Source organism: Eschrichtius robustus, chromosome 10 (genome assembly GCF_028021215.1).
Source record: "Eschrichtius robustus isolate mEscRob2 chromosome 10, mEscRob2.pri, whole genome shotgun sequence".
Classification (NCBI taxonomy): domain Eukaryota; kingdom Metazoa; phylum Chordata; class Mammalia; order Artiodactyla; family Eschrichtiidae; genus Eschrichtius; species Eschrichtius robustus.
The window spans coordinates 67,876,049-68,919,697 of NC_090833.1; the positions used below are offsets into that span (position 1 = coordinate 67,876,049).

Consider the following 1,043,649-nt stretch of genomic DNA (forward strand, 5'->3'; position numbering starts at 1 on the left):
AATGAAAAAACAAACAAATAAACAAAACCACCATGTAGAAAAAGCCAGAAAATGCATTTCTCAGTATTAGCACTGGCTGGAGGAAGGAAAAAACAAAAGCCTCCCCTGATTATTTGAGCCAAAATCCAGTAGAAACACAGCTTTGCAGTCTGAATTCACAAAAGTGATTGTAAATCGCTATTGGATTATAAGACATATCTCAATTTCAGAGATGTTGAAATGTGTAAGAAAAAGAAGTTTGTTTTAGAGTCAATGAAAGGAATTAATTTAAATTGAGGTTGGTGTTTATAGGTTTGCCTGTCTTTTCTTAACTTCTAAAAGGTTTAGATAAGCATATATACCTCATTGTTCTATTCCAAACTGGATTTCCAGATGTCTTAAGGTCATTTATCACTGGATAAACCTCTCTGCTTCAAATTCATGTTTGCTCCCAGCCTCCACCAAGATGGAACATTTTAGAGGCTAATGTCCCAATGAGGTGTGTACATTTTAAAGGCCTCTGGAGCAATGCAGTATTGTCTTATGTTAAGGCAATGTACATCAAAATGCAATTGTCAGATGTAAAATGACAGTAAAAATATATTCAGTCTAACAAGCTGGCTTTGTGGTATTGGTTTTCAACACTCTCTTTCCATCAGATACACAAAAGACCATCATCTCACTAAATTTCTCAAATTAAGTGGGATCAAACTTCTCATTTACATTGAATGGTTGACCCTCAAGAAATACCCTGATGTTTCATGCGACTTATGTGTGGTTGAATTACTTTGTTACTGACCCATATATCCTCCCATGGTGTCAGACAAAACAATGTCATTATTATGAAATAGAAGTATGAGATCATATTCAGTTAAAAAAACTTAAGATATTCCTCTTTACACTAAGAATGACTTGGAAACTTTCGTATTTATCAAATACTAGATATATGCAGATTTTTCTCTACTTTGATCTGGATCTGGAACGTTAGTCCAGTGATTAACATGAATTAAATCTGGAAAATTCTGCACACTCTGTTCCCCTTTTAAAAAGTCACGATACACAATTGAATATTAAATGTTCTGAGAAGCCCTGTTGTAAGGAAACCTAGTCAAAATTTCACAGCCATTTTACCACGAAGCCATGTCTTTCACATAAAATCTATTCTTCTTCATGTTACACAGTTTAAGGTGCTGATCTAGATTGTTATTATTCATTTTGACTCTATTAGCAGTGATTACAGACATAAGGAGGAGGCAGATCAGATGAACGAGTTTGTTTTTTTTTTTGTTAAACATCTTTATTGAAGTATAATTGCTTCACAATGGTGTGTTAGTTTCTGCTTTATAACAAAGTGAATCAGCTACAGATATACACACACGTTCCCATATCTCCTCCCTCCCGCATCTCCCTCCCTCCCACCCTCCCCATCCCACCCCCCCAGGCGGTCATAAAGCACCGTGCTGATCTCCCTGTGCTATGCAGCTGCTTCCCACTAGCTATCCATTTTACATTTGGTAGTGTATATATGTCCATGACACTCTCTCATCCTGTCACATCTCACCCCTCCCCCTCCCCATATCCTCAAGTCCATTCTTTAGTAGGTCTGTGTCTTTATTCCCATCTTGCCACTAGGTTCTTCATGGCCTTTTTTTTTTTTTTTCCTTAGATTCCATATATATGTGTTAGCATACTGTATTTGTTTTTCTCTTTCTGACTTACTTCACTCTGTATGACAGACTCTAACTCCATCCACCTCATTACAAATACCTCCATTTCATTTCTTTTTATGGCTGAGTAATATTCCATTGTATATATGTGCCACATCTTCTTTATCCATTCATCCGATGATGGACACTTAGGTTGCTTCCATGTCCTGGCTATTGTAAATAGAGCTGCAATGAACATTTTGGTACATGACTCTTTTTGAATTATGGTTTTCTCAGGGTATATGCCCAGTAGTGGGATTGCTGGGTCGTATGGTAGTTCTATTTTTAGTTTTTTAAGGAACCTCCATACTGTTCTCCATAGTGGCTGTATCAATTTACATTCCCACCAACAGTGCAAGAGTGTTCCCTTTTCTCCACACCCTCTCCAGCATTTATTGTTTGTAGATTTTTTGATGATGGCCATTCTGACTGGTGTGAGATGATACCTCATTGTAGTTTTGATTTGCATTTCTCTAATGATTAATGATGTTGAGCATTCTTTCATGTGTCTGTAGGCCATCTGTATATCTTCTTTGGAGAAATGTCTATTTAGGTCTTCTGCCCATTTTTGTATTGGGTTGTTTGTTTTTTTGTTATTGAGCTGCATGAGCTGCTTGTAAATCTTGGAGATTAATCCTTTGTCAGTTGCTTCATTTGCAAATATTTTCTCCCATTCTGAGGGTTGTCTTTTGGTCTTGTTTATGGTTTCCTTTGCTGTGCAAAAGCTTTTAAGTTTCATTAGGTCCCATTTGTTTATTTGTGTTCTTATTTCCATTTCTCTAGGAGCTGGGTCAAAAAGGATCTTGCTGTGATTTATGTCATAGAGTGTTCTGCCTATGTTTTCCTCTAAGAGTTTGATAGTGTCTGGCCTTACACTTAGGTCTTTAATCCATTTTGAGTTTATTTTTGTGTATGGTGTCAGGGAGTGTTCTAATTTCACACTTTTACATGTACCTGTCCAATTTTCCCAGCACCACTTATTAAAGAGGCTGTCTTTTCTCCACCGTATATGCTTGCCTCCTTTATCAAACATAAGGTGACCATATGTGTGTGGGTTTATCTCTGGGCTTTCTATCCTGTTCCATTGATCTATATTTCTGTTTTTGTGCCAGTACCAAACTGTCTTGATTACTGTAGCTTTGTAATATAGTCTGAAGTCAGGGAGCCTGATTCCTCCAGCTCCATTTTTCGTTCTCAAGATTGCTTTGGCTATTCGGGGTCTTTTGTGTCTCCATACAAATTGTGAAATTTTTTGTTCTAGTTCTGTGGAAAATGCCATTGGTAGTTTGATAGGGATTGCATTGAATCTGTAGATTGCTTTGGGTAGTAGAGTCATTTTCACAATGTTGATTCTTCCAATCCAAGAACATGGTATATCTCTCCAACTATTTGTATCATCTTTAATTTCTTTCATCAGTGTCCTATAATTTTCTGCATACAGGTCTTTTGTCTCCTTAGGTAGGTTTATTCCTAGATATTTTATTCTTTTTGTTGCAATGGTAAACGGGAGTGTTCTCTTAATTTCACTTTCAGATTTTTCATCATTAGTATATAGGAATGCAAGAGATTTCTGTGCATTAATTTTGTATCCTGCTACTTTACCAAATTCATTGATTAGCTCTAGTAGTTTTCTGGTGGCAGTTTTAGGATTCTCTATGTATAGTATCATGTCATCTGCAAACAGTGACAGCTTTACTTCTTCTTTTCCCATTTGGATTCCTTTTATTTCTTTTTCTTCTCTGATTGCTGTGGCTGACACTTCCAAAACTATGTTGAATAATAGTGGTGAGAGTGGGCAACCTTGTCTTCTTCCTGATCTTAGTGGAAATGGTTTCAGTTTTTCACCATTGAGGACAATGTTGGCTGTGGGTTTGTCATATATGGCCTTTATTATGTTGAGGAAAGTTCCCTCTATGCCTACTTTCTGTAGGGCTTTTATCATAAATGGGTGTTGAATTTTGTCAAAAGCTTTCTCTGCATCTATTGAGATGATCATATGGTTTTTCTCCTTCAGTTTGTTAATATGATGTATCACGTTGATTGATTTGCGTATATTGAAGAATCCTTGCATTCCTGGAATAAACCCCACTTGATCATGGTGTATAATCCTTTTAATGTGCTGTTGGATTCTGTTTGCTAGTATTTTGTTGAGGATTTTTGCCTCTATGTTCATCAGTGATATTGGCCTGTAGTTTTCTTTCTTTGTGACATCTTTGCCTGGTTTTGGTATCAGGGTGATGGTGGCCTCGTAGAATGAGTTGGGGAGTGTTCCTCCCTCTGCAATATTTTGGAAGAGTTTGAGAAGGATAGGTGTTAGCTCTTCTCTAAATGTTTGATAGAATTCGCCTGTGAAGCCATCTGGTCCTGGGCTTTTGTTTGTTGGAAGATTTTTAATCACAGTTTCAATTTCAGTGCTTGTGATTGGTCTGTTCATATTTTCTATTTCTTCCTGGTTCAGTCTCGGTAGGTTGTGCATTTCTAAGAATCTGAGATGGACGAGTTTTAATGGGAATCTGCTGAAGGGTTTTAGGTAAGGGAGTGATCTAATTTGATATGCCATGTGGATAAAGAAATCAAACCCCCTTAATCAATAAAGTGTTCATTCCTTCATTTGCTCATTCTTTCAACAAATACTCAATGAGTATCTATTATATGTCAGGCATCGTGTTAGATGCTAAAGAATGAGACTCAAGTGGTAGAGCAGATGGGAAATGTCAAATGATGAAATGATGGTCATCACCAGGGCCAGAACCTTAAGATAATATGTCAGAGAGGTGTCATGGTAGGAAAATTCAACTCAACAAACATTCACTACACTACCACTTATGTACTAGACCGCTGTTCCCTCCAGGAGTTGCAGAGATGGATCTAGTACATTCCAGGCTGCTGGGGAGCCTATAAGCTTGTGGTTGGAATCACATCTGTTTGGTGCCAAGTGTCCCACACATTTGTAGAGCGAGAACTAAAGAAAGCACAGCAGTCTTTTCTTTGCCCTGAGACAATTCATGAACTTAAAGATTGAAGGAGACTGTACATTTCTGGAGTTCCATTATCCACTTTAGCGATTGACCTAATATGTGTAAGTTCTCATTTTAGAATACACTGTGCCATAGCTTTACTAAATAATGTATTTTATCATGAAAGATTATAGAAAAGCATAAAAAAGAAAATTTAAGTAAGCCATAATCATGGAGCTGGCTTGCTCTGTGACCGAGAGACCAAGGTGTTCTGGGGTTGTTCTTGGTTCCTGACAGATTTCTAGTTTCAGTTCCAGTTCACATAGGTTCTTAAAATAAACTCCCTGATTATAGACAGTAACTTGGGGAAGGGTCTCTGTTCACAATAACAACAACCAGAAAACCAAATTAGATGCACTGTAGCACTGTAAGTTAGTGGTGATCAATAATAGTGCTTTACTCGGAATGTGTGTTTTAGCTCAAGATGATGAGCTAAAAGCTTGAGAGATGTTGCTCAAGATGGTGTTTTTCACTATGTTCTTGTCCTCAAATCTAACCCTAGCAACTCCCTCTTTTTCAAAGACTTTAAATTATGGCATTTTTTTCTGTGACAAAGAAATAATATTTTAAATTATTGACATACCTCTAGAAAACTTTTTCCTGAATGTGTGAGCTGTATATTCTTTGATCATCCTATTGTAAATATTTCAACGAATTGGTAATAATAATTTTTTATAGCAAGCATAGCAACATAATTCAGTCTTTCCTCCAGTATGGTTGGTTAATGAGAACAATTTTATTGATATTTTTAAAAGCTTCTTTTAACTTCAGTTCTCAACATTGGTAATACCATTCAAGCTTTTAGGATTGTTGTCCAATTTGGAAAACCTTTATCAAGTTCCTTTCATAATATGCTCTTATAGAATACTTGCTGTTTGTAGAACTACGGTAAGTTTGTGCCTTCCAGACACAGGAATTCAAATAAGTTCTGTTTTGTACTCCCCGTAAAAATGTATGATTGTTTATAATTATATATAGAATATGTTTCTTACAGGAGTGAATTTCCATTTTGACTTGGTGTCAAATCCAAATCCTCAGCTTAAAATTTTATATGTCTAATGAATGGAAGAATTTTCCACAGACCAGATTCTAGTTCCATACATTTCAAAACTTGTTTCTACTCATTTTCCACATACTTCTGGTGTTAAGTGCCCCTTACATCAGGGTAAATTTCAATAGGACCTCTGGCCCTATACTTTTGTGTCATGACACTGGGCGAGTCAACACAGTGAGTAGTTGGAGTATTCCTGGAAGCCATTCATATACCAGAACAACTAGCAATAAGCAAACTGTAAACAACATAAATACACCTCCCTAAGTATAAACTAATCTACCCCAATTTCAACTTCCCCTTAGCTGGATCTCAAAAATGCTCTTGATCACTCCAGGGAAACTTGACCAGAGAGAAAGTATAATGAAGGCAAAATTGAAGTGAAGAGAGACAGCAGGCTTAACCAGTTGTGGTTGAAATATTTTATTTCTGCAATCTTATTGTACCAATTGTGCTCATACAACACATTGGTAGGGCCCCTCCCAGGGTCTTGGAAGGGATTCATGCAGTCGAGGAGTCTGAAGCTTAAACTGAAGCTTAAATTTCATTAGCTTTTTACCTCTGAGTTCCATTTTTCTCTTCTTTCCAACAGACTTGGGCTTTTTCTATCCACACTATACCTTTTTCTGTTCTGTGCCTTCCTCCTCTTACTCATAGTTTCTCTTGACTCCCATGGAGCCCAGTTCTACCTTCTAACTTCTTTTACTGTGGCCTTTCAGCTTAATCTCTCACTGCTTACTTTTTGTTTTCCCTCTCAGAGTGGTTGCTTTTGGTTTAAGTACCAGTGTCTAGAATAGGTGCCTATAACCACAGGGGTAGGGGAGAGTAGGGGACAGTATTACATGCTCTGAAGAGGACTGCCCTGAGGCAACACCAGGTTCTAACATTAAGAAAGTAGGAAAGTGAGTCAAGGAGCTAGGCCAGCTGGGTGATGAGATCACCACTCTTGCTTAATGGTGGGGAGATTACATTTAAAGGAATACCACCTCTTGATTACTAGGTTTCTCACAGTCTTTCCATCACAGTGAATCCTTTTCATCAGAATAGTGATAAGAGTACCTTTAAAATGCTTATGAATACACCACTTTGGGAGAATGTGTTCAGGCAGAGGAACTTGTTCCCCTGATCTCAGATGTGCTTCTGGGGGGTTTCCCTTTAATGCAAAGTATGAGAAGATCATTCTCACATAAAGGGGTTTGGGGAGAAGTAGGACCCATGACTGGCATTTCTAGGACAAATAAATATTTAAATATGAAATGAATATTTATAATGTAGGATTTGTCATTTTGCAGAGTTGGTTATCTCTGAATGAAAACGGTATTATTGTGAGCTATCTGGCGATATGTGAAAGTTTATTTTCTTCTCAGTCTTCTCATTCCTGTGAATCATCTCCCAAATTTCTGCATCCCCCCCAGATCCTCCTCCTCTGAGCTTCCCATGAAACTATCCAGAAGATCCATTTGTCTAAAACCAGACTTATTCCAGATCTGCCTTTGTTCCATTATTTATTTTCACAGTGAATACCACCACTTTTCGTCCATACCAGCTGCCCATGACAATAAAGAACCCCTTTAAACTTAACTTATATATTGCCTGTCACACTTAATTGGTTAATAAAGTTTATCAATTCTGAGTTTAAAGATTTCGCAAATCCACCCACTTCTCTCCATTTCACTGCCACTATCATTGACGTGGCCCTCAACATTTCATGATGAATTAAGGCATCAGCACTCTGCCAACCCATTTTCCCTCCCTCATTTCTGGTCTGAATTTTTAAAAATGACTACTTAAATCATCTCTCTAAATCACTGATCTCTTCTTGTCCTTCCTCTGTTTAGGATCTCAGGATAAGTTCAGATTTCTTGGTATCCCTGTGATACCTTTCAGCCCTCGCTTTCAAACTTTCTCCAGCCATTCTTAATATCTTTCAGTCCATTAAACATGCCATGCACTTCCTTGTCCCTAGGTCTTTGCGTCTTTTGGTTACTCCCTCCTGAAACACCTTACGGTCCTTCATTATTCAGCTCAGGTAACACCCCTTCCAGAAAGCCTACCCTGACCTCAGACTCTACCCAGCAGTCTAAATTAGAGATTCCAAATCTGCTATTGGGCTATAATCACCAGCAGGATTGTTATAGCTAATGCCAGTAAGAATTAGACAGTTACTGGATGCTAGTTTCTGTACTTGATATGCGTTCTTTCATCTAATCCTCACAAAATGTTATGAGATTGGCTTCATTAATTTACCCATTTTACAGGTTAGGAAGCTGGGGCTTTGTGAGGTCAATGAACTGGCCCAAGATGACACTGGTAGTAAGTTGTAAGGAGCAGAGCTGTGATTTTAGCCTGAGTTGATCTAATGGATTCCAAAGCTAATGCTATTAAGTTCAGCCTAATAGCTGCTCATTCATCAGACTCGCTTGCAATAATCTTTAAGAAGATTTTTATAGTAGACTTTATTTTTTAGAGCAGTTTTAGATTCACAGCAAAATTGAGGAGAAAGTATAAAAATCTCCCATGTGCCCTCTGCCCCAACACATGCTTAGGCACCCCCATTACCAACATCCACCACCAGAGTGGTACATTTGTCACAACTGATAAACCTACATTTATACATCATTATCATCCAGAGTACATAGTTTATATTTAGGTTCACTCTTGGTGTTGTACAGTCTCCGGGTTTGGACAAACGTCTAATGACATTTATTCACTATTATACTGTCATACAGAATAGTTTCATTGCCCTAAAACACCTCTGTGCTCTGCCTACTCATTTCTCTCACTCCCTAGCCCCTGGCAACACTGATTGTTTTACTGTCTTCATAGCTTTGCCTTTTCCAGAGTGTTATATAGTTGTAATCATAGAGTAGGTAGCCTTTTAAGATCAAGTTATTTCACTTAGTAATATGCATTTACATTTCACCACATCTTTTCAAGCTCATTTGTTTTTGGTACTGAATAATATTCCATTGTTTGGATATATCACAGTTTATATGCTCACCTACTGAAGGACATCTTAGTTGCTTCCAAGTTTTGACAGTATGAATAAATCTGGTATAAAAATCCATGTGCAGGTTTTTGTGTGGAAATAAGTTTAGCTCCTTTGAGTAAATACCAAGGAGCATGATTGCTAGATTGTATGGTAAGAATATGTTTAGTTTTGTAAGACGCTGCCAAACTGACTTCTAAAGTGGCTGTACCATTTTGCATTCCCACCAGCAGTAAATGATACTTTATGTTACTCCACATTCTCATCAGCATTTAGTGTTTTCAGTGTTTTGGATTGGGACCATTCTAGTAGGTATGTAGTGGTATTATATTGTTGTTTTAATTTGCATTTCCCTAATGACATATTTTATGAAGCATCTTTTCATATACTTATTTTCCATCTGTATAACTTCTTTGGTGAGGTGTCTGATAAGGTCTTTGGGTGGTTTTTTAATTGATTATTCATATTCTTAATGTTGAGTTTTATGAGTTCTTTGTATATTTTGGATAACAGTCCTTTATGAGATATGTCTTTTGCAAATATTTCCTTCAATTCCGTGGCTTGTCTTTTCATTCTCTTCACAATGTCTTTCACAGAGAAGAAGTTTTAAATTTTATTGAAGTCCAGTCTATCAGTTCTTTCTTTCATAGATCATGAATTTGGTGTCATATCTAAAAATCCATCCCTACACCCAAGGTTATCTAGATTTTCCCCTATGTTATCTTCTACTAGTTTAGTAGTTTTGCATTTTACATTCAGGTCTGCAATTCATTTTGAGTTAATTTTTGTGAAGGGTATAAGATCTATACTTAGATTCAGTTTTTTGCATGTGGATGTCCAGTTGTTCCAGCACCATTTGTTGAAGAGACTGTCTTTGCTCCATTTTACTGCCTTTGCTCCTTTGTCAAAGACGAGTTGACTGTATTCATGTGAGTCTAGTTCTGAGTTCTCTCTTCTTTTCCATTGAACTATTTGTTTATTTATTTTTTTTTACCAGTACCACACTGAGCTTCTGACCTATATCTTTTCCTTCTTTCTGAAGAACTTCAAAAATTGCCTCAATTTTCATTTGTCTGAGAAAGTCTTTATTTCTCCTTCACTTTTGAAGGGTAACTTTTCAGGGTACGATATTCTACTGAGTGCTTTTTTCTCTCAACACCTTAAATATTTCACTCCATTGACTGATGAATGGATAAAGAAGATGTGGTATATATATGTATACAATGGAATACTACTCAGTCATAAAAAAGAATGAAATAATGCCATTTACAGCAACATGGATGGACCTACAGATTATCTTACTAAGTGAAGTCAGAGAAAGACAAATATCATATGATATCACTTATATGTGGAATCTAGAAAAAAAAATGATACAAATGAACCTATTTACAAAACAGAAACAGACTCATAGACATAGAAAACAAACTTGTGGTTACCAAAGGGGAAAGGTGGCGGGGAGGGATAGATTAGGTATTTGAGAGTAACATGTACACACTACTATATGTAAAATAGGCAAACAACAAAGACCTACTGTATAACAGAGGAAACTATATTCAGTATTTTGTAATAACCTATATGGAAAAATAATCTGAAAAAGAATATATTTTATATATATATATATATATATATATATATGTAACTGAATCACTTTGCTGTACACCTGAAATTAACACCTTTTAAATCAACTATACTTCAATAAAAAATAAATACTAAATAGTTAACTCTCTCCTTGCTTGCACTGACTGAGGAGAAGTCTGATATAATTCTTATCCCTGCTCCTTTATAGATAAGGTGCTTTTATTCCCTCTGGCTTTTTTCAGGATTTTTCCTTTATCTTTGTTTTTCTGCAATGTAAATATGATATGCCTAGGTATAGAGGTATAGTTCTTATGTTTGTCTTGTGTTGTTTTTGTTTTTTCACATTTATCTTGCCTGATGCTCTCTGAGCTTCTTCCTGGCTCTGTGGTTTGGTGTCTGATACTAATTTGGGGAAATTCTCAGTCATTATTGCTTCACATATTGCTTCTCTTCCTTTTCCTCCTTCTCCTTCTGGTATTTCCATTACGCACGTGTTACATCTTTTATAGTTGTTCCACAGTTAACAGATATTTTATTCTGGTTTTTCATTCTTATTTCCCTTTGCTTTTCAGTTTTGGCAGTTTCTACTGTGATGTCCTCAAGCTCAAAGATTCTTTTCTGAGCTATGTCCAGTCTAGTAATAAGCCCATTCAAGGTATCCTTTATTTCTGTTTTAGTATCTTTGATCTCCAGCATTTATCTTTTATTCTTTCTTAGAATTTCCTTCTCTCTGTTTACATTTCCCATCTTTTCTTGCATGCTATATACTTTTTTCAATTATAGATCTTAGCACATCAGTCATAGTTGTTTTAAATTCATGGTCTGACAATTCCAGTATCCCTGCCATATCTGGTCTCGTTCTGAAACTTGCTCTGTCTCTTCAAACTGTGTTTTTTGCCTTTTAGTACATCTTGTAATTTGTTGCACTGGATAAAAGGAACTACTCTACATAGGCCTTTAGTAATGTGGTAGTAAGATGTAGGGGAGAGGAAGCATTCATAGTCCTCAGATGAGGTCTCAGTCTTTTAGTGAGCTTGTGCCTCTGGATTGTGAACTTCACGTGTGCTTCTCAGACCTCCCCCACCTCATGTGACAGGATGGCTAGAGTGGGCTGGAGCCGGGTATTTCCCTTCCTCCAGGTAAGTTAAGTTTTGCTAAAACCCTGGCAGATTAGGCTCTGGTTAAATAATTTCTCCTAAGGGCAGTCATTGTTAAGAAGAACAGAATGTTCAGGTGTATTTCAAAATGGTTCCTTTTCCTCTCCCCCTGCCAAAGCATGAGGAGATTTTTCTCTGCTATTTACTGTGAGAACCTGATTAAGCTCCGAGAGGTCAAACTCACTAAAGTATGGAGAATGCCCTAGGTCCTCTTGGAGTTTTTTTACTCTCAGAGTTGTTCACACAGAGCCTCTAGCAATTCATCAATTACAATTTATTTACAGGGTAGGTTCTCCTACCCTGACATTGGTTCCCATGGATGTTTCTGCTTGTGGATGTCTGTCCCACTAAGCTGTGATACTCTGTATCCACCTGTCTGTCTCTCCAATTTGGGGGATAGCGGTTTGCCGTGTGACTGTTCTCTTATGGATCTGAGAAGAGTTGTTGATTTGTTCAGCTTTTCACTCCTTAGGATGGAGTGAAACTCAAACTGCTTATTTTGAGCTAAATCCTCGAGGGAAGAGACCTTGCCCAATGTCTGTATCTCAGCAGCACCTAGCACAGAGCCTAATACACTGAAAGCTATCACTAAAAATGGGTTTAATGCCTGACTGGTGAATAAATAAATTGATGAGCTCATGACTTTAGCATTCTAATGACATTGATTTAATGGACATAGAGATCTGTAGTAGGTACAGTTCATTTCTCCTTACTATACCGTCCCCTCTACCTCAGATTTCTGTTTTCTAGTCAGTTGACACAGCCTTGCCCTTGAGCTGCTTCGGGCATTTTACTTTCCTTATCTGAAGTTTAAGAACATTTATTATGTCACTCAAAAAGATTTTAAATTAATATTTTATTATGTCTTTTTACATGTATTAACTTTAAGTGCGTCTTTGTTCTTTAGGGAGGGAGGGAGGGAGGGAAGAACTGTTGTAATATATGAATGAGTCTTTCATGTAAAAATAAACTTCCAAGGAATTTCTCAAATGTAGCTCCACATGGAAAGATCAATAGAAAGAAATAATGATGAGGTTATGGCCTCCAGTTCCATCATTTTATGGCTTATAATAAAATAATGCTATATAATTTTCATAAGGGGAAGATTATTTATTCTGTCTTTTCTCAGATAACTTTCTTCAAGAATATGTTCTACTCTACCATGATCTAGCTTCTCTAAATCTAAATCAACTAACTTTTATATTGAGTATCTGAGATGAGTTTATGCATTTTTAAAGTCATTATCATTTTATAGAAACATTTTATCTTTTTGCCTCACCCTTCACTTTTTAATTAGTATGATGAACTCTTGAATACTTCAAAGCCTTTTTCCTTTTGTACCACCAAACAATGCAGTATAATCATGGCAGTTAATAGTTGTAAAGGATTTTATGAATATTTGAATCTAAAAAGCCTCATTCTCCCGTAGCTCAAAGAATGCAGATTTAATGGGTTTCTAGCTGCTTTGAACCCACAGGAACGCAAATCTAAATCATATCGGGGTTTTGTTCACCAGGCTCATGTCAGCCTCTGAGGAGGTGCCCTGTTAATCTTGATCTCTCTCAGAATGGCCAGATGATGAATTCACCCAGGCTTTCCTTTTCAGCTACATTTCTCTCAATCCACCTAAGCGTCTTTCAACAAATAGTCAGAGTATCTTAATCACTTTTTCTCCTCTCTCGTCACCTCTCCTGTCAGGACCCTAGCATTGGGCCTAGTGGAGGACAAAACAGTAAATTTCCATTTAAGCTCATCAGTGGGATTTCTGTTAGATTCCTAGGTGCCCCCATTGAGAGTCGCAAAGTCTCCCATTACAGAGGCTCAACAGACTAGGTGTTTTCAGCATTCCTGACTCCCTGGAAGGGAAAACCATTACTCATGTCTTTTTTTTTTTTTTTTTTTTTTTTATTTATTTATTTATTTTTGGCTGCAGTGGGTCTTCCTTGCTGCGTGCGTGCTTTCTCCAGTTGCGGTGAGCGGGGGCTACTCTTCGTTGCGGTGCGTGGGCTTCTCATTGCGGTGGCTTCTCTTGTTGCGGAGCACGGGCTCTAGGCGCGCGGGCTTCAGTAGTTGGGGCACGAGGACTCAGTAGTTGTGGCTTACGGGCTCTAGAGGGCGGGCTCAGTAGTTGTGGCGCACGGGCTTCATTGCTCCGCGGCGTATGGGAACTTCCCAGACCAGGGCTTGAACCCTTGTCCCCTGCATTGGCAGGCGGATTCTTAACCACTGCGCCACCAGGGAAGCCCCATTACTCATGTCTTGATTCCATTTTCCCTTTTTCTTGATTATCTCTCATTGCTCCATGTACCCTACTCCCCATCTTTGATTCGTCTCTCAGCCTCCCTCCCTTTGGTCCCTGGATTTAGTCTGCCTTAACTCTGGCCAGCAACTTTCTTTTCTCCCTCTTCCTCTCTTTCCAGAGCTCAGCCTCCACTCCAGCCCCTAAGTACCTCTAGTGTTTGCCTCTGTCCAGCCTCATGAGATAGGGTTTAAGGTTCAACTTGAGTAGCTGCATCTTTTCCTTATGGTACCAGTTCCAACTAGAGGCAGGCCTCCGAGATATTGCAGGTTCTGTTCCAGACCGCTGCCTTAAAGCAAATATTGCAATAAAGGCGAGTTGCACAAATTTTTTGATTTCCCCGGTGCACATAAAATTTATGTTTGCACTGTGCCATAGTCTAGTAAGTGTACAAAAGCATTATGTCTGAAAAAAATCTTCTCCCTTAATTAAAAAATACTTATGGCTGAAAAATGCTATCATCTGAGCCTTCAGTGAGTCGTAGAAGTGACATCAAAGATTACTGATCACAGATCACCATAGCAAATGTAATAATGAAAAAATTTGAACTATTTGTAGAATTACTAAAATGTGACAGAGACATGAAGTGAGCCAGTGCTGTTGGAAAAATGGTGCTGATAGACTTGCTCGATGCAGGGTTGTACAGACCCTCAATTTGTAAAAAAATGCAGTATCTGCAAAGCACAGTACAGCAAAGCAGATCTTTTTTTTTTTTTTTTCTGAAGGGAAAGAATCCCTTGACTTTCCAGTCATGTCAGCTACAGCAAACACCTTCTATTCACTGCCCTTAAGCATCTGTTCCTCACCCTCAACACATCTGTTTTTTCTCCACTTGCTTGATAGGCAGCCCCTAAGATGTTTCCAAACTCTGAATCTCTTGAGAGGCTGGAAATGGAAAATGATAATGATGACACAGGATGCTCAGGCAGCAGGTGACAGGGACACTTTTCCAAACCTCTATGAACATGTACAGTTTAAATTCCAGAATTAACTTTACAGATTTGGCCTTGGGCCACCCTGTGTGCTGGGATTGCCAATTCCAGTCAGGCCAAACAAGAGATGAGATGAGAGGGGAGGATCCTTCTCAGGTGAGGGGAAAACGTCATGCCACCCTCATGGTCCTCCAAGTGTTCTCTTTGGAGAGAAGAAAGGGGAAAACTTGGAAAAATAGAAGGGTGGAAGAAAGAGTTACATATGGCTCAATTTTATTTAAAACTAACATAGTGACTCTTAGAGGAAAACATAGGCAGAACACTCTATGACATAAATCACAGCAAGAGCCTTTTTGACCCAACTCCTAGAGAAATGGAAATAAAAACAAAAATAAACAAATGGGACCTAGTGAAACTTAAAAGCTTTTGCACAGCAAAGGAAACCATTAACAAGATGAAAAGACAACCCTCAGAATGGGAGAAAATATTTGCAAATGAAGCAACTGACAAAGGATTAATCTCCAAAATATACAAGCAGCTCATGCAGCTCAATATCAAAAAAACAACCCAATCCAAAAATGGGCAGAAGACCTAAATAGACATTTCTCCAAAGAAGATATACAGATTGCCAACAAACACATGAAAGGATGCTCAACATCACTAATCATTAGAGAAATGCAAATCAAAACTACAAAAAAAAAAAAAAACTACAATGAGGTATCACCTCACACCAGTCAGAATGGCCATCATCAAAAAAATCTAGAAACAATAAATGCTGGAGAGGGTGTGGAGAAAAGGGAACCCTCTTGCCCTGTTGGTGGGAATGTAAATTGATACAGCCACTATGGAGAACAGTATGGAGGTTCCTTAAAAATCTAAATATAGAACTACCATACGACCCAGCAATCCCACTACTGGGCATATACCCTGAGAAGACCATAATTCAAAAAGAGTCATGTACCACAATGTTCATTGCAGCTCTATTTACCATAGCCAGGACGTGGAAGCAACCTAAGTGTCCATCGACAGATGAATGGATAAAGAAGATGTGGCACATATATACAATGGAATATTACTCAACCATAAAAGGGAACGAAATTGAGTTATTTGTAGTGAGGTGGATGGACCTAGAGTCTGTCATACAGAGTGAAATAAGTCAGAAAGAGAAAAACAAATACCATATGCTAAGTCATATATAATGGAATCCGAAAAAAAAAAAAAAAAGGTTCTGATGAACCTAGGGGCAGGACAGGAATAAAGACGCAGACATAGAGAATGGACTTGAGGACCCGGGGAGAGGGAAGGGTAAGCTGGGACGAAGTGAGAGAGTGGCATGGACATATGTACACTACCAAATGTAAAATAGATAGCTAGTGGGAAGCAGCTGCATAGCACAGGGAGATCAGCTCGGTGCTTTGTGTCCACCTAGAGGGGTGGGATAGGGAGGGTGGGAGGGAGATACAAGAGGTAGGGGATATGGGGATATATGTATACGTATAGCTGATTCACTTTGTTATAGAGCAGAAACTAACACACCATTGTAAAGCAATTATACTCCAATAAAGATGTTAAAGAAAAAAAAAGTAACATAGTCATACCAGTTAATTTGCAAATCATTTCTAGTAGTGGGTAAAATTTTACAAAACCGTGTATTATGCTTAGATAAAAGAGACTAAAAAGAGAGAGAGAACGAGGCAAAATAACACTTGTGTCAATTAATGTAATCTCATGGGTATTCCTCCTTGCCTGACAATTTCATGGCCCTGAATAGCTTGGTTTGGCTCTATTTCTTTTTGAAAAACAGCTGCTTTTGGAAAATGTTTCTGCTTCCTCTAAAGGATTATGAGCAGAGAATGTTACAGAAAAGTTACCCAACTAATTTATCATAAATATCTTTAAACCTGGTTGTTTAGCTCTTGTTGGGAATGTTAAGTCTTGAACAAATTATATATCCATTATCAAATTGGCAAGACATGCAGATTGAAAACAATCTGCTCATGTTTTAGATATTCTCCCCAACACATCTTTTCTTTGCCAACTCAAGAAGTTTTAGGTCTAAAGAGCAATCCCATTTTCCATTTCTGAAAGCATGATCAGGGAGAGAAATCATGTAGCCTTCGGTGAAGAATACCCTGCTCAAAGAACTTGCTATGAAAGTAGAAATAAAATGACAGGGCTCATTGCTATAAGGAACTGTTCCTTCTTCGATGAAAAACTACTCATCTGCTTCTATTAATCAGTAGCCTTTAACTGATTCAGAGAAGCAAAAGCTGTTAACATCAGTATCTGTTGTATTCTACTCAAGCTGCCCGATTGTGTTTTGCCCCAGTCCAGTGACTAGAACCCTGGAGACAGAGTGAAGATTTGGGTTCATGTCCTTTGTCTGCCATTTAATAAATATGTACTCATGGGAAAGTGCTGTTTTTCCTCATTTGTAAAATAAGGGTCTTAATAATCGTATCTGCTTCTTGGGGAGGCTGTGAGAATTGACTTTGAGAATGAATGTGAGAAGCAGTTTTAAAACAACTACAAGAGATTTATTTATTCTCCCAACAAACATATTTATTGAGGTCCTAATAGGTATCAAGCATTGTCCTAAGTACTGGGACTATAAAAGTAGAAATTGAAACCCGTCTCTAGGGCACTTTGCCATCCAGTAGAGGTCAGATACAAACATTTAAACAATGAGATAATTGCTTTAATTAAAGTGGATTCAAAGCGCAGGAAATGCAAAGAACTCGGACCTGATGGGGAAGTTGTAAAGTGATACAGTTGAAATAAACATTGGGGCTAAGTGAAGGATATGTGACATTTTGCCCAATGAACAAGCAGTGGGAATTGATCCAGGGAGAAGGAAGAGAATGTGTGCAGACACAAAGGCATGAGGACACATGGCACATTTATAATCTGAAGCTGAGGAAAAAAGATCTGAACTGGCAAGATATATTTAGGAGGTATCATCATATAGGAAGTGATGGAATCCAGGATGGAATGAGAGATGAGAGCTAAGGATGGTTTCAGAAGGATAAAAGATGATAATGAGACACAGAATGAGAAGAAGCAGCCAGAGAAGTAGATGGAAAACCAGACGAGAGTCATGTTCATGTTTTAGAAATTAATGGGGGAGAGAATTTTAAGAAGGGAATGGCAACAGTGAGATCAAGCAACACTGAGAGATCAAGCAAGAAAAAGTCTTAAATGTATCCAACAGATTAAAAAAAAAACAGAGATCCTTAATAACCTGAGTGAGGATCAAGGAAGAGATCAACAAGCATTATCTTGATGTTTTGAGGTGTGAATAGCAAGTCTCAAAGTGACAATAATAAGTACTTGCTCCCTGTTAGCTGAGAATAGAAAGAGCAAGATGGGGTCAGAGAAGATGGATCAAGGTTCCAAGCATACTAGGGAATGTTGATGCTTATTTCCAGCAGCTAGACCACGAAAAGAGAACTGTATAGGGCTGTAACCAGAGAAGACAAAATTATTGCTGGGGACATTTCAGACCAAATAGAAAAACTGGAACATGTTTTTATGTTTATATATAGCATATGTATCTACATAATTTAGAATTTTCTTACTGAATTCCTACAAAATATCTTTTCATGGTTTAATCAATAAAACTTGAGTGTGTTTATCACAGGATATGGCTTTAAAATAAATTCAGGAAACATGGATAATTTTCTTGAAGTTGAAACTGCGACAGATAGCTGTACATCCTGTCATTGAAGAAGTATATTCAGCATCCACTATGTGTCAGTAACTGCACTAGGTCCTGGTGCTACATTGTGGGCAAGGCAAATTCAATCCCTGATGCACTAGAACTTAACAGTCTAACGGGGGAGGCAGACACCAAAGAAAAAATTATAAAAACAATTATTGAAACATAATTGTGTTCTATCCTTTCCTAGATGTGCGCCTCATGTTTCCACCTTTCAACTTTCTAACATCACAACTATCCCCATTATCATCCACAAAGCTTTCTACATTTCATTTCAACAGGTATTCATTGGGCATCATATGTTGTCAGACAATCTGCTAGGCACAAGGGGAAACAAGGATTTGCGAAACATTTATCCTACCGTGATGCAGCTTATAACTAATTGTGCAAGCTGGACCTAAGCCTTTCAAGAGTATCATATAATAAAGGGTCACATATAATAAGTTTAAATGAGAAATAAAACACTTTTACAGGAGTTCTACCAGTTTGCTAGGATACACATAAAATATACATTTTTAATTGCTCTTTTAATTAATGAAGGTCACATGACATTAGAACTATTAAGAGATCCTAATGATCAGGTAATCCATAATTTATTTTACAGATGAGAAAACTAAGAGCCAGAGAAATGAGGGACTTGCCTAAGACCTACAAACGTAATTAAAAAACTGCAAGTCTAATCCAGTGCTCCCATTTGCATGTTATGCAGTCATTGAAACAGGAAAATGTTTATGATATAGGGGTAAAGTTTTTTTATTACCAATTCCCTGCAGTATTTCTAGTCTGAACATGTTCCATTCCAGTACTCTCAGTACCTGTGGTAGCCAATTTTGGGGTTTTCTAAATAGACATAGATAACATACACTCATAAATAATGAGAATTTCTTTCTTTCTTTCCAATTTCTGTATCGTGCTTCTTTTACTCTTTTCAAATTGTACTGGCTAGGACATGCATTGTAATAGAATACTGAAAACAGATATCCTTGTCTTCTTCCTGAGTTTAAATGCAATTTTTAAAATATTTCAGTAATGAGTTTAATAGTTATATGCATTGTTTAGCTGCCCTTCATTACATTAAACACCTTTTCTTCTATCCCTAAAGTGTGTTAGTACGGATGGTTGTTGAATTTATAAAATGGTATTTCCTGGATCTAATGGGATCCCTAAATCTTTTCATCTACTCATGCATTAAATTACATTGGTAGATTTTCTAATGTGAAACAGACCTTAAAAATTTTAAATCAATTCACCTTGATTATAATATACTATCTTTTTGTACTTTCTGGATTTGTTATCGGAATTTTCAAATATACACCAAAAGAGACAGAATAATAATATACATCTTAATGCTATCATCACCTAGCTTCAAAAATTATCAACATTTTCCTCTTCTTGCTTTATCCATCCCTCTCTCAACCTCAGTTTTTTTTAGGGTGGATTCTTTAAAAACAAATCTTAGACATCATGTCATTTCACCCATAAGTAGTTCAGTATGCGTCGTTAACTGATAAAGGTATTGTTAAAATACGTAGCAACCATTCCGGTATTGCATCCAGCAGAATTAAGGGGAATTCCTTAGTATAATCTAATACCTATTTTATATCCGTATTGCCAGGAGACTCTCAAAGGTATCCTTATACAATATTTTGTTCCCCTCCAAATCATTATCTAAATGAGATCCATACATTGCAAATTGCACATCATGATTATGTCTAAGTCTCCTTTATTCTATAACAGTTCCCCCACAAACACACACACACACACACGTGGTCCCTCTTTTTCAAGACGTTGATTTGTTGAGAAATTTAGGTTATTTGTTCCAGAACATTGTACACTTTGGGTTTGGCTGATTAACACATTCTTCATGGTGTCATTTCACTTACTCTTCTAGGCTCCACTTTTCCTGTTAACTGAAATTCAGATTTAGAAGCATTATTGAATTTAGGTAGAGTTTTTTAGGCAGGAATACTTCATAGTGGTGCTGTGTCCTTCCTATTGCATCACATTGTGAGGAACAAAATAGCCAATTGTCCCACACTTAGTGATGGTCAGATTGATCGATGGACTCAGGTGGGGTCAGCCTAATTCCTCCATTGCAGATTTTCTCATCATCATTTACCTAATGATTGTAGCATCTGCGATTATTGCCTGCATGTATTATTTCATTTGGTGTTGTAAAATAATGATGATCTAATTATATCATTAATTTTGCATTTATTAACTGAAGTCTTTTTCATAGAACTGTCTCATCAACTTTTTAGGTACAAAATAGAGTCCATACAGAAAAATAGGGATAAATGCTTTATTCTTTCCTTTTATTTTTCAATTTTCAGACTACAAGTTTTTGTCCTAGCAACCACCATTGATGACCAATAAGGTGGTTCTGTTTTTGTTTTGGTGTTTTTAGTGTCATTATGGTTTTCTGATTTTATTTTATTTTTTTGAATTTTATTTTATTTATTTATGTTTTATACAGCAGGTCCTTATTAGTCATCAATTTTATACACATCAGTGTATACATGTCAATCCCAATCTCCCAATTCATCACACCACCACCCCCACCACCAGCTGCTTACCCCTCTTGGTGTCCATACGTTTGTTCTCTACATCTGTGTCTCAATTTCTACCCTGCAAGCCGATTCATCTGTACCATTTTTCTAGGATCCACATATATGCGTTAATATATGATATTTGTTTTTCTCTTTCTGACTTACTTCACTCTGTATGACAGTCTCTAGATCCATCCACATCTCTACAGATGACCCAATTTCATTCCTTTTTATAGCTGAGTAATATTCCATTGTATATATGTACCATATCTTCTTTATCCATTCATCTGTCGATGGGCATTTAGGTTGCTTCCATGACCTGGCTATTGTAAATAGTGCTGCAGTCATCATTGGGGTGCATGTGTCTTTTTTTTGGCATTTGAGCTAAGACTTTATTTCACCCAATCTTTATCTGATTGCATGTGTCTTTTTGAATTATGGTTTTCTCTGGGTATATGCCCAGTAGTGGGATTGCTGGGTCATATGGTAATTTTATTTTTAGTTTTTTTAAGGAACCTCCATACTGTTCTCCATAGTGGCTGTATCAATTTACATTCCCACCAACAGTGCAAGAGGGTTCCCTTTTCTCCACACCCTCTCCAGCATTTGTTGTTTGTAGATTTTCTGATGATGCCCATGTAACTGCTGTGAAGTGATACCTCACTGTAGTTTTGATTTGCATTTCACTAATAATTAGTGACATTGAACAGCTTTTCATGTGCCTCTTGGCCAACTCTATGTCTTCTTTGGAGAAATGTCTATTTAGATCTTCCTCCCATTTTTTGATTGGGTTGTTTCTTTTTTTAATATTGAGCTGCATGAGCTGTTTATATACTTTGGAGATTAATCCTTTGTCCGTTGATTCGTTTGCAAATATTTTCTCCCATTCTGAGGGTTCTCTTTTCGTCTTGTTTATAGTTTCCTTTGCCGCACAAAAGCTTTTAAGTTTCATTAGGTCCCATTTGTTTATTTTTGGTTTTATTTCCATTAATCTAGGAGGTGGCTCAATAAAGATCTTGCTGTGATTTATGTCAAAGAGTGTTCTTCCTATGTTTTCCTCTAAGAGTTTTATAGTATCCGATCTTACATTTAAGTCTCGAATCCATTTTGAGTTTATTTTTGTGTATGGTATTAGGGAGTGTTCTAATTTCATTCTTTTACATGTAGCTGTCCAGTTTTCCCAGCACCACTTATTGAAGAGGCTGTCTTTTCTCCATTGTATATCCTTGCCTCCTTTGTCATAGATTAGTTGACCATATGTGCGTGGGTTTATATCTGGGCTTTCTATCTCTTTCCATTGATCTGTATTTCTGTTTTTGTGCCAGTACCATATTGTCTTGATTACTGTAGCTTTGTAGTAGAGTCTGAAGTCAGGGAGTCTGATTCCGCCAGCTCCGTTTTTTCCCCTCAAGATTGCTTTAGCTATTCGGGGTCTTTTGTGTCTCCATGCAAATTTTAAGATTTTTTTGTTCTAGTTCTCTGAAAAATGCCATTGGTAGTTTGATAGGGATTGCATTGAATCTGTAGATAGCTTTGGGTAGTATAGTCATTTTCACAATATTGATTCTTCCAATCCAAGAACATGGTATATCTCTCCATCTGTTTGTATCATCTTCAATTTCTTTCATCAGTGTCTTACAGTTTTCTGCATACAGGTCTTTTGTCTCCTTAGGTAGGTTTATTCCTAGGTATTTTATTCTTTTTGTTGCAGTGGTAAATGGGAGTGTTTCCTTAATTTCTCTTCCAGATTTTTCATCATTAGTATGTAGGAATGCAAGAGATTTCTGTGCATTAATTTTGTATCCTGCTACTTTACCAAATTCACTGATTAACTCTAGTAGTTTTCTCATAGCATCTTTAGTATTCTGTAAGTATGGTATCATGTCATCTGCAAACAGTGACAGTTTTACTTCTTCTTTTCCAATTTGTTTTCCTTTTATTTCTTTTCTTCTCTGATGGCTGTGGCTAGGAGTTCCAAAACTCTATGTTGAATAATAGTGGCGAGAGTGGGCATCCTTGTCTTGTTCCTGATCTTAGAGGAAATGCTTTCAGTTTTTCATCATTGAGAATGATGTTTGCTGTGGGTTTGTCATATATGGCCTTTATTATGTTGAGGTAGGTTCCCTCTGTCCCCACTTTCTGAAGGGTTTGTATCATAAATCGGTGTTGAATTTTGTCAAAAGATTTTTCTGCATCTATTGAGATGATCATATGGTTTTTATTCTTCAATTTTTCAGTATGGTATATCACATTGATTGATTTGCATATATTGAAGAATCCTTGCATCCCTGGGAAAAATCCCACTGGATCATAGTGTATGAACCTTTTAATGTGTTGTTGGATTCTGTTTGCTAGTATTTTGTTGAGTATTTTTGCATCTATATTCATCAGTGATATTGGTCTATAATTTTCTTTTTTTGTGACATCTTTGGTTTTGGTATCAGGGTGATGGTGGCCTCGTAGAGTGAGCTTGGGAGTGTTCCTTCCTCTGCAATTTTTTGGAAGAGTTTAAGAAGGATGGGTGTTAGCTCTTCTCTAAATGTTTGATAGAATTCACCTGTGAAGCCATCTGGCACTGGACTTTTGTTTGTTGGAAGATTTTAAATCACTGTTTCAATTTTATTACTTGTGTTTGGTCTGTTCATATTTTCTATTTCTTCCTGGTTCAGTCTTGGAAGGTTATACCTTTCTAAGAATTTGTCCATTTCTTCCAGGTTCTCCATTTTATTGACATAGAGTTGCTTGTAGTAATCGCTTATGATGCTTTGTATTTCTGTGGTGTACATTGTTACTTCTCCTTTTTCATTTCTAATTTTATTGATTTGAGTCCTCTCCCTCATCTTCTTGATGAGTCTGGCTAAAGATTTATCAATTTTGTTTATCTTCTCAAAGAACAACTTTTAGTTTTATTGATCTTTGCTATTGTTTTCTTTGTTTCTATTTCATTTATTTCTGCTCTGATCTTTATGATTTCTTTCCTTCTGCTAACTTTGGGTTTTGTTTGTTCTTCTTTCTCTAGTTCCTTTAGGTGTAAGGTTAGATTGTTTACTTGAGATTTTTCTTGTTTCTTGAGGTAGAATTGTATTGCTATAAACTTCCCTCGTAGAACTGCTTTTACTGTATCCCATAGGTTTTGGATCGTCGTGTTTTCATTGTCATTTGTCTCTAGGTATTTTTTTATTTCCTCTTTGATTTCTTCAGTGATCTCTTGGCTTTTTAGTAACATATTGTTTAGTCTCCATATGTTTATGTTTTTTACCTTTTTTCCCCTGTAATTTATTTCTAATCTCATAGCGTTGTGGTCAGAAAAGATGCTTGATATGAATTCAATTATCTTGAATTTACTGAGGCTTGATTTGTGACCCAAGATGTGATCTGTCCTGGAGAATGTTCCGTGTGCACTTGAGAAGAACTGCCACTTTCGGGTGGAATGTCCTACAAATATCAATTAAATCTATCTGGTCTGTTGTGTCATTTAAAGCTTGTGTTTCCTTATTACTTTTCTGTGTGGATGATCTTTCCATTGGTGTAAGTGAGATGTTAAAGTCCCCCACTATTATTGTGTTACTGTCAATTTCCTCATTTATAGCTGTTAGCATTTGCCTTATGTATTGATGTGCTCCTATGTTGGTTGCATATATATTTATAATTGTTATATCTTCTTCTTGGATTGATCCCTTGATCATTATGTGGTGTCCTTACTTGTCTCTTGTAACATTCTTTATTTTATAGTCTATTTTATCTGATATGAGTATTGCTGCTCCAGCTTTCTTTCAATTTCCATTTGCATGGAATATCTTTTTCCATCCCTTCACTTTCAATCTGTATGTGTCCCTAGGTCTGAATTGGCTCTCTTGTAGACAGCATATATATGGGTCTTGTTTTTGTATCCATTCAGCAAGGCTGTGTCTTTTGGTTGGAGCATTTAATCCATTCACATTTAAGGTAGTTATCAATATGTATGTTCCTATGACCATTTTCTTAATTGTTTTTGGTTTGGTTTTGTAGGTCCTTTTCTTCTCTTGCGTTTCCCACTTAGAGAAGTTCCTTTAGCATTTGTTGTAGAGCTGGTTTGGTGGTGCTGAATTCTCTTAGCTTTTGCTTGTCTGTGAAGCTTTTGATTTCTCTGTCGAATCTGAATGAGATCCTTGCTGGGTAGAGTAATCTTGGATGTAGTTTCTCCCCTTTCATCACTTTAACTATATTGTGCCACTTCCTTCTGGTTTGTAGAGTTTCTGCTGAGAAATCAGCTGTTAACCTTATGGGAGTTCCCTTGTATGTTATTTGTTGTTTTTCCCTTGTCGCTTTTAATAATTTTTCTTTGTCTTTAATTTTTGTCAGTTTGATTAATATGTCTCTGTGTGTTTCTCCTTGGGTTTATCCTGCCTGGGACTCTCTGCACTTCCTGGACTTGGGTGGCTATTTCCTTTCCCATGTGAGGAAAATTTTCGACTATAATCTCTTCAAATATTTTCTCGGGTCCTTTCTCTCTTCTCCTTTTCGGACCCCTATAATGCGAATGTTTGTGTGTTTAATGTTGTCCCAGAGGTCTCTTGGGCTGTCTTCATTTCTTTTCATGTTTTTTTCTTTATTCTGTTCTGCCGCAGTGAATTCCACCATTCTGTCTTCCAGGTCACTTATCCGTTCTTCTGCCTCAGTTATTCTGCTATGGATTCCTTCTAGTGTATTTTTCATTTCAGTTATTGTATTGTTCATCTGTGTTTGCTTTAATTCTTCTAGTTCTTTGTTCTTTAGTTCTTCTATGTCTTTGTTAGATATTTCTTGCATCTTCTCGATCTTTGCCTCCATTCTTTTTCCGAGGTCCTGGATCATCCTCACTATCATTATTCTGAATTCTTTTTCTGGAAGGTTGCCTATGTCCACTTCATTTGGTTGTTTTTCTGGGGTTTTATCTTGTTCCTTCATCTGGTACATAGTCCTCTGCCTTTTCATTTTGTCTGTCTTTCTGTGAATGTGGTTTTCGTTCCACAGGCTGCAGGATTGTAGTTCTTCTTGCTTCTGCTTTCTGCCCTCTGGTGGATGAGGCTATCTAAGAGGCTTGTGCAAGCTTCCTGATGGGAGGTACTGGTGGTGGGTAGAGCTGGGTGATGTTCTGGTGGCAGAGCTGAGTAAAACTTTAGCCTGCTTGTCTGCTGATGGGTGTGATTGGGTTCCCTCCCTCTTGGTTGTTTGGCCTGAGGCGACCAAACACTGGAGCCTACCCAGCTCTTTGGTGGGACTAATGGCAGACTCTGGGAGGGCTCACCCCAGAACTTCTGCTGCCAGTGTCCTTGTCCTCATGGTGAGCCACAGCCACGCCCTGCCTCTGCAGGAGACCCTCCAACACTAGCAGGTAGGTCTGCTTCAGTCTCCCTTGGGGTCACCGCTCCTTCCCCCTGGGTCCCGATGGACACACTACACTGTGCGTGCCCTCCAAGAGTGGAGTCTCTGTTTCCCCCAGTCCCATTGAAGTCCTGCAATCAAATCCTGCCAGCCTTCAAAGTCTGACTCTCTGGGACTTCCTCCTCCTGTTGCCAGACCCCCAGGTTGGGAAGCCCGACATGGGGCCCAGAACCCTCACTCCAGTGGGTGGACTTCTGTGGTATAATTGCTCTCCAGTTTGTGAGTCACACACCCTTTGGTTATGGGACTCAATTTTATTGTGATTGCACCCCGCCTACCATCCCACTGTGGCCTCTCCTCTGGCTTTGGATGTGGGGCCTCCTCTTTGGTGAGCTCCAGTGTCTTCCTGTCAATGATTGTTCAGCAGTTAGTTGTGATTCCAGTGCTACTGCAAGAGGGAGTAAGCACACATCCTTCTACTCCACCATCTTGAACCAATCTCCTGAATTTTATATTTTTGATGTATTTTAGTACAATAGAGTTAGTGTTTCTCTTCTCAAATTGTCTCATATTATACCAGTGGGAGCCCCTTCATATTTTATCCTATGCCCTTTTGACATGATTCTCTTCATCTTTAAAAGCCTCCTTCCTTTCTGACACAAGATTTCCCAGGCTAACCTTTTTTATTTCCTTCATGAGATGTGTACTTAGCCATTTCTTCAAGAAGCTTTGGTTCTTTTTATTGGGTAAGGTTTGTTAATATTTTGTATAGGATTTTTGCATCTGTGTTCAAGAATGAGATTCATCTTTTACACATACAGACACTGTCTTGTTTTGTCATGATTTAGTAGCCACACAGAAAATTTAAGGAGTGATTTCTCTGCTTTTTCTATACTTGGAAAGAAGTTGTATAAGGGTGGAGTTGTTTGTTCCTTAAATGTTGAGCGTATTTATCTTCTAATCCTTTTCAGGATGGTGGTTTCTCTGTGAAAACGTATCTATCTACTGATTCTATCTCTTTAATAATTAGTTTACCACCAGCTCAACTGTGATTTAAAGTAGATAAGTAATTTTTAACATTTTCCGTAGCATTTTTAGATGTTTTCTATAGGGAGAGTTATCTCAGCACATCTGGTACGATATAGTGACTTATGATTTTATTTTAAGTGAGGGAAAGATGGAAGAAAAAGTTTCAATTACCCCAGAGCCTAACTCTTCATTCCCTTTTATTGTTGAATTGTTGTAGCTTCAAAGTATTGGTTGTAAAGTCTCTTTCCTCACACAACTTCCTGTCCCATTTTTCTTGCTTTCCATCATGGTAGAATTATTCAAGACATGTTTATGGGATTTCCAACAGAGCTTTAAAATGGAAGATTGGCCACAGTATGATATCCTGGCTAAATTTTCAGTTTCTCAAGTACTAGTTTAAAAAATGGCATAATTCTGTCTAAAGTACTAAATATTTTGTAAAATTATAGAATCTGAATTGCTGGAGTATTATAGTGAGTGGCAGTAAAGCAAAAGGAGTTGCCAGTTGATCAAGGGCAGTGAGGTGCTGGATACAGCTGGCATTTTTAATTGGTTCTACAAAAGATATTTTCTCAGCAGTCGACTATTTAAGTGTGAGTGCAATAAAGTCTCTAAAGCTTGTATCATAAAATTCTATCACTTCATCAGTTTTAAATTCTAATTCTTCAAAAGAGGTTTATGCTTCAAAGAAACTAAATCTGAGATGTCACGTAAAATATGCTGATTAATGCATTTATCAACATCTGGAACATATAGAATATTCTCCCTATTGATTGGTTCTAAAGAGTTAACTGTAGTGGAAACATAATCTTTCAATAAATGAGAATTTCTTCATTATATGCAGATAATATATTAATTTATTTGTGTATTTTTTTCAACATCAACAGCTTCTATTAAGCATTCGAATGAAATTCAAAAAATAGAAAAAGAATAATACAATACAATCAAGTACAGCTTAACCTGGAAATGCAAGGCTGATACATTATTCTTTTCTAAAACTTGGTCAGAATAATCCACCACCTTAATAGTTTAAAGAACTATTTATAGACTATCGATTGATACAGAAAAAAATTTCACAAAATTCAACATCATTCATGATAGAATCTCTTAGCAAACTAGAAATAAAAGGGAACTTCTACATAATAAGGGGCATCTTCAAAAACCCTACAGGTAATATTATACTTAATGTGAAAGGCTGACTCTTTTCTCCCTAACATTGGGAATAAGACAAGGCTGTATATTATCACCCCTTTTATTCCTCATTGTACTGGCAGTCCTAGCCAGTGAAATAAAGTGAGAAGAAATTTTGAAACATACAATACATACTGTAAAGGAAGCAGTAAAGCTATTTCTATTTGCAGAAGGCATGGTTATAATCATCTATGAAGACAATCCCAAATAATCTATTTTAAAAACTCCTAAAAGTTTAAGTGAGCTTAGCAAGGTCACGGGATACAAGATGATCACACAAAAATTAATAATATTTCTGTATACCAGTCATGTAAAATTTGAAATTAAAAACCAGTAATATTTTTAATAATAAAGATAAAGAGTGAAAACGGAATGCGGTTGAATCTGATAGAACATGTACAGCATCTGTTTGCAAAAATACTAAAAAATGCTGATGAATAAAATCAAATAAGACTTAAGTAGACGCAGAAGCATACCTTGTTCATGGACTGGAATACTTAATATAGTAAAGATGTTATTTCTCCCCAAATTGATTTATAGTTTTTATGCATTTCCAGTAGTAATCCAAGGAGAATTTTTGGATATATGGTCAAGCTGATTCTAAAATGTATGTATAAAGGCAAGGGAATCAGAACAACTGAAAAAATTTGGAAAAAAAATAATTGGAAAAATTACATTGGTTGGTTTGAATGCTTACTATAAATCTGCAGCAATCAAGACACTGTGGGTTGACAAAGAGAGAGACATGTAGATCAGTGGAACAGAATACAAAATACAGAAATAGACCCATACTAATATGGCCAATTGATTTTTGACAGATACAAAGCAATTCAATGGAGAAAGAATACTCTTTTCAGCATATTCTGTTGAAAAAGTTTGACATTTATATGCAAAAAAAGCCACCTCAACCTCAATCTTATACCTTATATAAAAATGGACTCAAAATAGATGAAATATCTAACTGTAAATTGTAAAACTATAAAATATTAAAAGAAAACAAAGGAGAAAAATCCCTGTGACCTAGGACTAGGCAGAGTTTTTACACATGATACTGAAAGCACGATCTGTTTTTAAAAGGGTTAATAAATGGACTTAATCAAAATGAAAATACTGTGTTGCTCTTATAAATATCCTTATCCTATAACCTAGCAATTCCACTCCTGGGTATTTACGTTAATGAAATAAAAAACTTACATTTGCACAAAAACCTGGACTGGAATATTTATAGCAGCTCTATTCATAATTGCCCCAAATTACCCAAGATACATTTAACAGAGGGGTGGATTAACAAACTGTGGTACATGTGTACCATGGAACACTCCTCAGCAATAAAAAGAGACAAACTACTGATTCATGCAACAACTTTGATTGACATCAAAGGCATTATGCTGTTTTAAAGAGCCAGTCTCAAAAAGTTACAATCTGTGATCCCATTCATTTGATATTCTTTAAAAAAAACACAAAATTATTGTGTTGGAGAACAGATCAGTGGTTACCAGAGGTTAGGAGTAAGGGGTGGAATTTGACCATAAATGGATAGAATGAAGGACTTTTGGGGGATGAAGAAATTGTTTTGTATCCTTAATGTGATGCTGGCTATACAAATCTATACATGTATTAAAATTCATAGAACTATATATCAAAAAGTCATTTTTGCTGTATGATAATTCAAAACATCAGGTTTTTTAAAAAATAAAAATTAAAGAGTAACTAAAATCCACCACTTAGAGGTAACCACTATTAGTAGATTTCCCCCTATATACAGTATACACATTCTTTACAAAATAAATGGGATCATAAAATATAGGTTATTTTATAATCTTATAATGCAACAGTTTATTGCAAACATCTTTGGGTAGCAGCAAAAAAATTATAAAATTGATTAAAAATGTATAATATGTCAATATACCTCAATAAAGCTGTTATAACAAATAAATGACTAATATCACAGCTATGCTTACTGTAAGAAATATGCATGATTCAAAGAATGAGGCCATAGCATTTTTATTTCTCTCCCAAAATGGGTGGGTCAGATGCAGCACACAGGTGGCACAGGCAGACCTTCCCAAGGGGTGGGAGATGGTCTTTATAGTTCAAGGAAAGATGCATCATGTGTGGGTAGAGGTGCAGAGAGCAGGAAGGGGAGGTAGGGAGGAGACTAAAGAAACTGTGCTCATTGGAACTGAGAACTAAGGAGGAACAGAAAAAGGAATATCATGAGTAAGTTGAATCAAGATTGTTAAGACTTAAATTCCAAGTGATAAAATCTGAACTACTTGCTGGAAAACCATTAATTTGGGGGCAAGGAACAGAAGTAGTGTTTCAAGACTAATCATTTGACTACACGTCCATGTGTTTCATTCATTATTAATAAATATCGAATGCTTAACCTATGACAATTACAGGATGACCTGGAAAATTACAGTTATCCATATGTGAGATGATAAGGACTTGAACTAAAGTGGCATATTGGCTATGACCAGACCACTGTAACTCAAGATTAGCATTAGAAGTATGTGGGTCAGGCACAGAATCACTTGTACATGAGTGGTAGGATAGACTCCTGGGCACTAACTTGTCTTCCCCTCCTGTCCAGGTAAGAAAGGCAACAAGACCACAGTTTTGAGTTTCTCTGACTTGGTGGGTTTCTTCTTCTTCTTTGGCTGTCAGGACCTCCCAACTTCGGGCATGCCTCTGTGAGGAAGTAAGGGAGCTGCATCCACTCATCTAGGTTATTTGGTATATATTCTTTCCATACTCTGCTGGTATCATCGAAAGCAGTGGACATGTTGAGTGGGTGAGGATTTGAGAGAAAGGATGATGCATTCACAACCAACACACAGAAAGTTCTTTACAGTTTGCTGAACGGAGGGAGCAATGAAACTCTTTTGAGTTACTTGTAATGGAGCATTCCTTAAGGTGCTTCAGAAGAAAGAACTAACTGCAGAAAGACAACTCTCATCTCGAATGCCAACTCCAGTTGAGTGGTAATGGCTGCTTGGAGCTCTGGGTTGAGTAGTAATTTGAGGTTGTGTCTGGGTTCTATAAGAAAATGTACTGGGCATAATCATCAGTGTCTACCTAGATCAAGGGAGAAAGAATGGCAGCAGTAGGTGAGAACAGGAGGGTGAGCAGAAGCTGAGGAAGAGGTCAGGCTGGCGACTGGGACCTTATCAGCAAAGGTGAAAGTGGAAGCGTTACCAAAAGATGAACACCTAGAAGAGGAAATGCAGAGAGAGAGGTCACATATCACCAGAATTCCTTCCCTGGCCTTCTCTCCAATTTCTATCCACCTTTGGGCTGGGCTGGGTGGGAAATGTGGCTATAGCTATTTTATGTAGACACATTTATTTTATTCTTTTTAAAATTTTTTTATTTTTAATTTTTTTAAATTGAAGTAGAGTTGATTTACAGTGTTGTGCCAATCTCTGCTCTACAGCAAAGTGACTCAGTTATACACAAAGAGACATTCTTTTTTTAATATTCTTTTCCATCACTGTTTATCACAGGATGTTGAATATAGTTCCCTGTGCTATACAGGAGGACTGATAAACTTGTTGTTTATCCATCCTCTATATAATAGTTTACATCTGCTAATCCCAAACTCCCAGTCCTTCCCTCCCCCAGCCTCCTCCCCCTCGGCAACCACAAGTCTGTTCTCTATGTCTGTTTCTGTTTTGTAGATAGGTTCACTTGTGCCATGTTTTAATTCCACATATAAGTGATATCATATGGTATTTGTCTTTCTCTTTCTGACTTACCTCACTTGGTATGATAATCTCTAGTTTCATCCATGTTACTACAAATGGCATTATTTCATTCTTTTTTATGGCTGAGTAGTATTCCATTGTCTATATGTACCACATCTTCTTGATCCATTCATCTGTCAATGGACATTTAGGTCGTTTCTATGTTTTGGCTATTGTGAATAGTGCTGCAGTGAACATAGGGGTGCATGGATCTTTTGAATTATAATTTTGTCCGGGAATATGCCCAGGAGTGAGATTGCTGGATCATATGGTAATTCTATTTTCAGTTTTCTGAGGAATCTCCACACTGTTTTCCACACCAACTTACATAGACACATTTAATATTGTAAGTATAGATTGCCGTTGATAGCAGAAAGAGCATGAACTTTGCAGTCCTAGTTTTGCATCCTGGCTCTACCACTTACTAGCTGTGTGATACTGGACAACTTTCTTAACCTCTCAGAGCTGATTTTCTCACTTTTAAGAATAGAATCATAATAACTTGTAAGAAGTTTGCAATAATACAGATGAAGTGTGTGATAAAATAGGTGTTCAATAAATGGCAGTTACTACAAGCGTTGAACAGTTACTCAAATGCAATACTCTATTTACCAATGGGATATTACTTTATTATGGAAGTAGACTATTATAAATGGTCAAGGATTTAAGATTGTAATATTTGCAAGATGTTTCTTTCATCAGGATTTGCTATATAATGCTAAGAGTAGTTTTAGTATTAATTATCTGAAGGCTGGAACTGGTGATAGCTTTGTGATACAGAACTAAGTAAAATAATGGCAGCCATTTAAATGTTATACTGCTTATATCTGTTAAACAATGTCATAAAATTGACAACTTACAACTGCATCCGGCTCATCTCCATTTCATTTCTCCCTCGTCTCCTATAAACTCTCCCTGGTGGTTTTCTTTAGTTAAAAGTGCAGTATATTCTGGCTATTGAATGAAATCTTATACGCACACAAGCAGCCTTAACCACTGGAAAGTGCATTTAGGATATCTGCCATTTTCTGAGTTTTGGTGAGGTCCCTAAAATTTTCAGTCACGTCACAACCGTCTCTCTCTGTCTCTCTGATCTTATTATCTGGCATCCCTTGTGAGTTCTTCACATACATCACTGAATTCCCTTCTTCTAGATCAGGAAATGTACGTTGACTTCTCTCTGAATAATGTTAAGCCATGTTCCTATGGCATTCAGACACATCCTCCTTGTTGTATTTATGTGGTTTCTTTATCATCCTTCTTTTTAATAATATAAGCCATGATCTTGCCACTGCTTCCCTGAACCTCATTTCTCATCCACATGTATACTGTGCTCCAGCTACTCTGACTCCTTGTTCCTCACATGCAGTGTGCCCCTCGTTCCTCTGTGTCATTTCCCATCTCGCCCTACTGCAAAGAATATCTTTCCTTGTCTGATCTTCGCGAAAGACACAACCAAGGCATGTCCTGGGAAGCCTGCCCACGTGTTCATCAAAGGATGCGGAGCTTTCTTCCTCTCTGTTCCTATAGTGTCTGGTATGGCCTCTATCACAAGCCCTTATCATATTGTTCAGTAACTCGTTGCTTTCCTGTTTATCTTTCCTAAAGATAACCTCCATGTGGATAAAGACTTTATTTTGCTTATTTTTGCATCCCTAACACTATGACAGTGTCTTAAACAGAGCAAAGAATACTTAAATGTCATTGAGTGACCAAATAGAATACCTTGCCCCCTAATGTTCTTTCTCAGGGTTGACAGTAGCACTAAATTATTAAATAGTGTTCATTGTAGAATCTTCTGGAAGATCCCCCTTTATGTTTTCCAGATTTTGGTGTGTCCTGTGTTGTAAGACCTTTTGTGTAGGATATAAAAACTCCTTCATGTTGTGGTGGCCAATTGCTTTAATTTCTTTCCCCTTCCTGGAAATCTCTTTAATTAAATTTTCCAAGTCCTTTTGCTAGTGACCTAAAGGCCCCCAGGGATTACATGTGTAGGAACTAACCTGGCTTTGAGCCTAAAAATGTTTTATTGCTTCAGAGAGAGAAATTACTTTCTGGACGATTTAAACTGGATTTTATTTCTATATATGTTTTAGATAATAATGGAAAAAATCATAAATTAACCAGAAACTAAGAAAGAGGGCTTTAAACTTGCTGTATGGCATAGGTCACGTGTGTAGGAAATGTGCATTTTAAGAGATGCCAACAAAGAATTGATTACCCTATAGTCTCTGGTCCGATTGATCCCCTTAGATCCTTACCCCCAGCCCCATTAATTATTAAACATGTAAACACACACACTCAATCTTGCTCTTTCTTTGACATTTCTTGAGAGAGAAGTAGCTTACATGAATACATTATTTATTCATTCAACAAACCTTAATGGAGAATCTGTTAGAGGTACTTAATGGAGAATCTGTACTAGGCACTGTACTAGGCACTTAGAGGGATGCAGTTCCTTGAGAACAATATAGTCCCAATTGACAAGATGATAAACACTTATGAAACAAAATAAAAATGGCATTATGCTTGATGAGAGGTACAAGGATGTGTTTTGGAGAACAGAGGAAAGGGAAGACACATTTTCCTGAGCTTCATTATAGAAGATTGGCTGTTGAAACCAAGTCTTCTTGCAAAATGAGTAAGGAATCCACATCTTATTTACAATATGGGATGGTTTCCATGTTAAAAGAATTTAAAGATTTAAAATGTATTCATATCTTCAGTCCTAAATTTCATGTCTTCAGTTTTCCAGGATAAGGTTGAGATAAACATATCCCTTAATAGCATTTATCCTTCACGTCTTTACCCCGCTGGCTAATGGGTACGGTTTTGGTATGTAGATAATGTTTCTGAGTAAAGGGCACAAAGGTAGCTCAACATGACAACATTTGAGCTAGTTCTGCAAAGATATGCTAAATTTAAACCTCAAAGAAATTCTTACTTCATTGGTATCTCTGAATGTCTTCTAAAATAAGATCAATTCCCCACCCCCTTACCCCCGCCCACCCCCGTCTGGGATGTTTTAGATCCGGCCTTGCTTAATGGTGAGGAAGGGAACAAGAAGCTGAGCTATTCATGACTTTCAGTTTCCAAGACTCTCTAATGACCCTTCCAGCCAATCAAAGCACAAGCAAGTGAGGCCTAAGGCAACTGCCCTGTTGAACTCACGCTATGAGAAGATTCATGCCACGCCCAGCAACTCATTCAGTGAGTACTGGACACTAAGTGCTGTGCTAAGCTGAGGGACTGGAAAGATGGGTCTTGGACAGTCCCCATGACAGCGCTCATGGCCTAGCGAGGCAACAAGGAGTGGACACTACCTTAAGTCAAGACTTAATTTAATAAGCTCACAAGAGAAGTGAAACAATTACTGTGAGAGAGGTAATTCTCCAGAAAAGTTTGCACAGAAATGATGACATTTGATAACATCGACTAATGAATATTAAAGTTAGAAAAATAGAAGAACCAAAATACTAAGCATAGATGAAGGGAGGAAAGCCCTACCCACATTTTCCTGTTTATTTCAAAGAACTAAGATGATTAACTCACTTCTGATCCAGAAAGAGGTGCTTTAGATTGTCTTTCTGGTGGTGGTTTTGGTTGAGCCACTCAGATGCACCTACCTTGTCTCATGTATTGCCAAGTGGGCTTTACTTTCAAGCAGAATCTTAAGTTTTCGTGGGGTGTTCTGGAGCCAGCCTTTTCTGACCCACCATACTCTTCCATACTGTCGTGATATTTGAAGCTCCACCATCCTCCATCATTCAAAATACATTAGTCTTCAGATAACCTGTTATGCAAATATCCCCTCAGAAAGCAGTTGACCACCTATAATTTGGATATTAGTTGGCAACTGCCTGAAAACAAGGCTGAACTACTAAAGGTTTTTTTTTTAATTGAACTGTAGTTAGTTTACAATATTAGTTTTGGGTGTACAGCATAGCGATTCTGTATTTTTACAGATTATACTCCATTAAAAGTTACTATAAGGCTATAATTCCCTGTGCTATACAGTCAATCCTTGTTGCTTATCTATTTTATACATAGTTGTTTGTATCTCTTCATCCCATACACCTGTCTCCCCGCTCCCCAGTCCCCCCCACTGGAGACCACTAGTTTGTTCTCTACATCTGTGAGTCTGTTTCTGTTTTGCTATATATTATACATTTGTTTGTTTTATTTTTTAGATTCCACAAGTGATATAGTACAGTATTTGTCTTGCTCTGATTTAACTAAACATAACATTCTCTAGGTCCATCCACGTTGCTCGAATGGCAGAATTTCATTCTTTCTTATGGCTGAGTAATAGTCCATTGTGTTAAAGGCCTTAGTTACACTTTTCAAACACTACTGAAAGCACCAAGAGGAGGGATGGGGGCTGAAATTGGGAACTGATAGTATCTGCGTTACAGTGTTGCTCTAGGGGTTCACGTGGGCATTTACTAACTCTCTCGCTTTCTCTCACCTAAAAAAGGGAATTGTAAAATGATTGGCGTTACGGGAGTTCCCATAGTAGAGTGGAACAACCTGGGCAAGATGTGTACTAAACGCACACATTCAGTCTTATCACAGCCATCCCTTAACCAGATTTGCTACCCTCTCTAAGAATTCTCTTTTCCAACATGCCGCCCAACAATATACCCTTAGCCAAGCACCAAAAATTTATTAATCCCCAAACGTTGCTAAAGTATCCAAGAGAGCTTCCAATGCCTGTGAGAATTTGGAAGAAAAAAAAAAGCCAACTTCTTACTTCACTATGGCCCTGACACTGGTTGAGTATAGTTCTTAGTTTCACAGCAATACTTATGTGTCGATTAAAAAAGAAAACTTTAAAGATTCTAAATAATAAAGGAGTTGGGGGGAAAGTGTGATTGCTGGAAGAGGAGACCGTCAATGAAAAATTTCCCAGAAAAATTCTTACCCATCTGAGAGAGCTCAACATTGAGCGTGGGGTATGTCTATTTTTTCCCCTAATATACGCAGTTTATTCCATCAAAGATGTAGCTACAGAAATTCTAATTAGAATTCTTTGGTGGAGGCGCACTGACCACTAAATTTCTCAGAATCATAAATAGATCAGATGAGATAGCCTGATTCATGGCACTACTTGGTCAAGAACAAAAACCTAGTGATGGGAGGAAGAATCCTTGCCAAGGGGTCAGTCCACTGGCCAGCTATGCTACACCCAGGAAATCTCCATGACCCAGACAGCAGAGGACTGGGGTAGAAGAAAACATGTTAATAGGAACTTTTTCTGTTGCATTCAAGTTACTTCCCCTGCCTAAAGGAATACCTGCATTTTCAACTTCTCTTAAATTAGATTGGCAAAGAATTCACTAGATATAAGAAAAGACCATGGTTAAAGGGGTAAGGAATTCAGTATTTCTTTTGCATTTTGAGACTCAGCTGCTTGGCTTCCTGGTGGCAATCATAATTATGAAATTAGTTACTAATAATAGCTATTATTTATTGATTGCTTACCATGGTTAGGAGTTTCTAAGTATTTTAAACACATTTTCTGCTTTTGAGCTAATAACATCTCAAATGATGAGAATTTAGGTAATCTGCCAATGGTCATAGAGTTAGTGCAGGTACCAAGCTCTGATCCCAGGGAGGTCCCACACTCAAACACAGGTCATGCTGTCTCCTGTGAGGAGACGGAGACCCAGAGGTATTTCTACTTGCCCAAGGTAACACAAGCTGGACTCACACTTGGGCCAGAATCCAGAACCTGCACACTTTCTAAATTGCTATGCTGTCAGTCTGAAATGAGCATCTGTAGCCCTTAACCAAATGAAGCATAGGGAACAATTTACCTCTTTATTTTTTCCAAAGAGGCTATTCCTTAATGAATCAGGTCAATATTATAAAAGGTTTTATTACTAGGCTTGGAGAATTGTTGTATCTTGGAAACATTTTTATCAGTTGATATATATCTCTCATATAAAGCCTTACTTTGAAATTACAGCTCTCTTGAAACATTTTAAGCAGAATAGCTATATTGAAGCTTCGGTGATTATTGTTCCCAAATGGCTTTTTCCACCTGCTTGTCTAGTCATCTAAGATATATTTTAAAGCACACTGGGAAAACTTGGAATTAAATAAATCTAACTAAAACCCAGTACACACAACTGTTCATTAATTAAGAACAGAGTTAGTAATTATCAGCTTTGGTTAGTAAGCTTTCAGTTTATATTTGTATTAATTGACTCGCTAAACTGCTGAATAGGGATATACTCAGTTAAATACATTTTCAATGGATTTTTTCCATGAATCATTCTTTATTTGGGAGATGAAAGCAATTTGATAGGTAGCAAAAACAGGTAATCTGGCTATTTCATAGGTGTATGTTGCTAAAATATTAGTGAGGTTACTTTTATTCAAAGCAAATAATAAAAGTTACCATGAGTGAATATTCAATGATAGAGGTAATAAGACAGTATATGGTAAAGAGAAATAGAATGTTTAAAAAATCTTAACCGTTTTATGCCTATTGCCTTACAGCCCTTCTTTTAGTGCACTTTAACTTGAACTAGAGAAGCTGACTAGCTTTGTCCTCATTTTTCTCTTGCTCTCTTAACATCTTTAGAGATGTTCATGCTCAGGCAGGAGCCCAGGACCTGCCTTGAGGCTTGAAGCTTCAAAAGACAAGCACAAAGCCCTGCAGGTTACATTTTCAAAACCTTTCAATTAGCTCAAAAGTTTTGCTTAAGCTTGTGGCTAAGTGTTGGGTCTTTATTCTAAAGCAGGGGCAGGGCCTGCCGTGCCATTCAAAGTGAATCCAGAGATGATGAAACCCACTCGATCCCCACTTATTTCCCCGTGACTGCGTTAAAGTAGATATGGTTTGCACTTAGTACGTGGCAGAGAAAAGAATCCCCATCCTTCTTTTGTGCCTGGTCCAGGTCTTTGATGTCTAATGTTGCAAAGTATTGCAATGCTGGAGCTGTCAGGCACTTTGCCACCCTCCTTCTCCACCTCCCCTGCCCCCTCCCCAAACGGTGTTATTTCTTGAGGGTTTACCTTTTGTATTAAGATCTTAGTCATCGAAGCATGGTAAAGCAATTTTAGATCATTATATAATTTTTCCACAAAATTCAATCGGCTTTTATAAAATCTGCTATGTACCTGGCATTGTACTTGGCACTAAAGCGCACAGAAAAGATTGCAAGGATCTCTCTTGTTTGCAGAAAAAAAAATCATACATATACAACAATTGCAAGACATCATAAGTCAGAACACAATCAAACAGTAGCATGTAAACAGGAGAAGGCGAATTATGTTGTATATAAAAATGAGGCAATATACATGATTTTTGACCGTTTCAACTGTATTTTTCTTTAATGTGTATAAATAAGAAGCCTCAGTTCTTTTGAATGTCTTCTCTCTTACTCATTCTGATCTTTAGCATGTAATCCATAAAAAGCCATTGCTCCCTCCATAAATCTTCTTTAATTCAAAGCATGACTCTTAGAGTTCAAAAACTGAGCAGATTAGCTATTGCTGCTGCCCCTCACTGAAATTGTCGGCCTATAAACATCTCCCTGGAGTCACAACTACAGTCGGCACAAGAATAAATCAAAAGTCAGCTATGAGTTCCAATGATTTATCAATGAGTTTTTTAATGGTGTGTGTCTGAATTATAGCATTTTTGCAAACCCCACCAGCAATTGCTATTTTCATTAGTTCATAACATTTTTAGAGTTTGTGTTCTCACATAAATACACATACACACATACGCGTATTTGCATCTGTAGATTTTGCATTTCATAATGGCATATTCTTTGCCACTAGGTCAGCCACACTATTTTTGGAAACATTACTCTCCTTGCTTGGAATTCATAACCCTTTAATCAATCTAAAAATGACTTCATAACTTTTATAGCTTTCACTCCATGTTTTTGCAAAACCTTATTGTGATTGCAAAAGAGCTCTGTGCGGTTAAGGGGAAAAAAAAAAAAAAGTGACTTCTCAGGATATACCCCCCAAAATGCTTTAGGTTTCTGTTTGGTGTTGAGATCTTGATGTGACTCATGAGTTGGTGTGCTAGGGTGAGCAGAAAATCGGAGAGGTGAAATAAAGGAGCGTTTTTAAGTTAAACTGAAATTTTTACTCTATTGCTTCTCCAGTCACTAATTAAATTATAGTTGAATCACCCAGAACAATGCTTTCAGAAGTCCCTTTACCCTGGAAAAAAAGATTAACATTAATTTCAAATGCAGAACGTCATTAATTTTATTCATTAGGCTTAAATAGTTCTCTTACTAATTCATCATTCCCCTTTAGGGGGAGGGGGTCTAAAAGTTTTGTTTCCGCTTTTAAAACACAAAGGTTTTTGTTTTTGTTTTCCATTAAGTGAAATTTCATTTCACTTTAACTCTCTATTGATCTGATCGTAGTAAGTTTTAAAGCAGGACTTCTTAACAGTTTATACACATAGGACTCATGGGAGGGTCTTGTTGAACAGACTGATTCAGAAGGTCTGGAGTGGGGCCTGATATGCTGCCTTCTTAACAATCACCAGGTGATGTGTCCTTGCTGCTGGGCTGCAGATGCTGCTTTGAAAGCACAATGCTAAAGTATCGGTAAGCAGGTGTGATTGCAAGCCTTCATCAATACTGTTATTTTTCTGTGAACCCACAGTGGCTTCCTAGGGTATATTTGCCTGAGGTCTCCTTCTCATGCCAAGTTCAGCCTTTCTTCCTCTCTGCAATGCTTATGTTAGAAGTCGCCAATCCAGAGGAATGTTCCAATAAACCTTAGGGACTTGGAATTGAGCTGGTTCTAACCTTTCTCCAGGTGTGTGTTTGTACAGAATTTGAAAATGTTCTAGCTGTGGGTAGAAAACTAAAATATGCTTTAGATGGACACATGTAAATGAGTTTAATGTGACACCTGCAGTCCCATCCCACTGACCTCTACTCTTTCCCCAACTGCCAAGCATCACAGATCTAGAAGCAGCTCTGTGAGCTCCTCTCTACCAGGGATACTGAGGCAAGGCCAATCCATCCTCTGTCATCTGCCCTAGTCCCCAGAAAACCCCTTGTACCAGGCTTACGCCCCTTCAGCTGGAATGAAAATTGTGTTTCTCAAAAAAAATAAAAAAAAAAAAAATTGTGCTTCTCAAAAGAGGAAATATAAGTCTGCTGAATGAACTTGAGTAAGAGGAACAAGAAGTTGAGGCCACTTGTACTACTAACAAATACTACTTATAAGTGCTTTTAGTTGGGGCAAGGGGTGGGTTAAAATGATGAGCCCTGTAGTGATTTAGCCATAAATTATCTATAGAGACATATAATAGGAGAGCAAATGAGTCATGTGACATTAACGTATTTTAGGTCCCCACAGAGACGGTGGGGAAATGGTGCCATGCTCTCCAGGTGGATGCACTAATCGCTGAATGCCACACAGACTGTGTGTCCAGGTATGCAGAACAGTTGTAACCTGCACCCTACTGGGTGTACACATGTGCCACACCTGTGCCACCAGCCCCTACTGGCCAATAGCAAAAAAGGAGATTTCAGTCAAGATAGACTTAGTTTCAGAAATGCCCCAGAGGTGTTTTGATTTGTTGAGACGTTGAATTTATAAGTCCAGAATACGAACGCATGTGAGTGCTGCTTAGATGACTTCCAAGAGCCTGGCGCTGTCAGAAACAAATCACATAAAATACCCCATTTGTGGAAGAAGCTAAAAGAGTATTGACGTGGCTCATTATGCCGTTAAAAGATAAAATAACAAAAATAAAATAAAAGGTCATTAAAAAGGACATGATGGATCATGAAAAATTAATAACAAAAGTTTAAGGAGCTTTTACTGTGAGAAATGAAAGTACAGAAAAGAAATTTAAATACATTTAAAATGTATGTAGATTCACAGTTATAGTTGTATTTGAGTATATCTTAGAGACAGCAATGATACTCCCTTTCTCAAAGTCAGTCACTAAGGATTCAGAGTCTAATGTAAGTTCTTTATGATATAAAAAAAAACCTTTCTGTAAATTTCTTCATGTTTCCCTGGAAATAGAACAGATGAGGGACGCTGGTATTTCTTATCAATATCTGTAACCTATATAACTGTTAGTACATATCTGAACTAATACATTTACATGTTCCACCACATGTCCAGTCCTTGTATTTCACCAAATCATCTAAGTCTGATTCTGTGCCAAATAACAAAATTCTATCCACATCATGTTCTCCACCATCAAATAGCAAGACAAGACAAAACAAAAATCACCATTTTCAAGAAACTTATACTCATCATGAATCACAGAACTATTTCTTTTTGGGGGCTGGAATGATCTTGCTTCTTCCTTTGCCTCCAACTTCTAGTATTGAGTGATAAATCTGGTAAAAATGGCATTACAGAACAAGCGGTTGTATCTAAATTAGCTAAAGAATTGATAGTTAAACCTCTCGAAGACTGTCGTGAATGATTAACCGCCTCTTTTATATTTGCCGTAGCTTAATAAACTTTTAGTTTTTTTTTTTTAAAGATCAAATTTATAGAGAGAATGTTTTGCTTGTCTCTTTTTTAAATTTTATTTATTTATGGCTGTGTTGCGTCTTCGTTTCTGTGCGAGGGCTTTCTCTAGTTGTGGCAAGCGGGGGCCACTCTTCATCGCGGTGCACGGGCCTTTCACTATCGCAGCCTCTCTTGCTGCAGAGCACAGGCTCCAGACGCGCAGGCTCAGTAATTGTGGCTCACGGGCCCAGCTGCTCCGCGGCATGTGGGATCTTCCGGGACCAGGGCTCGAACCCGTGTGCCCTGCATTGGCAGGCGGATTCCCAACCACTGCGCCACCAGGGAAGCCCAAACTTTTAGTTTTGACAGGTGGGCAGGGTCACTGTGCTCAACAAAGGATTTGCAAACTGATATGTTATCATTTTCTAGTACAGTATGCCATCTGGCCTTACATTCTCTTATTTCTTACTTCTAGTAAGTTTTCTTATCACTGTACTTTCTATCAAGTCACTATATGTAGTTTTCATCATCCACTATTTTAAGACCGCCACATCTGCTGGTCACTCTATGGACCATTATGAGGCCTAAGATTTATATAATATCAAACCTGTTTGAAACTGTCAGCCCAACCTGTCAACCAGTTATTTTATCTTTTATGACAAGATTGCCTTACAGCCAATTAGTTGTGTGGGAAACTGCTTCCTGCAAAGATGTTTACAGAAAATACCGGGCCCCGTGCATGTTTATTCAAAGACAATTATGAACATCCTTTGAGATGTTTAAAGACCCAGTTCCGGAGATTTAGAACAAATTTCACAGGGCATAAGGATTTGTGCATAAGACACTATACTAGAAACTCCAAATCTTAGAGTTGGAAGCAACATTAGAGGTCATTAGTCCAAACTCCACTCAAAGCTGGAATCCTCTCTGCCGCATTCCTTGGCAGATGGTCATTCAGGCTCTGTCTGAACCTTTCCAGGGATGGGAAACACACCACTTTTTGAGATAACCCATCCCCTAATGACAGCTCCAAATGTCGAAACATTCTCCCTGACATGGAGTCCAAATATGGCTTTCTTAAATTTCCACCCATGGGTCCTATTTCTGCCATATGGAGCCATAAAGGATGTCTTCACCTTCTTCCACCTTGAAGAAATTTACTAGTTTCACTAGACATAGCAGGGAGCCCAGTACATAGTAATTGCTCAATAAATGTGTGTTGAATTGAATGTACAGGTTTTCCGCCATCTGTTCAGTTAGAATCTCATGTGGTTCATATTGTTCTCTCTTGCCCATTGTATATCACCGAGGATTATCAAATGCTTTGCTAAAATCAAGCACTGTCGTATAATAGAAATGAGCACACTAGACTAAGTAGACCCAGATTCTAGTACTTGCTTGCTGTGAGTCTCAAATAATCATTTTTAGTCTTTGTTTCCACTTATAAATTATTATTTGTAATAATAATGAGAATTATTATTATTTGGCCTGTTACACATAAAATGATTGTAAGGAGCAACTATAATAATATACATGAAGATAGTCTATAAATTACCATGTCCTAACTACACAAACATTAGTGCTCATGACTCTGTTATGCCATTCCTTTGATCTCCTAATCAGTGTAGTATTACTTAGATTAAAAAAAACTACCATACGACCCAGCAATCCCACTACTGGGCATATACCCTGAGAAAACCATAATTCAAAAAGAGTCATGTACCATAATGTTCATTGCAGCACTGTTTACAATAGCCAGGACATGGAAGCAACCTAAGTGTCCATCGACAAATGAATGGATAAAAAAGATGTGGCACATATATACAATGGAATATTACTCAGCCATAAAAAGAAATGAAATGGAGGTATTTGTAATGAGGTGGATGGAGTTAGAGTCTGTCATACAGAGTGAAGTAAGTCAGAAAGAGAAAAACAAATACAGTATGCTAACACATATATATGGAATCTAAGGGAAAAAAAAAAGGTCATGAAGAACCTAGTGGCAAGATGGGAATAAAGACACAGACCTACTAAAGAATGGACTTGAGGATATGGGGAGGCGGAGAGTTGAGATGTGACAGGGTGAGAGAGTGTCATGGACATATATACACTACCAAATCTAGAATAGATAGCTAGTGGGAAGCGGCCACATAGCACAGGGAGATCAGCTCGGTGCCCTGTGACTGCCTGGGGGGGTGGGATGGGGAGGGTGGGAGGGAGGGAGATGCGGGAGGGAGGAGATATGGGGATATATGTATATGTATAGCTGATTCACTTTGTTATAAAGCAGAAACTAACACACCATTGTGAAGCAATTATACTTCAATAAAGATGTTTAAAAAAAAACCAATAGGATTCATTTAATACCACTTGTCCTTAATGAGGCCATGCTGGATGCTAGTGATCACTGCTTGATTTTTCTACATGCTCACAAAGGACTAGGAGTCCTTACCTTCTTTGCTTCCTATTTTGACTTAGCTTTTAAAACCTTAACTGTACTGGAAAATTCAGTTTCTCTTTGCGTTTATGTAAACTATGCAACACTATTTAGTAGACAGAAGGATTAGAAGAAAACACTTTCATCTTTCTCATCTACTGTGGACACATACACTATTTTAAATCTTTAAAATAATTTTGGTTAGATTTTTTTTAAGCAACAAAACCTCCTGTCAATTTTGTTTTAAAAAGGAGTGGAAAGCAAAGCACAAATCATGCAGAATGGGAATAGTTGAGGAGGCCCTTATAAACCCTTACCGTGCAGACTACAACTAAAAAGCAAAAACAAAAACTTCATTTGTATGACTTCGTCACATGAAGGTTGTGAACAGTTTTAACAACCATGAATTAATTCTTTATATAGACTCTGTTGAAAACCCATAATAAGCAAAATGATATCAATGTTTGTATTTAGTTCCCCTAAAATGATAAATACCTTTATGCAATAAAATATAACAGAATTATTCCTTATTTCCTCTGGCCTGAACTGGAGAATTTTATCCATGGAATATAATAGAAATTACTGAAATTTCTCAGCAACTGTAATGAATTGATTTCATTTAATGCTGCTGTTTTACAAAACATTCGGACTTCCCCGATGATGCTGAAATTGGGGAAACCAAATCACTTTTAATAGACTTGATCTGGCTGTGTGTAAAGATGGTGATACACCTCAGAAAAAACTAGGCAGCTACCCATACGTGTCAAATTAAAGGCACAATTTGAAAAGGAAGCCATGATTTTATAACCAGTTTTATATTAATCCCAGAGATCTGAGCAGAAAGCTCAGTTTATTCACACAAAACTAATTAAGCCTAAATACTGGCTAGAATCTAAACTACACATTTAACAGTAGACTAGGAGAACTTTCAAATACTTCCACAAGTCTCAACAGAATAACTCATAAAACGCTAACCAACCTGGTCCATAATTCGTGGATGTCCTGACATAGAGAATGTGGAATTTCCACTGGATTCAATACAAAATGTGTCCACATAATGCTTTGCTGTTTGGGGGGGGGGGGTGTTAATTGCAATTCTCATATCGTTCCACCACCCAAGGAAGTGTTAGAAACTATAAATTTTAGTATTTCACACATGTTGGTTATGATAACAAGTTGTCTGGCAAGGAAACGCTGAACCTTTATGTAACATTTCCAACTCAGGAAAAGTAGTTGGTAGATCATACCTTTAGTAGCTTAGAAAAGAATAATCACGGAGAGGGGTGCACGTTTACATTTAGCCCCACTCTTGGTCCCATAAAGACAGAGCTATTAAGAAGTTTTCAAAATCCCCTTATTTAAAAGAGTTTAATATCATAAAACCTTTGGGCAAGGTCCTGTAAGCCCATTTTCATGGAAGAACTAGGAGACTCTGCTAAATTGGTAAAGAAGAAATATTATTCCCAGAAGCCCAGCAACATGTCCCTTCCGTGCAACCTTCCAACGACAGAAATTAAAATTCAATGTTGGCAAAATGTTATGGACACCTGTTACATGCCAGGAGCAATTCCACACATTCTACAGTAAAGAACAAGGGAGAACAAAATCCCTGGCCTTCATGAAGCCTACATTCTACTGCAGGAGGAGGCTGGGACAGAGGAGAACAGAAAATTAGAAAAAGGAAAGAAAATGTTCATTACTGATAAAGGTTTTAATGAAAAGAAGACAGGGTGATCTGATGGTGTTCCTGGCCAGTTCCTGTAGATGGAGGGAGTAGCCAAATATTCTGTGAGGGATGTCTACTTTGGAAATGCAGTTGGTTAGTACTTCTCCCACCCTGCCTCAAATGGCTTCCCTTTGCTCGGAGGACCAAGTCTACATCCTCAACATGACCCACTGGCCCTGCAAGGTCTGGCTCTACCTGCCTCTCTGTACCCTGCCATGGTGTGCTACCATCACTTCATTAGGTATTCAGCTTTTATGTCTTCATAATCAGTTGGAATTTATCATCTATTTGCATGACTTTTGACTGGTGTCTGAGTCCACTAGTAGACTGGAAACCCCATGAGGACAGGGGCCACACCTGGTTTTGCTCACCACTGTATCCCCAGCACCTGGCACAACTTCTGGTACATGATAGATGCTAAATACATATTTGGGTATGTATGAATGCCTGAGAGGGCCATGCAGGGATCTCAGATACCAGTGCACAGCAAGCCCCCTTACCAGTCAGCTCCATGATCACAGGGTCTAGTGATTTTCTTTCAAGTGTAGTTTAAAAACTGTTGATTCTCACTCAGCTAAGGTATTTTGAGTAACTACCAGGTTCAGGGATCTGTACTAGACATTTAGGAAATAAAAAGATGACAATGCCTGGCTCCTGTCCTTAAGGAACTTGTATCTTGTTTAGTCTTTTCATAAGTGAAATAACTCTAAGGGAGATTGTAGCAAGTATTCATTTATTTATCCAACCAAAACATGTGCCAGGAGCTACTCCATGATGAGTCCGTGACTTTACAAAGTTATGGTCTAATGGGGAAACCGGGCTTAGTCAAATATTCACCCAAATACATAAGTGCCACTGTGATACGTGTTACGGAGGAAAGCACTGCTCTTTGACTGTATAATGGGGCTTGGGAGTGGGCATCTCATCCATCCACAGTCCAGGGAAGGGTTCTGAGGGAGAGTGTGCTAGGCAGAAGTGGAAGTGAGCTTCACTTCTCAGGACCACTTCAGAGACCTGAGCAGTGGTCACTGAGGCCAGGACAGAGACAAAAGAGGAATGTGTTAGATAGTATTTCACCTTCTACTTTAAAGAACAGGCAGAAGCTTAAAAACACATAACCCTGGGCAAATCCGGAAGGGCAGGCTAAGGAAATGGGAAGAAGAGGTCCAGTGGCAATAGAATTGGGAGGACCTTGGAGGGTTTGCAGTGGTCTGGGTTGGTTTGAGGGTTGCAAGCCTGAAGGAGGTTAGTGGGACACAAGGACAGAAACAGAAGTTGAAGAAGACTGTGCAAGACTATAAGCGCTCAGAGAAGGATTGATGTAGAAATAGTGGACAGCCGTGCTCACCTCCTCCATCTCCTCCACACCTCCTTGCTGCCTGTATGGCAGAAAGACATAGCCCGGATGGCATCCTACCCTCCTCCTCAAGTACATCACTACCTTCGTGCTCTGCTCTTTCCCCAGCAGTATCATCAGCTTTCTTTCCATTGGCTATTTTGCCTCAGTCAGTTCTTTTCACAGGGGCCTTGATCTTGTATCCTTCCCTAACATCCAGCACCTGGTCTCTCTTTATCTCTACAGACAAGCTTCTTCAGACATCAGTCTACACTGACCCTCTCCACTTGCCCATGTTGCTCATTGAGGCTTCAACCCGCTGCCACGTGTCTTCTACACCATTGCTCCTTTATACCGCCCTTGCCAAGGGTGTCCATGGCCCACCTCCTTGGCTGTTCAGCACGTACTTTTCAGCCCTAATTTTACTCTACACCACTCTGTGGTGTTCAGTACTACTGACTCCTGTCTGCTCCCAGAAACTTCCTCTTCTGTTAGTTTTCAGAACCATATCTCTTCTATTTTCTGGGCCATCCTCATGGAATGCCTTTTCTCTAACCACACTCTTGTACAGTGTCCCTGGAAACAGACTGGGGGGTAGAGAGTTACCTGCAGAAGGTTTGCTGGGGAGGACCCTTGGGAAATACACCTGTAAGGAAGAGAGAAGACAGGCGTGGGTAGAGGGAAAAGCTGACCCACAAGGAGGCTGTAGCCAAGCCTAAGGGGAGCTCTAGAGCAGGAATAACCCTTCAGAGTTGTACCAAATTGAAGCCAGGGGGCTGGGCCTTTGTATCCAGGCATCAGCCAGTCATTGGCGACAGGCCGCCATCTGGGAGGGTTGTGGTGTTTGGCAAGGCGAGTCCCTGTAGCTGAGAGGGATTCCCATTGAGGGCCATTCGCAGCTATGCAGACCTCACACTCTGCACATCGAAACTGAACTCACTACCTCTGCTCCAACACTCTTGCAAACCTACTTCTTAATTCCCCATCTTTTTTAATGGCACCAGCACCCATGCAGCTGGATTTCTAGAGCCAGACATGTTCTTCTCTTTCCCCTCATGTCCCACTTCCAGATAGTCACCATGTCCTGTAAATGTTACCTCCTTAATATCTCTTGCATCCTTCCCTTCCCTCCATTTCTGCTGCGAACACTTAGGTTCAGACCCTCATTCCTCACTCCCATTTCTCTCAGTGGGACCTCTTTTTCCAGTCATGACATCCTGCAGTCTACAACTCTGTTTTGTACGAAGTTTAAAATCCTTTAACTGCCTTCTCACTGCTGCGAGGTCAAGTCTAACCTCCTTAGGATGTCACAAAAGTCCTTTCCTGATCTGCCTTTCCTGTTGTCTCCCTCCCTTTCTGAATTCCCCTTGAATACTTATTCCTAGCTAACTGACCCTCAAGAGTCTGATGTACAGAGGCAACTCTTGAGAGTTTAGGAAGGCAACCCACACACTAGATCATGTTATATTTGGAAATGATTTCTTCTCAGTCAGAAACAAAGCCTTTGGCCCAGAACAGTGATAAGCAAGGCATTTCATTAAATGCCAGTATTAATCCCAGGGGGTCACGTGACCTTTGGAGCTGCCCAGCCTTGGCAAGAAGACAGCCCCTGCCTGCTATCTGCACTAATCTGAGACCACATGTCGCCTCTAAACCCTTATTGAGCATGATGTATGCACCCAGCTGTTAACAATGATACACTCTCAATGCCAAGATCAGGCATGATTCCCTGGGCACTTATACAGCCCTGCTTGCTAATCCAGGCTGCCCGCTGGGATAGGCAAGAGAGAAGCAAAGTCACCCCCAAGTTGATGAGGGGCAGTGGGGACGCTTGCCACCATGTGCCTGGTGGCGATATGCTGTGTCTTGTTTATTTCTCCACATCAGGCCAGATAACATCAAGTGGGATATAAGTTCTCTTCATTGGCCTTATGTGACAGGAAGGCATTCATTGCACGTTTCTGGTCTTAATCATGGCCAGAGAAGGGAAGAAGGGGGCAAGAGGGATAACTTCTGGTGAAAACAGAGCCCCTCTCTGAAAAGTGCATGCCAAGTTCTGCTTCAAGTGTAGCAAGCTCGCCTTTTGATCTCTGGCAGGGAACCCAGCACCACCAGGGGAGCCAGCCCCAGCAGCTGAACTCAGCCTCCAGCCCCTTGGGTGGTGAGGGATGTTTGTGCTTTGGTGTCAGCAGGACCTGACTGCAGTATTTTGGAACCACGGCTGCCTTCCTCCTCGTCTCCCCCGGCCCCGTCCCCTCGCTCAGGTTTCAAGCCTGTCCCTTCCGAGCTGCCCTCTTGCGTCGGCTCTCTTCTTGCGCTCCTGAATGTTACCCTAGAGGGGGCTGCAGCACCGCAGGCTTCCTCCCCGCCGCCACCATTTGCTGTTGTTGGCTGCAAGTCCCTTGCCCGGCGCCAGCTCCTCGGCAGCCAGCAAGGACCCTGCGCTCGGCTTACGCAAACAGACAAGCGGGAGCAGAGAGAGTCTGGACACACAAGGCAGCCCCTCTCTCCGACCCCCGCCCCCGCCTCTGCATTCTGAATCCGACCTGTGCATTTCATCAAATGTACATTTCACCAAATGTGCGTGGTCCCCAGCTTCCCTGGCGGACACAGCGGCCAGGGCTCCCTTCCAGAGCCATTGTAGTCCTTCCCCCATCTATACACACTGCCCTGCTGTACGTGATGAGGGGGTGGCAGGTCTTTTTCTTCCTTATTCTTTTTACATAATTCAATATTGGTATTCTGCAAAGTTCCTTCTGGAAGCTCCCTGTGCATTGCATTCTAGAAGCATATTAAGAAACATTAGAGGGCTTCCCTGGTGGCGCAGTGGTTGAGAATCTGCCTGCCAATGCAGGGGACACGGGTTCGAGCCCTGGTCTGGGAAGATCCCACATGCCACGGAGCAGCTAGGCCCGTGAGCCACAACTACTGAGCCTGAGCGTCTGGAGCCTGTGCCCCGCAACAAGAGAGGCCGCGACAGTGAAGGGCCCGCGCACCGCGATGAAGAGTGGCCCCCGCTTGCCGCAACTAGAGAAAGCCCTCGCACAGAAACGAAGACCCAACACAGCCAAAAATTAATTAATTAATTAAAAAAAAAAAAAAAAAAAAGAAACATTAGAGTCTTCTTGCCTAGGTCATGACCGACCGCCCTGCCAGGGACTTGTATATCCAGCATTGGCAAGTCCCATGTCCTTTGGACAACAGGGTCACCCCTGGTGCCTTTGGCTTCATTTTCCTTTACTGATGTGTTCCAGCAATGCAGTAAAGAATACATAACTTCCTAACAACTTGATTTGCTCATTGTTATTTCTTACTGAAGAGATTCAGTTTTTAGAAATATATGGCAGATATAAGGAAATGAGAAACACCATCATCGCAACCATTTTTTAAAAAAATTGAATACTTACATTGTACTTTGTTTGCAACTGTATCCTCAGAGTCCCATGGCTCCCAGACGCTTCATCAGGTCTCATTGAATGAATGCCAGGCAGTGTGCTAAGCACATTACATTACCATCGCATTTCATCTTCATGCAGTCCTGTCATTTGATAGATAATTAAATGGAGATGTAGAGGATGATCTGTGTCCCCTAGGTCGTATAATAAGAAAGTCCCTTTGACCCCCCGGTGTGGTTTGAACCTAGGCTCTTATTTCACTACACTGCTTCATACAATTCAGTAACTTGCTATTTATATTCAATTTTTAATTTTCCCCCAAATCCTCAGATATCTTCTCTATAGCACTGGCTAGCTAACCACTGCAGATCCTGCTTAGAATTTTCTTATTATATTCTCATGTAGCCCATTATACTTGGCGTTATGCTTTTACATATCCAAGCAGTTCTACTATTGTGCGGTAGGCACTTCTGAAAAGCCTTGCATCCTGGGAAATATGCACTAAAACTAGCAGGCTTTATAAGAAAATTAGATCAGGGCAGGCCATTAAACACCCGTGGAACGTTGGGAGCAGAACACCCACAAAAACAAAAACCTGTAAAAACACTAGCACCGTTTAAAGGGTGTATTAGATTCCTAACAAATACCGCTAGAGATATAGGACTTTACCACTCAAACAAAAAGTAAAAGTCGCTTAACAGAAGGGGAGAACTGCTGAGTAAATGGAGGAAAGAACAAAACGCACCAAGCTGGGAGAATCAGCCACAAACGCTTGCCGGCAGAGCATGTGGCTGATAGCTGAGACAAAGAAGAGGGAGTGCGAGGTGCAGGGCACGGCACCGCAGTCCTCCCCAGCTGGCCCAGGGCGGTGTGTACCCGTGTCCTGCAAGGGGTGGGGGAATCGTGTATCCACCAGCAAACCTCCTTATGATTCTGACATCGTTCCTTCACCAGTTGCATATAAACCATTTCTGCAGTGGTGGCACAGCAGACTATTCCTCCCCGTAGGGGAGTAAATTATAAGAACATATCTTATATGATATGAACATATCTTATATATAAGAACATATCTTATTCTTTCCATCTTCCCACTGCTGCTCTACACTTTCCATATTCCCAACGCCTGGCACTTACTACCTTTGCAAAACATGAGTTTGCATTTCCCTCTCTCATCAAAGAACGTACACATGTACATGTTACTCTTTTTTTTTTTTATTATAAAGCAGTATATACATAGTTGACTATATATCATTTATATAACTGTCTCTGATAAATAATCAAGTCCTTGTTTCAGAAGGTCTACAAGTGTTAGCAGTAGTATGTTTTTCCTCAATTCACTTTAGCTTTGTATTTTGTGTATAGTATTACTTAACAAAAATGTGCAGACCATGACAGAATGTATCCTATATCATCTCTAAAGATGACTTAGTGTTAGAAAAAGAGATAGTTTGATTTCTGAATCAATATCCATCCATCCACTCATCCATCTATCCATTCACTCAACAAACACCTCTTCTGGGCCAAACACCATGCTGAGAATTAGGATACAGTGATCAGTCTCACAGAGTTAATTCATGAAAAATATTTTAGGTTAAAATTTTGGATGAATAAAAATGACACTTTAGTCAATAATAGACTGTTTCAAATGTATATCTCTTCAATTCAAAGTCAAATATTTCTTATTTTATAAGTAGGCTTTCTTTAAAATTGTCACAAATTAAATATTTTGCATATCATCTGGAAGAGATGATCATATTTTGAAGATTTTTCCAGTGAAAAGTTTTTTTTTCCAACAATCATTATTGAGAAGTGAAAGCAGGAGAGGGGAAAATCAAAAGAAATTTTGTTTCACTTTAATTTACCAGATACCAGGAACTTCTTGACTTCAAAATCTATTTGATTGAGCTCTTAATATTTTTGCATGTAGCATAAGTTCTCCTCAAAAGCTATTCAAAGACCCAAGTTAGCAACTTACCCAAGATGAGCAATAATTTATCATGGGCAATCGGAAGAGGAAATGTCGGAATGTTATTCAGCCATAAAAAGGGATGTAACATACTGATTATGCTACAACATGGATGAACCCTGAGAACATTATGCTAAGTGAAAGAAGCCAGACATAAAAGGCAACATATTGTATGATTTAATTTATATTTAATGTCTAGAATAAGCAAGTCCAAGGAGACGAAAAGTAGATTAATCAGTGTCAGGGGCTGGGGGGAGGGAGGAATGGGGACTGACTGCTCATGGATATGGGGTTTCTTTTGGGGTGATGGAAATGTTCTGGAATTAGGTGGTGGTGATGGTTGTACAGCTTTGTGAACGTAGTCAAAACTACTGAATTGCATACTTTAAAAGAGTGGATTTTGTAGTATGTGAATTATGTCTCGATTTTTAAAAAGAAAAGAAAATGCTGACTCCATTCATTCTTCTAATAGCTGATATGTTCTGTGGGGAAACCCAGACTAGAGAGAGATTCGTGTGGGCTGGCAAATATTAGTTCTTAGTCACAAGGCTGCTCGACAGGATTTCAGAGCCAGCGTTTTCCTTCTGCTGGGGATAGAAGATCTGGGAAATTCACCATGGACTTGCAGGGAAAGAAAAGAATTGACTACAGAAAATACAAACAAGCTAAAGCCTCATGTGTAATGTCAGAAGATGAAGAATGGCATGATGCCTCTTCAAAGACCTGCTAAGTTTGTAAAAGGAATCCATTTTTTTCTATAATAGGAGATGTTAGGAAGACCAAAAAAACCTTTAGATATGTGTGTCCCAAGAGGCTTAGAGAGTAATGATCTCAGCCTGGGAGGGATAACATTTGAAGTGCAGTTTCTCCAAACGGTTGAACATAAAGTTTTGAGCTGTGTTGCCTGGAACAAAAGGTCCTCAGTTCAATTTTTAACTAAGTTTTTGGTGCTGCACTAGTATACAAATATTTAAAAGGCAAAAAATATAATAAATTTTGATGCCAAATAAACCAAATCCAGTAAATGGCTGCTTTGGAATGGCTGGACAAAAATGGCTATTATGCTGATATACACACACCGATTGTAAATACAGTTTTGGCTATAGGAAAATAGCTGTTGGATTTTCATTGTGGCCTTGCGTATTAAAAGTGGCCACTTCTTTAACACCCTTCATACCCAAGACTCAAAATATCCTCTGAAGACGTAAGCTAGAGCCTTACTCTAAAAGCACCATTATATCCAAGAGCTTGGTTTAAATTTTAAATGTAATGTTATACCTCAAAGTAGCCTAGGATGTATAATAAATGTGTATTTTTATCTACATAGCAGACCTTCAGCTTCAATCTTCCTGTAGTAATATGTCCTAAGTTTGAGGAAAATATGAGAGAGAGAAAACAAATAAAATATGCTATTCTCTGAAATTTTGCCAAGTGTTTACTAAAGGTTTAATTCATGTCTTCTATGCAGATTTTCAGAGGAAGTTATTGAAGTTCAAAGTTGGGAGACACTGCCTTTTCAAATGGCTCCAGACATTAGCAGCTCAGTTGGATGTATGTTTTGTGCTCTCCCAAAAAGGAAAAAATCAAACAAATAAGCCTGGGTCCTCGGTTTAGTTTTTTTCTTTAAAATTTATTAAATCCCCCAAATGTGCTAGATATTTGTTTTTACAGTGCCGGAGGAGAAGCTTAACCACAGGAGTCCAAAACAGATTTAATAATTTACCTCCAGCTGCTGTGATAAGGAGGAGAACCTGACACTTTATTCTTTTCCCTTTAAACTTTTTAATAAGATAGAGCTCCTGACAGGTGGCTTTGCCATCACATATTAACTTGGGAGTACAAGAGGGCGCCATCTAGTGGCCTGCCAGTCATTTGGTCTGTGCTGTACTCCAGGAGAGAGCCCGGCCAGGGAAAAGCAAATAGGAAATGAGTTTCTACTCAGCCTTCTGCTATACCTGCCGCAAGTCAGCACAGTACCTGGTTTTATAGAACTGAACGGCGGTTCCGGCTCTCTCCGTGCCAGCCTCTCCCTAGTCAATGCTGGTGTTAAGCAGTGTCTTTACAAGCCTGAGCTTGCACTTTCAAACCTTGCAGTTGCCACTTCCATCTGCTTAAAATGAAGGCTTTGGGGGCCTGGATATACCTCTTTCCAAATGGCCAGCCATGCGGGGCTTTGAAAATCTGGCCTTTGATGTATTTTATAGGGATAAGGAAACATATATTAAATTCCGCTCTGATGTACACACTCAGCCATGTAACCGAGTCAATCCTAAAGTTGTAATTTCATCTTCATTTTTTTGGGAGCTTAACTGTTCTAGCTTTCTTGTTGCTGATGACATCATAGGAAGTCACTGATGAGCTGACAACCTTTTATGATCTAGCTGAGGATCATTACTTTTGTCTTTCTCCTTCAGTGTATAATGAATACCAGTGCTGTGTAAATGTTAAAGAATTATCTGCAAAAGAAAACTGAACCTTCTTAGAAGTAGATTGAAAGGCAAAGCCAGTGAGATATTCTTTCCAGGGTTTTATCTTTTGCTCCTTCATCAGCCATGGAGGTTATAGGTATAGAACTCGTTCAGAGTTAGAAGGTGGAGGGGAGGGAGTGTTTGTAAGCAGATGAAGGCTGGAGATTATGGGAGAGAAAATGACTTCACAAACCAGCTTGGGGGTGAATCAAAGATCTGGTGAATCTGCAGTTCTTTTTCAGCGTAGATGTGTACTGATGTTTAGTTTCTCAATAAGGGTATGGAGAGCTGTGCTGTATACTTGCGGCCCAAATCATGAATTCAGTGTGGATACCTCACAGCTCCATATCATCAGAGGGGGGGTAAGCTGGTATCCTAGATGAAAAAAGCTAGGACTTTCTCTCTCTTATATAGATTTTTTAATATTGCCAGCAGCCATTTGAATAGATCGTTTATCTATGCCACAAGCAGAAGTGGATCTAAAGTGTAAAGACCCCTTTTTCATTAATGGATTGTTGAGTAGAAACAAGTGGTTGTGAAAAGGAGGGAGGTCATTTTGTGTTTTAATGGCAGAGGTGTAGATTATTTTCAGATTTAGGTAAGATGAACGATTGTGTGGCCTCTACTATCGGAACGATCTTGGTATTGATAAGGGGGTGTGTCCAGAAGCCACTTTACTTGGAGGATAAAATGGACAACAGAAAGCTTGCAAGGATTTACCATGGTATCAAGAATACAGGAGAAGGGCTTCATGGTTTTAGAGAATTCCTAGAATCTTCATGTTGTTAGTTTATGCAGTTAATGGGGAAGGAAAATTATTGAGAACCTACTAAGGATCAGGAACTGATGGCATGTGCTGAGTGCTTTGCACGTGCCATTTCATTTAATCCTCACCTTGATCTTTTGAGCTAACAGGTAATATTTCCCTTTTACGGACGAAAAAATGGGAGCTCAGAGAGACCAATGAACTTTCCCAAGTTCATGTAGCTGCTCAGTGGTGGAGATGGGATTTGAACTCAGGTCTTTCTGATTCCAAAATCTATGCTCCTCCAACATTGGCTTACCTGTGAACAAAAGAAAAAAAATGCATATTATGTATATGTAAAATTCTACCAGTCTTCACTATTTATTTATTTATTTATTTAAAAATAAGTTTATTTATTTACTTTTGGCTGTGTTGGGTCTTCGTTTCTGTGCGAGGGCTTTCTCTAGTTGCGGCGAACGGGGGCCACTCTTCATCGCGGTGCGCGGGCCTCTCACTGTCGCGGCCTCTCTTGTTGCAGAGCACAGGCTCCGGACGCGCAGGCTCAGTAGTTGTGGCTCACGGGCCTAGTTGCTCCGCGGCATGTGGGATCTTCCCAGACCAGGGCTTGAACCCATGTCCCCTGCATTAGCAGGCAGATTCTCAACCACTGCGCCACCAAGGAAGCCCCCACTATTTTGATTTTTAGCTTTGAAGGATAAAAAAGTAAGCTTTGAGGACTAGCCTTCAGATTCCCGGTTTTTCACCTGTGCGTACTTTTTCTCTGTTGAAAGAATATTCACTCCTCGAAGGCAGGGTTCTGACTTTTGCTTTACTTTAAATAACTGGAAAAAAGGAGAACAGATGCAGGTGGTAATGGTAGTGCGAGTGAAGTGAGAGCCAAAGGATGGTACTCAGTGATGAGGGTAGGCAAACATCCTTAAAATTTTCATCCAAGTGCAAAAATGCCATATTTAATGTCTTGCCTTCTACCAAGTAAAATAAAAAGTCTGTGAATTTTACCAAGGGACTAATAACGTCAGCAGCCACTAACACTGAGCTCTTTCTTTGTGCCAGATACTTCTCTACATCCTTTACATGTCTTATTTAATTTTCTCACAGTAATCCAGTAAGGTAGGTACTATGATTAGCTCCATTTTATTGGTGAGAAAACTGAAATTCAGAGAGTTCAGGTAACTTGCCTAAGATTAAATAGAGTATTCTGGTTCCAGGATCCAAACCCAGTCATTTATATTCCAAAGTCCGATTCATAAACACTGTGCTATTCTTCAATCAAATTAATGTATGTACTCATTGTCCTTGGTGGGAAAGGGTCCTTCTCAAGTTTGAAGTTCCTATGGGATTGTTCTGGCAGTGATAACCAGTTTCTCTTCACTGGCTCAGTTCAGTGGTCCCTAAAAGTAAAAACTTTGGTCCCAAAGCTCACCAATCTGTCACTACTATTAAGCGTCAAATATATGTTTAATCCTTAGGAGAAAAAAATTAAGATCATGGATAATAAATGCTTTGACCATGATTCAATATACAAAAATGAATTGAATGTTGAACCCTCAAAGTTCACCTAAATTCCTAAATATAAAAATGATGTGCTTGTGTCGCCCCTTTAATCACAGTACATATATGTAAAATAGTTCTTCAACATCCCATTATTTACGAAATAGGCAGTCAATAGTAATCTTTGGTATTTGTTTTATTCTAAGGTTTCAAAGTTCTGTCATTCCGTTTTATTGAAGGGGAAACTGAAGACTTAAGAGAGTCTCTCTAAACAAAGAGTTTACCAAATGGATACCAAAGCAGAAAATACTAACCAAGACTCATATACAAAACACTGACAGTATTTGACAAACTACTTGTTTGGAGACATCTTGAAAATTGTTTGCATTTTTTATATAACGTCTTTGATTGTCCTTTTCTGCATCTATATAGGAAGTCCAATATTTTTTAAAACTACATTAAAAAAATTACTCTTATCAGAATAATCAGAACAATGTACTAAGAATAATGAGGAGCCAATGTTAACTATACACACTATACTGTGTTGGGTGCTTTTTAGATATTATTACATTTAATTCTTTTAGTAACCTTATGATATTTTCCTTATGGTATTATTTTCCTTATTATAAAAGAAAGTGTGGATTGGGAGGATGAGTAAGTTGCTCAAGATCATACATCCAGGAAATAGTAGAGCCAGGGTTTGATTCCAGATCTGATCCCAGAAACCAAGAATTTTCCCTATTGTACAGCACTGACATTAGCGCAACTGTGTGAGCACCTTTAGCAGGAAGGCAGAAGTTTTATAAACGTCCTATAAAGTAGAGAAAGGAAAAAGCCAACTCTAAAGTGTTCTGTTAGGATCAAAGTTCCAGAAACTCTAGATGTGGGCTTAAGTCTAAGACAGAAACTAAATCTTACTCCCAAATTCTCAGTGGGAAGGTATGTCCAGGGGGAGAAATGTTGATATAAATATTAGTCTGGATTCGTGCTGGCATACGTGATTTTCTGAAAGCCTTTAACAATAGGAACTAAAAATGTTCTTCTACTCTGGGTTTATTTTTCTGGTAAAATAAACTGGTACAGGGTTTATAGGTGGGATTTAAGATCAGTCAAAAGTCTACCAAATTTCAAAAAGTATTAATCACAAAATGTCAAAGAGCAAGGATTCAGATGCAGGCAGTCTGGATGGACATGTTTATTGTAATGTGCATATGCAGAAACTAAACCATAAAGTTAGCCAAATGGGTCCATTTCAAGTCTGGACAATCTTTTAAAGCCAATTAAAGTACACAAGGCAGGTTGGTTCTAGAACTAAATGGAATCAGCAAAGCCAGTACAGTATATCTAAATATAGATAAAATGCATCTGAGTACACTCATATATTTCTAACAACTTATGTTCTTACCTAGGTATTACCTAAAATATTAGCACTTGATGTTTGGGGCAATAGTGTTTGTCTTAGAGCAGAATTAGGCCTCCCTTGGACTTTATCCAAAGAGGCTTAGTTCCAAAAGTACCTTGAAAAGACTTCATTGTGAGGTGACTTCCCATAAAAGGCAACCACCAGAATAGACTAAAAGACAGTCCTGAAGGGCAAAAGTGGCTTGAAAATTTTAAATTGACCTGAACTTCTTTTTTTTAAACAAAATTTTCCTTTTCCTGGAAAGGGAGGTGAGGCGGTCACAAGATCTGGGCCACACAATCACTCTGCTGTTTGTTTACATAGTTTGTGACTAGTTTGGAACAATGGTAATAGAGAGTATTTTGAACTTTGTTTACCACAAGGAACAAAAATCAAAAGTTGGCTTCATAATGAAGCAAATATTTTCTGTATTATGTAGTAATAAAAGTCAGTGTGCGCTGTAAATAAAGTTTGTTCAAGGGCTCTGTGAAAAAAAGCCAAATGTCAAATGACAGCCAGATTCTACTACAGAGCACAGAGAGCTTAGAAATTAGTCACGATCCCTGAAGCTGAAAGTTGCAGCGTGTTGTGTTTGCTTTGGGTCTCTTTTATTTTGTAGAAAGAAGAAAGTGTAAAAAGCGGGTAGGATTGGCTCCCTGCCTTTGGTGTCATTACTCATTGGAATAACGGGGAAAACGAGTGCCAAACCTAGGGGGAGGAGGGGAGAGGGGGGACGCCACACAGACCTCAGTTTGGTATTTAAAAGAAAGGGGAAAAAATAGAGCCCATGAAAGAAAGAAAAGCAATGGCATTGTCCTAAGGGTCATTAATAGGGGAATCAGGCTGTTGTTTCACCTGATGCAAAACAAAATGTCCTACAGTTTTAACTGTGTGTTTGGAGAGTTAAGCAGGACACGGGGGGTAGATGTGTTCTCATGGGACACTTTGCTAGACCCTCCCTGGACATCCTTCTGTTCATTCTTTCTTGAAGTAGAGTACCTTCCTCCTAAGAGTCTGCCAAATGAGTTTGCTTCCCTTCTCTACAGGCATGGGCCTCAGAGGCCTGATGGTTGGAGCTCTTTGAATGCAGAAGAGCCCAAATTTTAATGTATAAAAAAATCGCAGGTGTCAAGTACTCAGGGCTGTGCATCTGTGGGATGTGAGCAATTCAGCTTGGCTTATAAGTTTCTGTCCCAAACTTTGAAAATTTTGGAAAACACTTTTCAGGACTCCAACAAAACAGGAAGTTTTCCAGGCTCACACTCACTCGCTCGCGCTCTCTCTCTCTCCCTCTCTGCCCCCTCCCCCTTTCCCTCTCTCTCTCTTTCTCCTGCACAAAGTATTTGTTTGACCAGAAAACAAGAGAGAACAAAAACCAATTAATAAACAAAACCTCAAGCCTCAATAATAAATCCTTTTATAAAGTTCTGAATACCCAGTTAAGAATCACTCTGGGTGTTTTGTTCTTTTATGATGCTTTTGTTGAGCTGCACAGGAAGAATGTCAAGGCTGAGCCCTGGAGAAAGGAGCTTGGCACTGATGGCTAGGGGTCTGCTGCCAGCCAACGTGGGAAGGACGCGGGTACTGGATGAGCTTGTCATCCACTCGGTGTGCAGGGAACATTATTGCTATTGTAATGGCAAACTAAGAAGCTTAAAAACTAGAACAATGAGATCAGGGCCAATGTCACAACTGCCAGGGAGAAAAGGGAAAGAATTATAAAGGCCGTGACCTACCTTTCAAAATTTTTACTTTCAAACTCCCTAAAAGAATTTAGAAAAATTGTCTACCAGAGGCATATTTTTAAGTTAATATTTAAACTTTGTCATTATAAGTTAAAATAGTTGCAAAGGATATAATATCTAGAGAATTATAAAATTGACAATTCTAGCTGTTTCTACTGGAAGCTTAACACTATACCAATTAGATGCTCATAATTAGCCATTACAAATATGTACTGGACATTTATTTTGTTCTCTTTTCTCTTTGAACTCATATTATCTTAATGTATTTTATGATTGAAAGTTTTCCCCCTTTAATATTTCAACATAAAAAAGAACCAAAATTATGATCACCAACAAAAGAAAAAATATGAAAAAAGAAATATGTGTATAAAATGAAATTTAATTTTTGTTAAATTTTCTATGTTCACAAGTCTCTAGGTTTGCAAAAAGTTTTTCTGGGTGATGATATTGTTTCAGTTATTATCAGCACTCAAGTAATAGCATACATAATACAGATTTTGATAAGTAATATGCTTCATTAAAACTACTTCTCTAAATAAAATATACGAGGCTTTCTTTTTTCATAAGTAGCCCATCTGTCAGTGGATAAACATTATTTATTGCCAAAATGAGACAGGGTTACTCATAAATCCTATTTCTAATGTTCATGTTTATTCACATAAATGCTAAAGAACATCGATTACATAAAAAGAATGAATTTGGAGGTTGAAGGAGGGAATATAATTCAACTCTTTCAACTCTTTCTGAGTTATATGCCAAAAATCACTTAGTGATTACCCATCAAAATTTATGTTTAATAGTTTATCAACTAACAGCTTAATTATATCACTTGAAAGCAAAGAAATATAAATGGCTTGACCAGCAAGATGATTTGTGCAGAATCATTAGAGCCACTTACCTTCTCTGTTTCTTCTTTACTGAGACTTATCACATGATCATTAATCATACTTATTGCTCTTTCTCTTAGAGACACCTTGTTTAATTTAATATATTCAGGAAGAATTAGGAAAATTGAAATATAGTCAACTTACTATATACCTTTGCCCATACAATATGTTTTGATAAAATGGTATTATCACATCCCATGTTTTAAATGGACTTTTTATCAAAACCTCAGAATTGCAAAACACATATCTGATATAGAACATATGTCCAGAGTATATAAGAACCTCTCACAACGTGGTAATAAGGACACAAACAACCCCCCCAAAATTGGACAAACGATCTAAACAGACATTTCACCAGAGAATAGAGAAAAGTGGCAAATTGTCACATGAAAAAATGTTCAGTATCATTCGTCATTGGGGAAATGCATATTAAAGCTATAGTACTCATAAAGAAAAAAAGGGAGAAGACTCAAATCAATAGAATTAGAAATGAAAAAGCAGAAGTAACAACTGACACTGCAGAAATACAAAGGATCATGAGAGATTACTACAAGCAACTACATGCCAATAAAATGGACAACCTGGAAGAAACTGACAGATTCTTAGAAAAGCCCAACCTCCAGAGACTGAACCTGGAAGAAATAGAAAATATAAATACACCAATCACAAACACTGAAATTGAAACTGTGATTAAAAATCTTCCAACAAACAAAAGCCCAGAACCAGATGGATTCACAGGCAAATTCTATCAAACATTTAGAGAAGAGCTAACACCCATCCTTCTCAAACTCTTCCAAAATATAGCAGAGAGAGGAACACTCCCAAACTCATTCTACGAGGCCACCATCACCCTGATACCAAAACCAGACAAAGATGTCACAAAGAAAGAAAACTACAGGCCAGTATCACTGATGAACATAGATGCAAAAATCCTCAACAAAATACTAGCAAACAGAATCCAACAGCACATTAAAAGGATCATACACCATGATCAAGTGGGGTTTATCCCAGGAATGCAAGGATTCTTCAACATACGCAAATCAATCAATGTGATAAACCATATTAACAAATTGAAGGAGAAAAACCATACGATCATCTCAATAGATGCAGAAAAAGCTTTCGACAAAATTCAACACCCATTTATGATAAAAACTCTCCAGAAAGTAGACATAGAGGGAACTTACCTCAACATAATAAAGGCCATATATGACAAACCCACAGCCAACATCATTATCAGTGGTGAACAACTGAAACCATTTCCACTAAAATCAGGAACAAGACAAGGCTGTCCACTGTCACCACTGTTATTCAACATAGTTTTGGAAGTTTTAGCCACAGCAATCAGAGATGAGAAAGAAATAAAAGGAATCCATATCAGAAAAGAAGAAGTAAAGCTGTCACTGTTTGCAGATGGCATGATACTATACATAGAGAATCCCAAAGATGCTACCAGAAAACTACTAGAGCTAATCAATGAATTTGGTAAAGTAACAGGATATAAAATTAATGTACAGAAATCTCTTGCATTCCTATACATTAATGATGAAAAATCTGAAAGAGAAATTAAGGAAACACTCCCATTTACCACTGCAACAAAAAGAATAAAATACCTAGGAATAAACCTACCTAAGGAGACAAAAGACCTGTATGCAGAAAACTGTAAGACACTGATGAAAGAAATTAAAGATGATACCAACAGATGGAGAGATATACCATGTTCTTGGATTGGAAGAATCAATATTGTGAAAATGACTATACTACCCAAAGCAATCTACAGATTCAATGCAATCCCTATCAAATTACCAGTGGCATTTTTTACGGAACTAGAACAAAAAATCTTAAAATTTGTATGGAGACACAAAAGATCCCGAATAGCCAAAGCAGTCTTGAGGGAAAAAAACAGAGCTGGAGGAAGCAGATTCCCTGATTTCAGACTATATTACAAAGCTACAGTAATCAAGACAATATGGTACTGACACATAAACAGAAACATAGATCAATGGAAGAAGATAGAAAGCCCAGAGGTAAACCCACACACCTATGATCAACTAATCTATGACAAAGGAGGCAAGGATATACAATGAGGAAAAGACAGCCTCTTCAATAAGTGGTGCTGGGAAAACTGGACAGCTACATGTAAAAGAATGAAATTAGAACACTCCCTAACACCATACACAAAAATAAACTCAAAATGGATTCGAGACCTAAATGTAAGACCAGACACTATAAAACTCTTAGAGGACAACATAGGAAGAACACTCTTTGACATAAATCACAGCAAGATCTTTTTGACCCACCTCCTAGAGTAATGGAAATAAAAACAAAAATAAACAAATGGGACCTAATGAAACTTAAGAGCTTTTGCACAGTAAAGGAAACCATAAACAAGACGAAAAGAGAACCCTCAGAAAGGGAGAAAATATTTACAAACAAATCAATGGACAAAGGATTCATCTCCAAAATATATAAACAGCTCATGCAGCTCAATATTAAAAAAACAAACAACCCAATCCAAAAATGGGCAGAAGACCTAAATAGACATTTCTCCAAAGAAGACATACAGATGGCCAAGAAGCACATGAAAAGCTGCTCAACATCACTAATTATTAGAGAAATGCAAATCAAAACTACAATGAGGTATCACCTCACACCAGTTAGAATGGGCAACATCAGAAAATCTACAAACAACAAATCCTGGAGAGGGTGTGGAGAAAAGGGAACCCTCTTGCACTGTTGGTGGGAATGTAAATTGATACAGCCACTATGGAGAACAGTACAGAGGTTCCTTCAAAAACTAAAAATAGAATTACCATATGATCCAGCAATCCCAGTACTGGGCATATACCCAGAGAAAACCATAATTCAAAAAGACACATGCATCCCAATGTTCATTGCAGCACTATTTACAATAACCAGGTCATGGAAGCAACCTTAATGCCCATGGACAGATGAATGGATAAAGAAGATGTGGTATATATATATACAATGGAGTATTACTCAGCCATAAAAAGAAACGAAATTGGGTCATTTATAGAGATGTGAGTGGACCTAGAGACTGTCATACAGAGTGAAGTAAGTCAGAAAGAGAAAAACAAGTATCGTATATTAATGCATATATGTGGAACCTAGAAAAATGGTACAGATGAACCAGTTTGCAGGGCAGAAGTTGAGACGCAGAAGTAGAGAACAAACGTATGGACACCAAGGGGGAAAAGCCGGGGGGTGGGGGGTGGGGGTGGTGGTGTGATGAATTGGGCGATTGGGATTGACGTGTATACCCTGATGTGTATAAAATTGATGACTAATAAGAACGTGCTGTATAAAAAATATATTAAATAAAATTTAAAAATAAAAATAGATAAAAATAAAGCAGAAACTAACACACTATTGTAAAGCAATTATACTCTAATAAAGATGTTAAAAATAAATATATTGAATAAAAAATAAAGAAAAAAAAACTATAGTGATCTATTACTTAATACCCAGCAGAATAACTAACATTTTAAAATTTGACAATATCAAATGCTACAAGGATGCAGAGAAACTGAAACTCTTTTATATTGTGGGAATGCAAAATGGGGCCGCCATTTCAGAAAGCATTTTGGCAGTTGCTTATATTAAGTCAAACACACACTTACCATAAAACCCAGCAATCCCACTCTTAGGCATTTACAAGAGAAATGAAAATATATATACAGGCAATTATATGTACAGGAATATTTGTAGCAGCTTTATTCATAATCACTAAAAACTGGAAACAACCCAAATGGTCATCAAACAGTGAATGGATAAAGAAATTATCGTACATTCATACAACGAATGTATTTTCAGTGATAAAAAGTAGGGTGAGGATTAACTACAAAGGGAGCTACATGGGGTGATTGAAATCTATATCTTGATTGTCGTGGTGATTAGACAACTGTATATATTTGTCAAAATTCATAGAATTGTATACCTAAAACGGGTGGATTTTACTGTATACAAATTATACCTCAATAAACCTGATGTTTAATAAAACACAAAACAAAACATTTTGTAGCTGCAGATTTAACTCACTCAATGGGAAAAAATATTTGCCATGTAACTTAATCAGCGAAGTCAGAAAATATCTAACTTCATTTTCAGTGAAAATGGATATGTTAATACTTAGCTGCATGAAAATGATATGACTCTTTAATTCTAAGAAGACAGACAGATTCATACATATATTCATTCATTCATACATAGATACTGTGTATATCATAATGTATATATGCATACGGTAAAGAGCTTCCTGTGACCTGGATAAAATAAGTTGATGCCCCATTAATATTGCTTACCAGACTTTCTTTCTTTTGCTCTCATGGATGCCCTCTGAAGTGATTCATTCTTTGATAATAGTTGGAGGAGAATGGAAGAGGCAATAATGGTTGAATGAAAGTTGTTGTCACTCCCATTGCCCACCCTTCAGTACATCTGTATTCAGAATAGCTTTAAATAGACCCAGATATTCTGTTCCTAAACCATGCTTTGTCTTTACGGAAAACTGCATAAAGCAGGGAAAGACAGGAACTCTACTGTGTGTTGATGATGCCTTAATTAAATGAGGCTTCACTGACACCAGTATTTTGAATCATTCTTTTGTTCAGTGCCCCTAGTTTTACGCCCTGGGGTAATACAGCAACGTAAGTTTCAGGTACTTTTGAAAAGCTGGAGTGCTTTAAAAATGGAAACAGGGATAGGAAACCATCAGAACACCACAACTGCATGTGCATTGTCCTGCAGTTCACTTTTAGGAAAAAAGTCTATATAGAAGTTAAGAATATGGAAATTCTTCCCCTTAAAACAATCATGTTTGTGTATTCCTTGCAAAGGCTTTAGGTGCCTCAGTATGAAGATCACAGTCGTGCATCGATTTTTATAGTATGAGAACCACATATGATAATTTACTGTCATTTTATATATATATATATATGTATATATGTATCTCTTTTTTGCATATTTTATTTAATTTATTTATTTTAATTTTTAGTTTATTTTTTAAATTAATTTTTATTGGAGTATAGCTGATTTACAATGTTGTGTTAGTTTCAGGTGTACAGCAAAATGAATCAGTTATACCTATACATATATCCACTCTTTTTTAGATTCTTTTCCCATATAGGTCATCACAGAGTACTGAGTTTTCAGTGTGCTGTACAGCAGGTTCTTATTAGTTATCTATTTTATATATAGTAGCGTGTATATGTCAATCCCAATCTTCCAATTTACCCCCCCAATATGTATATATTTTTTAACCTAGCTCATCAGTTTAGAGATGGTTTTAGACCTGTAATTTCCATTTGATTTTATGCCTGTAAAATGAAGTACTGTCTAAATGAGTTTCTTTATGTGTACCTGCGTTATGGTGATGTGAATGGATAGGAAAGAGGAGTTATGTTACTAAAACCATTATTCGAGCAACTTTCAGAAAAGCTTATTGCCACTTCCATAAGTACTAGCTTAAAATTTGTATGACTCAAACAGCTCTTGTGTAAATATATCTGTTTATCTAGCTACCCCAGAAATGAAACCTTACAATTTTCAGCTCCATGTGTTATTAATTTACTGTATCTGAACTTGTTGTTTTATTGCATGCAATTCTCCTTTAAGTCTGAAAAGGATGGAGGCCAAAGGTTTGCTGCAAATGTGTCAAATATGCCCTAGGAGTATATGTACCTGTCATTCTCTGCTGTTACTCTGTCAACTCAGGCTCACACTTTGTGCTCCCAGACCAAGAATCCAGAGAAGAGAGTTCTAATCCCATCTTCTCTCTCATTATTTCTGATTCTCGGTTTTTCTACTAGTTTGTATACTATTCCCATTTTTTAAATAATGGAGCCAGAACGAATGAGAATTTAAGATTTTGTTGTGTTTCATAAAATAATTATTTTATACAGACAAAGAAATGATTGCTGATGATCAAATAAAAAATGATGGCAAATTTATGCAAAATCAACCACATGTACTTCAAAGACACACATGAGTTTTTTTAGGCCTCATAAACTTTCTACCTTTTATTATTGCTTCAAACATGGAGGTAAGAACAAAATAGAATTTTGCGTTTCACCTGTTTCAGTGATGCTGCCATTTTTCCTATTTGCATAATTCATAGGGATGGGTGTGTGTGGATATTATCTCTATCCCTGGTTGATTAGGATTTTTGTTAATCACTTCTTGTGGATCTCTGAAATTTATGCTATATCGAAAACTGTTTAATCCATCAAGTTAAAATGACTGTTCTTTGCAAAGTAAGCTTTAGGTATGAGAAATTTAATACGGAACCTGATAGCCTCCTACTTATTAACATTATGATTTCTTTCAGTGTTTTACTGCTTGCTTATAAATACATTTTTTGTTAAAACAAAATAGTGCATTCATAGTCACGATTGTATACAGGTACAAGTTGTTCACTTTTCTCAAACATTTGGAAGAAATACAAACAAAAACCATATGTTTTAAATATTCCACAGAATACCTTTCTCCCATTTGTTCCTATGTTGCAAACTTTTTTTAAGTTGGTACTATTCCTGAGAAGTACCACTTACTCTCCAGTTTTATGACAAGTATCCCTATATATATTCCTAAATGCATTTTTCACTTAAAGGTAATTTTTAAAACCAAACATTAAACTACTAATTAAAAAAAAATTTTAGAGCAACCATGCATGCAGGTCTCCAAGTCTTCTAAGCAGCTTATAAGATGCTAGGCAAACCTGAAAGGGCATCTAGCCTACTCTCCTGCTTCAGACAAAGTGTTCAACTGATCCAAGCAGATGAGAATATAATCAATTTTTTTAAAGCATTTTTAGGCATGGACCCGATCTAATAAAAGTTACCAATCTTCTTCCCAGAAAAAAAAAAATGTACATGTGTATACATATACCCACAACATTTTACATTGAACTTGGCAAGGATCACCAAACCCATCCATGTGGAAGGGGTTGAAATAGCCCCTATTGTAAAGAAAGAGACACAAAATCCTTGCTGGGTAACTCACTCTGTTTTGGATAGTTTATAATCTAAAAATTCTTGTCTCTAACTAAAAGCCCTCCCATTTCAACTTGTTCTCTTCATAAAGGTCATAAAGAACAGTTAGTCACAATTACCTTTCATATTCTTGAAGGCCATATTAAGCCACACCTTGGATGTGTCTTCACCAAGATAAATAATCTCAGCTAAGTAATTCCAGTTTGGCTATACCTTTTCTCAGAGGCCCCATTATTCAATTCGTAATCATCTTTGTTGACTTCCTCTGAATAGTCTTCAAGTTTTCCATACTCCTCTGAGATTATTGAGCCTATAACTATTCCTCAGACAGTAGCAAAGTTCTACCTAAGAGGCCTTCCTGCTTAACAAACCCACTATCCTGAGCTTGGTGGGTGCACACTTTTCCTGCCATGTTGGAAATCTTGCACTAACAAGTTGCTGCAAATTTCATCCGTGGTACTCTTGATTGCTTGGTCAACTAGATTTCCCTTTTGGGATACATGATATCTCTTCACCAGGCCACCAAGGTTGCAAGCTGCGCTCTTAAGGCGTGCCATTTCCAGAACTCCAGGGGCATCGTTTACAGCTTGTACGATGGTAAGTGGAGGCCCTTCCCTTAGTGCCTAATGGATCCATTTAAAATAAACATCTCTGAACAACTTTTACTACCTAGATTTCTTTTCTTCAGTTAATACATGTCTATTTCATTTTCTTTTCAAGTCGAAAGACTTTTAAAATAATGGCTAACTAAATATCAGTGCTCACACCTACTTGCTTTAATGTCCCTGGAAACTCTGGCTACCTTCTTGTTCATTGAGATATTGGTTCAAAGGTCCCCTCAGTGACCAGTGAAATTTCAGTTCTGTGCCCCAACTCCACCATCAGGTCACTCCTGCTTTCTCTTTATCATAACAGCTACCACTATCTGAAATTACCCCATTCATTTTTTTTTTTTGTTTAATTTTTTTTTCATACCTTTCCCCCTGACTAGAGTAAACACTGCAAAATCAGGGATCTTATCTGCTGGTCTCATTCGTCCTGTAGCATCTAATACAGTCCCTGACATACACTAGCCCTTCAGTAAACATGTATTTTGTGTGTATGGTTTTTAAAAGAAACTGTCCCATCTCCTATTTACCACACTTCACAATCTTTAAACTCCATGTCCTTATGAAAAACTTTTATTTTTCCATATACTTTATGTACATAATTACTTATTATGTTAGGGTGCGGTGGACTGTCCAGTTATTGAGCTAACTTCAAGGTTTTACTTTAAAGGAAAAAAAAGTTCTGATAAATAAAAGGAAATGTAAATACTGACTCATCACTTAAAGTAAAATTGAATTACAAGAAAAAAAGTTTTATAGACATATAAACATACACCTAGAAGAAAAGAGGAATTTGCAGAGGAGGTGTTTCCACTGCTAGAATACCCATCCCTGTCCTCCAGAAGCCACTGTGGCTTCTGAGAAACCCTTTAGACAGAAATACAGGATGCCAAAGGAGAAAGAGGAGTGGTAGAAAGCTACAGGGCCTCTCCTTTCCCCTCAGGATGGAAAACAGTTTCCTATTTGCACTTTTCTGTATGAATATTATGCTTCCACCAAATGGTTTTTAAAAAATCCTTTGGCTGGCCTGTACTCTGTTTTAACTAAGGCTTAATTACACTCCGGCGTAGCCAACATCCATCGTCCACCAGGGACAAAACAGGGGATGCGCTTGTGTCTCCAGTCAGATCCATTAGATGGAAGAGGTTGATCAGAGACCTAGGCTTCTGGTGTTCAAAATCAGTGGGTTAGTTTGATACTTCTTTCTTCCGAGGAAAGAAACCTTTCTGTTCAAACTCTACCTCTTTTCTGTGATTGCGGAGGATGACCATGAGATCTTCAGGATTTCATAGAAGTAATTATATCATTTGAAGAGACTTTAAAAGGCTGTTTCCATTTAAACCAATAGTTTTCAAACTTTTTTGAATGTGTCCTACAGGAAGAAATACATTGTACCTGGTGACCTAGTATGCATACACCTACACTGAAACACACACACACACACACTCACACACACACACCCCTGAAATAAAAGTTTCACCAAACAATATTTACCCTTACTATAGGAGATACACTCAATATTTTCTATTCTACTCTGAACTACTTCTTTTTTTTCCCTTTATATTTAATGCTGGTTGTTACACACTAAATTGATTTCATGACTTATTAGTGACTCACTACCCCCAGTTGAAAAATAATGCTTTAACCATTCCGCAGAGGGCTGAACATGAGATCTGATCACTTTACATAGTTTGGCCTTAACCTTTCATGACATTTGGTGTCTTCTTTTATTGGGGCATCAATTCTCAAATTCAGTTATGGTTCATGATGGGCTCTCCTCAGCTTATTTCACAAGATTTCCAGAGCATCCTTAAAAGATAAAGACTTTATCGAGGCTTAACATACTATGAGCAAGACTTGAGCCAGAATATGCTGAATCAGTGAAGAGTATCTGTCCAATGACAATGAAAATTCTGAGTGAGTTACAAAGACACTACTTCCCCATGGGTGATTTTTTTTTTTTTTTTTAAATCCAGAGTCATAAAATTTTAGAGCTGGAAGAGACTTTAGCAAATCCTTTGATTTTATGACAAAAATATTCCCATGCCCGTTCTGAGGAGTTCAGAGCATGAGTCTTGTTCCCTTATTAAAAATATTTTAAAAAACAGTTATTTGCTGCCATGAGCAGATATATTTTAAACAAACAGAATTTTTATGTTTTAAGAAGTAACACAGGACTAAGTTTTTTAGTATTATAGAAATACTAGAAATAATAACTGAATTGTAGAAGCCTTACACTCTTCTGCTTGAGACAGTAGTCTTGTGGGCATGGATTTTCCGTTATTTAGACGTTCTTCAAATATTATTTGAGAATGTAGTATCTGCTTTCAAGCAGCTTATATTATCATGAAATATAAGATGCTTGTTTTTTATATTACAAATTATCTTATCCAGGAAATCAGACATCATAAACAATGTGTCCTTTGTATTTCGTTAGACAGACTTTATTAGTGTTTTATTGGACATATTTGCTCTAGTTTCTTGGCATAGACCTAGACCTTTTGACTTCAAGTCCTCTGTTGTACTTTGAACACTACCTGACTAGTTATTTTATTCATTAATTCAATAAATATTTACTGACTACCTTAGCTCTGTCAAGCACTACTATTCTAGACCCTGAAGTTACAGAAGTGAATGGGAAAAACCAAGTCTCTGCACTCAGGGAACTTACATACCAGGAGGGCCTATGATGAGTAGAGAATCCCGCCCCCCAATCTGGCTTAGTTCATCAGACTCCTTGGGAAAGTATTGAACTATGTCAAATTAAAAAAGAAAAAAAATGATTCCCAAATCTCCAACAGAACTAAGGAGATGAATGTTTAAGAAGTTGGATTCATTGGGTTATCTAAAAAGTTGTGAGCTCATTAGCCCACATTGCTGGGTGTTTTGAAGAGCAATCCCTAAGTATGATTCTCCCCATTTGATTTTAACCCCTGCAAGAATGATACTATTAACCAGCAATAATTGACAAAGAAACAAGGATGGAAGAGAGGAATAGAAGGAATGTGGGAGGATATCAGGCTGCAGGGGGAGAAGATATCCTCATAATGCACAAGCAAGTACCAAATTCCAGCTTTGCCGAGAATATTTTTGGAGTCATGACTAGACATAGTAACAAGAAAACCTTCTAATGCTCCCAACTCGAATAGAGTTGAATCTAGCAGAAGTGGGAAGACTGTTGGCACTCTCCTTCCAGAGTTGCATTGTTTTGATGTTCTGACTCAAGTCTTAAGCATGACATTTCATGATCGGCTAAGCCACGGAGCAACCACACCCTATTCTTGGCAAAAATATACATCATATTACATTACCAAGGAGAGCACAATGGAAAGTTTTTAAAGTAATAAATAAACACTGTGTCTTATTTGTAAATCTTGTCAAGATTTTCAAGGACTTGCCTAGCTCCACAGTGAAACCCCTGTTTGTTTGTTGTATAAGATGTGGCACGCAGACTAACTGCTTCAACAACCGGCTCCTTTTTAGTTTCAGCTTCTTCAGCCCTAACTGAGGGGGAGCTTTCCTCTTTAGTGGTAAAAGTAGATCCATGTTTTATGGCTGGAGAGAGTCCAGGGCACTCAAAGTGAAGCAGACAGTTGTGAAGAATTATTTATGGCAGATTTTGTGATGCCTGTGTCGTACTTTGATTTAATAGGGGGTAAAATGAAATCTGAAGCAGAATGAATCCAATTCCCAAATTTTACTAGGTATACATGCAGGTTTTACACCGGGGTACCATCGCTACCCCCAGCTTCTTTTCATGGCTTTCAGTCTTTGCAAAAGTAAGCTCTTCCTTGAACAGACCTGTGAAAGTACTACTTTGGATCATCCACAGAAGTCTCCAGGATAACACTTTGAAGTCTAAACAGCAGACCTATTCGGCTATAACACACATGGTGGATGACATCCTTGTCTACGATGAGCAAACTCACGTTTCAATGGAAATCACCCTCCAAAAGAAGGAGAAATAATTATAGAATCCTAAAGCAAATGGCACCACAAATTGCCTTTGCCAACTTTTCCTAAAAACATAATATTGGCCTATGAGTGGTAATATTGGCCATTCAAAGATATCATACATTGTCATTCTGCAAGGAAAATTAAATACTTGTTTCCAATCTAATTTTTAGTAAGTATAACTTTTAAAACAAGTCTTCCTATACCTCATCCTCAAAGGGAATATTGTGTTTCCAAAAAAAGTGGCATAATGAATAAGCAAAATAAATCTTATTGCTAAGAAACATAATACACAGATGTGCAGATTTTAGTAACTATCAGAATCAAATTTTGTTAAATATAAGATTTTAACCTATATCAAAAAATATTATTATGATAAAAATAATTAATGTGCATCATCTTTTTCTCTTTGATTTGGAGAGCAAACTGTATCGTTTTGGTTCTTATATCATTACTAATAGACATGTTCAGTGCATCATTTTTGTCCATATATAAGGTAGAAGTAGATGAATTTCCCTTGCCTTTTTATTAATCTACCCAACCAGTGTCATTATTAAACTGGTATCCCAGACTGAAAGAAGAAATGAAATTGCATTCATTTGTAAAGCAATGAGCTACTTGTCTTAACCTGTCAAACACAGACCTCAGGACTGAGAGAAGGGAGAACTAGAACAAGATGCTGAACCACAATAATGGTCTTTGAGATAGCAGGCAGGGAAGGGAGTAGACACAAGGAAATAACATTCAACTTCCTTGGCCCATTGATTAACAGTTGGGAAATAAATGTAAAGATAAATAAATAAAATAAAAATAAATTTATAAATGCACACATATATAAAAAGTCTGTGTGTGTTTAAGGTATACATAATATAGGTATAAATTAATACATGTATATGTGTATAAAGTATTTAAAAAGTGCCTATTAGCCATTACTCAGCTTAAGAGATTGAGTGGTACCAATGTCTTTGAAGACTTTTGTTTAGAAATAAATTTATTCATTCAACAAGTACTTATTGAACACTTACTTATGTGCTCAACCCTGTACTAGATACTAGGATATGGTGTTTAACAAGACCGGCATGGTTCCTGCCCTTATGGAGCTTACAATCTAATAAGGGAGAGAGAGACGTTAAAATTGTAATCACACAAATAAATATAAATACAAATGAATAATAACTGTGAACTGTGATAGGTCCTGTGCCAGAAGCATTGAAAACAAACAACAGGAAAAGCCAATTTAGATTGACAGATCTAAGAAGGCCTCTCTGAGGAACTTTTAAGATGAAAGTGAGGAACCCTTGGAGTTGAATCAGTAGAAGAATGAGAGGGAGAACGTTCGAGAGACAATAGGAAGAGTGCAAAGGCCCTGGGAGTGCACAGGCCCTGGGAGTCCAGCCTCGTTTACACTTAAACTGAGAGAACCAAATCTAATCTACATATGTGAAAACTTAGTCCAGAGAAATACTTCCCTAATATTTGCTTTCCTTTTGAGTGAGGGTGGCATTTTTGATGTAGCTTTGGTAAAGCTTGTGCTCGCTTTATTTTCTTAACTTATAGGAAATTTAGTCATCAGGCAGGGTTCAACATACCCACTATCACACTGAGTTCCAGTTATTTGGCATAAGGATTAGGAGTTCATATCAGGGCTTTCATTGGGATTGCTTTTGCACAGGAAAATTAATACTTCTTTCATATTCTTTTTTCTCTTCCTTAAAAATTTTTATTGTAGTAAGTATGCATCACCTCAAATTCACCATTTTAGCCATTTTTTAAGAGCACAGCCCTGTGGCATTAAGTACATTCAAATTATTGTGTGACCATCACCACCATCCATCTCCAGAATTTTTTTAACCTTCCCCAACTGAAACTCTATACCCATTAAACATTAATTTTCCACTTCCTCCCTACCCCCAGCTCCCAGCAACCACCATTCTACTTGTCTCTGTAAATTTGACCACTCTAGGTGCCTCATATAAGTGGAATCAGTCATGTCTTCAAGGTTCATCCATTATGTAGCATGTGTCAAACTTCATTTGTAAGGTGGAGTAATATCCCATTGTATGTAAATTCTATGTATATATGTAAATGTGGTGAAAAGCACATTTCAGTTATCCATTCATCTATCAACAGACACTTGGGTTGCTTCTACATTTTACCTGTTGTGAATAACACTGCTGTGAACATGGGTATACATATATCTGTTTGAGTCTCTGTTTTCATTTGTTTTGGGTATACATCCAGAAGTAGAGTTGCTGGATCATACTGTAATTCTATGTTTAATTTTTTGAGGAATCAAACTTGTGCTTTTTTAATTCATATATTCAGCAAATGTTTATTGGACTCCTACTGTGTGCCAGATAGCTGTGCCAAAGGTTGGGAATGAACAAACACGACACAGACATTGCTTTCAAGGCTTACAGTCTAGTTTGAGTAGTTTGTTGTTGTTGTTCTTTCTTTTAATTGTAGTGATGATTTGGAATTGATTCATTAACTTTCTCTTAGGCTTCTTGAGACCAGTAATATATTTGTGCAGTGTATGGCAAGAGTGCCCTCATGACCCCAAGCTTCACTAACTTGAGGCTCTGAGCAACTGAGTCAACTAGAACCCGATGGAAATAGTACATTGTCCAGTAAATCAGGTGACTTGGGACATGGCCAACCTCTCCCCCATATGCATCATCTGTAATAGTAGAAAATCATTTCAGCTAAGTCTAAAATTTGATTAATAGAATCTCTACAGATGAAATTGTAGTACTGTTCTATGAATTCTACTAAGATATTAAATTTGATTTGGGGGAAACTAATTTTTCCATTTGAATGGCATTATACCAATGGAAGTAACATATAAGAAAGAATAATACAGTTCAAATAAGTTTTCTTAAATAACTGTAAAGTTCCTCCAAATAACTAAAGATAGCAAAATGTAAACCTTAGCAAGGGTAGAATAGGCTTGGAAAGCTTAATAAATTATGATGGTGACAAAAATGAGTTTAGCCCCCATAAGGGTAAGGAAAAACAGTGTTTTAATCATCATCACAAAATCACTCTCTTATTCCACCATCTCCTTCAGAGTGCTGCATAGCCAGCTCCCAAACACATTGAAAAGTAGTTTAGAATAAAATTGCAGTGCAAAACAAAACAAAACAAAACGCAAGCCACTTACATGAGATTTTTAAAAATGTGAAAATCAAGAAAAAAAGATAAAACCGTAGGCTGAGGAAAGATTTAGCCCCTAAGCCCAAATTTTTATCCTGAGCTTCCTAGTAGCTAAAGCAAAGATGGAAACTCAGGGAGTTACATTACTCTCATTAACTGAAAAATAAAACATACCAGCCTGTCAAAGACATGCTTTTTGTACTTGACCATGATGTGCTGAGAATTTGCCATGGGAATTTTTATATAATTGAGCTATATAGGCAAAGCTGTCTTAGATAACTTTACAAGATCTCAAGAGTATTTCACATATACACACTTCTATGTTAGTCGTTAGTCAAATCCAGGGGCATAATATTTATTCAGACACTGTTAAGGCAGTTCTGAAAGAGACCAGTATGAAATGGGCCAGGCTTGTGGCTTTCTGATGGTCTAAGCTGACAGAGGACTATACTGTATAGCTTGGCCTCTATTTGTTTGATAGTTTTGCAAAGTCCTGCCCTCCATAAGTTATGTTAAAACGTACATGTTGTATTAAACACATTGTCTCATAGAAGTCTGGAGGTAGGCAATCCAGGAGTGATATTCCGGAGTGTCAGGCTGTCAGGACCCTTTCTCTGGGGCATCACATCCACTTAAGGTTATCTCAGTCCAAGATGGCTGCTCCAGCCTTCACATCATCATTCCAACCACAAAAAGGAGGGAAGAGTGAAGCAGGAAATGCTCTTTTCTTTAAGGACATTACTTGGAATTGTACCCAAGACCTCCATTTACATCTCCTTAATGAGAATGTTGTCACATAGTCACACATGGCTGCAAGAGAGGCTCGGAAATGTCTCTTTTCTGAGTGGCACTATGTATTCATTACCAAAGCAGAAAAAGAATGACAGATATTATTTAATATTTCTGCCACAAATAGGTTATTTAAAATATTCTTTCCTTTAAAATGCAGGCTAGAGTTTAAAAACCAAGATGATGAGAGCGGAAGTAAATGCATATGATTACAGTAAACATTCTGCTTACAAAGCCATTCTATTTACAATGCTACTGACAAGAGTATTTCTTTTTTTTTTTAATTTATATTTTATTTATTTATTTATTTATTTTTGCCTGTGTTGGGTCTTCGTTGCTGTGCGCGGGCTTTCTCTAGTTGCGGTGAGCAGGGGCTACTCTTCGTTGTGGTGCGCGGGCTTCCCATTGCGGTGGCTTCTCTTGTTGTGGAGCACGGGCTCTAGGCGCACAGGCTTCAGTAGTTGTGGCTCACGGGCTCTAGAGCGCAGGCTCAGTAGTTGTGGCACACGGGCTTAGTTGCTCCGCGGCATGTGGGATCTTCCCGGACCAGGGCTCAAACCCGTGTCCCCTGCATTGGCAGGCAGATTCTTAACCGCTGCACCACCAGGGAAGTCCCCGACAAGAGTGTTTCTATCCCAGTCCAACTGATAGAAAGTGAGGAGGGCACAGAAGGAGAGCTGGGGGCGGGGGGGTGGCAAAGGAAAGACATGTAACCAAACACCAAAACCCGTAACTAGGACTGTGTGACCATTTTGATTAGAATGTACCTCTCTAGAGCAGACCATAACAAAACCTGCATAGTCGTGTGCCTTGGACCTTGCTGCTTCTTTATTTTGTACATCCTAGATGTGCCCCCACTGGCATTACTCCTCATAGTATTGTCAAGTGGCATGTAGCGAATTTCCCTCCTTCACTCTCTGGCCTTAAATGCAAACATACCTCCAGGCTAGGACTTGTGTCCCTTCCAGCTGCTCCCAAAGGCTTCTGTGATTGGCTTCCACTCTACAATCATGTCTAAGGAGGGGGGGTTTTCCCCTTTAGCCTTGGAACCCTATACTTTCCATAACTACTAGTTTCTGTGCTGGGAAACCAATATTGGATTTTAACTTCTAGGAAATGCACATGTGAAAAAGATAAATCTCTGAATTCTTTTACCTGCTTCTGCCAATCACACCTCTTATTTTCCCCTCAGGACACCTGCATTTTAGTCATGTTTTCATTGTTGTTGGCTTGTATTCAGTTCTCTATGTTATCCTTTTTTTTTTTCTCCTTTGGCCATGCTTACCAAGTTCCATATTCCTCATGAAAGTCTTCCAAAGAAAGGCCTACCACATTTTCAAGTAGGAAAGATAAAACATCCAGTTTTACCCACAAACCTCATGTCCTTTTCAGAAACTTAAAAAATAAAGTGTATTATAAATTATTTTCAGTTAGAGGCTCTTTTTTTGTATTTCACTATATGACAGTTTTGGATATTTCTCTGACAGTATTTATCATTGTGATAGGAGATAATCTTTGTAACTTAACAGAGAAACCATGCATCTAGCTGGTGTCAGCAAATAGCACAATGATCTATTTTATTTTAGAGGAAGAGTTCTATGATTTTCCATAGTTTAACTGCTGTTCTGAAATTCAAATTTTATTTCAAATGTCATCTACATTTTCCCTTAGATTTTAGAGACTATATTTTCTTTTCTTTTATAATTCTGCTCGCTTTTCTTCCTCTTGTTTTTCTTTTTTCCTGCTACCGTATCTATAGACATAGCATATGTTAATTTATGCCTGCATGAATTTAACGAATATTTATCTAATGCCCATTATGTACAAGGCTTTGTGGAGGAGCTGGCATTGTCTACACCTTAAAGAATGAAAAGGATTTTTAGAGAAGCAGAGGTGGGAGGAAGGATCTTCCAGGCAGAAGGGACAAGATGAACAAATACACAGAAGTGGGGGGATTTGGAGTATTGGAGTCAATCAGGTATTTCAGTTGGGCTGGAGCAGGACTTTCTATTATCCTGGGACAGGAAGCGGATCAGGGAGGTCCTTGAATGCCAGGCTGAGGAATTTGGCTTTTGCATTTTAATCCTGCTCTCTCTATATTGTCTGTAAATCTGTTCACACCCCTTCACCTATTGTCTGGCTCTGGGATAATTATCTTATCTGTAGAGGATGATGTCATGGAAATAGTGCTGAACTAAGAATCAAGGGCCTTGGATTTATATATTACACTTGGGTTTAATATGTGACTGTTACAACCATAATTCAAACCTTGAAGATTAAACTGGTGTCTCTCTGTGTCAAAAAGGCTATGAAAGACAGTTTGTTGCCAGAATTCTCTATTTATCATGACTTGCACACAGTAGGTGCTTAATAAGTGTTCTGTTGACTCTACTTCAATAACAAGTCTCTGAGATCCATGATGTAACCCCAGCAAGGTAGAAAAAGGAAGAACGAGAACCACCAGTTTGAAGGTGATGAATAATTCTATCCTCCCAGTGCAGTTCAGTGCTCTATTAATCAGTTTGCTTGCTTGTTTGTTTATTTGTTTTTTCCAGGGAAGAGGGTGTCCTAGAATTAGAATCTAAATTATGATAATGATTTTATGCCAGAATTTTATTAGAATTTTCAAGCACATAGAATAGTTGAAACACATGTACAATGGACACTCACATAGCCACCGCCTAACTTGGTAAAGATTTATCGATTTCTTATTTAGTACCAAGCTCTGAGCCAGACTCTGCAAACCCCTCGCTCCACCGCCCACAACAGCCCTGCAGTCCTGAACAGTAGTCTCCTCATTTAACAGCTTAAAACAAAAACCAAACAAGCAAAAGGGTGGGTTCATGGACTTTCAGCAATTTATTTCCTTAGAGCCCTGCTGGTGGTAACTAGGACAGCTGGGACCGTCTGGCTCCAAAATCTGGGTTCTTTCCCCTCCACCAAGCAGCCACCAGAGTTCTTCTCTGCTGCTGGCCAGGCTCACAGATTCTAACCAAGTCCCTTCTTTATTTTGTACATCCTAGATGTGCCCCCACTGGCATTACTCCTCATAGTATTGTCAGGTGACATGTAGCGAATTCAGCCTTGTAGACAATTGGAAGAAATGTAAGCAGAGGCTCCTAGTGCTTCAGGAAGCGAGAGATGAGTCAAATCAAATTTTAAATTTTGTTGCGCGCCTTCCACATGTAACATGCAGTGCTAGACACTTTGTAGGGGGAGATCACTGAGTATGGGATCTGAGACTATGGGACAAAGAATTTAAAAAACGTATCTTTACCCTATAAGCAGCCTAAAATAGTGGGTCAGCGTGAGTCAAGCATGGGTCTCATATGTCCCTGCTTTCTCTCTGTTTACTCTGTTCTCTTCACTTGCACAACCGTTCCCTTTTTCTTTGCAACCCTAAAAGTCTCCATAGATCTCAAGGTCTTTTTCAATTTCCATTTTTTCCATCTGGATTCTTACTCCTCACTGAGTCCTCAGACCAGCAATGACCTCTCCCTTCTCTGAACTCCTGTGGCCCTTTGCTCTGCAAAGAGGCAGTGCTGTCTAGTCGTTATGAACACAGATGACCTGGGTTCAGATCTTGGGCCTTCCCCTCTCTGGGTATATGATCTTGACAAGTAATTTAATTCTCCATGCTTCAGTTTTCTCCTCTGTTAAAGAATCGGTCAAGGTTTCCGTAAAGAGAACAGAATTTACTCTTGCTAATTTAAGCAGAAAGTGTTATAAGGTATTAGTTAACTCACAGAAAATTGGAATTGTCAGTGAAAAAGACTAGTTTGAGCTTTCTGAAGATTCTCGTGCTACTGTGCAGTTGAAGATTACCAAAGGAGCTGCTGCCTCTTCCATAGCCAGGAAGTCACCTGCTTAGTGGAAATGCAAGAGCTGCATAGCCACACACCCACTTCTCTGATGCAGCTAAAAAACTGCATGTCCCAGGCCTGCCTCTTGACACCCACAAAAGTAATGACTATTAGCATGGTTGCAGGCAAGCCACATTGCTCTATAGCCATTTTTACAAGTGCAGAGAGCAAAGTGCGGTCTCTGCCTCACTTCCGCCTTCCAAATCTTAATGGGAGTGCTTCCGAGTGGCCAAATCTAAGTTGCATCCATATACTCTGGTTTCTCCTCAAATCGTATAGATGCTTTGCCTTTTTAAAAAAAATTGCACCCAGTATGCTAGCTGCAAAGGAGTCTGGAGAATGTAGTTTTTAGGTTTCAGGCCTCTGTGTTTCAAGAAGGCACTGGGTGATGAATGTTGACAGCTAATCTACCGGAAATAACATCCATATGAGGATAATGTGTACCTATGCATAGGGTTGTTGTGAGGATTACATGAAATAATAAATAGAAAGTACTTAGAACAGTGCCTGGCATGTGGGAGACTCTCAATAAATGTAGCTGTTTTCGTCAACTTCTCAGAGAGTTGTCCAGAGGAAAGTCAAACTACCTTAGATAGAGCTCCAATTTCCCACCTTCTAATAAGTAACTAGGATGAACCCACTTATCAAGAAGGGCACCAGTTTCCTCATCTATAAATTGAGGATAGTAATCCCTCTCTACCTGATAGAGTTTCTGTTCATATCACGTTAGGTCACCTGTGAAAGATGATTTGAAAATGGTAACGAATGCTCCAGTTGCTTGGGTGTTAAAGGGCTATTAGGTGAATCGTACAGACTCCTGCTCAAATTCCAGCTCTGCCCCTGAGACTAGCAGTCGGCTTCCAGTAGCTTGATCTCATTCAGCCTCACTCTGTTTCTTCTCTGTTTAATTTTCAGAATTAGCCAGGGGAAATCAAACCACTTCCACACATGCCCGTGAGGATAGTTAAGACTTGGGCGCTGCCATAGCCACCTCCTTCAAGAGGGGAGATGAGGCCCTACCCAGCTCGCCATCACTTCCCACCCCTGAGTTCTTTCCAGAAGACCCTCTGCCCTGTCTTGACAACAGTCACTGCAACTAGAGGGCCAAGCGAGAAGGCCCAGCCTCAGGAAGAGACAGGTGGCTCCGGAGTGAACCCTGTAAGGCAGTCTCCCCGGGGAGAGAAATTCCGAGAGTTGAGCTCACTCTTTCCTGCCATAAAGCACACTGAATGTTAACAGCTTGCTCCTGTCCGAGCTGGTGTTTTTTAAATTAAGTATTGTTAAATCCATACCATTTGGAATGATGCTTCAGACAGCTCTGATACTCTCTCTCTTGCTTCTGCTTTCATTTCACCTAATATATTGTGCAGGGGGGGCCGTAACCAGTATTACAGCAGCTGGGGCCGTCACCACTGCTGCTGCGGCGGCAGCTGCTGGTACTCAGACACTGGCAGACGGCTTTCATTTAGATAACCTGGAGAGGAAAAAAGGAACGTGGCCAACGCCCTGCTCAGATGCCCTAAGAGGCCCTTCCCAGGCTGCTGCTAGTATGGATCTCGATTACCTAGGCTTTTATGTTATTTTTCCTTGGCACTGAAAACGGTTTTAGAAACGACAAAGATGGGAGACAAAGGAGTTGTAGACTAAAATAAGATACTTTCCATTGTCGGGTAACATATACCCACCCTAAAACCTGGGTAGCCTGCCTTCTGTTCTTTTGCCTTTACTGTAAACGTCCCCCTCCAACCAGTAGGACACCACTGTCAACATCTGCATACACACACACACGTATACACATACATACCTACACGTACATACATATATACATATATATTTACATATATGTGTATGAGATGAAAGTGATTTAGAGTCAGAAGACCCTGTTCAAAGGCCATTTCTAACCAGTGAGGCGCAAGGTAAGTCACTTAACTTTTCTGACCCTCAGTTTCCAAATATAGAAAATTGGGTGAGTACTTAGCCAACTTCGCAAGTAGTCAAAAAAGTCAAATGAGATTGTGGGTATAAAATCATTTTGTAAACTTTAAGGAGAGTGCATAAACTTTGGAAATTTGTCAGAATTAGCTCATCCCCCAAACTTATCCCAGTCACCATAACGCAACTTGATTTTGTTCTTCTTTTTCTGAAATTACAGTCAGCAGGGAGTTTGCACTGCAGGGTGTAATGCTTGACTGTACAGTTGCTTTTCCTCATTTCTCTGGAAGGGAAACGCTACTCACAAAGGGACCAGAAGCTTGACACATTGTGGCGGGCATCCTCTGAGCATTCAACATATGGCTGAGGGCTTGAATTAAAAATATACTATTCAGTGACTTCATTAAGGTGACTATCTTGCTGGATATTGACATGTTCATCAAACCTCCAAGGCAGAAACCTCTGACTCAAAATATCTAGCCAGTGTTTATTTCCAAAGCAGGAAGGAATCTAGACTAGCACAGAAGTGGCTACCGATTATTCTCTGACCATGGCAATTTGCTATCTATTCTGCTACAAATGGTACTGTATTATAGTCATTCTTGCTACCCTTCCTTTTCCCACCACCTGTTCTTCCCTTTGGATCCTCCTGATGAATGATGTTTATGTGTGAAGAGGGAGGAAGTGGTATTAGATAAAATATTCCATTTTTTAGAACGAGTTGAAACTCTTTAGCCAATGACACTGATAGAAGAAGAAAACCCGTAGCAGAAAGTTCCATTGTGTAAAAGAGAGATATATAACACAGCTTATGAGTGAAAGTTTATTTGAATCAAGCCATTTTTAATATGATGAGGATTTCAGATAATGCCAGTCAAGCAGTTTTACATCTCCTCATGAGTACTCTTTAGCTTGTGAGCATTAGCTAGTTTTTGAGAGATTTGTAAAACTAATCTTTCTGAATGGGAAAAGCATACTTCAAGAATAGGACCTCTTTGTTGTGGATTTGTACTATCCATCTTTCTAGGTGGGGGAAAAGGTGGATCCTTATATGCCCTGACTTTCCTAATAGGTTGAAAATGGGATTTTTAAAGCTCTTCTGTCTTTCATTGATATTCCATATGAAGTACATAACCTGAAGTTGAACAACCTGCTTTTCTCCACCTTTTTGAAAAGCAGCACTGCAGGTATGTATAGAAGCAGACCTGCCTGTATTCACATGCTTGTTATGGCTTGATCAGGTTTTCCATATTTGAGCGTTTCATGCCTCTTGTCAGTATTTTTTTTTTACCAATGAAAGGAAAGAACCTTAATTCTAAATGTCTTCTACCTTCACCCTGTATATTTCTGGGCTATCAGGAGATCTACAAAGGAAGAATTTCCTGGTGACACCCCTATGGAAATGTAAGGCCAAGTTTGCTATTTCATTCTTTCAAAAATTCAATGATTTCCTTAACAGATAAGGTGAAAGGCATCCTTGTTTGACACTTGATGCTTTTCTAAAACTATAATAAAATCCCCCTCTATTAGAATTCAATCTTGCTTGCTGGTGGTTTAACCAGACTCAGAAGCTTCCTGACCTTCTCTTTGCTGTTGCTGGCCTGGCCCCGTCATCATTTCGCTGGTCATCAGTACTTCCTCCAGGGCTGGACTGGATGGGGACGGTCATCTCCTCGTCCAACCTCTTGCAACAGTAGAAGGAAAAGGAGGTAAAACTCCCTCCAGCCTTTTCTGCTATATTATAGCAGCTCTGATAAAGGACGTGGATAAGGAGGAGGCTGAAACTGCTGGTTAAAAGGTTTAGGGATTAACTGAGGATTTAATTCACCCTTTCTTTCCCTCCTTCTGCTAAAGCCGATAGTTGAGAGTTGGCACTGTGTCAAGACCAGGCTGTTCCTCAACCCCGAATTTCAGCCCCATACATCTCAAGAGTCTTTGCTAAGGGCTTCTTTTTAAACAGGGGATCTAAGTTTCTAATTGTGCCTTGAGCTTTAGTAAACCTGGGCTATTTTAAATTGTCACTTTACAAAGAAGCAACCTGCTTTTTTTCTTCTCCTTCAAATCAAGTCATTACTACACAAAGTAACTTATGCCTCTATTTAGGCTTAGTGAGGAACTTTCAGAATTTTATACAGTCTCCCTTTTCTAAGTGAAGGGGGAAAATAAAGAGGAACTTTATGGAAGAGGCATAAAGCAGTTGTACAGAACACGTTTAAAGGGCACATTAAGTCAGTTTTTGTCTGTGATTCTTTCCCTTTATGGCATATGTTATATATTGACAGGGATTAAGTTTCTCTCCTGAATGGAACAATACAGAGTCACAGGGAGCTACTGTACTTTACAAAGCAACAGGCACCAGCACAAGCAAACGGCAAATAGAAATGTATCTCACAAAGAACTAACCAGGTTAGTTAACCGCACAGGGCTCTGCTTCATCTTTTGCAATTCTGCATCGTTTGCATTTCTCTTCTGGTTCTGCTGCGCGCTCCTCCGCTCTCGTTTCTTTTTCGTCCTTTCCTCCCTTTCTCGCTCACACTGTTACACTTTCTCTGTCCCCCTGGCTTTGTTATTCAGCATGTCTGATTAGCAGGAGCCTGATTGGCTGGCTGCCGGCTCCGAGAGAGATTCCATTCAGCTTACCCCCCACCCATCCACCCACCCACCCACCCCTCAGTCAGGAAATGTGAGCGGGGCTGATGGAAGCTGATAGGCAGGACCGGAGTGTTAGCACCAGTACTGGATGTGACAGCAGGCAGAGGAGCACTTAGCAGCTTATTCAGTGTCCGATTCGGATTCCGGCAAGGATCCAAGCATGGAATGCTGCCGTCGGGCAACTCCTGGCACACCGCTCCTCTTTCTGGCTTTCCTGCTCCTGGTAAATGCCTTTTCATTTCAATACATCGCTATGGCCATTTAGTCTGGGTGCTGTTGTGGTGGTGTGTACGTGTGTGTATGTGAGTGTGGGTGCCTGTGTATATCTTTCTCTTCAAACGCCAGGTAAAATAATTTACATGATTTAAAAAAAAAAAAAAAAAAGCTTCTTGCAGAATTTTAACCCTAACTTCCTAAGCAAAATAAAGTCTGCAAGACTTTGTGGGATTAGTTAGAGGTAACTAGGAATACTGAGACATACGGAGACATGAACTTCGGGACATACTGCATGGAGTTTGTGAGCTGAGGGCTGTATAAACGGTGGTGTGCATGCTTGGAATTTAGGTAACAGATGTCCTGAAATCAAACTCACTCACTGAAGTGTTCCTGGAATATTTTTGAAGGATGGGCTGTGAGGGGCTTTCCCCCACTACCTTTTATGAGTCCTCCTTCCTCTGTGCACATGTGCTAGGGAAACAGGTAAAAGAGGGAATGAAAGCCTCTCTGTGGCCAACCCAGATTATAGTTCATAATTACGGCAAGTCATCTGCGGATACAAGTTAATGCTAGTATTTATGAATTGAGGATTATGGTCTTTGATCTCAGATCTGCTTTTGAAGAAGAAGAAAATGCTGACTTTTTGTGCAGCTTCTTTCCACAGTCACAGTGATAAGATGCTCTGCTCTGGAACGTCAGCACACACTGCATTTTTGACTCGAAGTAAATGTTCCGTTGTGACTCATACTTGGTTTTATGGGCAGAAAATGAACCTTTACTGTCCAAAAAAAATCTACACTCAAAATATTAATAGCAATGCACATTTTTTTAAAACCAGAGTGTTCTGGGCAGGCAGCTTCGTAAACCTCATCTGCAGGTTTGATTCCAGAATTTGCACACACTGAGTCCAAACAAACGTGCTTGTAGCTCTCCCTGTCGCATTTATGGAGAGCCAGCCCTTCCTCAGAAGGTAACCAGGCAAGAAGGGAAAAAGGGAAAAATGCAATGCATGTATAGGTTGCATTGATTTGTCGAAGATGAAGGGATGTTTGTTCTGATTAGACCCTGACAAATTTGATCTGCACTATCATTTTGAAGAAGGGGAGCAAGTTATTTAAGCACAAATTTTAAAACTCCAGGAAGGCTCATCATCAGAGAGTGATTAAATATGTTAACAATTCCACTTCTGATTTGCATCATTGTAGCCAAGTAAGTCATAATGCTGCATTGCAAAAGCTGTATATATAGAAGTATATTTTCAAGTTCTCATAGAAATTTAAATGCAAACTGAACTTTAGGCATGAATGGACTGTACATTTTTAGCTGTTCTGAAGAATATAAAAAGCAGAACGTTTAGGTGTGCTTTATGACTAGCGGGGCAAGCAATTTATGAAAGGTGTCTCATTTTTTCCATATGGGACGTGTTACTTATATACACGCCATTGGTTTGCCTCGTCTTTCCCTCTTTGTATTTTTTTAAAAGCAGGGGTTATTTTCGCATTTAATTACCTCATGAAGCAAATTACCAGCACACAGTACTTTTTTGGTATCTTCATAAAGAAGTATGATCTCATTATACTTTGGAAAAACTTGCCCATTCAGGAATAGATTGTTTTGCTACCCACTTGGTAAATTGCATTATATTTCTCTTTGATATCTTGAATATTCATATATGTGTTTGAACATGTAATGACGCTTATATGGATAAAAAGGAGTGTTTGCTTATTTCCGATTTGAAACATAAAACATTTTGTTTAAATTACAATAATTGTATTCTGAGGATAAAAGGAAATAAGACCCAGGTTTGCTTTATACCTGTATTTAAATGAATTTGGATTCTGAGAGTTAGGCTAGGAAAGAAAGAACTGCCCGGTGAGTGCCAAGATACATCCCTGTGCAGAGTAATAACAGCGTTAGTAGTACCTGCCATGTATTGTGTGTCTGAATGTGCCAAACACGAGACCAGTTGTTTGAAAAGCATTACAGTGAATCCTCACGATAACCTTGCAAATAAGGCATCTTTAAACCCATTCTACAGATAAGGAAATAAGCTTATATTTGAACTCAAAGGTGAAATAATGGAGAGAAAATAACTTGTTTGCTTTGTACTGTGGTTGTAAAATGTTTAGCCGTGATGGAAGCATTGACACAGGTTGGTCTGTAGTCTTTGTTGGAGGTATTTAGGCTTTTTGCCTCATCTTGGCCAATAAAGATGTGTGCAACATTAAGGGCACTTGTCACACTTGCTCATTCACTGTCCCATTTAGCTTTTGAGCCAAAAGTAAATTATTGGCCCAAGAGAAAGTGACCTCTAGCCTGATCAGTAGTTGACTTAGAACCAGAAGTGTGACATTTTCAGCTCAACCTTTTGTCTGGATCAGGAAATTGAACTGGGTGGCTTGTTTTTCCTATAATTGTTTTATGCATTATAAGAGTCTGTCTACTCTTAGAATTAATTTAAGCAATTTTTAAAGATTCCTTTTTTTACTTACTTGGAAAACAACCTGTTTGTTTAGTGGCAAAGCCCAGTTTCTACTTCAAAACAGCCTTCATATCACTGATAGCAGAATCGTCTGTATCATGACTTGGTTCTTGAGTGTATACAAATATTGTATGCTGTTCACCCTCAGTTTTACCAAGACCCTTTCCCACTGGAGCATTATTCCTGAGACAATGAAGTCCCTGTGTCTTTTATATCTATTTTTGGTCACCACCCACATTTTCATGCAAAGCTCAAACATCATAGACTTCTTTTTTTACTCTGGACACAGTAGGACAGTAGTGCTGAGCAAGAGATTTTATTCTGATATTCAGGTCAAAGTAAGCCACATAACCCAACCTTCCCCATCTCCCCACCCTGCTCCCCTTTTCCCTTCTCCCTCCTTTGTCCCAATTGTTTAGCTCAAAAGGAATGTGGCAAAAACCATGACCGGCCATTGACATATGTGTCCATCCAAATTGAAGTCAAATCACTTCTTGTCAGAAAAGCATTTAATCAAATCTGCATTTGCTTTTTGTTTCTTTTAAGTGGTTTTAAGCTGTTTCGCCTGCTATTGTGGCAGTTGCAAGGGTAACACTCAGAATTATAATAAAGTACATGTGTTTTTCTGTTGAATTTCTTTTTCTTCTCTGCACTAATTTATACATGGAAACTAGTCAAACACAATAGCCCATTCCCTTTGGTCGCTCTGGCACTCTCCTCCACTATTATCTAAGTGGATCTATCTTGGATGGCGAGAAGCACCATTAGCTTGTGGAATGAATGTTAAATTCCTTACTTACAGCAGACTGTGGCCTGCTCCAATAAGTGTGTGTGTGTGTCTGTCCCTGTGCATGCACAAACACCTCTCTATAACTGTTTACATCTATTTCTTACTCTTATGCCTACGTTGTCTTTAAGTCAAGCTTAAGGATATTTCATGTAAACCTGGAGAACGTAGTGAGGCATTTCTTTAAACATTATTTAACTTCATGTGTTTGTGACGTTTTTTGTCTAGACATGGTCAGCTACATTTTTGTTTTCTCCTGTTTTTAGCATTTCAGTCTGTTTCAGGATGACTTTCTGGCCCCCGTTATTATTTTCATGTGAACCAGTTCTATGGCTTCATATAAGTTGAGGGAAGTATGTCCAATAGTGGTCACTAGTGAACTACAAAAGAATCCTGTTACACCAAGCAAGTTTTTCCTTGAAAGACTCTGTGGATATATTAAAGACTTTTGAAAGAAAGAATGAATAAATAAATGTATTTGTGCATTTATAGGAGTGTTAATACATGTTGGTTCCCCTTTACCAATATGTATGAATAAAATGGAAAGCAAATCTCTAGCAGACCACATGGTAGGCTATTATTCAAACTTAGGAGTGCACAGAGTTCATTCTTATATCTTTATAACAATGTGCAATTTTAATCAGCGAAGTGTGGTTAACCCCCGTCCTTGCTACTCCTTTTTTAACCCAGTTTGTTGGTACATTTTGCACAGGGTTTATGTTTGCATGAAACATGGTTTGGTATTTTGGTTCTCCCCTTTATTATGGCTTAATCAAAATATAATTTTAAACTCATTCAGGAAAAAATACAGAGTCCTGTGAATTTCTGCATTTCCCCCAGTACCCGGTAGAATGTGTTATATATACAGGCATCATAACTATTTGTGAACTAAATTCAGAAAGCAAAGGATGTAAAGAGACTCACATGATTCTCTAATTCTCCACATGTTCGGGGTTTTCTGACTTCATATATATATCTCGTTTTTTTGGTCAAGAGACAGCTCTGCTTTTAATTTGTCTATTTTAGGTTCCAGGTCTAATTATGTAAGTTTCATTCTACCCTTCCCTCCTTGTGCATATTCTACTGTTTCTTGTGGTCTCCTGAGTAGAGTGACCCAGAAGTGACCTCTTTGTAGCGGGAGGACCATAGTCTCTTCTTGAGTGAGAGCATTCCTTGACTCATCATGAATAACCTACTGGTGAAGCATGTTGAGATAATCACAGGAAAATGTGTCTAAATCAAGTTTGAGAGTCTTGCTGTTTTTACTAATTTTCTTCATCTAGAGAGCTGGCTTCAAACTTTGTGTTTTCACCAGAATGAGACAAGTTCATGTCATCTTCTGTCTGCATCATAAAAGCCATACCATGTGGTTGAATTTTGGCTTGATTGGCAGGACTGGCTCACGAGCGGCTTAGGACTGGCATAGCAGAGGTGATGTAAGTCCGAAAGGATCCTAAATGAAATAGGCCAGCACAGCTGGGTGGGGAACCTGCCTGCTAACTGGGTATGCTGTTGCTATCAACCCCTTCTTTCCATGAGCTCAAAAATAAATGACTAAATCTCCCCAATTCCTGAACTTCAAGATTAAAAACTACATTGAATAAAGCTTAACTCTTCTGGTTTCTTCTCCCAGGGACTTTGCTAACTGAGAGCACCCAGCATGTAGGGCAGTTAGACGTTTTCTGGCTGTGTCTAGATGTCCCAATGGTAGTAGTCTGCAGACAACAGTGACCTCTGGCTTTTTGTTTGTTGTATTTCCAGAAGCTCAGTATTTATAAATCAGTTTGAATAGTTTCCTATACTTGTTAATAGTCTCTCTTCCGGTCATAGAAGTATATCTTATCTCAGCCACTATTGTAAACTTTATTTGAAGAAAAACCGTAATTTTTGTTTGACTGCCCCACCCTAAATTCCACCAGTGTACAGTCAGTATTCAGTAATTGTTTGTCAGAGGCGTACATAATTCACTGTATTCTTGACAATATTTTTAAATGTAATTTCTTCTAGTTCTTGTGCTTCCTTGTATTTATTTCTCATACTGTACTTAGGTTTCTGTCTAGTCAACAAGGTTGTGGGTGACAGAAGAGGGAGTGACTTGTTTCTCCTACCTTTATCAGAATGCCTGGTCTCAGTAAATGTTGTCGAATGAATGAATAAATGGATGAATATGAATGACTTGGTAAGAAAATATAAGAAAAGGGTAAAGCACAAGTAGCAAGGCGAACGTGTGAACATCCATTTCACATGCGAAGCATTTCACCAATTCTGGTTTTAGTAAGACCAAATCAATAAGCCTAATACATTCAAAAGAGAAGGTACATATTCTGTTTTTCTTCCTCTCCACACAATGAAAAACAATTGAATGACGATCCTTTTTGCCATTGTTAATTAGAATGAATTTTGCATGTTTCATATCTTTTTTTAAATCCATTTAATTCTCAAGTATTTTTTCCTTTTACAAAATTTGTCCTCAGGAAGAAAATGATACTTATATTAGCCACAGTTTTATAAAATTGGAAAGTTTCTCATTATAGCAGAGATAATGTTGTGGATTCACCAAAAATTCATTTCTTTTTACTACTGGGCACAAAGATAAACTTTATTTCGCAGTTTTCTCTGTAATTAGTTGGTGCAGTATGATTGAGTTCTGGTCAATGGAATGTCGTTAGAAGTGATATATGGCACTTCTAGGCCTGACATCTCCCACATAATCCTCCAAGTAAACAAGAACTCTCTCTTTATACACCTGCTGGATGCAGAGAATCCAGTAAAGAACTTCAAGACTCTAGAAAATAGTCAAGCCAACAAATGGAAGGCCTCATCCCTGAATGAGCAGAGCCCCACACCGCCATGCCAGCCAGTCTCACAGAATTACATTTGTGAACATTCGTTTAACCACGAGCAAGCAATAAACCCTCGTGTTAAAACACTGAGAGTTGCGGGAAGGTGTTCTTTGTCGTACTGAAAACCTTTTTAAATAACATTGCTTCACATTTAGATGAAATGAATGCTTTTAAGTAAGTACCAATACCACTTTCCATTTATTATACGAGAAAATTAAAATAAGGACATGCCGTGTCACCCTAATGGTGGTTTAGTCTTTGTGGTTTCCACTTACTGTATACCTAGGGTTCTCTAAGTACTTGCAGGTATGTGGAAAAATGGGAAAATGGGTCCAAGTCCTTTTTTCAAACAAAATCCAGGAGTGGGTAGAGCAGTAAAAAATAAGGGGGGTGGAAAAGGCAAGGCTGTGGTAAACAGTTGGAATCCCATGGAGCAGAACAGGACCACACAACCTGGCCAAGGGCACAGAACCACACAGACCCAAAGGTCTGAAAAGGATACCAAGAAGCAGAAACTGAGGCACAACACCAATGCAGCGCCAGAGATGTCAGAAAATAAAGGAGTGAACAAGTGACAGATAGGGGAACAGACTCATACACGTGTGCGCGCACACACACACACACACACACGCACAAAACTTATAAAGTAAGACACACTTCTTGAGTATATCTAGTCTCAACCATCTTTGATACATTTTTCTAGGAGGTGTCCAGGTGTCAGGAAAGAGCCCTGGTTTTAGAGTGTGGCCATCTGGGCTCTAACACTGATTCCAGCCCTATGATCGTGGCCCAGTCACATAACTCGCTGAAGCTATTGTTTCCTCATCCATGCACGATTGTCCATCTCTCCTAACTCTCCAGGATACCTTGAGAGGAAAACGCAGCATTAGATGTTGAAGTGTTTTGTCAACTTCAAAGTACTATAAAATTTCAAGTGATTTCTTTCATTCATGTGAAAATCACTTATCTATCACCAACTGTATACCCAACACAGAGCCAAGCTCCATGGAAGATAATTTAAGGCACAGTCCTTGCAGTGAGGAGCTTGGAAGGTTGTTGGACATTCTGTTGTCAATGTTTTTTTTTTTTTTTAATTTTCAAAAAACTCTTCTGTAGGGAATAGTTTTTTGATGTATGTAATTACTTTCAATTACCCCACAGGATGGCTCATTTTGCTTTTCCCCTCCTGCTTAGACACTGGCAGTTTAATCCTCTCATCCATGTGTAAATGTAAATTATGGCTTCCCACAGATTATCAGTGTATTATCTTCATGGATATTATCAGTCAGTATTTGACTTCAAACATTAAATTTTTTTCCAATTTCTATAGTTAAGAATATCAATTCGTGCAGCAGAACACACTATAACAGCGTCTTAGTTAAGATAAATTCTTTGGGAAAAAACTTTTCTCAAAGCAAATATTTATCATTGCGAGAATTATCATTAACTGTGTGCAACCAATATCTAGGGAGTTTTCATCTGCCCACTATCATTGGGGCATCATGATGGCAGACTTCAGTCTTACGTAGTTTCTACTCCATTGTGCTTATTTTATAATAACCAAAATCCAGGCAAAAAATAAGCATATTCCATTTGGAATTATAATTCTGTAAGTGCAATTAGTATAGTAGGTTGCATCTCCCTACCTCACTAGATTTTTATCTAAAGTTCTTATTAAAATAAGTTAATTACAACAAAACCCAAAAGGCCTTGTGCATGGAAGGGGGGGATAGTTCAGAGAAAGGGAATAGCAGAGAAGTCACGCATGTGAGCATACGCCATTTATAATACTGGAGACTTAGTCCACTTCTGAAGCAAGAAATTGCAGGACTCTAATAGTTTCACCACCTGTGAATTATTTGGGTGCACCTCATAAGCGGGTTCTTTCTTCTATTTGTTTAAAGAAATAAGTGGTATGTTCGCCAATTCTACACTACATTAACTTTCACAGAGTTTCCATTTTCATCTTCATTGCTTTTTCAGATTTTTTTCCAAAGGTTCTGCCCTTCTCCAACTAAACTTTTGGGTATTTTCCCCTTCAATTTTCGTCTGGGGACTTTCTCTAAGTCAGTTCAGTCTGTTGGTATAAATGTTAGGACAATGGAGGGAAGGAGAGTGATAACCTAAGACATCCTGACATAAATTCCAAGAGCACTAAAGAAATGAGACAGGAAATTAGAGCAACCTATAATAAATTCAAACTGTCCAATAAAATAAATATACCTCACTTTGTTCCCTTAGTAAAGTATGGTAGGGTGTCTGATTTCTCAGCCCACTTTACCATTTGAAGTCTGCCAGAGTATTGTTCAAATATTGTACTTCATCAGTAGAACCAGAAATGAAAAAAGGTGTTGGAAACAATAAGAACTCCTACTGTTTAGGTGCTGCAGTGAGATTTAGAAGAAAGCTTTTTAGAAATAGTCTGTTTTTTTATTACAGTTATTATAACCATTTGTCATCCAGACCAGGTGCCATACACTTTTACTTTGGGGCTTGTACCTGGTCTAAGATAGCAAACATGCTTTGAAATTACTGTTACAGAGTGAGTTTAATTGACATTTGGATTCCCAGGACATAGATTTATTGTGTTTTCGAATTAAAAAGAATCTTTGAGGTAGCATAAAATGTGACCTCATTTGACTGGGATCTCTTTGAAGGCAGAACTTTGGTTTTATTTTGTCTTAGATATCTTTATATCCCCAGCACCAGACAAAGAGTTTGATTTACAGAAAATGTTCAATATAAGTTTGTTGTTTGAATAAATGAATTTATCACCTATTCTAGCCCTTTGATTTCACAGGTAATTGAATTTAACATATAAATGTTTGCAAAGAGATTGGAGACATATTTGCCAGGAACACCTAGTAGGTAGGATCCAGAGCCTGGAATCTGGATCTCTTTCCTTTGAGTCCATACTCCTTTGAGAAGGAGTTCATTCTCTTTCTGTTATACTGTATGGCCCCTGAGGACCTTTGTATAAGAATCAGCCGAGCCGGCCTTGGTAGAGAAAGGTTGAAATGTTGAAATGTCACATGAAGTGGAAACCGAGGAAGCAATGAAGCTGATGGAAAATCATCTTGAGTTAAAACTCGAGGATCATTGTTGGTTTATAAACATTGGGGTGACCTGGCAAGAAGAGGGGACCGAAGTCTATAAAGTTTATGTCTTGCCCTAGACCTACAACATATCAATAAGCTTCATTTCTCTTGCTTTCCATATCAATGAACAGTGTGAATGTGAAATACAAAATGGTGATGTATTTGTGAAAAAGACTTCATGGGGGACCTTGCACATAGTAGGTCTCCAAGAAGTGTTAGCTTCCTTCCCATCCCCCAGTGCAAAGTAGTATATTCATTGAGAGCCTGCTGTATATCAGGCCCTGTGCAGGGTACAGGGTATACTGTGTTGAACAAAACAGACATGGTTCTAAAGATGGGTCTTTCTACATGTAACATCAGAAAGGATTTGAGATCGGGAGTGGGGAGGACAGGAATTAATTGGCCAGTACGTTCCATTGGTTTTATGTTGCTGTCATGATATTGTTTTCTTTAAACTGTATATTTAACTATTGCTGATGTAAGGGCATCTCTGCCTAAAGAAATAGACACATTAATTCATTATTTATAGTGATTCCAGAAAGAATGTGTTAGAAAAACTCTAAAACTCTGAAGATTTATATTTAAGGTCACTTCTTTGAGCTATGCCTTTTTTTTTTTTTTTTTTTTTCTTTTTTTGCTGGAATCCTCTTTTTTAGTCATACTGAAACCAAAGCTTAATGAGTGTATTACTTGGTCTCTGTTTATTTGATACATAAACACTTGTCTTTTCCATCTTAGAAATATGCTCAAGCAGGGAAACCTTTACACCAGCCCCTCATTCAAGTGAATAAAAGACCAGTCAACAGCATATAGAGCACGAATTACAGTAGGTTTTTCCTCAAAAGGTTTAGCTTGCTCTGGGGAAACCATTCGTATGAAGGACCTTTAGAAATCTTTGAGCATCACCTGGCAAACAGTCAGCATGTTCTCAGTTCTCTGCTAGGAGGGGTTCTGATTTTCCAACACCTCTGCCATGTCCCTATGACCAGTCCTAACCTGCCTTAATCCAAGGCAGGCATTCTTACCCCTGGTAGTTTGCTAAATTTGCTAACTTCGCTAACTTCAGTTTGGTGGTGCTGGGACCCAAACCCTGTCCTTTATGTCCGTTTTAGAGTTCTAGATAATTGAAAGAAGTGGTTCCCAGACCTTGGATGTCGTAGACCATTAAAATTTCAAAAAGAAATAAGATTGTGTTTGCAGGTAGGCAGGGAGTATGGAAGACAAAGTTTCTAATGTTTTAATTTTATTAGGTAAGGACATATAAAATAAAGTTCTATCACCTAAGTTTCATAAGTGAAGTAATAATAGTTAATACTATAGAGAGTGCTTGCTTCAATGTGAGATATACTTTACATATATTAAGTTATCTAATTGTCCTAACAACCCTAGGAAGTAGTTATAATTATTTTCCCCATTTTACAGATGAGGAAACTGAGACACAGAGAGACTATATAACTTGCTTTAGGTTACTCAGCTAGTAGTGGCGGAGTGCAGCTTTGAACACAGGCAGGGTTCACTCTTGTTCCAACAATGCCATTTTGTTTCACCAGCGGTTCAAGAAATGACAGGTTATTTGAATAAGCCCAAAGTTTCAAGTATATAATTTCAGAAGAGAAACTAAACACATTTAGCTCTATGGAAAACTAACCAGGGACCTTATTGCTCTCCTTATTCTTCATATCAGTGAAAAACTTTGTTAGACTGACCTGCTCTAAGCCAGACAATTTCCCTGGGACACAGAGATGAACGAGACACAGCCCCGCCCCCGAGGATGCTCACAGATTCTAAACAAAGTTTTAAAAAGATAACACAGGGCTTCCCTGGTGGCGCAGTGGTTAAGGATCCGCCTGCCAATGCAGGGAACACGGGTTCGAGCCCTGGTCAGGGAAGATCCCACATGACGCAGAGCAACTAAGCCCGTGCACCACAACTACTGAGCCTGCGCTCTAGAGCCCGCGAGCCACAACTACTGAAGCCCGCGAGCCACAACTACTGAAGCCCGTGTGCCACAACTACTGAAACCCGTGTGCCTAGAGCCCGTGCTCCGCAACAAGAGAAGCCACCGCAACAAGAAGCCCGCGCACTGCAATGAAGAGTAGCCCCCGCTCGCCTCAACGAGAGAAAGCCTGCGTGCAACAAGGAAGACCCAATGCAGCCAAAAGTAAATAAATAAAATAAGTAAATTTATTTTAAAAAAAAAAGGTAACAGACTGAGGCTGAGTGGAGGACATGAGATGCCACAGCAGCACAAGGAAGAAAACGAGAGAAGGAATTTGGCATTTATTTGCTGCAGTGCCCCAGGCTCTGTGCTAGGCAGAGAATCACTCGGCCTCTAGGTGGGTCAGTGAGGGTGACTTAAAAGATGGGACATTTAAAGTGAGCCTTAGGAGATCAATGGAGGTTCACCAGGTAGACAAGAGAGGGAAAGGGGGCATTAGTCAGAGGGACCTGCACCGGCAGAGGCACAGAAGAAGGAAAAAAAGTTGAGTCCGAGGAGCCGTGAGTGAATCCCAGTGGCCAGGGCATAACAGCTCCTGCAGGGCCTGGCATGCCATGCCTGGGAGCTTTGGCCCAAGTTTGTGTTTTAGAAAGACATCTGTGCTGGCCACACAGAGTGGAGAGACCCCGAGAATGGAGGCTGGAAGGCCATTTGATTATGACACCACTGATAGCGAGAAGCCATGAAGACGGCAGCAGCCCCAGTGATGGAAAAGAGGGGGAAAGATCCACCTATACGGCTACATAGTCACTTGCAGGAAAAAGCCCTGTGGTCCTCTGGGCTCAGAGGCTCTTATAGCACCAGCTGTGTGCCCTTTAGGTCCCCCTGCTCAGCAGACAGCCTGTACCCTGGCACTGAGTAGGTGCTCAATTGTATGCAGAAGGAATGCGCGAAGGAGTGAATCATTTTATTCAAGGCTCCCCTGTTCAATCCCTTCCCTACAGTCAGAGATTTTTTTCTTTTTTACTAAATTATAAAAGGCCTTCTGGAGTAACAAATGTCTCAGTCTTTAAAACCTGAAGAACTTTCTGTCATTCTCTCAGGAAAGAGAGAATTCAGGCTCAACGTTTCTGAAGAGATTGCCACACTGCTGTGACTTAACCCTTTATTCACTCTCAGTGAACCTTTCCAAATACATAGAGGCTATTTCAAAGGGGCACTCCTGCACTTTTTGGAAAGTTTTATGACCTCACGTAACACAAAGGCCATCGTGGGGAGTCATTTTTGTACTTTGGGGTGATTGTTGTCCTCAGAGACGGCAGTGTTTTCCCACTTGTGGTTATTTATCTGTTTTCTCACCAGACAGTGCTTTATTCAACTCTTATTCATGTCACAGTCATGAATCTTTCCACGGGAAGCCAGCAAATATCTTTGCCCTAATTCTTGCAGCGCTCCACATTATCTAAAATGGGCTCCACATGCGGAGTTCCCTTTGAAAGCAACTGAAACTCCAGTAAAAGATGCTGCATTCAGTGTCTAAATTTAAGTTAGCTGCCCTGATGGAATAGTAATTGTGGTGTTCAGAAAAAAATCAAGCCATATCTGAAATTCATCAATTCATCATTTTGTACTAAAAGCATAATGTGACTGAAAAAAATAACCCGCAAGTTTTATTAAAGAAAGTGTGAGTTAAATGTCACATAATTATATTCTTTATATTTTTTCTTTATGAATCCAGTTGCTAAGGCATCAGATTTTTAATCAGCCATTGGAATCCTGTGGGTATATAATTTCTTCTTCTCCTAATTAGGAATAGTCTCCAATTTACTCAGCATTAGTACAGAATTGATTATAGCTTGGCCTCACCTCGTAAAGTAGACTTACTTTGGAACAGCATCAAACAGGTATTTATGTTTTAAAACGTATGGTCCTTCTGACTTTCCTTCTAATTTTGGACATTTACTACTTTTCCTTTCCTTCCTTCTTCCCCCAACTTGACTGCAAACAACACAGAAATCTCGTCAGACTTAGCAAAGGGGGAAAATGTGACTTTTAGTGTCTTCCTATGTGCTAGGTACTGTGCTACTTGTTTCTATAGGTCATCTCAGATAAGCCTTACCACATCCTTGTATAGATAGGAAAACGGAGTACTAAAACGTAAAAGGTGGCATGAATTCCTCTACTTTTAGTGTAAACGTACTCAATTCTTATAGCAAACAAATTATATTAAAATATGCAGTACAGACTGTTTTCCCTGTTGTTGGGACTATGTTATTTGGATTGTCAGCAGGAGCCTCCCCAACTTGCTGAGTGATTTCCACGGTTTCAGAACCAAATTCATTAGAGTTCACTGCTTGTACCGTATTTCATGGATCCTAAGATACATAATTTTTCTGATTTTAGAAACTTTGATGCGTCTTATAATTGACAGCAGGTCACTGTTTAATGGGTGGCTCTTTTTTTATTCTTAATGGTACATAAAATAGTGTGACTTCAATCTGTGTCATCTTGGATTTGGTGGAATGGTGTACCAGGGTCTTTCCAGTGTCTAAATGATGGGAGCAAAGCTTGAGATTCAGTTACAGAAATAGGATTATGGACCCCCGACCCTCTCCTCCCGTTCACAATCCTCTGATGCAGATGGCTCCTGTCTTTGCTTGCCAGTCTGAGACATTGAGAGTTTGTACCTTGAGCTCAACTTACTTCTGTCCCATAAAAAGGTCAAAGCCCCCTTACCGAAGATCTCTTTTCTTCTTAATCTAAATGTACCTTCAGTTTTTTTTTTTAACCTGTAAGCAATATAGTATAATGTGGTAGCTGCTGATCTTTGGTCAATATCAGAATCAGCTGCGCACCTATTAAAATTATGAAAGCCCAGGATGCTCTTGCTTACTTCAACGGGCCTGGGCCTCTGTGTACTTGTTTTTAGCTCTCCAGGTGATCCTGATAAACACGAGTTTGAGACTCACTGGTGTAGTTGTTGAGAGCAGGAATCCTTGAGCCCGACTGCCTGGACTCAAATCCTGGCTCCACCAGTGTAACCTTCCTATTAATTTCTGTGTCTCAGTTTCCTTATCTGCAAAACAGGGACCAACAACAGCATCTACCTCAAAGGATTATTGTGAAATTTAATCAAATGAGCCATGCAACCTACTTAGCCCAACACCTAACACATGTAACAAGTGCCCAATAAACATCAGAAGGTTTCATTACTCCCTTCCTACAAGGCTGAAATTTTCTATCTCATTCCCAGAAACCAATCTCATCTTTTCCTGGATTCAGGGCAGCTGACAGCCTTGTTTGGTAACTCGAGTCTCCCATGTAATCTCAAAGAAAAGGACTGAGAAGAAAAACTAAGATTCCTTTTTAATGAGCAGGGGGAGGTCTGGAGTCTGTTGAAACCAGGGAATATAAAACAGAATAAGGATAAAGGTAGGTTCAAAAAAGTCACACTGTGAGTTCACTTGTAAACGCTTGCCTAATTCAGGGTTCTAACCCTCCCCTGCATGCAAATCACTGCAGGAACTGAGAACTAAAAATGTCTGGGCAGCCTCCAGGCTCCCTCCCACAAGAGATTCAGATTCAGATGGTCTGGGGTAGGGCTCAGACATGGGCGATTTTTCTTGAGTTCCCAGGTAATTTGAGTATGCAGTCAGAGTTGATAGCCATTGATCCAACTGCATATTTAAAAGATTCTAAACACCTCTCACCTGTTAGGGGATTTGTCTCTTATTTGAAGATATTTTATAGAACCCTCTCCACCTCAAAAAAAAACAAAACAAAACTTAGGAGACCCTCTTCCCTAAAATAGAGATGCTATACCAGTTCCAGTAACTCATACAGTTGATGTGAATGCACTTTGTAAATTGTAAATACGTGTGTGTATGTGAGGGAGAGACAAAGAAAAAGAGAAAGGGAGGATTATGCTGTATAATGGGAAGATGATTTTCCTATTATATTAGGTAGCATGCACAAAGAGACCTGGAACTCTTCCAGTTAGTAGGGTGTAGTGTAATCTGAAGTCTAATCTATCAGCCATTTGAATGCATAAATTTTTTATTCAAAAATAGGGACCATGCACATTTTGTACAAGATAGAAATTAGAACCTTTCTGAGCCTGATTTGAGGAAATAAAAAATAACAAAACAGATACTCTGAGGGTATCCAGTCTTCTGCATATACTAGTCATATAATCTTTTATTTTCTTTATTTTCTTTTTCTGGATGGCCACTGTAGCAGATTAAGTATCTGGCCTTATGTTCCCCAGCTTTCCTCAAACAGCTAAGTTTAATTCCTGTCCAGATGACTGACTGACTCTTATCTCTCCTTATCCCACTTACTGAGTTAGACATAAAGAGATTCTAAAGTCCTCTTATCTGTTGGGGAAGCGGTTGTAAGGTGGATTTCTCTCTTATCCTTTTTATAGCACTCTCTATCTGCCAACCTTAGTAGTCTCTTTTTTTCTAAAATGCCCATAAACCTGCTATGCCTGCTATAGGGATATTATAAGGATCAAACAAATATGTGTAAGCACTTTGAAAACTGTAGAACTCCATCATATCATGCCCTGCTCAAAAGCCTTCATTGGCTTCAGCTGTCAGTCTACTTAAGGAGCAGTCCCTCAGCTGGAACTCAAGGCCCTCTCCCAGACCACCATTCCAACCTTGTCTTTGGCTGTTCTGACACACGGAGAGCCATGCTGCAGGGGAACCGATCTGCCAGACTGGAAGCAGACTGAGGTACCAATTGTGTATTATACAGATGACAGTAAGAGGAATCTGATTTAGGGCGCTGGCGGCCTGAATGGAAAAGAGGGAACAGAAAGGAGGTACATCACCAAAGTAAAATATCTAGTACAGGTAATTGTTTGGGTATATGTGTGTGGATGGGCTGGGTTGAGGTGGAGGATGGAGAGGCTGAAGGTAGGGGAAATGTTTTATAGAAATGTTTATATATCTGTAACTGGGTTAAGAGGAAGGACTGCTAAAGGAAGGATTGGGGACCCAAATACTGAGTTTGGTTTTGGACATGTTGAGTTTCAGGTACTTCGGAGGCATCCAGGTGAGTCGAAACAGAAGCCTGGAGATTGGGGTAGAGATGTTTTTGTCTCTCATCTACAAAGAGAAGAGCGCAGGCAAGGGAGAGTGGGTGAGATCAACAGGAGGGTAGAAAGAAGAGCAGGGGCCCAAGGAGAGAATCTTGAGGATTCCGGCATTTACTAGTCAGGATAAGTAAGAAAAGGCAGGGGAGGAACCGGCCAGGAGTCACTGCCAGTGAAGCCAGGGGATCACGTCCCACAGGGAGGTCTGAGGGAAGGTCCTCGGATGTGGTGAGTTACAGGCTCCTGATGAATTTCAGAGGAGCCACATCACTCAAGTGGCAGGGCAGAAGGCAGATGATGAAGCGTTAAAGAAATTGGGAGTATTGAGGAAGTGGGCGCCGTGGGCATGGATTAGCCTTTCAAGAAATTTAGAAGTGAAAGGAAAGGAGGCAGAAGACAATTTAACGCTTACCACTAACAAAGTGGAAAGTAAAGGCAGGAAGGCACAAAGCTGGAGCTGTGAGATAAAAGTGAGCTTGTTTTAATAAAAAGAGGAGAAAGTGCTCTCGTCTTAATAGCTCAAAGAATGCTGATAGCAGCCGTGTGTGAAATTGATTTCTGAGGCCCAGCACCAGAGACAGACAGGCTGTGAGGCCAATGGGGTAGTAAAGCATGATTTAGCACCTTCACTTTCTCTGCTTATTACAAAACAGGCTTTAAAAAAGATGCCTGTGGTGCATCTCGGCAATCTTGATATTGTCTGTGGCCCAGATCCATTTTAATATATTCCTGAGGCATTTTAGTGATTATAACATTACTCGAAGCATCAGCCTATTAACTTTTCACATTGCTAACCATGATTAATGCAATGCATACAAATATTATCCCTACCATTAAATAACATTGAATGATGCTGAAGGAAAAAGAATTCCTCTTGCTGCAAACAAAACGATGACAGACTCAAAATGCTTGCAACATTGAAAGCAAAAATTAAGTTTTATGAATTCTCAGGGAAACTGTATTTGCTTCTACTTTATCAAGCATTGAGGGTCAGAGAAGTGCTCACGAGAATCACAAAAACCATATTATGTTTCATATGCTAATAAACATTTATAAAAGGTTTCACTAATGGCCCCTTGACATTGTCATTTAATTTACAAATGAAAGACTGCATTACTTCCCATGTATACAATACTGACTGATATTTTGCAACTATGATTTCAAAATGCTAACAGTACAGGGAATTTAGCCAGCTCAGAAACGTAAATACTTTTCATGAACTTGACTGGGAGATAGAAAGAGACAACAGGTATATATGTCTTTAATCACCAATATTATATTCCACCTCAATTTAAGTAGATCAGTATTGTTTACAAACAGTGACAAACTATAATTGAGAAAGACAAGTCCTTTTAGAACACCAGAGTCTTTCTTGCAGTGATTTAAAATAAGGGACTTATTCTACAGTCTACTTCCTACAATATTAAAGAAAAATTGTAGGCTATTTATGAAAGACAGCATCGTTTCACTAGGGAACGTCTGCCCTCATTGCTGTAGTTAAGACAGCAAAAGCTGTGTGAAGGCTGCTGACTCTCAACTGTTACTGATAAAGGACTTAATAATATGTTGAAAATATACCTAGAAATCAGAATATCTTTTTAAATAACCACGAGAAGTTATACTCGTAGAGAACCACAATAGCAGTTTTTGTTTTGATACAAAATAAATTATGTCATGAAAATTACTGATATAGCCATTAGTAGAAACAGCATAAAATGAAAAACCATTATTATTTACCACCTGGATAGGAAATAAGTCAATATAGAAACTGAAAACCATCATATAAAGCTAACTTTTATCTCATCATTTGGGAAATTTTTGCTTACCCGTACTTAGTGATTTTTTTTTTAAATTTTTTAAACATCTTTATTGAAGTATAATTGCCTTACAATGGTGTGTTAGCTTCTGCTTTATAACAAAGTGAATCAGTTATACATATACATATGTTCCCATATCTCTTCCCTCTTGCGTCTCCCTCCCTCCCACCCTCCCCATCCCACCCCTCTAGGTGGTCACAAAGCACCGAGCTGATCTCCCTGTGCTATGCGGCTGCTTCCCACTAGCTATCTATTTTACATTTGGTAGTGTATATATGTCCATGACACTCTCTCACCCTGTCACATCTCACCCCACCCCCTCCCCATATCCTCAAGTCCATTCTCTAGTAGGTCTGTGTCTTTATTCCCGTCTTGCCACTAGGTTCTTCATGGCCTTTTTTTTTTTTTTCCTTAGATTACATATATATGTGTTAGCATACTATATTTGTTTTTCTCTTTCTGACTTACTTCACTCTGTATGACAGACTCTAACTCCATCCACCTCATTACAAATACCTCCATTTCATTTCTTTTTATGGCTGAGTAATATTCCATTGTATATGTGCCACATCTTCTTTATCCATTCATCTGTCGATGGACATTTAGGCTGCTTCCATGTCCTGGCTATTGTAAATAGAGCTGCAATGAACATTTTGGTACATGACTCTTTTTGAACTATGGTTTTCTCAGGGTATATGCCCAGTAGTGGGATTGCTGGGGTCGTATGGTAGTTCTATTTGTAGTTTTTTAAGGAACCTCCATACTGTTCTCCATAGTGGCTGTATCAATTTACATTCCCACCAACAGTGCAAGAGTGTTCCCTTTCCTCCACACCCTCTCCAGCATTTATTGTTTCTAGATTTTTTGATGATGGCCATTCTGACCGGTGTGAGATGATATCTCATTGTAGTTTTGATTTGCATTTCTCTAATGATTAATGATGTTGAGCATTCTTTCATGTGTCTGTTGGCAATCTGTATATATTCTTTGGAGAAATGTCTATTTAGGTCTTCTGCCCATTTTTGGATTGGGTTGTTTGTTTTTTTGTTATTGAGCTGCATGAGCTGCTTGTAAATCTTGGAGATTAATCCTTTGTCAGTTGCTTCATTTGCAAATATTTTCTCCCATTCTGAGGGTTGTCAGTGATTTTTAAATAATTAAATAATACACATTTATCAAGAAAAATACAGTGTATAGTTTAGCTTTTTTTTTTTTTTTTATTATTCAGGGGTCACAATGATTTGACAGAGGTTCTGGATGCTGAGAATTGTATTGTAAAGGAAAGGAGTCCCCATTAGAGATTCTTTTTTTCAAGAATTACTTTTAATGAAATGATTCTTACAGCTGAAGCCGTAGGATCATCTCTACTTGAATTTCATTTAGCAATTTAGTACTGTCAACATTTTCATATTTTAGAACTTTTATTTTTTAAACAATTTTTATAGCAATCCTGAGTTAAATTGAGCAAATATTCATGTCTCGTCGCCAAGTTAGAAAATTTATTTGTAAATATGCTTAAATGAGATAAGCTCATTTAGAATTGTAGACTTATTGATGGCTTAGGGATGTTTCAGAAAGTATCTGGCCCCAAATCCCACAATGGCCAAGTCCTGACCCCCAGCCTGTGTCCCTCTTTAGAAGTTTTGCCATCAGTATTACCCATATCTGTTCTGTGATACATTGTAAAATTAAAATTTCTCACAAAAATGTCAGTTAAACACTACACATCCATTGCACATTGATCTCTGTATCAAGCCCTGATTTAGAAATTAGGGGTGTCAAAGGGAATTCCCTTTGACACAATTTAATGAAAATACAATTTAATTAATGAAAATACAATTTAATACAATTTATTGACAATACAGTTTAATTAATGACAATACAATTTAATTCATCTTTTTTTACTTTTCTATTGGTAGAGGCCTATGCCTTTGATCAAGTCAGGACTCCCTCCTCAACCCAGCACACTCATCTCCACAAAGTGCTGCTTCCCAGGTGTTGCGGAAGGACTGACTATTGTTTACTCAGTGATGAGGAGTCTTTGGCAGATAAGCAACTAGGATTTGAATTAGGCTAAATTAAGGCAAGATGTGACAGGTTAATCAGCTTTTAACATTTTGGGTAAATTTCAAGTTGGCATAAAAAGACACGTGAAGAAGCAGAAATGTGATCCTCTTTTTCTTCCGTGAGTCAGATTAATTTTTTTCCTCTTCCATTCCCTTACTTATCTGCAGTTTCTGCATATAGATTTCCCCCCTCTGTCTTCAGAGAATCTGAATGTATATAAATGAGAGTGAAAGCTGACATCGGTTATGAATTAGACACTCAACTACAACTTGTCCTGGCCTGCCTTGTGTTAATTATTCATTCAATGAATATGCACTGAGACCAATTACGTATCCGGTGTTCTACGAGGCACTGTGGGTACAAAGGCATGTTCATCTTTGTCATGGCCCTTAAGAAACACACTGTCCATTTTTTGGGGTAGATGTATAAATAACTAACTACAGTACAGTGGCTGACAAATGCTAAAATAGCCATGCGTATCAAGTCCTAGCAATATGTTCAGAGTACACAGGAGAGGCAGTGATTGATTCTACCTGGAGATTAGAGAACATTGCACGAGAAGATGGCATGGGAGCTGCAGGAGCAGAAGTACACAAGTCGAAGAAGGAAAAAGATGCAAGGAACACGGAGAGGAAGGCAGTCTAGGCAACAGTAGACTCATGAACAGAATATCAGAGGTGCCCAAGCAGCTTGTCTGACTGAGCAGCAGTGCCCTGTCACTGGAGTGTCGAGGATGTGTGATCAGGTGTGACAGAAATGAGTCTAGAACGTTGATTTAGGGTCAAGTTAGGAAGAGTGTTGTATGCCACTCTAATAATTTGGACTTTATCTTATACTCAGTGGTTCTTAACCTTTTGTGGAGAACGTGATGAAAGCTATGAATCCTCTTTCCAGAAGCATGATAATAACACACAAACACCCAAAATGTTGCATACCGTTTCTGAGTCCTCACAGCCCATCTGAAATCTATTACTTGATGCCACCAGCTCTAGGCAGGCAGTGGAACCACAGGACCCCCTTAGGGAGTGAACTTTAGCTCTCCATTCTAGAAAGGTAACGGGCAGCAGTGTGGAGGACAGACTGGTGGGTGGAGAGGCTGAGGTCCGAAAATCAGATGGGAAGGCTATTGCAAAACGCCAGGCATGAAATGCTGGAACCAGAATTAAGGCAGTGAAAGTAGGGATTGGAGAGGGTGGGAGTGGAAGAGAGACATTTCAGAAGTGGAAGTGATGAGACTTGGTATCTGATTAAATGCAGAGAATGTTGAGCAGTCAGATATTTTGTTGTTGTTGTTTATCTCACTTCCTCAGTAGATTATAAAAGAAACATAAGAATGCAGGATTAGAACTTAAGATCCATGAGAAAGCAACAGGTTCTTCCATAAGCCAAGAGGCAGAGGGCTATGCGGTAGTGAGCTCCGCTGATACCTACTGGGAGACGCTGAGAATCGAATAGGGAGCTGTTGAAATTGGTACACGTGGATGGGAGACGGTCATTTCAAAGCAGCAAGTTAACTTGCTGGTTGCCACCTATGCCTTGCTTACAAGGCTTCCTGGCCCATGTTGAGTGTTGTCCTTGAGTGTTGAGTCAGGTATAGATGCGAAGGAAATCTGCTGATGATTGGCATGAATCTACATTAAGCAATTATGGTGCTTCTGGATTGCTGGGACGCCAGGTTGCTTTGCTTTACTTTAATGACGGAAAAGGATCATCAGGCCCATAAGTAGACCCTCAAAATGATTTACTGCCAAACTGCAAAACTCGTGAAACTGTTCCAATTATTCAAGCTGCTACCTATAGCTACAGTTACAGGTTAAAACTAGAGGGAATGTTATCTGTTGAAGATACAGAGATATGGTAATTGAGAGAGCTGTTGCTTTAAAAAATGGATCTGAGTCAGAGGTGCAGTGTTTTGACAAAATTTATCTCCTAGTGTGGAGGAGGGTGGGTGGTGGTATGCATTTGAACTGAAGAAAAGAATAAAGTCCCAGAACTTGAAACCACTTGGAAATTTTAAGTAACTAGATATTTCTCTCTGTCTCTCTCTCTCTCCCCCTCCCTCCCCCCTCCCCCTCCCCCCCCCCACTCCTGTGCTTATTGCATATCCTATGTATGTTTTTAAGAAACAGATGACAAGTAAATGAGTAATCTAAGATTTAAAACAAAACATACTTCCAAAGCCTTTCACCCTCTCTTAAATATTTGTCCACATCTATTACATTTTCTTCTAAATGGCATGCATAGGGATTATTGCAATGCCAACAGTAGGTAGTTCAAAAATAGAAAGCATAATTCCTGCCTTCAGCAAGTTTACAGTCTAACTGGGAAGATCATTGTTATGTAAAAGGATCACCCTAAAGAGCTACAGTCTTGTTTTCAGTTTCATGTATCCTTGCAAATTGATAATGCATAGATACAACATCAAATAATTGCAAATTAAAATATTGAGATAGTAAGAGCTTATCATTCTAATACTTTTTCTGGGTAAAGGGAATTTAATGTGAGCAAAAGTAGAAAAAAGAATGTAGGAAAGAAGAAAATATAATATTGCGTCAGAGAGAACGTTTTAGATTTCGATTCCAAACATTCATCCCACAGTATCTGAATGGCACTTGAGAGAGAAATGACCCGATCATGAGCGTCGGACAGGAACGTAAATTACACACCCAAAGTCCTCTGGAAGTTCATTCAGAACCATTTCAGCAAATTTTCTTTCTTGGCTCAGATGGCACCATGGTCAACCAAAGAAGAGTTAGGAAAGTTCTCCTAAAACCAAAGGCTTGATTGTGGCGTGAAGTGAACTAGTCATTTCTTCCAGCTTCTCTATTATCAATTGTAGTTTGGGGTTTTTGTTCAGCAAACTCTAAGCCATATTAATCTAGTAACTTTCCAGTTTTCTCAAGGAATCACAAAGTGAGCGTTTTCTCTGTCAGGAATTCTTTCTCCATTGATTCCAAACCCCAACATGTGCTTTCCAGAGCCTCTGATGTTTCATTAGTTCTACAGATGTTTTGTAAATGCATTGCAGCAAAATTTGCCTGTGCTGCAGAAAAGTATGGCTGATGGGAGTTGCAGTTTGGACAGAGCTTGGGTTAGATGAGATGGAAACGGAAACTGAAACTTCTAACTGGCTCACCAGGAAGTCAGGAATTCACAAAAAGAGCAGAAGAAGGAATTTCATTTGAGGGGGTTTTTCAAATATGCCTGTTTTGGGGAGTGGAGGGGTGTGGATGCCCCAGGATATAACTCGTCACTGTTTTCCTTGGTGCTTGGCCTATAGATTATTTTCCACAGGAGATTTTTTCTTTCTTAGAAAAAAAAAAAAGCAACCAGGAAGAGGAGCTTCAGTTTTAGAACTCCAGGTAAATGGCTTAAGTTTCACACTTGAGGAGAAATAGAAGAATGGCTTCAAAATATCGGTACAGTGCAAAGGCCATGGAAGTAATTACGGTCGGTGCAAACATGGGAATAGATGATTTTTTTTTAAATGACTGCAGTTTCTACAGCATACAAGTCTCCTATTGTCCAATTTTCTTTTGTAAAAGAAATGGAATTACCAGTTTCAGCCTTCTATTCCTAATTGAGCGGCCCCAAGGTTTAGGAGTTTGGCTGCTACAGTTGTTATTAAGAAGAAAATTATTACAGTGGAAAAAAGAAAACCAGACTGACAGGCTCTTTCTAGTAGAAAATCTCTTTAAATCTTCCAGACTCTCTCAGAGAGTGTGTCTGGAAGATTTATATGTATATATAAATATATATACACACACACACATATATATATACACACACATATGTATATGTGTATATACATAATCTACATACATATATGTATATGTATACGCATAAATATATATATATATATATATATATATATATATATAGGTTTTCATCCAAACTTGTTTGAAATGTCTCTCAGAAAAAGAAATGTATAGTAGTATTTATGTTAATATTCTATCAGCATCACAACAAAGCAGAGTCTTTCTATTTGTGAAGTTTATGCTTCTAAAGTAGTAGAAACTGACAGTGATAGAATATTTTACTAGGCCTTTCCTTGAGATAAACTGGCTCAAAATACTCCATGACCAGTCACAAATTTCCTGAATACTAATCTTTGCTCATATCAGCAATTATCGATTTGAATTCAGCTGGCTGTGAAATTGTGTTCTGGTTGAGCCTTCCAAAATGCCCAGAGGTTTCTCAGCAGTTTCCGAGATGAGATGTAATCCAGCCTGGGCCTTGGATGGAATACAAACAAATCAAGTTACCCTCGTTCTGAAATGAAAATCTTCCTGAAGCATTTGACATTGAGCAGAGGCAGGCTTTCATTTCTTAAAAAGTAATGAAGCTGTCTTAATTCCATCTCCAAGTTGTTATTCCTAGATTGAGAAAGGATGCTAAGGACAAAATCATTTTTCAGAAGAAAAGCAACAACATTAGTGCTTGTCATTCTATTAAAAAAAACTGTGTACTGATAAAATGCTGTCTAAAATGGAAAGGAAGGTCAAAATTGGAAGCCAGTCAGCACAAAAGATGGTCAGATTATGAGTATAAAACCTGGTCCCTTAGTGAAAGTGGGGTGTTAAAGTCCCCTACTATGATTGTGTTACTGTCGATTTCCCCTTTTATGGCTGTTAGCATTTGCCTTATGTATTGAGGTGCTCCTATGTTGGGTGCATATATATTTACAATTGTCATATCTTCTTCTTGGATTGATCCCTTGATCATTATGTAGTGTCCTTCTTTGTCTCTTGTAATAGTCTTTATTTTAAAGTCTATTTTGTCTGATATGAGAATTGCTACTCCAGCTTTCTTTTGATTTCCATTTGCATGGAATATCTTTTTCCATCCCCTCACTTTCAGTCTGTATGTGTCCCTAAGTCTGAAGTGGGTCTCTTGTAGACAGCGTATGTACAGGTGTTGTTTTTGTATCCATTCAGCCAGTCTGTGTCTTTTGATTGGAGCATTTAATCCATTTACATGTAAGGTAATTATCGATATGTATGTTCCTATTACCATTTTCTTAATTGTTTTGGGTTTGTTTTTGTAGGTTGTTTCCTTCTCTTGTGTTTCCTGCCTAGAGAAGTTCCTTTAGCATTTCTTGTAAAGCTGGTTTGGTGGTGCTGAATTCTCTTAACTTTTGCTTATCTGTAAAGGCTTCAATTTCTCCATCAAATCTGAATGAGATCCTTGCTGGGTAGAGTAATCTTGGTTGTAGGTTTTTCCCTTTCATCACTTTAAATATGTCCTGCCAGTCCTTTCTGGCTTGCAGAATTTCTGCTGAAAGTTCAGCTGTTAACCTTATGGGGATTCCCTTGTATGTTATTTGTTGCTTTTCCCTTGATGCTTTTAATATTTTTTCTTTGTATTTAATTTTTTTTTTTTTTAAAGAAATTCACGTTCTTTTATTTATTTATTTATTTATTTATGACTGTGTTGAGTCTTCGTTTCTGTGCGAGGGCTTTCTCTAGTTGCGGCAAGTGGGGACCACTCTTCCTCGCGGTGCGCGGGCCTCTCACCATCGCGGCCTCTCTTGTTGCGGAGCACAGGCTCCAGACGCGCAGGCTCAGTAATTGTGGCTCACGGGCCCAGTTGCTCCGTGGCATGTGGGATCTTCCCAGACCAGGGCTCGAACCCGTGTCCCCTGCATTAGCAGGCAGATTCTCAACCACTGCGCCACCAGGGAAGCCCTGTATTTAATTTTTGACAGTTTGATTAATATGTGTCTCGGCGTATTTCTCTTTGGGTTTATCCCGTATGGTACTCTCTGTGCTTCCGGGACTTGATTGACTATTTCCTTTCCCATGTTAGGGAAGTTTTTGACTATAATCTCTTCAAATATTTTCTCAGACCCTTTCTTTTCCTCTTCTTCTTCTGGGACCTCCGTAATTCAAATGTTGGTGTGTTTAATGTTGTCCCAGAGGTCTCTGAGACTGTCCTCAATTCTCTTCATTCTTTTTTCTTTATTCTGCTCCCTGGCAGTTATTTCCACCATTTTATCTTCCAGCTCACTTATCCGTTCTTCTGCCTCAATTATTCTGTTATTGATTCCTTCTAGAGAATTTTTAATTTCAGTAATTGTGTTGTTCATCACTGTTTGTTTGCTCTTTAATTCTTCTAGATCCTTGTAAATGTTTCTTGTATTTTCTCCATTTTGTTTCTGAGATTTTTGGATCATCTTTACTATCATTACTCTGAATTCTTTTTCAGGTAGTTTGTCTATTTCATCTTCATTTATTTGGTCTTGTAGGTTTATACCTTGCTCCTTCATCTGTAACATATTTTTTTGATGTTTCATTTTTTTTTTTTTTGATGGGTGGTGCTGTATTCTTGTCTTACTGGTTGTTTGGCCTGAGACATCCAGCACTGGAGCTTGCAGGCAGCTGGATAGAGATGGGTCTTGGTGCTGAGATGAGGCCCTCCTGGAGGCCTCACTCCAGTTGATATTCCCTGGGGTCTGAGGTTCTCTGTTAGTCCAGCGGTTTGGACTCGGAGCTCCTACCACAGGAGCTGGGGCCTGACCTCTGGCCTGGGAACCAAGATCCTACAAGCTTCGTGGTGTGGTTATAAAAAAAAAAAAAAAAAAAAGGAAGAAAGAAAGAAAAAAAAGGAGCAGTACAATATCAAAGAATAAAAAATAAAATAAAATTAGAAAGATAAAAAATATATTAAGAAAAGTAAAGCTATTATTGAAACAACTACAACAAGGTAAAATAAAACCACAACAGAAAAAAAAAGGGTGGGGGGGAAAAGCCAAAAGGAGAGATCACTGGTCTCTGGGGGTTCCTCCCATCCCCTTAGGTGTGCATGGTCCCCCACTGGTGCCTGGTAGGTGCCTTAGTTGTGAGGAGACACGAATTCCACATCCTCCTCGTACACCATCTTGACTCTGTCACCTTATCTTTGATAAAGGAAGCAAGAATATACAATGGAGAAAAGACAGCCTCTTCAGTAAGTGCTGCTGGGAAAACTGGACAGCTACCTGTAAAAGAATGAAATTAGAACACTCTCTAACACCATACACAAAAATAAACTCAAAATGGATTACAGACCTAAATGTAAGGCCAGACACTATAAAACTCTTAGAGGAAAACATAGGCAGAACACTCTATGACATAAATCACAGCAAGATCCTTTTTGACCCACCTCCTAGAGAAATGGAAATAAAAACAAAAATAAATGGGACCTAGTGAAACTTATAAGCTTTTGCACAGCAAAGGAAACCATAAACAAGACAAAAAGACAACCCTCAGAATGGAAGAAAATATTTGCAAATGAAGCAACTGACAAAGGATTAATCTCCTTAATTCACAAGCAGCTCACGCAGCTCAATATCAAAAAAAACAAACAACCCAATCCAAAAATGGGCAGAAGACCCAAATAGACATTTCTCCAAAGAAGATATACAGATTGCCAACAAACACATGAAAGGATGCTCAACATCCCTAATCATTAGAGAAATGCAAATCAAAACTGCAATGAGGTATCACCTCACACCAGTCAGAATGGCCATCATCAAAAAATCTACAAACAAATGCTGGAGAGGGTGTGGAGAAAAGGGAACCCTCTTGCACTGTTGGTGGGAATGTAAATTGATACAGCCACTATGGAGAACAGTATGGCGGTTCCTTAAGAAACTGAAAATAGAACTACCATACGACCAGCAATCCCACTACTGGGCATATACCCTGAGAAAACCATAATTCAAAAAGAGTCATGTACCACAATGTTCATTGCAGCCCTATTTACAATAGCCAGGACATGGAAGCAACCTAAGTGTTCATTGACAGATGAATGGTTAAAGAAGATGTGGCACATTTATACAATGGAATATTACTCAGCCATAAAAGGAAACGAAGTTGAGTTATTTGTAGTGAGGTGGATGGACCTAGAGCCTGTCATACAGAGTGAAATTTGTCAGAAAGAGAAAAACAAATACCATATGCCAACACATATGTATGGAATCTCAAAAAAAAATTGGTTCTGATGAACCCAGGGGCAGGACAGGAATAAAGACGCAGACATAGAGAATGGACTTGAGGACATGGGGAGGGGGAAGTGTAAGCTGGGACGAAGTGAGAGAGTATCATTGACATATATACACTACCAAATGTAAAATAGATAGCTATTGGGAAGCAGCTGCATGGCACAGGGAGATCAGTTTGGTGCTTTGTGACCACCTAGAGGGGTGGGATAAGGAGGGTGGGAGGGAGATGCAAGAGGGAGGGTATATGGGGATATATGTATACATATAGCTGATTCATTTTTTTATACAGCAGAAACTAACACAACACTGTAAAGCAATTATACTCCATTAAAGATGTTAAAAAAGAAACAAAAAAAAAAACGTGGTCCCACCAGGTACTAGCTATGTGACTTGGCAAGGGGAGAGGGGAGTGGGGCAGGGGGGCAGATGTTCGTTACCTGAGTGGAGAGATGGAATAATTAACACCAACATGCTAGAAACTACACTAGGCACCTTACATATGATTTCCCAGTTAATCTTCACCATCACCCTAGGAAGAGAAGCATTAATATCCCCATTTCACAGATGGTGAAACCCAGGCTCAGAGAGATCCAACAAAGGGCTCTCGTCAAGTTTACTAACAGATGACTAGGAAGGTCTGTCCCACCCCCAAGCCTGTGCTCTTTCTCCTGTACCTTGATGCAAGGTGTTCAACCTCTCTGAGCCTCAATTTTCTTATTGGTAAAATAGGAAAAATCTTCTCCTACCTGACATGGCTCATCGTGAGGGTTAAATACGCTCATCCATGTAAATTCTAGCATACTTCCTGGCACATAAGTACTTAATAAATCCCAGCGTTTTCCCCTCACCACCCACCCCCTAGGTTTTGGCGCAGCTAGGTGCCCTAACAGCAATGTGAAAGGGGCACCTGTGTGTGCATGCATGGACACAGCAAAAGGAAAAGGAGAAGAGGTACCCAAAAGTCCTGCTGTGGCCTAGATAGCTTTTCCACCCTGTTACAGAACTGACTTTTCTCCTCAGTAGCAAGGGACAGGCTTCACATAGTGGCCTCTGGAAGACTGTGGACTGTGTCACTGGCAGCTCGTCATATTCCCCAGCAGTGCAGCTGTGATAAGAACCAGATGATCCAAATTTCCTCAGCAAAGCCAGCAGCGAATATCTGGGAAGGCGCATGCCTCAGTATCCATCCACACACCCTGCTCTTTAAGAAAGTACATCAAAAAGCTAATGGACTTTTACAAGAGCCCGGTTACTGCTTAACGTCTGTAAGCTCTCAGGAGCAGAGCATCACGACTCCTACCACGTACAGTTGGCGGCAGAACCTGTATTCCAAGTTCTTAAAGAAGCCAAGGATTAGGTAAGATTTATAGGGACCTGATGTAGGGAAGCTAAAAATGAAGTCTGCAGATTCGTTTCCAAAGCTTGGTACACAGATGGGATGTACCTCTGTATAGATTTAGCCACATTGCATGGGCACACCACAGGAAAAATGCTTCTCTCATCACTGGAGGAGTTGCCCCCCCCGCCTTTTTAATTTCGAGGTGTGTGACATCCATTTAGTACATCACATACACAGGTCCAGATGGCTTAAGCTAAATGCTGTCTGTCTGGGAGAAGAGGAAAACCTCCTTGCTGATTTTGAAAGAGTAAGAATCGCTCTTTCCATTCATCCCATTACCCATTTTGCTACTTTTGAGGATCTGTTGATGTCTGAAAAACACTTTGCTTATAATATAACTTCATTTGCTATAAGACTTCAATTCTACAAAAACCTATCATCCATTTCCTCAGAACCTACTTTCGTTTTCATTTTGTTCTGTATCACTTGACCTCTTGTTACAACATTTGGAAAAAATATTTTCCAAATACTCTGTGTATGTATCTCCGAGTAGACATAACTCTGTCTTCTTATTGCTAATTTGTGCTTCGTCCTACAACATCTTTCCTAAGTCTTTGATAACCTGTTCAGGTTCCAGTGGAAGAGGGTTCTGGATAAGGAGGTACATAGGAGGTCATTCTGAGGTTAAGTGTCTATTGGGCTGTGAGGTGCAGGGAAACTATTGCTTCATGTGATTACTCTAAGTGTGTTAACTACTTGTAGCTGTCAGGCTTAAAGCTGTTCACCTGAGACTTGGTTGCTGCAATTGCCTCTGAAATTAACCACAAAATGATCAGGTGAAAACCATGTTTAGATAAGCAGTAATGGCGAGAAAATGACACCATTCTGAGGTTGATGGATTTAGAGAAGCTCTTCTAATCTTCTTCGAATATTCCTAAGAGGTATACAGTGATGTCAGCCACAGTCTATATTCCATGCAGTTGGCATGGACTGAGGCTTAGAATCACTTAACTGACCCAGGAGCAAGGATGGATGGAAACTGAGAAGTTGATGGCTGAATTTTCTAACAAGAAACTACAGTTGACCCATAAACAACTCAGGTTTGAAGTGCGCGGCTCCACTTATATCAGATTTTTTCAATAGTAAAGACTGTAGCTCTACATGGCCTGTGGATATGGAGGAACTGCGTGTAGAGAGGGCCGGCCATAAGTTACACTAGATTTTCAATTGAGTGCAGGTCAGCACCCTTCACCCCCAAGTGTTAAAGGGTCAACTGTAGTTGATTTAGGAGTCGTCATCAGTGCTACATTCAAAGGTCATCATGTGGCACCAAAGATCTAGAAATAGCTAGACTTTTTCTAAATTGAATAACTCAAGGGACGTATTCGATTTTCATAGGATTATAGAACCAAGACTCAGGCCTTTCGCCTCTCAGTGTTCACTAGATTTCTGAAATGTCAACTCAAAGGAGGTGCCAGTTATCCATTCTCACCCATCCAGTGACTATAGAAAAAAATAAGTGCTATACTAAGAAGGAAATTTATAATGGGCTTTCCCCTCAAGTTCAATATCAGATGCAGTTTTGACCTTTTCTGATAAATCCCCTATTGGTGAAACCTTGGCTTACATACAGAGTTTAATGGTTGCACTTTAGTTCTCCGTCAATTAGTAGCTAAAGACCATCGTCTCACCTGACACTGTTGCTGAAATTTCTAGCAGTGGTCAGGAATAATCTCTTGATCACTGTGTTTTTATAACATTCATGACCTTGTTTCTGAGACATTGACATTAAAATATTAGGTTTATGTGATGGAAATCAAATCGAGAAACACTGGTTGGGAAGTAATGGGAAAGCTTAGAATTTTGGTTTCAGAAGCAATCAGCATTGCCTCTAGGCAACTCATTATCTATTCCTGTTTTCTTCTGCTTCAGTTTTTCTTCCTAGATGCAATTCAAAGTTTACACTTTTTAAAAAATTCTACTGTGAAGTGGAATGCACATTCCACAATAAGAGAGTAATAAACATGAGTCCCACCTGGACTAAGCACGAAAGTTATTTATAATGAAGGCCCTCTTAACAACTGTAATAAGCAAATGCTTCTATGTCTTAAATGACCTGCAAGGCATTGCTGAAATGTCATTTCTGGTTATAGATGTAAAAATCTGGCACAGTTAAAGAGGAGGAAAATTACTTTCTCTAACATTAAACATGAATTCAGTTGAAATGAATTATGTTTATTCTGCTGGTTAAAAGAAAAGTTGGAGTTTGTTCCAGTTTAAGGAATAGGTCCATGGCTTTCTTCTGGGCTAGCGTGCAATGTCCTTCAGAGAAATGTGGGCATCTAATATGTCTAGTTGTGTGGAAACTTGTAACTGGTGATGAGGTAAGATGTTTAGTCAGTGAACCCTCACCTTAGAGCCATTTTAGTGCCTCTCCAGACAAGGCACATGAAAAATATCAAGCAACTTTAGCACAGAGTTTGAAACAATCTGCTTCTCTAGAAAAACCAAATCTCAGCCATACATTATTTCCTAAATATCTTATCCAGAGAGCCGCCAGAGAGAAACTGCTGCAGGATTTGGCATTCTGGTGTTCTTACCTCACATGGAAGTAGAGTTCACATGTGAATGCCGCATGTGGAATTTTTTTTTTCAGTTGTAGTAATTGGATAGTATCATAATTTGTAATCACTCATCTTGCTTAGTTTAATTACTTCATGCAGGCTAGCATTTGTGATGCTGGTTTTCATCTCAGTCAGATTGAATTTTAATAAAATAAGGGAAATTGCATTGTACAGTGCATGTGTGTCACGGAAATAATTACTGCATCAGGCAAATACTCTCTCAACAGAACCATCTTCCAGTCACACAGAGCAAACAAAATGGGAGCCAGGAGGTGCACAATAAACTTTTTAAAAATCTGAGGAATGAATTTACTGGGTGAGCAAGAGACTTGGTATGTATATTTAAATGGCAAAGGGTCTTTCCTCCCTCACTAGTGTATTAAGCTTGGAAACAGAGTACCCCGTATTGCTGTGATTAGAGATTGGTTTTATTAACCCTAAAAACCAGGCTTTGGAGCTCAGTAAATACTTCCTTTAGAAAGGACAGGTTTGGGGGTAACCAATGTGTTTCTGTTTCCTATTCAATGCTGCATTTATAGGAACCTCAAGCTCCTGGCAGGTCATATCACCAGGTCAGTGTCATGTGGCAGGAGACTGGAAGGTTCTGCTGTGGGAAAGTCAGGGTTTTAAGAAAGATGAACCTTACATAGTGCAGTGTTTCAACTAAGCTCAGCAGAAAAAAAAAAAGCACTGCTACCCATCATGTTAATAAGTAATATTAAATAATAATGTTAATAATAGCATCAAATGCTTACATAGTATTTATTATTTAGGCCCTGTGAGCTTTTTAAAATGTGCATATGTATTTGTTTTTATTGTGGCATAGTATATACAACATAAAATATACTGTCTTACTCATTTTTAAGTGTACAGTTCAGTGGCAGTAAACACATTCACATTGTTATGTGGCCATCACCACCATCGATCTCCAGAATTATTTTCTTCTTACCAAATTGAAATTCTGTATCCATTAAACAATAACTCCCCATTCCCCCCTCCCCCCAACCCCTAGCAACCACCATTCGACTTTCTGTCTTTATGAATTTGACTACTCTAGGTACCTCCTGTAAGTGAAATCATATAATATTCATCCTTTTGTATCTAGCTTACTTCACTTAGCATAATGTCCTCAAGGTTTATCCATGTTGTAACATGTGTCAGAATTTCCTTCCTTTTTAAGGCTGAATAATATTCCATTGTATGACTATAGCGTATTTTGTTTATCCATTCATCCCCCCATGGACACTTGGATTATTTCTGCCTTATGTGCTTTTTATATATTAACTATTTTAATCCTCACAATGTCTCAGTGATGTAGATAGTTTTATTATCTCCATTCTATGATAAGAAAAGTGAAGCACAAGAACATCACAGCTGGGAGGCCCTGGAGCCAATATTCCACTCCAGGCTGAGTACGTCTGTAGTCTCTACTTCTAACCACTATCTATCCTACTGCTTATTTCAAATGATTTAGGACTCTAAATATAGCATGCACCAGCTAGACAATCCTTGATATAATACTCTCAGGCCAGGTTTGTGGCTCCATTTATACAGGCTGTAAAAGTTCCAAGGAGTAGTCAGTTTGACAAATGAGCCCCATAGCAACATATTTATAAAGAATCCCATTACTGCAAAATAAATAGTTTTCTAGGGGTGAAACAATGTGCTTTTCATTTTCAGGAGCTCCTCCTAATTGGATGATATAGCCTTGAGTATAATTAGATAGGGCGTGAGAAAGTCTTTAAGAGCTACCATTTATAGAGCCTACTATATGCTGGTCATTTTACTTGCATCATCTCAAGTTCTCACAATGCTTTATAAGAGGTTACCCTCCTGTCGCCTCTGTATTCCATGCTCTTCCAATGTTATACACTGCCTATGCTCTCTCCTTAGAGAAAAAACTGAAGATGAACCGTCATATTGCCTATCATGCACATTTTCTTTACAGTTTGCTTTTTCCAAATATAAATAGTTTTGAAATTTTAACATTTGTCATGTGTATGTTATTGACATGAAGCAATACCACCTTTACTATATGGGTATCACTTGGTTTATTCAGTAAAGTAACTTGGCCACAGTTTACACTAGCTATTTGTAGAACTCTTGCCATGGGCTGAGTTGTATCCCCCCCAAATTCATATGTTGAAGCCCTCCTGCCCAATGTGATGTTATTTGAAGATGGAGCCTTTAGGAGATAATTAGGGTTAGATGAGGTGGTGAGGATGGGGCCCTCATGATGAGATTAGTGCCCTTCTAACAAGAGACACCAGTGAGCTTGCCCTCCCTCTCTTACTCACATAAAGTGGAGGTCATGTGACCACATAGTGACAAAGAAGCCATGTGTAACCCAAAAGGAAAGTGTTCACTGGGAGCCAACCATGCTGGCGTCCTAGTCTCGGACTTTGACTCCAGAACTGTGGAAAAATAAATTTTTATTGTTTAAAACACCCAGGCTGGTATTTTGTTACGGCAACATGAGCAGACTAATACAACTGTGAACGTACATATGTGACACATTCTCAATTTATAATAACATAATAATTATAGGTAATATTTATTTGTGATTTACTCTGAAACTAGTCCTAAGTTTAGTTTGTATAACTAGTCTTTCTACAGTGTGTGTGTGTGTGTGTGTGTGTGTGTTTTGTGTGTGTGTGCATGCACACACATGGATGTAGTGTCATGGTTATAATATTATCCCCATTTTATAGAAAGGGAAATTGAAGTGTAGGGAGGTGGTAAGTTACTTGTACAAGGACATATAATTACTTAAAAAACAGAATCCATATCCAAACCCAGGCAGTTTCTAACTTCAGAACCTGTTCTATTAACTATTATTATTATTCTATTATGTAACTGGCACAAATTTTCTCTTTAACTCTTCTAAGAAATGTGAAGCACTACATGGAGACCTACACATAACAATCTTCCTTACAGTAAATGCAGATTTCACTAGGAAGTCTGTCAATAACAAGCAAATCTGTCTGTCTGGAGCCAATCCTTGCATTACTGAAGTTACTTCATGCAATTATTCTCATTAACACATCTGAAAACTAGGAATGACGCTGCTTCATTTAAAAAAAGAGTCAGTTGTATAAAATGTTAAATTTTGGAAAGCAGTGCTGGTATGCACATGCCAATCTTCTCAGAGCAGAAACATCTCTGAGTGCAGCTTCTCTCTTCACAAAGCAACAAAAGAGTAGACTCATGAACCCTGGGCAAAACTGTGACTTCAGTGCAATCTATCTTCCTCTGACCCAGATTCTTATTTCTGGCCACCTTTTTCTGTTCACTCCCATAAATGCAGTCCCTTGCCCTTTTCAGTCACAGCCCAGGGTCCTTGAACTCAAATATCCCTCTCCCTAAACATATGCACAGTATTAAATTGGAAAGAATCTGAGAATCTGAACCCGTCTTCATATTCAGCAAGGCCAGCATGTACAGACACACAGACCACCCACGCTTTAGGACGCACATTTCCGCGTTCACTGAGGACTCATACTGACCATCCTCTCGTTCCTCACAGAGCTCCAGGACCGCACGCTCTGAGGAGGACCGGGACGGCCTGTGGGACGCCTGGGGCCCGTGGAGTGAGTGCTCACGCACCTGCGGTGGAGGGGCCTCCTACTCGCTGAGGCGCTGCCTCAGCAGCAAGTAAGTCCTGAACCCACAGCCTGGGGCTTTTGCAAGACCCCGAGGGAGCAGGTTGGAGGCATACTTTTGGAGAAATGCAGAGCATTTTGTTGGACACAAATCCAGATGAAGGAATGAAAGGAAGGTCCAAAGAATTAAATATGACCATCTCCAGCTAAGTATTTAGATACCCTTATATGATAAGCAATATAGAATTTATCTCATTCACCAAGCAAATTTTCTTATCTGTTTTCATGTTAGAACTGGAAGGAAAATTTATTATTAGAAATGGATCTAGCATTTATAGCTCCATAATATATTATACTTTTGGTACCATCTTAATTATGGTGACAATAATAACAAAAATATTAACGTTAATAGCATATTATGTTGGATTCCAATGTTACCAAGTAGTTTGCAAATGAAGGATATATTGATTTGGTTTCTTTAGATATTATAATGGCCAGAAGTTCCCCAAGGTCATTCTGTTTCCTGAATGATGAGTTTTACATATTATGAGATTTGGAAGAATAGAAAGTGCAGTGGAAATTGGGGCATGAACACTGGGAGAGATGATGAAAGGGGAAGTAAGAGTGGCTAACAGTTCCTAAGCTGAAAGGAAAAGGCTGGAGGTGTTAGAATGGAAAGTCTTTACTTAGAATAATAATAATAATTCAAAACTGCTTCTTGAACTGTGTGGTCTATGACTAGATTTTTCTCCAAACTATAAAATACAAAGTACTATGGTAATATTTTTTTTAATGAAAGATTTTATTCGACAGTGAAAAGTGTTATATGTGGCAAGGAAGAGGTTTGATCAAAATTACTATATATTATAAATAAAACATGAAACAGAAGAAGGAAAGATTATGTATCTGCTGATTCTTCTAGACCTTTCATGAACAGCAGAAAGTGGTGAGATATAGTTTCAGGAAAATGTCAACTTATTCTAGTAAGAGTGAGAATTTCTTGAAATCAGGGTCCAGGTCTTACTTTTTTCCATATCCCCCAGGTCTGCACAGGGTCTGAGAGATATTAAGAGCTCAATAGATGTTTCCTCACTGAATCCATTGATAACTAGATATCGTTTTGGTTCCAGAGAGGCCCAAGTGGAAATAACATACCCAGGGGGAAAATGACCAAAGGGCATATCTTGAAAGATACCAGATCAATTCTGGTATTTAGCCATTCTGGTGTTTGGGTCTACACTGAAGATCAGTCTGTTGGTTGAATCCACTAGCGAGTTTGTCTTCATTGGAGGCCAGCTTCATATCAAACCAGATCTGTGAGCCGATAAGAAAGAATAGACTTTTCATCCTAATGATTCACCTGTTCTCTTAATCATGAATATCAAAAACTTCCTAAATCTGTACTACGTGATGCTACATGGTGATAGCACTGTGGGGCATAACTCATGATAAACACACATCGGTAAAGCCAAAAGGTACAAATTTGGAATGTTCCTATTATGTAGTTTGCCCAAGTAAGCATGCTTGAATATTCTGTAGGGATGAGCCAAAACATGTGTCTCACAAAGCTGGTAAGAAATGTATGGGAACTTTCACATTGGCTCAGTGATGTGAATGTTACATTGTGAAAACCTTGTACTGAGTGAGAGACTGAGAAACAACTTCAGGAATGAATTAAAACCACAAGTGAAAGTCTGTCATCTGGCAAATCATCAAATATTGATGTCCTGTTATATTCAAAACTACCATTTTTGTCACCTAGTAAATTAAGGCTCCAGTCGTTAGGATTTTATTAAGATACTATGGGAGAAAAAAAAAAAAAAAGATACTATGGGAGGTCTCAGTGTCATCTTTGGGTCAGGGCTGTCATCTACTTATGATGAACTGAAAAAGTAGAATGTAAATTCTAAAATTATGAATGTATATATGTCCCTATTTGGCTCTCAAATATTGAAAAAACACATTCAGTAAACTCATACTGGTGTGGATAGGAAGTAAAAAAAGAATGGGGAGAGAAGTGGACCACCTATTCTTTAGGGATTTGAAGAAAAAGAAAAAAATCTTCAAACAGATGGCATTTCCAGATCTGGTAAGAACATAAAGAAATAGTAAAAGAAGCGACTGCACAGCTGAATCAACCTATGTGTTGTTTTTCTCAAGAGAACCAGAATCAGTACAGTTCAGCATAAAGTCACTTCACAACACAAGCCCAGTTGAAGAATGGTGTCAAAATATATGTCGGGCACAGATAAATAGTCCTGTCATAATTTTTTTAAAAGATGTACATTGGCCAAAGTAAGTTACCTAGCCAAGTCCAAAGTCAATGTGCGAGAGCAAAAATGTTACAAGGAAAGCCATGCGATGTAGGGCAGGTAAAGAATTGGGACCATTTTGGCAATCTACCATGGATAGTCTTCTGTGGCAATTCATTTCTGATGGTTAATGGACATAATGAGTTTTCTCTCATCTCTCCACTCCATATTTAGGCATCCAAATTCAATTTAGTCACCTTATAACTCTTGGGAAAGGTCAGAGGTTATGAATGTATATGTCTTTAGAGGCCCAGCAGGTAACTAGAATGTGTGTTGTAATGTAATAGTTAGCATTCCAATTCAGCCCAAGTAACTCCCATCCACCTGCTGAGTTAACCTGCCAGGCCCATTTTCTAGCCCTGGTGATATGATCTCATAGGTCACATTTAGGTCTGATATCAGATAGTAATTATTCCCAATATGATAGAACTGTAATGGAAGCTAAAATAGTCAGATTTTATGGAATAGATGACAGTGGCTCAACTTCTGGAGCTAAGTATGTTCCCTGATGGATTGGGAGCTTGGAGGAGGCTTGGTTAATCCCCTGAGTATAGAACATCTTCTCTGATCTTTTGGAAAAAAAAAAATCAGTGGAGGCAAAGCACAGTGAAAATATAAACAAGCATTAAATATAAAATCCTTCATTCTCAACTGGCAGTACTTAATGCTGGGAAAACAGCCCTGACCCAGGAAGATACTGAGCAGAATCCTTTCCTTGGCTTCTCCCCTGTCTTTTTTCTAGGCTCACAGAAAGTAAGCAGTGCTTGATTTTCCCAATTTCTGATATTGCAGCATTGATTATTGCCTTTTGCTGCAAATTTGATTTGAGCAATAAAGGAAGGCACTGTATAAAATTTTTTCTACAACTTTTGCTAATTTCTGTAAGATTCCATTAGGTTTCATTGAGTAACTCTAATAATGCAGTTGTTGCTAATCACCAAGTGGTATATAATGTCTGCTTTTTTTTTTTTTTTTAATTAAAAAACAGACTCTACCTACTTATACTTTATGATGGTCCTTTGTTTTATTACACATGAATTAAACAATGTACCGACTACCTTGAGAAGCTGCTTCTTCTCTCTCCAGTTTTCCACCTCTCCCACTAAATACTCTGAAATCATATTTTTAGCAAATTCATTTGTCTGGTTGACCTTGTATGGTGTGTTGTTTAGTGGAAATGATCCTTCTGCAACCTAAATGACTTAAGCATATTTTTTAAAAATTTGATACTAAAGATGTGTCTCTGAGAGCTCTAGGTTTGTCTTCAGCCAGGTCATTTAGCTTTTTGCCTGAAAGGAGTTCCAGATGCATAAGGCACTTAAGAATAATGTGTCTAACATTACATGTACCCCTATGTTAGGTCTGTGCCAAGATCAAGGTCAAAGGTGCAAACTGCAGCTCATTTACTCAGACATAAAAAGAAACGAAATTGAGTTATTTGTAGTGAGGTGGATGGACCTAGAGTCTGTCATACAGAGTGAAGTAAGTCAGAAAGAGAAAAACAAATACCGTATGCTAACACATATATATGGAATCTAAAAAATAAATAAATAAATGGTTCTGAAGAACCTAGGGGCAGGATAGGAATAAAGATGCAGACGTAGAGAATGGACTTGAGGACACAGGGAGGGGGATGAGTAAGCTGGGACGAAGTGAGAGAGTGGCATGGACTTATATATACTATCAAATGTAAATTAGATAGCTAGTGGGAAGCAGCCGCATAGCACAGGGAGATCAGCTCGGTGCTTTGTGACCACCTAGAGGTGTGGGATAGGGAGGGTGGGAGGGAGACGCGAGAGGGAAGAGATATGGGGATATATGTATATGTATAGCTGATTCACTTTGTTATACAGCAGAAACTAACACACCATTGTAAAGCAATTATACTCCAATAAAGATGTTAAAAAAAAATAATAATGCTGCACTGAACATGGCGGTGCAGATATCTTTTAGAAAAAAAAAAAGGTAGCGGTGAGTGAGTCAGCTGATACTCTTAAGTGTAGTGTCAGCCTTTGCATTGGTGGCTGAAGAAGATTTAAAGGTCTTTTATGACCTTTTTTCACTTTCTGAAATGCCAAATTAATCTCCAGACTAATTAATACTATGGATTCATAAATTAATACAATAGGTATTTAATACATTAAGAGTACGAATATTTTGTTAAATCCCAACTGATAAAATGAAATACTTGTTGACTTCATAGATATCCAAATAACAAAAGAAAGAGGCATACCTATAAAGGATGAAAACATTTTAAAAAGTTAATAAATTTTGAATTGAATTCTTGAGTTGAATAAAAATTTTTTGAGTTGAACAAAATTATTAGATGAACAAGAGATAAAAATCATCACACTATAGAGGTGCCTAAAAAAATTAAGATTGTGATATTATTCCAAAGGGATGTGGCTGCCAGGATGTTGTCAATATAAGTGCAAAAAAATTAAAATAAATATCCCAAGGAAGATTATCTCACAGGAATGGGGAAGATCATTCAGACTTGTCATTTCATAATAATTGTGCTAAGGGAAAATAAGCTAACTCCTCTGATTTTTTTTTTAATTGCAAATACAATTTTTCTCCCATAATAATATTGATACTTACATGAATATAAGCTTTAGTTAGCAAATAATTTATACACTGCATAACAATAAACACTGAAAGAAATATTTTAATTTTAAGATTTGGTGTATAATAATAAATACCAAAAGGAAAATTTTAATGTTAAGATTTGGCTTCTTAAACAGATGTTTTTTCTTTTAAAGTCACCTCATCTCTGTCATAACATCCAATTAAGGCTCACAAGACTTAAGAGGTTTTAGGACTTCCAGCACAAGTGAGCCCCAAAGCAAGATTTATCTGTTATTCTTCATCAAATGTTGTGTGTTATCAGCCTTGTTTTCCTTGGAAATGTTTGAGGTTTGTTTAACAGAAAGATGTACAAGTTCCGAATGAGTCCGACTAGTCATGTCATTTATATGAGGTGATCTTTTCATTGTGTTAGAGGAGATTTCACACTTTGGGATATATGTTTAAGAGTTTGCAGTTGCCTTCCTTTAACTTTTTGGGTCAAAGCCTATTCTAAATGTATTACCAGGATTTCTAATATTCCAGGTCATATATCTTAAAGGGATGTTTTGTTCCAAGATCTGATGTTCTTTCAGGAGGAAAATACACTAAGGCCAATGACTGAATGTTTGGGGCCAATTTATGGCCTGGTTTGTCCCATAAACCTGTTTGTTGAAATAAAAGATGGTGGAAATGTGTTTAGTGTCCATAACCTTTACTAGCCATATTGGGAATTTGTAACTCTTGGCTGTCTTTTTCTGTTTATTTAAAAATTCCTTATTTGGTTTGTTCAACAGCTTTTCTGAAGTTTTTTATTTCTACTCAGTTTTCTTTTTTTTTAAAACTACTTTATTGAGGTATCTTTGACATGTAAAAATAATATATATTTAAGGTGTACAACTTGATGTTTTGATAAATGTGTACATTGTGAAAAGATCACCACAATCAAGCTAAGTAACATATCCATCCCATCTCCGTAGTGTGTGTGTGTGTGTGTGTGTGTGTGTGTGTTAAGAAGATTTAAGATCTATGTTCTTAACAAATTTCAAGGATGCAATACAGCATTGTTAACTGTCATTACCATGCTGTACTTTAGGTCTTCAGAACTCATTCATCTTGCACAACTGAAACATTGTCCCCTTTGACCAACATCTCCTCATTTCCCCCCCCCCCCCCCCCCCCGCACCTGGCAACCACTATTCTGCTCTCTGCTTCTATGAGTTTTACTATTTTAGGTCCCACATGTAAGCAAGATCATTCAGTATTTGTCTCTCTGTGTCTGGCTTATTTCACTCAGCATGATGTCCTTCAGGTTCATCTGTGTTGTCACAAATGGCAGGATTCCCATCTTTGTTAAGACTAAATAATACCCCATTGTATGTACATACCACATTTTCTTTATCCATTCATTCATCAAGGGACCTTTAAGTTGTTTTCATAGCTTGGCTATATTATGAGTGATGCTACAATGAACACAGGTATATACCTATTCGAGATCCAGATTTCATTTCCTTTGGGTATATACCCAGTAGTGAAATTGCTGGGTCATATACTAGTTATTTTTAATTTTTTGAGGAATCCCCATACAGCTTTTCATAATGCCTTTACCAATTTACATTTCCATCACCAGTGCATAAGGCTCCCTTTTCTCTACCTCCTCTCCCTCTTATCTTTTTGATGATAACCATTCTAACAGATGTGAGTGATATCTCCTTGTGGTTTTGATTTGCATTTCCCTGATGGTAGTGATGGTGAACATCTTTTCATGTATCTTTTGGCCACTTCTATGTCTTTTTTTGAGAAATGTCTATCCAGGTCCTCTGGCCATTTTTTAAATTGGGTTATTTGGGATTTTTTTTTACTCTTCAGTCATATGAGTTTTTCAAAAATATATTTTGGATATTAACCCCTTGTCAGACATATGGTTTGTAAATATTTTCTTCCACTAGGTAGGTTGGCTTTTCACTCTGTTGATTGTTTCCTTTGCTGTACAGAAGCTTTTTAGTTTGATGCAACTTCACTTGTCAATTTTTGTCTTAGTTGCCTGTGCTTTTGCTGTCATGACCAAAGAATTGTTGCTAAGACCAGTGTCAAGGTGCTTTTTTCCTATGTTTTCTTCTAGTAGTTTTACAGTTTAAAGACTTATATTTAAGTCTTTCATCTATTTTGAGTTAATTTTTGGTACTTGGTGTGAGATAAGGGTACAGTTTAATTCTTCTGCATGTGGCTATCCAGTTTTCCTAATACCATTTACTGAAGAGACTATCTTTTCCCCATTGTGTGTTCTTGGCACCTTGTCAAAGATTAGTTGACTGTATAAGCACAGGTATATTTCCAGGCTCTTTATTCTGTTCCATTGGTCTATATGCCTGTTTCTGTCCCAGTAACATAGTGTATTGATTACTATAACTTTGTAATATAGTTTGAAACCAGGAAATGTGATGCCTCCAGCTTTGTTTTTCTTGTTCAGTTTCTGAGTTTGAAAGTATTCCCTCTTCTGTTTTTTGGAAGAGTTTAAGAAAGATTGGCATTAATTATTTTTAAAATATTTGGTAGAATTCACCTGTGAAGCCATCTGGTCCTGGGCTTTTCTTTGTCAGGAGGTTTTAGATTACTGCTTCAATATTTTTGTTTGTTATTGGCCTGAACTAGAAAAAGGAGAACAAACTAAGACCACAGTTAGCAGAGGAAAGAAATAATAAGAACTAGGGCAAAAACAAATCAAATAGAGAATAGAAAAACAATCGAAAAGATGAACTAAACTGAGAGTTTGTTTTTTGAAAAAGATGAAATTGACAAACCCTTAGCCAGACTGAGGGGAAAAAAAGGGAGAAGATGCAAATAAATAAAATCAGAAATGAAAGAGGAGACATTACAATGGATGCTTCAGAAATTAAAAGGGTGATAGAGACTATTATGAACCATTATATGCCAAAAAATAGGATAACCTAGAAAAAAATGAATAAACTCTCAGAAACATATGACCTTTAAGACTGAATCTCAATTTTCATGCGTTCATTTAATAAATATTTATTGAACATCTACTATGTATTAGGCAAATTTCTAGGTGTAACTAAGGATATAAAGCCCAAGGGACAAGAATTTGCTGTTAGGAATTTATCATATTATTAAGTTTCTACTGATTATATTGAGTTTCTACTGATTATAGTTGCAAGATATTTTAAGAACTAAGAGAATTTCCCCCAGTTCTGTAAATAGGTAATACATCCGTAGCGCTGGTTCTTAACCCCAGCTGTACTTTAGAGTCACCTGGAAAGCTTTATAAAAAATACAAATATCTGGGCTCCACTGAAGACCAATTAAATTAGGATCTCTGGGGTTGGAGCCCTGCCATCAATAATTTTGTAAAAGCTCTCCAAATACTTTAATGTGTATCCAGTGTTAGAATTGCTGCTCTATTGGAGGGCATGATAGTGAAATGATGAGGTTTGTCTCCAGCTTTCTGAGAATTTAGAGGTTGGGCTTATGAAGAAAAGAAGATATTTTCTGATAAAGAGATTTCTTTATGTTTAACTTCCTCACTCAGGTTTTTATAGAATGACTTAATCTGCAGTGTGGGAGGAAAAGTCATGGACACCAGCATGTCAGGACATAAAAGTAGTGATTTCCTCTGTACTCCTGTGAGCCACAGCAATAACCTTTCTGTGTAGTTCTCCAGTTGTCTAGTATTACTCAAGATCAACCTTGCCCAAAGTGGCGAATAGACTTGGTGATTTCTGAAATTTTCTTCCATTCCATTATTAAGCTTATAGATATGACCCTTTAAACCTCCAGGTTGTTAGTGACTAACTAAGTTAATTCCCAGTGACTGGGGTGGTTTATGCAAATTCTCTGAGATCAACTTCCCATCAATTTCATTAAATTCCTTAACCATAGAGTTTAACTTTCCACCTTCAATTCCGCATCTATAATTAGCCCTGTCCCCCTAAAAAAAGAAAGACTTCCTTGAATTCTATTTCGTCTGTTTGATCCCAGTTTGTATCAATACAATAGAAGAGAGGAGTTTATCTAACTCTGTTTTGCTTAGTTTCAACCACTGGGGATGGGGGGTGCGGGATAAAGGGTCGAAAGGGTGTGTGCCTGCGTGTGTGCGTGCGTGTGTGTTTGTGAGAGTGAGAGAGAGAGAGAGATTGAAATAAAAGAACACAAGATATTAAGAGAAAAAAAAAGAGATACCAGAATTACATACATTGGGGAATGGATACTTTACCTAGAGACAGAAAAAAATAAGTACAGAACGCTAAGTAACATCATATTTATGTGTGATCATCAGCTGAAGCCCATAACTACACATGCCAAGCTCAAATAGCTTCAGGGCCAAGCTCTACCTTGGCTTTGCGGTAGGACTCATTAGTCAAGATAGAGACCCTTTCCTATGGGAAACAGTCACCTCTTTGGGAACCTGACTCTTAAGAAAAACCGTGTGTTTCATTGCCTCTGATAGAAACTTTATCCTATTTTGTGGATTATCCCCTTTATTTTTTTTTTTATCAAACTACTAATTTTGAATATGGACCCCACTCTTTTCTAGCTGTGTGATGTAGGATTAGGTTCTCAGTTTCTCTGGGATTTAGGTGGCTCATCTACGATGTCAAGAGGACAGTGCCTGGAACAGAATAAGTGTTCAATAAATGTTTATATTGAAAGAATGTCTAAGGCGCCCTTCAACTCCAAATCGAATGTGTGGCCCATTTTGCTGTTAGATAGGAAGAGGAGTCTAAAACTGCTCTGAATATGAATGGTTTTAAAGAAAAATGTTGTGATTCTCCAGGCCCTCATTTTGCAGTGGACATCTGGGTGATACAGGCATATCGAAGAGCTTTTGTCTCTAGCCAAAATAATTCATAAATTCCCAGTTCCAGGACTGTATGGGGTGAGGTTGTGAGAGTCCTAGAGTTTCATAATACACATTTTCCTCATGGGGAAGATGGAAAAGTTAGACTTGATGTTGCTAAAACACTTTTGTTTTTATTCTCATTCTTTGCCTCTTTTGGCTACCGAGCAAATGTAAGATCATTTGCAAATCTTATGGCATGTGTGTATGTGTTATAAAGTACATGTCCTTCCTGCTGGTGGATCTCTAGCCAAAGGCAGCAATCCCCCTGACCCCCACCCCTCGCCCTCTTTCAGAGGGAACAAATGCATTGCAGTGACAAATACAACTTTGAGTAAATATGTGAAAATAAACATGTCTGTAGAAAAGAGCCAAAATTTCTTTCCTTTGGTAGCTATTTAGTTTCGTTGTAAACTTTTCATCTTTGGTTTATCGTAGAAAGATTCTAATTGGGTTTCAGGTTCAAAAATTAGAGCAAATATGAGGCCAAAAATTCTTTGTGACCTGAAATTATCCTTATAGCATTTCCTTCTGTTCTACTCCTTCCTTCCTTCCTTCCTTCCTTCCTTCCTTCCTTCCTTCCTTCCTTCCCTCCCTCCCTCCCTCCCTCCTTCCTTCCCTCCCTCCTTCCTTCCCTCCCTCCCTCCTTCCCTCCTTCCTTGCATTTCTCAATAAATGCTTGTGGAATGCTAACAGTAAACCATGCTTCGCTGGGCACTGGAACTCATAGATCACACAGAGGGACTGCAAAGGAGAAAAGCAAGTAACCAAAAATACATTTTCTAAAAGTGAAAAGTATCCTGGGTGGCTGCAGGCCTGTGTCCTGACCCTTTCAACTGACGGCCATGCTGCTGACTCTGTGCCTTTTCTCCTGACGAGCCCTCTTCCTACAACGCCTCCCACTGCCCATGCCCACAAACCCTCAGTGTTATCTAAAGTAACCTCCAGCGGTGGCCCCTAGTCTCACTTTGCTATATTTCTAAGGCACTATGTTTGCACCACTTTTAATCACTTTTACCTAGCCTGGCTTGTGTTATAGTTATTAATAAGACCCTGTCCCCCACTAGACTGTCAGCACGATGGGCACAGGTTGTATCTTGCTTTTCTTTATGTCTCCCTGTTTTGCAAAGCAGGTACTCAGTCAGTGCTGGGTGAATTGACCGAATGGACTATGGGGGCCAGTAACCTACTGCCGTACTTTAGGAAGCAGGAGCAGGGAGGGAAGGCTGTGTTTTGAATTCTCCTTTCTCCCATCACCCTCTTGGGACTTGTATGGCCCATATAGGACACCCCTCCTAAGATATCACCTTTGTAAGTTACTTCTGTCTCTCATCAGTCGGTCCCTTTGTCTAATACCTCCATATTTAGTATCCAGACCATGCCCATTAGCTGTTGATGCTACATTATACTGATATGTGTTCTATTTGGACTTGTGGATTATTTTACAACTAAATTATAGCTTTGAGAAGGGTCAGGGGAGTCCTCATTTTTGTACCTTTCACAATGCCTTGGCTTAGTACTGGTTCCGATTGGATGCTCAATAAATGTGTGAAGTGACTGTAAATCAGAAAGCATTCTACCAGAATTTGTGAACCAGAACGTCCTGCCCAGGGGCTCCTCTTCACTTTGAGATTGCATGTTGTATGTTGTCTCATTAGATTATCTGAGCAGTCTGCTCGGGGCAGTTTCTGGTTTCATTAGAAGCTGGGCATGATCACTGTGGTTTCCAGTGTCTTGTTCTTGCCTTCTTCTCTTTTGATTACATGAGTGCCCTCCTCATTTTCATAACCCTAGCCGCTATTTGTGAGAACTCAATGCTTTGTTGTAGCATGTCTGTCTTTGAAGAATAGGCAGAGATATGTAAAATCATACTTGTTTGGGAAAAGAAATTGGCACTGGTTTTTCTAGTTGTAATTTAGAACATACCAGACACTCATAATAGCAAATAAACCAATTTGAAACTCACAGGCCAAACTCCAAAATTCAGTCTGTAGTATCCTCATGTGTATCTATATTTTAATTGAACAGCTCTGCAGCCTCTAAGCTGCCGCTCAGGAATCTGTAAAAGTACAGTTCCCTATGGTCAAGAGAAGATCAAAGAACAGAGAAGATGTCGTCTTAGAATGTTTTTCCTAAACCTATGTGGTTTCCATTTATACTGAATTTGGTCTACACATTAAGTTTTAGTAACTCTCTCTGTATACATAAATCAGAGTCTCCAAGCTGGCACAGCATTCAGAATGTTTTTATAATGAGAGATTAGTATAGAGCAGAAGTGTTGAATTGTAAAACTAATGTTACAAAAATATGTTACCTATGCCAAAGAAACACTTTCACGTCGAGGACTCAATTTATGGCACCGTTTTTCAGTGTGGAATTCCGTTACCCCTTCTTCTTTTTAAAATTGCTTTTAAAATTCAGCTTTCAGGCCAACTCTTATTTTGGGTCCTTAGGCCACATCAGAGCCCCTAGCAGATCAGGAAGAACTGGTGTGACACCAGGGTCTGGTCTGTTCCCCGCCAGCTCACCTACTGATGGATGACGCCTGGCCGCATGCCTCCTTGTTGTTTGCTGTATTATTACAACAGAAAGCATTTTCAAAAGCTACATTTATCAAGTTGTCATAATAGTTTGGCTTGCATATCTATCTAGCCAGAAAAAAAAAAAAAATCTCTCCCTTAGCACTAATCTGTTTGAGCCACGTGATACGTCACATGCAGAAGAGGCAATGCGAAACAAATAGGCATCCTATATGACATTCAGGGACCTTTCAACTAAATGCTTAAGAGGGGAGATATCTTTTATGCTTGCATTTGTAAGTCCCATAGCACGAAAGACCTCTGTCTCCTTGTTTCAAAGGTACTTTTCCACTGGAGGTCGTATGTGTGTTGGGGATACATTACTCCTAGAATTTTGGCGGCTTTGTCTAATGAAGGAGCTTTAACCTTAAATGGAAAATAACTGAAGTTTACCAGGAAGAAGGTCCAAGACACCTTTAACATTTAAGATCAGTTTTTCATAGGCAAGTGATACCAGATTAAACATTATTTGTTATGTAGACTCTTGTAAGTAAATTTCTTATTTGACATAGGTGGTTGTCTGGGAGTACGTGACTGTTCAGGGGGGATCGGTGTGGGTAGAATGGGATTCATGTTCAGAGTCAATATACATTCATTAAATGTTTGTTAAAAATACTTCAAATCTATTAATGTTAATAAATAACTAGGGATGCATACTAGAACATCTCCAATCATTCAGAGATATATAATGAATATACAATATAAGCATAGTCATCTGTAGATACTTTTTTATTGAGATATAATTGACCATATAGCATTGTGTAAGTGTAAGGCATGTGAGTTGATTTGATCCATGTATATATTGCAATATGATTATCACTTTAGCATTAGCTAATGCTTCTATCATGTCACATAATTATTCTTTCTTTTCTTGTAGTGGGAACAATTGAGATCTAGTCTCTCAGCAACTTTCAAGTTTACAATATGGTCTTGTTGTCTATAATCACTAGGCTGTGCATTAGATCTCCAAGACTTATTTATCTACTAGTTGCAAGTTCATACCCTTAAAGGACATCTCCCCAATTCCCATGCCTCCGAGGCCCTGGTAATCACCATTCTACTCTCTGTTTTTACGTAGTTACTTTTTTTTTTTTTAAGATTGATTGGTTGATTGATTGATTGATTGATTGATTGATTGCTGTGTTGGGTCTTTGTTTCTGTGCTAGGGCTTTCTCTAGTTGCGGCAAGCAGGGGCCCCTCTTCATCGCGGTGTGCGGGCCTCTGACTATCGTGGCCTCTCTTGTTGCGGAGCACGGGCTCCAGACGCGCAGGCTCAGTAGTTGTGGCTCACGGGCCCAGTTGCTCCGCGGCATGTGGGATCTTCCCAGACCAGGGCTCGAACCATTGTCCCCTGCATTAGCAGGCAGATTCTCAACCACTGCGCCACCAGGGAAGACCCCATGGTTACTTTTTGAAGAAGGGACAGTGCTGAATCGACTCATCCTGTTGGGACCAAGTACCACACAAAGTTTCCACATGAAAAAGGCTCATTTTGATTCTCATGAAAGACATTCTAAATTAGAATTAAATAATTATTTTAAAGATGGAATAAAATGTAGAGCATTAAAGAATGACTTTTTTAAGCATAAGAGTGAGACAGAGAGAGATAAGGGGAAAATGAGAACTCGGGACTTAGGAGATGCACAGGGATGGCATGTCTTCTAACTCCTTTTCTCCCCGTGCAAAGCAAGACCACCACTAAACATCTGTGGTGCACGGACTCCAGTTCTAGCCCCTAGGTTTTCAGCATCCAGTTTGACCCACAGATTAGGGTAGTGAGCCTCTGAGGATAGCTTCACACACCGTGTCCGCAGGTTCGTATAGCTTCCTTTTTAATGGCCAAGTTCATTGGTATCAAGTTTTGTTTCCCGAAAGAAACTCTTACGATAATATGTCGTGGAACGTGAAAAGCAGCCCAGCAGTGCATTTGCACTTCGTTCTCTTGGGTGTTCTCAGAATTTGTTATCCCTCTTGAGGTCTTTGGAAAAAGCCCTAGAAATGGCGAAGTATTTTAACCGGCTCCGTAGGGACCCCCTCCTGCACTATGCCTCCCGTGAGTAGTGAAAGGCTCACTTGAAGTGAAGGAGGAAATCAGTGTTCCAGTACTCCGTGAAGCCCCGGCTGAGGCTGTCAATCTGCTGGGCTTGTCCAATTCATGGTCATTTTCAGACCCATGGTCTAAAGGACCCGGAGTCCTTCTGGCGTGAATTGCTGCCATGGTTTTATGTCTGTTCTCTTGTAAAGAGCTCAGAGTGTCCTTTTGGATGACCAAAACAAGAGAGACAGATAAGCAGATGGACGGTCTTACTTCAGAATTCTTTGCCCATGAGTCCGTATTTGAAAGGCAGGAGGTACTCAGAGAAATACAGTAACCTGTTCTGACTTAGCAGCACTCTTTGGTTTTTTGAAAATCAAAGGCAAAGCTTCATGAGCCTAATACAAGCGCAATTGTCCTTAAGAACTCTGGCATTTAATATACACATTTATCAGATTTTCTTATAACGGTTCACTAACACGAAGGATGAATCTGGTTGTGTCACCAGAAGGATCTGTTTGCTTAGAGAGGAGATGTGAGAATTTTTAATTTAAATTGATGTATTTACCAGATCCTTTTTATTCTTAATGAGAGATGAATGAATATACCTTCCTCTTTTAAAGATTTATGTAAGCAGGGGGTATAAAAGCCAACAAATGGCTAAAGCCTGGAAAGAGAGCTTTTAATTGTCCATGGCAATTCCTCTCTTCTAAGGTTGTTAAATTATGGTAATAGAAACTAAGGTAACATTAGGATGTTAAGTATTGGAAGAGTTTGGATGGTTTGTTATGTGTTAATTGGAGACCGATAAAGTATGCTTCAAGCCTATACTAATCTCATTATAAGTGAATTAAAATAAATCACAAATGATAGCTTGACGTTGAGGTGATTTCCTTTTTTGAGAAAAGGAACTAAGTCAAAATTAATAAATGACTGGTTAGGAGTAAAGAGCTGATATAAATAAGGAAATTTCTGTACAAATTTGGTTTAAACTATATTTTTATTTATATTTTGTTCTTTTATACTTGAACCAGTTTCTGATTCATTAATTGGTACAATATTTAACTCACTAAATATAGTCCTGTAACTGTTTCATAGTTTTCATTGAGCAGATGCATTTACTTAAATCCTTTGTTATTGGTGGCCTATAACTTTCCTCAGAAACCATTTTGGACTGAAATTTCTAATGTTTGTTTTCATTTCCAGAGGTGAATTTTATTTTGTTAAAATATGAAGAAAATCTTTCAGCTGTTTTATATTAACTGTTTTTTTAAGAATTTTTTTAAAAAACAGAAGAAAATATTTTTTACTGCATAATTCTCAGATGAGGCTTTTATGCCCAGATATATGCCTTCAGTGAAGAAATTCATGCTTGGCAAGAATTAGAATCCTTGCAGTGGAATAGTCACTTTGTTACTTAAGTAAAATTGATATTCCGATTTAACAAACTTGAACTTTCAAGAAATACAAGCTTTTCTGCACTGAAGTTCTTTCACATTACATTCTACTGCTGAGTGTGGTTCTCTTGGAGATGTTCCCAATGTACAGTGTGTATCTAGATGTCATTTACTTACGGGCTTTACCGGAATTGAGAAGCAGGTTATGTACTGATGTGGAAAATAAGGTGCAGTTAACCCCCAGGCTCAGCCTCCAAGGTTTAATATAGTGTTAGGATTTTCCACGTCTTGAGTACATCTTGTTCCTTTTGTATTATTATTGTTGTTGTATATGCTTTAGAGTTAGACACACCTGGGTTCCAATCCCTGGTTCTCTCTTTCCTGAGTAGGTATATGGCTTTCAGCCTCCTAGTCTTTGTCAACCTCAGTTTTCTTATCTATGAAGTGGGAATAATAAAGCCTTTCAGTTGTTGGAAAATTAGAGATAATGTGCACAGAATACCTAATACTGGACCAGATACCTATAGCAGACACTCAGTATATAGTAGACGTTAATATTAATATTATTGTTCACAATTTGATAGTGTCTTTTAATAACAAGGACTTTTCCAAACTCAAACATTACCACTTTACTATCATATTTCACTCAAATTAAATAAGCTCTCACTCAAAAAGTAATACAATACAGTGAAGGGAAGACTTAACTCAGGAGCAGAATTAAATTATTTGCAAATCAATATTAGGTGTTAGGTAATTACAGGATGTACTTTGGAAATGGTGGCAAGTGTTTTTTTCTTTGCTATGTTTTGTGTTTGTTTTCTTAATAGTTTTATTTCTGCAGGAACCACTGATCAAAAAGTGGCTAAAGTCCAAATGAGACTGAAAGTAACAACATTTCTTGATATAGAATATGATACATTTATCTAAAATGAGGGTGATTTTGTAGTTTTGAAAAGTGCCAGCATTTGAAAGACAGCAAATCAGTGTGGCAACAGCAAATTGAAAGGGTGTGCCTGTCTGCCTTATGATTGCCCATATAAACTTGGATTCTCTGGGATTGGGAGACGGGTGAGTGGGATAGAATTTTTTTTGAAGACATCAAATTGTAGACGGCAGGAACAAAGAGTCACATTTCCTGGGAATCAGAGAGTCTTCTTAAGGCTTATCTGGAGTGAGCGGTAACAGACAGACTCGGGATGACGATACTCCCCCGGAAGTCCAGCTCAGCTTTTTTTTTTAGGGGGGTGGTGGTGAGTATAGCTGCTTTACAATGTTGTGTTAGTTTCTGTTGTACAATGAAGCGAATCAGCTATATGTATACATATATCCCCTCCCTCTTGGACCTCCCTCTCACCCCCTCCCCCATCCCACCCATCTAGGTCATCACAGAGCACCAAGCTGAGCTCCCTGTGCTATACAGCAGGTTCCCTCTAGCTATCTGTTTTACACATGGTAGTGTATACATGCCAATCCTAATCTCCCAATTCATCCCACCCTTCCCATCTCCCACTGTGTCCACACGTCTGTTCTCTATGTCTGTGTCTCTATTCCTGCCCTGCAAATAGGTTCATCTGTACCACTTTTTTAGATTCCACATATATGCGTTATTATATGATATTTGTTCTTCTCTTTCTGACATACTTCACTCTGTATGACAGACTCTAGGTCCATCCACATCTCTACAAATGACCCAATTTCGTTCTTTTTTATGGCTGAGTAATGTTCCGTTGTATATATGTACCACATCTTCTTTATCCATTCCTCTGTCGATGGACATTTAGGTTGTTTCCATGGCCTGGCTATTGTAAATAGTGCTGCAATGAACAATGGGGTGCATGTGTCTTTGGGAATTATGGTTTTCTCAGGGTATATGCCCAGTAATGGGATTGCTGAGTCATACTATAGTTCTATTTTTAGTTTTTTAAGGAACCTCCATATTGTCCTCCATAGTGGCTGTATCAATTTACATTCCCACCAAAAGTGCAAGAGGGTTCCCTTTTCTCCACACTCTCTCCAGCATTTATTGTTTGTAGATGTTTTGATGATGGCCATTCTGACCAGTGTGATACCTCATTGTAGTTTTGATTTTCATTTCTCTAATAATTAGTGATGTTGAGCATCTTTTCATGTGCTTCTTGGCCATCTGTATGTCTTCTTTGGAGAAATGTCTATTTAGGTTTTCCACCCATTTTTTGATTGGGTTGTTTGTTTTTTCTTATATTGAGCTGCATTAGCTGTTTATATATTTTGGAAATTAGTCCAAATATTTTCTCCAATTCTGAGGGTTGTCTTTTCGTCTTCTTTATGCTTTCCTTTGCTGTGCAAAAGCTTTTAACTTTCTTTAGGTCCCATTTGTGTATTTTTGTTTTTATTTTCATACTCTAAGAGGTGGGTCAAAAAAGATCTTGCTGTGATTTATGTCAAAGAGTGTTTTTTCATATGTTTTCCTCTAAGAGTTTTATAGTGTCAGGCCTTACATTTAGGTCTTTAATCTGTTTTGAGTTTATTTTTGTGTATGGTGTTAGGGAGTGTTCTAATTTCATTCTTTTACATGTAGCTGTCCAGTTTTCCCAGCAGCACTTATTGAAGAGACTGTCTTTTCTCCATTGTATATCCTTGCCTCCTTTGTCATAGATTAGTTGACCATAGGTGTGTGGGTTTACCTCTGGGCTTTCTATCCTCTTCCATTGATCTATATTTCTGTTTTTGTGCCAGTACCATACTGTCTTGATTACTGTAGCTTTGTAATATAGTCTGAAGTCAGAGAGCCTGATTCCTCCAGCTCCGTTTTTCTTTCTCAAGATTGCTTTGGCTACTCAGGGTCTTTTGTGTTTCCATACAAATTGTAAAATGTTTTCTTCTAGTTCTGTGAAAAATGACATTGGTAGTTTGATAGGGATTGCACTGAATCTGTAGATTGCTTTGGGTAGTATTGTCATTTTCACAATATTGATTCTTCCAATCCAAGAACATGGTATATCTCTCCATCTGTTTGTATCATCTTTGACTTCTTTCATCAGTGTTTTATAGTTTTCTGCATACAGGTCTTTTGCCTCCTTAGGTAGGTTTATTCCTAGGTATTTTATTCTTTTTGTTGTGGTGGTAAATGGGATTGTTTCCTTAATTTCTCTTTCTGATCTTTCATTGTTAGTATATAGGAACGCAAGAGATTTCTGTGCATTTATTTTTCACCCTGCAACTTTACCAAATTCGTTGATTTACTCTACTAGTTTTCTGGTGGCATCTTTAGGATTTTCTATGTATAGTATCATGTCATCTGCAAACAGTGACAGTTTTACTTCTTCTTTTCCAATTTGGATTCCTTTTATTTCTTTTTCTTCTATGATTGCCATGGCTAGGTCTTCCAAAACTATGTTGGATAATAGTGGTGAGAGTGGGCATCCTTGTCTTGTTCCTGATCTTAGAGGAAATGCTTTCAGTTTTTCACCATTGTGAACGATGTTTGCTGTGGGTTTCTCATATATGGCCTTCATTATGTTGAGGTAGGTTCCCTCTATGCCCACTTTCTGGAGGGTTTTTATCATAAATGGGTGTTGAATTTTGTCAAAAGCTTTTTCTGCATCTATTGAGATGATCATATGGTTTTTATTCTTTAATTTGTTAATATGGTGTATCACATTGATTGATTTGCATATATTGAAGAATCCTTGCATCCCTGGGATAAACCCCACTTGATCATGGTGTATGATCCTTTTAATGTGCTGTTGGATTCTGCTTGCTAGTATTTTGTTGAGGATTTTTGCATCTATTTTCATCAGTGATATTGGTCTGTAAGTTTCTTTTTTGTGATATCTTTGTCTGGTTTTGGTATCAGGGTGATGGTGGCCTCGTAGAGCGATTTTGGCAGTTTTCCTCCCTCTGCAATTTTTTTGGAAGACTTTGAGAAGGATAGGTGTTAGCTCTTCTCTAAATGTTTGTTAGAATTCACTTGTGAAGCCATCTGGTCCTAGACTTTTATTTCATGGAAGATTTTTGATAACACTTTCAATTTCATTACTTGCAATTGGTCTGTTTATATTTTCTAATTCTTCCTGGCTCAGTCTTGGAAAGTTGTACCTTTGCAAGAATTGTCCATTTCCTCCAGGTTGTCCCTTTTATTTGCATATAGTTGCTTGTAGTAGTCTCTCACGATCCTTTGTGTTTCTGCTGTGTCAGTTGTAATTTCTCCTTTTTCATTTCTAATTTTATTGATTTGAGTCCTCACCGTTTTTTTCTTGATGAGTCTGGCTAAAAGTTTATCAGTTTTGTTTATCTTCTCAAAGAACCAGCTTTTAGTTTTATTTTCTTTGCTATTGTTTTCCTTGTTTCTATTTCATTTATTTCTGCTCTGATCTTTATGATTTCTTTCCCTTCAGTTATTTTGTTGTTTGTCGTCTTCTTTCTCTAGTTCCTTTAAGTGTAAGGTTAGATTTTGGCGGGGGGGGGGCGGGATTTTTCTTGTTTCTTGAGGTGAGATTGAATTGCTACAAACTTCCCTCTTAGAACTGCTTTTTCTGCGTCTCATAGGTTTTGGGTTGTTGTGTTTTCATTGTCATTTGTTTCTATGTATTTTTTAATTTCCTCTTTGATTTCTTCAGTGATTTCTTGGTTATTTAGTAGCGTATTGTTTAGCCTCCATGTGTTTGTGTATTTTACAGTTTTTTTTCCCTGTAATTGATTTCTAATCTCATAGCATTGTGGTCTGAAAAGATGCTTGATACAATTTCAATTTTCTTAAATTTTCCGAGGCTTGATTTGTGCCCCAAGATGTGATCTATCCTGGAGAGTGTTCCATGTGCCTGTGAGAAGAACTGCCACTTTCAGGTGGAAAGTCCTATAAACATCAATTAAATCTATCTGGTCTTATGTGTCATTTAAAGCTTGTGTTTCCTTATTTATTTTCTGTCTGGATGCTCTGTCCATTGGTGTAAGTGGGGTGTTAAAGTCCCCCATTTTTATTGTGTTACTGTAGATTTCCCCTTTTATGGCTGTTAGCTTTTGCCTTATGTATTGAGATGCTCCTATATTGGGTGTATAAATATTTATGACTGTTATATCTTCTTCTTGGATTGATGCTTTGATCATTATGTAGTGTCTTTTTTGTCTCTTATAGCAATCTTTATTTTAAAATCTATCTTGTCTGATGTCAGTATTGCTACTCCAGCTTTCTTTTGATTTCCATTTTCATGGAATATCTTTTTCCATCCCTTCACTTTTAGTCTGTATGTGTCCCTAGGTCTGAAGTGGGTCTCCTATAGACAGCGTATAGACGGGTCTTGTTTTTGTATCCATTCAGCCAGTCTGTGTGTTTTGGTTGGAGCATTTAATGCATGTACATTAAAGGTAATTATCAATATGTATGTTCCTATTACCATCTTGTTAATTGTTTTGGGTTTGTTTTTGTTGGTCTTTTTCTTCTCTTGTGTTTCCTGCCTAGAGAAGTTCCTTTAGCATTTCTTGTAAAGTTGGTTTGGTGGTACTGAGTTCTCTTAGCTTTTGCTTTTCTGTAAAGCTTTTGATTTCTCCATCGAATCTGAATGAGATCCTTGCTGGGAGAGTAATCTTGGTTGTGGGTTTTTTCCTTTCATCACTTTATATATGTCCTGCCACTCCCTTCTGGCCTGCAGAGTTTCTGCTGAAAAATCAGCTGATAACCTTATGGGGATCCCCTTGTATGTTATTTGTTGCTTTTCCCTTGCTGCTTTTAATATTTTTCTTTGTATTTAATTTTTGTTAGTTTGATTAATATGTGTCTCGGCATGTTTCTCCTTGAGTTTATCCTGCCTGGGACTCCGCAGTTCATGGACTTGGATGGGTATTTCCCTTTTCATGTTAGGGAAGTGTTCGACTATAATCTCTACAAATATTTTCTCAGACCCTTTCTCTTTCTATTCTTCTTCTGGGGCCCCTATAGTTCGAATGTTGGTGCGTTTAATGTTGTCCCAGAGATCTCTGAGACTGTCATCATTTCTTTTCACTCTTTTTTCTTTATTCTGCTCTTCAGCAGTTATTTCCACCGTTCTGTCTTCCAGCTCACTTATTTGTTCTTCTGCTTCAGTTATTCTGCTATTGATTCCTTCTAGTGTATTTTTCATTTCAGTTATTGTGCTGTTCCTCACTGTTTGTTTGTTCTTTAGTTCTTCTAGGTCCTTGTTAATCATTTCTTGTATTTTCTCAATCTGTGCCTCCATTCTACTTCCAAGATTTTGGATCATCTTTACTATCATTACTCTGAATTCTTTTTCAGGTAGGTTGCCTATTTCCTCTTCATTTATTTGGTCTTGTATTTGATCTTTACTCCTTCATCTGTAACATATTTTTTTTGTCTCATTTTTTTAATGGGTGGGGCTGTGTTCCTGTCTTACTGCTTGTTTGGCCTGAGGCATCCAGGACTGGAGTTTGCAGGCAGTTGGGTAGAACGGGCTCTTGGTGCTGAGATGAGGACCTCTGGGAGACCTCACACTGATCAGTATTCCCTGGGGTCTGAGGTTCTCTGTTAATCCAGTGGTTTGGACTCCATGCTCCCACCACAGGAGCTCAGGCCCAACCCCTGGCCTGGAAACCAAGATTCCGCAAGCTGCGCAGCATGGCAAAAAAAAAGAAAGGCAACAAATAAAAAGGAGCAGAACAATAACAAAGAATAAAAATAAAATAAAATTAGGAAAATTAAAAATGTTTTACAAAAAATAAAAATATAAGTGATACAACAGAAAAAGGCAAAACAGAACCACAACAGCCCAAAAAAAACCCCGAAAAGGCCTTGGTGGGGGTCAGAGGGGTAGGCAAGGGAGGGCAGGGCTGAGGATCAGGAACTGTGCAGCCAGAAAAGGCCCTGGGGGGTGGGGTGGGGGGCGGGGCTTAGGCTCAGCATGGCCAGAGGGGGCTCTGGAGGATGGCGGTTCAGGCCCGGGACCTCAGCAGGCTCGCCAGGCCCGAGCTGGTGGGGGGGGGGGAACAGTATCCACATTCCCCTCTTATCCCCTGATCCCCCGATCCCCCGAAGGTCTCTTCCTGTCCCTGCTAATCCCCAGTCTGTGGGTGGGCCCCTCCTAGCATGGGAACCCCTCTCCTCCCCCACTGCCGTTTGTTTTTGTTTTGTTTTGTTTTTGCTAAATGAGAAGCATTTAATCCAATCTTTTACATTATATACTTACTTTTCCTATTACCCAAGGATGCTTTTTTTAAATTATTGAACTATAGTTGATTTACAATACTGTGTTAGTTTCAGGCATACATCAAAGTGATTCAGATATCTGTATTTCTATATCTATATATCTGTATCTATCTATCTATATATATGTATTCTTTTTCAGATTCTTTTCCATTGTACGTTATTACAAGCTACTGAATATAGTTCCCTGTGCTATACAGTAAAACCTTGTTGTTTATCTATTTTATATATAGTAGTGTGTATATGTTAATCCCAAACTCGTAATTTGTCCTCCCCCTCCTTTCCCCTTCGGTAACCGTAAGTTTGTTTTCTATATTTGTGAGTCTGTTTCTGTTTTGTAAATCAGTTTAATTATATTATTTTTTTAGATTCCATATATAAGTGCTATCATATACTATTTGTCTTTATTTGACTTACTTCACTTAGTATGATAATCTCTAGGTCCATCTCAAGGATGCTTTTAGAACATACATAGTAGGTATTCATAGTTTAAAATATCTGGGAAGAGGCTCATTTAAATTATCGAACTAGATGTTTTTCTGCTTTTTAATTTTTTTAGTAAGCATTATCTCTAATAACCCCATTGACATTTGGATAGAACTTTCGTGAGTTATCTCAGTTGGTGATAACAACTTTAGGCACTGCCATTTCCATATACAGTGATATCCAGTTGACAGATGAAGAAACAAAAACCCTGAGAGGACAAGAGGCTTATGCAAGCGGAAGAGCAAAGTCTATGACTCAGATTGTCAAACTCCTAATTCAGATGTGTTTCCATTATTCCTTTCAGGGAGATAAGGTTAGGAAAAGAAAATAAAAGGAGGGTGAAAAACATAGCATTTTAAGGTCTTCATGATTAATGCCAGAGTTCACTTTTTTAAGGCAATAAGTCATCATTGGATCTCCTTTGTTTTAAAACCTTCAGTGGTTCCCCTCTGCCTATTGCAAAGTTCACAGTTAGAAGGCTTTTTTTTAATCTCTTTCAGTTCCCCACATACACCCAAAACTACACAACCAAACTGCTTGAAAATGTACAAACACACCTTATCTTTTCATTCCTCTATTCCTTTGCCTATGGTTTCTTCTCCACATACCCTTCACCCTCTTTTAATATCTATTATATTTTTACATCTATTACATAATTAATTTATTTGTTAAATGTCTATATAATGCTTACTATGTGTGAGGCACTGTTTGAAGTGCTTCACAAATATTATCTCAGTTACTACTCCTCATAATAATCTCAGGAGATAAGTAATATTATCCCATTTTACAGATGACAAAACTGAGGTATAGAAACTAAGGAATCAGGATTCCAGAAAGAAGATTCTGCATTCAAACTGGGTACTCTCAACCACTACAGTATGTCACATATGCACTAGGAATTTCAAAATTGAAAAACATATCACATTCAGCCAACACTGATGTCTACGTGGCATGCTACCAAAGGCCTCCAGGCCATAGCATTAATTACCTTGTAAATTTACCATCAACTGGAGCCTAGCTCTCATCTTTTTAAACTCAGAAACCTGATATTTTTCAGCAATCACACCAAGAACAAATCCTTCTCTTGGAGGTGGACTCGCAATGACTTGGCCTGTGAGGTTAATATTTCAAGTTAAAATGCCAATTTATTAACTTACAGTGAAAAGTAGAACTGTCCATAACATGGACCATTCCCATGTCAGCATGACCAGCGCCTCTGCCTCTTAGCAGTCATGTAAAAACAGACCACTCTTGGCAAATTGCTTTGATCAACATGGCATTGAAATGAGGGATATTTCTGGGATGAGCAAAAAATTCACTGGCATCAACTAGGTTAGTGTGAGGCATCTGGACTGTGATAGCAACAGCCTAGCCAAGGGGATCGGGAGGACGTGAAGTTCATTGGCCCTTAGCCTGGGACATTGCTGGGCTGGGCACTGGCAACCTAGTATCTCTTCCATTCTCCTTTTTTTCTCTGATTCTGGCCAGCCCTTTTTTTCCTTTGTTACATTCTACTGTTGAGTGCATATTAATATAGTCAATCTGGTTACAGTCAAGTCTTCAAGCCTGGGACCTTTCTATCTCTCTAAGATAGCCTTTGTGTAATTGTATTTTCAGATGACATTTTTCTTTTTGATGACGTTCTTGAGACCTAACGCAAATACTATCTAGCATTTTTTACACTGAATTATATGAATAATTTTCTTAATAACGAAGACCAAGTCATGCTCATTCTTCTTTGTATTCCCAGAAGTAAATGTATTGCCCAGTATATAATAGGAGCTCAATGGGAGTGTGCTGAACAAACAAGTGAATTAGGGGGCAGTAAAGCATCATGGTTATGAGTGTAAGCTCTGAATGGCTCAGTTTCAAATCTCAGCACTACTACTTAATAGTTGTGTGATTTTGGCAAGTTACTTAACCTCCCTAAGCTTCCATTTTCTCTTCTGTAAAATGGGTATAATGATAGTACTCTGTCTCCCAGTGTTCTTGAGAAGAGTAAATAAATTAATACATATAACAAACTTAGAAATATACCTGGAATTCCATCACTATTAGTTATTAGTATGATCATTCTCTCAGAATTTCACATTTTACTTGTTTTTTTATAAGTGTGACTTATTTTGAAAGAGCAGAGTACTGCTGTTCTTAAGTGTCATCATTGAACAGTTAATAAAAAATTGATTGTTTTTGTTCACAAAAGTTCAGTAAAATGGAAACTCCCATATATTGCTGGTGGGAGTATGCAATGGTACAACCTTTATGGAATGCAATTTGCCAATATTTATCAAGAGCCTTATAAAAGTTCATTCCCTTTAGCGCTGTAATTCCCCTTCTAGAAACTTATCTCTCCTAAAGACATAGTGAGAAACTTGGATAAAACATATGCATGGACATGGTTTATCACACGATCACTTATCAAACCCCAAGTTAGAAACTTGGGGTTTAATGACAAGAAATGGAAGAATGATTACACAAGTTATATCATTTGATGGAATAGTATGTAGCTCTCAAAAGGATGTCTTTAAAGTTATTTAGTAGTGTGGAAAAATACCTCCAAAAATTTTTACGTGGAAAAAAAACAAGCTATAAAATTGTATAAGTGATGTTATTTCCTCTGCACTGGAAAGAAATTAATACATCAAAATAATAGTGATTATCTTTAGATGAGACAGCTATGGGGGATTTTTGTTCTTTTGCGTCATCTTTCTTTTCTAAAACCTCCACAATGAGGATATACTTTAGAAATGAAGATAATTCTTTAAGAATTATAACTTTCATATTCTTAGATGTGTAATTTTAAAAGCCATGTTGAATGTTAAGTCCAATTTTTATCATATTCTAAATGTAAGATCTATCGTATTAGTGAAACCTATCTTTAGTTTTATACCAGAAATAATTAAGAGAGGATTCATTTAATATTAATATTTTTCAGAAAGCCTTGCATTAAATCTATTTGATTAAATAAGAACTCACTGTAAGTACTTACTTTGACAACTTTTGAAGCAAAACTAATGCTTAGTTTCAACCCTCATAGAGAAATCAATTTATGTATACAACTCCTTTAGATCTGCTCAATTTAACATTTGATAGTAATTCCTCTAAGAGCATACTCAGAAGAAAGGAGAGGCTTTTATATTGGTATTGAGAGGAAATGGTTTTTATAACAAAACAGTTAAAATTTTGGGCCCTTCATAGGTAATAATGAGTTGTTGTTGTTTTTTCTAGGAGCTGTGAGGGAAGAAATATCCGATATAGAACATGCAGTAATGTGGTAAGTATTAAGGTTCTATGATTATGATAAGGTATTTTTTTTTTATTTAATTTTATTTATTTTTTTATACAGCAGGTTTTTAGTAGTCATCCATTTTATACACATCAGTGTATACATGTCAATCCCAATCTCCCAATTCCTCCCACCACCACCCCCACCCCTGCGCCGCTTTCCCCCCTTGGTGTCCATACGTTTGTTCTCTGCATCTGTGTCTCAATTTCTGCCCTGCAAACCGGTTCATCTGTACCATTTTCTAGGTTCCACATATATGTGTTAATATACGATATTTGTTTTTCTCTTTCTGACTTACTTCACTCTGTATGACAGTCTCTAGATGCATCCACGACTCAACAAATGACCCAATTTCGTTCCTTTCCATGACTGAGTAATATTCCATTATATATATGTACCACATCTTCTTTATCCATTCGTCTGTTGATGGGCATTTAGGTTGCTTCCATGAGCTGGCTATTGTAAATAGTGCTGCAATGAACATTGGGGTGCATGTGGCTTTTACAACTATGGTTTTCTCTGGGTATATGCCCAGTAGTGGGATTGCAGGGTCATATGGTAATTCTATTTATAGTTTTTTAAGGAACCTCCATACTGTTCTCCATAGTGGCTGTATCAATTTACATTCCCACCAACAGTGCAAGAGGGTTCCCTTTTCTCCACACCCTCTCCAGCATTTGTTGTTTGTAGATTTTCTGATGATGCCCATTCTAACTGGTGTGAGGTGATACCTCATTGTAGTTTTGATTTGCATTTCTCTAATAATTAGTGATGTTGAGCAGCTTTTCATGTGCTTTTTGGCCATCTGTATGTCTTCTTTGGAGAAATGTCTGTTTAGGTCTTCTGCCCATTTTTGGATTGGGTTGTTTGTTTTTTTGATATTGAGCTTCATGAGTTGTTTATATATTTTGGAGATGAATCCTTTATCTGTTGATTCATTTGCAAATATTTTCTCCCATTCTGAGGGTTGTCTTTTCTTCTTGTTTATGGTTTCCTTTGCTGTGCAAAAGCTTTGAAGTTTCATTAGGTCTCATTTGTTTATTTTTGGTTTTATTTCCATTACTCTAGGAGGTGGATCAAAAAAGATCTTGCTGTGATTTATGTCAAAGAGTGTTCACCTGTGTTTTCCTCTAAGAGTTTTATAGTGTCTGGTCTTACATTTAGGTCTCTAATCCATTTTGAGTTTATTTTTGTTTTTGGTGTTTGGGAGTGTTATAATTTCATTCCTTTACATGTAGCTGTCCAATTTTCCCAGCACCACTTATTGAAGAGACTGTCTTTTCTCCATTGTATATCGTTGCCTCCTTTGTCATAGATTAGCTGACCATGGGTGTGTGGGTTTACATCTGGGCTTTCTATCTCTTTCCATTGATCTATATTTCTGTTTTTGGGCCAGTACCATATTGTCTTGATTACTGTAGCTTTGTAGTATAGTCTGAAGTCAGGGAGTCTGATTCCTCCAGCTCTGCTTTTTTCCCTCAAGACTGCTTGGGCTATTCGGGGTCTTTTGTGTCTCCATACAAATTTTAAGATTTTTTGTTCTAGTTCCATAAAAAATGCCATTAGTAATTTGACAGGGATTGCATTGAATCTGTAGATTGCTTTGGATAGTACAGTCATTTTCACAACATTGATTCTTCCAATCCAAGAACATGGTATATCTCTCCATCTGTTGGTATCATCTTTAATTTCTTTCATCAGGGTCTTATAGTTTTCTGCATACAGGTCTTTTGTCTCCTTAGGTAAGTTTACTCCTAGGTATTTTATTCTTTTTGTTGCAATGGTCAATGGAAGTGTTTCCTTAATTTCTCTTTCAGATTTTTGTCGTTAGTGTATAGGAATGCAAGAGATTTCTGTGCATTAATTTTGTATCCTGCTACTTTACTGGATTCATTAATTAGCTCTAGTAGTTTTCTGGTAGCATCTTTAGGATTCTCTATGTATAGTATCATGTCATCTGGAAAGAGTGACAGTTTTAATTCTTCTTTTCCAATTTGTATTCCTTTTATTTCTTTTTCTTCTCTGATTGCCATGGCTAGGACTTCCAAAACTATGTTGAATAATAGTGGTGCGAGTGGACATCCTTGTCTTGTTCCTGATCTTAGAGGAAATGCTTTCATTTTTTAACCATTGAGAATGATGTTTGCTGTGGGTTTGTCGTATATGGCCTTTATTATGTTGAGGTAGGTTCCCTCTAGGCCCACTTTCTGGAGAGTTTTTATCAGAAATGGGTATTGAATTTTGTCAAAAGTTTTCTCTGCATCTACTGGGATGATCATATGGTTTTTCTTCTTCAGTTTGTTAATATGGTGTATTACATTGATTGATTTGCATATATTGAAGAATCCTTGCATCCCTGGGATAAATCCCACTTGATCGTGGTGTATGATCCTTTTAATGTGTTGTTGGATTCTGTTTGCTGGTATTTTGTTGAGGAGTTTTGCATCTATATTCATGAGTGATATTGGTCTGTAATTTTCTTTTTTTGTAGTATCTTTGTCTGGTTTTGGTATCAGGGTGATGGTGGCCTCATAATATGAGTTTGGGAGTGTTCCTTCCTCTGCAGTTTTTTGGAAGAGTTTGAGAAGGATGGGTTTTAGCTCTTCTCTAAATGTTTGAATTCACCTGTGAAGCCATCTGGTCCTGGACTTCTGTTTGTTGGAAGATTTTTAGTCACAGTTTCAATTTCATTACTTGTGATTGGTCTGTTCATATTTTCTATTTCTCCCTGGTTCAGTCTTGGAAGGTTATACCTTTCTATGAATTTGTCCATTTCTTCCAGGTTGTCCATTTTATTGGCATAGCGTTGCTTGTAGTAGTCTCTTAGGATGCTTTGTATTTCTGCGGTGTCTGTTGTAACTTCTCCTTTTTCATTTCTAATTTTATTGATTTGAGTCCTCCCTCTTTTTCTTGATGAGTCTGGCTAATGGTGTATCAATTTTGTTTATCTTCTCAAAGAACCAGCTTTTAGTTTTATTGATCTTTGCTATTGTTTTCTTTGTTTCTATTTCATTTCTTTCTGCTCTGATCTTTATGATTTCTTTCCGTCTGCTAACTTTGGGTTTTGTTTGTTCTTCTTTCTCTAGTTCCTTTAGGTATGAGGTTAGATTATTTATTTGAGATTTTTCTTGTTTTTTGAGGTAGGCTTGTAAAGCTACAAACTTCCCTCTTAGAACTGCTTTTGCTGCACCCTATAGGTTTTGGATCGTCGTGTTTTCACTGTCATTTGTCTCTAAGTAGTTTTTGATTTCCTCTTTGATTTGTTCAGTGATCACTTGGTTATTTAGTAACGTATTGTTTAGCCTCTATGTGTTTGTGTTTTTTACGTTTTTTCCCCTGTAATTGATTTCTAATCTCATACCGTTGTGGTCAGAAAAGATGCTTGATATGATTTCAATTTTCTTAAATTTACTGAGGCTTAATTTGTGACCCAAGATATGATCTAGCCTGGAGAATGTTCTGTGTGCACTTGAGAAGAAAGTGTAATCTGCTGTTTTTGGATGGAATGTCCTATAAATATCAATTAAATCTATCTGGTCTATTGTGTCATTTAAAGCTTGTGTTTCCTTATTTATTTTCATTTTGGATGATCTGTCCATTGGTGTAAGTGAGGTGTTAAAGTCCCCCACTATTAATTTGTTTCTGTCGATTTCCTCTTTTATAGCTGTGAGCAGTTGCCTTATGTATTGAGGTGCTTGTATGTTGGGTACATATATATTTATAATTGTTATATCTTCTTGGATTGATCCCCTGATCATTATGTAGTGTCCTTCCTTGTGTCTTGTAACATTCTTTATTTTAAAGTCTATTTTATCTGTTATGAGTATTGCTACTCCAGCTTTCTTTTGATTTCCATTTGCATGGAATATCTTTTTCCATCCCCTCACTTTCACGCTGGATGTGTCCCTAGGTCTGAAGTGGGTCTCTTGTAGACAGCATATATATGCGTCTTGTTTTTGTATCCAGTCAGCAAGCCTGTGTCTTTTGGTTGGAGCATTTAATCCATTCACGTTTAGAGTAATTATCTATACGTATGTTCCTATGACCATTTTCTTAATTGTTTTGGGTTTGTTTTTGTAGGTCCTTTTCTTCTCTTGTGTTTCCCAGTTAGAGAAGTTCCTTTAGCATTTGTTGTAGAGCTAGTTTGGTGGTGCTGAATTCTCTTAGCTTTTGCTTGTCTGTGAAGCTTTTGATTTCTCCATCAAATCTGAATGAGATCCTTGCTGGGTAGAGTAATCTTGGTTGTAGGTTCTTCCCTTTCATCACTTTAAGTATATCATGCCACTCCCTTCTGGCTTGTAGAGTTTCTGCTGAGAAATCAACTGTTAACCTTATGGGAGTTCCCTTGTATGTTATTTGTCATTTTTCCCTTGCTGCTTTCAATAATTTTTCTTTGTCTTTATTTTTTTACAGTTTGATTATTATGTGTCTCGGCGTGTTTCTCCTTGGGTTTATCGTGTATTGGACTCTCTGCGCTTCCTGGACTTGGGTGGCTATTTCCTTTTCCATGTTAGGGAAATTTTCGACTATAATCTCTTTAAATATTTTCTCTGGTCCTTTCTCTCTCTCTTCTCCTTCTGGGACCCCTATAATGCGGATGTTGTTGCGTTTAATATTGTCCCAGAGGTCTCTTAGGCTGTCTTCATTTCTTTTCATTTTTTCCTTTTCATTTTTTCTTTATTCTGTTCCCCAGCAGTGAATTCCACCATTCTGTCTTCCAGGTCACTTATCTGTTCATCTGCCTCAGTTATTCTGCTATTGATTCCTTCTAGTGTAGTTTTCATTTCAGTTATTATATTGTTTATCTCTGTTTGTTTGTTCTTTAATTCTTCTAGGTCTTTGTTAAACATTTCTTGCATCTTCTCGATCTTTGCGTCTATTCTTTTTCTGAGGTCCTGGATCATCTTCACTATCATTATTCTGAATTCTTTTTCTGGAAGGTTGCCTATCTCCACTTCATTTAGTTGTTTTTTCTTGGTTTTATCTTGTTCCTTCATCTGGTACATAGCCCTCTGCCTTTTCATCTTGTCTATCTTTCTGTGAATGTGGTTTTTGTTCCACAGGCTGCAGGATTGTAATTCTTCTTGCTTCTGCTGTCTGCCCTCTGGTGGATGAGGGTATCCTGCTAGTATTGGAGGGTCTCCTGCAGAGGTGGGGGGTGGTTGTCTCTCATTGTGAGGACAAGGACACTGGCAGTAGAAGTTCTGGGAAGTACTTCTTGGCATGAGCCCTCCCAGAGTCCGCCATTAGCCCCACCAAGGAGCCCGGGTGATAAGGTATTTTTTTAAGCACTGACTAATGCTAAGGAGTTCCACATATCCTGAGCAGAAATCAACCAATTAGTATTTCACCAAGAGTTATTTATTTCACAGTGTATGGATTATGCACATCAAAAAAATAGGTATTTTCAATGTTCCTCAATGCAAACTTCAATCATTTGGCCAGATTGAAACTTCAGAATAAGGACTCTCTCTGTTTCCTCTCTGCTTTCTGGCTTTTCACATCCAGGTCTCTTGAGAACAAATAAGAGGAATGATAAAAGGGAAACCACTTGGGCATCATGAAATAAATATCAGTTAATCAAACTCAGATTTGACAAATTCATTTGTTTAGCAAATACTATTCAATGCCAACTGTGTGAGGCACGGCACTACTACAAGGATAAATAGCATGTGGTCACTGTCTTAAAACATCTGTTTTACGGTAACGGATGTAGATAGAGAAGACAGATGTGCACATAACCACATCCTAGGGCAAAATATGACAAACGTAGTAAGAAAGGGATAAAGTTCTTGTGGGTTAAAAGCAGAGAGAAATCTGAAGGGCCTTCAAGGAGGAGGTGATTTGAGGTAGGGCTAAGAAGGCTAGGAGCGCTGTGACTGGCTCAGATTGGGTGGGAGCGGATGACAACCAGTCCAAATGGAGGAGACATAATGGGCAACTTCGAAGACAAGAATGTTGAAGGTGTTTTCTGAACATGAATTTGGGTAGGATTGTGCTTAGTGGTACGGAAGAGAAGACTTGGAAGATATATTGAGGTTACATCATGAGCAGATTTGAATGTTAAGCTTCTTGAGTTTATATTAGTTCAGTGAATAATGGAGGGTCACCAGAGATTGTGGAGCGAGAGAAGGATATTGTAGAGTTCCACTTTAGGAAGTTTAATTCTGTGGTGATATGAGGGATGCACTGGAACAGGAAACAGGTGGGGAGCAAGAAGTAATGAGGGCTGAAACCAGGAGGAAGTAGATATAGGAGAGATCAAAATTAAGGTCACTCTGCACAACTTAACAAGTGATTTAAATGAGAGTGATGAGTTGAAATGGGAATAAAGGAAACAGAGGCATATGCATGTTTAGAGCTCTAGCACTTCCTGATCCCTCTGTTGGAAAAGCTCTTTCTTTGATATTTGCATGATGGGCATCTTCCTTATTCCGATCTCAGCTCAGATACCATTTCCTCAAAGAGGTTTCCTTGACCACCTTATCTAATATGGTGGTCCCACTGCCTGGTCCCATTCCTCACAATAGTCAATCAACCACATTTTACTTTTTTTTTTTTAAAGGACTTATCTCTACCAGAATTTATCTTATTTGATTACTTGTTGCTGTTCTGCTTTCCCACTCTCGAATGTAAACTCCATGAGCATAGAGCCTCATTCACCTTGTCCACTCCTTCGTCCCCAGTGCCTAGAACTGCTGACTTACATATATTAAGCATGAGGTAGATATTTGTTGAATACAAAATGAGTACCCATCTTCTGGAAGAACAGTGAATGTCATTATCAGAAGTACGAATATTGAGAGGAGGTTTCGGAGAGGAAAACAGTAAATTTGATTTAGGGACACTGTTGAGTTTGATATGCGAGCTGGACTTGTAGGTATTATATTCAACTAGGTTAAGGGGGGATCTGATCTGAGGAAAGAGATCGGGGCTCAAGAGACAGAAGCACAAAGCAAGAAATACAGAATTTAAAGATTTGGCAGTAGTTTTTGTAGGTAGAGCAAATAGAATAATGAGAGAAGGGAACCTCGGAACTTTGGTGCATGTCTGTACTCAGGAAGAAAGAGGACATAGTAAGAGATAAGCCATAAAAAGCATCATGAAAGAGGTAGCAGAAGAAATAAGAGAGAATTCTTGAAGACGTTCTGTAGGATAAATGTTGCCGGAAGGTCGAAGTCTGAAAAAAAAAAGGCCAGTGGGGGAGCAGTTTCTCTAGTGTATTAGGAATAGAATCAAGATGGCAGTGGGTATAGCGTATTAATGAGGAAATGGAATCAATAGGTCTAAGTTATTCTTATAAAGTGTTAACAGAAACACTTCATCATTTGTAGAGTCACAGAAGGGTGGGAGGGCGTGTTGTTTTGTTTGTTTGTTTAAATAAGAGACCCCTTAAGAGATGAGTTGATCTGGAGGGAGAGATTGATGATATGTGCAGGTGAGGTTATACCTGATGCCACAGGTCCCAAAGCAGACATTGGGTGACAAGAAGAGAAGGACTCTTGATAAAGGAAAAAGACATACACTCTATTCTTAAAAAAACAGACACAGATCGAGAAAGAAGAGATGAGGATATAGAAAGCTTTTGAAGATGAGACAAGTTGAAGGCTACTCGTGATGAACAAGCTTAAGGTTCTCTATAGAGAAGTCTTCTAAGTCCTCTTCAGAAAGGGAAGGAGGGAAGTTGGACTTGGGACAGTAAGCATGAAGGCCTAGCATAGCCACTGGGGAAATTGCGTGGAAGCCAGCAAAGCAAAATAAAAGAACTGTTAGTAGTAGCAGAGAGGGTTCGACTGAGATTATAGAACTTGCCCTTACAGAGTATGTGGTCAGGAGGGTGTTAGGACTTAGTCTGGCAATACTGAGATGCACACAAAAAAAATAGAGAGTGGATTCCACATATAAGCAATATCATATAATATTTGTCTTTCTCTGTCTGACTTACTTCACTTAATCTCTAGGTCCATCCATGTTGCTGCAAATGACATTATTTCATTCTTTTTTAGGGCTGAGTAATATTCCATTGTGTACATGTACCACATCTTCTTTATCCAAATGGTACAAATTAACTTATTTACAAAACAGAAATAGAGTCACAGATGTAGAAAACAAACTTATGGTTACCAAAGGCGAAAAGGGGGTGGAGGGATAAATTAGGAGATCAGGATTAATATATACACACTACTATAAATAAAATAGATAACTAATAAGGACCTACTGTATAGCACAGGGAAATCTACTCAACGTTCTGTAATAACCTATATGGGAAAAGAATCTAAACAAGAGTGGATATATGTATATCTATAACTGATTCACTTTGCTGTACACCTGAAATTAACACAACATTGTAAATCAACTACAATAAAAAATTTAAAAAGAAAATGGACAGTGGAGGTGACCCCTGGCCAGAATACAGATGAGATGAGAAAGACTAAAATGAATGAACAGTATATATTTTTAAATGCCTGACAAGGGAGAGCATAAGGAACTAGAAGCCTTGATAATTGGGAGTGGAAGTAATTGTTCAATGGAAAATTTTGCCTAGTTTGTTTCTCTGTTTCCATATAGGACACTGGGTGCCACATAACACAACCCATAGCATTGTCTTCTTCACCACACACACACACCTCACTCAACTGTTGATTGATTAAAAAGATCAAATAGCTGTAGTGCTTCTTTTTATATTTTTAAAAAACGGTATCGACAGTTTGTTGTAGTAATAGTAAGAAAAAAATTTGATGTAAATATACTATAGCTCATTGGTTTTCTTTATGATCCCTTTTATTGTAGTGATATATAAATATCATGGTTTTAAAAACACATGACATAAAAAACAAACTTATGGTTACCAAAGGGGAAAGGAGGCAGGGGAGGGATAAATTAGGAATTTGGGATTCACATATACACACTACTATATACAAAATAGATAACCAACAAGGACCTACTGTATAGCACAGGGAACTCTACTCAAGACTTCGTAATAACCTATAAGGGAAAAGAATATGAAAAAAAAAAAAAAAAAAAAAAAAAAATATATATATATATATATATATATATATATATATATATATATATATCTTTGCTGTACACCTGAAACTAACACAGCATTGTAAATCAACTATACTCCAATTTTTTAAAAAAACCAAAACCACAAAAAAAAAACTGCAAAAAAAATTTTTAATTAAATGAACCATGAAATATGAAAAAAACACATGATGTTATTAAAGAATCTCTTTAACTTCCATTCCTTTTCTTTCTAGCCTTTAGGATAGTAGAATGGGTCCAAACTATCCTAAGTAGATGAATGCCTAAAGCATCATGAGCAGATGTCTGCCTGCTCTTTCCTTAAAGCTCTTCAGAGACAGCCCCCAACTTCCATGCTATCATTATGAGTGTTTCCATGGACAGATGCAGGCTAAGACTGACCTAACATTACTTAAAACCCATAGCACCAGCCAACTCTTTACAGCTTGTAGAATCAAACTGACACTGAATTTTTTATGAGAACCTAGAGTCTTCAAGTAATTCGATGCTCTTTTTCTGGCTTTTGGCTACGACAGAAGCAACATTGCCAAAAAACGAAAAATTTCATAAGAAAGAATCTTTTCATAATCACACTCCAATTTTTCAAACTAAGAAATTCTGAACAATTCATTTAAATACTCCCCTTTTAGATGCTTGTTTTGGAAAAACTTGAGGGCCTCTTGTTAGATAAGCCTCCAGCGTCACTCCTTAATCCCTGGACAGCTTCCTACGGCTCTTCTGGACCACTTCTCCTCCAGAGATTCACCGTCTATTTCTATTCTTTGTACTTGCTACACACAACATTTCTTTAGGTTCTTGTTCCCCAAAACAAGAGGGGGAGAAAACATCTTCTTAGATTCCCAATTTTTCTGGCTTGACTGAAATATCAGCTCATGTCCTTTTAAGGTTTTATTGTTAATCACTCTATATACAGAGTGTATCAGTATAAGAAAGTTAAAGTTCCCATGATGTTCGCATGGTTCTCGGAGTCATGGTACTTTCTTACATCATTTCTAGCTGGTCCAAGTAGGCTATTTTCATTCATAAGGACATAGTTCATCCAACCTTTCCCATTGGACTGTCCCTTCTCTTTTTTAGGAATGTGGCAAGGCTCTCTCTTTCTGAAAGAAAAAGCTAAGGATACCATTGGGAGAAACAGTAGGTGTGAACCTGGCAAACCAGTCGAGTGGCTCACTACGTCTCAGACCTTCCCTGGGGCCCCTCACAAAGGTCTCCTTAGGTCGCATCTTCCTGTTTATTCAAATAGGCTCAAATCTGAACCCCTTGATCTTAATTAGGCATTTAAAATTGACTTCCAATGTGTTTAGAGAAATGCTGTGTTTCTTACAAACTGTTTCTTCGTCACTGTCCTTAATCTTCGCTAGAGTTGAGATTTAGGAGACAGCGACCACAATTAGCATCCTATTAGGCTAAGATGCCTGTGGTAGCTGATGGCGCTCTCATGTTCTTCATTAAGATTTTATCACAGTATTTTGCAACACTTTACTGTTCTTCAAAAAAAAATACATTTGCAAGATTACAGTTGGGAAACCACATTTCCATATCTCTTCTAAAACTCTCAGGGAGCAATCAGAAGTGGGGGTGAGGTGAGTGGGCAGGGATTTCTGTCTTCTGAGGAATGGTTGAAACAACTAAAAGCGTTTTTAGCACATGGAGACAAAACATCATTCATTCCAAGAATAATTAAGCACAAGAATTGTTCTCAGGACTGGGGTATACTGATGAATAAGACCAAAACCTAGTTCTCCTGAAGCTTTCATTCTAATGGAGGAAACCAGATTACAAACCAGTAGACAGACAAGTTACTTAAAGGAAACAATATCAGGTAGCGATCAGTGCTCTGCAGAGAATTAAGTGATCAGTGGCAACTTCAAATTGGAAGGTTGGGGAAGTCCCCTTGGGGAGTGACACTTGAATGACAGGCAGAAATGAGCTTTGGGAACATCAAAGGAAGAGTGAATCAGAGAGAAGGAACAGCTAGTGCAGAGGCTCTGAAGAGTGAAGGAACGTGGTGTGTTCAAAGAAAGAAGAAAGCCCAGTATAAAGACTAGTGTGCAAGGGGAAGAGTATTAGAAGATAAGAAAAAATAAAAGTGCAGGTAGACAGAAGCTAGATCGTGCTAGATGTCATAAAGTGTTACAGTTTAAGCCCAAAGGGGAACTACTGAGAATTTTAAGGAGGGGAAAATAGAGTTGGACTTACGATTTTAAAAAATAGGTTTGGCTGCAGGATCACTCTAGAGATAGATGGCAAAGAAGAGAGTGGAAGCAGAAATGCCAGTTAGGAGGCGATTCCAGTAGTTTTCATGAGCACTAATGGATGCTTAGACTAGGTAGGCACTGGTGGGAAGATGTGAGCTATGTTTTAGAGGGAGAATGCCTTTTCCTAAGCCACTTGATACAATCCACTTTTATGGTCTCCAGCATCGTTGCTATGGAATGCCTTACGTGCAGCATTCTGACAAGAGACAAAGGCAGCAGCTATAATGACCAGAGAGGACAGAATGATCCTAGGCAAGTTTATAACTTTTGGGGGCCTCAGTTTCTACACCTAAACAATGAGGGGGTTGAACTAAATGATTTCAAAGATCCCTTCCAGCTCTAAAATTCTGTAAGTCTTCAAAAATTTTATGTCTGGGCTCTAGCAGATTTGGATCTAAATGCAGACCCATGAAGATATCTATGTTGGTTTAGTGACTGGCAGTACTGCAGTGAACAGATTTACAGCCACCAATAAAGTAGAGTCAGATCGAAGTGACACCACGTGGACAGTAGAAGCAAAGTTTCCTGTCTTTGCTGTAGACCTTGATCATCCATCTTAACCAGTGATTCTCATCACTGAGGTTGTAAAGTTTCATGGCTTTCCTAAAGTCCCTCACATGTTTATTAATGGTCAATCTAAGGTCAATTTCCATTTGACCCCATGTTCATTTTTCTCATCAGGTCTTTGTACGGCATAAAATCAGGGCACATTTGATGCTTTATGTCAAGAGTCAAATAGTAACTCATGGAAGGAAAGAACATTCTGCTACAGGACTTTCTTGGCCAGAATTTTCTTTTAAATTTCTGGAATAACATTCAGACCCGTGAAATACCCCTAGAGTGTAGACAGATGCTGTAGTAAATAACAACAACTTCAGGAGTCAGTGAGCCTGCATGTTGGGCCATTTTCCAGCCAAGAGGCATGTCTAAGATAGGAAGAAGGATCACTTTCTCATAATCAAGTCCTTATTCTGAAAATAAGACATTGTGCTGTGTGTCAGGGCCATTCATTTGTTCACTTGTTCACTTATTCATTCTCTTGTTTACTTGTCCATTTATTTAACCAACACTTATAGAGCGCCCAACTCCTATTCTGCATTAGGGATGTTAGGAGTTGCTGCTATCTATAAAAAGACGGGCTATTTGTCCTCAGGGAAGTCCAGAGTCTAGCAGGAAAAACAAATACACAAACACATAATGAATTAATGTATGATAAATACTATCAGCGTGGAGGTAAACACAACATGCTAAGAGGTCACAGAAGGACCACGCCTGATTCTCTCACTGCTGTACACCCATTGCCTAGCATGAAGTGTAAACACCATGCTTCTGAAACTGTGTGCAGGAAGCGCAGCAAGGCCCCAGGGCTGCAGGGGGATGTTTTAAATACTCAAGGGAAACACAGCAGTACTTGACATCTGATGGGCACTGTACAAACTACCACATCAGGTTGTATTTTTTTATATGATGTCTTATCTTTGGAAAGTTGGCATTTGCTTTGATAAAAAACAAGTCCTTTCAGAAAATCAACATGGGACAGGAAATGAGGGTGGCATTTTCCAATCTGATTTGAGACTTTGAGAAGTTGTGCAGTACACAACGGGTAAATACATCCCATCAGTAAGAAAACGTGGTTACTTATGATTGAAATAAAATATTATTTTTCTTTCAAGTCACGTGTATTGTTTTTCCAATGGTCACTAAGTTGTTAGGACACAAATACCTATTAAGTTGTTTGGACCTAACTACTTAATGAATGGAACCAAAGGTATTCCGCTTGGCCTAAAGGTACCATAAAATAGATTACTGAGACATTAAAAGGACGGTGAACAGGTGAGGTTTGGCAACCTCTATCACACGGTAGGCATTCAACACATATAGTGAATGAGTGAATGACATCCTAAATTGAGTGACACTTGAGCTGAGCCTTTCAAGATAATGGGTTCCAATGAGAAAGTGTTATGGAAAATGGGAATGGAATTCATTCAGCAATTTCTACCGTGACCTACTATGTACCAGACACTTTTTCTAGGCCCTGGGGTATAATAGTGACAGAGAAAGAGAAGGCCTCTGTTCTCATGAAGCTTATACTCTAGTGGGAGAAAGCATATGATTAACAAGTAAATAAAGAAAAGTGTGACAGTTTCAGATACTGAAAGACAATGAAGGAAATAAAGCAGAGTAATGAGAGTGACGGAGGGAGGCTGCACTATATGAGGTGGTCAGGAAATTCCTTCTGAGGTGACATTGGGGCCCAGTTGTATGTGCGAAGGGTGAGACCTGAAGTAGCCCTGCTTGGTTTAAGCCCTGCCGGGTCATTTTATGAGGTGCGGTACAAGGTATGTTGTGGGGAAGGAGGTATTTATCTGTGCTGAAGAATCTGAACTTAGCCCCAAATGTTATTTTGTGAGGGGCATTCTTAGCCCTTAGGCTGATAGGTAGTGCTTGGAAGAGGACCAGAAGGCTGATAGAAAGCCGGCTGCTCTGACTACCCCTTTGTGTGTGTGCCTCTTCTCCCAGGCCCAGAGCCAGTCAACCCCAGACTAAGGATCTATGAAAGGCAGTAGAGGGAGTTCTTAACCTCAAGTAGAAGTGTCTTAAGTAGTAAAGCAATTCTGAGGGAAAGATATTCATTTCTTCTTAACAAATGTTCAAAACCCACCACCTGCTAGAGGGGGGCTTCCCAAGGACACTGTGGATCTCCTGGGCAGTTCTCCCCTAGGCTAACTACTCAGCTCTCTCCAGCAGTGGACCCAGGAAATGGGCTTCTTGTCACATCTACCCGCACTTCCCTCCTTACTGATCCATCCAGCTGAAAAGCAGGAACTTTCCTTATACTGTAATCTTCACTGAGAAGGAAAGTGCTCTCATTTTGAGGTCTAGTAGGACGTGTGTTTTCCAAGTAACTTTATTAGGACTTCATTTGTTCCTTCGTATACATCCATTCACATAACAGAATGGGGGCCAGGCTCTCCTGGTTTTTAGATCCCACGTGCATTTGTATCTGAGCAGACTCTAAGAGGCCATCAGGATGTATGGGGAGGGGGAGGGGAGAGTGGTTCAAAGGACGCACTCTCCATTTTTAATCCCATATATGCAGAGAACTAAAAGCATCAAAGAAGAGCAGAAAGAACACGGGCTTTTCTGAGTCCTGCTACTTAGTAATTATGTGCTTTCAAATAAAATCCATTAACCTCTTTCAATCTCAGCTTTCCTACCTTTAAAAATATCCTTCTTATATATGTACCAAGAATGTCTGTCAATTGGATGTTTATGGTAGTTTAAAAATTGGAAACAAATGGAGTGGGAGCTGATTAAATACATTGTGGTATGTCCATACCATGGGACCACTATACCATCATTAAAAAGAATAGGGTAAAAAAAAAAAAAAAAAAAAGAATAGGGTACCACATCTTCTTTATCCATTCATCTGTCGTTGGACATTTAGGTTGTTTCCATGTACTGGAAAATAGATAGCTGGTGGGAACCTGCTATAAAGCACAGGAAGCTCAGCTCGGTGCTCTGTGGTGACCTGGATGGTTGGGATGGGAGAGGGGGTGGGAAGGAGGTCCAAGAGGGAGGGGATATAGGTATACATATAGCTGATTCACTTCATTGTACAGCAGAAACTAACACAACATTGTAAAGCAATTATACTCCAATAAAAAAAAAAAGAATGGGGTAGATCTCTAGGTAATAACCTATAATAAAGTTCTTCCAAGACATAGTAAGTGTGAAATAAAGCAAGTTGTGGAGTAATGTCTTTAACATGATCTCAGTCAGTTAAAAAAAATCCCTAAACTGAAATGTACCTGGCACATCATAAGTCTTGAAGGACACACATCAAACTGATCACAGTGATTATGTGTGTATGTGATGCAGAGAGAGAGAATTTGAACTGTTTAAGAGGGATTTTCCTTTTTTATTCTATATACTTTTGTAGAGTTTTGGGTTTTTTACAGTGAACGTGTATTCTGTGATTGGTATAAATTTTAAACTACCTCAAAAATGAGGTCGGGTTAAAGTATTTTAAAAGTCATTGGATATATATTTATTTTTGAAACTGAAAAAAATGCCATCTCACAGGGGGTTTACATGAGAAAATAGCTTAAAAATCACTCAGCCTGGTGCCTGGCTCAGTAATGTTGGTTCTGCCCTCCTTCAATCCTTTTTTTTTTTTTTTTTTTTTTTTTAAATCAACTTCCCCCTTTCTATGGCAAAGTACCCTTTCCAGGAGAATGCACTATTTAAAAAAGTGAAAATCCGATCACTTAAATTTCTGAAAGTCAGCCTTACTGTATGGTATCATGGGGAACTTCTCCTGGTTATTTTGCTAAGTAACAGGTTCCAGGTCTTTTACAACAAAAACATCAGACCTCATCTCTGGCAGAACTGCAGAATTATAATGCCCCTTCCTTTGGAGGAACTATAGAAAAACAGACTTTCTATACCCTGCCCCGTCCTTAGGCTGGACAGTTAGGTCTCTGGCAGCGATAAAGCTTGGCTGTTCTTTGGCCAAATACTTGGTTAGAATTGCTGTGTATTCTCAGAAACATATCCCAGGGGACCAATCAATAGCCCCCATAACGAGTCCAGCTTACCACAAAGCTAGAACAAATGTAGAATGCGACTTAACTACTTGTAGGGCTTTGTGGTTTGTGTGTGTGTTTTCCCTTTTAACATTGAGAAGGATTGCCTTTGCTGAAACAAAAGGATGTTCTTTACGGAACACATTTTCAAAAAATCCATGTTTCCCTGACTTGGGCCCCAGTTCTGTTTATGCTGAAGTTAGATAACCAAGGAAAATAACTTTTAGGAAGTAAGAAGTGATCAATGACTTTTATTGTTTCTCTGAGGACAGAGACCCTCTCCAACCTATGCTAACTAAGCTTTATTTGGCCGTCGTGCTAATGAATTCATCTCTAAATGCAAGTATACAGCATGCCATGGGGATAACTGGAGATTGATTTTGGTTCAAAGCACACCATTTCTTTCTCAAGAGTGAAACACTGAGCATTCAGAATAATGGTTAAAAATATTTGCAGTAATTTTACTCTGGGAAAAAATACCCTCATATTTTATGACTGACTGTTTTATCATTTGTGGCATAAAGAAATAAACATTTTTTTTTAATGATTCACAGATTCCTTCCTTTGGTGGATCTGGTGGATATAGATCTCTCTGCCGTGCTCTTTGCCAGGCAGCCAGCCAAGTTTTTTGGGTTTTTCCTCCCCAGTGGGTTGGGCCCTTCTGCTTTCCTTCTCCCCTAGGCCTTCTCCTGACTGCTGTACACATTTCTTTTCTTTTTAAATGCTTTTTCTGACATGTCTTTATTGGACCCCTCCTAAGTCTCTCTACATTTCCTTTCTCCTTAATGTGTTCTCAGCTTCTTATCCTCTGCCTCAACTTTTTTTTTTTAATTTAATTTAATTTTATATTGGAGTATAGTTGATTTACAATGTTGTGTTAGTTTCAGGTGTACAGCAAAGTATGGAGGTTCCTTAAAAAATAAAAATAGAACTACCATATGATCCAGCAATCCCATTCCTGGCCATATACCTGGAGAAAATCATAATTCCAAAAGAGACATGCACCCCAATGTTCATTGCAGCGCTGTTTACAGTTGCCTCAACCTTTATGCTCCAGGAGTGCTGTGAGATAAGCACGACTCCATGGAGAGAACACAGGCTTGGGGCTCTGCTACTCACTCACTTTGTGGTTGAGCCAGCTCTTCGATTTCCCATCGCCTCAGTTTCCTCAAGCATGAAGTGGAAGCAAGAGTAATAGTCACTTTCGAGTCTTCCTTTCCAGGAATCAGTGCAATCATGTAAATACACGGGAGACGCTCAAGAAATTTTAGTTCCTTCTTCCACCTTCCTTTGGCAAAGATAAGTAAGTGATGGTCTTACAGAACACAGGGCCCTAGTGAAACAGCCGCTCACAGCATCCCAACAGCATTAAACGCTTTATTCCAGAACAGCTGAATTCTCCAGCTAAGGACACTTTCCCTCTTTTCCATAACTCAAGGTAATACAAAGAGCTTCAGATTTGGTGGGGAAGATATCAAGAGAAATATATTGAGACGACTGACTTCTGCTCCTTGGCATCCTTCTGGTGTACTTAAAAGATCATAGGAGGTCTTTTCCCCTAAGTTGATCATAATTAGTTTTTTCTAAGCCAGCATCGTCTCATGGAGATGTCAGAAGGAGTGTTGGAAATACTTGTAAATGGCCTCTGAGTGATAGGAGCTGGCTTTTCTGAACTGAAGAGTCACACACGGAGTTCCAGGTCACACATGTGATGCTGACTGACTAGAAATCAAAGGGCCTCATATAGCAGCCATGTTCTTTTCATGAGGATCAATAGACAGTGTGAAGCAGCTGTTTTCCTAAGGCCATTAGTATGAACAGAAGGCCTACTTGGTCAACCCAGAATTTGTTTCCTTCAATATTATCATGATCCATTGCCATATTGAAACTTTCTGAGGAAAAAGTTCAGCTGGACCTTTTGTCAGGTGTGTGTCTCATTATTAATGGTACAGTAATGGCTTAATAGATTTTGGGAGGAAAGAAAAATCCTTCGTCAGTCAACTGATGAAGAGGATTGAAGGCTGAATTCATCATTTTATAGAGTGTCAGGACTTACTAGATTGAGAATAGCTGCTCTGAGCCCCATTTTCCAGCAAACTCCACAACCTCGGGCAAACAGCTTTAACCTCTGTGTGCCAAATCCTCCTTATTGAAAATGACTAGAACATTGATCATACACTTCAAAGGGATCCTGGCAAAGTCATAGACTTAGAGTATGGTAGAATTAGAAAGAAACTAGTATATTTTGGGTATCTGTCATGTGCCAGGCATGGTGCTAATGACTTTCCACTCCCTAATTCTTTTAATTCTCACCACCACCTTGAAAAGTGAATATTACCCTGATCTTACAGATAAGGAAACTTGACCATTTAAAGAGATGAAATACTTTATCTAGGTCACACTAGATACTTTATATAGGTCACGCTAGGAGTGGGGCTGTGTGTTTTGAATAATGCCAAAGCCCGTAACACAATCAGGTATACAGATGATCTAGGCTAACTCTCATTTAGCAAATAACAAAACTGAAATACAAAGAGTTTAAAAGCTCAAACATTTTTCCAACATGTTTTTCCTTTTAAGAAAACAGATAGTCAAATAAGTTTACTGTAGCAATTATCATCCTTCAAGGCTAGAAGTATATGAACTGCTAAGGATTTTCAATGTGCAAATTAAGTACAACAGAAAAGGCAAACCCAAAAATGCTTGTTGAAAACATACCAAATTCCCTCCCCTTTGAGCTTCTCTACCTGTCAAGAGGATATAAATTTATTGAGTCAAACTCCTTAAAATCTACTTTCCCAAGTCCCAGTTTCTGAATTGCTTAAGATGTATGCTGGCCTCTGGTGACCCAGATAGAAGCTTGAAGTGGGAATGTGACAGTGACTTAGGAAGAAATTACTACTGCGGCTCATCCCCTGGCAGAGTGCCTCGTGGAATGAAACTAAACAAGCTGCCATGCATAGGTTGCTAAGCGTGCAAATACTTGTCTATGCTCAGCCTGGTCTCCATGAGACTGGAAACGGTAAGCAGCAGCAGATCTTCCGATTCACACCAAGATGGGCTGAAACTCAAGCAAGATAAACTCCTATGTGTTTTTCCCTCCCAGAGATCACTCAGAGACCTTTGTGCCGAGTCCAATGAGCGAGGGTCATTATTTCATTAGATAACTCGCTTTTGTACGCTATTGTCCTTCTAGGAATCTTCTCCTTCATATGTTTTTCTTTGCATTTTAACCATTCTCCTCCTTTTCAGAGGAAATTGTGAAATTTACAAGGGTTATCTTTCAGGTTTGGCTGTATCTTCCTTTATCACCTTACTGTGAACAGAAGGCTACAGATGGTTCTTAGAGTGTGTTTGGTTTGCGTTTCAAATCCAGTTGAGAGTTTTGAGTGAAATATGGTCATCACCATATTTCAGAGTAAAGAGGCATTCTTTTGGATTCTTTTCCTTTGAATCTCAGAGAGCAAGTATGTTTCAGAACTCATTCAACACCAATAACCTATAATGTACCAGCCTCCTTTTCCCAAGCTATCTTTCATTACAAAATCTCCTTCCCTCCCAAGAGAGCAGTTTTAAAATGATGTATAACTACATTTGTAACTTTTTAATTTTTCTTTTTCCTCCTTTAAAATATTGCTGGGAGTTATTTGCTTTGAATTGTTATAGATAATTGGAAGTAATTCAGACAAACCTCTCAATCCTTTATAGGACTGTAATTTGTAAAACAATTTTTTAACAACTTTCAGTGGAGCCACCTTGACATCATTGCTGGGAGATGAAGGCTAAAGAGCCGGGTTTCTAAGTCCATCACCCCTATTTCATCTGGAAGAGCTCTGTTTTATCTGCTTTATTAATTAGCATCCTGAATAAGATTCTTTGAGGGGAAGAACAGTTCTGCAACAAACAAATGAACAAAAAAGAGTATGAAAATTCCTACTTTATAACATCCCTCCTAAGACGTCTTCTGGATTCTGCCTGATTATTTCTAGGGAAGAAAATTCTCCATCTTCCGTATTCTTTGTACAATGCTGATGGCCAGAGGTTGTTTCTTATAATAAGCCAATGTGTTCTTTCCTACTACTGCTTAATTTAGTTCAACAAATATTTCTTGACTGTGTGCAAGGCATTGTGCTGGGAGCAAATGAAGATGAAAAGATTTATATGAGACAGTTTCTATTTTCAAATGTGTTGAAATTGGAGACAGGAAGACCAAAAAGACACAAATGCAGATATTTCTAATCCAATGTAGAATAAGGTAAGTTGTAAAACGCAAAGTATAAGGAAAGAGCTAAGTGGGCTTCTAATCAATCTGTTATTCCTTCCATTTCCAAACAAGCAGCAATGTCAGATAAAATATAAAGTGATAAAACAATGACATAGCCAGGTTCAAAAACAAGATCAAAATGTCCATGGACCAAAAATGAAGCAAAAATGCAAGATGGTGAACAGGGCTGATATCAAAGGCTTTTTGGCTCCGTGACTGGAAGTCAGCAAAGATTAGCAGTAGTTCAACTCCTGTGGGATAACAGGGACTAAACTTATTTTATAGAGTAAGGGGCACCAAAGCCAGGTAGAGAACTCTGTGTCAGGAGTTTGGAGGGCATGTCTGTGGAGAGAATTAAAGAATATTTTTTAGGGCTTCCCTGGTGGTGCAGTGGTTGGGAGTCTGCCTGCTAATGCGGGGGACACGGGTTCGGGCCCTGGTCTGGGAGGGTCCCGCGTGCCGTGGAGCGCCTGAGCCCGTGGGCCACGGCTGCTGGGCCTGCGCGTCTGGAGCCTGTGCTCCGCGGCGGGGGAGGCCGCGGCGGTGAGAGGCCCGCGCACCGCGGTGGGGAGTGGCCCCCGCTCGCCGCGGCTGGGGAGGGCCCTCGCACGGAGGCGAGGACCCAACACAGCTAAAAAAAATAAATAAATAAATTTATAAAAACAAACAAACAAAACAATGCAAATCTATTTTAAAAAAAAAAAAAAAGAATATTTTTTAAAAGTATCATGACCTATTGCTTGGGATGAGTGCCTTATCTGAAACTGTGAGTCTAGAAAGGCTGGTGGACGTTGATAAGAGACCCTTGGACATCACGGACTGCACCTACCTAACTATACTTTAGCTCTGTGATGGACTTGCAATTTCCTCATTACGGATTAAAACCCAAAATCCAAGTATTGAGATTCTGAACTGGGGGCTGTGTGAACCACGTGGAGATAATCACAAAACTATTACAAGAGATAAGGCTGGAGAGGAAAAAAAGAAAAGCCAAATCGTTCCATTAAAAATGAGCCTACAAAGAAAAATTCCAAAGCACGTGCAAGAAATACAGTACCAAGAATGCCAGCAAAATTAAAATTCACTCCAGATAAAAGTATCTGAAACAGTTTGACAAAAACTTTAAAATGGGTACACTCGATCCTCATTATTTGTGGGTTCCAGTCATTGTGAATTCACCAGTTTTCTGAAGTCCATCTATCCTCAGTCATTCGCAGACATGCACAGAGGGACCCAAATTTTGAGTTGCCCAAGGAGCACATTCCCAGCTGAGGTGGAACAAGGTGATATGCTGCCTTATTGTTTCGGCTCTCGGACTGTAAACAGGTGTTCCTTTATATTTAGTCTATTTAGCGCCAAGCGTTTCCCATCTTTGTGCTTTTTTGTTGGTGATTTCACTGTTTAAAATAACCCCAGCTGAAGTGCTGCCTAGTGTGTCTAAGCTCCAGAAGGCTGGGAAGTGCTTATGGAGGAAAAGAGTCTGTTAGATAAGCTTTATTCCGTTTTCAGAGTGCTGTTGGCTGTGAGTTCAATGTTAATGAATCATCAATGTATTTTAAATAAGATGTCTTTAAATAGAAACACACATAATGCAAGGCTACATATTGCTCTGTTGACTAAAGTGTTGTGACCAGTAACACACAGGAACTGTATTTCTCCTAGGAGCAGCGGTTCACAATTCACCAGTTCAGTGTTTGTGTCAACTTTATAGAACGTAACTACCACGAATAATGAGAATTGGCTGTGTGTTTAAAAGAAACTCATTGAGAAGTAACCATTAAAAGTAAACAGTAAATGAGAGAGGAAAACTAGGTAGAAATGAAGAAATATATGGATGGATAAAGAAAAAAACTGCTAGAAATTTTGCAATAAAGGAATGTAGTAATTGAAATAAAAATCTCAAGAGATAAGATAAATTCTAGACTGGTTGCAAAGAGAAAAGCAGTGAATTTGAAGATAGCAGTTAAAAATTTATCCAAAATACAACTCAAAATTCCAGAGAAACATGATATGAAAGAGCCCTTAAGAGAGACAGACGGTGAATAAAAGCTTCCAACATGCATGTAAAAGGAGTTTCCAAAGAAGAGAATGGAGGGAATGACATTTAGACTATTCCAGAAAGGAAAAAAGACAAGAGTCCTCAGACTAGAATTTCAATGAACGTGCTGAGCAGGAAAAATAAGAATACACACCCAAACATAGCATAGTCAACAGCAGAGAAAAATATTAAAAGCTATCAGAGAAACAGCAGGTGACCCACAAAGGAATGAAAATTTGATTAATGGAAATTAGATTAATGGCAGAAGCTTCTCCGTCAGACGAGTCTGGAAGGTAATGAGCTAAGTATCTTCAGAGTGGTTCTGGAAAATAATTGTCAGTGTAGAATTTGGTACTTTCACCTTCATCAATCAAGAGTGTAGGCAAAATCAAAACATGTTCTTGTGTACAACGACAAGAGAGTTTACCACCCACAGACTTTCACTAAAATAATTAATACAGGATGTGGTTCAGAAAGAAAAAGTTGGACCCTAAAACGGGTAGGCATAGAAGAAAACAATGATGAGGCCAAAGTGGTGTGACAGTGTGTCTTGTCTGTGCACACATGTTACATTGCTGCCCTGTCCTAATATTCCTGGTTTTCTTTTTCTAATGAGCATATGGGAGGAGTGAACTTTTCTAACCCCTTGAAGCTAGGCATGACCATATGAGTAGCTTTGGCCACTGAAATGTGAGTTGAAGTGAGTATATTGCTTTCAGGATGAAACGATTTAAGGTCACTTTGATGGTTTCCGTGCTCTGTCTTCCCTTGTAGTACTGACCAAGGAAACTGTGTTGTGAAACCCTCCTTCTCAAAGGGTTGTCTGGGGACAGCAGCATCAGCATTTGCTGGGCTCGTGTGAGAAGTGGAAAATCAGGTTCCATCTCAGGCCTGAAGAATCAGAATCTTCACTTTAACAAGATCGCCAGATGACTCCTCCGTACATTAGAGTTTGAGAAGCACTATTGTGCATCCTCTCTCAGCCTGGGTCACTCAGTTACCCTGTAGATAACAGCTGCTCTGGAGAGTCTAAGATTGCACCAGTGAAAAATAGACCTTTGTGCTGGTAAACCAAAGATTTGTATTTTCAGAATCAGCTAACCTATCCTGACAGCTGTAGTCCGTGTGGAAGGCAGAATGGTCTCCCAAAGATATCCATGCCCTAATCCCTGGAATTTGTGAATATGTTCTATGTTACGTAGTGAAAAGGAATTTACCAATGTGATGAAGGTTATAGACCTTAAGACAGTAAAAGTAGACAGGATTATCCATGTGGGCTGATTCTAATCATGTGAAACCTTAAAAGCAGAGAACTTTCTGTAGCTGGAGGCAGAAAAGATGTGGCAAAAGAAAGTAGACAGACGCCAAGCACAAGAAGGACTTCATGTGCTACTTATTACTGGCTCTGAGGTAGAGGGGGTGACAGCCAAGGACCAGGGAGAGGCCTCCGGAAGTATGTATGGCCCCTGGCTGACAGCCAGCAAGGAAAGAGGTGTGTCTGTCCTACGATCCCATAAAACAGAATTTGGCCAGCAACCCAAATGAACTTGGAAATGGATTCATTTCCAGACTCTAGAAAGGAACTTAGCCCTTCCAACACCTTGATTTTGACCTTGTGAAAGAAGGTCTAAGCCAAGGACCCAGTTGAGCCGCCATGTACCTGGACTTCTGTTTTACTGAAATGTGAGATAATCAATTTGTGTTTTAAACACCTAAGTTTATGGTAATTTGTTAAGGCAGCAAATAGAAAATGAATACAGTCAGTAAACCAACTGTTGACCGTTAGCTTTGTTTTTATTTCATGTTTGTGTGTTAATAGCATCTCAGTGTTTAGCATGTATTAAAATCCTTCCTTCGGGAAAATGATAGAAACACAAAATAAAGTTAGAGTTTCAGAAAATTTAAGTGGAAATGTATACTAAAAAGAAATAAAATACCCGTTAAAAGAATAGAAGTATAATCTCTAGTTTCAAAACTAGAAGAAGAAATACTAGAAAATAAAGAGAATCTTACCAATTAAATAGAAGTTAGAGAAAAACTAATCAGAAAGGACAGTAAACAAATACAAAGCAAGCTAGTGCTTGTTCAAACTTCACAAGGCATGCCAAAGTTTTCCACAGTGATTGCTTCAATTCACACTCCCACCAGAATCGTACACGTTTTTGTTCCATATCCCGGCCAGTGCTTGATATTATATGACTTTTAAATTTGTGTCTAATCTTGTGGGTGTACTTCTGGAATATACCCAACTTGGTCATGTATACTTTTTTGCATAGCATCTGGTTTCGGTTTGCTAATATTTTGTTTAAGACTTTTGCCTCTATGTTTATGAGTAATTTTCTTTCTTACACAATCCTTATCTGGTTTTGATAGAATGAATTGGGAATGTTCTCTCTTTTTCTAGTCTTTGAAAGAGTTTATTTTAGATACAGTTGTCTGTTCCTTGCATGTTTAGTAAACTTTGCTTATAAGATCAGGAGTGAGGTTTTTTTTTTTTTTTTGTAGGAAGATTTTTTAATTAACTGATTGAATTTCTTTAAAGGCATACAAGACATAGCATGGTGGGCAAAAGAATGAAATTTGGAGCCAAACTATCTAGGTTTAATCTCAACTTTGATCTATTAGCTGTGTAAAAGTCATTTAACCTCACTGTGCCTCTGTTTACTGATCTGTAAAATGGGACACATAGGGTTATTGTGAGGATTAAAGGAGTGGATATACATAAACAATGTAGGACAGTGCCTGATACATAGTCAATTCTATGTACATGTTTACTTTTATTGTTGTTATTATTTTTGCTTCTTCTTGAATCATTCCCTTTCTCTCTTGAATAATTTTTTTTCTAAGACTAAGTTTTCAAAGTTTTTGGCTTAAAGTTGGCCAGATTTTTTCTGTAACTATATATATATTTTAAATTTATTTGTTTTTATTTTATTTATTTTTTGGCTGCGTTCGGTCCCCGCTGCCATGCGTGGGCTTCCCCCAGTTGCAGCAAGTGGGGGCCACCCCTCACTGCGGTGCATGGGCCTCTCATTGCGGTGGCCCCTCTTGTTGCAGATCATGGGCTCTAGGCACACAGGCTTCAGTAGTTGTGGCTCGTGGGCTCTAGAGCGCAGGCTCAGCAGTTGTGGCGCTCGGTCCTAGTCGCTCCGCGGCACGTGGGATACTCCCAGACCAGGGCCCGAACCCGTGTCCCCCAAATTGGCAGGCGGACCCCCAACCACTGCACCACCAGGGAAGCCCTGTAACTATCTTTTAACTTTGGCTGAATCCGTAGCTGTCTCCACTTTTGCATCACTTATAGTGTATGTTTGGGATTTCTTTTTTCTTAATTTTATCATTGAATAAAGTTTGTCAGAAGTTTATTTTTTTAGTCTTTTCAAGTAACCACCCTTGGGCTTTGTTGAGTCTATGGTTTTGTTTTTTCTGTTTCATTGGTCTTTGTATTATTTTCTTTCATCTACTTTCTTTGGACTTATTTTATTGTACTATTTCTAATTCCTTAGGTTTGATGCTTAGTGTATTAAGTTTCAGCCTGTCTTGTTTTCACATGTAAATGTTCAGCTAAATACTGCTTTGGTTGCTTCCCATGGTGTGATAAGGAGATTTTTCATTATCATTCAGTTCTAGGTATTTTTCAATTTCCATTATGGTCCCTTCAAGTCATAAATTATTTACAAGCCTGTTTATTAACTTGTAAATATATGGCAGTTGAAAACTTATCTTTCTTTATTAATCTCTAACAATTACATTGTGAGTTTTTAAAAATGATCTTTGCATTCTGTTTCTTTGAAGTTTGTTGAGACTTGTTTTATGACCTAATATCCATGTGTTTTTGGAGAGAACATGTATTCCTTGATCTGAGGGTGTAAGCTTCTATTTATGTCAAGCATTTTGAATGTGTTTTCCAAATCTCCTACATCTTCAATGAATTTTTTTTTTTAACCTGCTTGAGAGAAGGATTTTAAAACTATTATACTTGATTGGTTAATTGGCCAATTTCACCTTGTAGTCTGTTTGGAATAATTCAAACCTGTCTTATTAGATAGATAAATATTTTAAAATAGTTTTATCTTCCTGGGGAATGTAACCTTTATTCATAATGTAGTGATCATCTCTATCAGTAGTAATGCTTTTGGTTTTAAATCTGTTTTATCTGATATTAATATAGCCAATCCACCTTTCATTTGGTTAGATTTGTCTCATACATCTTTTTCTGTTCTTTTACTTTCAACCTTTCTCTATCTTTAAGTTTATGAGGATCTAATGTAAACAAATTTTTAATTGCAATCTGATGGTTTTTGCTTTATTTTATCTATTTGCATTCACTGTGTTTACTGGTAATATGGATTTATTTCTACCATCTTATATTGTGATCTCTATTTGTCCTGTTTTTCCAGTGGTTTTTTAATCTTTCTTGCCTTGTTTGAACTATTGAGACTCTTTTTTTCTTATTACTCTTTCCCTTTGCTGGTTTTAAAGTTATACATCAATTTCTATTCTTTTAGTGGATACTCCAAATTTTAACGTGCATACTTGAAGACCAAAGTTAAGTAGCATCTATACCTGCCTATCAAACAATTTAAATCTTTCAGAACATTTTAACTCTGATTTCCCTCCTTCAGACTTATGAGCTTTTGTTGTCATGTGTTTTAGCTCTATTTTTATTAACCTCACAGATTTAATATTTTATATAATCAATGCTTTATATAGTCAGCTCATCTTTATTATCTTATCAGATTACTTTATATAGTCATTGTTTATTTAGGTATACTTGAAAATATTCCATGTTCTTTGATCCATATTTTTTCTTAAATCACAGATCTTCTTCAAGGCTCTATTTTTTTCTATCTGGAGTATATCCTTTAGGAGGTATTTTGGTGAGGGCTCTGTGAAAATAAGTTCTCTTAGTTGTTTTCTGTGTTTGTTTATGTAAAATATCTGTATTTATTTCTCTTAAAATTTATTTTTGCTGTGAAAATAATTCTAGGTTGACAGTTATCTTCTCTCAACACGAAGATAATTGTCCACTGACTTCTAATTTCCACTGTAGCTGTTGAGAAGTCAGCTGTCATTCTAATTCTTCTTCCTTTGTCTTTTCTCTCTTACTTCTTTTATGAGTTTATCCTTATTATTGGCGTTCTTCAGTTAGCTATAGTTTGTATAGGAGCAGATCACTTATTTATCCTGTTTGATTTTCATTTGGCCTCTAACCCTGGAGATTTTTATTTTTAATTATTTCTGGAAAATTCTCAGGAAATGATTTGCTCTATATAATCCATATTTCTTATTCTGTTGTTCATATTTTCTGTATCTTTGTCTCTCTGTCCTGGATTTTGTATAATTTGTTCAACTCTTTCTTCCATTTAACAGTTTGTCTCCCCTGCTGTGACTAATATGCTTTTTATTCCACATATCGAATTTCTAATGTCATTTATATTTGTCATTTACTTAAGTTCTATTTGTTTCTTTTTAAAGTATATCTGATTACACTTTTCTTTGGTTATACATTCACCATTCTTTTTAAAATTTTTTCTTAAGTACATTGTATTTTCTTATTTTGTATCCTGTGTCTAATAATTTAACTATAGAAACTTTCTGTCAGTTTGATTTTCTTGTTTCTATTGTCTCATGTTACCTTGTTTCCTCATATATGTTGTGATATTTCTATGTGCTTTCATGATTGTTGGCATTTAAGAGAGAGTTTCTTGTAGCCTGGATTTACAAGTGTACTTTCTGGGAGAATTTACATTTGCTTTTGAGGATGATGATATTGGAATGGGGTGGTGATCAGTACTAACCAAGACCATTTTATTTTATTTTATTTATTGGGGTGTAGTTGCTTTACAATGTTGTGTTAGTTTCTGATGTACAGAGAACTGAATCAGCTATATGTATACATGTATCCCCTCTTTTCTGGATTTCCTTCCCATTTAGGTTACCACAGGGCACTGAGTAGAGTTCCCTGTGTTATACAGTACGTTCTCATTAGTTATCTATTTTATACATAGTAGTATACATATGTACATATGTTTACATATTTTATACATAGTAGTGTATATATGTCAATCCTAATTCATCCCACCACCCCACTTTCCCCCCTTGGTGCCCATACATTTGTTCTCTACATCTGTGTCTCTATTTCTGCCTTGCAAACCGGTTCATCTGTACCATTTTTCTAGATTCCACATATATGCATTAATATACGATATTTGTTTTTCTCTTTCTGACTTGCTTCATTCTGTATGACAGTCTCTAGGTCCATCCACATCTCTACAAATGACCCCATTTCGTTCCCTTTTATGGCCGAGTAATATTCCATTGTATATATGTACCACATCTTCTTTATCCATTCGTCTGTTGATGAGCATTTGGGTTGCTTCCATGACCTGGCTGTTGTAAATAGTGCTGCAGTGAACATTGGGGTGCATGTGTCTTTTTGAATTATGGTTTTCTCTGGGTATATGCCCAGTAGTTAGGATTGTTGGGTCATATGGTAATTCAATTTTTAGTTTTTTAAGGAACCTCCATACTGTTCTCCATAGTGGCTTATCAATTTACATTCCCACCAACAGTGCAAGAGGGTTCCCTTGTCTCCACACCCTCTGCAGCATTTGTTGTTTGTAGATTTTCTGATGATGCCATTCTAACCGGTGTGAGGTGATACCTCATTGTAGTTTTGATTTGCATTTCTCTAATAACTAGTGATGTTGAGCAGCTTTTCATGTGCCTCTTGGCCATCTGTATGTCTTCTTTGGAGAAATGTCTATTTAGGTCTTCCACCCATTTTTTGATTAGGTTGTTTGTGTTTTTGATAGGGAGTATTCTAATTTTATTCTCTTACATGTAGCTGTCCAGTTTTCCCAGCACCACTTATTGAAGAGGCTGTCTTTTCTCCATTGTATATTCTTGCCTCCTTTGTCATAGACTAGGTGACCATAGGTGTGTGGGTTTATCTGTGGGCTTTCTATCCTGTTCCATTGAGGTACCTTTCTGTTTTTGTGCCAGTACCATACTGTCTTGATTACTGTAGCTTTGTAGTATAGTCTGAAGTCTGGGAGCCTGATTCCTTCAGCTCCGTTTTTCTTTCTCAAGATCATCAAGACCATTTTAAACTAAATTTTCCACTGTCCGTGTTGTGCGAATTGTGTTCTAAACTCTCATGAGTCCCATTGTTAGGAATTCTGAAAGAGAATTCTAGCCCCATCCTTAACCCATAGCCAAGCTGAGATAGGCAAGTTTCCTTATTATTTCCCTTCATGAAGCTGAGTTGGTTTGGTTTGTTGATATCATCCCATTTTATTTTTTTAAGTAAACTTTACAGCAGCTTTAGATTCACAGCAAAACTGATCAGAAGATACGGATCTCTCATGTGCCCCCTGCCCACCACGTGCACAGCCTTCCCCACTCAACATTCCCCACCAGAATGGTGTATTTATTTCAGTCAGTGAACCTACATTGACACATCATTATCACCTAAAGTCCATAGTTCACATTAGAGTTCACTCTTGATGTTGTACGTTCTATGGGTTTGGACAAGTGTATGACATGTATCCACCATTGTAGTTTTATACAGAATATGATAATTCCACTGCCCTAAAAATCCTCTGTGCTTTGCCTATTCATTGCTCCCTCCTCCATATCCAGAAACCACTAATATTTTTACTATCTACATTTTTTGGCCTTTTCCAGAAGCTAAGTGTTTTGTTTCTTTTCCTAGTTTACTCTTTCTCTAAGGGTTTTGCTTAGGGTCTTGGAATTATGAGGGGATCTTGATCCTGTTCCACAACTTGCAGTCTATACACTTTATCCATTGTCTCCTGCTCTTATAGCCTACTAAAATGGAAAGTTGTAAACCACCAGAAACCAACAGATCCCTTTTGGACATCCGTCAATTTCCTCTGTGAATTTATGCTTTCTCAAATTTTTTTTCTCTATGGAAACTTCCTTGCCAGTTCAGTTGTGCATATAACATTTTTTTAAATGTTATTTTTACTTGAATGTAGAATTTTTAGGTGTTCTGTAGTGGGAGGCTTTGTCAAAATATCTGGTTCTATATATTGTTGCATATGGAAGTCTCTTAATTCAATCCTTGACAGATATTTATTTAGCATTGATTTTGTGCCAGGCTGATACTAGGCCCTTGGTAAACCAAGAATATAATACAGTGTGTTAAGTCCAAGGATGAAGGTATGTATAGGATTCTATGGCATCTCAGAGGCAGCTGCCTCTCTCAGCCTGAGGATAAGAAGTTGTCGTAGAAGGAAACCAGGAAGTGATACTTAAGCTTTAAGGACTCAGCCAGGTGAATACAGGGAGGCCATGTTGGGTAATGTAAGCCAGAGCAGCAAAGCATTGAGGGAATGGCAGCTATCCTGATATAAGGTGTGGGGTGGATGGAGAGAAGAGGGGAGCTCTGAGGCTATGGAACAGGCAAAGCTAGGTCAGCTCCCTGCAGAAACCTGCTGAGGTATTTGTTGTATTGTCACACCATATAGAAGAGAGAAAACAGACTGAGCCCATTGCAAAACTGAGGACACTCAGGGGGAGAGACAGTTTCAGCGGCCCTTTTCCTTCACTCCTTTTTCAGATTCAGCCTTAAAGAGCGACCAAATAAGAAGGGAGGTGACTTCTGTCCAAAACTTATCCTCCAGTTTTGAATTGTCTGTCATTCTGCCTGCAATTCTATCGTTAGAATAAAAGCTTGATTTATGGTCACAATACCTATCTTCCCCCTTTAAATTGTGAGCATCATGAAGGCAGGGAGCATATCTGACCTTTCACTGTAGCCTAGTGCTCAGCTAGTGTCTCCGTGTTCTGTGAACACATGGAAATTAATAGCTATTGGGAGTGATTAATTAGAAAGCATTGTGATTCATCCAAACCTGACTGTAGATAACTTGAATCAGTTTGTTTTCGTCTTCCCTCTTCCCTAGTACAGCCACGGAAGGAAATGGAAGTTTTAGGGGAAGAGGAGAGGAAAATCACCTTGGAAGCCAAGGGCTCTTCAGGATGAGACTGGGGCTCAGGGGAAGTGCTTCAGGCTTCAGAGGACAACCTGAAAATACTGGGTTTTCGGGGTCAGGAAATATATTTCTCTAATTCTTTTCTGGTTTCTTAAAATATGTCCATAGTCCAAGATCAACAAACTAAGAAGCATGAGCACACATAAACAAAGTTGAGTGTTGTCATCCATCAAACTTATAACCCAATAAATTTGGCACAAGATATCATTTGATTAGACTCATATGTTAAGACATTCATTTAAGTCCCTTTAATTAAAATTATGTTAAAACAACTAAATAAAGTAGTGCTAGAGGCAGCAAGGCAATGAGGAAGGCAAAGCTAGATGAAACAAGCACTGTCTCAGGCTCCTCTGAAGCCCCCAGGAGCTGTATAATGCTCACCTCCATGCTTTTGGTAATATTAATAATACCTGACATTTATTGAGTGCTTACTATGTGCCAATACTGATTTAAATGTTTTACTGGTACTAACTCATTTCTGTCCCGTTTGCCTACAGAACCACCATATGACAGTGCCATTCCCCTTTATGCCAGGGTGAATATTGAGATCCTTCAGAGGGATAGGCTTTTTTGGGTTTTTTTTTTAAGGAACTGACACGTTTCACTGTGTTCTGAAAAGAGTGCCCAGCTGTCCAATTTATAGCTGCCAATTTGGAAGCTGGTAAGAAAAGCATTAAAGGAGCAGTGATGGACCCATCCTCTCCTGCAGGGTGAAGAGGAGGTTTGGGATGTGGAAAGAGAAGGCAGAGGTATGATTTGTGACAGCATGTAGGTCCTGGGCTCCTAGGAACGGAGAAAATAAGGAAATTTAGAAAGGGAACTGGGGAAAGAGAGCAAACAATTTCTAGGTCCCACTTGACCACAGTAAACGGAAGGGTGGACTCCTTCTCTGGTTATGTAAGGGAAGCTTTTACTCTACCCTACAGCAAACCTATGGGGGAGGGGGGTCTCCCTTCTACCCAGGACCACTGACTGACACCAATTGAGTTGAAACTCCCCACTCTGCTTCTTTTACTTTCTGCTTTGTTCTGATTCCATGGCTACCCAATTTTTCTAAGATAATCCCACTTGCAGTGATTTCCCTGGTGTTGCCATAAGTATCCTCAAATTTATCAAGCATGAATTCTAACATTTGCTGTGGAAAGTATTGTCACCATACCCATGATGAAGCTTCCAGCCACTTGAGAATACTTCGTTTAAAAGGTCAGTTTATATAGTAAATCATGAACGTGGGTGTCTGGAATAGGAATTCTGATCTAGAAGTTGGAGAGAGACAAGGGAAGGAAGAGAAAGTCATTAAGCTCTTGATCGTTTTATCCATGGTAATCCTACTGTTTCCCCTCACTCCACAGTCTATAAGGAAAGACTCAGCTAATCTTCACTGGTACCATGGACAGTCTGAGGACATCTGATTTCCTCTCTTTGGAAACCTGTCTCTTGCCAGGATGACTGACTTGTATTTGTGGTCAGGGTTAGAATCTACCATCCAAAGAGGAATCTGGCTGAGAGGAGGCGCTATTCCATTCCACTGATTGGAGAATAGATGTCTTTCTCCTCCACCCATTGACCTGGAACCTTCTCCAAGTTGGGAAGCAGCTTCACTCCTAATATAAACTTCAGGGAACTGACTGGATAATAATTCAAATAGCAGCCTGATGTCAGCTTTGTAGGAACTAACTCGGGAACCTTCAATTGCTTGCTTCAAAAAACTTACCTATCGAGTGCCCAGAAGTATTTCAAGTACTCAAGGACAGAGGTATTTCAAGAGGTGTTCATGGTACTGTATTACATGCCTCCAAAAAAGAGCATTGATGAGATACAGTGCCAGGAAAACAGACAGCTGTCAGGATTCAGTGACAGCCGAAAAGAAGTTAAGCTTGCAGGCAGCACTAGGCAGTTTGTTATAGACTGGGAGGGAGAAGAGGAGAAGAGAATACTATGGTCTTCTCTGAATTGTCTAACATGGTACAGGTTTCTCCCCTTTCTGAAAGTAGAGCATGCCTATGAAACCTTTTCTAAGTTGAAATGGCATAAAACAAAGAAGCAGTTACCTTAGGATGCATCTTGCTAACAGATGCACAGAATAAATGGAGTTAAAGCACGGATGCTCACAGACACAGTTCAAATGTAGGCTTGAGGCTGAGATGCAGAGTGTAGTTCCTGGGGAAGGAGCTTGGTGGTGCCACTTTCCCTGCTTGGGGTGGGTGTCTAGGCTCGCTGCAAAATAAACACTGAACACTATTTTGCTTTTCACCTCTTTTTGTAAAAGCAAAAATCCTCTTCGGATTTCTTTTGGTTGGCAGAAGCAGGTATTAATGTAAGGTCTTTCGTAAAAGCAAAATGGCGTAAAGCGAACTTTGGAAAAGCAGGGGATTACTGTATTTATCTTTGAATTGCTCTGGATGGTATCTTTTTCCAGTTTTCTTTAAGCAGCTGGCATAAGCACCGGAAGACAACTTCCGCCTCCGTATTTGCTCCTTTGTCGTATATCAAGCTTTATTACCTTTCCCACTTATAAATAGAAGCATAATGAACTTGTTATGCAGCAGGCCCCAGCAGTAGTAACAGCTTAAGTATTTACATGCTAAAATATTTCCCTTATATGAGTCCTTCCTCTAACCTGACTCTCCACCACAAATATTTTGGTAAATACAGTCTGAAAACAAACAAACAAACAAAAACCCTGTGGACTTGAATGCTTTTAAAATGAAATTGTATGCCATGTTCCAAAAAGGATTACAAATTACCACTTCAAATATGTTAATTTGGGGAGGGAGAGAACATTTATTTTAGACAATAATAAAAAATAGTAGAAAGTCAGAAATGCTGATTTAAGAAAAGATACTGCTAAATTGGAGCTAATTCAGAGAAAGGGACTAAAAACAATAAAAGCCCTCAGGGAATGAATATTTTCAAAATGGAGAGAATTTAAGAGTCTAATATGACAAACAACAACCAGTCCTACAAATACCTCTAGGGAATTGGATTCCAAAAGTCTGCATTGTTCAAAGGAGAAAAAAGAAAGGCACTGAAATAAAAGCTACCCAAAGGGGGGAGAAAAAAAAACGAACTTTTAAAATGAAATGTTTTTACTTAGATCAGCTCTCAAATGCCTGGAGACATTAAAAACTAGCCAAGCAGAGCATTTGTTTTCAGATAACAAGCTCTAATCAAGTAAGTAGGGTGGGGTTAATGATTTATTGTGTGATACATTTTGAGTCTCTTATGTCTGGACCTGGATAAACACATTTGGACTGGTTTAGAGCTCTTTAATATACCTGTAATCAGCATTCACTTAGTGGGCCCAGAGTAGGCCACACCCAAAGCCTGAATAAACTCAAGAGCTCCATATTATTTTACAGGGTCACAAATCTGTAAAGATGTTATTTTATACGGCCCGACCCTGATCCATAGTAAGGCGTTCAAATGGTTAATGATTAATTTTCATAGGCACTTACTTTCCAGAAGTATTGATGGTTTGGAAGGAAAATAAAGAAAATCTGTAAATCTTTTATACCAGGAAAAAAAAAAGAACAAAACAAAGGACTCTTAAATATGTCTTATATACTATACATGAAAATATAGTGTCCCAAGAAAGTCTGTTGGTATTTTCAAATAGGAGGAAGAATGAGCCAAGAGTGACCTTTACCTGCTGTGGCACCACCTTCCAAAATCGACCCCATTTTCTGTTCTTTGCACTGAGAGTGATGTGTTTGAGATTTAATTATTATGCTCTTGAAATATAATAGAACTGTCTCCATATAGACTGTCTAGACAGGGCAGGGACTATGTTTAATTTCATTTTTCATAGCAGCTAGCAGTCTTGCACAAATAAATGCTTTTGATGATAATGTTGATGTTAGTATAAGCAGGTGGCCAAAATTTGGGGATAAAGCTTGATACCTTCACATTAGTGCTTTATAGTGCACGCATATAACAGTGAATGTTATATAAAATTTACAACTGTCTATTTATGGAATAATAAATTATTTCAGCACATTTTATGTTTCTTAGTATTGCCCTGTTAAATTTGTTTACATGCTGGAGGAAACATCAATCTGCCTTTTTATTCAGAAAGTAGGCAAGAATCCCTATTCAATTTTCCTAGTGTCTGAAATGAAAAGTATTCTTGTAAATCTGTATTTCAAAAAAAGAAGAAAGACTAGATATTTCATCAAGGTTTTCTAAGAGTCCTTGATTAGGAAACTATCAAGATTTAGATTCCCTGAAAGATTTTAAGAAAACAGAATAGGAGTTTCTACAATGAAAGACATGACTTCTGTTTCATGTATTTGATGTGTTAGTCATTAATTCTCAAAAAAAATTTTTTTGCGTACTGGTGTATAATAGCTTGCGAACCAAACAGTCAAAGATCCCCATCCTCCTGGAGCTTATACTTTAGTGGAAGGACACAGACAAAAAATAAGCATAATAAATAAGTAAAATTATGTGGTGTACTTGAAGGTCATTAAGTGTGAAGGAAAAAAGGAAAAGTTGAGAGGATAAAAAGGAATCAGTAGTGGCAATTGCAATTTTGCATAGAAGAGTCAAGGTAGGTCTCATTGGGAAGGCGATATTTGAGCAAGACTTGATAGAGGTTGAGGTTAATTAGCCACCTGGAATCTGGGCAAAGAAAATTCCAGGCAGAAGGGGTAGATAACGCATGTGTCCTAAAGTAAGTGTACTCCTGGAGTGTTCAAGACGTAGTGGGAATCCAGTGTGGCTGGAGCCAAGGACATAAGGAAGACAGAAGGAGATGATGGGGCCACATCTTGACCTCCGTCTGTGATGAGGGTTTTGGCTTTTGATCTGAGTGAAGTGAGGAGCCATGGCAGAGGTGTAGCTGAAATGTGACACAATCTCTTTTCTGCTTTAATAAGGCCATTCTGGCTGCTCTGACAGAAGTCTCTTGGAAAGCAAAGGAAGAAGAAGAAAGATCAGTTAGGAGACTATTGTAATAGTGCAGGCAAGACATGATGGTGGCTTGGCCGAGTTTGTGATCAGATTCTGCATACTTTTGTGTATAGAACCAGCATTTCCTGATGGATTGGATGTGGAAGTCAAGGATCATTCCAAGGCAGTGGTTCTCAAAGTGTGGTCACCAAACCAGCAATATCAGCATCACTGGGGAACCTGTTAAAAATGCAAATTCCTTTACCCCCCCCCCCAAATCTACTGAATCAGAAACTCTGGAGCAGAGGTCCCCAACATTTTTGGCACCAGGGACCAGTTTCGTGGAAGACAATTTTTCCATGGGGGTTGGGGGGCAGAGGGATATGGTTCAGGCTGTAATGCGAGTGATGGGGAGCTGCAGATGAAGCTTCGCTCACTCGCCCACTACTCACCTCCTGCTGTGTGGCACGTTTCCCCTGCTCTGGAGGATGGGACCCTAATAATCTGGTACTTTGATCAAGCCCTCCAGGTGATTCTGATGCACACTCAAGTGTAAGAACCGCTGTTTTAAGATTTGGGGCCTGAAAAGGATGGAATTGGCATTGACTGGGATGGTAAAGGCTGCAGAGGAAACAAATTTTGGGGGGAAGGAGGGGATTGGGAATTCAAGTTTGGATATGATGAGTTTGTGATATCTTAGACATCCAGATGGTGAGGAAGCAGTTGTATATATGAGACTGGAGTTCAGGAGAAGGGAGTCTGAGTTGGAAATAGAAATTGAAACATTAATTATGTTTCTGAGAACAAAATATCGTATTAGATTGGATTGCATCAGTGGATAATTACTGTTTAGTAGTCTCAGCTTAACTTCAAATAAAAGAGGCAGAAAGCCAAGTAGTAAAGCCAAAATATATAAAAGAGGTGTCTACTTCTGTGCTGAGATTTGAGAACTTTAAGGTGTATATTTTTCAGAGCTTCCATCTATTTATTGTGCAGGAATCTTTTATGGTAATCTTTTCCCATTTTACCATCAGACCATTGAGGGTTCCTAATATTCTGAGGGTAAAACTTAGCACTAATAAAATTTTCTAAAGTCACCAAGTAGCTGATAAATTTCCATATATGTTTTCATCATGGAGTAGCAATCTCAAATTTCTGGAGGATAGAATAGACACCTTATTAAGCAATTATAATTTTGTTTTCTTGCACAGTAATGTTTATGGTGGGTGAGTGATTAGGACCGGATGGAGGGGAGACACGGAATTTGGAGGAACAGTTACGAGATAGGGAAATGCAGTGAGAAGGATAGATTTCTTCAGTTACTACAGTCCAAGTGGTCGCCTAAATATAATTTCCAGTATTTTCTTGATACTATCAGGTATCAATATTGACTTTACAAATAAAACCAAAGAATCAGAATATGGCATCTCTACCATGGCACTCGTATAATAATTTCAATGAAACAGCAAAATTAGGAGAAAAGGCCAACCACCGGATAGAGGTAGAGCAGAAGGGTAGAGGTAGAGGTAGAAGGGTATCCCTCAGGGAGGAAAATGTCATCTTTAAAAAGAGAAAAAGTTATGTTTCTCCTGACCCTGAATCTATATTTTTTCAGAACCATTTTAAAAGCCTTTCTGATGCTACCACCTTAGCTGCTGAGATTATAATCTTCTACATTTCACCCAGTGAGTAAACTCTGGGAAGCTTGACCCTCTTTTGTCCCACAGTGTAATCTGATCCACCTGTCATCACCAGGGGACATCTGGGATCCATCTTATCTTTCCCACTGGCTAGTTAATTAACCAGAAAATGTTTTGAATTGGATTCATTTATGGCAGAACTCCACGGACTTCATGAATTATAATGGGAGTACATTAAAGGTCAGCTTTTATTTTTGTGCTTTTAAAGAAGAAAACTCTGACACGGTTAGGATTGAGTGCTTTAAAATTGGAGAGAAAAAGTATTATATTGTATTAAATGGCTAAATGCAGTAATTCATGGGATCATCTGACTATGTTAAATAAAATATTTTTTTTTTCAGAGTGAGGAAGCCCTAGCTCAGTAGCCTGACACAGAGTTGTCAATCGTCAGGCATTACAGTTAGTTGGAAATAGACAGAAGGCCAAGAAATGCATTCCTTTGCTCTCTCTTGCTCTGTTTCTACTGGACAGTGTTTCTGGCTGAAAGTTGGGGGTCTTTAGTCCAGAGCGTCTTTCCCACACCATTTTTTTTTTGCCAGGTTCTTGGTGGGGGTTGTGTTTAGTTCAAATAGCTATGAGAATTTTCAGCAATTTTATTTGTCTTCACCATTACTACCTATGAGATATTTCAAAGATGATGCCCAGGATAGGATGTTAAATATTTTTCAAAGCAGTTAGGTCATCAGTTTCTAAGTCTAACTTTAAGGAGGATCAAGAACTATAGTGGTTTCATGCATCAAATTATAATTCAAAACTAAAAACTTTGTACATGATGAATCTCTATACAAGTAAGAGTTATTGTAATTATTATTATGATACCTGTGGGACAAGAAACTATGATGACTTTGCTTGAGTTTCCACTCCTGCAGCTGGGTGATTCCAGATGCATCAGGAGTTCAGTGAGTGTCTTGAACTATGCTTGAGATGTTTTGGGTTCAACAAAAGAAGCGTTTGCCAAATCCTTCTTCCCTTAATTTTTAAACATGTGTATTTCAAGGGAAATTTGATTCATATGTTTCTGATTCATTTACACTTAAATCATGAAAACGTTATTTTGTAAGAGCGATTTGATGTCCAAGAAGCTTTCTGAACCTGTTTTATAAGCCCTCTTAAGTCCTTTCTCTTAAAACAGGAAGTTGCATTTTGCCAAGTACAAATAAACTCAAACATTAAGAAGGTTCAAGTTCAGTTACCAACGTTGAACTCCAGGTTTTAAGTGCATTCTCAATTTAGCAAAATATATATTCCCACCCCTACAGAAGTAGGGGCAGGAGGAAAGACCATAGTGATAAAAGTGAGTAAAGGTGTTCGCAAGCATTATTATTCTCAGAGACATTTCTCCAGTTGTGAAAGTTTATAAAACCTGTAGCAGGTGTTCTCAGAGCTAATAGATATAGGTGAATGGCAAACAGGAACATCTGTCTGCCTGTTAATTCTCTGTGATGTGTTTATATATGTCTACTTTTTTGTCACTGAAAAGAAAACCAAAAAGTCTTAATAGTTTAGCTTCACTTTTTAGTAATTTTACTTTTGTCTGACTTTCAGTCTTATTTATTTTAGTAAAGGTGGGAAGACTCAACACGTTTTGTTGAACAGAAGGGACTCATAAGAGATTCTGTGGGAGTTTTATGTCTGTACTAAGATGATGTAACATCAATTTTAAGATGTAATTGACACTCCTTTCTTGCAATTGGATAAATGCAGAAAAGTATCTCAGGTTCATACGCAAAGGTCTCTTAATTATATATTATCCTTCTTACTTAATGCAGAGGTTGATTCAACCTGACCCTGAAATTCCCTGATAGCTGATTCACTTTTATTTATAGAAAAAGAAGGTAAAAGTAATTATGAGGAAAGTTTGGGACCATTCTAAACAGTTTGCTCAGTATTCTGCTTTATTGAGTTCACTTCAGTATTTCTTCTGTACTACTGAGTAATCAGCTGACTCTTGGAATGACAGGTATCATGAAACTGAAAATACTTTATTTAAAAATTATTAATTAAACTATCAGTTCAACTGTGGAAGCCCCCATGCAGCGGCCACCAGGGAAACGTGTTAATCATATAAAGCTGGTTTCATTAAACTTGCTAAACAAGGGGAAGACGCACCCTGACAGTCTGTAGTTTCTCAGATGGGGGAATTTAGGGAAGAAGACTTGTAGAGTTTGGGGCTGTAGTTAATTACAGGGTTATTTCAGGACAGCAGCTAGTAAATGAGGTCTAGTTGGAGAATGGTAGGATTTGTAAACTGGGCAAGTTGAGGTCTTGCCTTTGGAACGTTAAGTTCTTGAATAAGTAATGTTAAATTTGTTTGTGTTCTTATCTTGGAACACATCGTCTGAAAGGAGATGGGGTGAAAACATTTGAGTTCAGATAGTTTGTGTTGCATCGTACAGTTTACCTGTTTTGTGATTTATAGCATAGGTTTGCAGATTGTGAGTTTTGTTTTATTTCTTACAACAAACAACTAACTATCACAACAAAGTGTAACACACACTTATTGACTGGTTTAATGATCTTTAAATTTTTTTCAGACAGTATTCAAAATCACTTAAGCCTTGTTGGGTACCCATGTATACTTTATTTGTTTAAAGAATAAATAAAATGTATTCTTTTCCTTTAGTACTACATTTTATTCACTCTGAGAACATATATGATACTAACAATAAAATGCCTTTCAGAATTTATATTGTATTTTGAGCTACTTTAATTTCAACTGAAATAAGTAATTGTTTACATCCATTTTGCCTAGGAAGAATTTATGCTTTCTGAAATATTAAAGCCTTATATGCTACTTAATAGTAACACTGAAATTTGAGGAAAGAGTCAGGATTTCATTTTATAAAATAGCATAATGTTATTCTCACAATGTTTATTTAAATGTAAACAGATTTTCAGAGGAAGAAACCTTGTAAAAGAGAACTCTTAAAAGTGATAATGGGGCTTCCATGGTGGCGCAGTGGTTGAGGGCCTGCCTGCCAATGCAGGGGACACGGATTCGGGCCCTGGTCTGGGAAGATCCCACGTGCCGCGGAGCAACTGGGCCCGTGAGCCACAATTACTGAGCCTGTGCGTCTGGAGCCTGTGCTCTGCAACAGGAGAGGCCGCGATAGTGAGAGGCCTGCGCATCGCGATGAAGGGTGGCCCCCGCTCGCCGCAACTAGAGAGAAAGCCCTCGCACAGAAACGAAGACCCAACACAGCCATAAATAAATAAATAATTAAAAAAAAAAAAAAAAGTTAAAGTAAAATATATTTACTTGAAAACTTTAAAAAAAAAAAAAAAGTGATAATGTAGTAATCAGGAACTGCTAAAAGGCCACATGAAAATTCATTATTTAAGATAAAAAAATTTTAATGAAAGACTTCCCTGTCATTAATATCCATCCTTGTAGATGGATATTCTACAGTCTTCCATAATAAATCCTAATCTGAATGCAGGTACAATAAAATAGACCTACTTATCAAAAAGCTTCTCCGAGGGATAGGTGATATTTATCTTTTTTAAATTAAATCATAATTGTTTTCACTAAAGTTTATCATTTATTAGATAATAGCCATGGTTAGTTATGGTTTTACATTTTAAAATTCCATTTATAAAATATACATGTAAAACATTCTTGTTTTCTGCTGGTCTCAGCCAGTGTGATTTCAAATTCAAATTCAGAGGCTTTCCTAATTCTCCAACAACACTTTCTCTTCAGTGGCTTCATTAAATAATCACAGTAATAGCTACCATGTACTGTCTGTCTTCCTTGTGCCAGTATTTGGCCAACAAAAGCTCATAAAATTCTCACTATGACCTTGAGAGCTGAGTATTATCATTGCCTCTGTTCTAAACACAAGGAAACGTAGGCCCATAGAGACCCACCATATTGCATCCAACTCCCATCTGAGGAGGAAGTCCAAAACATTCAGCCATGCTGCCTGAAGCTAAAGAAATTCAGGTGTAAATGCTGTTTTCTCTATTTTGGTCTCCATGTTTAATTCTGGATACTGTGTAGCCTAAGTATACTGTTTTAGGAAAAAACTCACAAACAACCCCACAAAAAAATTTTGAACAAAATCATCACAACTTTTTCTCCTAGTTTCTAAAATAACATTTTATCATAGCTTTTGTTATCAGAACGGAAAATGACAGTGATACTTTTAACTAACCCTGTGACTAAACTCAGTTCTACTTAAATTACAAGGAAACAAAACTGATGTTGCAATGTGGAGGGAATCCATGGACAAATAAACATCTTTGAAAAAATATATTTCAAGGTGGTTACTTTCCCAGCTAGTATCCATCAGATCTATTTCAAGCTGGTTTCTTTCCCATTTCACTTCTATCAGAAAATATATTTCAAGGTGATGACTTTTCTCAAATCTCTACCTTCTGAGGGCCAAATAATCATGTAACCTTTCAGATGCTATGGGAGGGTCCATCTGGAATGACAGAACATTTGCTTTGTTTCCTAAGACCTGGAGCACATAGCTGCTCTAGTTTTCTGTCTGAGGCTGTTCTCCTAACCTGTGCTTCTCCCTTCCCTCTTTTTCTTCTCCAGGACTGCCCACCAGAAGCAGGTGATTTCCGAGCGCAGCAGTGCTCAGCTCATAATGATGTCAAGCACCATGGCCAGTTTTATGAATGGCTTCCTGTGTCTAACGACCCCGACAACCCATGTTCCCTCAAGTGCCAGGCCAAAGGAACAGCCCTCGTTGTTGAACTTGCACCTAAAGTCTTAGATGGGACTCGCTGCTACACAGAATCTTTGGATATGTGCATCAGTGGTTTGTGCCAAGTAAGTGCTGGCTTCTTCTCATTCTATTTTTCCAGAGGGTTTTGTGTCAGTAGCTTCTGTGTAGTCCTGCTATCTGAATCAGTGTTACTTTTTCTAGAGTTTACAAATGGTGACCCATTTGAAACTTGAGGTTCAGCTTCAGTTAAAACTACAAGAGCTGTATTATGTGTTAAGGAAAAGTGGACTAGAGTTTCTTCTTTCCTTTGAGTCTCACTTCAATATAGAAGAACCAAAATTCTTCAATATTGCGTATCACTTTTGTACTAGACTCTGAAGTTACCTCTACCTTGGTTGTCCCTGAAATAATATGGGGGTGTGTGTGTGTGTGTATCTGTATTCAGAGGCATCAACTTTCATTTACTTAGAGCTTCAGAATCGCTCAGGTGAGATTGGCTCTAAAATCTCCACGTACACTGTACGAGAACTTGTTGCTTCTCTATCATGACTACAGTTATGCTGAAAATGCAGACAAATTGTAGGAAAAGGCATGGCAGTGTCAACTAGGTCTAATTCAGCCAGGTAAATCTTTAACAGGGAGAGCAAAGAGACTTGATTTCTGGTATCAGTTTTTCAATGTCTACTTTAGGTAGGGAGTTAGTAAGGTGAGGGAGAGTTAATACGTTTGCCATCTTGATTTCAGTCTATGCTTTGGATTAGGATGACCAGCCTAGTTTTTGGAGCAAGCAGTTGCTACAGTTTCCTGTGTGCTATACTTGACCATTATACTTTTAAATTTCACGTAGTAGACAATTTGAGAATCTTTGCCTCTCCCAAGAAGACATTGGTTGAAATTTTTCTCTCTTCAGAATTTCTGATATCACAACTAGCCATATAAGAATAAACTTAAAATGTGTTTCAGTAATTTGTTCTTTCAAATTCACATGTTTATTTAAAAGCTAAATCTGTTTTCAGATGTAAAAGGAATAGCTGTAGTGTGAATGACTACAAGAGGTATGAGACATCCTACAAGGTTCTGTGTAGATGAGAGAGAGACAGACATACTAAACCTTCATGAGGTCTAGAATCATGAGACAAACTGTGACAAGTCCAAGCACTTCTTAGATAGGAGGATGGAATGATGTTTACATATCTGTAACTATTTTACTATTTTAAAGCTAGGAAAGGGCTAAGAGGTGATCTAATCAACATCCTAAAAAGCAGTGTATTTGAATCGTTTGTGATACTTGGTATTTGCTTCCTTCTCTAGAACTCTCAGTGGTGTTGAGATGTAATTATGGAATCTACAAAAGCTTTGGGAATGACAGAGAATTGTAAAGCAAATATATACAGAAAGGGACTATGTTGTAGGGAATGGCAAAAAAACATAATAATAATTTCTTATGTATGTGTAGTGTTTGAACAAAGAAAGACAGATTTCCATTTTGTAAATGAGAAAAACCCAGGGACCAGAAAAGTTGTGTGATTTTCTGAAAGTTATATGGTTGGTCATGGAAGAAATGGGATTAAATTTCACGTTCCCTGATATCTAGTCCAAAGTCGTGGGTACTATATTATACTGATGAATGAACCAAAATAAACAAGATTGGCCAGCAAATTAGGTTTCGTTTGTTTCTGCTGCATGGGAATTCAATGTGGCCTCTTTTTTTCCTAGACTAACCCCGCCAGCTGGCTTCATGTACCTTGGCAACTGAAGCAAGAATAATCATGCCTCCTCAACTTAGATTCTTATAAGTGTGACCTGTTAGATTTGGGGACAAATGTAAATTAGAGAATATCTGAATAGAATGGTGACGTACCTAGAAATTGTAATTAGTTGTTATTCTTTTCTTCATTTATTTGTCTTGTTAGAGGCAATAGTAAGGTAAAGGGATGGAAGAGTTCAGATTGCATTTAGATTCTAACAAGTAGTTTGGCCAGAGAGCAGGATACCCCCCAGGTACTCAGTAAGGAGAGAGAGGTATTTTGGGAGAAAATCATGGTGTCTTGAAATGGCAGACAAGACCATGATCTCTCAGTAAAGAGAGAGAGGTATTTTGGGAGAAAATCATGGTGTCTTGAAATGGCAGACAAGACCATGATCAGCAGTGGGTGGCCAAGAAAGAGTTTTAGTGGAGAATAGACATAACCCTAGCTCTGCTTTAGAAAGATGAATATAGCTGCAGTTACAGGATGCTTGAAGTGGAGCTTGGACCACTTACAGGACCCTGGAGGCAAAGAGACCAGCTGAAAAGGAGGCTCTAAGAGCAGCCAAGGTGAGGAGAAGCATGAACCTTGGGCCAGGCCAGTGACAGCAGGAACAGAAAGGAAACGATGTCTAAAACCAAGAAGGAGTTTTCATTTTGACTATAATCAGAGCAGCGGAATAGTTGTTAAAAAAAAATAAAATCAAATTAATCATGCTCAGGAATCAAAAACTACCACTTAATATGAATTTAAGTGATATCATTTTTAGATCCTTGCTACCATTACCATAATGGCCTTTTTTTTATGATTAAAAACTACTTGACTTTTATAAAAAGGAGGGAAGGAGCAGAAAGACAGCAATGTGAGAGAAAGACAGCAAGGTGAGAGAGGAATATGATAGAAGTTTTCCCAAATGGATAACAATCCTAAAGATTTACTTGGCTTTGCCAATAACAAGTTCGACATTATCAAAACAATTAAAAATTTTTTCTTATCCACAAAAAAATGATAGAGGAATAACGATGGAATACTTAAATGCAGTATATACTTTTTCAGAAGGACAAGAGTGAGGTTAGTCAACAAAAGAAAAGCAGTCACTGCTACCTTGAAAGAGTGGACATACGTAAATCCCATCCTACTTAGAAAAAAGTTCCTTTATTTAGGTTGCATCTGTATATCGGTGATTAGCATTTGTGGTCTTTGGTAAGAAACATTAAGAAGTCATATGTTCATAATCTTAAAAACACTGTCAAAAATCTTAACGCTAACTTAAATGTACAGTTTTTATAAAGAGCTTCTCCTGGCTTCCTGAAAAAAGTCATCTCCTCTGCCCCATTTTCTCTTCTCTTCCTTTTCTACCCCATTTTGGGGGAATTTTCAGCTCTTTCACTGGCTTCATTGTTGTCTTATTATCACTTTTTGTTGGTAAGCTGCTTCAAATATTTTTGATGCTAGACAGATATAAATTATAAACTGTAGAGAAGCAAATGTCTAGCTTTGGACATAGTCTTACCTTGATAGAAAATGGCAGCGTAACTAAGAGATTTGTCATTTTAAAGTACCAATTACTTCAGTTATGCCTGTTTAATACTCAACTAAAATCCACTTCCTCAAAACCATCTGAGGCTTTAATTCTCAAATAAAATTATGGAGACTTTGACTTTTAGAGTCAAAAGATACCTTAGCAATTTACAAATATAACTATTTCACAGAGGAGGGAACTGGGACCTGCAGACAGTTCCAAAAGTCGTAAATGAGGGGGTTATCTGTATTTGTAGTGAATTTGCTTCAGGAAAATTCTAGAATCATTGCTACTTATAAGAGATACCTTATTCAGTAATATTAGGCATCGTATTAGGCAGTATATTCACTGTAATAGTAGTACTAATAATAATAATAAAATATCCTCCATTTTTTAGTAACTACCATATCTAGGCACTTTACGTGTATTTTTAAAAATATTTACAACTCTGCATATTAGGTGGCATTATCTTCATTTCACAGATGAAGGACTGAGACTCAGGTATGTTATAGGACTCGCTCAGAAATACCCAGCTCTGACTCCAAAGCCCCTATTCTTCCTGGTGAGGCTAGCCGGACAGAGGCAGTGTGATGTTCAGTACTGGTCCCCAAACTTGACTGCCCTCCAGAATCCCTTGGAGGGCTCTTAAAAGATCCTCCAGAAATTCAGGTTTATCCATTTGATGTTTTTAAAACACTCTTCCTGTGACCCTAGTGTTTGGCCAGATTTATGAACCACTCGCCGATTAGAAAGCAGATAGCATTTAAAGTCACAAGATACAGATTACAATCTGGATTTTCTTTACTGATCTGTGTAATCTTGATCAAGTTGCTTACCCTTCCTAAATTCTATGTTTACTCTGCAAAATAAGATTATCTCGCAGACTGCAGAGCACCAAGTGAGATAATTCACGTGTAATGCTTAATAAACTGTCAAGTGCTGTGGAAAAGTAGAGTACCCTGAACATTTTGAATTGCAAAATATATTAATGTAGTGGTTCCCTGTGTGGAACTTCATAACCCTGTAACAATTCAAAAAAGTTTATAGAATGAGATAAAGTAAACTACTTCTTATTCTGCTAAGAACATTCAAAAGGAAAAGGAGACCTTCTCTCATGGACTTTCACCATCATTTCATAAATGAAGTTTTAATAACAAGAAAGCAATAAGAACCTGATTTCAGAATGAAGGAATGTAGGACAAACCTTTAAATTGAATAGCGTTTGCCTTATGAGAAAGTTACGACCCTGTACTTATTTTTCGTTCTTTCTCCAGAGCACAGAAATTGTTACTAAGAGTGAAAGCACTACCTTTGCGATCATCTAGTCCAGCCCTGAGAAATATTGCTGTGCTAGGTTATGCGATTTTCCCAGGATCTTCCAGCTGGTTAATGGCAGACTAGAGGTCAGAGAATGTCACTGTTTACCAGCATTTTTTAACTATGCCCCCTGTGTTGTTTCTTCAGCCTCTCCCACAGGCCAAAACCTTGTCCAGCTTGAATTCTGTCATTTACGCGTGGAGACAATAGGTTTAGTGAATGTCTTTTCAAACCACATCCTCCCCTTGACATCCCCGCTAGAATCTGAGCATTGTCCCCGAGGGGTAGCTGTGTTGATGTGTCTCCCCACCTTACATCTCAGACTGAGAAACACTGGGCTTTTTATTTGCTCATGATCATTCTAGACTCGATGAAGTTGGGGATAAAGCAGAGCCAGGAAGGCAATTTGTCATCCCTGAAGAGTTAAGAGCGAATGCTCTGGAATCATCATGCCTGGGTTTGAATCTAAGCTCCACCACTCATTAATGTATGACTTTGAGCAAGTTCTTGAGGCTCAGTTTCTTGAGGGTAATATCTGGAACTACCTGATAGGATTGCCGTGAGGGTTAAGTGATCAACTGCATTGAAGTGCTTACTATGAGCTTGATCGGTACTAGCTTGTGGTAGGAGTAGTACTCAAATCATTTCGTTGACTTTTCCCTCTTTATGGCCTTTTTGAGTGCATGGTTTAAAGTGGTTATACATGCTAAAGGGGATCCTGACTTCCCAGCGAATGAACAGACCTTCTGTTAATTTCCTGTTGCACCGTTCTTTGCTAATAGCGCCATGCTGCACCATTATCAACTCCTGATCCAGGGCAGTGAATTGCATCCTGTACAGAGTTAATGAGCCATTGCAAATAGGATCAGCTCTATTAGTGCTGCTGTTATTCATTTATTTTCATTATCCAAATTACCCCATTTATATTTGTTATAAAGCACAAAGCCTGTTTCTGTTTTAAATATAAAAAAAGAGTAGCATAAATTTACAGATAGAACATGTGCTGCTGTTAAAAATAATTTTGAGGTTATTTTGAAGTCAAATACAGAAAAGTGTGTTTTATTTCATAATTAATGAAATTCATCAGTTGTTACCTAATATACATACATCAAAAGACAAAGTGCAATTATAAGCCAGCTCTTTTTTAATGAATCTGCATATTTATAGTACTGCACAGTGCTGTGTCAGAAAACAAGGCGTTTCGAAAAGGAAAAGGTGAATTCCTTTCCAGTAATGCCTTATATAATGTTGCTGTAAAATGAATAATACAATAAAGAAATAAGCAATAAATTGGATCATGGAGTTTTGAGGTTTATACTGTGGTGACACTAAAATGAACCACAGCTCTAACAAAGAAGTTCTTTACGTTTTTAATAATTCCTATGGTGAGTAGTTTGAAACAAATTGAATGGAATGTTTATTTCTCCATCTCTGTCTGTGACCTCAGTCACTACTATCAAATGTCTACCAGGTATTCTAAAGGTAGTGATGTCAGAAACACGGACTTGGCTGTTTTGCCTTCTGTGTTTTGTAATCTGATTCCACATGGAAGCATGACGTTGCTTCAGAGATTTAATGCACCATCTTTCTTTTTCACCCCTTTGCGTGACACAGTAAAGATGAAATGAACTGCTTTACTGCCTACTAGTTGAATTTTAACACATTACTTAGTTTCTGAACATTGTTTATCTGTTCTCCCGATAATCTGGTGGGTACTGAGCTTACAGAGTTAAATATCATCCCTCAGGAATGGTACCTTTGTAGGGCTATTGTGAAAAATTCAGTTTGTTTGTTTGTTTAATAAATATTTACTTAAGAATTAGCAATGTGCTAGATCCTGGAAATACATGAATGGACAGGAAAAAAAACACAGTCCCTGCCCTCCCTGAACTGACGCTCTAAGGGGAGATGAGTCAAGTGTAAAGGAAAGTATACTATTACCCCTATACTCTATTCGCCTAACTGTGAACAGGAGTTTACAGTGCAAACAGGAGTTTCCTTCCTAAAATACAGATCTGACTTCATTTCTTATCTGCTTGAATCATTTCAATTTGCATTCTATCACCATCAGGATAAAGAAAGCCCAGATTTCTTTACATGGTACCTTTCGTTACTGGGTGGCTTGAAACAAGAGAAATTTATTCTCCCACAATTCTAGAGGCTAAAAGTCCAAAATCAATGTGTCATCAGAGCGATGCTTCCTCTGAGGCTCTGAGTATAATCTCTCTTTGCCTCTTCATAACTTCTAGTGGTGGCTGTCAGCCTAGGCCTACATCTTCACGTGGCCTCCTCCCCTCTGGGTCTGTGTATGTCTCTGTCTTTACAAGGCATTTTTCTCCCAACGTCTCTGTTTTCTCTTCTTATAAGGACACCAGTGATATTGGCTTCTGGCCAGTTCTAATTGAGTATGACCTCATCTTTTTTTTTTTTTTTTTAATTATTTTTGGCTGCATTGGGTCTTCATTGCTACACACAGGCTTTCTTTAGTTGCGTCGAGCAGGAGCTACTCTTCGTCATGGTGTGTGGGCGTCTCATTGCGGTGGCTTCTCTTGTTGCAGAGCGCAGGCTCTAGGAGCACGGGCGTCAGTAGTTGTGGCATGCGGGCTCGGTAGTTGTGGCTTACGGGCTCTAGAGCACAGGCTCAGTAGTTGTGGTGCATGGGCTTAGTTGCTCCGTGGCATGTGGGATCTTCCCGGACCAGGGCTCGAATCTGCCTGCCAATGCTCGTGTCCCCTGCATTGGCAGGCAGATTCTTAACCACTGCGCCACCAGGGAAGCCTGAGTATGACCTCATCTTAACTTGATTATATCTGCAAAGATCTATTTCCAAATAAGATCACACTCACAGGCACTGGGGGTTATAACTTCAACTTACCTCTTTTGGGGGACACACTGCAACCCACAATAGCACACATCCCAGTTTATTTGTACATAGTACAAACATATTCATGTATGCATATACATACATACATACATACATGTATATATATACATATAATTTTGAATAGTTTGTAGGAACCAGAGTGGGAGAAATTTAGACTGTCATAAGTAGAAGGAATATTTGACCAAACATGGAATCAAGAAATGCTCAGAGGAAGAGATAGCTGGAAAGACCTAACTAGCGCCTAGAATTGAAGAAGGAGAGTGAAGAAATAAAGGGCTAGAGAGGTTGTCAGGACCTCTGTCATGAGGAGCTAGATAAGCTATATTAAGAAGCTTGGGGTTTGTAATATTGAGAGACAAAGAGTGCCAGTAAAGTAATTCAAACAGATGCAAGATAGAGTGAAACATGTATGTTAGGAAGAGTGCTCTATCTGCATTGAGGGCAATGGATTAGAAGGGACCCAAAATTGGTAGTGGGAATAAAAGGGGGGATTTCAAAACAAATCAGGAGATATAGAGTCCCTGGACTTGGTGACTGGTGAAATAAAATAGGAGAGAAAAATTGAGAGTTGAAGACAATGCTCTGGCTTCTAGTTTGAGCAAAGCATGTTGCTGCTGTTCACTGGGGTGTAGAACGTAAGAGAAGGGCCAGGCATTGGTTTGGGGTGGTACGAGGGATGAGGAGATGCTGTATGTATAGCACACCGTCTGCCATGTGATTCTCACTCAGTGAATTCACATCCTTTCTTCCTCCCTCTTACGTCTTCTTAAGTGAATGGTGTGATTCCATCAAGTTGATATGGTCACTGTCCTGTTTATGTATGATTAAAAATTTGTCAGGTTAACCTTTTCTGTGATCACATGCTAGTTAGTTAACAAGTCAACTTAAGCGTTTGTCACTTTTGGGAAAAACTGAAGTCAAATGACTGTAGTTCCTTAACGTATCCTCTCTATTTGAATAGCTAAGAGATAGAGAAAGTGACACTCCGTAGGGATTCATTCGTCTCAAACTATCTCCTTCCTGCCACCCCAGTTGGGTCCTTTATTTATTCCTGTATCATCTCTACTCATGGAAAGGATTTCTTGGCCATATGAGAATATTTTTCATCTTGATATTCAATTTGTGGGGCAGAAACCCTTCTTTCTTAAAATTTTATAATAACTTTATTTTTTGTGCTCTTTTGTTGTTTTTTAAATAAGCACTTTTACAGTTTTATTGTTTAACATACGTCACACACACAAGCACACAGATACATAAACGCTTCTTTCTATAGCTTTCACAGAAAAACTTTTTGAAAGTTATATCTATTTAATTTTTCCTTTGAAATTCAGTGTGCACTGGGAAAGACAAAATCAAGGATTTTGTTTTCCCAAAGAGATTCAGTGAGGTAGATGAAGGCAGTGTGAATCTAATTTAGAAAAAAACTTTCAAATGTTATTATTTTTTGTGCTGTTTAGTTTGCAGAGTGCATCACGCATATCACCATGTGCTTCTTGTACCAATTTTGGGGAATATCTTTATTATTTCCATCTTATAAATGAGGAGATTTAGGCTCATAGAAGGTCATATGACTAGAAAAAGGCAAAGCTACAAGTCAAATCCTATTAGTTCTATTATATGTCACCTTTCCTCTGAGAAGATATTTCAGTAATGAAGCAGAGTATCAGTAAGCACACATTTTTGTTAATAGGGGTATGAGTATGTGTAGCTGAGTCAGGGAACTCTGGCCTCGGAATTCTATGTTCTATTAAATGAAAGTTCCACCAAGATCTGGCAGCTTTCTTGATTCATCCTAGGATGCTTTGTCTCATGAATGAGTCTTTGGGACCCTTGTTTGTAGAAATAATGAATATGCTAAATTTTACCAAATCATCTTTAATATTGTTTCAGCACTGTTAGTAACTACAAAGTTTGGATTTCCCCAAATTACCCTCACTTCTTTTACTAACTTCAAGTTCAGGGCTCCTCAAGACTACTCTCAGGTTTGATAATTCACTAGGGACACACAGAACTCACTGAAAGCTGAGTTGTACTGTTGTACTCAGTTACAGTTTATTACAGCCAAAGGATACTGATTAAAATCAGCCAAGGAAAGAGGTACATACAGCAGGGTCCAGAAGAGTTCAAGTGCAGACCTTCCAATTGTCCTCTCCTGGAAGAGTGGTGTGGATGGCACCTACTTCTCCCAGCAATAGTGTGTGACAATATGTGTGGACTACTGCCAACCAGGAAAACTCACCCAAGCCTTGGTATCCACAGTTTTTATTGCGGCTCCATCACATAGACTTGGTTGAGCACCCACGTGGCTGACCTTCGTCTCTAGCCCCTCCAGAGGCTGAGCTGATACCATGAGGCCCAAAGCCCTCATCATAAATCACATTGTTAGCCTGGACTCTCTGGCATGGCCCAAGGCCCCAGACAAGCAAAGATACTCTTACTGGTCAGTGACAAGAGTTTAGAAATTGCCTCCCAGGAGCCAAGGGCAAAGGCCAGACCTCTCCTTGAGCAAAGTATATCCCTTACCACACAGTACCTTTTTGAAGCTATTTATTCATTCATTTAATATTTAATGCTTACTATTGGGCATTAGGCTATCCCCTGGGGTATGTAGCAGTGAATAGGACTCAAGCCCTCCCCTCAAGGAGTCCATAGCCTCAGTTTTAGTAGTTAAAGAAAAAATAGTGCCCAATTTTTCCCTCATTTACTGTCTCTAACTTTGGAGAATCACCTTATTACCTATGAGAAGATTCCATGAGAATTACCACAACATTCACACCAACTAGCCGTTCTTTTTGTGTGGGTATGACTCTTGACTCTTGTTGCAGAATGGTGCAGCTGCTTTGGAAGACAGCCTGGCACTTCCTCAAAATGTTAAACATAGAGTTACCGTGTGACCCAGCAATTCCACTCCTAGGTATACACCTAAGAGAAATGAAAGCATACGTCCCCCCAAAAAACCGTACTCAGATGTTTATAGCAGCAGTATTCGTAATAGCCAAAAAGCAGAAACAACCCAAATGTGGATCAACTAATGAATGGATAAATGAAATGTGGTCTAATCATACTATGGAATATTATTCCACAATAAAAATGAATGAAATACTGATACATGCTGTAAAATAAATGAACCTGCAAAACATTATGCTAAGTGAGATAAGCCAGTCACGAAAGGTTACATATCTATAATTCCGTTTATATGAAATGTCCGGGATAGGCAAATCTGTAGAAACAAAAAGTGAATTAGTGGTCGCCTAGAGCTGGGGCTTGGAGTAGAATGGGGTGGGAGGGTGACTGCTGACGGACACGGGGTTTCTTTTGGGAGTGTTGAAAACATGCTAAACAGATTTTGGTGATGTTTTCACAACCATTAAATTCCATTAAAACCATTAAAACTTTCTACTATTAAAACCATTGAATTCTACACTTTCAACGGGTGAATTTTAGGGTATGTGAATTATATCTCAAAAAAAAAAGGTGTTTTTAAAATGTAGTATAAAGATTCAAAAGTCTGTACACTAAATCTAAAGGTTGTGTTAGCTGTGAGTGACCTGATCTCACACTTTGGCACAGTTAATATGACTAACCCATTAGTCTAAGTGGGTGTCCCCTTCATTTATTATGGTTGCAAGAAGTCATTTAGAACCATAAGTATTTCTACACATTGAAACTGATTTGGAAACCAACACATCGTTAATATGTTAAAATGAATGCATAGTGATATCAGGCCAGAAGTTGAACATCTTTCAGCTTTGGGGGGTGCACGGAATAAGTTTGGATTTGAGAAGATCTTTAGTAAATTCTCAATAAAGCATTATGCATTTAGCTACACTGTAGATTAACTCTGGTACTTCATTCATTGAGTGACTTCAGAGAAGACAGTTTTGAAACTGAAAAGGGAATTTGACATCTTGCAGTTGAATCTTTCCATTTTACGTTTGAGATCCAGATAAGTTCAGTTTTTGAAATAGTACCACCGTGTGGTCTGGAGTTAGGCTCTCTGGGGATATGAAAGTACATGTCATCATCCCTGTCTTCAAGAAGCTCCCAGTCTGTGGGTGACGTGGCTTAAACCCAAATAACGATAATCAGCAGCGGCATGAGATGGGAGGAAGAGCTTCAGTTTGGGGCTGGGGCAGATCCAAGTGTGAAGTCTGACTTCCAAATTTCCTTTCTGTGTGATCATGGGCTAATTCAGTAGGTTTTTAAGCCTCATTTCTCATCAAAAATAGAGGTAACGATACCTAATATTAGTAATAATAATGAGCTAATTTTTATTGAGCACTGACACTCTGCCAGACACTGGGCTGTGTTAGCATTTAACACGTTATCCCCTTTAATGCTCACGTGAACCGACACGTGGTTATGTTTTAACCATTTTTATAGTGGAGGGAAATGATGCTTAGAGAGATTAAGTACTGTTGATTCATTCATTCAGTAAATATTTATCGAGCATTTACTAATGCTAGGCATTTTGCTGAACACTAGGGATGCAGCTGGACGTCCAGGATGCAATGGGATCAGGTAGGAGGAGCGTTTAGAAGGAGCACGGTAATTCAGTTCTGGGCAGGTAGGAAGGTTTTGTGTCTCAGGTCACCCTCCTCCCTAACATTCACAGTCCTTCAGTGAAACTCCACAGAGGAACTGATATTCCTTCCTATCTCTTGCACCCGTTTTTCATCTTGTTTCCTTTGTCTTATATTTATTTTCCTAATTAACTAGCCCATTAGATTGAGACCTCCTTACTGGCAGAGACTGTATTCTACTTACTCATCTTTAGTTTCTTTATATTGAGTTACTCAACTTAAGACTCTTGCATGGAATGATCAACGAATCAATAAATCTCTCTGTTGACCATTTTTGTCTTTTGATAACCGCGTCATCTCTAAATAATGTAAATTATTCATCCAAAATGCCTTTTTTATCTTTTAATTTATTCGGGCCTTGTTCTCATTTCCTTCAGGCTGTGAAACAAAGTCTATTTAGGTGTTGCACCTTTTTTTGTTTTATGATACTAGGCTAGAAGTAATTTAGAATCTGAGGCCTCCTGCAATCTCCTCTTTATTTACCATGGCTTAGGAGATGGCTCAGATCTACCCAGAACTTTCTCCATCAAGATAACTGTTGGTTTGCTTAGTATATCAACCAGATTCTCTGGATGAACTCTCACTGCTGAAGCCATTAGATCCTTCCTGGGATTAAACTCACAAAATGCTAAGTTTCCAAAGACCGTAAATATCAATCAGGATTCCAGTGTGTTGTAGTTTCTTTCCCAACTGTATATTAGAAAATGGCTCTGGAGATTGTTTGCTTCTGCAGGGTATTCCATGGGTAAATTAGATGATCTTTAGACATAATTTTAATTACTCCAGCTCTCTCCGTAATTAATATGGTTATCAATTTTGGGGCCATAAAATGCTGATCTCCCCAAAAACTTGAAATGCAAGGTTTAAGTATATCAGAAATTGGAAAGATTTGAAACTTTGCCTTAAGTTTAAAAGAAATATTTTAAATTTCTTTAAAAGTAGAATTGAGGAAGCCTTTTTGAAATTGGGTATCTTAAGACACTTCATATAATTATTTTTAATGTTAAAAATTAAATCCAAATATGAAAGGCAATTAGTAAGTAATTATCCTTTGGCTGATTGGCATATCTGAAGTCAATATCAAGTTAGGTAAAGGGGTAGTTTTTTTTTTATGTTGTAGCTACTTTAATTGTCAAAAGCCTTAATAAAAACAATTTAAAGCATCAGGTACCTTCCAGATTTTGAGTCATGAACATAACTTTACCCAAATTTTATCACACTCATGGTTGCCAGAGACTCTCTTGGAACATTCCTAGGAAGGGCCGCTTGCCAGCGTCAGGAAAATCCACCCAAGCACCTAAAGTTAGTGTAATAAACCCCACCTGTCCTTTCTATTGCCTCTTCGGTTGGACTGCCCCTGAGGAATTCAAAGCAAGAAGGAACAAAGTGTTATTGCTGTGGGCTAACTACCTGTGATCCAAGAGAACACTTAAGAATCTGTGAAATCTAGAGAGAAAGGCAAGAAATTATCTGTGTGGTTAATAGCACACAGAGGCCAAGACAAATTCAGAGGCCTCAGGAGATATGTTGAATCTCTTTGCAAAGCTAATCATGAAACAATGGCTTTGAAAAGGACCTTGGAGATCACCAACTGAGTCTCCTCATGGTAATTCTGAAGACACAGAACATCGGAGCACGGTGGCATGTGACTTACCCAAGGTCTCCCAACCAGCAAGTAACACAGCCAAGAAGACTCAAACTTAAGTCTTCTGGCTCCAAATCCAGTGCTCTTTAATTTGTATTACATGAAAACACTATTCATATGTGTGTTTTTCAAGAACCTTTAGAGTTTAAAGTATTTTCGTTTGATTTGGATTATTTATTCATTTTGTTAGTCTTTTTCACCATTACTAAGTGCATTTCACTCCCTCGGCTAAATTTCCCTCCTGTATGGCCAAATTGTCACAGGACATTCCATTCACTTAAAAATAGTTGTGCTATAAAAGAAAATACAAGTGGAAAACTTTGCCAACAATGAACATTCTAAAAAACTTAATGCACACCGCGTTCATTCCTGCGGAAATGCCAGCTGCAGCCCCACGGCACCTGCAAGCTGTAGCAACCACTCAGTGGCCAGGAGCTAGTGGCTGCCTAGTCCCATGAGCACTTCAGTTTACAGTTGCACTTGCGTACCAGTTTAGATTCTTTGCCAGCCAAATTATGGGTGCCATAACTTTAAAAAAAACAAACAGATTCTATTTCAGAGGAAGGGGAGGGGGGTAGGGAAGCTTGGGAAAAAGTGGCCAGAGTCACATTAAAATGAAAGAACGTAGCCAATGTTTTGTTTCCCCAAGTTCTCAACTCTTCTTGACCGCTGTCCTCCCTCTGTCCTCTGGGATTCTCCTGGTGGGGGAGGAATTCCTCCCATTGGATGACTCTCAGCTTCTACCGCAGAAACCTTAGTATCACTGTTGATTGGCAGGAAGATGGTTAATTTCTTGATTCATCCATCCAGGCAACAGTCTTTTATTGAGCAACACAATATAATGTCTGTGCAGCCATTTCCACTCTTGATTTTACGTGACCTGAGCTAGAGATAAAAGGTTTTTTTTCTTTTTCTTTTTCTTCTTTTGAATAGGAATAGCAAGGATACCCTTTGCTTGGGTAAAGGATATCATTTGGTTAGTTCGGGCAAAGACACAGTCAGTGGTGAAGCGGGTGCAGCTCTCCTGGCACCTGACTTTCGCATCCCCAAGGTGGGCCCTGGGACAGGCATACATGGCAAGTGCTGAGGGGATGAAGGTTTAGAAGGGGCAAGGTCCCACCAGGCCAGCGGAGCTGAGTCTCTTCATCCACGTGGGTTTTTTTTCAGTCCAGAGAAATATTTTTATGCTGGTTTGAAACGCGCTGTCTTAGGCAGTGTATATGTAGAATGGTTTCATCAAGGCTATGTCGGTCCAGCCTATTTCCAAGTATTCTCCAAGTTTCTCCTTATAATTTGGCGTATAGTTTTTTTCATTTTCTCCCCAGATGGTTTTCATGGCTCTAAAGCAGATGTTGGAAACGAGTAACCAAATATATCCCACTGACAACTTTTGTTTGGTACACATAGTGTGGTTTTGTGGAAACTGGAATTGGTTGCCAGGATTTAAATACACTACTTCCAATAAAAATCCCAATTCACAACATAGCCTTTAAAAAAATCGGATGTGCTACATTTGGTCTGCGCTCCAGCATGGCAACCGTTTGACAGAGCTGAATAGTTGCTGAGACCTCCAGATGGTGCCAACACTTTCAAGCCTCCTTTGTTACCCACCTAGCCTGGACTCTGTAGCTCTTTGCATTCCTGACCCTTCCCCAAAGTATACGTAGGCTAGATATTTCTCAAAGGAAGGAGAAAGAGTCAAAATCATCATCACAATTATGATAAGAATAATAAAATAATCCACCTCATATATTGAGCACTAATCATGCCAGACGCTATGCCAAGCACTTGGCATACCATTTCAACTTCACAGGAACACTTTCTATAGCCCAAAAGTTTAATTTGCTGGTCCAAGGTCATACAGCTTGTGAGTTGCTTAGCTGGGATTTGAACTTAGTCTGTTGGACTCTCAAGCCTGTGCTTTTCATTTTATCATACTCCCTCTCAGAATCACTCCTCCCTCCCACATAACCCTTGCTGAATCTCAGGCTTATAAGAATCTACAACTGGATGCCAAGAATTGGGTATTCTATCGGCCACTGGTTTTCTAGTTTCTCTCAGGAAGAAGAAGAAGAAGGAAAACTTGGTGAGGTTTCTTCTGCTCACATCTTCTCCTGCAGCTAAGGGGCAGCTCTAGGTGTTAATGCACCCAGCCCTTCTCCTGGGTAAAAGGAACTCTTGTGATAATGTGTTCTAAGTCAATCTGAAGCCACGTGAAACGCTTTCTAAAAATCATTTGAATATCAGGTAAGGAGCAACTACTCAAATTTTTAAAAATCTTAAGGTGTGTAAATACAAAATCGTAACCTGTGCAGGTAGTTCTTTTTAAAGGAAAAAAAATTAAACGTCGTGGAATGAAATAGCTTACTTATGTTACCTTCCTTTCCCTTCATTCCAGGCTTGTACTATCTTTAAAACCTACTGCTCTTCAAATCCAGAATATTATAGATTTTCTATTGCTTTCCTTTGTCATTATTCTCCTTCACTTCGGTTTTTTTCTTCTAGATTTCTCAAAACCTTAAAATAATTCTTCTGGTTTCACCTTCTCCCTTTAAAAACACTGAAAATATATACATCTTAACAATTAGCCCCAGGGTGGGAAAAGAAATGCCCCTCCTGGCAAAATACATATGCTCGATGTTAAGATTCTTTTGGTTACCAAGCAATAGAAATGTACTGTGTTCAACCTACGTTCAAAAGGGAGGATTATTGAAAGGGTAGGAATCAGTGACAGGAACATCAACTGTTTGTTAGGAAAAACACTTATTGGTGACTAGAAGCGTAGAGCAAGCTGGAGGGCCAGGCTTTGGGAAGCACAGGAGCCCTGGCAGGTTTGAGTCCTTATCCACACATGTGTGTATATCTGGCAAAAGATAACTTAGCTCCATCCATATCCTGTCTCTCTCTGTCTCCAGTCAGTTTTCAAATTCCCAGGGAGGACCATCTGGCCTAGTCTAGGTGTCTCTACTATGGCACTGATTAGCCATGACCAGGGGATGGAGCAACTAACACAGCCATGGCCACTGGGAACGTCTTAGGGATGCTCTACGTGACTGTGATTATTGTCATTTTTAATTTTCTTATACGTTTATATCTAAATCAGGGCTTCCATCTACAAGAAAAGAAGATTTGAGTGTGCGTAGCTTTTGTGAAATACGGTAAAAGACAGAAGGCTCTTAGAATTTTTAACAGTCCAGCATTTTGGTTGTTTAGAGATTCAGTTTGAGAAGTAGCCCAGATCTTTTTCTGTAATGGGAAATAACTTATTAATAAGGCAATGGTTTTGCAAGTCGCGTTAACATTCTATCGCCTTTAGGATTATTAGTCATTGTAACAGGGCACTGCAGTGTGGCCTCATGCATAAGGAATGTCTTCCTGGTTAAGAAATGGATATGATTTTGCTACTGCCTGTGGGATAATAGTTACACCTTGAATCATCCTTCTCTTCCCCAGACAGTGAGGTGCATCTTCCATCCATTGGTGGTTGAGTCTAATGGGCTGGAAATGCTCACAAGTTAACACTGATAGACCAGCCGTGGAGACTCCTGTCTTGGTTCACACTAAACTCTTTTTCTGCTAGGACAAGATGAACTTTCTGCTGCAAACATGAGCCTTCTCTCTTCTTCAGCCAGAAGTTCACCAGGGTTCAAACAGTGTCTTAATGGATTCCAGCAAGATTTTCATGGGGCTGTAAGAAAGAAGTTTCTGGTTTGCAGCCAAAAGGAATGTGTCTAGCACAGTACCAGCCCTGGAATCAGGACCCACCTAGATTCAAACCCCAGACCAGCCTTCGAAGTCTGCTTCCGATTTGGGAAGGGGGGTGGGGGACTTGGCAGCCTGCCTTTATTGTTCCAAAGTATGGCTGCCATTCTTTAATTCACAGCTCACATCTCACCTCTTCCATCAACCCTTCCTGGACTAATGAGAAATCAGCCCCATCTGTACCCCAAATCTAGTACAGAAGACCCTTTTATTTCTCCCATTCAAACACATAGAGACAGACAATTCTCAGTTGTCCATATTGATAAAGGAGTATGCTCCCGTAGATGATCTGTTACTAGATGCGGTCTGTCAAGACTTTTCTTCCTCATGGAGAGGTGTATGGCACATGGAGATAAGTAGGTTGGATGCTGAGAAGCAGGAGAACTAGAAAGCTGACTAAGGGCACAACCAACGTGTTTGTGATGGTGGATTCTCTCTGAATTTTTGATACTTATTCTGAATAATCCTATTTCTCTTCCTTAGATCAGCAGGCAACTTTTGAGAGGGCAAATTACATCATTTGAATAATGAATAATCATTTTTAATGTAAAACGAGAGTTCCACATTTGAGTTTTAAAGAACAGTAGAGAATAATTTTAAAAACACATATTAGCATCCACTTCCTTTTTCATTTCTTCAACTTCCGTAATTGTATTTGTTGTTGTAATTAATAGGAATAAGAACTGCTCCTATTAGTGAACTCTGAGAGCTATACCTTCTTACAGTGAATCTTCACAACAGCTTTCGGAGGTGTGATTTGATTGGTACCAATTTACAGAAGAAGAAACCAAGGCATAAGAGATGCAGTAACATGGACAAGGTCAATAAGTAACAGAGCTTGTGTTCAAATTCAGATCCATTGGGCTCCAAAGTAGTTATACTACCCCATCCCATCCCAAACTATACCACACTATACTATACTGCACTTCACAATGTAGTGTGGTTAGGTCCATATAAAACTTGCTCAGTGGTAGAACAGGGGATGCAAACACATGGGACTTTGTCCGTGTACAGATAGAAGGAGGCCATAGGAAGAGCTGAAGTTAAAGTCATTAACAACAAAAAAAAAACATCATAGCATATGTTTATTTGTATGTATGTGTGTCTTTACCCCATTGCATCTACGTGCTCCTTGTGTTAATTAGTTATGTCTGTTGCTTTCCTACCTCCTATTCTTTTTTTGTTGTGGCAAAATAAACATAACATAAAATTTAGCGTTTTAACTATTTTTAGTTATACAGTTCACTGACATTAAGTACATATACATTATTGTGTAACCATCACCATCATCCAGCTCTAGAAACTTTTCATCTTCCCAAGCTGAAACTCCATACCCATTAAACAATAACTCCTCCTCTCAGCCCCTGATAACTACCTTTCTACTTTCTGTCTCTCTGAATTTGACTGTTTTGGGTACCCCATATAATTGGAATCATACAACAATTGTCGTTTTGTGTCTTCTTGATTTCACTTAGCATAATGTTTTCAAGGTTGATCCCTGTTGTATGATGTGTCAGGATTTCATTCCCTTTTTTTTTTTTTTAACATATTTATTGGAGTATGATTGCTTTACGATGGTATGTTAGTTTCTGCTTTATAACAAAGTGAATCAGGTATACATATACATATATCCCCATATCTCCTCCCTCTTGCATCTCCCTCCCACCCTCCCTATCCCACCCCTCTAGGAGGTCACAAAGCACCGAGCTGATCTCCCTGTGCTATGTGGCTGCTTCCCACTAGCTATCTATTTTACATTTGGTAGTGTATATATTTCCATGCCACTCTCTCACTTCATCCCAGCTACCCCTTCCCCTTCCCCGTGTCCTCAAGTCCATTCCCTATGTCTGCATCTTTATTCCTGTCCTGCCCCTAGGTTCTTCAGAACCTTTTTTTTTTTTTTTTAGATTCCATATATATGTGTTAGCATACCATATTTGTTTTACTCTTTCTGACTTACTTCACTCTGTATGACAGACTCTAGGTCCATCCACCTCACTACAAATAACTCAATTTCATTTCTTTTTATGGCTGAGTAATATTCCATTGTATATATGTGCCACATCTTCTTTATCCATTCATCTGTTGATGGACACTTAGGTTGCTTCCATGTCCTGGCTGTTGTAAATAGAGCTGCAGTGAACATTGTGGTGCATGACTCTTTTTAAATTATGGTTTTCTCAGGGTATATGCCCAGTAGAGGGATTGCTGGGTCATATGGTAGTTCTATTTTTAGTTTTTTGAGGAACCTCCATACTGTTCTCCATAGTGGCTGTATCAATTCACATTCCCACCAACAGTGCAAGAGGGTTCCCTTTTCTCCACACCCTCTCCAGCATTTATCGTTTGTAGATTTTTTGATGACAGCCATTCTGACTGGTGTGAGATGATACCTCATTGTAGTTTTGATTTGCATTTTTCTAATGATTAGTGATGTTGAGCATCCTTTCATGTGTTTGTTGGCAATCTCTATATCTTCTTTGGAGAAATGTCTATTTAGGTCTTCTGCCCATTTTTGGATTGGGTTGTTTGTTTTTTTGATATTGAGCTGCTTGAGCTGCTTGTAAATCTTGGAGATTCATCCTTTGTCAGTTGCTTCATTTGCAAATATTTTCTCCCATTCTGAGGGTTCTCTTCTTGTCCTGTTTTTGGTTTCCTTTGCTGTGCAAAAGCTTTAAAGTTTCATTAGGTCCCATTTGTTTATTTTTGTTTTTATTTCCATTTCTCTAGGGGTGGGTCAAAAGGATCTTTCTGTGATTTATGTCACAGAGTGCTCTGCCTATATTTTCCTCTAAGAGTTTTATAGTGTCTGGCCTTACATTTAGGTCTTTAATCCATTTTGAATATATTTTTGTTTATGGTGTCAGGGAGTGTTCTAATTTCATTCTTTTACATGTAGCTGTCCAGTTTTCCTAGCATCACTTATTGAGGAGGCTGTCTTTTCTCCATTGTATATTCTTGCCTCCTTTATCAAAAATAAGGTGACCACAGGTGCGTGGGTTTATCTCTGGGCTTTCTATTCTGTTCCATTGATCTATATTTCTGTTTTTGTACCAGTACCATACTGTCTTGATTACTGTAGCTTTGTAGTATAGTCTGTAGTCCAGGAGCCTGATTCCTCCAGCTCCATTTTTCTTTCTCAAGATTGCTTTGGCTATTCGGGGTCTTTTGTGTTTCCATACAAATTGTGAAATTTTTGCTCTAGTTCTGTGAAAAATGCCATTAGTAGTTTGATAGGGATGGCATTGAATCTGTAGATTGCTTTGGGTAGTAGAGTCATTTTCACAATGTTGATTCTTCCAGTCCAAGAACATGGTATTTCTCTCCATCTGTTTGTATCACCTTTAATTTCTTTCATCAGTGTCTTATAGTTTTCTGCATACAGGTCTTTTATTTCCTTAGGTAGGTTTATTCCTAGGTATTTTATTCTTTTTATTGCGATGGTAAATGGGAGTGTTTCCTTAATTTCTCTTTCAAATTTTTCATCATTATTGCATAGGAATGCAAGAGATTTTTGTGCATTAATTTTGTATCCTGCTACTCTACCAAATTCATTGATTAGCCCTAGCAGTTTTCTGGTAGCATCTTAAGGATTCTCTATGTTTAGTATCATGACATCTGCAAACAGTGACAACTTTACTTCTTATTTTCTGATTTGGATTCCTTTTATTTCTTTTTCTTCTCTGATTGCTGTGGCTAAAACTTCCAAAACCATGTTGAATAATAGTGGTGAGAGTGGGCACCCTTGTCTTGTTCCTGATCTTAGTGGAAATGGTTTCAGTTTTTCCATTGAGAACAATGTTCGCTGTGGGTTTGTCATATATGGCCTTTATTATGTTCAGGTAAGTTCCCTCTGTGCCTACTTTCTGGAGGGTTTTTATTATAAATGGGTGTTGAATTTTGTTGAAAGCTTTTTCTGCGTCTACTGAGATGATCATATAGTTTTTATTCTTCAGTTTGTTAATATGGTGTATCACATTGATTGATTTGCGTATATTGAAGAATCCTTTCATTCCTGGGATAAACCCCACTTGATCATGGTGTATGATCCTTTTAATGTGCTGTTGGATTCTGTTTGCTAGTATTTTCTTGAGGATTTTTGCATCTATGTTCATCAGTGATATTGGACTGTAGTTTTCTTTTCTTGTGACATCTTTGTCTGGTTTTGGTATCAGGGTGATGGTTGCCTTGTAGAATGAGTTTGTGAGTGTTCCTCCCTCTGCTATGTTTTGGAAGAGTTTGAGAAGGATAGGTGTTAGCTCGTCTCTAAATGTTTGTTAGAATTCACCTGTGAAGCCATCTGGTTCTGGGCTTTTGTTTGTTGGAAGATTTTTAATCACAGTCTTAATTTTAGTGCTTGTGATTGGTCTGTTTATATTTTCTGTTTCTTCCTCGTTCAGTCTTGGAAGGTTGTGCTTTTCTAAGAATTTGTCCATTTCTTCCAGGTTGCCCATTTTATTGGCATAGAGTTGCTTGTAGTAATCTCTCATGATCGTTTGTATTTCTGCAGTGTCAGTTGTTACTTCTCCTTTTTCATTTCTAATTCTATTGATTTGAGTCTTCTCCCTTTTTTCTTGATGAGTCTGACTAATAGTTTATCGATTTTGTTTATCTTCTCAAAGAACCAGGTTTTAGTTTTATTGATCTTTGCTATTGTTTCCTTCATTTCTTTATCATTTATTTCTGATCTGCTCTTTATGATTTGTTTCCTTCTGATAACTTTGTGGTTTTTTGTTCTTCTTTCTCTAATTGCTTTAGGTGCAAGGTTAGGTTGTTTATTTGAGATGTTTCTTGTTTCTTGAGGTAGGATTGTATTGCTATAAACTTCCCTCTTAGAACTGCTTTTGTTGCATCCCATAGGTTTTGGGTCATTGTGTTTTCATTGTCATTTGTTTCTAGGTATGTTTTGATTTCCCCTTTGATTTCTTCAGTGATCTCTTGGTTATTTAGTAGCATATTGTTTAGCCTCCACGTGTTTGTATTTTTTACAGACTTTTTCCTTTAATTGACATCTGGTCTCATAGCGTTGTTGTTGGAAAAGATACTTGATACGATTTCAATTTTCTTAAATTTACCAAGGCTTGATTTGTGACCCAAGATATGATCTGTCCTGGAGAATGGTCGGTGAGCACTTGAGAAGTGTATTCTCTTGTTTTTGGATGGAATGTCCTATAAATATCAATTAAATCCATCTTGTTTAATGTATCATTTAAAGCTTGTGCTTCCTTATTTATTTTCATTTTGGATGATCTGTCCATTGGTGAACGTGGGGTGTTAAAGTCCCCTACTATGATTGTGTTACTGTCGATTTCCCCTTTTATGGCTGTTAGCGTTTGCCTTATGTATTGAGGTGCTCCTATGTTGGGTGCATAAATATTTACAATTGTTATATCTTCTTGGATTGATCCCTTGATCATTATGTAGTGTCCTTCTTTGTCGCTTGTAATTGTCTTTATTTTAAAGTCATTTTGTCTGCTATAAGAATTGCTGCTCCAGCTTTCTTTTGCTTTCCATTTTCATGGAATATCTTTTTCCATCCCCTCACTTTCAGTCTGGATGTGTCCCTAGGTCTGAAGTGGGTCTCTTGTCAATAGCATATATATAGGTCTTGTTTTTGTATCCATTCAGCCAGTCTATGTCTTTTGGTTGGAGCATTTACCATTTACATTTAAGGTAGTTATCGATATGTATGTTCCTATTACCATTTTCTTAATTGTTTTAAGTTTGTTTTTGTAGGTCTTTCCTTGTCTTGTGTTTCCTGCATAGAGAAGTTCCTTTAGCATTTGTTGTAAAGCTGGTTTGGTGGTGCTGAATTGTCTCAGCTTTTGCTTGTCTGTAAAGGTTTTAATTTCTCCATCGAATCTGAATGAGATCCTTGCTGGGTAGAGTAATCTTGGTTGTAGGTTTTTCCCTTTCATCACTTTAAATATGTCCTGCCGCTCCCTTCTGGCTTGCTGAGTTTCTGCTGAAAGATCAGCTGTTAACCTTATGGAGATTCCCTTGTATGTTGTTTGTTGTTTTTCCCTTGGTGCTTTTAATATTTCTTCTTTGTATTTAATTTTTGATAGTTTGATTAGTATGTGTGTTGGCGTGTTTCTCCTTGGATTTATCCTGTATGGGACTCTCTGTGCTTCCTGGACTTGACTGACTATTTCCTTTCCCATATTAAGGAAGTTTTCATCTATAATCTCTGCGTATATTTTCTCAGTCCCTTTCTTTTTCTCTTCCTCTTCTGAGACTCGTATAATTCGAATGTTGGTGCATTTAATGTTGTCCCAGAGGTCTCTGACACTGTCCTCAATTCTTTTCATTCTTTTTTCTTTATTCTGCTCTGCAGTAGTTATTTCCACTATTTTCTCTTCCAGCTCACTTATCCGTTCATCTGCCTCAGTTATTCTGCTATTGATTCCTTGTAGCGAATTTTAAATTTCATTAATTGTGTTGTTCATCATTGTTTGCTCCTTAGTTCTTCTAGGTCTTGTTAAACGTTTCTTGTATTTTCTCCATTCTGTTTCCAAGATTTTGGATCATCTTTACTATCATTACTCTGAATTCTTTCTCAGGTAGGCTGCCTCTTTCCTCTTCATTTGTTTGGTCTGGTGGGTTTTTACCTTGCTTCTTCACCTGCTGCATGTTTCTCTGTCTTCTCATTTTGCTTAACTTACTGTGTTTGGGGTCTCCTTTTTTCAGGCTGCATGTTTGTAGTTCCCATTGTTTTTGGTGTCTGCCCCCAGTGGCTAAGGTTGGTTTAGTGGGTTGTGTAGGCTTCCTGGTGGAGGGGACTGGTGCCTATGTTCTGGTGGATGAGACTGGATCTTGTCTTTCTGGTGGGCAGGACTGTGTCCGGTGGTGTGTTTTGGGATGTCTGTGACCTTATTAAGATTTTAGGTAGCCTCTCTGCTAATGGGTGGAGCTGTGTTCCTGTCTTGGTAGTTGTTTGGTATAGGGTGTCCAGCACTGTAGCTTGCTGGTCATTGAGCGGAGCTGTGTCTTAGTGTTGAGATGAGATCTCTGAGAGAGCTTTTTCCATTTGATATTATGTGGATCCAAGAGATCTCTGGTAGACCAATGTCCTGAACTCGGCTATGCCACCTCAGAGTCACAGGCCTGACCCTGTCAGCCACACGGCCAGGTACATAGGGAGTTTCTTGCCTTTTGGGAAGTCTGAGGTCTTCTGCCCACGTTCAGTAGGTGTTTTCTAGGAGTTTTTCCACATGTAGATGTATTTGTGGGGAGGGAGGTGTTCTCCACGTCTTACTTTTCTGCCATCTTGAAGGTCTTCTCCTGTAGATGGATTTTTTTATGACGGTCATTTTGACCTATGTGAGGTTATACCTTGTTGTTTTGATTTGCATTTCTCTAGTAATTAGTGATGTTGAGCATCTTTTCATGTGCCTGTTGGCCATCTACATTTCTTCTTTGGAGAAATGTCCATTTAGATCTTCTGCCCATTTTTTGATTGGGTTGTTGTTTTCTTGTTATTGAGTTATATGAGCTGTTTGTGTATTTGGAAATTAAGCCCTTGTCGGTCACATCGTTTGCAGATATTTCCTCCCAGTCTGTAGGTTGCCTTTCCGTTTTGTTTATAGTTTCCTTTGCTATGCAAAAGCTTGTAAGTTTGGTTAGGTCCCATTTGTTTATTTTTGCTTTTATTTCTATTGCTTTGGGAGACTGACCTAAGAAAACACTGGTACAATTTATGTCAGAGAATGTTCTCTTCTAGGAGTTTTATGGTGTCCTGTCTTATGTTTAAGTCTTTAATCCATTTTGAGTTTATTTTTGTGTATGGTATGAGGGAGTGTTCTAACTTTATTGATTTACATGTAGCTGTCCAGCTTTCCCAATACCACTTGACAGAGAGATTGTCTTTTCTCCATTGTATATTCTTGCCTCCTTTGTTGAGGATTAATTAACTATAGGTGTGTGGGTTTATTTCTGGACTCTCTATTCTGTTCCATCGATCCATATGTCTGTTTCTGTGCCACTACCACCCTGCTGTTTTGATTACTGTAGCTTTGTAGTATTGTCTGAAGTCTAGGAGAGTTATGCCTCCAGCTTTATTCTTTTTCCTCAGGATTGCTTTGGCAATTCTGAGTGTTTTATGGTTTCGCATAAATTTTAGGATTATTTGTTCTAGTTCTGTGAAAAATGCCATGGGTAATTTGATAGGCATCACACTGTATCTGTAGACTGCTTTGGACAGTATGGATATTTTAACAATATTAACCCTTCCAATCCAAGAATTGGCATATCTTTTCATTTCTTTAAATCATCTGTAATTTCCTATACCAGTGTTGTATGGTTCTCAGCATATAAGTCTTTCACTTCCTTGGTCAGGTTTATTCCTAAGTATTTTATTCTTTTTGATGCAATTTTAAAAGGGATTGTTTTTTTACTTTCCCTTTCTGATATTTCATTATTAGTGTAAAGAAATGCAACAGATTTCTGTATGTTAATCTTGTATCCTGCTACGTTGTTGAATTCATTTATCAGTTCTAGTATTGTTTGTGTGGAGTATTTAGGGTTTTCTATATATAGTATCATGTCATCTGCATACAATGACAATTTTACCTCTTCCCTTCTAATTTGGATACCTTTTATTTCTGTTTCTTGTCTGATTGCTGTGGCTAGGACTTCCACTACTATATTGAATAGAAGTGGTGAGAGTGAGTATACTTGTCTTGTTCCAGATTTTAGCAGGAAGGCTTTCAGATATTCACTGTTGAGTATTATGTTGGCTATGGGTTTGTCATAAATAGTTTCTATTATGTTGAGATATGTTCCCTCTGTACCCACCTTGGTGAGAGTTTTTATCATGAATGGATGTTGGATTTTATCAAATGCTTTTTCTGCATCTATTGAGACGATCCTGTGTTTTTTATCTTTTTTGTTGTTGTTGATGTGGTGTATCACATTGATTGATTTGTGTATGTTGAACCATCCTTGTGACCCTGGGATGAATCCAACTTGATCATGATGTATGATCCTTTTTATGTGTTGTTGGATTCAGTATGTTAGTATTTTGTTGAGGATTTTTGCATCTATATTCATCAAAGATCTTAGCCTGTAGTTTTCTTTTTTGGTAATGTCTTTGTCTGGTTTTGGTATCAGGGTGATGGTGGCTTCGTAGAATGACTTGGGAGTGTTCCTTCCTCTTCAATCTTATGGAAGAGTTTGAGAAGGATTGGATAAGTTCTTCTTTGTATGTTTGGTGGAATTCCCAAGTGAAGCCATCCAGTCCTGGACTTTTGTTGGCAGGGAGTTTTTTTTTTTATTACAGATTCTGTTTCACTTCTAGTGATCGGTCTGTTCAAATTATCTATTTCTTCTTGAAAAAAATGTTAAGAGTTTATTTGAGCATTTATTGATTAAGAATCAAGTAGCTTCAAACCATACGTGGTTTGGAGTGCTCCACCAATAGGAGCCAAGGGAAAGACTATGGAAAAAGTGCAGGAGCAAAGAAAGGAAATTATTTGATTGGCTACAGTTTAAAGCCTAGTTGGCTATGATTGATTGTCCTTAGCATTTTGATTTTGTAAGGTTGAGGCATTTACTTTCTTAGAGTTTGGTTTGCCTACGTAGTCTGCCACAGAAGTAGAGCCACCTCAGCCTAATGACCTCTTTGTTTAATTAATTTAGCAGCATATACCACATTTTGTTTATCTGTTCATCTGTTGATGGATACTTGGGTTGTTTCCACCTTTTGCCTGTTGTGAATAATGCTGCTGTGAACATGGGCCTGAAAATATTGGTTCAAGTCCTTGCTTTCACTTCTTTTATGTATATACCCAGAACTGGAATTGCTGGATCATATGGTAATTATATGTTTAGTTTTTTGAATAATCTCCATACTGCTTTCCACCACACTGCACCATTTTTCATTCTCACCAGCTCTGCCTCCTACTCTTACATCTATACTTCTAGCTTATAAAGCCCTCTAAAGCAGAGCTGTGACTTTTTCAACCTTTTATCCTTTAACAGCTCCTACAATACTGTTCCTATAAAAAGTGTTGAGTACAGGACTTGCTCATCGTGATGGAGATCAGGATGCTGACCCGTGTTCAGCTTCTCTAGGCAATTTACAAATGTTTGGGCATGGAATTCTTCTAGCCCTTATTCTTCCCTACGTTTTTCCCTTCTGCTGCTCCCAAGCTCAAAGAAGAGCCATGAAAATAGTGAGATGCTGTCTTGAAAGAAGGAAATAAAAGTATAGCTGTGCCTCTTTGCATACCAATGAGGTGTTGCAGTGTAGCAGCCTGCTATGGATGGGGGTGTTGATTTATGATAGTGAGTACCTGTTTGGCAGACTGAATCCACATCTGCAATTTAAATGACTGCTTACAAAATGGAGCCTTTTCTTCTTAACATCTAATTAGACCCAAAGGTTAGCCTTGTCGTTGAGAAATTAATTATGTCTAAAACAAAGTTCTAATCCCATTGCAGAAGAAATTATCACTTGTGGAACAATCAGATAAGCACGCGGTCCAGGAATATAAGCTTCACAGTATATATATATATATATATATATATTTTTTTTTTTTTTTTTTTTTTTTTTTCTTTTTTGGCCCTGCCGCACTGCATGCAGGATCCTACTTACCCGGCCAGGGCTCGAACCTGTGCCCCCTGCAGTGGAAGCACGGAGTCCTAACCACTGGACCACCAGGGAAGTCCCATGACAGTGTATACATTTTAAAGCAATGCGTGATTGTATTCAGCAGTGAATTCTGCCCTTACTTGAGAAAATTTGAACAGAAGTGGGGGAGACCACTTTGAGTTCAGGTCGGGAGACAGAATTGCACCTTCAGGGGTATATGTGGGATGTGAGTTCCTCATGTAACTCTTCCCATCGTCCATATTTTGTACTTGCATCACCTCTGCTATTGTAATCTTGAACATTGTTGGAGCTAAAGCTGCCAATTTCCCTGCTTTGGGGAACTATGTGAGGTTCCCAAATAAAAAATAATGTGAAAATACTCTGTTCCCATGTTTTCCAAAAGTTTTTATTTGACCTTTGACAGAGAAGGTCAGAGGTGAGTGTAAGATGCTTCCATATTGGAACGTATTCTTGCCTCATGCCTTGGCCCTTGACCCAGGCTGGCTGGGGAAGCAGAGGCAGGTACTATTTGTGTGAGCCGAGGGTTCAAATCAGTTGCTGTAGAATCAACAGTGTGTCATTCTGGGTGTCCTCCTCCTTCCTGACACTGTGTGGTGCAAATCAAAAGTTCACGTGGAGGTCATCCTCACTGGCCATTGGCAGGGATCGTGAGGTCTCTGCCGAGTTAAGCCGCCCAGATGTAAGCCGCTTTTGGGCTGAGTTCAGTGCGTTTCCACTCTGTCGCTTCTCACCCCTCCCTTCTTCCTTCTCCTTAGTCTTGCCAGCTGCTACTGGAGATGTTTTTCCCACTGTTTAAGGTAATAACTTACTTAGTGATGAAGCCAAGCTACAGGCAAGCCTTAAAAATAAATTTGCAGAAGGCTGATTTTCATACTATTGGAGAAAACCTCAGAATCTTTTTGGAAGTTTTTGTCTCCCAAGAAACTGCTTTTCAAGAGCTTCTTTCTCCCTCGAGTGCCCTTTGCTGGGTGCTAAGAAACAAACTTAGTGAGCATTATTGATATACGAGATATATGGTGGGTATATTATTGATGTACACAGTGGTACAAACATTCCCTTAGAACAGAATATTCTCATGAGTAGCTGCTGCATACAATGTAGTGCTACTCTACTGTTTTGAATATACACACTGTTGACTTAAAAGTCCTCTGGTATATTAAGCGACCTAGAGTAGTAGGAACGATGTGTTAGAAAGAGGTTGAAACTAACACAATATTGTAAATCAACTATACTTCAATAAAAAAATTTTTTTTTAATTTTTTAATAAAATAAAAAGAAAGAGATTGAAATCCAAATTCTGCCATTTTCCAGGTAGGTGGCATAGGAAGTTGCTTTGGTTTTGTCATCTGTGCTGTCACAGAGTTTGTTTACAGGCTTCATAAACCCTGCAAAACACCTGACAGTGCCTGGCCCATAGTTGGTGCTTCATAAGAATCAAGATCCCTTTCCCCATCATGATTTATTTATTGTTGTGTCTTCTTGACATCAAATTTGATAAGTAGGAATTATCCATTCCCACAGTCTGCAATTACCTCATCTCTCACTCTTCAGAATAATGGTGGCTGATGGTATTTATTTTCTACCTTCCTGCCAACTCAGATACAACTGACACTCACTAGCCACAGAAAAGGAGGCCCTGTGGGCTTCAGCCAGGAAGACCACACACCTCACTGACACAATCGCTGTCATCTCAGAAAAACCCATGTGTCCTTGCTCTTGACACATTCATTAGAGAGAATTCAAAACTCAAGGTTGGAAATCATCTGAGAACTCAGTGCCCAGGTGTTCTGGGGAGCACTGTATTCATAAAAATCCTCATGTTGATACTAACAAATATTTTCATCTACTCTTTGTTATATATCCCAGTAAGTGATTCCTTGTAACACGCCTGCACCTACAGAAAATAGTTCGACTTTAAATAGTGGAATTTTAATGTAGAAAAATGACATGAAGACTAGGTCAAAACCATGCAAAAAATCCATTTGAAATAACACTTGAAAACCTTAAAATCAGTGGTTAAATCATGTTCTTCTAACAAATGTGGTGTTTGATAGACCCAGACTTGCAGAATTTGGGGATATTTCTGTTTGGATTCACATAGATGTATTGATAAAGACATATTGCATATTTTTTAAATATAAACCAATTATCTCAAATAACATGCCTTATACACAGTACATGGAGAGGAATTATTACTTGGTTTAGTATAGCCAAATTATGATTGTTGCATGAACCACAAATTTTCTTCTCTTCTTTGCCCATGGTCCACCAGGAAGCAGTAAGGTGAGGGCACTGAGGCAGGTCCTTTGGGTACCTTTAGGACAGTTAGAAGATAGCATATATGTAAGCTTTCTGTGTTAACTTTTTTAGGTAGTTTTTTAAAACTACCGAAAAAAAACTGATTATAACTATTATACAAACCTGAATTTTAAAATATTTCTAGATTTCAATGTGAATTTAATTTTATTCTTGAATTAGACATCTGCTGAGTGTTGAATACTGTCAGATTTGAAATTTGTAGGTTTCAGCTAGTTTTTTAAACTAGGCCTGCAATTTTAGGAAAGAAGCAGAATTCATTTTTATGTATGTGAGTGGGTGGCTAGTGGAATTTTCTTAATCTTTCTGAATGGGAAAAATGTATGCAGTCATTTTTTTTTTTTTTAATCTTGGGGCCTTTAAGTGAATTTGTTTTTGTGTAAAATGAAAGAAGCAGCAGTTCATTTTGCCATTGTCAATATTGCAGTGATTCAGCAAAATGTTACTGCTTATCCTAAACCCACAAGTCTAGAGCTTGAAAGCATGGCCAGAATTGATCATTGTCAGCCTTCTTCCAGCCCGATCCAGCAGCTAACCTTCCTTCTGGCTCAGGAAATTTTTTGGCCTATTAAAAATCAGTCAGTCCACTTTTCTTGTAGGACGTTGTGACTGCTGTTTGATTGGTTTATTGCTAATTCTGATTAATAAGCAATTCAAATTCCCAGTTTCAGGAAGACGACTTTTCCTTTTTTAAAAAAAATTTAACTGGTTTGTTTTTGGCTTGCACTTTCAGATTCCAGGTTTCCTCCTCTTTAAAACAAATAGATTTTGAATATTCGCTATGCCAAGATGGGTTTGCTGAGTACTCACTTTCTTTCATTAAATTCAGCTGTAATAGCAACACATCCATGTGCGTGCAGGCTCCCATGGAGAAAACGGGACTGAGCTATTGCCCCAGCCCCTGAAAATATATCTTTCCCTAAGACTTCAGATTTTAGAAGAATGACTTTGGGAAATCTCTGTTTTGTATTGACATTTACATTTAATGATTGTTACTCGCTTATACACAGTTGAAAGTGGCCCTGAATTAACTCCAGATTAGTGGTCTAGAATAGAGATCTAAGGGAGGATACTTTAAGAATTCTAAGCATTCCCCTCTCATTTGAGTGCGCTGCGGAGGAGATGATTTGCTACCCCACGGCAGTTCCCGAGAGGTTTTTTTCATTACTAATAGAATCCTTAAAACTCCCAGAGATCATTTCCCTGGCTTGCTGCTACTTCATTGGCTACTTCACCAGGGTAGAGGAAAGTTAAAAAGGGGAAAAAAAAACATTCTCCAGCGAAGCTCCATCTGTTCTGCCTGATAAAGGAGAGTCTATTTCCGTACAGGATAAGGGTTGTGACCTTACTTCAAATGTGCTGTTGTCAAATCCAGAGGCACTGCAGTGGATCTGAGCTTTTGCAAATTTGACCCTGTGCCTAGAGCTGTGAGACAAGACTATGGGTGCTCAAGTCACTAAATCGCCCTTTACAGCTTTAGACACATTTTCACCTATAGCAGCAAATACCTCCTATTTGCATAATGACCACGTATCCCCCCAAAGTGACTAGGACACATGGTCTGATAATCGCGAGGACTATAAAACAGATTTGGAAATAGAATTTTTTCAGAAACTCCAGGATATATGGTCAGAGTGGTTATGTGCTTGGCCTCTTTTTATATAAGGTATCACTTCAACTTGTTACAACAGTATAAAGTAGATCTGATTATCCTCGGGAGAGAACTGAATCACACACCGAAAACATGTGATGTTTACAAGCAGTTGGTTATAAATCGTCACATCCAGGTTGAGTCATCTGTCCCCCGCCCCCCAAGGTCATGCTGCCTTTTTCATGGTTTAGGGCTGTACAACATGTAGATTCTTGGTTTAAGTAATGATGTTCCAGGGTAAGAAATGGCCAGGGAAGTGAAAGCGTGGATGAAAGGCTAAGATGCGACAGTATGGTCTGGTTGGCCTTAAGTGTAATGTTCCAGAGGGGAAAAATTACTTTGTCCAACTGGAAGGCTCCTGGTAGAACTGACTATTGCGACGGCTCTATTTGTTCTGACAGAATTAAAAAATTATGCACATTTTTTTCAATAAAAGAAGTTTACTATCCCACCCAAATGTTTTGGGCTATGACTTACTCCTCTGAGAATAATCTTAGATTAATAACCTTTAGTTTCTCGAGCTGATCTGAAACCTTTCTGCCTTATGTAGGCATTAGAGCCACATGGGACAGAAGTGTGGAGTTATTTTACAGGTGATATTTTTGCATAAACTCTGTTTTGCTCAATTTTCTGAGGCTTTACCTGAGACAGAAATGGCAGTAGAGAGCCCAAGAAAAGGGAATAAATATATCATTTGAGAATATCTTTGACTGACTTTGAAGAAGACTAATAGCACTGTCCAAAAGCTTCGAATTAGTATAAAGTAATATGTTTGGGGAAGTAACCAGGAATTGACTTGAGAGCCAAGGAATGGCACAAGCCCTCCTGACTGGGGATCTGAGACACTTGAGAAATTATAATGGAGGAGAATTATTTGGGGAGACAGATACACCCCTCCTTACTGTTCCTTTTTCTATACCTCCAGCCTTGACACACACATATAGCCAGCATACTACTGCTTTTGGAATATTGACTGCAGGTAACATATCCAGACATATCAACGAGAGCTTTATTGTATGCAGAATTTTGCTGAGTTATGGCCCTAGGTGGAATTTTGAACTCTGTAGAGGTAAATTTTCATTAAAGTTTCCAGAGCTATGTGTGTGAGTTCTAGTCATCAGAGCAGAATGGCTACTTTGTGGTGACTTCCTGAACAGGAACATTCCAATAAGATCCACATTGGTACCAGGGCAGAAGACCAGCTGCTATCCTTTCCTCTCAACAAAGCGTTCTTGTGTTGAGACAAAAACTCTGCACTGTGTGCCCAGCAGCAGAAGGAAGGCTGAGCAGTGATGTCAAAGTATACCATGATGTCACCACAGTTCACAAAGAATTACAGTTAATGCCATGTGAAGTGAGGCCAAATTCAACACTTTCCCTCTTGGGTACTTCACAGTCTTCTAGACAGAAGCAAGGTCAGGGGTCAGGCCTTTGTATAATTTTGTTTCGCATTCTCCAGACACCCTAATTTTGGAAGCTGGGGAGAGAGAAGACAGCCTGCTAAAGAAAAGTCCTCTGACCATATGCTGAGAATGAATTCCAGTGTCTGTATGCACAAAGGTCTATACTAGGTTAATTCTTGGGATTTCTGCTGAAGACTACTGGACAGACACATTTAACTAAAAACAATATGCCACTGTAGAGCACAAGGAAATATACTTAATATTTTGTAATAACCTATAAGGGAAAAGAATCTGAAAAAGAATATATATATATATATATAAACTGAATCACTTTGCTGTACACCTGAAACTAACACAACATTGTAAATCAATTATACTTCAATTAAAAAATAAAACCAACATGCCAAAAAAAATCCAAATACTTTTAGCCATAAATTTACAGAAGAATTCGGCCCAGACCTCAAAATAAATAAGAAAGGAGAAATGTAAAATCAGTCCGGTAGCACCTGGAAGATTGAATAAATGTTAGAAATAGGAGTTAGTCATTCTCTTTCCCTTTTAGGGTGTTTATCCAGTCATTAGATGGATTAGATTCTTCATCACAAGAAAGGCAATCCAGCAAAAACTCTTAAAAATGTTTGCCATCTAATCAATTCACTGCCCTTCCTATCAGCTGCCTCATACCCTCCAACATCGACATCCCCCTTTCTCCCATTTACTTTATAATATGAAGAGATAAGTACCACAGAACCGCTCTAGAGGGTAAGCAAGCTCTTAAGGAGGACAGGAAAATATCTCTACCTCAGACAATGAAGAAGGTAGAGCTGGCTCCCTTTAAAAGAACACCTGGCCAAATCTCATTCCAATGAAAACAGGTCCTCCTTTAGCCTTTAACCGCAGAGGAGGTTGACGCCCTGACACTTTGATGGGGGTGGGGGCGGGCGGGTTGTAGGTCAAGTAGGACAGTGGTTCTGGTCCAGCCAGACAACCAGCCAAAGGGCTAGAGCTCACACAGAGTAATGGCAAGAGTCAGGCCAGGGGCTGTGCAAGCTCCCATCCCTCAGGAAGAGCCAAGAGTCAGACACTCAGGAGATCGAGTACAAAGTGAGCTTCCGGGCCCAGAGTTGGTGTTAGAGAGAGGGCGTGAAGCCCTGAGCACCGTGCCTAGTGGAAAAGAGGTCAGAGGAAGACACTCAAAAATAATAAGCATTCTCAGCTCAAAGCCATTCTGGAGTAGTGGATGAAGACTAGAGACACAGCAGGCAGAGTGACAAGTGGAAGTAAACTCTCGGATTACAGTGCTACAAAATGATACATCTGTAGCGATCTTTTTCTTTTTGACAGAGAGCACTTTTTGGTCTTTGGAACTAGCGGCAGAGAATATAAGTGATGGAAGCCGTTATTATGTTCTAGGATAAGACAAGGAGGAAAGTTCTTTGAAACCCACAATCGATGCCTGTCCCCTGTGGCCTTACCTATATACTGAATTCATTCATTCATTCATTCAATAAACTTTTATTAGTTGCTTATTATATCATTAGACACTGTGACCTTGTGGTGTCATGTTCTAGTAGGAGATAGAAAATAAGCAATAAACTTATTATAAATAAATAAATTATATTGTATTACAAAATAAGTGCCACAGAATAAGTAGAAAAAATGGGACAGGGTAAGAGAACCTGGGTCTGGAAAGGGATACAGGTTTAAATAGTCTGGTCAGGGTAGACTTTATTGAGAAGGTGAGGGTTTCCAGTAAAGACTTAAAGATGGCAAGACAACTGCTCTAGAGGTGTCTAAGGAAGAATGTTCCAGTCAGAGGCAACAACCAGTGCTGTCCTAAGAGAGAAAGTGCTTGGAATGTTTGAAGAACAGCGAGGGGAGAGAGAAAGAGAGAGATGAGGTCAGAGAGGTAACTCAGTTAGGTGATACAGGACCTTTTTTTTTTTAATTGATGATGTACAATGTTGTGTTAATTTATGCTGTACAGCAAAGTGATTCAGCTATGCATATATATATATATTCTTTTTCATATTCTTTTCCATTGTGGTTTATCACAGGATATTGAATACAGTTCCCTGTGCTATACAGTAGGACCTTGTTGTTTATCCATCCTATATATACCAGTTTGCATCAGCTAATCCCAAACTCCCAATCCTTCCCTCCCCTACCCACCCTCCCCCTTGGCAACCACAAGTCTGTTTTCTATGTCTGTGAGTCTGTTTCTGTTTCGTAGATAGGTTCATTTGTGTCCTATTTTATATTCCACATATAAGTGATATCATATGGTATTTGTCTTTTTCTGACTTACTTTGCTTAGTATGATAATCTCTAGGTCCATCCATGCAAATGGCATTATTGCATTCTTTTTTATGGCTGAGTAATATTCCGTTGTATATATGTACCACATCTTCTTTATCCATTCATCTGTCGATGGGCATTTAGGTTGCTTCCATGTCCTGGCTATTGTAAATAGTGCTGCTGTGAACAGTGGGGTACATGTATCTTTTTGAATTAGGGTTTTGTCTAGGTATATGCTCAGGAGTGGGACTGCTGGATTTTATGGTAACTCTATTTTCAGTTTTTTGAGGAACCTCCATACTGTTTTCCATAGTGGCTGCACCAATTTACATTCTCACCAACCATGTAAGAGAATTCCCTTTTCTCCACACCCTCTCCAGCATAAATTGTTTGTAGACTTTTTAATGATGGCCTTTCTGACTGGTGTGAGGTGGTACCTCACTGCAGTTTTGATTTGCATTTCTCTAATAATTAGTGATGATGAGCATCTTTTCATGTACCTGTTGGCCATCTGTATGTTGATACAGGACCTTGTGGGCCATTGTAAAGACTCTCATGAGTCTAGGAGGAAACTGAGAAGTCCTACCAGTGATTGATAAACCCCAGAGGAGAGTGCCACGTACGAGGAGTTTCCCTTTGGAAAATCTTTGCCTGGAGGAGTTAATGCCTTCACATAAACTTTTTCCAGATTGTGGTGTATTAGAGTGTAGGAGAGCTACACCTCATCCGTTTAGCCTAATAACCTGTGTGTATTTACCAGTATTTCCCTGTGGCATGTGGGTGTGGCTATTGAACAAAAGCAACTAATTTTTTTAATCAAATCAGTTGCTCCCTCAAAAAGGAAATCCTGGCCATTAAAGATATACTTTCAAAGCTACTGAATGCAAAAGATTGTACTTTTTGCCTGGTGCTTAGTCTTAGTACTTAGTAGGTTAAGGTAGGCCCATAAGAAAAAAACTTATAGCGGTAGGCCCATATGAAAAAAAATAAATAAATAAAGGACCCCTTTGTGTTAAAAAGTTGGGAACCGTTGGTGTAGTCCATTGTTTGTTGTTCAAATGCCCTTGTTACCTTTTGGCAACAAGGTATGGCTGAAAGAAACATGTTCATTCTCCTTCTTCCTGTCTCTCCACTGCCCTTCTAACCCCTAAGAGGAACACACATCATAGAACAGAGGGATCACTCATTGATTCAACTCCGGCCACACCAATTCCTAGTAATGTGATCTTGGGCAAATTGTTGAATCTTTGAGTCCACTTTTATTTTTATAAAATAAACATAAAGTTAGTTAATTTTCAGGGCTACTAGAAGAATTAAATGATGTTAACTAGACTTGGGGAGATCATTTTGCAATATACACAAATAACAAATCATTATGTTACCCGAAATGAATATAATGTTACTGTCAATTATATCTCAATTATTAAAAAAAGAATTAAGTGAGACTATATATATTATACCTAAATCTAGCAAGCATAGAGTTTCCTTTCCCTTCTCTAGGCTTTCCCTTCTGTCTCTCTCCTCCTCTGTACCCCTATGACCTTTAGTCTTAGTGATCTTACTCCCTTTCTGTTCTCTCCTGTTCTAAGGAAATGATCTGATTAAAGCCATTCACCCTAGATTGGGACCATGCCTATTATCTATGTGTACTCCCCGCAGCACTGTAACAGCCAGCATAATGCCTTATGCTCAGTGGATTTGGTTTGATTTAAGCGTAATCCACAGCTGCATGTGTTACTCCTCCCAAGGGCATTTGGACAACAAACAAAGGACCACACCAACGGTTCCCAACTTTTTAACACAAAGGAGCCCTTTATTTATTTATTTTTTTTCATATGGGCCTCGTGTTTTGTAAGTTTCCATCGACTCAAAACACTGCATGTATTAAGCAATAATTTGTTTTCTCATTTTATGCCTTAAGACCTGAGTGCAGTTTTAAAATAAGTACAATAAAGATCAGGATTTAGTTTATTTGTATAATGAGTTGGTTGAGGTTTGGAGGACCTTATGTGGTTTTATGGCAGGTAAACATATTTTCATTAGGCTTTTGGAAGTATTAAACATAGCACATGGGCCACTATTAGCATCTTTATGAATGACCGAGGATCCTGTTTTCTCGTATCAGAGAGATGTGGAGCACAAAGATAGATGAGAAGTGGTACCTTCCCATTTACTTCCTAAATATTAGGAAGGCTTCCAAGTCACATTACATTTGAAGCCATCTATTCACCCCTGCACGTAAGTCTGGCTCTGGAGGTGGTGATCTTGATAAGATTATTCAACCTTCTTATCACCATTGCCATATTAAATATTGACTCATGTGTCTTTCCATGGTTCATAGGCATCCTACTATAACTTATAGTCAAGAATCCCAAGTTGGAATTTTGGTTTTGTTAGTTACCAGCCATGTGACCTTGGGGAAGTTGTTTATCTTCCCTGAACCTCGTGTTATAATCTGTACTTGAAATCATTCATATCTTCAGAAAACATTCATCTTAAGAGAAATATTTGTGGAGAATTGTCTAAAAGATAGCCAGTTCATTTCTCTGACTCTGGAGTAGTAAATTAGTTTAGTCTCCCTGCAAGACATCCATAGTCTAATGAATTTGGCTTCTAGATCACAATATTATAGAGGTTCTGTGGCCACATAAAATCTCACTGGCAAATAGTGCTACAGTTGGGTGGCAGTGTCCACTGTGGGTCCTGGCGGAAAGATAGCTGCGCATGTGCCATATTTGTGCCAGCCCAGCTCTAAATGCTGGAAAGTCTATCCTTAGATTAAGTCAGACCATCACAGTGCTCTGTACCTGGATGATTTGTTTTGGTTTCTTAAGGTTTGGTTTTACTAAATGTTCCCTGACCATTAGGATTCATCAGTGGTTATTGAAAAGCCAGTTCTTTGAAACTTCTTGTATTTATTTGCTCAGATGTTCTTAGGACATTGTTACATGGCACTGTCTTTCAGAAAACTCACAGAAGATACATATCTAGGATTTCAGTGCTTTGAGTAATTATGATTCTCCTGAACCAGTTTGTCATTAATTCATTACATAAATATTTATTGAGTGTCCACTGTAAGGAACACATTATCCTATACATTTTTAAAAGATCGAGTAGATGCTGTGACCCTTGTCACTGCTCATGTTTTCCTCTTTTCTAGGAAGCTCACGTCCAGATCTGTGACCCCTATCTAGAAAATGTATAGGACTTAACAATGTGCATTTATGTAGTTCTCGTTTCTAGCTGTAACTCACCTTTTTGACCCTTATTTTTCTCTTTGCCCCATTTTCTCTTTTGTTTTTTAAAAGTTTTGTTGTGTTTTATCATGTGTATATGCTATAAATCATTTTATAAAAAGGTAAAGCATAAACAAATCAATGTCTAAATCTTTTAAAGATAAGGTTGGAGATCTACTATTTTCCCTATTAACATAGATAGTAAATGAGTTATAATGTGTGTAAGAGCACTCTCTTCCCCCATAAAGTTCTATCTGAATTAAATAATTATAAATAAGAGCAGCTGTGATCAGATTTGCAGAGTTTCATTTTCCATATTTGTCTTGCCCAGTGCTGAAAATAAAGGGATTTAAAAATTTCTTACCTCATGGTGTTGGATCAAGAAAAGCTTGACATCACTGGCTCAGTATTTGATGCTAGAAGTTGAGGTCCTTACGGGAAACCATTTGAAACGTGGCCAGTGTGGACCCATCTAAGCATGTCATTCTGAGGCATGGTATCTGCCTGTGGACTGTGTTTATTTACATTCTCCAAATTATCCATGCAGTGATCTTTCTTTCTCCTGTGGCTCCTGGTGAAGACATTTTATTATACATATTTCAGTGTCTAGAGAATTTCAGTCTTGTGTTCTGCCTGTTCACTTGCTATCAGCTATGTGAGGTGAAGAAAGAAACCCCTATCAGCACATACTGTAGGCCTGATGCCTAAAATCTGCATGACATGCTCAAAGTCTGTGAGCCAACTTGGACTGGATGTTATAGTTCTAGTTTTTTGTTTAGGAAGGGTTTCCCCTGCCCCCTTTTAAGTAAATCCTGAAAAACAATGAAGAAAAATCAACAGTGTTAAGTGTGTGTGCTCCCCTCAAGAGACAAAGAACTGCCTGTCTGTATGCATGTATACGTTATGTGTATACAAAAAGCATACATTCAAGACACAAAAGCAAAAGTTGACGATGATGTCTAAACAACAAAAACATCTTGGAGCGTCTCACTTTTTATATCACCTGCGACAAAAATTTTGTCTTTTTTTTTTTTTAAAAAAAAACCAAAACTGTGCAATCATTTTGGATGGGGAAGAAGTTAGACCACCGAGCTGACACCTAGTAGCAGAATACTAATAAGCTGCATTAGGCCAAAATACTGTTAGTTTTCCACCCTTTACAAAAAATTCCATGCAGTTGACAAGGTTATGAGTGGTCATTATCTTGCTTTAATGTTTTGTCCAGAATGGGGTGGTTCTGGGAACTCAGTGACCTGAACATTGCCTTCCATAACATTTCATTAATAATGAGCATAGGTGCACATGGGTGTCTTAAAAATACTAGCCCAAGGGGCTTCCCTTGTGGCGCAGTGGTTGAGAATCTGCCTGCCAATGCAGGGGACACGGGTTCAAGCCCTGGCCTGGGAAGATCCCACATGCTGCGGAGCAACTAGGCCCGTGAGCCACAATTGCTGAGCCTGCGCGTCTGGAGCCTGTGCTCCGCAACAAGAGAGACCGCGATAGTGAGAGGCCCGCACACCGCGATGAAGAGTGGCCCCCGCTTGCCGCAACTAGAGAAACCCCTCGCACAGAAACGAAGACCCAACACAGCCATAAATAAATAAATAAATAAAATTAAAAAAAAAAAAAAATACTAGCCCTTTATAGTAATTCTTGTTCATGTACCAGGACAGAAGTTTAGGTTTGGCTTCTAGTTGTCATTTATAGTACATCTGTTTCTCTGTGTACACAGATACATGCAGACACACATGCACACATATATGTGCATTTTTGTACACATGTATGTCATCAGTGATGGCAGTCTAAGGTTGCCTATCTGTAACCTACACTGGAATTATTAGTAAACCATTATGTTTGGTGCTATGTGTTTCAGTGATTCACCAACATTCATTGTACATCACAAATGCCAAACGTTGTGCTAACCAGCAAAATAGAAAGAGTAATAAAACAGGGACTTTCAAATAGCCCATGATCTGCTGTGGAGACAGACATGTTAATAGATTAAACTCAGTATAAATTATACAGCTGTTTGAATTGAGTATATATAAAAGAAACCCCAGAATAATATTGGCGTAAGCACATAAAGGAGTTACTCTCTCACCAAAAAAAAAAACCCAAAAAAGAGTCAAGATGTAACCAGTCCAAGTGGGGTTCAAGAACCAGGCTCTTTCTCTCTCTCTGCTCTGCCATCCTTCCATTCTCAAGACTGTCTCATTTTTTAAGAAAGCCACTGGAGCCAACAGAAGGCAGGCAGGCAAAAGGGACCCTCCCCAACTAAGTCAGCTTCTTGTAAGCAGCCTTCCCAGGAGTCCCACATAACTCTCCCACTTTTATTTCACTAATTACAACTTGGTGACATAGCCAATGAGAAATGTATTCTTTTAACTGGATATATTGCCACCCTAAATAAAATTGGAGTTCTGTTACTGAGAAAAATAGGATAGATGGGTATTAGGTGGCAGTTAGTACTCTCTGCTACATGGAATTATGAACAAAAGGCTGAGAAAGTGTTGACCATTAAAGTACATAATTCTGGAATCTGAAAAAGGCTTTTTTGAGGAGGAGACACGTAATTGGGGATTTGAAGGATGAATAGGAGTTTGCCAAATAAAGAATTGGGAAAGAGCACTCCAGGCAGAAATAATATCACGTGCAAAGGCACAGAGGAGTCTGGCATTGCACCTGCCAACTAAGCCATTTCTGTATTTCTATTTATTTTTTTCTCTATTGTTAATGATAGCTCTTTAACTGATAGTTTAACTGATTTTTAATTAATAGTTTTTCAAGTTCAACAGGTTGAGACATGTCAACAATGATTTTCCTGATATAACTGCAAATAATTTTCCACTTGGACCAAAATAAGAACATTTTATCTATAATTGAGTTAAAATATTTTGGCATTTTAAAAGGGAATTGATACAGAAAGAAAAGAAAACTATTGTGTCAGGGAGATATTTGTCTTTTCAATTCTGAAGTTAAACAAAGCTCAGTTAGAACTGACTTGGTTCATATCCTAGGGTCCATAAACCCACACTGGGAACACTAAGTTGGTGGTCTGGCCAAGTTAGCCTTAAAGTATGTCACCTTCTATTTAGCTATTCCTAATATGACTGTTACTTTGGATCTATGAAGCTGGATTATTCTTTTCTTAAAATGGCTTTGGAACCAAAAGAAATCTTTAGGATTAGAGAGAGATTTTCATGATTATCTCCTTTCTGGCTCCTTTAGAGATATCAGAGTCCATTAAAGTTTTCCCAGAGAAAGTTAAATCCTTTGAAAAACCTGAAATTTCTTTAATTTAAGGAGTAAACCTACTCAGGTTTGAGATACCTGAGAGTATGAGTTCCCATGCCCACTGCCCTTCCACACAGCTGAGTATCTCATAAGATTAAGGTCATCTCTCTTCAACCCCAAACAAGAACAGTAGAGTCAATGATTCTTTGAATACTGCCTAAGTTAAGATTGCCATATTTTCTCAAAGGATTCAACACTACTAAGGCAATCAGTTGCTTTAGTCTTCTGATATCTTTTTATTGAGGTAGAATTGACATAATATTGTATTAGTTTTAGGTGTACAAAATAATGATTTTATATTTGTATATATTGTAAAATGATCACCACAATAAGTCAAGTTAATATCCATCACCACACATAGTTACAGATCTTTTTTTCTTGTGATGAGAAATTTTAAGATTGACTTCCCTAACAACTTTCAAATGTACAATTCAGTATTATTAATTATAGTCACCATGCTGTACATTACATCACCATGATTTACTTATTTTGTACCTGGAAGTTTGTACCTTTTGACCACTTTCACCCATTTCACCCACCCTCAACCTCCACCTCTGGCAACCACCAATCTGTTCTCTGTATCTATGAGTTGTTTGTTTGTTTTTGGATACCACATATACATGAGGTTGTATGATATTTGTCTTTGTCTGACTTATTTCACTTAGCATAATGCCCTCAAGGTCCATCCATATTGTTGCAAATAGCAGGATTTTCTTCTTTTTCAGAAAGGTAGATAGATAGGTAGATAGATAGATAGATAGATAGATAGATAGATAGATAGATAGATAGATAGATAGATAGATAGATAGGTAGGTAGGTAGATAGATAGGTAGGTAGGTAGGTAGGTAGGTAGGTAGGTAGGTAGGTAGGTAGGTAGGTAGGTAAGTAGGTAGATAGAGATTATCCATTCATCTGTCAACTGACACTTAGAATGTTTCTATGTCTTGGCTACTGTAAATAATGCTGTGATGAAACTAGGGGTGCAGATATCCTTTCAAGATAGTGATTTTGTTTCTTTTGGACAAATACTCAGAAATGAAATTGCTGGTTCATGTGATAGTTCTATTTTTAATTTTTTGAGGAACCTCCATACTGTTTTCCTTGGTGGCTGCACCAATTTACATTCCCACTAACAGTGTAGGGGGGTTCCCTTTTCACCACAACCTCACAAACACTTGTTATTTGTTGTGTTTTTGATAATAGTCATTCTGACAGGTGTGAGGTGATATCTCATTGTGCTTTTGATATGCATTTCCCTGATAATTAATGTTGTTTAGCATCTTTTTTTGTGTCTGCTGGCCTCTGGATGTCTTCTTTGGAAAAATGTCTATTCAGGTCCTCTGCCTACTTTTTAATTGGGTTGTTTGGTTTATTTTCTCTTGAGCTGTATGAGTTCTTTATATCAATATATTTTGAATATTAACCCCTTATCAAATATATGATTTACAAGTGTTTTCTCCCATTCGGTTGGTTGTCTTTTCATTTTGTTTCTTTGTCTCCTTTGCTGTACATAAAGATTTTAGTTAGATGTAGCCCACCCCCCTTGTTTATTTTTGCTTTTGTTGGCAAATCCAGTCTGATTTTTTTTTTTTTTTTTTTTTTGCCAGCTTTGGTTTTTGCATACTTTCTAATTAGCTAGTATCTAGGCATGACTAAAAGATGCAGTAAGCCTCACAGCAACACCTCGCTTTCATCTAGTTAAGTCTGACTCCTCATTCAGAATTCAGCTCGAAAGACTCTTCTTCCGGAAAATCTTCTCTGGCCCTTCTAAACAGATCTACCCATACTTTAAGCTCTCAGAGTACCCCATATCTGTGTTTTATAGCTTTCATCTAATTATCATTCTGCATGTGTGTGATGATTTGAGTAATATCTGCCTCCACCACTAGACTCTAAGTCCCATGAGGGTGGACCCATATGTACTAGAACTCACCGTTGGATTGCTCCTAGCAGAGTGCCTGGCTCATAACAGAACTTCAATCACTGTTGGATTCAATCACTGCATTTCACACTGTGCTTGGAATATAAGAATGAATGCAGAGTTGCTCAGCCCATGTGTGGGTTCATCTACAGATAAGAATTTTGAAAATAATTTCACTGCAGTTATAGAGAAGGACATCAAAGAAGCCAGCACATGCTGGGCTCTGCATGGACAAAGCTGACGTGAATTCTGAAGTGGCCTCACTGTAACTTCTGAACATATTGAGACCGATTGCAGCTTGACCACAGTGAACGCCCAGAGGTGGAACCAACCCCCCTTCACTCTCCACTTAAGATTTGGGCACTATGTTTTCCTGACATCTTTACATTTTAAAACAAGTACAGCTGCTGAAAGAGTTGTTGTTTTGTTATGTATTTTTAAAGATGCCTGTGTGCTTTTAGGGGAAGGGTACATGTTACCACATTTTAAAAATATAGCACATATATAACACAATAGTAAACAGTTGTATTTTTCATACTTTTGCCTAAACATGTGTTTGCAATTATTAGTTGAAGGTGCACAAAATGAAAATCAAGCCTCAAAGAGAGTTCATGTTAACAACCTTTTGAAAGACAGGATGGATTGTGGGGACATTGTGAAGATAAGCCCCTTCAAATGTCACTACACTTCTCATTTTATTTTGTCAAAGACAGTAGTTGAAGTAGATTGAGAGTAGAATAAGTCTTTTGATATTAGGTTTCACTAGAACTATAGAGGTACAACCTGATTTAGTTTGGATTTGCATTTTTTTTTAACTTGAACATTGGAAAGAAAAGATTAGGGATACAGATGAGTTTGCCCACATAATTGATGAAGGCTTGTGATTTTGTTAAGCCCGATTTGGATGAAGCACAAATGTTTTGTTAGATGTATTTAGAACTCGGCTACTTATTAGCTAAGTGACCTTGGCAAGCTTCATGACCTCCATGATTGTCTTGAGAATGAATGAGATGTGTGTCTTGTGCCTGGTACAGGACAGGGCCAGTCAATAGCAGGCACTCACTGTTGGCTATCTCTGCTGGCCTCTGTGTCAATCCTCTCTTCCACCACACACACGCACGCTAACCTTGTTTTTGTCTGTTGGCTGATTCTGTGATTCTGTTTCTCTTTTCTTAGTTGAAGTGCTAGCTAGAAAAGGGAGTATTTTTAATTATCATTTAGCAAATATATTTTTTTTGGCTGTGCTTCATGGCATGTGGGATCTTATTTCCCGGACCAGGGATGCAACCCATGCCCCCTGCAGGGGAAGCATGGAGTCTTGACCATTGGACCACCAGGGCAGCCCCAGCAAATATTTGATGAAGTCCTACAATTTTCCAAGCACTGTTCTAGTTGCTTGGAATACATCAATGAATCCAAAATACAAAACCCCACCCTTATGCATCTTACATTCTAAGGAACATATAGAACATAGAGATTATTCATAAAATTTTTCCTGCTGCAGTTATCTCACAGTTGTATTTTTTGTGGTTTGGGTGAAGCATAATTATTGACATTGGGAATTATTTTTTTTTAGTTTTTATTTATTTATTTATTTTTATTTTTGGTTGCGTTGAGTCTTCGTTTCTGTGTGAGGGCTTTCTCTAGTTGCGGCAAGTGGGGGCCACTCTTCATCGCGGTGCGCGAGCCTCTCGCTATCGCGGCCTCTCTTGTTGCGGAGCACAGGCTCCAGACGCGCAGGCTCAGTAATTGTGGCTCACGGGCCTAGTTTCTCCGCGGCATGTGGGATCTACCCAAACCGGGGCTTGAACCCGTGTCCCCTGCATTGGCAGGCAGACTCTCAACCACTGGGCCACCAGGGAAGCCCGGGAATTATTTTTGAATTAAGGTTCCATTATGTTAATAGTTCAGGATCTTCCTCTCTCCCTCACCTTCTCCTCCTCCCTCCCTCCCTCCTTCCCCCCTCCCTCCCATCTTTCTTTCTCTTTGTATATTTCAGTATATTTGAACTATGTAAATGTCTTTATCCACGCTACATTTTTTCCTTCTTAGCCTGATTCAAATTCCAGCTGAATTCAGTCCCCTTCATGGGAAACATGTCTTAGCCTTCTCAAGGATGATAGGAGGATGATTTGGCGGTGATGGGGCTCACCATGGATCCCTCCATATCAGTAGGCGCCTGGTTGAATTGCACATCTCTCTTTCTTGTTAGATTGTTGGCTGCGATCACCAGCTGGGAAGCACCATCAAGGAAGATAACTGTGGCGTCTGCAACGGAGATGGGTCCACCTGCAGGCTGGTCCGAGGGCAATATAAATCCCAGCTCTCTGCAACCAAACGTAAGACACTCCAGAGATGGGGCAATTTCTGGGCCTTCTGATACTCCCTGGCTTAGCTCCCTGCAACTAGGGAATAACACTTCCATCAAAATGAAGACAAATCTGAAAATACTGTGGGAGGAGATTCAGGTTCCTGTTTTGTGGATTAGTTTGGGTGAGACAAGTCAGGTCACCCACTGCAACCCCAAGCAAGAAACCTTTGCTTTTGAGGCACATTAGGAGGGAACTAGACTTGGATCTAGATACACTCTATGTGCAAGCGTGAGCTTTGCTGCCCAGTGTGAGGACAAACTGCATCCCGACCCCTAACTGATACATAGTCTGGTGGAATAGCAGAGAGAGAGGGCAGATCAGAACTAATGCTCTCCTGCCACGGTGAAATCACATGGTCTTCACTTACAAAGTGACCTTTGATCAGTGCTGATCACAGGTTTCTCCAGAATTAATATTGGGCAGTGATTATGTGAAGCCATTTATTGACTGTTGTGCCCTAATCTCTCTATAGCAGCTGAATAAATGTGTGCCTGCTATACATGTACATGCCGGGAACTTTACATGATCATCTCATTTAATCCTTATAACAACCTTATAGCAAGGTACTGTTTATCCCCATGTTATGAATGAGATAACTGAGGCTTAGACAGATTATGTGACTTGCTCAGAGTTATGCAACTATGAAGTATGAGAGCCAAGATGTCAGCCCAGAGTCTGATTCCAGAGCTTAAGCACTTATTTGTTCCTCTGGACTGTCCCAAACCCCGCTGACTGTTTCCATGGCGGGACATTTGTAAAGCAGTCACATGGATCAAGGCGAGGTACTTCAAATATCTACCCAGCTGGGTCCTGCTAGGGTAGATGGTACATGTTCTCAGGATACCTGACCCAACAACAGAGTCACCCAGGAATCCAGATCATTTTACCATACACGCTTCTCTGTGACAATCACTATTCTAGGCGCTGCAGCAGATGCAGATAGAAATAAAACAACCCTTGTAGTCAAGGCCGTGCATTTTTTAGAATAATTTGACCTTGTTTGGCATAATGTCTCAATTTTGCCTTTATCCAGAATGCTCCAGTAGGTCCTTAATGAGGGCCTCTTTGAACATGTCTCCCCTGGCTTGGGAAATGAGAATGAATGTCTTTACTGACTGTGGTTTTGTCCTCTTTACTTGTTGACTAGCTGGAGGAAAACACTTGACATATGGGGGGTTTATGGCTTTAAATGGACTTGTAGGTCAAGAAGAAAAGGCACTGTTTGCTGGAGAACTATTCCGAGAAGTCAGGAAAAGACAGCTTGCCAAAAGGATGAGGGCCTGGGGAAGAAGAGGAGGCAGGAAGAAAGACTAGGAACTTTTAAACACGTGAAACATCGGAGCTGCCAGCGTAGGGAACTCTCCCCATTCTACCACGCCTGCAGGCAGTAAAAAATGTGATTCTGAAGAAAAGGAAAAAAAAAAAAGACCCGAGCAGAGAGAATGATGAAGGGTGAGGTAAGTTAGACAATGATGTAGTACATTCAGGTGAGATTTTTTTTCCTGTGGTTATGCATTGGTAGCTTCCCCTATTAGATGACAAATTAAACAATTTCGAAGATGAAAACTAGAGAAGGATAGAGCCATAATTCTTCTGTAAATCTCTGAAGTCATGGCGGGATATTTGGGGAAAAAGAGTTACATTTAAAAGGTCACTATGTGATTTTTTTAAAGCGTAGAATCTATTAAAGCCCTATAATATTTATTTAAAAAAGATAAAAATGAAAGGTCACTTTTATAGAGCTCTTTAAGGAATACTGAAGAGTCGAGGTCATTCTAATCATTTGTGTCACATAATTGAGTCAGTGTTCATTATCTAGGAATCTAGGGACTTCTGTTAGGCACAAAAAGAGACGACTGGCATTCGTGCAGTGACTGCTGTATGGCAGCTCGTTGGGGTGTGTTTTCATGGTGAGATTCCTTCCTTCATTCATCTCGCGTCCCCTGCCTTGCTGTCCTCAGAAAAGCCCAATCACTCTGCTCGGATAGATATTCCTCTTACCCTCCTGTTTAAAGGGTGATCTGGGTCCTTTGGGGCCTGAATCACTGGAACAAAGGCGGAGAAGCTCTGAAAGAAAGAACTAAAGCAGACTGAGAGCTATAAGTCATCTCTAGGTCTGCAAATAGATACCTCAATGAAAAGTGCTCTATTCAAACCAACAGTGGGTAGATTACATAACACACAACCCAATGCTGATCCATAATGACACAAGGCGATTGATTCCTTTACCTTAGCACCAACGATGCCTCATGACAAAATGATTTATATCAGTAAAGCCCAGCGTATGCATGCGTCTCACCACAATCTATAGCAGATGCTGAACAGGATGTCTCACTTAATGTTTTCTCCACCCCCAGAAGAACCTTCCACCCTGTATTTACAGACTGTGAGGTGACCCACAGGCAGGAAAGTTTAGGCTGCTCTGCGGGGCCCAGTGTCTGAGCCAGGTGAGCGGCTTTCCACCCGTGCAGACCTGGAGGAGTTCTGCCAGGTCTCTCCCCTGCTCTCCGCCAAAAAGCACTAGAAGCCAGCCACACGCTCTTTTCAAACTCCTTCTATTGATACTCCCCACATTGAACTCATTTTCTTCTGAACTTACATTCAAGTTTTTCCCTTATGTTATCAAGCCTTGAAGGAACAAAGAAAAAATAGGAGAGTGGAGAAAGACCATGGTGGAAAGTGCCAGAAGGAAAAGGAGAAGTAGGAGAAACTTAGCAAATGGCTGCCATTTGCTGGTGGATAAAAAAGAAGCCATCTTTGTATTAAAAGACATTATTATTGCCTAATACAAATGCAGAAAACAGAACTGGAGCTGGACCTAGGCACTCTTGCCCCCCTTTTGAAGGAAAAGACTGTCCACTGATAGCGTTCAGCCTTTCCATTTCTCCTGGTCACTTTTTTCTACTTCCCCAACCCGATGGAAAATAAAGAATCAAATTGAGCTTACATTGACTTACTTTTGATTTTTAAAATTAAAGGCTCATTTTCTCACAGATGTTATTGGCTTGTACCATATTATGTATCCTCCAAGTATACTCAGAATATACTTAGACCCAGAGTCAGCCTATATGGTATCAGTCTGATGTCTCCAGCTTTGCAAACTTCTCAAATGTAGCTGCATGTTTTGAAAATGCCTGGGTATCCAAAAGCTCTCTCTCTCTCCCTTGAGTGTCAAGGGCTAGATAAACTAATTTATATCAAGATAAAGTGAAGCTCCTAATACCTAGCTTTCCTTCTCAGACTGTGCTTATGCTGATTTATAATGGCTACGGGTAAACGTATTCCAGGTTTATCATTCTGGCTCAAAGATTCTGAGGTAAAGGCTGTTTATAATAAAACACATAACATATGAATGTTTTTAAAGAAAGCACAAAACTCTAAAGAAATTTCCACCTTGCACCTGACCTCAGGCTATATTCACAAGCCACTCATTAATTTGTTCAACAACAAATATTTCTTGGGTACCTGCTATGTGCTGAGGAACTGTTTTAGGTGCTGGAAACACAGGAAAGAGCAAAACAGACAAAAATCCATTTTTCTTATGGGACTTTCATACTGGTATTAGGGACAGACAAAAGGACGAAACAAATAAATAAAATATATATGTGTCATGGGGTGGTAGGAATCATGGGAAAAAGGAAAGGGAAGGAAAAGAACCAGAGATAGAGATGGGCTGCCAGCCAAAGGTGTTGGAGGGGATTGCAATTTTAAATAGGTTAGGAAGAAAAGACTCACTGATAAGATGGCATTTGAGCAAGGATCGGAGGGAGATACAGGTAGGGTACCATGCACAAGATAGCAGAAAGAAAATTCCAGGCAGAGAGATAAGCAAGTGCAAAGGTCCTGAGGTAGATGCATTCTTGACATTTTTCCTAAAGTGACTAAAGTAAAGTGAGTTTAAAGAAGACAAGAAGAAGTGATGAAGGTCAGAAGACTGTGAGGTGGGGTGAAGAATGGCACAGATACTGTACAATTTTGTAAGGATTTTGGCTTTTAGTCTGAATGAGGTGAGAAGTCACAGCAGAGGAATGACTTCATTTGATTCATTTTTTAAGAGTATCACTCTATATGCTCTGTTGAGAATAGACTATCGTGAGTCTAACTGTGGAAATAAGAAAAGCAGTCAAGAAGCCAGGCCAAGAATGAGGAAGATTTGGACCATGGTAGTGTATCCCATTCTGGGTATACTGCATTTCTTTGAGTCCAAGACATCATTGATTGAAAGGTGTGACGTTATTTTATGCGCCAATAAGAAAAAAAGCCTCCACTGAAATTAAGAAATTATGACACAATGCCTTCTAACCACTCAGGGATTTTACTTGGTAGTTATTAAAAGATCTATTCGATTTTTTATTTTTTTAACATTGTTATTGGAGTATAATTGCTTTACAATGGTGTGTTAGTTTCTGCTTTATAACAAAGTGAAACAGCTATATGTATACATATATCCCCATATCTCCTCCCTCTTGCATCTCCCTCCCATCCTCCCTATCCCACCCCTCTAGGTAGACACAAAGCACCGAGCTGATCTCCCAATGCTATGGGACTGCTTCCCACTAGCTATCTATTTTACATTTGGTAGTGTATATATGTCCATGCCACTCTCTCACTTCATCCCAGCTTACCCTTCCCCCTCCCCCTGTCCTCAAGTCCATTCTCTGCACCTGCGTCTTTATTCCTGTCCTGCCCCTAGGTTCTTCAGAACCATTTTTTTTTAGGTTCCATATATATGTGTTAGCATATGATATTTGTTTTTCTCTTTCTGACTTACTTCACTCTGTATGACAGACTCTAGGTCCATCCACCTCACTACAAATAACTCAATTTGGTGTCTTTTTATGGCTGAGTAATATTCCATTGTATATATGTGCCACATCTTCTTTATCCATTCATCTGTTGATGGACACTTAGGTTGCTTCCATGTCCTGGCTATTGTAAATAGAGCTGCAATGAACATTGTGGTGCATGACTCTTTTTTAATTATGGCTTTCTCAGGGTATATGCCCAGTAAGTGGTGCTGGGAAAACTGGACAGCTACATGTAAAAGAATGAAATTAGAACACTCCCTAACACCATACACAAAAATAAACTCAAAATGGATTAGAGACCTAAATGTAAGGCCAGACACTATAAAACTCTTAGAGGAAAACACAGGCAGAACACTCTATGACATAAATCACAGCAAGATCCTTTCTGACCCACCTCCTAGAGAAATGGAAATAAAAATAAACGTAAACAAATGGGACCTAGTGAAACTTAAAAGCTTTTGCACAGCAAAGGAAACCTTCAACAAGATGAAAAGACAACCCTCAGAATGGGAGAAAATATTTGCAAACGAAGCAACTGACAAAGGATTAGCCTCCAAAATATACAAGAAGCTCATGCAGCTCAATATCAAAAAAAACAAACAACCCAATCCAAAAATGGGCAGAAGACCTAAATAGACATTTCTCCAAAGAGGATATATGGATTGCCAATAAACACATGAAAGGATGCTCAACATCACTAATCATTAGAGAAATGCAAATCAAAACTGCAATGAGGTATCACCTCACACCAGTTAGAATGGCCATCATCAAAAAATCTACACACAATAAATGCTGGAGAGGGTGTGGAGAAAAGGGAACCCTCTTGCACTGTTGGTGGGAATGTAAATCGATACAGCCACTACAGAGAACAGTATGGAGGTTCCTTAAAAAACTAAAAATAGAACTACCATATGACCCAGCAATCCCACTACTGGGCATATACCCTGAGAAAACCATAATTCAAAAAGAGTCATGTACCACAATATTCACTGCAGCTCTATTTACAATAGCCAGGACATGGAAGCAACCTAAGTGTCCATCAACAGATGAACAGATAAAGAAGATGTGTCACATATATACAATGGAATATTACTCAGCTATAAAAAGAAACGAAATTGAGTTATTTGTAGTGAGGTGGATGGACCTAGAATCTGTCATACAGAGTGAAGTAAGTCAGAAAGAGAAAAACAAATACTGTATGCTAACACATATATATGGAATCTAAAAAAAAAAAAAGGTTCTGAAGAACCTAGGGGCAGGACTGGATTAAAGACGCAGATGCAGAGAATGGACTTGAGGATACGGGGAGGAGGAAGGGTAAGCTGGGACGAAGTGAGAGAGTGGCATGGACATATATACACTACCAAATGTAAAATAGATAGCTAGTGGGAAGCAGCCGCATAGCACGGGGAGATCAGCCTGGTGCTTTGTGACCACCTAGAGGGGTGGGATAGGGAGGATGGGAGGGAGACGCAAGAGGGAGGGGATATGAGGATATATGTATATGTACAGCTGATTCACTTTGTTGTAAAGCAGAAACTAACACACCATTGTAAAGCAATTATACTCCAATAAAGATATTAAAAAATATTAAATTAAGATATACAGTGAAAAAAAAAACTACCAAAAGATCTATTTTAGATTTAGATTTTTTTTTCATATGTTACTCTTATGCATAGAGATAAGGAAAATAAAAGAAATGAATTAGTAAATTGATAAATGAAATTGAAATAAAAACTTTTCTCGAACTTCAACTTCTCTTTAATCATTTTTGGACTCAGTCTCCACACGTTATTGGGCTACTTGTGATACAGCATATTTAAAAGAGTCCACAAAAGAAATAAAATCCATTGGAACTGAGCTCTTTTTAAACAGCTTTATTGAGGTATAAACGGGCTATTTAAAGTATAAAGTTTGGTGAGTTTTCACATATACATACACCTGTGAAACCATAACCATGATCAAGATCATGAATACTCATCATCCCAAAAGTTTTCTCGTGCCCTTGTAATCCTTCCCTCCTGCTCCCTCCTGCCCCTATTCTCTGTCAACCACTGATCTTCTTTCTGTCACTATAGATTAGGTTTCGTTTTCTGGAATTTTATATAAATGGTATCCATGGGGTCTGCATCCATGGATTCAACTAACTGTAAACATAATACTTTGGTTGGTTGAATCCATAGACCCTGCAGATACAAAGGACCAACTATGGGACTTGAGCATCCATGGATTTTGGTATCCACAGCAGGTCCTAGAACCAATCCACCTGTGCATACTGAGGGAAAACTCTATAGTCTTCCATCTGGCTTTTTTCATTCAGCGTAGCTATTATGCGATTTGACATTTATTAACATTGTAGCACACATCAGTAGTTCATATTATTTTGGAATATATATACTGCTATGTAGTAATTCCATTGTATGGACGTACCACAGTTTGTTTATTCATTCACCTATTGATGGATATTTGGGTTGTTTCCACTTTGGGGCTCTTATAGATAAAGCTACTGTGAACATTTATGCAGATGTCTTTGTAGGGATATACACTTCCCTTTCTCTTGGGTAAATTCCTGGATGTAGAGTGGCTAGATCATGTGGTAGGTGTATGTTTAAGAAACTGCCAGGCTTGGGACTTTCCTGGCGGCCCCGTGGTTGAGACTTCGCCTTCCAATGCAGGGGGTGTGAGTTCAATCCCTGGTTAGGGAGCTAAGATCCTACATGCCTCGTAGCCAAAAAACCAAAACATAAAACAGAAGCAGTACTGTAACAAATTCAGTAAAGACTTCAAAAATAAAATGGTCCACATAAAAAAAAAAAAAAAAATCTTAAAAAAAAAAAAAAAGAAACTGCCAGGCTGTTTTCCTGAGTATTTTACTATTTTGCATTTCCACCAGCAATATATGAAAGTTTCACTTGCTCTGCATTCTTCCCAGCACTTGATATTGTTAGTGTTTTTTATTTTAGCCATTTTTAATTGGTGAATAATGGCATCTCATCATTGTTTTCGTTTTCATTTTCCTAATGGCTAATGATTTTGAACATCTTCTCAGGTTGAATTAGTTTCCAGTTGCTGCTGTAACAGATTAACACAAATTTAGTAGCTTAAGGCAGCACAATTATTTTACAGTTCTGGAGAGTCAGAAGTCTAAAATGGGTTCTGCTGAACTAAAATCAAGGTGTTAGCAAGACTGTGTTTCTTCTGGAGGCTCTAGGGGAGAGTCCATTTTCTTTGATTTTGATTTTCCAGCTTCTGGAGGCTATCTGCATACCTTGGCATCCTCAAAGCCAGCAACATAGCATCTTCAGATCTTCCTATGACTCTAATTGCCTCTTCTGCCTCTCTCTTCCAGTTTAAAGAAGGCTTGTGATTACATTGGGCCTACCCAGATAATCTAGGATACTCTTATTTATTTTAAGGTGAGCTGATTAGCAAGCTTAATTTCATCAGCAACCTTAATTCCCCCTTTCCATGTAACATAACATGTTCATAGGTTCTGGCGATTAGGATATGGACATCTTTGTCAGGAGGAGGGGCTGAGAATTATTCTGCTGGTCACACATGTGCTTATTTCCTCTTCGATGTAGTGTTAAGTCATTTGCCAATTTTTAAAACAGGTTGTTTTGAATTTTGAGGGTTTACATGTTCTGAGCACTAGTTGTTTCTTAGATATGTGACTTGAAAATATTTTCTCTCAGTAGGTACCTTCTTTTTTCAAAATTGCTAACATTATCTTTCACAAAGCAAAAGCTTTTAATTTTGATGGAGACCAGTTTACCATTTTTTCTTTCCATGGATTGCACCTTTAATGTCATGTCTAAGAACTCCTTGCCTAATCCCAGGTCACAAAGTTTTCTCCTGTGTCTTCTCCTAAAAGTGTTATAGTTTTATATTTTACCTTTAGATCTATGACCCATTTACAGTTAATTTTTTTTTTCTTTTTTTTGGCTGCATTGGGTCTTCACTGCCGTGTGCAGGCTTCCTCTAGTTGCAAAGAACAGGGGCTACTCTTCATTGCAGTGCACGAGCTTCTCATTGCGGTGGCTTCTCTTGTTGCGGAGCACAGGCTCTAGGCGCGTGGGCTTCAGTAGTTGCAGCACGCGGGCTCAGTAGTTGCAGTGCACGGGCTCTAGAGCACAGGCTCAGTAGTTGTGATGCACAGGCTTAGCTGCTCCACGGCATGTGGGATCTTCCCAGACCAGGGCTTGAACCCGTGTCCCCTTCACTGGCAGGCAGATTCTTAACCACTGCGCCACCAGAGACATGCCCAGTTAATTTTTATATAAGGTATAAGTTTTATATCTAGGTTGAAATTTTTTTGTATAATGATGTCCCATTCTTTCAGCCATTTGTCAAAAAGATGATCTTTTCTCCCTTGAATTGCCTTTTAAACTATCAAAAGTTCATTGTCCATTTCTGTGTGGGTCTATTTCTGGACTCTCTATTCTGATCTATGTGTTGATCCCTTCACCAGTACCACATTGTCTTAATTACTATAGCTTTAAAGTATGTCTTAAAATCAGGTAATTTGATTTTTCTAACTTTATTCTCCTTTTCAAAGTCATTTTAGCTATTCTATACTAGTTCCTTTGACTTTCCATATAATCAGGTTGTCTATCTATCTATCTATACAAAAAAAATCTTGGTTAGATAGTTATTATAATTTTGTTAATTCTACAGGTTAACTTGGAGGGAATTTACATCTTTAATATGTTAAGATATTAACCTATGAGCACTTCATGTCTATCCATTTATTTAGGTCTTCTTTGTTTTCTTCATCAGCCTTTATTAGTTTCCAGCATATATTTTAGTTAAATTTATACCTCTTTCATTATTTTGCAGCTGTTACAAATGGCGTCGTATTTTGCATTTCAGTTTCCAGTTATGTATTGCTAGTTTATTCTTGGCCATCTATTTTGCAAACTTGCTAAACTCACTTATTCTGAGAGTTTTTTAATTTTCTACGTAAACAGTCATTGTTTACAAATAAGGATGGTTTTACTTTCTCCTTTTCAATTTGTAAACTACTTATTTATTTATAACCTTACTGTACTGGCAAGGATATCTAATATGATGTTGAGCAGAAGTGGCAAGAGTAGATATTCTTACCTTATTGCCAATCTTAAAAGGGAAAGCATTTAGTTTCTTAGCATTAAGTATGATGTTAGCTGTAGATTCTTTGTAGATGCTCTTTATCACCTTGAGGAAGTTCTCTTCTATTCCTAATTTGCTGAGCATTATTATCATGAATTAATGTTGAATTTTGTCAGATGCTTTTTCTGCCTCAATTGATATGATCATGTGAAAGTTCCTTAGAATTTTATTGTAATGGAGAACATTAAATGATTTTCAAATGAAGAACCAACCTTGCATTCCTGGGATATAAACTCTACTGGGTCATAGTGTATTATTCTTTATATAGATTAAAGGATTTGATTTGCCAGTAATTTTTTTTGGCTTTTTTACATCTGTGTTCATAAGAGAGAGTTGTCTATAGTGTCCTTGTTTTATACAATCTTTGTCTGGTTTTGGTATCAGCATGATGCTGACCTCATATCATGAGTTGGGAAGTGTGATCCCTTCTCTTCTGTTTAGTGGAAGAGGATATAGGATTGATGGTATTTCTTCTTTAAATGCTTAGCAGTATTCACCAGTGAAATTCTCTGGACTTGGAGATTGTTTTTTCTACTTAACCTTTTCAACATATGAAATAGAATTACAGTAACTATTTTAATGTCTCTTCTATGTTTTAATTGATTGATTTTTCTTTTCAGGTATGAGGTGTATTTTGGGGAATTTCTTTGCATGCTGGGTAATTTTTCACCTGATTTCAGACATTGCAAATTCTACCTTCTTGGAGACTAGATATTTTTTTATTCCTATAAATATTCCTGACTTTTGCTCTAGAAGCAGTTAAGTTACTTGGAATCAGTTTGATCCTTTGGGGTCTTAAAATTTGGTAGACAGGACTAAGCCATGTTTGGATTAGTGGTAAATGTGCCCTGCTGCTGAGACAAGACCCTTCTAAGTACTCAGTGTCCCATGAATTATTAAGTTTTCCAGCCTAGATGCTGGATAAAATACTATTCCCAGTCCTATATGTGTGGGTTCTATTTTGTGCGGCCCTGTTTGTGTGGTTCTTTTCCTGGCCTCAGATTGGTTTTTCACATACATGTACTGATTAGTATGTTGATGCTGCTAGACACCTAAAGGGAATACTCTTAAACCTCCACAGTTGTCTCTGTGTCCTTCTGTCCTCTCTGGACACAGAGAGATAACCTGTCCTTCAAACTCTAGCCACTTTGATCTCTGGACCTTTACCTTTTTCTCCTCAACTCAGGCAATCCACTGGGCTCTATCCAAGTTCCCACTTCCATGGATGGCCTAGGAGGTCTTTCAAGGCAGGAGACTGAGGCAATGTTAGGGTTCATCTCATGTTTCCTGAATCTCAGGAATCACTGTCCTTCTTTGCTTTATATCCAGCATCTTAAAAGCCCACCTTTCATATAATTTTTTCTGACTTTTTGATTGTTTCGGGTAGGAGATTAAGCCTAGACCCTGTCCCTTCATCTTGACAGGAAGCAGAAGTCTTGATATTGGGTTCTTGATTCAGGTTTGCAATTATGTAGATGTAGCCTGCTTTGGGCTCCCACTTTGGGAACGTTGTTAAGCGCTTCTTTTATTTTTTTATTGAAGTATAGTTGATTTACAACGTTGTGCCAATCTCTGCTATAGAGCAAAGTGACTCAGTTATACACATATATATAAAAAAACAATATTACACACCTCTGATTCCTCCTCTCCCTACAACCGCCACAACCATTGGATTTCAAGAGATTAAATACTGTGTTGAACTATTGTCTTGGCATCTTCTTCCAAGCTGCTGACACCCATTTTGCACGTTTGATGTATTGCCTGTTTGGAGGTTGGCACCTCTGCAGGCAAAGAAAACGATGACAGGATCACTACCTCTGCGAGAGAGAATATAACTATTTATTGTGAGGCACATTCTGATTTTTTGTATGTAAAAACATGAAAGGTTGTTGCTCTCAAAATCGATTAAATATAGTATGTTGACTCTAGGGACAGTAGGACTTTCTAAGTGATTAGAGGTAAAGGTGAAGTCAAGGGTGATTCCACGGTTTTTGCCTAGGGAACTGTAAGGATGAAGTTCCTCAACTGTAGAGGAGGCTGCACCTTGTTTGGCCTGTCCAGTATGCATCCTCCAGTGTGCAAGACTGATAAACAATGCGGTGGGGGATTTGAAGGACTCAAATTCTTAATTTCACATTAGTTTATTGGATATATTTTAAGAGTAATAAAGTTGTCATGAAGAGAAAAAATATACCATTCAAACCTCCTCAGGATTGGCAGACTACATTTTTATTGAACTGTAGTTGATTTACAATGTTATGTTACTTTCTGGTGTACAGCAAAGTGGTTCAGAGATAGATAGATAGATATGCATACACGTACACACACACATATATTCTTAGTTATATATATACACATATTTTTTTCAGATTATATATATAATATATATATATATACATATTCTTTTTCATATTCTTTTCCATTATGGCTTATTACAGGATATTTAATGTAGTTCCCTGTGCTACACAGTAGGACCTTGTTATTTATCGGTTTTATACATAGTAGTTTGTATCAGCTAATCCCAGACTCCTGATATATCCCTTCCCCACACCACCTTTCCCCTTTGTAACCATAAGTTTGTTTTCTACATCTGTGAGTCTGTTTCTGTTTTGTAAATAAGTTCATTTGTATCACATTTTAGATTCCAAATATAAGGGATATCATATGGTATTTGTCTTTCTGTCTGACTTACTTCACTTAGTGTGATAACCTCTCGGTCCATCCATGTTGCTGCAAATGGTATTATTTCCTTTTTTTATGGCTGAGTAGCATTCCACTGTGTGTGTGTGTGTGTATTCCACATCTTCTTTATCCATTCATCTGTCAATGGACATTTAAGTTGCTTCCATGGGCAAACTAATTTTATATGTACCCAACTGTATTAACAATGGCTCTTTCAGGACTTCCCTGGTGTCACAGTGGTTAATAATCCGATTGCCAATGCAGGGCACATGGGTTCAAGCCCTGATCTGGGAAGATCCCACATGCCGCGGAGCAACTAAGCCCATGCGCCACAACTACTGAGCCTGCACTCTAGAGCCTGCAAGCCACAACTACTGCAGCCCACGCACCTAGAACCCATGCTCTGCAACAAGACAAGCCACCACAATGAGAAGGCCATGCACCACAAAGAAGACCCAATGCAGCCAAAAATAAATAAATAAATTTATTTTTTTTTAAAGGCACTTTCATTTAAAAAATACTAATAAGATTAAGTATCAGCCTCATAGGCTTAGAGAGAAGAGTCTTTAAAAACATGAACTTATCAACAGATCTAAAAATAAGACAAACTCAGATACCAGAATACAAAATCCTGTCTTTTCAAAAATTATTATTGTCATTTTTCTCTGATACAGCAATAAATCACACTAATAAATCCACATACGACAAAACTAAAAACAAATCTAAGCAGAAGCAAGAAGAACTACAATCCGGCAGCCTGTGGAACAAAAACCACATTCACAGAAACATGGACAAGATGAAAAGGCAGAGGGCTATGTACCAGATGAAGGAACAAGATAAAACCCCAGAAAAACAACTAAGTGAAGTCGAGATAGGCAACCTTCCAGAAAAAGAATTCAGAATAGTGATAGTGAAGATGATCCAGGACCTCGGAAATAGAATGGAGGCAAAGATCAAGAAGATGAAAGAAATGTTTAACAAAGACCTAGAAGAATTAAACAACAAACAAACAGAGATGAACAAAAGAATAACTGAAATGAAAACTACACTAGAAGGAATCAATAGCAGAATAACTGAGGCAGAAGAACGGATAAGTGACCTGGAAGACAGAATGGTGGAATTCACTGCTGCGGAACAGAATAAAGAAAAAGAATGAATAGAAATGAAGACAGCCTAAGAGACCTCTGGGACAACATTAAACGCAACAACATTCGCATTATAGGGGTCCCAGAAGGAGAAAAGAGAGAGAAAGGACCAGAGAAAATATTTGAAGAGATTATAGTCGAAAACTTCCCTAACATGGGAAAGGAAATAGAGCCACCTAAGTCCAGGAAGCGCAACGAGTCCCATACAGGATAAACCCAAGGAGAAACACGCCGAGACACATAGTAATCAAATTGGCAAAAATTAAAGACAAAGAAAAACTATTAAAAGCAGCAAGGGAAAAATGACAAATAACATACAAGGGAATTCCCATTAGGTTAACAGCTGATTTCTCAGCAGAAACTCTACAAGCCAGAGGGAGTGGCATGATATACTTAAAGTGATGAAAAGGAACAACCTACAACCAAGATTACTCTACCCAGCAAGGATCTCATTCAGATTCGATGGAGAAATCAAAAACTTTACAGACAAGCAAAAGCTTAAGAGAATTCAGCACCACCAAACCAGCTCTACAACAAATGCTAAAGGAATTTCTCTAAGTGGGAAACACAAGAGAAGAAAAGGCCCTACAGAAACAAACCCAAAACAATGAAGAAAATGGTCAGAGGAACATACATATTGATAATTACCCTAAACATGAATGGATTAAATGCTCCAACCAAAAGAAACAGGCTTGCTGAATGGATACAAAAACAAGACGCATATATATGCTGTCTACAAGAGACCCACTTCAGACCTAGGGACACATTCAGACTGAAAGTGAGGGGATGGAAAAAGATATTCCATGCAAATGGAAATCAAAAGAAACCTGGAGTAGCAATACTCATATCAGTTAAAATAAACTTTAAAATAAAGAATGTTACAAGAGACAAGGAAGGACACTACCTAATGATCAAGGGATCAATCCAAGAAGAAGATATAACAATTATAAATATATATGCACCCAACATACGAACACCTCAATACATAAGGCAACTACTAACAGCTATAAAAGAGGAAATCAACAGTAACACAATAATAGTGGGGGACTTTAACACCTCACTAACACCAATGGACAGATCATCGAAAATGAAAATAAATAAGGAAACAGAAGTGTTAAATGACACAATAGACCAGATAGATTTAATTGTTTTTATAGGACATTCCATCCAAAAACAGCAGATTACACTTTCTTCTCAAGTACGCACAGAACATTCTCCAGGATAGATCACATCTGGGGTCACAAATCAAGCCTCAGTAAATTTAAGAAAATTGAAATCATATCAAGCATCTTTTCTGACCACAACGCTATGAGATTAGAAGTGAATTACAGGGAAAAACACGTAAAAAACACAAACACATGGAGGCTAAACAATACATTACTAAATAACCAAGAGATCACTGAAGAAATCAAAGAGGAAACCAAAAACTACCTAGAGACAAATGACAATGAAAACACGATGATCCAAAACCTATGGGATGCAGCACAAGCAGTTCTAAGAGGGAAGTTTATAGCTATACAAGCCTACCTCAGGAAACCAGAAAAATCTCAAATAAACAATCTAACCTTACACCTAAAGGAACTAGAGAAAGAAGAACAAACAAAACCCAAAGTTAGCAGAAGGAAAGAAATCATCAAGATCAGAGCAGAAATAAAAGAAACAAAGAAAAGAATAGCAAAGATCAATAAAACTAAAAGCTGGTTCTTTGAGAAGATAAACAAAATTGATAAACCATTAGCCAGACTCATCAAGAAAAAGACAGAGAGGACTCAAATCAATAAAATTAGAAATGAAGAAGGAGAAGTTAAAACAGACACCGCAGAAATACAGGACATCCTAAGAGACTGCTACAAGCAATTCTATGCCAATAAAATGGACAACCTGGAAGAAATGGACAAATTCTTAGAAAGGTATAACCTTCTAAGACTGAACCAGGAAGAAATAGAAAATACGAACAGACCGATCGCAAGCAATGAAATTGAAACTGTGATTAAAAATCTTCCAACAAACAAAAGTCCAGGACCAGATGGCTTCCCAGGTGAATTCTATCAAACATTTAGAGAAGAGCTAACACCCATCCTTCTCAAACTCTTCCAAAAAATGGCAGAGGAAGGAACACTCCCAAACTCATTCTATGAGACCACCATCACCCTGATACCAAAACCAGACAAAGATACTACAAAAAAAGAAAATTACAGAACAATATCACTCATGAATATAGATGCAAAACTCCTCAACAAAATACTAGCAAACACAATCCAACAACACATTAAAAGGATCATACACCATGATCAAGTGGGATTTATCCCAGGAATGCAAGGATTCTTCAATATATGCAAATCAATCAATGTGATACACCATATTAACAAACTGAAGTATAAAAACCGTATGATCATCTCAATAGATGCAGAAAAAGCTTTTGACAAAATTCAACATCCATTTATGATTAAAACTCTCCAGAAAGTGGGCCTAGAGGGAACCTACCTCAACATAATAAAGGCCATATATGACAAACCCACAGCAAACATCATTCTCAATGGTGAAAAACTGAAAGCATTTCCTCTAAGATCAGGAACGAGACAAGGATGCCCACTCTCACCACTATTATTCAACATAGTTTTGGAAATCCTAGCCACGGCAATCAGAGAAGAAACAGAAATAAAAGGAATCCAAATTGGAAAAGAAGAAGTAAAACTGTCACTGTTTGCAGATGACATGACACTATACATAGAGAATCCTAAACATGCCAACAGAAAACTACTAGAGGTAATCAATGAATTTGGTAAAGTTGCAGGATACAAAATTAATGCACAGAAATCTCTTGCATTGCTATACACTAATGATGAAAAATCTGATAGAGAAATTAAGGAAACACTCCCATTTACCACTGCAACAAAAAGAATAAAATACCTAGGAATAAACCTACCTAGGGAGACAAATGACCTGTATGCAGAAAACTATAAGACACTGATGAAAGAAATTAAAGATGATACAAACAGATGGAGAGATATACCATGTTCTTGGATTGGAAGAATCAATATTGTGAAAATGACTGTACTACCCAAAGCAATCTACAGATTCAATGCAATCCCTATCAAATTACCAATGGCATTTTTTATGGAACTAGAACAAAAAATCTTAAAATTTATATGGAGACACAAAAGATCCCGAATAGCCCAAGCAGTCTTGAGGGAAAAAAACGGAGCTGGAGGAATCAGACTCCCTGACTTCAGACTATAATATAAAGCTACAGTAATCAAGAAAATATGGTACTGGCACAGAAACAGAAACATAGATCAATGGAACAAGATAGAAAGCCCAGAGATAAACCCATGCACCTATGGTCAACTAATCTATGACAAAGGAGGCAAGGATATACAATGGAGAAAAGACAGTCTCTTCAATAAGTGGTGCTGGGAAAACTGGACAGCTACGTGTAAAAGAATGAAATTAGAACACTCCCTAACACCATACACAAAAATAAACTCAAAATGGATTAGAGACCTAAATGTAAGACTGGACACTATAAAACTCTTAGAGGACAACATAGGAAGAACACTCTTTGACATAAATCAGAGCAAGATCTTTTCTGATCCACCTCCTAGAGTAATGGAAATAAAAACAAAAATAAACAAATGGGACCTAATGAAACTTCAAAGCTTTTGCACAGCAAAGGAAACCATAAAGAAGATGAAAAGAAAACCCTCAGAATGGGAGAAAATATTTGCAAACGAATCAATGGACAAAGGGTTAATCTCCAAAATATATAAACAGCTCATGCAGCTCAATATTAAAAAAATACAAACAACCCAATCCAAAAATGGGCAGAAGACCTGAGTAGACATTTCTGCAAAGAAGACATACAGATGGCCAAGAAGCACATGAAATGCTGCTCAACATCACTAATTATTAGAGAAATGCAAATCAAAACTACAGTGAGGTATCACCTCACACCAGTTAGAATGGGCATCATCAGAAAATCTACAAACAACAAATGCTGGAGAGGGTGTGGAGAAAAGGGAACCCTCTTGCACTGTTGGTGGGAGTGTAAATTGATACAGCCACTATGGAGAACAGTATGGAGGTTCCTTAAAAATCTAAAAATAGAACTACCATATGATCCAGCAATCCCGCTACTGTGCATATACCCAGAGAAAACCATAATTCAAAAAGGCACATGCTCCCCAATGTTCATTGCAGCACTATTTACAATAACCAGGTCATGGAAGCAACCTAAATGCCCATCTACATACGAATGGATAAAGAAGATGTGGTACATATGTACAATGGAATATTACTGAGCCATAAAAAGGAAGGAAATTGAGTCATTTGTTGAGACGTGGATGGACCTAGAGACTGTCATACAGAGTGAAGTAAGTCAGAAAGAGAAAAACAAATATCGTATATTAACGCATCTATGTGGAACCTACAAAAATGGTACAGATGAACCAGTTTGCAGGGCAGAAATTGAGACAGAGATGTAGAGAACAAACGTATAGACACCATGGGGGGAAAGCCACGGGGGGTGGTGGTGGTGGTGTGATGAATTGGGCGACTGGGATTGACATGTATACACTGATGTATATAAAATTGATGACTAATAAGAACCTGCTGTATTAAAAAATATACATATAATTCAAGTCAAAAAAAAATCCATAAAAGAAAAAAATAAACTGGACTATATAAAAAATTGAAAAAAAATAATATCAAAGAGCGTCCCATCCTCTTGTCAAAAAAAAAAAAAAAACAAATCTAAAATGTTTATAGAAAGTTGTGGAATATATATACACCTGTAGATTTTTTGAGGAAGTATTTTAGGTACAATCCTTGAGGACAGTGTTCTTGAGAAAGAGCTTTTGTATCCCATATATGTGAAATGGCAGAATTTATGATTCCCATGGAAAGCTTGTCCATTTAACTGAGAAAGAGGTTATCTAATTTCTGAAGCAGGTCTTTCAGAATTGTTGATTAATAACCTTTAAATATATTCTGATGATTGGCATCATGGTTCTGTCAACAAAGCCAGACTAGATTAGAGCAGATTCATTTGAACATAGTGCAGTGTGCCTTTACGGGAAGGTTACCCAAGGAATGCACAACGCGGTGAGAGAGAATGTAGCCACCTGCCTTGCCAGCCATACCAACTAAATTAATCATTGAGAAGGCAGGTGATGAAACCAGCCTTCTCACACATTCTCCAATGTCTTTTTTTTAACCATTTTTTAAATTGAAGTATAGTTAATTTACAATGTTGTGTTAGTTTCAGGCATACAGCAAAGTGATTCAGTTACACATATACACATATTCTTCTTCAGATTCTTTTCCATTATAGGTTATTACAAGATATTGACTATAGCCCCCTGTGCTATACAGTAGGTCCTTGTTGTTTATTTTATATATAGTAATGTATATATGTTAATCCCAAACTCCTAATTTATCTATTCCCCACCTCCGACCCCCGCTACCCACTTTGGTAACCATAAGTTTGTTTTCTATGTCTGTGAGTCTATTTCTGTTTTGTAAATAAGTTCATTTGTATCATTTTTTTTAGATTCCACATATAAGTGATACCACATGATATTTGTCTGACTTACTTCACTTAATATGATAATCTCTAGTTTCATCCATATTGCTGCAAATGGCATTATTTCATTCGTGTTTATGGCTGTGTAATATTCCATTGTATATTGGAATCGTCTTTATCCATTACTCTGTCGATGGGCATTTGTTTCCATGTCTTGGCTATTGTAAATAGTGCTGCAATGAACATTAGGGTGCATGTACCTTTTTGAATTATGGTTTTCTCCATATATGTGCCCAGGAGTGGGATTGCTGGATCATATGGTAGCTCTATTTTTAGTTTTTTAAGGAACCTCCATACTGTTCTCCATAGTGGCTGCACTAACTTACATTCCCACCAGCAGTGTAGGAGGGTTCCCTTTTATCCATACCCTCTTCACCAATGTCTTAAACACCTCTCTGTGCACAATACTGTATTAAATGGCAAGTAGAAGAATCTTCCAGCCCATCTCTAATCACTGAGAATTTATCATCAAATGAGACAATTATTAATAAATCTACGGCTCAAAGACTGGCTTTTTATCAGCATGCAGCAAATAAAAATAATTTTTTCTCCTATCTTGCTGTTTGGCAAATGAAGAACACCATATCTTAAAGTATATTCTGGGACGTATCAGCTGGTGTGACAAGATGATACGTAAGAAAATGTTTCCCTGGGTAAACACATTGGGAACACAGTTAAATAGAGTGAAATGGATTTCTTTGGTTCAGGGATCTTAAGATATTAATTAATGTGCTTTGGAATTTCCATGATTGGGGTATAGTATGTGGTATTTCCCTGTATATTTTATCTTAGGTCCCTTTTTCAGGAACCATCTTGCAGGGCTGATGCTTTGTCTTCTTTGTCACTGATTATGTGGTACCTAGCATGAAGCCTGACACTAGGAGACACTCAAAAAGTATCTGTGGAATAAAATAATGAATTTGCTGATTGCCTGATGACCTGCCAGTTGTCTATTAGCCCTTTATAGAAGCACAGAAGAATAGGCTGTGACTCTTCCTACGTCTGGTGCTGTGTACTGCTGACTGTTCATGTTGGCACCAGACTAAGTTCTCTGTATTTCTCTTTGACTTGGCAAGTGCAGAGAGGCATCTGGAGACATTCCATTCTTGCCTGGCCCGCTCTTTCCATCCTACCCTCTTCCCTCAAGAACCTTGTAGGTTCCTCCCCATCTTCCTCAGGGAGTATACAAAGGCAGCGACTGTGTCAGCCGAAAGCTTGCGTTAATGCCCCCGGCTTGTGGAATGTGAGTCACTTCTCAGCAGAACAAGAGCGAGGCTGCCTGCGCCATGTGGGGGTCAGAAGCCCGCTGCTGAGCACTGCAGAGCCACACAGAAAGCTTTCCTTCTACTTGCACTTTACTTGACCTGTGGCTCAACAAAGACTTTCTATTTCTAGAAATCCCATTGTCTTAACTGCTTTGAATTTCTTTTGTAAACTTAAAAACCCATGTCTTTATACAAGGCATTTAAAGCTCTGTGAGCCCAGTCTGAACATTTGTTGTTCCTTTTCTATATTCCCCTTACGTAGTATTTTGTTCTTCTATGCCACAAACTCTTAGCTATCCGAAATTCAACCTTTTCTTTAACAATGCCTGAATTAAAAACAGCTAAAATGTTGTAGTGTGTGTAGTGTATTCAACATTGTAGACAACTTGATAAATGTAACCTTTTAGGGAAGGAATTGAGAGCATATGATTCTTCTTTCTCATTCAGCTGGCTATGTGCTAGGGGTCTTGGAGCGTTTAAAAACATCAAAATAAACAGTATTTCAGTGCCTATCCTTAAAGAGACTTGGAATAGAGAGATAAAATGATATGTACAAAATACTGTGTTCCACGCTGTACACCTATATATGGTATACATATCTATAGCCATACCTATATCTGTTCACAACAATATTATAAAGTAGGTGTTGCTTTCCCTGTTTTACAAACAGAGAAACTAAGGATCAGAGAAGTTAAGGAACTTCTGAAATTCATTTATTGAAATTAAGTTCTCCTAAAGACAGGATGATAATGTTAAGATTCAGAGAAATTGGCTAGCTTTGGGGATTCCTTTATTTAAATGAAATTCTTCCAGTGATAGGATGGTAATGTATAATATTAGAAAGACATATGTGAAACAGAGAATTTCACAGAGCTTCTGAATATGCTGGTGAGTTTTAAAATAACTGCCTTTCCCTTGTCTTCTGGAATACCCCCCTGTTCTTTGACCTTGGGTTACTCATTATACTTCTCAGAGACTTGATTTCTTCATCATAAAATCGGGATGGTAGCATCCTCTTTGCCCATGTTACAAGTTTGGGGTGAAGGAATAAATAGTATATTTTAGGAGAAGTGAAACTCTTCAGTGCCGTGTAAATATAAGGTATTATTGTCACAAATAGACTTCTAAATAAAAATGCCTGTGATGTGTTTGGAATGTGTATAATACACCTCTAATTTTTTAACAGATGTAGAATTGGGGAGTGCTGCCACTGAACTGTGGCTAAGTTTTCAAGTAGGATGAAAATTAAATAATTTTTAAAACAATCTCTAAATCGGTCAATTTTTTTAAATTTTCGATATAAAGAGGGAGTGTCAGGGGAATGTTAATAACCATTTATGGGACATTCACTATATATGGTATTAGATGTAGATAGTGTAAAGCAGGGGCCACCAACCCCTGGGCCGCAGACTGGTACCGGTCCAAGGCCTGTTAGGAACTGGCCGCACAGCAAGAGGTAAGCTGCAGGTGAATGAGCGAAGCTTCATCTGCCGCTCCCCATCGCTCGCATTACCGCTTGAACATTCCTCCCTTCCCAGTGCCTGGCCATGGAAAAATTGTCTTCCATGAAACCAGTCCTTGGTGCCCAAAAGGTTCAGGACCACTGGTGTAAAGTATATTAAAGAACTGGAATGCATGATTTCTGCCCTAGAAAGTTTAAAAAATACAAATATTTTCTCTTCTATTCTTTTTTTTTTTTAACATCTTTAATGGAGAATAATTGCTTTAAAATGTTGCGTTACTTTCTGCTGTATAACAAAGTGAATCAGCTATACGTATACATATATCCCCATATCCCCTCCCTCTTGTGTCTCCCTCCCACCCTCCCTATCCCACCCCTCTAGGTGGTCACAAAGCACCAGGCTGATCTCCCTGTGCTATGCGGCTGCTTCCCACTAGCTATCTATTTTACATTTGGTAGTGTATATATGTCCATGCCACTCTCTCACTTCGTCCCAGCTTACCCTTCCTCCTCCCCGTATCCTCAAGTCCATTCTCTACGTCTGTGTCTTTATTCCTGTCCTGCCCCTAGGTTCTTCAGAACCTTTTTTTTTTTTTAGATTCCATATATATGTGTTAGCATACAGTATTTGTTTTTCTCTTTCTGACTTACTTCACTCTGTATGACAGACTCTAGGTCCATCCGCCTCACTATAAATAACTCAATTTCGTTTCTTTTTATGGCTGAGTAACATTCCATTTTATATATGTGCCACATCTTCTTTATCCATTCATCTGTTGATGGACACTTAGGTTGCTTCCATGTCCTGGCTATTGTAAATAGAGCTGCAGTGAACATTGTGGTACATGACTCTTTTTAAATTATGGTTTTCTCAGGGTATATGCCCAGTAGTGGGATTGCTGGGTCGTATGGTAGTTCTATTTTTAGTTTTTTAAGGAACCACCATACTGTTCTCCATAGTGGCTGTATCAATTTACATTCCCACCAACAGTGCAAGAGGGTTCCCTTTTCTCCACACCCTCTCCAGCGCTTATTGTGTGTAGATTTTTTGATGATGGCCATTCTGACTGGTGTGAGGTGATACCTCATTGTAGTTTTGATTTGCATTTCTCTAATGATTAGTGATGTTGAGCATCCTTTCATGTGTTTGTTGGCAATCTCTATATCTTCTTTGGAGAAATGTCTATTTAGGTCTTCTGCGCATTTTTGGATTGGGTTGTTTGGTTTTTTGATATTGAGCTGCATGAGCTGCTTGTATATTTTGGAGATTCATCCTTTGTCAGTTGCTTCATTTGCAAATATTTTCTTCCATTCTGAGGGTTGTCTTTTCGTCTTGTTGATGGTTCCCTTTGCTGTGCAAAAGATTTTAACGTTCATTAGGCCCATTTGTTTATTTTTATTTCCATTTCTCTAGGAGGTGAGTCAAAAAGGATCTTGCTGTGATTCATGTCATAGAGTGTTCTGCCTGTGTTTTCCTCTAAGAGTTTTATACTGTCTGGCCTTACATTTAGGTCTTTAATCCATTTGGAGTTTATTTTTGTGTATGGTGTTAGGGAGTGTTCTAATCTCATTCTTTTACATCTAGCTGTCCAGTTTTCGCAGCACCACAATTGAAGAGCTGTCTTTTCTCCATTGCGTATTCTTCCTCCTTTATTAAAGATAAGGTGACCGTATGTGCGTGGGTTTATCTCTGAGCTTTCTATCCTGTTCCACTGATCTATATTTGTGTTCTTGTTCCAGTACCATACTGTCTTGATTACTGTAGCTCTGTAGTATAGTCTGAAGTCTGGGAGCCTGATTCTTCCAGTTCTGTTTTTCTTTCTCAAGATTGCTTTGGCTCTTCGGGGTCTTTTGTGTTTCCATACAGATTGTGAACTTTTTTGTTCTAGTTCTGTGAAAAATGCCATTGGTAATTTGATAGGGATTGCACTGAATCTGTAGATTGCTTTGGGTAGTATAGTCATTTCCACAATGTTGATTCTTCCAATCCAAGGACATGGTATATCTCTCCATCTGTTTGTATCATCTTTAATTTCTTTCATCAGTGTCTTATAGTTTTCTGCATACAGGTCTTTTGTCTCCTTAGGTAGGTTTATTCCTGGGTATTTTATTCTTTTTGTTGCAATGGTAAATGGGAGTGTTTAATTTCTCTTTCATATTTTTCATCATCAGTGTATAGGAATGCAAGAGATTCCTGTGCATTAATTTTGTATCCTGCTACTCTACCAAATTCATTGATTAGCTCTAGTAGTTTTATGGTAGCATCTTTAGGAATCTCTCTGCATAGTGTCATGTCAACTGCAAACAGTGACAGGTTTACTTCTTTTTTTCTGATTTGGATTCCTTTTATTTCTTTTTCTTCTCTGATTGCCGTGTCTAAAACTTCCAAAACTGTGTTGAATAATAGTGGTGAGAGGAGTCAACCTTGTCGTGTTCCTGATCTTAGAGGAAATGGTTTCAGTTTTTCACCATTGAGAACAATGTTGGCTGTGGGTTTGTCATATATGGCCTTTATTATGTTGAGGTAAGTTCCCTCTATGCCTGATTTCTGGAGGGTTTTTATCATAAGTGGGTGTTGAATTTTGTCAAGAGCTTTTTCTGCATCTATTGAGATGATCATATGGTTTTTATCCTTCAATTTGTTAATATGGTGTATCACATTGATTGATTTGCGTATGTTGAAGAATCCTTGCATTCCTGGGATAAACCCCACTTGATCATGGTGTATGATCCTTATAATGTGCTGTTGGATTCTCTTTGCTAGTATTTTGTTGAGAATTTTTGCATCTATGTTTATCAGTGATATTGGCCTGTAGTTTTCTTTTTTTGTGACATCTTTGTCTGGTTTTGGTATCAGGGTAATGGTGGCCTCGTAAAATGACTTTGAGAGTGTTCCTCCCTCTGCTATATTGTGGAAGAGTTTGAGAAGGATAGGTGTTAGCTCTTCTCTAAATGTTTGATAGAATTTGCCTGTGAAGCCATCTGGTCCTGGGCTTTTGTTTGTTGGAAGATTTTTAATCACAGTTTCAATTTTAGTGCTTGTGATTGGTCTGTTTATATTTCCTATTTCTTCCTGGTTCAGTCTCAGAAGGTTGTGCTTTTCTAAGAATTTGTCCATTTTTTCCAGGTTTTCCATTTTATTGTCATAGAGTGGCTTGTAGTAATCTCTCATGATCCTTTGTATTTCTCCAGTGTCAGTTGTTACTTCTCCTTTTCCATTTCTAATTCTATGGATTTGAGTCTTCTCTCTTTTTTACTTGATGTGTCTGGCTAATGGTTTAACAATTGTGTTTATCTTCTCAAAGAACCAGCTTTTAGTTTTATTGATCTTTGCTATCATTTCCTTCATTTCTTTTTCATTTACTTTTGATCTGGTTTTTATGATTTCTTTCCTTCTGCTGACTTTGGGGGTTTTTTGTTCTTCTTCCTCTAATTGCTTTAGGTGTAAGGTTAGGTTGTTTATTTCAGATGATTCTTGTTTCTTGAGGTAGCACTGTATTGCCGTAAACTTCCCTCTTAGAACTGCTTTTGCTGCCTCCCATAGGTTTTTCGTCATCGTGTTTTCATTGTCATTTGTTTCTAGGTATTTTTTGATTTCCACTTTGATTTCTTCAGTGATCTCTTGGTTATTTAGTAGCATATTGTTTAGCCTCCATGTGTTGTATTTTTTACAGATTTTTTTCCTGTAATTGATATCTAGTCTCATAGCATTATGGTCAGAAAAGATACTTGATATGATTTCAATTTTCTTAAATTTACCAAGGCTTGATTTGTGACCCAAGATATGATCTATCCTGGAGAATGTTCCATGAGCACTTGAGAAGATAGTGTATTGTGCTGTTTTTGGATGGAATGTCCTATAAACATCAGTTAAGTCCATCTTGTTTAATGTGTCATTTAAAGCTTGTGTTTCCTTATTTATTTTCATTGATGATCTGTCCATTGGTGAAAGTGGGGTGTTAAAGTACCCTACTATGATTGTGTTACCGTCGATTTCCCCTTTTATGGCTCTTAGCATTTGCCTTATGCATTGAGGTGCTCCTATGTTGGGTGCATAAATATTTACAATTGTTATATCTTCTTCTTGGATTGATCCCTTGATCATTATGTCCTGCCTTTCTTTGTCTCTCGTAATACTCTTTATTTTAAAGTCTATTTTGTTTGATATAGGAATTGCTGCTCCAGCTTTCTTCCGCTTTCCATTTGCATGGAATATCTTTTTCCATCTCCTCACTTTCAGTCTGCATGTGTCCCTGGGTCTGCAGTGGGTCTCTTGTAGACAGCATATATACAGGTCTTGTTTTTATATCTATTCAGCCAGTCTGTGTCTTTTGGTTGGAGCATTTAATCCATTTACATTTAAGGTAATTATCGATATGTTCCTATTACCATTTTCCTAATTGTTTGGGTTTGTTATTGTAGGTCTTTTCCCACTCTTGTGTTTCCTGCCTAAAGAAGTTCGTTTAGCATTTGTTGTAAAGCTGGTTTGGTGGTGCTGAATTCTCTTAGCTTTTGCTTGTCTGTAAAGGTTTTAATTTCTCCGTCAAATCTGAATGAGATCCTTGCTGGGTAGAGTAATCTTGGTTGTTTTTCCCTTTCATCACTTTAAATACGTCCTGCCACTCCCCTCTGGCTTGCAGAGTTTCTGCTGAAAGATCAGCTGTTAAGCTGAATCCCCTTAAGATTCCCTTGTATGTTATTTGTTGCTTTTCCCATGCTGCTTTTAATATTTTTTCTTTGTATTTAATTTTTGATAGTTTGATTAATATGTGTGTTGGCGTGTTTCTCCTTGGCTTTATCCTGTATGGGACTCTCTGTGCTTCCTGGACTTGATTGGCTACTTCCTTTCCCATGTTAGGGAAGTTTTCAACTATAATCTCTTCAAATATTTTCTCAGATGCTTTCTTTTTGACTTCTTCTTCTAGGACCCCTATAATTCGAATGTTGGTACATTTAATGTTGTCCCAGAGGTCTCTGAGACTACCCTCACGTCTTTTCATTGTTTTTTCTTTATTCTGCTCTGTGGTTGTTATTTCCACTCTTTATCTTCCAGGTCACTTATTCGTTCCTCTGCCTTGGTTATTCTGCTCTTGATTCCTTCTAGAGAATTTTTAATTTCATTTATTGTGTTGTTCATCATTGTTTGTTTGCTCTTTAGCTCTTCTATGTCCTTGTTAAACATTTCTTGTAGTTTCTCCATTCTGTTCCCAAGATTTTGAATCATCTTTACTGTCATTACTCTGAATTCTCTTTCAGGTAGACTGCCTATTCCCTTTTCAGTTGTTTGGTCTGGTGGGTTTTTACTTTGCTCCTTCATCTGCTGCGTATTTCTCTGTCTTCTTATTTTGCTCAACTTACTGTGTTTGGGGTCTCCTTTTTGCAGGCTGCAGGTTCGTAATTCCTATTGTTTTGGGTGTCTGCCCCCAGTGGGTAAGGTTGGTTCAGTGGGTTGTGTAGGCTTCCTGGTGGAGGGGACTGGTGCCTGTGTTCTGGTGAATGAGGCTGGATCTTGTCTTTCTGGTATGCAGGACCGTGTCCAGTGGTGTGCTTTGGGGTGTCTGTGAAGTTTTTATGATTTTAGGCAGCCTCTCTGCTAATGGGTGTGGTTGTGTTCCTGTCTTGCTAGTTGTTTGGCATGGGGTGTCCAGCACTGGAGCTTGCTGGTCATTGAGTGGAGCTGGGTCTTAGCATTGAGACAGAGATCTCTGGGAGAGCTCTCGCTGATTGATATTACATGGGGCCGGGAGGTCACTGGTGGTCCAGTGTCCTGAACTCGGCTCTCCCACCTCAGAGGCTCAGAGCTGACACCTGGTCGGAGCACCAAGACCCTTTTGGGAAGTCTGAGGTCTTCTGCTCACATTCAGTAGGTGTTCTGTAGGAGTTGTTCCACATGTAGATGTATTTTTGATGTATTTGTGGGGAGGAAGGTGATCTCTGCATCTTACTCCTCCACCATATTGAAAGTCCTCCTCAAGATATTTTAGACGTGCCCATCTTTTGGGTCCACCAACATAGGTGAAAGTAAAGGTGGAGTCTGAGTATCTGAAATCGGGCAGGGCACGGTTTGGCAGGGCCAGAGGTTGTCTTCTATTCTTAACTGTCCTACTCTTCCAAGACAGTTACTTTGCTAGAGAGAAATCCAGAATTTGTTATAATAAAGTCCTTCTTTGAGCATTAAAAGTTATTTTCTTTTTGTATTTCTACACAATTGCCCCAGTCTAGAGAAATCTGAGGATTTAAGACCAGGTTTTAAAATCAGAAATGAACACTTCCAAATTCATTTTTAATGTGTCAAAATTCATGTAGTTTTTCAAAGGCCGGATCCCCCATGAGTTAGCCAGGGACCAGCTTTTTCAGCATATTTTATTTTGAAGAAAGTGGAAATTTTGATTCCCACATATTGGTGTTCACATTGTAAACACTTTTTTAAAAGATTATCGTTTGGGGGTGTATGTAAATCAGTGCATTTATATAGGAGACAATCAGTAATTTTGTATAAAATTATGTGCTTTAAGACTCTGCTTTGTTTCTCTCTAGTGGACGACACAGTGGTTGCTATTCCCTATGGAAGCAGACATATTCGCCTTGTCTTAAAAGGACCTGACCACTTGTGTAAGTAAACTCAGTTGTTGTCCTTTGGGTATTGGGAATTTTAGTAATTATTATTTATTTTTTGTTCCCAGAAAAGATTAAGATTTAGAAATACAAATCTTAATCCTCTATCATAATATGGTATTTTGAATGCTTCTGTTTATCTTTTGGTTGCCTAGGAGACAGCAGAAACCTCCAGCCAGTCATCCTGAAAGATACAAAATTGATGTTTCCAATAGGGTGTTCATGAGTTAAGCACATGTTTATGATTTTGTGAATATTATTTTTCATTCTCTCTCTTCTTCCTCTCCAGTCATTCTCAATCTTTTCCTTGCCTCACCTCTTTCTTTTTTCTTCTTCTTTTTAACCTTCCCTCCCTCTCCTTCATTCTTTCTCTTTTAATTCCTACTCTCAGGCTCCATTACTTTATCAATTCAGGGGAACACAGAAACTCCAAACAGCCTTAACCCTGTGGCATTTGAAGAGAACCATGTGGTTCTCTAGTTAAGCATCCCATGTAGTAAAGATAATGCAAGACCCTAACGTCTTGAAGATAGCTTTTGGAATTCAAGATTGAAGGGTAATCGTAACCCCGAAGATCAAATGGTAACATGGTCCCACCAGAGTTTGTGCAAGAATTGATCTTCAGTCATGGCAAGCCAGCAGTCCACAGCCACATCTTTTTTTTTATTACCATGTAGTGCTGTTTAGATGTAGACCTGTAAATTACAAGCAGAAAATTATAGACTATAAACCAGGGAAGGGGTAGGAGAGGATATGTTAGCTTTTTCTGCAAAATTCACTTTCACTGAAAGACTTCACTTCAGTTGGTCCCTTGAGCATTTCTGATCTACTCCGCTATGATTTTTCCTAGGTTCCTCCAAAGCCATCTATCATCTTCTGCTCTCTATTCCCTCCCACACACATGCCTAAGAAGCCGATTTAGGTAGCAAGCATTATCTTTTGGCAATTGGATTATAAATGAAATCATTCCAAAAAGACAAACTGGAGGGAGACAAATTGGAGCCTGTGAAAGTTCAGGTAGCCTACAGAAGCCTTTCTAAAACTAAAAATAAGTACATTTCATGGGAAAGGTGGGCTTTGAGAGTTCATGTGACATAAAGGAATAAGTAAAGTACAGTTCAGGCAAGGTCAAAAGATGCTGAGAAGTCACCTTATATGGATCCAAGTGCTTTTCTAACCCTGAACATCCCCCAAAAATATATTGTTCATGTGTCAAAGGATGATATATGTGTGTACACTGTTACCATTCAAATGATTTGTTTTTCCCCTTAAGAATTGGACAGAATTAACTGCTGGTGTAACAACCTCAGTCAGAAACAGTATTTTTCTGTGCCGTGAGAGGCTAAAATAAAACATCCAGACTAATGCATCACCAAGTGGGCGACTTACTCCTCATTGCAAAAGAAAGAACCCAAGGGAAGAGGTGTAAGAGGAAAATTGATTTTTATAAATGAATTAGTCTAGCCTCCCAGACTTAGTTTATGATTATTATGAATTAGTAAAGAGGATTCATTTTTATAAATGAATTAGTCTAGCCTCCCGGACTTCCTAATTATGTGATCACTGAGAAGCTGAAGAACTGGCCTTGTTTGGTTTAATTGCTCTAAGGATTTGATAGGTAAAGTGTCAGATGATAGTCATAAATGATTAAAAGCAAAATGGAAGCTGCTTTTTCCTTCAGAAGGCATACTGTTGGTAACATACGTATAGCCAAGGAAGTTTCTATTTTTTTTTTTTTTTTTTTAATTTTGTTTTTGTATTTGGAATATAACTCAGCAAAATGAATGTGTAAGTAAATGATGCCTTGTTTCTCTGGCAACCCTTTTACACTTCACTCCCAGAAGCTGGCCCAGTATGGGACCAACCTCAGCAAGAGTTAAGGGGGGGCCAAACCAGAAGAGTAGACCATCTGTCCAGGTCCAGCTCATCTTTAATCAGAAGTGCCTGGGAGGTACTTCCGGGAGGCCTGGTGATAAAATTGAATCAGATGCTCAGGCTTAGACCTCCAAGAGTTTTCCAAAACTAAGTTAATTTATGTCCTGGAGATACTTCCACAGATGAGTGCAAATACACGGAAGGCAGCTCGAGGAGTGAAGGCTAGAGGAGGGAGATACAGAGATGCTGCTGCTTTCCTCTGATTACAACCACTGTGGTTCTCCCACTCCAGCGTTCTCTCGATGCCTTTTATTCTGTGAGGTCCTCTCAGCCCTGGGACAGGGGAGGAAAGCCAGACCTACTCCCAGAGAAGGGCTACCCGACTTCATCTGAGGGGCATGGGCATTTAATTGGACACCAGCATTTTCTACCTGTTGGTATGCCTTCTAGTAGAGAACTTGAAGTAGACAACATCTAGAATAATTTAGTGGAAATACATTAGGTACCTTAGTGCCTCCAGAGACCTTAAAATTGTCCTTAACCCCAAAACCTCAATCTGTAAAACACATAAGAGGGGAGTCATTCTGATCGAATGTGGGTAGGAGACCCAGATCCCTACCCAGGCACCCCATCTTTCTGCTAAAGAACCCCTGCCAAAACCAAGGGTCCTTGTGCAAGTTTTACAAACCGTTGTTAGACTTAGTCTATCCATCTTTCATCACGCAGGAGGCAATTATTCTAAAATACTCAATCACATGAGAACTTAACCTACTTTGAAATATATATATCATAATTACCCTCATCCTCAGCATGCTCTGATTTCCTAAAACAAAAGATGCTTCCTAGGCTTTGTCATCGGGCAAATTCAGATCGGAATGCTCCAGGAATCAAGTTCCTCTCTCTGTCCTGAGTTCTTGTGAAATATCATATATGTATATAAGACTGAGTGAAGTAATAAAAAGGATTTTAAAAAGAAAAAGAAGTAAAGAGGATAGTTAGTTCCCTGTCCTTAAGTCACTATAGTTTCTTTATTTTGAGCAATAGCACAATTCAATAAGTAACCAGAAAGTATAAATAAATACAAGGTAATACATGAATATCAAGTCTCACAATGAGTGCTGAAGGAACTCAGAGAGGCACCCTGGGCCTCATAGAGCAAAAGGGAAACTTCAGGGTATTCTAGACGGAGGGCCATAAAGCCTGAAATCAATAAGATATGTATGGGAGATGGTTTACTCAAAAGAATAGGATTGTGGTAAAGTAAGGTCCCCAAAGGAAGTCATCCAGGGAATCAAAGATTTCTTGACAGGGAGCCCTGAATGCTTGGCTAATGAGTTTTAAAATAACTTCATTTGCTGCATAAATTCCTCTGTGATCCAGAGGTGCCCATATGTTTTGTTTCTATCACATTTCAATTATGTCAGCCATATAAAGAATACTACTTCTCCCTGACATAGTTCTTTTGCATGAGATGTGCTTGCCTGTGGTCTGTGGTAGCCCTGGGAACATCTTTCTCTCCTCTTCATGTGTTTGATTATGTAGATCTGGAAACCAAAACCCTCCAGGGGGCTAAAGGTGAAAACAGTCTCAGCTCTACAGGCATCTTTCTTGTGGACAATTCTAGTGTGGACTTCCAAAAGTTTCCAGACAAAGAGATACTGAGAATGGCTGGACCACTTACAGCAGATTTCATTGTCAAGGTAAGCCCATTTAGGTACCTTGTTTTCGAGCTACCTCCGAACTGGTGTTACTTGTAGTCCCCTGAAGAGAGAGAGACTTTAGGTTTTGACATAGATTTGGAAAGCTTGTTATCCAGGAAATGTTTAATTCAAGGGTGTTGAGCTACATCCTAGACTTTATAAGAACATGCAAAAATTTTAAGGTTCTAGGGGGAAAAAAAAAATATATATATATATATATGTATATATATTTGTGTGTGTATAAGTTAATAAAAAGACCCCACTCAAAAAGCCAACATATGATTAGTTGAGGGATATAAACTGTTTTTAAAACAACTTAGGATACAGTCGTTGACTCACATAAGGTATCTGCTGTCAAAGAGAAAGACTAATTAATGGTCCATAGGCTTGATCATGCTTCCAGTTGCAAGGTTTTTTCCCTCTTGTACTGGCAGCAATACCAGTTCCTTCTGTCAGAGCTTCCCTAGTCTTCAAGGTAATATAAAACACATCGCTGGAAGCAACATACATGTTCTGTAGGAAAAATGTACATACTAGAAGACTGTTTGGGAATCCCAGTAAAAATAAAGCATATTTTTGCCTTCAGTAGATCAGAAGGACCTGAAGGATTTCAGCTGTAAAGCTGTAGAACTTGTAATGTGTCCAGGACTCCATAAATTTCTCATCATGGGATCTGGAGCCAGAGGACATTTGATTTAAGCTAAGGCTTGATGACCCCATGGCAGCTGGAAGTCAGGATGCATGTTGGAAATGTGATAGGCAGTGAGGCTGCATGGAAGAAGGGTTCCAGAGTCCGTCCTCTGTCTCCATCTGCATGGTAGCCCCTTTAATCCAGTCCAGATGCCAGTTACATGACAGCGAACAAGAAGCCACAAACCATCAGAGATAGCTCCCAATAGAAGTGATGTGGTAGGTAGTTAAATAATTTCAGTTGAACAAACACATACAGTAAAAGAATGAGAGATGCCTTAATTTCTTGAAGCCCTTAGAATAAACCACTTATACTAATTTCCCTAGTAACTTTGCAAGAGTTAATACACATACTGAAAATATAGAATTGAATTCAAGTAATATCGTCCATGTTTGAACAGTTCACAGAATTGTCAAATGCATTTCATGTGTCCAGCTGCCTTCTGCACATCACCCACAGGTACAGTGAGCTCAGTGTGTCCAAAATTGGACTTGTCTAGGCCCAGAAACCTACTTTATCTTCTTTATTTCTTATCCTGTGGAACAATACGCTATTTACCCAGCCAAGTCAGAAACCTCTGATTCACACCAATTCCCTTCTCCTATACACCCCTAGTTAGACATTAAACTTTGTCAGCACTACCTCCATATCATCTCTCAAGACTGTTCTTTCTTCTCCATCCTTGCCACCACTGTCTTAGTTTAGGTCTTTGTATTTCTCACTTGAACTAATGCGATGGGCTCTGAATTAGTTTCCCAGCCTCTGACCCATTGTCCGTGTTACCTTCAGAGTGAGTTTTCCAAAAACCAGAGTGAGTTTCCCCTATTCATGCTCTTGCGTTGCCCCTCACCTCCACTCATTGCTTTGGGATTAAAATGCAAATCCATAGCCCAGCATCTGTTACTCTCAATAATCTGGATTCTATCTACCTTTCCAACCTCAGCTTTGACTTTTCCTCTCCTGGTTCAGTCAACTGAATGACTGGCAAGTCCCCCAACATCTTGCACTCTCATAATTCATTACCTTTGCGTAATGCTGTGTCCTCTGTCTGCGATGCTCTTATCTTTTCTTCCCCCATTTTCTTCACTAACTCATACTTGTACTTCAGGACTTTCTCCTTCCAGAAGCATTCTGTGACTTGACCGCAAATTCCAGTTTCCATCACGTCTCCCCTCTTCGTGTTCCTCAAGGGCAGGGGCAGAATCATATCTGTCTTCATATCTCCGTAAAAAACCCGACAAGTGCTGGATGAATAAGGGACTTTTACCACATGGCAGTTGCTGAAGTGGGACAAATATGACATCTTTATCCTTCCTGAAAGGACACTGAATCTGAGGGAAGTTGAGTGATGTGCCCTAGCTCACACCAATGACAAGCCAGGACCAAAGATCATGTCTCTACTTCTGGCTCAAAACTCTTTTTAGTATTCTATGTTGCTTCTAAGCGGGTATTTTTTCTTCAATGTATAAATATACATATTAAAGGAAAAATGAACTTTGAGGAACTTTTTGATGCTTTCCTAGATCCCTAGCACCTGTAAGTATCTTCTTTCAGAAGCAGGCTGAGCTATCATTTTACTGTCTTTTGCATTATATCATCTTTGGTGACCTAGCTTCAGGTTGCAAATGAGATGAGATTAAGGTTTCATTAGAAAATATCAGGATCAAATAAATGTAAAGTTATTCTAAACTAGATTATATAATTTTTAAATATTTTTACTCAAACTTGAAAATGAGCCAGATAGTGTAAGGAGATATAGGGAAAAAGAAGAAAATTACCTTTTTTGCCAGTGATTTATAATAAAGCAACATTTTCTCCCTTAATTTTCCCCAGGAAATAGTTGAAAATGAAAGATTACCATTTGCTTATTTGCCATCTTTCATGATTTAGGTGCTTAGAAATTACACACATAGTTTGTAATTCAGTTTTCAGTGTCATTCAAAGTATAATCTCTTTTGCATTATACATTAATTTAAGTAACAACTTCCTTTCTAAATGAAATACATAGGGATCAGAATGGTCATTTGTCAACATCTCCCTGGAAGTTTATTGCCAAAGTACCCTTTTTGTTTATTTAAAAGGAAAAGACTTTTTTGCACGTAAGGAAGATTTTCTCACAGTGAGAATTCTTATATATTACGATTGGTGCCAAAATTATTTTTGGAATCTCTTTTTCTGGCCACCTTTAAAAATGGACTAAACGCTCATCTTACCTCCTAGGGGAGCATGTCTTCCAAAAATTTGTACTTCATACACTGGCTATACATTTTTGGCAATGCTAGTGTAGAGGGGTAAAAAGGATAAACACTCTAGAATTTTGTATATTCTCCTGCTTACTGGGGGTGTGACCTTGAGTATGTTGTTTTACCTCCTTGAGCCTATTTACTCGTTTGAAAAATGGTAATAAAATCTCCCCCCAATAGAGCCTTTGTAAGGAATTGAATGAGATAGTGTGTATAAAAGCAAACAGAACCAAGTGACTTCCTTTCCATCTTTTTCAAATGCTTTAACTTCCAGTCAGACTTATCACGATACCCTGTCTACACAATGGCAGAAAACTGCTTCTCTGAAGACGGTCAGAGGCTGATTGATTTACAAGTGGTACACCCAGGAACAGTGTGGCAGGTATAGCTATAAGACAGATAGAGGTGGGCATAGGCTGGCTGTGACACTTATAATCACATTAATTGTTAGGGGTGATTGGCTATTGGCTAGATGATTGTCTGGCTTAGCATACCCTGCTTCCCTTACCAAGCCATGTGCATCTTTTCTGAAGCTACAGACTCAGTGAAAGATAAGGACCTTCCCAGATTAGAAGAGGGTTTTTTTTGGTCATAGTCTGGTCTTTATTAGAACATTGAACTTAGCTCTACTTGTGAAAGCAGCTAAGGTGTATTTATACATACTCAGTTTGTGCCCATTTTTAAAATTTAAGAAAGCCTTATTAGCTGGAGAGAAAAGTGATTGATGAGTACCTAAGCCACCAAAGTAGCAGAAATACACAGCCTAATAGTAAACCATCAGCGTATTCAGAGCTAAGAACACTGATTCACAATTCATGCACTGACAATCAGAGAACAGTTATTTCCTACAGAGGATAATTTTCTAAATGCATTACACTTCCATAGTTGGGGAATATGGTTAGGAAGATTGGCATTATCCCAATTTTTGCCTAAGTACTCTAGGGAATAGAAAGCTGGTGGTTTCTATTTGCAAAGTTAGGGCATTAGGCAGAGATGATGCCTTCATATTTCTTTCTGGACAGCCTTGAGCATTACCCTGTACATAATTCAGCACCCCCCAAAATTGTTTTTATTAAAGGGGACACAATAGGAGGGGGCCCTGGACAGAAATCGCACATGCAAAGTTATGAGAGTTCACTTTCCAAGAGTTTAGAACTGAGCTGAGTACAATACCCTGCATTTCTTGTTGGGCTTCGCACATTGTTCTACCGGTGCAACAGCTAGGTTTAAGATACAGCGTCAGAACCAACTCCTTACATTTCTGTGACGCTGACAGAGGCAGACCCCTGCCCAGTCCTAGCCCCACTGGCTCCACTCTGCTCATTTCTTTTCTGCCCTCCTTCTGCATTGCAGCACTGAGACAGTCCTTCTGTTACCGAGTCTAAGCTCACTCTGTTCGCCACACAACAGGCCAATGAATCAGGAGACGAGGTGCTGAGGCAAGGAATACAACTTTATTCGGAAAGCCGGCAGAGGGAGAAGATGGCAGACTAGTGTCTCAAAAGAACCATCTAATCGGGGGTCTGGATGCTAGTTTCTTTTATAGAACAGAGAGGGGGAGGAGGTGGGGAAGTAAAGTAAAAAGACCATTAAGTCTTGCAAATATCTCCTGGAATGGCCAGCCTCGGGGAGGGGATGTGTTAATTCCTTCTTTCTTGCAGCCATCCACAGGTGGGCAGGGTCAGGATGTTTCCCTGAACAAAGGCACTTTGGTTTAACATTCAGGCAGAGGGGCAGGGTTCCCCGAGGCAGACCATTATGTACAGGCAGTATTCTTTCAGTGAGCAAAAGCAACGGGGAGCAAAGGTTAAAGTAAAAGAAACAGATCCAACATGTAGTCAGATTTTGTTCTTCCCTGTAACACATCCAGTAGACTCTAGTTTGCCCTGCCTAGCATCTTCGTCCTGACACATTGCTTCCACCTCTTTGTTCCTTAGCCAACATTACACTCATTATTTCCAAAGAAGCATCCCTGATCTACTGCCGTACGCAAGGGCTTTGGGCAGTAAATCCATAACCAACATCTCTCATGCAACCCTGAGCCAAGGGCCTATGGGCTGAACTGCTGTATCTCCCAATATTGAGGTCTGGCATTTTAGGAGGACTAGAAAACTCTATAGGAAGTGTAAAAGTAAAGTTGGGTGCTAACAATTTTTTTTTCATTATTTTTACTGAATAACCTCTAACCTTAGCATTTCCAACTGTTAAAACAGTGGAAAATTTAAGTCTATGTTTTATTCCAATAATAACTAGCATTTTTACAAGCCCTTTGCGCTACACTATCCTGCCTAAAGAGATAACCTTCAAAGGAGAGTGAAAAGTACTTTTGGGTGAGGGCTGCGTTGTAACAATACTGTGTCTTTTCATGAAATTTATCAACATAATCAATTTTGTCAACAAGAAATGATTAGTAACATCTTCAAGAAAACTGCAAGATGTGTATAAAAAGATAACACTTCCAAGAATTTGTCACAAATAATAGTTTGCGATTCCAAAAGTGCTTGAAAGGACCGTGGTCAGTAAATATTTCATTTGTTTTCTTCATTCATGCATTCATTGATTCAGTTGTCTGGACACCTACTATGTGCTTAACATTGTAGATAATGCTGAAGAAAGAGCAATAAGCAAGATAAGTGATACTTGCCTTCCTGGAGTTTACAGAATAAGGAAGAGAAAGGCAAGAGAATAACAAATGTATCAACATTAAGTATTTGTAACCACCTAAATGCTAATAAGAAAGATCTGATTATTGTTGCATATTCTTCAAAGCCCACAAAAGCATTTTAAAATATTTTTACAGTTTTTTGAGGATTTGCTATCACCATCTGCCACCAGAACAGCCCCAAATTAAAATATAGTAGACTGAGGCATTTAATAAACAGATTCCCCTCTTTTCCATTTTATTCCCTCCCTAGCAGGCATACTGATGTATTTCCACCATTTCCAAGCCTTCCCAAGTCATGACATCCCTGGCTGCCCTAAAAGCAGGTGACCAAGTTGAATACCATTGTGGGTCCGAGGGTCCCAGCTCAGCGGCTCACAGTGGCAGGTCTGCCCACAGCTCCCTTTTGTCCGCCTCTCCTCATGCCAGAGCAGCAACTTAACTGCCGGCAAGGCGGGTGAGAGAACCCTGCCTGCCAGCTCCCCCCTGACAGTCCTTCTGGGGCGAAAGTTTCTACAGCGTTCGAAAGAGAAAGGAACCTAGTTGGGGAACATCCCAAGGCTCACAAGTTACCCTTTTCCCCCACTGAGAAGGAAAAGTATGGTATTTCATAGTGCTTCATCTGCAAGAGCCTATGTGTGCTTGATGTCTTTTGTGAGTTGGAAATCTCTCCTTGATTTCCTTCGATTTTACGTGGACTTAACACTTACCAGTTATCCAAGCACACATTTGTACGCCCTGCAGCTCTACCGTGACAGCGTGATCAACTGTTATGGAAAGTGACCAGTTTTGTCTCCTCCTTTACGTTCAATGTGAGAAGTCATTATATTGAGTTAGAAACACTGAACCATTATAATTATAGGAAGAAAAACTTGGTTCGGAACATTCTTTTTCCTTATTAACTTGAAGAGGTCAAAATTACATATGCCAGATGGTTTAGTTCCCTAAAACAAAATTCTAATGTGTCAAACTGAAGCTTTCAATGTACATTTGAAAACCAAAACCTGATGTCTGAGGATTTAGGGTTTATGAAGCTCCAGGCCTAATGATAAAAAGAGTCCCAGCAGCCCAGAATTAATAAAACCAGGAAAAAGGAACACGGTGGTTCATCTCTGTAAGCAACAATTTAGGCCATCAAAGTTAGGCATCCAGCTAGCCTCTTCTTTTTTTTTTTTTTTAAATATTTTTTCTGCTCTAAAATGTAAATGTAAAATTAAGAAGATACTGAGAAGAGTTACAAGGATACCACTAAAGATAAATGTCTGTATCTTCACAACACTGATAGGATTGCTTGGTACCATAGAATGGCAGCTTTAGAGACAGGCAGACCTGCATTCAAATCCCTGCTCTGCTGTTTCCTTGCTGTGTTGCCTTGAGCTAGTCACTTAACCTCTGTGAGCCTCATTTTTTTCATTGTAATGTAAATGTGGAAGATAATGCAGAGTAGTTTTAAGATTCAATTTCATATAAATAAAATGTTCCCTGCACACGGTAGGAATGTAGTAAGTACTGTTTGTTGTGGTAGTTGTAGCTGTTCTTATTAAAAGAAGGCAACTATTGAGAAGGGAGAAGCAGGAGTGCTTTCAGGGCGGAAGGAACCAAGCAAGATTAAGAGATGAGAGATTTGGATACACCATAACTGGTTTCATCTGTTTGAAATAAGATGTCCGTGTTCTTTCCAATCTCTTTTCAAATCTAGGCATAGGGTCTCTGCATTTGTGGTCATTGTGCATCATTTCATTGAACTCATTGAGAACAATATTCTTTCTAAGCTGCTTGTATTCTTTCCTTCAACATGGTATTTACTAACGCTCCCTCTTGACGCTAAAACTCCGTGACATTCATGCCTTTCTCTTTGGGCGTGTGGTGCTTTTGTTGGTAATTCCGAGGGAGCTGAAAAAAGGACCTGCTCCATTTTTTGCCTCTTTAAACAGACCAAAAGATAAGCCCGGACACTGTAGATATTCTAGAACAAGGTTTCTCCAAGTATTTGGAAGTTATATCCTCCTCATTTTGATTCCCGCCTCCCCCCACAACGCACACACTTTCTCAGGACTAGTTTAATTTCTAGCATCCCGAAAGGGACCTCTGCAAAATAATCTGTCTCTCCAGATCTAAACAAACTTTCTGGTCTTTTTATTTTTTATGGAGCTTGTGTTCAAATGAGAGTCCTCTTCTAATAGCTTTCCAGCATGATAATCACACATCCCAAAAGAGCTATCGGCTTTTGTGAGCTTAAAAAAAAAAAAAAAAAAAAAAGCTTTCCAAAGAATGTGATTAATACTACCTCCCTAAGCAAGCAATTAGATATCCTGTATCTGACACATAGGACTGAAAAATATTAATCTGTAGGCCATGCTCCCCTTCTGTGAAAGACACTGTATTGCTTCAGCTGCTGTTGCTTTAAAGTAGGGAATTGTATCACTGTTTATTCTAATTAGGAAAGATCTGGATGCTACGTGGGTCAGAATCCTAGCATAATATGAGATATTCTGTAGCTTTTCTCTCTTCTTTCTCCTTTGCAGCGCTTCCAGATTTTCTGAGAAACATTTCATATTCTTATCCAAATGCCAAAAACTGAGCTAGGGTTTAGCACCTGTTCCTTGTTTCTTCGCTGTTCCTATTTCCCTCTGCACCCTAGGTATTTAATCCAGTTTTTAAACTCAGTAGCAAAAAAAAAAAAAAAAAGGCTATCTTTTTAAAAAAATCTGAAGCCCAAATCCGTCCATTTCTTCTAGATAAAGAGCAGTTGGAACAGTGCTAAGGCTTGAAAACATTAACAAAGACTTAGGCCACGTGACTCTGCTGACTGTTGCTTCTCTAATTGCTGTGATGGAGTTGGAGTTGTCCGTGGAACTTCCTTTAGTATAATAAATAGCCCGAGCCTTGCCCTTGCCCAACTGTCTAAATGTTGTATGAGGTCATTCTGTCTTTGTAAAAGCAAGGCATTGTTCCTCTTGGATACTTTTCCTTCTCTTTCAGTTTGAGTTTGTTTCCTCAATCTTGTACTTCTAAACTATTAAAGAATTATTGCCTCACATTCCTGCCTTTTAAAAAACAAAGGAGCTATAATTTCCATAAATACATGTTTTATTCGAAGTAAATGCTTTTATAATGTAAGTTGGTGTTTTTCAAAGTTTGATTTTTGGACTGTCTACATTTGAATTGCCTGGGTCTCTGGGCCGGAACCCACGGATTTGCATTTTAGTGAGCTTCCCATTGGTAACTTTGCACATTAAGATATATGAATCACTAAATTGCCAGGAAACTCCAAGTATGTCCCTGAGTGGGAAGAGCTACTTAATTCTTTAACTCTTTATTTCTCTTAACCAATGACAGTACCTTTAATTTTTTTGCAGCATATTGCATTTATAATTTTCTTAGAACAAGTTGTCTATTTCTGAACCTACATTGAAAAATCCATTTAATTTTACCCATCATACCAGAGAGGTTGGAAATAAAAGAGAGTAAAGGAATGGAATAAGTGGGTTGGGATACAGTCCTGCTAGAATCACAAGTTGAGACATCGCCATTCCTTGTTCTGTGGCAACAGAACTGAGAAGGTGATGATAGTGATGGTTTATGCCAGGACCATTTGCTGGTTAGATGGTAAGATGGGTGATACTGCCATTGCCCCTTCTCTCCCAGTGCTGTCCTGGACACAGCCTGAGGCCATCATTACTACCACACGTCCTTGTCCGAGCTGCAAGGAGCCCAGAGGGCACCCCTCTGTCACATTAGTTCCTCTGCTTTGCCGTTGTCTCCTGCAGATCCGCAACTCGGGGCCGGCAGACAGTACAGTCCAGTTCATCTTCTATCAGCCTATCATCCACCGATGGAGGGAGACGGATTTCTTTCCTTGCTCAGCAACCTGTGGAGGAGGTAATGGTGCTCACTTAGTCTAGGAGCTCTTGGCGTCTCTGAGGGAAGACTCAGCTGTGATAAAAATAGAGTCACTTCAACAGATGGAAGTGCTGGGTGCATCAGATTCTTTCTTCTCAGTGAGGCCAAATCCTGAAGCCTTCCTGTAAGGCAGATACCTCAGTGTAGATGCCCCATGAACGTTTCTTGTCTGTAGAGCCCCATCAGAGGAAATGGTCTTTCCTCCTTTCCTTGATTCATGGAAGTCGAGGACAAGCTGTGTCATACCCAGGCAACAGCTTGGTCTAGAGGTGATTCTATTCATTTGAGAACAAACTTCTCTGGTTGAATGAACTTATCTATTAAGGAATGAAGTGAAGAGTGTTTACCAGGCCTTCTATGTAGCATGATGTATCCAAGAAGAATCAGAGATTAATTAAAGAGAATAGTTTATTACCAGAAAAAAAAAATCACTGCACCATAGGCTTAGGCTCAGTTATTTGTCAGCTCTACCCTGTCATCCGTACAGTAAAAAGAATGCCACTTGACTTATTTATACATTAAAACACCTCTCTCCTGAAAAGTCACCAGATGAATTCCCATCTCTGCTCCATCATGTCTGTAACATGAACAGCATTTTGTGTTACTGGAAAAGGTCCCCCGCACCTTTAATAATTACTACAATGGCTACAGAATAATTTCCATGAATTATTTTATAAGAATTTATTTAACCATATCCCTGTAGAAGACCATTCAGTTCATTTAAACTTCTCTATTATAATGTAATGAATAACTTAATACCTAAGTATTTTTCTCCTTTCAAATTATTTTCTTGGACTAAATTCACAAGAGTGAGTTTCAGAATTTTTGTGGCTATTGGCATATATTACCAAAATTCTTTCCAGAAGGGTAATAAACAGTCTATGAATATTTTAGTTTCGTTGCTAACTGAGCCAGTATTTGTGGACTATCACTTTTTTTCAAGTTTTGGTAATTTAATGGGTATAAATTCTATGTATATTCCTTTAAAATTGAGCACATGAAATAAATTGTAGCTCCAGCTTCATGGAAACCTGTTAATTGGCTCACTTTAAGTAGCTAATCCACATAGGTATCACTGTATTATTTTGATAAGAGAAACCACATAGGTATCACTATATTATTTTGATAAGAGAAACCACATAGGTATCACTATATTATTTTGATAAGAGAAACCACATAGGTATCACTATATTATTTTGATAAGAGAAAAGAAGGATATTACCTCAAAATGGAGACAAATGATTATCCATTAATTTTCATAAAACAATAAGAATATATGATATAATTCATCTTCAGCTGTGTTACCTGTGTCTGCATAATGTGAACAAACCGTTGAAAAGGAGGTTCTATAGAGCATTGTTCAATTTTACCTTAAAAGCACTTAGTCAAAAGTAAGTGCTTTCACTTGGTTGTTACATAACGATTAATTCAACATTTTAAGCATTTCAATAAAATAGTGTTTCCAGTTGCTCTGTCTGTGCTGAATGGAAAATTACTTTGCTTAAAAATAAAGTGCCAATTACTTTGATATTTATGGGAATATGTTGTTTTGATACACCTATTAATGACTAACACAGGAAGCAGTTTCGAAAAAAGAAATCTAAGGAAATATTTTTTTTGTCTTTTATTTTTAAATAAAAAACATGTTGTGTGAGAAGTAGCAATTCAATAATAGGCCTGCTGCGTCAGTTTCACATAGAGCTGCTGCTGGCATATAATTTCAGTAACGTTGATAATGGCTTGCTATATAATAAGGCAATTAATGTTAGATTCATATACAAACCAACCTCTTTGGGCTTTATTTTCCTCACATCTAAGTGAAGAATTAGAACCATCAGTAGTTCTCAAATGTGCTGAGCTATCAAACGCTTTCTTCAAAGGAAATCTTACTAGGGAGCCAGATAAAGGAACACTGTTCAGAGTGAAGACCTGAAAGATGTAGAAACCAGCCTTCCGCACGTTTCATGGACCACAGTTTGAAAATTGCTGAAGAAATGATCTTTAAATTCCTTTATATGTTTCTGGTTCCACATTCAACTAGCTGAGCATTTCGCTAAGTGTAAAGAATTGCTACTCCAAATACCCTGTGAAACTTTAGAAAACACAATTATCTGACCATTTTGGTCCTTTATTTCATTTGTGTTCTAAGTTTTCATTTCATACACACTGGAAGAGCTTCCCAGCCACATTTTTAGCTGACAAATTACAATTTTTAAAAATCATAATCTCACATTTAGTGTTTACTTACTGCTTGTGCCCACATTTTACTACCCGATAAATTCTGTCCTTGAGTAGAAATTATTTTCTGGAGATTTATAAAATAATTAGCTTGTCATCAAGTTATCTGCTTTAAGTATCATGTAATTGAAAAACAAAAGCATATTTACTTATGTAGAATATCATTTTGCTTTTTGATTTTCTTAGAAGACATAAAATTAAATGGAACGTGTTTTTAGCCATTACTTTCCATGCTTTTCATCTTTACAGTAAAATTGTTAAAAGGCCTTTTTTTTAGGTCTTAGTGAACAATTAATTTTTGTGGGTGGTCTGAGAACACAGCTTCAAGTCAGGAAATCTGATTTAGAAGCCTCCTTCTGATTTCCTAAAATCTTTTGCAGGACTTTTAACGACTCTAAATCTGACTTTCTAACACTTACTTAGCAATAACAATATTCAACCACTGCCCATGGGGAATATATTTTGGAGTTGATTAGGGTTAGAATGATACAAAAGGCCTAATTTTTAAAAAATACTCTGTATACATTTATTTTTCACCCCAAGAATCTAAGTCCTCGTCACCATCCCACCAGAAATACATAGGACAAGAAAAAGGTAAGTAGGAAAGGTAAAACATACTATGAGTAGAATTAAGTATTACTCAGCAACACTATTTTTAAATAAATAAATAAAGAGGATTCTCTAAAGAGTGGAAATTTGTGCATGGAAATCAAGAAATATTGGCTAGAGAATTAAAGAGAAATGGTAAAGGACGCTGAAACAAAAATTGAACAGTAGGAGGTATTTTTTTAGTTGTGCAGGGAAACTTGAGATTTATGATGGCTACTGTTGAGGTCTTAGTCATCCATTTACTCAGCTTAACCCATTCAGGTTGAATTTAGGCAAAGAAGAAAAAAAAAGGTTTCCAGGCAGCTAGCAGTATCCAATCCTATGTCATGTCCCATGGTCACCCTCTGACCAAGAGGAGTGGTGTTGGGGGTTATTTTTTTTAATTTGGGAGTTTATTCTCCCTGAGGCCCCAGGTACAAGGGAGGCAATTTTGCATCCTTGCATGAGATGGTTAGTAAGTAAACACTGATGACTTTTTTAGATACAGAATTCTGTGTTAGACTTTTAGATTATACAAAAGAAATGAATAAGAATAGTACTTACGACAGTCTTATAATCTAGCTATGTTCTTATGTAGTTCAAGCCCAATGGTATAATTTAATTATTAAAATTAGAGTGGAAAAACACAGTTTTTGAGGCCTGCAAAAATTAGTAAGCCTTCCATTTATCCGTCTTTGGCCCTGGAAATGACTGGAGCATTGGGGAAGAATTTTCATTAACATGAGATGGCCAAAAAAGCCTAAGGGAATATATTGCATTGATGTGTGCATTGAAATTTGCCTGAATCGTTTGATACCTCAGGTTACCAGCTGACATCGGCTGAGTGTTACGATCTTCGGAGTAACCGAGTGGTTGCTGACCAATACTGTCACTATTACCCTGAGAACATCAAACCCAAGCCCAAGCTTCAGGAGTGCAACTTGGATCCTTGTCCAGCCAGGTCAGTCACATTTACCAGTTTGTTTACCATAAACATAAATCAAGTTCAAATAAGCTTCTTAAAAACTATTTCACTAAAAATAAATAAGTGCTGCTGTCCAGTGTCCATTCCTAGTCATGTGTTATTAGAACCCATGCCCCTTACTCTTGCTACTGTAAGATGCCATCTCAGGGTCTATAGGTTTTCCATTGGTAAAGCTGCAGGTAAAGCACTCTGCAGAGTCATTTTCTCTTCTGATTTTGTTTCACTCTGGTTACTTGTTTCTGACCTTAACAAACGTGATGGTACAATGTTCTCAGGATTCTTTGCATTTTCACCCTGTCACCTGATCAGTGAGATGATCAGAGCTGACCATATTTCAGGGTCACAGCTGACCCATTTTAGCCTATGGTGGGCCACACCGATTAACCAGAATCAAAACCAGCCTTAGAACAGTTCTTCCACATTTAAATAAACTCAGCCTTTGTTGAAGAGAAAGCAGGACTTATTTCTAATAGTCAGATTCTTTTTTAAAGGTCTTTTTAATTAGGAGCCTTAAAGAGACACTTGACACTTTCACATATGTTTGCTTTGGGGAAACCATAATTGACCCTCAATTATTTGCAGGATCAAGAATCAGGCTGATGAATGAACTATCTCAGATGATGAGTAGTCATAGAAGTGCAGGTCAAGAATCTTTTCATGGGTGTAATGTTTGCCTTTTTAGTTGCAACACTACCCGGTAATTTTATTAACTTGGCTTATTCATCCTCAACACGTGAGAGAGGATATATGAAAACTCTTATCCTACAAAACTCGTCATGAAGACCAAAAGATAGAGAGGCCTTTCCAAGACCCTTGGATTTCTGAGAAACATCTCAATGGTATTTTTTAAATCATAGTTTATTAACTATATATTCATAAAACAAAACTTTGAATAGGCAAAATACTACATGAGCCATGTGGCTGAAAATCACTCTATCTTTGAATTGTAGGCAATGCAATTTTAGTTTTTGTTTTCTGCTGTTACCTTGTTAAAGTGTATTTTCTTGTACTCTTTCTGCCTCACATTCAGGAATTCTAAATTCTACAGGTGATGTGAAATCGCTATTATTAATTTACTCATAGACACCACATTACCTGGCTGATAAAAGTGAACTCAGAATAACAGGTTTTCATTAAAGAAACAGAAGAGTAGATATTTTATAAATATATAATTCAGGTGACGTTTAATTTTGCTTCATATTACACTGGAAAACTATGTATTAAAGATTGGATACGGTATAAAACTAAATGAGGTGTTAAAATTTTGCTTGGACCTCTTTATTTTGGAAATATTAAGGGTATGAGGTATTTTTAGCCAAGATAATTCTAACTCATGCAATTCAACCCTAGTTTAAAATTATTGTACTTATTATACATCTTTATCCATATCTATACCAGGAAGACCAGTGCATAAAAAGCATAATTATCCCAATTCAAACGGGTTGACTCAGCCATAGAGCAACTTTGAAGGTCTTATACACAGTTCCATGAAAATTTATGTGTGTATTTCTAGGAGAAATGACAAATTCACTTCCCACAACTGCCTAAAGCTTTTCCCCCACTCAGAAAGAACTTCAGTGAAGAGATGGCCATGAAAAACAGTTGTGGAGTGAAAGCATTTTGTTAACAATTTTAAGAAATACGTTTCTAATCAGTAAATAATTTACTCATTTTTTTTGTTCTGGCTTCTGATTTTCACCTATCTTTTCTGTTGGAGTAATAGTTTTGGCCTATTTCTTATTATTCAAAAGCAAAAGGCCATCCTACATGAAAGAAGTTTGTGAAATTTATCCTTTTTCTATGTCTATGTTATTTTAAATCATCTAATACAGCACGTGTATAAACGTTGGGACAGGTGGCTATTAAAAAAGAGAGAGAGAGGGGCTTCCCTGGTGGCGCAGTGGTTGAGAATCTGCCTGCCGATGCGGGGGACACGGGTTCGAGCCCTGGTCTGGGAAGATCCCACATGCCACGGAGCAACTGGGCCCGTGAGCCACAATTACTGAGCCTGCGCGTCTGGAGCCTGTGCTCCGCAACAAGAGAGGCCGCGATGGTGAGAGGCCCGCGCACCGCGATGAAGAGTGGTCCCCACTTGCCACAACTAGAGAAAGCCCTCGCACAGAAACGAAGACCCAACACAGTCATAAATAAATAAATAAATAAATAAATAAATAAATAAAAGAACGTGAATTTCTTAAAAAAAAAAAAAAAAAGAAAGAGAGAGAGAAAAGGAGACAAAAAATAAGTTAGAAGCAAATGTCAGGAAGCTGCTTTTTTATTACAGAGGTAATTAAAGAAAGCTGTAAAAATTAAGACTTAGCAGTAGAAGAGGTTTAAGAGGAAACTGCTTTAGGAAATGTAGATATGCTAGTCTGAGGGTAAGATACTTCAGGATTGCTGTGAAATTCACTGAACTCATTTGCATATCCAGGATCAAAGCAACCTTCCTGAATTCCAAGAGAAAATAAGAAGTGATAGTCTGAGAAAAGGAGATGAAGAGACTCGATAAAATAGGTCTGCCCTCTCATCAGACACAGCAGAATCAAACCCCCAAGGAACTGTTTTCTAACTACAGATTTAACTGTCTAATAGTAAAATCAAGAGTGACATGGTTTGTAAGGCAATTATACTTCAATAAAGATGTTTAAAAAAACAAAAAAACAAAAAAAGAGTGACATGGTGACATTAAACAACACCTTTGCGTCCAAACCTAGAAACCCCTAAAAGGGAAAACACAAGAGGTATTGTGTAGAACAAAGTCACATATTTTGGAATTTCAAAAGAAATTTATTTTGTGTAGCCATTGAGATAGTTCTTCACTCTTCCTGTATTAGACTATGATGTTTGGCCGATTATTTGAAAGCAAAATCCCATTTAGATAGCCACGTTCATTCCCTGTCGAGATTGGGAAGTACCATGGACAGCAAAAAAAGGCACTAAATAAGTCTGTATCCCTGGGTTTATTATTTTACCCTTCTGGGCCTTAGTTTTCTTACCCACTAGTGGAAGTGAGAGGGTTACTTGTTGTATGAAATTAGTGGTTTTCCAACTGTGCCTATAGAAGTTGTTGTTCCATGGAGTTGCTTCATTAAATTTCATTTTATATATTTGGAAGTATCTTTAAACAATAACTCACAAAAAGTACACTCAAACATAAACGAATGTTAACTTGTTCAAGCTAAGCTAAAATTTAAAATTGTTGTCAACAACAGTAAAAATATTTCACTACCAAAGGAAATACTTTTTGCCCTCATTGTTAAGTTCTGTGATTATGTCTGTTTAATGAAAAAATAAATATCTGAAGATTGTAAGGTGAGCTATAAAAATTGTCACCATTAGCAACTACTTCTCTGAGATAAGAATCTTCTCATTACTACACACCTAAAACCAAAACAAATCAGAAATAAACTGGATGTGATAACCGTTAGCCATAATCCTTGATACCCAATTTTTCTGTTTACCAAAATAGCCTCACTGTTCTCATTAATGTGCTTTATAATAAGTGGAGATGGTATACATTTGAACTAATGAATGACATCACTTACTCATTTCACTCACCGACAGCATCCATAGGTTTCCAGGGTTGTGGCTGGATTCATCTAGTGGTTCTTGGGACTAAAGGGATTGTTGCCATCTAGCCTATTCTTTCCAAAATAATTTTCATGTTTTCATGGCTTTTTTCTGATTCTTCATGCTAACTCAGAAATGTTGGTAAGTTAAAAGACTATAATGAAAATGATAAAATTCTCTAAAAATCTCCAGTGCCCACAGATAATCACTATTAATGCTTTTGCTATATCTCTTTCCAGTTTTGTCTATAGCTCATACATAGGTAAAATCATTCTGTAGATAATAGACACGTGGAATTCAATGACCTAGCATTCTTGGTTTCCAGTCTTCTAAAGCAAGCCTGAATATCCATGACATGTAGTAACTTGACATTTCCTGAGATAGGAATTTGAGTTCCTTTCACTACAAGACCGACAAGTGAGCTCACCCGGTGGCCAGCTGTTCCATCCCAAGGAAGCTGTATTGCTCTCTACGGATGTCATTTATGCAGTTACTTCTATGACATGACAAAATACTTTGTTCCCAGGCCAAAAGCGGTCTCAAAAAAGAAGCTAAAACAATGCTTATAATGGGACAGAAGAGAAAGTGAAGTTTAAAATTTAATAACTTTTAGCTAAAATTGGGCATATTTCTCACGGGTGCCTCAGAGCTATGTTATCACTAGTCCCATCACACACCCTCTACAGAGTATAGTATATGTTCTGGTGGTGGTCCCAACTTGGGCACACCCAGAAGTGCGGAGGCATGGCCCTTCTGGATATCAGAGATCTGGACATGTTTAACGTGTTTTCTGCTTCATTGATTTAACACTATAGTAGCTAAGACACTTGGAATCTCATCAAATGTAAAATCCCCCTTGTGCCTGCCATGCTATAATCATAGCTTCTGTTTTACACGAGGGGAAATTATTTTTTTTAACGCAGTACCTGGTGATTTGTGCAATGGTTTGTGTCATCACTGCTTCTTGGTTGAAGGGTAAAGTCTATCATGTGGCCAGAAAGCCTCCAAATGTATACCTGTGGTTCAGCAGCAACTAAAAAGGCATAGTTTTAGTTCAGCTAATAAGCACTTTATGTTTTCCGAGTGTCTTTCAATGTAAAAAAGGCTACATTTGGCCTTACGTAACTCAGTCTAGGAGACTGGTAAGACTGTTAAGGCTGTCTGGGGGGAATTGTGCAAGACATTGTTTGTGAGAAGATCAGAGAACCACCTTTTCAGGTTATTTTTGGTTTGTTTTTTGGGTTTTTTTTTTTTTGGCACAGACCTCTGCTTTTCTCTCCAAGGCGGTAATGAAGGGGGCTTAAATTGGCAAGGGTTGGAGAAGCGAAAAAAGCTCTCACTCATCACACTATCATGGTCACAATCATTAGCAAACAAATCTGTTTTTTTGCTGAAACTACATCCAGATTCCCCCTTCCCTCGAGGAATTCAGAGCAACAGTCCCAAGCAAATGCCCAAACTTGTATGCCCCAAGTGGCGGTTCTTTTGAGTTCAAGTGGACTTATTTTGTCCAGCTCCATTTAATTTGACAGCAAATTGCAAAAGTCATCCCTGGCCATGGGACCGAAGTGTGAACAAAATCTCAGAACTGAATCCTAATGCAACTTAAATCCTAATGCAAGAGAAATAATCTGCATCGTGAGCGCCAGTATGTACAGTGGGCCTATAAAACCCAGTCACACTAACTTGCTGAGCAACTAGTCCAGTGGTGATACAGTGATTATCACTATACCATGGTGATTAGGAGGGGAGCTTTGGAACAACATAGCCTGGCTTGGGATCCTGGCTCTGTCACTTACTGGTTTGGGTAGCCTTTGGCAAATTACTTGTTCTCACTAAGCCTCAGTTTTTTCATCCTCTGAAGTAAGGATAATAGCTACTTACTTCATAGAGCTGTCATGAGGAATAAAGGGTGTAATACATTTAAAGAGCTTAGCAGAGTGCCTGACACACTCAATAAGTGTGAGTGGCTGCAGCTATTATGACTAAGATCACCATTATGATAATGTTGATGTTACTTCAGAGAAACTCCTAAAGTCTCCAGAAATCAGCTTTCTCCTCCATGAAAGGACTTGGAACTCTAAAAGTGCATGTGGGTCTTCTAGAGAGGTAGCTCTCTATCTGCTGTTTTAACAATAGGAAACATAAATTCCTAGGAAATTGCTTCATGAAAGCAAATCACATTTATCAGATTTTTTAAAAATCATGATCATGAAAAATTAAGATAATTAGCAACTCCTAAAATCCCCACTTAACCAGCTATGAGACACTGCCATTCAATCTGCCCGGGGTTTATGCCATGTGCATCTCCAAAAAAGGAGAACTCAATGTAAGGGCTAGAAAATGGTTTTCTCAGTTGGCAGTTAAAGTATAATGAAATGTTTTCCTAGTCACGAAGCTCTTTTTGTTTTATAAAAGTAGGTAAATTACTTAGAGAAGTAACAACTTCCTTCTTTTTGCTCAACCTCATTTACATATACTACTTTAAGTAGCTAATGAATAAGCGACAAAAAGTACCATCGTAAAATCCCATTTGCACTTTCATGCATTTATGTTGAGATAAATAAAGCAGAGTTCTGATGCTTTTCAGAATACATGGTCGTACCCTTCCCAAGTTTATAGACCTGCCACACAGCATCAGACAATCAGCTCTAACTCAGTTACGGGACAATTCTGTTCTTCCGCCAAGCCAGTTCATCACTAATAATAATGATCACTTCATATGTTACATTTTAAACTTTTTCAAAGTGTAATTATACGCAATCTTTTAATTAACTTGTAAATTAATAGGACAGGTATTATCATCATCCTCATTTTTTACTTCAATTTTTCAGTTTGACTTTACTAGCTAAGTAGCTTCTTTACTTAATTTCTCTAGGCGTTAGTTTTGCCGCCTGTCCAATGAGTATAGTATTCCTGTCAGACACTAACTATAAGGAGGAAATGAGATGGTGCACGTAAAGCTCTTAGCAAGATGCCAAGCACTCGATGAAAGTCAGCTATCGTTATTGAGAACCAACCCTATAAAACGACTGGCCCAATGTTACTGCTGTCTGAAGTTTCTGCAGTGCTTTCACATCCGTTATCTCAATCCAGTTTTACCTTCCCTAGGAGGTTAGCAAGACAGGGATTATCATCTATATTTACAGATGAAAATACTGAAGCCCAAAGAAGTTATGGGATCTGCACCAAGTCCGGGCAGGCAGGAGAAAGCTGGGTCACGGACCTAGGTGCCTCCGCTTCCAGAGCAGCTCCTATGCTACGTAAACTCAGGTCACCTGCCCTGGTGTCATCATATCCTACAGGTACCCTTGTTCTGCATGATGCCTGCAGCAACCTGTGAGATCTGGTTTAAACCCACCATACACCTCCACAGCCAGCACAGAACTGCCAACCATATGAATGCAAAGTTTGGTGCCCTGGATCTCTGAATTGATCACAAACCTGGGTTAAGCACGCCTTTTTCTTGTAAACGTAAATACTGATGTTTACTCAAATCAAACAGTGACCGAATCACTTGGGACAGGACAGGAAAAGCTAAACAAAGCCCAAGGAAATATTAGTCCCATTTATTTAAAAGCAGTTCAGAAATTGCATTCATTAATATCAGAAGTGTTTAACCACCGAAATACAGATATAAGGAAATTATGATATTTTGGATCAAATGACCAAAAACTCTCCAGTAGTTGGTTTTATAGCAGAAAATGAATATGTATCTTGAAAATGTTTTCAAATCCTAGACAACGAAGCAGGGTTTTTTTGGTCTGATTTCTAAAAGATAAATGAATGTTGCCTAGCAGCTACTATGTTTTCAAAAAATTGTAACCTATTTACAGAATATTTCCTCATTTGCTGGATCTCCAACTTGCCTCTTTATTTTTTTTTTTTTTTTTTTTTTTTTTTATTTATTTATGGCTGTGTTGGGTCTTCGTTTCTGTGCGAGGGCTTTCTCTAGTTGCGGCAAGCGGGGTCCACTCTTCATCGCGGTGCGCGGGCCTCTCACTATCGCGGCCTCTCTTGTTGCGGAGCGCAGGCTCCAGACGCGCAGGCTCAGTAGTTGTGGCTCACGGGCCCAGTCGCTCCGCGGCATGTGGGATCTTCCCAGACCAGGGCTCGAACCCGTGTCCCCTGCATTGGCAGGCAGATTCTCAACCACTGCGCCACCAGGGAAGCCCTCCAACTTGCCTCTTTAAATGATAGGGAAACCTACGGAGTTTTGTGAAATCATCAAGTTTCAAAACAGGAGAGATTTTGAGATGATTGCCTAGTTCAGTGGTTTTCAATCTGTGGTCCAGAGAACTCTGAGTTCTGCCCTTAGCAGCCACTAGAGGGGGACAGATAAGATAGAGCTCCATGAGATGGGTTTCCAGGCACCCATTCTTACGTCATCTTCAATGTCCTGATTTCATCCAATACTTAGATTTTGCAGAAGACCAACACAGAGGTCCAAATGCAATGCACTCAAGGTCACACAGAAAGAGAGTTGGCAGAGAGGAGAACAGACCTTCCAACTCTCAACTCCGCAGGGGGTCCTTGTCCTCGCTATGCTATAATCCTTTGTGCTCTGCCCCTCATGAAAAAGCAAATGCTTGAGTCTCTGCCAACTTTTTCTTACTTCTCTCCTCCCCCATTCCGAACAGTTGCTTGGGAACAGATTGGTTTCTATTGGCCTGGAGTTGTTGAGAGAAGATGAATTACTCTCTTCTGTGCCAGAACGGCCCCCACCACCCACAGTTTCATTCATTTTTTTATTGAGTCCCAATCTTTTGCCAAGGTCTGTGCTTGGCACCATGGCAAAGGCAAAGTAAAGCCGACGAGAGTCTGGACCACAACACTGCCCGAGGGAAGTTGAATTGTACAGTTACAAAGCAGCATGATACCTGAAAAGACACATCAGACAGACAGGGAAGAGAAGACTTTTTAAAAAAATTGTCATGACTATTTCTGGGAGATGCCCAGTGGAAGAGAGGTAGACTTAGCCAAGCAGCTTAGAAGCACAGTTGCCATTAAGCTGTCCTTTCTCTGCCCCAGGTCACCCAATCACCTCTGCTTGTCAGAGCAGCCAAACTACCCTCTAACACAGCCTGCCCCTCATACAGATGGCAGAGCTAGCAAAAGGCAAGGAATGGGACTAAAGACGTGCACCGTGAGTGACAGTTTGTTTGGAAGTTTCTTTAACCTTGTTCTTATTTGTTTGCGTGCTTTCATTCTGGATGGTAGCTTTGCTTTTGTGTCTGCACATCAATGGCATGATTTCATTGACTGATTATTTATGAATTGCCTCTGTGCAGGGCACTGTGTTAAAAGATATAGTGAAGAACCAATACGGATTTTGTCCCATATTGTGAAACTAAAGAAAATGTATACATAGTTAAAAGATAGTATACAGTTAAAAGTGATGAGGGGAGTTAGTGCTATGGGTATTTGGAAGAGGAAGAGAGAAGTGTCTGGCTACATGTTGAGAGGGAAAATAAGGACAGGCTTTAGAAGAGGTAGCACTTGATTAAGAAATTTCATTGGGTGTCATGGGCTGCATTGGGCAGTAAAGTATCTGTTGCTCTGACAGCAGTGAGCAGGCTGGACTGGAGGAGACAATGCCTGCAGGCAGAGAAATCTGTTAGGAGACTGATGCGAAAGGGCCTACATTCACGTCACAGAGATGTATTTGGCAGACATCACTACTGGAAGACCTCCGTGTCTGTAGGGAATACAGGAAAGAGAAGAGCAACGATGCCCAGCGGTATCCAGCCTGGGTGGATGGGAGGACGGCAGTGCTCTGAACAGTAACAGTGATCACAGGAGAAGCAGCAGTTTGTAGGGGAAGATAACGAATTGTCTGGACCCACTGAGCTTGACATACCGAGAGTACATCCAGCCATCAGGACGTTAGAAATGAGGTTCTGCAGCCCTGGAGAAGAGGCAAGAGGTCGTGAGAGATGCACTGGAAGGGACAGTTGAAGCCATGAAAGCGACTCCTTATGATTCGTTTCTATTGTAAGAAGAACCCAGAACCTCGCAAATTAGGTGCTCATGAAGTTAGTTATATTAGGACTTTTCTTGGAAAGAGAGATATGTCACAATATGTAAATTTCACACCTGAGTAGTGTGAGCCTGAAGAGGGCTTGATTTTTAAAGTCAGGGATATTGTTCTGTAATAGCTTCTGACATGATTTCAGGACAAAGACTCAGTCATCTTTAAGTGACACATGGGAGTTGAAGGGACAGCCTCATTTCATCCATTTATATCATGTTTCCAAATGTTTCCGTCTTTTGCTTTCTCAGACTTGAATTTTGTTTTACTTAAGAGTTCTAATTCCTGAAAACAGAGAAATATAAAAAGAAGAAAGCAAAAAAAAAAAAAAAAAAAAACACCCATAAAACAAACACCAGGAACTAACAACTGTTTTGGGTCCTTTTCTAATATATTTATGTGTACACACACACACACACACACACACGTATACACATACACACACACACATATATAGGCTTTACAAAAATGATTGTATAGGTGGTATATGAACACATAAGTTTTCTTAGTATTGTGGATTACATTGTCCATTCTATTTTGCATTGGATTTTTGCAGTTGACATTACATTTGAACGTTTTCCATGTCATTAAAAATAGTTCAAAAGACTTCATGTTCATATGCTGCATAATATCTTATTCCATGAGTTTGTCGTAACATGGAAGCATTCTCCTGTCATTGGACAGTTCAGCAAGGTGTGGACTTTGAGAGGATTATGTGCAATGTCTTTCTTCTACTTATATCACATGAGTCCAGAGCGACCCCTTCTTCACCCTCATCTTCTCCTCTTCCCACCACGACCCTCGATTTGAGAGACTTTAGATGGAATCAAGTCATTGCCCAGTGTAGGAAGTGCATGAGCAATCAGAATAGTGAAGGCAATGGAGAATGAGTAGTTTTACCCCCAAACCAACTGTTTATTACATTTCCCTTGGCGATCATTTTTTAAAATTATTTTTGCCTCCTTCCCCACTGCATGTATGTTCAGACACGTCTGAATGCATACATAAACATGCATGCACGCACGTACACATAAAAATGAAGACCTAAACATGGAAAGAATTTCTTAAAGTCCCTAAATGGCATCCTTTTCCATCGTTCTTCAACAGATACACTTTGCCTAAGAAAAAGATTAAGTGTCTTAAAAGGAAGCAATGGAGAGTTAAGTTTAGGCAGTGTTGCCTGCCCCTCTGTGACAGTGTGGTGAAAGGCCAGGGCCGTGGCATGAACCCCAAGAGAGAGCAGAGCCCATGCACATGAATATGCATTAACAGGACTGGACAGAGCACCATTGTTTTGATATCTTTCTGTTTTCACAGGTGCCATAGAGTCATTTTATGAGTCTTCACCATGACCTATGCCATAGAAAGACAAATATAGCTATAGTTTTGCTGAATCCAGGTTTAAAGCTCCTCGTTCAAACAAAAACAGGATTTCTAAATCAGTCCAATGCAAAGCCCAACATCTTGAATTCTATAACTCCCTCTTTCTTTCCCCTTCTTTTCTTCTAGCCTGTCTCCTTCAATATTACTGCCTCCATTTTAAAAATCATCAGCTGATAAATCAGTTGGCAGAGATCTGTAACAGTTCCTTCGACTATTGAGAATGACAAATCATGGCTATAAATTTTTTCAGGAGAGAAGACAGAGATATGCATTTCTGCATTTAGGTCTGGATGTAGGCATGAGTGAAGATACTAGGGTTAGCTAAAATATAACTGCAAAGTCAGTTGTCTGTGTTCCTTAATTAACTACCAAAGTTATTAGAAGAACTTGGGAAGGTTGGAATTCTATCAAATACAGTTCTTTTAGAAAGAAAATTTCCTTAATTACTAGGCAGAAGAATTATTGGAAGGAGATCACATGATTCTACCCAAAGACAGGATTAACCTTTCACATCCAATTTCTTGTCAGGAGAAGGCAGAAAAGAATAGGGAGTTTCTCTATCTTGGAAAACAGGGAGAAAAGTTTAATGTTAATATTCATCCCATCTATTCTTGTGTTTGTTAGAGCTATGGGATTTTGAGCTTCCCCAAAAGGCAGCATCCATTTTCATGAACATTGTTACTGAAGAGTAATGCACGTACACACACCATGAAAGTTTAGTGATATAAATGAATACCTTTAGTCCTACAAATCAATGAAGAAAATTTAGTCGTGTAAGATAAATGAGCAAATTACTACTCCAGTGTTTGTACCTCTTCGGAAGAGAAATCTATATTCAAAGATTTGTTTCTCGTTTTCTTTCAAATTTAATTTCTCTCATTTCTCCCTTACCTTTCAGTAATTTCTTCAAGAACTACCCTTTTTACTACTCCCTCTTTCCTCCTTATCGGGCACAATGTCCAGCCAGTGCTATTTTTTATCTTTCTGTTCCACGGTATACCTTGCTCACTCTACCCAAAAGCTTAGGTTTACTAGCCATATAAAAAGAACGTACTGTATCATCCTATGTCAGAGGATGGGATCAAAGTGATTCTTAATGTATTTATTTAAATATAAATACAAACATTTATATTGAATACGGATATTCATCCCAGAGTATCCCGGAATACATGGGTTCCATTCGTCCCAGAATAGAATACATGAGTTCCTTCAATATTCAAAAGAAGGACTTGCTATCGTTTGTCAGTGGTAAGATAAGTGTCTTCTGCTCATGACCTACCATGCCTTGCTGCAGCAAATACATGACATCCGTGAGCTGAGCTCTCTCTGTCTCCCACTCTTGCTGGAGAGTCTGTTGTATTAGCCCTTTTGTCTGAGATTCACGAGTCATAAATCTCCCACAAACAAGGGGGCTCAGCAAGAAGAAAGTCTTGCCAATTGGAGGCTTTCCTTGAAATCAGTGAGGTAGTTAGTGTACTTTATTGGAGTCCTAAAGGCCTCTGGGGACTCCCACACAGCCTACAATATCATTTCTTGTGAATCCATTAGCCATACAGCCTAAAATGTCATTTCTTATGGCTCCTTTAGTCTTTATCTCTAAATCTCACAGGTTTCCCAGAGCACCAGGTATACTAACAACAGTCAAAACAATCACAACCACCACCATAATAGCAGTTACCGCCGTATCACATTTTATAGACCACAAAAAAAGGATCTTTCATCTTTATTATCACTTTTTAACTGCCCTACCTTTATTTTGGTAGGGAATGCGCTTTTGTTGATCGTTGCCTACTATATTCACTAGTTCCCCTTCCCTTTATAAAATAACCAAGTGGCTGCTTTCCAGACTTTACTAAAATCCTCAGATCTGCCAAGGGTGCATTACCTATTTGCTAATGCATGCTACATAGTGTTGTCAGTTCCCAGGTACATACTCTTATACATAGCTCTCTCGTTCATCGGAAGTGAGACCGTAACTGTAAAATTGCTTGGTGAGCATCTGGAAGTAACATTAATAATGATGATAATAATGACTTCATAGGATGTATAATTGGGGGGATTAAAGGACATTTACGAACTTATTGTGTCATAGTTAATGATGAGGTGCCCAGTCTTCTTACTACCACCCTTTCCACTGGTATTTCCTGCCTGGATCAGAGAACTAATTAGAGTAAACGGTGCCCTTTCAAAGAACTTGCCCCATCCTCAAACAGATGCTAGCATAAAGATTTTGAACTGTTTTAGTGTTGTTTTTTAGAGATAATTTATTAATGTTACTTTGCATTTGTCTAAAAAAATTGTATAATGTAATCATTTAGTGTTTATTTTATTGTGTGTACCTTCTACTCAGAGGGTTGGCATTATTGTTCCTAACAGTGACGGATACAAGCAGATCATGCCTTATGACCTCTACCATCCCCTTCCTCGGTACGTAAATCAATCATCCTGATGCTAGAATTAGTAAATTAGTCTTCTGCTTCTTTTATACATATATATATATATTATAGATTTTGTGTTTCTCTGTAAAAATAAGATGGTAGATAGTATGTTTTGCAATCCATCCTGAGCTCTGCTTTTGAATAACACTGGTCTGCTCAGACCGTGAGCTTGTCATTCAAAAACCATTTTAAGATACGATCGGATTACATTGCAGTGGACACAGTAATTCACTATGATTAGATACAGTGTATGGGTTTATGTTATGTCTTTCTTTCACTCCCTTTGTCCTTTTTTATGTTTCCTCTGCAAGAGGACCCTAGTCATTAAAGCACTGTTGCTAACTGTTAAACAAACACTGCCTGAATTATTATCCCAATACCACAAATGTGGAATTCCAGATGTGGTATTACTCTGCATAGGGGCTTTGAATATCCTTTTTTTGTTCCAAAGAAATTATAATTAAATACAAAAAGGCAGTTTTTTCATATCCTTATTGTTCAGAACACTTGGTGGGGAGGGGAGGGTTTTTTTGTGTGTTTTTTTTTTTTCCCAAAACATAAAATTCCATGCACTATGCTGCTTTTTTAAAGTACGGTATTTTTTAAAACTAGAAAAAGTCATTAAAGTGATTGAGGAACTTTTAAAAGAACTTGTTCTCTTTATTAATATATTCATAAGAAAACTGGAGAAGCTGAAAAATACTCTAGCTACTGAGCGTATCGCCTGCCACATTGGAAACAGCTCCCCAGAGAGCAGAAGTTAGATTTGGGTGTGAAGCCACCACTGTGCTAAGCAAGACCTTTGCTCTATTCTCTTTGCTCATTTGGACTTCAGGGAGTCAGCTGCTGTTTAGAACCCAAGGTTTAAATCAGATCACAAATAATTGGAAATAATCCACGGTGGTTTGCGCAATTTCAAACTAAACAAAGCCCAGAAAATAATTTTATTCTGAGCTGTAAAATAAAGCAAAGTTTGATTGAAAATCTTCAAATACTTAACGAATTGAAATACAAAAAGAGGACCTCGAGGTCTTTTAGTCCAGCTCCCCAGTGATGCTTCATTTTCCCACTCTTCCCCAATAATCACACCCATTCACCACGCATATGTGAACACACGTATTTACACAAATATGCATATATGTGTATTTACTACAGATGTATTCCGACATATTATATATATATATACACACACGCACACGCACATGTATAAACCAATACGAGTCGTCATCCAGCCTCTACTTAAATACTTCCAGTGACTGGCCCGGAACTCACTTATCACCATTCTAATGGTAGCATATAGAAAGGGTTACTTGATTAATACTATATATAATTGTTTCGGGTTTTTTTTAAGTTCTTCCACTAAGGAGTTACTTCATTCATCAGCTCCCTCCCACTTTCCTATGACTATATTGATAAAGACAATAAATGACTTTATAATGCTACTGATGTATCCTTTTGCTGGTTTGATCCAGAACCAAACTTGAAAAAAAAATGGAATGAAAATATAAAAAGATTAATTTAACTGAACCAAGATTTTATTTGATTTTAATTCCTGTATCTATAAAATAAGTATTCATAGGACGCATGTATCTGGTTGGGTGAAGGCCGTGTATTTCGAGACAAAGGCACAGTTGGGTGTCAGGGGTGAGAACATCAAGTTGATGTTTTTCCTGTCATGGCACTCCTCAGTTTCTGTCATATCTATGATCTCTCTTGTTTATATTTCTCTGGTATGACTAGTGCCTGTCTTAGGTTAAACTTGATTTCTTATATATTCGGATTTCCCGCAAGTGCCTGAAGCTCAATATTCTCAATGAGAGATTGAGATGAACCTGCTTGATGTTTATTTGCACCCTGTCTTCTGCACACTTTGGCCTGTCCATGCATCACAATGGGAAAAGACAACTAGCAAATAAGCAGACTATATTTCTTACCCCGTGCACTTCTGTTACTAAACTAATTCTAAAGTTAGATATTCTGCCTTATTGATAAAGCCTTACTAAATGGAAGTTATTTCTATGAATATGTTTTCATTTCTTAAGAAGAATTAAGGCTCAAAAATGGTTCTCAGAGGGCAGCTACTTACTGATCAAGGCAGAAGGCTTTACTTATTGAAATTATTTGAATGGGTTTAAGACCACAAGTGTAGATACAAAACACAACATTAACACAAACAAAGAATTTTTGGATTCTTTTTTCTTGCTTTCAGTCTTTGACTATAACATATATCTGAATATAATATAAGAACATAGTCTGGTGAATAATCTTTAATTTATACTTAATATATGCAACTTTTCCACATAATCCTTAATTTTGAGAATTTCTTAAACTGAACACACTGTGTACTTAAAAATTAAAAGCCAAAGGAGTTAAAATATATGAAGTCATCTCTTATTCTTCCAGGGCAAGATTCTTGGATATATATTTTTTTTCCAAATACTTACCCGGTCCCTGTTTTAAGATATCCTAACTGATGCCCTCTCTGAGCTTCTGTTATACTTTCTTTAAAGCACTGAGATGTTTTGCTTTGAAATCCCACATAATCCTATTATTAGGCAAGGATTCACATTATAACTTTTCACATATAGAACTACAGTTGAGTGCCGGAACCATACTATAAATACCTGGAATAATATTCAAATCGTTTGTCTTTCTGTGATCACTGACCTTGAAAAGGATACTTATTACTGTTTACAAAATTACACCATGGATCAGGTCCAAGTGTTGAGACAGAAATTAATCACTGTCTCTTTAGAAGGGTCCAGTTTAGGGATGTTAGAGTACCAGTTAGAAAATGTGCTCTTTTTATGGCATCTTAATGTTCTAAGGGATTAAATGTCCGTTCAAAACATATTCCCAGTTCACTGTCAAACTGAGTCTAATGCAAATTTGTACGTATACATTCAGCCCAATTTCAGTCTGAATCAGACCTGTTATCCACCTCCAGCTCTCCAGAGATTTACATGGAGACAAATGAGAATTGGTCTTACCCTTTTGGAAGAGAAACTCTCTACAGAGCTGCTTCCTTCTCTTGAAAGGGAACAGAGAGTCTCGAAAGGGCTAAACAGAGGACCTCAGTTTCCCCATAATAACATTTTCTTATGTGTCTCCTGGGGAAATATGCATAGGAAAATATTGTATTTGGCAGCATGTTTAGGCTGTTGGCAGTGGAGATAACAGTTGTTGCCTAGACTTGAACAGTGCAGAAAAATTCTCTGTAACTGGGAAACACACATTATCCAGGCTCTTGCAAAAGAGAAAGCAGGCTCACGATACACATGAAATCCCATGTAGAGAATAATTCACGTCTCCACGGTATGCCTGTGTGGTATTTTTACATTTAACTATTCAAGTGGATCAACTTGGTGACATTTTGTTTTTCTCTCATTACAATGATATCTCTCATAATTCTAAGAGAAATCTTAAATCTTTAGCAGTCCTTATCAACAAGCAGACTATATATGCAAGAAGAAGAAGCCCAGTCCCCATGTTTTCATTGTTAAAAACTACGACATTCTTTAAACCTACGGGAAGAGAGAAGAGAATCGGGCAAAGATATCTCTCAGCCTCTGGTCCCAGATGCATCAGAGCTGTGTAGAGATCTGAAAAATCAATGAAATTCTCTTAAATGCTATTGACAAAATTGTTATTTTTTCCCTTACTTTACTTTATCTATAGATTCCAATGCCATCAGCCTTTGAACCAGAGCCAAACTTCTTCACAATTCCAGGAGTTCTTTAGGGAGTGCTAACTGCCAGTACCCCCGCCCCTAACAGCTAGGGAACAAGTAGATAACGCCTATATTAACATTTTGGCTCCTTAATGATGATACAGTTTGAACATCAGAATTATGCTAAATCCATGTACTCCCAAAGTTGATGACTGTAGAAGCAAGGGAGAAAGAGTATTTGGTTTACCTGAATCTTTCTTGAGCTTCTCATGTAAAAGTATCCCGAAGCTAAGTAATAAAGTATTGCATCGAAAATGAAAAGTATTATCCCAGGTACAAACTATTAGTGTTAACTGATTAACCAATTTTAGTCTTGAGATAGATACTTAGACAGATAGATATTACATAGATGCAAATATATTTATAAAATACAAAATAATGTAAATATTATATATACACGTACACCCACACACAAAACACACACACATGCAGACACACTCAGAATCTATACTGAAGCTGTAAGAAGAAGGACTGAACAGCCCTCTTTGGAGTAGGCTACAGACCCCACAGTTATCCTTGTAGACCGCTCTCAAAGAGTAATTTCTTACATTTGTGTAGAGCTTCGAGGCTTACTTGCAGAGCACTTTTGCCAGCATCGAATCCTCTCTGACTCATCAGATTTCAGGCCAGAGCTGGCTGTTGGTTCTCTGGAGTGTAGCCTCTCAGAACCTGATCGCCCCAATGGGCACTGGGAAGGGGTTGGTGGGAAAGCTCACTGAGGAGGTGGGCAGTGTGCGTGTCTGCCCTGATGACTCCCCTTGCTTCTGTAGGTGGGAGGCCACCCCGTGGACCGCGTGCTCCTCCTCGTGTGGGGGGGGCATCCAGAGCCGGGCAGTTTCCTGTGTGGAGGAGGACATCCAGGGGCATGTCACCTCAGTGGAAGAGTGGAAATGCATGTACACCCCTAAGATGCCCATCGTGCAGCCCTGCAACATTTTTGACTGCCCTAAATGGCTGGCACAGGAGTGGTCTCCGGTAACTGTGCCTTCTTTCTTTGTTCGTTAGGAGAGTAAGTCCACTCTTCCCTCTCCTCATCATGACCCCACCGCCCAACCTGTGCAGCTCCCCGCTTCTCCTCTGGAGGGGTCTAGAAGCCCACCCGTTTAGCCCCCAGAGTAGGCTTGCCCCGAATCGAGCCCCGCCAAAAGTAAACGAGTAGGAAAAATATATATATTTTTTCAAACATCTTTCTTCAAGCTACTTTAAGAAACCTCTATCACTCCCCATAACATTCCCTCAAATGACAAGAGGAGGCAAATGTCTGTCAAGAATAATTGAGACCGATGACTGAGCCTGAAGCTGTGTACGCTGTTCTGATGGTCAAGCTCAGTAGACCAAAAGTTTGGTTTCATTTTTTATTTCTTCTACATTGTCTATGTCCAAAAAGTGTCTTCAGTGGATTAAGATGAAAACTATGTATATTATTCACTGAAAAAAAGAGGAAATGAAGATAGCAACATAATTAGAATGGAGGTGAAGTGGGATTAATTAAAACCAAAACAGTCTAGACATTAGGGAAGCCACTGCAGCAGCTTAAGCATAAAATGTTATTTGGGGGCTCCTGGCTGCTAGTGGAAAAAGGTGTGAAATGGCACAGGAGATGGAAAGATGTGCCCTCAGCCACAGAGATGGCAAAGGGCTATTCACTTAGCCTTGTGGCTTTGTGGCAGCAGATCAGAGCTGTGACGTCTCTTTCTATCTAGACTTGCTCCCAGGCATGTAGAACCACTGGAGGTGCTGTCTACATCTGGCCATTGAATCACTTCCTTTCAACGTCTTTTTTCCACGTCACTATAACCAAGTGCATCAGCCATGCAGCAATATAAATTAGCTATGATGGAAGTTAAAAACATTTTAATGTCCACATGGGAGCTGGCATTTCCCATACTTTGGACCTAACAGTCATTAGCAAAGTGACTAATAAAATTGACATACAGTCTTGGTAATCAAAATCGGGCACACTCTATAATTTCTTTTCTCCTTCTTTTTGCAACTTGGTTTGGGACTTTGCACACAGTGGGTGCTTAAGAAAGGCTGACTGACTAATCCAAAGCTAAGAAATTGCAAGTGATTTAATGTTCAGCCAGCTTCACCCTCAAATTGCCAAATAGAACAAAGATCCCATGACTAGTAAGAGGTGGTATAAAGCCACCAGGAGTCCTTCTGTAAAAGGAGCCCTTTAAAAAGTCTCAGGTGGGAAATGAAGAAAAGTAAACAAGGCTTTGCCTATGAGTCTCCTCTCTTGCATTCTCCTTCCAGTGCACAGTGACGTGTGGCCAGGGCCTCAGGTACCGTGTGGTCCTCTGCATCGACCATCGGGGAATGCACACCGGAGGCTGTAGTCCCAAAACCAAGCCCCACATAAAAGAGGAATGCATCATACCCACTCCCTGCTATAAACCCAAAGGTAACTTGACAGGGGCTCTGTAACCGGTCTTGTCATTGTTGTACGTATTCAGTGCTGTTTTCAACTCCTTGGAATATAATTAAGTATCCCAAGTGTTCTTAGTAGCTATTCTTTGTAACTTAGACTCTACTAAATGGGCTTAACTCTTTCTAAAAATCTTTCAAATGGTTTTGCTTGCACATTGTTTTTAAGCACTATGTATTGCTATAATTCTCTCCTGGTTCAGAAAGTTGATAGAAGACTGTTGCTGAAAAATATCAGATATATTTGCTCGAAAGGAGATATTATAGAAATATATGTCTGATTTACTATCCATATTGCCTGCTGTTAAAAACAAGGCGGTGACAGCTTCCCTGGTGGTGCAGTGGTTAAGAATCCGCCTGCCAATGCAGGGAACACGGGTTCAAGCCCTGGTCCAGGAAGATCCCACATGCCATGGAGCAGCTAAGCCCGTGCGCCACAACTACTGAGCCTGAGCTCTAGAGCCCGTGAGCCACAACTACTGAAGCCCACGTGCCTAGAGTCTGTGCTCTGCAACAAGAGAAGCCAGCACAATGAGAAGCCCATGCATGCAACAAAGAGAAGTCCCTGCTCTCTGCAACTAGAGAAAGCCCACGTGCAGCAACGTGACCCAATGCAGCCAAAAATAAATACATAAAATAAATTAATTAAAAAAAAAAAACAAACAAGGTGGTGAGACTCATCAAGAAAAAAAGGGAGAGGGCCCAAATCAATAAAATCAGAAATGAAAAAGGATAAGTTACAGCTGGCACCACAGAAATACAAAGGATCATAAGAGACCACTATGAGCAACTATACACCAATAAAGTGGACAATCTAGAAGAAATGGACAAATTCTTAGAAAGATACAATCTCCCAAGACCGAGCCAGGGAGAAGTAGAAAATACGAACAGACCGATCACAAGTACTGACATTGAAACTGTGATTTAAAAACTCCCAACAAGCAAAAGTTCAGGACCAGATGGCTTCACAGGTGAATTCTACCAAACATTTAGAGAAGATTTAACACCTATCCTTCCAAAACTATTCCAAAATATTGCAGAGGAAGGAACACTTCTGAACTCATTCTATGAGGCCACCATCAGCCTGATACCAAAACCAGACAAAGATATCACAAAGAAAGAAAATTACAGACCAGTATCACTGATGAACATAGATGCAGAAATCCTCAACAAAATGCTAGCAAACCAAATCCAACAATACATTAAAAGAACCATATACCGTGATCAAGTGGGATTATCCCAGGGAAGCAAGGATTTTTTAGTATCTGCAGATCAATCAAATCAATCAATGTGATACACCACATTAACAAATTGAAGAATAGAAAGCATATGGTTATCTCAATAGATGGAGAAAAAGCTTTTGATAAAATTCAACATCCATTTATGATAAAAACTCGTCAGAAAGGGGGCATAGTGGGGGAATACCTCAACATAATAAAGCCTATATGTGACAGGCCCACAGCTAACATCATACTCAACGGTGAAAAGCTGAGAGCATTTCCTCAAAGATCAGGAACAAGACCAGGATGCCCACTGTCGCCAGCTTTATTCAACATAGTTTTGGAAGTCCTAGTCACGGCAGTCAGAGAAGAAAAGGAAATAAAAGGAATCCAAATGGAAAAAGAAGAAGTAAAACTGTCACTGTTTGCAGATGACATGATGCATTACATAGAAAATCCTAAAGACACTACCAGAAGACTACTAGAGCTCATCAATGAATTTGGTAAATTCACTAGATACAAAATTGACATACAGAAATCTGTTGCGTTTATATACACTAATAACAAAATATCAGAAAGAGAAATTAAGGAAACAATTCCATTTACCATCGCTTCAAAAAGAATAAAATACCTAGGAATAAACCTACCTAAGGAGGCAAAAGACCTGTACTTCAAAAACTATGAGATGCTGATAAAAGAAATCGAAAACAACACAAACAGATAGAAAGATATACCATGTTCCTTAACTAGAAGAATAAATATTCTTAAAATGGCCATACTGCCAAAGGCAATCCACAGATTCAGTGCAATCCCTATCAAATTACCAATTGCATTTTTCACAGAACTAGAACAGAAGATTCTAAAATTTATATGGGGACACAAAAGACCCTGAACAGCCAAAACAATCTTGAGAAAGAAGAACAGAGCTGGAGGAATCAGGCTCCCTGACTTCAGACTATACTACAAAGCTACAGTCATCAAAAGAGTATGGTACTAGCACAAAAATAGACATACAGATCAGTGGAACAGGATAGAAAGCCCAGAAATAAACCCACACAGTTATGGCCACTTAATCTATGACAAGGGAGGCAAGAGTATACAATGGAGAAAAAAACAGTCTCTTCAATAAAGTGGTGCTGGGAAAAGTGGACAGCTACATATGAAAGAATGAAATTAGAACATTCTCTAACACCAAATACAAAAATAAACTCAAAATGAAGTAACGACCTAAATGTAAAACCAGGTACTATAAAACTCCTAAAGGAAAACATAAGCAGAACACTCTTTGACATAAATAGTAGCAATATTTTTTTAGATCTGTCTCCTAGAGTAATAGAAATAAAAACGAAAATAAACAAATGGGACCTAATCAAACTTAAAAGCTTTCGCACAGCAAAGAACACCATTAACAAAATAAAAAGACAACCTATGGACTGGGAGAAAATATCTGCAAACAATACTACCTACAAGGGATTAATTTCCAAAATGTACAAACAGCTCATACACCTTAATATCAAAAAGAGCAAACAACCCAATCAAAAAATGGGCAGAAGACTTAAATAGACATTTCCCCAAAGAAGACATACACAGGTGGCCAACAGGCACATGAAAATATGCTCATCATCGCTAATTATTAGAGAAATGCAAATCAAAACTACAATGATATATCACCTTACACCAGTCAGAATGGCCATCATTAAAAAGTCTACAAATAATAAATGCTGGAGAGGGTGTGGAGGAAAGGGAACCCTCTTGCACTGTTGGTGGAAATGTAAATTGATACAGCCACTATGGAGAACAGTATGGAGGTTCCTTAAAAAACGAAAAATAGAACTACCATATGACCCAGCAATCCCACTACTGGGCATATACCCTGAGAAAACCATAATTCAAAAAGAGTCATGTACCACAATGTTCAGTGCAGCTCTATTTACAATAGCCAGGACATGGAAGCAACCTAAGTGTCCATCGACAAATGAGTTGATAGAGAAGATGTGACACACACATACAATGGAATATTACTCAGCCATAAAAAAAAATGAAATTGAGTTATTTGTAGTGAGGTGGATGGACCTAGAGACTGTCATACAGAGTGAAGTAAGTCAGAAAGAGAAAAATAAATGCCATATGCTAACACATATATATGGAATCTAAAAAAAAAAAAAAAGGTTCTGAAGAACCTAGGGGCAGGACAGGAATAAAGACGCAGACGTAGAGAATGGACTTGAGGACACAGGGAAGGGGAAGGGAAAGCTGGGACGAAGTGAGAGAGTGACATGGACTTATATATACTACCAAATGTAAAATAGATAGCTAGTGGGTAGCAGCCGCATAGCACAGGGAGATCAGCTCGGTGCTTTGTGACCACCAGAGGGGCGGGATAGGGAGGGTGGGAAGGAGATGCAAGAGGGAGGAGATAGGGGGATATATGTATATGTGTAGATGATTCACTTTGTTATACAGCAGAAACTAACACACCATTGTAAAGCAATTATACTCCAATAAAGGTGTTAAAAATATATATATATATAGGAAGAAGTAGCCACTGATACAGCTGACAGAGTTCGGTTCAAAAAGACAGTAAAGTATTAAAAGCCTACTATTAGTACCAAGCTGAATTCTTCATTATTGAAAGACAGGGATGGGTCGAGCTATCATAGACGGCTTCATTGACCGAGTCATTTATCTAGGGGAGGTGGGCTAGTTGTAAAATGATGTATGTATTTTCGGAACCATCTTCCTGGATTCAAAATGTTAGCGAATCCTTTTGGCTTTGGCAGTTTTACATCAATATTTCTCACTGGCTTTGTTTTCTGACCATAAACAATTGTTGTGCATAGAGGATAAGTGATGCCTCTATTTTAAAATAGCCCATTCTTTATTCATTCGTCCTTTACCCAGCCACTTCAGAGAAAGAAAAGCAGTTTGTGGTTAACTATCAAGAATAAAATCTGGGGACTTCGCTGGTGGTCCAGTGGTTGAGACTTTGCCTTCCAGTGCGGGGGGTGTGGGTCCGATCCCTGGTCAGGGAGCTAAGATCCCACATGCCTCGGGGCCAAAACCCAAAACATAAAACAGAAGCAATATTGTAACAAATTCAATAAAGAGTTTAAAAATGGTCCATAAAAAAAAAAAAGAATAAAATCTGGATTTTCACAACTAAGTAGTAAGTCTGGCTCTCTAAACATCATTAAAATACCATGTAATCCTATGGTGTATGCATATATAGACATATTTCTTTCATCTTTACAATTATTTGTTATAAAATGGTGATAGAGCTTCACTGGCTCATACTGTAAAGGCAAAATATGCCTATAAATGACCCTAATAAATATGTCAGAATGGGAATCTTGGCAGTTACTTCTGTAGGAGCAGTTATTACCTCCCTCTTTCTTTTTCTCCTCCACATTTTTTTGCTAGGAAGTAGTTAGGAGGCTTGTTCTGAATTGTTTGGCCAAAGCTAAATAAATAGTTGAAGCAAGTCAAATTACGAGTTGTGGACCCCAAGTTGATCATATTCCAGTTGTCATAGAGCCTTGGGTTGGTATTGAATGAGTCAGATGCCTAAAGCAACATTTTGTGAATTTCAGAGTGTCAATTTTGTTTGTTTTTTACAGTATGGAACAGATCACACTTAGCCAAAAGGCAAAAGAAAAACAAGTTAGAATTTATGAAAGTATCACAATATAATCCATTGTACTTTGTGTTTGTTTTAAAAGGTAAATAGTGCTCTATCTTTTCAACAAGAAATGGAATCAAAGATACTTCGATGACTCTTTATACACATACTGAGCTCTAGAGTTATGATTTTCATAATAAAAAGACTTTCCTTTGCTAATCAACATAATAAAGGGGACTTATACGCAGAGACTAGTGTTATTAAACATTTTAAAATCTGATTTTCATTTTCTTCATATAACTATCATCAAAGGCAGAAATTTACCTAAAAACATAGTTGCAGTTATTGACATCATAACTTTTAGGTAGTACAACATCAAGAACTGGGGAGGAGAAAATGAAATTTCCCTGAAATCCTAAATTGGTTCTAACCTCTTCTCTTTTGTGTGCATGCACTTAATTCTCAGAAAAACTTCCGGTAGAGGCCAAGCTACCATGGTACAAACAAGCTCAAGAGCTTGAAGAAGGAGCTGCTGTGTCAGAAGAGCCCTCGTAAGTTTTCAACCATGAGTTGTTCTGCTTTTGAAGCTGACTGGTTTAAAGAAAGCAGTGTCTTGCTGATTGTGGCTTTCATGGGTTCTGAGCTAAGTGTACTCCTCTTACCAAGGGTGGAATGAGGCTTTGGGGCTGTCAAGTTGGAGATTTATCAGTTTCAAAGTGTTTCTCAAAATATGATTGCTCTCTAAATCTTTTCAGTTATGAACTAAGAAAATGAAAGTGTAGTGCCTACCCTCTTCTCCAAAATCTGGCCTCCTGTTTTCTTTTGCCAAGAGGCCAAAGGTGAGAAGGTCCAGGCTGCATCTGATGATGTAGCGTAGATTTGATGTGAAAGCCTAGGCAGCTTTTTATACTCGTTATCTCCCAGCTTTGCAGTATAGCCACTCACAAAAATGAAAGGGTAAGTGAAATATATCCGAGGTCAAAGGAAGCTTATTAGCTTTTCTTTTCCTTTTCTTGCTGGGATTGGTATCAGATGGATACCAGGTCTTTGCCCCACTTGATCAAGGTCCCACACTGGCTCAGTTTGATCAAGGCCATGAAATCTGTAAGACCACTAGGCACAGATTTTCCAGATACTTCAGAAGAGGAAACAAGGAAGAGAGACAAACCTAGGTTGATTGATTAATTCACCAATAACTGTATATCGATTCTACTACAATACACTGATAGGCCTCTCTGCTGCATCATTTTTAAAAATACAGGAAAGCACTTTATTGATGAATTTCATCTATGACCAAAGCAGTTTCTCTGACTGATGATTTTCTAGATTAATTTATTTAATCCAAGTACTAGGCTCAGTGCTATGCGTTGGTACCTAAGACATGTTATGTTACCCACCCTCCAAGAGCTCACAGTGCAGCATTCAGGATACAAAATGGTTTCCAAATTCAACCTGTAGTTTAAATTTTACTAAATATAATATATAAATTAAGATTATAATTTATATATTCAAAAGCAATTTAGAACCTCTTCTGAGTCATCCTGTTTGAATCTAAATCTGATATGGTTTGCCAGAACACAGATTGCGTTCTGAATCACACCCTAAACATCAAGAGATTGAAAAAGAAATCCAAAATACAGATTGGTAAAATGAACAAAGTTCATTTGTAAAAAAATGGCACTTGGTTTCACAGGAAAATGGTTTATATGTAAGGTAACACATTTCTTACTTAAAAGGATAAGAAACAAAACATAGATTATTTCTGAATCATAAAGTTGCTACAGCATTTTGTTTGCAACTTCTTTGAGAAAAGGCTTTAAGAAGAAGCAACTAGCCCCTGCAGAACTTTGGAGGAAAGGCAGTGGTTAAAGATACAGTGCAACTTTTATGTGACTGTATAAAGGCTTAAAACTTTGTTTCTCTCCTGCCAGTACCTGGCTTGACAGACCTTCTTGCTGCTGGAGAGGAAGGAAGCAGTTCATTTTAGAGGGGTATTAACTCTTGAATCCGCTAAGGGGTCCTATTTAAGACACGGAAAGATGCCATGTAATTGGAGCTTGTTACTCCTTATACGTATTCCTAGATTAAATACATTTAAAGCCAGACAGGTATTATTTTACCTAAATAAACTCTGCTCTCCTGTACATTATATTTTGTCATTTGGTCTAAAGTGTAATTCTGGGAGTAATATTGCATTATGACCAATGTTAAATAATATAACAAAGTTTAAATTAGATCAAGACACCTTATACTAATAATTAAAAGTCTTTCTCTGTATTAGATACCCCTCAAATGAAAGCTGTAAGTAGAGTTTAATGCTTCTGCAGAAGCATTACATAGACCACATTCAACTGTATTTTGTAATGAGTGTTTTCCACTAAAATTCTGATTAAGATGCATTATGCGTAACTTTAATCTTAACAAAAATCCCTAAAGTAGTTAAACACATAGTTTTAACCATTGAAACTATAGCCATATATTAGATTATTAAATTTTACTCTTGGTGTAATGGAATTGCCATCTTGGCATGATTAATCTGAATTGAAGTAGACTGTAATTGGAGTGCTAGTGCCGGGTAAAGGAAATGTATACTGTTATGCTCAGAACAATAATTACTTTTATACAAAAATGAAATAAATGACAGCTGTAGAATAATGTAATGAAAGGTATGTGGTTTCCACATTTTAATACACTTTACATGTTTACCGCACTGGACCCTAGGAAAGGTCCTACGTGTCACATTATTTTTTTTAATTGATTTTGAATTTTAAAAACATAATTTTGCAGGGTCTTAATCCTTTCTTTTTTATAAGCCACACAGACTAGTTTCTGAATGTATGGAACAACCTATAATTACTCTCCATAGTATAATGAAAAAATGATACACTGTCAGCAAGTCTTTCCTTCCCCCCACCAAAGAGACTCACATTGCTTAAATTAAATAGTAATGTTTAGAAGCTGTGGTTGTCACTTCTGAACTAATACAGAGAAGCAAGAACAGTGGTCCAGGACTATTATCTCTTGCTTTGGCTCCAGTTAACATGGAGAGTTCTGTAATAAAACAGCAAATATCATTTACTTCCCCTTATGTAGAATAAAAATATTATCACCAGCCTGTCTCATTAAATACTATGGGAAAATCAGTAGCTTAAAGTCTTTAGTATATGGAGATACCATTACTGAATGTCAGATGCTTTTGGTAACCCCAAAATGAAAAAAAAATTTTTGGTTATCACTGTAGCCAAAAATATGTTTGAAAGCAACCACTCTAAGACATGTTTAGAAGAAAACTATAGTAAAAGACTGAAAACTGAACTGCTAAGAAATAACTAAAACTTTATAGAACAGAAGTATGTTACATATTCCGCTAAACTAAATGCCATGCAGAAGATACAAATAACAGTTATTAGTCTCATAGAATAGCTGAAATAAATATCAATACTGGGTCACATGATAGTAATGAACTTACTATCGATGAGATTCATCTTATGAAGCTGCAGCTTCATTTATAAATGCTTTTAGACATTGTTTTTTCCTCAGACCTAGTTTACTTACAGTGTATTTGATTCATATGGTGCAGAGGTAGGAATATTGTGATGAGTATATTTTCTTGATCTGCAGAAAATGATTTCTTAACCCACTTGTGGGAGTCCTGCGCTCTAAACTGACTTTTCACTGGTGGCCATAATTTGCCTTTAATCCACACACATGTTTTTATCAGATTTTCCTGACGACCTACATCAAGAATCTTTAAGCAGCTTTGTCTCTCTTAATTGGGCAGAACAACGTGAACAAGATCCAGCCCCAAACTGAGACTAAGGGATGGGGGGCTTTAGCTAGTGAAGCTGATAAAGCACAGACAACCTTATAAATTCACGCAATAAAGTGAACTTGCTTCCAAGGATGTCAGCTGAGAAATCCATAGAAATCCCTGCTACACAATTAACATGGAAAGAATTATGGTTTGAGATAGACTTGTACAAAAAAATAAGATTCTGGGAGAGTTGCATTTTTCTGAGGGTAATAGCAGTGCCATGCTACCACTAGAAAGGGGGAAACGGGAGAGGGACTGACAGAATGCCCTTCTGCTGTTATTCAACCTATGTGTTTTTGAATTTGCCTCCAGCTGATGAGAGTAATGTTAGATTTAGGACACATCATTGAAATGCCAGCTGGTTGCTTCCACTAACAAATATATGGAAGTAGCTTTCTAGGTGTTTTTTAAACGCTCAAAATTTTACTTTGGTTTGGTGAGAGATCAGAACTACATTGTGGTCATACAATTATACTCATTGATCAGATAGAAGCTAAAGAAATCACTGACTTGATTTTGCATCTCCTGCTTTTATACCTTCCTTTCAGTCTTTGTTGGGATGTGTGTATAAACAGCATGACCACTTCAAGCCAAGTACACAGCATGGCCACTTTGACAGCTTAATTTCTTGAGCAAAAATGAAACTATGGTGACCTCTAGGACCTGTCAAGACAACTGTCTACTGCTACTGTGGTTAATCAGCTGGCCTTCTTAGAAAACCTAATCTGACTTGGAATAGGAAGAAAATTTTTCATTTTCTTAACTCCTTCAAGCCACTAGCAAGCCACCCAGTGCCCTAGAAGGTGATGGCATGGGGGCTCTCGATGCCCTGCCTTTCTCTTTCTAGACTTTCTGCTCTCTGAATCAAGTCATCCCAGGGAGAGGAAGGTCGGACTAATTGGGCATCTAGGGAAGTCACGTCCACCCCAGAGTGATTTCAGTTGCCAGGAGTTCTGCTTGGTTGGCTCAGAACAAGTGACGGGAGACAGGTGATTCCCTTGGGTACCACTTGACCAGCACCGCTATTTTAACTAGCCATCCCTCCATCAAACCCCAGCATACAGCAGGTGGAGACCCCTAACGGTGCTGTCCTTTCAAAGGTGGGATTGGGTGGTCCTCTGTGCCTTGATCTTACACTTAAAAAATGTTGACTTATCTTATTAGATTTTTCGTGAACAGCCTTACTGCATGGTTAGGAAAACATTTTGGGGCTGCAACACAATACCCAAGCCTTAAATGTATTGCCATAAATAACCTTGGTGTGAGCCATATTAAAAAGGAAGAAGAGGGAAAGCAAGTGGGCAGAAGGCAGAGGTAATATCTGGATGCCAGATGGCATCAGCTTAGTGATGGGGCTGATTCAATAAGAGGCAAAGGGAAATTCCTGTCATGCATCTGTGTGAACAGAACCCACAAGGAATTAAGATACAGACAGAAAAGCCAATAAGAGTCTCCATGGTGATCCTATAGTCATTAAATGGTTTGTTCACCTTGGTGAAAATAGTATTTAAATATATAATATTTATATAATATTTAAGCTATATGTTTATATTAGTCCATATTTATATCCAGTAAGTTGTCTGAGAATGTGGATGGCTTAACTCAGTGGTTAAGAATGTGAATTCATACTTTTTTAAAGTGGTTAGGACTGTTAATTGTGTGACACGTGATTTTATATTTTCCCCCAAAGGATATTTAGGGACTCAAACCTTGGTAATGGATCCAGATAGTTTTGCTGTTCATATCCTCAATACAAGGTACCTCAAGTACATTCTCTTTGTGAATCTCAGGCCACAGAACATAAAAAGAAACATCTTCTATATAAAGAGAAACAGATATATCTCTTAAGAATTAAAAGTCACGTAAGATCAAGAAATGTAAACACTATTTGCAGATCATTAAACCCTCAGAAAGGATGTTCAAGCAGAACATGGCATTAGAGTTACGGGATAAAAAAAGCACAAAAGCATTTAATTTTGATTTGGCACATGGCGGAGTGAAAGCCTCATACTGGCCAGACTGAATGAGCCCTTATCCCCATAACGATCATGACCTCTCTCTTTTCCAACTCCTTCCTTTCTGGTCTCCCTGTCTACCCAAATCGTTCTTATCCCTTATATCCTCTGCAGAATGCTTAATATAAATTCTTTGGCTGATTATGTATTTTAAATAACACTGGACCTGCTAATTGTTCACACCTCCTGATGAAAGAAGCTGAATTCACTCTTTAAGTCACCTGCTCTGGGCCAGACTTTGTGTCAAGTGCAGGTACTGTACAAAAGAAACCCAATACTCCCTGCCCTCAAGGAACCTTGAGTGCATGCTTACCACAGGCATGATAAGATTGTGAGCAAAGTATTGGCCAGTCATCCACAGACTGAACAAACGAGCCAGCCATTTTGAAGAAATGCCATTTGGTGTTTGGGTACGCACAGCACGATTCTGTTATTTATTTCACAAGGAGTGTAGGAGAATTATTTATTGAATTCCCAAACTCTCTCTACTACCCAGTGTTCCTCTGAGCTACAATATCAGGATAGTTAAGCTAGTACATGGTAAAAATGCACAAATATGAGAAATGAGTGAAAGAAGAATGCAGTAGACACTGAAGGGGCTTGGGGGGGATATAAATGTAAACTGGGGGTTCGCAGATTATGATAGAATTTCTGTGTATCTGACTTTGACTCCAAAACTAGCACTTGAGGAAAGATCATTGTATCTTTTTATATAGCAAATGATCAGATATTTTGTATCAGTAGATGTACCTCACTAATCCTTGGTAGGTGTTGAAAATACACTACTGAAACCACAGATAATTTCCTAAAATATGAAATTTTTTTTCAGGTACATCAGGCTGCCAACTATGTGAGTTGGTGAGGGGGATGAGTCTGTATATTTGTGTGCTCAAACAAGAATACAGCCCCGCTGGAATCAAAGTAAAAAGCACTTTAACTATTGATCAAAGCTACATGCATGGTAGCAGCATGCACAGTGGTGAAAAGTGTGGGCTCCAGGGACGGGCCTCCTGGGTGTGAATCATGGATCCCCCAACAGTAACAGGGAACCCTGACAAATCATTTAACCCCAGAGACCTTAATTTCCTCATTTGAGAAATGAATAATGAATAATGGTATCTATATCACAAGGCTATTTAGAGGATTAAGTTATGTGTAAAGTACCTGGTATGCAGAAAACTCTGTTTAGGTGTTAACTGTGGTTATGATTGGACCTTTTCCAGCATCATTCATCTTCTTAGAGAATATTTAAGAAAGTAAAATTGTATAATAATTACTCATTTACAAATGGAGAAATTGAGGCAGGTCTTATCTCTGTCTCATACACGTTGTATCACGTGACATGTGAGAGAACCACAAGTAACCACAAATAACCCCAAATTCAACTAGTGGTTCCCCAGCTAGCACCACCTTCCTGCGTCTCCTCTATACTTCTGAGGCTCTTTGAAGACTCACTTGTAAGCGGCACACTTTGAATTTAGCCGAGAACTTATCCTAAGGGACGAGGGTTAGTTACCTTTATTTGAACCAAAAGAAATCTATAGCAAATGGCAAAAATGAATAAGGAAAGTTTAGAAAATGCTCGGATGGAAAAGCATCCTCTCTCAACTCTGAGTTACGTCCAGTTGATACCCCAAGTTTGCTCCCAGCATGCACTGAGACAGAAAAATCAATAACAAATTCAAGAGAGCAGACAGAGCCATTTTTATGTAGTCATTAGAAAAGCCTTTCTTGCAAACCAAGAAGTTCTAAATTTGTCAGCCCCTCCTACTGTCTCCACTTAATGCTCAATCTGGAGCTACTTTCAGAACTAAATCTGAACTACTGCTCAGCTGAGCCCTAGAGAGTGGCAAAGACAAATTAATGGGATCCTTGTGTGCCAAAATACAGTATGGACCCTGTCACCACCAATATATGTTAAGTCCATTAAGGTCATTTTTAATGAACTGAACTTTTCTGTGGAAAGCTTTGCCAAACTTGTTGAATTAAGGGAAAGAAACCTTTACAAAATTGCAAGATAAACTAATTCCACTCCATGTGAAGAAGAAATGGTTCATGACAAGTATTCTGAGTTTACAACATTTTAGATTTTTATCCAAGTCAGGGAAAATAATATGCATTAAAATCTACCTTCTTTTATTAAGCTAAGAACTCCAAATGCACTACTAGCATTGTAAGCTATAATGGCATTTTAGTTCCTGGGGTATGGCTTTTTAAATCATCAGACTAGCCTTAAGGAAAACCAAAATTTTAAATCATGTTCTGTTCACATAGGTCAGAAAAGCAACGGAGAGAAAGATGGTCTGAAACGAGTGTCGTAGCCTCATTTTTCATTGGTGGAGAGTGCTTTGGCTCCATTTGTATCTGCTCATACAGTTAAGGGTCTATCTTCTCTTTTTCCCAAATCTCTGTGTGTAATGAGTTTTAAAGAGTGGGCTCCTCTAAACTAGGAACAATTCCATAATGCTCCAGAGTCTTCACTGTTGGGTGGCTGGTTGTATAATAAGGCAGTGTTAGACCAGAGTCATGTATAAATTACTGAAGGCATCCTCTGTCTCAAAGCTGCCCCAAATCCTTTTATTCTATAAAGCAGCGTTTTTATTGAGATTTAACATAAGTATGATAGACACAGAACTTAAACTTGTCTCAAGCTACATGATAACCCAAACCCCATCAAGATGAATCAAGGCCAGCACATACTGCCCAAAGGCAGCTATTAGAAATATAAATAAATAAGCCCATGATAGCTACTAAATCTGGGCACAATCACTTTTTGAAAGACCATAAGAAACTTTTAAAACAGGAAAATGGTTTCAGATTTTCCATGCCAATGCCTGGAACTTAAAAGTATGATTTAATTTCTTTGAAGTTTTAGGCTATTGCCTCTTTATCTAGCTTGGTTTCAACCTCTGGAGCCAAGAATAAGCCCAATATCAAATCACTCATAATAACATCAACCCTTACCCTCCTATTTACCCATTCACTTATTCATTTGGAAAGAAAATGTATTTTTGAGCACCTATTATGTGAAGTTCTACCTTCATGGAGGTTTGGTCTAATAAATGAGATAGTTATTCCATAAAGATTCACACTTGATTATCAAAAACTGATCACTGTTATAAGAAAATGAAGAGGTTCTGTCAGAGAGTCTGACAGGGGCCCCCAAAAGGTCTGGGAGTCCAGGAAGTCTTCTTTGAGAAGGGACATGTCAGCTGAGACCTGTAGGATGAGCGGAAGTTATTCTAAGCTGAGAGAAGGGAGGAGGGTTATCCAGGGAGTGATCCACACATGCCAGAACCTTGAGTCAGGAAAGAATTACACACATTTAAGCAAGTGAAGGAAGACTAGTGTGTCTGGAAGCTAGTGACTGGGCTCGGGGTGGGGAGAATTGTAGGAGATGAAGGTGGATAATGGCATAATATAAACCTGGGTAAGGAGTTTGGCTTTGTTTCTGGGTATAGCAGGAACAATGAAAAGGTTTACATTTTAAGAGCCCCCCCTGGCTACAGCATGAAGAAAGAATTATTAAGAGCTAACAGAGGAAGAAACCAGACCACTGGCTATTGTGGTAGTCCAGGAGAGAGCAGATGTTAGCATCAATGATGTGGCTTACATGGCAGCCTTAGAGCCAGGACAATGAGGTGGTAAAGAGCATGGATTCTATAGTAAATGGCCATGATTTGAATCTTGAGTCTGCCGTTTATTTAGCAGTATGACCTTGGGAATATCTGTGTCTCAATTTTATCATCTAGAAATTGGGATGAAAATATAACTGTTAAAATATAATTTATTTTTGTTAGATATATAATTTGTCAAAATATAATTTTCAGAAAGGTAAAATCGTGATTTATAAATATAAAATGAGCACATGTCAAACTTTTTATTTAACTCATGAATTATGACAGAACCAATAAGATGTTAAAACTAGTTCTAATGTGAATTGGATTTAGAAAAGTTTATATTTTCTATCAGACAAAATTATTTGCATTGACATGAACAGAAAAATAAGTTCCATCGCTATGAACGAGAAACATCTACATCATCACTAGCTCTCTACAAGGAAACTTTCATCTCTATGGAGTTGCAAAATAGACTAGCCAAAGACAAAGACTCACAGTTCCATAGAATTTGACAGCCCCTGAAAGTCTGCTAGTAATCTTGTTTGTCCATTTCGCAATGTTTCTGACAGTACCCATCTCCTAACAGTGTTATAGTGAGCTAATATATAGAAATGCTTAAAACATATCAGTGAACATTAGCTACTATCGTTGTGGTTGTTGCTGTTATTATATCAAGGTGGTAGTAGTCGAGATGGAGAGAGGTAAATGAATTTCAGATATATTTTTGAGGGAGAATTAATAGAATTTGGGAATCGTTTCAAAGTGAGGAATTAGGGAAAATGAGGGGTCAAGAATAACTCCTAATTTTTCGTGTGAGCAATCAGCTACCCAGTTGAATCATTTGCTGTGATGGAGAAGGTTGGAAGAGGAATCGGATGCTAAGAAAGGGAATCAAGAGTTCCATTTTGGACACTTTAAGTTGGAGATACCTTTGAAATATCCAAGTGAACATGTCAATCAGGAGAGATGTCAATGTGTACTGGTTAAGAGCATGAAACCTTACTAGGTGTGTGGCTTATATCTCAGTTTCCTCATCCGTATATTAAATGGAGATAATAATAATAAAATATATATATATATAATATATATATAATATATATAATAATATATAATAATATATAATATATATATAAAATGGAGATAATAATAATTCTTTTCTCATCAGGTTATTGTTAGGATTTAACAACATTTATTTATAAAGCACTTAGAAGTGAGTTTTAAGCATTTCTATATAAGAAGCACTGCATAATTTTTTGATAAATAGATTGTGTTAAATTAATGTTTATTCCTTTCAAAGAGTAAAATGGCTTGCTATCCCAAATCTTACTTTAAAAAAAAGTTTCGATATGAAGCTCAGACAAAAGGTCTGGACTGGAGAGTAAATACTTAGAAGTTGCCTGTACTTTGGTGGTACTTGAAAACAAGAATCATTGGTGAACACATCAGAAGACTGCACCAAACTGAGCCTTCAGGCACTGCAGTATTTAGAGTTTGAGGAGAGGACAAGGATCTAGAAAAAGAGCCCGAGAAGGAAGTGACCAGAAAAGAAAAAAAAAAACCTGGAAAGTTTGGTGTCATGTAAGTCAAGGAGAAAGTAATTCAAGAAAAAAGGCACAATCAGGTGTGCTGGATGCTACCGGAAACAAGATAACTGAGCACTGGATTTGTCAGGAAGAGAAGACAATGTGGGACCAATACTCTTAAACATTTATTATCAACTGTCTTTTTCCTGGCTTTTCTCTTATTGTTAAAGAACAACATCCTGATGGTCAAGAGGGTCCCTCCTTTAGTAAGATTCCTTCTAATATCTTTTTTTAAATTTATTTATTTTTTGGCTGCATTGGGTCTTAGTTGTGGCACGTGGGATCTTTCGTTGCGGCACGCGGGCTCTTCGTTATGGTGCATGGGCTCCAGAGCACATGGGCTCTGTAGTTGCAGCACATGGGCTCTCTAGTTGTGGTGCACAAGCTCAGTGGTTGCAGCACGCGGGCTTAGTTGGATTCTTAACCACTGGACCACCCGGGAAGTCCCATCCTTCTAATATCTTGTCTGGAACCATATTAGAGGAAGCTGGGTCAGACCTACAAGATGAGTTTAACGGAGTACTCATACATACGAGGTCCTAGGCTTTGAAAGAGCCCAGTCATCTCTGGCTCGTTGGAACTTGGAGAGAACTCTGATCTCCTGCAGCATTTCCTTCTAGTACAGAGTCTCCTTGAAAGGAAAATGTGCTCTTTAATGCAGTCAGCCTTTCTTCCCCCACTTCCAGCACTGAGCATTTCTGCAAGAAAGCCATTGAGGCATTCTTGCCGGGGCCAGCTGCCTCTCAAAGAACCCAAAAGGGCATCACTATCATCAGAAAAAGAAGTCAACTACTTGGAAAATGCCACTAAATATTGCTGTCCCAGGACTGCCTTAGAATGTTATGGAATTGGGTCCTTCCTTCACATCACTGGTTAGCAGCACTATACGGGGCAGTCACTGAATTTTTTTTTTTTTTTCAAATAATTGTATTGGTGACTGCATCAAAATTGTCATTTGTTTTGTCATCTTAATTTCTAGAACCATTCTATTCTTGGTTATACTACTAGGCACCTTATGGTGCTGAAGACCCTCACAACTCAGGCATGATACTTAAGGATGTGAGGAACCTATGAAAAAAAGTGGTGCTATTAGATGTTTTGTAGAGTGATGTCCCGGACACCTTTGCAAAATTTTGCTTGGAGACTTCAATATGCATTTCATAACCAGCATGAATTATTTGCAATTCCAGAGAGTTGTAAGCTAACAGCTGCAGTTGAGAAATATTTTCATAATTCCACATTCAGATCAAGTATCCTTGACTAAAGAGCTTTCACAATAAGTTAGATTCCCATTTATTTGGAATGATTTAGGTGTGGTTCTAAGTGAATGTAGAGGCATATTTTGTAGAGGCATTTTAATGCTTTAGCTATATATATATATATATATATATATATATATTTTAAAAGCTATAGAATTTATTTGTATTTCACAAGTTTTTCATGCACTTTCTTCATTTTTTTTAATAGTTCTATGAAATTTTATCACGGACATAGATTCATATAACAACCACCACAATCAGGATACAAAACTGTTCCATCTTCCCCCCTAAACTGTCACCTACTCTCCCTTTATAACCACTTTCCCCACAAACCAAGCCCCTAGTTGCTACAATGACAAAAGAATTCATAAATAAGTTTGATTTAAAAACACAATGTCAATGAATTAGGTGTATATATTCATTAATGAAATTGTCTAGCTTTGTGTTGAAAAGCCAGTGATTACTTCTTGTACAAACATGAAATGCAAAGCTAGCTATATTTTTAAATAATCATTTTAAGTTTGTCTTAGTATGATGGATTTTTTTTTTTTTTTTTTTTTAGTATGATGGATTTTATAGGTAAATCACTTTAAAACCCCTAGAGTGATTCAGTTAGAGTTGCCTGCCCTTTGTAACATTCCAAAGGTTTTTTGTTTGTTTACTAGTTTGGAGGATTTTTTTTTTTAAACATCTTTCCTTTTAATTTCATTGAGAGACATTGAATAAATAACTGAGTAGATGAAAGAATGTGTTTCCCTTTCCCTCTCCTAGTTCCTTTCCCACCCAGCAGCAATTATTTTTTTCTCATAGATCCAAATGCCTCTTCGATATAAATGCCCAAATGCCCAAATTCCCAGCTAGGTTTAAGTAACTGCACCTTTTCCTAAAGATTTTACTGTCTCAAAGATTGTCCAGAATCAGGAGAAGAACCAACTCTTCAAAACTAAAGAAAAAGAATAGAGAAAGATTGAACTAAAAATAAGATGAGGTAATATGAAATACCATTTTTACCAATGACATATGATGATTTTTTGTCCCCAAATGACATATTTTTGTAAAAGACTTAATTCTTAATTTGGTATAGAATTACTTATACAGTATTTTATTTTTCCAATATACTCTTCTCCAGATCCCTCTGTGGCCACTGGTTAGGTGAGAAAATTTTAGACAGGGAATAATCATGATTCTCATGTGAATATAAAATAAACATCTGTCAAAGATTGTATTTACCTCATTGATTAATGAAGAAACCAGGAATATGTTACAGCCAACTCAACAGAAATTTAAAAGAACCAAACATATTCAGGCAAATAAGAATAGTGAAATGAATTTACAAGTAGATGCAAAATGGGTCTATCCACAGGACAACCAATTGCATTCCACGAGACACAATTAATCTTCATTTCTATGGGAAAGAATCTCATGATCAATTTCCTGCAATTTAAAAGTTGTAAAATAACTCGCAATGAAAGATTTTAAAATTTTATAATAACTAGGAACAGTGCACTGAACAGAATATTCAGTAATCTTTGGGGTCTCTTTTAAGTTTTTATAATTTTTTTCTACACTATTCAGTTCATTCCCTCCTCTCCCCTCAACCTAAAATCACCAAAAGAAAGAGGAAAAAGAAATCCACACCCCCTATCAACTTATAACTCAAATGTTATAAGATTGAAAACTAAACGAAAATTAAGTATTTCTAATGTGATTTTCTGCACGTTTCAATTTGCATTTTGAAACTAGAGAATGGGGTGAGGCTCGTAACAGCATCAAAATAACACAACTATAGAGCTACTATATTGTGCTACACTTATTTTGAGTAATCCCAATGATATTTTTTTTAACAAGCACTCATATGAAAGGAGGAGAGAGGAAAGGAAGAGGAGAAAAGAAAAAAAAATATCAGGCCATGTGTGTATAAAACTAGAGCTAAGTCTGGCTAATATCTGCAGGAATGTGAGACTAACCAAGAGTGAATTGTTTCTCTTTAGCATCATATTAATAAAATAATCGTTTTTATTATTTCAGTCCATGCTTCTGACTCCGTAATAGCCACTAATAAACTAAACCACTTTGGGATTTTACAAGTGAATTTGATTATCACTCTTTTCTATTTCGTAATAGGGACTGTGGTAACACCTCTAATTAAAGGATAAGTATTTTGGTAGTGAAATGAACAATGAATCTTGCAAACAGAAGGCCAGACAGAAACATAAATTACTTATTTGCCAGGGATCTGTTCGCTTGTTTGTTTTATCCTGGAGATGGGAAAACTAAATGCAGAAATCATATCAATCATTTCTGAAGCTCAAGCCCACCTTTGAAAGAACTCACTTATCCAAGCCATTCTTCATTCATCTGGCAATGGTGCTGCTAACCAAAATAATTTTTAAATTACCCAAATTAAACTTCAATAATACATTGTACATCAAAACGATTAATATACTGATTTTTAAAAGACACGTTGACTCCATTTTAAAGGTCCCACTTTAAAGGTTCTAACTCAGCAAGAACTACTCAAGATGCGTCTTCTAAACATTGCAGTTAAACCTCCTAGCTCATATGACTGCCCTCTCACTGACCTTGCTCCCTCCCACTTGTGGCCAGAAAGCTCAAGATAGTAAATACAGAGTTGGCAGATCTAGGGATGTGGGGGAAGGTTTCACATGAAAAACAGTTATTATTCATTTGGCCGTTTGCACTATTAGATATTTTTCTTTTGAAATACAATCTCCTGCCTTCAGTGAGAAAGAATAGTATATCATCCAGTGTATGCACTAGAGATATTAGGATGACTGCCAAAAGACAGCACCACTTAAAGACCAAATTGTTCTTAATTGGTGTGAACTTGATGAAGACCTAAGGGTAGTGGGTTGGGAGATAAGCCAGTAAGGCTATTTGACACTTGATAAGGTTCTCGCTTGGGAGACATAAAGTAGATTAACCCTAAGTATCCCGACAGTCAAAAATACACACATGCACCCTCACACACATATTGCTTTACTTTTTTCATTTGGATGCTACTTTAAAGTAAACAAGTCTCAATCATTGCAACGAGTTCATGGGGCTTCGGTAGCACCCCTTTTCTACTTTGTGTGCTTTTGGTGTATCTTCCCGGTCCTGGAGAGAGAACAAATGCAGAGTGATTCATGTTATAGGCAAGGAGAGCTGAGGGTTTCATTTGTGCAGCCTCTATATTCTAGATTTCATCTGGGACTCACTTTTTATCTAGGAGATAAGCCATAAAGAAATCAATTTAGCTACTTGTCATAAATTTATATATATAGGGGAAAGATGGAAACAGAGGTTATTGCAACAACAAAGACTCACAAACATGGCCCACAAAGACTAAAATCTTCCCTATCTGGCCCTGTACCGAAAAAGCTATTTGATCCTTGGTCTCTTGGGATAGTCACTGAAGAGGGCTATTATAGCTGACAGAACAATAATCCTTACTGCATTGGAAAAGCTAATAGGGTGCCATCCTTTTTGAGATCTTGTCATCTTCTTCATTTGAAAACAAAATTCAGGACCACATTATTAAACAAGCATTATTCATCACTATTGTCAAAGCTGGCAGACTTATCATTTGCTTCTGGGTTTTCTCTTACATATAAAATAGTTTGGTATGTATTTTCTTTTCTGTCCACACCTGGGTTGTAAATTTCAGTGCTTGTGTATTTGTTATGATCCTTGTTCCAGGACTCAGGCAGATAGATGTGAATGTGTCATAAGAGGGTTAAACTTATTTCGATTGCAGATTTTGGTTTCATATTCCTAAAAGACTGCTACAGGTAGCGTTATTTAAAGAGGGAAAGACATTTTAATCTTTTAGGATACTGTTCTCCCCACCACGTTCTCTAGGTGCCAGGAGATGGTCAGGAATTCAAAAATGAAAGAGGGAGGTGACTCTGTGATGAGAATTTCTTGGGAATAATTCTGGGTGATGCTTCCTCCCTCATCCACCTACCTGACAAGGTTGTATGTGACCTTCGTTCACCCCTAGGGGATGGCTCTTCAAAGGAAACAAGCATCAGGCCTTTCTTAAAGGGACTCCCTCCATGCCTCAGACACCATGGGTCTGGGTCTCCGGGCCAGTCCCCCTGCTCTGCACACAGCCCAGGCTCAGGCCCAGGCCACATCTTTGTTGGGCTTCTTCCAGTTTGAAAACTTGGATAGGTTTCCTGTTAGAATTTCAGTTTCCCTACACTAGATAGGAACTATTTTCACTTGCTGGGATTTAATGCTATAACCTTCTTATCACTTCGTTCCTTTTCTGCCAAAGTCAAGGTTAAAGAGCCAGGTTTGCATGCCTCCTCAGCATGACTCCCTGTTCAAAAGCAGTAGGATCATGGAAAAGTAAAATTTTTTTTTAATTCCGAAGTCCTTTCTCCAGATTATTATACTAACTTCGTGAAAATGTTAGTGGTTCCCTCTGGGCTTTTTTTTCTAGGCACTTCTCAAGGTCATTGCAGATATGGCCATTGTTGATTAGTGGGAGGAAAAAAGCCTGTTTTGGAATTTGGATATTGTCCTACATTCTAGAGAAACTCAGAGAAAAACCAAGTTCTCCCTAATGTGGCTTTTCTCGGCGGGGAGGCGCTGAAGGCTGTTGAACAAACTCGTATGAATGCAGAGCCCCTCGTTTACTGTGACATGCCTGTGGATTTAAATTTGTAGCAGGGCTTTTCTCTAGGATATAAAAAGAATTGCAGTCCAGACTAATTCAAAGAATGTGTGAGCTCTGCTCCATTCTTGGAAACTTACAAAAAAAAAAAAAAACCTCTTTCTCTTTCTGTATATAAATAAATCTTGGGAAGCACATTGAGCAGAAAAGCAAAGAAAGTTACAGAATCTGAAATCCAGACTAAAAACAAAACAAAAAAATACTTCCTTAAATATCTCTAAGGGCTGATTTTGTTAGAGTTTTTAGTATTAGTATTAGTCTGCTGGAAGAATAGCCAGCATCTGCAGGAGACACAAGTGCTGGGATTTAGATCGATAGAGAAGAAACCAATTCCCTGCTCCAAAGAGCTACCACTGTGGGTGCAAAGCAGGGAGAAAGCAGGTGGTCTGTGGCTGGAATGTCTTCCAGCTGGGGGTTCATATGACACTCACGAAGAAACCAATCCAGAAACAGTGGCAAATGAGCTCATGAACTACACCGAAGCGCCCAGCACAGGACAGAGTGGCTGAGCCCTGAGCACATCCTGGGACGGCACTGGGCCACGGTGGCAGGTGGGATGCGGACCCTCCCAGTACCCGCGGTCTCCTGCTTGGGGCTTCTCATCCTGTCCTCTTGTCTGCTTGCGGACTGCAGGTTCATCCCAGAGGCCTGGTCGGCCTGCACGGTCACCTGTGGTGTGGGGACCCAGGTGCGAATAGTCCGGTGCCAGGTGCTCCTGTCTTTCTCTCAGTCCGTGGCCGACCTGCCTGTTGACGAATGTGAAGGGCCCAAGCCGGCATCGCAGCGCCCCTGCTACGCAGGACCGTGCAACGGGGAGGTTCCTGAGTTTAACCCGGAAGAGACAGATGGCCCCTTCGGTGGCCTGCAGGATTTTGACCAGCTCTACGACTGGGAGTATGAGGGCTTCACCAAGTGCTCCGAGTCATGTGGAGGAGGTAAGAAGGGGGAATCTGGCTCAGATCTTTGCCACCGTCTTGTCCTTTTTCTGTTAACTTCTCTCTCTGCGTGCAACTGTGTCACGTGATTGCCTCTAGTCCAAGCATGATAAGTAGGGGGAGGAAGCCATTCTAAATGTAAAGCGGACTGAATGAAACACAGATGTATTCCTCTTTGGGCTTGAGCAGCTTTTAGACTGTCAGCTATGAGTAGCCATCACAAGTAATGCTTTTACTTCTAGTTGTCATTCTGACGTTTTGCACTATATCTTAGCGTATCTGACTGAGAAACAGAGTTGACACTGACCTGGCAATGCTCTCAACATTTACTTTTATTTATCTATGCCCTTGCCTCTGTGCATGTGGTATGAACCAAGACCCAAGATGACAAGCAGTCTGCTGTTCCCAAGGACAGGGTACAGCCCATCTGATTTACTCAGCTGATTCCCAAAGTAATATCTGTTGACAAAGGGAAAGGGTGTATAAGGACAACTAACACTGTGGTTACCCAGAACTGGAAAGGAGTTTAAAGATTAAACCCTGACCCCACTGCCATTTTATAGATGAGAAAACTGAGATAACAGAGAAGCTGAGTGACTTTTTCAAGATCACACAGCTAGTGAGTGACATTTGGGACTAGGCCTGCTGTTTATTTCTCTGTCAAGGGCCTTTCCATCATACCTCACTTCTTTTAGCATTTAGAGAGTTCCCAAGGCTTTCTCACTGAATGAATATTATTTAAATAATGTTCAATGTTTCCATGTATATTGACCTGGTTCTCTTAGGTCTAGTTCATGGTGATAACGGATTCAGTGATTTTTCTATTTCGGGTGTTAGTAATGGAACTGTAGTGGGAGAAGAAGGCATTTTAAATCAACAATTAATTTTTTAACATTACGATCTTTCGTACCACTGTAGAAAATACATTAGATGCCTGTCACCACTGTCTCCCATGTCTACTCCCAAGAGAGATTTTGATAGGTGAGGAAACGCTAGCTGATTTCCCATCAAATCCCTGTCACTGGCTCTCAGTAACCCCTGTTGTCACATTAAGGGTCTGCATTCCCAGCAAAGTTTCTTACTTAATTGGTATAAAAATATCTATATTAAAATTATTTCCCCAAACTGCTTTCTAAACCATGACATTTTGGAAACTCTTCTATAAAAGCATCTTTTCTCATTACTGGGAATGTCAGAATACATGTTGTTCTGACATGTTGTTCTGCCCAAATTGTTCATGCGTAGTTGAAAAGGAATGGATAGTGGAACAAGTACGAGCAGAGAAATCAATTTTCTCCATTAGGTCGCTTCGTAAGCATTTAATAGTCTTGACCTTGAGGTTCTCGTTTTTTTCTAAGTCTTCCAATTTCAAACCATGGAGTTCTTAAGTGTTTTCATGGAGAGCCTATTATTTTAAAACCTAAGATTTTCCATCTGATTCTGGAAGACAGTTTCTTGGAACTCCGCTATAATCCATGTTCCTGTGGTGCCCTCCACTCACAATGAGGACATCTTTTCTTCCATGCTTAATGAGGGAGAGGTGTTAAATAAGCTTTGGTGATCTCTGAGCCCCAGCAGGAGCTCAGAGGCCAGGTGGAAAGGACACAGCAGTGGCTTACAATTGCTTCTTTCCAACATAGTGAACGACTCAAGAGTCCAGATGGTGTGTGTTTATCCCCGATTTCCACAATCACCTGAATTGAGCAATCATGATCTTTAGTCTAAAATGAATGTGCTTTGAAACAAATTATTCATGATCTCTCAGTTATGATTCTCAGTTATAAGTCAAGCCTGGAACTTTATGAGCAGATGGGAAAAATGATGCTGTAATGGAGTATATAAATGACCAGATACTTTTATCTTTAAGATTCTAACCATTCTGCTGGTCAACCAGGGGTATAAAATTCAAAGCGTAGAGAGTATGTGGAATGTTTTTCATTTAAAAGGTTTTCAGAAGCTATTGATCTGGAAATAAGATTTGTATATTTCATACACAGATGATGTCGGCTTGTAGGAACTGAGCATCTTTGTATAACATAAAGTGTACATCATTTGTATCCAGTTAGGTCTTTAACTGTCAACAACTGTGCACACTTACCTACAGTTGTGTCACTGTGCCAAGGTAATATATCTATGCCTAAAATGTTAAAAGTTGAAAATTCCAAAGTGGTGAAACTATGCTCGGGTCACATGGTCCATATGATGCCCAGACACACTAACAAATTATTTTGGTATACGGGATATGTATATTTTGAAGTCATCGTTTGGCAGTAACATTTTATGGTACTACCAACTTTGATCTTTCACTAAAATATAACCCACAAGGTTGAAGATATTTTTAATCATTCCTGCTGAAGCCAATCAAAAATCTGCAGGATTAACACATAGATTTTAAATCAATTTTGGGTTATAAGACCAGTCGAGCTAATTTTATTGTTTTTGCAACCTCAAGAGCTGAAATCGGATAGACACAAAAGTAACCTTTCACCTAGCAGAGGTAGCAACCAGAAGGAACTAGTTAGTAATTTAGGCTGTAGTTGGTGGCTGCGTTTCCCCAAGCTGTCATCAAATATCATGTAACAATTATGCTATTCTGGGAGATATAAACACTGAAAATCCCATTTTCTGGAAGACTGAAAGTGAGTCTAACCTGTTCAGATCTGTGTCCTGTTGTCTCACTAACATCTCCTGATTATATTTTAATTTTCCACATGTGAACGGATAGGTGTGGTCAAGGAGAGCGGATTTGAACCTGAACAGCTTTATTGACCTCCTAGATGGTAAAATCGACATTAAAATCTAGCTGAAGGAAAACTTGAAATTGATTTCAGCAAGTATAAAAGGTGAAATCCTGTGCATCTTGCTCCCTTTTCCTTATGAGTCCTCTCCTTTTGCTTCTGTCAAGAAAGGAAAACTCAGAATCAGAAAGGACCATACACACACGTGTGTTCTGTGTTGGTTTAAAACGTCCTTCTCAGTGCAAAAATTAGCCCATTTGGAAAGTAGCAAAGACTTGATGAGCTAACTTCTCACATCCGGGCCCGACTGCCCTGAGCCAAGTATACTGTGAACTGACAGGTGAAGTCTTCACACGTCTTCCCTCTCCAACTTCCCACACCCCCATGCCAGGGCTGCTCCCTCACGCCACGTTGCTTCCTCCAGGCCCCCATTCCTTCCCACCGCCCCTTGGCCCAAATTGCACGCTCTGCTTTGGAATGCCCTGCGCTTTAGGCATCTCGTTCGTTAATGCCACAAAAGTTTCTTGTGTGTTGACCACAGGTCTGGTCCCAGATCCTCCTTCATTACAACAGAGCTCTGCCCTTAGCCTCCCGCACCCCAGGCCCCATCTAGGAATGCGATGACAACAGACCCTGAATGCAATGTTGCGGAGGCCAAGGGCATCCTTCTAGAAGACGTTAGAATAGAAGGTAGTAACTCTAGAATGCTTCTTAATCTCAGCGTTTAACCAACCCGAAGGTGACTTTTATCCTGAGCTAGGATTATTGGCTGGGGTCATGTAAATGTGTTCTATGTGTCTCAGAAGATTACTGATGTCATTTTAGAAACTTTAACCCTTGCAATCCCATTCCATGCAGTCCTGAAAGGACCTCAGTTCTCTAAACAAGGATTTCACAAAGTGGAAACAGGTCACATTACTCATACACCCCCAATACATGCCCTGCCCCAAGCAAGCCTTTTCAAGTAAGGCAGGTGACAAAAGCCCTGTGGTCACTTCCTGCCTCAGGGATTGCCAACTCAAGTTCATAAGCTTTTCAATAGCTGACTAAAGCCAAAATATATTTTATTTTAGAGTAACATTTAGAATCTCTGGAATACTACCAGGTAGGCAAATGAACTGAAACCTTAATTTCAAACAGAATCACAGCTCTAGATTCTGTATGGAACAGTTCACCTCATCTAGTGCCTTGTCATCATTACCTTAATAATGCCAGACTGTTCCGGTGGGAAGTATCAATGAAGATATCAACAATTTCTTGTGAAGTGTTTTGCCATATCATCATACCATGAATTCCAAGTGGCTCACTCCAGCTGCAACCAGGAGGACACCCTGGAGTCAGCATTCCAGAATGTGATGGAATATCTTGAATGTCTAGCATGAATCTCAAATGCTCCACCCTGAACTGGCCGTGATATATTCAAATTAAATTTTTGAAGCTCGTAAAAGGCTTAGAAAAAAGAAAACTGACAGGGAAGATATTGTGACTGATTTTTTTAATGTTTGATTTGTCAGACTTACTAGGAAAAAAGAAAGGCGATTCTGATTCAGGCTTTAAAATGTCACTTTTTAAATGGTGGCTTGCTGAGTGACCTTTCTAAGTCAGTGTAACATCACCTCGGAAGGCATTAGCCTGTTGATTGGGGTGATAACTTCTTGGGGAAACACAGGGTAGATAGGAGGAGGGAAGTGACAAGGCTGAGAAGTGATAGGTCTGTCGTACTATGTTAGGTACTATCTGATGAAGCAATGCAGAAAATTTTAGAAAGAAAATGTATGTGTATTTATATATAAAACTATTATATGGATGGCCACATACTCTGCTATAACTGCATACAAATATTTAATACCACATAGGTATCTTTAGATGTACATATCTTTATATATATAGCTATGAATGACTGAAAGCAAATTATCAGGAATGTCCTGTCTCTCTTCTTCTTTAAACTGAATTCTGCTGAAATGATTCCAGACAAATGTCTAGTTTATTCCTGAAGATCTCCAGCAGATATAACATCCTCTTAGTATTTTTGAATGTTAAAGTTGTCAGTCATTAAAGCTCCAGTGCTAAGGCACAGGCACTACAGTTTCACCATTTATCTATCAACTGTATGACCGTAGCAAGTCTTTTCACCCTTCTAAGCCTCAGTTTCCTTATCTGTAAAATGGGGATTAAAGCGGTGCTTGCCTCATGGAGTTGTTGAGAGGATTGAATGGGGCATGTCAAGATCCTAGCCTCAATACTTGGCTAATAATGTTCTCTCAGAGGATTTTTGCTACTGCTATTATGACTGGGAAGCAGGATGAAATGTCTGCATATTACATTAAATTAAATTAAATTTAATGATATTAAATTCATTTGACCAAATTAAAGATCCATTCATGATAAAAACTCTCAACAAAGTGAGTATAGAGGGAATGTATGTACCTCAACGTAATAAAGGCCATATATGACAAGCCCACAGCTAACATCATACAAAATGGTGAAAAACTGAAAGCTTTTCCTCTAAGATCAAAAACAAGACAAGGATGTCCATTATATCTGGACACATGGTTACATGTGTCCCTGTCCCATGATAGTCTCCATGAGAGATCCTACACCCCACCTTGGAAGAGCCGCCAAGTAACCGTGTGCCAATCACTCCTCAAACTCCTGTTTTCCTAGGTCTGTAGTTAGGGATGTGTGGGTGGCAGTGGGAACATTGTCTTCCATGGATGTCACTCGCCATTAGGCATCTTGTTCTCTTTCTTTGTTCCAACCTCCCAAGCTGCTCTAGGTCACTAAAGAAATGAACCCGAATCAAAAGGAAACCAGCAAAGCCCTAGATGCAAGGCCCCAGAAGCACAGCAATTTACAGAATGCTGGATATTCAAACACGGCTCTGGGCCTGCCTTCCAAATACAGTCATCTCCTGTTGATTAGAATACAATGTGTGAAGGTCTTGGGGTCATTATTTTGGTCATCCTGCTCCCCTTCTGCTTTACATGATCCTGTTTCAGCATTGGCGGCGGCGTAGCCGGGTGGCATCTTTCTAAGCGTTTCAGCGGTACTGGGAGCAGCCTCCGCACTTTGGCGGAGTTGCCCTGCTCAAGGGGCACAAACTTGTGAGTGCTTTCTCCAGACGGAGCGATGCCTGACGAGATGGGCAGCCCCGGACTTTCAACTGCCTGCCACGCAGCGAGTCGCCCCAGTCGCAGAGACCTCCCGCCAGCTGTCCTGTCTACACTTGCTCACCGCCCACACGCCCACTCTGGCCTTGACAGTGTGATCTGTACACAGGTGTCCAGGAGGCGGTGGTGAGCTGCCTGAACAAACAGACACGGGAGCCCGCGGATGAGAACCTGTGCGTGACCAGCCGGCGGCCGCCCCGGCTCCTGAAATCCTGCAGTTTGGATCCCTGCCCGGCAAGGTAAGGGGCGCACTGGCCGCCCTGCTGCCCAGGAGCATGTTCAGAACGGGGTACGTCTGTCCGTGGGCAAGACCAGAGCGCTTATTGTTACCCAGTGTTTTGGAAACCAGTTAGCATCAGTTCAAACTTTTAGTCAAATTCACTTGAATTTAATTGAAACCAGGGCTTTGGAATTCCAGCCCAGTGGTCACGCTCAGGGTCCAGAAGCTCATGTTCCGTGCACTGAAGCAGAGCCCCGTGGTGTGGCTGGTATGTGCACGGGCCCCACTGCTGCCTTCTCCTGGAGGGAATGTGAACTGACCACAGGCTTTATGGTCTCTGCCACCTTTCAGCCTGTGCCCTGAGCCCTCCCACCCTGGTAACAGATTGGCTTGTGGATTGCAGGAACTGAAGGATCTGGGTGGTATAATTGACCCACCATGAAATCTGTACGCACACAGCATGCAGATTCATTATAGCATGATCGGGGGTGTGCGTGTGTCATTCCACACGCATAAAATCAATTAGAGCATTTCATTGTTCAGCCCTGCCTGGGTCTCATTATTATCCAACCTTGAGTCTTAGCTCATCAACCCAATCACTGCTTCAGCCTACGCAACGTTATGGGGTCTTGAGAGACTTGCCTTCAGATACGTGTTTGGAGCAAGTCTCTGTAGAAGCTAAACCATCTCATCTATGATTCTGGTTTCAAAGGGGAGACATTTAAAGAACCAAAGCCAGACTTTCAAGTCTGCTGATGGGCTGAAGAATGTTCCCGGATCATGTCCTACATATGGAGGGGTTTGCTGTTTCTGAAGGGTATTTCTTCTGTTTCTGCAAGGTATCATGTAAGAAGCAATGTGTTGCCTACAGGAATTAACGATAGTTTTCTGGTCAAGCTAATGCCGCTTGTCTTACTTCTCAGCCAACTAGATGCCTTTCTTGGGGACTTAGAGGACACAGACTGCAGGCCTCCTCGCATCATCTCAGGGCACCATCCCCCAGTGACACTCTCCTGCTCACCACCAGAGTTATTATTCTGTATATTGATGTGAAGGGTGGGCCTGCCTTCCCTCTTCAAATGCAGAAGTGAAGAGGGCCACTACTGCCATATTCTCCAAGGCAACCAGAAAATCAGTCAGCCACTGCTTTGAGCAGCACCCCACCCATGGGAGTAGCAGCCAGTAAAATAGAGTCAAGGGCTGGGCCAAGAAAAACCTAGATCCAGCGCATAGAATCCTGAGAAACCTCTTTTTCTATCCCTGTGCACATCTCTATCCTGACCTCACTGTTTATCAGTGAGTCTAAGACCTAGCTGCCTGGGCAGGGGATCCAAACCCCTCCATTTGACTGCAGTCTCCTTAATAGGAAGAAACAGAAGGCATACAGCAGGGACAGCCTGCAGGGGCCTTGGCTAGCAGGTCAGGAAGCCTGGCCTCTCATCCTAGCTCGGCCACCCACTAGCTGTGTGGCATTGGGCAAGACGTCTGCCCCTTCTGTTTCCATATCTGCAAAATAAATTAGCTACACGAGATAATCTGAGGGCACCACGTCCTGCTCCAATAATCCCATAACTCTTCTTGGCTCTGTAGGCAGGAGCATTAGACTGCTGTTACTGCTGCTTTGTGCTGATGGTTGATATCACTTCTGTTCTGCTTATTTACCATCACTTTAAAAACAAGCATGACGGTCTTTCTAACCACATTCCAGTGGTGTAATGACATCCAAATGCTGTGATGAGCCGAGGCATGGCCGAGGAGTCAGAACCTGGGACAAACTGCACATCTTCTGGGACTTACAACCCCTAAACCCCTCCCTTCCTGGGGCAGCAGAAGGAATAGGACACTAGACGTTACTTCCCACCCTCCGAGTACTGATTACCGTTAAATTAGATAAGCTTAATTTACAACCTTTTGATTGTCTCCCGGACAAGGACTCTTGTTGGACTTAACGTTATTGCATTTGCTCCAGGTCAGCTCACTGCTTTAATGTCCACCAGCGAACCGTCAGACTGACAGGCTGGATGTCTTACTGGGCGCAGGCATGGTTTTCTTGGGCCAACTATACATAGCTGAGTGTTTGTAGCATGATGCTAATTGAAACAACAAAGGGGGCCAAAGCGGCCTGATATGACTCACTCTCTTTGCCTCCCATCCAAGAGCCAAAACAGAGTTTCATCTTAAAAATGAGAAGTGTATAGAGGTGCATCTCCTGTGGAATATTTCAGTCTGACATCACGGGAAAATCCCTCCTTCGGAATGTTGATGTCAGATGTGTATGAAAGAGAAAATGTATTTAGTAGGGGCATGGCAGTGCGTCATTTTCCCAAGCACCTTGTATTCATTTGGGACTAATTTAAATCTTTAATTCACAATTCTTATTGTGCGTGGATCAGTGTGTTACCTGCACATTTACAGCGCTCCCTGTATTCCCTGATGGGCTGCCAGTTTCTGTATACTGTCTTTTAGTTTCTTGGCTTATGCTGATGTCCATGTGTTCAAAACAAACAAACAAACAAAAACCATAGCATTTTCTGTGGGATATACAGAAGTGATGATCTGAGTCTTGGTCACTGGGCTTATGTCTCTAAGAGGTGGCACTGGTTAAGAGAAGTAGCTTTTCCAGGAAGTTATTTGTCTTACTGAACACCAAAGGAAGCTGCTTTTCTTCTTGTGTGTGATCAGAGTTATCAGATCACACAGAGAATACCAAAGACGCTAGAGGGAACGTCCTATCTGGGCAATCTTTCTGAGATGAAACTCACCTTCTGATTTCCTCTGTGTGATTGACAGAACTGGTATCAGAAGCACATGTCCAACTTTCAGCAGGTTCAGGCAGATATATTCTCATGCCTGGCTATTCACAGCAGGAAGGCCGTGTTCTCAAACAGGAGGTATTTTGATTGTACCAAATTGTGCGTGCACATGGACTGCTTGCATTTTTTAGGACACGTAAAAAAATAATAGTTGTCTATTGGAGAGGACTAGATTTTTTTAATGCAGATTTAATTTTTTATTGAAGTATAGTCAATTTACAATGTTATGTTAGTTTCAAGTGTATAGCAAAATGATTCAGTTTTATATATATATATAATATACACACACACACACACACACACATACATATACGTATTCTTTTCCAGAGTCTTTTCCATTATAGGTTATTACAAGATTTGAGTATAGTTTCCTGTGCTATACAGTAGGTCCTTGTTGTTTATCTATTTTATATATAGTAGTGTGTATCTCTATTTTCTACATAGTCGTGTGTATATATTAATCCCAGACTCCCAATTTATCCCTGCCCCCCCATTCCTCCTTTGGTATCCATAAGTTTGTCTTCTATGTCTGTGAGTCTATTTCTGTTTTGTAAATAAGTTTGTGTGTATCGTTTTTTTAGATTCCACACATAGGTGATATCATATGATATTTGTTTTTGGCTGACTTACTTCATTTCGTATGATAGTCTCTAGGTCCATCCATGTTGCTGCAAATAGCATCATTTCATTCTTTTATATGGCAAGTAACATTCCATTGTATATATGTACCACATCTTCTTTATCCATTCATCTGTCAGTGGACATTTAGGTTGCTTCTATGTCTTGGCTATCATAAAGAGTCCTGCTGTGAACATTGGGGTGCATCTATCTTTTCGAATTAGAGTTTTCTCCAGATGCATGCCCAGGAGTGGGATTGTTGGATCATATGGTAACTCTATTTTTAGTTTTTTTAAGGAACCTCCAGACTGTTCTCCATAGTGGCTGCACCAATTTACATTCCCACCAACAGTGTAGGAGGGTTCCCTTTTCTCCACACCCTCTCCAATATTTATTATTTGTAGACTTTATAATGGTGGCCATTCTGACTGGTGTGAGGTGGTACCTCACTGTAGTTTTGGTTTGCATTTTATAATGTGTGATATTGACCATCTTTTCATGTGCCTGTTGGCCATCTGTATGGAAGAGGACTAGATTTTAAAGCCCTTGCTCTCAGCTTTATGTCTTAATCCTCCGCTCTATCCACCTAGCACCTAGCATAATGTCTGACACGAAGTAGGTGCTTATTAAGTGCTTATTGAATAAATGAGTATAAGGACTAGGGTTAAATTTTGTCCATAGCAATGCTTAGACCCTAATAAGTGCGCTCTCTCCCCTCCATCCTTCTTATCCTGTCTCTCCCACCCAACAGATGGTGCTGAAAATGTTATTATTAGAGTCTCTTCTTTAAGGCCTTACGTATCAATTTAAAACATAAATAGCCTTAAGGTAAATAACCCTTTATGTTAGCAGCCGTGTATGGCAAAGTATCCTCAGAGTAAGAATATGAAGACAAGCTTTTATCAGAGGGGAGAGTGGACACCCGGGGAGAGTGGACACCCAGGGAGGGGTTTGATTGTCGGGAGCATTGGAAGGTAGTACAGCGAGGCCAGGTATTAACCCCTTAACAACCTGGCCTACAATTGGCCAGAAGAAATTAGGACCATTTTTGCTTATGAGCTGACAATTGTGAGAATTTTGCATCCAAGTTGATAGCAAAGAAGGTATCAGTACAAGGAAGAAAAATTATTTTAGGTGCCTTTACCACCCTCTGAGTAATCTGCGTCTAGAAGCCCCCCAACCCTGCCCACCTTCACTGGTGGGTTAGATCCATGTGACGGAAGAAATAGCCAAAAAGGACCTAAGATCAGTCATTAGGAAAGTGGTCAGCCTCCTGTTCCTAATTTAAAAACTAAGTATTAGAGTTCTACAAGTGATACATGAATATTCTCATTCTTTGACACTCAAGCACAGCAGAAGTCGTGAAGAAAGAAAGGCACATTCTCCCCTTTCACCACCACGCTCTACAGCTCCACGCCCTTGTTCTCCCCACAGAAAATCACGGTTAATGGTTCGGTACTTTTCCAGACCTTTTTCCATGCATTTGTATACATACATGAACATATACAGATGTATAAGATTTTCTTCCCTTTGTAAATGAGATCGTATTATGTATATTGTTTGGCAACTTGATTTTTCCCTTAATAACATGCACTAAACATCTTCCCCATCCCTGAAACCACCAAAATAAAAACCCGCAGGTAGATTAAGACCTGTGTTCAAATCCTGCTCCGTCACATTTAGCTATGTGACCTTCAAGAGTTCATACACCTTTTCGGATCCTCAGATTCTTCATCTCTAAAATAGGATCATAGCAGACACTTAGAAAAATTAATTCTCTTCTCCTTCCCCTTTCATTTTTGGTGAGAAATATTTTTAGTTTGTATTCAGGACTTAAGTTGGATTCAATTTTCTCTTTTATTCAACTACGTCTTAATAATTAAGCTTTACTGACCATCTCCCTGGTTTATAATAGCTATGACATGAGCAGCCAAGGAAAGCCAGAAAGCACTCCCTTAAAAGAAAAAAAAAAAAAAAGGAGTCTGACTGTTATTAATTATAAACATTTGATAGCTCGGCCAGCGTGTGTTGAAAAGATTTGGTAAACGTACGTGGAGGAGGGGAAAGAAGTACGCAATGAAAGCCAGATGGCTGAAAATGAAGGAAATTCCAGGCAATTTCTGCAGCTTTGTTCTAACATACTTTTTAAACTAAACTTTTATTTCTCTGCAACAGAGAACAGCTGAGTGGTGCAGAATAGATAAACAGTGAAGGGGGGTGGGGGGGAAAGAAGCCCATAATTCCAGGAATAGTACTTGGTTTCTGCCCCCCACCCCAATCGCATTCCCTTTTCTCTGACCTAGGGTGGTTCCTAGGACCAGCAAGAACTATAAAAGAAGTTTGAGGATCCCTATCTGAAACGAGAAAGTTAAAGGAAAAACATCTTAAAGATCACAGAGTCTCCTCTTTAAAAGCAAACTGCAGAATGCCTATTTTATTGTACACTAACAAAATCCATGCAGACTAGCAGCAAATGATTTCCAATTCCTAATTTTCTTTTATATTAGCCTAAAATGGCCACAGCACAAGGTGCTGCCCTTTTACACAACCATGTTTTAATTTACTTGATGGAGCTTTCAAAGCTTTACAGGAACCGACCCCTTTGACAACTTGTTTTAAGGGTTACTGTTTCAACATGCTCTCTAAATATTGGTTTATCTTTTGCTGGGTTCCCAAAGTTTCCATATGCTGCCTTTTGGCTCTGTCCATGCTAACTTTTAAGTGCTCAAAGCAAAAGCACACCAAAGCTCACTGACGTCCACAGAAATTGAGCCCAGATTTGGAGGCCCTGTTCAGACGTCCTTAGAAATCTAATACTACTACTATTGTCATCCTCTTTGGTAAATCCAGATGCATAATTATACTGTCTCTCTCTTTTCTTCCACTGATGGACAAGTTACAACAGAAGAACCTGCCAAGACCTGTTCCTTAACAACTGGGCCTGATTGGCTCAGTGGCAGCCTCTGCTATTTCTCTACCCAGGAATGTGCTGGCCTAGTGATCAGAATTGTCCCCAGCAGCATTTTGACAACAACAAGGGTAAACATCACGTGTATGCTTGCCTTGGGGCTTAAATCTTCATTTCTCCTAATGAGAGCCCTCTCCATGTTTACACATCACCTGTTATATCAACCACAGACCTCTGTGAAATGAGCTTTGCTGGTATTAGAAGCTACAAGCATAGGTTTAGCTGTTGCATGAATCTGGGGTAAAAATCAAGGGATTGGATCTACCTTCTCATCATGTCACCTGATGAGGGAAGCTTTCCTTGTTTCTTAACATCGATGTGGTTGGACAGCCTTTTAGACCGCATAATTCTGCCTGGACTGTGGCAAAGTCGTTATACAAACCATTGACTGAAATTAACCTTCTGCACAACAAAAAATACGGCAGAAAGTGTTTTACATCTCAATTCAGTAAAACATAAAAATGCACTGGGCATCTTCATGCACAGCAGTCTGCTTGTATTTGGTCCTCAGAAATGACTAGAAGACAAAACCTGTTCTAACGGAGTTACCAGTTATTGGAAGAAGATTTCAAGACAGTAACTTCTTTGAGTGAGGCAAGCACAAAGTTCTGTGGGAGCGTGAGGCTGAGGGGAAGGCTTCCTGGCGGAGGTGATGCCTGTGCTGAGTCATAACGCATAAGCAGGAGTTACCCAGGTGAAGAAGGGAGAGAAGAGATGTTACAGGCAGAAAGAAAAACATGGGCACAAAGGAAAGGACAAGAAATGGAAGCTAGTGTTAGTGGGTGGGTAGGGGCCAGCTCCAGGATAGCCCAGTACGCTAAGTTAAGTTGTTTGGACTTTACGTCCTATAGGCAATGGAGAGCCATTAAGGGGAGTTAAACAGGGGAGTGGAACAGTCAGATTTGCTTGGAGAAAGATGACTCTGGCTGCTCATCCAACAGAGCTAAAGTAGTAACAGTGGCTAGCTTTTATTGTCTTACAGGCATCTGCTCTTTTTCTCATGCAATGTCGCAAATAAGTAGTGTGCTCTGTGTATTCTACACCATTCTATTTTCATTGAAATTAATAAAGACCTCTTGTCCTAGGTATGTTAGCATTTTGTATGCCTCCACATTCAACCCAGTATGATGCGGACTGAGCCCACCCACCCGGCAGGAGGATAGAGCTCCAAGGAAGGGTATCACAAAGGAAGGAATGAGAGGTGCAGCTCGGTGATCCCTGAGGCCCTTCAAGTTCTGACATTTTGTGGTTCCTTGAAGGTTATGATCATTATCCACAGAACTGAAGCTTTTCAAGAAAGAAAGAAAAGGTGAATTATATTAGGAAAATACCTTGAGTCAAATTGAAGTCCCCAAGACAAAGCACCTCTATAAGTCACAAAACAGGAACTGGCTTTAACTATAAATTAAGAAGCCGTGAGAAGTCTACAGGGGACAAGACTTATATTTCCATAAGAAAAACGTAGGTGAGAGCATTCAGGCAGCAAGGATGGTGAAACACTGAAATGATGAACATTTTTAGAATACCTTAATGTTGTTTGTCCATATGTAAAAGGATACAAAATGTTCTTCATCCCTGGATTTAGAATTTTACAGTGCTCCTTACTATAATGCCTTCTAACTAGAACTTCTCTTCATTCAACCTCCATTGAACAAATATTTATTGAACGACTACTTTGTGCCGGGCATTGTGCTAGGGATACAGGGGTCAACAAACCCACCTTGTTCCCTGAAACAGGTAAAGCCAGAGTTTGGGGAATGGTCCTGGAGAAGCCATTACATTTTTTAAATCTTGGGTACTACCCTCCTAAGTATAGTTATTAAACTAAACAACCTCCTGCATTCTTCACTGCTCTAAGAGCTGACATATCTGTACCAGTCATCAATCCCATTGCTCATAAGCACCATGGGGATGGAAATATCACCACCAGATAGCTTTCTGCTATGGGCATGGTGATGAAACATTGGAGTTTTACAGTTCACAAACCTTCTAGCTTACAAATCTATCAGCAGAAGTAGAGTGGAGACTCCCAAAGTAAATCTTGTCTACTATATATATATATATATTATATATATATATATATTTTTTTTTGCCTTTCCCTATAATCCAGTGTTTCTAATGTACTGAAGTAATGATTTAAAGGCAAGCAATGATTCAGCCAAAGCTTTGAATTGAGAATTATTGCTGCCTAAGTGTACCCGATACCTTCTTTGGAAATTTTGAAAGAAGGCCTCGCGCAATTTGAGATGAAGAGCTTTTCTATGACCTCAGAGTTAGAAATCTCCTCTGTTGCTGTGTTTCTTAAACTTGGAAAACAAAGAAGTAGGGGAAAGACTGGAGAAAGAGATAGAGACAAAGAGATGTTTAGGCAACATAAAAATGAGGGAGTGAAAAAGAGAATGCTCTGATTTGTGCCCAGTAACCTGGGGGAATACCGTTCAGAAACAGTTCGTCGTTCTGGAAATATTATTCCCATCATGGCACCAGTCCAAGGTCAGGAAGTTCTTGGGTTATCTGCCATACTTACAGAAAGATCTGTTACAAAGCAGAGTCCAGCTAACTACTACGTTTCCTGTGGTGAATCGGTGTTCTTCCTTTATTCTTGTCTTTACCATTTCTTTTTTTTCTTCATCATTGTGCCTAATTATCTCTACCAGGACTGCAAGGAATTTTGTTTGGTGTTTGTGTTAGTGACGTAAAAAGGCCTAGAGTGATTGTCACTGGATTAACACAGCTTCCAGACCCACCAGATGCCCACTGCTTTTTCACGGGGCTCCTAGGGTTTTTTGTGTGTGTGTGAAGTTTGAAAGTATTCTGTTTTTAAAATTTTTATTGGAGCATAGTTGATTTACAACGTTGTGTTAGTTTCAGGTGTACAGCAGAGTGAATCAGTTATACATACACACATATCCACACTTTTTTTAGATTCTTTTCCCATATAGGCCATTATAGCGTATTGAGTGGGGCTTCTAGTTTTACTGGTGGAGTGACTATCCAAGGGACCTAGACAGACACGAACACAGGCGATTGGCTCTACGTTAGAACCGTGGAAGGTGGTACATTCTCTGTCACGTACGGCTGTCGACTCTGGTTCCCAAGTGGATAGACACAACCACCTTTTCTGGCTGGCCACTATTCGTGTCATTCAAAGAGCCACAAAGGACCCTCCACCCAGGTTGCATAGAACTTGACACTTATTCCACTATTAGCAATGGTGGTAAACACCAAACCCACGGTTTGCTTTGATGGTGTGCGTGCCTCTGGTAGTTCATTATCATCTTAGCATGATTTTTTTTTTATCAGACACCATATTTTTCCTAATAGGAACGTTGGCAATACTTGGGGTGACTTCAGGATAAGAACCAAAGGAGACTTGGCATTGCCAGAGCTAAATATTCCCCACTGGGAATCGGGAGAAGGCCTGGAATTAGGGAGAAATCGTGGGTTTTCAGGTCAGATAGATCTTGGCTCCTTTATTTGCTTTGTGGCGTTGGGTTGGCTCCTTTAACCTCTCTAAGATTCAGTTGTCCTCAACTGTAGAACAGATATAATTGTCTGAACCAGGGGGAGGAGGGGTTGTAAGGATGGTCACATTCATAAAACACTCAGCCAGTTCCTACCTCATATAGTAGATGCTCAAAAAAATAAGGGTTTGCCATCCCTCTTAGTTCCCTATTCAGGAACACATATGATATAAAAAGACCTTCCTGTTTATTTCATAGTCATTGCAGTTTATTCCTTCATTTTCTTAACCAGCTAGTGTGGGAGCAGAGTAATGGGGAGGGCGTGGATAGAACCGAGCTTCGAGGCAGCTTTCTGTACAGCCTTTGCCCCATCTCTTGGGCAGTTCTAGAACAGAAAGCAGAGCAGCTGGTGCTCGTGGGTTCCATCACTCCTGCAAAAGGTACCAGTTGTTGGGATATTCCGTTTTATTTTAACACCTAATCCAATAAGGTGTGTTTTGTAAGAACAGCAATGAGCTGATGAAGTGGGAGCAGAGAGGTCAGAGTCCAAATATTCCTAAAAAGTTAATATCCTGTGTGACATGATTGAAGGAAATAAGGCCCATGGGCAAGTGAGACATGAGTCCTGGAAATGAGCAGCTGTGTCCTGATGGTTGGAAAAGCCTGTGAGAAGTCAGGGAGAAATCAGAAAGCTTACATAAATAGTGTTATTCCTACCCACTTGTCTCCTCAAATACTTGTGGGAGAGAGAAGGAAAGAAAAGATGAAGTAAAATCCAGCCCAGGGTACAGACAAGTTAAGGGCATCTTGCCCCTACCTCCTCGCACATCTTCATGGGCCATCTTTGAGCAAGGTAGGGTTTCCCTAATAGCTTCCATTTATTAGCAGTTTACAGTATGCCGGGCACTGTGTTCATCTCTTTCCATACATTATTTTGTTTAATCTTCCCCACAGCTTTATGAGGATTTACTATTCCTGTCGTAACTTTACAGCTGACGAAACTGGGTCTTTAGGGGGATCGTATAACCAGCCAGCGGCAGGTTCATATTTGGAACAAAGTATGTTTAATTCCAAAGTTGTTACTAAAGAGCTTATGCTTCACTCTTTGCCTCTATTAATGATGTTTACACATCCTCCATTTCTCCATCCCTCCCTCCATCTAATCCCTCCATCCCTTCCTCCCTCCTTCCACCCATCCCTTTATCCACCCATCCCCTATCCTATTCTAGGCACTAAGCTCTAGGTATGGGAATTACCACAGTGAAAAGAACCAGTCCTCCTAGCCCCATAGTAGTTTACAGCCTAGTGAAGATCACAGAGGGAAATTTACAGGCTCTTCTTTCTTTATCTCCAGCAGTTAGCTTTCATCTCATACCTCAATTGCCAAGGGTAGAACTAGACTCTTGGTAAAAGCTAATTCTTAAGGGATAGTGAAAAATTCTTTTGAACATACACATCTCAGGGCAAAACCAAATATAGAGGAAATGAACCATGCTAAAAGAAAAATCAAATAGACCTAAAGTGGATTTCTTAAAATCCAGCACTGAGTCATTAGGTAGAGCACTCAGTTCCTAAGAAAACATTTTTATAAAGAAATACTAAGTCATCCAGAGAGATGCAGCCTGGGCTTATGAATCTGGAAGACATTGGTGGCTACCTTGGAGCTTTGCATCTTTGCTCTGCCACTGCTAACAACCACTGGCTTAGTTTATGCTTCGCTGATGGCTTGTTTGTGTTGTAAATTACCAACACCATTACTCTCTTACACACACACACACACACACACACACACACACACACACACACTTCTCTTTCCCCGGGGTCCCCCATGCGACCCTGGGTCCCTACCTCCTTTTCCGTGCCACTCTCTTCTCTGAGAACCTCTTTCCTAGTACCTCTTTCTTCTCTCCCCCAGAGACTTAATCCTAATCACCTTGCCCTCTTACTATCCAAATTCCCAGATGACCTTTCTCTACCACTTGTGCCAGGACCCCAATTCTTTCAGCTCTTTTTCTCCCTGCCCACACCCCGGCCACCAATTCATTTAGTTCAACTCACCTAACAGTTAGGAAAACAGAACTACCTAAGCTAATTCACACTAAGGTATGAGTGACTGATCCCCATGCCTTCATTCTAGCCTTAAGAGCACGGGCTTGGGAATCGTACAGATCTGGGATTCTACTCGCTCACTGGCCTTGAGCAGACGGTTTAACTTTTCAGAGCTTCAGGTCCTCTGTCTTTAACCCTTGGATAATTGTTGTGCGGATATGTACGTTGAGTGCTTGACATAGCACCTAGCACACATGAAGCACTCAGTGAATAGTGATAGGTATTGGCTGCGTCGTTTGTGTGTGTTTTTTTAAATATATATCTCTGTAAGAAGTTGTGCCTGGGTTGGAGGATGTGGGTGGATCTGTATGTGCTTTAAGGAACTGGGGCTCCCAACTTTTTTCCTTAAGGAAGGAGAGAGAAACTCTGTTACAAAGGGAAGGGGCTGTCCAGTCTAAGCCAAGAATACCTGGCCGTTGACTATATCTCATTCAATAAGCTCTAGCCCCCAGGGAGAGGGAGCATTTTCTGCTGGTTAAGGGAAAATCCAGCTCAGTTCAGCACACACTTATTAAATTCTTGCTGTGTTGCAGGCCCTGAAGAAACACACAAGTCTGGGACATAGACCCTGGGGCCAGGTACTAACAGCTAACTGGGAGGTCAGTACACAAATAGATCATGACAATGCATAATCACAATGGCCATAGCAGAGGTGTGCATGACTGTCTTCTGGGAACACTGAGATGAGTCACCTAATCCAAATCAGCGAGGGTGACCCAGAGGAGGTGATCACTGAGCTCAGTGAGTCTCTTGTTCTTATAGATGTCAAAGTATTTTTTCCTAAAATTCTAATCAAACATATTATTGATATACTACTTAGGTAGTGCCCCTGAAGTCCCAATCCAGGTTTTTCAGAAGCCCTTGGGACAGCTTTGTGTCCAGCTTTCTGTCCCCTTTCAGTCTTCCAGATGAGCCTGAAACTGCTTGACTCCCCTGTATTATAAGAGCATTTCCGGTTGCTCTCAATTAACTAACAGGAAACTGACGTATTTATGTCCCATAATGATGTAATGGAATAACAACTCTACCGACTGTTTAAAATAGGTCAGGTTATTTTCTACCAGCTTTGTTGGATCTTTGTCCCTGTGAGTGACACAGGAACTTGAGACCCGATCATTTATCTGTAACTTCCCTGTCCTCTCCAAGGTACCATGCTGCCCTCAGACCAGTTCTGATGGCTCAAGAGATGCAAAAGAGGGACCGAGAACGTAGAGCAATGTATTTGTGTTGCATCTTCAGGCAGTGGTAGAAAACTCTGAAAAACAGAAGGATCACTAATATCCTGCCATCCCCTTCAGCTGCAAACTCAGGGTCAAGAGCTCTTAGATTACACAGTTTTGCAAAGTTTTCCGAGTTCTGTGTAACTTGGCGTTATGTAAATACAAGATACTGAATTATTACTCTCTCTTTATTTCATCTTTTAAGCCACCTCTTCATCTCTTGCCCTGTGAGATACTCCAGGGGGTTGGTTTTCAGGGCGCCACTATCTAATCAGTCCTCCAGGTACTTGCTTATTGTGCAGATGCCATTGCAAGATTGGCTTAGTGCACAGAAACAGCAACATCACAGAGAAATCTCAGTTTGGGAACTGACACACAACCTGTTTTGAGGTTTAAGGAGTAAACACAAAGGAGATGTATGCCCTGGTCTTGGCAAAACCCCACATGCCAGACACGGGTTCCTCCTTTATTCAAATCAAGCGTATGTGGGCGGACTCTGTAGATTGCTGAATACATCCGGGATGCTCTTTGAGAAATTGAATTAAAGTTCTCAATAATAGAAAATGAAGCTTATGCATCACTGACGCATTTACTGGGAAATTTCCCGGAATTAACCAAACCTCTGTGGGTGGTCTATCGCCCATCCCACCCCCACCTCCACTCCCACCCGAGGACCACACTTTAACTGCCTCAACTCCTTCTGCAGATGAGCAAGCTGGCAAAAATCAAAGACTGCAATGCCCAGAACTTGTACAATTTTAGCTTCATCAAGCTATGGAAAATCACAGAAGGAAACTGTTATAAGCAAGGTATTTATTGATGTAAAATCCACCACAACTAGACAGATACCATTTATCAATGCTCTTTTTGTGAGGAAAGTGATGCCAGAATTATGGTGTGGGAGGGAAGCTGATAACAGAGCCAGATCTTCCTCACAAGACGCTCCCCACTGTCAAGCTCGATTTTGTGGCTTTTCCTTTTTGGCACTCATGGTAGGCTGTTTGTTTGCAACCGGGGGCAGACAGTAAGATAAGAGTTTGGGGGCCGGGAAAGCTGCCATTTTTCTCCTACGTTACCTGCTGGGCGCTTCCACGGCCCTTCTGAAGGCCCATCCCAGGCACACCTAGAAACGCCTTCTGTGGAAATGGCCACTGTCACGCACTTCATCTTTCATTTAATGGAGGTGGACGACATAACTGACCCATGGTGGAGTGCAGTGAAACCACCTGTGGGCTGGATTGACCTCCCCTTGATCTAGAAAAGAAAAGTGCCGTTTTCCAGCTCACCCCTGCAGGCTTAACTTCTCCAGGAGGGTCGTTGGGCAGAACAAGGTTGGCACAGTGTAGACTACTTTTCACCACACGTGGTCTTGCTGCAGCTGCATATTTAGGTCTAGAAAGTGGGCCCATGGATTGTATTCCTTTCTCTTGACACACAGAAAGGTAGTGCGTTGAAATCTTATATGCTTGGTCATGACATCTTGGTGCATCTTTTCATCCTCAGATGTGTAAAATTCCCTGTCCATTGTGTCTCTGAGCATAGGCAAACTCTAAATGTCAGCCTATCCAAACACTTATGCCAGTCCCATAATTGTTTCATCGTTTGCTATTTATTGCATTTGGGAGCCCCAAATCCTCCTCTCTGGACAGACCAGTGTCTGAAATGGATGGGTTTTTTGAATATCAGATGCACCCGTTTGTTCATAAAGAACTCTCTCTTCCTGAAAAGCCAGTTTAAACAATGAAGCACAAGGTGGGTTTCCAGTCCAAATTGCTGTGCCCAGGTCCACGGCAGATAATGCTGATGGACCAAGAGGCTTTACTGTGAGTGCACCGTCCTCAAGAATCACTGGGAATCCTTGTTTGTTGTGGACAGTTTTGCCAACCGGTTACTGGAAGCTGGATTCTTTCGCTTCCAGGGACTGAGGCATCATGGTCACATGAAGAGCTTGGTGGCCATCAAATTCTCATCACTCCCCAGTCGGCTCTATCAGTAGTATCAGTACCAAAAGATGGCAGGGCTTCATTCTTTACACTCTAAATAGCCAGAAAGTGGTGAGGAGTTTGGCTGACAGACTTGTCTAGAAGCTACACATTTGACAAATGAGTCTCCCTCAGTGACTGGGGTTGTAGAATCCCAGAATGTAATATGCCTTCATCTTATCTGCGAAGGAAGACAGGTCAGAGGTGACTTGCCCAAGTAGCCATGGCTAGCAGAGCTCAAACTAAAAGCCTGAAAAGTAACGCTTCCCAACTTCGAGCTCAGTGTTTATCATAAACAGGTGGGCTCCAGAAACTCGTATAGTGAGTTAGAATGTAGGATCTAGAGCCAGACTTCCTAAGTTCAAATCCTGATTCTGCAACTTACCAGTTATGTATACTTGAGCGAGTCACTTAACCCCTGTCTGTCCTTGGTTCCTTGTCCATAAGGTAAGGATGAAATAATACCTACCTCAGTGGGCTTCTGTGCACATTAGTGAGTTAATGTATGTAAGGCACTTATTAGAGGACCTGGTTATAGGCCCTGTGTAAGAGTTTTCCAGTGCTAAAACTGCACTAAGAGGTGGAATCAGGTGACAGCGTAGGGGACCCAGATGGTCGAAGGTGGCCCTAACGTACTCTTTACTAGGATAAGAAAGGATTTTCTCACCAAACTATGAAAGAAGTTTTTACTCTTTCTCTCTACCTTATGAACACTATAGAAATGAATTGAGTAGTTTATGTACAGCTAAGGAGATACCAGTTACCTCAGATAGAAATCTTTTATCCTTTCCAAAGATAGCATATCAATCCATGAGAAAAGTATTCCTCCCCCTTTGAGAATGAAGAGTAGAGGGTATGGAGTCAAGTGGGACATGAAAGGAAAAGAGAGAAAATTCATAGAACATGAGGGTTTTTCTAGTAACTTATGAATGAATGATAGTCCAGAATTAGGAACTCAGTTGACCTCCATGTGGCATGGGATGGAAATCCTCTCCACAGTTTTTTGGAAGTCATATGGCTTCCACTGTTCTTACTCAGAATTTAGTTACCAGGTTGCCCCACTGTTTCCATTTTTTTAACTAGAAAAATATACAATGTGTTCTGAGGATCAGAGGGCAGCTAGAAAGTTCTCTGTGGCCTGGGGAATGTTGAGCTGCATGAAACCAAACTGTTACTTATTGTAAGTGTGGGATAAAGCAAGCACAAGTGAATACCAAAATAGTTGCTCTGATTCGGGTATAGTAATAGCAGTCATTTCAAGGAACCACAAATAGGCAAAAAAAAAAAGAATCCTGAAGACCCATTCTTCCTATTGGCCTCTCTTGTGCAAGAGAAATAATACTATAACAACAGTGACAACAATAATAATGATGACAGCTACCATGTGGTATTTTGCTCCCAGCACCTTTGCAATCAATGAGTAAGTACATGTGAAGTTCTTAAACAGTACTGTGTACATAACAAGCATCCAGTAACTACTGGAAGCTATTATCGCAGTTGCTGTCCCATTTTACAGATAAAGAAATTGACATTCAAAGTGGGTAACTTGCCCAAAGTTAGAAAGCGCAGGTGGAAGTAGATTCCATCCCTGATTTGTTGGAATCCAAAGTTCTGGGTCAGTCTGACTGTCTGACATCATGCACACATGTCTCCTGCTTGATGAACACCACTCAGGGATTCAGGGCAATTCATCAGCACTATTCAGATGCAAGCGTGCTTAAACATAGTGCTCCAGGGATAAAAGTGCTAGCAATAAATGAGCATCATGGATAATCAAGAACAAATGAGGGATTTAATAAGCCAGAATAAACCCTAATATGAGGGTTTCAATTTAGTCAGACTTCAGTCTGATAATAATCCTGAGATAACAAAACATCAAAGAGTAAAACGTACATTCTACTTGAAGAGATCTTTGAACCTCACTTGAAAAATAGGTCATTTGCATGTGGTCAAGTATGAAAACATTTGTGCACGGCCTTCCTCTTTCTCCTCAAGAAGACACCCCTCAGGGCTAGAGAGTACACGGGCTGCTGCTTTCTGCATCCTGTGGGTACAACATCTGTGTGAATAGAAACATCCTTGGTTGGCAAAGAGCAGGTGTTGCCTATAGCCGTGTGTGTGCGTGTGCGCGTGCGCGCACGTGTGTGTGTGTGTGTGTGTGTGTGTGTGTGTCCCGGCACTGATGGAATTCATCACACCCAGCTTCCATAGTTAGCTGCTTCCTCTCCTGACTCCTCACGTATCAAACCCTGGAGACTGAGAGAGACACCTCTCCAGGGGAAACGGCTCTATCTTTTGTTTTCCTCTGCTAAACTAGGGTTGAAATGAATTTCTGGTCTGATTAAACATGGCGGAGGGCCTGCTTAAAGCCCCGTGTCACCGTGTGCCATGGGCCTGTTGGGATTCTCACCAAAGCCCGGCACCCCTTGGGATGGAAAGAAAGGGGCCGTGCTGGGCATCCAGCTGTCAGCTGATGGGACGTGTGCTACCCAGCACTGTCCTGGGGGCTGTGGGTTTGAACTGTAGTGAGCTTAAGTCATCTTGGTCACTGGGGGTTTGGCTGCCCACGGCACCTCTGTCTTCCAGGCTCCCTTACCCACCATAACTACATCGAGGAAAACAGAGGGGAGTGAGAACCAGAATTTTCCAAGTATTTACTAGGCTTTCTACTGAATATTCTTTCCAGCCCTGAGCATGGAAATAGATAAACTGGAATTCCCCAAATGCAACTTACAACTCACTCTGCCTGGAATACTTTCTCTTTACTTCTGCCTTTGCCTGGCCACCTCTTACTCACCCTTCAAGACTCAGCCCAGGCATCACTGACTCCAGGAAGCCTTCCATGACTATCACTTCCCTTTTGACTCCCAGTCTGTGTTTTCGTGCTTCCCTACACCTCGTGCTTACCTGTCTCACAGACTAAATTGTGAGCCCCATGGGAATAGGGTCTGTGTTTCTCTCCTTTACCATTCTGTCCCTTCATGTAGAGCCTGGCCACATAAAGGGCTCAATAAACACTAGTTGAATGAATAAATAAATGAATAGCACTTATTACAGTATCTTGGAGTTGTCTCTGAAAGCCCTTAAGATCAACAATTTTTTTTTAAATCTCTGCATCCCCATCATTCAGCATAATACTTGGTACATGGTAGGTTTTTATCCAATGAATACATGGCTGTAGGCACACATATGTATATGAATGGCCAAATACGTGGGTGGAAGAAAAAATTGAGTCTACAAGACTGTGAAAGCCATTATGATGAAAGGAAGGAGGAGGCAGAATCTTGCAGGAGATTATATCAATAGAAGCAGATCTGTGGATCCTGACATAAAGGACTGAACTTCCCAGGCATTTCACTTGGAGAGAAAGCCCATGAATATAAATGTCCAGAAAGGTTTCCATTTACAACATAAATAAATGGATTAAAAACTGCTCAAGAGAACTAACTTGAGGGAGTGTGTTGGCTTGCTAGGGCTGCCATAATGAAGTACCATAAACTGGGTGTCTTAGAACAGCAGATATTTATTCTCTCACAGTTCTGAAGGCTAAAAGTCTTAAATCAACTGAGCAGGGCCATGCTGTCTCTGAAATCTGTAGGGGAAGGATCCTTCCTTGCCTCTTCCTAGTTTCAGCTTGTTTTTCAGCAATCTTTGGTGATCGTTGGCTTGTAGATGCCTCTCTCTAATCCCCCATCTTACTGTGGTCACTTTCCCTGTCTGTCTCCTTTTTCTAAAGACACCAGTCATAATGGATTAGGACCTCATTTTAACTTGATTATCTCTAAAAAGACCCTATTTCCAAATATGGTCACATTCGGAGGTGCTGGGAGTTCAGACTTCAGCATATCTTTTGGGGAGGACATTATCAACCCATAACAGGAAGAAACTCTTAGGCTTGTAGGGTTTAAGTGAGAAATGCCCCCTGCAAATCAACAAAGAGATAGCAATCTTTATGGCCTGATTTGATGGATGCCAAACAATGCTCTGAACTCCAAAATACTTGATCCTACATCTTAAAAGCCTTATATTCTGCTTGGGATGATAACCGGAGAAAAACATTTAGGCAAATAGAATTATGTCAAATAAGATACTCTAGCCTTGGCTTGGAACGGCTACAGGGTCAGTGTTATAGAATCTAAACAAGGGCCAAATGACAGTAAATCTAATAGGATTGTAAAGAGGGTGCAGCCGATACGAGCTAGGATGGTGAGGGAGACCCTCCCCGAGGAAGGACTTGAATCAGACCTGGAGCTGGGAATACGGAGAGCATTCCAGGAAGGAAAAGTTGGAAGCAAATTCACAGATGTGAAAAAGAAAAATGGTGTGTTGGGAAGCCAGCAAACGGTGAAGCCTGGAGAAGCGCATCTCTGTTTGGGGGATTTAATTCTGGAAGCGGAAGGGAGTTCGTTTAGTGCTAGACCTTCAGTGTGAGGATGCTCATCAATTAAGATCAAAGAGAAAACTGGAATAATAACCACAAGAGGGTGTTAGAGGGAGAAAAAGAAAAATGCCACGTGACACTTGTGTTTGTGATCGAAGCAGTTCCTTCTGTGATCTTGACCACAAGGAAGACGACCCTGTGACGGTTTTTGTTTTTGTTTTTGTTTTTTTGGGAGTCAAGTTTTATTTGGGGCAAAATGAGGACTATAGCCTGGGAGACAGCATTTCAGATAGTTCTGAGAAAATGCTCCAATAAGGTAGGGGGGAAGGTCAGTATATATGTGATTTTTGTGAAGGGGGAGTCCATACAATCAAGCACATATTTTTTTGCAGAAGTTTTCTGCTAGTCATGAGGAGCAGTCATCACCATGAAGGATTTTAATGCTTTTCTAGATATGAAGAGATAACAAGAATTGGGTTCATAGAATCAGCTCCTGGAAGTATCTGACTATCTGAAGACCTGTTCTGCCAGTTTTTCCCAGCCTGTGACTATTTTTAATAGGAAATTTCCACCTAGAATTCTAAGCAAGCCAACTAAAATCTCAGACTTCTAAGGGCACAAGTGATTTGGCAGATCATCTACCCTCCTAACCTGTGTCTCAGGAATCCTGTCTGAATAATAACAGCCAGCAGAAATTCTATCTCATTTTAATGTACTAACACCCAGAAGACAGGGCGATCAGAGAACGGGAGGGAGACCTTAGAAGTTTTAATTGAATCAAACTGCCTGTAGGTAAGCAGACACGTGGTGTTTCTTGGACAATGGGATGCCATAGAGAAGTGTTGGAGGGTGTGGGAGAGAAGGCTGGAGATGCTTTGTACCACTGGGCCTAGTTTCCAGGCCCTTCTGCTGTTTGACATGCTATATGAAGGAAGTAGGTTTAAAGCAAATGGCATGCTTGTAACGAAAGTGTAAATGTATATCTTGCTGCAAGTGCTCTTTTTTTCAAGAGCTATTCATTAATCTCTTTTTTAAAATTGCAAAAAAACACCAAGGAGTTATTTGCAATGTTGGTAACCTTGATTTTTTTTTTTTTTTAAAGAAGCGATTTAGAAGGTGAGGCCAGCTGGCATGGCTAAAGTCGTCACTTCCACCACAATGTTCTTCAGTAGACATAAGTGCTTTGCCACCTCAGGTGTTTGGTAATCTTGATTATAAGCATTTTTATGGCGGCAAAACCTTGTGCCAAGCAGGCTGACTTCCAAGAGAAACGTGGCTCTATCTCCTGTTTCCTGAGCCACGCCAGCTCTTCTTTTATAGAGAGCGCTGATTCTCACGATGCTGTTTATCATATATGCTTTTGGTTGATTTTTGGCCTTCAGATATATTTGTACTGTCTCTCGTCTAACATCTCCTTTGATCTTTTATTTTTCCTAGGCCCCTTTAAGCAGCTTTCTAAAGCACAGAGGCTGAGGTAGATCCATCTGCTGCGGAGTGTAACTGTTTTTCTAAACTTGTCTATTCTCCCTCTCTGACCCTTCATGAATCCATCCTCCATCCTTAGTGACTTAGCAGGGTAGAAGGAGTAACCTGACTTCCCTTCCCAACTTTGGGGAAATCACTGGTTTCTCTGAGCCCCAGCTTGCTGATCTGTAAGATGGAGGTAGTGATGCTGGCTTTGCTTTACTTCTGAGTTAGGTGGATCAAGTGAGATAACGTTGATGGACAGACTTCGTGATTTGCGATCAGCCGTATAGATGCAAGTGGTATGAGTACCACACTGCCTGTCTTCTGAAATTCTGCGGTGTCCATGCTTCAGCCGAACAGTTTAGCACTTAGCTCATTCCTCTTACCTAACGTTGTTTGCTGTGTGTCCTGGGTGTTTGTCAGTTCTCCCCATCTTTGCTGAAAGCATGTTGAAGGTGGCGAGCACATTCCCCACTTCTGTATCTGCCGCAGGGCTTATTAGCAGGGTATGCGTAAATGCTCAGTTAATGGGGGCAGGTCACAAATGTCCTTTCCCTCAGTCTCTGTAACCTATGGTACTTTGACTGACTCACTCTGGGAAGAATTCTCACTCTATTCGTTAAACTCTATCTTCACAATCATTATCCACGCATTTAACAAATATTTACTGAGCAACCAGTAGGAACAGTTCATATTAGCTAATGTTTACAGAGCCCTTCATCTGTGCCAGGCACTGTGCTTATGCCCTTTACATAGATGTTTTTACTTAAACCTCCTAACAACCCTTTGAAGGGAGTATTGCTATTATTCCTATTTTAAATATGAGTAAACCGTTTAGTAACTTGCCCAAGGTTACGCAATTAGAGAGTGGCAGAGCACGGTTCATTCACAGAGAATCCAATTCCAGAGCCAAAGGTCTCCTTCGTTAGGCCACGATGCCACCCTGGGCATCCTTGTTGTGCCGGCACTGGAGTAGGTCCTGGAGATATTATGTTGAATAAGTCAGGGCCATTAGGGTCTAGTGAGAGAGAGAAATAAGTAGACAAATAACTACAGTGTGGTGAAGATGAGCCTGAGGGAAGAAAAGAATGCCACTAGAAGGAAAGACACAGTAGCGTGCTGGAGAGGGAAAGGTCTAGCTCTGCCTTGTGGGAGGGGCATCGGAAAAGTGTTCAGAGAGGAAGGTGATGTTCGGGCTGCCAGCCTGAGAGGGAGAGGCATCTGCCAGCCAGAGAAGAGCAGTCCTCTTCTGCTGGGTACTCAGCAAAGCTGAGTATGGGGTGACCAGAGATTACACCAGAAAGATACACTCAAACTTCTTTGGGAAGCACATTGCAGGCGAGCCAAGGATTTGACCATTGGCCTGTGGGTAACAGGGAGCCAGTGGATGTTTTTTTATAAGCTTTATTTTGAAATAATTTCAGTTTTTAAAGAAGTTGCCAAAATAGTACACAGATCTCCCTTATACTCGTCCCCTCAGTTCTATAGTTGTTAACATTTTGGGACCATTTGGGAATAATTTTAGGTATATACCCCACATGCATCTTAACACTTCAGTGTTTATTACCTAGAAACAAGAATGTTGTCATAAATAACCACGGTGCAACTAACCATCAATCAAGAAACGACACGAATTCAGGGTCACCATCTCATGCACAGACTCCATTCACATGTTGCCTGTTGCCCCAGCAATGCCCTTTATAGGCCCCAAATCCAATCTAGGGTCTTGTGTTTGGCTGCCATTTCTTCTTAGATGTCTCCCATCTGGGACAGTCTCTTCTTGTCTTTCATATCCTGGAGGTTTTTGAAGAGTACAGGCCAGTTACTTTGTAAAATGTCCCTCAGTTTGGGTTTGTTTGATGTTCCCTCTTGATTTTTGAAATTTGACAAAAGCGCTGCAGAAGTATGCTGTGTCCTTCTTCGTGCATTGTGTCAGGAGATGATGAAAGGTGTTCCATTCCATTCGTTACTGATGATGGCAACTCTTATGACTTGGTTAAGATGATGTCGGCCAGGTTTTCCACCATAAAATTAATAAGTATGTTGACCATATTTATAGCAAGTAACAAGTATTTTATGTAGATAATCTAAGGCTAAGTGAATACCCTATTCCTCACCAACCTTTCACCCACCAGTGTCAATATTCATTGATGATTCTTGCCTGAATCAAGTGTTATTATCATTGTTGTTGTTATTGTTGACAAATGGTGACTTTCTAAACTCTATCATTCCTTCTAGTTTATTAGTAGGCATTCTACTGTTGGGTAGAGATTTCTCTTATTTATTTCCTTATGAATTTCTGTTCTACTTGAGAGTTAAAATTCATTACTGTCAAATTGTCTCAGACGTGGGCAGTGAGAGCCCCTTCAAACTAGCCCCTGTGTCCTTTTGATTTATACCCCATCATTCTTTGAGTACTTCCCAGTTTCCTGGTACAAGATATTCCAGGCTCACTTTTCATTTTCCCAGCCCCTGCCCCAGAGCCCTTTTTACGGGAACTGGTTCCTTAGTGAAGAATGATATTTAGAAACCAAAATCTGGGCACTTGATATGCTTGATACTACTAGGAGACCTAGAGGTCATTGCTTCGAGACCTGTTAGCAGAGAGAGCTAGGAAATATTGTAAACATATACATCTGTATATCTGTATACACTTACGTATATCTATTGATATGTCTTTGTCTATCTAGGTATCTGTCTATTAAATATATGAGTTCACACTGTTTTCAATACCAATCTAATTTTATCAGGTTTAGTCTAGTCTTCCCACTTTCTGTATCTGTAACTCCTCTGTGACAGTAAGAAATCTGGCTCCCATTCTCCTTCATGTATTTATGTATTTGTTCAGTCCTTCCTGAATGTTTGGTTCCCAGTTATCCTTGCCCACGGTGAGCTCTGTCACATGCCCATGGACCACTCCCCACCAAGCCTCAGGCTACAGTTCGGTCCTGCAAAGCAGAAGAGGGAAGGAAGGAGGAAAAGCCAGTGAGAAAGTTCAGCTCCAGACAGGCAGCACCACCTCCCCCCCACTGGGTGCACTGGACCAAAACTGAGCCCTGGACACCCTGGCCCCCCTCCCCTGCAAGCCCAGCTCGGACTCCAGTGGAGGTTTATAATCAGAGGAAGTCAAGTGAGCAGATTCACATTTCAGACTGACATTTTGGAAGCTTCAGGCTATGGATAGATTGGAAACTGGAAGATGTGGGGATAAATGAGGAGCCACTAATAATCGTCCAAGAACCTTAAAGTGGGACAGGGTCATAGTGTCCCTGGTGAAGGGAGGATTCTCTTGGCCTTACCTTAGGATTTCTAGAGCTGGCCACGCTCCATGGTATCTGATTTATTATTGCCGGATTGCTATCTACCTCCTGACCTCAGAGGCATTGTAAAGGAAACAAATATTTTGGGGGGAACCTTAAAAAAAAAATCACAAGGTAGAAATGTTGGGCAGAAATGTCAAGTTGGAGGATTACACACAAGTATAAAGAATGCATCTAACAAATAACTGAAATTTATAATGGTATTTTGCCTCCCAATAAAAACTGCATTTTAAAATTTTGAGTGGAGAAACAAACCCTACTTTGCTGCAGAAGCCAAGGTAAGAGGAGGTTCTTAAGATAATCGCTTGCGGTGGGGAGAGTCGGCGTTAGAAATTATGTGCATTTATACCAGCAGCAAACAGTGAGTTGCTGGAGGCCTCTCTGAAAGAGTAAGGGAGCAAACCCTTGGCAACTCACATAATGAGCCCTTGTCTAAAGGAAGGCAAAAATTCCTCCTTTTGTGTAGCTAATACAAACACCAGCAGCTAAGAAGCTGCAACCACCATGGGTCCTTGATTGCCCAAATTACCTCTGACAGCCACCTTCACAAAAAAACAAACATGCATGTGGGGGAAAGCACACTCTGCCTTTGCCCTTCAGCTGCCAAGTCCCACTGCTGCTTCACTGAAAAACAACTGTTCATGACCCTGGGCTGCTTCAGTGGTGGTTGCTTCCATTACTGAGGAATAGATCTGTCATTTTGTCATTTGTCATTTTCTGAAGTCGTGAGCACCAGGGATCCTAGAATTTGCATCTCAGATCTAGTTTGTACTGCTGCCTTCATCATCCTGGCCCTCAGAAGCTGTAGCCTGGCTGCCTGGGTTTGAATCCTGATTCCCTTGTTTACTAGCTGTGTGAGTTTGGACAAGTTGCCCAGCTGGTCAGAACCTCTGTTGTATTGCCCTATAAAATGGGAGAACTGATAGTACCATCTTCATAGAGTTGATGTAGGTAATACATAAGTTCAGATATGTATCCCACATCTTGGGGGAGCTTAGCCCTGAGTCCTGCTGGGATAATGCAGAGCTGGGGCTTCTAAAATCCACAGTGCTGGCCTCTGTCACAGGGAGCAGCCCCATTCTCAGCACCCCCATGTCCAAGTCATGGGAGACTTTGATGTGCTGCAGGTGGCATTGACATCAGTGTGAGGCCTGGCAGGAGGCATTCTAGGCCATGACTAATTAATCATTTAACTTCTTCAGACCTCAACTCCTTGTTGTTAAAATGCAACTAATCACAGTACCTCTCTCACAGGGCTGTGGAGAGGATTAAAGGAGGCAACTCATTTAAAGCAACTAGCACAGTACCTGGCTCATTGTAAACACTGGTAATGTTAGTATTATTATTGTTATTGGCCATAATACGTGACATCAGCTGGATATGTTGTGGTCACCTCATGGCTTATGGCTCACGGCGAAGGGTCTCTCTGCTCTGCCCAAGGCCAAGAACTGGCCAGATACAGGCAGGGTGACAAGACCACGTTCCAATAAGTCAGACTTTGGGCAGAACCCCAGCACCATCAGAAAAACAAAGGGGAAATCAGGAAACCAAGCCTAAAATCTAAAATCCAATTATAATGACAGGCCAACCCAAGGACACATGATGCTGGGCAGAGGGCAGGAAGCCTAATTCCAGCCTTGCGGGGTGGGAGGTAACCTGTCTCCTGCCTGCCCTTGGTCAGGAGTCAGTTGCAGGAGCTTGGCAAGGTCCAGCCTGAAGCTACAGGGCATCACTGTGATCTCTCGACTCCTAGTGCCTTCCCTGCAAGCAGGTTTTGGCAGAAAGAAACAGGAATGTGGAGAAGAAAGGTTCAGCAGAAAGAAAACAGTATAGAAAGAGAATCTGGGGGGAACCAGTCTCCCTAACATTTTGGCCATGAGCCCAACCATGAAGCCAACACCTGAGGCCTAGAAGCTAAAAGAAATCATAGTGATCATGTTTACTCTTCTCTGTATACAGGACCACAGATCCTTTAGCCAAAACCATTGGAGCAGATGTGTTTTGGAATCCAGAATTTGGGGCATTTTAGAAACATGTTAGGATTACTAAGACATTAAGTGTATAATATCTGTAGTGAGTTCTGGGGAGAAAAGCACCATAATCCAACAGGCTACTATTACTGCAGTAAAATGTGTAAATATTTACATCAAGTGAGATGTGGCCTGTCAAGGCATCATGTCAATCCAGGTCCGGCTTTGTTACCAGATAGTTTGCACCACACTGAAGAAAACCTAGTGGTGTTCAGAGCTTTGGGGACCTTGAAATTGGGGTGGGCGGTTGTTCAGAGGACACAGCTGAGATGTTGACCAGGCAAGTGACGAATCCAAAGGGGCACACACAGGTCACTGGGGTTCCGCTCAGCTTGAGTCCCCTCGTCCTTCCTGAGCATCTGCTATGTTCCAGGCACTGTGCTAGGCACTGAGGTCACAGTTTGGTTTCCTAGGGCTGCCATAACAAAGTATTTACTACAAATGGGGTGACTTAAAACAACAGAAATTTATTCTCTCAAAGTTCTGGAGGCAAAAATCACGTCCAAAATTATGATGTCAGCAGAGCCATGGTCCCCGAAACGTGTGAGGGAGAATCCTTCCTTGCCTCTTCTAGCTTCTGGAGTTTACCGGCAATCCTCGACATTCCTTGGCTTGTAAATACATCACTGTCATCTTTGTCTCTGTCATGACGTGGCATTCTCCCTGGGTGTCTCTCTCTCTTCTTATGAGGTACCTGTCATGTTGGATTAAGGACCCACCCTACTCTAGGATGACCTCATCTTAAGTGATTACATCCACCATGACCCTACTTCCAAATGAGGTCACATTCTGAGGTACTGGGGGTTAGGACTCCAACATATCTTTTGTGAGGATGCAATTAAACCCGTAACGAGCGGTAAACCAAAACAGGCATAGCCTCATGCTCTCATCAAGGTAATAGTCGAGCAGGATACTCAGATTACAGGTGTGTTCTAAAGAAGACATACAAATGGCCAACGGGTATACGAAAAATGCTCAGTGTCACCGATCATCAGGGAAATGCAAACGAAAACTACAATGAGATATCATCTCAGACCCATCAGGATGGCTATCATCAAAAAACCAAAGACTAAAAGTGTTGGCAAGAATGCAGAGAAATTGGAACCCTTGCACACTGTTGGGGGAAGTACAAAATGGTGCAGCCACTGTGGAAAACAGTATAGTGGTTCCTCCAAAAATTAAAAATAAAACTATCACACGATCCTGCAATGCCACTTCTCGATATTTATCCAAAAGAATTGAAATCAGGACCTAGAAGGGATACTAGCATTCTCAGATTCATTGTAGCACTCACTGTTCTCAGTAGCTGTTTCCAAGATGTGGAAGCAGCATAAATGCCCATGGGCAGATGAATAGATAAAGATGTGATGTATACTTTCAATGGAATATTATTCAGCCTTCGAAAGGAAGGAAATTTTGCAATGTGTAACAATATGGATGAACCTTAAAGACTTTATGCTAAGTTAAATAAACCAGTCACAGAAGAACAAATACTACATGATACCACTTATATGAGGTATCTAAAATAGTCAAATTCATAGAATCAAAGAGTGGAATGGTGGTTGCCAGGAGCTCGGGAGAGGGGGAAATGGAGAGTTACGATCAACAGGCATAAAATTTCAGTTAAGCAAGACGAGTGTTAGAGATTTGCTGTACAACACTGTACCTAGAGACAGCAATACTGTACCGCACACTTAAAATTTTGTTAAGAGAGTAGATCCCATGGTACGTGTTCTTACCACAATATAACAAAAGAAAAAACCAAGTGTGTTGAGAATTTCCAAATGGAGAGTATTCGTGGAACCGTATCATAGAGGAAAATTTTACCCAGTTGAGGGCTTCCTCCCTGAGGAAGTAACATTTTCAGTGAAGATGAAGAGATGAGTTAAAGTCAACCAGACAAAGTAGGGGAAGAAGCACAAATGCCCTCACCCTCTGATGTCCAGAGCCCCTGTCTTCCTCAGCACTGGGCTTATGAAAAGCGAGAACCCAGAATCCCAGGGAAGGTCTGTCAGTGTCTCCCAGGCCGCCAGCTACAGCTAATCCTGCCCACAGGCTGGGTCCCACCAGCCTACAGTCCCTCCGTCAGCAACAGCCAAAGGCACAGAATACAGGGAGGCAGCTGTCGGCAGCCAGCAGGACCCAGCACTCACAATCGAAGCCCTTATGCAGGCGAGGAGCAGCGGGGGCATCTCTCTGTTTTCCCTCGTTTGGCCTAGATTGATTAAAATACTTTGAGCCAGAATCAGCAAAGTGCTTAATACACAGATAGCTTCTGCTGCCCTCCTTCCCTTGAGAAAGCAGTGTACCTTTATCATGAGTAAGCAGATATGTCTGTTTTGTGAGTTTTTCCAGCAGCATTGAAGTGGCCTCATGGCTGCCAGATGCCTCTGCTTCAAGATCCCAGTGACTGAGTTTCTGCCAGAGGTGAGGGCAGGAGTAGGTGGCAGCCACGGTGTAGGCACTAAATCAGGGCAAGTTTCAGCCTTGGGCCAGCACTCGCTGTGTAAGCGGCTCCTTTATGAGACATCCATAGCGTGGTCATCAGCATTGGGTGTAGTTGTTGGATTCTGTCTTACACCCACAATATTTTAGTGTTTCTCTTGAAAGGAGGGGTGAGGGAGGAAAACATCCTTTTTTGAAGCATGACGAATATAGAGAAAAGTGCACAAATTCTGCACGTATGGCCTGGTGATTTTTCACACCGAGAATGCAGATCCAGCACCCAGATCAAGATAACATCCCAGAAACCCTCCCCCTCCCCCCACCGTACTCTACTTCTAGTTACTACCCACCAAGGGTAACCACCACCCTCACTTCTAACGTTGTAGATTAGTTTTGGTTTTTGAGTTTTATGTAAACGAAATCACACTATGGATTTTGCAGTTGTGGTTTTGTTCACTCAGTTTTATGTTTGTGAGATTCAGCCATGTTGCTTGTTGTTGTAGTAGTTTATTTTCATTGTTCTCTCAAGGTTTGTGTGAATATATCATAATTATCTATCCGGTCAACTGTTGATGGACCTTTAGGTTGTTCCCCAGCTGAGCTATTAGGAATAGTGCTTCTTTGAACCTTCTCGTATATGTCTTTTGATGAACGTATGCAAGTTTTGGGGATAGAATATATACTTGTATTAGTTGTCTATTATTGCATAATGAATTTCTCCAAAACCCAGGCGTTCACAACAAAAATAAACATTTATTACCTCTCACAGTTTAATGAATGAGAAATCTGGGAGCAACTTGGAAAGGCAGTTCTGGCTCAGGGTGTCTCATGAGGTTGAAATCATCTGAAGGCCAGACGTGGTCCAGCAGAGCTGCTTTCAAGGTAGCTCACCCATGTCATTGGCAAGTTGGTGCTGACTGTTGGTGAGCAGCCCCAGTTCCTTTGCATGTGGACTTTCCTCCAGCTTGTCTCAGGGTCCTCATGCCCTCCCCTAGAGTGAGCAATCAAAGAGAGAGAGCCAAGTGGAAGCTACATCCTTTTTCTGATTTAGCCTTGGAAGTCACATAGCATCCGTTCTGCCTCATTGGTGTGGACATATTTTTAAAACCAATAGCCCACAACATTTTGAAGCTTGGAATTTACCCAAGCTAGGAATCTAAAAATAAGTTTATAGACATTCATACAAGGATCTAAAAGAAATATATTCAACCCAGCCTCTCCTCTTTTATTCATTTAAAATTTTATGAATGTTTGTAGGACAGTTCTCCAGGTATTTTCCGGAGATAAGATGATATTGTATAATAGGAGGTACAAAGGCTTTGGAGCCAGACACACCCAAGTTTGAATCCTGGATTCACTACTTACTAATTATGGGTATTTGGGCAAGCAGCCTCTTGGATTCTCAGATTCCTTCAACTTTAAAATAGGGAAAAACAGTAGAGCCCAACTCCGTGTTCTGGAAGTAATTAAATGAGACAATGTGTGTAAGGTGCTCATGATGATGGTAGGTCCCTTCCATTTGCTCATTTATTAAAAAAAAAATATTAACCATATACATTAACTATCTAGTAGTAAACGTATACATTAACTATCTAAAAATAAAAAGTATTAACCATAGACATTAACCATATACATTAGCTATGAAGAACCCTGCGAGAGATACAAAACCGACTCAGACACGGACCTTGCCTTCAAGAGGTGTATATTCTAGTAGGGTCCTTGATAGACTGAACAACTGTAATACAACTGAGAAAATGTTCAGTGTCTGGAGCAGATGTGGATACAATCCTTTAAATATGGGTTAAATTTGGATATATAGAAATGGAAGAAATTTAGAGGGGCAAGGGAAAGACCAAAAGTATTCCAAATTAGGAGTAACAGCTTCAGTAAAGACAGAGCTAGAAAACCAGGGGGCATGAATCGAGAATAACAAAGTACTTCATTACAGATATGGCTTAAATATAGGGTAGGAAAGGAGGTTGTGGAAATAGGGGTTGGAAAGGTAATTACCTATCAGAGTAGTTGAAAAGATTGAGAAAGCTACACTCATTTGTACAGCCTGATTAAAAAAAAAAAAAAAAAAAAAACCAGAGACTTTTAAACCAATTTTCAGGGCTGGCTACAAAAGCTAGGCAGGCCTAGCTACTGAAGGATCTACTTGCCATGCTTTTCTTGGCTAACTCCTGTTTGTAGAATCTTTGTGTCTCACGCTGTAAACAGAACTTTCTAAAACTGATCATAAAGAACACTTCTCACTCCAAGCCCAAGCAACTGAGGTGTTTCTTTATTATTCCCACTTTGGAGGCTGCATCAACAGGGAAATGCAGTGAGACTGTTTTTACAGGCCCTTAGGTCACTGTAAATGTACTTGTCAAGACTTGGCCATTTGGAATGACCAATTCATGCACTTAACTCATCTATGTGTTTGACTTCCTCTTCTAGGTAATAAGCTGTTCTCTCCACTTATTCCTCCTCAAGAAGAGTAATCTATTTAGCAACTCTCACTTTTGTTACATTCTCCAGTCCCAGGCAATAATGATATTCATACATAAGACCGAGACGTTTCTATGCTATGATGGAAGCTTGAAGGAAGTTGGAACCGGCAACCTTTCATTTTGAAGCCAAAGAAAAACAAGCGCAGATTTGTCAGTCTTGCTAAGAATGGGGGCTAGAGAGATGAGCAGAAAGCTTTCTTCTAGACCCGCTATTCAGTATGTGGTAACCAAAGCCTTTATGCGCTCAACTTATATCTTATCTAACATACCCTCTTATTTTGATGAAGCTTATATGTTTCTTGGTGATTTTGTGCGTAAAAATTGGAGGTTCCATTTTATCACCCTCTTTGTTTACTCTGAATGAATTCTAGAGCATGAAGGGAAAGGATGGGTTCTAGGTAGGTTTGGGATAGAATTCCTAGCCAATCTTGTGCTAGAACTTCCCAAATACCCAGGTAGGTGTTTTTACTCCATTAGGTAACGTTTGACGTCATGGGAACTGTTCTCTACACAAGTGCTCAGGGTGTCCTCTTCCTCTCTGGCTCTGATTTCTTCCCAGGTGGGAAATTGGCAAGTGGAGTCCATGTAGTCTCACCTGTGGGGTTGGCCTGCAGACCAGAGATGTCTCCTGCTCCCACCTACTTTCCAGAGAGATGAATGAAACAGTAATCCTGGCTGACGAGCTGTGTCACCAGCCCAAGCCCAACACGGTGCAAGCTTGCAACCGCTTCAACTGCCCCCCAGCCTGGTACCCTGCGCAGTGGCAGCCGGTGAGTTCTGGGGTTACCCAGTATTGGAGTTTGTGTTTGCAGCAGTGATTCGGGACAGGGAAAGTACTCTGTGAGAGTGTTGTCCCATTAAAGGACTGTTCGAGATCCGCTCATCCCTCCTTGCTTAGTACTCCCCCAACCTTATCCAAATCCAGATCTTTTCATTACAGTTACCAAGCTCTTTCTACTGTACCGCCCCCAGTGTTCTCCAAAGGCAACTCAGATGACCATCTCTTAACCTGAACATATTCGTGACAAAGTTTTCACTGAGCTAAGGAAAAATTTTTTTCACAAGGACTGTGTGGTGGGTAAATTTCCATAAAGCTACATTTTCTGAACGTGTGCTTTTTCTAGCTTTTGCTATTTAAAATTCGAAGAGATAAAGATACCAGGCAATGGCTTTTCTTTTTTTTTTAAACATAATTCCTTAGCAAAATAGAACGTTAGAAGTCGAGCTAATTACAGACTTTTAAAATTTTCCTGATCCATGGGGAACTATTGTTTAAAGCAGGGGTTGGCAAACTGTTGCCCAAAGCCAAATCCAGTTCACAACCAATTATTGTAAATGAACTTTTACTGGAAGACAGCCACACCCACTCTGTTATGTGTTTTTTGTGACATTCCTGCATTATAAGGGCAGAACCTCTTGGTTGTGACAGAGACCATATGGCCCACAAAACCTAAAACATTTACTCTGCCCCTTTACAGAACAGTTTGCTGACCCCATTCTCAAGCATATATTATAATAATAAAAATACAATTATTTTATCCTCAAATCCTCTCTAAAATTAATATATATTTATCAAACTTTAGTTAAGTAACCTTTTAGCACGCCTTTAAAAAATACAGGATTTTAGATTGATTACTTGGATAAAATCTTATTGTACAATTGCTTCCCTATTAGAATATCAGACGTAGTTTTAAAGTTGACAACAAAGGTCACAAAAAGTAAGCCTGAAAGGTGAGGGGGGACTTACATCTTCCTTTTACTGAAACAGTTTTTCACTCTCAGAAGTGTCCCAGTTAGAATGATAAATCATGTGGTCATCCCACTGAGAAGGAGAGAGGAAGACAGCCTTGGTGCCGAGACAAAGAGCTACCATTTCCATGCGTCCTCTCTGCTTCTTCACAGCCAGTGGGCAGAGCCCCTTCCTTCTTCCTTCCCCTTCTTGGGGCTGTGATTTAGCAAAGTGCTCAAGGAATCAAACCGTAATGAGTGAGCAACACACTAACGTATAAAGCATCTAGAAACAGACATTGACTATGTATATATATCCTTTTTGAGCTTAAATGTACTATATGGCTAGGTTTGTAAAGTCCATGCTACTCTGTGATGGTTTGTGCAAGTCAAGAGAATGTTATATATTTTGAACATCTACGTACCATGTTCTGTTAAGAAATATATATTGTGACACACCTAATTGAAGTTAAACCTCACAATAGTCCAGTGAAAAGTAGATTTTATTGTCTTCATTTTAGTTACAGATGATATAACTGTGTCCTAGATATGGTTTTTCCCAAGGTCATAGAGCCTGGTCCAGAACCCAGGTCTCCTGATTTCTGGTGCATTTATACTTTTACCTTTAACTATACTTCGGCTTCATACTGCACCACTAACCCATGATAACACTAAGAAAGGATGAGGTCAGCCCAAATCAACCTCTACTGTTGAAACTAAGTCCCTGTATTATTAGTTTGTGTTGCCATTAAGTACCTAATACGTTCTGGGTAAAATGTTTATTGAATAACAAAATGAATGAATAGGTCAGTAGTACTGCCCACAAGCCCTGACATTTTTTACTTTATATCCTACTGATAGGTTCGTTTCGTAGTTGTAGGTCATAATATTGACCGTGAAAGTCAGTGAAACACCAACCTCTTTCAATAGCCACACGTGCTGCTGAATAATGGCAGTGACCTATGCTGTTTCTTTCAGTTTTTACAGCACATCCATATACATGACCTTTTCCAGTCTGTTGCCAACACTGTCACCCCATGCCCGGTGGCCCTGTTGGAAACAGTTGATTTCTTTTTTTTTTTTTTTTTTTAATTTTATTTATTTATTTATGGCTGTGTTAGGTCTTCATTTCTGTGCGAGGGCCTTCTCCAGTTGTGGCAAGCGGGGGCCACTCTTCATCGCGGTGCGCGGGCCTCTCACCATCGCGGCCTCTCTTGTTGCGGAGCACAGGCTCCAGTCGCGCAGGCTCAGTAATTGCAGCTCACGGGCCCAGCCGCTCCGCGGCACGTGGGATCTTCCCAGACCAGGGCTCGAACCCGTGTCCCCTGCATTGGCAGGCAGACTCTCAACCACTGCGCCACCAGGGAAGCCCCGAAACAGTTGACTTCTAAAGAGTCAATTACTCTTCCACTTTCCATTGCCCTTGGGCCTGTTAAGACATGAATTTATTTTGAAAACTTTTTATATTTCCTTCCATTTGGGAGAAGACTTTGAGATGAGTTGGATTTAAGTCCATTTTTCAGATAGGGAAAGTAATAGTAAAAACTCTTTGGAGTTTAGCCAGTGAACCACTGACTATACTTTATTAGGACCTTTAAAAAGATCTTTTTCATACCCAATACATAAAGATCTTTTTCATACCCAATGCATAATAATTGGGAAAAATACTCAAACATAATAAGAAATAAAGAACATAGAAAGTGAAAGCCACCAGGGATTCTATCTTCCAGAGAAAAATCCCTGTTAAACATTTGGTGCATAGGAATCCTTGGTCACTTTTAGGAATCTCTCTGAACCTAGAGGAAACAATAGACTATTCTTCTTATATTATTTCCTAGAATCCTACTTCTTTAGTTAAGTTTTGTAGGCAAAATCAGCTATTACTGACCACTTATTAGGAGAGACGAAGTCATTGTTTATGCTTATGGAATAAGTCAGGAGTAATTTAAGCGTCTCCAGGCTAATTGGCTGTTGTCCTAGGACGCCACTTAGTTAAGACATCAGCTGTTGACCATCCATTTGCCTGGTCAGCCCTCTGGTCCCTTGGCAGTCCTTGCTGGGAGAGGGGACCTGCAGTGCACTTACATGGTCTTTTCCATTTAGCTGCCTGGATGTACCAGGAGATAGTGCTGAGGTCTCTAATCCTTCAATAGCCAGTTTACGGTCTTTTTTCATATGAAAGAAAAGAAGAGGGTGGATCAAATGCTTCATTGAAAGGAAGACAGATAACAACATGATGGACATTGGCCTGCCTGAGGAGAGAAGCTCTCCCTCCTTGCTTTTTGAATATTGGGCTACCACTGACCTCACGCGTATTACCTATGCTTTTCTCTCTGGGGAAAAAAACATAAATTATGTAAATTGTCATTTACCAGCTAAGAATGCAACCTCCTTTGTCCTTGGTAGAGCATTTGCCTGACAAGTAACAAGTAGCCAAGATTTTCACATTTTATAGGTCTGAGGAGAGAAGTCTGGAGTCCAAAGATTTATGTTAACGTTTTAGTTTAGAAACAGTTATGCAGAAATGAAACACAGATCTAATTTCTAATTCTAGCTTTGGGTTTTAGGGGGCCATCTTTATTTCAGTTCTACCTCTTACTCACTACTGCATCCCTTGGTTTTCATCTTTGGTCTTGTGTGAAGGACTCAATATTTATCTTTATCATTTTAGCTACAGTAGCTTGTTGAGTTTTTTTGGTTGGCTTCTGAAACACTTACATATTTAGTGCGTTAGTCTCCTGAATCCTGTCTAATTTATTAAATATACACACATACTCTACCTCCTTCTCCTCCTCATCATCTTTGGTGCTGGCTGTATATTACTTTTTTAAATTTTTTATTGAAGTATGGTTAATTTTCAATGTTGCGTTACTTTCTGGTGTACAGCAAAGCAATTCAGTTGTTTTTTTTTTTTCAGATTCTTTTCCATTATAGGTTATTACAAGACATTGAATATAGTTCCCTGTGCTATACAGTAGGTCCTTGTTGTTTATCTGTTTTATATATAGTAGCGTGTATCTGCTAATCTCAAACTCCTAATTTATCTCCCCCCACTACCTTGCCATCCCCTTCAGTAACCGTAAGTTTGTTTTCTATGTCTGTTAGTCTATTTCTGTTGTGTAAATAAGTTCATTTGCACCACTTTTTTAGATGCCACATATAAGTGATATCACATGATATTTGTCTTTCTCTGTCTGAAGTCCTCCATTTAATATGATAATCTCTAGGTCCATCCATTATATTACTTTTTATACACCTCATGAGAGATCATTTGCACAACTGGTGTGTTACAGCACCATGATTGAGAACCACTGTTACAGATGCATAAGTCAGTGTGAGACACCTTGATCATGAGAGTCTTCTGCTAGGATTTTTTTCAGTGACTCTCCATTGCCATATGATAAAGCCCAATGGCTTAGTCAGGGCTTCATCCCTCTGCACGTCTGCCCCTGCCCATCTCTTAACTGTGGTTCTCCCATCCCTGCTTGTGCATTCCTTCTGCCCACGCTTCTCCCTGCCCACCCGCAGTTCCCCTCCCCTCTGCCTGTCAAAGCCGGCAGGAGTCCCACCTCTCGCACCAGGACTCCTCTACTGCCCTCCTGCTCTGCAGCCACGCGGCGTTCACGGTCAGTGCTGCTCATTTAGTCACATACCACCTTACCTGCTGCTTTCCCGTGACTCCTGAGTTAGACCATCAGGTCAGTAACAGCGGTAACCCAGTCTCAGTGAGAACCCACCACACCCATGCAGGTGTATAAAGCATAGAGAACGGTGCTGGAAAGGTCCATGGCAAGTGTGCCTGTTCATTTATGGAGCACTTGATACATTTCAGAAGCTTCTTCTTATTCTAAAAAGAGCAGCACTTACGATGTATCCAGTGCAGTGCTAGGAACTTTTTTTTTTAATTTTTATTTTATATTGGAGTATAGTTGATTAATAATGTGTCAGTTTCAGGTGTACAGCAAAGTGCTTCAGTTATATATACACATACCTATTCTTTTTCAAGTTCTTTTCCCATTTAGGTTATTATACACACTGCTGTACTTGAAATAGGAAAGTTTTTTTTTTTAATAAATTTATTTTATTTATTTATTTTTGGCTGCATTGGGTCTTCGCTGCTGCGCGTGGGTTTTCTCTACTTGCGGTGAGCGGGGGCTACTCTTCGTTGCAGTGCGCGGGCTTCTCACTGCGGTGGCTTCTCTTGTTGTGGAGCACGGGCTCTAGGCACGCGGGCTTCGGTAGTTGTAGCACGTGGGCTCAGTAGTTGTGGCTCGTGGGCTCTAGAGCGCAGGCTCAGCAGTTGTGGCGCACGGGCTTAGCTGCTCCACGGCATGTGGGATCTTCCCGGACCAGGGCTTGAACCTGTGTCCCCTGCATTGGCAGGCAGATTCTTAACCACTGCGCCACCAGGGAAGCCCAGAAAGGATATTTTTTTTTTTAAACATCTTTATTGAAGTATAATTCAGAAAGGATATTTTTAATGCTAATCTAAAAGTAGATTAAAATCATTTTTAAAAAGATCACAAAGGAGGGAGTTAAGGTTGGACATATGCTCATATCTATAGCAGGGTTCCAATAACACTTATTAACTCACTTTTAAAAAAATTTTATTGGAGTATAGTTGATTTACAATGTTGTGTTAGTTTCAGGTGTACAGCAAAGTGACTCAGTTATACATATATCCACTCTTTTTTATTTTTAGATTCTTTTCCCATTTAGGCCATTACAGAGTATTGAGTAGAGTTCCCTGTGCTATACAGCCAGTTCTTATTAGCTATCTATTTCATATGTAGTAGTGTATATATGTCAGTCCCAATCTCCCAATTTATCCTCCCCCCTCCCCTTATCCCCTGGGAACCGTAAGTTTGTTGTCTTCATCTGTGACTCTACTTCTCTTTTGTAACGACAGGAAATTTACTTTTATTTTTAACTCATTTAGTCTTCACTATCCTTGATGTGATAGTTACTACTCTGATCCTCAGTTTACAGATGAGGAAACTAAAGCACTGTGAGGTTAGCGTGAATTCAGACTTTATTTAGTAGAGTTCATTCTACTGCTCTTCAGTTTATCTTTTAATCCCTACGGCAATCCTTTGAGGAAACAAGGCTCAGAGAGGCTGTGTTTGTCCCGGCTCACATAGCCAGTAAATGGAAAAGGGATCTGTTTGAGTCAAAATCCATTCTTTTTTCCACTATGCAGTGCAGCATTCCCAAAACCTCTTTACAATTTGCCCTAAAGTGTTAAATTGTGAGGAAATCTGATAGCAGCTCAAAAATCAGCAGTTTAGGGACTTCCCTGGTGGCGCAGTGGTTGGGAGTCCGCCTGCCAATGCAGGGGACACGGGTTTGAGCCCTGGTCTGGGAGGATCCCACGTGCCGTGGAGCGGCTGGGCCCGTGAGCCACAACTGCTGAGCCCACGTGCCGTAACTACTGAAGCCCGCACACCTAGGGCCCGTGCTCCGTAGCAAGAGAGGCTACTGTAGTGGGAGGCACATGCACCACGGTGAAGAGTGGCCTCCGCTCCCCTCAACGGGAGAAAGCCCCCCCGCCCCGCGCAGCAACGAAGACCCAACACAGCCAAAGATAAATAAATAAATTAAAAAAAAAAAAAATCAGCAGTTTACATAAAACTCAATATTGGTTGCATTATCCAGGGTAGTTAATCTGTGTATGTTTCCTCTTGCTGCTGTAACAAATTACCACACACTCGGTGGCTTAAAAGAACATGAATTTATTATCTTATAGCTCGGGAGGTCAGAAGTCTGAAATCAGTTTCGCTTGGCTAAAATCAAGGTGTTGGCAGGTTTGCATTCCTTCTAGAAGTTCTAAGGGAGGATCTGTTTGCCTTTTCCAGCCTCTAGAGGCTTCTGGCTTCCTTGGCTCATGGCCCCTTCCTCCAGCTTCAAAGCACTTCCCTCCAACCTCGGATTCTGTCTTTATACCCTCTCTGTCTGACTCCAGTCCTCCTGCCATGGTCTTACAAGGACCATTGTGACTACGTCAGGCCCACCTCAATAACCCAGGTAATCTCCACATCTCAAGATGTCTAACTGAATCCCCTCTGCAAAGTCCCTTTTACCATGTCAGGTCAAATGTTCACAGGTTCCAGTGATACGGACATAGATATCTCTGGGGTCATGACTCAGCCTGCTTCAATCTGCTAGACTGTGGGCTGATGAGCCTATTTGTCTCCATTAGCACAAAGTAAAAGTCTGCCTTCTACTCCTCTTGCCACTATTTATGAGCTCTGTAGGCATCAATCTTATTTGTTTTTATTCTAAAAAAAAAAAAACTTTAAAACAGAAATGATAGAAAAAGAGAAAGATTAAACTGAAATGAATGAGAGAGTCCACTCTGAAGCATCATTTCTATTTCTCTATATGGCCTGTGTTTTATGTGCAGGATTGTGTCCACCCACTGTACATACATATTGCTCACATCTGTGTAGAGACTGAAACAATCACCACAGCCCCTATTTTCCCCCCTTGCTTGAAACTGCGATTATGTGGCCACTTACCTGTAAACCTTTTTCTTTTTTTTTTAATCAGGGTTACAATTCAGAATGCCTGTAGTTTAGCTATGTAAAAAGATATATGAGAGAAGAGTCCCTGCTGGTAATATTTAGGAAAAAAAAAAAAGAGAATTTTAATAACTATAAATACTTGAGAATTAAATTTTTCATTTAGATTTAAACACACCACACAGAAAAGAATGACTTTGATCTGGATTAGAGGGCTGAATTCTGGCAGAAAGAGGCAATGTAGTCATCAGTTTTGTTATATACCAGTGACTAAAATGTAAATCCTCATGAGTTAGAGACCATCTTTATTTAAAATGTTGTATCCAGGGAGGAAAAAAATCTATTGGGATATTTATCTTAGTTTTTAGTAGTGTATTTCATAAAGAAATGGATGCTTGATCCTACCTCTAGAAGCAACAATAAATGTCGGACTTCCCTGGTGGCACAGTGGTTAAGAATACGCCTGCCAATGCAGGGGACACGGGTTCGAGCCCTGGTCCGGGAAGATCCCACATGCCGCAGAGCAACTAAGCCCGTGCGCCACAACTACTGAGCCTGCGCTCTAGAGCCCGCGAGCCACAACTACTGAGCCCACGTGCCACAACTACTGAAGCCCGCAGGCCTAGAGCCCGTGCTCTGCCACAGCAGAAGCCACCGCAATGAGAAGCCTGCGCACCACAACGAAGGGTAGCCCCCGCTCACCGCAACTAGAGGGAGCCCGTGCAACAAAGACCCAACGCAGCCAAACATTAATTAATTAATTTAAAAATAAATAAATGTCAGCAAAACAGAGATCAGAGTTCACATCTCACAGGTGAAGTGTTTTTGTTTTTATTTATTAGCAGAAAATTCTTTTGAACAATTGCTCTGAATTTTAGTGGGTATGCTAGCCCATGCTTCATGAAGTAACAGGAATATTAAACCCAGAAGATATACTGCACACCCCTTGCACTTCCAGGATTAAGAAAGCTTAATCGTTATTAGATTAACAAGATAATTTTAATTCACAAAGTGGCCCATATAGAAATTCTGTTCTTATTTAATAATTTTGTTTAGTAAGTGAGATTCCAGTCCTTATGGTTTTTTTGTTTGTTTGTTTTTCTGAGCCTTCCTTCAGTTTGACTTAGTTTTGCCCACTGTTATATACTAAACACTCTCTAACTTCCCTTTGAACCTCTCAACCTCATATATTGCAAAGTTACGTCAAATTCTGAAGGTCTAACGTCAAGCTCGATACCACACCTACCTGCCACCTTCCCCCGCAGACCTGGCCTTCCCTCATGGACCTCGTGCTGTGGGTAACACCACCATCTAGCCTGTTCTCCAGCGAGAAACTGGTGCCATCTCAGCCTCGTTTGTCCTTCACAGTCAGTCAACACCCACGTCCTGTTGATTCCACCTCCTGTATCTTCCCAACCCCCCAATGCTCTCTTCCTCTCTCATCCTTCCGCCACTGCCTTGGTTCCAGGACTCACAACTAACCAAACTACTACAAACAGCCTTTTACTTGCTCTCCCTGTACTGTCTCACCTAACTCTGATCTGATGTTTCCCAACCTGGTATCAGTGGTTCTTTACTACAGGCCCTCTGTCAAGCCTTTAAGATATTAATATGTGCTCAGAACCCCCAAATAGGGGTACGGCATGCACTGTCGTTTAGACTTATTTGACAACGAAACCTTTTCTCCGTGGCACACCTATTAACATCTCACAGGGCGGTACTCTTTGGAACCCATTTTCCTTTGCCACCTGAATCATTTCTGCAAATTGGATCGTGTTACCTCCTACTTTAAAACCTTTAATGACACCCCAGGGTCTTAAGAGTACGTCCAATTATGTCCAAGGCCCTTCACTGTCTGCCGCTCATCTGCCTTCTCAGTCTCCTTTCCCAATTACACGTCCCCATGAACCCTAAGCTCTGCCTTCTCAGGACTCCTCTGAGGTGTGTGAACATGCTGTGTTTCTCCGTCTGTGCACACGTGGTCTGACTCTGCCAGCGCTCCTATCTCCCTGGCCAACCCTTTCTGTGTCACTTCTTCTGCAAAGCCTTCCCCATCTTTTCCGTAAAGACTTGGTTGCACTCTCCTCTATATTCCCTCTTTTGTAAAACTGATCACACCTTAGGGTAAAGTGCAGTGACTGGACTGAGGCATAGTGACCATCTTAAGTCATCTTAAGTCCCCAGCACCTAGTACAGTGCCTGGCACTCAGCAAGTACTCCGGAAATGTTTGACGAAAGAATGAATGAGCGAATGAAGAAAGGAATGAAATGAGTTAGAAGCTAAGCAGAGCACATCATGTTAAAACTGGCAACTTGACCTTGGAAACAGAATGTAGACATCACTTTGTGTTGGGCTCAGTGTGTGACTTGAGGTACCAAGGAAGTGAACTCAGCTCTCAGTGAATTGAACTGTCAGCATGAAACCAAAAATGTCAAAAGAGGCAGAATTTATGAATGTGCTGATCATGGGGAAATCCTTAAAAATACAGGACACTCAGGCCATTGTATTTTTGTATAGAAACATAACTTTTACGTGTTCCTCGTGTTGTATTGTTTTTACTTTTCTTATAAAACTAATGAACCCATGACCTTATATCATGAAATATGCATGGCAACAAGGATAAGCAATGTAAATGCTATTTTGGGTTATTTATTCTGTTTATGGAATATGTTTTAAAACAATACCCATTACCAGAGATCTACGTCTTCATACCACAGTATTATTTTCAATGATGATTCATAAAGCAAACATTTTTCATTGCATTTTATTTAATTTCTCTTGCTGCTGCTTTTTTTTTTTAATATTTTCTTTCCTTTTTTTTTAATTTTTATTTATTTATTTATTTATTTATTTATTTATTTATTTATGGCTGTGTTGGGTCTTCGTTTCTGTGCGAGGGCTTTCTCTCCTTGCGGCAAGTGGGGGCCACTCTTCATCGCAGTGCGCGGGCCTCTCACTATCGCGGCCTCTCTTGTTGCAGAGCACAGGCTCCAGACGCGCAGGCTCAGCAATTGTGGCTCACGGGCCTAGTTGCTCCGCGGCATGTGGGATCCTCCCGGACCAGGGCTCGAACCCGTGTCCCCTGCATTGGCAGGCAGATTCTCAACCACTGCGCCACCAGGGAAGCCCCTTGCTGCTGCTTTTAAAATCTTTTCTCCTTTGCATTCTGCCTCTCACGTCAGAGCTATCAGCCTCACCACGTAACCTTGACCAGTTCACAAAGCCATCACAGACTTTGGAACCTTTACTAATTTGAGATTTCATCTTCTACAATTTAAAAAAAAAAATTTGAAAACCACCTTTTCCTCGGTGTACATACCAGGGAAACTTTTTGAGCGAAGTTGAGACAAGCATTTAAAAGCCCAATCCCTGACGACATTAACCCAGCCAGAGGGTTGTCTGCCATCCCTGGAGGATCAGAGCTCCCCGCAGAGCACGCACTGCAGCTGGCTGAAACCCACTGCTGACTTAACTTAGAAGAGGCTTCTGGCTAATGATAAAACAGTCCGATAAAAGGTGGATGTTCAGCCCATCAGCTGGATGTTTGTTTTACATCTTTTCAGCATCTGGCTTGTTGGCTCTTTCATTCATCCAGTCATCGGCTCAACAAACATTTATGAAGTGTACACTCTTTGCCAGATGCTATACTAGGCACTGGGAAATAGAAAGATGAATACGTTCCCTTTCCTCAAAAGTCACATAATCCTATGTGAATGCAGGGAGGCGGAGGAAACTAGCGGGCACATAAGCAACCAGCCCTAATAGGGGATGTGCAGTACCCTTCCAGGTCAAGGTGGGGTGGGAGGTGACTTGTACACCATGAGGCAGAGGGGTTAAAAGAGGCTTTCCTGAAGAAGTGGCCGGTGAGCTGGGCCTTCAAGGATGTCTTGGAAGTTTCTGGATGGACAGAGAGGTGAAGGGCATTGCTCCCAGAGTGAACAACGTGCTCAAAGGCCTGAGCAGAGGAGGCATCTGTGGGCCCAGGGAAGGGCAGATTGTCCACTGCAGCTAAAGCACCAGCCCACAGCAGGGCGGCAAGGAACGTGGCTGAGAAGCTCAGACTGTGAGGGCCCTGAAGGACATTCTCAGGAGTCTGACTTCATCTTTGGGTGTTGAGAATTTCCTGCAAGTTTTCTGTGTAGGTCAAACTTCAAAAGAAAAGGCTGATTTTTTTTTAACTTTTCTTGCAGCTGTTTTGCCATACAGTTGGCACAGAATTCCATATAGTGTTAGGGGGGAATCATCTGAGGGTCTGTCCCTTAAATCAGGTCCTATCTGCAAAGTGACAACTCAGCTCTGTTATTTTAAGTGAGTGGTCACACTCTATAGCACATTACAACGTCACCCTTAAAATAAAACCAATTATTTTCATCCGCTCCTTAATTTGAAAGAGAGAAAAAATTAACCTGCATTTTACCTTATTGCCACATTCAGTAAGATGCTTAAATCTGAACGCTGTTCTTATTCAGCTACCTGTTTATATTGGGAGCATTTATTCAAATTGGATGGACACCCATACACCTTATAAGATACTCCATACAACCACTGGCTCTAACAGAGGCTGCTCTGGGTCCCAGGTTTTCCCCTCCATGTTTATTTTATTCCCATTGGAAATGATGGAGGGGCATTCATTTGGAGAGATGGTTCTCCATCCTGGTTGCATAGAATTACCTGGGAGGTTTAAAAAAATTTTTTTTAATTAAAAAAATTAATGTCTGGGACATATACCCCAGAGCTTAATGGATCTGAGATGGGGCCCAGGACTCAGGACTTTTTAAAAGCTCCCAGGTGGTTTTAAAGTGCAGCAGGGGCTTCCCTGGTGGCACAGTGGTTAAGAATCCACCTGCCAATGCAGAGGACACGGGTTCGAGCCCTGGTCCGGGAGGATCCCACTTGCCGCGGAGCAACTAAGCCCGTGCGCCACAACTACTGAGTCTGTGCTCTAGAGCCCGCGAGCCACAACTACTGAAGCCCGCGTGCCTAGAGTCCGTGCTCTGCAACGAGAAGCCACTGCAGTGAGAAGCCCGCCCACCGCAACAAAGAGTAGCCCCCGCTCTCCGCAGCTAGAGAAAGCCCGCGCGCAGTAACGAAGACCCAACGCAGCCAAACATAAATAAATAAATAAATAAATTTTTAGAAATAAATAAGTAAATAAAGTGCATCAGGATTGGGACCACTGAATAAGAGGGTGACAGCTGGGCCACAGCAGTGTTCTGACTCTACTCAGGAGCACTGTATCACCATCCTCACCTTGACTCTGGGTACACAACCCCCTTGCAGTTCTGACCCCAGCCCACTGAGCACAGACCCTCATGAGTTCGGAGAGGCCAGTGCTGCAGCACGAGAAGCTCCTACAGCACAAACGCTCAGCCTTTGTATACCCAGGCCTAATTTCTCAACAAGCACAAGGGCAGCAGATTCAAGAAAAGGGACTATTCTTGAAGAAAGCAGAGCACGCCTTAGAGTTCTAAAATAAAATCCCTCCACCCCGAGAACAGAGCAGTCATGGTTGATAGATTAGCTAGGGTTAGATTTTTTTGTCTTTTCCGTATTTCTTAGCATTTGTGCCTATGCCTCCTTTTTTTCATTTTTTTAAAATTTTTTATACAGTTTTTAAAGGTTACTTTCCATTTAGTCGTCACAAAATATTGGCTATATTCCCTGTGTTGTACAGTACATCCTGAGCCCATCTTACATCCAGTAGTTTGTATCTCCCACTTCCTCACCCCTATATTGCCCCTCCCCCCTCAACTGATAACCACTAGTTTGTTCTCTGTATCTGTGACTCTGCTTCTTTTTTGTTACATTCACTAGTTTGTTGTATTTTTTAGATTCCACATGTAAGTGATTTCATACAGTATTTGTCTTTCTAGCTAGAGTTAGATGGACTAAAAATGACAGGACACCCAAAGGCATAGTGGCTTAGGTAAGAGAGAGAAGTGTTTTCCTCTCATACACACACAGGCCATCCAGGGCCGGTATGTTGGCTTCACCCCCAGGAAGATAAGCTGCTTCCCTCCTTTTGCCTATCACTATCCAAGACGGAAGGTTAAATTTTAGACATCGTGTTCATATTCCAGCCAGCAAGGACGAGGCGCGAAGGGGAAAATGCCACATTCTCTTTTTCTGGGTTTTTCTTTGAAGTTGCACACAACATTCTACGTATATCCCTTCGCCCAGCACTTAGTCACGTGGCATCTTCAGGGGAGGTCAGCAAATATAGTCTGTATGCCAAAAGGTCTTGTGCCCAGCTAAAAACGGAGGGTTGCTTTGCTACCGCAAGGGAGGAACAAAATCCTGGAATAACGGCCTCCTGCCCCCCCTTGGGCAACTGTATGATAACAACTATTAAATTATACGTAAATGGTGTGTTTGATTGGGGTCCTGCTGAAAACCACTAAAATGAGGTGATTTTTCTTGTATCCCAAATTTCCATGGGTCTTGCTCCCACTGCCCTAAAACAACACCAATCCTACAAGAAACGTGTTCCAGGGAGTCCTTCGGAAAAACCAAGCCTCAAATCTACCGCCCCTCCAATAGGGTAGAGTGGATGTTTACACTTAGAGAGAGAGGAAGTGCCGCCTTCTCTGCAGGTTAATTCCTCCAGATCTACACTGGTGGCAGCAGCTCTCTCTCGTTCATTCTGGAAGCAGCACAGATTATTTTCACTGGGTCATAAATATGTTTAACCCTCTATTATATAACCTTTTAAACCAGTTGTCTTGGGTGACCGCAAATCATAGTTTAGAACCAACTTTTCTTTTTTTTAACATCTTTATTGGAGTACAATTGCTCTACAATGTTGCGTTGGTTTCTTCTGTATAACAAAGTGGATCAGCTATACATATACATATATCCCCATAGCTCCTCCCTCTTGCACCTCCCTCCCACCTTCCCTATCCCACCCCTCTAGGTGGTCACAAAGCACCGAGCTGATCTCCCTGTGCTATGCGGCTGCTTCCCACTAGCTATCTGTTTTACATTTGGTAGTATATATAAGTCCATGCCACTCTCTCACTTCGTCCCAGCTTACCCTTCCCCCTCCCCGTGTCCTCAAGTCCATTCTCTACATCTGCGTCTTTATTCCTGTCCTGCCCCTAGGTAGAACTAACTTTCTAAGATTTAAAGGCCCGTGAAATTTCTGGGTGCTCTAGCTACATATTTGAGATTAAGAGTAGAGGGTGTAGAACTTGCTACAAAATTTATTTCAAGGAGAGGAAGCAAAATCCTTTGGGCTGGTTCCTGGGTATTCTTCCTTTTCTATTTTTTTTTTTTTTTTTTCTTTTTTCACTCTTGAGTCAAGCCAAGGCTAAGGTAAGAATTAGCAGTCAAATGTGCTACTGTCCTATGCAGGGTCTGCTTTCTCTTCCTTCCCCAGTGTTCCAGGACCTGCGGAGGGGGCATCCAGAAGCGCGAGGTTCTTTGCAAACAGCGCATGGCTGATGGCAGCTTCTTGGAGCTTCCAGAGACCTTCTGTTCGACCCCCAAACTGGCCTCCCAGCAAGCCTGCAAGAAGGATGACTGTCCCAGCGAGTGGCTGCTCTCTGACTGGACAGAGGTAGGTATGCTTCTCAGAAGGAGATAACAAAAGAGGCATAAGGAGGAGAAGGCACCCAAACTTACAGATATGGAAGGCAAGAGCAGAACAAAATAATCCTCCTAACACTGGGGAACAGAGTTTTGTTTTTTTAATTTTTATTGGAGCATAGTTGATTTACACTTTTGTGTTAGTTTCAGGTGTACAGCAAAGTGAATCAGTTCTGCATGGAACAGAGTTTCTGTAAGCACTGATACCATATTGTGTAACTAGATTTTAACTAGGCTGCAGGGATGGGAGTTAAGCAGCCAGCCCTCACTCAACCGTCAGAAGCAGGGAATTGTTAACGGGCCCTTCACGGAACAAAACCAGGCCTCATTCATTCGTACTATTCGGGCCCAGGATTCTACTCAGAACACCGGGTTCTTCCTCTACCTTCACTCCTGCCTTCTTGACCCCGCTGCATCTCATACTCCCAGATGTTTCTAGTCTCTCCTCAGGAAAGGCAAAGCCTCTCTAGTTTTTCTCTTCCAAGTTACTGGAGAATGAGGCACATGATTTATTAGGAAAAGAAGGCCAAGGAAATCCCGCCTCTTTCCTGTCAGTTTCCTGGCTCCAAAACATCACCAGCTTCCCAGCAAGAGAAGTTGATTTCCCCCGTTGCCCTGCATCTGGGGAGATGGCTGCATCGGCATTACCGTTCCTGACTTACCTCGTAAGTTAGGGATAGACCCCCAACTAACCTACTTCTCTAAATCATTCCTACTTGAACACTAGCATGAACTAATTCACTGATACCCAGCTTCAACTTGTTTTCAGCCTCTCCTCCTTCTTTGGCTTGCCTGCAACTCCCCCAGCTTCATGGGCCTATGTGCCTTTCATAGAGAAATCCCCTTCGCAAGCAGATACAGCCAAGAACAGAATGACGAGGCCTGAAGTGAACATCTCTGTGTCCCAGGCAGATTCGAGCCCCTCTCCTTTCTTTCACAGAAGCATCTGAACTGGCCTTGGTGATCTCACTGCCTCCTTTTGCAGTCTGTCCAACTCACAGGACAGAGCTGCTGCTGGTTAAGATACATCACAGAGGGGAAAGCTGCCTCTGAAAATTAAGATGCCATGTCTTTCAACCTACATTCTGAGAATTCTTGCCCCATGTTTTGTCAACCCGTGTAGAGGTCCATCAGATGGTGCCTGCAAAGGGCACTGAAATTGAGAGGTAACCAATGTCACCATAGATTTTGTAATTTGGCAGTAAAATTGCCTTCTGATGGTAGCTCCCCGCAAATGGCTCAGAACAGAAGGGGCAATGATTGTTATTTCATCCTTTAGAAATAATTTTGTTTCAGAAAGATAAAAGATTAAATGTGTGGAATGAGCGTACCTGTATGTGCATGTGTGAACATGTTAGTGACAGGTTTTCCATGGAATGTTGATTTGGGGTGTGGTATCATATATGAAAAATCATTAACAAAGCCAGCAGTGCAGACGAGGGCACTGATGTATTTGCCAAGTAAGTGACTCTAGATGAAGACTTCCTCCCAGGGGCGTAGTGTAAAAGGCGCTGCTCTTCTGAGTCTGTCGGTGATAGTCTTCCATGAGTGGGATGCTGAGAAAGGGACTTGTGTGTATTAGAATTGTCCTCCCAACTTCCTGGAGTTTGTGGCCTCTGAGCATATGGAACATGGAGAAAATCTGAAGGAGGGACCCTGTGATTAGGCACTAAGGAAAGAAGACTGCTGCATTGCAATCCCATGGGTCCCATTAAGTAAAGGAGACCTTTAGAACAGTATCACGTGTAGTTAAGAGTTCAGACTCAAAGACAGGCAAACTTAGGTTCGAATCCTGACTCTGCCACTTACTAGCTATATAACCTGGGCTAGTTACTTAACCCTTCTAGGCCTTAGTTTGCTTAGCTAAATATTGGAGATGATAATAGTGTTCACTAACATGGTTACTGGAAGGCTTAAAAATTAAATGATGCACATAAAGTGCTTTGTGTCTAGTAAAAGTTAACCCTTATTATTGTTATGATTTTCTTCCATCCCTCCTCATTGTCGGGAAAAGGAGAGGAAATAAAAGAAAGCACTTGACTGGCTGGACCCAGGATCATGACCAAGGCCTCCCACAAGCTTTGCTGGTCTTCCTAGGAGGTGGAAGTTACATTTGGGGAACTAGGAAGAGTTAGCCCTTATCCAAGGAATGTTACTAGGTTCTGCATTATCTGGGCTGATGAATGGAAATTCCAAACATTGAGAAGGGGCTGGGAATGGTGGGATTTTAACCCCGATTCACAGGGGTTAAACTCAAGCTGGTGCCATACAAAAGTGCTCCTGGGGGTGTTCACAGGGTTTCCAGTTGCCCCTATCATCCCAACAACCCTTCCCTTGGCCCCTCTGGCTGGGATGAGACGTGCATTCCACACACCCCCACACGACTCCCTTTGGAGAAAGGAAGACCTGGATGATCTATGGGTGTTTTTCATCCTTAACTATCTGGGCGCAACCTCGTGGTTACTGCACAGAATCCCTCAGAGACAGAATTAAGCCAAAGTTTTAAACACTTCAAATAAAATTACTTTCAGATTCTATTCTGAGGAAAGGCCTCTCAAAAGACCTTACTTCTTTTCTTTAAAAGAAACACTTGCATCTCTTGAAAGAGTTGGCTATTCATTATTTTTAAGTCATATTTTTACGGAAATTCCTCCCTCACAAAAATATAAAAGAAATTAAACTCAATTTTCAAGCTAGAAGGAACTTAGGCGATCCTATAACCTAGTTGTTCTTTTAAAAATTAAAGCCACAAGACCCTTTTTTCCATTGAAATGTTATTGTGAAGCCAGAAGTCTAAAACAGAACAAATCAGAGCTGTTTTGGATGAAGTACGGGGTAGGTTGGGTAGGGGTCCCGGATCTCCAAGTGGTTGGGTCTCCAGACCACCTGAGAAGCCCCTAAATCACTTGTTCAACATAGTTAAAGAACACAGTTTGAAAATCGCTGCTCGAGTATAGTTTCCCTGTTTTAGAGATGTGGAAATTGAGAGAAATTTAGAAATTGAGAATTTTAGAGAAAGAACTAGACTTGACCAAAATCCTAAACTCCTCTTCTGACACACAGTCCATTTTTCCATTTTTCTACTTGACAGCACTAAAATGACCAGGCTTTTAAAATTTCCAGGCTCTTTACCCCCATCCCACCTGATCCCTGGATTCGGTGCTGTCATTTACAATAAAATAAGGGATAGGTGGAATCTGGAATCCATGATCATCAGGGAACAAAAGCAACGGGCTTGATTCTCATCCCTGTTTTTTGCGTCTTAAATGTCTTTCAGGGTGGTGGACATTACAGTGCCTTGCGTGGAATAGTTCATTTCCATGGGCTAGCATATAAAACTTGGATACATAAGATAATATTTTTTGGTTTCTACTGTCATTTTTCAAGTTAACGTGGCATGCTGCCATGACCCTAGTTCAGGCCGTTATCATCTCAAGCCTGGACTACCGTGGCAGCCTTCTTAACTGACATCCCTGTCTGCCATTCATCTCCTACTCCCATTCCTTCCAGACACTGTTGCCAGATTAACCTTCTCAAAATACCTCTTTCATCATTTCACTCCTCCCTTTAATGGCTCCTCATTGCCTTATGGACCAATTCCAAACCTTCTGTCTGAAAATTAAAAGTCTCCAACATCTGGCCCCAAACCACCTCTTGAGCTCCTGACACTCTCCACTTGGCCCCTCTGTTGAGTCAAACTGGTTTAGCTCTGCCCCCAGGCCTGCCTTGGCCTTGTGCACTGAACTCTTCTACCTTGATTCTGGTTATTTCCCTGACTCCCATGCTTATCCCTGGTTCTCTACACTCATCCAGACTCCAACCATCTTCCAGATTAGGCCAGGAAATCACTAGTATACCATAAGCATTCACCAACTGTTAGCATTAATATTTTAATACTTCACTTGACTTTTAGTTTTATATTTTTACTAAATTCTTTTATTACTATATAATTCTTTAAACAGCTTTATTGGGGTATAATTTATATACTATAAAATTCGACTTAGCATAATGTCTTCAAGGTTTATCCATGTTGTAGCACATTATCAGAACATTCCTTCTTAGGGTGGAATAAAATATTCCATGATACAGATATACCACATTTCATTTATCCATTCACCAACTGAGGGATATTTGAGTTGTTTCCACTTTTGCCTATTAAGAATCATGTTGCTATGAACCTTAGCATACAAGTCTTTATATGGATGTATGTTTTCATTTCTCTTGGGTAAGATACCTAGGACTGAAATTGCTGGGTCATATGATAAATGTATGCTTAACTTTTTAAAAAACCATCAAACTTGCTTTCTAAAAGGGCTGTGCTATTTTACATTCCCACCAGCAATACAGGAAGGCTCTAATTTTTCCACATCCTCACTTATAATAATAATACTTATTGTTGTCCGTCTTTTTGATTATGGAAATTTTAGTGACTATAAAGTGGTATTTCATTGTGGTTTTGATTTCTATGTTCCCTAATATACTATTTCATTTTAACAATGCATTTGTATTTCTTCCCATTATTTGATGACATCCCCTTGAGGTTAGGAACCATCTTGCACATTTTGTCCCATAGCATTTAGCGCCCCACCTCAAACAAAGTAAATACATAAGAATTATCTGATACTTGACATTGAAGTATTATAATTTATTTGTAAAGGAAGGAGAAAGGAATTAGCATTAACAATGTCATTTCAATGTGTGAAATTTTAAAATATATTATCTCATTTAATTCCCAGCCTTGCAAAACAAGTATAAGAAGTGGTAACAGACTCAGAGAGTTTAAGTGACCTGCCAACTAGTGAAATACTGATTGGACTATGTGACTCTCTAACTCCAAAGCCCAGGCCACAAAAGTAAAAACAGGGAGCACAGTGGGAGGGAGGGCCCCCAACAGCCAAAGCTGCGACCGTCCTTGGGACCACGGGCCAGTTGTTTCAACAAGTAACTTAAAGACAAAATGGAAAAACAAGGAAGTTTGTGCCTGAACTCATGTTGATGTGAAACCAGGGATGGCCACCCTGGGCCAGTTCCCTGAAACCTGGACCTCAAAGGCCACCTTTATTCAAACAAAGAAAGGATTTTTCCATTTGGAGGTCAACATGTTAGAGCCGTGTGGCTGAAAGGGTCTTGGTGCTCCGGCCTGATGTCCAAGGTGGGAGAGCCGAGTTCAGGACACTGGACCACCAGAGACCTCCCAGGCCCACATAATAGCAATCGGTGAGAGCTCTCCCAGAGATCTCCATCTCAACGCTAAGACCCAGCTCCACCCAATGGCCAGCAAGCTTCAGTGCTGGACACCCCATGCCAAACAACTAGCAAGACAGGAACACAATCACACCCATTAGCAGAGAGGCTGCCTAAAATCATAAAAACTTCACAGACACCCCAAAACACACCACCGGACACGGTCCTGCATACCAGAAAGACAAGATCCAGCCTCATTCACCAGAACACAGGCACCAGTCCCCTCCACCAGGAAGCCTACACAAGCCACTGAACCAACCTCACCCACTGGGGGAAGACACCAAAAACAATGGGAACTACGAACATGCAGCCTGAAAAAAGGAGACCCCAAACACAGTAAGTTAAAAAAAATGAGAAGACAGAGAAATAAGCAGATGAAGGAGCAAGATAAAAACCTGCCAGACCAAACAAATGAAGAGGAAATAGGCCGTCTACCTGAAAACCAATTCAGAGTAATGATAGTAAAGATGATCCAAAATCTTGGAAAGAGAATGGAGAAAATACAAGAAACGTTTAACAAGGACCTACAAGAACTAAAGAGCAAACAAACAATGATGAACAACACAATAAATGAAATTTAAAATTCTCTACAAGGAATCAATAGCAGAATAACTGAGGCAGAAGAACGGATAAGTGACCTGGAAGATAAAATAGTGGAAATAACTACTGCAGAGCAGAAAAAAAAGAATGAAAATTAAGGACAGTCTCAGAGACCTCTGGGACAACATTAAATGCACCAACATTCGAATCAAAGGGGTCCCAGAAGAGGAAGAGAAAAAGAAATGGACTGAGAAAATATTTGAAGAGATTATAGTTGAAAACTTCCCTAACATGGGAAAGGAAATAGCCAATCAAGTCCAGGAAGCACAGAGAGTCCCATACAGGATAAATCCAAGGAGAAACACTCCAAGACACATATTAATCAAACTACCAAAAATTAAATAGAAAGAAAAAATATTAAAAGCAGCAAGGGAAAAGCAACAAATAACATACAAGGGAATCCCCATAAGGTTAACAGCTAATCTTTCAGCAGAAACTCTGTAAGCCAGAAGGGAGTGGCAGGACATATTTAAAGTGATGAAAGGGAAAAACCTACAACCAAGATTACTCTACCCAGCAAGGATCTCATACAGATTCAACAGAGAAATTAAAACGTTTACAAACAAGCAAAAGTTAAGATAATTCACACCACCAAACCAGCTTTACAACAAATGCTAAAGGAGCTTCTCTAAAGGCAGAAAACACAAGAGGAGGAAAAAACCTACAAAAACAAACCCAAAACAATTAAGAAAATGGTAATAGGAACATACATATCAATAATTACCTTAAATGTAAATGGATTAAATGCTCCATCCAAAAGACATAGACTGGCTGAATGGACACAAAAACAAGACCCGTATATATGCTGTCTACAAGGGACCCACTTCAGACCTAGGGACACATACAGACTGAAAGTGAGGGGATGGAAAAAGATATTCCATGCAAATGGAAAGCAAAAGAAAGCTGGAGTAGCAATTCTCATATCAGATAAAATAGACTTTAAAATAAAGACTATTACAAGAGACAAGGAATGACATGACATAATGATCAAGGGATCAATCCAAGAAGAACATATAACAGTTGTAAATATTTATGCACCCAACATAGGAGGACCCCAATACATAAGGCAAATGCTAACAGCCATAAAAGGGAAAATCGACAGTAACACAATAATAGTAGGGGACTTTAACAGCCCACTTTCACCAATGGACAGATCATCCAAAATGAAAATAAATAAGGAAACGCAGCTTTAAATCACACATTAAACAAGATGGACTTAACTGATATTTATAGGACATTCCATCCAAAGACAATAGAATACACTTTCTTCTCACGTGCGCATGGAACATTCTCCAGGATAGATCATATCTTGGTTCACAAATCAAGCCTCAGTAAATTTAAGAAAATTGAAATCATATCAAGTATCTTTTTGGCCAGAATGCTATGAGACTAGATATCAATTACAGGAAAAAAACTATAAAAAATACAAACACAGGGAGGCCTAAACAATATGCTACTAAATAACCAAGAGATCACTGAAGAAATCAGAGGAAATCAAAAAATACATAGAAACAAATGACAATGAAAACATGACGACCCAAAACCAATGGGATGCAGCAAAAGCAGTTCTAAGAGGGAGGTTTACAGCAATACAATCCTACCTCAAGAAACAAGAAAAATCTCAAACAACCTAACCTTACACCTAAAGCAATTAGAGAAAGAAGAACAAAAAAACCCCAAAGTTAACAGAAGGAAAGAAATCATAAAGATCAGATCAGAAAGAAATGAAAAAGAAATGAAGGAAACAGTAGCAAAGATCAATAAAACTAAAAGCTGGTTCTTTGAGAAGATAAACAAAATTGATAAACCATTAGCCAGACCCATCAAGAAAAAAACAAAAGGGAGAAGACAGAAATCAACAGAATTAGAAATGAAAAAGGAGAAGTAACAACTGACACTGCATAAATACAAAGGATCATGAGACATTACTACAAGCAGCTATATGCCAATAAAATGGACAACCTGGAAGAAATGGACAAATTCTTAGAGAAGCACAACCTTCCGAGACTGAATCAGGAAGAAATAGAAAATATAAACAGACCAATCACAAGCACTGAAATTGAAACTGTGATTAAAAATCTTCCAAAAAACAAAAGCCCAGGACCAGACGGCTTCACAGGCGAATTCTATCAAACATTTAGAGAAGAGTTAACACCCATCCTTCTCAAACTCTTCCAAAATATAGCAGAGGGAGGAACACTCCAAAACTCATTCTACGAGACCACCATCACCCTGATACCAAAACCAGACAAAGATGTCACAAAGAAAGAAAACTACAGGCCAATATCACTGAGGAACATAGATGCAAAAATCCTCAACAAAATACTAGCAAAGAGAATCCAACAGCACATTAAAAGGATCATACACCATGATCAAGTGGGGTTTATCCCAGGAATGCAAGGATTCTTCAATATATGCAAATCAATCAATGTGATACACCATATTAACATATTGAAGGATAAAAACCATATGATAATCTCAATAGATTCAGAAAAAGCTTTCCACAAAATTCAACACCCATTTATGATAAAAACTCTCCAGAAAGTAGGCATAGAGGGAAACTACCTCAACATAATAAAGAGCAATATATGACAAACCCACAGCCAACATCACTCTCAATGGTGAAAAACTGAAACCATTTCCTCTAAGATCAGGAACAAGACAAGGTTGCCCACTCTCACCACTATTATTCAACTTAGTTTTGGGAGATTTAGCCACAGCAATCAGAGATGAAAAACAAATAAAGGGAATCCAAATCGGAAAAGAAGAAGTAAAACTGTCACTGTTTGCAGATGACATGATACTATACACAGAGAATCCTAAAGATGCTACCAGAAAACTACTAGAGCTAATCAATGAATTTGGTAAAGTTGCAGGATACAAAATTAATGCACAGAAATCTCTTGCATTCCTATACACTAACGATGAAAAATCTGAATGTGAAATTAAGGAAACACTCTCATTTACCATTGCAACAAAAAGAATAAAATACCTAGGAATAAACCTACCTAAGGAGACAAAAGACCTGTATGCAGAAAACTATAAGACACTGATGAAAGAAATTAAAGGTGATACCAACAGATGGAGAGATATACCATGTTCTTGGATTGGAAGAATCAACATTGTGAAAATGACTATACTACCCAAAGCAATCTACAGATTCAATGCCATCCCTATCAAACTACCAATGGCATTTTTCACAGAACTAGAGCAAAAAATTTCACAATTTGTATGGAAACACAAAAGACCCCGAATAGCCAAAGCAATCTTGAGAAGGAAAAATGGAGATGGAGTAATCAGGCTCCCTGACTTCAGACTACACTACAAAGCTACAGTAATCAAGACACTATGGTACTGGCACAAAAACAGGATATAGATCTATGGAACAGGATAGAAAGCCCAGAGATAAACCCACGCACATACGGTCACCTTATCTTTGATAAAGGAGGCAAGAATAAACAATGGAGAAAAGACAGCCTCTTCAATAAGTGGTGCTGGGAAAACTGGACAGCTACATGTAAAAGAATGAAGTTAGAACACTTCCTAACACCATATACAAAAATAAACTCAAAATGGATTAAAGACCTAAATGTAAGGACAGACACTATAAAACTCTTAGAGGAAAACATAGGCAGAGCACTCTTTGACATACATCACAGCAAGATCCTTTTTGACCCACCTCCTAGAGAAATGGAAATAAAAACAAAACTAAGCAAACGAGACCTAATGAAACTTCAAAGCTTTTGCACAGCAAAGGAAACCATAAACAAGATGAAAAGAAAACCCTCAGAATGGGAGAAAATATTTGCAAATGAAGCAACTGACAAAGGATTAATCTCCAAAATATACAGGCAGCTCATGCACCTCAATATCAAAAAAAAGCCCAATCCAAAAATTGGTCGAATACCTAAATAGACATTTCTCCAAAGAAGATATACAGATTGCCAACAAACATATGAAAGGATGTTCAACATCACTAATCATTAGAGAAATGCAAATCAAAACTACAATGAGGTATCACCTCACACCAGTCAGAATGGCCATCATGAAAAAATCTACAAACAATAAATGCTGGAGAGGGTGTGGAGAAAACGGAACCCTCTTGCACTGTTGGTGGGAATGTAAATTGATACAGCCACTATGGAGAACAGTATGGAGGTTCCTTAAAAAGCTAAAAATAAAACTACCATACGACCCAGCAATCCCACTACTGAGCATATACCCTGAGAAAACCTTAATTCAAAAAGAGACATGTACCACAATGTTCATTGCAGCACTGCTTACAATAGCCAGGCCATGGAAGCAACCTCGGTGTCCATCGACAGATGAATGCATAAAGAAATTGTGGTACATATATACAGTGGAATATATTGTATATTCCTAGGGGCATATACAATATGTATATGAACCTAGGGTCAGGACAGGAATAAAGACACAGACGTAGAGAATGGACTTAAAGACACGGCAGGGGGAGGGGAAGGGTAAGCTGGGACAAAGTGAGAGAGTAGTATTGACATATATACACTACCAAATGTAAAATAGACAGCTAGTGGGAAGCAGCCACATAGCACAGGGAGATCAGCCTGTTGCTTTGTGACCACCTAGTGGGGTGGGATACACAAGTGGGAGGGGATAGGGGGATATATGTATACATATAGTTGATTCACTTTGTTATACGGCAGAAACTAACAGCATTGTCGTGCAATTATACTCCAATAAAGATGTTAGAAAAATAAAGTAAAAACAGGTGAAAGGTCCACAGGAGACCTGAGACTAGAAAATCTTAGAGTAGAATATGCCTACAGTATGGATGTGTCTTCCCACATTGTTACATAATTAATATTTCTCTATCTCTCTTAGTTGCTATTGCTTTTCCAAGCAACTTCTTCCTTATTTTGGTGAGTTTCAGAGCCCACACAAACCCATTAGCCTTTAGTTACCTGAATTTACATGCTTTGGGCCCTTCTTTCCCCACCAGTGTTCCACGAGCTGCGGGGAGGGCACCCAGACGCGAAGTGCCATTTGCCGGAAGGTGCTGAAAACAGGTGTCTCAGCTACTGTCAATTCCTCCCTGTGCCCGCCCCTGCCGTTCTCTTCATCCATCAGGCCCTGTATGCTGGCCACCTGTGCAAGTGAGTATGTCAGAGCTCTGGGGATGGGGAGACGGCAAGAGCAGTAGCTTTCCCTGAACCCAAGACCAGCGGCAGATAGGCAGTAAAGCCCTCTGAGGGCATTAGGCTTGTGAGCTCAGCTGGAGGTGGGAAAGGAATCTTAATTACATGTGGCCAGGCAGGATGCTCTTCTCTGCTAGAAAAACAGTTTGCAGGAGGTAGAGCAAAGTTCACTTGCTGGCATATGGAGATCTGGAAGCTGGAGTCAGCATGTTACTAATGAAGCCTAATGTTACCCACTCCAGTGTTTTAAACGAAACAGATTTGTTTAATATTAATCCCTAGAGGTGTAACACTTCTGGGGTCTCCTCCCCAGGTATACGGGGACCCTGGGGCTCTGCAGGACCCAAAAGGGATCCATTCTCCTTCTCTTTGTCCTCTGCCTCTTTTTATGATGCTGATTTCTTTTTCTTTCTTTTTTAAGTCCTTTTAATGAGAGGAACTGTCTTTCCCCTGGAATCGCCCTCCATCTAGAACCCTGCATCTCAGCTTCTAGGGGTAGAAAACCCCAGCAGCATGATAGCAGGTTGCCCCACTGCACCTCATTAGCTCTCCCATGATTCATTGCGGCAGCAGCTTGATGGTCCACAGCTGGTAGCCATTTACTCCCGTAAAACAGAAGGTGGTAAATGAAGGCCCTGCCCAAAGCAAACTCTGAAGTGCTTTCCTTCCCTCCTCTCTTTTGTCCCCCTGGCTCTCTTCTCTTTGCCCTCTCCTTTTCACTGTCTCTTGTCACTGCACCCACTGTCCCTTTTCTCTCTCCGCTCTCCGCTTCTCTTTCTCCATCCATCTGCCTTCCCTTTCACTGCTGTCATTCCAGGGCCCGGGCGGCCATCCACAAAGCACAGCCCTCACATCGCGGCAGCAAGGAAGGTATACATCCAGACCCGCCGGCAGAGGAAGCTGCACTTCATCGTGGGGGGATTCGCCTACCTGCTCCCCAAGACCGCAGTGGTGGTACGCTGTCCCACGCGGCGCTTCCGCAAGCCCCTCATCACCTGGGAGAAGGACGGCCAGCACCTCGTCAGCTCCGCCCACGTCACCGTGGCCCCATTTGGGTACCTAAAGATCCACCGCCTCAAGCCCTCTGATGCGGGCATCTACACCTGCTCGGCCGGCCCGGCCCGGGAGCAGTTTGTGATTAAGCTCATTGGAGGCAACCGGAAGCTGGTGGCCCGGCCCTTGAGCCTGAGGAGCGAGGAAGAGGCCCTCGCGGTGAGGAAGGCCAGCCCGAAGGAGGCCCTGCAGACCCACAAACACCAGAACGGCATCTTCTCCAACGGCAGCAAGGCCGAGAAGCGGGGCCTCCCTGCGGATGCCGGGAGCCGCTATGATGACCTGGTCTCTCGGTTGCTGGAGCAGGGGGGCTGGCCAGGGGAGCTGCTCGCCTCCGGGGAGGCCCAGGACTCCACAGAAAGGAACGCGTCCTCAGAAGAGGACCAGAACGCCGAGCAGGCCCTTCTGCACCTGCCCTTCACCGTGGCGGCCGAGCAGCAGCGCCTGGACGACATCCTCCGGAACCTCTCCCAGCAGCCCGAGGAGCTCCGCGACGTCTACAGCAAGCACCTCGTGGCCCAGCTGGCCCAGGAGATCTTCCGCAGCCACCAGGACGCGCACCAGGACGCGCTCCTCAAGCCCTCCGAGCGGGGCATTCCCCCAGTGGCCATCCCTCCTCATAAACACGTGTCTGGCTTCAGCAGCTCCCTGCGGACCTCGTCCCCGGGGGAGGGCGGGGGCAGCTCTCGCCGGCCACACCGTAAGCCCATCATCTTGCGCAAGATCTCGGCCGCCCAGCAGCTCTCAGCCTCCGAGGTGGTCACCCACCTCGGGCAGACCGTGGCCCTGGCCAGCGGGACACTGAGTGTGCTTCTGCACTGCGAGGCCATAGGCAACCCAAGGCCTACCATCAGCTGGGCCAGGAACGGAGAAGAGGTTCAGTTCAGCGACAGGTGAGCTTTGCAGCTACCCGGTCTGGGAAGGAGGAGGGGCAAGGGGCCACACTGTGTGGGAGACACCCTATTCATGCTTCCTTCGAGGTGTTTCCAAGGGTAGGGCTTAGAGCACTGGGCCTCAGGGATTGCTCCCATCCTGGGTTTCAACCCTCTCTTGGCACTGATAGACTGTTGAAGCAAAGACAAGGTATTTAATTTCTCTAAACTGTATGTTCTCATCTTTATAAGGTAATAGTAAGAATGCCTACCAACCCCAGTCCCCGTAGGATCCCAAAGATTAATGAGATACTCTCTGGATAGCTTTGAACTTTTGGCAGAAAAATGTCATTCCAGGCCAAGGCATTATTCCATTACCATTTTGTGAGATGAACCGCTGAAAATCTTGTACACCAGGATACTGTCTCTGTGTGTGTGGTCCCCCAGGGCTGGGGAGAGAGTGCAGCCAGCACCTGCTGCTTCCCGTGGGTGAGCCCGTCCTCTGTCTGGGCTGGACAAGGCTGTTTGTTCCAGAAAGCTTTTATTCCCTGTCGGACCTGTGATGAATTATCCTAATATCTCTTGGTGTCTCTGTCTGGATGTGTCTTTACTGGGATGACAGCATATTATTACTTACTGGTTTCCTTGGGCCATGGCCATTCATAATGTAAAATCAATAGTGATAGAAGAGGTAATAATAATAACAATATTTTTAATACTATCTATGTGCCAAGCAGCATGCCATGCTTCCTATGGACATCCTCTTTAATCTTTCTAGTGGCCCTGACAACAAAGATAGCTGCCATTGATTGAGTAGCGACTGTCTTCCAGCCAAGTGTAAACTCTTTATGTGCTTCATCTTACTGACTTCTAACAGTAGCCCTAAGAAGTAGGTATAATTTTTATCCACACTTTACGGAAGAGGAAACCAGTCTAGCAACTTGCTAAAGATCACATTTATTAGGTGGCAGAGCCAAAATATGTGACAAAAATAAGATGGGCAGCGAATAGAAGAATCAGTCCATGGATGAGGGAGGAACCTTTAAGGTCCTCCGGCCCAAAGTCCTCATTGTAACTTTTTATCTTCTCTGAATCCATGGAACGTGCTCTTTTCATTAAATCTGCTTTGAAATACTATTGTTCAGCTAATCCTCTTCACTGGCTTGCTAGCTTTGAGTGAGGAAGGAAAGATGGCAGGATTTATTGTGCCAGGCAGGGTGCCAGGTTTATTTATATGTTACTGCATTTGTTCTTCTGACAGTCAATCTGCAAGATTGACATTATCCCCCAGTTTCACACAGAAAATTGAGGTTCAGCAGCTCACCCAAGGTCACACTTTAGTAAGGACCAGACCGAGGACTCAGTATCAAGTTTATTTGATTCCAAAGAGTAGTTCTGTCTACTCTTCTGAGACTTGAACAAACATGACTTTGTCCATCCTGCCCACATCTTTTGTGCTTTTGAAATGTCAATAATATTGCCTCTCAGCCTGAGCACTCACAGATTAAATAGCTTTAATAACAATACTAAGTATTTTTTCTTTGACACTGTGCTCAGTGCTTTAAAGGTAATATTATCTTGTTTAATCTTTAAAAAAAAAAAAAAAAAAAACCCTACGGGGTAAGTACTGTTATTGTTACCACATCGGTAATTAAAAAGCTGAGGCACCCACACAGAAGCACTGGAGACAAGGATTGAATGCACTATGTTTTGAGAGCCTGTGGTGGTAACCTCTCCTCTTGTTTGCTTCTTGGTCCTCCCCAGCTTATACTTTCCTTGATCAGCTTAACTGCTATGATCCCTGCAGTTCTTTGCAGAAATCTTTGTAAGGAATTTGTGGGTCAGGCCAAAGCTGCAGTAAATCCCCTTGAGGCCACAGGGGAGAGAGACACCTCCGGCATCAGACCCCCAGGATGATGGGCGCTGATTGAAAGTGGTACCCTGGTGCTCAGGTGCGTGCTACAGTGGAACTCACCTCTGTGACTGTACCTGTCACACCTGTTGTGCCCAAATCATGCCATGCCTTCTACCAGCCAGTCGGTTTCTCAAGTGTAGATACTGTTGCATTCATATCCCCTGGCCTATTGTCCGGGATTGGTGTTATTGAGATCAAAGGGGGTGGCAGTTGGCTGTGTGAGGGAAAAGATGGGAATTAACATTTCTTGACTAACTCCAGATATTGTGCCCCCATGCTAGCAACTTCCATAGCCATCACCTCTGTTAATGTCCACTGCAAGGTGTAACATATGAACTGATATCCCTATTTCAGAGATGAGGAAACCGAGGCTCACCATAATTAAGGAAGTTGACCAATGTTAAATAGCTAGTAAAAGGCAGAACCAAGAGAGCAGATTCAAACCCAGTTCTGCCAACTCAAGCTCATGCTGTTTTGAGTGACTAAGTTCATGTTTGCATGTATCTCCTATACTTCACCAGGGATACCAAGTTATCTCAAGATCCCTGCTGTTTTCTAGCAGCTTCTTCCAGGATCCCTTCCTTTGCATAGTGACTATTTCCTCCTAAAAGCTGTACAGCAAGACAGCCCATTGGGGATGGGGGAGGGGATGATTAGGACTCTGCTCTGCCCGGAACCGCAGTGAGAATATTGAGGCCATGGCTTACTCAGGGGTCCTGACAACTTCCTTGAGTGCTGGAGATTATGAAATCCAAGGATCAGGGCCCATCTGGGTCACTGGTGACTACAGGAAAGATGTGGAGGGGGTTAGATGAGGATTGAGGGCTTCGGGCTGGTCTTGCCCTTTACTTTCCATGGCCTTAATCCTTTCGTTTTAAAAATGAGGGGGGTTGTAGCAGATCATCTCTGATCTACCCCCTTCACTCATTTGTAGAAGGCCACAGAAGGTTAAAACCCGTATGTTGGTGGAGAGTGGGGAGAGCCTTGAGCACAGTAACTTCAAAATTTGTCGTACAAGTTTCCAAGTGGTCCACAAAACAGGGATTCATCGATCACGTGAGTTTGAGACATGCTCGCTTAAAGCTAAACAGAGGTATTTACTGCCGGACTTTACTTCTATTTTTTAATATAGTAGTTGATTTTTTTTCTTTTTTTATTATAAAAGTAATGAAGAGGCTATAAAACAATTCAAATAATACCTGCGTATGTATAGTAAAAGTGCAAGTCTCCTTCATGTCCTCAATCCTATTCCCCAGAGGCTGTCAGTCTTAATAATTCGGTATACATCCTTTTGGAATTTTTATATATTTTATTGTATTATATATAAAACACATACACACATAGGATTTGTGTTTTTAATGGGAAATTACTCATGGTTAGAAGTTTGACTTGATTTTTATTCAACAACATGTCTAGGAAACATTTCAGAGTAGTATGTAGGGATCTGTAGCACCTTTTTCAACAGCTGATTACTGTTCTTCAATGTATTTAACTAACCCCCAGGTGAAAATGATTTTGGTTTTTCCATGTTTTAACTCCTTTAAGCAGTCCAACATGTGTTGTGACTTTCCAAGTGGATGATATAGTATTCAGTGTTTTCCAAGTACTTCTTTGATCAGTGAACAATTTTTTGGCCTAGTAATCTCAAGGATATCGATAATTCTTGAAATACTGCTTAGAAATATGACTTTTGCCTTTTAATTTGCACCTTAATGGGCATTGAGAGTCTAATGGCTTTAAGATGAAGAAGTTTCAACAGAATCTTGCTAAAAAAAAGAAACATAGCAGCCAGGTGCTAAAGATATGAAACATAGGTGCTAAAGATATGAAAAGTTGAAAAGTTATGAAAAGATATGAAAAGTTGTAGGCCTAGGACAGCAGAGGGCAAATCCTAGGTCTTGAGTCACCAGGACATTGGTGAGAGTGACAGTGGAGGGTACATTCAGAAGGAAAGCACATGGGGGCCATGAGCAAACAGTATTAAAATTCTTGCCACTCTCAAGACTTTTTTCCAGATCTAGCCTCAGCAGAGCTTTTTAAAGCAAGTTAATAGCACGTGGTAGGGAAAAATAAGAGATTTCTGTTTCTGATCCTTGACATCATAATTTTTCCATTTTACTTAGCTAGCCAGTAAGAAATATGGCTGGAGCTTACTTTTCTATGCAGTTGTCCAAGTGGAGTTTCAGAAAATAAAATGGATACATCTGTACAGAGCACACAGAAGGCACAGAAGTGCCATTGGGACTGCTCTGCTATGGTTGTTGGTGACCCCTTTTGTGTTGGGTTTCATTGCTTGTCATCATTAGTGCGTCTGGTAGCGGCTCCGAAATGCTTATTAATTTTCAAACAGAGAAGTGCTGAAATGCCTGGTGTTATAGTTCAGTTAGTCTGTTTTTGTTTAGTGCCCAAATCCATCTTTCTGAAAGAGTCTGCAAGCTTCAGCTGGCTATTGGTCTGTAGGACTTTGCAGATATATTAAAGTATACTCTAAATAGCCTGAGCCAGCAAGATAGGTCAAGGTAGAAAGAAAGTGACTGAAGTCTGTTACTTCTTGGCTTTTAAATATGCCAAAGCTTGATTTGAAAGAAATTGGTTTTCAGAAAGAATCACTAACAATTCAGATAGTACTGCCTCTCATCAGATATATAACTTACTAGTTAAAATGAATTCACATCATTCTTAGAAGCACATGCCAACTTCTTAAGCAGTCGTTTACAGGATGTCCCTAAGTGTATTATGACAGACTGGTTCTTCTTAATTCCTACTTCTTCCTTTATTTCACAAACTTTCCCATGCTTACTCTGAGCCAGACCCTATGTTAGATATGAGGGATGGAGGAAAAGGAGACTCATTTCCTGTCAATGCAACTCAAAGTCTAGTTTGGAATCCAGAGAAGTAAATGCAGTGTTTAAATGCTAAGAGAGGGGTATGCATATTTATTCATTCCATAAATATTTATTAATCTACCTATCATATGCCAGATATACACCTACTTGCTAGGATATTGTGATGAATGAAACAGAAGTCCGTGTTCTCTTGCACTTTACGTACATTTAGATATCTGCTGGACTGGCACACATCAGAAAGATCTTTCCTGATCATTCTAGCTAAAAGAGCTCTCTGAATCATTCTCTAACCCTTCAACTCTATTTTATTCACAGAATTTCATCGTCATCTGACATATTACATATTTATGCGTTGATTGCCTGTCCATTAGGGTAGAGGCTTTCTTTACTGCTGTGTCCCTAGTGCTGGAAAGAGTAGCTGGCACTAAACAGGTACTAAATAAACAGTGAATGAATTAATGAGTGAGTGTGGAGCAAGACAGCAAACACAGAAAAGGACATAAGAAAAATATCAGATGGTGATAAGTGCTGGGCAGAAAATGAAACAGAGCTTTGATAAGCAATGATCTGGTGACCACATTAGATGGGTACTCTGAGGAGGCGACCTGGAAGCCAAAAGCTGAATGATGACCAGTGTTCAGCAATATGGCTTCAGAAGGAAGAGCATTCCTGGGCAAGGGAAAAACAGTGCAAAACCCCTAAAGTGAAAATGAGTTTATTGTGTTGAAAGAACCCAAAAGAAGCTCATCTGGCTGGAGTGTGGCAGGCTGAAGGTAGAGGTGATACGGGATGAGGCCATGGGGGCAACCAGAGACCAGGATGAGGAGTTGAGGTTTTAGTGTGAGCACCACAGGGAGATTTTGGAGGGTATTAATCAGGAATGTAAAATGATCTAATTTCCATTTTTATAGACTCACACTGGCTACTTTGTGGTGAGTGTATTTCAGAGGAGCATGAGTAGAAGCTGGGGGCCTCTAAGGGGCCCTTTGCAATCGTCCCTTCAACTCCCCAAGTATCTGTTGGGCATTAGGTACAGTGATAGGTACCAGAAAGTGAGATCATAAATAAGGAAAGGTCCCTGCTCTGCAGAAACTAAGATACACTGAAAGGCTAATAGAGGATACGGTAACTTGAGCCTCAAGTTTTTTTTAAACTCCAATGGTCACAGTACTTCTCTTAAAACTTCTAAACTTTAAAAAGGGGATACGGGATTCCCTGGTGGCACAGTGGTTAAGAATCCACCTGCCAATGCAGGGAACACGTGTTCGAGCCCTAGTCTGGGAAGATCCCACATGCCGCGGAGCAACTAAGCCCATGCGCCACAACTACTGAGCCTGCACTCTAGAGCCCGCGAGCCACAACTACTGAAACCCGTGCGTCTAGAGCCTGTGCTCTGCAACAAGAGAAGCCACCGCAATGAGAAGATGGTGCACCATGACGAAGAGTAGCCCCCGCTCACCGCAACTAGAGAAAGCCCGCACGCAGTAACGAAGACCCAATGCAGCCAGAAATAAATAAATAAATTTTTAAAAATAATAATAATAAAAAATAAAAAGGGGATAGAGGAGGGGTTCCCAAATTCAGTGTGCATAATAATTGCCAGGAACATGTTAGAAATGGAGACACCCACATCCTACCCTATCCCAGAAACTCTTTCTACAGTAGGGTCCCATCATTTGCATTTTTTTGCACTAAATCCAAACTCAACTTTATTTTTTCATTGTTGTTTTTTATTTTTCTTTTATATTGGAGTATAGTTGATTAACAATGTTGCGTTAGTTTCAGGTGTACCGCAAAGTGATTCAGTTATACATATACATGTATCTACTCTTTTTCAAGTTCTTTTCCCATTTAGGTTATTACAGACTATTGAACAGAGTTCCCTGTGCTATACAGTAGCTCCTTGTTGGTTATCTATTTTAAATATATCAGTGTGTTTATGTCAATCCCAAACTCCCAATCTATCCCTGCCCCCCACCCTTCCCCCCTGGTAACCATAAGTTCGTTCTCTAAGTCTGTGAGTCTGTTTCTGTTTTGTAAATAAGTTCCTTTGTATCTTTTTTTTTAGATTCTGCGTATAAGCGATATCATATGATATTTCTTTCTCTGAGTTACTTCACTTAGTATAATAATCTCCAGGTCCATCCATGTTGCTGCAATGGCATTATTTCATTCTTTTTAATGGCTGAGTAATATTCCATTGTATATATGCACCACATCTTCTTTCTGTCATTTGCATTTTAACAAGCACTACAGGTGGTTCTGAGATCGGTGGTTCAAGGACCACCTTTTAGAACTGAGAGAGAAAAATGGGGGAAGGTTAACCTCAGAGTCAAATTAGGCACTTGCTGTTTGTTCTGTTAAAAGATGTGGTGGAGACAGACAGAACTCCATGCCTAAATGACACTTAGGAATTCCAAGCGCTCTCCCATCCCCCTGCCTCCTTCCCAGATTCCCACCAACCCACATACTTGCACGTGGGCTAGATTTAGTTCACCCTGAGCCTGGGATTTGAGAGAGACCATGAAGTGCCCATGTGTGGAGGGAGCAGACATGGTGGAAGCTAACAGACTCCAAATCTGCCAATTTTCTGGAAAAATTCCGGACGGCTAGAGGTTAAGATAACTAAGTGTGGCTACCTTGTTCACCCAGAGAACAAAGAAGCAGGACTGGACTTTGTAGCATAGCCATGGGGGGTGAGTTAGAAAGTGCTTTTCAGGGCTGTGTGCCAGTTGATTGAGAAAACAAGAGAACTCTGCCTTGTTTTCCCTTTGCTTTCATTGCTGAGTCCATGTAGTTCATGTGGATCTGTAATTGACTGGTTCCACCATATTGCTGCCTGCAAAATCCACCAGAAGACAAATATTCTAGCCTCACTCCACGGTCCTAGTGCATTACTGGCACCTGAGCGGTTTGAAAACATTACTCTTATAGGCCTCTACTGCCAATTTATAACCTAGAAATATTTCACATATAGAAGGCAGGCTACTTTAGGTCCCCCCTCCAAGGTTGTTAATTATGAGTTTTTTAAATCCTGCCTAATATTTCCACTCAGTTCATTACGGAGTTGCTTCTGTTTGCCCATCTCACATTCTAAGACCGCATGTAACATATAACATACACTCCTCTTGGGTAAAGCCCCTTCCCCACGCCCCAAAAAAAGTTATTTCTTGTTTGTTCAAAAAGAAGAAAGTTGTCTCTCAAAACAGGCCTTATCTAATCTGAGCTCTCAGCAGCCTTCTACACAGGCTGGGCCCTTCTTCCGAAAAACACTTTCTTGCTGCTTTAGAAACCACACACACTTGGCTTGCTTCCTACTTCTCTGGTTATTCTTTCTCAGCATCTCTGTGGATTCCTCTTCCTCTACCCACCTCTTAGCTACCCCCCTTAGGAGCCTCACTGTCTATACACTAGTGATCCCGTGGCTCCAGGACTCCTCTGTATGCTGCTGATTCTCCTGTATCTAGCACAGAGCACATCTCTCTTCTGACTCAGATGTACACTTGTCTACTAGGCATCCTACCCCAGATGCCCCACAAAAAGGTCAACTCAATATCTCTAAAACTGAACTCCTGAATCCTTATCTCAGTAAATAGTACCCCCATTCATCCAACTTTCCAAGCCAAAATACAGGCATACCTTGGAGATATTGTGGGTTCAGTTCCAGATCACCATGATAAAGCAGGTATTACAATAAAGCAAGTCAATTTTTTTTGGTTTCCCAGTACATATAAAAGTTATGTTTACTCTATACTGTAGACTGTTAAGTATGTGATAGCACTGTGTCTTAAAAACCAATCTATATACCTTAATCTAAAAATACTTTCTTGGTAAAAATGCTAACCATCATCCGAGCCTTCAGCAAGTCACAGGAGTAACATCAAAGATCACTGATCATATATCACCATAACAAATATAAGAATGAGGAAAAAGTTTGAAACATTGCGAAAATTACCAAAATGTGACACAGAGACATGAAGTGAGCAAATGCTATTGGAAAAATGGCGCCAATAGACTTGCTCCACGCGGGGTTGCTGCAAATCTTCAATTTATAAAAAAATGTCATATCTGCGAAGCACAAGAAAGCGAAGCACGATACAGTGGGGTCTGCGTGTATTTCTAGATTGTTCTCGCTCTTCAGTGGCTCTTTCACCCTCCACTGGTCTCTGTTCTCACTGCCTGTACTTCATTTACCTTTGTCAGCTCTGCATGATTGCAGCAGGCTCCTAACCCTATATTTGCCTTCTCGAGACCAGGGGTTGGCAAATCACAGCCAGTGGCTTTACATTTTTTTAAAGGGCTTACTAAGAATGGCCGTTAAAGGATTATTAGAAGAGCCATTAAAATTGATCCCAGAGCTCTTTGATTAACTTGATCGCACTTAATAAGTGGTGGAGCTGGGATTTGAGCCCAGGTTATTTAAAGGGTTATTAAAGGAATGGCTTATGCATTTTTTATTTTCTATGATGAACCTAAATTTTTTTAATTTTTTTTTAATTAGTCATCCAGCTTATACACATCAGTGTATGCATGTCAATACCAATCGCCCAATTCATCACACCACCACCACCACCACCCCACCGTGGCTTTAGCCCCTTGGTGTCCATACATTTCTTCTCTACATCTGTGTCTCAATTTCTGCCCTGCAAACCGGTTCATCTGTACCATTTTTCTAGGTTCCACATATATGCGTTAATATACGATATTTGTTTTTCCCTTTCTCACTTACTTCACTCTGTATGACAGTCTCTAGATCCATCCACGTTTGTACAAATGACCCAATTTCGTTCCTTTTTATGGCTGAATAATATTCCATTGTATATATGTACCACAACTTCTTTATCCATTCGTCTGTCAATGGGCATTTAGGTTGCTTCCATGACCTGGCTATTGTAAATAGTGCTGCAATGAACATTGGGGTGCATGTGTCTTTTTGAATTATGGTTTTCTCTGGGTATATGCCCAGTAGTGGGATTGCTGGGTCATATGGTAATTCTATTTTTAGTTTTTGAAGGAACCTCCATACTGTTCTCCATAGTGGCTGTATCAATTTACATTCCCACCAACAGCGCAAGAGGGTTCCCTTTTCTCCACACCCTCTCCAGCATTTGTTGTTTGTAGATTTTCTGATGATGCCCATTCTAACTGGTGTGAGGTGGTACCTCATTGTAGTTTTGATTTGCATTTCTGTAATAATTAGTGATGTTGAGCATTCTTTCATGTGTCTGTTGGCCATCTGTATGTCTTCTTTGGAGAAATGTCTATTTAGGTCTTCTGCCCATTTTTGGATTGGGTTGTTTGTTTCTTTAATATGGAGCTGCACGAGCTGTTTATATATTTTGGATATTAATCCTTTGTCCGTTGATTTGTTTGCAAATATTTTCTCCCATTCTGAGGGTTGTCTTTTCGTCTTGTTTATGGTTTCCTTTGCTGTGCAAAAGCTTTGAAGTTTCATTAGGTCCCATTTGTTTATTTTTGTTTTTATTTCCATTACTCTAGGAGGTGGATCAAAAAAGATCTTGCTGTGATTTATGTCAAAGAGTGTTCTTCCTATGTTTTCCTCTGAGAGTTTTATAGTGTCCGGTCTTACACTTAGGTCTCTAATCCATTTTGAGTTTATTTTTGTGTATGGTGTTAGGGAGTGTTCTAATTTCATTCTTTTACATGTAGCTGTCCAGTTTTCCCAGCACCACTTATTGAAGAGACTGTCTTTTCTCCATTATATATCCTTGCTTCCTTTGTCATAGATTAGTTGACCATAGATGTGTGGGTTTATCTCTGGGCTTTCTATCTTGTTCCATTGGTTTATGTTTCTGTTTTTGTGCCAGTACCATATTGTCTTCATTACTGTAGCTTTGTAGTATAGTCTGAAGTTAAGGAATCTGATTCCTCTGGCTCCGTTGTTTTCCCTCTAGACTGCTTTGGCTATTTGGGGTCTTTTGTGTTTCCATACAAATTGTGAATTTTTTTGTTCTAGTTCTGTAAAAAATGCGATTGGTAATTTAATAGGGATTGCATTGAATCTGTAGATTGCTTTGGGTAGTATAGTCATTTTCACAATATTGATTCTTCCAATCCAAGAACATGGTATATCTCTCCATCTCTTGGTGTCATCTTTAATTTCTTTCATCAGTGTCTTATAGTTTTCTGCCTACAGGTCTTTTGTCTCCCTAGGTAGCTTTATTTCTAGGTATTTTACTCTTTTTGCTGCAATGGTAAATGGGAGTGTTACCTTAATTTCTCTTTCAGATTTTTCATCATTAGGATATAGGAATGCAAGAGATTTCTGTGCATTAATTTTGTGTCCTGCAGCTTTACCAAATTCATAGATTAGCTCCAGTAGTTTTCTGTTGGCATGTTTAGGATTCTCTATGTATAGTATCATGTCGTCTGCAAACAGTGACAGTTTTACTTCTTCTTTTCCAATTTGGATTCCTTTTATTTCTTTTTCTTCTCTGATTGCCATGGCTAGGACTTCCAAAACTATGTTGAATAATAGTGGCAAGAGTGGACATCCTTTTCTTGTTCCTGATCTTAGAGGAAATGCTTTCAGTTTTTCACCATTGAGAATGATGTTTGCTGTGGGTTTGTCGTATATGACCTTTATTATGTTGAGGTAGGTTCCCTCTATGCCCACTTTCTGGCGAGTTTTTATCATAAATGGGTGTTGAATTTTGTCAAAAGATTATTCTGCATCTGTTGAGATTATCTTATGGTTTTTATTCTTCAATTTGTTAATATAGTGTATCACGTTGATTGATTTGCGTATATTGAAGAATCCTTGCATCCCTGGGATAAATCCCACTTGGTCATGGTGTATGATCCTTTTAATGTGTTGTTGGATTCTGTTTGCTAGTATTTTGTTGAGGATTTTTGCATCTATATTCATCAGTGATATTGGTCTGTAATTTTCTTTTTTTGTAGTATCTTTGTCTGGTTTTGGTATCAGGGTGATGGTAGCCTAATAGAATGAGTTTGGGAGTGTTCTTTCCTCTGCCATTTTTTGGAAGAGTTTGAGAAGGATGGGTGTTAGCTCTTCTCTAAATGTTTGATAGAATTCACCTGTGAAGCCATCTGGTCCTGGACTTTCGTTTGTTGGAAGATTTTTAATCACAGTTTCAATTTCATTCCTTGTGATTGGTCTGTTCATATTTTCTGTTTCTTCCTGGTTCAGTCTTGGAAGGGTATACCTTTCTAAGAATTTGTCCATTTCTTCCAGGTTGTCCATTTTAATGGCATAGAGTTGCTTGTAGTAGTCTCTTAGGATGCTTTGTATTTCTGCGGTGTCTGTTGTAACTTCTCCTTGTCATTTCTAATTTTATTGATTTGAGTCCTCTCTCTTTTTTTGATGAATCTGGCTAATGGTTTATCAATTTTGTTTATCTTCTCAAAGAACCAGCTTTTAGTTTTATTGATCTTTGCTATTGTTTTCTTTGTTTCTGTTTCATTTATTTCTGCTCTGATCTTTATGATTTCTTTCCTTCTTCTAACTTTGGGTTTTGTTTGTTCTTCTTTCTCTAGTTCCTTTAGGTGTAAGGTTAGATTGTTTACTTGAGATTTTTCTTGTTTCTTGAGGTAGGCTTGTATAGCTATAAACTTCCCTCTTAGAACTGCTTGTGCTGCATCCCATAGGTTTTGGATCGTCGTGTTTTCATTGTCATTTGTCACTAGGTATTTTTTTATTTCCTCTTTGATTTCTTCAGTGATCTCTTGGTTATTTAGTAACGTATCGTTTAGCGTCCATGTGTTTGTGTTTTTTACGTTTTTTTCCCTGTAATTCATTTCTAATCTCATAGCGTTGTGGTCAGAAAAGATGCTTGATATGATTTCAATTTTCTTAAATTTACTGAGGCTTGATTTGTGACCCAAGGTATGATCTATCCTGGAGAATGTTCCGTGCACACTTGAGAAGAAAGTGTAATCTGCTGTTTTTGGATGGAATGTCCTATAAATATCAATTAAATCTATCTGGTCTATTGTATCATTTAAAGCTTCTGTTTCCTTATTTATTTTCATTTTGGATGATCTGCCCATTGGTGTAAGTGACGTGTTAAAGTCCCCCACTATGATTGTGTTACTGTCGATTTCCTCTTTTATAGCTGTTAGCAGTTGCCTTATGTATTGAGGTGCTCCTATGTTGGGTGCATATATATTTATAATTGTTATATCTTCTTGGATTGATTCCTTGATCATTATGTAGTGTCCTTCCTTGTCTCTTGTAACATTCTTTATTTTAAAGTCTATTTTATCTGATATGAGTATAGCTACTCCAGCTTTCTTTTGATTTCCTTTTGCGTGGAATATCTTTTTCCATTCTCTCACTTTCAGTCTGTATGTGTCCCTAGGTCTGAAGTGGGCCTCTTGTAGACAGCATATATATGGGTCTTGTTTTTGTATCCATTCAGCAAGCCTGTGTCTTTTGGTTGGAGCATTTAATCCATTCACGTTTAAGGTAGTTATCGATATGTTTGTTCCTGTGACCGTTTTCTTAATTGTTTTGGGTTTGTTTTTGTAAGTCCTTTTCTTCTCTTGTGTTTCCCACTTAGAGAAGTTCCTTTAGCATTTGTTGTAGAGCTGGTTTGGTGGTGCTGAATTCTCTTAGCTTTTGCTTGTCTGTAAAGCTTTTGATTTCTCCATCGAATCTGAATGAGATCTTTGCCGGCTAGAGTAATTTGGTTGTAGGTTCTTCCCTTTCATCACTTTAAGTATATCATGCCACTCCCTTCTGGCTTGTAGAGTTTCTGCTGAGAAATCAGCTGTTAAACTTGTGGGAGTTCCCTTGTGTGTTATTTGTCGTTTTTCCCTTGCTGCTTTCAATAAATTTTCTGTGTTTAATTTTTACCAATTTGATTACTATGTGTCTTGGCATGTTTCTCCTTGGGTTTATCCTGTATGGGACTTGCTGTGCTTCCTGGACTTGGGTGGCTATTTCCTTTCCCATGTTAGGGAAGTTTTCAACTATAATCTCTTCAAACATTTTCTCTGGTCCTTCCTCTCTCTCTTCTCCTTCTGGGACCGCTATAATGCGAATGTTGTTGTGTTTAATGTTGTCCCAGAGGTCTCTTAGGCTGTCTTCATTTCTTTTCCTTTTTCTTTACTCTTTTCCACAGCAGTGAATTCTACCATTCTGTCTTCCAGGTCACTTATCCGTTCTTCTGCCTCAGTTATTCTGCTATTGATTTATTCTAGTTTAGTTTTCATTTCAGTTATTGTCTTGTTCATCTCTGTTTGTTTGTCCTCTAATTCTTCTAGGTCTTTGTTAAACATTTCTTGCATCTTCTTGATATTTGCCTCCATTCTTTTTCCGACATCCTGGATCATCTTCACTATCATTATTCTGAATTCTTTTTCTGGAAGGTTGCCTATCTCCGTTAAGTTGTTTTTCTGGGGTTGTATCTTGTTCCTTCTACTGGTACATAGCCCTCTGCCTTTTCATCTTGTCTGTCTTTCTGTGAAAGTGGTTTTTGTTCCACAGGCTGCAAGATTGTAGTTCTTCTTGCTTCTGCTGTCTGCCCTCTGGTGGATGAGGCTATCTAAGAGGCTTGTGCAAGTTTCGGCTTTTCATTTTTAAAGGGTTATTTAAACAAATAAAAACTAGAATATACAACAGAGACCATAGGTGGCCCTGAAAGCCTAAACTCTTTGCTATATGTCCCTTTACAGAAAAAGTGTGTGACTTCTGCCCCAGATCATTTGACATGCTACTGCCAGAGCATCTTTCTTTCAAAATTGTCCATGCTGCTCCCAGGCTTAAAATTCTTTTCATGTCCAGCTGGCACTTGAGGATAAGTTCCAAATGCCCTAGCATGATATACAACGCCTTTTATCATCTGATATCTGCCTGCCTCTCTTGCTTCATCTCTTACCAAATCCCCTCACTTCACCCCACTGAGCTCTGCCCTTCCGAGGTACCCACTTACTTGCTGTTTACAAATTTGCCTGGGAGCTTCCAACCCACTTTGTCTATCTAATCCTATCCTTCCTAACAGGAATCCTTCCCTTCAAGGCTGGGTCAGATGGCCCCCTCTGCAACCCACATGGTACCCTGTGCGTAATACTCTATCTCTGCCCTACCATTGTGTATTAGAATTAGTTATTTGTTTTTCTATATTACCTTCTGGATTATGTTACTCTTCTTCAAAGGCAAATGTTTAAGAATGTATCTTATTTTCTCCACAATTCCAAGAACATAATAGACACTAGACAGATGATAAACTGATGAATGAAGGAAGGAAGAAAAGAATGATGGATGCCAGTGATGAGGAGGGAGGTCTCCTAATGGCTGGAGACAGCAGTCTGCATGGTTTTGCATAATCTGGACTTCCAGTCTCTAATGTGCAGTTATGGCAGAGTTCCACAGTGGTACCCACTCCCAACTTAACATTTCTACCTTGCCCACGTGTTCTCCCCTTGAGAAGTTTCAGGAACCCCGAGGTTCTGTGGCACACAACTGTACAATTTGCAAAGTACTGCTATAGTGTGAATAAGTGCGAGAGTAGATATCTTATGGTATCCTGTCTCCCATTACATCCAGACCAAGGGATAAATCCTCCTCATCATCACCATCATTGCTAACATTTATTGAGCACTTGCTTTGAGCTATAAGCTGTTCTAAGTATTTTACAGGTGTCCATTTATTCTTACAATAACCCTTTAGGGTTACTATCCCAATTTTACAAATGTTTACAAATTGAAGCACAGAGATGTTAGATTCAGTCTGGCTCCAGGGACCCTGTTTCTTTGTATTGATTTTAACCTTAGTTGAATACATGGGCTTGCCATTATTTTAGAAAGAAGCCATTGGGGTCAGCTAGACCTAGCATAAAAAAACATGCTATCTTCTAGCCAGCTGGCTTCCAATTTGTGAGCCTTTTGTTTTTATTGTGGCACATCTGTCTCAGGGAGAGCCTTTTCTTCTCTTGGTCACTCTACCTTTACATACAAACCCCCAGCTGTAAAGATGCACAGTGCTCGGCACATAATAGGCACTCATAAATATTATAATTGTCACATCTGTGTTTGTGTTTCTAACCGTGTATGTTTACAGTGTTGATGGCCTGTGTATGTGTGTGCTTAGATAACTCAACCACAAACAAGATGAAGCTGAACTGTTTCTTGCTTTTTGGTCACTCTGATAAATACTGAACACTTCCTGGGCCCTTCTACTTTTCACCACATTTTGAGCTGAGATTCAGGCAAAAGCTGAATTTGCATTTGGAGAGGGGGCAACCCTAGTTGAAGAATCTTGTAAATAACTCTTCCCCACATCTAATACCAGGAGGCTCATGTCATTATGGACAAATATATATGTTCAGTATTCCTACATCGGAATCCAAACTCCAGAAACAACACCTGCAAGGACACTGCTAACTTCTTTACAGAAAAGTCAGATTTTCCAAAATTGCCACAGGGAGCTGGGTTACCAAACTTGGAAGGAAAGCTGCATGAAGATTGATCCTATCCTCTGAGAAGGATCTAAACACTGCTGATAGCCCCACAATAGGGCAGGGAAGTCCCTGCTTGCTATGCAACACCTTTGGTCCAAGAGTGAGCTGGTAGTCACATACTCCTCATAGCTCAGCTGATAGAAGTCTTAAAGCATTTAAACAAGGCTTTCCTAAAAGTTATGGGCTTTTTCAAAGGAATGCAGTTGAACATAACGAAGAATACGAAACTAGATACTTGGAAGAAAATACTGATCCCTTCTTAGGGATGGAGAAGCAGCTCACAGGTGCCATTCCATCTATATGGAACCCTAGGGAACAGGCTAATGCCATGGAGTTTCTTTTAATCCCTTTTAATCCCTAAGCTGGTCCCTGCCTTCTTTCTATTGTGTGCCTGGGTGCACCCACCTCACTCCCCCACCCCCTTGGTCAAGAGGAGCAACCTGATGGTATATCAGTTAACCCTGGGGACAGTCGACAGTGGTGGAGGATGGGAAGGCTAGAATCACAGCATCTTAGTTCTACCACATAGTATCCACATAAGTCTAACCTCTCTGAACCTTGGTTTTCTCATTAGTTAAAATGATCATACCCACCCTGCAGAAAAGTGGAGTGAAGAACAGAAATATTATCTGTAAAGTGCCTGGCACACAGTGGATACACATTTGACAGTATAATTGTCACTTGGAGATAAGACCAGTGTAACACACCATCTTCCAGGATGTCACAAAATTAGGAGTTTTACTCTTATTTTGAGGAACCCCTGGGCAGTTTTTCAAAGAATAGCACTAGAAAGGTGTCTAGGAAAACACAGTGTGATTGAGAATTATCAGCCTAAATCCAGACAACAGGAGAGGATGCTTATACTCTACTGACAGTTTTTTGCTGACATTTCTGATCTGGTAGGACAGAGAAATCGGTATGCTCTAAGTGTTTATACTTTCCAGAAAGCTCTGGACAATGTTCCAAAGTGGTGTTGAGTAGGAGATGAATTAAGGAGTATTTGGAAGGCTTTAGCTTGGGCAACGCAGAGTATCCACAAATGGAAACTTCTTAGAATGGAGGAGAGAATCAGATGGAAAATGCCTCCAGGGTCAATTTCAGAACCACAGTTGTGAATAATGCTATATGTAAAAGTCATAAGCACATGAAATGCAGTTTCCAAGTTTGTAGATAATATAAAAACTGGAGGCTGGGCAGTTAGGAAGGGAAGAAGAAACCAGTTTCAATTTGGTTTGGCTTGTTTCCTTTATAGAACTAAAGGACATGGGGAGGACAAATGTTTCTCCCTGTTGAAAAGTGTAAGAATAGCAAGTCAGAGAAAAAGGAGCCATCCCAGTAAATACATAAGCTTAGCCAAAAAAAAAAAAAATGTATAGAAGATCAATGCAAGGTCACAGAAATGACTAGCATGAATCAGACAGCAGAGAACATTAGAGGACATCAGTGACAACCAGAGACAATCAGTGACAACCAGCCACTGTCTACTCTCTGAAAAGCTAGAGGGTCTCAAAAGATCCCCCTAGCAGTTAATTTATTCTTCCTAGAAAAGTGGTCCTAGCAAATAGCAGTTCTGAAAAAGTGGTTAACATTTTCGTATAAATGAGGAAGATCCTGAAACAAACCAGAAATGAAAGTGCTTCCATGTTCTAGGTCAGGGTCAGCAAACTTTTCTTGTAAAGGGCCGGATAGTAAACATTTTAGCTTTGCAGGCAATCCCGTCTCTGCCTCAACCACTCAATTCTGCCAATGTAGCATAAAAGCAGCCATAGAAAGTTCTTAATCTGCTGTGGCCGTGTGCCAATAAAACTTTATTTACAAAAGCAGGTGGCAGCCGACTGGAGTTTGGTGATCTCTATTCAAGGTAAATAGGAGATCCAGTCAGAGTCATTTCACGCAGAGGTCTGTAGTTTGAAATGAATTACCCAGCAGGCAGATAGAACTACTCATATTAGCAAATTCAAGACTTTATGATTTTCTTAAGAGAAGGAAGCTGAAGGGTTTGGCAGAAAGTATTAGGACAGGGTTAAGAGTGTGTGGTTAGGTGACCTTTCCCATTCCGAAAATATTTTCTATACTTCCACCTGGAGCAGTCATGGAGCTTCCGGCATTAAATAACTTTTAGTTGCAATTAAATTAAAAACAGCCAAGGTTAAAAAAAAAAGTTGCCCTCACCAAATGGTGATACAGAACTCTTCATGAACCTCAAATCTGTTCCCTAAAATATCTGTACAAAACAAAGCTCTCCCTTGCAAGTCTCTGGGCTACTATATTTTTTGGTTTTGGAAAAAAATTCTTGCTCGCGGAGGACGTCTTCTCACAGCATTCTTTCTGTCCTCCAGCTTCAAGCTACTTAAAATCCAGAATGTTCTTGTTAGTGACTGTCCATTTCCCTGAGTAACTACAAATCTTCTCACAACTTACCCCCAACCCAAAATAAAGCCAAACCACAGGCCTTCCTATTAGGCCCCAGTGGATGCTTGAATAGAGTCAGTTTTTTTTAAAGGTCAAAGGTCATTCCCCATTTCTGATTCCCTGCACCAGCTGAGCAAGCTACTTAACTTCTCTGAGCTTCTGCGTCCTCTCTAAAATACGATGATAATATCAATCTAGTAACATGATAGAATAAAGTTGTATAAAACTTGTCCACTTACCTACTAGATACCTGTTCCCACTCTCCCTTTGTGGTAGATTTGATTATCCTAATCTTAGGAATCCCTAAGCAGAAAAAAGAAAAAAAAAAAAAATCTGCATTTCAGGGTAAGGAAAAGACCTCAACATATCCCCCTAGGAGTTGGGAGCTGACGTTCTTTGCACAGTACCCCTTAACTTACTCGCTTCTAAGCGCACTTTTTTCCAATTCTTATTCTTTTACTCTTATTTCTATACTTTTTTTGCAATTGCAGAATTCTGGCTTTTTTTCTTTTCAGTGTTCTAAGATTTCAGTATTTGGTTAGTAGTGTTAAAACAGTTATGGAAATAACTAGTTGTCCTTATTCCGAGATTCCTGAGTCAAGAATGGAATTGAGGCAGTTGCCAACCCAGTGTGCCATGTGGCCTCAGTCCTCTGCTCCTCTTTCCCATCCCCAGGGCTGCCACCAAGGTAAACACACTGTGGCCCATGCCCCACTCTCTCACAGGGCAAATGCCTTACCACCTGGCCATGGCCCTGACTTACGTTTTTTTTCTTGAAAACGCTACATTTCTCAGTCATTTACCCATGTCAAAGCAGCTCCTCACAACATCCAGAATACGTAGGTTCAGACATGAAGAGTGAATGATGATGGCGATGGTGATGTCGACAACACCAAATAATAATAGTAACCTGCACTTCTGTAGTATTTACTATGTCAAGTACTTTTGTATGTTCTTGAAATACCCGAACTCACGTAGAATATTCACAACAACCCTAGGTTGGTGCAGTAATTCTCCTCATTCTATAGATGAGAAAATTGTGTCACTGAGAAGTAAATTACTGGTCCAAGGTTACAAAGCTACTACGTGGTACAGCTCGGGTTGGGACCCAGTCACCATGACTCTGGAGTCTGTGCTCTTATCCACTGTGCTATATTGTCAAAATGATCATCTTCAGCTCCATTGCTTTGAAGGTCACTAAATAAGTCTTTGTTAAGTATTTATTCAGCATGCCAGCACTATACTGAATACTGAAGAGAGAACTATAAAAGAAGTAGGAGTCCCAGCCCTTGAAGTATTCGTTTACAATCTAACTGAAGGAATGAGATGTTGTAGAATGGAAAGGGCTTTGTAGTACAATTTAAGACAACTCTGGAAGATCAGGAAAGGAAGGGATTCTTGTGGACTGTGGTAACAGGAGGTTGAACTTGAACTTACTCTTAAGGGATGGGGAGAATTTGGAAGGATCAATAGGAGGAGGAAGAACATGAACTCTGTCCAAAACTAATGACAAGGAGAGTCAAAGAGGCTATCTTGAATGGAAAGACAGGTTTGTGTTGGGATGTGGGACAGATAAGTTTGAAAAGATGAGGAAGACACTGTTCTAAAAAGAAAGGATGTACCTATAATTTCTAGGTTCTAGTCGTGTGTTGAGACCTAAAATGGGTTTAAGAATGATTTGTTAAGGTGAGAGGCCTGAGATGGTACATCATGGCCGATGTAACAAATGGGTATTTCTGGGTCCAGAGCTTGAAATTTTCCTCTGACAACTGGAAATTCCAAGGAGGACTTTCAAGATGGTCATGTAGGTTACCCACACCTGTACCATCACAAATTACTAATTTACTAGATGTATCTGATGCTTAAGCTGATACTTTTTTCCTTAGAAAACAGTAAGAAACTGTTTCTTAGAAATAGGTCCTCAGAAACAGTAAGCTCACTCCTTTATTTGATCCTCACAAGAACTCTCTGAGGTGTTATCCTCAATTTGCAGAAGGAACTTAGAGGCTCGCAGAGCTGAAAGGCTTGCCCAAGAACACCACGCAAGTCTATGTCTCTTGACTGAAGTCGGGAAGGCTTCTCCTCTACCGCAGTTTCACATGGTTGGTTGTGGATATGACTTTGAGAGGTGGGCCTGTACAAGACAGTGGTGTCACCGTTGAGCCAAGGATTTAGAAGGCATCATGATGCCACCCCACACACAGGATTGCTAGAGCCTTTCCTCTAGACACCCAGAGCAGCCTCCTTTTCAAATGAGAGTACTTTCTGACTATGCATTGCAAATGCAGAGGAGAGAATTCCACCACAAGGAGCTTGTGCTTGGTAGGACTGGCCCACGAGCACTTTGTCCATATCCTACTCGTTTGGACAACAAGGGCTTCACTTGTGTAACTAAAACAATTATCTGTATTCTCTCAAGTTGTCCTTAATTTGTAGAATGCTTGAGAAGACAAGCTGTCACAAAGAAGCTTACAAGTAAAGGCCATGAGAAAAGCAAAACTGTTCTTTCATTTTCTAGCTAAAAATAATGACCAAAGAAATAAAGCAGTAAGTTTTAGCCCAGTAAACCAAAACGGATTGTATGGGAGAAAAGCAGAGAGTATTAATATACCTAATATGACCACAGTACCATTTGCTATGTATGTCTTAATTATGCCCCAATCCACGTCCCCTCATCCTCTAATTCCATAAATTCCAAAACAACCCTGAGAAATCTTTCTGGTTTTGTTTGGAAAGCAGCACTATGTTTCTGTGCCTGTGCATTCTAAAACAGGCCTGTCAAATTTGAAACCTAAATTCAAGCTGACAGAAGTCAGCTACCAACAAATTAAGTTAAATTAATAGAGTTAAAAAAAATTAATAGAGTTGATGCCTGATATACAAAGAAAATGCTTTTTACCCCAGGAATCTCTCTCCCTAGATGCCAGGCTAGATAGAGAGACTAAAGCAAACCTCAGTCTCCAGCAAGCCCTTTCCTTTGCCTTGTCATGTTTGCTAGAGAGTCCTGCATGGGAACCCTCTCCAGAAGTATTTCTTCCCCTAGTGGCAGCCTCCAAACTCCCATCTACCAATTTTATGGGCATACTAAAGACATGAGAGATTGGAAAACAGTACTGGAACAAGAAACCCTATTTCAAATCCCTACTCACACACCAAATAATTATGTACCTCCTTGAGCTAAAGAGTTCAGTTTTATGACTAGAAACAATTTCTAAGTATACACAATAAATGAGAAATTCAGATTTTGTCCCATGTAGATTTTATCTTAAGACAATATTTAAGACTGTTTTATGAAGGCAAATATTTTCGCTTCTTTATCTTTGTATGCATTTTATGGAATAGAAGAATATGTGAATGCTAAATTTTGAGATCTAGATTCCTTTTTTTTCCATTCCCATTATTCCCATCTTAGTTCAGGCCCTCATGGCTTTGTGCCCAGTGTGATGGAGCTCCCCCTTCTCTTCACCAACTTTGTGGGAATTCTTTTCCAGGCTTCATACGGGCAGGAAGCATCAAGGCTCACTCAGTAGCACCGGTGCCTGGAGGAACTGATGCAGCTATAAAAGCTAACCACCACCTAAAAAAAGTTACATGTGTCGGGCCCAGTGTGGGAGTGGGATTTACAACTCCCTGCATGAGATCAGGCAGGTGCAGTAGTTTTATGGGAAGAAAAAATGATCCAAATATAGAGAGCTAATAAATTGTCTGGCGGGGGCATATTGGCCAGTATCATGAGCCCCTCTCCCTTTCTCCCTCACAACCTTTTCATCCCCTGTCCTTCCTCACATTTAATTCTTCATTCAGGGTGTCCAACATTACCAACAGAAGGGTCATTGGAAATACCAAAAGGTGGTCTGCAGCTTCCTTATATACTTCATTTTAACTGTTCCTTCTGCTGGATAAGAAAACATACTTCAACTGGGGTTTAGAACGTGATAAGCTGAAATGTATAAAGAAGGGATTTGCCTAATGGTAAAACTTAGAAACAAAATCAAGTTCAGAAGACCTGTCTTCTAGTCTTGTGCTCTAAATGTTCACTTCAAGAACCCCTTCTGATAGGGCTCTGATAGGGAAGGAACTATGCCAACAGACTTAGGAATTTAGCAAATCTTAATCCCTGCCTTTTGAGGATGGTAAAACTGCTTAATGATCCACTAAGTTCAGTCACCGTAAATTGTCAGTTCTAATGAAATTTGGTTAAGCCTGCTTTCGATATTCCCGTTTGGAAATTCTTTTGGAGGCATCCATGTTCCTGGGACATCATAAAGATTTAAATCATTAAGTCAATGTTTCATTTGTTTAATCTAAAACAGCCTGAACACCTGAAAAGATTTAGCAATGATACTATGATGCATCTATTAAGAGTCCTACAAAACAACAGTGATATTATTACTTAAAATATTGTATGGCTTACTAAAGATAAGCAAATTATAATCATCTTTCTCTTATTAGCTCTTTGAAATAAACGAAGCAGTTAGTATGTAATTGTTGACTTTGAGAGAAAACACCTAACATGGGTGAATGAGTGAATGAATGGGTGGATGAGTTCTATCACAATGTCTCGTAGCCTCTCTGTCATCCCCCACAAAGTTTCAGCTCTAGTTCAATGCCACAGAAGCTAGACTGTCCCTGTAATAGCGGTGATGGTCTGGAACGGCACTGAATCAAACACAAACCATCCAGAAACTTCCCTTTAGCTGAGATTTTTCTATTTCCTTCCCTATTTTTATCCGAACTGCCCATACATAGGCAAATCGAAGAATGATTAATGTAAGCCTTGCTTTTTCTCTCTCCTGCCTTTCCTCCAAGAGGAGGCAAGAAAAAGCAAAGCAACAGGTCCAAGGCCAAAAGCAGAGCTGAGGAAGCCTGATTCATTGGCAGACTGGTCACCCACCTCAGAATAATTAAGAGCTGACTAGAGGCGGCACCAAATTGCAAATACCATAGAGTCTGGAGGGGACCCAGCAAGAGACATAGTAAAGAAAAAGAATTGTGTAGTGGGAGACTGCTGCTGGGACGGGAGATGTGACTCCTAGTCTTAATTTCACCACTAAGTCTTGTGAGTTCCCTGACCTTTTCATGACTTTTTTTCCCTTTCCTGAAAAACGAACCCTTACCTGCTTTCTTCCTCTGGATGGATGTTAACATGATATTAGGTGAACAGTTCTTGGAGCCTTTGGAAATCAGAGAGGTGGAAATAATCACAAAGATGGAAATGACTGACTGCAGGAACCCCAAAGCCACCGCTAAATCATTTCTGTGCTATTGAATGATTTATTGACCTAAGGCCCTGCCAGGTCCGGCACTGGATCTCTGAAGTTCCCATCCAGTCCTCCCCCAAACCCTTCTGGGTTCCCGCCTCCACATACACACTCCAGTCATCGTCAGCCTCATCAGGACATCAGCTTCAAGTCATCAGTAGACATTAATCCGCTTAACTGCTATCATGTCACAGGTAGTTCTTAGAAATGGCATGAATCTAGAAAAGAAAAAAATAGTAGACTGAGAGGGGAGTGGATTCTGAGGCTCATGGAAGGTACTCACAATTTGATTCTTAAAATTCTTTTCAGGTAAAGTATCTGAACTATGTGGTGATTATTCTGGAATTTTCTCTACCATAACCCTGAAGGGCAGGCTTTACCTTCATTCTGCTGGCACTTTCTCTACAAAGAGCCCTCTGCCAAGCACTGTGGGAAATAAAACAATAAATAAGGTCTAATTTCTGTGCCCAATGATATTTACAGACTAATGAAGGCAATAGAATTGAGATACAGTTACACATACAACTTCCTTCCAATGTGTGCATCCAGATCCTCTCGTCAGTATTCAATTTGGCTGCCTTTCTCCCACCTCCAAGCCTTAACAGATGCCTTTCTCTGTATCTGGAAGCTCTGCCTACTTCCCACCATCCAGCCAAGCCCCACTCCTCCTTTATAACTTGGCCTTTTCCTGAAGAAGACTTCCCCAAATCCATCTGCAGCATTTGTTCTAGCATCTCCTCTCACCCCCGGTGTGTGTGTTATGTGTATTCAGCACACATATGCTGCCTGCTCCAACTGTTAGCATTTAGTCCAAGTAATCAGCAAACTGCGTAAGCAATCCAAAAGCTCCTTATTTGGGCTTGCTAACAGAATCACACCCATCAAAGTGGCAAGAGAGGCTGGTTTCCTGAGTGTCACTGTGGCTGGTTTGTGCCTGTTGTTAAAACAGGGTTCTGACTACCCCTGAGGTTCCTTCCAGCTTTACCAATATCCAATGCCAAAAAGGAGTCAACCAACCTGACCGGCCCTACATTTCTTTTCTGTTGCTCCAGGATTCTTCTACAGCCAGATGATTCCTTACAGATCCTGGCACCCGTGGAAGCTGATGTGGGTTTCTACACTTGTAATGCCACAAATGCCTTGGGATATGACTCTGTCTCCATTGCCGTCACATTAGCAGGTAACGTGGAAATCCCTGTTCAATTCAGAAACCATTGACCGGTGCCTACAATGTGCCAAGCAGGCCAGGGACACAGACACAAATGAGATCCATACCCTGCCTCCGGAAGTTTATAATCTGTAATTGTAATCAAATGGAGATAAAGTGTAATATGAGATAGAATGAAATAAGTGCTGATAACCAAAGAGGGTGCAGTTTCACTCTACCTGAGAGGTCTTAGACTTGGAGTAGAATTTTGATAAACAGAGATGCAGGAAATACTCCAGGCAGAGCGAACATGAGCAAAGGATATGTATACAAGTAAGTAGCCTGTTGGGGAACATGAATCATGACCTAAGATCATTGAATGATCTTTTCATTTCTCCTCCGTCCACGTGTTGCAAAGACGACTTTAAGACCTGGGTAGCTGGAATTCTGTGGCTGTGGGTTGGAGCACAAGTGTTCTTCTCTGTGACTGTTTATTTCAACCTCTTGGTCTAATACACCTGCCTACACTTCACCTTTATCCATAGAGGTTAGGCAAACCATTCTACACATAGCAACTTCAGAAAATTGCGATTCAGAGTACCATGCCTCCCAAGGTTGTGGTCTCGTAGTAAGGTACTCTTATAAAACCTCTCTTACATAGGGCAGATCCTTGCCTTTGGAACTGAAAGAGACCTTAGATACCAGCTAGACCAGAGCCCTCAGTTCTCAGAGGCCAGGCAACCTGAGGTCACATAGCCTCTCAGCTGGTGGCAGGGAAAAAGGGAACTGAGGTCTCCTAACCCCCAGATCATTGTTCCTCCTTCTCCCCACTGATGCTACCAACCCGGGCTCCCTTTCCTCAGATCTGGGCCACGCAGCCTTTGTGGCGGTGTGTTGCATGTGTTTGTATTTATTCTTTTCCATTGCCGCTCCCATCAGATGATTCAGTAGATGCTAGAAAAGCCGACATCACCCCACACTGACCTCATCCGTCCACGCCGGGATTATGTTGTCACGCTGTTTTCCAGTCACACATGCTACTCCCTTGCATATCTGTTTAGCAACAGTATATCTACCCCATGACCTAAGGCTGATCTGGGAAGGGACCTTGAGCGGGACGCTTTGCAGAGAGGATGAAAGTCAACAAAGAATAAGGCGAGCTAAGGGGCCCTGGGGTGGATTACAGACTGATAATAATGCCTATTCTTTTGTGTGTGTGAATAGAACATTTGCTTTGCTCCTAATGTATTCCAGTCACAATCTTTATGCCCCTCTTGGTTATACAGAGTCCAGATGCTCGGCACCCGTCTGGTTAATTCTCTTCTGCCTTACCCCCTCCCATCTGCCTTGGCCAGGGCACTGCTGACACCCTTCCAACTGCTGGCAAGTAGTGGCTCTTACAGGATTAACTCTCGTTTATATTTATCCAGATACGGTTCAGCTCTGTCACAGACTAAATACCCTTTGTTCACCTGAATTTAATACGATTCACGGAAACCTGTCTGGAATTAAGCAAAGCAGTTGTAACATCAGGCTTGTCTTCAGCTCTTTGAAGAGGAGCTATTGGAGGCTGCCAAAATATTCAAAGCCAGGGAAGAAAGAGAGCAGCCAGAGAGGCACCGGGGGAAAGGGAGAAAAGGAGCTGAGTGATGAAGTAGTTCACGCACACCACACCCAGGGCTTAGGAAGCTGCGTCCATGGGCTTCAGTGGTGGGGTTTGTTCAGGTCTGCTAGCAGATCTGTCAAACAGTCCCTCTGAAAGGTAAGGCCCAAAATGGATACGCTGCTTTCAGACTGTATTTGTGTCTTTACCTGGGATTATCGTCTAGCCTGGTGTCAACGTCTGCACTCACAGTTTTAAGTGACTCACACCCTCTGCCAAGTATTACTGACGAAGAGCAACAAGTTAGACCCGAGTTTTGTGATTCGTGACGCTTACAGACTAGTGAAGGCAATAGATGCACGCGTGACTACCTCGAATGCAGAGACAGTTACAGTTTCCTTCAAAGGTACCCCACATAGGCGTATAAGATACAACCTAAATATAACGTAAATGGGTGTGGGGCGGCGGTTTGCAGGGGATAGATGTGGCGCATTTCTAAATCTCATTACCAGTTATACTGTTCTTTAACCGTGTGACCTTGAACAAAGTGTATAACCTCACTGAGTCTTTGCTGTCAGCTGTAAGAGTGAAATTAATCCTATTTTACAGGATTGTTGTGAGGTTAAATAAGATTGCACGTGTGAAAAAGCCCTTAGCCCAATGCCAGGCACATAGTTCACACTCAATAAATGTTTCGTTTTCTTTCTCTAGCTCTCCTAAAATGAAACGCATCCTGAAAACAATTTTAAAATGTGTAAAACATTAGCCCAACTTTGCTTCCACGTATTTTCCACTGTAAGTCTTCACACTGAAAATTTTCAAGTACGGACTTAGGAGCTGATTCAGCTCACTTGTGATCAAATCCTCGTGGTAAATCTCAGTGCTTCTGTGCTTTTAAAGACATTGTACAGTTTTTTCTGGTTTTTTTTTTTTTTTTTTTTTGGTTTTTTTACCTTGACTTCAATATAAATGTAGGCCAAAAGGAAAAACAAGATTTTTCTTGAGGCTCAAGCACTCAGGTATCCCCATGATTTTATAAGAAATGTGTGAATTTTGGCCTTGCCTATCCACCTGAATCAACCAGATACAGGGACATTTGTTCATAGTAATTCACAACAGCAGGCATAGCATGGCAGTTAAGCCTGCAGGCTCTGGAGCCTCATGGTCTGGACTTGAATCCTGACTCTGTCACGTCCAAGCTACATAACCCTGAGCAGCTTCTTCACACTCTCTGACTCAGTTTCTTTATTTGTCCTATGGTGATAATAATAGTGTTTGACTCAGAAGCTTCTTGTGGAGATTAAATGCCTTCATCATGTAAAATGCTTATAAGTGTGCCTAGCATGTAGCAAGCACTCAATACTCGTTAGCTCTTATTATTATTGTGAGGATAAAACAAAAGCCAGGTTATTTTTACAGTAGGGGAGATTCCTTTTCCGAGACCAGAATGCTCACAAACCCTTTGTAGAGCACCTCACTCTAATGTCTCAGCGTCTCAATGTCAAGGGGGAAGCTGAATTAGCTATCTGAAAAGCGGTTGGAGTGCCTGGGTCCAGAGCAAGGGAGGTGGCTACACGAGGAACATTTCACATGAGCCAGAGGAAGGGAGGTCTGGTGAACCCTCCCTGGCCCATAATTGGACCTCTCCTGTTGAGTTGCCCCATCCTCTGAGTTGAGTGTGTTGTCAGTTCTGCTTCTCAGGTTCATTGTAGGTCCATTGGCACTCTCTACACAGTTTTTGCTTAAACATATAAACACCATTTAGCTTTAGACACACCAAACCTTCCTTGCTCTGCCCTGTTTGAGCCTGTAAGATATTGTCTTTAGAGCCCTTTGCTTCTCTCCAAACTCATCAGTATGTGTTGATTTTATGTTTTAAGTCGCAAAGGTTTGAGAGTACTTTGCGAGTATGTCTCGGCGTGGAGATGGCTTTCGTTTCCCTACCTACTACCCTGGTTCTGGAAACTCACAGCCATGTAGACCCAGTGGCACAAAATTCCCTTCTGTCCTAAACTGACTTAATTGGATGCCTGTTTCACTGCTCAGAAGGTAAATGAGAGGGGAGGGTAGCAGGAGCTAGGGAGGAGGATAAGAATGTCACCAAAATGTCACGTGCCTAACATGTTGAAGAACTTGATTACTTTGTGTGCGGGTATAAACACAGGTAAAGAAGAGTTTCTGGTGTGTGCAAAGACAGGCATTAAGATTGGAGAGCCATCTTGACTAGTCAGATTCAGCACTCAGCCAGAGTTGCTCAGAAGGCTTCCAGATCTGAATGGTGTAGGCAGCGTTTTGAAGGAAAGCAGTAGTTTCCTGGTAAATTGCTTCAGTCTGGATCAGTGGAGGGGAGCTTTACTTACCAGTGCAGATGAGGCTTGTCCAGGTGTAAGCCATTGATGAGGTCATAGCCATAAGGGAAACGTTTTTGGTTGTCATTGATTTTATAAGATCACGAAAGAGATACTGTAAGGCCTGCTTGACATCATCAATGGAAAATGAGAAGAAGATGGGGGCTGAGGGTTTAGCGTTATCTTTCATTGAAAGGAGAGAACACAGATGACCTCATCCAAAGTTTTCACAGGAAAAGAGAGACAGAAAATATTCCTCCTTTCCTGGCATGTTTCTCTGCGTTTTTATGAGTTGAATAGCTGACACATATTGTGTCTAATAAAGAGATCACAGAAACCTCACTGGGAAAATAAAAATAAAAGGCAGTTGTTGTTTTTTTTAATTCTTCTTTCTCGGCCCCCTCCTCATGATTTAGTAGCTGCAATAAAAGACAAGCAGTTTTGTAAGCTTTTCATAATGTAAGTCATTTCAAATTGGCATTTCTGAATTTTTCATCCAGCCATTGTTAACCAGAGGAGGATTTTGCTTCATAGAGAGTTAGGCTCAGAGAAGTGTTTGTCACCAGCGGCAAAGACCGACAAAGGAAGGTTTGCCCCAGTGCACTAGATCAGAAGGAAAGGCACACAAGTTTGGCTGTCTTCCTGATGGTGCTCTGAGCAACAGGGTAATGGCCATTGACTGATTCAAGCTGCCATCAAGGGACTTCATTATCTAATACAATACCAGGTAACCAAGTTCCTTAAGTTTTCCTCAATATGTATAGATGTGTAGCATGCCCACTAAAGAGGCCTAGCTTTTAGAGAATTCAGGTAAAATGGATGAGAGTATAGCAGGAGAATCCAACTTACTCTGCTCCCCAGTAGACTAGAGGAAACAAACAAGGAAGTACAAATGATCTAGGCTAACCCATCTCACATCCTGAAAAAGCAATTTCCACATCTGTCCAATGGAATGAAGGAAGGATGGGTGGTTGGACATGTAGTGGGTACCATATCCTTGGTTGGTTGTTTCTAGGAGAGGCTGCAGCATCATGCAGCTGTACTGGGTATGGGGTCCCTCCTCTAGGACTCTGCAGTGGAACATGCAAAAGAAGTTAGGTCAGCACCACTTGCTGCCTTAGTGTCCTGAGGGAGCTGTCAACTTCAATTGAACAATCAGAAGAGGTAATGGCAGTAACCTGAGTAACCTGACACGCTGGCATTGGCAAAAATATCTTTAGGGAATGGTGATTGAACCAAGGGAGAGGAGAAGGAAGCCATGCAGCCTGGGGATGTGCAAGAAAGGGCAGTCTAAGCCCTACCCACTTCCTTAGATCCTAAGGGCCCTGCAATATTGATACCAAAGGCACACCAACTAAACAGAATCACAAAGGTGGAGAAATACCAAGTCCTTCTCATTTTTTCGTGCAAGGTAATTAATTAGTAGTCACAGTGTAGACCCTGACTCATCAAGAAAAGGTTAAATTTGGTTAAAACTGTTTTATCAGCTTTATTGAGGTATAATTTACATCCCATAATATTCACCCATTGTAAGTGTTCAATTCAGTGATATTTTAGCAAATTTTTTAAGTTGTGTAACAATCACAGCAAACCAAGGTTATTGTTTGCTGAAAAACTCCATGGAGGTATAATTCACATACTATACAAGTCAACCATTTAAAGTATACAATTCAGTGGCTTTTAGTACATTCAGAGTTGTGCATCCATCACCACACTCAATTTTAGAACATTTGCATTATCCCCAAATAAACTCCACACCTCTTAGCCATCACTCCCCAATACCCCCATTTCCTCCAGCCCTAGGTAACTACTAATATACTCTGTCTTCATAGATCTGCCTATTCTAGACACTTCAGATAAATAGAGTAATGCATGATCCTTTGTTACTGACTTAGCATAATACGTTCAGGATTCATGCATTTTGTGGCATGTATGCTGCATTCCTTTTCATGGTGGAATAATATTCCATGGTATGAATATACCACATCTTCCATTTGTCAGTTGATGGACATTTGGGTTGTTTCCTGTTTTTGGCTGTCATGAATAATGCTGCAGTGACCATTCATGTGCAAGTTTTTGTGTGGACATGTTTTCATTTCTCTTGGGTATATCTACCTAAAAGTGGAATTGCTGGATTGTGTGGCACATGTATGTTTAACTTTTTAAGAAACTGTCAACTATGTTCCAAAGTACCTGCCCCATTTTATATTTCCATCAGCAGTGTATGAGGATTCCAGTTTCTCCACATCCTCACCAATGCTTGTTACTGTCTATTTTTTTAATTACAGCCATCCTCATGGATGTAAAGTGATAATTCATTGTGATTTTAATTTCCATTTCCCTAGTGACTGACGATGTTTTCACGTGCTTATTAGTTGTTTATATATCTTCTTTGTTGGAATAGTAACTTTGGTGATAAAGACAGTGTATATGGCCTGTGTATTAGTTTTTTATTGCTGCCCTAACAAATTACCACAAGCTTAGAGTCCTAAAACAACACCAATATATTATCTTACAGTTCTGTAGGTCAGAAGTCCAGTACAGTCTCACCAGGATAAAATCAAGGTGTCAATGGGGTACACTCCTTTCTGTAGACTCCAGGAGAAAATGCTTTCCCTGTTCATTTGGATTGTTGGCAGAATTTAGGTCATTGCAACCTACGACTGTGGTGCCTGTTTTAACTGAGTGTCATTCCCAGGTTCTAGAGGCTGCTGCATTCCTTAGCCCTTGGCCCTCTTCCTCCATCTTCAAAGCTAGCAGTTGGGGGTTGAGTCTTTCTCATGTTGCCTCTCTCCGACAAACTCTTCAGTCTCCCTCTTTTAATTTTAAGAACTCAAGTGATTAGACTGGCCCACCTAAATAATCTAGGATAATCTCCCTATCTTAAGGTCAGTTCATTAGCAACCTTAATTGCAGGAAATTGCAACTTTAATTCCCTTTTGTCATGTAATATAACATAGTCACAGATTCCAAGTATTAGAATGTGGACAGCTTTTGGGGGGGGGGGGCGCATTATTCTGCCGACCACACCCTGTCTGAAGGGCACCGCTCATTTTCATCTTACTAATGTCAAAGGAAAACCCAAATCTAATGTTGGTAGACCTTCCAATTTTTCCATACAAGCCAAACCAAAACACACACATGCATGCACACACACACGCACGCACGCACACACACACGCCTTTTGTTTTTAATCTCTCCACTTTTTTACTGAGCCCAACTAATTCAAATTTTTAAAAAATTCTTTCCAGACCAAACATGTCAGTGGTCTGCACATAGCCTGGAGGCTACCAGTGCCCTTTGGTTAAATCATCCATTTTCTATATTCTCTGCTCATGTATTACAGCTCATTTCCCAGTATAGTCAAGAGTGTTACTAAAGTGTAATAATTTATTTTATTAGATTACACTAAAACCATGTAATGATTTGGATGGGAGAGAAATATTTAATTTTTTACTACTCCTAAAAAGGAAACTTATTGTAACAATAGAATAGGTAAGATTTTAGGGAAAGTATTTGCCTCATTACAAAAGTTAGAGCAGATTTAGAACTATAAACCTGTGTCCTTATTGTAAACAGAGGGATTTTAAATAAATGCACACTTGGGTCATTTTTTAGATCTAAAAGTTCTATGAATCTCTTACATACAAATCAAGTACAGCAATCTCCACCCACCACTACCAGCTCTAAACTGCCCTTACTTGAAATTCTAACATTTGCAAATTCTATCATTTACTTCCTTTATCTTTGGGAGACTAGAAGACTAGATGGCAAAGAAGGACAGCTTTTGCAATAAAATCTAGGAAAAATTACAGATGATGGGGAAAGGTATCAGAGGACTGGTGAGGAGAAAGGGTGTAGAGTTGACTAAAAGGTCAAACACTGATTCAGCAGGCAGGAAGTGGGAGTGAAGGAGACCTTGCAAGAGAGACAGCAGGACAGGAAGGAGTTGAAAATTCCTGAGCTATAAAATGTGAAAGGCACTTGGAAGGAGAACCAGGCTAAAGAAAATACCATGCATTTTAATATGACTGTTATCTGTAACAAAGCAACTCTTGTTGAAATTGCCAGGTAGCCACATCCTGAAAAGTTTCTGGCCAGCAAGGGATAGTAACTGGCCATTAATAGTCAGGACCCATCATTACTGATTTCAAATGTACAAGATGTTGTTGGTATTTTTAGAAAAGGTTTCATAGGTTCATAAGACAAGTTTTCATAGGTTCATACTGATTGTGGTTCCTTAAACATTATTTGACTCGAGTTCTTAAGTTCGTCAACTGGGAATGCTCATTTCAGGGAGTTTTCACAGATTTCACTCCAGTGGCCCTTCTGAAAGACCTATGATAATTGCAGTGTAAGCAGAGGCTAGCATTTCTTAAGGTGTTGCTTTGATATTCTCACTGATTGCAAGGCATTATCCATGGATTAAATCTGGATTAAATACAATTTGCTTAGTTTTAGGTAGTGAAAGTATGTGAAATTTATAACACCTTATTGCTGTATACTCAAATATTTTAATTAGTGGGCGTCACTTATCTTATTCACTTTTCTCTTGAATTAAGATTTGGGTCTCCTGTGGATCTCATTACAGTTTTCTTGAACAGAGTCATAGGGGCACCAGCAAGTCAGCCTGGCATGCGTTGTTTCACAACTTCTCTGGAAGTAGATACTTTCTGGGGACTCCAACAAGACCAGCCTTGGTGTGACTTGAAGCTCTGTCTGTCCGGAGACTGATAGCAGTTTCAGGAGAAGCTGGAGTATTTAAATAATTTCTTCTTTGTTTAGCCTGAAACCCTCACAGTTCTTCAAAATAGAAGCACTTGAGTTCCTTCTCACTAAAAGATTTGTTCTCTCTCCTCTTTCCTGTTTTTTCCTCTCTTTCTTTCTTTAAACTTGTCCTTTCTTTGTGTTTTCTTGGTTTATCAGAAGTTCCCAACGCTGCTCCTCAGAGCATTTTCTCCATGTATCATAGCAAGGATAATGCTGATGATAGCTAACATTTATTCAAACTGCATGCTGTGCTAAGGAATCATTCATACAGTTTTACAAGCATTAATGTGCTTATTGCTCTCAGCAACCGTAGAAGTAGAAAACCAAGGCACAGAGAGACTAAATAACTCACCTAAGGCCACTCAGCTATTGAGGGATGGAGTCTGAACACCTGCCATGGAGGCACCACTTCTCATGCCCATGCCCCCTGCAGGCATCATTACTTATCATGCACTTTTGCTGCTCAGTCCTCCTGAATGTAACCCAGAATCCATATCTGAGCAGTGCTCCAGGAAGACTCTGACGATTGCTGCAATCATAATCTCAGGTCTATTTGCCATTTTTGCATCCTCCCCGGAGTTCTTGGGTCATTTCCAAACCTGCCTCCTGCAGTCCTGGTTTCCAAAATTGCCCAGTTTCCCCGTCACCTTAAACGAGTCTTCTCATTCTCCTTGGGAGTGAATGCACATGCACACTTCCTAGAATAGACTGCCTCTCACGCAACAGTGAGCCTCTGAAGACTTTAAAGTACAATCCAGTTTTTTCTCTATTTTTTTCAATTTTTTTAATTTAATTTATTTTATATTGGAGTATAGTTGATTTACAATATTGTGTTAGTTTCTGGTGTACCTCAAAGTGATTCAGTTCTACATATACATATATCCATTCTTTTTCAAATTCTTTTCCCATGCAGGTTATTACACAATATTGAGTAGAGTTCCCAGTGATATATAATAGGTCCTTGTTGATTATCTATTTTATATATAATAGTGTATGTATATTAATCCCAAACACCTAATTTATGCTTCCCCACCCTCATGTTTCCCCTTTGATAACCATAAGTTTGTTTTTGAAGTCTGTGAGTCTGTTTCTGTTTTGTAAATAAGTTCATTTGTACCTTTTCTTTTAAGATTCCACATGCAAGTGATATCATATGATATTTGTCTTTCTCTGTCTGACTTACTTCACTTAGTATGATAATCTCTAGGTCAATCATGTTACTGTAAATGGCATTATTTCATTGTTTTTTATGGCTGAGTAATATTCCATTGTATATATGTACCATGTCTTTTTTAAAAATTTTTTAATTTAATTTTATTTTGTTTTTATACAGCAGGTTGTTATTAGTCATCAATTTTATACACATCAGTGTATACATGTCAATCCCAATCACCCAATTCAGCACACCACCATCCCCATCCCCACATGGCTTTCCCCCCCTTGGTGTCCATACGTTTGTTCTCTACATCTGTGTTTCAACTTCTGCCCTGCAAACCGGTTCATCTGTACCATTTTTCTAGGTTCCACATACATGCGTTAATATACAATATTTGTTTTCCTCTTTCTGACTTACTTCACTCTGTATGACAGTCTCTAGATCCATCCACGTCTCAACAAATGGCCCAATTTCGTTCCTTTTTATAGCTGAGTAATATTCCATTGTATATATGTACCACATCTTCTTTATCCATTTGTCTGTTGATGGGCATTTACGTTGCTTCCATGACCTGGCTATTGTAAACAGTGCTGCAATGAACATTGGGGTGCACGCGTCTTTTTGAATTATGGTTTACTCTGGGTATATGCCCAGTAGTGGGATTGCTGGATCATATGGTAATTCTATTTTTAATTTTTTAAGGAACTTCCATACTGTTCTCCATAGTGACTGTATCAATTTACATTCCCACCAACAGTGCAAGAGGGTTCCCTTTTCTCCACACCCTCTCCAGCATTTGTTGTTCGTAGATTTTCTGATGATGCCCATTCTAACTGGTGTGAGGTGATACCTCATTGTAGTTTTGACTTGCATTTCTCTAATAATTAGTGACGTTGAGGAGCATTTCATGTGCTTCTTGGCCATCTGCATTTCTTCTTTGGAGAAATGTCTATTTAGGTCTTCTGCCCATTTTTGGATTGGGTTGTTTGTTTCTCTAATATTGAGCTGCATGCGCTGTTTATATATTTTGGAGATTAATCCTTTGTCAGTTGCTTCATTTGCAAATATTTTCTCCCATTCTGAGGGTTGTCTTTTCGTCTTGTTTATGGTTTCCTTTCCTGTGCAAAAGCTTTGAAGTTTCATTAGGTCCCATTTGTTTATTTGTGTTTTTATTTCCATTACTCTAGAAGGTGGATCAAAAAGATCTTGCTGTGATTTATGTCAAAGAGTGTTCTTCCTATGTTTTCCTCTAAGAGTTTTATAGTGTCTGGTCTTACATTTAAGTCTCTAATCCATTTTGAGTTTATTTTTGTTTTTGGTGTTAGGGAGTGTTCTAATTTCATTCTTTTACATGTAGCTGTCCAGTTTTTCCAGCACCACTTATTGAAGAGACTGTCTTTTCTCCATTGTATATCCTTGCCTCCTTTGTCATAGATTAGTTGATCATAGGTGCATGGGTTTATCTCTGGGCTTTCTGTCTTGTTCCATTGATCTATGTTTCTGTTTTTGTGCCGGTACCATATTGTCTTGATTACTGTAGCTTTGTAGTATAGTCTGAAGTCAGGGAGCCTGATTCCTCCAGCTCTGTTTTCTTCCCTCAAGACTGCTTTGGCTATTTGGGGTCTTTTTGGTCTCCATACAAATTTTAAGATTTTTTGTTCTAGTTCCGTAAAATATGCCATTGGTAATTTGATAGGGGTTGCATTGAATCTGTAGATTGCTTTGGGTAGTATAGTCATTTTCACAATATTGATTCTGCCAATCCAAGAACATGGTATATCTCTCCATCTGTTAGTATCATCTTTAATTTCTTTCATCAGTGTCTTATAGTTTTCTGCATACAGGTCTTTTGTCTCCCTTGGTAGGTTTATTCCTAGGTATTTTATTCTTTTTGTTGCAGTGGTAAATGGGAGTGTTTCCTTAATTTCTCTTTCAGATTTTTTATCATTACTGTATAGGAATGCAAGAGATTTCTGTGCATTAATTTTGTATCCTGCAACTTTACCAAATTCATTGATTAGCTCCAGTAGTTTTCTGGTGGCAGTTTTAGGATTCTCTATGTATAGTATCATGTCATCTGCAAACAGTGACAGTTTTACATCTTCTTTTCCAATTTGTATTCCATTTATTTCTTTTTCTTCTCTGATTGCCGGGGCTAGGACTTCCAAAACTATGTTGAATAATAGTGAGAGTGGACATCCTTGTCTTGTTCCTGATCTTAGAGGAAATGCTTTCAGTTTTTCACCATTGAGAATGATGTTTGCTGTGGGTTTGTCATATATGGCCTTTATTATGTTGAGGTAGGTTCCCTCTAGGCCCACTTTCTGGCGAGTTTTTATCAGAAATGGGTGTTGAATTTTGTCAAAAGCTTTTTCTACATCTATTGAGATGATCATATGGTTTTTATTCTTCAGTTTGTTAATATGGTGTATCACATTGATTGATTTGCATATATTGAAGAATCCTTGCATTCCTGGGATAAATCCCACTTGGTCATGGTGTATGATCCTTTTAATGTGTTGTTGGATTCTGTTTGCTAGTATTTTGTTGAGGATTTTTGCATCTATATTCATCAGTGATATTGGTCTGTAATTTTCTTTTCTTGTAGTATCTTTCCCTGGTTTTGGTATCAGGGTGATGGTGGCCTCATAGAATGAGTTTGGGAGTGTTCCTTCCTCTGCCATTTTTTGGAAGAGTTTGAGAAGGATGGGTGTTAGCTCTTCTCTAAATGTTTGATAGAATTCACCTGGGAAGCCATCTGGTCCTGGACTTTTGTTTGTTGGAAGATTTTTAATCACAGTTTCAATTTCATTGCTTGTGATTGGTCTGTCCATATTTTCTGTTTCTTCCTGGTTTAGTCTTGGAAGGTTATACCTTTCTAAGAATTTATCCATTTCTTCCAGGATGTCCATTTGATTGGCATAGAGTTGTTTGTAGTAGTCTCTTAGGATGCTTTCTATTTCTGCAGTGTCTGTTGTAACTTCTCCTTTTTCATTTCTAATTTTATTGATTTCAGTCCTCTCCCTCTTTTCCTTGATGAGTCTGGCTAATGGTTTATCAATTTTGTTTATCTTCTCAAAGAACCAGCTTTTAGTTTTATTGATCTTTGCTATTGTTTTCTTTGTTTCTATTTCAGTTATTTCTGCTCTGATCTTCATGATTTCTTTCCTTCTGCTAACTTTGGGTTTTGTTTGTTCTTCTTTCTCTAGTTCCTTTAGGTGTAAGGTTAGATTGTTTACTTGAGATTTTTCTTGTTTCTTGAGGTAGGCTTGTATAGCTATCAACTTCCCTCTTAGAGCTGCTTTTGCTGCGTCCCATAGGTTTTGGATCGCCCTGTTTTCATTGTCATTTGTCTCTAGGAAGTTTTTTATTTCCTCTTTGATTTCTTCAGTGATCTCTTGGTTATTTAGTAACGTATTGTTTAGCGTCCATGTGTTTGTGTTTTTTACGTTTTTTTCCCTGTAATTCATTTCTAATCTCACAGCATTTTGGTCAGAAAAGATGCTTGATATGATTTCAATTTTCTTAAATTTACTGAGGCTTGATTTGTGACCCAAGGTATGATCTATCCTGGAGAATGTTCCATGCATACTTGAGAAGAAACTGCAATCTGCTGTTTTTGGATGGAATGTCCTATAAATATCAATTAAATCTATCTGGTCTATTGTATCATTTAAAGCTTCTGTTTCCTTATTTATTTTCATTTTGGATGATCTGCCCATTGGTGTAAGTGACGTGTTAAAGTCCCCCACTATGATTGTGTTACTGTCGATTTCCTCTTTTATAGCTGTTAGCAGTTGCCTTATGTACTGAGGTGCTCCTATGTTGGTTGCATATATATTTATATTGTTATATCTTCTTCTTGGATTGATCCCTTGATCATTATTTAGTGTCCTTCCTTGTCTCTTGTAACATTCTTTATTTTAAAGTCTATTTTATCTGAAATGAGTATTGCTACTCCATCTTTCTTTTGATTTCCATTTGCATGGAATATCTTTTTCCATCCCCTCACTTTCAGTCTGGGTGTGTCCCTAGGTCTGAAGTGGGTCTCTTGTAGACAGCATATATATGGGTCTTGTTTTTGTATCCATTCAGCAAGCCTGTGTCTTTTGGTTGGAGCATTTAAACCATTTACGTTTAAGGTAATTATCGATATGTATGTTCCTATGACCATTTTCTCAATTGTTTTGGGTTTGTTTTTGTAGGTCCTTTTCTTCTCTTGTGTTTCCCACTTAGAGAAGTTCCTTTAGCATTTGTTGTAGAGCTGGTTTGGTGGTGCTGAATTCTCTTAGCTTTTGCTTGTCTGTAAAGCTTTTGATTTCTCCATCGAATCTGAATGAGATCCTTGCCGGGTAGAGTAATCTTGGTTGTAGGTTCTTCCCTTTCACCACTTTAAGTATATCATGCCACTCCCTTCTGACTTGTAAAGTTTCTGCTGAGAAATCAGCTGTTAACCTTATGGGCGTTCCCTTGTATGTTATTTGTTGTTTTTCCCTTGCTGCTTTCAATAATTTTTCTTTGTCTTTAATTTTTATCAATTTGATTACTATGTGTCTCGGCGTGTTTCTCCTTGGGTTTATCCTGTATGGGACTCGCTGCGCTTCCTGGACTTGGGTGGCTATTTCCTTTCCCCTGTTAGGGAAGTTTTCGACTATAATCTCTTCAAATATATTCTCTGGTCCTTTCTCTCTCTCTTCACCTTCTGGGACCCCTATAATGCGAATGTTGTTGCGTTTAATGTTGTCCCAGTGGTCTCTTAGTCTGCCTTCATTTCTTTTCTTTCTTTTTTCTTTATTCTGTTCCGCAGCAGTGAATTCCACCATTCTGTCTTCCAGGTCACTTATCCGTTCTTCTGCCTCAGTTATTCTGCTATTGATTCCTTCTAGTGTACTTTTCATTTCAGTTATTGTTTTGTTCATCTCTGTTTGTTTCTTCTTTAATTGTTCTAGGTCTTTGTTAAACATTTTTTGCATCTTCTCAATCTTTGCCTCCATTCTTTTTCCAAGGTCCTGGATCATCTTCACTGTCATTATTCTGAATTCTTTTTCTGGAAGGTTGCCTATCTCCACTTCATTTAGTTGTTTTTCTGGGGTTTTATCTTGTTCCTTCATCTGGTACATAGCCCTCTGCCTTTTCATCTTCTCTATCTTTCTGTGAATGTGGTTTTTGTTCCACAGGCTGCAGGATTGTAGTTCTTCTTGCTTCTGCTGTCTGTCCTCTGGTGGATGAGGCTATCTAAGAGGCTTCTGCAAGTTTCCTGATGGGAGGGACTGGTGGTAGGTAGAGCTGACTGTTGCTCTGGTGGGCAGAGCTCAGTAAAACTTTAATCCACTTGACTGCTGATGGGTAGGGCTGGGTTACCTCCCTGTTGGTTGTTTGGCCTGAGGCAACCCAACACTGGAGCCTACCTGGGCTCTTTGGTGGAGCTAATGACAGACTGTGGGAGGGCTCACGCCAAGGAGTACTTCCCAGAACTTCTGCCGCCAGTGTCCTCGTCCCCACGTTGAGCCACAGCCACCCCCCGCCTCTGTAGGAGACCATCCCACACTAGCAGGTAGGTCTGGTTCAGTCTCCCCTGGGGTCACTGCTCCTTCCCCTGGGTCCCGATGCACACACTACTTTGTGTGTGCCCTCCAAGGGTGGAGTCTCTGTTTCCCCCAGTCCTGTCGAAGTCCTGCAGTCAAATCCCACTTACCTTCAAAGTCTGATTCTCTTGGATTTCCTCTTTGCGTTGCTGGACCCCCCAGGTTGGGCAGACTGACGTGGGGCTCACAACCTTCACTCCAGTGGGTGGACTTCTGTGGTATAAGTGTTCTCCAGTCTGTGAGTCACCCACCCAGGAGTTATGGGATTTGATTTTACTGTGATTGCGCCCCTCCTACCGTCTCACTGTGGCTTCTCCTTTGTCTTTGAATGTGGGGTATCTTTTTTGGTGAGTTCCAGTGTCTTCCTGTTGATGATTGTCCAGCAGCTAGTTGTGATTCTGGTGTTCTCACAAGAGGGAGTGAGAGCATGTCCTTCTACTCCGCCATATTGGTTCCTCCAGCTACCATGTCTTCTTTATCCATTCCTCTGTCGATGGACATTTAGGTTGCTTCCATGTTTTGGCTATTGTAAGTAATGCTGCAGTGAACATTGGGGTGCATGTATCTTTTCAAATTATGGTTTTCTCCAGATACATGCCCAGGAGTGGGATTGTTGGATCATATGGTAGTTCTGTTTTTAGTTTTTTAGGAATTTTTTAGGAACCTCCATATTTTTCTCTGTAGCGGCTATACCAATTTACATTCCCACCAACTTGTAGGAAGGTTTCCTTTTCTCCACACCCTCTCCAGCATTTACTGTTTGTAGACTTATTTTTTTTTTTTTAATTTTATGGCTGTGTTGGGTCTTCGTTTCTGTGCGAGGGCTTTCTCTAGTTGTGGCAAGTGGGGGCCACTCTTCATCGTGGTGCGCAGGCCTCTCACTGTCACGGCCTCTCTTTTTGCAGAGCACAGGCTCCAGACACGCAGGCTCAGTAATTGTGGCTCACGGGCCCATTTGCTCCGCGGCATGTGGGATCTTCCCAGACCAGGGCTCGAACCCATGTCCCCTGCATTGGCAGGCAGATTCGCAACCACTGCGCCACCAGGGAAGCCCTGTAGACTTTTTGATGATGACCATTCTGACTGGTGTGGGGTGATACCTCATTGTAGTTTTGATTTGAATTTTTCTGATAATTAGCGATGTTGAGCATCTTTTCATAGGTTTTTGGGCCATTTGTATGTGTCCTTTGGAGAAATGTCTATTTATATCTTCTGCCCATTTTTTGATTGGGTTTTTTTTTATATAGAGTTGCGTGAGATGTTTGTATATTTTAGATTAATCACTTGTCGGTTGCATCATTTGCAAATATTGATATTTTCTCCCATTCTGGGTTGTCTTTTCGTTTTGTTGATGGTTTCCTTTGCTCTGCAAAAGCTTTTAAGTTTAATTAGGTCCCATTTGTTTATTTTTCCTTTTATTTTTATTACTTTAGAAGATGAATCCAAAAAGACATTTCTCCTTTTTTGTCTCTTGTAACAGTCTTTATTTTAAAGTGTATTTTGCCTGATATGAATATTGCTACTCCTGCTTTCGTTTGATTTCCATTTGCATGGAATAACTTTTTCCATTCCCTCACTTTCAGTCTGTATGTGTCCCTAGATCTGAAGTGGCTCTCTTGTAGACAGCATGTATGTGGATATTGTTTTTGTAACCATTCAGCCAGTCTATGTCTTTTGGTTGGAACGTTTAATCCATTTACATTTAAGGTAATTATCAATATGTATGTTCATATTGCCATTATGTTAATTGTTTTGGTTTTGTTTTTGCAGGTCTTTTTTCCTGCCTTCCTGTTTTGTTCTCTTCTCTTGTGATCTGGTGACTATCTTTAGTGTTTCATTTGGATTGTTTTTTTCTTTTTTTCTGTGTATCTATTGTAGATTTTTGGTTTGTGTTTACCATGAAGTTTTGATATAGCAGTTTATATTTATACAAGATTGTTTTAAGTTACTGGTCTCTTAATTTCAAATGCATTTCCAATATCCTGTGTTTGTACTTTCCTCTTCTCACAATTGCTGGTTTTGATATTATATTTGTTTGTAAATGATTTCCTACCTCTACTGTATGTTTGCCTTTACTGGTGAGCTTTCCCATTCGTAATTTTCTCATTTCTAGTTGTGTCCTTTTCTTTTCCGCTTAGAGAAGTTCCTTTAGCATTTGTTGTAAAGCTGGTCTGGTGGTCCTGAGTTCTCTTAGCTTTTGCTTGTCTGTAATGCTTTTCATTTCTCCATCGAATCTGAATTAGAGCCTTGCTGGGTAGAATACTCTTGGTTGTAGGTTCTCTCCTTTCATCACTTTAAATATATGGTGCCACTCCTTTCTGGCCTGCAGAGTTTCTACTGAAAAATCAGCTGATGTCCTTATGTGGATTCCCTTGTATGTTATTTGTTGCTTTTCCCTTGTTGCTTTTAATATTTTCTCTGTCTTTAATCTTTGTTAGTTTGGTTAATATGTGTCTTGGCGTGTTCCTCCTTGGGTTTATCCTGTATGGGACTCTCTGTGCTTCCTGGACTTGAGTGTTTCCTTTCCCATGTTAGGGAAGTTTTTGGCTATAATCTCTTCAAATCTTTTCTCAGGCCCTTTCTCTGTCTTCTCTTTTTGGGACCCCTATAACATGAACATTGTTGCATTTAACGTTGTGTCTGTGGTCCCTGAGACTGTCCTTATTTCTTTCATTCTTTTTTCTTTATTCTGTTCCATGCAGTGATTTCCACCACTCTGTTTTCCAGGTCACTTATTTGTTCTGCCTCATTTATTCTGCTATTGATTCCTTCTATTGTACTTTTCATTTCAGTTATTGTATTGTTCATCTCTGTTTGTTTATTCTTAAGTCTTCTAGCTCTTTGTTGAACATATCTTGTATCTTCTCAGTCTGTGCCTCCATTCATTTCCCAAGATCTTGGGTATCTTTACTATCATAACTCTGAATGCTTTTTCAGGTAGATTGCCTATCTCCACTTCACTTAGTTGTTCTGGGTTTTTAATCTGGTTCCTTCATCCGGAACATATTTCTCTGCCATCTCATTTAGTCTAACTTTACGTTTTTGTGGTCTCCTTTTTGCAGGCTACAGGGTTGTAGTTCCTCTTGCTTCTGGTTTCTGCCCCCTGGTAGGTGAGGTTTGTCCAGGGGCTTATGCAGGCTTCCTGGTGGGAGGGACTGGTGCCTACCCACTGGTGGGTGGAGCTGGGTCTTGTCCCTCTAGTGGGCAGTGTTGTGTCAAGGGGTGTGTTTAGAGGTGGCTGTGGCTCAGGACAACTTTAGGCACCATGTCTGCTGATAGTTGGGGCTGTGTTCCCACCTTGTTGGTTGCTTGGCCTAAGGCGTCCCAGCACTGGAGCCTGCAGGCTGTTGGGTGGGGCCAGATCTCAGTGCCAAAATGGCAACCTCCAGGAGAGCTCACACCAATGGATATTCACTGGGCCCTCCACCACCAGTGTTTTTGCCCCGACAGTGAGGCACAGCCGACCTCTGCCTCCCCAGGTGACACTCCAAGACCGCCAGTAGGTTTCACCCAGGCTCCTTTGGAGTCACTGCTTTGTGCTGGGTCCCAGTGCACGTGAAATCTTATGTGTGCCCTCCAAGAGTGGAGTCTCTGTTTCCCCCTCTCCTGTGGAGCTCCTGCAATCAAGCCCCACTGGCCTTCAAAGCCAAATGCTTTAGGGCTCTTCCTCCTGATGCCATACCCTCAGGCTGGGGAGTTTGATGTGGGGCTCAGGACTCTCACTCCTGTGGGAGAACCTCTGCAATGTAATTATTTTCCATTTTGTGCGTTGCCTCCCCCACCCCGACGTGTATGGGATTTGATTATATCATGAAAGTGCCCCTCCTACCATCTCTTTGTGCCTTCAACTTTGTCTTTGGATGTAAAATATCTTTTTTGGTAGGTTCCAGTCTTTTTTGTCAGTGGTTGTTCAGCAGTTAGTTGTGATTTTGGTGTTTTCGTGAGAGAGAGTGAGCTCAATTCCTTCTACTCCGCCATCTTGTCCAGAATTGAGGGGCCACTTTTAGTTTGGATGCTTGGCGCCTCTTTCTTCAGCACGTGCTGGCTGTTATCCCCTCGATATGGGGCATACAGGTGCAGCCACCTGTGCGTGCTCAGATGGTGGGGGCAGCAATCAGTGCCCACTCGTGGGTCTCCTGCCACTGGCAGCCCTCACGCCTCTGGGACAGCTGGGGTAGCTATTGGCACCTGCTCCCCGATCTCTTGGCAGTGGCAGCAGCCCGTGCACTGACGGGACAGCAGGGGCAGTGATTACCATCTGCTCATAGCCCATGTGCTCTTCCTGGATGGCATGGGCAGAGATTGGCACCTGCTTGTGGGTGTCAGAGTGGCGGCAGCAGCTCACGCACTCCTGGGACAGCAGGGCCAGCACTTGGCACTTACTTGTGGGTCTCATAGTGGCAGCAGTGCCCCGCACACTCCTGGGACAGCAGAGACAGCACTTGGCACCTGCTCGCGGGTCTTGTAGCAGCAGCATTGCGCACACTCCTGGGACTCTTAGCGGTGGTGGCGGCCCGTGCCCGCCTCTGGAGCCCAGGATAGCAACAGCATCTCATGCCTGCCCCCAGAGGTCATGTAGGCTGTGTCCTGTTGCGTGAGAGTGTGCACAGAGAAAGAAGCTCCTATGGTGGTCCCGCCTCTTTCCTCCTGTGCCCCCCCAACAGTGGTGCCTTGCCTCTCTGGTGGGCCAAGGCTTCTTCCAAGTATGCCCTCAGTTGCCACATTCCAGCCTCTTCAGGCTGTCTTGGTGCAGCCAACCCCAGTCCTCTCCCTGAATCGGACCTCCAAAGCCCAAGCTCTGGCATCCAGCACCCCCTGCACCAGTGGACAAGCGTCTGAGACTGGGGAGCGCAGGGCGGTGGTACTGACCATCTGTGCAGGTCACTGTTTTGCCTACCTCAAACCAGTTGCTGCGCTGTCCTCTGAGGCTCCAAAGCTCCCCCTCCATCCAGGCTGATTTTCCCACTAGTGAGGCCACTTCCCAGGGTGCAGGAACCTTTTTTCCTTCACAGCTCCTTCCCTGGGGTGCAAGTCCCATCCCAATTCCTTTCTCTCTTTTTCTTTTTTCTTTTGTTCTACCCGGTTACATGGAGGTTTTCTTGCCCTTTCGGAAGTCTGAGGACTTCTGCCAGTGTTCAGTAGATGTTCTCTGTGAGTTGTTCCACTTGTAGATGTATTTTTGATGTACTTGTTGGGGGCGGTGAGCTCCATGTCCTTCTCCTCTGCCATCTTGATTCCCCCCTCCAATTTTTATATTTTATTGAAGTATAGTTGATTTGCAATATTTTCGGTGTACTGCAAAGTGATTCAGTTATATATATGTACATAGGTATGTATTCTTTTTCAGATTCTCTTCCATTATAAGTTATTACAAGATATTGAATATAGTTCCCTATGCTATACAGTAGGTCCTTGTTATTTTTGATGGCTAAGAATCATAGAGAACCATTTTCAAATGCCATTTGTGACTCATAATGTTAGAAGAGTTGAAAGAAGACCCATTTAATTCATTCAGTGAGTCAATAAATATTAATTAAACATGGATTAATTAGCATCTGTGCTAATTTGGCACTTTATTCTCTTTGCCTATCTCACAAACAAAACCATAAATATATGATGGTTAAAATATGATAGATTTTTTCTGACTCACCTAACGTCTAAAACAAATTATTGCACAAGAGGTTTTTTGTGGTTTGGGTCAAGAAGTGGTACACTTGACTTCTGCTCCCGTTCCATTTGCTGGAATTCATGGTCTTGCCCACCCTTAACTGCAGAGAGGCTGGTAAATGACCTGACTGTGTGCCTAGGAAGAAGAAAAGTATTTGGTTGGTAGCAGATCCATCTCTGCCATCGCTTCTAAAATGGAAGGCGTCGTGCTATTGAAAGCAAAGTTGCTGTTAGCGGAGGCCTAGACTTCGGCCCTGAGAAAAAGTTACTTACAATGCTCTCTGTTCTTGGCTGCACTCAAAAAGCAAGACTTCATCTCCTCTGGCTCCTCTCTCCATCTCCCTTATACTGGGCCAAAGATATTTTTCAAGCACATATGTTCAGATTTTTTCCCATTGGGTTTTGATTTTACCCAGAGTCACACATGAGCGAAAGAGGTGTGAGCCAGAGCCCAGAATGTGCACAGGAATGTATTTCCAAGATTTGCTCCTAGGGCTGCTCATCTGTCCCTGCCTGTCTCTCCAGCTGCTGGTCCTTTCAGGTCAGGACAGTGCCTGTTTGGTCGAAGGCCTCTGCTCTAAAGGCAACACAAGATGGCACTCCTCCACATCAGTGCATATTGACGTGCAAGTGTTAGTGGACCTTAAGTTCACCCTTGTACCAGGGCTCCCCTTGCTTACCACTGAGGCTCTGGATCCCCTGTTCCATATCACTTGAACAGGAGCCATAATCCAAAAGCTCAGGGGTATGATGAGGTCTAAAGGAAATGAACAATAAATGATTCTCTTAATGGTTTCTTTTCTGTGTCTGACTCTGTTGAAGAGACTTGATTCCTTATATTGGGCCTGATAAATTGAAAAGCTTGCCTTTGTTTCTATTTCCTTGTTCTTCTTATATATATGCAGATATAAAACTAAGCATAATCTCCTTGGATGTATAGCTCTCATGCGACTATAACACCAATTTACAGATTCAATGAAAGAGTAATCTGTAAACCCTATCAATTTCCAGAAATCAACACGAATGTAATCTGCTAGCTGATGCTGACCCACAGAGATGACATGGTGGACATGGGCCTGATGGCTGAGTCTCTGCCCACACTGCAGAGGCTCTGTGATCATGGCTCAGCCTCTCTTTTTTTTGTTTTGCCTGTTGTGAAAAGCTTTTTGGTCCGGCATGCCATGACCTTTTTTAGCATTCTTTTAGCACAAATACATAATTTATCACTTCACTCCCTCTCTGCATCTCTATTTTTTTTCCTTCTTAGTTGACTTCCATAATTAAAATAATACTAGCTAATGGGATTATAATCAAGCATAAACATAGGCGTGGCATCACACAGCGGTACTCATCTCACCTAGGTGACTATCTAGGTGATCTAAAGTGGACTTAAATTATTTTTGTTTTGTTTTTTAGTTGACCATTAAAATAAGAATTCCAACCTGAAATTTTCTTTTTTTTTTTTTTTTATTTTTATTGAAGTATAGTTGATTTACAATGTTGTATTAGTTTCAGGTGTACAGCAAAGTGAATCAGTTATACATATACATATATCCATTCTTTTTCAGATTCTTTTCCCATATAGGTTATTACAGAATATTGAGTAGAGTTCCCTGTGCTATACAGTAGCTCCTTATTAGTTATCTATTTCATATATAGTAGTTTATATATGTTAATCCCAACCTCCAAATTTATCATTTCCCCCCCATGTTTCCCCTTTGGTATCCTTAAGTTTGATTTCCAGATCTGAGTCTGTTTCTGTTTTGTAAATAAGTTCATTTGTATCATTTTTTTTAGATTCCACATATAAGTGATATAAGATGATATTTGTCGTTCTCTGTCTGACTTACTTCACCTAATAAAATAATCTTTAAGTCCATACATGTTGCTGCAAATGGCATTATGTCATTCTTTTTTATGGCTGAGTAATATTCCATTTTATATATGTACCACACCTTCTTTATCCATTCCTCTGTCAATAGACATTTAGGTTGCTTCCATGTCTTGGCTAGTGTAAATAGTGCTGCAGTGAACATTGGAGTGAGTACATGTGTCCAACCTGAAATTTTCTAATATTGAACTAATGGGCTCTCAAAAAAAACCTCAGCTCTCACCAGGACTCAAGAAAAACTAACACAGTGTAATTCACTGATTATCAAACCTGGCTGAATGTCAGAATCACCTCAGAACTTGTTCAAAATAGAGATTAGAGCTTCCATCCCACCACCTGAGATTCAGGCTTAGTAAGTCTAAGAGGGCAACTCAATAATATGTACAAGCTTTTTCTAATAGATGTAAGAGGGTCAGTTGATTAAGGACACTTTTCAGTATAAAGTTCTATTAATTGTAGATACTTGGGTAACTCTGTGCTTTGTCTTAACAATGGATTATGAAGGTAATGAGAACGCATAAGTAGCCTGTGCTAACAACAGCGCCTCTAGTGACAGGGCGATAGGTCGTTACTTTTCAGCAAAAGCTCAATATAATTAATTAAGGGCTGGATTTAATTCAGTGACATTTGAATTTTATAGCTATACATTTGCAGCTATAAAACCACCTTTATTATTAAAATTCCTATAGGAAAAATAACTTGGTAATTGTGAGTCTGAAACTGGTCCCTAACTTGCTTTTCCCCATTGGCACAGTTGATTTTATTACACACAGTGAGGCAAATATTATATATAGCAGGACAGATTATGTTTTTTTAACAAGAGCCCTGGGGGTTCTGAGGCAGCTAGTCTGCAGACAAGGATTTGGGATCTCCACTTACAAGCACTGGACTTGAGGTCAAAGTTCTGGGGTCTACTTCAGTCCTACTACTTGCTTGCTCTCTGGCCTTGGACAAACCATTGGGCCTTTCTGAGCCTAAGTTCCTCATCTATATAAAAGATGGAAATTCTTTACCTGACTCTCAGGGTTGTTATGACAACAAAAACAAATTCAGATAATGTGCATAGTACACCGTATGCACACATATATTCATTTATGAGATATTTATTGAGGACCTACTATGTGCCAGGACTGAGTGGTAGGAACAAAGAAGAGAACAAGAGGGATGTGATCCCTGATTTTATGGAAGTTACATGGTGAGGGGTGGGAGGCAGAAAACACACAAATAAGGTAAATTTTGATAGTTCTAGTGCTTAGGGAGAAAATAAAATTGGCATTGAGCTACGTAATGACTGGTAAGGGAGGGAAGGCATGTATGCTTTAGAAAGGCCCCAGTAGGAGGTGATATTTGTGTGGAGACGTGAATGACCAGAAGATAACTGTGCAGAAGTCTTCGGGTGGAGGATATCAGGGAAAGGGAACAGCTGGGACAAACGTGCTGATGTTCTGGAAGAAGGGACCGAAGGGCAGTGTGGCTGCAACAACAGTGATCAACTGGAAGTGTGGCCTCAGGGAGGTAGAGGGAGGGTAAACAGCTGGGCCTGAACACGTAGGGGATGGTTGGGCATGAAAAGGAGCTTGAAATTGCATTCTAACCGCACTGAAAAAGCACTAGATAATTTAAGCAGAGGACTTGTGTGATCTGATTCATGTGCTGGGAGCGAGGAGACCAGTTAGGCTGTGGAATAGTCCACCCAGAGAACATGGCGGCATCAGATTATAGCAACGGAGGGACTGGTTAGATTTAGAGTACAGTTGACGTGTGAGCCGAGAGCTTCTTAGGGTCAGGAGGTAAGGTAAATACACCCGTATTAATTGTGTCATTCCCGCTGCACTCTCTTGTTATCACCCTGCATTAGTCTCAGAAAGCATTATAGTAAGAAATCACTCACCTTCACATCAGATCATACATAACCTCAAACACATTGAATATAGGTGAGATAAGGAAAAGGATCCCAGTCAAAACAGATAGACAGCCTATGCATATATTCAAAGGTGAACTCCTCTGAACCCTCCTGAAGTTTCTGTCCTTAAACATATTGATAGTTCTAATGAGCTAATAACCCATGCCTAGAAGGCAATTAAAGGGGAGAGGAAAAGAAAGAAGGACAGCTTCTAATATGAAGCTGGGTGACAGTGCAAGCGGGAAGAAAGGATAAATAGATGATGGAGAAAACAAAAAGTATGAAAAGCAGGTGTAAGACTCCGAAGGGCATTGGTGAATTATGGTTTTCTTCACAGTTAATGAAGGCACAGAAGGGTGAATGCCATTGTAGATTGTCCTGCCTACAAAATGGTTGAAACAAAATTAAATCCATTTGGCTTACAAAAAATTAAGCTTTGGGTGTATGAAAATGATCTCATGTGGACCCTTATTTCCCCAGGTGCTCAATAAATGAATCTTTTCATTGTATTTTGTGGTCATGTACATGAAGTGCTGTATTTTTATCCCCAGCTGGTAAAGGCCTATTAAAGTGTAATGTACACAGAATTTCCACTTCTGGGAAGATGCCATAGATGTATTTTTTCCCTATTCCTCCTGGTAAATGCAACTAAAGTCCAGACATTGTATATAAAACAAACATAAGAAGACTGAAAAGGAGAGAGGAGAAAACAGACTGGCTAGGGACCTTGGGTACTGAGGAATGACACAATTGTGACTTCATTGGGTTTTCTGGGCTATTTGTTTGTTTGCCTCATAAAGCCCAAACTTGGAGCTGAAGAAGGCGGCTGCCAGGAAATGCAATAGAAACAGAAAAAAATGTCCCAGCCTAAGCCTGCTTCCTCTACCCAAAGGAACAGAAAAAGGGCAACCTAGCAGGACAGAAAACTAGAAAATGCTGCTCTACTCCAAACACCACCCACACCAGCAAAGCCTGAATGGGAAGACTGGACTCCTCGGCAGACTGAAACATGGTTCCCCAACACCCCCATGGACATGGAGTCAGAGAAGATGGATTTTATCCCCACAGGGGCATAATGTGGAGACCACATGGGGATCCTAGACTTCTACCCTCATCCTGCAGTGTCCCTCTTCCTCTTCCCGCTGGGGTGGTGGTAGAGAAAGCCTCCTGGAGAGTTAGGACTTTCACTCATCACCAGCAGTAACAAGGCTCCTCCCACGGCAGGGTCAGTGGAGAGCAGAGGGGAAACAGAAGCTCCACCCAGGCCCAGCAGTTAAGAGGAGCCCCCCACGTGGGTCACAAAGGAAGCCAAGTGGAGAACCTGGACTTCTACTTCCACTGGATAGTAACCAGGTGGCATCTCCCTGCTCCCCGACCTGAGTGGTTTCAGAGAACAGCAGCTAAAACAGATTTAAATAAGGTCCAGAGTTGTATAACATGATATGAAAATGTCCAGGTTTCAACCGAAAAATCACTCATCATACTAAAAACCTACTTTTAACAGTTTCATTCAATGTAGTGATGGAAGTTCTATCCAGTGAAATAATCCAAGGAAAGGAAATAAAATGCATATAGATCGAAAGGAAGGAATAAAACTGTTTGCAGAAGAAATGATCCCCTACTTAGAAAATACCAAGGAATCTACAAAAAAAGTTCTAGAACTAATATATAAGTTTAGCAAGGTCACACGCTATACAAAACAACTGTTTCTGTATACTAGCAATGAACACATGAACACTGAAATTGAAAATACAATATCATTTACCATCCCTTAAAAAAAATAATAATTGGGTATAAATCTAACAAATTATGTCCAGGACTTGTACACTGGAAACTACAAAACTCTGATGAAAGAAAGTAAAGGAGATCTAAATAAATAGACATACAGTGTTCATGGATTGGAAGACTCAACACAGTAAAGACGTCAATTCTCTCTAAATTGATATTCATGTTTGTATATTTCCTATCAGAATCCCAGCAAAATTTTATAGTTGTAGACAAGACTATTCTAACATTTATGTAGGAAGGCAAAGAAACTAGCATAGCAAAGAATAATAAAGTGGGAAGAATCAGACTCAAGAATCAATTTCAAGATTAATTATATAACTACAATAATTAAGACTGTGTGGTATTAGTAGAGAGATAGACACATAAATCAGTGGAACAGAAACAAGAACACAGAAGTAGAGCCACAAAAATATACTCAGCTGATGTTGACAAACACAAAAGCAATTCCATGGAAGAAAGATAGCTTGTTCAATTAATGGTGGTGGAGCAATTGGACATCCATAGGCAAAAAACAAATAAACTTTGACCTAAATCTCACGCCTTATATGAAAATTAAAATATATCAAAATATATCACAGACTTAAATGTAAAATGTAAAACTAGGAAACTTTTAGGAAAAAAATAGGAAAAAATTTTTAGGATCTTGGTCTAGGTAAATAGATCTTACACTTAACATTTAAAGCATGATCCATGAAAGGAAAACTCGATAAATTGGACTTCATCAAAGTTAAAAACTTTTGCTCTGTGGAAGATCCTGTTAAGAAGATAGGGGAGGGCTTCCATGGTGGCGCACAGGCTTCCCTGGTGGCACAGTGGATAAGAATCTGCCTTCCAATGCAGGGGACACAGGTTCGATCCCTGGTCCAGGAAGATCCCACATGCCACGGAGCAACTAAGCCTGTGTGCCACAACTACTAAGCCTGAACTCTAGAGCCTGCGAGCCACAACTACTGAAGCCCGCGCACCTAGAGCCCGTCGTGCTCTGCAACAAGAGAAGCCACTACAATGAGAAGCCCACACACCACAACGAAGAGTAGACCCCGCTCGCCGCAGCTAGAGAAAGCCCACGCACAGCAATGAAGACCCAACGCAGTCAAAAATAAATAAAATTTTTAAAAAAATTTTTTTTTTAAAGAAGATAGGGGAACAAATCTATAGACTGGGAGAAATTTATTACAAACCACGTATCTGACAAATGACTTACATCTAGAATGTAAAGAGCTCTCAGAACTCTATATAGGAAAAAAATAATCCAATTATAAAATGCTAAAGGACATGAAGAGACATTTCATCAAAGATATAAAGATGAAAAATAAGCACATGGAAAGATGTTCAATATCACTAGCCATTGGGTAAATGCAAATTTTAAAAAACCACAATGAGATATCACTACACACCTATCAGAAAGGCTGAAATTAAAACCAATGATAACGTCAAATGCTAACAAGGATGCAGAGAAACTAAATTACTCGTACATTACCGGTGGGAATGTGAAATGATACAGCCACTCTGGAAAACAGTTCAGCAGTTCCTTAAAAATCTACTGTATGACCTAGCAATTACACTCCTGGGCACTTATCCCAGAGAAAATGCAGACAAATGTTCACACAAAAACTTGTACAGGAATGATTATAGATGCTTTATTTGAATAGCCAAAATGTGGAAACAACCCAGATGGCCTTCAACATCTGAATGGCTGAACATACTTGGTACATCCATACCATGGAATACTACTCAGCAATAAAAGGGAGCAAACTATTGATACATGCCACCATGGTACCATGTGAGACCTGTAAGAAGCTCCAGAGAATTATTCTGAGTGAAAAAAAGCCCATCAAAAAAAGTTACGTACCGTATGATTCCATTTATATAACATTCTTGAAATGCCAAAATTATAAGAAATGGAGAACAGATTAATGGTTGCCAAAGGATCAAGGCAGGGCTGGGGGCAGCATAAGGGATCCTTGTAGTGATGGAAATGTTGTTCTATAGCTTAACTTCATCAATGTCAGTGTTCTAGTCATAACATTGTACTCTAGTTTTGTAAGATATTTCCGTTGGGGGAAACTGGGTAGAGAGTACGCAGGATTGCTCTGTGCCATTTCTTATAACTGCATGTGAATCTACAACTATCTCAAAATAAAAATTTAATTAAGCCCATAAACACAGAATTTATTGGATCATTTGTTAATTTAATGATAAGATGCACAAAGCATCCCAACTTGTTGGATACCATGCTCTCTCCTCAGATTCTTTTTGTGACAATTCTATGGTAGCTAGACAGGTGGGTGCGTGGACGGATGGTTTTTATAGTATACAGTTAGAGTTTTTTCCAAAGGAAAACACGGTCAGTGGGAAAAGCCTGGGTATGTCCCTTGTTCATTGTTGGTCATCTCGTGTTTCAAGGGAATACCCAAAGCCACCATCTAATAAAATGTCACACTCCTTCTCACCCTCAGGAAAGCCACTAGTGAAAACATCACGAGGGGCTGTGATCAACACGGAGGAGCCCGCGATCACAGTTGATGTAGGAGGCACCGTCAAAACAGTTCGAGGCGTGAATGTGACTATTAACTGCCAAGTTGCAGGTGAGAAATGCATTCATATGTTAATTCATTTGTTCAAATATTAATGGAGCCCTGTGCTAGGTTGGGGGCTGGAAAGATAAGTACAAATTCGGCTCTCAGGGATTTGGGGCTAGTAGGAAAACTCAAGCATGAACCTCAGTCACTCTGAAAGTGGAAAGTGCTGCCGCAAGTTGAGAGGAGGAAAACTGGGACAGATGAAGGGAGAAGAGGTGGTTTTTATCTCCGTCTTGCATACTGGTAGAATGTGAGCATGCAAAGATGGGGGCAGAGGGTGTTCCAGGGGGACGACAGAGTGTGAGAAAATTCATGGAAGTAGGGAAGCCGCAGGACTTCAGGGGAACAGCGTGTGCTTTGGTCTGGCCAGAGCCCAGAGTGCATAGATAGGGTGGTGGGGCTTAAACTTTAGTAATGTGGGTTGCACCTGTGCCGTGGGAGACTTTGAACGCTTGGATGAGGAGTTCAGACAAAGGCAGAGTGAAAGTGACATTAAGGGGCCATGCAGTGCATAAAACGGATTGAAGAAAAGAAATACAGGGACAGAGAAGCCAGTTAAGAAGCCATCATAGTAGGGCTTCCCTGGTGGCGCAGTGGTTAAGAATCCGCCTGCCAATGCAGAGGACACGGGTTCGAGCCCCGGTCAAGGAAGATCCCACATGCTGCGGAGCAATTAAGCCCGTGCGCCACAGCTACTGAGCCTGTGTGCCACTGAAGCCTGTGCACCTAGAACCTGTGCTCTGCAGCAAGAGAAGCCACCGCAATGAGAAGCCTGTGCACTGCAACAAAGAGTAGCCCCCGCTCGCCACAACTAGAAAAAGCCCATGCACAGCAACAAAGACCCAACACAGCCAAAATAAATAAATAAATAAATGTATATCCAAAAAAAAAAAAGAAGCCATCATAGTAGTTTAGACCAGAGGTGCTGGGGCCTGAACTCAGGGCAGTGGTGGTAGAAAGCTCGGGAGTGGATGGCAAGGGTGAGACCAACAGGAACCTGGAGCTTACTCACGTCAGAAGTAGGTAGGAGTCATTAATGAAAACAGCCAATGCTGTTAGGAGTGTGATACAGGCATTGCCCTTGGGTAGGCCTTGCAAGCTCAGAGGCCTAAAGGGACCAGAAAGTCACAGGGAAGTGGAGGAGTAGTGGACCAGAGGTGGTTGTAGTATGCTCTTCATAAAGGCATCTACTGTCAATTAAAAAATAAAAAAACACCCACATAGACTGGAACAAAGCTCAGCTACCAATTCGGCCTTCCTGTGAACTGCTAGCCTGTCTACCCTAAGGGTTTTCACTCCCACAGTGCAAAGGAAAAATGAATGGCTCTCGTGCCCAGCGACAGTCCCCTGATTGCTGTCCTCATCAGATATACCTTCCTGCGGCACCCAAACCACGGTTCCCCAGTCATACCCTGTCTGCAAAAAGGACAGGCATTGGCACCCCCTGCTCTGGGGGTTTCTTCCTCTTAGATCTCAGCCCCAACACTGGAAGATTTACCTCCACTTGTGATTTATAAGGCCAGAGATAACCCATTTTAAAAGAAGTAGGAGGCGAATCTTCATCTACAGCATGTTGTTTCCAAAGAACAGCCAGGTCTGGTTTTTCTCTGAAATGTTCTGGTAGCTCCAGGAACCCAAAAATATAAATCTCTCTCTGTCATCATGCATTAGCTTCTTCTTGGTAAAGCTTCCCTTGGCCTGTGCATCCAGCCTCATCAGTGAAAGCTTCTGGAACTAAATCCCTTCAGGTTCTATACTCCGAGATTGGGAGTAGGACAAAATCTCTGACAGGGCTTCCCATGAATGAGTTGCCCCTCTATACACAGACTGGTGGTAGAGGCAGGGTCCTTTGTGCAGGACCATCACTCCTCATGTGATCACTAGGAACATGGGCCTTGGAGACGGAACACCAACTGGAGATATGATGGACCATGTTGGGTCTCCTCTTAAGCGCTGGGATTGGTAGGACTAAAAGAATGGGAAGCAAAGGGCAGCAAAGCAAGGAATTGGGCATTTGAGGGAGACTGAGAGAACCAGAATCCAGGTGGAGAAGTATTTATCATGGGGAACCCAAGACAGTCAAACCAGCTTTGGTCAACTCTTCCATGCCACCTAAGGCCATGTCTCCCGACTTCATCCAGAGACTCACTCTTGGTAACCCGATGGTGAAATCCTAGGTTGTTAGGTCCAGTTTTTGCCTGGCCATGTACATTAGGTTCTTTGCTTTTATGTTTATTCATAGGGCCATTTGTATTAATCATGGTTAACTAAAATAAATGTGTGTCTCTGCCATTATGCCTTTTGATTTTTATTCAATGTAGATGGGAAAGAGCCTGCTTTTGATTAAACTGTTGGTCTGTGAATTTACTGGACAAAGAAATCATTCTTGAGCTGAGTCTCCAGTCAAAATACTGACAGCTATAATGCTACATGGCAGAAAAAACTATTTTTACTTTGATGCTACAAGTGGCTTTTATGGCTCTCTTGTGACATAATTTTAATGGCTATATAATAGTGTATTTTAAGAATATTACATAATTTACCTAGAATAACTCATGTCCTTACATGTTTGAGTTGTTAGCAGTTTTTCATTAAATAACTTTTTGCATACATATGCTTTCAACATGTAAAATTCAGCCTCACAAATTCTTCCCAACTCTTAAGCATAAAAAGCATTAAGCAATGAGTATGATGAGGCTTTTTCTTGAAAAGTGATCCAATCCCTTAATACCACTCCCAAACTTGTTCTCTATTTAAGAAAATTCAGAAAACTGAGTAGGAGATAAAGGGTTGGAGGAGGAGTGTTTCAGTCATTGGGAACAGGATGTGCCTGAGGTAGAAAGAGTGTGTTGGATCTGAAGGAGTGAAATGTGGCTGGTGTGTCTGTAGGATGGAGAGCAGAGAAGAAAGTAGTGTGACATGTGGCTGGGAGGTGAGGAATAGTAGGCAAGGGCTAGATCTTACATGCTTTCCTAGATTATGGTACAATTTGGAGCAAGGGAAGCTTTTGCAGACTTAGGATATAAAATTGTGAGGACTGGTCACGTAGAAATAACTAGTTGAGGAGTCAATGATAGGCAGTGTATTAGCTAGGGAAGGCTAGACTCTGGTAACAAGTAGACTCCCAAATGTGTAATGACTCAAACACAATAGAAGTTTATTACTGCCTACCTAGGAGTCCAAAGAGTGGTCCTGGTCAGCTGGAGGGGATCTGCCCCCCACAGTCCTTCAGCATCACAGAACACTGGTGGCTCTGTTATCTTGAATACATGCCTCCCAAGGTCTCCCCAGAGGTTCTCTCTATCCTGTCAACCAGAAGAGGGGAAAAACAAAGTGTAGATGATGGTTGAGAAGATTTTAAGGGTGACACCTGGAAGTAGCACACATTACTGCTTCTCACATTCCTTCTTAGTCACATGGCTACTCACAGCTACAAGGGCTGTTGGGAAATATAGCCGGGCTGGGTACCCAGGAAAAAGAAGAAACAGCTTTCAGTGTCTGCCATAGTCAGTGTGAAGAAATGTGGAAGGCTGTAAACCTTTCCAGACTTACATGGTTCTTTAGAATAATTGCCAAGGCTGACATTTAAGTTACTGTATCCTTTCCTTGTCTTGCACCAAGCCATCAAAGAAACTTCTAGAACTTATCATGTCAAGATGTACCTTTCAGTGGATGCCCCACCTGAAGATGTTGACAAGCCACCATAGTGCAAGCAGCCTTCCAAGTGTAACAAGTGGTCTAGTTAACAAGAATATCCTGTCTGGGATTTAAAAAAAGATGATTATACATCACCCTACCTGGCAGCTCAGTGGAGATTAAAGACACTAATCCTCATAATCATATCAAGTTACATCCCATTATGACTACACTCATTTACTGATCCTTTCAAGCAGCAGGGAGAGCACTGTGTTATTGATAAGATATGCCACAAAGGGGGAGAAGTAAAGACAGGTCCTTTTCCTTCCTTTTTTAGACACAAATCATACCAGGGAGTCCAGAGTGTGGAGCCTATCCAACTAACTTGTCAACAGCATAGCTTTGGACTTTGTTCTGTGGTGGAGTATATTTTTTGTCATTTTTCAGACATTTCTTTCTGTAGAATGTGCTGTCGCATCACAACAGGCTTGGGAAAAAAAAAAAAATCTTCCACAACCTGACTAAGCTTCTCACCAAGAAGAGCACTAGCAAAGCCAGCACAAATGGATTCTAGAAAGTTCTCTCTTAACAATAATCTTGGTGTTACAATTACAGCAGAAAGGTTAATTCCAAAAGTAGGAAATATTTAAGGATTTGATACCAGAAATAATAGTGCAGCAATTCATACCTTTTCTAAGGAAGCAGTCAGGTATAATGGCAGGCAGTGTCATGTACTTGTTAGGATGGGGATCCCTAGCATCAAATGTATCTGAGTTTGGATCCCCACCTGCCATTTGTAGGTCACTGATTGGCCATGAGGTAGAGAGGAGGTACAGGGACTCTGTCGCCATGTAATCATTCAGGAATCCAAACTAATGTCATTTTAGGCAGATTTCATAATCTCTTCAGGTTCCAATTTCCTCATCAGTAAAATGGAGTTAATAACAATGCTTCATATGACCTTTGTGAAAAATGAGTGATTATGTTTATTAAATGTCCGGCTGATAGCAAATACTCAGTAAATGTTCTTTCTCCATCTAATGTGTTCAGGATATTTTTGTATAGCTCCTGACCTTGGTGCATTCCCAATGTCTAGGTATTCTAAACATCATTGTTAGGCATGTATATCTGGTACCTTTTCCAGGGACTCTGGCATATATGAGGGCTGGAGATATTTTCTGAAACATCGTTGTCATCTCTTGAGAGGAAAAGAAAAAAGAGATCTCTGGTGCATCGTTTACTTTTCTTCTCCCCTTGTTCCAACTTTGTTTGTAATATGTCAGAACCAGTCACAGCAGGACTGGCTGTCATTCCAAAGTATCTTTTTGGTGTCATTCTCTGCTTAAGGCGCATAATCGCAGGCAGGAATCCCCTAAAATGTGACACCAGCAACTCCATCTCCATTGGCAAATTCTTGATGCAAGTCCATGTTTGAGGGAGTCTAAGAGAGGTTTGCTAATCTATGTATTAAACAATGATTCCTACATCATTTGGCTTCCCTCGGCACTGCTGTCACTTCTGTGGTCCCAGTTTTACAGAGACTGGAGGTCACTTCCTTCTACCCTTCATTAACCTGAACATGTCCATTCCTCCCATGAATTCCCCTGCTCTCAACTGAGGAATTCAGCACTTTTGGCAAAGACTGTTTTGTCCTGTTAAACAGACTTGCTTTCAAAGGGGCATGAGGCCAAGAGTGATGAAGTGATGAAGGAAGAAGCTTACACCCACTTCCTGGAGACATGAGAAATGGCTCCATCCCTGGGTCATCTCTCTCTCCCTCCTCCTCCTCTTTCTCACCATCCGTGTCTCCCCTCTGGCTCTCCTACAGGCACATAAGCCCTGACCAGTGAATGACACATAGGGGAGCAGCAAGTCTTGCTGCAGGAGCGGACCGTGTAAACACAGTGTTGGCTCTGGAGACACACACGCGATGGCCCATGGACACCGTCATGGAGAGAGAGCATTCCCCCCGACCATTCACTTAGTCATCACGCTTTTGCTGGTGGAACTGACAGCCCATTAGTCTGGTTCTCCTACCCTGCCTCCTCGCTCTAGAACAGCCTCAGTTCCTATCAGGGATTGTGTGCTTACTGCCCACAGCCCTCCTCCAAGGAAGGTGCCAGTGACAAGTGCTACGTGTAATCAGTTCATGGTGAGGGAAGGTGGGTGAATACTTGAAAAAGATGGTTTGTAGGACCTCATTTTTCCTTACACTTTCAGGAGAGAAATGACTGGAAGGGTTTTCTTCAACTTACTTTTCAGAGGCTTTCTCCTGAATGCCGTAGAATTTTTTTTTTTTTTCCCCAACATGAAAACGGAGCTCAGGGACCAAAGTCTAAGCTGGCATGGCTGGGCATCATGATGCTCTTGCTCTCCCTAGTGGTGCTGCAATGAAAAGTCAGCTTTTCTGCCTCTCACCTGCATCTTTTCTCCAGGTGTATTTGGAGATAGTGCCAGCCTGGCCCCTCTCATGCACCTGAGCCTTAAGTTTCACAGTGTGTGCCCCTCCCTGATGGAACAGGGCTTCGGTATCCAGGTCTCCACTCCTTTCAGCAGCCTTGCCTCCTTTCTCCGGCCAGCCTGCCAGTCCCTGGTGATTCACAGTGAATTATGGGTAATCTGAACAACAGCAAAAGAGAGAGGACCAGAGAGTCACTCTCCTGTTTCCCATTAACAGGGAGAAAAGCCCTACAGATTGGCCAGACACTTGGGCCACACACCTTAGACCACCATTCCACCACTGGAAACTCCACCTGAGGCAGCAGGCCAGCAAGGACACCAGTGAATTCACACAAGATAGCTCATTGTTAGTGAGGGAACATATGAGACCACCCTTCCACCCCACCCCACTTCCTGACACTGGGAGTTCAGGAACAGCAAGTGCTCAAGGGGTCATAATGAGGGCTGATGAGCTGGCTGTTACAAAGTAGACTGTGGGTAAATTTTGTTCATCAAGGACAAGCAACAGGTACACAGGTAACTCCTTGAAGGTGTCTTCATTCTCAACAGTACCCTGCCCATGAAGGGTAAGGCTGCCCTTGCCCCAAGGGCAAAATCCATCCCCAACTCAGGGAAAGCACAGGACTAAAGCTCTGGCTCTGACTGTTCCTGGCTTTGACCCTGTTTACCTGGATCTGACGTTCTGAACCTGCCCTGGATACACGTCTAAGAGTTTTATGAGCAAACGTTGCGAGCTGAGTTAGCAGGCTAGACAGTGCAAGGGATGGAGCTTTCTACTCCCTGGAGACCTGTGAACTAATGCCACACGCTTTCTGTCTCTCAGCTCACTCAGAACTTGGTCTCCTATGCAGACCATCTCAGAAGGCTTGTCCTAAACTGGGGCCTCCTTACCAGCATGTGACCCACAGGGAAACTTCCTCAGGAATTAAAGCCATTCTTTTGTCTTAGTCTACTCAGGCTGCTATAACAAAATGCCATGCATGGGTGGCTTAAACAGCAGAAGTTTATTTCTCATGGTTCTGGAGGCTGGGAATTCCAAGATCAAGGTGCCAGCCCATTCAGTTCCTGACCAGGACTCTCTTCCTGGCTTGCAGACAGCTATCTTCTTGCTGTGTCCTCACATGGTGAAGAGAGAGAGAGAGAGAGAGAGAGAGAAAGAGAGGGTCCCTTCTTATAAGGGCACTAATCCCATCACAAGGGCCACCCCCCTCATCACAATCTCATCTAAACCTAACAATCTCCAAAGGCCTCACCTCCTAACACCATCACACTGATGGTGCTTAGGACTTCAACATAAGAATTTACAAAGGACACAAACATTTAGTCCATAACACTCCTAGAGGATAGAGCCTGACTTCCAAAGACAGGAACCCCATCCCAATTCAGATGTGCATACTCTCCCCAGCTCTCTCTCACAACAATAACTTAGACTGAGGAGAGAGCAGAACACTTTCTTTTTGTCTTTCTTTTTGTCTTTCTTTTTCTGTGGTGATACTGATAGTTCAATCTTTTCTTGTTCTAAGAAAATACTTAGGCTTCAAAGAATACAGGCTTGTTTTCTACATAGAGTGTCAACTCTGGTAAGGATCTAGCAGCTTTCATTTGTCTGGTTCATGAATATATCTATATTTTGTAGCTTTTAACTTTCTACTGAGATATAATATTTATACAGAAAAGTGCACATATCATAAAGGTCCCAAGCCCACCAAACCAGCCCCCAAGTCAAAAAACAGAGGATTAGTAGCAACCAAGCTCCCTGTCCCCACTCTCAGTCACAGCCCCTCCCAGTCCATCCCAGTCTCTCAGAGGAACCCCCCACTCTGACTGCTGACAGCAGAGTACTGATGTTACCAGTTTTTGTTTTCTACTTTCAGAAACAAAATCATACAGTGTGTACTCTTTCACGTCTGGCTTTTCTTATTTAACGTTAGGTTTGTTTCATGTAGTTGTCAGTCATTCATTTGCACTGGTGTATACATTCAGTTCTGAGGTGTTTTCTCCAAAGAATTTGGGTTCACTCCTTCCACCCTGGCAAGTGCCCTTTTCCCAGCTGCCTCCTTCCTCTTCTTTGAACCGGCCTCTCTCTTCCTGCCTCATCAGTGTGAGGTTTAAAAGGCAAAAGATCCCAAGACGGCTGAGAGGTCAGAGGCATTATTTAGTTTGGCTGAAGGGGAGTAGAAGACGCCCAGGCACATGCTTCCTGCAGAGCAGCCCTGGGGCGGGCCCTGGCAAGAGTCTATAAATGCCTCCAGGGTCACCTGAATGTGTTGGCTGATGAGTTTATTTTTTTTTCCTCCTAGGTGTGCCTGAAGCTGAAGTCACTTGGTTCAGGAATAAAAGCAAACTGGGCTCCCCTCACCATCTGCACGAGGGCTCCTTGCTGCTTACAGCCGTGTCCTCCTCGGATCAGGGCCTGTACTCCTGCAGGGCGGCCAATCTGCACGGGGAGCTGACTGAGAACACACAGCTACTGATCCTAGGTAAACACCTCGAGGCCGGCTGCCCCCTGCGGACCCCACTGGGGGTGACTGTCTAACCCACCCTCTACCTCCTCCTGTCCCTGATCCAATGAAGTGCATAAAGGTAAAATCAATATCCCTTCCCTTCTCCCCACCTTAGGGCCTCCCAGTAGAAAGAACACAGACCTTGGGGCCAAGCAAGCCAAGCAGATGTCAGTTAGAACCCTAGCTCTACTGCTGACTCACTGTGTCACCTTGGGCAAGTCACTTAACCTTGCTAAGCCGTAGATGCTAGTCTCTGTGTAGAAACTTATGGAACAAGATTGCCCATGTTTGGGTAAGGGTTGGCAAATAGAGGTAACAGAAGTACAGCAGTCACTCTTAACTCCTTCTATGTTAAGGACTTCTTGGAGAATCAGACGAAAACTATGGATTACCTTGTCGAGAAAAATTCATAAATGCAAAATTTTTTGTAAAACTTCAGGAAGTTCATAGTCTAGTCCACCTAAAGTCCACACGTGCACACCCCCTGTCTTTGTCCGTTCCGGCTGCTATAGCAAAATAGCCACAGATTGGGTGGCTTGTAAGCAACAGAAGATTGTTTCTCACCCTTCTAGAGACTGGAAGTCCAGAATCCAGGTGCCCTCATTGTCGGGCTCTGGTGAAGGCCCTCTATGTGGCTGCAGAATCATGGCTTCTTACTGTGCCCTCGTATGGCAGAAGGGATGAGCCAGCTCTCAGGGGTCTCTGTTATGAGGTCACTAATCCCAATCAGGAGGGTTCCACCTTCATGACCTAATCATCTCCCAAAGTCCGTACCTCCTAATATCATCACCTTGAAGGAGTTAGGATTTCAACATATGAATTTGGGGGATGCAAACATTCAGACTACAGCACCCCCAAACATAAGAACCCCTGATTAGGGCTTCCCTGGTGGCGCAGTGGTAGAGAATCTGCCTGCCAATGCAGGGGACACGGGTTCGAGCCCTGGTCTGGGAAGATCCCACATGCCGCGGAGCAACTGGGCCCGTGAGCCACAATTACTGAGCCTGCGCGTCTGGAGCCTGTGCTCCGCAACAAGAGAGGCCGCGATAGTGAGAGACCCGCGCACCGCGATGAAGAGTGGCCCCCGCTTGCCACAACTAGAGAAAGCCCTCGCACAGAAACGAAGACCCAACACAGCCAAAAATAAATAAATAAATAAATTAAAAAAAAAAAAAAAAAAAAACCCTGATTAAAGAGTCTATCACAGTTCCTGGCATAAAATAGTTATTTAAAAATAACAACAATTGCTGAGACACCATCAACACTCACTGATGCCCAGGGCTGGACTCAGCCGCGTGCAAGCTACAACCCTTTTGTCCCCCGGATTAGGACTCTCTGCTTCTCTTCCCCACAGAGTCTGGGAATTGGTGGGATAGGATAAAGAAGCTTGTTTTGGTCTTACTTTTTTTAAAAGGCAATTATTAGAGCACGTGTGCTAGCTATCTCAGGAAGAGAAAGCCATCATTCTTAGGGGAAAAAAAAAAGGAAAATGTGAGAAATATGAATAATTACACACCACGCATACATACACATACATACATTATGGGCTTCTGCAGAGAAAAATAAGTAAACTTCTATTTTCACACCCCAAATTGATGATATACCAAAGCATAGGGTCTACCCTGCCCACTCAGATTTCGGAGATGCCCACATGGGTTTTCATCTCAACAGTGGCTGCATAAACCTCCAGTTATCTTAGGAAGCCGCAGAAAATCAGCTCCGTGAAGGATGTGATTTGTTTTGTGTTGGATTTCATCTGGCTGAGCTGCTCGTCTGGAGCCTGGGGCCCAGAGACTCTTGCCCTACACTGAGTTGTGGAGCTTACCGTGGGCTTTTCCTCCCTAATAACCCTTCCTTGTCGCCTCTGCTAACAGAGCTGAAAGCATAGGATGTGTAGCTGCTACCGTAGCTCCACCAGTGAAGTGTGTACGGTCTGGGAGCCAGATCTGCAGCATTCCAACGCTAATGCAGTGTGACCGTGAACGTGGAGTTTGAAGAGCATGACGTCTTCCCATTTTAATCAAACTGGATGGGAAAAAAAATCACTAGTTAGATTCTTAATTTTAGGGCTTTCCGCAATCAGAAGTCTTGGTTTATTCATCAAAGTTTGTTACTTTCTTTAGGTACTTTATGGACATAGGAGTAGTGTTTCTCTTTTTTTTAATCAGCCCAAAATGTGACTTCATTTTTAAATGAGGGATTTCACGTGTAAAGTTGAGGTTTCATGCCAAGGCCTGTGACTTAACCTGTAATGTGGAGACTTGAAGTGTCACAAGGCCGACTTTCACTCATGTGTTCATATAACTATTCATTAAGTGGGATGACTATTCATTAAGTGTTGCCTCGGAGTCCCATGTAGAGCTTTAGGATAAATACAAGCTGTGACCTCTGTCCTTGGGGAATTTACAGTTTCCCTCAGAAGATCAGCTGGACATGCCCTGAAGAAGTAAATTATGACAGAAGCTGTAAGGACATTAGGAGGGTGTGATATTTGGCCCCGAAAGATCGGTCGATGGTTTTAAAGATGGGACATAACCTCCCCTTTTGGCTCTTAATAAATAAGCAAAGACTTCTTGAATTTTAATATACTTGAAGGAATATTCAATTTCAGTACTCTTGAGGGAATTCCATTTCCCTCAATATTCAATTTCAATATTTTTGAGGGAATATTAAAAAGGATGGGAGGAAAAGAGTCTAGGTTTGAATAAACTGTCACTATCAGTTCCTAAAATGATGGTATATCAGAGTAGAAAGAGACCTTGGAAATGATGAGGTTTTTCATCATTTTATAGATGAGGAAACTAAGGCTTAGAGGGATTAAGTGACTTGCCCAAGTTAGTGAATGAAAGAGCCACAGCACAAATTGAGTTCCTGAATCCAATCACGATGTTTTTACCCTATACCATATAAAGAATATTTTTAAATTATATAGAATATATATAGAATGTCTTTACAATTTTTAATTTATATATATAAATATATAAACTCATCACCGTTTTCTGTATGTGATGGTCTTTTGCAGTCAAAGGCAGAGTAGACAGAAGGCATGTTTCTGAAGTAGATTCAGGCACCGCTGTGACTTCTTTATTTGCCATCCCTAAAAAGTACTGAACAAGGTGACAAGCACACAGTAGGCCCTCACTGAACACTGTTGAAATGACCATCAGTTACAAGGGCAACCCTCCTGCTTCTCTTTCCACTCCAACAAGTGCTCTAGAGAAAAAGGTGGGAGTTGGCCTTGGAGTGTGAAGCAGTGCTACAGGAGATGCAAGAAGAAGAGGAGCAGAATTCTGCTTCTTTCCCAGGAGAATCTGGGATCATCCTACCACTAGGTTCAGCAGGTGCTTGCCTTTTTATTTGTTCAGTGGAAATAATAAGCAAGCCACTATACTTCCCTTTTTGTCAGTTTTACCTCTGGTTAACTGTGATTCCTGATGACGTCAGCCCTGACTCCTTACAAGATTTTGAATAATAAATCATCCCTATCCTGCTTCTCTGATCCTACTTGGGCATAAAAATCCAGATCACAAAGCAAATTCCCAGCCTCACAATTGGACCCTTTTCTTCCTAGAAAAAAGCCACTCACAGGATCCTTCGAAATAAGAAATTCCTGGGGTGTATCCCAATCTATGGGGACAATAACAAAGTACCTCCCTCTAAAGGTTGTTATAAGAGTTAAATGAAAAATATTTTAGCGCAGGACTTGGCATCTAGTAAATGCTGAAGAAGCACTGGCTTTTTTAAAGTGCCTTTATAATATAGTTTTATTTAGCTATGCGTTTATAGAGTACCCAGTGGTACTGTGGGATAGAGTGGCATACAGTCAGGAACTCCGGAAATCAACATGCCTGATTCTTATTACTGACCTTACAGTTTCAGGCATCAAATATTATATTTGAAATTCAGACTCACCTTGATGGGAACACCTTCTCTATAGGAAAAATGATGTTAAAGGTAACAATAGTAACGCCTGCCTTACACACAGACACACTTATATGCATGGCCGCCTCTCCCTCTCCCCTTAACACAGCCTTTATGCTTTAACCTGCCTGATGCACCATCTGCCTTCTCACAGATCCCCCCCACGTCCCCACGCAGTTGGACGACATCAGGGCCCTGCTCTCAGCCACTGGACCGAACCTTCCTTCGGTGCTGACGTCTCCGCTGGGAACACAGCTGGGCCTGGATCCTGGGAATTCCGCTCTCCTTGGTAAGTCCAGCCCTCTGGAACATTGGGCAGAGATCCAGGGCCGGACAGGATTTATGGGTGGGTGACTATTTGCAGGTGGGAGGGAAGCAGCAGTTGGGGATGGCCAACAGGAAATCACTAAATTGCCTACAGAATCCAGACTCACCAGTGGAAACTTGGCTGACTTTCCATATGAGGTGACTGAAGTTCTTAGTCTGGACCCAAGCTTGTCCAGAGTCTAATGGGACTCCTTTCTAAATCCTCTTGGGCTGATGCCACAGTCCAGATTCTCTCAGTCAGATTGATGGCGCTGAACTTGAAGAAAGATACAGCAGTGCAGAACAGCTCCTATATCTCCTCACCCCTTGCCAGCTGTATCCCAGTACTCCTCCATTACCTCTTCTTACCTAAATTAGAGCTATAACCAGCTTTCAAGGAGAAAACTGCAATATCAGTACCTCCCAAAAGCCAGGCAATCTATTTAAACCTCCTTCAGTAGGTGGGGCGTAAAACCAACCCAGAGAGGCTCCTCTGCTTCTTTCCCAGGAGAATCTGGGATCATCCTACCACTAGGTTCAGCAGGTGCTTGCCTCTTTATTTGTTCAGTGGAAATAATAAGCAAGCCACTATACTTCCCTTTTTGTCACTTTTACCTCTCTCTCAAGGCAAGTGTTTAAATAACTCCACCAGGAACAAGTTCCCTGGCGTCTGTCATTGGTAACCTCCACCAAGTTATTGCCCATGTGGCTGGCACCCTCTTGTAGCAGAGAGTTGTTCAAGGGCATCCGCATCCTGGGCCCCTCACCCCAGAATCGTGGAGATGCCAGAGCAACCTCTACATTCCCAGCATGACCTCTGGAGATGGTCAAGGTGGAGAAGAAGTCCTCTACCCTCAAAGGCCTGGGAAAAACAGGCCTACAAAATGGAGAAAATCTTCATGCTCACTGTATGTGGCCCCAAATGTTGGTCACGGTAGCTAGAATTATGTCCTTGGCTCAATGTTGAAATTTCCTCTACTCTTCTCCTCGCGCACTTGCAGGGTACGGGAAGCCAATGGGTTCTCAGTCATACTGGTCGTAACTTACCAATATGGCCCCAGGGCTTGGTATCTTTAGGGTTATAGCACAGAAAGATTACCTTCCGTTTTTGTTAACATCTGAAATTAGCAAAGAATGCATACAGGCCTATGGAAAAAGCTTCTGATTTCTCTGTTTCTGATCTGGGTAAAAATAAAACACAGATACAGTAAAGGGTAGCGCTGTTTCTCGTAACAAACTTGGCATTGAGTTTTTCCACGTCACGTTGATCAGAATTCACAGAAGTTTAAACTTGCTTCTTTTTTTTGTTTGTTTTGGCAGATAAAGGGTAAATTTATTCCAAATTAAACATGTGCACTGTAAACTTTTTATCTTAGGCCCATCACTATGAGAGATTGTCATAACTTATTATCATTGCCCAATCACTAGCAGGGTGTGCAGCAGTTGTTTATTTTCAAGTTCAATAACTCTTGGGTCACTCAGGTGCCGTTCAGCGTGCTGGAAAAGTTAACCTGCTCATATTTTCCATGATAGCTTTAGTTTCTTTCTCCCTTATTCTGGAATAATATTTTGTCTTATTTTAGCCATGGGCAATAAGAATTTATTGTGCTATATGCTGCTGCATTCCATTCCTAGTTTATAGTGCTTTGTTACCTTAGACTAGTATTTAAATCTAACAGTTAAGAGACACCTTAATGCCCTAGTTCACATCCAGACCGCTCCACCTGAGTAGACCACGGAGGCAATATGCATAAAGTCCCTGAATGTAACTGCATGGGCAAAATGGACTCTAGTGGTGAATGTCAGTGTCTTGCCAACACCATTGAACTAGGAGAGATCCACGTGGAATCGTGGAGATGAATTAGGGAATGGTGTCAAGTATCAGGACTCTGAGAAATAGGTCACTGGAGACAGACCAGAGCCTCATTGTTATGCTTTGATGCTGAGCACTGAAGGATGGGGGGTAGGGATTCAAATAGGCACAAAAGAAAGGAAACAGGCCCTCAAGGTGAGGAGGATGCCGGGAGCCCCAAGATGAAAACGTGTGGGATGTGCATCAGGTGTCTGTTCAGAAACAGCTGTAAGACCCCACTGCTTTAAAACTGATGACAGGCAGCGAAGCTGGGATAGAAACTAGGCCTTCACAAGGAGCAAGCCTCAGCCAGAGCTTGTCCACTCAGGTGTGACTCCAACCCTTACCGGCAGCGTTCTAACAGCCTCCCTCCATCTTGGGCCTCCCTGGCTAGTGACTCATCCTGATGTGTTAGTCCATTTGCTCCCCTTTGGACCAGCTCCCATCCCTGGCTCCTGATGGTGGCCCTTTCAGACCAGAGTATGCGCTCTGGGTACAAGAAAGAAGCCAGAGGCCAGAGAGGAGATTCTGTGGAGGGTTGCTTAGAACTCAGAATGGTAAACAGCATCAAATTGTGGAGGACCTTGATTATTAGGTATGGGGGTAGCTTTGCTATGTGGGAAATGGGGAGGTATCTTTAGAGGGTTTTTAAGTAGGAGGATGATGTAGTTAAAGTAATATTTGAAAGAATTAATCTGACATTCTATAAGAGTGAGTAATCAATAGCAAGAGAGATTGAATGAAGAAACACTGTGCTGAGGGTAACAGATGTTCTAGATCAGAATGGAAATATATGGCAAACATATTTGTTAATCACTCCTTCCACAGCCAAGACACCCCTAATCAATCATGACACTCAGCCCAGGCTCTGCCTTGAAATTCATTTTTTTTTAACCCTTTTGTGTGTGTGTGTGTGTGTGTGTGTGTGTGTGTGTTTTAAAAAAAATTTTATTGAAATATAGTTGATTTACAGTGTTGTGTTAGTTTCAGGTGTACAGTGAAATGATTCAGTTATATATATAAATATATGTATTTTTTTACATTCTTTTCCGTTATAGATTATTGCAAGATATTGAGTATAGTTCCCTAAAACAACTATACCCCAATAAAAAAATAAAATATATACGCTACTATATAAAAAATAGATAACCAACAAGGAGCTACTGGAATTCATTTTAACATTCCGACCAAGCATGCTGGCGATTGATACATAGGATGAAAGCCATTTGCCAGCCCCATTGTAGCCAGTAAATGTTGAGATTCTTGTGTATGTGTTTCTCCCATCTACAAGGCTACTTGGCCACAACAGATCCAAAGAGCTCCACGGTTCTGTGGCACAGGGACAGTTACTCATGGGCCTTGATTCTCGTGTTTTCATGGGAGGAAGGGGAAAAGGGAGACTTGGGGTTTTTAAAGCCGTATGTCAGCACCAACTCTTCTCCATAAAGGTTGAGTGTTGAGGGTCGCAGTAGGTGAGTCTACCCAGAAATGGCTGTTTTAGTTTTCAGACAGTCTAGCATTGTTTTCACGTCAAGCCACTGTTACAGCTTTCAAGAAGGAATGTTGATTGAGTGACACGTGCATGGGCTCATCTGAGCCTCACTTTCCATAACTGTAAATGAAGACAGGGCAAGTGAGTCCCTTGCTGCTCTCACACTCTTTGCTATACGATATAGACATGGAAAGTGCCCAGTAGGGGCTCGTCCATGCAGAGTTGACCCAGCCTAACTGAATCCCTTGTCCCAGGCAAGGCAGATGCTAAATTTTTTGTCCTTGTTTTCTGGTTGTTCTTTGTGCAGGGAGGCCTAAACTGCACCATCTGCTCTGGAGGGCAAGGCCAGCGCCCATGCCACCACCTTTGGTGTTCCAAGCCCGAGCAGTACCCTGCAGGGTTCCATTTTCAGAGCAGCACCTAAACCCATTTGCAGCCTTCTGTCAAATATTTCTTTTGGCCACTAAGGCCCAAGACGGATATTTCTCACAGCATCATTTATAGGGCATTAGCATTGATATTTTTTGAAAAATAAGTTTTATTGGAGATTTTATTATAAGAGCAATGCATCTGCACTGTAGAGCTATTAAAAATAGAAGCAAAAAGAAGAAATGAAAATGATCTATAATTACCTAGCCCAGAGGTAACCAGCACAAATATCTTTTTCCTAGCCATTAATATATACATTATATATTTTTTTTATCTAAAATGAAATCATACTCTGAGTACTGCTTGTAACTTTTTTCACTTAATGGTACATAAGAGTCATCTTTCCATGTCTCTAAATATTTTTCTACAGTTTTATTTTTGATGCCTGCATTAGTAGGAGGTATCATATCTTATTTGGCCAATTCTCTAATGTTGAACATTTAAATTCATGCAATCTCTTGCTAATATAAAAACTTAGCTACTCAATACTCTGTAATGACCTATATGGAAAAAAAGAATCTATAAAAGAGTGGATATATGTGTATGTATAACTGATTCACTTTGCTGTACAGCAGAAACTAACACAACATTGTAAATCAACTATACTCCAATAAAAATTAATTTTAAAAATAAAAACATAGATATGAATATTCTTATTCCTATACCCTTGTATACATCCCAGTTTACTTAGAATCAATTTCTAGAAGTGGAATTATTGTGTCCAAAATTTTGTATATTTTCGGTTTTTGCTGCATGTCGTCAAATTGCCCTCCAAAAAAGTTTTACCCGTGTATGTATCCATCAGCACAGGATGAGAATTCCCATTTCCCGCAAATATTATCAATACTAGGTATGGCCAAGTATTATTATATTTACCATTTTAATAGGTGAATATACAATAGGATAAAAAATAATACAAAAAAAGGTATCATTTTTTATTTTTATTCCTTCGATTATGATTTTCAGTCATTTTGTTTTTAATGCTTATCAGTCATTTATATTCATTTATGAGTTGCCTGGAAAGGTTCCTTGTTAATTTTTTATAAGTATTTATCCTATTTTATTGATAAGAAACAATACATATTCAGGTATTTTTGACATATATTTGACATAGAATTTTATTTAATTGAAGTTTAGTTGATTGACAATATTATATTGGTTTCAGGTATACAACATATTGATTAAATTTTTATAGATTATATTCCATCTAAAATTATTATAAACTATATTCTCTGTATGGCTATATTCCCTGTGTGGTACAATATATCTTTGTAGCTTATTTGTTTTATACATAGTAGTTTTTTGGGGTTTTTTTAACATCTTTATTGGAGTATAATTGCTCTACAATGGTGTGTTACTTTCTGCTTTATAACAAAGTGAATCATCCATACATATACATACATCCCCATATGTCCTCCCTCTTGCATCTCCCTCACACCCTCCCTATCCCACCCCCCTAGGTGGTCAGAAAGCACCAGGCTGATCTCCCTGTGCTATGCGGCTGCTCCCCACTAGCTATCTATTTTATATTTGGTAGTGTATATATGTCCATGCCACTCTCTCACTTCGTCGCAGCTTCCCCTTCCCCCTCCTCGTGTCCTCAAGTCCATTCTCTACGTCTGCGTCTTTATTCCTGTCCTGCCCCTGGGTTCGTCAGAACCTTTTTTTTTTTAATTAGATTCCATATATATGTGTTAGCCTACGGTATTTGTTTTTCTCTTTCTGACTTACTTCACTCCATATGACAGACTCTAGGTCCATCCATCTCACTACAAATAACTCAATTTCGTTTCTTTTTATGGCTGAGTAATATTCCATTGTATATATGTGCCACATCTTCTTTATCCATTCATCTGTCAAAGGACACTTAGGTTGCTTCCATGTCCTGGCTACTGTAAATAGAGCTGCAGTGAACAGTGTGGTACATGACTCTTTTGGAATTATGGTTTTCTCAGGGTATATGCCCAGTAGTGGGATTGCTGGGTCGTATGGTAGTTCTATTTTTAGTTTTTTAAGGAACCTCCATACTGTCTCCATAGTGGCTGTATCAGTTTACATTCCCACCAACAGTGCAAGAGGGTTCCCTTTTCTCCACACCCTCTCCAGCATTTATTGTATGTAGAATTTTTGATGATGGCCATTCTGACTGGTGTGAGGTGATACCTCATTGTAGTTTTGATTTGCATTGCTCTAATGATTAGTGATGTTGAGCATTCTTTCATGTGTTTGTTGGCAATCTGTATATCTTCTTTGGAGATATGTCTATTTAGGTCTTCTGCCCATTTTGGGATTGGGTTGTTTGTTTTTTTGATATTGAGCTTCATGAACTACTTGTAAATTTTGGAGATTAATCCTTTGTCAGTTCCTTCATTTGCAAATATTTTCTCCCATTCTGAGGGTTGTCTTTTCATCTTGTTTATGGTTTGTTTTGCTGTGTGAAAGCTTTTAAGTTTCACTAGGTCCCATTTGTTTATTTTTGTTTTTATTTCCATTTCTCTATGTGGTGGGTCAAGAAGGATCTTGTTGTGATTTATGTCATAGAGTGTTCTGCCTATGTTTTCCTCTAGGAGCTTTATAGTGTCCGGCCATACATTTAGGTCTTTAATCCATTTTGAGTTTACTTTTGTGTATGGTGTTAGGAGTGTTCTAATTTCATTCTTTTACATGTAGCTGTCCAGTTTTCCCAGCACCACTTATTGAAGAGACTGTCTTTTCCCCATTGTATAGTCTTGCCTCCTTTATCAAAAATAAGGAGACCATGTGTGCATGGGTTTATCTCTGGGCTTTCTATCCTGTTCCATTGATCTATATTTCTGTTTTTGTTCCAGTACCATACTGTCTTGATTACTGTAGCTTTGTAGTATAGTCTGAAGTCAGGGAGCCTGATTCTTCCAGCTCCATTTTTCCTTCTCAAGATTGCTTTGGCTATTCGGGGTCTTTTGTGTTTCCATAAAAATTGTAAAATTTTTTGTCCTAGTCTGTGAAAAATGCCATTGGTAGTTTGATAGGGATGGCATTGAATCTGTAGATTGCTTTGGGTAATATAGTCATTTTCACAGTGTTGATTCTTCCAGTCCAAGAATATGGTATATCTCTCCATCTGTTGGTATCATCTTTAATTTCTTTCATCAGTGTCTTATAGCTTTCTGCACACAGGTCTTTTGTCTTCTTGGGTAAGTTTATTCCTAGGTATTTTATTCTTTTTGTTGCAGTGGTCAATGGGAGTGTTTCCTTAATTTCTCTTTCAGATTTTTCATCATTAGTGTATAGGAATGCAAGAGATTTCTGTGCATTGATTTTGTCTCCTGCTACTTTACCAAATTCATTGATTAGCTCTAGTAGTTTTCTGGTAGCATCTTTAGGATTCTCTATGTATAGTATCGTGTCATCTGCAAACAGTGAGAGCTTAACTTCTTCTTTTCCGACATGGATTCCTTTTATTTCTTTTTCTTCTCTGATTCCTGTGGCTAAAACTTCCAAAACTATGTTGAATAATAGTGGTGAGAGTGGACAACCTTGTCTTGTTCCTGATCATAGTGGAAATGGTTTCAGTTTTTCACTATTGAGAACGATGTTGGCTGTGGGTTTGTCATATATGGCCTTTATTATGTTGAGGTAAATTCCCTCTATGCCTACTTTCTGGAGGGTTTTTATCATAAATGGGTGTTGAATTTTGGCAAAAGCTTTTTCTGCATCTATTGAGATGATCATATGGTTTTTCTCCTTCAATTTGTTAATATGGTGTATCACATTGATTGATTTGCATATATTGAAGAATCCTTGCATTCCTGGGATAAACCCCACTTGATCACGGTGTATGATCCTTTTAATGTGCTGTTGGATTCTGTTTGCTAGTATTTTGTTGAAGATTTTTGCATCTGTGTTCATCAGTGATATTGGCCTGTAATTTTCTTTCTTTGTGACATCTTTGTCTGATTTTGGTATCGGGGTGATGGTGGCCTCATAGAGCAAGTTTGGGAGTATTCCTCCCTCTGCTATATTTTGGAAGAGTTTGAGAAGGATAGGTGTTAGCTCTTCTCTAAATGTTTGATAGAATTCATCTGTGAAGCCATCTGGTCCTGGGCTTTTGTTTGTTGGAAGATTTTTAATCACAGTCTCAATTTCAGTGCTTGTGATTGGTCTGTTTATATTTTATATTTCTTCCTGGTTCAGTCTTGGAAGGTTGTGCTTTTCTAAGAATTTGTCCATTTCTTCCAGGTTGTCCATTTTATTGGCATATAGTTGCTTATAGTAATCTCTCATGATCCTTTGCATTTCTGCAGTGTCAGTTGTTACTTCGCCTTTTTCATTTCTAATTCTGTTGATTTGAGTCTTCTCCCTTTTTTTCCTGATAAGTCTGGCTAATGGTTTATCAATTTGGCTTATCTTCTCAAAGAACCAGCTTTTAGTTTTATTGATCTTTGCTATTGTTTCCTTCATTTCTTTTTCATTTCTTTCTGATCTGATCTTTATGATGTCATTCCTTCTGCTAACTTTGGGGGGTTTTGTTCTTCTTCCTCTGATTGCTTTAGGTGTAAGGTTAGGTTGTTTATTTGAGATGTTTCTTGTTTCTTGAGGTAGGATTGTATTGCTATAAACTTCCCTCTTAGAACTGCTTTTGCTGCATCCCATTGGTTTTGGGTTGTCGTGTTTTCATTGTCTTTTGTTTCTATGTATTTTTTTATTTCCTCTTTGATTTCTTCAGTGATCTCTTGGTTATTTAGTAGCATATTGTTTAGCCTCCATGTGTTTGTATTTTTTATAGTTTTTTTCCTGTAATTGATATCTAGTATCATAGCATTCTGGTCAAAAAGATATTTGATATGATTTCAATTTTCTTAAATTTACCAAGGCTTGATTTGTGACCCAAGATATGATCTATCCTGGAGAATGTTCCATGCGCAGTTGAGAAGAAATTGTATTCTGCTGTTTTTGGATGGAATGTCCTATGAATATCAATTAAGACCATCTTGTTTAATGTGTCATTTAAAGCTTGTGTTTCCTTATTTATTTTCATTTTGGATGATCAGTCCATTAGTGAAAGTGGGGTGTTCATAGTAATAAAAAAAAGAAAGAAAGAAAGAAAGAAGAGAGCAACCAAACCAAAAAATAAATCCATCACTGATAACAAGCACTAAAAACTATACTAAAAACAAAAAACAAAAAACAGACAGACAGAACCCTAGGACAAATGGTAAAAGCAAAGCTATACAGACAAAATCACACACAGAAGCATACACATACACTCTCACAAAACGAGAAAAGGGGATAAATATATATATATCGTTGCTCCCAAAGTCCGCCGCCTCAATTTGGGATGATTTGTTGCCTGTTTAGGTAGTCCAGAGATGCAGGGTACATCAAGTTGATTGTGCAGACTTAATCCACTGCTCCTGAGGCTGCTGGGAGAGATTTCCCTTTCTCTTCTTTGTTCGCACAGCTGGGGTTCAGCTTTGGATTTGGCCCTGCCTCTGCGTGTAGGTCTGTTCTTCGCTCAGACAGGATGGGGTTAAAGGAGCAGCTGATTAGGGGGCTCTGGCTCACTCAGGCCGGGGGAAGGGAGGGTTACAGAATGCGGGGCGAGCCTGTGGCAGCAGAGGCCAGCATGACGTTGCAACAGTGTGAGGCACGCCATGTATTCTCCCGGGGAAGTTTTCCCTGGATCACGGGACCCTGGCAGTGGTGGGCTGCACAGGCTCCTGGGGGCAGAGGTGTGGCTAGTGACCTGTGCTTGCACACAGGCTTCTTGGTGGCTGCAGCAGCAGCCTTAGTGTCTCATGCCCATCTCTGGGGTCCGTGCTGATAGCCGTGGCTCGCGCCCGTCTCCGGAGCTCCTTTAAGCGGCTCTCTGAATCCCCTCTCCTTGCGCACTGTGAAACAAAGAGGCAAGAAAAAGTCTCTTGCCTCTTTGGCAGCTCCAGACTTTTTCCCGGACTCCATCCCGGCTAGCTGTGGCGCACTAGCCCCCTTCAGGCTGTGTTCACGCAGCCAACCCCAGTCCTCTCCCTGGGATCTGACCTCTGAAGCCCGAGCCTCAGCTCCCAGCCCCCACCCATCCCGGCACGTGAGCCAACAAGCCTCTCAGGCTGGTGAGTGCTGGTCGGCACCGATCCGCCATGCGGGAATCTCTCCACTTTGCCCTCTGTACCCCTGTTGCTGCGCTCTCCTCCGTGGCTCTGAAGCTTCCCCGTCTCCGCCAGTGAAGGGGCTTCCTAGTGTGTGGAAACTTTTCCTCTTTCCCAGCTCCCTCCCAGAGGTGCAAGTCCTGTCCGTATTCTTTTGTCTCTGTTTTTTCTTTTTTCTTTTGCCCTACCCAGGTACGTGGAGAATTTCTTGCCTTTTGGGAAGTGTGAGGTCTTCTTCCAGCGTTCAGTAGGTGTTCTGTAGGAGTTGTTCCACATGTAGATGTATTTCTGATGTATTTGTGGGGAGGAAGGTGATCTCCACTTCTTACTCCTCTGCCATCTTGAAGGTCTCCTGTACATAGTAGTTTGTACCCCTTAATCCCTTACCCCATCTTGTCACTCCCCTCTGCCCTCTCCCCATTGGTCACCACTAGTTTGTTCTTTACATCCATGAGTCTGTTTCTGTTTTGTTATATTCATTTGTTTGTTTATTTTTTTAGATTCTATTTGTAAGTGATAACATACAGTATTTGTCTTTCTCTGTGTAACTCATTTCACTAAGCATAATGCCCTCCAGGTCCATACATGTTGTTGCAAATGGCAAAAATTCATTCTTCTTCGTGGCTGAGTAATATTCCACTGTATAGATATACAACATCTTCTTTATCCATTCTTCTGTTGATGGACACTTAGGTTGCTTCCATGTCTTGGCTATTGTAAATAATGCTGCTATGAACACTGGGGTGTGACATATAAGTTTTTTAACAACCTTATTGAGATAACTGACGTACAATAAATGATACATATTTAAAGTCTGAAATTTGATGTTTTGATATATGGAGGCACCTATGAAACCATCACCGCAATCAACCTAATGAGCATATTCATCATTCCCAAGAGTAACCTTGTGCCCCTTTGTAATTGTTCCTTCACGCCCCTGCCTCATCCCAGGTAACTACTGATCTGCTGTCAGTATAGATTAGATTGGATTTCTAGAATGTTATAAAAAAGGAATCATACTTTTGGGAGATTTGGCTTCTTTCACTCAGGATAATTATTTGGACATTCACCTCCATTGTACTTGCATCAATAGCACATTTCCTTCTATGTTGCTTAGTGTCCATTGTACAGATAAACTACAGCTTGTTCAACCACTCTTCTATGGAAGGACAGAATGGTCATTTCCCACTTCTGGGTATTACAGATGAAGCTGCTATACATATTCATGGGCTAGTCTTTGTATGGACACATGCTTTCATTTCTCTTGATTAAATACTTGATAGTAAAATGGCTGGATCGTATGGTCAGTGTATGTTTAACATTTTAAGAAACAGCCAAACTGTTTTCTAAAGTGGTTGCCTACTTTACAGTCCTACCAGCAGTGTCTGATAGTTCTAGTTGCTCCACATCCTCACCTGCACACACTATAGTTGGCCTTTTAATTTTAGACATTCTACTAGGTGTGTAGTGGTTTCTCATTGTGGTTTTAATTTGTATTTTCCTAACAACTGATAGTGTTGAGCTTTTCATGTGCATATTTGCCACCCTGATTTCTTCTTTGGTGAAATGTTGGTTCAGTTTTTGCCCTGCTTTTTTTTTAATTGGGTTTTTGGTTTACTTGTTATTGAGTGTTGAGAGTTCTTTTTATATATTGGATACAAGTCTTTTATCAGATACATGAATTCCAATATTATGTGCCTGTCAGTGGCTGTCTTTTCAGTCTTTTAATGTCTTTCAAAGAGCAGAAGATTTTAATTTTAATGAAGTTCAACTTATTAATTTTTTTCTTATATAGATGGTTCCTTTGGTGTTGTGTTTAAAAATCTTTGCCTACTCCAAGGTCTCAAGGTATTTTCTTCTAAAAGTTTTATCGTTTTAGGTTTTATAGTTAGGTGTATCATTTATTTTGAGTTAGGTGTTATATATGTGAGGTACACATTGAAGTTCATTTTATGCATACAGATACCCAACTTGTTCCACTACCATGTGTTGAAAAGATTATTCTTTCTCCACTGAATTGCCTTTGCACCTTTGTGGAAAATCAGTTGTCCTTATATGTCTGGATAGATTTTTAGACTCTCTCTTCTGTTTCAGTGACGTATTGGTCACTTTAAACTGCATTCTACCCAATGTCATACAAATCATGAGGTTTCTCAGGCTGGCTCATGGGAACAGGATCTATTCCCTTTCAGCTCCTTCTCCTAAACTGAGGGAATCCACCAGGTCCAACTGGGTTTCCCTGTACTGCAGCCTGGAAACTCTCTCAAGGCACTAAGCTAGGGCAACATGGGCTCACCTTGGTTTATTTCCCATTTCTCAGGGATCAGTGCCCTTCGTTGCCTAATGTCCAGTGTCTTGAAAACCATTGCTTCATATTTTTCATTTTTTAAAATTGTTTTGGTCAGAAGGGTAAATTCAGTTACTCCGTCTTGGTCAGAAACACACTTATATATATGTCACATGCACACACACAGGAGATGTGTGTACATGTGTGTGTGTATGTGTGTATATATATATATATATATATATATATATATATGAGTGTATCTATATATATACACACATACACACATACACACACATACATATATCTATAACATGTATGTTTTAAATATTTTCCTAGACCAAGCTGACACTCAAATTTGATAATCTTGTTCTAGGATTATTACATAGATTCTTTTAAGAAATAACATCTCCTAGGGTTGGCAGACTATGGCCCATGGGCCAAATCTAGTTTACCACTTGTTTTTGCAAATAAAGTCTTATTGGCATGCAGCCACGGCCATTTATTTACCTAGGAATTGTCTGTCTGTGGCTGCTTTAATACCATAATGCCAGAGCTGAGTGCTTGCTACAGAAACTATATGGCCCACAAGCTTAAAATATTTCCTATGGAGCCCCTTAGAGGAAACATTTGCTGACCACTGATCTAGTCCGTGCAGCTCATTATGTAGAAAGCATGCCAAGGTCTCTGGTGGTGATCTCACGTCTCCTGTTTCCGAGGAGGACCAAACTCTGTGTCACTCTGTCCTCTATCCTGTCACTGCATTAGGCTTTCTCCATGAAGTACAAGAGCTTGAAAGAAAAAAACAAACATAACTTGGAGGAGTAGAGTTCTTCCTCAGGAAGGCCAGGAAAGAGAAAATCTTATTATAAAGGCCCTGGATTTTTGTCAGAATTAGATGACCTTAGGTGTCTCCAGTAACAAAATACATAATTTTATGTGGCTTAAGAAAAGCAGTTCAGTACCTTTGCTCATACCTTCTTTAGGTCCAGAACCTGTGAGAATGTCTTACAGGCTATCTATGAGGTTTGGTCCTCTGTGAGTAGGTAAGCTCCGATGCTCAGTCAGAGGGACTCCCTGCGGCATCTCTGCTGGAAAGACATGTCATGCTAGCCCCACAGAGAGCCAGACTGCACAAGCCTTGTCTCGCGTCTTGTGATTTACCAAGAGGAGAGCGATTCAGGCATTCAATCCTGAGTTTGCAGAGTAAAGTTTTTCCATGAAAGAAGTCATTGTGCCTAGCGCCTCTCCCCAGCTGGGGCTCGAGGGTCACGGTCAACACACACAGCCGCCTCTCAGCAGCATCGGTATTCTTCCCCCCAGGCCCTGCACAGGGACCAGCTCCGCCTCTCAGAGCCCCTCCAGCCGCGGAGAAGCCGGGCCTTGAGGCTGAGGCCCGCAGTCGGGTGGTGGTGGGTTCCTTCTGGCATTTTCTCCTCTCCTCGTTTGAAGGGCTGAGGACCGCAGAGCCCGGCTGGGGTGACATGCAGTTCCAGGTGTCTGCTAAGAGCAACAGTGCTCTTGTTGACCAGAATCTCAAGCTAAAAGGTGAAAAAGTGTTTCTGTCTCCCATCACTGAGGTTGTGACTAGGCCGTGCCTACAGATCCTATCATGCCGATAAGGCAGCTGTGGCCGGAATACAGGAGACCCAGGTCTGGAGCTGAAGGTGGAGCTTACCGTCATTGGTCACATGTCAACCCCTCAAGGTAGGAGGGTATATCAGAAAACATTTGAATAAATATTAATGTTCAAAGTTGAAAGCCTTGGTAAAGGGCCTAAAGAAGGCAAAATCTCACAGATAGATTGACTTACTCATTCAATAAATATTTGTTGAGAGCCTATCATGTGCCAAGTTGAATTCTAGTGGGTGCCTCTTGAGTCTGGTGGGGAAAGTAATTCAAGTTAAGAGGACTCTGATAAAAAGAGGAAGAACTGGGGGCTTTGGGGGCCTGTGACAGAGCAGCACCCCTGGTCTGAGCTTTAGGCAAGGTTTCTCTGAGGAGGGGATATTTGGGCTGAGGTTAGGAGAGCAGGTGGAAATTATCTGAGTGAATAGAGGGCATTCCAGACAGAGGAATTCCAGAGCATTCCAGGCAGAGGAACCAGCAGAGGTTTTGAAGCAAGAAAACTGAAAGCATTTGAGAAACTGCCACAGGAATAACTAAGGGGAGAGTGGCCTAAGAGGAGGCCGAAGAGGCCAGCGGGAGAAAATTGCCAGCCTCTAAGCCACGGTTAGACTTTCACACTTTGCTCTAAGTGTGATGGGAAATCTCTGAATGGTTTAAAAGCAGGAGAGAGACATCCTCTGGTTTGTGTTTTTGGGTTTTTTTTAAACTTTTCCTCCCTTTGTTATTATCTCCAGCTTCCTTTCTTTTTTTAAAAATTTATTTATTTATTTTTATTTTTGGCTGTGTTGGGTCTTCGTTTCTGTGGGAGGGCTTTCTCTAGTTGCGGCAAGTGGGGGCCACTCTTCATCGCGGTGTGCGGGCCTCTCACTATCGCGGCCTCTCTTGTTGCGGAGCACAGGCTCCAGACGCGCAGGCTCAGTAGTTGTGGCTCACGGGCCCTGTTGCTCCGCGTCATGTGGGATCTTCCCAGACCAGGGCTTGAACCCGTGTCCCCTGCATTAGCAGGCAGATTCTCAACCACTGCACCACCAGGGAAGCCCTGATTTGTGTTTTTAAAAGCTTGTTCTGGCCACCGTGTAGAGGGTGGATTCTAGGGGAAGAGACGAGATGGAGTACGCCACTTAGGAAGTGGTTGCAGTATTGTAGGGAAGAGATAACCGTGGCTTAGACTAGAGAGCTGGAGAGAACAGAAAGAGTGAATAAATTCAGGGATATGTAGAAAGTAACATGGACGGGACTTGGTAAATAGATTAACGTGGGAACGGAAAGATAATCCACACAACCAATAGATTCTCAGAAGCATCTGATTGTTTAGGCTTTTCTCACTGCAATTCACATACCTCCTATATGGTGAGGTTACATTGTGGTCCATTCAAGTCAAGATGTTAGAATAAAATGGAGAGCTACATAGGTGTGCAACTGCAGAAAGTGTAGCTACAAGGAGAAGAATAGTCCAAAGCTGCTGTTGCTCAATCCTGACTCATTTCCTTAACATACACCTGTTCAGCCACCACCCATGCTAGGTCCTGTGGCCCCCCTCCCAGCCTTGGAGGAGCTCAGAAGTAGGAGGAGAGACAGAAAAGCTCTAAAGAGTTGCAGAAGAAGTCCGAGGGAAGAGAGGAGGGAGGTCTCTTTCTTTGGGAAAGGGGAAATCGAAAAGGTTTAACAGAGGACTTTTCAAACTCAATCCTGAAGGACGAGTAAAAGCGTTCCAAACACTGATGCAATAAACACATACTTATTGAGTTCCTTCTATGTTCTGGGCACCATTGAAGGCACTCTGGGGATGCATCAGAGAACAAAGTAGATAAAAGTCCCTTCTGTCATACGGCTTACATTGTAGCAGGAAAATAGAAAATAAACAGAATGAAGTTAAATGGCACAGTATGTTAGAAGGTGTTAAGTGCTATGGGAAAGGATAAAGCAGGGGAGGAAGGATGGATAGTGCTTCTGTGGGAAGGAGGATGCAATTTTCAATTAGATGTGGGGGCGAGGACTCACTGAGACAATAATCCTGGAGCAGAGATTTGAATGTGAGCTATAAGCCTCGTGTATGCCTGGAGGAAAAGAAGACAAGAGCATCCCGGGCAGGGAAAAAGCGAGCGTGGGGTCCTTGAGGTGGGCTCATGCCTCGTGTGTTCAGGAGTGACGGGGAGTCTGGTGTGGGGTGGTGGGAGCAGAGTCATTGGGGTCGTGTTTGGAGAGAAAAGATCAGAGGTAACAAGGCTGAGGGCAGATTGTGTAAGGCCTTGTGAATGCTCATGCTAAAATAACAGTGAGAGAAGAATCTATAGATGCCCAAATTTATAATCAGACTCAATATTGCATAGAGCACTACGGGCTTTTCCAGGTTTAAGCAAGGGCTGGCAGAAGTGATCTCTTTTATTGACAACCATGTGGCCAACTGACCGTTATAAAGCTGACTCTAGTTAAACCCAGGCTTATCGGGCTGGCTCCGCTACAAGCCAATATTGCTGGCTCAATGTGACTCACATATGTGTGCACGTGCTCCATCTACCTGGCCCCGAGCTGGGCTTCTGCAGGCACGTGACTAGCCATTGCCTTCATCTAGGGAGGGGTTCCCAACTGCACAATAGAGTCACCTGGGAAGTATAAAAAACAATGTTTCACCTGAGACTATTTCAGACAGAATCTCTGGGGGTGGAGCTGGGCATCTGCTTTTAAAATTGATTCTCAGAACTTGAATGGAATTTAAAAGTCACTTCCTTATCCTCTTCTACCCATGTAGAGGCTGGTATGGGGAAATGATGTGTTTTATCATTTAGAATATGTTAGCCTGGCATTCAAGGCTCTGTGCTATTCAGACTTAGCCTCTGTATTCATCCTTCCATCTTTTTCCTGCCTCAAATACAGTTGACCTTTGAAAAACATGGGTTTGAACTGCACAGGATCCACTTATATGTGCTTTTTTTATTTCAAAAAATATATAGGTGGTCCTCCCTATTCGCTGGTTTCACATCCACAGATTCAACCAATGACAGATTGAAGTTTCCATCTACAGTTGGTTGAATCCCCAGATGGGGGAACCCAAGGACATGAGGGGCTGACCATGCTATGCCTTTATATAAGGGACTTGAGCATCGTGGACTTTAGTTTATGTAGGGGGTCCTGGAACCATTCCACTGTGGACACAGAGGGCCGACTAGAGTCCTTCCATTCCAGTCAAAGTTTTCCCTAGTAATTGCCATGGTCTTGAGCCTTCCTGGCCTGGTATACTATCTCCCATTCCTTCTTCTCTAACTAAATCCTAGAAGTCTTCAAGGCATAGTCAAGCCCTTCTGTGCAGCCTTCCTGTGTCAAACCAGCCTGAGTGATCTCTCCCTGCCTACCTCCTAAGGCACCTGCTCTAGACCAGGGTTGGGCAAATTTTTTTGGTAAAGGGATGGATAGGAAATTCTTTAGGCGTTGAGGGCCATGATGTGTTGCAACGACTCAACTCTGCCCTTGTAGAGTACAGCAGCCTTAGACAATAAGTAAACAAATGAGTGTGCCCATGGGCCAGTAAAACTGTTTACAGAAATAGGGCTGGACTTGGCACTCAGGCCACGGTTTGTCGACCCCTGCTGGAGACCACTGATGAGACACTTAACCTACGATACCGTGTATTATTAAAGGTATTTCCCACCTGTGTCATATCTCCCAGCTAGATTCTAGGTCCTGGGGAGAGAAGGTGCTGCAAAGATATTCTCAGGCAATTTGAAACAGGGCTCAGGTAGCAGAGCCTTGGCTTAGAAGTCCTCTTGAGTCATTTCCATCTCTCATTTCTATTATAATCGTAGCTTTATCATCTGTCCCACATACTTCCACTTTCACCCCACCCTGTACACTTCCTGCTTCTTCTGGTACAGACTGGATTGGGCACTTCCTGAACCCAATTAGGAGGAAACTCACACGGCAAAAGTCAGTGAGTACTGTAGGCCACATCTGTTGGGAAACCACTTTTCACATGATAGTTCAGAAGACTGAGATCATCACTACTTCCTCTCTAAAGATAGTTGTGGGAACAGCTAGTTCTGATGGTCAAAGGTTAGGTAAAAATTAATCCACAGTGGGGACCGCACCCCATCAGAAATTGCAGGTGTAGCAAGGAAAGTGATGCAGAGGAAAGACCAAAAATAAAAAACCATGAAGGAGAAGGCTAGCATACTTGATGAGGAAAGGGAAAGAAGAAAAACTTATCCTGACCCTTTTCAAAGAGACATGAGTTGGCATCTGTTTCCTCATTTATATTGGAAGACTGAGGTTTTATGTCACATGGAAAATGCTTTTGATTTCCTATAGCTTTGTCCACAAAGAGAATATGCTTTGCTATTGAGAAAAAGGGTCAGCATTTTGTGGTTGTTTATGGCACATGTTTATGTACTCTTGTCCTTTTTTTCTTTTTAAATAAAATCCAGAGTAGTGAATAGAGCCCCCATAGGAACTGCAGAAAGCTCTATAGCACATATAGTGTAAAATTAAATCGGTATTTCAGAGGGCATTTATGAGGAAGCCACAGGAAGGAGTATAGCAGTTCTTTGGACTGGGGTGAACATCCGTAAATTTTAAAAGACACCAGAGCATAAGTGACCCTTAAAATAGTTGGACACAAAAAGCAAGGCAGTAAATCTCCCTGCCTAGCCACTGTTCCAAGCCACAGCAAGCATTCAGGCACAGGCTTCTTTTAAGACTCCAAGTAGGAACTGGGGACCTTGAGAAACTCACTCACATTTGCCCCTGCCCTTTCCTGGCACCAGGAAACAATTCCCAGGCCCATCTGCCCTCCTCACCATGTTTAACAGGAATGACGTGAAAGAGTTGGATGCCCCTGAAATAGACAGGTATTGAAAGTCCATCAGTGGGAAAATGAGGAACTCTACACTTTCCCTAATAAATCCTTCCTCAACCCTGAACCGCCTCTTGAAAATATCCATGCTGGTCCTGTGCCTCCTTGTGTCTGTGTGGTGCTAGAGGCAGTTTTACAGCAGTCTCAGGGCCCAGAGGCCACACAGGCTCATGGCAGAAAGGAAGGCAGGATCAGGACCTAAGACCTCCTGCCTTGGTTCCCAGGGCACTCTGTAGAGCAGAGTAGAGGGTGCCTCAGTTAGAAGACCCATTTTCAAATCCTTAGCATCTGCCTCCTCATTTATAAATAATTGTCTTAGTCTGTTCGGGCTGCAATAACAAATGCCACAGACTGGGTAGCTTATAAACAGCAGAAATTTGTTTCTCACGTTTCTGGAGTCTGGAAGTTCTGGATTGTGGTACCAGCATGGTCACGTTCTGGTGAAGGCCCTCTTCCTGGTTCATAGCCAGCACCTTTTCATTGTGTCCTCACAAGGTGGAAAGGGCTAGGTAGGGATCTCTGTGGGGTCTTTCTTATAAGAACACTAACCTACTCATGAGAGCACCACGCTTATGACTTAAGCAAAGGTCCCACCTCCTAATACCATCACATGGGGCATTAAGATTTCAACATATCAATCTGGGGGGACACTAACATTCAGACCGTAGCAATAATGCCCATCTCACAGAATGAATTATACTAAGGGTTACATGAGATCTCGTATGCAACCTGCCCAGTTTAGGGCTTGGTCTAAAGTGGATTCTAATATATGTTCATTTCTTGCCTCTGTCCCTTACGTCCCTGTTGAATCTACCAACCAAGAAGTCCATTCTCTTCTCCACTATGATCTGCCACAAGTTCTTCCTTATAGGATCAGAACTTGTTGCTGTTGTGAGTGTGAATTACTGGGTGAAAATCACACAGGAGACAGGTACCTTATAGAAGGGTTCATTCTGTGCCAGGTTCTGGGTAGGAGGAAAGAAGCATGAGGTGTGCCCCCTGACATCAAGGAACTCCTTATCTAGTTAGAAAACATCAACACAGAAGGAATGGTGAGAAAGCAGTATGAAGTAGATGAGGTGGGAGAATAGCTTTGTGGATTTATAATAAAGGACCGAGGTTTCCATCCTCTCCTAGAAGTTCTATTCCCATCTCTCCACCTGTCCCATGCTGTCTGTTGGGGTCTTGCACGTGCACATTAGAGCTTGCATAGCACAGTGGTTGGGAGCACAGGCTCTGGAGCCAGAAGTCCTGGCTCTGTCCTGTGCCAGCAGCTGCATGACCTCAAGCAAGTTCTCGAAGTTCTCTCTGCCTTTGAGTGTAAAGTGGAGGTAATAACTGCATATACCCCCAGGGTTTTTGAAAGGAGTAAATGAGGTAATATATGTAAAGCACTTAGAATAGTGCCTTGGCACACAGTAAGTGCTCAGTTAATGTTAGCCTTCATCATCGTGGCAGTACATGATCTTGCCCCAGCCCTCCCCTTCTTGAAGTAGAGGAACCAGGAAACTGAAGAATGCCCTGGGAGACTGTATTATATACTTGCAAGTTACTGAGAGAGTAAATCTTAAATGTTCTCACCACCAAAAAGAACTGGTAATTATGTGAGGTGATGGAGGTGTTAGCTAACGCTATGGTGGTCATCATTTTGCAATAAATAAGTGTATTAAATCAATACTTTGTACACCTTAAACTTCTACAGTGTTCTATGTCGATTATATCTCAATAAAAGCTAGAAAAGAAAAAAAAGAAAAAGAATGCCCTTGGGGGCCAGGTCCTGGAGGCAGGGATAAAGAAGCTAGATTCAGGCCTCCGTCAACCTACCTTTTCCTTAACTGACCCATTTTATGCTATTTATATTTCCTTTGTGTATTTGCTAGTTAATTTAACCTATTTAAGTCAAGTTCCCTTTGACAACTCCAGCCTATCTCAGATAAATTAAACAAGAAGAAGGAAAGAGCTTTTGCCCACTCCTGAACCAAAAGGATGAAAAGAGCATGAACTTTGGAATAGGAGATGAACCCTGGTCAAGTCATACAACCTTTATGAGTCTTCCTTTCTGATGACTAAAAGGGGTTGATAACCTGTCTCTTAGGACTGGTTTGAGAGTCACATGAGATTAAATGTGTGAAAACATACTGTAAACTCTAAAACACTCTATAAGACTTAGTCTCTGTCTTATTTCTGGGGCCAGAAGCAAGGATGGCAGCAAAGGCCAGATTTCTAGGGACCCCAAGGAGAAGGCAAAGCCTGGGGGGAAATTCTGAACCACTTGTGAAGCCCCCTTCTAGCCAAGAGCAGTTCCCTTACTTGCTCCTCTTGGCTACCCAGTGGAGTACAGATTTCACTGTTGTTTTTTAAGGGACCTTAGGAGGGGATGCTGACTGTCCTGGAGAGTGTCCCTCATAAAATACAGAGAACTCAACAGCATCTGAGTAGACTTCATGGGGAAATGGGACCTAGGCAACACCATGAAGGAGATGGGGTTGGACAGGCCAAGAAAGGAACTCAGGTGTGAATTAGACATCCCTCCATGGGAGGCAGGGAGTACTGGAACGCAGAAGACAAGGACCTGTTCTATAGCCAGTGCTTGGCCTGTGGAGTCCAGACGCCTGGACTCACTTGGTTTTTCGTGCAAATATATGACTGTAATGGAATCAAAACTCAGGCACGGTCTCACCTCTAATCAGTTACCTGTTGCCACTTGTAGGGGTTTGCAGCCTTCCACCTTTTCATGTGTTATACCCTGGTATCTTTAGAAAACAACTGGAAAAGTTGAGTTTGGCAAATATTGTGGAGGTCAAGTTTGTTTAACTTCCTACCATAATTAGCTTCAGTTTCTTCTACCTTTTGTGAAGCAGGAGAATTTCTACCCAGCTTCTGCTTTATGGTACCGTTTTGTCTTCTGGATAAAAGTATTGAAGTCATTCCCATCTCTCTGTCTCTCTCACACCCACACATACCCCTTAACTTCCTCTCCTTGTTGCCATGGGTGTTGGCCTTGATAGTCTAACTTTAGGACTTCCTTAGACCCTAAAGCCTCCGGAGTTTTAAAAAAGCAGCCCATTTAATTGTACTTTGCTCTTGAAAAGAAAAAAAAGAGCAAGGTATGGTTTTCTTCGGGGTATCAGTTTGAATATCTTTTTTTGTGTCAAAAAAGTACCTTCCAGATACATAAGAAACTGGGAATGCTGGTTGCCTGTGAGGAGAGAAACAAGGAAGTTGGGGTAGAGGGGTGAGAGGGAGAATTTCACATCATTCCCTTTTGTTATCTTTAAATTTTGAATCATGTATTAACTATTCAAGAATAAATGAATAAAATCTAGATTGGAGACTAGTTCAATTCCACACATATTTCTAGTGCCTCTACTATGTGCCAAGAAATCCATGATTTCTTGACCATCACAGAGCTTCTGGGCTGGGCCTCCCATCTCATGGAACTATAGGACTAACCACTTGGGAAAACACAGGGGAGGGAGCCAGAATCTCATTACAGCACCCTTAAAATCACAATAAGGAACACACAGGTAGAGCTGAGTTTTGTTTTGTTTTGCTTTGTTTTTCAATTTTAGTGAAGTATATTTGATTTATAATGTTGTGCTAATTTCTTCTGTACAGCAAAGTGACTCAGTTATACATACGCATACACACATATTGTGTATATATTCTTTTCCGTATTCTTTGAATTATGGTTTGTCACAGAATATTGAATATAGTTCCCTGTGCTATACAGTATGACCTTGCTGTTTATCCATCCTGAGTTTTGTTTTTGTTTCAAAGTTTCCATGAGCATTCTGGGACAGACTTAGCCAGGACACCCCCCCACCCCATGCTAGGACTGCAGGTAACATTCCTGAAAATAGAAAAAGATTTGCACTGTCTTTGAAAACCTATACAGCTTAAAAAGGATTTTGTTGACCATCTGCTGTTCCCTACCCACTTTAGCATATGAAAGCACATCTTAGAAAGCAGACTGGGCCAGAGGTAGGTTAGGCCAAAGGAAAAAAATGATGATAACAATAATTGTACTCTGATTCTAGAAACATAACCTAGTAATATGTCTATATCTCTTTGAAAGTTCAAACTCTCTTTTATCCTTCACCTTTAATGCTTTATCTCTGAGAGGTATGTAGAAAGACAAGTTTCATTCCAAAAACATCATTCTGTCAAGTAGCTTTTCATGTGAAAATCCATTATGATTATGGAATTCTCCATTTCTCTGTTGGCAGTGCCTGCTCAGAAATAATGAGCTCCATATAACTTTTGTTGCCAAGGAGATAAGACCAAAAATTCATTCAAGGCCCTTTCTGGAACATGGCAGGGACCCTTGTATCTAACGTGTGACTCTCTGAAATGCTATCGAGAGAGATAAGCCAGCACGAGACTGTGTGTCTGTTGTCCTGCCAGCTTCCTGAGCCCAGAAAAAGAATTTAGGCACAGAAGAAAATGACCACAGTGTTCCTATCTGCACAATAAACGCTGCAGCTTAATTCTTCTCCTTGTAATCCTGCTGTTCTCGACTTTCATGAATTTTCGCGGCATCTCGGATCTTTGCTGAAAGCCACAGTTCAGAGACTGACTCTCACTAGGAGTTCAGAAATGCCTAACAGGGAGATGGACAATGCCTAGAGATTTTGCTGAAAATTTTCCTTTAAGCACACTAAAATTGGTCCTAAAATGGTGTTGTTGCAGTGAAAAAAAATATTATGCAAAGTTAAATTAGAGGTAAAATGAAGTAAAGCAAAACATGTTAAGTAGGCTTTACGGGGCTATAAATATGAGCTTTTTTTAAAAAACCAACAAACACATTCTGTTCCATGGCTTTTGAAGGATTTTCCCTCCTTTCTCCACCTGGCTTCTCCTCTGAAAATGGGTCCTCTCTAGCCATTAAATACTACAGTCAACTCAAAGTCTGTAACATAATAACTTTTAGTCAAATGCTGACGATTAGTTCTCAAGTCTTTTAAAAAATCATTAAAATCTGATTCAACATATGTAAACTCTAACAACCCCATCTTCTGAGCCGTCAACCATTTTGCTGCTTTGAATACTCACAGTTATCAATTTCCCAATCCTCCAGATCCTGAGGTCTTGGTGGATAAAGCAAGTTTTTCTCTCTCCTTTCCCATGTTGTTTTATTTCTTGATTGGTATAGGAATTTCTTTTTTCATTACCATACTTTTATTTTGAAATAATCTCAACTTTACAAAAAAAGTTGGAAGTGTAATACAAAGAACTGTTTCTACCTGATCCATTTGGGAGTGAGTTGATGACATGATACCCCATCACCAGTGTATATTTCCTTCAAGTTTTGCCAGTTGTCCCAATAATGTCTTTAATAGCAAAAGCAACCAGTCCCTAATTACACATTGCACTTAGTTGTCATGTCTCTTAAGTCTTTTTCCATCTGGAACAGTTCCTCAGGCTACCCTTGACTTACACGACCTTAACCATTTTGCAGATTATGGGCCTGTTATTTTAAAACATGTTCCTCAATTTGGATTTGTCTCATGTTTCCTCAACAATTATATTCAAGTTATGCACCTTTGGCAGGAACGGCACAGAAGTGATGCTGTTTTCTCGTTGGCCCCAATCACATGACCATGACTGCCACTGTACCATTACGGCTGATGTTAATTCCAGTTGCTTGATTAAGGTGGTATCTGGCAGGCTTTTCCATCATAAAGTTACTCTTTTTTCCCTTGTAATGAGTATTTTGTGAAGAGGTGCTTTGAGACTATGGTAAATACCTCATTTCTCACTGCACTTACAATGTATTCATTTATTTATTTATATCTGCATGGACTCACGGATTCCTGTCATATCCAATAGGTTATAATCTACTACTACCCTTTTATTATTTCGATGTAAAAAATATTTCCCAGATTCAGCCAACGAGAGCCCTTTAAGATGACTCCTGTACCCTCTGACATGTCCGTATCATTCTTTGAGAACTTCATTACTTTCTGGCACAACAAGATATTCCACCTTGAACTTTCCCTGTTCCAGTCTTGGAGAAAAGTATTTAGAAACCAAGATCTCAAGGTCAGGTCTGTTCATTGCTATTGGAGGGTCACTACTCATGGGCCCTCTCAGTGCACAGAAGTAAAGAATGTATGTGTATAAGTATGTATATGCATACACACATGCACAAACACACTATATTTCTGTATTTATCTATACATTGGGACCTGTGGGTCCTTCCCTGTATCTACAATTCTTATCCAACACCACAGGATTTATTCTAATTTTCACCCTTTCCATATTTGTAATTCTCTGGTGCCCACTCTCCTTAATGTATTTACTTATTTAATCAATCCATCTCTATATAACCAATGTCCTATCACCACTGCCTCTAACCCCACACAGTGCTGGTGTGAGAATTTCTAAACAGCAACCGAAGTGCTCTAGGCTTCGAAGCTAAAGAGCGAAACAGGTGGAGAGCAAGAAGAGTGGACGCTGGGCAGTGCCCAGCCTTTATACTCTGTGTTGCTAGAAGGCTCAGCTTGGCCAGATCCCTGATTGCTACCCTCTAGGCCAGGCACTTTTTACAACATCAGATCTTAGGTTGCCAGAGAATGCTACCATGTTTCATGTTTCTGACTTTGAATGAGAGAATGCTATCACTGGGACCCTTTTCCCTCCTGTTCTCTAGCTCAGGAGTTCATAACCTGGGGTCCATGAGCTCTGGGAACTCTATAAACCCCCAGTGTATGTGCAAGTGTGCTTTTCTCTGGTGACAGAATCACAGCTTTCTTGAGATTCTCAAAGAGATCCATGACCTAGCAACATTAACTATTTGCTATTCATCAAATGTTAAAAACAGATTCAATCTTACTAATAAGCGAAGCAAATAAAAATGAGATATTTGTTGAATATGAGATTAAAGATGAAAAATATTTATGAAATCTGTATGAGTTTCCTATTGCTGCTGTAACAAAGTACCACAAATTTAGTGGCTTAAAACACCACAGATTTATTCTTATAGTTCTGGAGGTCAGAAGTCTAAAGGAGTCTTACTGGGCTAAAGTTAAGGTTAGTCAAGTGTGTTTCTTCTGGAGGCCCTAGGGGGAAAGCCATTTTCTTGCCTTTTCCAGCTTCCAGAGCCACCTACATCCTTTGGCCCTTCTTCTGTCTTCAAGACCAACAGCTGGTATCTTCACATCTCTCTCTGACTCTGACCCTCTATTCTCCCAATTGTTAGGACCCTTGTGATTACATTGGGCCTACCTGGACAATCAAGGATAATCTCCCATTTCACCATCCTTTCTTTTTTTTCTTTTTTTTAAAATGTGGAGCCCACCCATCTAAACTATGCTTGACAGATGTTTGCCTACCTTCTTTTATTTTACATCGGAGCATAGTTGATTAACAGTGTTGTGTTAGTTTCAGGTGTACAGCAAAGTGATTCAGTTATACATATACATGTATCTATTCCTTTTCAAATTCTTTTCCCATTTAGGTTGTTACATAATATTGAGCAGAGTCCCCTGTACTATACAGTAGGTCCTTGTTGGTTATCCATTGTAAATACAGCAGTGTGTAGATGTCAATCCCAAACTCTCTATCCCTCTCCTCTCTGGTAACCATAAGTTCACTCTCTAAGTCTGTGTGTCTGTTTCTGTTTTGTAAATAAGTTCATTCGCATCATTTTTTTTAGATTCCGCATATGAGTGATATCATATGATATTTGTCTTTCTCTGTCTGACTTATGACAGTCTCTAGGTCCATCCATTGTTGATGCAAATGGCATCATTTCATTCTTTTTAATGGCTGAGTAATATTCCATTGTATGTATGTACCACATCTTCTTTATCCATTGGTCTGTCGATGAACATTTATGTTGATTCCATGTCTTGGCTATTGTAAACAGTGCTGCAGTGAACATTGGGGTGCATGTATCCTTTCACACCATGTTTTTCTCCGGGTATATGCCCAGGAGTGGGATTGCAGGATCATATGGTAGCTCTATTTTTAGTTTTTTAAGGAACCTCCATACTGTTCTCCACAGTGGCTATACCAATTTATGTTTCCACCAACAGTGTAGGAGGGTTCCCTTCTCTCCATACCCTCTCCAGCATTTATTGTTTTTTTTTAGTATTTATTTATTTGGCTGAATCGGGTCTTAGTTGCAGCATGCAGGATCTTCACTGCAGCATGCGGGCCCTTTGTTGCGGCGTGTGGGCTCCAGAGCACACGGGCTCAGTAGTTGTGGCACGTGGGCTCTCTAGTTGTGGTGCATGGGCTCTAGAGTACACAGGCTTAGTTGCCCCGCAGTGCGTGGGATCTTAGTTCCCCGACCAGGGATCGAACCCATGTCCCCTGCATTGGAAGGCAGATTCTTAACCACTGGACCACCAGGGAAGTCCCAGCATTTATTGTTGGTAGATTTTTTAATGTTGGTCATTCTGACTGGTGTGAGGTGATATCTCATTGTAGTTTTGATTTGCATTTCTCTAATAATTAGCGATGTTGAGCATCTTTTCATGTGCCTCTTTCACCATCCATTTTTAATCACATCTGCAAAGTCTCTTTTGCCACGTAAGGTAAAACAGTCATGGGTTTCAGGGATTAGGATGTGGATATCTTTAAAGGGCCATTATTCTGCCTACCAACCACAATAGCCAAGAATTGGTTGACATGTACTATCATGCATTGTAACCCAAAACATAAATTAGTATAACATTTCTGGAGGGCAACTTAGCAATATGTACCAATATTTTTATTTATTTTTTTAATTTTAACTTTATTGGAGTATAGTTGATTTACAATGCTGTGTTAGTTTCAGGTGTACAGCAAAGTGATTCAGTTATACATATACATATATTCATTATTTTTTAGATTCTTTTCTCATATAGGTTATCACAGAATATTGAGTAGAGTTCCCTGTGCTATACAGTAGGTCCTTGTTGGTTATCTGTCTTATATATAGTGGTGTCTGTATGTTCATCCCAAGCACCTGATTTATCCCTCCCCCTCACATTTCCCCTTTGGTAACCATAAGTGTGTTTTCTAAGTCTGTGAGTCTGTTTCTGTTTTGTAAATAAGTTCATTTCTATCATTTTTTTAGATCCCACATATAAGCGATATCATATGATATTTGTCCCCTTCTGACTTACTTCACTTAGTATGATAATCTCTAGCTGCATCCATGTTGCTGCAAATGGCATTATTTCATTCTTTTTTTATTGCTGAGTAGTATTCCATTGTATATATGTACCACATCTTCTTTATCTATTCCTCTGTTGATGGGCAGTTAGATTGCTTCCATGTCTTGGCTATTTGTACCAATATTTTTTTTTCATCTTTATTAGAGTATAATTGCTTTACAATGTTGTGTCAGTTTCTGCTGTACAACAAAGTGAATCAGCTATATGTATACATATATCCCCGTATCCCCTCCCTCTTGAGCCTCCCTCCCACCCTCCCTATCCCACCCCTCTAGGTCGTCACAAAACACCGAGCTGATCTCCTTGTGCTGTGCAGCAGCTTCCCACTAGCTAGCTATTTTACATTTTGTACCATTATTTTTATATGATGCTCATTAGCCCAGTAATGCCACTTCAGTAATGTAACCTAAGGAGATATTTGGATACAGAGTTGTATATGCTAAAAAAAAAAAGTCACCATACCATAGTTTATATTGATGAAAAATGGAAACAATGTAATCATTTATAAATAGAGAATTGACCAAATAAAAGTTCTGGTACTTTCATGTACAGAATCTTAAACAGCTATTTAAAAGGATGATAATATATCTCCATTCATTGATGAGACTAGCCGAGATTTATCAATCTGTCCAGTGATATACGTACATATGTGAAGGAACAACATTCATAGTGGTTCGGATTTTTTTTAATTTTTATATTTTTCTGGACTTTTAATCTGTGATGAACATGCATTGGTATTTTTTAAGACAAGTTGAGCCTGTTACGTGGCAAAGAAGGTATTGGATTTATCTCTCTTATGAAAATGGCACTTGTCTTTGGAGGTAAAGATACGTCTTGCACAGTCATTTAGTAATTTTACTACACTGTGTTCTCAGTGAACAGAAATGCTAACGATCTCATATCCTAGACCAGGGGTTGGCCCTTGGGCCAAGTCTAGACACCACCTGTCTGTAAATAGGGCTCTATCTGTGCACAGCCGCACCCATTTCATTTATGTATTGTCTGTGGCTGCTTTCAAGTTACAATGGCACAGTTGGGTAGTTGTGACAGAGACCATACAGCCCACACGGTCTAAAATATTTACTACCTGACCTTTTACTAAAAAAGTTTGCCCACTCCTGCTCTAGGCTTCCTTACCGATAACAGTGGCAAAAGTCTTTCTACTGCTTTGTTTTTAAGAAGTTGTTTGAGAAAGAGTCAGGTAGCAATGTGTGAGGGCCTTATCGTAAGCTCTTTTCTTTCCTGCCACACCCTTCAAAGCCAGAATCCAAAAATGCACTTTAGAGGGAAAAAACCTTATTACTTTAGGAAAAAGTGGTCTTTCCTTCTCTATTTCCAGGAAATTCCCGGCTTTAGTCTTTAAAAAGCTCTGGGAGCAAAACTCTCACGGAATGCTAATTGCACACAGTAAAGTGGAGTAGAGGTGCCCAGTGAGGTTACTGTCTGTCATGCATAACCCCACCCCTCTACTGAGTGTCCTTGCTCTGCCCAAGCCTGGACATCGAGGCTTTCATCTCTCTGTGGTCCGTGGGATGCCTTTGAGAAGTTCAGTGGGAACATCAGTTCTCACTTCCGTAAGTTGTCAAGAGACTAGGTACACGTCCCTGTTTCAAAATGCGTATTCCTTTCTAGACCCTCTACCTTCACCCAGTGTAAGTGCTATGGAGAATGGGGAAGCCCAAAAAAGAATAAGTTTGATCAAGAAATGATCTGTTCCCAACAAAAACACCGCATGTTCTGCCTCGGGCCTAGATGGCCTTGAATCTGGGGGTTCCTAAGAAGACTGCATTGGCTTTAAGGGTCTCTAAAACCAGATGATTCTTTCAAAGATCAAAATTGGCCCCAAGGGTCTGGGCCATACTACCTCTCCCTAAAGCCTGCAGGGAGCCCACTAAATGCTCCAAGGAAGCCTCTGGATATAGATGACCGAGGCGGATCTGGGAACCAAATGCAAAGAGGATTAGGATCCAAAACAAATCAATCCTAGAAATACTGCAAGACCAAGAGGAAGCATTTGGACAGCTACTCTCTCTGCTTTTTAGAGGCAAGTGACGTTGCCGCCGTGGCCTTTCCCCCCTCGGGGTGGTAGGCTTCTGACCTCTTCTTCAGAGGACATCTCTATTTATGGGCCCTTGACACACCACACAGTCTTCAGGCTCCGCTGCCAGAGGCCAGACGTCGCGCGCCAGGACTTACGATTACCCCAGCAGAGTTAGCCAGCGGCATCTTCACAAACACTCAGCCACGACGACTCGCCTCACGCAGCTCTCTCCCTCTCCGTGGCTCGTGTCCCGACTTCAGCTCGCCTGCTTCACACCCCGCGCCCCCCCTTAGTCACTTCGCTCACACTGTTTATTATTTTCTTTACTTTGTCAAGAAGTTTCTGGAGCCTCGACACCCAGGAGACTTATATGGGGCTAATAAATTCAGGAGAGGTCTCCACGCTCGCCCAGCCGCGGCCGCGGGCTTTGGAATTCCTTGTCGGCAGTTGCGCCTTCCTGTGACTTGCCGCTGAACTCTGTGGCGTGCCCCGGTGAGGCCTCTCAGGATACCTGCTATGAATCTTAGCCATTCTTCATATCCGCGGCGGATCTGTGGCTTTGGTTCAACAGAAGAGAGCTGAAATGGGGTGTGTACAAGGCCATGAGCAAAGGCTCTTTTTTTTTTTCTTTTTTTTTCTCTTGAGTGTGTGGGGTTTTATTTCTTTTGCAAAGGCTCTGGCCCATAAACAGAGCCAAACCTAGGCTGAGTTCATGAAAGCATGTTGGCTCTGAGCCGCTGCTGGCTTTTGGTTTTTTTCCCCAAACCTAATCTGGATATTTTCTAGCTTGTCTCGCCATTGGCTGGAGTGAGGGGGTGAGTCGGTTATATTACTTCAGGGAAGAGAATATTCATAGAGTCCACGGCTTTTACTCTGAAACTGTCCTTCTCACAGCAGTAGCACCTTGATTATACAGAGCACTTCTTCAGAGTCCTGAAATACTGTGCCATTTTGGACCAAAGGTGAACTATCAGTCTCATTCCTTACAAAATCTAGTCTTGGTGGGTGTAATCAATAAACATACACAGAGAGGGGAGTTCTAACTCAGAACCCTCCTCAAAAGTATGGTATGGGGGCTTCCATGGTGGCGCGGTGGTTGAGAATCCGCCTGCCAATGCAGGGGACACGGGTTCGAGCCCTGGTCTGGGAAGATCCCACATGCCGCGGAGCAACTAGGCCCGTGAGCCACAACTACTGAGCCTGCGTGTCTGGAGCCTGTGCTCCGCAACAAGAGAGGCCGCGATAGTGAGAGGCCCGCGCACCGTGATGAAGAGTGGTCCCCGCTTGCCGCAACTAGAGAAAGCCCTCGCACAGAAACGAAGACCCAACACAGCCCAAAAAATAAATAATAAATAAAATAATAAATAAATTTTTAAAAAAAGGAAAGTAGACATTTGGATTTAAAAAAAAAAAAAAAGTATGGTATGGCCCAAGTATGATCCATGTTCTGGGGTTCATTCAAAGGCCATCTCATCAGTGGATTGAAACTCCTTCCTCAGCCCCAGGCAGCCTGCAGCCAGGCCTCCTCTGGTCATCCCTGTCTTCCCTCCTACAGGCCGGGTAGCACCGGCCAGCAGCCTGAGGGTAGACTCAACCAGGGACTTATAAACCCAGAAATCTGAAACTTTTTTAAAAAATGCTGATGTGTCTTTAAAGGTGTGTTTTATGCCCAGAGCCTGCTGGCAGAGAAGGACACCTGGGAACTCTGTGTATTATCCACTTGAGATCGCTTCAATCCCAATCAACACTTCTGTGAATTTAACGAAATTGGACCAGTTTCCCAGAGCCCCCCTCGCCGTAAGGTGGCCCAAGCAACCCTGGATAAGCACATGGCTCGGCACTTCCAGGCTCTAACTGAGACCATGTAGTCATATCTTCACAGCCAGTGAAACTGTATGTACATGCACATCCTAAGTGGCACCTCGCCTCCGTTACCTCTAAGCGAGTTAACCAGGTCCTAAGGTTATGGATGAGGGCAGTGACCAAGCAATAAGCAAGTCATTTTGGAGAAGGCAAGGCCTTCATCAAGTCATAAATCTGGACGGAGCTACTTTTCATGCTGAGAAATGTATCAAGTTCTTCCACCAGATGCCCAGGGAGATGGAGACATTAGCATGCCCCCTGCCAATGGAAACCCAAAGCTTGCCCTAGGGGTAAAAAAGACATTTGGGGAATGGAAAATGGGCTCGTATTTTTCCTTTTTTCCAGGAATGTTTTAACGTTAGTTTTCTTTGGGCAAATGTACATGGGAATAGTCTTGGCCTGGTTATTTGACCAGCTTATTGGGAGGTCTCAGAAATCAGAGTGAAAATTAAAGTCACTTGTCTTCTCCCACAGCCTTCTGGGGTCCAGCTGACAAATGGGGAGTGAGGAACGGCGTTTTTTCAGACATGAATTAGTCATGTCTCTCAGCCTGCTGCCTGGTGCCAGCTCCCAGTCATTCAGTGCTGCTTGAGAGACCAGCTCTGTCACCCAATGGGGACACCAAACCTGAAAGGAGAGGGAGCCAGAAAATGCAGTGAGGCTGCTTCCCTACTTTCATCCAGTCACCCCACAGTCTTAGAGTGAGGCCATACCTACCCTATACCACGTGCAGCATGGAGATCCTGCCATCAACGTTAAATGGCTGAGCGAGCGTTTTCCAGTTGTGCAAAATTAAATTAAGGAAAGGACTCCCAGACTGCCTACACCAAGTGCCAAGTTTCATCCCAGCACACATCATTTTTATAGTAAGTTTTAACTCTGCGAAAAAATACAGGATTATAATGGAAATGCTGACAGGCCTGGAGCCAGCTCGTGAAGTAATAATGCCACGTCTCTAATATTTTTACACAGCATGTCCTAATCTGCCACAGCTTTCTTCTCCTTTAAATAGCAGTTAAGTAAGTGAAAATCCCTAGAGCACTGCTTTTCTGTCCTCCTCTTTTAGGTGGTGTATCCCCATTTTCCAACCATCCTTCCTTGAGAACCTCTTTCAGTCCATTTATATTTTCCCCTCTGTAGAATCAATGTCTCGAGCTCAGCTGCCTTTTTCTGAGCTGTTTGGCTGAGAAAGGAGGAGAGGAGGGAGAATATGCAAGTCTGAACTCTTGCCTTGTGCTCGTTAAGGCTAAGAACTCATGAAAATAAACTCCGGATGTGTGACTCTCTTAAGTGACAGGCAGCTAATGAAGGCCTGGGTTGGCTTGATCTATCCTACAAAGGAGCCCACAAATCAAGCTGCTTGCCTATCTTTTAGCAGGACCAGAATTCCTGCTAACTTTCAGCCCTTCCACAAAAATATCCAGTGAGTAATGACCATCATGAGTTCAGAGCTTCTTTCTAGACAGGAGACTCAAAGGCAGCCCTATCCCACCGCCTTTAAACTCTTCCACGGAGGGTGCAAGGAAGCTGAGGTCAAGGGCCACCAGGCCTCCCGGTTTTCCATCCCCCTATTTCCCTCACCTGTTGAACTCAGGCTGTTTCCCTGAGCAAGGCTATTTTAGTGCCGGAAACTCATGTGAAATAGGAGACAATGGGGAAGAAAGTCAGTGAGGTCAGTCGGACTTAATCAGGGATGTCAGCTCATGGCAGGTGACAGCTAAACTGACTCCCGGCAGATACAATTTCGTATATAATTTGATTTCTTATTGCACACATCTCCCCCATTCCAAACTTTTATCCCTCTCCAGTTAATGTGATTGAAAAAAAAAAAAATGTAGGTGAAACTAGGAGGAAAACCCTCACAAATATGTGAATCCCACCTGGCTCTGGCTCAGTGTGGAGCCACAGTGGACCCAGGAATGGAGGTCTAAAGGCAATATTTTCTTTCACTGGTTAAGAATGGTTGATAGGACTTCCCTGGTGGTGCAGTGGTTAAGAATCCTCCTGCCAGTGCAGGGGACACGAGTTCGATCCCTGGTCCGGGAAGATCCCACATGCCGCGGAGCAACTAAGCCCGTGCGCCACAACTACTGAAGCCCGCGCGCCTAGAGCCCGTGCTCTGCAACAAGAGAAGCCACCGCAATGAGAAGCCTGTGCACTGCAAAAAAGAGTAGCCCCTGCTCGCCGCAACTAGAGAAAAGCCTGCGCACAACAATGAAGACCCAATGCAGTCAAAACAAAACAAAACAAAACAAATAATTAATTTAAAATAAAACCAAATTCTTAAAAAAAAAAAAAAACGGTTGATAGAGAGGGGCTTTCTGCTGCCAGAACTCTCATGATCTAAGCTGCCTTCCTAAGCACTGCTTCCCCCTCAGCCACCTACCCAACCCAAGACCTGTACTAACCAAGGTCTGAGGAGAGAGCACCATCATTCCCTGGTGATGGACCGTTTCCTGGGGTGGCCGTTGAGTTTGGGAGGATGGAAATGGTCTGTGTTCATGGAGCGGGGAGGGAAACAGAAAAAGAGATGCCAGCCCCTGCAGGAAACACTGTTAATATGTTCATGGAAGCAAAGGGGAAGAGGTGTGGTTTATAATCGAGCCTCTCTAGAGGTGTGGAATGCATTTGCACAGTTTTTGGTGTCCATGCAAATGTCACCCAGAGAGATTGCTCACCTTCAAAGAATGATTGATACTTCTCTTACTTTAACAAATGAGAAATGTCCGTGACAGAAAGGAACCCCTGTGACAAGCCAGGTTTTCTCATTAGCAGTGAAACATGGATAATTATTCACTGGGAACATACACAGTGGGAATTCACGTTAGATTCCTTCTTTTGACTCTTGCTGCTGGCAAGCCTCAGAGGCCACTGTGTACACACAGACATGCACATAAATATGTACATAAAAGCACAGGGGCCTGCACTCCATGTGTGCTGAGGGGATACCAATTCTGAGTACAAAGAAAGTTTTTAAGAAGCTATGTGTTCAGTTAAAAGCACTGAAAGATTTGTGATGAAAAAGGCAGATGACCTGCAATTTTGGTCATTCACTTTAGTCATAATTAGTTTACTTTGGTCTTTACTTTCCCTTTCCTATTGAAAGTAGACTTTCCTAAGAGCATTTTCTTTTTTCTTTTTTCTTTTTTTTTTTTTTTTTTTTGGCTGTGTTGGGTCTTCGTTGCTGCACGTGGGCTTTCTCTAGTTGCGGTTAGCGGGGGCTACTCTTCGTTGCGGTGCGCAGGCTTCTCATTGCTGTGGCTTCTCTTGTTGTGGAGCACGGGCTCTAGGTGCGCAGGCCGCAGTAGTCGTGGCACGCAGGCTCAGTAGTTGTGGTACATGGGCTCAGTAGTTGTGGCTTGTGGGCTCTAGAGTGCAGGCTCATTAGTTGTGGTGAATGGGCTTAGTTGCTCCTCAGCATGTGGGATCTTCCCGGACCAGGGATCGAACCCGTGTCCCCTGCACTGGCAGGAGGATTCTTAACCACTGCGCCACCAGGGAAGCCCCCTAAGAGCATTTTCAATCCAAGATGAGTAGTCACATATACTCTCTGTGGTCAGTTTCCAGATGTGAGGGGAAATACAATAACCTATCTAGCAGATGGAGGCTGCCTCAGTAAGGAAAGAATATTTAGGATTGTCATAGTTAGGATATACATTCAGCAACGTACAGCAAAGACCCAAAATAACAGTCAACAAGAGAGGAATATATTCCTGTCTTACATAGAAGTCCAGAAAAAGACATTCCAGGCATGGTATGGCAAACTACCATGTCACCTAGGGACCCAGGCAAAAAATGTTTTAAACTCCTGCTGCTCTGCCATCCTGGAGTATTGCCCTCATCCACCTAAGCCAGATGGTTTGCTCCACATACACGTTCTCAGTGGCATGATGGAGGAAGGGGGAAGAAAGGCAAGTTCTTTTCTTTGAAAGCCATGTCCCAGGAGGTATACATATCACTTTCCCTCTCATGTCACTGAATGGAATCACATGGCCCACACCTTATTTCAAGGGGTGATGGGAAATGTCTCTATTCCAGGCAGCTATGTACCTACGTAAAAATCAGGGGTTCATGTACACTAAGAAGGAGAGGGCAGATATGAGGGGATAACTAGCAGTTTCTGCCATACAAAGCAACCACACTAAAGTTGTTGCAGTCAAGGGTGACACAAGTATCAATACAAGGGAAAGTGATCTCTGACTTCAACAGAGCTAAATGAATGAAGGTGAACCTACCAGCATGAATTTTTTTTATTGAAGTATAGTTGATTTACAATGTTGTGTTAATTACTGCTGTACAGCAAAGTGATTCAGTTATATCTGTATCTATATATCTATATATACATTCTTTTTTATATATTCTTTTCCATTATGGTTTATCATAGGATATTGAATATAGTTCTCTGTGCTATACAGTAGGACCTTGTTGTTTATCCATTCCATATATAATAGCTTACATCTGCTCACCCCAACCTCCCACTCCATCCCTCCCCCAACCCTCTCCCCCTTGGCAACCACCAGCCTGTTCTCTATATCTGTGATTGTTTCTGTTTCATAGCTAGGTTAATTTGTGTCATATTTTAGATTCCACATATAAGTGATATCATATGGTATTTGTCTTTCTCTTTCTGACTTCACTTAGTATGGTAATCTCTAGTTGCATCCATGTTGCTGCAAATGGCAATTTCATTCTTTTTCATGGCTGAGTAGTGTTCCATTATATATATGTACCACATCTTCTTTATCCATTCATCTGTCGATGGACATTTAGGTTGTTTCCATGTCTCGGCTATTGTGAATAGTGCTGCTATGAACGTAGGGGTGCATGTATCTTTTTGAATTATAGTTTTGTCTGGATATGTGGCCAGGAGTGGGATTGCTAGATCAATGGTAATTCTATTTTTTAGCTTTCTGAGGAACCTCCATACTGTTTTCCACAGTGACTGCACCAACTTACATTCCTACCAACCGTGTAAGAGGGTTCCCTTTTCTCCACATCCTCTCCAGCATTTGTTATTTGTAGACTTTTTAATAATGGCCATTCTGACCAGTGTGAGGTGGTACCTCATTGTAGTTTTGATTTGCATTCTCTAATAATTAGCATTGTTGAGCATCTTTTCATGTGCCTATTGGCCATCTGAAATGTCTATTTGGGTCTTCTGACCATTTTTGGATAGGGTTGTTTGTTTTCTCGTTGTTGAGTTGTATGAGCTGTTTATATATTTTGGAAATTAAGGCCTTGTTGGACACATCTTTTGCAAATATTTTCTCCCATTCTGTAGGTTGTCTTTTCATTTTGTTTATGGTTTCCTTTGCTGTGCAAAAGATTGTAAGTTTGATTAGGTACCATTTGTTTATTTTTGTTTTTATTTCTACTGCCTTGGGAGACTGACCTAAGAAAACATTTGCACAATTTATGTCAGAGAATGTTTTGCCTATGTTCTCTTCTAAGAGTTTTATGGTGTCATGTCTTATGTTTAAGTCTTTAAGTCATTTTGAGTTTATTTTTGTGTATGGTGAGAGGGTGTGTTCTAACTTCATTGATTTACACGTGGCTGTCCAACTTTCCCAACAGCACTTGCTAAAGAGACTGGGTTTTTTTTCCTGTTGTATATTCTTGCCTCCTTTGTTGAAGATTAATCGACCATAGGTGTGTGGGTATATTTCTGAGCTCTCTATTCTGTTCCATTGATCCATCTGTCTGTTTTTGTGCCAATACCATGCTGTTTTGATTACTGTACTTTGCAGTATTGTCTGAAGTCTGGGAGGGTTATGCTTCCTGCTCTGTTCTTTTGCTTCAGGATTGCTTTAGCGATTCTACCAGCAGGAATTTTTAAGTTGGGCAGGTTATAAAATATTTGAGGAAACATCTGTAAATGGCAGGCTGGAACAGCAATTTTTTAAAACTTGTTAAAATTTTAAAGAAGAAGCATAAAGCTGAATAAACAGAATATGTGAAAAGCAATTTTTTTGGACACTGAGCCATTTCTGATGATCAATAATTTCATGTTTTTTCCCTTTTTTATTATGGGTAATTTCACATATATGCAAAGTAAACAGAGCAGCATAAAGAACCCCGTGCACTCATCACCCAGCTTCAAAAAACAACTTCCTGCCATTCCTATTTTATTTGTACTTCCACCTACTTCCCACCCCCATTCCTACTCAACTATTCTTTTAGGTAAAATTTACAATTATTAAAATGCACAAATTTTAGCCAGACAATTTTGGCAGATATACCCATGTAACCACATCCTTGGCTAACATATGTTTGACCACTTGATTTTTTTTTCTCAGTCTTTTTCTCTCTTTGCTTCAGTCTGGATAATTTCTATTACTACATCTTTAATATCACAAATCTTTTTTCTATAGTATTTAATCTTCTATTAATCCTATCTAGTGAATTTTTCATTCCATAAAATGTTTTGTTTTTAGAAGTGAATTTGATTCTTTTTATAACTTCCACTTTCTTACTATGTACATGTTTTCCTTTAAATATTTAACTTATGTTTAATACCCTGTTTTAATATCCTTGTCTACTAATTCCATCATCCCTGTCATTTCTAGATATGTTTCCACTGACTGATTTTTGTCTTTGTTATGGGTCACATTTTCCTGCTTCTTGACTTAACAAGTAATATTTGATTGAAAGCTAAACAATGTAAATTTTATATCATTAAGTGTTTGGATTTTATTGTCTTCTTCTAGTGATTGTTGGATTTTCTTCTCTTAAGCAGTTAAGTTATTCACAGTTTAATTCGATCTTTTTGAAGTTTGTTCTTAAGTTTGATTAGAGCAGGTCTATAGTAGCCTTTACCCTAGGGCTCCTCAGGGGTCTCTATTGAGTTCCTCTGATGATGAACAAGGATGTTGCACTCTGGCTGGTCAGAACTTGAAGCCCTTCTGGCCCTACTTGAGCTTTGGGAAATAGTAAACTCACAGCTCCCTGACTGATCTTTGGTCAATCTTGTAGAGTTTCACTCAATGCATGTACATCTTCATTTGGGCAAAGACTCAAGAGGAATTTATGCATATTTCTGGGGCCCTTTTTCTACATAACACCCTCATTTCCAGAATTCTGCTCAGCTTCCGGCTGCCTCAACCTCACTGAACTCTGTTCTTTGTCTCATTAATTAGTCCAGACTGTCATGCTCTGCTTGGGATAGTCTTCTGATGTGGGTTAAATTGTGTCACCCCCAAAGGTTGCTGAAATCTCTCATCCTCAGTACCTGTGAATGTGACCTTATTGGGAAACAGAGTCTTTGCAGATGATCAAGTTAAGATGAGGTCATTAGGATGGGCCCTAATCTAATTTACTGGTGTCATTATAAAAAGGAGAAAATTGGACACAGAGATAGGCATGCACTCAAGGAAGAACTCCACATGAACATGAAAGCAGAGATTTGAGTGATGCATCTACAAGCCAAGGAACACCAAAGATTGCCAGGAAACCACTAGAAGCTAGGATAGATAAAACAGACTGTCCCTCACAGCCCTCAGAAGGAGCTAACACTGTTGACACTTTGATCTCAAACTTCTAGACTCCAGAACTGTGAGACAATAAATTTTTGTCATTTAAGTCAACCAGTCTGTGGTACTTTGTTCTGGCAACCCTAGGAAACTAATACATCCTCCCTACTTTGCAGCTCAGAATGTACCCCCAGGCACGAAGGCAGAGAATTCACCGGGCTCACCTAATCTATTTCTCTTCTTTCAGGGATCACAGCCCTCTACTGTCTGTTATCTAATTCTGAAAACAGCCATTTCATACATTTCTGTCCAGTTTTCTAGTTATTTATGGCAAGAGAGTAAACCCAGTCCTTATTACTCCCTCATGGCTTTCAAGATTTTTTTTTTAATCTGCTAATTTCATCACTTTGAGTATGATGTTCCTAGGTGGTTTGTTAACCTTATTGAAACTTTATGGTTTTCTCAAAATTTGGGAGATTTGATAGTTTTATTGCTTCTACTATGTTTCTGTCTAATTTTCTTCTTTCCATATTGGGCTCCAATTACACATATATTAAACTTTTTCCCACAGGTCCATGGAGCTCTGTTTATTTTCCTTCAATCTTTTTTCCCTCTGTTCTTCACACTGGATAATTTCTGCTGAACTGTCTTCAAGTTCATTGACCCTTTCTCCTGTCATCTCCAATTTTCTGTTAGGCCCATCTAGTGAATTTTTCATTTCATTTTTTGCACATTTCAGCTCTAGAATTTGTTTTCATAGTTTCTACTTCTCTAGTGAGATACTCCATCTTTTCATTTATTATGAGTAGACTTTCCTCTAACTCCTTAAACATATTTATATAGCTGCTTTAAAATCACTGTCCATTCATTACAACACTTGCATCATCTCAGGACTGGTTTCTGTTGACTGCTGTTTCTATTAAGTATGGATCACATTTTTTTCTTATCTAGTGTTTCTTAATTGTATTGGGTTGGCAAAAAAAGTGCCTTCGGTTTTTAAGTAAAAACAGAAGACACATTTTTCATTTTCACCAAGAACTTTATTGAACAACATATTCACCCTTCTGTTCCACTACCTTTTGCCGTTTTTCAAGCAACTTCATAATTCCATCTTCCTCAAACTTTTTATCTTTTTGAGCAAAGAACTGTTCCAGGTGCCTTTTACAGTCTTCCAGGGAATTGAAATTGTTTTCCATTAAGAGAATTTTGTAAAGACCTAAATAAATCGAAATCTGAAGGTGCAATATCTGGTGAATATGGTGGATTAATCAGAACTTCCCAGCCAAGCTGTAACAGTTTTTGCCTGGTCAGCAAAGAAACATGCGGTCTTGCATTATCCTGATGGAAGACTGTGTGTTTTCTGTTGACTAATTCTGGACGCTTTTCATCGAGTGCTGCTTTTGGTCTAACTGGGAGCAGTACTTGTTGGAATTAATTGTTTGGTTTTCCGGAAGAAGCTCATAATAGAGAACTCCCTTCCAATCCCACCATATACACAACATCACCTTCTTTGGATGAAGACTGGCCTTTGGTGTGGTTGGTGGTGGTTCATTTCGCTTGCCCCACAATCTCTTCCATTCCACATTATTGTACAGTATCCACTTTTCATTGCCCATCACAATTTGTTTTAAAAATGGAACGTTTTCATTACGTTTCAGCAGAGAATCGCATGCGGAAATACAGTCAAGAAGGTTTTTTTCCGCTTAATTTACGTGGAACCCAAACATCTGAAGCGATTAACATAACCAAGCTGGTGCAAATGATTTTCAGTGCTTGATTTGGATATTTTGAGTGTGTCGGCTATCTCCCTCATGGTATAAAACTGATTGTTCTCAATTCATGTCTCGATTTGATCGCTGTCAAATTCAACTGGTCCACCCAACTGTGGAGCGTCGTCCAGCAAGAAATCTCCAGCACGAAACTTCACAAACCACTTTTGACACGTTCAATCAGTCGCAGCACCTTCTCCATACACTGCACAATCTTTTTTGCGTTTCAGTTGCATTTTTACCTTTCTTGAAATAATAAAGCAAAATATACCGAAAATGTTGCTTTTTTTCTTCTATCTTCAATATTAAAATGGCTATGCAAAAATTCACCAATTTTGATGAGACTTTTTTAAAATGCACGCTAATATGACAGCTGTCACATACAGTCTAACAAAGTTGTCTTGAATGAAGTTAAAGACAACTAAGTGCTACTAGAGCCATCTAATGGGAAAAAACAATTGAACATTTTGGCCAACCCAGTATAATGAAAATTATAGATGATATACTGGAGAGACTTTGGATTCTGTTATGTTCCTATGAAGAGTGTTTGGTTTTGTTCTAAAAGGCAGTTAATTTGGCTGGACTCAAGTTCCAACCTCTGTCTTCCCTGCAGTGGGCACCGACTGAATTCTCCACTCTATTGTCAGCTTCTAGCTGCTGCTCTTTTGCTGGGTTCCTCTGGGGTCTGCTAAAAAGAATTTGGACAGGACTTATACAGATTTTAAGGTTTATCTAAAAGGATTTACCCCCTTAACTTTCCAGCTATTCTAACAGCCCCCAGACACCGTCCTCTGACATCTCAAGACAATGAAGCTATACATTTTCCAGCAATCTGGGCCATCTGGGGATTGAGGAATTTCCTCAGGCAAAAAGCCACTAGGTAGCAAATCACACCTGTTGCAGTTCCTGGGTTTCTAGGATGGACTCCCCTTCTGTTTCTGCCATTGCTTTTGGTCACTCTTCAGTGCTTTCCAGGAGTTGTTTCGTGTATTTTGTTGTTGTTGTTGCTGTTGTTTAAATTTTAAGACTAGTCCAAACTAGTTATTCACCATTACTGGATGCTAGAATCCCTAGTCAAGTTGTCTTGAGAGTTTTCTGGCCAAGATCTGCTCTGTTCCTGTTTTGCAACATTTAAAGCATTCTCATTCACCCTCTTCTTTAATCCTTTATCTTCTTAATAACACAGTTGTTGGTACATTTCTAAAGATTCAAGACCCAGAGGTAAATTCTCTCTTAAATAAAGAAATATGTGAACATAGCATTGAATGGTATGTTCTGATTATACAGAACACTTTTATTTCCAATTCCACTAACTTGAAATTTCTGATCATTCAAACGTGAGTTGGAATGAAGTTTACCTTTATATTACCTGGGCAAAGTGGGTGGAGGGTGGTTGTGGAAAGAATATGTTTGGTTAGTTATTTTCATTAAAAAAAAAATGAAACCACTCATTCATTCCACAAATTCTTATATAAATCAGTTATTTGCTAACAACCTGTTTGTTTAATCCCTTTCCTTTCTGGAGTCCCATGACATCACATGGTCTCAATTTTTCTCCTATCCCACAGACCCCTTTAATACCTCCTATTTCTTCTTCAATCACTGAATGTTAGAGTTCTCCCACTGTCTTGTCCTGAGACCTGACCTCTTTTCATTGAAGACTCCTTCCACAGATCCATGAGACTGGTTCCCAAAATCTGTCTCCAGTTCTTACTGCTGACTAACTTCCATTTTTATCTTTATCATCTCAATGGATTTTTCCATCCTTTGGTTCTGTCACAACCTTTAAAGTCAATATGCTTAAAACTAAACTTATTCATCTCCAGGGGTAGAAATAAGGAATAGCTTCTCTTCCTGATTTACCTACTTCTGTTAACAATCCCACTAGTGTTCCAGTCTCTTTAGCTTCTCTTCTTTGTCTCTACCCCCATCCTCCTCATATCCTGTCAGAGCTACTTTTGCAAATATGTCTTATTTCTTGTCACCTCTGAACTGATATCCTAGCTTCTCCTTTCTCTCAAGCCAGTGCATCTTGGAAAGAACCACCTTAATGATTCTTCTAAAGCCAAGCTAGATCACCCCCTGGTCTTCAGAAACCTGCAGGGGCTCCCAAAAGACCAGATTCTGGCCTTCAAGATCCTCCCCATTGTATCTCTCACCCACCATGCCAGCATCATCTATGTCCTCCATGTTCCAGTCAGGTCAACCAGTCACTTCTCAAAGACACATCACCAGTTTTTTCATCTTTTCACCTTTGCTCATACTGTATCTTCTAGACTGCCCTCTTCTACTATCCCTGGTCTCTGCTTATCTTAATCCTAAATAACCTCCATATATAACTTCTCTTCCAGGAGCCCTTCATTGGCACAGTTCAATTTCACTACATATTGACCTAAACAATATAGATTGACTAAGTCTACTTTGCCCTATCTGGGAAGAAGAGGGGTGAGAATGATGAGTTTGAGATGCTGCTTAGAAAACCTTGGAACCTAAAAGCACCTTAAAAATCATCTAATTCACTGGTTACCAATAAAAGAATCTTCTTATGCAGAAACCTGATATGTAATTCTGCTATGAGTGAAATGGGGATGGAGACCCCAAAGCCCCATCTATGCAGATTCCCTATCAAGGTTCCCCACCCTCCTCCCCCATACCTCTGCAAAACCTTAGGGTCCCAAGGAACATCAATTTGAAAAGTATTGATTAAATCAAAAGCTCTCATTTATAGATTAGAAAACAGAAGCCAAAGAGCCCTATCAAAATCTAGAGCTCTCCTTGAGAGTCATGTATCTGTGTAACTGCATTTGAAAGTTAACAAAACTGCTTTTCCTTTAAAAGCTTTCTACAAAACAGTTCTTCACCCTGATAGGTTTCAGAGAGGCATTACTATGAAGGCAGCCTCTCAAAGACTCAAAGTCTTAGTCACTGCTACTCAAGAGTCTTTCTCAAATTGAGTTTCAGGAACTCCACATCCATGGCAGCCCTCATGCCTCACTAGGATCACCAAGCTAGAAGACCCTGGAAATATATCCAAGATGCAAGACCCAGGTGGGCTAAGAGAGGTATCCTGGCTGTTCACTCTGGCCTCTGATTCCAGGAAAGAGGAAGGATTTTGAATGTAATTGTTATGTAAATGTACTACTTATTTAGCTGACTAAGATTTCTGGATCCTAGATAAGTAACTTTATCAGCCATAGGAAATAGCCTGTGGCTGCTACCACTCCTTTTCCTGCCTAAATAGTCTCTCAGAAAATCAGTCCTAATGGAGTTGGGAAAAAAAGACTAGAGCTAAATATGAGAGATTCTCTGGCCAAGTATCTCCTGTTTCCTTGGGAATAGCAAGGTTCTTATTTTTCAATTTGGAATCTAGTCAGCCTCGCTGCGCTCTATCCACACCGACCAAACAAAAGGATTCGTGGAGCCAGCATCTCAACAGCATATGGCACCTCTTTTTCTTTAGAGCAGATGTGATAGGAAGACACATATCTGTCTGCTTCAGCGAGTCTGAAAAGCTGTACTTGTTTCAAGCTTCACTTTTGAAATCATGCTATTTGCCTAAACAAACGTACAGCTTTCCTGCCTCTTGTTAGAAAATGAAACCCACGTCTGACTCCGGACAACATTTTTGGACTGGAGGGAGTGGGTACTGCTGGTCTCTGGAGGTCCCCAGTGGACTGATTTCTATACACCTCTCCCCAAGGCCGTTCTCACACCCACTTCATAACAGGAGTACAGTGACACCACCATGGACCTCATGGCATATAGATGCCTAGATGCCACCAGAAGCATGTGGGGAGCCTGCTCCTTCGGAGTACCTGAGAGAGAAGATCCAGGTCAGGTGAGAGCTGGGTCAGTACCCAGGTAGAAACTCCACCCTACTGGAAGCCTTGGATCCACGGCTCAAGGAGCTCTGGAAGCCCCTACTCCCTAAATGTATCAGTTAGCTACCTCACCCCACCCCTGAAAAAAAAAGAGGTTCTGCATTAAAATAAACGCAAGACTCAGTGGCTAAAGCATCAATCATTTATTCTTACTGCTCTTACTTAGTTCAGCTGATCTAAACTGGGTTTGGCTGGAGTGACTTGACTGTTCTCCACATTTCTCTCATCCTCCCCTTGAGATCATCAGGCCACTCCAGGCATGTTCTTCTTCAGTGATGGCAAAGGCATAAGAGTACAAGCAAAAACTCACCAGGTCTCTTGAGGTCTAGGATTGAAATTGGTACCCAGTGCAGCTTTTGCCTCATTTCTTTTATTATGGCAAAATATACATAACATGAAACTTACTATTTTAACCACTTTTAAGTATACAGTTCAGTGGCATTAATTACATTCTCTTTGTTGTACAACTTCACAGTATCCATGTCCAGAACATATCCATGTTTCATCCCAAACTGAAACTCATACCATTAAATAATAATAATACTCCATTCCCTCCTTCCCTCAGCCCCTGGTAATTACTATTCCATTTTCTGTTTCTACAAATTTGACTACTCTAGGTATCTCATATAAGGGGAATCATATAATATTTGTCCTTCTGTGTCTGGCTTCCTTCACTTAAATTAATGTTTTCAAGTTTAATCCATGTTGTCACATGTATCAGAATTTTATTCCCTATTTAAGGCTGAATAATAGTCATCATATATATTTATCACATTTGGTTTATCCATTCATCTATTGATGGACCTCTGGGTTGTTTCCACCTTTTGGCTATCGTGAATAATGCTGCCATAAACATTGGTGTACAAATATCTATTCAAGTCCTGCTTTCAGATCTTTTGGGTATATAGCCAGAAGTGGAGTTGCTGAATCATACGGTAATTCTAATGTTTAACTTTCTTTTAGGGACCTCAATATTGTTTTCCACAGTTGCTGCACCATTTTACATTTCACCAACAATACGCAAGTGTTATAATTTTCCCATGTCTTCACCAACTCTAGTTAGTTTTTTTTCTTTTTCTTAATAATAGCCATCCTAATGGATATAAAGTGGTATCTCATTGGTTCTGATTTGCATTTCTATTAACAATTAGTGAGGTGGAACATCTTTTCCTGTGCTTATTAATCATGTGCATATCTTTGAGAAATGTCTATTCAAGTGTTTTGCTCATTTTTTAAATTGGTTGGTGGTTTTTGTTGTTGAGTTGTAGGAATTTTTCTATATTCTGGATATTAGTCTCTTATCAGATCTATGATTTGTAAATATTTTCTCCCATTGTGTGGGCTGCCTTTTCACTCTGTTGTTAGTGTCCTTTGATACACAAAAGCTTTTAATTTTGATGATGTCCAGTATATCTATTTTTTTTCTTTTGTTACCTGTGCTTTTAGTGTCATATCCAAGAAATCATTGCCAAATCCAATATTATGAAACTTTTCCCCTGCATTTTCTTCTGAGAGTTTTATACTTTTAACTCTTATGTTTAGGTCCTTAATCCATTTTGAGTTAATTTTTGTATATGGTTTAATATAAGGATCCAACATCATTCTTTGCATGTAGAAATCCAGTTTTCCCAGTACCATCTGTTGAAAAGACTATCCTTTCCACATTGAATGGTCTTGGCACCCGTGTTGAAAATTGACCATACACATAAGAGCTTATTTCTGGGTTCTCTATCTATTCCATTGGTCTATATGTCTGTCTTTATTCCAGTTCCACACTGTTTTGATTACTGTAACTTTGTAATAAGTTTTGAAACCAGGAAGTATGAGACCTCTAACTTTGCTGTTCTTTTTCAAGATTGTTTTGGCTATTCAGGGTCCCTTGAGATTCCACATGAATTTTAAGATGAATTTTTCTATTTATGCAAAAACAATTTTTTTAAGTCATTGGGATTTTGAGAGGGATTGAACTGGGTTTGCTTTGGGGAGTACTGACACCTTAACAAAATTGTCTTCCAACTCATGAACATGAGATATCTTTTCATTCATTTATGTTTTTAATTTCTTTTTTTAGCAATGTTTTATAGTTTTCAGTGTACAAGTCTTTTGCCTCCTTGGTTTAGTTTATTCTTAAGTATTTTATTCGTTTTGATACTTATGTAAATGGAATTGTTTTCTTAATTTCCTTTTCAGATTGTTCATTGTTAGTGTTTGTTAGTGGCCAGAGTAGTCACATGGCCAAACCTAAAGTAAGGAGGTGGGGAAGTAAAGCCCACCCATCATGGGAGGGTCCTGTAAAGTTACATGGCAGAGTGAGTCCACATGGCGAGAAGTGAAAAATTGGGTCCTATAACATGATATTCCATGCTGAAATTTTGAGGGTCAACTTTAGCATTGCTTTTCCAGGGCCCTTCTTCAAAGTAGTCTGTTCCCACCTCTTCAACCTACACAACCACAGTGAAAATGTAAAAAGCCAAGGGAATGAAGGGAGTAAGCAGACAAAGGAAGGAGGTATCACGATGCCTAAGTAAATTGTTGGCATCTAACCAGACAAGCAGTAGGTATGGGGGAAAGAACACAAGACAGTGAGTCAGACAGAAGATCTGCCCCTTGATCTTGGGAAGGTCTCTTAACATCTCTGGGCCTCAGTTTTCTCCTCTGGCAGTAAGCTAGATCATCTCTTAAAGACCTTTCCTGTGTGTTAACACTGCCATACTATAAAAATTCTACCGGTGCTGCCCCCGGAACACAGAACAAGTCAACGTTAGAAAATCCATTCTCTGTACAGATCCATAGGCACACACATCCATGCAGGTGACCATCTGTGTGTCTCACTGATCTCATCTTCTGCCTTACATCTCAGTTTTATTAGTGTGCTTTTTTGCATCCCATACCAGCTGGGATCTCCTTGCAAGAGAGAAGATAGTCTTAACTAGCTTTACTGTCCCCAGAACACTAGGCACCAAATAGATATTTTTTAACTGAACTGAGAGAAAACCTCCACTATCTTTCATTTTGAATGATTTATCTTGCATTTTAAACCTCCAAATAAATCTCCTCTGGAAGCTAAGTTTCTGGGGTCACAACAGCAAATTCAACAAGTACGAATTTAGAGGTAACGAGTTTTCTCTCACAACTGCAATCAGTTTATTTTACTAATTCTATGCTACAAAGGCTTGAGTAGACACCATATCTCAGTTTAATATTTTGGAATTTTAATGTATCAAAATAGGCTCAATGACTATGTAATAAGTATAACATTGTACATGTCCAACGCAGGCTTGGTTGTCAGAAGAGCTGTCAGAAGGCCAAGGTTCTTGACCTATAGAGAAATGAGATCAGTGTTTAAAATTGTTTTCCTAGTCTCTGTTGAAAATTTTTGGCTTGAAAATCACATAAAGAGTAAAATGGAGGCAGACGTTAGGCATTTACCAATTAAAGTTTGATTCCTAACTATTACTATATAGTACATGGGGGTTTTTTTTCCCCCACTCATTGCGTTTGAAGAAGTGATTTCTTTCAGTATAAAACTGGCATAGGAACTAATTAACTTCAGAAAATGTCCAATGAGTAAATCTTAATTGCTTCATTTTTTTTAAAGTTATTACAGGGACATAGACAAAAATAGGTGCTTCGTGTTCCCCAGGAATTTTTACTTTAATTGAATGAGTAACAGTCACCCTCCAAGCATCCAGAGAATAAAAACATCTCCCATTTGCTTGGGAATGGGAAACATAAGAAAAATGCCATGGGGAAGCCACATCAAATGTATGGCCTCAAAACCCACGGAAACAAACAGCTCAACAGGAATGTGTACTTATTGGCTTTATCCTTAAGTACCTTATCCTTACTTCTCCTCACCTCTCCTTCTAGGCTGCCCCATCAAAGGCCACCCTACTCCCAATATCACCTGGTTCCATGGTGACCAGCCAGTTGCCAATACCACAGGACTGACGCATCATATCTTGGCAGCTGGACGGATTCTCCAGGTTGCAAATCTTAGTGGCGGGTCTCAAGGGGAATTCAGCTGCCTTGCTCAGAATGAGGCGGGAATGCTCGTACAGAAGGCCTCTTTAGTGATCCAAGGTAAGAAACCCTTCAGGCGTTGGGTGCCAGGCTTGTTTCTTGAAAAAGAGAGTCTACTTGGAAATGTAATTTTCCAGCAGAACAAAGTGATTTCTGATCTCCAGTGGTTCTTAGAACGTGAAAATGGAAGCCCAACCGTGTTGCCATATGGTGAGGCTCTTCAGAAGGGCCACCCACCCCCATCTCAGCAGAAGCTGGAAAAGTCAGTGCTGCTTTCATAGATGCGCCCTTCTGCTCATCATGTTACTGCTGCTCGGGACCAAGGAGATTTCGTCATATAGCAAAGCAACTGTGTTTCCTTTCTGCTGGTTTAACTAGTAAAGAGCACACACACACACTCGCAAAGTTGCCTATTAAGAACATGCAAGTTTTCTCTGTTGAGCTGGTTTAAAATTACCTCTTGATGTGAACTACGTGGTTACTGCCCGCCTCGGAGAACCAGGGCTGGTGCCAGGACAGCTGATCATCCAGAAGAGGCTCCAGCTGCAGTCACACGCCAAGTGCTTTCCTGGCACCTTCTCTGTGGCCTGTCCGTGTGGCTCATGCATTCACCTTCCAGGCACCTGGGCAGGTCAGAGAGCCCTTGGGTGGGGCCTGGCATTCACGGCCCCAAGAAAGGGTTGTGAATGAGCCCAAAACAGTGGGAAAGGAGCCCAAACTGGCCTTGTTATAGAAACTATGTGGGGCTTTTGAGTTTTCCGTAGACTGGTTCTACCTGTGGCCTATGTGTGATACTTGTAGGGAAAGCAAAATTCTACTGCATGTCTCCTAAAGTGGAGGTTTCCGTGGGAAGGGACAGAGTTCATCCCAGAATAGCACATAATGGGGGAGATTTTCCTGAGCGTAGGTTTTCCCCTTAAACATCCTCCGCCACCATCTCACTTTCCAGATAGGAAAGTCAACGTTGCGTTTTCTTGCCAGCCAAGCGCTCTTTGCTGAAAACCAGAAGGCAGTGCCTATCTGCAAGATTTGTAGCACACAAATCTTTTGAGTGCAAATAAGCACTCAAAATTTACCAGCCCAGTTAGTTTTAACAGCTTTCCTACCAGTGAGTCCCAAACCCCCAAATAGAAAATCCAAAGAAATGGCCTTTCTGACCAACGTCATCATTTCCGTAAGTGCGCCTCTCTGGATAGGCTGTTTTTCTGTAACGTATACAAAGTCCAACTCCAGTATAGACTTTTAAATATGATTGTTAAGTACCTCTGATATTTTTATATCTCTTTGTTGAAAAATACAGTCACTTTCCTGGGAAACTAATGGAAGGAAAGAGTACTTTAGGAAGTAGGTTTAAAACTACGAGAGCTACAGCCACTGATGAAGTTCTATGTGCCAGGCACTGGGCTAGGCCCTGCACTTTCTTTATATCCAGTCCTCGCAGTAGCATGACAAGATAAGGGCTACTGTACCCACTTTATGGATGAGCCAACGGAGGCCCCTGGAGACCACGTGACTTGCCTAGATCGGTGGGGAATGGAGCCTGCCGCAGGGCAGGGCCTCATTCCTAACAGCATATCATTCCCACCACACCCCACCCCGCCACTCTGAAGGAATAACATGGGCATTGATGCTATCTTCTTTTCACCTCTGGTCCTCCTTCTGTGATAGATTACTGGTGGTCTGTGGACAGACTGGCAACCTGCTCAGCCTCCTGTGGTAACAGGGGTGTTCAGCAGCCCCGCCTGAGGTGTCTCCTGAACAGCACGGAGGTCAACCCCACTCACTGCGCAGGGAAGGTGCGCCCTGCTGTGCAGCCCATCGCCTGCAACCGGAGAGACTGCCCTTCCCGGTGAGTGCGCCGGAGGCTGGCTCAGGCCGCCCACTCCCAAGGATGGGCCTGGACTTTTAGCCAAGTTCACGGCCAGCCCTTGTCTAGCACTGAGAGAGCTACATTAAGTGCAGGTGAGGGGCCCTGACGTCCTTTCCTGGAGGCCCGGGGCCGCCAGCCTCTCCACTGCACAGAAAACATCCCTCAGGATGAGTCTCCTCCCGTGGCTGTTTCTTCCCTCACTATTCAGCCGGCTAAAGGCTGCCCAGGCTTCCCAAGGGCCTGACAGGGTCTGTTCAGGGGCCAGGAGCATCCCAGGCCCTGGCAAGAGAGAGCTCCCATACTGCAGTAAGAAGCGGGCTCTTTGGTTGGTTTGTAAGAAAAGAAACGTGTTTGCAGTTGAAGCGTTTAGGGGGTAGTGACTATTGGCCTATACCCCAACTCCTCCCCTTTCTTCTAGCTGTAAATACCTGTGCTCATCAGTGCTCCAATTTAGTTAAGGAAATATTATCCTCTCTTCTACAAAGGGTTGCATCCTGCTAAAGCTGACATAAATTTCCATTTCCCATAGTTGCTTCAACTTTGGGTTTACAGTTGACCCTTGAACAATGCAGAGGTCAGGGGCGCCGACCCCAAGCAGTCAGAAATCCACCTATAACTTGATAGTCGGCGCTCCATATCTGCAATTTCACAACAACGGATGGTGTAGTACTGTAGTAGGTATTTCGTGAAAGAAATCCGAGTATAAGTGGATCTGTGCAGTTCATACCCGGGTTGTTCAAGGGCCAACTGTACATTCTCTGCATTTGGGTCCCTTATATAGCTCAGAATGACACCCACAGTCTCTGCCTCTTCCCTCTGCCTTGAGCTTTGAGCAGCTGTAAGTCCCACCGAGCAGTACCCTTCCCCTGCCACCCAGTGTCAGGCAGCAGCTAAAGGGATAATGGATGGGCTTGGAGTTGGCACCAGCATGGCGCCCAGAGCCCGGGGAGACTTGGCTGGGTCCTGAAATGCCCCTTTACTACCTATCTGTGGGACGTTCATCCACTACTTAGGCAACTGCTTTGTGTTTTGCCAGCTGAGTCATAAGAAGCAGCTGAAACCAGGAGAGCCTCAATGAAATATGAAACACACTCCTTAATATCAGCAGTTTGACTTGCTGACGGGAAGGTTTCCACGGGAATGATTAATGTCCTTTTATACCCTTCCTGAACTGTAACATAGCCCGTACCTCTCCTTTCTCAAAGCCCCCACCCCAACTCCTGAAAAATTGCTGAAATGGATATCTGGAAATAAAAGTTGATTGAAAGACAGGCCTGACATTCACCAGGGATACGAGAGGCTGGAAGACTGCCCTTGCCAAGCTGTGTGAAATGAAGAAGAGGTCTTGGACATGCCAGGGACTTTTTGATTTGCTGTGGTGATGGTCAGAGTCAATCAGCCTTATTTACTTCTACAGATGAAACAATGGCTGGGTCTGCTTGGGTTTCAGTGCCCCCAGGGGCTTTAAAACACCATCTGCCTGTTTCCTAAGTGGCTCTGCTCCCGCGGGATGGAAATCTGCACGCAGTCATCTCTCTCCAGGGCTAATGGAGCAGAGGAGTTCCACCAAAGTAAATAAGTCACAGATCCAGATTCAGGAGGAATTTGCTCCCCGTCCCTGCTACTTACCTCTCCTGAAAGCCAGATGTGGCGCCACTGGAGTAGGAAGTGGCCACAGGCTCACCTTTGCTTGGTTTCCCCACCAGGCTTCCAGGGCACGTCAGCCCCCTTCTTTGCATACAAACAAGTGTGGCCCTCGTAGGCTTTCTGAATAACACTGCGAAGTCCCGCTTTGACCCAGGTAGCCGTTTCAGCCACTTCATTTAGATAAATTTTTTTTCTCAGGCAGTAAAACAAAATGTTTTCTCTAGATGGAATTAAATGGCTGGAAAGCACCAAATTTTTTTCTCATTCTTTTCCCCAAACTGCACCCCCTTCCCCTCTTCTTTGAGAATTAGCCCAGGGTACAAACATCCAAAGAGAACCCCTCCACATTTGTATAGAGACCAAGGATTTCAGAGTGTTTCCCAGCTTACAGCTTGGCTTTATGAGGAAAGCCATTTGTCCCAGTCCTGGTCAGTCTCGCTTCTCAGGGCCCGAATTGCAGTTAGAAGCTAACATCCTGAGAACAACTACTGTCACCACGTACGCAGCCCTCTAGGAGGTGTAAGACCTGCGGACGGTGACTCATGGGCGTGGGAATTGCTCCAGAGAGCCGGAAGGCACTTCGTAGGTTGCTGAGGGATTAAACAAAATCAAATGAGACGTGGGTTAAGGCGAGGTAGAAAAAACAGTGAGTACGAGCAGACAGAACTTGGCTTAACCGAGACCCAGACCGCCTCCAGGGTCAGGGGGCGAGCCAGGTTTGGATCTGACTTCCCTGGGAAACTGTCCCTTCTCTGCCCCACACTTGGATGCCATTAGGAAGTACCAGAACTGCAATGCAGCGTAACCAGCTAAAGGACTGTCTTCCCAGAATGTGTCATCTGCAAGCTCACGGCTTTTGGGGCCAATGTTAAGAAAAGGCAACTGATCTTCAGAAAACTCTTTCACATTGTGCCTTTTTAGTCAATTTCCAGAGGGTATTTGTTTCCTGTGGCTGCCATAGCAAATTACCACAAACATCGTTGCTTAAAACAAGAGAAATCTATTCTCCTACAGTTGTGGAGGCCAGAAGTCCAAAATCAAGGTGTCAGCAGGGCTGTACCCCCTCCAGAGGCTCTGGGAGAGAATCAGTTCCTCGGCCCTTGCAGCTTCTGGAGGCTCCTGGTGTCCCTTGGCTTGTGGCCACATCACTCCAACCTCTGCCTCTGTGGTCACACTGTCTCCTTTTCTATGTCAAATCTCCCTCTGCCTTTCTCTTATAAGGGTACGTGATGGTATTTAATGCCTACCCAGATAATGCAGGACAATCTCATCTCAAAATCTTTAACTATATCTGTAAACACCCTTTGTCCAAATAAGGTAGCATTCACAAGTTCCAGGGATTTGATGTAGATATCTCGGCGGGGAGGGGGGTGGATTTTCAGCGTACCACCCCAAGCATATACTGTGAAAAGAGACATGGCCCTGCAATTAGCTGCTGTGTGGTGAGAAGAGGAAGATGCACGGGGCTCCTTTTCTGAGAGTGTATGACATCGTCCCTCTCCTCAAGGCTTGACCCTTTGCCCTGACTCTTCTTCCTCTCTCCAGGTGGATGGTGACCTCCTGGTCCGCCTGTACCCGGAGCTGTGGGGGAGGTGTCCAGACCCGCCGGGTGACCTGCCAGAAGCTGAAAGCCTCTGGGATCTCCACTCCTGTGTCCAATGACATGTGCACACAGCTTGCCAAACGGCCAGTCGACACCCAGGCCTGTAACCAACAGCTGTGTGTGGAGTGGGCCTTCTCCAGCTGGGGCCAGGTGAGAGGGCTTTTTTATTTTTATTTTTATTTTTTATTGAAGTAGAGTTGATTTACAGTGTTTCAGGTGTACAGCAAAGTGAATCAGTTGTGCATATATATATCTTCTTTTTCAGATTCTTTTCTATGATAGGTTACTACAAGATATTGAGTTGAGTTCCCTGTGCTATACAGTAGGTCCCTGTCATTTATCTTTCATATATATAGTAGTCTGTATCTGTTAATTCCAAATTTATCCCTCCCCCTTCTTTACCCTTTGGTAGCCATAAGTTTGTTTTTCAAGTCTGTGAGTCTGTTTCTGTTTTATAAGTAAGTTCATTTCTATCATTTTTTTAGATCCCACATATAAGCGATATCATATATTTGTCTCCTTCTGACTTACTTCACTTAGTATGATAATCTCTAGCTGCATCCATGTTGCTGCAAATGGCATTATTTCGTTCTTTTTTATGGCTCAGTAGTATTCCATTGTATATATGCACCACATTTTCTTTATCCATTCATCTCTCAATGGACATTAGGGTTGTTTCCATGTCTTGGCTATTGTGAATAGTGCTGCAGTGAACATTGGGGTGCATGTGTCTTTTGGGGTTTTTTAAAATTAATTTTTATTGGAGTATAGTTGATTTACAATGTTTTGTCAGTTTCTGCTATACAGCAAAGTGAATCAGCTACACATATACATATATCCATTCTTTTTTAGATTCTTTTCCCATATAGCTCATTACATAGTATTGAGTAGAGTTCCCTATGCTATACAGTAGGTTCTTATTAGTTATCTATTTTATATATAGTAGCGTCTATATGTCAATCCCAATCTCCCAATCTATCCCTCCCCCTCCTTCCCTCCTGGTAACCACAAGTTTGTTTTCCACATCTGTGACGCCATTTCTGTTCTGCATACAAGTTCATTTATACCATTCTTTTAGATTCCACAAATAAGCGGTATCATATGATATTTGTCTTTCTCTGTCTTACTTCACTCAGTATGACAATCTCTAGGTCCATCCACATTGCTGCAAATGGCATTATTTCCTTCTTTTTTATGGCTGAGTAATATTCCATTGTATATATGTACCACATCTTCTTTATCCATTCATCCGTTGATGGACATCTAGGTTGCATCCGTGTCCTGGCTGTTGTAAATAGTGCTGCAGTGAACATTGGGGTGCATGTATGGTTTTCTCTGGATATGTGCCCAGGACTGGGATTGCTAGATCATATTGTAGCTCTATTTTTAGTTTTTTAGGAACCTCCATACTGTTCCCCATAGTGGCTGTAGCAATTTACATTCCCACCAACAGTGTAAGAGGGTTCCCTTTTCTCCACACCCTCTCCAGCATTTGTTACTTGTAGACTTTTTAATGATGGCCATTCTGACTGGTGTGAGGTGGTACCTCACTGTAGTTTTTATTTGCATTTCTCTAATATTTAGTGATGTTGAGCATCTTTTCATGTGCCTATTGGCCATCCATATTTCTTCTTTGGAGAGAGGTCTGTTTAGGTCTTCTGCCCATTTTTTGGATTGGGCTGTTTGTTTTTTGTTGTTGAGTTGTATGAGCTGTTTGTATATTTTGGAAATTAAGCCCTTGTTGGTCGCAGCATTTGTGAATATTTTCTCCCATTCTGTAGGTTTTCTTTTCGTCTTGTTTATGGTTTACCTTGCTGTGCAAAAGCTTGTGAGTTTGATTAGGTCCCATTTGTTTATTTTTGTATTTATTTCTATTGCCTTGGGAGACAGAACTAAGAAAACATTTGTACAATTTATGTCAGAGAATGTTTTGCCTATGTTCTCTTCTAGGAATTTTATGGTATCGTGTCTTATGTTTTAAGTCTTTAAGCCATTTTGAGTTTGTTTTTGTGTATGGTGAGAGGGTGTGTTTTAACTCCATCCATTTACATGCAGCTGTCCAACTTTCCCAACACCACTTGCTGAAAGAGGCTGTCTTTTTTCCGTTTTATATTCTTGCCTCCTTTGTCGAAGATTAATTGACCTTAGGTGTGTGGGCTTATTTCTGGGCTCTCTATTCTGTTCCGTTGATCCATATGTCTGTTTTTGTGCCAATACCATGCTGTTTTGATTACTGTAGCTTTGTAGTATTGTCTGAAGTCTGGGAGGGTTTTGCCTCCTGCTTTGTTCTTTTTCTTCAGGATTGCCTTGGCAATTCTAGGTCTTTTATGGTACCATGTAAATTTTAGGATTATTTGTTCTAGTTCTGTGAAACATGTCATGAGTAATTTGATATGGATCTCATTAAATCTGTAGATTGCTTTGGGTGGTATGGCCATTTTAACAATATTAATTCTTCCAATCCAAGAGCATGGGATATCTTTCCATTTCTTTGAGTCATCTTTAATTTCCTTTATTAATGTTTTATAGGTCTCAGCGAATAAGTCTTTCACCTCCTTGGTGAGGTTTATTCCTAAGTATTTTCTTTTGGGGGTTGCAATTTTAAAAGGTATTGTTTCTTTTACATTCCCTTTCTGATATTTTGTTGTCGGTGTAAAGAAATGCAACAGATTTCTGTATGTTAATCTTGTATCGGGCTACCTTGCTGAATTTTTCTAGTAGTTTTTGTGTGGAGTCTTTAGGGTTTTCTATATATAGTATCATATCATCTGCATATAATGACAGTTTTAGCTCTTCCCTTCCAATTTGGATACCTTTTTAAGATTTTTTTGATGTGGACCATTTTTAAAGTCTTTATTGAATTTTGTTACAACATAGCTTCCGTTTTATGTTTCGGTTCTTTGGCCACGAGGCACGTGGGATCTTAGCTTCCTGACCAGGGATCAAACCCACACCCACTGCATTGGAAGGTGAAGTCTTAACCACTGGACTGCCAGGGAAGTCCCCCCAATTTGGATACCTTTTATTTCTTTTTCTTGTCTGATTGCTGTGGCTAGGACTTCCAATACTATGTTGAACAGAAGAAGTGAGAGTGGGCATCCTTGTCTTGTTCCTGATTTTAGCAGGAAGGCTTTCAGCTTTTCACCATTGAGTATTATATTGTCTGTGGGTTTGTCATAAATAGCTTTTATTATCTGGAGATATGTTCCCTCTTATACCCACTTTGGTAAGAGTTTTTTTTTTTTAATCATGAATGGATGTTGAATTTTGTCAAATGCTTTTTCTGCATCTATTGAGATGATCATGTGTTTTTTGTCTTTTGTTTATGTGGTGTTATCACATTCGTTGATTTCATATGCTGAACCATCCTTGTGAACTTGGGACGAATCCCACTTGGTCATGGTGTTACGATATTTTTTATGTGTTGCTGGATTCAGTTTGCTAATATTTTGTTGAGAATTTTTGCATCTATATTCATCAGATCTTGGCCTGTAATTATCCTTTTTGGTGGTGTCTTTGCTAGACATTGGTCTTTTAAAGAAATTTCTCCAGTGACTCTAAGTCAATTGCTCAGGAGAGGGATCTAAACATGGGCATGTTTTAGAAGGCACCCAAGTGATTCTAATGTGCAGTCAGGGTAGAGAACCATTGTTCCAGGCCAAGAAGAGTTGAAGCCTAGCTGCTACCAACAACTCCTTTCTCAATTCCCTGCTGGAGGTTAACCAAAAAAGTCCCAGGTTAGCTCAAGAGAGAGCAGAAATGGGGGCTCAGCTGGATGGAGGGAGGAACCACAGTGACTCTCCATTTGGAGAGGAAATTTTATGTTTTAGTTATAACTTAAAAGAAAGACCAACACAAACTGAAGGTTCTTCATCAGGAAGAGCAAACCTGAGCAGTGACACACACCAGGCCGTGACAGAAGCAGCCAAGGGCTGTGCGGTGCTGTCATCATTTCTGAGCCAGGTCATTGTTTCTGAGCCAGGTGGGACTGAGCACAAGTCAGGAACTCCCATTTGTAATTAGAGGCCTAGGTTTTGCCCAGTGCAGGTAGATAAGGCCTCTATTTAGACAAAGCATAGTTGTCCTATTCATCATCTGACTCCTTCTCTGTTTTAGAATGTTGTTGGCACCAAAAAAAAAAAAAAAAAAATCTGGTGTGGTCCTTGAGGGAAATGATATAATTGTATATACTCTGTTTTTCCTAAAGTCTGGGTTCAAAACTTACTGGAGACCTACTGAGCATCTAAGAGCTGCCTGCCAGGACTGATAATCAGCTGGTACCTACCAACTATGTGGGAACAACTGTTGGGGTTTGTCAGAGGCCCGTGCTAATTGGTAGGATAACTGTTTTGATTGGTCAGGCATAATTTCCGAATGGTCAGTATCTGAAACATACCATTAAGCTTGGCCTGCGAGGACATGCCAAAGCAACCACACAGCTCCGAATTCTTTGTGTAACTCTATGAAATAGTGTGACCGAATGCTTGGGGGCAGTTAGCAACTTGAACTTATTGGAACTGGTATCTACACATTACTGCATTCATGTTCCCTCATCCCAACCCTGAAGTGTGTTCTTTGGAAAACAATCACTTGGAACATCCTATTGAGTTAATAGACCGTGGTCATCTCTAATGAAGATGAAATGTTATTTGGGGGAAAATGTGGCCACAGAATTCATTTGCAACTTATAAGCCATTTGTGTCCCAGGTGAGCCTGGGAATAATGCTCAACACTGGCAAATCAATATGCTCAGCTGGAGGCTCCTTTTTGGGGCCTCTACCAGCCCCCCCTTATTTCCAGTGACCTAATACATGTGCTTCTTAATCAAAGAGGCATGAGCTCCCCCTTGTTCCCATGCCTGGGGGATATCATCTTTCTCTTACCTGGAAAAGCCCACTTCTGATAGCTCTCATTCCACCCAAGGCAGCTCTGCTTCTAGGCCCTCAAGGCTTATTGGCAGTTTGTGAAATTACAATTGGGAACAGATCTGGCTACACATGGGAGATGTTTCTGCATTGTATCACTGAGGTCACTCAAGGGCATATACATGCACACTGATCATGCTGAGTGATTATTTTTCCTAAAAGACAGAAAAATAGGTCTTTCCCCCTTCCTTCCTCTCTAACACTCTTCACCCCCTTCTTCTTTCTTCTAGAACCCACTAGGCAAGTTTGTCTCAAGCTTTAATGTGAATCACTGATGGATCTTGTTAAAAATGCAAATTCTCATCTAGGAAGTCTGGAATAGAGCTTTGGATGCTGAAGTTTTTTTTAATGGAAGTATAGTTGATTTAGTTTCAGGTGTACAGCAAAGTGATTCAGTTATACATATTTTTCAGATTATTTTCCTTTATAGGTTATTACAAAATATTGAGTATAGTTCCCTGTGCTATACAGTAAGTCCTTGTTGGTTATCTATTTTATATACAGTATGTGTTTATGTTAATCTCAAACTCCTAATTTATCCCTGCCCCCCCTTTCCCCTTTGGTAACCATAAGTTTCTCTTCTATGTCTGTGGGTCTATTTCTGTTGTGTATATAAGTTCATTTGTATAATTTTTTTTTTAGATTCCACATATAAGCAATATCATATGAGATTTGTTGTTCTCTGTCTGGCTTACTTCACTCAGTATGACAACCTCTGGGTCCCTCCATGTTGCTGCAAATGGCAGTATTTCCTTCTTTTTTATGGCTAAGTAGGATTCCATTGATAAATATACCACATCTTCTTTATCCATTCCTCTGTCAATAGACATTTAGGTTGCTTCCAGGTCTTGGCTATTGTAAATAGTGCTGCAATGAACACTGGGGTGCATGTATCTTTTCCAACTATGGTTTTCTCCAGATATATGGCCAGGAGTGGGATTGCAGGATCATATGGTAGCTGTATTTTTAGTTTTTTAAGGAACCTCCATACTGTTCTCCATAATGGCTGCATCAATTTCCATTCCCACTGACAGTTGTAGGAGGATTCTTCTTTCTCCACTCTCTCCAGTATTTATTATCTGTAGACTTTTTGATGATGGCCTTTCTGACCAGTGTGAGGTGATACCTCATTGTAGTTTTGATTTGCATTTCTCTAATAATTAGTGATGCTGAGCATCCTTTCATGTGCCTTTTGGCCATCTGCGTATCTTCCTTGGAGAAATATCTATTTAGATCTTCTATTTTTTGATTGGGTTGCTTTTTTGATATTGAGCTGTATGAGCTGTTTGTATATTTTGGAGATTAATCCCTTGTCAGCTGCATCACTTGCAAATATTTTCTCCCATTCTGTAGGTTGCCTTTTCGTTTTGTTTATGGTTTCCTTTGCTATGCAAATGCTTTTACGTTTAACTAGGTCCCATTTGTTTTTGTTTTTATTTCCATTACTCTAGGTAGTGTATCCAAAAAGATATTGCTGTGATTTATGTCAAAGAGTGTTCTGCCTATGTTTTCCTCTAGCAGTTTTATAGTATCCAGTTTTACATTTAGGTCTTTAATCCATTTTGAGTTTATTTTGTGTGTGTGGTGTTAGAGAATGTTCTAATTTCATTGACATGTAGCTGTCCAGTTTTCCCAGCACAACTTATTGAAGAGACTGTCTTTTCTCCATTGTATAGTCTTGCCTCCTTTGTCATAGATTAATTGACCATAGGTGCATGGGTTTATTTCTGGGCTTTCTATCCTGTTCCGTTGATCTATATTTCTGTTTTTCTGCCAGTACCATACTGTTTTGATTACTGTAACTTTGTAGTATAGTCTGAAGTCAGGGAGCCTGATTCCTCTATTGGATGCTGAATTTTTAATTGAATTATTTTTATAATTCACATAACATTATATTAGTGTTAGGAGTACAGCATAATGATTTGATATTTGTATATATTTCAAAATGATCACCACAATAAGTCTAATTAATATCCTTCACTATACAGTTACTAAAAACATTTTTTCTTCTGATGAGAACTTTTAAGATCTATTTAACTTCCAAATATGCAATACTGTATTATTAACTATAGTCATCATGCTGTATATTACATCTCCATGACTTACTTATTTTATAACTTGAAGCTTGTACCTTTTGATCCCCTTCACTATTTTACCCACCCCCTGACTATGACAACCACCAATCTGTTCTCTGTATCTATTTTTTTGGTTTTGTTTAGATTCCACATATAAATGAGACCACATGGTATTTGTCTTTCTCTGGCATATTTTACTTAGCACGATGTCCTCAGGTCCATTAGTGTTGCCACAAATGGCAAGATTTTCTTTTTTTTAATTGCTGATTAATATTCCTGTGTGTGTATATACACACATGTCACTTATATACGTGTGTGTGTATGTATATACACATATCACATTTTCTTTATCAATTTATCCATTGATGGACACTTAGGTTGGCTGCATATCTTGGCTATTGTAAATAATGCTGTAATGAACATGGGGGTGCACATATCTTTTCAAATTAGTGTTTTTATTTTCTTCAGGTAAATACCCAGAAGTGGAATTGCTGGTTCATTTGTAATTTTTAATTTTTTGAGGCCCCTCCATACTGTTTTCCAAAGTGGCTGCATCTATTTACATTCCCACCAACAGTTCACAGGGGTTTCCTTTTCTCCACATCCTCACCAACACTTATTTCTTGGCTTTCTGATAATAGCCATCCTAACAGGTGTGAGGTGATATCTCACTGTGGTTTTGATATGCATTTCCCTCATGATTAGTGATGCTGAGTACCTTATTTTTTTTCATGTACCTGTTGGCCATTTGCACGTCTTCTTCAAAAAAATGTCTATTCAGATCCTCTGCCCCTTTTTAAATTGGATTTTTTTTCTATTGAGTTATATGAGCTCTTTATATGTTTTAGATATTAAACCTTTATCAGATATATGATTTGCAAATATTTTCTCCCATTCAATAAGTTGCCTTCTCATTTTATTGAAGGTTTTCTTTGCTGTGCAAAAGCTTTTCAGTTTGATACAGTCCCACTTCTTTATTTTTGCTTTAAAAATAATCATCCCTAAAATCAATGTCAAGGAGCTTACCACCTATGTTTTCTTCTAGCAGTTTTCTGGTTTCAGGTCTTCTGTCAAGTCTTTAATCCATTTTGAGTTAATTTTTGTGTATGGTATAAGGTAGTGGTTCAGTTTCATTCTTTTGCTTGTGACTGTCAAGTTTTCCCAACATTTATTGAGGAGACTGTCCTTTCCCCACTGTATATTCTTGGCTCCTTTGGTGTAAATTAATTAACCATATATGCGTGGGTTTATTTCTGGGCTATTCTGTTCAATATATGTGTGTCTGTTTTTATGCAACACTATACTGTGATTACTATAATTTTGTATCACTAGTATAGTTTGAAGTCAGTGATGCCTCCAGTGTTTTCTTTCTAAAGATTGCTTTGACTATTTGGGGTCTTCTGTGATTCCATACAAATTTTAGGATTGTTTATTCTATTTCTGTGAAAAATGCCATTGGAATTTTGATAGGGATTGTAGTGAATCGGTAGATTGCTTTGAGTAGTATGGACATTGTAACAATATTGATTCTTTCAATCTATGAGCATGGAATATCTTTCCATTTATTTTTGTCATCCTCAATTTCTTTCATTAATGTCTTCAGTGTATAGGTCTTTCATCTCCTTCATTAAATTTATTCCTGGGTATTTTATTCTCTTTGGTGTAATTTTAAATGGGATTGTTTTCTTAATTTCCCTTTCTGAGAGTTTGTTATTAATGTATAGAAATGCAATTGATTTTTGTATGTTGATTTTGTATTCTGCAACTTTACTGAATTTGTTTATTAGTTCTAACAGTTTTTTTGGTGGCGTCTTTAGGATTTTCTATAAATAGTGTCATGTCATCTGCAAATAGTGACAGTTTTACTTCTTCCCTTCCAATCTAGATGCCTTTTTTTTTTTCCTTGCCTATTTGCTCTTGCAAAGACCATACTATGTTGAATAAAAGTGGCAAGAGTGGGCATCCTTGTCTTGTTCCTGATCTTAGGGGAAAAGCTTTCAGCTTTCCACTTTTGAGTATGATGTTAGTTGTGGACTTGTCATATATGACCTTTATTATGTTAAGGTACATTCTGTCTACATACACTTTGTTGAGAGTTTTTATCATAAACAGATGTTGAATTTTGTCAAATGCTTTTTCTCCACCTATTGAGATGATCAAATGACTTTTATCCTTCATTTTGTTAATGTGGTATATCACATATTGATTGCTTTGTGGACACTGAACCGTCATTGCATTCCTGGAACAAATCTCATTTTATCATGGTCTTTGATCCTTTTAGTGTATTATTGAATTTGGTTTGCTAATATTTTATTGAGGATTTTTGCATCTATGTTCATCAGGGATATTGGCCTGTAAGTTTTCTTTTTTGTGTCACCCTTGTCTGGTTTTTAGTTTCATGGTAATGCTGGCCTCATAAAATGAGTTTGCAAGAGTTCCCTCCTCTTGTATTTTTTGGAGGAGTTTGAGAAGAATTGATATTAATTCTTCTTTGAATGCTTGGTAGAATTCACAAGTGAAGCTGTCTGGTCCTGGACTTTTGCTTGTTGGGTGGTTTTTGATTACTGACTCAATCTCCTTACTTGCATTGGTCTGTTCAGATTTTCTATTTCATCGTGATTCAGTCTGGGTAGGTTGTATGTTTCTAGGAATTTATCCATGTTTCTAGGTTGTCTAATTTGTTGGCGTATAATTGTTCAGAGTAGTCTCTATGATACTTGTATTTCTACGGTATCAGTTGTTATAGCTCCTCTTTCATTTCTCATTTTATTTGAGTCCTCTGTCTCTTTTGCTTGGTGAGTCTAGCTAAGGCTTATAAATTTTGTTTATCTTTTCAAAGAACCAGCTCTTTGTTTCATTGATCTTTTCTATTGGCTTTTTAGTCTCTACTTCTGCTCTAAAATTTGTTATTGTTCTCTCTTCTACTAATTTTGACCTTCATTTATTCTTTCTTCTTCTATTTCCTTGAGGTGTAAAGTTAGGTTGTTTGAGACTTTTCTTGTTTCTTGAGGTAGGCATTTATCACTGTGAACTTCCCTCTTAGAACTGTTTTTGCTGTACCCCACAAGTTTTGGTATGTAATATTCCCATTTTCATTTGTCTCAAAATATTTTATTTCTCTTTTGACCCATTGAACGTTCAGTAGCATGTTGTTTAATCTCCACATATTTGCAAATTTTCCAGTTTTCTTCTTGAAATTGATTTCTAGTTTCATACTATTGAGGTCAGAAATGATTATTTATATCATTTCAATCTTAAGTTTATTAAGATTTGTTTTTTGGCCTGTCATATGATCTATCCTAGGAAGTGTTCCATGTGCACTTGAGAAGACTGTGTTCTGTTGCTGTTGGATGGGATGTTCTATATATATCTGTTAAATTCATCTGGTCTAACATATTGTTTAAAGCTGATGTTTCTTTATTGATTCTCTGTCTGGATGATCTATCCATTGATAGAAGTGGGGTATTAAAGCCCCCTGCTATTTTTATATTGCTGTCTATTTCTCCTCTTAGGTCTGTTAATATTTGGCTTTATATATTTAGGTGCTCCTATGTTGGGAGCATAAATATTTACAAATGTTATATCCTCTTGTGGATTGACCCCTTTATCATTATGCAGTTCCCTTCTTTGTCTCTTATACCAGAAAAATTAGACTTTTAAACAAAGACTGTCATAAGTATAGCTACCCCCAGTTTCTTTTGGGCTCCATTTGCATGAAATATCTTTTTATATATCTTTTATCCCTTCGTTTTCAGTTTGCGTGTTCTTACGTTTGAAGGGAGTCTCTTGTAGGCAGCATATACATGGGTCTTGTTTTTTTCTATCCATTCAGCTACTCTTGTCTTTTGAATTGAGAATTTAGTCCATTTACCTTTAAAGATATATTGGTATGTATGTAGTTAATGCTTTCTGGCTGTTTTGAAGTCCTCTCTGTTCCTTTCTTCTGCTCCTGCTTTCTTCCTTTGTGGTTTGATGACTTTCTGAAGTGGTATACTTATATTCCTTTTTTTTATTTTTTGTGATTATATTTTTGTTTTGTGGTTACTATGAGGCTTATATATTATAGAGTATATCCCTAACAGTCTATTTTAAATGGATAAAAACTTAAGTTTGTTGTAAACTTAAACCATTCTAAAGCTTAACATTTTTACTCTTACCCCTTCCCCATGTTTTATGATTTTGATGTCACATTTTATATCTTTGTATCTTGTGTATCCTTAAAGAATTATTGTAATCGTAGTTATTTTTACCACGTTTGTCTTCTTACCTTCATACTAGCTTTATAAGTGATTAATCCACTACATGTTCAGTATAATTATTGCCCTTTCTTTTCAGCTTACAGAAGCCCCTTTAACATTTCTTGTAAGGCTGGTTCAGTAGTGATGAACTCCCTTGCCTTCTGCTTATCTGGAAAACTCCTTCTCTCTCCAATTCTTTTTTTTCTGGTGATGCTTTATTATTATTTTTTTAATTCTTGAATTTTATTTTATTTACTTTTTTATACAGTAGATTATTTGTCATCAATTTTAAACACATCAGTGTATACATGTCAATCCCAATTGCCCAATTCATCACACCACCATCCCCACCCCCCCCCACGGCTTTCCCCCCTTGGTGTCCATACGTATGTTCTCTACATCTGTGTCTCAACTTCTGCCCTGCAAACCGGTTAATTTGTACCATTTTTCTAGGCTGCACATACATGCGTTAATATACGATATTTGTTTTTCTCTTTGACTTACTTCACCCTGTATGACAGTCTCTAGATCCATCCACGTCTCAACAAATGACTCAATTTCGTTCCTTTTTATGGCTGAGTAATATTCCATTGTATATATGTACCACATCTTCTTTATCCATTCGTCTGTCGATGGGCATTTAGGTTGCTCTCATGAGCTAGCTATTGTAAATAGTGCTGCAATGAACATTGGGGAGCATGTGGCTTTTTGAATTATGGTTTTCTCTGGGTATATGCCCAGTAGTGGGATTGCTGGATCATATGGTAATTCTATTTTTAGTTTTTTAAGGAACCTCCGTACTGTTCTCCATAGTGGTTGTATCAATTTACATTCCCACCAACAGTGCAAGAGGGTTCCCTTTTCCCCACACCCTCTCCAGCATTTGTTGTTTGTAGATTTTCTGATGAGGCCCATTCTAACTGGTGTGAGGTGGTACCTCATTGTAGTTTTGTTTTGCATTTCTCTAATAATTAGTGATGTTGAGCAGCTTTTCATGTGCTTCTTGGCCATCTATATGTCTTCTTTGGAGAAATGTCTATTTAGGTCTTCTGCCCGTTTTTGGATTGGGTTGTTTGTTTCTTTAATATTGAGCTGCATGAGCTGTTTATATATTGGATATTAATCCTTTGTCCGTTGATTCGTTTGCAAATATTTTCTCCCATTCTGAGGGCTGTCTTTTCGTCTTGTTTGTGGTTTCCTTTGCTGTGCAAAAGCTTTGAAGTTTCACTAGGTCCCAATTGTTTATTTTTGTTTTTATTTCCATTACTCTAGGAGGTGGATCAAAAAAGATCTTGCTGTGATTTATGTCAAAGAGTGTTCTTCCTATGGTTTCCTCTTAAGAGTTTTACAGTGTCCGGTCTTACATTTAGGTCTCTAATCCATTTTGAGTTTATTTTTGTTTTTGGTGTTTGGGAGTGTTCTAATTTCATTCTTTTACATGTAGCTGTGCAGTTTTCCCAGCACCACTTATTGAAGAGACTGTCTTTTCTCCATTGTATATCCTTGCCTCCTTTGTCATAGATTAGTTGACCATAGGTGCGTGGGTTTATCTCTGGGCTATCTTCTTCCATTGATCTATGTTTCTGTTTTTGTGCCAGTACCATACTGTCTTGATTACTGTAGCTTTGTAGTATAGTCTGAAGTCAGGGAGTCTGATTCCTCCAACTCCGTTTTTTTTCCCTCAAGACTGCTTTGGCTATTCGGGGTCTTTTGTGTCTCCATACAAGTTTTAAGATTTTTTGTTCTAGTTCTGTAAAAAATGCCACTGGTAATTTGATAGGGATTGCATTGAATCTGTAGATTGCTTTGGGTAGTATAGTCATTTTCACAATATTGATTCTTCCAATCCAAGAACATGGTATATCTCTCCATCTGTTTGCATCATCTTTAATTTCTTTCATCAGTGTCTTATAGCTTTCTGCATACAGGTCTTTTGTCTCCTTAGGTAGGTTTGTTCCTAGGTATTTTATTCTTTTTGTTGCAGTGGTAAATGGGAGTGTTTCCTTAATTTCTCCTTCAGATTTTTCTTCATTAGTGTATAGGAATGCAAGAGATTTCTGTGTATTAACTTTGTATCCTGCAACTTTACCAAATTCCTTGATTAGCTCTAGTAGTTTTCTGGTGGCATTTTTAGGATTCTCTATGTATAGTATCATGTCATCTGCAAACAGTGACAGTTTTACTTCTTCGTTTCCAATTTGTATTCCTTTTATTTCTTTTTCTTCTCTGATTGCCATGGCTACAACTTCCAAAACTATGTTGAATAATAGTGGTGAGAGTGGACATCCCTGTCTTGTTCCTGATCTTAGAGGAAATGCTTTCAGTTTTTCACCATTGAGAATGATGTTTGCTGTGGGTTTGTCATATATGGCCATTATTATGTTGAGGTAAGTTCCCTCTATGCCCACCTTCTGGAGAGTTTTTATCATAAATGGGTGTTGAATTTTGTGGAAAGCTTTTTCTGCATCTATTGAGATTATCATATGGTTTTATTCTTCAGTTTGTTAATATGGTGTATCACATTGATTGATTTGCGTATATTGAAGAATCCTTGCATCCCTGGGATAAATCCCACTTGGTCATGGTGTATGATCCTTTTAATGTGTTGTTGGATTCTGTTTGCTAGTATTTTGTTGAGGATTTTTGCATCTATATTCATCGGTGACATTGGTCTGTAATTTTCTTTCTTTGTAGTGTCTTTCTCTGGTTTTGGTATCAGGGTGATGGTGGCCTCATAGAATGAGTTTGGGAGTGTTCCTTCCTCTGCCATTTTTTGGAAGAGTTTGAGAAGGATGGGTGTTAGCTCTTCTCTAAATGTTTGATAGAATTCACCTGTGAAGCCATCTGGTCCTGCACTTTTGTTTGTTGGAAGATTTTTAATCACAGTTTCAATTTCATTGCTTGCGATCGGTCTGTTCGTATTTTCTATTTCTTCCTGGTTCAGTCTTGGAAGGTTATACCTTTCGAAGAATTTGTCCATTTCTTCCAGGTTGTCCATTTTATTGGCATAGAATTGCTTGTAGTAGTCTCTTAGGATGTCCTGTATTTCTGCGGTGTCTGTTGTAACTTCTCCTTCTTCATTTCTAATTTTATTGATTTGAGTCCTCTCCCTCTTTTTCTTGATGAGTCTGGCTAATGGTTTATCAATTTTGTTAATCTTCTCAAAGAACCAGCTTTTAGTTTTATTGATCTTTGCTATTCTTTTCTTTGTTTCTTTTATTTCTGCTCTGATCTTGATGATTTCTTCCCTTCTGCTAACTTTGGGTTTTGTTTGTTCTTCTTTCTCTAGTTCCTTTAGGTGTAAGGTTAGATTGTTTATTTGAGATTTTTCTGGTTTCCTGAGGTAGGCTTGTATAGCTATAAACTTCCCTCTTAGAACTGCTTGTGCTGCATCCCATAGGTTTTGGATCATCGTGTTTTCATCGTCATTTGTCTCTAGGTAGTTTTTGGTTTCCTCTTTGATTTCTTCAGTGATCTCTTGGTTATTTAGTAACGTATTGTTTAGCCTCCATGTGTTTGTCTTTTTTACGTTTTTTTCCCTGTAATTCATTTCTAATCTCATAGCGTTGTGGTCAGAAAAGATGCTTGATATGATTTCAATTTTCTTAAATTTACTGAGGCTTGATTTGTGACCCAAGATGTGATCTATCCTGGAGAATGTTCCGTGCGCACTTGAGAAGAACGTGTAACCTGCTGTTTTTGGATGGAATGTCCTATATATATCAATTAAATCTATCTGGTCTCTTGTGTCATTTAAAGCTTCTGTTTCCTTATTTATTTTCATTTTGGATGATCTGTCCATTGGTGTAAGTGAGGTGTTAAAGTCCCCCACTATGATTGTGTTACTGTCGATTTCCTCTTTTATAGCTGTTAGCAGTTGCCTTATGTATTGAGGTGCTCCTATGTTGGGTGCATATATATTTATAATTGTTATATCTTCTTCTTGGATTGATCCCTTGATCATTACGTAGTGTCCTTCCTTGTCTCTTGTAACATTCTTTATTTTAAAGTCTATTTTATCTGATATGAGTATAGCTACTCCAGCTTTTTTTGATTTCCATTTGCATGGAATATCTTTTTCCATCCCCTCACTTTCAGTCTGTATGTGTCCCTAGGTCTAAAGTGGGTCTCTTGTAGACAGCATATATATGGGTCTTGTTTTTGTATCCATTCAGCCAGTCTATGTCTTTTGGTTGGGGCATTTAATCCATTCACGTTTAAGGTAATTATCGATATGTATGTTCCTATGACCATTTTCTTAATTGTTTTGGGTTTGTTTTTGTAGGTCCTTTTCTTCTCTTGCGTTTCCCACTTAGAGAAGTTCCTTTAGCATTTGTTGTAGAGCTGGTTTGGTGGTGCTGAATTCTCTTAGCTTTTGCTTGTCTGTAAAGCTTTTGATTTCTCCATCGAATCTAAATGAGATCCTTGCCGGGTAGAGTAATCTTGGTTGTAGGTTCTTCCCTTTCCTCACTTTAAGTATATCATGCCACTCCCTTCTGGCTTGCAGAGTTTCTGCTGAGAAATCAGCTGTTAACCTTATGGGAGTTCCCTTGTATGTTATTTGTCGTTTTTCCCTTGCTGCTTTCAATAATTTTTCTTTGTCTTTAATTTTTGCCACTTTGATTACTATGTGTCTCGGTGTGTTTCTCCTTGGGTTTATCCTGTATGGGACTCTCTGTGCTTCCTGGACTTGGGTGGCTATTTCCTTTCCCATGTTAGGGAAGTTTTCGACTATAATCTCTTCAAATATTTTCTCTGGTCCTTCCTCTCTCTCTTCTCCTTCTGGGACCCCTATAATGCGAATGTTGTTGCGTTTAATGTTGCCCCAGAGGTCTCTTAGGCTGTGTTTATTTCTTTTCATTCTTTTTTCTTTATTCTGTTCAGCAGCAGTGAATTCCACCATTCCGTCTTCCAGGTCCCTTATCCGTTCTTGTGCCTCAGTTATTCTGCTATTGATTCCTTCTAGTGTAGTTTTCATTTCAGTTATTGTATTGGTCATCTCTGTTTGTTTGTTTGTTCTTTAATTCTTCTAGGTCTTCGTTAATCATTTCTTGCATCTTCTCAATCTTTGCCTCCATTCTTATTCCGAGGTCCTGGATCATCTTCACTATCATTATTCTGAATTCTTTTTCTGGAAGGTTGCCTATCTCCACTTCATTTTGTTGTTTTTCTGGGGTTTTTTCTTGTTCCTTCATCTGGTACATAGCCCTCTGCCTTTTCATCTTCTCTATCTTTCTGTGAATGTGGTTTTTGTTCCACAGGCTGCAGGATTGTAGTTCTTCTTGCTTCTGCTGTCTGTCCTCTGGTGGATGAGGCTATCTAAGAGGCTTGTGTAAGTTTCCTGATGGGAGGGACTGGTGGTGGGTAGAGCTGACTGTTGCTCTGGTGGGCAGAGCAACAGTAAAACTTTAATCCGCTTGATTGTTGTTGGGTGGGGCTGGGTTCCCTCCCTGTTGGTTGTTTGGCCTGAGGCAACCCAACACTGGAGCCTACCTGGGCTCTTTGCTGGGGTCAATGACAGACTCCGGGAGGGCTCACGCCAAGGAGCACCCCCCAGAACCTCTGCCGCCAGTGTCCTCATCCCCACAGTGAGCCCCATCCACACCCCCACCTCCGCAGGAGACCCTCCAACACTAGCAGGTAGGTCTGGCTCAGTCTCCCCTGGGGTCACTGCTCCTTTCCCTGGGTCCTGATGTGCACACTACTTTGTGTGTGCCCTCCAAGGGTGGAGTCTCTGTTTCCCCCAGTCCTGTTGAAGTCCTGCAGTCAAATCCCACTAGGCTTCAAAGTCTGATTCTCTAGGAATTCCTCCTCCTGTCGCCGGACCCCCAGGTTGGGAAGCCTGACGTGGGGCTCACAACCTTCACTCCAGTGTGTGGACTTCTGCGGTATAAGTGTTCTCCAGTCTGTGAGTCACCCAACCAGCAGTTATGGGATTTGATTTTACTGTGATTGTGCCCCTCCTACCGTCTCATTGTGGCTTCTCCTTTGTCTTTGGATGTGGGGTACCCTTTCTGGTGAGCTCCAGTGTCCTGTCAATGATTGTCCAGCAGCTAGCCGTGACTCTGGTGTTCTCACAAGAGGGAGTGAGAGCAAGTCCTTCTACTCCGCCATTTTGGTTCCTTCCTCTGGTGATGCTTTAAACAGTGTCAGTACAAAGATACTCTCCCCAAGTATTTTTATTTCCAGGAGGTGTTTCCTGTCTTGGCTGCAAAGCACTGTATCATGCAGGCCTATGCTGAGTACCACCAGTCTATCCTTTTTTCGTCCTTTGTGCTTAGTCTAGTTTCATTTGCTCGTAGGGTACCACATGTGGAGGTACTGCACCGGGCACTTCACACGAGAGTTCCTAGTGCGAAATGACTGCACCAGCACCTCAGCTTAGACGCTGCCGATGACTCTGTGTCTCTCTCTCCAATTCTGAATGATAACTTTGCTGGGTAGAGTATTTTTGATTGGAAGTTTTTTTCTTTCAGCACTTTGAAGATACTGTGCCACTCCCTTCTAGCCTACCAATCCTGCTAAAAAATCTGCTGTAGTCTTATGGGCGTTCCCTTATACCTAACAAGTTGTTTTTCTCTTGCTGCTTTTAAGATTCTCTCGTCTTTAGCTTTTGACGTTTTAATTATGTGTTTAATTATAATGTCTCTTTTGGGTTTATTTTATTTGGAACACTCTGGGCTTCCTGGAACTGGATGTCCATTTTCTTTCCCAGAGTAGGGAAGTTTTCAGCCATTGTTTCTTGAAATAAGTTTTCTGCTCCTTTCTATCTTCTTTTTCTGTGACCCCTATGATCTGAATGTTAGCGTGTTTGATGTTGTCACACAGCTCCTTAAGCTATCTTCACTCGGTTTTATTCTTTTTTTTTTTTTTTTTTTTGGCTGGGGGGCCGGGGGGCTGCTCTAATTGGGTGAGTTCCATTGCCTTGTCTTTGAGTTGACCGATGCTTTCTTCTGCTTCATCTAGTCTGCTGTTGAACCCCTCTAGTGTATTTTTCAGTTCAGTAATTGTATTCTTCAGCTCTGTGACTTCTGTGGTACTTTTTTATATTTTGTATCTCTTTGTTGAATTTTTCATTGTGTTCATCCATTCTTCTCCCTAGTTTTATGAGCATCTTTATGACCATTACTTTGAACTCTTTTTCAGGTAAATACCTTAGCTCTATTTCACTGAGGTCTCCCCCGCCCCCCACCACACACTGAGGTTTTATCTTGTTCTTTCATTTGGAACATATTTCTGTTTCTTCATTTTGCTTAACTCTTTGTGTTGGTTTCCATACTGTAGATGAAACAACCACCTCTCCCAGTCTTGAAGGAGTGGCCTCATGTAGGAGGTGAACATTATCTTTCAACACTGTCCCAGCTCTTTGTCATCTCTCAAACCTTTGTGCTTGTCACAGCAGCCTATTATATTTTTAATAGCTCACACTGACCAGGTGATCAGTAGTATTCCCGGGATGGCAGCTGCACACATCAGGGGTCTAGGTGAGTGTATAAGCTCTTTCCTAAGAGCTACTGGAGCAATGCAGAGGGAGAGTGCAAAGACAGCATCCACAGCCTGCATTCCTTGAGAGTAGTTTTCTAGTCCAACAGATGTGTGCCAAACCTGAAGCCTGCCCCTCAGGCCATAGCTCCAGTACAAATAAAAAGGATTCCTCCACAGAAAGGCTGGGGGATGTTCCTCAGTCCGCTGTCTGCGCAGTACCCTAGGGGTGGCAGCCTTCCAAGAACCAGCTATCTGATTGCCACAGTCCCGTGGGACACAGAATTCAAGTTCCCCTGATCACCTGAGCCAGGCAATCAAGGGGCATCCCTGGAGTGGCAGCTGCAAAAACTAGTGCACCAGACATAAAAACCAGGGCACCAGCTGCATGTAAAGCTCCCCTCCAGGAAACATGTGCTCGGCAGCACAGCAGAGGGAGAGTGCAAAGTTAGTGCCTACCCTCTGAGGTCTCTAGAAAGGATTACAGTCAGTCCCTAGATGCATGTTTAATTAGAAGTCGGCCTCTCAGACTGCAGCCACGATGACTGGCTAATAAGACTCCTTCACAGATATACCAGGGTTCTGGCTCTGTTGCCTCTTGCTGAGCCCCAGGGGTGATGATAGCTGTTTAAGAACACTTTTCTCCATTGGTTATAGTCCTGTAGGACCCACAAGCATAAGCCCCACTGGCTGTCAAGAGTCAGGCTATGTAGTGGTGTCCCTTGGCAGCAGACAGGGGTATGGGCTCCTTGCGGGGTGACATTGATTATTACAGCCTCTTGGGACCAAGAATTCAAACTCCCCTAGCCTCCAGAACCAGGCAGTCAAGAGGCCTTCCCTGGGCAGCAGCCACTAAGATTGGGGCACCAAATGCATGTGACAGCTCCCTTCCAGGAGATAGTGGTGCTCTGGGGCATGGCAAAAGGAGAGTGTGAAGATGGTGCCCAGAAGTCTCAGTCCTGGAGAGTGCTCCAGCAGGCTTCTAGATTTGTGTGTTAAATTAGATATCTGCCCTCAGGCTGATGCTTTAATATAAGCAGGTGAGCCTCCTTTACTTTAAGTCTGGGTATGATCAGCTGTCTCTGAGCTGGGTCCTGGGATGTAAGCTGTAAGCCCCATTGGTTTTCCAAGTTACATTTTTGGGGGGCTCATCTCTCAGATAACAGGTCCCAAAAGTTAAGGTGCCCAATGTGGAGTTTGAACCCTTTGCTCCTTGGGGAGAAGCTCCAGGTTTTGAGTTTTCTCCCAATTGTTGGTCACCTCACTGGGGGCAGGGTTTATGTCCCAGTCCCTCCTACTTGCTTTGATGTGGTTTTCTTCTTGTTTGCCTAATGTGTGGTTGTCATTCAGGCACCCTTTAGGATTTTTTAGGAAGAAATTGTTCCATATGTAGATGCAGACTCAGTGTATCTGTGGGAGGAGGTGATTCAGGATTTTCCTGTATCACCGTCTTAAACTGGAAGCCCAAATCTTGTGTTTATTGACATTTTTTTACCAAGAGGCTCCAGGTTTCATCAGATGCTTAAAGAACCTGAAAGGTTACCAACCACTGAAGGAGAAGGATTTAAGGTAAAAGCAGTCCTCTTAGGTCAGGCAGATATGTCCAAAGCCAGTTACTGCTCCTCCTGCTACAGCCAAGTATACCAAAGTCTTGCCAACCACATCTTTTTGTCTGACCAGGTGATGCTAGAAGGTGTGAACTGAGAAGATAAAAGAGTAAGGCTCTGAAGGATCCAGCGTGACAAGGTTGTTCACAAACACACAAAGGGTAGGGAAAGTGTAAAAATGCCCCCTTGACACCGACAACTGGAAGTCCTTTTCTTTAAATTATTATTGTGATAAAATATACATAACAATTTAACATCTTAACTATTTTAAGTGTACAATTCAGTGGCATTAAGTACATTCATATTGTTGTACTATCACCACTATCCATCTTTAAAACTTTTTCATCATCCCAAACTAAACTTTGTACCCATTAAACAATAATTCCCCATTATCCCTTTCTCCCCGTCCCTGGTAACCACTATTCTACTTGGTTTCCATGAATTTGACTACACTAGGTAAGTGGAATCATACAGTATTTGTCCCTTTGTATCTGGCTTCTGTCACTTTAATGTTTTCAAGATTCATCCATGTTGTAGCATGTATCAGAATTTCATTCCTTTTTAAGGCTGTTTGTTAGTTGTGGGTTTTTCATATATGGTCTTTATTATTTTGAGGTAGCAGTAGTTTCTTTCTACTCCTAGTTTTTTTAGTGTTTTTATCATGAAAGGGTTGAATTTTGTCAAGTGCTTTTTCTGCATCCGTTGAGATGATCGTGTGTTTTGTTCCCTTCATTATGCTAATGTGGTATATTACAGTGATTAATTTTCATATGTTGAAACATCCTTACATTCCAAAACTAAATCCTACCTCTTCCTGGTGTTTATTCCTTTTATTATGCTGCTAAATTTGGTTTGCTAGTATTTTGTTCAGGGTTTCATCATCAATAATCAGAAGAGATATTATTCTTTAGTTTTCATTTCTTATAGCAGCTTTGTCTGGCTTTGGTATCAGGGTATTGCTGGCCTCATAGAATGAGTTAGGGAGTGTTGGTGTTCCCTCCCCTTCAAATTTCAGGAAGAGTTTGAGAAGAATTGGTATAAATTATTTTTTTAAATATTGGGTAGAATTCACCAGTGAGGCTTTCTGGTACAGGGCTTTTCTTTGTTGGGAGGTCTTTGATTACTGATTCAATCTCCTTACCACTCATAGGTCTAGTCATATTTTTATTTCTTCATGATTCAGTCTTGGTGGGTTGTATGTTTCTAGGAAATTGTCCATTACATGTAGGTTATCCAATTTATTGGTGTACAGTTGTTCATAGTACTCTCATTTAATATTTTTTTAATTTCTATAAAATCAGTAGTAATGTTGACACTTTCATTTCAGATTTTAATAATTTGAGTGCTCTATTTTGTTCCTAGTCAATGTAGCTAAAGTCGTCTATTTTGTAGATCTTTAGGGAGAACTAATTTTTGGTTTCCCTGATTTTCTCTACTGTTTCTCTATTCCTTATCTCCACTCTATCATTTCCTTTCTTCTACTAGCTTTGGGTTTAGTTTGCCCTTCTTATTTCAGTTCCTTAAGGGCTAAAGTTAGGTACTTTGAGATCTTTCTTTTTAATTTTTTATTTTATATTGGAGTATAGTTGATTTAGAATGTTGTGTTAGTTTCAGGTATACAGAAAGTGATTCAGTTATACATATACCCATTCTTTTCCACATTCTCCTCTCATAGGTTATTACAGAATACTGAGTAGAGTTCCCTGTGCTATACAGAAGGTCCTTGCTGGTTATCTGTTTTAAATATAGCAGTGTGTACATGTCAATCCCAAACTCCCAATCTTTCCCTCCCCCACCTCACCCTTCCCCCCTGGTAACCAAAGGTTCGTTTTCTAAGTCTGTGAGTCTGTTTCTGTTTAGTAAATAAGTTCATTTGTATCGTTTTTAAAGATTCCTCATATAATCAATATCATATGATATTTGTCTTTCTCTGATTTACTTCACTTAGTATGATAATCTCCAGGTCCATCCATGTTGCTGCAAATGACATTATTTCTTTCTTCTTAATGTCTGAATAATATTCCATTGTATGTATGTACCATGTCTTCTTTGTCCGTTCCTCTGTTGATGGACACTTAGGTTGCTTCCATGTCTTGGCTATTGTAAGTAGTGCTGCAATGAATATTGGGGTGCGTGTATGTTTTTGAATTACAGTTTTCTCCAGATATATGCCCAGGAGTGGGATTGCAGGATAACGTGGTAGTGCTATTTTTAGTTTTTTAAGAAACCCGCATACTGTTCTCTATAGTGCTTGTACCAATTTACATTCCCACCAACAGTGTAGGAGGGTTCCCTTTTCTCCACACCCTCTCCAGCATTTATTGTTTCTATACTTTTTGATGATGGCCATTCTGCTGGTGTGAGGTGATATCTCATTGTAGTTTTGATTTGCATTTCTCTAATAATTAGTGATGTTGAGCAGCCTTTCATGTGCCTGTTGGCCATCTGTATGCCTTCTTTGGAGAAATGTCTAATTAGGTCTTCTGCCCATTGTTTGATTGGGTTGTTTGTTTTTTTTTAATATTGAGCCCCATGATCTGTTTGTGTGGTTTGGAGATTAATCCCTGTGGGTTGCATTGTTTGCAAATATTTTCTCCCATTCTGTGGGTTCTTTTTTCATTTTGTTTATGGTTTCCTTTGCTGTACAAAAGTTTTTGAGTTTAACTAGGTCCCACTTGTTTATTTTTGTTTTTATTTTGATTACTCCTCTAAGAGACAGATAGAAAAAGATACTGCTGTGATTTATGTCCGACTGTTCTGCCTGTGTTTTCCTCTAAGGGTTTTATGGTGTCTGGTCTTACATTTAAGTCTTTCCGTTTATTTTTGTGTATAGTGTTTGTTAGAGAATCTTCTAATTTCATTCTTTTACATGTAGCTGTCCAGTTTTCCCAGCACAGCTTATTGAAGAGACTGTCTTTTCTACATCGTCTGGTCTTGCCTCCTTTGTCGTAGATTAATTGACCATAGATGCGTGGGTTTATTTCTGGGCTTTCTTTCCTGTTCCATGATCTGTATTTCTGTTTTTGTGCCAGTACCATACTGTTTCAATGACTAACTTTCTGGTATGATCTGAAGACGGGAAGCCTGATTCCTCCAGCTCCGTTTTTCTTTCTGAAGATTGCTTTGCCCATTTGGGGTCTTTTGTGTCTCCATACAAATTTTAAGATTTTTTTGTTCTAGTTCTGTGAAAAATGCCATTGGTAATTTGATAGGGATTGCACTGAATCTGTAGATTGCCTTGGGTAGTATAGTCATTTTGCCAATATTGAGATTCTTCCAATCCAAGAACATGGTATATCTTTCCACCTGTTTGTGTCATCTTTGATTTCCTTCATCAGCATCTTACAGTTTTCAGAGTACTGGTCTTTGGTCTCCTTAGGTAGGTTTATTCCTAAGTAAGTATTTTATTCTTTTTGATGAGATGGTAAATGGGATTGTTTCCTTATTTCTCATTCTGATCTTTCATTGTTAGTGTATAGGAATGCAAGAGATTTCTGTGTATGAATTTTGTATCCTGCAACTTTACCAAATTCATTGATGAGCTCCAATAGTTTTCTGGTAGCATCTTTAGGATTTTCTATATATAGTATCATGTCATCTGCAAATAGTGGCAATTTTACTTCTTCTTTTCCCATTTGGATTCCTTTTATTTCTTTTTCTTCTCTGATTGCCACAGCTAGGACTTCAAGATTATGTTGAATTAAAGTGGCAAGACAGGACATCCTTGTCTTCTTCCTGATCTTACAGGAAATGCTTTCAGTTTTTGACCATTGAGTATGGTGTTAGCTGTGGGTTTGTCATATGCGGTCTTTATTATGTTGAGGTAGGTTCCCTCCATGCCCACTTTCTGGAGAGTTTTAATCATAAATGGGTGTTGAATTTTATCAAAAGCTTTTTCTGCATCTATTGAGATGATCATATGGTTTTTTTATTCTTCAGTTTGTTGATGTGGTGTATCACACTGATTGATTTGCGGATATTGAAAAAAATCCTTGCGTCCCTGGGATAAATGTCACTTGATCACGGTGTAGGATCCTTTTAATGTATTGTTGGATTCAGATTGCTAGTATTTTGGTGAGGTTTTTTGCATCTATGTTCATCAGTGATATCGGCCTGTAATTTTCTTTCTTTTGTGGTATCTCTGTCTCGTTTTGGTATCCTGGTGATGGTGACCTCATAGAATGAGTGTGGGAGTATTCCTTCCTCTGCGATTTTTTGGAATAGTTTCAGAAGGACAGGTATTAACTCTTCTCTAAATGTTTGATAGAATTCGCCTGTGAAGCAGTCTGGTCTTGGACTTTGGTTTGGTGGAAGTTTTTTAACCACCGTTTCAATTTCAGCACTTGTGATTGCTCTGATCATCTTTTCTATTTCTTCCTGGTTCAGTCTCAGAAGGTTGTGCTTTTCTAAGAATTTGTCCATTTCTTCCAGGTTGTCCATTTGATTGGCATAGAGTTGCTTGTAGTAGTCTCTTAGGATCCTTTGGATTTCTGTGGTGTCCGTTGTAGCTTCTCCTTTTTCATTTCTAATTTTATTGATTTGAGACCTCTTCCTCTTTTTCTTGATGCATCTGGCTAAAGGTTTATCAATTTTGTTTATCTTCTCAAAGAACCAGCTTTTAGTTTCATTGATCTTTTCTATTGTTTTGTCATCTCTATTTCATTTATTTCTGCTCTGATCTTTAGGATTTCTTTCCTTCTACTAACTTTGGGTTTTGTGTGTTCTTCTTTCTCCAGTTGCTTTAGGTGTAAGGTTAGGTTATTTATATGAGATTTTTCTTGTTTCCTGAGGTAGGATTGTATTGCTGTAAAATTCCCTCTTAGAACTGCTTTTTGCCACATCCCATAGGTTTTGGATCGTCAGGGGGTTTTTTTGTTGTCATTTGTCTCTAGGTATTTTTTGATTTCCTCTTTGGTTTCTTCAGTGATCCACTGGTTGTTTAGTAGCATATCATTTAGCCTCCATGTGTTTGTGTTTTGTTTTGTTTTTTTTCTGTAATTGATTTCTAATCTCATAGCATTGTTTCAAAAAAGATGCTTGATATGATTTCAATTTTCTTAAATTGATCACAAACATGTGATCAAGTTTATAGCAATACAATATACAAGGAAATAATGTCATTTGCAGCAATATTACTCAAACATTAAAAAGAAGGAAATAATGTCATTTGCAGCATTAAAAAGCAGTAATGTCATTTGCAGCAATGTCATTTGGAGATTATCATACTAGGTCAAGTAAATCAGAGAAAGACAAATATCATATGATATTGATTATATGAGGAATCTTTAAAAATGATACAAATGAACTTATTTACTAAACAGAAACAGACTCACAGACTTAGAAAACGAACCTATGGTTACCAGGGGGGAAGGGTGGGGTGGGGGAGGGAAAGATTGGGAGTTTGGGATTGACACGTACACACTGCTATATTTTAAATAGATAACCAACAAGGACCTTCTGTATAGCACAGGGAACTCTACTCAGTATTCTGTAATAACCTATGAGAAGAGAATGTGGAAAAGAATGGGTATATGTATAACTGAATCACTTTCTGTATACCTGAAACTAACACAACATTGTAAATCAACTATACTCCAATATAAAATAAATTTTTTTAATTAAACAATTTAAAAATAGATAAACAAGAAAGACCTACTGTATAGCACAGGGAACTATATTCAGTATCTTGTAATAACCTATAATGGAAAAGAAAGAATATGAAAAATTATATATATACATATATGAATCACTTTGCTGTATACCAGAAACACAACATTGTAAGTCAACTATACTTCAATTTTTAAAATACCTTAAAAATAATAAAGTGAGTCTCTTGTAGATAGATTGCCAATCTATGCCTTTTGATTGGAGAGGCTTGTTTTTTCCATTTACATTTAAAGTAACTACTGATAAGGAAGGACTTACTTTTCCCACTGTTATTTGTCCTAGGCGTCTTATAGCTTCCCCCACTCATTACCTTCATTACTGCCTTCTTTAGTGTTTAGCTGATGTTTTGGTTTTTGTGGTTTTTCTGAGTATAGTCTGTAGGTATTTAATTTGTGGTTGCTCTTGGAATTACATATAACATTCTAAAGGTATAACAATCTAGTTTTAGTTTATAGCAACTTAACTTCAACCACACACACAAACTCTATTCCTATAGAGCTCTGTCCCCTTTCCTATATGTTAATAGTATAAAAGTTACATCTTTATACATTGCATACCCACTTACAGATATATAATTATTTTTAATGCATTTTGTCATTTAAATCCTATAGAAAATAAAAAGTGGAGTTACATACCAAAAGTATAATACCAATTTTTATATTTGCTCATGTATTTACATTTGCTGGCGATCTTTATATCTTCATATGGCTTGGAGTTACTGTCTTGCATCCTTTCATTTTAACCTGAGGGTCTCTCATGTTTCTTATAGTCAGGTATAGTGGTAATGAACTCCCTCTCACCTTATCTGTGAATATCTTAAGTTCACCCTCATTTCTGAATGACAGTTTCTCCGGATATAGAATTCTAGGTACATAGTTTTGTTTTGTTTTCAGCACTTTAAAGATATAATTCTACTACCACCTTTTGGCCTGCAAGGGTTCTGCTGAGAAATCATCTGCTAATCTGTTTGAGGATCCCTTGTACCTGATGAGTCTATCTTGTTGATTTCAAGATTCTTTGTGTTTATTTATTTGTAAGACAATTTCATTATATTGTGTCTCAGTGTGGTTCCCTTTGAGTTTATTTTATGCGGAATTTGTTGAGCTTTTTGGATTTTTAGATTTGTATCTTTCATCAAATTTGGGAAATGTTTGGCAATTATATCTTCAAATGATCTCACTGCCCCTTTCTCTCTCCCTCCTTCTGGGACTCCTACATGTGTATATGTTGGTCCCATTGTCTTTTCTTTCAGCTCATTAGACTCAATAATTTCAATTGTCCTGTTTTCAGGTTTGCTAATTGTTCCTTCTGTGTACTCAAACCTGCTGTTGAACTCTGCTAGTGAAATTTTCAATTCAGATACTGTATTTTTTAGCTCAAAAATTTGTTTAGTTTCTTTTTATAATTACTAACTCTTTGTTAATATCATTTTTTTCTGATTTCCTTTAGTTCTTTATTCATGTTTTTCTTTAGATCTTTTAACATGTTTATGATGGTCGTTTTAAAGTCTTTGTTTAATACATTTGATGCCCTGCTTCTTTAGGGCTGGTTCTGCCACTTCACTTTCCTCCTTGCATGGGCCATGATTTCCTGTTTCTTTGAAGTGCTTATGATTTATTCTTGGAAATTGGGCATTGAAAGAAACAGACATCTCTCCCACTCTTTGAATATACTTTCTCTGTGCCTGTGCACACCTTCACTGCTTAACTGGGTGTTCTCTGAACCTCGGGATCAGCCTGAGATGAAAGCTTAAGGTCTTCTCAGATCTTTCCTGAGCATATGTCTTGCCTGGGCCTGCTTGTGACTTTCAGAAGTCCCCTTTATATATGGCTGCTTTTGAATGAATGTCTTAATTTCCAAGATGGTCTCACCCCAGGTTGTCCCCAGGGCCTTAGGTGGTCTGTTGCATGTCTCCATCTGTAATCTCCTGCCCCAAGTGTCTGTAGTCCCCTTGCAGCTTTCACAAGTAGTGGCTGCCACTTGATACCTGAGTTAGATGAGACCAGTCCTTCAGGTAGCCCTCTGACAGACAGGATAGAACATTACACGCTGCCAATAGGATCTTCTCTGCTCCCTACAGATGGTGGGAGGAAAATGGGCTACTGCTGCCTCTAGACCAAAACTGCCATGCTATATACCCTGAGAAAAACCATAATTCAAAAAGATACATGTACCACAGTGTTCACTGCAGCACTATTTACGATAGCCAGGACATGGAAGCAACCTAAATGTCCATCAACAGATGACTGACTGGATAAAGATGATGTGGCACATATATACAATGGAATATTACTCAGCCATAAAAAAGAACGAAATTGAGTTATTTGTAGTGAGGTGGATGGGGCTAGAGCCTGTCATGCAAAGTCAGTCAGAAACAGAAAAACAAATACTGTATGCTAACGCATATATATGGAATCTAAAAAAAATGGTACTGATGAACCTAGGGGCAGGAATAAAGACACAGACATAGAGAACACGGCAGGGTGGGGGGGGGGGGGCGCGGAGGGGAAGCTAGGACAAAGTGAGAGAGTAGCATTGACATATATACACTAACAAATGTAAAATAGCTAGTGGGAAGCTGCTACGTAGCGCAGGAAGATCAGCTCGATGCTTTGTGATGACCTAGAGGGGTGGGGTAGGGAGGGTGGGAGGGAGGCTCAAGAGGGAGGGGATATGGGGACATATGTATGCATATGGCTGATTCACTCTGTTGTATAGTAGAAACTAACACAACATTGTAAAGCAATTATACTCCAATAATAAAGATGATGGGGGGAAAAAACTGCCATGCTGGGGAAGGATGAGGGAAAACAACACCACAAATTTTCTTACTGTTTTGAAGGTAGATTTTTCTTTATTGGGCACTTGCTAGGTTGCTGTAGACCTTTGACTTTTTCAGAATTCCTATAAGATTAGTTCAGCCAGTTTCCAGTTGCTTTTTGATGTTTCTGTGTGTGAATGAGGACTTAGAGCTACCTAGTCTGCCATTTCGCTGATGTCTTTTGACCACAATTGGGAATTCTTGAAGGAGTGATGATATGTCTCCAGGAGCCCTATTTCTTCCACTCTCATTTGTTTCTCTACTCATTGCTGGTTTGACTTCAGTGCCAACTGCCACACTGAAACTGCCCCTCACAGGGTCACCGGTGCAGCCTATAAGTCAAGTTCCACTGGGTACTGCCAATTCTTACTCTATCTTGTTTGTTCTTTTTGACACATTTTGATACTACTGACCCTTTTTCCTTTCTGGAAACTCCTTTGTTGGTCTCTGTGAATACATTTTCTAAGTTCTTTTTTTTTCTCCTCTTCCTGCAGTGTCCCCCAGGGTTCTGCCCTAAGCCTTTTCATCTCATGCTCTCCCTCCCCTTGGGTTATACTACCTATGACTCCTAGCCACCACTGGTCTACTGATGACTTTCAAATGGATAGTGTTTAGCACAGCTCTCTTTTAAGTCACAGATCTATATATCCACCTGCTTAATGAACATATATATTCGGATATTTCACAAACATCTCATACAAAACATCTTCAAAACAAATTCTTATCTTTATGTTCAGTCCATAAACCTGAGACTCATCTTAGCTCCCTCCCTGTCTTTTATCCCTGTCAAGGCACCACTGAAGCCATGTGAATCATACTTTCATAGCATCTTCTCTCCATTTCTATTGCCCAGTGCCTTCATTTTGATCAGCAAAATTTGTTACCTAGATTACTTTCTCCAGTCTATTCACTTTCCAATTCAATTACTGTACTGCTGACAGAATAATCTTTTTTTAAAGAGTAACTCTGATCGTGACACTCCCACTTAAAAACCTTTCTAGGTGCCTCCCCTCCCCCACCCCAACAAAGTGGCATTCATAAGAAAATCCAAACTCCTCAGACAGCATACAATATTTCTCATGATCTGGCACACGTTTTACAGCCACATTTATAATTCTACCTCTCACATAATTCTCCTGCAAACATTCCAGGGCTGTTTTTGCCATCATTCTTTCACATACGCTTTTATGGAACACATTCCCTACCCAAGACAGGTGCCTCATAAATGTATGTTGGATTAAAAGAAGAAAGTTGAATTATTACATGAAGCCAGGTTGTTTGTTAGAACTGAGAAGGTGGTCTTAATTCTACTTAGACTAAAACCAGCATGGTTTTCAAAGACTTCAAAGAGAGAGGTAGGAAGATGAAGGAATAGATCTTTGAATGACACTCTTCCAAAAGGATCTTCTTGTCAGAAACTATTATCATCATTTTCATTCTTACAGGAGTGGAATATGGAGGTTTGGTGGGCATCTATAGTTTGAATCACATCCCAACAATATATCACCAATGCAAAAATATTAAAAGAAGGGGGGCTTCCCTGGTGGTGCAGTGGTTAAGAATCCGCCTGCCAATGCAGGGGACACAGGTTCCAGCCCTGGTCCGGGAAGATCCCACATGCCACGGAGCAGCTAAGCCCATGCGCCACAACTACTGAGCCCGCGTGCCTAGAGCCCATGCTCCGCAATGGGAAGCCACCGCCATGAGAAGCCTGTGGGCCACGATGAAGAGTAGCCCCCGCTCGCCACAACTAGAGAAAGCCTGCGCACAGCAACGAAGGCCCAACGCAGCCAAAAATAAAATAAATTTATAAAAAATTATATTAAAAGGATTTTGAGATCAAGCAGTTCCCTGTAATTTGTAATGCCTCAAGCCTTGCTACTCTTTAAAGTGTGGTCCATGGACCAATAACATTGGCATTACCTGAGAGCTTTTAGAAATTCAGCATGGATGAATTAATTAAGATGGCTGAACAGAGTGAGAAATTCAACAAAGTGATGATAGAAAATATTAAAAAGTACCAAATAGAAGTCACAGAGCTGAAGAACACATTAACTGAAAATTGTTAAGGTGTTCAACAACAGACTACATGAAGCAAACAAAGGCTCAGTGAATTAGAAGGCAGGGCAGTGGAACTCACTCACCTAATCAGAGAAGGAAAAAAAGTGATGATGCTAGATTAAAGGGCTTGCATTATATAGGTCCCAGAAGGAAAAGAAAGTGAGAAAGGGGCAGAAATCCTGTTTGTTTGTTTGAAGAAATACTGAAAGATTCCCTAACCTGGGGAAGGAACTAGACACCCAGCTCCAGGAAGCGCAGAGGGTTCCAAATAAGATGAACACAAAGAGATCGTAAATAATCCCACATATATAAGGTCAAAAAGAATGAAATCTTGCCATTTGCGACAACATGAATGGACCTCAAGGGCATTACGCTAAGTTAGATAAGTCATACAGAGAGAGACAAATACCATATGATCTCTCTTATATGTGGAATACGTTTTTTTTTTTTTAAAAAAAAAGCAAGCTCATAGATACAGAGAACAGATTGGTGTTGCCAGAGGCGGGGGTGGGGGTGTGGGAATAATGGGTGAAGGGCTCAAAGACTAAAAAAATAAATAAAATGTTAAACAAAACAGGATTTCTGCTTATAATTTTAAGGGTCAACAGCTCCCCTGTGGACCCCTAGGACTCCAGATACTTCCAAGTTAAGAGCCCTTGTTCTAAAGTGACCTCCAAGGGATGTCTGTCCCTTTACCCTACTCAAATAGCAGATGTTTTGTATTTTACAGACACCATCATTGGTGGCGGTTTTTGCCATGATAGTCTGGCTCTGCCAACCCCGGGGAGAGCTTAACCATCTCCATGAGCATGGACTAACTATACACACCTAAGTCTACTTTTCTTCAGCCACCCTTGGTTTATCCTGGAGAAAAGGAAACCAAAGAAAGGAAAGAATTCATGGACTTGGTTACTTGGATGAATTTAGCAAGAAAACAATAAACCAAATTACCCTCTGGACTGAAGGAGGGAAGGGGGGCTTATTGAGAGGTGTTCAACTCTAAAGCTTACCACCACATTCCTAGTACATTATGCCAAGATTAACCTTCCATACGGTTACTCTGGGAGGGGGCTGACATCTCTGACCGGCTCTATACTGCCATTAGCCATTTGCTAGCAGAATACTCACAGACCACGGCAAAGCCAACCCTCCCACTGTGGACTAAGAAAAAATGTGCTGGTGGGTATCCTTTAAGTTGGCGTAAAGAGGGGCAAGATAAATGATCTCAGGGCCTCAAACAAGCCCCTGCACAAGGATCTTTTGCCCCACGCAGCCTGGGCATTGCAGCCTGTCCTGTGACTTGGCTAACGTGTATGTCACCTGTTTCTGCTTCCCAGTGCAATGGGCCTTGCGTCGGGCCTCGCCTCGCCGTGCAGCACAGACAAGTCTTCTGCCAGACCCGGGATGGCATCACCTTACCATCAGAGCAGTGCAGCACCCTTCCGAGGTAAGAGAGAGCCATGGACTGCCTTTTCCCAGGCCCTGTGTCAAAAGCACGGAAAGATGGTGGCAAGTAAACGTTTCTCCTCCCACCTTCCATGGTCCCAGCGGTCAGACACTCTTCCCTTTCACTTCCACTCTCCCCAGGTCACTGGCCTCCTAAAGGTAGATGGCTCAGTGGTGGCCTCGTGCTTAGTGAATGGGCCAGGCTGGGCTTTCCCCTTTCGGAGATGGAGAGAGAATGCAGAGGATGCTGTTCCCCTGAGGAGGCCTGGTGGCACAAGAGACCCGTGCTGGCTACAGGGCGGGCAGGAGGTCAGGTCCACAAAGTGGGCACCAGACCCCAAGGGCTCCACCAGCCTCTCACTCTTGTCCACCTCCCTCTAGAAGCTATGCTGAGAGCCCTGTCCCCAGGCCTCAGCCTACCACTCCTCTCCAGCCCCCAGCCCCTGTCATCCTTCCTTCCCTTGGGGAGAGGGCTCATCACCCCCCTCGCTAAGGTCCCAGCCCCTGAGAGCGGCTCTGCCAGCCCCCACCCTGGTAGAGCTCATTCTCAGGTCATGCAGTGACACGGACATTGCAGAGATGAGCAGACAGAGGCCCAGTTAGAGGAAGGGGTCTTCCGAGACCCTACAGCCGTTCAGTAACAGAGCAGAGATCAGAACCCAGGGCTGGCGGCGCTGGGAGTTCTCAGGGATACCTGAGATTTGGGGGTTTCCAGCACTGTTCTCACATCCGCTCCCCTGATTCAGCCCCCAGAGAGGCAGACCCTAATCCTGCCACCCTCCTACCACAGGCCCGTGAGCACCCAGAACTGCTGGTCCGAAGCCTGCGGCGTACACTGGAGGGTCAGCCTGTGGAGCCTGTGCACGGCGACCTGCGGCAACTACGGTTTCCAGTCCCGGCGCGTGGAGTGCGTGCACGCCCGCACCAGCAAGGCGGTGCCCGAGCACCTGTGCTCCTGGGGGCCCCGGCCCACCAACTGGCAGCGCTGCAACGTCACCCCGTGTGAAAACAGTACGTTCCAACCCCACAGAGCCTTCTGCAGATTCCCCACGAGGCGTCAGGTGCGGCGGGCAGTCCCCGGAACTGAGCCTGAGCATAGATAGGGCAGTGGACCAGCTTTCCCAAGGATCCTGAGCTAGGGCTGGAGTTGTGTATTTTCAGAGGGTGTGTGGGTGCATGCGGGCGAGCAAAGGTGCATGCAGGGATATATGTGCGCGTGTCCAGGCCACAAGAGATGGCTGGGTGCGGCCCAAGGGCTCCATCCCAGCCCCTGCGACAGCCAGGTGCTTTTGGCCAAGTGCTGGATGAAACCAGCCTCCAGCTCACCTACAGCAGTTCGGCTGGTACCCAGAGGGGACAACTAAACAATGGCTCTTGGGGAGGAAGCACTGTTTGCACCCAAGCAGCACACAGAGCACCTCCCGCTCAGCCAGCCCTGCACCCATCACGGCTCTGCGTCTCCCGGAACGAGGACCTGCCGACCCCCGCCCTCCTTCGCAGCCCCGTGGGCACCCACCGGTCTGTGCGGGAGCCACACCTGCGATCTGATACTCATTCACTCCCTCTTCCCTCGAGTCTAGCTCCTCCTCCTTAGCCCAACACCAGCATTTGTATCCCCATTGGGCGAGGATCTATTTTTTTCTTCCTCTGGACCCAAAACAAATTGGAGGTGCTTCTCCACAGGGAAGGAGACAAAGCATGAAGCAAAGAAAAGGGAATTTTTAGATGTTGCTGTGCAGTTTCCCCCACAAACAGGGCCACACTGAGCCTCCGATTCCCCACGCTGAGCAGATGCCATGTCGGCCAACAGTGCCAGTCCTTTTTCTAGACGGGGTGGGATTGTCTGTGTCCTCTTGTGTGACGCTGACCCACCTTTGTCAGCTCCCCACACTCAGGACCACTGTTCCATGAAAGTAGTTCAGACTTACTGTATTAACCACAGATGTCCACAGCCCGAATCCACGCCAGTATTAAAGACCCATCAGCCTGTGCCAGTGCTGAACTAGGACGCCACGGCGCTCTGGTAGGCACGGTGAGGGGAAGGAGTAGAGAGGCTCGGGAGAGAGGACGAGCAAGTGAAGCTTCACGGGGGCAAGGAGGGCTCACGTTACAGGGGATGAAGCCACCAGGCAGGTCCTCACTCGCACACCACCCCGAAGTGAGCAGACTTTAGTCCTTCCGGGAACCATCTCAAGGAGGAAGAGCGTCAGTCAGATACTCCAACGCCATGGGAAAAGGCCACCTTGCCTAGGAGGTGAGGCGGTCCCGAGCACCTTCGGGAAGGAAGGGGGCTATCAGAAAGGCCGCAGAGCCCCAATATTTGGCCCCCAGCCGCAGCCCGAGCCGCCCCCATGGTTGGCAACCTGAGGAGCAAATGGCCAAGCTCCACAGAGCAAGGCCAGCCCAGGGGTGCTGGACAGTGGTGGCCCCTCCAGCACGGGAGCCTGGTGCCCAAGGCAGACCCCAGGAGGCACCCAGTGGCCACGACTATTACCAAGCCTCCGTTTCACATCTCCTTTCTGTCCCCTTTCCCAGTGGAGTGCAGAGATACCACCAGGTACTGTGAGAAGGTGAAACAGCTGAAACTCTGCCAACTCAGCCAGTTCAAATCTCGCTGCTGTGGAACTTGCGGCAAAGCGTGAAGACAGGACGCGGGGAGAACGCTACCCTGGCAGCACGGAGGACTCACGCAACCACCTTGGACAGAACTTAAGCTTTCTTCGTTTTATTTATTTATTTCCCCCCTGTCCACCTCCACCACACACACCCTCATCAACCTCCTCCCTTGCCCTTCCCCCTCCCCAGACATGAGGACCCCAGCATGTCTTCTCTCTCACTTAGCTGGAGGACAGAATGAGGGGACAGGACAAGGACAGAGGTCTAACGGAGGTTGCAGAGCAGGCCGGGCCAGACAGAAAGAGTTCCCTGGAAGAGCCAGCTCCCTCCCAAACCTGGGTCCCAGAGAGACCTAGGAAGAGGCCAGCGCAGCCCCCCCCCCACCCCGCCCCGGGGCCAGCAGGGAGCCGGAGCCAATGGCAGACGGGAGAGAGAGACAGAAGGGAAGGGTGCCAGAGGGTTTGTGAAGCAGCGGTACTGACTCCGGACAACCAACAGCATCTCTCCTGGCAGGAGATGGTTAAGGCAGGGGAGGGAGGGCACCATCCATGCTGAGAACCCAGCCCAGGACTCAGCGCTCCCAGTGGGGGGCACAGAGCAGTGAGAACTCAAAACACGGCGGAGGTCAAGGGGAGCCCATCCAAGTAGACCTAAAGCACACAGCGATGCAGAAAACGAGGTGGGGAAGGAAGGGACAGAAGCACAAAGAAGCCTGTGCGTGTTCCTGAGAGGGGGAGCGAAGGGGACGGGGGAGCGAGCGGGCCGCCACACGAGGCTCTGAGCCCCGAGCCCGAGTGCCTGGCGTACCGGTGCAGGCTCCGGGGTGGGTGGGGGGCTGCGGTGCTCAGCTCTGGGCTCAGCACGGGCCCAGGCCGCGTGCAGGAGGTACGCCCTCCCTGCGGCGGAGAGGGGTCCCCTAGCGAGCCGCTCAGTGAACTTCTGCCCGTGCCCCCATGGCGGAGCTGGTGAGACAGCGGGGCTTAGCTGTGCAGTCAGGCCACCCCTGGCGTCTCCGAATCAAGCATCCCCCAGCCCGGAACGAAATGCTGACCTGGGCCAGGGTGTTTCGCTCATGAGTAGGCTGGGTTTCCTGCCTATATGGTTTTTACTGCTCCACTTGAGGGCCAAGGACTGGGGTCAGCTGGCCAAAAACCAACCCACTATTCAAGCTGCCAGAGTATCCATCAGATGAGAGCGACCGGGGCACCGGTGGAACCGCAGGCTTGCGTGGGCCCCTCCCGGGGCACGGTGACGGCTGCCCCGGTATTCAGACAACAGGCCGGGGCGGGGCGATGGGGCACAGAGGCAAAGCCAAAGGGTAACTAAAGCTTCCCAGACGGTCCTCAAAGGCTTTTCAACCCATTCCCTCCACACAGTGAAATACTATGAACTCTACCAGAATTAATATACATTGGTTTTGCTAACTCAGTGGGCAAAGCAGCATACACACTCCAGTAATGCCCGTCAGCTACAGTAACGTGGCTGCAGCAAAGTCAAGTGGCAAAACTGAAAATCTGGGACACTGTGGCTCATTGTCAATGAAAGCTCTCGCTCAGCAGAGTGGTTTGGGGGCGAGTGATTTTGGCCTGCGCCCCGCATCCCAGTGGCCACCATTTAGTAGCAGCTGGGGCAGAGCAGGGTGGCCGGAGTCACTCACCCCTCAGCCAAACCGCCCCCTCACATACAGGCTCGCAAAACGTCACACACCCCGGGGCCACCACTGACATCAGGGCTGCATTTTCTAGCCAGCCTGGAAGTACAAGTTAGTGGGGGAGACATTATGCTTTGTCCTCCCCAGGTGAGCTATGGACAGTTAAGGCAGTTCTTTCTTCCTCACCACAATAATGGGCTCTAAGAAATCATGTTCCTAAAAATCAGTGTAATGTTTATTTAAAATAAAAGAGAATGTTTTCTATGTCTGTATATCTTTTGTGAATATTTATTAGGATTTCCTGTATAAAAAAGTGCAATATTAATAATTGTACATTGTCTTCCAGAAAAAAAAAAAACAAAATATTTGGGGGACTTTTTATTAACTTCCTGCAGTTGTGTTCCTGTAAACTCGGTGGTGATTATTGTATTGTTCCTATCTTTAATAGAACCTGATGTTTAACTCTGGATCCATTCGCTGTGTACAGAATACATTGTAAAAGCTAGCACAGGATGGCGGGGCAATAAGAGGGGATTCGTTTGTGGCACAATAGTTATGCATGGAATGTGGAAGGCAGATTCCATACTACTACTAATGTGGTTGATAATTTCTAGTTCAATAGCTATGGAAAACCAGTGGCCAATATTTCCATTTCCTAAATAGCCGGTGTCCTCCAGCCCCGCCACGTGTCGGGTTGTAGCAGGTGGAGGTGGGTTTCGGAGCGAGCTTGGAGGACCGAGCTTTGGGGTGGGCAGCAGCGTGCTCCTTGCGTGAGATGAATGTACATTTACTGTTTGTTCTGTGAATTGTGACTCAGCAGCACCAGAAGATTATTAGGGCTGCTGAAGAATGTGGAAGGAGGCACTTCCTCCTCTAAAACACAAGACTCTATTTATATTTTTTGTACAGATAATACAGCTTATTTATTTAAATCTTGTCGTCCGAGTCTCTATTAAGCTCAGCCTTCCTATCTTGTTTTGGGCAGGGGGTGGTGAGGCTGGTTCCCAGTCACTTATGTGAGTTTGGCTAAAATGGAAGAATCGCAGTATTCAGCTTTGCATGGGAAGCTGGGGGCCATGAACCCAGAGGAGCTAGATATACACAAACTGAGGCTTAGTGCTGTCTTTGACAATCATCTCATTTATGACCCTATCTATCAGCAGACCTCAGAGATATTGAGGATTTGGTTCCAGACCACTGCAGTAAAGCAAGTGTCACAATAAAGGAATCCCCACGAATTTTTTGGTTTCCCAGTGCATATAGAAACTATGTTTACACTATACTGTAGTCTATTAAGTGTATAATAGCATTATGTCTTTAAAAACAATGTACATACCTTAAGTAAAAATACTTTTTTGCTAGAAAATGCTAAAGATCAGCTGAGCCTGCAGCAAGTCATAGTAGTAACATCAAAGATCACTGATCACAGATCACCACAACAAATGTAATAATGATGAACACTTTGAAATATTGTGAGAATTAACAAAATATGACACAAAGACACAGAGTGAGCAAATGTTGTTTGAAAACTGGCGCCAACAGACCTGCTCAGGGTGGGGTTGCCACAAACCTTCCATTTGTAACACACACAGTATCTGCGATCCACAATAGAGCAAAGCACAATGAAGCGTGGTATGCCTGTAGTGGGAAGAAGGGAGCCACAGCACCTTCAGGAAGAGCGAGTGCAGGCATCTCCGGGGGTGTGTGCAGACTCGGGAGCAGGAGGGGTCTCACCCCCGGTCAGGCTTCCTGCCCCCGAGGGCACGCACAGCGCACAGTGGCTGTGTGCTGAAATCCTGGGTGTGCACCCTTGTCGGAGCTCCCATCTATAGATCATTCCTACATTCAATCCTCACACGCACCCTATGATCATCTCCATTGACATGTGGGTAGACAGAGACCCATAGAAGCCCAAGGTCACCCAGAATTCAAACCTGAGCAGTCTGGCTTCTTAGCCAGAGCCTTGCTCTTCCCCGCGATGCCGGCCTCAGCTCTTCTGTGCGCAAGCCGAGCAGGTGTGGCTGCCCAGGTGCGGGCACCTTTCTCTCCTACCGCTCAGAGGTTGGGAGAAGACGATGGCGGGACTTTTAATGGAGTTGCTTTCTCACCCCCTAAAATCAATTCTCATGGCATTGTAGGGCTCCTAGCTCCCCCTATTTTTAAAGCGTTTAATAAAGCTACTATAGAGAGTGCAGAAGAAAACAAAAGCATACTTGTAGAGTTCTTTATAAACAGGCTCTGGTGAAAGGGCAGCGTGTCCCCAGACCCAGACGATGTCCACACAGGGACCTTTGTGAGATACGCTCCAGGGGACCCCAGCCTGAAAGCCCAACTCCAGCCTGTTTCCAGCAACTCACCCCAGCATGTGACACTCTGTTGAACAGCGTAAAAATATGCCAGAAAGCTCTTCTTGAAATTCTAATTATTTTCTAAGGAGTTGTGGGGTTTGCTTTAAAGAAAAGACCGATGCTAGCGCTATAAATACACACATACCAGCAACCAAACAATGTTCCACAGAGACCCCCATGGAGGGTTGGGGGGAAAGAGTCAGAGACGCCAGAGCGAAAACCCAGGAAGGCTCAAAGGGTGGGAAGGGCTCAGACAGAATGTATGGAAAATCTTCCAGGCAAAATCACAAAGCTCAGCAGGGGAAAAAGAGAGATTCTGACCAAGATGCCACCAACCACAGTGTAAAAGTTTGGAATCTTAACCATGAGCCAGTCCTAGGATTGTAACTCCTCATGCGAGAGTGCCCTGCTTGGCCTCAGAAGTTTCCAGGACTTTGACAAGATGAGCTCAGAAAATCTGTGGGCCCATAGAGACCAGAATGATCAACAATCACCAGAGCTCACTCATGTCCCAGCTTCCTCACCTCTGAAGAGAGGATACCTCAGGGGATAGGGCTGTTGTAAAGAACTGGTTCATTCCTGTCGAGGAAATAGAAGGGGGCCTGGCATGTCACTGAAACATCCACTGAATGTTAATTGCTATTATCATCATCCAAGCTACCTTAGAGAGATGGGGAGATGATGGGCAGGGCTGGCAGAACGTTTGCTATGTCACGTTACTTCCCATTGTCAGCTTTCAGAGACTCTCGCCTATGTTTCCATTTTCGATTGAGAAACACATCAGTCATTCCTTAAAAGTTCAGTACCAAACAATAGCGTAAACAAGAGAGGTATTAGTGAACCAAGCTCTGTATCTTGGAAGAAAACAGATCCATCCACGTAGCAAACTCAAACATTCACCAAAATACTGACAAACTTCCAGAAATACTTCCCGAGACAGATATTATTTTATAATCCCAAAGTACAACGTAGTCTCAATTCAAAATACCCAAATGTACACATAAATCCCATTTCCTCTGATTTAGTTAAAAAAAAAAAAAAAGATGGAGAAATAGTCATTCATGAGCAAATACACAAGTAAAAGGTAAAATTAAGGATATCTCACTTACCAAGTGGTAGGCTTTCTCATAAACAGCATGGTATTATCCTCTCACCTCATCCTGCAAATAAACCCAAAGGAAATAACCCAATTTTATTAATGGTTCTCAGCTTAAATGAGACAAGTTAGATCTCAATAGTCTATCTGCAGCGCTCCCCAAAATAGGCAAATTCATCCACAAGGAGTAACGGAATCGTGGGGTAGAGAGAAAAGGACGGAGCTTTTGGGAAATAACCCAATGAAAGCTGACCTGTCTAGCAAGCTAACCCATGGGAGAATAAATTAGGAAACAAAATAAGGTGACACCCCCTTGGTTTTTTTCTCTCTCTGTCCCGCATTTTGTTTGATGAACCAACTGTGATTTAAGGACTTCAGGATGCAGACTCTGAACGCACTGAATGTGAGTTAAATCAGGGAAGGTTATCTACCCATGTCATAGACTGCCAATTAGGAAAATATCGGTGTTGATGCAAGCCTTGAAGTGAATAGTAAAGAAGTGAATACCCAGTGAATTCTACCAATCCTCTAAGATTAATCTAAAATTATTACCTCCCCCCACCCACCTATCCTGTCCACTTGGAGATGCTTTCACAGGTCAAATGCGTGTGAGCTGATCAGAGATTGTTATCTTCAACCAAATCTTAGCTTCTTACTCACAGCACCCCAAGGTTTTCAACTGTTTGTTGCCACCCCTAAAATTGGAAGGCAGGTATTGGTAATCAAGCCTCTGCTAATAAGAACTGAGCTGTCACCTTCTCTGTCAACAAGAGGTTTACAGCTTCACTCAGATGGATTCTATGAAGCACCTGGTCTCCATCAACCACATGTGTCACGCTTCTGATAACACAACATACAGATGTCACTCACCTCTGTTTTCCAAAGGCAAAATCCAACTTCAACCAAGGATTTCCCAGGCTGCTCCTAAAGATATAGTTTATATATGTGTAAACAGACATTAAATGTGCAGTTTTATGTGAGTGAAGAGAAAGCAGACAGTGGGGAATGGTTCTCCTGCCGAACATAAACAATGTTTGCTTAAGCAGAATGCTTAGGGGGACCTAAGAGATTACACAGTCAGCATCCAGACCAGAGAGCATGCCTGGGAAACCTGCTCCCTCCCTCTCCTAGATGCCATAAACAGCCTTCCTCCAGGTCTTTGTGATACCAGGGTTGACCTCGTTACAAATCCCACGAAGGATAGTAGACAAGCTGTGAACAACTTCGTTACCAGGTGAGCAAGTCTAGGAAAGGTTTAATGGTCAAGGAAGGGAGTGTGGTGATGAAGTGTGTCATGGGCTTGGTTTTATTCCCCCAATCCCCACCACCATTTTTTAAATAACAAGGAAAGGGCCAGGAAATGACATAGCTGAGGGTCAGCTGAAGGGTGATGAAGTTGTTCGCCAGTCCTCCAGGTAGCTCTCTGTCCCATAGCTGGAGCTCAGCAAGTCACAGTGCCAGGGCACAGAGCAGGTGCCAGGTTCACGGACCAGCCACTCTTGAGCTGGATTTCTTCACCTGCACACCTCCCCCCTACTGGAGTGGAGACACTCAAGGTAACCACCTGGAAGCAAACCCCCATGACCTAGATCCTCCACTCCTTTTGCACTTGTGAAGGTCTAGCCTTTGCAACTTGGGCCCAGCTGGGATGGAAAACCACCAACCTCTTCATCTGGTCCTAGTGGACCTCACTCTACTCGCCGCCACCAGGCAGTCCTCTGTCTCTTCTGATCTCATCTCCTTCTCCCTGATTTCTTCTCCCATCACATACCTTTCCTTTCCCTCAGAGTTTGACCAACTCTAGCTAAGCACCAACTCTGTGCCAAGCCCAGGCTGGACCCAGAGGACACAGGGTGAAAGCCTAGTCTCTGCTTTGAGCCCCCAAGGAGCTCAGAGTCCAACCAAGAAAGCAGACACATCCCACCACAAAGGCCAATGTGCCCTACTCCTCCAAGTTTGGGGGAATCTCCAGCCTAGTTTTCTTCCTCATTTGGTTCTTTCCACAGTCAGCAAGCCAGGGATTGCTCCTTTTATTCCTAATCCTCTCTCACTGGGGCTTTTGCAAAGGTATCCCGACTTGACTCCGTTCTCCTCCAACCACTTCTCATATAGCAGCTATCACTCCTGTTATATTGCCTGCAAATACATCAATGTAAACTGATGCATACGTGTAAAATTAACTTAAACCTACACCCTGGGACTTACCTGGTGACGCAGTGGATAAGACCCCACGCTCCCAATGCAGGGGGACTGGGTTCGATCCCTGGTCAGGGAACTATATCCCACATGCATGCCACAACTAAGGAGCCCACGTGCCGCAGCTAAGGAGCCCAAGAGCCACAACCAAGGAGCCCATGTGCTGCAACTAAGGAGCCAGCGAGCTGCAACTAAGGAGCCCACCTGCCACAACTAAGACCCAAATAAATAAATATTAAAAAAAAAAAAAAACCTACACCCTAGGGGGCAGCTAGCTAACATTTAATTACCTATTCATAAATCTACCCTCCAAAAGTGACCACTGCAAGCATTTCAAATATTGTTATCTAAATCTGCACCAGAGGGTTTGTTAATTACACAAAGTTCATTAATTACACACCAGTGAAATGAGCTATATTAGAGGACTGGAAAGGGTACACAAGCACCACTGCCCTTGTACAAACCATCTAAGTATCCGGCAAACCCAGCCGCCTAGAGCTCCAAGTCCAAGCTCTCCTTGGTCCTGTGTATCCCCACTCCCCGCACCCAACTCTTGCTTGATCTGACCAGAGAAGTTTCTGGCTGATCTCACCACAAGAACATCCACCTTGGAGTAACTGTCAGAGTGCCTAGGGTTGGAACGATAGGATTTGTTCAAGTCCACAGAGCAGGCTATGCGCAGCACTGGGCCAGTTTGCGAGCATTTATGCCTGTGCCAGAATTTGGTCTGAGATTGTTTCCACTGAAACACACCATCTTAGGGAGTGAGGCTGTGTAGGTGGAAACACAGAACTCCAGCCTCTCTTAATGGAGCTCCCATTTTACCAAGATAACCTGGAAATTGTTGGTCAGCCAAAACGGCTTAAATTCATTCACAAAGAAATATTCTCAAAAGACGGTTTGGGTCATACCAGTCCTCTGTTTTAAAGCCTTCTCCACCTCCCTACTGTTGTCAGGATAAGGAACGGACTCCTTAAAATGTCCTGAGGCTCCCCGCAAAAGCCCAGCCGCATCGCCGGCTGCTTTCTCTGGGTGACTGGCCTCAGTTCCTTGAAGGCTCCAGGGTCCATCCTCCTTCCCCTTGTCACCTTCCCATGAGCCATGGAACACTGGCCGCCATAGCCACCACCACCTACTCATCCCTTGGGAGTTTCCTTGGTACCCAGGGTGGGACAAATATGGAGGCTGTAAGATTTATTTACCACATCTCCTCTTGTAAATAGAGTGGATCCCCAAAAACGATCTTCTGTTTTGCTGAAAAGATGATGGTGGGTGGGAATAAAGAAGACAATGACCAACGGAAGACTATACTGCATGACATGATAGAAGGACGAAGAAATCCTAAAGGACAAGATCTGGATAACTGTGGCTGGAGAGGCTGGGGGGAGAGGAGACAGAGGAGGGAAGGGGGAGAGGTGAGGGGAGTCCCACCTCAGCATCATACTTACAGTCTCAAGGAGGCCATCACCACCCTTCAAGCTGACTCCCTGCCCTCCCCCTCCCTCAAAGCACCCAACACAATTACAATTACCTGACCCATCCCGGTGCCTGGTAACTCAGAAGATCTTTCCTTCTGTACTTCAGGAAAGACTCCTTTCTCCCTAAAAGTTGTAGTGGAGAAAGGAGAGGCAGAAAGAGGAAACATGCCTGGAAATTCTAGGATATTCCAGTCACCCGTTACCAGGGACCACACTGGGACCACAGCGGTAAGTGGAACTGCCAGGCCTGTCTGGCTGCAGAGCCTCTTCAAAGGCCTCACTGCACCTTGCTTCCCGCTTGAATGGCAGTCCTGCATTCAGATGCCCTATCCCAGCCCTCCGTGACCTCAGTGGATGGCAACTCCATCCTTCCAGGCACTCAGCCCAGAGGCTCTGGAGTCATGCTGACTCCCTGTTAATCTCACTCCACCTCCAATCAGCAGCACAGTGTAGTCTACTCATTGCCCCCATTTCTACCAGCCAGGTGTGCACCTGCCTCATACTCTATGTAATAAGCCTCCTACCAAGCCCTGCTTCTACCCTTGCCCACTGCCGCCCCTCACAGCAGCCGTCGGGGTGACCACAGTGACAGTTGTCATAGAAACCTGATCTGGGCACTTCTCAGTTGGCTCCCCTTAGAGTAAAAGCCAAATTCCTGGCAATGGTCTCTACAGCCCTCACTGGCCTCCTGACTGCTCCCTGGACACACCTAGGCCAAAATACGCCCACCTCAGGGCCTTTGCTCCAGCTTCTCCCTGACATCCTCATCTCTCCCTTTGAGACTCTCAAGTCCCCCCTTCTCAGTGAGGTCCACCCCGACCGTTCCTTGCAAGACACCCTGTACCTCCCAGAGCTCCCGGGCCCTCTTTATCCCGATCACGTTTTCCTTTTCCCATGGCTCTTATCACCTTCTAACTTACAATACACATGATGCTTTTTATTTATCATGTGTGTATTACTGCATTTCTATTATATATTACACACTATTAGATACAGTCATATATTAGTGAATTGCACAGTACACTTATTTATTATTGAGCGTCTCTCTCCCCCACTAGACTGTAAGCCCCACGAAGGGTAGGATCTGCATCTGCTCTGTTTACTGATATAGCCCGAAGCACCTAATAAATATTTTCTGAAGGAATGAACAAATTTATGTATGTATGTGTGTACAGATGGCTGGGAGGGGGAGGAGGAGGAGGGAGGGTGGTCAGCGCTGTGACAGACGGGGCATGCTGTCCCTCCTGGTGACGGAGCTGAGACAGCAGCTGTGGGACTGTGGGGGACAGGGAGGCGTATCTAGGGGGTGGAGGCACATATGATGGGATGTGTGGAGGGAGAAGGGAAGAGTTCTGAGAAACCACCCATCAGACAGGGAATTCACTGGATGGAGTAAAGGAAACGAAAGCCCATGGAGACGCTGGAGAACACCTAAGGGCCATCTGGATGGGTCCCCTGGAGGTGCCCACAGGGCAAGGGCATGGCGAGAACTATGGCTGACCCAGGAGTCTGGGAAAAGGGCTGCAGAGACACCATGATAGCCTCAAGTCAGACAGACCCCTGGGGCAGCCGGGCAAGCAGAGGTAGGAGATACAGCAATCTTCAGATCTCAGGGACACAGCCTTCCTTTGAGAGCTTATAATAAAACATACACAGCAGATGTGACCGTATGTTACCAAATCACAAGATGAAAATAACTTTTTCCTTGGAAAATCCCAAGGGATCTTTTTCTAAAGTGATTAACTATTTTAGACCAAAAGCTTAAAATGTAAAACTCTCTGCAAGTAACCTTCATCTCTAAATGTAATCATTCCTCATTATATATTACACTTGTAAGTAAGTGAGCATCATGGAAAGAAGCCCTATTGCAACTTAATCAACATTTTTGTATCTATTTGTGTGTGTGTGTGTGTGTGTGTGTGTCTGTGTGTCCAGAAGCAATTAGTGACTAGGTCTGAATGCTAACTCAGTACTAGGTACAGTGGCGAATCACTCACACATACAATTACCGTTCCCAAAGTTCTTTCAACCTTATTATTTCTGAAGCCACACACCTGCAAACCACAGAGCTTTTTAAAAGCATTCCAAATTCCATTCTTTTCTCTCAACTTCAAGAGCCTCCGGCCTCTCTCTAGTGGCGCTCCCCTTCCTCCAAATCCATGGCAACACTCAAAAACGTCTCTTCACTGTTCACAAGGTTTGTTTTACATCCAATGTAAAATCTTTTCATCCAATGCCTTGAGCAAGCCTGTGAGTAATTCGCCAAGTTGCTTAACCTCTCTGAGCCTCAACTCCCCGCCTGGACAGGAGAATAACAAACACAGAGAGGTTTGTGTGTGTATAAAGTGAGGTGGTTTGTGCTGGTGCTGTGGGAACTCGATAGAGTACGACACAGGAGATATGCGTTTGTGTCCACTGTCCGGGGCATGAACTTTCCCAGGCTCCCTGTGCCCTGCGCTCCGGCTGTGCCATAACTTCCTATTTATCAAGAAGCCAAACAATCTCAACGGACGGTGAGCAGGATGTTTCAGCACTCAGAGTTGACCCTGAGGCACGGCAGGATCCACTGTGTTTCTGCATCATCAAAGAAAGGTCCAACCGGGCTTCCCTGGTGGCGCAGTGGTTGAGAATCTGCCTGCCAATGCAGGGGACACGGGTTCGAGCCCTGGTCTGGGAGGATCCCACGTGCCGCGGAGCAACTGGGCCCGTGAGCCACAACTACTGAGCCTGCGCGTCTGGAGCCTGTGCTCCGCAACAAGAGAGGCCGCGACAGCGAGAGGCCCGCACACTGCGATGAAGAGTGGCCCCCGCTTGCCGCAACTGGAGAAAGCCCTCACACAGAAACGAAGACCCAACACAGCCGAAAGAAAGAAAGAAAGAAAGAAAGGAAGAAAGGAAGAAAGAAAGAAAGGAAGAAAGGAAGAAAGGAAGAAAGGAAGAAAGGAAGAAAGAGAGAAAGAAAGGTCCAACCACATGTTTGCATGCGTATGTGTTTTATTGCATTCTAAACTTCTTTGAGAAAAATGTATGATGAGAGGGAGACGCAAGAGGGAGGAGATACGGGGATATATGTATATGTACAACTGATTCACTCTGTTATAAAGCAGAAACTAACACACCATTGTAAAGCAATTATACTCCAAAAAAGATGTTTAAAAACAAAAAATCTATGACGAGCTCTTGGCAGTGTTTCTCCATGTGTGTTCCAATAGGTTTTGCACCATAAAAGGACTCTATTGTCGGAGTTGGAAACTACTGTTTCTGCCTGCTCGGCATTTATCCCTCCCTTCCCTGGAAACCATATTCCAGTTTTCTTTGGGGCATCCCCCTCACTCCCAGCCCTCCTACAGCTCGTGTAGTTCGCATGGGATTGACCCCACACATACACACTGCTCAGTCCAGGGGTGGACCCCGATTCTGGCCTGGACAATGAGTATTTTCCATCTCCCTGGCCATGGCCATCAGTTCAGGGACCAGCATGAGACACAGCCAGGCAAGACAGACTCAATTCAGGGATTTTTACTGGAACCACTGGAAAGAAACCCTTTAGCTAAAAGGATACTGTAAGGTTAGAATTGCTGGAAACTACCACGTGGAAAGAGCCTGCCTAAGAGGGCAACGCAGAAGAAAAGAAAGCCAAAAGACGAAGACCAAGCCCCCATCACAGCATTCAAGCCCCTGGATCCAGCTGTGCCTAAAGCCCACAGATAAAGCCCTAGACTGTTCAACTGCCTGAACCAACAAATTCCCTTTTTGATTTGAGCACTTGTAATTTGAGCACTTACAAGAATGCTGAGTCACAGCCTGGGTTATACAAAGTTAAACAAGGTGCCTTTACTATAGTGTTTCACAGAGCTTTCAAAGGATTAATACGCATCATGCATCTCCAACAGGAGGCTCTAATATGCAGCCTTTCCCAAACTTATATGTCCAATGAACACTTTTGATAACCATATCACAGGGCTGGTATTCCAAAGAAAAAACCTTGGGCTGATACATATTACCTGTAGGTTAACCTCAAGTTAAAATACTCCAAATCCCCATTCCCTTATTATTCTGGATAAATGAGATAAACGGGAATTCATTTATCCAACACTACTGATGCATTTGTCCAGACTTTGAAAATGTGTATGATTTTTTATTCTTTTTACTAGATTGGGGTCATAAGCACAAACTATGGTATATTTTCCAGACTTAATATGTATGCACATAAGAGTGTGTGTGTGTGTGTGTGTGTGTGCGTGTTATATTGGGATAATTCATGAGCTGCCATACTTTTGAGTTCTGCATTTTGTAATTGGGTTTGTTTTTTTTTTTTTTTGGCCTCTAGTCCCACTGCCAAGCTATTAGCTGTCACTGCTTTCTGTTCTAAATGTGTCTACTTCTAGCAGCAGAGTCTCTGACTCTTCTCTGGGCTAGTAAACCAGGTAAGAGAAGCTCTTTGGGAACTTTGTGTGTTAAACAAAAAAAAAAAGTGGAGGACAGGGGCCAATATGCTGAGAGTGAGCGCTGCGTAAAGTACCTGAGTTTCCATACATGAATTGCATGTCAATGACTTTTGGCAGTTTAAAAGCTGCTTATTTCCAGGTTCTTGCCTCAGTTTTGGACAGCTGAAGTTTCCAAATAACTGACCTCCAAATGTAAGAGATGTTACAATGCTTAGCCAAGGAAAGAGCCCCTCCAAGTCAATAGTAAGCATTGCGCCCTGCTTAAAAACTTCAAAATGAAAAAGTTTTGTTGTTTTTTTTTTATGTCCAGGAGAGCCTATAGTCCAAAAAAAATTCCATTTCTTAGTTTATAAGTCATTCACTGGCATAGATGTCAAATTTCAGTCATTTTTCAGGTATTTTGTCTGTCTATAACTCTCAAGTAGCTGCTTGCCTGTTTAAGGAGTATTTGTGGGCTCCCCTGTTTTACGGTCCTATAACATGAAATGGATGGGGTATTGGGGACATCAGGGAAGAAACCAAGCTTCCCCCTTGTCGTTGAAAGAACAGCCTTGGTCCTGATGAGGCAGGCAGGTCACAGGTGTGCAGGCGGGCTGGCTGGTCTTGGGCAGTAAAAGCCCACGAAAATCAGTGTTTTAGATTCAACCACAGGAATGGAAAGTTCCTGAATCATTTCAGTTAGCATCAAGCTGGGTTTGCTGCCACACTTCGAGGCTTGACAAGGAAAAGCCATCAGTACGTCTCATGTCGGCATCCAACCTTGTGACCCAGAGGGATGGCTTAAAGAGAAGCCCAGCTTAGCACTGCCCTGATGCCTTTTCCAGAATCCAGAGCACATGTTCTGAAAGGCTCCCCCAGTGCACCCCCAAAGTGGGGAGGAACCAAGCACCTGCTCAGCCAGCCATGTGGAAACTCTGAGCCTGCCCGGCCAAAGTAAACACCCCTGTCTGTCCCCACCCCTGGTGTTTATGCTCAGAAGGGCCTCTGTCCTCCACCTCACTTCAAGGCCTGAGGACCAGATGCGGGCCTGGGTGGTGGCTAGGCAGGCCTGAGGAGCCAGGGGGCCATTTAATCCGCAATTAGGACCTATACACACCCCTCACCTGCCCTGACCACTTCCTCTTGACAACTGCACAGCTGAAGAGCACTTTTGGAGGAAATGGATTGCTCAGTTCATCTTCATGCCCTAAATGACCAGATCCCACAAAGGCGCACCCCTCTGGGAAGGTTCTGTTGTGCCGATCCCATTGCCTTGGAGCAGTTTGCTTCACTCCTGCATCAGTGGCAGAAGTAATGGAGCGGGATGGGGAGGACAGCTGCTCTAACCGTGTACCTTACTGCAAACACTTTCAGGGCCATGTGACTATAACGAAAAGGCATCTGGACACACAGCAGGGAGTGCTTGCTCCCCCGCCACCGCCCGCAAGGCCCTGGCTGGGACAGCCGCTCCTGGTGTCAGAACTGGGCTGTGATTTCCGCTTAGTGGAGGGCTCTCTCTGAGCCCCCAGACCCTCCTCCATGAAATCGCTGGTGATGTCTGAAAGGGGTAGGGAGGAGGGTGACTGGCGCCGAGGACGGAGTGGGAGAGCACTGTCTGATGCCGTCTGCACAGCCTTGGAGAATGGCCTGGGGCTCAGAGGGTAGTGGCCCAAGATCCAGGGCTCTCATCACTTCATACACTGGTTGGTCTGGCACTTACTCTACACGGACTGCCCAGGTTTGCCTTTCGGTCCCATCAGCAGTAAAAGTCACCCTCCAGGTGTGCTTTCCAGTGGAGAAGACCCCACAAAATTCCATTAGTGCGGCACCACCTTCAACGGGCCCTCTGCCCACGCAAGTGCCTTCCCTCTCCCTCACATATACCATTCAACTCTAATAAAGCAATAATGAAATCATGAAATACCACAGGGAAGAAGATGGGAGGAGGGTCATCAGTGAACAAGGGTTTTCAAGAAAATGGAAGAAGATGGGAGGTAGATGGCAGAGTGAGCGTAGAGCAAAGCCCAGAATAAAAATGCCACAGACGGGGCTTCCCTGGTGGCTCAGTGGTTGAGAATCTGCCTGCCAATGCAGGGGACACGGGTTCGAGCCCTGGTCTGGGAGGATCCCACGTGCTGCGGAGCAACTGGGCCCGTGAGCCACAACTACTGAGCCTGCGCGTCTGGAGCTTCTGCTCTGCAACAAGAGAGGCCGCAATAGTGAGAGGCCCGCGCACCGCAATGAAGAGTGGCCCGCGCTCGCCGCAACTAGAGAAAGCCCTCGCACAGAAACGAAGACCCAACACAGCTAAAAATAAATAAATTAATTAATTAATTAAAAAAAAAAATGCCGCAGGCATGCTAGGGCTAATAGGGAGCAGGTCTGCCAGGCAGAACCCAGTAGGGGCTCAGGATTTGAAACAGCAGGTACCATTTAAAGCAGAGGGACAAACGGTGCTAGAAATGGGGATTCAATAGCCAGGACATGGAAGCAACCTAAGTGTCCATCAACAGATGAATGGATAAAGAAGATGTGGCACATATATACAATGGAATATTACTGAGCCATAAAAAGGAACGAAACTGAGTTACTTGTAGTGAGGTGGATGGACCTAGAGTCTGTCACACAGAGTGAAGTAAGTCAGAAAAAGAAAAACAAATACCGTATGCTAACACATATATATGGAATCCAAAAAAAAAAAAAAATGATCAGAAGAACCTAGGGGCAAGATGGGAATAAAGATGCAGACCTACTAGAGAATGGACTTGAGGACAAGGGGAGGGGGAAGGGTAAGCTGGGACAAAGTGAGACAGTGGCATGGACATATATACACTACCAAATGTAAAATAGCTAGCTAGTGGGAAGCAGCTGCATAGCACAGGGACATCAGCTCAGTGCTTTGTGACCACCTAGAGGGGTGGGATAGGGAGGGTGGGAGGGAGGGAGATGCAAGAGGGAAGAGATATAGGGACATATGTATAACTGATTCACTTTGCTATAAAGCAGAAACTAACACACCACTGGTAAAGCAATTATACTCCAATAAAGATGTTTAAAAAAAAAATTTTTTTTTAATAACTAATTATGCATCACATCTAAAACACAAATTCTCAGCCAGACTGAATCAACATTTCAGTAAAGCAAATGTTATAAATATGAAAATAAAAAATAAAAATAAATAAATAAATAAATAAAAATGGGGATTGTTGAAAGAATCACTGACAATGGGCCCCACCTTCCCCAGCCTCTAGACACTGCCTGGCATAAGATCCCAAAGCCAAGCCAAAACGGGGGGGGCACGTCTTCAAAGACTTTGACCCCTGTGAAAATGCAACAAGCAGTAAAACGGAGATCCTTCAAGCTATTCTTGGTGCTGTATTGATATCATAATTGGGAGGCCAAATCGAAAGACGGTTCCTGATCTTCAAACAATACAAGTGATGTGCCAGGGTCTTTATCCACACAGGTGGCCCCACTGTAAGGTGAACCAGGGGGTACGGGGCTCTTTGGCCACCTAGCCTTTTGACACAGGGCTGCCCCGTACAAAGCACAGGCAGGAAGACACCATCGTCAGGAGTGGGACATCCCAGCAGATGCCCCCGGGCACCATATGCTAAACCGGCAGACCACATCCACCCCACCCAGGGTCTCCACACCAACTAATCCCACTATCTCCAGCCAATCAGCCTCACCCTGAGGCCCCGCCTTCCTTAAGCAGGATAGAGTTTGCCATGTTTGGGCTTTAAAAGCTCCACCCGTTTTCTTCTCCAGAGCCCCATCCTCAGAGCATATTGGGTTCCGCACTGGAGAAGGTTCCCTGCTCGGCCATAACTTTTCTTCGTGTTCGAGCTTTGGTCTCTGATCATTTTTCTTTTATACCATGCTGAAAGCCTTGAAAACCCTGTGCTTTGGTAGGTGATTAAGCTCCCACATCATTCCCACAAATGAAAAACTCATGAAATAAATTATAAATGTGTGTGTATTTCAAGAGAAGGCAACATGCTTGAAGTCTTCCATCATTGGAGTCTGTTGAATAGGGTGCTACGGGGTATTAGAGCAGTGTGTGCACGCGTGTGCATGTGTTCGCACAGCTGTTAAAGAATCTTTCTCCCACAAACTCTTATATGGGAGCCCAATACACAGAACTGATTACAAGAAGCTGCCATGGCAAAGCAGGGGAGGGGAATCAAGGCCCCATCTGCTCAGCTCACCTTCTCTTTCCCTTCTCGTGGCCCAAGTAACTTCCGAAAATGACATTTCCAGGGAGCACCGTTAGCAACCCTGCCTCGGAACAACTAAAGAGTAAATTTAACTATATGAAAAAAAGGAGGCACTTTAACTTTATAAAATATACAAAATTTAAAACATGAGCAGTTATCCTTACCTGCACACTTGTAAACACTGACCAATAAAATCACAGGTAAATTCAGCCAGGCGGAATTCAGCCATCACCACCACCGTCTTCACCACCACGGTCCTCATCCTCACCTATGTTTAATAAATGAAAGGTGAGCCAGGCCTAAGTGACTGATATATACTCAATCATTCAATCCAAACAACAAAACCATGAGACCAGTACTGCTATTATCCACATTTTAAAGAATTGGACCAAGGTCCCATAGCTACTGGGTGACAAGGGCCAAGATGCAAGCCCAGGTCTGCTGGACTCTCCTTGCACACTCTTAGTCATGGTGTTCCACTAGGACCCATAACAGCCACTTGTGTCCTTCTTTATGTGTTTTATGAATTTTTTTTACTTGCATTAACCACTTTCATAAGAAGGAGGACAGGTAGTAGAGGGATAGCCAACTCCTTAAGTCCTAAAGAGACAGGCAAGGCAGGGATGCCCTGGGTGGCTCATCTAGCCTGGGGTCACCACGGAGGTGACCCCAAATGTCCCAAAGGAAGGGCTCAGAGGAAATTTCTCACCCCAAGGGGACTCAGTGCTCCTGAATCTGCCAGGTCTGCACATCCTTCTTCAGCTTCTTCCCTTCCTACTCATCAGAAACATTAGAAAAGCTTATTAGTTTTGATATAACCACACACTATCACGTAACTATACTAAGAAGACGGGGGAGAGAAGGAAGGGATGTAAAAGAATTAATATTCCTAATCTACCAAAACAGACAATGTCTAAAATTGATGAGTCAGGGACTTCCCTCATGGTGCAGTGGTTAAGAATCCGCCTGCCAATGCAGGAGACACGGGTTCAATCCCTGGTCTGGGAAGATCCCACATGCCACGGAGCAACTAAGCCCGTGCGCCACAACTACTGAGCCTGCGCTCTAGAGCCCGTGAGCCACAACTACTGAGCCCGTGAGCCACAACTACTGAAGCCTGCGCCCTAGACCCCATGCTCCACAAAAAGAGACACCACCCAATGAGAAGCCCACTCACAACTAGAGAAAGCCCGCGCACAGCAATGAAGACCCAATGCAGCCAAAAAAAATAAATAAAAATAGTGAGAAAATATTTTTTAAACTTTTTTTTAGTTAAAAAAATAAAATTGATGAATCAACAGAAAGCAGTATATGTATATTATTTAGGAATTTGAAGGAAAATATTAGCAGAAACAGATCCAATAATTTACAATTGTTCTCTGGGGAAGTCATAGTAGAGGCCAAGGGGCAGCTACTTAAGAGATTGCTACATTTTTATAAGCATTTTAGCACCATTTGATTTTTCAAATCAAGTGCCAATATTTGATTTGTGAAAATGAAACAAAAATAATAAAACCTACCCTCCTAAGTGGTCTCCTTTAGCTTAATGGACTCCAGAAAGGAGTTCAAACAGACAGTGCGGTTTGATGTGGTTTGTGGAGCCATGCGATCTGAGCCACTGCAGATGGGGGGTGCCTGGTGTTGGGTGAAGAGCCCTGGATCTTGAAACAGAAGACCTGGGTTCCAATCCTGGCCTTGGTGCTCCAAGCTCTGTGGCTTTCAGCAAGCTGCATAATCTCTCTGAGCTTCTTTACCCCATAAGGGCAGGCATCCAGACCTGATATAACCAAGAGGATTAAATAATATACATCCCAACCCAGTGAAGCAAACCTCGTGAGGAGAAAAGGGGTGGGGACCCGAATGTCTGGGCCAGGTAGGTGAGAGCCATGGAAAGACAGACTTGGATAAGAGACATAGGTTTCTTGCCCATGAACAGGCACTGAGCTGAAATTTCCCCTCTCCCCTCCACACTGTTCCCCAGTTCTCTGAGACCATGGAGTATATTTTAGGGTTCCACAGACTCAAAAGAGAGGCCGGTATCCCAGGTGTCAATCTGCATCCCTCTGTATGAGGCTCACCCAGACCTTGAATCCATCTGATCCTGGCCTGGGCCCTCTTGAACAAAGTCCCTCCTTGACTCTTCTGAATTAAAAAAAAAAAATCTCCAAACTACTTAGCCTTAGGATCAAACCTTAGGCCCCAAAGAGGAACCTCCAGCCCTTTCTCCAGGACAGGATCCAGCTCACCACTGTGTCAAGCCTTGTGAGAGGTCTGGTCACAACTGTCATTTTAGGACAAGCAGGTCCAGGAACCAGCCCAAGCTGAGGCCATTTTTTCCAGGTTCTGAGCATTTAGAAGAGCTCACAGCTCAAGGGCCAGCTGCCGACTGGCAGACAACACTGCTCGTGCTCATATGTCATGATGTGAAGAGGTGGAAAGATGCCTTGTGCAGCAGCCCTGGGCAGAGAGAACCCAAAACAAGACTCCAGATCAGGCCCAAGGCACTCCCACCAGGATGCGGAGGCAATGAGAGAGTCAGGCTGAAATCTCCCCGAAGGTCGCAAAGAACACAGCCTGCTCTCTGTGTAGACAGCGTGTGGGGTGAACACACAGACCTGCAGATTCAATCCCCCCAAAATAAAGTTTATATTCTTCGGCACTTCATACTTGGCAAGGGTTAATCATAATGTCAAGTAATACAATGATTAAATTAATAAAATACTTCTGGATGGGAAAAAAACCCTCAGAGACCAGCTTTGATTCCATGAGCACACAGTAAAGGACCCAAGAGGGGGAGACAGCAGAAGGAGGGTTAAGGGGACTAATTAGCCAGTGATTAAATGTCATTTTCCTTGAGTCAAGTGATTCTCATTTTATTCAAGTGTGCTGGAAACGATGGTGAAGATTTCTTTTTTTTCATTTTGGGGAATTCTTTTTTTTTTTTTTTGTCCAACGAATAACTCAATCATCTGCTTTTAAAAGTAGTGTGCAATTTCTAAATTACAATCTTTAAAAATCAAGCTGGCACTGTCAACTCCTGCTGGTTAGGATTTTCTGAATCACCTACAGAAAGACGGCTGCTCCGCCGAGAGCCTGTCTGGGAAACTGGCCTGTATATTCTGTGCCCCAAAGCATCTGTTTCCTCAAAGATGTAGCCGGGAGGCTCAGGGTATGAAGCCAGGCACCTGCTCATTGCCTTAGGAGTAAAGCTGATGGTATATGTGGTGTGGCCCTCCACAGGGATATCTCCTCGGGGGCCAGACCAGGGGGGCTTACAGCTTTTGGTAGTGATGGGAGGGCAGGGCACATAGTGGGCTCGTGTGGTGGTCAGGCAGTCCAAGGGCTCGGTGGGAAGGTTGAGCTGGGGGATGGGCTTGACTGGCTCGGTCTGCATGCTGGCCCACTGCTTATAGTCCTCTTTGGTCGTCGTGGAGCTTTCAAAGCGGCCACCCTTCTTGACCGAGAGCACCGGTCGGTAGGACTGAGCTGGGGCACCCTTAGGGTACGTGTAGTGGGCCCGCACTGTCGTCAGAAGGTCCATCTTTTCTTCAGGAGCAACAAAGGTGGCGGGAGCTTTGGAGAACATCTGGGGCGTTGGCCAAGCTTGGTACTTATCTCGAAATTCGGTGGTGTTAGAGAATGGCGTGTCTAGGGCACTAGGCCTGGCTGGAGGTTTCAAGCTCTTGGCTGGCTCTCCCATCAGGCCCCGGTATGACTCATTGTGAGTGGTAAGGCTTTCAATGGGGATTTCACAGGGTCTGAACTTCTCCGGCTCATACACATAGCGTTTCTCCATGGGGTGGGCCATGTAGCTCATCTTGTAGTTTGTCAGATCCTCCAGGGGGATGTTACAGAGCTTGAGTGCGGCCGGAGGCTTACAGCTCATGGTGTTCACCAGGCCCTTCATGGAGTAGTCATCCTGGTGTGTGGTTCGGCTATCAAACTTGGTGGACGCCGGCCGGTGGTTGCGTGGCAGACGAAGCAGTTCTCGTCTTGGTTGGTTCCAGGGTAAATAATCAGCTGAAAATAAAGCAGAAGTGGTAATCACTCATAAATCCAGTCACTCAACCTGCATGTATTCCAAGAAGCCCCAAAGCCACAAGCCAATCTCCAGTGAGATGTTCCCTGAGACAAAGAACAGAGTAGATCCCTGCTACCACCTCAACCAAGGCCTTGGTGTTCCAACTTTGTGGTATTTGAGGGCTACTGTGCAGAAGAGACAAATTTATAGGAGTCTCATCATACCCACAATGCTGCATGCAGGGATTTTAGAGGGTCCACGGCCATGGGAGGATCCAGGGAATCGATTCCAACAGAGAAGTCCAACCGGTGGTTTACCCTGATCCAAGAACAGTTCCACTCCTCTAAGGGGAAGGTGGCCTCTGTGAATCAGCAAAGAGTGACTGGGAAGGTGCATGCAGGGCAGTGAGACAGGGGATTCACAACCCACCACTGCTGGGCCACCAGCCAGACCTACCAGGCCTCCCTGGTCATCTGTGGAGTGACAGCCATTAAGTCCCTATAATCCACACAAATCAAATATGGCACTCCAAGGGAATAAGGGCATTGTGTTGGCTAGCCAACTCTGAATCCACAGGGAATTCTCTTGCCTACAAGAGAATTTACCTCTTGCCTACAAGAGGTTTTTACAAAGAAAACAAAAGCAGCTTCCCAGGAGTCTTTGAGGTGTATAGCCAACACCAGTGGAGTCCACAGGCACACTTTCTTTAACCAGCTTTATTGAGGTATAATTTGTGTAACATAAAATGTACCATCCTTCATACACAATTCAATAACTTCTACAGAGTTGTGCAACTATCTATAATCAAAATCTAGTTATACTGAGTCACCTTGCTGTACAGCAGAAATTAACACAACATTGTAAATCAACTATACTTCAATAAAAAAATAAATTTTAAAAATCTATTTGTAAAACATTTCCATCAACCCAAAAAGTATCAATCAATCCCATCTGCAATCTTCATTCCCATCCCTGGGCAACCATTAATCAGTTCTTGGTCTCTATAAATGTGCCTTTTTCTGGACATTTCCTATAAATAGAATTGCACAATAGGTAATGTTTTGCATCGGCTTCATTCACTAAGCAAGTAATGGAGGTTTATCCCTGTCATAGCATATATCAGTTCACTCCTTTTTATTGTTGAATAGTACTAGAGTATATGGATATACCAAATTTTGTTTATCCATTCATCAGTTGATGGGCATTTGAGTTGTTTTCACCTTTTGGCTATTATGCAAATTTCTGCTATGAACATTGATAGACAAGTATTTGTGTGGATATATCTTTTCATTTCTCTTACATAGATACCAAGAAGCAGAATTGATAGGTTATATGTTAAATCTATGTTAACTTTTCAGGATATTGCAAACTCTTCCAAAGTGGGCGTGCCACTTTACATTCCTACCAGCAATGTATGAAGCTTCTCATTTCTCCACATCTTCAACACTTGTTATTATGGTTTGTTTTTTAATTATAGACATTCTGTAGTGGGTGTTTAGTGGTATCTCGTCGTATTTTAATTTACATTTCCCTGATGACTAAAAATGTTGAGTATCTCTATATGTGCTTATTAGCCATTCATGTGTCTTTTTTGGTAAAATATCTACCCAAATCTTTTGCCCATTTTTTAAAAACAGTTGTTTGTCTTATTTTTGAGTTATAAGAGTTATTTGCATATTCTAGATACAAGTCCAATAGCAGATATGTGATTTGTAAATATTTTTTCCCGGTCTATCACTTATCATTTCATTTTCTTGCTTGTATCTCTTGAAGCACACAGAGGCTTTGAATTTTCATAAAGTTCAGTTTTTTCCCTATGTCTTAGCCTAAAAGATTTAAAATTTTAGCTTTTACATTTAGGTCTCTAACACTTTTTGAGTTAATTTTTTAGTGTGGCGTGAAGTAAGGCCTAAGCTCACTTTTCTGCATGTGGATATCTAATATGTCAGCACCATTTGTCAAAAAGACAAATTTTCAGCTCTTTTGGTTTGATTTTCACATATAACATTTAGGATCACTTTGCCAATTTCTGCAACAACAAGAACAACAAGCCTGCTGGAATTTTGATAGGAATAGCATTAAATCTATAAATAAATTTGGGTGGAACTGTATCTTAACTGTATTGAATCTTCCAGTCTATGAACATGGACTCTCGCTACCTGTTTCCATATTATTTCTCTCAGCACTATTTTGTACTTTTCAGTGTACAAGTCTTACATTTATTTTTTTAAATTTATTACAAACATTTTATTCATTTTGAGGTTATTATGAAAACTGTCTTCTTAATTTTGTTTTCAGATTTTCAATGCTAATATATATTTTTTCAATGCTAGTTTTTATATATTGCTCTTCAACACTGACACATTGATGAATTCATTCTAGTAGGGTTTTTGTGGATTCTTTAGGATTATCTTAACTGAGAATAAAGACAGATTTACTTCTTCCTTTCTAATCTAGATGCATTTATTTATTTGTTTTTCTTGCATTACTGCACTGGCTAGAACCTCCACTACAATGTTGAATAAAAGAGGTGAGAACTGCTATCCTAGCCATGTTCCCAATCTTAGGGGGAAAGCATTCAGTCTTTCCACATTAAGTATGATGTTAGCTACAGGGGTTTTTGTGGAAGCACTTTCAGGCTGAGGAAGTTTCCTTCTATTCCTAGTTTCTTGAGAGCTTTTATGGGTATCAGATCTTGTCAAATGCTTTATCTGTGGCTTTCAATCATGTAGGTTTGTCTTTTACCTTATTAATATAGTATATTACATTAATTGATTTGCTGATGTTAAACCAATCTTGCACTCCTGGAATAAACCCCACAGTTTTATAATTATTGGTTCTGTAACTGTCTTTTAATTTAGAGAAAAGTATATATTTACCTATATAAGCAGTTTTATCAGTGCTCTTTATTCTTTGCATGGATTTGTGTTAACATTCAGTATTATTTTCTTTTAGCCGGAAGGACTTCCTTTATTATTTCTTGTAAGGCAAGTCAGTGAGCTACAAATTCACCCAGTCTTTGTTTATCTGGGAATATATTTTCCCATCATTTTTTTTTTAACATCTTCATTGGATTATAATTGCTTAACAGTGTTGTGTTAGTTTCTGCTGTATAACAAAGTGAATCAGCTATATGTATACATATATCCTCATATCCCCACCCCTTGCGTCTCCCTCCCACCCTCTCTATCCCACCCCTCTAGGTGGTCACAAAGCACTGAGCTGATCTCCCTGTGCTATGCAGCTGCTTCCCACTAGCTAGTTATTTTACATTTGGTGGTGTCTATACGTCTATGCCACTTTCTCACCTAGTTTCCCATCATTTGTGAAGCATAATCTTTAATAGTTATAGAATTCTTGGTTGACAGGTTTTTTTTTTTTTCCTGTCAGTACTTTGAGTATGTCACACCACTGTTTCTGATGAGAAGTTAGTTAGTTATTGTTGCCATTTCCTTGTATGTTATAAGTTGTTTCTCTTTTGCTTTTTTCCAAATCTTTGGCTTTCAACAATTTGACTGTTATGTGAATAGGGGTGGATCTCCTTGCATTTATTCTCTTTGGATTGTGCTTCTTGGATGTGCATATTAATATTTTTCATCAAATTTAACAGTTTTGACAATTAAATATTTTTCTGCCCCTTCTTCTTCTGGGCCTCCCATTATCTGTCTGTTGGTACACTTAATGGTATCTCACAAGTCTCCGAGTTCATTTTTCTCAATTTTTTCTCATTCTTCAGATTGGATAATCTCTACTGAGACCTCCATTTTCATGGATTCTTTCTTCTGTCAGCTCAAATCTGCTATTAAGCACCTCTAATGAATTTTTTTATTTTGATTATTGTCCTTCCAATTGCAGAGTTTTCATTCAATTATTTTTAGGATTTCCCATTATAGTATTCTCTATTTGATTGGAAATTGTTGTTATATTTCCCTTTATTTCTTTAAGCATGGTTTCCTGTTGTTCTTTGAACACATTTATAATAGCTACTTTGAAATATCTGTCTGCTAGGTCTAACATCTGGGCCTCTTCAGAGATAGTTTCTATTAACTGCTTTTTTCCTGGATCACACTTCCCTGTTTCTTTTTATGCCTCATCATTTTTTTGTTAAAAACTCAACACTTTGGACAATATGCCGCAGCAACCCTGGATTCTGATCTTCCACTGGGAATAGTTTTTGCTGTTTGTTTAGTGACCTGTCTCAGTAATTCTACAGAGTCTTATCTCCCCTGCAATGTGCAGCCACTGATGTTTTTGTTGAGTTTTTTCTTTTTAATTGATTTTATTTTTAAGCCTAGGTTCCTAAGAGCCACCCTCTATCAGCATAGTTTAGCAATCAGCCTATGATTAACCAGAAGTTACACTTAATCACCTTAAGCCACTAAGGCTTTCACCATTTGCTAATGGATCTGTGTGTGGGTTGGAGAACATAGTCAAAGATCAGGCAGTTAACAAGTCTTCCCCGGCTTTTATTTTCTGCTGGGCTGTCTCTTGTCTCCTCTGCACATGCACCAGGCATCATATTCAGCCAGGAAAGATGAGTAAATAACTAGACCCTTTCTCTGATCTCTTGAGCCTGCACACTGCCTTGCCCATATGCACAGTCTTCCAGACCACCAGGAATATGTATGAGCTTATCAAGGCCTACTCTGTGTCTGTCTCATTCTCTGGATCCCTTTGGTAAATTTCTGACTGTTCTACTGGACTGTTGCTTGCTTCAAGTAGTACTGCAACCTCAGACTAACTGCAGAAGTTGTCTTCCCTGGTTGTTTTGCCATTAATATCACTATTGTTTTTATTGGAATGCCTGGGTATGTACTTTACTCCAATCAGCCCCCATTGGCAGCAGAGCGTCTGGTTTTCACAGCCCAGCCTGCCCAGGCAGAACTACCACACAGATGGAACTTGGGGGAGGGGTGATGGAAGCAGCCCCAGGATAAAACACCACACACCCCCACTGTTCATAACAAGGTTTAGTAGTTTTTCTTGAATAAATGGTTCTCAATTTGTTGTATGCCTTTGGTTGATTTCCAGAGTCCTAAAATGGTTGGTTTTTACTATTTTGTTGCTTTTTGGGAAGAGAATTTGTCAAGCTCCTCACTCTACCACTCTGTAAGGCCTGACATACCCACCCCCCCAGGCACACTCTTAAGCTTATTTTAGGCTAATAATACTACCAACTATTTATTTTAAATTGGCTTCATTTTAATTGAAAACCTAATCTTTCTCCAAGAGCCATTAATGGCTCTATCAGCATCTTGAAAGCATTAGGGGGCCTTAGAGGGAACCATCTCGCTGAATATAAACCACATGTTTCCCCCTCAGACTTTAAGCCTCACTGAAATGGGGGCATCTACCTGTAGATGCCTACACACTGCCTCAAGGTGCATGGCGGTGGGTAGGACAGGGTTTTCTGGCCCTCCTCTGTGATGGATGAAGTGTTAAGAAAACAGGTTCCTAAACTGAAAGTTGCCTCATGTGATTTCTGATACCCAACAATACAGTTGAAACCACATTATTATCTAACCTCCTAACTTCCTCCACCCAGCATATATTACAAAAAACCTCCACAGGACCCTGAAAACCTCAGAATTGCACATGACAAACGATTCACACGCCTGAAAAGCCACCAGTAAAAGCCCTTCAGGGCCAGAGTGTCATGTGCATAATTGGCAAGAACCTCTTTAAAAGAGATTCCATTCAATAATGTGCCTTTAAAAAAAAAAAAACAAAAAAAAAACAAAAAACTTAGCTAAACCTAAAGCTGAGTATCAACTAATTACACTCTCAATCTTTCCAATTGCACAGTGTTTTGAAAATGTCAAAATTACAACCAAATGCTACTGGAGCATATATTACAGGTGGTTTTCTGGAGCCCAGGGAAGGCGCTGGCCATAAGAGTAGTAAGAGAAAACTTTGAATATTTTTCCTATGGAACGATAGTAAGCAGAGCATATAGACATAATATAGATGCACCCATTGAAATACATATATTTAATGACCTTGGTCTTTGATTTCTTTTTTCCACAAGAGAAACAAGTCATCAAATGAGTGATAAACCAAGAGATAAGGCAAGGATGTGGACCCTCGAAGATGCATGAGGTTGTGCAGGACCAACCAAAGGGCAGAGTAAATGTCATGGGTCTTCTCTAACCTTCACTCCTGCTCTTGGCCTGCACCCACAGAGTAACAGACCTGGTGGGGATTTGTGCAAATCTAATGCCAAACGGTGTCACCTGGAGCCCTTGTAAACAGTGATCCAGAACAATTCGTTCATTTATTCCCTCACTAAACACATCTTTGTTGCCGCATCTCCGGTGCTAAAAACTGTGAGTACATGTTTGGCATTCAAGATCAAGTTTTGGAAGCCACTATATCATAGAGGAGTAATGGAAAAAATAAACCACTGAGATTATATGATATGGCAAGTATTATTCAAAAAACTAGTAAGACACATAGGTCACAAACTGACAACTATAGGTGAATTCTAATGACAAATATGTTTTCTTTGACTACAAACTGATTTGTTTCTTTTTAAACCTGAATTTCAGAGGAGAACTATGAAATCCACCCTCAAGTACATATGTAGCCAGAATAAAACCAAAGGGTCGGGACTTCCCTGGTGGTACCGTGGTTAAGAATCTGCCTGCCAATGCAGGGGACACGGGTTTGATCCCTGGTCAGGGAAGATCCCACATGCCATGGAGCAACTAAGCCTGTGTGCCACAACTACTGAGCCTGTGCTCTACAGCCAGCAAGCCACAACTACTGGAGCCCATGCACCACAACTACTGAAGCCCACACGCCTAGAGCCCGTGCTCCACGACAAGAGAAGCCACGGCAATGAGAAGCCCACACACTGCAACGAAGAGTAGCCCACACTCACCGCAACTAGAGAAAGCCCATGTGCAGCAACAAAGACCCAACACAGCCAAAAATTTTTTAAAAAAAGAAAAAAAAGAATCTGCCTGCCAATGAAGGGGACATGAGTTCAATCCCTGGGCCAGGAAGATCCCACATGCCGCAGAGCAACTAAGCCCGTGCACCACAACTACTGAGCCTGCATGCCGCAACTACTGAGCCCACATGCTGCAACTACTGAAGCCCACGCACCTAGAGCCTGTGCTCCGCCACAAGAGAAACCACCGCAATGAGAATCCCGTGCACCCCAGCGAAGAGTAGCCCCCGCTCACCGCAACTAGAGAAAGCCCGCGCACGGCAACCAAGACCCAACGCAGACAAAAATAAATTAAAAAAAAAAAACCCAAAGGGTCTAAGCATGCCTGGTTCAGAAGAGTACTGTTGCTACTTCACTGGTATACATTCATTAAATACGTGTAAGTAGATAGCAGTTAACAGGTGCCAGAAGTTTAAGAAAAATAAAAGAGAAGAAGATAGGGTTTTCTCAATCTTAACTTTCTCAGTAGGGAAAAGTCAGCCATGATTCAGTTTTAGCAGCGGAATATTGTTCTCTGGTTTGCAGAGGGCAATTTGAGACGTAACTGTTTGGAGAAGGGGAGGAATATGGGAGAGCTGGAGGTAGGAGAGATTAAAACTTAAGTATTAGATTGTTGTTTTTTTTTTCTGTGTGTTGATTTTGAGGGGTGAGTATTCTGTGGAAGTGGGGGGACTTTCCTTAAAATAACACCACTAGGCTACTCCATCCTTGCCAACCCCTAAGGAAAGCAAGGAGCATTTCTCACCCCTAGACCTCTCCTTGCACGTAGGGCAAGGCGGGGAAGGAAAACTGAGCTGAGCAGGCAGTTGTTCTGAAGAATCTCTAACTATTCCAAGATTTGTAAATCCAGGCAGCCCATAGGGAGGATGTAGAAAGTAGAGGATGTAGTTGGATGAGCCCTACCAAGTCCCTGCCCCCTCCCCCGGTGAAGGTAAGTGCTCACTCCGGCTTTGTTTTTTCCTGCTGCCCAGTGTCCATTTTTGGCCCTCCTGTAAACACTGGATGAAAAGGGAGACAAACGAGCCCTGCAGAGGCCTGAGTGCCACCCCACCACATGCCTGGTTGTGCTGACCCCTTAGTAAAACATCTGCTATGGTGCCTGCTTTGTTGAGGGTAACGGGCAAAGAAAAAGATCCGTGCCCTCCAGGAGCTTGCAGTCTAGCCAAGGAGACAAATGTTAAACAAAATTACAAAATGAATTACAAAACAAGGGAGTACAAGACACTCTTAGAGCACCTAACAGGGTGTGTTTGGTCTGGCACGGGGGGAAGGTCTGGGACTCCCTCTCAAGGTGTGAACCTTCCGCCACTCGCTGAAGGATGATGCTGGACCGGAGACAGGAGGACAGCTCTCTAAAGAGGGAAGAGCCGTGCAAAATGCCCTGAGACAGAAAAGAAATGGAGCAAAGGAACTGAAAGAAGTTCCTGTGGCCGGAGCAGAGGGGCTCAGGGAGAAGGAACCAAATCTGCAAGGAAGCAGAGGAGTTGGTAAAGGTGTGGGATTTTATCCTAACAACCATAATAATTACTTAAGGAGTTTTAGGCAGAGGTCATGTGAGACTGCCATCTGCAAAAGCCCTCTCTGCTTCCATTCTGTGGATGACGGAGATGAGCTGACAAGGTCGAAGTGATGCTCAGGCCCATGTCCAGGTGTAGACATGGAGAAGACAGGGTTCGGTTGCTGCTAGGAGGAAGCAACCGCAGGACAGAAGAGAGGGAGTAAGAGACGGGCTGCAGCGATATAACGTGGAATAGGCTGTATGATGACAGGCACAGGTGGGGCTGATGCTGAGAAGGAAGGTTGAGGCATCAGTGGGCTGGAGATCCCAGTGAAGCCAAGGACTGCCAAGGTGGGCGTAAATAGGGGAGCAAGCCAGAAGGACCCGATGGTGGAGGGCGCGAAGGTGGAGCCATGTAGGGGTATGACAATATCCAGAATGTAGCTTGGCAGAAGGCGGCTACAGAAGAGTGGAAGAGGACGACACTGAAGGTAAGAAAGTAAAAGGACGCGCGCACACACACACACACACACACACACTCACACACACAAAGAAAGAAAAAGCAGAGAAGCTCAGCCACATGCAGAATCTTCAAGAATAATAGATTTAGAGCTCCTGGAAGGGCTTCAGGAAGATTCCTACACCCCCTCAAGCCTCCCCACCTCCCCTTGGCCAAGTGTTTGGCATGGCTAAGTAAAAGCCATTATCATGACAATCACATAGACACCCACAGACATGTGACAGGAACAGTTTAGCACATACTTTTAAGGCAGCCACGTGCATCGTAAGCAGCAAAGGTAATGGTCACAAAGCAGGCCTCCATCCCCAAGGTCTCAGCCCTGCGGCCCGTGCTCCACGGAGTGAGCGACACGCTGCCTGCGCTACCACACCCGCCACTCCAAACCCTCTCTCTCCTACTAGACCATGAAGTCAAGGGCAGGTCGTTACGCTTCCTTCACAGTTCCCAATACCATGCCTGGAATGCAGGAGGTGCTCAATGAAGAACGCAGTCGTCCCATTAAAATGAAGTTGAAAACTGGCAAAACTAATTTATGAAGTTAAAAGTCAGCATAATGGTTCTATCCTGGGTGGAAATGGTAACTGGAAGGGAGTATCAATGCTATATGTCTTGATCTGCATCCTGTTTCCACGTGTATTTACTTAAAATTCACTGGTCTGTATCATTATGTATTTGTACATTTTTTCTGTATGTTACTTTTTCATAATTTTTTTAATGAACCAATCAATCAGTCAGTGGTGGAACCCAACTAAGCTTAAACTTGAAACGCTTCCCTCATATAGGATGGGAACAGCAAGCTGAGGCAGGGGTTGGCAGGTATTTTCTGTAAGCGGCCAGATATTAAATGTGTTAGACCTCGCATGCCATATGGTCTCTGTCTCAGCTCCTCAGCTTTGCTGCTGTAGCACAAACGTAGCCATAGATAACAGAGAAACCAAATGGGTGTGGCTGTGTTCCAGCAAAACACAGTCATGATACTGAACTTTGAATTTCACTTACTATCCACATGTTCTAAAGTAATAGTCTTTTTCTCATTTTTTTTAAGCATTCAAAAATTTAAAAAGCATTCTTAGCTCCCTAGCTGTACAGAAACAGGCTGCAGGCCAGATCTGGCTACAAAAAGTACTCTGCCCAGCACTATTTACAATAGCCAGGACATGGAAGCAACCTAAGTGTCCATCGACAGATGAATGCATAAAGAAGATGTGGCACATATATACAATGGAATATTACTCAGCCATAAATAGAAACGAAATTGAGTTATTGGTAGTGAGGTGGATGGACCTAGAGTCTGTCATACAGAGTGAAGTCAGTCAGAAAGAGAAAAACAAACACCATATGCTAACACACGTATATGGAATCTAAAAAAAAAAAAAGACGGTTCTGAAGAACCTAGGGGCAGGACAGGAATAAAGATGCAGACATAGAGAATGGACTTGAGGACACGGGGAGGGGAAAGGGTAAGCTGGGATGAAGTGAGAGAGTGGCATGGACATATATACACTACCAAATGTAAAACAGATAGCTAGTGGGAAGCAGCCGCATAGCACAGGGAGATCAGCTCGGTGCTCTGTGACCACCTAGAGGGGTGGGATAGGGAGGGTGGGAGGGAGACGCGAGAGGGAGGGGATATGGGGACATATGTATACATGTAGCTGATTCACTTTGTTATACAGCAGAAACTAACACAACACTGTAAAGCAATTATACTCCAATAAAGATGTTTAAAAAAAAAAAATACTCTGCCCAACCTCTGCGCTGAGGGGGTGTGTGTATAAAACCCATTTCCCGGCCAGCACTCAGGCTCAGCCCATCCTTCCCCCAACCTGCCCCTCAAGCACTCTCCCACCTTTATAAGTAGGCAGACACTCCATCTTGTCCCCGCATGGATATTTACTGTCCCGAGGTTTGATGGGGTCCACTCGACTGACAGGGTACGGGTTGTAATCTTGTTTATACGACGTGAGCAGATCCATATTCTCTCCACTTGGGACAAACGGGTCGGGCTGGTGGATCTTCACCGGTAACACCTTGTGAGGCCCAAAATCTCTCCTGTAAGGAAAATAAGCACACACCTTGGGGGCCCTTGCCTTGGAATAAGGCTCATGGTTTCCATTCAACCCAGTTCTACAAATGCTTGCTGAGAAGTCATCCTCTCCTCTGTCCCTTAACCGCTCTTCTTCCTGTTTCCCACTTTCGAGAGAGATACCGCCATTCACTCCTCTCTCAAGTCAGACGCCTGCACGTGAGGTCCAGTCGTTCACCAGGTGTGCCCGCCTCACCAGCTCACCGGTGTGTCTCTCCCCCTCAGTTCAGACCCTGACCATTTCTCATGTGGGTCATGTGATAACCCATCCCCCGGGCTTCCTGCATCGTTCCCACCACTCCTACTTCTATCCTCACAGTGAGGTCAAAATCAACTCTCTAAAACCAAAATCGCACCCTTTCACTCCTCAGCTTAAAAATCTTCCAGTTAAAACCCAACTTCCCAGCATAGTATGCAAGCCTTCCTGGACCTGCCTCGGCCTCCTCCCCAGCCACAGCTGCCCCCTCTCTCTCCCACTCCCTACGCACATTCCACCTCGGCCACCCTGGACCCCTGGGAAGGTCTCCCCTGTGCCTGCTCTCTCCACCTCCCTCCCCCAACCTGTTCACTGTAGAGCTAACTTCTATTTTTCAGGTCCCACCACCTCCTTCTCTGTGCTCCCAAATAGCTCCTGCTAAGATTGATCTCCTGCCTCTATTCGATCTCACAGAAAACCCAGTAGAAAAGGCCAATAAATGGAGGCAATGAACCTTTCACTTCTCAGCTCTCTGGCATCAGCACCCCCATTATTTCAGGATATATGAAAACAATGGCATAGGAAAAGCATGACACCCTTTACTAAAGAGTTTAGGAAGCGCTCTCTTCCCAAAGCATCCCACAGTTCTAAAAAGGCCAAGATGCTACTGCACCACCACCACGAAGCACCCTGCAGCACCAGGGCTCAGCCTGGGCACCCACTGCCTACCGGGGCTGTCTGCGCCTCCCACTGCCCAGGGCAAACTCTCTTCAGCTAACATTCCCCCCATCCTCCAAGAACTTCTGCTTTACACAATGGCCGGTTTTTGCCTGAAACCCATTTATCCAACTGGACAAGAGGAAGGTAGGTTTTCCCTGATGGTGCTTGCCAAAACAACCTCACCAAGGGAAGGGGAAGGCTTCCGGACAGGAAGACATCAGGCCCGAACACCAATAAAACCTACTTCCTGGCCAAAATGCAGAGCAGCATTACCGAGCCATGCTTGACTAGCAGAGGTGACACGCTCCACTGTAACCTGTCTTGCATGAATTATACACATGGTTGTCGATAAACCCAAACCGGGGCCTGAAAATGCTTGCTGGGATGGGAGGAGGGAGTTAGGAAGCCGGAGAATTAGTCTCTCTAGGCCTCAAAGGGAGAAATAGGAGATGCTTCGGTTGAACTCCCTGTAATACCCTCTGGGTAGGTTTAAAAATACATCTCAGCAGCAGTTACCGGACCTGCAGCCTGGGCTGCCTTCTCGGGGGGCCCCATGTTGGCAAAGAGCAAGAGGAAGCCGAGTGACCTGAGGCGGCCGGAAGCTGACTGTGTAAGTCGGGTTGATGGGGGGAATGGGCTAAACAAGAACCCAAGAATCAACTCCACGCTCCTACCCTTCTTAGTGTGCAAGTACCTCACGCTGGCGTCTGTTCAGTGCTAAACCAACTGCAGCAGGGAACTAGAAGCGTCAGGCCCTAGGCTTCAGAGAGAAATGGAAATGCCCAGAAAACCCTGGTTGAAAACCAGTTAACTGCAAAGTGGCTTTCGTCAGAAAGTCTCTGTTCTCAGGGAAGGGCTCCTGGGGGGAGGTGGCTCTCCTCACTCCCCAAAGGGGCGGAGTGGGGTTGGAAGCAGCCTGAGACCACACAGCTCCATACAAACTTGTCTTCACTGACGGCTACCCAAGGGTTCAGCCCTCTTTGCTTCCAACAAAGGAGGTACCAGGGGATACCAGGAGCAGGCACTGAGAAACAAAGCTGAATGCCCAAGCTGCCCCGTGGAGCCCTCCGAAGCCCAGAGCAGCCAGGAGCGCTTTCCTGTCATGGCCCTGTCGCACCCTGGAACCCTGCACACAGGCCACAACGTTCTCTTCTGCTGTTACTTCTACTGAGGGAACCAACTTCCCCCGAGAGATACTGCAAGAACCTTCCTACAAGGCCTGCCAAGCTCTCTGGCAACTAAAATGTACTTAATGCCCCCATTTCCTGCTGCTACAAGAAAAGAACAGATAAATGCCCACAACCAAACTCACCAATTCATGGACTTTCCTGAAGCTGGTTTCTCAAAAGCAAAATGTGATACAGCAAAATCCTTACTTACCACATTCAGGGAATGAAATTGTTAACTGAATCTCCTTCTCCGACAAAAAATTTAAGTTATTGTAATGAAAGTACATTTATGGGTTGAATTTACTGAGCTAGTGATCTACCTCTGAAGAGAGGAAAGAAGTTTAAAGTTTAATTCATTTCTCTTCCACCCAAAATTATTTACTGTGGCTTAAGGGTGAATTTAATCAGAATTTATGTGTTTTCTCATTATGTTTTTATGTTCAGAACATTCACTGAAACCTATCATTAACCACAACATAACTGCAGGTCCCCAACCTCACATAATCTTACAGCCTTTAAGCTCACGTAAAAGAAAAATATTTTATCCTTCCCAGAAATTGCTCAAATTTAGTAGCTTTTTTTTTGTTTAAGAACACTCCCTTCTCTTCCTGTGGTACATTTCCTAGTCCCTGTGCCCATTCTGACTATGAACCAAAAAAAAAAAATTGGTCAAAGATGTTAAGTTTCTTTTAGGTGCATAGCCATAAAAGTTATCTAGTATGGAAAGCCCCGAGTTAAACTCTGAGTTAAGTAAAGGTTAAAGAGAACCTGCTGGGAAGCCATAACAATTTGACTTCCCATCATTAGGCAAAATTAAAGAAAGGCATTTGACAAGAGTCTGGCAAAAGGAAAGAAACTGTAACGTAACAGCTAACTAGGGTCATGAGCCTGGAAGAGGGAAAAGGATATTTTCATCATGATAAAGAGGATACGCAATACTTTTTTTTTTAATCTATTTTTAACGTTTATCTACGCAAACTTCAGAATTTGTGAGTATGCCCAGATAGTTCATCATATTAAATGGAATCCATTTTAAGAAGAGCTCCTGCCTGGAAATTAACCCATGAACTTACGATCAATTAATCTACAACAAAGGAGGCCAGGATATACAATAAAGAAAAGACAGTCTCTTCAATAAGTGGTGCTGGGAAAACTGGACAGCTACATGTAAAAGAATGAAGTTAGAATATTCTCTAACACCATATACAAAAATAAACTCAAAATGGATTAAAGACCTAAATATAAGACCAGAAACCATAAAACTCTTAGAAGGAAACATAGGCAGAATACTCTTTGATAAAAATCGTAGCAATATTTTTTTTGGATCTGTCTCCTAAAGCAAAGGAAATAAAAACAAAAATAAACACACGGGACCTAATTAAACTTAAAAGCTTTTACACAGCAAAGGAAACCACCGACAAAACAAAAAAATAACCTATGAAATGGGAGAAAATATTTTCAAATGATATGAGCAGTAAGGGGGGTTAATATCCAACATATATAAACAGCTCATATAACATCAAAAAAAACCCCAAAAAGCCTGATTAAAAAATGGGCGGAAGACCTGAATAGACATTTTTCCAAAGAAGACATGCAGATGGCCAACAGGCACACAAAGAGATGCTCAAAACTGCTAATGATCAGGGAAATGCAAATCCAAACCACAATGAAATATCACGTCACACCTGTCAGAATGACTATCATCAAACAGAACACAAGTAACAAATGTCGGAGAGGATGTGGAAAAAAGGGAACCCTTGTACACTGTTGGTGGGAATGTAAATTGGTACAGCCACTGTAGAAAACAGTATGTAGGTTTCTCAAAAAACTAAAAATAGAACTACCATATGACCCAGCAATTCCACTCCTGGGTATATATTTGAAAGAAATAAAAACACGAATTCGAAAAGATACATGCACATCAATGTTCATAGCAGCAGTATTTACAATTGCCAAGATATGGAAGCAACCTAAGTGTCCATTAACAAACGAATGGATAAAGAAGATGTGGTGTACATATATATATATACAATGGAATACTACCCAGACATAAAACAGAATAAAATTTTGCCATTTTCAACAACATGGATGGATTTGGAGGCTATTATTCTAAGTGAAATAAGACAGAGAAAGACAAATACTGTATGATATCACTTACATGTGGAGGTGGAATCTAAAAAATACAACAAACTAGTGAATACAACTGAAAAGAAGCAGACTCACAGATATAGAGAACAAGTCATCAGTTACCAGTGGGGAGAGGGAAAGAGAGAGGGGCAATATACCGGTAGGGGATTAAGAGGTATAAACTATCAATATTATGCATAAAAAGCTACAAGGATATACAGTAGAAACTCACACAACATTGTAAAGCAACTATACTCCAATAAAAATTAATAAAAAAAAAATTTTTAAAGCTACAAGTATACATTGTACAATACAGGGAATATAGCCAATACTTTATAATAACTATAAATGGAGTATAATCTTTTAAAATTGTGAATCACTATATTGTACACTTGTAACCTATATAATATTGTACATCAACTATACGTCAACTAAAAAAAAAAAAAGAGTTCCTCCTCTTGGCCCAAAGCCACTCCCTTCACCCCTGACCTAAATCTCCTCCCTCTTTCTCAAGGACCCCTATTGTGGAACCCGTCAGTGGTTTCACCTTTTCCTCCTACTGGCTGCTTTCTGTCAGTTTTCGGGGTTTTTTTTTTGTTATTTTGGCCAAGCCACGCAGCTTGTGGGATCTTAGTTCCCCGACCAGGGAATGAACCCAGGCCCTTGGCAGTAAAAGCATGGGAATTCCCTCTATCAGTATTTAAACATGCTGCAGTCTTTCCCACTTTTAAAGGAAAACAATAAACAACAACAACCCTCACTGGAGTTCACTCTCCTCCAGTTCTCTCCCTTCCACTTCTCTCCCCTAGAAAGGGCTGTCTACAGATACAGGCTGGCCTTCCTTACCCCCTACTCATGCACCATCTATCAAATCTCATTCTACTCACTCCCTGCTTCAGCCAAGGCCTCCAAAGTACCACCTTATTTCCAAATCCAGTCACTGGTCCCCAGGTTTTTATCATTATGCACATCTTCATGGCATCCATCCTCTCACTCATTTTTGTAATACTCTCTCCCTTGACTTCTTTGATACTACTCCTTGTCATCTGTCCCCTTAACCTCTTCTATGGGGTTTTGCTCCTTGTCTTTCCATTAATTTCATTTCACTACTTCCACATGTAATTCTGAAACTCCCAGGATACACGAACCCTCTAAGGAAACCATTACGTCATTGCAGGCAGGTTGGGCAGGCCATTCCAGCACACTGAGAAAGATCCCTAGGCTGATTCACAGGGCTTGATTCGTGCCCCTTAACCTGGTAAGGACACACTGAGCCCTCCTAGTCTTCTCTGTGACAGACCGGATTCCAAGAATACACCTCCAGTACGGACATCCCTCAGTATCCAGTATCCGTGGAGGATTGCTTCCAGGACCCCCCATAGATACCAAAATCTCTGGATACTCAAGTCCCTTACATAAAATGGTGTAGTATTTGCATATACCCTGTGCACATCCTGTTGTGTACTTTAAATCATCTCTAGATTACTTACAATACCCAGCGCAATGTAAATGTTATGTAAATAGCTGCTAGCGCATGGAAAATTCAACTTTAGCCTCGGGGAACTTTCCGGAATTTTAAAAAATATTTTCAATGCACAGATGTGGAACCCACAGATATGGAGGGATGACTGTACCTGTCTACTCCTCTACTCTCTCATCTCCTCAAACCCCACTAAAGCTGAGGATAAAATCTGTCATTGCTTCATACAAACTCTGGACAAAATATGAAAACAACTAGCTGTGAGCACTAAAGAGCAACAGAGATAGGCAAATTCTGGAGCAGAACCAACAGGGGGAAGAAGCGAATGGTACTGGGTGAGTCTCCGTGTTAAGCTTCCTTTTTTTTTTTTTTCAGTGCTTCCAGTCTGAAGGCAGGCTCCAATCTGTGCCAGGCAAGGCAGCTAAAATGTGAATAGACAACCTTCCATCCTTCTTGACTGAAGAACCAGAGGATGAAGTTTGAGGCAACCACAGATGCTGGAAAGTGAGGAAGGAATCCTGAAAAGGGGAGACCAGAGACAGGACGGCTCAAATTCTGTTTATAAATTGGGCCCAAATCTCTGGCTGACCTCACTTGCGTGGGACAGACTTCAAACAATTGTGCTAAAGATAAAGAACTGAACTGAGATTAGAATTGCACCCAAAACACCAAGTTTCCATTTTGAGTCCAATCAACTTACAATCTGCTTTAAAAAACACACTCTACAGAGGAATGTAAAAAAAATCCAGACTCTACATGCACTCCAATGTTCATTGCAGCACTATTTACAATAGCCACGACATGGAAGCAACCTAAGTGTCCAACAACAGAGGCATGGATGAAGAAGATGTGGTACATGTATACAATGCAATATTACTCAGCCATAAAAATGAATTAATGCCATCTGCAGCAACATGGATGGACTTAGGAAATTGTTATAGTGAAGAAAGTCAGACAGAGAAAGACAAATATCATATGACAGTGCTTATATGTGGAATCTTAAAAAAAAATGGTACAAATGAACTTATTTATAAAACAGAAATAGAGTCACAGACATAGAAAACAATCTTATGGTTACCAAGGGGGAACGGGGGGAGGGATAAATTAGGAGCCTGGAGTTGACATATACACACTACCATATATAAAACAGATAACTAATAAGGACCTACTTTATAGCACAGGGAACTCTATTCAATACTCTGTAACGCCCTCTATGGTAAAAGAATCGAAAAAACAGTGGATATATGTATATGTATAACTGATTCACTTTGCTGTACAGCAGAAACTAACACAACAGTGTAAACCAACTATACTCCAATAAAAAAAATTTTTTTTAATCCAGAGTCTCCACAACATAACAATAACAATGCATAGGGCAGGAGGGACTCTGAAGGGTCGGGTGAGAGGCCTCTGCATTTGGCACCCTATGAGCAAGTGAAACTAGATGATGCACAAAGGAAAAGAAAAAAAAGGTTCTGCTGTTTGCCTTCTGCCACAAGAGTAGCATGTCCCCAAAAGGAGCTTCTCTTTGACTCTGGTACCCCAGAATAAGAAGACCTGTGGAACAGAGTAGCCAATATGTAGCAACTGCCATGCAAGACTTAATGACAAAAACACAATCTGGGGGGACCTTCAAGACGGCAGAGGACTAACATGGAGATCACCTTCCTCCCCACAAATACATCAAAAATACATCTACGTGTGAAACAACTCCTACAGAACACCTACTGAATGCTGGCAGAAGACCTCAGACCTCCCAAAAGGCAAGAAACTCCCCAATACCTGGGTAGGGCAAAAGAAAAAAGAAAAAAACAGAGACAAAAGAATAGGGACAGGACCTGCACCAGTGGGAGGGAGCTGTGAAGGAGGAAGTTTCCACACACTAGGAAGCCCCTTCACTGGCGGAGACTGCGGGTGGCGGGGGGAAGCTTCAGAGCCACGGAGGAGAGCGCAGCAACAGGGGTGCGGAGGGCAAAGCGGAGAGATTCCCGCACAGAGGATCATAGGTGCCGACCAGCACTCACCAGCCCGAGAGGCTTGTCTGCTCACCCACTGGGGTGGGCGGGGGCTGGGAACTGAGGCTCGGGCTTTGGAGGTCAGATCCCAGGGAGAGGACTGGGGTTAGCTGTGTGAAGACATGTCTGAAGGGGGCTAGTGCGCCACAGCTAGCCGGGAGCGAGTCTGGGAAAAAGTCTGGACCTGCCTGTTTCTCAGTGCGTGAGGAGAGGGGATTCCTTCCCCATGTGCCCACAGAAGGCAGAGCACCACCTAAGTGAGCTCCAGAGATGGTCGTGAGCCATGGCTATCAGCTCAGACCCCAGAGACGGGCATGAAACGCTAACGCTGCTGCTGCTGTGCAACACGCCACTGCCAGGGTCCCGAGATCCAGGGACAACTTCCCCAGGAGAACACACAGTGCGCCTCAGGTTGTTGCAATGTCACGCCGGCCTCTGATGCCGCAGTCTCACACTGCGTTCCAGACCCCTCCCTCCCTCCCCCCCGAGAAAGCAAGAGAGCCCTAATCAGCTGCTGCTTTAACCCTCTCCTGTCTGGGTGGGGGACAGATGCCTGAGGGCGACCTACACGCAGAGGCGGGGCCAAAACAAAAGCTGAACCCCAGGAGCTGTGCAAACAAAGAAGAGAAAGGGAAATCTCTCCCAGCAGCCTCAGGAGCAGCGGATTAAATCCCCACAATCAACTTGATGTAACCTGCATCTGTGGAATACCTTAATAGACAACGAATTGTCCCAAAATTGAGGCGGTGGACTTTGGTAGCAACTGTACACTTGGGGTTTGCTGTCTGTGACTGATTTGTTTCTGACTTTTATGTTTATCTTAGTTTAGTTTTTAGTGCTTGTTATCATTGGTGGATTTGTTTATTGGTTTGGTTGCTCTCTTTTTATTTTTTTTCCTTTTTTAAAATTTTATTATTATTTCTTTAATTTTTTTTTCTTACTTTTTTTTCTTCCTTTTCTTCTGAGCTGTGTGGCTGAAAGGGTCTCAGTTTTCCAGCCGGGTGTCAGGCCTGAACCTTCAACACGGGAGAGCAGAGTCCAGGACATTGGACCACCAGAGACCTCCCAGCCCCACGTAATATCAATTGGCGAGAGCTCTCCCACAGATCTCCGTCTCAACACTAAGACCCAGCTCCACCCAGCGGTCAGCAAGCTCCAGTGCTGGATGCCCCATGCCAAACAACTAGCAAGACAGGAACACAACCTCACCCATTAGCACAGAGGCGGCCTAAAATCATACTAAGTCCACAGACACCCCAAAACACACCACAGGATGTGGTCCTGCACACCAGAAACACAAGATCCAGCCCCACTCACCAGGACACAGGCACCAGTCCCCCCCCACCAGGAAGCCTACACAAGCCACTGAACCAACCTCACCCACGGGGGACAGCCACCAAAAACAACAGGAACTACGAACCTGCAGCCTGAGAAAAGGAGACCCCAAGTTAAACAAAACAGTAAGTTAAACAAAATGAGAAGACAGAGAAATATGCAGCAGATGAAGGAGCAAGGTAAACACCTACCAGACCAAACAAATGAAAATAGGCAGTCTACCTGAAAAAGAACTCAGAATAATGATAGTAAAGATGATCCAAATCTTGGAAATGGAGAAAATACAAGAAATGTTTAACAAGGACCTAGAAGAACGAAAGAGCAAACAAACAAATGATGCACAACACAATAAATGAAATTAAAGATTCTCTAGAAGGAATCAATAGCAGAATAACTGAGGCAGAAGAACAGATAAGTGACCTGGAAGATAAAACAGTGGAAATAACTGCCACAGAGCAGAAAAAAGAGAAAAGAATGAAAAGAATTGAGGACAGTCTCAGAGACTTCTGGGACAACATTAAATGCACTAATATTCAAATTATAGGGGTCCCAGAAGAAGAAGAGAAAAAGAAAGGGTCTGAGAAAACATTTGAAGAGATTATACTTGAAAACTTCCCTAACATGGGAAAGGAAATAGTCAATCAAGTCCAGTAAACACAGAGAATCCCATACAGGATAAATCCAAGGAGAAACATGCCAAGACATATATTACAAAACTATCAAAAATTAAATAGAGGACTTCCCTGGTGGCGCAGTGGTTAAGAATCCGCCTGCCAATGCAGGGGACACAGGTTCAAGCCCTGGTCCAGGAAGATCCCACATGCCACGGAGCAACTAAGCCCGTGTGCCACAACTACTGAGCCTGCGCTCTAGAGCCTGCGAGCCACAACTACTGAAGCCCGCATGCCTAGAGCCCATGCTCCGCAACAAGAGAAGCCACCTCAACAAGAGAAGCCTGCGCACCGCAACAAAGAGTAGCCCCCGCTCACCGCAACTAGAGAAAGCCACGCACAGCAACGAAGACCCAATGAAGCCAAAAATAAATAATAAAATTAATTTATAAAAAAAAAATTAAATAGAAAGAAAAAATATTAAAAGCAGCAGGGGAAAAGCAACAAATAACATACAAGGGAATCCCTATAAGGTTAACAGCTGATCGTTCAGCAGAAATTCTGCAAGCCAGAGGGAGAGGCAGGACATACTTAATGTGATGAAAGGGAAAAACCTACAACCAAGATTACTCTACCCAGCAAGGATCTCACTCAGATTCGACAGAGAAATTAAAACCTTTACAGACAAGCAAAAGTTAAGAGAATTCAGCACCACCAAACCAGCTTTACAACAAATGCTAAAGGAACTTCTCTAGGCAGGAAACACAAGAGAAGGAAAAGACCTATAAAAACAAACCCAAAACAATTAAGAAAACGGTAACAGGAACATACATATCGATAATTACTTTAAATGTAAATGGATTAAATGCTCCAACCAAAAGACACAGGCTCACTGAAGAGATACAAAAACAAGACCCATATATATGCTGTCTACAAGAGACCCACTTCAGACCAAGGGACAAATACAGACTGAAAGTGAGGAGCTGGAAAAAGATATTCCATGCAAATGGAAATCAGAAGAAACCTGGAGTAGCAGTTCTCATATCAGACAGAATAGACTTTAAAACAGAGACTATGAGAAGAGACAAAGAAGGACACTACATAATGATCAAGGGCTCAATATAAGAAGAAGATATAACAATTGTAAATATTTGTGCACCCAACATAGGAGCATCTCAATACATAAGGCAAATGCTAACAGCTATAAGAGGAGAAATCAACAGTAACACAATCATAGTAGGGAACTTTAACAACCCACTTTCACCAATGGACAGATCATCCAAAATGAAAATAAATAAGGAAACACAAGCTTTAAATGACACATTAGACAAGATGGACTTAACTGATATTTATAGGACATTCCATCTAAAAACAACAGAATACACTTTCTTCTCAAGTGCTCATGGAACATTCTGCAGGATAGATCATATCTTGGGTCACAAATCAAACCTCAGTAAATTTAAGAAAATTGAAATTGTATCAAGTATCTTTTCTGACCACAAAATTATGAGACTAGATATCAGTTACAGGAAAAAACTGTAAAAACTACAAACACATGGAGGCTAAACAATATGCTACTAAATAACCAAGAGATCACTGAAAAAAATCAAAGAGGAAATCAAAACATACCTAGAAACAAATGACAATGAAAACACGATGACCCAAAACCTATGGGATGCAGCAAAAGCAGTTCTAAGAGGGAAGTTTATAGCAATACAATCCTACCTCAAGAAACAAGAAACATCTCAAATAAACAACCTAACCTTACACCTAAAGCAATTAGAGAAAGAAGCACAAAAAAAAAAAACCCCAAAGTTAGCAGAAGGAATGAAATCATAAAGATCAGATCACAAATAAATGGGAAAAAAATGAAGGAAAAAATAGCAAAGATCAATAAACTAAAAGCTGGTTCTTTGAGAAGATAAACAAAATTGATAAACCATTAGCCAGACTCACCAGGAAAAAAAGGGAGAAGACTCAAATCAATAGAATTAGAAATGAAAAATGAGAAGTAACAACTGACACTGCAGAAATACAAAGGATCATGAGAGATTACTACAAGCAACTCTATGCCAGTAAAATCGACAACCTGGAAGAAATGGACAAATTCTTAGAAAAGCACAACCTTCCAAGACTGAACCAGGAAGAAATAGAAAATATAAACAGACCAATCACAAGCACTGAAATTGAAACTGTGATTAAAAATCTTCCAACAAACAAAAGCCCAGGCCCAGATGGCTTCACAGGTGAATTCTATCAAACATTTAGAGAAGAGCTAACACCTATCCTTCTCAAACTCTTCCAAAATATACCAGAGGGAGGAACACTCCCAAACTCATTCTACGAGGCCACCATCACCCTGATACCGAAACCAGACAAAGATGTCACAAAGAAAGAAAACTACATGCCAGTATCACTGATGAACATAGATGCAAAAATCCTCAACAAAATACTAGCAAACAGAATCCCACAGAACGTTAAAAGAATCATACACCATGATCAAGTAGAGTTTATCCCAGGAATGCAAGGATTCTTCAATATAAGCAAATCAATCAATGTGATACACCATATTAACATATTGAAGGAGAAAAACCATATGATCATCTCAATAGATGCAGAAAAAGCTTTTGACAAAATTCAATACCCATTTATGATAAAAACTCTCCAGAAATTAGGAATAGAGGGAACCTACCTCAACATAATAAAGGCCATATATGACAAACCCACAGCTAACATCGTTCTCAATAGTGAAAAACTGAAACCATTTCCTCTGAGATCAGGAACAAGACAAGGTTGCCCACTCTCACCACTATTATTCAACATAGTTTTGGAAGTTTTAGCCACGGCAATCAGAGAAGAAAAAGAAATAAAAGGAATCCAAGTTGGAAAAGAAGATGTAAAACTGTCACTGTTTGCAGATGACATGATACTATACCTAGAGAATCCTAAAGATGCTACCAGAAAACTACTAGAGCTAATCAATGAATCTGGTAAAGTAGCAGGATACAAAATTAATGCACAGAAATCTCTTGCATTCCTATACACTAACGACGAAAAATCTGAATGTGAAATTAAGGAAACACTCCCATTCACCACTGTAACAAAAAGAATAAAATACCTAGGAATAAACCTACCTAGGGAGACAAAAGATCTGTATGCAGAAAACTATAAGACCCTGATGAAAGAAATTAAAGACAATACAAACAGATGGAGAGATATACCATGTTCTTGGATTGGAAGAATCAACATTGTGAAAATGACTCTACTACCCAAAGTAATTGTCAGATTCAATGTAATCCCTATCAAACTACCAATAGCATTTTTCACAGAACTAGAACAAAAAACTTCACAATTTGTATGGAAACACAAAAGACCCTGAATAGCCAAAGCAATCTTGAGAAAGAGAAACAGAGCTGGAAGAATCAGGCTCCCTGGCTTCAGACTATACTACAAAGTTACAGTCATCAGAACTGTATGGTACTGGCACATAAAACAGAAATATAGATCAATGGAACAGGATAGAAAGCCCAGAGATAAACCCATGCACATATGGTCACCTTATCTTTGATAAAGGAGGCAAGAACATACAATGGAGAAAAGACAGCCTCTTCAATAAGTGGTGCTGGGAAAACTGGACAGCTACATGTAAAAGAATGAAATTAGAACAATTCCTAACACCATACACAAAAATAAACTCAAAATGGATTAAAGACCTAAATGTAAGGCCAGACACTATCAAACTCTTAGAGGAAAACATAGGCAGAACACTCTATGACATAAATCACAGCAAGATCCTTTTTGACCCACCTCCTAGAGAAATGGAAATAGAAGCAAAAATAAACAAATGGGATCTAATGAAACTTAAAAGCTTTTGCACAGCAAAGGAAACCATCAACAAGATGAAAAGGCAACCCTCAGAATGGGAGAAAATATTTGCAAACAAATCAACTGACAAAGGATTAATCTCCAAAATACACAAGCAGCTCATGCAGCTCAATATCAAAAAAACAAACAACCCAATCCAAAAATGGGCAGATCTAAATAGACATTTCTCCAAAGAAGATATAGAGATTGCCAACAAACACATGAAAGGATACTCAACATCACTAATCATTAGAGAAATGCAAACCAAAACCACAATGATGTATCACCTCACACCAGTCAGAATGGTGATCATCAAAAAATCTACAAACAATAAATGCTGGAGAGGGTGTGGAGAAAAGGGAACCCTCTTGCACTGTTGGTGGGAATGTAAATGATACAGCCACTATGGAGAACAGTATGGAGGTTCCTTAAAAAACTAAAATTAGAACTACCATATGACCCAGCAATCCCAATACTGGGCATATATCCACAGAAAATCATAATTCAGAAAGAGACACGTACCACAACGTTTATCGCAGCACTAATTACAATAGCCAGGACATGGAAGCAACCTAAGTGTCCATTAATAGATGAATGGATAAAGAAGAGGTGACACAAATATACAATGCAATATTACTCAGCCATAAAAAGAAATGAAACTGAGTTATTTGTAGTGAGGTGGATGGACCTAGAGTCTGTCATACAGAGTGAAGTAAGTCAGAAAGAGAAAAACAAACACTATATGCTAACATACATATATGGAATCTAAAAAAAAAAAAATGGTTCTAATGAACCTAGGGGAAGGACAGGAATAAAGACGCAGACGTAGAGAATGGACTTGAGGACATGGGGAGGGGGAAGGGTAAGCTGGGACGAAGTGAGAGAGTGGCATGGACATATATACACTACCAAATGTAAAATAGATAGCTAGTGGGAAGCAGCCGCATAGCACAGGGAGATCAGCTTGGTGCTTTGTGACCACCTAGAGGGGTGGGATAGGGATGGTGGGAGGGAGGCGCAAGAGGGAGGGGATATGGGGATATATGTATACATATAGCTGATTCACTTTGTTATACAGCAGCAACTAACACAACATTGTAAAGCAATTATACTCCAATAAAGATGTTAAAAAAATTTAAAAACACAATCCAAAAAAAAAAGCAATGTACAGGATCAATCCAAATTTCTTGACATACACAGGGAAAATGTGACCCATTCTCAAGGGAAAAAAAAGATAATCATGAAGACCAACCCCAAGCCGACCCAGATGTTGCAACTAGCAGGCAAGGATTATACAGCAGCTATTTTAACTATGCTTAGTTGCAAAATGGAAAATAAGGTCACAATGAATTAAAAGGCAGGGAAACACAGAAGAGAAAGAGAAACTATATATAAAAAGAACCACATGTAAATTCTAAAACTGAAAAACACAACATCTAAAATAAAACACTCACTGGATGGGCTTAATAGCAGAATGGAAATAGAGGAAGAAAGAAAGACTCAGTGAACTTGAAAATGGATGAATAGAAGCTCTCCAATATGAAGGATAGAGAGAGAAAAAGATTGGGGGAAAGAAATGAACAGAGCCTTGGGTACAGAAAAAATACTTAAAGAAAGAACGGCCAAAATGCCCCCCAGATTAATCAAAGATGCACATCAAAGGCTCTTAAACTACCCAAGCAAGTCTAGTGCTGAGACCTTTTACTGCATGTCTTAATTCTCAGGTCCAATCTATAGAGGTGAGGAAGTATATCCCCACTGGGATAGCTGTGAGTGGAGAAATATGTATTTGAACAGGAAATGTGTAATATTCAATAGGTAGGAAAAGACTCAAGCCTACTACCGTCTTGCTTCTTTCCTGGCTTTTCTAAAAGCCCTTTCACTTTTAGCTCTTCCCCCTTACACTCCTATTTACCAAGGAGTCTGGTCAATACATGAAGGAATCTGTGCCACCAACTTTCTGCCCTCTTCCCTGCGCCAAGCCCATCAAGTGTGAACCCGATTCCATCCTCCCCCTCTGCACCTCCATTTCACCCTACCCTCGGCCCCCTCCCTTTAAGAAGAAAGGTCTAACACCATCTTGAAGACTCACCTCTTTTTTCAGAGGCTGTCCACTTTGCCCATCTTTAGGGATCTCACTTAGCTAACAAAATAATGTCCCAAAATGGGGCCCAACTGTTTTACATGGTGACATGCCTAAGGGGAAATGAGGCTTGAAGTGCAAACCTCTTATTCATAAATTGATCTCAGGTTTACCCGAACCAAAGGCAGATCCTCTGTGAGAGAATTACTAAGGGCTGCAAGAAACAGTTCAACGTTAAGAAGGGCTGAAAAGCACAAGCATTCACCTCATGGCACCTGCTGTAAATCCCCAAGATTTACAGTCAGTAAGAGTTGTGTGCAGCTGTAATCATGCCTCACGCTGGGATGATAACCTTTCCAGAAACCAGGTGTTTTTTGTGTCTGAGCTTAATCGCCAAACCTAGCCAAGCCACGGGCCACGTGATTTTTTCATGCAGCAGATGGCAGCCCCGCGTCCAATCTCAGAAACTAAGCCAGGTCAGCCTTTAGATAGGTAAGCGGGTCGGACATTCTAATCATCAGAGTTCTAAGGGCAGAAGGATGACAATCCGCACAGACACAGAGGTGTGCAGACACAAGGCTGACCCATCCTCTCCCCAGCGTCCTCTGGCAGAGAACCTAGATGACAGCATCTCTGCATTTCCCAATGGGGAACAGTTTTACTGTATGTATTCAGATATGGGCCAGAGTCTCTGCTGAGTTTATAAAGTTCAGAAAAGATGGTTAGTAAAATCTTGATTTTTGTTCATTTATGTCAATAAAAGCCCACCGAAGCTCAAAAAAAAAAAGAAGGCATCCTGATAGGGGCATAGGTGTTTTTTTTCAGCCTATGAAAACGTGCCCAGCAGGGTAGGCACGGGGCTGAGAAATGATGAGATTGAGGGACGGGGGAGAGAAGAGATGTCTTCTGCTCATCTCCCCTTTAGTCCTCTTTCTGGGGAAGGAAATAAAGGAGAGGAGAGAAGCATTTCTGTTCTTTTTTTTTCCCATGGGTAACCATGATCCTGCCACTTTTTCTTTTTAAGGCTCTTACAATCATTAATAAGTTGTTTTGGAAATTCTTTCAGTATCTTCATTCTTCCACTCTGGCCATATCTTAACATGAATGATTTTGTTATTCTGGCCTTGGCAGGGACAGAGAGACTTTCTGGGTGCTATGTTTATTGTTGTAAGTGACACAAGGCAAGGATAATTTAGGACAGGTCAAAGGGCAAGTTTTTGTTTTGCAAAGCACCAGCGGGAAGAGGGCGGGCGTGTGGGGCTCCACTGGGGGCCTCAGAGCTAGGGGATGGGACAGGACGCCTGCTCCAGAGAAAGGATTTGTCCTCATTCTCCTGAGCTTGTGGGCAACAAGCAGAAAGCATCCCTCAACATCCAACCCTCCAAGTATCCAAATATTTCCAGGACAATATCTGAAGCTGGCCTGTACTCTGTATTCCACAAGGCACTCTTGACTTCCTGCAAATTGGGTACAAAGAGAAGTGAAGACCAGCATCTAGAAACTGAATGTGATGTTTGTAATCCATTCCTCAACACTGCTCTTATCCCTTCCTACCAATTACATGTCTCTTATACATAAGCCTAGTTCCTTTCATGAGCATTGACTGTGGTTTCTTAAAACGGAAAGCAATGCTCCAGAATGATCCACTTCTCCTGTTGTGGTCTTTAGACTCATAGAAACAAAGAATGCTGTTTTCCTGGGAAAATGAAGCCCAAACTTTAAGGTTTATATTGTTTAGTAAGTCACAGGTTGAAAAACAGGTTGCATAGATTACATTTTTTTTTATGAATCAGGACCCAGAAACCTTGTGCTGACCTCAAATCATTTAATATAACTACTCAGCATAAAGGTGATCTGATTCAAGTCAAGAGTCAGACAAGACCCTCGACTCCCTCTCATTCTCAAGCTGCCCCTGTCCAGGGGTTCCCACAAAGCCGAGGAATCCCTGGGCTTCATTCCCCACATTGTGGGTCTTTTCTGCCCCATAACCCAGACATGGACTTCTTCCTTTGGATCTAGAAGACAGCAGCTTTTAGGAGGAATACTTCATGCCTCCAACCCACATTCTCAACAGAGGACATTTCCAGGCCTATCCTGGGGGAAACTGAATGAACTGGTGTTCTGCTTAGCCAGGGTCACCTGGGACCTTCACAGAAAAGCACAAAATTGCGAGGCAAAGGGGGAAGCAATAGGAAGAAATTTTACCAGGTCTTGCAAACCTGAAATGTGCGGGCATCGTGGTAGAACAATTTCACCTCCACCGCACAGCAATCCTGCCCTGTAGGGATGAGGAACTTGGGAGGCAGAGATGGCGCCCAGCTCTCAGGTCTCATGTGGGGACTAAGCTCTACAACCTGAAACACTGCCCAGCTGACTCAAAGATGTTTCTACTCCTCTGGGTCACCAGTCACAGGTCATCACCTGGAGATCACTAACTGAGCTGTCAACAGCAGATTCTGTTAGAGCCCTGCAACACGTGGAACAACCCTGAGACTGATCATGTGTCCCCATCCCCTCAGTACAGATACCTCTGGCAGGCCTGACATGCTGAGCCACGGGGTTCAGTCTCCACACAGAGCTGGAGCTCAAGAATCAGAGTTGCTAAGTCAAGGGTAATGTAAAAGGAAATATTCTTTGTTCATATTCCTGAAGAACGTTCAAGGAGACCCCAACTCAAACTCTATAGCATAATTTCAAAAAAGCTCAAGTTCCCTTTCACCACGACCAACATCACTACCACCACCCAAGCTGACCTGGAGCTTCTGTGCAGAAGCCCAAAAGCTCCTTTTTCTGCAGGAGCCACCCTCTTTCTAGTTATTATTTTCCTTTCATACTTAACTTAACCTCCCACCCTTTTGATGTAGATCAATTTACAATTCCCACCCCACAGCTCCCCCTTCCCCTGCCCCAGCCCCAAGCAAGAATCCTTTCTCCTTAAGAGGGGGCTAGGGAAAACTAAACAGGCTAATAAATGCAGGATCTTCTTTCAGAGATACAGGAAATTAACATTCAGGCATTAATAGCATGTATTGACAGTGCACGTCAATGCAATCTGAACGTTAGGTTAATGCTGTACATTACTCCATTAGTGGTGTGCATTTATACGTTCACACTATTGCCCTCACCTCGATGTGGTCAGGCCTTCCATTGGCGTGCACCCTTTCTGGTACTCCAGCTTGGGCTTGAAGGACTCTCTGGGCAGGTAAGAGTGATAGAGAGGGTAGTTCCCGGTATATTCGGAGAAAAGACATGGTTTCTCTGTTTTATCATAAATCTTGGTAGGCAGGTGTGGACAGTGATGCCGCCTAATTTAAGAAAAAGAAAAAAAAAAAAGGAACGTTAGGTTGGTTACCTTCTTGGGAAGAATACATTCAGTTTGCTACCTCCTCAAAATCTGACCCAGAGTATAAAATCATGACTGCTGGCATTGAAAACAGCAGTTTAACCCTTCCTTTTCTCTACTGAACTATGTGAAGCGGCCAGAATTTCTTAAATGATCTGTAACTGCAATTGGTCAATTGTCAAAATTCCTTGAACCATAAAATGACGCACAAGCATGGCTGATGACCAGCCATCACACGTGCCATGCTGCTTGTTTAAATACTGAAATACTTCCATACCGTAATAGGTGAATGGCTGTGGCCCCCAAGGCATCTGAGAGCCAACCTAGTCCCTCCCCTGAGACCCTCCCTCCCAATCACCCAGCAATTAAGGGCTTAACACCTGCCCTAATGGGGGCTCCAAGGCTGTGCTCTAGGGCCAGGCTACTGTCTTTCCTCATTAGTTCCTGGGTCAATTCAGAACATCACCCTCGCACACAAGTGGCATCACACATAGCAGAACCACCTCAGTTCTGAGTACACTAAACACCACTGACTATGTGAAACCATTTCTACATTGAAAGTCTGGCTCCTTTATTCTTTCAGGTCTCACTTCAATTGTTGCCTCCTTAGGCTTCCACTAATCATCTTTACCTAAAATACACCCCTCCACGCCCTCACCTCTCAAACAGAGTTTCTCTCATCACGTGGATGCCTTTCCCATCACTTACTCTTATCTGTAATTGGCACATTTGTGGCTGAGTTTATTATTTGTCTCATCTATCAAGCTCAGAACCTTTTTCTATCTTGTTCACTGCTACAGCCCTAGTACCTCTCATATTCTGCCTGGCACAGAGTAGGCATTCAATAAACATTTATTAAACGAATACTGAACATATGAATGAATGATTAAATAAACTTTGTGCCTCATTATGCAGGTAGATGATAGATAATAATTTGAAGTTATAATTTATAGTGAGTTTTTCCATTTGACATGCATGGTAATAAATGACCTGATTATTCTACTTATAGGTGAATAAAGGGCAGCTATTTGAGCTGTCCAAAACAAAGTAGTGTATCAATTATTTAAATGCCCACATACAATCCTTGCAAACCAGCTAGGGTACCTCTAATCATCAGACACCAGCACATCAACAAAACTCCATGTTAGTGATCTCCAACTTAGTTATATCCAGAAATGGCATAGAATTTTTTTAAATGTTTTACACTAAACTGATTCTGATTACAGAAACTAAGATACACAGTATTCTGGGGCAGCACATCAGAGAAAAGAGAAAAAGAAACAGACATACAGAGAACTCATCACTGCTCCAATCAAAAGCTGGTTTCTAGGCAACAATTAGCATGCTGCTCCCATTGTTAATAAGTTCAACCCTCTACATAAACATTGCTGCCACCACTGTTATTACTGTGTGCCTCTCTTCAACCTCCAGCCACCGCCCCGCCACCCGACCCCCCCGGGGAAAATGGTCAACACCTGCATGGTTCGTATGGATAGAGCTGCATATGAACAAGTTTATCCCTATTTTCATTTCACGTGTAGATTTGTGTATCAGATTAGGATTCCTACAAACCTCAAATCAAAAGCCAAGTGCTGGTTACTCAAAAATACCTCTGCAGATATATTTTATTCAGCCACACTCTGAGAGAAAAAAAATCAAGATTTTATTAAGGGTAACTTAAGATGTTACAAATTTGTTATATTTACTTTTCACTTTTGCTATTATAAAAGTACTAGTGGTTCATGGTGAATGTTTTCTATTTTCCTAATTTACAAGGAAATTTTACATAAAATGCAGTCCTTATGATACGAATATCTGAATTTCAGTGTCAAATACACTGAAAAGTTTCCTTTTCCTTTTTTTAAAATGTACGTTGTTGGCATTTAATGTGCAAAGATCCATATTTATATTTTATATATATTTAATGAAGTATCTCCTAAGCATAGGTACACAAATAAGTGCTTTCTTTTGTTTACTAAGAAACACATTTCCCACAGTATATGTTAGACGTTATTACCATTTCTATGCTCAGAATCAGTCCAATTATCTGCGATTTCAATTTGGGCCAATTAGTACCCTATCATTTTAGGATTCCTACAAACCTCAAATCAAAAGCCAAGAAATGCTGGCGACCCAAAAATACCTCTGCAGATGTATTTTATTCACCCATACTCTGAGAGAGAAATCAAGACTTTATTAAGGGTAACTTAGATTCAGGCACTTGCAATAAAGTGGACTCCACAGGCCTAACAGTATTTTCCCTCTCTAGTGCCCTTGTTTTTTAAACCAGTAAAACTTTGCTTTTATATAACCCCCTTTCTGTATTGTTACTTTTTAAAAATGTAACATATTGTAAAGGCTCATTCCAAAAGAAAAATAAATGGCAAGAAAATACACTGCAACTGGTATTATAAGAGGGGATTTCAGTATAGCAACACACTTGCATCCAGACATTGATGTTCCATTAAATGGAATTACATCTAATATATATTTATAGGGCAGATTTTATTTATTTGACATGTTGGTAGTTAACTAAGACCTTGTCTCACTTTGAAACATCAAAAACGCTCAACCGAAAGTCAACTTTTCATCGCCTAGTGTGCTCATGGCGCCACCCTCTTTCCTCACCTGTGCCCACCCCAGCTTGAGTGCCCCTCTCAAGACAGGAAGCACCGTGTATTCACCTTGTTGGTGAAGTTTAAAGGTGGAACCCCTTTATCCAGGAGTTCCTCAAGGATAAGGACCAAGTCTTCTACTTCTGTGTTCTGGAAACTAGCCCAATACCTGATATATTTTACTTAATAGCAGATGGACAGTGTATACGAGGATGAACTGATGAAAGAAAGATATTTACAAAGACATGACTGATTTGTTCTAACATTAGTAGAGCCAAAAGGGAAAATACAGATCAGATTCTCAGTTTTTATGGACCTAGACAGTGTCTAAATAAAGTTTGTGGGATCACCATGCATGAGGTATTCAAAAGCAGTCTTCACAGTCATGAACCAAAGAAAGGAGAGACCTCTTCTCCCAGCTCTCTGATGCTTGTACCATTTTAAAGGAGCTGGTGGGCCACCTTGCTCAGGAGCACACTGAAACAAGCCAAGATGGGCCAACAGACAGAGAAGAGAAGGAGAGTAAGGTTTCCTTAATCTATCAGAACTCTGAAGTCTTTCCACTCCAAAAATTACTAAAGGACCACAAGTAAGAGGAAATAATCCCGACTTTTTCTGACATTTGGTAAAGGGAGCAGTAGAGACCTTTCAATGGAACCCAGAAAAAGTTAACAGTTGACACCAAGCTAGAATCATAGAATTTTTTAATTGAAAGGGGCCATGGAAAATATCTGATCTAACGTGCCCACTACACAGATGAAGTATCTGAAGCTCAGAGAACCATGTATGTAACCCAGCCATAGAGAGAACCTAGGTCTCCATCACATCTGAATGACCAAGTATGTTTCCTGAGGTGCATCCAGCTCAAAGCCATCTAGGACTCAGATGACCCTAGAATGGATGATAGAACTTTACGTATATAACAAGTCCCTCCAGAATAGCACCATCCAATAGAAACAGAAGGCAAGCCATGAATGAGAACCACACATGTCATTTTAAATGACACATTTTAGTAGCCACATTAAAAAGGTAAAAAGCAGGTGAACTTAATTTTAATATTTTACCTTTAATCCAATCTATCCAAAATACCATTTCAACATGTAATCAATACCAAAAATTGAGATATTTTATTTTCTTACTATGTCTTCAAAATCCAGTGTGTGTCTCACATTGACAACACATGTCAGGACGACCACATTTCAAGTGCTCAACAGCCATATGTGGCGGTGGCTTCCCTACTGGGAAGTGCAGGTACAGACAAAAGAACTGCAAGCACCCTGGTGCTGGAAGCTCCCCTAGAGATGGAGGAAAGACAAAGATGCTCAGAAATATTTTTGTTGACAAATAGGGTATTTGCCTCTTAGACTCTCTGACCTGCATTCATGTAACACAATCAAAGGCATTAAAAGACATGAAAAATTAGTTGGAGGATTTTTTTCATTATCTCCTCACTCTACAGAACTGAGCTTCAGTTTTATGCACCTGGAATGCACCCTGTAGCTGCTCTCTTTCCTGCCACCTCCACTTTTCCAACATGTTTCCCTTCCTTCAAGGCCCATCTTGAATGCTGCTTCCACCACCACCATCACCGCCATCACCACCACCACAGGAAGCTACTGATGATCCCACTGTGCCTTGCTACTGGCCGTGACTCTCTCTCCTCTGACTGTGCATGGTGTAGTGTCCCTACCTCTTTCAGGACCCTTTACCTTCTGCTCTGCCTTGCATGGTCCTCTACTTATAAATTTTCAGGTTAAGAATTTTCATGGTTGCAAACAAAGCTGTTCATCAGGGGAAAAGCATGGTAATTCTTCCTGCCCCCAAGAGGCAGCATGAACAGTAGCTACTAGAACACAGCTCTGGACTTTTCAAACAAATGAACTTCCAGTAGTTCTTTAGAACCCAACCTGTTTGTAAGCAGAACAGCTTTCGGTGGATATGGGTGACTCGTCTTGCCTCTCCCATGGTCTTTTAGAATCCCCCGCTGAGCCCAGCCTGCTGTGGGCAGTGAGGAGGGCTCTCCACTCCAGGGGGCAGAGGGCATGGCAGAAGGAGACTCTGGAGGCAGGGAGATGTAGGTTTCCAATCCTAGCCCTGTCACTGACTGCTTGTGTAATGTGGAGGACATTATTTAACTCTTCTGAACTTCGATTTCCTCCTCTGTAATTTGTGGCTAACAACTTCTACCATTTAGTGTGATCGTGTGACTTTTTCCTCAGATACCAGAGGGAAAACGCCTAGCCCAGTCTAAGGCCAGCACTCTGATTAAGAGGCTATGTTTATTGAGCAATTACCGTACACCACATGGGCTAGGAGTTCTGTAGCTCATCCCATCTAATCCTTACAGCAACGCTATGATGGAAGCACTCTTACTTTCCTCATTTTACAAACATGAAGACTGAGGTTTAAGAGATGTGATCTCACTCAAGGTGACAGAGCCAGATGGTAATGAAGTCAGGACTAGAACCCCAGGCCTTCTGCCTGGTTCCAAAGCCTGTGCTCTTAATCACAGCCATATACTGTGTGGCTTAATGGGATGCCAGCCTGTACCAAACACCTCTGTTTCCTGGCTGCTCTGATAAACCTAAGGGCAGACAATTAATAGGCAGTTCTTAGACCTACCCATTCCCCGTCCCCCTAGCTACACTCAGTCTTCCAGGACAGGATGTGCTCCTCTTTCCCGAGGACCCCAAAACCATTCTAATATAAACCAACAAATAGATGCAATTCCAAGTGCTTTTCAAAACGCTGATCATTCCACAGAACTTTCTTTACTGTCTAAACAAGACAGTCTCATTAGACAAAGTCATAACAGTAACAACCAGGAAAACAAAGAACATGGAACGCTGGGTCTCAAAGGACCCTCAAGATTAGCCAACCCTTCAGCTTCGTCAGGCAGGTGTGGGCACTGAGATGGAGGGACGCCAAGCTTCTGGCCAAGGTCACACAGCTTGTCAGCGGCAGCGTCCACCCCGGGTCCCACACCACCTCCCACATAATTGACTTCCATTTACAACCTGACTTAAAACTCCAAGTGCAGACTCTTAAAGGATTTGCAGCCCAGTTTTCCTTTTGTCCGGTAGTTGGGAGCCTGTGACCTGTCACAGCTGCCATGCGAGGGAGGAAAACACTTAGAGCGGAAAATGCATTCTTGGTCTAGAAGAGGCGAAGGTGCCAACCATCACCAAACCTCAAGTCAAAAAGTCATCATTCTATGCCGACGGTTTAGAATGATTTCAGGGTGTCTGGAGTAACAAGAACTCTGAGATCCTAGAGGCAGCGTCCTCTCAGAGGAGGACCTACATCTCTGGAACGGTCTTCTCCCTGAACAGCTCACAAAGCCAACCCAATTAGCCTCTGAGGATGGACAAAGCCAGTGCTTTTCCCAACATGCATGTGTATCTACCTGCAGTGGCTTATAAACTTTTTAAATGTTTACTAAACTTTGTTCTCTCCTATTTAGAATATACCCAGAGGCAAAGGGATAAGTGAGAATGCTTTTATGAACTGCAAAATAAGACCACTGTTGAACATACATAGATATATTTCATACCAATCTTAAGACAAGACGACTCACATTCCCCCTACCTACATCTTCTACCTAGATCTTTAAAGAAACGTTGCATTGTGAGAACTCTGAATAACTCCAGCTTATACCCTGCCCATGGTGCTAGGAAATTGGGCAGGGATTATAAACTGAACCTTTGGTGGTGACTAATCCTTCAGGGGACCAGATTCTGGGTAACAGAAAGCAGGGCCATCTGGTACAAATATGACAGATAGATGCAACTGATGTACCAACTAGCAGTGGCTGCCTGGGAGCCATACTGAAAAATTCATAGGTCACAGCCAAGTTTAGTGAGGATGACCGTCTTGATTGATGAGCCATGCCTGTCAAGGGTGCTGGGGTAGGGAAGTGGGGATGGGTGATAAATATATGTATGAATGAACCTATCAACAAAAGGCAAGGAAAGGGAGGGAGGGAATTCTGGTGGAAATGTCCTAAATGGTGACTTATAGGAATCACACGTTTGGAAGACATCTAGAAACAACAAAGCCATAAGAATATAAAGTTGCCAAGATGAGAAAAAAGGAATTAAAAACAAGGCCAGGCTTCCCTGGTGGCGCAGTGGTTGAGAGTCTGCCTGTCAATGCAGGGGACGCAGGTTCGAGCCCTGGTCTGGGAAGATCCCACATGCCGCGGAGCAACTGGGCCCGTGAGCCACAATTACTGAGCCTGCGCGTCTGGAGCCTGTGCTCCGCAACAAAAGAGGCCGCGATAGTGAGAGGCCCGCGCACCGCGATGAAGAGTGGCCCCCGCCTGCCACAACTAGAGAAAGCCCTCACACAGAAACGAAGACCCAGCACAGCCCTAAATAAATAAATAAATAAATAACCCTTTAAAAAACAAACAAACAAAAACAAAAGAAAACAAGGCCAAAATCTTGAAGAACACCACATTTAGGAAGCAGGATAAAGAAGCCTCAGGAGGAAAACATTGACAAAAAGAAGAAAATTCGGTGACAGATCAAATAAAAGATTTTAAGTGTTCAACAGTTAAATGCCTCAGAAAAATGTCACACGGTGACTAGAAAGCAGCTTCAGCAGAGTGGCTGTGCTGGATCCAAGGAACGGATGCCGCTGAGGAAGTGGAGGAGGGGAGAGAGACCATGCTGAAAAATCTGGTGACAAAACCAACAAGAAAAGTCCAACAGGAGTTCAAGAAATTACCCAGGACATACACAAGAACTGTAAACTATGTGATTATCTTCATGCGGTATTGGGTAAAAGAAGTGAAATCAGATCATCTTTGTAGGTAGAGGAACAGAGTAGCAGACAGGGATTCTTTGATGAGCAAAAACAATTGCTGGAGCCAGAGCTTGGACTACAAAGGAGGTATGATTAAGGGGGGGAAGGCGGGCGGGGTTCAAGAGACAATTTGAGAGGAGAGATGGGAATCTGAGCAGCACCAGTCTGGTGGCCTTGACCCAGGACACAAAGGCATCGAGAGAAAGAAAGCGGATGAAATGAAGAGGTTCAAGGCATGCACAGGGCACTCTAGGGAGTGTGTTGAAGGGGCAGCTAGAAAAGAGCGCAGACTCGCTTCCAAGGAGTAGTGATGCCAAGGGAGAGGGGCCCAACTAGGACCTTGTGCGGCAATGCTCAGAAGCTCTGAGAAAGATACTCTGGTTCAGCAGACTGTGAGGCAGAGGGCCTTGTTGGATGGCAGGCACCAATGAGAGGAGCTCGGCTGGGGCGTGCAGCCATCAGGCTGAGTGGGCAGGAGGGCAGTCAGCGAGAGCCAATGGTCCTTTGAAAAGCCAAGAGCCTGGAGAGAGCAGCAGACAGTATGTCCAGAGCCACAGAAGAGCACCCCAGGGGCTCTCCCTGTCCCTTCCTCCTTGGCAGTCAAAAGGAAGAAGAGTTTCTTCGGTGAAAAAAAATAGATGAATTGAGGAAACCTCTTCAAGAAGGTGCAACTGGTCAAGGCATCCTGAGGAGACATAGGGCAGGCATTTTGGCAATGGCCCCACTGAGTCTTGGAGAGACACACAGAAAGGACCATGCCAGTCACCAAGGCACCTTCTCTTTCCACCTCTTAGACAACCAACCCTCTGGGGGAAGGCAGTTGCCACCTGGGCTGTTCCAACTTGGCATGTCTCCTCCCCACCAGCCCTGACAACACTCTACCCAGACCCCTAGTCCCACCTGACCCGCTTCACTTCCTTCAGATTTCAGCTCAAAAATCCCTCCTGCCAGGAGGACTTCCCAGACCCCTCATCAGATCACGGCCACTCTGCTCATCCCCCCATTCTCACACCACATGCTGGCAGCCCCTTGCTCAGTCTGACGTCCTGGCAGGCAGGTCTTGGGTACCACTGCCTTCGTGCCTGGCACACGGTGGGCATTCGATACTCGATTGCTGAAAGCAGGCAAGAAGAACAGGGGCAAGTACCATATGCGGCTAAGTCGTGTCCATTGTGGCCTGAGCAAGCAGCACACCAAACAAACTGTTTAAAAAGAAAACCCAGCGGCTAGATTCATATTTGTTTACCCTTGTGGCATGGCGCTTCCTAGGTAAACATAGCTTAGAAATTGGTTTTAAAAAAACAAATCCTTGACCCAATCTCAAATCACACACATACATAATTTGAGCTGGATCACAACAAACCCTAATGTGCAAGCTAGAATTACAAAGTTTTTAGGGGAAAACACAGGCAAATACCTTTGTAAGAGTAGGAGGCAAAGATTTCTTAGGTCACAGAAAATAATAACCATAAAAGAAGAAATTGGTTAAGTTAGACAAAGTCAAAAGCTTCTGCTCATCAAAGATACATTTAAGAAAATAAGCAAGCCACACATTTGGAAATAATATTTGCAAAACAGATATCTAGCAAAGGACTGTTATCCAGGATATATAAAATCATCTATAACTCAATAATAAAGACACAAAAGTAACAAGCAAAAATCTGAACAGACACAAAAAGATATAAATGGACAACAAACATATACAAAAGTGCTTAACATCATGAGTCATCAGGGAGAGACAAGTTTAAACCACAATGAGATACCACTACACACATAGCAGAACAGTTAAAATTAAAAAGACTAACAAAACCTACTGTTGGCTAAGTAGAGTACCAGCATTGTCATTCACTGTTGGTAGGGATGTAAAATGGTCCAAACCAATTTGGCAAAAGCTATGGCAGTTTCTACATGCTGGCCTACCTCCCAGCCCAGCAATTCAATTCCTAGGAATTTATCCAAAGAAATAAAAGCCATACATTCACAAAAAGGAGTTGGACAAGAATATCCAAAGAAGCTAATTCATATAACCAAAAAGTAGAAACAGCCCAGGCATCCATCAATGGGAGGATAGATAAATCGTGGTATCATCATTCAATGGAATACTAATCAGCAATAAAAAGAAGCAAACTACTTGCAGCCACAAAGCAGCAGACACATAACAGCATGGATGAATCCCATGAACACTTTTGTTGAGTGAACAGAATCAAGAGTGCATACTTTACGATTCCATTTATATGAAATTCTGGAACAGTAGGAACTAACCTATAGTAGAAAAAAAATCAGCTCAGGGGTTACCACAAGGAGAGAGAGATAAGAGAATGACTGGGAAGGAGTATGCAGGAACTTTCTGGGGCGCAGGTATGGTTCTACATCTTGATAGGGATTGGAGTTACACAGGCACATGAATTTGTCAAAATTCAGCCAACACCTCAAGATCTGTGCATGTCATTGTAAATTTATCTCAAACGAGAAAGGAAACCAATACTAAACTGTTAATGACACGAATGCTGAACTATTTAGGGGAGAAGTTTACTGATGCATGTGATTTACTTTGAAATACATAAACGAGATGGACTGACGGATGGAGGGATAATGGGAGGACTAGATGGAGAGGTGTGTCGATGCGGATGATAGCATCTAGGCAGTGGATATACAGCCGTGCACTTTCAAATTCTCAACTTTGTCATATGCTCAAAATAATTTTTTTTTATTTTATTTATTTTTTTGGCTGTGTTGGGTCTTCTTTGCTGCGCGTGGGCTTTCTCTAGTTGCGGCGAGCGGGGGCTACTCTTCGTTGCAGTGCACGGGCTTCTCACTGCAGTGGCTTCTCTTGTTGAGGAGCACAAGCTCTAGGCGTGTGGGCTTCAGTAGTTGCGGCACACGGGCTCAGAAGTTGTGGCTCACAGGCTCTAGAGTGCAGGCTCAGTAGCTGTGGTGCACGGGCTTAGTTGCTCGGCGGCGTGTGGGATCTTCCCGGACCAGGGCTTGAACCTGTGTCCCCTGCATTGGCAGGTGGACTCTTAACCACTGCACCACCAGGGAAGTCTGCTCAAAATTTTTCATAATAAAATGTTGGAGAGGAAAAAGAGCAAGAACAAGTTTCTAAAAATCCTCTGTAGATGTGATCATGGCATTGTGATTACGTAATATAGTGTCCACACGTTTAGAGAAGCACGGTGAAGTACGTAGGGGTGAAATGACATGACGCCTGGAATTGATGGATGAATCAAATGTGACAAAATCTTGATAATTATTGATGCTGGAAGATAATTATTGACGGGGGTTCATCACTATTCTCATTTTTGCAGATTTAAATTTTTTTAATTAAAGAAATATTAAAACAAATCCCTAAGAGGCAGGGCCTACATGAAACAAGCACATATCTGCTTCAGCAAGAGTTTCCCCGAGGCCAACACGGCTTTAATCCAACCACCTGGGACAAAACAGGATCTTGATTTAAGCTGATGATAAGTGCAGAGCCAGCAACCAAAGGAAGCTTTCCTTCTCACACTCTGAAGTCTGTGTCAGCTGCACCGGGCTTGTTCCCATGTGGCCTTTTAGGGTCCTCCAGCCAAAAAGCAGCAAGCTCACATACTTAACCGGAGTTTCACTCTCTTCTCAAGAAATCGAGTGAGTACCCCGTGCATTTCAGATGAAACCCAACAGCTGTGCTCAGCAAATCTTCCCAAGGCTCTCTTCCAGGCATTGCCAAAAAAAGAAAAAAAAAACAAAAAACCAAAGCCTCTTTAATCCCTATTTTTAAATAATAACTGTCTTTGACCCACCACCTCACCCCTAACCCAAGATTGCGTTGATGTCGAGCACACTGTAATTATTCTTATCACAGCATTTATCCCACAGTATTACAGAATGCTTGTTTGTTGCCCAGACTGGGCTCCTTGGTATGGGGAGTGGGGGGGTATCTTGTTCACTATTATATAACCAGCTAAGCACGATGCCTGGAACACCTACATGCTTCCTAAAATAGTTTTGGGTGGCTGGGTGAACAATTTGTAAAACGTGCACAGTTCACAGAGCTTTTCCATATGGTCTCCCCTTCCTTCTGCCACCCCAAGAGCTAAGCAGGGCAGAAATTATTCGCCTCCCCACAATATCCCAGATAAGGAAACAAGGCCAAGGGGGCATTCAAGATGCGCTCAATCTCACAGAACAATCAGTGGTAAAACCTGGGCCAGGGCCAATTTTGCTAACTCCTTGAGATGTTCTTTTCATCATATCAAATTCCTTTCTGAGGAAAATTCAAGTTGATCACTCAGAAGACGAGACACTTCTCTAACCACGATTAAAACGCTTGGAGTTAGGGATCCTGTGGCCTCTGAACTGACTGAATTTAAGAGTGAACAGGACCCAATGAGCAAGGATCTTCCTCGGAAAGCAGGGAGAGTAAACAGCTGGATAAACGCCACTACCCATAAAACCCCAGATGTTCGGCTTGATGTTTCAACATATTAAAGGTCTCATCTAATTAATTAAGGTAAAAAGACAACAGGGGCGCTGTACACCATGTTAATCTCCACCAGCCAGCTGACATCAGCTGCTCGACATGCATTAACCTGTTGCAAAATTTCTCCCTCCAAACACGCCCCTTCCCTCATTTTGCATAAACAACCACCAAGTGCTGTTTTCATAGCCCCTTTGGAGGGATCAGGGGCTGGCTAGGATTACCCTGAGCTGTCATCTATGAGGTCAAATTACCCCCAAGCAGCAGTTCACACAAAACTCGTCCTCTTCTCTTAGCTTCAAGTTGGGGGAAAGAACTGGAAGTTCTGGTGAGTCTGTAAATAAAACACTGGCCATCAGCTGAGGTGCATGCCCTCCCCGAACCCATCCACGCACACATGAAATGCAGCCCAGGATTCCTGCTTTGAGTTTCAGCAGGTGAACTGGCAACAACTTGCACGGGGCCAAAGGTCCAAAGAGCAGGTCTCCAGGCACAGCTGCGCTCCATCCCCTTCAGAAAAGCAGCCCAGCGTCCCGTCTCTAGGGTACGAGCATGCTTTATATGTCCTATACGGAGTTACCAACAGGCCTGGGAGCTGTCAAGGGCCTTGTGAATTACTGTGGAATTACCAGGAACTTCACTGTATTTACTGATACTCCATTGCCTTGGGCTCCAAAACTTGGTGCTGAGGTATCTTAGCCTCCATGCTAGGTTTTCAATGCCAAGGTCTTGTCGTGTGAAGATTTCTGGGAACCTTTCCTTCTCTAAATGTGGACCTGTCTCATGCTGTGGGTAATGAGGAGGAAATGGTTCCCATCACCTCTCCCCAGCCCCAGCCCTCCTACCCAGTATCATTTCCCACCTAAGCAACCACAGAAAGGAGTACTTTTGTCCTTCACAGCAGCAAGTGGCCAAGCAAGACACGCAGACAGAACAGATCTGAATCTAGTAGCCAACGCTTAATTTCAACTGTGAGGATTTTCTCCACTGCTTGCTCATAAGCTACTGACTTCACCATCATAAACTGAGTATTCCCCGTGCCCCACTGCTGCTTGCTTCAATTCTAGAAACCTCTGGAATTTCAACTGATACCAAAATTTCAACTACTGTTATATCCTCCATCAAAAAAGATTTACCAATGCTAATCTACATTTTTTTGTCCTCTGCCTCTAAGGAGCTTCTCAAAATTTGAGCCAAACCTCCTATAATGTCATTAAAGTGAAAGAAAAATAATTTAAACAATGAGTGGAATGATTTTAGAAAAGTAGCCTTATTGAGCTAAATTTATTCCTTTGAGTACCAGAAATATTTTTAAACAAGCATTTGATTCTTAGGGACTGAAGTCACTGTTACAAGATCACCCCCCCCCCCAAAAAAAAAGCAGGAGGCTGAATTTCCAGTTTAATTATGACCACAGATGAGCAGCTGGAATGAAATTACTTCACTGTGCTGTGTGTTCATAATTCATCATATCCAAGTGATCTCTGACTTCATTAATGATTTTTCTCTACTTCTCCTCAGATGTTTAGCTTAAAGGGAAATTTTTTAAATTACCTCTTTCCAACTGTACTTTTTCAATATACTCTTCACTCTGGAAATTCAAGTTTACTGGTATTAACTTTATACTGATAGTGTAAAACGCACTCCTTCAATAAAACATGACCTTATAAAATGTTAAAGGCAACCCACTCTTATCTCTGAACAAATATCCTGCTTTATATCAACTGCCCAATAACCAATAACAAAAGATTCAAGTTTTACTTTGTTACCTGACAAACACACAAAGATTTCTGGCAGAAAAAACCAAGTTACAGGGCTTCCCTGGTGGCGCAGTGGTTAGGAATCTGCCTGCCAATGCAGGGGACAGGGGTTCGAGCCCTGGTCTGGGAAGATCCCACATGCCACGGAGCAACTAGGCCCGTGAGCCACAACTGCTGAGCCTGCGCGTCTGGAGCCTGTGCTCCGCAACAAGAGAGGCCGCGACAGTGAGAGGCCTGCGCACCGCGATGAAGAGTGGCCCCCGCTCACCGCAACTGGAGAAAACCCTCGCACAGAAACGAAGACCCAACACAGCCATAAATAAATAAATAAATAAATTTAATAAAATTAAAAAAAAAAACAAAACCGAGTTACAGAAATTGTACTTTTTCCTTTTTAGGTTTATATGTTTTAGCTAAAATCAGAACTTGTTAAACCCCTTGGGCTTCTGGAAGAATGCAGCGGATTTAAAGAGCATTTCTTACTGGACCTCCCAGATGCTGGCAAAGTCCTAGGGAAAGAGGAGGTTAGGAGAGAACAGGCAGATATACACACACGATGGGTATTCATTCCATTCTTGATTTCTGGTAGAAGACAGCCCTTTACCAAAAAAATTAGATTCACAAAAATAAAATTCTTGGCTCACTATCATCTTTGCGAAGTGACCTCCTCTTTCTCTTCTCAAACCACTGAGGAAATAAACACCATACGTTTCCATTAACCTGGATGAAAACTGTTCTCCATGGGGCCTTTGGCTTTTCATAAAGGTAGAAAATCCGTACACCGGTAGATCTATACACCTTCAAAGATAACAATATGAATACTCAACATTTACTGAGCACTGACTATGTACAAGGCACAGCCCTTAACTCTTTATCTGTATTATCTCAGTCTTTACAACAACCTGCCCTTAGACCAAAAGGCTTACAAAAGACCCAAATCCTCAGGTTGTGAGTCAGGCTGCACAGAGCCCAGGGCTGCAAAGGGCAGTTAGAGGACCAGCTCAATGCAAAAGGCACACAAGGGCATGAACGAGGGAGCGGACCTGGGTGTCCATCTCTGAACCTCTAAGAAGCCTGAGGTGCCAAGGGTGGGCCTCCCCCAAGCTTCCGTGAGACTCCATCCCTTTCCTCATCCTCTCCCCTTTGCTCTTCCCCTAGCTCTTTTTCTCCTCTTGGTGCCCAGACTACTCTAAACCTTGAGTCCTTCAGGATTCACAGCAGAGACCATCCCCAACCTAGACAACACTCAGGGAGAGAAAGCCCATTGAGAGAACACAGTGTCAGTGGCCTCAGGTACTCAGGAACCCGACCTTCTGCAACCAGACAAAGGAAAAGTGAAAGCTACTTCCCATAAACCTTTTCACTAACTGGAATCAGGTCATAAGCCACACCCAGCAGCAAGGGGAGCTGCGAAGTCAAAGATCAGGTTTCTTTGGTCACCACAGTGGGCAACAGGCGAGACAGATGGGGATACTTTGAGTGGTCACCCAACAGAATCTGTTGTCAAAGTGATTCTAACAAAATAAGGCATTTTTATGTATTGTCATGTAGTACATGCAGGTACCATGTAAGCATTGGTGAAAACTCTAATGGAATGGTAATGGGTTTTAAGTATTCACAAAACTAATATGCACATTTATTTCCAGTTGCACACTATTAGAGAGGATTCTAAAGCACTAGCACCTTTACACTAGCAACTGTCTAGCAACTGTCAACATAGTTGCCGTAAAGTTGCACATCCCAATGGAGTTGGACAAAAATGTCATGAAATACTGCAAGCCAAATAGAATTTCAGAAATCACATCGGGGGACAAGAACTATTTACTCTAGAGTGTTGCCTTGTATTAGCTCTAACAGACACACACACACACACACACACACACACACACGAATCTCAAACAAAATGAAGCAGCCAAAGCTCAGACTGTGTCTTGCACTTGTTCCCATTATTATATCATTATACCTCCTGGTTAAAGGGTCCCCTGGAGCTGTGCTGGATACAAAGACAAGCTAGTGGCCTCATCTGTCAACTGACTCCCAAGTTTCATTTAGCTTCTCTGGCTGCTTGAGCAGGTATTCCCATATCTGCCCCTTTCCCCTGTAGCCTTCCAAAGCTGCTTACAAGGGTGAAAAGAGACAAAAATCTTCCCAGATAGAGAAGATGCTTTGGTCTTACCTATTCCATTCTCATCCTCTGATAATCCCAACATAACATTCACAAGATAAACAATGCATAATAGTAGTACAGGTTTGTTAACTCTTCCATTTGTTCATTGATCCGTTTATTCATTCATTCATACAGCATTCATAAAGTTCCTATTATATCATGTACCATGTTGGGTGGGGAAAAGAGAAGGCACATATTCCCTGCCTAAAAGCACATATCCATTACTTCTTATCTCCACTTCTTAACATTGGCGCTCAGCATTCAGAAATGTGGGGAGGCAAAAGAAGAAGCCCTTATGCCTTATGAAGACATTGGTGGCAGCATCCCCAAGGGGCAAGAAAGCAGGCGGTAAGAGGTTGTAGACACGTAGGTGGCAGACAGAAGAGGCAGCCAGACAGTCAGGAAGATTAGTTACACTGAACAAATAAGTAAATATAGTGAGAATAAAAGGAGTCAGATTTCTCACTCTGAGAAGGGATTTCTGAACATGGAAAGAAGGCTGCAAAGACCTCTGAGGTGTTGGAATGGAATTAGAAGTATTGGTGTAAAGTGATGGGTTTTTAAATAAAAAATAGATAAAATATTGATTTTTTTCTGTATTTGTGTGTGTGTATATATATACATATTTATACGCACGACTGTGTGTGTGCATACAGAAGCAATGAGCTCAGTGAGGAATCAAATTTTGGTTTCTAAATATCACCCTCCACTAAAATGAATCAGAACAATTTGAAGAAAAGTTGATTTCAGAGTGGGAGCAGAGAAAATACAAGATGATCCTGGGACATCTGTGTCAGAATATAAGGAAATGCTTAATAAATGATGGGCATCTGTCAAGAGGACAGAGCCAGCTTGAAGAAAACAAATCAGGAACAATTTGAGGATTAAAATGATAGTTAACAGGTTATAACCCATTGGTTAAAACAGAACCATGAATCCATACTGAACATACATATATAAATGGAGGAGAAGGGAACCCTCTTTCTTACAGTAGAAAGCCAAGTAATAAATGCAGAAATGGGGGAAATAGATTATTTCTATTCAGCAACCATGGTGGTGGTGCATGCAGGTGGGAGTCGACCATGGATGCTAAGGTTGATGGGTGATATTTTGATGAGGAACAGGATATTAGTACAGTACTGTATACCATAGTAATTAAATACAAAGGGAAAATGGCAGCTGTACAGTGGAGACACCTGGCAGACCCCATCATGACCAGATGATCAAGGTTAACATCACCAGTGATAAGACAGGTCATCATCATGTGTCTCTTGACGTGATACACCAGGAATATCTTAGTGCACGGCCTGAGTCTAATTATGAGGAAACACTGGACAGACCAAAGTGAAAGGTTGTCCTACAGAATGAAAGGCCTTTCAAGGGCATGAGACACAGGGAAAAGACAGAGGAATGTTTCCAGGTTAAAGGATACTGATGCGGTAAGATAACTAAATAGAATGCATGTTCCTAGATAGGATCCTGGACCAGAAAGGAAAAGAGGACATTGTTGGAATGCTCGGATAAGTCTGAATGGGGTCTACAGACTGTACAGTGAGTATTGTTGTATCGATGCTGATCTCCTGATTGGGATGCTTCTACAATGATAATGCAGGAGGAGCGGTCCTTGTTTTGGGCGACATTAGTGGTGATGAGCATCTCAGAAAAAAGATGTGTGTCATGTGTGGCCACGTGCATGTGCAGAGAGAAAGAGGGTGACCGGAAATGGAGGTGAAATATTAACAACTGGAAAATCTGAGTGAGGTGGAGGAGATACAGAATTCTTATACTGTTTTTACATTTTTTTGTATGTTTGAGACCATTGCCATTTTTTATAAGAACGTATGATATAAGAAAGAGGCCCTGACGCCACTAGGACCTGAGTTTTAATTCTAACTCAGTAATTTATTTGATCTATGACCCTAAGGAAATAATTTGAGGTTCAGTTACAGCATTTAAAATTAATTCTTACTGTGCCTCACAAAATTGAGATTAAAGTAGATAACCAATAATAGTCACCATTTACTGAGGACTTAATATTGTATGCTCACATTTTAGAAATCCTATTTCTAAACCACTCAACAACCTGGCATAGTATTATGATTCCCAATTTACAACATGAATAGCCTAAGACTCAGAGAAATGACATGTCCTCTCCTTAGTAAAAAAGCAGGGCTCAAGCCAGGAAGTCAGCTTCAAAACCCTACCTTCATTCTACTGCACTGGGCTTTTCAGATGGGCAGCTCTTCCCAGTGTATTTAGGATGCTGAAGGAACTCGATCAACATTGATTTTCCTACCAACCACCTAGTAGAAGAGCAGATATATGATTAAATGATTATACTATAATGTGTTAACAATATTATGTATATGCAAAATGCAATGAGTAACTAAAAAAAGAACAAAGTGATTTTGTGGGGTCTGGCTCTGTGGCAAAAGGGTGAGGAGGGTTCAAAGGCAGTTATACTTAATTGATGTTCAAGGGTGAGAAGGCAATGGAGAAGCAAGGGGAGGCAAGAGGCAAGGGACTTCAGGCAGAAGTTCGGCAGATACAAAGCCATGTCAGCGTGGCGGCCGGGGTGTTGGGGAAGCAGTGCACAGAGGGAGGAAGCCAGCTGGGGAGGGGTAAGTGATAGGTGGGCAGAAACCAGGTCAGGAAGAGTCTGACATGCCATGTTTAGAAGTTGACACTTTGGAGCTTGCCTGGTGGCACCGTGGTTAAGAATCCGCCTGCCAATGAGGGGACACAGGTTCGAGCCCTAGTCCAGGAAGATCCCACATGCCGCGGAGCAACTAAGCCCGTGCGCCACAACCACTGAGCCTGCGTTCTAGAGCCCACACGCCACAACTACTGAAGCCTGTGTGCCTAGAGCCCATGCTCTGCAACAAGAGAAGCCACAGCAATGAGAAGCCCGCGCACCGCAATGAAGAGTAGCCCCCGCTCCCTGCAACTAGAGAAAGTCCGCATGCAGCAACGAAGACCCAATGCAGCCAAAAATAAATAAATAAAATAAATAAAATTTTTTTAAAAAGTTGACACTTTGCCCTCTTGGCTAGGGAGGACACGGCACATCTGCTATCAGCGCCTCTCCCTACATGTCAGACATTACAAATCATCGCACTTTATGACACTTAAGGCAGCCCACACTTCAGACAGCCACTACCAAATAACTGGAATTGACATCTGAAATAAAATCGTTTGCCGCCCCTGCTCTAGGCAACGGGGAAACTTACAGGGTTTTTAACAGGTGGCTGGTAAGATTGGCTCTGTTCTTAATAGAGCACAACCAGCACAGCAGCAAAGACTGGTCAAGAAACAGACTACAGGGAACTTCCCTGGCGGTCCAGTGGTAAAGAATCCGCCTTCCAATGCTGGGGGCGCAGGTTCGATCCCTGGTCAGGGAACTAAGATCCTACATGCTGCATGGCACAGCCAAAATAAATACATAAATAAAAAGAAACAGACTGCAGGCATGGTAACAGGTGAGAAGGCCACTACAACAGTCCTGTGCGATGTATAAAGGAAAGGTGCACATCCAAACAAAGTCAGGATTTGGTCAAACTCCAAGCTTTCATCTAGTCATTGTCAGAAGGCATATTATGGTGGAGAAAGCATATAAAGTGCTCTTCAAACAATAAAATCCACGGCAAGCTGAAGGCTGTGCTCAGGGGACAGTGAGACCCAGGAAAACAGACTACACTAGGAGTGAAGCAGGCAGACCAAGAGAGATGTAAGTTTCACTAACCTTGAAATTCCAGGCAAACATAGTTGCAAACTGACCACAGCAGTACTGTAACACCTATCAGGTATCAGGTGCTGTCAGACTATTAGTCATTCCCGGCAACACTGAGGTGCTCAATTAAAGGATATTATTGAAAGGCAACTAGTCGCAGTTTCTACATCTTGGGAAAAGACATGATATTTAAGCACATATTTTTTTGTTTCTTTTTTTAATTAATTCTTATTGGAGTGTGGTTGATTTACAATGTTGTGTTAGTTTCTGCTGTACAGCAAAGTCAATCAGTTATACATATACATATATCCACTCTTTTTTAGATTCTTTTCCCATATAGGTCATTACAGAGTACTGAGTAGAGTTCCCTGTGCTATACAGTAGGTCCTTATTAGTTATTTACTTTATATATAGTAGTGTGTATATGTCAATCCCAATCTCCCAATTTATCCCTCCCCCCCTTTTTCCCCCTTGGTAACCATAAGTTTGTTTCTGACATCTGTGACTCTTTATCTGTTTTGTAAATAAGTTTAAGCCCTTAAATTAAAATGCACACACATAGATAAACGCCTGTGTGCGCAGAGACCTAGGACACAATGAGGAAGCATTCCAACCCAGGATGTGGGTGAGAAACTGGTTTCTTGAGTTTTAGGAGCAGTGGAGTGCTGGGTGTAGTCAAGAGTACTGGGTAGAACTGGGTTTCATCTCTTCTCTGGGCCTCGGTTTCCTTGACTGGAAAGTGAGAGAAGGATAAAGATAATCTCTTCACACATAATAATGCTGCCTCTGAACTCTCCTCTCAGAATGAAAAGAGCAAGGAGGTTTGGGAGAGCGTTCTTGCTATGAGCACAAGAACGTCAGGCTAAATCCCCCTGAGTGCGAATCTGGTGAGGATAGCAACTCATGTCACATCCAGAAACTTGGTAATACGATTGAGAAAACTGGAAACACATTGCAAGGGAAAGCCTGGGGAGCATACTACATTCTGCTTAAAGATGCTGACTGTTTTTGAAATAAAACTTTAAAACATGCCGTAAAAAGCAACTTTTCCTCTGGGGAAAGAGTGGCCTAAAGTGTCTTTGATTGTAACTATGGGAACGGCTTTCATCTGCGCTCTTTATGAGGTTAATTGTAACTCTCCCCCAAGCTCAGAATCTTTCTGAATCTTGTGGTTGTAATCTTACACTCTGCGTGATAAACCTTCGTGTTCAACAGGCACATTCCAAAATGTTTGAACTCGTGGCTCAGAAAGCAGTCAAATGAGTGAAGGCTGATAAAAAGAAGCTCTGTTTTTGCTAGCCTGCATGCGTGTGTGCACGTGCACGCACGCACGCACGCACACACACACACACACAGCCTGCTGACTTCCAGCTACACCCAGTGAAAGTGCTTTATGTTTGACTTCTGCTCTTCTAAGTGATCAAGCTTCATCAGAAAGGACACCGCAACCCGCACAAATGTGAGGCACTTAGCACAATGCCTGGCTCACCGTAACCCCTCAGCAGCTCATAACTGTTATCATTTATCCTTCTTTTTCTTCATTATTGCTGATGGACTATAACACTGTTAGTATTTAGCAGTCATTGCGAGATTTATTCCCTCCAATGAGGTCATCTTCGTGGAGCACATAACCACAGAAACACCCCTATGGAATGCTGTCGTGGTAGCCCTTTTTTACCAATGGGCAGAAGACAGTTACCATAAATGTGTTGTTGATACAGAAAAAAAAAAACCCCACCATGTTGTTCTTTACATTGTTTCATATAACAAGGACCGCCACTGAAAACTGTGGTTCATTTTCTCCTCCCAGATGCTAATAGGAATTAATCTCCTGCTGTACTTTCATGGCTCCCTTATAACAGGCTCACTAGTAATAATTATGTGTGAACATTTATCGAGCATTTGCCACATGCCAGGCACTGTGCTAATCGTTTTGTTTATTATTGCATCTTCACTACAACCCCATAAGATGCTGCTGTTATTCTCACCTACATGAGATGTCTGAGGCTTAGAGAGCTTAAGTTATCCAAGATCATTCATTCAGCGAGACACATAGCTGGCAAGGGGGTGGAACCAAACTCGAACCAGGTGTTTCTGAATCCAATGTCCGTGTTCATGTTTTTCACTAGATTGTAATTACTAAATAAAGGGTTCTTAACTTAGAATCCTTAAATGAACTTCAAGGGATCCATGAGCCCCCTGGAATTGTATGTAAAATGGTATGTGTATGTACACATTTTCCTTGGAGAAAGTCCAAAACTTTTACCGTATTTTCAAGAGTCCAGGACTCAAAAATATATATATATATTTTTTAAAAAGCCCAGACTCAGGGCTTCCCTGGTGGTGCAGTGGTTGAGAGTCTGCCTGCCAATGCAGGGGACACGGGTTCGAGCCCTGGTCTGGGAAGATCCCACGTGCCGCGGAGCAACTAAGCCCGTGAGCCACAACTACTGAGCCTGCGCGTCTGGAGCCTGTGCTCCGCAACGGGAGAGGCCGCGACAGTGAGAGGCCCACGCACCGCGATGAAGAGTGGCCCCTGCTTGCCGCAAGTAGAGAAAGCCCTCACACAGAAACTAAGAGACCCAACACAGCCAAAAATAAATTAATTAATTAAATAAATAAATAAATTTAAAAAAAAAAAAGGAAAAAACTCAACTATATGCTATAAAAAAAAATTTTTTAAAAAAAGCCCAGACTCAGGTGGGACTATATCTTACCATCTTTATATTCTGCACCACCACTCCCCTCACTGCCCCCAGCACCCAAAAGCAGTGCCTAGTACATGATAAGTACTCAACTACCAGTTATCTAATTGACCCCATTCTCTTCTCTGGTCCTTTCTTAGTCTTTTCCCCCATGGAGACTCAATCAGAGTGATGAAATTTTTACAGTTCTGTTTTTAAGCCACGCACATGTGAGAGCTCCATTAGCACAGTTCCAGGGCCCAGCCTTTCACACTGTTGCCCTTCACAGCCACACGCTACAAAAGAGCAAATAGGACCCCATCCTGCCTTCTCATCTCATCTCAGAAAACCACACATCTGCTTGTTCTGGCCTGAAAAGCTCACCTGCTGAGGGAGAAATGCCCAGCACGGCATAGTAGCACACCTGGCCCTTCTGCGTGAGCCCGAGCCCCATTTTCAGAATCAGCTGTCAAGTAACCCTCTGCTTTATGAACAATCTCACATTTTAATAAAAGTCATTGTGCAAGGTGAGCTTTTGAAACAGATGCCCCAATTTCCAACTGAACCGTGTGTAATGGCTAGGAAAATAATAACCCATTATTGCACTTTGGGCATGCCTGTGTGCCAGGCACTGTCCTAGATCTTTCCATCCATCATCCTGCAATCCTCACAAGAGCTTAGGCAGATATTATCAACATTTTGCCAATGGAGAACCTGAAGTCCTATCAGAAAGCTTCAATAACTTCTCAAGAGCCGAGATCTGACCCCATGTTGGGCCAACGCCAAAACCCTAACACATCTCTATCCCTGCATGCCCCCATTTTCTCATGGAAATTATTCTGTTTTTTAGAGAAAGTTTACTCAAGTTGGACATAGCAAAGATGTCCAGGCCTCAACATCTTAAGTAGCTGCAAAACTATCATTTCACAGCACTCTATCAATACTAACATGGGATAGCATAGAATGTTTTCCACTCTTCACGAGTAAAGGTAAGAAACAACTAGTGTATTTCTTAAATCTATTCTAGATGCCTCATTAAAAGTCATTTTTGAATCCCATTATTCAGTTACATTCAACAAACAGAGGAGGTTCAATGCACTCAGCTAGAGAGTATGGAGAAACCCAAAAGAGTGAGGGAGCCTTGGCCCCTCCATGGACCTTCCAATCAGCTGAGCAGACGAATCTCCAAATTGTTTCATGCATTGCTAAAGCAAGAGAAGAACAATTTCCTCGCATGCTAATGGACCTCAGAGGAAGGAAATAAAGACAAATTGATTTTCATGGGGGCGGGGGTGGGGATGGGGGTAGGGAGGAAGGTATGTAATAAATACAGAATTCATGAGGAGACAGCACCCAAGCTGAGAACGAGCAGGCTGTGGCCTGTGAGGGATGAGTGGACAAAGGTGAAGGGCGGTGTCTGAGCAAAGCCTCAGGGAGAAGGCACAAGGCCCTTGACATGATGGTCCACAGCCACTCTCTGCCGGAAGTGCGTGGCCTGGAGGTGGCCGTGAGGCTGGGAATTGCACTGGGAAGGGCTCACCGACCTGCTCCATTCAGTGAGGGCAATGCGAGCTCAATGAAGGTTGTGGATTGGGAGTGACCCGATCAGCTCTATTTTCCAGCAGGATTGATCTGGTGGAAGTGTACAGAGGGAGAAGAGTCCAGAAGCAGGGGGACCAATTACTGTCATCTGGTGGTGAGATGATGAGGCCTAAACTAGAATGTGGAAGTGAGAAAGTAAGGAGTTAAGAAACGGCTGTATCAGGGGGATGCAAGGAAATTCTCCACCAGAGCAACAGTCTGAAATGGGGTGGTTAGAAAGGGAGTTTTGCTTGAGAAAGGGAAGGATTTCAGGTTTTTAAGTTGATTGATTCTGATTGATTCAAGCATTTACACGTTAGGATTAACAATTTAGACTAATTTCAAAGTTTAATTGACAGGGAGACCTGGAAACGGGGTCATTCTGGAGTCATTTTCATGCTCTGAGGTTGCCGAGCTCTTTCATAAAGCTGTTTTCTGGTACCTTTTGGCTTAAACTCTCAGAAGCAATCGTAGGAACAGAGGCGCTGCTTGGGAGCGTGTGTTTAAGCAAACAAATCAGAAGTACAGTGGGAGGTGGAACATGGCTGTGGTAGGTTGTGTTTGGAATCTGCCGTTCAAAAGGAAGCTTCAGGAGATGAAGAAGGCGAGTTTCAGCAGCTCATTAATCCTCCAGACGCACCGAAACTCGTATGTGATGCTCACCAAACTCCCCGCTCCGTAAGGAAGGCCTGGCCTGCAGGGGAGCCTTGTGGCCACTGGCCCGGCTCCGAGCAGCTGCAGGAGAGGACGGAGGGGGGCCCTGTGCTGAGCTCAAGGGAAGTCTCCACCTGGGTGGGCCCAGCTTGCCTTTGGGAATTTTCCAGATACACTAGGCCTCTTCAGTATACTGGCAGATCACAAACTTTCAAAATCCCTATTTTTCCAATCTGAAATAGCATTACATTCAATTTGCGTGAGGAGGTGCATATATTTTTTGGATTCCAAACAACAAAACTTGTTCTTGAAAGGTTGCAAAGTACAGAAGAAGGATAGAAAGAAAAAAAGAAAAACTCACTGAGAACTCAAGTATGAACCATCAGTCAACATTTTGGTACTTTACCTTCCAGTCTTTTCCACCTGCATTTTTAACATAGTCAAGAGATTTTCACCTTTAAAATGTGGTTACCCTGTAGAGCGTTATGTAAGAGCTGAGGAATACATTGACTCATGGACTTGTGAAACTCAGATCTGACCAGCCCGTAGTCCAGCACCTGACAGCAGAACAGGTGTCAAGTGTTAAACCAACTTCAAAGTCTCTCCTCAGAGCCTCTGGAAACGGATATGACCACATCGATGAGCAATCACTTCAACAGAAATGCTTCTCCCCCGTGCTCCTAGTTTATTTCTTTGTGGCTAATGATGATTAAATAGCTTGCTCATGGAAGGAAGGGAGAGAGAGAGGACAAGGCCGCCCCCCACTCACCCCTACTCTCAGTCATAAGATACCCCGTGGTGTTCTCATAACAACACTTGCACATCTACATCATTTGCTTTTATGTCAACAAACACCTTGGGAGGTGAGCGAGGCTGGTCCTCACCAATTTCCAAAGGAGTCTGGAAACTGAGGCAAATGGAGGGCGAGTGACTCACCAGAGGTCATACAGGTGGTTGGGGGGCAAAACCAGAACTAGAACTCAGGCAATGTGCCCCCTCCACCCTTTCCAGAGGGGCCCCCGAGCAGATGCCCTGGAGAAGGGCGCAGATGGAAGCTCCTCACGCCGCGGGGAACCCTCCCTGCACCGGTGTGATACGAGTCATCACAGCCATCTCACAGTCCGGCGTGCAAAACCAACTCACTCTCCCTTTCCGCACCTCCGCAGACTTCTCAAATGCACTGAAAGAACAGATAGTCACAATTGGGAGTAATAACTTTTGCGCTCCTGATATGCATCACATTTCATCTCACAGCAACCCACAAGGAGCCTGGGCCCTATTTTATAAGTATAAAAAACCAAACAGAAGGGCTCCGCAACTTCTCCAAAGTCCTGCAGTAAGTTCCAGAAACAGGATCCTAAATGCAGCTCTGCACAGCTCTGCATTTTGCCACACTCTTGAAGTTCCGAGGCATTCAGCTCCCGGAAGCTGGGTGAGCTGGACCTTGTCACCCGGGAGAAGGAAAACCCTATCCCAGCAGAGGCTCTCAGACCTCTCACACGTTACCCCGTGTCCCCACCGTGGCTAGGCAGGGCTGCATTCCTGAGGGCGGCCTGCAGGATGAGCGGCAGAGCCCTCACCAAGCCACTCAGCCAAAACTGGCCACAGGCCACAATACTAAGATGCCCAAGCAGTGAAGATACAGCTGTCCCCAAATCTGGAGAAAATATAAGCCCTGTCGAGTGAAACCAAGAAAACATTTCACTACAAAATGCAGTGTGATGAACTGACATGTCCTGCACCACCCCGAGTCATCGGCAGACTTCAGAAGTGTCACCATCGCAGTGGGGGGTGACCCTGAGCAGTGCCTTCCTTCAGGTGACTTTGTATGTAACATAACATAGGAGAGAAAGCAACAAGCAGAGACATGAAAAGGCAGTTCAGCTGATTTTTCACCAAGATACCTGAGCTTTTTCACCAAAGCCATTCCATTCTAGGTTAACTTGCCAGATTTAGAGATACCCGCCTTTGAAAAGAACGGCATTTGAAGACTGACCTTGGTAATCTCTCCTTAATTCATTCATGGAACTTCTATATACCCAGTTTGTGAGAGTTTATGGAGATATGAATTAAAAGCTATGATCCTTGACCTCAAGGAGCTCCAAGCCCAACAAGTATTTACGCTCCTAGGTAATTGCTTTGATGGCTGTGTTTACATAAAGCTCAAAGGGAGCGCAGAATGCTGAGTGCCTCAATCAGGAGAGGAAATCAGGGAGGGCTTCCAAAATGAGGTGGTATGGGGCTAAGGAGAGTTAGCCAGATCGACCATTTGCAGGGAGGACATCCAAGGAAGAAAGAGCAAAGGTACGAAGTGAGAGAGAGCAAGGTAAATTTCCAAAATCACCATCAGTCCTATATTCCTGGAGCATAGAATGACAGGTGAGAAAGGTCAGGAGACTAGGCTGGACAAGGAGGCAGAGGCCACACCTTGAAGGGCATGCAGAGAAGCTGAACAACATTCAGAGAAGTTTCCATTATACGCTGGAGGTGACAGGGACCCCAAATGAGTCCCGAGCAGGGAAGAGAAGGTCATGTGTCTTTCAAAGATCTGTCTCTGGTTACAACGTAAAGGGTGGATTGGAGAGCCCAGGGAGGCCTATTCGGAAGCTCCTGCACCAGTTCAAACACAATTCATGGGATCCTGAAGCAGGCAGGGGTCTCAGCAGTGGAGAGCAGAAATGTTACGAAGTAGAATCGTCAGGACTTGGAACACTCTTCAGCGTTCTCTGCTGTTAAAGAACCAACGCAGGCCTCGCTCTAGCGAGTATTTTCAGTGGAAACCCGAATGTTGGAAGTTTAATTACATACAGTGTTGTACATACAGTGGGACAACGGGAGCTGGACTGCATGGAGAGGTGAGGTCCATTTTGTTATTTGGTTTGTTAGCTAAACAGAGCAGCCTTGGGCTTAGGTTATGGGGCTCCCCGACTGCACCTCCTGGCACGGCTGCCCAAGGAAGAAGCGGGCCCCTGCAGCTCAGAATGGAGCCCAGAGGTCTCCTGCCAGAAGAGGTGAGAGTATTCGGGGCCACCTCTCCGTCTCTGTCTCCCCTGCCCCTTCTGTTCCGGCAGCTGCATTCCAAAGACTAATGAGAACAAGATGCAACATGGTTTAACAGTTTTGATACATTCCTTAGCAAAACATAATTTCTTTAAAAATACATGGACTGCCTTACAGTGACTCCATCAGGCAAGACACATGTCAGGGAAAAAGCATGAGAAAATTTGGCAGGTACATATAACATGTCAATAAATTAAACGAAGTTTATTTTCACAAAACCAAATGGTCGGACTTGCGTGCAGTTTCCTACAAAGGACTAAGAATTACTCCCTAGAGAGAGTAATCAAAGTGCAATTAGAGCAGTCTTGGAATTTTTTTAAACATACTATCCTTTCTTCACACATGATTGCTCCTGCATTTTTAGCAAGGGTCCTTAACTCAGAGAAGTAGTAATGGGCTTTTCTAGGTTTGGGTCCTTCTGTGATAACATACAGTCATAAAACAGGTTTTGTGGGGGTTTTTTGGGTTTTTTTACAAAAGCAATTGGTTTACAGTTAAGGCTAAATGTCCTTCACAATGTATCCACTCATCTGTTCATTTAACAAATAATAGCATTGCCTGTTGGGTTGGTCTATTTCAAATGCCGGCAACAAAAAATTTATTTTCCTAATGATGTCAATAATTTTAAGCCCCCCGGCAAGACTTTTACCACTCTGGATATTTCATTAAAATCCTAAGTTATTTGAGTAAAAGGTTTTTTTAATAAAAAGAGACTATTGTACCAGGGTGACTCCATATTTTCAAAATGCAGCAAGTGGTAAAAAACTAAAAATAGAACTACCATACAACCCAGCAATCCCACTACTGGGCATATACCCTGAGAAAACCGTAATTCAAAAAGAGTCATGTACCAAAATGTTCACTGCAGCTCTATTTACAATAGCCAGGACATGGAAGCAACCTAAGTGTCCATCATCGGATGAATGGATAAAGAAGATGTGGCACATATATAGAATGGAATATTACTCAGCCATAAAAAGAAATGAAATGGAGGTATCTGTAATGAGGTGGATGGAGTTAGAGTCTGTCATACAGAGTGAAGTAAGTCAGAAAGAGAAAAACAAATACAGTATGCTAACACATATATATGGAATCTAAGGGAAAAAAAAAAGGTCATGAAGAACCTAGTGGCAAGACAGGAATAAAGACACAGACCTACTAGAGAATGGACTTGAGGATCTGGGGAGGGGGAGGGGTGAGATGTGACAGGGTGAGAGAGTGTCATGGACATATATACACTACCAAATGTAAAATAGATAGCTAGTGGGAAGCAGCCGCATAGCACAGGGAGATCAGCTCGGTGCTTTGTGACCACCTAGAGGGGTGGGATAGGGAGGGTGGGAGGGAGGGAGATGCAAGAGGGAAGAGATATGGGAACATATGTATATGTATAACTGATTCACTTTGTTATAAAGCAGAAACTAACACACCATTGTAAAGCAATTATACTTCAATAAAGATGTTTAAAAAAAAAAATGCAGCAAGTGGTCAAAGAACAAAGAAACCAACAATTGAGGAAGTTAAATATAGTTTTCAAACAAATCAGACTAAAGATGGATGATATATGTCTCAGAAGATGGCAAAGAGACTTCGCCTCCCTGTGGCCTAACAGAACTGAAATCATCTTCTTCCAAAAAATAATATCCCACCAGGTTTACAAAGATTTTCAAGATTTTTATCTGTAAATATCTGCAGAATTTCAAAAAGATTCAATAGTAGGAGGCAAGGGGAACAAAGGCTGCTATACACAGTCGTACAGGTTATGTACTGCACAAGGATGACAGGGTGACATCTAAGAGGACACCATTCACTTTGGAGACATTGTCAATTTATAAATTTAGACAGTTTTTCAGGAGACACTAGTGAAAGGTATTGCTCTGAAACTCAGCATGACAATTTTCTGACAGGTGGAAGTAAAACACATTGAGGAAGGGGGTGCCTGTTTCTAATTTGCACAAAGGCTTCATATGGGTAACAGTGGCTCTGGTGGAAAAGTTATGATTTCTGGATGACACAGTTCAAGTGATTCTTTGGAATGAACTGCTGCTTTGAGTCAGCTTTCCAACCCAGTGCCTTGCACATAGCACTCCTTAAATGTTTATTAAAACAAGCCACCAACATGAGTGTCAGGTACAATCAGCTCAGGTGATTGACCAGGATGTTACTGAAGACAGCGTCACGATTCAATTGTAGAAGCAATTGTCTCAGCACAGAGAAGAGCAGGCGAGCTTGAGACCACACACCACACCCCTTAATCCAGGGACAGCCACGTGCTTCCTCTCCCTCTTCCTCAAACCTGGAAACAAGGAACTCCAAGATGGCTGAGCTGCAGGATGGCAGCAGCCCTGATCCTTTGGTCACTGCACAAAAAAGAGCCTCTGACTTTGATAAACCTTTGTCATAACTAATGAGATGACAGGGTTTGTTTCTGCAGCATTGACTAGTATTACTTGACTAATACACTAAGGTCAAGATATGGGGCCCTGCGTCCCCTTTCCATGCACTCTCCTCAGGCTGTCCGCCTGCCCAGCCTGCCGTGACCACCTGTATTCAGTAATGCTATGGGGAAGGAAGGGGAAGGGAGGAGGGAGAGCAAGGACTCAAGAGTCTCTTACTCTCTGAACCCTCACAGCTGAAGTCTTCGCTGAGGACTGCACGCTTGCAGACACTAACAGTTCCCTTTGAGAGTGACCCCAAGTTTGAACACTGCTCTAGGATGCCTGAAATAATCTTGATGCCATCTGCTTATCCCAAGGAAAAATGTCAGGTCCTCATGGTGTATCTGAAAGGGCACAGAATGAGGAATCAGGAAGAACAGGTTTTAGTGTGGGATTTACAGCTTCCTAGTGACAGAGTGACTCTGAAAGTGCCCCTCATCTCTGATCATCACTGCCCTCTTCTTCAAAATCGGGCTAATGGTATCTTCTCTAAAGGTGATAATGAGGCTACAAAACACATGTAAAAAGAACATTTGAAACAAAGCATGTAAGCGTAAGAAATAGTTACAAAAGAAGAAAAGCATCCGTTCAAACTTCTCTATATAACCTAGTTCATGAGTCACCCAAACCCCCAAATGTCCTTCCAAATCCTCAGGAGAACAAAAATATTCCTAACTAGACATTTAGGAATGTCTTATTGCACGTGTATTACGTTAGGCTATATGCACAACGCTAATAAAATTTCAGCTTACATCTGTATAACACTCTATAGTTAAGTTCTTTCATATACATGAAATCATGGCAGAGCTGTGTATTTTATATGCTGAATGTATGTTTTATAAAGCACTTGGGCCTTTGGATAATCTGTGTATATACTACATGCATGCCCATCGTATGTAACTAGGAGTATAATATTATTTAAATTATTACACGATGTATTATCATTGTATCTTTATTTTTATAACATATTAGTGGCAATATATATGATTTATACCATGCTGAGCACTTTGTCAGGAAAAAAACCCCTAATTAAAGCTAGATTCAGGGACTTTCCTGGTGGTGCAGTGGTTAAGAATCTGCCTGCTAATGCAAGGGACACAGGTTCGATACGTGGTCCAGGAAGATCCCACATGCCGCTGAGCAACTAAGCCCGTGCGCCACAACTACTGAGCCTGCGCTCTAGAGCCACAACTACTGAAGCATGTGCCAAAAATCAATCTATCAATCAATCAATCTAGACTCCTGTGGGAAAATATGATTTGCTTTATGATGATTCATTTTATACTGGTTTCCAGATTATATAGCTACATAAATCAGGGTTCTACCTGAACGCAGTTTGTGAAAATAATTAGAAAAAGAGGATATTAAAACCTTTGGAAATTTCCTCTGTTTTTAATTTTCCCCTATGGAATTTATAAGTTTTTTATTTTTAAAAGGAAGTGAGATCATTTGACTTTAAGTGCACAAAAAGCAGTTATAGAAGGAAGTTATATTGATTGTAATAAGGCATGAATAATCTCTCTCTCCCATCATCTATCATTACTTTCCTGGAAAATGGCAAATATCCCACCTCCTTTTAACGGAATCATCTGAGAATGGCTTTGAGACTAGAAAATTAATAAAACAAAACGATGCCAGAACCTAACATTCTATGCCTCTTTCTTTCCCTATCCCACTGCTTTTTAGGTGAAACTAGAGAGGAGACTCTTCATCCAATACCAAAAGACTAATTCAATTAAGCTTAAACAGAAGTCCTGTTTTATATGGATATTAGTACAGTCTGCACTGATGTTTATAAAGAGCTTAGAGATTTTTAGGTTATTGATGTTATCTGAACCCCAAGTGCTCAAATAGCCATAGTTATTAATGCAGATTTATCTTAGAGAACTTCAAAAATATACATTTAATTTCTAGAGATGACCAATTCATAATTAAAGAATACTAGCTATAGGAAGATTTACTTTTTTAGCCATCATGCACACACACACCCCTGTCTCATGATACCTCATTCTTCAAATGTTTAGTCCTTTCAGACTTTTTTTTTAAACAAACAACTCAAAAGTTATATCACCAAAAGAACCATAAGAAGAATATCAAATTCACTTCGTACTATGCTGAAATAAAGTTTTGAATCTGAATTATGTCACTCAAAGGTTCTCAGCATGTAGGTGGTGGGTAGCTTTCTCCGGAGTATAATTTAAGGGGCACAGTAAACTCTTAACCTATCCCAAAGCAACCTCCACATCAAGCCTGAAGCGACCAGCACCTGAGCCACTGACAGTTGAGGAATGGGGAAGAGGGGAGGAGAGGAACTTTTTTGTTTGTGAGTAGGATGTACCACATAGAAGAGGTGTTTCTTTACCTATGTTGTCTTCCTTAAACCTTAAAACAGCCACTTGGGCAGGGAGCATCACCTTTGTTTTATAGAGAAAGCAGATGCTCAGAAAGTAACTGGCCCAAGGCCACACATGTACAAGTGTCAGACTGAAGCTCACATCTGATTCCAGATGCCAACCACCTCCCAAACTCTGAGAAGGATTTTAATTCATAGATTTTAATTTTTCTTCTATCACCAAATAATCTACTTCCTATAACCTACAATGACAGGCATTCAAAAGTAAGGAAATCAATAGGTACTTAAAGGTTATTGTATAACCTAACAAAGACTCCCTCTTAAAATGGTTACCAGAGAGGGTCCTCAGCCCATTAACACATACTAACCTATTAGGATGGGATGGTTTTGCAGATTATCTGTTTGTCACTGAGCACATTGTCTGGAAATAAAACCCCTAATTCAACTAGATTTCCATAGGAAAATATGATTTGCTTTACATTAAGGTTTCTAGATCTATGGCCACAGAAACCAGACCTGGCTCAACAGCTTCTGAAGAAATGCAAACAAGGGACTGAAAAATGCAAAAGTGGCCCAGGGCTGAGGAAGTCTGGGAATCTATGCAATAACAGCAAAGGGACACCATCAATAAAGGTCTTTTCAAAATGCGAGGCACTATTTAATCCTCAGAAGAACCCTATGAGATAGGTGTGATTTGTCACACCATCCCATTCTACAGATAAGGAAATAAGGCTGAAAATTTTAATAAATTTGACTGCTTCACATAATATATTCGTTTCCTCCAAAACAAAGTACCACACACTGGGTGGCTTAAACAGCAGAAATGCATTGTCCCACAGTTCTAGAGGTTAGAAATCCAAAATCAAGGTGGTGGCAGGGTAGGTTCCTTCTGAGGGCTGCGAGGCAGAATCTGTTTGTTCCACACCTCTCTCCTAGTTTCAGGCAGCCTCAAGCATTCCTTGGCTTCTAGATGTTCTCTCTGTGCCTTCACATCGTCTTCCCTCTGTATGTGTCTGCCTCTGTCCAAATTTCCCCTTTTAATAAGGACACCAGTCATATTGGATTAGGGCCCACCCTAATGACCTCACGTGACCTTGATTACCTCTGCAAAGACCTGATTTCCAAAGAAGGTCACATTCTGAGGTACTGAGGGTTAGGACTCTGACGTCTTTGGGGGGACACAATTCTACCAATAACACACAGCTATTAAGTAGTCAGGCTGGCTCTGATTAACCACTCATCTATAAGCCTGGGCTCCTTGAGGAGGCCAAGCCCACTCAGGGGACAGAGTAGAGCCTTCCAAGCGAGAGGGCTGGAGAGAGATAAGGGGAGCAGGAGGCAGCAAGGGTGAGGAAGCCAGGGACCGCCCCTTGAGCGTGTACTATTCTACTGATTTGTTTCAAAAAACCACCCCACAAATCCACTGAGAGCTTATCCGAGATCACACCTGCTGTGTGGGCAGTATGCATTAACGTCCTGTAGGAAATGCAGGGCTTGGTCAGCCTCAGCCTCTGTCCTCAGACAGACTTCATTCAGTGGCTCAGCCGGTGGGGGGGGAGAGGGGATACACAGAGAGCTCCTCCATAATCACTACAGTGAAAGACATCATGTCCAAGACCACATGGGAGGGGCGGAAGGTACAGTGCACTATGGAAATACAGAGCAGCACAACTTCATTCCAACTGGGGATGGCTTCAGGAGAGGGCAAGCTTTGCTATGGGCAGGTGTCAACATGAGAAGGTGCAAGACACACATCTAGAAGGCAAAGAAAGCCAATACCTGTTGAGAGCTTTAGATGGAGGGCCTATGATGCGGGGCTCTCATGGAAGCTACCACCCTCAATCCTTACAATAACTCTAGGCAATGGGTATTCTCCGCAATTTACAGGTGAAGAAGCTGAAGCCTGGAGATTTCAGGGAGGGGAATAAGGTGAGAATCCTAACCTCCAACTCATCTGGAAACCCAAAGGTCTTACACAGCACAGGACTCAGAGCTGGCTCTCAAGAGCTACAAAACTACAAAATGAGTAAAGCCAATTCATCTTCGTATCATTTCTGACACTAAAAACAAAAGCAAAAGTATGGTTCAGCATGCAAAATCAGAAGGATTTTATTTCAAAAATACCAAGTCTGCTCAAATCCACTTCAGTATGAAATAAAATCATTTCTTGTAGCCAAAGTAGAAAAAAAATTCAGAAAGGTATAAAAGTGGTGATTTCTAGAAACAGAAGTGATCATGTAGCGAGCTAGGGTAGCTATGCATATGTGGGTGTGTTTGTGTACGTGTGTTTTTACGTGTACATTTTTTCCTTTAAGCCATTAGAACCTTAGGAAAATTTTATGACAATAATGTGCCATGTACATAAAAGACAGATGGGTTAAACTTACTGTTTTCTTAGGATCTGTCTGGCGTTTGACAGCCACACACCAGTGCACTATCTGGAAAGATTTAGGACCTCTGCTGTAAAATTATTTATTAGTTGTTATTTATACTACGTGCTCACCAGCAGACCACCCAGTGCTGTGACAACAAAAGCAGTCACGCTGCATCTCTCCAAAACAAGCAAAAGACTACAGGGGCCACCTCTGGGTGTCACCACTGAAAGATGTGGCTTCCGGCAGGGAAGTATGTTCTATGTTCTGAAGGTGCTGCCATCCTAACAGAGACCAAGTAAATGGAAAACGCTGGGCTCAGCATGAGGGGGCTCTGGCAAAGCTGTCCCTTTGGAGGTCTCAGTTCTGTCATCTGTAAAAGGAAGGGCTGCACCAAAAGCCTCTCAGATCCCTTCCCCTCTGAATCCTGGATGTTTAGAAGACGAATCTGTTAGCAGTTGCACACTAACCCTCAGATGTGATCTGGGGCTAATCTCAGTGCCTGGGGGCCTCAGGATCTGACAGGCTGCCAGCATCTTTTTGACCTCCCAATTTGGCTTGAGTAAGCTAACAAGGCATATCTGAACATTCTTAAAGGCTTCAAAAGAAAAGCTCTTTGTATAATGCTTAATTATGATGTATTAAATATGTCAAGGTTGTGGTTCCACTAGACCATCCAAGAAGAGATCGAGTTTTTCTTTTTGAAATGTAGAAAGTAACTATAGAATGCCATGTTTCTACCACTTACACTGATTTAAACGAATAAGTAAGTATAAAAATAAATGAATAAAGTAAGCTTCTCCCCCCAACCCCCTGCCCAAAAAAAAAAAAAATCCTTTGATAATCTGTAGTTTTTCTTTTGAGCTATTTGTCTAAACTTTCATCAACCTAATACACAAACATCTTCTTCGGTACATGGAATTATTCCACATTAATCCCCTCATTTTTAGTGGTCAACATCTCTCTCTCAGGCTGAAGCTGGCATCAGCCAAAGTTTCATCATGAAATAACTCATTCAGGGAGCTCACCACTGGTATGGTTCAGTCTCCTAATTTTTCTGAGAGTGAAGTTACCTGTTCAGCCAAAGTCATCTAGGTCTATGGCCTGGACTGGAACTTCTGATTCCAAGTCCTGCTCTCTTCCCATTAAAGCAAGATAGTCTCTAGGCTGGAAGGAGGGAACACAAAGGGATGTTGCCCCCATGCCCTTTCTGAAGTCTTGTTCATATTTAATGATTCCCAAACCTGGCTGCATCGCAACCATTTCTGGGGACTAAGTCCCACTCCAGGCCTGATGAATCTGTCCTACAGAATCTACACTTTTTTCAAAGCTCCCTCAAGTCATTCAGGTTTAGAAACTGCACACTCATAATACCCAAGAGATCACAAGAATCAACTTTACCAACTTCTAAAGGCAGGAAGAGCACTTTAAGCAAGAGTGAGACTCTTAACAAACAGAAAAAATATAAACAGATACTTATTCTATCTTGGGAAAAGGCAAAAGCATAATATAGCTGGATGTTGCAAAAGAACACAGTAAACCCTAAAACGAGGAGAAAGTAAAAGTAATCAAAACAATAATGAATTTAAAATAGAAATTTTAATAAATAAAGGCATTCAATAATGTAAAACAATAAAATAAGTACCCTAATAAAAGTTTAATTTCCAAACATACTCAAAAGTAGAAATAATCATTTAATAAATTTCCAAAGCATCATCCATTCTCCACAATTATCCAGATTTTGCCACACTTCAAACCCCCTTTTTTCTTTGCTGAAGTATTTTAAAGTAAAGCTCAGAAATTACCCTTGTATACTTTAATATGCATGTCTACAGAAAAGGCTTTTCACAAAATTCAACATCCTTTCTTGATTTAAAAACAAAAACAAAAACTAGGAACAGAAGGAAACTTCCACAACATGATAAAGGCCATATATTAAAAACACAGAGCTAACATGATACTCAATGGTGAAAGACTGAAAGCTTTTGCCCTAAGATCAGGAAAAAGACAAGGATGTCTACTTTCATCACTTCTATTCAATATAGTATTAGAAGTCCTAGCCAGAGAATTAGTCAAGAAAAAGAAATAAAAGGTACCCAAATTTGAAAAGAAGTAAAATTATTTCTGTTCACAGATGATATAATCTCATATGTAAAAACACTAAAAAAAATTGTCTTTACTGTTAGATCTAGTAAATTCAGCACAGTTGCAGGGTAAAAAGATAAAATAAAAACACAAAAATCAGTTGAATTTCTGTACACTAACAATGGACAATCCAAAGAGGAAATTAAGAAACCATTCCCATTTATAATAGCACCAAAATGAGTAAAATACTTAGGAATAAATTTAATTAACAAAGGTGGTGAAAGACTTGTACACTAAAAACTAAACTGTCTGAAAGAAATCAAAGACAACACAAATAAATGGAAAGACATTTCCATTTCCATGTTCATTGATTGGAAGATTTTAATATTATTAAGATGGAAATACTACCAAAAGTAATCTGCAGATTCAATGCAATCCCTATCAAAATCCCTGGCATTTTTTGCCGAAATAGAAAAACTCATGCTGAAAATCATATGTAATCTCAAGGGACTCCAAACAGCCAAAATAATCTTGAAAAAGAAGAATAAAATGGGAAGACTCATACTTCCTGATTTTTAAACTTTCTACAAAACTACAACAGTAATCAAAAGAGTGTGGTACTGGCAATAAGAACACATATATAGACCAACAGAATAGAATAGAGCACTCAAAAGTAGACCATTGCATATATAGCCAAATGATTTTCAGAGTGTGTCAGGACTATTGACTATTGATAGAATCTTCAACAAATGGTGCTGAGAAAACTGGACATCCACATGCAAAAGAATGGAGTTGGACACTTACCTTACATCATATATAAAACTTAACTCAAAAGGGAATAAAGGCCTAACTGTAAAAATAAAAACTATAAAACTCTCAGAAGAAAACACAAAGGGAAAGATTTGTGACACTGGATTCAGTAATGATTTCTTGGCTATGACACAAAAACACAAGCAACAAAAACAGATAAATTAGACTTTATCAAAATTAGAAACTTTTGTCATCAAAATATACTATCAAGAGAGTGAAGAGACAACCCACAGAATGAGAGAAAATATTTGCAAATCAAAAATCGGATAAGGTATTAAAATCCAAAATATATAAAAGAACTCCTACAACTCAACTACAACAACAACAAAGAAAAACACAATTAAAAAATCAGCAAAGGACTTGAACAGGTGTCCTGCAAAGGATTTATACAAATGGTCAATAAGCACACGAAAAGATGCTCAGTATCATCAGTCATTACGAAATGCAAATCTAAACCACAATGAGATACAACTTCACATGCATTAAGATGGTTATTATAAAAAAAAAATTTTAATAACAAGTGTTGGTGAGGATGTGGACAAATTGGAACCTTTGTGCATTACTAATGGGAATGTAAAAAGAATGCAGCCTCTGTGGAAAATAGTATGGAGGTTCCTTAAAAAGGTAAACATAGAATTACCATTTGATCTAGCAATTCCACTTCCAGGCATATACACTAAAGAATTGAAAGCAGGAACTCAAACAACACTTGCACAGTAATGTTCATAGCAGCATTATTCACAATAGCCAAGAAGTGGAAACAACCACTTTATCCATCAACAGATGGATAAACAAAACGTGGCATATACATAAAATAGAATATTATTCAGCCTTAAAATGGAATGAAATTGTGATACATGCTACAACATGGATGAACCTTGAGGACATTATGCTAAGTGAAATAAGCCAGATAAAAAAGGACAAATAGTGTATGATTCCACTTATATGGAACCTAGAATAGGCAAATTCTCAGAGACAGAAAATACAATAGAAGTTATGAAGGGCTAAGGAGATGGGATAATGGGGAGTTATTATTTAACAGGTACAGAGTTTCTGTTTGGGATGATGAAAAATTTCTAGAAATAGATAGTGGTAATGTTTGAATGTACTTAATGTCATTAAATTGCACATTTAAAAATTGGTTAAAATGGTAAATTCTGTTATATTTTATCATACTAAAAAATGAAGACAACGCTTTAAAATATGGTTATTTTCCTAATCTGGTGATCTATTTTTAAGCATTTTAGAATATGTGGCCTCAAAACTTCATCAATTCTTCTAAATATTTTTAGATTCTCCTTTCCTCTGCTCCATTCCTAAATCTCACCCTAGTTGACCAACTTCTATTTAGAACAGCAAAACATTACTTTCTTTTCTTAGAGCTTATTTCTAACAATCATCATCTAAATTAGGAATCAGCAAACTATAGCTCTGGGGCCAAATTTGGCTTACCACCTGTTCTTGTACAGCATGTAAGCTAAGAATGATTTTTACATTTTAAAATAGCTGAAAAAATTAAGACAAATATTTCATGACACATGAAAAATATATGTGATTTAAATTTCAGTGTGATAATAAAGTTTCACTGGAACACAGCCATGCTCATTCGTCTATGTACTGTGCACAGCTGCTTTCATACTACAAAGGCAGAATTGAGTAGCTGCAACACAGAGGACATGGCCTGCAAGGCCCCAAATATTTACTATCTAGTCCTTTACAGGAAAACTTCGCCAATACCTGATGTAAACAATCAACTCGAAAAAGGCCAAACTGCAATGTAAAACCACACTGAATTTTCCACTGAGCTAATGCAGCACTTGGTCATTTTTTTTTTTAATAGATCTGACATGGCCATTTCAGACTGAACTGACCTTCACAGATCAAATCAAAATTTCTGAAAGAAGCACAAAGTTATTTTAAAGACCATGGTGAATAAGAAATCCGGGGGGGTGGCGGGGGATGGTCACCACTATATTTGAAGGGTTGAGTGATTGTGGCAGAAAATGCTAGTAGCTACCTACCCCATTATCTATATTCCCCTTCTTCTGTGGTAACAGAATCCCCAATTTTTAGCTGCACCAGCTAGAAAGGCTTGTATGACACTTCTGTGAAGTGTACATGATTTGGGAGTTAAGGGAGACTACCCTTTCCTGCAGCCTAGAATATGGATATAATGGCTGGAGGTTAAACAGCCATATTAGATTATGAGGCAAAGCACTAGAGAGGGCAAGTCATGAAGACAGAAAGATCCCGGGCCCCTGACCTTGTGAGCTGCCCTATTAGCCCTGGACTTCTCTTAGGGGAAAGAAAAACAATCTTTTATCTTGTGTAAGCCACTGTCATTTCACATTTTCTAACACATGTGGTCAAACCTTGTCCTAAATACTTCAGTGGTATAAAGAAATAAAGGTACGGACTCCCCTGGTGACGCAGTGGTTAAGAATCTGCCTGCCAATGCAGGGCACATGGGTTCAAGCTCTGTTCCGGGAAGATCTCACATGCTGCAGAGCAACTAAGCCTGTGCACCACAACTGCTGAGCCCACACGCCACAACTACTGAAGCCCGTGCGCCTAGAGCCCGTGCTCTGCAACAAGAGAAGCCACCGCAACGAGAAGCCCATACACCGCAACAAAGAGTAGCCCCAGCTCGCCGCAACTAGAGAAAGCCCGCGTGCAGCAATGAAGACCCAACACAGCCAAACCTAAATAAAATAATTACTTAATTAAAAATTTTTTAAAAGTCTTGATTAACAGTAAGGTGAAAAACAATGAAATGAATAAAAAATATTTTTAAAAAAAGAAATAAAGGTAAAGTTGACCCTAAAACACAATTCTGAATGAGATGAATTTTAAGGACAAATATATGGCCTATTTGGGAATGGCTGAGAGGAAGGAGTCAGGTGACCCATTTGGTCAGGGCCTTACATTAACAGAGCATAACAAATGGGCATATTACGTCTCATATTATTTAAAAAGTAGGCTGCAATTTGTACTTATGCTTGTATATTTATAGAAACTCTCAGAAAAGATACGTAAGAAACCAAAAACAGTGGTGCCTTAGGTAAAGGGAACTGGGGGACTATTTAAACTTTTTAGTCATGAACCTTCATTTCCTTTAAAATTTTTTTTCTTAAATCTTAAATTTCTGAAAAATAAATTAATAGTACAAATGCTGCAAACTCAAGCCTAAATTCCCTAGAATGCTTGAAATAATAATGATGAAAGATTTGGGGCAGTCATTTGTATTTTAAGACGGATTAGTTTAGTCAGATTGCTTTTGATCAGTAGACTAATTATTCATTTCTTCATGCAAATACTCATCGAGAGACTACAGTGTGCCACTGTCTTTATGGAAGTATAACCATAAGTCAGTCACCAAACAAGTAAAATGCAAGTTGCAAATAACAAAAGGGCATTTCAAAGTCAGGAAAGAAAGGAGAAGTAATGGTAGAGCCTGGGACACAGGGGGTGCAGGCAGCCCTGGGTCTCACTGGGGGTCTTTGCACAGCCACAGGACACAACTCCTGAAGGATGGGGCAGCAGACAGCTAGGAAGGGGATGTGATAGAAGGACCACAGGGACCTGTAAGACATTTTCCCAGGTCTCATGTCCGACCTCTAACCCCCTGGCAAGCTGCTGCTACTGTGATGGCACTCAGCCCACCTGTGGTGTCACAGGGTGAAGAATGGGACAAATGGAGTTGGGGGGCACGGAATGTAAATTGGTGCAGTCGCTATGGAATACTGCATGGAAGTTCCTCAAAAAGTTCAAAATAGACCTACCATATGATCCAGCAATTTCACTTCTGGTTATACATCCAAAGGAAATGAAAACAGGATACCAGAGATATCTGCACACCCACATTCACTGCAGCACCATTCACAATATCCAAGGCATCGAAACAACCTAAGTGTCCATCAAACGATGAGTGGACAAAGAAAATGTGGTATCTATACACAGTAGAATATTACTCAGCCATGAGAAAGAAGGAAACCCTGCCATTTGTGACAACGTGGATGGACCCTGAAGGCATTATATTCAGGGAAGTAAGCCAGGCAGAGAAAGATAAATAGTACGTGATAACATTTATATGTAGAACAACGAAGTCAAACGTCAAACTCATAGAAACAGAGTAGAAAAGTGGTTGCCGGGGACGGGAGGTAGAAAAAATAGGGAGAGGTTGGTAAAAGGTACAAACTTACAAACTTCCAGCTGTAAGATGAATAAGGTCTGAGGAGCTCATGTATAACATTATGACTATAGTTGATAACACTATATTGTATAATTGAAATTTGCTAAGAGTGGAACTTAATGTTCTTACAAAAAAAAAGATAAATATGTTAGGTGATGGATACGTTAATTAACTAGATGGGAGGAATCCTTTCACAATGTATATCAAACCATCACGATGTATATTTTAAATATCTCAGTTTTATTTGTCAATTATACTTCAATAAAGCTAGGGAAAAAACTGTAAAAATAAAAAAATCTTTCCAATAATGGTTTAAAAAGGGGAGTTGCGGAGAGGGAATTGTGCCCTAGCCACTGCAGGGACCTTTTCAAGGGCAGGCCAGCTCTCTGGAAGCACTTTTGAGCACGCATGCAACTTAGCCCCTCAGCTAGGTGAATGATGATGACAAGACCCAAAATTCATTAATCCCCAAATCAAAAGCAATTCATCATCCAGCTAATTGATGGATCAGTTTAGTCAAAATGGCCAAATTTCATACATGCAAACTTATTTCCAAACAAAAATCCATATTTTACCTTCAAATAAACAAAGATGCTTCATTTTAATCAGTGCCACACAGCTCCGGCAGACAGAACTGAATCTTATCTTTATTGCCCGTCCTTTTCCTCTCTGTGTTCAGAGAATAAAAGACTGATGCTGACAAGGTTACACTAAAGCTATTTTCGGTATCTGCAGAGGAAAAAATAATCTTTATTTTTAAAAATCTTCCAAATTTAAAAAAAAAGAAAAGAAAAAAAAATCCCAGCAGAGATGAGAAAGGTCAAAAGGGATTTTCAAAAATTAAGTCACCCCAAACCATCACAGCAGAAAACTCCCCAAGAAGATGTTGGTTTTTAAGCAGGGGGAGAGGAGACCCACCACTTCTGAGATTCCAGCTTCAGCTGAAAATAAAAACTCAACTAGGAATACCCAGAGATATAGCGATGATGACATAAACAGTTCACAAAGAAGCCCCCAGTTCTAAGACGTGGGGGAAACAGCAGATGCTTTTTTGGCTCTCTGCAAACTCCTGAGACCCCAGGTGGAAACTGTGAAGTAAGAGAAGCAATTTGGTATTTAAATCTGTGAGGAGAGGAGTACACAGAACAAAATGGAACAAGTATCAGGGAAAATCAAGATTTCTTGTGGTGTTATTCCCCAAGTGCAAGCACTCTGCCTACTAAAACAGCTGTGAGAAATCCTGACTTTCTTACACTCTTTCATTACCAAAGCCAGTCAGATTTTCCTTTACTCATGCAATTTCCATCACCTTCAAAAGAGAATATTCACTGTTTCAAGAAGCAAAGTCCATTAAAGTTTTTGGGGGTCGGGGGGGTGTTGGTTTACGAATAAACATTATTAACCTAAAAAAAACAATCTTATATGAAGTTGAGACGTAGTAAGTTCATTTTCACTCATTCTGCACCTTACTCTTCCCAGGAGGGTCTAAAGTGCCTCAGTAGCTCTGAAGACCTCGTTGGGCACTGGAAGCCGCATTCCGTGGAGAGGCAGCCCTGACAGTGTGAGGGCTGGAACCCCCATTTCCTGCCTGCTTATGAATCAGGCTTTCCATCATGTTCACCTCGGATGGGAAATAAAGATGATGCAGGGGCTACTGTTTCTTTACACTTCTGGTCCTACTATACAAACACTCCAGGTAGCCACATTCCACACTTCTAGAAACCCCAATCTTTCAGAGCACAGCCAAGAAGGTGGAAGCGACTGGAGTACCCCCCAACACTGAAGATCTCCCAGAGCAGGGAGATCTTATGAGGCCTCCTGCAGGCCCTTTACTTGACTCCTTTGTATACATTGTTTGGTTAGCTGATTCTCCAGAACAGAAGCAGCTTATTAAAAAACAGGGATTTAAAAAAAAAAAAAAAATTACAGGCAGGCACACTGACTTCAAACAAGGCACTTTTTAAGAGAGGATCAATGGGTCCATATTTCTGTCATCAGAAAAAAAGTTTATTAAAGAAATAGAAATGGTATATAATAGTATTTTAGGAAATTTTCTTTCAAAGTGATTTACCTGAGCAGTAAACATGGCAAATCCTGCCCTTCTCAATAAAAGGGCATAAAGAAACATTTTATTAGACCCAATTACTATGATTATCTACCAAATATTGAACTTTTAACCACATGCCAGGCTCTAGGCTAAATGCTCTACATACATTATCTCATATAATTTTTACCGTGTCAAGGAACTAAGACACAGAAAGGTTAAAAATAAATGCAGGGGGCTTCCCTGGTGGCGCAGTGGTTAAGAATCCGCCTGCCAATGCAGGGGACACGGGTTCGAGCCCTGGTCCCGGAAGATCCCACATGCTGCAGAGCAACTAAGCCCGTGAGCCACAACTATCAAGCCCAAGTGCTGCAACTACTGAAGCCTCGCACCTAGAGCCCGTGCTGCGCAACAAGAGGACCCAGTGCAACAAAGAGTAGCCCCTGCTTGCCGCAACTAGAGAAAGCCCGTGCGCAGCAATGAAGACCGAACACAGCCAAACATAAATTTATTTATTTATTTATTTATTTATAATAAATAAATAAATAAATGCAAGTCTGTCTAACTCCAGAATCCCTACCCCAGTCACTACACTACGCCGTCCTGCATTGCTCTCTCATTGCTTTATGTACATGACGAAACTGCATAAATTTTAAACTCTACAGAAATAGGAATTAAGTCTTCTACTTATCTACATAGTGCCATGAAACTCAAGCAAAGGTCAGCGCATCAAAAGGCTTTTAAATACATGCCGACTGGACTTCAGTAGCAAATAACTCATTTTTTAACAGTCCTATTTCTGCAAATCCTCTAGAACTACCCAAGGAGGCATCCAAGCCATGGCCCCCTCTCTGATGAGGGAGGCAGGGATGGGCACAGTCACAGCATCAACACACACGTGTCTCTTCCTCCCTTTGCATTGAGAACCCAAGGACCATGGGTGATTTTAGCAACAAACGGACCCAAGGAGACATATCCTGGAGCCTATGGAGATTCCCCCTCAACTAAACTGAGCACAGGAGTGAAAATAACCAGAAATGTTTCCCAGTCAGCACTCACACCCCTCACCTGTCCAGAACTAAGTCTTAAGACTGTAAGACCCGAGGCTCGGCCAACAGCCTTTCTGACTGAAGGCAAATTAGTGGAAAATGAAGGCAAAAATAGGATTCATAGGCTAGTATGTTATGTATCTTTAATCAGTATTAACTTTACCTAATGTCATGTGGCTATTTATTCAACCCAAACTGACACAGAAAAAAATTTACAAGTTTAACAGCCAGTTTTTTTAAAACCCAAGACCCAAATATTCCATATATGCTCTTTCTCTTCCCCCACTTTTCCAAACTTCCACATTCTTATTAAACCATTGCAAATATACCAGCATTTAGGATGGATAAAAAATGAAATGAGAGGAAACAATGAGGCAAAGATGAGCCACTTTGTTGCTTTAACCAAAGGCAAGCAAAGAGAAGAGAAAGTAAGATTTGGAACCTTTGTTTTCACTTAGCTGTACTTAAGTCACCATATGCGGTTAAGAGCTAGTTTTATTTTCTTAAACCTTTGCGATACCTTCAGGTACACTCAAAGGTGCTAAGGGGCCTCAACCCTAACACCACCCAAAATACTTAGGCCTAAATTCATAAAATCATTTGTAATACGGGACGTCCCTTGTGGTCCAGTGGTTAAGACTCCGTGCTTCCACTGCCAGGGTCGCAGGTTCAATCCCTCGTCGGGGAACTAAGATCCCACATGGTGCAGGGCACGGCCAAAGAAAAGAAAAAAATCATCTGTAATAGCTAAGATGTAAACAGGACCTAAAGTAAAAAATGGCACATGCGAATGTAATTTAATAATTTATGGCGTTATCTATTGACTTGTACATCTGGCACAGACCATAGGGGCAGGGCGCAGACTGAGTCAGAGGCAAACGTGGGAAGGCACCCATAGCACTGCTCCCACAAGGAAGCCTGGCAGAGATGGTCCACGCAGCCAGCCCCTCACTACAGGCGGGGGCGTCAGAACACCACAACGGGGCCTCCAAATGAGCAAATCAGAGCACTCCCCTTGCTCAGAACTCAGACAAGCAACCTGGCAACTATATTTTGGCTTCTACTGTTAATTTTTCTAAAAGCAAAGTACACTCTGGCCAGCAAAAGTGAGTTTCTAGGCCCCCTCGGCAGATACGTCTCATTCTAAATTGAGGAATAGACATTTTGGTTAACACACCAGTCTCTATTGGCCTGGTTAGTGTTAAGGCACGCCCAGGGGTGACGGCTCAGCTCTTGAGGTGCTGACAAGCAAGATTCTGTGCCAGTGAGAAGCACTGCCGAAAAATGTTAGGCTGTCTCCACGCATCAGGCATTTTCCCAGAAACAATCCTGCCTCATCAGCCTCCATCAGACCTCCACGACCTCCACCTAGGCTGAGAGGCAGCTCCCGAAGCTAACTGGAGGCCCTGCTTGCACACGCTTAGTTCAAACTGGCTTTCAGATTAACTGAGTAAGATCAGGAGGGGAAAGGAGTTCGTGAAAGTGTGAAGAGCACACAGCCTGCTGCAAGCCCATTCAGCATGCAAAACGCAGGTGGGCGCCCAAATAACTTCACTACGGTGATAGGGCCAGGCTAGCAGCTTCTGCAACTTTTACTTCTTGAGAGATTATATTGCCCTCTTGTGGGATATGGGAAGGTAAAGTTTCACGGCTCTTCCCCTTCCCTTTATCCAAGGACACTATGGAGAGAACAAGCCCCTGCTTGGGGCAAGAGCAAGACGGTCACCACTTAGGAATGTGGGCAATGGTAACTGTCACATCTTTTACTTTTTCAAGAGAAACAAAGTCCAGACTTCTTAAAAATTGGGAAATATCACACTTTAGCAACCAATTCCTTTTTGGAGGAAAAATATTTGGCAAGCTCCCCATTTGTGAACTGGGTATTGCACACTAGTCTGTAGAACAGTCTGATGAGCCTGGAAAACAGGGTGTTAGAATAGTTAGCATTCTGAGTATAGTTAGTATACAGGGTGTCAGCACAGCTTGGGGAGCCTGGGACACAGGGTGCATGGTAGGGAATAGCTGGAAAGGCAGGGTAGGGTCTTGAATGATGGAGAGTTGGTTCTTTGATCAACGGGCAACTACCAAAGGCTTTGAACCAAAGCCACGTGATCTGAGTTTTAGAAAAACTGCTGTGGGAAATAGCATTGTGTCTAGTCCCAGCCAGAGCAGAAGTGAAAAAGAGAACCAAGGAGCTCAAGTAAGCACCCTGTCCCCCAAACATGGTAGAAAACTGCAAGATGCTGTGTCTGTGGGTGGAATCTTCTTGCTGAGATCTAAGGCTTCCTGAGAGAAGAGCGCAGAGGCTCAGGAGGGCCACAGCTCTGTCGCAGGTATTACCAGATGTCTCCTCCACCCACAATTAGAATGCGGGACCTCCCACCGCGGAGGCTCCACAGGCGGAATGAAGGCAGCGGTGCTGACTCTGCTCCTGCGGAGGTTACGGCCTCCGTGAACGAGACCACTAGACAGGCCAGGGAGAACTGGAAAGCATTAAAAACCTCCCTGCGAGGTTTGACTAATACTTACGGGCGGCGGTGGCGGTTGAAGTGAAAGGTCCTTTCCCAAGGGGGATTGAGAGGCAAGTCAGAGCTCCAAACAGAAGACACTTCTCACTGATGGTGATGGAGGGCGATGAGTGCCCGCATCACATGTCAAAGCTGCTTCCAAACAACCCTTGCCAAAAACTCCTGTAAGAACAGACTACATCTTTACCTTGTTTCTTTTTAATCAACAACTGAAAAGATCTGAAAGCCTCAAAACCGTGTCTCTTCTCCTTAAAGAAACACATGCCTTTTGTTTTTGAGGCCAATACTCCATGAAGGAGCTATGTGTTTCTTAACGTGTGGTCTGTAGCCCACCTGCATCAGAATCACGAGGGTTCATTGTCAAAACTTGCAGATTCCTGGACCCTCAGGGCCACAGAATCAAACTATACGGAGGCAGGGCCCAGGAATTCACGTCTTTCAAAGAGCTCTCCAGCGGATTCTTAAGTACACTTAAGTTGAAGAACACTGAAATTTCAGACATTTGCATGCAGGGGAAGGGCACCAGGTGGGGAAAGCTTTGTCTCTCTCCAAGGACAATAGTATAAGATCCATTCCTGTGATACAGCCATCATTGCAAGGCTATCAAATCATAATCCGTGGTTTGAGAATGCCTCTAGCCCAGTGATTCTCAACCAGGCCGATTTTACCCCCCAGGGAACATGTGGAAATATCTGAAAGCATTTTTTATTGTCACACCTGGGTGGCTGCCACCGACATCGAGTGGCCAGAGGCCAGGAATCCTGCTAAACATCCTACCATGCACGGGACAGACCTCCACATCAAAAATACCAAAATGTGCCACAGCTGAGAAACCCTGATCTAATTTTATTTTCCTAAGTTGGTACAGAAATGTAAACAAATTAATTTTCAGCAATTTCTTTTTTTAACTGCCTAACATCCGAAACCCTTCCTTTAAGGAACTCCCAACCATGTTCATCTTGTGAGAGGCGGTGCCCACCTCCAGAAATCAAAACGTAAAACACCCCTCCCAACACCCAAGTCCACAGTGAGGCCTGAGCACATGACCAAAGCACAGCAAATCAGAAACTCCCACCTGGAAATTTGAATATAGGACAAGTGATGCAAAAATAAATAAATAAAAAGTGGGGTGAGAGTGAAGAATTTGCTCCAGGGGAGTGACATCGGCAGGGCCAGGGCTACGTCCAGGGGCAGTAGCTACATCAGCAGGATCCTCACCAGATGGTCTCTGGAGAATGACTTTGGCTGTGGCTCTGGCCTCCTGGCCTCTTCTATACCTTCCCATCTGCCATCCTCGGCTCTCCACCCTTCTCAATCATTCTGTGCATCGCACTACAGCTTTTCATTTGTTTAAATCTGCTTAAACCAGCCAGTGTTGCTTCAACCAAGAATTCTGAATACTATAACCATCCTAAGAGCTCTCATTAGTACCAGCACCATCATTAAAAGATAGCCACACCAAGTTCCTACACCTTATGCAGGGACTTAGAAGCTTGAGAAGCTAAGGACAGCAAAACAGAGACCCTAAATCCACACACGATAATGACTCAGAGAAGGCACCCAAGTGCGCTATGGGGATGGAAGATCTGGACCTAGTCACCATGTTTTTCTTTCCTATGGTACTGTATTATGTGACGTTATTTAAGATTCCCCAAACTCCTTTTGGGGAAGAAAGCACCTTGATAAAATCCATTTCTAAATAGAGCAGTAGAAGAGAAACAGGAAGGCTTGATTCATGGAAGCGTTAGAATTTCAGGAACTGCCATCATTGGCAGCAAGGAGGGGCTTTCAAGCCCACAGCCCAGCTTAGAAAAGGCCCCAAGGTGGTGTGCAGTGAATCGTCACAAGGCGAAAGAAGCATGGGTCACTCCAGCATTGCAACGGAACACGTTTCAAAAGTCCCTACGCTGCTTGTTGGACTTGAAATACATTTCCCACTAAAGTATTGCTTCATGTGATGGCTAGAGTCCCAGGCTAGCCCACAAAAGCCTCCTAAATATGAACTTCTACATGTAGACATAATCAGGGAAAGTTATGGAAGCAAAAAACTGAAGCTCCTTTATACATTAACCGAAGGTTATCAAAGGGCTCTCAGAAAAGAAAGGGCACCAAGTAATGAGGCAGGTTCAACAGGAGCAGTGGATGGAGACAGGAGGCTCAAGTCTGCACATGTGCTTTATGCATTAAATATGAACGTCTTAATAACCCTCTTAACTTCCTTGGTTTTTCAGGCACATATGGATCTCAGCTTATTCTTCGTATCACATGTACCCATAGTTCTTTCCTCTGCAGTAGTCTTTCAAGTTCAATCATCATATTAAAATAAATGCTATGCTCCCCTTCCAGAAATCTGGGTTTTCAGTGCTGAAAGGGACCCTAGAGATCCTTTCGTTAAAGCTCCTGTCCAAGCAGGAATCCTTTCCACAGCATCCCAACAGGCACATGCCCAGCTCAAGGGCGAAAGGCAGTCCCCTTCAAGTCCCTACGGTTCTAACTGCTACAAAATTCTTCTTTCTTCGTATTCACCTCGGATAAGCTTTCCTGAAGTGACCACTCAGTGGTCTTAGTTCTACCCTGTGAACAACCCAGAACAAGTACAGGCCCTCCTCTGCAGAATATAGCCTAGTTAACTGTCTATCCGTCTACTGACCTTGTCAAGTTCAAGTTCTCTCACTTCCAGAATGCACCCCCCATAACCTGGCCTTCGTGATCACTTGCTGGTATTCTTTAAAAAATACAGTGCCCAAATGGAAAAGCATCCTTCAGTTGTGATCTGATCAAGCCCAAGTCCAACGAAGTAATTACATCTGCTGACTTGGACACCCTATTGTCACTTAGCATGAAACAAAGTTAATGTTTCTTATCAGTCACATCATACCATCAAGATCATATGAAACTTGTGGTTAAGTAAAACCCCCAAGACCTTTTCACAAACTATGGCCAAGACAAACCTCTCCCATTATGAATATGTAGAACTGATTTTTCATCCCAAATGCAGAACTTCATGTTTACTCTTGTTAAGTCTCAGCTTGGTTTCAGGCCCTGCATTCCAGCCTGTCAAGATAAGTTTGAATCTTGACTCTGTCGTCTATCACTTGCTATCTTCTTCTCATTTTGTGTTTTCAGTACATTTGATAAGGATGACTTCTATGTCTTCGTCCAAGTTTTGATAAAAATGTTGAACTGACAGAGCTAACGATGGAGTCCTATGGCATGGTACTAGTGAAATTGTTCCAAGTAGGCAAAAAGCCATCAGTCAACACTCTAATGGGTCTGCTTGTTCAATGAGCTAGGAATCCACCTCATTATACTATCATCCAATCCATCTTTCACCAATTTCATCTTCAAGGATATCTCGGCAAGAGTCTTCAAGACGCCATTCATTTCTCCTAATCATTCTTCTTCCTACCCATTCCCTCTTATACAAAACAGCCCCCTCCCCCAACTGCCCAGTTTTTATCATGTAACTCCCACAGCTCAGCTGACTGAACCAAGAGGAAGGACCCCGGATGCCAGAGGAACCAGGTCACAGGCTGATCCAACCAGGCCCTCTTCCCCTTGAAATGTGGAAACAGTACACTGAATTCTAGTCAGTCTCTTTGGTTACCTGAAATGGTAAGCAGTGTAAAGCGAGGGCTGGGCAGCCACACGTGGCCGAGGTGCAGAGTGCTGAGAGGAAGCCAGATAAGACATGCCCCCAAGATCATACTAGGCCACAACGAGGCCTGAGAAAGACATTCATTCTCAGCAGCTACTGAGTAATTTTTGGCAAACTCAAGAGAACATCTGTCCATCTTCAGCTCTGTGACACATCTCCACTTTTCCCTCACTTCTCCAAGATCACCAACAGAAGCCCCAGGAGACCTCTGCAGACACCTTCTGCAGAACCCTGAGATGGAAATTCTCTGGGCCTAGAAAAAAAAGGTGTTATGGACAATAGGGGCTACTGCATTGGGACTTCCCTGGTGGCGCAGTGGATAAGACTCTGCTCTCCCAATGCAGGGGGCCCAGGTTCGATCCCTGGTCAGGGAACTAGATCCCACATGCATGCTGCAACTAAGAGTTCTCATGCTGCAACTAAGGAACCCGTCTGCTGCAACTAAGGAGCCCGCCTGCCGCAACTAAGACCCAGTGCAACCAAATAAATACATATTTTAAAAAAATAGGGGCTACCTCACTGTCTGAAGATCATTAATTTTTTATTTTAGTTTTATTGTGATAAGAGCACTTAACATGAGATCTATCCTCTAAATTTTCAGTGCACACTACAGTACTGGTGACTACAGGTACAATGCTGTACAGATCTCTAAAACTTATTCATCCTATACAACTGAAACTACATGTGTTGATTAGAAACTCCCCATTTCCCCCTCCCCTCATCCCTGGCAACCACCATTCCACTCTTTAATTCTATGAATTTGACTCTTTTAGACAACAGGATGAGTAGAATCACATTTGTCTTTCTGTAACTAGCTTATTTTACTTAGCATAACATCCTTGAGGTTCATCCATGCTGTCACATATTACAGCATTTCCTTGGTTTTTTTAAACTAAAGAATATTTTATTGTGTATATATACAATATCTTCTTTATCCATTCATGCATCAGTGGACATTTAGGTTGCTTCCACATCTTGGCTATTGTGAATAGTGCTGCAACAAACATGAGAGTGCTAAGATCTCTTCAACATCCTGATACCAATTCTTTTAGATAAATACCCAGAACTGGGATTGCTGGATCATATGGTAGCTCTATTCTTGCTTTTTTGAGGAACCCACCATACTGGTTTCCATAATGGCTGCACTTTGCGTTCCCACCAACAGGGTGAAAAGGCAACCTACAGAATGGGAGAAAATATATATCCAATAAGGGGTAACTTCCAAAATACCTAAGGAACTCATATAACTCAATAGCAAAAAGAATAACTTGATTTCAAAATGGGCCTAGGACTTGAATAGACACAGATATATGGAAAAAAAATGTTCAACATCACAAATCATCAAGCAAATGCAAATCAAAGCCACAATGAGATACCCCTATTATTAAAACAAACACTAGGCTTCCCTGGTGGCGCAGTGGTTAAGAATCCACCTGCCATGCAGAGGACATGGGTTCGAGCCCTGGTCCGGGAAGATCCCACATGCCGCGGAGCAACTAAGCCCGTGCGCCACAACTACTGAGGCTGCACTCTAGAGCCCACGAGCCACAACTACTGAAGCCTGTGCAGCTAGAGCCCGTGCTCCGCAACAAGAGAAGCCACCGCAATGATAAGCCCATGCACCACAACGAAGAGTAGCCCCCGCTCACCACAACTAGAGGAAGCCTGTGCACAGCAACGAAGACCCAAAGCAGTCAAAAATAAAATTAAATAAATTAATTTATTTTTTTAAAAAATACTATTTGTTTTTTAACAACACTATTATCAAAAAACAAAACTGATGATCACTGATTTTTAGAAGCCCAGAGATGTTAAAGGACCTGAACAAGTTCACAAACCTTATCATTAATTAAAACCAGGACTAGAATGCAGACATTCTGACTCACTGTCCCAAATTCTTTCCTTAACACTACCCACTGCCCTCCCATTTGAAGCAGGATACAAAACAAGGGATTCAGTCAATTCTTTGCTTTTCATCTTGAGCTCTTGTTCACAGATTTATGTAGACTTTATTTGGAGAACAGAGTTGAGATATACTTGAAAGAGAAAATGGGTCGTTTAAGAGGAAAAGTTTTGATTTTTTAAAATAATCATGTAAATGGTAACGTTTCCAAACTAAGTAACTGACCAGCACGGGCAGAAATTTAACTTGTTCCTTACCTTACAACTCAATTTGTTAACATAAGAACGAGGGGCTTTTGGATATCCTGGATATCTAAGATACATGGATATACTTGGCTAAGTGGTTAACTTGACAGCTGTTTAGAAACACTGTCGTTTCCTTTTACAGAAACAATCACAGATACTTCAAAGTTATTCTGAACGAGCCCGTAAAGAAAACTCCAGAACAGAATGGTAGAGTATGCTATGCAGTGAGGATGCCTTTAATCCCTGGGTCATTGTATTTAAGACTTGGAAAGCTCTAAACTGAACAGAAACTCAACCTTAATGTTTGTTAATGTCAGTCGGAACTTGAGAAGTATAATCATTGCTGGACTCAAGGGCAGACGGCCCTACAAGGGCAGAGGGCCTCCCAGCTGTGTCAAGAGCAGATTCAATCTTTGCAGACCATCCCTATCCTCCACATTTAATCGAGGCCCCCAAGCACTTCAGCACATCACTCTGCTTTCATTCTCTGCAGAGCATTTTTCACTACCTACCAGTGAATAAACAAAATTAACACTCTCCCCTAGAGTGCAAGCTCTTCACGAGAGCAGAGATCTTGTTCACACCTCCCAGAACCTCATGACCTAGAACACAGACCGGCATCTTATTTATATTTAAATAGTAACACTTATCTATGCCTTCCGATGGACGCCAGGCATTGTTCTGTTGGCTTAATAAGGACATAAGCCTCACAACAACCCTATGAAGTAGGCTCTGCTGTCATCTGCATTTTACAGATGAGGACCCTGCGGCACACAGGAGACTGTGCTGTAAGATGGGTCAACGAGACACAGCTGGCGAGTGGAAAGGCTGGGATTTGAACCCAGGTGGTCTGGCTTCACGATCTGTGCTAACTCCTATACTCAGCTGGCTCTCATAGTAAATTCATCAATAAATTATCTGTTGAATTTTTTTAAATGCCAAGAATAGAGTGGAGATTATACATTTTTAAAAAAAATATTAACGAACTACAAATCCATTCAGGAGATCTAACTGAATAACAGGCTTAACGTCAGTCTGATTCAGACAGTGGACATCTATTTTAACAGAAAAAAAGAGAAGGGGGGGTAGAGAGAGAGAGAGAGAGAGAGAGAAATGCTGCTTCTTAAGTACTTCTTTTGGGGAGGAGTGTTTTATCTGTGATTCGCCTGCTCCAACCCGTCAGTGGCTCTCTTTGCTGTGTGAGCTCACATTCTGAGGCACGGACGGGCCCCCGTGCAACCTGCCTCTGTGGAGCTTCTGGTATGATCCCCCGCTTCAGGCCCGAGCCCTCAACGTGGGTGTGATGTCTCCATGTCTCTGTCCACCAGGCCCCGGCAGCTGGTGCAGACAAGCCCTCAGCAACATAACATTTTCCTTCAGAGCTTGCCCCGCCTGTTAAGGTATGGTTATTACCCCTGTTTTCAACTTGCACAAGCTTGCACAGTTACAAAGCGGCAGAGCCAGAATTCGAAACCGGGCAGCCTGACTCTGGAGCTTACTTTCCTGACCACCCCAAGCATATCATTTCCCCTTCCTATAGCTTGCACGGCACCCCCTCCCAGAGTGATCTGTCCCACCCCTGAAATCCTACGTCACTTATTTTATTCATCTCGTCCATTTGTAGCTTAGCTATGATTTCCCCCCATGGGACATGTCATCTCCTCAAATGAACTTTATCACCTGAAGGCCAGTCTAAGATATTTTAATATCGATGGAGGGAAGGGTGTTTAAAACTACCCAGGGCAGGACGGAATTGGAGTGGGGTTCTCTAAACTCATCCACTTAGAAACTCTAAGACTGAGTAGGTCATTTTAACGACTGTAATTTCAATTACTACTAAGCTGTACTCTGCAATTTCCTAATATCTGAAATTTGACTAAGTATATATACTGACTTATATTCATTTTATAAGATTAAGGGTATATACAAACAAATATTAATTCTGATATCACAAAAATACCATTATTTTTGATGAGCATATAACATTCAAGTGCATAAGTTCTACAATAAAAATAATTCAGTGTTAAAGTGAAAGATTTTTTTTTTGTCTTGGCTTCTCTATCTGGATTCTGTTAAAGATAAAAAGTCACCAGCAAGCATCTATTAAAAGCTGTTCTTTGTCTTTTTTTCTTAATCAGAATTTATGAAGTCAATTTTATTTAAATTAAAAACAAGAATTCTTCTTGAAACATGTAATATCAAACCAACTCCTCGATTTTTTTTCCTTCCTCTTAATTTATAACAGAGACTCTAAGAAAATAAAATCTAAGGTTAAGGAAATTTCCATCGATGTGAAGAAAATATTTTCCAAAATTAAAATAACAAGTTCCTCCCTGGTTAACATAACTGATTTAAGTTGCAGATACATGGCTGCCCCTGAGATCACCTTCCTCCCCAAGGTCTGTGAAAAGGCCAAATCCACATCCTTTTCAACAATTTGCAAGTCCTCTATGGGACTACCTTTTTTATGAAATGCTGCACATACTACCAATGCTACATAAATATTTCATGATACATTACCCAGTCCTGGAATTTCCTGCAAGATTGCACAAAGTCTTTAAAACAGTGCACTGCAAGCCATAAAATAATCAGATATAAAAGTAAGCTGTATCAATCCCTTGATTAACCACAATTTTTTTTTACAAGAATTTCAGAAAAAGTACTGTTACTACATCTTAATCTCAGGAGAGAGATTTGCTATTTATATTACTTTACTAAAAGGCTTTTAGAATTACACCTCTTTTTTTACATCAGGTAATATTTCTCAAATGGACAGGAGCCTTTCCGTTATAATCTACCTTCAAAAATTACCCATTGTGACTTGAAAACAGATCATAGACTGAACTGTAACATCTAGCAGAGTCTGATACACAGTAAAAGATGAAAAAAATTTAATTGTTGACCTAATTGTGCCTAAAGCTTAACAAAATGTGTTCTTGTATATTAAAATTAACCTCAATGCTTCAAATTCCTATTCTGTAAAATAAGAGCTAGAGACCGCTAAGATTCCTTTCAGATTTAAAAAGCTAATTAGCGGGACTTCCCTGGTGGCTTGGTGGTTGAGAATCCGCCTGCCAATGCAGGGGACACGGGTTTGAGCCCTGGTCCGGGAGGATCCCCCATGCCATGGAGCAACTGAGCCCGTGCACCACAACTACTGAAGCCCGTGCGCCTCAACTACTGAGGCCTGCATGCCTGGAGCCCGTGCTCCGCAACGGGAGGGGCCGCCGCAACTACAGAAAGCCTGTGCACAGCAACGAAGACCCGACACAGACAAATAAATAAATAAATGTATTTTTTTTAAAAAGCTAATTAGCAATTTATTTTATCTACAGCCCTCCCCAGAACCCTCCTCCTCCCCACCCCCAGTTGCAAATTTAGTAATCCGGGATAAGAACAGCTCAGTAAACAGAAACCTTCCCCAGGGAAAATGAAGGCTAAGATCAAGGAATCAAATTTCCAAGCTAAGCAATGCTCCCCATGTTGAGGGACCACCCCCCCGCCAATCCCGAAAGATAATAATGTATAAGAAAGTGCTTTTAAAATTTTCGAAACACTACAGAAATGTAAGGTAGTATAATACTGAAAACTGTGAAAGGTGGCATTTTTTTCAGTAACAGGAAGTACTGGGGACATTCAGATGATCTTATTTTCTCATATACAAAAGTAGGGTGACTACAATCAAACACTCAAATCCCCCAATGTAGCTCTGTTGTGTCAAGACAATTAAGTGGTAGGATGGTTAGAAACAATTTTTAAACTGTTCCATTACTGTATCTCTACAACTCATGAATATTTTTGCTTACTTGGCATTGATTGCACTGAAAAGAGATTATAACACTTTATGGTAATAATACCGATCGCCAGATCTTGATTGTCAAGTGGAGTGCTGCTGTGGATGGAAAGCCTTGAGCTTAATTCAGGAAAATGCGTCTGGTTTTTTAAAACCTGCAAAGCTCATTAAAAAGTTTTATGAGGGGTTGGAATCTCCAGATTTAGATATTTGCAACACCTTCACTTTGTCATCTGTGATCTACTCTCAAGGTATACCACTTCCTGAGCTCTGCTGGGCCCTAAACTCTAATTGCTCATTCTATAAAACTTAAGGTAAATCTATAAAAAATTAAGCTGAAGAAAAACCCAGAACGAGGTGTTGCTTTCCCTTTAGGCTGATCTGGCAGTGAGAGTTGGTTGGGAGAAGGCTGCCATCTTGTGGCCAAAAGAAAGAACTGGCTCCAAGAGCGCCACCCATTCCTCGAGCCTCTGACAGCTGCTCCCACAAAGGAAGCCTACCTATCCAGCTCTCCGTGTGCATCCTGAGCCTCCTCAGTAACAAGAACGGAGTCTTCAAAAATTAAAGTTGAGGACTTCGCTGGTGGCGCAGTGGTTAATAATCCGCCTGCCAATGCAGGGGACACGGGTTCGAGCCCTGGTCTGGGAAGATCCCACATGCCACGGAGCAACTAAGCCCGTGCACCACAACTACTGAGCCTGCGCTCTAGAGCCCGCGAGCCACAACTACTGAGCCTGCGTGCCTCGAGCCTGTGCTCCGTAACAAGAGAAGCCACCACGACAAGAGAAGCCACCACAACAAGAGAAGCCACCACAACAAGAAGCCCGCGCACCACAACGAAGAGTAGCCCCCACTCGCCGCAACTAAAGAAAGCCTGTGCACAGCAACAAAGACCCAATGCAGCCAAAAATAAATGAATAAATAAATTTTTTTAAAAAATTAAAGTTGAAAGGACATTAAAGAACTATTTGCTCAAACTAAGCCTTAGGAGGAAAATGCAGTGGAAGAGGAAGAAAGAGATGTGGGCTTCCTTCCCTCCCTGGCAGTCCCAAGAGCCTCCACAAGTCTCCTGATTTTAAAAACTTGGAGGAACTGAAGCCCTGGGAGATCAAATGACTCACTCAGAAACCCCAGGCTCCCCTCTCCCACTGAAAGACTCTCTCCTCTGACCAGCAGTGTTCATCTTCACACATGCTTTTCCTCCAGATTTCTCATCACTTTTTCCCATAATCTCAGGCTGGCAAAGTAAAAAATCTTCGACTTCTAAAGCTTAGAGAACACCTATATAATTCCTCTCATTCCTTCCCAACCCATTTCTGAGCAGATTTAATTGGGGGTGAGGAGGAAGCCTTCCAAATAATGAGACTCTAGGTCAGGGTTGTCCAGTGTAACTCTGCAATGATGGAAATGCTCCCTATTTGCACTGAGTAATAGAGTAGTCACTGCACACACGTAGCTATTGAGTGTTTGGAATGTGGCTACACACATGACTGAGTACATTTTATTGAATTTCAAACAATTCAGATGAAGTTGCCACATGTTGCTAGTGGCTAACCTATGGGACAGCACAGCTGTAAACCCTGCCTCCCTAATCCATTCCGGTATAACACCTTGACAAACAAAACCCATCTATTTATTCAAAAGGGTATGTTTTGACTGCTCTATGGAGAACAGTTTGTTAGTATTATACGGCACACACACAAACAGAAAACATGGGCTCTGCTTTCCAAGAGTACACAAGGAGGGGAGAAAGCATGCAGACAGATAACTAGAACCATTAACAGAAAATGGGGTCCCTCTCCAATGGGGAGCTACGGGGCTCGATTAATGAGACATTCAACAGATGCAGGGCCTTAAAAGATCATGCAACAGGAGGAGGGGACACAAGCATTTTAGAAAAGGGGAAGTAAGGGTAGGGGAACAGAGACGGGGGGGTCACAAGGTCTGCTTAGGGGACGCCAGGAAGCCCAATTCAGTATGAGTGGTCTTATGTAAGGGGGACATGGAGAGAACTAGAAAGGTACATTAGGACCAGTTTCCAAACATAAAAATTAGAGACCCAAGGGGAGAAAAATGAGAATAAAAAGGAAGGAACCAATATAGATTGCAAAGGAGGATGGTTCGAGACTTTGGAGATGATATGAATACTGGGGATGGTGGAGGATAAGAGATGATTCAAATTTTTAAACCCAGGGTAAAAAGACAAGGATGTCCACCCTAGCCACTTTTATTCAACATAGTTTTGGAAGTCCTAGCCATAACAAACAGAGAAGAAAAGGAAATAAAAGGAATTCAAATTGGAAAATAAGAAGTAAAACTGTCACTGTTTGCAGATGACATGATACTATACATAGAAAATACTGAAGATGCTACCAGAAAACTACTAGAGCTCATTAATGAATCTGGTAAAATTGCAGGATACAAAATTAATACACAGAACTCTCTTGCATTCCTATACACTAACAATGAAAGATCACAAAGAGAAATTACAAAAATAACCCCATTTATCATCACATCAAAAAGAAAAAAATAGCTAGGAATAAACCTACCTAAGGAGGCAAAGACCTGTACTCAGAAAACTATAAGATACTGATGAAAGAAATTGAAGATGACACAAACAGATAGAGAGACAGACCATGTTCTTGGATTGGAAGAATCAATACTGTCAAAATGACTATACTACAGAAAGTAATTGACAGATTCAATGCAATCCCTATCAAATTACCAATAGCATTTTTCACAGAATTAGAATTAAAAAGTTTGCAATTTATATGGAAACACAAAAGGCTCCAAATAGCCAAAGCAAACTTGAGAAAGAAAAATGGACCTGGAAGAATCAGGCTCCCTGACTTCAGACTATACTACAAAGCTACAGTAATCAAGACAGTATGGTACTGGCACAAAAACAGAAATATAGATCAATGGAACAGGATAGAAAGCCCAGAGATAAACTCACGTACCTATGGTAACCAAGTCTATGACAAAGGAGGTAAGAATATACAATGGAGAAAGACAGTCTCTTCAGTAAGTGGTGCTGGGAAAACTGGACAGCTACATGTAAAAGAATGAAATTAGAACAGTCTCTAACATGATATACAAAAATAAACTCAAAATGAATTAAAGACCTAAATGTAAGACCAGAAACCATAAAACTCTTAGAGGAAAACATAGGTAGAACACACTGTGACATAAATCGTGGCAAGATCTTTTTTGATCCACCTCCTAGAGTAATGAAAATAAAAACAAAAATAAACAAATGGGACCTAATTAAACTCAAAAGTTTTTGCACAGCAAAGGAAACCATAAACAAAACAAAAACACAACCCACAGAATGAGAAAAAATATTTGCAAACTAATCCTAACAAGGGATTAATCTCCAAAATTTACAAACACCTCATGCAGTTCAACATCAAAAAAACAAACAACCTGCTGAAAACAACTGGCAAAAGATCTAGACAGGCATTTCTCCAAAGAAAACATACATATGGCCATAAAGCACGTGAAAAGATGCTCAACATTAGTAATTATTAGAGAAATGCAAATCAAAACTACAATAAGGGAGACTTCCCTGGTGGCACAGTGGTTAAGAATCCACCTGCCAATGCAAGGGACAGGGGTTCAATCCCTGGTTCGGGAAGACCCCATGTGCCGCAGAGCAACTAAGCCCATGCACCACAACTACTGAGTCTGTGCTCTAGAGCCCGCAAGCCACAACTACTGAAGCCTGCATGCTCTAGGGCTCACGTGCCACAACTACTGAGCCCACGTGCTGCAACTACTGAAGCCCACGTGCCTAGAGCCTGTGCTCTGCAACAAAAGAAGCCACCGCAATGAGAAGCCTGCGCACCGCAACGAAGAGTAGCCTCCACTCGCCACAACTAGAGAAAGCCTGTGTGCAGCAACGAGGACCCAATGCAGCCAAAAAAAAAAAAAAATTGTTAAAACTACAATGAGGTATCACCTCACACCAGTCACAATGGCCATCATCAAAAAGTCTACAAACAGTAAATGCTAAAGAAGGTGTGGAAAAAAGGGAACTCTCTTACACTGTTGGTGGGAATGTAAATTGGTACAACCACTATGGAGAACAGTATGGAGGTTCCTTAAAAAACTAAAAATAGAGCTACCATATGGTCCAGCAATCCCACTCCTGGGCATATATCCAGAGAAAACCGTAATTCAAAAAGATACATGCACCCCAGTGTTCACTGCAGAACTATTTACAAAAACCAGGACATGGAAGCAACCTAAATGTAAGCAACCATAGACAGATGAATGGATAAAGAAGATGTGGTACATATATAAAAGGGAATATTACTCAGCCATACAAAAGAATGAAACAATGCCGTTTGCAGCAACATGGATGGACCTAGAGATTGTCATACTGAGAGAAGTAAGTCAGAGAAAGACAAATATCATATGGTATCACTTATATGTGGAATCTAAAAAAAAAAAATGGTACAAATGAACTTGTTTACAAAACAGAAATAGAGTCACAGATGTAGAAAACAAACTTGTGGTTACCAAGGGGGAAAGGGGAGGGGAGGGATAAACTGGGAGATTGGGATTGACATATACACATACATAAAACACATAACTAATAAGAACCTACTGTATAGTATAGGGAACTCTACTCAATACTCTGTAATGACGTATATGGGAATAGGATCTAAAAAAGAGTGGATACATGTATAACTGATTCACTTTGCTGTATACCTGAAACTGACACACACTGTAAATCAACTATACTCCAATCAAAATTAATTTTAAAATGAATAAATAAATAAACCCAGGGTAAATGGACAACAGACGGCACCATTAATGGGGCAGATACTGGAGAAAGGGAACGTGGTGACTATCTGAAGGTTGTTGAACTTGAGGTTGACGAGATAACCAGATGGACCAACAAGCACTTTGAGAAGTGAAATGAGACTGAAAGAAGAGAAGAGAGGCTGAGGGATGTGAGAGTCAAACCAGAGACCCCTGACTGAAATCGGAGTAGAGGGGTAGGTACAGGAGGAGGAGGAAGGAAAGAAGAGACCCATGGACAGACTCTGCATCCAATGGGAAATAGCCCCTTTTCAGGGGTGAAGGAGAAACAGGGAAGGAACGTCCCCTACTACACTGACAGGACAGAGACTTCTCACTGCACACCCTCTGTACCTCTTCAATGAGCATTCCGGGCTTCCTAACTGGAATGCATACTGGGCAAAGATGGAGACTGGATCAGATATTTCAATCCCAATGTCCACAAGAGAGCAAATTAAGCCCCAGTCCTACCTGAATGACTCAATACCTCAAGAGGAGACTGGAGGGTATGGAAAGGGCCCAGCAGAGGGTGAGCCGTAGAGCTTTTGCCTCAGCAGTGTGGAAAATTAGCCCTAGATTAAAACACTGCTCGGGATCCCCCTAACAAACCTTAAAAAGCAGGACCCGTGCTTCCATGTGATCTAGTTCAGTGGTTCCCAATCCTGGCAAATGGAGAAATCACCGAAAGACTGCTGGTGGGGCCCACCCTCAGAGAGGATGATTTAACAGCCTGGTAAACCAGCATCACTTTAAAGCTCCCCAGGTGACTCTAGGGAGCAGCCAAGGTTGAGAACCACCCACTGATGCCAGAGATGTGTAAGATTTCTCACCCAGTTATTAGAGTCCCCTTTTATTCTCCCCACTACTGATGACATTTGCAACATTGATGTAACAAAGTTAGCAAGCGTTTTTTGCAGCTTTCAAGATGCTAACGTATTTTAAGCACAACCCACTAGCAGGAGTCTCACACACATTATCTCACTGACTACTTAGAGAATCCTGGAGAAGTTCAGTTACCTGCCCAAGACCCCACAATTAGCAACAGCCCACGAGCGCTGACCCCAGAGCCGCCCCTCTTTTCTGTTGCTCCTGTGCTGTCCTCAAGCCCAGCAATTCTTAGATGTCCTAAGAAGGAGATGAAAGAAGCACCTCAGGCATTGGGAGATACAGGAAAGGAGTCAGCGGCAGAACTTTGACTACAACCCATGATTTCTACCTGGAACCACCTGCTTCACCCAAGCATGGTTCATAAAGGCAATGGCCAGGAGAGACACCTGGCAGGGCCAGGACAACACAGTGCAAAAATAATTTCCTTTCCTTATTCTTGTTCAACTCTATACCAGTGTGGACATGAGTTTTAGAAATACCTTACACCCCTAAGTAGTTAAGAATTTCTCTGAATGAGAAACTCAGTTACATGAAAGGATTCCTCTTCCCCAAAAGGAGACCAACAAAAGACGCAAGACTTGGCCCAACCTGGCCAGGGGGGTTTCTATCCTTGTCTGACACTCTCCAGGCTGCAGGGAAGGGAGCACAAACTCTGCGGGTCTGTGCCCACTGTCAACGTCCGTGCAGCTCTGGGGGGAAGGAAAACGGAGAAGGCCTGAGAACAGCCACGTTCGTCGGGGCTGATTCAACGCGGCGCGTTAACTGCTAACACACAGTCAGCAGCAGCCTAAAAGAGGCCGACAAGTGGACGCATCCGCCGTGCTGCTGCCTGAGCTCGAAGCTCAGGGTCAGGGCTCAGCCTAGCTTTCAGAGTCTGAAATGCCAGGTTCCTGGGCCCTAGGCGCGGGCGCGGCCGCCTTACCCGCAGGAGCACAGGTCGCAGATGCACTTCCTCTTCACCGGGGCCATGCAGAGGCCTGCAGGCCGGCGCAGAGCATCCCCCGCCGCTGCCTCCTAGACCCCGACCGCCTCGCAGGGGGCGCGCCGAGTCTCCTGGGGCTTGCCAAATACTGAATACTGACTCCAGAGAAAACTTAAGTGACCCTTTCGCAAAGTCCGCTCTTCCGTTTCCTTCCCTGAGCAGACCTTGCACGGGAGCAGAACACAGCGTGGACCACGCGGGCCCGGGCGACCTCCCCCTGCACGCACCGCCCCCCCCCCCCCCCCCCGCCTCCGCCCGCCCTAGGCCCGCTGGGCCTCTGTGACGTCACCGGGAGCACCGGTGCACCTGTGAGGTCAGGAAGCTTGCAGCGGCTTGCCTGGCAGGCCCAGGACAAAGGTCCCTCATTGGGCCTTGTTGAAACCTCAGGAAAAGCGAAGAATATGACGACTTTGGAAAGCTCGTGGGTGCGCAAGTCGGCAAACGCCCTGCTCACTTGGGCAAAAAGGCCGAAAGCCCCACCCCCATCACACTGGGTGGCAGTTTCTATCTCTAGGATCCAGGGTGCCCCTTGGTACAGAAAGGCGTCCATTTCCAGATCTTCCTCGTGGAAATCGATGCCTTCAGCTCTTCACATAGACCTCACACTCTGAGAACAAAGCAGCTTCAGGGCGCCTCGGCCTTGACTGCTCAGGTGGGTGCTCAATCACTGCCCCAGGTGATAGTAATGGTGCCGGGGCAGTGGTCCTCAAGTTTCCGTGTGCGTCAGAATCACCTGGCTTGATAAAAGCCAGATTGCCACACCCCACCCCCGAGTTTCTGATTCAGTGGGCCTAGCAAGTTCTGAGCCACTCTCATGCTGCTAGGCCAGGGGCCACACTTTAAGAAGCGCAGTTTGGGAGATTATTTTGCCCTCTCTATAAGCAGCCTTCCCCTATTATAGTGTTTCTTCAGCTCACCTGACCCTAAGAACCACTACAGATCCTACCTAGAAATCACTGGCATCAACATCTCTAATCTGGGACCCTAGTTTCAACAAGAAGCCAGGTGATTTGAATCACAGAGCAAGCTCAGGAGACACTGCTCTGATGGGTGGTTTGGAATTAAACAGGATGACTTCCCCATTGTGGGACATGGGAGCTTCAAGTATTGACAGCCCTATGCTTGTTTTTCTTTCCCACACTTCCTCACTCTTCCCATTAGGTTTTTTTTTTTTTTTAAGTATTTATTTATTTATTTATGGCTGTGTTGGGTCTTCATTTCTGTGCGAGGGCTTTCTCTAGTTTTTTTGGCAAGCGGGGGCCACTCTTCATCGCGGTGCGCGGGCCTCTCACTATCACGGCCTCTCTTGTTGAGGAGCACAGGCTCCAGACGCGCAGGCTCCGTAGTTGTGGCTCACGGGCCCAGCTGCTCCACGGCACATGGGATCTTCCCAGACCAGGGCTCGAACCCGTGTCCCCTGCATTGGCAGGCAGATTCTCAAGCACTGCGCCACCAGGGAAGCCCCGCCATTAGTTTTTGTGAAGGAGTGAGTCAGTAAGTCAGAGGCATTTTAGACTGCAGAACACTTAACAAATGGCTTTTTTTCTTCCACGTTAGGCTCTAGAATAGAGATCAGCAAAGTATTGCCAACAGGCCAAATTCAGCCGGCCACCTGTCTTTGTAGGGCCAGCAAGCTAACAATATTTGTTTACATTTTTAAATGGTTGAAAAAAATTAAAAGAATAATACATGACCCATGAGAAACATATAAAATTCAAGTTTCGGTGTCTACAAAAGTTGTAGAAATACTCCTGATTTTGCCTCTTGGCCCACAAAAGCTGAAATGTTTACTATATGACTTTTTACAGAGAAAGTTTGCTGACCTCAGCTCTGAAAAGTCAACGAGGAAGATCCAGAGGGGAGCAAAGCTTCCTGATCATTCGTAAGAACAGGGGAGGGTGAAGCTGCTTTTGGAAAGCTGAGGGGACAGGATGGAGACAGGGGAGCTATCGGAAGCCAAGGAAAAGCCTGCATGCCATCGCCTGCCATGGACAGAGAACATCACATGGGCCTTACAGAGGAACTACAGCGATGAACACCAGCCTTCTCTTGATAGCTGTCGAAACATTATCTATGAATCTTCCAGAAGAAAAATGTCACACTCATGCCCCCAGACTTGGATGAGAACCACCCCCCCCGTTCAAACTGCCCTTGCGGATAGCAGCTTTGTCAACAACCCATGGCACTCCCAACTTCCCCCGTCCCTGCTCTCAACAGAGGGTGGAGATCTTGAAAGATGAAGATGGTATGGATAAAATGGCATCAACACTGGTACTTTTGTAGAGCTGGTGCTGGACAAGACAACCTTTCCTCCCCCTCCTTGTTACAATTACTGCCCATGTTTTGTTAGTTCCAGACAACTCTACCCTAGCTCATATAAACAACTCTCTAATCCTGTTCCAAAACGTCCTTGCCTATGAAGAATTTACTGTCACTTGCTATGCATTAAACACTTTTGCATACTTTCCCTTAAGCTCTCTTGTCTATCTCTTAAAACTGACATAAATCTATCTTACCCATATTGCAAACAAAAACACTGAAGCTAGGACGTAAACTCACTCAAGATCACACAGCTAATGAGTACTAGAGCTGAGATTCAGGCCCACTTTGATCTTTCTTTTCAAACTTTTCCTCCCAGGAAAGAGAATGAATGGGTAAGCTAGGGATCTTAGGGACCACTGCAAATGGTATTTTATCTTAATTTTATATTTACTTCTTAATATGGCCATCTTTAATATTTCCCCAAAATCTTTTTGTAAAATTGACACTCAGTGAACCTATACAATTTCCTGTGGCCTTAAAACCCATCCAACCCCAAACTCACAGCTGTATACCATCGGAAAATCTACTCTTTCTAGAGCACTGTTCAAAATCTCTAGTTACTCCTCTGAGTACAAAGCACTTTAGCAAACATTGCCTTTTTTACCATCTTTAATTATTTGCAATTGCTAAACTTCATTGGCACCAATAGAAGACTAGCCCATCATGACACATAAATTGGGCATCTACCATTCATTCCACAAACACTTATTGATCTCCTATGATGAATCAGACACTGTGCTGAATGACAGAGACAAGGAAAAGGAACCTCATGGAACTTAATATAGAAGGAGAAGCAGGTGACCAAAATATAGCTCAAGTGTATCATTATGAACTATGTTAAGCATCAAGAAGGATAAATAGGGGGACCTGGTGAATTCTATCAAATATTTGAGAAAGAAGTAATACCAATCCTACACATGATCTTTTAGAAAACTTAGGAACACTTCCCAGTTAATTCTACAAGGCCAGTATTACCCTGATTCCAAAGCCAGACAAATTTGTCACAGGAAAACTACAGACCACTATCTCTTGTAAATATAAATGTAAAAATCCTTTTAAAATATTAGCAAACTGAACCAGCAATATATATAAAGGATTATATGCCATGACCAAGAGGAGTTTATCCCAGAAATACAAGGTTGTTTTAACACTGGAAAATCAATTAATGTACTATATACCACATCAATAGAATAAAGGACAAAACTACTTGATCTTCTCAATGATTCAAAAAGGCATTTGACAAAATCCAGTAACCATTCTTGGTTTTTTTTTTTTTTTTACAAAATCCTCAGGAAATTAGGAAAAGAATGGAACTTCCTCAACCTGATAAAAGGCATTTACAAACAAGCTACAACTACCATCATGCTTAGCAGTAAGACTGAATATTCCCTGCCACTGTGAGAAACAAAACAAGATGTCTGTTCTCACCACTTCTATCCAACACCCTACTGGAGGTTCTTGCCAGTGGAATAAAAAAAAAAAAAAAAGTTAAGAGCATCCAGATTGGGAAGGAAAAAATAAAACTGTATCTACATATGACATGGTCCTATACGTAGAAAATCCTAAGAACTCTACACAAACACACACACACACACACACAGAACTACCAAAAACAAAAAAGTTAAACAAAGCCGCAGGAGACAAGATCAATTACAAAGTCAATTGAATTTCTACATGCTAGCAACAAACAATCCAAAAGTTAAATTAATAAAACAATGCAATTCACAAGAGCATAAAAATGAATACAACACCTAGGAATAAATTTATCCCTTAAGTACAAGACTTTTACAGTGAAAACTACAAAGCATTGCTGAGAGAAATTAAGATATAAATGAATGGAGAGATATACCATATGCACGCATCAGAATTTTCAGTATTGTTAAGAAGGCAATTCTCCCCTAACTGATTTATAGATTCAGTGCAATCCCTGTCAAAATCCCAGCAAACTTTTTCTTACAGAAATTGGTGTGCTGATCCTAAAAATGTATACAAAAGGCAAAGGACCTAAACTAGCCACACAATTCTGAAAAAGAACAACAAAAAAGACTTAAACCCCCAATTTCAAAACTTAGTATCAAAACTATAGCTAAAGTAATCACGACAGTATGATATTAGCTAAAGATAGACATACAGATCAAAGAAAAGAATGGAGAATCCATAAATAAACTCTTACATTTGCGGTCGATTAATGCCAAAAATGTGTCATGGCAATTCAATGAGGAAAGGATGGTCTTTTCAACAAATGACACTGGGATAATTGGACATCCATATACAGGAATTTAAAAAAAGAACTTAAACCCTCACACCACCTCATACAAAAATTAACTCAAAATACACCATAAACTTAAATGGAAAACCTAAAACTGTAAAACTTCTAGAAGAAAGCATATAAGTAAATCTTTGTAACCTTTGTTAGACAAAGATATCTTAGACATACACCAAAATCATGATCCATAAAAATAAAACATTGACGTATTGGACTTTATAAAAATAATTTGCTCTTCAAAAAACACTATTAAGGGACTTCCCTGGTGGCGCAGTGGTTAAGAATTTGCCTGCCAATGCAGGGGACACGGGTTCGAGCCCTGATCTGGGAAGATCCCACATGCCGTGGAGCAATTAGGCCCGTGAGCCACAACTACTGAGCCTGCACGTCTGGAGCTTGTGCTCCACAACAAGAGAGGCCGTGACAGTGAGAGGCCCACGCACCACGATGAAGAGTGGCCCCCGCTTTCTGCAACTAGAGAAAGCCCTCGCACAGAAACGAAGACCCAACACAGCCAAATTAAATAAATAAATAAATAGCGTTCCCTTTAAAAAAAAAAAAAAAAGAATCTGCCTGCCATTGCAGGGGACATGAGTTTGATCTCTCGTCCAGGAAGATCCCACATGCCGCGGAGCAACTAAGCCTGTGTGCCAAAACTACTGAGCCCGCATGCCACAACTACTGAAGCCTGCGCACCTAGAGCTTGTGCTCCACAACAAGAGAAGCCACCGCAATGAGAAGCCCGTGCACTGCAATGAAGAGTAGCCCCCACTCACTGCAACTAGAGAAAGCCTGCACACAGCAAGAGCCAACGCAGCCAAAAATTAATTGATTAATTAATTAATTTTTAAAAAGACGATTAAGAGAATGAAAAGACAAGTACAAGCAATCCTGAGAAAGAAAAATGGAGCTGGCGGACTCAGACGCCCTCACTTCAGACTATACTACAAAGCTACAGAAATCAAAACATAATGGTATTGGCACAAAAACAGAAATATAGATCAATGGAACAGGATAGAAAGCCCAGAAAGAAACTCACGCACCTATGGTCAATTAATCTATGACAAAGGAGACACAAACAATGGAGAGAAGACAGTGTCTTCAATAAGTGGTGCTGGGAAAACTGGACAGCTATTTATGTAAAAGAATGAAATCAGAACACTCTCTAACACCATGCACAAAAATAAACTCGAAATGGATCAAAAACCTAAATGTAAGGCTGGATACTATAAAACTCTTAGAGGAAAACTTAAGCAGAACACTCTTTGACATAAATCACAGCAATATCTTTTTTGATCCACCTCCTAGAGTAACGAAAGTAAAAAAAAATAAATAAACAAATGAGACCTAATTAAACTTAAAAGCTTCTGCACAGCAAAAGAAACCATAAACAAAATGAAAAGGCAAACTTCAGAATGGGAAAAAATATTTGCAAATGAAGTGACCAACACAGGATTAATCTCCAAAATATACAAACAGCTCATGTAGCTCTATGTCAAAAAAACAAACAACCCAATCAAAAAATGGGCAGAAGACCTAAATAGACATTTCTCTAAAGAAAACATACAGATGGCCAAAAAGCACATGAAAAGATGCTCAACATCACTAATTATCAGAAAAATGCAAATCAAAACTACAATGAGGTATCACCTCACAACAGTCAGAATGGCCATCATCAAAAAGTCTACAAACAGTAAGTGCTGGAGAGGGTGTGGAAAAAAGGGAACCCTCTTACACTGTTGGTGGGAATGTAAACTGGTACAACCACTATGGAGAACAGTATGGAGGTTCCTTAAAAAACTAAAAATAGAGCTACCATATGATCCTGCAATCCCACTCCTCGGCATAATCCTAAACCATAATCCTAAAGGATACATGCACCCCAATGTTCACTGCAGCACTATTTATAATAGCCAGGACATGGAAGCAACCTAAATGTCCACTGACAGCGGAATGGACAAGGAAGATGTGGTACATATATACAATGGAATATTACTCAGCCATAAAAAAGAATGAAATAATGCCATTTGCAGCAACATGGATGGACCTAGAGATTATCATACTAAGTGAGACAGAGAAAGACAAATATCATATGATATCACTTGTATGTGGAATCTAATTTTTTAAAAAAGAAAAGAAACAAATGAACTTGTTTACAAAACAGAAACAGATCTACAGATATTGAAAACAAACTTATGGTTATCAAAGGGGAAACATGGCAGGGGGAGGGGAGGGGAGGGATAAATCAGGAGCTTGGGATGAACACACACACACTGCTATATATGATAGATAACAAAGGACTTCCCTGGTGGTGTAGTGGTTAAGACTCTGCACTCCCAATGCAGGGGGCTGGGGTTCAATCCCTGGTCAGGGAACTAGATCCCACATCCATGCCGCAACTAAGAGTTTGCATGCCACGACTAAGGAGCTGGCGAGCTGCCACAAAGGAGCTGGCAGGCTGCAACTGAGGAGCCTGCTGCAACTAAGGAGCCCACCTGCCACAACTAAGACCCGGCACAGCCACATAATAAATAAATAAATAAATATTAAAGAAAAAATGATAGTGCCTACTTAAAAAAAAAAAAAGATAGATAACCAACAAGGACCTACTGCATAGCACAGGGAACACTTGTCAATATTCTGTGATAACCTATATGAGAAAAGAATCTAAAAAGGAATGAATATATATACATGTATAACTAAATCACTTTGCTGTACACCTGAAACTAACACAACATTGTAAATAAACTATACTCCAATAAATTTTTATTTTATTTTATTTTAATAAATTTGTTTATTTATTTATTTTTGGCTGTGTTGGGTCTTCATTGCCGCACGCAGGCTTTCTCTAGTTGCGGGGAGCAGGGGCTACTCTTCGTTGCAGCGCGCGGGCTTCTCATTGTGGTGGCTTCTCTTGTTGCAGAGCATGGGCTCTAGGCACGCGGGCTTCAGTAGTTGTGGTACATGGGCTCAGTAGTTGTGGCTCATGAGCTCTAGAGTGCAGGCTCAGTAGTTGTGGTGCACGGGCTTAGTTGCTCTGCGGCATGTGGGATCTTCCCGGACGAGGGATCAAACCCATGTCCCCTGCACTGGCAGGTGGATTCTTAACCACTGCACCACCAGGGAAGTCCCTCCAGTAAAATTTTAAAAAAGAAAAAAAATTGCTACTATGTGAGTGACCACTGAAGCAACTTGGAACTGATGTCAGTGATAAGGCCAACAGAAAGAAAATAATTTAGTGAAAAATTAAATAAAGAATAGTTGATAAAGGAAAATAAAAAAGATAAGTACAGACTGAGAGAAATACTTGCACATCATTTATCTGATAAAGGACCATATCCAGAATATGCAAAGAACTCTTACAACTCTTAATAACACAACCCAATTTTAAAAGAGCAAAAGATTTTAAGAGATACTTCATCTAAGAAAATATATGAATGCCTAATAAGCACATGAAAACATACTTGTGCAGAAAAGAGTTAACAAAGCAAGCCTGAGACTGCTATGCTTAGAAAGTCCTACTTGCAAGGATTGCCCTTGGCTAAGAACTTGGATCTCAGGAGAGTTCCCACCATTCCCTAGTAACAATAACTCACTGTGCCTAAATTGTAAACAATGTAGTTTACACTGAACACCTACTTTCCCTCTAGGAACCTGAAATTTTGGTGCATGGTAGGTAAATGGTGCCTACATGACTGGCCCCCAATAAAAAACCCTAGGCCCTGAGTTCCTAATGAGATTTCACGGTAGACAACATTTCACACGTGTTGTCACAACTCGTTGCTGGAGGAATTAAGTATATTTTGTGTGACTCCACTGGGAAAGGACTTTTAGAAGCCTGTGCCTGACTTCCTCCAAACTTTACTCCATGTGTCTTTTCTCTTTGCTACTTTTGTTATGAGTTCTTTTACTGTAATAAATCATAGCCATGAGCATGACAACATGCTAAGTCCTGTGAGTCCCCCTAACAAATCATGGAACCTGGGGGGTGGTCTTCAGGACCCCCAACACAATGTATGACATCAATAATCATTAGGGATATGTAAATTATAACCATAGTGAGACTCCACCTCACATCCATTAGAATGGCTATGAACCAACATTGTTCCCAAGGATCTGAAAAAAGTGGAACTCTCATGCATTGCTGGTAGGAGTATAAAATGCGTCAGCCACTTATGAAAAAGTTTGGTAGTTTCTTTAAAAGTTAAACACATACTTACTGTAATTCTACCCGTAGGTATTTACCCAAGAGATATGAAAACATGTGTCCATACAAAAACTTTAATATGAATGTCTATGGTAGCGTTATTCATAATGGCATAAAAACTGGAAACAATTCCCATTTCCATCAACTGGTGAATGAACAAAATGTAGTAGTATATATTCATACAATGGAGTACTATTTAGCAATAAAAATAAATGCAATACTGAAACATGTTACAATTTGGATGAACCTCAAAAACCTTATGCTAAGAGAAAGAAGCAAGATACAAAATAACTATATGATTCCACTTACATAAAATTTCTAGAGAAAGCAAATCTATAGAGACAGAAAGCAAAACAGTAGTTGCCTGGGTCTCAGGTTGGGAGTAGAGACTGACTGCAAACAGAAGCAAGAGAAATTTGGTGGGAGGTGGTGTGATAGAAATATTCTAAAAATGAGCTGTGGTAATGGAAATGTACCTTATATACAATGGATGAATTATGGTAGGTAGATTATACCTCAATAAAGTTTTTTTTAATATTTCAGTTTCAGTGGTGTATAGTTGATTTACAATGTGTTAGTTTCAGGTGTACAGTCAAGAAAGATTTTTTTTTAATTAATTAATTTATTTATTTTTGGCTGTGTTGGGTCTTCGTTTCTGTGCGAGGGCTTTCTCTAGTTGCCGCAAGCGGGGGCCACTCTTCATCGTGGTGCGCGGGCCTCTCACCGTCGCGGCCTCTCTCGCTGCGGAGCACAGGCTCCAGACACGCAGGCTCAGTAGTTGTGGCTCACGGGCCTAGTTGCTCCACGGCATGTGGGATCTTCCCAGACCAGGGCTCGAACCTGTGTCCCCTGCATTGGCAGGCAGATTCTCAACCACTGCGCCACCAGGGAAGCCCAAGAAAGATTTTTTTAAGAAAAAAATCACTTGTAAAAAGTCCCCTTCAGTGTCATTATCAAATTATTATTTAGTTTTGAGTAATTTAGGTAAAGATTTTTCTTATTTCCCAACAAGGTGGTAGATTAAACATACAGATTTATCTTTCTCTCTCCAAAATCCCACCAAAATGAGAGTAATGGGAGGACAGGGTATGGACAAAGATAGAATAAGAGATAATAACATCAAATTTGGGGAAGCAGAAAAGCACAAGGAAGAATGGTGCCTGACTTAGCTGACCCAAGAAAACTGAATCCTTAGCCAACAGCAAAGAAAGCTGGGAAGAAGAATTATTTTTACCACAGAACCTCCAAAATGTTCAAGATTCAGCAGCATCAGTGACAGTAAAACACTAGAAACAGAAGGACTGATTGAAGACCTGTTTAAGAAGCAGTTAGAGGATATATGGTACAACACAGGGAATATAGCCAATATTTTATAATAACTATAAATGGAATATAACCTTTAAACATTGTGAATCACTATGTTGTATACCTGAAACATATAATATTGTACATCAATTATCCCTCAGTAATTTAAAAAATGAAGCAATTAGACCCACAGATCCCCTCCCCAATTCCAGATAGCCAGGGAACTGCTCCTCTCCCACTAATCCCAAATGCTATCAGTTTTTATTCCCTGAAAAGAGTAAACCAGAGTGTCTCTGAATTGGAGGAACACCAAGGACATTGAGGAATGGAGTACCATGTTGAAAATAGGAGGATTAAGTGAAGTCTGCCTATAAACTGAATATTAGGACCCTGGTTTTCTTCTCCTAGAATGACCAGAATGTTATTTATCAAGCTTATATTCATCCCAGCCCAGCAGAAGAATCTTGGAAGAATCAAAGCAGCCAAATAGAACAAGTCTAAAGATGCAGGCAACAGAAGTTTCCTCAAAGAAATGGCTCAGCCAGATGACTTTCCAATGAACCTCATAGTCTGCCAGTGCTACCCACAGGCTTTAAATGAATTTAAATAGGAGCAGACAGCCAAAAATCACTAGACAACTGAGGAAAGTTTCTAACATGAAAAAGACAGACTAAAACAAAACAAACCAACAAAAGAAATTTGGAAGAAATCAAGACTAAACAGAGATGAAAACTTTCTTTAATGTTACCAATATCCTCAAAGAGGTAAAAGATGTTTTGTCCAAGAAAATAATTTATAGTTGTAAAGGAACCATCAGAAAAAGAAATAGCCTATGGAAATTTAAAATATGATACCAAAATTTAAAACTCCAAAGAAGAGATAGAAGGTTAAGATGATGAAAATCTCCTGGAAAACAGAACAAAAAGACAAATAGAAAATAAGAAAGGGAATATAAAAGCATTAGAGGATAGTTCATGAGATCCAATATCCAGATCACTGGAGTGTTGATAAGAGAGAACAGAGAATACAGAAGAAATGTATCATCAAAAAAGTCCAGAACATTTTCCAGAATTAAAGGACATGAGAAGGCCCAACACAAAGCAAATTGGGGCTCAAAGTTTCAGAATGCCAGAGATAATGAGAAAATCTAAGTTTTTAAGAGAGAAAAAATGGATCAATAATAATAATAGTAAATAGATCAAACACAAATTAACGGGCATCAGACTTACTAGAAGCTAAAAGACAATGGAGTAATGCCTCTAAGACTTTGAGGGAATATTATTTCCAACCAACCGAATGTCAGAGTAAAAATAAAGACAATTTCAGAAAGGCGATGTCTTGAAACTTTTATTGCTCTCATGCTTTTTATCAGGAAGCTACTGGAGAATGTGTTCCACCAAGTGAGTGAATAAGGTAAAAAATGAGGAACGGATAGGATCAAGGAAAAAGGGTACTTAAGAAAGGGGAAGGAAATCCCTGGATAGTGAAAGGAGATCATTTCACCTGTAGAGGAGACACTGAGGATCCCAGAACAGATGTCACCAAGGAGATGAAATTGAGTTTGAATGTAATGAGATTTTCCATACATTATTTTGTATTATGACATTTTGCTGTATGTTTTATTTCCATAAACCAGAGCAAGGGAGGATTTTTTAACTTCTTGTCTTGCACACATGTTAACATAGTGCCCTACACGTACTAGATATTCAAATTTTTTTTTAATTACAAGGTATTGCTTTATTTTTATTTTTTTAATAATTATTATTTATTTTTAAAATTTTTGGCTGCGTTGGGTCTTTGTTGCTGTGCACAGGCTTTCTCTAGTTGCAGCGAGCAGGGGCTACTCTTTGTTGCGGTGCACAGGCTTCTCACTGCAGTGGCTTCTCTTGTTGTGGAGCATGGGCTCTAGGCGCACAGACTTCAGTAGTTGTGGCTCGCAGCCTCTAGAGTGCAGGCTCAGTAGTTGTGGCGCACGGGCTCAGGTGCTCCGCGGCATGTGGGATCTTCCCGGACCAGGGCTTGAACCCATGTCCCCTGCATTGGCAGGCGGATCCTTAACCACTGTGCCATCAGGGAAGCCCAATATTCAAATATTTTTTATTTTATTTTATTTTTTTCTGAAAAGCAGCACTGTTTTTAATGAGTTTTAGTCCAGAATACAAAGCAAGGTGCTAGTTGTTGCCTCAATGATAGTACGATGATAAACAATGGCTTTTTCTTCCCCCATTAGGTAAGTTACAGATGTGTATCAGATGGACAGGATGAGACATTTGAATAAGTGAATGGAAGAATGGAATACCTATATATTCCATTAGAATAGAGTATAGCACACTAAAAAGGGCTGTATGGTGGATCTGGAGTATCCTAACTTAGGAAGCTTCAGTATCCTGAAAACACTGATAAATTCTGAATGAATGATACTGAATAACACTAATTCATTCATCTACTTAAAGACCAAGGACAAAACAATGTTATAGGGGCTTCCCTGGTGGCGCAGTGGTTGAGAATCTGCCTGCCAGTGCAGGGGACACGGGTTCGAGCCCTGGTCTGGGAAGATCCCACATGCCGCGGAGCAACTGGGCCCGTGAGCCACAACTGCTGAGCCTGCGCGTCTGGAGCCTGTGCTCCGCAACAAGAGAGGCCGCGACGGTGAGAGGCCCGCGCACCGCGATGAAGAGTGGCCCCCGCTTGCCACAACTAGAGAAAGCCCTCACACAGAAACGAAGACCCAACACAGCCAAAAATATAAATAAATAAATAAATAATATTTAAAAAAAAAAAAAAAAAAAAAAAAAAACAATGTTATATTTTCAGGGGGGCAGTATGGCCTATTATTAGGCAAGTAGACCCTGCAGTTACTCTATATGAGTTCAAATTTCCATTTCAACACCTATAACTAAATTATATTAATGGATACATACTATTAATTGAGGTAAATTATGACATCAATAGTATAAAATGTGGAGAAGAGGTAAAAATGGAGAGTTCTTATACGCAAGTGAAGTTAAGTTTTTATCAGCTTATTTTAAGTCTATTTTAGACTGTTAAAACTATAAGATATTTTATTTAGGCCCTTTGTAATCACAAAGCTAATGCCTATAGAAGTTACACAAAAGAAAAAGAGAAAAGAATCGAAACACTACAAAAAAAACAAAACACAAAGGAAGATAACAAGAGAGAAAAAAAGGACAAAAGAACTACAAGACAAAGAGAAAATAGTTAACATAATGGCAACTGTAAATCCTTCCCTATCAATAATTACTTTAAATGTAAATAGACTAAACTCCCCAATAAATAGATACAGAGTAGCTAAAAGAATATGAAAACCAAGATTCAACTGTATGCTGCCCATAAGAAACTCACTTTAAATCCAAGAACACACATAGGCTAAAAGTGAAGGGATGGAAAAAGGATTTCCATGAAAATGGTAACCAAAACAAACAGGAGTGGCTAAACTTCTATCAGACAAAGTACACTTTCAGTCAAAAAAACCCAAAAAACAAAAAACTGTCCCTAGAGACAAAGAAGGTCACTACATAATGATAAAAGGGTCAACTCAACAGGAAAATATAACAATTATAAATGCACGCACATCCAACATCAGAGCACCTAAATATATATTTAAAAAATATTGACAGATCTGAGAGGAGAAATTAACAGCAATACAATAATAATATGAGACTTCAATACCCCACTTGCAATAATAGACAGAACATCCAGAGAGAAAATCAATAAACAGTGGACTTGAACAACACTATAAACCAAACAGATTATACAGAACTTTTCACCAAACAGCAGAGGAATACACATTCTTCTTAAGTGTGTACAGAAACATTCTCCAGGATAAATCACATTAGGTCACAAAACAAGTCTTAAAAAATTTAAGATCAAAATCATATCAAGTATCTTTTCTGATCAGAATGGAAAAACTAGAAATCAATAAAGTAAGAAAGCAGGAAAATTCACAAATACATGGAAACTAAACAACACACTCTTGAATAAATCACTAGGTCAAACAGGAAATCAAAAGGGAATTCAAAAAATGTCTTGAGACAAAAGCAAAAACTCAACGTACCAAAACTTATGGGATGCAGCAAAAGCAGGACTAAGAGGACTTAGGACGAAGTGATGAAAAGCTACCTTTAAAAAGATCTCAAACAACCAGACTTTACACCTCAAGGAACTAGAAAAAAGCAGAATAAACTAAACCCAAAATTAACAGAAGAAAAGAACTAATAAAGATCAGAGAAGAAATCAATCAAATAGAGAATAGGTGGAAAAATCAACAAAACTAAGAGTTGGAGTTTTTGAAAAACTAAAACCAACAAACCCATAGCTCGAGTAAGAAAAATGAGAGAAGACTCAAATAAAATCAGAGATGAAAGAGGAGACATCACAATGGATGTCTCAGAAATAAAAAGGATCAGAAGGGACTATTACGAACAATTATGTGTGTACAAATTAGATAAACTATAAAAAATGGATAAATTCCAAGAAACATACAACCTACCAAGACTGAATCAAGAAGAAATATTGTAGAAAGCCTGAACAAACCAGTAACATATAAGGAGGCTGAAGTAGTCATCAAAAACCTCCAAAGAAAAATCCAGGACCAGATGACTTCACTGCTGAATTCTACCAAACACTAAAAGAAGAATTAATATCAATCCTTCTTAAAATCTTCCCCAAAATAGAAGGGACTTCTGTGGTGGTCCAGTGGTTAAGACTCCATGCTCCCAATGCAGGGGGCCCAGTTCAATCCCTGATCAGGGAACTAGATCCTTCATGCTGCATCTAAGAGCCCGTATGCTGCAACTAAAAGATCCCACATGCCACAACTAAGATCCCACATGCCACAACTAAGACCCCATGCAGCCAAATAAATAAATAAATAAATAAATAAATAAATAAATAAAAATTTTTAATGGAAGTAAAGGGAATACTTCCAAACTCATTCTATGAAGCCAGCATCACCTTGATAACATAAGAAAAGAAAATTGGAGGCCAATCTCTCAAATGAACATAGATGAAAAAATCCTCAATAAAATACTAGCAAACCAAATTTAACAACACATCAAAAAGATTATACCAATTTTGATTTATCCCTGGGATGCAAGGCTGTTTTAACTTATGCAAATTAATCAATGTGATACACCACATTAAAATGAAACATAAAAATCACATGTTCATCTCAATAGATTCGGAAGAAGCATTTGACAATGTTCAACATCCATTTGTGATAAAAATTCTCAACAAAATAGGTACAAAAGAAAATTTCCTCAACATAATAAAGGCCATTTATGAAAAGTCACAGCTAACATCATAATCAGTGGGGAAAAACTGAAAACTTTTTTCCTAAGATTCGGTACAAGGCAAGGATGCCCACTCTTGCCACTTCTATTTAACATAGTACTACAAATACTGTAAATATCAATCATACAAAAGAAAAAAAAAAGGAATAAAAGGAATCCAAATCAGAAAGGGGGAAGTAAGATTCTCACTGTTTGCCAGTGACATGATCCTATACATAGAAAACCCTAAGGACTGCCCCCTCCCAAAAATCTTAGAACTAATAAATTCAGTAAAGTTGCAGGATTCAAAATCTATACATCTATACACAAAAATCAGTTGTGCTTCCAAAAACAGACACATAGATCAATGGAACAGAAAAGAGAGCCCAGAAATAAACCCACACACTATGGTTAATTAATCTGTGACAAAGGAGGCAAGAATATACAATAGAGAAAAGATAGTCTATTCAATAAGTGGTGCTAGGAAAACTGGACAGCTACTTGTAAAAGAATGAAAATAGAACATTCTCTAACATGATATACAAAAATAAACTCAAACTGGACTAAAGACCTACATGCAAGACTGGAAACCATAAAACTCCTAGAAGAAAACATAGGCAGGGGCTTAAGAATCTGCCTGCCAATGCAAGGGACACAGGTTCAAGCCCTGGCCCGAGAAGATCCCACATGCCGCGGAGCAACTTAGCCTGTGCGCCACAACTACTGAGCCTGAGCTCTAGAGCCCGCAAGCCACAACTACTGAGCCCACATGCCACAACTACTGAAGCCTGCGCACCTAGAGCCCGTGCTCCGCAACAAGAGAAGCCACGACAATGAGAAGCCCACGCATCACAACGAAGAGTAGCCCCCGCTCACTGCAACTAGAGAAAGCCCGCGCACAGCAACGAAGACCTAACACAGGCAAAAATAAATAAATAAATAAAATTATTTGTTTAAAAAAGAGAGAAAGAAAATATAGGCAGAACACTCTTTGACATAAATTGCAGCAATATTTTTTTGGATCTACCTCCTAAAGCAAAGGAAATAAAAGCAAAAATAAACAAATGGAACCTAATTATACTCAAAAACTTTTGCACAGCAAAGGAAACCATCAACAAAACAAAAAGACAACCTATTGAATGGGAGAAAACATTTGCAAATGATATGACAGATAAGGGGTTAATATCCAAAATATATAAACAGCTCATACAACTCAACATCAAAAAAACAAACAACCTAGTTTAAAAATGGGCAGAAGACCTGAATAGACATTTTTCCAGCGAAGACATACAGATGGCCAACAGGCACATGAAAAGATACTCATCATCGTTAATCATCAGAGAAATGCATGGTAAAACCACAGTAAGATATCACCTCACAATGGCTATCATTAAAAAAAAAACAAGTAGGGACTTCCCTGGTGGCCCAGTGGTAAAGAATCCGCCTTCCAATGCAGGGCACGTGGGTTCAATCCCTGGTCGGGGAACTAAGATTCCACATGCCGCGGGGCAACTAAGCCCACAGGCCACAACTACTGAGCCCGCGTGCCTCAACTAGAGAGCCCACATGCCACAAACTACAGAGCCCACGTGCTCTGGAGTCCGAGTACCACAGCTAGAGAGAGAAAAAACCTACATACCACAACTAGAGAAGAGAAAACCCGCACACCACAACCAGAGAAGAGAAAACCAGCACACCGCAATGAAAGATCCCTCATGCCTCATCAAAGATCCTGCGTGCTGCAACTAAGCAACTAAGACCCGACACAGCCAAAAAACACAAAACACAAATAGATGACCTAAATGGGAAGGAAATCCAAAAAAAGAGGGGGTATATGTATACATATAGCTGATTCACTTTGCTGTACAGTAGAAACTAATACAACATTGTAAAGCAACTATACTCCAATAAAAAATTTTTTTTAAAACCCCACAAATACCAAATGTTGGTGAGGATGTGGAGAAAAGGGAACCCTTGTACACTGTTGATGGGAATGTAGGTGCAGCCACTATGGAAAACAGTATGGAGGTTCCTCAAAAAAATTGAAAATAGAATTGCCATATGACCCAGCGATCCCACTTCTAGGTATATATTCAAAGGAAAGGAAATCACTATCTCAAAAAGATATCTGCACCCTCATGTTCATTGCAGGATTACTTACAATAGCCAAGATGTGGAATCAACCCAAGTGTCCACTGATAGATGAACGGATAAAGAAAATGTGATTGATATTAATATATCAATAAATATCAGAGAGAGAGGAGAGGGAATTCAGCCATAAAAATGAAAGAAATCCTGCCTTTTGCAACTACAGGGATGGACCTTGAAGGCATTATGCTAAGTGAAATAAGTCAGACACAGAAAGACAAATCCTATATGATCTCATCTATATGTGGAATCTAAAAAAACCAAACTCATAGATGCATATTGGTAGTTGCCAGAAGTGGGGTGTGAGAAGGTTGGAAAAATGGGTGAAAGTGGTCAAAAGGTACAAACTTCCAGTCATAAGATAAATAAGTTCTGGGCATGTAATGTACAGCATGGTGACTATAGTTAACAATACGGTATTGTATATTTGAAACTTGCTAAGAGAGTAGATCTTAAAAGTAATTATCACAAGAAAAAAATTGTAACTATGTGAGGGGATTGGGTGTTAACTAAGCTTATTGTGGTAATTATTTGGCAATATATATATATCAAATTATTACATTGTATACCTAAAACTAATACAATATTATATGTCAAGTATATCTCAATAACACTGGGGAAAAGGGGGGAAAAATCACCATAATCCAATATATGTACTAGAAGAATTTAAATAAACTGAATGCTAAAGACCAAAAATGTTCAGCTTTTCTAAGGAACAGTACAAATTCTTCTGTTGATATATTTTAGCTAAAATTTATGTCAATATCCACCTGTAGAATATGGTGTTACAGAACATTCTTACTGGCTCAGAAAACTGAAGATGTGTTAAGTTTTAAACAAAGAAATCAAAAGAAATTTTTTTACATTAAAAAAAGCAGAAATGGAGGTTTATATATACAACAAAATATTATTCAGCCTTTAAAAGGGGGATCCTACCATTTGCAACAACAAGGATGAAACTGGAAGGCATCAGCCTGAGTGAAATAAGCCAGACACAGAAAGGAAAAACCTTGCATGATCTCACTTATCTGTAGAATCTAAAAAAAGTCAAATACATAGTAGCAGAGAGGAGAATAGTTATTACCAGGTAGGGGGAAGTGAAGGGTAATGGGGAGATAATGGTCAAAGGATACAAAGTTGCAGTTATGCAGGATAAGTAAGTCTAGAGATCTAACCTACAACATGATGACTATAGTTAACACTGTATTGAATACTGGAAATTTACTAAGAGAGTAGATTTCATGTGCTCTCACCACATACACACACAAAAATGCTAACTATACAAGATAGGTTAGCTTGACCATAATCATGTCACTGTGTATATCAAATCATGATGGACACCTTAAATATATACAATTTATATTTTAAAAATAAATTGCATTTCATTATGTAATAGACGTGTAACTTCGTAGAGTTACCTAACCCCTGTAAGCTTCGATTTACTGACTTGAAAATGAGGTTATTTATTCATAGGGTTATTGTGAGGAGTAAGTAATGTTCTATATTAGAGTTTCCTCAAGCTTTGGAATTCTGATTATAAATCCCAAAGTCTGAGACTACCGAGAAAGCAGGTGTAAGAAAGGAACTTGCTTCCAAGTGGAAAAAGCACTAACTGGGAGTTAGGATATCTCCCGGGAGGGATTCACTACCATTCAGCTGTGTAGCAATGGGCAATCACTTACTTCTGAACATCTGTACAGTTTTTATCTCCCCTGTCCTTGTACTGAGTAAACCAGGGAATCTGAGGAGGCCTAACTGGGCGGAGAAGTTAAGCCTTCTTCGGCTTTTCCCTGTCTGCTGCTCAGGCCTAAAACCACGCAACAGCACACCGCGCTCTTAAAGCGCGTAGTGGTGCGCTGGGGTTTTTTCGGCCACGAGATGGCAGCATTCTCCCAACTGCCCACACACGTACAATTTGCAACCGTAAGCCCCGTTTAAATAGGAGAACAGAACACCAGAGTCCTGGGTTCACCTTCCATTTTCTCTTTCGGGTGGGCCCTGATGCGTTTCATTAAAACAGCGGTTTATCAAAGCTCGTTGGGCAGCCACGGCCGAGAGCGCGGGTTCTCGCGAGATCGCCGCCGGAAGTGGGTGGCAGCGGAGACGCAGAGACTCTCCTTTCCGGAAGGCGAGTGTTTCTCCGTAGCGCCTGCAACCGTCTATCCCACGGCGCTCTCCCCCGAGAAAGAACTCACCGGTCGCCGCCTTCCCAGCCCCGAGCTCGCACCTTCGGCTTCCCCGGCTGCACAGCTGCACGGCCCGGCTGTCGGACCCCCCGCAACCCCCGGCCCCTCTCTCCCTCCGACCGCGCTGCAGTTAGGCCGCGCCCTGAGGCCCAGTCCGCGGCAGCTCCGGCGGGTGATGCCAAATACAGCCATGAAGAAAAAGGTGCTGTTGATGGGGAAGAGCGGGTCGGGGAAGACCAGCATGAGGTCCATTATCTTTGCCAATTACATCGCTCGCGATACCCGGCGCCTGGGTGCCACCATTGATGTGGAGCACTCCCACGTCCGATTTCTCGGCAACCTGGTGCTGAATCTGTGGGACTGTGGCGGTCAGGACACCTTCATGGAAAATTACTTCACCAGCCAGCGAGACAACATCTTCCGTAATGTCGAGGTTCTGATTTACGTGTTCGACGTGGAGAGCCGCGAACTGGAAAAGGACATGCATTATTACCAGTCGTGTCTGGAAGCCATCCTCCAGAACTCTCCTGATGCCAAAATCTTCTGCCTGGTGCACAAAATGGATCTGGTTCAGGAGGATCAGCGTGACCTGATTTTTAAAGAGCGAGAGGAAGACCTGAGGCGTTTGTCTCGCCCGCTGGAGTGTGCCTGTTTTCGAACATCCATCTGGGATGAAACGCTCTACAAAGCCTGGTCCAGTATTGTCTATCAGCTGATTCCCAATGTTCAGCAGCTGGAGATGAACCTCAGGAATTTTGCCCAGATTATTGAGGCCGATGAAGTTCTGCTGTTCGAGAGAGCGACGTTCTTGGTCATTTCCCATTACCAGTGCAAAGAGCAGCGTGACGTCCACCGATTCGAGAAGATCAGCAACATTATTAAGCAGTTCAAGCTGAGCTGCAGTAAATTGGCCGCTTCTTTCCAGAGCATGGAAGTTAGGAATTCTAACTTCGCTGCGTTCATCGACATCTTCACATCAAACACGTACGTGATGGTGGTTATGTCAGATCCGTCGATCCCTTCTGCAGCTACTCTGATCAACATTCGCAATGCCAGGAAACACTTTGAGAAGCTGGAGAGAGTGGATGGTCCCAAGCACAGCCTTCTTATGCGTTGAATATTGCCAAAATGCGCTCTCTGAAAATGCTGAATTGCCTTCCCCCTTTTTCTTTTAATATTCATAATGTCGTGTGCTTAAAAGTGGGCTTTGAAATGTGTGCTGCTTACTTCTTCCATCCCTTTCTTCCCTTCTCCCCAGTCTTTAAGCCTTGGACGCTATTTACTCAGCTATCCAGTAGAGCTTCAAGATGGCCTTTCTGAAAAGTTGGTATGGTGTTAACACTAAAGTAGGTGGTGGTGTATGTGTGTATGTGTGTTCTGATTACCTGGTTATAATAGATATACACATCAAAGCCTTTACAATATCTTCCTGTATTCCTTACAAGGTTGCAAAGGTGGAATGTTATTTTATCAGCAAGGTATTAAAATGCATTTATAAATTCTTTTTGGCTTCAACCATGAATAAACATTTGCTGTTAGCAATTTAAAATATGGTCTTATTTGAAATAATTTGAAGGTGGTTAATATTAAAGCTATAGATTCTGACTGCCCGCAAGTATTGCTTAATTGGTAAGTTTGATTTTCTGATCTTGGCTCCCATCACCTTAACGATGTTTCACAGCAACTGTAGCAGTGTGGTTAAGAGAACGGTCTCTGGAGCTAGACCACCTGAGCTGAGTTAGTATTCTAGTCCCTTCACTTACTAGCTCTGTGAACTGGGCAAGGTACTTAATTTTACTGTGCTTGTTTCCTCATTTGTAAAATATGGATAAGGATAGCACTACTTCATTGGGTTAAGATTAAATTAAAACAACATGGAAAACATTTAGAATGGTACCTGGCACATACTAAGTAATGTCAGCTGTCAATACCACCCACTGAGCCATTCTTCCTCCCCACTCCCAAATTACTGGATGTGAAGCCTAGCTAAATATTTAAGCCCTTACTAAATCCCAGGTATTCTTAAATACTTGATGTGCATTTTCTTACTCAATCCTCACAACCTGTGAGGTAGATTACTTTTATCTGTTAATAGATGAGAAAACTGGTATGACCTTATAAGGTTATACAGCTGAACCTAGGCAGTATAATTGCAGATCCTCCCCCTCTCCTAACCGTTACATGCCACTACTAACTCCATTGACAGAAAAGTTCATCATAAAAATCCTAGCTTTTTAGCTGTAAATTATTCCTTCATATAAGTTCCCTTATTTTATAGATTGAGTAAACTAAAGCCAGGAAGTTAAGTGACTTCTCTCAAAGAATAGTGTTTCGCTTTGGGCAAGATCACTTTCCCATCTGTATTTGTCTGGAAATTGGATAATTTTGTATCAGATTCTTAGATTACATACTTTTGGGAATGAATTCTAAGGTTCCTATTTTGAATTGGCAGTGTGGTATAGTGAAATCAAAAAACAGACCTAAATTGCCCCGTTTCAGCCGCCTCATAGATTGTTTTAAATGAAATCTAAGTATCTTAGAGCCGAAACACCTCTGATCAACTCCTCTCACCTCTCATTTTACAAATGAGGCATTATCTCTATTTACAGACATTAAATATAAGTGATAGGGAATTTCCAAACCTTTATAAAGTTATTTAACATTTATTAAATCCTTTATAGCAGCACCTGTGAATGACAAGATCCCTACCCATAAAGAGCAAGAAGCTGTTCAGATATGTTATTAAGCTAGTCTAATTAGGGCCTTTGGCAACAAACTAATATAGACTCCAAATGAACTCTGAGGGTATATATGTACTTTTAAAAATCATTTTAGGGCTTCCCTGGTGGTGCAGTGGTTAAGAATCCGCCTGCCAGTGCAGGGGACACGGGTTCGAGCCCTGGTCCAGGAAAATCCCACGTGCCGTGGCGCAACTAAGCCCGTGCGCCACGACTACTGAGCCTACGCTCTAGAGCCCCCGTGTCACAACTACTGAAGCCTGCGCGCCTAGAGCCCGTGCTCCGCAACAAGAGAAACCACCGTAATGAGAAGCCCGCACACCACTATGAAGAGTAGCCCCCGCTCGACGCAACTAGAGAAAGCCCGTGAGCAGTATCAAACACACAGCGCCGCCAAAAATAAATAAATAAAATTAATTTATTAAAAAAAAATCATTTTAAAATACATTTAATAAATCTAGAGCTAGGTGGTATGAACGTTTATTCAAGACTAGTATGTAAAACATTTACAGATAGTCCCATGGAGGACTCACAAATATTTTAAATTCAGGATGTGGATTTAACATTCACAGTGCATAAGGCAAAAGGTTTATCAACTATGTATCTGCAACTTAACGTGAAAGAGAATTTTACTTTAGCAAATACTTTCTTTACATTAAGGAAAATGTCCTTAAACATATCTTCTTTAATTTTAGTATACTCAGAGTAGGGGAAAAACAGGGTTTCCTTTTATACAGGTCTCAAGAATTTAAATAAAATTGACTCCATAGATCAAGTTTAAGAAACACATGGTAAAGAATGGTTTCAAAATAATTGTATTTTTGTTTTCAATTAAATTCCCCCAAATTGATTTTAACAAATAGTCTTTATTCCACTTGGTAACATTTTTCATGTTAAGCAACATTATATGCTTGTCCTCTTTAAACATTTAAAACAATTAGGACATAGGGGCATTATCTGAAGTTTCAAACTGATAGAGAAGTCAGTTTACACACCTTCATCTTATGAATAGTGATTAAAACAAGGTATATTCTGCTGTGAATGTAATGAGAAAAAGCACTCTTACAGCAATAAAGTAGCCCTCCCTCTTTACCATTACTTTAATTCCATCACACAGAAGGCAAAGAAAACAATTCCAATACTTCAATATTGATCTGCTAAGGATGATCTATGGCCCTTGGAGTATATGTATGTATGGACACACCCCACACACACATCTACGTAAGTATATGTCTGTATGTATTTAATCAATACAACTGGAGAAGTCACATACAACCATGAAAAAATACAATAAAAGCAATAAATGAAAAATACTAAGTGAATAAAAGTTAACATAAGCCATAGGAGATTTCAGAGAAGGGACAGTCCCATGGATAAGAGACTAAAACTTCAAGGTGAAAGTGAGATTTGTTCTGAACCCTCAAGGACAAACTATAACTGTGAAAGGCTGGGAGGTGAAGGTAGGATATTCCAGCTTCAGAACTGTGCATTAAGATTTTTAAAGACACATGCCCACCAAAGCATTTCAGTAAAAAAAAAAAAAAAAGGGAGATCATAGTGGAAGGGGGAAAAGAGGAATCTATGGAGAAGACCTTATATGCCTTTAAATTTGAACTCAATTCTGGAATTAACAATGAACCATTAATGGAATTTTAAACCAAGAAATGATATGGTCAAAGCAGTCCCTTAAGGTCAAAAGGCAGGTATGCAGGCAATATTGGATAAGGAAGAGGAGTCATAATCAAAATGGTTTAGGAGAAAGTGACAAATCTATTATACTTTTGTTTATACTACTGGCATACAAAGGACAGGGAAGAATGCCAAAAACTGTCAGCCTATCACAGGTGTGACTCACTTAACAACGATGTGGTTTTTGTAAATCCATTAATATCCAAAGATATTTTGGTCTTGTGATTCCCAGTAATTCAGGGCCCACACTTACTGGTGAACTTCAGCTTCCTTATCAGAGAGCTAAGATCTCTAAAGCAGAATGTAATAGTGTACCTAACTTCTTTAAGATACCCCAGAGCTAAATGTGAATCTGTATCCCCTAGCAGTGGCTCTCAAGCTTTTTATTGAGCCTAAGAATTACCAGGGAAGCTATTTAAAATGCAGATTTCCAATCCTCACTTTGGACCTACAGAATATATTTCTTAAGATGTATCCCAGGTAATTCCTCAAGTCCATCTTAGACCTAAGTCATTTAAGCTCCCTAGCTTTGGTATCATAACCTGTAAAATAGGTACAATATAACTATCTTACAGAGGTATAAGAATTAAATGATATATGTATTATTAAGTATCCAGGAATAGCTCTGGCATTTTGTAGATGCTAATATGATAGCTCTACCTTCTTAGCATGTTAATTTTGGATTTACCGATACTATGTTTCTTAAGACTAGAGGACAGTTTCCCAGTAGACTTACACAGTCCCTATTTGTTCTGTTAATAAAAGAATATGGCACCTTAGGAGAAGCTTTTCTCTTCCTCTTTCTTTTCCACTGCAAAGAAGGTAGTTATTTGTGCTTTTCTTCTGTCATTTCTCACAAAAAAAGACTGGCCTTCAAACTTGGATCAAACAAGCAACACAGAGAAAGTAAGCCAAAATGAGTGAAGAAAGACGAAGTATTAGCCCATCCACTTCCAGAACTCTTCCCTTCAACTTTTCTCCTCTTCTTGCCAGTTTCTTGGCAAACTGGACAAGGCTGTGATGGTTAAGAGTTGAGGCTAGACACAGGGCTGCTGCAGGTGCTACCACCCTTCCAGTGTGTGCTTAACCTCCTGGTTCGCAGAGGGCAATGTCATGTATTCACTTGGATGCTAAAGACAAGCCCTTTTCTTGGCCAGGGGGTCTGACTACATGAGGCAGGACACTATACAGGAGGCCTCACATCTGACTCCCATTTAGAGTACTGAAGGCCCACTCCTGCAGCCATATCCTACATCCTGGCCTTTTAGTTACTTCTAGGAGGTCTTGTTGGTATATTAAGGAAGGAAAATAGGGTCAAATCCTAGCTTCACTACTGACTTAGCTGTGTAACACTGAACAAGTTATTTAACCCCAAATTCAATTTTCTCAAGTTAATTTGAAGCTATTCTGTAGGCAGTGGGGAACTGATGGTTTTTCAGGAGGAAAGTAACAATCAAAATTAGCTCCCTTAACCTGCTGTATAGCACAGGGAGCTCAGCTTGGTGCTCTGTGATGGCCTAGTTGGGTGGGATGGTGGGTGGGGGGCAGGGAGGTCCAAGAGGGAGGGGATGTGTGTATGAATATAGCTGATTCACTTCACTGTGCAGCAGAAACTAACACAACATTGTAAAGCAATTATACTCCAATAAAAAATTTTTAAAAATAAAAAAATTAAAAAAAAATTAGCTCCCTTCCCCAAAAACAGTGCCCCTCCAAAAAAAACCAAACACAGACTAATTTTTTAATTTACATTTTTTGTTAAAATAAAAAACTAGAGTTAAATTCTCAAAGTCTAAATTAGACTAAATATAAAACTGCTATACAACCCACTGAATGGATTTATAGTTAGTGTCCCTCAAAAGTATCTAGTCATCTTCCACCTTTTTCCTTTTTTCTAAATTCATTCTGCTCCAGTCTTCACTATCATCACATGCACTTTATTCCATCAAACATCATTTTTCAGGATCAACCTACCTGAATAATCATTAAGCCTCTTTAGAGCTTTCCCAAACTTATACTTTATCATTTTGATTATACACCCCAAAGCATTACTTTCCTCACTTTTTTTGTTTAGTACCAGAATGTTGTAAAAAGAAACAATAAAAGTTGTTTATTTCCCTAAAAAGAAAGATCAGTATATCCAATGGCTATTAAGTTAACCACTTAATAAAACACATCAAAAACTACTCATCCTTATGTTAATTAACTGAAATTAGAACATACTGAATTAACCTAATACTTTGCCATTTACTTCATGCTTACAAGATTATGCAAGAAACCAAAATGGCTTCTCATAACTTGTTTGCTTTCCAAATACTTCACATTTCAACCCCATATCCATACAGAGAGAGAAAATCCAAACATACTCTCCTTACTTAAAATCAGTAGAGAAGGCTAAAAAGCATTATTTAGGACTTTTTTAGACCCTGAAAAAGTTACACTTCCAATGTGTATTTAAATTACAAATGTTTTTATCCTGTGACATTGCTTCAACTTAAGTTCATCATAGTTAAGTTGACTGGGCTACTGCTTCATCTTTCAAGTCAGATGGAGATTCTTTTGCATCAAGGCTCTTATTCAAGATTTCTTCTTCTGCAAAATTGACTTCAAAAAGAGAAAAAAGGGTAAGCAAACATTATGAAGAAAATATAGGACAAATTCCAAGTAGTAGCAAATTTCAGTAAAAAGTTCACATGCAAATATGTAACTGCAATAAAATTACCATTATTCTGGGACTTCCCTGGTGGCACAGTGGTTAAGAATCTGCCTGCCAATGCAGGGGACACAGGTTCCTGCCCTGGTCTGGGAACATCCCACATGCCGCAGAGCAACTAAGCCCGTGCGCCACAACTACTGAGCCTGCACTCCAGAGCCCGTGAGCCACAGCTACTGAAGCCTGCATGCATACAGCCCGTGCTCTGCAACAAGAGAAGCCACCGCAATGAGAAGGCTGCGCACCACAACAAACAGTAGCCCCCACTCGCAACAATTAGAGAAAGCCCGCGCGCAGCAACAAAGACCCAACTCGGCCAAAAATACAGAAATGAATTAAAAAAAAAAAAGTAAGATGGGAGTAGGATGGGCCCTTAACCTACAGGACTGATGTCCTTATAAGAAGGTACACAGAACACAAGGGGAGAATACCATGTGAAGATGGAGGCAGAAATGTGTTATGCTGCCACAAGCCAAAGAACACCTGGAGGTTATCAGAAGCTAGAAGAGTCAAGAAGGATCATCCTCTAGTGCAGGGGTCCCCAACCCCCGGGCCGTGGACCACTACCAGTCCGCAGCCTGTTAGGAACCAGGCCGCACAGCAGGTGAGTGGCAGGCGAGCGAGCGAGGCTTCATCTGCCGCTCCCCATCGCTCATATTACCACCTGAACCTCCCCACCCCCCCACCATGGAAAAATTGCCTTCCAAGAAACTGGTCCCCGGTGCCAAAAAGTTTGGGGACCGCTGCTCTAGTGGCTTCAGAGGGAACACGGCCATGCCAACACCTTGATTCTGAATCCTAGCCTCCAGAACTTGTTTTCTCCAGAGACAAAAAATTTCTGTTGTCTTAAGCCACCCAGTTTGTGGTACATTGTCACGGCAGCCCTAGGAAAGTAATACAATGACCTACCTTGTTTTGTCACTGCACCCCCATCAAATTATTTCAAACAAAATCACAGATACTATATTCTTTTATTTTTTTTTTTAAATTCAAATTTATTTATTTATTTATTTATTGGCTGTGTTGGGTCTTCGTTGCTGCGCACAGGCTTTCTCTAGTTGCAGCGAGCGGAGACTACTCTTCATTGCGGTGTGTGGGCTTCTCACTGCGGTGGCTTCTCTTGTTGCGGAGCACGGGCTCTAGGTGCATGGGCTTCAGTTGTTGTGGCACATGGGCTCAGTAGCTGTGGCTCGCAGGCTCTAGAGCGCAGGCTCAGTAGTTGTGGTGTGTGGGCTTAGTTACTCCACGGCATGTGGGATATTCCTGGACCAGGGAACGAACCTGTGTCCCCTACATTGGCAGGCAGATTCTCAACCACTGCGCCACCAGGGAAGTCCCACTATATTATAATGATATTTAACATAGCGTTTCTCAACTTTTTTAGAACCACCTTCCATTAGCCAAAAAGATTTTGACAAGGTTTACTTTCAGTAGTTTGTGTTACAAAAGCAACAGGTTTCGGGCTTTTGGTTTTGTTTTCCACCCCTGTCCCATACCAATTGTAAGCTATATAAAAATCACTAGACATTCTGAAAGTACCCATAAAAATGATGGGTTCACTCTTCTCATCCTAGGTGAAGGAATAAGGAGCATATTTTGTCACATTAACAATAAAGATCGTGTAACATTCACTGCATGCTATTTTTAGGAGAAGGTGAGAGAAAACTTCAGCAGGTTAATACGCACATTATCTACTTAAATCTTACCTGTTAAATTAGGTAGAAGTTCTCCAAGACTACATGGTATTGTGGTCCTCAATCTTTGTTCCACTGGAGAAAACTTAATTAGTGGTGAAAGAGACCGTTTTCTCTCACCAAGGGACATGCGTGAAGATGGTTTTGTATAGTCAATGTGCAAATCATGAGTGCCCAAAAAGTTAAGCATATCATCAGTTTGCATGTATTGGGAAGTAAGGCTCAATTCTGGTTTGTGTCTTTCAAGTGTTTCAGGATTAGAGAGGCAAATTTCTTCCCTTTGCTTGGACAGAGATTTCTTCAGAGCCTCATATCCACTGCAAGTAGCCTGTAAATTAAAGTCTGATTCTGGAGTATTCTGTCTTCCTCCCACAGCACCTTCTGGGAAAATGCCACTGTGCATAGGACTATTTGGTTCCAGTTTAAAATTGGCCTCTGTACTACTGGAGCTATTAAGACTTAAGTGACCAACTTCTTCTGGAAGAGTTTCATGTAATATGCCAAAATCACTATCTTTAAAACTGGAACTAATTCCACTTGATATCTGAAAAGAGTTCCATAACATACTTTTATGCATGGAAAGATCTTTGTAAGAAGCTTTCGAGTGGTCTGATATTTTAATATACTCTTCTTCACTGCGACCTATCACATCTCTCCTACTGCCTACAGCAGGGGAGAATGTCTCTATTTGGCTAGTTTCTAAAAACTTGTTCTGTAAAGCTGTACATTCCAAATCTTGCTTACAAATTATGTCCTTATTTAACAAATCTGACAGATTTTGTGTTGTTGGTTCACCTATGCAACTGGTTACCACAGGTTTCTGAAGCACACACTTGAGGCAATCTGAAACAACTTTCTCTTCAGGCAAGTGAGAATGGCTAGAATCGGACACAGTGGTTGCTGAGAAAAAACTGTCCACATTAAGCTCTTTTTGATTATGCACCACAGGTAAGGATTCTGGCAATACTTCTCTATGTTCAGTATCCATTTGAATTGGTTCTGTACTTCTGTTATCTTCTATTTTAACAGCTTTTCTCCATGAGCTCCTAATTTCACTTACTAATTAAATGAAGGGGGAAATTACACAAGTTATTAATAAATTCCCAAACAGAACATGCAACTAAACATTTCATTTCTAGTGCTTAAGATAAAACTGACTCAGTACATGTTCATAGATATGCCAGTTGGATGACAAGGCTCCACAATATACCAAAGCCCAACAACATCAAAGAATTCCATCTCCAACTGACCATACACAAAAAATGAAAGGTGTTCCTGAAATGTGCATATACTTTCACACAGCACATACAAATCACATGTATTAAAGAGATATTTTCTTAACCATAATTCAAAAAGAGTCATGTACCACAATGTTCATTGCAGCTCTATTTACAATAGCCAGGACATGGAAGCAACCTAAGTGTCCATCGACAGATGAATGCATAAAGAAGATGTGGCACATATATACAATGGAATATTACTCAGCCATAAAAAGAAACGAAATTGAGTTATTTGTAGTGAGGTGGATGGACCTAGAGTCTGTCATACAGAGTGAAGTAAGTCAGAAAGAGAAAATCAAATACCGTATGCTAACACATATATATGGAATCTAAAAAATAAATAAATAAATGGTTCTGAAGAACCTAGGGGCAGGATAGGAATAAAGATGCAGACGTAGAGAATGGACTTGAGGACAAGGGGAGGGGGAAGAGTAAGCTGGGACGAAGTGAGAGAGTGGCATAGACTTATATATACTACCAAATGTAAAATAGCTAGCTAGTGGGAAGCAGCCACATAGCGCAGGGAGATCAGCTCGGTGCTTTGTGACCACCTAGAGGGGTGGGATAGGGAGGGCAGGAGAGAGATGCCAGACGGAGGAGATATGGGGATATATGTATATGTATAGCTGATTCACTTTGTTATAAAGCAGAAACTAACACACCATTGTAAAGCAATTATACTCCAATAAAGATGTTCTTTATAAATAAATAAATAAATAAACAAATAGAAAAAAAGGGTTTGGCATGCTTATTTATTTATTTATTTATTTATTTATTTATATTTATATATACTTATATATATACAGCATACACACACACACACACACACTTTTTCTGTAAAGGGCCAGACAGTACTACTTCAGGTTTTGCAGGCCATCTTATCTGTGGAAACTACTCAGCTCTGTCACTGTAATGTGTAAGTAGCCATAAACAATATGCTGACAAATGAACAAGGTTGTGTTCAATACAACTTTATGTACAAAAAGACATAGGGTGGGCCAGATTTGGTTTGCAAGACGTAGTTTGCCAACCACCAATCTATACAGTGGCTAGGTTCAACCTGAACTGAATCCATTTAACTTTGGACATGTCATTTCTAGTAGCATAATGGAAATTATATTTAATCACTCACCCAGGATGATGTGCCTACATGAGGACAAGAATATCAGAACTTTGCCCACACAATATAGGTTGTAAGAAGAAAGTACGGGGGAGTCTGATTAGCTTGGGAGAGGTAGGTAAGATCTCTGTGCAGAGTTTCTGGCTGATGCTGCTGGTTGCTGACTGGAAGAGTACAGCCTCCAAACTCTATAAATGTTGATCACAGATCAGATGTGGAGGCAGAGGGTATTTCTGAAGTGATCAACTAAAATATTTTCCAGGAAAAAGCCAAGTAAAACAACTAAAACAAAATTGTACAGTTCTAGGGCAAAATAATACTGCTGAAGGACTGCCATATAAGTGACAGTGCCCACAGTTGATATTTCAATAAAAGTCCCCCACATGAAAACAAACAGAGCCAATGCCACTAAACTGAAAGATACTGAAAAAAGTTTTAAAGTGAGTTTCCAAAAGATTTGTCAGACCATGGTTCTAATAGTAGTAATGTCTAAGAAAGAAACTAGTGACAAAAAACATTATTAACTTACTCAAGTTTTCTGGAGTTCGGGGAATTTGATTCCTTGTTAAGAACGGGTCGGAAACTAGAGAGTCAATTAGTCCCTCTAATATTACTTCTTCTCCTTTAGAAGGCTGTGGTGAATCAGATAAAACTGCCCTTGCAACCTAAACAGAAAAGAAAAAGTAAAGCAAAAATTACCAAGCCCACTGGTAGAATGCAACAAAGGCCCTGATAAGAACAACAAGCACAAAAATAAACTCAACAATGTAGCTCCCAGACACTCCACATAGACTCTTCAGGCACAATCCTATTAAGGTGAAATCAAACCCCAAACCCGTTTCCTCCCTTATCTTAAATGGATACCCTGTTACACAGGAGAGAAAAGATAAGAAATCTTTATACTTGGAAAGATTTAGATATAGTTCTGACTGCAGTGATCTGAACTACTATCTGCCACACTTTTGAGCTTCACAATTCCATATCTGCTAAAATGACTGGTTCTAAAGCATGCAGGTTCTTCTTAATCATAATCCACCGCATGGTAATACCTCTACTAATAAACACAGTACATTCTGACAACAAACTTCTTGGCCAGAAACCTCATCATCAGACATAAATTAGTGAAAACATAGGGATACATTTCTAAAATAGAGAAAAGAAAGTGCACAATATGAAAATAGCACTCTGTATTAACAACATTTTAATAAAACCAGAAAGCAAAAAACAAGCAAATTAAAATCTCTGCACCCTGAAATCCCTAAAAAAGAAACTGCCTACAACCATAATCAAACTGACTCCAATTCACCCTCCTCCATGAAAATAGAGGGCTCCTTAGAATTCTAACACTAAATATTCCTTGTCATAATAAACACTATTAAAGAGAATTAATTTCACTTTACTTTCAGAGTTTTATGAGATTTTAGGGCTCTCCTCTTGCATCCTATCCATTCCACTGCTACTGTAAATTCTTTTAACCAGAAAATGTGCCTTTCCTCCCATATCAGGAAAGAAAAAAAGAATGACTAATCATCTTTTCTTTAGTATAGAGTCAATCAGCTAATACAGAGAAACAACAGAACTTTAGAGATTTAAAAATATTTAGAGACCATGAAACTGGTCCAACTTCCTCAAGTTGCAAACAAGAAAAATGACTGACAGCCAGCTCTCTTATTTGGACAATATTTATTAACTTTTTTCAGGATCAAGATAAAGGAGGGAACTCCAATACCTCAATCAATATGCACTAAACCAAACTTTTCTTTCAGTCTCTCAGGAATGTAAAACAGCTGATTTATTTTCTGGCTGTTTATCCAAATTCAAACAATGGGAAATATGTAATAAAAATAACATTAAAGGGCTTCCCTGGTGGCGCAGTGGTTGAGAACCTGCCTGCCAATGCAGGGGACACAGGTTCGAGCCCTGGTCTGGGAAGATCCCACATGCCACAGAGCGGCTGGGCCCGTGAGCCACAATTACTGAGCCTACGTGTCTGGAGCCTGTGCTCCGCAACGGGAGAGGCCACGATGGTGAGAGGCCTGTGCACCGCAATGAGGAGTGGCCCCCACTTGCCACAACTAGAGAAAGCCCTCGCACAGAAACGAAGACCCAACACAGCCAAAAATAAAAATAAATAAATTAATTTAAAAAATAAAAAAAATTTAAAAAATAACATTAAAGAATGGCCTGACCATTTCATTTGTATAAACCGAGTTCTGTAATACTCAGCAATAGTCGTATTATGTGGTCACTTGCCCGTGAAAAGTAGAAAAGTATTAAGGAACAGAGCTGGTTAAGAAAACCAAGATCATAAACAATCATGTATTTATTCACTTTTGAAATATTTAAAAAGCAGAAGGACAAAACCTTCACTCGGTGATAATATATTGTATAGTCTTTGTTCTAAAATTCAAAAAAAGAGGAAGCTCAGCTAAGCAACAGATAACATTCACAGAGTATTTTAACAAGTATAATCATTGGGTGTATTTATCCAACAATTTATGTAATGGTTAATTCCAAAAATATTATACATGTATTATTTTTATACTTTTGGATAGATATAGAATGGGACATGTGTTCTAAACCATGGATATAATCTTAACTAAATAAGTTTATTTTATATCTGTTTCTACTTTTGGGGAGGGCCAATTCTGCTTTAACCATGATTTTTATTATCTGCGACCTCCCTTCCCAAATTACACCTAATCAATAATTAACTGTACTTTACTTATAACCCCAACACCATTGAGAAAATGACATTTCAGTATACTTATTACAATCTTTTTCTAACCTCTTCTACCAGATGATCTTGCTCTTTTTGGAATGGATCACTTTTTTTAGCTGGCAGAGACCCTCCAAATGCACTACTCTCTGCAATATTTGATGATGAAGAGTCTTCCGCTTCAAATTCTGGTGTTTTCTTAGAAACTGTTTCATTTTTCTCTCTAGGAGTTGTCAACTTCGTGTCCTGAAGAAGATAGACATGTAATGTTAAAACCTTAATAATTGTACCTCATCTTCATTAATGTTTATCTATAAAAGGTTAACATTATTGTAAAATTAAATGTTCACTGGCAGTTTAAAAATTCCAGTATTCCCATTTAGAAGTAATAACTAATGTGTAAACAGGAATGGTACATAATGTGCACATACTAGGAAATGTGAAAATATAAATTTAATAGGGATATCAACTAAAGTAAAGAATATTTTATCATATGTGAGTATGGCCAGAATTAATTTTAAATTGTTTTAAAATGTACCTTTTCAAGTAGTGTAACACTGTTTCTATCTGATGGTGAAATGGGCTGCAACAGAAAAGAAGCAGGGCTAAAAGGAAAAAAAATTAATAAATCCAAGTTATGAGTAAGAAAGAATTCCATTCACTTGATGTATCTGAATATTCTAAGGAAACTGTCTGCCCCGTATCTGTCCGTTACGATTTCACTCAATTCGTCCCGGTCATCAAAAGGCAGTTTATTATTCTAGGGAAGTACAGTGACAATTAGAGCAGTACTTCAGCCCAATTTGTGTATCAGCCTCCCAAATTATGAACATTATCCTTACCCACTATGTATTTTAAGTCAACAGCATTTTTTACAAGGGTTGGATGACTTGATGAACACTCAAAAACTTGAGTACAAGGTAAAAACAAATTCAATTAGGGACTTCCCTGGTGGCGCAGTGGTTAAGAATCCGCCTGCCAATGCAGGGGACACGCGTTCGATCCCTGGTCTGGGAAGATCCCACATGCTGCAGAGCAACCAAGCCCGTGAGCCACAACTACTGAGCCTGCACTCTAGAGCCTGTGAGCCACAACTACTGAGCCCGAGTGCCACAACTACTGAAGCCCCTGCGCCTAGAGCCCATGCTCCGCAGCAAGAGAAGCTGCCGCAATAAGCCCGCGCACCACAATGAAGAGTAGCCCCCGCTCGCCGCAACTAGAGAAAGCTCATGCACAGCAACAAAGACCCAATGCAGCCAAAAATAAATAAAGAAAAATAAATTAAAGAAAAAAAATTCAATTAACTAGAATCACGTTATTACAATGTCCTCAGGCTTCAGACCACAGAAGCACTGTAGCAGAGACTGTAAGATTCTTTTGATATTTCAGGTCCAGAATCAATTTCTCTTATGCTGAATTTTCTATAGCAAATACATTACACTTACAGTAAAGTCATAAGGTTATTCAATGCGAATTTGCGGCATTCCACACATAGTGTTCCTTAATCTCTTAGATTCTCTTGTCCCTTTTGGTAAACATGAAAACCTTATGCATCTTTTCACTATAATTACAAAATAAGTTGTTAAATTTTTTAAGCCTTCAAAGTAATGATAACTTTATTTATCTTCATCTTGAAAGTGCCTTCAAATTCAATCATGGATTGGGTCTGCTCACTGACCAAAAGCTTTTCTATTCTAGGTAAAATGGAGGCAGGATTACCACAGAAACCAACTTCAACATCAAGCATGCTGGTGTTTTTCCTTCTGTTCATAGACAGAAAAGTACAAAATTAACAACTTTGCAAATATTTTATATAATAGCAAATATGCCTTTCAAACTTTTTCAAATGTGCCCTTCTTGAAATCTACCTTCCAAACATAATTCAAAATCACTGAAATTGCTTGTTTCAACTTCGCCTCGACAGGATATAATCTAGATATCTAAGGCAAAAGATTAGTGATTACTATCTAGTGTGATTTTATCCACATTCTTCCCCAAAATTGACATTAAAATGATCAGAAAGCCCTCTGAAGCAGGGCCAGCAAGCCCTATGGACCAACGCCACTAAGATGCCACCAAAAGACTGGTGAGCTCCTTGAAGATGAGGACTATGTCTTACCAAAGGCTATTCCCAAGTCCTAACACAGTGCCTGGCGCTTGGTAGTGCCACACGATGGATCAATGAATAAATGTCACTTGAAGATGAGGTTCTATAGATGCCACCAAATTTTTCTATCTGAATCATTCTTGCAGAGTCTCATAATAGAGAAAAATGGAACCACATTCTATACCTCCTCTCTCTCATTTCTGAATTGGCACATGCTATTAGCCTTGTTAATATCTCAATTCAAGTCAACTTCAAAGCAGCCCTGGCTCAGTCCTTACTCTCTACCCACTTGCCAGGCCAAAAATGAGGCCCATGAAATCCAGATAAAAAGGGTATTGATCCCACTGTGGAAATTAACCCTAAAAGCACTACCAAAAGAAAAAAGACATGCTTTTTATAGCAGCAAAAATTTTGAGGAAAACCTAAAGTCTAAAAATAAATGAAATGTTAAAAAGCTATTTTAAGCGGTAATATAATGTTAAGTAAACATACACATACACTAAAAAAACTGCATTTATGCTATGTTAATGTTGAGAAAATTTTGTATTTTAGAATACAAGACTTTGGAATTGGAAATAAAGTCTAAAAAAGAACTTGGGAAAGAATCTGAAAAGTGATTTATTGGAAATTGGAAACTTTAGCTAATTATTTTTTATTTTCACTTCTTGTTGTTGTTATAACATGTCTACAATTAACAGAGAAATAATAAAAAGAGAAAGGAAATAATAAAATGAGATTAGAATTCAATTTCTAAGACTAAGGATGTTTGTTTGGAATGCATGCAAGATCATACTGCCCTATCTCTGAAATGTAGTAAAGGAGAAACTGTAGAGGTTAAAGGTCTAGAAGAACTGTATCACCACCACTAGAAATATCATGGAACCCTCCTTTCCAGAAACCACTGCAAAGAAAGGTAGTACCCAGAGTGTATAGCAAAGGCATCATCAGTCACTGAATTCTGATTGTAAGTATGGTGCAGCCTCCATGAGCTCACTCTGATCAAAACCAAGCCAGGAGACTTATGGAGAAGACTACTTAATATTTTAGTACTTGCGAATGAAAACCACATGTGAAAGGGCAAACAACACACTTACTCTAAAAACTACATTCATCTCATGTGTTTTAACTGCATAATTATATTAACCATATCCACATATGAATTTCCCAATTAACTACACTGATATTGATGTAAGATGATGCCACTACAAATAAAATATTTAGTATAATAGCTGAACTACATGCCAAAAAAAGGGTATTTCTTTAAGTGCAGTCTATCCGCATTACACATGAAACATTTTATTACAAAATACCTTTTACAGTAAAGAATTCTGAGCAACATGTTTACTTCCATATCCCAGTAACTCAACTCTTTACCTCTCTTCTGTTCTCCTATTAGGCAGTAATAATCTTTCATTTCCCATTAAGCGTTTATCCCTCATCACCAAAAGCCTTCCTCTACCTCCTTTCAATATCCCAACCTATAAGTAAAATAAAGCGTGAAAAGACAGTTAAAAGATCCAAGAGCTTAGAAAAGGATAAATGTGGAAGTCAAAATTATTTAATACAACTTTTTCCTATATTAAGAGAATTCTATTTGAATTAAATTCTTAGGGGCTGAGCATCTGGCTCCTGTAGAATTCTGACAGTACATCTTAGTACAAAATTCTACTTCAAGAAAGAATCTTGAGGTTGAATGGAGTTCATAAATAAAATCAGATTTGTGAATTAATCTACTAACTCCATCAATCTTTAGTCCAGCAAGAGACTTTAAATCAAAATATTTAATCTGCTCTCTCAAGGACAGACAGACCAAAAACATAACTGAGATCAGGAAGCACCAACTATTTCCCTCTAAGAGGCATGCTTTAAGAACAATTGTGATAAGGGGGTAAAATTAGCAAGCCCAATAACTTTACAATTTCTTCACTTTACAAGGTCTTCACTGCAGATTTCATTCTATTTCTTTAGGTACTCAGAAATTCAACATCACACACAGATCTAAGAACAAAAATAAAATTCTCCCACAAGTAGTCCTGACCTCCTGTGAACCAGAAAATTTGCAGAGGAAACTGCCAATAGCATAATTTCACATGTAAGTTTTACTCTAGTTATGGTATTTCAACTTATTAACTTATTAAGAGTATACAGAATGAAGGGGGCCTCAAGTCACTTAAAATTTAGAATTTTCTTTTAGAATTATCCTAAGTATTTTGTTTCCATATCTGTGCTTCATTAACATGGGGAAGTTGAACTGAAAATCAACTATTTAAATCAAAGGTTAATCAGAAAAAGCAAAATAATAAAGGAATCTATTTAGCATATCTGTGTTTGACTGCTACCTAATGTTTAGTTTCAATAAGGGACACATTCACATTTAGTTTAGAGATTTCTGCTTTTATAATCTGGCATCAGTTTATTTAAGGGATAAATAGGGTAATAGAGGAAAAAAGACAATAAAGTAAGAATACTCCTAGTTACAACAAACTAACTAGGTTCAGTTTTTTCATATGCTAAATTTTGGGATTAGATTGAATCAGAAGTCTTCCCAAAAAAATTTTTTTTAAGTACAGAACTCTTTTTATCAAATGGCATATAAAGCCCCAATATATAGTACAGATAAAGGAGTAGGCTGCTCAGGTTGAAGTGGGAAAGGCTGGAACAGTCACCGGTTAAATTTGATTCATCCACAGCACCAGAGGGCGCTGCAGAACACAGACTGAAAACTACCAACTAGATCATCTCAGAAGTCCCTAAACTCTTGGATTTAGTCAACAGCCACAAGTGATTTCAAAGACGTTCACAGACACAAAAAGGCAAAAATTCCCAAACTTGCATTAGATAATTTTCATATATGTCTTTTTCTTCAAAAATTAGGTAATCCCCGTGAGTCCCAACATTTAGATAAGAATAGAAGGAAAAAAATGCCCTTGCAACAGAAATGTTGAATCTTTCCTGAAAACGTGGATCCACAGTAGGAAAACACTGTCTGGTTAAGAGAAGAAAGTTATGAGCTATCTCACAGTGCAGAAGCTTGAAAGCTGGCTGAAGATGGGACTAAAATTAATTAAGAGAAAAAAAATCAATATGAAAATCAAATTTCTTTTACCTGTTGGCTAGATCACATTTAGTTTCCAGTATATCACTTGCCCTTCTGCAGTCATTTTCCTGGATATGTTGCTTACGTGTATCTAAAGGAATAGAAAAATTAATTACTCTTTAATTATGTTTGTACGTTCTAATATTCAGAGATCTCTTGAAGTTCTACAACAACTTCTAAACAGAAGAAAACAAAAATAAATCCTAATAGGAAAAGACAATTATTCAATTATTAAGTATAAAGTAGTATGCATGACAGTGATGGAGAATATGTACAATAGGCTTTCCTAGAAAGACAGCTCACACAAACTTTCCCAAAAAGGGACAATCCATAATTCTCAAGTATTATACAGCCATGCTTCATGTTTAAGTACACAGATAATGCAATTACCACATAAACCAGCCAAAAAGTTATAGTACTTAGCATATTTTAGCCCAGCACTTAGGACATCAGTCAACCTATGTATTTATTCTTCAACATATCACTTAATAACTATGTGTCGTTACTGCACTAACAATGGGAAAAAGAAATTAAAAATGGAGACCTGTCTTCAAGGAGTCAGTACAGGAAAGACTATTGACAAGTACATACAGAATTATGGTATACTGCTACAGTATTATGATACAAGTATGCACAGAATGCAAGGAGGCAGAAAGGCACCTGGCCCAGAGTGGGGAACATGAAGAAGCCATGAAAGTACTAAGAGAATAAGTTGCATGTTTCGTGTGCCACAGCATAAGGTATATCTAGTGGAAGCATGATAGGCAATGAAATTGATGACAAAAGCCATGGCTGTATTTCAAAGGATTTGATATTCCAGGAGCTCCTCTTCTTTCAACATGTTAGCTTCTGAAAGACTATTTATACATGTGTCCAAAGTGTTACTGTATAAGAAGCCAATGTGTATACTATGTAAAGTTTTCCTTGTAATTCATCATAATGCCACCTCATAACATTCTCAATACCCTATGCTTTTGAACCTACTAATTATGATGGAGTTACTGTTATTTATAAAACATTCCAAAAATAAGCACAAATACAACTATACCACAAACTTAGTAGACAACCATTAACTAAAATGATGATGATATAGTCAACATCTTGTTATAACCTGTAATGTTAAAGAATTGAAAAAGAATATATGTGTGTGTGTGTGTATATATATATATATATATATGTTCCTTTTCAGATCACTGAATCACTTTGCTGTACACCTGAAACATTGTAAATCAACTATACTTTAATTTTTAAATATTTTAAAGATTTTTTAAAAATAAAAATGATGATGCCCAACTTTAAACACCATCTGGTGGTGGTAGGCAGAGTTCATGCACATTTGTTCTGGTATGAAAGAAAGTCTGTAAGGTAAAAGCTGCTAAGTGAAAAAGCATCTAGAGCCTTTTTCTCTTTTCCAAAGGTGATGGGTGATGGAAAGCCACTGGTGGGTATTACACCAAGAGGTGAAAAGGATCATATTTACATTACAGAAAGATCACTGACAGCCATTTGGAATATAGAACAGATAGACTACTGGAGGCAGAGTAGCTAGTTAGAACACAATCACATGCAAGAAATGATGAAAACTAAACTTAAGATGCAAAGATAGCAAAGGAGGGCACAGTCATAATAGGGCATTTAGGAGGTTAAAACAAACTGAACTCACCACTACAAAGCAAATGAAAATAAAGCAGACACTGACTCCTACCGTAAAGACACTACAACTACTAAATAAAATGTAAGAAAAAAGGAAAGCCCAGAAGAATAAAAATCATCACATGACAGAACCAAAGATGGAAAGCACAACAAGCAGGGTAAACTTAAACTGAGAAACAAGGGCTCAGTGAGGCAGGCTCCAGGGGCTGAACACAGGAGATTTAAATGCCTACATGGTAACAAGAAACATCATCTCAGGCCTCTCAGGCTGGGATCTGAGAGACTGCCATAAGACAAGACACTGCAAAGACTGCTCTGCCTCTGAAAAGGGATTACAAAAATTCTGCCAACTGGACAGGGAAAGCCTGCTGTCTACCTGGACCCCTTGGTGAAAAAAAAGTATAGAAGGAAGGAAGGAAAGTCATCTAAAACCTAGCCTATTCAAAAGGAGGTGTGAAATCCATAATTATACTGGCTACTTGTTTTAGGAATCCCAAACCAAAGACATTAACTGGTCTAGTTCAAGAGAAATCCCTGGGACTCTTGGCCACTCTGTAGAGGCCCTTCTGCAATCCTGGGCCCACATGACTCCTCCAGAGGTGAGGGACCCACTGAAGTTGACATTTCATTCAAATATTTTAATATTAATATTTCAATAGAACATCAGCAGGCAGAGTCTACAGGAGAAGTACCTGAAATGAAGAGATACTGGGAAAACTGATAAAGATAAAAATCAGTACATTTAAAGTGATCAACAAAAAAGAAACAACAGGGGCCATAATGAAAGAAGATGACACCATGAAAAAGAATGGGCAGTTTTGAAAAAAGATGCAAATAAAGAATACATTCATGAAAACTAAATACTAAATGGACAGGTGAAAAAGGAGATTAAACATAAATAAAGAGATAATTAGTGAACCATAGAGAGATACAAAGAAAATACCCAGAATGCAGGTCCAGAGTTACAAAGAGGTTGTAAATATGAATGAGAATTTATGAGATATGGGGGACAGAATTAGAAGTCCCAATAATATGAGGTATAAAAGAAAAGGACCAAAAGAATGAGAGAGGGGGGTAATATTACAAGAGATATTAGTGAATAAGTTTCCAGAATTGAAGAAAGATACGAGCCTTCACACTGAATAAGCACACACAAGTCCAAACAGGCTAAATAAAAATCAATCCACATTTAGATACAGCTCAATGAACCTGCATAATACAAAAATAAATAAGTCTTAAAAGCAACCAGAGATCAAAAATTACCTACAAATGAATGACAATTAGACCGACAGCAAATGTTTCAAAAACAAAAGAAGGCAGAAAGCAATGAGATCATATTATTAAAGTCCCAAGGAAAAGTAAGTGTTGATCTTGAATGCAAACTATCATTCATGAGTAAGTAAAAATAAAGACATTTTCAGAAAGACTAAGAGATCTTACTATTCAGGGTCTGTCACTAAAAGAAGTGAAAGATATACTTCGAGATATACCTCTCAAAAGGAAGGAATAGAACAAAAGTAATATTGACAAAAAAAAATCAGTATATGTACTGGTAAATCACACACAATGATTGTTAAAAAGAATATCAATGTCATTTTTTTTTTTAAGGGGTAGGGCATTATCCTAGAATAAAAGTCAGTAAGAGGACGAAACAACCATATACAATGAGTGAACCCTCCTTGGATCCTGGTTCAAAAATAAACATTTACAAAGAACATGTTGGGGGATAAGAGAAATTTTATTTATAAACTTAAGAACAGCAGAATGGTATATGTATGGTTAGATCCAAAGTAAAATTATTTTTATAAACATACATCAGAATAAACTTAAGATTTAGGATAGTGGTTACCTCTGCAAATGCAGAATGAACGGTCAAGGACAAGGGGTTAATATCCAAAATATACAAATAGCTCATACATATCAATATCACAAAAACAAACCCAATCAATGCATGCCACAACTAAAAGTTCACATGCCACAACTACGGAGCCCACAAGCCGTAACTAAGGAGCCCACCAGCCGCAACTAAGGAGCCCACCAGCCACATCTAAGGAGCACACGTGCCACAACTAAGGAGCCAGTGAGCTGCAACTAAGGAGCCTGCCTGCCATGACTAAGACCCGGTGCAACCAAATAAATATTTTTTTAAAAAAAGGGCAGAAGATCTAAATAGACATTTCTCCAAAGAAGACATACAGATAGCCAACAGGCACATGAAAAGATGCTCAACATCACTAATTATTAGAGAAATGCAAATCAAAACCACAATGAGGTGTCAACCTCACACTTGTTAGAATGGCTCTCATTAAAAAGTCTACAAATAATAAATGCTGGAGAGGGTGTGGAGAAAAGGGAACCCTCATCCACTGTTGGGGGGAATGTAAATTGGTGCAGCCACTATGGAGAACAGTATGGAGTTTCCTTAAATATCTAAAAATAGAACTACCATATGATCCAGCAATTCCACTCCTGGGTATATGGGCGGAAAAAACGAAAACTCTAATTTGAAAAAACACATGCACTCCAATGTTCATAGCAGCACTATTTATAATAGTCAAGACATGGAAGCAACGCAAGTGCCATCAACAGATTATTGGCTTAAGAAGATGTGGCATATATATACACACATACACACACAATGGATATTTCTCAGCCATACAAGAGTGAAATACTGCCATTTGCAACAACATGGATGGACCCAGAGAATATTATGCTTAGTGAAATAAGTCAGACAGAGAAAGACAAGTACTATATGATATCACTTATATGTGAAATCTAAAAAATAATACAAATGAATTTATATACGAAACAGAAACAGACTCACAGACACAGAAAGCAAACTTACAGTTACCAAAGGGGAGAAGGAAGCGGGGGAAGGGACAAAGGAGTATGAGATTAACAGATACAAACTACTTTAATACATAAAATAGATAAGCAACAGGATTTACTGTATAGCATAGGGAATTATAGCCAATATCATGTAATAGCCTATAATGGAATATAATCTGAAAAAAAACCCCAAAATCACTATGCTCTGCACACCTGAAACTAAAATAATATTGTAAATCAACTATACTGCAATTAAAAAAAAAAAGAATACTCAAGGAAGGGTGGATACTCAAGGGTTAACTACACCAGTACTTTAAAAAAAAATCTAAAGCAAATATTGCAAAGATTTGACAAGAGTGTTCAGTAAACAGGTATTTATAATATTCCTGTACTTAATATGCTGAAATATAATTTTTAAAATCCACTGAAAAGAAAAATCACTTCAAGAAAGATGTAATATGTAAGGTATAGGAGGGAAAAAGCTGTTTTACTTTAAGCAAAGTAAAGTGGTTTACTACAAAAAGTATAAAATAATGTTGAGGTTCCCCAGCCCAGACCAAGGCTCTAGAGGAAAAAAAAAAAAAAAGGAATCCCAAGAGAACAAACTCTGCAATGTCTGAAGGAAAGGGTTACCCCCAAAGATCCTATCAAACACTTTTAAAATGTGGACTTCTAACTAAACTTCATAAACAGACAAATATTTCCTCACTCTGAAGGCGACATAGAAATCTCCAGATGGACGTGAGGACAATTTCATGGTTTCACAGGGCCTAAACTAAGTATGCCAAGAGTACAAAGGCCCTTTCCAAGCTGAAGTGAGAACACAATGGCAACCAAATATGCCAAGAACTATCAAAGTAATTCTATCATCATAAGCAATGCTCTGTATCTGAAGCTCTGTATCTGAAGATCTTTTTCATTAATCAAACTATGCAGTCTTTTGTGTCTACTCTTATGCTGGCGCCTATCCTTGACCCTTGCTCTCTGGTCTATGATCTTTCCCAACTAGTGTCCTCCCCACATACACCTGACTCCCAAACCAATCACCTATCCTAGCTGTGTTCATCCTTTTTCTTCCTAAGTCCTGTGCTAACTGCTGCCACAACCGATGGCCTGCCTAAACTCAACTGTGACCTATACTTATTACCTGCTCCAGACTGGCTACATAATTCATACATTTTTTATTCATTTATCCCTCCACCTATCTACCTTACATTTACTGAACCCAATAAAAATTTCTTGTACACAAGTACCAGGCAATTGGTGAAACTGAGTATGAAATGGGTATTAGATATTGTAGAGAAATTAATTTTTTAGGTGTGATAATGGTATGATATTTGAGGAAACTGAATGAGATAATTATTAATTTTAGGTGTAATATTAGTATGGTAATTAAAGAGGAAAAAGTCCTTATTTTCATGGGAATGCATGCTGAAACACTTAGAGTGAAGTGGTGTTAAGGTCTCAGACTTACATGGTTTAGCAAACAAACATACACATTTAAAGCAAAAATCTCAACTGTTGAAACAAGCAACAGTTAAGTATTCAGGTAATTACTGTACTATTCTTTCATGTTAAAAAATTGTGGGCTTCTACACAAAACTTGTAAACGAATATTTATAGCAGCATTACTCATAATAGCCAAATGGTGGAAATAACCCGAATGTCCATCAAAGGACGAAGAGATCAACAAAATTCAATTCAATCATACAACAGAATGTATTCGAACAAAGTAATGAAGTATCAATACATGCTACAACTTGGATAAACCTTGAAAACATTGTGCAAAGTAAAAAAACTGTGCAACTGAAAGAAAGGAGACACAAAAAGCCTGTTAACTGAGGCTCATATGACTGAAATGCTATGTGCGTTTCACCACAGTAAATAACTGGGAAAAAAAACATGAAAGTTTATAAAAGAACTATTATCATAGTGAGAAATATTAATGAGAGGGAAGTTTAAAAGAGAAAATAATAAATAACCAACCTGGAAGTGAAGCAGGGTACTGCAAAAGAATACTCTTCGCATATGCTTCTTCTGAGGCAGGATCAAACGAAAGGGGAGACATAGGTGGTAAAAGATCCACAGCCTTAAAACACAGAATTTGTTATTTTGAAATATACACACTTTACTCAGTACCACAGTAACAATACTAAGTAAATCTATGAATGGATGATATTTTTTTCCCACGAGGAAAGAATTAGCAAACATACAAATTATCCTGTAACTATTTTTAAACTAAGGAGTATGATACTAGGAACAAGAGGGCTACTTTGCCCTCCAACTATGCCTCAAATGTAATAGTACCTAAAATAAAGAGGAATGTCTCAATTTCTTTCTTTTTTTTTTTTTAAATTGTAATCCTTACTGTTACCGGCCAAAAACTCGGGACCTAAACCCTGTTGTCTTTGTTGAAAGATGAACCAACTGCAGGGAAAGGTTTGAGATGCACTGGCAACAAAGTGAGACTTGCTCTTCACCGAGATCAGAAGTATTAAAAGGGGATTGCACATTGTCCTTGTTTAAGTCACTTATTAAATGCCACTCGGACTTCTAGTCTGGGTGTGTCCCATGGAGACTCCCCCCACCACCACCTCCCGCCATAGTTGTGAAGATCAGAGCAGTGCTTTGCAACAAACTAAATTCTCAATGTGTTCATAGGGATTGTGGGGCTTGGTCTTTGGTCAAAGGCTCAGCCATTCCGAGGAGTCCTACCATATTTTTGCTTCCTGCTCTAGTAGGTTTAGTTTCCTGGGTTTGGGGTGAGACATGTGGACTAGAGCTGTTAGATTGCACAGGGGACTGAGTGTTCATGTTCTGCATCTCCGGGCATGCACAGACCCCCAGAGGATGGTCCAGGTCCCTTCGTTCTGACGGGCAACTTTACCATGTCGAGCTGTTGTGTTTACCATGTGCGTTTGTTACCTTTTCATCCTCATCTTTCTCATCAGAAACTTGTGGTTTTACTCTTTCAGGTTCTTTTTCTTCTGGTCTCTGTTTGCTAGCTAGATCTTTGGGTTCACTTCTGTGCCTCTTTTCATCTTTGTCTTCTCCTTCATTCATTTCAGCCTGAGCTCCTCCAGGCCTCGCATCTCTGTCTGGCTCCTCCTTAGATTTCTGTTTAGGTGTTAGTCCTTCGGTTTGACTTCTGAGTCTCTTTTCTTCCTGGAGGTGACCAGGCTTTACTTTATCAACTCTTTCTTCTTCTTCCACGTGTGTTCCTGGTCTTACTCTTCCCGGTTCTTCTGCAGGGAGCGGTCCAGCAACTTGTTCTCTGGATGTAACTCTACGTCTCTTTTCCTCCTGGTCTTTTTCTTCTTCACCGACAGAATCATCTGATTTTGCTTTTTTTAGGGTCTTCCTCAGGCTTCCGTTTGGCAGGGCCCCTTGTGAAATGAGATGTGATGGTGGTCTGCCTGGTAGTTTGCCTTGTAATCCTGGGGCTACATGAGACTTCAGATTTTGTTTCTCCATCGGACTTGCTTCTCCTGGGCATGCAAAGTTTGGATACAGGTCTGGGGGACTTGTTTTTCTCTGCTATTTCCACTCTGCGGCCCTCACCACTTGTCTGGCTCCCGTTTCCTAGACATCCATTCACTTCTCGACTGAAAGCACAAGCTCCGTTCTCCAAGGACAAATCTTTATTTTAAAGGGATTTGACTTTAGCCAGGTAGCCCTCCTCTGATAATTCTTCTTTATGTAATTTGGTTTCGAATTCACATAACTGATTCTTTATTTCTGTCTGCAGAAATTCAGGCAAGAGAATTCCATTTCTCCTTCATGCATTCCTCTTCTGTTAAACTATGTCTTTCCAAATCTTTGAGCCGGATGGTCTCGATGATTTCATGAGCAGCATCGTGGGGTTTGTCGTAGACCGGCAGCGGCCACGGGTAGATGGCAGGCTTGGCCCCCACGGGTGACTTGAGCCTCAGCTCGTTTCTCCCCGATCTCATTTTCTTTTTAATACAATCCACTGAATCTAAAAATATTAACTATACCACAACAGCAGCTTAATGAACATTCTAATATATATTTAGAAAAATCACAGAAACCAAAATATTTGAACTTTAGGCTCAGATGCAAAGATGACAAGCATACACACATATAGCATTTCCAGGTCATTTGTAACATGATAAATCAAGAGTTTGCAAGAGATTAAACTACTCTCCAAAAGTCAAGTCAATATTACTTACTGGAGTCCAACCTTTAATTAGACTGAAAGGAGACAGGCCAAGAAATTCTTCCCAATTTTTATGCCATTCTTCTTGTTTTTCAACAATAGAATGTCTTATAGTTGTGAGATCTTCTTTTATTTTACACCTGTAACGGCATAAAAAAGAACTTCATTCAAAACATGAATATATAAAAAGAAGCACTGAGAAAAAGTGTTGAAGTAAGAATACTATTGTTTGTAGAGAAAGGGCAGAAAGTATAAAGTTCAACCAATACAGCACACCTAAATTGCATAAACTCTCCCACTGAGAGTTCAGAATCTAAAATACCTTCTTTCCTTTTAACACCAAATAGCAATCATACATCTATACTCCATTTATCTTTAAAAATATTGGGCTGGCCAAAAAGTTCGTTCGGGTTTTTCCCTAAGATGTTACCCAAACGAACTTTTTGGCCAACCCCATACAATTTTTTCCTGGTTCTGAACTCAAGCTGAAATTCCACTCCTACCTCCCGGTCACCCTGCTCAATACAAACAATTTTTCTGAAACCTAGTTTTATTAGTAGACCCTACAAAAGAAAAGCTAGAGAAAAGTCAGAATTATCTGATAAAGAATTATCACTCAGGGCAAATAATATACTCCAGACAAAAGAAAACTACATTAATTTTCCTTGCTACTTCATGTGTCTCTCTAGAAGTTGGTGACAAGGTTTTTGAGTACAAGTAAAATTTTCACACTTGTTTGCCAAAGCTACTGAGCTGTTAACTAAACAAAAATTGTGCTGAGAAATTATCAAAACCACCCTACTCCTACCCCAATGAAATAACAGAAGAGCTTTCTAGTGTACCTCATATGCTTCAGATCTGACAATCTTTCTCTCTGAACTTTGGTCTCTTTTTCAAGGAAGTGAAGGTCTATTGTCAGTCTTGCTTGGTTAGCCTGACAATGTTCATATTTCATTACTTTCAAGACTTCATTTAATAACTGAATAACTGTTAAGAGATTCAATTTTCCAGCCTCATAAACATTTCCTATGTGCAACTGAAAAAAAAAAGTGGTGAACTATAGATTGTTAACATAATAAAATGCTACAAATATATATTTACATTTTTCACTATTATATAAAAAGGTTACCTTAAAAAAGAGGGGAAAAAAAGAACAAATGTCTACCCAAAAATAAAACTATGTAAATAATTCTGGCCCAAAGAAAACTACTGTGGAAAAATTAACACACCATGCTACATTTTTATATCATGCAAAAAAAGCTGAAACTAGAATAAAAGAAATGCAAATAAATGGAAAGCAAAATAAAGACTGAGGAGAAAGATCAGGTTTGGAGAAAGATCATGAATTCATGTTTTACCGAAAGTTGCAAATTAAAGGACCCCTAAAGGTTGATTCCAAACTTAGACATGTTTATTTGGCCTGCACAGTTCCAATGTTTTAAAATCATCTGAATTAGTTAATTATTTTTAGTTAATTAGCTAATATTTTTAAAAATCACAGATTTCACACAAAATTAGTCCCCCAAAGATCTCATCATTTCCTACTTTACCCCTATTGTTACACATAATTAGCGTACTTCATTTATATAGTCTTACCGGCCTAGCCCCTGTAGGAATCTGAGTTTACAGATCCTGATTTGTATGTACTCTGAATTTGAAGTGCCTGACATGTTAAAGTGAAAACTCTTCAGGGTCACAACAATATTTTATCTTTATATCCCCTTCACTATAATAATACTTGGCACATAGGAGATGCTCAAAAAATTTTAAGTTTACTAAGAAAAAAAACCGTAGGCTATTCAGATGGAAATGTCCCATAAGCAAGTGGAAAAATTTGATGTAGTTTGGGTTGAAGGGGAGAGACTGGAAATACCAATCTGGTAATATTATTGTATAGGAGGCTGATGAAGCCATGGAATTGGGTAAGAAAATACAGATGGATTTATAATGTGGGAAAGAAAAGGGGGCATTAAAGGAACCATGGGGAACATGTTCATTTAAAAGTTAGAGAAAAAGGAACCAGTGGAAAACTGGAGACAGCAGTCTGAAACACCACAGGAAGGCAAAGACACTGAGGTCACAAAACCTAAAGGAAGAAAAAACCTTAAAACACTTAATAGCATCAAGATGAAAGAAAAACGAGAGAATAGAAGAGTTTTTTATAAAGAAATTTAGCATTCAGGAGATCATTGGTGCTCTCTTTGAGAATTTATAAAGAACTAGGTATCATATCATCTTCCTACTAAGTAACTTCTACTCTCTACACTATATGATGTAGTGCCGTACAAGGTACGGACAATGAATAAAGGTTGATAGATGTGAATATAAACACGTTCAACAGTACCCCTCTTTATGAAAGATTTACCAGATATATTCACAAAGGTAAAGTCCAAAAACAGTAGATAAACATTGTGGGAAAAACAATATACAATATATAAAAAAATTATGTGAAGGGAGTTTTCTCAAAGCTCCCTTAATTATCGAATGCTTACCTGACACATTTGTTTCTCAATTTTGTCAAGTAAGAGCCTTGGAATATTGATAGCAACATTAGTTCCATCTAAAGTATATTGGTTAACAACACTAAGGACTGAACTAACAACTTCTCTCTCTTTTTCCAAAACCATGAGTGTTTCATTCACTGAAGCCCACAAAGACCGAACCTTCGAAAACAGAGACAAATTATTAAAGTCTATATATAATCTATACATAAAGATATGTAAAATACAAATATATGTTCATTCCTAGGAACAAATTAGGTATTCCTGGAATGGCTTCTGGTAAGAAAACTAACTACTTTAACAGTCTAAAAGCACTGATATTACTTTCAAGGGCACTTTAACACTAAAGAATTTCTCAGGAGAATCTAGCCCACTATGATTTGCAAAACGTTATCTAAGAAACCTTATACTACGGAGATGCAATTAGCATTTCCTCTATTCTGACATGCCATCAGGGAAAATAAAAGATTTTCAGGAGAAAAAGAAAACACTACACATCAATTTTAAGAGTCATTCAAGTTTCAAAAAGTTAAAATGCTGAAAACCATATATTAACCTAGGTTTATTAAATTCACATACAAGAATGTTCACAGCACTCCTATTTGTAATACTCAAAAACTGCAATCAACCAGAAGAACTACCTTGAATAAAAAGTATACTTTCCTATAATCATAAAATAGAACATTATACAGCAATGAGAATGAACACATACAACAGCATGGATAAAACAGCATGAGTGAAAGAAGTCAAACACAAAAGAATATATTCTATACACTCCTCATTTACACAAAGTTCAAGAACGGGCAAAACTAATCTTTAGCATAAGAAGTGAGGATAGGGCTTCCCTGGTGGTGCAGTGGTTAAGAATCTGCCTGCCAATGCAGGAGACACGGATTCGATCCCTAGTCCGGGAAGATCCCACATGCCGCGGAGCAACTAAGCCTGTGCACCACAACTACTAAGCTTGCACTCTGGAGGCCGCAAGCCACAACTACTGAAGCCTGCGTGCCTAGAGCCCATGCTCCACAACTAGAGAAGCCATCGCAATGAGAAGCCCATGCCCACGCATCACAACGAAGAGTAGCCCCTGCTCACCGCAACTAGAGAAAGCCTGCATGCAGCAATGAGGACCCAATACAGCCAAAAATAAATAAAATAAAATAAAACAATTTTCAAAAAACAAACAAAAAAAGAAGTGAGGATAGTGTTTACCCTTGGAAGGAAATGGTCGTGAATGAAAGGGGGCTCAATGCTCCTGGGGTGAAGGTAACATTCTGTTTCTTTAACTGGATGCTGGTTACATGGATGTGTCCACTTCGTGAATTTTGTCAAGCTTCACACTTACGATTTTGGCACGTTTTTATATGTATGTTATGCCTCAAAAGAATTTACGTAAGCGGGAAAGAGGAGGGGAAACACACTAATTATATTTGTGTTACTGTCTGTGTCTTCTCACAGTACAAAGTAAAGTTGTTTCCCCAAAGGAAGACTCATTGGCTGGGCATCTAAAGATCTCATAGGATGGCATTTCCTTGGTGAACATACAAAGATCCAGGATCTGGTTCTCAGATTTTTCAAATCTAGAAGTTTACCTTCTCAATGGCTCAAAGTTGAATGGACTCAGGGAAAACTAAACATTACCCAAACTCAAGAGAGACTGCTATGAAAACTCTTAATGGGTTTCATACCAACCTAACCTATTAAGCCTACAATCAAAGATACTACATTCAGGAATAGGAATATTCATATTCACTGAACTGGAAGCTCCATAAAGGAAGTGACTCTGCCTGTCTTCTTCAGTGCTCTAGTTCATAATATCTAGAAGAATGCCTAGCAAATGGCAGGTGATCAATAAATATTCACTGAATTAATGAATAATTACTTCCTGAGGAGGGCACTCACCTCTTCCAGTGACAAAGTGCCTAAAAAGCCAAATTAATACCCCAAAGCAGCTTGGTGACCATAGAATCAGAACAAAGAGCTTGAGAGAGATTTCATCCAAACACAAAGGCCTAAGAAAACACTCCTACCCACATTTGTTAAAGCCAACCTCTGAAAGCCTCAGATCATTTATATCTGCCAGATTCCTCTCTACTGCCATGTCAGCCTCAACATGACTTCTCATCTTTCTTCCATATTTACCATCTGCCTTCACATAATGTATTTTATTTAGATAAATATTACTGATTAAGTTGGAATCAAGCTGGGTTTTCCCTGCTGGCATGAAAGATTTTAAATTAACCAAATTTAAACTGGTTAATTTAAAACTGCTTTTGTATATATTTAGTCTGATAGATTATAAGCTAATTTTTCCATTATATTCAAGTGTTTAAAAGGCACCCTGTTAATACTTTTATACATATATCACTTATAATGAGTAAAAAAAAGAAAAACAAAAACACTGTTACAAAGAGAGATATACGAGTTCAATTAAGTAAGTAAACACTGCATAACACAAAAGAAAGATTAAATTTCTCCCTTCAAAAGTTGTCTTGACCAGTCCCTCCCATCAGGAAGCTTCCACAAGCCTCTTAGGTAGCCTCACCCACCAGAGGGCAGACAGCAGAAGCCAAAAGAACTATAATCCTGCAGCCTGTGAAACGAAAACCACATTCACAGAAAGACAGACAAAATGAAACAGCAGACGACTATGTACCAGATGAAGGAACAAGATAAAACCCCAGAAAAACAACTAAATGAAGTGGAGATAGGCAACCTTCCAGAAAAATAATTCAGAATAATGACAGTGAAGATGATCCAGGACCTCGGAAAAAGAATGGAGGCAAAGATCGAGAAGATGCAAGAAATGTTTAACAAAGACCTGGAAGAATTAAACAGCAAACACCTAGAAGAATTAAAGAACAAACAAACAGAGATGAACAATACAATAACTGAAAAGAAAAATACACTAGAAGGAATCAATAGCAGAATAACTGAGGCAGAAGAATGGATAAGTGACCTGGAGGACAAAATGGTGGAAATCACTGCCGTGGAACAGAATAAAGAAAAAAGAATGAAAAGAAATAAAGACAGCCTAAGAGACCTCTGGAACAACATTAAACACACCAACATTCACATTATAGGGGTCCCAGAAGGAGAAGAGAGAGAGAAAGGACCCGAGAAAATATTTGGAGATTATAGTTGTAAACTTCCCTAACATGGGAAAGGAAATAGCCACCTAAGTCCAGGAAGCGCAGAGTCCCAGGCGGGATAAACCCAAGAAGAAACATGCCAAGACACAAAGTAATGAAATTAACAAAAACTAAAGACAAAGAAAAATTATTAAAAGCAACAAGGGAAAAACAACAAATAACATACAAGAGAACTCCCATAAGGTTAACACCTGACTTCTCAGCAGAAACTCTACAAGCCAGAAGGGAGTGGCATGATATACTTAAAGTGAGGAAAGGGAAGAAACTACAACCAAGATTACTCTACCTGGCAAGGATCTCATTCAGATTCGATGGAAAAATCAAAAGCTAAGAGAATTCAGCACCACTAAACCAGCTCTACAACAAATGCTAAAGGAACTTCTCTAAGTGGGAAACACAAGAGAAGAAAAGGACCTACAAAAACAAACCCAAAACAATTAAGAAAATGGTCATAGGAACATACATATCGATAATTACCTTAAACGTGAATGGATTAAATGCCCCAACCAAAAGACATAGACTGGCTGAATGGATACAAAAACAAGACCCATATATATGCTGTCTACAAGAGACCCACTTTAGACCTAGGGACACATACAGACTGAAAGTGAGGGGATGGAAAAAGATATTCCATGCAAATGGAAATCAAAAGAAAGCTGGAGTAGCTATACTCATATCAGATAAAATAGACTTTAAAATAAAGAATGTTACAAGAGACAAGGAAGGACACCACATAATGATCAAGGGATCAACCAAGAAGAAGATATAACAATTATAAATACATATACACCCAACAAAGAAGCACCTCAATACATTAAGGCAACTGCTAACAGCTATAAAAGAGGAAATTGACAGTAACACAGTACTACTGGGGGACTTTAACACCTCACTACACCAATGGACAGATCATCCAGACAGAAAATTGATAAGGAAACACAAGCTTTAAATGACACAACAGACCAGATAGATTTAATTGATATATATAGGACATTCCATCCAAAAACAGCAGATTACACGTTCTTCTCAAGTGCACACGGAACATTCTCCAGGATAGATCACATCTTGGGTCACAAATCAAGCCTCAGTAAATTTAAGAAAATTGAAATCATATCAAGCATCTTTTCTGACAACGCTATGAGATTAGAAATGAATTACAGGGAAAAAAACGTAAAAAAGACAAACACATGGAGGCTAAACAATACGTTACTAAATAACCAAGAGATCACTGAAGAAATCAAAGAGGAAATAAAAAAATACCTAGAGACAAATGACAATGAAAACACGACGACCCAAAACCTATGGGATGCAGCAAAAGCAGTTCTAAGAGGGAAGTTTATAGCTATACAAGCCTACCTAAAGAAACAAGAAAAATCTCAAGTAAACAATCTAATCTTACACCTAAAGAAACTAGAGAAAGAAAAACAAACAAAACCCAAAGTTAGCAGAAGGAAAGAAATCATAAAGATCAGAGCAGAAATAAATGAAATAGAAACAAAGAAAACAATAGCAAAGATCAATAAAACTAAAAGTTGGTTCTTTGAGAAGATAAACAAAATTGATAAACCTTTAGCCAGACTCATTAAGAAAAAGAGGGAGAGGACTCAAATCAATAAAATTAGAAATGAAAAAAGAGAAGTTACAACGGACAATGCAGAAATAAAAAGCATCATAAGAAACTACTACAAGCCAACTCCATGCCAATAAAATGGACAACCTGGAAGAAATGGACAAATTTTTAGAAAGGTACAACCTTCCAAGAATGCACCAGGAAGAAACAGAAAATATGAACAGACCAATCACAGGTAATGAAATTGAAACTGTGATTAAAAATCTTCCAACAAACAAAAGTCCAGGACCAGATGGCTTCACAGGTGAATTCTACCAAACATTTAGAGAAGAGCTAACACCCATCCTTGTCAAACTCTTCCAAAAAATTGCAAAGGAAGGAACACTCCCAAACTCATTCTACAAAGCCACCATTACCCTGATACCAAAACCAGACAGAGATACTACTAAAAAAGAAAACTACCAACCAATATCACTGATGAACACAGATGTAAAAATCCTCAACAAAATACTAGCAAACAGAATCCAACAACACATTAAAAAGATCATATACACCATGATCAAGTGGGATTTATCCCAGTGATGCAAGGATTCTTCAATATACACAAATCAATGTGATACACCATATCAACAAATTGAAGAACTTAAACCATACGATCATCTCAATAGATGCAGAAAAAGCTTTTGACAAAATTCAACACCCATTTATGATAAAAATTCTCCAGAAAGTGGGCATAGAGGGAACCTACCTCAACATAATAAAGGCCATATATGACAAACCCACAGCAAACATCATTCTCAATGGTGAAAAACTGAAAGCACTTCCTCTAAGATCAGGAACAAGACAAGGAGGTCCACACTCGCCACTATTATTCAACATAGTTTTGGAAGTCCTAGCTTCGGCAATCAGAAAAGAAAAAGACATAAAAGGAATACAAATTGGAAAAGAAGAACTAAAACTGTCACTGTTTGCAGATGACGTGATACTGCACACAGAAAATCCTAAAGATGCTACCAGAAAACTACTAGAGCTAATCAATGAACTTGGTAAAGTTGCAGGATACAAAATTAATGCACAGAAATCTCTTGCATTCCTACACACTAACAACGAAAGATCAGAAAGAGAAATTAAGGAAACAATCCCATTCACCACTGCAACAAAAAGAATAAAATACCTAGGAATAAATCTACTTTAGAAGGTAAAAGACCTGTACTCAGAGAACTATAAGACACTGATGAAAGAAATCAAAGATGACACAAACAGATGGAGAGATATACCATGTTCTTGGATTGGAAGAATCAACATTGTGAAAATGACTCTACTACCCAAAGCAATCTACAGATTCAATGCAATCCCTATCAAATTACCAATAGCATTTTTCACAGAATTAGAACAAAAGTTTACAATTTGTATGGAAACACAAAAGACTCCGAATAGCCAAAGCAAACTTGAGAAAGAAAAATGGAGCTGGAAGGATCAGGCTCCCTGACTTCAGACTATACTACAAAGCTACAGTAATCAAGACAATATGGTACTGGCACAAAAACAGAAATATCGATCAATGGAACAGGATAGAAAGCCCATAGATAAACCCACTCACCTACAGTCAACTAATCTATGACAAATGAAGCAAGGATATACAATGGAGAAAAGACAGTCTCTTCAATAAACGGTGCTGGGAAAACTGGACAGCTACATGTAAAAGAATGAAATTAGAACACTCCCTAACACCAAACACAAAAATAAACTCAAAATGGATTAGAGACCTAAACGTAAGACCGGACACTATAAAACTCTTAGAGGAAAACAGAGGAAGAACACTCTTTGACATAAATCACAGCAAGATCTTTTTTGACCCACCTCCTAGAGTAATGGAAATAAAAACAAAAATAAACAAATGGGACCTAATGAAACGTGAAAGCTTTTGCATAGCAAAGGAAACTATAAACAAGACGAAAAGACAACCCTCAGAATGGGAGAAAATATTTGCAAACGAATTAACGGACAAAGGATTAATCTCCAAAATATATATACAACTCAATATTAAAAAATGCAGCTCAATATTAAAAAAACAAACAACCCAATCAAAAAATGGGCAGAAGACCTAAATAGACATCTCTCCAAAGAAGACATACAGATGGCCAAGAGGCACATGAAAAGCTGCTCAACACCACTAATTATTAGAGAAATGCAAATCAAAACTACAATGAAGTATCACCTCACACCGGTCAGAATGGGCATCATCAGAAAATCTATAAACAATAAGTGCTGGAGAGGGTGTAGAGAAAAGGGAACCCTCTTGCACTGTCGGTGGGAATGTAAATTGATACAGCCACTATGGAGAACAGTATGGAGGTTCCTTAAAAAACTAAAAACAGAATTACCATATGACCCAGCAATCCCACTACTGGGCATATACTCAGAGAAAACCATAATTCAAAAAGACACATGCACCCCAATGTTCACTGCAGCACTATTTACAATAGCCAGGTCATGGAAGCAACCTAAATGCCCATCGACAGACGAATGGATAAAGAAGATGTGGTACATATATACAATGGAGCATTACTCAGCCATAAAAAGGAACGAAATTGGGTCATTTGTAGAGACGTGGAAGGACCTAGAGACTTTCTTGTACAGAGTGAAGTAAGCCAGAAAGAGAAAAACAAATATCATGTATTAACGCATGTATGTGGAATCTAGAAAAATGGTACAGATGAACCAGTATGCAAGGCAGAAATAGAGACACAGATGTAGAGAACAAACATATGGACACCAAGGGGGGAATGGGGTGGGGTGGGGGGGGGGGCGATGAATTGGGAGATTGGGATTGACATATATACACTATATGTATAAAATACATAACTAATAAGAACCTGCTGTATAAAAAATAAAATAAAATTCAAAAAAAAGTCTCACCTTTTGAATTTTCTCTTGTATATTACTTTGGTCATCATAGGGTTCCATTCTAGTTAAAAATTAAATAATCTCATTAGTCAATAAAAAAACCACATGGTAATTTACCATCCAAAAAGCTAATTAATCTGCAAACCCACCCGCTAACAACCATTCCTATTAAAAGCCAAAATAAAATTCAAGCTCAAAGCTATCATAATTTATTAGAACTGGACTAGGAATCAGAATTATGTTCTTGTCCTATTATCAACTAGCTATTGATATGTTATTTTAACTAATCTCAGTTTCCTTACCGGTAACATGCAGGAGGCTAAACTAGTATCTCAAGGAACTTTCAACTCTAAAAGTCACTTACTTTTTTATCTGGTTTTGCTGTCCTATACATTCTGATCTCAAATTTTGTATTTGTTTAACTGATAATCTGCAAGAAAACATAAAAAATGACAACTGTAAATCTATTACAACTAACTAGTATAGCCTGCTTTGATATTTTCCCTCATTTCATATCTTTGCTCAAGGCCTCTGAGGACTACTCTTCCAAATATACCCAACAGCCAGTCATAAAGGGACTCTAGACTCCCTTTAAGAGTTACAGGAGTGGTCTAACATATAGGCGGCTATTGAAATGGACCAGGACTTCTTGGCTCATATACTCTCTGACTTCAAGTAAAACTGTTGGAGGTCAGTTAAGACTACTCCGCTCTCTTATCCTTATCTCACATACCTAGGGGATAATTTTAAACGTTACCTAAAACAGGCAACATTGTAGTTTTAAGGAGATTTCAAAGGATTTTGTAGCTTTTGGAATAGATAACAGCATTTAAAAAGTTATCTTACTATAGTTGTTTATAATTGTAAAAAATTGGACACAATTTATGTCTTGAGAGTAAGAACCTTGCTTGTCTTGTTTAATGTTGTAGGACTAGTGTATAACCAATATCCAGCACATAGAAGTAACTCAAGAAAAAAAAGTGCCGAATAGATAAACGTAAATATAAGACAGTATAAAATGGCTAAAGAAACTACGGAATACCTCTTCAACTAAGACACTAAGTAGAAATTAAAAGTAATACATTATGGCAATATGGAAAAATTTATAGAATGAAATATTAAGAGAAAAAAGGATACAAACTAGAATAAGCACTATAATTACAGCTTAAAAATTTATTTCCATGTTTAAAAGAAAAAGCACCTAAAGAAATTGAGTTTTTGAACTAAAATGGTATCTTCCTTTTCTCTAAACTTTCATTTACAGTATGCCTAAAGTTTTAAAACATTTTATTCAGAAGTTATCAGGTTTTAAAATGGAAAGATAACAGCCAGGGGGTTTGAGGTAGACATGAATTATTGCCATTGAAAGGATATTGATGAGGGACTTCCCTGGTGGCGCAGTGCTTAAGAATCTGCCTGCCAGTGGAGGGGACACAGGTTCGAGCCCTGGTCCGGGAAGATCCCACATGCCACGGAGCAACTAAGCCCGTGCGCCACAACTACTGAGCCCACGTGCCACAACTACTGAAGCCCGCGCGCCTAGAACCCGTGCTCCGCAACAAGAGAAGCCACCCCAATGAGAAGCCCGTGCACCGCAACGAAGAGTAGCCCCCACTCACCGCAACTAGAGAAAGCCTGCGCACAGCAACGAAGACCCAACACAGTCAAAAATAAATTAATTAAATAAATAAATAAATACTGATGGAATTAAAAAATAAAAAAATAAAGTGCATACATCAATGGGTTAAAAAAAAAAGAAAGGATATTGATGACATTTGTTCAAAAAGAAAGGAATTTACATTTTCTAACTTTCAAAGTATTACTTACTGTGCATTTTCCTGGTATTTTCGGGTAACACAATCTTCTCTTTGCAAAATTTGTAAAAATCTGTTACGTGCTACATGGCATCTGGCAATGCACTTGTGCAAATCTTGTGGCTTTAAGTTAAATGTCTCTGTAAAATGTACAGAAGAATCTACACAGAACACAAAATATACAAAACTTAGACTTACAAGCTAATAAATATAAAAATGTGAGATTATTGAGAGATTAACAACCTCATTTAACTAACAACTCCTTAAAAGGTGGTATGCCACATATACAAAAAGATACAACTAATTTCAGCAAAAGCAAGGGTGACCTATTTTTAAAGGAGGCAATAAAAAAGGATATCTGAAGTTGAGGTATTTTACATAATTAAAAATTCTCAGAGTCCATGTGCCCAAAGTAATTCTTATTATCACAGCGTGATACATCCATGAACAAATACATCATTACACATAAGCAACTTCTTAACTGATCTTTTAACAACAAAGGAAGAAAATCAATTAAAAGAGATGAGGTGAGATCACATCACCTTCATTGCTGCCATCAGCATACCTTTCTTCCTAGTAAGACCAACAGGACAAGACAACCAAATAAAACCAATCTCCATTTCTCAAGTAATTCTTGGCTATGTTACTAATGATCAAAGCAGACCCTGAGAACAATCCATCTAAACATTTGACAGGCCAGGTTTTCACTGTAATAAAATGTAATAAATCCTACTTTAAGATGGCAATACAATAAAGATGGATATTCTGGAAAATAGTGACCCCACACCATACTTAACATTGTAAATCCAGGTCCTAGATTACCTACAAAGAAATAACCAAAACTCCTAAATATTTAACAGGGGATGAATTCGCTGGATGTAGAAGTCACCTAGAGACTGAATATGTTGAATGAAACTGCTTTAAATGAGAAATATGACAACCCATGCTTAAAAGCCTTATGTACAATAAACTCTTGCTAAATCCAAATACACATAATTCATATAAAATAGTTTGGGTTACATGTAACTGGAATAAATCATCTAATAGAAAAGCTGGTAAAATGCTTACATTACATTAAATTTAAAATACGTAAATGCTTATAAAGCAAGATCACATGTACATGTTTTAAAAAATCACACACAAAAGATAAACTGGAAAAAAGGTATGTGTTTGGGTGCATATATACATATATATATATATGCACACACACACAATATATACTTAAACATACACAAAATGATATATGTATAAAGTCTGTCACTGTAGCATTGTTTTTATAGCAAAAGATTAGGAAAAATGCCAACTGTCAGCAGAACTGATTTCAGAACAAATGTGTGATTAAATACACTGACACATCCATTCAAATATGCAGTTCTTAAGAGAGAGACAGAGTAAGGAAGATCTATGAACTGACATGGGATGATCTCCAATGTACGCTGTTGCATAAAAAACACAAGATTCAAAACCAGATGTATGTCACCATTTAGGGTTTAAAAAAAAAGAATATATACACATTTGCTAGTATTATTCATTACAATGGTTGCTTCTGGGAAGGGAAACTAGGTAGTTAGAGATGGAAGACAGACTTTTCACTTTCTGATTTTTGAATCATGAGAATCTATCATTTATTCAAAATAATTAAAACATATAATATGTGCATTAAAAAACAAACAAACAACAACAAAAAACACCTAAAAGAAAACAAACCAAAATGTCAGCAATGGTTGCCTCTAGAAATTGGAAGATGGGATATTATTGCATCAACTTTTCCAGTTTTTACCTCCCATGTTTTATGAGCATAACTCAATTAAACTGAGCAGCATACTTAGTAAGCTACAAATAGCATTCTTTTAAGTCTTAGCTGAAAAACCCAATATTTTGTTTCTATAATTTAGCAAATAGATCAAATCCCTTTAAAACAGCAATTGTGAACCAAAATATTCCAACACATTGCCAGTAGCCAAAATAAATCTCTAACAAATTCAACACAACATTTAATACAATGAATTATAGGCAAACTATAACCTGCAGGTCTAACCTGGCCCACTGGCTGTTTTTCTGAGGTCAGAAAGCTAGGTCTGCTTTCTACATTTTTAAGGGGTTATATTACAAAAAGTAAAAATAAAAAAAAACTCACAAACAGGTATATGTGACAGACACTCTCATGTGGTCCACAAAGTATACAATATTTACTGTCAGGCCTCACACAGAAAATGTTTCCCAACCCCTGTATTAGAACATAAGAAAATAATCTGTATTGCTACCTATGTTCATTACAAGAGGATTTCAAACTACAGTTCCAATAAAATATTAACCATTTGCCTTTTGAGGTAAAGTAATATTTTTATCTTATTTTATTTTATTAAAATCTCTTAATGATTCACAAATTGTAAAAAAAATAATAAAAACTTAAGAATCAAAACAGAAAAAACTCCTACTGTAAGTTTAACTTACTTTTAGAATGGGTTTTTATATAATTTATTGCAACAAATCTTGCAAAGTGATACATCAGATGAATAAACTTAGGACCACCAGGAGAAAGAAATAGTGAACCAACAACTTGAGGGAAGTTACTTCCACATTCAGCCTATGGAAAAAAGAAACAAGATGATTTGAAGATCTTAACAACAACAACCTTTATATTTACATCATACTGTTTTGAAGCATAACAGGGTTTACCAGAATTATTCCATTTGAACCACAAGTTGAATTTTTGAATCCTTCTGAACTCTTGGTGGACTCAGTCACAAAAAGCAATTAAAATTTAAAGCCACAATTATTGATACTATTTAGGGATATAAGCTAAAATAATCTATGGTAAAAAAAATTTTTCTTTAAACAAAAACTGTGATATAGATTCCCAGGAATTCAAAAATCTATTTCTAATGCACTTAGCCAACAAAGCTGGCTTCCCAGAAATATACAGAATCCCAACCAAAAACCACCAGAAAGTATTATCCTGATTAGTATTTCTTGCTTATACTGTTAGCATAAAAGCATTAAAAAGATTTCACCTCTAAAAAAATTAATGTACCTCAATAAAGCCAGAAAAAAAATTACCTCTTAAACGTTTGCATATTTCAGAAAGAAAATACTTACGGAAATCTTTTTTAACCATTCACAGCAATGTTTTCGGAATTCAGTATCACTTTTTTGGTCAAATGGAGGCCAACAAAGTCTTTAAAACAAAAATAAAAATTAGAATTATGAATAAAAAACCAAACTCAGCAAAATTTTAAAACATCAAACTTATCTCCTATACTAGAAATATTAATGCTAAATCAAGGCTAACATTCATAAATTTCAACTAAAGAGAAACACCAACCTGTAAGAAATTAGGTCTTTTTCTTTATGAATATCTATAGGGTTGAATTCAGTTTAGTGCAAATAATCAATGAATATATAAGTTAAATATAGGGATGAATCACTATTAAAATTACTGAAAATCAGCTAAAGAAGACAACACTCTCAATGAATTCACTGGACTAATGCATAAAGATGGTAAAAATAAATTAGGATAATAATGCCTGGGGAAAAAGAGAGAAAAACACATGGTTACACATGAAAAGCACAGAAAGAATGGCATAAGAGATCATGACCCCTAGAGATAACCTATATTACAGTCAGGGGTGCTACTGTTTTGTGGACAAACAAGATATGAAATTATTAAAAATTCAGTTTTAGTCAAAAATAATGAACTTTAAAATTTGCCTATTGCTTTCACCTTATAATGTTTTGTCTAAATTTTTATTCTAAGGCAATTATTTGATTAGGGTCCCATTTTTTTTTGTATTTCTATAGCATAACATACATGCTATATTCATAGAAAAATATTAAGTATGCAAAGAAAAAAAGACTAAAAAGCTGGAATGTCAACAGTGATATTCTCTAGTTGGGTTTGGGAATAATTTTTACTTCCTTCTTTAACTTTTTCTGTATTTGCCGAACTGGTTAAAGTAAGCTGTATTTTGTTTATAATCTAGAAAAAAAATCAAAAAATCTATTTTTATTTGAGCAGAGGAAGCCCTATACCTTAATGATAGGGATTTCGAAAATACGTTTCAAATACACCTGTTCTCCTGGTCACTCATAACTTTAACTGCAGGCAAAATATTAAAAATAAATTATCACAAATAAAAACAACGCCCTAAACAATGGACTTACTATATAAGAGGATGAGGGCACAATATAAATATTAAAACAAATTTGAACACTTTTTCTTATAGACGAAACCCAAATCACATGCAAAATAACTCAGAACCAAGGCTAGTGAATATTCACATTTTTATATTTTTATTTTAATTTACAATAATTTTACAAAAAAAAAAATCACTCAGATTTATAAAGGGTAAGTACTAAATTTGTAAGACTCAAGCCTAATTTTTATAACATCCATTCAAAATAATAGTTGAAGTCCAAAGTTGAAATTCTGGCTTATATAAAGTCATAATCCCTTTTTAAATCCCTTACAAAAAGAAAATGAAATAACTTTTACTCACTTGAAAACTTCTTTAGTGAGAGACTGGTCAAGCGTTTGAAACAAAAAATAAGAAACTATCTGAAAGGCATCACGGTTCAACTTGTCAAACATGTTCCTAATGGTTTAAAAAGAAATAGAAGCAGGAAAAAAAAAAAAAGAAGAAAAGAAAAAGGTTAATAAAACTAAGCATCATCAAAAGCTGTGTAAGTCTGACCCATTAATATTTTTCATTCTGTTCAAGAGGTCAAGGCAAATTAATTTTTCTAATTCATGTATATATTTATAAACAATTAAACACATACAAGTTTTTGTTTTCATTCTGAAAATGTAGATCGAATAGAAGAAAACTAGTAGAACTTGGCTTTACCGCAATGAAAACATTCTACAAAAAGAAAAGGAAAGCCTAATCAGGTAGAGAGAAAACCATGGCCTAAGATATGGTGAAAATGATGATACACACCAACATTTTCTGACAATAAAAACAGCTAAATACTTATTGAGTTTATTATTTATCAGATATTATTTTAATTAAGCCTTTTACAAGCAGCAACTCATCTAATCTTCATTGCAATCATATGAAGTTAATACCTGTGCTTGCAGCTTTAACATGAAGTATTTTATCTAATCCCAACATTAGAAAGCAGTTTGATTATCCTCATAATACAGATGACATGACAAATAAATAGATCTGAGTACTCCCGTGAACACATAAAGCTATTTTCCTGAAATAAGCTTTTTTGAGTTGGAAAAAAAGAGTTAACATTAAAATTCCCATGCTTATACTTTTGTCAAACAACTCTTTTATCCTTGGAATGTTTCTATTCCTCAACAAATACAAATGAAGTTCCTACCTCCTTATCATCTCTCAAACCTGCTATTTTTTTCATATAGTATACTGTTCTCTTCAACACTTCTAATTTTTAAAAAGATATTTGTTAAAGGTTTGCTCACCCAATGGACTTAAATTTTATACGGGAAAAGTTTACATTTGCTCTGTTCACCACTGTATACCCAGGTCCAATACTGTGCTCAATTAGTATCTGTTGAATAAACAAATGAATGGGGGGGGCTGAGAGTGCCTTCTGCTTTGCTCCGGGCAACTGAAGGCCTAGTAGAGCCTGGGCTGATTCCATGGAGGGGGCTGCTTATGACCTTAAGGGCCGGTGTGCTAGAGAGAACTGCAAGTACCTCCACCCTCCTCCACATTTAAAAAGGCAGCTGGAAATTAATGGACGGAACAATCTGATTCAACAAAAGACTGCTGCAGCCATGTTCGCCCAGCAGATGCAGTTTATGCTCCAAAATGCTCAAATGTCATCACTTACTTCTTTTCCTGTGACTCCATCCCTGGCAGCTAATCCTGCCATGGCTTTCAATCCCTACTTACCACATCCTGGGATGGGCCTGGTTCCTGCCGAACTTTTACCAAATGCACCTGTGCTGATTTCTGGAAACCCACCTCGCCCACTGCCAGGAGCTGCTGGTCCAAAACCGATGTGTTCAGATAAACTGGAGGTATTTGTGCAGAAATATATAAATCTCTATAGGGCAGATATTAACCTTATGCATAAACATTCTTAGAGCCCAGTGTTTTGAATGCTTTAAATAAGTACATCTGAATTTTAAGCTTATGGAATATAACCTCAGAAAAATGTTAGACAATTTACTACTGCAATTTTACCCTGTTATAAAGTGCACGGTTGTACAGTAGGTCAAACAATATCTTAGTGTACCCAGCCACAGACCATGCATCTCCTTTGCTATGGCACAGAAAGTCTGGTGGGAATGCTCCTTTTAGCCAGCCTCCAGCTTTGCAGAATGGGATTACTGTGTTCGTTGATGAGTCTCCACTTTCTAGAATAATCAGAAAGTCAGCTCTATTGGCAGCTCCTTAAATGCCTTGCCATGTATTGAACTGGAATCTGTACATGTCCTTTAGTCATGGTCCACAAGTCTGCTTGTAAAAAGCACATTGTGGGACTTCCCTGGTGGCACAGTGGTTAAGAAGCCGCCTGCCAATGCAGGGGACATGGGTTCGAGCCCTGGTCCAGGAAGATCCCACATGCCGCGGAGCAACTAAGCCCAGGAGCCACAACTACTGAAGCCCGCGTGCCTAGAGCCCGTGCTCTGCAACGAGAGGCCGCTGCAATGAGACACCCACGCACCGCAACGAAGAGTAGCCACCGCTCGCCGCAACTAGAGAAAGCCTGCTCGCAGCAACAAAGACCCAACGCAGCCAAAAACAAATAGATAAACAAACACACACACACACACACATTGCTGTGTGATAAAGACACATCTTGGACCCTAACAAAATAACCCCCTCTTGCAAACTTAGCTAATTACACTTCAGGCTGTGTATCAAGTGGAGGATTAAAAACTGGTTTTCAGCAATACTTGCATTTCAATGTAAGGAAAGCAGGCAAAGTCTTCCTTTGGGAAGACTGGATTTTTTCTTCCTTGGAATAGAAATTTTGTTTAGGTTTATATCTCATAGTGAATATGGCTCGACATTATCCTTCAGCTTTTAAAATTTTTCCTAAATAGATGACAAAATAATGTATACTGTTGCTCTTATACATTCACTGGCAAAATAAATAAAAGCGAATCACCTTCCAAGCAAAAAAAACAAAAAACAAAAAAACGAAAAAACAAAAAAACCCCACAAATGAATGAATGACCTTTCCTTTCCATTCCCACTGACTCCTTAGTTTAGGTCTACCTAACTGCAAAGCCCTGATTCCCCCTCTAATCCATTCTCTGTAATACAACCAGAATGGTTTTTCCAAAATGCAAATCTTTTGGGCAAATGCCTAGGAATGGAATTGCTGGATCATATGTTAAATGTACATTTAACTTTATAAGAAAAGTGGCTACACAATTACATGCTCACAGAAACTAGAAACACATAGAACTGCACACCAAAAAGAATGAATTCTAACATATGTAAACATAAGTGAATCAAAAAATTTTTTTAATTTTGAAGTAAATTTGATGCCACATTCATGCTTAAAGCATTTTAAAGGGGACATCTGTTTTAGTATATCCCTCCCACTAACGAACTGAGACAACTCTAAAGACATGGGGCAGGGGGGGAGGGGGGCGGGGGGGGGGGAATCTATGAAAATGTTTTTAAAAAAAAATATCATCCCTGAACCAGAACTTGACAGATTTTATTTAATTTTCAAAGGCAGAAAGAAGACTGCAATTGAATAAGCCAGAGCAGAGAAAACTAAGATTGCCAAAACAATAGAGACGATGCAGTGGCAATGGGAACCATCCTCAGGGGAGGCCTGGGAGAAGCTTCAAGCTTCTCTGCCATACGGGGGGCATCAAATCATGTGAGATAGGTGGCGCATTTATTAATACATAATCATAACCTGATAAATGCTACCCACTGGTTGTCAATTTTTATTTATTTATTTATTTATGCCTGTGTTGGGTCTTCGTTTCTGTGCGAGGGCTTTCTCTAGCTGCGGCGAGCGGGGGCCACTCTTCATCGCGGTGCGCGGGCCTCTCAGCATCGCGGCCTCTCTCGCTGCGGAGCACAGGCTCCAGACGCGCAGGCTCAGTAATTGTGGCTCACGGGCCCAGCTGCTCCGCGGCATGCGGCATCTTCCCAGACCAGGGCTCGAACCCGTGTTCCCTGCATTAGCAGGCAGATTCTCAACCACTGCGCCACCAGGGAAGCCCAAACTGGTTGTCAATTTTTAGACTAGACTTCTAGACAAAACCTTTCTACATGTAAATAGTAGTAACTTCCAAACAAATAGTTACCAAACAAAACTTAATTACAGCTCTAAACCTTAACAGTAAAACAGTTCTAATACAGCTGAAAAAAGTCAAGAGGGAGAAAGCAGAGGAGGGTAGGTAAGTGTAGGTGCGCTAATTATCGTATAAAGAATAGCGGCCTTCACTGTGAAATTACATCGTGGGGAATCCAGAGATCCTTTTGAGACTGATACATCAAGAAACACAGGTCTAAGCACATTATTTAAATAATGCCACAAGAAAAACGGAAATAACGTAATTACAAAAGTCAAGAAGATTGAGAACAGGAGATAGCCTATGTATCCCAAATTTTCCTTGTCCTATAGTGGGCAAGATAATAGAGACTGTCTAAAGTTGATAAGTTAAGACATAGAAATATAAACAAAGCATTAAGTTCTATGATGAGATCTGTAACATCTGTAGCAAAGCAGGAAGAGGCTTTTTTTTAACTTTTCATCTTAATACCACTCTCTACTAGTTTTTGGCTAACTGTGGCAGGCTTCAGCCTGCTATTTCAGTTAGTGAAAATTATAAACTAAAGATCAACTACCTTGAAAGTCTCCCTCGAGTCCTAAAGGCGTTTGCACCTAACGGAAGGCGTTCCCGAGTCCCTCCATTACCAAGCCGCCACCTCTCCCTCGACTTCACAGACCACCCGGCTTCACTACCAAAGCAGGAATAAGCCGCCCCTTCAGTTTCGCCCCAACTGCAGACTCTACTCCCCTAAAAAGCGCTCCCGGCAAGGTCCCGTAACAGTCTCTTGCCACTCGGCTAGCTGCCACTGGGAGCAGGAACTTTGCAGCCAGTGCCGGGCCACAGTAACCGACTACTGAATTCATCAACCTACGAGGTCCGCAACAAGGCGGGTCACGCCAGCACGGCCAGGCTCAGACTCCCCCGCCCCGCCGGCCCCGGCCTCCTTACACTCCGAGGTGCGTGTGCGACACGATCTTTCCACCGGCTACGGTCGCCGAGCCCGGCTCGAAGCCGAGCGCCTGCAGATACATCCAGAGATGCTCCTTCTCGAAAGAAGGGACCCAGGCCGAACTCATCTTCGCGGTAGGCAGGGCCCGGCAAAGGAAGAAAGCGCAGGCTCCAACGACTGAGAGGGCCCCTCAGGCTTTTTGCCTACGGGCAGCCCGAGATGGCGGCGGCCCCTCCATTGCCACCGCCTGATCCTCTCTCGCCCGGAACCATTTCGCCTCAAATGGCCTCAAATGCCTCAAATGGCCTCAAATGCCTCAACTGGCCTAAGACTCTAAAGTCTGAGGGAAATAGAGCCTCTAACAGTAGTACGGCACAGCGGCCAAAGCACAGTCACCACAAACCAAGCGTCCCGCGCTTCCGGAAAAGCGGTTTGCGCTGGCGCCGCCCGGCTTCCGGGGGAGGAGGGGCTTCTTTAGAGGACCGTGTCTCCCGCCACGCAATGCACCCTTGCCTCGGTCTTTTCCGGTCAAGACCAGCCGAGAACCTACAAGACCCACAAGGCTTTGCGAGGCTGGAGAACTTCCTGGTGATTGCGGGCTTTTGCTGGCGTCCTGCGGCTTCGCGTTTTCTGATCCTTTTTTTCTGATCTTTGTGGTTCCTTTTGCTCGTATATGCCTATTACGTCAGATAAAAACCATAAGCTGGTCACTGTAGTAGAAAAAGCATTGGATTTCCTCAGCTGTTCTCACTACATGTGTAACCCTGAGCAAGTCGCGTAACTTCTGAGCCTGGGATCTATTATGAGTAAAATCTTGTTTGCCCTCAAGTGCTGAATGTTCCTTTCATCTCCTTGCTTTAAGAAATCTGGCTCTCCCCTACGCATACACCTTTCTCTTGCAGCCCTGTCAGTTGATGACTGCTTTCTCCTCCGCATGCCATATACAGCAGAACCTGGAAATGGGGTGGAGAGCCTACTTATTTCTCATTAACACTTTAGGCAAGTATTGCCTCACTAAAACCACCAGCTCACTTGAAAAGTATGCTGTCACCCACAAGTCTTCCTTGTGGAGGTCAAGTTTAAGATCTCCAGGTTGCTGGACCTCATTCTGAGATTTAGCCCTTAATTCTCTGTCTCTCCCAACATCACTCCTGGAATAATTTTTGATGATTTCAATATCCATGTAGGTAATCTTTCCAATGCCCTGGGCTCTCAGTTCCTCGAACTCTTCTCAGCCTCCTGGCCCCTTTCTGTCTTTGCCAGATTTATCTGGCAGAATCCAAATGGCTATTATGTCAATTCTCTGCCTACTCCGTACCTGCAGCTTAGCAGCTAAATGCAATTATGATGCCTGGCATTACCCAAAATTAATGACAACTGAAATAGACTCTTAGGCCTGCCCTCTCCACCCTATTTCCCCCAAATCTCACTCTCCATACAATTACATGTATATTCTTCCCTCCTTTAAACTTCCAATACCCCCTTCTTCCTCCTCACTCTCAATGATGTCCTTTGTTCTTAATTGATAGATGCTTCCAAAAAAGAACCTCCATCAACAGTTTACCAACCTGCCTATATCTTTGCCCATATAGTCTTCCTTGTCTTTTGTTAATCCGGGTGAATCAGGTTGTGCCTACCTAAGACCAGTCCTCTCACACATTCGATGGACTGTATTCCCTTTCTCACACACAAGGAGTTTGCTCCAGCATTTGTCCTCTACTCTCTCCTGCAGCATCATCAGTTCTTCCCATGTATATAAACATGATGTAATATCTTCCATCATTAAAAAAAAAAATCCTTTGACCCCAATGCCTTTCTAGCTATCAGTCCATTTCTCTTCATAGCAAAACTTCTCCAAAAAAGTTATCTATATCCACCTCACTGCTAGTGGTAACTTTCCAAAGCCACTTGAATCAATTAGTGTTCTTTGGTTGCAAGCAGCAAAACTGACTCTGAAGGAGTTTTATCGGATGGTCCTGAATAGCATAAATAAAGAACGGAAAGGCCAGATAATAAAGCTCAGGAAACAGCAGGCCCATGTGCCACGCCACTCAAGATTTATACCCCAGGCACTCCAATTTACTTTTTAAAAATAGCTTAATGTATCATTATAAGTGAACATCATCATAACTATCACCCAGAACAAGAAATAAAAGTTCTCCATCCATTCCAGAAATCTCTCTTTTCCCAAAAAATAACCACCATCCTCACTTTTATAATAACAACTTCCAGGACTTCCCTGGTAGCGCAGTGGTTAAGAATCTGCCGGCCGATGCAGGGAACATGGGTTTGATCCCTGGTCCAGGAAGATCACACATGCCTCAGAGCAACTAAGCCCGTGTGCCACAACTACTGAGCCTGAGCTCTAGAACCCACAAGCCACAACTACTGAGCCCGCGTGCCACAACTACTGAAGCCCGCACGTCACAACTACTGAAGCCCGTGCACCTAGAGCTCGTGCTCTGCAACAAATGAAGCCACCGCAATGAGAAGCCCGCACACTGCAATGAAGAGTAGCCCCTACTCACTGCAGCTAGAGAAAGCCCATGAGCAGCAACAAAGACCCAACACAGCCAAAAATAAATAAATAAATAAATTTATACTGAAAAAATAATAATAACTTCCTTGCCTTGTCTTGTAGTTTGACCACCCAAGTATGCTTCCCTAGACACTATAGTTTAGTCTTGCTTTTTTTTTTTTTTTTTGGTCTTGCCTCTTTTTTTATTTTTTTTTTAGTCTTTCCTGGGTTTGTTTGTTTGTTTTAAGTTTTTATTGGAGTATAGTTGATTTACAATGTTGTGTTAGTTTCAGGTGTACAGCAAAGTGATTCAGTTAAACACATACATATAGCCACTTTTTTTTTTTGACTCTTTTCTCATTTAGGCCATTACAGAGTATTGAGTATAGAGTTCCCTGTGCTGTACAACAGGTTCTTATTATTATCTATTTTATATATAGTAGTGTCTATATGTCAATCCCAATCCCCCAATTTATCCCTTCCCATGACCCCTGGTAACCATAAGTTTGTTTTCTACATCCGTGATTCTACTTCTGTTTTGTAAATAAGTGCATTTGTACCCTTCTTTTTAGATTCCACGTATAAGCGATACCATATGATATTTGTCTTTCTGTGTCTGACTTACTTCACTCAGTATGACAATCTCTAGGTCCATCCACGTTGCTGCAACAGGCATTATTTTGTTCTTTTTTATGGCTGAGTAATATTCCATTGTATATATGTACCATATCTTCTTTATCCATTCCTCTGTTGATGGACATTTAGGTTGCTTCCATGTCCTGGCTACTGTAAATAGTGCTGCAATAAACATTGGGGTGCATGTATCTTTTTGTTTGTTTTTAATAATATAATTTAATTACACATTTTTCTCATTCCCCCTCCCCTTTTTCTTACAATTAATCTGTTGAAGAACCAGGACTATTTGACCTGAATAATGTCTCCTGGTCTGGGTTTCACTGATTGCATCCTCATGGTACAGTTCAACATGTTCCACTGTCCCTGTCCTCTGTACTTTGTTCAAATTGGCACCTGGATCCAGAGGATTGATTGGACTCATGTATGATCACTTTGGCAAGATTAGATGATGGTTGGTACATGCTTTTTCATCAGGAAATATGTAATATCTCTGTTTATGCCATTGACAAGCAAAAATGCTAAGTGCTTAGAACCATTATTCACAGGTGATTGCAAAATGTTGAAATTCTCATTTATCATTTGTTATGGGCTGAATGTTTGTGTCCCCCCAGCCAAATTCATATGTTGAAACCCTATTGCTCAATGTGATGGTATTAGAAGGTTGGGTCTTTGGGAGGTAATTAGGATTAGATGCAGTCATAAGAGTGAAGCCCTCACGCATAGAACTATAAGAGTCACAAGAGGGTTTGCTTCCTCTCTCTGCTCTTTTCACCATGTGATGATACAAAGAGAAGTCAACTCTCTGCAACCCAGAAGGGGGCCCTCACCAAAACCTGACTCTGCTGGCACTGGCACCCCGATCTCAGACTTCCAGCCTCCAGAACTGTGAGAAATAAATGTTTGTTGTTTAAACCACTCAGTCTAAGGTAATTGGTTATAGCAGTCCTAACTGACTGAGATATCATGTCTTTTTCATTTGTCAGAAGGAATACTTTTATGAGAGAGGTTTTCCCTCATTTACTATTTGTTTACCTAGTGATGAAGACATAAAGAAGGATAAATTATTTTGTAATTTTTTTTGCCTCACCATGTGCAGCTTGCAGGATCTTAGTTCCTGGAACCTGCACCCACTTCAGTGGAAGTACAGATTCCTAACCACTGGGCTGCCAGGGAATTCCCAAGAAGGATAAATTCTTGATTCTTTCACTTTATTTTTTTTTAAACTATACCTCCAGCCCTAATCTTTTCTTTTTTTTTAATATTTATTTATTTATTTGGTTGCATCAGGTCTTAGTTGTGGCAGGTGGGCTCCTTAGTTGTGGCTCGAGGGCTCCTTAGTTGTGGCATGCAAACCCTTAGTTGCAGCATGCAAACTCTTAGTTGCGGCATGCATGTGGGATCTAGTTCCTGAACCAAGGAATGAACACGGGCTCCCTGCATCAGGAGTGCGGAGTCTTAACCACTGCACCACCAGGGAAGTCTCGATTCTTTCATTCTATTTACCAGTTTTCAAGATAATAATTGGTTTGCTATCATCCCCTGAAAGTGACCAATTAGGTTGTTTATATATATATATATAGATAGATATAGATATATTTAGATTTTGATGGGGTTTATATTTGATGGGGTTCAATCTATTGCAATTATTATCCTTATTGAAGTTCAGATTGTTCCATCTTTAGTCAATGGGAACCTCTTCAAATCAGCTTCTTTTCTATCTGAAATAGCAAGAAGTTCAAGGCTCATTTTGTACATTTCCTGCCTCAGACCTGGAATCAGCCATTTCTCCAAGAAGCACTGATTTCTTTTAGTGGGAAAAGGTATTACAATACCTTTTTCTGACAAATGGAAAAAAATTACAATCTGGACACTGGGGGTGCTCCTCAATACTGGTTTGGCCATTGTTTCTACAATTTATTTAACTAATACTTATTTAATGTTGTTCTGTACCAGGCATTGCTCTAAGATTTTATAAATATTTATTTATTCTTCATAACAAACCTACTATTATCCTTATTTTACAGATGAGGAAATTGAGGTACAGAGAAACTAAATTATTTGTTTAAAGTGACATAACTAGAAAGTAGAAGAGCCAAGATTAGAATCCAGAGTCTGAGCCTTTACCCATCATGATATGCTTCCTCCCAGTTGACCTGTTTTTTAGTCATATGCCTACCCCCTAGGCCAGGGGAAAGCAAAAAGTCCTTGACTAGCAGACGCACTGAGACCACCCCCCCAAAAACATAAAGGTGCTGTTATCAGAAGAAACAGGAATGAATCCTGGGAGGAAAAAAATAGTCCACTATAACAGTTTTTTAAAAAAACACTCTGATTCAAGATTATACAGCCCATTTTTATTATAGGCATTTCAAAGATTAAACTTTGAAGAATTCTATAAAATAATATATGATGCAGAACGAGACTCTTTTCCAAAAGTTTGGGTCAATCAGAGTTTCATTACAATTAAGACCAAGTAGCCAAAAAAGAGATTAACTCCCAATAGATTAATCCCCAAAGCCACAGGAATAAACACATGAGCAAACATGAAATTTAATGTGACACAAACTGTGTATTCAGCAAAAGGAGATTTTTCTTATTAGTTATTCAACATTTTGCCCTGAGAAGGCTGAGGGCCATTGGCATGTGAATGATTTGGTCCATTCTCCTCTTCCAAAGCTATAATATCTGGAATTTCATCAGTCTCAGATGTCAAGTCTGTGATACTGAAATCAAGTACCTGTAAAAGAAGAATCTTGGATATTAAAACAAACACTAATGAAGTGAGTTGTCAAGTCCAGGTGAGCTCTTAGAAACATAAATTACTGCATGTGCATGAACCTTACTTTGTCCGTAACTATGCTGTCTTCAATATGTTTATAGTCTTATTCCCACAATTCACTCATATTATAAAAGCACTAAGGAAACTTCTCTTTAAAAGGAAACCAACTAGTGGTAGAACGAATTAAATGAAAGCTTTTGAAAATACAAGCTATAAAGCATTTCTGGTTATTCATCTGTCTATTTTTCTATTATTCTCTTAAAACCAATAATACTCCTCTTTTCCATAAGTTTGATTTCCAATACTATAAACCCTTTGGGAAGCGTCTAGGAACTAAGGAAGCAAAAAGGTCTTTGAATAGTTGAAATAGCCATCACAAAGCCCTAGCTCTTCTCTGCATAGGAAAGGCTTTTAGGGATAAGAAGTTCTATTAACTGTTACTTTGCATACAATTTTGATAAGCAAAGTAATACTTCTTAACCAACAGAAGATTAGAAGCAGAAAATTAGTAAGGTATAACAAGTTACTAAAGGCTAAATCTTGATAGCAGAGGAAAAAATTTGACAGAAGCAAAACAACTAACAGTAACAACAACAAAAAATATCCATTGAAAAATAGAAGGGAAAATGAGGAATTATTGTCTAATGGGTTTATGCTTGGGATGATAATAAAGTTCTGGAAATAGATAGTGGTGATGGCTGCACAACACTATAAATGTACTTAATGCCACTGAACTGTACGCTTAAGAATGGCTAAAATGGTACACTTGATGGTATGTATATTTTACCACAATTTTTAAAAATAGTTAAAAGACAAAACACAAAGCGAGAATCTTGCTTTTTATTGGGCCCCTTACCTGGCTGTTTGTGGCCGTTATTGCACTTTTCCGTAAGAACCCAGGTACTCAGAGGACTGTCTGGTCTGAGGTAAAAACTTCCACTATTTATTTCTGAGCTTTCTGTTTGGGGAGATCAAACTACATTCTAGATCTTCATGAATGTTCACTTTTCAAAGATTATACCCAATCTGACATCCACAAAAGCCAACATTGCTTATATAAATTGATTCAGGGCATTAGCCAGGCAAGTCAACTATTGTAATTTTAGCCTTTTTAAGTTAAAAGATGTACCTTGCTTAGCTCTCTGTTTGGATCTATTTCTATTAAATGTATATTTTAACATCCATTATCACTCTGTTTTTAATAAATGTAAAATAGAACAGGAAGCTACAACACAAGAAGATATAGAGAGAGGGGTTTTCTGGACCCCAAATAAGGAAGCAAGCAGCAGTTCTCTCCTATCAGTGGCTAGATTGCTAGAATGGAAAAAATAAGCACTTTGACATCAGTAAGACATTGGACTAAATCCCCACTCTTGCACTTACTTCTTTTCAACCTGTTTCCTCACCTGTCAAGTGAGGAAAATACCAAATTGATTGCATTGCAAGTGAGGAGTAAAGACAGTATATGCCTAGCTTGTAAAAGGTGCTCAATAAATAGCAGCTTTAATTCTCTTCAGTTTCTTAAATACCACCCTCTCACACACACAAACCTCCAAAGTCACCTATAGATCAGGTAACTACTGGCCTAAAGTAGAGTTCTTTGCAGAAGATTGGAGATTCCACACTTAGGATTTAGGAAAAAAGCCTCACCACCACCAAAAAAAGTAGCTCTAGTCCTTGAGATGATTTAGGAGAGCCATATGAATAATTCACCTTCCATATATCCAGAATGAATCAGAGTATATAATTTTCATTATTCGGGACCATCACCAAAACCTATTTGGGGGGCTGGGAAGGAAATAGGGGAGGGTGGAGCAGCTAAGAAGTAGCCACAGTCTATCAAGTTTCCATGGCGAGTTTAATTTAAAATGTAGTGGTTGTGCCTGACCATCTTCATAGGGTTTTTAGAAATGTGGCACAAGAGAAATCACTTCACAGATTTATAAAATAAATTCCTTTTCCACTGGCATAAACAACAATAGTTTGGACCATCAAAGAAGGAGTGTAAGGAGTCTTTTGCTGAGAATGCCCATCAGGCATTCTGAGGCCAAACTCAGAATCACATGCTTACTATGAAACTAATGAGATAACCATAGTCCCTCCCTGCAAGGACATTCTTTTCAAGAAAACCAAGTGACCATGCCAGGGTTCCAGGGAGTTGCATAATTTTTGCAGGTTGTTCACCATACAACCATAAGGGGGCACCACTCATTCATAAACTTCACTGATTCCTGTATTTTTTTTTTTTTTTTTAGAGAGATTCTTTTCTAGCCGGAGCTCCCCAAAGTTGCTAACTGGCTGTCTACTCTCCCCAGATCTCTTTAATTAATTAACTTTTTTTTTTTTTTTATGGCTGTGTTGGGTCTTCGTCTCTGTGCGAGGGCTTTCTCTAGTTGCGGTGAGCGGGGGCCACTCTTCATCACGGTGCGCGGGCCTCTCACTGTCGCGGCCTCTCTTGTTGCGGAGCACAGGCTCCAGACGCGCAGGCTCAGTAGTTGTGGCTCACGGGACCAGCCGCTCCGCGGCATGTGGGACCTTCCCAGACCAGGGCCTGAACCCGTGTCCCCCGCACTGGCAGGCCGACTCTCAACCACTGCGCCACCAGGGAAGCCCCATGATTCCTGTATTTATTATGACAATTTTCCAGAAGGTGGCACTGCAAGTGTTGAGGATAAGGTGCCATTTTCTAATTTGCATAAAAATCCCAGAAGAAAACATAGGCAATACACACTCCTTGACATTAGTCTCAATAATATATATATATTTTTATCTGTCTCCTCAGGCAAGGACAACAAAAGCAAAAATAAACAAATGGGACCAAATCAAACTAAAAAGCTTCTGCACAGTGAAGGAAACCTTCAACAAAATGAAAAGGCAACCTGCTGAATGGGAAAAGATACTTACAAATGATATGTCCCGTAAGGGGTTAATATCCAAAATATAGGAAAGACTCATACAGTAACTCAATATCAAAAAGCCAAACAATCCAATTAAGAAATGGGCAGAGGCCCTGAATTGGCATTTTCCCAAAGACATACAGATGGCCAACAGGCATAGGAAAAAGTGCTCAACATCATTAATCATCAGAGAAATGCAAATCAAAACCACACTGAGAGAGCTTCCCTGCTGGCACAGTGGTTAAGAATCTGCCTGTCAATGCAGGGGACATGGGTTCGAGCCCTGGTCCGGGAAGATCCCACATACCGCGGAGTAACTAAGCCTGTGCGCCACAACTACTGAGCCTGTGCTCTAGAGCCCACAAGCCACAACTACCGAGCCAGCATGCCACAACTACTGACGCCCGCATGCCTAGAGCCTGTGCTCTGCAACAAGAGAAGCCACCACAATGAGAAGCCTGCGCACCGCAAGGGGAAGAGTAGCCCCCGCTCGCTGCAATTAGAGAAAGCCCGCTCTCAGCAATGAAGGCCCAGTGCAGCCAAAAATAAAATAAATTAAAAAGAAATAAATTTATAAAAAAAAAAACAAACCACAATGAGGTATCACCTCACACCTGTCAGAATGGTTATCATCAAAAAGACAAAAAAATAACAAGTGTTGGCAAGGATGTGAAGAAAAGGGACCCTTCATGCCCTGTTGATGAGAATGTAAACTGGTACAGCCACTATGGAAAACAGTATGGAGGTTACTCAAAAAATTAACAATTAGGGACTTCCCTCATGGTCCAGTGGTTAAGACTCCTTGCTCCCAATGCAGGGGCCTGGGTTTGATCCCTAGTCAGGGAACTAGATCCTACATGCCACAACTAAAGAGATGCCACAAGGAAGATCCCGCCTGCCGCAACTAAGACCCAACATGGCCAAATAAATAAATAAATAATTTTTTTAAATTAACAATTGAACTACCATACATCCTGAAATCCACCTCTGGGTATTTATCTGAATAAAATGAAAATATATATGCACCCCAATGTTCATAGCAGCATTATTTACAATAGACAAGATATGGAAGCGACCTACGTGCCCATCAACAGATGAATGGATAGACACACGCACACACGATGGAATATTAGCCATAAAAAAGTATGAAATCTTGCCATCTGCAACAACATGGATAGACCTGGAGGGTATTATGCTAAGTGAAGTAAGTCAGACAGAGAAAGACAAATACTGTATGATATCACTTATATGTGGAATCTATAAAACAAATGAACAAATGTAACAAAACAGAAACAGACTCACAGATAAAGAGAACAAACTAGTGGTTGCCAGAGGGGAGAGGGATGAAGGGGATTAAGAGGTACAAACTAGCAGGTATAAAATAAATAAGTCACAGGGATATAATGTACATCACAGGGAATATAGTCAATGTTTTATAATAACTTTGTATGGTATGTAATCTACAAAAACATCGAATCACTATGTTGTACACCTGAAACTAATATTGAAAACTATACTTCAATACAAAATTTTTTTAATTAAGCTAAATTAGAGTAGGTCTTTCTAAAATGACATTTTATGGAGTCTACACCAAGGGTCTTGTTAAATTTTGTTTTTACTATTATCATTATTATATTTTGGCCACACCGCATGGCTTGTGGGATCTTAGCTTCCCAACCAGGCTCAGCAGTGAAAGTGCAGAGTCCTAACCACTGGACCACCAGGGAATTCCCAAGCGTCTTGTTAATTAAAGTAAATTAAGAGTAGCTTTTTTTAAAAAAAAAAAAATTAATTTATTTATTTTGGTTGCACCAGGTCTTAGTTGTGGCAGGTGGGCTCCTTAGTTGCAGCACATGGGCTCCTTAGTTGTGGCACGTGGGATCCTTAGTTGCGGCATGCGAGTTGTGGCATGCATGTGGGATCTAGTTCTCTGGCCAGGGATCAAACCCAGGCCCCCTGCCTTGGGAGTGCAGAGTCTTCTTAACCACTGTGCCACCAGTGCAGCTCTTTTTAAAATAAGACATTTTATGGAGCCCACACCAGATTTCTTGTTTGGAAAGAGTAGGACTGTTGGCAACCCTAGCCCTATCTTTATTTCAGATTAAAATCATTTGTTTCCTGTTTCCTTCATTTCTGAAAGTACAGTCGTTGGACCACCTGCATTAGAATCGCCTAGGATGTCTTTTTTTTTTTTTTTTTAAGCGATGCTTTTTAAAAGTGCAGATGCCTGGTACTACCTCCAGACCTACGAACCAGATTCTGTAGGGGTGGAACCCACGAATCTGCATTTCATCAGTGTCCCCAGTTGATAATCCCTGGCATAGACAAAGAGGGCAGAGGAAGGCTCACTGACAGACGGCATGGTTTTATCCATGCTGAGAGCTCACTGGGGCCATTTCATACAAGGCAGTCAGTCAGATAGATATATTAGCTACCTCCTTACTGAGTTGTCCTGTGCTCTAACCTGAGTAGAGTAGACAACGAAAAAGGAAAAGTGCTTGATTCATACTATTCAACATCTACTCCTATTAATGCTAAGTTATAATTTAAATGGTTGGCTAGAAAAAAATAAAGAAAACAAATGGTCGGCTAGACTCAAGAAGTCAGATAACAGGTGTAGGTGAGGATATGGAGAAATCAAAACCCTCATGTACTACTGGTGGGAAAGTAAGATGGTGCAGCCACTTTGGAAAACAGTCTGGCAGTTCCTCAAACAATTAAACATAGAGTGACCATATGACCCACTAGTAATTCTACTCCTAGGTATATACCCAAGAGAAATGAAAAGATCATTTACATGGTAACCATTTCTTCATCACTGACATTTACACAAAAGCACCATTTAAACTATTCATTACTCTTGTAAAATATTAATTAACAACACTATCTACTACCTTCCTCACTTTCTTAAATTCTAGAAAACATTTTTTTCAGTTAGCCAAAAAACATAGATACTATGATATGGCTCTCATATCTTTAATGTGGCTCTCTCAAACAGCACTTTCATAAAATCTGTACCAAGCTAAACAACCTAGGTCTATTCTACCACAAGACGAGGCTCCTCTGTGAGACTTAAAACCTTTCCTTATATTATATCCCATTTCTCTGTAATCTGTAGGCCCAGTTTAAGCAAGTTAAGCATGGAGGAGAAATCCCAGGCAATTGTGTCCCCTCCCCCAAACATTGTGCTTTCACACTGCCACCCTATCATTTCACTTAGCCATCTTCCTGACAATCTTAACAACTAAAGATGCGTTGCGTTAATCAGCAATCTCACCTGTCAAATTCAACAGGGCCATGGGCTGCCTGCCTCTTACTACCTTATCATCAATTGAGGGTGTGATATTCCTAGTCTGCCTTCTCCACTTGAGCACCCGGCCTCTGCTCAGCAACCCCTGGATAGTGAACAAGAAGGCCTCAACCCCAACCAGCCCTAAAAATATGACCTGAACCTATCCCAGTAACGGTCCAGTTGACACAATTTCTTCTAGCAATCGGTAACTTCTCAAACATGAGGGAATGGCATCAGAATCTCAAAAGGTAAGCAAGGGGAACAGGAAAGATACCATGAAACATCTTTCTTTGGCCTAAGTTGACCTCAAGCCTGATATGACTTCTTATTCTTCTCCTTCTCTGCGAATAGTCCGATGCTATTTCCTTTCCAGTTTCTCCATCTTTCAGATGAAGTAGGCTGCTACAGGATAGCCTGGGAACTTAGACATCCAACAGTGGAATTATTCAGCATCTTTTCCTTACTAAATAGCAACTGTGAAAATATGATAGGATATCCTACATTATAGGATGCCTGTTGGGAAGGTGGACACTTAAAGCATAAAGGTATTGCCCTTTGAGATACAAGCAACAAATACCTTGGTTTATAAGGCAGGGACATCTCACAAGACCATCACCCATGCAGGCCTCTGTGCTAGGTCACTCCTGGAGCTGGATCAGGACTGAGGCCCAGCTGGCCCAGTCTCAAGTCCACGAGAGCCCAGGAAGGTCAGGCTGGCAAGAGCCCTCCTTTCCATCCCCCACCTGCTCTCCCAGGCATCATTTAGATGCCATTTCTTAGATTTGTGCACAAATATCTGTCCTTCTCCTTATTCCTCCTTCCCTCACCAGTCATCTCCATGAGCTAAATGATACTCTAAAAGGGATATCTCAGGTAAATCAAATTTTAGTTTTTCCTGTTTCACTTCATGATTCCTTCAATATCTATCATGCCTTATCAAAGTGGATATATTTTCCCAATCATGATCTCATATTATATACTCACTACTCACTCTGGAACTGGCCAGTTAAAGACACTATGTGTCACTATCCCACAGAAGGTATCCTCATGACTAGTGCAAAACAGAAAGACACCCTATCCTCAAACACTTCACTTCCATCTGTTGAAAAACATCACTAATTTTACTTTACAGATGATGAAACTAAGGCTAAGACATTAATGGCTAATATACCATGTTCCTTTTTTTGCCCAGAACTAATTAGAAAGTTCATATTATAATTACATGCAAAGGAAAGAAGTAGGCTTGAACACTCAGGCACACTATGCCAGGCTTCATGTAGCCAAATATTCAAGAACCTGCCATAATTATAGACTGTGCTAGGCTTAGTCAGCTTTTTTCCCCTCAAAATAATTGTCCTCTTTGGGAAAAAGTTTGTTAAACTAAAACTGCCAGTTTATGCAACAATAAAGCGAAGACATCACAAATTTTGAGACATGTTGACAACAAAACGAAATGCATGTAGGCACAAACTTGAGACACAAAGTCAGACAGACAAAACCAAGGGCAGTGCTATTCTTCCAGAAACTAAGAGAGGTCTCTTTATATTCTGTCTTGCTCATGAAGAACAGCTTTGAGAAGTCTCTTTTTCATAAGCAATTCAGTAGGTACTATAACTCTTATGAAGGGGAGACACAAAGGTTTATGTTCAGTATAAGAAAGTCTGTGTACAGCTGTAGTATATAAATTTTCCAACCATTTAGAATCAACCACAAAATACCAGCCTTGAAGTTTTGAGGCAAATGACAGCAGGATCACATCCAATTTGGACTAATAAAAAAAAAATTTTTTTTAAGAGGTAGAGTCTCTAGAAAAGCCAGTCACTAGGGATGGGCAGGCCAGTGCATGGATTGGTTCCACCCTGGAGGCCCATAAATCATGACAGTCCACCGTCCCAGAAACCAGAGTTTCCTTAGCTTCAAGTATCTCAGGGAGTCCCTCCAACTGAGCTCACATGTTTACTGATTCCTGGAGTTACCTCAAGGGGGAAAAATTTAGTTCTCTAACTTAGTAAGCTTTGATACGTTTATTCACACAAGTCCATGTAAAGTTATACGCTGCTTCCTTGTTTTCATGGGGAGACAGGGGTGAAGCAGGGTAGAAAGAGGAGACAAATTTGACGTAGACTTCAGTTCTGCTGAAGGGCAGGACAGGCAGAAGCATGTAGCTCTATCTCACAAGTTCTAAGACTGGCTTTTTTGAAAAGGTTTGGCATACTGCAGGTTTGTCATGAGGAGATCCATATTTCCTAAATAATTAACCCACACTGAGGGGATTAGAAGTCTGGACACCCTAGGTAGGAGGTAGGAAGAACCCTTTTCTACAGGGGGCCCAAAGTCTTTTTTTTCTAATTATTCTCATGTGGTCTTCTAAAGGCATCTCACCCACAACTGAGGTTAGTGATTTCTCCCAATGTGACAACATGGTACCTTAAGTCCAGCTGAGACTGGACACTGAACAACCTCATTCCTTACACGTTAGATGGCCCCTTGGCAAGAAGTACTGCTACCTTTACGTGAGACTGATGCAAAGAGTCACTGCTTCCTCTCAGCTCTGATTTCTTTTCAGCAAGGCTGTCAGTCATGAGTGGCTCCTTCTGCTAGTTTAAAAACCTGTTCTCAGGGGTCCAGTAAATGGGCAAATGAAAGGAACCACCACCACCTAATAAAAGTCTTATAGGAACGTTAGCTTTTAATTTGTTTAAAACCTGTTATCAAACATTCCATTTTTAACATTAGTCTTCCAATGTTATTACAAATTCCCCAACAGCCCATTTGAATTCATGTGTATTAATAACCCTGTCATGCAGGCAAAGCAGTTCCAAGAAAGCCACACTAAAAGCACATGTAACACACAGCATAAAACTGATCTATTCTGCAGTGAATTTTATTCAATTCAAACGGGGCATTACCTTATGAAAAATAAAAAACTGAGGGTGCACAAGCATGCATTGTGAGACAAACCAGTGCTGAGGCCTGCTCAGACCAAACGAGAGCAGACACGAGTTCGTACAACAGCGCACATGAAGGTGTTTTTATTCAATACAAACAGACAGCAACAGTGGCAACAGAATGAGGCCATAACTGCACTGGAACATTTTGTGAGTTCTGGATAGGCTCTGAACAGTCTATCGTTCTTTTCTTTCCAGCCAAGTAAACAACAGAACTCATCCATTAAAGTGGAAACTTTAAAGCTCTTAATCCAGTTGGCAATGACTACAATAGAGGACCTTTTTTTCTCGATAGCTGCTTCCCCACTTCAGAGTTGTCTAGCAGGTTTCAACGTAAGAGGAGGTGTCATCTGGCTGGCTGCCCTGTGCATCGCTGACAGGGACAGGTTTAATGTGTTCTGCGCTCAGGCTGCCGGGCCTCCTGGCTGTACCTTGGGCCTGAGCACGCTGAGACTCAGTCACCTGAGGATAAAAGGGACCTACCAGCCAGTTGAGGGGTGTGTTGTTAACAAGATAATCCATCACATCATCTAAAGACTCCTTCATTTTCTGCAGCTGCCCCTTGCTGGAAGTGAGGAGGCCGTCAGACACTTCCTTAAAGGAGGCAACATTGCGAAACACTGAGTAGATGTCGCCAGCCATCACCCCCAAGTGGTTGGCCTGATCTTGGATGTTCTGCGGTAACCCCTGGATGTTGGACAGGAGGGTGTGGCACGTGGTCTGGAGCTGCTGAGTCAGGTTTCGGGCAATAGCAAGAGTACGTGACTCTATGTGCTGAAAGTAAGACAAGTTTAAGAATTAGCAGTGGATCCAACAGTCCTATGTATGAATTAGTTCATTTACAGTCAGCTGGTTATACATCCACCACACATGTGGATTCTTTAACTTTTTAAAATCCTTGTAACAACCCTGAGTGAAGCAGTATTATTTCACATTTCATAAACATGAACGTAAGCTTAGAGTTGAAATAACATGCCCCAGTTAACAGCTGGAGTGTGGATTTGAACTAGTGCCTGAGTCTTCAAAGTTCATGGTCTTAAGCTGAAGAAACCTAACAGGGGAGACCACACAGAAGGAAAATACACTCCATATTAGTAGGGAAACTTAGATATTCTCTCCTCAAGTGAGATATGATATGAACAAACAGTTAATATAGATAGATTTCAAGGGCAAATGCATACTAGCTTTTGGAATGCAAAGAACCACGTTCTAGGACTACAATATGCTATTTCTTCTGTCTGGAACATTCGTCCCCTTATTGCCTTTTCACCTAGTTTATTCACCCCTTAGGTCTCAGCTTACCACTCATCTCTTCCAGCAAACCATCTGACTCACCCATCCTCACTCCAAGGATGAGTTAGTACCCTTCCTATGTAGTATTCTCATAGCAACTATATTTATGCTATCAAAAAAACACTATGACAGTAAAGATGCCTGTATGCACTTAGTCTGTACCCATTGTAAGGGCAACGCCCGTGTTTCTCAATTAGTTGTATCCTGATAGGGACAATATGCCTATCTGTAAATTGTTAGATACAGTTGCACATTTTTGCTTTTCGGTCACATAACAGGCAACCTATGTACACTGTATTGTTCAAACTTTTGATAGAGAAGAGTATTCTAAGAGGAATAATAAGAAACTTATTAGTAAGTTTCTAGTAAGAAGTTCTTAATAGTAAGAACTTCTTCAGAAGCTGTAGTGGATGACTGTCCCAGTTGTCTCACCTCAGCACAGTGGGATTCATCTGTATCATCATAGCCGATGCTTCTCTTCCACTCCAGCCAGGACAGATAGAGCTTATCCTGAGCATCCTGAATTTTCTGGTTGGCATTATGCACATTCTTCCTGGCAAATTCAATCTAGAACACGTTGAAAGAAGACAAAGGAACAAACTAGTCAGACATTCTTGTTAGCCTGTGCTCAGATCCATGATGTAAATCAGCCAACATCAACTCTTACAGAAATTCTTGGTTTTTAAGGAGACCTATCCCTGATAGCATTGTTATTTGTTATCAATATGTGTAAGTCAACCAAGCAGTCATAGTACTTATTGCCTCTTATTTAATTATTAAACCACTGTCTCCAATTTACCTCCAGTTTATCACAGGCAAAGCAACTGAAATCTAATACGTGTAAAATATAAAATTACAAAAGAGAAAGGAACTCGAACTTCCTCTTCCCTGTTGCCAGCCACCTACTTCCCCTTCCAAGAATAAACTGGTTTCTAATGGCCATACAATACATACTGTTCTGTAACTTGGCAATCCTTAATGGCTACACAGTGGTCTTTTGTGATGTATCAATGTAATCAGTCCCCTATTAGTTGATGTGCATTGTTTATACTCTTTTGCAACTCTGAACAAATATACTTACCTGTAGGATAAGTTTCTAGAAGGAAAGCTGCTCCAGGCACAGGTGTGCCTGTAACTTTCCTATAAGAGTCCCTTGAATCCTCTGGAAGTGCAAAAACACAAGTACTCCTCTTTCTCTACACCTTCGCCCACAGCATCTAACTTTGCCAGTGCCATTGGACAAAACCGGAATCAGTAATGTGACCCCTCAGAGTAAGATTAACGCCACTTCATATATTGATATTTCAGCTATTTATACTTTCTTTTTTCTGTGAGTTTTCTGTATACTCTGCCCATTTTTCTATTGGATTGTTCATAAGGTAAGATTAAAATTCTTGGATTTCATGATATGTTTACTCCCAATCCTCGAGGTAAATGAACTCACTTCAGATACCTTTAAAGGAAGTTGTACTCACCAGGTTGACAGTGGAATGGAGCTGAGAAATGGTCTCTTGGCTTTTTTGCTTAGCTTCTTTAACCCTGCTGAGGGCCTGCTGGTAGGCCCATGAGCGGAGCTTGGTGGACAGGGATCCCAGTCTGATATAATAACTTGGCTTCTGAACAGGATCAAATCCTTCCACTTTTTTGGCTTCTTTTTCTGAAGTTATATAGAAGTGACCAAAAAAAAAAAGTCCAGGATCACAGCTCTAAGTGACAAGGCCTGGACTCTCACCTGGATCTTGACTTTGTTGATGCCACTCACCCATCTAGCAATCATGGACCCCTCTTCCCAAGATGCCTCATGTCTGCTGCTGGGCTTAGCAACCCAGAACACATCCCTATGTGTGACACATGTCACCTACACAGGTCTCTTCCCACTAGAGCTTCTTACCTGGCACAGAGTGAGCACTAAATCTTTAATGATTCTATACAGCAGCCCATTAAGGACAATTCATTTATAGAAAGTATTTCTCTAGGCTAATTTCTCCGGAAGTTTCAAGACTTACTACGTACAACTCAGTGTGAAACTGAAGAGTGCCTTAAGAAGGAAAACTATAGAGACAGAAAGATTAGTGGTTGCTCAGACAGTGGGGGTGGTGGGGGGATGGAGACTGACTGCCAACAGGCATGAAGGGTTTTTTATCTTTGGGGGTGATAGAAATTCTATAACTGGATTGTGACGGTCATGTAACTGTAAATTTAGAATGAAAACAGGTGAATTTTTTTGGTATATAAAAGTATATCTCAATAAAGCTGTTTAGAAAGATTGCTTTAAGATATAAAACATTGGGAGTTCCCTGGTGGCCTAGTGGTTAGGATTCTGGGGCTTCCACTGCCATGGACCGGGCTCAATCCCTGGTCGGGGAACTGAGATCCCACAAGCTGCATGGCACAGAAAGAAAAAAAAAAAAAGATGTACAACATTATTTCAAGAAAAAAATCCAATTACCTAGTTCATCCTTGGTGAGAGGGAGGTACTGGTCTACCAGCAGCTCTGATCTGGTGAGCGCATTTTCTACTCCACTGCTCACCAGCTGCATCATCCGACTTCCTAGGACTATGTTAATGCCGCCACTGACCATGGATTTGGTCTTCTCCACACTGCCGGTCACTGTTCCTTTGGTCTTGTCCACCACCCCAGTGATTGTGCTGGCCACAGAATCCTTGGCCCCAGTCACAGTAGTCGTCACAGCATCTTTTGCCCCAGTCATAGCTCCTTTGGCATTGGCCACAACCTACAGGGAAAAAAGCAGATCATTCGCCTGGTGAGAAGCATAAAAACCTAGTTAAGTTCTTAACTAAGGTAGCATAGTTGAAGAGTTAAAGAATGAATCTGGCCCTTTTACTTTGCAGTTGTAGGTCTTAGACAAGTCACTGAGAGTTGATGAGCCTCAATTTCCTTATCAGGTATAAGTACCCTACTTGCCACCACTCAAGGGTTGTTGGAGGACCAAATGAGGGAAACAGGTAAAAAATTTGTCAATTTGTCAAGTTATTTAATTTTAATTAATTTTTAAAATTTATTTTATTTTTGGCTACGTTGGGTCTTCGTTGCTGCACGCAGGCTTTCTCTAGTTGCGGCAAACGGGGGCTACTCTTCGTTGCAGTGCGTGGGCTTCTCATTGCGGTGGTTTCTCTTGTTGCAGAGCATGGGCTCCAGGCACATGGGCTTCAGTAGTTGTGGCGCACGAGCTCAGTAGTTGTGGCGCACGGGCTCAGTTGCTCCACAGCATGTGGGATCTTCCCGGACGAGGGCTTGAACCCATGTCCCCTGCATTGGCAGGTGGATTCTTAACCACTGTGCCACCAGGGAAGCCCAAGGTTTTTTTGGTTTTTGTTTTACACTAGATGAACCTATAGTAATTAAGGCACAAGGAGTACTCTAGAGAAAATGGCATTTTCCACATTGACATGCTTATACTGAGCCCCTCATGCATGCCTATAAGTATAGACATAGGTATCATGCACACCTGGCCCTATGCACACAGCCCCAGGCCAAAACACAGGCAGAGGTGTCAGTTCTCCATCCTACTAGATGTGTTTTCGGGTACCAAGTGAGAAAAGGCTCTATTTACCACCTCTGCATTTATCCAGTGCCACATGGGAATCAGTGATTTGAGAAAGCAATTTCACCTACAGAGATGAAGCCACAAATTTAATAGAGATCAGACTAAAGGTATTCTAGCCCAAAGGTGGATAGTTCATCTCTGCTTCTTAAGACAACCTGACAACAGTTCAGGAGGTAACGGAGTGATCATTACTCTTTCAAAAATATATCCAAGGTTGAGGGAACAAACAAGTATTACCTGTTTATGGTCTGCACAGCCTGTGTTAAAGAGATAAAACTTAAAAATGTCAGGTGGCAAGCCTCAGCACTCTTGTCCCAAGCTCACCTGGTTTGTTGGCTGATTCAGAATAGGCAGTTTCTCCTCAATCCTGTCTAGCCCCTTACAGGCATAGGTATTGGCAATGGCAACTAGAAGAATCACAAATGATGAAAATGTTAACAGTCTGGGTAAGAGTGAATATATATCTTGAGCCTTCATTCTTACTACAAAAAAATTTACCATGCAATACTTTGCCTGGTTTCTCTAGTCCAGAAAGAAGATTCTTGCCAGGTTTCTGGCAACTTTCTTCTACTGACAGGGAAGTAAGGATATGGGTGTGGGAAGTGGGGGGAGCAGCAAGCAGATGCAGGGACAGGCCAAGTAGGACGCTGGCCAAGAAGCCTCTTACTCATCAACTGTTCCCTAAGGTTAATGCCACGAGAAGCCAGGCTTCACCTGAACCCTCATTCAGGGAACGAGGTATATGAAAACTCTCAAAATTAGCATCTCCATGCTAGTTTAATCCGCACCTACACTTAATTCAGTAGGTGGCAGTGTACTTTGGGTTATCACCAGGAAACAGTATGCTAACAGCACCCTGGATCTCCCTCAAAAGACCCAGATTTTAGTCCAAGCTCCCCCCACCCCCCAACAATGACCAAGCCTAGAACTAGTACTATACTCATTTGGGAAGTAGCAGAGTTGGAAAACTGATCTCTAAAAGGTTTCGTATAATCCTAAAAGTCCACGACATAACCACTTGGGGGAATGATTTAAACCCTTATTCAAAAGTAGTTCATAATGTGGAGAAATTGAAAATTCCACTCCTAGGTATATACCCGAGAGAATTGAGAACATATGTGCACACAAAAACTTGCGCAGAAGTGTTCACAGTAGCATTCATTATTCATAATAGGCATAAAGTAGAAGCAACCCAAACATCAACTGATGAATAAAATATGATATATCCATGCAATAGAATATTAAATTATTCCATATTAAAAAGGAATGAAATACTGATATGACGCTACAATTTGGATGAACCTTGGAAACATTATGCTAAATGAAAACTAGCCAGTCACAAAAGACCACATATTTTATGATTCAATTTACATTACACGTCCAGGATATGCAAATCTATGAAGACAGAAAGTAGATTACTAGTTGCCTAAGGTGGGGGGGAGGGGGATGGGGAGTGACTGTGAATGAGTATAAGTGTACATTCACTGGCATTCACAATACTGTTCACTCACAATATTGTGCAACCATTACCACTATCATTTGCAGGACTTTTTCATCACCCCAAACAGAAAGTGGTATGAGGTTTCTTTCCAGGGTGATGAAAATGTTCTAAAATTGATTATGGTGATGCCTACACAACTCTGTTGAATATACTAAAAGCCATTGAATTGTATGCTGATATTATTTTATTTTATATTTTTTAAAGCAGTTCACATATACTGTGTAGTCCCAAAGAAGTCAGCTATTTCAGTTCACTCACTCTTTCCCCATATGATCTCACTTGCCAACACAGAAGCATCTCTGGGGGATTTTTTTGGTAATATCATAACATCTGCCATTGTTATGAAGCAGGCCTTCTATAACAATGAGGGTCACCTGGCAGTTTCTCAGGAAAGGCAGCATGTGTCTCAGGAAAGGCTGAGGATTCCCTGATGCGTACTTAAGGCATAACACTGGCATTCACCATATTCAAGCCAGATTCGGGCTCACTCCTGATGAGTACATAGGACTAAATTTTGAGGGGGAAATCAAAACTCACTTTGTGGCTCTAGCTTTTGGATGACTGGCAGAGCACTCGTCATGGCCACCGAGGTGATGGTCTTCACGCCCTTCTCTGCCATCTCACACACAGACTTCAAGTAGGGATACTGATCCTTCGTACTGATGTAAGCCGAGGAGACGAGGTCATATGTGGAGCTCACCAAGGGTAGGTTGGCCACCCTTGTTACCACACTCTGCAACCAAGGAGGAGGGAGAGCTTAACTTCCAAAACACACTGGGGAGGGAAAGGAATCAAGAAACTGCTATTTATAAATCATACCGGCTGTGGTTCAACTGCAACAGATGCCATTTTTCTTCTGGAGAAAGAAAAAATCTGCAGAAGAGAAACTTGGTTCAGGACACTGTAATAAGACTCCCAGATTCATTCTCCAACTGAAGCAAATGCTAATTTCAAGTAGAGCAAAATTCAAGATCAAGTTTAGTCTGCATTTCTTCCCACCCTCTGGCTCTCAGAGCTCTCCTCTGGGCAAACTGTTCTGAAAGAAGGTTCTTAAAGCTCACGTGTACAAGTCACCCACTTAAAGTGTTCAATTCAATGTTTTCCCCACCAGAACATTAGAGATGCCTTTTGAAGATAAATATCTGTCCACAAAAATGCTAACCAAGTTAAAATCCATGGTAAAACTAAAGAGATATTCCAAGTAGAAGACATCTTGGACAGTCAGGACGATCAAGATGGAGCACTTTGGTGGGGGGCGGTGGTTAGTCCTTCTCTGTCAAAGAACAGAAACGAGTTCAGGGGACACTAAACACACGAGAAAGGAGGTGCTCCGCGGAAATGAGAAACTTTTCCGGACGCTTTAAAATGTCAATTTAGTGTCCCCAACGATCCACAGCCACACAAAACAGCCTCACTGCTAAGCAGCAGAGCTGGAAAGTTAAGAACCCACCACTTCGGAGCCAATCAGTTCACCCTCCGGCCAAGGGTCCCACTTTTACAAGAAATGAGAACCACGCTAAAGGCGGAAATCAGACGCCAGCAGCAACAGCCCGTCTGTCACTGCGTACCCCACAAAATTCTAAGACGATTTTCTCACGCGTTTCCTTTTAAATAATGTCCTTTCGGGACGACTGGAAACTGTTACCCGCAACCAAGCCAAGAAGCTACAACCGCACTAAGGCAGCGTGCAGAAAAGCAGCCTGAATCAAGGAACAAAAGCGAGGCTGGAAAGCGCAGGCCCAGGAGACAGCCCCTTCTCAGCTGGGGCCCGGAAACCGCCACGAGGCCGCCAGCGTCCAGCCTGCAGCCCGCGGGGGGCCGAGCCACGAGGAACCGGGACCGCAGAGGTGGCGCGCACCCACCGGCCGGCAGCAGCTCGGAGACAAGGGTCCAGCGGGTCCACGCGGCGTTCACAATGACTGGCTCGCGGGCGCCGGGCTATATACGCCGCCCCGCCCCTCCCCCGAGCCACGTGACCGGCGGCTCCCGGACACCCGACCCCCAGAGGCCGGGCCGAGTCCCGCCACCTCCCCCCACCGCAGGGCCGCCTCCAGGGGTGGGGGCCCCTTTCGGGGTGGGCGTGGCGGGGAGGGGCCCTGGCTGGGTCAGGGGTGCTGGGGTTCCCCGGACAAAAATGCGGCCGGCGCCCACGCTGGATTTGCAGTTTTGCAAAAGGCAGTGGAGGAGTCGCGCGGACAGACGAACAGTAACTAACCTGTTGATTTCCACCAGTCCTCAGAATAGAATTGTCTCTAAAAATGGAAGCGGTGGCGTCTGGACTGTTATTTATAACAACTTCTAAAGTTTTGTGAAATTCTAAATGATGACGGACGTGTAGAGATGGCTGTTTTGCTGCTCTTTTGACTTTAAAGTCACTTCCTCAAACAGCCGTCTGATTTAAAGTTGAATCGGAATTTCCAAAAAAGGGCCCGAGAATACCGTTTGTTGGTTTTTTTGTTTGTTGGTTTCAGCGAGACTTAAACCCAAATCACTCCGGGTTGATAGCTGCCTATGATTACTATGCAAGATGGCTTTTTTTTTTTTTTTTTTAAGAAACAAATCAACGTCTGAGTCCCAGTTTCTTCTTGTGTAAAATCCAGGATTTGAACCAGATTATGTGAGCAAACAAATTGTGCAACTCCCCCATCCCGGGTAGGGGCTCCGTGGACCTCTCCCCGAGTGAGTGGCCTGGGATCTGATGACATCGCCGAAGGCCTCGGCCTCCCAGCTCCCTCTCAGGGAAGGTAAACAAGAAAGGACAGGTGGGAGGTGCGAGGGGGAACTGGCGCTGGGTCCTCGGCCTCCGGAATTGGGAGCAAGCGGAGGTAGGGAGGACGCAGGAGCCTGGCGCCGGGCTTTGTCAAGTTACAGAGTTTGAACTGTGGGAAACCCTCAAAGGCATTTACCTTAATTACGTAACTAATGTTTCATGCACAGAGATACTGTGCATATTTAAATATCCAAACCGACCCATTAAAAAATGTATCCCTTATACACGACGGAAGACATCTGGAGGCCCCCAGCAAGAAAAACCAAATATTGTGTCTTCCCACCTCCCCCTACACACACCAGGTCGTTCAAAACAAAATGCAATACTACCATAAAATAACTGTTAGGAAGTCCAAAAATTTATGGGTTTTCTTCTCCTATGTTGACATCTTCAATGCTTTACGCAATCAAATTATTTTTTTCTCTTCTTTTTGCTGTTCTGTCTTTGTTGGTGCTCTAAGCAGATGTTTAGTGTGCCTATTGTTAATGTCACCACCCTGATGTAAAACAACAGGAATTTGAGTGATGATGGTGAGGGTTTGTTTTTTTTTTTTTAAACTTCTCACTATTCTGGCCTCTTATTTTGCAACAGAAGGCTCTTGCCCTTTCACCTGTAAATGCCTCCATGCTTTTACTTGTTTTAAACCTGTGAGTCACTTGCCCTCTTTAAGGATAAGCAAGCTTCCTTCTGCTTTTCTATACCTGAGAAGGAGAGGGCTCCAGAGACTAATGTTGGGGTCTAGACTCTCCAAGTCCCCAGAGGATAAAGCACACCAAATTCTGCACCTGCTTTTCTTTCATCTTCATGAGTCTGGGAGAACATGGAGCTAGTGGCAATAATAACACTCAAGTCCTCCAGGTGATTCTGTTAGTCTCTAACGTTTGAGAACCTTTGTTTTACAGAAGTGATTTTTCATAGTTGGTCTCGGGACTAGTGCATCAGAATCACCTAGGGTGCTTGTTAAACATTCTGTCTCCTACCCAAGCCCTACTGAGTTAGGAGCTACAAGGGGTGAGGCCCAGGAGCCTACATTTTTTAAAATACTTTCTGTACTAACACCACTTTACTCTTCACAAAGCACTTTCATATGTTCCTCATTGTTTGAGCCTCACAACGATCTGGGAACTCAGTGCAATAGGGATTATTACTCCCATTTTAATAATGAGAAACAGTCTCAGAGACATTAGGTGATTTTGCCCACAGTCATGACTGACTTAAGTAGCAAACTAGGTGAGACTAGATCTCGGGGACATAACCTGAGCTAGTTACCTAGTTGCTCTTTGCCTTAGTTCCTTCATTTAAAAACTGGAAATAATAAGAGTCCTTCATGTTCTAGGTAAAGGGTGTATGGTTATTCATTGTATGTACCAGTCTTTCAACTTTTTTGGGGCTTTAAATGTTTCAAAATAAAAGTTTGAGGATACTACCCAACAATGAGAGAGAATGAACAGACCTATAACTACACGCCATGTAAGTGAAAGAAGCTGCATACAAATAATACTGTACAAAACAAGCAAACTAAGCTCTGTTGTCAGAAGTAAGGCTTGGTAGTTGCTTTCGAGGGTGGGGAGGGCTAGTAACTGGATGGGGCCACGAGGGGCCTTTTGTGTGCGGGTAATTTTCTTGTTCTGGGTGCTAGTTAACATGTGTCTGCTCTTCTTGTGAAAGTTCATTAAACTGTACACTTTATTTTTTATATGCATGCTATACTTCTCTTTTTAAAAGTTTTGAAAAGTTGAGAAGAGAAAAAAATAGTGATGCTTACTTCATAAGGTTTTTGTGAGGAGTAAATGAATCAATACATTCAACAGAATAATGCCAGGCACATGGAAATGGTACCTATTGTTTGGTTTTTTTTGAATTTTTGAATTTTATTTTATTTATTTTTTATACAGCAGGTTCGTATTAGTTATCTATTTTATACACATCAATATATACATGTCAATCCCAATCGCCCAATTCATCACACCACCAACACCCCCCCGCGGCTTTCCCCCCTTGGTGTCCATATGTTTGTTCTCTACATCTGTGTCTCTATTTCTGCCCTGCAAACTGGTTCATCTGTACCATTTTTCTAGGTTCCACATATATGCGTTAATATACAATATTTGTTTTTCTCTTTCTGACTTACTTCACTCTGTATGACAGTCTCTAGGTCCATCCACATCTCTACAAATGACCCAAGGAAATGGTAGCTATTATTAATGTTTTCTAACCACGCCCAGAGCCTTTTTGCCCAAGAGAGCCTTGCTCACAGGGGAAGCAGAAAGGGCTCCAGGGGACGGGCCATATCCCAGGTCCCACCTGATCTTCCTTCCTGGACTACAAAGTATGAGAGACTCTGTTGACAGAGACACATTTCTTAGAGTTTGTAGCAACTCAACCTGGGTGTATAATTGATACAAAGTAATAGTAAAATAGCAAGAAAAAGAAAATCTGACTTCAAGTTTCCCCTTCTAGAGGTAGGGCAACTGCCTCCTTCCCCACCCCTTATCCTTTTTTCTTCCCTTCCACAAAAGCACTGTATGCTCCAGCTACACCCTCCTGTATCCCTGCCTCCGTGCAGTGCTCGCTCCCTCACTGACCTCTCTCTCTGGACAAACCCTTGTTGCCTCTGCCTGGAGTGCCTGCCCAGCTGGCAAACTCTACTCACTCTGTACTACTCAGCTCTTCACTTCTGTGAGGCCCTCGGCTCCAAGATCACTAGTGAGTAGCAGGACTGGGCCTGCAACCAGGTATGTATGACTCTAGAGTCTACACTGTTTATTATTACTCGGTGTGTGCTCTTAGACAGTAAATACACTTGACCCTCAGTGCCTGTAAGATGAAGGAGTTAGATGATATCTAGGGTTCCTTCCAGCTGTATTATGTTAACCCAAAAAAATAACAATACCTCACCTTGTGTATAGCTTTACAATGTCCTTTTTTAAAAAATTTTATTTATTTTTGGCGGCGTTGGGTCTTTGTTGCTGTGTGCGGGCTTTCTCTAGTTGCAGCGAGCGGGGGCTACTCTTCATTGCGGTGTGCAGTCTTCTCATTGCGGTGGCTTCACTTGTTACGAAGCATGGGCTCTAGGCAGGTGGGCTTCAGTAGTTGTGGCACACGGGTTCAGTAGTTGTGGCTCGTGGGCTCTAGAGTGCAGGCTCAGTAGTTGTGGTGCACAGACTTAGTTGCTCCGCGGCATGTGGGATCTTCCCGGACCAGGGCTCGAACCCGTGTTCCCTGCAGGCAGATTCTTAACCACTGCGCCACCAGGGAAGCCCAGGAATCTTAATCTGGTTAGTTATATCCCTTGAGGAGGAACTAGGACTCTGTTTTATTGCTGAACTATTGTCATTACTTTTCTTGCTTAGCTGCTTTTTCTTTGTTTCTGTATTCTCTCATTTCTCTAATTAGCAACTGTTTTGCCTGCTCTCTGGAACTCAGGGAAGGCCTAGGAGACTAAAGCCTTTTTTTTTACCAACAAGAAACGGGGGGAAAGGGAGGGGCTTTTATACCTGGGAGGTCCCCACAGGGTCCTGCTCCGTTTCATTCCCCCCTCTTCTTTGATACTCCTCAATCCTGAGGGGAACAGAGGCAGGACAAGGAAGGGAATACAGTTTTGGATAGAGAGGTTCATCAGAAACTCAGGAGGGGAACTCGGTTTCATACCCAGAGATTCTGATTCACCTCATTTAGGAAATAGTCCAGAAATGTTTAAAAAGTAGCCCAGGTCATTCTGATGCAGGTAATCCAAGAACTATACTTTAAGAAAACTGCATTTGGGACTTCCTTGGTGGTCCAGTGGTTAAGACTCTGTGCTTCCACTGCAGGGGCATGGGTTTGACCCCTGGTCGGGGAACTAAGATCCTGCATGCCTCTTGGTGCGGCCAAAAAAAAAAAGAGAGAGAAAGAAAAAGAAAACTGCATTCAACTACAGTATTATATATAGAAGGGATAAACACAAGATCCTACTGTATAGCACAGGGAGCTATATTCAGTATCCTGTGATAAACCATAATGGAAAAGAATATGAAAAAGACTATATATATATATATATATATATATATATATATATATATATATAAATGAATCACTTTGAAGCACAATAAAAATTAACACAACATTGTACATCAGCTATACTTCAATAAAATAAACTTTTTAAAAAAGAAAACTGCATTCAAACCACACTCTTCTGAGAGACCAAGAGGCTGAGGGATCTGCCTAAGGCACCGCAGCGGGCAGAATCGAAACTAGAATGTGAGGTGTCCGACTCCATGACCTTTCCGCCATGTACACAAAAATACAACTCAACAATAAGTCCGTTTTATGAAATCATCTTGGCGTGAAGAATTGCCCTTTATAACATAGGTTTATTGATTTCAACTCTAACTCGAGCTTACTGGCCAGCCCCAACACTAAAAAGAAAGCCCGTTCCCAACCTCAAGGCCTAATAACCCCAAGAACATATGATTTGGGGGTTGCTGGAGCATGGCAGTTTGCTTTGCAGGATGAGTGGTCTTTGTCCCTGGTAACCTAAGCAGATCTGCTTGGAGGCCAGGTCCACTGTGTATCCAGATCGCAAACAGTCAGGGCCTGACCTTGGGGAAATAAAAGCAGGCAAAGTATTTTCTGAGGGCCCCTCACCTACTCTTTCAGCCCCTTTTCTCCTCCTTTGAGAATCCTCCTTTCCCTAGGTGCTTTGAGTCTCCCTACTGCAGTATCCTCTCCCCAGCACACTCCAATCCTAACAAGCCTGTGCTCTCAACTAAAAAGTCAGATGCATTTCATAAATGAATTCAAACCCAAATGCTAAAGACTAGATTATTAAGTGCCCTCCCCTAGGGGCATTTACAAGTTAATAAAAATCTATTTTTTTAACAATTTATGAAATATATTCTCATGTGAGGTAGGAAGGACATGCTATGCCTATTCTGTGTTCTGACTCAAAGTCACTTGTCCAAACCGCTTATTAGGTTTGTAAGCGGTAGAGTTAAGTCAAAGATCCTGTCTACAACCTTTCAGCTATATCATGCTATCTCTGAAGAATAAACCTCAAAGGTCCCCAGTAAGTGTTTGTTGAGTGAATATTCAAATAAAGAGCAAGAGGAAATGAGGTAGTAAGAAAGGAAGAGGATTAAAAAAAAAAGATCAGAGGCATTTCCTCAGGGGACTAGAAAGGAATTGTTCTTGGTAGATGGGGAAGAAGGCTTTGTGAAATTACGAAAGCCTGCCCCAAACAGACACATAGGCGCACACTGCCTTCCATACACTACCTATGTGTCAGTCCCCAGGCTTGATCAGTTCCCAAAAGACATCAGGCCTGTGGATAAAATGTTTATTTCTTTTTTGCTCTTTCTCAGGAATTAAGAATCATAGGTCATTTTAACTTTGGGCCACCAAGCCCAGATGATAACCCTAGAATTTTAGAGCAGGAAGAGATTCTACTGATTATCTAATCCACTGGGTCTTTATGTTCGTCTTCGTGGATAAAAATTGTTTAGGGCACAGATCTTCAAACAAGCACCTTCTCCTGGGATGGCTTCTTCAGCAGTTTTCTTGGAGGCAAAAGCTGTGGGCCAGCTACCCTTGGAAAGTGGTCCTTTGGGCCTGGCTTCATCTTTGAAAAGATGCCTGATCCTTCCATTTCTCTGAGCTCTCTATTGGTCGAGGGCAAGGTGAGAAGTAGGGGTAGGAGAGGAGTGATTTTTGTTTTTTGCTTAAGTATGTTAATTTTGGAAAGATGACTGAGCCAAAAGTTTTGGGAATGACAGCTATTATATTCACTCTCAACCTCCACATTCTAGCTCTGGAATTAGATTTGGCAAAGATGCTTTTTCTAGGTTGGCTTTTGACAGAGCCAATATTAGCAGTCCTTAATGACTCAACAAAAAACTGAGGAGGAAATTGTGGGAAACATGACTTTACCGACAAAGGTCACTGCCATTTCGAGAATCCTCCCACTCTCTGAGCTGCAGAATGAAACCCTCAAGGTCAGTATCCATTTTGTCATCCAAGTATGAGTCATTCCTTTTATCTGAGCCAATTAACCAAAGTTCCACATTTGATTTAATATTTCATTAAAGAAAAATCCAAAAAGCTTCACTAAGTAAAGACAGGGTTACATCAGGATCCAAAGTTCAGCAGACATGCACAGCCACACTACTATAAACATTATAAAATTCATCAAGAATTCAGAATTGATCTTCTAAAATTTAAGACCATACTGATAGGAGTAGTCCTGATATTATTTTAACAGATCTGTATTTTTTCTATGTAGGTGTATTTATCTAACTTTCATTTTCATAAAAGTGGGTTTATATGACTAATATTATTCTGTAGCTTACTTTTTTCACTAAATATATCATGAACATTAAATATTCTGCAATTGGGGACTTCCCTGGCAGTCCAGTGGTTAAGACTCTGCGCTTCCACTGCAGGGGGCGTGGGTTCCATCCCTTGTCAGGGAACTAAGATCCCACATACTGCGCGGCCTAAAATAAATAAATAAATAAATAAATATTCTACAATTGTGTGTGCAGGGTGGCTGTTTACCCAGTCACCCACATGACTCCAATCTAAGCAACATGACTTAGATTGGATATATCTCTGAAGACAAAATACTTACAAACACTCAAGGAGGAAATACAGAAACAGCTTGGTTTGAAATTCGGAGGCTAGAAATGTCATAGCCCATTTGAGGATCAAACTAAAGCAGTGCTAATCAAGGTCCAATGACTTTGCTCTGTGGATCAATATAAAGCTGTTTTTTAAAAACAAATTTCCTCAAAAAATGTAAGTAAAAAAGAATGCCATTTGACAGAATGTGTATTTAAATAAGCAAAGCAAACTAATTTATTATCTCCTTCACAATCTGTATTAACAGAATGTATTTTCATACCTTCATAAAGAAACATCACAGCTCTATGTGTCTTTATACAGAAGATAAGGATTACAGATATCTAAAACCCTCAAGCTTGCCACCAGGATTGAATAAAAATAATTCATGGTCAAATGTTTTTGAAAAATACAGATGATAAAGCATTTCTGTGAAGAAAAAAGAAAAACATCATAGTTACCCCTAAGTTGAAATAAAAGGAGAAAGGAAAATTTTCTCATACAACTATATAATATCTATTTATTGAAAGCTTATTAAAGCAAGAAGATTTTAGAAGAAAATATGCCAAAAGAAAATATAGTTATCATTTGTAGGAGGATTACTGCTCATTTTTTTTTAGTGTTTACCTCTATTCTCTAAAATGAATATCTATTATTTGTGGCAGAAAAGGTCTTTTCATAAATAATCTTTTTATTAGGTTATACTTAATGCTCAAAAACAAAACAATTAGCCAGAGGAGTCACCAATGATTGCTAAATTTTACCTAGCAACTTGATGACAGAAAGCCAGTAACTGAGTACGGCTTACTTGTTCTAGAAAATCCAACTGTGAGCATTTACACACATCGCTGAGTCAGGAACTCCCACAGCTCCTTGGAGATGGCCAGTTAGGGAGTTTCAAAATTACAAGTCTAATTCATAAACCAAGACATAGTCTCTCAAATGTTCTAGAAAAGTGTGGGTGTGGATGTGGGAGCATAGGCTGAGCAGAGGCAGCTACAGTATCACAGGACCCATTCCTAGAGGACCCTTAGGCCCCTACATCTACCTTTTCCAAGCAACATGTATCCCCAACTGCTCAGCACCAATCTCTGGAACTGCTTGGTGGGTGGTACATCCCTAAAGGCCCATGGTTTCATGTCCATGAGGGTGTCTAAGTTAAAACTGGGGGTTCCCAAACAACCATTTACAAAAGGACTTCTCAAGCCATCACCCCAGGATGTCCTTGCTAGAGATCTAAGACATGGCCCCTTCCCCTACGTGCTCATAAGAACTTCAGGGATCCTTGGGTGGAAATCACATCTAGGCCACCATGTTCTTGACAGCTCTCCAACAGATGAGCACATATGTGCCTCATAGCTCGTAACCATTCCATTTATTCATTCATTCATTTATTCATTGGGATAATTCTGATTAGGGCATTCTGTGACTGAACTGAATTTTAACATATTCACGTTAAATAAATTATGTGGCTACCTAATTCATAACACAGTTTCCTATAAAAGATAAAAATCAGGAGCATTTCCCAGAAATGGAGCAGGGGCAATTTCATCACATTTATTCTGGCTGGCTGTCTCTCTCTTTTACATACATACATACACACAGCCTGGTTATGTATACCCCAAACTGTCAAGGAACGTCAGTTTGAAGTGGGTGCAATTTTTTTTTTTTGGTCAGAGATACTGTGTATTAAGACACAATCTTTCAGAGAAAGATAAATTCTGTATGGTATCACTTATATGTGGAACCTAAAAAATACAACAAACTAATGAATGTAAGAAAAAAGAAACAGACTCACAGATATAGAGAACAGATTAGTGATTACTAGTGGGGAGAGAGAAGAGGGGAGAAGCAGTATAGGGGTAGGGGATTAAGAGGTACAAACTATATTATGAATAAAATAAACTCTAAGGGTATATTGTACAACACAAGGAATATAGTCAATATTTTATAATAACTATAAGTGGTGTATAACCTTTAAAAATTGTGAATCAGGGCTTCCCTGGTGGCGCAGTGGTTGAGAGTCTGCCTGCTAGTGCAGGGGACGCGGGTTCGAGCCCTGGTCTGGGAAGATCCCACATGCCGCGGAGCGACTGAGCCCGTGACCCACAACTACTGAGCTTGCGCGTCTGGAGCCTGTGCTCCGCAACAAGAGAGGCCTCGATAGTGAGAGGCCCGCGCACCGTGATGAAGAGTGGCCCCCACTTGCCGCAACTAGAGAAAGCCCTAGCACAGAAACGAAGACCCAACATAGCAATCAATCAATCAATCAATTAATCAATAAAATAAATCTTTAAAAAAAAAAAAAAAAATTGTGAATCACTATATTGTACACCTGTAACTTATTTAATATTGTACATCAACTATACTTCAGTAAAAAAAATGAAAAACGAATTATCGAATCAAAAAGAAAAAAGAAAAAAAGAACTGTTACAGAAACTAGAACATAGAAAAGGAAAAAATAAAAGACACAATCTACTTCAAAATCACAAAGTATGTCATCTTGAGAGAGACATATCAAATAATTGGCAATGGCAATTTGGGGTAGGCATGCAGAGATTGTAAAAAACTTCTATTTTCATATTATATATTTATTACAACATTTGAAAATGTTTAATGAGCTGTAGTTCCAACTTTGTAAGCAGAAAGCATAACAGAGAAAATTTAAAAACAAAAAGCATCATACGTAGTGTGAGAAACTTGAGCTTTCCCACTAAGATCAGGTACAAGACAAAGATGTCCCCTCTCACCAATCCTTCTCAACATTGTACTGGAAGTTTTAACCAATGCAGTAAAACACAAAAAGGAGCTAAAAGGTGTACAGATTGGGAAGGAAGAAATAAAACCATCTTTATTCACAGATGACACGATAGTCTATGTAGAAAATCTAAAAGAATCGACAAAAGAATCCCTGGAACTAATAAGTGATTATAGCTAAGATTATTGCAAGATACAAGGTTAATATACAAAAAGCAGCATGCACATCCCTTAGCGATGGATCACACATTACCATCACTAGCTTCATGCTTTCTTGTGACAGTCCTGCCTATCACTGAGAAGCCCTAATATAATCTCCAAGCAGCTGTGGGAGTCCATGAGAAGATTTGGCAGCTTCTTACCAATCATCTGATTAGGTAGGAAATTGTGCAGATATAAATCTTGGAAAGAGTAGAGGCCCCCTGGGCTTCCTCTTCCTGTGACTCCTTCTCTTGAGTCTGCAGGCACTGTCTTCACCTGTCAGAACGGGCAGTTTCCCTTTAGGCCCTTGCACCCCACTCCTCATCCCCCACCTTTTGTTTACATTTGATTCCTCAGGCTACTCAGGAAATGGCTAATGGTCATAGGGGTTTAATCTAAATGGACTCTTGGCAACAACAAACTTCATGCTTAGTCAAAGACGTGTTAGAACTGGACTGTTAGGTAGAGCTCTCAAAATGTGTGGGTGAAGAATGCTAGATGTGAGGTGAGGAACTTTCGTGCTCTTGTGCTAAGAGCTCTGTGTGCTCTTAGCAGTGCATACTGCCAGGAAGCCAAGAACCCATTTTCCGTGATGCCCAAAGTACAATACGCTGTATTCAAGGAGGCCCTGCCATGTAACAGACGCAACAGAGGGAAAATTCGTGCCTCCTACTCTCGAAGAGACCTAAATATAGTTAATATCTGAGGATTCTGACAATTGGAAAGAGGCAAGGTAATGTCGTTCCTTCTCTCTCTCTCATTCTCTCTCACTCTGTGCATGCACTTGCACACGTAAGGTACTGATTCCTGCTAATCACCAGTCTGCTCACATACATACACGGTTCTTTAACAACATTCTTCATTTCTTCACCAAATCAAGAACTGCTGCTCGAGTTGTCACTTTCTTTTGGCCTTTCTGGCTTTGGTTCTCCTCCGACTCTCCAGCCACACTTCCTGTCTCCATAGGGCCACGTGAGCAGGAGGTGAGCATTACAATGCTCCAGTCTGCTGCCTCTGGGGGTTGCTTCCACAGACTCAATTCTTTCGAGTTGCTTCAGAATCCTCTCCACCATCCTTACTTTGTAGCCCTTCTTCCATGCATCACTCCAGGGTCAACCATTCCCAGAATATTGGCCACTAAGGGGTTCCTGCTTTCTTTCCCAGTCAAGCACACACTGAAGGAAGCCCTGATTATTCTGACAAAACATTCTGTGCATTCAGAATAAACTCTTGATGGCGTCCTGGAAACTTATGCGAACAGCCAGCCAGATTGCTGCCAGCCAACTCCAGGAAGAACCAAGTAAGGGCCTGCTGGTTCCTCTGCCTCCTCACCCCACCCCCCATGTTAAATGGGCTCCTGCTCACAGCTTACAATGTCCCCATTCTCCTGGTGACACCATTTCAACAGACTTAAACAGCTTCCCCTTTAGACTAGCATCTGTGGTTTTATTATATTCCCTGCCAAACCATAAGGGCATCCTGCAAATGGTAGGTAGTTCTTCTGGCCTGCGTAAATTCCGAGAATCTCTAGGCTGGCCAGCATAAAATAAACCCCAGAGTGTTAATAAGGGCAATGAATAGTGGAGATGGAGAATGGTAGAAGACAAATCATCTTTTTTTTCTAAGATTTAAGTGTATTTACTTTGGGCTGTGTTGGGTCTTCGTTGCTGTGCGCAGGCTTTCTCTAGTTGTGGCGAGCGGGGGCTACTCTTTGTTTTGGTGCCCGGGCTTCTCATTGCGGTGGCTTCTCTTGCTGTGGAGCACGGGCTCTAGGCATGGGGGCTTCAGTAGGTGTGGCACGTGGGCTCAGTACTTGTGGCTTGCAGGCTCTAGAGCGCAGGCTCAGTAGTTGTGGCACACGGGCTTAGTTGCTCTGCGGCATGTGGGATCTTCCTGGACCAGGGCTCGAACCTGTGTCCCCCGCATTGGCAGGCGGATTCTTAACCACTGCACCACCAGGGAAGTCCCGACAAATCATTTTAAAAAGACAGCGACAACTAAAGAAACCTCAAAGTCTGCATATAAACCAATCAGAAAGTTTTATGAAACTGCATCTTATAAATTTACATAATTTAATAAAACACAATCATATTTTTATTTTTTTAATTTTTTTATAGAACAGGTGATGGAAAGATTTTTTCTTTTTATAAGTTTATTTATTTATTTTTAACTGTGTTGGGTCTTCGTTTCTGTGCGAGGGCTTTCTCCAGTTGCGGCGAGCGGGGGCCACTCTTCATTGCCGTGCGCGGGCCTCTCACTATCGCGGCCTCTTGTTGCGGAGCACAGGCTCCAGACGCGCAGGCTCAGTAGTTGTGGCTCACGGGCCCAGTTGCTCCGCGGCATGTGGGATCTTCCCAGACCAGGGCTCGAACCCGTGTCCCCTGCATTGGCAGGCAGATTCTCAACCACTGCGCCACCAGGGAAGCCCACAATCATATTTTTAATATGATAAAATAATTTTCATTTACAGCCTATGCAATATGCCAAACAATCATATATACATAAATATTTTTAATAATAAAGTATTAAATATGACAGCAAGCTGGTAGGAAGAAGGATGTGCCCATCTCTTTATTTCAAGTTGAAATAAATTTCATGAAAAGAAAGACAACAAAGTGCATTGATTAGAAGCACAGCCTGGAGAGACTTCTCTAATGGCCCAGTGGTTAAGACTCTGCACTTCCACTGCAGGGGGCAGGCATGGGTTCGATCCCTGGGTGGGGAACTAAGATCCCACAGGCTGCATGTGGTGCAGCCAAAAAAAAAAAAAGTAAATTAATAAAATAAAAATAGATTATACGGACATTATTTTTAAAAAAATTTAAAAAGCACAGCCTGGAATCACCCACCTAGATCTATGTTTGATGCCAAAACAGTATTAAACTTAAACTTACAGGAAATGCCTCTAAGGGAAAATGGGGGAGCCAGGAGAGGCTGGGAGAGCCATCAGCCTTTGATGCAGGCCTCCCCAGGAGAGAAGAAGAGAGGGAAGAAAGGCTGGCCTGAAGCATGTTAGAGTGCAGTGTACGCTAATGGAAGTTCAGCAAAGCTGCTGCGGACCCCTCAAGCCATCAGAGGAATCCCGAGCTGGCCTTAATATCACTGCTGCACTCATTACCGGCTGGGAGCAGCCCATGGGAAGCATGGCCCCAGCTCAAACACATGGATGGATTTCAGACACAGCAGGGACCCTCAGTCAATTACTTCCTGCAGTTGGAAAGATATCTGAGTGGTGTACCTTACGGCCACCATACTTTGTTTCCTCTTCGGGTAAAACAGGACAAAATCCATGCCTGCTCACCTCCTAGGGCAGTTATGAACACTTTGTAAAGTGTGGAATATGTAAACTAATATTTACACACGACTATGCCCCTGTCGTGAGGTGTAATTCTTCACTCCCTATCTGTCTGCCTCACTTAATGCAAGCCTGCAGCACGGTGGGGTCCCCCATACCTCCAGTCTGCCTCTGAAACCCTCAGCCTTCTGGGCTACCCAAACTAGTTACTTCCCCTCCTCATGGCGGTGGATCTGGGTCTGTGAGAAACAGAGGTGGCCTTACCTTCCTTATAAGTGGACAGGGCACTGCTGCTGGTGACTCCCTTTCCACTGACTCAGTAAGCGCCAAAATTTGCCCGTATCTGGGCAAATGACTGTCCTGAACATACTAGGTGTCTTATTCTTGATGCTCTGGCTGCTGCTGTCTGTACTGAATTTGTGGCATCTGGTTGCAGTGCCCCCTGCGTACCTGACCCCGCAGAAGAGGGGAGGACCAAGATGTAAGGGTTGTGCAGGGTATGTAGGGGTAGAGTGTGTGGTCAAGATGGCTGCTCTCTTGCTCCCTGTACATCGCCTGCCTGACCAGTGCCCGCTTCACCCACACCTACTCACATGACCGACCTTCCTACGTACTTGTCCCTGGCCCCAGCTGGTGATAGCTTATCAGAGGGGCGGTGAGTGGCGTGCCCCTCTACTGGTTTCCCTGGTAGCTAATGAGCCCACCTGACGTCAATTCCCCTGTAACTGGTAATTCCCCATCCCGCATCCCCAGCGAAGACCATGCCACCACCATGTCCTGCCTGCCCAGCGCCTCCTACGGTGGGGTGTCGCTCCAGGACCTTGTTTCAGACGTGTAAGCTCCCTCATCCATTAAACCACTGATGTCTCTGTTGCTGACTCCCGGCTCTTTCTTCAGTCTTGAAGCTGGACAAGCGCAGGCCTTGTAGGCCTGTGGGGTGTAGCCCAACAGTCATTAAATTGGGTTACTGTGTGCTAACAGCTGGTTCTCCAACTCAGCTTTGCCAGTGTTTGGCTAAGACAGTGGAGGGTAGGGATGGTGATAAGTAGGACAGAAAGACGAGAAGGGCAGGTAGGAAATGGCAGTAGCAGTAAGATACAGTGAGTCCCCTACATAGGAACGAGTTCCGTTCCGAGAGCGCATTCTTAACTCCAATTTGTTCGTAAATCCAACAAAGTTAGCCTAGGTACCCAACTAACACAGTCGGCTATATAGTACTGTACTGTAATAGGCTTATAATACTTTTCACACAAATCATACATTAAAAAACAAACAAGAAATAAAGAAAATATTTTTAAACTTATAGTACGGTGCCTTGGAAAGTACAGTAGTACGGTACAACAGCTGGCATACAGGGGCACATCGAGTGAACAGGCAAGAAGAGTTACTGACTGGAGGAGGGAGAGGAGGTGGGAGATGGTAGAGCTGAAGGATCAGCAATAGGCGGCGGAGGGCAAGCTGCAATTTCACTCACACCTGACGTTGATGGAACGCACGTTCGCATCTTTCAAAGCTCACAACTTGAATGTTCATATGTAGGGGACTTACTGTAGATGGAGGGCTTTGTGTCCTAACAAGTTCATATCATAGTGGTTAACAGTATGGGCTCCAAAGCCAGGCTGCAGGAGGTCTAAATCCCAGTTTCCCTATTAAATAGCTCTCCAGTATTGCCTTAAGCAAATTACTTAACCTCTCCGTGCTTCAGTTTTCTTGCTTTTATAAAATGGAGATAATAATAATAGAACCCACCTCTTGTGAGTAACCCTAGAGGGCTGACAATAATACCTAGCATGTAGTAAGGGTTCAATACATATTAATTATCATTATTACCACAGGATGAAAAAGATAGGCAAGTGCTGTTTTCTATGGCTGAGATGGAAGAGCAGTTTTAACTTTAAATGTATGTGCTAATATATCTGATGTATTTAGAGATCTCAAATATCAATATATTAAAAAATTATTAGGCTCACTGCAGTGCTATTAATAATTTCAGGGAATCACATATCTAGGTGAAAGTTCACAGAAGAATATGTGTTATTGCAACACAAACTAGGCCAAAGTTCAGAGCTAGATAGTGTTGCTAAGGTTTTCATTCATCTTATCATGCTACCAGTGAACATTTTAGCACCACAAAGTGGACGCTCAACAGGAAATGACTCAAATCTAGAACAAAGTTCGTCCCGTACACAATGAAAAGTTGTGCAAGGCAAAAACGATGAGTGTTAAGTGTCACCCAGGATGTGCTGATACACTGCTCAAGTTACTCTATGCAATCAGTCTTTGCAAGAGTCAGGTCATCCTCTCACTTTAGAAAAGCTTTCCATTTGCCCTAGACACTTTTACCCCCTGGGTTACTTCCCAAAGTACATTTACCTTAAACCAACAAGCAAAGAAAAAAAATGTCTCAAGTGCTCTGAGTTTATTATTCCCTTTTTCTAGCGTCTGTAATCAGGGTCATATGAATATAGATGAGGCTCTTGGCGAAGATCCCCTGAGGAGATTGAGTGTTCATGAACTTAAGAGGTTAAGAGTGGCTACACCTGGGGCTGTGAGCCAAGAGTCACAGGGGCAAAGGCGTAAAGTATTCTCATAAAATTGAGAGGGCTTAATGAGAATCATCTTCTCAAATCAATCAATGACGTGGGGAGGCAGATCAATGTAGAAGTAGTTTTAAAGTCAGACAGACCTCAGTTACAGTGCCAATTTCTTCCTCTGCAAATGATATATGAACCTGGCAATTCATTTCAGCACTGTTTATAATGACAAATGACTAGAAATATACTAAGTGTCCACCAGTAGGAGACTAATTAAATAAATTATGGTAATAACCATGTAGAAAGTTATCCAAGTGGAAAAATATATAAATTTTAGTGTATAAAGTATGTACCCTTTGTGAAAAAACTAAAAGAGGGAAAATATTTCCTACTTTATATCTGTTTGTTTATGAAATAAAATGTCTCTGGAAGAATGTTCAAGAAACTAATAAGACTGATTGCCTATGGGAGGGGAAGTGGATGGCTGAGAAAAAGGTGGAAAGAGAAACTTGTTCTTTCAATTGTAAACTATGTGATTCTGTCACATGTTCAAAAATTAAAACAATGGTTTGTATACAAAAAGTAAGGCACTATATATATTTGGAGAAAACTTACAAAAAGGAAAATAAAGAATCCCAGTTTTCCTTTTTACTAGTTATACAACCTTGAACAAGTTATTTAATTTCTGTAGAGCTCAATGTCCCTGTGTATAAGTAGGGATAACAATAGATCCTATCACCTAGGTTTGTATAAGGATTAAATGATTAACTATAAACGTACATCAAATGATTAAATTTACATTTAGTGGTACCATGCCTGGCACATAAGTACTAGGTATATATTAGATATTAACATTATATTTGTTGGGATTCTGCTCATGAAGTCACTATTGAGAGATGGCAAAGAAACAGAAGACCCTGGCTATGCCTGTAAGGAGCTCAAAGATATATATATATACATACATACATACTCCCCTCCCCCCCCACCTTAGTAATCAGTAACTCCATTTTTCCAACAGTTCAGGCCAAAAATCTTGGAGTCATCCTTTTTTTTTTTTTTAATATTTATTTATTTATGTAGCTGCACTTGGTCTTGGTTGTGGCACGAGGGATCTTCGTTGCCGCGTGTGGGATCTTTTGGTTGCAGCATGTGGGCTCCTAGTTGCAGCATGTGGGACCTAGTTCCCTGACCAGGGATCGCATCTTGGCTCCCTGCATTGGGAGCGTGGAGTCTTAACCACTAGACCATCAGGGAAGTCCCCTTGGAGTCATCCTTGGATCCTCTCTTTTTCTCACAATCCTCATTTAAACTATTAACAAAATCTGCTGGCATTATCTTCAAAATATTTCCAGAATCCAGACCCTTGTCACTTCTTTCTTCCATACTACCCTGGTCCAAGCCATCAGCTTATCTTGCCCAGCCTTCTACAATAGTCTCTTAACCTGTCCCTTATGGAAGCCTCATCCCCACACCCTCCTAGTCTATTCTCATCACAGCATCAATGTGATCGTCTGCTCACAACCCTTCAAAGACTCAACTCGCTTATAATAAAATCCCAAGACTTTAAGACATGATCTGGCCCCGCTGCTTCTTTGATCTTAACTCCTACTCTTCTTACCGTTTGAACCACACACTGGCCTTCTTGCCATCCCACAAGAGTATGAAACTTGTACAACAAAAAACACTTATTCAAATGATTGATATAGAACTCTGCAACCAACAATTAGAGAAAAATTATATTTTTTAAGCACAGGAGGATCATTTAATAAAACTGACAATGTACTAAGCCAAAGACAGTGTCCAAAAATAAAAAATCAATACAGTAAGTCCCCTACATATGAGCCTTCAAGTTTTGAGCTTTCGAAGATGCGAACGTGTTCGCATGTCCAATCACGTAAGTTAGTTCACGTGTCTGGTGTACATTGTCACCTGCGTGCGTCCTCTACAAATGGTTGTGCTTTTGTGTACTTTACTGTACAGTACTGTATAGAGTACAGTACTGTATAGAGTACAGTAGTACAGTATCTTTATTTCAAGCCCAGGATGTCCAGAAGCAAGCGTAAAAGCAGTGGTGATGTAGCTGGTACTACTGTACTTTTCAAGGTACTGTACTGTAAGATTAAAAATGTTTTCTATATTTTTTGTGTTTGTTTTTAATGTATTATTTGTGTGAAAAGTATTATAAACCTATTACAGTTCAGTACTATATAGCCAATTGTGTTAGGTGGATACCTAGGCTAACTTTGTTGGACCTACGAATGCACTCTCAGAACGGAACTTGTTCATATGTAGGGGACTTACTATATTATATAAACCAGATCCTCAAATCACAATATGAGGGCTTCCCTGGTGGCGCAGTGGTTAAGAATCCACCTGCCAATGCAGGGGACATGGGTCCAAGCCCTGGTCCGGGAAGATCCCACATGCCGCGGAGCAACTAAGCCCATGCACCGCAACTACTGAGCCTGCGCTCTAGAGCCCAAGAGCCACAACTACTGAGCCTGCGTGCCACAATCACTGAAGCTTGCATGCCTAGAGCCCGTGCTCCGCAACAAGAGAAGCCACCGCAATGAGAAGCCCGCGCACCCCAACGAAGAGTAGCCCCACTCGCCACAACTAGAGAAAGCCCACACAGCAACGAAGACCCAATGCAGCCAAAAATAAATAAAATAAAATTAATTAATTTTAAAAAATCACAATATGATAAAATGAAAACTCAATAACAAAAAGATAACTTAAAAATACAAGTCACCCATCCTTATATGGCCTTTGATTTTCAAGAAAGGCACCAAAGCAATCCAAGGAGTAAAGTTATTTCAATATATTATGCTGAAATAACTGAATATTCATATGGAAAAAAATGAATCCTAACCCTTAGCTCGCAGCATACGCAAAACTTAAGATGGATCACAAGCCTAAATGTAAAAGCTAAAATCATAAAGCTTTTAGAGGAAAACATGAAAATGTCTTCATGACTTGGGATTAGGCAAAATTTCTTAGATTGAACACAAAAAGCAATGACCACAAAAGAAAAACTTATAAAGTAGACTTCATCAAAATTAAAAACTTCTGGTCATCAAACGTCACCCTTAAGGAAATGAAGAGGTAAGCCACACACTGGGGGAAAATATTAACAAAATATATATCAGATAAAGGTCAGGTATCTAGGGTATATAAGGAACTCCTACAACTGAATAATAACAACAACAACAACAAAAACCCAACTCTTTGGAAAAAAATGGGCAAAAGAGTTGAATGGACACTTCACCAAAGAAGGTAAGTGAGTGGCCAGTAGCACAGGAAAAGATGCTCAACGTCATTAATGATCGGGGAAATACAACCTAAAACCAAATGCGATACCACCACATACCTACCAGAATAGCTAATGGTGAGGATGTGAAGCACCAAAAATTCATACATTGTTAGTGGTAATTAGAACTTTAAAGTATTCTAAGGAAACCTATTTGTGTGTTTCCACTGAATGTTCTTCACATTGATCAACGTATACGAAAGACAGGCAAAAAGGAAAAAGATCCGAGTGCCACAGAAAAAAATAGCTGGTTTTCCAAGGACAGACTGTGATAACAGGGGGAAGAATAATGGCAGCAGAGTAAATAATAGAGAAAAGGAGTAGGAGTCAGGCAAAACATGGGCTACGAGAAGGAAAAAGACAGTCAGGAGGAGGGGAATCCGAGTGGGAAGCCACTTAAATGAAAGCTTAAATGAGGTGATGTATAAGTGCCTACAATAGTGTCTGGCACAAAGGGTGCATAGGATCCAAATATATTTATTAACTATAAATCAAGAGGAACAGTAAAGGAGGGAATTCCCTGGAGGTCTGCGCTTCCGCTGCAGGAAGCATGGCTTCCATCCCTGGTGGTCAGGGAACTAAGATCCCGCAAGCCTCCAGGGGTGGCCAAAGAAAAATGAAAATTAAAGGAAAGGCCAGGTATTCAATAACTGTTTCTTAAATAAATGTCTAGCCGCTCTGGCAATGTATACAAATAAATTGGTTATAAGTATTCTGTGCTAAATTCACATTGCATTTTTTTCATAATTCTATTTTTATTTTAGCGTGCTATTGTTTTAGGTCTATTGTTGAGTCAGCAAGGAATTTCAGGATGTAATTGAGTTTCTCATTTTCCGGCAATGACCATGTGAGAGGCAAATGAGAGCCTTTTACCGAAGGGCTTTTTTAATGTGTAAAAATGAGAACAAATATTAAGTGGGTCAAGTAATCCACTTGTGGCTAAATAAAATTCAGTCTTCATCTGATGAAACCAAAGTTCACTATGAAACCAGGATTATACTCAACGTTCTATACTGAACTGTGGTGCGAAGCCAGAACACTTAAGGCGTGGGAAAGTCTCCTACTGTGCCTCAGTTCCCCTGTGCAGGTTGTGAAATACACAACCAATTAAAAGTGATTTTAAAGCACTTCTTGGGAATTCCCTGGCGGTCTGGTGGTTAGGACTCGGCGATTTCGCTGCCGGGGCCAGGTTCAATCCCTAGTGGGGAACTAAGATCCCCGAAACCTGCGCTACGAAGCCAAAAAAGAAAATAAAGCACTTCTCAAGAAAGATGGGGGGCTTCCCTGGTGGCGCAGTGGTTGAGAATCTGCCTGCCAGTGCAGGGCACACGGGTTCGAGCCCTGGTCTGGGAGGATCCCACATGCCGCGGAGCAACTGGGCCCGTGAGCCACAATTGCTGAGCCTGCGCATCTGGAGCCTGTGCTCCGCAACAAGAGAGGCCGCGATAGTGAGAGGCCCACGCACCGCGATGAAGAGTGGCCCCCACTTGCCGCAACTGGAGAAAGCCCTCGCACAGAAACGAAGACCCAACACAGCCATAAATGAATAAATAAATACATAAATAAATAATTTTTTAAAAAATGACATTAAAAAAAAAAAAAAGAAAGAAAGATGGGAACAGGGGGTGGTGAATGCCAGGACTTTTTTTTCCCAAGGGGAGAAAGAAATATGACGGAGGATGCCTATATGATGCTCAAGAAGTCACCTACTGTGCGGTTTGGGGGGAATCACCCACACGTCTCGGGCAGTGTAAGTGGGCCTTTGATCACCTACCTGCCAGCTGTCATACTCAGCACCACCCCTCCTCCCTCAGGCCAATGTTTCCCTTCCCCAACTCAGGTCAGCCAAAAATGCATCATGCCACTGTTACTCCTCATCCCAAGTCTTATAAGTTTATTATCCTACGACCTATTAATCATTGATCAGGCATGAACTTTTCTTCTCCTGGGTATCAGGGTGTGTGTTCTACTCTACCCCTAGTAAAGCTTTCACTGGAGTTTTCTGGAAAGCCCATCTTTAGCTGTTGTATGTCAATAAAACAGAGAACACAATTGTTAGTGATGAACTTAAATCATTTCTGAAAGTGTTTTATGTGTAAATTGCTAACTTCTCAGAGTTATGGAATATCAGCTCTTTTGCACTATGACGTCACAAAGATGCTTTCGTGGAGAAGTGATATGATGAAGGAGGGAGGAATGAAAATGTCAGGAACATAAAAATAAAATATATTTAAATAATTTTGTTGGCCACTCCTTTAGCTAGAAACAGATATAGCTGACAAATCCACAATGTATTAAGGTCATATGAGGCCAGAAAGCTTTTCATATTATTATAAGGAAACAGAATACACTCACTTAAAGATTATATCAGGTCATAGCTAATCTATCAACTGAAGTATACATATTAAGGATTTTTGGTAAAAACTATATATATATATATTTTTTTTTTGGTTGTGTCACGTAGGTTGTGGGATCTCAGTTCCCTGACCAGGGATTGAATCCAGGCCACAGCAGTGAAACCCCAGAATCCTAACCACTAGGCCGCTAGGGAACTCCCCAAAACTATATGTTTTGTTTTTGCTAAATTAACCAGTCTCATATGTCATCTTTTAGAGAGAGAATTTTTAGCACAATAAAGAAATGTGTCAACCTGAGATCTGTTCTCCTGAGATCTGTGTCAAAAGACACAATGCTCCCTTGTGAGATTCTTTTTATGAATTTATTTATTTATTTATTTATTTTTGGCTACGTTGGGTCTATTGTTGCTGCGCACAGGCTTTCTTTAGTTGCGGTGTGCGGGGGCTACTCTTCGTTGCGGTGCCCGGGCTTCTCATTGCCGTGGCTTCTCTTGTTGTGGAGCACGGGCTCTAGGTGCGTGGGCTTCAGTAGTTGTGGCTCGTGGGCTCTAGAGCACAGGCTCAGTAGTTGTGGCACACGGGCTTAGTTGCTCCGCGGCATGTGGGATCTTCCCGGACCAGGGCTCGAACCCGTGTCCCCTGCATTGGCAGGCGGATTCTTAACCACTGCGCCACCGGGGAAACCCTGAGGTTCTTTTTAAAGTAACAATTGCTACTGTTAAAAAAAAATTCAAATGGTACAAGAGGGTTTAGAAAGTGGTTCTTAATGCCAACTTCACATTAGAATCACCTGGGAAGCTTTGAAAACAATGCCAGTGACAGGGCCGTTCTTCCAGTTTCTCACTTAATTGACCTAAAGTGGGTACAGGGAACAGTAGTTTTAAAAGTTCTCCAGGTGATTTTAATATGCAACCAAGGCTGAGAACCACTTGTGTAGAATGGGAAAAAACTCTCCCTTCCACCCTTGATCCATTGGCCCTCAGTTCTCCTGCCAGATGCAGTCACTGTTGACAGGCTGTTGTGAATCCATGTGGCGCATACACACACCCTGCCTTTAGAAAATATGGCACCTATATATATCCCCTGCACATGAATGTGGTATACTGATTAAGAGCAAGGGCCCTGAAATCCAGGCTACTGGGGTTTAAATAACAATTCTTCCAAGCAGTAGCTAGAATTTGGACAAATGATTTAACTTCGCTCTGTTTCCTCATCTATAACGTGGTGATAAATTCCAACCTCTGAGGGTTTCTATGAAGATTAAATGAGAAACTCCATTTTAAAGTGCTCAACAGGGATTTCCCTGATGGTCCAGTGGTTAAGACTCTGCACTCCCAGTGCAGGGGGCATGGGTTTGATCCCTGGTCAGGGAACTAAGATCCTGCATGCTGCATGGCCAAAAAAAAATCAAATAAATAAAGTGCTCAATAAATGTTCACTGTTACAACTTCTTCACTTTTCCCCACCTAGCAATTTTCTAATAATATATCTTGCAGATAATTTTGTATCAGTTCCTATAAACATACTCCCTTCTTTAAACAGCTGCTTGGTAATTCACTGTAAGACGTGCAATTTAACCAGTGCCTGTTGATGGACATTTAGGTCACTTCTAGTCTTTTGCTACCACAAACAATTGTGCAGTGAATATCTCCTTACACTGATATTTGTGCATGTGTGCAAGTACTATACACCTTTAGTAAAAATGTCTAGAAAAAGAATTGCTGTGTTTAAAATTTTGACAGATTGCCAAATTGTCTTCCAGAAAGTATAAACAAGTGTACAATTCCACTAAGAATGTATGGGATTGCCTGTTACCCTAAACCAAATATATTATCAAATTTGTGGATACCTGCCAATCTCCTACGTGAAAATGGCTTTTTCTTTGTAGTTTTAGTGTGCATTTCTTTTATTAAGAAGGAGATTCGGAATCTTTTCTAGAATTTAGGGAGACATTTGTAAACAAACACAATACAAATGTATCTTCACAGAGATTTTCCTGCCCTGCTCTGGGTTAAGGAAGAGGGTCAGATAAGGCTCCACAGAAGAGGTGGCATTCGAGCAGGACCTTGAAAGATGAGTGGGAATTCTGCCATGGAGTGCTTTCATCCTGGTATGTCATAAACCAAAGGCTCAACTACTGTATGCTGACCTAATTGGCAAAATTAGGACATTTGCAGAACACATTTTCTGGATGGTTGAGGGGATTTCTGGCTATATACAGCAAGACAACTGACACACAGATACTAATACATGACTAAGCAAACTGCAGATTCAGACAGTGAGACGGGGCAGGCCCTGGAGGACCAAGCAGGAACTTAATCATGCACAGCTGGTTTCTTACACTTCCTGGATATTGAGCGACATCTAATGGCCAAATAGAAAAAAGAAGTCTGCATTTTCAGTATTTTATTTTCAAGTGTACCATGCACTATTCTTAGCATTTAACACTATTAGGTTCTTTAATCCTCACAGCAATCCTATAATACAAGTTCTTTATCCTCATTTTATAGATGAGAAAATTGAGAAACAGAGAGGTTTTTTTAACTTGCCCAAGGTTACATAGACAGATAAGTGTATCCTTGGCTGTGTATCCTTGGACAAAAAGAGAATGTCATGGAGATTTAACCTAGTCAGGAGACTTAGGGTGTATGTAAAGAAGAAGCATAATTACTATTCATTGCATATATGTCCAGTTCAGAACTCTCTGCTGAGCTCCAGATCCATAAATGCCTACAGACCAACTCCATCTGGATGTCCAATAGGCACCTCAAAATCAATACATCCAACATCAAAGTCTTCCCTTCCCCTTAGGCTATTCTTCCTATGTTTTCTATCAGTAAATTCACTAGGTTACCTAGGCCATCAGTTTTACCCAACATTGATTTTGGACACTGGGTGCAAAAGTCAACACAGGAAAAAAGCAAATAAAACCTTTGTATTATTATAAAAACATCTTTGATCTTTCAAACTTCCTGAAAATTCTCAGAGACTCCATGGGTCCGAGACCACACTTTGAAAACTGCTGTTCTAGCTATGAAATCTCCTGTGGACATTGCAAATGTCTTTCTTTTCCCCTCTATCTTTGCTCCAGGAAATTAAACAAGTGATATCCTAATGTGCCCCCAGATCAATTTGCATTAGAATCATTTTAGGTGCTTTAGTAAATGCAGGTTCCCAGACCCCACACCTTATGTACTTAATTAGAATAGGGAGAAGGGGAGATTTGCATTTTTAACAGGCTTTGTGGACAATTCTTAAGCATTCTGGTCCTTTGCTTTCTAACATTAGTCCTTTTAGAAATGCCTATTTTTAAGGCATTTGTGAAATCATTCTTTTTCTTTGACTGGACTAAGGGGCTTTATTAGAGAACACCAGGATTACAAAGGACTTGAATTGGCATTGGAGCCCTTCTTCTTGCCAAAGGTGGGCACAACATAGACAAAGTGCTGGATGTACTGCCTATCTTCTTTTTCTCCTGTTTGGCCACCTTGGGAGTCTGACCTCTCACATTCCCAGCACAGGCCAAGGAACTGTGGACAGGGAATGTTGTCTGCCATTCCAGTAAACACAAAATGTTGCTTACCATCCCAGTTCTACAAGGATCAAGCCATTAGCCACTTCAGCCACCTACCAAGGACAGTGCGCCCTGAGGGGAATTCAGGATAGAGAAAAACAGGAAGCATTCTGTGCTTTGGATACTGGACTTAGTTAAGATGCATATCTAAGAAATAATTTCAGTGAACCCAGATCCTTGCATCTTCCCATACATAGATTCATAGAAAAGCACTAAAATCATTAACTTGACATGTCTGTTCTTTGTGATTAGCAGTAATCTTTCGATGTTCAACTACATGGGTTTTTTTTTTTCCAGCAAAAAAAACTCCTAAATATCCTGGCTCCTCTCTTACCACTTCAGAGCAGTTCCTGAGAGCTATCTGAGAGGTTGTCTCCCAGGCTATAGTCCTCAGTAAGGTCCTGGAATAAAACTTAACTCACAACTTTTAGAAAATGAGGTTTTTCTTAAGTCAGAAATATTCCCACACCAGCACAATCGAGCGAGAACACTGCTGTTTCCTTAGCTCTTCTTTCCTCTATTTCCTTCTATAGTGACCACGCAATATTTTCAGAAATGGCATTTTGGCAGGGATAAGGGGAAATAGAGAGGTAAGAACAGGGGAGGTATTAACAACCCTCTTCCCCAGGACTGTCTCATTTGATGTTACCAGTGAAGGCTTGTGAACTCTGATTTAGCTGAGTTAATTTCATGCATAAAAATGAGTTGTAGTGCTTGTTAAAAAATCACAGATTACTGGATCCTTCTCTAGCGATCATGATTCCTTAACCTTCGTGATTCTAATGTAGGTGGCCCTCAGGCCACACTTGGGGAAACAATGACTTAAACCTGGCCAAGAAAAACTGCAAAAAACTATCAGGACATGTGGTCTCTTTTGAAATCAAGAGGTTGGCTACTGAATATTGACAGCTTTGTTTTCCCGATTAGTGAAAATTATCCCTGCTGGAAGGAATTGATTCATTTTGGAAAGAGTGTGTTCACTAATCTTTAAAGCACGGAAACATTTTTTCCATTCTTTGTGTGCAGATTGTTGGCCTTCTTCAGGGATGCAGGCCCAGACAACATCTCAGCAGTTCCTTTCGGACAGAATTTTTCCACAGATGAAACTAGGTCAAGGAGAAAATTCAGAGCTGTTTGAGACAGAAAAAAAAAAAAAAAAAAAAATCCAGAAATGCAACATAAAGCTGAGGGGCGGGGGTGGGGGGGGTGGGGGGTAGATGACACCCACTTGCTTTGTTGGCCCTGGTGAAGGCCGATGGTTTGTCACATGAATCTCAGGCCTTCCTGTTCTCTGCAGCTGCCTCTGAGTCACTGCAGGTGGCCAGGGAGGACCCTCTAACTGTCAGGGAACAGAAGACCAACCGACAGACCGACTGACCCTATGACTTTTAGGTGAGGCCACTGCACCAGGCCAATTTCAAAATTAAAGAGCAACTGCATCGTTGCCTATTCTCATTTATCTTAAGAAGTTCTTTAGTCTAGTTTTGCCTATGACTGCAAATCAGCAGAAGGCACAAAAAACAAGCTGGAAAGTGGAATTTGCATCTGGTAAATGAGAACTGGTTCCAGTCCTATTAGTCACTAAGATCACTTAAGGGTGGAGTGCACAAGCAGGGATAAACATTAAACCAAAAGCAACACTTCCTTGTAACAGCTGGGGTTTCCTAAGAAATCTTTAAAATGAAAACCCAGATGCCTAGGCAGGCAAATACTATAGTTAGAAAAGCCAACATTTACTTTTCTCTTTCCTCTGGCCTCAGCTCTTGCAGAATAGTGCTGGGTATATTATACTCATGAATTAAGATTTCCCTATTAATCATGCTTACATTGTATGAAAACCTCCCCCAAATTATAAAATGTTCAGTCTTTCGCACCGAAGCATTCAAGAACCACTCCAAGTAATAGAAACAGCATCGAGGTATAATGCATTTGAACGTGGCATCCTATCTCTATCCCTCAGCCCAGTGCCTGGATGCAAGAGGTGCTTAATAAAGATCTGACTATGTGATCAAATTATTAGTTGTAGAACAGAGTTATAATAATTGATTTACTTCTCTGAGCCTGCATTTTCATTTCCGTGATAGGGAAGAAAACCTCTTCTGTCTACCTTACAGAATTTTTGTAAGGAACAAATAAAATAATGTGTATTGAAGTTTTGCTTTCTTATAGCAGAAAAATGCATTAAATACCTCTGAAAGGATAGATAAGAAACTGGGACTAGTTGTCATCTCTGGGTAGGGGAACCCAGAGACAGGAGTCAAGGCTAGACAAAAGATTTCCTTTTCATTGTATATACACTGGTGTGCACCTCTAAAATTCTATAGTCTTAGGATTCCAAGTTGTGAGACAGGTTTTTCCACCATAAATTGTTCCTTCAGAACCAGTTGCATTCCTCTGAGACTTAAATATTTGAGGTCTACAGAGGGAGATTTTAAGATACAATTGTTTCAATTCACCAGTCAGGTGAGTCTGATTACCTTCCATCTGTGATCAAGTACTGACATTGACCCAGTGCCTGTTGATGCAATAAATGTTGTGCATATGTAAGAATATTAGTATGAAATTTAGGCTTTAATAAAATCTTCATGAAAATTCAGAAGCATGTTATTTCATTTACATTCAGATCCGTTGTGTTGACTGCAATGCCTTGTAACAGAGTCTGAACTCGGTGTGTTCTACATGAGAATTAAAATTACACAGTAGAGGAACTTCCCTGGTGGTCCAGTGGTTGAGACTCCGCACTTCCAATGCAGAGAATGCGGGTTTGATCCCTGGTCGGGATCAAAGAGATCCCCGCATGCCGCGCAATGCAGCCAAAAAAATAATAAATAAATAAATAATAAATTTTAAAAAAATTACACAGTAGAAAGCTGTATATCTTTTAGAGTTACATTTCTTTCTCTCTTTTTTTGTCAATTGAAGTATAGTTGATTTACAGTATTGTGTTAGATTCAGGTATACAGCAAAGTGATTCAGTTATACATTTTTTCAGATTCTTTTCTGTTAAAGGTTATTACAAGATATTGAATATAGTTCCCTGTGCTATACAGTAGGTCCTATTTTTTATCTATTTTATATATAGTGGTGGGTATCTGTTAATCCCATACTCCTAATTTATCTGCCCCCCTCCCCTTTGGTAACCATAAATTTGTTTTCCGCGTCTGTGGGTCTGTTTCCGTTTGTTTTTTTTTTCTTTAATTTATTGAATTTATTTATTTTTGGCTGCACTGGGTCTTTGTTGCTGCACGCAGGCTTTCTCTAGTTGCGGTGAGCAGGGGCTACCCTTCGTGGCGGTGCGCGGGCTTCTCATTGCGGTGGCTTCTCTTGTTGCGGAGCACGGGCTCTAGGCGTCCAGGCTTCAGGAGTTGTGGCTCGCGGGCTCTGGAGTGCAGGCTCAGTACTTGTGGCTTAGTTGCTCCGCGGCATGTGGGATCTTCCCGGATCATGGCTCGAACCCATCTCCCCTGCATTGGCAGGTGGATTCTTAACCACTACGCCCCCAGGGAAGCCCCTGTTTTGTAAATAAATTCATTTGTATTATTTTTTAGATTCCACATTTAAGTGATATCATATAATATTTATCTTTTTCTGTCTGACTTATTTCACTAAGCATAATATTCTCTAGGTCCATGTTGCTGTAAATGGCAATATTTCACTCTTTTATGACTAATATTCCATTATATATATATACACCACATCTTCTTAAGCCAATAATCTGTTGATGGGCAGTTGGGTTGATGGGCACTCAATTATTGTAAATAGTGCTGCTATGAACATTGGGGTGGAGTTACATTTCTCATCTGATGAAAATCAATGCCCTTTAACTTTTTTATACAATGGAAACATTAGTTCAAAGACACTTGAAAAGGCAAAAAAGAAAGAACAGTATGGAATTTTTATATTGGAATCTGATACAGTCAGTACATGTAAATCTAAACACTTTTTATCTGGGGAAAGTCTGAAAACAAGACTATTGTAATAATTAATCCAATAGAAAATATATCATAAGCTTATTGTACACCCCTTTGGTAACTGTAATTTGTTTTCTATGTCTGTGAGTCTATTTCTGTTTTGTAAATAAGTTCATTTGTATCATTTTTTTAGATTCCACATATAAGTGCTATCATATATTTGTATTTCTCTGTCTGACTTCACTCAGTATCATAATCTCTAAGTTCATCCATGTTGCTACAAATGACATTATTTCATTCCTTTTTATGGCTGAGTAATATTCCATTGTATATGTATATACCACATCTTCTTTATCCATTCATCTGGGTTTTTTTAAAGTTTTTTTTTGATGTGGACCATTTTTAAAGTCTTTTATTGAATTTGTTACAATATTGCTTCTTTTTTATGCTTTGTTTTTTTTGGCTGCCAGGCATGTGGGATCTTTGCTTCCTGACCACGGATCGAACCTGCAGCCCCTGCATTGGAAGTCGAAGTCTTAACCACTGAACCACCAGGGAAGTCCTCTATTAATCTGTTGATGGACATTTAGGTTGCTTCCATGTCTTGGCTATTGTAAATAGTGCTGCTATGAACACTGGGGTGCATGTATCTTTTCAAATTAGAGTTTTTGTCTTTTCCAGATATATACCCAGTGGTGGGATTGCTGGGTCACATGGCAACTCTATTTTTAGTTTTTTAAGTTTTTTTGGTTTTTATACTGTTCTCCATAGTGGCTGTATCAATTAATATTTCCACCAAAAGTGTAGGAGGGTTCCCTTTTCTCCACACCCTAAGATTGATTTAATAGATAAGAAAAGTAAGGCAAGAGAAAATAAGTAAATTGCCCAAGGTCACATAGTTACTATGTTGTCTTCCTAGGCTTCAATTACTTCATCTGTAAGGAGCTGGATAATTTCTGAAACGCAGGCTGGTGTGCACCTCTAAAATTCTATAGTCTTAGGATTCCAAGTTGTGAGACAGGTTTTTCCACCATAAATTGTTCCTTCAGAACCAGTTGCATTCCTCTGAGACTTAAATATTTGAGGTCTACAGAGGGAGATTTTTAAGATGCAATTGTTTCAATTCACCAGTCAGGTGAGTCTGATTACCTTCCACCTGTGATCAAGTACTGACATTGACCCAGTGTCTGTTGATGCAATAAATGTTGTGGTGGTGGGTGAGTGCATTTTTTTTTCTTTTATAGAGCTTTTTTACTCTTTTTATTTATTTATTTATTTATTGGCTGTGTTGGGTCTTCCCTGCTGCACTCCGGCTTTTGTCTATTTGCAGTGAGTGGGGACTACTCTTCGTTGTGGTGCCCGGGCTTCTCATTGCGGCGGCTTCTCTTGCTGCAGAGCACAGGCTCTAGGCTTGCGGACTTCAGTAGTTGTGGCGCATGGGCTTAGTTGCTCCGTGGCATGTGGGATCTTCCCCGAGCAAGGATCGAACCCATGTCCCCTGCATTGGCAGGCAGATTCTTAACCACTGCACCACCAGGGAAGCCCCTGGGTGAGTGCTTTGTAGTTAGAGAACAATAAAGTGGTGGGAAGAGGTGAGACAAAAAACGTTGAGAAGATTATTTAGTAGTAGAAGTAGCAAAAAGGTGTTGATTTTGCCTGTTAAACTCCTATAAGAGGAGTTTAAAAACAGGCCAGTGATAGCAACAGTGTAGTATGATTGAGTCAATATGATAATGGTAAATTTGGAGCAATTTTTATTATGCAAATAGCATAAATCTATTAACAATATGCAAATTTTTGTTTTACAATCAACTTGGTTAAAAGCATAACTTTTTGCCGGAGAAACAAAACATTAGCCAAATAATTCTAGAACTGTTGAGAAGACCTTGTAAACAGAAGAGCAATATCTTTATAAAGATAACCAGTTCTTGAACTTTGACCAATGTATCATACGTAGAGATGATTGTATCTGACATCAAAGTACCGTGACCCATGAATCTTCCTTATTTTATTGTTTCAAATAACATTTAAACTCAAGGATAGTTCACTACTTCCCTTGGTTTGAATTTCCTACACACAGGGTTAGATTTCTTATTTCTCTGTGTACACATGCCAACCTAAAGAACCTGTTTTTCACTCAAAGAGTAAAATTACTGTGATTTTTAAAAATATGAATTATAATTTTGTTCTGCCTCTGACATTTTCCTCCCTTTCAGCCTCATCCTCTCCCCCATTCACAGTGTATCCTTTGCTCCAATAATTCCCAATTTCTTAAAGTTCTCCAATATCAAAACTGTCACATCTTTATATCTTGGTACATGCTGTTTCCCCTAAATGGAACAGCTTGTCTTCTTTCTATTCTTGGCCCAAAGGGCCTGGTTAATTCGTATTCACCTTTTAATGTTCAACTCACATACCTCTTCTTCTCGGAGTACTTTACTTTTATAAAACTGCAATGAATATCCTTGTATATATCTTTTTTTTTCTTTGCACACATTTGTGATTGTATCCTTAGTGGAAATTATTAGAAGTGGAATTACTGTGACAAAGATTATTTCCTTGAGAGTTCCCTGGTGGTCTAGTGGTTAGGATTCTGGGTTTTCACTGCCGTGGCCCGGGTTCGATCCCTGGTCAGGGAACTGAGATCCTGCAAGCTGTGCTGTGTGGCCAAAAAAAAAAAAAAAAAAGATTATTCACTTGTACAAGGATCTTAATATACACAAAAACTCTTTCTCTTAAAATAGTCAGGTATGATAAAATGTTTATGAAGTCAATCAGTTCCTGACTTGCAAATGACAGCACAAACAACTAGCCCCTTTTGTTTCACCCTTCTTGCCCCTGAGCTCTCCTGGTGCTGATACTGTTTCCTTTTCATAAATGGCCCTGTTCCTGTTTCAGGGAGAGCCTGTAAAGATCTGGTCCAGCTTCTTTTCTTGTTCTAGAAACCTCCTCTTCTACCCCTCTGTTGCCCTGGAGCTGTCCACCTGCCTTACCCATCTCCTGCCACTCATGCCAGGTGGAGGATCCAGGCTGTAGGATATAAGTTTAAGAGGAGCCAAATGATCAGATTTCAGGGACTTCAAGAGGCCCTGGAGCTATGATTTACTACATCAGTGGCTTTCAAGGTAATGCCCTAGGATTTTTCGGAGATGCTCTAAGGGCCTCTAAAGGGAGAGAGGGAAGGGGAAAAAAAGGCCAAAGTCAAAGCTCTAGGTGCCCTGTCCTGCACGTCAACCAGGGCCCAGTTTGTCTGTTTTATATGTACTGTGCTCAAGTAAGTTTTCATATAAAGAAAAACAAACAAACCAAAAAACTCCAATGCTTAAAAAAAGTTTTAACATGATTTACGAGTTTGCCAAGCTTTGGTGGACTGGCCTAAGTAACCTCACTCCACCATTAAGTTTCAACTTTGGTCTCTTTTGAAAAATGCATTCATTCATTTATTCCTAATGTGACCCATTTGCCCTGGTTTCCCTGAGATTTTCTTGGTTTTAGCGCTGAAAGTTCTATGTCCTGGAAACCCCACTGATCCCAGGCAATGTTACCATATTCCATTCATTCTTTCCATCCATTTATTATAAAAAAAAAAAAAATCACTGAGCAGTTATCATGTGCTGGGCACTGTACTAAGCACTGGAGAATAAAAAAATACTTTGACAAAGTCCCTGACCTTGAGGAATTCACACAGTAGTACGTTCAGAAGGACACTAATACTCAACAAAAAAACTTGGTAAATGATATCTCAGAGCAGTCCTCAAATGTTATATGTCTTCCATCATAAAAATGAAAATTGAGTATACAACCAAATATATTACATCTATCAATTACACTCATGTTCATAATAATAAAGAACTAAAACTATATGACACTGCTAAGTGCCAAGCATTATTCTAAGCACTTTACAAACATTAACTCAATTAATCCTCATAACAACCTTGAAGTAGGCACTATTATTGTATTCACGATGGATTTAAAATGGCTGCAAATTCTCTGACATACTTCCCATCAAGAGATCTAATTCCTTGTCCTTTGAAGCTGACCTGACCTTAGTCACTTACTTGGTTAATATAATGAAGCAGAAGTAACGTTCTGGGACTTCTGATGTTCTATTATTAAATGCTGTGTTCTGGGGGAAGCCAGATGCCAAGAGAAGAAGCCCAAGTTAGACACGTGGAGAGAGAAATACCAGAGGAGCCCCAGCTATTACAGCCCTCCTAGCCCAGATGTGAGATTCGAGTGAAGAAGCCTACAGATAATTCCATTCCCAGTCACCATATGACTACAAGCATATGACAGATTCCCAAATGAGAACCACCCAGTGAGTTCAGTCATCCCCCTAGACTTTGGAAGATAATAATGAAGAGGTGTTTTAAGTTACCAACCTTTAGAGTGGTTGGTAATGCAGCAATCAGTGATTGGAACGATATTCACTTTACAGATGAGAAAACTGAGACACAGAATTTTTTTGGGGGGGCCACGTCTCGCAGCATGTGGGATCTTAGTTCCCCGACCAGGGATCTAATCCGCGCTGCCTGCAGTGGAAGTGCGAAATCTTAACCACTGGACTGCCAGGGAAGTCCCTGAGACACAGAATAGTTAAGTAATTTGTCCAAATCAAAGACAGCTAGCAAGTAGCAGAATCAGGATTTAAGCCCAGGCAGTTTAGCTCCAGAACCTGTTTTCTTAACCACTGAACTGCTCTGCCTTTGCATTTAAAAACTTACACACACACACACACACACACACAGATACATTTTAAAATTTCTAATTTTTTCTTTCTGTATCTATCAGGGATCACACTGGTCATTCTGCAGGCACTGTTATAGTTACAAAGGAATAAGTTAGTAAGTCAGTGAGGACCATTGGGGGCAACATCACAGAGAAGGACGTCTAAGCTGGATCTTGAAGGATGTCAGAGATTATTATGCAAGAAATGGGGATGAAGAAGTCAGTAGTAATGAAATACTGTGGGGTACAAGGAGAAAGGTGTCATGAGCTGATGTTGGGAAAGTGCGCTAGAGTCAGGTAGTGAAGGGTCTTTACACCAAACAAAGGAGTCTGGATTTCATCTTATGACCACAGGGAGCAATTAAAGGTTTTTCAACAAAGATATAATGTGATAGATAAGAGATAATTTTGGTGGCAGCGTGGAGACAGCTACAGAGAAAAAATAGAGAACAAATAGATAAACTGATATTGACCAGGTACAAGAGGATGAATACCTTAAGAAGTGGGAAAATTGGAGGAGGTGGGCTTGAGAGATATTCCTGAAGTGTGACTGACAAGACTGGGCAACCAATTAGATAACAGGGATATGAGAAAGGCCATCCTCTTAGATGACTTCAATGACTCTATAGTTTGGCTGACTGGGTGGAACTTCACCTGCAACTCAGTAATGCTTCAAGAGTCAGTGTATTACCTCCTCTCTGAAGACAAACAGGTTTTCAAAGCAAAATGATTATTGAGAACAGAGGTACATATCAAAGGGGTCAGAGAACCAAATGACTACAGTTTCTAAAAACACAGATGCCAAGGACAAACCCACCTCAATCAGAATTCCTTGGGATAGCACTTGGGAATTTGTATTTTTATAAAGTTCCCCAGATAACTCTGCTTGGCCAAGCTGAAGAACTACCACTCTAAGGGTTCTTCTTAGCTTCTCAGTTCATTGAAGGTTAATATTTCCTAAAAGGTCTATCCCCAATTGTCTTCTCATCCTATGCACTCTGTCTGGACTATGTCATTAGTTTCAACAACTTCAACTATCATCTGAATACTAAGGACTTCCAAATGAAATCCAGGTCTTTCTTCTGAGCTTTATCCTATATTTGTACCCTCAGCCTGAACATCTCTACTGGGATATGCATTGGCATTATAGAAAGAGCTAAAACCCCAAATAACATCATACTTAATGGTAAACGACTGCTTTTCCCCTAACACCAGGAGCAAGACAAGAATTTCCACTTTTGCCCCTGCTATTCTTTCACGCTGTGCAGCTTGCAGGATCTTAGTTCCCCTACCAGGGATTGAACCCAGGCCCTTAGCAGTGAAAGCTTGGAGTCCTAACTACTGGACCACCAGGGAATTCCCTTGCCACTGCTATTCAACATTGAATTGGAGGTTCCAGCAAGGGCAAATAGGCAATAAAAAGAAAAAAAGTAACACAATTTCTGTTTGCAGATGACATGATCTTGCATATAGAAAATCCTAAGAAATCCACAAAAACTATTAGAACTAATAAATAAGTTCATCAAGGTTGTAGGGGACAAAATAAATTTTAAAAATCATATTTCTATACACTAGTAAGGAATAAGCCAAAAATGAAATTAAGAAAACAATTGCATTTATCACAGCATCAAAAAATAAAATAGTTAGGAATACATTTAACAAAAGAAATGCAAATTGTGTACTCTGAAAACTACAAACATTGTTGAAAGAAATGTTAAAAGACCCAAATAAATGGAAAGACATCCCATGTTCATAGATTGGAAGACTTAATATTGTCAAGATGGCAATACTCCCCAAACTGATCTACACATTCAACACAACTCCTATCAAAATCCCAGCTGTCTTCTTTGTAGAAATCAAAAAGATGATCCTGGGCTTCCCTGGTGGCGCAGTGGTTGAGAATCTGCCTGCCAATGCAGGGGACACGGGTTTGAGCCCTGGCCTGGGAAGATCCTGCATGCCACGGAGCAACTAGGCCCGTGAGCCGCAACTACTGAGCCTGCGCGTCTGGAGCCTGTGCTCCGCAACAAGAGAGGCCACGATAGTGAGAGGCCCGCGCACCACGATGAAAAGTGGCCCCCGCTTACCGCAACTAGAGAAAACCCTAGCACAGAAACGAAGACCCAACATAGCAATCAACCAATCAATCAATCAATCAATCTTTAAAAAAAAAAAAAAAAGATGATCCAAAAAATAATACGGAAATGCATAGGATCCAGAATAGCCAAAATAATCTGGAAAAAGAAGAAAAAAGTTGGATGACTCATACTTCCTGATTTCAAAACTTAGTACAAAGCTATAATAATCCAGACAATGGGGTACTGGCATAAGGATAGACACATAAATCAATGAAATAAAATTGAGAGTCTAGAAACTCTGACATTTACAGTGAACTGATTTTCGACAAGGATGCCAGACAAATCAATGGCAAAAGAAAAGTCTTTTCAACAAGTGACGTTGGGACAAATGGATGTCACAGGCAAAAGAGTAAAGTTGGACCCCTACCTTACGACATATACAATAATTAACTCAAGATGGATTATAGACCTAAACGTAAGAGCTAAATAAAACTCTTAGAAGAAAACATAGGTGTAAATTTTCAGGACCTTGGATTAGGCTATGGTTTTTAGATATGACACCAAAAGCACAAACAACTAAAGAAAAAAATAGATATATTGGATATTACAAAATGTATAACTTTTTTGCTTCAAAAGACACCTCCAAGAAAGTGAAAAGACATAGATAAGCAACAAGGATTATACTGTATAGCACAGGGAATTATAGCCATTATCTTGTAATAACCTATAGTGGAGTATAATCTGCAAAAATACTGAATCACTATGCTGTACACCTGAAACTAATATAATATTGTAAATTGACTATACTTCAATTTAAAAAAGAAAGAAAGGAAGAAAGTGAAAAGACAAACCATAGAAAGAAAGAAAATATTTGCAAATCTTATTATCTGATAAGGGCATTCTTCTTATATTCTAGATATATGGCAAGAATGTAGAAAAATTGGAAATCTTGTACACTGTTACTGGGAATGTAAAATGGTGCAGCCACTATGGAAAACAGTTTGGTAGTTCCTTCAAAAGTTAAACATAGAATTATCATATGACCTAGCAATTCTACTCCTGGGTATATACCCAAGAGAATTGAAAACTAGTACTCACACAAATACTTATATGCCATTGTTCATAGCAGTAGTATTCACATTAGCCAAAAGGTGGAAACAACTCAAATGTCCATCAGCAGATGAAGAGATAAATAAAATGTGGTATATCCATACAACAGAATACTATTCAGCCACCAAAAGGAATGAAACACTGATAAATGCTACAACATGGATGAACCTTGAAAACATGCTAAGTGAAAGAAGCCAGACACAAAAGGCCACATATTGTATGATTCCACTTATATGAAATATCCAAAATAGGCAATCCACAGAGACAGGAAGTAGATTCGTAGTTTCCAGGGGTTGGGGGAAAGGGGCATGGAGAATACAGCATTTCTTTTTGGGGTGATGAAAATGTTCTGAAATTACATAGTGATGATGGTTGCACAACTCTGTGAATACACTAAAAGGCATGAGTTGTATACTTTGAATTGGTGAATTATATGGTGTATTAATCAGGATTTTCCAGAGAAACAGAATAGGATATATATGTAGATATACATAAGAGGCAATTTATTATAGGAATTGGCTCACAAGGGCTGAGAAGTCCCATAATCTGCTCTCTGCAAGCTGGAGAAACAGGAAAGCCAGTGGTATAATTCAGTCTGAGTCTGAAGGCCTGACAATCAGGGGAGTCAATGTTGTAGGTCCTAGTCTGGACATCCCAGCTCAAGACACAGGGAATTCACCCTTTCCTCCTTTTTGTGTTTTATTCTGGCCCTCAACGGTTTGGGCGATGCCCACCCACGTTCCTCATTCTACTGAATCTATGCTAATCTCTTCCAGAAACACCCTCACAGACACACCCAGAAATATTTTGCCAGCTATCTAGGCATCCTTTATCCCAGTAAAGTTGATGCATAAGTTTAACCATATGGTGAATGAATTATAGCTCAATAAAGCTGTTAAATTTAACAAGATTCAAGAGAAAATCAGTCAATGGCTATGTGTAATTTCCAGTTTAAGGGTTGGAAAAGTATCATGAAAATATAACGGAGATTGAATGGGATAATGCAAGTTCTGTCTTTCTAAGTGTAAATTTTATAGTTTCATACCATGAGTTGATGACTAACATAAAATTCCACTACTAAGGAGTATTTAATATTATATTTAAATGTTCTAAGTGTCAGACTTCCTTTCCTTAGCTTTTCTACAGATGTAGAATTTTAGATCTGGCTCACACTCTACAGTTAAATGAAAATAGAAAGATATGACTGTGAATTAAGATAAATTTGCAGGCAGCATGGTGAAATAAAATGGTTTAAATTTTTTTATATATAAAACTCATTCTTCAAGTAAGAAAGCAGCTGGAAGTCTAGCATGTGGAACAGATGAAAGTATCATAAATAGAGCTCCTTCGGTTAAGGTATGGAGGGAAGAAAGCCTTTGCCTCCACTGCTCCAAACAGAAGCAACTCAGCACAGCCACGTCTAAGTACCATGGAGCACAGTTTAAATGGTGTGGGGATTCAGCATCCCAGTCTTTGGTAAGGTACAGAAACTCGATGGGCTTCTGTTTCCTATCTGTCACATGAAGGGGTTGAAGTAAAACTTGAAAGCGCCTTCCTATTCTCAAAGTTTATAATTATGTGACCCTAAAACAGCTAACACAAAGTCTAGTAGCTATTGGCTTCTGAAATGTTTACCAATCACTCAAGAGCTTAAGGATTTCCAACCGAGATCAAAACAAGGCTTGAACTATACCCACCTTTCTCAAACCTATAAAATAAACAGCAAACTTTGGCTGAAAATAGAGAGCAGGGGAAAGGCTTCTATCAAAGTCAGTGACATATAGTCTGAACAAAGGGCAGCTGGTTTCCATTGATCTTTCTTATGTCTTAGGTAAAAGTAGTTAATGGGCCATAAATACAGAGGATCTGTGTCTCCCAGGAAGAAGGAAGGAAAGGAGGGAGGCGGTACAGTCCTCTCTTCCAGGTGGCAGCACCTCAAGGAAAAGCAGAACAAAGGGGTTCCTACTGAGACTAGGAACTGGCCTCTAGTCAGACAGCTGTGGGACAGGTAAGTACTTGAAGTCCTAAGAACAAGAAACCAGTTGAGGAGTTGGCAGGGGTGGGGTCGGGGTGGTAGATGGAGCAGGGATTGTGGGGCTAAGGTGCTGCCAAGATGAGGAGAGACTGTGTTGAATGAGGAACATGGCAGCCCTCAAACGGAAACACCCGAGGAAGAGGCTCAGCAGATCTAGTCCTAGAAATGTGGTCTAAGTCCTTGGTACTCAAAGTGGGGTCCACGGACCAGCAGTGTGGGCAACACCAGTGCACTTACTAGAAATGCAGAATCTCAGGTCCAACCCACATCTACTGAATCACAATCTAAAATTTAATAAGATCCCTGGTGACTGTGCCTTAAAGCTTGGGTATAGCTGGAATACTAGCTTCACAAAGACATCAACCATACTGGCTATACCTAGTGACAGGGAAAGCTGCAGAGCACTCAAACTATTGGATCTGAGTTCCATCAATCTTAAGAAAGAAAAGGCTAAAAGTTAAAAAAAAAAAAAACAACTTCATGCTAAAAATGACGAAAATCATCCATCAATTCTGGGGAAAGTCAGTATAAGCATAGATTAATTCTAATTAATCCTGGTATGTGATAGGTAAACATGATATAAGATTAACCAATCCTAAGAGTTCTCATCATAAGGAAAAACTTCTTTTTTTCTTTTTTTTTTTGCTTTCTCCTTTTATTGTATCTATATGAGATGATAGATGCTAACTAAAGTTACTGCGGTTATCATTTCACGGTATGCCTAAGTCAAATCCTTATGCCATACACCTTAAATTGATGCAGTGATTTATGTCAGTATCTCAGTAAAACTGGGGGGTAAAAGATTAATCACTGTAAATGGAGAAGTGGAATTCTAGCATTCTTACTATCTAGTAAATCTTCCCTGTAAGACTCTTGAGGGTTGGGTCTATATCTATTTCGCTTATCTAACACACTGCCTTACATGAAACTAGCACTAAATAAATAGTTGAATAAATGAATGAAGACACAATCAATACTTTAAAGATAAATTTTATGAAATGTGAATTATATCTCAAAAACCCCCACAAAAAACCCAGAATACAATTGGTAAGAGTGGCATGCCAGAAACACCAGACTATAAACTCCGTGAGGGCAGGGCCCACGTCTGGTTTGTTCACCACAATATCCCTAGCACAAATTTAGCATATGCCAAGCACATTGCAGGAAATACATGAGTAAATGAATGGATGAATAAGTGAATGGAAGACAAATAAATTTTCCATGAATATATGTGAAAATGCAATAGACAATTAGCTACCCTTGGAGGAAACTACCCCTTCTTTAATCCTTGGATTCCCATGAAATCAAGGATCAATTTACCTGACATTGAAAAGGAGCATTAATCTGATGTGAGTAAATATCATATGATGCTTATCATCACAACTTTAAGTTGAATTTCAATTGTTTAAACTTTACCATAAAATGGGGTAAACTTTAGCCTAATATGGGTCTGTCTTACACATTCTAAAGTATTTTTATAAATGCTACTTATATAGCAGCATTATCTATAAAGAAGTCCATCTGCATGAATCCTGCCATGGCAGTCATGGGCCATACTGGGAAAAAGTTTATATTTGACCCTTTCAGAATATTTTTTAACTTAAAAAATATTTTAGTGTGACATTTGATACATACCAAAGAATGTGTTATAAGAATATGTGTTCCGCTTAAAAACAAGAACATTATCAATATCAAGATTTACTTCCTTTGGGATCTTATACCAGTTTCTGAAGGAGTCTGGTTTCTAGCTACCTGGCATTAATGTAGAAGGTTTGAGAAATACATATTCAATTGGGTGCTACCTGCTGAGAGTAGCTTTAGATTTTTGCCATCCTTGGATGTATAAACATTTTTATAGCTTTTTTTTCTGATAATAAAAGTGTACGTATTCAATATAGAAATTTTTGAAAATAGGGAAACATATGACGAAGATAAGAATAACCAATAATAATCCTACTGTCTCCAGATAATTGTTAACATTTTGAAATACACAGGCGCGCACACACACATACACGCACAAGTACAGTTTATTAGGTGTCTTGAGTTCCTTTCAAAGACAAAGAAATGAGTCCCCCCAGTGGAATTTCATGCCTTGTGACAGGCTGGTGGGAAACTTAAGGCCTTAAGGTTTTCTCAAATTGTACCAAAGAAAACATTTACATTTACAATATGATAGCATTATAGTGATACTCTCAGATATTCAGTTATTAAGTAACCCAAACAGCTCTAGGCCCATGTTATGGGTGTTAATAATTTAACATTATAATTCAAACAAATTGGCATTAAATTCATATACTCACAATAAGCTAAGAGTGATTCAGCCAAATTCATGCCAAGTAACCATGTACCTGATGCTTCATTATTCACGTGTTCACAGATATAAATTTCTCTGGAGTGATGGGTGGTGATAAAATCAGAAGACTATTAACAGTGAAATGACACCAGAACAGAGCCAAGGTACAAGGAAACCTTAGTTCCTTCCAATAAACGGAGAACCAGACAAGCTGTGCGGGCCAGTGTGTCTGTATCGGGAGAGTAAACGAGGAGATGAGCGTTGAATGAATGACAGACAGGTTTCAAGTGTGTATCGTGAATGTCTTTTCTAATTGAGCGATGGCAACTAGTCTAGCAGGTTCTTCTTGTCTCCCTGGGGGAAAAGCCTGGACAAACAGATAATTCTTGCACAATGTTTTTTGGATTAACAAATTTTGGTTTTTTTGTGAGGACCCTCCACCTAAGAAGAGATCATATCTAGAGACTATGAAATATGCTTTTCTAGCTGAGCTAATATTTCCCCTGTGGTTTTAGTCTCTAGGACTTAGGAAATAATATCTCAGTTTAAGAGGTGTGTCGGTGGAGCTTGTGGAGGGTGTCAAGTTCAGGAATTTGAATTAAGATACCAGGTCAGGAAGGAACAAAAGTGAAAAAGTATGACAAAGGTAGGATCCAAAATATGAGGAGCCAAAATAAACTAAAATCAGAATCCAAAGCTAAAGTCATAAATCACAGTGCCAAGGCTAAAAACGCCAACAGTAAGATTCAGACTACAAAGAAAGTACAGGAAGACTGGTGTCAAATAGTAAGCTTCTGTATATTTTTCTAAAGAGAGTTAAAAATGTAAACAATTGCCTATGTGAGTGGATCTGGCAAGTTTAGAGGGAGATGAGGTCACTTCATCTCTCATGAAGCCAAAGTTTCCTATCTGGCAGCCAACCTTGACATCTGCCTATGTTATGGATATTATGGATTACATCAGCCAGTATAGGTATTTAGCAAACAGTGTTAAGCAAATAAATTAGTAGACCTTACATTTGTTTACATTATTATATTGAGGAGGAAGTCCTGGGAATTAATTTTCAGTTGTGATGTCTGTAGGTAGAAAACACTGCGTGACGCACTTGAAAGAGGTCATCACTTGTAGATTTATCAAACAGAGAATTACCATTTGTATGCTATAACAAGCTATAGCCAAAAATCTAAAAATAACAGCCCAACTTGCAAAAGGCACTTGCCCATTAATCATGTATATGATTAATAGTTTTGCTGGGTTTGATGTAGCTTTAGGTTTCAAATTCAGCATTCTGGTCATTGTGCCTCTGCTTCATGGCTATAAATAATGTTTGGTGTTATGTTGATCAGGGCCACACAATCCAAAAACTGGACTTCAGGAGAAGGGATGGTTAACCAAGAGGTAGATTAACACATTTTTACATCCCTCTTCTCTCTAATATGAAACATAGAGGGGCTATTGTTAAATACTCTGTTTAGATAATACCCCTATCAAGCAAGATTTTACTGAAAGCATACACATAAGCTAAATATAATACTTTTACCACATTTCAAAATATATCATATTTTGGTTTACGCCCAGACCAAGTGGGAAGGCTTCTTTTTAATTGACCCTGAATATAAGTCTTATAAAAGGTCTCCTGCCAAGATGGTCCCAAACTTCAGGCCAAACTAGTCTCAAAATTCCTCTGGTAACAAGAGCTCAATGAGGTTTTTCTCCAGCTTAATGAAGTCTATACTATTCTCCTGCTACACAAAATTACTTCAAGAGTTAATTGACATTTAATTTTCTTACTACCCCTTACCCTCCAGATCAGTGAAAGGCCCTTACCAGTTTCTTCCTATTGCTTTGTTCTCTTTTCACTTGGTTTGAGAATAAAGAATAAAAGAGATGATAGTCTCAAAGAGAATAAAGAGATAATAGTCTCAAAAACACATCCTTATATGGCAGGGAGTCATTTGCTGTTCTCTTAAAAAGTAAGCAAACCTCTCTTACCAATAGCAATCCTGCTGTTCTCTGTTTGCTTTTGTTTCCTTCACAGTCTACTTCTGATAGACTGTCTTATTTTTTAACATAGCCTTCATTTAAACATTTTAAGCTTTTGTTAGATGATTATAATATGTGTTCATTGAAAACACAGTTAAGCAAATCGAAGAAAATAAATTCTCCATAACCTCACCAATCTCAGCGGCAGTGTTTTTCTATGTATATGTGTATGCATATGGATATTCCCACTAATTTAAAAAGCAATCAACCATGCATACTATTTTTTAGCCTGCACTTTTCCATATAAAAATATATTTTCAACATCATTCTTAATATGATGCATAGGAGTCCATCTCATAGACGTTTTACAATTAAGTTGTTGAATATTTACTATTTTAAATTATTTTTAAACTACTGGATTTAAACAATCCTGTAATTACCTTAACTAAAAACTAAGATGTAGCCTTACTTTTTTAGTTAAAATTTCTGTAAATAGACTCATAGGATAAAAGTTATGCATAGTTTTAAGCCATTTAATAAACACTGCCAAATTGCCCTGCTAAAAGTACTACGAATTAACACTTCTCTTTTAGTCTATAAAAGTGCCTTTTTCCCAACACCACTACTTCCTCTTTTTTTATTCCTTTTCCTCCCCTCCTCTTTGCTGATCTGCTGGATGAAAGGCAATATCTCACTGTTTTAATTTGTGTTTTTCCCTATTACCGGTAAACGAAAATATTTATTTGCCATATATTTGTATATATTTATTTGCCGTTTGTAGTCATCTGAATTGTCCTGCATTGTTTTTGTCCATTTTTCCTATATAAATATCATATTTTATGTTATTTCTTATGTAAATGTGCTGCTTATATTTTTATTATTGATTTGAAAAAACTGCTTATATTAATAATAGTATACCTTCATATATTTATTACAACCTTTTGTGTAAGGAAGTTTCGCAAGCTAGAAAAATCCAAAATATACATTAGTAAGTGGTTGATTAAATACATTATCGTTCATTCATATAATGGAATATACAAGGCAGATGTTAAAAACAGTAAAGTAGCTCTATATATGCTGACAAAGAAAGATGTCCATGATACAGTGCTCAGGGAGAAAGACTAGATGCAAAATATTACTAAGAATGATTCTTGTTTTGAAAAAGTTATGTATTTAGGTACACACACTATATGTATATATATGTATTGATAAAGGTCTGGAAATACATAATCCACATTATTAAAAGTAGTTACCTATGAAGTGAGGGATTGAAGAAAAGAAGGAGACGCTATTTATTTTATACAACTCTGTATTGCTTGATGTTTTTATGTTTTACAATGAATTCACAATAAATATATACTACTTTCACAATTGAAAAATGTTAAACAAGAAAAATGGAACACATTTTAATGTAATCATATCTTTTCCTGTATGGTTTTTACCTTTTGCATCAGGCCTAGAAAGATCTTTCTTGTGCCAGGATTATAAAGTTATTTTATTTTTCATTTTAGCATTTTTATGGCTTTACTTTTTGACACTTACACCTTTAATCAATTGCAATTTATTTTGCTGTGGTATAAGTCACAAAGCAACACTAATAAAAATTCATCGTTTTTCAACTTTATCCTAATGTAAATTATTTTCTATCCTTAAATCTGTCTCTTGAGTTAAGTATTCTGTTTCACTGATCCGTCTTCCTACTTGAGTTAAGTATTCTGTTTCACTGATCCGTCTTCCTAGTTGAACACTGATACCACACTTGTTTTAATCTTCGTAACTTTAAATAGATTTTAATGTCTGATAGGTAAACAAAAGATAATCTATGGTCTGAAGTGAAAATATTTACAACACATATAATGAAAAGGTGGTAAAGATCCCTAACATGTCAAGAATTCCTTTAAGATGCTTTAGCTGCAAGTATCAGAAATTTATCTCAAAAGGCTTTAAAAAGAAGGAATTTTACTGACTCACACAAATGGAAGTCCAGAGGTGGATAGGGCTCTAGGTTCAGTTCAGTCACACTCTGGCTCCATTTCCTTGTGAATTTCTCTGCTCTTCCCCCACGTAAGTTGGCTCTGTCATCAGAGACTGGCTTCCCTTATGATCACAAGACAGCTTCTAGCAGACACTAGGGCATGTTTCCTCCCAAACCCTTCCCTGCAGTCCACTTGTACCAATTTTGGTAATTTGCCAGCCCTGGGCCAAAAACCGTGTCCAGGGTTAATGCTTTGTGCTGATGATTTGTACATGAATGATTCCCTGGCCCTTCGGTCCACATCCCTAATTACTTCCCTACAGAATTCTTATATCTTAGACACTTAAGACACAGCTCTTCTTTCATGCAATACTTTTGTGAGAATTCCCTTCTATGCGGAAATAATCTCTCACTGTGACTTACTTGATTTGGAACTCTATAGAAAAGCCAAACATGGCTCAGTTTCATGATAGAGCTGCTTTATTTTACTGTACTATTTTTATAACACTTTTGTTTCTACGGCTAAATTACACTAATGTGATCTACCGACCTCAAGAAAGCAGATATATTAATTGACAATTTCCTTTTGTATACTGTAGTCAATGTCTAAAAACGTATCTTTATTTAAAGGCCTAAGTTGAGGGAACATGAATTAATACTGGCCAACATACTATAATTTTGAATCATGAGTGACTATTAAATGAAATCTATTCAGCATATTACTTGAAACTTAATTGGGGGTAAAAAAACACTTCTTAGACTAATTGAAACTGACAGTGAAAATTTTTAAATTATAGGATATCTCATGCAATGTTAGAATTCTTCTCTGTGTTCAGTAACCTGGAACTAACAAATTGCTATTTAATAATGACTTGCAAGAGAAAAGATAAGTATCTTTATATACAAAAACACTAAGTGATACATAAATCCAAATGAAATAGATTGGAATATGGTTATCAAAAGTGCTTTAGGCATAATATTCTTGGACCATTTGTAAAGGCAAAAAGCTATGTTACAATAAAGTTGAGTTTTAGTTTTTTTGATAGCAGTTTGCATGTACTATTTGAATAGGCTTATAATGAATGATCTTCTGAGATCAGAAGGACATATTGAGGATTCTCTTGCAAATAAAAACACAAATGTCAGGATTAATGGATATTCATTTGTTACATAAGTTACAACAAATAATATTTTAAATTTAAGTAAGAAATGGCAGCTCCAGGTGTACAAACTTTGGGATAGATGGGAATCACTTGAGGTAATCTGCTCAAAATCCCTGCTTTCACACAGAATGCACCAAACTCTCCCCAAATCTCTTGCCAATTTCTTCTGCCAGTGTTTAGCCACCTCATATGAGAATGTTCTTCCCTAGGAAAGCAATACTGATAATGAGCCAGGCAGAGTCAGATAGACCTGGGATCAAATTTAGGCTCAAGGACTTGAGCAAGTTATTTAATCTCTCTGAATTCCAGATTCCTTATCTATAAAATGGAGGAAATAATAGTACCTACTTCATGGGGTGCTTGTAAGTCTTAACTGAGTTAATGTATAAAACGCACTTATCAAACTGCCTGGCAGCTATTATAATTAATTATCATTATTTACCAAGTTCTTATTCATGTATAATGCTGTGGTCAAAAAGCAAAAAAAACCAGTTTCCCTAAATTGATCTTAAATAAATATTCTAGTTTTCTAAAGCTATTCAAATTTTAATCAAAATTGATATTAACTTATGCAAATTGATCTTTTCTACACTTAAAAATCCACTTTGATGTAAATTACAAATATACGCAAAGAATTTGATTCATGCTCCTAGTGAAAAACATTCCTGGAGACCAAAGAGTCATGTAACTCAGTCATAACACCCATATTCTGTTTAATTCATACACAAAACCCAGTTTAATCATCTTAGCCACAAATATTTACTTCCTGAAACAAAAAGGGAAGCTATATTTCATCTAGGTTTATGTAATTAATGACTTGAACTGATTAAAAAGAAGAAGAATCACGGCGCTTTAGAGTTTCTCAGCTGAGGACCTGATTCCGGTTGCCTAGGTAGGTAGTGGCACACCTGGTACCCAAAACCCAAAACTCTTGACTCATTTCCTTCTAGGACACTGTGCTATATCTCAAATGGAAAGAAATTCTAGGGTGGATTCAGTGATCAGTTTACCTGCAATAGCAAAAGCTATGGGAATTTAGCTCTTATACGGCTTCCATTTCTAGAACTCATCAGAATTTATATTTTTTTAAAAATGCATCAGGCTCAAAATGCAAGCAAAAATAGTTCTAACACTTTTTTCCCCCCTCTTTTCACTTTAATTGGGTGAATTAAAAGCAAGTGGGGGGAGAAGTGGTAGTGGAGGTGAAGAAGATAGGGAAGGCTGGGGATGAAATAATGTTCTGCCTATGCATAAGGTCTTAAGTAATCAGCTAATTGGGCAAGTTACCACCAGTCCCAATTCCTGTCTCTTGGAACCCTCTTCAAGCTTCCAGCTAAGTGTCTTATAAGCCCCAAAGCATTTTACTTTTTTTTAAAAAAATTATTTATTTATTTATTTATGGATGTGTTGGGTCTTCGTTGCTGTGCGCAGGCTTTCTCTGGTTGCAGCAAGCGGGGGCTATGCTTCTTTGCGGTGTGCAGGCTTCTCATTGCAGTGGCTTCTCTTGTTGCGGAGCACGGGCTCTAGGCGCCCGGGCTTCTGTAGTTGTGGCATGCGGGCTCAGTAGTTGTGGCGCACAGGCTTGCTTGCTCCGCGGCACATGGGATCTTCCCGGACCAGGGCTCGAACCTGTGTCCCACGCATTGGCAGGCGGATTCTTAACCACTGTGCCACCGGGGAAGCCCCCGGGGAAGCGCCCCCCCCCAAAGCATTTTATATTAGAGTGTTCAAAGCTGACTGGAGTCCCTGTTAACAATTGTAAATACCCTATCCGCAACAGCCCCCTTTCCCCTTTCCAGCATAATTTTTCTTCTAACATTTACCACCCTCTACCATATTATTTATTTTCCTATTTACCTTGTTTATTGTCTATCTTCCCCCACTAGAATACGCAGGAATTTTTGTAAGTTTTGTCTTGCTGTATCCTCGGTGCCCAGAACAGTGCAGGCATACAGTAGATATTCAATAAATACTTACTGCATGAGTGAAAAATTACTAGCCCTTTGCCTTTTCTTTACTTAATATGAATGGTAATTTAGACAGGTTTTCTGGCTGAATTATACACATAATTGTGGGCCTTTCTCTAAAAGTAAACCCCTTTTCTAACATTTCGGCTCAAAAACCTTATTTTCAGCACACCAGAACAACATTACTAATGGTGCTGTGATTTAAGTGCCTTCTGAGCAAACCAGTCTATAAGTCCAGTTCTAAAATAACTTTCATATGTTTAAAAAATTAAAGAGCTGAAGAATATTGGGATCAAAGTGAAAAAGAAAATAAGCTGTCATTGAACTTAATCTAAATAGGTAAAGTTAAAAATGCTTCTGAGCTTTGTCCCCTAATAGGATGGAATCTTCAGAAGAGTTACCCTAAGATATTGACTCTATCAATATGAAACAAGTTTGAACTCTGCCTAAAAATTCTGGAGATGCCATGACTGGCAAAACGCACAGTAAAAAAAAGCTTATAAACCCTGAATGATAAAAAAAACCTAGTAGAGATGAGAGTACATATTAATGAGTCAGAACTCCCCTGAAACGACACTGCAGATGGTTCCTTGTTTATTTTTTACACTTTCCAGAAATCATTATCCTTTTACATGACTCTTCTGAAATTAAAAAAGCATTTTAAAAGATGGTGCTATCTTAAAAAAAAAAAAAAAAAAGCAAGAGCATATCGAAAAACAAGATTAAGAACTTCTGACAGTATGGTTTCACTTTCCTTTTTCTTTTTAACCACTTAAATATTTCAAATTACCTTTCTAAAATCTGATGTTCTGATTGCCGTAATTCCAACAGGTTAAAGAATGAAAACGACTTGATTGGTAAACATTGCTGACCACCTATAGTTAAAGGACTAATGTTGTAAGGCTTGTTCACTTCTGGCCTACAAAGTTTACAGATCAGACCATCATCTTCGTCAGGCTACTGATTCTCCTACAACCTGAGCTTCCACCCAAGCTAAAGCAAGTGTATTAATAAGAATCCTTTTGAAAGTCGTGAAGCCAGATGATACCACAAATTACGGTCTCTACTTACATCCATTTCTGTCATTCTTCCTTTGTTTTATTTTTATTTTTTGGTAAAAATCTTTTCACCCTTGGAACTAGTCATTCGTGACCCACTATCTAGCCCTGCTCGTGTGCTTTATTTTTCTGGCCTCCTGTTTGGATAAAAAGTACATCAAACTTGGGGACTTCCCTGATGGTCCAGTGGTTAGGGCTCCAGACTTCCACCGCAGGGGGCCCGGGTTTGATCCCTGGTCGGGGAACTAAGATCCCGCATGCTGCGAGGCATGGCCAAAAAAAAGTACATCCAAGTAACTTTTGTTGGTCTCCTACTGTAAGAGTTGGTGAATTTTTTCTGTAAAGGATCAGATAGCAAATATTTTTCTCTTTGCGGGCCATATGGTCTCTGTCACAACTCTTCAGTGCTGCCCTTATAGTGCAAAAGCAGCCACAGAAAAGAGTAAGCAAATGGGCATGGCTGTGTTCCAACAAAACTTAACTTATAAAAATAGGCATCAGGCTGGATTTGGCCCAAGGGCTGCAGTCCGCCAACCCCTGTCCAAGTATACGCCAGTCACTATGACAGAGGCTTTACATACATTATCTCATGAGACAGCACAATGACAATTCACCTGTATGGTTGGAGTAGTAGACAATGAAAGTTCTTAGCATAGTGACTGGCCTATAGTAGATGCTTGATAAATAGTTGTGGCAAATGATAATTAATCTTAAATGACTCTGCAAGATGGATATTTTATGCATGAGAAAATATGGACATTAAATAACTTGCCCAGGGAGTAAGTAAAAATACTAGGAACTTATTTACAAAACAGAATAGACACACGGAGGGCCCAGAGGCACGTGTGAGGCCTCGGTTCTGCCCACCGAGGGGTCTTGGTAGCTTCCGGGCAGAGAACAGTGTTCTGGCAGAGATGACAAGGGTCCCACGTCAGCACAGAGAGGACCTGGGCCTGCATGGGCAGGGTGGGGTGACCCATCTTGCCAGCAAAGCCCAGCTCATTCTCTCTGGCCAGCTCCCCACATTCCTGCTTCCCACTTCAGGCAAAAAGGCTTTGGCTCTCCCTACCTCTACCCCCAACAAAAGGATGTGCCTCCCTGACTTGCCCCCAAATGGGCAAGGGCAGAGAGAGGGGGCCAGGAGTTCCGGACAGGCTGACTGCACTGGGGGAGCGGCCATGGTCAAGGAACTTCAAATGCCAGCTCTGCCTTTGCCGCTGAGACAGCCCCGGTGGGAGGGGGATCCAGGGTGCTGTCAGTGGGTCAGTGATGACATCTCATCCTGGAGCTCTGAGCGCCCAGGGCCTTCCCTCCCCTTCCCCTCCTGGCTGCTGGCTGGCAGTCGGTCCTGTCCACCCATCTAGGTCGATGTTGCTGGGGACCCGCCATGTGTGCCCCGTGGTCACGTGTATCTTCCTCAGGGATGTTTTGCTGCTGTGGCTACTGCACCTGTGTCCCTCCTGTGCCAACTTCATGCAGCCATCCATGCCACTGCCTGTCTTCCTTTTGCAGTTTCTGATGTTTGTAACCAGACCCAGCCGTGTCATTAAACAGACTCTTTCTTCCTGAAAAAAAAAAAAGGAGAAAGAAAGAAAGAAATAGACTTACAGACATAGAAAACAAACTTAGGGTACCAAAGGCGGGGATGGGCGTGAGGTGGGGGAGGGATAAATTAAGGATTTGGGATTAACAGATACACATTACTATACATAAAGTATATAAACAACAAGGACCTATTGTATAGCACAGGGAACTATATTCAATATCTTGTAAAAACCCATAATGTAAAAGAATCTGAAAAAGAATATATATATACAACTGAATCACTTTGCTGTACACCTGAAACACTGTAAATCAACTATACTTCAATTAAAAAAAAAATTCAAAAGGATTCAAAAGCCTAACTGTCTGCTCTATTCTTTCCCAATGAATGCAGTTTTGACTGAGTTTGATTCGACGGTAGAAATCTATGTGGAATGATTAGTAAGTCCTAGGAAATATGGATCTGAAGTTTAGGGGAGTAGTGGGAATAGATATAAATTTTCTGCAGAATCTTTCCTTCTCCTTTTACTTTCTTAATTAATGACCCTCGTTAGGAGATATTAGCACATCAAAAGAGTATTAAAATAGCAAATAACCTTACAACTAAAGTAAACACAATATAATTTTCCTTTTGACATGCTCAAAATGCTATTATTATTATTATTTTGGCCACACTGCACAGCTTGCAGGATCTTAGTTCCCCCACCAGGGATCGAACCTGGGCCCACAGCAGTGGAAGCATGGAGTCCTAACCACTGGATCGCCAGGGAATTCCTTTTAATAATTCTTGAAGGCAGCAGTCATCAGTAAATAAACCATTTAGTTGAGAATTAACATGTCATTCAAGTCAGTTAAGGCAGAATTTGGTAACTTGCTCTTCTCTTTTAGGCATTAGTCAGTTAATGGTTATTGCTATCATAGAATTGTTTACAATCATATTGAAAGCTCTGGACCCAACTCGAAGAACCTTCTTACATAGATTGCACAGGGAAGAAATATGGATAATAAGAGTCCCAGAGATTTCAGACATGCTCAGGCATATCTGCAGGATTGGAGATGTGGGACCAGTTGGGGTTTACCTGTGCTAGGCCTTCAGCAATCCTAAGGACAGAAAAACGACCAGAAACATAAAGGTTGAAAATTGGTGGAGAGAATGGATTCCTAAAAGGCCTGCTTAATTATCCGAATGATTCAGCTTCAAATATTTATGGAGTATTACTATTGTTCTAGGTACCAGGATAATAAAATAAAATAAAAGTTTTATGAAATAAAAGTTCCTATACTTATGGAGTTTACATACTGGTAGGGGAGATAGTAAACACATAAATAGACAATAAATGTCAGTGACCAGTATGGGGAAGACAGGGCAAGATGATATAATGTGAGTGCTGTTTTAAATAGGGTAGGCAGAGAATACTGAATTAGCAAACACTAAGCCATTGTTCCTAGTGGGAATAACGGTTAGGTTTCTGAGAGCCTCTGTTCACAACATTTGTGTCAACCAATCAACACATCACCTAGTTTTATGTGTGTTTTTGCTTAAAGACACCATATTTAATATCATCAATTCATCAACGTTGAACTCATGGTCAACAGCACTGTAACGCATGCTGGAACACAGCTTAGCTAACACGTTTTCTCTGCAAGGTGGTGGTTTCATCTTTGCCCAGTCCCTCCCAAGTGTTAGTGCTAAGGCTTTTCCTTCTGTACTACCACTGTTCCTGCGGGTGTCAAGTCACCCTGGCCTGTTTCCTAAAAATGTAAAAAGGGGTGGTTGTTTACATGGACACTGTGGTTAGGGGTTCAAGTCTCAGGACACAGGCTTACGTTACACTCTCTTAGTCAAGAACCACAGCTATGTGCAGGCTGCTGTCAACGGAAGGACCACACCACTCAACCACCAAACACACAGCTAAGGTGACAACTTCACGTGACTGCATGTTGCACACTGCTGAATGGCAATCAATGCTCTATAGACGCTGGTCCTTGTGTGGCTCCCTGGCACTGGCCCTGAACGTGCTGGACAGTTCTCCCCGTGCTGACCCCTGCTCCACTTCTCCTCTAGCTTGCCAAATGATGTCTTCAGTTCAGTTGATCCACCTTTGAATCTGGTGATTGAGGAGGACATCATTTGGTAGGAGAGGAGATGATGGTATCACGAAATGAGGTAGCTTAAAAAGGAATAGTTTTTTTGTGGGGGGAGAGGCAAGACAGGGAGGGAACTAAGAGTTGTGTTTTGACATGTAAAGTGTGAGATGCCATTTAGACATTGGAGGTAGTCTGATGGTTGAATCTATAGCTTAGGGAAAACTAGAGCTAGAGCAGTAAATTTGGGAGTGAACAACACACGGATAGTATTAATGTCATTGAGTTGAATGAGATCACTTAAGGATGAAGAAGAGCTTAAACCTGGAACAAAAAGGGGTTGAAATAATTGTTTTCTATTGATCCCTTTAAGAGACAGCTTCTAGAATTGACTTTAGTTCATTTTCTCCTTTTCTGTGTGAAAGGAACTATAAAACTAGGGGGAAATTTGAATAGGTATTAAAGGGTATCAGCATCAGATCCCAATTCTTTTTTTGTTAGGGCATGTCAAGCATTATTTTGCCTATTGCACTCAGATTAAATGTAAGTTGGAAATAGAGTATCACTTTTGAGATTTTTAGGCAGTCTCTGATTCTTATGTATTATGGAGTTTTTGAACTGACTAATGAACCATCTTTAGGGGGGGAAACTTGAAAGGAAAGAATCCCTACCCTATATTCTCTGAAGCATGGAGGAAACTAGAAAAAAGTTGGGAATGGGACAGTAACATTCTAGTAACATTCTAGTTACTAGTTCACCAATCAAAGAGGTGTACAGCAAACTCAAACCCTCTGGGCAGGAGTTGTATCCAAGGGAATAGATCCATAAGGAGTGGGAAGGGATGAGAGAGGACACAATATCAATATTTCTAGGTTCTTTGTCACTAAAAAAATTAACAAAGTATTTACTAAAATAAAATGTTGATTAAAAAAATTTTTTAATGTCAAGAATGGCCTTGTGGGTATGGTTTTTAAAAAGTCCTTATCTTTTAGAGATAGATGCTGAAATACTTACAGATGAAATGAGATGCTGAGTATTCGCTTCAAAACACTCAAAGAAAGAAGTCAGAAGGGCACACGTGAAACAAGATTAACTATGAGTTGAACGTGGTTGATGGATACAGAAGAGTTCATTATACTGCTATTTTTGTTTATATTTTATTATTTTTATTGTTTTCTATAATAAAATGTTTTTAAAAATTAATCTTTGAAATAAAGAATATAACTATTTTTTGATCAGTGCTCAGGACAATTTGCTATGATGTGAGGAATATCATAACTGAGGCCCAGAAAAAAAGGGGTTTGGAGGAAGCAGATAAGTGTTGAGCTCAGGATAAGTGACAGTCCTGTGGCCTTTGGGAAACTAGGAACGTGTCTGGATGGATGGATATAGACCAGTGCCAGTTAGGGCAGATGGCCACATTTGGACTTGGTAGGTGCTAAAGTGGTATTCAAGTTAGCACAGACACTGGTTTCCAACAGTGGGGAAAGACTGAGTGAGGGCGGAGGACTATTTCCTCCACTTGAAATACTGCAGGGAGCTCATAAAAGCCAGTCATGGGCAGCAGGTTTTGTGACTCAGATATTCATATAGACTACCTTCCTGTTCAGCCTCTCTGCCCAGTATCTTTCTCTGTTTCTCTCCCTCTGCTAAGAGTTTAGTTTCTCTAAACTCTTCTTTATGATCTGTTGGGACATTGTTCTCGGGAACACTTACTCTCCTCTGACCAAGAGCCTTGTGTCAGTCCTTCCCACTCCTACTCCAGCCATGTTTGGAGAGAGCTGGATAAAGAATGTGCTGAGTAACTCTGAAAGACTCTAGAAGAGCCTGTTCTGATAAAGTTGAGACAGAGTCCCCAGCCAGATAAGATACTGGAGTGCAGCACAAAGAGAAGAGTGTCCTAGGGCCCCCTGTGGAGAGCAGAGCACACTGAGTCATTTAGATAGCGTATGAATAAAGCAGATCTAGTGTTTGTGGATGTCATTCTTACTAAAAACTCTTTCTAAAAGAATAACTAAGAATGCCTACAAGTATGAAGCACCGGGCCTTCAAAGGCTATGTTTTTGAAAACTGATTATGAGGGGCTAGAACCAGTAACTTGTTAGTCTACAAGGTGTGGATTATAGGAAATCTGGAGCAAGTTTTTCTGTTTGGGAAAATAAAGAGCCATGAACTTAGTACAGTTGACCCCTGAACAACACATGGGTTAGGGGTGCAAATCCCCTCATGCAGTCGAAAATCTGCATATAACTTTATAGTCAGCCCTCCATATCTGCAATTCCACATCCAACGATTCAGCCAACTGCAGATGGTGTAGCACTGTAGCATGCATTTATTGAAAAAAACGCACGTATAAGTGGACCTGCGCAGTTCAAACCCATGTTGTTCAAGTGTCAACTGTTGTTTCTACTCAATACTCAATTATGAAATCACCAAAACTGAGACTGGGAGACTCTAGGTAAGTCAATAAACTTTGCTGGGCCTTAATTTCCCCATCTATTAAATGAGTTAATTAGACTAGATAATCTCTAAAGATTCCCCTCAGCTCTAAACTTACAATTTCATGGAATACTTAAAACAACTTTTTTAATATGGAAAATTTCAAAAAGACATTAAAAGTAGAGAACAACATAAGGAACCCTCAAGTACCAAACATTCCGCTTCAACATATTTCCAATTTTATTTTACCTAAACCCCTACTTACTCACCTTCCTGCTCCCACTGCATTATTCTGAAGCAAGTCCTAGACATCATATGAAATACATTTTAATGATTCTCTTGAAGCAAAGATAGTTTACAAATAACATATCAGGCAAGCTAGTCTCTCCACTTTTCCTGGATACCTTCTCTTACTGCAACTGTAAACACTGTCATTTAACTTGGCATCATAGGATGCTAAGTATCACATGCTGAACCCAGATATAATCAATAAAGGAGGACCTACTTTTTTTTTTTTTTTGGCCATGCCACATGGCTTCTGGGATCTTAGTTCCCTGACCAGGGATTGAACCCACGTCCTCAGCAGTGAAAGCATGGGTTCCTAACCACTGGACCACCAGGGAATTCCCAGGAAGAGCTACCATTAATGAGTACTTGCTATCTTCTAGGTATTACTGTGCTGTTTTATTTATCTATTGCTGTGCAACAAATTACACCAATATTTTGCAGTTGGAAACAAGAAACATTTATTATCTCAGAGTTTCTGTGAGTAAAGAATCCGGGAGCAGTTAAGCTGGATTTTGGTTCAGGATCTGTCAAGAGGCTGCAATCAATGTGTTGGCTGTGGCTGCAGTCATTTCAAAGCTCATCTTGGGGAGGATCCACTTCTGAAATCACTTACAAGGCTGCCTGATGACATGCTAGCTGGCTTCCCCCAGAGTGACCAACCCAAGAAGATGAGAGAGAGAATCAAAGACTGAAACCCCAGTCTTTTTTATAACCTCATCTTGTTAGAGACATCTCATTGCTTCTGACGTATTCTGCGTGTTAAAGCCAGTCAATAAGAGCACCCCACAGTCAGTGGAAGGGGATTACACAAGGGCATAAACCAGGAGGCAGGGATCATTACCAGGGTAAGCTATAATGAATGAGAGGCCATCTATCACATATGCTAAGTATTGATTACTGAACTGGCCTCTTTGATAATTATAGCTTATTATAAGTTAATAAATGAGCTTATTTATGAATATCATTCCACACACTTGAAAGATGAGTAAAATTAAGTAACCTGTCTAAGGACAGAGTAGAAGAAAGTGAGGGAACCATAGTCTGATTTATTTCAGTCATTCATCAAGTACTTTTTGAGAGCCTATCATGTACTTGGTACTCTGCTAGGTACTGGGGATTTGGAAGAGAACGTGACGTGAATACACGTAAGCTATCACAGGGCTGTTCATGAGAATGTAAATTGGTGCAGCCACTGTGGAAACAGTATGGAGGTTCCTCAACAAAGTAAAAGTAGGATTACCATATGATCCAGCAATCCCACTGCTGGTTATGTATCTGAAGAAAACAAAAACACTAATTCAAAAGATACATGTACCCCAATGTTCAAAGCAGCACTATGTACAATTGCCAGGATATGGAAGCAACCTAAGTGGCCATCAACAGATGAATGGATAAAGATGTGATACACACACACACATGCACACACACACACACACACACACACACACACACACAGTGGAATACTACTCAGCCATAAAAAAGAATGAAAATTTGCCATTTGCAGGAACGTGGACGGACTTAGAGGGTATTATGCTTAGTGAATTAAGTCAGATAGAGAAATCTGACTTAATAGATAGTGATAACAAATGCTATATGTTATCACTTATATGTGGAATCTAAAAAATAAAACTAGTGAGCATAACAAAAAAAGCATAGTAGTATAAAGGTCTTTGAATATTTCTATGAAAAGCAATGTTTAGGAGTTTTTGAAGACAACAACTAGGAAGATGAAAATAACGTGGCTGCTGCAGCACTGAAGATGTCTGCCTAAAACATCTTGCTTATTTTAAGAAAAATTTCAACATTTCCATTCAACTCTTTTGCACTGCTGATCCGCAGAAGTCTGCAGAAATTGACCATGTCCAATCTGACGTCTGTATGCCCCTCTTCAGTGGGCTGATTCTTCTAAGCATTCTTGTATCTATACAGACTCAATGGAAACTGTGATACCATTACGAAAACAATTATGCTATATGTTATGCCATGTTGGGCTCTCCAGCTCCCTTCCCACTTTTTAGACAGTAAATATTTATGTGTTAAAAATTAAGATGAACTTATTTTAGCCCTGGGTCCATCAGAGTGCAGTTGAAAAGGCTGCTGCTGACTCAAGGACTTTCAGACTTAATAGCTACCTTAGACAAAAAATTAGACCCCAAACATACAAGTTCATTCTATGAAATTTTGGGTAGAATATGGCAATGGAAATGTATGGTAAATCTATAGGACAGTTAAAATAGTGAAAAAAAAATTAAAGACATCCTTAAATCCTACATTGCAAATTGAGAAAAACTTGTCAATCAAACGGAAGAGATATACTGGTTTCTTCCATTTTTCATTTCTGTGGGTGCAAAAACTGTGAAAAGAGGGAAAAAACCCTTGATCTATGAGTGTTAATAAAATGTACCCATTACAAAATCTTGTAAATGATTTTAAACTATTAATTAATTTGCCCTTGAGAAAGGAAGGACAAGAAGTCCACAAGCTGAATTCTGAAGTATTAGTTCCTTCCTAAACTTCTGTCCAGATGGTCACTGTCAAAGATTGGTTTCCACGAGGCTCAGAATGACTCCAAACTATTATTAAATAAGACATTTTTATTGCTGTGTATTTCTACTGAATCAATTCTTACTGCTAATGTGGTCAGGGAAATAGGTTCTGCTATTGGCTACAAAATTTAAACTATCCATATATGCAATAAACTTTGGAAGTAAATTGACAACAGGACCCTCATGACCGAGGTTTAATCTCTTACTTTTCAGCAAAAATACAGATTTAATAAGGAGAGAGTAATTCTCAGGCAAATGATCATTATGTATGTGAATACTCATTAGAAATGCACAAATCTTGCCAATTCTAATTCTGACCTGCCATGGAATCTGTGAAGTCACTCGCCAGTTTTTTTTTTGCCAGGAGGTAAAAAAGTTCTCCTAATTTGTTTCAAACCATTTGCTTCTTCCTGAATAACTAGTTGTTATTTTTCCATGTATATATAATTACATATATATAATTATTTCAAAACGTAGTTAATAATATCTCATGAAGTTTGCATTAAGGGAACGGACCATGCATGCAGCCGTGTAGATAAGGAGGCTACATTTACTTAGGAGGCCTGAGAGGACTGATTATTTAAACGAGCGATTTCCAAGTTCTGAGTTCCCATCCCCAAATCACTGCCGAGGTAGCGACACCGAGGGCGGTCAAGGACTCTCAAGGGCCGCTGCAGCCAGGAAGGACTTAGGGAAGCCCCAGTCGGCGGGTCTCTCGACTGCCTGGGAGGCCCCCTGTCATACGTGGGAATTCCAACTCCCATCCTGGGAAGGAAACTTCTCATCCAGAGACCTGCATCTCTCTCAGCACTGTCCTCAGTGACTTCGAGGGACTCGGAGTCCCTTTCCTCGCCTTTGAAAAACCGGAAAAGATCAGCCGCCACCTGCTTGAGGCCAAGGCAATAAAGCCGCACCACAGGCGAGTCTGAGCGCCGCAGGAAGGGGTGCAAAGTAGTGCCTTGAGCCCTTTCTCCCTGGCTCTGTTTCTGCTCGGGACCCGCCGCGCGGACGCGGAGGCGGGGCTGACGGGCTGTCGGCACTGGCACCCCCGCGCCCTGAGGGTGTCGCGGCGGGGTGCGGGGGGGAAGGGGAGCAGTGGCCGTGCGGCCTCGGCCCTCCCCGGGGGCGGGGCTTGAGCGCTGCCCCGCCCCCAAGTCCTCCCTTCCCCACCCCTCCCCCACGCCTTTTTCCACCGCCCCCGCAGTAGGAAAGGGAGCGGGAGGGGGGAAGGAAAGTGCTGTTCTGTGGAAAGGGGCGGAAGGAGAGGGAGGAAAAAAAGAAAAAGGGAATAGAAACATGGCCGTCAGCTGTCGGGGCAGCAGTGCAGCACGCAGCTCCTAGGCAACCCGCCGCCCGCACTACCGGCCTCCGGTGAGCCGAGGCGCCGGCGCGAGCTCGCGCTCCCGGCTGTTACCCCTCGTTGCAAGCGGCGCCCCTCGAGACCCAGCCCGGGAGGCGGCGCAGGCGCAGAGCGGGCGGTGGTGGCGGCAGTGGCGGCGGCGGCCGCCAGAGCAAGTCCCCCGCCCTGCCCTGCCCAGGGCGCCCAGGCCCGAAGCCGGCGCTTTCATGCCCCAGGAAGGGGCTGTGCCCGGGTGGCGCTGAAGGAGGAGCGGGCGGCAGGTGAGTCTGCGGCGGAGGGCCTTTCGCGGAGGAACCCTGCGCCGCCCGTCAGCTAGCCCCGCGCTCCCGGGCCGGGTGGGCGCTGGGCAGGTAGCAGCTCGGAGGGCTGAGTTCCGAGGGCCGGCGTGCAGGGGTCGCCGAGGAGGCGTGGAATGGCCTGGGCTGGCATCCTCGGCCTAGTTTTTCTGCGGTTTCCGGGGGCGGGGAGTCCCCGGAGCCTGCGGGGTGTGATGGGGGAGAGGCCACTCCGGGAAGGGCCTCCCCGTGCCGCCGCCCCGGCTGCGGAGAGCCACTGCGGTGGAAGGAAGCGCGAGGGGTCTGGGCCTTCGCGACCGCCGAGGAGACTGCTGCCTGGGGGTGGGGGGGGGCAAGGGGCGGGGACCGGGGTACCCGAGGGGGCTGGGGGCCAGGGCGGGGAGAGAACTGGGGACCTGGGCAGGTGTCGCAGGTGAATTGAGGACATTTCCTCCTCCGCCTTGCCGTGGCGGATCCTCAGGGCTTCTTTGTTGGCGATGACTTTTAGGAAGGCAGGTTTCATTCAACTCCGAGTGACTAAACCAGAAAACCAACTAATGAGCCCCTACTGCTGACTCCAGTAAAGAGCTGTAACTTTTCTGCATTGAGGATGCTGTCATCTGTTCCCTCCTCCTTTTTTTTTTTCTGCTTCACAGACCTTTTCCTTCTCGAAGATCGTACCTCATCAGAATAAATACGAAATGACCCACTTTTTAAATTGTACCCCCCCCTCCTTCCTATTACCTGTTTGTTTCACACGGGAAAATTTAGGGCGGTTACCGAAGTTACTTGTGCAAATGCGAGGGAAAGAGTCATCTCCAGTAATGAACCCTAAGCTGTCTGTGTGTTTTTGCTTCAGAGAAATTGTCAAGCATTGTAGTCTGGGTAATTGATTTACTGAACCTGCTTAATTGTGTGCAAACTCGTGTTAAGATGTTCTCCCTAGACGCTAATTTACCGTAGGAGTAGGTTTTCCCTTCCGGTCTCAGTTTAGAAGGTGAAGGATTAGTAAGGAGAGAATGTTAGTGCTAAGGAGGTAAGTTTTCAATAAATATTTGATTTGAGGTGATCGTGTGTATTAAGCTATCTGAAATGCAGAGAACTGTCGGATTTTCTGTGTACACGTGATAAGAGAAAAACTGGTTGTAAAAGGAAAACTTCATCTCTGAGCATTGAAGGATACCTGTTCTTTATCAACGTTACCGTGAAAAAAAAAACTTCTCTTTTTTTTTTTGCCCTGTTCTTTGTATTACTGTTAAAAATTTGATAAACTGCCTTCTTGGTGTGAGACTGGAACTCAGAAATGAACTTAGATTTGTATTCATGAGGTTAATCTGCCTCTCATACAGACTTGCTTTGACTCGTTTTTCTAGTAATGGCAAACTCAATCCACACTTTCCCATCATTGGTATCTCCTGTGGCCATTTTGCTAAATAGTTGATTGGGATTAGGGGTCTATCTTTTGTATTACTGATTTTACTGAACTGATGATATTGGTATCTCCTGTGGCCATTTTGCCAAATAGTTGATTGGGATTAGGGGTCTATCTTTTGTATTACTGATTTTACCGAACTGATGATATGGCAGTTGACTTTGGTCATAGTACCTCACTTAGTGTACTACTGTTTAGACTTGCTAATTTGGATAATGGAGAAGGTATGATGTTAGAAATTTTGAAGTTGTGTATTGGAGTCATTTACTCTTGTGTAATTTGTAAATGAGCGCATTCTGTTGTTGAGAGTAAATATAGTGTTTTGTAGTATAAACTCGAGCTTTCAGCTGGAGAAATTGGCAGTAGAGTTGGTGTGTGGAGACTGTTCTTAAAAGGCAAATGTTTTAAATTACAAGGAACTGCAGTGGTGTGTAAGCTGTAACAATTCATGGTGCCAGATTTGGAAGGTTATTTGGCTGAGGCGCTGCCTATAAAGAAACATGTTAAGTATCTGCAATAAAAGCTAATTTGTAGCTATAGACAAGGGATTTTGCATGATAAATAATAACCCAAGGAGGAACCTTTGCTCTTCTATATCTCGAGTTGAGACCAAAACATCTCATATTTTCATTGGAGTTTCCTGCCAAGACAAATATTGATTTTGCACTGGTTTTGCTTCTCAGTTTGAAAGTTAGGTTTCAGTCTTATCCTTGCAACTTAAGTACAGGTTGTAAAGTAAAAAAGCTGCTGAGTCAGAGGCAGGTTGTTTCATTTGGTCTTTTTTTTTTTTAAATTTATTTATTTATTCATTTATTTTTGGCTGCGTTGGGTCTTTTTTGCTGCGTGTGGGCTTTCTCTAGTTGCGGCGAATGGGGGCTACTCTTCGTTGCAGTGTGTGGGCTTCTTATTACGGGGGTTTCTCTTCTTGAGGAGCACGGGCTCTAGGCGCACGGGTTTCAGTAGTTGTGGCACGTGGGCTCAGTAGTTGTGGTTCACGGGCTCTAGAGCACAGGCTCAGTAGTTGTGGCGCATGGACTTAGCTGCTCCGTGGCATGTGGGTTCTTCCCGGACCAGGGCTTGAACCCGTGTCCCCTGCATTGGCAGGCGGATTCTTAACCACTGCGCCACCAGGGAAGCCCTCATTTGGTCTTTTTGATTTGCAAATGGAATTTGTTTTAATTTGTATTTCCAATATAATGTATCTGCTGAAACTTAGATAGTAAGGGCAAATAAGCTTTCATAGTATATGAATTAAAATTTTATCTTCTCTGTGCTGGTACCACAAGTTGTACCTCCTCTTTAAGATTGTCAGTTTGACAGACTTGCAGTGATGGGATGCCTTGTTGGAATTGGAGATTCCTCTAAAAGTGTTAAAACGTGGGGAATGAGTTTACATAGTATAGCTGGCGTAAAAGGGTAGGTCTTTAGCATCAGATTGTAGGAAATTCCAAAATCAGATAACTTTATTATTTGAAATTTAAAACTTAGTATTTTGTGGGAAAAAATTAGGTAGTTTTTAAACTTAAAAATTTTGTTTAAATTTATGTCAGTACATAATACATATAAGTAAGTAAATGTAATATAATTCTCTTCATGTGGTATTTGAAAACTAACTTTTTATTGGAAAAGAATATAACATGATTAAGAGAAATTCAAAAGAAAAAAATTAATTCTCCCTGCTTACATTTACAATTTTCTGTAGTCTAGTTCTGTTATACTTCTATAATATATATATATATATTTTTAAGTAAGGTTTTCTTTATTATTTTTATTATTTTTTTGGCTGCGTTGGGTCTTCGTTGCTGTGCGTGGGCTGTCTCTAGTTGCAGCTAACGGGGGCTTCCCTTTGTTGTGGTGTGTGGGCTTCTTGCAGTGGCTTCTCTTGTCGCAGAGCACGGGCTCTAGGCGCGCGGGCTTCAGTAGTTGTGGCACGTGGGCTCAGTAGTTGCGGCTCGCGGGCTCTGGAGCACAGGCTCAGTAGTTGTGGCGCACGGACTTAGTTGCTCGGCAGCATGTGGGATCTTCCTGGACCAGGGCTCGAACCCGTATCCCCTGCATTGGCAGGCGGATTCTTAACCACTGTGCCACCAGGGAAGTCTATATTAGTATAATACTATACTAATCCTGTCTATACTTGTGTATAATTCTGTGGCTAATGTTCATATAATTGTCTTTTTTTTTTTTAAATAATGTGAATTGTTTTTTAAAATTATTTATTTATTTATTTATTTATTTTTGGCTGTGTTGGGTCTTCGCTTCTGTGTGAGGGCTTTCTCCAGTTGCGGCAAGCGGGGGCCACTCTTCATCACGGTGCGCGGGCCTCTCACTATCGTGGCCTCTCTTGTTGCGGAGCACAGGCTCCAGACACGCAGGCTCAGTAGTTGTGGCTCACGGGCCTAGTTGCTCCGCGGCATGTGGGATCTTCTCAGACCAGGGCTCGAACCCGTGTCCCCTGCATCGGCAGGCAGATTCTCAACCACTGCGCCACCAAGGAAGCCCCATATAATTGTCTTTTTAAACATAATATTGTGCTACATATGGCTATATTTTATCGTTTTGTAGTAGTCCAAAGTTGTACTGTCACAGTTTATTTAACCATTATTCTTTTATTTTTTTTTGAATTTTATTTATTTTTTATACAGCAGGTTCTTATTAGTTATCTATTTTATACATATTAGCGTATACACGTCAATCCCAATCTCCCAATTCATCCCACACCTCCCCCCCTCACTTTCCCCCCTTGGTGTCCATACGTTTGTTCTCTATTCTGTCTTTTAATATTTTAGTAATTCCACTTTTTCAATCTTAATGCTATAATGAAATCTTTTTGCTAGTATGATAGTCCAAGCCAAATTAAACTTTTGAAAATGTAAACATTCTTTGAACTACTTCCTTTGCAGTGGATCATGAGGGTTCCTATAATATGGTATTTGATTGAGAGCTGAAAGCAAGGTGAAAACTGTAGATGTGCATTTGTGACTTGAATTCATTGAATAGGGATTAAAATATAAATTTATAATTTTCTGTTACTTGCTACAAGTTTCTGTAATAATTCTATTAATTTTATTTTTCAATATAATAATATTCTTTTATATATATATATATATATATATATATTTTTTTTTTTGCCACGACCTATCTTAGTTCCCTGACCAGGGATTGAACCCGCAGCCCCTGCATTGGAAGCGGAGTCTTAACCACTGGACCACCAGGGAAGTCCCTAAAATTTTTAATTCTTATGGTAATATTGTGGGGCATAAATATTTCTAAGAGGACCTCATTTCAACCAAATTTAATATTTACAAATCTAGATTTATAATTATTTGACTTATGGAAGAGTCATTTTATAGGATTTTAAAAATCTTTGAAATATTTTAAAGGATTCCTTGAATCTAGTTTGTCATTGTGTATGCTTACTTTAGGGATGCTTAGATCCTAAAAGCATAAATGTTAGGAGTCTCTCTTTTTTAATTATGGAAAAAAGCCTTTGTTAAATAGGTACTGTGCTATCTGCTAGGGATAAAAAGATGAATAACATACAGTCTGTATATTAAAGTCTAGTAGGATAAGCATCATAGTCTTGTAGGTAAGCATCATAACTACCGCATCATGACAAATCTAGAATAGAGCAAATGATGCTATAGGAGCAGAGAGAAATACCTAAGTGCGTTTGGTGTGTATTAGAGGTGGTTTACAGAGGAGACATTTGATTTAAAACTCAAAGATGTGAAAAGGCACAAAGTACTGAAAGCATGTGGTGGGTTTTATTAAGATGCAAGTAACTTAGTGTGGGGCCACAGGTAGTTTTGGAGGGAAGTGGGGCGTAAGCTGGAGGGGTAAGTAGGGGCTGTGTCATGAAGGATCTTAAAAGTCAGAAGGGAAATTAAGACTACACATTGTAGGGAACAGGGAGCCATTTAATAATTTTAAGCAGTTAAATATCTTTGGCTCAGTTGTGAAGGATGGATTTGGGAGAGCAGCTTGAGTGAGGCTGCAGGTTCATCAGCTAGAAGGTCTTGTAGGCATCTAGATGAGAATTGAGAACAGCAGTGGTAGGGATGGAAAAAAGTGGATAGAATAGAGAACTATACAGACATTTTCCTCTGGTTGAAAAGCCCTATCTCTGTAGTCTTATCTTCTCCTTGCCTACTGTGCACCTGTCACACTGGCCTACTTTTAGATTCCTTCCCTTAGAGCCTTTACATGTACTCTTCCGTTTACCTGTTACTTTTCTGAGAGGTCTTTCCTGATCACACTGTCTAGTTAGCGAGATCAGGTATTATCATAGCACCTTGTTATTTTATTCTGTAGAGTTTAATTTTTCTTCCCTCCCTTCCTTCCCTCCCTCTGTCTCTTCCTTTCTTCATATTAGTCCCCCTTACTGGTTTGGAGGTTATGTGAGATCTGATTCCTATTTATTTATTTATTTATTTATTTATTTATTTATTTATTTACTTATTTACTTACTTACTTACTTACTTACTTACTTGCTGGTTTGGAGGTTATGTGAGATCTGATTCCTATTTATTTATTTATTTATTTATTACTTACTTACTTACTTACCTACTTACCTACTTACCTACCTACCTACCTACCTACCTACCGCGGGTTGGTTTCTGGTCTCTCTCTGTTCCGTTGGTCTAAATGTCTGTCTTTATACCAATACTGTATTGTCTTCATTACTGTTTCTTTATAGCAAGCCTTGCAATCAGGTAGTGTTTGTCCTTTACCATTGTCTTTTTATCAGAATTGTTTTGGTTATTTTATATCCTTAGCATTTTCTTATAAATTGTAGAATAAGAGTGTCAGTTTCTACAAAAAGCCTGATGGGGAGAATTGGCATCTCAATAATAGTGAGTCTTCTGATACTTTAACATGGCATATCTCTTCTTTATTTAAATATCTTTAGGGTTTTTTTTTTGCAGTGTTTTGTAATTTTCATTTTATAGGTATTGCTCATATTTTGTTCAATTGATCCCCCAAGTATTTCATGTTTTTTGATGCTAGCTGTTGTCAGTGATACTGTATTTTAAATTTTCTTTTTCAAATTTGTTTCTTGATGGTATATAAAAATGCAATACAAAGTTGACCTTGTATTTTATCTTACTGCATTCACTTTTCAGTTCTGGTAGCTTTTATGTGGATTCTTTAGGATTTTCTTAATACATAATCATCATGTCTACAGAGAAAGCCAGTTTTGCTTCTTCATTTCCAATCAGTATTCCTTTAGTTTTTTCTTGCCATATTGCACTAGCTAGATTAGTGCTCTTCACTAGAAATAATGTAAGCCACATGTGTAATTTTAAGTTTTCTAGTAGCTCCACACTAAGTAACAAAAACTGTCATTAAATTTCATACCTTTAATACATTTTTTTATTCTACTACGTCCAAAATATTAACATGTGTAGTAGTTTCTCTAGGGTAGCCATAACAAATAACCACAAACCATGTGGTTTAATTAACAAATTTATTCTCTCACAGTTCTGGAAACTATAAGTCTAAAATCAAGGTGCTCCCTCTGAAGGCTCAGGAAAGAGTCCTTCCTTGCCTCTTCCTACTTTTGGTTATTGGCAATTCATATATATAGGACTGTTTGGATTTTCTGTTTCTTCTTATGTCAGTTTTGGAAATTTGTGTCTTAAAAAAAATGTCCATTTCGTCTACGTTGAAAATGGAATGGAAGCGTTTATAATATTTCCTTGTTATTTTTTAAATGTCTAAAGGATTTGTAATGATGTACTTTCTTTCATTACTCATTGGTAATTTCTGCCTCCTGTTTTTTTCTTGATTTAGAGGCATGGATTTCTGTTGCTTGTCCATTTTCAATTTTACTGATTTCTCTTCTTTTAATTTTTTCCTCTACTTACTCTTGGTTTAATTTGCTTTTCTTTTTCTAACATCTCAAGGTGGACACTTAGATTACTGATTGAAAAGCTTTCCTCTTTGCTAATATAAGTAATAAAATAATAAAATTTAGAAGAATTTCCTTCTAAACATTGCTTTAGCTGCATCTCACAAATTGATTTCTGTTATTTTCATTTAGTTCAAAATATTTTCTAATTCTCTTACAGTTTCTTTTTTGATTAATGGATTATTTAGAAGAGTGTTGTTTAGTTTTGAAATATCGGGGAAATTTTATAAGATATCTTTCTGTTATTCCAAATTTAATTCCATGTTAAGTATGTTTAATAGTCTTTTATAGTAAGTCCCCTACATACAAATGAGTTCTGTTCCAAGAGCACGTTCATAAGTCCAGTTTGTAAGTCAAACAAAGTTAGCCTAGGCACCCAACTAACACAATCAGCTATATAGTACTATATACTATAATCGGCTTATAATACTTTTCACACAAATAATACATAAAAAACAAACACAATAAATAAAGAAAACATTTTTAATCTTACAGTACAGTACCTTGAATAGTACAGTAGTACAGTACAACAGCTGGCTTACAGGCGCTGGCCTCGAGTGAACAGGCAAGAAGAGTTACTGACTGGAGGAGGGAGAGGAGGTGGGAGATGGTAGAGCTGAAGGATCGTCAGCAATAGGGGATGGAGGGCAGGCTGCAATTTCATTCATGCCTGACGTTGATGGCACAGGTTCCAGTTCCTTGCTGGATTCAGTTCTATCTACCCTCTTGAGAAAACATTCCAGTGATGTCTGGGTAGTAGCTCTTTTTTTCTGTCATAGATGACACGGTAGCACTGGACTGCATTCTGAACAGCTGCTGCAACCTTCATGTAGCATTCTATGTTTGAGTCCTGTGCCTCAAAAACTAACAGTGCCTCCTCAAATAAAGGAAATCCCCTTGCCATTTCCTGTGTCATCAGTCTCTTCAGTTCTTCAGTTACTTTTTCTTCCTCTTGTCTCTCTTCGTCCTTTCTCTGGGCCTCCAATTCCATCAGGTCTTCATTAGTAAGCTCCTCATGTTGCAGAGCAACAGTACTGTACAGTAAAGTACACAAAAGCACAACCACTTGTAGAGGATGCAGGCACATGACAATGTACGCCAGACACTTGAAATAATTTACGTGATTGGACATGTAAACACACGTTCGTGTCTTTGAAAGTTCGAAACCTGAAAGTTTGTATGTATAGGGGACTTGTTTTATGGGCCAGCATATGGTTTATCTTGGTGAATGTTCTGTGTGTAGTTGAAGAGATTGTGGATTTTTGCTGTTGTTGGATGGAGTGTTCTATCAATACTAATTATGTCAAGTTAGTTGATAGTGTATTTCAAATTTTATGTATCCTTAACTGATTTTCTGCATACCTGTTTTATGAATTACTGAATGAGGAGTGTTGAATTCTCTTTAATTATGGATCTGTTTATTTCTCCTTTAACTTGTCAGTTTTTGCATATATAATGCTCTCTTGTTAGATGTGTACATGTTTAGGATTATGTCTTGATGATTTAACTTTTATTGTTATAATGAAATGTTTCTCGTTATCCCTGCTCCGAAGTCTACCTGTTATTAATATGGCCACTCTAGCTTTCTTATGATTAAAATGTACATAACACATATTTTTGCATCCTTGTACCTTTTCAAAAATACTTTATTTTTTAGAACAATTTTAGATATACAGAAAAATTGAGAATATAGTACAGAGAGTTCTCTATACCCCAGACCTAGGTTCTTAACATCTTATATTAGTATGTTATGTTTGTTACAATTAATGAACCAATATTGATACGTTATTATTAACTAAAGTCTGTAGTTTATTCAGATTTCCTTAGTTTTTAGCTAATGTCCTTTTTCTGTTCCAGGATCCCATCCAGATACCACTTCGTTACATTTAGTTGTTGTATCTCCATAGACTACTTTTGGGTGTAACAGTTTCTTAGATTATCCTTGTCCTTGATCACCATGACACTTTTGAGGAGAACTGGTCAGGCATTTTGCAGGATTTCCCTTTATTGGAATTCTTCCGATTTTTTTAAGGTTAGATTGTGAGGAAGATTGCAGAGATAAAGTGCCATTTTCGTTACATCATCTCAGAGGTACATACTGTCAACATGACTTGTGATTTTGATGTTGGTTATGATTACCTGGCTGAGGTAGTGTTTATCATGTTCTTCACCATAAAGTTACTCTCCTCCCCCTTTCCATTCTGTACTCTTTGGAAAGAAGTCACTAAGCTTATCCCACACTTAAGGAGTAGGGGATTACACACTCCTTGAGGACAGAGTATCCGCTTAAGTTATTTAGAATTCCTTTGCATGGGAGAGTTGTCTCTTTTCCTTCATTTATTAATTTATTCATATCATTAATTTATATCAGCATGGACTTACAGATATTTATTTTATGCTTTGGGTTATAATCCAGTACTACTTTATTTGTTCAAATTGTTCCAGCCTTGGCTATTGGGAACTCTTTTAGTTGGCTCCTATGCTCCTTTGACATACACCCATAAATGTGGGCTTGTTGTTGTTCTTGTTTGTTTGCATGTTTGTTAATTCTGGCACTAAAAAAATGCTCCAGGCTCATTTTGGGTTTTTTTGTTTTTATTGTTTTTTTCACTTTGTTTTTAAAATTTTTTTCTCAATTTTTAAAAATTGAAGTATAGTTGATTTACAATGTTGTGTTAGTTTCCGGTGTACAGCAAAGTGATTGTATGTGTGTGTGTCTGTGTGTGTATATACATATATATTTCAGATTCTTTTCCCATATAGGTTATTAAAAATATTAAGTGTAGTTCCCTGTGCTATATGGTAGGTCCTTGTTGGTTATCTACTTTATATATAGTAGTGTGTATATGTTAATCCCAAACTCCTAATTTGTCCCTACCCCCCCTTTCCCCTTTGGTAACCATAAGTTTGTTTTCTACGTCTGTGCAGGCTCATTTTGTATAAAGGTTTCCCCTGCTATATGAAAGTGCTAGAGTGTTCCTATGAAACCTTTCCTAAGCCAGAATGGTGTAAAGTGAAGAAACAGTTCCTTTAGGACACATCTTGTTAACGGATGCACAAAATAAATCAAGGTGAAGCACAGATGCTTACACAGTTCAAAGCTATGTCGTCAGCTTGATGCTGAGATGCGGAGTGTAGTTCCTGGGGACGGAGCTTGGTGGTGCCATTCTCCTCTCTCGGCTTGGGGTGCACACTGCCTTTATAACTGCTTGCTGCAAAACAAATGCTGACTGAGTAACATTCCATTGTATATATGGGGATATATGTGTATGTATAGCTGATTCACTTTGTTATAAAGCAGAAACTAACACACCATTGTAAAGCAATTATACTCCAATAAAGATGTTAAAAAAAATAAAACAAACACTGAATGTTATTTTTGCTTTTCACCTCTTTCCATAAAAGTGTAATTTTTTTTCAGATTTCTTTTGGATTAGCAAAAATAGGTACTTATGTAGGTCTTTTGTAAAAGTGAAGTGGCATATAGTGAACTTTTGAAAAGCAAAGGATACCTGTATTTCCTGTCCCAGTCCTATAATCAGTCATTTCTTCAAGAAGCCTTGGATCCTCTTGTTGGAGGATGGTGTTAGAAAGCAAGATCTACATGCTTGGTGTGCTGATTGCTACTGGATGTCGTTGCTTCTATGTTTTCTTAGTTGATTGAGCAAGGAAATATACTTGTGTATAGTAACCCATTGTATGTATACCTATATCTGTAACTCTTCCTATATGTCACCATCTGTATTTATATTAAACTAAATATGAATTCATAGTGAGCTCTAACTTTAATCCATTACTACATGGATACTCCTCCCCTTGCTTATCTGTAAATACCTGCTCCGACAATGAGAAACCTGGCTCCCACCATCTGTCATCCATTTATGTAATTGTTCAGTTCCAGTATACATGTATAGCAGTATCAGAACTGTTAACTCATACCCCTGTGTGAAACAGTTTTATCAGCTAGAGTGCCTATTTGCAGTTCCTGTTGCTTTTAGTTTTAAAGACTCTACTCATTTCTAAAGTTACTTTGGCCAGCATCTCGCCACCCCTCCACCCCAACCCCTTCAGTGAGGTTGTTTTCAAACATTTGTAGTAGTTATGTTATCTCGACCTACTCCACATTCCTTCAGGGGATCCCATGGCCTCCTCAGTGGTTTTGGTAATTTTGCATACATTAAAGCTCACTCTCTGTGTTGTGAATTTTGACAAATGTGTAATGTCATGTATCTACCATTACATTATCATATTGAATAGTTTTATATCTGTAAAAGTTTCCACACTTCAGTTCTTCAGCCGTCTCTGCCAAACCCCAAAACCCTGGAAACCACTGATCTCTTTTTACTGTTTCTGTAGTTTTTGCCTTTTCTAGAATGTCATGTAAAAGGAATCATATTAGCCTTTTCAGACTGCCTTCTTTCACTTTGCAATATGCATTTAAGGTTCCTCCAAGTCTTTTTGTGGCTTGATAGCTCATTTATCACTGAGTGTATCAGGTTTTTGTTTTTGTTTTATCCGTTCACCTATTGAAGGACATTTTCTTTGCTTCCAGTTTTTGGTGATTATGAATAAAGCTGCTGTAAACATTGTATGTAGGTTTTGTATGGACATAAATTTTCAAATCAGTTGGGTAAATACCTAGGTGTGTGATTGCTGAATCATACAGTAAGCTTATGTTTAGCTTTGTAAGAAACGGTCAAACTATCTTTCGAAGTGGCTCTTCCATTTTGCATTCCCATCAGCAATGAATGAAAGGTTCTGTTCCACATCTTCATCAGCATTTGGTATTGTCAGTTTAAGAAATTTTTTAGCCATTCTAGTAAGTCTGTATTGCCATCTCATTATTTCAGTTTGCATTTCTCTAGTGACTAATGATGTTGAGCATTTTTTCATATACATGTTAGCCATATGTATATATTCTTTGGTGACGTATATGTTCAGATCTTTTGCCCATTTCTTAATCGGGTTGTCTGTTTTCTTACTGTTTAGTTCTGTGTGTTTTTGGTGTATTTTGGATACCAGCTCTTTATCAGATATGTTTTTTGAAAATATTTTATCACATTCTGTGGCTTGTCTTTTCATTCTCTTAACAGTGTCTTTAACAGAGCAGAAGTTTTTAGTAAAGTCTACTTTGTCCGTTTTTTTTCATGGATTGTGCTTTTGGTGTTGTATCTAAAAATTCATCGCCAAACCCAAGATCACATATAGATTTTTCTCCTGCGTTTTCTTCTAGAAGTTTTATAGTATTGTATTTTATATTTAGGTCTGTGATTCATTTTGAATTATTTTTTGTAGAAAGTGTAAGGTCTCAGTCTCTTTTTTGCATATGGGCATCTAATTTTCCCACTACTACTTGTTGAGGCTATCTTTTCTCCATTGAATTGTCTTTGCTCCTTTGTCAAAAGTCAGTCATTCTTTTACTTTTAATGCATTTGTGTCTTTATATTTAAAACTTGTTTCCTGTAGGTGGCTTAGAATTGAGTCTTTCTTTTTTATAACCCAGTCTAATAGTTTCTGTCTTTATTTAGGAGTGGTTAGACCACTTGACAATTTGCTTTTTAAAATCAGCTTAATTGAGATATAATTTATACATCATAAAATTCACCCTTTTAAAGGGTTCAATTCAGTGGTTCTTAGAATATTTACAGAGTTTTACAGCCATTGGCATAATCTAATTTAGAGCATTTTTATCATGCCAGAGGGAAATCTTATGTCCATTCATAGTCACTATCCAATCCCCCTCTCTCCCACCCCAGCCCTAGGCAAACACTAATCTATTTTTTGTTTCTATAGATTTGCCTATTCTGGACATTTCATTTAAATGAAATCATATAGTATGTGATCTTTTGTGACTGGCTTCATTCATTTAGGATAATGTTTTTGAGGTTCACTCATGTTGTATGTATCAGTATTTCATTCCTTTTTAAAAAAATTGTGGGGCTTCCCTGGTGGTGCAGTGGTTGAGAATCCACCTGCCAATGCAGGGGACACGGGTTCGAGCCCTGGTCTGGGAGGATCCCACATGCCGCGGAGCAACTGGGCCTGTGAGCCACAATTACTGAGCCTGTGCGTCTGGAGCCTGTGCTCCCCAACAAGAGAGGCCGCGATAGTGAGAGGCCCGCGCACCGTGATGAAGAGTGGACCCCGCTTGCCACAACTAGAGAAAGCCCTCGGACAGAAACGAAGACCCAACACAGCCATAAATAAATAAATAAATAAATAAATAAATTCAAAAAAAAAATTGTGGCAAAACTCACATAATATAAAATTCACCATGTTAACAACTTGAAAATCTACAGTTCAGTGGCATTTAGTATGTTCTCAATGTTACACAACTGTCATCACTATCTAGTTCCAGAATGTTTTTTATCACCCGAAAGGAAATCTTTTTCCCTTTAATCAGTCACTCCCCATTCCCCTTCCCCCATCCTTCCCCCTCCTGACAACCACTAGTTTGCTTGCTTTCTCTGTAGGTTTGCCTATTCTGGATATTTACTGTAAATGGAATAGTACAATGTTTGACTTTTGTGTCTGGCTTCTTTCACTTAGCATAATGCTTTCTAGATTCATCCACGTCACAGCATGTATCAGTAGTACTTCATTCCTTGTTATGGCTGAATAATACTCCATTGCATGGAAATTCCACATCATGAGTTGATGGACATTTGGGTTGTTTCTACATTTTGGCTATTTTGAGTAGTGTTATTATGAATATTGTATCCAAGTTTTTATATGGACAGTTTTTTTTCAGGTTTATTTGTATTTTTAAAAATTGAGGTATAGATGATGTACAATATAAGTTTCAGGTGTACAGTGCAGTGACTCACAATTTTTAAAAGTTATACTCCATTTATAGTTACAAAATACAGGCCGTGTTCCCTGTGCCGTACAGTATATCCTTGTAGCTTATTTATTTTATACATAGTAGCTTGTACCTTTTGATCCCCAGCCCCTATCTTGCCCCTACCCCCTTCCCTCTCCCCAGTGGTAACCACTAGTTTGTACTCTACCTCTGTGAGTCTGTTTCTTTTTTGTTATATTCACTAGTTTATTTTATTTTTTAGATTTCACATATAATGCCATACAGTATTTGTCTTACTCTGTCTGACTTGTTTCACTAAGCATAATGCCCTCCAGGTCTATCCACGTTGCTGCAAATGGCAAAATTTCATTCTTTTTTATGGCTGCGTAGTATTCCACTGTGTGTGTGCCCCCCGCCCCCGCCACACACACCACATGTCTCCTTTATCTGTTCATCTGTTGATGGGCACTTAGGTCGCTTCCATATTTTGGCCATCATAAATAATGCTGCTGTGAACATTGGGGTGCATGTATCTTTTTGAATTTGTGTTTTCTTTTTTTTTTTTTTTTCAAATATATGCCCAGCAGTGGAATTGCTGGGTCATATGGTAGTTGTATTTTAGTTTTTTGAGGAACCTCCATAGTGTTTTCCACAGTGGCAGCACCAATTTACATTCCCACCAACAGTGCGCGAGGGTTGCCTTTTCTCCACACCCTCTCCAACATTTGTTATTTGTTATCTTTTTGATAATTCTGACCAATGTAAGGTGATATCTCATTGTGGTTTTCATTTGTATTTCCCTGAGGTGAGCAATGTTGAGCATCTTTTCAAGTACCATGGACATATATATTCATTTGTCTTGTTAGACTACTTAAATTTAGTGAAATTATTGGTATGGTTGGGTTTGTGTGTATTATTTTTCTATCTTTTTTTTTTTTTTTATCATTGAAGAAAAGTCACTTTATTTGAGCTAAGAAAAGGGCACTTGACCACTTATATTTACCAAAGAGAGAGTTCAGTATGACTCCATCGTGAACTTTGTTCTGCTAATGGGAGCAGGATAGGTATCACTGTTTGAGACAACTGTTTTCTTAAGGTTTTTTATTTTTTATTTTTATACAGCAGGTTCTTATTAGTCATCAGTTTTATACACATCAGTGTATACATGTCAATTCCAATCGCCCAATTCATCACACCACCACCCCCACGCCCCCCGCTTTCCCCCCTTGGTGTCCATATGTTTGTTCTCCATATCTGTGTCTCAATTTCTGCTCTGAAAACCGGTTCATCTGTACCATTTTTCTAGGTTCCACATATATGCGTTAATATACGCTATTTGTTTTTCTCTTTCTGACTTACTTCACTCTGTATGACAGTCTCTAGATCCATCCACGTCTCAACAAATGACCCAATTTCATTCCTTTTTATGGCTGAGTAATATTCCATTGTATATATGTACCACATCTTCTGTATCCATTTGTCTGTCGATGGGCATTTAGGTTGCTTCCATGACCTGGTTATTGTAAATAGTGCTGCAATGAACATTGGGGTGCATGTGTCTTTTTGAATTGTGGTTTTCTCTGGGTATGTGCCCAGTAGTGGGATTGCTGGATCATATGGTAATACTATTTTTAGTTTTTTAAGGAACCTCCATACTGTTCTCCATAGTGGCTGTATCAGTTTACATTCCTACCAACAGAGCAAGAGGATTCCCTTTTCTCCACACCCTCTCCAGCATTTGTTGTTTGTAGATTTTCTGATGAAGCCCATTCTAACTGGTGTGAGATGATACTTCATTGTAGTTTTGATTTGCATTTCTCTAATTAGTGATGTTGAGCAGCTTTGCATGTGCTTCTTGGCCATCTGTATATCTTCTTTGGAGAAATGTCTGTTTAGGTCTTCTGCCCATTTTTGGATTGGGTTGTTTGTTTTTTTAATATCGAGCTGCATGAGCTGTTTATATATTTTGGAGATGAATCCTTTGTCCGTTGATTCGTTTGCAAATGTTTTCTCCCATTCTGAGGGTTGTCTTTTCGTCTTGTTTATGGTTTCTTTTGCTGTGCAGAAGCTTTGAAGTTTCATTACGTCCCATTTGTTTATTTTTGTTTTTATTTCCATTACTCTAGGAGGTGGATCAAAAAAGATCTTGCTGTGATTTATGTCAAAGAGTGTTCTTCATACGTTTTCCTCTAAGAGTTTTATAGTGTCCGGTCTTACATTTAGGTCTCTAATCCATTTTGAGTTTATTTTTTTGTATGGTGTTAGGGAGTGTTCTAATTTCATTCTTTTACATGTAGCTGTCCACTTTTCCCAGCACCACTTATTGAAGAGACTGTCTTTTCTCCATTGTATAACCTTGCCTCCTTTGTCATAGATTATTTGACCATAGGTGTGTGGGTTTACCTCTGGGCTTTTCTATCTTGTTCCGTTGATCTATGTTTCTGTTTTTGTGCCACTACCATATTGTCTTGATTACTGTAGCTTTGTAGTATAGTCTGAAGTCAGGGAGTCTAATTTCTCCAGCTCCGTTTTTTTCCCTCAAGACTGCTTTGGCTATTCGGGGTCTTTTGTGTCTCCATACAAATTTTAAGATTTTTTGTTCTAGTTCTGTAAAAAATGCCATTGGTAATTTGATAGGGATTGCATTGAATCTGTAGATTGCTTTGGGTAGTATAGTCATTTTCACAATATTGATTCTTCCAATCCAAGAACATGGTATATCTCTCTATCTGTTGGTATCATCTTTAATGTCTTTCATCAGTGTCTTATAGTTTTCTGCATACAGGTCTTTTATCTCCCTAGGTAGGTTTATTCCTAGGTATTTTATTCTTTTTGTTGCAGTGGTAAATGGGAGTGTTTCCTTAATTTCTCTTTCAGATATTTCATCATTAGCGTATAGGAATGCAGGAGATTTCTGTGCATTAATTTTGTATCCTGCAACTTCACCAGATTCATTGATTAGCTCTAGTAGTTTCCTGGTGGCATCTTTAGGATTCTCTATATATAGTATCATGTCATCTGCAAACAGTGACAGTTTTACTTTTTCTTTTCCAATTTGTATTCCTTTTATTTCTTTTTCTTCTCTGATTGCCATGGCTAGGACTTCCAAAACTATGTTGAATAATAGTGGTGAGAGTGGACATCCTTGTCTCGTTCCTGATCTTAGAGGAAATGCTTTCAGTTTTTCACCATTGAGAATGATGTTTGCTGTGGGTTTGTCATATATGGCCTTTATTATGTTGACGTAGGTTCCCTCTGTGCCCACCTTCTGGAGAGTTTTTATCATAAATGGGTGTTGAATTTTGTCAAAAGCTTTTTCTGCATTTATTGAGATGATCATATGGTTTTTATTCTTCCATTTGTTAATATGGTGTATCACAGTGATTGATTTGCATATATTGAAGTATCCTTGCATCCCTGGGATAAATCCCACTTGATCATGGTGTATGATCCTTTTAATGTGTTGTTGGATTCTGTTTGCTAGTATTTTGTTGAGGATTTTTGCATCTATATTCATCAGTGATATTGGTCTGTAATTTTCTTTCTTTGTAGTATCTTTGTCTGGTTTTGGTATCAGGGTGATGGTGGACTCATAGAAGAGTTTGGGAGTGTTTCTTCCTCCGCAATTGTTTGGAAGAGTTTGAGAAGGATGGGTGTTATAACGTTCTTCTCTAAATGTTTGATAGAATTCACCTGTGAAGCCATCTGGTCCTGGACCTTTGTTTGTTGGAAGATTTTTAATCACAGTTTCAATTTCATGAGTTGTGATTGGTCTGTTCATATTTTCTGTTTCTTCCTGATTCAGTCTTGGAAGGTTATACCTTTCTAAGAATTTGTCCATTTCTTCCAGGTTGTTCATTTTACTGGCATGGAGTTGCTTGTAGTAGTCTCTTAGGATGCTTTGTATTTCTGCAGTGTCTGTTGTGACTTCTCCTTTTTCATTTCTAATTTTATTGATTTGAGTCCTCTTCCTCTGTTTCTTGATGAGTCTGGCTAATGGTTTATCAATTCGGTTTATCTTCTCAAAGAACCAGCTTTTAGTTTTATTGATCTTTGATATTGTTTTCTTTGTTTCTATTTCATTTATTTCTACTCTGATCTTTATGATTTCTTTCCTTCTGCTAACTTTGGGTTTTGTTTGTTCTTCTTTCTCTAGTTTCTTTAGGTGTAAGGTTAGATTATTTATTTGAGATTTTTCTTGTTTCTTTAGGTAGGCTTGTATAGCTATAAACTTACCTCTTAGAATTGCTTTTGCTGCATCCCATAGGTTTTGGATTGTTGTGTTTTCATTGTCATTTGTCTCTAGGTATTTTTTGATTTCCTCAGTGGTCTCTTGGTTATTTAGTAATGTAGTGTTTAGCCTCCATGTGTTTGTGTTTTTTACGTTTTTTTCCCCTGTAATTCATTTCTAATCTCATAGCATTGTGGTCAGAAAAGATGCTTGATATGGTTTCAATTTTCTTAAATTTACTGAGGCTTGATTTGTGACCCAAGATGTGATCTATCCTGGAGAATGTTCCATGCGCACTTGAGAAGAAAGTGTAATCTGCTGTTTTTGGATGGAATGTCCTATAAATATCAATTAAATCTGTCTGGTCTATTGTGTCATTTAAAGCTTCTGTTTCCTCATTTATTTTCATTTTGGATGATGTGTCCATTGGTGTAAGTGAGGTGTTAAAGTCCCCCACTATTACTGTGTTACTGTCCATTTCCTGTTTTACAGCTGTTAGCAGTTGCCTTATGTATTGAGGTGCTCCTATGATGGGTGCATATATATTTATAATTGTAATATCTTCTTCTTGGATTGATCCCTTGATCATTATGTAGTGTCCGTCCTTGTCTCTTGTAACATTTTTTATTTTAAAGTCTATTTTATCTGATATGAGTATTGCTACTCCAGCTTTCTTTTGATTTCCATTTGCATGGAATATCTTTTTCCATCCCCTCACTTTCAGTCTGTATGTGTCCCTAGGTCTGAAGCGGGTGTCTTGTAGACAGCATATATATGGGTCTTGTTTTTGTATCCATTCAACAAACCTGTGTCTTTTGGTTGGAGCATTTAATCCATTCACGTTTAAGGTAATTATCAATATGTATGTTCCTAAGACCATTTTCTTAATTGTTTGGGTTTGTTTTTGTAGGTCCTTTTCTTCTCTTGTGTTTCCCACTTAGAGAAGTTCCTTTAGCATTTGTTGTAGAGCTGGTTTGGTGGTGCTGAATTCTCTTAGCTTTTGCTTGTCTGTAAAGCTTTTGATTTCTCCATTGAATCTGAATGAGATCCTTGCCAGGTAGAGTAATCTTGGTTGTAGGTTCTTCTCTTTCATCACTTTAAGTATATCATGCCACTCCCTTCTGGCTTGTAGAGTTTCTGCTGAGAAATCAGCTGTTGACCTTATGGGAGTTCCCTTGTATGTGATTTGTTGTTTTTCCCTTGCTGCTTTCAGTAATTTTTCTTTGTCTTTAATTTTTGCCAATTTGATTACTTTGTGTCTCGGCATGTTTCTCCTTGGGTTTATCCTGTATGGGACTCGCTGTGCTTCCTGGACTTGGGTGGCTATTTCCTTTCCCATGTTAGGGAAGTTTTCGACTATAATCTCTTCAAATATTTTCTCTGGTCCTTTCTCTCTCTCTTCTCCTTCTGGGACCCCTATAATGCGAATGTTGTTGTGTTTAATGTTCTCCAGAGGTCTCTTAGGCTGTGTTTATTTCTTTTCATTCTTTTTTCTTTATTCTGTTCAGCAGCAGTGAATTCCACCATTCTGTCTTCCAGGTCCCTTATCCGTTCTTGTGCCTCAGTTATTCTGCTATTGATTCCTTCTAGTGAAGTTTTCATTTCATTTATTGTATTGTTCATCTCTGTTTGTTTGTTCTTTAATTCTTCTAGGTCTTTGTTAAACGTTTCTTGCATCTTCTCGATCTTTGCCTCCATTGTTTTTCCGAGGTCTTGGATTATCTTCACTATCATTATTCTGAATTCTTTTTCTGGAAGGTTGCCTATCTCCACTTCATTTAGTTGTTTTTCTGGGGTTTTATCTTGTTCCTTCATCTGGTACATAGCCCTGTGCCTTTTTATCTTGTCTATCTTTCTGTGAATGTGGTTTTTGTTCCACAGGCGCCAGGATTTTAGTTCTCCTTGCTTCTGCTGTCTGCCCTCTGGTGGATGAGGCTATCTAAGAGGCTTGTGCAGGTTTCCTGATGGGAGAGACTGGTGGTGGGTGGAGCTGGGTGTTGCTCTGGTGGGCAGAGCTCAGTAAAACTTTAATCCGCTTGACTGCTGATGGGTGGGGCTGGGTTCCCTCCCTGTTGGTTGTTTGGCCTGAGGCAACCCAACACTGGAGCCTACCTGGGCTTTTTGTTGGCGCTAATGGTGGACTCTGGGAGGGCTCACGCCAAGGAGTACTTCCCAGAACTTTTGCTGCCAGTGTCCTTGTCCCCATGGTGAGCCACAGCCACCCCCCGCCTCTGCAGGAGACCCTCTAACGCTAGCAGGTAGGTCTGGTTCAGTCTCCCCTGGCTTCACTGCTCCTTCCCCTGGGTCCCGATGCGCACACTACTTTGTGTGTGCCTTCCAAGAGTGGAGTTTCTGTTTCCCCCATTCCTGTCAAAGTCCTGCAATCAAATCCCACTAGCCTTCAAAGTCTGATTCTCTAGGAATTCCTCCTCCCATTGCCGGACCCCCAGGTTGGGAAGCCTGACGTAGGACTCAGAACCTTCACTCCAGTGGGTGGACTTCTGTGGTATGTGTTCTCCAGTCTGTGAGTCACCCACCCATCAGTTATGGGATTTGATTTTGCTGTGATTGCGCCCCTCCTACCATCTCATTGTGGCTTCTCTTTTGGCTTTGGATGTGGGGTATCTTTTTTGGTGAGTTCCAGTGTCTTCCTGTCGATGATTGTCCAGCAGCTAGTTGTGATTCTGGTGTTCTCACAAGAGGGAGTTCAGCTCCTGTTTTCTTAAGGTTTCTCTCTCTGTTTTTAATGTCCTGTTTTTTGTTCCTTTTTGGATTGAGTGTATTTTAGTATTCCATTTATCTCTACATTGGTTTATTAACTATACATCTTTTTTTTTAAGTAGTTGCCTTAGGGTTTATTATATGCATCTTTAACTTTCAACAGTTTACCTACACATAGTGTTATACTACTTCATGTATTACCTAGGACTTTTAATTTTGTATACTTTCATTCTCTTCCATTCTTCATCATTAAAAAGGGGATAATACTAGTTACACCTTGTTGGGTTGTTAGGAGTATGAAATGAGTTAATGCATGTAAAATATTCAGAACATAGCTCATGCTTTTATTTATATTGGGAATAATAGAAGAAGACTTCATTAGTTCTTGAATCTGCAGATTGCAGGTTTCTTTTCTAACTTGCCTCAACTACCCATTTCTATGATCACACCCTAGACTATTGGTTCTTAATTTTGACTGTATATTACAATTAACTGGGCAGCTTAAAAATTTTTGATGGGAGTGTGCCACCCTCAGAAATTCTTATTTTCTTGGTCTGATTTAAGAAAAAGTATTCTATTAGATTCCAATGTGTAGTTAGAATAGAGAACCATTACCCTAGACTTTATCATCATGATCTATAACTTAAAGTATTTTAAGCATCTAATCCTGACTTCCATCTCTTTTTCTGCCAGCTCACATACTTTGATACCATATTTTGACACTTCTTGGATTCTATCCAGACCACCAGGCCATTAGTCACACCACTCTTTTTTTTTTTTTTTAATTTATTTATTTTTATTTATTTATGGCTGTGTTGGGTCTTTGTTTCCGTGTAAGGGCTTCCCCCAGCTGCGGCAAGCGGGGGCCACTCTTCGTCGCGACGCGTGGGCCTCTCACTATCGCGGCCCCTCCCGTTGCGGAGCACAGGCTCCAGACGCGCAGGCTCAGCAATTGTGGCCCACGGGCCCAGTCACTCCGTGGCACGTGGTATCCTCCCAGACCAGGGCTCGAACCCGTGTCCCCTGCATTGGCAGGCAGATTCTCAACCACTGCGCCACCAGGGGAGCCCCAGTCACACCACTCTTTCACTGTCCATCATGCGCCTCATACAGTAACTTCTTTCCTTACCCAATTACATTGATTCATTGAATAAAAATGTTAATGCCTGCTAATGTTCCGTACTATTTTGTGGGGTCAGGTTATCATCTCTCTTGTTTCTTCCTTCACTGTAATTAGGGCAAAACTTCAGCCATGATAAAACGCAATTCTTTGCAAACTCTGTGTTCCCTTGAACCTGAGTAGCTGAGTGTGATTGGAGAAAACAACAGTGCTGACTGGTCTCACTTTAAATTTATGGCCACGAATATCCCTTGTGCCCTCAGCATCACCTAGTCATTTTGCTCTTCCACTTTCATTACTAAGAAGACTACTTAATCTCTTTTCTTTCCTTACTCTTTTCTCTCTCTTTGTCTCTCTATATATGCCAAGTCCTCCATCTGTGCTGCATTCTCTTGTCTATTGAAGGATTTTGCCTCTGGTGTTATCCTTTCTCTGCCCTGCATCATCTTTCTTTACTGCTGAATCATATTTGCAAGCATAAGAACATGCTGTAACATCTCAAACTGTCTTTGTCTGTCTGTCTGTCTCTCTCTCTCTCACACACACACACACACCTTTCTTTCTCATGTACAGAAAAATTTGTTGCAAAGACTTGCTCATACTTACTGTCTCTATTTTCTTACTTTGCATTTTCTCTCCAACTTGCTCCAGGCTGGCTCTTCTCCACCTTCACCAACTAAACCCATTCTAGTCAGTGTTCTCAGTCTTAAAGTTCTCTACCTCTCATCAGCATTTGACACGATTGATCAGTCCCTAGTTTTGGGAAAACCTCACTTGGTTTTCTGGATGCCATATCATCCTGAATCTCGTCTGATTTATGACAGTTCCTTCTCAGTCTTGTTTTCTAGCTTCTCTTCCCTTGCCTCAAAAGTTGGAGTGCCCTAGGCTTAGGCCTTATACCTTTTCTGTGTCAGTATTTGTCACTTTTTAGGGTATCTTATTTAATTTTGTGGTTATAAGTATCATTAATTCACTATTGACTCCAGCCTTGATATCTTTATCAAACTCCACACTGTATTGGAGTGCCTTCTCTGCTTGAATGTTTTAGTAGGCATCTCAGACTTAACTTGTCCGGTACAGAATGTTGGGTTTATTTACTCAAACTTACTCTTTCCTCAGACTTTACCATCTCAATATATGGCACCACCATTCACCCTCTTGGTTAGGCCACAAACTGGACGTCATTCTTAGTTTCTCTTTTCCCTCATACCTCCAATCCATCAGTAGCAGTTTTACCTTTAAACTATATCTCAAATCTTGCCATTTCTTGTCACTCCCACTCCTTTGCCTTAATATAAGCCATTATTATCTCTCTTCTGGACTGCTGCAGTTACCTTTAACTGCACTCCCTGCTTCTGCTCTTTTCTCCCTCTACTCTGTGTATGGCAACTACTGTGATTTTTTTTTAAAGACACAGCACTGTCATCTGGAGGCTGCTAGTTGCTTCCCAGCATGTTTAGAATAAAATCTAAAGACCCTACCTAGCCTAAAAGGTCCTATATAATTTCCCCCTTCACTGACCTCATCTTTCAATAGTCCCCTAAGCTCCAGAGCCATGGCTTTCTTGTTGTTCCTCAAAGATCAAGGTATTTACTTGCCCTTAGGCTTTTATTGTTTATTTTCTTCCTGCTTAGAATGTTTTCTATTGTCGTATGATTTACTCTTTCCTATCACTTCAACCCCTGCTCAGATTTTACCTCCTTACTTCTTCAAAGAGATCTTCCTTGACTGCACTATAAAAATAAGCACTTCCGTTATCACTTTCTTTCCCTATATCTTGCTTTATTTTTATTCATAGCATGTATGCTTTCTGAAATTATTTATTTATAAGTCTCTAGTTATCTACTGATTATTTCCCAACTATAATGTTAGCTTCATAAAGACCTGACATTTGGTATTTTCATCGCTTTAATTCCTCACATTTAGAACAAGGTCTGAGACTCAGTCATAGGTTATTAATGTACCAGTAATGATTGGCAAACATAAGAGCACCTTCCTGTTAGCCACAAAACTGTAGAATACTTATGAATAATCCTAACAAACAATGTAGAAGATCTGGGTGAAGAAAATCATGAGACTTTAGTTAAAGGCTTAAAAAAAAAAAAAATGACCTAAATAAAATGGAGAGCCATACCATATGCACTTGACTGGAGAACTTAATATTGTAAAGTTGGCTGTTCTCCTTAAATAATCTGGGTTTTAGAATTGTTCCTAACAAAGATCTCAACTTTTTTCCTCCTGAAACTTGATAAGCTGGGATGAGTAAGCCTGGAAAGTTTTTTTTTTTTTTCCACTCTTCCAGTGAGTATTATTAGTTAAGCCATGATTCAGGATCCCAGGGTGGGGATCACCACGTACCCAGGTCCCCCTTCACCACCCTGAGCAGAAGGATGGAGGACAGAAGAGGAGAGGTGGAGCCAGTTCAGATCTTCCCTGGAAACATGCCTTCTGCCCAGTGGTCATCCCAGGTTGACACCCAGGCTATGGGGCAGAGAGACTTGTACACACACCAGTATCATTCACACATGGAGACATCACCTCTTTTAGCAGACATTGCCTTCTCACAGTGGTGGAAGCCTAGGTAGTTCTGCCAGCAGTTCCTGGTCTGGCTCTGGTTGGGGAAGTGGCTGTCAAAAGGAGCAGGCTGATAGTTCTTGATTTTGGAGTTGATGTCCTCTGCCATAGTGCTGACTCCTAAAGACACCCCTGAAGCCGCTGGAAGCTCAATGTGACCCTCATCAAAGATGCCAGTCAAGCCTGGAAAGTTTTTAAAAGGGTGAAGAGGGAGTTTATCTACCACATCAAAAAACATATAGAACTGTTATAATTAGCTGTGGGTGGTACTAGCTTGGAAACTGGCTAATGAAACAAAATAGAGGTTAGATTTTTTTTTAGGATTATATAGGATTTTAGTATATATGATTTTAGTATTTAGTATGTAGATAAAGGTGAGAAAAGAATTCATCAGTAAGTTAACTGTTCCATTATAAGTAGATGACATGATTATACATGCTATAGAGCATTTGTAAAGCAGTGATACCCATTAGGTATATTTGAGGTGTGTAGGGCTCTTGCAGTTAAGGATCTAGTTAACGTATGCCTTTAGGTCATCTTCTGTTTCATAAAATATTTCCCTCGCTTCTTCACGGATTCATTTTTTGATCTGATAGCGTGTTTACCTCTCTTCCTTTTAATTTGTTATTACTTCCACTGTGTATTTAGTAGTCAAATAAACTTAACAGAATTTTTAAAATAAACTGTCATTAAACGGACTCTGAATGAGAGACTGAAATGCATTAAGTATGTATGTTTTGCTGCTTTGTGATATCTATTGCAGTTCTTTTTTTTTTTTTTAATTTTCTTTATTTATTTATGGCTGTGTTGGGTCTTTGTTTCTGTGCGAGGGCTTTCTCTAGTTGCGGCAAGTGGGGGCCACTCTTCATCGCGGTGCGCGGGCCTCACTATCGCGGCCTCTCGTTGCGGAGCACAGGCTCCAGATGCGCAGGCTCAGCAATTGTGGCTCACGGGCTTGGTTGCTCCGCGGCATGTGGGATCTTCCCAGACCAGGGTTTGAACCCGTGTCCCCTGCATTGGCAGGCAGATTCTCAACCACTCTGCCACCAGGGAAGCCCCTCTTTCATTTTTGATGTTATTTGTTTGGGCCCTCTTTTTTTCTCATGATATGTCTAGCTAAATGTTTATCAATTTTGGTTATCTTTTCAAAGCATCAGCTTAGTTTCACTGATCTTTTCTATTGCTTTTTTTTTTTTTAAGTCTCTCTTTTATTTCTGCTCTGATCTTTATGATTTCTTTCCTTATACTAATTTTGGGTTTGGTTGCTCTTCTTTTCCTGGTTCCTTTAGCTATAAGTTCAGGTTGTTTTAGATTTTTCTTGTTTTCTGAGGTAGACTTGTATCGCTGTAAACTTCCCTCTTAGAACTGCTTTTGCTATGTACCATAGATTTCGGATTGTTGTATTTTCATTTTCATTTGTCTCCAGGTATTCTTTGATTCCCTCTTTGATTTCTTCAGTGACCCATTGGTGTTTTAGTACTATATTGTTTAGCCTCTACATGTTTGTGTTTTTTGCAGTTTTTTTCCTTGTAGTTGATTATTAGTCTCATAGCATTGTGTTCAGAAAAGATGCTTGATATGATTCAGCCACTCTGTCTCTTTTTTTTTTGGCGGGGGGTGGGGCACCAAAATTTTTATTAGAACAAGAACCTTCTTATTCTCTTTTAACATTAAAATCATTATAAACCAAATTAATCTCTTTTTGACCCAGAGTTGTGATGGGAATCATCAAGTTACAATATGCTTTTATGTTTCTCTGGTCCCTCTCAACCTCTGGCTGTCACTTCTCCTTTCTTGGCTATCCCTTAACAATGTATTCCAATCTCTGTTAATAGGGTCTAAAACTATCAACCTCATTGTTCTGAAGTTTAAAAGAATGCTAAGCACTAAGTTAGGCTCTCAGGAACAGACTCCGACATTTCCTCCACACCCTTTGACATAGCTCCTTCTCGTATGTCATGGGCTGAGGAACCAATGAACCTGTAAACCAAGAACATGGGTATAAAGTCCATAGGCCACGTGAGGGCCTGGATGGTAAAGTGCATGGGCTTTGTGACCACCACTGCCACCTTCTAGTCTAAGGAAGGACTGACTGAGTGAGCATTTCCAAAACTCCTGAGCTCAAGGTTCCCTGTGGGTAACTCCCATGTACCTCCATCATGACTAGGGCTGGAGGAGGGACTTCTCAATTCCCCCCGCCACACTTGGAACAGTATGAGGGATGCAGCAGAGGCTAAAGACTGAGTGATGAGCCTCAGGGAGTTGATGGGGGACAATATCAAACCAGTCTCATAGTTGGTGCCATTTGCTCTTGGGGAGGAGACGTGGGACCCAGGCAATGACAGCAGCTGGAAGGCAAAGGGCAGGCCTGGTTCTCAATAGCAGTAGTGATAAGGCTTGAAGGGGCCATCACAGGACATGGCCAGGTACTGGGCCTGCTTCTCAGTCAGCTTGGTTAGCTTCATATTCAGCTTGCCCAGGTGGGCTTTAGCCACTGCTTCATCCACCTTCTTGAGCAGGAAGTGGACCCCGACAGGGTACTTGTCTGGGGGTGTCCACAGCTCAATCTGTGCTAGCACCTGGTTGGTGAAGGAGTTGCTCATCACAAAACTTGGGTGGCCCATGGCACAGCCCAGGTTGAGCAGCTGGCCCTTGGCCAGCAGGATGATGTGGCACCCGTTCTTCAACAAGTAGCAGTCCACCTGGGGATTGATGTTCACCTTCTCCACAACATTCTCGTTCAGCCACTTGACGTCAGTCTCCACATCAGAGTGTCTGATGCAGTCTGTGTCTTTTGATTGGAGCATTTAGGCCATTTACATTTAAAGCAGTTATTGATAGGTGTGTACTTATTGCCGTGTTGTTCATTGTTTTCGTAGTTTTTTTGTTCCTTTCTTTTGCTTTCTTCCCTTGTGATTTGATGATTATGTTTAGTAGTATGTTTGGATTTCTCTCTCTTTTTGTGTATATATCCATTATAGATTTTTGGTTTTTGATTACCATGACATTTATATGTAGCAATCTGTGTTTATGTGTGTGTGTGTATGTATGTATGTGTGTGTGTATATAAATGATTATTCTAAGTTGCTGATCTCTTAATTTCAAATGCATTTTAACTGTCTTGCATTTTTGTTTCAACTCCCTCCTGACATTTCCTGTTTTTGACATCATATTTAACATCTTATTGTTTTCTGTATCACTTAACTACTTGTTGCGGATGTAGATGATTTTACTACATTTGTCTTTTAACCTTCTTACTAGCTTTATAAGTGGTTGATTTACTACCTTTATTTTATGTTTGTCTTTATCAGTGAGATTTTTCCTTTTGTAATATTTATTTTTCTAGTTGTGGCCTTTTATTTCCCACTTTAGAGAAGTCCATTTAACATTTCTTCTAAAGATGCTGGGTCCTGAGCCCTCTGGTGGATGTAGCTGGGTCCTGAGGTGGGTGGGGTGGGTGTCTTAAGACAGCTGGCCTGCAGGTTGGTAGGGCTATGTACCTGCCTGGGTAGCTGTGTGGCCTGAGGTGTCCCAGTACTGGTGCTCACAGGCTGGTGAGCTGGGCCAGGTCCCAGTGCTAATAAGTTAGGGGGAGGGGAATTCCCTCGTGGTCCAGTGGTTAGAATGCCGTGCTTCCAGTGCAGGGCGCGTGGGTTCAATCCCTGGTCAGGGAACTAGGATCCCACATACCATACAGCGTGGCCAAAAAAAAAAAAAAAGAGAAACAAAAAATGAGTTTACTTAAAGTAAAAAAAAAAAACAACTATTAATAAAAAAAAAAAATAAGTTGGAGGATTCCAAAATGACAGTTGCCAGCCCCAGTGTCCTCATGGTAGAATGAGCTCCCACAAATTTTTGCCACCAGCGTCCATGTCCTCAGGGAAAGCTCCAGTTGCCTCCTGCCTCTCCAGAGGCTTTCTAAGATCAGCAGGTGGGTCCAACCCAGGCTCCTTTCAAATTACTGCTTAGTCCCTGGTTCTTGGAATGTGTGAGATTTTGAGCACGCCCTTTAAGAGTGAAGTCTTTATTTCCTGCAGTCCTCTGGATAAGCCCCATTGGCTCTCATAGCCAAACATCATGGGGGCTCATCTTCCTGGTTGCAGAATCCCTGGGCTGGGGAGCCCGATTTGGGGCTCCTTGGGGAGGACCTCTGCAGTTGTAATTATCCTCTTGCTTGTGGGTTGCCCACCTGGTGATGTGGTTCTTTACCATATCGTGTCTCCACCCCTCTTGTTTGTTTCATTATTTCTTTATATTTTCAGTTGTAGAACATCTTTTCCACTAGTTTTCAGGTCTTATCAATAGTTGCTCTGTAAATAGTTGCAATTTTGGTGTGCCCTTGGGAAGAGGTAAGCTCAGGGTCTTCCTATTCTGTCATCTTGGTCACTTTTCTACCCAGTAGTTTTAGCATGCATTGGTAATTCTTGCTTGAATGTGAATACTGTGATGCTTGTAAAATGGTTTTTAATCATTCTTTCTGTGTTTATTAGTGTGTATTCTGTTTTGAAGAGCCTTCCTTTCCTTCCTTCACTTTCATTCATTTACTTTATAATATCAATATGGACTCAAGGCTTAAAAGAAAGTCAGTGTTTTATAATCCATTATTGTAACTCATTTTAATGCTGAAATTGTTCCCAGATTGGCCAATGGGAGGTTCATCAAGCTAGTTTCTGTGTCCTTTTGATAGGAGCCCCCATTAGTCTTTGAGCAGTGCTTTTTTTTTCTCTGCCTTGCATAAGATGTTCTAGGTGCATCCTGTGCTTTTTTTGCCCAGCCTTGGAATTGGCCATTTCTCCAAGGAGCTCTAGTATCTCATGGCTGGGAAATGTCTTTAAGAAACAGTGATATAGGTGCTGGATTTGTTTGTTGCTGGTGGGGTGACACAGCTGGTGGGTTTTCTTTTTAGCAGATAGAAGGAGGAGATACACCCACTCACACATACATATTTTACAGTTTTATTGAGCTATAATTCATACACCACGCAATTCACCCATTTAAAGTATACAATTTATTGGTTTTTAGTGTAGTCACAGATTGCTCAACTATCATCACAATCAATTTTAGAACATTTTTATTCCCTCAAAAAGAGACCCCATACCCATTAGCAGTCATTCTCCATTTCCCCCAACACCCAGGCCTAGCAGCCAACAAGTTTCTCTTTCTATAGGTTTGCCTATTCTGCACATTTCATATAAATGGAACCATACTATATGTGGTCTTTTGTGACTGACTTCTTCCACTTAGCATAATGTTTTCACGGTTCATCCATGTTGTGGCATGTATCAGTATTTACTTTCTTTTTATTGCTGAATGATAGTCCATTGTATAGATGTACTACATTTTATTTATCCCTTTATCAGTTGATGGACATTTGGGCTATTACCATTTCTTTTCTGTTATCAATAATGTTGACACATGTGTATTTAAGCATTTTTATTTTTGAATTATTTTAGGTTTACAGAAAGGTTGAAAAAATAGTACAGAGATTTCCTGTATTTTTCTATGGCTAACATTTTATATTACCGTAGTACATTTGTCAAAACTAAGACATCAACATTGTTACATTGTTGTCAACTAAAATCCAAATTTTAATTTCACTGATTTTTACATTAATAAAAATTTTTCTATTCTGTGATCCAGTTCAAGGTACCACATTGCCTTCAGTGCATATATATTTTAAAACCATGAGTTCATACTGATACCTCTAATTCCATTCTAAAACAGAGATTCTTACTTGTCTTCTCCCGTCCCTTATTTGTATCTCCCTTTTCTCATAGCAAGAGCTCTGGCCTCCTACAATTATGCAATCATGGAGTACATATATTGATAGAATAATTTCAGAATTGCTACAAATATACCAGTTTAAAAAAAAAAAAGCCTTCTAAGTAAAGGTTAAGATTTATTTTCAGTTCTTCACGTAGGTCTTTTTCCATTCCCTTCTATGTGATTACATTATCAATTTTATATACAGTTAGGTTCATTGGCTCACTTATCTTTCATGGTGAAGTTAGGTATTTAACCAGGTCAGTATTTGTTGCACACGGGCTTTTCTCTAGTTGTGGTGCGCGGGCTTCTCATTGCGGTGGCTTCTCTTGTTGCAGAGCACAGGCTCTAGGTGCGTGGGCTTCAGTAGTTGTGCCTTGCGGGCTCTAGAGCGCAGGCTCAGTAGTTTTGGCTCACAGGCTTAGTTGCTCCGCAGCATGTGGGATCTTACCCGACCAGGGCTCGAACCCATATCCCCTGCATTGGCAGGCGGATTCTTAACCACTGCGCCACCAGGGAAGTCCCTAACCAGGTCAGTATTTTTTAAATGAAATTTAGAAATTGTTGTTTTCTCGATATTTAATCTTTAGAGTGAATATAGCCTGCTTATGTGTTTTGTTTGAATTTACTAGTGTTTAAGGATTTTGAATTAGTTGCTGATATTTTAAAACTTGGAGATTTACATTAAAAATCCGGATTATTCCAATGCTCGACTCTGTACAGTCAGTGTAAAGTTGGAAAGGAACTAACTGGGCTCTCTAAGGCCTTGGCAGTCACACTTGGCACGAGAGGTAGATGACACATGTTTAGGTCACAAGAGTTCTACCCTGGAATGTTGGGGGAAAAAATCTGGATTATTTTGGCTTCCCTTGAAAAGACAAAAAGGAAATTCTGGTTTTGCCCAGTCTGTTTGGCAACAATTGGATGGATCTGAACAGTAGTGGCTGCCTGTGGTCTCTAGTTCCCACAACTCTTATATCCTGTATGACCCCTTTAAAGCATTTGTGTTTTCAGCCTTTCTTTACAGCCCTCCTTCTTTACAAAACTTTCAGTTGAGGTGCAACAGTAGAGAATTACACTGCTTTGTGTTCTTAAAAAGAAACTGATTTCATCTGAAATGACTTGCTTTTTCAATTTTGTAGCTCCATGATCCAGCCAGCATAACTGATGTTGATAATGCTTTCTAAATGGAATCACTAAGGCGCTATTTTAAATTGCTTAAATGTAGCAAATAACTTTGATAATACTCTAGTTTCTTTGTGGTTTAAACAGTGTTCATTTTTCATTCTGTATGGCTTGGAACACCAAGGAACACATAGTTTTGAACCTTTAAAAAACTCTTTTTGTTACAATGAGAGGAATTTGGTAAACTACATTTAGCCTTGTAAATTGAAGTTAATAATATTTTGTTGATATTAACAGTATTTATTTATTAAAATGTATGCCATTCTAAACAGTAAGGTGAAATGAAATTGATTCTGAAAGGTTATCTTGGCTATAGTTGGAAAATGAAGTCTAATGATATTTAACTATATATCTAAGTTTTTAATAAATATTTTAATATTTTTTAAAAGGTTTTGTTAATACAGACTCATTTTTACCAGAGATAAAGAAGGTCGTTTCGTAATGATAAGAAGGTCAGTTCATCAAAAGGACGTAGTAATTCTAAATAGTTATGCCCTTAGTAACAGAGCTTCAAAGTACATGAAGCAAAAACTGATAGAACTGAAAAGAGACATCAACAGATCTATAATTATAGTCAGAACTATAGTTTCAATACCACTCTGTTAATAATTGATTGAACAAGTGGACAAAATCTGCAAGGATATATAGATCTGAACAACACTAATAACCTTCTTGACCTCTCTCCAACAACAAAACACACATTCCGCTAAAATGCACATTGTATAATTATCAAATAGACTATATTCTTAGCCATAAAACTAATCTCAATAAACATAAAAGACTTCAAGTCATACACAGTATATCCTCTGAGCACAGTGTAATTAAGTTAGAAGTCAGTAACCGAAAGAGTCTTGGAAAATTTCCAAGTACAAAATTTGGAAACTGAAAAACATACTTTAAATAGCCCATTGGTCAAAGAAAATAAGAAAGAGAAATTTAAAAATATTTTGAACTGAATAAGAAGAAAACATACCTGAATCTGTGGGATGCCACTAAAACATTATTTGGGGGGGGTGCATTTTAGCTCTAAATACCTACATTAGGAAAGAAGAAAGATCTCAAATCAATGGCCTCCACTTCCACCGTAGGAAACTAGAAGAAGAAGAGCAAATTAAAGTCTACATAGGGACTTCCCTGGTGGTCCAGTGTTTAAGACTCCGGGCTCCCAATGCAGGGGGCCTGGGTTGCATCCCTGGTCAGGGAATTAGATCCCGCATGCTGCAACTAAGAGCCCGCATGCCACAACGAAGATCCCACATGTGGCAACAAAGATCCCATGTGCACACAACTAAGACCCAGCACAGGCAAATAAATAAATAAGTATTTTTAAAAAATAAAGTCTACATAAACAGAGGAAAGGAAGTAATAAAGTTCAAAGTAGAAATCAATGAAATAGAAAAGCAATAGAAAAAAACCCGTGAAACTGAAAGCTGGTTCTTAGAGAAGATCAATAAAATTGACAGTTTTCTAGCCAGACTGATCAGGATAAAAAGAGAGAAGACATAGACTTACTGATATCAAGAATGAGAAATGTGACATCACTACATAATCTACAGATACTAAAAGGGTAATAAGGGAATATTATGAAGAATTTTATACAGTAAATTACACAACTTAGATGAAATGGACAAATTCCTTGCCATAGACTCAATGTGTATGCCCTGCCCCAATTCTTACGTTAAAACGTTATCCCCGTTGTGATGGTATTTGGAGGTAGGGCTTTGGGAGGTGCTTTGGTCATGTGGATGAAACCCTCATGAATGGTATTAGTGTCTTTCTGAAAGAGACTCCAGGAAGACCCCTTGTTCCTTTCCACCCTGTGAAGTTACAGTGAAAAGACAGCCTTCTATGAACTAGGAAGCCAGCCATCACTAGACACTGAATGTGCCAGTGCCTTGATCTTGGACTTCCCAGCCTCAAGAAATAAATTTTTTGTTGTTTATAAGCCACCCAACCTATGGTATAGCAGCCTGAATGGACTAAGACCTTCACAAACTATGAAAGTTTACTCAAGAAGAAATACATAATCTGAATTGCCCTATGTGTTAAAGGAAATGAATTTATAGTTTAAAACCTACCCTCAAAGAAAACTCTAGACCCAGATAATTTCACAGGTGAATTCTATCAAACATTTAAGGAAGAAATAATAACAACAATTCTATACAAACTCTTCCTGAAAATTGAAGAGGGGGAAAGTCTTCCTGACTCATTCTGTGAGACTGACAATACCTTGATGTGAAAACCAGATAAAGGCATTACAAGAGGAAAAAACCAAAAAAACCCAAAAACTATAGACAAGTATCCCTCATTAACATATATAAAATTACAAACAAAATTTTAGTGAACAGAATCCAAGAATGTATGAAAAGGATAATGTATGCATGGAAAATAAGCACATGAAAAGGTGGTCAACATTACTAGTTATTAGAAAGATACAAATTAAAACTATAGCTAAGTATCACTGTAGACATAGTAGAGTCTAGTTTAAATTAAAACGACTGACCTTATAGATTGTTGGAGAGGATGCAGAACAGCGGCACTCTGATATACTGACGATAGGAATGTAAAACGGTATACTCACTCTAGAAAACTATTTGGCACTTTTTTAGAATTGCATATGCCTACCAGGTGATCTAGCCATTCCATCTTAGAATTTACCCAAGGTAAATGAAAGCATACGTGCACACGGCTTGTACATGGGTATTCATGATAGCTTTATAATAGCCCCAAACTGAAAATAACCTATACGTTTATTAACATGGGTGAATGGATAAACATTTTGTAGTATATTCAACAGTGGAATATTACTCAGCAATAAAAACGAATGAACTATTGATATAAACAGTAACATGCATGAATCTCAGAATAATTACAATGAGTGAAAGGAGCCGGACAAAAAAGAATATACTGTATGATGTCATTTATATCAATTCTAGAAACTAATCTATAGTGACAGAAAGCAGGTCACTCCTTGCCTGGGGAGGGAGGGATGATGAAGGGGTACAAGAATATTTTGGATGTTGATGGATGTGTTCACTATCTTGATTGTGATATGGTTTCACAGGTGTATGCATTTGTGAAAACTTACCAAACTGTACACTTTAAAATATGTGCATTTTATTGTATGTAAATTATACCTCAGTAAAGTTTTTTAAAAAGCACATAAAATCCATAGAAATATTTAAAATTCCAGGGACTTCCCTGGTGGTCCAGTGGGTAAGACGCTGTGTTCCCAATGCAGGGGGCCCGGGTTCGATCTCTGGTCGGGGAACTAGATCCTGCGTGCATGCCACAACTAAGCGCCCGCATGCTGCAACTAAAGATCCCGCATGCCACAACTAAGACCTGGTGCAGCCTAAATAAGTAAATAAATAAATAAATATTTAAAGAAAATAAAATTTCAAAAGCTTAATTTTATTTTTAGAGGTATTGAGTTTAAAGATAATAGAAATCTTGACTCAGTGTTCATATTCTCTAGGTTTCTACCATGTATTACCTAAGTCTCTTAATAGGTATTTTGTATAACTTTGTCTTCCTTGGTTATGGTTTTTTATGCTCTGTCTGGTATCTATATATGAAATAGTTAATGACCCCTAAACTTACTTAGTTTACACGGTGTTTACATAAAGTTTTTTAACTTTAGAGACAGACTCCTGATTGGATTAAGAGACTGGTTTAATTATGTTTATTACTAGTACCTTTATCTTTTCTGTTAGACTTTGAATAATTCATGATGAACTCATTTCGTTTGTTTAAATGTGAAGTTCGCTCTAGGAATTCTGTAACTCAAAAGAGAATGACTTTTAAAAAATAGTATGAATGTTGTTCACTATGTGCATTTTGCTGAAAGGAAAGCACCGTAGCCCACTTCTCATAGTTTGATTATCCTTAACAGGGCCTTAGGCACATAATAGGATCATAGTTGAATTACAAATGAATCGATGCCATAAACTTGTACTTCATACGAGGTAAAAGCTGACAAGATGATATCAAAACAAGCTTCTTGGGTTTCCCTGGTGGCACAGTGGTTAAGAATCCGCCTGCCAATGCAGGAGACACGGGTTTGAGCCTTGGTCTGGAAAGATCCCACGTGCCGCAGAGCAACTAAGCCTGTGTGCCACAACTACTGAGCCTGCGCTGTAGAGCCTGTGAGCCACAAGTGCTGAGCCCACGTGCCACAACTACTGAAGCCCACCGCAATGAGAAGCCTGTGCACTGCAACGAAGAGTAGCCCCGGCTCGCCACAACTAGAGAAAGCCCGTGCGCAGCAATGAAGACCCAACGTGGCCATAAATAAATAAATTTATTTATTTTTTAAAAAAAACAAAAATACAGTCTTCTTCTACAGAATAACAATTTGATTATAAATCCAACTGGGAAGTGTGCCTGTTAATCACTTGTTAACTCAGGAGTATTTTAGTTTAGTGAGTTAGGATAAAGCATTTTATTTAATTGATGTCTTTTTTTTTTTCTTCCTCTCTTCTAGGATATATAGAAGCAGCCATGATAGAAGACAAAGGGCCAAGAGTGACTGACTACTTTGTTGTGGCAGGTCTCACTGATACATCTACTCTTTTGGATCAAGAAATAAATCGTTTAGATACTAAGTCTACTGGACCTAAAGCTCCAATTACAGACATTGCAGTTATTAACAAATCAGCTGGGGAAACAGTACCTGAGGGTTACACCTGTGTTGAAGCCACTCCGTCAGCTCTCCAGGCAAACTTGAACTATGGAAGTCTGAAAAGCCCAGAACTGTTCCTCTGTTATAAGAGAGGGAGAGATAAACCACCCCTTACTGACATTGGGTACGGTGACTTATTTTCTTTTGCTATAGTGAAGCGAATAAAATTTATTTAAGGTTCATGGCAATAGAAATTCAAAATCCTTGATAGTTATATTATTTGTTACTTCAAAATCAAGTATAGTGAGATATTATGTATCTCTGTCCGTCCTTACTGAATTTCTCTGTATAGGATTGAGTCATTAGATTATTTCCTTTCAAAAGTATATTGAAATGAAGGCGTTAGAGCCTGAAATGTGATTTCATTTCTGTTTGTACGTATCAGATAAGCTTATTAATTAAACATAAAAGAACAAAAAGCTATAATAAAAGACAGTATATTTTTAAGGAGCTAGTTGGGTTACGCGATGAGCTTTTGTGAAGCTCCGAACTCATTTAACAAAGGAACATTCCTGTTTTAAAAAATACAACTGGGACTTCCCTGACAGTCCAGTGGTTAAGACTCCCTGCTTCCACTGCAGGGGGCACGGGTTTGATCCCTGGTTGGGGAACTAAGATCCTGCATGCCATGGGGCATGGCCACAAAAAAAAAAAAAAAGATGAAAAATACAACTGCACTGTGTGGTTTTTAATGCCAGGAGCAAAGCATTTACGGTTTAGAAGGAGTATAGTTGTTATGAGGTATTTAGTGTCTAGTCCACAGCCAATGAAGATCATTCTTCTGTGTAAAAGCTTTTTCTCCAAAAATGTCTATGTTGACTCTTCTTTAAATAAGATGTGCTTTGAGAATACCTATAATACTTTACCATATATACATGTCATGTATTAAGCTCTTCTGCTCATTATAATTACCATCAGTTAGTACAAACATATATTTGAGAGCATCTTGAGAAATATTCGGGATCAATTTGTTCATTTATGCAAAACACGCAGTTGGAATTTTGATGGGGATTGCATTTAATCTGCATATCAATTTGGGGGGAGTATTGCCATCTTTACCATATTAAGTCTTCCAAACTATATGAGTTGTCTTTCCATTTATTCAGGTCTTATTTCTTTTAGCACTGTTTTATGGTTTTTAGTGTACAAGTCTTTCACCTCCTTAATTAATTTTTGAAAATATTTATTTATTTATTTGGTTGCGCTGGGTCTTAGTTGCGGCAGGTGGCCTCCTTAGTTGTGGCTCTCGGGCTCCTTAGTTGCAGCTCGCCCGACTCCTTAGTTGTGGCATGCGAACTCTTAGTTGCAGCATGCATGTGGAATCTAGTTCCCTGACCAGGGATCGAACCCAGGCCCCCTGCATTGGGAGCACAGAGTCTTAACCACGGCACCACCGGAGAAGTCCCTCCTTAATTAAATTTATTAAATATTTCATTCTTTTGGATTCTGTCATAAACGGGATTATTTTCTTAATTTCTTTTTCGGATTGTTCATTGCTGATGTATGGCAACACAGGTGGGTTTTATCAGCTTCATGTGTTAATCTTATACCCTGCAATTTTGCTGAATTTGTTAGCTCTAATAGCTTTCTTGTGGATTTTGGGGGTATTTTTTATTGTATAGGATCATGTCATTTGCAAATAGAGATAGTTTTATTCCTTCCTTTGCACTTTGATTTATCCCCCCCAAACACACCGCCCTTGTCTTATTGCTCTGGCTAGAACTTAACAGTATGGTGTTGAATAGCAGTGGTGAAAGCAGGCATCCTTGTCTCATTCCTGATCATAGGTGGAAGGCTTTCAGTCTTTCACCATTGAGTATGATGTTAGCCGTGGGTTTTTCATAAATGCTATTTATCATGTTAAGGAAGGTCCCTTCTATTGCTGGTTTTATGAGGGCTTTTACCATAAAAATATGTTGGATTTTGTCAATTGCCTCTTCTTTTTTAATTGATAACGATCATGTGGATTTTTCTTTCATTTTATTAATGTGATGTATTACATCAATTGCATTTCTTAGGTTGAGTCCCTCTTCCAATGTAACCATAATACCACACCAAAAAAATGATTAATTCTTGAATATCATCATATATCCAAATTACCCTGATTGTCCCACGAAATGTTTTTTTTTAAACAGTTGGTTGCTGGTGGTTCTGTTCATAGTTGTTCTGATATTAAGAACGGTAGTGAGCTGCTACATTTGACCACCGCTTGTTTTGCTCATCATTTCCTTTACTGTTCCAACAGACCTCTGGGGAAATTGTCCCAAGGTCCTCATTATGTTCAAATTTCCAAAGCCAAAGGATGTTTTGTCCTTATCTTACTTTACTTTAACTCCTTTAGTATAGTACATATCACCCTATTTAGCTTCTACAATTTTCCTTCAAGTCAGTACAGTTGTAGTGGGGGTCATACAACTTTATAAGATTAGTGGACATAAGAGCCAGTTTAGAAAGGACGGAGCATGATTGGGAATTGGAGTTATAGAGGCTTCTTTTTGAAAGCGTGACTTTAAGGGAAAGAGAAGATAGTTATGGACCTTGCTATTTTGTCCATGGACCAGTATTGTCCATAGGGCCTGTGAGTGTGTTAGAGAGTCAGAATCTCAGGCACTGCCCTAGACCTACTGACTCTGTATTTTAACGAAATCCCCAGCAGCAATGGTTTAGGATATCTGGAAGGTGAGGGGATACAGAGCCCAGGGCTATTTTTTAACATTTCTCCCAGGAGAGAACCTTGAACATCTTTATATTGAAGGGAAGAAACCAATGGAGAAGGAAGGGTTGAAAATATAGGACTGAGAGGTTTTACTGTCAGTTCTTTTATTTTCTCTATGGTTTTCTTAAGAAGATAGGTAATGTCCATAACAAGATGGGTACAGGATAACAGTTTGATAATATTCATGTCAGTTGAAGGGAAACCAGCCCCAGGGACTTACCTTGTGTTCCAGCACTCACTGTTCTCTCTGTTAGCCATCCTTTAAAGGTTATCTGTTCACATCCTCATCCCCAGACCTCCCACCATATAGTTGTAATTAAAAGGGTATAAGTCTCTGAAAGATTGTTGTTCCTTGTGATTCAGGGGCATAACTTAAAAATGATGACTTAGATAATTATACTTAGATGCTTTCAGGTTGCAAGCGGCTCTTTCATATATATCTTGCAGTTCCCTAAGGCTTCTAATTTGTGTTAACTGATCCAGGTTTGCTTGAGTGTGCGGTCGTCTTTTAGCTGATCATGGTGGTGAAGTTTCTCTCCAGATCAAATAATTGTTAATATCTGGTGATTTGGTCTTTTTTCCCCTCTTTCCCCTCAAGCATACTAGTGAGGTTTGGAAAAACCTGTTAGCCAGTATAAAGACAGGTACCCATCTCATTCAACTAAATATGAAACAGAGTTGTCAAACTTTTGACCTTTTGGACTGTTTTATAAACAAGATGAGATATTTATAAAAATAACAGGGTTTTTTTTCCTGGAAAAGATGTTAAGTTAAAATATGTAAGATCTGATATTCCCTCATAATTTCAAATACTCCATAAAGTGTAATTTAAACAGGTCACTGTATTATTGTATATGTCAGATGTGTTTTTTGAGATAAGGAATCACAGACTACTATACAAAGTTCTTATCTTCCTTCACTTATCAGATTGATTGACTTTCATATGAATTTTTTTTTCCAGCACTTTTGGTTTTTGAAAATTTTCAAACATACAGAAAAGTTAACAGAATATTGTAATAAACACCAGTATCCTTTTCTCCTAAATGGTAAACTGTAGTATAATGAACAATATGCTGTCCATCTAGATTCAACAAATTAACATTTTCCAATATTTTTGTTAAACTATTTGAAACGAGGCTGAAGCTATCATAACAATTCTCCTGTGAATACTTCACCATGCATCCCTTAAGACATGTTCCTAATGACCATGGTATATAGAAAATTAATAATTCCATCATATTTCAGTATCCCCTCCCTAGCCAAATATTTGCAGTCGTCTCAAGAATGTTTATTTATAGCTTGAAAAAAAATCCAGGATCCTGTCGTGGCTTACCTGTTGTATTTGGTTATTGTACCTCTTTATTTAGTCTGTTTATCTAGAACATTCCCCAAAATTTTTCTGTGATATATAGACATTTTGAAGAGTCTGGGCCACTTGTCTTATAGAATGCCCTACATTCTAGATTTATCTGATTGTTTCCTCATCAAGTCATTTAACTTGTTCCTTTATTGTCAGTATTTCCTGTAAACTGGATGTTAGGTTTAAAGTCTGGATTAAATGTACATTAAATATTTTTGGCAAGAATACTTACAGGTAGCGCTAGCATCAGGAAAGCATGTAGTGGCAGATTGTCCCATAATTAGTGATGCTAAGTTCAGTCATTTGGTTAAAATGGTTAATTGCTTGCTATCTATTGTAAAGGCATTTTTATTTTTTCTGTTATTTAAGTAATTTGTGGAGTTGTGGGCATTGTTTAAATATCTTGTCCCCTAACACCTTTTCACTTACTGTTTCCATTGATCATTGCCTGAATTAGATCTTGTATGGGAGGATGTAAAATGAGACTTTTCTAATACTGTCATTTAAAAAATACATTTTTAATTGGCATTTTATTATAATGAAGAGCTTTCCTATTATCTTGGCCTCATTTTTTTTAATGAGACAAATTTTTAAATTTGTTTTGAGTGTAATTGAGGAACTGTGAATTTTAATTTATTCCGTTTGATAAAAATCAATTATAATCCTTATTCTTTTTGCCCAAACTGTCCCAAGTTTGGCCAGTGGGAGCCCTTTCCAGCTGACTGCTGTGTCAATCAAAATTTGGAGCTATGTGTATTCATTGTTACTGAGGTGTCTATTTTTTATATAAATAAATATTTATATAAATCATGAGTTCATACTCATATTTCAACTTCAAATTTTAACATTAAAAACTTACTGAACTCATTTTGGATTGTATCTTGTTTCTCTTATGCTGAAAATCTTGGTTTCTAAATCATAAATATGTTACTTATTGCTTTATCTTATTTACATAAGGTAATCTCAAGTTATAGTATCAGTTTTACTACCAATAGTAATTCTGTTACTGAGTTCCTTGTCCCTAGAATAAAATCCATTAAGCATTTACAGAGTACTGTGTTAAAAAATTATATGAAATAGTTTTTCTATGTGGTTATATTACCAATTTGCTATGCACGTAGGTTCATTTGTTCCTTTTTGTGTTTCATTTGTTTTAACATTCTTTCTTTTAATATGGAAAATATTGTTGTGGTTCAAAACACATAAAAAGATATATTTAGAGAAGTATTGCTTCAGTTTCTGTTTCCTCTACTCCTTTCTCCATACTTTCTGCCCTCTCCTCCCCTGTTGTTTAGTTTCTGATTTATCCTTTCAATGTGTGTTTTTACAGAAATAAACAAACACATATGTGTGTATAGTTTTATTTCTTCCTCTTAAACAAAATGCAGATACTATGTACACTATTTTATACTCTGTTTTTTCACCTAACAACATCTCCTGGGAACCACTCCATTTCTGAAAATGGAGATCTTTCTCACTCTTTTTTTTTTTTTTTAATAGCTTTGTAGCACTTATTCGTGTGGATGTATCATACTTTATTCAGCCAGCCTCTATTGATGGACATTTGGGTTCTTTCCTATCTTGTGCCATTAAAGAATGCTTTGGTGAATAATGTTGTGCATATGTTGTTACATATTTATGGAGTTATATTTTCAGGTAGATCCTAGAAAGGAATTGCTGGGTTAAAAGATACATACATGCATAATTTTGTTAAATGTTACCAAATTTCCCTCCATTGTGATTGTGCCATTTTATACTACCATTATCACTGTATATGAGTGCTTCTTTCCCCACAATGCCATCAACAAAGAATGTGATAAGATTTTTGAATTTTTGTCAGTCTCACAGTAGAGAATTGGTATGTCAGAATAATTTTAATGAGGTTAAGTATTTCTTCAATGTTTAAGGACCGTTTTTTCTTTTGTGAACTGTTAATGTCTTTTGGCATTATCTGTTTGTTAATGTCTTTTTTAAAAACAGGTTTTTGATTAATTTATTCTTTTAAAATTCAGGATAGTGGTTTTCCTTAATGATAATAGTGATTGGAAGGGAGAATAATGAGAACCATTGGTGATTGTTTTTTGGTCTGGAGCTGGTTATACAGGTTTGTACACTTTATGCCAATAAACTGAGCAGTATGCTTAAGTAAAAAAAATAAAAACAGGTTTTTGGTCTTTTTCTTGTTTTTTTTAATGAGATTTTTATGTGTTAGGAAGATGAACTTTTTGTAAAAAGAGTCACCAGATGTTTTCTCCAAGTTTATTAATTTGTCTTTTTTTAAAATTGAAGTATAGTTGACTTACACTGCTTTGTTAATTTATAAGGTATACAGTGTAGTGATTGAATATTTATAGATTATACTCCATATAAAGTTATAAAATATTGATTATATTCCCTGTGCTGTACATTACAGCCTTGTAACTTATTACAAGTAATTTGTATCTCTTAATCCCTTTTACCTATTTTGCCCCTTCTCCATTCCTCTCCCCTTATAATTTGTCTTTTGACTTGGTTTACGGCGTTTTTTTGTCATGTAAAGTTTATTTTATGAAGTTTATTTTCTTACTCTTTTCTTTTATTGCCTCTAGATTTTGAGTCATAGTTACATTTTTCCTACTGCTAGGTTTTCTTTTAGTATGTTTTCATTCTTTACATTTACATATGTGATCCACTGGGAGCCCTTTCTGTGTATAGTGTGAACTATAGATAGAATTTTATTTGTTTATTTTTCCCAAATGGCAATTTGCTTATTCAAGCACTGCTTTTTAAATTAAAAAGTCCATCTTTCCCTCAGTGTATTGAGGTGTCACCTTTATCATATACTAGATTTCTGTTCATTGTTCTTTCTATTTACTCATTTGCCAGTACTATTTTGATTTAAATATGGAGGCTTTATAGTGTTATATTTAGTTGAGCTTTAACAACTTCATTGAGCTTTAATTCACATATCATACAATTCACCCATCTAAAGTGTACAATTAAATGGTCTTTAGTATATTCACAGAGTTGTGTAGCCACAGTCCATTTTAGAACATTTTCATCACTCTAAAAAGAAACTTTATACCCTTAGCAGTCACTCTCCAATACTCTTTTCTACTCTCTAGTCCTAGGCAACTACTAAATTACTTTCTGTTTCTGTAGATATACCTGTTCTGGACATTTCATGTAAATGCGACCTTACTATATGTGGTCTTTTTTGTCTGGCTTTTTTCACTTAATATGTTTACAAGGTTCATCCATGTTGTACCATGTATCAGTACTTCCTTGTTTGTATTGATCCATGATATTGTTACATGGCTGTACTACAGTCTACATATCCATTCTTTAGTTGATGGACATGTGATTGTTTCCACTTTTTGGCTGTTGTGGATAATGATGTTATAAGCATTTGTGTATCAGTGTTTGTATAGATGTGTTTTCTTTTCTCCTGTGTATATACTGAGAAGAATCTATGTTTATTTTTCCTCTTTGGTCATGTGGAAAATCTATGTTTAACCCATTGAGGAACTGTCAGACTGTTTTCCAGAGCTGTTGATTTCCACCAGCAATGTATGAGGATTCCAATTTTTCTGACACTTGTTATTATCTGTCTTTTTTATTCTAGCCATTCCCATGAAAGTGAAGTGGTATCTCATCTGGTTTGATTTGCAGTTCCCTAATGGCTAATAGTATGTTCAAGATCTTTTTATGTGCTTTCGGACATTTGTATATCCTCTTTGGACAAATGTCTATTTAAGATTCTTTGCCCATTAAAAAAAAAGAAGATGTTTTATTTTAAAATAATTTTACAGAAGAATTGTAAAGATAGTACAGAGAATTCCTATATATCCTTTGCCAGTCCTGTGCCCATTTTTAAATGGTGTAATTTTTTAATATTAATTTGTAAGATTTTTTTTTACATATTCTGGAAAGAATTTCCTAGTCAAATATATGATTTGCAGATATTTTCTCACAATCTGTGGTTATCATTTCACTTTCTTGTTGGTATCAATTGTAGCACGGAAGTTATTAATTTTAATGAAGTCCAGTTTATCTGTTTTTCTTTTGTCACTTGTGCTTTTGGTGTCATATATAAAAAGGCTTAGTCTAACACAAGGCCACAAAGATTTATTCCTGTGTTTTTTTCTAGGAATTTTATAGTTTTAACTCTTACATGTAAGTGTTTGATCCATTTTTGGTTTTCTGGTGTGTAGTGTAAGGAAGGGGTCCAACTTTGTTCTTTTGCATTTGGATATCCAGTTGTCCCAGCACCATTTGTTGAAAAGATTATTCTTCTCCCATTGATTTATCTTGCCACTCTTGTCAAAATCAATTGACTGTAAGTGTATGGGTTTAATTCCAGACTGTCCACGTTATTCCATTGATCTATATGTTTATCCCTATTCTAGTACTGCACTGTACTGATGACTAGATTGGTAGTAAGTTTTGAAATGGGGGAGTGTGGATCCTCCAAGTCTGTTGTTTTTTTCCAGATTGCTTTGGCCTATACTGGGTCCCTTGCATTTCCATATGAACTTTAGGATTTTGTTGCCGATTTCTAAAACAGCAGGCAGCTAGGATTTGGATAGTAATTTGCCATCTAACCAATATTAAGTCTTCTTATCTATGACCATGAGATGACTTTTTATTTATTAGCTCATCTCTAATTTCTTTAAACGGTGTTTTATAGTTTCAGTCAAGGGATTTTTAAAGGTGAACTTTTGACAGGAATTATTAAGGTAAATTTTGTGAAAACATCTGAATACTAGATAAAACTTCTGAGAATTGACCTGAGGATGATTGTGGTATTGCCCCTTTTTTGTTTCATATGTTTCTTGTAATAAGCAATAAAAAAAAATCAAGTTGTTTGATCCTATTTACACTTCTAAAATTGTATTCTAGCTGTTGAAAAATAGTAGGAGATTTCTAATTCCCTAAGTAATTATTTTAGTTTTGGTTTGCAGTTAAGATTTGGGAAACAACAGGGGAGACTAAAAAAAATTTATTTTGTTCTCAAGGAGAAAACTAGCATTAACCTGACATATGTTTACTTATCTATTTATTTCTTCCCTCCCTGCCATGCAGAGTTTTATATGATGGGAAAGAAAGGCTAATTCCAGGATGTGAAGTGATCCAAGCCACACCCTATGGTCGCTGTGCCAATGTCAACAATAGTTCAACTACTTCACAAAGAATCTTTATCACTTATCGAAGGGCTCCTCTAATTCGACCCCAGAATTCGTTGGCTGTAACTGATATCTGTGTTATCGTAACCAGTAAGGGAGAAACCCCTCCTCATACCTTCTGCAAAGTTGACAAAAACTTAAATTGTGGAATGGTAAGAATAAAGTTTCATTTCCAAAATTTCATATGAAAATTAAAAAAAAGATTTTTGGACTTCTCTTTATTATTGGGCTTATTATTTACTCTCAGTTTATATTTTCATGATTTTTTTTTATTACTTTTAGCTCTCTAATTTTTATGGTTCATAATAACTTAAAAAAATCCTTAGCTACCTGATGTTTTAGAATAATTTCATCCAGAAAATAGTTAAAGTCAGGGATTTTTTTTTTTTTTTTCGATATGTGCTAATACATTACACTAATATACAGGTTTTGTTAGCTTTTGGGTTTTAGTGGTGTCTTCAAGGACAGTTGCAGGGAGATTGGGTCGAGACACCCTTTATATTTATTTATTTATTTTAAATATTGTAGTTTTCATATTTATTTTAAAAGGGCTCTACTGAAGAAGAAAATGCAACATATACATTGGATTTATAGTTTTATGACACTAAAGTTTACTGTTGGGTTATGTTTATTTTGAAAAACAACTTAAAGCAAACTAATATTAGCTTAAGTGAGGTATAGGCAGAGATGACCCATGCACCCAAGGCTATTAGTCAAGACAGGTTTGCCTCTGGAGATGATGACTTCATAGCAACTAGTGACCCCGGTCTTCCCTAGTTTGGGCTCAGCACCCACGTTTTGTGCTGTTTCTTTCAAATAGAGGCAGCCTCTGCATGATTACAGAATTGTAGAATTTTTGAAACAACCTTTGCATCAGTTTAATTTTCATGGCAATGTTTTTTTATTCCTTTTCTTCTAGTGTTTTCAGTTTCATGTTTTGCTATGTTGTATACTATATAGTCTGTTTGATAAACATGTTTTAAATAGACTTCCCTGAGGAAATAATCAAAATCTTTAGAAGACATTCAACAAAATCAATTTATTATCACTCCTTTGCCTTTTTTTTAAACCTTATTTATATTTTACAGTGGGGTTCCAGTGTGTTTCTGTGTTATAAGAAGTCTGTGCCTGCTTCTAATGCAATAGCATATAAAGCTGGTAAGTAAATGGAAAAAAAAAAAAAAAAAAAAAGGTCTCTGTATTGTTGCACACTAACATTTGGTTAGAAGAGACAGTGTATGCTCCCTTATACAGTTTGTGGAATTGATCTATTTATGAATTGAATTATCTGTAACTTTAGCATGTAAAGGCATAAGTTTTCCTAAATACATTACATACTACAAGATATATTAATATTACCCCCCACCAACAAAAATATACTGTTAATTAAATGGAAAATTTTATTCCAAACAAGCATTTGTGGAATAAACATTCAATTTTAGTCTACACTAATAGATTTAATAGTTGAGTGGAAAATATTTACGCTCTGACCTTTTATATTTTGGCAGTCAGAAAGGTGTCAAACTGCATCTTTACTTCTTATATATTTCCTTCTCTTATCTCTGTGTGTCTGATTTGAAACCACATGTTACTTGCCATGAAAGGTGGAGTTGCTTCCTTTCTCCCTTGTTGCAAAGAATCAGCTATTTGGAAGAGAGGAGGGCCTGAGAACCTTTTCTGCCACGAAGTGTTTGAGAAATCTATCGCCACATTCTTACTGCACAGTAAAGTGTCAAGGGCTGTAAAGATTTAAGTGTGACCTCTTCATCCCACTGGTATGGTGGGATAAAAACTGAAAATACAGGTATGCTCCAGTTGTAAATAGAAGAGATACTGGAATACTTCTTTGTGAAAAGAAGCAGTGTCAGTTACTTTTTATTGTGCACAATTTTTGGAATAAAGTTTTATTTCAGGGAAGTCAGGCAAATCCATATATGAGAAATCTTCATTGTCATCCTAAAGACATTCATACTAATGTATCAAACCATTTAATATAAAAATAAAGGCAGCAATTAACAGTTATAAGTTTCAGTATCACTTTAAAATGTAATACTGTTAATATTGCTGTAATGTGTTGATTATATGTGATTTCCTTAGAAGTTTTTTTTTTTTTGGTGGTGGTGAGAAAGTGTCACTTAAAGAAGACGTATAGAAACAAGTTTTGTGAAGGTGTCCAGGTATTTGATATAAGACACATATTTTAGAATAAAGAATTTTGGAGACTGAATTTGGACTCAAAATTCTGCTACTGACTTTCAAGTGTTTAACCTAGAGGTGGTCTGTGTATTAGAGACATTAGAGGCTAATGAATTGATGTCATGTAGCTACTTTATTCTGAAGGGTCTTTGTTATGCTTCTCAGAGTGCCCCCTGCTCCTGCTTCCTTGATCTCGCATACCCTGTACAGAAACAAAAGTTTCTGTCTCATTTACTTTTCATGTTACATTCCTTTTACACTGCTGCTCTCTCAAGAAAAGTTTAGGGGCTGTGATAATTTCTGCTGCCTTGGCATTATTTCATAACACTTGTCCCTTCCCTGAATTTTTTTTTCTTCCCACAGAAGACTAACTGAAATAGTTGATAAATTTCCCTGTATGTTTCTTGCATTCTCTAAGATGTTGGCAGTGTGTAGGGAAAATACATTAAGATTAATGATCCTGTTGAATAGAGTTTTAACTAGTATATTTAATACATTTTAATGTTACAGTGAACTTTAAGTCCATGGGTAAAAATAAACGGTAAATTTGTTCTTTATTTTAATTACTGATATGGCAAGAGAAAAATTGATCTTGAAATTTCACACAAATATTTCTGTAAAATGTGCTCTTAAAATATCCTATTAATATGCATTAATATGTAATATGTAAAATATCCTATTAATATGTATCCTATTAATATGTAATTCGTAACTATTTAAAAGTAACTATTTAAAAAAAATTATCGGGAGTTCCCTGGCAGTCCAGTGGTTAGGACTTGGCGCTTTCACTGCCATGGGCCCGGGTTCAGTCCCTGGTCAGGGAACTAAGATCCTGCAAGCCGTGTAGCACAGCCAAAGAATAAAAAATAAAAAAATAATAAATAGATAAATAAATATCATTATATCCTTTCTCCAATAGGTTTAATTTTTAGGTATCCAGAAGAGGACTATGAGTCATTTCCGCTCTCGGAATCTGTCCCTCTCTTCTGCCTTCCAATGGGAGCTACAATTGAATGTTGGGATCCCCAAAGCAAATACCCGCTTCCAGTTTTTTCAACTTTTGTCCTCACAGCCTCTTCTGCTGAAAAGGTATATTTTTTCCTCTTTTATTGAACCTATTTTGTCCATGATTTTAATCCATAAAATGATTAATTTAAGTTTACTTTGAATGTTAGGATTATTTGGACACAATACATTTCTGTTTAAATTTGTACTATAATGCCCAAAGTGAGAAGTCTACATGAAAATTGGGATCAGGATGCTGATACCCCTGGAGTGTCTGTAGGAGCAAATATAAAGTCTCTGGAGAGATACCCTCAAAACCCAGGCCTCAAGATGAGATTCTAGTAAAAGTTAGAAGACATAGGTACCATAGGAAGAATCAACAAGACACAGAGCTGGATTGCACCCTTAAGATATTGAAATGATAGAATAACAATATCAAAGATATTATTATAAATTGAATATATAATTGAAATGATTCAAGACCTAATAGAGGGGCTCAAAACATCAAGGAAAGAACAGGATATTTTGAAAAATGAGTAGACAGGTTGGAAAAAGAATCAAATGTCTAGAAATGAAAATATCCATAAAATTAAAAATGTAATGAATGGTTTAAACAGCAGATAAGTCATGCATGAAGGAAGAATTAATGAAGTGGAAAATAGGTTATCTTGAATGTGGCACAGGAATACATAAAACATAAAAGGAGTTTAAAAATGCAGAGGATAGAATCAAATGGACCAATAGATATTTAATGAACCCCAGAAGGAGAGACTAGAAAAGGGAGAGACAGCATTTTAAGAGCTAGTGGTTGATTGAGAGTTTTCCAGTGTTGATGAAAAATTGAGTTTTTCAGGTTAAAGATACACTCTGAATCTTCAGCAGAAAAAAAATAAAAGTATAAAACCACCTCTTTTCATATTATAGTAAAACGATAGAATACCAAAGACAAAAAACAACCAGAAAGAAAAGACATACTTACTTACAAAGGTATAACCATTAATTGATGGCTAATTTCTCAACAACAACAGTGAGGGTCATAAGACAAATAATACATTAAAATTGAGGGAGTAAGTGAAGATAGTTTAAACAGTATGCAGAAAGCGCTAGCCATAAAAGAAAAGATGAATAATAGGACCTCATTGGAGTTAAGGACATCTGTTCATTCAAAGGTACCATTAAGAAGGTGGAAAAGCAGGCCCCAGGCTGGGAGAAAGTAATGTGATACTGTAGGTATTCCATAAGGGTCTTGTATTCAGAATATTTAAAGAACTTCTATATTGTCAGCAAGGATAAGAAATAACTCTGTGGCCCAAGAGGTATACACCTGAGCATATCCCAAGAGAAATGAGTATATATATTCTCCAAAACACATGTATATTTGTATACTTTATTGGTAATAGCCAAAAATTCAAAACATGTATAAACAGTAATAATAACATAGAATGATAATTTAAAATAAAAAAGAGATGGCAAGAAGCAATATTAGGAAATAAAAAGTAAATAAAACTACAGATCTAGTAGAAATTTAAAAATTGAAAACTTTCTTAGGAAATTTGATAGAATAGCTAATTTTATTGAAATGTGTAACTAACCAAGGCTGACTCTTGTGGAGCAAACAAAAATACATCTGTGTCCTCATTCTCCAGTCTTCAAGTTTACAGCCACTGTACTGAAGATGATAATTAAGGTTAAGTGTCCAGCAGAGTGTCTGGAACATAGTAAAATACTCACTGAATGGAAGGCCAGTACTATATTGACTGGATTGCTTACAAGTAAGCTAACTCTTTAGCTTAATAATCATTTATAGTTTCTTCCATTGAAAGCAATAAATATAAATGAATATTTTAATATCTTCAAACACTTAAGCGTTACCAAAGTTACTTTGACCAGTAGAGAACAACAAAGCCTCATTGTGATGCTTTTGTCATATTGCTTGTTAAGAACCCCAGAGATGACTTTGAAATAATTGTATCTGAGAGTGTTATTTGTATCTGTAAAGACAAGGGTTAATGTGATATAACAGACACACGTATATATGACATATATACATACACATGTGTATATAGTGACTAAACAGTTAAAAGATTTATAAGAGTATCACTTAACCATTTCCAGAACGTTTTCATCACTCTAAACAGAAGTTTCTTCCACTCCTATCCTATGTCCCTCTTTTCTACTATCTGTCTCTACCAATTTGTCTATTCTAGGTAGCACACATAAATGGAATCATATAATATTTGTCTTTTTGTGTCTGGCTTATTTCACTTAGCGTAATGTTATCAAGGTTCATCCATGTTGCAGTATTTATCAGAATTTGATCCCTTGTTAAAGATGAATAATATTCTCTTGAGTGTATATATAGTCAGCCCACCGTATCCAGGGATGCCCAACCTGTGGATCTGGAGGGCCGACTGTACCACATCATTTTATAGAAGGGACTTGAGCGTTCATGGACCTTGGTATCCACTGGGGGTCCTGGAATCAACCCCCCTCGAATACTGAGGGACAACTATACCACATTTTGTTTATCTGTTCGTCTGTTGATGGACATTTGGGTTGTTTCTATCTTTTGGTTATTGTGAATAATGCTGTTATGAACATTGGTGTACAAGTATTTGTTTGAGTCCCTGCTTTCAGTTCTTTTGGGTATATACCTAGGAGTGAAACTGCTGGATCACAGGGTAATTGTTTAACTTTTGGAGGAGCTGCCAAACTGTTTTCCCCCATAGCTGCACCATTTTACATTCCCATCAACAATGTTTGAGATTTTTTTTTTTCATTTACCTGTCATATGCACTCTAAGCAAATACTTCTTTTGGAATAAGAGAAAAAGAGAAATTAATTTTTAAAAACACTCAAATTTTATAATGGAATTCTTTTACTCTGTAGGTATATGGAGCTGCCATCCAGTTTTATGAACCTTACTCTCGAGAACTTCTAACAGAAAAACAGCTTATGCAGCTGGGCCTGTTGACACCTGTAGAGAGAAGAATGGTCTCCAAATCCATCAATTCAAACAAATGCATTTGTTTACTCTCACACTGGCCTTTTTTTGAAGCTTTTAGAAAATTTCTCATGTTTATCTACAAACTTTCTGTGTCTGGACCACATCCTCTTCCCATTGAAAAGTATGTATAATGATTTGAAGGATGTCTGGTGGAAAAATTGGATGTATTTATGTACATTTCATTGTTTACCTGACTTTAAGCATCAAAGTTGAAAGGGAAGGAGAGTCACAGTCATCCTACTTTTTACTTGCTCCCTTCTTCACCTGAATCATTGACTCTGAATTTAAAATTGAGGAGTGGTGGTGAGGATGACCAGATAAAAATCTTCTGAGAATTCAGCTGAGGAAGAAACTTATATATATAGATTATATTGTATGTGTTCTTCCTACTCATTCTTAAATAACCAAGAGAAAAATAGCTGTTGATGCACACATACCCCAACTATCCAAATGACCATTGCAAGTTAAACATCTCTAAACTGATGTAGAAATTAATGGTGTTAATTGATTAATTGATGTTAAAAGTAAGGTTTTGGTTTTAGCATCGATAGAACTCTACATGCTTTCCCTTTGATTTGTAATTCTCTTCATCATGGAAATGTTTTGTAAGCAAGAAAAACAGATGTGGAACCACTGTCTTTTTAAAACCACATCTTTTCTGACTTCTAGTGGCACGTTGAGTTGTTTATTATAGTAAATAACTCATGTATCCTGCTAACAAAGCAAGTCAAGAGCTTTGGTGGAAATGTGTTATACTGTGTGTAAACAGATTTTTCTTAAACTTTGCAAAATTTCACATTATAGCAAAAAAGATTATCAGTGAAGCATACTAGTTTAGTGGATAAGAGGGGGCCAGTTACCTGTAGGTTTTAAAGTAATGCTGCTCAAAAATCAACTTTATAAAATAGTAAAAGTACTATGCATAAACACATCAAAATTTGGTATAGCAATATGGTTTCAGCTTTCTTGTTGTATTACTGGAATGACAGTCTAATGGTTCATAATTCTAGATTTAACTTTCAGCTGTCAGATTAACTTAAAATTGATTGGAGTAAATTTAATGTTAATGATAAGTTAGCAGCCTTTTGAAAAATTAAGGTTCTATGAAATTTGTGAAAAAAAAATCAGTGTATATCATCAATTCTTTTTTTTTCAGTTGAAGTAATACTTTGCATTTAGTGGCTCCTAAGAGCTCAAAACTTTGGAAAAACTTGAGTTATTATGTATAGGTGGAGAAATAGGACAAGTGATTTGCCCAAAGTTATAGTGTAAGAACTATATTAATGTAATTAATATTATTAGATTGAATTCTGTATTAGTTTTGGTTCATTATATCACAGTTAGTTGCTCCCATACTGGTACTGATAACCAGGGCAATAAATGTTAGCTTCTTTCATGAAAACTATATTCATGTTATTCTTATTTTCCTGGTGATAATAGGGTATATTAATCTGGACTTTTAATCAGGAAATACATTTTGCATTTTAGAAGTTGCATTCCACTCATAGTGGAATGAGTACATTTATTTACACTAAGTAAATTTATTTATTTATTTAGCTTAAGTTTTAGGTAAGTGGCTTTGTCAGGTCCAGGATGATAAATAGTGGTATTTAAGATCTGTTAAAATCCATGAAGCATTTTAGAAAAGTAATTATCTTTATTTCAAAAATTTTTTCTAGGCACATTTCACATTTTATGCAAAACATCCCTTTTCCTTCACCACAAAGACCAAGAATCCTGGTACAGGTAATAAAAAAGAGTATGTTTGAAGGGAGTGCTGCATATGTTCATTCCAGTCATTGCAGTGTGGATGCTATGGCCCTTTTGGTATGAGGCGGAGCAAGCTGCATCCATGAAGTCCTTGAATTTTCTGTATTTTATATCTTTAGCTAATATTCTTTTGTACTGTTTTTTTGAATTTTGGGTATACAGAATTGGAATAATTACAATACTTGGTTCATGACATCATCATTGGTTCATGTGTGGCCTTTATGTAGCCAACTTTAATAACATAAAACCCAAAATTATGTTGAGGGCGTGTTTTTAACATTCGAGTGACTAATAAATATCAAATGTGAAATTGGTTATGGTTGGAAGGCAGAAGTGAAGCAGTCTATAATAGTGTTGTTAAAGGACCAGTTTCTTTTTATTTCCAGTCAGTGGCAGACCTGTATAAGTGTATATAGCTTGTGACGTAAGCAGCTTACCATATGAGATCAGTATAGACATGAACAGGTCTATACCCTGTCCAGAGACATGAGTTCACTGATAATGTACTTGGATATGATAGCAGTGTCAGAGTGCCATGAAAGTTTCTAAATCGCTTTCTCTCTATGTATATACTATTTCTTCCTGGACCAATAACAGTTTGCAGACTGATCTATAGAGGCAAGCTATTTAAACATTTTTTTCTAAGATGGTTATTAACATTATATGTGTTAGTCAAATATTGTTAATCTTGAATGTATTTCAGTTCAGCAAGTATTAATATATGTTAAGCAATTGCCAAATAGAGAGTAAATAAATTGGAGGCTTTTAAAAAGCAGTTATTCCGTAATTTTTAAACAGCTGTATTTTAATCAATTAACTGAATCAAAATTCAGTTGAATTAACCATTTAATTTTAAAGAACTATGTACTTCTAAGTAAATAACAGCTATTGTTTTATATTTTAGTACATGTTTCCAAAACTGTATCAGTCTGCCTATTAAACTATTTTCCATTTTACCCTTGATCTAAATATTTAGGTTTCAAAATTGGCTTGGTTAATTTATCATTTTTTTTTCTTTTTTTAAGCTCTCAGTCCATGATGCGTTAATATTATCACAACCAGTTTCTACACCTTTACCACTAAGGTAATTAATCGTATATAAAATAAAACATTTGTTCACTTGGAGCAGAATGCTTTTAAAATATTTTAAGGGTTAGTATAATAGAGTTGTGTTATCTTTACAAACTAAGAATAGCCTTAATGTTTCTAACTTTGATAGCTGGGGCCATTCAGCATTTTAAAAATGGAACACTTAAAGAAAGTTGCAAGATTGAATGTAGGGAATACCTCCCTTTTCCTCTCATCTCCCCTCCGCATATCCAGTTCATTACTGAATGTTCAAGGTGAACTGATTTTACCTCCTAAAATGTCTTGAATCTATTGGCTTCTCTTCATCTGCGTCACTAGACCAGGCTAGCATGATCTTTTACCTGGACTACTTCATTATGAGCCTCTTAATTGGCACTCTTTTGCTCTTGTCTTTCAGTTTTTTATCCACACTGCAGCCAGTGTGTCCTTTTGAGAATGCAAATATAAAATGGTTGGAGAATGCAAATATTTTTATTTTGGGCATAATCTCTTGTTGTTTTCATCCCTTCCTTTAATATGCTTTAGTCACAGTAGGTTTATTTCAATTCCTTGAACATGACAATTGCTTTTCCTTGCTTCAGGACCTTTGCAAATGTTGTCTCCCCACCAACCCCTACCTTCTTTCTTTAGAGCTCAGCTCAAATGACTGTTCTTTAGGAAAATCTTTCCTGATAAACGCCCTTGTTACCAAAGGATGAGTTTGAATCATTCTGTTATACCATCTTATTAAATTTGCTACTTTTCAGTGATGACTAAATCAGGACTTGAAATTAATATTAGATTCTCAATTTATTAGTATTTAGGAAATAATTTAATAAGCAAATCTTAGCACCTTTTGGTGAAATAGTTCATAATCACCTCTTTTTCTCTCCTTTTCTAGTGGAGCCAACTTTAGCACCTTGTTAATGAATCTGGGTCCTGAGAATTGTGCAACACTGCTGCTCTTTGTTTTACTTGAGAGCAAGATTTTGCTGCATTCTCTTAGGCCAGCTGTGTTGACTGGAGTAGCTGAAGCTGTTGTAGCTGTAAGTATAGAATTTTCTTTTTAGTGCAGAATTCTTGACAGAGAATTTTTACTCTAAAGGGAAATTTCCTTCAACCAAAACTTTGAAATTACCACTAAATGTTTAACATAAGTGTAGTAGGGTGTCAAAGAGAAATACTAAATATAAAGGAAAAAAAGTGATTTCTATTGAGAGAAAATCTCAACTTCTAATTTTTCATATTTTAGAGTTCTTCAGAGAATCTATATGATTACATAATAATAGAACTTGTGAATGAAGCTTACTGTGTTAAATGAGAAGCTCTGGTCAATTTCAGCTGCCCTAAAATTGTTTACATGAATTACATGACTAATTTCTCCCAATTTTAACTTTTAATCATTGTGAGCCAGTAATGTATAGGAAAATCTAGGTGATTGTGAAATTGGATAATGTACAAATGTTTAGCTGTTGTGAAAAGCATAAATAAAAGTTAAGTCCTGTTTTAAAACCTCTTGATGGCTTCCCATTGCAATTAGAAGGAGGTCTGATCATGTAGGGCTTTATAGGTCATAATATAGAATTTTGGATGTTCCATTTCTCTAACTCTATTTTCCATTATTTGTTTAATTTAAAATAGCTGACTCTCCTCTCTTCCTTCCCCATTTTACTCTCATGGAAGTAAGGATCTTTTTTAGGTCTCTTTTTTACTCCTGTGTCCTCAGCATTTATCACAGTTAAATAGCATGGAGTAAACACTCAATAAATACTTGTTAAATCAACAAATGGGGTATGTCTCCAAGATATTAATCTGGTCAGAGAAATGCTGCTAGGACTGAAAACAGTAATAACCATTTGAGATGGCTTATGGGGGGCAAAGATCCTAATTATGTACTAATTTTCCAAGCCTCCACAGTTGCATGTAAAAGCAAAAGTTGTTATAACATGAAAATATTTGTTAATGAACTGACCAGTTTTAGAAAGTTCCCACTCACGTATTTCTTCCTATAAAACTTTAGGGATTATCCATGCCCCCTGTCTGAATCTCTGTGGCCCAGTCTCTTGCAATGTGAAGTTGGAAATCTTATTAAAATGCAAGATTGCATGAAATTTATGTAACCGATGTTGGAGAACAGCCTGAATTGCTTGCAAAATTATTGATAAATGAGGATTTGATAGTAAGGCAAATTACCATTTAAAGAGGAGAAAATTGAAAAGAATCATGACAGGTTAAATTCCTCAAAAAGAGAGTGATTTGAATATCAAAGAATATTGAAGAGTTAATGGAGCCCCATAGCAAAAATTGATGGAACCAATGAGTATTCTTGTAAAATTGACATTATTTATGATTGTGCTGCAAAAGTCAAAGGTGAAGACAAGGGTGTCATATTTTGTTGTCCAGTAGTTTTATTCTGAAATTTCTCATGTAGTTAGAGGTGTAACTTACCTTTTGTTGAATGGTAGATAGTCAGTTTTCACTGGAGGAAATCTGGAGTCCTTGCAAGGTCCTTTGCGAGTAGTTCTATCCCTCTGCTCTCTGATTCCATTTTCTACTTCTCTCCCTCTTGCTCACTCTGCTCCAGCCGCGCTGGCCTCTTTGCTACCCCTGGCGCATACTTGGCAGTCCCCACACCTTAAGGCCTTTGCTCTAGCTGTTCCTTTTCTTCGAAGCGCTCTTCTCCTAGATATCCCCTTGACTAAAACCCTCACCTCCTTCAAGTTTCAGCTCAGTGTCACTTTCTTAATGAAGCCTACCCTGTTTGGCCTATTTAATAATACAGCCTGCTTTCCCTCTCTCCTCTCTCATGTTCTAAACTCTAATCGCCTTTACTAGGCTTTACTTTTTCTTTTTTTCGTAGCACTTAGCACTCTCTCACATGGTATATATTTTATTTATCATGTCTTCTTTTTGTTTTCTCTCTTCCTGCTAGACCAGGTGTTGGCAAACTATGGCCTGTGAGTCAAATCCTGGCTGCCACTTGTTTTTGTAAATAAAGTTTTACTGGAACATAGGCCATTTATTTACATAATGCCTATGACTGCTTTCACACATGAAGACAGAGTTGAGTATTTGTGACAGAGACGATATGGCTTGCAAGGCATAAAATATTCTTTATCTTTTACAGAAAAAGTTTGCTGGCTCTTATGCTACACTGTACATTTCATGAGGGCAGGGATCTTTGTTTCATTCACTGTTACAGCCCCACCATCTAGAACAGTTCTTGGTACATATTAAGTGCTCAATTACTAGAAAGTAAATAAATGATTGAAGACAGAATTCCAATTCTGTATAACCATCTGGAATAACTGGCAGAGGTAGTAAATGCTATAGGTAATTATTTGGGGTGAGTAATGATGGGTAAGGTAAGAATTGAACTAGATCTTGAAATATCGCAAGGATTTTTGTAGTAGAGGAAAGATTTTGTCATCAATGATTAAAATTTTAATATTAGTTGATTATTAAAATTTTAATTTTTTTTTTTTACTTATCAAAACTTGTCTTTTTTCCTTTTTTAAAAAGAACACATTGATACAATTAAGGTAGAGCTTTATAAAGGAAAGCTGGTAAAGATTGTTGAGGTATGTTTTATATTGACTAATATTTTTAAGATGCCAAGATTCACTGAAGTTGGATAATATTATGTTTATTTGGGCAGTTACGAAATTTTTTTTGTTGAAATTTTTAGTTGACTGTTACTGTTCCCAAGAGAATCATTTAAATTTTTTTAGTTCTTGGTGTTCTTAGTTGGATTTTAGTCAAAGGTTATCTTGAAAATTAACAGATGAATGAAATGCATCAGAGTTAAAGATCATGAGTTTGTTTTATAAAATTTTGGGCAATTTTTTCTCCTCTTTCACTTTCTCTATAAAATGGGAATGTGGATTTTCTATAGGCATTAGAAGGATTAACATGCAAAGAGCTGTTAGCATTTTAATTGTGCTTATGATCATTGTCATTCTTGAAGATTTTAATCACATTGGCTCATAGTATTGCCTAGCAGTGTTTTATAGTCATTTAGTTTTTGGAATGAAACTAGACTTAACTGCTCTGTAATGGTCCCTTTCAGTAGTATTAGTTAATTACTAATTCTCATTGCAAATTTAAAACTTGGTTAATTTTTTAAAACTTTTTTTCCCAGATGATCTTTCCATTTCAGTGGCAATGCCCATATATTCCCCTTTGTCCTCTTTCACTGGCAGCAGTGCTTAGTGCACCTTTACCATTTATAGTTGGAGTTGACTCAAGGTATTTTGATCTTCATGACCCACCACAAGATGTTGTTTGCATTGACTTGGATACAAACATGTTATATGTGTAAGTTGATTCTTTTTATATTATCTCCATTTATGTTTTTCCCCACATGTAGTTATAGCTCATTGAAAGCATATACAAATATGCTACTTTTAAAAGTTGGTAATAAGTCTTCAGATTCAATACAATGATTCTCAATCAGGACAGGTATCAGAATCCTGGAATGTTGTGTGGTTTGAAAAAGATTGTGTTCAATATTATAATAGTTTATATTGGATAATAATGTTAACAGTAGGCAGGAGATATTTATGTTTATCAGAAGAGACTATGGATTATTAAAAAAAAAAAGGTTAAAAACACTGCTTTCAGAGCTCAAGAGATGACATGCTATCTAGGTTTAATTCAAAATCCGTGTGTAAGCTCTTAAAAAATGGCTTTACCTGTTTGAGTTTAGTCACAATATAGGGTAATATGCTGTTTTCTTAGTTGTCAAGATTTGAATTTTATAGGGATTACAGAGAAATTGATATTAAAAATCAGTCAGAGTTTGTGTTTACTGAAGGTGATAAATATGTATAGCAGTGGTGTAACTGAGAGTTCAGAGAGTAGAGCACCACACTAATAAAAGAAGATTCATCCATCCAGTTCTAGATGGATGTTGAGGAGCGCCCTCTGCAACCCCGCCCTCACAAAAACAACAAACAACGTGGGTAAGGGCAGTAAGTATTGAAAATTCCCTAGTATTAGTGCCAAATTCCAGGTCCGGGATTGCTTTTATTCTTTACTGTTTGATACTGGCAGAAAATGAATAGAGTAAGAATTTGGGATGAGACTTCAATGGTTACAGGAGTAGAATTGGTTGGGAAAATAACCTTGAGTGAACCAGAAGAATAACTTAAGGAAGGAAGAAAACACTTAATGTACCTTAAAAAGTAATTTTGAAATGGACCTACCATTGTATTTTGAAAACTGTGTAATTGTGGTAGCTCTTCACTATGTTTGTTTGTTTATTTATTTGGGTTTTCAGTACTTTTTAAAAATTGAAGTATAGTTGATTTACAATACTGTACTGTTTTCAGGTGCACAGCATAGTGATTCAGTATTTTTACAGATTATATTCCAATAAAAGTTATTAAAAGGTAATAGCTATAATTCCTTGTGCTATGCAGTATATCCTTGTTGCTTATTTATTTTATACATAGTAGTTTGTATCTCTTAATCCTATACCCCTATCTTGCCCCTCGCCCCTTTCCTCTCTTCAATGGTAACCATTAGTTTGTTTTCTATATCTGTGAGTCTGTTTCTGTTTTGCTGTACTCATTTTTTGGTTTTATATTTTAGATTCTACATATAAGTGATATCACACAGTATTTATCTTTCTCTGCCTAATTTCACTGAGCATAATATTCTCTAGGTCCATCCATGATGCTGCAAATGGCAGAATTTCATTCTTTTCTATGGTGGAGTACTATTTTATCATATATATATACATATCATCTTTATTCATTCGTCTGTTGACGGGCACTTGGGTTGCTTCCATGTCTTGGCAACTGTAAATAGTGCTGCTAGGAACAATCAGGTGCATGTATCTTTTCAAATTAGTGTTTTCATTTTTACTGGATATATTATATACCCAGGAGTGGAATTGCTGGATCATATGATAGTTCTATTTTTAGTTTTTTGAGGAACCTCCATACTGTTTTCCGTAGTGGCTGCACCAGTTTACGTTTCCACCAACAGTGTATTAGGGTTCCCTTTTCTCCACATCCTCGCCAACATTTAGTTTTTGTTGTCTTTTTGCTGATAGCCATTCTGACAGGTGTGAGGTGATATCTCACTGTTGTTTTGATTTGCATTTCTGTAGTAACTAGCGATGTTGAGCATCTTTTCATGTGCCTGTTAGCCATCTGTATGCCTTCTTTGGAAAAATGTCTTTTCAGGTCTTCTGCCCATTTTTTGATTGTATTGTTTGCTTTTTTGATAATGAGTTATATGAGCTGTTTGTACGTTTTGGATATTAACCCCTTGTTGGTCACATCATTTGCAAATAATTTCTCCGATTACATAGGTTGTCTTTTTGATTTGTTGATGGCTTCCTTTGCTGTGCAAAAGCTTTTAAATTTAATTAGGTCCCATTTGTTAATTTTTGCTTTTATTTATTTTGCCTTAGGGGACAGATCCAAAAAATACTGCTATGATTTATGTCAAAGAGTGTCCTGCCTGTGTTCTCTTCTAGGAGTTTTATGGTTTCAGGTCGTATATTTAGGTCTTTAATCCATTTTGAGTTTATTTTTGTATATGGTGTGAGGGAATGTTCTAATCTCATTGTTTTACCTGTAGCTGTCCAGTTTTCCCAGCACCACTTATTGAAAAAACTGTCTTTTCTCCATTGTATATTCTTGCCTCCTTTGTCATAGATTAATTGATTGTAGGTGAGTGGGTTTATTTCTGGGCTCTCTGTTTAGTTCAGTTGATCTATGTGTCTGTGTTTTGCCAGACACAAAACATGCTGTTGCTGTTTTGATTAGTGCAACTTTGTAGTATAGTCTGAAGTCTGGAATGGTGATACCTCCAGCTTTGTTCTTTTTCCTCAGGATTGCTTTGGTAATTTGTGGTCTTTTGTGGTTCTTTATGAATTTTAGGATTGTTTGTTCTATTTCTGTGAAAAATGTCATGAGTATTTTGATAGGGATTGCATTAAATCTGTAGATTGCTTTGGGAGGTATTGGTCATTTTAACAATATTAATTCTTCCAATTCCAGAAGAGCAAGGGGTATCTTTGCATTTTTTTGTATCATCTTCACTTTCCTTCATCTGAGTTTTCAGAATGTAGGTCTTTCACCTTCTTGGTTAAGTTTATTCCTGGGTATTTTATTCTTTTTGATACAATTTCAAATGGGATTTTTTTTTTTACTTTCTCTTTCTGATAGTTCATTATTATTGTAGAGAAAAGCAACAGATTTCTGTATATTAATCTTGTATCCTGCAACTTTGCTGAGTTCGTTTATTAGTTCTAATAGTTTTTGTGTGGTGACTTTAGGGTTTTCTTCATTTTTTTAAAAAATTGAGGTACAGTTGATATACAGCTCTACAGCCAAGTGACTCAGTTATACACATACAGACATTCTTTTTTTGTGTTCTTTTCCATTGTTGTTTATCACAGGATGTTGAATATAGTTCCCTATGCTATACAGTAGGACCTGTTGTTTATCCATTATAAATGTAATAGTTTGCGTCTGTCAACCCCAAACTCCCAGTCCTTCCTCTCCCTCCCCCCTTGGCAACCGCAAATCTGTTCTCTGTGTCTAGGAGTCTGTTTCTGTTTTGTAGATAAGTTCATTTGTGTCATGTTTTAGATTCTAGGGTTTTCTATATAAAGTATCATGTCATCTCTAAATAGTAACAGTTTGACTTCTTCCCTTCCAATTTGGATGCTTAATTTAATGGGAAGGCTTTCAGCATTTCACCATTGAGTATGATGTTAGCTGTGCATTTGTCACATATGGTCTTTATTATGTTGAGATATGTTCTCTCTGTACCCACTTTGATGAGAATTTTTATGATGAATGGATGTTGAATTTTGTCAATTGCTTTTTGAGTGTCTGTTGAGATGATCATGTGTTTTTTGTCATTCCTTTTGTTAATGTGGTGTATCACATTGATTTTACATATTTTGAACCATCCTTGTGTCCCTGGAATAAGTCCAACTTGATCATGTGTATGATCCTTTTTATATATTGTTGGATTTGGTTTGCTAATATTTTGGTGAGGATTTTTGCATCTATATTCATCAAAGATATTGGCCTGTAATTGTCTTTTTTTGTAGTGTCTTTGGTTTTAGTATCAGGGTAATGGTGGCCTTGTAGAATGAATTTGGGAGTGTTTCATCCTCTGTAATAATTTGGAATAGTTTCAGAAGGGTAGGTATTAGCTCTTCATTATATGTTTGGTAGAATTCCCCTGTGAAGCAGTCTGGTTCTGGACTTTGTTGGCTGGGAGTTTTTTTTATTACAAATTCAATTTTACTGCTAGTGATTGGTTTGTTCAAAGTGTCTGTTTCTTCTTGATTCAGTCTTGGCAAATTTTGTGTCTAGAAGTTTATCCATTTCTTCTAGGTTGACCAATTTGTTGGCATATAAGTGTTCTTAGTATTCTTTTACTTTTTTTTTTTTTTTGTATTTCTGTGGTGTTGGTTGTTATTTTTCCTTTTTTCATTTCTTATTTTTTTAAATTTGGGTTTTCTCTTTTCTTCTTGGTGAGCCTGACTAAAGGCTTATCAATTTTTTTTTTCTTTTTTCAAAAAACCAGCTCTTGGTTTCATTGATCTTTTCTATTTTTTTAAATCTCTTTCTTATTTATTTTCTCTCTGAGCTTTATTATTTCCTTCCTTCTGCTGACTTTGGCCTTTGTTTGTTCTTCTTTTTCTAATTCTTTTAGGTGGTAAGTTATGCTGTTTGTTTGAGATTTTTCTTGTTTCTTGGGGAAGGTCTGTATTGCTATAAACTTCCCGCTTAGAACTGCTTTTTCTGCATCCCATAGATTTTGGAGTGTAGTGTTTTCATTTTCATTTGTCTTGAGGTATTTTCTGATTTCCTCTTTGATTTCTTTATTGACCTGTTGGGTTTTTTAGTAGCATGTTTTTAGTCTCTGCACGTTTGTTCTTTTCTTGTTTTCTTTCTGTAGTTAATTTCTAGTTTCATACCATTGTGGTTGGAAAAAATACTTGATAAAATAATTTCTATCCTCTTAAATTTGTTAAGACTTGTTTTGTGGCCTAGCATGTGATCTATCCTGGAGAAAGTTCCATGTGCACTTGAAAAGAATGTTAATGATGCTGGTTTTGAATGTAAATGTTCTGTAGATATCTGTTAAGTCCGGCTGGTCTGTTGTGTCATTTTAGACTGCTCTTGCATTATTGACTGTCCGTTGATATAAGTGGAGTTTTAAAGTACCCTACTATTATTGTATTAGTGTCAATTTCCACTTTTGTGTCTGTTAGTATTTGCTTTATATGTTTAGGTGCTCCTGGGTGCACGTATGTTGAGTGTAATATCATTTTCTTGTATTGATCTCTTTATCATTTTATAATGCCTTTCTTTGTCTTTTGTTATAGTCTTTGTTTAAAGTTTATTTTCTGATATGAGCTTTGCTACCCCCACTTTCTTGTCATTTCTGTTTGCATGAAGTATCTTTTCCCATCCCCCCACTATCAGTCTTTTTGTGTCTTCAGCTCTGGAGTGAGTCTCTTGTGGATAGAAGGGTCTTGGTTTTTTGTCCAATCAGCCACCATATGTCTTTTTTTAAAAAAATATTTATTTATTTTATTTTTGGCTGCGTTGGGTCTTGGTTGCAGTACGTGGGATCTTCGTTGCGGCCTGAGGGATCCTCCACTGCAGTGTGCAGGCTCCTCGTTGAGGTGTGCGGGCTTCTCTCTAGTTGTGGCACATGGGCTCAGTAGTTGAGGCATACAGGCTCTCTAGTTTGGGTGTGTGAGCTTCAGAGCACATGGGCTCTGTAGTTGCGGCATGCGGGCTCTCTAGTTTTGGCCCACATGCTCGATAGTTGCAGCACGCAGGCCTAGTTGCCCCATGGCATGCGAGATCTTAGTTCCCTGACCAGGGATCGAACCCGCGTCCCCTGCATTGGGAGGTGGATTCTTCTTCTTCTTTTTTTTTAAGTGCTTTCTTGTTTTTTTTAACAATAACTTTTTTTTTTTCTGATTGCAATCCATGGGATTCTTTTTTTTTTAATGGTAAATTTTATGTTATGTATATTTTACCATGATTTTATTTTATTTTTTTTAACATCTTTATTGGAGTATAATTGCTTTACAATGTTGTGTTAGTTTCTGCTGTATAACAAAGTGAATCAGCTATATGTATACATATATCCTCATATCCCCTCCCTCTTGCGTCTCCCTCCCACCCTCCCTATCCCTCCCCTCTAGGTGGTCACAGAGCACCGAGCTGATCTCCTTGTGCTATGTGGCTGCTTCCCACTAGCTAGCTATTTTACATTTGGTAGTGTCTATATGTCAGTGCTACTCTCTCACTTCGTCCCAGCTTACCCTTCCCCCTCCCCATGTCCTCAAGTCCATTCTCTGTTCTGCATCTTTATTCCTGTCCTGCCCCTAGGTTCATCAGAACCATTTTTTTTTTAAAGATTCTATATACATGTGTTAGCATACGGTATTTGTTTTTCTCTTTCTGACTTACTTCACTCTGTATGACAGACTCTAGGTCCATCCACCTCACTGCAAATAACTCAATTTCGTTTCTTTTTATGGCTGAGTAATATTCCATTGTATGTATGTGCCACATCTTCTTTATCCATTCATCTGTCAGTGGATACCTAGGTTGCTTCCATGTCCTGGCTATTGTAAATAGCGCTGCAGTGAACATTGTGGTACATGTCTCTTTTTGAATTATGGTTTTTTCAGGGTATATGCCCAGTAGTGGGATTGCTGGATCATATGGTAGTTCTGTTTGTAGTTTTTTAAGGAACCTCCATACTGTTCTCCATAGTGGCTGTATCAATTTACATTCCCACCAACAGTGCAAGAGGGTTCCTTTTCTTCCACACCCTCTCCAGCATTTATTGTTTGTAGATTTTGTGATGATGGCCATTCTGACCGGTGTGAGGTGATACCTCATTGTAGTCTTGATTTGCATTTCTCTAATGATTAGTGATGTTGAGCATCCTTTCATGTGTTTGTTGGCAGTCTGTATATCTTCTTTGGAGAAATGTCTGTTTAGGTCTCCTGCCCATTTTTGGATTAGGTTGTTTTTTTGATATTGAGCTGCATGAGCTGCTTGTATATTTTGGAGATTAATCCTTTGTCAGTTGCTTCGTTTGCAAATATTTTCTGGGAGGTGGATTCTTAACCACTGGACCACCAGGGAAGTCCCACCATATGTCTTTTGATTGGAGCATTTAGTTCATTTACATTTAAAGTAATTATTGACAGGTATGTAATTATTGTCATTTTATTACTTGTTTTCCAGTTGTTTTGAGGTTTTTCTCTGTTATTTCTTTTTGTTTCTTCCCTTGTGGTTTGATGATTTTCTTTAGTAGTATGCTTCTGTTCCTTTCTTTTTAGTTTCTGTGTAACTATTGTAGGTTTTTGATTTGTGTTTACTGTCAGGTTTATATATTGTTGACCTATAACTATGTCTACTTTTTTTTTTAAACTGGTAGTAATTTAGTTCAAACACATTCTAAAATATCTACATTTTTTTTACTCCCTCTCCCCACATTTTGTGTTTTTGATGTCATATTTTATATCTTCATGTTTATGTCTTAACTGTTTATTGTAGTTATAGTTGCTTTTACAGTTTTTTGTCTTTTAATCTTCATATTGGCTTAAGTGGTTGATCTTCAGTCCTTACTATACATTTGCTTTTCCTAGTGGGATTTTCCCTTTCCTATAGATTCTTACTTTTTTGTCCATTTAGAGAAGACCCTTTCACAATTCTTTTAGGGTAGATTTAGTATTGATGAACTCTTTTAGTTTTTGCATGTCTGAGAAGGTCTTTCTCTCTCCCTCTAGTCTAAATGATAATCTTTCTGGGTAGAGTATCCTGGGTTGCAGACTTTTCCTGTTCTGCACTTTGAATATATCATGCCACTCCCTTCTGGCCTATAAAGTTTCTGCAGAGAAATCAGCTGATAGCTTTATGGGGGTTCCCTTGTATATGACACTTTGCTGTTCTCTTGCTGCCTTTAGAATTCACTGTTTACTTTTAACTTTTGTCATTTTAGTTATGATATGTCTTGGTGTGGGCCTGTTTGGGTTCATCTTGTTTGGACCCTCTGTGCTTCCTTTACCTGGATATCTGTTTCCTTCCTCAGGTTTGGGAAGTTTTCAGCCATAATTTCCTCAAATACATTTTTGATCCCCTTTTCTGTCTTTTGGTATCCCTATAATGTGAATGTTGGTACGTTTAATGTTATTCTATAGATCTCTTAAACTGTTTCCATTTTTTTAAATTTGTTTTTCTTTTTTTTCTGTTTTTCTTTTTGCCTCGTTAGTCCCAGTGGTCCTCCAACCAGCCAAGGGGGCTTGTCTACCCTTTGTAGGACTCCAGGACTGGGGTGCCCTATCTATGGCTCTCACCACTCACTCCCCTGAGAGGGTGTCCACCTGTGTAATCTCCCATTTCCTCTGAGTCCCCTCCCATGGGCACAGGTCCCAACCCAATCACTTTTCTTCCCTTCCATGTGTATCTTTCTTACAGCCTTGGTGGTACAGGAGTCCATCTGCCAGTTTTCAGTTAATTTTGCATGAGAATTGTTCCACATGTAGATGTATTTTTTGATGTGTTCATGGGGGGAAGTGAGCTCCATGTCCTTTTAGTCTACCATCTTGATTGATCTCTACTATGTGTATTTAGATTTACTTATAGCCTGGAAATAATGAACTACTTGGAAGCACTAAATATTTCTTGTCATACACATTTCGTTGTTTTTCAGTAACTATTCCTGAAAAACAGTTATTTCAAGGTTGTATACATTGTGGTGCCTTTGGAAATGATTTTGAAGTTTTAACTCAAATGTTTACCTCATTTTATTTACCATTCTGAATAAAAGAATATTATAGAGATTCTTAATTTTGTCCAGGTTTAAATAACTTCTGTATAATTTCTATTGATCAAAGCACTGTTTTGTAAAATAATTTTGAACTCTGCTTAATTGTACTTACAGAATTATGAAATGTTCTAGATACTGAAGAATTATAGAGAATAATGTAAACAACTTGCATGAATCTTCCACCCAGATTCCAGATTCCACCCACTAATACATATTATATATGTATTAGTATAAATGACATTTTGTTTTGCATGCTTTAAAAATTTTTATGTTTGTATAGTTTTCTGTGAATTGCTTTTTTACTCATCATTCTCTATGCGGTTCATCCATGTTGATACACGTAGCTCTCCTTTGTCTTCAGTGTTTATCAGTGTTGATGGGTATTTAGATTGTAGCTAGATTTTGCAATTATGAACAAAACTGCTCTGATCATTATTATGCATACTTCTTTGAGTACATGGTTAAAATTCCTCTGAAACATATACCTAGAAGAGCTAATGTTGGTTGGTAGGCATAGCTAATGCCATATTACTCTTTCCCCTCTTCATCAGCAAACGAAAATTCTCTTTGTTCCATATCATTGTCAGTACTTGTTATGATCAGACTTTCAAAGTTTTGCCAACTTGATGGTAATGGGATGTCACTGTGGCTTTAATTCACATTTCCCTAATTAGTAACAAATGAGGCATTTTAATTTCTTTTTGCCCTTTGGTTTTTCCCTCCTCTTTTGGTACATTTTCCTGTTGGGTTGTTTGTCTTTTTCTTTTGATTTGTATAAGGCCTTTATATAATCTGGAAGTAATTCTTAGTCTGTTATATGCATTGCAAATAGCTTTTGCCACACTGTGATTTGTATTTTCATTCTGTAGTGTCTTTTGATGAACAGAAGCTTATATTAATTGATCACAGTTATCAGTTTCTCTTTATGGATTGCCATTTTTGGTTCTTGTACATGAAATCCTCTGCCTTGAGGTCATGAAATATTATCCTGGATATTCTTAAAGTTGTGAGGTTTTGACTTTCTCATTTAGGCCTTTAATTTAGCTAAACTTGGTATTATTAGTGTATGATGAGACATAGAGATACTATTTTATTTTTTTTTAACATGGGTAAACAGTTGTCACATAGCACTATTTATTGACTGGTCAGTTCATCTCTTCCCCACCTGTCTTCAGTGTCAATACCATCACATATCAGTTTTTATATTTGTGTGGATATGTATCCAGGCTTATTTTCTGTTCCTTTGGTTTGTTTTAGTCTCTTGCCAGCATCAGATTATCTTTTTTTTTTTTTTTTTAATTAATTATTTATTTATTTATGGCTGGGTTGGGTCTTCGTTTCTGTGCGAGGGCTTTCTCTAGTTGCGGCAAGTGGGGGCCATTCTTCATCGCGGTGCGCGGGCCTCTCACTATCGCGGCCTCTCTTGCTACGGAGCGCAGGCTCCAGACGCGCAGGCTCAGTAATTGTGGCTCACGGGCCCAGCTGCTCCGCGGCATATGGGATCTTCCCAGACCAGGGCTCGAACCCGTGTCCCCTGCATTGGCAGGCAGATTCTTACCCACTGCACCACCAGGGAAGCCCAGCATCAGATTATCTTAATGACTTTAAAATTAAGTTGTCTACAACATGGGTGAACCTTGAAAACCTCATGCTAAAAGACCTTCTATGATCCCATTTATTTGAAATGCCCAGGGCAAATCTGTAGACACAGAAAATAGATTAGTGGTTACTTTGGGATGGGAGGATGGGGGAATTGTGGGTTAGTGACTAAGAGGGGTTTCTTTTTGAGGTGATGAAAATACTCTAAAATTAATTGTGGTGGTTGTTAAACAACTCTGAATATACTGAGAACCATCAAATTGCACACTTCAGATGAATGAATTGTATGGTATGTGAGTTATATCTCAATAACATTGTTTAAAAAAAAAGTGATGTGAAGTGGCAAGTCTCTTTACTGCTTATTCTTTAAAATTGTTTTGACTATATTTGGTTTTTTGCCTTTTCATATAAATTTTAATTCGTTTTTTAAACTCCATGCAAAATTTTGTTGTGATTTTTTTGTTAGAATTCTGTTGAATTCATAGATTAATTTGGGGGCAAATAAGATCATTTTGACATAAAGTCTCAGTACCCGTGAATGTGGTATTTTACTTCATAGGTGTTTTTAAAGGTTTTTCAATAACTGTTTCAGTTTTCTCTGTAAAGATTGGGCGCACCTTTTGTTAAACTGACTTATTCCTAAGTACCTTATGGTTTTTATTGCTACTGTAAATGGTATTTTAATTACGTTTTTTACTTGTTAGTTGCTGGAGTATAACTATCCTATTGATTTTTTATGTAGTGGTCTGCTGTCCAGCAACCTACTTGAATTCTCTTATTTTCATTTGCTTGTAGATTCTCTTCAATTTTCTGGCTATAAACAATCATATCCTCTACAGTCCTTGTATATTTAAGAATTTCTTGTCTTAATTCTCTGGCTAGGATCCTAGTGTAATGTTGAATAGAAATATTCATAACTGGTATCTTGTCTTGTTCCTAATTTCAAGGGGAATGGTTTGAGCAGTTCATCATTAAGTATCTTTATGCTTTAAAGCAAGAATTGACATCTGGCCCAAGGCCTATTTTTTTTTTTTTTTTCCCCAAAGTTTGCCAGATCTTTCTATGAAGCAAAGAAGGGAATTTCTTTTTTAATATTTATTTATTTATTTATGGCTGTGTTTGGTCTTCGTTTCTGTATGAGGTCTTTCTCTAGTTGTGGCAAGCGGGGGCCACTCTTCATCGCGGTGCGCGGGCCTTTCACTATAGTGGCCTTTCTTGTTGTGGAGCACGGGCTCCAGACGCGCAGGCTCAGTAATTGTGGCTCACGGGCCCAGCTGCTCCGCTGCACGTGGGATCTTCCCAGACCAGGGCTCGAACCCGTGTCCCCTGCATTGGCAGGCAGATTCTCAACCACTGCGCCACCAGGGAAGCCCGCAAGGCCTATTTTTGTAAATAAAATTTTATTGTATCATAGCCATGCTCATTCAGTTACATGTGGTCCGAGGCTGCTTTCATGCTACAGTGGCATATTTGAGTAGTTGCAACAGCGGTCCTGTGGTCCTCAAAGCATAAAATACTTACTATCTGATTCTTTATAGAAAAGGTTTGCTAGCCCCACTTCAGGGTTTTGATTGCTTAATAATAGATTAAGGAACCTTCCTTCCACTTCTAGATTAAAAGTAATTTCTTTTTTTAAATCATAAATAGGTGGTGAACTTTATAATGCTTTTGTATAACTATTTAGATGAGTATTAAGTTTTTCTCCTTTAATCTTAGCATGGTAAATTACATTATAAAATCAGTTAGTAGTAAACAACCCTGCCTTCCTAAAGTAAACATCTTTCTCTCTTTTTTTTTTTTTAAAATGTGCTAGCGGATTAAATTCTCTAAGAATTTAAGGTGCCAGCATTGATGTTCATAAGTGATATTGGCCTGACATTAGCTCCAGCCCATGGTTGGTACATAGTGCTTTCATCTTTGTAGCGTTTTAAATGTTTCTAATTCTGTAAAAATATTTTATTTGACTCATGCATTATTTAAAAGTGTTCTTTTGAACTTCCAGAGTAATTTCTTTTTCTTAAATGGTGACTCATTTGAATTGTGGTGAGAACATGCTCTGTATGTTACTGACTCTGATATTTGTTGAGATTTGCTTCTAATAGGTAGTTTGAAGTCTCAAGTCAATTAACTTTGACACTTAAAATATTACAATTCTGAAATGTAACTTTGAAACAAGACTTGTGTTGTATTCATAACTCCAGTTAATGAAAATCTATGTTGGAGGGTTAGAATGAGATGACCAAATTTGACTGAGGTTGGTTGAAATGAAAAGAGAACTTCTTGAAAACCACTTGTTCAGATTCTCAAATTATAACTTCAATAAAAATACCCTTTCCATGTTCTTTTTTAGTTTGACATAAGAATTTTGTTTAAGTAAAAACAGATTATAACGGACTTTATTAATCATGTTGTTATTTAATAGATCAGATGAAAAGAAGAACATGAACTGGAAGCAGCTTCCCAAAAAGCCATGCAAAAGTCTGATTAGCACCTTGAAGAAATTGTATCCCCAGCTATCTTCGGGTAAATGTGAGGAAAAAGGAAGGGATTTTTTTTTTTTTTTTTGCCATGCTGCATGTCTTGTGGGATCTTAGTTCCCCAACCAGCGATTGAACCCGGGCCCTCTGCACTGAGAGTGCAGAGTCCTAACTGCTGCACTGCCAGGGAATTCCCAGGAAGGGATATTTCTAATGAAAGAATGTATATAAGAAAATTCTTAAATTTAAACATAATTTTGCTCTGCTTAAAGGGAGTCTTATTACAAAACAGAATTCCAATAGTAAGAAATTACTGTTGTGGTTCATGTTTTTTATTTGTTTTGTTTTGTTTTTTATTTATTTTTGGCTGCGTTGGGTCTTCGTTGCTGTGCGTGGGCTTTCTCTAGTTGCAGCGAGCAGGGGCTACTCTTCGTTGTGGTGCGCGGGCTTCTCATTGCAGTGGCTTTTCTTGTTGCAGAGCACGGGCTCTAGGTGCGTGGGCTTCAGCAGTTGTGGCACGCGGGCTCTAGGGCACAGGCTCAGTAGTTGTGGCGCACGGGCTTAGTTGCTCCGCGGTGTGGGGCATCTTCCCAGGCCAGGGCTCGAACCTGTGTCCCCTGCATTGGCAGGTGGATTCTTAACCACTGTGCCACCAGGGAAGTCCCATGGTTTATGGTTTTTTGAGCATGTTTTCTGTGCCCCATCTGTGCCTCCCTGTTAGTCCCTGCCAGTGATCCCTTTACATTAATAAAGAGGAATTTGAGGAAGTCGTGGGCTTTATTTTGACAATTCCCTTAATTGTCGAATTATTAAATATATAACATTATGTATTAATGCCATTTTCTCTTCTTTCTTCATTTGTCAGTTCACCGAAAAACTCAGGAAGGTTCAGCGATTGAGATGACTCCAATTGAAGCAGATTTCTCCTGGCAGAAGAAGATGACACAACTTGAGATGGAAATTCAGGAGGCATTTTTGCGCTTTATGGCATCCATTTTAAAAGGATACAGAACATATCTCAGACCAATCACAGAGGCTCCTTCAAATAAAGCCACAGCTGCTGATTCATTGTTTGACCGACAGGGTGAGTGGCATTGAAAATATAAATACTTTTTATTGAAATGAAAAAATTTTCTGTTCGGTAGTGCCACCAAGAAATATTCACTGTATAAGTTCTTAGAAATTCATATTAAAATATGATGGTCTTCTGTGTATTTGTAATCTAGCTCTATGAATAGAATTTCTTTTAATTTTTATACCCCATTTTTTTCCTGAGAAATCTGAAACTGGAGGTGTTTAATTATGAAATGTCAAAGATGTTGCTGATATTTATAGTACTCTGTAATCAGTTATCTTAGTAGAATAAAGCTAGTGGTTTGTTTTTACGTGTTTTCTCAACTTTGCATGATTCTTGACTTTATACACTCTGGGCTTTACAGTATTCTCTAATAAAGAGTTTTTGGAATAAAGCCACCAGTTTTTAAAAATTTTTGAAAAATACAGCCTTGTTCCAGGGGAAAACACCATACTCATTCTTTTTAGTATTTGTTATTTTTGGGAATTACAAAGATTTTTGTTGTTATTCAGCAGCTCTTATATATGTAGTGGCAACCTTACAGATACATCAGTATTCATATGATAATTATTTTACATATCTATAACTTGATCCTGCAGTTATTATTATTTTTTTTTAATCTGTATTTTCCCAATAGTCCTCTTGTCTTTTCTCATTTCTGCTTTGGGACAACTTATCTCTCAAATATTTAGTCACCGCTTACCAAATCCCACTAGTTATTATGTAGGGATATAAAGAAGTATAAAATCTAGCTCCATGGGATACCCAGCGGAAAATGATCTAACGTGTTTTTAAAAATAGAGCAACTACTCAAGAAAACAGATTTTACATAATCATTCAGTGAGAGGACATAAAAATTCAGAGAAAGGGAACATTCTTCCAAATGAGTGTTTTGGAAGACTTCATGGAAGAAGAGCATGACTTTAAAGAATGGGTAGAATTTATAAATGGAGATGAGCAAGAAAGACTTTGTGAAAAACAATAGGCATTAAAAGTCAAATCTGAATTAGAATTTCCACTTTGCTATTTATGAAGCCTTCCTGGGGTTCTGTTTTGCCATTAATAAAATGAGGATGATGCCTAATTCATGGATAATTGTGAAGATTAGATGAGAAAATGTATGTGAAGCAACTAGAAAAAGTACTTTACAGTACTCGTGATAACAGTATTATTGCTAGTGGTAATAATGAAATGGAAGAAAGCTCAAGAACAAAAGCACAAGGCATGTGTATTAGTTTGCCGGGGCTGCCATAACAAAATGCCATTGATTGGCTGGCTTAAACCAGTGGTCCCCCCACCTTTTTGGCGCCAGAGACCAGTTTCGTGGAAGACAGTTTTTCCATGGATGGGGTGGAGTGGCAGGGGGGATGGTTCAGGGGGTAATGCCAGCAATGGGGAGTGGCAGACGAAGCTTCGGTCACTCGCTCGCCGTTCACCTCCTGCTGTGCGGCCCCGTTCCTAACAGGCCGTGGACCGATACTGGTCCGTGTCCCAGGGATTGGGGACCCCTGGCTTAAACAACAGAAATTTTTTTTTTTTTTTTTTTTTTTTTTTTTTCAGGATTCTAGAGGCTAGAAATCTGAGATCAGTGTGTAGCCAGGATTGGATTCCTCTAAGGCCTCTCTCCTTGACTCGTAGATGGCTGTCTTCTCCCTGTATCTTCACATAGACTTCCTTCTGTGTGAATCTGTATCTAAATGTTCTTGTCTCGTAAGGACACCAATCGTATTAGATTAGAGCCCACCCTAATTTAATTACTTAAGTTTGACTTAATTACTTCTTTAAAGGCCATATCTGCAAATACAGTCACACTTTGAAATCTCGGGAGGTAGGACTTCAACATAAGAATTTTGGGGTGACACAGTTCAGCCCATAATGGCATGTTCAGGAAAAAAGTTTTAATGGTACAATTTGACCAAGTGAGGAGCTTTAGAGGTGTTGTGGAAGATAAAGCAGAAAATAAGATTAGAGCTCGGATTATGGGTAGTCTTAAACGCCAGACTAAGAATATGGAGTTTTTCTAATGGACAGTAGTGGGTCACTAATTCATTCTCTGTCATTCTAAGTAGAAGAGAGGCATTACTAATAGAATTTAGAAAGATATTTAACTAGTGTCTGAGGCCTAAGGTTTTTGTTAACAGGGTAGCATTTGGTCTAACAAGGGATATATACATTTGACAATAAAATAACACATTTTACTGAGTGTGTTGTAAAGGAAAGTATTGGTTACAGTAAGAGAGCTAGGTCAGGGGAAAGGTTCCCTGAAGAAGTAACAGTTAAGCTTGGGCCTGAAAAAAGAATAGGATTTAGCTGTGGGTTTTGGGTTAACTTTTTTTTAGGGATGCTTTAACAAACATGTATAAAAGTAGGGAGAATAATGTAGCTATCTTCCAACTTCAGCAGTAGTAGCAATCAGCATTCTGTTGTTTTAGTTTCATCTATGTTTATTTTAATCTTCCTTCGTCCTTTTCTCCTCCCCTCCTCCACCCCTCCTTTTCTTTCTAAATTCCAAGTAGGACATCATTTCACCCATAAACTGTGTTTAGAATGTCCTGAAGTTATATGTGTTTTTATCTGATTGTATCCCCATGGTGTCATTTAACATTTTTTTCATCTATATTTCCTGTAAACTTGTGGTTGGATTAAGAGCCACACTGTTCAAAAGAAATATAATGGGAGCCACATATATAATTTAAGATTTTCTAGTAGACACAGTTTTTAAAAAAGCAGTAGGGGAAGTTAATTTTACTAATATGTTTTCTCTAACTTGATATATCCAAAGTGTATCACTTCAACATGTAATCAAATTGTAAAAATTTTAATGACATATTTTACATTCTTTTTCCATACTAAGGCTTTGAAATTGGTGTGTGTTTTATACTTATAGCACTTCTCAGTTTGGACCAGCCACATTTTTTTTTTTTTTTTTTCTGAACCTTCACCTCTGGGTATAAATCACTAATAATGGCATGGACTCAGAAGTCAGACTGTCTGTTCAAATTCCAGCTCCACAACTTAATAGTGATGTGGTTTTGGGTATGTGGTTCATTAAAGACCAGCCACATTTTAATTGCTGAATTGCCACATGTGTGTAGTGGTTACTGAATTAAGCAGTACTGATCTAGAGCTTGATTATATTCAGGTTCAGTTTTCTTGGCAAGTGGTGCTAAAACACGATGCTCACTACTTATCGCAAGTCTGGCTGTGTCCCATTTTTAGTGCTCCTAAGATTGATCCATGGGTTCAAGTCTTATCAGGCTCATTCATTCATTATATTGATAGTTTCCGCACCAGCCTTTCATTTAATTGTATTAGCAGCCTTTGCTGATCATTGCCTAGATCCATTAGAAGAAGAAAAAAAGACTTTTTCTTACCACTTGTCAAGAATAATTTATTTCTATTTTATTGAAGTCTTTCTCAACTATTTAATACCTCAAGGGGATGTAGTAAGGACCACAGCATGTGGAATGTCCTGAAGCATCATAGAAAGAAAGGCTTGAGGGGAAAGTGGCTTAAAAACCATGCTTGAAATGGTAGGTGTGAGCCAGATCATGTTGGATCTTTTAGGAAGGGTTTCCGTCTTTATTCCAAGAGTAATTGCAAGTCAGTGAGGGATATTTAAGTAGGTAATAGGATCAGATTTGCATTTTTAAAAGATCATGTTTAATGTTAAAAAAAATCTTTTTGGCTTCTCTGCAGAGATTGAATTGGGGGCATCCAAAGTATGGATCTACTTATTAGTTGGTTAGTGCATTGGTCCAAGTGATCAGTGGAAGTGACCTGGATTAGTTGGTAGTATGAATAGAAGAGTGATTTTTAGGAGGTAGATTGAATAGAACTTGGCAATTGAATATGGGATGTAAGATAGAGGGAGATGTCAAGAACAACTTTGAGATTCTTGTCTTTAACCACCAAGTGGATGGTTGTGCCCTTTATTGAGAAGGGAAACAGCAGAAAAGGGAAGGATCTAATTATTTGTTAAGGAAAGGTTTTTTATTTTATTTATTTGTTGAAGTATAATTGATGTGCAATATTTATATGTTACAGGTGTACAACATAGTGATTCACAATTTTTAAAGGGTATACTCCATTTATAGTTATTATAAAATATTGGCTATGTTCCCTGTGTTGTATGTCCTCGTAGCTTATTTTATGCATAATAGTTTGTACCTCTTAATCCCCTACCCCTATCTAACCCTTCCCCCCTTCCCTCTCCCCACTTGTAACCACTAGTTTGTTTTCTATATCTGTGAGTCTGTTTTCTTTTTTATTATATTTACTAATTTGGTTCACCTTTTTGATTCCATATATAAGTGATAACATAGAGTATTTTTCTGTGTCTGCCTTATTTCACTAAGCATTATACTCATCCATGTTGTTGCAAATGGCGGAATTTCATTCTTCTTTATGGATGAATAATATTCCATTTTGTGTATATATATAGCACAACTTCTTTATCCATTCATCTGTTGACCACTTAGGTCTTGGCTATTGTAAATAGTGCTGCTATGAACATTGGGGTGCATATATCTTTTTATTTTTTATTTTTTTTCATATATCTTTTTGAATTAGTGTTCTTGTTTTTTCCATATACATACCCTGGAGTGGAATTGCTGGATCATGTGGTTTCTCATAGTTTTTTGAGAATCCTGCATACTGTTTTCCACAGTGGCAGCAACAATTTACATTTCCACCAACAGTGCACGAGGGTTCCCTTTTCTCCACACCCTCTCCAACATTTGTTATTTGTGTTCTTTTCGATGATAGCGATTTTACAAGTGTGAGGTTATGTCTCATTGTGGTTTTGATTTGTATTTCTCTGATGATTAATGATGTTGAGCATCTTTTCATGTGCCTGTTGGCCCTCTGAATGTCCTCTTTGGAAAATTGTCTAAGGAAAGGTTTTTTAAAATGAGAGAGACTTGAGTATACTGGTTACTAGCTAATAGAGAGGGAGTGTTGTCCAGAGAACACTGAAAGGCCTGGAATCCCAGGCTTATATGGTGGGCTTGGCCTTAGATAGGAGGAGGGTCATACTCATTGTAAAACAAACTAAGGAATAAATGATAGCTGCAGAAAGAGTCGTAGATTTTATAGTTCTCATTTAATGATTTTCATTTTCTCTGCAATATAAAGTATTATTTTTCAGGGATGAGGGAGAGAACATGGAGGGAGAGTATTTAAACATTGGAAGTAACTGTGAAAACATGGGTAAAGGGAAATTCAGACTCCAGAAATGTAGTGGGGTTGCTGGTCAGGGATGAAGGTATAAGCGGTTCTGATCCACCTGGTTGTGTAACGGCGCCTCCTCCCCACCGCAACTTGTGCTCTGCCACGCTGGCGCAGCTCCAGAGAAAGCAGGCAATACATTGCTCCAGGGCTAGGTCATACTAGATGAGTTTGACAAAAGGGCATAAAAATTGAGAGTGTTGACAAGAAAGTATTGAAATGATGTACACAGACGTGGAATCAATATTAGAGAGAGAGAGAGAGACGTGAAGACAGGAGGATGTACATAGAACGATCTTCTTCCTTACCCCATCCCCCTCGCAAAAGGCTTGGTAGGAAGAACTTAAGCATACCAGCTAGACAGGGGTAATGGTCAGGGAGTAATATGTAAATTAGAGATTTGGGAGGCAGAGCTGTTTACACTGCTACCAAGAAAAGTCCAGGGAGTGTGTAACTATGTGTAGAAGTTGGTGATTGAGGTGGAATAGACCACAGGTCATTGAAAGTTAAGGCATTAAAAACTCACTAAAATATTGGATGGTTGGTCTTTATGGGTGTTGAAGAAAGATGATGGTAGGAGTTGGAGAGGAGAAGACTTTGAATTAGGTGCCCTGCTCATCAGTGAATGAAGGAGAGGGTGTCCCTGAAGTCACTAGGTGCCTACAGTTAGTAGGGGAATGGGTGGAATAATAGCCAGATGAGCAGAGATTTTTACAAGATGATACAGAAATAATTGTGTGGTGGCATTGCAGAGGAAGGACTTGACCCTTCCTGCTTGTGAGTATGCAGAGTTATCAGAAGTTTCTACTTGAGAGCTATAGGGCCAGAGGCTCCTTATAGGAGATGCAGATTTCAGTGAAAAGGTTAATGGTATAAGTTAAGGATTTTTGTGGTTGAATCAGGCAGAAGGGACTATGGTCCCTTAATATATATATTATAGAAGATATATATTTCCTATAATATATATGTTTCTTTCTCTTTCCCTTTGTGTGTGTGTATATATATATATAAAGAGAAAATAATATAGATATATACAAGTTTAAAATAATTAATATAACATCTAGTTCCACTTTAAAATCTGAATTTAATTCTAATTTTATTTTCTTCAGGATTTTTAAAAAGTCGAGATCGTGCCTATACAAAATTCTACACCCTTTTAACCAAAACACAGATTTTTATTCGTTTCATTGAAGAATGTAGTTTTGTAAGTGATAAAGATACTGGATTGGCTTTTTTTGATGACTGCATAGAAAAGGTAAAAGTTTGTCCTATATGTCAGTATTAAGGAAAAACTTTAACAGTTTGTTTACCTTTATAATCATCATTGTTATTATTAGCCCAAATGACCTGAGGAAGGCATTATAGGTGTGGGGTGTGTGTGTGTGTGTGTGTACACATGCGAGTGTCCGATTCTGGGCTTAATGTAAGAATTATTTTCCTTTGTGGCATCTAGTACTGCCATACATAGCTAATTTTTCTCTTTGAATCTCACTTTGGTTTTGTATTAAGTACTAAGAACATTTCATTGAAGCTCCTAAATTTTTTTTTTACATGAATAAGATAAGATTTAGTAGTTCATTAAAAATGTTTAGTTTTAGGAATTCCCTGGCAGTCCAGTGGTTAAGACTCCACGCTTTCACTGCTGAGGGCTTGGGTTCGATCACTGTTCAGGGAACTAAGATTCCACAAGCCGTGCAGTGCAGCCATAAAAAAATCAAAAACAAAAAACGAACAAAACAAAAAAAAAAGTTTAGCTCTATGGGTACTGGAAGTCCTGTGTTAAGTCCTGTGTTTTTTTGTTTTAATGTTTCTCCAAATACTTTTGCTAATGTATTTCTTTTGTCCTAATGGAAGCTATTTGGAAATACGTTAAATTTTAAAGCTTTACTCACCCATCGTAAGGAAGTTTAAGTTGATTTTTGACAGTGATAACTCACATATTTTTTCTCATTTTTTGATAGGGCTCTTATTTTTGCTAAGTGGGTCTTGGGGCTGATTGTTTATGCAAACTCTATATTATTATAAAGTTGGAGATTTTATCCAAAAAAGGTAGAATATTATGATGTAATTTTTATATGCTCCTAATGATTCGTGTATCTTAGAAGACTTGAATAATTTTCTCCCATTATATCCGTGTGATCTAAAACTCCAGGGATATGATTAAAACTTTTCAACATTTTTGTTTACTTAAATATTGATAGTCCAATAATCATTCAGTTAGAGAGAGGCTTAGATAATATCAATCAGTAATGCAGGGGTTTAGTAATAATGAAATTTTTGATTTGAGAAGCCAGGTTCTCCTTGTGATTGCCCATCTTTTGCTGCTTCTTTTTTTAAAAAATTTTAATTAATTTTTTATACAGCCGGTTCTTATTAGTTATCTGTTTTATACATATTAGTGTATATACGTCAATCCCCATCTCCCGATTCATCCCACCCCCTCCCCATCTTTTGCTTCTAAGGAGGGATTTATGAAGAAACCAGTCAAAATAAATTGTTTCTCTCTTAGTAGCTGTAAGAGAAATATTATACTTTAGCCTAGTAGTAGGGAGGCCACCAAATATATTGTGAAGTGTTTCATATCTGCCTAGTATTAAAAAAGGATAGTTTTTTAAAATAATAATTTAAGATAATCTCTATTAAATTCAGAGTAGACATTTTCACTAAGAATTCTTTTCTTTTTTTTCGAGTTGTTTCCTGATAAAGGCACAGAGAAAACAGATAAGGTATTTTTTCTTAAATTTAAGTTTTAACGTTTCAGAATCAGGTCTTGCTTAAATGCAAATTAATTGGAGAAAATAATTATTTTTAGGTTGATTTTGATTCAGCAGAAGATACCAAATTGATAGAGCTAGATGATTCACAGAAAAGTGAGCATACTGTGTTCATAATGCCACCCGAGCCACCGCCTGATGATGGAAAGGATCTGTCACCAAAGTACAGGTAGCAGGAATTTTTTTAAAGAGTTGTTTGGGCACAGCTTTAATAATTTGATCTTTTGTGATTATTAGTAGATATGTTGTATAGTAATCATTTGTGAAGGTCATTTTCAAAATGTATTTAGTGAACTAATGGAGATGAATATTTTATGGAGATATCACCAGGTATTGTAATTTAAGACTTGGACAGCCCTGTTGGAAGGGAAACCAGATGTTTATCACTGTTAACCTAAACATTTACCATATTTTAATCTTTAAAAATTTCATTTCTGAAGAAGAAAAAATTTACTTTTGTGAGGTTACCCCTCCCTTTGGGGGGTTTTGTTGTCAATATAAGGACTGTGAAATTCTTATGCATTAGTAATATATCAGAGAAAACTTAAAAGTAGAGGGCCAGGAATCATTCTTTATTAAAATAAACTTATTTGATTTGGATGGGAATCTTTTAAGAAATTAAAATGTTTGATTGTTTATTATTATGATCATTTGAATACCATTTGATAGGTTTAGAAAATCAAACAAAAAAACCAGCACGTCGTTTTAGCACCAGTACTTAATGTCTGTTAACAATTATATGTGTATCTTTTTTGTCTTTTTGTACATAAATTTGCATTTACTATACTTAAAACAAATATTAGTTCATCTTGCACATATTCTTTGTGACGTGTGTTTGCCTTTAATGGTCTGAACATTTTTCCATGCCAATATATATTTTTGTGCCATTCATTATAAATAACCACATTGTATGCATTTATTGTGATTTGTTAAACTAGTCTCCTGTGGATTTATTTATAGTTCTTTGCTATCTATATCTTTGTGTGTATACACAGTTATTTTCTTTGGCTGTATTCATAAAAGAATTTCTGGGGCAAAGGGAATATAAAATAAGTTTTTTCCAAAAATATAGAATTAATATATAATCTCACCAGGACTCCATAAGAATGAAAAATATATATCTGAGATTGAGTGGTTTAATTAAGTACTATTTTGATTGCATGTTAATTATAGAATTCTTTTTTACTTTGGCTTTGATCACTATACATTGGAATGCAGGTATTGACAAATAAGTAAATCAAATAGGAAAGGCAATATATTTCAGAAGAAGATTGGCCAAAGGAAATAACTAGGCAATTTCTGAGAAGAAATCCCAATAGTTGATAATATGAAAGTATGTTAAGCTTTTCTAGTATTTAAAGAAATGCAAACCAAATGATGAGTAGAAGCATTTTTAATCTATCAGCTTGAGGATAGGCTATTCTTCTAGTTAGAGTGTATGTAAGTATAACCTCTCTGGAAGTAACTTGATAGTGATTATAATTTTTATTTTCTTGATAAATATTTACCATAGAAAACTCTGTTATTGGGCATTATTCTAAGCAATTAAGTAAAAGTATTCACAAAGATAAATGTACAAAAATACTTAATTGCAAAAATTGAGAAATAACCTAAAAATGTCTAACAGTAAAGAATTGGTTAAATTATGGCACATCCCTAATACAAAAATATTCGGGATTTTTTCCTTTTAAATGTGAATGCAAGGTACTTTTATAAAGAAAAACAAAATTACAAAGTATACTAAATGTTATCTTTTAATATAAATTATCATTGAACACATGGGTTCTGTTGAAAGGGTTACTAATTCTTCTGTCAAGATATCAGGGTTTTCTGTGTTCTAGGGATTGATTGAAAATAATAGGATGCGGAGGAGCCAAAGTTTCCATGTAGATAGTCTATGTATCTTATAATTGCATCATCTTATATTTTTGAAAAAAACAATTTCTATACAAGGATTTTGGAAAATAATATTGGGTACTTTTGAGGTTTAGAAATATTCACCTAAATTCTGGCATAATATTAAGAGTTAATGTATTTTAAATCAGCAGTTCTATTTTTGCTTTTTATTTTAGTTACAAATACTTTCCAAGACTGGACCTTAAGCTTTTTGACAGACCACAGGAGTTGAAACTTTGTTTTAGTAGACACCCTACTGGGAGTAGCATTACAAACAGTCCAGCTCTCATGGCTAAGAGAACTAAACAGGTCAGATATTCTTTATCTAATTTAAAATGTAAACTATGTATATGTGATATGCAGCTCATAGTTTAGACTTGTCACCCACAGCAATCATTTGAAGACCCACTATGGTTGTTAATGAATTAAAGTCGATTTCTTGCAACCCGACTTATAATATTGAGGCTGAAGTTTTTGAATGCTTATGTTTATGTTTTAAGAGAACCTTGGGAACTAAATACACTTAAAAAAAAAACTTTATTGAAACATAATTCATATACCATACAATTCACTTGTTTAAGTACACTCACTGGCTTTTAGTATCTTCACAGGGTTGTGCAGCCACCATCACAATCAATTATAGAACATTTTCATCACCCTAAAAAGAAAGCCCGTACCCCTAAGCTGTTAACCCCCCAGTTCCTCCATCTTCCACAGCCCCAGGCAATCACTAATCTATTTTCTGTCTCTATAGTTTTGCCTGTTCTGGGCATTTCATAAAAATGGAATTGTACAGTATGTGGCATTTTGTGACTGGCTTCTTTCACTTAGCATAATGTTTTTAAGGTTCATCTGTGTTGTAGAATATATCAGTATTTCATGTATTTTTATTGCTGAATAATATTCCATTGTGTGGAATATTTTATTTATCCATTCATGTACATGTGGGTGGTTCCTACTTTTTGGCTGTTATGCATAGTACTGCTGTAGACATTTGTGTACAAGTCTTTGTGTGGTTATATGTTTTCATTTCTTTGGGTTATATGCCTAAAGTAGAATTGCTGTGTCATATAGTAACTCTGTGTTTAACCTTCTGAGAACTTGTCAGACTGTTTTCCAAAGTGGGTACACCATTTAAAATTCCCACCAGCAGTCGGAATTTTACCACATCCTTGTTAATTCTTGTTATCTTCTTTTTGATTATAGCCATCCTAACGTATATGAAGTGGTATCTCATTGTGATTTTGATTTTTCCTCATGGTTAATGTAAATATATTTTCTACTGAATATTACATTCTAAAGGGAGTTAACTTAGGACAAGCTAGACATCTTGTTTTAATACTATATCTGATTTAGGTATAAAGAGTTAAACTATGGTTAGGTGTGAGTTAAAATTGAACATCCTTTATACATATACTGATATTTTGGGGGTCTACAAAACATGGAAAATTTCAGAATGAAATTCTTAGTTCAGGTTTTACCAATTCATGTACAGTCCCTCAAATCCTAGGGGTAACCTGAGGTGATCCTTAATCCCATATAGTACACAATTCTCTCAGTGTTGTCTGAGGGGAATTTTTTTTTTTTAACCATTTATCAGCTATTTAATAAAGGCAAGTTTTTTTAATGTGACAATTTTGCTACTACATCTTTAAATCTCATTTTCACCAGAATTTTTTTTCCAGGCAAGTCTCTTGGAAATAGAGCTCATAACAGTATGTTTGTTTAGGACACATCCAGCAGAGGGATCTTTAGTGCAAGGCAGGCAGTGGCAGTCTGACATGTGTGGAGGGCTCTATAGTTTCTGGGAATATGTAGAGTTTGATAACGCTCAGCAGGTGACTTTGATACCTTTTTCTCTCTTCCACCTAAATCAGAATGAAAATCAGAACTAGAAAACATGCCATAAAACTATTAGGTAGGAAGGTCTGTGATCTTTCTCAGACTATGTTGCCTGCAAAGGAATAGGTCTTTTTAACAAATCAGTCAGTGAAAGAATTAACACAGAAGGTAGAGTGGAAATCTTGGTGGGGAATAGCCTAGGGCATCTTAAACTTTTTATCAGGGGGAAGAGTGAGAAGACTCTTGACTTTTCAAGAATGATTCTATAGAACTATAAGCTATAAATGAAATCCCTTTCATTCGTCAAACATATGAGTGCCTTCTGTGTGAGGGACACTTAATTACCCATTGTATTATAATAATATGAATGATCTCTGCTTTTAAGGAATTTCTAGTCTATTAGGAGACACCTGCTTGCCAAATAGTTAAAATACAGTATAAAGTGCTTCTATAGAAAGAACCATGGGGCACTAAGTAGGAAGCCATTCACAAAAGCAAAACTATGAAATGCTTGATTTTAGAGTCAGATATTACATTAAATTCCTCTCTTCCTTTTACTTCTCACTTTTCCTGTCATACTAATGAATTTTAGTGAATGTCATGATGTTTTATTTATTCTCTTTCTAGGAGATAAAAACAGCTCATAAGCTGGCGAAGAGATGTTATACAAATCCACCACAATGGGCCAAGTGTCTCTTCAGTCACTGTTACAGTTTATGGTTTATTTGTCTCCCAGCCTATGTTAGAGTTTCTCATCCTAAGGTCAGAGCACTTCAGCAGGCATATGATGTACTTATTAAGATGAGGAAAACAGATGTGGATCCTCTAGATGAGGCAAGTATAACAAATTGGGTTATTGTTACTACGATAAATTTTATTTGTATTTTTAAGAAAATTTAGGTCTGAGTTGCTTTCCAGTATCCTCGAATATTTTCATTAAGTAGGAAAGGTAAAATTGTTATACTGTTTCATAGAGCTAATACTTATTATTTTAAAATACATTTATTTAAAAATTATTGCTTTAAAATGCAGCAGAGACTGACTTCCTTAGACCAGATTGTTTGCCCTTGATAAATAGAAAAAAATATTGACTTAATTTTATTCTTAAGATAACTTTATTAGGAAGCACATAGGCCTTTAGTAAGTGGCTCTCCACTTAGGACCTGTGTCCTAGGTGAGTTACGTAACCTATCTGTGTTTCAGATTATGTATCTGAAAATGGAGGTCTGAGTTTCTCAACCTTGGCACCGTTGACATTTTGGCCCACATCATTTTTTATTGTGGGGTCCTGTCCTGTACATGGTAGGATGTTTAACAGCATCCCTGGCCTCTGTGCACTAGATGCCAGTAGCTCCATGCAATCAAAAATGTCTGCAGACATTGCCAGGTGTCACCTGGGGGATAAAATTGCCCCCCTGAGGTATATAATGATATTTAGTTCCTATCCTCAAATGGTTAATTTGACAGTTAAATCAGTTAATGTACATAGTGTGCCTAGACGGGTACCTGGCTGATAGTAAGCGCTCAGTGAACAGTGTGCTACATCTCTTAAGCCTCAGAACCATCCTCAGAGATAGGTAGTGGTATTATCCAACTAACGGCTGAAGAAACTGAGTTACTTATTTAGCTCTTCTCTTTGCTGTTTTTCCCTTTAAAAGTTACTTTTGGTGTTAAAATAACTAAAATGATTATTTAGAACTGGATTAGAATTTAAAATGCAGTTGGAATAAAAATTCAGAGTAATGGGTGTTTGGGGAGAAGGAGAGAGCACGAGGTTAGAAGAGAAATGCGATTGAGGAGGGGCACATTATAGGCTTCAGCAATAACTGCAGTTTTCTCCTCTTCTAAAATAAAGATCTGAAACTGATAAAGCATGTACGTTATTAAGATTTGATAATGCTTGTGAGCACACTAAAACTCATTTTTCTCTAAGTATTATCTGTATGTTTTAAAAAACTTTTCAAATGAAAAGATAAAGTTATAAAACAAGTAAAATATCCATTCTCACATTTGATCACATTTTCTCTCATCTGCTGTTTATAAAACTATTTGGAAATTAAAAGTGCTTGATCAAAATTAGTGTTTTGTACCTCATACATTTTAATGTTTAAAAAAACTTATTCTGATAGAGATATATCTAAGATAATATATCTAAGATATATTTTAAGATGTGCTTTAACTTTGTGCAAGCACAGAATATTTTTAAAGTGCTTTAAAATATGCTCTATGAGAGAGCGAGTGTTAATTTTGTTACTGCACTCTAAACTCAAAGCACAATACTTGATTAAGTTTCTTTGGTAAGTTCATAAGACAAATTGCCTGAAAAGTAATCTCCTCTATAGATATTAAGGTTCTACGGTAGTCTTTGTTACAAGTAATTACATTCTCCTATTTTCTAACATGTAGCAATTATGACTAGTAAGCTAAAAAAGTTTTTTAGACTATTTTCCCAATAAACACTCTGATAGGAGGCTTAAAAATTTGGAGGTTAATTTGTTGTATTCCTACTTCTAACAAGTTATATTGACAGATTTGTAGTCACCTGAAGTAATTACATCTCTACAACTGGAAGGAAGAAATGTTTCTTTATTTTAAAACTTAAGGATGCATATTTGCTTGGCATATTTGATGCATTTTATTTGTTTATTGATTACACATAGAATAGCACATTAAAATTTTCACAGTATTTTTATGTACATTATTTCCTTTGGTATTCCCAGCAACTCTATGAGGCAATTATATATTAGCTACATTTTACAAAGAAAGAAATTTGAAACTTAGATGAAATGACACACACATAAGGCCACCTAGCAAGTAAGTGGTTTTGATTTTTAGGTTCATACTCCATTAGAACCCACTGTCTCATTCATATGCTTAATGTTTTGACAGCTTTGTGTTCTACATGTTATGTTTGCAGAAGTTGTAATAACGTAGATTTTTAAATAAAACTAGTAAAGACCCAGAAATAGCATATGCCATGTAGGCTAAATTAAAGTTAAAATGCATAATGTGTTTTGCTTTTAATACTATTTATTAAATTTTTAATGGAAATGAAATGTTTGTGTCAAGCTTATTCTTACCTTGTCTCATCAGTCTATTCATATAGATATTGTTGTACATTGCTGAGTAACAAACCACCCCAGAACTTAGTGGCTTAAAATAACCATTTTATTAAATCTTATTATTTTATTTGCTGAAAATCCAGGAAGAATTTGAGGTGATTTTTCTGCTCCACATTGTATTACTTAGAATCACTTGGTTGTAATCAGTTGCTAGCTGGTCTGGAAGGTCCAAGACGGCTTAACTCACATGCCAGCCAGGTACCTTGGCAAGGTTATCTGGAAGGCTGGGCTCAGGTGGACCCCTCTTCCTCCATGTAGTCTCAGACCTCTCCATGTGGTACTTGGGCTTTTCCCATGATAGCTTAGCACTCCAAGAGCATTTGTTTTAAGACAGAGGAAGTGGAAAGTGACCTTTCTTAAGGCTTAAGCCAGAAAACTGGTACAGTTGTCACTTCAGGCAAATTCTATTGGTCATGTAATCTCAGAGGCTTTCCCCCTCAATTCAAGGGGAAGGGACATAGACCTCTCACGGGAGGAGTAGCGAAGATTCTGTGGCCATCTTTTATCTAACATAGATATCCAAAAGGTATCATGTTGTAGCCAACAAAATACTGCAATTAAAAAATTATATCCCTGGCATTATTACTGTTTCTTTAGTTTGATGCCTGGCTCTTACACCGGTAAGCCTGGAAGTTTGGAGGAATACTTTGTAGACTTCAGAATAAATTAATTGTTGAGAATGGTTTTGGAAAATTATAGATTAATCCCAATTTGACATAGAAAGTGATTTACTTCTTCATGGCTCATAGAATCTTAGAGTTGAATAGGACTTGAAGATATTTTAGTAAAACTTCAACCTAAACCTGAGATGTTGAAAGTCTGTAATATATGGGACCTTGCCTGTGCTTGAGTTGGCTTTGTTAGAAAGTTTGTGTTTTATGCTGAGTTCAGTTCCACCTCCCTGCGGCTTTTTTGGGACTGCAGAAGCTGTTTACTGGTTCTTTCAAGTGACAACTCTTCAGATATTTGAAGAACTCTTGTGCCAGATTCTTCTTAATCGCGTCATATGTCTTACCTAGTTCTCCCATTTGTTCCTAATTTATGTAGTTTCCTAACACTTCTTTAACCTAGTCATTTATGAAGTTGCTCTAACAGTTTCTGAACTCCTCTGCTCCTAAATTAAACTCTCCATTTCCAGCTTTATAGTACTCATCTTTATGATCCTCTGCCTCTTCACATCTCTTTTGCTACTTCATCTCTTGAATAAAATATCCTTTCTCAAATCTTTATACTTTCCCCTTTAGCATAGAGTGCAACTTGGCTTTATGGTACTCACAGTTGTTAAACAGCTCTGTTATAAACAGAGGACATTTTACAAGTCCCAAGAAGAGTATCTTTTTTATGTATATTTTCTTATTCTCAGATTAAGCTATAGTAGTCTTTGGCTGCCGTGTTCACTGCTCCTGTAAACTGGCTCACCTCTTTGCCAGGGATCCATGAGATTCCTGTTTCATTCTTTATGGTTTCTACTGTTGTCTTCCAAATGTGATATTCTAACTTTTAGGAGTTCCCCACTGAGTCGTCCTCTTCTGATCAAATCTAGCCCTCTTCAGTAAACACATATTCTCAGAAAAGCCTTTGCTAATAATATTACAGTGTTTTTAACTTTCTTCTCATACTTTTTTTAAGACACGGGTTCATAGAATCCTTTTTGTCATGTAGGCATTCTGGAGGTGCTGCTTTTAATTCCTTTGGCATAAAATATAGAACATGATTTGGGAGAGAGCTATTTTAATCATGCTTGATTTTAAAAATGAATTCCTTCTCATATTATGGAAAATAATAGTTGTTTTCTTTGTGTAAACTTAGTTACTGAAACAAATGGCACACGTGCCCATAGGTCTTATGTGGAAAAGTTAATAATGCTGGTACTTCCATTAATGAATAGGTTTAAAAAATAGTTTACCGAGACTCTCACACCAGAACAAAGGAGAAAATAGTAATAACTATTGCTTAATAACTTTGAAAAGAAGAATTGAGTAAAGTCATTTAAAAATCTCTACAAGTCACAGACTAATATGCTAACTATTAATGCTTTGATGTTATTTTTTGTTAGGTGTGCTATCGAGTAGTAATGCAGCTTTGTGGACTTTGGGGTCATCCTGTCTTAGCAGTGAGAGTTTTATTTGAAATGAAAACTGCTAAAATAAAGCCAAATGCTATTACTTATGGCTATTATAATAAGGTAAGTAGGATTGACATTAGGCAATATATGCTGCTTATTAAGATTGATAAATTTATTATGCCTTTTATTTAAGAAACTTAGACGTTTTGGGGTAGAATTCTTTTTGTATATATTATATGTGTATGTATTTTTAAAAAATTCAAATATTCCTAATAAAGATTATTTTAACCTTTATTTTACCTTTAGGTAGTTTTGGAGAGCCCGTGGCCTAGCAGTACCCGCAGTGGTATCTTCTTATGGATGAAGGTACGGAATGTGGTACGTGGCTTGGCACAATTTAGGCAGCCACTTAAAAATACCGTGCAAAAGTCACAGGTCTCCTCACTATCAGGTAATAAATGTGGTTGGAAAGACACTTTCTTGCTGAACCATAAGCTTTATAGACATGTGAATTTTTACTTATATGAGGCAGAAAACGTAAATGAAATTCTAGTTGATATTTTCATATACTACTAAAGATAGAGGTTGCCTTAGTCCAAAATTATTTTCTTCTCTCACAAATTTAGAAAGTATTCTGCAACTTTAAATGAACTGTGAGTCACTCGTGTTTAGTTTCAGAGATTACCAGTGCGTGAGTTATTGAACTGCTGTTGTCCTTATCTTTAGCTCCTCAAAATGCCACAGGTGGAAGTGATGGGGACACGGTGAGCCACGGTAGTGTGGATAGTTCTAATGATGCTAACAGTGGGGAGCACGCAGTCTTCGTCAGAGATTTAATCAGGCTTGATTCCACTGATAATCACTCTAGCACAGGTACTAAAATCTGGATTTTACTAACCCTTCACTTACTCTCCTGTTAAGTCTTCCATTTTTTAAAAAAACTTTTACCTTCCTCTCTCAAGTTTGTGCAATATGAATACCTAAAAAATACCACACATAAATAAGGGGAGAAAGTACACCTCTGATTGCAGATCACTTCTCTTACTTCCTATAGTATAAAATAAACTTGGGAGTGCTGTGCAAAAGGCTCTTACATGGTACTTCTTTGTGTTCGTTCATCATTAATTTGTGAAAGTATATGATATAATTGTTAGGAATTGTGAGCTGAGGAACTTGACTGTTAGTGACACAATTGCAAATCTTTTTTTCATTAAGTGGATAATATTTATTAAAGATTTGAGATTATGAATATTAAAGAGGGAAGAAAATAAGTCACACACCACGAGAAAAACGTATTCTTTGCATAGTCATTTCTTTAAATGACACTTTTTAAAATCTGAGAAACTACTGAAGCTACTTTTACGTACAAAGCTTTGGGCATAATCTCTGTCCTCTGAAGTTAGAAATAAGCTTAATTAAAGTAGCATGTTGAGCAGACATGTGTGTGTTGCACATCCTTCTTCTCTGTTTTTCTTTTTTGTTGTTATTGTTAATATCTCAAGCTTTTCTTTAAAAAGAATTCTGAATCTAATTCCTGTGCTTCATCTGATGAACTTGTCTCAATGACTGAAGTTTCCTTTTCTCTGCTCTTTGTTGCTCTGCTTTTTGCTCTGTGCTGTTTCTTGGTGCTGCATTTGTCCTTGGCTGTCATGGTGTGGGGTGCAGACAGACTTGTGTGACGTGAAGCTATGGATACACGTGTGCATTAATTCTACCCTTGAATGTTAACCACTTCAGGTAATTTCCCATTTATTAGGTTAAATTTTGCTGACATGCAAGGGTGGGGGAGAGGCCTTTTGTTATATTTTAAGTACTGTTGCAAGTGGAAAGCAATTTTAGTTTTCTTGGCTTTTTCTCCTTCAGATATGTGTAATCATATGCATACTACTGAAAATACCCAACTAACACTTTATGATCAATTTGCAAAGCATGTTTGTTATCTTAATTGAAAATATGCTGTGCCTTGCTACAATTCTTATTTTGAGGGTGGTTTGTAGCATCATTGAGTCAAATAGTTTTATGAGCGTTAAAGATTTCAGTATTCCAGCTGTTAAGGCGGTTTTTGCTTGCTAAAACTGATCTGCTGATTCTTGTGCTAAAAACTATCCCCATAATTACAGAAGCATGTATAAATTGGTGAAAGTCAACATAAAGCTGTAAGTTACAATCCTGTTTGTAAATTAAATTTCTTTCAACATGTAGGAATTTTCATGAGACTTTCATTTGAAAACCACCTTATTTTATTTCCTCCTGTATTTTTTTCCTAGTGCTTATAGAATAAATAGATTTCATTTATGGAAAATCAAGAAAATAATTTGTGGTATGAAACCATTTCACTAATAATCATAATAATAATAGATAAACACTCATTATCCCTCTGGATTTTTAAACTTGTCTCCTTTAATGGAAGAAAACAGATTTACTAGTAATTCTGGGAAACTGCATAAAGATACCATATTCCCCAGTTGGGGAAGAAACTTCAGATCCCTTTTTCATATATTTCTTTTAAGCTACATTTCAAATGACTGAAGCTCTGATACTGAATTTACAGTGATTATGTGTCTCTGTAGAGTTTCTGGTGATGTCATCTGATATTTTTGGAGACTTCCAGCCCAGATGCTTAAGTTACTCTTTTCATTAAGGATTATCTCACAGAATCTTTCCACTTAGTACCTGATACTGAGTCACTTAGCTTGTTGAGGGCATATCTGGGTTTAATCAGTTTACTCAGTTCCCAGTCTAGTGTCCATTTCATGGCACCGTAATGCTTTACCAGACTTTCTGAGGGGGGCCAATAAAAAAAAAAAAAAAAGACTAAAGTCATTCTAAATAGCAGTATTTTTTTTTAATAATTTTTTAAAATTTATTTATTTATTTATGGCTGTGTTGGGTCTTCGTTTCTGTGCGAGGGCTTTCTCTAGTTGTGGCAAGCGGGGGCCACTCTTCATCGCGGTGCGCAGGCCTCTCACTATCGTGGCCTCTCTTGTTGCGGAGCACAGGCTCCAGACGCGCAGGCTCAGTAGTTGTGGCTCACGGGCCCAGTTGCTCCGTGGCATGTGGGATCTTCCCAGAGCAGGGCTTGAACCCGTGTCCCCTGCATTGGCAGGCAGATTCTCAACCACTGCGCCACCAGGGAAGCCCAGTATTTTTTTTTAATTAAAAAAAAATTTTTTTTTTAATCGAAGTACAGTAGATTTACAGTATTGTGTTAATTTCAGGTGTACAGTGATTCAGTTGTATACACATACACACATATATATTCTTTCTCAGATTCTTTTCCCTTATAGATTATTACAAAATATTGAGTATAGTTCCCTGTGCTATATAGCAGGTCCTTGTTGGTTATCTAAATAGCAGTTTTTTTTAAAGCTTAATTCTTTTGTTATATGGCAAACCCAAAGTTTGAATGGCAGTTTAAAAAGTGGTAGAAAGTGAAAAAAATAAAAATAAAAAGTGGTAGACAGTGGAAGGCACTATATTTTTTGTTTTATGTGTTTTTCACTGACATCCTTTATAATGATCCCCTAGTAACTTGCCTTTATTTCAGTTTTAAATGATAGAACATTAAAGCCAAAATAGACTTTTAAAAAACTATTTTGAAATAATTTTAAACTTATTAAATGTTTCAAGAATAGTATGAAGAACTCTTGAATAACTTTTATTTAGATTCATTCACTTTTAGTTTGACACATTTGCTTTATCAGTTTCTTTCTGTACACATGCACTTTTTTCCCCTAAATTATGTGAGAGTAGATTGCATACATCTTGCCCTTTTACCTCTTAATACTTCAGTGGTATTTGCTCTTACATAACCACAGTATAGTTTCCAAATTCAGGAAAACATTATTCTACTCCTTTAATGTACAGTCTGTATTCCAGTGTTGTCAGCTATAATGTCCTTTGTGGTACTTTAACTCCTCTTTAGTCTCCTTTAACCAGGCACAGTTCCCCACCTTTTCTTTGTCTTCCATAACCTTGACCTTTATGAAGAATAAGTCCAGTTATTTTGTGGAATGCTGCCAAATTTGAGTTTGTCTGATGTTTCCCTGTGATTAGATTAGGTTATGCATCCATGGCTCTTCTACAAAAATTATGTTAAATCCTTCTGAGATTATCACAACCCAGAGGCACACAATGTCTGTCTGCCCCTCATTGGTAATGTTAATTTTGATCACTTGATGTCAGTGTTCGGTTTCTATTAGTTACCATTATCCCCCTTGCAGATAATAAGCTATTTGTGAAGAGACACTGAGACTATGCAACAATATCTTCTGTTTCATCACACTTTCTCTTTTAAATTTATCATCCATTGATGATTCTTGCCTGAACCAATCTTTACTGTGATGGCTATAAGGTGGTGATTTTGCTAACTCTATCGTCCCCTCACATTTATAAGATAATATTCTTTGGAATGTTCTTTAGAGATGTCCTCTCATGTTTTTGAGCACTTGCTTTCTTGCATAACAAAACGTTCCTGGCTCATTCTTGTACCTTCCCTGACTGAGCTCTGGAATCAGCCTTTTCTTCAAGGATTTTAGAAACGAAGGTCTGGACTCTAGAAATGCTTACTCCCTCCAGGGTGTTGTCGTTCTAGACTTTTTCAGCAGAGGTAGAAAAAATGTGTACGTATTTTAGAAATACTTCTAATTCCAAATCAGCCCCACAGGTTTTTCTTTGCCTTCCTTCATTTCACTTTTTAAAAATCTCTCTTCTTCCACAGTAAGAATCTTGGCTCCCAACATCATCACATTTACTCATTTGCTCAGTCCTACAGTGCACATAATATAATTTCAGAATTGCTATACCCATTCCCCTGTGAGAAATAAACCTAAGGAGTTTAGGATTTGACTGTTACCCCCCATGACTAGGGTATATACTCAAAATAATGTGTTAAAAGTTACACATTACATTAGTCCTCCCCCATCCTTTCAGTGTGATCGTGTTATTCATAAACAATTGGTTTTGTTTGTTTCCGTGTGCATTCAGTTTTAGTTACACCCTGGCCCTCAGTTTTGTTGATTTAAGTTTTTGTACATGTAGAAGTTAATACATTTCCAAAAATAAAAACAATATGATAACCATATTTAGAGAAGTTTCCTCTCTCTTGATCCCTTCCATCCTATTTTCCCCCATCCCTTGTAGGTAACCAGTTTTATTGTTTTCTGGTTTATTATTCCTGCATTTCTTTTTGCAAAAGTAAGCAGATATATGCTTGTTTTATTTCCACTTCTTTCTTACACAAAAGGGAGCATTCTGTAGATGCACTCCAAAAGAAACTTTCAAAACATCTTATCCAAATCTACTAATTTATAGATAAGGAAATTAAATTAAGATTCACTGCTTCCAAGTGTGTAATGGTTTTTAGTCTTTGATGTTCCTGTTTCTACTGTTCTTTGCTTCTTACCATTGTTGTAAATAAAATGTTTTGTGTGCTTCATGAGCTTTCTTCTCTTCTTTTTTTACAAGTTGAATTGTGTAAGTTGGTGGAATTTCCTTTTGACATTTTATAGCTGGACTATAAATATATGAAAACATTCATATGTCAGCCTACATTCTTTTTAACAGGTGGTCAGTCTGACCAAGGCTATGGGTCTAAGGATGAACTTATAAAGGATGATGCAGAAATTCATGTGCCTGAAGAACAAGTATCAGGAGACTTGATAACTAAAACAAAAGTGCCAACAGAAGGTTAAGTACTGGTATTTACTAGCTTTACTTAGAAAAATACCTATATTAATTAAAAGTCTTATTTGATAATTTTGGTGATAATTTCCAGAAATGTAAAGTCTGGGCTTATAAGATACTATGTACTCTTATATATGATAGATTTTTGGTAGTCTCTGAATTTTAGAATTTAAGAGATCTTTAGAGACTCTGTAGGTCAGCCCTCAACTTTGTAGGAAACTGCAACCCATCAAGGTATTCATTTGCCAGTGTTAAATGACTACTTGGTGACAGAATCAGGACTAAACTCTTAGTCATCAAACTTGTATTCCAGTGTACCTTTTATTTTAAAATGCTCTTTCACTAGAAGTCCTTCAAATATCTAAGTCGATATTTTTCATTTCTAGGTTCCAATACAGTAGGTTCTAGGTTCCAATACAGACTGTGTAGTTTTCCTTTTTTTAGGGGACTCATTGAGATAGAAATGAGAAATGATTTGTAGTAGCCATTTTAAGGAAATATGGAGGAATATTTTGGCTTTTTGATAATACGATGTTCTTCCTATCCTCTTACAAAAAAGTACACTTTCTTTAATGATGTCACTTACTTTATGCTGTAGAATTATGCAGAAGAAAGCCCCTCTCCTACTTGACAAGTGATGAGGAGTGTGACAGAAGGCCAAAGCCTTAATTTATTCGCTCAGGAATGCTCAAGTTAGGATTATGAATGTTAAAATAAAGCATTTATTTCAGTTAGTACTGGCAAAATTTATGGCATAAAATAAATCAGTAATAAAATAGAGAAAAAGTATTCACCCCCACTTAGAGAAAAAGTACGTAAAATATATTAAAAAAATACTTTGTTTCTGTTCAATACTGGCAAAAATAGGAATGATAACATCCAAATATTTTTTCCCAGAGGTATGCGATGTCTCTGCTGTTGTGGCCAAACATTCACCACCTAGTGCAGAGCCCCAGAGTCCTACTGAACCTCCTGCATGGGGCGGCAGTATTGTGAAAGTTCCATCTGGTATATTTGATGTCAACGGCAGGAAAAGTAGCACTGGTGAGTCTTTTACATATTGATTATTACATATTTAAAATATGCTTCTATAGGTACACGTGTGTCTTTAATGACATTATAAATTGCTAACTTAATTGTAATGAACATGCTAAAGAGCCAGAAGTAAGCTGAATCCTATAAATGTGCTAAAGAAGAAATTAAAATAGTTATTTAAAGATAATTCATTTTTAAAAGGAAGGGTATTAAGTGTGTTTAGTTGTTATTTGGAATACCTTTTCTTATTATAGTGCTTGTTCTGAGTTCCGTCCTCCTTTCCTATGGTTGATAATGAGAGAGGACTGTAGGACGGGCCTGCTATACTCATCCTGAACAGAGAGGCAGTTATGTGGTCAAATTCCAAAGGGCTTGTGTGCGGCAGGGTAATTCCTAAGCCTGAAGGGAAATGGAAGAAAAAGATTCACATCACTTAACGTTCTGCACAAAAATACCAGCGGGTCTTTAATTTTTGCCCAATTATTCTAGGTACCCTGAGCCACTTTCTTTTTATGGTTAAGCATTTGTAATGAATAACTCTGTTGTGTGTGACTCCCATGAATTTGAGTTTACTGCCTTCCATTATGTGTAGTCCTCCCAAGTACCCTTAAGGCATACGTCTAAGTGTATGATTTTAAAAGACAATGAAATTGGCCTGCGTCATTTGCCTTTTGTTAGTAGTAGCTACAATTCACTTCCCTAAAGTCAGCTGTCTATCTGTAAGTGTATCTATTGTATGACTTTATAGAAATTAATTCGCTCAGCTTTTTAAGTCAATGTGGAAATACTCGTTATTCCTAAAGTTTTTTTTTTAATTGTGATACCAAGTTCGGTTATTTTACAGGGGGTGAGGGGGTAGTGTTTTGCTAATGAGGTGGAGCTACATGTTTTTTGAAAAAAATAATTGATATATATATTGTTTATCCCATTTTCCCAACCTATTGATAGCAGGTTAAAAAAAAAAAAAAAAAAAGGAGGGCAGAGTTTTCTTCATCAGAGGTTTAGAATCTTCTCAGAATATTGAAATGGACATGGTCTGGGGACTGGTGCATTTTCTTCTCTTTTTATTGATCTTATTTCCATGTTACATTTTGATGTAGGAAGATTTATTCTATTAAGAAAAGAGGAGGTGGGCTTCCCTGGTGGCGCAGTGGTTGAGAATCTGCCTGCCAATGCAGGGGACACGGGTTTGAGCCCTGGTCTGGGAAGATCCCACATGCTGCGGAGCAGCTGGGCCCGTGAGCCACAATTACTGAGCCTGCGCGTCTGGAGCCTGTGCTCCACAAGAAGAGAGGCCGCGATAGTGAGAGGCCCGCGCACCACGATGAAGAGTGGACCCCGCTTGCCGCAACTAGAGAAAGCCCTCACACAGAAACGAAGACCCAACACAGCCATAAATAAATAAATAAAAATTTAAAAAAAAAAAAAAAAAAAGAGGAGGTGGTAATGAGGCTTTTGCCAATATATCAAACAGTCAATTTTATTTTAAAATTGAACAAAATGTGACACTAAATTTCCTAGAAATGATATGAGAACCAGTAAATTTGCAAAGATCTTTTCTCAAATATTGGTAAAAGTTTTCAAAGCAGGTACAAACTTCGGAGTTATAAAATAGGCTAATTTAATTCCCTTAAGTGCTTTAAAAATATCTCTAAATGCTTATTATTCTGTTTAATTGGAATGATTATGATTATTAGTAGATACCAATTTGGAATATTAAAAAGAACCTTGAAATCAATTTGGAAGATTAAAAAAAAGATCTTATCAATGACAACTTTGCCCCCCAAACTCCCAGGTCATTATACTTTTTAAAAAACAAATGAGAATCCTGAATATGAATGGGTAGACTTAAGTTCTGCTAGTGATGCAACTAGAAATAGCTTTTGGTCTTGGCGTGGAAAAAATTGCATGGTAGCAAAGAGTTAACGACTGCCTGCATCCCCCAAAGCTGGGGGAGGTTCCTACAGACACTGGCATAATTTTGTTCCACTTGCTCAAACAAGATTGACCTCTGTGAGGGCTGGGATTATGTCCGTTTTATTCTCCATTGTACTCTTAGCACCTCACATAGTGGGTGCTAGTAGGAATTCAGATATTTGTTGAAGGAATAAACATATCTGAAAAAATTCTGGCTATTCAGATTTTATCAGGCTTCTTGGAATTTGCCGATTCTAAGCGCTCCATTCTAGATCCTTTTACTTTGGAGAAGTAAGGCTTTGGCTATAGCAAATATATAATTTCTCTATGATTATGAATTTGCTTTCTGCAGGGTAGATTCCTGGCAAATACTTGTTGAATTAGATATATGAAACCCAAGACAGAAGAGATTATTTCTTTTTAGGTCTGCTATTTAATGTGGAATATATTTCTTAAACTGAATATAAAACTCTTAAAATATAAAACATGTTTATAGATGTATATTTATTGATAGATGTCATATCTTTTAGTGAACAATACAGGTATATACAGTGTATATTGCACGATCTTTTTAAAAAATGTATGTGTATATGCATAGAGGATGAAAGGCAGATTATACATTAAAATGTTATCTCTGAGAGGCAGGGTTGAATGGAGTAATTTTTGGACTTTTTCTGTATACCATCTTACCTTTCTGAATCTTTAACTCTGAGTATGTGTCACTTTCAAAAATTAGAAAAAAAACATTTTTATAAAAGTTACATCAGAAAATAGAGATTTATTTTTAATATTGTACTTTCTCTTTTTAGGTAGTACATCAAATGTACTGTTTTCTACTCAAGATCCAGTTGAAAATGCAGTCTTTGGCGAAGTTACTAATCTCAAGAAGAATGGTGATAGAGGAGAAAAAAGACAAAAGCATTTTCCGGAGAGAAGCTGTAGTTTTAGTTCTGAAAGTCGAGCAGGAATGTTGCTTAAGAAGAGCAGTTTGGACTTGAATTCAAGTGAAGTGGCTATCATGATGGGAGCAGATGCCAGGATTCTCACAGCAGCATTGACGAGTCCTAAGACTTCTCCACTTCATATTGCAAGAACCCATAGCTTTGAGAGTATTAGCTGTCATCCAGCTGACACTAGGACTCGTGTGTCTGAAAGCACTTGGGATTCTGAGCGCAGATCTTCATCGGTGTTAGAGATGCTTGAGGAAAGCCAAGAGTTCATAGAACCTGTGGTTGATGAAAATGTAGCTAAAACTACTGTGACAAAGGATGCATGTGACAGCCTACAAAATGACAGTCATCAGTCCAGAGACTTGAAAGCAGGATCCAAAGATCTAGTAAATAAGAGAAGTAGTTTATGTGGTGTTGCTAAAGCTATTGAGAGGGAAGATGTTGAAACTGGACTAGATCCTTTGTCACTTTTAGCCACTGAATGTATAGGAGAAAAAACTCCTGATTCAGAAGATAAGTTGTTTTCTCCAGTTATTGCACGTAATCTGGCTGATGAAATTGAAAGCTATATGAATCTAAAGAGTCCCTTGGGTAGCAAGTCTTCTAGTATGGAATTACATGAAGAGGGAAACAGAGAGCCTGGCACTACCAGTGCATTTATCCACCCTTTAGAGAGGAGATCAAGCCTACCTTTAGATCATGGTCCTGCAGCACAGGAAAGTCCTGAAAGTGAAAAGAGCTCCCCTGCAGTGTCCAGATCTAAAACTTTTACTGGGCGTTTCAGGCAACAAACTCCCTCTCGAGGTCATAAAGAACGTTCAGCTTCTTTATCAGCACTGGTCCGTTCTTCACCACATGGCTCATTGGGTTCTGTGGTAAATTCTTTGTCAGGGCTAAAGCTGGACAATATACTCTCAGGGCCCAAGATGGATGTGCTAAAATCTGGTATGAAACAAGCAGCTACAGTAGCCAGTAAGATGTGGGTAGCTGTATCATCTGCCTACAGCTATTCAGATGATGAGGTAAGAGTGTTTTATGTGTGTCATCTATCTGATGTTGGAATGTTTGGAGTATTTTTTAATATATACATTATTATTTAGATATTTCTGGTAACTTTTTTATATTTTAAAACATGCATATCCTACTTCTTTCTTGAAATGACTTCAACATACATGTAAGGAAATAAATAATGAAGAAATAGAATATCAGGACTACTTTATAATTCCACAGCCCAGTCTAAACTAACACATTAAGTCTATTGATTTGAAAGAACTAATGATTAATGTTTGATTTAATAATGTTATATTTGCCTAGCACTTCACTTTTTTAAATAGCTGTCACCTGTGTTATCTCTTTAAGATATGTGAAGTCACTCTACAACTTAATCAATAGATTTCATACTGCACAACAAAAACTGCTAACTATTTATTTATTTTGGCTGCACGGGGTCTTAGTTGCGGCACGTGGGATCTTCGTCGCGGCATGTTTAGTTGCGGTATGCGGGATCTTTAGTTGCGGCATGCAGACTTCTTAGTTGTGGCATGCATGTGGAATCTAGTTCCCCAACCAGGGATCGAACCTGGGCCCCCTGCATTGGGAGCACAGAGTCTTACCCACTGGACCACCAGGGAAGTCCCCCAAACTGCTAACTTTATATTGAAGTTCAGTTGATCTACAATACTGTATTAGTTTCAGGTGTACAGCATAGTGATTCAGTTTTTGCACATTATATTCCATTATAGGTTACTATGAGATATTGGGTATAATTCCCTGTGCTAGAAAGTAAACTCCTGTTGCTTATCTATTTTATGTATAGTAGTTTGTATCTGTTAAACCCATACCCCTAATTTGTCCCTCTCCCCTTCCTCTTTGGTAACCATAAGTTTGTTTTCTATTTCTTTGAGTCTGTTTCTGTTTTGTATATACATTCATTTGTATGACTTTTTAGATTCCACATATGAATGATATCATACAGTATTTATCTTTCTCTGTCTGACTTACTTCACTAAGCATTAATATTCTCTAGGTCTCTCCATGTTGCTACAGATGGCAATATTTCATTCTTTTTAATGGCTGAGTAATATTCCAGTGTGTGTGTGTTTGTGTGTGTGTATGTGTGTATCACATCTTCATGATCCAATCATCTGTTGATGGGCACTTGGGTTGCTTCCATGTCTTGGCTGTTGTACATAGTGCTGCTATGAACATTGTGGTACATGTCTCTTTTAGAATTAGTGTTTCCTATTTTTCTGGATATATACTCAGGAGTGCAATTGCTGGATCTTATGGTAGTTCTAGTTTTAGTTTTTTAAGGAACCTCCATACTATCTTCCATAGTGGCTGCACCAATTTACATTTCCATAAAAAATGTATGAGGACTCCCTTTTCTCCACATCCTCTCCAACATTTGTCATTTGTAGACATTTTGATATAGACATTTTGACAAGTGTGAAGTGATACCTCTTTGTGGTTTTGATTTGCAGTTCTTGAATAATTAGTCATGATGAGCATCTTTTCGTGTGCCTGTTAGCCATCTGTATGTCTTCTTTGGGAAAATATCTATTCAAGTCTTCTGCCCATGTTTTGATTGGATTGCTTGTTTTTTTTTATATTAAGCTGTATCAGCTGTTTGTATATTTTGGGTAAGTTGCATCATTGCAGATATTTTCTCTGATTCCATAGGTTGTCTTTTTGATTTGTTGATGGCTTCCTTTGCTGTGCAAAAGCTTTTAAATTTAATTAGGTCCCATGTGTTAATTTTTGCTTTTATTTATTTTGCCTTAGGGGACAGATCCAAAAAATACTGCTATGATTTATGTCAAAGAGTGTCCTGCCTATGTTCTCTTCTAGGAGTTTTATGGTTTCAGGTTGTATATTTAGGTCTTTAATCCATTTTGAGTTTATTTTTGTATATGGTGTGAGGGAATTTTCTAATCCCATTGTTTTACCTGTAGCCGTCCAGTTTTCCTAGCACCACTTGTTGAAAAAACTGTCTTTTCTCCATTGTATATACTTGCCTCCTTTGTCATAGATTAATTGATTGTAGGTGTGTGGGTTTATTTCTGGGCTCTCTGTTCTGTTCCATTGATCTATGTATCTGTTTTTTTGTGCCAGTACCACACTGTTTTGATTACTGTAGCTTTGCAGTATAGTCTGAGGTCTGGGAGGTTTATACCTCCTGCTTTATTCTTTTTTTCTCAGGATTGCTCTGGCAATTTGGGGCCTTTTGTGGTTCCATATAAATTTTAGGATTATTCTATTTCTGTGAAAAATGATAGGAGATGCAATCTGTAGATTTCTTTGGGTAGTGTGGCCATTTTAAGAATACTGATTCTTCCAATCCAAGAGCATGGGAATATCTTTCCATTTCTTTTAATCATTTTCACTTTCCTTTATCAATGTTTTATAGTTTTCAGTGTGTAGGTCTTTAACCTCCTTGATTAAGTTTATTCCTAGGTTTTTTTCTTCTTTTAATGCAGTTTTAAATGGGATTTTTTTTAACTTTCTCTTTCTGATATTTCATTACTAGTGTATAGAAATGCAACAGATTGCTGTATATTAATCTTGTATCCTTCAACCTTGCTGAATTAATTTATTCTAAAAGTTTTTGGGTGGGGACTTTAGGGTTCTCTGTATAGAGTATCATGTCATCTGCAGTCCCTTCCAATTTGGATACCCTTTTTTCCCTTGTTTGATAACTTTGGCTAGTACTTCCAATACTATGTTAAATAGAAGGGGTGAGAGTAGGCATCCTTGTCTTGTTCCTTAATTTAACAGGAAAGCTTTCATCTTTTCACCATTGAGCATTATGTTGGCTGTGGGTTTGTCATAAATGGCCTTTATTATGTTGAGATATGTTCCTTCTGTACCCACTTTGATGAGAGTTCTTATGATGAATGGATGTTGAATTTTGTCAAATACTTTTTCAGCATCTATTGAAATGATCATGTGGTTTTTGTCTTTCTTTTTGTTAGTGCCATGTGCCACATTAATGGATTTGCGTATGTTGAAACATCCTTGTGTCCCCAGAATAAGTCCAGCTTGATCATGGTGTATGATCCTTTTTATATGTTGTTTGATTTGGTTTGCTAATATTTTGATGAGGATATTTGCATCTATATTCATCAAGAATATTGGTCTGTAATTTTCACTTTTTGTAGTATCTTTGTCTGGTTTTGGTATCAGGGTAATAGTGGCCTTGTAGAATGAGTTTGGGAGTGTTTCATCCTCTTTAATAATTTGGAATAGTATTAGAAGGATAGGTTTTAGCTCTTCTTTACATGTTTGGTAGAATTCCCCAGTGAAGCTGTCTGGTCCTAGACTTTTGATTGCAGGTAGTTTTGTTATTGGCAATTCTATTTCACTTCTAGTAATTGGTCTCTTCAAATTGTCTATTTCTTCTTGACTCGGTCTTGGCAGGCTGTATGTTTCTAAAAATTTGTCCATTTCTTCTACGTTGCCTGATGTGTTGGGATATAAATGTTCTTAGTATTCTGTTATTTTTGTATTTCTATGGTATTTGTTATTTCTACTCTACTCTTTTCATTTCTTATTTTGTTTATTTGGGTCCTCTCTCTTCTTCTTGGTGAGCCTGGCTAGAGGTTTGTCCATTTTTGTTTATCTTTTCAAAATACCGGCTCTTAGTTTCATTGATTTTTTTCTATTATTTTTTTATCTCTATTTTATTTCCTCTCTGATCTTTATTATTTCCTTCCTTCTGCTGACTTTGGGCTTTGTTCTTCTTTTTCTGATTCTTTTAGGTGGTAGGCTAAGTTGTTTGAGATTTTCCTTGTTTCTTGAAAGAAGGCCTGTCTCACTGTGAATTTCCCTCTTAGAACTGCTTTTGCAGGTACCCATAGGTTTTATAAAGTTATGTTTTACTTTTCATTTGTCCCAAGGTGTTTTCTGATTTCTTTGATTTTAGCATTGGCCCATTGGTTTTTTAGTAGCATGTTGTTTAGTCTCCATGTGTTTGTTCTTTTCCCATTTTTCTTTCTCTAGTTGATTTCTAGTTTCATACTGTTGTGGTCAGAAAAGATGCGTGGTGTAATTTCTATCCTCTTAAATTTTTTGAGGCTTGTTTGTGACTTAGTATGTGGTCTTTCCTGGTGAATGTTCCATGTGCACTTGAAAAATGTGCATTCTACAGAATAGAATGTGTATTCTGGTTTTGGATGTAATGTCCTTTAGAGATCAGTTAAGTCCAACTCGTCTATTGTGTCCTTTAGGACCTCTGTTGCCTTATTGATTTTCTGTCTGGATGATCTGTCCATTGATGTCAGTGGGGTGTTAAAATCTCCTACTGTTATTGTATTAGTGTCAGTTTCTCCCTTTGTGTCTTTGCTTTATTTATTTAGGTGATCCTGAATTGGGTGCATATATGTTAATGACTTTAAGATCCTCTTTTTGTATTGATCCCTTTATCATTATATAATGCCCTTCTTGTCTTTTGTTATAGCCTTTGAAAAACTGCTAATCCTTTTAAAAATCATCATAAAGAGAATTAATCATAATATCTTTTTGTGAAAATAGGAGTGGGCAAATTTTGTATTTAAAGAACTTAGAAGGTCAGTTAAGGAAAGACAAAATAAGCTAACTTCAAAAGCATCTTAACCTGGCATTATATTTAAAACAAAAAAAAACCAGTGTGAGCCATTTCACTTTTGAAATTTTATCTAACAGTGTTAAATAAAAAGCTTTCTATAGAGTAATTTGGACTTGGAATATATGACTGTTAATTCCAGGTGGTTGCAGATCTTAATCTTTCTTTTCTTTTCATTACTATCGCCCTAGTACCATTGACTGCAAAGGCAAATAGGATATACCTAATAAATATTTTCAAGTGAAGGAATGAATAAAAAGTCGAAAATATTCATAACTTTTATCCAGAATTTAAGAAAATATTTAGGGATATGTGTAAAAATAGCTCAAGTGAATTCAGCAGTGTAACTCATATAAAATTTACAGGATTCTGAATGTTTAAGCAGTAGAGGATTTACTAAATTCTTAATAATACATCAGTAAATCAGATAAGGTTGCAGGGATTTAAATAATGTAGAAGATTTAATGATAAACTACATGAGAAGAATGGGTTAAAAATATCCTATTTTGTAAAAATGTATTATGTATGCATATTTTTGACTAGAAGGATATACATCAAGATTTTTACTGTAATGTGTGGATGTTGATATTATAAGTGTTTTATTTCCTGTTTTGCATATCTATTTAATTTTTTAAAATCATTTAATATGGTTTTATAACAAGGAAGACAAGTCTTTCTCCTTTAAAGCAAAAATTAAAAAGGAAACTGCTTATTGAAATGTTTTCTATCTAAAGCATCAACAGTCACTTATAGTGGTTAAGAACTCAGTGTTCAGAACTTTGTTCATGTTTTATTCCTCTAATAATGATGGTTGTATTCAGAATAATCATATTGCCAGCTAAAATTCTCACCACAACCTTATTTTAATGTACTTATATTATCCACATTTTTCAGATAATATAATTAAAAGTTATGGAAGTTAAGTAATTTCTGCAAGGTCACATACCTAATATGTGAAGGGGGGCCAACACCACAATCTGGCTGACTCTTGGAAGCCCCTCCTCTACTTGGACTGGGGTCCCTGATTACACTGGGCATAGTGAGCGTCTAGAGTTCCTTCATTTTATAATTTTGAATATTGGAATAAACCCCACACTCCTAATATACACTAGGAGCACAGCATAATCTTGAAGCATAGGTCATTGCTTGAATGTCTTAGAGTATGGAAGAGAAATTCCAAATAACAGAAAGAGTTCATGGTTTTGAAACATACGATGATGACGATTTATTTAATTACAGATGAGTTTAATTCTGAAAAGGGTAGAGTGAATATATTCTCATTGGGGAAGGTATTACTTATGTATGTGGGATTTTATTCTTTTCAATTAAAGGAGGAAACAAAGAGAGATTACAGCTTCCCAGCTGGCCTTGAAGACCATATTTTAGGAGAGAATATATCACCTAACACGAGTATCTCAGGGCTGGTCCCTAGTGAACTTACCCAGAGCAACACAAGCCTTGGCAGTAGCAGCAGCAGTGGAGATGTAGGTAAACTGCATTACTCACCAGGTAAGGGGAAGGATCGTCCTTTCTTCTAATTTATAGAAAATTAATTTTTAATTTATGCCCATACTTCTTCCTCCCTGCACCACACACACAGTAAGCCCCATTTGTTGAGAGGATCTGATATAGTCACACCATATTATCACTGTTATTTTATATGATCTGCAAGTACTGTAGTCACCCACTGAGTTTATTTTTAGTTATGTACATTTATGGATTCTATCATTAGTTCTCAAACTTTAGGGTGTCTCAGAATCACTTGGGGAATTTGTTTAAAAGTATATACAGGTATCCAAGCCCTAGGTTAAAACTTTTGAGACTTAATCTGTGGGATGGGACCTTAAGAATGTATATTTTTGACCAGCTCTCCAGGTGAATCAGATATTTACTAGAGTTGGAGAATTTCTGTGCTGTATCACTGAAATTTCCTAGTTCTGTGTTATTTTTTAAAATTGTAATTTTATTCATTTTCTCCAACTTTCTATTATGAAAAATTTCAAATATCCTAAAAAGTTGAAAGAATAATATAGTGAACAATCATATGTTCTCTACCTAGATTTAGTTAACTGTTGTTAACCTTTCCTCTGTGTATATACATAAGTACATTTTGATACTAAACCGTTTGAAGATAAATTGCAGACTTCATGATATTTCCCCCTAAGTATGCATTTCCAAAGAATAAGGACATTTTCATACATGTGTTATGATGTTTACTTCTCTCTAGGTGAACTTCCATTTCCAAGAGGCATAAAAGGGCAGGACTTTGAAAAGTCAGATCATGGTTCTTCTCAAAACACCAGCATGTCCAGCATCTATCAGAATTGTGCAATGGAGGTAAAAGTTCTGTACTCTGTCCATGATAAAGTGGCTGTAAACATATTTTTATTTCAGAATGGCATTTAACAGAATTCTATACCTTTATGGACAGAATAATAAAATAAGTCATTTTGTTGAATTTGCTTGATGTCTTATGTAAACAAGGCAATAAACTGGTAGTTTTACCTGTAAAGTAATTGAACTGTTATTCCAAGTGTGATCAACAAAATAAATACAATTCTATGTTTGTCTCAAGAGGATGGCCTATTAAGACTGATTTTCACTGTGGAGGTTCTCAGTATGTGTACTTTTCTGCTCTTAGGTTTTGATGTCAAGTTGTTCACAGTGCAGAGCTTGTGGAGCTTTAGTTTATGATGAAGAAATTATGGCTGGATGGACGGCAGATGATTCAAACTTGAATACAACCTGTCCCTTCTGTAAAAGCAACTTCTTGCCTCTTCTCAACATAGAATTTAAAGACTTGAGAGGCTCTGCAAGGTTAGTATTGTAAAAGCTCCCTTAAAGAGGTAAGCGTCCCCCAAGAGGCATGACTCCTGGGGGAAGAGTGAAATAGTCATGGTATGCTCCAGGTGTTCCTTTCCTCACCCTCTTGCACTTTCAGTATTTGAGTAGAAAATACTAATAGGTAGGAGACCGCTTTTCCATTTTATTTAACAAATGATTATCAGTAGTAGTTAATTCTCGGAGCTAAACTTTATAAATTATATAATTATTACATAGATTATATAATTATTATAGATAATTCCGAACTCTAACGTTAGTCATTATTTTAATATTTCTGCCTCGATGACCTTGATTATGTGTTCTGGAGCCGCCCCCGCCCCACCCCCCAAAAAAAGGTGGAAGGGGCTTTAGCTTTTCTCTTAACTTGTTGCCCCTTTATGTTGGTGCTCTGTACTGTGAAATGACCGAATTCTAGGCATTGGAAAGGAGAGGCTGATCTATAATCAGTCATTAAGTAATTGAGAGTTTGGTAACTGTTATGCTGACTTAAAGTACTTATACTTAATATTCTATTTGCTTTATGGAACAAACTACCTTTATCTACTTTTTAAAAATTTCCAGTCACAGAGGTGTCTCCTCTCTATTTTTCCTGTTAGCTTCAGTGTGGAGCTGAGTGAAACCATACTCTGATTCCTGATGCACTGTCATCATTGGTTTGTGCAAGGGCCCTCTTTTATTATCTTCCTCCCCTCACCATTCCCCACTCTCATTATTTTACCCAACAGAAACATTGACTCCGCTATGTGTGATAAATCCTTGAATATATAACCTTATAAATAATGTTGTTTTGCATGATTATGTATTTTTAACGTACATGATTAGAATGATGCTGAAAATCTCAATTTATTTCTTTTTATTACTCAGTTTAAAATCTGAGTTGCTATATGTACATCTAATTTATTCCTTTTCTCCTATAGGAAGTTAATACCTCCTTTTACTTATCCACTGTCATAGTGCTGGGTATTTCAGTTGCTTCCAGTTCTCTGTTACTATAAACATCACTGTACTGTTGCAGTACACTGCAAAACATATGTCCCCTTCTGGACTTATGAAGTAATTTCTTTCAGAATAATAGTCTTAGGAGTGAGATCATTGGGTTCTTTCCATACATGATTTCAATAAACACTGGAAGATTGCTTCCCAGATGGCTACACTCCTACTTGTAGTGCCCCAAAACTCTCATTTCTGTACATCCTTACCGGCATTTGGTATGATCACTTTTCTGATTTTGTGCTCTAATGATATAAAGTAGTATGTCATTTTTGTTTGAATGTCTCTGAATATTAGTGAGTTTGGATATCTCTTCATATGCTTATTAGTTATTCCAGCATTTTCTATGAATTGCTTGTTTATATCCTTTGCCAATTTTTTAAAGATTTATTTTTTTAATGAGGTAACATTGGTTTATAATGTTTTGTAAGTTTCATGTGTACATTTTATTTCTACTTCTATATACACTACAGTGTGCTCAACACCAATAATTTAGTTTCCATCTGTCACCATATAGTTGACGCTCTTTACCCATTTCATCCTCCCTACCCCTCCTTCACCCTCTGATAAGCACTACTCTGTTCTCTTTTTTGTTCTTCTTTGGTTGGGTTTGTTCTTCTTTGGTTGGGTTTGTTCATTTATTTTGGGTTTTTGTTCTTTATATTCCAGCTATGAATGAAATCATGGTATTTGTCTTCATCTGAAGTATTTCACTTAGTGTGATACCCTCAAAGTCCATCCATGTTGTTGCAAATGGCAAATTTTCATCTTTTTTATGGCTAAGTAGTATTCCATTGTGTATATATACCACAGGTTTTTTATCCATTCATCTGTTGATGGGCATCTAGGTTGCTTCCATGTCTTGGCTGTTGTAAATAATGCTGCAGTGAACATAGGGGTGCATGTACCTTTTTGAATTAATGTTTTTGTACTCTTAGGATAAATACCCAGAACTGGGCTGGACCATGTGGTAGTTTCATTCCTAATTTTTTCAAGGAATCTCCATACTGTTTTCCATAGTGGCTGCACCAGTTTACATTTCCCACCAGCAGTGTATGAGGGTCCCCTTTCTCCACATCCTCACCAACACTTGTTATTTCTTGCCTTTTTGATAATAGCCATTCTAACAGAAATGAAGTGATATCTTACTTTGGTTTTGATTTGCATTTCTTGATGATGATGTTAATGTGGTTTTGTTCAGCATCTTTCATGTGCCTGTTGGCCATCTGGATGTCTTCTTTGGAAAAATGTCTGTTCAGCTCCTCTGCCCATTTTTTAATTGGGTTGTTTGTTTTTTTGATATTGAATTGTATGGGTTCTTTATATAATTTGGGTATTACCTCCTTATCAGATATATCATTTGCAAATATCTTCTCCCATTCAGTAGGTGGTTGTTTTGTTTTGCTGATGGTTTCCTTTGCTGTGCAGAAGCTTTTTAGTTTGATGCAGTCCCATTTGTTTATTTTTGCTTTGTTGCCTTTGCCTGAGGAGACATATTTAAAAAGACATTGCTAAGACTGATGTTAAAGATTATACTGTTTTATGTTTTCTTTTAGGAGTTTTGTGGTCTTCAAGTCTTTAATCCACTTTGAGTTGATTTTTGTGTGTGGTGTGAGATAGTGGTCTAGTTTCATATTTTTGCATGTGGCTGTCCAGGTTTCCCAACACCATTTATTAAAGACACTATTCTTTCTCCATTGAATGTTCTTTGCTCCTTTGTTTGTAAATTTATTGTCCATGTATGCTGGGGTTCAATTCTGGGCTATCAGTTCTGTTCCATTGATTTTTTTTTTTTTTTTTTTGGCTGCGTTTGGTCTTCATTGCTGCACGCAGGCTTTCTCTAATTGCTGCGAGCAGGGGCTACTCTTTGATGCAGTGCAAGGGCTTCTTATTGCAGTGGCTTCTCTTGTTGTGGAGCACAGGTTCTGACTGCGTGGGCTTCAGCAGCTGCAGCACTGGGGCTCTGTAGTTGTGGCAGTTGTGGCTTGCGGGCTCTAGAGCACAGGCTCAGTAGTTGTGGCGCACAGGCTTAGTTGCTCCATGGCATGTGGGATCTTCCCAGACCAGAGCTCAAACCCTTGTCCCCTGCATTGGCAGGCAGATTCTTAACCACTGCGCCACCAGGGAAGTCCCTATTACATTGATTTTTGTATCTGTTTTTCTGCCAAACCAGGTTGTTTTGATTACTATGGCTTTGTAATATAGTTTGAAATCAGAGCGTGTGATATCTCTAGCCTTGTTCTTTTTTCTCAAGATTGCTTTGGCTCTTCAGGGTCTTTTGTGTTTCCAAATAAATATTATAATTTTTTGTTCCATTTATGTGAAAAATGTTCTTGGGATTTTGATAGGGATTGCCCTGAATCTGTAGATTGCTTTATGTAATATTTTTAAAATTAGGTAATTAAAAAATATAAACATTTTAACAATGTTAATTCCTCCAATCCATGAGCACAGAATATCTTTCCATTTATTTGTGTCTAAAATGTCTTTCAACAAGGTCTTAATAGTTTTCAGTACAGAGGTCTTTCAACTCCTTGCTTAAATTTATTCCATTTATTTTATTCTTTTTGTGGTGATTGTAAATGGGATTGTTTTCTCAATTCCCCTTTCTCCTAGCTTATTGTTAGTATATAGAAATGCAACAGGTTTTTGTTGGTTTTGTACTGTGCAATTTCACTATATTCATTTATTACTCCTAATAGTTTTTTGGTAGATTCTTTAGGCTTTTCTATATATAAAATCATGTCATCTGCAAACAGTGAGTTTTACTTCTTCCTCTCCAATTTGGATGCCTTTTATTTCTTTTGACTAATTTCTGTGGCTGGGATTTATATACTATATTTCAGCTTCACCTTTGAGTATGATGTTAGCTGTGGGCTTGTCATATATGACCTTTATTATGTTGAGGTATGTTCCTTCTATACCCACTTTGTGGAGAGATTTTTATCATAAATGGGTGTTGAATCTTGTCATCTGCTTTTTCTGCACCTACTGAGATGATCATATCATTTTTATCCTTCATTTTGTTAACGTATGTATCACATTGCTTGATTTGCAGATGTTGAACCATCCTTGCATCCCAGGGACAAATCCCACTTGATCACGGTATATGATCCTTTTAATGTATTGTTGGATTTGGTTTGCTAGTATTTTGTTGAGGATTTTTGCATCTATGTACATCAGAGATATTGACCTGTAGTTTCCTACTTTGTGTGGTCTTTATCTGGTTTTGGTATCTGGGTGATGTTGGTCTCATAAAATGAGTTAGGAAGTGTTCCCTCCTCTTGAATTTTTTGGTATAGTTTGAAAAGGACAGGTATTAAATCTGTAAATATTTGGTAGAATTTACCTGTGAAGCTGTCTGGTCCTGGTCTTTTGTTTTTTAGAAGCTTTTCGATTACTGCTTCAGTCTCTGTACTAGTGATCGATCAATTCGGATTTTCTCTTCATGATTCAGTCTTGGAAAGTTGTATGAGTCCAAGAATTTGTCCATTTCTTCTAGGTTGTCCAATTTGTTGGCATATAGCTGTTTTCATATTCTTGTAATCCTTTGTACTCCTGTGGCACCCACTGTTATTTTTTTTCTTTTGTTGCTAATTTTATTTATCAGAGCCTTCTCTCTTTTTCTTAGTGAGTCTACCTAAAGATTTGTCAATTTTGTTTATCTTTTCAAAGAACCAGCTCTTACTTTCACTGATCTTTTCTTTTGTCTTTTTTGTCTCTATTTCATTTATTCCCACTCTGATCTTTATTATTTCTTTCCTTCTACTGACTTTGGGCTTTGTTCATTCTTCTCTTTCTTATTTTATTTTATTTTTGGCCACGCAGCACAGCTTGTGGAATCTTAGTTCCCCAAACAGGGATTGAACCCGGGCCCTTGGCAGTGAGAGTGCAGAGTCCTAACCACTGGGCCAGCAGGGAATTCCCGTCTTGAATATTCTTGATATTAATTCTCTGAAGAGAAATTATTAATTTTGATGTTATCCATTAATTTTCCACCTTATGATTTGTGCATTGGGAATCTTGTTTTAAAAGTTATTTCCCATCTGTAGTACATGAAATTTTTTTCCTGAACGTTCTTCTGTGAGCTTTATATTTTACTTGTGATATTTAGGTTTTAAATCCATCTAAAGTCTACCTTTGTGTATGATTGTAGAGATCCAGCTTTATTTTTCTCCATATAATGAGCCAGTTTTACATCCTTCCTTCATTGATACATAGTGTCACCTTTATCATATATCAAGTTCCTATGTATACCTCATTCTGGTTCTCTGTTCTTTCTGTCAGTACTGTATTATTTTTATTACTCTGTATTTATGATGTCTGGGTGGTAGGGTAAGTTCCCCCTTACGGAAATTTTTTTCTTATAGTTACGTATTTTTGCATATAAAATTTTAGAGTAACTTTGAGTTCCTTAAAAAAAAAATCCACCTGAAGTTTTCATGGGATTGAATTAGATTTATAGATTTATTTGAGGGAAATGGACATCTTCAGTATTATTCTCCTATCTATGAGCATGGTATATATCTCCATTTTTTAGATATTCTTTTAATAGAGTTTTAAATTATTCTCCATATGTAATTTTTTTGTAAATTTTTTTAAAAATTTATTTATTTTATTTACTTATTTTTGGCTGCATTGGGTCATCGTTGCTGCACGCGGGCTTTCTCTAGTTGTGGCAAGTGGGGTCTGCTCTTCATTGCGGTGTGCGGGCTTCTCATTGCGGTGGCTTCTCTTGTTGCGGAGCAGGGGCTCTAGGCACACGGGCTTCAGTAGTTGTGGCATGCGGGCTTCAGTAGTTGTGGCACGCGGGCTCTAGAGTGCAGGCTCAGTAGTTGTGGCGCATGGGCTTAGTTGCTCCACGGCATTTGGGATCTTCCCAGACCAGGGCTCAAATCCATGTCCCCTGCATTGGCAGGCAGATTCTTAACCACTGTACCACCAGGGAAGCCCTCTCCATAAGTTTTGTACTTTTTTTGTTAATTGTGTTTCTTAATCTTTTGTGGTAAGTACCTTATTTTATATTTTCTAATTGAATATAAAGGAGCATTATTGATTTTCCTCCCTAGGATGTCATTATGGAAGATTTCCAACTGACAGCCAAGTTTAAAGATCTTTTTTTTTACAGTAATACCCAAATATATACCCCTACATTCTACAATTAATGTTTTGCTTCACTTACTTTATCTATCCCTCCATCCATCCACCAATCCATCTTACATTTTTATTCATTTAAAATAAGATGTAGATGGGGAATTCCCTGGCTGTCCAGTGGTTAGAGCTCCACACTTCCACTGCAGGGGGCACGGGTTCGATCCCTGGTCGGGAAACTAAAATCCCACATGCCCTGCAGTGCGGCCAAAAAAAAAAATGAAGATGAAGACGTTAAATCACTTTTCCCACAAAGACTTGAACGTTCATATAATTAACTAGAGTTCAGTATTTATTTACAGTTTTTTTCATTTAAGGTGAATTTGATTTGTGCAAAACAAAGCCTTTTCAAGATACAGAACATTACTATCACTTTAGAAAGCTCTCTTAATGTCCCTTGCAAGGTGAAACCCTCACCCCATCCCCACCCAGAAGGAGAAAGAGAGAGAGAAGATGAAAATAAAATTCTGAATGAATAGAGTGGAGAGGAAATGACTAGAGACAAAAATAGAGATTCATAAGGGGGGGAAGGGTATTATAAACAATTATAGGTTAATACATGTTAAAATGCTGTTCTTTTTTTTAACTAAGAAAATTAAGGAAATATTTTGCTTTCCATCTTCCTTCATAGCTTTCTTTAGTGTCTCTCAAAAACTGAAGGGATCTTATATTAAACTATAATGACCTGCTCTAGACCTTTTCATTTGAAAAGTTTGAGACAAGAGAGGAAGAGAGAATGAGAGCAGGAGTGTGTGTGTGTGTGTGTTTGAAATAGGCAGTATTTCTATGGATTTGTATAACTCATTAATGACTATTTTACCATAAAGTGATTCTAAATATGATGAAATTTAAAGGATTCTAGGATTTTTAAAGACTTTTTTGGGTTTTTTTTGGACTGGTCCATATTTAGCTTTTTCCTGAAACCAAGTACCTCTGGTGACAGTTTACAAAGTGGAAGCATTACACTGGCAAGTGAACCTTTGGAGCACAAACCCATATCCAGTTCAGCAGAACCTGACCTGATCAACTTTATGGATTTCCCAAAACATAACCAGACCATAACTGAAGAAACAAGCTCTGCAGTTGAATCAAGGTACCATGGGGTTCAGAGAACTCTTCATTAAAAATTGCGTACCCTTGTAAAAATTCCATCTTTAAATACAACCTGGCTTACATAGGCATAAGCTCTGGTATTTTAAGAATTTAACCTTAAATGTTTACTACCATATATTGTTTAAATATCTAATGAATGGATCTGATGATAAATCATTTTTAACACTGTGTTTAATGTTTTACAGTGGTCTTTTACAAAAATGAACTTTTCAACAGTAAAAAGTATTTTCCCCTTCAGTGTAGTCATTGTCAGTTTCCAGACACATACTCTCTTTACAGTGAAGTATACCTTTTACTCTTAAATATTGAGTCAAACATTTTTTGAGAGCCTATTGTATGCTAAGCATTATGCTAAACACTAAAAATTAAAAAGTAAATAAAATCTGACCTCTGTCCTTAGGTGGATCATGGTCTGGTAGAGATTAAATACTTGGCAATGAATCTACATTACTTACTTACATGCATTATACATGTAAGGTGATGTATAGGTGATTTTGTTTAATAAAGACGAAATAATTTTTGAACAAGGCAAATGAATGGACACTTAATCTTTTTAAAATAATACCATAATACCTGTTATATACCATATAGCCTCTTCCTACCCTTCATCAGATCATCCACTCCATCCTGTTTTTCTGACCAGTTTTACAAAAATACCTGAAGAAAATTTAATTCTTACAAGGCGGTACTGACTCTTAGATATATTCAGTACATTCAAAATTCATTGTAGAAAATAGTCTAGCTCTACAGATTTAGATTTTTTAACACAATCTAACCACAGCATTTCTTCTTCATTTTTTTAAGTGATGAAATAATGAAAGCCAGTGGAGATGTCCAAACTATGAAAATTTCACCTGTGCCTAATAGTTTATCAAAACGAAATGTATCTTTGACTAGAAGTCACAGTGTTGGAGGTCCCTTGCAAAATATGGACTTTTCCCAGAGACCATTTCATGGCATTTCAACAGTTAGTCTTCCAAACAGTCTGCAGGAAGTTGTGGTATGTAACAGCATTATAATTATACTGTGTGTTCATGTAAGTATTTATTAAAACAGCATGTAATTCTTCTGTAGTAGGTTTATTTTAATCACATGAAAAGTGATAAGAATTTTTCATAAGCAGACTAAGAACTTTAGAATTTCAAATATGTACACAAATAAACAGAAGAGTATAATGATTTCCTTTGACGCATCATCCAGCTTCAGTAATTTTCAGCTTATGACCATTTTTCTTTCATGTATACCCTCATTCAGTTCTTCCATAGATCCATTTGAAGCAGATTTCAAACATCATATATTCCATTTGTAAATATTTCAGTATTTATCTCTAAAAGATAAGGACTCTTAAAAATACAATGTCCTTATCAGACCCAAAAAATAACAAATAATATCAAGTTATTCAATCTTTGTTCAATTTTTTTTTTTAATCAAAGTATAGTTGCTTTACAATGTTGTGTTAGTTTCTACTGTACAGCAAAGTGAAGTAGAGTTCCCTGTGCTATACAGCAGGTTTGTTCAAATTTCTAATGGTCTCAAAAATGTCAAGTTGTGTGTTTTGTAGTTTGAGGAATCAGGATCAAATAAGGTCCATGCTTCATAATTGGTTAATCTGGTTTTATTAGTCTTTTTAAATCTGTAGACTCTTTTTTTCCCTTGCACTTTATTCCCTTGCAATTTATTTGTTGATTACAACCCTGTAAATTGGTAATTGCAGTTAGAAGCTTGATCAGATTCAGGGTTTTTTTGTTCTTTTTTGTTCATTTGTTTATTTTTATAAGAGAGCTTCATCAGTAGTGGTATGTCCCTCCAACAGGAGACACGAACTATCTTTGTGATGTTAGCAGCTATTAACGCCTCAATGCCTAGATCAAGTTGTCCATTTGGAGCTATAAAATGATGATAGTCTAATTCTGTCATCTTTTTTATTATATGAAATATATCTGTAAAGAGAAACTAACCCCATGGCTTTTGTCTGGTTTTCCAAAGATGCAATTTATGATGGAAAGGCAAAATAAATATTTGATTTTTTTTCCTTTTATTTATCAGTTTTCAAAGTAACAAGTTGGGTTCCTAGCATTCTCCAAGGTGATCCATTATCTGGGGGGATAGGGTATCATTATGAACTCATTGGTTTAAACATTTATGTTTATATCCATTGCTGTTGTTATCCTTATTGATGCTTATATTATTCCTTCTTTGGTCAGCTAGAAGCCTCTACAAGTTGGTGCCTTAATCCTTTTGACACAACTCTGGTAGCCTTTTTATAATTTTTTTTTAAAGCTTCCTTGCTTTCTTATATTGCAAGATGTTTCACGCTCATGTTATATTATTTCCTTCTCCAGACCTAGAATTAGCCATTTCTTTAAGAAACCTGGTTCCTTTTATAGGAAAACAGTATTTGGAGACCTCAATCTGGGCACTATGGGTACTTGTTAATACTGGTCATAAACATTTTATTCTGACTATAATATGCACAGCTTACAAAGTCTAGGTTGGGGTTTTTTTAATTCATTATTTCGTTTGATTTATAAAGTTGCTCTTTAGTTTTTGTTGCAATCAAATGTAAAAACAAGTTAGATACAGTTCTAAAAAGAGTCAAGAAATATTAACACAGGGACTTCCCTGGTGGCGCAGTGGTTAAGAATCCACCTGCCAGTGCAGGGGACACAGGTTCAATCCCTGGTCCCGGAAGATCCCACATGTCACAGAGCAACTAAGCCTGTTCGCCACAACTACTGAAGCCTGCTCCCCTAGGGCCCGTGCTCCACAACAAGAGAAGCCACCGCAATGAGAAGCCCGCACACCACAATGAAGAGTAGCCCCCGTGTGCAGTGACTAGAGAAAGCCCATGTGCAGCAACAAAGACTCAACACAGCCAAAATAAATAAATTAATTAATTAATTAATTATTTTAAAAAAGAAATATTAACACAAAAAATTGCATAATCTGTTTAGAGTTTTAAGCGGAAGATAAAGTCACATATTTTTTGGTATCACCATTATAAAACATCAGAAATGCAAATATTTCTTATAAAAAATTGAAAAGGAAAAAATCAAACCTACATAGGCCGTTGCTGTTAATGTAATAGAGAAAAACTCATGTTTAAAATAGGGTCTATTACATGGATTAATAATTTTCGTTTGTAATCATTTAACTTAACAGTATTTATGATTAAGTACTTCTTAATCTTTATGTTTTCTTCAGGGTGTTCTTCTTTTATGTTTTCTTTAGGGTGTTCTACTACATGTAGTAATGGCCCTGAAATAATTGACTTTGAAAGGATAGAGAAGTATAATCTCACTGAGACATACTCTGAAACATACATAATAACATAGATCATATTCACTTCTTTTTGTATTTCTATGTTTTTAAGGATCCTTTAGGAAAAAGACCGAATCCTCCCCCTGTTTCTGTGCCCTACTTGAGTCCTCTAGTGCTTCGTAAAGAACTTGAATCTTTGCTAGAAAATGAAGGCGATCAGGTGATTCACACGTCCTCTTTCATCAATCAACATCCAATCATTTTCTGGAACCTCGTTTGGTATTTCAGACGTTTGGACCTTCCTAGTAACTTGCCAGGACTTATCCTCACATCTGAACATTGTAACGGAGGTGTACAGGTAGGGAATCAACTTCAATACTTATACTACATTGGTGTTCGTTAGGATGAGGCTTAACTTCAGGTAGCAGGAAGTATACAACAATAGTGGCTTAAGTCATAGGTTATTTCTCTCTCACTTAAAAATTTAGATAGGTGGTCCAGGGATGGTATAGTGTTAGAGACTTGAGAGCCTTCTATCTTTTTGATCAGCAGTGCGACCTCCATTTCCAAGTTTTATACCTGATCTAGGAGAGCTGACTCTACTTACAAGCTGTCACATCCACATTCCAGCCAGCAGTTAGAAGAAAAATGGATGGAGAAGAGTATGTCTTCTTTATCTAGGGACAGTTCCTAGAGTTGCACGTAATCTTTTCATATGTATCTGTTTGGCCTAAACTTAGCTATATGGTCATTTCTAGTTGCAAGTGTAGCTAGAAAAGGTAGTTTTTATTCTGAAATATAATATTCCCAGCTGAAATTCTCACAACTTTATTTTAAAGGACTCATATTAGCCACATTTTTCAGATGATACAACTAAAAATTACGGAAGTTATTTTTGCTAGGTCACATACCTCATAAGTGGAGGGGGGCCAAGACCACAGTCTGGCTCTCTGACTCTGAAACTTCTGCTTTGCTTGAGCTGGCATCCCTGACTCCCCGGGAGACAGTGAGCTCCTAGAACTCCTTCATTTTATGATACTGAATATCGAGCGATACCCCCAACCCCAAACATACATCAGGGGCACAACAAACTTTTAGAGTAGTATAAATTCTATTTTGACTCATTTATTTTAAGTAGTAGTCAGTACAACAAGATAGTAGAAACCATTGCACTTTCTCTTACCTTAAAATTTGTTTTGATGGAGGTTAATCTTTCTTGTGGCTGCTCTGCCAGTTACCAAGTTGTCATTCAGTCCTTGAAAGTCAGAATGAGAAACATGCACCTCAGAAAATAATAAGAACATTTGTAATCAGATATAAATAAAAATTTTTAAATTTTCACAGAATTTTATGTCCACAGTTTTGAAAGAACTCATCTGTTTTATATAATCAAGCTTTGCTAGGTCCACTGGTAATTATTATTGTGCTTGGGGTACTAATACTTTCTACTGATCTTTTTTAGCTTCCCCTGTCATCTCTGTCCCAGGATAGCAAACTCGTGTATATTCAGCTGTTATGGGATAATATCAGCCTTCATCAGGAACCAGGAGAACCTCTGTATGTCTCATGGAGGAATTTTAGTAAGTAAAATAGAATTAAAGACGTAAGAGACTCAAACTGGAAACAACCCAAATATCCATCCACAGGTGAATGCATAAGCAAATTATGGTACAGTCCATCCACACAGTAGAATACTGTTTAGCAATAAAGAAAACTGGACTACTGGGGGAAAAATAGAATTAAGGAGACAACAGAAATTATTTTGCTTTATTTTAAAATCTTTCATTCATTTTTAGTATCTCAAGATTTTTTCCATTTTAGTTCAAATTTTTTTGCTATTGTACTGACCCATTTATCAGGTCTCCAGCTGAGTTGAGTGGGGGTTTTTTTTGTGATTCTTGTAGTTTATCTGTCAAATACTAATTTGGTTAGGTATTTGGAGAGTAAATTCTCTATAGTGGATGTGTTGGTATAGATCATAATTTCAATTATATGGGTACTAGTCTCAAAGATTCTGGCTTTATTTTTATTTATTTTTTATAAATTTATTTTATTTATTTATTTTTGGCTGCATTGGGTCTTCACCGCTGCGCGCGGGCTTCTCCCTAGTTATGGCAAGCGGGGGCCACTCCTCACCGTGGCGCATGGGCCTCTCACTGTGACGGCCTCCCCCGTTGCGGAGCACGGGCTCCAGGCACGCGGGCCTCAGCAGTTGTGGCTCGCGGGCTCCAGAGCGCAGGCTCAGTAGTTGTGGCGCACGGGCTTAGTCGCTCCGCAGCATGTGGTATCTTCCCGGACCAGGGCTCGAACCCGTGTCCCCTGCATTGGCAGGCGGATTCGTAACCACTGTGCCACCAGGGAAGCCCCCACTCTTTATTTTGTATTTTTACTACAATCTTTCACTACTTAGCAGTTTTTCTACTTAAGCTAGAATAAAAGAATCTGACATTTTCCCTTGAAATATGCCAATCACAAAATTATGGCTAAATATATTATAAGCTATTTTTGTCTTTTTGTTGTTGTTTTCCCAGTTCTGATATTTGAATGCTTTTTAAGCAGAAGCAGACTAACTTTGAAATTTATGCTGGAAAATAATAGAATTATAACTGCCATTTCTTTAGTTGTTTTCCTGCATATCTTGAAATAGATGTGTTTTAAAATGTTCTATAATTTGTGGTGAGAATAAAATTTAGAACTCTCAAGAATAGCATTGTTTCTTTACTTGATTGGCTACTTTAAACAAAGAATTGGTATATAAATAACATTAAAAGACATAATAGAATTGAGTGGTGACTTTTGGAAAAGCAGTATGGGGAGCTACACAGTCCCATTTCCCAGCGAAACAACCATAATTGGTGAAAGTTATTAAAGAAAAAAAAGTGTCTACAGCTGTCGAGCAAATGAAGAAATACTTACTCAAGAAAATATATTGGGATTCCCTGGTGGCACAGTGGTTGAGAATCCGCCTGCCAATGCAGGGCACACGGGTTCGATCCCTGGTCCGGGAAGATCCCACATGCCATGGAGCAACTAAGCCGGTTCGCCACAACTGAGGAGCCTGCGCTCTAGAGCCCGCGTGCCACAACTACTGAAGCCCGCGCGCCTAGAGCCCGTGCTCCGGAACAAGAGAAGCCACCGCAATGAGAAGCCCGTGTACCGCAACGAAGAGTAGCCCCCGCTTACTGCAACTAGAGAAAGCCTGCGCGCAGCAACGAAGACCCAACTCAGCCAAAAATAAATAAATTTTTTTAAGAAGAAAATATATTAAATTTCAGTAAAAACGGTGAGTTTCTGTGGAATTTGAGCTACAACTTGCTGCTCCCCACCAGCCCCCAGTCAAGGGCTACAGCATCTCCCTGGGAAAGACAGGTTGCCAGCAGTTCTCATCCTCCCAGCCCTATTCTGTTCCAGGAGAGAGACTTCCTCCACTCAGCCCCCATGCACTGCCAGCTTCAGCAACCCTCGAACACTGGGTCTCTGATTGTTCTCACAGCGTCTTGCTCATAAGGGAGAGGTTTTATGCCAGGAGAGGCAAGCTAAAAAATCAGAGGCAACTGCATCCCTCCAGTACCCCATTCACAAAGCAGCGGAATCATTCCAAGAGAAGGGCCACTGTTCCCAGCCCCAGCTCCAGAGCAGTGGCTGAGAGGCAGGCCATAAGAACAGAGAGCTCTGAAATTCTCCCCAAAGGAAATGACTTTATTTGGGACAGACTGTGGAGAAGTTCAAGCCTGAAAGCACTCTTGGAAAGAGTGGAGATTTTCGTGAGAAGGCCAGCATTACCCTGATACAAAAACCAAAGACATCATAGGAAAACAAAACTAAAAATCTGTATCACTTATGAATATAGACATAAAGATCCTCAACAAAATACAAGCCAACCAAATCCAGCAATTGAGAAAAGCAATTGTACACCATGACCGAGTGTTGTTTACCCCAGGCATGCCATGTTGGTTTGAAAATCAATTAATATATCATATCAATAAAATAAAGGACAAAATCCATATGATCGTCTGAATAGGCACAGCTAAAGCACTTGACAAAATCTATTGCCCTTTGTTAAAAACACTCAACAAGGGACTTCCCTGGTGATCCAGTGGTTAAGAATCCGCCTTCCAATGCAGGGGACACGGGTTCGATCCTTGGTTGGGGAACTAAGATCCCACATGCTGCGGAGCAACTAGGTCCATGCGCCACAACTACTGAGCCGGTGCGCTCTACAGCCCATGCGCCACTAGAGAGTCCATGCACCGCAACTGTGGAGCCCACGCTCCACAACGAAAGATCCTGCATGCCACAGGGAAGATCCTGAGTGCCGCAACTAAGACCCAAAGCAACCAAAAAAAAAAAAAATAAACCACCAAGCTAGGAATAGAAAGGAACCTCCTCAACCTAATTATGAGCCTCTGAAAACCCACAGTTGATATCATTTAATGGTGAAAGACTAAATACTTTCCCCCAAGTACAGGAACAAGACAAAGATGTCTGTTTTCATTATTTCTTTTCAACATTGTACTGGAGGTTCTTGCTAGAACAATTAGACAGGAAAATAAAAGGCATCCAAGATGGAAAGGAAAAAGTAAAACTATCTCTATTTGCAGATTATGTCATCTTACATATAGAAAATCCTAAATTAGAAAATCCTAAGGAATACACACACACACCCACACACACACACAAAACATATGGAACTTATTTATTAAATAAGCTCAGCAGAGTTGCAGGATATAAGATCAATACATAGAAATCAACTGTATTACACAGAAATCAACTGTATTTCTATATACTTTCAATGAATAATCCAAAAATTAAATTAAGAAAATAACTCCATTTATAATAGCATTAAAAAGAATAAAATACTTAGGAATAAATTTGATAAAAGAAGTACAAAACTTATTATACTCTGAAAACTAAAATTATTGTTGAAAGAAAGTAAAGACCACCTAAGTAAATGGAAAGAAATCCCATGTTCATGGGCCAGGAAAGTTAATATTGTTAAGATGGCAGTACTCCCAAATCGATCTATAGATTCAGTACAATCTATATCAAAATTCCAGGTGGCTTTTTTATAGAAATTGACAAGCCTATCCTAAAATTCATATGGATTTTCAAGGCACCTAGAATAGCCAAAACAGTCTTGAAAAGGAAGAACAAAGTTGTAGGACTCATACTTCTGAATTTGAAAACTTACTACAAAGCTACAGTAATCAAGAAAGTAGAAAACTGGCATAGGATAGACGTATAGGTCAATGGAATAAAGTTGAGTTTCCAGAAATAAACCCTCACATGTACAGTTAACTGCCTTTCAACAAGAGTGCCAAGGACCATTCAGTGGGTAAAGAATAGTCTTTTCAACAAGTAGTGCTGGACAACTGGAACAACATGCAGAAAAAATAAAGTTGGATCTCTTCCTGGTTCACTGCTAATTGGAATAAAAAATAGTGCAGCTGCTTTGGTGTAAATAGTTTCACGGTTGCTCAAAATGGTAAACAGTTACCATATGACACGGCAGTTGCACTCTTAGGTATATACCCAAGAGAAATGAAGACATACATCCACATAAAAACTTGTACACTGTTTTTAGCAGCATTTTTCTTAATATCCAAATAATGGAAACAACCTAAATGTTCATTTTAACTGATGAATGGATAAACTATGGTATATCCATACAATGGAATATTATTTGGCAATAAAAAAGTAGTGAATACTGATACATACTGCAAAATGAATGAATTTTAAAATATTATAGAAGCAGCAGCCACAAAAGAGAACAGAAAGTATGATTCCATTTATATCAAACAATCAGAATAGGCAAATCTGTGAAGACAAAATTAGATTAATGGTCGCCTAGGGCTGAGGGGTTGGGAAGATAGAGTGACTCCTAATAGGTAGATTTCTTTTGGAGGTGATAAAAATGCTTTAAAATTGGTGATGGTTCCCCAACTCTGTGAATTAAGGAGCAATAGTGAAGTTGCAGATTATATTTGGGTTATGCTCTAAAATCACAACATAACATGAAAATCAAATCTATTTAGCAGGTAGAAAAACTAGGATCAAAACCTAGTAGCAGCCATTATTTCCTCTTGTATTGTAACAGAGAACTTTGCTATTTCTATGGTTGAACACAAATGAAATACTACTAGTTGCCTTTATTAAGGGGCTGGATTGTATGAAAATTACAGTAACTTGCTTTATGACAGACACTTAAAATGAGGCTGACTGGGGAACTTTTGGATACATAGTTCCATCTCAACTAATGTGGGTGTAATAAAATTGTATGGCTGCTGGGATTACCTACAGTATTAAAGTTTTCCCTTTTTCTGGGCCAAGCTCACATTGTTGATTTTGTGTATTTTTAATGTTACTATGATTCAAGTATACCACTGAAGCACTTTTGTAATATATGAAATCTGTATAAATATTTGTTCTTAATAATTCTAGAATTACCCTTGTATCAATTAGGATTATATGCTACTGTATTTAATAGAAAACAACAGAATCTTAAACAGGTAAAGATTATTCTCTCACATGAAGAATTTATGAAGTAGACACTCCAGGACTGGTAGGCAACTCCTCTGTCATCGGGGACCCAGGCTCCTTATGCTTTGTCTGCTTTTCCATCAGGAAAGATTCATGGTCACAGGATGGCTGCTGGAGTACAAGATATCACATTCCAGCCTCAAGCAGGAAGCCCTAAGTTCAGGAAAAGGGCAAAGGGACAGGCCTCTCCTATCTGAAGAAAGCAAGAAAAATATTTTTTAGCTGGTCACATCGCTACATAATTTTACTTGTGATGGGGAGGTGGTGTTGAATAAAAAATAATACAAATCTGAAAAAAAACTTCTTTAATAATTAGAGTGACTAAATGTATTCTTTTACTGTGTTCTTATTATTAGATTCTGAAAAGAAATTGTCTCTCCTGTCAGAGGAACAACAAGCAACAAGCGCTTTAGTAGAAACCATCAGGCAGAGTATTCAACATAATGATGTTCTTAAACCCATCAACCTGCTTTCACAACAAATGAAGGGAGACATGAAAAGACAAAGGTAATGGTACCTGATGCCACTCGAAATAATTTCATGGTATTTTAAAAATGATTTTTAAAACTATCTCTAGTTGTAAAAGAAACACTCATTGTAGAACATCTGATTGTCTTAAAAAGTGCTACCCAAATGCATTCATACTTGATCACAAACATAATAAAAATATCTGGGAAATAGATTAAATTTTAGGAGGTAATTCATTTATGTCTAAAATGTACTGAGTCTTTGTGAAAACATTACTACTATTCACTGGAAACCTATAAATGTGTTAACATTGATGTTATACATATGTACTGCTTGTTCAGGTCCTGTCACGCATCTTATCCTGTGAGATGTAAAAAAAAAATACGGGTTTAGGAGCAGAAACAATTTAGGAAAATGATGGAAGCAATGAATTACAAACGATATGGAGCTATCCTGATCCTCTTACTATTTATTGTGTGCTCACATGCTTGGATCAGTACTCATCCCAGTCTCAGCATAAGTGAATTTTGTGGTGGAAGCTTCAGAAAAAGAGACATAATACCTTCTATCAAACACAAAGTGTTTCCAGGTGCTCTTCAAGTTTCTAGTCATGGCATCTTTGAAGATAGTCTCAGAAATGATAGGACAAGAATTCATTATGAAAATGGACAGATCCTTCTATAATCTCAACAGTTGAGGTAGAGATTATCTCCTTCACAGGCTAAAGAGCAGCCACTTTCAAGTATCTGTAGTTGAAGGACAGGAAAGGAGTCTTAGAAATGACATATTATGGCTTCTGAAGCTTCTAAAGAAAGCTGCATAGAGCATCATCAGAATCAGCATTACTCTCTCATTTTTTTTTCTGTAAATACTCAAATCAGTTCATAAGTTTCCCCTTTTTTAAACAAACGAGCCACGAATCTCATTTTTAAGGTTTCATTTGTAACGTTTTTATGTTCGCACATCAAATAAAGGTGATTTATCCTTTACTGTTGGGTTAAGTAGTAGAGACCACACCATCTTTCATACTGTTTGTGTCCAAGGGTTTTAGACCCCTAACTTACTTAGAAATTCATCTCTTTTGTCATGTGGCAAAAGTCTGCTTTTGTAAATTTGAATTGGAAATTAGAAAAGTTACCCTATTATATTGGTAAATAATTACAATAAAGTTAAAATAAGCCATTTTTAATTATTTTGAATGTGAAGCTTTATGCCCATTAACTTTTAACTTTTTAATTTGAAATCTAAGTTTGCAGGAAATTGCAAAGACAGTACAAAGAGTTCCGGGGACCCTTAACCCAGCTTCTCCCAAAGGTGACATCTCATAACTGTAGTGTAATGTCAAAACCAGAACACTGACATGGATGGATACATTACTGTTAGCTACAGAACCTAATCTTTTTTTTCTTCTTTTTTTTCAAGTATAGTTGATTTACAATGTTGTTTTTTTTTCACCATTTTAAAAAACCTTCATAGGGTATTTTTATGCTCTTTGCCCATTAATTTTAAACTATTTGTTTTATAGGAGTTTATACAGAGAAATCCTCTTCTTATCATTAGCATCTCTTGGAAGAGAGAATATTGATATTGGTAAGTTCGTCAACTGGGGATTCCTTAGAGGGGGTTTAAGTCTTATTTCCTAAAGAAACTTTTGAAATTCTAATTGCTATGGGCAGATACTCCATTCGCCTTTAAAAAGATTTCTGCCTTTAAATATGCAGTTTAAATATGTATATAGAAATGATTTGACTACCATTTTTAAATGCATAGCTTTTGTTTTATTATTAAGAAATACCAACTATATTTTTGAAAATATCTTTCAGAGGCTTTTGACAATGAGTATGGACTTGCATACAATAGTTTATCTTCAGAGATTCTTGAAAAGTTGCAGAAAATTGATGCTCCACCAAGTACCAGTGTGGAGTGGTGCAGGAAGTGTTTCGGAGCACCTCTCATTTAAATAAGATTCACTAGATTTTGGACACAGAACTGGGGGAATAGATTCAATCTGGAGACATTCAAGGTTTGTTTCAAATTACGAATTGGTGAACACTGAAATGAAGTTATTCTTGGGACAATAGATAATGAAATGTAATTCATACTGAATCATCTCAGAAGGTAAAAATGCCACTAAAATGCCCTAGGGTTTACTGATGTTGAAGATTAACAATTTCTGAACGGTTTTTATCTGCTGAAAATTGGTTTTGCATTTCTCAGTAATTGTAGCAGTTCGATAATGAGAAACCATATTCATTCGTGGCGTTTTGTCTATATCTGAAGCTATTGAGTTTGGGGAATGGCAAATTAATATAAACTTGCCTAACCCCAAAACAAACGAAATCTCAATTATAAGAGCAACTATTTGTGTATTGTGTATATACGTGTGGCTGTGTAGGTGTGTATCTACTCAGCCATATTATATTTATTAAAATTCTTAGACTGCAAGTTGCAATAAAGTTTTCTGAAAGGGGGTCTCCAACTATTAAATGACTACTACTAAATTCATATGTAGTCATTAATCTCAAAATTATCTGCCTTGTCTTTGACTTTAAAATTAATATATATTTTTACCCTTCATGTTATGTATTAGCTCCCTTAATGGATTGTATCTTGAATATCCAGTTACTTCCTTTCATCCTCTTCCCAGTATCATGTTAATTTGCAACAGCTTTAAAATAGGAATAAATGAGCCAGATAGTTTAAATGAAATTAATCAGCTTCATAATTTACAAAATTAAAATTCTTGTGTATGTCTTTGGGCCTGAAATTGTTCAGGCACATAAATTGTTGCTATTGGTCACTTTTAAAAACCTGTGGGATAACTTGCACTGCACACAGAATTTTATTCTTGTATAAAATTTAGATTTGTACACTTATTATTTGTGCATTTGTAAATACTGTTTTTTAGGTTGAATCAATTAAGTCTTAAAACGTTAAAGCTTATTAAACTTGTTGCCAGTAGGTTTAAGAAAATCATGACCTCACGTGCCTCACTCTGACATTTATCATGCCTTTTGTTAAAACATCCCTTAGGGACAGTAAATTTGCCTTACTTCTCTGCATGCATGGTTTGAAAAGCCAATGATTGTGTGTGCTCGCTTTTACAGTAATTATGCAGATGACTAAATCAGTTGGTAATTATTTCCAAATGGTACAGTTAACAGCACACATCTCCTTTCTACCTGCTATAATCTTTTAAAAATTGTGACTATACCAGTCTTCCAACATTTCAGGGTTAATAAGACCTATGCAGAATCCTAGTTTCAATTTATTGTGAGAGTGCTAAGTGAAAGAACTTGTCAGAAACTGTGTACAATTCTCACTGCCTTAAAAATGGATCTTTTGCACTGTCTCAGAGAATATATTTTTGCAACTTAAGACTTGGTACTAGTTTTAATACTTAACACTTATTGCCCCAACAGAAAGTTTGGAATTACTTTGCATATAAAAAAAATCAAGGTTGAATAAAATGAAAACTTCTCAAGTTTGCTGTGCTTGTCTTACATTTTTAAGGCTCCTGAAGTGTGTACAGTAATTCAAGCTTTTGTGATATTCAGAATTCCAGTATCGCCTGTTTTCCCACTTCTCTGTAGTTCTCAACAACTTGAACTAAATTACCAAAGCACTTCCCACTAAAACAACCCTGTGATTTGTATTAAAATTGCTTAAAGGCCTTTTCTTGCATCTACCACAAAAAGGGGAGTAAAAATTTATAGCAAAAACAGACAAAAAAAAAAAAATTTCAAATCATTATCTATAGATTTAGAAATATCTAGAATGACTGTATGAGACTTAAATCCTGATTAACTTCTGAAAGCGATCTTTCAAATTACTGCAGATTGTTTAGCATAACCTTACACTGGTTTTAGATTTGGTATTAACTGCATTTCATAGATTGATTATAGCAACCTGCAGTTAATGAGTTAACAGTCATAACAAGTCTGACGTACCTTTGGGATATTCAATTGTTGCCCTTTTCATTTTTGGTATACACTAGTAATATAGGGTTCAATGTCTTTGCAATGTTAAACTCTTAAATCTGCCAGATTTCATAAGCTAGTATAGTCTAGGCCCACCTTACTATCTGTCCACTGTAGTGACTGTACTCCTCAAAATAAGAAAGCAGGGTGGTTCTCATGTTTTATGCATTAGAATCAACCAGCTACTAGTTAGAATTCTGGGCTTACACCAGACCTGCCTTTTGGCCTGTTACCCTCTAGGATTCAACTGTAGTGTGTCAGTCCTTCTGGCACTGGGTATCTTTTTTTAAATGCTGTAAGTTCAACTTCTAACTTTGTCAACTGCCAATTTAGACTTTAAGACTTTTGTAACTTTTTAATACTACATTAAGAGATACGGGTGCTGTTCAGCAGAGAGTAACACAACATTGTAAATCAACTGTACACAAATTAAAAAGCTATGGGGATCTCCTCTATGAATCTTGCTTCAGGGCTGGCATTATTATTGGCCTAACCTGGGAACTTATTAATGACTGTGGGGCCCCAAACTACCGAATCATAATCCACTTTTTAGCCAGATCCCCAGGTGATGTGATTCTTATGCACACTTTAACTGAAGCACTTCTTCAGTCTCTACATGTTACAGCCACTTGAAAATTTTACTCACCTGTGGTTAATATATACTCTGGCAAAGGAGCCCCTTTTAAAGCCTAATGTGCCTTCTTTCAAGACCCTGCTAGTCTATAATGGTTTGAATGAAGGTTCTAACTGCAATTACTATAGAAACCAGACATAGTACATTAGAAAAAGTATACTTTGGGGCATTCCCTGGCAGTCCAGTGGTTAGGACTCCACTCTCACTGCCAAGGGCCTGGGTTCCATCCTTGGTCAGGGAACTAAGATCCCACACCCCACAAGCTGCGTGTTGCAGCCAAAAAGAGTATACTTTCTCTGTGCATCCTTCACTGATGCAAGAGTGTTTCTAAAAAGAGGTACAGTCAACTCCTTCGCAGTGTGAAATATAATAAAAACAGGTAGAGTTGAAAAGCTTTGTTAATGCATTAAATTTGCACTGGTTTTAAAAGCTTTGTCAGCTGTTTTAAAATGGTATCCATTAACTATGCTTTTAACAAGTTATCCTTTTTACATATGATAAATGTCCATCTTCACAAGGGCACTTTTCATGTATCATGTATAGATCTTTAAGAAAAACTGTATTCCTCAAAATAAAGTGTATCAAAGATTAATAGTCCTAGTCATTTATTTCCCCTGTATTGTTCCCATGCCTTGCTAAAAAGCCAATGAACATGCTAAGAGTCCTTTCCTGAGCCACCCACCAAAGAAACTGTCCTGGCCATCTCTTCCACTATCAATCACAGTTCAGTCTCAGTGTCTGAATCTGAAGGATTATCAATCACTTTCAGGTATCTCTTGCAGACTTTACCTACCACTAGATTATACAGTACCTCCTCTTCTATAAGTTTCTCAACCTTCGTTTATTTTATCATCAATTAAAAGTCAATAAAGGAGATGTGATGTCTGATCTTATTTATTTGCTACTCTTAGAACATCTCATTTTTGACTGGACTCAGACTTAGAAGTAGAAGCTCTCAGAGAGGACAGCCTCCGTCTCTTGGCAATCTGTTCCTGGCGTTTTTCTTTGGCCTCCTAAACAAAACCAAAAAAAAAAAAAAAGCACAGTTAAAGCTTATCTGGATTAAAAATGCAAATCCAAAGCCAGGCCTATCCCCCCATCCCCCAACACACGCACTGAGGACTTACCTTCATTCTCTTGGCCAAAAGTTTAGCATATTCTGCAGCCTCTTCCTTATTTTTCTTAGTACGCTGTTTCTTCAGAGCAATTCGCCGACGTTTGTGTTGCAGAACACGTGGAGTAACAAGACGCTGAATCTTGGGTGCTTTGGTCCTAGGTTTCTTACCTAAAAATTTAGATAATGACTCAATCACTTCAATAATACCCTTGTTCAATAGGACCCACATTTACATTTTTAAAGCATTAGAAAGATTCAAACTCAGTAGTTCCTATGAAAACTTACTTGTATGAGACAGTTTACTAGGGACCAGTGTTTTCCTATACCAATAGCTTGGATGTCAAGTTCAAGATCATACGTAAATTCAACAAAGTGATAGGTTACTTTGCTGAACAGTTGGAAGTCATACCCCATACTTTTTTCTGTTCACTTTGATTTCCCTTCCACAATTACATTGTCTTGGAAGGATATTATATCTCTCTGTACCGTAAGACATATGAGCATTATTTTAAAACAGTATTAACCGCATATTTAACTTGTCATGAAAACTAAGTAAACCATTAACTGCATCCCACCATGCTCTTTGAAGTCCCAATTAGTGCTCATATTTCTATTTTTCAAGACAGAGGCTGCTTATCTGGAGTGAAACTTAACATTAGAATGAATGAATGAATGTATTTATTTGTTTGTTTGGTGGTGCTGCCCGGCTTGCGGGATCTTAGTTCCCCAACCAGGGATTGAACCTGGGCCACCACAGTGAAAGCAGAGTCCTAACCACTGGGCCACCAGGGAATTCCTGAGTATCTTCATTTAGCCTGTCTGATTTATAATCCAAAATCCTCTGGATTATAAATCTGCTTCAGAACAGCAGTCTTTTCAGATGCAATGAATTTTAGTTTGTGGACACCTTCTGGGAGTAATAAATGCTTCAGATAAATATTCTAAGACTAAATGCTCAGTTCAGGTTCTGCTAAAATAAAAAACCCTTTGGAATTATAAAGAAAAAAAGAACCATGTTAACAAATGTCTGTTAAGTAGCACTTAGTACACTAATGATATTTCCAGGAGTGCAACTACAGGGAACTACCATATATTTGCCAGTTACTTCACTGAAAGTCATACCTGGCACACAGTAGGTGTCCACATATTTCGTACGAGTGACCAATGAGCACTTACCATATACCAGGTATTAGCTTATTTAAGCCCCCAGTCCTGAAAACCAAAACCCAAACAAAATTTTTCAGATCTGTCAGGAAAACCCAACCCAGAACTAACATGCTATTTATTCCACTTACTGTAAATATTCATACAATTTACTACAGAAATATCATTACTGAGCATTGCTGCTGCAGACCTCACTAGTGATGGGTTATGTTGCCTAATGAACAATATACCTTCTTAAAATATAGACCACCAAGGTTCCTGAAAAAACTAAAAATTGAGTTCCCATATGATCCAGCACTCCCACTCCTGGGCATACATCCAGAAGACAAAACTATAATTCAGAAAGATACACGCCACCCCTATGTTCACAGCAGCACTATTCACAATAGCCAAGACAGAGAAACAACCTCAATGTCCACCGACAGATGAAGGGATAAAGAAGATGTGGTAGGCATATACAACGGAATACTACTCAGCTACAAAAGACATAATGCCATTGGCAGCAACGTGGATGGACCTAGAGATTATCATACTAAATGAAGTTACAGTAAGACAAATACCATATGATATCACATGTGAAATCTAAAATATGACACAAATAACTGTACGAAACAGACTCACAGAGAACAGACTTGTGGTTGCCAAGGGGGAGGGATGGATTTGGGAGTTTGGAATTCAGATGTAAATTATTATACATAGAATTAGTAGACAAGGTCCTACTGCATAGCACAGGGAATTATACTCAATATCCTGTGATAAACCATAGTGGAAAAGAATATGAAAGAATTTACATACATGTAACTAAATCACTTTGCTGTACTGCAAAATTAACACAACATAGTAAATCAACTACACCTAAATAAATTTACATACATATGAAAACCCCAAAACCCCAAACACTTGTTCCCTGGTATTTTGAATAAAGTTTCTTTCCAACTTCTAATTCTCACAACTCTATTGCTATGCACATTCCAATTGAAGTAAACGAAGGCCAGAAGTTAAAGCAACTTAAGTGGATGAAAGCATGTATTCGGTAAACACAAAAATTAGAACCACTGATATGGAAAGAAAGCAAGTGTGGGGGGGGGTGAGAGCACATTAAATAACAACCCCAGAGTTTTGTCATTCTTTCAACTCCTAACCCCAAAGCAACAAACTTAAAATGTCTCATAAGTTATCTCTGAATGAACTTATACATCAGTGAACCAAAGGCAAATTTCCAAGAAAAATTCTATCACTCTAGAGGGCACTGGATATAATAAGGATTCATACCAACTGCACATCTTGACACTCTCTTCCCCACTATTTTCCTAAAAACTCAGATTCTAGGTAACTAGTAGACAGATTTTTATCTTCTAACATGCACACAAAATGCTACGACGAATCAATGAAACTAAGCAAGCCCTAAACTGCACAATCCCCCGTACCTTCTTTGTTTAGGGGCTTTCTCACAACATACTGGCGGACATCATCTTCTTTAGAGAGATTGAAAAGTTTGCGGATTCTGCTAGCTCTTTTGGGCCCCAGGCGACGAGGCACAGTAGTATCAGTGAGTCCAGGAATATCCTTCTCTCCTGAAAGAGAAAAATGGACAGACTTTTTATTCAACAACCTCCTTACAAGCAAGAACCCTAAATTGTTCAGGCATTGCTAAAACAAGTCCACTGGTCCAAACTGTGGATACTGCAAATCAATCAATCGACAATCAGCTTTAAATCAGTGTGGACAAAAATTAACTCAAGAATAAAAATCTCACCTTTTTTTACAATGACCAAATTGAGAACGCTCAGATTGGCATCCACAATGCAACCCCGTACAGATTTGCGCTTTCTTTCTCCAGTCCTCCTTGGTCTGTAACAGGAATGCCCCTTACTCAGCAGCAGGCGGACTCGGCCATGGGTCAAGACACCCTGCTTCATGGGGAAACCCTGTTTGTCGTTCCCACCACTGATTCGGACCACATAACCCTGGAAGAGAACACAATGGCACATTACAGAACAAAAGACTGTGGCCTCCAACGAGTACACTTCATTAAGACCAATTTGAAACCTAAGAGCTTTCTCTCTGGTCACTAAATTTTGTCTATACTTCCAATTTCCCAAGTTTAATTAGCAAAGTCCTGTCAATCAAGTTACTTCTAGCCGAGGCTTTACCAGAGTTAACAGCCCTTGGGGGAGAAACACTATGTTAAGGAACAAAGCATCAATGAACCACAAATAAATCAAACAACCCTTCTTGGCACTTTTCAAAAAAAAGTGGAGACCATTAGCTTGCAGGGCAAGAACTATATATTTTTTCATGAACATAACCCTGCTAGGTGACAGCTCCACGTTATAAAGTGACATCTGGAAGTAACTAAACCCAAGGTCAGAAGGCAGAACCCGAGTTTGAACCCCATTACATTTGCCAATTACCAGTAGCGTTTACCATCTCTCTTAAATATTCTAACAATTCAACTCGGCAGTCCAGCAGGCCACTTTTACCTTCCATTCTTCACCCAGAGCGTCAGCAGCAACTTCTGTGGCCATACGCTTCTCATAAAAGGTACGAAGTTTTCGTTCATCGTCCACTTCAATGAGTTTCTGGCAGCCAGTGGCCGGGAAAGAGATGTTCAGCTAAAAATTAAACGGGGGGAAAAGAACTTCATGAACATCGCAGAACCACTACAAAGGTTATTCCACTGCAAAAAGCCTTTCCTGTCACCCACACACAACTAACAGAAAATCTGATACTACTCACTAAAGCATATGTGTACATAAGACCGCGCAAGACACACTGCACTAAAAGTAGGACACATCTTTCAAGCCTCGCGGAATGACGCCGGGGCGAAGGGCGCTGCGCAGCCGTTCACCCTCTCGGAGCAAGAAGCCTGACCTACTTGCCGCCAACCGGGCAGCAGGGCCGCCTCTATCCCGGCTGGGGGGCAAGACGCCACCATGGCGCTCCCAGCCCGGCGCAGCTCCAGCTGCAATCGCTCGCCATCCGCTCTCCCAAGGAGCTCCGGCCCCAAAAGAGCGATCCTTCTCCTGCCTCAGGCCCTTCTCCATCCACAGCCAGCATTCTGGAGCGCAGCGCCATATTCTGGGGCTCGACTCACGTTATTCAAACCTAGCGCAACACCCGCCACCAGTTCCCACCTTCATTCTGAAGCGGCCGAACGCCTCCGAGGCGCCACGAAAAAGAGGCCCAACTTCCGCTTAGCCCAGGTCACATAGGCTCTTCCAGTTCTCGCGATACGGTCAGACGCCTGGGATAGCGGAAGTGAGCGTGGGTAGGCGGCACTTCCGGGGGTGGGGCTAATCAGCGGTTGGGAGGTGGAGTCAGTGGGCGGTGTTAGTGAGGCGGCCCAGGTTTAGTTCTGAAGATTAGTCTTTCCGCTGCTTGTTCTTTCCCCCGTGGTTCTGGGTCAGAGAGCAGCCCCACTCGGTCCCGGCCACTGCTTCTGATGACACCAAAGAGGGAGAGCGGGATCGGGGTTCGGCTCTCCTGGGCTGTCGTGTACCTCAGCCTCCGTCCGAAGATTTCCATTTAGGAGCGTGCCCTGCCCTGGTTCCGGCTGTTCAGAACAAGACGCCTTGAAAGCTGTGTTTTGTTTTTTCCTTAAACACTCGGTCATCCGCTTGTCCTCTAACCGCTGCAGTCATCGTTCTACCACAGAATGATACACTCAGCCACCCTGTCACCCAAGCCAAAAACCATAATTACTGCAAGTCCTGGTACCTCCTAAATAGTCTCCCTGCTTTCTGTCTTGCCCCTGCCATCTTTTTAAAACGCAAAATTCTATCACTCCCTTGCTGGAAATGCACCATTTATTTCCCACTACAGTTAAATACTTTCCAAACTTCTTAACCTGGCTTTATAAACTTTCCACAGTCCGAAGCTCACCTATCGCCATTCGTTAATACCATGCCAATCTTTTCAGATTGCATGTCCTTCCTAAGAGAAGCCTTTCCCGAACACACAACCAGAAATTGTATTCCTCTCCTCTAGTGTAGCACTATTTCCCTTTATAGTACTGTTTACTCATGATACATAAATGGTTTGCTTATGGTCTGCCTCCCCTACTAGATGGTAAATTAGGCCAGGGCTCATGTCTTAACTTCACTGTGGAATACTCAGGACGCAGCAAAGTGTATGGTACTTAATAAGTAAGGCTCATAACCCCAGCTCTGTTATGTGTTAGTCTATCAGTGTGGTAGTATGGAGCCAGCCAGCAGAGGGAGAAGGAATGAGTGTATTATAGTAAATCTTGAATCAGCAATGATTCAACTCTTATTAGAATAGAAAGATGTAGGAAAGATAGTGTATCTGATAGTCCTCCAGAACATTCCTGGGTGACTGAGAATAAGAACCCAGGTGATCTAACTTTGAAGCCCACAGTACCCTGAATCAGTACCCTGAAGGAAGAAACATTTATTATCTATTACATATTTACTCCGTATTTTTTCTTCAAGAAAAAAAACTCCTGCGTTTAAAATAAACAAAAATAATTTTTACTTTCCAAGATTATTACATCCCATCTTCCATTTCAGTATCACAAAGTTTTGAGTTTAGGCCTGCTTCACATTCAAAGCTGAAAGATTCTGCTAAATCCTGTTCGATCGTCTGATGTTAGTGTAAAAAGTTTGGTGAAATGATGCATTTAAATCCTGTGTATGTAATTTTTGTTAAGGTGAAATTGACACAACATAAAATTATTCATTTTTACGTGAACAATTCAGTGGCATTTAGCACATTCACAATGTTGTGCCATCACCACCTCTATCTAGTGCCAAGATATTTTCATCACCCCAAAAGGAAACCTTGCATCCATTAAGCAATTGCTCCCCATTCCCCCCCTTCCACCAGCTACTGGCAGCCACAATCTGTGTACTGTCTCCGTGGATTTACTTACTCTATATATTTAATATAAATGGAATTATACACTATGGGACCTTTGTGTCTGCCTTCTAATATTTTTGACGTTCATCCACGTTGTAGCATGTATCAGTGTTTTATTCCTTTTTGTGATTGAATGCTATCACACTGTATGTGTGAATCACAATTTGTTTATCCGTTCATCCACTGATGGACATTTGGGCTGTTTCCAGCTTTTGACTATTGTGAATAGTGCTGGTATGTTTGAGTACCTATTTTTAGTCCTTTGGGGTATATAGGAGCAGGATTGCTGGGTCACATGGTAATTCTGTGTTTCCCAGGGGAACTGCCAAACGGTTTTCAGAGCAGCTGAACCATTTTACATTCCCCCCAGAAATGTATGCACTTGTTATTTTGTTATTTTCTCTCTTTTTAAATTATATTCATCCTAGTGGATGTGAAGTGGTACCTCAATGTGGTCTTGATTTGCATTTCGCTAATGACTGATGATGTTGAGCATCTTTTCATGTGTTTGGCCATTTATATATTTTCTTTGGAGACATGTCTACTCAAGTCCTTTGCCCGTTTTTTGTTTTTTGTTTTTTATTTTAGCTCTATTTTTATTGAAGTAGTGGTAGTGAGTTAATATGAGGCAAAGAGTAAAATCCAGGACAATTCCTCAGGCTTTTTTTTTTTTCTTTTCTAATGCATTTTTTCAAAGACATAAAATTTACCATCTTAACCATTTTTAAGTATACAGTTCAGTAGTGTTAAGTATATTCACGTTGTTGTGAAACATCTCCAGAGCTATTTCATCTTGCAAAATGGGAACTCTATACTCATTAACCAGCTCTTTTTTCCCCCCTCTCCCATCCCTGGTAACCACCATTCTTCTTTCTGTTTCTATGAATTTGACTACTTTAGATATTTCATACAATTGGAATCACGCAGTACTTGCCTTGTTGTGACTGGCTCATTTCACTTAACCATGTCCTCAAGCTTCATCCATGTTGTAGCATGTGACAAGATTTCCATCCTTTTTAAGATTGAATAACATTCCATTGTATTTATATACCACGTGTTATTCATCCATTCATCTGTTGATGAACATCTGGATTGCTTCCACCTCTTAGCTATTATGAATACTGCTGGTATTAACATAGGCATGCATATATCTCTTCAAGACCCTGCTTTCAGTTCTTTTGGATATATACCCAGAAGTGAGATTGCTGGATCATATGGTAGTTCTAGTTTTAATTTTTTAAGGAACCTTCATACTGTTTTCCATAGAAGTTGCACCATTTCATAATCCCACCAACAGTGCACAAGGGCTCTTTTCCTGTATTTGAATTGGCTTGTTTTGTTATTGAATTGTAAGAGTTCTTTATATATTCTGAATGCTATACCCTTATTTGATATATAATGTCCAAATAGTTTCTCCCATTATGCACATATCTTTCCACTTTCTTGAGAATGTCCACTGATGTATAATAGTTTTGAACTTTGATGAAGTCCAATTTATCTAATTTTTCTTTTGTTGATCATGCTTTCATTGTCATATCTGAGACAAATCCATTGCCAAATCCAAAATCCCTATATTTTTGTCCAATAATTTTATGGTTTGAGTTCTTGTATTTAGGTCATTGATCCATTTTGAGTTATTTTGTTAATACGGTGCGAGGTTGGGAGTACAACTCCATTCTTTTGCATGTAGACATCCAGTTGTCCCACCACCATTTGTTGAAGAGGCTATCCTTTCCCTCATTTAATGATCTTGGCACCCTTGTTGAAAATCAACTGGCAATAGATGTATGAGCTTACTTCTGGCCTCTCAAATCTATTCCATTGATTTATATATCTATCCTTATGCCAATACCACACTGTTTTGATTTGTAGATTTGTAGTAAGTTTCAAAATCAGGAGGTGGGGTCCTTGACTTTTTCAAGATTGTTTTAGTTCTTTGGAAATCCCTTGTAATTCCATATGAATCTTATGCTCGTTTATGCAAAATATGCTCTTGGAATTTTGATAGGGATTGCATTTAATCCATAGATCAATTTGGGGAGTATTGCCAGTTTTACAAAATTAAACTCATTAAACTCTTTCAACTCATGAACATGATATGTCTTTCCATTTACTTAGGTTTTCTTTAATTTATTTCAGCACTGTTTTGCAGTTTTCAGTATGCAAGTCTTTTACCTCCTTGATTAATTTTATTCCTAAGTATTTTGTTGTTTTGGATAATATATAATACATATATATATAAATATATATATATATACACACATTTATTTATTATATGTATATGCACACATATACTATTTTTTTCTGAGCCATTTGAAATTAAATTACAAACACCATGGTATTTCTCTTCTGAATACTTAAGGATGTATCTCCTAAGAATAAGGATATTCTGCCACATAGCCTCAATACCATTATCACATGTAGAACTTATTATTTAGGCAATACATTCTACTACACAGCCCATAAAATTTTACCAATTGTCACAAATCTCTCCTTTAGTTTTCCCTCAAGCCTATTAGTGCCAGGGCCTGGCCCCACCCACCAGCAGATGCGTACCAGCCCCTGGACCTCCTGGGCCATGTAAATAGCCACACTGTGACCCACCAGTGGACCAGCAGCCACTGCATGAGGTAGGGTCTAGTAGCCAATCAGGCTGTTGGCCAGCCCCACCTACCAGCGTGCCCAAACAAAGGAACAAGACAAAACTCCAGAAGAAGAACTAAACAAAGTAAAGGTAAGCAATCTACTTGATAAACAGTTCAAGGTAATGACCATAAAGATGCTCAGTGAGCTTGGGAGAAGACTGGATGAACACAGTGAGAAGTTTAACAGAGTAAAAATATATAAAGAAGAACCAAGCAGAGCTGAAGAATACAATAATGGAAATAAAAAATACATTAGAAAGAATCAATCAATCAATTCATACTACCCAAGGCAATCTACAGATTCAATGCAATCCCTATCAAAATAGCAAAGTCAGGGAATTCCCTGGCAGTCCAGTGGTTAGGACTCGGCACTTTCACTGCCAGGGCCCGGGTTCAATCCCTGGTTGGGGAACTAAGATCTTGCAAGCTGCACAGTGCAGCCAAATTAAAAACAAAAAACCAAAAAAAACACACCAAAGTCATTTTTCACAGAACTAAAACAAATAATTCTAAAATTTGTGTGGAAACATAAAAGACTCTGAATAGTCAAAACAATCATGAGAAAGAAGAACAAAGCTGGAGGCATCATGCTCCCTGATTTCAAAATATAACAAAGCTACAGTAATCAAAACTGTATGGTACTGGCACAAAAACAGGCATATAGATCAATGGAACAGAATAGAGAGCCCAGAAATAAACTCAAACGTACATGGTCAGTTAATCTATGACAAAGGAGGCAAGAATATAAAATGAGAAAAAGACAGCCTCTTCATAAATGGTGTTGGGAAAATGGGACAGCTACATGCAAAAGAAACTGGACTACTTTCTCACACCATATAAAAAAACAAACTTAAAATGAATTAAAGACTTAAATGGAAGACCTAAAACCATACATTTCATAAGACTCTTAGGAAAAAAACATAGGCAGTATACTCTTTGATATCGATCTTAGCAATGCTTATTTTTTTTGGCTGTGTCTCCTCAGACAAGGGAAACAAAAGTAAAAATAAATACTGCACCAAACTAAAAAGCTTTTGCACAGTGAAAGAAACTATCAACAAAATGAAAAGTCTGCCTACTGAATGAGAGAAGATATTTACAAACGATATATCCCATAATTGGTTAATATCCAAAATATACAAAGAGCTCATTTAACTCAACATCAAAAAAAAAAAATTAAAAATGGGCAGAGGACATGAATAGACATTTTTCCAAAGAAGACATATTGATGGCCAACAGGCGTATGAAAAGATGCTCAACATCACTAATCACCAAGGAAATGCAAATCCGAACCATGACAAGATATCATCTCACACCTTTCAGATGGCTATTATCAAGAAGACAACACATAGCAAGTGTTAGTGAACATGTGGAGGGAAAGGGAACTCTCATGTACTGTTGGTGGGCATGTAAATTGGTGCAGCCCCTATGGAAAACAGTATGGAGGTTCCTCAGAAAATTAAAAATAAACTACCATATGATCCAGCAATTCCTCTTCTGGGTATTTTTCTAAAGAAAACAAAAACACTAATTTGAAAAGATATATGCACCCCTATGTTCACTGCAGCATTATTTACAATAGCCAGGAAATGGAAGCAACCCAAGTGTCCATCAATACATGAATGGATAAAGAAGATGTGGTATATATACAACGTAATATTAGCCACAAAAAGAATGAAACCTTGCCATTTGCGACAACTTGGATTGACTTAGAGGGTATTATGCTAAGTGAAATGAGTCAGACAGAGAAAGAGAAATACCATATGATTTCATTCTTATGTGGAATCTAAAAAACAAAACAAACAAACAAATGCAACAAAACAGAAACAGACTCATAGATACAGAGAATAAACTAGTGGTTGCCAGAGGGGAGGTGGGTAAGAGGCATGAATGAAATAGGTGAGGGAGATTGAGGTATAAACTTCCAATTATAAAATAAATAAGTCACAGGCATGTAATGTATAGGAAATGGAATATAGTCAATAATATTGTAATAACTTGGTATGGTGACAGCTGGTAACTAGACTTATTATGGTGATTATTTTGTAATGTATAAAAATATCGAATTATTATGTAGTACACCTGAAACTAATATAATATTTTAAGTAAATTACACATCAATAAAAAATTTACAACATTCTCATAGACATCAAAAGTTTATAAAAGGAATATTCAAAGAATTAACATCAGCAAGATGGCTGAATAATACTTTCTTGTTCATACCCCTCCTACCAACAACAACAATTCAGCATCCATCAGGAAAAAAAGTGCCTTTGTGGCAGCTTTGGGACCCAGGTAGACTGCGAAATCTTGGTGCAGTCCAAGACCAGGAGAGATATTTTAGAAGGAAGGCCTGAACCCAGGGTGCTGACTTCACCCGTCACAGACCCAAAACAGCTCCATATCTGAGGACTCAGCTACCACCCCGTTTGGCTTTGGTTCTGTCGCCAGCACCATATGCTATGGGACCCAGAAGGAGTCACGCCCACCCATGCATTGGACAGTAGGCATACAGACCTCAGTCTTGGTTATGGATCCTGAAGTGGCCCGTGAACTGGCTCTAGCCACTCTCGGCTGTGATCCGAGAGCCCTTGCAAGTAAGCCTGTCAAACTCGGTCAAAATGTAGATTTTGAAATAACTTTGAACTGGGCTCCAGTCCGTCTTAGCCACAGTCAGCGAACAGTCCTGCTGACAGAAGGACAGAGCAGCAGACGCTCTATGCCCCAGAGATCATGAAATGGCCCTATACTTGGTTCCAGCCCCTGTGGCCACGGCCGTGGAGCAGTCCAGCCCACCGGGGGCCCTGGCGGGAGACCTGCCAATCCATGCCTCCGGAGCCAGGTCTGCAGACCTCAGTGAAACCTGAAATAGCCCTGGGCCTCGGTTTCAGCCCCTCTCACAATCCAGAACCAGTGCTGCCCACCCAGGGATTCATCCAATTACCAGGTCCACCCGGGGTTTCATCCAATTACCAGGTGGGAACTACCTCCAAGCACCTGGTGATAGGCTGCTGTCTGAGGACCCAGCTGCGGAATGTGAAGCAGACCCTTCTCCCAGCACCACCATATTGAACAAGGTACTGGAGGCAGTCCCTTACCCGGTGACCAGACAGGATCCACGCCTGCCCCAGCCCCTAATAACACGCCCGCCAGCCACGGAACCCCCTGGAGACCCAGCAACATCACATAACTGGCTCTAACCCAGCAAGACTGCAATTCTGAAAGTAATCTCATCATCCCTGGGAACTGACAGGACCTTGAAGAGATATCTGCACCCACACGTTCATTGCAGCATTATTTACAATAGGCAAGACAGGGAAACAGCCTAAGTGTCCATTGACAGATGAGTGGATAAAGAAAATGTATCTATTGGGAATTCCCTGCCAGTCCGGTAGTTAGGACTTGGCGCTTTCACTGCTGAGAGCATGGGTTCAATTCTTGGTCAGGGAATTAAGATTCTGCAAGCCGTGCGGCACGGCCAAAGGGAAAAAAAAAAAAAGGCAAGAAAATGTATCTATCTATAATGGCATATTATTCATCCATAAAAGGAAGGAATTTCAGCCATTTGCAACAACAGGGATGGATCCTGAAGGCATTATGCTAAGTGAAATAAATCAGACAGAGAAAGACAAATACTATATGACCTCACTTATATGAGAAATCTAAAAAAAAAAAAAAAAAAAAGGAGAGAGAGAGAGCTGAACTCACAGAAATAAGATGAGAATGGTGATTGTCAGGGGCTGAGGGGTGGGAGAAAATGGTGTTAACACTGAGTGTTAATCGTCTATGGGATATACAAGTAGAGATAGCCAACAGGCTGTTAGGTATACAAGTTTGGAGGCTGAGTGTTTGACTCAGTGAAAAAGGTGGGTTTGAGAGGGGGCCCATATTCATTTGCTAGGGCTGCCATAACAAAATACCACAAACTCGGTGGCTAAACAGCAGAAATTTATTTTCTCACAATTCTGGATGGAGTTAGAAGACTGAGACCAAGGTGTCAGCAGGATTGGTTTCTTCTGAGGCCTCTCCTTGGCTTTTAGATGGCCATCTTCTCTCTGTGTCTTCACATGGCCTTTCCTCTGTGTGTGTCTGGGTCCTAATCTCTTCTCCTAAGGATGCCAGTCATATTGAATTAGGGCCCTTCCTAATAACCTCATTTTAACTGAATTACCTCTTTAAAGACCCAATCTTCAAAATACAGTTATATTCTGAAATACTGGGGGTTAGGACTTCTACATAAGACTTTGTGAGGGACACAATCCAACTCCTAACAGGGCCCAAAGGTAGAGTCTTTCAACCATGAGGAGCCTGACTAAACAGGATAAAATTTGTGTTCAATAACACCGAGTTAAAGTAATCCTGAAAGCAATCAGTAAAGGTAAAATTTCCCCTAACTCACTGAGCAAGTGAGTTTTTCAAGTGTGTTTGGGGAAGGAGATACTTTCCAAAGGGAAACACAGGAAGGAAGAGAAGTAGTAAAGGGAGGAAATGAGCTTGTGCCTTTCAGGAAGCTGTCTCATATTTGGCTCCAGTCAAGAAAACAGGAAAAAAAGATCATTTAGACAGAAAAAACTAAATTTCAAGGGCAATTTCTACTCATAGGAAGAGACTAATTTTAAAACATGCCATGCTGTGTTTGGGAAAGGAAGTTAAATCAAAGAAATGAAGCTAGGAAAACTCCTTGCCAATATTTCTGTAACTATATCCAGGAGCAAGAATTACAATGGATTTCTCACCCCTTGGGTCAGGGACTAAGGGCTGTTTTTGCAGTGTTGTGGAAAACAAGCTCTGGCATATGTTTATTAAATATTTGGTGGTGGGCAGGAAGGAAAGGGGATGACAGGAAAAATGCAAGAATAAATCTTGTTTTTTTATCAGATCAATTCACTCTGTGGGGCAATCTTCTTTTTGTCCCATGTATTTTCATTCTTTTTTTAAAATATTTATTTTACTTATTTTGGCTGTGTGGGATTTTCGCTTTGGCATGGAGGATCTATTAGTTGCGGCATGCGGACTCTTAGTTGTGGCATGCACGTGGGATCTAGTGCCCCGACCAGGGATAGAACCCAGGCCCCCTGCGTTGGGAGCACGGAGTCTTACCCACTGGACCACCAGGGAAGTCCCTGTCCCATGTATTTTCATTCTTTAATAGCTATGTGACCTTGGACAACTTATTCACTCTCTCGGTTCCCTAGTTTGCCCATCTGTAAAATGGTGGTAATACCTTCCTCACAGATTTCTTGTCGGGGATAAATGAACTGATACATGAAAAAAGTTAAACCTTTCTGGGTGCACAGTAGACTCTTAATGAGTGTTAATTATCTTCATCATCCCTGACACATCATCACCTGTCATTACCCATGTCCCTCTAACTTTACTCGTGTCACTCTCACTCCCAGCAATGCCTTCCTTTCCCCTCTCCCAAGTTGTGCTGCTTTGGATAGGCTTTCCGTGAGGGTTCCGACCCAGACTGACCTTGCTACAAGGAGGAGATCGAAGGCTGAGCTTGGTGCTGAGGTGCTGTGGATTGATTCAGATGATGGACAGCCTTGGGGAGGCGTACCAAGAACATACCTTCTGGGCTCAAGAACTTCAGATGGCAATTCTAGCAAAAACTGGCACTGGGGTTCCAGCAGTTTCTTCCATGGGTGGAAGTTGAGAGTGGGATTTAATCTAGTCGAGGACATCATCCAGTAGGAAACCACACAGACCCCAGAAGCAGCAGAGAGAGGGCAGGGAGAGTCGTGGCTCAGAGACAGCCTGGGCCCCATCCACTTCTTGTTCCTAATTGACTGGCTGGAAAGGTCACCAGGATGAAAATCCATGAGTTGTTTGTAGTTAGTTGATATCTGCAAGGAGATGCCCAAAATTATTCTCTAAAATTGTCGCTGCAAATCCTGGCAAAGGTTTCTTCAAAATGCTCATCCTAAAATACACTAGAAACTTTTTCATGTGAAGAGAAATCCCAGCCCTTGTGGTGGGTTCACTCATTTTGGGAATCATGAGATATTTCTAGGAGGGTCAAGCATCCCCTAACTTCTCATCATTTGTTCCCCAGGCTGCATTGCTAATGAGAAAGATTAAAGATCTGTGGCTCTTCTTGGTGTCTAGTCTGCAAGCTTCTGGGCAATGACTGTCTCCATCTACAGAACATACTACATTTTAGATTCTTGCCTCCAACTATTAAAATGATCAGAGAATTTAGTAAAAAAAAAGGATGATCTTCTCATTGGCTCCAGTCTTCTCCGCTTTCTTTAAAGCCCTTGACCTCTTACCTGGACCTCCTTCTTTCAGTAGACAATGTATCCTGCCACTTTTTTCTCAGAAGTATGAACTGCTTCAATTTTCTCTCACCCTCAAAATGTGTCCAGACATTCGTATGTATACTCCATATTCCCTTCTTTCTCAGCATAGAGTTCTGTTAGGACACTTAGTTTTAGGTCACAGAAATCCTATCCAAATTAGCTTAAGCAAAAATGCAACTTTACTATAAAGGTTCCAGGGTATCTTGGGAACATTTGGATGTAGCTAGATCCCTGGGCAGAGCTGGAGCCAGGGACTTCTTTTCCATCTGGACTGTCTCTTATCTATACAGTTCTCTTTAGAACTGCTTCATCATTCTCTTATGCTGTGTACCAGTTCTGCCTACGTCTCCATCCATTGGAACAAGTTAGCAATAGTGCCTCAGTTCAAATCTCTATTCCATCAGGCAGCCAGATGGAGCTGGAAGAGCTTCATTCTGATTCCAAATTCCCATGGGTGCATTCTGATTAGCCAGCTTGAGCCAAGACCCACTCTTGGACCAATGAACTCTAGCCACGGAGTCGGGTCACAGTGTATTGCCACGGCTGATCCTATGGTAGCCATCTGAATGGAGGTGAGGGCAGCGCAATGTGGGAGGTGGGCTGACCTCACTGAAGAGGCAGAAGGTCCCAGAAAAGGAGGGGATTCTGGGACCAAACAATACGTGTCTACTCCATGCTGTCCCTTCTCTCCAGGCAAATTGCATTCCACCTCTTTGCAGCTCCTTCAGGATCTGGTCTTATTAATCACCCTTTTTATTTCTTTTACATTTTCAATCTGTTTCTCTACCTGGGTGTTAAAATTTGCTCAAGGCCCTCGTGTACTAGAGGACCATACCATAACCCTTCTTCAAGCTCCTGCCCAATTGGGTACCATTTCTCTCTACCAAGTAAATTTCATCTACCCTTTACTCACATTTTACCCCAACCTGGCCTCCTCCCCCTTGACTCCTGCTGCTTCCATTTCCCCAAGGTGTTTCTTGGTGTTGGAAGGGCTGAAGACAAGGCAGAGAGAAGGAAGCATGAAGTGTATAGGTCACTGTGAATAGGCGTGATGTCTCTGACGTGCCAGAGGCCCCCTCCGGGCACATCTCAGCAGCCACAGAGCCCAGCCCCAAGGGGCACCCTGGACGGTGAGGTGTGACACTGACCAGTCCCTGACCTTTCGAGCTTCCTAGTTCCAGAGAGTCTGTGGCCACAGCACCACCTGGAGCCCACCCAGGCTGCTGACAGCTTGTTTACCAAAGCCTCCCTTGGTGAAAGGGCCTTCTCACGCAGAGGCCTGAGAGGGTACCCTTCAGGCCACTTGCCATTCACTTCCTCAGGTGAGGGTAACCTCTCTGCTAGGTCTGTGCCCTTGGGAATGAAGGGGACAGGGAACAACCACAGGTTTGACTGGAACTGCTGCTTTAAGGGTACCCACTGGTAAAGGCCGAACCCCCCAGCACTTGCTCCCCAAGCTGCCTTTCTGGTGCTCTCGGCTACATGGGTGCTTATGGGGACACCCCATTTAATGAAGCCCTTTGCTGGTTTAATTGTTTTCAAACTTTTTATCATGGTAAATTTTAAACACATACAAAGTAAAGAGACTAGTTTTACATGTCTACCATCCAGGTTCAACCACTCAGGTTCAATAATAATCCATTTAAAGCCAGCGTTGTTCCACCTGTACCACCAAACCAACACCCTTCCCCATAATCTCAAAGCAAATCTCAGATATATTTTGTCTGTAAATATTTCAGTATGTATCTCTAAATAATAATGTCCCTTTTTTGTTTTTGTTTTGTTTTGTTTTGTTTTCTGGTTTTTGGTTTTGGTCCTGTTTATTAAGGTATAATTTACACGAAGTAAAATTTTCCTTTTTAAGGTACAGTTCTGAGGTTTTAGAAACTCATTCAGTCAGGTAACCACCACAATCAGGATACATGTCCCTTTGCAGTGAACTCCCTCTCCCATCCTCAAGCAACCACAGATCGATTTTTATTCCTTAGTTTTACCTTTTCCAGAATGTCATAAAAATGGAATCATAAAGTATGCAGCCTTTTGAAGAATCACCTTTTAAAACATAATCATACCATTACCACACCTCCTCGGTCAGCAATAATTTCCCCAATATCAAATATCAGGTGTTCACATTTCCACAATTGCTCTAAAAAACATTTGTTTATACTCTGATTTAGGATCTAAACAAAGGATTGCAATTGGTTGTTATGTCTCTATAGAAAATCTATAGGTTTCCTCCCCATTTTTTGTTTTAAGAAATGAGGTTGTTGTGAAGGGTTTCCCTCAATCTGCATTTTATTGACTGCATCTGCGTGTTGTCATTTCTTCCGTTCCCAAAGCCTTGTTTCTAAAATACGGCCCATGGACCAGCGGCATCTGCATCACCTGGGAGTTTGTTAGAAATGCAGAATCTTGGACCCCACTCTAGACCTACTGAATCAGAATCTGCATTTTTAACATTTTTAACAAGATCTCCAGGTGATTCACCTCCTGTGAATTGGTAGTGAGAGCTAGAGTTTTGATCTGGTTTAGGTTCACTATTTTGGGGGGCAAGGCTGCTTTGTAGGTGGTGTTGCATCCTTGATTACTTCTCAACCCAGCATGCCTGCTTCTCGTCTGCCAGGACTTGTGCCTCCTTGTCACTCAGGCCTCTGAAAATGCAGGCACGACCAAGGATCTGCCCTCTGCCAGCCTCCACGCTCTTTCCCTCCTGAGCCCCCGTGAGCTCACTTACCCCAGAGCTCTCAGGTATCACTTTTATAGTCATGATGCACAAGTCTTTCTCTCTAATCCTGACCTATCCTTGGTCTCCTGATTTGCCTTTCCAGTTGCTGAAAGAATATATCTTCCTAGATGTTCAGCCTGCCCTTTAATTCAACACATCAAAGCCTAAATCATTATTTTCCCTCTTATCTTCCCTTTTGGGTTAGTAACCTAGCCATCTTCTGATCACTCAGGCTACACTGTTTGAAGTTCTCTTCTGTTTTCCCCCCACTCTTTCATGTCCTGCCTCTAATCGGTAGTTAAGTTTTATTAATTCTCCTTCTGTATTTGTCAGGCTTCATTAGGTTATTCTGGGGTAAGAAACAATTCCCCTCGATTTCAGTGGTTGACAGCACAAGTTATATTTTTTGCTCAAGTTATGAGTTGGCCGTGAGTTGACTCCAGCTCTGTTCTGCTCTAGGTGTCTTCTTTCTGGGATCCAGGCTGAAGAGGCAGTCCCAATATGGGGTATGGCAAAGGGAAATGAGGAACGGCAGGACTATGAATCAGTTTCAAAGCCTCTGCTCAGTCGTGGACAAATCAGTTCCATGCACATTTCATTTTCCATAGCCAATGACAAAGTCAAGTCCCATATCTGTGGTTTGGGAAAGCGCATCAAGTATCTCAAATCCATAGCGCAATCTATCACAACTCCTATTTTATATCTCCGTCGCATTCCTTATTCAATTCCTTTACCCCTGCCTCAACCTTCACTTCTCTCAGCTTAGAATTCACTTCCTCGGGGAAGCCTTTTCCCCGACACCCTCAGACAAGATCACATCCACTGCTCTCTGTTGTCATGGGACTTGTACTTTTTCATAGCATGTGGCACAACTGTAATGAATTATTTATGCAATATCTAATCTCTGACTTTCCCCCTAGACTGCAAGTTGTGTGAGGGCAGAGACAGCATCTGCTTTGCTTACGATGTTATCCTTGGCACCTAGAAAACTGTCTAGGGCCCATTGCATATTCAGTAATTATGTAAAAGATGCAAAAGAATGAATGCATGTCTTAGTCATGCCCATATCATCCTGCACCTGGATTACTGAGAAACGTTATCAGTTGTTTTTGACGTCTATTCTATTCTTCAGCCATCAAGGTTTCCTTCCTAAAGACCTACTCTTTTCACATCATCTATTAGTCGTTTCATTCAGCTTCTTCTTCTGCCACTTTTCCAGCTGAAACATAGTATTGAAGTTTCCTGAATTATTACGCTTTCTCAGACCTCCATCCTTCTGCACATACTATTCGTTCTAAAGAATTCACCCCTGCCCCCCTCGGTGCTCTGCCTGGTAAAATCCTATTCACCTTGTACATCTCAGTCTGGAGGCTACCTCCCCTGATGAGCCCCCCTTGGCTCTCAGTGCAGACTTGGGCCCACTACCGCTCTGCTTCCCCATTTTGTGTCTGCACCTCCGTTTCAGCAATTGTCATGTTGTATTCTAATGGTTTGTGTGCTTCTACTAGACTAAGCTCGACCAGGGCAAGAACAATATTTTTGTCTTCTATTACCCAGCACTTAATACAGAGCCTGGCACAAAGCAGGTGCTCAAAATTGCTGCTACACTGTTGCAAGCTACAGTTATTTAACAAAGGAACAGCTTCTCTATCCAAAAGCAGAGGTCAAAACACATGTTAACAACTTCCATGCACTTCAGGCATGGGCAAAGCCTCAGACTTCCAATCAGAATCAACATACACCCAGTCCTAACACTGTTTGTGGTTTTCCAGCACAGATTAGAGAAAGGAGAGAGGCACTTCTAAAGACAGGCCTAGTGACAACTGCAGAAAGTGGCCTCCGACGGCTGTCAGTAAACAACCAGAGAGCTCCCACGGCAGCAAAGGTGGCTGCTTTCTTGGAGTGGGTGCACTAGTGTTTCCCTGGCAAAGTCCTGCTTCCTGCAGCCCTCCCCCATAATTCTGAGCCTGGAGACTTCTTAGATTAAAAAAAAAAAAATCCTTGGTGACTTTTTTTGTTTCCCTCCTAGCTGGAGAAGGGGGCCAGATTCTGAGCCCCAGTTTCCTGGTGACGAGCCTGATGAAAGGATGACTTCCTTCATTGGGCTCCTCTTTTCTTCCTCTTTTTCTTGGTAGCAGGAGCAGTCTTGGCTTGGATTTGGTTTTCCAGGAAAGCAAAGTGTATAGTCCAGAGTGAATTTTTGCTCCACCACACATTGGCTAAAATGGTGATTCTCATACATGAGAGTGGGTCAGAATCACCTGGAGGGCTTGTTAAGCCAGAGCTTGTTGGATTCCATCCCCAGAGTTTCTGATTCAGTAGGTCTGGGGTATGGACCTAGAATTTTGCATTTCTAACAAGTTCCTAGGTGGTGTTGATGCTGCCAGTCTGGGGACCATACCTTGAGAGTCACTGGCCTAAACGATAAGCCTCAAGCATGACCAGTGATGAAAAACTCTGGCCAAACAGAAAAATGCAGAAAATTTCATCTTTGATCATGCACTTCTTGCTTCATTTACACAAGTGTTTGCTTTTCTTTTCCCCCCCAAGGCAGACTTTGTGACTTGATGGTTTCTACTTGTGGGACCAGTTGAACTGGATATTTATTATCAGATATTTACTTAGATCAAAAAAAAAATAGCTTTCTGACCACCATTTCCACAGCGGGAGCCACTTTGAGACCACAGCCTTGAGAGAGTAATGTGTTACTGAGACTATCTGGACTGTGCTACATGTAACCGAACCCCAGCCGTTAAGACTTTTTTATAAACTCCTTAGGTTCTGGCGGGAAGATGTGGAGATCTACTGTTTTGCGGCACCCAAGACAAACCTCGTAGGCAAGTGTGCTTGTTAAAACTGTCGCCTACCAATCTGGAGTGACCGGCCTCTACCTTAGGTCTCTCCTTGCCCTCTGTGTAGGGGAGCCAGTTTCGGATTTTACCCCTGGAACTCTCGAGGTTTTGAACCAACAACACAAAGAGAAGAATGAGAGCTCCACTGGATAAATAATGTAAGGACTTTATACGCTGATGATGGCAGATGTTCTTTGATTAAGCCAGATTCTTCTCTCCAAGAATAACTTCCTAGTTCATTTTTGTCTGTACATCTTGGATCCACTCTAAAAAGGACTCCTTTTGCATTTTCTTTCTTGGCCACAGCTGATATGGACTTTGGGAAACAGACTTTCCTTTGGGGGGAATAAGCAAATTTCTCAGCCTGCTTCCTGCCTCAGAAGGCCTAGTGCCCAAAGATCATTTTGCCAGTCTAGCAATGTTTTTCTCACTCAAGCTGATGACATTGGAAATCTCTTTAAAAAATTTTAAAAAAACTACTTGATCGAGAGAATCGGCAAGATGGCGGAAGAGTAAGACGCGGAGATCACCTTCCTTCCCACAGATACAGTAGAAATACATCTACACGTGGAACTGCTCCTACAGAACACCCACTGAACGCTGGCAGAAAACGTCAGACCTCCCAAAAGGCAAGAAACTCCCCACGTACTTGGGTAGGGCAAAAGAAAAAAGAAATAACAGAGACAAAAGAATAGGGACGGGACCTGCACCAGTGGGAGGGAGCCGTGAAGGAGGAAAGGTTTCCACACACTAGGAAACCCCTTCGTGGGCGGAGACTGCGGGTAGCAGAGGGGGGAAGCTTTGGAGCCACGGAGGAGAGCGCAGCCACAGGGATGCGGAGGGCAAAGGGGAGAGATTCCCGCACAGAGGCTCGGCGCCGACCAGCACTCACCAGCGCGAGAGGCTTGTCTGCTCAGCCGCCGGGGTGGGCGGGGGCTGGGAGCTGAGGCTCGGGCTTCGGTGCTAGCCGGGAGGGAGTCTGGGAAAAAGTCTGCAGCTGCCGAAGAGGCAAGAGACTTTTTCTTGCCTTTGTTTCGCGGCGCGCAAGGAGAGGGGATTCAGAGCGCCACCTAAACGAGCTCCAGAGACGGGTGCGAGCCGCGGTTATCAGCACGGATCCCACAGCAACAGGGGCGCAGAGGGAAAAACAGAGAGATTCCCGCACGGAGGCTCGACGCCGAGCAGCACTCACCAGCCCAAGAGGCTTGTCTGCTCAGCCGCCGGGGCGGGCGGGGCTGGGAGCTGAGGCTCCGGCTTCGGTGCTAGCTGGGAAGGAGTCCGGGAAAAAGTCTGCAGCTGCTGAAGAGGCAAGAGACTTTTTCTTGCCTCTTTGTTTCGCGGTGCGCAGGAGAGAGGATTCAGAGTGCCGCCTAAACGAACTCCAGAGACGGGCGCGAGCCGCGGGCTATCAGCACGGACCCCAGAGACGGGCAGGAGACGCTAAGGCTGCTGCTGCCGCCACCAAGAAGCCTGTGTGCGAGCACAGGTCACTCTCCACACCGCCCCTCCCGGAAGCCTGTGCAGCCCGCCACCGCCAGGCTCCCGTGATCCGGGGACAACTTACCCGGGAGAACGCACGGTGCGCCTCAGGCTGCTGCAACGTCACGCCGGCCTCTGCCGCCGCAGGCTCGCCCCGCCTCCTCCGTACCGCTCCCTCCCCCTGCCTGAGTGAGCCAGAGCCCCGGAAGCAGCGGCTCCTTTAACCCCGTTCTGTCTGGGCGGGGAACAGACGCCCTCAGGCGACCTACACGCAGAGGCGGGTCCAAATCCAAACCTGAACCCTGGGAGCTGTATGAACAAAGAAGAGAAAGGGAAATCTCTCCCAGCAGCCTCAGAAGCAGCGGATTAAAGCTCCACAAACAACTTGATGTGCCTGCATCTGTTGAATACCTGAATAGACAACGAATCATCCCAAATTCAGGGGGTGGACTTTGGGAGCAGGATATATTAATTTTTCCCCTTTTCCTTTTTTTGTGAGTGTATATGTGTAAGCTTCTGGGGGAGATTTTGTCTGTATAGCTTTGCTTTCACCATTAGTCCTAGGGTTAGGTCTGTCCATTTTTTTGGTTTTTTTGTTTTTTGTTTTTTTCTCTTTTTTTACTTAAAAAAATTTTTTTTCCTATTAAATGTTTTCTTAATAATTTTTTCCTTATTTACTATTTTTAGAAATTAAAAATTTTTTAATAAGTTTTTTCATATTTTTTATTTTTAAAAATTAAAAAATTTTTTTCTCAATAAATTTTTTCTTAATTTTTTTCTTATTTTTTATTATAATAGTTTTATTTTATTTTATCCTCTTTCTTTCTTTCTTTCTATTTTTTCTCCCTTTTATTCTGAGCTGTGTGGAGCCGTGTGGCTCTTGGTGCTCCAGCCAGGCATCAGGGCTGTGCCTCTGAGGTGGGAGAGCCAACTTCAGAACACTGGTCCACAAGAGACCTCCCAGCTCCACATAATACCAAACGGCAAAAATCTCTCAGAGATCTCCATCTCAACATGAAGACCCAGCTTCATTCAACGACCAGCAAGCTACAGTGCTGGACACCCTATGCCAAACAACTAGCAAGACAGGAACACAGCCCCATCCATTAGCAGAGAGACTGCCTAAAATCATAATAAGGCCAAAGACACCCCAAAACACACCACCAGACGTGGACGTGCCCACCAGAAAGACAAGATCAAACCTCATTCACCAGAACACAGGCACTAGTTCCCTCCACCAGGAAGCCTACACAACCCACTGAACCAACCTTAGCCACTGGGGACAGATACCAAAAACAACGGGAACTACGAACCTGCAGCCTGTGAAAAGGAGACCCCAAACACAGTAAGATAAGCAAAATGAGAAGACAAAAAAACACACAGCAGGTGAAGGAGCAGGGTCAAAACACACCAGACCTAACAAATGAAGAGGAAATAGGCAGTCTACCTGAAAAAGAATTCAGAGTAATGATAGTAAAGATGATTCAAAATCTTGGAAATAGAATAGACAAAATGCAAGAAACATTTAACAAGGACGTAGAAGAACTAAAGAGGAACCAAGCAACAATGAAAAACACAATAAATGAAATTAAAAATACTCTAGAAGGGATCAATAGCAGAATAACTGAGGCAGAAGAACGGATAAGTGACCTGGAAGATAAAATGGTGGAAATGACTACTACAGAGCAGGACAAAGAAAAAAGAATGAAAAGAACTGAGGACAGTCTCAGAGACCTCTGGGACAACATTAAACACACCAACATTCGAATCATAGGGGTCCCAGAAGAAGAAGAGAAAAAGAAAGGGACTGAGAAAATATTTGAAGAGATTATAGTTGAAAACTTCCCTAATATGGGAAAGGAAATAGTTAATCAAGTCCTGGAAGCACAGAGAGTCCCATACAGGATAAATCCAAGGAGAAACACGCCAAGACACATATTAATCAAACTATCAAAAATTAAATATAAAGAAAACATATTAAAAGCAGCAAGGGAAAAACAACAAATAACACACAAGGGAATCCCCATAAGGTTAACAGCTGATCTTTCAGCAGAAACTCTGCAAGCCAGAAGGGAGTGGCAGGATATACTTAAAGTCATGAAGGAGAAAAACCTACAACCAAGGTTACTCTACCCAGCAAGGATCTCATTCAGATTTGATGGAGAAATTAAAACCTTTACAGACAAGCAAAAGCTGAGAGAGTTCAGCACCACTAAACCAGCTTTACAACAAATGCTAAAGGAACTTCTCTAGGCAAGAAACACAAGAGAAGGAAAACACCTACAATAACAAACCCAAAACATTTAAGAAAATGGGAATAGGAACATACATATCGATAATTACCTTAAATGTAAATGGATTAAATGCTCCCACCAAAAGACACAGACTGGCTGAATGGATACAAAAACAAGACCCATATATATGCTGTCTACCAGAGACCCACTTCAGACCTAGAGACACATACAGACTGAAAGTGAGGGGATGGAAAAAGATATTCCATGCAAATGGAAATCAAAAGAAAGCTGGAGTAGCAATTCTCATATCAGACAAAATAGACTTTAAAATAAAGACTATTACAAGAGACAAAGAAGGACACTATATAATGATCAAGGGATCGATCCAAGAGGAAGGTATAACAATTGTAAATATTTATGCACCCAACATAGGAGCACCTCAATACATAAGGCAAATACTAACAGCCATAAAAGGGGAAATCGACAGCAACACAATCATAGTAGGGGACTTTAACACCCCACTTTCACCAATGGACAGATCATCCAAAATGAAAATAAATAAGGAAACACAAGCTTTAAATGATACATTAAACAAGATGGACTTAATTGATATTTATAGGACATTCCACCCAAAAACAACAGAATACACATTTTTCTCAAGCGCTCATGGAACATTCTCCAGGATAGATCATATCTTGGGTCACAAATCAAGCCTTGGTAAATTTAAGAAAATTGAAATCGTATCAAGTATCTTTTCCGACCACAAAGCTATGAGACTAGATATCAATTACAGGAAAAGATCTGTAAAAAATACAAACACATGGAGGCTACACAATACACTACTTAATAATGAAGTGATCACTGAAGAAATCAAAGGGGAAATCAAAAAATACCTAGAAACAAATGACAATGGAGACACGACGACCCAAAACCTATGGGATGCAGCAAAAGCAGTTCTAAGAGGGAACTTTATAGCAATACAAGCCTACATCAAGAAACAGGAAACATCTCAAATAAACAACCTAACCTTGCACCTAAAGCAATTAGAGAAAGAAGAGCAAAAAAACCCCAAAGCTAGCAGAAGGAAAGAAATCATAAAGATCAAATCAGAAATAAATGAAAAAGAAATGAAGGAAACAATAGCAAAAATCAATGAAACTAAAAGCTGGTTCTTCGAGAAGATAAACAAAATTGATAAACCATTAGCCAGACTCATCAAGAGAAAAAGGGAGAAGACTCAGATCAATAGAATTAGAAATGAAAAAAGAGAAGTAACCACTGACACTGCAGAAATACAAACGATCATGAGAGATTACTACAAGCAACTCTATGCCAATAAAATGGACAACCTGGAAGAAATGGACAGATTCTTAGAAATGCACAACCTGCCGAGACTGAACCAGGAAGAAATAGAAAATATGAACGACCAATCACAAGCACTGAAATTGAAACTGTGATTAAAACTCTTCCAACAAACAAAAGCCCAGGACCAGATGGCTTCACAGGTGAATTCTATCAAACATTTAGAGAAGAGCTAACACCTATCCTTCTCAAACTCTTCCAAAATATTGCAGAGGGAGGAACACTCCCAAACTCATTCTACGAGGCCACCATCACCCTGATACCGAAACCAGACAAAGATGTCACAAAGAAAGAAAACTACAGGCCAATATCACTGATGAACATAGATGCAAAAATCCTCAACAAAATACTAGCAAACAGAATCCAACAGCACATTAAAAGGATTATACACCATGATCAAGTGGGGTTTATTCCAGGAATGCAAGGATTCTTCAATATACGCAAATCAATCAACGTGATACATCATATTAACAAATTGAAGGAGAAAAACTATATGATCATCTCAATAGATGCAGAGAAAACTTTCGACAAAATTCAACACCCATTTATGATAAAAGCCCGGCAGAAAGTAGGCATAGAGGGAACTTTCCTCAACATAATAAAGGCCATATATGACAAACCCACATCCAACATTGTCCTCAATGGTGAAAAACTGGAACCATTTCCACTAAGATCAGGAACAAGACAAGGTTGCCCACTCTCACCACTATTATTCAACATAGTTTTGGAAGTGTTAGCCACAGCAATCAGAGAAGAAAAAGAAATAAAAGGAATCCAAATCAGAAAAGAAGAAGTAAAGCTGTCACTGTTTGCAGATGACATGATACTATACATAGAGAATCCTAAAGATGCTACCAGAAAACTACTAGAGCTAATCAATGAATTTGGTAAAGTAGCAGGATACAAAATTAATGCACAGAAATCTCTTGCATTCCTATATACTAATGATGAAAAATCTGAAAGTGAAATTAAGAAAACACTCCCATTTACCATTGCAACTAAAAGAATAAAATATCTAGGAATAAACCTACCTAAGGAGACAAAAGACCTGTATGCAGAAAATTATAGGACACTGATGAAAGAAATTAAAGATGATACAAATAGATGGAGAGATATACCATGTTCTTGGATTGGAAGAATCAACATTGTGAAAATGACTCTACTACCCAAAGCAATCTACAGATTCAATGCAATCCCTATCAAACTACCACTGGCATTTTTCACAGAACTAGAACAAAAAATTTCACAATTTGTATGGAGACACAAAAGACCCAGAATAGCCAAAGCAATCTTGAGAACGAAAAATGGAGCTGGAGGAATCAGGCTCCCTGACTTCAGACTATATTACAAAGCTACAGTAATCAAGACAGTTTGGTACTGGCACAAAAACAGAAATATAGATCAATGGAATAGGATAGAAAGCCCAGAGATAAACCCACGCACATATGGTCACCTTATCTTCGATAAAGGAGGCAAGCATATACAGCGGAGAAAAGACAGCCTCTTCAATAACTGGTGCTGGGAAAATTGGACAGGTACATGTAAAAGTATGAAATTAGAACACTCCCTAACACCATACACAAAAATAAACTCAAAATGGATTAAAGACCTAAGTGTAAGGCCAGACACTATCAAACTCTTAGAGGAAAACATAGGCAGAACACTCTATGACATAAATCACAGCAAGATCCTTTTTGACCCAGCCCCTAGAGAAATGGAAATAAAAACACAAATAAACAAATGGGACCTAATGAAACTTAAAAGCTTTTGCACAGCAAAGGAAACCATAAACAAGACCAAAAGACAACCCTCAGAATGGGAGAAAATATTTGCAAATGAAGCAACTGACAAAGGATTAATCTCCAAGATTTACAAGCAGCTCATGCAGCTCAATAACAAAAAAACAAACAACCCAATCCAAAAATGGGCAGAAGACCTAAATAGACATTTCTCCAAAGAAGATATACAGATTGCCAACAGACACATGAAAGAATGCTCAACATCCTTAAACATGAGAGAAATGCAAATCAAAACTACAATGAGGTATCATCTCACACCAGTCGGAATGGCCATCATCAAAAAATCTAGAAACAATAAATGCTGGAGAGGGTGTGGAGAAAAGGGAACCCTCTTGCACTGTTGGTGGGAATGTAAATTGATACAGCCACTATGGAGAACAGTATGGAGGTTCCTTAAAAATCTAAAAATAGAACTACCATACGACCCAGCAATCCCACTACTGGGCATATACCCTGAGAAAACCATAGTTCAAAAAGAGTCATGTACCAAAATGTTCAATGCAGCTCTATTTACAATAGCCAGGACATGGAAGCAACCTAAGTGTCCATCATCTGATGAATGGATAAAGAAGATGTGGCACATATATACAATGGAATATTACTCAGCCGTAAAAAGAAATGAAATGGAGGTATCTGTAATGAGGTGGATGGAGTTAGAGTCTGTCATACAGAGTGAAGTAAGTCAGAAAGAGAAAAACAAATACAGTATGTTAACACATATATATGGAATCTAAGAAAAAAAAAAAAGGTCATGAAGAAACTAGTGGCAAGACGGGAATAAAGACACAGACCTACTAGAGAATGGACTTGAGGATATGGGGAGGGGGAGGGGTGAGATGTGACAAGGTGAGAGAGTGTCACGGACATATATACACTACCAAATCTAAAATAGATAGCTAGTGGGAAGCAGCCGCATAGCACAGGGAGATCAGCTTGGGTGCTTTGTGACCACCTAGAGGGGTGGGATAGGGAGGGTGGGAGGGAGGGAGATGCAGGAGGGAAGAGATATGGGAACGTATGTGTATGTATGGCTGATTCACTTTGTTATGAAGCAAAAACTAACACACCATTGTAAAGCAATTATACTCCAATAAAAAATAAAAAATAAAAAAGTTATAAATTCTGTAAAAATAGAAGATGCTGGCATCCTGGCTTCCCTGCAAGGGTAGTTCTCCAAAACTGCTCTCTCCTAGATCTCTATCACTGACTCATCTTTAGACCAAAAGCACCAGAAGCAAAGTCATCGTCAGAACTCAACAGCGCCTTGTTCTCTGCTGTCACCCCCCCATCCTTACCCCAACTCTCCCCAAGCTGTTTTTACTCCAGGTATCAGATTTTGTATTAAACCATTAATGGTAGTTGCTAACGCAACATACTCTTAATATAAGTCCATTTCAAAATTAACATCATGGGGCTTCCCTGGTGACGCAGGGGCTAAGAATCCGCCTGCCAGTGTAGGAGACATGGGTTCGAGCCCTAGTCCGGGAGGATCCCACATGCCGCGGAGCAACTAAGCCCGTGTGCCACAACTACTGAGCCTGTGCTCTAGAGCCCACGAGCCACAACTACTGAGCCTGTGTGCCACAACTACTGAAGCCCGCGCGCCTAGAGCCCGTGCTCCACAACAAGAGAAGCCACTGCAATGAGAAGCCCGCGCACCGCAACGAAGAGTATCCCCCGCTCGCCGCAACTAGAGAAAGCTCACGCGCAGCAATGAAGACCCAACGCAGCCAAAAAAAAAAATTAAATAAATAAATTTATATAAAAAAATCAACATCATGACCTATCATTAGGTAATTGACTAAGGTTATATTCATTGAAAAAATGTTAGCAATGGAGAGAGTGGATGAAAACATCAGAAAACTGTTAAAACGCTTCCAAGAAGACCAACACAGGCATATTTGGAGTAATGTAACTTGCATCCTTCACGCTGCTCACCAATGGCTTTTGGCTTGAGCACTGTCTCTCTGTTCAGTTTTAATTAGACAGAACCCAACGGGTCAGCTTTGATTTTGAAACAGAACTGTCACCGACAATAAGAGTTCCCGTGTAGGAGGAAAACTCCCTATCATTCTCTTAGCAGGGCTTGGAGAGAAGAATGAATAATATCCAGCAAATTCCAAATTTCATTGATGTTAAAACTCACACTGTCTTGCATTGTAACATCTCTGAATTTCAGGTTCATCTTACAATGAAAGGCATTTTATAATCATGGTTGGTCAGGTGACAGCTGAGCTGTTTTGTCACTGCCTGAACACACACAAACTCAGTGGTTATTCCTGGTGGGATGACTTGGCAACAGTAATCTCCATGTTTCCGTCAACAAGTTGTATAAGGACCATCTGGAAAAGAAACATGCTGCCTGTTGTCTGAAAACCTTCTGTTGACACCTTCAGGTAAGATCAAGAATGTGCCAGCATTAAAAGGTGTACATGAGATGTTAGTGGCTTGAAGGCAAACAATAGTGAAGTACTCTTTAAAATGCTGCATCACCAGCACCTGGTAATTACGGACATCAACAATTTTGAGTCAAAAAATGATTCAGAAGAATAGAGATTCTGTGTGTGAAGAGACTACAGGAGTTCCTTAATGAATTTATTTTGCTTATATTTTCCTTTTTGTGTGGGCACAAGAATGAGGTATAACGATGTATGTCTACCTCTAAAAGCTCTCACTCAATAAATATTTTAAAATTCTAAATGATAAAAAAATCTTTTACAAATGATTTAATTGGGAGTATCTTTCTTTTTAATAGCAGCTCTTAACATTTTTGATCTGAGGACTCTAATACTCAAAAATTAAGGAATATAAAGAACTTTTGTTTATGTAGTAATATCTATCTATATTTACCATATTAGAAATTTACACAGACTTATTTTTTATTGAAGTATAGTTGATTTACAATGTTGTGTGAGTTTCAGGTATACAGCAAAGTGATTTGGATATATATATTCTTTTTCCGAGTTTTTTCCCTTATAGATTATTACAATATATTGAGTATAGTTTCCTGTGCTATACAGTAGGTCCTTGTTGGTTATCTATTTTATATTTAGTAGTGAGTGTATGTTAATCTCAAACTCCTAATTTCCCTCTAATAATCCCTCTCCCCCCTTTCCCCTTTGGTAACCATAATTTTGTTTTCTATGTCTGTAAGTCTATTTCTGCTTTGTAAATAAGTTTATTTGTATCTTTTTTTTTTTAGATTCCACATATAAGTGATGTCATATGATATTTGCTTTTCTCTATCTGGCTTCACTTAGCATGATAATCTCTAGGTGTATCCATGTTGCTGCAAATGGCATTATGTCATTCTTTTTTATGGCTGAGTAATATTCCATCGTGTCTATACATCACATCTTCTTTATCCATTCATCTGTCGATGGACATTTAGGTTGCTTCCATGCCTTAGCTATTGTAAATAGTGCTGCTATGGATGTTGGGGTGCATGTGTCTTTTATAGTTTTCTCTGGGTATATGCCCAGGAGTGGGACTGCTGGGTCATATGGTAGTTCTATTTTTAGTCTTTTAAGGAACATCCATACTGTTCTCCATAGTGGCTGCACCAACTTACATTCCTTTTTCTCCACACTCTACACAGAGACTTTTAATACTGAAGAATACACAAGTACATGTTCCATTAGCTATCAGAGAGATAATGCCATCACACAACACATAGCCTCTGAAAAACTTCAGTGTACACTGGTGAGAGAATGAGAGCAAAAAGGGCAGATAATGTCATAGTGTTAAGAGGAAATGAGCTTTGACCTGAAAGTGATCTCACACTCTGAGAGCCACTGGCATATGAAATGATGGTGTGTTTTACACCAGCAGAATTAATGAATATGAACACATTTCCACCTAAAATATTAGAAGGAGTAAAACCTTAACATGGAGAACTATTGTTGGGCAGTTGGCGTAGCACTGTGAGACACTGAGAAATTAACTGATGTACTTTTCTTTTGTGTCTGTGGGAAACGTTTTCTTCCTCCCACTTCAGCGGCCAGCTCACACTGGGTATCCTACAGGTCTGGGTAATTCTGACCTTAAGAGAAGGTCATTGGGTCCTGAATTTCAGGACACAGTGGAACTGGCTGTTTAGGAAGAGGACAGAATAGGAGTTGGGACAAAGTTGAAAGGAGGAGTGTGGTCTGGCTCTGGGGGGAGAAAGCTGGATTTCCTGGAGACTAGGAGAGGAGTGGGCCTTGCAGTTTCTGCCGGTGATGGAGAGCTGGAAAGACAAGTGATTGTCTGTGCAGGTACCTGTGGAAGAAGGACACTGGGGACATAAGGCATTGGAACACCAGCCAGGGTCCAAGGGGACTGTCAAGCCAGAGAGAGGTCAGCCTCTGGGCAGGTTCTGGCCTTCCGGGTACCATGACGGCTGGAGCAAAGAGATCCTAGTGCCAGTCACCTGACCAGGGCCTATTCTGCCACTGCCATCTTGACCTGGAATCCTAGAACTGCCGAAGGAAGAAGGACCAGAGCTATGACCAAAACTAAAACGACAGGCTTTCTCTTTCTTCAGGAATCGCTGGAACCAGATTAGCTTTGGTTTAGAAACTACAGAATAGTTACAGCAGCAAAAGCAAAGCAGTGATGAGCAGATCTGAGATCATGCTGAATTTGATTTCTAGCCCTGACACTTACTAGCTGGAATGGCATTGCTGATAGAACCCCACTTCGCAGGATCCCCTCTGGGAGCACTAAGTGAGTGACACACTCGGAAGCTCTTCAAACAGCGCCTGGCACATAGTAAGTGCAATATACCTGTCATCATCTCTTGTACCTGGGATGTTCTGGAGGTGTCATACCAGCCACACTGCATCTTTTGGGGACTGGGATAGCTGAAGTTTGACCCTATGTGTAAATGAGGACTACATTCTAACACTGGAGTCCACGGGACCGAGGGCAGGAAAGTATTCAAAACTGCAGAAGCGCTCTACCCAGGTGTGGGTGGCAGAGGCTGTGTGGGAGAGTCCTCGGCTCCACTCCAGACCCCAAGGTCTTCCTGCCTTAGCCCAACGCGCCAAGCAAGCCGGAGGGACTGAGGGCTTTTCTCGGCCATGAGTGCAGGCGTGCCACGTGCACTCGGACATGTTCCTCCGACATGCAGGCAAGTCCGAGCAAAGGCTGCCACGATTTCGTAGGGGCCGGGTCCTCCTGGGTTTCTTAATTTCTGGGTTTTCAAATTTTTGCCAGGGCGGGCTCTGGCGCTCTTTGCGCAACTGGGGTAGGGGGCGCCTGCAAGTCTGAGCCGCAAGGTGGGCGTGGGCAGGCCCGTCAAGGCCTTTGCCACCTGCTGGCAACAGACGCGTCCAGAGGTGGGGGTAGGAGGAGACAGGTCCCCTCCCCGCCAGTCTCCCCTGCCCCGCGCACCCCGCCTCCGGGGTGGGCGTGGCCGGGGGCTCAAGGTCCCGCGGGCTCCCCCAGGGGGCGGAGCCGAGGGAGGGGTCTGCGAGCCAGTCACGTCCTATGCGGCAGAGCGGAGCCCTGAGAGGCCGGCCCGGGAGGCGCCACATCCGGCGGCTGTCTCGTCGTGCATAAAGCCGCCGCCGCTGCTGCCACCACCGCCGCTGGTTTCCAGCAGCAGCTCTGGCCTCCTCTCGGCTGCGGGAGCAGCTGCTCCAATGCCCCAGAGCGGCCATGAGCTCCCCGCACTGGTGGGACCAGCTGCGGGCTGGCAGCTCGGAAGTGGACTGGTGCGAGGACAACTACACCATCGTGCCTGCCATCGCCGAGTTCTACAACACGGTGCGGAGTGCGGGAGTGGGGATGGCAGCCGGGCTCGTGGGAGGGGGCTGTCCCCAAGCGCCGCCGCGCCTGGAGCCTGGACCTGGGTCTGTGCGTGCATCTGGGGCATTTTCGCTCCCGGGCCAGAGTCGACCCACGCCCCCTCCCCTGCGCGCCTTCCAGTTCTCCATCTGTCCTCCTCTCCTGTCCCTATCGCCGACATCTGGGCTCATCCTCCTCCTCTAGTCATTTCTTTCTGATGGCTCTATTGTCTTGTTTTGTCCTCACCTGTCCCGGAGCCAGTGCTCCGTGTCAGCCCATTCTTCCAGTTTGGGTCATTGGGGGCGGTGAACCCACCAGGACTACTCCCCTAGTCCCTTAGGATCTCTGTGGCGTGACGCACTTGGGTCGCATTGTGCGTTTTTGCCCTGAGCACCTGCTCTAGGAGTCCGGGGAAACGGGGAGACCTCCCGGCAGGTCTCTGGGGCGGGGCCCACTCCGAAGGTTGGCCCCGCCCCAAGCGTACACCAATAATAGGTCGAGTTCCTTCGAGCCAGAATCAGGTTAACTGCTACGAGTTCTTATTTCCTTGCCTGTAGTACAGAGTTTCACACCAGCCCCAAGTTCAGCTCCCCCAGGCCTGTGCATTCTTCAGTTATTAAGCCTGGGAAGTGAAAGGGAAATTTGGGAGGGATCGTGTGCGTGTTTTCTGGACTTGCCTAGGTCTCTAGATGTGGGCAAGACGAAACTTCCCCACTGCAGAATCCTGTGTGCTTTTAGTCTTTGTGGGAGGGAAAGCCTGCAGCTGGGAAGGAAATGCCTCTTCTTTTTGCTATGCCCATGCCTCAGGATTCTGGTACCAAAATGTGAGACTTTGCATGGTCATTTCTGTGGCTTTTCATTTCACTGCCCTAACATGGAAAACAGGAACTCCCGGTTTAAGAGTCGCTGTGAATTTGAGGTTGTTCTTTAGGATTTCCCCCTTAGATTTGCTGGAGAGAATGTTCTTGGCTTGAGTCAAATACTTCTTGCCTGGAAGGATCTCCCATGAGCTAGTCCCTGTCCTATTCATTGATGAGGAAACTGAGCTCTCCCCAGGGGAGCTGCTCTGCGCACATTTCTGGCATGGCTGGGGCCACAATCCAGAGCCTGCACTCTCCCTCCCCTTAGGGCGGAAATCCATTGCTGCCCTCCCAGCAAACGTTCCTCCTTTTTTTTATGACCGGATTAATTCCTCAAGGAAACCTGGCCCTCTGCTGCCCCTAGACACTGTGACAGATGCAGTCAGTGGAGGTGGCCACCCTTCACCTATTGTACAACCTGTTTCAGAGCATGCTATCAGGTGTGGGCAGGTGCCTTCAGGGGATGAACTGGAGCAGGGCTGGGTGCTTTCAACGGCAGTAACTCAGTTTCTCCACTTGTAAGTGGAGAGTACTACTAAGGATTTCACCAGAGTTAAAGAAGAAATGACAGCTTGGGGACAGGTTCTCACACACCCAGCAAGGTAATTATCTGTGGAGTCTGAGGCCAGCAGAGTCAGGCCTGGTTATTTGGCCAAAAATGTTAGTGTATAGCTGCTCTGAGTCTGCCTTTAAAAGCCCCAGAGTGCTGGATGAGGGTGAGAGCTTATTTTGTCTTAACTTTTAATCTAGTCCCATTGGAGCTGTTCGTAGTGAGTGCCAAAGTCTTTTTTAGAAATGAGCTGTTGATCTTCAGCTGCAGTGTCTGTGGCTGATTAGCTCTGCTGGTCTGCCTGGCAAACCTAATTCTTTGGAATACTTGTAAACCACAGAATTTGCTTTAGCAAAGTGGAGAGATTGAGGGTCTCAGAGAAGTAGTTGGCCATCAAACTTCGTAGAGTGTCAATCCAAAGAGTTTACCAAAAAGACGTTTCCTCCTCTTCTTCTCACGTCCTAGTTATCCTCTGATCATCATCATAGGACAAACCCATGCTTATCTTACGCCTGTATTAAGGAAGACATCGAGCTGTTACTTGGTGACAAACATCTCATTAAATCCTCATAGTAAGGCAGCAGGCCTAATTATCCACTTTACAAGAAAATAATAATCATTACTCATTTTGAGAAAAAAATTGAAGGAATAAAGATGTAAAATAAGGAGAAGACTGGGAGGGGGATCTAGAACCTTCTTAATGGAGCTTGGCAGTAGCACATCACTACTGCAACTTCAGTTACTCCTGGCTACCACTAGTTGTTCGCTATGTGTTGAAGCTCTGCTGGGTACTCTACAGTCACCCTCAGCAGTGGGTGCTATTTATTACATCCGCTTCATGAAAGGGGAAACTGGGGTCTAGATAGATTTTGCAACTTGCTAAGGTCAAGATAATGGCAGAACTAGAGTTAGAACTTGGACGGTCCATTTGATCCTACTAAAATACTGCTCTTGCAGATGCAAATGCCGTTGTAGCTACTTCAGATTTATTTATTTAGCATGGTACAGGTATTTATTGTTCAGTCGTTCTTTAACTTAAAACTCCTGCATTGGGACCATTTGATCTCTAGGCTAATCATGGTGTTTGATATGGGGAAAAAAGTTTTGTTTAAAGTAGTTTTTTTTTTTTTTTTGGCTGTGCCGTGTGGCATGCGGGATCTTAGTTCCCCAACCAGGGATTGAACCTGGGCCCCCTGCAATGGAAGTACAGTCTTAACCACTGGACCACCAGGGAAGTCCCTTAAAGTAGTTTTTTGTTATTGTTGTTTATTATAAAAGTAACAACATGATCATGGTAAAAAAAAAAAATCGGAGTATGCAAGTTATAAAGCAAAAAATACCCTTCTGTCTCTTTTCAGAAATTTTATAAGCATGCAAAAAACACGTGTATTTGTGTAAACATAAAAGATATGTGTGCAACGTGTATATACACACCACAACCCAATTGAGGTCATACTACAGAAACTCTTCTGCACCTTGGTTTTTTCCCCTCAATTTGTCTTGGAGATAATCCCATATTGGATCATATAGAATTATCTTCCTCTTCACAATGTCTATACAGTATTCCATTTAATGGATTGACCATAATTTATTAAACCAGTCAATTCATTATTGGTGGACATTTAAGGCAGTTTCTGTTTATTGTTTTCATTTTGGTTTCTGAACAGTGATGCAATGAATATCCTCAAATAGGCATCTGGATGTACTTCTCCAAGTACTAATTCTAGATGGGAAATTGCTGTGTGGAGGGGAGTATTTACTTCAAAGGCTAATAATTGTTGCTTAATGGTCCACCAGAGAGAGTACTCTGGTCTGTGTTCCCACTGGCGATGTTTGGGAGTACAGAGCATTTTGCTTTTGGTCCCCGCAAATCTCCGTTGCCTCAAATTTTGTCATTGTCCTTTGCGTCAGCCAAGCCCAAATATTTCTTCCAAGAACACATCATGCCCTTACACAGTCTTTTACTTTTGCACATTTTGTACTGTATCTTCTAAATACAAGTTTTATTGAATTGAGTTCCTTTTTATGTTTTAAGTTTTAAGGCCCAGTCACACTAAAGAGACCTAGTAGCTTTGGAGAAAAGGGGGGTATGCCTTTTAATCACCGAGCTTGGCCTTTGGGAATTCTGTTGGGGACTCAAGGGGACAGAAGGAAATCAACTGGTGCTGAAAAAAGGTCTTGAAGCAAAATATATGCCTAAAATCAGTCCATGATCTGTCACCTCTCCTAATCAGCTCTGCCCCCAATCGTCAAGTTAAGTAGAGTTCTCTTTATATGCCAAAGCCCACATCCCACTATCTGTAGGGCAGAGTTATCCATCAGTCAGTCTATCAGTCTCTCCATCCATCCATCCATCCATCCATCCACCCACCCATTTGCTGGGCAACTGTGTGCCTATCACAGAGACCAGACCTGCAAACAGTCATCTGGGTGGTGAGGACCATAGGAGAGGTATGTACAAGTCACTGAGGTGTTATTAGTACTCTCCTGGGGGTTGGTGTACTGTGGAGGTGGGGTGGGGGATTGTGCAGGAAGGCTCTGAGTCGGGTGACCAACTTGTCCTGGTTTGCCTGGGACTTGCCCATTTTTAAAACTGAAAGTCCCATGTCCTGGAAACCCTCCTCAGTGCTAGTCATACCAGGACAGTTGGTCATTCCAGAGACAGAAATGGAGCAATGGAATGGATAGTTAGGAATCTGCTTACGATTAAGATACATAGACAGCCTACTCAGTCAGGGTAATGCCCCTAGCTGTTTATGAACTTGCTGTTCAGAAAAACTTACAGCCTGTTGCTTTCAGTATTTACGCTCTGTCTGGGAAAGTGCACAATCACATGTGTCAGGATGAGATTGCAGTGTGTTCCTGAGATTATTTTGGTACAAATGGCTGGTAGGAATTCATAAAATGAGGAACTTTCTAAGGAAATAATAAATTTTAAAATTGTGGTTTCCTTTTAATTAAAAAAAAAAAAAATCTGTTCTGCAGGCATTGAACAAACCAATTCTCCAAAGGATAATCCAACAATAGGCTTTAAAAAATACCCCTTGGCTGAACTATTCAACTTTAGTGAGCCACACAACTTTGAGGGGAAGTTTCATTTCTCAGTAGACATGGAGCCATTGAATCTGTCTTTCAACAAATGAATCTTTTACCAACGACTTGTTTGCTTTTCCGTATTTCTTTAGGAGTTCCTTCCTCTTTTTGTCTTGGGGAGCGTCTCCCTCTAATTTGGTCTTTTCCTTTTCATAGATTGATGTCTTTTTTTTTTTTTAATTGAAAAAAAAATTTTTGGCCGTACCATGCAGCATGCAGGATCTTAGTTCCCTGACCAGGGATCAAACTCGCCCCCTCTGCACTGGAAGGGCGAACGAAGTCTTAACCACTGGACCACCAGGGAAGTCCCCATAGATTGATGTCTTTAAAAAGCATGGTGGAGACCAGCAGGCACTGGTAGATGGGCTGTGCAGAAGCAATAATGTGATTTCAGTGTTATTTGGGACTGTTAAAATGGTGCTTCTAAATTGAACTCCCTAATATGGGCATTAAAAATATTTGAGGGGGCTTCCCTGGTGGCGCAGTGGTTGAGAGTCTGCCTGCCAATGCAGGGGACACGGGTTCGAGCCCTGGTCTGGGAAGATCCCACATGCCACGGAGCAACTGGGCCCGTGAGCCACAATTACTGAGCCTGCGCGTCTGGAGCCTGTGCTCCGCAACAAGAGAGGCCGCGATAGTGAGAGGCCCGTGCACCGCGATGAAGAGTGGTCCCCAGTTGCCGCAACTAGGGAAAGCCCTCGCACAGAAACGAAGACTCAACACAGTCATAAATGAATAAATAAATAAATAAAAGAACGTGAATTTCTTTAAAAAAAAAAAATTTGAGGTATCATAATTTTACTGCAGGTGTAATAAACGACCTCATGTTTTTGTGACTAGTGTGTAAATACATTTAAAGGTTATTGTATACATTGCTAGTGGTAACATAGATTGAAAAAGCCTTTTAAGGAGCAGCTTGGCCATAGATAGTTGCACCTGGCTGAAGCAAAGGAGATTGAGAGAACCTGAGGCAATAAACATATACAGTTGGCCCTCTGTATCCATGGTTCTGTATCTGTGGATTCAATCAATTGTGGATTGAAAATATTTGAAAAAAAAATTCCAGAAAGTTCCAGAAAGCAAAAGTTGAATTGCTGTACACTGGCAACTATTTACATAGCATTTACATTGTGTTTACAACTTAAAAAAAAAAATTATTTTTATTTATTTTTATTTGGTTGCGCCAGGTCTGAGTTGCAGCAGGCAGGCTCCTTAGTTGCGGCTCGCCAGCTCCTTAGTTGTGGCATGCATGTGGGATCTAGTTCCCTGACCAGGGATCAAACCCGGGCCCCTTGCACTGAGAGCATGGAGTCTTAACCACTGCACCACCAGGGAAATCCCTGTATTTACAACTATTTACATAGCATTTACACTGTATTAGGTATTATACATAATCTAGAGATGATTTAAAGTATACAGGAGGATGTGTGTATGTTATATGCAAATATTATGCCATTTTATATAAAGACACCTGAGCATCCAGGTGAGTTTGGTATCTGAGGGGGTCCTGGAACCAATCCCCCATGGATACTGAGGGACGACTGTACTGGGGTAAAAAGCTGTGTTATATTTATTCCCTGGCATTGTAGGTGGGGCTGCAAATTGGTGCGCCTCCCACTGGGGAATGGCTCAATAAACTGCTGCCGTCTGCAGCACTTACAGCAAGTGTGATAAAGCTCTATGAGCTAGGATGGAAAAGTTTGCAAGGCATATTGTCGAATGAGAAAAGGAAGTTGCAGAATGATAATATTGTAATATATGATATATATGTATTCACATAAATGCAAAGAAATTGAAGATTATGAATCTGAGAAGAGGGGATATCTCCAGGGAGGAGTATAGAAAGGAAGACTTTAGTTTTGTAATGTATTCTTTTTCTTACACGGAGAATACATTCATGTACGTGAAAGGAGAAAGTTACTTATAGTATAACAATTCCATTTCCCTCCCTCTTCTCCCCTGTCACCTCCTTTTATTCCTCCTACTTCTATGTTTAACAAAAAGGAGAGCCGTGTTTAAATCACATAAAGGTCATAGGTGCACAGTGTGTGATGCAATTCAGAATTTTTAGATGCCCATTGAGGCATGAAGCCAAGGAGGTCAGAATGTGGTTGGGTGGGTTGGAGGTGAAAAAACATCAGCTTGGGGCAGTGGAAGGAGTGGCTGGATGCTGGCCCCAGCTCTGTGGGTCACTGCCTCTCTGACTCTGGCCAGCCTGGGAGCCTTTCTGGGCCCTTAATTATATCCCCTTGTAAAGCAAATGATCTTTAAGATCTCTCATTTTAACTCTTAAAGATCTCTGATTTTTTTTTTTTTTTTAAGATCTCTGATTCTTTAAATGATTCCAAGAAAAGTTAAAGGCTGTGATAATACGTAGACCCTTGTCCTGATTCTTCCTTCTCTGCTTCTTAGTAAATAAATGAGAGTCGGCTATATTTCCAAGTATGGAGACTGCATACCACCTGGGACAGCTGAGGCCATTTACCCAAACTCTCGCCCAGGGTCACCAGTAGCTCAGAGGACTCCTAGGGGGGGAAAGAGGAAAAGGTCCCCATCAGAATGGGCCGACTAGAACAAGGTACCCCCTTCTCCAGAAGGATGCAGCCCCACGAGGGATTTCAGTCTTGAACTTTAACCAAAGGCAGCAGCCTTGCTCCTATCGCACCCCTGACCAAAGGTCTTGTCCCCTCTTTATTTCTCTCCCACTCTGTCCTTCTCCCCTTTGTAAAGACTGTGTCATTCCCATCCCCTCTTGTTCCCAGGTGGTGACAGAGGCATGCGTTAGCTACTGTCGTTGCCAATTCCTACCTGTACTACACCTCAAGTTCTGGAGTTTGCGATGCATTTTGTTTAGTTGTGATTTCCTTGGTCTGGACACGGGTTCGAGCCCTGGTCCGGGAAGATCCCACATGCCGCGGAGCATCTAAGCCCGTGCGCCACAACTACTGAGCCTGGGTGCCTAGAGCCCGTGCTCTGCAACAGGAGAAGCCACCACAATGAGAAACCCGCGCACCATAAAGAAGAGTAGCCCCCACTCGCGGCAACTAGAGAAAGCCCGTGCACAGCAGCGAAGACCCAACACAGCCAAAAAAAAAAAAAAAAAAAAAAAAAAGAGGCAGGAAGGAGCCCCCTAAAGGGTTATTAAAGAAGTTGTGAGTTTTCCTGGTTGTGCTTTTTTTTTTTTTTGGTTAAAAAAAGATGTATGGCCGCATTCATCTCCATTTGCAAAGGACATACTGGGAACAAGCTGCTTTACTTTTTGCCCTTTTACTTAATATTCATCTTTTCGTTTTACATTTTCTCCCCCCAGATCAGCAACGTCTTGTTTTTCATTTTACCGCCCATCTGCATGTGCTTGTTTCGTCAATATGCAACATGCTTCAACAGTGGCATCTACTTAATATGGACTCTGTTAGTTGTAGTGGGTAAGTGGATTCGTTTGCGAGCATGGGCTGAAAGGGAGGAAATGGAATTCTGCACACTCCCTGACCCCTTTGAACATTATGTTTTGTAAACCAAAGTCATTCTGACGTCTTAGCAAACGTTTATGTTGTTTGCTAGATGCCAAAAGGAGGACTCTTTTGGGCTTGATAACAAGGTTGACTGTAGTTATCACAATTGCGCTTGAGAATTCATTTATGTAATAGCTATTGGTGTTGTGCCAGTGCAGTTTTCTGTGAACTTCTGAAGAAAGTCATGTGGAAGAATTGAAGTCTGATGAAACTGTGGTTTCTAATGGACTAAAATAAAAGAAAACAAATTCTAGATGTTTGATCCTTCATTATTCTGGGAAATACTTGTATAATTTTCATTTCCTTCCACAGGCAGATTGGGAATTCTTAACAGTGAGAGAATGTTGACTTTTATTTACTGCCTGTTCCCATGAGGGCTTGGTGGATGAAGTCAGAGTGTTTTTGTGCAGTTATTAAAGCTCTGATGTGCTGGTGTTTGGGCCCTTCTTCAAATCCTCTTTCTAGACTTGAAGTCTGCATGCCTAGGTGGTGTTTCTTCCTTCAGTTTCTTTTCTCAGAGAGATAGAGTGACCTGGTCATTGCTGTTTGTGAAAGGGCTATCCTTAAGCAGTGTATTGAATTTGTGAGTCTGTTCTTCTATGTGACCTTTTTTATTGGTTGTAATTGATTCTAGGAATTGGATCCGTCTACTTCCACGCAACCCTTAGTTTCCTGGGTCAGATGCTTGATGAACTTGCAATCCTTTGGGTTCTGATGTGTGCTCTGGCCATGTGGTTCCCCAGAAGGTATCTGCCAAAGATCTTTCGGAATGACAGGTAAGCTTGTACTAAATTTTTGCATTTACTACTAGGTGCGGTACCCAATATAACGATGTATTGGATTGGCCAAAAAGTTCGTTTGGGTTTTTCCATCTTACGGAAAAACCCGAATGAGCTTTTTGGCCAACCCAATATATATCAAGAAAAATCACAAAAGAAAAAAAAAAAAGGTCTTCCCTGGTGGTGCAGTGGTTAAGAATCCACCTGCCAATGCAGGGGACACAGGCTTGAGCCCTGGTCCGGGAAGATCCCACATACCATGGAGCAACTAAGGCCGTGTGCCACAACTACTGAGCCTGCACTCTAGAGCCCGCGAGCCACAACTACTGAAGCCCGCGCGCCCAGAGCCCGTGCTCTGCAACAAGAGAAGCCACCGCAATGAGAAGGCCGTGCACCGCAACGAAGAGTAGCCCCCACTCACCGCAACTAAAAGCCTGCACACAGCAACTAAGACCCAATGCAGCCAAAAATAAAATAAATTAGAAAAAAAAAGAAAAATCACACCCTATTGAGTCTAACCTAGTGATGAGCTTATCATATACTTATTTAATATCCACTGATTGTACTGTCAGACCAAAAACAAACTGCCAGATAAAAAAGGTAATTTTAATATGCTTGGGGAAGATGTTATCTGATATTAGGGACAAAAAGTCAAATATCCCCCTTATTGGTACTAGCAAAACTAGAAGGATTTTCAGTGGAGGAGAAAAGACTGAATGGTAGTTCAAAGACCTTTGATTTCCTGCTATAATATTTCCTGAGTCCCACCCAACTCCACTAGTTTTAAATGTTTACAGTAGAATCCACACTGAGGAACTGGTTCTTGGAGCTATAGATAATATTCAAATTGTGTCAGTATTGCTTCTGATGAGAGCTACACACCAACACACACACACACACACACACACACGCACACCCCTTCAAGCTGGAAATCTAGTATTTCAGGAAGGGATGCATTTTAATATCCATTGTGTTATTCTTATATGGTTGTTTATCCAGTAAATATTTTTTGGACTTACTATTTACTATGAACTATTTACTGTGAAGTTTTCTAGACACTAGGATATAACAGCAAACAAAACAGCAACTTCTCTGCCCTTGATGAGCTTACACTGAAGTTGGGGAGATTATGAATCAACAAACAAACACAGAAATAATATTATGTTAGGGTGTGATAGTGCTATGATGAAAAATGAAGCTGGTAAGGGGGTAGTGGTGACTTGGGGTGCTGATTTAGAGTTTGGTCAGAGAAGGTCTTTCTGAGGCACTCTTGTTAATATCTGAAGTAACAGAAGAGAGTCCACATCATAAAGATGAGAAATTCTCCCAGAACTCATTACTAATACGTTTCTCTGTGCACACTGTTTTGTTAAGATATATATATATATATAGATAGATAGATAGATAGATAGATAGATAGATAGATAAACAATCCAAAAATATGGATTCAATCAAGCAAGCTGTGTGTGCCCAGGGAAGAGCTATACCAGCAAAACAAAAGAGTTCATTACAGTGTTCCTGGTACCCTGAGTGGGAATAGGAGCAATGCAGCTATTAGAGATGCAGGCAGTTCTCTGTGGATGGAGGTGGAGGAGCGTCAATGAAACGTGCTGGCTGCAAAAAGCGCATTGTAGAACTGTGTGTGTAACACCCTAATTTTAGAATGAATGAAGCCTCTTTTTGAGTATATGTCTTTGTATATGCACAAACGTGCCTGGGAGGATGAGGACAGCAACTGCTACCATTGGCTATTCTTAGGAATTGGGGTGGAGAGAGAACTTTCACATTTACCTTTAATCTGTACTGTTTTACAATTTTTTTTTTAAAAAAGAGCACATGTTAATTTTTAATCCTATAAAATGCATTATTAAATGAGGTAGGGAGAAAACATTATTTATTTATTTATTGGCCACACCACGTGGCTTGCAGGATCTTAGTTACCCGACCAGGGATTGAACCTGGGCCCCGGCAGTGAAAGCACTGAGTCCTAACCACTGGACTGCCAGGGAATCCCAAGAAAACATACTTTAAATGAATTAGCTGTACAGTCTTCATCCTGGGCAGCAGGATTTGAATTAAATAGTATTATCTCTAAATAACCATTGAGCAGATAGAAGTATCCTCAAGAGGTTACTTATCCAAAAATGAGAGAGAGAGAGAGAGAGAGAGAGAGCAGCTGTTTACAAGTAGAAACGAAAAGGAGGGTGTTCCTGGTCTTAGATGAAATACGTTCTCCATCGTGCTGAGACCTTCTCCAGAATAGAAACCGGAAATAGCCTAAGCCAACCTGCCGTGTTTCAGTTGTGTGTCTTGTTTCCTTGTTCAGCTTCAGGAGAATGACTGGGGGGTAATCAGAAAGCCTTGGGAGGTAGGGCAGGGGTGAGGGCAGGGGTGGAGGTAGATGCCACTCGGGCAGGGACACGAAGTGGCTTGGCCAGTGGGGACTTTTTGCCTCTGCCTGAGAAGCACACCCCTTACCTTTTGGCCTTTTTTATGGTCTCAGAAGGTGCCCACCAGTCACCTCCATGCTTTCCCTGAGCACACGTGCATTAGGTTGAGAGCTGAGCAACCACTTTGCTCTTAGATCTGATTGTTCAAGTCCTGGGATCTGAGTGAGAAGCTGATGAAATGGGAATAAGGGTTTTGTTTGTCTGTGGTGCTCTGGAAGCCTGGATTTGAAATTCCACTGGACAGTTTTTAATGTGTTCATAAAGGAGAATCTTTTTCTTTTCTTGTCTCTTGGTGGGTGCAGGAGAGAAGAAAATGGGGCAATGCTGTAGTAATGAAAACTTACCGACTTTAATAATGAAACACATTTTGAGGCAGGGAGGTCTGTGACCACCCGGGACTCTTCCATCGCCAGCAGTCTGCAGCCTTTCTCTGGTGAAGATGTGAACTCTCTGCCTTCAGTTTGGGGAGAGTCCTTTGGAGGCGCTGAGCGCCCTATATGTCTATATCCGTGGCTTTGGAGACCCACCTGGGTTTGATTCCTAGCTTCCCTGCTTACAAACTGTATAACTTGTCTTGACTCTTCAACTTTCTGTTTCCTCATCTGTAGAATTAGGTGACTCATGGTGTTCACCTCAGGGTTCTTGTGAGATGATCCTGCAGAGCACTCTGTAGAGTACTAAGAACATGGTCAGTGCTTAAAGTCAGCTTTCGTTATTACCAATGGCACGTGGAAATTTCTGCCCAGCATTTCTGAGATATGCATACCAATTGAAGGAGAGAATGAACATTGCTAATTTTAACGAGCAAAGAAAGAAAAGGTGCACGTTATAGGAAAGGTAGCTCACTGTAAATAAGGATTTCAGCTCTATTTGTTGGCCTTCAATTTGCCAGTGGTGGGGAGAGCAAGCAGGCCAGAAGGCCAAACCCCTCTGTGTGGGCTTCACTACCCATGATGCGGGGACAGGTGATAGCTCTGCAGTGGAATGGCAGGCCAGACCAAAGATTTCGGGTCAAAACCAGGAATTCTGGAGACTGGGGAGTGTGTGTTTTAACTGCCTGAACTTACACGATAGTTAACATTTGTCTCCCCTCAGCCCCACCTTTTTCTTTTCAGTGATCTAGACTTTGCTGGAATATTTCTAAAAACCTATTAGGAGTGGTTCCAGTGTGAGATTTCTAGAGAAGAGAGGGGAGAATGTGTTGGCTAAGTGACTTTGGATCAGACAAATACGGATTTCAATAACAATCCAGCTTTTTTTTTTTTAAGCTCTGATGCCTCATTTTGCTCATCTGTAAAGTGGAGATAGTAAAAGTATCTACCTTAGGGGTTAGAAATATACGGGAAAATCATATCAAGTGTATAATATAGTGTCTCTTACACAGTAAAGACTCACTAAATGCTAGAAGTTTTTATGAATGGCTAATACAGATAAGAGTTTTGAAGATAAAGATATCTAGAACAGCAGGGAAATTATCAAAGTTCATATGTAAATAGAAGTAATTAGTGGGATTTTTTTAAAAAAGGGCTGTCTTTCATCTTGCCTGGAATGTCTGAAGAATTGTCAGGATATACACTCAGCTGTTGATGGTTATTAATAATTTGACATTTTTGTTTTGAGAAAAAGAACTTTTGTAGGCTAATTGTATCCATTTTCTAAAGAATTTATCTTGGTTTTTATGATGTTGCGTCTACAAAATGTAGGGACAGCCCTCACTTTATGATCCAGTTCATTTTTTGAATCCTGAATAGCAAGGTTGCAGGCTGAGGTTTGCCTGTCCTGCTCGCCCTCTGCCTGAATAACCTGGGGCCTCCATCTCAGACTCTCTGGGCTGTATCAGTTCCTTAGGAAATGGCAGGGGTGGACCTTCCAGGACCAAATGCTGGAGTCCTGTGAGTATCAGGGGCTTGTTCTAAATAGGTTATATTTTAGCCTTAAAGGGGAGTTTAAAGCAGTGGATCTTAGCCAGGGACATTTCTATCCCATGCAGGCCATCTGGGAAGTTTAAGGACATGTTTTTGGTGGCCCCAGTGATGGGAGGTTTGATCATCCATAAATTCCATTTCACTTCAGAAGAGTAAAGGGGGCATTACCAAACATTTGATATAAAAAAGGAGCTCAGGGCCTGATAGGGCTGAAAACCATTGCTTTAAAGGGTAGCTAATGATAAGAACAGTAACAGCATTATTATAATAATATTATGATGATGGTATTGGGTTGCTAGATTTTAGTTTGGGGAATACAGGAAGAAGGGGTGCTAAGGGTTCCCTGACCTCGTGTTCAGCTTGAGCCCATAATGGGCTGGAAAGTTGAAAACAGGAACAGAGGCCACAGTAGGGGTTGTTTAGAAAACACCTGATGGGGGCCCCTTGCTTCCTGGATATTTCTAGCTCTCTCTGTCCCCATGGCCTCTGGTGACTGTGGGGTCGGCTGGTGATCTCTGTTGACTTATGCTGGTTGCAGAATCGTGCGTTCACACGATGTCCTCACTGGTTAAGCTGCCTTCCAGAAGTGCATTCCTGCACACCCTCTGGGGAGTGGTAGGGAGGTGTCTGCCCACATTACCCTTAGAGAAAGCATGTTTTGTCAAGCTTGTTGCCTTTGATCTCTTCTGCAGAACTATATAGAGCCTTTGCTGATTGCAGCACCAGCTCAGTCAGCTTTTTCCCTGCGTGTGATATTATCAACAATGATGTTATTTAAAATAACATTTCTTCTCAAACGATGGTCATGGTAACAGAAATAATGGATTTTCTTAGCACACACCATGTACCAGGCTCTGTGTTGAGTGCCTTAATGCTTGTAAGAACACCATGGGGCAGGTGTCTTGATTTCCACACGGAACACCTGAAGCCTGGGGAGTTTTAGTGACCTGCCAAAGACCCCAGCGCTGCTAAGTGATGGAGGCAGAATGTGAACATAGTGGGTCTCAATGTTGCTCTCCGTGTCCTGTGCCTGAGTCCTAAACCATTGGATACAGAGAGATGATACAATTTGGAAGTATCTGATTATGTATTTATGCAGTCTAAAAGGCAAAAAAGCCTTGACGTGTCACAGAACCTCAAACCCAGTAACAGAGCTACCATGGGTCCCCAAGGGCCATGCGCATGCTTGGGGCTGGGGCCGTGTCACGCTGCCGTCCTCAGGCTGAGCCGCAGACCTTTATCCGGTAGCTGAAGGATGCCGGCCAAGGCCAGGAAAAGAACACCGTTCTCCTGAGGATTTGCTGCCTGGATCCCTTCCCATATACGTATATTTTCCCTCTGGTTGAAGTTCAGGGCTACAAATCATGTTCATTCCAGTCCGAAAGTTGGCAGCTTGATCAATGATTTCCTGTGCCTTGATGATAAGTGGTGTTCCTCTTGAAGAGATCCATTTGTATTTTGAAGGTTTCAATGCACTTTGATTTCTTTATAATGGAATTTCATTCAGATTAGCTTCCTAACTGTGACCCTTTCCAGGGCTCTTGGCCAAAGTAAATTGTGCTAATGAGGAATGACAGAAGCTTCAGGAAAATCATGTGCCCCTAAATTTCAGTCATGGATATGGCCTTTGCGATCATCTAGTCCAGACTAGACAGGAAATTTATAGATAAGGAAACGGAGTCCCAGGGAGAGAAGAAGGAGCATGTCCAGGGTCACGTCGCCACTTCTAGCTCTTGCTACCGAAAGCACCTTCACTGAAGGGTGTAAGGATGGTATTGATTATTTTTCTAAGACTTGTCACGTCGAAAACCTAACACAAAATTCCAATGCATACTAGACTGGATTGTCAGTAAATATAGGCACTAGAATTTTAGACTTTTGTGTGCTAGACACATAGGGCATTTTTTTTCTTTTAATCTAGGAAGTTTTATGGTTTGTAAATGGTCTCTGTTTTTCTTATAAAAGTCATACATGTTCACCTTGTAGAACAGGGGTTGGCAGACTATGTTCTTCATCCAGATGGGCCCCTTGCCTGTTTTTGCAAATCAAGTTTTATTGGTGCATAGCCATGCCCATTTACTTACTTGCTGTCCACAGTGGCAGAGTTGAGTAGCTGAGGCAGAGACCCTGTGACCTGCAAAACCTAAAATATTTGCTATCTGACCCTTTACAGAGAGAGTTTGCCCAATCATGCTGTAAAACATCTGAAAAAAAAATACAGAGAAATGCCACTAAAAAAAAATCAAGTATTCATATCTCACCCTTAGGGATTTAGGTTGATTTTAATTTGACCATTTTCATGGCTAAATATTTTGAAAATTTCTTACTGTTTCCTAAGGATAAATTCCTAGAATAACCGAGCCAGTGCGCGAGAATGGTTTTTAGGTTCCTGGTACTTAGTGCGGAATGTCTTTTGAGCTTGCACTCCCATCAGCAGTGCCCGTACTTTGCCAGCATTGAACAAACCAACACGACCTCCTTTGCTAATGGATTTGGTTTGCTTTCACCCATGTAGGGGCAGGTTCAAGGCGGTGGTCTGCGTCCTGTCTGCAGTTACAACGTGCCTGGCGTTTGTCAAGCCTGCCATCAACAACATCTCTCTGATGACCCTGGGGGTTCCTTGCACGGCGCTGCTCATTGCTGAGCTAAGGAGGTGGGTGCAGGTCTTCCTGCCTGGCCCTGAGGCTGTCCCTGGGGTAGGAGCAAACCAGCTCCTGGTTCTTTTACTGCCCTTGAATGTGGAAGAGGAGTTACTCCTCACAAAGAGTAGTTCCTGACTTTTGGATTAGCATCAAGTTGCCTGGTTTGGTTCAAAATGTTAATGATCTCATTTCCAGAAAGAGGGGAGCAGTGTGTGCAATGCATCCCAATGATTTGAAACTAGCTTAGGAGGAACATCTCAAGGACCTGGTGAGTGCCTAGACCAAGCTGCCTAGAGTTAATTCTGTAGAAAGGAGAATAGATGTGCTCATGTGACAAGAATAAGGAGAAAAGCAAAGTCCTAGAGAGGCTATTGCATTTACACACAGAAGGAAAAAGAAATGAATGTCTATATACAAAGCAGCACTGCTACTTTCTCTGAGGCTTAGTTTCTTACAGTCTATCAGGTAAAGCCTTGGCTGTTTGCATAAGCATTTTCTTGTGGGAAGTTGTATGTGCAGAGTTCAGGTTGATATCCAGAAACATTTTAGTTTAGCTCTTGTGTGTTTATGACTGTCTTATTCAGCCCCAATTAAAACACAACTCAACCACTGCCCTTATTGTAATACTCTTTGAAAATGCTTCTTTTTCTCTGCACTCACTTGTAGACGTCCATTTTAATTCATGACTCATGGTCATGGACATAGATGCTCTTAATTGAAGTCTTATATTTATCCACCTTAGTGAGAGTTTCTCTGTGTAATGTGTTATCAGCTTTCTGTCAGTCTTTGTTTTGAGTGGAGACATGTATATATTTCCTTCCATTGCTTTGCCTCTGGGTGTTGTTTTGATTATCAGTAATACCAGGCAGGGTCAAAGGTGGTTGAAGAGGTATTTAAACTTGCTGGCTGGCAGTGGAAGGACTCTGTCCTGTCTTGTCTTGTCTTGTCGGCTTTGAGTAGCCTTCACGGACCTGGGAAGTAAGAGACCCATTTCAGAACACTAAGAGATCTTAAAGCTCTTTGGAAAACAATTATTGGGTTGGCCAAAAGTTTCGTTCGGTTTTTTCCATAAGGTGGCTCTAATAGTACTTAGTTGTCTTTAACTTCATTCAAAACAATTTTGTTAGATTGTATGTGAGAGCTGTCATATTAGCGTGCATTTAAAAAAAACACTTATCGGGACTTCTCTGGTGGCGCAGTGGTTAAGAATCTGCCTGCCAACGCAGGGGACGCGGATTTGAGCCCTGGTCCGGGAAGATCCCATATGCCGCGGAGCAACTAAGCCCGTGCGCCACAACTACTGAGCCTGCGCTCTAGAGCCCACGAGCCACAACTACTGAAGCCCGCGCGCCTAGAGCCCGTGCTCTGCAACAAGAGAAGCCACTGCAATGAGAAGCCCACGCACCGCAATGAAGAGTAGTCCCTGCACGCCGCAACTAGAGAAAGCCCGTGCACAGCAGCCAAGACCCAACGCAGCCAAACATAAATTAAAAAAAAGATTTATTAAAATCGGTGAATTTTTGTAGCCATTTTAATATTGAAGATGGAAGAAAAAAAGCAACATTTTTGGCTTACTCTGCTTTATTATTTCAAGAAAGGTAAAAATGCAACCAAAATGCAAAAAAAAGATTTGTGCAGTGTATGGAGAAGGTGCTGTGACTGATCAAACATGTCAAAAGCGTTTGTGAAGTTTCGTGCTGGAGATTTCTCGCTGGATGATGGTCCCCGGTCGGGTACACCAGGTGAAGTTGATAGCGATCAAATCGAGACGTTAATTGAGAACAGTCAGCGTTATACCATGCGGGAGATGGCCGACATACTCAAAATATCCAAATCAAGCGTTGAAAATCATTTGCACCAGCTTGATTATGTTCATGGCTTTGATGTTTGGGTTCCACATAAGTTAAGCGAGAAAAACCTTCTTGACCATATTTCTGCATGCGATTCTCTGCTTAAACGTAATGAAAACCTTCTATTTTAAAAACAAATTGTGACGGGCAATGATAAGTGGATGCTGTACAATAATGTGGAACGGAAGAGATCGTGGGGCAAGCAAAATGAACCACCACCAACCACACCTTCATGCAAAGAAGGTGATGTCGTGTATATGGTGGGATTGGAAGGGAGTCCCGTATTATGAGCTCCTTCTGGAAAACCAAACGATTAATTCCAACAGGTACTGCTCCCAGTTAGACCAACTGAAAGCAGCACTCGGCGAAAAGCATCTGGAATTAGTCAACAGAAAACGCATAATCTTCCATCAGGATAACGCAAGACTGCATGTTTCTTTGATGACCAGTCAAAAACTGTTACAGCGTGGCTGGGAAGTTCTGATTCATCCGTCGTATTCACCAGACATTGCACCTTCAGATTTCCATTTATTTCGGTCTTCACAAAATTCTCCTAACAGAAGAAATTTCAGTTCCCTGGAAGACTGTAAAAGGCATCTGGATCAGTTCTTTGCTCAAAAAGATAAAAAGTTTTGGCTGAGTAATATTCCATTGTATATATGTGCCACATCTTCTTTATCCATTCCTCTGTCGATGGACACTTAGGTTGCTTCCATGTCCTGGCTCTTGTAAATAGAGCTGCAATGAACATTATGGTACATGACTCTTTTTGAATTATGGTTTTCTCTGGGTATATGCCCAGTACTGGGATTGCTGCGTCACATGATAGTTCTATTTTTAGTTTTTTAAGGAACCTCCATACTGTTCTCCATAGTGGCTATATCAATTTACATTCCCACCAAGAGTGCAAGAGGGTTCCCTTTTCTCCACGCCCTCTCCAGCATTTATTGTTTGTAGACTTTCTGATCATGACCATTCTGACTGGTGTCAGGTGATACCTCATTGTAGTTCTGATTTGCATTTTTTTTGTTAATTAGTGATGTTGAGCATCTTTTCATGTGCTTTTTGGCCATCTGTATGTTTTCTTTGGAGAAATGTCTATTTAGATTTCCATTTATTTTGGTCTTTACAAAATTCTCTTACTGGAAAAAATTTCAATTCCCTGGAAGACTGTAAAAGGCACCTGGAACAGGTGCTCAAAAAGATAAAACATTTTGCGAAAGTGGAATTATGAAGTTGCCTGAAAAATGGCAGAAGGTAGTGGAACAAAAGGGTGAATACGTTCAGTAAAGTTCTTGGTGAAAATGAAAAATGTGTCTTTTATTTTTACTTAAAAACTGAAGGCACTTTTTGGCCCACCCAATAAATTGCCGATAAAGACATCTGAATGGATTTGTAACAGTCAGCCCAGTGATTCTGCCTGCTATGAGGCCTGAAGTCAATAGAATGTTCTGCACTCAGCTGTGTTTCTTGAGAATTCATTGCAATCTAGTTGTCATTTTAACTCCTGAGTCTAATCATCTGTTTTAGCCTATAATTTTGTTAAAAAATAACTAAGGAAAGGGAAACTTTTAAATTGATATTACCTAAACAAGAGCAAATGAAAGACAAGTGGTTAGGGCAAATGATTTTAAGGTTTAAATTCTGCTTCACAACTGTGATCTTTAAGCAGGGAAACATATCTTTCTTTCATACTCCAATCTTTGAAAGTAACTACAGAGGAAATAATTTCTGTTCCATACTTAAAATCTTGGCCGCTGAAAAGCTAGTCATCACTACTGCTAATTGGTCTTCATCACGACATTAGCAAATTGCCGCATCATGGGAAGTATCCCCCCTTCCATCTAAGGTCAGCCTTTCTACCCCTTGATTATTCCCTCTTCTCCTATGCTTAGTTTACCCCTGTAAGTTGTCTACTGTGTCATTCCTCCCTCTCCAAAGGATCCATCCCGTTAGCCTGCAGCCGTGTTTGAGTCTCCCCCATCTTCTCTAACACCCAAACCTGGACTCAGTCACATCTGTCTCCAGCCATCACCCTTTCTCTCTCTTGTCTGTCGCAGCCACACTTATTTAAAAGTTGTCTCCAGGGAATTCCCTGGCTGGTCCAGTGGTTAGGACGCGGAGCTTTCACGGCTGTGGCCCGGGTTCAATCCCTGTTCGAGGAACTAAGAACCTGTAAGCCGTGTGGCATGGCCACACACACACAAATAAATAAATAAAAGTTGTCTCCATCCATCACCTCTCATTTAGTCTTCAAGCCACTCCAATCTGGCTTCTGTCCCCACTTCAGTACCCAAACCCTCTTGGTTGTACATCCAATGGTCATTTTTCTGTCCTCCTGAATCTCAGCTCTCTGCACAATTCACCCCCTCATCCTTGGAACATTCTTTCCCGTGATTCCTATGACACCACGCCCTCCTGAGTTTCTACCAGCTCTGCGGCAGGTCCTCTCAAGCCCCTCATGTAAGCTCCTTCTTTTCTATGCACCTGTCCATGTAGGAACCCCATAAGGTACACCCTCACCTCTCTGCTTTTCTCCCACTATACTTCCCCCTACAACCTCTCGTCTACTCCATGGCTTTAATTCCTGTACCTATGCAAATGGCTCTAACCCAGTCCTTCCTTCTACTCCACCACTGTGTATCTAGCTGCCTGCCTGACCTCTCCAACTCCACATGTCACAGGCATCTCAAATCCAACTCATCCAAACCCAGATTCCTGATCTCCCTTTCCAGTTCTGGCTCTCTTAATATTTCCAACCTCAGTAAATTAGAGCACCATTTACGCATTTGCTCAAGCCGGAAGTCTGGCTTCCTCTTCCTTCCCCGATCAGCTCATCTGATCACCATTATTTTTCTATTGGTTGGCATCACAATTAGGTTAAAGTTCAAAATCCTCCACATGGCCCCTGCCTGTGGATCTCTCCCCCACGAAGCTCCCCTTACATTCTGTCCTCCAGCCATTCTGGCCTTCCGTGTCCCCAAGGGGGCCTGGCTCCTCCCAGCTCCAGGTCTGGGTTCATGCTGTCCCTTCTTTCTGACCCTCTTGCTTCGTTCACTTCTGCTCATCCTTCAGGTTTTGGCTCAACCGTTTATATGCTCTCACAGCGCCCCAAATTTCTCCTTTATGGCCCCCATCTTGGTTATAATTTAAAAAGTATTTGTGCTGTTGTTTTGCTCAATGTCTGTCTCCTCTGCTTGACGTAACTCCACGTGGGCAGGGACGAGGACCCCGTACACTGCTGTGTCACACTTCCCACTCAAGTCCCGGAGGGGAAAGAGAAGATGCTTGTTGGCCTGCTTTGATAACATCCCCAGCAAGAAGATGCCCTGTCACTCTTGTCGTGTCCTTCCAGAATGTTCCCTGCTTGTCATCAGCAATGATCTGTCATGTCTCAGCTAAATGTTCCTCATCCCACCTCCCTCTGCTCAGAACAGGTAGGGGAGGGGCTGTTTTTTAGCTTTCCATTTCTCATGAACCTCATTCCTAGAGCTTGTTTCTAGTCTTTTCATACGTTCATTGTCCTTAGTAAACCTTCTCTCAGACCAGGAGGAAACAAAATTTTCTTATGACTGGGGGTCATGACCTGACATTGACTGACATTTGTGTTGTCACATCACCAAGTGACTCAGCTGTGTTGAGAATATTTTGAAATAGACTTTTTCTGATTATAAGAGTGAATTTATTGTTAAGGAAAACTTTGAGAACACAACAAAGGGTCAAGAAGAGAAGAAACGACAGCCATCCTCTCAGTTTTTCTATCCTAAAATAGGGTCCTGATATATATGTGTGTATATATATGACTTGTGTCCTGCTTTTCCCGTTTAACCTCACATTGACATTGTGATATAAGCCCTGAAAAGTGGGATAAAACCTGATGAAGCGCAGGTTTGGACAAGCCTCAAGTTCACATAGCCCTTGTTAGTGGTGTACAGCAGGACTGTGTCTCTAGAAGCAGAGAAAGGGTCAGTACCAGGTGCCCTGAGTCCCTGACTCTGCAGGGCTTTGCTTTCCCTCCGTGCTTCACAAGTGTCAGCCCCGCTCCGCCTCTTCCGTGACCACCTGCCTTTCAGCCTCTCTTGCCACGTACACTGCATCTGCAGCTCTCTGTGCTGGTGTGGCCCTTAAGCCAGATTTCCTAGGTTTAGTTAAATTGAGCTTACATAGCTCCCCTTATACCAGGCTAACTGTCTATGTATTTGTTGATGCTTGTTTTTGTTAGTTTTCATTTTACCTTTTAACATGGCAAGAGCCCTGTTTATTTATTTTTAAAATAAATTTATTTATTTTATTTTTGGCTGCGTTGGGTCCTCGTTGCTGCATGCGGGCTTTTCTCTGGTTGCCGCGAATGGGGGCTACTCTTCATTGTGGTGCGCAGGCTTCTCATTGCGGTGGCTTCTCTTGCTACAAAGCACGGGCTCTAGGCGTGCGGGCTTCAGTAGTTGTGGCTCATGGGCCCTCGAGTGCAGGCTCAGTAGTTGTGGTGCACGGGCTTAGTTGCTCCGTGGCATGTGGGATCTTCCCGGAACAGGGCTCGAACCCATGTCTCCTGCATTGGCAGGCAGATTCTTAACCACTGTGCCACCAGGGAAGCCCAGGCCTGCTTATTTTGCCTTGTACAGTGCCTGGTGTGGATTCTGAGAATTTGGTACCCAATCAATATTGTTACTGTTTTTGCTTTTTTTTTTAAATCTAAAAAAATGTTCTGATCAGATCACTAGGAGGCAGTTAAAATAAAGAAGTGAAGGACAGTTTTATCTGTTCATGGAGCAAGCCTTATTTTTACGTGCCTATTCTGGACCAGGCACTGTTGCTAGATGCTGGATATACATTGGTAGAAGACTAGGCCTAGTTCCTGCTCTCATTGGTCTTACAGTCTAGGCGGATACTAGGTATTAACAAACACTTAAACAAATACACAATCTCAGCTTGTGATGCATGTTATGAGGGAAGATGGCAGGGCCCCAGGAGAGGATGTGATGGGGGAGTTCGATGGTGCTTGGGCTGTCAGAGAAAGTCTGTTTGAGAAAGTGCCCTTGAAGCTGAGACCTGCAGAGGTGGAGAAAAATGGGCGGAGTGAGGGGACAGGGCTCTGGGAGAGGGGCGGCAGGTCCAAGGGTGAGCCGTTCAGAGGAGAGTGCTGAAGAGAAGAGGGAAAATGGAAATTGTTCATCTCTGTTTGCGTCACTAACCTGGAAAGTAGTCACTACTTATGTCATGGGGCTCTATTAATTCTTTCAAAAATCTTTTCAAGTGGTGCCTTTAGCCCTCCTACCGACAGGGTTTTTCAGTTTGTTTTTTGAGCGGGTCTCTGAGCCTGCTGTCCATCCCATTTTCACTGATGCTTTTACTCATGTTTCTATCAGGCAGCTGGGAAAGGTACCAGCAAGTCAGGCTTTTGACACCGTCTACTCGTTCAATAAATATGAACAAATAAATATGACCCCTTCTTGCGTGCAGATATTACGTTAGATGCTGACTCCTGAGAGTGAGCGAGCTTGACTGACCAGGGAGCAGTCCTCTAAGGGAAAGAGACCCTGAGGGAGGGTTCGAAGGACCCTCAGGCACCAACTGCCTCTGGGCATTTCTCCCTAGGAATAGAAGTCACCCACTTTGCGAGCCATTTGGTGACAAGGAAAGAAAACGGCAGCTGAAATGTCCTTTGAGCTGCTGGGATCTGTTTCAGAAACGCTTTTGTTCCAGTGTACATTCAGGAATAGTGTGAGTCTCCTATGTGCCTGGCTGTGTCCCAGGGGCTGGAGATGCAGCAGTGAGAGGCTTACCTGCTGGTGGGAGTTAGGTCTTAAATATATAAGTAAAACACGGAGGATGCCAGAGGGGCTGCAGTCGCTACAGAGAGAACTAGAGGAGGGAAGAAGATGATAGGGAGGGTCACTTAGGGGTAGAAACAGGTGGTGCGATGGTTAGGAACAGTGCTCAGCAGAGGACTCCCTGAGTGACATCTGAGCAAAGACTTGGAGGTGGCGAGCCGCGTGGGTATCTGGGAACGGCATTCCAGGTGGCAGGAACGGCAAGTGCTAAGGCCTGGGGGAATGTGCCCAGGATTTTGGAGGAACGGCAAAGATCCCTGGGGGGTTTGATGAGCAGAGGCAGTGAGGGGCAGAGTATGGAGGAGGGGGTGGAGCACAGAGGAGAAGCCAGCACACTGGGGCCTCGTGGCCTCCGTGAGCACTTTGGCTTTCCCTCTGGGAGAAGGGAAGCAGTCGGGGGCTTTTGGGCAGGGTGTTGAGAGGTGACTGTAGGAGCAGGGGCGGATGGAGGCAGTTGCTATAACTCAGGCAGAAGATGATGGTGGCTTGGACCCAGGTGGACGTGATGGAAAGAGGTCAGATTTTGGATATATATTGAGGGGCTGATGGATTGGATGTGGGGTGTGTGAGAAAGAGAACAAGGACTCCAAAATTCTTGGCCTGAGGTCCTGAAAGCACAGAGTGACCTCTTCCCGAGAGGGCTGGGAGAAGAACGGGCATTGGGCAGAAGGAAGGATTTAGGAGTACGCTGCGGACATGTAAAATTTAGATCAACACTGGACATCGGGTGGACATGTCAAGATGTGACATGTGGTTTGTAAGTCTGGAGTCAAGGAGAGGCCTGGGTCAGGAGTGTGGCTTTATGAGCCATCAGGGTACATACGGTGTTTCCATCCATGAGCATGTGTGACGGGGCGTTGGGTGGGAACCCCGGCGCCAAGGGGGGCCAGGGAGGCAAGAGGAAGCAGAGAAGAAGTGGCCAGCAAGGTAAGAGGAGCCAGGACTGACACGAGCTGTTCTCTACATCCCCGGGCAGGTGTGACAACGTGCGTGTTTTTAAGCTGGGCCTCTTCTCGGGCCTCTGGTGGACCCTCGCCCTCTTCTGCTGGATCAGTGACCGGGCCTTCTGTGAGCTGCTGTCATCCTTCCACTTTCCCTACCTGCACTGCGTGTGGTGAGCCCCGCTCGTGGTGGGGTGGGTGGTCACCAGGCAGGGTCTACACTCACTGTCACTCCGTTCTCCCTGCAGGGGGCACAAGTGTACATGGGGGACAGAGCAGAGCCTGGGTGCCTCCTCTCCTCAGGTAGACCCTCAGACGTTTCAGAAGCGATAGAAAAAGCAGAAACAGCTCCAGGGAGCAGGCTTAGCCAGAACAAACAGACCTAATTGTCTGTGCTTCATGTCTGCGGTCTCTCACCTCTAGCTCCATTATTAAAGCAGAAAGGAGCTTGGAACTTGAATCTGTAACCTGAGCTCTAGCTAGATCTCCAGGGTGGGGGAAGGTGGCGAAGGCTTGGGGCAGATGTTATGTGGGGATAGGACAGTCCTGAACAGGAACCAAGCACACCTTTTGAGCCTGAGTGACCAGCCTGGGCCTCACAGATCACCTAGGGACAGTCTCACCCATTCATTTGACAGGTGGAGACAGAAGCCCAGAGAAGTAAAGTGAATTGTTCAGGATCACCCACCTGGTGACGTCAAACCAGTCTAGGAACTCAGTAATAGGGAACCGGAGCATCTACAGTTTAGAAGGCTCAGGATACACTGTTAAGAAAAAGAAAGCTACAAAACAGCATGCAAAATCCTGTACTCAGAAAGCTGAGGAGGAAATCCAGTGGTTTTCTTCCTGGGAATGGCTTCAGCTCCAAACCCAGCGTCATCTTTCCCTCTCCGTCCTCCAGGACTTCTGATTGCAAAAGATATCAAGGAACAAGGGAAATCTGCTTTAGAATGTTCCTTGTAAGCTGAGAGCACCCAGGGAGGAATTCGAGTGGTAAGGAGTTGTTAAAATTTGTTAGATCCAGATTCAGAAGAAGCTTGACCTCTATCACGAGACGCCTGAGACTATTCAGTTTGAAAGGATTCGCTTGAATTCCCCTGGATGTTTGAACTTGTGTATTATCTACCATAAGACCTAAGCTGCTCTCAGTTTAAGACTCGGGGACTTCCAGATTTGTTCGCAGAAGATAAGACAAAGTGGAAGCAGCTCCCACTGGGGATTCCCAGTCTTAGGATCCATTGCCTGATATTTCTTAGGTTCAACCTCGACTCACATTAGTGAATTTATACACACCTTGTACATTTGAGTTATAATCTACAGATAATCAAATGCACAGATTTTAACTGTGTAGTCTGGTAAATTTTGATAAATGTATCCACCTGTGTAAATAGGAGCTCACTGAAGATATAGTACGTTTTTAATCGATCCAAGTTCCCTTATCACACAGTGATTTAAGTAAAATTCAAAAAGTAGACTGTAATAACTTGGATTCCAACTTAATTTGTTTCTAAATTTGGTGTACTTTCTGAGGGTTTTTTTTTTCCGCAAAGTTGAACCATTTTCTGAGACTTCCCCTGTGGTTCAGTGGTTAAGACTCTGTGCGTCCACTGCAGGGGGCGCAGGTTTGATCCCTGGTTGGGGAACTAAGATTGCACATGCTGTGTGGTGTGGCCTCAAAATAAAAACAAAAAAAAAGTTGAACCATTTTTTCATCCCAGTTGTAAAGTGACGTATTTATTTATTATAACAAATGTAAACAATAGGTAAGTATAGAAAGAGAGACTTTCATAATTCTGTCCACCAAAGAGAGAGAACAATTGTTAACAGCCTGAAGTGTATCCTTCCAGGTGCTTTATATACATAGTTCTCTAATTCTACTTTTAAAAACAAAAATAACATCATTCTATACATGATGCATATTGGTCCTTCTTTTGTTGTTTAAACTAAATACCAGATCATAGACAGCTTTCCTTACCAGTGCGTTTATATTATCTTCAACAGTTTTTGTGTCCAGTTAATACCGCACAATATGGATGCTTTATAATTCATTTAACCAACCTCTCTATTAATGGATATTTAGGTTATTTCTTTTTCTTTTTTTTTTTTTTTTTTTAACTTTTGGGTTTATTTATTTATTTTTTTTTTTTTTTATGGCTGTGTTGGGTCTTCGTTTGTGTGTGAGGGCTTTCTCTAGTTGCGGCAAGTGGGGGCCATTCTTCATCGCGGTGCGCGGGCCTCTCATTATCGTGGCCTCTCTTGTTGCGGAGCACAGGCTCCAGACGCGCAGGCTCAGTAGTTGTGGCTCACGGGCCCAGTTGCTCCGCGGCATGTGGGATCTTCCCAGACCAGGGCTCGAACCCGCATCCTCTGCATTGGCAGGCAGATTCTCAACCACTGCGCCACCAGGGAAGCCCCTAGGTTATTTCTAACTTGCCACTTTTACAAATAATTGGTAATGAACATCTGTATTTGTTCATATGCCTGAATTGTGTCCTTAGGTTAAATTATAATATGTTGCCAAATCCAGAGGTATTATATCAACTAACACTTTTTACTAAAATCTGTAAGATAGTAAAAGTGTATCTGTAAGATACACTTTCACATATACTGGATGTTAGTAACTTTAAAAAAAAATCTTTGTTAACCTGAAAAGATTTTATTTTTATTTTCATGTCTTTTAAAAAAATTAGTATTTTGTTGTGCATCTTTTCAAATGTAAATTTACTGTATCTTTCCTCTTTTGAAATGTGCCTTTTAAGTTTCTTTATCATCCCTGTGGAGTGTTTCCATTTTTAAAAGTTTATATCCAGCACCTAGTGCCTGACACATAGGAGACAGTCATTACTGTTTACTACCTACATGCCGTTTATTGGGCACACTTGCAACATTTTCAAAAGTACAGAGAGTAATACATGGAGCCCCCAGGTAGGCAACACTTAGCTTCAGTAGTATCTACATGAGGCCAATCTCATTCATGCCACCTTCACCCACTACCCACCCACACCTGGATTATTGTAAAGCAAATCCCAGACACCCTATGAGATGATTAGTCTTTAGGGTTCTTTGTAAGATAGGGATTTTAATTCTTTGTCATATGGTGCAAATATTTTCCCCTAGTTTCCCATTTATCTTTCAGTATGTTAATGATATTTTGTGCCATGCTGGTTTAAAATTTTCATGTTCTCACATCTGTCAGCCTTTTCCTTCAGGTTTGTTTTTTTCTCTCCCTTCTATATGCATTACAGTGTGGCTGTGACACCCCTTAAATGACACTGTTCTCAACTAAGCAAACTGGTAGTACTCTTACAGCCATCTTTATTCCATGTGTTTTTAAATGTAGAGACATGCATTACATGTGGCTCTCACAGCCATTCCCTTTAGGGCTTCTGAACTTTGTGTCATTCTAAGAAAGGACTCCCCCACCAAAGTTTCTAAAAAATATTTTCTTTAAATATGTCTTTAAATGTATTTTAAATCTTTAATTCATCTGGAGTTAAGTTTCAGTATAAGGTACAAAAGTAGGATTACATGCCTTTAAATGGTCCCTTGCATGATAAAGATCAATATGAAAACTTTTTACAGGCACAGTGAATTTAATAATAGTAATAAAAAAGAGTTCCCTTACTAAAGTGCAAAAGCAGATGAATCAGTATAAAATTATTCCTAATGAAGGGTGTCAGATATGTACAGCCGATTATTAAAGCTAGAAGGTGGGGGGGACTAGTTCCACGTGCTCATCGGTTATTTCCTTAGTGCCTCTGTTTTATTTATTTTGTTTTTTTTTTAGTTTAATTCATTAATTCATTAATCAGTTTATTTACATGTCAATCCCAACTCCCAATCTATCCTTTCCCCCCCTCTTCCTCCCTGGGAACCAAAAGTTCCGTTCTCTAAGTCTGTGAGTCTGTTTCTGTTTTGTGAATGAGTTCTTTTTGTTTGTTTGTTTAAGATTCTGCATATAAGCGATATCATATTAGTGCCTCTGTTTTAAATCCTCCGGCCTCAGTCTTCTCTGTGGAGCCCCAAAGGCATTTGCAGGTTTTTCCTGTTATCAAGCTGGAATGTTTTAGAACATTCCAAGAGAGGCTTTGTTGGCTCAGGAGTTACCATTCTTCTGCTATTCCAGGGATTGTTGGGCACCCTCACCCCTTCCTAATTAAAGGAGGCCCCTGCCTGTCTTTGCGTCCAGGAGAGGCAGGTTAGCGGGAGGGAGGGGCGGGCTAAACCCGAGCACAGTCTGACCTGCGTCAGGTCCTCTCGGTTCTCACGCCTCCACGTCACGTCTCCATTGCAGGCACATCCTCATCTGCCTGGCCGCCTACCTGGGCTGCGTGTGCTTCGCCTACTTTGATGCTGCTTCCGAGATACCCGAGCAAGGCCCCGTCATCAAGTTTTGGCCCAGCGAGAGATGGGCCTTCATCGGCGTCCCCTACGTGTCCCTTCTGTGCGCCAGCAAGAAATCACCGGTCAAGATCACGTGATGGCTAGGCAGTGGCTGGCCTCTCTGCTTATTTTCCCTCGCGCACCTAAACTTCATCTGCCAGCAGAGACAGCCAGGGGGGTTCGCAGAGTCGGGGGTGGAGTCTGTCTTTTAAAAAATTCAGCGCCCTTGGGTTCTAACTAGCGTGTCTGTGGACCGCCAGGACTCCACGGTGCCTGGGGAGCAGCGGGTGTCTTTCCCAAAGGTGGGAAGTAGAGGGCCGAGGGGCACTAGGTGTGTCTCCTCAGTGTCACCTCCAGCTACAGTGCTCGTTGGGCTGCGTCCTTTATGGTGATGGCAGAGCCGTCCCGTGGGGGACCCAGCGCTGCACACGCCTCGCTTCCTGGAGAGAGTTTGCTCCAGATCCCACCGTTCCCATGTGCTCTCGGAGCGGACCCTCCCTTGACAGACAAATCCTGCGCCAGACAAGACCCTCTGACTGTATGATGGAAGAGGCCAGAGGTTTTCATTTGGAGAAACTGTCCTGAAACGAAAGCAAACAAATGGAACGCACACAGGGCTTGTGGCTAAGGAGGCTGGTTTCCCCCCTTGCAGCTCTCCATAACCCAGGGTTTACGTACATGTGTGCATCCTTTTCCTGCTACCTCTTCTGAGAGATGGGGACTTGGCTTTAGATCAGGGTGAAGCTAACAAGCAAAACCCCCTATGCCAAAACCGACACTCCACGTTAAGCCATTCTTGAAGATAAGCACAAGTTTTAAATGCTGACATGGTCCCCGCCCCCCAGCCCAGTACCCTCAAACACGCAAAGAGAAGACTAGCTACGGTGTGAGTGGTGTGAGCTTTCCATACAGAGACCCACCCCTTTACTGCTTGACCTCTGTGACATTGCCAACGGCCTGTGACAATCGTGGTAGGGGTCCTGGTTCAAACTTTGGAGCAAACATGAAGTTTTAGAAGTTGTTCTCATTGGAAGCCTCCTGTATGCTGTCCTACTCTGGAAATTATCCTCAAGAATCTTGCCGCTTCTTTCTTTGATATTTACTGTGGGAATTACACTCCATATCCTCACAGTATGAGGTGCTTCCTGTGGTTTCTCCGCGCTGGCGTTTGACCACGTGCTTTTCTTAAGTGCTGGCCTTAACTACACACTGGCTGCTTTGGGTGCAGCAGGGCAAATCTCTTGCCTTCTGAGTTCTCACCTAAAGTGACACTGGCTGCAACTCCTGTCCTCTTCACTGGGCTGAATGGGAGACTCTGCATATGTCTTCAAGGTGCGAGGTGGGAATTCATGACCTCAGGGATACTCATTTTAACTCAGGCATCTCTTGCTTTGCAACATTCCATCACAGGAGAGGGCAGAACAGACCTGTCCTTCTTGTGTGGATGGGAATCACGTCACTGTCCTAAGTATTTAAGAGTTGGGCAGTAACAGATTTTGGCTTGTCCGGGAACTCTTACTCTGGTTAAAATTTGCACAGAATTGCAGGTGAAAAGTCCAAGAAGCAACTGAATTTAGACTTTAAAAATGAGTGACTTTATTCTACTTCTGTGGTTTTCAAATTATTTTAGCAGCAGAACCCTGTTTGCAGTAAGAAATCTTTATGGAGACCTAATGTGTGAAATAATTTGTATTTTATTAGCTTAAATTTATTTTGAGGTTAAACTTATAGCACTTCGTGAATAATGTAAAAGGCAGTGAAAAATGGAAATTAACAAATTGGTGGTTTCCAAGGTACAAAAATTTGGTATTGAATGAGTGTACATGTTGCTTTATTATAGTTTAAAAAACGATATTTGAATTAAATACTCGTGGAATCTTTAATGTACCGATATGAGACCTAGGTGGCTTGTGGAACAGAATTGGAAAAACTGCTCTTAAGTCCTTTGGGTTTCAAGTCTAGAATTTTCTTTAAAGGGAAATGTCAGACCATCCAGATTGACCCACCAGGCACAGATTCTCGTCTCATCCATCCTGCAATATAAAAATGCTCCAACTAGGGAGTTTGTTGTACTTTAAGCCCAGCCCTTTTAGTGGGAAAAAGTAAATAAGGAGAAGCAGAGAGTGTAGGAAATGTTTTGTGTGTGTGTGAGGTTTAATTTTTGTCTTGAAAGCTCCTCAGTGATGGGAGCATTGTCCCAACAATTAAGGAGGGACCGTTTCTCCCTATGAAATGAAGGGTGTGTTCCGTGGGAAACACCATCTCCAGCCCCCAAGGCTTTGACATTGCCCTTCTGGAAGGTTCTGAGTGACCTTTGGAAATAGGGATACAATGTGACTCTGCTGGAAGTAAGGAAGTAAGTACACTAACTCACAGGACTATTTCTCTGCTTCTCCTACAAGACAAATGACTAAGTTAAGTTTAGGAGAGAATGCTTTTGTTATGAAAAACAGAATGCCCTCCTAGAGATTGGTTTTAATGAGATGAGGGCTGAGAAGAAAGTGTGGAATGGGGTATATTTGAGGAAGACAAGACTTTGCTTTTGAACAGAAATCACTACGCTTGCCATTGTGGGATGGTAAATCAAGAGAGTAGGAATAGGGCTTCCCTGGTGGCACAGTGGTTAAGAATCCGCCTGCCAATGCAGGGGACTCGGGTTCGAGCCCTGGTCCAGGAAGATCCCACATGCTGCGGAGCAACTAAGCCCGTGAGCCACAACTACTGAGCCTGTGTGCCACAACTACTGAGACTGTGTGCCACAACTACTGAAGCCCACGCGCCTAGAGCCCATGCTCCACAACAAGAGAAGCCACCGCAATGAGAAGCCCGCGCACCGCAATGAAGAGTAGCCCCGGCTCGCTGCAACTAGAGGAAGCCCGCGTGCAGCAATGAAGACCCAACGCAGCCAAAAATAAATAAAATTAAAAAAAGAGTAGGAATATACCAGTCTTGCTTTAAGTTAGGTTTGTGGCATCATGCATATTTATATTTACATTTGTATTCATAATGCTCATAGCACTACATGCATTTTAAAGAAAATGGTGATATTAAGAAAAGTTGATGGAGAAGAAAAAAAGTAATGTGTATTTCTATAGCTCAAGGACAACTATTGTTAATATATTTTGATTTATTTCCTTCTCGTCTTTTTTTTTCCTAATATAGTTGTCAATTGATGTCTTTTAGAGCTGACAGTTGATCTTGTACCTTGAATGGAATATAAATGCTAGTTGTATATTTTTCCTGAAGAGCAGGTTTGGGGATATACGAGAGTTAGCTATACTCTTGAGTGTTCATCACTGGATTCTAAGACTTACTACTGAGCCTTCCTTTTTAATCGAGCCTCACATGAATGGGCCCTAAGAAATAATGAACTGAATTCTGCTTTTTGATATGCTTCTGCATTTAGATGGACAAGTCATAGAAAATAGCTGTTAAATATATGGTTCTACAGGTTTTGATGTTTTCAGATTTTTAAAAAGTGCATAGCTTATTTCATTAATTGATGTGCAATCAAGAATCCTTTTTTTCCCCCCTGATAATTCAGGGAAGTGGAGATTTGACATTTAGGAGTTAGGTCACGGCAGTTACTCAGCATGGCTATTAGATATTTGTTCTGGTTAGAATTTACCTAAGATAGATACCCAGCAGGAACTGGATTTAGAATATTAAAAAACATTAATTTACCAAGTGATCATTTAAGTTAATGATTCTTGTTTTATAGTGTTTGATGATTTTTAGAAAATATTTTCTCCCCTTTATTATTATAATGTAAAACAAGCACTTCAGTGAATATATTGCGGTGTTTGGGGATGAGATATCTACATCTCTTTGGTAATAGGCTACCTTTTGGGGGAACTCTGTGCCTGTCCTTCTGAAGAGTGCCTATAAAACATGAATTGTGGATCAAAGTTGTTCGGTTAGGGGACTAACCTTGATGGTCATCAAGCACAGGCTTTGTAAAAATACCATCACGTATTCTATTTATTGGATTTCTCAGGTGTGTAAAAACTTCTTACTAGTTCATTATGCTTACATGAGCTGGTGCCATACCGAAGGCTCCAAAACTGGGACGTGATCCTTCCCTGGCTCTTTATCCCTCGGGGCTGACATGGAACCATCTCTGGGGGACAGGTGAGGGCTGAAGCTTGCCTGGCCAGAGCCCCTCTCATGGCTCCTTTTTCCCAAATGAACTTGGAACCTTTAACAGCCAGCTCTTCGTCTGGGTGCTGCTGATTCAGCTGGTCAAAGAGGGGTCTCGGGCCAGGTTGGGATTCTCAATGGATTTTATAGACATCGTTCTCCTACAGATGGTTTTTTCTTTTTTTTTTTTTTTTAATGACCCCCTACTCTAAGGGACTAATTGTTTGAATTGTATCTTTCCCTATATGTTAAGCCAGATTTAAGACGATTTTGTAACCACAATATGTAATCAGAGCAAATAGAGTATTTTCAGATATATACCTTGTTCTGTACTTCATGTAGGGTGTGCTGTCTATGGGTGGTAGGCCCACTGGCTGTGGTAGCATTTAATCTCCATTACTTTGGGAGTAATTCAAGGCCTTTTGAAATGGAGCTTTTGCACTTTATGCTCTTTTTGTGAACTGACTGTGAGAGCTATGTTTGATATTAAAGCTATAAGTGGTGTTTTCTGTGAATACGTATATGTTTGTGTTTATTTCCAAAATGATTTCTGCAACGGCTGCAGTGAGGAATACATTTAATGGATTGTAAAGTGCATTTGTTCAAATTCATTTATTTAATGAATTTGGGTATCATTGTTATTAAACATACTTAAAATTAGTGTAGTTTAATTGTTGGTTTCTTCTCAGAGCTGTGAAATTAATACACCTACATATTTCCAGTATAGAAGTACCTAGAGGCAGTTTATTTTTATTGAAAGTTCTCTAATTATGTCATGTGGATATAAAATCTCAAATACAGAAAACAACTCACCTAAGCTGTAGTTCATCCAGTCACTGGAAGGAAGATGATAGAACAATATAATATAGTAAATGAGTTTAGCGGGAAAATCCTGTATCTACCTGTTTTTCTTAATTTCCTGTGACCATTTTTTAAAATTTTTATTTATTTATTTAGGCTGTGCCGGGTGTTAGTTGAGGCATGCGGGATCTTCATTGTGGCATGCAGACTTCTAAGTTGCGGCACGCGTGAGGGATCTAGTTCCCTGACCAGGGATTGAACCCGGGACCCCTGCATTGGGAGCATGGAGTCTTAACCACTGGACCACCAGGGAAGTCCCTCCTGTGACTGTTTTTTTAAAATTAAGGGATTCATAGGCAATCATATTTATAAGAATAATAGGACTATCAGAGGAGAAAGACTGGGTCAGCAGTATTAGTATCACTGCAGTGGTTTTTTTAGACTTCTTTTCTGGCCAGGGTGTGGGGATGAGGGCTAGACACAGAGGCCTTTGATAATCTGCTGTAAGCAGTGGGTCTTAGAAAATGCCCATACATAGAATTATCTGGGTATTCAGATGTCCCTAGAAGCCACCCAGATGAAGAACTGTGTGACAGGACACAAAGCCAGGACTCACATCCTTTCTGGTGATGGAATTGGCATCTCCACAGCTCCACTTTCCCGACTGCCCTCCGAGACCAACCCCAGTGCCCTTCTCGTGTGAGGACTTTCCATTATGAGGGGCCGGAAGGGGGCAGACCCAGGGGGCTGGAAACTTACACCTTAGGAGTTGAACAAATTTGGAATTCACCTCTTCCTGAAGCCTCTCTCCTGGTTTATAGTTTCAGCCACTCCTTAAGATGCTATCTGGGCCTGTCATACTATTCTGTCTCCTTTTGCACTGTTGAATTTTTCCATAAATAAAAAAACTGTTTTAAATATGGTATTTGGGTTTTCCTCCTCTGCTCTCTCGGGTGGGGTTCAGCCTCCTCCTCTTGCCCCACCTTATAGGGGCTGGTAGCCCCTTTCCCCAGTTTGAAGAGTTCTCTATATCTCACGTGGGCACTTCTGTCTCTGATCAACTCCAGGCCTGGTGACCCTCTGCGTATTAACTCACGAAAGGGAAAGATCAACCTCACCTGGGTTTTTGTTGGCTTATTTTATGTTTCTCGTTAAAACAAAGCATTTGATTCAGCTGCTTTTACGAGCAGAGAGACCAGACGTTATTGTAACAAATGGCAATGAAGTCAGTAGAGTTTATTTTTGTATTAAGGCCGGTGGTGAGAAAGTGGCTAACTGTGAGGCTAGGGGCATGGGGTGACAGAAAATGCATAATGGCATTATTGGTGACACTGGCTAGAGATGGATGCCTGTGAACAAAGAAAGCCTTAGCCACCAGGGTGGGAGGGACCTGGAGAGACTCCTGGAATAATACTGCCATCTAGTGGCCTTTCAGGTTATTGCTACCAGGGCACAAGTGAAGTCCTTCCCAATTGATGATCATCACAGGACTCACTATTAATTGTCTTAAAACTCCCACAAGTTATGCAGACTCTTTTTATTTTTAAAATTATTTTATTTTATTTATTTTTTGGCTGCGTTGGGTCTTCATTGCTGCGCGTGGGCTTTCTCTAGTTGCGGTGAGCGGGGGCTACTCTTTGTTGCAGTGCATAGGTTTACTCATTGTGGTGGCTCCTCTTGTTGCAGAGCAGGGGCTCTAGGCACGCGGGCTTCAGTAGTTGCAGCACGCGGGCCCTAGAGTACAGGCTCAGCAGATGTGGCACAGGGGCTTAGTTGCTCCGCGGCATGTGGGATCTACCTGGACCAGGGATCGAACCCGTGTTCCCTGAATTGGCAAGCAGATTCTTAACCACTGTGCCACCAGGGAAGTCCCTATGAAGCCTCTTTTTGGGCCCAAGTATGTTTCCCTGGATTCTTTCAAACGTATCTCTGCCTTCATTTTCCTTTCCTCTATTCCCGCAGCTATTCATTCTTTAACCACTAGGTGTTTGATCTTACTCGAAAAAATCTGCCAAATACCTTAAACCAAATATTTTCCTGTCCATAAAACCAACTTAGAGTAGATGTGATCTGGAGGAAGTTTTGTATTTATTAACTTTTTATTCTTCTTATTTTTATTTTTTATTTTTTTTGGCCACACCATGTGGCATGCAGGATCTTAGTTCCCTGACCAGGGATTAAACCCATACCCCCTGCAGTGGAAGTGTGGAGTCTTAACCACTGGACCGACACGGAAGTAAGTCCCTGGAGGAAGTTTTTTAATCCCCTGGAGTTAAATTTAGCTTTTGGCATTAATAGTTTCATTTACATGAGTCAAATGTCATTACAATCCCCCAAATTTTAAGACAGAATCCAGTTTGAACCAACACTTTGCAAATACCCGCTGTGCTAATACAGAGGGCTATGTGATGAGCACATAGCCTTGAGCTGGGTGTGTGTGGAAAGGGGGGAGGAGAAGGGGACCACTAACTCTGCTGAAATCCCTGCATAAGAGAGGAATCAACAGTGCTAAGAGGCAGGCAGGAGAGAGCAATGGGGTTCAACCTGGGAGGAGTTGGGGTTTGAGAATTCTAAGCTTTAACTGATGGCCCATGAGCCACGTTTAATAATATATAATAGCCTGATTAAAGTATACTTAGGGAGTAATACTACCTAGGAGTTTTATTATTTTCTTAAAGCCAGTCTTATTTGAGAGCCTATCACATAAATTATCTTTCACATAAATTATCTTTCACATAAATTGTCTGACTTACTCCTCACGATTATTTTGTGAGGCTATTATTATTCCTGTTTTGAAGACAATAAATCTGAGGCTTAGCAATGTATTTTGACCACAGCTGTTAAGTGGCAGAGTCAGGTTTTGAACCCAAGACTTTCAACTCTTAAGTTTATTTCTCTTTCCACAAAGGATTTAATCTTATTTTCAAAATGACAAAGAAGGTAAAAGGTTTTTATATAGGTAGGCACAAATTTGGGATTATCGGATTCAAAAGTGTGCTATTAAAACAAATGATTAGACAAAATGTAGAGTAGCAGTTGGCATATAGTAGGTGCTCAATAAGTGGCAACTAAGAAGATAACCCACCATCAAGCAGTCCTGGGTGACAGTGCCATCTTGTGGCCATAGTCAGGAATCACACCCCATCCTCACACCTTCCTGGGAGTGAGGGGCGTGCATACATGTGAACTCCTCCATCATCTGGCTCCGTAGTCCAAGCCATCTCTCACTCTTCAGTGGCAGATCTGCAAATCCAGTTCCTTCCCGGCCATCTCTACTTGGACGCCAAATAGACACCTCACATTTGCCTTACCTTACACTACTCTTAAACTTGCACCTTGTGTACCTTTTCAGTAAATCAGGCCCCTCCATTCAGTTGCCAGAAGTAGTCCCCACTTCCCTCAATATGTAATCTAAGAGTAAGTAAATCCTCTTCATCCCACTTCCCCACTGTCTCAAATCCATCCATTTATCTCCATCCTAGACAGGGCGCCACCATCTCTTGCCAATCCATCCTCCACGCTTGGAGTCCTCTGTCTCAAGTGAAATCTGACCAGGTCACTTCCCAGCTCAAAACCCACCTATTCTTCCCCATTGCTCTTAGAACAAAGCAAATCTTATCTGAGAGGCTTAGTGTGATTCAGAATCTCCTTCACAGTCTGGTCCTGGCCTTCTTTTCCTGTCTTGTTTTGCGTTTCTCTCCCCTTGTCCCCTTGACTTGAGTCTTTCAGAACTTTGTGTAGTTCTGCATGGTCTTTCATGGCCTGTATTAGTTATCATTGCTGTGTCACAAATCACCCTAAAACTTAGTGGCTTACAACAACAAAGACTTACTATCTTACAGTTTCTGTGGGTCATAAATTTGGGAGCAGCTTAGCTGGGTGATTCTGGCTCAGGGTCCTTCATGAGTTTGTAGTGAAGGTGTCAGCTGGGGCTACAGTCATCTGGGGGCCTGACCAGAGCTGTAGGATTCACTTCTCAGATAGCTCACCCACAGGGCTGTCGGTCGGAGGTCTCAGCTCTTGCCGTGTAGACCTCTCCATAGGGCTCCTTCCTCACAATAGGGCAGCTGGTTTCTCCCAGATGGAGTGACCCAAGAGAACAGATGGGCAGCTGCAGTGTATTTTATGGCCTAGCCCCCGAAGTCACACTCAGTCACCTCTATAATATTCTACTTGTTACGTAAGTCAGTCCTATTCAGTGTGGGAAGGGACAACACAAAGAGGCGAAGAGCATGAGGCAGGGGTGGTCAGGGACCATCTTGGAGGCTGGTGAATACAGGACCTTTGCACAGACTATTCTCTCTGCCTAGAATGCGCCACATCACACCCCGCTCACCTTTTGGGAAACTTTACCTATTACCTTTGCCTCCTTCTACCTCCCTCCATTTTTATTGTAGTGTTTTTCATACTGTGTTATAATAACTTCTAGGGGCAGAGGCTGTTTTTAAAGATAACTATTTCCTTCAAAATCTGACACAAAGTAAAAACTTGTGGAATTTAATTCAGGGAACGAGGGTTTAAAGTGGGGTAATGGTTGTGAGTGGAGAGGAGTAATTGCAGACTACCTGACGAAGGTAGAACCAACAACTTTTCTAATCAGTGGAAGTGGCTGCAAGGGAGAGGACGGCCAAAATGGTCCCTATACCCTACAGCTGCTATAACATGTTGCTACAAACTCAGGGGCTTAAAAACAATACACATTTATTATCTTACATTTCTGGAGTTCAGAAGTCCAAAATGGGTTTCACTAGGCTAAATCGAGGTGTCATCAGTGCTGCATTCATTCTGGAGGTTCTAGGGAATTTGCTTCCTTCCCATTTGCAGCTTCTAGAGACTGCCTGCACTCTTTGCTTCATGGCCGTCTTCCATCTTCAACACCAGCAATCTTGGGCTAAGTCCTTCTCGTGCTGCCATCTTTCTGGTTCTTTACTGTCTCCATCCCCCACTTATAAAGGACCCTTGTGATTACATTGGGTCCACCCAGATCATCCAGCATTATCTCCCATCTCAGGATTAGCTGATTAGAAATCTTAATTCCATGAACAACCTTAATTCCCTTTTGCCACGTAACCTAACACATTCACTAGTTCTGGGGATTAGGATGTCAACATCTTTGGGGGGCCATGAGCTTGTCCACCACAATCCCCAAGTATCAGGTTTGTGTAGTGAAGAATGGTGCCATGAACGAAAGCAGAGATGTCAGAAGAGGGAATTAGGAAGGACATCCCTGGCGGTCCAGAGGTTAAGACTCCACCCTTCTACTGCAGCGGGGCGCGTGTTCGTTCCCTGGTCGGAGAAGTAAGATCCTGCAGGCTGCACGGTGTGGCCAAAAAAAATTTTTTTTTAATTTAAGAAGAGGGAATTATGAGATAGTAGCTAACATTTAGTGAATGCTCGCTCTGTGTCAAACACTTTGTATATACTAGTTAATTTAATCCCATGACAACTTTGGATACATTGGCAATGGACATGATAGTGACCCTCCCCACCAGTGGTAGCTCCATGAGGGCAGGGACTCTGTTTTGTTCACAGCCGTCTCCTGAGCATGAGAATAGCACCCATTGCACAATAGGAACTCAGTAAATGTTTGTTGAGTGAATGGATGGTTAACCATGACTTAGCTTACATCACCATACGAAATACCACAGAGGCACTGGCCTAAACAACAGACATTTATTTCTCACACTCTTGGAGACTGGAAAATCCAAGACCAAGGTACCAGCAGATTTGGTTCCTGGTGAGGACCAGCTTCTTGGCTTTCAGGAGGCCACCTCCTTACATGGTCAGGGAGAGAGCTCCAGCCTCTCTTCTTCATCTTATAAGGACACTGATCCCATCATGGGTGCCCCGCCCTTGTGACCTCATCTTAAGCTGATCACTTCCCAAAGGTTCCACTTCCAAATACCATCACATTGCAGGGGATGGGGGGGGAGGGGTTAGGGCTTCAGATTATGGATTTGGGGGGACACAAATTTTCAGACCATAGCAGACTGTATGCAGGAGGTTTTTCTTATCTTCATTTTCCTAGTGACGTCCTGAGGCCCAGGGGATGTGCATATCTAGTCCGACACCACAGAGCTGGTAAGTGGCTCAACTCTCCCTCACCCCCAGACCTGGCTCCTTCCCTTCCTCATTCTGCAGCAGAGAAGGTGGGACTGTGTCCACTGTGCTGAGGGGGAGAGCTAAGGGTGGGAGGGACAGGACGAATATGTTCTGAGCACCTTCTGTGTGCGCCAGGTCCTGAGACGAGTCCGGGTGACTGATCCCAAGGCACTGGAAACTGGTATGTGACCCGGAAAGACTGGGGCTCAGAGGCCGAGTCACTTGCCTGAGGACGTGAAGTTGGTAAACGATGGAGGCATCACAGCTTCTGCTCCCAGGGTCACTGTGTGTGTTCTTGGGTTTGCTCAGCCCTTTCAGATTGGGCTGGAGTTTCCTGTGGCTGTGGTAGCAGATTACCATAAACTAGGTGGCTTAAAACAGAAATGCATTGTAGGGCTTCCCTGGGGGCGCAGCGGTTAAGAATCCTCCTGCCAGTGCAGGGGACACGGGTTCGAGCCCTGGTCTGGGAAGATCCCATATGCCGCGGAGCAGCTAAGCCCGTGTGCCACAACTACTGAGCCTGTGCCCTAGAGCCCGGAAGCCACAACACCTGAGCCTGCATGCCACAACTACTGAAGCCTGCGTGCCACAACTACTGAAGCCCACACACCTGGAGCCCGTGCTCCACAACAAGAGAAGCCGCTGCAATGAGAAGCCCACACACAGCAACGAAGAGTAGCCCCCCGCTCGCTGCAACTAGAGAAAGCCCATGTGCAACAACGAAGACCCAACGCAGCCAAACATTAAATAAATAAATAAATAAATAAATAAATAAATAAATAAATAAATAAATAAAAAGAAGAAATGTATTGTCTCACAGTTCAGGAGACCAGAGTCTGAAATCAAGATGTCAGCAGGATTGGCTCCTTCTGGAGCCTCCGAGGGAGAATCTGTTCCCTGCTTCTCTCCTAGTTTCTGGTGGCTGCCAGCAATCCTGGTTCCCCGGCCTGTAGACCCATCAGTCTATCTCTGCCTCTGCTGTCACGTGGCTTCTCCCTCTCTCTTTGTGTCAGAATCTCCCTTTCCTTTCCCTTATAAAGACACCAGTCACTGGATTTAGGGCCCACTGTCGTCCAGTCCAGTCTTGTCTTAACTAATTACAGCTGCAAAGACCCTATTTCCAAATAAGGTCACGTGCTGGGGTCCCTGGTGTATGTCAATTCTGGAGGGACAGTAGTCAACCTACTACACTGTCCCACAGGCTGCTTCCTGCGTCTGCCCGGAATGTGGGCTTCCCTCCCCACATGTTTAGCCAAAGGCACCAGAAGAGTGGCTGGAGTCCTCAGTGTACACACATGTGCACAGACACACACCTACCGCGGCCTTCCTCTTTCTCTTCCACGGCCCCTGCTGGTGTTCCCGTAATACCTTTCTCACTCCTCATCTGAGCTGGGGAGTATGTGCCCCACCCTACCAGCAGCTGTGGAAAAATACTTTGAGAAAGAGTGAGTGCTGGTAGGAGAGGAAAGAAGGGGTCTTAGGGAGCTTGGCTGTGGTTTCGCTCGGTAGAACCCCCCCTTCTGTCCCAGACATTTAGGGTGTCTGGCAGGTGGAAGCCAGCCACCTCTCACCTCCACCCACCCCGTGGCCTCCTCATCTTTGTACTGCCCGAAGCAAGCCCAGGGCTGACCAGGCAACCAGTGTTTGGGAGGTTGAATTCAAACATCTATTAATCAATGCATAAGTCAATTCATACAGCTAGAGAAATTCAGGGTGTGGTGGGAACACCTTGCCGGGGCCGGGAAGTCCTCTTTGATTGGAAAGCAACGTCCAAATTAAGACATGAAGGGGTGAGGGGGTCGGGTCAGTGCTCAGCCAGAGGATGGCATTTTTGTTAACAGCACCTGGATGGGTCTGTTGGGAGTATGAAGGGGAGAGAGAGAGAGAGAGGGAGAGGGGGAGTGTGTGTGTTTGGGTGCGTGTGTGTGGCAGAGAGAGAGAGAGAGACTCATGGTGATTGTGCTGCTTGGCCACGTTGGAGAGATGCCCTCGCCAGCTGGGACCAAGGGCAGGGACGCACCTGGGGAGATGGGGAGATGGGGGTGGGAGCCGGATGAGCAATTGGCCTTGGCCTGTGCGTGCAGGAGAAGTGCAAGCGCTGCCCGTGGTGCCCACCAGGGGGCAGTGCAGCCGCGCGCACAGCGAAGGGCCCAGGAGGCTGTGAAGCCAGCCTCCCCGTGCAGGCAGGAGAGGGTTCTCCTGGGCGTGCTGCTCTCGGCTGTTGGGATATTTCAGTCAAGCTACCAGGGCTGACGCTGGGCTGCAGAGACGCTGGGCCCCAGGGTGAAGTAAGATCTGTGCTCTGTGGGGGGCCCTCAAACCCAGGTTCCAGAGAACGGGTTTAGCACAAAGCTGGTGATACTTCCTGCAAGTAAGGAGTCCACCTTGAGCCCTTGTTCCTTTTTAAAATTGTCAACTAATAAAGACCTACTGTATAGCACAGGGAACTCTACTCAATACTCTATAACGGGAAAAGAATCTAAAAAAGAGTGGATATATACATATGTATAACTGATTCACTTTGCTGTTCACCTGAAACTAACACAACACTGTAAATCAACTATGCTCCAATAAAATTGTTATTTTTTTGGAGACACATACCATGAACTACATGAGTGATTGCATAACCAATTATCCCAACATTAAGTTATAACAAAAACAAACATTTACTATCTCTCAGTTTCTGTGGGTCAGACACTGAGCAGGGGTTTGGCTCAGCAGTTCTGATTTAGGGGCTGTCATGAATTTCAGTGAGATGATAGCTCAGGATTTTGAGTATGAGATCTTGTTAGGAATCTCTAAGCCTCAGTTTTCTCATCTGTAAAATGGAGATAATGATAGAAGTTACTCATAAGGCTGTTATGAGGATTAACGAAATAATCCTCACATGGCAGAGACTGCCAATTGCCTACCTCAGGGACAGTTCCCTCTTCTTTCTTTGTGATAGAAGCTCCAGTGTTTAGCTGTGAAGATGGATGGCTGTCTGGAATAAAAGTCTACGTTTTCCTTTTTTTCCCCAGTCAGTTCTGTTTGAAGAGACAGAAGTAGAACTGGTATGTGGCAGCTTTCAGGAAACTTCCCATGATGTCACCCTGACTGGGCTAAGGGATGCCCTGATAGCTGGTAAAATATTATTTCTGGGTGTGTCTGTGAGGGTGTTTCTGGAAGAAATTAGCATCTGAAGTGGTAGACAGAGTAAAGAAGTTTGCCCTCACTAATGTGGGCAGGCTTCAACCAATCCCTGGAGGACCTGAATAGAACAAATAGGCAGAGGAAGGACAAATTTGTCCTCTCTGCTTGAGCTGGGACATCCATCTTCTCTTGTGCTCAGACATTGGTGCTCCTGGTTCTCTGGCTTTTGGACTGGAACCAGCTTATACCATTGCCTCTCCTGGCTCTTTGGCCTTCAGACTCAGACTGGAACTACATGACCAGCTTTCCTTGGCCTCCAGCTTGCAGACGGCAGATCATGGGACTGCTCAGCCTTTATAATTGTGTGAGCCAATCCCTCATAATAAATCTCTCTTTCTCTCTCTATCCTATTGTTCTAATTTTCTGGAGAACCTGATTAGTACACTTCTTTTAAAAGCAAGTGATATCTCCATTTGTTTCTTTTGTGTTACCCTTCCTCTAGTTGGCTTCCTGGAATGTGGATGTGGTGGCTGGAGCTCTGGCTGCCATCTTGGAACATGAGGCTAAGCATCAAACCCTTGGGATGACAGAGTGGTGAATTGGAAGGAGTCTGGGTTCCTAAAAGTTTTGTGGAGCTGCCATACCAATGCTGGACTGCCTACATTATACAGAAATGCACTTTTACCCTGTGTTTAAGCAACTGTTACTTGGATTTTTGGGGTTTTCTGGGTCATGCAGCTAAGCTGAACATCCTACCTGACTACACCCTTAGTAAATGCCTGGTAGTCAGGTGGTGCTCAGCACGCTGGTAAGTGTTTTGAATATTCAAAGCTGGGGTTGGAACAGCCAACCAAACCTCATAGCCTGGATGTGGGGAGTTAAGGGAACAGCCAGGATGGTGGGGAAATAGCACTGGGGCTGGGAGACCTGGGTCATAATTTCAGCTCTTCTCTCAGCCTTCATTTTATTTTCTGCGAGACTGAACTAGCTCCAATGTTTTCAAACTTTTTTTTTCAGCAGCAAAAATTGTCTTTCACATGGACGCGAATACACAAAACAGATGTAAGTGGTACTTTGATCCATGCAATCCTTTTGGGTCCATCCCCAAACTGCCTTGGGGTGGCTCCTGAGGCTTCCAAGGAGTATAATTTGAACAACAGAGAACTGAGTGCCTCCCCAGGTTGTGTCCAAGAGCAACAGTGCGTGACTCTAAGATGTTGAGCTGGGACACTTGTTCAGGCTCTCTAGAATGAGCAGTAATCTGGGGTAAGGGGGGTGTCAAACCTTCGTTGTCTTGGGTTTCCTGGGGCCTCCGACTCTAAGTTTGCTGAGGACGGAGCCTGTAGCTTTATCTTACAGTGAGGGAAACGCATGAATTCATCATTAGCTGACCTCAGGAGTCTTTCCCTTTGCAGTTCTAGGCTGTGTATCACGTTACAATCACCAGAAGTCAGTATAAAACCGCACAACTCAGATTGGGACTTGAACCCACTGTCTTTTAATTGAAATCACACACCTGGTCTCAGAACTTAGTGAAGCTCGGGTTCTTTATGTCTTGTCGCAGAAAGAATTCAGTGAGAGACAAAGTGATAGGTAAGAAGTGGATTTACTTAGATACACATTCCATAGGCAGAATGCAATCCGTTTCAAAAGGTGAGCGTGGCCCCAGGGCATGGGGTTGTCTCAGAAAGTGACAGCGACGAGGGAGAAACACACCCCACAGACAAAGTGTGGGCCATCTCAGAGGGCGAGAGGCCCTGAAATATGGGGTGGTTAGTTTTTACAGGGGTAGGTAATTTTGTAGGCTAATGAGTGGGTGGATTATTACAACTATTTTGGAGAAGGGGTGGGGATTTCCACAATTTGGGCCACCGCCCACTTTTTGGCCTTTTATCGTCTGCCTCAGGACTGTCTTGGCGCCTGTGGGTGTGTCACTTACATGCTGATGTGTTACAAGGAGCGTATAATGAGGCTCAAGGTCCACTAGAAGGCAAATCTGCTGCCATCTTGGGCCTAATTGTTTCTGACCAGGTTTCGTCGTAGCCTCAATGGCTATGCCATTCCTTTAAAGGTTGTGCCCTGTCCCCTTCCCTCCTGTTTCAGGTAGACATCATCAAAAGCAACAGGAACATGTGAAGTTTTATTTTGCTGGTGCTGCAGGATTGGAAATGTCAGTTCCCTCTAGCCACCTAAGCCATGGATGAGGGAATTAGGCCATGGATCAATGAAATGAGGACAAAGACATAAATCTTTTATTCAAAGTTGTGTGTTACAGACTGTGCTGTAAAGTAAAAACGTTACTGTGAAATACAAACATCTTGAGCTGTCATGGTCCCTGTTCATTGTTGGGGTCAATAACAGTGTACTTGATTGGGTTGTGTGAGGACAGACATTTTTGTAACCCACAAACATTCAGTGAATAGATCATCGACTGTTTCTTCTTTAATGATCAACTTCGGGGCTTTTGTGTTTTTCTTATTGAGTTGAGAAAGCTTTTAGTAAGGAAGTGAGCCCTCTGAATTTGGTGTTTACTGCTATTATTATTTAACATGCAAATGTTTGAAAGTTTTAAGTGGTCATATTTGTTCATCTTTTCCATAAAAATTGCAAACATCCCTGTGTGTGCCAGGCATCCAGGCACAGCTGTCTTTTTAAGTCTGTTTCAGGCATTAGTTTATTGAATTCTCACAGCAACGTGAGGTGGGTACTGCTATTGTGCCCATTTGACAATCAAGGCAGTGGTTCTCAGCCTAATTCCCACCTAGCCCGCCCACGGGATGCCTTGCGCCTACAGCTTCCAGAGACCCACAGAGGCTAGTCTTGTCAGCAGATAAGGGAGGGGTTCCCCAGAGAAAGAAAACCAGGCGTGACTTTCTTGACATAAGAAGCCACTTTGGGCCTAAGCTATTTTGTGATTTAAGCCTGGCCACAGTGCTTGCCCTGAACAGGTCTCAGCAACAATGGTCTTAAGGGAACAAAAGAAAAAACTGTTATCAGGCAAGAAAAGTAACATTAGCAAAGATAACACATCAGTTGTAAAGACTCCCAGTTCTGTATCAATGGTAGCCTGAAGCACTGTCTTGAGCTGTTTTGCAGAATCTAAACCCCCCTCAGGCGCTCAACCCCCAGACGAACTGGAGCCTAAACGATGCTGCTGACCTTTTGGAACCCTCGTGATTTCAATCAATTAAAGCTTGGCCTCCATCGCCCAAGCGCCTTCATGAATATGCATGTACCCTTAGCCTAAAACTTCCCCAATTTTGCTGTTTGGGGAGATACTGCTTTGAGAAAGATCCCAGGTATTCTCCTTACTTGCTGCAAGTAATAAATCCTTCCTTCTCTGACTCTTCGGCTTGGTTGTGTCTTTTGGCTCGACACCTACCAAGAAGCGAACTCAGTGTTTCCAGTAACAGTTTCCTTTAAGGATGGAAGCATGTGAGCATGTGGTGGGCAAAGACCTTGGGGCGAGGTGAGGGGCGCAGAATCTCAGTGTCGGGCTATGGAAAGTGTGAAAAAGCCTTGCAGGAAATTCCCAGAAGCCCAACAGGATGTGCTATCCTGAGAACCAGATAGGTTCTGAAACCTACCTATGTTCTCCACTGGAAGAACAGTGGAGAAGAAATGTTCATTAGAACGCTTTTTAATTCCACACTTCCAGTGCCTGAGCCTAGAGTCCAGGATAGCACCTCCCAATTCCTTTCAAAACCATCCCCAATAGAAATGCTCTTGCTTTCAGTTTTCCCCAGGATTATGGGCCAAGCAGCTGTAAGCAGCCCCTTGGCCCAAGAGCCTCTTTATACTTTAACCTTTACACTAGCTCAATTCCTTAGGCTTCTGCAATATTTACCAAGGCCTTTGTTCTGCTTGGCTCAGCATGTTGGTTCTTAGATTAAGGGAAGGGAGGGAATGCAGAAAGAAAGGAAGAGCAGTCAATAATAGTGCAGAAATAAAGCAGGGCCCTGTTTCCTCCTCAAGGGATACACATAACAAAGTCTTTGAGTTCTGCAGGAACTAAGACTCCCACCCAGCTGGAGGATGGTAACTTCAGGCTGAGCACAAGCGCCCTGGAACACGGCCCTTTTACCTCACCACCAACCCATCGGAAGAAAGTCCGCACACACCGCGGAAGATAACGAAGACTCTGACCCCCTCCCCAAATGATTAACTGCGATGAACTTCCACTTTCTCCCTTTGAAAAACGTTCATGGTTGAGCAGAATCTTTGGAGTTGGTTCTTGGAAAGGAGTTCGCCTTCTCCCCAGGTTGCTAGCCTCCTGGATAGAGCAACCTTTCCTTTCCAACCGACACTTGTCTTCTGAGTATTGTTTTCCAACGGTGAGCAGCTGAGCCTGAATCTGGTAACACAACCACTGGATTTGGCAAGCTGGCTGTGGAATAGAGGCTGGAGCTCCAACTTGAACTTGTAGAGCTCTGGCCCAGCCACTTAGCTTTGTTAGTTTGGAACTAACTAACAAAGAGCTTTGTAAACGACAAAGAGCTGTGTATAAGAGCACAGGCTGAATATTCATGGTGCGCTTCAATGTGCAACTGAGCAGCGCCCTACAGGGCTTTCCCATGTACAAAAGCCTTTCTGTGTCCCCTGTTTCTGGGTTGTAGGGAAAAGGATTCTGCCTCCCAGACCTTCCCGGAGTTCCAAAGGGCAGATTCAAACAGCTACTAGTTAGGGAACTGAGGGATGCAGAAACAAAGGAAAAGCAGTTAAGAAACAATAGTGTAGAGGTAAAGGGAAGTCCTAGCTCCTCCTCGGGATATGCATAACAATCTGATACACTTCCCCACCCAGGTGGAGGATGGTGACTGAGACCTAGATCTGTTGCAACCAAAAGGTTGATGACTGAGATTCCTGGACCACCACCCGGTCACCTCACCATCAACCAATCAGAAGGAAGTCACACCCCCCGCAGCCATCACCCCACAGCCATCACCCCAAATGTTGCCTTTAAGAACTCTTCCTAGAAAATCATCAGGGAGTTTGGGTCTTTTGAGCATGAGCTGCTTGTCCTCCTTGCTTGGCCCCTGCAATAAACCTTTCTCTGCTCCAAACTCTGACATTTCCATTTGTTTGTCCTCTCTGTGTTGGGCACACAACTCGAGTTCAACAACAAGTGGATGACATCTCAAGCTGGTGACAAGTGACCTTGCTGGTGTAGATGCTGAGGGGCATTTTGGGCCACGCTTTCATTTGCAGCACCATTTAGTGACTATGCAGATCCCTCCGAGTCAACTGAACATGTCTGAGCACGTTTATGAACTCCCTCACTGGGCCCCTTTCTAGGCCCCCTTCTCTCCTTCTTCCAAAACACATACCACCCGCACTGAATACCCTCCCTCTGTGCTCTGACACTTCTGTTCCCTTTGCCCAGCATCTCTTTCTCCCTTCTCCACATTTTCACCCTTACTTCTACTTGTCCTCCAGGACCCTGCTCACCTCTAGGAAGCTTTCCCTGACAACTACCCCTCCGCCCCCAAGGTTGGCTTTTGTGCCCTTCCTCTGTGTTTCTGTAGCGCTTCTATTTTCCTAGGATGGGGTATATCGCACTGTATCCAACGTGTCTTTACCACTGGGGGAGAGTCTATGTCTTGTTCATTTCTTCTACCTGCAGAGCCTCTGGTCCTTCCTAACATTCTAGAGTCACTGAATATTCAAACTGGAAGGGATCTTAAATATTCAATAGTATCACACCTTCATTTTACAGAAGAAGAAATGAGTCCAGAAAGATTTAGTGACAAGCCCAAAGGCCACCCATTTACTTGGTAACAGAATTGAGCCTGGAACTCATGTCTTCTGAACACATATCCTTTTTTCCTGCCAAGTGGAGTCAAGGAGGCCAGGGTTTGAATGCTGGCATATCCCTGAACCAGTGGGGTGACTTTGAGCAACTTGCTTTACTTCTGAATGTGTTTGCGCATATGGAAGGTGAGAATAACGATCCTGATACCCAACATGGCTGCTGTGAGGATTCATTAGTCTGTGGCAAGCAGAGAGCTCAGCACTTGGTATGGAACAGGGGTGGGGTTATGGAATTCAAAACGAGACAGCTGTAGTTATTATCTTACATGGCTGACCTGCACCCGTCATACAGATGTGGCACCATTATTTATATTGTGGGTCACCCTCTTCCATGTAAGCCCCATCAGGGAAAGTTTATGTCCAGCTCCTGGCTGTATTCCCATAGTTTAGAATAGTTCCTGGCACATATTAGGTGCTCGGTAAATGTTGGTTGAATGAATGAGTGAGAGAGTCACCCAGAGACCACATGGGGTGGTTAGATATTGGTGGCCAGTCTAATGGCCACTGGTTCAGGACTTTTTTTTTGGCCATGCCCCACAGCGTGTGGGATCTTAGTTCCCCAACCAGGGATCGAACCCATACCCCCTGCAGTGGAAGTGCAAAGTCCTAACCACTGGACCACTAGGGAATTCCCCAGGACTTCTTTTCTGCCTTAGAACCTGACTAGTCTGTGTTCCAAAAGAGCCTTACCTCACCCCAAATCAGAGGGCCCCAAACATTTCCACCAAGCACCCTTTGCCAGGAAAAGTTATTTTTCTTGAAGAGAAAGCAAGAAGGGAGAGAATGCCTTGTCTTACCCTCCAGTGACAGACAGAGCCTAAAACACACATGCCTACATGGCTCATGTTCTTGGGAGAGACACACAGTAATGTGGCATCTGGAAAAAACCCAGATCAAAACAAATTTGTGACAGTTCCTTCTCTGTCAATGAAGTATATAACAAATAATCCCATCCAGTTTCCTGCTTTTTCTTCTTTCCAAGGAAAACTGAAAAGAAATTTAAAGACACCTGGGCAAAAAAATTCCTAGCTCATAAAGCAGCATTTCTCCATTATAAGTCTCTATGATGATGGAAATGTCCTATAGCCTGCACTGTCTGGTATGTTAGCCACCAGGCCCACGTGGCTATTGAGCATTTGAAATGCAGCTGGTGCAAATGAAGAACTGAGTTTTTAATTTTGATTAATTTGATTTAAAGAGCCACACACGACCGGCGGCTACCGAGCACGGTGGACAGTGGACAATGCAGATAGACAGAGGAGGGACAGGAAGGGAGGCTCAAACAGGGGTCAGACCCTGGAAGTCTTGACCAGAAAAGTCTTTCTGTGCTTTTTAACATGGGTGCATTGTGATCAGCTTAGAGCAGCAAATGAAGTCACGTTCCTTTTAATATTCAAACCACATGACTTTGAGCCCTTATCCCACCTCTCTTTCGTCTCCTGCACAGGGGGTCCTCCCTCCTGGGAAATCTCATAGTCTCCTTGAGGGTTTCTTTTGCCCAAGGGTCAGTCGTGATTACCCTTACCTCCAGGAGGGAAAACCAGGAATCCTGGTTCTTTGGCTGCTGCTGCCACCTTGGCCACTAGGTGTCACTAGTGGCCACACAGCCCACCTTCAAGCAGAAGGCAGGCACCAGGTTGGGGGTCTGGGGACAAATAGGGGGCTGGAGGTGGAGAGGAAGTCAGCTTCTGGAGGGGGTGGAACTCAGGCTCAGGAACACAGTAGAGGCACCAGATCACGTGTTGATGTCAGGGAAATGTACACAGGAAGCAGGAAGCTGTATTCCTTGTCTGGTTGTCCTAAGGGAATCCTTCCTGCCTACATCCCGCTGAAAGAAGAGGCTTTTGGAGTATGTACTCTCTTGCCTAGGTGGACCTCAGTAGGCAATCCCCCTCATAAAACAAAGTCATTTGATGTATGCGCTCATCTCGCTGTCTGAGCGCTTCATCTTCTCTGTGGTCAATGTAGAAGAGAGAGGTTTCTGGCAGCAGGAGAGGTGGACAGACATGGGTCCTGGTCCCTGCGCCACCTCCCACTTCCGGTGTGATTCATGGGAGCAATTCGACTCCCCGAACACCTGTACAGGAGAGAAAATAAGACCTGCCACACTATTCTGCTGCTTTTGATTTTCTCTCCGAGATGAGATTTTAGTTTCCTGACAACTCATTGCCCAGCTTACTTACGGGGCTCAACTCTTGCTAGTTGACTGACTACTAGTTTGAGGGTTATTAATGTAGGCGGGGGAGAGCTGAACTTTCTCTCCTGGTGAGATTTAATGACACTTACCCCAGCCCCAACACTGAAGTCAGAGAGACTGACCTCCAACCAGCTACTTCACTGGGTATGTCACTTATTTTGCATATGAGGAAACTGAGGCTTAGCGGAATTGAGGGCAGTATCTACCTTTCAGATGGTGTGATGGTCATATGCCAGCTTCGCTGGGACAAGGGGTGCCCAGGTATATATTTGGTCAGACATTACTCTGGCTGTTTCTGTGAGGGTACTTTGGATGAGGTTAATATTTAAATTGGTAAACCTTGAGTAAACAGATTGCCCTCCACAATGTGGGTAGGCCTCATCCATCAGTTGGAGGTCGGAACAGGACAAAAAGACTGGCATCTCTTGAGAAAGAGAGAACTCTCCAGCAGACTGCCTTTGAACTTCATCACAACCTTGGCTTTTCCTGGTTCGAAAGCAGACGGCCTTTGGAGTTGAGCTGGAACTTCAGGTCTCCTGGGTCTCCAGACTGCCAGTCTACCCTGCAGATTTTGGAATTGCCAGCTTCCATAGCTGCGTGAGCAAATGCCTTATAAAATACACACACACACACACACACACACACACACACACACACACACACACCCTATTGGTTCTGTTTCTCTGGAGAACCCTGATTACTACATATGGCCATGAGGGTTAACTGAAATTACAGTGTGAAAGTATCTAGTACGGTACTCCATGCATTGTAGGTGTTCAATAAATGCTACCTTGTTTTCTAACCCTCCCAATTCTCTTGGTCAAGCATTAAATAGACACGGAAGGACAGGAAGACTACTTCGAAGCTGGGCCTAGGAATCCACGGCTGAGTCTGTTTATGTTGCCCACTGTCAATGGAAGACCTGGTTTCTGTCAAATTACTCCCAAGAGGTGGACTCTCCCAGGGCCCCTCCCTCCCCCACCTGGCTCCAGTCTCCCAAGCCTTAGAATAAGAAGGCACATGGCTTTCTTTGTTCCCTGGCACTAATCGCTTCTGGGTGAGTAACAATGGGAAGAAGAAGATTCCTTTCTTCTTCTGCTCCTCAACAGTCTTTATGAAGCCACACGTGTATTTGGAGCCTGAAAAGTGTGGGGGTGGGTTCATTATGCTTCCTTAGATTCATAAGGCCTCTTTTGATCTGAGTGCTCCTTACCAATTGATGGCAATTAAAATTATTTTTTAGCATATTTGAAAACTTGCTTTTCCCTATTGCACTCTGGAAATCTAAAGTGCTTTGCTACTCTTATTTTTCCTATATATGATTAACATTATAACAAAAAAACCCATTTACACTATTGCATTTAGGTTCTTTCAAAATACTTTTTATTCTCATAGTTTGGCACATGTGTTACTTTTCTAATGCAGCATAACAAAGTACTGTAAGATTAGCAGTCTCCAACCCCATCTATTTATTATCTCCCAGCTGTGTAGGTCAGAAGTCCAGGCATGGTGTAGCTGGCTTCCCTGTTCAGGGTCTCCTAAGACTGAAATCAGGTGTCAGCCAGGCTTCTTTTTCATCTGGATCTCTGTGTTCCCTTTTATGCTTATTTGGGTTGTTGGTAGAATGTAGTTCCTTGTGGCTGAAGGACTGAGGATCCTGTTTCCTTGCTGGCTGTTGGCTGAGGGCACTCTTAGTTCCTAGAGGCTACCCTCAGCCCCTTGACACTCTGCCCTTTCCCATAGGAACTCACACTCTCAGGCTTTGAACATCTTAGAGAAAGCCTCAATTCCTTTTAAGGGCTCAGGATAATCTCCCTTTTGATGAACTCAAAGTCATCTGATTAAGGACCTTAAGTACATCTGCAAAATCCCTTCTGTCATATAACATAATGACAAGAGCGATATCCTTCACATTCACAAGTCCCACTCACACTCAAGGAGAGGGGATTATGCAGAGTGTGGATACCTGGGGGCAGGAATCTTGGGCACTGTGTTAGTTTTCCAGGACTGCCCTAACAAGTACCACAAACTGGTTGGCTTAAACAACAGAATCTATTGTCTTGCAGCTCTGAAGGTTAGAAGTCCAAGATCAAGGTGTCAGCAGGGTTTGTTCCTTTTGAGGACTGTGAGGAAGGATCTTTTCCATGCCTCTGCCCTAGCTCCTGGTGGTTTGCTGGTCATCTTTGGCATTCCTTGGCATGTAGAAATGTCCTCCACTCTGTGCCTTCTTCTTCACATGGTTGGTCCTTCTGTGTGTCTGTGTCCAAATTTGCCCCTCTTATAAGAACACCAGTCATATTGGGTGCAGGGCCCACACTACTCCATCATGACCTCATCTTAACATCTGCAATGACCCTATTTCTAAATAAGGTCACATTCTGACTGGGGGTTCGGATTTCACCATATGAATTTGGTGGGGGTGGGGAGGACACAATTCAACTCATAGCAGGTGATATCTTAGAATTCTGCCTACTACAGCCTAAATAACATTATCATCCTTACCATCGATATTCAGTGGTTCCTTTTATGATTCTCCTGAAAAATGCCCCAGAGTTACAATATTTTATATATTCCAGTTCCTTTGTCCTTTTTTCCATCAACTGGGATAAGAAGAACCAAGGATGTGGGGGTGATTGCCCTGGTCATGGAAATCACATTTGGCTCAAAATTCAAAATTCCAGTAGAATCAGAACAAGGGGGCTTGAGGTTTCCAATCCCCCTTAGTCCTGGAAGGATCCAGGGAGACTAACCCTTTCTCAGGCCACCACTAAAGTTTTCTGCAGCTGCTCTAGGCGTTTTTTGTCTTACCAACTGGTAACCTTGAATCACTGTTGGGTTTCTCCTTTTGGAGCGGGTTGGGATGGGTCTCTTCATGCTACCACAAAGGCCATTCATCTGATTTCACCTATTGGCCCTTTCTCCTCTCTCTGATCTAAATCAGGGGTTGGCAACCTATGGCCTATGGACCCAATTGGTCCACTGCCTGTTACTGTAGTGCTCTATGAGTAAAGTATAAATTTTTACACTTTTAAATGGATTAAAAAGAAAAAAACAAAAAGAGAATAATATTTCATGACATTTGAAAATCATCCAAAATTCAAATTTCAAGTGTCATTGGAAGACAGCCATGCTCACTTGTTTACATATGGTATATGGTGGCTTTCATGCTATGGTGGCAAAGTTGTGACAGAAATGGCATGGCCCAGAAAGCCTAAAATATTACCATGTGGCCCTTTATAGAAAAGTTTGCCAACCTCAGTTCTAAATGGTGGTGTTTAAGGCATGTTCCTAGACCCTCCGTTTTTGTTTTTGTTTTTTCTTTTATACTCTTTCTTGGTGACCCCATCTGGTCCCATAAGTTAATTGTCTTCTGTATATTGATGGCTGTACTGAGCTACAGACTCATATATCCAATCCTTCTCTTCTTGGATACCCAATCTTTTCCATCCTGCAGCTCCCTGCCACCCATCGAGCCATCAGCAGGTTTGGCTGATTCTACTATCATAACAGCTCTTGAACCCATTTTAGATCTCCACCGGCATTGCCACCACTGTCACCCAAGTCAGCACTCTCTTGCTTGGACCACCACAATGCCCTCTTAATGCACCTCCTGTCTTGCCCCCTTATCTAATCTACTCTCTACATTGCAACAATCTGTGATCTTAAAACTCACTTTACATCATGCCACTCCCCTGCTTTAAATCTAATGTCGTTGCTCACTGTTCCTAGAAAAAAAAAATCCAAATTCCTTGCTGTGGCCTCCAGGACCCTACAGAATCAGGTCCCATCACCTCTCCATTCTCATCTTGCGCCACTTGCCTCGCACTCACTAACTGTAGTCACAGTCATTTTCTTTCAGCTCTTCAAATCTGTCAACCCCTTTCTCACCTCAGGGCATTTTATTTTATTATTATTATTTATTTGTTTATTTTTAATTTTTTTAAAGGTAGGAGAATTCTTTTTTTTTAAGATTTATTTTTATTTATTTATTTTTGGCTGCGTTGGGTTTCGTTGCTGTGCATGAGCTTTCTCTAGCTGGGGTGAGCGGGGGCTACTCTTCGTTGAGGTGCATGGGCTTCTCTCATTGAGGTGGCTTCTCTTGTTGCGGAGCGTGGGCTCTAGGCCCACGGGCTTCAGTAATTGTGGCGTGTGGGCTTCAGGAGTTGTGGCTCACGGGCTCTAGAGCACAGGCTCAGTAGTTGTGGCGCATGGGCTTAGTTGCTCCATGGCATGTGGGATCTTCCCGGTCCAGGGCTTGAACCCGTGTCCCCTGCGTTGGCAGGCAGATTCTTAACCACTGCGCCACCAGGGAAGCCCACCTCAGGGCATTTTAACGTCCACCTTCTGGAAAGTTCTTCCACCTGCTCTACCCATAACTGACTCCTCCTCATTTCTCAGGTCCCAGATTTCACATTGTTTCTTCTACAGTCTTCCCTCACCAGCTAGCCGTAGCAGCACTCCACTGTCCCCATTACTCTCTGCTTGAACACATTGCTTCTTTCCTTGTTGAGACCCATCAACATTTGTCACCACTGGATTTATCGGTCTACCTTTTTGGGGTCTCTTTCACTAGGACATAAGCTTCGAAGGGGCAGGGAGTGTGTCTGTCTGTCTTCTCCATTGAATCTTCAGTGCTCAGCATCCTGTTATTCATATAGTAAGTTTGCAATAAGTATTTATAGGAATAATTAATGAATGGGAGGTAGAGGTGGAGGTGGCAGTGGTGACACCACTGAGACACTGAAATGGAGATACTTTTTTTTTGGCCATGCCAAGTGGCTTGTGGGATCTTAGTTCGCCAACCAGGGATCGAACCCGTGTCCCCTGCAATGGAAGCACAGGGTCCTAACCAACTGGACCGCCAGGGAATTCCCTGGAGATACTTTATTTCTTTAACACTTTTTATGGTTGCCTAAGAACCTCAGCACTGGGTTTCAAAGCATTGGTCATCCACCAACTCATGGGTCACTACTCCCATATCCCCAAAATACCAGTGTTGTCCTCACTGAGGGTGGAGGTGCTCTACCTTCCACCATCACTTTTTTCTTTTGAAAAAAATTTATATTTTAAGTAAAACACATACAGACAGCAATACAAATGTGTAAATTAAAGAATTGTTCCAAGGCAATCACCTTTAGGTTAAGAAATAGACCACTGCTGCCACCCCAGAAGCCCACCTAGGTCCCCCATTCCAGCCACAGTTCCTGTCCTTTCTACCCTGGCAGGTCATCAATATCCCGCGTTTATAAAGAGTTTTTTCACTCAAATGTGCCTCCATAGACACTACGGTTTAGTTTGGGACATTAAAAAAGCTTTGTTATGCCTTTTAAGGCTCTTCCAATCTTGTATCTTATAATCTGGAAGCTTCCCTGCCATCTCTATTTTCCTTTAAATCTATCTGTGGAAGAACCTGGTCCATTTGACCTGTACAGGTTCCCACAGTCGGGATTTGCTGATTGCATATTCATGAATGTATCACCAAGTTCTTTCATATTGGTAGCTGGATCTACAGACTGGTTTAGACTCAGGTTTTATTCCCTTGGCAAAACTACAGGAGGCAGATAACGTCTGGTCATCTTTCTTTTTATGATGTAAGCAGCCATCAATACTTAATGCCTATACCTAGTAATTCATTGAGGTTTGCAAAATGGTGATATCCTATCACTTCTTTTTCATTTAATAGTTGGAGTACTTTAATAAAGAGAAAATCCCCCTCATCTACTATTGGTTACCCAGTGATAAAGATCATATAGGGAAGGCAGGATAAATCTTTGATTCTTCCCCTTTACCTACTGCTTTTCAAGGTTAAAAAATTGGTTCCTTATCCTCCAGAAAGGACTAGATGTACATAATTATGAATTCATGGATTTAAACATTTGATGGATTTCAAAGCCATCGCAATTATTATCACTTATACTCAATTTGTTCCATCTTTGGCCAGTGAGAGTCTCTTTAAGTTGGTTCTTGAATTTTTCTAACATGACCCTAGCTATTGTTTGTTTCCTTGTTATGCAGTAGGACAGTATGTTGTCCTCTCTTACATTTCCTACCCAGACCCAGACTCAGCCATTACCCGAAGAAGCACTGTTTGTTCACTTATCTTTATTTTAGTGAGACGTACTTAGAAGCCTAATCCAGGTTCTAGGAATGATCCCTGCTAGTGGCTTGGTCATTGTTTCTAAGCCTTTTCAGTGGACAGAGCTAGTGTACATTTGAACGTCATGAGAAGGACTGAGAATTGCTCTCTGAATATGGTCCATAATAAACAAAGTTTTTAAGCCCTTGTTGACCTCAAGTTTCCCAGAATCATTCTCTACAGGAGGGGGTATCAGCTTTGCCGTATGAGCCCAACTCTGGTCTTAGTGATGGTGTTCTACTGACCTAAATTCTTCCATTGCAGCTTTGGTTAAAAACAGCACTGCTTCCTTGGTCCCTGCTCTCAGTTGCCACCTGGTTGCCACACAGAGACTCATGTGGAGGCTGTGTGCCCTCCACAGTGAGGAAGTCATCCCTATAGATGACTTGAGTGTCCCCAGGGTCTGTTTATCACCTAGTCTTATGCTACCAAATATTATCTCCCACTGGCGCACTGGACCCTGCTCTGTCTTGTCCTGCTACCCTGTTCCTACTGCCCCTCAGTGCTTTCCCAGCTGTTCTCCAGGACCCACCGCCTTCAAGACTGCATCAGGTCTCATGAAGCCTTCTTGGACTATTTAAGCCTCCAGGTACTTCAGCTTTCATATCTGTGAAGTGGAGAAAATTGAACCACCTGACCAAGTTGTGAAATTTAAATGAGTTGCTACTATAATTAGGCTTTAGCACAGCACGTTCTCAAATTTCAGCTTTTATCTTACTCTAGCCCAATAGTTCTCAACCCAGCTGCATATTAGAAACATCTAAGGAGGCTTTTAAAAGCAAATAGTGATGTTTTGTCCCTGCCCCTGGAGATTCTGGCTTAATTGGTCAGGGCAATTGACGGTTTTCAAGTTCTCGAGGTGATTCTGGAGCAGGAGTTGGCAACTCACACTGGCAAACTGCCACCTCCATTATTCCCTTCTGGGTCCTGTGAGGTGAGATACTCCTGTGACATTTTAATACATTTTTGCTGACTCGACATCAAGCTTGGCTCTGTTACTTGAAACTGAGGGAGGCCTAATGAACGCAGGAGGAATCTAAGAAAAATTACTGGAGAGACCTAGATCTTGGGCAACTCTGGAACTGAAGAAGCTTCCCTACCCTCAGCACCCTAGAGGCCACATCTGCTGTGGTGACTGGCGTGCTGTTTAATGCTGTCCCCTCTTAGAGAACCAGCTGCTACTTGATTTAATAATACATTAGTAATACATATTCTTTCCTTATCACATTAGCTCAACAAATTTAAGGGAAAAAAAAATCACTAAAATTTGTCTTTCATACTTTTCCCCTCTTGCCTTTGAAACCAACTACTGCAGCTGCTAACAGAGGCTTCTCTATGTAGAATGTGTTTTGTCCTTCTGGAGAAGACAAAAGAATTATTAAAAGGGCAGGCAGCTGCTTGTAATGACAGGACAATGTGAAGCGTTTGTCAGCATTCACTCTTCTCTCCTTCCTCAGTTGAATCGCCATGGTCTTCCTCTTTATCCCTTTTGGATCGTACTCTTCCCGGTCCAGGAATGTAGGGGACTTCACCCTGCCTGTCCTGCATCGTCTGTGTTAAACCTGCATGAGTCTCACCTCCAAGACTTTGAGCAAACCTAACAGCTGATAAACTCTACCCTGACTTATGAACACAATCTCCCTTTCTTTCACAAATGCTCAGATCATGCAATGTTCTAACAGGGATATTTGCACAACAGTTTTGCACGATGGGGATAATGACAGGGTCTACCTCATGAGGGTGTTGTGATAATTAAATGAGATAGGGCCATGGGTTTCAAACTTGGCTGCACATTAGAATCACTGGAAGAGTTTCAAAAATCCCATTGCTGAGCAGCACCTTGATATGTTCGGTCAAAATTTCTGGTTGTGAGAGCCATCCGTCAATATTAAAAAAAAAATCTCCCTAGCTAATTCCAACGTGCAGCTACATTTTGGAGTCAGCGAGATAGTACTTGTTTATAAGTATTCAGTAAATGGTAGCTGTTTTTATTATTATAATTAAAAATGGAGAATTACCCCAGTTTAACAGACTGCTTGAGGGCTTAGTAGGACCCAGATTCATTTTTTTAAAATACATTTATTAATTTATTTTTGGCTGCATTGGGTCTTCATTGATGCACGCAGGCTTTCTCTAGTTGTGGTGAGCAGGGGCTCCTCTTTGCTGTGGTGTGCAGGCTTCTCATTGTGGTGGCTTCTCTTGTTGCAGAGCACGGGCTCTAGGCACGTGGGCTTCAGTAGTTGTGGCACGCGGGCTCAGTAGCTGTGGCTCGCGGGCTCTAGAGCGCAGGCTCAGTAGTTGTGGTGCACGGGCTTAGTTGCTCCACGGCATGTGGGATCTTCCTGGATCAGGACTCGAACCCGTGTCCCCTGCACTGGCAGGCGGATTCTTAACTAACCCTGTACCACCAGGGAAGCCCTTCATTTCTTCTTTAATTCATCCATCTAACAATAACTGAGCGTTTACTACCTGCTAGGCTCTGTGCTAAATTACTCCTCTCCACTTGAAAGTAAAAAGATAGTTATCGCCTTCAAAATGAAATTCAAGTTCTTTAGGACAGTCTTCCCACGCCCCCAACCCCCCTTCTGTGCGCTATTACCTGCCAGGGCCATGGCCCACATGCTCGTGAGCTCCAGCCACTCCCAACTATTCATAGCGTTCCAGGCCCTTTGTCTCTGGACCCTTCTCCATACTCTTCCTTTTGCTTAGGATGCTCTTCCCACACTCCTTCTGCCTTTTTCTGTGTCTTCCTGCATGATGTTTTTCAGGAGACATGTACTACTTTGTTACAGGCCAATGATAAAAGAATCCTAGTAACAAATGTTACTAGTAACAAATCCTAGTAACAAATTTTTTTTTTCCCTTTAATGTTAACATACAAATGGTAGGTTCCATCCAAGTGAAGGCCTAAGGTATAAATGAAGATTTCACAAATATTACAAATACAGACAGGTGGTAAAAGAATTAAATCAAATCATCACACAGCAATAATAGCAAAGCCCTGTTGTCACACTGAGCAGTTATATTACATGAATTCTGTCTTTGTTCTTGGCAACTTTAACAGTTCATGAACATTAAGTATAGTAGCAAATATGCAGTGAAGATATTTCTTAAGATCCTATTTTTTCATTCTTTAATATTGTTTTTGGGTTTCTTCATGGATCCTGATGCCCACAAGCCAGCCACCTGCCTGGATGTTAGCTGGAGCCCTGAATTCTTACCAGGTCTGTATGGACTTGGCTCTTTTATGAACAGTGGGTTGGTGACTGTCAGAATCTGGAGGTGGCATGCAAGCACGCTCAGATACCTCACTCCATTTCTCACAGCCTCTGATTATGTCCCTGAGTAGAAGTAGGCAGTAATTCTGTAGAAGGGAACAAACCACAGGGGGCTCATTTCTGTGATGTGGGGGAGAGTCTGCCTTTCAGGGCTGCTCTGCAGATAGGTTAAAGAAGTGGATTTCCAGAGAATGCAGTTTCAAAAAGTAATTACTTAATGGTTTGAGTTCTTTAGAGAATTATAGGCATGTGCCTCAGACTTCAGAGCAGGAGGTACCCAGTTTCCTGTCTGTTACTTAATAACAGAGACATTGCTGCTGTCGAAAAGGCAGCGTTCTGAAATGTTCCTATTAATATAGCCCAAGGAAGAATGATGTTTTATTCCACGGTACACTGAACAGGGAAGCATTTAAAGGCTAATCACTGCCCAGCCACAATAATCTGTGCATTTCTTCATTCACTTATTCATCATTTATTTATTGAGTGCCACACTGTGCCAGGCACCATGCTGGGTGGAGATATCAAGATAAATAAAACACACATACACCTCCCCATGTATCAGTTAGCTCTGGCACTGTAACAAACACACCAAAACAGTGGCTTAAAACAAAAACTATGTATTTAGTTTACAAGGCTCTGGGGTCAAGCATTTGGGCCGGGTTCAGCTGGCCAGTTCTTCTGGTCTTTGCTGAATTTACTCAGGGTCTGTGGCCAGCTGCGGGGTCAGTCAGGGCTGGCTGGTCTGGGGGTTCTCAGCTAGGATGGCTCGTCTCTTCTCCACATGCCTCATTCTCCCGCAGTCTGGCCTGGACTTATTCACATAGGGTCTAGGCAGATAACAAGAGAATGAGGGGAAGCCTGCCGGGTCTCTTGAGGATTAAGCTTTGAACAGACATAATGTCCTTTTAGTTACTCTGTTGGTCAAATCAGAACAAATCGACTTACAAGGCCAGGGAAAGGTGAATACCTCTTGATAGTCATGGCCAAGAGACTTGGCAACAGAAGGGGGAATAATGATGGCTAATTTTTGCAGAGTCTATCTCACTGCCCTTTATAGCTCATAGTCTGTGGTCAGAGGGACAGGAAATTGTGATACGTGCTACTAAGAAATTGTTTCTTTCTCCTCCTCTCTTTCCCTCCATCTCTAAGTAACATTTTTACATTGTACATCAGGGAAATCTAGTCTCTCCAGTTAAAACACTTCAACGAGTCAAAGGTCTGGCGCAGTGCTGCTATTATTATACATTAAAAAGCAGAAATGTTACAAGGCAGTTGGAGTGATCCATGAACCTCATGACCACCAAGCTGTTGGTCACATCACACACTTGATTCTATGATAGCATGTCTGCCTTTTAAATATATTATCAACATACAAACTGTGCCTGGGTTTTGTTGAAACACACTGTATCGCTGCACACACACATATTTCTTCAACTAGAGGCAGAAAATCATCTTGTTAAAATGCATGGTGTGAAACCAATGAAAATAAAGCCACAGCCAAATCCATAGCCATAAAATGGATCTTTTAACCGAGGACCTTTTTTTAAATTCCATCAGCGAGTAAACACCTGTCAAAATATGCGACCTCAACGCCAACACCAGATGCATCTAATTAAATCAATTTCCAGCTCTTGCTGTCCGAGAACAGCTGTGTGTAAAGCACGTTTCCCCCGCTCCTTCCCACCACGTGAAATCACTGAGGGGGCAGAGAAAGCCCCGGGTGAGTGGGTCTCAAACTTGTGTGCATGAGAATCACCTGGATAGGGGTGGTGTGGGGCATAATTCTTGTTAAAAATGATGTTCTTTTACTTTACCCTTTCCCCTCAATCTTGGTAATTTCTCCCAGGAAATCTGCACACAGGTGGTCAGGATCACTGCCTTTATCTTAGAGCAGTTTTCCTTCCAGGAACTTTAAAAAAATGAATTAGGACCTCACACTTCATCTCTCTATGTCAGGCAGAAAGTACCAAGTCTCTGCCAATCTAGTTTTCTCACGTGGACTAAACTTCCTGGAGAATTTGAGATATGAACAGCACTAACTCACTAACCAGAGACCAAAATGCCTTTCAAAAAATCCAATTTGCCGCAAAGGGGAGCGAATGCAGCTGTGACTTGTGGATGGGCACCTAGGGCTATTGTTTGAATTTCCTCTAAAACTGTAGATCTATACAGTCTACGAGTACAAAGGGAATTTGGGGCCACTTAGTTAAACTCCATTTTATGGGTAAAGAAACTGAAGTCAAGTGTCTTCTCTAAAAGTAGCAGAGATGGGGCTAAAACCCAGGTCTTCCCATTCTCTAAAGTTAGTTTTCTTTAAAAATGTGGAGTCTGCAGTGCTCCGTCTGAGAGTCCTTTGGGTGCATGTTCTCTTGTGAGGCAGCCAGCAGAGTCGGGGAGAAAGGACACCCCAAGAGTGTTCCTAGTGCCCCTTTCCGACAGAACTGGAGTCAGGTGACCTGGGGCCTTGTGATTCTCCAGCCCCAGTCCGTGTGTGGGATGCAGCAGCGTGGTGTGTGTGTGGAGGGGGGAACTTCACGCTGAGTGTGCACCGAGGTGCTGTGGCGTGTTGCCTGCCACGGCCCCCAGCCTCACTCTGTTCTGGGTTCTGAGAGGCGGCAAGACAGGCCTCCCTGCGAGAGTTTCACACCTGCTTAGAGTCTGCCCCATGCTGACTACGCTGCCGCTTTCCCCATTTTTCCCCCGCGGCAGACATCACTAATCCAGTATGACAGTTCTTCCAGCAGAGCCAAAACCTGGTTTCAGCATCTTCCTCAAATTAGCTCCGTGGGCAGCCACTTCAGATCATCCAGTCAGCAGGAGAGAGGAGACTAGTTTGCAATCCTGCTTCTGAGTGATTTGGTCTAGAAGTAATTCTAAAATCGACATCCAGGGAATAGGGCTTACAAGACCTTGGCGAGGGAGGGAGGGCAGAGTCAGAGCTATGGAACACTGTGGCTGTGGTTCAGGGCTGGGTTCCCCCCCAGCAGCCCAGGTGTTACATGCCAACCTCCACATGGGCATCCCTTCCCACTGATTCTCCTCTGGTCCAGTGTGTGTGTGTAACAAAGACCCAAGATAACCAGCTGGAGCTGTGGGTTCAGTTTGCAGCCATAGAACACAGTGATCCCACTGATGGGGCTCAAACTGATGTCCTTGACTTTCCTGGTGTGATTCTTAACCGAACAAGCTACCTTGTGACCAACAGAGAGAATAAAGTCTTGTGACTCAAAGTGTAGTCCAAGGACCAACATGTTGGCCTCCCTGGGAACTTGTTAAATCCACCTCCTAGAGAAATGGAAATAAAACCAAAAATAAACAAATGGGACCTAATGAAACTTAAAAGCTTTTGCACAGCAAAGGAAACCATAAACAAGATGAAAAGACAACCCTCAGAATGGGAGAAAATATTTGCAAATGAAGCAACTGACAAAGGATTAATCTCCAAAA

The 1,043,649-nt window shown here is 40.0% G+C and overlaps 8 protein-coding genes, 1 long non-coding RNA gene, 1 other non-coding gene and 2 pseudogenes across 24 annotated transcripts; 4 read left to right on the forward strand and 8 right to left on the reverse strand.

Annotated features, from left to right (window-relative positions):
* Window positions 1–86,235: 86,235 nt before the first annotated feature.
* Window positions 86,236–550,800, forward strand: ADAMTSL1 (ADAMTS like 1). Of its 3 annotated transcripts, XM_068552874.1 has the most exons (29): window positions 86,236–86,560; window positions 122,161–122,288; window positions 148,865–148,910; window positions 191,288–191,524; window positions 237,828–237,954; window positions 266,622–266,696; window positions 270,117–270,274; window positions 279,641–279,752; window positions 283,422–283,560; window positions 296,945–296,995; window positions 301,507–301,711; window positions 302,996–303,143; window positions 308,472–308,556; window positions 325,617–325,918; window positions 331,936–332,065; window positions 363,918–364,128; window positions 378,987–379,166; window positions 390,018–390,171; window positions 391,031–392,159; window positions 417,072–417,199; window positions 446,337–446,465; window positions 454,856–455,035; window positions 459,135–459,269; window positions 508,007–508,219; window positions 509,828–510,008; window positions 513,222–513,429; window positions 545,493–545,602; window positions 546,392–546,612; window positions 548,137–550,800. In XM_068552874.1, exons 1-29 carry the CDS (start codon window positions 86,498–86,500, stop codon window positions 548,241–548,243), a joined length of 5,292 nt encoding a protein of 1,763 aa, XP_068408975.1. In that variant the 5' UTR covers window positions 86,236–86,497; the 3' UTR covers window positions 548,244–550,800. The 3 variants fall into 3 exon arrangements, with proteins under 3 accessions (XP_068408975.1, XP_068408976.1, XP_068408977.1); XM_068552875.1 differs by lacking the exon at window positions 296,945–296,995; XM_068552876.1 differs by lacking the exons at window positions 508,007–508,219; window positions 509,828–510,008; window positions 513,222–513,429; ... (1 more) ...; window positions 546,392–546,612; window positions 548,137–550,800 and adding an exon at window positions 500,145–500,376.
* Window positions 550,801–568,649: 17,849 nt separating this feature from the next.
* SAXO1 (stabilizer of axonemal microtubules 1) lies at window positions 568,650–605,281 on the reverse strand. The gene is made up of 4 exons (XM_068553992.1): window positions 605,151–605,281; window positions 599,439–599,618; window positions 580,477–580,679; window positions 568,650–569,653 (listed from the first exon to the last, which is right to left on the reverse strand). The coding sequence occupies exons 1-4, from the start codon at window positions 605,279–605,281 to the stop codon at window positions 568,650–568,652; spliced, it is 1,518 nt and encodes a 505-aa protein (XP_068410093.1).
* A 77,679-nt stretch (window positions 605,282–682,960) lies between these two features.
* On the forward strand, window positions 682,961–684,601 carry RRAGA (Ras related GTP binding A). Its single transcript, XM_068553101.1, has one exon. It carries the CDS (start codon window positions 683,228–683,230, stop codon window positions 684,167–684,169), a length of 942 nt encoding a protein of 313 aa, XP_068409202.1. The 5' UTR covers window positions 682,961–683,227; the 3' UTR covers window positions 684,170–684,601.
* Window positions 684,602–686,254: 1,653 nt separating this feature from the next.
* HAUS6 (HAUS augmin like complex subunit 6) lies at window positions 686,255–732,405 on the reverse strand. 7 transcript variants are annotated; one of them, XM_068552053.1, is made up of 18 exons: window positions 731,988–732,076; window positions 728,680–728,801; window positions 727,312–727,407; window positions 725,912–725,990; window positions 725,267–725,399; window positions 722,826–722,973; window positions 721,363–721,428; window positions 721,011–721,059; window positions 713,364–713,534; window positions 711,714–711,907; window positions 710,885–711,011; window positions 708,678–708,780; window positions 702,219–702,300; window positions 697,544–697,610; window positions 697,075–697,251; window positions 694,816–694,951; window positions 691,899–692,945; window positions 686,255–690,083 (listed from the first exon to the last, which is right to left on the reverse strand). In XM_068552053.1, exons 2-18 carry the CDS (start codon window positions 728,682–728,684, stop codon window positions 689,989–689,991), a joined length of 2,775 nt encoding a protein of 924 aa, XP_068408154.1. In that variant the 5' UTR covers window positions 728,685–728,801; window positions 731,988–732,076; the 3' UTR covers window positions 686,255–689,988. The 7 variants fall into 7 exon arrangements, with proteins under 7 accessions (XP_068408154.1, XP_068408151.1, XP_068408157.1 ...); XM_068552050.1 differs by having other exon boundaries at window positions 728,244–728,801; XM_068552056.1 differs by lacking the exon at window positions 728,680–728,801 and adding an exon at window positions 729,038–729,146 and having other exon boundaries at window positions 731,988–732,066.
* On the reverse strand, window positions 697,693–697,826 carry LOC137771056 (small Cajal body-specific RNA 8). Its single transcript, XR_011075275.1, has one exon. It is a non-coding gene; the product is annotated as a small Cajal body-specific RNA 8 (non-coding RNA).
* Window positions 709,575–710,644, reverse strand: LOC137770441 (DNA (cytosine-5)-methyltransferase 1 pseudogene; annotated as a pseudogene).
* Window positions 732,406–747,113: 14,708 nt separating the features above from the next.
* PLIN2 (perilipin 2) lies at window positions 747,114–755,367 on the reverse strand. 3 transcript variants are annotated; one of them, XM_068552954.1, is made up of 9 exons: window positions 755,284–755,333; window positions 754,584–754,694; window positions 754,241–754,294; window positions 753,959–754,154; window positions 752,245–752,327; window positions 750,801–751,086; window positions 749,827–750,008; window positions 748,784–748,918; window positions 747,114–747,832 (listed from the first exon to the last, which is right to left on the reverse strand). In XM_068552954.1, the coding sequence occupies exons 2-9, from the start codon at window positions 754,596–754,598 to the stop codon at window positions 747,377–747,379; spliced, it is 1,407 nt and encodes a 468-aa protein (XP_068409055.1). In that variant the 5' UTR covers window positions 754,599–754,694; window positions 755,284–755,333; the 3' UTR covers window positions 747,114–747,376. The 3 variants fall into 3 exon arrangements, with proteins under 3 accessions (XP_068409055.1, XP_068409056.1, XP_068409054.1); XM_068552955.1 differs by lacking the exon at window positions 754,584–754,694 and having other exon boundaries at window positions 755,284–755,367; XM_068552953.1 differs by lacking the exon at window positions 755,284–755,333 and having other exon boundaries at window positions 754,584–755,252.
* A 59,885-nt stretch (window positions 755,368–815,252) lies between these two features.
* DENND4C (DENN domain containing 4C) lies at window positions 815,253–946,006 on the forward strand. 4 transcript variants are annotated; one of them, XM_068552562.1, is made up of 33 exons: window positions 815,253–815,637; window positions 851,878–852,199; window positions 861,216–861,468; window positions 862,405–862,474; window positions 864,432–864,601; window positions 867,407–867,645; window positions 869,204–869,270; window positions 870,320–870,378; window positions 871,264–871,408; window positions 874,504–874,679; window positions 887,227–887,333; window positions 888,147–888,365; window positions 894,695–894,840; window positions 896,276–896,311; window positions 896,398–896,528; window positions 898,432–898,564; window positions 900,725–900,931; window positions 905,276–905,404; window positions 905,591–905,735; window positions 906,011–906,157; window positions 910,850–910,972; window positions 911,867–912,013; window positions 914,731–915,893; window positions 921,805–921,982; window positions 922,701–922,810; window positions 923,115–923,290; window positions 930,369–930,551; window positions 931,376–931,571; window positions 933,945–934,190; window positions 935,295–935,412; window positions 940,729–940,879; window positions 942,366–942,430; window positions 942,664–946,006. In XM_068552562.1, the coding sequence occupies exons 2-33, from the start codon at window positions 851,895–851,897 to the stop codon at window positions 942,798–942,800; spliced, it is 5,877 nt and encodes a 1,958-aa protein (XP_068408663.1). In that variant the 5' UTR covers window positions 815,253–815,637; window positions 851,878–851,894; the 3' UTR covers window positions 942,801–946,006. The 4 variants fall into 4 exon arrangements, with proteins under 4 accessions (XP_068408663.1, XP_068408664.1, XP_068408665.1 ...); XM_068552563.1 differs by having other exon boundaries at window positions 887,227–887,327; window positions 942,664–946,005; XM_068552564.1 differs by lacking the exon at window positions 906,011–906,157.
* On the reverse strand, window positions 840,292–840,552 carry LOC137770811 (cytochrome c oxidase subunit 6B1 pseudogene; annotated as a pseudogene).
* On the reverse strand, window positions 888,052–942,022 carry LOC137770126 (uncharacterized). 2 transcript variants are annotated; one of them, XR_011075128.1, is made up of 4 exons: window positions 941,403–942,022; window positions 940,361–940,565; window positions 935,016–935,087; window positions 888,052–888,207 (listed from the first exon to the last, which is right to left on the reverse strand). It is a non-coding gene; the product is annotated as an uncharacterized lncRNA (long non-coding RNA). The 2 variants fall into 2 exon arrangements; XR_011075127.1 differs by lacking the exon at window positions 888,052–888,207 and adding an exon at window positions 912,227–912,403.
* Window positions 946,007–946,330: 324 nt separating the features above from the next.
* Window positions 946,331–950,964, reverse strand: RPS6 (ribosomal protein S6). Its single transcript, XM_068552566.1, has 6 exons — window positions 950,873–950,964; window positions 950,219–950,350; window positions 949,492–949,702; window positions 949,163–949,309; window positions 946,582–946,739; window positions 946,331–946,467 (listed from the first exon to the last, which is right to left on the reverse strand). Exons 1-6 carry the CDS (start codon window positions 950,876–950,878, stop codon window positions 946,372–946,374), a joined length of 750 nt encoding a protein of 249 aa, XP_068408667.1. The 5' UTR covers window positions 950,879–950,964; the 3' UTR covers window positions 946,331–946,371.
* Window positions 950,965–979,570: 28,606 nt separating this feature from the next.
* ACER2 (alkaline ceramidase 2) lies at window positions 979,571–1,008,842 on the forward strand. The gene is made up of 6 exons (XM_068552892.1): window positions 979,571–979,768; window positions 987,603–987,717; window positions 988,439–988,580; window positions 995,474–995,611; window positions 1,004,258–1,004,395; window positions 1,008,517–1,008,842. The coding sequence occupies exons 1-6, from the start codon at window positions 979,661–979,663 to the stop codon at window positions 1,008,701–1,008,703; spliced, it is 828 nt and encodes a 275-aa protein (XP_068408993.1). The 5' UTR covers window positions 979,571–979,660; the 3' UTR covers window positions 1,008,704–1,008,842.
* Window positions 1,008,843–1,043,649: the final 34,807 nt, after the last annotated feature.

What these genes read in the sequence shown, in the direction of transcription:
- ADAMTSL1 (XM_068552874.1), top strand. Translation starts at nt 86,498, where the DNA reads ATGGAATGCTGCCGTCGGGCAACTCCTGGCACACCGCTCCTCTTTCTG. An exon ending in TGGGAATTCCGCTCTCCTTG is followed by an intron (nt 459,270 to 508,006) that starts GTAAGTCCAGCC and finishes CTCTCCTTCTAG; the next exon opens with GCTGCCCCATCAAAGGCCAC. An exon ending in CGGAGAGACTGCCCTTCCCG is followed by an intron (nt 510,009 to 513,221) that starts GTGAGTGCGCCG and finishes TCCTCTCTCCAG; the next exon opens with GTGGATGGTGACCTCCTGGT.
- SAXO1 (XM_068553992.1), bottom strand. Translation starts at nt 605,281, where the DNA reads ATGGAAGTCAATTATGTGGGAGGTGGTGTGGGACCCGGGGTGGACGCT. An exon ending in CTGCCTGACGAAGCTGAAGG is followed by an intron (nt 599,619 to 605,150) that starts GTTGGCTAATCT and finishes TTCTTAAATTAG; the next exon opens with GCGGCATCACTGTCCACACC. An exon ending in GAAGGCCTGACCACATCGAG is followed by an intron (nt 580,680 to 599,438) that starts GTGAGGGCAATA and finishes TTTTCCTTACAG; the next exon opens with GAGAGATTTTGGGCCTCACA.
- RRAGA (XM_068553101.1), top strand. Translation starts at nt 683,228, where the DNA reads ATGCCAAATACAGCCATGAAGAAAAAGGTGCTGTTGATGGGGAAGAGC.
- HAUS6 (XM_068552050.1), bottom strand. Translation starts at nt 728,425, where the DNA reads ATGGAATCAGCCCAGGCTCTACTAGGCCTTCAGTTGCCCGGAGCAAAG. An exon ending in AATGGTTAAAAAAGATTTCC is followed by an intron (nt 725,400 to 725,911) that starts GTAAGTATTTTC and finishes TTTTTTCCATAG; the next exon opens with GCTGAATGTGGAAGTAACTT. An exon ending in GTACCCTGCTTCACTTCCAG is followed by an intron (nt 702,301 to 708,677) that starts GTTGGTTATTTA and finishes CTATTCCTTTAG; the next exon opens with ATACACGTAAGCAACATATC.
- PLIN2 (XM_068552954.1), bottom strand. An exon ending in TGAATCAGCCAACAAACCAG is followed by an intron (nt 751,087 to 752,244) that starts GTGAGCTTGGGA and finishes TTTTCCCTGTAG; the next exon opens with GTTGTGGCCAATGCCAAAGG. An exon ending in ATGAATCCCACTGTGCTGAG is followed by an intron (nt 747,833 to 748,783) that starts GTGAGACAACTG and finishes TCTTACTTTCAG; the next exon opens with CACATAGAGTCACGTACTCT.
- DENND4C (XM_068552562.1), top strand. Translation starts at nt 851,895, where the DNA reads ATGATAGAAGACAAAGGGCCAAGAGTGACTGACTACTTTGTTGTGGCA. An exon ending in CAGCCTCTTCTGCTGAAAAG is followed by an intron (nt 864,602 to 867,406) that starts GTATATTTTTTC and finishes TTTACTCTGTAG; the next exon opens with GTATATGGAGCTGCCATCCA. An exon ending in TCTACACCTTTACCACTAAG is followed by an intron (nt 870,379 to 871,263) that starts GTAATTAATCGT and finishes CTCCTTTTCTAG; the next exon opens with TGGAGCCAACTTTAGCACCT.
- RPS6 (XM_068552566.1), bottom strand. An exon ending in TTTGGTCATTGTAAAAAAAG is followed by an intron (nt 949,310 to 949,491) that starts GTGAGATTTTTA and finishes TTTCTCTTTCAG; the next exon opens with GAGAGAAGGATATTCCTGGA. An exon ending in AAAGCCCCTAAACAAAGAAG is followed by an intron (nt 946,740 to 949,162) that starts GTACGGGGGATT and finishes CTAAATTTTTAG; the next exon opens with GTAAGAAACCTAGGACCAAA.
- ACER2 (XM_068552892.1), top strand. Translation starts at nt 979,661, where the DNA reads ATGAGCTCCCCGCACTGGTGGGACCAGCTGCGGGCTGGCAGCTCGGAA. An exon ending in GACTCTGTTAGTTGTAGTGG is followed by an intron (nt 987,718 to 988,438) that starts GTAAGTGGATTC and finishes AATTGATTCTAG; the next exon opens with GAATTGGATCCGTCTACTTC. An exon ending in CCCTACCTGCACTGCGTGTG is followed by an intron (nt 1,004,396 to 1,008,516) that starts GTGAGCCCCGCT and finishes TCTCCATTGCAG; the next exon opens with GCACATCCTCATCTGCCTGG.